The 1136342-nt window shown below is 43.2% G+C and overlaps 88 protein-coding genes, 4 long non-coding RNA genes and 2 other non-coding genes across 174 annotated transcripts; 39 read left to right on the forward strand and 55 right to left on the reverse strand.

The window, feature by feature from the left end:
* The first annotated feature begins 2502 nt into the window (after nucleotides 1-2502).
* LOC108035679 (sex-determining region Y protein) lies at nucleotides 2503-22932 on the forward strand. The gene is made up of 7 exons (XM_017111389.3): nucleotides 2503-3247; nucleotides 7694-8505; nucleotides 8821-8984; nucleotides 16187-16253; nucleotides 16314-16441; nucleotides 18581-18675; nucleotides 21560-22932. Exons 2-7 carry the CDS (start codon nucleotides 7820-7822, stop codon nucleotides 22142-22144), a joined length of 1725 nt encoding a protein of 574 aa, XP_016966878.1. The 5' UTR covers nucleotides 2503-3247; nucleotides 7694-7819; the 3' UTR covers nucleotides 22145-22932.
* Nucleotides 22933-26826: 3894 nt separating this feature from the next.
* Nucleotides 26827-32002, forward strand: LOC108034590 (transcription factor SOX-14). Its single transcript, XM_017109523.2, has 3 exons — nucleotides 26827-27089; nucleotides 28026-28630; nucleotides 30447-32002. The coding sequence occupies exons 2-3, from the start codon at nucleotides 28122-28124 to the stop codon at nucleotides 31072-31074; spliced, it is 1137 nt and encodes a 378-aa protein (XP_016965012.1). The 5' UTR covers nucleotides 26827-27089; nucleotides 28026-28121; the 3' UTR covers nucleotides 31075-32002.
* Nucleotides 32003-39147: 7145 nt separating this feature from the next.
* LOC108034673 (fat-body protein 1) lies at nucleotides 39148-42703 on the forward strand. Its single transcript, XM_050886133.1, has 2 exons — nucleotides 39148-39330; nucleotides 39391-42703. The coding sequence occupies exons 1-2, from the start codon at nucleotides 39240-39242 to the stop codon at nucleotides 42516-42518; spliced, it is 3219 nt and encodes a 1072-aa protein (XP_050742090.1). The 5' UTR covers nucleotides 39148-39239; the 3' UTR covers nucleotides 42519-42703.
* Nucleotides 42704-52441: 9738 nt separating this feature from the next.
* LOC108034449 (fat-body protein 1) lies at nucleotides 52442-54788 on the reverse strand. Its single transcript, XM_017109333.3, has 2 exons — nucleotides 54511-54788; nucleotides 52442-54458 (listed from the first exon to the last, which is right to left on the reverse strand). Exons 1-2 carry the CDS (start codon nucleotides 54757-54759, stop codon nucleotides 52755-52757), a joined length of 1953 nt encoding a protein of 650 aa, XP_016964822.1. The 5' UTR covers nucleotides 54760-54788; the 3' UTR covers nucleotides 52442-52754.
* Nucleotides 54789-54835: 47 nt separating this feature from the next.
* On the reverse strand, nucleotides 54836-57244 carry LOC108034450 (fibroblast growth factor receptor homolog 2-like). Its single transcript, XM_044094784.2, has 2 exons — nucleotides 55581-57244; nucleotides 54836-55502 (listed from the first exon to the last, which is right to left on the reverse strand). The coding sequence occupies exons 1-2, from the start codon at nucleotides 57237-57239 to the stop codon at nucleotides 54990-54992; spliced, it is 2172 nt and encodes a 723-aa protein (XP_043950719.2). The 5' UTR covers nucleotides 57240-57244; the 3' UTR covers nucleotides 54836-54989.
* Nucleotides 57245-58055: 811 nt separating this feature from the next.
* On the reverse strand, nucleotides 58056-64456 carry LOC108035540 (fibroblast growth factor receptor homolog 2). The gene is made up of 3 exons (XM_017111207.2): nucleotides 64388-64456; nucleotides 59094-61786; nucleotides 58056-58975 (listed from the first exon to the last, which is right to left on the reverse strand). Exons 2-3 carry the CDS (start codon nucleotides 61641-61643, stop codon nucleotides 58394-58396), a joined length of 3132 nt encoding a protein of 1043 aa, XP_016966696.2. The 5' UTR covers nucleotides 61644-61786; nucleotides 64388-64456; the 3' UTR covers nucleotides 58056-58393.
* Nucleotides 64457-65327: 871 nt separating this feature from the next.
* On the reverse strand, nucleotides 65328-69921 carry LOC108035549 (uncharacterized). The gene is made up of 9 exons (XM_017111218.2): nucleotides 69746-69921; nucleotides 69528-69654; nucleotides 69298-69401; nucleotides 68628-68742; nucleotides 66983-68569; nucleotides 66710-66906; nucleotides 66021-66644; nucleotides 65626-65729; nucleotides 65328-65564 (listed from the first exon to the last, which is right to left on the reverse strand). The coding sequence occupies exons 1-9, from the start codon at nucleotides 69836-69838 to the stop codon at nucleotides 65495-65497; spliced, it is 3021 nt and encodes a 1006-aa protein (XP_016966707.1). The 5' UTR covers nucleotides 69839-69921; the 3' UTR covers nucleotides 65328-65494.
* A 1443-nt stretch (nucleotides 69922-71364) lies between these two features.
* Nucleotides 71365-89140, reverse strand: LOC108035166 (formin-like protein). 6 transcript variants are annotated; one of them, XR_001768761.3, is made up of 10 exons: nucleotides 88560-88963; nucleotides 81298-81381; nucleotides 77177-77263; nucleotides 75020-76684; nucleotides 74746-74959; nucleotides 74393-74685; nucleotides 73538-74092; nucleotides 73355-73474; nucleotides 72871-73196; nucleotides 72212-72344 (listed from the first exon to the last, which is right to left on the reverse strand). XR_001768761.3 is itself a non-coding variant. In XM_017110628.3 (9 exons), exons 1-9 carry the CDS (start codon nucleotides 88851-88853, stop codon nucleotides 72102-72104), a joined length of 3555 nt encoding a protein of 1184 aa, XP_016966117.1. In that variant the 5' UTR covers nucleotides 88854-89140; the 3' UTR covers nucleotides 71365-72101. The 6 variants fall into 6 exon arrangements, 4 of the variants coding, with proteins under 4 accessions (XP_016966117.1, XP_016966116.1, XP_016966115.1 ...); XR_001768760.3 differs by having other exon boundaries at nucleotides 75020-76711; XM_017110628.3 differs by lacking the exon at nucleotides 72871-73196 and having other exon boundaries at nucleotides 71365-72344; nucleotides 88560-89140.
* Nucleotides 89141-89781: 641 nt separating this feature from the next.
* Nucleotides 89782-90696, forward strand: LOC108035650 (uncharacterized). Its single transcript, XM_017111356.3, has one exon. It carries the CDS (start codon nucleotides 89895-89897, stop codon nucleotides 90354-90356), a length of 462 nt encoding a protein of 153 aa, XP_016966845.1. The 5' UTR covers nucleotides 89782-89894; the 3' UTR covers nucleotides 90357-90696.
* On the reverse strand, nucleotides 90647-91736 carry LOC108035649 (RNA exonuclease 4). Its single transcript, XM_017111355.3, has one exon. It carries the CDS (start codon nucleotides 91622-91624, stop codon nucleotides 90770-90772), a length of 855 nt encoding a protein of 284 aa, XP_016966844.1. The 5' UTR covers nucleotides 91625-91736; the 3' UTR covers nucleotides 90647-90769.
* A 418-nt stretch (nucleotides 91737-92154) lies between these two features.
* Nucleotides 92155-94191, forward strand: LOC108034531 (ATP-dependent Clp protease ATP-binding subunit ClpX). Its single transcript, XM_017109457.3, has 2 exons — nucleotides 92155-92278; nucleotides 92348-94191. Exons 1-2 carry the CDS (start codon nucleotides 92208-92210, stop codon nucleotides 93831-93833), a joined length of 1557 nt encoding a protein of 518 aa, XP_016964946.1. The 5' UTR covers nucleotides 92155-92207; the 3' UTR covers nucleotides 93834-94191.
* A 139-nt stretch (nucleotides 94192-94330) lies between these two features.
* Nucleotides 94331-100731, forward strand: LOC108034961 (neuralized-like protein 4). The gene is made up of 9 exons (XM_017110268.3): nucleotides 94331-94777; nucleotides 94834-95193; nucleotides 95276-96210; nucleotides 96284-96460; nucleotides 96520-97604; nucleotides 97676-98500; nucleotides 98562-98871; nucleotides 98930-99040; nucleotides 99129-100731. Exons 1-9 carry the CDS (start codon nucleotides 94607-94609, stop codon nucleotides 100495-100497), a joined length of 5343 nt encoding a protein of 1780 aa, XP_016965757.1. The 5' UTR covers nucleotides 94331-94606; the 3' UTR covers nucleotides 100498-100731.
* A 176-nt stretch (nucleotides 100732-100907) lies between these two features.
* LOC108034962 (heat shock 70 kDa protein 4) lies at nucleotides 100908-107218 on the reverse strand. Of its 4 annotated transcripts, none has more exons than XM_017110269.3 (7): nucleotides 107112-107218; nucleotides 106472-106741; nucleotides 104390-105341; nucleotides 103798-104328; nucleotides 102906-103001; nucleotides 102074-102274; nucleotides 100908-102008 (listed from the first exon to the last, which is right to left on the reverse strand). In XM_017110269.3, exons 2-7 carry the CDS (start codon nucleotides 106576-106578, stop codon nucleotides 101385-101387), a joined length of 2511 nt encoding a protein of 836 aa, XP_016965758.1. In that variant the 5' UTR covers nucleotides 106579-106741; nucleotides 107112-107218; the 3' UTR covers nucleotides 100908-101384. The 4 variants fall into 4 exon arrangements, with proteins under 4 accessions (XP_016965758.1, XP_016965759.1, XP_043951391.1 ...); XM_017110270.3 differs by having other exon boundaries at nucleotides 106472-106738; nucleotides 107112-107210; XM_044095456.2 differs by lacking the exon at nucleotides 107112-107218 and adding an exon at nucleotides 106831-106974.
* A 466-nt stretch (nucleotides 107219-107684) lies between these two features.
* Nucleotides 107685-109865, reverse strand: LOC108035400 (delta-1-pyrroline-5-carboxylate dehydrogenase, mitochondrial). Its single transcript, XM_017111019.3, has one exon. It carries the CDS (start codon nucleotides 109519-109521, stop codon nucleotides 107785-107787), a length of 1737 nt encoding a protein of 578 aa, XP_016966508.1. The 5' UTR covers nucleotides 109522-109865; the 3' UTR covers nucleotides 107685-107784.
* A 139-nt stretch (nucleotides 109866-110004) lies between these two features.
* LOC108035401 (ADP-dependent glucokinase) lies at nucleotides 110005-118191 on the reverse strand. The gene is made up of 6 exons (XM_017111020.3): nucleotides 118012-118191; nucleotides 112127-112458; nucleotides 111857-112069; nucleotides 111534-111698; nucleotides 110751-111477; nucleotides 110005-110691 (listed from the first exon to the last, which is right to left on the reverse strand). Exons 2-6 carry the CDS (start codon nucleotides 112267-112269, stop codon nucleotides 110440-110442), a joined length of 1500 nt encoding a protein of 499 aa, XP_016966509.1. The 5' UTR covers nucleotides 112270-112458; nucleotides 118012-118191; the 3' UTR covers nucleotides 110005-110439.
* A 453-nt stretch (nucleotides 118192-118644) lies between these two features.
* On the forward strand, nucleotides 118645-120618 carry LOC108035644 (alpha-endosulfine). Its single transcript, XM_017111349.3, has 3 exons — nucleotides 118645-118967; nucleotides 119361-119556; nucleotides 120036-120618. The coding sequence occupies exons 2-3, from the start codon at nucleotides 119371-119373 to the stop codon at nucleotides 120207-120209; spliced, it is 360 nt and encodes a 119-aa protein (XP_016966838.1). The 5' UTR covers nucleotides 118645-118967; nucleotides 119361-119370; the 3' UTR covers nucleotides 120210-120618.
* A 743-nt stretch (nucleotides 120619-121361) lies between these two features.
* LOC108035277 (PAX-interacting protein 1) lies at nucleotides 121362-130795 on the forward strand. The gene is made up of 8 exons (XM_044094869.2): nucleotides 121362-121715; nucleotides 122579-125296; nucleotides 125359-125874; nucleotides 125964-126590; nucleotides 126721-127657; nucleotides 127729-129042; nucleotides 129107-129338; nucleotides 129404-130795. The coding sequence occupies exons 1-8, from the start codon at nucleotides 121641-121643 to the stop codon at nucleotides 130005-130007; spliced, it is 7023 nt and encodes a 2340-aa protein (XP_043950804.1). The 5' UTR covers nucleotides 121362-121640; the 3' UTR covers nucleotides 130008-130795.
* Nucleotides 130796-131002: 207 nt separating this feature from the next.
* LOC108034836 (uncharacterized) lies at nucleotides 131003-149322 on the reverse strand. Of its 3 annotated transcripts, none has more exons than XM_017109956.3 (8): nucleotides 149150-149322; nucleotides 148048-148259; nucleotides 141495-143997; nucleotides 140389-140945; nucleotides 140102-140300; nucleotides 133341-139996; nucleotides 133093-133281; nucleotides 131003-133036 (listed from the first exon to the last, which is right to left on the reverse strand). In XM_017109956.3, the coding sequence occupies exons 3-7, from the start codon at nucleotides 143375-143377 to the stop codon at nucleotides 133097-133099; spliced, it is 9480 nt and encodes a 3159-aa protein (XP_016965445.1). In that variant the 5' UTR covers nucleotides 143378-143997; nucleotides 148048-148259; nucleotides 149150-149322; the 3' UTR covers nucleotides 131003-133036; nucleotides 133093-133096. The 3 variants fall into 3 exon arrangements, with proteins under 3 accessions (XP_016965445.1, XP_043951175.1, XP_016965444.1); XM_044095240.2 differs by having other exon boundaries at nucleotides 148048-148279; nucleotides 149150-149316; XM_017109955.3 differs by having other exon boundaries at nucleotides 149073-149316.
* A 90-nt stretch (nucleotides 149323-149412) lies between these two features.
* Nucleotides 149413-151991, forward strand: LOC108034837 (GATOR complex protein NPRL3). 4 transcript variants are annotated; one of them, XM_017109959.3, is made up of 3 exons: nucleotides 149413-149529; nucleotides 149837-149998; nucleotides 150058-151991. In XM_017109959.3, the coding sequence occupies exons 2-3, from the start codon at nucleotides 149865-149867 to the stop codon at nucleotides 151760-151762; spliced, it is 1839 nt and encodes a 612-aa protein (XP_016965448.1). In that variant the 5' UTR covers nucleotides 149413-149529; nucleotides 149837-149864; the 3' UTR covers nucleotides 151763-151991. The 4 variants fall into 4 exon arrangements, with proteins under 4 accessions (XP_016965448.1, XP_016965446.1, XP_043951177.1 ...); XM_017109957.3 differs by lacking the exon at nucleotides 149413-149529 and adding an exon at nucleotides 149560-149698; XM_044095242.2 differs by lacking the exon at nucleotides 149413-149529 and adding an exon at nucleotides 149563-149743.
* A 251-nt stretch (nucleotides 151992-152242) lies between these two features.
* On the forward strand, nucleotides 152243-153428 carry LOC108035647 (zinc finger protein 418). Its single transcript, XM_017111353.2, has one exon. The coding sequence runs from the start codon at nucleotides 152327-152329 to the stop codon at nucleotides 153326-153328; it is 1002 nt and encodes a 333-aa protein (XP_016966842.1). The 5' UTR covers nucleotides 152243-152326; the 3' UTR covers nucleotides 153329-153428.
* A 172-nt stretch (nucleotides 153429-153600) lies between these two features.
* LOC108035648 (uncharacterized) lies at nucleotides 153601-154723 on the reverse strand. Its single transcript, XM_017111354.3, has one exon. The coding sequence runs from the start codon at nucleotides 154631-154633 to the stop codon at nucleotides 154088-154090; it is 546 nt and encodes a 181-aa protein (XP_016966843.1). The 5' UTR covers nucleotides 154634-154723; the 3' UTR covers nucleotides 153601-154087.
* A 569-nt stretch (nucleotides 154724-155292) lies between these two features.
* LOC108035482 (digestive cysteine proteinase 1) lies at nucleotides 155293-158002 on the reverse strand. The gene is made up of 3 exons (XM_017111132.3): nucleotides 157814-158002; nucleotides 156302-157291; nucleotides 155293-156003 (listed from the first exon to the last, which is right to left on the reverse strand). Exons 1-3 carry the CDS (start codon nucleotides 157860-157862, stop codon nucleotides 155393-155395), a joined length of 1650 nt encoding a protein of 549 aa, XP_016966621.1. The 5' UTR covers nucleotides 157863-158002; the 3' UTR covers nucleotides 155293-155392.
* A 757-nt stretch (nucleotides 158003-158759) lies between these two features.
* Nucleotides 158760-177772, forward strand: LOC108034989 (uncharacterized). Of its 2 annotated transcripts, XM_017110321.3 has the most exons (8): nucleotides 158760-159186; nucleotides 166807-167793; nucleotides 169743-169889; nucleotides 169959-170120; nucleotides 172446-172622; nucleotides 172731-172940; nucleotides 175946-176238; nucleotides 176447-177772. In XM_017110321.3, exons 2-8 carry the CDS (start codon nucleotides 167382-167384, stop codon nucleotides 176624-176626), a joined length of 1581 nt encoding a protein of 526 aa, XP_016965810.1. In that variant the 5' UTR covers nucleotides 158760-159186; nucleotides 166807-167381; the 3' UTR covers nucleotides 176627-177772. The 2 variants fall into 2 exon arrangements, with proteins under 2 accessions (XP_016965810.1, XP_016965809.1); XM_017110320.3 differs by lacking the exon at nucleotides 176447-177772 and having other exon boundaries at nucleotides 172731-173605; nucleotides 175946-176089.
* LOC108034991 (39 kDa FK506-binding nuclear protein) lies at nucleotides 163862-164531 on the reverse strand. The gene has a single exon (XM_017110325.3). It carries the CDS (start codon nucleotides 164493-164495, stop codon nucleotides 164043-164045), a length of 453 nt encoding a protein of 150 aa, XP_016965814.1. The 5' UTR covers nucleotides 164496-164531; the 3' UTR covers nucleotides 163862-164042.
* On the reverse strand, nucleotides 165710-166159 carry LOC108034451 (nucleoplasmin-like protein ANO39). The gene has a single exon (XM_017109336.1). The coding sequence runs from the start codon at nucleotides 166157-166159 to the stop codon at nucleotides 165710-165712; it is 450 nt and encodes a 149-aa protein (XP_016964825.1).
* A 204-nt stretch (nucleotides 177773-177976) lies between the features above and the next one.
* LOC108034990 (heat shock 70 kDa protein cognate 1) lies at nucleotides 177977-181625 on the reverse strand. Of its 2 annotated transcripts, none has more exons than XM_017110324.3 (3): nucleotides 181325-181625; nucleotides 180967-181176; nucleotides 177977-179822 (listed from the first exon to the last, which is right to left on the reverse strand). In XM_017110324.3, the coding sequence occupies exons 2-3, from the start codon at nucleotides 181169-181171 to the stop codon at nucleotides 178099-178101; spliced, it is 1929 nt and encodes a 642-aa protein (XP_016965813.1). In that variant the 5' UTR covers nucleotides 181172-181176; nucleotides 181325-181625; the 3' UTR covers nucleotides 177977-178098. The 2 variants fall into 2 exon arrangements, with proteins under 2 accessions (XP_016965813.1, XP_016965812.1); XM_017110323.3 differs by having other exon boundaries at nucleotides 180967-181182.
* An 823-nt stretch (nucleotides 181626-182448) lies between these two features.
* Nucleotides 182449-182962, forward strand: LOC108034887 (putative protein TPRXL). Its single transcript, XM_017110097.3, has one exon. It carries the CDS (start codon nucleotides 182469-182471, stop codon nucleotides 182922-182924), a length of 456 nt encoding a protein of 151 aa, XP_016965586.1. The 5' UTR covers nucleotides 182449-182468; the 3' UTR covers nucleotides 182925-182962.
* A 434-nt stretch (nucleotides 182963-183396) lies between these two features.
* Nucleotides 183397-190978, reverse strand: LOC108034883 (uncharacterized). Its single transcript, XM_017110091.3, has 6 exons — nucleotides 190806-190978; nucleotides 190586-190689; nucleotides 187361-187416; nucleotides 184953-187298; nucleotides 184735-184893; nucleotides 183397-184624 (listed from the first exon to the last, which is right to left on the reverse strand). Exons 1-6 carry the CDS (start codon nucleotides 190850-190852, stop codon nucleotides 184382-184384), a joined length of 2955 nt encoding a protein of 984 aa, XP_016965580.1. The 5' UTR covers nucleotides 190853-190978; the 3' UTR covers nucleotides 183397-184381.
* On the reverse strand, nucleotides 187423-190555 carry LOC108034885 (nuclear RNA export factor 1). The gene has a single exon (XM_017110095.3). The coding sequence runs from the start codon at nucleotides 189399-189401 to the stop codon at nucleotides 187566-187568; it is 1836 nt and encodes a 611-aa protein (XP_016965584.1). The 5' UTR covers nucleotides 189402-190555; the 3' UTR covers nucleotides 187423-187565.
* Nucleotides 190979-191500: 522 nt separating the features above from the next.
* LOC108034886 (gastrula zinc finger protein XlCGF57.1) lies at nucleotides 191501-193431 on the forward strand (the record flags this gene model as incomplete). Its single annotated transcript, XM_017110096.2, has 2 exons — nucleotides 191501-192032; nucleotides 192091-193431. Coding segments are annotated over 2 exons (1776 nt in total), but the record flags the coding sequence as incomplete, so codon positions are not given.
* A 103-nt stretch (nucleotides 193432-193534) lies between these two features.
* On the reverse strand, nucleotides 193535-219332 carry LOC108034884 (bicaudal D-related protein homolog). Of its 3 annotated transcripts, none has more exons than XM_017110093.3 (7): nucleotides 219109-219332; nucleotides 217229-217975; nucleotides 196606-196902; nucleotides 196156-196344; nucleotides 195612-195677; nucleotides 195195-195375; nucleotides 193535-195039 (listed from the first exon to the last, which is right to left on the reverse strand). In XM_017110093.3, exons 2-7 carry the CDS (start codon nucleotides 217655-217657, stop codon nucleotides 194360-194362), a joined length of 1842 nt encoding a protein of 613 aa, XP_016965582.1. In that variant the 5' UTR covers nucleotides 217658-217975; nucleotides 219109-219332; the 3' UTR covers nucleotides 193535-194359. The 3 variants fall into 3 exon arrangements, with proteins under 3 accessions (XP_016965582.1, XP_016965583.1, XP_016965581.1); XM_017110094.3 differs by having other exon boundaries at nucleotides 217229-217413; nucleotides 219109-219331; XM_017110092.3 differs by lacking the exon at nucleotides 219109-219332 and having other exon boundaries at nucleotides 217229-219098.
* Nucleotides 219333-224448: 5116 nt separating this feature from the next.
* On the reverse strand, nucleotides 224449-229748 carry LOC108035279 (dynactin subunit 1). 2 transcript variants are annotated; one of them, XM_017110842.3, is made up of 4 exons: nucleotides 229583-229748; nucleotides 229410-229474; nucleotides 227932-229344; nucleotides 224449-227370 (listed from the first exon to the last, which is right to left on the reverse strand). In XM_017110842.3, exons 3-4 carry the CDS (start codon nucleotides 229276-229278, stop codon nucleotides 224923-224925), a joined length of 3795 nt encoding a protein of 1264 aa, XP_016966331.1. In that variant the 5' UTR covers nucleotides 229279-229344; nucleotides 229410-229474; nucleotides 229583-229748; the 3' UTR covers nucleotides 224449-224922. The 2 variants fall into 2 exon arrangements, with proteins under 2 accessions (XP_016966331.1, XP_050742591.1); XM_050886634.1 differs by having other exon boundaries at nucleotides 229637-229716.
* Nucleotides 229749-230009: 261 nt separating this feature from the next.
* On the forward strand, nucleotides 230010-233168 carry LOC108035606 (G patch domain-containing protein 1 homolog). Its single transcript, XM_017111286.3, has 3 exons — nucleotides 230010-230151; nucleotides 230212-231609; nucleotides 231670-233168. Exons 1-3 carry the CDS (start codon nucleotides 230094-230096, stop codon nucleotides 233076-233078), a joined length of 2865 nt encoding a protein of 954 aa, XP_016966775.1. The 5' UTR covers nucleotides 230010-230093; the 3' UTR covers nucleotides 233079-233168.
* Nucleotides 233169-234751: 1583 nt separating this feature from the next.
* LOC108035254 (ral guanine nucleotide dissociation stimulator-like 1) lies at nucleotides 234752-254433 on the forward strand. Of its 5 annotated transcripts, none has more exons than XM_050886635.1 (7): nucleotides 234752-235059; nucleotides 238690-239076; nucleotides 250786-250887; nucleotides 251156-251539; nucleotides 251603-252100; nucleotides 252163-252315; nucleotides 252373-254433. In XM_050886635.1, the coding sequence occupies exons 2-7, from the start codon at nucleotides 239050-239052 to the stop codon at nucleotides 253522-253524; spliced, it is 2316 nt and encodes a 771-aa protein (XP_050742592.1). In that variant the 5' UTR covers nucleotides 234752-235059; nucleotides 238690-239049; the 3' UTR covers nucleotides 253525-254433. The 5 variants fall into 5 exon arrangements, with proteins under 5 accessions (XP_050742592.1, XP_050742594.1, XP_050742593.1 ...); XM_050886637.1 differs by having other exon boundaries at nucleotides 234752-234976; XM_050886636.1 differs by lacking the exon at nucleotides 234752-235059 and adding an exon at nucleotides 238366-238584.
* On the reverse strand, nucleotides 237450-238113 carry LOC108035255 (uncharacterized). Its single transcript, XR_007763801.1, has 3 exons — nucleotides 237853-238113; nucleotides 237619-237784; nucleotides 237450-237556 (listed from the first exon to the last, which is right to left on the reverse strand). It is a non-coding gene; the product is annotated as an uncharacterized LOC108035255 (long non-coding RNA).
* A 3996-nt stretch (nucleotides 254434-258429) lies between the features above and the next one.
* LOC108034937 (whirlin) lies at nucleotides 258430-292147 on the forward strand. The gene is made up of 17 exons (XM_050885790.1): nucleotides 258430-259959; nucleotides 270866-271715; nucleotides 272104-272242; nucleotides 273434-273564; nucleotides 275694-275986; nucleotides 276742-277062; nucleotides 277119-277290; nucleotides 277367-277477; nucleotides 277549-277578; nucleotides 278829-278923; nucleotides 279360-279654; nucleotides 280303-280374; nucleotides 287320-287400; nucleotides 289949-290035; nucleotides 290702-290896; nucleotides 290954-291046; nucleotides 292019-292147. Exons 2-17 carry the CDS (start codon nucleotides 270879-270881, stop codon nucleotides 292145-292147), a joined length of 3081 nt encoding a protein of 1026 aa, XP_050741747.1. The 5' UTR covers nucleotides 258430-259959; nucleotides 270866-270878.
* LOC108034939 (uncharacterized) lies at nucleotides 280559-284862 on the reverse strand. Its single transcript, XM_017110213.3, has 2 exons — nucleotides 284507-284862; nucleotides 280559-280957 (listed from the first exon to the last, which is right to left on the reverse strand). Exon 2 carries the CDS (start codon nucleotides 280940-280942, stop codon nucleotides 280709-280711), a length of 234 nt encoding a protein of 77 aa, XP_016965702.1. The 5' UTR covers nucleotides 280943-280957; nucleotides 284507-284862; the 3' UTR covers nucleotides 280559-280708.
* A 96-nt stretch (nucleotides 292148-292243) lies between the features above and the next one.
* Nucleotides 292244-297464, forward strand: LOC122819064 (putative cyclin-dependent serine/threonine-protein kinase DDB_G0272797/DDB_G0274007). The gene has a single exon (XM_044095433.2). The coding sequence runs from the start codon at nucleotides 292244-292246 to the stop codon at nucleotides 292979-292981; it is 738 nt and encodes a 245-aa protein (XP_043951368.1). The 3' UTR covers nucleotides 292982-297464.
* A 474-nt stretch (nucleotides 297465-297938) lies between these two features.
* LOC108035547 (alanine--glyoxylate aminotransferase 2-like) lies at nucleotides 297939-304598 on the forward strand. Of its 2 annotated transcripts, XM_017111216.3 has the most exons (4): nucleotides 297939-298205; nucleotides 299324-299442; nucleotides 302838-303072; nucleotides 303161-304598. In XM_017111216.3, exons 1-4 carry the CDS (start codon nucleotides 298117-298119, stop codon nucleotides 304200-304202), a joined length of 1485 nt encoding a protein of 494 aa, XP_016966705.1. In that variant the 5' UTR covers nucleotides 297939-298116; the 3' UTR covers nucleotides 304203-304598. The 2 variants fall into 2 exon arrangements, with proteins under 2 accessions (XP_016966705.1, XP_043950605.1); XM_044094670.2 differs by lacking the exons at nucleotides 297939-298205; nucleotides 299324-299442 and adding an exon at nucleotides 301031-301153.
* Nucleotides 299589-300894, reverse strand: LOC127010789 (uncharacterized). The gene is made up of 2 exons (XR_007763589.1): nucleotides 300271-300894; nucleotides 299589-300164 (listed from the first exon to the last, which is right to left on the reverse strand). It is a non-coding gene; the product is annotated as an uncharacterized LOC127010789 (long non-coding RNA).
* A 49-nt stretch (nucleotides 304599-304647) lies between the features above and the next one.
* Nucleotides 304648-319267, reverse strand: LOC108035141 (hemocytin). Its single transcript, XM_017110582.2, has 27 exons — nucleotides 318965-319267; nucleotides 318230-318325; nucleotides 317959-318138; nucleotides 317856-317903; nucleotides 317402-317794; nucleotides 317214-317341; nucleotides 317063-317158; nucleotides 316732-316929; nucleotides 316516-316679; nucleotides 316299-316456; nucleotides 316084-316238; nucleotides 315421-316023; nucleotides 314222-315340; nucleotides 313115-314008; nucleotides 312504-313052; nucleotides 311117-312439; nucleotides 310982-311060; nucleotides 310675-310924; nucleotides 309869-310616; nucleotides 309234-309719; nucleotides 308665-309171; nucleotides 308120-308603; nucleotides 306269-308046; nucleotides 306002-306214; nucleotides 305483-305938; nucleotides 305170-305426; nucleotides 304648-305111 (listed from the first exon to the last, which is right to left on the reverse strand). The coding sequence occupies exons 1-27, from the start codon at nucleotides 319069-319071 to the stop codon at nucleotides 304986-304988; spliced, it is 11595 nt and encodes a 3864-aa protein (XP_016966071.1). The 5' UTR covers nucleotides 319072-319267; the 3' UTR covers nucleotides 304648-304985.
* Nucleotides 319268-319963: 696 nt separating this feature from the next.
* Nucleotides 319964-321562, reverse strand: LOC108034641 (tetraspanin-8). The gene is made up of 2 exons (XM_017109579.3): nucleotides 321324-321562; nucleotides 319964-321240 (listed from the first exon to the last, which is right to left on the reverse strand). Exons 1-2 carry the CDS (start codon nucleotides 321378-321380, stop codon nucleotides 320200-320202), a joined length of 1098 nt encoding a protein of 365 aa, XP_016965068.1. The 5' UTR covers nucleotides 321381-321562; the 3' UTR covers nucleotides 319964-320199.
* Nucleotides 321563-322069: 507 nt separating this feature from the next.
* LOC108034734 (uncharacterized) lies at nucleotides 322070-322518 on the forward strand. Its single transcript, XM_017109674.3, has one exon. It carries the CDS (start codon nucleotides 322212-322214, stop codon nucleotides 322440-322442), a length of 231 nt encoding a protein of 76 aa, XP_016965163.1. The 5' UTR covers nucleotides 322070-322211; the 3' UTR covers nucleotides 322443-322518.
* A 133-nt stretch (nucleotides 322519-322651) lies between these two features.
* Nucleotides 322652-323804, forward strand: LOC108034711 (farnesol dehydrogenase). The gene is made up of 4 exons (XM_017109652.3): nucleotides 322652-322685; nucleotides 322740-323388; nucleotides 323445-323585; nucleotides 323704-323804. Exons 2-4 carry the CDS (start codon nucleotides 322813-322815, stop codon nucleotides 323743-323745), a joined length of 759 nt encoding a protein of 252 aa, XP_016965141.3. The 5' UTR covers nucleotides 322652-322685; nucleotides 322740-322812; the 3' UTR covers nucleotides 323746-323804.
* A 3174-nt stretch (nucleotides 323805-326978) lies between these two features.
* Nucleotides 326979-327349, reverse strand: LOC108034736 (uncharacterized). The gene has a single exon (XM_017109676.3). The coding sequence runs from the start codon at nucleotides 327347-327349 to the stop codon at nucleotides 327107-327109; it is 243 nt and encodes an 80-aa protein (XP_016965165.1). The 3' UTR covers nucleotides 326979-327106.
* A 17743-nt stretch (nucleotides 327350-345092) lies between these two features.
* On the forward strand, nucleotides 345093-622411 carry LOC108034817 (CUGBP Elav-like family member 4). Of its 33 annotated transcripts, none has more exons than XM_044094806.2 (14): nucleotides 345093-345454; nucleotides 350009-350502; nucleotides 361540-361692; nucleotides 365921-366030; nucleotides 519154-519202; nucleotides 555122-555256; nucleotides 573313-573392; nucleotides 609995-610138; nucleotides 610192-610489; nucleotides 611020-611118; nucleotides 611919-611996; nucleotides 613422-613598; nucleotides 613667-614364; nucleotides 614631-622411. In XM_044094806.2, the coding sequence occupies exons 3-13, from the start codon at nucleotides 361662-361664 to the stop codon at nucleotides 613792-613794; spliced, it is 1329 nt and encodes a 442-aa protein (XP_043950741.1). In that variant the 5' UTR covers nucleotides 345093-345454; nucleotides 350009-350502; nucleotides 361540-361661; the 3' UTR covers nucleotides 613795-614364; nucleotides 614631-622411. The 33 variants fall into 33 exon arrangements, with proteins under 33 accessions (XP_043950741.1, XP_050742604.1, XP_043950742.1 ...); XM_050886647.1 differs by having other exon boundaries at nucleotides 613440-613598; XM_044094807.2 differs by having other exon boundaries at nucleotides 610216-610489.
* Nucleotides 622412-623587: 1176 nt separating this feature from the next.
* LOC108035302 (uncharacterized) lies at nucleotides 623588-628374 on the forward strand. 3 transcript variants are annotated; one of them, XM_050885890.1, is made up of 2 exons: nucleotides 623588-623683; nucleotides 626125-628374. In XM_050885890.1, the coding sequence occupies exons 1-2, from the start codon at nucleotides 623629-623631 to the stop codon at nucleotides 628248-628250; spliced, it is 2181 nt and encodes a 726-aa protein (XP_050741847.1). In that variant the 5' UTR covers nucleotides 623588-623628; the 3' UTR covers nucleotides 628251-628374. The 3 variants fall into 3 exon arrangements, with proteins under 3 accessions (XP_050741847.1, XP_050741848.1, XP_016966360.1); XM_050885891.1 differs by lacking the exon at nucleotides 623588-623683 and adding an exon at nucleotides 625132-625405; XM_017110871.3 differs by lacking the exon at nucleotides 623588-623683 and adding an exon at nucleotides 625133-625530.
* A 206-nt stretch (nucleotides 628375-628580) lies between these two features.
* Nucleotides 628581-636102, reverse strand: LOC108035303 (liprin-beta-2). Of its 2 annotated transcripts, none has more exons than XM_044094747.2 (4): nucleotides 635926-636102; nucleotides 631041-631376; nucleotides 630034-630977; nucleotides 628581-629976 (listed from the first exon to the last, which is right to left on the reverse strand). In XM_044094747.2, the coding sequence occupies exons 2-4, from the start codon at nucleotides 631239-631241 to the stop codon at nucleotides 629079-629081; spliced, it is 2043 nt and encodes a 680-aa protein (XP_043950682.1). In that variant the 5' UTR covers nucleotides 631242-631376; nucleotides 635926-636102; the 3' UTR covers nucleotides 628581-629078. The 2 variants fall into 2 exon arrangements, with proteins under 2 accessions (XP_043950682.1, XP_016966361.1); XM_017110872.3 differs by having other exon boundaries at nucleotides 631041-631397.
* On the forward strand, nucleotides 633497-635892 carry LOC108035627 (troponin C). Its single transcript, XM_017111320.3, has 5 exons — nucleotides 633497-633867; nucleotides 633938-634055; nucleotides 634115-634171; nucleotides 634972-635223; nucleotides 635544-635892. Exons 1-5 carry the CDS (start codon nucleotides 633856-633858, stop codon nucleotides 635570-635572), a joined length of 468 nt encoding a protein of 155 aa, XP_016966809.1. The 5' UTR covers nucleotides 633497-633855; the 3' UTR covers nucleotides 635573-635892.
* An 890-nt stretch (nucleotides 636103-636992) lies between the features above and the next one.
* On the forward strand, nucleotides 636993-643430 carry LOC108035481 (protein rogdi). Its single transcript, XM_017111131.3, has 8 exons — nucleotides 636993-637205; nucleotides 637940-638064; nucleotides 638979-639112; nucleotides 639501-639572; nucleotides 639633-639764; nucleotides 640682-640839; nucleotides 640919-641249; nucleotides 642276-643430. Exons 1-8 carry the CDS (start codon nucleotides 637195-637197, stop codon nucleotides 642342-642344), a joined length of 1032 nt encoding a protein of 343 aa, XP_016966620.1. The 5' UTR covers nucleotides 636993-637194; the 3' UTR covers nucleotides 642345-643430.
* A 113-nt stretch (nucleotides 643431-643543) lies between these two features.
* LOC108035706 (3 beta-hydroxysteroid dehydrogenase/Delta 5-->4-isomerase) lies at nucleotides 643544-646702 on the forward strand. The gene is made up of 4 exons (XM_017111429.2): nucleotides 643544-643621; nucleotides 644992-645348; nucleotides 645535-645810; nucleotides 645977-646702. The coding sequence occupies exons 2-4, from the start codon at nucleotides 645030-645032 to the stop codon at nucleotides 646576-646578; spliced, it is 1197 nt and encodes a 398-aa protein (XP_016966918.1). The 5' UTR covers nucleotides 643544-643621; nucleotides 644992-645029; the 3' UTR covers nucleotides 646579-646702.
* A 311-nt stretch (nucleotides 646703-647013) lies between these two features.
* On the reverse strand, nucleotides 647014-826501 carry LOC108034824 (RNA-binding protein Musashi homolog Rbp6). 9 transcript variants are annotated; one of them, XR_007763802.1, is made up of 16 exons: nucleotides 826077-826499; nucleotides 823404-824140; nucleotides 809928-809968; nucleotides 764328-764409; nucleotides 750644-750728; nucleotides 748607-748648; nucleotides 711396-711488; nucleotides 672667-672715; nucleotides 666909-666991; nucleotides 666271-666355; nucleotides 662677-662712; nucleotides 662524-662607; nucleotides 656253-656318; nucleotides 655172-655413; nucleotides 654647-654872; nucleotides 647014-653700 (listed from the first exon to the last, which is right to left on the reverse strand). XR_007763802.1 is itself a non-coding variant. In XM_017109923.3 (15 exons), exons 2-15 carry the CDS (start codon nucleotides 823502-823504, stop codon nucleotides 653659-653661), a joined length of 1131 nt encoding a protein of 376 aa, XP_016965412.1. In that variant the 5' UTR covers nucleotides 823505-824140; nucleotides 826077-826500; the 3' UTR covers nucleotides 647014-653658. The 9 variants fall into 9 exon arrangements, 8 of the variants coding, with proteins under 8 accessions (XP_016965412.1, XP_016965407.1, XP_043951053.1 ...); XM_017109923.3 differs by lacking the exon at nucleotides 654647-654872 and having other exon boundaries at nucleotides 826077-826500; XM_044095118.2 differs by lacking the exons at nucleotides 647014-653700; nucleotides 654647-654872; nucleotides 655172-655413; nucleotides 656253-656318 and adding an exon at nucleotides 658679-661286 and having other exon boundaries at nucleotides 826077-826501.
* Nucleotides 826502-827897: 1396 nt separating this feature from the next.
* On the reverse strand, nucleotides 827898-831177 carry LOC108035435 (AFG3-like protein 2). Its single transcript, XM_017111067.3, has 4 exons — nucleotides 830830-831177; nucleotides 830273-830775; nucleotides 829807-830202; nucleotides 827898-829754 (listed from the first exon to the last, which is right to left on the reverse strand). Exons 1-4 carry the CDS (start codon nucleotides 830911-830913, stop codon nucleotides 828257-828259), a joined length of 2481 nt encoding a protein of 826 aa, XP_016966556.1. The 5' UTR covers nucleotides 830914-831177; the 3' UTR covers nucleotides 827898-828256.
* A 322-nt stretch (nucleotides 831178-831499) lies between these two features.
* LOC108034452 (uncharacterized) lies at nucleotides 831500-832791 on the forward strand. 2 transcript variants are annotated; one of them, XM_017109337.3, is made up of 4 exons: nucleotides 831503-831861; nucleotides 831910-832134; nucleotides 832188-832375; nucleotides 832438-832791. In XM_017109337.3, the coding sequence occupies exons 1-4, from the start codon at nucleotides 831595-831597 to the stop codon at nucleotides 832754-832756; spliced, it is 999 nt and encodes a 332-aa protein (XP_016964826.1). In that variant the 5' UTR covers nucleotides 831503-831594; the 3' UTR covers nucleotides 832757-832791. The 2 variants fall into 2 exon arrangements, with proteins under 2 accessions (XP_043950884.1, XP_016964826.1); XM_044094949.2 differs by lacking the exon at nucleotides 832438-832791 and having other exon boundaries at nucleotides 831500-831861; nucleotides 832196-832361.
* Nucleotides 832792-834667: 1876 nt separating this feature from the next.
* LOC127010791 (uncharacterized) lies at nucleotides 834668-850297 on the forward strand. Its single transcript, XM_050885771.1, has 2 exons — nucleotides 834668-834857; nucleotides 850018-850297. Exons 1-2 carry the CDS (start codon nucleotides 834832-834834, stop codon nucleotides 850295-850297), a joined length of 306 nt encoding a protein of 101 aa, XP_050741728.1. The 5' UTR covers nucleotides 834668-834831.
* LOC108034672 (uncharacterized) lies at nucleotides 842414-843288 on the reverse strand. The gene has a single exon (XM_017109612.3). It carries the CDS (start codon nucleotides 843126-843128, stop codon nucleotides 842499-842501), a length of 630 nt encoding a protein of 209 aa, XP_016965101.1. The 5' UTR covers nucleotides 843129-843288; the 3' UTR covers nucleotides 842414-842498.
* Nucleotides 850298-855229: 4932 nt separating the features above from the next.
* On the reverse strand, nucleotides 855230-856500 carry LOC108034453 (uncharacterized). Its single transcript, XM_017109338.3, has 3 exons — nucleotides 856361-856500; nucleotides 855601-856293; nucleotides 855230-855541 (listed from the first exon to the last, which is right to left on the reverse strand). Exons 1-3 carry the CDS (start codon nucleotides 856455-856457, stop codon nucleotides 855282-855284), a joined length of 1050 nt encoding a protein of 349 aa, XP_016964827.1. The 5' UTR covers nucleotides 856458-856500; the 3' UTR covers nucleotides 855230-855281.
* A 2071-nt stretch (nucleotides 856501-858571) lies between these two features.
* Nucleotides 858572-859181, forward strand: LOC108034709 (uncharacterized). The gene has a single exon (XM_017109649.3). The coding sequence runs from the start codon at nucleotides 858674-858676 to the stop codon at nucleotides 859004-859006; it is 333 nt and encodes a 110-aa protein (XP_016965138.1). The 5' UTR covers nucleotides 858572-858673; the 3' UTR covers nucleotides 859007-859181.
* A 56154-nt stretch (nucleotides 859182-915335) lies between these two features.
* On the reverse strand, nucleotides 915336-916195 carry LOC108034664 (probable NADH dehydrogenase [ubiquinone] flavoprotein 2, mitochondrial). Its single transcript, XM_017109603.3, has one exon. It carries the CDS (start codon nucleotides 916101-916103, stop codon nucleotides 915387-915389), a length of 717 nt encoding a protein of 238 aa, XP_016965092.1. The 5' UTR covers nucleotides 916104-916195; the 3' UTR covers nucleotides 915336-915386.
* Nucleotides 916196-918166: 1971 nt separating this feature from the next.
* LOC108034454 (uncharacterized) lies at nucleotides 918167-919867 on the forward strand. Its single transcript, XM_017109339.2, has one exon. The coding sequence runs from the start codon at nucleotides 918167-918169 to the stop codon at nucleotides 919865-919867; it is 1701 nt and encodes a 566-aa protein (XP_016964828.2).
* Nucleotides 919868-919947: 80 nt separating this feature from the next.
* Nucleotides 919948-921003, reverse strand: LOC108034653 (uncharacterized). Its single transcript, XM_017109592.3, has one exon. The coding sequence runs from the start codon at nucleotides 920901-920903 to the stop codon at nucleotides 920289-920291; it is 615 nt and encodes a 204-aa protein (XP_016965081.1). The 5' UTR covers nucleotides 920904-921003; the 3' UTR covers nucleotides 919948-920288.
* A 1985-nt stretch (nucleotides 921004-922988) lies between these two features.
* LOC108034767 (odorant receptor 74a) lies at nucleotides 922989-925805 on the reverse strand. Its single transcript, XM_017109712.1, has 4 exons — nucleotides 924921-925805; nucleotides 923397-923492; nucleotides 923151-923333; nucleotides 922989-923094 (listed from the first exon to the last, which is right to left on the reverse strand). The coding sequence occupies exons 1-4, from the start codon at nucleotides 925803-925805 to the stop codon at nucleotides 923044-923046; spliced, it is 1215 nt and encodes a 404-aa protein (XP_016965201.1). The 3' UTR covers nucleotides 922989-923043.
* Nucleotides 925806-934054: 8249 nt separating this feature from the next.
* Nucleotides 934055-936161, reverse strand: LOC108035608 (transmembrane protein 209). Its single transcript, XM_017111293.3, has 5 exons — nucleotides 936064-936161; nucleotides 935703-936007; nucleotides 935030-935637; nucleotides 934645-934974; nucleotides 934055-934583 (listed from the first exon to the last, which is right to left on the reverse strand). The coding sequence occupies exons 1-5, from the start codon at nucleotides 936084-936086 to the stop codon at nucleotides 934221-934223; spliced, it is 1629 nt and encodes a 542-aa protein (XP_016966782.1). The 5' UTR covers nucleotides 936087-936161; the 3' UTR covers nucleotides 934055-934220.
* Nucleotides 936162-936594: 433 nt separating this feature from the next.
* Nucleotides 936595-936666, reverse strand: Trnap-cgg (transfer RNA proline (anticodon CGG)). The gene has a single exon. It is a non-coding gene; the product is annotated as a tRNA-Pro (tRNA).
* A 529-nt stretch (nucleotides 936667-937195) lies between these two features.
* On the forward strand, nucleotides 937196-937267 carry Trnac-gca (transfer RNA cysteine (anticodon GCA)). The gene has a single exon. It is a non-coding gene; the product is annotated as a tRNA-Cys (tRNA).
* A 73-nt stretch (nucleotides 937268-937340) lies between these two features.
* LOC108034674 (accessory gland protein Acp29AB-like) lies at nucleotides 937341-938311 on the reverse strand. The gene has a single exon (XM_017109615.3). It carries the CDS (start codon nucleotides 938284-938286, stop codon nucleotides 937498-937500), a length of 789 nt encoding a protein of 262 aa, XP_016965104.1. The 5' UTR covers nucleotides 938287-938311; the 3' UTR covers nucleotides 937341-937497.
* Nucleotides 938312-938596: 285 nt separating this feature from the next.
* On the reverse strand, nucleotides 938597-939820 carry LOC108034700 (uncharacterized). The gene is made up of 2 exons (XM_017109641.2): nucleotides 939415-939820; nucleotides 938597-939177 (listed from the first exon to the last, which is right to left on the reverse strand). The coding sequence occupies exons 1-2, from the start codon at nucleotides 939818-939820 to the stop codon at nucleotides 938681-938683; spliced, it is 903 nt and encodes a 300-aa protein (XP_016965130.1). The 3' UTR covers nucleotides 938597-938680.
* Nucleotides 939821-940495: 675 nt separating this feature from the next.
* Nucleotides 940496-943393, reverse strand: LOC108034619 (polycystin-2). Its single transcript, XM_017109555.2, has 4 exons — nucleotides 942812-943393; nucleotides 942276-942647; nucleotides 941501-942219; nucleotides 940496-941176 (listed from the first exon to the last, which is right to left on the reverse strand). The coding sequence occupies exons 1-4, from the start codon at nucleotides 943349-943351 to the stop codon at nucleotides 940600-940602; spliced, it is 2208 nt and encodes a 735-aa protein (XP_016965044.1). The 5' UTR covers nucleotides 943352-943393; the 3' UTR covers nucleotides 940496-940599.
* A 129-nt stretch (nucleotides 943394-943522) lies between these two features.
* On the reverse strand, nucleotides 943523-948726 carry LOC108034550 (allatostatins MIP). Its single transcript, XM_017109477.3, has 2 exons — nucleotides 948466-948726; nucleotides 943523-944628 (listed from the first exon to the last, which is right to left on the reverse strand). Exon 2 carries the CDS (start codon nucleotides 944624-944626, stop codon nucleotides 943994-943996), a length of 633 nt encoding a protein of 210 aa, XP_016964966.1. The 5' UTR covers nucleotides 944627-944628; nucleotides 948466-948726; the 3' UTR covers nucleotides 943523-943993.
* Nucleotides 948727-951042: 2316 nt separating this feature from the next.
* On the forward strand, nucleotides 951043-957422 carry LOC108035337 (uncharacterized). 2 transcript variants are annotated; one of them, XM_050886768.1, is made up of 8 exons: nucleotides 951043-951728; nucleotides 952379-952502; nucleotides 952572-952998; nucleotides 953056-953306; nucleotides 953367-953960; nucleotides 954018-954834; nucleotides 954900-955537; nucleotides 955599-955868. In XM_050886768.1, exons 2-8 carry the CDS (start codon nucleotides 952416-952418, stop codon nucleotides 955632-955634), a joined length of 2850 nt encoding a protein of 949 aa, XP_050742725.1. In that variant the 5' UTR covers nucleotides 951043-951728; nucleotides 952379-952415; the 3' UTR covers nucleotides 955635-955868. The 2 variants fall into 2 exon arrangements, with proteins under 2 accessions (XP_050742725.1, XP_016966410.1); XM_017110921.3 differs by having other exon boundaries at nucleotides 954900-957422.
* Nucleotides 957423-959186: 1764 nt separating this feature from the next.
* On the forward strand, nucleotides 959187-961307 carry LOC108034570 (basic helix-loop-helix neural transcription factor TAP). The gene has a single exon (XM_017109501.3). It carries the CDS (start codon nucleotides 959278-959280, stop codon nucleotides 960517-960519), a length of 1242 nt encoding a protein of 413 aa, XP_016964990.1. The 5' UTR covers nucleotides 959187-959277; the 3' UTR covers nucleotides 960520-961307.
* Nucleotides 961308-967538: 6231 nt separating this feature from the next.
* On the reverse strand, nucleotides 967539-979362 carry LOC108035441 (cadherin-23). Of its 5 annotated transcripts, none has more exons than XM_050886767.1 (9): nucleotides 979256-979362; nucleotides 978138-978448; nucleotides 973578-973942; nucleotides 972018-973515; nucleotides 971698-971959; nucleotides 970016-971630; nucleotides 969653-969955; nucleotides 968448-969589; nucleotides 967539-968386 (listed from the first exon to the last, which is right to left on the reverse strand). In XM_050886767.1, the coding sequence occupies exons 1-9, from the start codon at nucleotides 979324-979326 to the stop codon at nucleotides 968260-968262; spliced, it is 5694 nt and encodes a 1897-aa protein (XP_050742724.1). In that variant the 5' UTR covers nucleotides 979327-979362; the 3' UTR covers nucleotides 967539-968259. The 5 variants fall into 5 exon arrangements, with proteins under 5 accessions (XP_050742724.1, XP_050742723.1, XP_043950920.1 ...); XM_050886766.1 differs by having other exon boundaries at nucleotides 979205-979362; XM_044094985.2 differs by having other exon boundaries at nucleotides 979201-979362.
* Nucleotides 979363-981062: 1700 nt separating this feature from the next.
* On the reverse strand, nucleotides 981063-983749 carry LOC108034772 (histone-lysine N-methyltransferase 2D). The gene is made up of 2 exons (XM_017109718.2): nucleotides 983636-983749; nucleotides 981063-983264 (listed from the first exon to the last, which is right to left on the reverse strand). The coding sequence occupies exons 1-2, from the start codon at nucleotides 983747-983749 to the stop codon at nucleotides 981066-981068; spliced, it is 2313 nt and encodes a 770-aa protein (XP_016965207.1). The 3' UTR covers nucleotides 981063-981065.
* A 1151-nt stretch (nucleotides 983750-984900) lies between these two features.
* LOC108035702 (uncharacterized) lies at nucleotides 984901-990189 on the reverse strand. The gene is given in 4 exon segments (XM_017111424.3): nucleotides 984901-985332; nucleotides 985334-987574; nucleotides 987635-987703; nucleotides 989938-990189. Coding segments are annotated over 4 exon segments (2343 nt in total). The 5' UTR covers nucleotides 989941-990189; the 3' UTR covers nucleotides 984901-985302.
* Nucleotides 990190-997329: 7140 nt separating this feature from the next.
* On the reverse strand, nucleotides 997330-1023781 carry LOC108034998 (sodium-dependent nutrient amino acid transporter 1). Of its 3 annotated transcripts, none has more exons than XM_050886771.1 (6): nucleotides 1023604-1023781; nucleotides 1010925-1011599; nucleotides 1002931-1003162; nucleotides 999853-999998; nucleotides 999661-999797; nucleotides 997330-999600 (listed from the first exon to the last, which is right to left on the reverse strand). In XM_050886771.1, exons 2-6 carry the CDS (start codon nucleotides 1011588-1011590, stop codon nucleotides 997821-997823), a joined length of 2961 nt encoding a protein of 986 aa, XP_050742728.1. In that variant the 5' UTR covers nucleotides 1011591-1011599; nucleotides 1023604-1023781; the 3' UTR covers nucleotides 997330-997820. The 3 variants fall into 3 exon arrangements, with proteins under 3 accessions (XP_050742728.1, XP_050742729.1, XP_050742730.1); XM_050886772.1 differs by lacking the exons at nucleotides 1010925-1011599; nucleotides 1023604-1023781 and adding exons at nucleotides 1004930-1005159; nucleotides 1005608-1005967; XM_050886773.1 differs by lacking the exons at nucleotides 1002931-1003162; nucleotides 1010925-1011599; nucleotides 1023604-1023781 and adding an exon at nucleotides 1000925-1000943.
* Nucleotides 1023782-1023935: 154 nt separating this feature from the next.
* Nucleotides 1023936-1027534, reverse strand: LOC108035000 (exocyst complex component 1). The gene is made up of 6 exons (XM_017110339.3): nucleotides 1026763-1027534; nucleotides 1026477-1026704; nucleotides 1025970-1026419; nucleotides 1025428-1025909; nucleotides 1024854-1025361; nucleotides 1023936-1024752 (listed from the first exon to the last, which is right to left on the reverse strand). Exons 1-6 carry the CDS (start codon nucleotides 1027414-1027416, stop codon nucleotides 1024405-1024407), a joined length of 2670 nt encoding a protein of 889 aa, XP_016965828.1. The 5' UTR covers nucleotides 1027417-1027534; the 3' UTR covers nucleotides 1023936-1024404.
* Nucleotides 1027535-1027779: 245 nt separating this feature from the next.
* LOC108034566 (uncharacterized) lies at nucleotides 1027780-1028636 on the forward strand. The gene is made up of 4 exons (XM_017109497.2): nucleotides 1027780-1027835; nucleotides 1027896-1027957; nucleotides 1028262-1028431; nucleotides 1028492-1028636. Exons 2-4 carry the CDS (start codon nucleotides 1027912-1027914, stop codon nucleotides 1028546-1028548), a joined length of 273 nt encoding a protein of 90 aa, XP_016964986.1. The 5' UTR covers nucleotides 1027780-1027835; nucleotides 1027896-1027911; the 3' UTR covers nucleotides 1028549-1028636.
* On the reverse strand, nucleotides 1028637-1029516 carry LOC108034567 (DNA-directed RNA polymerase III subunit RPC7). The gene is made up of 3 exons (XM_017109498.3): nucleotides 1029281-1029516; nucleotides 1029084-1029212; nucleotides 1028637-1029026 (listed from the first exon to the last, which is right to left on the reverse strand). The coding sequence occupies exons 1-3, from the start codon at nucleotides 1029422-1029424 to the stop codon at nucleotides 1028661-1028663; spliced, it is 639 nt and encodes a 212-aa protein (XP_016964987.1). The 5' UTR covers nucleotides 1029425-1029516; the 3' UTR covers nucleotides 1028637-1028660.
* A 137-nt stretch (nucleotides 1029517-1029653) lies between these two features.
* Nucleotides 1029654-1031183, reverse strand: LOC108034537 (RAB6-interacting golgin). The gene is made up of 3 exons (XM_050886776.1): nucleotides 1030988-1031183; nucleotides 1030203-1030905; nucleotides 1029654-1030143 (listed from the first exon to the last, which is right to left on the reverse strand). The coding sequence occupies exons 1-3, from the start codon at nucleotides 1031085-1031087 to the stop codon at nucleotides 1029927-1029929; spliced, it is 1020 nt and encodes a 339-aa protein (XP_050742733.1). The 5' UTR covers nucleotides 1031088-1031183; the 3' UTR covers nucleotides 1029654-1029926.
* Nucleotides 1031184-1031452: 269 nt separating this feature from the next.
* LOC108035444 (ubiquinone biosynthesis protein COQ4 homolog, mitochondrial) lies at nucleotides 1031453-1035982 on the reverse strand. 2 transcript variants are annotated; one of them, XM_044094810.2, is made up of 5 exons: nucleotides 1035900-1035982; nucleotides 1032486-1032712; nucleotides 1032221-1032425; nucleotides 1031698-1031921; nucleotides 1031453-1031629 (listed from the first exon to the last, which is right to left on the reverse strand). In XM_044094810.2, the coding sequence occupies exons 2-5, from the start codon at nucleotides 1032704-1032706 to the stop codon at nucleotides 1031473-1031475; spliced, it is 807 nt and encodes a 268-aa protein (XP_043950745.1). In that variant the 5' UTR covers nucleotides 1032707-1032712; nucleotides 1035900-1035982; the 3' UTR covers nucleotides 1031453-1031472. The 2 variants fall into 2 exon arrangements, with proteins under 2 accessions (XP_043950745.1, XP_016966568.2); XM_017111079.3 differs by lacking the exon at nucleotides 1035900-1035982 and having other exon boundaries at nucleotides 1032486-1033308.
* On the reverse strand, nucleotides 1033924-1035561 carry LOC108035443 (UDP-sugar transporter UST74c). Its single transcript, XM_017111078.3, has one exon. The coding sequence runs from the start codon at nucleotides 1035334-1035336 to the stop codon at nucleotides 1034218-1034220; it is 1119 nt and encodes a 372-aa protein (XP_016966567.1). The 5' UTR covers nucleotides 1035337-1035561; the 3' UTR covers nucleotides 1033924-1034217.
* A 223-nt stretch (nucleotides 1035983-1036205) lies between the features above and the next one.
* On the forward strand, nucleotides 1036206-1040337 carry LOC108035580 (neurofilament medium polypeptide). Its single transcript, XM_017111250.3, has 6 exons — nucleotides 1036206-1036483; nucleotides 1036535-1036679; nucleotides 1036737-1036799; nucleotides 1038666-1038719; nucleotides 1038835-1039889; nucleotides 1039956-1040337. Exons 1-6 carry the CDS (start codon nucleotides 1036283-1036285, stop codon nucleotides 1040205-1040207), a joined length of 1770 nt encoding a protein of 589 aa, XP_016966739.1. The 5' UTR covers nucleotides 1036206-1036282; the 3' UTR covers nucleotides 1040208-1040337.
* Nucleotides 1036805-1038790, reverse strand: LOC108035581 (uncharacterized). The gene has a single exon (XM_017111252.3). The coding sequence runs from the start codon at nucleotides 1038585-1038587 to the stop codon at nucleotides 1036872-1036874; it is 1716 nt and encodes a 571-aa protein (XP_016966741.1). The 5' UTR covers nucleotides 1038588-1038790; the 3' UTR covers nucleotides 1036805-1036871.
* A 1618-nt stretch (nucleotides 1040338-1041955) lies between the features above and the next one.
* Nucleotides 1041956-1060078, forward strand: LOC108035595 (uncharacterized). Of its 2 annotated transcripts, none has more exons than XM_017111271.3 (2): nucleotides 1041956-1042052; nucleotides 1052196-1060078. In XM_017111271.3, the coding sequence occupies exon 2, from the start codon at nucleotides 1052210-1052212 to the stop codon at nucleotides 1056236-1056238; it is 4029 nt and encodes a 1342-aa protein (XP_016966760.1). In that variant the 5' UTR covers nucleotides 1041956-1042052; nucleotides 1052196-1052209; the 3' UTR covers nucleotides 1056239-1060078. The 2 variants fall into 2 exon arrangements, with proteins under 2 accessions (XP_016966760.1, XP_016966761.1); XM_017111272.3 differs by lacking the exon at nucleotides 1041956-1042052 and adding an exon at nucleotides 1042346-1042458.
* An 8956-nt stretch (nucleotides 1060079-1069034) lies between these two features.
* LOC108034642 (larval cuticle protein LCP-17-like) lies at nucleotides 1069035-1069892 on the reverse strand. The gene is made up of 2 exons (XM_017109580.2): nucleotides 1069846-1069892; nucleotides 1069035-1069555 (listed from the first exon to the last, which is right to left on the reverse strand). The coding sequence occupies exons 1-2, from the start codon at nucleotides 1069855-1069857 to the stop codon at nucleotides 1069139-1069141; spliced, it is 429 nt and encodes a 142-aa protein (XP_016965069.1). The 5' UTR covers nucleotides 1069858-1069892; the 3' UTR covers nucleotides 1069035-1069138.
* Nucleotides 1069893-1070968: 1076 nt separating this feature from the next.
* LOC108034658 (pupal cuticle protein Edg-78E) lies at nucleotides 1070969-1071660 on the reverse strand. The gene is made up of 2 exons (XM_017109596.2): nucleotides 1071603-1071660; nucleotides 1070969-1071476 (listed from the first exon to the last, which is right to left on the reverse strand). Exons 1-2 carry the CDS (start codon nucleotides 1071612-1071614, stop codon nucleotides 1071057-1071059), a joined length of 432 nt encoding a protein of 143 aa, XP_016965085.1. The 5' UTR covers nucleotides 1071615-1071660; the 3' UTR covers nucleotides 1070969-1071056.
* A 3126-nt stretch (nucleotides 1071661-1074786) lies between these two features.
* LOC108035676 (mitochondrial inner membrane protein OXA1L) lies at nucleotides 1074787-1076835 on the forward strand. 3 transcript variants are annotated; one of them, XM_050886774.1, is made up of 4 exons: nucleotides 1074787-1074977; nucleotides 1075038-1075278; nucleotides 1075389-1076445; nucleotides 1076518-1076835. In XM_050886774.1, exons 2-4 carry the CDS (start codon nucleotides 1075195-1075197, stop codon nucleotides 1076700-1076702), a joined length of 1326 nt encoding a protein of 441 aa, XP_050742731.1. In that variant the 5' UTR covers nucleotides 1074787-1074977; nucleotides 1075038-1075194; the 3' UTR covers nucleotides 1076703-1076835. The 3 variants fall into 3 exon arrangements, with proteins under 3 accessions (XP_050742731.1, XP_050742732.1, XP_016966874.1); XM_050886775.1 differs by having other exon boundaries at nucleotides 1075129-1075278; XM_017111385.3 differs by having other exon boundaries at nucleotides 1074787-1075278.
* Nucleotides 1076836-1077212: 377 nt separating this feature from the next.
* LOC108035559 (MIP18 family protein galla-2) lies at nucleotides 1077213-1077942 on the reverse strand. Its single transcript, XM_017111227.2, has 2 exons — nucleotides 1077727-1077942; nucleotides 1077213-1077674 (listed from the first exon to the last, which is right to left on the reverse strand). The coding sequence occupies exons 1-2, from the start codon at nucleotides 1077845-1077847 to the stop codon at nucleotides 1077325-1077327; spliced, it is 471 nt and encodes a 156-aa protein (XP_016966716.1). The 5' UTR covers nucleotides 1077848-1077942; the 3' UTR covers nucleotides 1077213-1077324.
* A 739-nt stretch (nucleotides 1077943-1078681) lies between these two features.
* LOC108035558 (enolase-phosphatase E1) lies at nucleotides 1078682-1080186 on the forward strand. Its single transcript, XM_017111226.2, has 2 exons — nucleotides 1078682-1078837; nucleotides 1079068-1080186. The coding sequence occupies exons 1-2, from the start codon at nucleotides 1078826-1078828 to the stop codon at nucleotides 1080085-1080087; spliced, it is 1032 nt and encodes a 343-aa protein (XP_016966715.1). The 5' UTR covers nucleotides 1078682-1078825; the 3' UTR covers nucleotides 1080088-1080186.
* Nucleotides 1080187-1080774: 588 nt separating this feature from the next.
* Nucleotides 1080775-1081712, reverse strand: LOC108034643 (biogenesis of lysosome-related organelles complex 1 subunit 4). Its single transcript, XM_017109581.3, has 2 exons — nucleotides 1081489-1081712; nucleotides 1080775-1081433 (listed from the first exon to the last, which is right to left on the reverse strand). The coding sequence occupies exons 1-2, from the start codon at nucleotides 1081630-1081632 to the stop codon at nucleotides 1081056-1081058; spliced, it is 522 nt and encodes a 173-aa protein (XP_016965070.1). The 5' UTR covers nucleotides 1081633-1081712; the 3' UTR covers nucleotides 1080775-1081055.
* Nucleotides 1081713-1082052: 340 nt separating this feature from the next.
* Nucleotides 1082053-1084851, forward strand: LOC108034918 (ATP-dependent RNA helicase DDX42). The gene has a single exon (XM_017110171.2). It carries the CDS (start codon nucleotides 1082162-1082164, stop codon nucleotides 1084541-1084543), a length of 2382 nt encoding a protein of 793 aa, XP_016965660.1. The 5' UTR covers nucleotides 1082053-1082161; the 3' UTR covers nucleotides 1084544-1084851.
* Nucleotides 1084852-1085442: 591 nt separating this feature from the next.
* Nucleotides 1085443-1102722, reverse strand: LOC108034917 (zinc finger MIZ domain-containing protein 2). 3 transcript variants are annotated; one of them, XM_017110169.3, is made up of 11 exons: nucleotides 1101960-1102722; nucleotides 1090486-1091017; nucleotides 1090152-1090313; nucleotides 1089019-1089794; nucleotides 1088842-1088960; nucleotides 1088645-1088777; nucleotides 1088363-1088576; nucleotides 1087492-1088231; nucleotides 1087297-1087426; nucleotides 1086787-1087176; nucleotides 1085443-1086714 (listed from the first exon to the last, which is right to left on the reverse strand). In XM_017110169.3, exons 1-11 carry the CDS (start codon nucleotides 1102022-1102024, stop codon nucleotides 1086583-1086585), a joined length of 3393 nt encoding a protein of 1130 aa, XP_016965658.1. In that variant the 5' UTR covers nucleotides 1102025-1102722; the 3' UTR covers nucleotides 1085443-1086582. The 3 variants fall into 3 exon arrangements, with proteins under 3 accessions (XP_016965658.1, XP_016965659.1, XP_050742727.1); XM_017110170.3 differs by having other exon boundaries at nucleotides 1101620-1102722; XM_050886770.1 differs by lacking the exon at nucleotides 1101960-1102722 and having other exon boundaries at nucleotides 1090486-1091240.
* A 5501-nt stretch (nucleotides 1102723-1108223) lies between these two features.
* LOC127010923 (uncharacterized) lies at nucleotides 1108224-1110720 on the forward strand. Its single transcript, XR_007763834.1, has 2 exons — nucleotides 1108224-1108444; nucleotides 1110268-1110720. It is a non-coding gene; the product is annotated as an uncharacterized LOC127010923 (long non-coding RNA).
* Nucleotides 1108853-1109857, reverse strand: LOC127010922 (uncharacterized). Its single transcript, XR_007763833.1, has 2 exons — nucleotides 1109163-1109857; nucleotides 1108853-1109108 (listed from the first exon to the last, which is right to left on the reverse strand). It is a non-coding gene; the product is annotated as an uncharacterized LOC127010922 (long non-coding RNA).
* Nucleotides 1110721-1136342: the final 25622 nt, after the last annotated feature.

Consider the following 1136342-nt stretch of genomic DNA (forward strand, 5'->3'; position numbering starts at 1 on the left):
TTCTAGTTTGGAATGGTTACTCTCCACAAAGGTATGTTAAAAAATACTTAAAGGAAAAACTAATTTCCATTTCAGCTCGAATTCCAGATAAACCCCATCTCATAGCGGTTACAGCCATTTTAGGCATTCAGGTGAGTGCAGTGTATAATCACAATGGCTGACTAACTGAGGAAGAGAGAGAGAAACACACGGCGAAAGAGAAGGAGACATTGGCAAAGACAATGGACACTGCCGAGTACATAGAGTGCGAAAAGGAGGGGGAGATGTCCACAGAGAGAGAGAGAGGGAAGAACCAGGTCCAGATAAATGGAACAGTTGCAGTCCATCCAGCCATCCATCCATCTCCCCCACCGTAACTCACTCAGCTCGTCAAGTTGGGGCTGGAAAAATGTGCACCATTGTTTCTAACTTGCAATTGTTGACTGACAGTTGGCAAAAAGGCAGCCAAGTCCCCCCACTTTTTCTCAGACTTTTCCTCTATCCGCCGTGTAGGAAGAGCTCAGGTCATTAGAGTCAAATTAAATTAGAGTGTTAGAAGGTAGTTTCTCCATATACTAGATACGTACTGTTTGCATTTGTCATTAGTTCGTTGTTAATTAAAATGAAGCCCAAGTGCCAGACGACAGAACTCGACTCGACTCGACTCGACTCGCCAGAATGAATGTAAATCAAAATGCGCTAAAAACCGCCCTGAAACAATGGCAACACCTGCGTAATGCCCTCGTCCTCGCCTTGGCCCAACCAAAACCCGTCATACAAAAAGCCCTGAAACAAAGCCCGACCAAATACGACTGGAATTGTGGGGGCTCCGCAGTTCGGAGTCCGGAGTTACGAGCCGTAGTCCTGGCAACGCCACCTACACCAAAGCAAATTAACAAAACAATAATGTAGACATGAAAAATGCAATGGCAGGTACTTTTCAGGACTATGTACTGCTAGCCGCGACATAAAGCGGATGCAATCCAGGAATGAATTATTTGGCCAGTTAAGAAACGTTGAGGTTATAGGAACTCCTTATCAGGCATCTAGGAAGTGTAAAATTAACTAACCACCCATACTTAGATTCTTTCTATTAAAGAGTTGGGTATAAATTAAGCATATGTATATCTATCTTTATTTTTTAAGCGGAATGAAAATACAAGATACTAGTAACATCGTTCATACATGATATTAAATATTAATATCTTTAATTGAAGTTAAATCTAAGTTTGAAAAAATGTAAAGATCTATTACTTAAAAAACAATATTAAATCTTAATCAAAAAGCATAAAAATGATGATCAAGTTTTAGATAAGCTTTATTGTACACAAATATTTAAAGGGTTCAGAATCTGGAAAATATATCGATCCTTAAACGTTTGATTTTGACATCAAGAGGATAAGCTATTAAAAAAATCGAAATAAATACATAGAATTAAAGGTGACTTATTTGTAAGATATTAGCTTTTAATATTTGGGATAAATGGGAAAAGGTTTTAGGCCTTAAAGAAGAGCTAAAAATAAACATGACCCAAAGTGGTCTGTGGAGACCCATTTTGGTTCGATCCCACCTTGGCCAACATATCCGCCATTTTGAGCTTAGGAATTAGCCAAAGGCGCTTCGCAGTGGCGGGCAAGATGTCAGTCTCAGATCTCCGCAGTTCAATTCGATTCAGAAATAAATGTCCATTAAGATTAGTTGATTTTGCTTTCGATATTTTGTTTTTCCCCTCTTTTTTCGGCCGCTCTTTGCAGGTCTCTAAGCAAATGCGGTAAATAAACGACAAACACCCGAAAAGCTCACTCCCAATGGTGGGCTCCCCGCCGCTGTGAGCCCCCCATAAGCCCCCCCCCAAGGTTTTCATGTAACTCGAAACCTTCCCCAACCAGAAGCATTCCAATTGGAAACGCCCATCATGGGAGAGTGAAATGGCTAGCGGGCCTTTGGGCCACTCCGTTTGTCTCGCTCGCACGCCCACGCAACACCTGCTCGTGTTTACCGCCCTCCCTCTGGCTAGGCCATCTCTTTCTAACTGACATACTTTATCCCTGTTGCTCTTACGGTTTGGTTTTTTTTCTTCCTCATATCCCAGTTCTTGGGTTTTTTTTTACCTTTTCCTCAACGAAATGTCACCTGGTTGTTGTGACGCTCTCTCTCTCACCAATACCAAGGCACTTATGCTCTCATTTTTGGGTTTTTTTGTGAATGTAGTTTCTTTATAAACAGCCTTATAAAAAACATTTAACAAACCAATAAGAAAGAAAGCTCCCGGAAAAAAGTTTCAATGCAGAGCGAGAGAGAGCACAAGCTTTTGCAGAGAGGATTCGCTACGTGCTGCTGTTGTGTGTGTTTGTGTGGGGAGCGATACTGTTACATAGCAGCTGTCTCAGCCGCCCCACCTGCCACGCCCCCCGCCCCTTTCCGGGGGCTAAAAGACTCGTTTTTTGGCTCGTGTGTTTTTGAAGAGAGCGCGCGCCAAGTTTTTAGTTACGCGTCGGAACGGATCCGTTGAATAGCCGCCAAAGCGCGCTTAGATGCAGCAACAGCCAACTTGGCCAAGAAGAGCCGATCAGCCAACAGCTAGCGACGGTTTTAGCCCCCTCACAAGAAGCGGCAAAAATAGCAGATAACCGCACGAAAAAATACACAAAAAAATAGGTATTGCCAAAAAACATAAACAAAACTTTTTCCGTGCAATTCTACAAACTAAAAGTGAAACTAAACTCTTCTTCGCCATTTTACAAAATAGTAAAACCTAAGCCAATCCCCAAAACAGTGCTCATAAGATATCAAGTTCCATCGACTGTAAAGTGCTCACAACAAACAAACAAATAAAATACAAACCAAACTAAAACAACAAACAAACCTAGTAAAGTTTTCCCCCATAAAGTTGTGAAATCCTAAGCTACTTACTTCCTCGTCAAACTTCAAATCAAACAAGCTCCATTCTTTGTAGCCCCAAAGAACTGGAGGCTCTATAAGTATCTTATCCCTGAATGGAAACCAAACACAACACAAATCAACATTAACTATGATAGCCCATATTTAAAGTGTTCGTCAAACAGATTCGGTTACGAAACAGCTCAAGATCATAAAAGTCAACAAATTCGACTTTTTATGGCAGTTCGGAAAGTGGAATTTATAAGCGACAGCAACAAACCATAAACATATATTATCCAGATGATTCGGTAGTATATTTCGCCATCGAATATTTGATTACAATCGCCGGAAAACGGGAAAATACCAAGGAAATGCAGAACTTTTCGAGGTAAAAATATATATTATGTTTATTAAATACGCTCCAAGTGAGAGATACTTAGAAATATACTTTCAAGAAATAAAGATTTTCAGTAAGCATTATTTTTTTTTATTTATGCTTACTTTTGGTCTTTGACCTTTGGTTTAGGAATCTCCCTCCGATGTTCAAGTAAGTTATTAAACTGCTGAGTACTAATAGTAGCCCAAAGGGGTACAAAATCAATTAAAACCTCCATTCAGCTCTTTAATAACTTGATTGATTCAGAGCCGTTCAGAACGCAATTTGAACAACTTTTCCTGACCATCAATTAGGTAAACACGGAGAGAGCTCCTCAAAATGAGTCCGAGTGCCCAAGATACATGGGGCATCAACAGATTTTATTGTTTGGATAATTTCAGGATTTTCCTCTTTCGTTTTCTGCCACATCATTGTCGGAATCTTTATGCCCCCACTCGAGGTGTGTTGACTTTTGCTTTCGATCTTCCACTCGAATTAAAGCCAGCTCTTTTTCCTTCTCCGCGAGGTATTCAACGATGTTTGGTTAACTTAATTTCGAACTATAAATGGAAACCGACGCAAGGAATGTTCAAAGCTGCAGTGAAAAGAATCGAAAACCCCCAAAAAGAATTGTAAATGACGCAATTAGGGCGACTAAGAGTAGCAGAAATAGGGGAAAACAAAGTGTGTTTATTAATATTTACACGAAATTTGTGACAACAATTGAGTTGAATGTGACGTGCCCTCTTCGCATAGAAATCGACTTTGGAGGAGCTCACAAAAAAACCCAATTGTGCAAACAGGGTTTTGTGAAGATATTTTGCAACCCATTGGTAGCTGAACCAGATGTCAATCGCATATTTTTGCGCTATTGTCTGGGCCGTTTGCTGATAAAAAAGCAAGAAGTACAATCCCAGGAATTCTAATTAATATTCGGCTATGTCAGCATCTGTTTCTCTGTACCTCTGGCTGACTTTGTAGCATGGCTTTTTCTTTTGCGATTGCCCTTGGCCCGAACTTGACACTAAACCTTGGGGGAGCAGGGGATCCGGTGATACTGGGTACGTTTACGAGGCGATTGTTGCGAGTGTGAAAGTTCTTAATTACAAACATTAGGGGGCCCAGCGGCTTAGGGCCCTGAGAAGATGCGATCCCAGCGGGCGGCCAAGACGACACTTTTGAATGGAGGCTCCGGCGGCGGCTGGGCCCGCGAACCCTGTATCTGCGATACATTTCAACACAAAGTGGAGACACTTAAAGCTCTACCTGTATTGAGACCACGTCCGAAGACTGCAAGACCGCAGACTGGAAGACTGCAGACCGCGAGACTCCTCTCCGCCTGGCGGAATGGGGGATGGAGGATGGAGAAGAATCTGGCCGGGGGAGAGATCTCGAGCTCAGCATGTGGCTAAGCCGATCATAATTCTTGTTTGACACACCAACAAACGGATGAACAAATGAACGAGAAGCAGCAACAACAAGGGGGCCCCACTTGGTCGGGGGCTACGAGTGGGTCTCCATAGGCACGGCACCCGAAACTCAAGTGGCCAGCGGGTTAATCTTACTCCTACTGAGACACTCGGCACTCGATTTGCATGAGAAAAAGTCGGACATCAAGTGTCTGCTGGGTTAGCCATTAAGGCTACTAGATTAACACCCCGAGAAGACCCACGCTTTTGGGCTTAACGGTCGCATTTCCGCCACAAATAAATATGGGAGAAACATTTCGTCTATACGGAGGAGCGAATCAACAAAAAGGAGGAGCTGGCATATTCACAGCAAATAAAAATATCTGGAGTGCAATTTGTGCACAGCTGGTGGTGCAACCGTCGAGTCGGACGGTGGCCCTGTGGTGCAACTGCAACCGCCACACTGCACCACTGCACCACATCGAGAAAAAACGCCAGTCCAACATTGTCATTTACGGTTTAATGGCATTTTTACTGCCCCAATAAACTGAAGTGTGTAATGTTGATATAAGCTAATATATAAATATAAATTCAAGAAATAAATAAGAAATGATTTTTGGTAATTAGCTAAAAACTTGACCTAACGTTGACCTAGGCATATCCCTAAAATCGAAATGACATTTTTTCTTTTAAATATATTAAACTTTCATTTTATTCCTTCAACGTAAAACATTTTGACACTTGTTTTCAACGATGTTGTAATCTCTATATACTTTTGTGCTGTCTAAAACTTTAGATCTCGACTTTTTTATAAAAAAACTTTAATCGAATACCTAACAATAATTTTTCGCTGTGTACCCTGGCATTGCACAACCTGAAAAAGAGGAGCAAAAATAAGGAGGGCAACTTGACAACACAGAAATTTGTTTGCACTCCATAAGGATTACAAATATGCGTGTCCCCGGGCTCCCCTTTTTCTTTTAAAATAAATTTCATGCTTAATACGCATGCCTGGCAATTTTTACTTTAACACCAAGTGGTAATGCCCGGAAGCAGTACAGATGTCGCCTCGCATAGCCCAACACAAGTTATTGGCCACGATGAGCTGCCTGGCCGGGAATGCCAATGAACAGGGCCAAAAATGGAGCGACTGCGGAATATGGCAGCAGGGAAAAAACAGTCGATTTGGGCAGATAAAGATAAATGGTTTCAGACCGGGTTTGGCCACTTTATAAACCCTATAATTTCCAAAAGCTATGGGAGAGCTATATTTCTTTTAAAATACATTTAGTTCAAGATTAAATAATCATTTTTGTTTTTTGGTAATTTAAATATAACTTACAAAGCCAATATATATAAAGTATAAAAATATACAATTCTAAATATTTTTAAAAACCCTTTTTTTGCTCAATAAATTATGAGTGGATATTTTAATTTCTAGTTATAAAACAGATAAATGTTATATAGAGACAATTATTAGGTCTAGCTACTTTTTATATACTTAACATAAATATTACTTGACATAAAATAAATAAAGAAATAGCATTTTTTTTATTTATATTTAGTTGTCTGACCTAAGCTTATGCGTTGAAACATAATTTAAGATTTTAATAATGCTACCTCTTGAACTTTTAGTTCAAAATTAATAAACCTGATAAGTTTGTTCTCAGAAACCATGAGTTTCATTAGAAAACAACACAAGGACTTCATACCGCACCCAATCGACTCTAATTAGCCGACTGCCCACACAAAAATAATTATAATATTAATTATTCCTGTTTTCGCCCGCAGACGTTGACCCCTTTCCCTTGCCCAATGGGGCATTGTTAATCAATTAACTAATTGATTCGAGCTCTTGAAAGTATGTCGTCTGAGTCCCATTCTTCGGGGACAAAAAAAAACAATGCCGAGTGGAGTCGTGGGCTCCTGGGCGAAAACCCAAGCCCAAAACCCACTTGCGAGCCGCGCTGGCGGTTGCCACCTCAACTCGACCGGAATCGGGCTCGAGGAACCCCCTCTCACGCCTTTCACGCCCATTTTGTGGGCCAAATGTCAACCCTTAAAACCGACCGGGATGCACGGTAATACAGGAGCACAACAACAAATGAGACGACTACGACGACGTCGTCCATCCTTTCCATTATACGACGGGGCACTTGAAACCCATTTCTTTCCCATTTTACATTTTTGTGTGTACTCTATTTGCACCCAAGCCGCTTGCTTTGGACACGGTGGGATGAGCCGGTCATGTGGCGGTTGATAGGCTTCGATACTCTGGACCATTCAATCCCACATGTGCGTGCATTATAAGCGGGATTTACGTGGTCCACTTGATGCCCATGCCCCCGGGTTCCATCTCCATTTCGAGCCGCAAACGTGTTAAATACGACGAGGCAGGGAAAAGGGTCAAGAAGCCAGCGTCCGGCTAAACGCTTTCAATTTGTTTAATGGTCCCTTTCGGATTCGCATTCGGATGCGGATTTCCTCCTCCTCGCCGTCGTCCTGGGCAGGATCTCTCGAGGACAATCGAGTGCGGGCGTGCCGGGGACATATGCCCGATGTGAGAGCGAGTCCTCGCCCTACTTGCACATATATGGCCTGCCATTTGCTCGCATTATCCTCAAATGTGTCATCTGCAGTGGATATTTGCATGGATTGGTCTGTGGTTTCATCTCGAGACCGTTCCAAGCCATTAGGTTGGCCAGATGGCTTTTTAGAGGTGTGGGAAAACGGTTAATAGAGCTGAAAGTTAGCATTCACTATCGATAGTTTCCTTTCTTTGTTTAATTGTATTCTTAATACTTTTAAAAATAACTTATGAATATACCACACAGAAATTTTTAAAAATAATAAACTCCCTTTCCTTGGGGTTCTAAGGAAATCCAAAAATTCTAAGAAATGTCATACGACCTTAAGACTTCCTTATCCTAAAGGTATCTTTATAGATCATAATATTTTTTAATAATTTAATTTGTATACTCATATTTCTAAAGCTACAAACTGACAGTCATTATTTACCCATAACCAATTCATGCACCTCTTCCCCCAGCTCGACGCATCAACAACTTCTAACCACCACCAGTTCCAGCACCACCAGTTCCAGCACCACCCAGTCCGCCCGCCGACTCGAGGGCCACAGATTGAGGCACCGAGGAAGCCCGGCTCCGTCTGCGATATGATGGAACGTCTGTCCACACACCTGTCGCTCACCGGCCTCTCGCTCGCTCATCCCCTGCAGACTCACCTGGGCTCCGGCGGCGGATCGCACCACCTGGGCCAACTGGCGGCGGCGGTGCACCATCAGCAGCAGCAGCAGCAATCCGACCAGGGACTCGGCCACACGCACCACCTGCACGGCCAGCAGTTGTCGCTGAACCACCAGCACCACCATCCCCACCAGTCGCCGCAGCACCAGCAGCAGCACCAGCACCACCCGTGCAGCAGCAACAGCAGCAACGGTTCCCCAAACGGCTCCACCGGCCTGGGCCTGCATCCGCACTCGGCGCTCCACCTGGCGCACCACCACTCCCAGCTGCACCAGCACCACCCGGCGGGTCAGCAGCAGCAGCAGCAGAGCCAGCCAGCGGTGTCCTCGTCTTCGTCGGGCTCGCACCACAGCCAGTCGCAGTCGCTGAGCCACCAGTCGCACAGCAACGGCAGCTCCCAGCTGGGCGGTGGTTCGGCCAGTGGTGCCGGCTCAGTGCCAGGTGGTTCGGCCAACAGCCACCACAGTGCTCCGGCCTCCAGCAGCGTGATGGCCGCCGCAGCAGCCGCCCACCTGCACCACAATTCGCAGGCCTCGCCCATCAGCAATCTCCACCAGAACATGGGCAGCCTCATGAACAGCGGCAGCAGCGCCAGGTGAGCTTGAAATTGATGTTGGAAATAGTGGTCAACTTTTAAAGATTAGTTTTTATTTGGGATCTAGCACACACAATGTTGAATAAACTTACAGATATATTTTTTTTAATATACCTTATAGATTAAATAGATTAAATTGATTAAAGGGCTTCATGTCCAATATTTTGTATGGAACGTGTTTTGGAATGCCTAAAGAAGGCTTCAAAAACACATTCTTTCTCTACATTTAAAGAAGGTATACAAATCGGTGCCTTTTGTTTTTTATTAAATGCGAAGTTACTAACTAACTAAACTCGGTTATTTATTATCCCACAGTGATGTCTTCTTCAGTCTGATGATACAGAACACAACAAAGCGACAGAACGAGGAGCACATCAAACGTCCAATGAATGCTTTCATGGTCTGGTCGCGTCTTCAGCGACGGAAGATAGCTCAGGATAATCCGAAAATGCACAATTCAGAGATTTCCAAGAGACTAGGTGAGTGATAGAAGTTTCCTTTACAAGGTGGGGGTTATAAAAGGGGTTTTATATATATCTTAAATATCTCAAAAAATGCAACAAAATTGAAAGATTCTTATGTGACAGATTAAATCTTGTAAATAAACATCCGCAAACATTGATTACTTCGTACTTTGTACGATGCAATGTTAAGTCATTATAATGTTTGGGTCTGAAAGACCTAATAGAAAAGTCTTTGTTTTATATTTCATTCTAAGATCTATTTAGGTTTTCGGAACTTCGTCTTGGAACAGAACATTGTTCAAGAAAACTCAGCCAACCATGAGTGCCTCAATGGCCTCCTTCAAGCTGTTATTTCCAGAACAAACAAACTATTTAAGTCCCAGCCAAGCTCATTCAGTTTCTCTTTTTGTGTGTTTTGTGTAACCTAAGCCGCAAAAGCCCCGGTTATCTGCTGGCAACGTTTCTTTCGAAATGTGTATAATCTGCGGACAAAGGATGGGGCAATACAAAACGAAATTAAAGTGCGGCACACGACCTGCCAATCTCTCGCACCCACTCACCCCAATCCCAATCTCGGTCCCGAACTCCATCTCCATCGCTCGCTTATGCAAGTTAAACTAATCAACGTAATGCCCTACTGTACAATGGCAGTGACAAACCAAAAACACCCGCCACTCAACGCAACTGTCAGGAGTGACAAGCGGCTGTCAAACAACGAGCAGGAAGAGGGGCTCAGGAAGCTGTTGATTACGCACCAGGAAGGGGTTCGCTCCTGGGATCGACCTTGCCCTTAGAGCACCACCCACCCGATTAATAGTGATTCTCCAAATCACGGCCGGCTTTGTCTCTCACCCGCTTAACTAGTTGCAAAGTTAAGTAGTTTCTTTTTGGGAGGGCTCAGAGCGTCGTCACATAATCCCACGCAGGTCTTATCGGATCTGTGGGTCTCGAGCCTTTCGGCTTGCAGTTTTTGAGCTGGTACACTGAAAAAACATAGGTTTTTATTTAGAATATACAAGATAAAACATAAATTAGGATTATGTAAGGTAGTTTTTAATGGGTGCTACAGAAATATGTTTTTGAGAGCATTGTAATATATTAAAAACACGTCTTTAGTTTTGGTTTTCTATTCTTAAATTTCTTAGAATTTTAGTTAGCAAGCTGGCTTTATAAATATTAGAAAACTAAAATCAAAGATTATTTTCCTAAATTTCAATAAAATATTTATTCGCTCATAAATCAGAAAATATCTAGAACTTTTTCTCCCTGCACTGTTGAAGTAAATTCAATTTCTATCCACGACACGTGGCAGCTGACAGGCAAGTTCTTTAGCATAACAATGCCAGTTCTTAGGACTACCTTTTTTCGATCAGCTTATGCATATTGGATGAGACTGCTATATACTGGGAGATTGGGGGACTAATCAGTAGCCGCTGTCATAACATCGATAGCAAGAAACCAAAAGTAAAATCCCAATCGAAACCAAAAGACAAACTCATCTTGGCCCATTATCGATCTGAACCTTGCCGGATTTTGCCAGCGTTTTGTGCAATTTTTTAATAAAACTCTCCGGGGTTTCCTCTGGCTGAGCAACCCACCCAGAACTCCCCCGAGTCAAGCACTCGTTAAATGACTTTTTCTTGCATTTTTATTTAGCCATTGTTGGCGTCGAAACAAAAGCAAATTAAATGCGACTCACTTGCCATCCAGTTGAGCGAACCAAAGAGCAACAACAGGCAAGCTCGCTGCATCTGAAGGCTGCGAAAAAAGGGCTATACATTTTGGGGAGGGTTCTTTCGCCTCCCACCCCCTACCCACGCCCTGGAGGAACCCTTTCTCCTTATAAGCCAGGCCGCATTGTACTTCCATTTGGCTTTCCTTGCCAATGCCAAGAGTTCAAGTAAACATATCGATGGGATCCTGCAAACTTAAATACAATTTAGAAGCAAACTTGAATTTCGAATTATTTTCTTTCGATTTTTTCCTGCCCCCTTGTTGTTGTGTTGAAAGCTTTTGTTCGCCTTTCACATTTTCCTTTTTAGCCCGCTTTTTGGCAAATCCATTATGCGAATTGACAGCTCCTCTCGCTCGTCCTCTCTCTTTCAGTAATATTTGCTGTCAGTTGCAGTCTTTGTTAAGTTTGTTTAGAGCGGGTGGAAAATCGGGGCTGGAGCTGGGGGCGGGCGGGAGCCGGGAAAACTCTTTTGTTGGCAAAGGTGGAACTGGGACAGAGTGGGGCACAGCTGAATTGGCAGCCACCAGGTTGATAAAAAGTATGACCGCCAGGGCAAAGACTGTCCTTTACAAGCTATTTATGTATTTAACTTTTTGTGGCTTTTCTTTCATAAAATGGTTCTTTTGTATTTTGTAAAAAAAACATAAACTTTTTGGCTTTTAAATGTTTTTGCGATTTTAATAATCGAATCCATAGGATGTTTTTTCATATTATTTTTGTTTAGTTTGCTTTGTTTAAAGAACTTGATTTTTAGATATCATTAATATATTAAGCATCAAAGAATTGCATTTTTAGAAATCTCCAATACTCAACTAGAAAGCTTAAAAATACATTTTCAGAGAGACCATATATTCCAAAGTGAAAATCCCTCAGAGACCAGCGAAAATCTCTCAGGCTGATTAATAACCTAACCTCCTTTTGTCCATCATCACCAGCATTCACTGTGCTTATCACTTCCTCTATGCCATTAACAACCTCGAGGACAATTTTGAAAACTTTCATTCATATTCATATTATTTTTGTTTAGTTTGCTTTGTTTAAAGAACTTGATTTTTAGATATCATTAATATATTAAGCATCAAAGAATTGCATTTTTAGAAATCTCCAATACTCAACTAGAAAGCTTAAAAATACATTTTCAGAGAGACCATATATTCCAAAGTGAAAATCCCTCAGAGACCAGCGAAAATCTCTCAGGCTGATTAATAACCTAACCTCCTTTTGTCCATCATCACCAGCATTCACTGTGCTTATCACTTCCTCTATGCCATTAACAACCTCGAGGACAATTTTGAAAACTTTCATTACACCACAAGACCGAACAAAACCGATTTATTTAAATAAACAAAGCAAACAAAATGAAAAAAGGAAAGCGCAAGCAAACATTTGCCACATTTACACAAAATGTCAAAGTTTTTTGCACTTGAAAAAGTTGAGCCAGCATTCAATTAAATGAATAATTCAACAACAACGACAAAGGCCGGGCTCATTATGAGGAATTGCCAAACAGAAAGGGCACAAAAAAAGGCGGCAAGACGATGGCCGAGCGGAGGGAAAATAACTGTGGCATAAACAAAGGCGCCACAAAAAATGGCGGCGCGAAAGCTACTTTTTCACCACAGTGCGACAGAGACGGCCGGTGGGGCGGCAGAAAGAGAGGGGGCGAGCGTGTGCGAGCGAGAGGGCCGCATAGACTGGCTACAGTGGAGAGGCTCTTCAGCCTCAGACGCCGTCGCCGCTGGCGTTGCCATTTATTTTATTCGCCAAACAAAAACACACACAAAAAGCCCACAAAAGGCTGTAAAAAATGCTGTATGCATCTATACGAGTGGGTAAAATAAAATAAAGCGAAATGAAATAAAAGTGAATGTTATAGAAAACAATTCTGTGCCGCCGCGCGGGCTTAATTGAAATTGTAACTGTCATTAATTACTGTCTGGAAATTTGAATTACCAACACAAACAATGGGCGACAGCGGCAACAACAATGCCTCCATGCTTTTCCTCGGCAAGTCGCTTTTCTGCCGTGTTTTGTGCCTTCGCCAATAATTGAAAAACCTGTCGAATCGACAATGTTCTTTATTTTTAATCAAAGCTGCTGCTGCTCCTGCGGGAATATTTAATAATGCCAGCGTATGCCGAGGAGACTGGGATGAATGAGCCGCTAGACCCGGCAGAACAATGGGTACAAGGAGCAGCAACGGCATAAAAATCAATCACAAAAGGTCGAACTCAAGCCTTTTCCCACCCCCTCGATCACCTTTTGTTGCTCAATAAAAAGCAAACAATTGATTAGTTTGCAATTGGAAAAAGCTTTCGAGAGGAGTTCAGCCTGGGCGGGGGGCCTATAGACGAGTGGGCGTGAAGGTTACGACGCTGCCTTGCAACTGACAGGTGGGCGCCGAGTGTTTAATGGGCGGAACCAAAAAAAAATTAAGGGGATTTTAAGAAACAAAGCTCTGCCATGAACGATACTCATTAAGGGCGGTAAATATTCTTGATCATTTTGTAATTTCCCATATATAGTAGCAAGTAAATGGGTAAACTTGCCAAAACCCCATTAAGTAGGCTACAAAATTTTGAAGGGACTACTAGGAAATTATTTTTTTATAGTAATCTAAAAAGTAAATACAAAATTGCTATATTATCAGTGTACAAAAGAAAAAATCTTTAGAAGTAATAACATATTTAGTTTAGTAAGAAACAAAGCTCTGCCATGAACGATACTCATTAAGGGCGGTAAATATTCTTGATCATTTTGTAATTTCCCATATATAGTAGCAAGTAAATGGGTAAACTTGCCAAAACCCCATTAAGTAGGCTACAAAATTTTGAAGGGACTACTAGGAAATTATTTTTTTATAGTAATCTAAAAAGTAAATACAAAATTGCTATATTATCAGTGTACAAAAGAAAAAATCTTTAGAAGTAATAACATATTTAGTTTAGTACATGCACACCTAAAGACTAACATATTCAGTTTAAAGAACATATAAAAGTGCTATGTCTTGAAATGCTGCGATTATTTTTATTAAAAATTTGGAATACCATACATTTTTTTCGCAGTTTTCATTCGTAATTAAATGACCATTTAACAATTTAATAACAATAATTTTAATATAAATATAATAAAAACCGTGCGTTTGGCAATCTATCTACAGTCGGAACAAATTTCATATCCCAAACTTCGTTGTAGAAAATATTTTAAGTCAACCACTAACTAAATTCCAGAACCAGAAGCTGGGACTTCTTCTCACGATTCCCCTTAACAAAGGGCGAGCAAATAAGCCAGATTTGAACTGGTCAAGTGGAGGGTAAGGAAAAACGGAGAAAACTCCCAACGCTCCACCCAAAGCCATTAAATTGCTGGGCAAACAAGTTAATCTGTGGCCGCGTTATGAGTGGGGCCCCAAACAGAGCCCAGCAGAACAGAACCGAGGCGAAGTAATCCCATAAGTAGCCCGATTGTCCGAGTGTGTGGAAAGTGTAACTGCAGAGCCCCAAAAAGAAAGAAATCCCAACAACGAAGACTGGAAACTGCAACTGGCGATGGTCAAATGTTTGCTCTGTGGGTTAGGCGAACGTGCAACGTTTCCAGGCCGGAAAAACTTGTTAATTATAACAGAAAGAGTCTCGGAAATATCTCGCAACTGCCAAGTGCCTTGGCTTGTTTTTCGTATCAATTATTAAGCCGGTCAACCAGCCGGAGAGGAGAGAATTCTCGGAGTGCTCTGTTTGGCCAAGGGGCGCCAACATCATAGACATTGGGCAAACATAGACATTGTCATTGTCATCCTTTTGTGGCTCTAGTTTATTCAACTGCTCAACTTGTATCTACAAGTATGCTCCCCCGTCCCGTTCCCATCGCCTTATGCTGCTGGTCTTGTTTATTATTATGTCCAGGGCGCCTTTCCACCACCTTTCTTCCCACATCCACATCCACATGCCCATGCCCTTGCCAAGATCCATTCTCTTGAAGGTGTCGTGCCCAGAAGGAGAGTTGCTCATTTGATGGCCAGTTGGGGCTGGGTACAGGGGCCTGGGCCCTTGGCTCTGTCAATGTATCTATAAATTAGTATTTTACCATTATGAGTGGGCGGTAGAGGAGGTGGGCTGCAGCAGGCTTTTGAGCTTTTGTATTGGCCTCATTGTTATAGTTTTCCTTGCCTGTGTGGGCCCCGTTGCAAGTCTGGCTCTGACACTCGATATTCGTTTCCTCCTTTGGCCAAGAAGCGACTTCCAGTTGGCCCTGTCATCGTTGTCTGTCATAACAATGCCGCCGGTGTGTGCGAGCGGCTTTGTGGCCCAGTGTGTATGTGACATTATTCCGGCTTTGTGTCCGCATGACAAGCCACTAAAATTACACGTTATAACTAATTAGCGACTTGCCTCCCACCACATGCACTTCATCAAGCAATTTACTTACAATATGTCAACATTTTCTTGGGTTTTCTTTGGCTATTAGGGAATTACCATTGCTGGCGTACAGCTTTGTGAAAGAACAAAATTAGGGGATTGGAATTTATCTTTCAAAATGTATTAATCACACGAAACAAGTAAAATATTCAAACCTAGCCTAAGCAACTCTCAAATCATAATTTCCTTTATTTCATTTTAAGTATGGGATTTAATTTTAAAACAGTTAAGTACTTGTCCAACCAAGTCAACCAGTTGCATTAATTTCTATAACCAGCAATTACAAAGCTTCATCAGGAAAGAGACATAATTTGCTAAGCCTAAAGGTTAGGCTGCTCAGCCAAGCAAATCCAGACTCACCTTTAAACAAACTCCCCAACCGGTTGAAAGGTCCTTGTTATTGTCACAACTCCATCGTCATATTCTCTCCTTGACACCACGTCCCCTCTTCAGACGTCATATGACACATGTCATTATAACGTTTTACATTAACTTAAAAACATTTGCAATTTCCAAACGCACAATGGACGAACCAGAGCCCGAATGGAAGTCCTGGTTGCCCGAAAGCAACCACCCCCATGTGCCACTTATAGGATGTGTCCTTAAAGTCTGTGTCCTTGCCAGTGCCGGGTACCCAGTATCTGTGTGGCACGCGTATCTGTGTGGGTGTGCCTTGTACACAACCTGGCCAACGCCCTCAAGAACGTTCCTACGTATCTACGTACCTCCAGCGACCCCTACCCGAAATTTAAACCCAAAACCACCTGCTGGGGTTAGCACAGAGCTCGTCTGGATCGAAAAGGGGGAACCCCGAACAATGGCGGGCCAGAAAGAGACGGCTGGCAGGGTGGAGAGTGAGACAAGAGACAACCACTGACAGCGACATTGTTGGCTGTTATCCTTCTTGCACAGACAAGACAAGTTATTGGGGGACCTCCCGACCCGTCCTTACGCCCCTGTGCGACAGCTTCCCGTGAGTGCACTCCAATTGTTGTAGCCAGATTTCCGACAAGAGCTTCGAGAGCAAATGTATCTAATGGATTAACGAGAACTATCCGCATTTCCAGGTGCCGAGTGGAAGTTGCTCACCGAGGAGGAGAAACGTCCGTTTATCGACGAGGCCAAACGTTTGAGGTGAGTTCTTTATGGGCTGCTTTCCCCGGGATTTTTCATGTAGGGATTGCTTTTCCACAGGGCCATGCACATGAAGGAGCATCCGGACTACAAGTACCGACCGCGGCGAAAGCCCAAGGCCCTGAGACGAGATGGCTATCCCTATCCAATGCCATATCCATCGGTGCCCGTGGAGGCGTTAAGAGCGGGTAAGTTATACTATTGAATATAATTATTAAGGATTTAATACAAGGAATGCTAATGTTTGTTTTTTAACTTTAATAATGTTTGAAGAAACAGAATAAATAATAGGAAAGGTTTTTGATAGCTATTAAAGTCAGCGTAAATACTTTATAATGCTTAAAACAAAAAAATAGACCAACAAATATCTCTATAAAGCGCACTTTCATAGTTTAAAGAACCCCTAGCTAAATTCCACATTAAAACCCCCGAAATCCATAAAGCAAAGCACTAAGCATGAAAATAATTGAGTTTTATGGAAACAGGCGGCAGAAACTCAAGACAAATGCAAATTTGACACGAAATAACGAGGATTTGGGGGAATGAGCTCTGTGCCCAAGCCAGAACTATCCCCCCAATCTGTTATAACCGCAATATGGAACCACCCATCTGGCTGACAAACTGTGAAGTCATCATCCTGGCTTAGCAACTCATTCGAGTGACAGGAGAGGATCGGGCGGAGGAAGCCCAGACAGCCGGGGAAGAGCCATGAGACATGAGCCATAAGCAGGAGCATAAGTTTCCATTCATGATTTTCTATGCCCATGAAACGGGGAGTGGAAGTGGGTGGGTTGTATGTAGTTTGAGCCGCTGGTTGGAGGTTTTAAATTAGCATTTGTCACGTTTTTTGTCTTTCACCCCGAGCGACTGTTATCCCGGTGGTGAGCCTGGGCCCTCAATTTAACGCAAGTTTTCTCGGTTTAAGTTGGTCCCACGTCCTTTGCGGGGCTGGATGATTTATGCCCACCGGAAATGATAATAAAAATGCTAGGAAATGCGTAATAAATAAACCGAATTAGTCTATTTAGTTGGCTCGTGGCTTCCCCATCAGTGCACTTGGTGAAAAGATTGGGATTCGGAGAGCAGAAAGTGCAGCCAACTGTGGAATTATCTTAAAATTAAACATACTTCAGGGATTTAATGGAGAAATGTAGTAAAGGATTATTGGAATCGAAAGAGAAAGGCAGGAAATGTTTGAGAATTTAATAAACATTTATATATAAAATTTAACATTCTCATAATTTCAAACCCATTCCACTGAAGATTTTCAAACATTCCGGAGCTTCCGTTTGTTTACTGCAACCGGTCATTACAAACAGAGCCACAACAATGGCTCAACTACCTAATCCGCTATTATCATAATAACAATGATGATGGCATACGAAACCGTCGCTACTTCAAACCGCCAAAGAGTTGAAAAGAAAGAAACCTTTCAGATAAATACTTTGTATCTCTAGTGCTTGCGGTTGCTGGAAACTTTGTTGTCTAAGCGAATTTAATTGCTCGGTGGAAGATCCCAATTCGGTTGGCCTCTCAATCAAATCCATAGCGCCATCAATGAAATAAATGCTGAAGTCTTTCAATAAGCGGCGCCTGTAATTATCAACTTGGCCACAAAAGGCCAGGAGAGCAGATGGACGACTACCGTTTAGGGCAATTGATAATGACTGCCAGGCGGCATCGCTTCTACCAGATACTCGAACGCACTGTGTGGATACTCTCTCTTCGCATCCGACACACTCGTTTCCACGTAAAATAGCTGATTCAGCGCCCAATTAAATGGCGATGGCGACCCCGAAAGAAAAAATTATTATTTAAACGAAATGAAAGAGTTGGCCGAACAAAGAAGGCAAATATTTCGAGTGGCAATTATTTTAAACACACACCAAGGCAACCTCAAGCTGATCCAAAACGAGGTTGCATTTCAAGTCCACAGGGGCACAGGGGATTAAACTATTTTACCAAAATATCTTTAAATACAAAAAGTATTGATTATTATAAAATAGGTATTGGGAACTATTTATAAAAATGATTTATACAACTTACTTTAACCAACTTAGTGTTAAAATCGGGGATATCTATTTTATTGAGGTATGACTAGTATTATAAACTATCATTTTTTAAGGGGAATTAAGAACTTATATATTTTAAAGTTGCTTTTTGTATTAAAAGAATTAGCTGTTTTATAAAGTAGATATACTATTTAATCAATTTTTGTTCACGGTGATAACTGCTGTAAGCTCTTTACCTTAACCCCATCCTTAACCCACTGAAAAATGAGAATTGAGAACTGAAAATTGAACTCATCTTGCTCACTTCACTTGCAGGCATTACGCCCGGTTACTTTGCGCCCGGTCCCACGGCGGCTGCCTATCACCTGGGCAGCCATCTCGGCCAGACATCCACGCCAACCACGACGCAGGTGAGTTTCGCTGCCCAGTGCCCCTTCCACCCTTGACCCCCTCCTGCCTCCACGCGAGGTTCAAGTGCCACGAAGTCCATCAAAAGGGCTGAACGGTAGCGGAGACCAATTACAGACACATATATAGTGTGTGCCCATGGGCGGAGGTTACTGCGGGGTTGCCTTAATAACATAATTACACACTCCTACGGAAGACGCCTACTTTAAAAGGCGGAAAACAGGCGGTCCGTTGTACAGAGAAAAAAAGCTTTTAAAGACAATATATAAAAAATATTATTGATACTATTAAATCCATTTTTATAGAATATAGCATCCGATTTTCTGTAAAACTCCTAATTTGCTCCTAAAAGAATATTGAATTTACTAGATAAAAACCAAAATATATACAAGAAATTCAAAGCCAGTCAAAGATCACGGAAATTCCATATACTATCCCACTTTTAATTATAGACTAATACATTTCATCACTAGAATATTGTAATATCTTTGAGTATTGAAAATGTATAATAATTTTTCTCCGTGCACCCGTGACTAAGCAGGCGAATAAGCGGTAGATCCTGGCCCAATTGAGTTTTCTGACACGTCATGCCAAAGGATTTGGCCGGCAAGTTGTCATTACATGTTTAGCGGTTCCAGGGAGTGGGGGTTCCTCATTTCGGGCCAGAAGATCGAGTTGATAAACAAGGGCAGGCGCATAAACACAAAAACAAACAAAGCCGGACAGGTGGGCCGCCGATGGTCGATCGGGAAATGAAATGTCCCTAAAAGTGGAACAGCTGCCCAGAGGAAAGCTGCAAGGAATCCCGGGAATGTGCAAGAAATAGCCAAAGTTCGGTCCATTGTTGCACCCATCAGGTGGCCAGCTACCCATGGCCAACTTCAATTGATTAACAAAGCCCATTAAAAGCCATGACTCCCGGTTCGCGACCTGGACAATGGTCTGTTCTGTCCAGGGGCATGTAATTCTTCGGGCGATGCCTATTCCACTCCGTGATTGATGTGGCGTTGCAGATGTGATGCGGGTGTTGAAGGCCTGGCATTAACGTGGCCCGATAATAACACACCTCGCTCCTCGGCCCTAATGATAGACTAAGTTTAAGCCAAACAAATCTCGATTGAGTGATGGGCTGAAAGACAGTCGGGGCCTAAAAGAAAATTGCATAGTGGGCGGGATCCAATCCTCTGACACGGCAAATTGCTGACAGCATTCCATTTCGAATTTGTAAGAGGCTTGTGGTGTTCTTACTGTATCGTGGAATAATTCTGGAATAAAATTATAACCTAAATAAGATTCTAAACATTAGAAAAAGACCTGAAAGTTTATAAACATTTTACAAGTAATAAGTAAACATATTTCTATATTATAGATTATTGTATATAATATCTTGAATCTGGTTTGGAATCTTAGAGAACATGTTTATAATATATACAGTGTATTTACAGGTAGATTTCCCCATTATATTTCAATTATGTATATCCCTAGCTCTTCTTAAAAACAAACTGTTGACTCAGCTGCTGCACAATCCTTGACTAAACACTGAACTGTCATCCTTGTGCACCTGCTCTCTAAGACCCCCTTGCATAACCCACACGGCCAACAAGGGGCTTTAAATCAATTAACTGCCACACGGATAAGTAACCGGAACCCAAGCGAACCGAACAAGACAAACAAAATATCCACTCGTTAATGCGATGGATCAAAATATTTACGAATCCACACTAATTCCCAATTGGGTGCAAATCAAATCAAATTGTAATCCAAAACGCTCTCGGCACCATGCGGCAGAGACGGGCCAAAGCCGAGGGAACTGAGGCTTGGGGAGGCCAGGATGACGAGGAGGATGGTGATGATGATGTGTTAACAACATAATTATAGCCCAGAGCCAAGTGTTTGGTTCGGCAAAAGGGGAGCGCAGTTGTACAACCCCTCGGCCGAGAGCAACCACTCAAAACAAAACGGAAATGAAGCAAAACAACCCTCTGATGTGCTTAGTACCCGTTAACGCTCACATTTCCATTCCGATTCCCACTCCCAACCTCCCGGAGAAGAACTGGCAACTGGTGTAGCAATGAAAAACGTATTGCAAATCAAATAAAATTAAATTGAGACCGTTTCGGTTTGCTTTACTTGGGGGCGGAGGTGAAGGGCGCAGCCGGGGGTTGTTTTCCACAGCCTTAGCCACAATTAGTTGGTCAAATAAAGCCGCAAAAGTGTTAAGCAATTTGCACTAATCAGAAGGTTAAGCACTCCAGGCTCCTGTGGTTCAGTCTGTTCGAACTAAGTGGGACAGCTTGAGGTGCTCGGGGGCTATGGTAATGGTTTCCATGGTTGCTAAACACGTATCTGATGCTATGCATACACCATTTATCAGTAATCTTTGATTGATTTTCCAAATCAATCGGTAGAAAGGGAAAATTAATGAGGCGGTTTCTGGAACGCTATGATAGGGATAAGGAAAAGGGCTTAGTGGGAAGCTCTATGAGGTAAATGCATACCTGGTGAAAGGAACAATAAAAAAAAATATAAAAATAATTAGGGGTATCTCAGAAACGTATATTGATTTAAAAATGTTCAAACAAATTGTTGAGCTCCGAGTAAGTCCTACTTAACGTTCCATAGATTTCTTTGGCATAAAGTTTTACTTCTCAATTGAAAGTTATTTAGATAAGATTTTACGTAAATACATTTACAAATTGGATCGAATTTTAAAAAAATTAAAATGAATAAAATATGCAAATCTTTAGGAAATAATAATATTCAATAAACTAATTGGTAGATCTTTAGAGGGCTTGAGATAATAATACTTATTTATTGTTTTCAACTTTATCTTCTCTAATTATTAAGCACCTATTTAATACCCCTATATCTCACCCGTCTTGGCAGGCCACCCTCTCCGGTCAGATGGACAAGTTCGCCCTGGAGCGCAGCTCGTATCTGAGCAACTCGTCGCAGGCGAGTGCCTACAGCGCCTACTTGGACCCCAGTGTGCTGACCAAGGCCTACTTCGACTCCAAGATGTACCAGGATCGGGCGGCCAACTATGCCTTCGACATATCCAAGATCTATGGCGCCCAGCAGCATGCAGCGGCCCACCACCAGCAGCAGCAACAGCAACAACAGCAGCAGCAACAACAGCAACAGCAGCAGCAGCTGCTGCTCAGTGGCGGCGGAGGAGGGGGCAGCGGTGGGGGCGGTAGTGCCAGCTCGCACAACAACAACAGCAGCAGCGGACTGGACGACCGCGATGCCACGCCCCAACTGGAGGCGGTGGACGCCAAGCCCCACCTGCATTCGCCCAGCGATGTGGGTCTGGATTATGCCCAGTATGCCGGTCAATATGGCGGTCAGTTGGCCTCGGCAGCGGGTGGTGCTGTGGGTGGTGGCGCGTCCGGTGGTGGGTCAGCGGGCGGCGGTGGGGCTGGCGCCACCGCAGCGGACTTTCGGCGACCGCTGACGGTGATCTTCTGACCACCATCTTCCAATGGCAGCGAGGAGTTGAACTTGTCTATGACCTAGGAGAAAGAGAGGGGATCACATTCGTTTCGTTGCCAATTCTAATGAGGTTTATCAATTAAAATTGTTTTGAAGCTCGCACCAATCACTTTTAAATTTAATTGTAGGTGTCCAAAAGTATGCAGTAAATAAACGACAAATGGTTTTTGAATGAATTCGTTGCATACTTTAAGACGTCATCAATAACATTAAGTGGTGATTTGAAAACTCTAGTGATTCGGGTTTCGAAAAAAAAAACATTTTGAACCAATTCTAAACCCTAAAATTCTGAAACAGGAATTGCCAACGAAAACCGAGGTGAATCTACCCCTCAAAGGATATATCGGAAAGGGTAAAACGAATACAACCGAAAAAGCGAGATTAAAGTTAAACGTAGCCAACATTTACATTTAAGTCTCCAGTTGTAAACTAAACTTAAGCTTTGTTAAAATAGAGCAAGCGAGAAAATGGCGAGGATACCGAGGGATAGAAAAGAAAATGGATTACAGAGAGGCAAAACCACTTAGCAAAAACCAGAAGAATATTTCAACAAATTGAAACAACAACGAGCGGTGCAATTTTTTTATGTTTTAAACGCAGATAGAAGTGCATAGCATAAATTTAAAATTAAATTTAAATGTATTTAAATTCTACACTAAACACACACAAACAAGGCAAAATACACACAAAATATATACATACTTCAGAAACCAGAAAAAATATAAAAAACAAAAAATAAAAGACGCATTGTCATCAGCAGCAAATATTTCGATTGATTTTTGTATTGTAGCGGAAAGGATATCATATTAATTGGTATGTTTTTTGACCTCATATGAAAAAAGACGGCTGACGTAGAAAGCTAAACGCTGCCTAATGACGACAGCCTCTGGCCAATCAGGTTGACAAAATGCAGCGGGGCAAAATAAATTGCTCAAGCAGCCGCGGCAACTTAACGCTCAAGTTTGAACCCCGGCGAAATTACCGTTGGCCACTAATTAATGGGCGCGCGCAAGTTGAGGTGCAAAAATCCAAGTAAATTTAATTAATTTTCCGCTCTCTTAGGCGCCGGCAATTAGTGGTAATTGTGGGAGTCTCAACTTTCTGGGGGTTGCAAGCAAAGTGGGCTGCCGATTTGGTTTGGGCGATACTGTGCAGCTAAACACATTTTTTGTCTACACGATTTCTACATCCCACTTGTATAAATGCGACACCTAGCGGATTGTACCCAAACCAGCTTAATTTTTGGTGGCGCCTCTCACCATTTGCCGACGACAGGTGTCGCCACAGTCACTGTGTAGAAACTGAGCGTTATGTCATGTTAATTTTATTTGTTCTGTGCATCGCCGCTAGGTGTCGCGCGTGTTGAAGTACAATGTATTTTAAGTACAGTGAGCACTCTCTATATCCCCAATTAAGAGTGTTTTATTTTAATTGTTTTAGCAAAAAATATGTCAAAATAGCACTTGTTTAATTTTGGTAATATTTTAACTCACAGACACAGAATATATGAAAAGCTTTTATTAAATTTTATTATAAAGCAAAGTATTTTTTTTTAAAGTTATTGCATACTTTGGCATTTAAATAATTCCCCACAATTGTCGAAATAGAGAGACAAAAGTCATTAAAAATAAAATATTGTTTCGATCTATGAAATCTGCAGCCTCTTTATATGACTATTTAAAATTCAAATCCACCCATTTTTATACCTTTTTGCAACGCCACACTCTACCCTCAGCCTCCTCATACGACTGCTTTGCATTTGACCTCATTTTAAACACAAATCATGATTAGCGCGGCCACATTTACCTTTTTGGGTCCACCCAAACCAAAAATAAAGCAGGAACAAAGTAAATATAGAAACTCGGGTCTGCTAGAGTTTGCAAAAAAAAATTTGCGACGTTATGCTGCTAAAATCCCCGTCATAAATTACTGCAACTAAACGCAGGCAAACAATGCTGCGCAGGTTTGCGGTGGGTCCTTTCAAAAAACACCCATTTTGGGATGAGTTTGTGGAGCAGTGTTGAGAAGTTAGCCATAAAGCAATTATTCAGATTTTTTATCTTTCACAATACTGACAGAAAAGACTAAGTACGTGGGTATCCTTTTTATCTAGTATAGGAAAAAACCTTATAGTCCAATAGTTTATATTTCCAAATTTTCTATATCATTAGCTTCTTGTGTAACATTTCTGCCGGTCATCCTTGAGGGAAAGGTATGTATATACACCCAACTATGATTTCTGCTCTTCATTGTGCTGGGAGGTGACCGCACAATAGGCCAGCCATAATGTCCATTACTGGGAAACAAATAAAGCAAGGTCCAGGGTCCTCGAGTCGAATATCCTGCTGCTCTGCCAGCGGTAGATAAGGCGATTCTTCAGGCAGGCTCCAAGGACCAAGGACCACCAGTTGCTGGCGCCTTTGTTTTGGGCCCGTCTGTTCTGGCTTTTGGCCAATAAAATGCATTCAATTCGCATGCAAAACAAAAAGCGATAAAAAACTCGTCACCATTGAGAACGCTTCTAAGCAGCGGCCCCCACTCCCGCGACCCAACTTCCCGGAGCATTGTCTACGCCATTGGTCCAAAGCGCCTGAAATCGACATGCGCGCAGTTACAAAAGCGCGAGGAGGGGTTGCCAGTGGGTGTTGGGGGTGTATTTTAGGGGGTTTCAGGGCTGTGGGTTGGGGATTGGGGTTCGGGGAGCACACACACACACTGCCAGAGCGCTGCCATTTTTATTGTTGCCCGATGGGGAAGGGGGAAGCCCGCCAAATGCGTTCCCCACTTGGCATTTGTTTTGGTGAAGTGAAATGTGGAGGGGGGGCGAGAAGAGGGGTAAGTTGGGGGTGGTGGGGATTGAAACTCTACAAAAGTTACGACCGCTTGGAGAGCGACGCCTGCGCAAAACAACCCTCTGACGGGATATCTTTTTATGGCGCCAACAGTTGTTTTTTAAAATGCCAAAGGAGTGCAGAAGTGTTCCGATTCTTAAGAATTTTTAAAGAACCCGAAAATATTTGTTTTCTGTTTATTAATATGTAAGATAGATTTTTCATGATATTAGAGCGGTTTTATAAACATATTTAAGAACAATTGTTATATATTAATTAAGCTATTACAAAAAAACCATTACCTTAGGGCAAATCAAGTAAGATTATTATTATAAATAGATAGATAGATTTTAAAGATTTTAACTGTATAACGTCCGCCCAAATTAAGAATATAAATCCTGCTCATTACACAATATTAGTTTCTTAGTATACTTAAATCGCATTTAGTTCGATCGAAAAATGATTAGCCCTATTAGAACACGTTTTTGTGTAACCCTTGGAGTATTACATATTTCTCTGTTGACATTACATTGTAAACACAAGAAAATCCGTCTAATTTCTAAGTACTCGGCAAGGGAGCAGCTCCCTTAGCGGAACATTGAACTCGGCAATTATAAAGAGGGTCATTTATAAGAAATTTTAGCAACTGTACAAAGGTTGTTCTACTAACGGATCAAGGGATTTTTTATGGTTGCAATTATACAGAAACCGATGTTAGTACAGCAACAGTAACAGGAATGGGTAATTTCCTGTGTGTGACAAACAAGGAGGGCAATTGAATGGGACGACCCCGCCAACAAAAAGGGACAACCTTACCAGCACCAAAGTTTGTGGCAAACAAGCCAAATGAGCCACCGATCGATTGTGGGAGCAAACATAAGTAAAATGCACTGTCATAAATTACAGCAAAGCTATAAGATGGAAATCTCAGTATTATTAATTATTAAATGATTATTATTTTATATAAACCGAACATTTTTTTTAATACAATAATATGATGCTCTCCTTTGCACAGAAAAGATTATAAAGAAATTTATTGGGTCTGAAAAACAGATCTGAACCCTATCAATCCGAGACAGTTGACACTTCCAAAGCCATAACTTAAAATATTTCAGATTATTTTGTTTTTAAAGAAAACCGGATTTAAATATTTCAAAAATTAATAGTTATAAAATAGAATTATGAATATCTCTTTATAAAAACTATGGCAATTACACCTTTAAATTTCCGAAATAAAAAGGTTTTAATTAATAGAAACAAGGTATTTTACTTATTTGTGGGACTATAACTGGATCGCAAACAGACGAAATTATTTTTCGATTGAGATAATATTGAATAACTGCATATACTATCAACTGGCGAAGAGCGCAAGGAGCTGCGTTCAGTAAACAAGAACTCGAACGCGCACACAAGCCGAAAACAAGCCCGAGACAATTGTCAACAAGATACAAAACGCAGATACACAGATACAAAGCAGCAGCAGCGAATTTTTATCACTTAGCCGCCACGTTGACTCGTCCTCCGAGGCGAAGGTGTAAAAAACTCTACAAAAAGAGCGCTCTCTCTCGCTCCCTCGCGCCACCCCTCTCGCTCTCGCCCTCCTATCTTTCGCCCCATCTCGCTCCCACCTAGGGCGGTGCAGGAGCGACCAACCACTACAGAGACACCCTCGCACACACACACAGATACACCCACCGCTCTTCTTCTTGCCCCTTTTTGTTGCGTTTGTTTGCCGTTTTTGTCGCAAGTTTTCGAATGTGTTTTCAAATCTAAATTGTCGCGCACTCGAAACGGACGCGCTGCGCTCGGCTAACGGTGAAACGGCAATCCAGCGGATAAGATACTCCCCAAGTTCGTAGGTTGAGGATTCCAAAATTACTGAACTGTTTGGAAAGTATTTGAGAATGGATGTCTGTGCACACGTGTATTTTTAAGAGATCAAAAGTGATCAGATATAAATTAAAACGAACGATCGCGTTGAAAACTCTTGTGAACTGTAATAGTTAATCGTGTGAAGAGTATCTACTGGAATTTAAATTTAAAAGGTGTTAAAGTGGAACTTAAAAACAGAGATATTTATTAATTTCAAGGTAAGTTAAACTAATAGTGCTTAAAAGCAAGTGGAAACCATTGAAAGAAGAATCTTCTTTGAAGTCTTTGGTATTCTTAATAAAAGTTTTAATATCTTAAGATAAACAAATGAAAGTAGAAGATCATCCAATTCTCTTTCTAAAAAGATGAAGTTTTTAATGCTCCCAAAAGGAAAACTAAAAATAAGAGCCAAAATTTTAAACTGCCCTAATATTATCTTTCATTAACAAATTTAAATAAACTGAACTATAGAACTACGTTTTTTTCAAATTCCAAACCAGTTATAAATTGGTTATACTTCAAGGATTACCAACTTCTGTTTTTAATTTTCCATGGATTATTTCTTCCAACTAAAGCACAAGCATACGCCTAGTAAAGATTTAAATTTGATAGATCATATATTATGAAGATAACAAATCTCATAAAAAAATAAATAATTTGAAAGAATAAAAAGTCCTTGCCGCAAAGAAAAACTAGACACAGTGTAATGTTTTAAGTGGTTAAAGCTTATCAACGTTTTTTTAAACTATATTCTGTTTCTTAAAACTATCTTCTGTTCTGTTTAGAGTAAGATAATTTCCTATCACAGTTAATATTAAATATTTTTTTAGACTCTTGAAAGAGTCTTCCCCGATATTCTTTCACCGATATCCTTTTAAGGGAAATCCCCAACTTAGCCATTGAACCCAAAAACCCGGTTCAAAAAGTAAGCCAATATTTATATTGATTCGTCATCAAACCGAAACGCATTCTTGAGCCCCTCTAACACACATTAACAGCGGTAAAAGAAGCTCCATTGTGAATTTTCGGAGAACTATTTGCAGTATTTGCCCCACACGAAAAAGTCGAATCAAATGACTCATGCGGGGAGCAGCAGACTGCTTCCCCGGGCTAACAAGGCTATCTATTGAATACCATTTCCGTTGGCATTTCAGGGCCCGAGGAGCAGCAGTACCACCTGATAATTACCACCTGCAAGCCCGCATTGAGGTCCCATTGGAGCCGCCGCCATTGAAGAGCCCCCCGGAACCATGGCGAGCATCTCGGCGCTGCTCCACCGGAGTCACAGCCACAGCAATGGGTACACCAGCAGCGGGAGTAGCAATCACAGCCACAGCAGCAGTCTCTCACCGCAGTTGCCCGGCATCAATTTGGGTCTGGGCATGGTCGGAGGTGCGGGATCGGGGTCGGGAAACACCACCCCGCCAATATTGCCGCCAGTTGACCTCGCCAACCCAGCATCTGCTCCTGCCACACCAGTGGCGCCGCCCAAAATGCACCACCAGCACCACCCGCACCACCACGCCAGCTCCCATTCGAATCCTGGATCCCATCACAGCAGCAACGGCAACAACGGCCACGACCACATTAAGCGACCAATGAACGCCTTCATGGTGTGGTCGCGGGGGCAGCGCCGCAAAATGGCCCAGGACAATCCAAAAATGCACAATTCCGAAATATCGAAGCGCCTGGGCGCCGAGTGGAAATTACTCACCGAAGGACAGAAGCGTCCATTCATCGACGAGGCAAAACGATTGCGGTAAGTGCTGTTCACTGGGCCCTGGTTGAAATACACTGCAAGAAAAGGTAGAGGAAACAAGGTTCCTAACTCATTCCTTACATAGCTAAAAATTTAAAAGAGATATCTAATGGAGACTATTTTGTGGGAAGCTTTGTGTTTATACTAGGGGGTGTACTATTTTACCCTTTTAAATTATAGGTTTGTAATATTTTGTAATATTTGAAAATGGATAAGGTGTGTGTGAATTTAATCTTTAAGACTAGTTCTTTTTTAATACGCAAGTTTTTATTTTAAATTAAATGGTTTTCTCCACTTTAAATAATAAAGTCCCAACATTTTTAATAATTAAGGTGTTTTGATATCCCTAAATATTCCAATGTCGAACTACATAAAAAAGTTAGCTAACAAAAATTATAAATGAATTTTTATGTAACACCTGAAAAAAAATTTTCATAGGACAATATCTTGAAGCACATTAAATCCTCAAATATATGAACTTAGAAATGGTTCAATCCGGAAGGTTGTTTTCTTATTATTTGTTGCTGTGTAGGCTTAGTCAGGAGTGAAAAGAAGAGGGTAAATGGGAAATTCTAGCTTGGTTTCGGTTACAGTTTTCCCAGTTGGGGCAGCTCATTCTCGCCGGGTGCCGCCTGGCCACAAAATTTGATCGATTAGCTAAGACAAAGGCTCCCTATTGTGAGGAGCTCCTGCTGCATTGTGGAGCTCCGCAGCCGGGGATTGTGCCCGCTCTGCTTAGTCAGAATTTCATTGGCACTGGCATATCTTGGGTAAACATTTCAATTCAAGTTGTCACACAAAAGCGAGACGACGCGACGCATGAAATGCTCCATTCATTTTGCATTTTGCTTCTTTTTGTTTACCCCTAGACTACCCTATCGAAGAGGCTTTAGCACCTTGAGTTTGGTTTAGTTTTACTAGAGATATCCGTCGGGATTAACCCATAACTTCTTGAAATGTACAAAATTTAACGAAAAGACTTTAAAAATGGGTTTCAAAAGATTTGATATTAAAAATACAGGTTTATAGATGAAGCCCTATCTAATTGAAGAAATGTTTCTTAAAAATATATTTTTCAAGCTTCAATATAGTTAAAGTTCTTTTTACTTAGTCCAAGAATACCCTATCTTGGAAATAAATGGGTAACCTCCTTGCTTTTTACACCTTCTCAGATAGTGCGCTCTTTGACGATGACGAACCTCTGTGTTTGCACTGTCATAATCCTTTTATTGATTGGATTGGCCTGCCAAAATGGAAATGTGAAATTCGATGTACATTTTATGACAATAATAAATGAGCAGGGCTCGTCTGGACGGGGCTTAAACTAATGGCCATTCGGGGTTTTCGGGCGAGCATATCGAATGAAAAGAACCAAATATTCTGTACAAATATTTGCCAATGCGCGATGATAAGGAAAACAATATTATTTTTTCGGGACCCGCGATAAGGCAGACATAACTGACCAAAAAGAAAGGCAAAGAAAATAAAGAAAGGCGAAAGTAAAACAAGAGGAGGAGGACCCGAAACACACCTTTTATCAGGTTTTATCGTTTTGTCAAACAAATGTCAACAATTGCGCATTGTTGCAGCTGGGAAATCGGAAAGGGAATCGAAGTGGAGGTTCTTTGCTAAACACACAACCACACAAACTTGTGCATTTTGTATCTCCCAGTGGGCGGGGGAGGGTGTTATGGAAGGGTTCCGCCTCTCCCTGGGGGGGTTTACGACCAGAGATGGCCCGCTGGCTTTATGATATCATCAACGTTTAAATCGTTCGATCTTTTGATCAGTGTTTCAACATTTGCTCAATTTACAGGGCCCTGCACATGAAAGAACATCCCGACTACAAGTATCGACCACGTCGCAAGCCCAAGACGCTCAACAAGTCACCAGTGCCGGGTGGTGGTGGTGGAGGTGCTGGCGGAGGTCCCAATGGTGGTGCCAATGGTGGTAGTAATCCGGGTTCCGGAGGTCCAGGATCCGCTGGCTCCCCCAAGGACATGCAGCCCCAGTTGTCGCCTTTGGGCCAGAGCATGCCCCATCTCCATGGCCATCACCACCAGTCGTCTTATCCACCGCATCCACACCACCCGCATCCCCATCCCCATCATGTCCAGCTGGCGGCCGCCACCCTGAGTGCCAAGTACGGATTTGGATCGCCACTGGAGTTGTCCCTGCCCCGCCTGCCGAACGCCTTCCCCGGCCTCGCCCACTATCCGCTGGATCCCACGTTGGCCCTGGACCTGCAGGCCCGCCTCCAGGCCATGTACGCCGGCTCCATCTACCACCCGTGGCGGTATCTGCCGCTGATCAGCCCGGAAACACCGCCCTCCCCGCCCAGCAGCAGCGGCACCGGCATCTCATCCTACGGCTGCGTCAAGTCGGAGAAGTCCTCTCCCAATGCGGTAGTTGCCACCACGGCCAGTCCGCCCAACATCATTTGACCGACTCCTCTGCGCTTCGGCGCCGGCACAGCCTCATCCGCAGAGCACGTGGTCTAGGATGGGTAATCTCTATCGATCACATTCAATAGCCCATCCGGAATCGGCCACTTGGTCACCCCGCCCCGCGAGTTAAAAGTCCTAATGTTAGAGCCTAGTGTTAGTCGAATATTTGTGCGTGTCTTTAGTTGCAAGAGTTATGTTTCGGGTTCTGATTTCAATTCTGCCAGCTAAAGTTATTATTTAAAATGGTATGGGTAAGCGGCTATATAAATTTTTGGTGAAAATATTTTATCTAGACTTTTATTGAGGGTTTCCTTAGATGTTCCACAAGAAACTATCTAAAATAATATTTAAAATCTCAAATTCGTAATTGGCTTTTCTCAGATTTCAACCATTTTTATGATTATTTTTCTTGATTACCTAAAACTACAATACAAACCGTACCAGTTGCTTTATAAAACTTTAAATGAGTTTCCGAAATTAAAATTATTAACCTTACTTTCCTCAAACTATTAGTATTAGTAATTAAATTTTCCTTTAGGACTAAGCATTTTATTGATATATTGTTATTTGATTAATAAAAGCAATAAATAGGGCTTAAAAATCTTTTTAAACTTATTAAAATTTTTGAACTACGGCCTTGATTTAAAATTCAAAAAAATTGTGTGTTACATTCAGTTTTTTTGTTCTTTAATTTTAATTTAATTTTAGTTTCCCTAAACTTCGTTATCATATTTTTGAACCCAAGCAAATTGCTTTGTAGTACATTATTTTTGTTAAGGCATCAAGAACATGTCCAATTTTATGTAATATATGATTATAAAACTATACTTTAATGTGATAAACGAAAAAGAGCAGAAAATGAATTAAAAACTGTGAGAAAATAAACGATTTTTAACTAGCGCACTGGAGTAAAAGCACGAAAATTCAGGCAAATAAAATGCAAATACGCTGTGAGAATTGATAGATGGATACATTCGTGGGACAGCTTAACCCCTGACCCCACCTGCCTGGAGAGCTGGTGAAAACGTTAGTGAAAATCACTGCTCGCAATCTGTCGAGAGTCACTGCCGAACGCCACGGGCCCCTGAAAATAACGACAATGTTTGCTGATGCGTTGATTATTAGTTTAAATTGCCGACACGCCGCGGGGATGAATGGCTGAATGGGTGATGATGTGGCGAAGCGATGGCCAGGACTGTCTGCCGCTCCTCGGAAGGGTGGCGAAGGTCCTTAATGGGATTCCTTCACGCCCACTTGTTTAAGCGACCGACTGTGAACCGCTCACCGTTGAGGCGTGTCAATAATTCTCGGCCCAAAAACAATTGACACTTTTTTGTCCGAGGCAGGGCAAAACAAAGCAGCAACCACCACTATGATTGGACCAGGGGGAGGATGGGTGACTGGGTGACTGGGTGGTGGGGTGGTTGGGTGGCTGGCTGACTTATAGACTGGGTGGCGGTGCGGAGGAATCGCAACGGCGTCGTAACCAGCTGAAAAGCCGCCCATAAAAGTCACACAAATGCCACGCTGCAACGCAACGAAACTGCTGATAAGAAGTGCCAAATACCAAGGATGGCGCACCCAACTCAGCCACCTTTCTCCACACACCAGCATACTTTCCAACTTTCACTTGAAAAAACATTTGCTAAATGCTTAGTTTGAAATTAAATTTTATTTTGAGTAAAATCTAAGGAAATATCAAGTCGCATTGAAAGCATGCGGGATTGTCTCTAAAAATTAAAAGCTCCAATTGCCAAAAAACCTTAACAAAAAATATTCTTAATTTAAACGATTAAAAAAAAACTGTAACATAATAATATAATTTTTAGATAATTTTTTTCCAAGTGATGATTGTCTGCCCATTTTCACAGCCACACAGCCGTCGAGGCGTGGTGCCCCGTGCCTTTTGTTGCTCGCAAGGTCGTTTTTATAGTGTCCTGGCCCTATTCACCGAAACAGTCAGAGACTCGAACTTGAATAAGCATTTAATGTTTGCATTTTGACCTCACCTAAGCACAGACAAAAGAGTTGGCAGCAGCTTCCATTCAGTCCGAAAATCACTTGTGCCAAACTCCACGAAATGCTACAACAATATTTGCCCAATGAAATTGTGAGGGGAAAGTGAGCCACCCCCAGGAGAGCAATCCATGAAGTTGCTGGACGGTGGGAACTTACAAATTGCCGAGATGCTTTGGAGGTCCTCAGCTAATAATTGAATTAAATTGAGTTTTAAAGACTGCCCCTAAAAGTATAATAGATTTTATTGGAAGAAAGCCAGCGTTTATTTGGAAAGATTTTATTCAATTTTGATTAAAAGAGGATAATGATAATTAATCAATATTAATTTACTTTTAAAATTTTGAATTTTTTCTTTACTCTTTCAACTGTTTTTATTTTCTTCGAGTTCTAAACTCTATGGATGGTATAGTTATCTTAAAATTGTATTTAATAAGGTAGGTAGGAAATTCTTTGTTATAGAATATTAAAGAACTGAGTTAAAATTTCTCAAAAATATAATTCAAAAGTAAACTCCGAGATCTAGTGTAGCAATTATCGAGAAATTTAACGGGTCAACTGCTTGGGTGGGATCCAGAAGCAAAGTCAACTGGCTATCAAAACTAACAGACACGCGCTGCACGTGCGACCCCTCACCTTCGACCCCCGATCATCAGTATCATCTCGCTGTACTCACTTGTTTCAAGACAAATAAAAACATTGAAGGCAGTCAGTGAGGGGGAAAAATAGCAGAGCGAAAAACGTGTGAAATAAAAGTTTGTTTGAATTGCTTTGTGTGAAGGAAGCGTATAGAAAGGGGGTTTGAGAACTCCCAGAATCGTGGTGACAAAAATACACTGCCAGAAATATTATCAAAGCAAGCCCAAAGACATTTTATGAACGAGAACTTTTCTAACTCGGTAATTAGGATAGTGGGAAGGAATGCTCAAGAAACCTATTCCATAACTCAAATTCATAATCTAATATTAAGGAATTAATTTATAAATATTAATTTTTCTATGCAATTTCTTTAATAACATGTTGTTCATTTTTTAAACTTATTTTTTACTTTTCTTACATTGATTATATGGAATTTTTTAACACACTGGTCTATGTATTTTTTACCTGTGTAACCGAAAAAACAGCGAATACTATGCTCTTCCTTTCGCCATTCAACCGAACCAAGTACTAGAATCACACTACTCGAGGCGGGGCATTTTTTGTTTTATTTGACAGGATGCTGGCGGAGGTAACCCCAGCCCCCAGACTCTATCACCACTTCCACATCCCAACCCCAACCCCAGCTCCAGCTCCAGCTCCTGCCCTTCCTCCATCCTTTGCTATTTCAGTCCTGGCACACTCACATCCGTTGTGATAAAAAGAAATATTTTCTTTTGGCAGCAGACTTTGGCTTTTCTTCTTCTTTTTGCGCCCAATGCTTCATTATTACTATATTTATATTTATTTGCTGTACTTTTTCTTTCATTCCGGGCCACCATTCACATTCCATTTCATTTTGCTGACGGCTGACTGTTTAAGGTGGCCCAGAAAGACCATTACGCAAAGGATATTGTGTGGCCATGAATCAATTGGCCAATGTCCAAAAAGAGAGAGGAGGAACTTATGCCCGGAAATATGTTGAACCGCCAAAGCGATGACATTCCATTTGCATTTTCTAGGCTCTTCCCGCTCTAAAAGGTCGAGAGGCCTGCGTAACCAACTTAATCGCATGTAATAAATTTTAATTTTTTAAGCATTTGTAAGCAGTTTTATCAGCCCCAACAAAGGACGCACCATTTTTTTACTGCCAAGCCAGGCGAAAAAAGGAAAACGCGAAAAGGATATAAGATTAAGACGGCAAGGCAGAGTTGAGACATAAAAAAAAACAACGCCAAGCAAATTAGCAGCCCAGAAAATGGGCGGCGGTGGGTGGCAAGGGGAGGATGTGGTTTATCACGCCCACAGCTCGTCGAACGGATTTCCGACGCATGGAAGACAAACAAAAAAGGCATTAAATCGCATTTAAGTCAAAGCGAGCGGCGACAAAGCCAAAAGCGAAACCCAAGCCGAGTCCCAAAACCCAGAAATCTAGAACCCAAAAGAAGCCAGAAACATCCACCACTTCGACTTGACTTGGCTCAGACTTCAACGGAATATCAAGGACAACGGGCGTTCGGAGGGAGTATGTTGTCTATTCTCTACAGCTTATCACTTGGTATTTCTTGAAGAGGGCTTGCGATTCCCAATTTTAAGGGGGAGTTTATACAATGAGCGGTAGCAGTTCTTATAAATAAAAGTCATTTAAGTGATGGGATCCAGAACTGCGCTTCTAAGATCCATAACTTGAGTTATTGTGCCCCGATTTTCAAGGTTTATACCTCTATGAACTTGTCATTGAATTTCCTACTATTCTGCATTTAAATTGTTGTTTAAGAAAAGGATCAAAATTTTGGTCCATTTTCATGCCAGATTTTTCCGTGTTTCCAATGGATTCCATATTGGCCCCCAAAAGTGCATTTCTAGATTTTATAACTTGAGTAGTTCGACTCCGATTTTAAAGTGGGATACCTCTATGAGTTCGTGGTGGAATTCCCTTTTAATCTACATTAAAATTACTCTTTTAAAAGATGGTCAGTATTTTGGTCCATTTTCATGTCAGATTTTTCCGTACTTCCAATAGATTCCATATTGGGCCCCAAAAGGGCACTTCTAGATTCCATAACTTGAGTAATTGGACTCCGATTTTAAAGTGGGATACCTCTATGAGTTCGTGGTGGAATTCCCTTTTAATCTACATTAAAATGACTCTTTTAAAAGATGGTCAATATTTTGGTCCATTTTCATGTCAGATTTTTCCGTACTTCCAATAGATTCCATATTGGGCCCCAAAAGCGCACTTCTAGATTCCATAACTTGAGTATTTCGACTCCGATTTTGAAGTGGGATACCTCTATGAGTTTGTGGTAGAATTCCCTTTTAATCTAAATTTAAATTACTCTTTTAAAAGATGGTCGAAATTTTGGTCCATTTTCTTGTCAGATTTTTCCATATTTCCAATGGTTTCCATATTGGGCCCCAAAAGCGCACTTCTAGATTCCATAACTTGAGTAATTCGACTCCGATTTTGAAGTGGGATACCTCTATGAGTTTGTGGTAGAATTCCCTTTTAATCTAAATTTAAATTACTCTTTTAAAAGATGGTCGAAATTTTAACCCATTTTCATGTCAGATTTTTCCTTAATTCCAATGGATTCCATATTGGGCCCCAAAAGTGCATTTCTAGATTTTATAACTTGAGTAATTCGACTTCGATTTTAAAGTGGGATACCTCTATGAGTTTGTGGTCCGATTCCATTTTAATCTACATATAAATTATTCTTTTAAAAGGAGGTCGAAATTTTAGCTCATTTTCATGCCAGATTATTCTGTAATAACAATGAATTTTAGATTGAGCCCCAAAACTGCTCTTCTTATCTGACCTTTGGTCAGAACATTTTGACATTTTCATGGATGAAGTATGCATCCTGAAAACCATTGATCTTACGAAATTAAAAGTACTTCCTGAATGTTTCAATTAGTTTAGTTTTATAATCCTTAAATTGAATGGATCATCTTAGTTAGTATTCACTGTCAGCAGGCGCTGTTTTTCAAAAGGTGAACTGCGGACCGCGATAAGAAGCCAATAGGTAACCTGCTTGGTCATACTTTGATAGCCTAGAAATCTTGCAATTGCCTCAGCGAAACGCTTGGAAACAGCAGAGCTGGGTGTAATGAACGCATAATTGCAATTTCAAAATACGATGTGTATGAATATCAAAGAAGGAACTTTACGGGCTGATAAAAAAGTAAACATATTATTTTTTCAAGCGGAAATCGAGGTCAGACTGTAAAATCTTCCTTTTTTCAGAGTGTCACTTTTCTAGGGATAAAAGCGGGGAAGTCCAATGCACAATTGGCAACGGCATTACTATGAGCATAAAGCGCATTCCAGTCAATGTCCGAGCCCGGCAGCAATTAAACTGAGAGGCAGCAGTGGACTCCGCCGTAAATGCAGCGACGCACAATGCCGGAATGTTTTTTCAGGCCAGGGACAGTGGGTGCCAAAAGGACACCCCTGCGGCACAAAGGAGCAATTAATGCGAAATTGTAGCTGCATAATTGCTGAACATGCAGCAAGGGGCGAGCGGCATAAAGAAGCAATTAATCATCACAAATGCGCTTGGCATGCATAAAAATGGCAAGTTGGGAAAAAAAGCGCGCGCAAAGTGCAGCAGAGGCAAATCAAAGTCGCTTTTACTGCCCATTTTCTGGCAGTAAGAGCTGGATTCCCCGAGCCGGAGCTGCCAAACAATTGCAATTACATTAGAAAAAGGCAGCAGGACAGCAGCAACAATGATTACAGTCAGGCCAAGATAGGGATGGCCAGGATGCCCATATATAATGTACATATTTGTGCTTAAGGTTAATAGGTTAATTGGAAATGGATATTATAGTTTTAGCAAATTAAAATTAATTTATTTCCTAACTTTTATGTTGACAGGTATACAATTTTTTTGGCATGTTGCATTTATAAAATGTTTATTTTTAAAAGCAAAAGCAGTCAGTGAGTCTAAAATACTGCAAGTTTCTAGGTCCTTTGTCAGTTTCTTCATTTTTTAATATATTTAAAAAAAATGTTATTACCTCTTTGCAGCTACTATCGATGGATCAATCCCTCACTTTCTTTGCGATATAGTACATCCCTAGGAAGATCTAAGCTACGGCCACCCACGTAGCGCTTTTCACTTCCGTTGCATGCCAGGCACGTTGCAAAATTGTCGCAGCGCAGACAACCGAAAAAAGGCAGCAAAAATCGTTTGGCGAACACAAAAGCCACGGACAAACGAATTGCCAATTTAAATGTGAATAGAAAAATTGCATCGACTCGCCGCATTGCTCGCCCACCCACAGCAATCCTTTATCCTTTCACAATCGCCAATCACTCACTCACGCGAACAATGGCGCTGCCAAATGCTACGTGGCCTTCACTTTGGGCCTCACACTTTGCATTTGGCTCCCCCCTTAGTTGCACTCGCTGTCTATTTACATGGAAATTTCAGGAATTTATTTTAGAATTTTTAGATAGAATTGAGGCTCTACAGGCTCTACGGAAAATAGAAAATTGCCTATTAAAATGAATGAACTTTGTACTACATTGTTTATTCAAAAAGCCTTCCATAAATTGTAAAAACTGAAGCATTTTAGGCCTTATTTAATAAATTTTTTTTCTTCCATATTTATATAGTTGAAAAATTTCTTCTTGAATTCGAATTCCTAAAGTTCCTGTCGAATACTTTTTGAGAGTAGATCTTATAGCAAGCAGCTCTTCAAAATTTCTAAAATCCTATCATTAAACATACAATTAGAAAAAACATGGGGCAAATGACTTAGCTGTATTAATTATTAGCAATGCTAATGTACTAATTTGTCAAACAGGTCAGCATTATTTGAAATATGCTGATTTTTTCCACATAAACAATTTCATAAATGATTTCTTATCACCTGAGAGCAGAATTCTTCCACGCTGAAATATAGTCTTCCTGCTCCTTATCAGCAATGGAATTTTTATAATGAACCATACCTTTTTTATAAACCAAGATGTAGTTTATAAGTTCCCTACATATTTCAACAGCATTTTGCAGATTGTTTGCTTTTAAAATGTGCCTATCGAAGTATGCCAGCAAACACGTACGGCAAACAAGAGTCAGAAGATCGAGCGGTGGCTTGCAGAATGGCAGATCAATGAACCAATCAAACCCAAGATAGATTGGCTGACGAACAGAAACCAACCGGAGTTACGTGCCCGATTTAGTCCGGTCCTCGAGAGGCCCCACCGATTTCGGGAACAATCCAAGGCAACAGATTTTTAACTGCATAATGAGCGAGCGCTTTTCAGCAGACTGATAAACATGTTTGCGCCCTCTCTGAAAGGCATTCAACCCAATCGGGAGTCAAGCGATAGGCCTATACGATGCATCCCGTAGGTTGATAGATACTTTTGGGGTATAAAAGCTGCAGCGAACTGAGTGGAAAATGCAGTTGCCTGCTGGTCTGTGTTTTAGCAAGCTAAATCCTCCAGAGTTCTCCAGTCCTACCAGTCCTCCAATCAGTAAAAAGTGATCAGCAAGATGAACAGAATCCTGCTGCTGATGGCCTTTTCGGCCGCTCTTGTGGCTGCCGGAAGGATAACCGTGAATCCGGAGAGGATTCAGGGTATTGGTAAAGTGATTACCCCAAAATGTAAGGATTTATTTATGAGTTAGTCACTCTCCCCGACAGATCGCATGTCCCTGGAGGATCTGCAGCGACAGAAGTTCATCCTGGACATCGTCCAGAACATCCAGCAGCCCCTGCAGCAGAGTGATCTTATCCAGCTGGACCAGGGTCTGATCGTGGACAGCCAGCGGTATCGCGGCGGCATCGACGCGGTGATGCAGCGCGTCATCGACCTGGACCGCCAGCGTCGCCTCCTGGACGAGCACCAGGTGTACTCGGTGGGTCGTGTGGAGGATGTGCAGCAGCTGCGTGGCATTTACCGCCTGCTGGTTCGCGCCCAGGACTTCGATACCCTCCGCCGGAATGTGGTCTATCTGCGCCGGAACATCAATCCCGTGCTGCTGGTCAACGCCTTGGCTCTGGCCATTCGCGACCGGGAGGACACTCGCAACCTGATTGTGCCCGCCGTCCAGGAGCTGCTCCCCGAACTGTATCTGGATGAGGAGGTCATTGAGCAGGTTCGCGGAGTCCTCAGGGAGCAAACTCAGCGTCCCACGCTTATGGACATTGTGGGTCTGCGCCAGCGTGGCATGAACCCTATGATGAACATCCTCATGCCCTGGCGGCAGATCCACCTGCAGATGGCTCTGATGAAGCAACAGCAGCAGCTACAGAACCGCCAGAATGTCATGGGCCAGAAACGCGTGGTGATCCGTGCCGAGAACCAGGGACAGATCGATGGCACCTCTCTGCTGACCGACGACATTGAGCTGCGCAACCTGGTCCAGAACCTTATCCAGGAATTGGCTCTGCTGGAGGATGACTCGCAGGAGGAGCAACAGCAATGGATCAGCAATGTGCAGGGACGCAACCAGTTGATCAACAGGCAGCAGGAGGATGAGGATCAATGGATTGGCCAGTCCCAGTACAACACCAGGCAGAGGGAGCTGGGTCAAGATGTCGGCACTGGCCGTCTGCTCCATGTGAACCGTCGCCGCCTCCAGGAGCAACAGGACGAGGAGCAGGGTCAGAACATCTACGGCAGTCAGAGGGAGCGTTTCCAGCAGCTGCTCCGCCGGGATGAGGACAACGATGATGATGACGATATCCGCATGGGTCGTGTGCAACTGCAGCGTGGAATCAGCCAGGGAGGTCTCCACATTGGCGGTATCAATGACCTGCCCACCGTGAATGTGAACAGTGACCGCCTGCTCCATGTGAGCCGCCGCCGTTTGAACGCCATCCAACAGGAGCAGCAGCAGGGTCAGCAGCAGGATCAGCTCACGGCTCGCCAGCGTCTAATGGGCTTGGTCAGGGGAGAGCGCCTCAGCGAGGGCCTCCGTGTGGGTCAGCTGGACGAGGAGCGTCAGATGAACGACTGGCAGAAGAAGCGCCAGGGTCAGATGTGGGGACGCCAAGATGAGCAGGAGCAGGACCTGGACCAGATGCAAATCCAGAGACAAGGTCGTCGCATGGGCGGTCAACAGCAGGGTCAAAGCTACGCCGATCAGCTGGAGAGCGTGGAGCGCGATGATGACCGTTTGGTCCACATCAACAGGCGTCGCCTCAACCAGGACATCCAGCAGCAGCAGCAGCAACAGCAGCAGCAGAGGATTACCGGCCGCAGAATTGGCTCCATTGGCGAGGGTCGCCGCGTCATGGGCGATCGTCTCATCCAGGACGAGGACATTCTGAAGCTCATCCGCAGCGACAACCGCTTGACCCAAATGACCGACCAAGAGATCCTTGAGATGCTGAGGAGGAACCGTCTGCAGAAGCATCAGAACAACGATGACAACAACAACGACGATGATGATGATGATGACAACGATGATGATGACGAGGTTGTGCAGCGCCGCCAGGGAGTTCGTAGCCGCCGCAGCCTGATCAATCTCCGCCAGCAGAACAGCCGTCGTGGCGAGATCATCCTGCACAATCTCCGTCAGCTGGTGGCCCGCCTCAACCAGGAGAGCATCTCCCAGGGCGAGACGATCGACCAGACCCAGCAGCAGCAGCAGCAGCAGCAGTGGCTCAACAATCCCCGCCTGACGCAAACCGAGAGGTACAACCTCCGCCTGAACCAAATCCGCATCGATTCGCAGCGCAACCGTGAGATTCTCGGACAGATTGGCCAGATTGAGCAGCAACTGCAGCAGGTCATCGCTCAGGTGGTAAACCAGGTCAGCTCGCTGCGTGGACAGATGGAAGATCAGCGCCAGGTGGAGTCCCTGATCGCCGATGTCCTGCTGGGTCGCCTTGGCCAGGTTGGTATCATCAACATCATCCGCCAGGTGGTCCAGGACAACAGCCGCAATGGCCAGCAGATCGATCGTACCGGCCTGGGCATCCGTCTCAGTGATCCCGTCGTGCAGCACACTCTTCGCCGCATTGTGAAGATCGTGGACCAACAGCGGGAGCAGATCCTTGGAGCCTACCGCCAGGAGCAACTGCAGATGCGCGGTGTTGCCATCAACGATGTCCGCGTGGACAAGCTGCGCACTCGCATCGAGGAGAACGTTCTGGACCTCAGCAACTTGGTGGAGCAGCAGCAGCAGGTTCAGGGAGTCCAGCAGGAGATTGTGGGACGTCAGCGACGCCTCAACAACAAGGACTTCACCATTGACATGGAGATTACCTCGGATGAAGAGCGGGATGCCATTGTTCGCGTCTTCCTGGGACCCGGCGAGGATCAGCAGGGCAGGCAGGGAGTTAGTCTGGAGCAGCGCCGCCGCGACTTTGTGCTCCTGGATGCCATCAATGTGCAGCTGGAGAACGGACGCAACCGCGTCCAGCTGAGGTCCATCGACATCCCCTGGACCAAGAACGATGTGACGCCCCTGGGAGAGATCTACCGCCGAGTGATGATGCAGCTGAAGGGTCAGCAGGAGCAGCTGGTTATGGGTGGCATCCAGGAGTTGGTTGGTGAGAGCGGACGCTTCCCCCAGCACCTGCTGCTGCCCCGTGGAAGGCCCCAGGGTCTGCCCATGCAGCTCCTCGTGGTCGTCTCTCCTCTGGTGGAACAGGAGGTGCAGGAGATCATTCCCGCCATCAGCATTGGTATTGGATCCGCCTCCCTGCAGGACATCCGCCCCTTGGGCTACCCCCTTGACCGCCCCATTCGCAACGAGCAGGAGCTCCTGCAGCTGCCCAATGTCCTCCTCCAGGATGTGACCATCGTCCAGGAGAACTAATTTCCCAACCAGGATGCTTAAACCGACTGTCAGACCTTCTGCTTTGCCAAGGACCCATCTGGAAACCCCTTACGAACCCTAGTTTAAGTCTATCGAGCCAATAGCAAAATGTTAAACACTCTTTGTAATCCATTTATGTATATCTGTAATTAAAATCTTTGCAAGAAATGCAAACAAGCATTAAATATTTCTGTTTTTATTGAAATGTTTCTAAAATATTAGAAATGGTATTTGGGTTTTTCGAAAAAAATGAATCTCCATATTTATGTTCTTAATGATAAATTATTTAAAAGTCTATTAATATTCTTTCTAATAATTCACAAAAAGAAAAAGCTTAATTTAAAATAAATACAATTAACATCATCATAGAGATATTTTAACATTCGTATTAGGATTTTTTTAAATATTTTATATTGCTTTATAATTACAAAAATAAGTAAGATTTTTTGTTAACTATTAAAATATTTCGAAGTGATATTTCTTAAAGAAACTATCTACCAACAAGCTATTTAAAAGCTCCCAAAACTCAAAATGGTCCTTATTGAAATTGTCACTTTTCTCGATTTTCCCCCACAAGGTGGTTTTATCGTTTATCCCACCTCATCATGGCCACCCTCTCTCAGTTTCACCTGACTGGCTTTTCTAATTTCGAAAAACAATTTCAATGCAAATTGCATGTCCATCGGGGAATGGCGGGGGACCGAAGCAGGAGGGCCCAGGAGCTGGTAGGGATTACGGATAGCTGCCACGCCCCCAAACAATGGCCGCCCACAGAACAAGGATGGCCAGACAATGCAGCGACCAAATAGCTAGCAGGCAACCCATCCTAGGACTATAATAGACTTTTCTTATTCTTGCCACACAACTCAATTTGCAACAACGCCGTGGATGCGGATATATACACAGATCCCCTGATACATATCTGCTGTGGCGCAGACGCCCAGCGAAGCGTCAATTGTCAAATTAATTGGCCGTAAAAAATTGCAAATGAAAATATAATCACACTTTCCGATGTCGAGCTCACGTTGTCACTGGCTGGCTCAGGTCCAAAAGGATCCGGCCTTTAACCCTCTATACATGCTGGGCTACACAAGCTTTTTCTCATCAGGACGGGATATAGAAGAGGAGCCTGCGGGAGTGGAGGGCAGGTCGGAGGTCGACCAACCAAGGAACGGCAGACTTTTCACCTCAGGCGTTTAAACGTTGCATTTTTCCAGGTTGCCCTCTTCTCACACCTGAGGTAATACCCTGTGGGACGTGTTTGCCATAGGGGTAACATCAAAATAAGAACTTTTTTAGAATACCTAGAAATGGTTTTTATTACGTATTATATTTCTTTAAAGGATACGAATTTTTATCTTCAATGATTTATAAAAGATAGTAAATTAAGAAAAAAGATTTATTATTTTTGATTTTCTTATATTACAATTTTTACAATTTATAACTGATTACAATTAGGTACTGATTAGAATTAAAAAAATGAGTTTTTAGGATAACATTTAGTAAAAAATTATATCAAATTAGGATTTTCAAGAAGATTATCTTTATTGCTTAAGTTAAAAAATTAAATATCAATTATAAAAATAAATTCTTCGATTTTTTTAGGAATCATTTTTTAGTTTTTAGATGGAATAATGCTGCCATATTTTTCAGAACCTGCGTCTGGAGAAGGCACTTTCTTAGTTCATCACTTTTCATGTTTTCGATCTACCTCCTCGACTGCCAAAGAATGTGGCACGTTGCATAATGGAAAAATGTTCGCACTCGACCTGATACTGTTTTCCCGACTTTTCCCGCCTCAATGCACTTTCATTATCTTCGAGTGGTTGGCCGTACATTTCATTTCATTTTGCTGCCACCGCTGCTGCTGCGCCTTTTTTGTATTTTGCAATTTGAAATTTAAAATGTTGTTTTCTTTAGTTTGTTGTGTCTGATGAGCTGATTAGGGGCTTTTCTGGGAGCTGGGGAATTACACGAGCTATTAGGCAGCCGCTTAATGCGAAAGTAATTATGTCTTGTTAATCAGACTGAGGCTGTGTGGGGCCAAAGGGTATTTAACCCGTAAGTTTATCTGCCCCTTTCCCCCTTTCACCACCCTTTCCCGGGTCCGAATTGAAGGTAGCTGAAAACCGAAAACTTTTGTGATTAGCAAGCGCCCCTTGCTGCGGTGCAGATAGCGTCTTGAGAAGAGCCAAAATGGAACACTACAAAAATGTATCTTGAGGATACTATGCAATTTATAATGTTCATATTATTTTTATTTTAAATATTTCATTTATTTTTAATATGTAAAAATTAAGAAAGGAAAGAAAAATGTAACTTTCGTATTTATAGTTAACAAATATATGTCTGTGGTTTTTTTTCTAAATATTTGTTTTTATGGAACCTAAAATATCTGTAAGAAATCAATTTTGCCAAGTGCTCTTATATCTTATAAGCTAAAAATCTATCTAGCACTTCTATAAATTTTTTTTGAAAGTTCTTAAATACAATAAGCTCAGGTTAATCCAAATGCTAGAAAATAAGAAATGGAATGGTTCCAAAGTCAAAAATAAAACTTTTAAATCGTATATTTTAACTGTAACCTTTTTAGGAAAATGTTAATAAACGTCATACATTTTTCCACAAACTTATATGATTTTTTCTGAGTGCTTCTGATGCGGAAACGCTCATATAATTTATGTTCTGCCTCGGCGCTCTGGCAACGGAAATGCCGTCGCGTAGTTTTGCCGCGCCTACGAACTCCTCCTGAATTTGGCGAAATTTCATAGCATACTATTCAGCGGCAAAAGTTTTTGGCACGCAAATTAGCGGCCACGTTTGTTTCGCCAGGGGAAATGCAGGCAGGAGGCATCTGGCGAAACTTTTTCAGTTATGAATATAAAGTTTATTTATTAAGCAAACAAGTTGGCGGTCTTATCTGTGCCGTGTTCTCTGATGGTCCTTTCTCCGTCAGTTCTTTTTGTGGTTGCCAAACAATTTCGCAGTTAGTTGAGCTCTCTAGTGGAGAAAGGCAACGGAGGCCCTGCTACAATCTGCAAAATTCGCCTGAGTGGTGAGAGGAATTAACTGAAGGACTCCTTTTGCTAGTTTGGAAGAATGGAAAAGTGAAGGGTTTTCCGTCATTTACTGATAAATGCTTTTCAAAGAAAAGTTATCAAGAACCCTCGTTTAAATAATCATGGTCAATAAAAAAAGTAAAAATAATTAAGTATATTTAGAAAGGAAGGTATATTTGTTAAACAATTAAAGCAGCAAGAGAAGGAAATAAATATACTTGGCATAAAAAACCTGCATAATCATAAGTTTGAGTTTAATCAGTGGGAAAAAAAATCAAAGATAGCAAATTAAAAAAACATCACAGCAAAAGGCCAGCCCAAACCTTTGTAGCATCTACAAAATGTTTAGAAAACTAAGTCGGGGACTAGATGTGGGCCAAATCAATTTGAGTATTTTTCCCTTGGCCACCTACCCCGGGTAGACGTGTGGAAAATATTGGACGGAAGGGTGGAGGCGTGAGCTGTTTCCAAATCAACTTGGGCCAAAACCCTTCCTTCCCACTCCCAAGGCGAGGCATTCAAAAATATACAATAAACATTTTTACACGCTGCCTCTGGTTGGGGGGCTATCAAGTTGAGCAGAAAACTTTTCGCTATTCATGCAGATGTACACGACAAAAAATTGCTAACAAACGGAAATGTGATATACGCGCGACAACCTAAACACACACAAAGGCTAATGGAGCAGGGGCACGGATGGGGGCGTGGTGGGACCAGTGGCGTCCAGGGGGTCTAAGGAACTAAGATATCTCCAACAAGCAATATTTTTTGTTTTTATACATTTTTTAGATTAAATATATTGCAGCCTCATTTGTTAAGAGGTCAAAGCTATTTACTCATATATTATATAAAAAACGTACAATAAAAAAGATTATAGATAGATTTTGTTAGATATTACTAAAAAAAAACAAAACTACAATTATAATTTTTAGTTTTTTTTAGAGTTGATGAGGTTCTTGGATCCTAACTGTATAAGAGTTTTAAAGTGGATTACCCCTATATCATTATGAAATGGAAATCTTTAAATGGATTAAACTAATTAAAAAACTTTGTTTCTTTCTTTTCAATATTACTGGGATACAAATATACACTTCCAAATGACAATCCCTTTTAAATTTACCCTGCCTACGCCACTGATGCTCTATTGCCAATTGCTTCTGAAAAATCTGTAGTATTCTGAATATAAACGTCCATACAGTATAGGTGAGATCTATGGCTACGTGGCAATCGACTCGTATTCTTCTCGCTCTCTCTAGTCTATTCAATTTGTTTGTGAATTAAAATGAAGGGAGCTAGAAAAAAACGAGGGACCGGCGTAAAGAAAATACATTCATGCGTTGCATTGTCAAAAGGATTTTTTCTCTTCTCTGGCTTTTGTGCGACTGAAGGACACCCACCTCCTGCCCACCCACTATATTCCATCTTAACTGACACGCTTTGGCGCATCGCTTGATAAGCGCAGGAGGGAAAGGAGTTCTTACTGGAGGCTTTCCTTCGAGTGGGATTAAAAAAATGTTTACATTGAGACGAGCAGGACATTTTAATACCCACAGGAATTTAGGGTGTTGAGGATGATATGAAAGAGTTCCATAAGTTCCATTAGTTTTTAAAATTTATAACGATTAAATATTGTTTTCTATAAACAATAATAAGTTTTTAAAATGTATAACGATTAAATATTGTTTTATATAACCAAAATATGTAAAATAATAAAATATATTTAACGTTTAGTATTAATTTATAATTTGTAAAATCTAAAAACCATCTTTATAAGCCTTATGAAAAAAATATCAGATCTAATAGAAAATATAGAACTGTCATTATTTCCAAGGTATTTAAAGGTCGCATCCCAAGAATAAGTACCATCTTAGCATAACAGGAAAATCCGGATCCTGTGAGTTGATGGAGAGATTACGAGAACCGGAAGGGATACGGACACAGGTGCGGCTGATGATTTGGGGAGAGCTCCACCCCCTTTGACTTGACACATTCCAATTGCCAAACTAATAGTTAACAACAAATATTTTCAATTACTGTTGCTGTCACAGCAAAATCAATCAACTCGCAGCCACAGACACGAAAGCCATTTAATTTATATGCCCGCCCTTTTCCATTTTCCTTATCGCTTGGATGTATTTTAAACGCAAATTGATTTTGTGGCCACAGATTGCAGCGGTAAATGCATTTCACCCAGAATTTCTATTTAATGTTTATTTTTTACATTTACCTGCACCTTTTCCGGAGCCACAGAGGAGCTGTGTGATTTTGCCAACTAATGAGGTGTGAAAATGTGGAAATACAATTTTTGCTGCGTTGGCTATGTGGCCCTGCAATTAGAATGAATTTATGGGCTGCGGGGTAGCTGGGAACTCTGTGTGGTTGGTGCTAGGGGTACGGGGATGCGGCAAAGTATGCTATAAAAATGGGATTTGCTGGAATTGGTTGCGGCTTATTTGCTATTCACACCACAACAATGTAAACAATGCCCGGCCCGAGGACATCCCACCCCGGCCAATCCGCTTGGCCTTATCCCCCACATCGCACCACCCCCCACATGACGAGCAGCCAGAGGCGACAGTGAAAAGCAATAAAACGCTCTGCCCAGAGACAGAGGACTCAGAGAAACTCACAATGCCAAAGCAAAATTGTTGCAAATCAAAACAAATTCCAAGCCGTCGACACGCACACAAAAAAGGCACTATCGTGGTTATTTACTTACTTACCACGCAGTCTCTATACTCTTTAACTTATTTTTCAGAAATTGGGATTAGTAAAAGGTTTTTTTTTGCCCAAAATATTATAAGGAGGCATTTAATACCAATTTTTATATATAATAATATATCTATCTATCTATCTATCTATCTATCTATCTATCTATCTGTCTATCTATCTATCTATCTATCTATCTATCTCTCTATCTATCTATTTATCTATCTATTTATCCATCTATCTGTTTTGATCTATGTACATATTTAAAATACAAATTGGTAAATATTTTTTTTGGTCTTTAGCATAATTATTTTATATTATATCAAATGTTCAATATTATAGGATTAAGACACAAACTTCCAAATATTTTTAAACTAAAAGCAAAATGTTTTGCATTATCTTAATATATAAAGTTTGTTTACCAAAATGACCATCATATACTCTTTTTTCCAACGAATGAACTTAAATAATACACTTCTTATAGGAAGGAGACCGGTTCCCACCGAAAACAAAAGTCCCACGTCTAACCGCATTGCCATCCGCCCACTCACCCTTTATGAAGAGACTTGGTCCATCAACTTGATGAAATTCCACAACAATTTATGCAATCAGTTGGACACAACACAACAAAAAAGGGAACAGAAATAATACAAATATGATGGGTCCAGTGCTGCACTGCAGGACCAGAAAATCCCCCCCCAGGACAATCCCTCTTAAGCCTTTTTGAATATTTTTGACACGTGCGCTGCAATTATTTTATTACCCAAACCGCCCTTCGCCGCCCGCCGCCCAACCACCCACTCCAGTGGGTCGTGTGTGCAGCGTGCCACGCCCACTCGATTGCAAACAGAGGGCGGTGGGAGGGCAAGGAAAAAAATATTCGTATTGAGGGACCGCCAACAATGGACCGGCAATTGATGCAATTCATTGAAAATTTTGATGGCAACTGTTTAGACTAAAATTGCATTAAGCCACCAAAGGCCTTTGTTGCCCAAAAAGTGGAACTCAATGGTAGCCCAAACAATTGCCAATCATTTTCGCTCTCGCGCAATTGCATACACAGATTCTGAACGTGCCCACCTAAATAATACGAAAAAAAGAAACCCAACCAAAATGTTGTTTTAAATACGCGTCTATACTCCGCGCTTAAATAATCTATGGAAATGATGGTCGGCGTAGGCACACCCACACACATTTGTACATATTTTAATAATGATGCCATTTGTTTGGCCATAGAATTTTTGTTGTGACTGTTTGTGTGGGCAATAAAATTTGGCTTTGCCACATAATTCAAATTGTTAATCGCGTTTAATGGCGGGCATTTATCAATATTTTCTTCATGTTGCTGAATGCAAATTTCTGCCTGCAGAGTGGGACAGCAAGTCAGGGGAAAGAGAAAGGGAGAGGGAAAGGGAGAGCTCAAGGCCTCCTAAAGCCACCCCAAAATGGGGTCTATCAGTCCAATTCAAATGGCTCCTTCATTTGGGGCTTCAGTGCTGTGTTGACAAAGCCAAAACAAGAATGGCGGCTAATATGGCCACACAAAAATGCCTAAAGAAAGGTAGGGGTAAGTTGGAAACTTAAAAGATATGAGCGCTCCTAAGTTGACCAATCTGCTTTAAATATCTTTATTTTATTTATTTATTTAATTTTGTATCCTATTTTTTATGTCTTATTTATCAAATAAAACTGCCAATACTATAAAGAACTATATTTTTATGTTGACCATTTTTCGATTTTTAATCTTATAATTCTAGATACATAAGTAGCTTTGCGATTCAAAATTTACAACTCTGAGAATACAAAAATATCTGATAATCCCTTTTTTTTTGTAACATTGCATTGATATTTATATTTCGTAAATCCTTTTAATATTACTAAATTTTCTTGAAACATTAAATTTTCGAAAATACATTTCTTTAATATGGCATTCATACTTATATGCTCTGAAACTTACTAATATATATAATACATCCTGAAGGAAGTGAAATAGATATTTTTTAAATTTATGCAAGTGGACTTTTAAGTATTTTTATTCAAGCTGCAGACGCCAATACATCATATCGCCATATTCCCGGCCCAGTACATCCCCATTTAGAATGGGGCGGAAATAAAAGCGCAGCGGTCATAGCTGCAGCTGCTTCGGGGGATGTCCCCAGCACCCTGCGACATAAACCGCCCTTAGATGCGGGGTGCGTCCTGCCCCGGACGAAACCCCTCCCCCAACGTGCTTTTAATGCGCACCATTGTGTCAAGATAAAGAAACGGAAATTAGCACGATAGCAGGAAGTTGCCATCGTCGTCGACGTTGTTCTTGGGCTCCTCCTCGACCGCCCCACAGAAAGCCAAGAAAAGAAGGCCAAGACTGGGGCGATAATAAAAAAGGGGCAGCAGAGACAACAACAACAGAGTGGGGGCGTGAACAGCCACTGGGAATCGGAATTGGAGTCAAAGTCGGACGGCCACAAATAATAATGAAAACGGAAATGAAATACAATACCCGAGGAATGCCGCAAGAATGGAAATGGCCTTTAAGCTTGACTTTCACTTATCACAAGCGAGATTTTACGGCAGAAAAAAATATGCCGGAATGCCAGAGAAAAAACTAAAACAAAAACAGACAAGAAAGAAGAAAATGTAATACTATAATTAATAATAATTAATATTTTCTAATAATTTTTAGTATCCAGTCATTTTTAATAAATATGTTGAAATGTAAAAAACTATAAAAAACTCTAAATATACAAAGACAATTAAAGGATTTCCATGGGTTCCATTATTTTAAATACATTTTAATGGCCTGCCTTTGTGGCGTCAGCGAAAATCCAAAAGCATTCCAGCTAAGCCTCGTCCCGAAACCCCAAACTCAATTTGCCTCAACAATTGCGAAATTAATAAGCCCTAAAGTGTGAAACAACTTTTCGTTTTTCTTTTTTAATTATAGGGATTTTGGTGGCTTTCACTTTTTTTTCTTCTTGTGATAAACCACACGCAAATTAGGCGCAAACAAAATGAAAAAAGAAGAAAGGCCAAGAAAAGCGAATGCTGATTGTCGTCTATTCAGTTCGCTTTTTTTATCGTTTATTATATTTTTGGGGGCTGTGGATAAAAACCAAGTCTCGCAGTCGCACACAAAGTCAATTAGGCAAAGCGTCGCCGGCAACAAAGTGAAAACAATTCGCATTTAAATTTGCGCATTCTTAGAAAATTTCGCCGCGCCAAGGGGCGTTCGGTTGGGTGGTGTGATTTAGTGGGCGGGGCTGTGTGTAAGTTGCCGTAAAATACGTGCATATTATTGCGCTTATCTAGGAACAAACACGCCCAGGACTCCATTTCCCGGCCTGGCCGCACAGATGAGGACTGCTCCTTGATGACGGTTCCTGTCTCGCTTCTCTCCGCCTCTTTGTTAGGGGAATTGAATGGGATTGTTGGTGGTCGCACTCGTATTGTGTGCATTTGTTTTTATGCGAATGTGCCAGTGACAAACCAGCCACATCCACATCCACATCCTCCACCACTTCAAACACTTCGTACCCGCCTAAGCAAGACATCCTTCCTTAAACGCTTCTTGCCTGCCAAATGTTGCCATTGCCTGCACGCAAAGAAAATGCTATGCCATACTTACTTTATTATTTTTAAATAAAAAAATCTATACTATATACTATACATTATATACTATATATATTATATACAAACAACCTTAATATTGAAAAGGAATAAAAATAAAATGATGTATTTTATTCCATGTTTTTAAAATTTAGTTTAAATGTTCGTTATAGCTTTCTCCTTTATGCAATATTCTCTTATCGAAGATATACATATATATCATAGATATTTTTCCCAGTGTACTTATGATTGTATGGCGAATGGTTGTCCTGGGTTTGAGTGTGGTTTTATGTGTGCATTGTATTGGCCTGGCATAATAGACACATTTAATTTTACTATTATGCCTTTTTGTTGTCATCGCATTCGTATAAGAAACCGTTTTCCTTCGTTTTCAAGTTTCTGGTCTGGGAGGCGGTGAAATCCCCATTCTATTTTGTATACCATTTTGTCAGTCATTTATTTGATTTTCAACAAAAAAGGATACTAAAATACTTGTGTGTTTGTCTATGACAAAATTAGAAGTGATCATGGAGGAAGGTTAAATAGATATGCCTTTGAAAAGAATTTAAATCAATTTTAAATGTATTATTTTTGAACTTTTTTATATATGTTTTGGGGTGCAGTAAATCAATCTTATAACACTATAAATGATTTATTGGTTGCAAAAGGAAACACAAATTTTTTATTTATTATTTGCTCCAGCTCTACTACAATTATTTATCATTTTATTCATATACCATTATAATCAGGAACGCGTGCGTGCCTGGAAAACTATATTGATATGGAACCCTCTCCTTAATCATGCGTTCCTATGAGCAATTTAGAAGTTTAAGCACTTAGCATACATAATCGCATAATAGTTTCAGGCCTGGTGATGAAAGATTATCACATCCTTCAGAGTTTGGGCGAGGACAGGCACAGACACCCCGTCAAACTCCAGCTCCGAGCCAGTCCAAGCACCGAGTTCCACAAGTAATTGAAGTTTGAGGCCCTCTCTGGTCCCCCTTGGCAATAAAAGATGTGGGGGAAATCGGCTGGAACTTGTTACATCTGTTGATGGGAAATCGGCCTCATAGAGTTCGCTAAGAGTGGGTTCAGTACGGGCTGATGGAAACAGGCGTTCCAATTGATTGATGCCCTGTTTAAGGGAACATTTGAAGCTGTCCAGGTGTAGACGAGTCTCCAATTGATTTGGTAGAGTTAAATACATCCTTGCTAGAATATTCATATCATAGGGAGCTCTTATATCCAGTCTAATACCAAATGAATCATGATTAAGACGACGTTGTCTGGCCACCAAATGACGACGCAGAAATTGTAAATTATTTCGGTGGGACTGCAGCAGTTGCTGGTCAATTAGATTAATGAGATCTATGTCGACTTTCTCCTCATAAGTCACCAGGCGACTCACATTAATGTTAAGAATTTTTGGGGAAGTCATTTCTTTTTTATCATAAGAGAAGTCCTGATGTTCATAACTCTTCAATACTTCATTTAAGCGAAACAGCAGCGATCTATAGATGGGATCTCTAAGGTTGGCGGTCGCCAGACCCAACATGCTGGGTTGATTTAAACCATGTCCATTCACAGCCAGGCTCAATTGACGACAAATATTGAGGTAATTGTTAACTATTATTTGTCCCGCTATACATAAATTATCCTCAGAGTGGTTATTATGTTTCACAGCCATATCTATTTGGTTTTTCAGGTCTTCTATTGTCAGGTCTAAAATGTGTTTAACAGCTTTGATATTTAAAGAGGTACCTTTATAAGGAACGCCACCGGTTGTCATAAGGGGCGGTTCAATCAGATCAATAGATTTTTCTCCTGTTGCCAAATCCTCCAAGGTCAAGATAGCCACAAATTGATTTAGGTTGTATAAAAATAGTTGCAAGTTATGTGGTCCCATGGCCAAATTATTTATATAGTTGTCTTCGTCGAAGGGTCCTCGAAAGGCCATTAAGCGATCGCCATCTATAATAATGGGCTCACTCACCCGCTCCTTTCCTTCTTCAAAAGCTATAACCAGGCGATTTATCAGATTGTTCCAGTGTAAGTTAAGTTCCAAGTCCAGACTAAGGTGAGCCAACGGTCTTTCGTTATCAATGATCAGGGGTTCCGTAGGCAAGGGTTCCTCTTGGGTCCAAGGCTGCCTGGTGTTCAGATGCCCCATGAGGATATCCTTCCATCTTCGCTTCGGTGTCACCATCCTGATGGGAGTCAACTGATGCCAGGCGATTTCCTGGCCCGCCAGGATCACCTCCTTCTCGAAGTAGAGCTGAGGCAGTACCTCATACATGGCTGGCATTCGCAAATCTTTGGTGTCCTCCCTGTCACCCACTGCCATCTGTAGGGCATTTACAAAGAGCAGGGGATGGAAGTGCATCCTGGCATAGCAGGCGTTGCGCTGGAAGGAAGACCAATCCTTGGCCATGGTCAAAAATCTATAGATCCCCAGCAGGTTCTGGGGCAGCTCATCATCCAGCTGATTTAAGATAATTGAAGGACGTGGCACTTGGTTTTGATGTACACGTTCTTGAAAGTCTTTTATATACCTCCAGGTGCCCTGCAAAAAATAATATAATAAAATATATTTTTCCTTTTTTCTGCACTCTTACTTCATGATATTCGTTTGGATCCTCGTTGAGTTGGTTTCCCATTGCAATGAGTTCCTCATGAAGCAAAGGTTTGTGGACTTGGAGCAGTAAGTCCAGGAGAAAACGCTGACGACCTTGCCTGTGATTGTATTCCTTTTTTGATAACCCTAAATCCCGCCGGAAAGTGGGCAGCATCCAGGGATTGCCAAAACTTTCTATTCCCTCACTCAGGGCGAGTAGACAAAGGCAGACACACGTTAATCTGAACATTGTATCGCGGAATGGTCAGTGACTTGAAGTGCCTTGTGTATATATAGACTTAAATTCTTATATACTGTTCTGAGTCAAAGGTTTTCATATTGTTGGCAGATAACAAACCATGCACTGAATCATCTATGCTTTTGCGACGTTTTTGGGCAATCACTATGATGAATAGAAGAAAGAATGAAGAGATGAGTTTACTTATTCGTATGGTATCTAGTCTCCTGTTTAACTAGAGCTTATAAGTATGTATACTGCTCTAAAACTTCGCCCTGCTCATCATCCATCGTAAAAAGCCTTGAAAGATGCAGATTGCTACTCGTCGCCTCCAAAATATCATCAAAACGCCTCACCAGCTGCGAGAAAGTGGGCCGCGCACTAGATTCTATTAGCCAGCACTGTAACATTATCACGTAGATGCTAAGGGAGCACTTCTCCGGCTTCTCCATGCGCTGACCCGTGATCAGGTAGCTGTAGAGATCCTCGGCGGACAGGATGTGCGGGTACGGCTGATCCCCGTAGGTCATGATCTCCCACAGCAGAACTCCGTAGCTCCACACGTCGCTCCGCGAGTCGTACTTCTGCTCTTTCAGCGACTCGGGTGCCATCCACTTGACAGGAAGCAAGCCCACAGTTACCTTCCGGTAGTAATCCACATCTTGAATATCCCTTGCCAGCCCGAAGTCGGCGATCTTCATCACGTAGCCATCGCTGACGAGGACATTTCGGGCCGCAAGATCGCGATGGATGCACTAATAATATCCTTTTAATTACTGAGATGTAAATCTTTCGTAGAAAACTACTTTTTTCTACGAAGGTCATTTACTTACCTTTCGAGAGGCGAGATACTCCATTCCTCGGGCAATTTGAAAAGCGAACTGGGTGAGCTCCTTCTCGCCCAGCTGCTCTGTCGGCATCAGGGGCCTGTCATCCACATATCCATCGGAGCGAGTCCGCACCTCTCTGACGCCTAGACGATGTTTCTTAAGGAAATCCTTAAGGTTTCCATGGGGAGCAAACTCTACTATCACCCACAGCGGTCCACCCTGACTGCAGCAGCCCAGCAGGTTGATGATGTTGATGTGCTTGCCGATCATCTTCATTACCTCCATCTCGCGCACCATGCTGGCCATGTCCGTATCCGTGTGCTCCTCCTTGACCATCTTGACGGCCACTATGGTTTCGCCCAGATGTGGACTCCTGGGCAGCCCCTCCGCCTCCGCCATAACGACGCGTCCGAAGGCACCCTCGCCCAGAATGGAACCCAGGTTGAGTTGCTGCCGGGGAATCTCCCAGTTGGAGTCCAGCGGGAACTCGTACTCATTGAAGCCCTGGGCGGGATCAGCACCACCCGTTCCCGTTGTGGAAACGGTGGTTCTCTGCTTTTCTATCCTGATCACGGGCATCTGTAAGTCTCCGGAGCTGCAGCCACTTCCTTCTTCTTCCCCCGGCCGGTATATGATTACCTTTTTGGTCCACTGATGAACTGTTTCGATGCGGAGCTTCAGCAGCTTCTCCCTCCTCAGCCGGCGTAGCATGAACGTTATAAAAGCACTGCCCAACAGGAAGACAGCCACGATCGTAATAGCTGCTAGTGTAAACCCAACCGGATGGGCGTGGACCAGGGCGTAGATCTCCAAGGGCGGCAGAGGACTCACTACTCTCAGATAGACACTGGAGTTGCTGCTTCCCAGGCCACTGGAAGCCAGACAGGTGTACCAGCCTTCATGGCTGTAGGTCACATTGTGCAGGTCCAAGACAACGGAGTCTTTCGTCACGGTGAAGTTGAGATTCTGGATCTCTACGGACTGAAACCCGTCCAGCGAGGCGTTCTTAAGGACAACCCTCTTCCAGCTGACAGTGGGATGTAGGTCGGAGTGGACGGTGCACTTCATCACCAAGCTGCTATTTACCTTCACTGTCTGATTCTGTGGCACCACGATTATTGGTTTGGATCTGATGCGATTGTTTATCTGAACGCTGAACTCAAAGTGGACGCATCCCCAGGTGTTGCACACCTCACAGGTGTACTTCCCCGAGTCCTCGCTGGTGGCCTCCACGAAGCGCAGTGTCCAGTTCTTCAGGACATAGTGGCCAAGCTGGCGGTGCAAAGGTTTCTTGTCCTTTGTCCAAGTGATGTTTGCCTTGCCAGCCACTGGACAGTCCAACTTCACAGTGTTTCCAGACAATGTGTGATGAAGTCGATTAAGTTCCTTCCTGAACACGGGGGGACGTTCTTCGACGAGTCTCTTTAAGGATCGGCTTTCATGCAATGGTTGAAAGGAGAGATCCGTCTTTGGGATTGATCGTGCAGCATGGACCTTAGCAAAGCTGGCTATGACATTGTCGACTGGTTCTTTATGACCAACGAGGAGGGAGTTTTCCGCAGTGACATCGATGGAACAGTCGTGATGGCCAAAGTCGCAACCAAGAACCGGATAGGCGGAGACGAGCGTAATGACGATCAGCGGAATGGGCACTTTTACCATGGTTCTCAAGGGTCACAACGCAGTAAAATAAATGTTATTATATATAATCCTCAATTCAGAGAAGGAGATTTTTCAACCCTTGATAGCATCAACAGCTAAGTGGATCTAGCAACTTGTCTCTGAGGTTTTAACACTATCAGCTTAATATATTATTAATATATATCTCTTAATCAATGAATGCAGCAAAATATCCGGAAGACTCGTTCGATCTTTGGGAATCGGTTTTTGAATTGCTTTTTTGAGGTATTTAAATTCTTTATTATTATTAATTAATTTTTATTTTATTGCCAACGCGGCACAAATCCCATCTGGGTCTGTCCACATCAACATTCAAAATTCGAAAGAAGCTGCAGAAAAAACGATGACTGTGTGCCTTGGCTCCGAAATGAGCTCGATGACGCGGATAAACCGAGGGCGGAGGTTCCACTTCCGCTTCACCAACCGAAATCCGTAAAGTTTCGTAGGAGCAATCGAGCGGAGCCAACCGATGGGTTTGAAAGTGCGCAAACAACTGAAAGTAACGATAAAATGAATGAAATTCTTACGAAGAACGCTTCGAAAGTGCCCGAACCGATGGATAGTATTGGATCATTAACATTATTATGCTCTTACGAATTCTATTAGTCAGCTTTTATGTTGCTCTTTTTGCTTGTTGATAAGACATTTTGGAGGCTTATCGCTGGTTTATTTATGATCTTAGTTTCAGAGCTTTAAACAAATTAAGGCTTGTACAAAAACTTTTTTAGAATCTCTTGGGAACTTCAACTGCAAATCTGGAAGCTGCTATATTAGAGCTCTTAAAAATAAATAATGTCATATTAAAACAAATTCGATTTTATTGCCTCAACATTAAAAATTATAAAATATACAAATCGCAAAGACGCCAAACAGAACATTGCTGGTATACAAAGAGACATATGAAGTTTAATTAAATAATGAGTGTGCTTAAGCTAACTAAGTCTTTGTCCGTAGCCAAAATCGCGCGTTCTCATAACATTTCCGAAATTGGATACAAAATTATAAACGTTTTGTGGTGTTTGAAATAGCTGCGATAATTTCTTTGGCAAATTGAAAGGCGATGGAGTGTTGGTCAGGGATGCTTTGATGGGATCTGATTGACTCGTTGGACCCTCTTGGTCTTCTTCGACTAGGGACTAATTAAACTTATAGGTGTACTGGTACCTAAGCGGAGAGGTCTCCCGGAATGTTTCGGCGTCGGAGCCATCGTCCTCATCCCCCGACGAGGGCGGCGTCTCCAACATGGGCATGGAGAGGTCGAGATAGGCGTCGTTTGGATTGCTGCTCGCCTGCTGCAGGATCCCGTCGAAGCTCTCCACCAGCTCCGTGAACGTGGGACGGGCACAGGACTCGAAGTGCCAGCACTGCCGCATTACCACGTAAATGTTCAGGGAGCACTTTGCCGGCTTCTCCATGCGCTGACCCGTGATCAGGTAGCTATAGAGCTCCTCGGCGGACAGGATGTGCGGGTACGGCTGATCCCCGTAGGTCATGATCTCCCACAGCAGCACACCGTAGCTCCAGACGTCGCTCTGCGAGTCGTACTTCTTCTCCTGCAGCGACTCGGGCGCCATCCACTTGATGGGCAGCCGTCCGTTGGTGTTCTTCCGATAGTACTCCGTGTCTTGGATGTCCCTCGCCAGCCCGAAGTCGGCGATCTTCATTACGTAGCCATCGCTGACGAGGACATTTCGGGCCGCCAGATCGCGATGAATGCACTAAAAAAGTAAAGACAATTAAATATATTTAATTGTGAGTATATATTATTATATTATATTATTTTATTTTTAACTCTTTTTAAGTAAGCTAGTTAACTTCAAAAGCACTTGGACTTACCCGTCTTGAAGCGAGGTACTCCATTCCGCGAGCTATTTGAAACGCGAACTTGGTGAGCTCCTTCTCGCCCAGCTGCTGTGCCGGAATCAGAGGCTTGTCGTCCAGATAGCCATCGCTGTCACTCCGACGCTGTGGTGCTCCTGGCCGATTTTGCTTGAGGAAATCCTTGAGGTTTCCATGGGGAGCAAACTCCACTATCACCCACAGCGGACCACCCTGGCTGCAGCAGCCCAGCAGGTTGATGATGTTAATGTGCTTGCCGATCATCTTCATTACCTCCATCTCGCGCACCAAGCTGGCCATGTCCGTATCCGTGTGCTCCTCCTTGACCATCTTGACGGCCACTATGGTTTCGCCCAGATGTGGACTCCTGGGCAGCCCCTCCGCCTCCGCCATAACCACGCGTCCGAAGGCACCCTCGCCCAGAATGGAACCCAGGTTGAGTTGCTGCCGGGGAATCTCCCAGTTGGAGTCCAGCGGGAACTCGTACTCATTGAAGCCCTGGGCGGGATCAGCACCACCCGTTCCCGTTGTGGAAACGGTGGTTCTCTGCTTTTCTATCCTGATCACGGGCATCTGTAAGTCTCCGGAGCTGCAGCCACTTCCTTCTTCTTCCCCCGGCCGGTATATGATTACCTTTTTGGTCCACTGATGAACTGTTTCGATGCGGAGCTTCAGCAGCTTCTCCCTCCTCAGCCGGCGTAGCATGAACGTTATAAAAGCACTGCCCAACAGGAAGACAGCCACGATCGTAATAGCTGCTAGTGTAAACCCAACCGGATGGGCGTGGACCAGGGCGTAGATCTCCAAGGGCGGCAGAGGACTCACTACTCTCAGATAGACACTGGAGTTGCTGCTTCCCAGGCCACTGGAAGCCAGACAGGTGTACCAGCCCTCATGGCTGTAGGTCACATTGTGCAGCTCCAAGACAACGGAGTCGTTCGTCACGGTGAAGTTGAGATTCTGGATCTCTACAGACTGAAGCCCGTCCAGCGAGGCGTTCTTAAGGACAACCCTCTTCCAGCTGACAGTGGGATGTAGGTCGGAGTAGACGGTGCACTTCATCACCAAGCTGCTATTTACCTTTACTGTCTGATTTTGCGGCACCACGATTATTGGCTTGGATCTGGTGCGATCGTTTATCTGAACGCTGAAGTCAAAGTGGATGCATCCCCAGGCGTTGCACACCTCACAGGTATACTTCCCAGAGTCCTCGCTGGTGGCCTCCACGAAGCGCAGTGTCCAGTTCTTCTGGACATAGACGCCAAGCTTGCGGTCCAGAGGTTTCTTGTCCTTTGTCCAAGTGATGTTCGCCTTCCCATCCACTGGACAGGCCAAGTTCACGGTATTTCCAGACAATGTGTGTTGCAGGGGCTTAAGTTCCTTTTTGAACACGGGAGGACCCTTGCCGACGGGTGCATTCGCACTATCCACCTCCTCATCGTTGTCCTCTCCGGTGGATGCAGTGGGTGCTGGGGTGCTTGGCGTCGTACTAGTGGTCCCCCGGTCCGTAGTGGTGTCCAAAGGGCTGTACAAATCCAAATAGGCGGCCGCAACAGTGCGTCCAACCTGGTTCTCGGCCATGCAGATATACCAGCCGCTATCCTCCATAAGGACATTTCCCAGACGAAGAACCTGGGGCTCGTCCATTCGGGTAATCAGGCGGGTCAAGCCCAACGGTAGCTGTGACTGCTCTCTCAGTCGCTGCAAAACAGAGTCGATGTCGTACGCGATGTCCTTATGCACCCAAGTGATCTTCGGCTCCAAAGCAGAGTCCTCCAGAAGACACTCTATGCCTACATTATCCCCAAGGGGCGCACTGACATTGCGGGGATATCCCGGCTTCAGCACGGGCACCGTGTGACTGCGTTGCACCACCTCCAACTGGGTGGCACTGCTCTTCTGACAGTCCTGCTCCACACACAGCTCACAGTAATAGCTTCCGGCGTCCTCCGGCTGCAGTTGCCCCACAGTCAGTGACCACCTCTTGAGCTTAATCCTTCCACGACCGCCCAGAATTTGCGTGTCATTGTGCAGCCAGGATATGTTCACGCCCGTCACCTCCGGATCTGTGGGACTGCAGCTCAGCTGGAAGAGCCCACCGGCCGTTCGTTGGACGGTTTTGGGGAGTGGCTGCAACAACTTTAGGGATCGGCTTTCATTCAGAGGCTGAAAGAAGAGATCCGTCTCCGGATGCACCTTAGCAAAGCTGGCTATGTCATTGTCGACTGGCTCTTTATGACCAACGAGGAGGGAGATATTGTACCATCTCTGGCCATCCAGGCAGCCGTAGTTCCCGGAGTTCTCAGACTGGGCTCTACCGATCCGATAAACAGCCGCCTTAAGTTGGAACTTATCCTGATAGTACCACTTGGCCGTGGGACGCAGACACTGCAACGTGATGTCCATGTCGGGGAGGAGGTGCTGCTGGCGGGGACCGTTTTCCGCAGTGACATCGATGGAGCAGCGGTGATGGCCAAAGTCGCATCCCAGGTCCGGAGAGGCAGAGGCGAGCGCAATGATCATCAGCGTGATCGGCACTTTTGCCATGGTTCAAGTGGATTCTGTTGAGTTCAACAGCCGCCAAGAGATCGTATCTCGATGGGCACGAACATGTATCGATATACAGTTGGTGTCAGAATAATATCACTTCTTCTTTCGAAAGACTCGGTTTTGATTCAGGCGTCCTCCAGCTGTGGGAATAGGTATAGAAGTAAGAGGTTAGAAAAACAATGGCTCGGAATCAAAATCAAAAACTTAAAAACAATAGTTAAAAAATTACATTATCATTTCATTTTTTTTCTTTTAATTTTATTAGTCATAAATATTATGACTAAACCCAATTTATAATAAATTGTGACGTATTTCCGCCTTCAATAAAATGTTAAAAAAATGTCTTAAAAACACTTCGATATGATCTTGCTGCGCGAGTGAGTTTCATCTTGGAATCCATTTTTTAAGCCCTGTCCGAAAGGAGTTATAAAAAATACAAAAGGGTTCTTAAATGCTTTTTTTCTTAGTAAACAATTTTTCTTGTATTTAGTAAGCTGCTGCTTTTTTGACCACCACTGTTTGTGGATCAATAAACATTGCCAAATCTTCGGTTAACTTTTTCACTCCCTCGTGGTCCCTCCCCTTCAATTGCCTTTTTGTGTCATTTTATTTATTTATTATTATTGTTTAATATTTTATGGCCAGCACGGCGCACAGCCAAGCCAAGTCTGTCCGCGCCAATATGCAAAAATCCAGAGGAGAAGCAGCAGACAGCGCGAAGACTGTGTGCCCTGCCTCCGTAATGAGCTCGGCGACGTGGTCGAAGCCGCTGGATTGCCGGACACACTCGTTGCCACCCACTCCCAAGGGGGATCTATAAAGGGGACTATAACTTGTCTATATTCGACACTCGCCAAATGCTGCTGTCGTTGGTGCGGCATGCGCTCCTCGATTTCCATTCAACAAAAGGCCAAACAGTTAGAAAATCACTGGGCAATTTGTTGAAATCGCTCGATACAGTGGTTTGACACTTTTCAGTTGATTTTTAGGTACTTGCATTCGCAAGGCAAACAGCCGGGTGCTAAAAACTGCAATAGCAAATCGAGAAATACCCCGATGACGCTACAAGTTTGGTATTAATCAACTAAGGGAACTTTTAAATGCTCTTTAAAACGTGGTCCTAAAGTTGTGCTGAGAAAAGATCAACACCATATGACCCTATACATTTTAATACATCATGTAAGAATATGTTTTTCTTTAAAGCGGCGCTATACTTACAAAGCAGTTTTATACTTGGGGTTAAAATTTTTCTAAAACTAGTAAAGCTTAGCTCAATCAGTTCCAATTATTAATATATACGTAAAAATGCAATTTAAATAATCTTAAACGTAATCAGGAAAAGCATATACATTGCCTAATTAAAGATCTCGAATGTTTACTGAGTAAACTAAGATTTATTTCAGTTTAATGATGACTAGCAATGATGTGCAGGTTAAGGGTAAGTCCCCGGACTTATTGCAAGTTTTGTATAACTAACTGATCTCAAGTACAATTTTTAGAAGAGCTCAAAAACAAAGTACTAGCTTTTAGGTTCTTATAATTACATTAGGATTATTTTTGGGTTAAAAAAAGTGCTAATTTTTTATAATTTTAAGCCACTGTGCCGTTAATGAAATGCACTTTATTGTCTGTAAGACTTGGGACTACCGTTGCGATTGTCATTGTTGTTGTTAATATGGTGCTAGTGCTACCAGCAATTGTAGCCTTTTTTAAGCCAATATTGCCGCTAGCCGCTTGACTTCAGGCCCGATTTATGTATGTATGCACACGCGTCGCAGGTTTTAATTTATTCAATTCCTTTTTTTCCCATTTGTTGCCCAATACGAGTCGATCGCTGTATTTGCAGTATGTATTATTGCTTTTCTCATTTAATTTTTTAGCCAGTTTGTCATTCATTCAATATTATTCGATTTGAAGACGAAGCGCGCACATGGCCAAAAACGTTTGGCTCACACCTTTTTATCTTGTGAATTATTATCAGGCGAATGAATCTTTTTTTGCATACTCGATTTGACATTTCAACCTGGTCGCTCAGCTATTTCGAGGACAGCATTACTTGGCATTCTGCATATTATTATTGGCTTATTTTCTATTTGCAAACACTTTATAGCTAACGATAGCTAGGTCTCTTCACCTTAACAACCAAACAATTATTTATTATTAATTATTCAATTAATATTTTTTTGTTTCCTGCTTTAGCTTCAATTACTATTTTTATTTGCATTATTTGCTGATCATTGTATCTTTTACTTATCTCCTTTGTCTTCACTTGAGATCTTATTCTCAACATTTGGTTTTTCCTTTTATTTCCCCGTTGATTTTGAACTTTTGCCTGCACTTGACATGATTTGTATTTATTTTACTTCTGGAACATTTCGCTCTTAAATTATTTTTGTACGACTTTATTTTGGTTTTACTGCTGCTTGTCAGAGTTCCAGTGGGAACACGATTCTTTTCTGCCAAGCCGCAACCCCAAAACTTTGACCAAAAAATCACGTTCTTTGTCTTTTTTTTTTTTTTGCGAGGAGCAGGGGACATTCAAATGAGATCACAAAAAATATTGTCATCATGTTTATTCAGCTGTCGATCGCGAAGGCGACTTGCATAAGTATCTTAAATCTGGGGGAGAAGAGGGCAAGGCGCCTTGCATTTCCGCTTCGTTGCCAACATTTATTTCCCATTCGCCAGGCAAAAAATACATGGAGGGTGGCGGATGGAGGGTCCACTTCCGCTGCACTAACCGTAATCCGTAAAGTTTTGTGGCAGGAACCGAGCGGAGTGCCAACCGATGGGCTTGAATGTGCGCAAACAACTGAAAGTAACGATCGAGCGGAAGAAACTTTTACGAGCTACGATCCGAAGCGATCCAATGCCCGATCGGAGCGATCCGAAGCGATCCCAGCCGATCGGGTCTCGGCGGTTCTCCGCGACAGCAGGGTTTGCTAGGATCCTGTGCACAGGGTCTGCGGATGGGATCGTAACTGCGTATCGTGCCGGCTTTGGGCTACCTGATCGAGGTGGTCCCCCTCCCGCATGTTGCAATTGTTTTCGCTGGTAGTTTTCCTCAGCGGTTTCCTTTCTCTTTAATGGCCCGGGTCGGTCTTGTTGGTTTTATTCTAAGCATGTTTGCGGTGGCTTCGACTCGTCGAAATTCTTTATTATCTGGCCTTCGGGTTGCCTGCCTGTTTGTTTGCTTGGCGGCTTAATTTATGCAAAAGAAAATGTGTCCATTGTCTTAGTGGTGCGGTGTGTGCAGTACGTGCGCATGCGCGGTAATCGCATATCAATAAGGAAATATCCGTTACGTGACTGATATCCAAAAATCTCGGTTTCTGGAAGTGGCAACCACCAGCTCCCGCATGCACAGGTCCTAATCCTGATCCAGATGCCGGGCACGTAAGCTACCCAAAAATAGTTAAATGCATTTTCGCTGCACTTGCTGTGGCGATGGGAACAAACACTAAAACGGCTTGAGAAATGGGAGGGTCTTAGTCCAACAGGCCAGCCTAGCTACCAAGAACTTGGCATAGGTGGTTTCCGGTGTATAGAGTACCCAACTCAACTGACGTCTTAATTAAGGCGGTATAGCCCTTTTCTCAGTTGCGATTACCTAGGTCAGTACACTCTCAAGCAACATCTATATAAAACTAAACATTAAATGTATATTATATCACAACATAATTAAAACAAATTCGGTATTTTATTTCTCAACAAAAAGATTTATGAAATATGCACTACCCAAAGACCTGCGTCTCCCAACACACCTTAGCCGATATACAAATTTACGAAAAACATTTAAAGATAACTATAATGATAATGATAATGCTAAGCTAATTAAGTCTTTGTCTTCAAGCCAAGGTCGCGCGCTTGGCTACGAACTCCCTGGAGGTCTTCTCCTTGTTGGTGAAGCGAGCATACCTACCATAAGATATTCAAAATAAGTAAAATAAAGATAATCAAATAAGGCAATGCCACATACGTTTTATGATATTTTGCCACATCGGAGGCGCTGAGCGAGGGCCGAGTGGTTTGGAAGGACTCAACAAGGTGCTTTTGCTTCAGCGAGATTTTCTTAGGCAGTTTCTGGGAAAGCAATAAAGAAATCAATATAATTTTATTGGTTGCCAGCGACTAAGAACTTATGTTTGTAAATAAATATATGCATGTTTCGTGACCCCTATTGCCGGAAGGGGCATAAGTCCCAACATTGATTGCAATGCCGAGCACGTAAGCCACTCTAAAATAGTTGAAAACATTTCGGTTGCACTTGTTATCATGAGAAAAAACCGGAACACATGAAGAGGGGAGAAGACATGACTACCAAGAACTGCTTATAACTAAGATCGTTTCCGGAGGAGGGCACACCCAACTTACCTCGTGTCCGAATTGAGCTAGCGCCTCCTTAACCGCTGCCATGTTCGCCGAAGTCAGAATGCTCTGGATATCAGCGCCTGTGTAATTCGCGGTTCTTCCCGCAAACCAATCGAAGTCCACGCATTCGTCAAGGCTAAGCGTCGAGCTGAGGGCCTCGAAGATTCGCACCCGGGCTGAGGCATCCGGAAGAGGACACTCCACCATGCGATCGATGCGACCGGATCGAAGGAGCGCCGGATCTAGCAGCTCCGGCCTGGAGGTGGCTGCTATGACAGTGACTCCCTGCAGTCCCTCGACGCCATCCAGTTCGGTGAGCAGTTGATTTACCACCCGATCCGTGACCCCCGTGGAATCGTGACCACGTTTGGGCGCCAAGCTGTCAAACTCGTCGAAGAAGAGCACACAAGGTCGCGCACTTCGGGCTCGATTGAACAGGTTTCGCACATTCTCCTCGCTCTGACCAATGTATTTCGCCAAAAGCTCGGGGCCCTTGACGGAAATGATACGCAGATTCCAGGATGTCGCCAACTGGGAGACCAGGTAGGTCTTTCCTGTTCCTGGTGGTCCGTACAAGAGCACTCCGGCTTGATTGCGGAGGGGTGAGGCATTGAATATGGTGGGATACTGTAGAGGAAATACACAGCTATTAACAAAAACATTTAGTTAAGTGTAGTTGGTTAAAAACTCACCCGTGATGGCCACATAAGGACCTCCTCTAGCACACCCACAACTGATTCCAGGCCAGGCAGCTCCTCGACGCGCATTTCATTGGCTTCTCCATCGCTTCCAGTCTTTTGATTGCTCTGAATTCCCTGCAGGCAGTAGGAGTTCGTGTGCTCCAAGGACTCAATGAGCTGCTCATTGGTCAGAACGGGCTGGGCCTTGCCTGAAAAAACAATTACAAGACAAAAAAATATAGGTTATAGCTGGCAAATGCTTAAAGAATGTTACCAAATACTCACTTATACGGTAGGCATAAAATATGGCTCGCTCCACGAACTGGACAAGATCGCACTTCCGGTAACCCTCGGTGAGGTTGGAGAACTTCACAAGATCCAAATCCTTAGATGCATTAATGTGGCTGCAGAGCTCTCGAAGGATTATCTCCCGATCAGCTCGCTCCAAACTGGGCAGTCGAGCCACAGTCTGGAAGACATGTCGTCCTCTAGGTGAACTCAATCGCTTGTTGAGGGTCTGCAGCTCATTGACGGTGGCTATCACGGCAATGGCATTGTTGCTGGTGTACTGGACGATCAACTGATGCACAGTGTCCGCCATGCGGTTGTAGTACTCTCCATCCTGGCTGGACTGCTCTCCAGCGGAATGGGCCAGTACGTCCAAGTTCTCCAGCACCACGATGGCAGGTGCATGCTGCAGACAGCTGGTGAAGATGTTGCGCAGATCCTTCTGGATGGACTCCGTCTTGCGTCCCTTGCTTCGTGATCCGTAGAAGAACTCAAAGTAACAATAATCCGGCTTGCCCGACAACTGGTCCAGAATTCGCTCAACCAGAACGGATTTGCCTGTTCCCGAGGCACCAGTGATTAAGACGTTGCACTGCCGCATTACGGAGTTGTCGGCACTCAGGCATAAATTCATGCGCAGCTCTTGGACCACCTGGTCCACAATCTTGTCATACTCCGGTAGCTTTATGAGATCCAGGACACTCAGTGGCGAAGTCGGCGGCGTCAGCTCCTTAATAATCTCGCTAACCGGTCGCACCAGATCTGCCGCATAGATCTTTGACTCCTTTAAGAACTGAGCGTCCACCGTGCAGTAACGAAAGTGTTCTGGTAAAATGCCGACAGTAACCAGCAAATCGTCCTCCAGCCGCACCACCTCCTCCTGGTTGAAGAGCATGGGCTTCTGCTGGGTTCTCTCTATCACAAACCGCTTAAATGCATTCTCAATAATCTTGTAGTGCGTCTTCTTGTTTGCAAACAGCTCAATTTTCTCCACAAAGTTTACGACGGTGGTTGTGGGCCTTAGCACAACTTGTTCCAGTTCCTTGATGCCCAGCAACTTCATCAGATTGGCATTCAGTTCGATCGAGGGATGAATAGTTCCGGGTATATCGTCCTCCTCATCATCCTCCATTGTGCGCACCCTCACATAATAATCCTTGTCACTGGCAGTGTGCATGCAATAGAACAGATCTAGATCGAAGAACTCAGGTAGGTGCTTCCGGTTGACAAAGACATCCGACTCCTGGGCCTGTTCCCGCCAAAGACCTCCGATTACACGAAACTCGAAGCTGCGCGAGCTTTCCCTACGCAGATCCTTTTTGAGGCGCTCCATGTGATCCTGCCGCTTGTTGCGCTGCACCGTGTTCTTCACATTGAACACCGTCGAGGAGTGGGTCAAGGGCGTTGGCTTCTCGGCCAGGTCATCCTTGACTTGGGCAGTGGTTTTACTCCTAGAGAGTTTTGAGTTCTCCTCGATGGAGCCGTTCGAAAGTCCGTTGGTGAGTCCCTTGTAAAGGTTGGGCGCCACCACGAGTTCCGTGTTGTGATCGATTCTGCCATAGTTCATGTGCGGCTTCAGGCGATCTAATGGAGAAAAATATAAATTAATTTTAAAAATATTTATTTGAGGGCAAATATTTACCCACTGTCAGCGCCACTTGCATGGACTTGTTAATCCAGACGATTAATATCTGGGTGGAGTTCACAATGCGGGTTTGCTCCAGCACACTGCCCGAGATCTTTTCGGTGCTCAGTTCCTGCAAAAGAAAATATACATTATTAGGAAAGCAGCACAAAAGTAAACCAAGCTGTTTCTTTCAAAAGCATTTCTCTTGGCAATCTTTTTAATAATATACCCTATACAAATTATGTCAGCGGCATTCTTTGAAGAGCTAAAATTACGTTTTGTGACTAAACTTTTGTCACTTTATTACTGAGAAAGATTTTGTATCGTTATAGATTAAATATCATGTAATTAAGAATAGTATATGGGACCTGATTACTGCCTAATAAAACATTTTAGGCATGGATTTAGCTATAAGGGATAGTAATCCTAATGCATATAAGATCTTATGAATGAAAATAACTAGCAACATGTTCCCGTGTAAACGGAAATCTGATTAGCGCCTAATTAATTGGTTAATCCAATCAAAACAGCGGGTCAATGGCAATGCCGGCCGAGCAATGGCAGTATAAATAAAGACCAAGCGCACGCCCGCGCCAAATGCCAATCCGATATAAGCGGACTTGTCTATTTTAATCTGACCGCTGATCGCTGACCACGCCGCCAAGCAGACGAAACCGTCACTCACAATGATCTCCCAGTCCTTGGACGAGACGGGGGTAACGTGGACGCTCCGCAGGTTGAGAACGTCAGCGATGAGCGCACACTTGACCAGATCATTCTCGTGCAGACCTACGGCAAGAATGGGCAAATAAATGGGTTAATATGGGAGGCATGGGGCAGATGGCCGGAGTCCAATATTACGGCACATTGGCAACCGATGCACATCCGGTCGTTAAGTAATGGCTAATGGCTTACCGATCTCCTTGGCCGCCCTGGCATTGATCCCAATCTCGGTGTCTTTGATGCCGCCACCGCCCGCCTGTGGCGCCCAGGAGGCGTAGTGCACCCGGCCGTTGTACTGCAAACTCAGGCAGCCAGTGTCCTAATCAGAATGGTCAACCGGGGCGGATTAATCTTTGGCTTATCTAATCTGCATGGAGAGGTGGCTGGGCTGTGGACTTTTGGACACTTACATAGGTCGAAACGACGCCGTAGTACTGGTCCGGCAGCACCAGAAAGTTGTTCCTGACGGGCCGATAAACCACCTTAAAAGTGCGTTTGAACATTCTCGACGTGGGCGTGTGCGAATTGTGTGCGCTCCTGCCCGGTTTAATTCATTTTTGCACTGAATGGCTGCTCTCTGCGGAATTTACTTCTGCTCTATTAGGGATGGGAGAGTCCGCGTCAGCTGAGCCGATAGTTGCAACAGGTGAAACAGCTGGTTAGTGATGGACCTATTCGCAGCCGTTCCCACTGGATGCAGTGGCTGCTGCACCTACTGGAAACGAACCTTTCCCACTACAAGTTGAACAAATCAAAAAACTTGGAAAACTTTTAGTATTTACAAGGTGTTTACTTCTACTAAAGACCAATATTAAACCCAATACTTCTAAGCCAAATCAACCACTTTAGTTATACCAAAAAGGACATCGACATCCCCATCGTAGGATGTTTAAAAAAATCGTTAAAAAAATGTTCACGACTGTAATTTAAGGGAATTAAGCTGAAATCCTAAAAAAACGATTTATTATACTTTTTGTAATTATGTTTAAAGGGTTTTTTTAAGAGTATTTGTGTTACTCTTATGGTGACCTCAAATCGCTTTAATTTTTTAGGATCCACATCTATAGGGTATTTATTCTATTAATTTGTATTTTCTTTAAAGGTAATTTTTTAAGAGACTGTTTTCTGTTCTCATAAAACTGGGATTTTTTAAATTTGGTAATACTTTAGGATCTGCTTATTGGGTTCCTTCTTACGAATAGTTTTAAACTTAAAAACCTTAGTTTCGTATCAAAAAAGAGATAATACGACACAATAAAAACACACTTTCTTGTTTTGGCTAGTTTATTGGGTTAATAATAATTTATTTAAAATAGTTCGAGTGTTCAATATAGTCATGTAAATGTGTGTACAAAAAATCTTGCATTTTATATTTTATATATCGTTTCCCTTCTCTTTCGTACGTGGTATACCATGCTGGCGCGTCTTATCAAAATAAATAACACAATATTTAAGAACTAACAATGCAGAGCGTGCTAATCGTGTAAGTTTGCATTAAAACGCCCTCGTCTTAGTTTGCGCTATTTCCTTCTTTTGGCAAATTAAAGAGAACAAGATATTGAAAGGATATGCATAAGGATGCCGATGGCACTTGTAATATGTAAATACAATAAAACTGTGCTTATAGTTCAACTAAATTCGTTATTGCATTTTTTAAATTTATATCTAGGTATATATCGAGAGAAGACACTATCCGAAAGAGATTACAAAAGCTTTTCAATAATTATGTTTGCGTGTTATTTTGTTTTTATCCTTTGCTGCTTTATAGTTAACTGCTTCATATCAGTCTTCGTCAATTTGTTTGTGGCTCGTGAGAATAAATTGGCTCATAAATGGAATATCTGTTAATATAGTTGTATATATCGTTTGTATAAAAGTTCTAATAAAATTCTATAAAATGTGTAGCTTTGTAAGTGTAAAACATTCTAAAAATGATTTCTTCTGGTTAGCAATATTTTGGCGCTTCGTTTGGACTTTCGTAGCTGGCTGTGTGCGGAGTGAAACAAAATACGAATAAAATTAGAAGTAATTTAAATAGGAAAATATACAAAAGTTTAATGCATCATCTCTCTTCTCGTACAATTCATTGCTTACTTGACTCACTAAAAAGATAAAATTAATTAAAGTGCGGAGTTTGGTTCTCCGTATTCATGCGGTTTTGCCATCTCGGATGGATGCAGCAAGCTATTCCAAATTTGGTTAAGACTTAAGGGTAAAAAATTAAAATAATTAGAACATATATAGTTATATATATGCTTGTATATATATGTACACAGATTAAAATTTAAAGCATTATTTAACAATAAAAGATTTGATAAATACACCGTTCGAATTTTCAAGTTCAACTTAAGCTCTAAGCAACCAAATTAAAATGCGCTTTTAAAAACAAAATTTTGGCGATAAAAAATGTCTCTCAAAATTTAAGGCGAGATTCACAGAAGGGATGGATCCTGTGCTTGGTTTGTCGGTGCTCAAAGTTCCATTGGGTATATTGGGATTGTGAGATACGGTGGGTCGTATCCGACTGGTCTTATAGTTAAATTGGAAAATATTCGAAAGTAAAAGGTTTTGTATGGAAGGGAATGTGAGTTTGTGTTTTGTGTGTACGGGTGTGTCGAAAACAATTTAATCGCCCAATCACATATTGCAGTATCTGTAATGTTCTCATTTCCGTTTTTGTTTCAGTGTGAATTTTGATTTTCGATTCGTTGCCATTGCCCCGTCGTCGTCGTCGTCGTCGTCGCTGCATCGATCTTGATTTCCTGCCTAGCAATCCATTTCCTCCAGGGTGCGCGACAGACGATTATTGTCGATCCTCCGGCGCTGCGACCGCCGCACTGCATCTGCCCGCCGGTACGGCTCGCTCTTCAGCCCCAGCAGGATGTCCTCCAGGGCTCCGTTGTACACCTCGTCCTGCTGCAGCAGCTTCTTCTCGCGCACAGAGTGCGCCTTGCTCTTCAGCTCGTTGATGACCGCCTCCTGCAAGGATAACGCGCCGTTTGAGGGCAACTGTTTGCATTTGGGTTTTTTTTTGGGAGCACAGCGTGGTCAAGCCGGACGGGGATTAGAAGAAAAAGAAACAGGTTAACATTAGACACGGTAAACCAACACCAAGGAACACAGTTTTATAAATAAAAGTGGATTAAAAATGTTTGGGATCGGGGGATATTAAAGCAATTCAACTTTTATTCTTGTTTAAGGTTTGTTTGAATTTATAAGTTATTGTTAATTGAATTTATACTATTCAATGAGTATATATAGAATATTTTTTATTTAAGCTTTAAGGTTTAGTGTACATGTTTTTATATGTATTAAGAGTCTTTTAAAGTACAATATACAAAAAACAAGAAAACATTTGGCTGCGTGCGCGTCCTGGCACGAATCCAAAATGCGGAAAGCCACACATGTGAGATCACAGTCAAAGTGGATTGGATTTATCAGTGGAATTAGCGGGGATTAGGCAACACAATGGGGGAGGATTAGTTTGAACAAACACAGTGTTAGCAGACAAGTAGAGACAAGCCAGGCGACTTACGCTAATGTGGGAACTTTACACAAAACAAATCCCGTCACATGCCGCCCCACAGAGGGCAACAACTAGGTGGTAGAGGATGGTGGTTCGGTTTTTTTTGTGATGGATTTTACGGGGATTTGGGGCACGGGCTGAGACCAAGTCCCCCTCGAGTTCCTATCCCCAGTTGAGTATTAGACAGAGGTGTGGTGTGATTTGTGTGAGTCAACCAAATAACCAAGTTAACGTGCTTAGACTGAGGTGAGGAAGTTGCCGGTGGGTGGATGCTACGATTGGGCAAGCTGCTGCTTCTGTTGCTGATTGGCAAAGTCGAGCAGGCAATGTATTTGCTGCATAAATCAAATCAAATGAGATCAGAAGAAATCATAACAGGTTATCAGGTGCAATGACAGATTAGATTAGATATGGAACCGATTCGAGGGACTTGGGCCACCCTGGGTTGGAGGGACTACTGGCTTGCGCTTCGTGCTCGATCTCTGCCACTCACCTGTTGCTTCTTCTGGTTCACCTTGTTGCGCATGAGCACCTGGTCGCTCTCCTTTTTGGAAGCAGCCAACGCGGCGGCCTTCTCCAGCCGCAGACGCTGCTCGTTCTCCTGGTCGAGTTGCTAAAGGTTACAAAGTTATCACATAAGTAGAATGTTTTTAAAAATCTTCTCATGTAGACCCACCTTAAAGGCTCTTGTGAAGCGCACGATAAGCGCAAAGAAGGCAGCCGCATCGGCATTCCGCGAGGAATCACCAAAGTACTCCACGCACTCCTTGAAGGCTTCCTGTGCATGCCGCAGGTCGCTCTTGATCTTCTTCAGCTTGTCCTCGCTGTTGTTGAGGAAGTCCCGCAGTATATGCGTCTGGGCACCCTTCACCCGCAGCTCCGCCTCCTTGCGCACCAGATCCATGCCCTTCTCCAGCTCCTGAACATCGGCCACCACATTCTCCAGGGCCACCGACGCAGCCTTGTCTGTGCCATACAGCTCGCTCTCGAAGTTAAGCAGCTCCGGGAACTTGGCCCGAATGGTGGCCACTATATAGTGCAGCAGTGATGACCGCTTATCCGTGGATTTCGTATCGATCAGCGTGTCCAGCGATTGCAGTTTGAAGCCGTATGCTGGTCCCCGCTTATTGCTGTTGAGATAGTTGCCAAAGGCCAGGACTATTTCCAAAACCGCCTTGAATTTCCGCGATTGTTTAAGGGAAGTCGAAGCTCCAGCTATCGATTGCACTTGCTGAAATGAATAATATATTATTAGCATTTGGTTTTAAAAAACAATATTAAAACATATTTTATCTCTATGAAGCGCCTGCTGTTAAATACTCAATTTTATTGACTGGATTTTAGTTTTGTAAATAAACAGTGGCACATCATACGTTTTTTGTAACATTGTGCAAAATAAATAATAAACAAGCAGAACAGAGACAGCTGACTAAGCAAATGCGCCTTAGAAATCTGCTGTTTAACCTAGTTTTAGATTTCATAATTGCAAAACTAGGGCTATTCAAATAGACCTCCTTATGTGTTTGCTTACCGGGCTAATAAGATGAACGCTATCAACGAAATTGCCCATGTAGTTCATGATGGCCAGCTTGGACGAGATGCGCTCCACGCGCGACAACTGCAGCATGAACTTGTCCTCTTCGGTGAGCAGCTGCTGGTCCTTGCGCTCGATGATGTACTCCTTGTAGGACTTGACCTCGGCATCCGTGGGCACCATCTTCTGCAGCAGCTCAACGTTCTCCAGCGAGAGTTTCTTCAGGTCCAGGCCATGGATGGCAGCGATGACATCGTCAATGGGCATGCCCAGCTTGCGACGGGAGATTGCTGAGGGATGGAAAACTTGTTTTAATCATATACGTTTTTAAATATATATTGATTACTCACCAATGTTTCTTAACCTCGTGTGCTCCAGTAGCGACACATTGTCGGGCCTCTTGAAGCGTTTGCTGGACTGCAGCGACCCATCGACCTCGGTCCCACTGCTGCCATTGCGCAAGGCGCCGCCAATGCCGATCTTGAATCGCTCCTCGAACTCGTTGAAGTCGATTTGCTTGAAGATCTTTTCGTCATCCAGCTCATTGAAGATTGTGCCACGCACCTGGTTAAGTAAAGAGTTAATTAATTGAATGAATGTATGACTTGATCCCGTTGATCTTACCTGATTAGGCTTCAAAGCTATCCAGTTCAAGGTGGGTAGCTTGTACTTGGTGGGAACCTTGCGCTTGATGGTCATGGCGCCATCGGGAGCGGGCATAGAGCCGGCCACTGGGGGCGGTGGTGGTTGGAAGGAGCCAAGCATGGGAGGGGCATGTGGTGGCGATGGCACCGTCGAGGTAAGGCTACCATTTGGACTGCCCAGCGGACTGATGCCCGGCATCATTGGCGGTGGTGGCGGAGCCGGAGGGGCTGGCGGTGGTGGCGGCGGCGGAGCTGCTGACATGGTGGGTGAGGCGGGCATTGGAGGCGGGGGTGGTGGCAAGGTAAGCGAGGCTGCCCCCGAGGAGGTACCAGCCACGAGGCCACCGTTCACCAGAGAACCATCTCCACTGGAGGCGGATCGCGGCAGAGAGCGTGTGAGCGTTTGCAGCTCCATGTTCTTTGTGTGCAGCAGGGTGTCCCGCTTCTTCAACTCCTGCTCGTTGTGCTGCAACATCCGCTGCATGACTGTGAGTTCCTCCTCCAGCTTTTGACGAATCATCGCCAGCTGTTCCCGCTCCGTTTTCAACGTGAGATTCTCGGACTCCAATTCCGCATACTTGTAGAGGACCTCCGAGTTACGATCGATCTCTCGCTCCAACTGATCCTCCAGCTCCTGGACTCGCTCCAGGGCCGATGTCTTCGTCTCGGAATCCTCCATCAAGGCGGCCACATCGAAGACGTTGTCCAAATAGGCCGAGATCTGTACCTTAAGCTCCTCCGACTCTGTCAGCCGAATCCGCTCCAGATACTTGTCCAGGCCCAGAGCCGTGAACTCGTACTGCAGATGCACCCGGTAGTTCATGTCCTCCACCGAGTGCACCACTATGTTCATGAACTGCATGCACGCAACCATGAAGTCTATGTTGAAGGCCTCGAAGTTCATGAAGTACTCCATGAGGGTCTGGAAGCGCCGCTTCTCCTGACACACATCCTTGAAGTTGTCGAACGAGCCCAAAATGATCTCGTGCCCGCCCTTCACCAGGCAAATGGCCGCCAGCAGCTCCAGGACCAGGGCCTTCGTTCTCAGCGACTTGTGGATGAGACTCAGGGCGATGCAGTTGATGGCCTCGCGATGCTGGATGACCATGTTAAAGCCATACTTATTGTTCATGATGGCACGCAGGCACATGATGGACACATGGATGTCGTCCGTGGCGGCGCCCATGTTCAGTTTGGCAATGTGCCGTGACCTCCGCTTCAAACTGGGACTGTCGAGGGCATCGGAAAGGGTGGGTCGCAGGAATCCGTAGGACAGCGTGTTCCCGTGCTGTTGCCTCGAATCCAGAGTGCCATTGGCCAGCGCATGACCTGTACTGCCGCCGTGGGACATGACACCTCCTCCGCCGCCGGGACTTAGGGAACTACTGTTGCCGATCACCATCTCACCGCCATCGCCGCCGCTCGTGAGATTCAGTCGCTCCTCAGAGGCACACAGGACACCCTGGAGGCGCTGCTCGTGCCGCATCATCTGCAGCCGGAAGCTGAGATAATCGACCAGGGCATCCAGGCCCTGGTTCGTGTCGTCCAGGAACTCCTTCACCCACTCGATGTGGTTCGTGCGCAGTGAGATCTCCAGATCCCGGAGCACCTGGGTGGACGTGGACTCGCCGACCATTTTCCGTTTCTGACAAAGAAAGTAGAAGAGATAAAGCTGTAAGTGTACAAAGAGAGAGAGAGGGTGGAGTGGAGTGGAGTGGAGGATGGGAAGATTGGAGCACGGGTGGCCGGAAACACAGGCGACAGGATGCGGAATCAACAGCGGGAGGACCAGGACGAGGATCGGTTCGGGATAGTGCAGGTGCCAGGAGGTAAACAAATAGAGACAGAGAAAGATGGGAAGAAACAGGAAGAAAGTGGAGAGAGTGTGGGAATCGTGGTGTGTTGTCAGTGTTGTGAGTAGAGAAATGAAATTTACACATTAATATTGGATCAACAGATTTCGATTTTAAGAAAGGGTTATTAACGTTCGGTTTTTCATTAGCTAGGCCTAATAGTTGATTAAAGAGTTGAATGAACTTTATTTTATTACTTTTAATTTTTAAAGACAACCAGAAACCACACGTTAGAAACAACTACAGGAAGCTAGAGATGAAAGAGGCTTGTAAATTTAACGTACCCGATGACTCCTGGAGGCCTTCGGGTCCAAGTATGTTCGCAGTTTACTCAAGTAATGTGAGGGCGGATCCTTGGCCTGCACCATTTCCTGAAATCAACAAAGAAACATAAGTGAATTAGTAAAATAATTTAAAATAACTATTATGCAACTTACAATTTAGTACAAGGCAATGTTAAGGAATGTTGGATTAAAATGGTATTACCACATTGAGCAGAAAAACTTGTTGGACGACTGAACTTTGTATTAATTGATTTTATGTTACACAGTTGACTGACAGCTGGCAAAGGTCAAAATAGTTTAATTGACCATAATCTACCCATGGTAACACCTAAATCCACTTGTGTTTTGTAACCCCAACTGATTGAAACATAATTTAGGTTGGGTTTATCTTGTAGATTGTATACTTTAGCGCTTTCAAAAGCGATTATCAACCGCTTTCCAACTCCAGAAACACTATATTCGCTTCCTAATTACTAATTGCTCCCCCTATCACATTAATTGCCACTAATATCATCTCCAGCGGAGTTACCCAAGTCGCTGTTCAATGAACTATCAGCGATCTGGGGGCACCTCGAGGAGGATCGGGGATTTTCCAGCGATTCCACATGCATTAACACTAGACCGAGACTTGGCGGCTTTTACTTTTGTTTTTCTTTCTTTCTGTGCTTTAACTGCACATATTTTTGTACATGTTTATGGTTACCGCAATCCACACACCCCTCTGTAGTATCTCTCGGATTTCCCCCCCTCCCGATCACATAAGCATCGATGGCTTGCCTAACTTTAAACATTTTTAAGCATGAAGCGTGGTATACTTGTTTTCGGCCTGCGTCTGTTTGTTGTTGTTTGGGGCTTTGTTTAACTATGCCAACAACTAAGGCAGCCACCAAAAGCCACAAAAACAGCACCAGCGGCCAACGCATGACAACAACCGAAACTATGTGTGGGTTTTGGGTTTGGGATTGGGTTCGAACTGCAGCTAGAGACTCAGAAAACCAGTTTGATTCTTTTTCCCCGTCGAGGAAGAGGGCGGGAGGAGTAAACGTATCGGCATCCATACAGGCACAGATACTCCTCTACGTGTACGGATATGTAAACCGCTGCAAGCGGCTCTCCAGCGATTAAAAACTGCAATTTATCGCCGTCATAATAATTTGCATTTTGTCACTGTGAGCACGAAGAGCAACTGGGGAGCCGAGACAGGAAGACGAGCGAGCACCGAGAGGCCGAGTGCATGGGATTGGCCTCACTTCGCTCCACGTCCTCGAGTGGCTAGCTTCGCCTCCTCCACAACCCACCACTCCACCAGGCCACCAGTACCCCATCCCACCGTCATCGCCGGACCTGTCCGTCCCAATGTCTGTCCGTCCGTCTGTCAGTGGGCTGCGTTTTCATTCATTTTCATGACTAGACTAAGTTAGAGTGGAACAGTGGAAACAGGATATGCAAATGCTGCTAATAATATTACAATTTAAGCCTTTCAAGAGGAAAAAATGTAAAAATTAAAAAAATTATATTTTTTCCCCGTAGAAAAAGTTGTACCTTTTTCCAGTTCAAAAAGTTGTACCTTTTTTCAGGACAAAAATATTAAAAATTTTCAAAAAGATAAATATTGTAGTTTTTTCTAGAAGAAAAATTTCAAGAAGAAACAAATTTCTAACTTTTTCTAAAAGAACAAATTTTAACTTTTTCAAGAAGAAATATTTTTAACCTTTTGAAGAAAAAAAAATGAAGAGGAGTTTGAGGAAATATTTCAATGCTTAATATGATTTCAATCAATGAGGTTTTTCACACTTTTCCTTCACAATTGGAGTTCAAAAATGAAAAAAAAACACTTAAAATTTCTTAAAATTAATAAAAAATACCTTTTTCAGTGTAGTTAAAAGTACTTATTTGGATCGTTTTAAATTTTATATTTTTACTTAAACAGTGAATCGTACTACATTATGAATAACCTACAGATTTATGTAATCATAAGTCATCGCAATAAATGTATACTCAAATGTGGAGTATCAGAATTTGTTTGTTATTTTGTAAATTTAGGTAGAACATTAATTTTTCCACCATTAAATCATCGGCCTAGAAAGTTATTACCCTTCTCTCCCTTAGCCAAACTTGTAAAGCCCAATTTTCGCAGTTGTTGGCATCACCTCTAATGGCTTTGCTTTACCTTTTCCCAATTCGTGGTCCACAGTGCAGTGGGCCTGAGTTATGGAAAACAGGTCTGGGCTGCAGGCATGCAGGCGGTTAAGGAACCGGCGACGTCGCCGTGGACAACAACAATGGTCGTAGGAACAACGTTGAAAGCCGTGTTGGGTGTTTATGATATTTTATCGTATGGCAGAAAATGTTTGACGCGAGCACCAGGTTTTCGAAGAGTGCTGAGCATTCCTGCCTCCATTTTTTGTCGCTTTTTTTGTTTTGTATTTTTTCGAGAGCTACTTCACCGAAATGCCGATGGCGAATATATTATGCTTGGCATCGCCGTTGTTTTCCGTTGTTATTTTCCTAGGTGCAGCTCTTGAAAATTCAGTGACCCAGTTACAAGCGAGATGGATAGATAGCTAGTAGATGGTTGCTTGGTTGGATGGATGGATAGAATCCACCAAAGAGGGGCACGCTCTGGCGCACACGTTAATAGTTTCGTCATATTCCAAAAACAGCAGCAGTGAAAAAAGCACGCAATCTGGATTTGTCCATATAGCATACAACACTCGAACACATGCCATTTACTGCCCAATTCTAAAGCCATTTAGAGCCGCGCTCTCGTTGCCGAAATGTTTCGGTGTTTTGGATTCAGCGAGCGAATTTAAATCATTAAACACTCTGGTGTGTGAAGCGGAAAAAAGTCGACAAAAAACATCAAAAAGCCCGAGCGACAAAACAGCACGCACTGCATAATGATTCAAAAAGCTGATACACAATGCAGGTATATATAATTATCTATCTCGACGGACAGACCCATGTATTTAAACACATGTCCTACAATTTATTAGTGCCAGGTCAGCAATCATTGTTAAACGACTGTCCGTTGTTAGCCATGCGAAATATGTCTAAACTTAAGCTTAAAAACGAGATATAAATGTGTTTTATATCATAATATAAACTTGTTTATCGTTAACTTATGTCATTATTTATATATAAATTCCCAAGTACTGCGACTACAAGTTCGTCAGCTTAAAAGAATTTTTAATGTTTAAGATTACAATCATCGGAACTTCGTAGAAATAAACAGTGGAATACCTGATAATACTATGTTTGCTTGTGGTTGAGCCTAAGTTATTATCACACTTGTATGTGCATTTCGCAGAAATCGATTGTTTAAGAACAAACTACTGATAGCTTTCAGCTTTTGTGTACCTTTTTATCGAGATTTCCCCTGAGTTGACCTGGCTGATCTACTCACCACCCCGTTGGCAGTTGCTAATTGAAGGAGAATTTCGTAAAGTTGCTCAGCGCATGAACGCCTTGGGCATTCCATCTGGCCTACGCGCACACAATTTCATTGCGCAAAGCCATTTGGTGGAGCTTAATTAGAGCGGCGCCCGCTCCACTCGACCCTCCCCAGCTCCTTCCCCAAGTGCAGCCCAAAGGTCAGTGTTCAAGGTGTCGACAGCCCCTGCCCAGCCATACCCATGCTTCTGGAGTAACCCCTTCTGAACTGCGCCCGAGGAAGGGTCCAAAGTGCTCCTCTGGGAGTAGAAACGCTTACAATCTGCAAAACGCTCACAGGAAGTTCATACTCTGATAGCGAAGTGTTTTTAGCAAAAATTATATTTAAATGAGTGTTCTAAATGCCATGCCAGGCAAAAGTATATAACATAATATGTCAACATCTCTGAAAGTTTAGGTTTTATCATAATACTTATGATTAATATGCAAAAACAGAGGCACATATTTTATGAGCAAATTAATTTATTTTAGGAAACACATTATTTAATCTTTTTTTGCTTAGTGACCCGTCATTTGTTATTCATCATTGGTAAGTTTATTTAATGTTGTATTATATTTCTACTTTTTTACAGAAGCCATAATGAATAATGCTCTGATTTGTGCTCATAAGCAAGTGACTTGTATCTAGGTTCTAGAACTTCCTTTCTACCCTTAGCAATATTACTTACTTGATCACATATCATGTCCCATTTCTTCTCGTCATCGTAGTTGCGAAGCAGCTTTGCCTTATCCGGTGGCAAGTCCATCGAAGCCTGTTACAAACAGATAAAGAAAGAAAAGAAAACAATTAGTAAGTGTTGATCCTCAGATAAACTGATATATATTTTTTAAATGGTAAAAGCTGCCTGAAGCTAGAAATGGCACTCAGCGAATTGGAAAGCCCATTAAAGCCCTAAATACGCCGTTTATTACGGCCCATTAGGGTCTCCAGTCTTGCATCCCAGGAGTTATTTCAGCGGAGCACTGTTTGCCCGCTCAGGTAAATATTGAATTACTTCAGCTGCTGATGGTGGATCATAAGATTAGGGAAAAGAGTCACCACCCCATACAGAAAAGCCAACAAAAAGGAGAAATTATTCAAAGAGGCGACAAGGTTTTGCTCTATTTCCCTAGTTATATTTAAAAGGGAAACTTTTGCATTTGATTAATCAAAGGATCATCAAATATATATTTATCTTAATAAAAACCCAGCCAATGGTGTCACGTATCAAATGAAAGCTGCAGCTCAGTGAACCACAAAGAAAAAGCAAATACTCAGAACCAATTTACCTGCTCAACTGCAGACAATTGTGTAAAATGGTTAAATGTACCATTTAACGGCAGGGAATGCACAATAATGAAATCGGCAAATATGCTTACGTGACTTCAATTTAATTTTCCACTTTTTCTCCTTTTTTATGGGTGCAGCTGCAGTTGGAAGTTCTAATTAGAGGCACACACACTCAGCAATGGGATGCGAGCAGGAAAGGGAGTGGTACGGATGGAGGGGTCCACGGAAAAAATGCAAAATGTATACCCTCGCAGCATTGGAAGAACCCATTCCGAACAAAGTGCTATTCAGTGCGTTGAAATGCACGGATCACCAATAGAATTAATTAGAACATTTCGAGCCCAGGATGGAAAAATATCATAAAAAACGCGCTTCAAAAGTGTATTTAACCATCTTGTTGTTATAATATTGTAAATAATATTAGATTAAATAATAATATAATAAATAATAATATACATTTAAATTCGTATTTAATAAAAAGAGTCATCAGATATACCCCTCTAAAGATTGCATCAAGATTAAACCTATAAATCTGTAGGCATAGTAAGATCAGGTAATACTTAATCTTATTTGTGAATCTCCGTGCTCAATTTCCTCATTTATTCCAAGGCCCAAGATGTATTTTATTCACCAGATAATGTTAATGAACAATACTTTTTCTCATTCAATTACTGCAAATTTACATGGAGCCCCGTACTTCATCGCAGTGTTAATTGAGCTAAACAATTATTACAATTATCTTAACTTTTGGCTTTGTTAATTTTTTATACGTGCTCATTGCTGAAATTGATTGCAATATATTTCCCATGGCCGGGGAAATGTATATGAATGAGCGCGAGAATGATTGCAAAATGTATTGATTAATTAATTGCAATGTTATGGGTGAGCCACTGGGCCCCCAACTCCCACTCCCACTCCCAGTCCATTGTCCACTGTCCGTTACGGTCTGGGCCCATCAGACTGAGTGATTTGCCTCGACGCGCTTTTCAAAATAACAAAACAATAAATAAGTAAATAAAAGAGTGCATAAAAAGAGGGAATAATAAACAAGGTGACAAAGACGAGAGCTCTCTTCCATATTTATGCCAGGGCAGTCGGGCTCAGAAAGCGAAAATTTACTATATAATTGGACACCATGTATGTACATATAGTAGTACATATAGTAGTATACACCGGTGTACATAAGGAATTACTTGACCGTCATACCGGATACGCATTTTAAATTTGTTTTATTTTCGTATCCCTCTATCTGCGTTTGTGTGTGTATGCATAATGGATCGTAAGCCTCGCTCCCCCCTTCAATTTGGATCTGTCTACGGCCATGCCAAATGAGTAAGCTCTGGAGGTACTTGTTATAGGAAAACTACACCATATATGATGTTCACTTGGTACTTAGTAGTGACTAAGAAAAATATATTTTAAAAATACAGTAATGACAGGGAATGATTCAAAAATCGAAGTTCAATAAAAGTAAAACCATCTATCAATTTCTTCCCATATAAAGAACAAACCACATGGTCCACTATAAAGTGATTTTCATGCGAGTCATGAACACCAACAGAATAGTAAACACATGTGCTTAGTGAGTCAATCAAACACGTCAGTTTAAGTTTCAGTAAAAACCCATTTCGCAAAGGAATTATTAAACTATTGCGAGCTACTATATTTTATTATCTAATTTTTTTAATTTACGTGACTCACAAAATGTGGCATAATATGAAAAGACTTTTTAAGAACTGCACACACATGTTTTTTAAAAAGCAAACACTTTCTTCTCAGAATCTGAAATCTTTTTGCTATTTCCTGGATACAAAAAACCAAAAGATGCCGATGCCAAAGACACGTGCGAAATACAATGACTAATTTTTTTGGTAAGGAAAGGTTTAAGAAAGGAATATGACAAAGACGGTTTCTTTAGTTTCGGTCATGTTATCTCTTTGAGTTATGAAAGATCTGCAAACTAGCGATTTCCTTTGGGTCAGTTTTTATCTTACATGAGATTCCCATGAAGTCCAAAGACGATTACCATTTATCCACTATTTTCCGCATAAAAAAACAGATGGTCCTATGTTTTTATCATTAGCAGTTCTTTTTCGCAGTGGTCTTTTTGCGGACCGCAAAGGAAGTGAAAAGCAAAGATAAACCTATGTTTGCCCTACAAGGCAGATAAAGAGGCTCTCATAATGTGGAAGCCACATTTTTTTGCAGAGGCAAAGCTGCCGTTAGATAATGCCAAGCCAAATGGACAATGCGTTGAACAAAGCCATCAATTTATTGAATGGATGTTGCATGCAACGAGGGCTGTGCGAAGAGTTTGGAAAAGTATTTAGGAAATTACAAATAATTTTATTATTATTTTTTTTTAGTGTTGGTAGAGAACCAAAAAATTTGTAATAAGAAGTTTTTTAAGTTAATTGAAATCTTTTAAAAAATATTTTTTTTTATTTTTAAGCCTTCCCTCGCCCGGCCAAGGAGGGCTTAACAGTATTAACAACAATAAGAGTTGTGGCTCACTGCGGTTTGCGGTCTGTCAGCCATTGAAAATGTCATTAGGGAGACGGCTAACCCTGAGTCAGCCCACCCCTACGCCCCTGCAGGCAATTGTTTATAGATATAGATTCTAGGCCCAAGACTCTTGGGCAACGATGATTAGGCGAGTGAAAGTTGGTGCGCCTGGGAAAGCTGGTAAGCGATCGGTGATGGGGCAAAGATGCGGTTAGTCTTTGTGTCTTTCTCTATACTTTTATTTATGCCCATGTCTGTGAATAATGACACCCACAACATGGACCGCAGATAAGTCTCTTGAAAGTTAATGCCGCCAATAATGCAATCAAATTAACATTTTTATGCATTTACACATATACTTTGAGCCGGCTCTTTGGCGCTGCAATGAATACGCTTTTACTTTCAATTGGATAAACTATGGGCATTTTATTGGCTTGGTGCCAATTTTAAGGCAATTAAGTGAATAAGTAAATAAACAGCGTTAAACTCTCGCCTTTGTGGTGCGAATATCTTGATGAGAGATACAATAAACATCACAGCTTGTATCTGGTAAAATAAAGAAAATATCCGTATCATCACGGCTGGAAGCTGGTATAACTTAAATATAGGGTACTCTCCAGATGGCATAAACTAAAAAGATTTAATGATAAACTAATACAATTTTAGAATACATTTATTCTATTCCCCTGTATTAGTAAAAATCCTTAAATTATAATTTAAATATTTTGAAAAATGGTTAATTTACACTTTATAATATTAGGATTTCTGCTGAAGTTCAACCACGATCCCATTGTTTGATCAGCTTAAATGGTGCCCTATAGATTCCACCCCTGGAGCATAGAAGATCTGCTCTCCCCCTATTCAAAGTTCAATCAACCCACGCGGCAGAATCGGAATTTAACCGGAAACACATGCAGGCAACTGCGTCTGATTAGAGCCAGCCAAAGGCGAATTATTAGCGGCAAAATGGTCGGTCTGCTGTTATTTTTAAACCATGAATCAGACAAACAATTGCCTTCAATCGAAAGGCGACTGGCGCATTGGATCTCTGGCGATTTGGTCTCCGGTTGTCCAGTCAAGTCCACTTCAATGGCAACGGGCCAGCGGGCCAGCGAGTCGCACATTTGCCTAAATTAAGGTAAACACGAATTAGCCAAGCCGGAGACACAAGGCGAAGGCAAGGGCGAGGCCCCCAGGGCCCGGCACACAGCACCTCCACAATGCTACCGAAATGGCAAACAAACACAGCACACCGAGGGGCGAAAAATGGAGAAAACAAAAAATAACAGCCAAAGGTAAACAAACGAAAACACACATTTTGAGTGCGAAAAGAAGGCAATGAATTTTGAACAAACAATAGACCCAGAATAACAAATAGGTGAGTGGGGGAAGGGAATATGTTATCTAAGGTCTGTCAATATCTTGAACACCCTTGAATTATCGTTATTGAATTCGATTAGGACCGCTAAATCGATATCATGGTTTTCTGATAGATAAGATCTGTAAACAAAGATTCCTTTTTAGAAGAAATATTACAAAACCGTTTAAAAGAATATCCTCTAACAGAAGTGCAATCCTGATTTAAGAACCTAAAAATAGGTCTTCAAGATGTTAATCCTTAAAGGGATTCCCTAAATTTATCTTGAAGCAATGACGTGATATGTATTTACGGCTTTTACAAACGAATCAATATTTCGTGTCACCGCAAATGGAATGGCTGTAATAAAACGTACTTCCTTATCGAGATGTACACGCAAATACTTAAGGCCTCAAGATCGTATTCAAGATATAATGCCAAAAAGTAGCAGAGAATATTCAAATTTATATACCACTCAAATCAGCAAAAGAAAAAAATATTTAATGGTAAAAAAAAGTTTTATAAGATCTCTAACAAAACCCAAAAAATAACTTTTCCTTCACGATAACGATAGTAAACTTGTCCGTTTGTCCGTATGGTCAGGACAGTATTTACGGCCTTAAGATCAAAGCGAAATATCTTGAGAATGAGCAGAGAAATTTACTTAGAAGATATAATCAAATTTATGCATCACTCAAATCAGCTCAGGAAGACTTTAAAAAGCTGTAATAAAACCAGAAACAACTTTTCCTCAACGATAAAGCTAATAACCTTGTCCGTATGATCAGGACAGTATTTACAGCCTTGAGATCAAAACAAAAGATCTTGAGAATGGGCATAATGCCAAAAATGAGCAGAGAAGTGGGAAACCCGTTGGGGGAGCACTTCTCGTATTACCGACTGACTGACTGCCGATAACTGAGAACTCAAGCTGCGCCACATAAATAAAGATTTCTGCTCTCGTCTTGCCCCCTTTTGTTCAGTTCGTCAGGGAGATAAGCCGCCGCAAGATCTCGAAGCCATCATCCCGTCCAGCAGCTTCAGCAGCCGCCGAGGGCGCGAAAGAGAGGGCAGGCGAGCGGACCCGTACCGCCGGCAGCAGTGAGTCAGCGCTGCAGTGCGACAGAGAGGGCGACAATCGATCAATTCGCTTTAATTGCCATTAGCATGCCGAATTGGAGTGGCTTTTCGGGGGGGAAATGGGGACGTAGGGCCGAGGGAGCCGAATCAAATGGCGGCTGTGGGTCACAATCATTTGTTACGGCTTTATGACGGTCAGAGCTGAGAGCTTTTCGCTCTATTCCTGGTTTTATTTGATTTTTTGGCAATACGTTTACTCGTTAAATCTTAATTACGCCTTGTCTTGTTCGGGGAAAAAAGCCATCCAGTGGGATGACAAACATTTTTAGATGGCACACGCCTTTTTTTCGGCACAGTGGTTCTAGCACACTTGCGGTGAGCACAATATAGATCCTAAGTTTAAAGTCTCTAAAAAAGAATATATTTTATGTTATTGCAATAAAAATAGAAGACAATTTTAATAAATCTCAGATAAAATCTTTTGTTTTTTGAATAGTTTCGAGATACCTTGATCTTAAAACCCGCTATATACGTAACAATATGATATTAAGAACGAAATATAGAACATAAAACTAGGTGAGGCTTTTGTAACTCCAACTCCTTTGGCCTTTCAGATCTTAGGAACCCCCGACTCCACTGTGCTTGGAGAGTTGTGCAAGCCGGAGCAGAGAACAGAACGGAACAGAGTCGAGTAAAACTGGGGAGAGGCGCAGATACAAACCCAGAGATACTCACGAACACCAGCAAACACTCGCGGCCGCACATGTGTGAGTGGCTGACAAAAATTCAAGCGAACAAGTCGCCGCACACTCGATGAGGTCATCAATCACATGCAACAAATGCGAGGGCGGAAGAAGGAGGGGCAGCGGCAGGGGCAGGAAGCCAATCCTTAAGTCCCTCTATATATATGCCAGCCACCACATATATTCGCTTAATAAACTCAATTTCCCAAAAAGCTTGTATATAAACAAACACTTTCCAGTGAAATTCAAATATTTCACCGCTTTAAAAAAAGGGGTGTATTTGTTTCTAAATATTCAACGTGGGATTTACTAGAAAAAGTTTGGTACCAAGAAATCTTAAAAGCTTTACATTCTTAAAGATTAGTCATAAAAGAAAGTTTGATTTTTTAAAAACTAAAGATTACAGCCTTGTCATTCAATATTTATATTAATATTTTAATAAATTTGGTATTCATATTTTTTGTAGACTTAAAACACATGTTCTGAGGTCAACAAACGCATAAAGGATTTTATTAACCTTTCGCATATTCCTCCAAAATATAGGCAACGTTTTCTTTAAATTAATTTTTACATCCTATTTGGTCTATTGAAAATATTGAATGCAGTTTAGTTTAGTTATAATTTAAATAAATATTTGTAATTTCGAGATTTTGAGGACTTGAATAAATGTTTACTTGGTATTTTAAACACTTTTTTTTTAAATTTAAATTTGTAAAAATAGTGAGATGAAATTTTTTTAAAGATGGATTATAAAAATATTTCAAATTCCTTTTAATAAACCAAAAAAACATATAATATTTATTACATTATTATATTTTAAAAAATCACTTTTTCCAAAAATTTAAAAAATAATAGATAGACATTGTAAGAACAGGATCCTTTGTTCAATCACTAGATCTTTTCATCTTAAACATGTTGAAAAATACTACTTTAAGCTGCAACATAAAAAGCAAGGGATTCGAGATCTCATCTTACCAGAACTTTGGCGAATCGCCGGTCCAGCTCGTCCGTGGTCGGCATGGGCTGCTGGCTGCGGCTCCGCAGGCTGGGCTGCCGGACGTGCTGGTACTGGGAGCTGCAACCGATGTCGTAGCGCAGATCCTGCTTCTGCAGCGTGCCGCTGGAGATGGAGCCGTTGTGCTGGTGGCCATTGCGCATCGAGTGGTGGTGGTGGTGTGACTGCGAATGCGAGTGCGGATGGGGATGCTGCAGCTGCTCATCGGCGTCCACATCGGCGCTGGTGATGGGGCGCGACTTAACGGCGCCCATTATGGTGGCAAAGCGACCCGAGCTCGAGCCGGAGACGGAGCCGCCTCCTCCTCCGCCGCCGCCTCCCCCTGGATCCTGTAATCCCCGGGATCCGGAGCCGCCGCCGCCGAGGGCGTCCTCGATGGTCGCCGCTTGGAGCGCTGTGCTAAGGGACAGCGAGAGGGTACCCCATACAGTCCGGCAAAGGGCACGGGTGCGTTCCGGGCAACTTGAAAGTTGCTCTTTGATTCCGTTGAAGATATCCAAAGCGGCTGCTGCCTTTTTTCGCTGCTCCCGAACGCGCTGCACTCAGCAACTGGGCCGATCGAAATTACTTTTGTCTGGCTATGATTTTTTTTGTTGTTTTCTTTTTTATATTAATAATTTATTCTGGGCTTTGGAAAGAGTAAAAACTGCTGTGTTCAAATTTTGATAATTTAATTTACTTCTTTCTGACAATGTAAGCAAAAACACAATTTCTTCTTCCCCTTGTTGTTGTTGTTGTTTTTGGTGGTGCAACGGCGGCACGCACACAGGCAAGCACTACACTCACACACACAGAGAGGGAGAGACACACACGAATGCAGGCGCACGAACACACAGACAAAGACCAGATTTCGATGAAAGGCTCCTGCGGCAGGCGACGCCTCTTTTGTGCTCTGTTCGCAGGTTTTTCCGATCGAGGGGCGTGCAAATTTGCTTACATATCGCCTGGCTGGCGCATTAGACTCGGACTGGAGGCGAGGAGTGTGGGAAGCAAGAGCAACTGCAGTTAAATGCACTTTATTTTAGCCGACCGACCGCACGACGACCGCGCTGCTACGAAATATTCCGGAATATTAAAGTGACCGGAGTGGGTCTGTGAAAAGATACCAAGAGGTCTGTCAAGAAAACATACTAACATGCCCGAAAATATCGTTTAGCCGAGTTTCGCACCATAATTTTGTGGTATTTCTTGGCTACCGCAAAACTGTCACACTGAAAACGTTTATTAATTTTGTTTACTTTTTATTCAACAACAAATGCTAAAAGCGTGATAAAAAACCACAGAACAACTCCAGAATGAGCACCCCCCGCAAGAACTTCAACCATCCGCCGCCCTTCTCCCCGCGCGGCGGCCACTATCCATCGCAGTCCGCCGACTACAGATCCCAGCAATTTGGTGGCCAACAGAAGCCCCAAAATCCCAATTTTGGCTTTTACGAGGACAAGCAGGGCCAGACGAATACTCCGCACTTCTACCAGAACAAATCACCGCAGGAGACGCAGTGGCATCGGCCCTACGGACAGGGCAGGAACTTCGGGCGAGGCGGCCACTTCAATCGCCGGAACCCACCAAACTGGGACCAGAATCCGAGGAACCACCACCAGAACAGGGAGCATAACCAGGGCGGCGGCTCCTCTGGACAGTACTTTCACCCCTCTATGCTGGAGGACCCATGGCGGGAGCTAATGGAGCGACACGAGGCCATCCACGGATGCAGCACCAGCCAAACTCCACCCAAAGAGGTGGAGGCTTCTTAGGTTGATTGTAGTTTAAAGGTTTATTATGAAAACTTAGGGCTTGCCCTTTGGAGCATCATTATAGGATTCGAAGTTTTAAGTTTACATATGTACATCCTTTGTAGCCACTTAAGAATCGACAACTTAAAGGATTTTCCCGCGTTCCGCAAAACATCATCAACACAGCCTATGTAAATACCACAAAGGTTTAACTCGACTAAAATTAACTTTACACAATCATATAAAGCCCCCCTGAAGGGTTGTTCCCCCAATTTAAAAGAAGAACAAATGCGCCAAAAAGCAGCGACCGCTTAGGTTGTAACGTTTTATAGAATTAAACAACAGTTTCCAGTAAATGAAACCACGTCTATACAAATAACTTAAGGCTACCGCGTTCCGTCCCCTGAGTGCAGTGGGGCTCCCTTGTTGGGCTGCTAGTAGTGCTGCTGCTGGTGCCGCTTCTTCTCCAGGTACTTCTCCCAGTCGGCGGCGATGCGATTGTAAATTCCCATGGCGGCGCGTGCATCCTCCACCGAGTTGTGCTCGCCCGTCTGGATCTCCTGGCCCAGGACGGCCATGGTCAGGCGCTTAAGGCTGGGCGTGTGGCCGTTCGAGACGAGTTTGCAGAGCGGCTTGTAGCGCGACGTGTCGCGTATATCGTCGAACGGATGGCGGATGCTCAGGACGGCCAGATCGTTGCCCAGGGCGTGTCCGACCAGGATGCGGCCGTGCAGCAGCTTGACCACCTCGTTCTGCACGGCGGTGAACTCCTCACCGTTGGCGATGTCCTGCGGGCGAATGCCCGAGACGCTGGTCCTGTAGTCGGTGACCTCCATGCGCGGCTTCACATGCTTGTCCAGCAGCACCTGGCCCACACGATTCACGATGGAAACGCGGGCCAGCATGTCGTCCTGGCCGTTGTGTCCCACGCCCACCATCTCGCAGTCCATGGCCAGGTAGCGATTGCGCTGTGCCTTCTTTTTGATGCGCATGCGTGCCGATTTCGTTAGTGGAGCCGACTCCACATTCGCCTCCTGGTTCTCGCTACCGACAGCTGCTGCTCCAGCGGCGGCCATCCAGTTGGAGCCGGCCGCCCGGCGACTTGTGTTGGCCTGCTGCACCTGAAGGCGCTCCATCGAGGTTTGCAGCTTGCGCTGATTCGGGGAAACCACATTTTTCGAGCCGACAGTGGTGCTGCTGTTGTTGCTGGGCCCACTGCTGCCGCTGGCTGTGTTAGTCGCACGGCTCCGATTCCTGTCGAACTGCTTCTGACGTTGCGTAGTGGACATGGCGCCGGGTCATCTATATATTCCAGTTAAATTCCCTGCTTTTGATATTCTCAGGCCCGAAATGTGTTATTTAGTTCGAATACACCTGTCAGTGTGACCATTCTGTGCGGACGAAATATTACCGACAGCGGGATTTTGGTATTTTAATAACACAAAATGGGCGCGTTCACTGAAATGGGGAAGTAGTCACGGTTTTTTAAGTTTATTTAATTCAGTAATATTTATAATATTACATTTTGAATTTTTTATTGGTCTATAATGTATTTGCACTTATGTGTACGGAGAGAGCCGCTGCGTATCCCTTTTGCCATGCCTTTAGCAAGAGCTCATACAAGACATCAGAGAAGTAAGAATTCAATAAGAATTAAATTATGTGCCTTTTGGTGCTAGTATTATTACTAGTTCTGTTTTATGTTTTAAGTTAACGAAATTAACCAACATTTTTAGATAACGACGGAAAGCTGTATTTTTGGCGCAAAAGTTTGACCCCTTGTGATTTTTTAGGGCCAAAATGTATATTGCGAGTGGCAACTCTGTCCATCTGATCTGCGTAATTTTGTATTCAAAATACGAAATTTCAACAATGGTTGTTTGTTTAAACTACCTGAGTGGCTTTTGTCCAGCTGGACCATCTTGCCTCCACGAGCACAGAGAGTTAGTAAGCAGATTGGTTATTAAGTATTCAAGCATATTCTAACACATGAAACCTGTCCCTTTTCCTAGAAGGGGCAACTTCCCCAACATAATCAAAGATCAGTCATTCGAGGAAGTGCGGCTGCGTCATTACGATGCTAAGCGGTTGATTCCCCTCCAATCCCTTGAACCGCCTGACTCAGCCTCTAGTCCCCCCGGGAGGGAATGCACCCAACAGGAAGTTGTCACCAGCTCGACAAGGAGCGAGTTTTGCGACAAGGCCACTCCCACCCCGCCGAAACTGGGCAAACTGCCAGCACCGCAGAAGATCATGGAGTACCTGGACCAGCATGTGGTAGGCCAGGAGCTAGCCAAGAAGGTTCTAGCGGTGGCAGTGTACAACCACTACAAGCGTATCCAGCACAACCAATCGCAGGCAAAGCAGCAGGGCGGATTCTCCCTAGATGACATTGTAAAGCAGCGGTGCGAGTCCGACCTGAATGACATTCTAAAGCTCGCGCAGCTGGACATCTCTGGGAGCGAGAGCACGCCCAACAGCACGTCGAAGAATGAGGAGAAGCCCGATCGCCCACGTTGTCAATCCAGCGACATTCAGCTGGAAAAGAGCAACATCATGATGGTGGGGCCAACGGGCTCTGGGAAAACGCTAATCGCTAGGACCATCGCCAAGTGCCTGGACGTTCCCTTCGCCACCTGTGACTGCACCTCATTAACGCAGGCGGGCTACGTGGGCGAGGACACCGAGAGTGTACTCTTAAAGCTGCTTCAGGATGCCAAATACAACGTGGAGCGCGCCCAAACTGGCATCGTTTACCTGGACGAGGTGGACAAGATTTGTGCTACGGCAGGTTTTAAGCATCGTCGGGACATTGGCGGCGAGGGCGTCCAACAGGGCATGCTGAAGATGCTGGAGGGCAGCGTAGTGCACCTGATCGAACGGAAGCATCAATTTGGAAGGCAGGAACACTGCTTGGACACTACGAACATCCTGTTCGTGGCTTCCGGCGCCTTTAACGGTCTGGAAAAGATCATCGCACGGCGCCTTAAAGGTTGCAATCCTCTGGAAATGGATCAGGAGCAGCGGGATAAGTGCCTGTCCCAAGTGCAGGCTAGGGATCTCACCAAGTTCGGCATGATACCGGAGTTCGTTGGCCGTTTTCCGGTTGTAGTTCCCTTCCGTAGCTTGAATGCGAGCATCTATGTGCGCATCCTAACCGAACCGCGCAATGCTCTAGTCCATCAGTACAAGGCACTGCTGGGTTTGGATGGAGTTGACCTGACCTTTACCGAGGAGGCCATTGAATCGGTAGCCCAACTGGCGATGGATAGGAACATGGGAGCTCGCGGACTACGCTCTATAATGGAACAACTGCTTCTGGATCCCATGTTTTTAGTGCCCAGCTCGAATATTCGGCGAGTTCACATTACGGGCGATTGTGTCAGGGGCAGGTCCCCACCCGAGTACAGCCGTGTACCGAACGACCCGGCTTCTGGAGTCAATTCCGTCGACGTCCCGTCTTCCGAAACCATTGCCATTGAAGCTAAAACCATTTGAACTTATAGAAGAATTCAAATCTCAACATATTTCAGTGCCATACCCACGTTTTCTTTTGTTATGTCTTGCAGGGACGTAAATGCAGTTCCTATTATAATACTCAAATCGAATTTAAGAATTATGTTAGCGTAGTGTAAAAAAAATAAGTTAGTAATTTGTTCGTCACAATCTCACAATGTAAACATTACATGTCCTTAAAGGATAGTTATATTAATAGCCTGTCAAAGCGGTGCTAAAAAAACTCAACAGTTGTTAAAACGTAAAGTAAATGTTTTTACTTTTAAGTGAAAAAAGAATATAATAAGTCAAAAATATGTACATAATACTAACGACAATAAAATATAAATAAGATTTTTTATATGATTTACAAGGATATTATACCAATTTAAATAAATATATTTTTTATTTTGTAATTATAAATATTTTTTTTTAGTGTAATGAGTAATGAAATTTTAGGTTGAAACTATCGATATATTCTCGTAAACTTTAGGTATTTCACACACATCCCATAACGGTCACACCAAAGTAAAATATTTGTTTATTTTACTGTTGGAATTTCGAAGACAATGCATAATGCGTAGAGCAGACACCGAAAACTTGAGACCACGCCGTCAGAGGTTGTCCGCCCATCCCCAGAACCGAGCCAGTGCATCGCCCACAGCCGATGAGCCGCTTTCCGCCCGTGTGCCCATTCCGACTGTCCATTGATTTGTACGGCGACAAGCGGCGGCGGAGCCGAAAAGAGCCCATAAAGCAGAACTGGAGAAGCAAACATGACCGGCAGAGAGGGGCAATCCTTCCACACGCGCTGTGGTCGCTCCATCCGGCTGTACAACAACAACCGGATGGCCCAGCGCTCCATGCGGGACTTCAGCCATGCCCTGGTGTTCAGTGCAGAGCCTCTGGAGGACGATGTGCTCTTCGAAGTCGTCATCGAGAAGAAGGTGAGTGGCGACTAGTGGCCTCTACTTTGAGCAGCTAACAACCCTCTGACCCGCAGAACACTTCGTGGGGCGGCAGCATAGAGATCGGAGTCACGGCCGAGTCGCCGGATGACCTGGAACTGGTGGCCTGCGCCACGGCCATGCGAAACGGCACCTGGGTCATGTCCGGCATCGATGTGCGTAAGGACGGGCGGCGCCTGTTCGAATTCTACGGCACCGACCTGGAGACCCTCAACGAGAACGATCGGGTGGGCGTCATGCGCACCTCCGGCAACGATCTGGTCTTCTATGTGAATGGGGAGTCCCAGGGAGTGGCGGCCAAAAATATGCCCAAGCCCCTGTGGGCCCTCGTCGATCTCTACGGCCGCTGTGTGCAGGTTTCACTGTGCCCCCGCGATGGCACCGGCTCCGGAGAGGTAACTATCAATCCAAGCAACAGGATTCGTTATGCCTAATGCATACTGAAACTGACAATAATGATTGTTGCTTTAAAAACAGCTTTTGGATTCGCCACTCCAGCAGGCGCTGCAACAGGTTGTCCAGAATCTTGACGTGGCCATGAACGTGAACATCGTCGTCGATTCCGACGCCTGGATGCAAGGCAATGGGGCCAGCTCCGGGGCAGACGACCGACTATGCTTCCACACACGCTGTGGATCGCTGGTCAAGCTCTCGCCCAACTTCCGATCCGCCGAACGACGCCGGCCACTGGACGAGTTCAACAACGGCGTGGTCATGACCCACAGGCCGTTGAGGGATAACGAACTGTTCGAGATCCGCATCGACAAGCTGGTGGACAAATGGTCGGGATCCATCGAAGTGGGTGTCACCACGCACAATCCCACAGTACTGCACTTTCCTGCAACCATGACCAACATGCGCTCGGGCACCATCATGATGTCAGGCTGCGGCATTCTTACGAACGGCAAAGGAACACGCCGCCAGTACGGCGAGTTCAATCTGGACGAGCTGCGCGAGGGCGATCGCGTTGGCATGATGCGCAAGTCCAACGGCAACCTGCATAACTACATCAACGGCCAGGACCAGGGTGTGGCCGCCACCCGAGTGGCCTCCACTTTGTGGGGGGTCATCGATCTCTACGGCATGACCATCAAGGTCACAATAGTTGACCGCGATGAGCGGGAGCAGCAGAATCTTGTTACGCGTCGAAACAACATAGTGGCAGGCATGACTGCCTGCTCGAGCGGAGCTGGTGTCCAGCATACTCAGCATCAGCAGCATTCCGGAACTCCCACCCTAAGCCTCCTTAGTCCGGAAAGCGAGATGAATGTGGCCGGAGCTGCTGGCGGCCTGAGTGAAACCATTTCGAGTACGCGCGCCATAGCCAGGAACGATGATCGTCTGACCTTCCACCCCATCTGTGGCACCCATGCCACCGTCACCCAAAGTGGACGCACAGCTCTACGACCCAAGTAAGTTATAGACCAATCATTAAAAACAAATTTACAAGGCTTCCTTCATATATATTTGTTTCCACCTCTGCAGCGCTGCCGATGATTTCAACAATGGTGTGGTGCTCACCAGACGACCCCTTCGACCCAACGAACTTTTCCAGGTGCGACTGGAGCGCGTGGTGACCAAATGGGCAGGCTCTGTTGAAATGGGCGTGACCACTCACAGTGCCGACGAGCTGGACTTCCCCTTTACCATGACCAATGTGCGGTGTGTACTGGTCCCCAACCCACTGAAACTTTTTCTAAATGTGGTTTTATCCTCAACAGTTCCGGCACTTGGATGATGACAGGGAACGGAGTCATGCAGAACGGCGTCACAGTAATCGAGCAGTACGGACAAAACCTGGATCGCCTGCAGGTGGGCGATCGAGTGGGTGTGGTGCGCAAGGATGACGGCACTGTGCACTTTTGGGTGAATGGAGTGGACCAGGGTCCAGCCGCCAGCAATGTACCGGAGAGGGTCTATGGCGTAATTGATTTGTATGGACAAGCCGCACAGGCTAGCATCGTGGACACTTCGGAGTGCGGTAGCCCGGACACCGGAAACTCCACCATCTCGAATACGACACTGTACAGTGAGGTTCCGCTGCGCTTTCACAGCATCCACGGCGCCAATGCGGGCATCTCGAATAGTGGCTTGACTGCATCGCGTCCCAACTCACTGGCCGAGTTTAATGACGCCATCGTGTTTAGTAATCGACCACTGAGGCAGCGGGAACTATTCGAAGTAGAGCTTGAGACGATGGTTCGACACTGGTCGGGTAACATTGAGATCGGGGTGACGGGCACACGTCCCGAGGACATCCAGCTGGCTCCGAACGCCACTGATCTAGAGGCCAGCGACACCATCATCCTGTGCGGCCCCATGATTTTTCACAACCGCAAAACCATACGCACGAATATTCTACTGGATCTGGACACGCTGGGTCCTAGCACTCGAGTGGGTGTGATGCGCAACGGTGACTTTATACACTTCTTTGTCGATGGCATGGATCAGGGGCCCGCCTGCGAATGCCATGCTCCCAATATTTGGGCCATCATCGATCTGTACGGGCAGTGCGCCCAGGTGAGTCTTACGCAGACCCAGCTGGATATCCGGGCTCCGTACGCAACCAGCGAGAATTCGCAGAGCTGCCAAGCCACATCGGTTATCCAGCATCCGGCCATGGAGACGAAACACCGCTGGACCTGCGTCTCGGGGAATGTAAGCCTCACCAAGGACTGGACGGAGGCCTCGCGGTTTTCAGGGGCTGCGGCACCGCTCTCCCATTGTCTGGTGTTTTCAGAGCATCCGCTCAGCGTGGGCTCACCCTTTGAGATTAAGCTGACCTCGATAAATCCCATGTTTGCGGGTAAGGGGCAGGGGCATGACTTCTAATCAGTATTCCTAGAAATGTATGTATTGAATATAAATCTTCGCTAGGTTGCCTCAGCATTGGAGTCACGGATCTGAATCTTAGCGACGAGAGTGTGCGCAAGAAGCTGCCAACCAGCCTGCGGCGGATACCGGCAAACGTGTGGTACGTGAGCGGGAACGAGGTGTGCCTCAATTCAAGCTGCCTGCAGCGCTCGCTGGCTTCGCTGGAATGGCTCAGGGTGGACGATCGGATAACGCTGGAGCGGGTTGAGAACTCTCTGAACATTCTATTGAACTCGGAAAACGTAAACATACAATTCCACAACGTGCCGAACGATGTGTATGTGGTGGCAGAGCTAAGAGGTTCGACCATGGGTATACAGGTGATTTCCGCCCAAGGACCAGCCTCGCCCCTGCGTCCGTGCAGCTTGCGACTGCAGGACTCCATGGACTTTGGAGTGGACCCACTGAACAAGCAGGACAGCTCGATGCTGGAATCAATTGATTCCGAGGCACAGAACTACGAATTTTTAGATGTATCACAAAAGAACGCCCGGCTCAGCGAAGATCGTAGGAGTGTGACCAGGATCAAGTCCTACAACCAGGCCATTGTCTGCCTGAACAAACCCCTGTGCAAGGGTGAGAGCATAAGCATCAAGGTAGATGCACTTAACAACAAGTGGAAGGGCACTCTCAGCCTGGGCGTCCTGTCCGCAAGTCCACAGACCGCGCCCATTTCCCTATTGGACTTTAAAAGGAGCTGCTGGCTGGCGACCCAAGATTATGTGAACATCAACGGCCAGGTGATGGCCTCCAAATATGGCGAGGCCCTGGAGCAGATTCAAGTGGGCACGGTGATCACCCTGACACTAACCCATGCTGGAATGTTAAGTGAGTTAACTGAATAATCTCAAACTTCAAGATGAGCTCTCTAAATGTAATTATGTTTTAGTCATAATGGTTGGTTCAACAAATCTCGAGGATCTGGCCAGCGGTCTGCCCAACCATGTGTACCCGGTATTCGATGTGTACGGCAAGTGCGAGAAGATAACCCTGATTACGGGGAATGATGCGGGACGCACTGGGAATGCCAATGGCACTCCAATCCTGGAAGCGCCGGAGGCCCTAGAGTTGGACAATGGAATGCCCCAGCAGTGCGAGAAGGCGCACCTGGAGATGCACGAGAAGGAGAAGGACACGGAGCAGGTGTGTGAGTCTGGGAGGGATGGTCCGTCCACCTCTGGCGCTCCATCAAATGCCATGTAAGTAATGTGAATAAATTAAAATTTGTTGATATTTAGTAGACCCTTTTTTTTGCAGGACTCGATCGGTTATGGAAAGCGTTTCGGAGAACTTGCTGCTGAATATTTCTATCAAGAATCGTACCCTGGAGCAACAGCGAAACGAACTGGGCGGATCCTCTTCAACTTGGTAAGCCTTTCTAGTCAATTCCGGCCAGATAAATTATATCTACATATATAAAGATTTCAAATTACTTACTCTTTCTGTGTTCCCTCAGTTGCCTTCGCGAGTCTCTCCAGTTGCAGCACAACACCAACCTGAATATCCAACGCAGTCAGAGCACCCAGAGATTCCAGAACTCGTTGAACACTTCGGCAACGGCAGCGGGAAGTAGTGGACCCAGTGGCTCCACAGCCAATATTCAACTCCTGAGTAACTCGGGCACTTTCTTCGACACAAACAAGGAGTACGATGACCTTCCAAATCCACCCAACCCGTTGTCCAATTCGATGGACGAAGGCCCTGGAGCCACAGCAACGGTGGCCACAACGATCGATCACAGCGAGAACAATGCGGAGGCGTTGGAACTGATTGCTAGCAACGAACGTGAAATGTCCGGAGATCAAACGGCCAACGACAATGTCCTGGAGGATGACGAGATAGACTACATGAACCACCTTTTGCTGCTGCAGCAGCTCCAACAGAATGAGTACACGCGGCACCATCTTATGCCCGATCAGGCGTCTCTACTGAATCTCGACCTGCCCTCGCTTAATTCAATGGAGTCCGACTCGAATTCCAACGGGACAACGAGACCAGGTGGTGGCACCGACTCTCTGCGATCCACAGCCACGGGCGTCAGTGTGGAGCAGAACGACTGCGAGTACCTGCGGCAGGTGAGACGCTTCTGTGCCTCGCTGGTCCTGCCGCAGGCCTTTTTCGATAGCCGACTGGAGCCGGTGTGCTTCTGCCTGAAGTGCAGTGGTCCCAGCAACGGTGGAAATGGCGATAAACTGGAGGGATGGGTCTACTTCAAGCTAAACCAGCAGACGGTCAATGTGCTGAGCACTTCGACGTCCACCGCATCGACCTCCTCGTCGAATGCGCCCCAAGTGCACTTCGATCTGAACGGCGATTGGCTGCCCTTCTACTACATGACGCGGGTGGACAAGATACGGGCCATACTGGATCGTGGACAGCCACTGCCGCTGGAATCGGACCCGGACGAGGAGCCGGCCGCTGCTGCGCTAAAAGATGAGCCTGGCACCCGGCTGGAGCTTTACTATTCGCCCAATGCCACAGTCATCGAGCCCGTGCTGCCCCAGCATCACTTCGCCTCCGAGCAGGGACTGCACCGCATCTCCACCTCCTTTGAAGTCTACGTGCGGAGGCAGTCCATCTCCGGAGTGACCACTGGCAAGGCGGCAGCCGAGGCCAAGAGGCGCAGCATGGGAGCTGGTGATCACGATCACGGTGGATTGGCTCAGGGGGCCGAGGGAGTGGGTGGAACGTCCTCCACCACTCTGAACGAGTCGTCTGTGCATCTGCTGAACGATCTCTGCTGGTTCACCAAAGAGGCTGGCGCCTGCATAATCAACGCATTGATAATTAAGCTGGATAGGATCGAGGAGCACGAATCTCATTAGGCGCACAGCCACACCACCTGCGCACTAGTCATGGCCTTTTTAAATGCATAGCTCCTGCCCTATAATTCGTAATCATGACATTTTAAACACGCTCAGCCACTAACCACACCAAATCGCATTCGCATTCCTCTTTGTAAACGAGTTTGTATTGTATGGTAAGCGCCAATAAAATAATCGCAGTTAATCAGACTAAAATTCTGGTAGGTAATAAATTGAATTTATCGCAGAAATGTATTTGTTTTGTATTTATTTTTGGTGTCATTCTGTTACCTACAGCCTCAAATATTCCAGGATATCTTTAGAATGTTCTAGAATATCTTAGGAATATTCAAGAACCTTCTAGAAACTTCTCAAGCTTCAACACCTTAAAGACCAACCCAAAAATAAAACGCAGAGAATAAAATAAATGCTTAGTTGAAATCATCATTGTTTTTATTTGATTATTTGAATTCCATTCATTTAGTGTCGCATTGTTGATTTTGTTATTCAAATATATGAAAAATGGTCGATTAGAAATTGTTTTAGGGTGTTTCTGTTCCGTTTTGCATCATCCACAGGGCAGCAGCAGGTGTGTAGGGTTCCTTGTTCCTTTCTGACCATTTCCTTTTCTACTATTGTTTTGCCCGCACTCCGTCATCCGTTTCCGGTTCCAGCAGCGGTCACAGTTGCATTTAATCATATTCTTACACTTGTATATTGGTTGGTTGCATTTCGTTTGTTGTGTTGATTTTGTTTGGATTTTCTTTCTGCCAGTCCTGAAGCAAGTGCATATACAAAGATTTTTCATATATGTTTACCGTTTAAGTTATCAATATTATTATCATTAATCGTTAGCCAATACCGATGATAGCCGGGGACAACCGGATAGCGAAAGGAGCTGGCGGCGCTCACTCCACATCCATGGAGGGATCGCTTCCTGCCGCGCTCTGGGCATTGTTGTCCACGTCCATTTTGTCGCCGGCATTGGCAGTTGGCTCGCCTCCGTTCTGTTCCGCATTAGCCTCATCCTTGGGCGGTGTCGCCGTCTTGGCCGGAGTTGGCTTCGGTTTCGCCCGGTTGATCACTGAGGTGACGCACGCGTTCAGGCTGTGCACCTCTTGGCGCACGGCGGCAACCTGGACGGGACTGTCGGCTGTTCGTGGCGACTGTGTGAACTTGGCCAGATTGGCATCCAGCCACTTTTGCGCCTTGTCCGCCGTCTCCGAGATGTTGATGAACTCGGTCTCCGTCAGATGATCGTACTTGGGCACACCCTTGCGGAACTCGGCCACCGCCAGGCGGGCAATGCCAATGCTGTTCTTCAGCTCATCAAAGGCAGCCGGGCACTGCTCGTAGTCGCTGGCGCGCAGCTTGATGGGATCCGTCTTCTGGTGCAGTGCCTGCAGGCGGCTGGTGTAAGTCTCGCGCTCGCAGTCCTCTCCATCCTCGTACAGCCAGTTCTCGAGATCATTCAACTGAGCCACAATGGCCTCGCGCTCCGCCTCCACGACGAAACGCTCCAAGGGTCCACCCTGCCAGCAGAAGCAAGGATGTTTAGGAAAAGCTTTTACCAAAGACGTATCATCTGTTCAATTACCTGTAGCTTATTACGCATATCGTAGACAAACTCCTCCAAGGCATTTTTGGCATCGATGCGTTCGGTTTCCTTCTGATCGTTGCCAATCATCTTGGACTCCTGCTGTGTGTAGTTGCCCAGGTCGACGGGGCTGAAGCCGTGGGTGGTGCACTCCAGCGGCAACTCGGTGGCCTTGGAGGCCTTCTTCTTCTTATCAGCGCCCTGGGCAGCAAAAGAAAGGTAAATGGTTAAATCGAAACGGGCAATCAAAGGTGTCTATCAAGAGGTTCAATTCAAGTTTTCCAATAGAAAGAGAAAATCGGAGCAGCAACAATACATCATCAATAAAGCGAAGAGGAAAAACAGCTCCAAGCGACAGCCTACAATATGAGCACAATAAGTTGTCATGGGTCGGTGGTATAGCACAGTGGGGTTTGTTTTTGAATTTTGAGCAAGGGGCGCGCGTTTTTCTCAGGTGTATATGGAAATAATACGAAGAAAGCTTGTGGAAATAATAAGACGAATTGGCAGATTGTGTTGTAAGCGTTTTAAATACATTTGTTTTCTTTTTTTTTTTTTTTTTTGTTGGGAGCACATAGGGTAGGCGGCTTATGAGCGGTCTTCTTCACTCGTTTCATTTTTGATGGCAAGGATAAAACATAAAAATTTCAAAAAACCACAAAATTTCGTTATTTTGTGCTTTCAATTTGGTTGGGTTTTATTTTTAATAATGATTTTCCAATTTCTTGACACACAAATGTGGGAGCAAAAAATTTCGATTTGATTTGGTCTTTTTCTTTTTTTGTTGGTTTTGTTTTTGAATTGAAATTTGAGAAATTTGAGGAAAACGTACCGAACTAAACCAGCCCTTGACCCGCTGTGCCCACCCTTGTCCGCCAGGTGATGAGGCTGTTGATGTATTATTATCATCCTCATTCTCACAATATGCCTACGAGAGATCAAAACGCGCGCGTTCGCAAACATATCCAAAACAAACAAAAACAAATATTGGAGTGGTATATATTTATATATATAAGAATAAGAATGATTTATATCGAACACACATTCATGTGTCTATATATACGCAAACGAGAGCGATGCAGCCCCGGTTTTCACATGTCCGATTATGGCAACGATCGAAAAATCTTAATGAGCAATTTATTGAACTGAAACAGTGAAATAAATCTCTCACTGGCATTTAAAATAAAAGGTTTAAAAACAAATGGATATGGCAAAAAAGGTGGTGAAAGATGATGATGCTTACTAACCAGACATTGAAAACCGAAGCTTAAAGGAAATTAGTCAAGAAATGTGGTAATATGATTAAAGCCTGAAGAGTACTTTGGCTTAAATTGCTTATGAAAATGGGAAAACAAATCATCGATATTCTGTTAACCAATAAAAAGTTATTTCAAATGGGTGAGAACATACGAAAATTGGCAACTTTCTACAGTAAAACAAATGAATCTTGAACATTTTGAAAATATGACTACGAATTATATTCAAAAAGCTTTTTACATTAAGATCTGGTGCGAACTTGTGAAAAGTACATACGGACAGACGTTAAAAATGTTATGTTACCACAAACAAAATAAGCTAAAGGCACTACACCCTATTGGTTTAAGCCAGAAGGGCGGTTAGTAGAATACAACTAGAACAGAAACGAGAACAGCAGAGCAACCCCTATGCATAACAGAAAATGATGACAGTGATTGGGTTAATTGGATGGGAGATGGCCGACTCACCTCCTGCTGACCATCTGCGGGTTCGCCAGCGTTGTTTGCCTGCTCGCCTGGCTTCTCCTCGCCGGCAGCCTGCTCGGCAGCGGCGGCAGCCTCCTCCGCTTCCTTCTTCTCCACCAAAGTGGCCGAGGAGATCAGCACGATGCCATTGTTGTTGATGCGCACCTTCAGCTTAACATCCTGGCCCTCGCCGCGCTCCGTCGGCTTCACATCCTTGACCTTCCACACGCCAATAGTTTGATCCGGATATGGCACCTGCTGGCCATAAACAATCGAAACGTTGAACGGTCCCTTGCGGTTGATTGTCAGCAGGCGGCTGAACGGCGACGCATGGTACTGCGGGAAGATCTCGATCTCTCCCGGAGCGGCGGAGCCCTCACTGTCCCACAGCACCTTCACGGCGTAGTTCTGAATGTCGGTGACACCGAACTCCCGGACACGTACGGCCGGCGACATGATGGCGCACTGAAGGGCTGCACCGCGGGACACAGCCTCATCCTGGTTCAGAGTGGTGCTTGCTGGCTTGTTAAAGACCTACAGAGAGATTGATACTTTAATTACGGATCTTAATTAGGGCCATGGCGTTGACACTCACCTGCTCAATAAGCTGCTTCACGGATGGAATGCGAGAGCTACCGCCAACGATCTCCACCGAGTGAATGTCGTCCAGCTGCAGCTTTGACTCGGCCAGCAGGCGCTTGAACGTCTGCTCAACGCGCTGCAAAACCGGGGCGCACAACTCCTCCATCTGTGAGCGCTGCATAGACGACGACACGTCGATGTCATCCAGGAAACATTCAATGTTCAGCGGCAGCTTGGTGCTGTTGGCAGACATCTGCTTCTTCAGTTTCTCGATTTCGGTGAGCAGGCGCAGATGGGCTCGGGCATTGGTCTTGGCGTTGATTTTGTAGCGCTCCTGGAACTCCTTGGCGAAGTAGTCGCTCAGAGCGAGGTCAAAGTCGCGTCCGCCGATCTGATCCCAGGTGCTGGCCAGCATCTTCAGCTTGCCCTTGGTGAAGGCACAGGCACTGGCCTGCAGTGACGAGTGCCCAAAGTCAACGAAGATCACGTTGCGCGGCTTGTCCTCGAACAGGTCGTTCTTGTAGAAGCCGTAGGCCAGCGCCGTGGCCGTCGTCTCGTTCATCAGCCGCAGGACATTGAGTCCGGCAATCTGGGCGGCATCCAGAAGAGCCCGGCGCTCGGCGTTGGTGAAGAACACGGGACAGGCGATGACGCAGTCGTTCACCTGCGTCTGCATGGCTGCCGCCGAGGTCTCCTTCAGCTTGGTGAACAGCATCGCCGTCAGCTGCTCGGGACCGAAATGCTGATCCTCACCCAGGTAGTTCACCTTGATGCCGATACTGCCGTCGCCGCGCGCCTCTACGCGCGCTGGAATGCTCTTGAGTTCGTGTTGTACATGGGGATCGTTGAATTTGCGACCGAGCAGGCGCTTGAAGCCGCCAACTGTGTTTTTCATGTTTGTCACCTGCTGGTTCTTGGCCGCCACGCCGATGATCCGCTTCTTGCCATCGAAGGCCACAAAGGAGCTGCAAAAGGCAGGGCAGGGATTAAATTAGAACACCGGTAAGTGGCTTAGTTAAGCAGGTCATATAAGGCTAAGATCTCGGAATTGTCGCTATTAGGAGTTTAAATTTATCTAACAGTCGAGTTTGAGTCACTACAGTGGAGTTGAGCCAAAACGACAGTTATAAATATTAGATCTGTTTTCTCGACTGCATGTTGAATAACAGTAAATTCCCATAACTAGATTTAAAGATAACTTTTAACATGACAGGTTTAAAGCTCTTTTAAGTTGTCAGAGGGGTGAGATTAGGGATATTACAATTTCTTCTTAAATTAAATGATCTTGTAAAGTGAAGTAGGCTGTTAAACATTCAGCATAGGCGGGCTCCACTGTGTCTGCATACGAGAGTGTGTTTGTGTTCCGTACGTGTTTGCCGGCTTTGAATTTATTTTTGACAGCTTTGCACACGTTTTTCCTTCTTTTTGCCGTATCTTCGTTGGCGCTCTTTCTCTTGCTCCCTCCCAACCCCTCTCTCTCTCCACAACCACAACAGCTGCTCTCACCTTTGATGCTGCCTGCTTGACCGCATGACGCATGCATCGCCAGGCCTTTCTCTGTGTGTGAGTGTGCCAAAAAAGTAAATTCGGACAAGTACAGGGGGAGGAGAGTGGGGGACGGGATTGGAAATGTGTAGGGGGCCCACGCAGTCGACGGCATCTAAATCAAAGGCACCCCCATACATAGGCAGCGGCGATTAATTGGAAAAGAGAGGCGGAGTCAGTGGAAGGGAACAGCTAGGCGAGTGCCTCTGCTGCCTCATTAAAATTGCAATTTGCAACACACTTTTTATGGAAGTACGCTGCCGTCGTTGGCCAAATTTAGGCCTTCGCCAAGGCACACGTAAAGCACATAACTGGGGACACACGCGTTGTACGTATGTTTTTCGGAGCGTTACCCATAACAACCATGGAATTTTCTAGGCGCGCTCTCTTACAAACACACAATCGCACGCACACATCTGCGGGCCATGACTTACAAATTCGACATAACCCCAAAAAACGGGGCAAAAAGTGGAACGATTATGCAGACCGCCAAGGCTTATCACTAACTAAACTGGGCCGTAATCCGGGAGAATTGAATGGGGGTACTTACGGCGTGGCCCGGAGACTGTAGTCGTTGGCCAGCGTCTCGATGCCGCCGGACCTGGCCGCCGCCACATAGCAGCCCTCGTTGCCAAAATCGATGCCAATCACGGACATTTTCTAAACGCCTCCTTGTCGTCTGGCCGCTTTTCCGATTCAAGTGATTCAGTTGCCGACACTTTTGGGTGCTTGCAGTTTCTTTCTCTGATTTAAGTTTCTTTTTCGATGAGGGGCGTAACAACGCGATCGCAGAGTTCTCGTTCTCTTTGTGTTCCAGCTACTGCAAAATATATATAGGGGTACAAGTTTCAATGTGAGTGACGGAGAATTAGATAAAATGTTTGTTGAACAACACACAGAGCCACGCACGTGTCGGCTTGCTATCTGCTCGGTTCGTTTGACAAACAAGTCCAGAACATTCGATTCGATATACGCTTTTCACATTCACATCAATTATGGATTCGCTTTTCGCCTGCGAATGGAAATTTCTAGCGTCCGGCCTTCGTCGGTCGCCTCTCTCGCTCGCACACGCGGGTGAGAAAAAGTTGCGGAAAAGCGCTGGCCAATGTTTGTTTCACTCCTCTCGAGTTTGAGTTATGGGTGCTCCAGCAGATTAGTTGCGCACGTTTTGGCTGATAATGGTAAATCACCTTCGGGTTCACGGTAAATCCAAGCAATTTCAGTTCGACACCGCACGTTTTTTTTACTAATTGTCCGCAGTATGACCACCGCCTGGAAATGCAATAATACCAAGTCAGGTCGTAGCCCAAAGCTTTTATCGATATTCCAATTCCAATTGAGTCTTTGCTAGGGTCACACTTAAAAATGTCGGTTACATTTATCCTGTTTATAATTACTTTTTAAAATATTCAAATTACGTTTATAGTCTCCCGGATATTGACAATCAACGCACTTTGCAACGAAATAAAATTTGCCCGCTTGCAGAAAAGTTAAACGTTTTATACTTTTTATTAACATTTAAAGCAAAAAAAAAAAGTTAAAAACTGCTTTTTCTTAAACGAATTTTAGTTTTATCTTATTTTGTATGTGTTCCTTATATAATTTCAAAACAAATTATTTATCCAACGGACGTTGACCAGTAAGTTTCTTCCTTAAAAATTCAAAAAAAATTATGTTTTGAGTACTTTTTTCTTAAAAAACCAAAATTCCTATACTAAATCTAAATCCTTTTTGTTGAAGAAAAATTAAAAAAAAAACAGGCAAACGATTTATTATTTATTTATTCACCAGCTACCTCGTTGTAATAGCCAAACTTCATACCACAAGAAACATACATTTATTGTACTTCTTCCCTTAACAGATTTAGGGAAACTTATGGGATCCCTGCGACGGGAGTGGCCCCTCCACGGTCTCCTCGATCAGCAGCGGCGAGCTCCAGCGCATAAGGAAGTAGGCAGATCCGGATTTATCGTTCGTCCCGGAAAGCCTATTGCCACCAAACGGAGTCAGCCCGTAGTGGCTGCCAGTACAACGCTCGTTCACGTAGAGATTGCTGGCGGACATGCGCAGCTGGTTGAGGCAGTGCAGGATCACCTCGTCGCGGCTGGCGAAGACGGAGCCGGAGAGCGCGTACCTGGACTGGTTGGCAGCCAGCTTGAGAGCCTCCCCAAAGGAGTCGTCCGCGTAGACGAACACTGGCAAAAAGGGTCCGCAGCAGGGTTCACAGAGCAGGGGATCCAGCGGATCCACCACCCGGACAATCGTTGGCTGGACAAACCTACCAATGCTGTCGTCACAGCTGCCTCCGCACAACACCTCCATGCTCTTGGTGCGCTCCACCAGTCCCTGCATACGGTGAAATCCCTCTATATTGACCATTGCCCCCATATCCGTTTCCGGGAGGACGGGATCTCCAACGTTCAGCTGCTTTGTGGCCTCCAGGAGCTCTTCACGGAGTCGCGGCCACATGGACGAGGGCACATACATCCTGGACAGCGAGTTGGCGTACTGACCGGCGAATCCGAAAGCCGCCTGGATAGTAGACGTCACCACGGATTCCACCTTGGCGCTGGCATGGACAAAATGAAAGTTCTGACCCGGACACTCGGCCACCAGCCGAGGAAAGCAGATGTATCGCTCCATCCGATCGCTCACCAGCTTGTGCACATGCCTGTAGCCAGCGGCACTACCCTGCGTATTCAGACCGGCAAAGTGGACGGCATCCGTGATGGTGTCCAGAAACAGACGCTCGTTGGCCGGCACAAAGTTCACCACACCGCTGGGCAAGCCCGCCTCCTGGAAGGCCCGATGGATGAGAAAACTGGCCGGGGCCACCTCCAACGAGGGATTCCACAGCACCGTATTGCCCATGAGAGCGGGACAGAGGGCCAAGCTGGTGGACAGGGCCACAGATTCAAATGGCGCCAAGGCGGCCACAAAGCCATCCATGGGACGCAGGTGAAAGCTGGGAAAGACATTCATGTCGCCCTGGATCTCGAAGCGCAGTTCGGACAGGTGCTCCAGGTAATCAGCGTTGGCTCTAAGCGAGCTGAGCAGTCTCCTTATGTCCCGCGTGGCATCATCGGAGGTTTTGCTGAGGGTCAGCATCAGGAACACCCGCAACCGCAACTGATCCTCCTCGATAATATCCGCCGCCCGTCGCCAAATGGCCAGACGTTCTGCGATGGGTACCAGGCTCCAAGTTCCCTGTGTCGAAAGAGCCGACCTGATGGCCGTCTCGATCTGCTTGCGATTGGCGTAGAACACATGGGCCAGCTTGGTCTTAAGGTGATGCGGACAAGAGACCTGCTGCTTATCCATGGTGTAAACTGGATCATCGCCTATTACTGTGGGTACCTCCAGGGGTCTGTGTTTTATCTCGTGAATGGCGTGATTGATCAGCACGCTCTCGTTCCGCGGCCTCCTTGCAGAATCTTCAGTGGCCTCTGCCTCCGGCTGCATGTCTTCCTGCTCCTGCTGCAGACCCCTGGCCTTCTCCTTGCCCGCAGCGAGTCTGGCCTCGCCTCTGATCCCAGCCAATCCCAGGCCACGGCATCTGAGGGACCAACGAGTGGGGACCGCGACTCCCAGCTTGAGCATTGTACAATTCAATTTGAAGCTTTTAACAGGAATTTATTCTACATCTGCCGGTTTTATATGCGTTTGCTTAAGTGTAGAAAAATATATGTGTAAATCTGTGTTTAAACAGTGCGTTTCGCAGATGTAAGACAGTTGTGGAAAAGGCAGTTTGTGTGCTGAACTAAAAAGGGTATCAAAATACAAAAGTATATTCTGGAAACACACTGCATATGCGTGAAATGTTGAGTAAATGGGATTGGTTAAAACTATAAATTAGAATAGATATTAGGAGTTTACAATGGTACATGTAAAAATAAGGTGTTTCAACACATTTATGGGGACAACACAAATTTTAAATTCTAATTATCACATCAGTTTTGATCCCAATGAGAATGTCTAAGGTAGGAGTACAAAGTAAAGATTGGGTATACAGGTTCACAATTATCTTACAGTACGCAAACGCCTGCTTAATTCGTTGCCACATTATTTAAGTTTGAAACCAAGTGCGCAAAACAAATTGTAATTAGGAATGGCTCAAATATGTCAAAACATACAATTAATGACTAACAAAACTTAGGACTAGGTGTCTTTCGTTTCCGAACATCGATGCTGTTGCATTAGGGATAATTTTGAACACAAGGAATTTACGTTGATGATGAGAGGACAGGAGCAAAGGTCTGCACTGTGCCTAAAACTCATCCGGATATGTGGTCTCATGGGAGTCGTTGTTTGCTTGCTGCTTTCGCTTGAGCATTTTCGTCAGATTTGTGTGAAGGTAACGCGTTTCTAAGGTCACTAAGGTGCTAAACATGCCGAGTCCATGTCCATCCAGCGGGGGAATGCTTCGGGGTTACGACCTGGCCTTCTATTCGAGTCTTGGATTGCAGGTTTCTAGTAAAGTACTATGCAGTCTTGCCGGTTCTATCGCCATCGTCGATCCTACAACTGTGCCGCCAATCCGGAGGCGGAGATGTTGTCGCCAGCTCCAGCTGTTTTTCTTGCCTCGCGGCACACCAGCACCGGGGCCACGCAAATCTCCACTTCAAGGCGTTGCTGCTTGCGACCGTACTCGATGTACTCCCGCCAGCAGGGCACGGGACTGGCTGCACCGATCCGCATCCGAGGAGCATTCGTCTGCGCCGAGGTGGCGAAACTATCGTCCAGAACCTGCAGCACTGCCTCCGGATTGACCTGCCAAATGATAAGTAATTTGAATGCAGCGCTAAATAAAATCAGGAAGCAGAACTCACAAACTGGGACTTGCAGACGTATCGGTGAGCAGTGAGAGCCGCCTTGGCCGCCGCAGCCCGGGTGTTCTTCCACTTGGAGTCCGCTGTGGTGAGGATAGCCTGGTAGGCCAAAGTGTGCACGTGGATCCGCGAAATACGACGCCGCCTGGGATCATTTCCGCTTCGGTCGCCGTAATCCTCGAGCAGACTGATGAAGACCTGCCGCATCTGGTCAAGGGTGTGGGCAATGCGGGGATTCCAGTCGGTGGCCAAGGTAGTCCGTCCGTATGCAAGCACCTGCTGCAGGTTGGACAGCTCCTGTTCGTTCATCCCCAGAGAGTCAACGTAGGGCAGCACAAATTGTTGTAGCTGCTGCAGTAGCTGCAACTCCACGTAGGAAGCCATCTCAAAGTGATTCAGCGTATCGGAGGGCTGACTAGTTAGTTGTCTTTTCACTTGCAACAGACGCGCCTCGCGCTCTCCCGGATTGAAGGTAAACATGTCCATCATCTGCAGTCCACTGACAACCAGCAGTTGTGGCTGATAGATCTTTAGAGCATCCGTTAGTTGCTCCACGGCCCTCAGATGCGGATTATTCCGGTCGTTGTGCAGAATGTATCGATTGGCCCGGGGCGCCACGTACGGACCCCAGGTGTCGCCAGCCTTGTACTCCAGAATAAGATGAATATCATCGTTTGGGATCTCGTCGCCAGCCAGACGAATCTCCTTCGGCAGCAGGGGTCGCAATCTGGATAAGATTTTGGAATGAGTTCGGAGGCATAAAGTTTAAAGATGGGTTAGTACTTCTTGGACATATGTGCTCCTAATAGAACTTCTGCGCCCTCCATGAAGAAGCGCACGGCCATCAGCGGAGCATTTCCACCCATGTACCACTGGATCCGGTTCTTATCCATTACCTTGGCGTAGCTCACAAGTTGTTTGAAGAGAGTTGTGTTTGCCATCACGCGTCTGGGGAAAGGTAAGGGAAAGATTGTTATATTAAAAGGAGTCTTATAGACTTTTTGCAAATTTGATCACTGAATAAAAGGTTAAGGATTTAGTTTCAAGTAAATTAATAAGGGGTTCGATTGAAAATTATTTTTAAATGGGAGTTTTGAGGCACTTACTCCGCTGCAGCTCCGTTCTGAAAGTAATAGGCAAAGGATTGCAGCAGCTCGTCCTCGTTGTTGACGATCTCGCGAGATCCTGTAGTGGCTGCCGGAATGCGACGGCTGTAGTAGCGCTCCAGAAACTCGGTGGCATTTATCTGCAGATCCGTGCAGGCTCCGTATCCGATGGCCACTTTCGGCGCCGGTTCCAAGGCAGGTCGCTTCAGAGACCTACAAAATCATAAATAGCTGTATAGATATATACATAAGGTATTGCACAGGTCTCACCCCTCGATGGCCAGGAGACCACTTAATAGGACAGTGGTCCTATTGAGCGTTTGCAGCGAGAGAAACGCCTGCCAAATGATGGAAACGAAGGCTGTGAGGACCGAGCAGCCGGTGACCCATCCCATGTATCGCAGGGCGGTCATTGTGGGCGTGGCTTGAGTGATAGCTCCTCCTTAGGTTGCCGTTCCCCAATCGTCGGTTCCCAGCAATTTTATCTGACTTTCTGCTGCTCGGCTACTCCAAAATTCTTTTTTTTTTTTAAATATTAAGTTACTTCCTTCCGTGAAGAGGGAAGAATTATTTGGCCGCCCCGTTGGAACGGGTTAACGCCACTGCCAATGTATGAAATTAAATTTCAAGAAAAACAAAATTTAATGGACAGCTATGTAAATATCGTGCAGTAGTTTCTGGTGATGTTATGATGACAATGAACGATGAGCGATGACGATGAACGATAAGCGATGAAAATGTTATCAATATGTGTGAGAAATTTTAATTTTGAGATTTTGTGAGTTGGTATAAGCGTGGATGGTGTTATAGTGTGTTAAATGAGCAGTGTGGAGTGTGTTGTATTAGATATTAATATTAGCAGCTCGAATGAAACTGGTAATCGATGTCCAATTTTCAATTGGTTCATTTCCAAGTAAACGATAGATATCGTTATATTTAAGTAGTGTTGGATAATTTTGTCTTGTTGGTGTATATTTTGAGCAATTTAACAAAATATGCGAAATGTCTTCATTAACGTTACACGAATCGCATAGGGCGTTATCGTAGACTTTCATTTTGGAAAGTGTGTATTTGTCAAAAGCATGTCCGCTTAAGATTCTGTTTAGAGTCTTCGTTTCTATACGGTTGAATAGGTGTTCTTTGTTTTTAAACCAAGGCTTGGAAGTGGTATATGGTGAGAGGAGAGAGTAACCCTTGTTACGCTCTAATGAGAACAGACTGTATTCACGCTCCCAGTCTTGTTTTATTTGCGCGAACATATGATTGATTGCGTCCTTAAGGGTCCATCTGACGGGTGCGAAAGAGCCGTTAATTTTAGCATTTTTAGCCGCTGTATCTGCGAGATCGTTTTCCCAAATATTGGAATGGCTTGGAATGTGGTGAAATTCTATGGATAGCAGGGTTGGGTTGTTTATGACTTTTTTCAGAATGCATTGAGAGATGCAGTTTTTGGAGTTCGTGTTCTTTATTGTCTGGATGGCACCAAGACTGTCAGTTAAAATTGCTATTTTGGAGAACTTTTTTGAAATACCGAAGTCAATGGCTTTTTCTAGGGCTGTGAGTTCAGCAGTCAGCGACGATAGTTTTTTGTCGGTGTAGAAACTTTTTATCGAATTGGAATTTAAGTGGACAAAGGCACCTCCTGTAAAATTTTCCGACACAGAACCATCCGTGAAGATGATTTCCATATTTTTTGAGGTTAAACTTCTTATTTTTTCTTTAAATAAAGAGAGAATTATAGTCTCGTTTGCCATTTTTTTATTTGTACAAGTACCTTTAAAGAAATTTGTGTCAACTGAAATCTTGCGTGTGGACAGAGAGTAAGGACAAATAGGAGCAATACTATCCAGGATATTTTTAAATTCAGCATAAATTCTACTGTAACTAGTATTTTTGGCTACAAAGGAGTTTGACAGAAGCGACGCAGATGGTAGTCCATGAGCGAACGTTTTGGCCAACTCCTTCGCTGTAGCGAATTTAATCCTATAAGCTGGAGGAAGTTCAGCTGCAAGATTATAAATAATATTAATTGGAGTCGATTTAATAAGTCCTAAGGCCTTTCTAAGGTGGAAATTAGCATGCTTATTTATATTGTTTTGTACTGATTTTGATATGTTTGAAAAAGAGGAGCAGGCGTATTCATATCTAGTTCTAATAAATGCTTTATAAAAGAGTAGTGACTTGCTTGGATGTACTCCGAAGCGGCAACCACTGAGCATTTGAATAAACATATTCGTTTGATTCGATTTAGAGATCGTTTTATTTACATGCTGAACAGACGAGTTGTTTGAACTTATGACTCTACCTAAATAATTTATACTATTTACATTTTTTAAAATAATATTATTGCACAAGATACTTAAAGGTTTTTTTCTTAGATTAAAATGAATGGTGGCTGATTTGTCTGGATTAAAAGTAAGATTATTAATATTGCACAGTTCCATAAACCTATTTACTTTTTGTTCTAATTTCTCTTCAGCCATCGAAAAGACTTTGTCATAACAGACTAGAAAGAAGTCGTCAGCGTACTGGAACAGAATACTGTCATGGTCATTACTTAAGCTGTGAAGCTCAGCTGTATATAAATTAAAGAGGATTGGACTCAGACAACTACCTTGACTAACTCCTTTGTTTACAGTTATCTCTGCAGTACCCATAGTGAGAACTCTTTTACTAAGGAAGTTTATAATGAAATAAATATGATTGTGGTCGAAACCCAAACTAACTAATTTGCTACCCAGAATAGGGATATTGACGGCATCAAAGGCTTTACTTAAGTCTAAAACCGCTGCGGTAACGTGGAAACCACGAGCTTTTAGGTTGGCTATGTTATTTATTACATCGTTGATGCATTGGGCAGTAGAATGGTTTTTTCTGAACGCATAGGATCTTGGTGGCAGAATTTTATTTTTATTAATGTACTCTTCCATCCGCAATTTAATCAAACCTTCTAAGCACTTAAAAGTCACACTTAGAAGGCAGATAGGTCTGTTGTTGGTAATAATTGAAGAGTCTAGATTTTTTTTGGGAACAGGTATAACCCTTATTTTCCGCCACTGATCTGGAATAAACCCATTGTCTAAAGTAATGTTTAGCAGGGATACCAGTTTTTCTATTTGACTTAAGGGTAGAGATAGAAGCATTCTGTATGAAATGTTGTCAAGACCCTTAGCCGAGTCTGGGTTACGAGAGTTAAGGAAGTCAAGAAGTTCACGCGCTGAGAAATTAGAGTTGGTATATCTATAAAGCAGATCAGGAGAAAAAGATACGTCAGGACACATCGCAGTGTTGGGAGCTGTGGCTATTTGATTGAGAAAATCTCTATGTTCTGAGTCAGATATTGCACTGTTTGACGGTTTAATTTGTTTAAAAAGTTTAAGATTTTTGATTTTGTTCCACATATCTTTCAGAGAAGAGGGGTTAGAAATGTCTTCTGCTAGCTTATTGAGGTTTTCTTTTCTCATTTTATAATAATAGTTGTTAAGTTTTTTATTACTGTTAATATAGGCAATAGCATCAGATTGTAGTTTGGATTTAAAATATTTTTGTCTGCACGCGTTTCTTAATCTAAACAATTTTTCACATACCTCGTCCCAATACTTTTTTGGAACATATCTATTGTTTGTATTTATTTTAATTGAATTATTACAGTGTATTGTTTGGGATAAGTTGGAAATGCTATCTAACGTTGTAATTTGAATTTTGGAAAAGTCTTTGATTATTTTATTATGGTTAAATTTAATAATATTAGTCGAAGCAGAAATTTGGTCTATTTCAATTAAGATTGGGAAATGATTGCTATTTGATATTTTAGAATTTATTGAGGACCAGTTAGAACAAAGATTGCTACTATTAATGAAAGTGAGATCGAGTGTTGAAGTATAGGATGGGTTATGGGAGTAAGTTGGAGAGCCGTTGTTAAGGCAAAAGAAACCGGAGTGTAAGAGGGAATTTTCTAAAATACCGCCTCTGACATCTTGAGTATTATTACCCCAAATGCTGGATTTGGCATTGAAGTCACCACCTATGACAGTTAGACCACTCGATTGAGCAGCAATAGTAAATAGATCATCGCAGCCTTGTTGAAAAGAATTAATGTCTGTGCTGGGAGCAGCATAGACACTGAAAATATTAATATTATTTCTTAGGTTAATTGTACGGATACCAATGACTTCTAAGCTAATATCACAGTTGATTTGTTTAAAGCGTATGTGTTTTTTTAAGTAAATTCCAACGCCTCCATAACCATCGTTACGCGGCTTACATACAAAATTATAATTTGCCAAGCTACACATGGAATTATTGGAAATCCATATCTCTGATAAAATTGCTATGTCTATGTTATTGTTTACTAAGAATAATTCTAGTAATTGTTTGTTATTATTAGCAGTTAAGCTCTGAATATTATACTGTAGGATTTTTATTGTCATTTAAATAATATAACTTTATGTTTTATTTTCAAATGAAAACAGATAGACAAATGAAAGAGAAAAGAAAAACGAATAAATAAAAAACAATTAATTTAACAGAAAAAAAAAAAAAAAAAAAAAAAAAAAATCAGAAAAATAAGTAAATAGATAAATAAATAAATAAAAAAGTTATTATTCAAAATTAAACAAGTTGATTAATTTTGAACAAATCAATTTTTGAGTTTGTAAGTGCTATTCTGTTTCTTAAATTCTCTAAAAAGTTTCTTGATTCAGGTACTAAATTGGTTGTTTCGTTGACTAGAAATGAGGATATTTCAGAAGCTAATTGATTTAAGCTATTCTCCGCAGCTTCAAGAGCTGGATTGTCTAAAAAAGGTTGACTAGAGGGTGAGGAACTAGGTGGATTAGAATGAATGAGAGAAAACTTTTCGTTTGGAGTGTACTCATGTTCATAAAGAGCAGCTTTCCAGCTGATCATAGTGTCGCGTGAATTTTTATCTTCGTTTTTCTTGTTAAGAGAGTTCTTAACAACCTTATTAAAAGGGTTTTGTGCAAATATTTGTTGGGTAGCTATTTTGGTATTATTTTGTAACACTGGATTGGCAGATTTTCTTTGCCATGTTGGCTGGGGGAAGTGGGTTAAGTCGTTGGTGTCGACTTCATCTAAAATTTGGAAGAGAGAGGGGTACCTAATCTTCGTTTCATTTCGTGATAAATTCTCAATAGTCATACATTTCTGGATAGCGTACGCTCTCTTACGAGCAGGGCACTCAAGAGAGGTGGCTGGGTGATTTTGTTTGCAGTTGGCACAAACGAGTTGATTACATTGTTGTTCTCTTGAATGCGAAAGAGAACATTTACTGCATTTTTGTTCAGTTTGTTTACAATGCTGAGCAAAGTGATTAAATCTAAAACAACGAAAACATTGACTAAAAGGAACATATGGACTAACATTAATTTTGGTGTACAGGAAGACAATCTCGTTGGGAATTTGAGTACCTTTAAAAAGAATCTTAACCCTAGGAGTGTTAATAAAAATATCTTTATTGTCTCGGTCCTTAGTCTTCACACGAATTATTTCTTGAATAGGTACTGGAGAAGAAATGTACTCCTTAAGTTCAGAGTCGGAAAATTTTGTCGGAATATTAAAAATAATACCCATTTTAAAAATGAAATGCTTAAGAATTTTAGGTTCGTAACCATTACTTTTAAGATTTGAGGACAGGATGCTATTAGCTGCCGTTGCTGACTTGCACTCAGCCTTGCAGCGCCCATAACCAATCTTATTTACTGAAATTATATCTTTAATATTTAATTTTAGCAGGACAGCATTTAGTTCAAGAGGATTTATAGGAACTCTTCTAGGTCGGTTTTCGCCATTGGTTTCACCAATTTTGTCTATGTAGACCACAAAGGGTCCCTTGTGAGCGCTGCTGTACGAGTATCCGTTGTTTTCCAAATTTCCACTTTCTCTCTTCTCTTCTTTGCTAGCAGGATCCGTTATAGCTTTACCACTTACTTGGCTGGTTGGACTCGGATGACTTACAGGGTCAATGACTTCTTTCATCACAACTTCTTCGCTTTCCGATTCTACTAAATTGTTATCCGTAGGTTTTTTCTTTTTATTTAAGGGCGATAATTTCGGCCTTTTAACGTTGCTCAGCTCCGAATAAGGGTTTTTACCCTTGGCCTCGGAGGAGGCCATTTTTCTTGGAGTAACTTTACCCGTAATTGATTGTTTATTTAACCAATAACAACAGACAAATATTTATAAAAGGTATTAAACGTATATATTACGTTATATTTTTGTTTTGAAAAAAAACAGAATAAGTAAAAATCGGTATCACACACTGCTCAAACACCTCCGTTGCATGCAACAGTCAGCACGCGAGGCTCCAAAATTCTTATCAGCCGGAATATCGCCCTTTTTCCTTTGAAGCCAGCGATGACACTATCTACGGGATTTCACCGATACCGATAGTATCGAGCTTGATTACCAACGGAATTTCTTTTTTAAACTACGCCACTAACTGATTATTAAATTGGATTTTTCTTTGCGTGCGGGGTGCTATACAAAAAATATCAGCGTTATGACCAATTCGTTGTGACAAAATTCTTACCTACCCCATAATAAATTTTACAGAATTTCAGAGCAAGTGATTACTGGGTTCCCATGTACACATTTAGATATAAAGTCGGCTATACAAGGTCTTTTATTCTCAGTGTTACAGAAATCTCTGTCAACCAAAAATCTGATCTTTTTATTATTTTACCAAATCTGTTTATTCGAAGTCAAGCTTAACGGCCACTCCGCGTTATCGCTTGCCATCGAAACCGGCAGCCCGATAGTGTTACGCAAAACCTATCGATACTATCGCGAGAGTGCACCCATCTCTATCATCTCCCAGCAGCGCGTCTGTAATGTGTTAATATAATTTTACTTTTGAATCGCCTTGCCTTGAGACTTTCAGCCTCACTCGACAAATAAAATTCGTGCAACTTAGCAGCCCGATTTAGCCGAACAGCGAGCATTTCCCGCAATTGGTTGCGTTGCGAACAGCAGTGAGGTCCGCTAATTGGCAAAACCGATTCGATTCCAGGGAAGGAGGCGCATAAGCAGGAGGGTGAAGAACAAAAGGAGAAGGAAAACAACAGTTAATCGTCAAATTTTACAGGAAAAGGTGAGCAACTACGCCTTGCACACACACACGCCCGCAGGCACGGGCATCCGCATCAACACACACATTGGCCTTATCGCCTGCGTATGGGTGCATATAAAAAATTAAAACAATATTTGCACATCCGATTATTACTATAATATTTCGCGTCCATATATTTAACAAGTGTGCGAGCGCCTGCCCTGGATTTGTGAGTCAGTGTGTGTGCGAGCGAGCTTCGCGTGTGTGTGTGATGAAATGCAATTTTATCTTGGCATTTTGCGCGCCTCCGAAATTCGTTGCCCCTGTGATTCCTCCCCATTTTCCCCCGCTCACCTCCCATTTTCCATGTCGCCATTTTCGCACCACGGCCAATCTCAATCCAATCCAATCTCTGACTTGCCTTTGTCCCACCAGGCGGTCCACGATGAGCTCAGCGGAGGAAAACAGCAACAGCCCGGCCACCACGCCCCAGGACAACGAGGCCGCCGAGCAGGCCAACCTCACGGATCTCGAGAAGATCGAGGAGGAGAAGCTCAAGTCCAAGTATCCCAGCGGGATGCGCGTGCCTGGCGGACACTCGGCCTTCCTCCAGAAAAGGCTGCAGAAGGGGGTGAGTGTTGGGGATAACTTAGTGTCATAAAACCCATAGTAAAAGTATAGTTTTTAATGAGTTTGACCAAGTAAAGTTCTATATCAGTAGTTAGCATGTTGTTGACGGTTGGTAAGTTTAGGTCTTCAAAACAAAACCCAAAGGCCAAGCCAATTAAAAGCATTTAAATCGATGGTGTCATAGACTATCATCCCATACCCTCGTATTTCAAGCGAAAGTCGATTAAAGATCACTAGGAACTTGGCATCAAAAGGTATTACTTCCAAAAACTTTAGCTTTTGTTATTCTTTGGGTAAACTTTTGTGTTTTAGGAACGCATAAGTCCGTTTCCATACCATTACCTAGCCTCACATTGAAAAAATCAATAAATAAGTAGTGTTAATTTTATTAGCTTAGACACTTACAAAACGATGACGTAAACATCTCGCTAGCCGCACTCTAATATGTTACTATTAATTATTATTAATTCCTCCACGCAGCAAAAGTTCTTCGACTCGGGAGACTACCAGATGGCCAAGCAGAAGGGTGGCGGCGTCAAGCAGGTCTTTGCCAACAAGGTTACCACCGGGGAGGCCATTCCCACGCCCGAAACCGTGCCGGCGCGCAAGACTTCGATCATCCAACCCTGTAACAAGTTCCCCGCGACGAGCTAATTCACTCACCTCTCACCATCTACTGTAGCCACAACCTCCTCAACTGCATCCTGTCCCCGTTCTCCCACTTCAAATGCTCTGTACGCCTAATTTTAAAGATTACCCTAATGCTAAGATGGCTGCTGCTGGTTTGTGCAGGCATTTCGCGAAAAGTTTAAACTGAATATGTAGCTACCCGTTCCGTGTTACCCCGAAAACTGTAAGCGCCAGCCTCAAACGCTCTGGCCAATCTCAAGATCCATCTCTCAGGCCGGGGAAGCGATGATGGCGAGCCGAGCAGCGCGAAACCTATCTGCAAAAGTTATATATATCTCTATCTCTGTAACATTAACATAACTTACCCTGATCGTACGTAGCTGTAAGTATTACGAGCATAATAAATTTAAGTTTGGAGCCAGCCACACCGACACACGGTTCTCGTACATTACTGGGATTCCCTCAACTTCTTATAATTTAAAGAAGTTCCGAAGAAGGTGTTCCATTTTGCATGGGAAACATTTCAATTACATAGAGCACCCAATCATAAGCAGTTGAAGGGATTTCTCGAAATAAAATAGGTCGCTGCTGCTTGCAGAAATAAACATTTTTAATGCGAAAGCCAAACTGTCGAGTTGAAAGCAATTTGTAAATCAAGCGGAGCTAAAATAAATGTATGTACGTACTACTTAAAAATGTGATGATTTCCTGGGGCGCTAACCTAACAACTGAATCGGAAGATGTGCCGGGCAAATGTTTACTTAAGTGATAAGTGCCTGGGTGGCAATGCGCCTAATTAGTTTGAAAACATTCGGATGAGGGAATTTGTTGTTCAAATTGACGGCTAACAGATCAAGATTGCCAGAATAATAGGTCAGTTGTAAGTTTTATTCTTTTACTACTACTCTTTTGCAATGTCATGACCTATAAGATGTGTCCGAATTAAAAAGATAAGGTTGTTATAAAGATACAAACTGATTCTATTTTTTTTTTACTAATTTGTGTTTTAGGGAAATAAAACCATTTTAGCCCACTGTGAGACTTAGCCAAGGCTCGCAGCCAGAACCATACCCAAGTTCTCAACCAATTGTTGGCCAAACAATCGATTGTTGCATGCATTCATCGATTCTGTCCAAGTCTAAAATTATCGATAGTTTGTAACAAACATCGATTTTGGTTCCAGCTCTAGACGAAAGGCACAGCGGTGATAAAAAGGAAAAATTGAAGTTTAAGTGCAATTTTGCAGTTTTCAAATGCATCTGGAATGCACTTCGCCATAAGCCCCGCACCGACTACCGTTTTTCGAACTGCGCGAGCGGGTAAAGCCGGCGCCAAGACGAGAAACCACGCTGAAATGTAGATGCCCACGAGCAGCCGCCGCAGCAGCAATAACAAAAGCAAAAGTGAAATTAGCGCCGCCAGAGAAGTGGAAGTGGCCAGGCGAACGGCGGCGCCATGGAGAACCTTAAGATAAGCGAGAAATTGTTCGAGGATGTGGTCTACTTTGTGCTGGGAAACCTGGACGAAGAGGTAAATCTGCCAAACGAATCCTCCGCTGTTGCTGTACTTGCATTGTGCGTATGTGTGTGTGTGTGTGTGAGTGTGCGTGCGTCCGTGCCCGTCCGCACAGGGTGGCTCGGAGCGCGGGCGGACAGGGTGACCCGGGCAGCAGGTCGAATGCGCGCCATAATGTTGCCGGCAAATTGCCGACCGTGTGTGTGTGTGCTCGAGGTTGTGTTGGTGCGAAATCAACTGATTTTGTTTTGGTTTTCCACTGCGAATGAAAATATGTGTTTTTAAAACTCTTAAATGGAAATATTTAAGATTTAGATGCTTACAGTGTCAGATAAGACATATAGAAAACCAGCAAAAACTTTTAAAATATATTTCCTACATACACAGCTTAAAAATCGTTCAGATCTCATGTTATGATAGTATATTTTTTGATACCCACTGTTAAATGGGGTCAGAATCAAAAGTTCTATTATTATTAATCAAAATAATTTCATTTTAAGATGTAGTAGGCCCTAAATGTTATTAAGATTTCCTTTAAAATAGTTTTAAATTGTCATGGATACCAGTTAGAATTATGTCCACTTAAAATCATTGTCATCTTAATGATTTAAATATTGTCGCCTTATTTTTTTATTTAATTGATTGAAGATTACGCCACTTGGACTACAATAAAATTGTGATTAAAGGCAACTGTACGTATAGGTGATTATATTATTTAAGCTTATGCAAAAAGCCACTAAATAAGAGACAGAAATAAATAAATTATAAGTAACTAAGAGAGTATGCCAAAAAATAGTAAATTTAAGTATACATTAAATTTAAATAATTATAACTTTTATCTGCAACATAAAATTAAAACTTTTACTCATTCCCTGCAGATCGAGCGCTTTCTCAAAAGCGGTGGCGCCCAAAGGAAGCTGTTCCTATCGGATCAGATCACGCATATGATATGCGCCACCAACTACAACGAGGAGGAGTTGAGCTTGAACCTAGACCTGTACAGTGCAATTCCCGTGACGGAGCAATGGATCGTGCACAGCGCCAAACTGGGCCGAAAGGCCTCGACGCAAGCCTTCGATCCGAGTCCCAATCAGCTGCGACTTATGCGTGGCATTCGTGTGGCCATCACCAATGTGGTGGCCGGCGATCGGAGGCGGCTCTACGCCATGCTGACCTACCACGGTGCCGTTGTGACGCACAGCTTCGGGGCCACCAACACGCATCTGGTATGCGGGGCTGCCAACGGTGGCATCTACAACAAGGCGCTGGCGCTGCCCAAGAATGCCATCATCATAGTCACGCCCGACTGGGTGACGGACAGCCTCAAGTACAAGAACTGCATGCCGGTGGAGGCGTATCATCCGAGACTACTGAAGCCCATTGAAAAGCAGAGGACGCAGAAGCAGCAGGCCTCGCAACAGCAGCAGATCCAGCAACAACAGTTGCAACACCAACAGCAGCTGCAGCAGCAACAACAGCAGCAGCAACAGCAGCAACAACAACAACAGCAGCAGCAAAAACAACAGCAACAACAACAACAACAGCAGCAGCAGCAGCAACAGCAGGTGCAGCAACAACAACAGCAACAACAGATCATTCAGCAGCAGACCACTGCCTCAGCTACATCCACTCTGTCGGACATCCTCGGCTTTAGCGAGGACAGCGCCGCTGCCAAGAGTATCGCCAGCATCAAGTCCCAGTTACAAGCCTCAGCCGAACAAATCCAGCAGCAACAACTGCCCGTGCCCGCCCAGCAGCAGGTGGTCTTCGTGCGCCCTCAGCCACAGTCACAAGCCCAGCAGCCAGCTCAGCAGTCGCCCCACCAGTTGCAACAAGGAGTTGTCCAAGCATCTGGACCAACACCACATCCGCAGCATCAGCAGCAGTTAATCATTCAACAGCAGAAGATTATCCCCGCCAATCTGCAGCAGCATCCACCAAATCAGCAGCAGATCAAAAACATTATACAGCAGAGGCAATTGAAGAACACGCAGCAGCAGTCTCAGCAACAGCAGCAAATTCAAATGATTCAGCAGCAACAACAGCAGCAGCAGCAGCAACAACAGCAGCAGCAGCAGCAACAACAGCAGCAGCAGCAGCAACAACAGCAGCAACAACAGCAGCAGCAACAACAGCAGCAGCAGCAACAACAGCTGCAACAACAACAACAGTTGCAGCAGCAGCAACAACAGCAGCAGCAGCTCATGCAACCGGAGCAACCGCAGCACCCCCAGCAACTTGCTCAGCAGCACCCCCAGCAACTTCCACAGCAGCAGCACCCACAACAACATCCACAGCAGCACCCCCAGCAGATTCAGCAACAGCAGTCACCCAGAATGCCAACAACTCCAACGGGTCGACAGACACCACGCACACCGTCCACAACGCCACAGCCCGTGCAATCTCCGCAGAACCACCAGCAGATAGTGCAGCAGCAACAGGTGGTCCAGCAACAAGTGGGCCAGCAGCAAACGATAGTGCAACAGCAGCAGATAATTCAGCAGCAGGTTGTTCAGCAACAGCAACCACAACAACCGCAACAACAATCTGTACCCGTCTCGCCGCAAATCATACACCAACATCTAATGCGACAGCAACAAATATTGAATCAGAATCAAATGCAACTGCAGCAAATCGTTCAAAGTGGTCAGGCGCTGACCCCCCAACAGCAACAACAGCAGAGAAACATTCAGCAGCAGCTACAACAAGTGATGCAGCAGCAACAACAATTGCAGATGCAAATGCAGCAGCAACAACAGCAACAGAATCTGCAGCAACAACAGTCGCCAAGGATGATGCAAAACCGTTCACCGGTAATGCCACCAAGTACGCCCTCCCCATCGTTGCAGCAGCAACAGCACCATGCTACTAGTAACATGTTGCCACCGCAATCCCCCCGCCAGCTGCAATCACCGGCTCCACAGATGACCCCGCCACCTCCACCATCGCCGCAGAGCGCTCAGCAACACCACTTGCGCCAGCAGCAACAACAAATGCAACAGAATCGCCAGCAACACATGATGGGTTCGCCGCAGCAGCCACAGCCGCCCCCAATGATGTCCCCGCAACAGCAACAGCAAATGCAACCCTTTCAGCAGCCCGTCCATCAACAGCAGCGCATGCAATTGCAGCAGCAACAACAACTGGCCCAGCAACAACAGCAGCAACAGCAACAGAGTCCACAGCACATATCTCCACAGTCACCCCAAATTTCGCAAACTCCTCCAATGCAGGCCAAGCTGCATCAGCACCAAGCCTTACCCGGACATACCGCCCAGCCACAGCAGTCCTTCTCGCAACAGAAGCCCATCGACCCAACGGATCCTGTTCAGGTGGCTCAAGTGCTCAGCCGTTCTGCATTGAGCAGCAACCAGGACTCGTTGATAATGAGGCAACAACAATTAAAGCAACAACAGCAATTGCAACAGCAACAACAAATGGCACCGCAGCCACAGCAGCAGAATATTGCACAGCAACCGCAACAGCAGCAGCAGCAACCACAACAGCAGCATACTCCGTCACCAAGACAATCTCCACTGCAACAACAACCTACCACGCCGAACTTGCAGCAGCAGCCACAACAACAAAACCCTCAGGTAAATTCTGCATTATTAATGAAATCCATAAAATACAAAAATTAATATCTTTTTTGTTTTAGCAAATTCAACAACAACAACAACAGCAGCAGCAAGTGCTCACACAGCAACAACCTCAGACTGGTCAACAGCAACAGGTTATCACCCAGCGACACGTGATCAACACATCCACAGCCCAAGGACAACAAATCATTCAAAGCCATATGTCTTTGGCTCTGCAAAAGCAGCAGCAGATGTTGCAGGTGCAACAGCAGACTCAGCAGCAACAACAACAACAGCTACCTCAAGTGCAGCAGCTTCCCTCGGGTCAGCCGCAGCAGCAGATTCCCCAGCAGCAGCTTGTTCAGCAACAACTTCCACAGCAGCAACTTCCGCAGCAGCACGCGCAACAGCAACAAGTACAATTCACACAGCAGCAGCAAATCGCCCTTGGAGCTGGTGGTCAAGTGCGAATAATTCAGCAAACGATTCAACGTCCGCCAACCAACGTGCAACAACAGCAACAGGTTCCACAACAGCAGCAACAGATTATTGGCCAATTTGCACAGCAACAGCAACTGCAGCAACAACCTCAACAAGTATGCCTACTTAAATCTTCTATTTATATTAATTTTTGTTTCTATTTCTATAACGTTAACTATTTTTCTTTTAATCTCATCCATCTCAGCAACAAATACTTGGTGTTCAGCAGCCACAACAGCAGCCGCAGCAACAAAAAACATTTATTATCAGTCAGCAGCACTTCAATCAGCTCAGCGCGCAGCAGCAACAGCAAATTCTGGCTCAAAATCCGCAAAGCCAAAACGTTTACGTTGTCAATCAGACGCAACAGCAACTTGTGCAGCAGCAGCAACAAATGTTGCAGCAACAGCAACAGATTATACCACAGCAGCAACAACAGCAAAGGATGCAAATGCAGCAGCAACCGCAGCAGATTGTTGTGAACCAGCAAATTCTTAGCGATCCGCAGCGCTTGCAGTATCTACAGCAACAGCAGTTGATGCAAAAACAACAGCAACAGCAGCAGCAACAACAACAGCAGCTTGTGGGGCAGCAGCAGCAGCAAATCCTTATACAACAACAGCAAGCTCCGCAACAGCAGCAGATATTGCAACAAAAGCTTTCCAACGATCCCCAACAGCAGCAGCAAATAATGCAGCTTATTACGCACCAACAACTACCGCAGCGCACGCCGCCCCCGCAGCAACAGCAGCAACAACAACAGCAACAGTTACTGCTCCAGCAACAACAGCAATCTCCGCAACACCATCAGCAACAGCATTGGTCGCCCCAAGTGAGTGGAAAATAAAAACTCATAAATTTTGTTGTTTATAAAAGTATTCCTATGAACATTTTTAAAATTAATTTTAGTTGTTGATTGTTTCATTAAATTTCCACAAATGTTTATGCCTCATTTCTTTCAGAGCCCTGCTGGCCAAGTTGCGCCCAGCACTCCCGGAACACCAACCAGCGTGGGGATGCAGTCGCCGTTGCCCTTGTCCGGCGGACAAACTACACCACAGCCACAGACTCAGCAACAATTTGTTCCACGTGGCTTGCGCCCCCAAACCTCTTGGCCCGGCCAGCCACAGCAACAGCCTCAACCTCCTCAGCAACAGCAACAGATAGTGCTGCCGCCACCTCAACAACAACAACCGCAGCAGGTTGGCCAGCAACAACACCTGGTATTACAGCAGCCACAGCAACAGAAAATAGTGTTGGATGAGAAGACGCACTCGCACCTCATGTCGCTGGATGCTCACAAGAGAGCAGAATACCTTGCCAAGTTAAATCCGCAAAATAAACCAAGGGTAATGCTTCGGCAGCAGGTTGCCTACCAGGCGCGACCCGGGGCACCGAACAGCATAGTCGCCACTCGACCCACAGGACCAGTTCCGCCCGGTCACATTATTGTCCAACATCAAATGCCGCCCGGATTAACACAGCAGCAGCAGGTGATCTGGCTGCAGCAGCAGCAAGGCAAGCGACAGGTTGTGGTACGCGCCGGAACCCCTGGTCTGAGTCCGATTCAGCAACAGCAGGGAGTGGGCGCACCGCAACAGCAGCAGTCGCCGCAGCAGCAGGCCTTCAACCCCAATGATCCTAACCAGCAAATGCTCATGCAGCGCCAACAGTTGCGAGTCCAGCAGATTCCCATCCAGCAGCAGGGTCCGCAGCAGCTGGGCAAGCAGACGGTGCAGCTGATGACTGCACCCAACGGGCAGCTGATTGAGCAGCAGACAATTGTGCAACAGCCGCAGCAACAGTCCACCCCGGGCACGCCCACCACTCCAGGGGCTGGTGGTGTTCTTGCCGGAAATCCCAACATAATGACACAAACCCTGGTCATGACATCAACAAGTGAGTTCAATATATTAGATAGAATCCCAAAATGTTTACTTCTCGTGTACTAACCCGCTCCCTTTACCCAGCTCCCGACGGACAGCCACAACAAACGCCGCAGCAAATGAACCTGAAAACCAAGACGGCCTTGGCCAATATGTTGAGCAATCGGTTGGGAAACAATGGAGCCCAGACACCGCAGCAGCAACTAATTCAACTGGCCGATGGGCAGCCTCAACAGCAGCCGCAGCAACAGCAGATAGTGCAGCAGGTGGTGGTGACCGGTGCCATTCAGCAACAGCAACAACAGCTGCTACTACAACAACAACAGCAGCAGCAACAACAAATGGTTGTGCAACAGCAACTGGCACCGCAGCAGCACGTCGAGCCACCGTCGGCAGCTGGTGCCCTTAGAATGATGGGTCAGCAGCACAGCGCTTCTGCCGGGGTGCCTGGACCTCCCCGCACGCAGCAGGAGTTGCTCATCCTGCAGCAGCAACAACAACAGCAGCAGCAGCAACTGCTCCAGCAACAGCAAATGCGACGAGTTGTTACCCTGCCGCAACAGCAGCAGGCACCGCAGCAGCATCTGGTGCAGCAGCAGATAGTTGTGGCTCCGCCTCAGTCGCCGCAACAGCAGCAACAGATGGCCGTGGGTGTGGGCGTCGGTGTCCCAGTGCAGCGGACCCCTCATGGGTACATTCAGGCCCGTCCCGGTCAGCCGCCGATACCGATGCCGCAGTTTTACGGTCACAATCCGAACCTAAAGCTGCCGGCTGATCTCTTCCTGGTCGGCTGCACGTTCTTCATTGTGGAATACGACGAAACAGACGGCGATGAGCTACCCATCTGGCTGGATACGATCAGGCAGTTTGGTGGCGACATCGAACGAGTCTACTGCCCCCGGGTGACCCACGTTATTTGTCGAACTCAGCGGCATGGGGTGGTGATGCAGGCGTTACGGGATGCCAAGCGCTGTGTCACAGCCTACTGGCTGAGTGATATTTGCCTGAAGCGGCAACTGATGCCTCCGTGGCAACCGCTTCACTTGCCCTTCCCCAGCCAGTTTGGCTATCGCAAGCCGTTGGAACGCTACATAATCACCTCTGAGGGATTCGAAGGCGAGGAGGTGGTCCGGCTGCAGCAGATGGCCGAGGAGTGCGGAGCCATCTACACCTCCTATCTGTCCAAAGTGAACACGGTTGTGGTGTGCAAGCAGCTCGAGGGCAACAAGTTCAATGCGGCCAAGGAGTGGAACATCCCGATGGTCAACGCTCTTTGGCTGAGCGACGTCTGCATCGGCAACCTTAGTGGTCTCTCGCAATATGAAAATCCCAAGTACCAGCAGTACAATCTGGTCGCTCCCTTCCGCATCGAATGCAATTTGGTGGCCCATCTGCTAAGTACGTATTAATTTAATTGCAACCTTGTTGTATTGTAAGCTTATTGGTTTTTTTCTTGTTATAGCTGCTTGGAAGGCGCCTATTAATCTCACGCAGGAGGCGCACGAGCGGGTCAAGCGTCATCTGTCCGACCCCTACGGCAACGAGCACAAACTTAAGCGTCAGAAGATGAACTCATTCCAGCAGGAGCAGCTGCCAGAGCAAATTGTGTGCGTGGAATATCCCACAACCACCAAGCCACCCAAGGTTATTTTCTCCCAGGTCGCAGATGCCGAAGCGCTTAAAAAGGCAGTGCTGTAAGTATAACAAACATTTTAGGATTTTCGGTAGATTTAATAACTAAATTATCTTTGTCTTTTAGGATATTGGGTGGAATTGTGGTGGACAGCCCCGCAGATGCCACTCACCTGGTCATGACACGCGAGAGTCGTACCTGCAAACTGATTCAGGCTTGCTGCCATGTAGACTATGTGCTCAAGTCCAGCTGGATTGCGGACAGTGCCAAAGCTGGGAAATTTGTACCTACCGATTCATACCGCATTCAGCACATACCGGTGGACGAGAATCTGCAGTTCAACCTGAACACCGTTCTGTGCGCACCCACTCGGTCCACGCTGTTTGCGGGAAAATACTTCTACGTGACGCCGGACGTTTTCCCAGCACGCGAGGAAATCATCCGAATGATTGAATCGTCTGGGGGCAAAGTGGAGGCAAAGCGGAGAAGTGGCGCAGCTGTGGCGGAGACACACGTTCAGGCGCCCGACTCCTACTTCATCGTGACCTGTCCCACAGACATGCATCTCTGCGCCGATCTCACGCGTCACGGCAACCCGAAGTGCCACATTGTGTCCACGGAGTTCGTCATGAGCTCGATACTCAGGCAGCAGCTGGAGATTGAGCCCAACCTGATACCCTACTTGTATAACAACAACAACATCAATAGCTGCAACAGTAACAAGTCCTAGCGCCGAGTCTTCTGGTTATTGTAGACCTGCGAAAGGGTCTCAGACTTGCTTTATAGTCACAAATGAATTTATGCGAGCTGTTCTATGAGTACGTAAGAGTATCGATCGATCGATAATGTAGCCTGCAACTTCTTATGATGTACCAACACGAAACTAGTCCACAGAATTCGTCAATTCATAAAGGCTTTGCCAGAGCCATAGAGTTTTAGGGTCTTGGGCACATAGGCATATCGGTCATAGTAAAACGCATGAAAATGCATCTCTCGATTGTAAGATAATTAAGTTTCGTCTAATTTTTCCCTTTCTTTGCTTTGTAAATATTTTTAAGAGAATTACCTTCTCGCTTATAACATGCTAATAAATAGATTATATATCCAAATAGTTTTAATTTTACTTTACTTCTTAATGACTCCATCTTATTCGTTTTTTGGCAACTTTTTGACGGCCCTTATCGTAATTTTATTTGTTTAAGACTCGACCGATATGTGTAGAAATATATAATGTAGCGTGTAACAAAGAACTACCTTAATTAGAGTTAGGATGAAAGATGCATACAATCATTTTATATAATTCTATAGGTTCAGGAACCATTAGCTGTAGGAAGTCACACAAATATACACACATATTTCCTAGAGTATACGAAACGTTTCACAGAAATTGATATTGTCGGCTATTAGTATGTTAAGTACTTTTCTAATAGGTAAAGCCAATATTTTCCGAATTAATATTAATACTAGTTAGGCATTGTACGAAATGTATGAAAAATAAAATGATAAGTTAAAATCCAACATTATGTGTACGAATTTCTTCTTTAAAGGATGTTTTGAAATTTCCCTCTATGTTACAGTGATTTTCCCAAGAATATGAAAGATGCATTTTTGACATCACAATAAAAAATTAAAATAAAATTAAACATCGACTCACTTTTCCATTTCACTTTGCTTCTGAGAAATTTCCATTCCAATATGTGTAATAACACTGTCCAATAAAAAACATTTTCTATATTTTCATTTTATTTTCGTTTTATTTGTGTTTTTCGGTTTTTTGTTTATTGGTAAAGAATCTTATGAATTCATTTGTAATGTATTTTACAGACGAAGCTTGCTTGCCGACTTCTTTAGGAGGCATGCTTGTGTTTGTGTTTAGTAAACAATTAACGTATTTAATTTACATCAGTTAAACCAAGATAGACTTATGACTAAAACCATTACGCTTACACTTACAATTCAAATTCGCACTTATAAAGAATCTAGGATTAGATTAAAAATTATTACGAGTAGGTATTTTTCTTTCAAATAAGTTATAAATAATTTCGTTTACGTTTTATGCTAGAACTATCAAAATCTGTATTACGAAAACCTCGAACTCCTCATCCTCCTCATCCATATATATGTTTTACAGATAACTACGAATAGGTTTAATATAGGTCTTGTTTGTATTGTACAGCGCTAAAAAATATTAACAACATACGTTCCATAAAATCGTCTTAGTAAACTTCATTGAATATATTACACTTATCGGATTACACTAATGTTGCGTATAGCGTATTTACAGAAATAAAAGTTAAATTTAAACTAAAAAGCGCTTCGCCTAAGACCACCTGCACAATTTTCTTATGTGGTTAATGTAGAAATAAAATTTCATATTTACAAGTCATATTTATACACTATTTTTCCACATACTTTTTAAAAACAGATGTGTAAACATCTTTACAACTTATACGCAAAAATTGTGTCTAGTTTTATCAGCAACTTCTGAATTGATAGTGACAAATAATTTTTTTCACAGGGTCAAAATGAGTTGAATTCCTTTTTATTTTGTGTGTGCATATCGGTGACAAAAGAAAAATGCAGCAGCAAGGAATGATAGAAGAGTTTCCTACGCATTCCTCGATGAGCATTGATCCCAATAAAATCCTCTAAACCTAATGACAAGCTATAAAATGTTTTAAACTTATCGAATAAAATGTTATACTTAAATAATTCGTGAATATTTTATTTTATACAAAATTCGGAAAAGATAAAAAAAAATTAAGCCTAATTACGAAAATGGCTTCAGAAAGTGTCCCCTGCTGCCTCTATTTACATTTTTAACGCGTTTCATCCAATTAACCCTCGCTTTGTACTCTTTTTAACTTACATCACTTGCTTAATAAGATAACAAGTATTTTGTTTTTCTTCTTTAGTTTGTATCTGCTTTTTAAAAATATTATTTACAGTGTTTTAGTCCCGAATTCTGGTTTCTTGGTCTTGATAACGTTCTTAGTTTATATTGTTTGCCAAGATCTGTTCTAGGTAGTGGATTTTTAAATATTGCTTGCATTTTAAGGTCTGGCTAATTTTATTTGGGTAGATATTGTTGGTTACCGAGTTAATGTATTTTTTCTTTTATTTCTACGATTACAAGTAATTCAAAGTTTAAACGAAAGTTACACAAATCATATTTTGTAGGGATGGAGACATCCCGATCTACTTCCGGCTCCTCGGCGTTTGAATTAACTTAATAACTAAAAATACATATTCAATTACTAAACGAGCCAAGAGTGGTTTCTAACATCTCAATTACTTCAATTTTGGCTGCCTAATATAATTACATATTATATTGTATTATAGGTGTTTAGCATGTACACGTGCATATATATTGTAGGTTTCTGGTTTTGTAAGTAATTTAAGCGGCTTGTTTGCTGTGACAAAACGATACTATCAAATAACTAAGTAGTTTAGTAAAACGTTTATCCTCCTGCTCTCCCAGGTTTCCCAAATGGTTTTGCTAGGCAAAATGTTTTTCGCTTTGAAATATACATTCATTTATAGCATTCGCTATGCTTGTTGAGCTCGATCGACATGTATGCAGGTCATGCTATATGCGCATTGTTATTTTTATAAATTTAGTGTTTAAAATCAGTGAACGGTTAGCTTTCCTGTTTGGTGTAAGAAAGGTACCATCTAATATTGCAAACTGAAATCCATCTGCTGTTTAGAGACCTTCGCTCAGGTTATTTGTGTTTTGTCAATTTGTAGTTTGGTTTACTGTGAAAAAACATTTGTTTAAAATTCATTTCCTTTAGTAATCATTTTTTACTCACCTCTTCAGACGCCATCTCGCCTGGCTGCCGCCGTGGTCACCTTTTCCAAGGCACTTGCAGCGGCGCCTGAGCCCAATCGATCGATAACCCGCGAGTCGCAGGAAATAGTCCGCTGCAAGCACCGCGATCGCTCGCTCATCTTCTCCTGCTGCTGCTCGAGGAGTGTGGGTGCAGCATTAAAGTGGCCGCCTGCGAATGAGAAGGGGTTTTTAAACCTAATACTTGGTTTTTTTTAAGCCTCTACTTACCTTTTGGCTTGTCATCAAACATGTGCAGCTTCTGAGCCGTGCTCAGGATGCTGTTGACCGTGCTCAAGGTGGTGGCTGCTGGGTCTACTAACGCACTCTTGATCGGCATCCTGCCCCCGGTGACGCCCAAAGCTTGCTGCAGATGGATTCCGCTAGAGCTTCCGCTCTTGATGCTGCTGCTGCCCTTATTGTTGTTGAGATTGGCGTTCAGCTGCGGGTGGTGGTGCGCACTGATTGAGTTGCGCCGCTCCCGGATGGCGGCCTGGAAGCGCTCCGGCGACTGCAGTGAGCACTTGTTAATGGTCTGCGGCTTGACGAAGCAGCGATCCTTGTTGGCACCCGTTGGCGTGGTGGGAGTGGTCGGAGTTGTGGGTGTTGTGGGCGTGGTCGGAGCCGTATCCACCGAAGGGCGATGACGCATCCGATACTCGCTGATGGAGAGCTTACGTTTCGGCATGGGCGTGGGATCTGGCACCGTGAGCATGGGATTCAGTCGCGGATCATGACTGGCGGTCCGCGTGTACAGCTTCAGTGGTGTGGTGGCCGGTGGCGGCATTTCAAGGGATGCAGCCGCCACTGTTGCTGAAACTATGTTGCTACTAACTGGCGTAACTGCTGCAATGCCGGCGGGTTTGGCTGCCGCGGCCGCGGCCGCGGCCGCTACTGCTGCTGCCGTCTTAGCTTTCGTAGACTCCAGATATTCGGCCAGACTTGGCATGGTGTTGGTGATGGGACTGGGGTTGTTCGCTGGCGTCGGAGCATCCTGCAGCTTGCCGTAGATGGTGTTATAGAATGGCAACGGCGCAACCTTGGTGGTGCAGTTGTTGAGCACAGGTTGGGGTGGATGGATCGCAATCGGAGTGGGCTGGGTGATCAGCACAGGGATGGGAGCTGCCTTAGGCGTCGCCAGGGGCGAGGCAACCGGAACTGAAACTGGCGTGGCAGTCGGCATTGGAGTTGGAATGGGAGTCGGATTAGGAGCGTTGATTGGCGCCGGTAGTGCTGACTTCTGTACGTGGTTTGTCTTTAGCTTGCTGTCCCTCTCCTTGTCCTTCTCCCGGTTCTTGTCCTTGTCCTTCTGCTTCTCGTGCTTTTGTTTCTCCCGATCCTTCTTCTTGCTCTTCTTTTTCTCCTTCTTTTCCTTCTTCAAGGCGGCCGCAATGAGTGCCTGCTGCCGGCTGCCACACATGGACTCCCTTCGCCGACTGATGGCAGTAAGTTTTCCGCTGGCAATGGCAGCTGCCAGACTCATTGGTCCTGCACTGGCTGGAGGCGCCTCCTGGTGGTTGTTCTCCTTGCGATGCTGCTGCTGTTGGACAACCGTCGGGGGAATGCCAACCACTGAGGGCTGGGCGAGCGGCAGGCCGAGTCCCTTGCTGCTGTTCAGAAGGATGCTGCTGCTCAGGATCTGACTGTTTGGCTTGGTAAGTTCCTGCTCGAAATTGGTCTGCCGCTTCTTAGCTGTGGGCGGCGTACCCAGCAGTGATGACGCCAGGGGCACCGCACTAGGCGTGACTGGTGTAATGCACATGGACATGGTGCGGCGTCTCATTTGCTGCTGCTGCTGCTGATCGGCATTGTTGTGTGCCATGTGCTTGGTCTTTCCATTTGCTGTAGCAACCGGTAGGCTAGGGGGCACCAGAACAGGAGCTGTCATTGGTTTACTCTCTGGCTTCGACGGCTGCGAAGTCTTTTTCTTCCCCTCAACGACTGGTATCGTGGCATTAGCTGCCGCCTTCAGCTTCTCTTTTTCCTTGGACTTCTTCTTGTCCTTCTTGGATTTTTTCAGCTGCTTCTCCTTATCGCGCTTCTCATCCTTATCCTTGGACGATTTCTTGGCCTCTGCGCCGCTGCCGCCGCTACTGCTATTGCTCTTCTGACTGGAGGATGCGGATGCTGAGACTGCTGGGGTTTTCTTGTTTCTGGACTGCAGGTAGGAAATGTTTGCTTCATGGAAGGAGAGCAAACGTTCTTGTATATCGAGTTCGGTAAGATTTTTGGCACTGGATGGAGCAATGGCGGCTGTTACTGGTGCAATCGCTGTGCTGGTTGTCGCCGATGGAGTTGCATTTGCAGCAACTGTTACTGGTACCGGAAGTCCCGAAAGTGGGGGTGCTGCTGGGGCTGCCGTTTGGGGTCCCGACTCCAGTTTGGGCTTCTTCTTTTGCGGCTCATCCTCCAGTTTAAGAGGAGGTTGTCGCGCCTTGACTGCCACTTTGCTCACATCGAGCAGAGTGGCTGCCGCAGCTGCGGCCGCTGCTGTTGCAGTTGCAGTCGCTGTCGTGCGCAGCAGAGATTCTCCCGGCTTGGGTTCCACTTTCGCCGGTTCCTTCTTAGGTGGCACTAGCTGAGGAGTTGCCTCTACTTTGGGCACCACTGGGACACTGTTAGTTTCCACTTTCGGCTCTACCGCGGAGGGTTCGACCTTAGGTGCCTGCTGCTCCGACTGTTCTTGAAGCTGCTGGTTCTGCTGCTCACGTTGCTCCTCCTCCTCGCGTTTCACCTTTACCATTTCCTCGAACTTATCGCATGCCTGGCTCTCCTCGCGTTCCACATCAATCTTCACGTCATCGGCGGCTGCACTAGTGTCCTCTGGCTCGATCTTAACCAGATTGTCCTCGGCCACAATTTGATGGGTACCCGGACTGGGCGAACGCAGTATGTCCACATCGTCATCCTGCTCCTGCTGATTATTATCCGTTTCTACCTTCAGAGTAGCGGGCATATTGACAGAATCTTCTGCCTCCTCCTTGGGCTCTCCGATAACATCGATGTGCGGCTCTTCAGCTTCCACATTCGCTCCATTGCTTACGACCACCAGGCGCCGCTTCTTTAGCGGTGTACTGAATCCATTCGCCAGTGGCGAGACGGTTGGTACCGGCTGAGAGGAGGGAGTGGCAGCAACCGACTGGTTTAGCTGCTGCTGAATTTCTTCAACCGGAGTAGTCTCTTCGCTGATGGCCTGTCGGAGCCAGCGCTTCTTGACGGACGAATTGTTCTGTAACGGCAGATGCAGTTGCTCTCGGGCAGCGCCTGAAGTCGTGGACTCCGCCTGATGAATAAACTGCTCCACCTTAAGAAGTGCCGGCGCTGGCGAGGATTGGCCTTCGGGTTGATGTTGAAGTTGCTCCCGTTCGCCGTTGATTTCGCTCATAGCCGCCTGCACAAGGCTGTCCAAGCCGGAGGCATGCTGTTGCTCCGCTTGCTGGAACCAGCTGGACATGAGCGACTTCTTGGTCTTGGCACCGCCGGGCGGGTACTTAAATTCGCCCAGCGAAGGCGACGCTGTCGCCGGTGCCGGCTGCTGCTCCAGAGGTCCCATGGCAGCCTCGATCAGCAGGCAGGCGCTGCTCACAGAGGCTGGAGTTGCTGGCAGGGAATGCGATTGGGATGAGGGCGACTTGAATGACTCATTCGGCGAGGAGTTGTTGTGAGCCAAAGCTAGAAGAAGTCCTGCGGCTTGATCCTCTGATCCACTGTGATGCAAATGTGGATGCTGCACTTGATCCTCCGACTCCGAATTGGTCAATGCATGCGACTCGCCGTCTGACTCCACCAGGATGCTCTTTCTGCGTTTGTTGTTGCTGCCTCCCGGTCCCAAGCCATTGGTATTGTTGTAGCTACGACTCACTTTACGCTTCTTCTTGTTCCGACGCTGAGCAGCAGCTGCCGCAGATGTGGTGCTTGTCGGCGTGTCCACATCCTCGCTGATGGAGTTGGAGCTACCACGCTTGTTGGGCGAGGCGGGCGAGTTACTCGTCTGCCGCTTGCCACCGCTGCTCTGACGCGTCTCCTTCTTCCCGCGTGCCTCCTGCTTTTCCATTTTCTCAATCGCTCGCAGAATCGCTTCCAGTTTGCGATCCTCGCGCGACTGCTTCGGCTTGTCCTTAGCCGCCGTTCGTGTGCTGGGTGTCGTGGTGGTACTGGAGGACACGTCCTCATCTTTGGAATCGGCTGACGAAGGAGATGCGGCTGGAAGTGAAGCGGCCGAGAGTGGTGTCGATGGCTGCTGCTGTTGTTGTTGATGCTTGGCAGGTGTCTTCTTTCCACCAGCCACCGATGCTTGGCCACTTATACTAGCATTGTTGTTGGTAATCAGAGGCGCCGCACTCTTCGTGGGTGAACTCAATTTGGTGGGCGTAGTCGCTGGGATTGTCTGGGCTCCGGTTGAAAAGATTATCTGCTGCTGCTGCTGCTGCTGTTGTTGTTGCACTGGCTGAGGTTTTTGCTGACGTTGGGGCGACTGCGGGATGTTCAGCTGCTGAGACTGTTGTTGTAGCTGCTGTGGGGCTTGTTGTTGTGCCCCTTGTTGCTGCTGCGGTTGTGGTTGCGTTTGTTGCTGCACTGTTGCCACTTTGATTGGTGTCACTACGTGCGACGTGGGGGCAGCGTGCAAAGTTTGCAACGCACTCACTGCCATTCTAGCCTCATCTGCCATTTTCTGCTGCTGCTGTTGTTGTTTTTGATTCTGTTGCTGCTGCAGGAAGTTCTGCTGCTGCTGTTGGGCACCAACCACATGTGGCTGCTGCGCCACTACGACATGCGGCTTTGGTGATTGCTGTTGCTGCGGTTGCCGGACCAAATAGGTGGCCATGGGCTGTTGTGCAGCTGCTGCAGCTGCGATAACGGCCAACGGCTCCTGACTTTGCTGTGTCTGGGGCTGCTGCAGCAACGAAGATTGTTGCTGTATCGGCAAAAGAACATGTGGCTGCTGATGCGGTGGCTGTTGAGCTGGCTTCGGCAACTGGGGGGAAAGCATCGGCGTGAGCATGGGCGTGGGCAGCGCAGCAAGGATCTGTTGCTGATGCTGTTGCGTCGGACTTCGCTGCAGAAGCGACAACTGCTGCTGTGGCATCTGGTGCGTGTGCTGCTGTAAGGTCGGCGACTGCAGCTGCGTGGGTGTGGGCGAGGGAATAGACACCGACGGCGATGAGGACGACGTGCAGATGCCAGAGTCATGCAGCACGCTGGACATGGACACAGAGCACGAGTTGTTGCTGCTGCTGCTGCTACCGCCGCTGTTGTTGCAATGCACTCCGGGAACAGGCGCCGTCAACGATGCTGCCGTTGGAGAGGGCTTAAAGCCTAAATTAAGCTGTCCAAGCTGGGGACTATTCAGACCCATTTGACTGCTCTCGCCGCTGGATGAAGTGGAGCGATTCCTGGAGTTGGGCAAAACACCCACTCCTGCCGCCACCGCCGCTCCTACGCCCAGTCCCATTGTCAGCTGTATGGCTGCCGCACTGTTGGCCGCAGCTGCCGCAGCCGCCGCTGCTGCCGCCTTGTTCCGATGACTGCTCCTTGGCTGGGCCGGCGGAGCCTGGAGCTGTTGCTGCACGGCAAGCGGTAGGGCAAAGAGGCAGTCACTGCCCATGTCGCAAGCGCAGCGGGTGCTCGTCGGCTGGATGACGGCAGCGTGCGACTTCTTCTGCTCCACCGCCGCCAGGTCGTGCGGCTCGTGGCGCACTGTGATCTCTGTCTGGGCACGTATGTGCGTCAGTGCCACTATGTACAGGTGCAGTGTGCCCTTCTCGAAGTAGTGCTGCAGTTCGGCATTCGGTCGGCAAGAGCGGCGCACGAATCGTGCATCGTTGCCATACGTCCTCGTATCCACGCACACCTCCGGACCCTTCAGATAAGAAGGTGGTTGCTGCGTCGCTTGTGGCACACTTCCGTCCGGCCGCAGAGTCTGCATGGGCGCCTCCACACCGGGCAGCTGGTAAAAGAACACAAACTGGCCCGGCGTCTTGTGCGCCTTGAAGCTGTTCAGGTAGTTACTGGGCGGGGGCGTGTTCATGTTGACGGTGGGGTTCTGGGTGCGGAACTGGGTGGTTAGCATGTACTTTCCGCGTAGCTCGTGGATGGGGGCATGCGGAGCCAACTCAACGCTGCTGATCAGCACCTTGGCACCCGCATACGGGATGAGCTGTGCCCGTTGCTCGAGCTCGCTGCTGCCACCAGTCGACAATTGCTGTTGAATCTGCCTCAAAGCCTTGTTCTCCGTGTTCTGAATGCTTTGTAGCAGACTGGGCTGCTTCTGGATGGCGTGGAGGCGGGCGCGAAGCTCCGGCGAATAGTGGTTGGTCACCGCATACTCGTAGTTCTCGATCCACTGGCGAAGATTGGCAGCATGCTTTTCGGCGGCCGTCAAGGCGGGACTACTGCCACCGCCGCAAGTCCCATCTCCGCTGGACTTGCTCTTGCGTTTGCTGCTCTTCTTGCTGGACTTGCCGCCGCTGCCCGAGGGAGTACCGCTGCTGCTGCCGCTCTTCTCGCCACCCATGCCAACACCGCTCTTCTTTGCTTTCTTCAAGGCGGAGGTACTGCCCGCGTTCTCTTTGGTTTTCTTCGACTTCTTGGACATGCCGGTGCCCGTGGCAAATCCGCCATTCAGACCAGAAGCCAGCCGTTGCTGCAACTCCTCGGACATCGGCAGTCCACCACCAAGTCCAGCGCTGAGCGTTGTTCCTGCTGCCACGGCAGCAGCTCCATTTGCCGCTTGCGTGGCCACCAGCAGCATGTGTTCCTTGCGCTTTTGGCGTTGCAGGGCTCGAGCTCGCGCCTTGTCCACCGCTCGAGGTTGGCAGAGCTCACACATGTACTCCTCCGGGATGTTCTGGCGATCAATGCCCATGCAGTCAACATGTTGCCAGGCCCTATTGGGAAATGAAGGATTGTGATTATTATGGTTTGTCTCAAATCTTTTTCAGTGTTTAAAAGTTACAAGTATTAAAGAGATATGATTACTACAGTATACTTACGAGCACTTGTCACAGCATATCATATAGCCATCGTCGTGGGTTAATTCACAGATGCAGCGCGTCACGGAGTCATCCTCGGCCTCTGCTTCGGGTGCCGTTTCCGTCTCCTCGCCGGGATCAATGTCTGCGCTAGCCAGCCCCAAACGGGAGCTGCTGCTAATGGCAGAGTGAGCATCATCGTCGGCTTGATGGCGAGCAACTGAGTAAACAAAGATGAATATTAGTGACTGAAGTAAACTACTTTTTTGGAAGACCTTAAAACTTAAATTTGCTATGCATCTACTTACTTTGCTGTCCAAAGTAGCTGCAATATGCGCCTGCCCCCGAGGATGTTGGTTGACCACCAGCCACCGTGACACCGATTCCGCCCAGGGACCACTGCTGCGGCTGCTGGACCTGCTGCGCTGCTCCGGGAATCGTGGCATCTCCTGCAGTCGGCTGCGCGGGTTGCTGCTGTTGCTGGGAGGCGTACGTGTGATCCTGCATGATGGCGTGCAGCTGTTGCAGGCGTAGATCCTGCGTCAGCACCGGCACCGGGCGCACCTCCTCGATGTACAGCTCCTCATCGTTGGCACTCACTTGGTTGTGTCCCAGAAGATGCGACGGCTGTTGCGATGGCTGCGCCGGAGCCTGAGACGCTCCCTTGACCAGAGCTGGCGAGGACTGCGGTGCTGCCGCCTCCACGTGGACCGGAACGTTCAGGGGCGTGAGGGTAAGAGGTGCAGCTGGTGTTGAAGTGGTGGTCGTGGCGAATCCGCTAGCACTGCTGCTCCGCAGGGCTCCGAGATTACTCATGCTGGCGCTTTGGGACAGGCTATTGCTGCTGCCGATTACGTTGTTCACGCTGGAATAAGGGAATTGTCTTGATAAGCGGTCTTGAAAATATCACAACACAATTTATGCTTCGCCATTGACGAGGCTTTTTCTCCTACTGCAATAGAAGTGACTAGCTGGCCGATAGTTGTAAATACGAAATGTTTGACAGAAGTAATAGATATCGAATGCTTGGTGGAATATTGACAATCGATCGTCCCAGACTCTGAAGACATTAGACTGACAAATCGATTAGGAACGGTTCCACTTAAAAGCTTGCTAATCAATGCAAATATTTTTGCTCTAATGTCAGATATGACAGGTAAATACTAAAGGATTTAAGGTGAATATTAATCAAAATATTACATTTTCTCAACCATAAAATTGTGTTTTTAAATTCCAGAAAGAACGGATTTTAAAAATCATTGCAGAGTACAAATGAGTAAAGATAAAAAGTATGATTTTACCAGGTGTTCTTACTAGTGTTGATTTTTATTGATATCTGATTCCTGATTTGTTTCCTGATGAATTTCCGACACCTTTCTAAGACCTCCTATTCTATAGTCGTATAAACACTTACCCGTGCTTGTTGTAATACTCGATGACCGTTGGAGCCTTGCGTCCGCCACTAATCACCTCGTGCTGCAACTGCTGGTGCTGCTTCCGTTCCAGGGAAACCGACCGGCTGCTGGGCGCGCTCACAGATTGACGGCGCGCCGCCGTCGCAGAGGACATGTAGGAGGAAATGGCCGCACTGCCACTGGCAAAGCCATGTGACGAGATGCTCACCGAGGGCGTGGATGCAACCGTAACCGGTGGCGTTCCCGTGACCGTGAGGAAAGAAGCCGAGGAGACCGGCTTTGAGCCGGCCGCCTGATAGTGGGCAAGTAGCAGGTTTCCTGGCTGATTTCCACCGGGACTACTGGCGGATGTCCCATTGCTGCTGCTGCTGCTACTGTTGCTGTATATAATCTGGGTGGGTGGCGGCATGTTGCCACTGCCCGAAGCGGGAACATGCTGGAATCGCTGCTGCTGCTGGCTAAACGACTTCTGGGCCATGCTCTGCAGGATCCGGGCAGACAGTTCGTCGGTCATCTGAGTGCCGTTGACAATCATCACGTCGTCGGTGATCAGAGATGAGTTCGCCGCCCCATGCTGCTCATTGTCGCTGCTCCCGCTGCTATTGTAATGGGTGCGCTTCGTTGCCTGCTGCTGCTGTTGGGGATGCTGCTGGATGACGGTGCCATGGGAGTTGACAAACTTGATAGTTCCTCCGCCCGTGGCCTGACTCTGCTGCAGCAGATATCCTCCTCCGGCCACATTCGGCGACGTTTTGTGCTGCAATTGCGTTCCTTGCGGCAGGCTGATCTGCTGCTGCACATACTTGCTGTTCAGTTTGGTGACCTTAGCGTTAGTGGGAGTGGTGACCATTGGTTGTTTCGCGTAGGTACCCGCTTGTTGCTGCTGCTGTTGGGGCAAGGCGGCAATGGACAAGGCAGTCGATTGTTTCACAAACTTTGCCTTGGCCCCCGACTTGTAGGGAGGTTGCTGTTGTTGCTGCGTGATGAAGGTTTTCAGCTGCTGGGCTTGTAACTGCTGCTGCTGCTGCTGTTGTTGCTGCTGCTGCGACATATTGCTCACGCTCTTGACCGTGATCTTCTGATTGGCCTTCTTTAGAAGAGCAGCATTTGCACCTAACGGAGTTGCCGTCGCATTTACATACTTTGGCTGCGCTGGTTGCACCATAATCTGCGACGGACTTGCCGGCACGTAGGACTGCAGGCGGGTAGCAACTCGGGAGCCCAAAGTCACTTTCTGCAGGGTGGCATGCGGATGGTGTTGCTGCTGCTGTTGCGCCTTGAAAGCGTTTATGCTGCCGAACTTCTGGGGCTGTTGCTGCGTCTTAGCCGGCGATGCCGTCACATACGGCAGACTCTTGGCTCCCAGATAGTTGAGCTGCTGTTGTTGCTGCTGCTGAGTGCCTCCTCCTTGGACTGGTGCCTGCTTAGAGAGCACCGTGAGATTGCTAAGCAGTAGTTTCGAGTTGTGCGGGGGCGCAGCAGCCGATGCGTCGATGATGACATTGCTGGTGCTACCGTCAGTGGTCACAATCTTGTAGATCTGGGGATTGATCAGCTCTTGGCCGGAGCTGCCCGACGAAGCTGTCGACGCGCCTAATGCTCCGGTCCCGGCTGCTGTACGCACCGCGTACTTCTGCGTCGGATTCATCGACTGGGACTGGCTGGCGCTAAGGATTTGGCGCGTACTGATGGACATGCGACGCTGCATGATGCGTTGCAGTTGTGCCTGCGTGGACAGGCTGCTGCCATCGATGACGATATGCGGGGGCGGCGGCTGGGGGCCACCGGCTATTCCCACGCGATTGATGCTACTGGTGCTGCCGCCGCCACTGCTGCTGACGGCTGGCTCCACAAAGACCGTGTCGTGGCTGGACATGGGCATGTTGCTGGTGGTGCTGCTGCGGCAGTTCGGTCTGCGAACTAAAATTAAACGTGTATTTAGAGGGAGGGAGCCTTGAGTCGGCTTGAGAGTTCACTCGCTTGGTAGAGTTCAGTTTCGATCTCGGTCTTGGTTTTAGTTTCTATTTCACAACACTACTTCACAGGCAAAGCCGTCATTTTGCTGCCGGTTCTGCTGATGCAGTTTCTGCTCCTGCTGACGCTGGGCCTTCGTTGACGTGCCCCCAAAACATTGGGGGCTCAATGCATAACCTCTGGCTCTGGCACGGAGGACGGAGGCTGAGTCTCCTAGTGGTAACAATTGTAGGCGATGGTGCGCGCTTGATTTGCATAGACGGTGTCCAACTCTGTGCCACATCACATTGTCAGCCATCACAATCATAACGCTGCGAGAGATTCGACGACTTCCTCCGCGTGCTTCCTGGCTCCTGCGCTGCTGCTTCCTCTGCCCGGCACCCTGCTTATGGATCCTTATCCAGAACCTGCTTGTATCTCCTGATGATGGTAGTCCCGCCCTGTAGATTTTGCGTTGTTTTCCGTCGTTGTGTGTTCAAACTTATATTTTGTGAATACGGTTTTGTCATAAACGATCTTTCGTTGTTTCTGCAATGAGTCAAAAAAGACGAATTTAATTAAATATATGTTAAATATAATTAAATGTTTATTATAAACATAAATATTCAGTTCAGATGAAAAGGTATTTTTTCAGAATAAATATAATTCTGAGATTTCCACATTGAACTATAAAAAAGAATAAATATGTTACTTTACTACCAATAAGCAAGGAATAGATCAATGAAGAAATAAATTGCTCAATCCCACCCAAAATTTTTTTAAAACGTCAAAATCTTGATAGATTTTTAAAACTTTTTTCGAAAATGCAACTATTTTACCCTTACTAAATTCAAAACACTCCTTCTGGAATTATCGATAACATCAAGGGAGGCTCTCATCTCTAACATCCAGGAGTGGCATTGCCAGAAGCACTTTGGATTTGCGTTATGTAATAAAATAAAAAGCACAGCGCTGCCAACGGGCGCCAAAAATACGCATGCGCACTTCAAACGTCAATATCCGCGTTTATTCTGCGTATGTATTTTCGTCTATGCTTTCGGAATGTGCTTCGTGGTGGCTGCTGCACTTGCTGTAAACTTGAACGCAGCATCAGGGAGCGGAAAGGCATTTCTGCGAGACGGCAAACGGCGAAATCAGTGCGAAAGGTGCGCCAAAGCAAAGCAGGGATTGTGCATTGTTTACACTTGTGTGTGTGTGTGTGAGTCAGTTTCGGCATAGTGGTAGTGTGACCCCCCTGGCCAACAAAAACAGCAACAACAACGTTTGGCACTTGTGCATTTGGCTTTTATGGAAACCAGTTTTTCTCTATTTTGCTTTGTTTATGCGCACCGCTAAGTCGCCAATGCAATTGAACGCTCCAAAATCCGTCCCAAATTAACTGATGAAGAATTTGATCTATGAAGATCTTTTTGGTGTATGACAATATTTCCGATTTAGAATATGATTCCCAGAATTTAGACTATCTTTTCACTTTTAAGGTCTTTGCTAGTTACTTTTGAGACATTTTGTAGAATTGGTTTTCGATTTTAAGGTCAAATTGTCATATTCAAAATATAAAAGTATGTAATAAATATTCAAAAATGCAAATATTTTTTATTATTTTCAAATTTCCGAACTCAGGATGCACTGCATTTGAAAACTTGTCAAATCTGAATCTTTTTGTCCAACTTAGGGGTAATACCCCCCCCCAAAGGCCAACACCCATCACCATTAACCACCGACCTCCGACAAGCTGTCAATACTTTGCCATGTTTTGCCAACCATTTCTCTAATTCTCTAATTTATTGCACATTCCGCGCATTCGCCCCGTCTTTCGCATTGCAAAGCAGAGAGCCAAAGCAAAAAAGCAAAGCGGAGCGAAAAGTGAATGCACTAATTTCGCCTTGGCATCCGGCGCGGCATTCATCGCTAGTTGTAGTTACAGTTGTTGTTGTGGTGGGGACTTTTTTGTCGTTGCCTCTGTCGCTGGCTTTTCAGTTTCTTGTATCTATTACACATTGCACAGGCAACTTGCACTTGGATATCCCCACCTGCGTGCCTGTGTGTGAGATCCCGAGCGATTGTGCTGGCTGCCCATTTGCGCCTATTGTAGATACAATTTCTAATTGAAACAGAGAATAGGGAGCAGCGCAATTGATTCCCCAATTGAATGGTGAATCTGGGAAAGCACGGCCGAAGCTTATGTAACCGTTTGCCTATTTCCTGCAGATACAATGTGCAATTATGTAAAGGCCGCCCTCAGGTTAATCGATAAACGGATTTTACAGCTTCAAGCTGGGTTGTACATGTCGTAATGTGGCCCAGGAAGTGGGGCTTAGAACTTTATCGAAAGCGATGTTGGGCATGTCTCATTTCCGTTTTGTGTTTCGCCTTAGATTTCTGAATGGAAACAGTGAGAGGCCACAAGATAACGGCACAAATGGGGGGCTGCAGTAAATTGTGATTTGGGTTACACACACACACTAGCATCGGCGCTATATCTGAACTTTTACAACGAATCTTACAACGCTGCTAGTTAAAAATACCCAGGCGAAAAAGAGGGACGGAGGAGAATTTGAATTTGATTCTCTCATCCTCGCAAAGGTGAAATATCTACACACATACACACGTGTGCGAGAGCCAACCCTACCCCAACCCCAGCAACAACATCATCATCGGCAAGTAAAATGCGCGCCATAAACAAATTACACACAAGCTCACAAAATAAGCCCCATTGGAGCCCATCATCGGGTCGTGGGTGTGAGCAAGACAGCAGCAGATCGCCGTAAATCGTGGCTGCAAATGCACGTTGGAACTTATCGCACACACACATACAAGGGGAGGCCGCGGTTCTTTTAGGCAGGGGCGGATCCAGAGGGGATAATTGGGGATTACTTACGCCCGCCCCAAAAAAAGAAGTATATTGTAATATTAACTAAAAATCGTAGAAAGTAACAAAAATTTTCAAAGAGTTTCCCCTTCATCCAAAAAGCTCCCCTTCGCAGCAGCCCCTGCTTTTTCGTGTTGGTTTTTTGTTGCTATGACTATTGTTGCATCGCTAGATGAAGTAGAACAAATAAAAAGCTTATCGACATCGACACACCTACAGTGTGTCGAAGAGAGAAAGACTCCCATTGTGATCTACTGAAAAAAATGAGCCTGTAATTAAAAATAGTAATGCTCTGCTCATATTAGTTTGTTGACCAATGGACTACGTGACTGCACCATAATATTGGCATTGCTTTGCCTGTACGTACTTTCATTGACACAAACGCCGACCGCGCAATGGGCATTAGCTTTTGCATACGGGCTATTCGCTAGTTTGCAGTGTCAACGAATTGCGTCTTATTTTAGTTTATTTTTTCTCTACTTCTGCACGGCTGAAGCGTGTGCCTAATGCGATATATTCCCCTAGAATGGTGGGGGATAAAATAGATCTAAGATTATTACTAAAATCCGCCTTTATTACAATCTGAAAGGGGGTTAGGAGAGGTGTTCTTAGGGTTGCGGAGGGGTCGTGATTTTGGAGCCGCGACAACCCTTGGATTTATCGAGTATGTGTGGCTTGCTTTCGCGAATTTACATTAGCTCGATGGTCTGGTCGGCGCTGCGCAGAAAATAACGCAAAACGAGCGCAGTGCAAAAAGTTGTCTATCAACTTTTGCTTTCATTTTGTGGCGAAAATTCGCGCGTACAGAGCGCAAGGCATAAATAACAATTGCAAAAATCACGTATGTGCAAGGAGCAGAACAGGAACATTCGAGCAAGGCCTGTGCGCAAGAGCGGGACAAACAGCTAGACCGCTCACACACGCACACTAGCGTACTGTTAACTGCGGCCAACTTCGCGGCGTACAAACGTGTAACTGAGAAACACGCAATAAAATGTTTGACGAAAACAAGGGAAGAGAAACCCGAATAAAATCTATACTTGTGACAACATTTTGGATATTGGATCAAATGGCGTCGTTGCCTTGGTAAAACGGAGTTGCAATTATCATAATGCACTTTTTGGTGCACTTTGTTGATGATTTTTTCTCCGACTGTCTGATGCGCATGTCAAAACATTGGAGGAGACAACAAAAACACTCCTCGGCATACACATTGTAATGAAAATGCGGCAAGGGTGTGCCTGCTAGAAATCTGATTCAGAAACATCACTATTTTGGCCACTTGAGCAAAACAAACTGCAAATAATTAAAAGCTAAAAACATTTCCGTCGGGCTGGCAACTCTGCGCTTGGGGCATTATTACGCACATCTAACTTCACGTTGCACAAAGCGGAATCGAAAGCAAAACAAATGAACCCGCGAACGTGTGCGAGCGAGCACGCTATATAGACGGCCAGTGGGGAGAAGAATATGCAATCAAATATGGCGACACACAGTACACAGTATGCAAAAAAAAAGAAAGCAAGAAAATCAAGGCATCAACAAATGGAATATTTAACTTGCTCGAATCAACATTGAATCGGAATTACAATTAGTTGGGAACAGATTTATTTGCATGACCTTTTCGGGGTTCTTTTAATCGATTCAAAGTTACTTTTCGATTTGGGCGCGCACTCACACACACACACAAACACACTGGATTTACTCACCGTTTACTCTGTTAATTTTAGGTTTTCACTTCATTTTGCACAACTTAGTTTAATTTGACGGCAAGCTACGTGGTTTATTGCTTCTCAGAGCTGTTTTTCAATTTTTAGAATACACTGTGTTTTGAGTTGTACACTTGTTTTTTTGTTCTGTTGCACATTGTTGATTCGCAGAATTCAACCGATGGCGCGACGCTGTTTCGAACGTTTACTACCTGCACAAAGCAAAATGTTTCTACTTTGATTAATCAATTTTATTATTATTAATACCGTATGGCACGAGAAGCAGAAGACAAAACGCGCAAGAAAAACACATACACGGGGGGCGCAAAAGACGTGAGTGGAAGCGAGACGTCTACTCTGTCTAGACAGGCGCACAGCTAGTGTGACCGTTCTGACTCGTGGCCGAGCCTATTATCGGCTATTTTATTTTGTTCGCCTGCCCTGTTTCTTCCTCTTCTTGGTTTTTGTGTTGCTCTGTATCCCCGCTTTAGCCTATTACCACTGCGCCTGGCCATTCCGAAATGCTGTACGTACATATTTCGATTTCGCCTTTCCGCCTATTCGTTGATACCCACACAAACGTATATCTGTGCATGCCTTTCTACGTAGGTATGTGTAAAATCTATACACACGGATGTTGGCGCACATATACACAAAAAGCAAAATAGTTAAATGTTGTTAACTATTCGGCAACAAGCCAGCTACTCACATTCCAAACGGCCATTAAACCGTGCAGACTAGCGAAAAAATTGATCAAAAAACAGATACACAAAAGATGATGAAGAAAACAGACTAGGGAAATGACAATAAGTCGAATTCAACTTATTGGCCACCTTTCGGCCAAAGACTATGAAATTAATTCAGAAATTGAGCGCACAGTCAAGTAAACTATACTTTTTGTACAATTCTTTATACCTTTCCTACACTCACACAAATACTATATATATGTATATATAGACCGCGGCTAGTACACGTTTAGCGTCATCTCGCTCCCACCTACGCCCTGCACGTATTTTGCCTCTCACATTGTGTGTGTTTTCCTCTTTTCCAACACGCTAATAAGAAATCGTCAAATTAAAAGTGCTCTTGCAGCCAAACTAACACGTTTCACGGGGGAATTTCATAGTTCTGCGATTGCCGCGCTCGCATACTACGCTCCCAGCTATTTTCACAAATTTTTTGTTGACGTTTCGAGCACAATTTCCACGCGTTTTGCTCACAACTTTCCGCTTCTTAGAAATTAGCGACTGACCAACCGAAGACGGTCACACTACAGCGGGCGATGAATCGTTATCGCTGCACCAGGGATGGGCGACGATAACGATTGACGAGTCGATAAATTCAGTGAACTAGTTTCAAGAACCAGTTCGATTAGTCAGCTGGTACTTCTTTTTTTATTACATTTATTTTTGTTTTGTTTAATTTTTTTGTATAATGTCATAATTTTAACATTTTTTAATAATTAATTTTAAAATTAAAAAGGTAAAATTCATTTGTGCTCGAATATTTGTTTCTTTTTTGTAATCGCTGTATTTTAAGCGAAATAAGAGGAAGCCACACTGCTGTAATGAAGAAATAAAATAAAATATTTACATATGTTGTTTTATAATTATTAAGTTTTGGAAGATATATTTTATGAAGTCCAGTCGAGGTACTCTTTGAGTAGATGAAAAACAGTCCCAAATGTTTTTGAATGGTACAATGATTCCGAAAATCGGGATTTAGGGGACTGACCCTGACACCAGCTGATTATGGAAATATTCTCACATATTTTTATTGCTACTTAAAGATAGGATAAAGGTCATCTCTGAAGGGTCATGGATACGAATGTGAACCCCCTGGCCGTAATCCTGGTTTACTTCGACAGCAAGGGAGACCGGCTGTTGTACAGATATCCCTATCAAACACTTGGCCAAACGGAGGAGGCCAGCGATGAGCAGAGAAAGTCCAGGTGAAGTTCCTATTTCCCACCCCTTTTACTCCGATTTCAACTGCTTGATATGCCCACAGAAAGCGCAATCCCTATGCCGTGGCCCATGTGGACGACCTGCTGCAGACACCCACCCACTTGGGGGCCTCCCAGGGCCAAGGGCAGCTGCAGGGATTCGCCGACGAGGTGCTCTCAGCTCTCTTTGCCGTCAAGCCGCAGCTGTGCAATCAGAAATTCGAGCTCAAGCTGAACGACGTGCGCTTCGTGAGCCACCCCACGCTGATTCCGCACAAGGAGCAGCGGAGCGGAGCCATGGCCAAGCAGCAGATGCTCATCAACATCGTCTTTGCGCTCCACGCCCAGGCTAGCTACTCGATTGTGAAGTGCTACCATGAGCTGAGCAAGCGCCTGGGGCTGGCTCTGAAGTTCGAGGAGCAGCGCAGTGGCTATGTCACCGAGCAGACGGCCCACATGGCCCGCACCCACGACGAGCAGCAGCAGCAGCCGCTGGAACGGACTCTGGAGCTGATTGCCGAACGCTGTAGCTTGGCGCAGGCCCTGCGCTCCATCTTCCACGATCTGTGCACCACCGGCCTGCTGAGTACCTCGCTGAATCACAACCTTACGCTGTGCTTCTGCCTGCCGGCCAAGGCCCACCAGCTGCACAAGAAGGGCAGCATGGTGGATCCGGAGACCATTGATCGCTGTCTGCGTGCCCTGAAACCCTATCACGGCATGCTGTTGCTGGTCGACTTTGCAGAGCTGCTGGACTGCGTTCCACCCACGGGGGCCCGCATGCTGTGGCAACTGGTGGACGCCTACAACCCGCTGATTAGCCTCCAGAGCATGGCCTCCAAGGCGGACTTGAGCATCGAGCACGTCTACAAGCTGGTCTCGCATTTGGTGTACTGGGCCAAGGCCACCATCATATATCCTCTGTGCGAGACGAACGTTTATGTGATCGCGCCAGATGCCCCATTGCACACAAAGTCCCATCTGGTCGAGAAGTTCTCGGCTCGCTTCGCGGGAATGTCCCTGTTCGAGGTGATCTCGGATTTCTCGCTGCCCACGTCGATTGGGCACCTAACCACGCCTCTGCAGCAGCCGGCGCGACAGGGCATCCTCGCACAGATGGTCATCTGGATGCTGCAGCACCATTTGCTCATGCAGCTGCACACGTACGTTCAGTTTATGCCCAGCGAGGATGAGTTCGGCGACTCGGCCTCGTGCAGCAATCATCTGAGGGATGCCGTTAGCGATGAGGAGGGAGAGCCGGACCAGGATGCGGACGAGCTGCACGAGGGCTCCATGTTGAGCATGTCCAGTCAGCCGCTGCCCGTGCCAGCGGTCTCAGTCGGTGGCCATCGACGCGACGCCTCCGAGGATCACTCTTCCCTGGCCTCCGACAACATCGCCGTGCAACCCTCGTCCAGCCACAAGTCCAACTTCAGCATCACCGCCTCGATGAGCACGGACAACTGCGACAGCCTGGACTCCATGGAGGATGAGCAGAAGCTGAAGGAGCTGCTACAGGTCTTCAGCGATGCGGATCGAGCCGCCATCCGGCGCATTCCCGCCTCCGCCAATGTGGACGATCTCTCGCTGCTGGTGAAGCTCTACCAGATGGGCTACTTCAAGAGCGAGCACCACCTGGAGGAGATCATGTACTTCGAGAACCTGCGTCGCTCGCAGCTGCTGCAATTGCTGGACAAGTTCAGGGATGTGCTCATCATCTACGAGACCGAAGATCCCGCCATCGCATCCATGTACAACAATACCAAGTAGATTTGGTCGAATTTTGCATTCCTGCAGTTTATGTTGAATGTTTTTGTTAGTTAACTAGGATATGTAATCTATTAAATAGAAATGCATTTAATTTGTAAAGTCTTAAAGAAAATCCAATTAATTTTCGGCTGCATTAGCAAAAATCTATAATTATTTATTAATAGAAGCAAATATGGTTGTTTAATTAATTTGATTCAACTAAAATAAAATTGTTCTTGTTTTTCTAAAACATGTTTTTAATGAATAGAATTCTTTTAATATAAGCAATTTTTTTTTCTTTTTTTAAATAAATAAAATTTTTCCAGCATCTTTTTGCTTAATTCAGCTTTAGTCAGAATTAAAATTATATATTTGAATAAAAAAACAATTTAAATATTAAAAAAAAAAAAATAAATAAAATAAGAAAAAAACGAGAGAAAGAAAAAAAAATCAGTTGAAAATGCACTTTTGGTATTTTTGGTATATGTATTCGATGGATGGTATTTTTCCACCAGCTGACTTTATGTGTAGTGTTTACATTCGATCCTTTCTGGAATTTCAAGAAATATCTTGAATCTCACCAAGATGGATCTCTCGAAAATGTGCCGCGTTTGCAGGGACGAATCGGACTGTCTGGTGGACCTGTTCGCGGAGTCATGCACCTCCCGCCGGGACCAAGGGGAGGAACCACAATTGGCCACCATGTTAAGGGAGTGCTCCGGATGCAACGTGGCCAGGGCGGACGGAATGCCGCAGTTCGTCTGCGTGGAGTGCGCCCAGGCCACGAGGAGCGCCTTCCGGCTGAGAAGGCAGTGCCGGAAGAGCCAACAGTACTTTGACCAGATGCGTGCGATGATCAAGGAGCTGGAGAACATTGAGGATGGTCTGAAAATGAAGATGGGAGGCAATGAGCCACAGAAAACCGAGTTCGGCGTCCAAAAGGGAGAACCAGCCGAACCTCAAGGCGTGGAACACCTCTTTGTCAAACTCGTGGAGATGAAGTACAAGTCGCTCGACTCCCAGGAGCAAACCAATGGCCACGCACTGAAAGACCCAGCCGAGAAACGCACTCCCATCAAGAGGGCCAGGTCCTACTCGGAAAGTGATTCCTGGAGTCCGGAAAGTGACGCCGCCAAAGACGACAACGATGATGACAACTGGGAGGCTTCAAGGAAGAGCAAGTTAAAAAAGGCGCGCGAAGCCTTTGAGTGTCTCCATTGCCAGCAGTCCTTTGCCCACAAGGTACACTTGCAGATCCACATGCGTATTCATACGGGCGAGCGTCCGTTCAAGTGCCCCCACTGTCCGCGATCCTTCACCCAGAAGGGCAATCTGCACACCCACTTGCGGCTCCACACCGGGGAGCGCCCCTACCAATGTCCGCACTGCCCCAGCCGCTTCCGGCAAGTCGGCCAGCTCCAAGTCCATAACCGGGTCCACACTGGCGAGCGGCCGTACAAGTGCCCGGTTTGCCGGTTTAGGTTCGCACAGAAGAGCACCATGCAGAAACACATGTTCGTCCATACAGGAGTCAAGTTTCAGCCCCAGCAACGAAGGAAAAAGTGCAGTGATTCAGATAGATGTTAGGATGCTCGTTTTAATTACGAGAATAAGTGGCATGCCAATGGGCATTGTATTATTTCATGCTTAAATATACCTATTAAGTCCTAACTACATACTTAGTATACATATATTATAAATGTTTATCAAACTGACTTTGTTTTCAAATTATACACAATGTGTAAGGGATTCAACAAGTTTTCGTTCTTATCATATCCTTGTTAATTTAGTATATAGTATTAAGCATAGTTCTGACTATTAGACGGCCAGTAGAAATCTCATTTAAATGTGGAAAGCAATTATATTTATATGCGTTTATTTTTAACCATATTAAGTAGCAAAAAAATGCATAATCTCTAGTTTTAAAACCCCTTTACAGTGTATTTACCTACTTACATATTTTTAAGTTTTTTAAATGTTATTACTCTCTAGTAGAAGCCCTTACCCAAAATACTTAGGAATAAATTGTATTACAACTTAAGCATTTTAATCCACTCGTATCAAGTGTACATAGTTGGTCATCTTAGTGGTAGTTCTTAAAAAAGCCGATCATAACACGTATTTCTTAGGTGTCTTAATGAAATTCTTTTTAAATAAGGCTAAAAGTTTGTTTCGTGGAAGAATGAGTATGTCATGAATTGGTCAACAGATGGTTTTCTTATAAATATAATCGTCGATTGCAACTTAACATAAAGCAACATGATAATGTTTTAATATAGAACATAGAGGATAGAACATTTGGCTTGCCAAGCGCCTAACCTAAAGCTGTGCGATACGCAGAGGATGCTACTTAACCGATCGTCGTTTACCCTTCCCCTTGGTGTGGGTGCGGCTGTGCATGGTGAGCTGCGCCTTGCCGGTGAAGCTCTTCGGGCAGTCGGGACACTTGAAGGGACGCGGCTTCTCCTCCTTGACCTTCTTCGCACTCGGCTGCAGGTCGTTCTTGTTCTCGTCCTCCTCCTCGTCCTCGTCCTTGATGCGATCCACCAGGCTCCAGTCCTCGGCCTCCAGCAGATCGCATGTCTCCTGGTCCTTCTTCTCCGACTTCACGCGTCGCAGGCACGCCACGTTCTTGGCGTAGCGCATCTTGAATAGCAGGGCGTCGCGCAGCTTCCTCAGGCACGGCTCGCAGATCTTCAGGGGGAAGCAGTCGCCGGAAGAGACCGGCACCGAGCTGCAGCTCCGCATCAGGTCGGCCGGCGTGGGCTCCGGCTCCTTGGTCTTCTTCAGCTCGGCGCTCAGGCCGTCTGCGAAGCTCTTGTTGTCGTAGATGCCCAGCAGTTCCTCCGCCTCGCCCATGCAAACTCGGCACATTTTCACAAGGTCCTCCATGGTTCAAGTCAATTATTTATTTTTCTTTTGGATTATTGGCAATCAAATTTTTTGAAAGGATGAGGTTTGGTGGAAGACCGTAGTGCGACCGCAAAAAAATACCAATTGGCGCCATTCCAGGGCTGCAAAATATGTTATCGAAAAACGTTGGAAACGGGAGCGAAAAATTTAAATATTTGGTTTAATGATAATCACTTTAAATGTTCCAAAACAAATAATAATTTAAGACTAGATATAATGCGAGCTATTAAGTTATAATAAAAGTAATTTTGGTTCAGATTTTATATGATCTTTTTTAAGAACTTTAAATGGATATTTTCAATCTAAATAATACAACTCCAAGAAAAAAAGTTAAATTTGTTTATAAGTACATAAAAATTAGGCAAAACTGCTAAACAGAAATATAACTAAGGAATTTAAAAAATAAATATCAACTCAAAACATTGAATGTAAGTATGCCTTCTGAAAACTAGACTTTCACAAGCAATGGCAAAGACCCCGTAAAACTTTTGCAACTTGCTCAAAGATCAAAAGAGCACTGGTCATTGCCTTCTAAGCTTATCACATAGTGAATGCATCATGACCAGACTATAGTACAAAGCTATACTTAGCCACATCTGCGGCCAACCGAAGTGGCGATAAGACTCGAAAGACATGGATTACAAAAGAGTTCATGAAGTGTATTGCATATTTAGCGCCCTCGGGGCGTGATAATAGAAAAGATTACATAAAATAAGAAATAAGAGAGTGCGGGTTCGTCTACATCTCCACGTAAGTGGGCATGGTCATCACTCCGCAATTGTTCTTCTTGGCCGACATCAGGATGTAGCCGTCGTTGCCCCAGTAGGTGGACCACGAGTTCTTCACCAGCCAGTAGTCCTCGCCATTGATGCTTCCATATCCAACTGCCAGCACGGCGTGATCCAGACCATCCACATCATTCTTGCACGTGGGCTCGTAGTAGACTCCATGCGAGTAGAAGCTGAAGGTCTTTGGAGAGGCGTCGATGGCCACCGAAAGGGGACCGTGCTTGAGCAGGGCCAGCTTGAAGGCACTCGGATCGTTGGAGGTCACGTTCACGAATCCCTTGATGGGTGCCACCAGGGTCACGTTGTTGACGTGACAGTAGCCATCCTGCCCCAGGTAAGGACCGTACTCCTCCTCCGTGGGCACTCCGCCGGATTGCAGCATCCACTGGTACACGCGGAAGTCCTCGCCACCATCGCAACCATTGTTGCCGTAGGCCCAGGAGCAGTCGATCAGGGCCTGCTGGGAAAGCCGCACGAGATTGCCGCCGTTCTTCAGGAAGAAGGCGCCCTCCAAGTGGCCAATGGTGCCGAAGGACCAGCAGGATCCGCACACAGATTGATCTGGAAGAAAAAATATAGCAAAATTTTAAATTTATGAGAAATATAATATATAACAAACCCTTTAAATTACAAATTATTAGAAAGTGTATTGAACGTAACCATTTTATAAAAAAGAACCCTAATGATTAAGTGTTAATCCCATGAACATGACTCGTTTAGTTGTAATTTAATTTTTCAAAAATAATAATAAAAATATGTAAGCATAATCTATACTTTTTTCTTATCAGGATTAATCATTTTGATGACTCCCCCTGGCTGATTGGATAAAATATGTATGGTATATAGAGCATGCACCCACCTTTCACCGGAGTGACAGCGCCGTATAGCCGCCAATCGTACTGGTCGGGAATGTCATCCTTGTACTTGGGCACATCGTAGGGGAACGGCTTGCCGGTGTTGTAAACGCCCGACGATCTGTAACCACGGCGAGCCTTCAGCTCCTCCTCGGTCTTGTCGGCCAGGTGATTCACGGCCAGCGTGTAGGTGAGCTTGGCCCGGTTCTTGGAGTGGATGTAGCGCAGGTTCTGGCGGAAGATGTTCTTGCGGTGCTCGTGCTCCTTCTCGCTGGGATAGGCGACTCCGTGCTTGCGCTTGAAGTGGTGGAAGGCCTTGTCCACATGCTCATCGGTTCCGCTGATGAACTCCTGCATGGGGTTGAAGGTGGCATAGTGACCGGAGCCCGGACCGGGGAAACCAACGCACTGCAGGCTGTCATCGATCTCGAAGACCTCGTTGGGGATGTCATCATGCTCGTAGCTGTCGTAGTCCAGGTAGTAATGATCGTAGTGGGAGCCCAGCAGGGTATTGTATCCCCTCATCTCGTAGCGCACGGGAATGGGCATGCGACTGGCGGGATAGTGCGGCGACTTCTTGTACCGCACCCACAACGTGTAGACGTTCTTCTTCTGGCCAATGGTCTCCTCCAGCCGGAACTTGTCGCAGGTGAAGCCCAAGAAGCTCTCCGTGCCCACCAGACTGAAGGGCTTCGCGTTGGGCAGGATGCTCTGGATCTCGACGGCCTGGTCGGCGGTGCCGTTCACCTGCAGGCAGGTCAGCTTGTTCTCCTCCGTTTTGGTGGTGATCGGAGCCAGTTTCAGCAGGGTTCCGAACTGTCCCTCGCCGGCCAGCTGGTACGTCTTCACCATTCCGCCGTAGTAGTCGATGCGGGATCGCCTGGTGTTCTTGTCGTACCAGGCGTAGAAGGGCTCGGCGATCTCGGCGTAGGGAATGTAGAGGGTTCCCTTCACAATGTAGTTGGGATCCCATTTCGGCGGATTCGTGGCATCAGCTATTTTTTCGGCGAAAGTGGGGAGATAGAGAGAGAAGAGAATAAGCGGGAGTTTGACGAAAACAAACGGTAAAGGGCCGCCATCGAGGTTTAAGCTCACGCCATTGCTTTGGTGACATACATATATTGGTAATTCCAAAAGTACAGGTGAGTTCAAAAAAATAGGTGTGTAATTTAATAAATTTTATAATTTAATTTGTATATGTAAGTGTTAGAGTCTGAATGTTAGGAAGTTTTATAAATCTAAGATCTTAGATGTATTTTCAGAAAAACAAATCGAATTTGACTATATTCTTAGCAAATTCTGTATCTTTCCGACATTAAAATGGCTACGTTAACTAATGTATGACTATAAGGGAAATTTAAAAATTTTGAATTTTTAATTTGTAAGATTAGTTAAAAAGTTCTAAAGCATTGACCTCACTTGTTCTTATATGCATTAGTTTTGCGCAACACACACACGCATAAGCAATTATTCTTTGTTTGGCGAGACCTTTTTTGCAATCTAATGTTTACACTCACCCGACAAAGCTAGGCCTGCGAGCAGGGCTAGAGCTAAGAACACTTGCATTCTGGAGAATTCACTACAGACTTGTCTGGAATATTACGGATCCAGCTCCACTTTTCTTTACTTCCAATCTTTCCGAAGAATTAAACCGTTCTGCCGGCTCTAGAGTCCGACTGCCTTAACAACAACTTTCTGTGATTGGAAGTGGGGAGATAACGCTGTCGTGAGAAACATCGGTATTCATCGGCTGGAAGGTTATCTTGTCCAACTAAAAAGCTGTTTACAGGGTGTTTACTGCACGAACCCAGCTGATAGTCAGAAACACGAAGCTTAGTTTAGTTTTATTTTATTTTTTTTATTATATAAAAACATTTAAAATATATTTTTATTCAATCTGAGACGTAAAACATACGCACGCTTGTTTACGTTAAGCTAGGTTTGGTAGAAACCGCGATAAGTCATCAATTCACTGCTTTTGAATTTAGTGTGACCGCAGCATGTAGGGTACCACCAAGGAATCGTTATTTGATTTTATTCAAATCGTTGCTAAATGTTTAATAATAATATATTTATTAAGAATATAAGACTTTTAAATTTAAATTAGAAAATTGGATGCACTTTTCAAAAACAAGGTTTTATGTTTAAAGGTATATTTAAACCCAACAACAGTTTTTTAGAGTATATTTCAAAACTTGAAAAAAAATGATACTCGAAAAGAGCTCTTTTTAAGGTATTTAAGATTTTTTTAAAAATATTTATAAAGATTAAACAGCTGACTTAAGTGGCCAGGACATCCTTCTCTGGACTCTCTCTTTTCTCTCAGAGTCCTGGTAAGCGGTATGGAATCTCACCCCCTTTTGGGAATGCAAACCTACGTCAAGTTCTCCTGCATTGGGGAGCTCCTCGCCGAGCCGATGGCTCGGGATCCCGAAAGGACCCCGAGCAGATGTCAAGTAACCACCAACGGAGCAGCATCGTCGTCGTGCTCGCCCACACGTCCTGCTCTAGCGTTACTGGTGTGGGCTCGGTTACCCAGTTCAGTGCCGTTTAGTTCGCCAATCGCACGAGTTCGATTCCCAAATCGCATGGATTTCTCTTAGCAGCCCGAACTAGACAGCACCCCGATACTATGTGTAAGACGCGGATTAATGGTACTGCAAGCCATATAAGTGCGCGCTGAAAGTCGCAATTAAAATTGCATTAAAAATTAAACGAATAGTGTCTTGTGTCTGCGTGTCCGCGATGCGGAGAGTTTCGCCCTGCGCCAAATTGGCAAAAGTTGAATGATTAAAGCGCCCAGTTGGCCGAATTATGTGAAAGTTTTAATTCGCAGGCGAGCACAGTGCTCCGGCAACTTGCAGTGGAGGAACAAGGACACCCGAACAAGGTAGAAACGCTGCTGAAAATCAAATCAAAATTTGATTTATCGCTGATTGGTTCCTGCCTGGCTGTTTGGCAGGCCGTTTGAGTCCGCACACAAAAACAAGGGCTCCCAGACGAGCATGTATATACTTTCCACATAGGTACACTACAATACATATCTGCGGGCATATACATGGACTCGCTACGAATCTGTGTAGTATTATGGGCCTAGAGGAGCACTTCCTGCCCTTGTCACAGTTGTTACGTTTTGCCTATGCTGCTGCCCTCCACACTCGCACGGAGGGTCATCAAAAAGTCAACAAAAACAATATAAATTATGTTCGTGGGCAGGCACAAGGAGCAGGATAATAGAAAGCCTTGAATGCTTTTTTGGTGTAATTGGAGATTGGTTCGAAGAAGTCTTGTATGAAATACTCCAAAAATATAAAGCGTTTTGATTCATTTTTATCTGATTTTTATTTTTTAAATATATATATATAACATCGAAGGATATATACATAATCATCGAATTATAAGAATTAGTAAAATAGTTTTATATTTCCATAAAATATCTAAGTGAAGAATGCCTTAAAACCTTTGGCTATATTACTAAAGTCTTCTTTATTTAAGATTTGTCTTGAATGATGTTTTATGTACCGGTAACATGCTTTAAAAGCACCTTGAACTATTTAAAAAAATATATATTTTAGGATAGATACCTATATATCAGCCACATAAATCTCCTTTAGTCCTTAAAAGTATGTTTCTAACATTTTTAATTTTGAATTTCCTGAATTTCCCCTGGAAACTACGAATAGTTCGTTTTTGGTAGCATACTTTTGCGGGTCAGAGAGTCCGTAACTTTGATTTTGTGGGAATCAAAATCTGTGCGGCCCAGCTGACTAGGGACCCAGCGAAAGACAAAAGCCAAACACACCCAGATGCGTCTGTATGTAACCGAAAAATTGTAAAACTTTTATTACCTTAGAGCAGGACCCGCTCCGCCGGGAAAGCGGAAGGTCCTGAAAAATATTGCACGTATGCACGTGCAAGTGTGCCCGACACTCTGTGTGTGGGTGGGTGTGTGTGTGAGTGTGGCTGTTTGCGATTTGTGTGCGTCTGCGGGTCCTCTTTCGCTGTGTGTAACCTACATTTTAAACGGCATCGGCGACACATAAGAGGCCAAAAGCCGTGGCCCAAACCAAGTGGGCGGCCATCGGGGGGTGGCGGCGGTGCTTTTCGGCGTTTATATGTACGTATGTAAATTTGCCTTTATCAGTGCCTAAAAGTAGAGGAGTCCCCACACACACACGCACACGACTGCAGTCCTATGTGTCCGCAAAGTCTTATGTACCGCTAGATTCAAGCGACGGCACTCTCTGGGGGCAGGCGCGCGGCTCTCTCTAACTTTCTCTTTGAGGAGAAAGAGAGAGAGAGAGAGCCGAGCTGCGGCGATGCAGAAATGCAGGATGATGTTTGCGTTCGTTGCTTCCGTTACCGTTACTGTAACACTGCCCCCTGCCTCCCACCGCCTCGCGTGCCCCTGCACATAGACACACATACAGGCACACCAGGACGTGCGTTCATTCACATCGACGTTGCCAGTGTGTGCACTCTAAAATAAGATTTTTCGGTTCTTGAGCGTGTCAAAAAAGGAATATTTATATCTGTAAGATTAAAAATAGAGTGTTAGATTTATTTTGTATCTTGAGGTATCATTCTATTTGACAACTTATTTTACTGAAGGGGTTAAACAATATATATTTTGGATGCTTTTATTTTTATAGGAACTTGTTAAAGAACTAAAACGATTCGGCAAACATAAATATATGAAATGCAATGTTATATTATTCATATAAATTGTTACAAACGGTACCAGGAACATCCATAATAATAGTAATATATGTATAAAGTACAAATGCTGACCCAATACACTTTTTTTCCCTGTGTACTATGTCCACTAAGCCACTTTCTATCCCTTTCACCGACAGGGGCTCCCAATCCCTGCCGCTTGTTATTGGACTTGCATTTCCGCTATTCCGCTTTTCGCTTCAGCCGGTGGAAATTTATATGCAAAGTGCCGGGGCGGAATTGCATTATGCACATTTTAATGGTTCGCCGGGACATAAAAATATCTCGCACTTACATAAATTGCTCTGCTCTTTGCTAGTTACTCGCTCACTTTCCCCAAGTCCCTTTCCCTGCGGCCCACCGAAAAATCCAACTGGCCTTAAACGTGTCTGTAATTACATAAACATTTTGCCCACCGTCAGGTTAGAAATATGCACGTATTTTTGTTTGCCAACTAAATGCCCTGTTAGAGAAAATTTCTTTTGAGTGCGGAAACTTTTAGTTTCCCTGCTCTCTGCCGCTGCGAAGGAATGGAAAATAAATTGCCCTCAAGGAAATGCAAATTGTTTTTCAAATTATACATTCCACCAGGAGGAAGTTTTTGTCTTTGTTGGGCGTTCAAGATTGTTATCAAAAAGTGAGCAATGGAGCGGTCTAAAAACTATGATGGATGGGCGGAATATTGCTGGAGATATCAGTTAAGATAGGGCCTTAATTGAATATCTAATAGATACTAATTATTTAGTTGACTATATCTGATTTAGAAATCCCTATAAGATTGGCTTGTGGTAAAAGAGCTTATAAACCTTTTCGCAAATTAATTATTAAATATTCACAATGAAATCACCTCACAGCTGAGCTTAATCATTTATAATTCAATAAATTTCCCTTTCCAAATCGTTAAGCTGTCCCCCTATTCAAGCTGTACGCCCCTGCTTATTAGAAATAAAAAATTTGTTGATTCTCAATATTTAATGAGAACGCCTGACACATTTTCTTAGAACCTAAATTGAATACTTGTTTCTACGGATTTGAAATTCAAAGATTGTCCTCCAATTCATTTAGCACCCGCCTTTGCCACTTGAAGTGTTCATTGCAAAGCATGTAAATGTCAAAAGCAGCAGATACAATCTGACGATCTGCCCCTCAACCAAGCCAGCCAGCCCATCAACGTCAGCAGCCACACCTACAATCTGCATATATCTGGCACTTGCCATCATCATCATCGCAAGTGCCAACAGGACCAGCACCACCGACCGACCGACATCATCCTCGCCGTCATCATCCCGAGAGCCAAACACATATTCCATTATAATTCCCGCCGCCACGTCCCACTCCATATCCCACTCCTGGCTATTTTTATGCCATTTCTGCATTGTTCATTGTTTAGCGCACATTATCGCATTTTCCTCTTAAGGCATCAGCCGCAGATATTACAGCAGCCGTATCCTCCGACGCCACCTCCATTCTACGTTCTGCGAGTACAATTGTAAACGGTGTTAGCTGGCTAAATCATGGCTACCCCGGGGATATACCCTGTAGATCCCGCTTGGGGATTAGGGAGCTTAAGGAAACGGGTGGCAGAAAAACTGAGATGTGAATATGTTTTGTAACATTTCTAAATAATCCCTTGTATTGCATGTGAGATTACCAAGAATATTTTGTAAATTCTTAGGAACGGAAAAGGGTTGGTAGAAGATGTTGAGCTTGGTCTCCATCCCAAGTAAGTTTTCAATTTTTGTTTATTACACTATATACATACTTCCTCATGTAATAAACATCCCTATGATATGAAAAAAGACTCATGACTTCCATCTTATTTTTATTTTATTTAAATGTTAGTTAATAAGAAAGTAATACAAAATAGTCAATAAATATTTAAAAGTTTCTATCTCAATTTTAAGAAATTTAATTTTAGAAAAACCAATAAGTGTTCCAAAGATATCATATTCCACATTAGTATTCACTACCCAATGAGATCTTTGAATTTTCTAACCCCTTTTTCTGGAGTGATATCAATCAATATTTAATGGAACGACCTACGATTCCCGACGAACCCACCACACCCTCTTGATCTGCGCTGGGTGGTTGGGGGAAACTAAAACGATGATTCAGATTGTTGCCGCACTTGGCTCACTAAGCTGCCACAGCGGGTGTCATGCTGGGATACGTGTGGGCTGGTGGCTGTGGCTATACCCAGATAGGTATATATAGTATCTAGCGCCACCGACGTACACTGGCGGGCTGGTATCTCTCTGGGGCACACAAACACTTGGATGCGGAGTGGCTTTTCAGCGCGCCGCAGTGCACTGGATACACGAGACTTCTGTGGCAATGTCGGCTTTGAAATCGAAAACAAAGGACCCATTGTGGACGCCGATGGCGGTGTCTGCTCCTCCCTTTTTGTTATCCTTTCGCCATTAAACAATTGTCGCCAGTGCGCATCAGTAATTAAGTGTCCCAGTGCATTTATGTGCACATGTAGGGGGCATAATTACTATTTATAGATGATATTGGCTCTCGTCTGAGCAGCAACACAATGGGCCAAGCGCATTAAAACGAAAATGTGAGCCCCTAAAAGTAGGCAGCAAAAAGCAAAACTGGCTAAAATCTTGGATTATTTTGGCTTTCGGGCAAAGAATTGTACTTTTTTAGGTTTCCTTCAATTTTTTCAGCTTTAGTTAAAGATTTATGAACAAAATTGATATAGAATCAGATTTTGTAGGGTTTATTTTGAAACATAAGTGTAGGCAACAAAAAAAGTTTCGGTAAAAATTTGATTTTTCAATGGACAAATGATATTATTTTTCAATTTAAAATGAAACGTTATTTAGTAGTTTTTTAGTTCTTTCAATCACTAAAGTTCAATTGAACACAATCTTTTAAAGATTTTTTTACGATAAACCTCTATTTTTATAATTGTTCTTAAAAAAACGAATGTAAAAAGTGTGACAAGTTTTTTTCACTTTTTCTGCTTTTATTTTTCAATATACTATATTCAATATATAGTTTGGAACGGAGTTCAGTGGACTAACCGCTGCGCCTGCGCTTCTTGGTGGCAGCATGGCTGTTCTTCTTGGCGGCCACAGGTCTCTTCTTTTTGGCAGCCACAGCGGCAGCTTTCCTGCGCTTTGGGGCAGCGGTGGAGCTGCGTCTTGGAGCCGCAGTGGTGCGCCCGCGCCGTTTATTCCTTCGAGCTGCGTTTTTCTTGGCCTTTTTAACCTTGGTGGGTGTTGATTGTGAGGAACCACTAGTGGAGGAACTGTCCTCGGAACTGTCCGACGAGCTGGCTGCAGTGTCATCATCGTCTGAATCGTCACCGTCGTCACTGTAATCCTCTACTGAACTGGTTCCAGAGGTGGCGGTACTGTTATCATTGCCGTAATCGTAGTCGTAGTAATAGTCGTCGTTGGCATCAGTGTCATCAGCACCCGCCACATAGGCTACCATAATGGCCAGGCCTAAAACCAGCCAGAGCTTCATTTTTGGGAGAGTCAACGAACAGATCCGTAGCCTTAAACATAAACTTCTAAGGTGAAAAGACTTCTAAGCGGGGTATTTATAGTTTTTTCTTGTGAGTAAATATATATAAATATGAAAAGCTTTTTATACTCGTTTTATCTATATACATTGTACAATTCACATATTTGTATTTCAATTCGTCAATTTTGTTTTTGACGGCTTAGAACACCTGTGTGTACGCTATCTCTTTGTTTAACATTTTTGGGTCTGCTAAAAGTTGAGTTTAAGAAATAAAAACGTTAATTAGAATCCAGAAATAATAAGAACGCACTGAAAAATGAGTCAAGGTTATAAGGCTCACAATTGCAGCAATTTGGCATTTCCGCATTAGATTATTAAAAAGTATAAATGTAGCAGGATTGCTACGTCGTAGTATGTATGTATGTGTATGTTATTGTATTCTTTCTAGATTAGTCGTGTAAGTTCTAAGAATAAGTTGTTGTTGTTGTTGTTGTACGATGCCGCTCACTGTTCTCTAACTCTCTCTCTCAATCTCATCGCTCTCACACTCTCTCAGTGAATCGGGGGTTGATGCGGATCGTGAGCTGAGAGCGAGAGTAGTTGAACGCCGACCGTGATCCTGAACAGACCAAATTAAATTAAATAAAAGAAAAGACTAGAAGTCATATTTGTGTTGGTGTTTAACTTCAGGGGAATACGTTATACCCCTACATAAAGTAAATTATACAAAAGAAAAATGACAAATAACGCATTTTGTAGTCATTACGTGTATTGATAAACGCTTAAATAAATATTAAAATAAAAAGAAGGAAAATAATGAACATACTTCCCCCGAAACCCATCTGAATAATCACCATTTTGCCACTAAATATTTACAATTTATTTAGTTAAAAGTCGCTCTTATCTTGGAAATAATTAGTCTTTTTTTTGTCCACTTTTAAATTTGTTTGAGAACATTGGTTATGAATATTGTTATGATGTTTTTAAAGGCTCCTTAGAATCTTCTGTTCTATACATTTTACAACAAGTTTAATATTATTCAGTAGTCACTCAGTATGTATAATATTAAAAATACTAAGCCCAATCAACCAATAATGAAATAAAATTAAAGTAAACTCCTATTATATGGTGAATGAAACATTTATTTTTATTTTTACAGACTTTAACAAGATAACAATTTAAATTTCATAACAGGTGGTTAATTCAATCTGTATTCATCCAGAGCGCCTTTGCTTCTTGGCCACAGAACTTCTCTGCTTCTTAGCGGCAACAGGTTTTCGGTTCTTAGCCGCCTGTTTTTTAATCTTTTTGGCAGCATTACGACGTTTGGGTTTTGCCTTCCTTTGGCCTTTTCTGGTATTTCTGTTATTTTTCTTCTTGGATCTGCCTTTCCGGTTTTTCTTGACTTTGGAAGTCGAATTTGAGGCTTCCTCATCATCATCAGAATCGCTGTCGGTATCAGAGCTGCTTCCAGTATCGTCTTCATCTCCATCTAAGGCAGTATAATCACCAGTAGAGTCATCAGCAGCATCATCTGCAGTATCATCTGCGGTGTCATCTGCGGTGTCATCTGCGGTGTCATCAGTAGTATCATCTGCGGTATCATCTGCTGGAACATCTGCAGTATCATTTGCATATTCGTCTGCATAGTCAGATGGAGTCATTATGGTAGAAGGAGTCGCTGTTGTGGAAGGAGTCTCAGTTGATTCTGACACAGCCACGTGGGCAAGGCATAGAGCAAATGCCAGGATCAGTAGAACTTTCATTTTCGCCTTTGAAAGATTTCGCGATCTAGCTGGAGAAAGCACACTTCCAAGAAGATTTCGCAACCTAGCTGGAGAAAGCACATATCACTGGCTTTTATACTCAAATTAAGAGTAAATATGGCGAAATTAAAAACGTAAATACACAAATGTTTCGCGAGTTTGCTTTTGGCCAGCTGTGTATCGGTTCTTTTGATTATCAATTTGTTTTAGAATTTTGGGATGGTCTTGCGAGTTTTTTCACAAATATTTAGTTTCAAACAAATTAGTCAATATTAAAAACTCATTAATGAACTCTTGATTATTATTTGGTTTCAAAATTAAAAAAAAGAGGTATGAGCATTAAATTATGTCTAATCTAACTTTAAGTGCTAGTAAACTGCCCTAAAAAAACCCATGGAATACTCCACTTTCATAAAACGCAACCATTTTAAGCCGTTTAATATGGGTGATTATTTGATGTGAGGGCACGCACTGCTCGTATTATTTATGGTTATTTGAGTACAAAAACAAATTTATATGTTTGACCTTTTTGCGTGCAATTTCAGCTTGGGATAACGAGCGAGGGAAGACCGAGAAGACCCAGATTTGCAAAGTTCGTGCCATAAATCTGCAGTTTGCATGGCATTAATACTCCAGCAGAGGAGGGGGCGGCCCAAAAGGAGGTGCTGCACATGCAACACACATTAGTGGGTCACTCGAAGATGATGACGCTGCTGACCGCAACGGCAACCACCACTGGAAAATTATATAAAATTATCATGCAGGGCAGGCAGCCGGCTAGTTGGCCCCAGCACAGCGGCAGGCGGTACAAGGCTAAACATCAGCAGAATCAGAATCAGCAGCTAATGGCGACGTATACGTAATGTGCGCCACGGCGTATACGTAATGTGCACCAGGGTTTGGCCCATTTGTCCAAGCGAGCTCTAAACCAGTGGGCCGACGGAAACGAGAACGCAAACTGAAACCGAAACTGAAACTCGAGCTGACGGAAGTGTAACAAACAAAAAAAAAAAACTTAAACCGTTAACGACGGCAACGAAACTTCTTGGCCAAATGGCGAAAGTTGGCAAACAATTGCGTATGTGTTGAGAGGACCGCCAGCCGGTGCAAACATGACAAAATGGCGAAGTTAACGTTGCCCTGTCTTCTGCGGCGACTGCAGCTGGTGGCGCTGCAACTGCAACTGCAACAGCAACCGCAACAACAGCAGCAACAGCAACATCCACACGGCTGCCACTTGATGGCCATGCAACTGGGCCAGGCCGTGCTCCTCTACGGCTGCCTCCTGCTGCTCCACGCCTCCGTGTCCGCCTCTGTGCTGGCCTCGTCCTCGGACGTGACCGGGGGCCTTCCGGCCCTGGTGAATCTCTCGACCACCGTGGACCTGAACGGATCTCCGGGCCGGCAGCAGGATGAGCCTCTCGAGAAGCGCCCGCGGAAGCGGGACGCCGCCAATGTGCCTGACGACGACGAATACGGCAGCTATCCGGACGACGTCGACGAGCTGGAGGCCTTGCTTAATAATAAGTCAGGTGAGTAGGCTATACGTTAGAAAACTGCCTCAAAATCAGCCTCCAACTCTCTGATAGGCATAACATTTTTAATATAACCCCTGGCTTAAAAATATTATTTTAAAAAAGTTATTGCCTAACATTAAGTTTTAATTATTAGTGTAAAAAAAAAAGACTAAAATGGTTTTTATTAAATTGTAATGTGTTTATTTCTAAATCCAATTATGGTTTTATGCAATTCATTTTTAAGCCAACAATTTCATGGGAAAATAATATTCAAGAAATGATTTTATTAATAAATATTTATTTAGTTAGGATTTAAATTTGGAAAATAAGTAATATATATATTAATTCTAAATTTTGTTTTATATATTTACCAAAAATATTGTAACGTAAAAGATAGTTCTTCAAAATGATATTATAAAGAGTATTCTATCAATTTATTTTCGAACATCTCCTGGAATTTTAAATATAGAAACTTCATTAAAATTTAATTATTAATATTACTGTATATACATATACATAACATATTTATAGAGTTGATATATAAGTCTATACTTTAAGCGATTTTCTTAATACCTCAGTTTAATCTACTATAAAACTTGTCAAGGAATACAAGAATAATTAGTTTAGTTTGCAAACAAAGCTCAGCTACTACCTCTACACATTGTTTCTGTTTAATGAAACAAAGGCTACAATTAATTTAGTTTAAACAACAATAGCAGCCCAAACAAATTTATACGATTTATATCATTTAATTCATGAATGGAAGCACTTACTTTGAAAACTTATCTGTGCACTCCTTTGTGTAATCCCACTTCGTAAATGAATATTTGTGGCTGCAGCTGCAAACACAAATAAATGAAAACTGTGTTGATAATGCACTTGGCACGGGGGCTGCGTTTCGTTGGTTTGCATTGACCTTTGGCCGGTGCGGAGTCCCAAACCGAAGGCCCCAGAGAGCATGATAGCCATAAAGTGCACAGCACCACATCCACTCGCCCGTCCACGCGGCTCCTCCGCTGTTGTTTAACTTTTATTTTGGGCCACCTGACACTGCAGCATCTGCCGCACTCGCATCCCGAGCGAAGGACCATGCAGCATGATTCACGGACTCATCCATTTTATTTTGGCCATGGCGCGGGAATTACAAAATACCACAGCATGGATGGGGCACCATCAGCGTATCTACCGAGTGGCAACGAAAACCCAATGAATGTGGCAGCAGATATAATGGGATTTTAATGGAATTGCATTGAATATTTCGTTTATAATTAAATTCATATTTCATGTTTTTCCACGCCTTTGCAAAAATGAAAATCATATTCGGAGTAATTTGCATGTCTGCAGCGAGCTGATTATTATATTCTAATAGCTGTTCATAATGGAAATGCACATAATATTGGAATACCAAATTATTTATTATCAAGAAATGGTAAATTGGGCAATTCATGTGAAAGCAGAGCTATATTTAGATATTAATACATATTTAATGGTACAAATGTGCTCAGCAGTTTGTCTGAACACTTATATAAATATCTTGTTAAACAGAAAACTTTTAAGTATCATTATTAATGAATTAAATAACTAGCTATAGTAAATTCTCAAGCGTGATATATTATAATATTTTAAAATTCTTTATGTGAATTAACTCATCAATTTATTGGTAAATTCCATTTACTGATATATGATCTGGAATGTAGAGGCATTTTCCTTTCCCTTCCTCCCAAAAGCCTATAGTTGAAAAACACAACATGTAATTGAAAGACTGCCATTTTATATGGAGCTATCAATTCAGATTTAACAATGGTTTTTAATTAATAACTTTGTTAGCCCAATTCTAATGCGGGATAAGTTATTGAATTACCGAGCGGCATTTTCCGTCCATTTTGACTGCCTGGCACTCATTTAATTTGCATTCTTTTGTACTCGGCTTAATTGTTAATGCAAATTGGCTTTGCGCATTGCAGCTAAGGGGAAATATATTGGAGCGCCGTGCAACGAGCTGAAGTGTGACGTCAAGCTGCTGCACGTGTCCTGCGACAAGGAGTCGCAAACCTGCAGCTGCGAACGCAATTATCCCGTGCAGCTCGGACTGATAAAGGGTTGCGCCAAGCGTAAGTGGATGCGAAATAACACAATAGATCTCACCCCCTGTACTCTATAAGAATGTAACCCCCTGGCAGCTAAAAAACTGGGCGATCAGTGTTTCTACGACGAGACATGCATCTACAACGACGAGAACTCCCTCTGTGTTCAGGTGCGGCACAATGCGATGTGCCAATGTGCCAGCGGATTCCACTCCGTCAGCTACGTGAAGCCCACGCGACGCGTCTTTTGCACTCCAGGTAACGCATTACATTCGATTTTCCAAAGGTTTTAAGAACTCCCTTAAGGCTCTAAAACTTGAGGTATGGGATTAGATGTTAGATTTTTCGGTAATTCCAATGGCATTTAGTAAGGAGCCCAAACCTGCACTTCAAGATGCCATAACTTGGGATATTGAACCCCGATTTGGACGTGGGATACCTTTATGAATTTGTGGATAAATTCTCTAATATTCTACATTCAAATTTTCCTTTTCAAAGAGGGTCAAAATTTTAGCCCATTTTCATGTTGGATTTTTTCGTAATTCCAATGGTTCAGTAAGGAGCCCAAAACTGCACTTCAAGATTCCATAACTTGGGTTATTGAATCCCGATTTGGACGTGGGATACCTCTATGAATTTGTGATTGAATTCTCTAATATTCTACATTAAAATTTTCCTTTTCAAAGAGGGTCAAAATTTTAGCCCATTTTCATGTTGGTTTTTTTCGTAATTCCAATGGCTCTCAGTAAGGGAGCCAAAAACCGAACTTCTAGGTTCCATAACTTGGGTTATTGAATCCCGATTTGGACGTGGGATACCTTTATGAATTTGTGGATAAATTCTCTAATATTCTACATTCAAATTTTCCTTTTCAAAGAGGGTCAAAATTTTAGCCCATTTTCATGTTCGATTTTTTCGTAATTCCAATAGATTTCAGAATGGGAGCCAAAAACCGATTTTCTAGGTTCCATAACTTTTGTTATTGGTTTCCGATTTTGACGTGGGATACCTCTCTGAATTTGTGGTCGAATTTTCTAATAGTCTACATTTAAATTTTACTTTTTGAAGAGGGTCAGAATTTTAGCCCATTTTCATGTTCAATTTTTTCGTAATTCCAATGGCTTCCAGTGTAGGAGCCAAAAACCGAACTTCTAGGTTCCATAACTTGAGTTATTTGATCCCGATTTGGACGTGGGAGACCTCTATGAATTTGTGATTGAATTCTCTAATATTCTACATTCAAATTTTCCTTTTCAAAGAGGGTCAAAATTTTAGCCCATTTTCATGTTAGATTTTTTTGTAATTCCAATGGCATTCAGTAAGGAGCCCAAAACTGCACTTCAAGATTCCATAACTTGGGATATTGAACCCCGATTTGGACGTGGGATACCTTTATGAATTTGTGGATAAATTCTCTAATATTCTACATTCAAATTTTCCTTTTCAAAGAGGGTCAAAATTTTAGCCCATTTTCATGTTGGATTTTTTCGTAATTCCAATGGTTCAGTAAGGAGCCCAAAACTGCACTTCAAGATTCCATAACTTGGGTTATTGAATCCCGATTTGGACGTGGGATACCTCTATGAATTTGTGATTGAATTCTCTAATATTCTACATTAAAATTTTCCTTTTCAAAGAGGGTCAAAATTTTAGCCCATTTTCATGTTGGTTTTTTTCGTAATTCCAATGGCTCTCAGTAAGGGAGCCAAAAACCGAACTTCTAGGTTCCATAACTTGGGTTATTGAATCCCGATTTGGACGTGGGATACCTTTATGAATTTGTGGATAAATTCTCTAATATTCTACATTCAAATTTTACTTTTCAAAGAGGGTCAAAATTTTAGCCCATTTTCATGTTGGTTTTTTTCGTCATTCCAATGGCTCTCAGTAAGGAGCCAAAAACCGAACTTCTAGGTTCCATAACTTTGGTTATTGAATCCCGATTTGGACGTGGGAGACCTCTATGAATTTGTGATTGAATTCTCTAATATTCTACATTCAAATTTTCCTTTTCAAAGAGGGTCAAAATTTTAGCCCATTTTCATGTTAGATTTTTTTGTAATTCCAATGGCATTCAGTAAGGAGCCCAAAACTGCACTTCAAGATTCCATAACTTGGGATATTGAACCCCGATTTGGACGTGGGATACCTTTATGAATTTGTGGATAAATTCTCTAATATTCTACATTCAAATTTTCCTTTTCAAAGAGGGTCAAAATTTTAGCCCATTTTCATGTTGGATTTTTTCGTAATTCCAATGGTTCAGTAAGGAGCCCAAAACTGCACTTCAAGATTCCATAATTTGGGTTATTGAATCCCGATTTGGACGTGGGATACCTCTATGAATTTGTGATTGAATTCTCTAATATTCTACATTAAAATTTAACTTTTTAGGGAGGGTCAAAATTTTAGCCCATTTTCATGTTGGACTTTTTCGTAATTTCAAGAGGATGGGAGCCCAAAACTGGGGTTCTTGATTCCATAACAGTTACCTTTTGGAATTTGTGGTCTATTTCTGTGATAATACAAAAAGAATTACATTTTCACAAACTTTCGGTATCGATAAAAATATACATTTTACAGATCTCAGCGAACTGAGTTCGGATCTGCCCACTTTGCTGGGCGTATCCACGGGTATAGCCGTACTGGCCGGTCTCATCTGCATGGTGCTGCATCTGTTTAGCAAAACGAAATACCCGCGGCATCGCAACTACGGAGATGCCAGTATTCCGCCGCCCATACTCTTCTCCAGCGATACAGGTAAGCTGGAATATTATGTGATACTGTTTGACCTACCATTTAACCCTTACTTATCCTGCAAATCTCCCCCTGACTCACTTTCTCATGGATTGATTGCTTCGATTTCAGGCATACCGCTCACCGTTCACTCGGCGCGTCCGTCGTCGCGTTCCAGCATCCGGTCAACGGGATCCATCGGATCCTATGGCAATCGACGCGCCTCGTCCGGCGGACTGGGCGGTGGGGCCGGCGGAGGCGGGGCAAGCGGCGCCGGCGGCGGAGGAGGAGGCGCGTCAGGCAGCGGCTCGAAGGGCATCCTGGTGTCGACGTCTCGAACAGGTGCGGCTAGATCGGCCGCCATATTGCTCATATCGTGTCACATAGCGGCGGTGTCCAAACAGAATTCCCGGGCCTCGTCGCGGCACACATCCGGAGCGGGCTGCAGCCAGCATTCGCGGGACGACCTTGACGAAGGTGGTGGCGGAGGCGGCGGTGGGAGTGGGAGCGGGTGCCGCAGCTGCGAGAGCACGCTCTCGATGAACCGCCACCTGCAGAAGCAACTGAACCATCAGCGGCATCTGCTCAGCTTCGAGCTGTCGCCGGCGAGGTCGAGGAATCAGGATAGATTTAGGGCATTGTTGGGCATGAATGGCATTGACAATTTTGGGGGCCATGAGGATGAGGACGATGAGTGCGGTCCGCATAGCATAGATCCCAGCACAACAACAACAGTCCCTCATGCACATGCAAATGCAAATGCCCATGTCCATGCCCATGCCCATGGTCACGGCCTCGCCCATGGCCACGATAGCGATCCGGCTGATCCTGATCCCGGTGGCAGTGGCTTTGGCTACGGCTACGGCCATGTCGGTGTGATTGGTGGTTACGGCGATGCCGACACCAATGGCGGCGACTCCAGCGGCGGCTTTGCCACTGGCGCCGAGCTGCATCACCTGCAAATTGGCGCACTGCCCACGCCGGCGAGTGAAACGCCACGATTTGCGGTAAATCAACTCAAACATCAGTCACCCAGCATCCATTGTTCGGTCGCGTGGTCTGCTCATCCGCATCCCCATCCGCATTCCGCATCGCCATGTCCCACCCAGACAGCTCCACATCACAACAGAAACAAACTCAACTGTGTGCTAAACGTATCTGTTCGATTGTTGCATCCGCTCCTGGTTAGAGATACTTTGAAGTCCATGCTAGCCCTTAGTTTGCCATTCTTTATCCCTCTAAGTTGCAGTCCTTAGTTTAGCAATCTTAGACGGTTGAAAAATATGAAATTCTGGTATAATCATTTTACATTTTATTTTCACCATAAAGTTCTTCGAGATTGATATTTTCTTTATATTTTATGGATAAACTACACCCATTCCAAATTAAATACTAAAAAAATATTAAATTTAGAGGGGGGTTGGTGGTTTTAAATGTTTTCTGTTCATTAACATGACCTAATTTAAATACATATTTTTACAGAAATTATTAACAAATTCCTCCCCTCATAATTATCAGACTCTGTATTACGAACATGTCTCATGAGCCATAATTAAATCTCACAAAGTGAGTTACACATGCAATCCCATATCGTTGATTCAGCTCAGTTTTCTTACAGTTGGATACTTATTTTTGTGTACATTGGCGTTGGTTAAACCCTTTCCCCTGCTTGTCTAATTAGTGTTTAAATTGACAACTCTGTCTAGTTAAAAACGATAAACTACAAACAAACTTTTGCGTTTTCTTGATGATCGATGTTAAATGTGCTTCCGAGCTCCCTCTGTTTCCAAATACCAAGTTGTTACATTGTTTTACTTTCTCTATCGTTACCCAAGAAATAAAACCAGACACACACAAAAAACACAACGCAACACACGCGCACTGAGCCACAAAATAGTATTATCGAGCCTATGATAACACCCATAAGTAACCGAGAAGAGAGTTAAAGGAGTTTATGGTTGAGAACCACAGACTGTGAGGATGATGACAGATACATTTCGACAAGATGATATTGAAGCAATATGGCGGTGACTATGTTCAAAGAAAATCTATCCCAACTTACACTGAAAAATATAGCATAACTACACGATTTTCTAGCTAATATATTCAACTATTGCAAATTAAGAAAATTATGCCACACACTCACATGGACACACGACACTCACACACACACACACACACACACAGTTGCATGCATCCTGCCAGCAGCAAAGGACACCTGTCTGCCGGCTGGATTGTTCACGTCACTCAACCTCCGGCTGACCTTTGCCTGAACTTATTCGGTTGAGTTTCCACACCCTGCGACACACACACCCGACTCACACACACCCCAATCGATAAACGATATGAAAATTTTCTTCTATATATGTTAATCCCGCAACTTTCTATGTGAATGTCCTTCGCTTCCTGCTCTTCTTCTACGTCCTCTACTTTCTACTTCCTGTGCGCCTTGAAATCTTAACTTAGGATGACTGCATTTCGAAGCAAACAAACTTTTCGTACACAAAGTTCCTCTCAGTCTTTAATTGTATCGCATAGACTAGGTTCAAACAAACGAACAAAATAGGAAAGTTTTGTGTAGTGTAGGTAGTGTTTGTGATACTCGGCGTATGAGTGATTTTCAGAATGTTCAACAAGAGATGGGAGGATATTTATAGGAAGGGGCAAATGACCAAAAATATTTTTTATATTCTAATAAAACCTAATCAAAATACTTTTGGAATACAATAATAAATATATGATTTGTGAGGAATATAGTTGAGTTTTAGGATTTAATTTAATGATTTATATAGTACATCCTCTAAGGATAGGAAAGCATTTTACTAGAACAAAATATCATAGGAATATCATAAACAATAAAGTAAAGTAAGGAATACAATAATAAATATATGTTGTGAATGAATTTGATGATACTTATAGTAAACGATTGGGGTTATAAAAGCATTTTACTCAAAGTAAACATAAATCATGGGAATATTTTACAGTGAAGATGAGAATAGAGGGACAACAGAGGAATATTACTAGGAGTCTATATATGACATAGGATCCCATAGAACAACAGATTTCTTCCCGAACTCAGCAATTCTTCTCTACTCAAGACTCTTCAGCTGCTCGCACTCGCTTGGCTTGCTTTCCAATCGCTTCGGAATGACCTTTCGCTGTGGCTATGCATCTCTGTCTCCTTCCTTTCTCTCATATATATCTACTACTACTATCTTTCTCTCCGCCGTTTCTTCTAACCAAAAAACGCTTCGATACTCACTCAGTTTTGATACAGCAACCCCATCCGATTATGCCCCTGCCAATGCACCTGGCTGACACCTGTCTTCCGATTGCTTCGTTTGTAGGTTCTCGAAGACCAAGTCTAGCGTCGGTGCACAGCACCAGTTCCTCGGTGCGCAGCTACAGCATGATGCGCTTCGAGAAGGAGACGCAACAGAAGGAGATCCGGCAGGAGATGAAGTTGCGGCTGGCCCGTTTGCAGCAGCAGCAGCATCTCACGCAGAACAAGCCGCAGATCGTCATCGGTGAGGCGCTGATGCAGCATGGGGCACTCAGTCGCGTCACCATGGCCACGCCCAGTCCCCTGACGCCCAACTCTCTGGACGAACTGCTGCCGTCGCTGGATGAAAATCAGGAGGTTAGTAAGAATACACCTTTTATCTGTAATCCAGAAGATACAATTTATTAATGCCACCTTTCCTAAAGAATTCGTGGCATACAAATTTCAAAAATTCACATACGACCGAATCCTGAAGAATTCGCGATTTAAGTTTGATCGTTTTTCATATAAACGTGGCTTGATAAAAACATGTATGTATCTAAAGACGTTCAACCTCTGCCCACAGTACCCTCCCAGACTGGAGACGACGATGAAGCAGTTCATCCAGCCTCAGGTTGGCGGAGCAGGTTCCTCCGGAGTCGGAGCCGGAGCCGGAGCCGCCTTGAGAGCAGCTGCCTCCCAATCATCCCCGGGCAGTTCGAACGGTTATCACGGCCCCTGCAGCTCTTCGACTGAGGCCCTCTAAACTTAGTTCGCGCATAAGTAGGCCCAAGTTTAAAGGTAGCTCGTAAGTAATCAAAAATGTATCTTCTAATTTGCGTAGTAGGCAGGGAGTTGCGTTTTGAGGCCGTTGCTAATTAAATTGAATTCAAATTGAGCGTCAAACGTGTTGTAGTCAGCTTAGATTATGTGTAACATAGTAAGTAACCCGGCTAGGCTAAGTTTAGAGCTAGTACTAGGCCATAAGTGAGTTCTCAACTTAGACAGCCTTAGTGTGTATCATAAAACGTAGGAGCTAATCGAAACATTTTGTACGTGTGTGTATATTGTCATACAGTTTTTTGTAGAAGTTATACAAGCGAAAGTCAAGCTGTTGCGAAAAGGTAATGGTTAGGGCCGATTAGGAAGCTACTGAAGAATTGATATACCACTAGGCTTTTCACTTATGTAGTTCGACATGAATTGATTAGCTTAATCTAGTCTAGTCTTAGTTATCGTTAGTGTGAGATAGTACTGATAAAATATACGCAAGATGAATTTATACAGAATCGGTTTATACAACAGTAGTTTCTTGTACATTGTACCCACGATGATGACTACGTCGGAATATGCCAGATTGTTCTAGCTAAATCAATAATTATGTTAAGCCATCGTCACGGAGTAAATCAAAAGTGTTAATAGCGAGAAGTAAGTCAGTTTAGGTGGGGCTTAGAGCGGAGATACTTATTTTGTTCTTTGTAGAAATAGGAATCTTTAACGCAGACTCCGATCGCAGGAGGTGCTAGGTCAATTTTAGTTTACGACTTACGAATTTTTCTACAGAGGCGTTTCAAGTGAATACAATAATCGAAAATGTGTAGATCAAATGTACATTACTTACTCGATGGCAATATTATTTAGTATTTGATACCAAGGTTGTTGACTGTAGCTGATGTTCTCTACATCGTTTGGTTCCATGAGTTATTGTATCCTATCTATAGATCCGTTCTCAATAGTACGAAATACAGCAGCTATTAAAAGAAATCGTTAAATATACACCTATACAAGCGTATACCTAAGCGTATGCCAATTTGTACTTAACTATGCTATACATACGATGAGTAGACACATATCTGGAGTTCAGTGTTGGTTGATGTTGGGAGTATAAATAAATGGAATTTTGTGTTTTCAACAACTAATGGACTTTTACTTATTTCAGCATGTAATGGATTTGGACAATCGAATAAATGTATCTCACTATCTTATTCTTCTTTTTGAAGATTTCAAATGGAATCTGTACTTAACTCCAAAGATTTTACCGTTTTCTATCATTATTTATCACCAAGATTCTAGAACTTCAAAACGATTGGGGATGTGATCATATTATTAATACAAATTTTGACAGTCAGAACTATATAAACGATAAATTTTATTGATCTAAAAATGGTCTAATTTGGATAGGGCTTTTCCAGTTTCTAGGGATAACAAACAAATTTGAAATCAACGAACAACGATCCTTCAATCCACTTCCTCGATGGTGGGTCCAGAGCCGCCAGTTGCCCCCGAATGAGAGCCACCAGTTGAAGACGGTGGTGGAGCCATTCCAGCGCCCTGGTAGAGCCTCGTGATGATCGGGCTGCAAATCCTCTCCAGCTCCTGCTGCTTGTGCTCGAACTCCTGCCGCTCGGCCAGTTGATTGGCATCCAGCCAGGCGATTGTCTCACTGGAGCGCTGCTGAATGGTCTCCCGATCCGCCGGACTGATCCGGCTGCTCAGCTGCTCGTCATCCAAGGTGGAGCGCAGCTGGAAGCAGTAGGACTCCAGCTGGTTCTTGGCATTAATGCGGTCACGCTGCTGCTCATCCGCCTGGCGATAGGCCTCCGCATCGTTGACCATCCGCTCGATGTCCTCCTTGGACAGGCGACCCTTGTCGTTGGTGATGGTGATGCGGTTCTCCTTGCCCGTCGACTTCTCCAGCGCCGTCACGTTGAGTATGCCATTCGCGTCGATGTCAAAGGTCACCTCCACCTGGGGCACTCCACGTGGAGCCGGCGGTATGGCCGACAGCTCGAATTTGCCCAGGCTATTGTTATCCCGCGTCATGGCCCGCTCTCCTTCGAACACCTGGATGAGCACACCCGGCTGGTTGTCCGCATAAGTGGTGAAGATCTGCGTCTGCTTGGTGGGTATGGTGGTGTTCCTCTTGATCAGCGTGGTCATCACTCCGCCAGCGGTCTCAATGCCCAGGGACAGAGGAGTGACATCTAGCAGAAGTAGATCCTGCACGGCCTCCGACTTGTCGCCATGGAGAATGGCCGCCTGCACGGCGGCTCCATAGGCCACCGCCTCGTCGGGATTGATCGACTTGTTCAGCTCCTTGCCGTTGAAGAAGTCCTGCAGCAGGCGCTGCACCTTGGGAATCCTGGTGGAGCCACCCACCAAGACGATGTCGTGGATCTGGCCCTTGTCCATCTTGGCATCGCGCAGTGCCTTGGCCACCGGCTCCATGGTGCCCCGGAACAGATCCCCGTTCAGCTCCTCGAAGCGGGCCCGCGTTACCGAGGTATAGAAGTCAACGCCCTCGAACAGGGAGTCGATCTCGATGCTGGCCTGCGTGGACGAGGACAGGGTTCTCTTGGCCCTTTCGCAGGCGGTGCGAAGGCGTCGCAATGCCCGCTTGTTCTGGCCCAGATCCCGCTTGTGCTTGCGCTGGAACTCCTGGACAAAGTGGTTCACCAGCCGGTTGTCGAAATCCTCGCCGCCCAGATGAGTGTCCCCGGCGGTGGCCTTCACCTCGAAGATGCCATCCTCAATGGTCAGCACGGACACATCGAAGGTGCCGCCGCCCAGGTCAAAGATTAGGACATTCCGCTCGCTGGTGCCCTGCTTGTCCAAGCCATAGGCTATGGCCGCCGCCGTGGGCTCGTTGATGATGCGAAGAACATTCAATCCTGCGATGGCCCCTGCATCCTTGGTGGCCTGGCGCTGGGAGTCATTGAAGTAGGCCGGCACAGTGACCACTGCATCCGTGACAGAGCCACCCAAGTAGGCCTCGGCCGTCTCACGCATCTTGGTCAGCACCATCGACGACACCTCCTCCGGATAGAAGCTCTTCCGCTCGCCCTTGTACTCCACCCGGATGCGGGGCTTTCCGTTCTCGGCCACCACCTCGAAGGGCCAGTGCTTCATGTCCGACTGGACGGTGGCATCGTCGAAGCGGCGGCCAATCAGCCGCTTGGCATCTGCAAGTCAGAATCACTCGGTCAGAATCCAATGAAACAACATCGGCGCACTTGGACAACAGATTCGCTTTATTAGCTAACATTTACGGGGTTGGTGGGGTACGGGGTATGTGTGGTGTTGAGTCTGGTAATTGGATTTGTATTGTGTGTCTGGGCAGTTCTGGGCTTTCTAAGCGCATTTCTATACGGACCCTGAGACTGAAATGAAAGTACAAAAAGAGAAAGAAGACTTGCATTAGATCTGCTCAGCAAATCTCTGGGATGGCAGCATGGAAATATGTGCAGGAAGGACTGAAAACTGATGCTGAATAAATATTTACAAGGATGTTGGCATCATTGTTATAGAAGAGATGCACTGAAGATTAACTAACTAAACCAAAACTAGCTAAACCCTCTGAGCAGACTCTAAGCCCAAAAAAAGGACTTTTCAGTATCTAAAGTGTCAGGGGATATTTAAATTGAATAAAATAAATAAAATAAAATAAGAGAGGAAAATTGTATTTATAAGATCCTAAAATGATATAAATCTCGGTGTTATTTTATGGTTATTTTCCTTAATTTATTATATCTTTCCAATAGATTTTCAGAAGTCATAATATAGAAAATTCTGCTGCATTCCGCAGCCAGCATGAAAACTATTTATGCGAAAGCAAACGCTTCTGCCAATCCATAACAACTTGCACTGAGACTTATTTTCATTATTTCTGCCGACACAAATGATGCCAATAAACATGGCAACAGTTTTTGTTGGCACGAACCAAGCGAACTTGGATGCCATTGGGAGGACGGGGAGCCGCATCCTCCACAGCGCCCCGGGAGGCGGGAAAGGAGGCCGAAAGAACTGACACAACAAGTGGAGGTGTCACTAGACCAAATGGATGGGTGGGAACGGCCGAAGCGGGTGTCTGTCCACCTCAGTGGGAGGGAAGACTCTCTCGCAGTGGGAGGAGCATAGCAAATGGGACTGCATTTTGGCGCCAGCGAGTGAGAATTTTCTTAAAATAAACCCCAAGCGAGATAATAAACAAAATGTGTGCACAGTTCATTCATGAAAATGTGTGGCCAGTAATTAGATGAGATCTTCGCCAAGCCCCGGCACAGATGGCCAGATCTGTGGCAAGTACATGGCATGGATGAGACTCACCGAAGATCGTGTTGTTCGGGTTCATGGCCACCTGGTTCTTGGCCGCATCGCCGATCAGGCGCTCCGACTCCGTGAACGCCACATAGCTGGGCGTGGTGCGGTTGCCCTGGTCGTTGGCGATGATCTCCACCTTGCCATGCTGAAAGACGCCGACACACGAGTACGTGGTGCCAAGGTCAATGCCAACCGCTGGTAATTTGGGCATCTCGGCTGCGGCTTTAATTAGACCCCCACCACCACGTCAAGGTCCCGGCAGCGAGAACGAGGCGAAACGAATCGGATTCGGAATCGAAAATGAAATTAAAATCACAGTCTGCCCCTTTTCTTGTGCTGATTACACAACGGAGTGGATCCTCACCCGAGCTCCCCAGGCAGTCGGCGCTTGTCCCTTAGAATGCGAAGCGATACAGGTACAGGGAGATGATCAGGAACAGCAGCACGAAGGTCAGGACTCGGAAGAATTCGAGCGCCTTCTCTCTTTGCAGCTCCACAGCGTCTTCTGTTTATCCTCACGTTGCCACAATGAAATCCAAATCGATCCTTACTCCCGACCTCGTCTTCAAGGGGCTTTCCTTGGTATATCTCAAGGTATATCGATCTCGGGGAGATTGCAAGATGCACGCGCCACGAATGCCACCAGAGAACTGGCGGGCCGAGTGTTGCGACAACCGATCCCTTGCCAAATTCGTTCGATCTTCGACCATGCTCATGCTCTGCAACATACCATCGGTGCTATTCGGTTCGGGGATTGATTAGGACGTCTCACCTGGCAGTACGTTGTCCTACATCTAGTAATAATAACCGAATGTGAGCTATGCTGAGGTGATACTTGGCATTGGGCGCCCAAGACCTACGTCACCTTCAAATAAATATAAAATGATTTATTACATAAATAAATCTCTTAAGCCACGGTAGCCGCGGACCAAGAAAAACATATAAACAGAGAAACAAAAGATATTCTAAGGAAAACAGAAATTTCTACTTTCTTCTTAATTCTTCTCGAATAAATACTGTTCTCTGTATACCCTTTCAGCATAGGAAAATATATATTTTGTCTTTTAATATGGAAACACATATATATATATATTAAAAGATATATATTTTTAAAGAAATGTGTAACTATTAAAAAGTATTTATACAAATTTTTGGTTTTTAATTTTTTTATAATGAAAACTTTACAAATACTAATGCTATACTGAAGATACTTGATATTAGGTTATTTCCTTTTCCGGATTTTTTAAACAAACAAGAACTACACTAAAACATCTGTTAATATACAAAAGTTTAAAGCTAATAACCCAGTCAAAGTCAAGGTTCTACATTGAGGTAGTTACTACTCAAAACATCTCTTAACTTACCACAAGCCCACAGAGTCTTGGCCTTCAGAGCAGATGTTTTGTACGTCTCATTGACTTACATCTAAGTTACGATATAAATACCCAACTTGAGGGGCTTAGAACCATTAACTGTTTTGTAGTTGGCCCATTAAGACAATATCCGCAATGAAGTACCTTGTGATCTGTGCTCTCGCTGCTTTCTTCCTTCTCCAGGCTTCGGGTTTCAAGCGGGTGGTCTATGTGGTGCCTGTAACAACTACCAATACGACCTCAACGAACTCACCAACCCCAGCGAGCTCCTCATCCCCATCGAGTTCCTCGTCCTCATCTTCGTCGAGTTCCTCGTCCTCGTCGAGCTCCTCGCCCTCATCGAGCTCCTCGCCCTCATCGAGCTCCTCGTCCTCATCGAGCTCCTCGCCCTCATCGAGCTCCTCGCCCTCATCGAGCTCCAGTTCCTCGGCAAACCCCACATCCACAGGCTCTACCACTCCCACGACGAACAGCACCACAACCGTGGTGACCCATCATGTGGTCTACTGCTCGTGGAAGAACAACTGGTGTCGTCCCGCCTCGAACACCGTGAGGATTTGCAAGTGGGGCGTCTGCAAGCTCTACGGCTAAATGGAAAGTCAATAAAAAAAACCATCTTTTAGCACAAATTTCTTGGGTTTTTATTTGAAAGTCTGGCTTGGTCAAAAAGAGACTTGCTGGAACGGTTTCATTCTTAACTCGATACTGGGAAATCCACACGGATCTGACCCGCTGCGTTATAAGGCTCATATATGAAAGCGTTAGCAAAAATAATAATCCATACTAGACTTAGTGGCTAACTAAATTCGATTCATGCAAATCATCATCGCCTAACAGGGTTAAAGCTTAGTGGGTTAGCGCTAGGAGATAAAGTAGAGGCTTGATTTGGGTTACTTGTGTGAATATTAGTGGGTCGATGAGGGTGAAACAATACTTGACCCTCCAAGAGGGCCTTTACAGATTAAACTAATTCTACACTAGGGTTAAACGATGCGGACTAAACTTAACTTAGGATATGCATGTGTGATGGACAAAAGCTTCGGTAGATTGAAGATTCTTAGGATTATACTTTTCGCACAATGCGGCATAGTTTTATTAGAAATTTTTGCTTGATAACTAACAAAAGTTTAGTTTCACTTTTCAATTTGGCAACATAAAAGTAACTAAAGAAAAAAGTTTTCGGATGTTTAAAAAAATGTATATATTATGTACATATATAGCACATAAGTAGAGCCGAAGTATTTATTTTCGTTTAGGATACAATGGAAATAGTATTATACTCTGCACCTCATGAAATTACGAGTATGATAATTTTCGTTTCGGAGCTAGTAATAGCAAAATATAAACATGTCGTAAACCTTCTGGTCTAAGTATCTGATGAGACAATGTATATTGCTATCGTTTATTTTTTTGTATATATATGCGATAATATTAGATAATATTGTAAGTTCGATTTTTAACACGTTTCTCAATACTCTTATCAGTTACTATCAATTGTAGTTTGGTTTCTTTCGTTCTTTTTTTGTGGTTTCGTGGCCACTGAGCAGATCTTATTGTATAATTTTTAGTTAGTATTATGTATTCGATTTGCTTGTTTGTTGTGCCGCATCACTTGGAGCGTCCACAAAATATAACGTTCGTAGAATTTTTGCATCGCTTTTACAAAAATATACAGTCATTATCATTTCTCGATTATATCTCCTCCTACTTTTCCCCTCAATCGTTTGTGTTATTATGATTCGTAAGGCAAAGTTCGTGTTTATGTATTTGTTCTATATATAAATGTAGGGGGTGCCTAATTGTTTTACAAGTCGCCGAGTTCTCTGTTTCTGTATCGTTCAACTAAATGCATAATTTGTCGTAATATTAATTCATAAAAATAATTGCTAGTGCCTCGAAATCACTAGGCAAGTGTAGCTTGTATGGGGGGATGATAAACACACAAAGAGAGCTAAACACAAAGTACAAAAATGATGGACTATTTTAGGGATAACGTGGAAATTCGGTTCTGGCGGGGGGTGTGACATGGAGAATGTGATCTGCTGCCCTCAGCGCCTAACAATGCTGGAAGGTCTGGGCAGACCACTGCGCTTCATTTGCGATGGTGGCCGTAAGCCCGAGGGCTTCGGTATGCCAGTGGATCCCGTGGTCACCTGGGTGAGCTTCGAGGAGAGCGCCTGCATGTCGAAAGTGTGCTGGGGATTCTGCTGAGGAACATTTCCGCCGTTTACCGGTCTTCCGGAGTCCTTGTTTCCATAGAGACTGCCACGCGAGGAGGCTGACGAGAGGCTCTGGAATAGGTATCAAAGAAATTAGCATGATGGTGAAATCAATAACTTAACAACTAATATCATTAGTATCTTAATATGATACTATGATGGATTTGGTTACTTTGACTAACCTCAGGAGTTTCCGCCTCTGGAGCTGTTTTAACACTCAGACTGTAATATCCCGACGATGGACGTGCCAGTCCGTTCGCCCCTGTTCGTTTCGCACCAGCAAGACCAGGAGCCCGCAGTCCGCTCACCAACTTGGGAACTTTAAATACGCCAGAGTCATCCTGGAAAAGTTAAAAGGTAAGGATTAGAAAGTTCCGTAAATAAACTATTGCAAACTCACCTCCTGGGTCTGCGCTGCTCCTCGTAATCCGCTCATCAGCTTGCTCGGCTGTGCACCCGGTCGCCGTAGACCACCACCCAAACTGGGTCTTGGCATAGCTCCGGCACCAATGCCGCTCATCGTGGAGGACAAATTGTGGAACGATTTGGACTTAATGCCCATGGGGCTCTTCAACTCTCCGCTTGCGGTCGCCGGCACTGTGACAGTGGCTGGCATGGTGGCTGCGGGAGTAGCGTTCAGTCCGGCACCGGCGGATGTGGCTTTGCTCACCGTGGTAAACTTCTGCAGACCACTGATGTAGCGAGGCCGAGAGAGAGAGCGCGGCTGGGGGAGTGTTGACGCAGGCGCTGGCTCCGCTGGTGGCGGAGCTTCCTGCTGCAGAGGGCGTCGTTGAAGCAGACTCTTTTCCTTGGGCTTTTTGTAGGTTAGATAGTTGCTCGCATTACTCTCTGCTTTGTTGTTGTTTAATACGCTGCTCTGATCTCGACGAGAAAGACGGCCAGGGGGAGAGCCCTGCCGCTCCTCTTCCTCGGGCCGAACATCCTCCACCAACTGTTCTTGCTGCTCCTCGAGCTGTTGAGGTTCATCGTCTATACAAGGCACTATAATCTCTTGCTGAAGTCGCATATCTTTTGAAATCTTAATGGTCTTGAAACGATCGCGATCCCGCTCCCTTCGCTCCGGCAGCTTATAGCTGGCCGGGTCAGTCTCTGCAGCCGCCTGGGACTTTGGAGCTTCCTCCGCTGGCTCGGGCTCAGGTTCGGGTACTGACTGCTCCGTGTGCGGCATATCTCTCCGTTGGACAATGAACGAGGCAGAGCTTCCGCTGGCCGAGCTGACATTGCTACCCTGCATAGCACTCAGGTTGACATCGTCGTAGAGGCGACTTCGACGACTGAGCAGCCGTTCGCCACCACCACTGCTGCTGCTGTTGGTGCTGGAGTGGCTCTGGTTGAGAACTGGGGTATCCACCTTCTGAACTGTCTCTGGCTGCTCCTCTTCACGTACTTCTGACTCCGGCTCATCTCTGTGGAAGCGGCGCTTGATGGTTTCCAACGACTTTTGCATCTTTAGTTGCTCTTTGTTTAGCGTGTTCACCTTTCCCAACTCGGAAAGCATGTGCTCAAATTGCTCCTCGTCGCCCTGCTGTGCCAACATCTCCACCTCCGCCTCGGCCAAGTCCATGACGCACTGCATCTGCTTGTGCTGTTCGGACATTTGCAGGCTGTAGGTGCCATCCAGCGGCTGTTCGATCTGCTCTAGCAGCTCCATGGTGTCCAGCACGAACTTCTCGCCATTGAATGGAGCTGTCTTGGCTGCGGGCTCGAAGGTGTTGTTATGCCGCCCTGGTGCTGCACTGATTTGTTTTTGCGGAGTGGCGTTAACAATCGGCGACAGGTTCATGTCACCACGTCCCTTCAGGGTGGGGGTATATCCCGTCTTGTTATTATTGTTATTGTTGTTGTGGTAGCAGTGGGAGCGCATGTTTGTGGTCAGTGGGGTGGAGGATTCCATGGTGAGCAAGGCCAGCTTTCGGTCAATATTCTCGGGCGTTTCGCAGCGGCCCTCTGGAGTATTGCATCCTTCGGTGAAGGTGGTGTTCATCTGCCGCCCTGTCAGTACCTGAGTCTCGTCAGCCTGGGCAGCAGCCGCATTGGGCTTCTTGAAAGTAGCATTTCCATCTACCGGCAGGGACTCGGACTCTGACTGCAGGGCCGAGGTTGTGAGGCTATCCACAAGGTTAAAAGTGGTGTCGCCAATCATTTCCTCGCCCAGGATCATGGTACGCTGCAGGGCTGGACAAACAACGGGCAACACAGCGGGCATCGTTCGATCCGCGGCCAAAGGAATGGACATGCTGTCGGTGCTGTTGTCCATGGTGCTGCAGCCGGAGGCGGTTTTGCTCAGCGTCAAGGATATTTCGTCGATCTGGCCGATATGCGAGTCCTTGATTAGGGTGCCATCTTCCTCACACATGGTCAACGACTCCAGCACCTTGCGATCCCGGATCATGTCACTTAGCGTATATCCGCCCAAGCCACCGCCCACTCCCATGTTATCTGTCGTCTGGTTGGTAAGTGTGGTGGTTAGGCTAGACTCCTGCTCCAAGCCGATTGTGGATTGGAGGAAGTTTAGGTTCGTAAAGTCTGCCGAGGTGATAAGCGAGTTGTTCATTCGCTCCGTGTTCATGGAGGAGCATATGGAAGACGGGGGCGAGGTGTCTTGCAGGAAGGATTTGTGCATGTTCGTGGTGACCAGACCGCCAATTTCCAACTGGAGCATCGCCGGGGTACCCGATACAGCTCCGGTTCCAACTCCGCTATCATTTCCTGCTCCATTTTGGCTCTGAAAAATTAAAGGTTCTCATTATAATAAAAAGGATTAACAAATTATCGATTTGTACTTACGAAATCCAGATTCCGACGCTTTGGGCGGGTAAACGTTTTCGAATTGTGTTTGAAGGCTTTTGAAAAAATAAAAGTTTAAAATAAATTAGATTCTTGAGTTCCGCACTCGGTGTACTATCGACTAACGAATATAATGATGTCTTAACTATTTAAATGTATTAAGCTTTCTTATTGCTATGTGTTGGTTTTTTTTCACATGTAATTATTAAAAATCATGGCCTCCTATTAGGACATCCTCGTCGATGACCAATTCAAAGTTATCCTCATCTGACACCAAAGTGTTTTCGATTTCCTGTTCCAAAGAATCTACTGGCGCAGCACTTAATGGTGCAATAGCAACCAGTGGAGGCATATCATCAAAGTCACTGGGAGCTGACTCCATCTTGGAAGTCGACAGTGTCATATTCTCTACTGCTTGGTTTAGAGGATCCACCTCACTATTCGAGGGGCAACGAACAGGCTTCTCTTGGGCCTTTGTTTTGATGCTTAGCCCTTTAACAAAAGCGACTGCAGGGCTGTTTATCTTAGTTACTTCCGGTTGAAAACGGACTGATTTTCTTTGCTCCGGAATAGCAGAAATTATGCACAGCATATCGTTAGTTATTAGCCAGCCCGGACTATTGAGGAGGCGCAGCACAAATGTGCGTTGAAAGGGCCTTGGTTCCCAGCCATCGGAGGTTATCTCCTTGAAGACTCCTGTCACAGTAAAGATGCGCAAATTCGCAGTGAACACCTGGATGTCTAGCCCAGCATTCTGGCGGTTAGTCATAGTCGAAGGCAAGCGCCTTAAGGCGAGAAGCACCGCCGGGCTGCCGATTTGTAGCCTGGCATTGCGGGCAAACGATGAGCAGTGTCGCTTCTGGTTTCTATTGTACATTTGGTAGGCCCCCACGCAATCCAGGTGCACGGGAGCGCTAAGCGAGAACATGGCTTCGTCGTGGTAGAATTCCTTAAGCTGGGAGCGCTTCTCTGTATCGTCAAATAAATTATAGTACGAACTTATGAAGCCACAGCAAAACTGGAAGCCGTTACTTCCACCACTGTGAAATTGTTGAAACTTGGGAAGATTTGCAGCCACATTTGCATTTTCCTCGGGTTGCACGCAACCATGAATGTTTTGCAATTGGGGCAGCATCTCTCGAATGTCGTCCGTCTTTAGCTTGGCCAGCCCGTTTCCAGCCAAGTAGATGGTCTTGAATCGCAGCTTTTTCAAGTAATTGAGCTCGCCCAAATCCTTGATCCTGTTTGCGCTTATATCCAAGCGCTCCAGGCTGGCAAAGTTATGGGGAATGCCGGCAAAGGCCTTCAGGGTGCACAAATAATTGTTGCTCAGTACAATGCCTGTCATTTGGGGAAACACATGTCCGGCCAGGATGAGCACGCTCTCCAGCAGCTTGACCACATGCAGCGGACAGAAAAGAAAGTTCAGCTCCGGGCTGGCGTGGAATCGGGAAAGATCTAGGGTGCGTGTGGCCAGTTCATAGCGCGTTGTTATAGCCGCCTCCAGGGCAGTAGTGAATCCCTCAGTTATCTGGGTGTTCATCACGGATTTGGGTAGACCCGGTATGACCTGCACCTCGATTTTCTGGCGCGTGTAGAGAACGGCCACTTCCTCTTGTAGACGCTTCAAACGATTGGCGCTCAGCAGGTTGTCCACCATGAACTGGCCATGAGCCATCTGGTCCTCCAGTCCGCTGCGCTTGAAGTTGAATATCTCCACCTTGACGGGCATCAGTACCCACTTGAGGGCCAGAAATATGGACGAATTGGAGACGCCGGCACAGTTGGCTATGTTCACCGTGAACCAGCCGGTGACGGTGGCCAGGCGGTGGTCCTCTTCGGTGGCGGAGATCGTGTCCAGCACGGAACCCATGTGTTCCTCATCGCCGAGCACCTTTTGTACATACTCGCGGAATCGGGTTTTGTCATTCAGATTCTTGCGCAGATCGGTCAGCAGCGACTGCGGATTGGCCTGTGTCTTTAGGGTCAGGCTCAGGCGGTTGGCCGTGTTACAGGATTTGCAAGTGCCCAGGACGCGCATGGCAGCAGTTTTTCGTAATTATTGGAAGAAAAATCGCCTTCGGCAGAAATTAACTTTGCAGTAGACACTCTGTCCACAAGTTTACCGTTTAAGCAGTGTTGTCAAGGGACGAAAGGACGCTTTGGCAGGTGGGCTTTTGCAACACTGCCGCCAAATGAGGGGCTTATTGCATTTACCGTTATAGTTTTAGAATTAATCGAAAGACCGATTATTTATTTATAAGCTATCGACCATAACTTAGATTAATGGTAATTTAAAGTTTTTAAAGATCTAGTCGTCAAAACTAACAAATTTTATAAAACCATATATAAGCAAATTATTTACTAGTTCAAAATAATTCTAAAAACTTTGTAGCAACTACCGACGAGTATAAGTATTCAGACAAAAATTGAAAAATATGTAAAGCATTGTAAATGAATATGACCTTCTTACTTAAATACTTTTATCGGCAACGATATGCTCTACAAACATAATCCCATGGGTTTAAACTATTGTACTATAATATAGCATATCAGCTATGATATATGTATTACCCTTGCTTTACTATTCATTTGTGAACTTTGAGCACTTGATAATATCTATTTGACTTTTGATAGTGCCTACGCTTATTCCTCTTCAAAAAATCATTAAATAAAGCCCGGCATGACGGCATTTGGGACGCATTAAATCACGCAATCGATTTTTGATCCTCGCCTCCAGCTCGATAATTGTTTTATTTACTATTTTGCGTATCGCTCGATTGACTTTCGCTGGCTGGGCAGGAAGTAAATTGGATTTATATAATGCTGGCAAATTATGCGGGATTCTTGCCGTATTAGTATAGCCAGTTTTTTAGTTTTCCTTTTTTTTGTTGCCGTACCACGCACAGCTGTTTCAAATGGGAGCGTGTGTGTGTCTGTTGGACTTGATTAATTACCGTAACAATAACATTGGCGCTGATGCCAATTATGGCCATCGGCCACTTGGAAGGCAACGGTAAGTGCTGGCCAAGTAAAAAGCCGCCCACATGCGACCCGAACTTTGTCAACGTAGCCGCCGGAGTTTAACCCAAATCTGTTTTTTTTTCCTTGTGTTTTTAGAAAGCGCAACTGCATAGGGTGCTGCACATGTGTGCGACTTTGCTTGCGAGTGCGAGCAGCGGCGAGCGAGTGTGGGTGCATCGGTATGCGTGTGGAAAGGCTTACCCTCGTTGTTGTACTGCAAGTGCATTTGCAACGGCGGCTGGTTGTTCGTCTTCCACTGCTGCAGTATGTTGGAGACATCGTCGTGGGTCTTATCCGCCAGAAATCTGCCAAGGAGCACCAGGCATATGTGAGTATTTATAGCAACGCTGCCTCTGCTGTGCCAGCACCAGCAGCAGCAACAACAACAGTGGCACAGAAACAACAGGAGTGCATCACTCACATATATGAATCATCCTTTAGCGCCTCATCGATGTCCAGAATATCCATGGCCAGCGATGGGAGGAGTGCCACTTTATGCTCAGCTTAAAACACTTGGTTTGAGGACCTAAATCATTGCGAGCAACGACAACAAAAAGGCCTTCGCTCGCTTGTTTGCCCAATACAAGATACTAATTTTGCTCAACGCAGATAGAGATGAGCGATATCCGCGAGTCCGTCGTGAGTCACGAGTATTTTTAACCGATGAGTCACGCCAGTGACTGAAGGCAAATGCCGTAAAAAGGAGAATAGAAAAGTATTTAAAATTATACAAATGTACGGTATTTTAAATTAATAACCTCCTTCAATTTTAAAACGAACTTTGCTTTTTAAACAGTTTCATTGTTTAAGGTTTGTTATAAGTACTTAGTTTAAAAATAATGTGGAAAAATTGTAGTTTCCAGTAAATTTATTTATTTCTATAATAATAATATAAATAATAAATAAAAAAGTAAAAAATATACAATAATAACTGATAACTTTTTAGATCGGCTCCGCACTGTTCACAGTCACAGTTTCCCTCACGACGTTACTAGAGATGCGCCATGGAGCTCCTTCAACTATCGGCCAATCATCGCGAGCAGCTGGCAACCCTGCCGGAATACGTTCACATTGACTATTTGGCAGCAAGTGCCAAACATTTCTTGAAACTTTTAAATATTCCGGCCTTTTCTGGTTGGGAAATCATCGCATAGAATGGAAAGCTCATCGGTGGCCGCCATGGAAAAGAACTGCCGCGCCTGCGCCGAACACTCGCCCGTACTGGTGGACCTCTTCTCCGCGGACATTTGCGACCCACCCGTTTGGGAGATGCTGAATTCCTTTCTCCCCGAGAACTGCCGCGTCAACCGAGATGAAATGCCGCAGAAGATTTGTCCCCCCTGCCTGGTGGCCACCCAGAATGCCTTTCACTTCAGGCACAAGTGCGAACAGAGTTTCCAGTACTTTGGCCACCTCATCCAGCTGGAAAAATCCGCTGCCACAAAACAGGGCAGAACTAGGAGCAGAAGAGGAGACCAGAATGCTCTAGTAGATTTCGAGATGGTTGGTTGCGAGGATCCGCTGGACACGAATGTTTCTGGAAGGGACGAGGACCGGCTTGTTTTGAAAACCGATAATGATTTGCAGCCAACGGAGGAATTGCCAATTAATGAACAGGACGATCAGCCGCTGCAGGAGGTCTTTGAAAGTAGGTCTTACAGTTTTGCTGTAGTGTGCCTAAATTACAAAGTACCTTTATATTTTAGTAACCATGAGCGATATAAAAACTGAGGAAGAATTGTCCAACGGCGATGCCTTCGAAGATGCCTTTGCAGAAGACGATAATAATGTTGATGAACCTGAATGCGAATCTGATGAATGGTCTCCTGACTGGTCGGACCAAGAGGATGAAGAGGAGCTCTGGATGCAAGGCAAGGGAGAACCATCCACGACCAACGACAAGAGTAAGTCGCTCCTGTGCACAGAGTGTGGAGTGACCTATTCCTCGCAGAATGCGTTGCAGAAGCACATTGCCAGGCACAAGACGCAGAATGATCCTCAAAAGCCGCACCTGTGCGACTTCTGCGGCAGAGGATTTCGCACCAACCCCCAGCTGATATCCCACAGGCGCAAGCACACCGGAGAGCGTCCTTTCAAATGTACCCTTTGTCCGAAAGAGTACACAAATGCCCCTACCCTGAAGTTGCATATGCACACCCACGACGAGCAAAGAAAAGTCCACACGTGTCCTCAGTGTAATAAAACCTTTTTCTCCAGGCGCAACCTTAGGGATCATGTGAAGCGTCACACTGGAGAAAGACCATTTGAGTGTCCCGAATGTCATCAGACCTTTACAAAGAACTCGGGCCTTAAATTGCACAGTCGTCTGCATATGGCGGAAAAGCCCTTTAAATGTGAGCTCTGCGGCAAAGGATTTGTTCAGAACCAGCATTTGATCACCCACTTGCGCGTCCACAACGGGGATCGCCCGTTCAAGTGCACTGAGTGCGACAAGTCGTTCTTCGAGAAATCCAACATGCTGAAGCATCAGCGGACGCACACCGGAGAAAAGCCTTTCAAATGCGAGGAGTGCGGCCAGGCATTCGCCCACAACCATCATCTGAAGAGTCACCTACGCATCCATACAGGTGATAAGCCCTACAAATGTGACCAGTGTGGCAAGGGCTTCTGTGCGAATCAGTCTCTGGCAAAGCATATCCTTTGGCACGAGGAAAACAAAGATCGTCCTTTCAAGTGTCCCAAATGCCCCAAAGCCTTTGACTCACTGCAGAGTTTACGGGGCCACGATAAGGCGCACAGAAAGCCAGTTGAGCCAAAAACGCTGCATCAATGCCCACACTGCGATGTCAGGTTTGCCCTAAAGAAGACCTTGGACAAGCATATCGGTAGTCATAAGATTCGGCCACACCCATGCCCGCATTGTGACGAGGGATTCTTCTCGGAGAAGAGCTTTAAAAGACACCTCCGCACGCACAAATCGAAGGAATAGTTGTTATCTTTCCATTTTGAAACAAAATGTATTATGTCATACTACCATCTTCAAATATTCCTTCAAAAAAGTCGAATTTTAAACTAACTTTTTTAAACTTATTATGAGTTTTAATAACTTTTTGTGACAGAAATACCTAAGAATATATTTTTAACGAAGGGTCGATTGAAAAGAATATATGGAAAATGTTAATGTGAAAATAGGGTTGTAGTATATTCGTAAGTTTATTGGTAAGTTATGTTATTTAAACAATCTAAAATTTCATTGTCCGTTCATTAAGGCAAGTTTTGTCTGTTGCACAGTTTCTAACACTTTCTGCGCTCCTTCCGATTGCCAGCATGATGAATATTTCTATTTGCTATAACATAAATGCCTTGCTTACAATTACATTTGCTTACGTACAGATTTTGATTTTAAGTTCACTTTGATTTTGATGAATCGCAACAGTTTCTCCCGAGAAGAGCAGGCTTTTAAAGCCTTCAACATAAAGGCGCGATATGTTTTCCTTTTTTTTTTGTTTTTTGATTATCAGTTAACAGTACAGACCTAAACGGACCCAACAAGTAACGCCACAGGTCCTAGTAAAAACGTAAAATTCTTTAGCGATTTCGGATTACTTGTGGGGTCCATATGAGGATTTTAGAACAATTCCGGACAAACTAATTAGAGTGATAGAGGGGGGAAAGCGTTCGCTTAGACGATTTGTCTTTAAACGTAGGTACAAATACGGTTACATTAGAGTAATTACAATAGGTACAATAATCGTATCGAATATGCGGTAAGTGTTTAAAATTAATAAAGCGTAATAAGATAGATTTCACTACGAACAGAAGAAGGGCGACGCTTCCAGTATACAAATAACAATAAAGTACAATACCTATAATGCCTATGCTCCTCCGATTTGTGTGTGTGTGTGTGTCTTGTTTGTGGTGTATAAATATAAATATTAAAAATATATAGATCTGTCCTACATCAAGAACAGGAGGGTGGCGTATACCTTCCAGCGGGTCGTGAGGTTCGTCCAATTACCGCTGAAATAAACTCCACAGCTTGTAGCTGGTCACTCGCTTGGCCAGATTGGCGGCGGCACTGCTGGGCGGCGATGGGGCGGATGACTCGGCGGCCATCGCGCGCCGGTTGTTGATCAGCTTGGAGCGCATCTGCTCGTCGATCAGCTCGTGCATGTCCATCTGCCACTGTTCCAGCTGCTGCGACAGCTCCACCTTCTGCTGAATGGACTCCAGCAGCTGGCTGTTGGCCTGCATTAGCTCCACCCGCGTCTTGGCCAGTTCCACCTCGGCCTTGGTGCGACGATCGTTCGCCGCATCGCGCTCTGTCTGCGCCTTGGACAGCAGCTCATCCCGATCCGTGTTGTCCTCCAGATCGCCGCGGGCCTGATCACGCTCCTCCTTCACATTCTGCAGCTCCACGTCCGTCACGGTGACCTTGGCCTCGAGCTGCTGGATGAGCTGGTGACTGCGCTTGATCTCGTCCTCCTGCTCCAGGACCAGATTGCGCGTCTGGTCCAGCATCTTCTTGAAGTTGCCGGCGTCCAGGTTGAGCAGCAACCGGGTCAGTTCGTCGGACATCGATGAGAGCATGCCCTGGCGGAACTCGACGGCCAGGTGGCCGTCCTCGTGGCGCTCCGAGCTCGAAATGGTGTTGTCCATCGACTCCAGCTCCAGCGATATGTCGGAGTTTAAGCCTGTGAAAAGGATATCGATTTTAAATATTAGATGTCTTGCACGTTGGTAATTATAAACTATTTGAATTTGAAAACTATCTTTGAGATATCTTTATGTTTAAGATAAACTATCTTTTATGTATAGGTCAACTGTATACCAGTCCTTGGTTACCCACCTGAATCGTCGTCATGGCTCACTTTCAGCGAGTCCACCAGGGACTTGAGTTGTATGTAGACAGATCGGGCCTCCACCCACATATGGTTGGGCTTCCCCGTCTCGGTATAGCTGCCATCGTCCTCGTCGCATTCCATTTCGAATTGCAGACTTTTTCTTCCCGGCGTGCCTGAGTTTGTGTCCTGTGGGCAAAGATTTAGGGGATATTTTATTTCAAATCAAGGTACAGGTTAAAGTTAGACAGAGTTTTTCGGTCAGAACCGATTGATGTGAGGCAAAAATGTATGTTGTTTGGAAAATTTTTTTTAACAAATTCCTGTATACGAATTCAGATGAGGTTAGTTGTACTTCCTTAAGGAGCGCAAAATGTTTGGTTAGTAAATGAGGAACTATTGAGTTAGGGAAAGGGATAACTTACGGCACCCAAGCGTTCACTGAGTACATTGTTTTCGCGCTGGGAGCGTTCCAGTGCTTGTAAGGTGGTCTGTAATGAGAGAAAGTTATTAAATATAAAAATGCAGGATAAAAAGTACAGTAAAATATAATATAATATTTATATTTGTATATTACATTTATAATAGGCATATAATAATTTGTATTATCCTGATATTGTTTCTCTTAGTAAAGGTAACTTTACATTTATTTAATCATAGCAACATGTTTTGTTATCTTATAAAACAGATTAGATACCTTGCTTTGATACTTCATTAATGAATCAATGTTAGAAAATAGTAATAGAATGGAGTTTAGTCTTTGCTCTTGGAGAGAGAGAGAAAAGAAAGTTGTTGCCGGGGAGATAAACCTGGAATAGGTACTCAAGAAACTGCGCAGTTGGCTCCGCTGGCCCATAAATAATCTTCGGTTGGAGGGTAAATCACGATTCCGTTGACGCGACGTGATAAAGCCAATTCTGATTTTCCTCCTCCGCCACCTTTTCCCATTAAGTACTGTTGCTGACTTACCTCTAATTTTGTTTCCTGCTCGCGTGCATGGCGCTCCAGCATGTGAATTCTGTCGGAGGACTCCTCCAGCGATGAGGTGAGGCTCTCCTTCTCCTCCTGCGCCTGCTGCAGGCGGCGCTCCAGCTCCTGGCGCTTGCCCGTCGTGAGGTTGAGTTCTGTTTTGATGGACTCCAGGCTGTTGACATGTTCCTGCAGCGAGACAAAAATGATATTTAAATATTATTATAATTTTAAAATCTATTATTTCTTAATGGTTTTAAAAAAAAGGTAATGTTTTTATAAAAAATACACATAGGGCCACATTTTTTTCAACCCTCGAGACATGCCAAATAGTCTCTTTTTCGATTTCGAAACAGGTACTGCTGCTGGTCTTTTTACGCGTAAATATTTAAAACAATTTTTTCTTTTCATATATTATGATAATAATATAATTTAAGATTTTAAACCCACCTGCAGGCTGCTGTTCCTGTAGTGATACTGGTCCTTCAGCTCCTGGATCTGTGCGCTGAGCTTGAGCTCGGTGGCGTGGGCCTCCTGGATCTGTTCGGTGAGGCGTGTGTTCTGGTGCTGCAGCTCGTCGATGAGGATGGTCTTCTCCTTCTCCGCCTGCCTGATGGCCGAGTCCTGGGTCTGCAGCTTGTCCTTCAGCTCGGTGAGATCGGACTGCAGCTCGAGGACCCGCTGATCGCTCTCGTCCTCGGCGATTGCCAGCTTCTGGCGCAGCACATGCTTCTCCTGCTCGAGTTTCTGCAAGGGGGGCGAACAAAAAATGAAAGTTAATTGTGTGTATTGTTGGTTCTATGACGTGTTGCCAATTATATGGCAGTCAGTCAAGACAATGAAAGTAAAGCCAACAATGGGCACGTACACAGTCGCAGTGCTCGACGCCAGGCAAAACCGGAAGGTTAACTCAGCTCTCAGCACTCGACTACTAATTGTTTAGTTATTTGCATTTTCAATTGGCTGCAGGCCGGCAAAGATGCAGAAATAAGAGATAAAAACAGAAACAAAAAACAAAAGAGTTCCCGACACCACCTCTCACTTAGGTTTATGGCAATGTGCACCAATTTGCCCCACTGTGCCGGCGGACAAGACTCCCAACTCCCAAGCCCCCAAAACAATGCCAACGACTTTTGACACCAACGGCTGCGAGAGCCAGCCGTCAAAAGAAACAAATTCCCATTATTCAAATTAAAATGCAATTGAATTTTCACTTCTCCGCTTCGCCGAGATGCGGTTTGCAGACAAATGGCTGGTGAAAAATTAAAAGCGCATCAGCCACCAAGCGTTTGGGAGTTTTCCAGCGGAGTGTGGAAGCACTTGGGAGTTTTAAGGGGATTGTAAACATTCTTCAATGTAAGTATCTGCAGCTACTTACTTAGCCGGCAGTAAAAAACTAAAAAGTAAGTATCTGCAGCTACTTACTTAGCCGGCAGTAAAAAACTAAAAAGTATTTATTTAATTATATTATTGTATGGCCAAGGCAATATATATTAATTGCAGGTGAAATAAAATAGTAACTACATTTTATAATAAACTTATTTTTATGACTTTAATTAACTGCAAACATAAACAAACCATTTGTTTTAATTAAAAAAATATTTTTTTTCAAAAAGTGGCAAAAAATTGTTTTAAGAGAAAAGAAAATTAAATGTTCGTGGATACTAATATAAAATATATCCTCTTTAAATATCTGGTTATTTTAAGTAGAGATCATTATTTTTATTCTTTGCTTATTTTTTATCAATATTTTCTTTATACAAATATCACAAAGAAAAGAGAAATAAATCGCTTTTTATTCTAACATACAACAAATAAAATCAAAAATAAGACATCATAAAAAGTTTCCAACTTTTTAATCAAGTTTTTCTTAACTAAAATTGGATCAAAGGTCGTTAAGTGTTTTATCGTAAGTGACCTTATGATACCCCTCTTTATTCTAACATCGAACCAATAATAACGAAACAAAGACATCCGTAAAAGCAATCCGCTTCAAACTTTTCAATCACGTCTTTAATAACCTGAATTGGATCAAAGGTCTTTTCAGATCGATAAGTGTTTGGCCAAAGTGATCTAAGCGCGCTTTTCGAATGCCACTGGGACCTATGGGCGCGAGAAACGGCAGCAATTAATTTGCATAATTGACAGGCGTGTGTCAGTCCTCGCCAGGTATGTACAGTGGGTATGAGTAAGCGGCTCTGGCTGGGGGCTATTTGTGTTTTTATAACCCGACCTTTTTGGATCAAGGCTTGCGGAGACATTGAAAATTGCATGCAAAGTTTAATCGATAATTGGACCTTCAATTGGCAAACACTGGCTAGCACAGGCCGAAAGGCCTGCAAAAAATAAGAAATAAAGAAAATAAAGCCGGCGATAGAAGCCGTCAAGCCTTGTAACCAATGCAGCTTCTTTATGTCACCGCAACAACTCGGAAGGCGGAAAAGCCCATGCGACCACGTATCGAGCTGGGGAAAATCACGAGTTGGCAATAAATCTGAGAAGTCAACGCGATTGTTTTGGCCTATCAGCGAAACAGCGGCAAAACCAGAAAAAAAGGGGAATAAACAACCACCTAATAAATTGGAGCGGCAAAACTGTAAATGAAAAGCTTAAATAAAATTACGGGCCATTTGCATAAAATGCAAAAGACGCCAACGATGCCGAAAAAACCACAAAGTAGTTGTCGCTGCACAAGTCCAAAAGCCAAAAGGAAAACTGCAGCAACTTTGCAACAATGGAAAACTTTAATAGCAACACACAATTGCACTCGCCGAGTTTTTTAAAGTCAGAGGAGACTGCGCAGCACAAATAAAATTATTGTACATATTGTACTTTCTCTGTTTCTATTTCACGCTCAATGAAATGTGTTGATGATGGCTACCACTACAACTGCCACCAGCAGCAGCAGCAACAACAGCAACAGCGGAAGTTGCCATCAGCGAGTACACGGAGAAAAGTGATCAAAAATTTATTTAAAAACCCAATGGTATCACAACTAAAACTAACTAATTAAAACCTTTTTAATAAGTAATAAGTAATAAGGATTTCCAAACTTACTCTAATAAAAAATAATATGTTGAGGCCTTTTTGGTTTGGATTTCAAGAACGTTTTTTCTTGATTAAGTGGAAGACGAAATCTTAAATTGAGAACAAATGAGCTTGACCCTGTACCTTTTTCAATAATTCTGTGCTTACAAGGTTAGATCATTATATTTAAAAGGAGTTTCAAATGGATTTAATTAAACTTACGATCTTGAGATCAATTTCGCCTTAATTTCAAGAACTTTTACTCTCGAATAAGTGCGAAGATGAGCGCTTAAATAGAGAACAAACGAACTTGGCTGTATGTTTTTTTTAATTTTTGTAAGTTCAATATTATTGAGAGCAATATATGCATTATCCTACTGTATGTTATGATATGACGTACAGTAGGATAATGCATATTCCCACTCAAACCTATTTTTCTCTCTGTGCACAGCCGCCCCAACAGCAGCCGCTGTGCCGCAGAAAAAATGAGTTCACATATTCAAAAGCAAAATCATGTGGCAGACTTTAATTGTAGGAAAACTGAAGACGCAACAACAAAACAAAATCAGCCTCCAATTTCATGATGGACAGGCCAGTTTTGTTTTTGCGTTAATTTTATTACGTATTTGTATTTCGGATCTCTTTTTCATCCACGGCTAATTGCATTGCATGATCACCTGAAATGGGATATATGTACGGCTCGCATCCAACTCTGTAAACAAACCCGCCCATCCGAACTGGCAACATGTTGCCAGCTCTTTTTTGCCACCCGTGCCGTGGTCTATGTGTCTTATTCAAATGCGACGTAACTCGACCCACTTTCCAACTAAACGTTCCGCGGCAATTGTTGTTCATTCGCTGCCATTTTCGAGGTATGAAAATTATAAATATTTGTGCAGCGAAATTTTGTGCAGGAAGTGTCGAAGCAATTGACACGCTTAGCGGCATAGACAAACCGGGCGACAGGTGCTCGAAATGCTAAATGACTCATCAATGGGCCAAGTGCTTTCAGGTGCACTTATGCAAAAACCTCTCTAATGCTGCCTGAACTGAGCCAGGTAAGTAAGAGGTTGGCCTGTTTGTTTTGACACTTCATCGCTGAAGAAGTTAGAATTACATTTAAAGGCTTTAGCATATAAGTAGTTATATTAGAAGTGTCTTAAAAGTGATTGAAAATACTCCTGGAGTTTGAACTATTTTTTAAAGGGTCTTAAAAATCAGGGTTAAATAAAAATGAAGCAATATATTCAAAATAAAATATTAAATCAAAAAATAAATTCATATAAATGTATGCATCTTACAGATACATTGTATTGTTTTTCCTAACTACCCTTTTTCCATCAATCTATTATTTTTTCCTCTTTTTGTTTTTAACTCTAAAAAGTAAGCACTTAAATTTCTTTTCTTGTTTATCCATCCACATTATTTGGATATTAATTTTCGAAAAGCAAAAATTGGTTTTGTCTGTTCTTCAAATGTCTGAAGTGTGGAAGTCGTCGGCTTCAACAGCTCCTCTGATGAGTTTGGTGTTGAAAGCGGCGTGCCGCCATGTCGGCAAAATGCATTCGATAATTGTTTTAAAATAATTAACTAAATTGCCAGGCGAGTCATGTTGGCCCGGCTAGAATCGTGCCAAGGGGGCGGCAGGAAGGTGGGCGGGGCTGCTGATGACTCGCTTGAATGCACTTTGCCGAAGCGATGAGTTGACAAGGCTCACTTCTTGAGCACGGATGCAACAGGTAAGCTGCAGTTTCGAATGTCAAATGAAATACCTCAGAAGTAAGAGGTCTACACAGAGAGAAAATATTGTATTTATCAACCTCGTTTATGTATCCTTAAATATTTTTCAGGAATAATTTATAAATTTTTTATTCATACAAAGTGAGCAATAAATATTTATTTAAATAATGATTTGATTGAAAAGTAAATGGGAATTACCTCAGAAATAAGAGTGTACACAGGGATATATGAATAATATTAATACGTTATCAATTTCGTATTCCCCAAATCCAAAAATTTTATACACCACCATTTAGTAATATTTATAGTATAATAATAATTTTATACAAATGTAAAATAAATGTTTCTATGCTTTCCAGAATTTTTATTTAAATATTTGGACTAATTTGAATAGGGGACTTTTGTGACTTATTAAAATTAAAACAAATAACTATGCATGGGAAGCCTTGGATTAAGTAATATTTCTAGATTTACAAATGTAAAATAAATGTTTCTATGCTTTCCAGAATTTTTATTTAAATATTTGGACTATTTTTAATAGGGGACTTTTGTGACTTATTAAAATTAAAACAAATAACTATGCATGGGAAACCTTTCTCGGATTTTAAATAACCCTTTTTCGCAGAATTGCATCATAAACTTTGAGTACTCAGAAGTTACGTGAACTACTCTAAACAGGAGACCAATTTTATCGAGTTTCGTTCTCTGTGCATTAATAAACCTTCGGCTGGCTTAGCTTTTGAATTGCTAAACACTGCAAATAGCAATGACTCAGGCCGGTGAGCTCAGCCGAGTCCGGATCTTTTGGGCGGTGAGTCAATGGCCCGGCTAACATTGGTAGATGAACATTTCCAAAAGCATTTTCCACATGCCTAGCCAGCATTTTTGCAAAGGCAATTTTCCTCGTTGTGCGTATTTAGTCTGGCCGTCGAAAATAAAACCAGAGTTCATAGATAAATCAGCTGCACTTGGCTGCACAAAATTAAGTTAGACGGCGGGTGGAAGGCGGTCGCGGCCGCCAGGAAAACTTGCAACTTTCCGTTTTCACAAGACTTTTCCACAATTACAATTTTAATTTGCGGCACTCACATAATGCATTTTATTGGCATGCAAAACGAAATGTAGCGCAAAAATTATGCAAATTGCACGTTTAGCCGCAAGCGTTTTGACTAATTTCAGCTCATTTAAATGAAAACCGATTAATGATCGCTGATAACAAAGGGGGAAGTCTTGTGAAAAAGTCTCTCCACTCGGATAATTGTTGCAGCTCGCTTGCCGGTTGGCCAAGAAGCGAGAGCAGCCATTTGGAGTGGAGTGTGAAATGCAGCCATTAGCGAGGATTGGCCCACAATGCAGTTGGGTTTCACATCGCCCATAAATCCATTCGGATGCCAAGCACTGTTGACCAGCCAGCAATTGAATTGTCACCAGACCACAAAGCCTGGCAGATGGCCAAAAGGTACACTTGAGAAAAGGAAGTGTCAAAAAGAGTAACTTTATTATTTTAGATTTCAAAATAAAAATACAAAGTTAAGAGGAGAGTTCTTTCAAACGGCCAAAAGTTAATATCAAATAAATGCGATATGATAGGTTTTAGATTTGGTTATACAATTTACAACATTTTTAAGAACGCCATTTTAAGGCCAAAAGTTACATTTTAGTAAGAGGAATCCAAAAAAAATTAAGCATTTTTAGTTTAAGATTTAAATAATTAAAAAAATATTTTTTTAATGATATAGTCCAATCTCTTTCCCCTGTGGAAGTTAAGGAGTATACTTATTAATGTAACACCTTATCATTGCTTATCTTACTTATTTAATTATAAATATATAAATTGATAAGAAAACTTAAGTTGTTAAATTAAACCGCCAAAATGGTGAAAAGATAATTGAAAATTCGAAATGTCATGTCAGATAAGATTGAAATGATGGCAAGAATTGATTGTATATTACTGAGATACCAGAAAGCTTTTATATGAACATATTTCACAATAATACAATTGTGAAGTAATACAAAGTATTATAAATAAAGGCTTCGTTTTATTGGCAGTGCATAAGTAATTAAATCCAACTGCCACCGAAACCTTCTGGAATATACGAGTTTCTTTACACTCCCAACCCACTGACAATGCACCATAGTGCAGCATTGACCCCCAGCCCCATTATATAGTATAAGCCAAGCACATGGAGAGCGTCGCGAACTGAATTTAAGCTTTGCAGCCATAAAAAAGATTATAGACCAAGTCCAAAAGAGCCAAGTTGCGAGCTTGTGCCAAAAGTTTGTTTATGCGCCTAAGGTCATGTCGCAGTCGGCGGTGGGCGTGGCCCAGCTGGAGCCTCCGCCACACTTGACTGACTTGCCGAGCTCTCCCCACAAAAAAGAGGGGCCTAAAAAGAAGCGGCGGCTAATAAGTATAATAATAAAAATAATGCCACAATAAGGCAAAAGCCAGATCTTTGCCATTGTATTCGGTTCGGCTTGCTCGACAGGCAATGCAATTCCGACTGCCCTTGGAAGCGGGGGAGTGTAAGCCATGCAAGACCTTTTGCCAACTTGGTCATGGTGAGTGGAAAGGGATGCCAGCTATTGGGGGACTCACTTACAGATGATTACTTCACACAATTGCCCAGATGGAAGAGCAGTTGACACATTAATTCCGAGAAAATAAGTATCGCATTCAGGTGAGTCAATATATTAACTCCATTTCATGGCTCAAACTTAAGTACTTTTAAAGTGATTTATTAAACATAAATTCCCTGTATGAAATAGTAGTATTCATTTTGTTTTAATATTAAGACTCTTAAAGCTTATCTGCCTTATAAGCTTTTAAGAGCACTAAATACAACAGTGGCTAAGTATATTTGCCCAACCTTTAAAAACTACTTTAGGTATCGATAAGCCGACATTTTTTGCTACCCATTTTCTGCTCTATTTTAAAATTTTTTATTTTGCAATTTCATGCCGCAGGAAAGCCCTCGAGTTACAAAGAAAAATGCAGCAAAATCGGCATTCACCGTCTTTAATTTCAAGTGTTTGGCATTGACAATTTTGTTTGCCGATGATTTCCAGACTTCCCCCGAACCATTGTTGAGGAAATTGTGAAAACGTCGAGGAATTGGGCAAGCAAATTTTTGTATATTTTTATCTCAAACCAAGACGAAACCGAATTCGAGAGCGTAGAGCCGCGAGACAGTTAATTAAACTGAATTTGGGGATGAGGGGGCTGGCCTCAGGTGATTGCCATTTTTGTGGGCTTGTCTTGATTGGCAAGACGGCGGAGCAGACGAAAAACTTTAAGTGTCGCAATTTTCAGCCGGTCTTAAAATGTGACAAAAATGTCGGAAACGGTAATTATGATTAATTAGCGCCTCTTCGTGAGACACCATGAGGGAGTGTTTTCTGTTTACAAAATATTTAATAAAAAAGATTCCCAACCGGAGAGTGGATGATTCATGGAAGAAATGAAATCGCTGCACTTGTTTCGGGTTTTCGCTTTTATCTTATCACCGGCACACGCGAAACATGGCCAAAAATGAAGTGGAAAACTTATCGCACTTCCACCGATAAGAGGTGTACAGATAGTGGGCTCTGCAGTCGGAATGAGGTAAGCAGTTATAGAACTGCACCGAAATTAACTCACTTCTAGATCTGATTGTGCTGCCACGAGTGCAGGCCAAAAATTATTAGGCCATAAATACTTACGGCAAAATGTAACGCCCACTGCGCATGCGCACACACCTGAGACGATGAAATGGGGCAGGGAAAGGGAAACACCGGGGTTACGTTGGATCCCAAATTTCTTTCACTCGGAGCGACAGTGCGTGGGTTTCTCCGAAACCCTGGTTAAGTCAACAAGACTTACAAAATAACAAAGTAAGCTGCCGAGGTAGAAAAGATGCTGGAAATGTGGCCAAAGACACCTGAAGAGGAGGTCTCAACAATTAGTCACCGTTGCGCATAAAACGATTACAGAGTCAGGAAAGTCAAGATCTTTAAAAGAGGTAGGCGAAAAAGAATGCTAAACTTATTAAAAATACAGTGGAGCGTTCATAAAAAATTATATCTTTAATTTCAAAAAATTAATCAGGTAAATTTTATCTTACTATACTATAAAATGTATAAAATTATATTATTACAAGGCCTAATTAAGCATAATTTTTGGGTTTTTATAGCTCAATTTGTTTTGCCTCAGACATTCTATTTCCTCAACCACTTATTAAATATTTCAAAATAAAATACAACTAGTGTTTTTCATTTGTTGTTCTCTAGGCTGTTTACACAATTTGAGGTCTCTTGTTTTTCGACCACAATTCTTTTGTCTTCACCCCCAAACCCCCCAGAAAGAGCACCCTCGACTTGCCAGCTAAGAGTTTTTTAATTATGCTGCCTCCGCTAATGACGCGCTGGGCCAAAAAAGATTGCGAAAAACGTATTATTAACAGCGAATATATAAAAAACATACTTGGCTGTATAAAAACAATTATCATTGTGGCACAAGTGCCCGAGTAAATGAACTCCACGGGCCAGACAAAGGAGAAGTTTGTATGAACAGTTGTTGAAATAAAGCAAAAAATTGATGATTATTCAATGGCCAGAAAAAGTTTTAAAGCTGACGAACCACAAAATCTCTAAAGGTTGATAACCAAGCTTACCACTGATTTATTTGAAATTTATTAATATCATTAGTTGGCAAATAAATTGATAAGTAGTTTATAAAATTACTACACTGCAAGTCAATGCAGTGATTTAAATGAAATTATCACTTGGCGTGTGCTTCCTACTATTAAATTGGTCTTCCTCCACACCTCTTTTCCTTTGATTTCCTTGGGTATATTTACAACTTCCGATTCAGATGTAAATTAACCACTCAAAATCTGGGAACGCTCCCCAATCCGTGAGGCGAAATTAGCACCTGTGAGCCACCGGCTGAATTTCACTTTCTCATCCTAATAAATGGGAGAGTTCGTAAGCGCCAAGAATGAAACGTTTAAAAATAAAGATGTATTTCTTCCAATGCCATCTTCCTAGTTGTACGACAGATGTTTCTGAAAATGTCATTAATCTTGCAGTGGTTAACTAGCCAGAAGCATACGAAAATATAACTATGACACAGAAAAACCACACAAAAAAAATGTAAGCAAACCATTAAGCCAAGAGCAGCGAAGCGGTCATCTCAGGGCCAGTCAAAGTGACTAAAAGACTTCAAAACAGAATCACCAAGTTCCCTGTCTATATGGCCTGATGATGAGCGAGGGTAAGTAGTCGGAGATTCAAGACTTAAGATTATGACTCCCCGGCCGCTGCTCAGCCCAAGAACAATGGCCCCCACTCAACATTTGCCCAAAGATTATTTCCATATAATTTCTTGCTTGTAGTTGAAGGAAAATCTTTAAATTTATGGCCCAATTATGTACGGGGAAGACATGTTTTATGGCTCTTTTTGTGTCTTTGGCTTTGTTTATGTAAATACAAATAAATAAACATTTTTTGAGTTTTGTTCATGGGGGTTGATTGCCCAGTCGATATTGATTTGTTTATAGAGTCCAGAGAAAGGTTTAGTTTCGGGGTTTTCGTCATATGAAAATGCAGTAAAGATAACTCATAAATTCACTATAATACTGCAACAGTTTGGCACTTTTCCCAGCTAATATAAACCTTGTGTTTATGCATCTCCACTAAAAAGTCCACACGGTAGTGTAATTTCTTACCACCCTTTCAACACCTTAAAACTTAACTGGCAAAAAATCGCAGAGAGAAAGACTCCACTTACAGTCGAAGAAATAAATGTGGCAATCTGTCCATAATTCAAACTGTTGGGCTTACATGATACCCGCAAGACAGCGGAAAAAGCGACAATAACAGCCAAGTACTGCCACCTTTTACCCGGTTACAGCCAAATTGGAGTGCAACAAGACAAAGTGACAGGCGACTTAGTTCTCAGGCTGTAATGCTAAATGGTTTCCTGGGACCAGGGCATCACCATTCGCACACCTGCAGAGGCAGAGGCAGAGACAGAGACTCACCTGGGCAAAAAAGGCTTGTGGGTGAAACGTTTACGCAAACAATGGCACAAAAAATGCAAGCGCTAATTTCAAAAGCAGGGTAAGGTGCAAGAAAAAGTGGGAAAAGGCGATGCACCGAAATGAAGGGGGATTCTAGAAACTGACTGGCAAAAAACAAGATTTAATTTGGAATTTTTAAATATCAGTGTTGAAAAATAAACAAGATTTTTAAAAATATATTTTTCAGAAAAGCCATTCTGTTAAATATGCCCTTGCAAAAATGAAAAGTTTATGACCTAATTCTCTTCGTAAGCTAATAAAATAAGCAATAAGGAAAAAGCATATTAATTAAGTAATTAAATAATAAATTACTTCTTTTAATATACAGTCAGGTTTTTCGACACAATATATCTTCATAAAAAGGTAAATATAAACAAAATTGTAATAATAGTAGTAATTGCATGCAATACTATTAATATAAAAAACGTAATTCTGTTTGAAAATTACGGCTATAATTTGTGTTAAATTAAAAAAATATAATTTTTTTTTAAAATAATAAAATATTTATTAGATTTCCAATTCTTGAAGACAATTTCATCATCATTTGGTCTAGCTATCTTACCCAATTACTTTTAATTGAACGCTTAGTTAGAGTACCCACAGTGTACTCTAAAACAGGCGAGATACTCCAAAAAAGATACAAATTCGCAAAAATAATTCCGCTTAGCCCAAAGAGCCGTTACATAACACCTGGGCACACACACACACACAGGCACTCTTTAAACAATCAGATACAAAAACTGTTTCGATTGCAGCTTAAAGCATTTCTACTTCTATTGCTCTGTGTCGATCTCTTTCCCTCTCCAGCCGATTGTCGTTGCGCATGCGCAGTAGAGCGATGGTCCCGCTCTTTCTATCTCTTTCTTGTCCCAATCTCAACCTGAGTCATTCACCAAATAAGTCGAATTCGATTTGTGCGGATGCTCAACTAATTTTAATACGATTGTGCAAGGTAAATGCTCACAGAAATGTGTAAACAACATAAGAGATTCATCTTTAACTATCTTTTGGTGCTGGTTTTCCGACTGATGACATGATAATTGGCCATTAAATTGGCTTTTAATTGTATCTGTCAATGCTGACCTTGTAAACTGGAGTTTACAATCGGCTTGAACCGAAAAGTGGTTGCAGTCGTCGATCTTGGTAGATATGAAGTTTAATTGTGCGATTAGCTAACGTGAGAAGTTGTAAATAAATGTAATTGATGTTAAAATAAAACACTTAAATAAGTTGTTTTGTTGGGAAATGGCTTTGGCCTAAACATAACTTTAAAAAAGGGTATTCTAATATGATACGATATGATATGAAAGATGTGATAAGATAGATATGATATGATAGATTTGTTATGAATGATATGATATGATAGATATGATACGATTTGGTATAGAATTTGTATGTAATAAAAATCATTCTGTATATCATTGATTATAGTTGTTATGTTCAGTAAAGTATTAAAGTTTGACCTACATTTTTGGTACATTCTGGTATTGATAATTCCCTTTCCGAGTTAGATAGAGTCCCACATACATATATGTATCCATGGGCGATAGCACACTCGTATCTGACGGCTTTGCAATTAACAGATCCCCCCGACCGTAGTTATGGTTTAGTCATTTGAATCGAAAGTTGGGTGCATAAATTACTGTCATTGGCAGGAGTCTGGGCTCTGCCACCGAAGAGCCATCCTCCAACACCCCCAACAACCCATAGTGCTCCTCCATTTGCGATGGCCACATTGTTTATGCCACTTGGTCTGACACTCGAATTTGTTATCTGATTTGCGTGAGGCCTCTGAAAAAGTTTTCGCCCTGCGGCTCGACTTTTGGCCTTTTGGGGAGGGAGCGGGTGTGGTTCGTGGCTATATCGTATTTTGTGAAATCGTCTATTATTGTCATCATGCTAACGTTCGATGGCCATATACATGTATGAATATTTTCTGTATATTTCATTTGCATTTGTATTGGCCTTTGAAATTTGCCAATTGGCCGATTCGTTGGCTGCCTCTTAGTCACACAAAACGCGTTTATATGTGACTCTGAGTGTGGATACTTTTATTATTGCAATGAAAGCTGCCCAATTAGCAATGTACATACGTACATCCCCATATAGATATGACAGAGATATGACAGCGAAGGGAGTGAGTTCGTGTATCCACATGTAGGCTCTGGGGATATTGTTAATTAATTGTCAATGAGTCAGCTGGCCGGCAAAAGGGCAAGTTTTCGTTTGTGGGTGGTGCTCCAGCCCATCGGCTGTGATACTTTTCCTCACCCATCAAAAATATATCAAACAATTGATTTTTGTTGGTTGAAGTGGTGTAGTATGTATGTAGAGGAATTCACGTTAAGAATTTACCATAGGTTATGCTTCTAAAAATATAATCGAACTTCCTTGAGCCGATATTTTGGAGATAAATAATCTTGTAAATATGAATGTTTATTTTTTGTATCTTAAACAATCAATGGATAATATTGAAAGATAAATAAAACATATAATTGGAAAGTAAAAATAAATGTTTAGTAAGTATTTAAAATAATATAAATATGACATTTCATATGTTCCCGAGTTCAATAACTCAGCTCCACCAGCAGTAGCTGCTGACTCGATTTGATTTAATTTGGTTTACGATTCAGCTCAAACTGAGACTTCGGCGACATTGCCAAGTCGACTTCTATTGTTCCCAGGCATCGCTTTGACACCGAAAAGTGCTTTTGGAAAGTGAAAATGCTTTCACCTTCTGCAATTCATTAAAAATAATCATTTGTGAGTGTGTGTAGGAAAGAAGATGGAAGAAATAAATTTTATAAAATTATACCCATGCCACATATGAACATACAAGGGTTTAGGTATGGCAACAACAATGGGGCACTCCAAGATGCCGCATTGTTGCGGTAGTCTCAGATACGCTCTCTTTAAGATCCCAAAGTCAAAGTCGGGGAACACGCCGCCCCGATGGATAATACTTGCAATTTAGCTGTCAGTCGCGGTAAAATTCAAATTAATTTCCTTGCAGTTATTAATTTTCAGTTGTTAGCCGTAATTTGCACATCAATGGACTTTGACAGTGAGGCGGTTCCGTTTGCTCACGGACTCTACCGCCTTTAACCATCCAGCGATTATGTAAGGCCTGAATCAATAGCAACTATAATTTGAGCTAGATTCGCTTCCTGCCAACTGCTCTTCGGGATGATTGACCAAGATGGTAATAAAGCTGTGATTGCCACAGTTAGTCGATCGTGATCCCATCTCCACCTACCAAAACTCACGGTCAAGTGACCAGGTACTGTGACAGAAATACTGAGCTAGTAAGCATCGCCAAGCGTATGAAATAAAAAATACTTTTTATAATATTCTTGAAGAAAAAGAAAGCTGGATAAAAATTTAATTAAAAAATATTAAACCCAGGTTTTTATTTCTTTTTACATAGTTTTATAATTTTTTTTGTATTTTTGAAGGTTACATCTTGTTATATTTGTTGGATTTACGTTCATCAATGCTTAAAGTTGGTAGTTGTTAGTCGGGCGTCCCCTACTAAGGATCGATTATATGCTCACTGAAAGTCATCTGGGGGTAAAAATCCGTATAATAGGTCCATTTACCGTCTGCGGCTGAGATCGAACCAACCTCTTGCATTGGCACTACCACGCAAATTCTGGCCTCTCAGACGATTACGCCATGAGAGGCCGAAAGACTCCAAACTTAAATGATTATATGAAGTGTCGCAAAATAAATGCCTTAGTAAATTGGAATTGTGATGAAAAACCACACTGAGTCCCAAGACACACTTTTTTACTGAGTGTAAACGCCTTAAAACTTCAGGATAAAATAAATTAAAGAATGCTTCTTCTCCCCTGCTAGGAATCGAACCCATATAATTTCATAACATCATTTTTGTGAGAGTTTGGCATTCGGCAGCTTAAGCACGTTTGCCAACATTGGTTCACCTTAAGCTATTGTGCAACACTTAATGATTCAACCATTCTTGGTAATTTGGCAACACTGAAAAGATTTTTGGCGGTCAAATCAAATATATCTTGATTACCAAGTAGAGTAAGAATGGCATTTGGCGTCTTGGCATGTTAACCAACACTTAATTGGTTTCTGAACCTGATATTTTGCAATTCTAGGTAATTAACCAGCACTGTAAAAACTTTAAACGCGGCTAAATATTAAATTTGAATTTGTAGCGGCCTTATAAAGCATAATATTTCTTATTCATTGCAGTCTGTATTAAAAAACTGAAAGCCAATGCAATCATTAAATGTAGTTTAAATTTCCAAGAATATTTTAGTTCTTAGAAACCTTTTAACGGAGCTGTTCAAACCCCGCTTGATATAATTTCGTTTTTTAGACTCTAAAAGCTAAATACGACCTCGCACGCCCCCGGAAAATCCGCATTAAAAACTCATGTTTCCCTGATGACACAAAAAGCCAAACGAAGAAGGTGGACGGAAAGCGCTTACAGGCTGACCAATAAGGAAAGTAATTTCCCTGGGCAAAAAGTCGCCGAAGAAAACAAAGCACTCACCGTGACATTTTGCAGACCCCATCCATGCAACATGGCCAAAGAAATGCTATTACTGGCCAAGAGCCAGTGCGAATGCGAATAGGGTGACGCTGACGACTAATGTCCAATAATAATCGTGGCACACTATGCCAAACGACCTCAATTTGCCACCCAAATGGGGGCCAACCCCAGATCATATGGTACACCCCCATTTATGAGGAAAGACCAGAATTTGGTCGACTTCGAATCTGAAAACCTTTTGGCCCGGCCAAAATGAAGGCCCAACATTTTTTCGTTGGCAAATGAATGAGCGAATTTGCATACCCGTCCGGCAAATGGGGCCAAAAACTTGTGGACTGGGCTTCAACATTGGCGTACTCGAAGAAATGCTTAGCAGGTAAATGAGCTCCACTCAGTCTCAGATTCGCCTTGTGACTCACCAAAGAAGATTACAGCGAAAAAAACACTTTTCGTTGCTGTTTTGAAGATCAATCAAACTGGTTTTCAGCAAATGAGATGGACACGGTGCGAAATGTATATATGTATCTTGCTATATAAGCCCGTATTATTCGCATGCAAATTGCTTGATTTTGAAATGATTTTTTGCAAAAAAAATAAAGCCAGCAGTCGACAATGTGTTGATGACTTCACCGCAAACCAAAAATAAAAAAGCGTTGGTCTGCAGACGTGAGGAGAGTTTTATTTTGATTTAATTTTTACTTTGGGCACCCTGGTCGAATTTTTTCCTATACACATTCGCATGTAGAACGCGTTTGGTTATCTAACTCTAGATGAGGTAGGCGTCCAGTAGGTGGCTTCGATTGAGAGGTAACCATTATGAGTACAGAGTGTTCTTGGGCGCCTCGAGAAGTCCGCCCACCTGACCTGGTCAGTTGTGTGAAACGATGGGCCTTGTGGGCGTGGGACTCGATCGAAAGGCGGAAGATACGTTCATTTGCATGATTCATGTGGACTGGTAGAGTAAAATGTATAAATATAACTCCATTTGTTGACGGTTATTAAAATAACACAAAGGGAAATCCTATTTGGCAGACTTTGTTTTCGTTTTGGCTTTGTTTTGGGTTATACTTTTTAATTATATATATTAAAATTGATTGAGTAACACATAATAACATTTGGATTTAGGAAGGAAATGTCTAACATACTAAAAAACACTTCCTGTGCATTTAGTTCTGAGTGAATCTACAGTATGGTATGTAAACATTCCATCCATCAGTTATTTCCCATCCATTAGATCCCGAAGAATTTCCCTTAATTAAGCACAAACCATAGTTCTTCACTTCCATTTTCTATGGTTAACCATATCCTGTTTACAGAGAGACCTAAACAACCATCAAGGCTAATCAAAGAACGTTTAAATGGAATTAGCTTTTCATTAGCATTCTTCGATCGGGGGAAACGGTTGAAAGTTTCAATTTAATATCGCAATTGATTAGAGAACAAATTGCCAACGATTGTGACTTGCCGTTCTACTAAGAGCTCTTAAAATAAATTACTGAAACCAGTTGGCCAATGTCAGAAATAAATAAAAGCCCAACAACAAAAGTTATTAGAGCCATAAACTCAGGGGTGTAGACTTTCGAAAAGGCCAAAGGGGTCTTAGGCCGATAGCAATGTGAGTTATTTAAATGCCTAACCGTAGCAGACGCCTACGTTCCAAATTATATATTTTACTTTCGGCTGCCATTTGCAACACTTCATCGGCCCAAGTTGGGTTTAAGTTTCCTAACCAGTAATAGCAACAATTGTCCGCAGATCGTGATAAACGAGCGACTTAAAGCGAACCACAATACCGCGCCAGATCCCAATTGATTTCCACTCAATTGTTCTCCGCGGCCCGAGAGTTGGAAACTGGGCTTGCAGTCGAACCTGGGCGAAGCAAACACGTTTTGGTAGTCGGACAATGACAATGGTCAACTATTTGGTCGATTGCCTGTGGACTAGATAATGGGGAGTGGGCTTGGAAAATCGTAAGCGAAATGAAATATGGCTGAGAACATATTGAGAATAAAAGACTTTTTTGGAGTCGCCTATTTATAGGTAAAGGTGTTTATAAGCCTAGATTGAAGAGGTTAAGAGCTGTGAGACTTCGTTTATAATATCACCTTATAAACGAGCCTTACAGTTTTCCACCTCTTCAATCAGTTACGGGTATAAAACAGTTAAATCACTTAATTTACTACACGAACTTAAAAATCCATATTTATTACAGCGAATTCTTAGGATCCGCAAATTTTAACTGTGAATGTGAACCGCGAATTCTTAGGATCCGCAAATTTTAACTGTGAATGTGAACCGCGAATTCTTAGGATCCGCAAATTTTAACTGTGAATGTGATCCGCGAATTCTTAGGATCTGCCAATTTTAACTGTGAATGTGAGCCGCGATTTCTTAGGATCCAAAAATTTTTACTGGTTGTCCAGGCTATAAACCTCAAAACGTATTTATACAGCATGTAAAGAAACACTTCTAGGATGGTGACATGAAAATATAACGCAGTAGCCGTTTTCCAAGTAATCCCACTCCCTAATCCGTTGCGAAAAACCCTAAAAAGGACCACTACTCAAGCCAAGGCCTCTGAACTCATTAGCATGTGAGAATTGGGCACAGAACTTTATTATATTATGCTGTATTATGGTATATAAAAGTTAATGCAAAAACAAATCGGAGCTAAAAATAAAAGCCAATGCTCGTAAATTGGCACACACGCTTCAACAGACCGCGAAATAAAAAAATGGGCGAGCTTCGGACCACGACAGTAACGAAAACCCGGGCCAAAACTACTGCCATTTTGGTCAGAACCAAAACACCTACAACGCAGCAGTCTAATTACGTCAGTCCGCCACAGAGCGGACTCATATACCACATATATAGTATATACACCATGGGATGGGCCTGGTTTAGCTGACCACTGGCTCGTCCAGTGACATTGTGCGCTCCAAAACGCTGAGGAAATTAATTAGATACGCGAACGGCCAAACTTTGCATATTGCCAAAAACACGCAAATAAAAGTGAATTTTGCCAGACGCCTCACGTCACTTGCCAAACAAAGACCAGAGGTAAAGCCAAGGTGACCAAATCCAAGAGATTCATGCGACAGGCCCACGGCAGAATTCCCTCAGCCATTAACACGACTTAAAAAACCGAACTAAGCTGACGATTAAAATGACAATTGGCGTTGTCCAGCTGTCAGGAGTTGAACTTTTTTGTTGACCTGGTCCAATTTCATTAGGCTAAAGCGATTTCCGTTTAATGGCCAGTGGAAAATGGAACATGGGAATTCCTAGCTTTTCGGCTTTTAATTGGAGCGCTCTATAATAAACTTAATGGTTTCTGAGGTGGCAAATGATTTTAATTTAAATTGTTAATGGTTATGGAATGTGTGAAGTAAAGTGAGGTGAGGAAACTATTTTTTTTATGGGAAAAGGGTTTGAGATACAGTTTTACATGCAATTCTGATTTTTACTTTTGACAAATCTTTATATTTTATATTTTTTGGGAAATTAAAAATACATAATTTTAAACAATAATAAATTAATGGTATTAATATGTAGACGCAAATGATTATCAAGCTTAGGGTTTCAGTTTTTCGAGATTTATATGACTAAACTGAATTTGAAAACTGGTTTATATCGATTCCCGGATGACATCATCTGAGAGTATTACAGGATATTACGCGACTAGCCCCACAGCAATTGGCCTTCGCACTTTCATTTCTCAATGAAGATGAAGTCATTCGGTGTGCTTAAAAATAAAAACAAACCAGTGGGGAAAAAGGAGAATACCAAAAGTGAGTAAAAGTGACTAAGCCAACTATGTAAATATGTCCCAAACCACCGGAAAAAATGTATAAACCCACGAAGTTATTCAAGTTCAACGCATTGCCGTGTCCTCTGTTTGGGTTACTGACACCACCAGGTGGTGCCCCGAACCATCCCAGCATTTCCTGGTATTTCCGTGCATTGGATTGCCATTAAATGGCCGGCGGGAGCGTAATTGATAAGACTACATTGTGTTGGGTTTTGGTCAACAAAAGTACATTAGCCTAACTATCGGTTCTGGGTGGAAGGCGGGCTAATCGGGCTAAGTTTGAGGGAATGTCGTTGCCAGCAATATGCTAATGAACGGCCACGAACTTGAGCCGCGGCTTGAACTTCACTTGGAGCGATAGCTGGGACGGGTGCTCAATGTTTACCTATCGGAAAGTCTGTCTACTGTCAGTCCCCCTGGAAACAAAAACTATGTGTGTGTGTGAACAGGTGACAGCCCACCCACCCACACAAGCCACCCGCGGTTCAAGGTCGGCCGGCAGACAGAAACTTTGGAAGCATTAGGTGGTGTTACCATGCTATCAGGAAAGTGCTCTGCTTGATAAAGCCACTTTTCGAGGAGAGACTGCAGCCGTAGTTCATACATCATTTTTACTGTAGAACATGTGCCGAGCTGGTACATAGACACTGTAAAAAATCGATACCCTTACGTGATATATGTAGTTTAGTAGTTTACTGCGCACACTTTGTCACCGTCCAGTAAAATGACATGACCCGTACAGTCCCATTCCCAGTACCAGTCCCTTTTTTGTTTGTCTAAATGGTTAAAGTGCCCGCTCACCTTTCCCCCCTGGCGGACAAAAAAAATTGCAGTTGACAGTCGGGGAGAAGTTGGGTTTACCCAGCTGCATTGGACGTGCGGACAGGTGCCGAGTTTCAGCTTAAAAAATCAATATCCATATGTATTATTTAATTCACGACCTGGGAATGCGAGCAATGCGTCCCAGAGAGGTCACAGTATGGATGTGTACGGATACATGTCCGTAATAATCAATGCAAATCACCAGGTGGGTCAATCAAAATTGTGATACGAAGGCATAACTGCCATTGCCAATTTGATAAATGCGAGGGCTTTTAAGGCTTTGATTGTTAGGGAGTATTTGCTATGGTGCAGAAAAAATAGAAAACTGTGAATTATTTGGCAAGCAAACTGATAGACAATGCATATGTTTTTTCAGCTCCACAAATAAGACTGTTAGGAATTCTGTTTTTTAGAGAAATGGAAAAATAACTGCTGTATAGATAGCCACAAAGTAATTATTTTATTTATTGCGCACACTTTGCCAAATCAGATAGCGAAGACATATAGGAAGAATTCCATTACTAATAATGGCTAGACAGTTTACATCTAAAAGACCTTATATTTAAAGGGTTTATATAAAGAATTTTAATTTTTCAAGTGTAGTCAGAATACAACTTTTTTACTGTGCATACAAAATATATAGAATATTTTAAAGTATTTACCTATATAATTCGATTTTACAACCTTTATTAGGCACAATTACTAATTTTAAATATTAATTTTTTCAAAAAGGTAATAGTTTAAGACTTTACTAAAAGCAAATTATGAAACTTGCCTATTTGTATTATACCAAACCGATTTAATCTATACTACTAAAATCTAATGTGAACTTATTTTGTAAAACGAAAGATTTTTTAGTTATTTTTTTAATTCTCTTAAATTACTCCCCTCCCCATGAAATACACCTATGCCAACGTTTCTTCCAATCTTTGTTCTTAAGTCATTGGAACTTGAAGTTCCCTATAATTTTAACTATTCCTTCCCCCACGAATAGCTATAGTATTTACTCGCCCATCATAATGGGTTTTCCACCTGTTAACCTTCAGAACACTCTAGGTAAAAACGAATTTGCTCATGACTCACCTCAATTTTGCTGGAATAGTCCTCGATGAGCTTCTCCTGCTGCTTGACCAGCTCCTCGTTCTTCTCGAGCAGCGCCTTGCCCAGTTCGGCGGCCAGGAGGATGTCCGACTCCTTCTGCTGCAGCTGGGCCCACACATCCGGCTCCTGGTCGTGTCGACGTGCCTCCATGGCGCTGATGTAGTGCTCTAAATCAATCGAATCCCCAATTAGTGACGAGTGGTCGAGGTGGTCGAAGCCGGAGTCGTCCGGCCGGTGGAGCCCCAGCACCCCAGCTCCGGCTCCAATCGAGTGCTTGCCAAACTGACGTGGTCTCTTGGACTTGTTGCCACCGGAGCTGCTCCCGTTGTTGTTGCTGCTGTTGTTGTTGGTGGATATGGATGAGGCAATGGCGGCAGCGGTTATAGCATTCGCTAGCTTTGGTTTATGCATGATCGTTAGCGGGCAGGCTTTGGACTTGGTGTTGGTAGGTGTGGTGTGTGGTGTGGTATTACGGGTACGGATAATAGCAACGAACCAAATTTACAGACATAACACACACACACTCAGTAAGTAAGATGCAGTTTATAGTTTTAGTGCGATGCAGAGATCGTTGATGTCGTAGGTTAGGTGTTCAGACTATGCTGATCAGGTCGTAGGATTAGCTTAGGCTGGCGCGGCGATGCGATGATATATCCGGGCATAGTTCCATGGGCACCAGCTGCCCCCAAGAGAGCAGACCCGGCAGGTTAAAGCGACTGATGAGTTGAGCTGCAGTTGATTTCGGTTAGACAGATATAGTAAGTACACAGGCCGCAATGGGAATTAGCTTTAAATGTGGGGTATATATGGCCGAGAAGACGGCTCTAATCGTTGGCCAAAAGGGAGCGACGGTCACGTTGAGCATTCGCCAGCACGTTTTCGGTTACTTGTCTCTGGGGTTTGGTCAGGGGGGGATGACATATAACTACAGTGTTAAGCAAGAGGGTTAATATAAACGGAATTTGCCTTTAGCCCGTCTTTAGTTCGTCTTTAGCCTGTCTTTAGTTAAGCTCCATGCGGTTAGAATACCTTGGGGGTGTATTTACATGCTTGAATATTTACAAAATGTTTGAAATTTGAAAGGTTGTGTGTTGTGTATTATAAGGAGGATTAGATTAACCAATTTAGGGACAGTTCTTAAGAAATATACTAGTTTTCAGTGGGTTAAATGATAATTTACAAAGGTTGCCTTAGTAAATGTGTATGCATCCTTTAGTTTAAAGATCCGCTTTTGGCTCAAAATACCCAAGTATATCCAAAGAAGTTAAATGCTACAATGCTGAGTGGTTCACGTCAATAAAGCAAAACTTAGAGTCAAAAAATATCGACTTAATTTTCGACATAAATTTCTAACTTATTTTTATATATGTTCCTTTTTTAAGTAGTTTCGCATTTGTTATATAGAAAACTCATTTGGCAAGCACTTCACGCTCTGCTGCTTTTGGTAGCAACAGCAACTGTTGTTATAATATATAATACGCCTCGGGCTAAGCTTTTAGCCAACATTTAGTTATTTATTTATGTACTCTTTGTGTTTTTATCTTATTTTATTCGGCTTGTTTTTTTTTTGGAAGTAACACAGACACAGTTCACAAATACACAGGTTATTTATTGTTGGTATTATTGTTTTGCATTTCCGCTTTTGGCCACAGTTTGGCATTATTATTGACAAAACAACAAAAATAAACGCGCGGATAGTATGGGATACATTGGTCTAATTAAATCCCCCAAACGGAAGGTAACCAAGTATCCAGCAGATACTTTCCACTTTCGCGCTAGAGTCTGGCCCTATGTTTTTAGTAAACTATATATCTCTATGCAAGTGTGTAGAGTAGTTATCCGTATATGTATGGGGCAGAAACCTCGGTCACGACGACGCTGCTCCACTCCAAAGCAGAACTTCCGATGTCCGATGTCCGATTCGATTCGATTCTCCGCTCCTCGGATTCTCCGATGCCCGTGTAACTCGCGCTCGCTTCGCTTCGGTTACGATTTTCTGGCTTTCCCCAGCTTTTCGGGGGGGCGGCAACGCGTGGGGGGCGTGGCGTGTACGTCTGACTGGCGCGAACGTTCGTTACTAACTGAATGGCCGGGGCGCCGTGCTACGAAAATTGGCAAAACAAATGAGTAACCAAGCGACGACTGACCCGACGGCTAAGCCTCGTATCTTGGCAACAACAACCAGCAACGGCGCTGGGCTCTCTTAACTTTCGGCTAAAAGAGAGTTACTACTGCCCCGGCAGGGTTGTCGAGTTATCGCGTTATTCCAGATAAGATTATTGCAGTGGAGTAATAATATTGGTTACAAGGTAACTCAGATAGCAAGTGCAGTGTGGGGGGTAAAGATAATCGGAGTTTAACTCCCTTAAGTTATCTCCTTAGGGTCAGTGTGGGTTTTGGCAACCACATTTTGTCCACTAGCCGATAACCAAGTCCTAAGAAATAAGAGAAATCAAAGTCTACCCATATCAAATCTCATGATTATCATGGGGTTTTTAAATAGAATTATCATCAAACTACAAGTATACAACGGTAGCAAGGTCTATAAACAAAGGTTAATCGACTACCACAGAAGCTTGATCAAAACAAGTTAGTACAATTTTTAAATAATCTATCTTATATAATAATTTTAAAAGTTATATTCAAATTTATATTTCACTTTACACATCAACCGGGCTACCCTATTTTTGTATTTTTAAAGCGCACAGTCGCAACTTGAGGTCAGGCCACATTGCTTATAAGATTTAGCCCCATAACTATGATATCTGACGAACTGAAGACACGATTATCATGAATCAAAAGCAAGTGGGTTTGTCTTTACACAGCTGACTATATATAGTTTTGTTTAACCCAAAAATATGATAATTTAAATAAAATGTAAACTTTATTTTTGTATAATTCTCTACACCTGGCAACCCTGGTAAAACCGTAACACAGCTCCAAAGCTAAGCTCCACTCGGCGCTCTCTTGCTCCGACTTCGCTTTTAACTGGCATATGGTTGATTTGGCCTCGCCGTCGCTTTCTCTTAGCCGACATACGCTGTGCTCACTCTCCCATCTCCCGACCGCTCTTAGTCGTTTGTTTTGCATTGGGACTGACTTACGAAAGCGGCCAAGTGAACAATAATGAAACGGAGTGACGCTTCGCACAGGGCAGGGGTACGGCACTGGTACTTAGAAGGGGGCACCGAAGGGGGCCCAGAGACCTGGACCTCCAAAAACCACTACGTGCATACACACAAGTACCCAAATGTACATATTTCAATGCAAAATTTACATACGGCAAGAACACAAACAATGGGCGCCCAAGAATGGCAATAACAATGGATGTACACTTGGAGAACACAAACAAGATTAGAAAACTGATTCAGGCATTATATAGAACGATTTAGATTTATTTTCAATATATTCTAGATAAAGGGATTTTAGGTTCTGGAAAATAAAAAAGAATAGTTAGCAAGTCCATTAATAAAATATGATAATCCAAGCACCTAAAATACTTATTATTCTTATAGTTTTCTTTAGGGAACCTTATTTCAATTTTAAAAAATCCTAAATCTTGAAAATAAAAAAATTACTACAGGTCCATTGATAAATATGATATTCCAACCTCCTAAAATACTTATTATACTTATAGTGTTCATTAGGGAAGCTAATTTTAATTTTAAAAAATGACTTAACAGGTCCATTGATAAATTATAATATTTCAACCTTTTAAAATACTTACTATACTTATATTGTTCATTAGGTTACCTAATTTCAATTTAAAAAAATCCTAAACTTAACCCTTTTTGAACTAAAAAACAAATAGCTTCTAACGTAATTTATTTTTAAACATCTTACTATGGTTTTTAGGAAGGGTCAAGCATAAAAATAACTGAATATGATAAGATATTTTCAACAAACAGGCATTTCTTGTTAAATGGTTTTAGAAAATCTTATTATAGTAACCATAAAGTTTTACCTATAATAGCCTCTTTTTTTCAGTGAAAAAATGGGATGATTTCTAAAGGGGTCTCTAGACATGGTCAGAGACCGTCTAGTGCGTGGTACTACAGCACTGTCTATCTAGACCTCCTCCTCCTGCTCCTTTCTGCCCGACTTCAGCCAACATGCACAATAAGACACTCAAGTGGCCGGGCCAAGTGAAGATGGAGATGAGCTTCAGACCGACACCAGACCATTGTTCTTGGTGGCCATCACCATCGCCACTTCCAGCTCCGCCTTCTGATTTATCCATAATGCTGATGTTGCGTGGCCGCCTGTTTATGTTGGCCACTGCATGGGCCACTGTTTGGCCATTTCCCAAATTGAGCTCTCGGATGGTGGCCTAACCAGGCGTAACTAACTTTTTGTGTTTTACCTGCTTTTCCTAATCACAAGTGAAACTTCCGTGCTTCCGCCGCAGCGCGATCTGCAGTTTTTGCCCGCGTGCCCAATGAGGAAGGGCTGGTGGAGTCTTCCTTGCACATTTGTGGGGCATCTGTGTGGAATTCTTCTTGGCCCTCTTCATCTCCGGTTTCCATTCTGCAGCGCTCCAGTGTTCACCTGCAATCGAGTGTTCTTGAGCTGCCCTATTGTCTTACACTCTCGCTCTTGTTGGGGTCCGGACTCCGCCGACCATCCATTCATCCATCTAGGGGTACGGGTGCCATGCCGATCCGTACCATAGCGTAGGCCACCTAAACTGGTTTCGGCGCTGCTCTTGCTCTGCATTGTATCGCAGTTTTTTCTTTAATTAGTTCTGTTGTTTTTTGCTTTGCTCTTATGGCAGGTTGATTAGCTTTTCTGGCATGTTGGTGTCACTTTTTTTTCAAGTTAATCGGAAAGAACAGAGAAATTCCAGACGACCATGGAGTTTGTTACACTTGAAGGAGTTGCAACAAAGTTATCGTATATATACAAATTTAATTAAAATTTAAAGGCTAAAATTTGGTCGAAAAAATGATTAAATTATTAATTGCTTTTACTAAGGAGCTATTATAATTAAAACCTCCGCAGTAGCATTACATTAATAACTAAAAGCTAGATTCATCATGGTATTACATTAAGTAATATGAAAACAAAATACAAATTTTGAAATCTCCAAAAAAATCCCTCTAAAAAGGCGCTTTTTCCAAAAACTTAATTCTTAAATAACCATATATTCCATAGATTTCAGGGTATGTCACATTTCGTTTTAACTACAATTTGCTGCACACACACATCAGGTTTTTAATATGTACAATAATTATGTTGCTTTTAGTGCCCGGCATGAGTCAACAGCAACAAGTTGGGGCACTGCCGGGCGTTTTCTGGTCAAAAGTTTTGGTTTCTGCGGCCACAAAAGAACTGGAAGTGGAACTGGAGCTGAAGCTGAAGAGGAGTAGTTACGTTACCGGATATGTGTGTCAGTGACAGTGGCAAACTGGTGACTTGGTGAAGGATCTGTCACATTGGCGGTCGCTGCAAGCGGAGCGCGAAGTCCGGCTGGCATGCCGCCTGTTGCGCCCAGGCCCCTCCAAAAATACTAAGGCCCAAAAGGTAAACAGCGAGCGTATTACCAAACCCAGTGGCAGGCCATAAACGAAAAGGCAGGCGGCCAAACTACCGCAAAAAGGTCAGCCCCTGGCCGAGAGCCGGGCGTGAGAATGGCTTTATGGGCCGCTGGGGTCCGGAACCAAGGCGACACACATCGCAAGTCGCTCCATAAATGTACAGCAAGCGGGGCGCTTGGCAGCTAGTTCTAATTGTTCGACGATTTTTCCACGCTTTAATAAGAAACTGTTTTAACGAACATAAATTTGTACCCTTTATTTACTAGGAATAATAAACAAGTCTAGAGCTTTGATTATGAAATAAGTAAATATATATGAAATTAATATAATATTATAATATCATCATAATATTATCTTTCAGTGTTATAATATTGTGGGCAACACCATCAATCTAATAAGGGAATTACCTATCCTAGTGAAAAAGTAAAAAATCCATGTTTATTTTGCGAACTAGAGGTAAAGTTCCCAACATTTTGATAGGAAAAATTAATTTTTTCAGCAGAATTACCTATCTTAGCTTTACAACCTTTGTATGTTTTGAGAAGTGAAGATTAACTTAGTCAAAACTTAAATTTAAGATACAATTTCTTATTTAAATCATCCATTGTAGCGTTCCATTTAAAGTCCACTTTTTGTTTATTTAGAGAATTCGATATTAAATTATTGATAATATCGTCATATTTAAGATTACATTTCATATGAGAACCACCTATTTTAGCGCTCCCCTTCAAACCCACTTTTTGTTTAATTTGAGAACTCAAAGTCTAGTTGGTTAAATGTTTATATAAAAGATTACATTCATTCATTCACTTATTCAAATAGAGAATCATTTTCTTCATAATTGCAAATGTTTCCGTCTTCATTTGTACTTGCCTGCGGGGGAAGAGCTGAGCTCGAGAGGTCAAGCCGCAGAATGGGGTCAAAAGAAGCACCAATTTCTGGCCAAAAGGGCAGTGGCGATGCCAGGGAAAAGCCCAGAAAATGAAAATTATTTTCAATTTACATTTCAAGCAGAAGGGGTTGCTGAGTGGCCGGTTGTGGCAGAAGGGAAGGGGGAGGTGGAGGGGCGGCTATTTTGGCCATCATGGTTTATGGCCTGGTCTAATGTAATAGTTTCTTGCTATTGCAGCTGTTGTTGTCATTGCTGGCAGCAATTGTTGTTGCTGCAACCGAGCGGCATTGAAGCATATTGTCTTTGCAGTTGTTGTTGGGCAAGAGGACGGAAATGGGCTGTAAGAGAGCTGCATCTAAGAGAACTCAACTCTCTTAGCGCGTGTGGAAGCCAAGTGGACCGCATGTGGATCGTATCTTTGTTTATGGTTCTGTGCTTGGCTTAAACGCCTTTTAGCTGGCTCCAAAAAATCTAACTGAGCTTGGCTTGTGATTAAATTTAATTAGTTATATTAACTTGAGTGATGGGAAACCAGAACATCTTTTTGTTTAGGGAAGGAATCATAAATACATTTAAGTGCTGGAAAGTAGCTGGGTAATTACAACCACATTAAAGCTGCTTAGATACTTTTCTGTGGTCTATTTTGTTTTTAAAATCTTTTACTAGTAATACTTATACATCAATAACACAAAACAGTTTTTTTCTAGGCTACTAACATTTTTTCATAATAAAGATAAATTATATTACCCACAGCCCAAATGAAATGCGTTTTTTAAGTTATACAACATCAGCAAAATATATTTACTTTATATATAGTATATTTATTATTCTCATGTATGCAAATTAGATTTGTTTCTCTGGTTTAGTTGTGTCTTTCGCATATTTCTCCCCTGCCATAGACTTCATAGATAATACCGGTATTAGTTCGCTTGAGTTTAGTTTCGAAACAGGCTTTTGTTGGAGTTAAACACAAAGTTATTATTACAATAGGAATATAATCTTTATACAAAAACATAAATTAAGTGTAGTGTTATAATTTCTCAGTTGCTCTTTGTTTAGCTATCGCGTTTAGGTCTCATCACAGGAGCAGGGAGTCTTGAGGAGTTGTGTGCTCTGGGTTTTTGGGGAAGCTGCTTGTGCAAGGGAGGATTGCCCCCGATCCGAAATTGTGCTAGCAGTACAAATAACATTATGATCTATTCAGATTGCCCCTGGCCGCGAGCCCTTTGCCATGATAAAAATCCCATTTAAATCTGCAGCACGCGCTTCACATCGACGGTGGGAAAGGAGGCGAACTGTCCGTGGGCGGCGCGATGTGGCTTCCGTTGCAGATACTCTGCCAGGATGTCGGAGGCCAGCTGCGAGGCTTTCGAGCTGATCTCCCCCTTGAGGGGCACTGGCTGGTTGCGCCTTTGCAGGGCCACCGTGTCGATGCGTGTTCCGGCGTTCACGGAATCCTGAGAGCGCACCTGCAACAGGGACAGCACCCAGGCGTGCTTCATCCTGGTCAGCTCCGACTCCAGGGCGGTGATGCGCTGATCTTGGGGCTGCGGCACATATAGGGGCTCAAACTGAGACAGCTTGGCCCGCATATCTTGAGCCTGCAGTCGCAGTCGCTCGTTGCGCTCCTGGTTGAAGGCGTTCTTCAGCAGCTGCACCTCCTCCGCCACAACTGGAGCGGTGCCCGCAGGAGCAGTGTAGGAGACATTGGCTATGCCCGGAGCACTGGACGTAGAGCCAGTGACCGATATATTGTGCGGGGAGTGCGAGTCCGAACCCGACTGAACCTTGCCTGTGCTCGAATTCAACTTCAGCTTGTCGCGCAGATCGCTCTTCTCGCTCTCCAGGGCGTCGATATCGCTTTGCAGGTGGTCCATCGTCTCCTCGAACTCCTTCTCCTTCAGCAGCAGCTGCTGGCGCGTCTCTTCGTACTGCTGTTTCCACTTGTCCACCGCGTGCTCGTACTCGTTCTGCAGCACGCTGAGCTTCTTCTCGGCGAGATCCTTGCGGATCTGCATTTCGCTCAACTCGTTCTGCTTCATCTTGGCGGCCATCTTCAGTTGTTTCACGTCCGCCTCGCGATTTTCCAGCGTGGCGGCTAGCACGTTCTTTTGCTCCAATTGTTTCTTGATCAGCTGTGCCCGCTGAGTGATGGGTGTGCTGTGGGCACCCGATTTCTGTTGAGCACCGGCATTGTTGGCTGCCGAGATGATCTCGTACTCCTTGTCCAGCAGGTGTTGGGCAATGTGCTGCAGATCGGAGTTAGCTTGGGCCAGCAAGGTCTTAAAGTTGTGCGTTGGTCCACGGTCATCCTGCTCGTATATGCGTTCGCACGCGGCGGACAGCAGGGCCCAGTACTTTTCCTGGGGCAGCGTATGCTCCGCTGCATTGTCGCTTTCGATGGTGGTGACAATGGTGGCCAGGGATTGCTTGGTGGCCTGGTGCATGGCCGACATAATGCGGCTGATGTTCTGGGCCAGTCCACGCATCGCCTCCACTTTGTGCTGCGACAGACCGCTCTTGATCACATGTTGGTCGTTCGGCAGGCGGCGTTTGATCAACTTAACCTGCTGCCGCACGCTTTCCATGTTCTCGTTGAGGAATTGTATCAGCAGCACCGAGTCGCTGGTGGCTCCCGCCTCCTGGATAATCACCTTGGCGATGGCCGTATCGCTGAGAATGCTCTCACAAGCTGCTCCCAGGGAAGCCACACAGTCGCGAATCATCTGGATCTCGTTGAGGAGCTGTTCTCCAGCCAGCAACACGGAGTTCATGGCGTTGAAGAAGGCCACACATTTCTCAATGTTATCCGTGGTACTGTTCTCGTCCAGCTGGTTGGATTTCAGCAGTTCAATGATGCCGTCCACTATCTTTTCTTGGGCCACCATTTCGGGCAAGGAGCTTCCGGCTCTCAGGAGGGTGTCCGGTTGGCAGCTATTGAGTCCGTACAGAATCTGATGCAGGGCACACTGCAGGCTGTGGACGTAGTGCAGCAGACGGCACTTGAAAGCATACTGCTGGACAGCATGGCCCTGGGTCACCGCCTCCCTGGTGATCGCCTCCACGGCTGGGAAACGCTCCCTCGTTTGCGAAACGACAATGCCGCACTTGAAGACAATGCGTGAGATGAGCAGGACCACCAAGATGGAGTCGTGGTCGCCGCCGCGGCTCATGAATGATTCAGGCATGAAGGCGGTCAACATCTGGACATGCTCGTTGGCCTGACTGAGCTCAATCTGGCGCAACTGAACGTCGATGGCTCGCGTGTAGGCCTTCGATTCGGCAAACATCTGCTTGTAGTCGATGGTTTCCGTGGCCAGCTTCAAGCTGGGATCCTGCAGTGACTCCTTTTCGTTGCTGGAAGTGCGATCCCTCAAATCAGTTAGTTGGTCGTTCAGCTTCTGCACCAGTTCCCTGAACTTTGTGATGGTCTGGTCGCGATCATAGATGGTCTCGATGGCTGCATCTCGTTCGCGCAGCACCTCCTTCTTGGCCGCATTGGCCAAGTCCAGTTCCTCGCGCAGATCCAGCTCCAGTTCATGGTTGCTCTCGACCAGCTGCTCGTGTACCTCCTCCAGAGCCTCCAACTGAGCGATTTCCTCCTCGAGCAGCTTTACCTTATCCTCCAGCTCCATTTTCTTCTCGGCCAGCTGCTCCACCATTTCCTCGGCTCCAAGTGCAGCATCGACTTGTTCCTGGGACAAAGGAAGTTAATTTATTTTGCTCACTTGCTAAGTGTATTGAAAGACGTTATGGTTTAGGATAATGTACAAAATTTTGCTTCGGGAAATGTTTAAAATATACACAATTTACCTCCTTGGACCCCGATTATTATTAGTTTTTAAGGCAGGCCGGCAAAAAGAAATGCAATGGAAAAGTATATGTTTAGATCGACCTTGAGCAAAATATATTACACATGTCAACGGAAGATACCGGTCAAAAGGTGTTCAGAATATCAGCCTATAAAAGCAATCTATTTACTTGTTCTAAATAACATGGCAAACAATGAGTGGAAAGTCAATTATCTTCCTTTAAATCATTTTGCAGATTTTGTTATACAATTTAAAAAACATTTAACCGATATGTTCCTTTTTTTGAAGCAGCGAAAACTGGCGTAAACTAGCGGAGCAAGGAAAGCAAAAAGCGAAAGGAGCGGAAAAGCTGTGAATTTTCATTGCAGTGTGGAGAGTGGGAAAACCAATTGGTGGCGGGCAGTGAGAAGGGCTTAAGTCGAATGTTAGGGCTACCAAGCTCACCTGCAAGTCGGCCACTGTGGCCTCCAGTTCATCGATCTTGGCACTAAGCTTCTCCTTGGTGCGCTCCAGTTCGGCGACCTCGGATCTCTTCATGTCCAGCTCCTTGCTCAGCTTCTGGATGTCGTGCTTGTCGTGGGCTGAGAGATCCCTCAGGCGCACCAGCGTTTCCTTCAGGCGAATGTTCTGCTGCTCCAGCTGTTTGAATTCATAGGTGGAGAGGGCGGGGGAATCGCCGTCGCCGGAGATGCCACCGATGGCGGACTCCGCCTTGTTCTGCATCTCGGAGCGCAGAAGCTCTAGATCCACCTGCAGCTCTTCAATACGCTCCTTAGAGGACTCCAGCTCCAGCTGAAGCGTGTCGGCCTTCTCCTCGGCCATCTCCTTGTCCAGAGTGATCATCTCCACGTTGTCCGAGAGGTCTGCCATTTCCTGAGCATGCTGCTCCTTGGCTTCTATTGCATCCTTGGCCTCTTGCTTCGCGCGTTGCAGCTCCTTTTGCAGCGAAGCCTGGGCGGCCATGATCTTTGTGCGAAACTCTTGCAGCTGCTCAAATTGAATCTTCATCTTGTCGAACTCCCGCAGCCTTTCCTTATCCTCGTTACGGCGCTGCTTGAGAGTCTCTAGCTTCTCGGTGAGATCAGCCAGTTGGGCCTGCAGTTCGGCGCTTGTTTTTTGCGCCTCCAACAGGGCGGTCTTGTCTTCGGCACTGGAGTTGGAGGGCATAGTGAAAGAGGGCGAGCGCAGAGGCTGCGAGGGCGTGAATTGAGGCTTCAGTATCTCCAGGAAACCAGTCTCCACGAAGGAAGCCCGCTTGGAGGAGGCATGCGAACCGGCTCCGTTGCCACCGGCAGCTGGTGCTCCCTCTGCCAACGAAGTGCTGGAGGACTCCTTATCCTTGCTGCTTTGCGGGGCCAGAGATTTCCTGGGGCCAATGCTGCTGCTGGAGGCAGTGCGTTCACTCAGAGAGTTGGTCAACTGGGTGCGAGAGCCCAGCAGCGATTGGCGGCTGGAGGAGAGCGAGGTGCGCGAACTGCTCAGCCGCGCCTTTGTGGGTTGGGCAGCCGTGGGCGTGGCACCGCTGACATCTTCGATGCTGCGCCTGCTGCCAGGAGCCGGCTCCAGCAGGCGCAGCTGCGTGGGACGCACGAACATGCCGCAGTTCTCATCGCACTGGAAGTACTGCTGGCCCTTGATGGAGCCACTGTTCTTGCCCTTGGGCTCGTCCAGCACGACGCCCACCCACTTGCCGACGGCGAAGCTGGTCATGCCCACGTAGGCCACCGTGCCGAGCAGATCCTTGCCGGTCAGCTCGACGCGGGCGCCCACCTTCAGGTTCTTCTCGGACATCTCGCTCTCGGTGTATGCGTGTATATGACCAGGATGTGGGTTTGACTGATGGGTGGTGTGTGAATGCTGTACGATGGGAATGGAGTTGTGGTTAGCGGGTTCCTGGCCACTGGAATTCTGAGCCCACTTACTGCGCTGCACTGGCTCGGCTTTCGGGCCAACAGTCACGTCTTAGCTAGCAAAAAATGGCCGTCGGCTTGCGGGGAGAAAACAGAAAATGTTGACATCATTAGTCACCCATACAGACAGCACAGGTAGCTCCAGTCCGCCTGTCCTCCAACTGGGCTGGTTTCGTTGCAATTACCTGCTTTTCCAATCGGACAGGTGTTCCTTTCTGTGTCTCCGCCGCCACGCTTACCATTTGCACTGAATTCCCTTATTCCCCGTGGAGGCAAATGAAAATTGCAACGAAATAGTTTTCCTAAAATATTTGCAATGTCTGCAGTGTGACCGTGTGTTAGAACTGGAGGTGGCGGCATCCACTTGTGGTGATTGAAAAAATATCGTGACTCAAAGCCGTGACTGCTATTGGCTATTTTAATATATTTTACGTTTAGGGAAATAATAATAATTTTTAACACCTATTAAGCAATCAAAATTAATAAAAAATTATACGATCAACATTAGACAATACTATATATTATAGAAACATTTTATACTTCCCCTTTTAAGTCAAGTCATTTTGTGACTTTTGAGCCGGCAGGTGGACAGCCCCAACAGCTGTTTTTTGTAACTTATTTGTGGTGTGCACACACTGGCACCCGGTCCAAACAAATTATTTCGCCAATATATGATTTCTATATTTTTACCTTAAAATGGACGAGGAAGAGCACCTGCACAGGTTTGGCACTCCACTCCCAGCTCTAGAGAAGGGTAAGTACAGCCAAAATTCATTTGGTTCCTTGAAATCACCATCGTAACCTCTTTATACAGACGTGGTGCCCGCCAAGAAGCCAGTGGCCATCGAGGATCAAATTGTAAAGGATGAAAATGGCAAGCGGCGTTTCCATGGCGCCTTCACCGGCGGCTTCAGTGCTGGATTCTGGAACACCGTGGGCTCCCTGGAGGGCTGGACGCCGCAGACCTTCAAGAGCTCGCGGGCGGAGAAGGCCACGCCAAGGGCTCAGCTGAAGCCGGAGGACTTCATGGACAAGGAGGATCTGGGTGAGTTTGGCATCGCACCGCAAGGTATTCGCACCCGTGATGAGTTCGCCAAGGAGGACGAGCAGGAGCAGCGCTCTGGTCAACGGCGTCGCAAGCTGATGCAGCCGGAATTAGGAGCAGGACCCATACCAGGAGTTCCGGTGCTGGAGCAACTACTTCGTCCAGTGCGGGACAAGGTGGCCGTTCGCATACTTAAGAGCATGGGCTGGAAACCCGGCCAAGGAGTGGGACCGCGGCAAACTCGGAAGGAGAAGCGTCAGGCCACCGCCAGGAACACTAGGGAGCAGTATCTCCTCGAACACTACGGAGCGGAGGGACTACCTTCCCAATCAGAGGCCAATGAAGAAGATAGCAATGCCGAGGATGAAGACGACGACGAGGATATTACCTTTGCGCCCGATGACTACGAACCCATCTTCTTTACGCCCAAGGAGAACCGCTTTGGCATGAGCTACTCCGGTCTTAGCCGGGATCCCATCCTTTCCAAGTCGTCCACAAGCACTGCCAAGCCCATGCAGCACATCAATCTCTTTGGCCAGTTAGAGGAGCAGGCCAACAAGAAGCAGCTCTCCATACGGGGCCAAGCCTTTGGTGTGGGAGCCTTTGAAGAAGAGGACGATGATATCTATGCCCGCGATGATATGACCCGCTACGATTTCTCGCTGGCGGACAAGAAGCCCAAGCAAAAGAAGCAGCAACACGTCCAGCAGCGTCACGTCATCGATGGCTTCAGTGAGGACAAATCGGGAGCAGCTCTGCAGAAGCCCTATGCCATTGATTTACCAAGAGATTTCCGGCCCCGGAATTGGCTACAGCGAAGGAGTCGCTTCGCTCCCATGGACAAGGAACGAGCGAAAAAACTGGAGGCAGCAACGGAGTACAAACGCTCGGGTCTGGGACGGCATGATCTCAACCCTGATCAGCGAGCGGAGCTTCTGGGAGAGCAGAAAAAAGAGGAGAAAATGGAGGAAGAACAGCCGAAACGAAACCCCTTCAAGGATCGAGGACAATCGCTGCTAGATCGTATCAATGCAAGGACTGCGGGTTTTACCACGGGAGGAGTGATCACCGAAAGTGGCGAGGAGAAACCAACCGAAGTGGTAAAAGAAGTAAAGGAATCAAATGCTGCCATACTGGAGAAAGCTGCTCTCAAGACCAAGGATTTTGGTAAGCAATGACATACTCATCCCAGGGTGATAAAACTAAGTTCTCTTTATTTTTTTTAAGCTCCCGCAACATCATCTTCAGGGGCTTTTAAACCCTTTATGGCTGATGAAGCTAAGCAGCTCCGATATGAAAAATTCGTAGCATCAAAGCTGACAAATGACACTGAAATAACAGAGCTTCTGGCCAGCATGCAACCTGTTACGCTTTCCCTGTGGGACAGGGAGATGGAAAAGAAGGAGTTCATCCAGGCGGCAAAGATCTATCGTCCATTAGATGGCCTCATGAACGACAGATTCGTCTCGGAAGCCAATGTGCAGGCAGAGAAGGACAAGGAGCTACAAAAGCCTCCGGAAGAGCGGAAGATAGTCATGGAAAGAACAAAGACCATGTGGAAACCCACCTCGCTGCTCTGCAAGCGGTACAATATTGCTGAGCCTTTTGAAGGAGCCATGCTGGAACCAGAAAAGGAACTCAAAACCAAGCCGAAGATCTCGGTATTTGATTACCTGGAAACGTCGGTTAACACGAAAGCAAACTTTCAGACCCCTTCCATTATTCCCAAGCACATAGAAAAGCCAAAGCCAAAGGAAATGCCGCCACCAACTCCATCTGCAGCTCCTCCTCCGGCAGTGGAGGAACAGGATAAACCCCATTCAAAAGAAGAGCCATCCAAGTTCACTTTCGTGCCCAAAACTCCCTTAGAGCAGGCGGTGGATGAATCGCGCAATAAACCCATTTCAGAGAAAGCAGACCTGTTCAAAAGCATCTTTAATGACAGCGACGAGGAGGACACAGTTGCTGAACAGCCGGAGAATCCAGCTCTGGACAAATTGGCTGCTCTGCAGGAAGCTCTTGGCTTACCCTCGATGTCAACAACTTCAGCTGCCGCACACAATGTCCTGAGGAATACCTCGCCGCCCAGGGGAATATTTGCAGCTCTGTTTCAACCCAAGGAAGTTCCGGGCCAAGAAGAGCCAGCTCCACCAAAGTTCGTTCCCATCGAGGGCAATAAGTTGAAAATCTCTTACAAATCCAGAGAGGAGCGACTGAGAAACGATAAAGAGTTGGCAATGGCTGAGGTCCCACCCGAGGATATTTACGGCCCCAAGTTGCCGGGTGCAGTTCCTCGAAAACCCGCAGAACCAGAGAAACTGGCAGAAGCCAACATTGATGCTAAGCTACAACAGCTTTGGCAGCAGCACGCTCCTAAAAAGCGAAAAGCTGAAAAGTGGGTAGAAAAGAAGATCATCTCCGGCAGCGAAGACAGTGATGATAGTTCCAGCGATGATTCTTCATCTTCCGATTCTTCTGACGGCAAGGCAAAGAAATACAAACTGAGCAAAGCCAAGAAGTCTCACAAGAGCTCCAGCTCCAAAAAGTCCAAGAAATCAAAAATGAAATCCAAGAAAAAGTCCAAAAAGAGCGAAAAATCCAAGCACAAGACCAAGAAGAAGAAGAGCAAACACTGATTTTAAACACTTAATAAATAGTTACCGATTTCTCTTTTCTTAAGTCAATCTTTTAATGGTTAATTAAACATTGGGCTCGGGCAAGTTTTATTGCTATTGTTTTTCTTCTTTCTTTCCGAGTCTTTAACTAATTCCACCCAGAGATGGGCACATGAAAATGGGCTCAGATTTGACCGCCCTGTAGATGTAAACTTAATGCAGAATGTTAGAGAAATCGACTACAAATTCATAGAGGTCTTAATTGGGATACAATAACTCAAGTTATAGAATACCTTGTAGTTGTAGTTGTAGCATCTCTAATAGAAACCCTTGGAATTACAGAGAAATCGAACATGAAAAAGGGCGAAAAGTTTGACCCTCTCATAAAATTAAAATTTAAATGTAGAATGTTGGAGAATTCGACTACAAGTTCAGAAAGGTATCCCATGTCCAAATCGGGATCCAATAAGTCAAATTATGGAACCCAGAAGTTCGGTTTTTGGCTCCTACTCTGAAAGCCATTGGAATTACGGAAAAATCGAACATGAAAATGGGCTAAAATTTTGACCGTCTCATAAAACTAAAATTTAAATGTAGACTTTTAGAAATTTCAACTACAAATTCAGAAAGGTATCCCACGTCCAAATCGGGATCAAATAACTCAAGTTATGGAACCTCGAAGTTCGGTTTTTGGCTCCTACACTGAAAGCCGTTGGAATTACGGAAAAACTGGACATGAAAATAGGCTAAAATTTTGACCCTCTTCAAAAAGTAAAACTTAAATGTAGACTATTAGAAAATTTGACCACAAATTCATAGAGGTATCCCACGCTTAAATCGGGATCAAATAACTCAAGTTATGGAACCTAGAAGTTCGGTTTTTGGCTCCTACACTGGAAGCCATTGGAATTACGAAAAAATCGAACATAAAAATGGGCTAAAATTTTGACCCTCTTCAAAAAGTAAAATTTAAATGTAGACTATTAGAAAATTCAACCACAATTTCAGAGAGGTATCCCACGTCAAAATCGGGTTCCAGTTACTCAAGTTATGGAACCTAGAAGTTCAGTTTTTTGGCTCCCATATTGAAAACCATTGGAATTACGGAAAAATTGGACATGAAAATGTGCTAAAATGTTGACCCTCTTCGAAAAGTAAAATTTAAATGTAGACTATTAGGAAATTCAACCACAATTTCAGAGAGGTATCCCACGTCAAAATCGGGATCAAATAACCCAAGTTATGGAACCTAGAAGTTCGGTTTTTGGCTCCCATTCTGAAATCCATTGGAATTACGAAAAAATCGGACATGAAAATGGGCTAAAATTTTGATCCTCTTCAAAAAGTAAAATTTAAATGTTGACTATCAGAAAATTCAACCACAATTTCAGAGAGGTATCCCACACTTAAATCGGGATCGAATTACTCGGGCTATGGAACCTAGGCGTGCAGTTTTGGGCTTCCAAAGTGATCTTACCAGCTTGGCCATTACGATATTCGCCGCGTCGTTCACCACGGCTCCGAGGCGCTGTTCACCCAGGTAGATCGTTTGGCCAACAAATCTGAGCTGCCGCGATCCGCTCGGACCAGATGCCAGGCTCTCCGCAGCAGCGGCGCTCACCTGCCGTTGTTGGCTGGCGAGAGAGGCTCTTGGACGGGACAGCTTCAGTTTGGGGTTCGGCGTGTGTTCCGCCAGTCGCTCTCACCTCAGTCGCAAACTACGTGTAACCAAAGATAGACGAGTCCGAGCTCCGATCCCACCAGACCCGAGACCGCTCCAACTTTTTCAGCTGCCGCAGCAACACCCGCGAGCAACAACAATATACAGATAGATATAGCCATCATATCGCTGCTGGCGGATTGCGGATGTGGACTGGGGGTCGCGGACGCGGAGCGTGGCTCGTAATGTCTGCCAAAGCGTAACGAAAATTTCCAGTGCTCAAGACAACAACATCGTATCATTAATGGCATTTTCTGTTTCGAGTTTGTGTGTGAAAAAAAGGTGCACAAAAGTGGCAACAACGAAAAAAATAATCCTGCCCATTTTTTACCGCTTATCGAAGATACCCAATCAAATAATTACAATTAATTGTGCAAATTACTCGAAAATAGAAATGTAAAATGTTAACGAAAAAGTGGCCATATATAGTGGAAAAATTGGCATTAACACACCTGCAACATTTGTTTGCTTTTGTGGTGGTGTCTACCTAGACGCTGGCAAGTGTGTGTGTGTGTACATAAATATATGGCCGCGAGTGTGTGTGTTTGCCGTTGCATAGCTGTAAACCAGTTGCCAATTGCAACGTGTTTTTTGAGTTGTTGGCCCAAGAGATAGCCGACAAAAAAGATACAAAAAGTATCTGGAAAATTGTGAAGTTGTCATGGCAAAATCAACGGGAGTTAACCAATTCTTATAAGGTGTTACCTATATTATTTGATCTAAAACTACTTCATGAAGTTAAATAAAGAGAAAACCCATAAATCTTGTGTAAATAATGGAATTTTTCTCCACCTTAACGACACAATAAAATTAAGCAAACCCGACAAATTCATCTGAAGATGAATTGATATCAAAAGCTACCATTTTATAGAGCTGCTTGCGTGTTACCGCCGAAAAACACGTTCGAAACGAGTGTTAAAGTGACAAAGAAGAAATCACAGAAATGGAATCGAACAAAATAGGGAAAAAACTTCACCCGTCAACGTTCTTGCCTCTTTTTTGGCTAATAAAGCAATTCGATATCGTAAAGCAAAAAACACTGAGAACTACGACAGAGTGAGATCATGATTGCAATCGTTCAACAAAGAGAGTGGTAGACAAAAAGATACAACAGTGAAAGAGAGAGTGGGAGAGAGTTAATTTAGTTTAAGCCAGGCCAAAAAATAAATGGCAACGAAGCAACCGACTCAGAATTTCCATTTGTCAATACTGCCCAGCAGCAATAACAACAGCAATAACAACAGCAACAACAAAGGTAGCCCATATATCAGCGGGTCTGGAACATATATAAATGTTTTTATATCGTTTATGGATCCAAGCTCAGCTGTGTGGAGGTGTAAGATACAAAAAAGCGAAGCGAGAATATAAAAAACAGCCACCAATTTCGCAAAAAGCTCGCCCAGTTGACAGAACGGCAAAATTGGAAGAGAGAGCCAGAGCGAAGCGCTGACGTAGAGCAGCTTGATTTAACTTTTGTTTTAAATTTAAAATGCAAATGAATTGATGATGTCTTATAGTTCTAGGAACTAAGTAGGTGGAGAGGGTCTTATACAGGGAGGAGAAAGAGGGAGATCCGCAACTTATAATTAAGAGCTCAGCTTGGCATTAAAGCTGCACAGTAAGAAAGAGAATACTATTTTACTAGATACTTTAAAATATTTTATTAATAATTTTTCTTACTTTTTTTTAACCTTTTCCTAAGTAATAAAACACATTTTTTAATTTTTTTGAATTTCACATTTAGATAAGAAACAGTAACTGATGATATTTTTCTGTGCACCTCAACTTCTTCTTATTATTATGGGGTTTTGAGAAGGGTCACTCGCAGCTCAAGGTAATCAAGGTTGATGATACTTCAAGTTTTGTTTGTGTTTGACCAAACAAACTTGCCCCTAATGACACTGAAATGAGAGTCTCTAAATCTTTTATAAAAAAGTTATTAACTTTTTAAATTAAGCATATTAATGGAAGCTCTAAATGTACTTAATGCTAAGAGAAATAACATTTCCAAATAGAGGTTTTAAATTTTATTTAATAGAAATAGTACTTTATTATTTAATATTATAATATTCAAAATAAATCGCTTCCTTCGAAAATTCAATTAAAGGAGCCAACCCCGATTACGATATTCGTTGGACACCAACTCTTTTAGCTCTTCCAGAAACATCTGATCGGTTCTGCGTTCTCTCAGATTTTGTATCTCGTTCCGACTCTCCCTGTGCGTTTGGCAAGCCGCTTGGTATTGACGATATTCGTCTACCTGTTCTTCGTTTGTTTTGTTTTGTTTTCTTTGGCCAGGTACTGTCTGGCCAAACATTTTCCGCATTTTTTCATGTGTCTCCGAGCGAACTATTCAGAACACATACCATGCCAGCGATCCGATGCGAACAGGTAGAAGAGCATGGACTAACAAAAACTTTCATTAATGTTTTTGTTTCGCGTTAGCTGAATATTTCGAGACGAGCCGCTATCTTCAGCCCGGCTCTTTCCCCTCGGCCAAAGGGGTAACTGCGATTACGAGTCGTAAAAAAGAAATCCATCATTAGGTGCTGTCAAGTCCACAGCCACTGTCACTTGCTGGGATTGGCACAGTGGGAAGAGCAGAGCTCGTTCCAAAGAACAGAGCAATTACTTTAGCCACTTTTGCATTAAAAATAAAACCAACCATAGCATTTCTTATGCAAAAATGTATATTTTGGACTTCTGATAAAAATGCACTACTCTTCATTAAGGTCTGCCAAATGAATTGTGGGAAAAATTATAAAAGGGACCCAAATTGCTGAAACATAAAATCAGATTGCTAGTTAAACCTTCTACGCGGGATATTGAAGACAAGCTCACCAATGTAGACTATAATAAGTACAAACATTATGAAGTCTAGAGCAAATGCATTTTCTCCAAGCAGGCCTCGTGGAAAATTCACATAGGTGACTACCTGCATTATGCACAAAAAAACCCCAAACACCAGGGCGGTCCACAAGAAGGCTTTTACCAGTGTTGGGTTTTGCTAAAGATAATGATGGAAACATTTTGACTTGCGAAATATCAGGTTACACTTGCCTTTATCACACCCACCAGCAGCATTGTGTTGAATATGAAAACCACTGCCCAACTTATCAAAATGCAGAATATATAGCAGCCAAATACTCTTCTAACTTTAATAAAGTATATCAACTCGAAGGTTCTTATTCCGAATTCCAGCGCGCCAACTGCATATATAAAAAATATGACGATAAAACAATTGCGTTTAGTATTACTGCACATCTCTGAAATTAATCATTTTTCGACTACAATCCAAAGAAATAAATGTATGCCAAATGTGACAGAAAACTTTACGACAATGGGATGTGGTTTTAGGTTGGATTTATGCAAGGAAGGGTACTTCTTTATAATGAGAGTATAAAAAAAAAATTTAGATAGGAAATTACGTTAAAATAAAAAATAAGCTAAATATTAACCTTTCAGCGAATATCGTAAAATTGTTTATATTTTTTACTGGTATTTCAATTTTATAAATGCGACTCTTTATAGATGCTAAAGTACTAGTATATCTGAGGAGCTAAACCCAATTTTAAAGATACATTTTTGCGAAACCGGGTTTGTCGAAGCACATCCCACTGTGGCCGTGCAGCGAATATCGTAAATCAGTTGCGCGCCACGCTCAAACCGCATTCAAGATATTCCACGTCGGGTTAGTTGTTGCTGGGCGGTCGGTGGCGCTTGGTCTCCGCGGTCTTGGCTTCTAAGTCTCTGCCAACAATGTGTGTGCGCTGGGTTTTGATTTATTTTTGAGTGGTTTTTTACTTGGTAAACTTTTATTGACCGTTTCATTTACGGGCTGCTGCTGCCACTGTCGCACTTTCCATTGAGCTGATATGGTTTTCACCCGAATGTTTTGTCGCTTTCTTGCAGTTTGGTAACGAAATGGAAAAGAAAACTTGAAATTTGTGTGCCGATACGATTGCAAGTTTGGTCGCGTATCTTGCAGATACATCCGGCTGGCCGAGCGAATTGCACAAGCCAAAAAGCAATAATAAATAAGTAAACGCGTTACACGTGTCCGCCAAAGTGTGTGTCTTCGAGTCTTTGTTCGTCGTTAGCTGTGTGCCAAGCCAAAATGCGCGTATCCGACAGATACCAGTACCAGTCATCACTATCATCATCCTCATCCACATCACCACCACCATCGGCAGTTGCATCGCACCAGATTTTGAGCAGCACGCACCTTGAAGTAATTGCAGCATCTGACCATCGTCAACGCCGCGGAATATAATGAGTCAAAATGTGGCCGATAGTTTGGTGAGTAGCCAACCCATTATCTCTAGCATATGGCTAGCGTAGAAAGTAACAGGGAAATGCATAGAAAGTCATTTTGAAAGTATCTCGCAGAGCGCCGAACTTTGTGTGGAAGCTTTTGCCCAGGTCTGCTAATTACTTGGCCAAATATTCGGTAGACCAAATCAATGTGAGCCAGAAATTGTGGCCTATATAGCAGTAATATTTTTATTTATCCGATTTCGAAAAATGGAATTCAACATGTTAAGTGATAGGGAGTGAATAAGCAAAGGAAGTTTTCATATATTACGACAATATTTAAGTTCTAATGCCATTATCTATTTTTGATATTTCATTTAGGGTTTTTTAATATTACTAATACGAATTCACAAGAAATCTTTGTTATGACAAAATATAAAATAACATTTGTCATTTCAAAAATATGTTTTGTTGAGTCATTTTTTGTTTTTAGATTCTACTCCAAATTTGTTAATCTTTATTTTCAGCTTTTAAGGGAGGGCAAGATATAAGACCTTAATAGTATAATTTTATAAATGAAATAAATTTTAAACACAATTATTAAATTCCACCCTGGTATTTAATTTCGTTATGCAACACTCGTTATCAGCATCCCCAAGTGCATAACTCATAGATATGCAAACATATATCACCGCCCTTTGTCTTAAAACTTGTTGCATTCGCTAATTGATCAATTGACGTGCTTTCGGGGTCCAATGTTTATCCAACGACTACGAGCAACAAACCAAACAACAGACATCGTTTTATTGGCGCTTACGTAAATGCACGTTTTTATTAATATTTCTGCTTATTGATTTCCCCGCCAGCTTTCTTTATATCGTTACCAAATACCAGACGAAACTCAGGTATTCCCATTTCCATAATTATGTCATTCGAACTCGCATGTTTGGCCGGCTGGTCAATGGATAGTCCACAAGTTCAAGCAAAGCAAGTAGGAAAATATTTAAATTTCTTCTTTGTCATTAATCAAAAACAGGGCAGGTCTTAAAGTTTAAAGAGGCTCATAAATTGTATTGATACATGCGTGCAGATAATAAAAACAAATGATATTGTGGGGGTCAGTGTGAAGTTGTCCAAAAATACTGAAAAAATACTACACTTTGCTGGGAGAGAGTGGGTGAGAGAGTTCTGATGAGAAGCCAACAAGCCATTCAATTGCTCATCAGAAAAAACATAAACAGAGCGAGAATGGTTGGAACAAGCAAAATGTTTTTGTTAGGGTGGATCGACCATGTGATACCTCTTACATAATTTAAGGGGAGCCCAAAATGTGTCGAAAATCAGTGTTTTTATGGATTGTACATTCCAATAAGAGGAATATGTTTAGTTATTAATAGAGTATTTATAAAAAAGTCTTTACATTTAAGTCTCTATTGGTTCGTATATTTGCTGGCAATATATTTCGAATAAACCAAGTTATATAGCTAAGAACTAAGTAGTTTTTGTTTAACTCACGCGCTTATTTTTAAGCGTGTTACGAGTACCGCTACTCTTCCAATATTCCCTTGCACAAGGCGAGGGCCTAAAAGTTCCCACGCTTTGAAACTGGAATACCTGGGAGAACGCGGGGAGCGCGCGCAGTTGGGAGAGCGCATCACGGGGATGCTACGGCTACATCCGCCAAGCGACGAGCAAGAACCACCCTCGTTCTTATTGGGAGAGAGTGGATCCCGAGACGTGGAGAGAGTGCGAGAGAGAGCGGGCTGGATCCCAGCGATGGGGTTTCGGGCGGTCGTCTGTTCTAAGCGGGCAGAGTTCGTTTTCGACTGTTGTTGGCGGCGGTTGTGTCGCGTGTCGCTCTGCTCGAGAGCTCTGTGTGTTTGTCTCGCGCGCGTTTGCCGCCCGCCCGCCCCCTTCCAATTGGAGAAGCCCCCGAGTGTGAATTTTGTATAATGTTTTTGTAATTGCACACATGGATATCTCATGTTGAGATTTTCAGCCAAGCGAATGAAAATGCAAGCGGTATCCCGAAAATCGCTGTTCACCTGTGTGCGAGTGCAGAATTAGCGGCAAGCAAGGCAAAAGAAAAGCCGATAAAAGTGAAAATAAGTAGATAGTAAGGAACGGCGTGCCAAGGCACGAGAGCCAAAGGAGACTGCAGAGCAGACGCAGGGGCGTAGTGCAACGAACCCTTCTTCGCGGACCAAGGATTCACCACTTACCACTAGCCAGCGAGCCAATAAGAGTAGGAAAAAAGTACCAAGCCCTCCCCCACCCACCGATAAGCACTGCTCCTGGGTGTGTTTTCCTACGCGCCGTTGACTCATCGTGCCAGGAAGCTGAACCCACAGAAGCTCAGCAAAAAGAGCAGCGGGAATATCGATTTTACTTGCCTCCACTCATACAGCACCCCCGTTGGACTGCACTTGGGTGTAAAAATAAAACACCAGAAGGCCTAAAGGAGTCGCCTAAGTTAAGGCGAACGCAGGAATCGCCGGGAATCTCAGCCACATTTCTCAAGGAACAAAAGCCAATCTCAAATGGTAAAAGAAAAAGCAGCCTAATCCATCAGGGCTAATAAAAGGGGGCGCTCTCAAGATCTATGGATGCCTAACCTGCCCTTACAGTGGTCACTACCATTTACTATACAAGACATTTAAAGCAAATACATATTGCTTTAAAGTTTGCTATTTATTCACACAGAGTTGGGAAGTTACGATAAGATAGTAACACCACTGTGAGGGCATGTCAGTTGTAGGTGTTTTATCTTACACATTGCTATTGACCCTCGCCCTGAGGTTCACTTATCGATAATGCGCCCCCTTTGCAGTCTAGTTGCTTTGTACTTGATCTGGTGTTGTGTGTAGAGGGATTACTGTAGTGTCTTGCGGTCGAATCACAAAGAAATGCCAGCAACGATTAGGGTTAAAAAGGCAATGGCTTGGAAACTTCACGCCTTGCTGGAGTCCAGAAATAAAACACTTCTCGGGGGGAAGGACCAGGAATCGATAAAAGTCCATACTTTTGCTGAGTTATAAATAGCTCACATGATAACTGACTTACCTGAGAAAATCCCAATCCTACGTTTCAGGGGGATAGGAATTTGAAAAAAATATTTTGGTCATATTCAAGTGATGAATAATGAAGGTATGGGGCTTCTGTTGTTCCCAGGCACCGAAAGTTATGAATTCAAAAATGATTCATTTGAGAACAGGCCACATATAGTATTATTTCAGTCGCAGTCCCAGTTTGGGTTTTGTTTCTTTATCATTCGCTTATGTTGGGGGCCCGGGCCCCCTTTTAGGCATTTATCAGCTCCCATTGTATGCAAAACAAAGGCTCCGCCCTCCTCCTCCTGGCGCTGGCAAACGGTGGAGAGTGCATGAAAATAATTTACGTGGAGAGCCATGCTCAGTGGCTCAAGCCTTAGTTCAAGTTGATATGTAGGTTTTTGTATTGTTTGTACACCATCTCGGGCTGCCCGGCGGATGTGGTTTGATAATAGCCGAGCGAGCGGGACGGAAGCTGGGCAGTAGATACAAATAGGTGCACAAACAGAAAAAGAAATAATTCGGAAATAATTGGTTTTGAAATTACAAATTACATAAAATATCAAAACAGGATGTGGTGGTGGTTAATACAGGGAGGTATTAAATTGCAGAAACATGGCAAGTGGTTTCGGATCTAATAGGATGGTAAAATGTTGTAGAAACCATTCGATTTGCAATTTAAAAGTACAAGAAAATATGTTAAAATGCGAAAAACAATTTTTTTTATTTTCTTTTCGAGAAATACATTTTTTTAAATAGTTGCAGTAATTTCTAAGTGCTTGGTAGCCAAAAAATATCTCGAAATTCCCCCCAAATTTTTCCCTGTACACCGTGGCAGCAACAAATGTTGTCAAGCTGACTGCGTCGGATGCAGTCAGATGTAACTGACAGTCAGTCAGAGTCATTTAGCCAGTCACTCACAGATGACAGAGGGGAGAGTGGTGTTTAGTTTCAGTTTCTTTTTTCAATTTGGTTTTGCGTTGTTTTTTGCCGCCGCTTCTGTTGCTGCAATTCACAAAACTCGTGCCAGGGGTCGTCGCTTTAAAAATAGATGGTTGTACCTACAGTTGTGGTCAAAATGAATGGTTTCACATATTTTACAGCACAAACGACAACTAATTTATTGCTCTAGAAATTTGTCAATCACTTGGAAACTATTTTAAAATAGTAAAAAAAAGTAAATAGTAACAGACAAATGATAAACCATTAAAGTTCTGTACTGCAAAAAAATAATATAATATTTTTTTATTTTATTTCAAACCATTTTCATTATCCTGACCACCACTGTGATAGATGTTTGTTGAAAAAATCACCACAAAATGCAAAGGCAAAGGCAAACTTTGATGTTGTTGTTCGAACCCCCTTTGTTTTGGTTTCTGGCTCCTGGCTATTTTTGCAAAGATCTGTAATTGAAAGAATCCCCCGGTGGAAGGCAGAAGTCCCACCACCCACACGCCTTGCTGGAGGAAAGGTCACCTGGCCTATATATAGACAGATGATGTGGGCCGCACCAATTAGCCGCCCCCTCATACTTGGATGCTATTTCTTTATAATTGAGCCGCTTGTATACACAAACACGAAATGTTTGACAATTGCCCCGTCTGGCATTATAATACTACGATATTTCAGCACTTAATGAGCGTTATTTCTGCGTCTGTTTTTTCCTCGGCTGGGTGTTTTCTGATGATTCACTCGGACGCAAAAGGTAGAAACTGAGCCGTATGCAAATGTCGTTTCCTCCCAGCGTCGTGTTCTGTTTCCATCGGTCTCGTTTGGCATTCGTTGTAATAATAATCGTGAATGAAATGAGTGTGCTCAGGTTCTGGGGCTTGGTACGAATCGAGTGCAATATATGTGCATATTGATTAGACGAAGGCATCTCAAACAAGGCACTTACAAATATGTATGTATCTAAATGTGGGTCTGGGCTGTGGGTTCTGAAGCTTTGAAGGATTTTCTCTAATCATTTCTGAGCTCAAAGTTCGACTTGGAGAAACATTGTTATTTTCTATTTATTTTCTTATCGCCTCTAGTTGAGCGGGAAATATTTCATGGTAATAGGTATGCAATCTTCAGGGTAGGCGCTGCTAGTGTGGGAAAATATTGAAGGTTTTCTTCAATAAATAAGTATTTGAAAATGTTTAAACTTTTCTAGCTTTTTTTTATATAAGAAATATGCATAATTCAGCCAGAAAATAAGTGTTATTACCTTCATAAGTCATTTATTTCTTACCAGAAGAGTTCTCATATCATAAAATATTTCAGAAAAATATTAAATTCGTTTTGAGTAGGATTTTCAGATACAAATATGCTTAATTATAAAGCGTAATTCCACTAGAAAGTATTTCACTGTGTTTGCATTTCCCAAATTTGTAATATTTCATGCTCAACCTAGGATATTTGTACAGATTGCATCTAGTTTATGGCCTCGCCTCCGGGAAGAAATCCTAGACCTCCTCTTTCATAGAATGACGCATGCCAGACGGACGTGCCTCAATTATCGGTTGGCATTTCGAGTGTGGGTTAAATTCGATAGCCGCTCGATTTGATTTTCGTGATGCGTATTTGATTGTTTGGCTTTCGCTGCATTTCTTGGTAATTTAATTTCGAGGCATCACAAATAATTTGATTCACTTGGCCACGCGAGGCACGTTCCAGATTCGAGACCTCTGGACCCGACCTTTTTCCCCTTCCTCACGCACGACCCACCGCTGACCTCTGCGCTCTCTGAATAATGTGCTTTCCTCCTGGCCGAGATTAACTGGCTCAAAGACCCACCGACCAAATGACATTTCTCTTCGCACGAATTTGGCCAGAAACAAGTTATGTAATTGGCAATAGAGCCAGACCAGGCTGTAATTGAGCAAAAAAAAAAGAAGAAAAAATGGCAAAATGGTCGGAGTTGGCCTGAATTTATGGCTAAACTCAACATGAAATGGGCTGGGCCAGTTCATCTCCGGCGAGGTAAATGCCATAAAACCGATGGAGAAAAGGAAAGCGCAACGCAGTTTCCACACCAGAAACAGGAAAATATTTATCTAGGCAAAATATTGCAGAGTTAGAGTTGTTTTGAACGAATGCGAAATACTCTTTGGGGAGGGAAATAGGGGGACTTATAAGAAAACAAAATCTTATGATCTAAAAAATTTCATATTAATTTTTTAGAAATTATATCAAATACCATACATTAAGTTTCATTAAATTATAAAGATCTTTGCTTAAAATGTGAGGTTTTGCAAAAGTCCCAACTTGATCTTGATTATTTTCCCCGCCTGTTTGTTGGTGGAAAATCTTCCGGTCGCTTTCCTTTGTCAGAGTATTTTCGGATGAATGTTTCCTTGGCGAAATCTGTGCGCAGCTGTCAATAGGCGTGAAATAGTAAGGCCCAAAAACAACACAAAAACAAACTAGTTGCCCGTAATAACTTCCTGGTAAAAGTTGAACACATCTTGAATGGGGGGCCCCTGAATGATCATACTTGGGATGTTGTTTACGATTAAAGGCCGGGATGAACAACGCGCCTAACTCAATGTGAAATGGTTAAACAAAGGCGGCCGGTAAACTTGCCCCAGGGGGTCGAGGGGTAAACACTTCCCATTTTGGCCAAATTTGGGGGGTATGAGTGAGTTGTGAGCGCCACTTGAAGTACAAAGTCGCTTGTCAAAAATACACTTTTTGTTTGTTTGTTTCGTGTATGGTTTTTGTCTATTTTGGGTGTTTTTTTTATTTTTTTTTTTGTTGTCAGTAGCTCATAAACATCAAATACAGCTGAACAATGCGATTGAATTGTGCTCGTGTGTGTATTTGCCTTTTGGGAGTCAAATCGTAGCCAAGGTCAGGGGCTCTGTGAACGAACTGCGAAGACAGCTCAAGTGGGTTGAGGGTCGCGGGCAATCAATGAACCGCAGCCCGCCACCAAGATCAAGTACAAAGCAACCTCTTGCGAGGGTAACACCCTCCACAGCCTCCCCCCCCCCAAAACTGTATGAATCTAAACACAAGCCCCCCAAAAAAACTTGCAGAATTTCACAAGTCGCTCGAACTGCAAATGCCCGCATAGCCAAAAGCACCAGCCGAAGCCCGCTCTGATCAAGAGCCACACCTGCGCCTATCAGCTGCAGGACCTCACAGGATACAATCGCGCCCTCATGCCTCCGCTGGACAACACGGATTTCAGCAGTGCCTGGCGGCTGGTGAACAACAACACCACCAGCCAGTCCTGCGCCTACCATCAGCAGCAGCAGCAGCAGCAGCTGAAGGATACGAAGGACGCTAAGGATCCCCAGAGGCAGTACCACCATCACACCTGTCCTAGGCAGAGGAAGAAGTCCCTGATCACGGCTGAGCCCACTCACAAGTGCCAAAAACACCAGGAAACGCCGCAGCGGCGATCCCGGTCCGCATCGGCCAAGCCGCGCAGGAACAGCTCGTATCACTCGTACGATGATCTGGATGTCTCATCCGCGGTCCTCAATGCGGAACGCAAGGTGGTGGCCAGCCTGAAGTACCTGTGCGCCTGCACGGGAGCCACTCTGAGGAATCTCTCCAAGAAGACCAAAGACCTGCACGCCAAGAACTATACCTACACGAAGGTAAATTTCCGCTTCTTGCGGTTTTCCCAACCATATTTTTGTTGAAATACCTAAACAAAGCTGATATGCTTGGGAATATTTACTTAAAAATATTATGAAGAACCCTATTATTTAAAAATCACTATTTAAGAATGATTACTATCATACCTTTTCTTATTGTTTTTAAATATTCCAACAATTGGGTTTCTTTTTATAAGATAATAAGTATAAGTCGGAAAAAATTAGGAAACCTTTAAGTGGCATTATTAAACAAAATAATTTTTTTTTAAAAAGGTTACTTATATAATAGCATTTTCGCTTAGACAACAAATAATATTTCTTGCCCATGCCATTTGTGCACTTTATTGGCTTTAAGACAGTCGTTGAGTTGCAGATACCTGACTCACATCCGGCTTAATTATGTTTGCCCAATTGATTGACTAATTGACACTAATTAATTGCTTGAATTGCATGCAAGCATTTCAGGCACGTAGGTTGCTGCAATGGACTTCTAATTGAAGCAAAATTGCCGGGGCGTTTTAGCTTAGCATTGCGACAGTTTCTCAAATTAACAAGTAGCTCTGAAAAACCCAAAGTCAGTTATTTACTTATAAACAAATGTAGGAACCCAAACACTTGTCTGATAGCGAAGCATATCACTTAATTGTCTGTGAACTTGAACCTGGTGATAATAATAGACTTGTGCGATTCACAGACGGAAGTGAATGAGAGAAATTGGCGCTTCAACATTGTTTAATCTTTTATTCAGAGGAAGTGCCAATGAGGAATTTTAATGAATACCCAACATTAAATGAAAGAGATTTTAAGTTTCCACTCCTTGCAGGACAGCCACTCAAATTTTCAGCCAGCAGCTTATAAATCAATGTCTATTAAAGCATGATTTACCACCGAATATGTGCCTCTAAATCATTTTTAAGCAGCTGTACTAGTATTTCCTTCAGTTTTTGACGCAAATGGGGAATTGAACTGAGCTGCCATAATGCGTCATTAATTAAACAGCGCAAACCAAATGATCGCAGCGCCTATAAGGCATCCGAAACAAAAAATGCCAAATAAATAACAAATAAATTAAATGAATATGTAGACGCCATACGTATGTGTATTTCAACAATGCGAATCTAGAGGAGCAGCGGCAAGTTTTTTTGGCAGATGCTGCTAAGGCAAAGTCGCTGCCGGCGTCGATGATCGTGAATCGGAATTGATTAAATGTTGCCTTCACATTGTACATATATGTATATTATATGCATACACTTAGAAAAAAACAAAGTAGTTCAAAAATGGCACTTCTAATGAATTATTTTATTGATTTTATTTACTTTAAATATGACAATATTTAGCTTACTAATTGTAGTTAATGTTAAATTGGATTTTACAACGGAATTATGTTTTTTGATGGCGTAACATACTTAATTTAAATATGACTCAAATTAAAACTAATTTGTTCAACCTTTGCTTAAATATTTAAACATTACATAGCTCATTTTATTTTGTTCGGAGTAAGACCATTTAAAACATTTTGAACTGAAAAGCTGATGTTTGTTTTTACTATTCCATATTTTTTTATCAGTGTACAATACATGCCTAATAAATTGGGGAAGGGGAAGTGTGTGTAAATCAGCCAGGCGAAAAATAAAACAGAGAGCGGCAATTAAGCGTGCTTCAATTGGATAAAAACAATTGCAGTTTTGCTTCTTATGTTTTCGGATTTTCAGCAGGAAGCAGTAGTTAAACATCATTTTTCCCAGCTGTTGTTATTGAATTGTGTTTACTAATCGCCGGCTAAATTGTCGTATTTAAATGCAAATGTACTGCAAGATTGGGCTCTTCCAAATGCCCTTACATTGCCACATCGTGTCTTCTATTTTTGCAAGGCCTTTTTCGAAATGTTTCAGCTGCTTCCAGATTCATCTCGGCGCAAACAAACATTTATGCACAATTACACAGAAAAAGCAAATTGCCCCTCTGGTCCGCCACTTAACGCCCCGAGGGGAAAACAAGAAGTGCGGGCTCAACTTGTAGTTCCATGTTTTTACGAAATATTAAAGTACTTCAATAAGGTCTTGCGAAATGCTGGCGAAGTGAACTAAACATTGGGGCAATCGGGCTCGTCTTTGTTTGGTGTAATCAAAGCGCATGCGGGCAATTAATTGGATCAACATGAGATTCGTGTCTGTCTGTCTAGGATGGATGACCCCGTGTACGTGCGGGGCCCCCACCACCCAGCCCCCCCACCAAAGATTGTTTATGTTTTTGCATTCCTTTTCCCACTCACATTTGGGGTCAGCTGGGTGTTGTTGCTGTTGTCGCCCTGTCTGCACGGAGGGAAAATATTTTCATTTTTTATTGATATTTAATATATTTTTTTTACATTTTGTTTGAAATGGCTTAGTGTATACAATCATTTATTTGCAATTTTAGAGAAAATATATCTGATTTTTTATTATTGTGCACATTTAATTTAAAATCAAGCGTAATAAAAATGAAGCATGCACATATTTAAAAAATAATCTCTAAAGCATTTATTATTAAATAATGTTATACAATAACTTGCTAAAAATGGGGAAATATTCCAAGACCTTGAATAAGTGTACTTTTTAAAAAGATTCACTTATGTGACGAATAAGTATTATATTTAATATTATGTCTTTCTTGCTAGCTTCTTAGTCACACATTTATTTTGCATTGAGAAATTAAAAAAGTAAATGGTTTTTTATTGCAGTTATTGATGACTGTTGAAAGCGCGCTTATTTTTAGTTAAGTAAAATGTAATACAAAAACATATTTCTGGAAAATTATTATATATATTATAATGAATGGGATATATGAAAATCTATATTTATACCTTATATAAACATTATCACAACACATTGACCCACAAAAAAGTCAGCCAAATAACAAAAAATGCATTTTTTTAACAGAAAGATACCCCAGCTGATAAGGATTATCCAATAGAATTATTTCTCTGTGCAGGAAAATCTTTTTATAGCGACTCGGGTTAATCCGCAGCTTTGTTGTAACTTTTGTTGCTGCCCATTATTGGGGGGCGCCAGCACTCACAAACGAACTTTGCGTGCCTTTCCCTTGCGGTTGCTGCTCGTTTATTCATTCACTACTCGTTTAATGCTTTTTCACGCTTTTGCCATTGCTGCGAGTAAATTTCAATTTGAATACTTATGCACTCACTTTATGTGGGCCCGCCTGTGTGCGGGGTATTTACATAGTTTTTACATAAACACAAAAGGTTTTTGTAAAGCGCTGCCTCTTGTGTGTTGCATGATTTTCTAATTAGAATTTTAATGCTTCGGCGTTGATTAAGCGAAAATATGTTGGGCATTTTCCGGACGCATTGGGCCTTGGGATAAAAGTGGTATAAATACAGAAATAAGTGCGTGTGAAACTGAACGCATTGTCTTAAAAGAAATCACCATTTATTGTCTTCGGATTTTTATAAGCCATTTGAAATTACGCAATTTTTCGTGTCGTTTTTGAATTCGCCTGCCCTTTCCAATTAGGCCGAACCATCGTACAAACATTCACATTTTCATCTCTTTTGAAACACATTTAGTTTCGCTTTATCCAACAAATTAGCAAAGAATTTGTGTATCAATTAAAATACCACGACTAGACAAGAACAAATGTTGTTTGGGCCTCAACATGGCAAAAGATGCCACACGAAACGGAAATGGAAATGCCAGACAACCGAGTTTCCACAAAAACAAACAAAATTCGGATGGAAAGCAATTTGCGAATATCCAAAGACATAATGTTTATATTGGGAATATTTAAAAATTGTTGAACTCGTATTAAGGGGGAATAAATTAAAAATACGTCGGAAAATAGAGCTAATTTTAGACCTGTGATACATTTGATTGCCCATAAATTAGCAATGATCTTCGACTTTGGCACAGATTTTAAATAATGTTTGTATATCTCTTTATTGATTATGTTTCTTTATATAATCTGAAAGTTTTCTTCTGCCTTTTAAAAAGTATGAAACCAGTTTTGACGCAAAGTTTCCACACAAAGTTCAGGGAAAAACAGACAGCTTAGAAAACTAAAAAGCAATCATCGAGACGAAAACTAATCCACTTTCCTTTTTCATTATTTTACAGCCCACGTGGCGCCTTTGGGGCGAAGAGCACGAGAAGAATGCAATTTTCACCGTGTACCTGAAGAAGGTGCGATACCACCGACCCACGCCCACCGCCAGCAATGTGAGTAATCCCCAATATCAATTACTTAGAATGATGGAGTCGTTTGGGGGAAACCAATTAAAAATAGAGAAAACCAATCTCCTGAAACTGCAAATTCAATTTTTACCACTTTGCATTACACTGCAACTGCTTTTAAAATAGTATATTAAGTTAGGATGGAAATATTTTTTGTTTTTCTAACTTTTAAATAATAATATAAATTTTACTTATAATTTAAAAATAATATATTGGTATAACTGACTAACAAAATTTTCCTTTTCTCCCGTAGGACTCGGATGATGAGATTTCCCATCTGGAGTGGGAGACAGTGCGAGTTCGCTTCGTGAAGGCGGCCACATTGGCCCGACTGGTGGAGGCCTTGGCCACCGACGATGGGGAGCTGGAGTCCACCTTCATCAATGTCTTCCTGTCCACCTACCGCACCTTCTCCACGCCCAAGCAGGTGCTCAGTCTGCTGACGCAGCGCTACGATGCTCTGCACGAGAAGCACCTAGAGGAAATGGAGCAGGCGCAGCAGAATGGCCAGGCCATGGATCCCGCCTATGATCCCCATGCCTCCATCCATGAGCAGCACAAGAAAACCCTGGTCTCGGCGCTGCACGTCTGGCTAGATGGCTTCCCAGAGGATTGGCATGAGGACAACCTGCAGCAGGTGAGCATATATTTAAATATATTTAACAATTTGTGTTTACTGATTTTATATCTGTATCCATAGATCTTGACCTTTGCCTCCAAGCGACTGAAACGATCCGATCTGCACGTCAAGGTGGTTAATCGTCTTGAGCGTCTCATCCGAACTGCCTATGGAAATGGCGGAGGAGGCGGTGGCTCGGAGGGCAATGGTCTTTCTTGGCTCTCCGCGGCGGGCTCACAACAGATGCAGCAGTTCATGATTCCCACGCACTATGACCTGCCGGATCAGTTCAATGGCCTGTATCTCACGCCAATGGTCCACGGGCCCATCTACCGCGGACCCACCCACTTCCTGCAGGCCTTCCGTTTCCCCCACGTACCCGTGCGACACTTTGCCGAGCAACTGACCCGGATGGACTCGGAGCTCTTCAAGCGTCTGATCCCCCACCAGTGCCTCGGGCACACGTGGGCACGACGCGACAGTGGCGGATCGGAGACTGTGGTGGCCACCATCAACCAGTTCAATGCGGTGCTCTTCCGGGTGGTCTCCAGCATACTCATCGATCGCCTGAAGCCTCAGGTGGGTGGCTCTACAGAGGACTAAGATTACTATTATATTCATATATGGTTCTTATCCCACAGGAGCGCGCTCTGAACATTTCACGTTGGATTGATATTGCCCAGGAGCTGCGCATGCTCAAGAACTTTAGTTCGCTCAAAGCCATCATATCTGCCCTGAATTCCAATTCCATATACCGCCTCTCCAAGATCTGGGAAGTGCTGCCTAAAGAAAGGGTAAGTTCTGGTTACTTACTTATAAAGAAACTCTTTAATAGTAGTTGCATCTAATAGATGGAAGTCTTTACGGAGCTGGCGAATATTTGCTCAGAGGATAACAATGCCTGGACCCTGAGGGAAGTGCTGAAGCGCGAGGGCACAGCCAAGAATCCCGATCCTGGCAGCCAAAGTGACCAGAGTGATAGGCACCTGCAGAAGCTCATTCTGAATTTGGGAACTCAGACATCCCACGGAACGATACCCTATCTGGGTACCTTCCTCACCGATCTGACCATGATCCACACGGCCAATCCGGACTACCTCACCGAGAACAAGCTCATCAACTTCGACAAGAAGCGCAAGGAGTTCGAGGTGCTGGCACAGATAAAGTTGCTGCAGGGGGCGGCCAACACGTATAATCTTCAGGGAGATGCCCTATTTGATCACTGGTTCAACTCCATGCCTGTTTTCGATGAGCGGGAGGCCTTCGAGCTGAGTTGCCGCCTGGAGCCACCACCGCCGGCGCCCCGGAAGTCGGTGGTCAGCACCAACACCTCGTTGACCAACACGACCGCCTCATCGACGGCCTCCATAATGGGCCACCGGAAGACTGACTCCATACACTCCAACTCGAGCAGCGGCGCGGGATCGCAGTTCTACTGCGAACTGAACAGCAGCACCAGCTCCAGGCACAATTCCCTGGACAGGGATGCCCACCATCAGCACGCCTCCCTGATGTCCGCCTCGAGTAGTGTGTCCAATCTGTCGTTGGATTCCAGTAACTCCGGCGGTCGGCAGTCCGGCAAGCTGACGCACTCCCAGTCCATGGGCAATGGTCTGAAAAACCATGGTAATGGCACTACGAATGGAGGATCGCCCCGTATCAACGCCCAGCTGGTGCAGCCATCGAGTGGAACGCCCCAGTCCGCTCCGGATTTCTATATCATACGGGTTACCTACGAAACGGACAACATTGAGCTGGATGGCATTGTCCTATACAAGAGCATTATGCTGGGTAATAACGAGCGCACGCCGCAGGTGATCCGTAATGCTATGCTGAAACTGGGCCTGGAGGATGATCCGGATAGGTATACGCTGGCCCAGGTTCTGCCCGATAAGGAGCTGGTGATGCCGAAGAATGCGAATGTCTACTATGCGGTGAACACGAACTACAACCTCAACTTTATCCTGAGGCCGCGAAAGGAAGAGGGTGTGGCCGGAAGCTAGTCCACGGCCGTGCCCCTGTCCCAACTGTGGTGTCTGGGATACGAGGGCGAGGAGTGAGGTTTGGGGATTACATTTTGGGAGAAGAGGAGGTGGATTTTGCGTGTAAATAGCTAGAGCTCGACTCGCCCCATGACAAAACTGGATAAACCAATTTCTATTTAGGTTCGTATTTCGTTTAAGTTATTTATTGAGAAGTCAAGTTGGATAGTAGAAGAAATTATTTCGAATACCGATTATTTCGATTTATGTCTTTCGATTCGAAACCCGTCAATTAGCACTTAGCGAACTTTTGTAATCTCTCATTTTTCACCAGCCCTAGCGTTTATTGTTTAAGTATATCGAAAATCCAATCCAAAACATATAGTATATAGAGACTCTACTGGAATATTTGCTGATATTTACAAACACACACACAATTGATATTCTAAATGTGGTACAATAATTTGGGATCTTGAAACGGATATTGAGTTGGCTTAGGGATCCTCCTTGTCTGAGGTCTTTACCTCGAGGTCTTTCCAACACAAGCAACTAAGCATATTTGTATAGATGTTTTTACCCACTGTACGTGTATTATAAATACAAACTAAACAATAAGTACTATTAGTAACTGTTTCCGTGTGGAGTGCACAACAACAAACAATGATTATCGATATATTTAGGCGGTTAAGATACTGTATTTCAGATTTTGTAAGTTATCTACATTGAAAAGTAATGAGAGTACGAAACAATTATACACTTACGGTACACACTAAGAATCTACTTTGGTTTATACATATTAAATATGCTAGTTATTAAAAAGCGAAGTGAAGTAAGCTAAAGAGGAAAAACGGAGAAATATTGTACATAAATAAATGAAAAGCTATTATTTGCGTTCTTCTCAAAAATAAATTGTACCAAAAGAAAACTTAATGATTTGTCTTCTCAATTTATGATCAGTACCGATTAAAAGTAAGTAAAGATAAACTTTTCCAACTTTATTATATTTAAGGATCAATAAAAATTCGAATCAAAATTAAACCAATTTTAGAAACCCTTTTCACGTCGATTTCAAGGCTTTTCTGATGGTGATTTAGGATATCCCCAGGAATCTGTCCATCCCATCTTTGTCAGGAAATTTGTCATTCCATTAAAGGTATTAGTAATCCAACCAAACTGATTTCCAACTTTGATTAGCCTGACTTGGCTGTGGGGGAACTTAGCCCCCAGACAAGTCGACGGAAAAGTTTAACCCATTTCGATGTGAAAAGCGAGCGAGGACGGAAAGTGGAAAAATCTGATTATCAAGCAGCCGATGCCAAGAGAACTTGGCCAAGGCTTCAAACCAAATCAGCCTCCGCCAGGCTGAAGGAAGGGGTTAGAAGAAAGGACCAAGTTAGCGGGTCAAAACATCTCATTACATTTGCAGGCTGACACACACCCACACAAACACGGCCGAGATGGAGGCAGTAAAAGTGAAATAAATTACTTTTTTTTTTTTGTTTTGGCTTTTTAACAACTTTTCGGTCGGAAACGAAAACAAGTTGCACCTCCCAACTTTCGTTGAAAGCAAATTTCGTTATCCTTACCCCTTTTTCGGCGCGTATAACTTGCTGGCCCACACGAACTTTAATTAGATCACTTCAATGACAAAAAATAAATCTCGTGCCGCAATAATAAAATTCACAGAGGCCAACAAATGGAGGTTTTAGGGGGAAGAACTTGAAAAGCTCTCGAAAAAAAACAAACTTTCCCAAAACTAGTCGGTGAAAATCCGCATCAAGCATCAAATGGAAATGGAAATAAGTTGACTTGACATCAAGTTGAGGCTGCTCAAAGGGGCTGAAAAGTGGGTGGTGACATCAAAATTAAGGGCTGCCCAAGGGGGCGTGGCGGGGCGGAGGATGGGGCCATAGTGAAAGCTCCGGGGTTAACAGTGACGTCATAGTTGTGCAAGTCGTGAGCACACGAAGAAAATAAAAGGTAACAAAACTATTCTACTTATATTTTATATTTTTGTATCCCGGTTTAATTAGCTTACTAAAATTTATATTATATATTAGTATATTCCTCATCCATCCATATATCATCAGATTTATCTTCTTCGTTAAAAACAAAATCGTTGGTTAAAAATATGTTAAGGCTAATCTGAAAAACCTTATAAGCTTTTTTTAGTATTTTAATTACATATTTATAAAATAAAAAAAGTGAAAACCGTAAATTTTCTAGCCAATATTTTTTCTAATTTTCTTCTAGCTAATATTTCTCTCTGTGCAACGGAAGCAACATTTTGGGCCTGATGGGGATAGTGAACGGGGTATAACCAATTGCCAGCGTCCAAACGTGTTTCGTCATAACTGAGAAGGAATAATCGATAACCTCAAGCAGACACAATGACGCAGTTGGAGTGACATAATTCAACACATACCCACAGAGAAAATTGATAAGACAGGGTCACAACTGCAGGTCAAAACAAGAAATTCAATTAGAAAGTCCTAGAAGTAGGAGGGGGATTAGGGGTGGCAGTATCATGACGACAGTCTAGTTTGGCCTTCTCCATTCCTTCACACCACACACACACAGGCTGCCCCCCACCCTTTGCGGGTTACACCCTCTTCCTTAACGATTCCCTCGACCATATAGCCACCATATAGCACGTGTACATTTCCATCGACACCAGGTGAAACCTTCAAATAAAAAGCGGAGGAGCACAAAAAACACAAGAAGAACGGGAAATTAAGACATGGGGTCGCAAATACCCTTGTGAACCGTGTGGTTCTGTTGTTCGAATAATGTAATCTATAAATTGAAGTATATTTTATTCCCTTGTTTTGAATACAACTCAATAGAAGGTAGAGTTCTACCTAATATTCTACCTTAAAATTGTTATTATTGTACCGTATTATATTATTATTTTATGCTATCATATCATACCATTTTCTTAATTAAGGACTAAAACTGTTTGGTTCTTATAGCTTACAAAATGTATTAATAATGATTAGGAAAATGGAAATTTAAAAGTTTTTTTTTTAAATATTACCAAACCGATTCCAAAAGTTTAAAAATTTAAAAATCACCTCGAAGAGTGTGAAAACACCAAAGCAAAGGAATCGAACCGATATTTTCAGTTGCCTGCTTTTGAGCGTTTTTCTCTGGCAGGCGAAAATGCAACAACGTGTCGGGCCCTCACTCACACCTACAGCACCCCCTATCTCTCACTTTCTCCCTATCTCCTACACGCACACACACAGACACAGCCTCCCCAGAGAGAGAGAGTAAAGGACCTCTCCTGTCACACATTTTTGACGTTTCTTCGCCAGCTGTGTTGAGTTCCTGCGTGGGAGAGTTGGCCAACGGATGAGAGAACCCGCGGTGAGGAGAGCTTTTCTGCAAAGCTCTGGCGTTACCTGGTTCTTGGGGGTCTCAGCGGATGGGCCTCAGTTTGCTTTTCGGACTATTGAGTGAGTTGCCTCTCTTCGGGGAAATTCGAGGGGGACGGAAAGCGAGCGGCAGGGCGGGGGCGGCTGGGCGCGGGTTTGTTGGATGGTTTTTATGGCTACACCAAGACACTTAATTGGGCAAGAGCTTCCATAAAATGTTGCATTAAGCCATTGAAGCTACTAGACCCTAAGCTGAGTAATTGTAATTTGAAACATTTTATTTTAATTCGCGGTATTTTGATTTGATTTTATACCATTAGAAGTCTTAACCATTAAAGTTTGAAAAATCAGGATGCATAAAAGATATTACAATAAACAAAAGATGTATTTAAAGCCGCATGGTTTACAAAGCTTGAAAAGTTCTTACATAATGGCACAATTTTTTCAGATTGTTATTAAGATTTTTCTGATATTTAAAAATGTTATAATTTTAATATTATGGATTTGGAGATCGGGATATGTTAACTAAGATCATACTTTAAGATCGTATCAACTATAAAAGTACTTTAACCTTTACACCAGTATTTTTTTTAGTGCACAATTACGTCTACATTTTAGGTGCATGTGGACCTGGTGCCCATAACAAACGTAACAAACGTAACGAAAACAATTACACGAAAGAAATCCTCCGAAAGCACACGGGAAACGAGACTGAGAATACACAGCCCCTCTCTCGAATTCCCTTTATCCTGGCTGCCCCTCCCCTCGTCCAGCTGCTCAGGGACTGCTCAGTGAACATTAAAATAACAAAATCCAAACAACGCAAACTTTGAGTGCAAGACCAACAAGAGAACCCTAGGACCCAGGGCCAGGGAGAGGTGTACTTGGAAAAAAAGTATAAGTCAATTAAATAATAATAGCACAACTCAAAAGAATGTATTATATCATTTAAAAAGTATCTTATAACATTATTTTACATAGTAATCACATTTGGCTTTCTTAATTTTTTAAAATTGTAATGAACTATGAGAATTTATATTAAAAAAAGTTGTATAATATTAGACTTATTTCATTAAAATTGTTGTTCGTCTTTGAAATATGATACCCCAAAACAAATATTCTATAACTATATTATTTTGTTATAATCTCTTGTTTATTTAGTTTTTGAAAAAGGTATCAATTATTGTATAGATCCTAACAGGAAAAGCTAATATACATGTAAAAAAGAGTTCAAAAGTACCAGAATTTGTTAATTTCAAATTTGTTTTTATTTTTTTAATCACACTCTTGCAACAAAATTGAGATATTATTATAATATTCTGGGGTATCTCATCTTTATAAACAGGAAAAATTGTAAATAACATATTTTTTCCCATGTAGAATTAGAGAGAGAGCGAAGCTCGCCAGGACGTCGCCAGTCAGTCTCGGCGGGGATTCCGCTCTCGCTGCCCTGCTCTCTGCGTCTGCACGGAAGCCTACAAAATCGGGGAAAGCTTTTGGGCCGAGGCCTCGGCGAAAGCGAAGCCTCCAAAGTAGTCGGAGAAGTGGAGCCAAACGGTCAAGACGCGGAGCTCCGCTGAAAAAATAAAACAAAATACACCAGGAGAGGGCGAAGGGTAGGAAACTACAAAATCGCAGCCCAAATCGCGCTTCGTGGAAAAGCCAAAAAAGTTGGCTAAAAAATAATTGCAGAGGCCTGAGCCAAGTAGTAAACCCGATACCAAAAAGCCAAAGTAAAAAGTGTTTAGAAATGCCAGTTGGGCAAATACGCCAATTATGGGCTCCCTGAGGCGAAAGAAGGAAAGAGACAGGGCAGCGCTGGCTCTTCCATGTTGTTGTGTGTAATGTGTGAAACGATTTTCCTCCTCCAACAATCTTTTTTTTTTTTGGCAACATGCAAGGGGCATGTAGATACAGCCCAGAACAGGCCGAAATAGAGCCACAGCTAGGGGTTCTTTATTAAGTTGCCTACTGAAATAAATACCAAAAATAAAGCAGAAACAGAAACAGTAGAAGATGAGGGTTACACTTTGAGGCAAACCACCAAGGAAATAATAACCTTGAAGGCTTCTGGCCAAGGCTCTCCAAAACTCGCTGTTCGAGGGCTCGCGTACAACATGGCGTATGCTTGATGCAAACAAAATAATACCAAATACGAAAACATGAGAGCATGTGCAACAAAGTGTGCGTGCGCGTGTGTGCGGGGTGCCAAATAAAGTATTAAGCAAATAAATAAGCGTTTCGAGACGACTCCTCCACTCTACGCGATTCCCGATGACGCATTCGAGAAGAGTAGGGCAGAAGGTTAAATTACACAAAACGTCAAATTCGCCACGTACGACCGTCGCTTCGGAGTCGCCAGTCCGAAAATCCGTTTCGGTTCCGCTTTCGGACTCCTCGGTCGGGATACGGAGTATCCAGATTATAGGCGTGCAGCGAGCACAACCTACAGAGCACACAATATACCCAAAACTTTCCAACTACTTACTAAAAAAAATATGCAAAAAACACCAGATTTGGAAAAATAAAATAATACAATAGGCAAGCCCTAATTGCTGGAGGAATATCAAGAAGAATATTATAAGGATTTACTCGACCAGAAAATGTGCCTAGCTCTCTGAGCGAGGGAGCAAACTTGGGGCAGAGAGAGAGAGAGAGAGCAGAGCACCCCCAATCCCAAATTCACCACGATAAAATACAACAAAGGAGCCAAGAAGAAGAAAAAAACAGAAAAAAATACTTTCACTCTCGCCACAACGTGGCGGCGTCGAGAGGCAGGAAGCGCATAGAGTGACAAACAGACAGACACACAGACAGACGGACGGCGCTGGAAAACTCAAAGGGAAAACTTTTTGCATGCCACAAGCAGCAGGAGCGTCACAATCAGCATCAGCTGACTGCTGCAGGAAGCCTGGCAGCGGGACAACTGTGTTGCGGACAGGACGAGCATCCTGTCCAGTTGCCAGCCACTCGATAGAGGCCTCCAGCCTCCTCTGTCCGCAGGATCCTCTCACCAACACACACACACACCGCGCCCAAGCAAACGGCACTTTTAATGTATCCTTAGAATTCCAAACAGGTGAGCATACAACCCGAAAACTGGGCTCAGATAAGGCACAAATAATGTGCGGTGAAAGGACCTGATACTCGCATAATAAACCATTGTGATTATAGTTTTGAGTGGGCGATAAGTTTGCATGTCCCGGCCCGCAAAAGTGGGCTACATAAAAAGTTGCCAGGATACTGTGAGAAGAGCAGTCGCTTTGTTTCAGCAATTACTTTTTGCTCGCTTTTGTCGCATTTATTTAGCCTGGGAACTTTCCAGATAGGAGTACGTTTCTAAAGATGTTTTATTTGCTGAATAATCTAGGAAAAATAATAAAAAATATACTGAGTGCCTGAGAAGAGTTGGAGTTTTTGCCTGTACTCCAGTGAATTTTGAAAAATATGTATCATATTTAAAAATGTTCAATAAGAGTGTTTATTAATGAAAACTATAAAATCTTTAGATAACGATGCATTCGTTATGTTGTCAATTATTCATTTAGCATTCGATCTAATAATCCATATTTATAAAAAATATTTTAAAAACTTAACCAACATCACTAGAGTTTATTTTAAAACTTGTGAGGGGGATGGCTTTTTCTTCAGAACTTAGCCATTATTTATTTTTTTACAATGAGTACATACTTTTCAATAGTTTGATCAAATAACTTTTTATATTTCTAATTCCATTTAAAAAGAGAATACATTACTATTTTTTTGCCTTAGGCAGATATATTTGTATCTTGTTATCATAACATGCAAGTGAACTGAAGTGTAGTTGGGGACTGTAAAAAGAAAGTCAATTGCAAGAGGTGGCGCCAACTTATTCTCGGAAATGGTATTTTCTCCAAATAATTAAAGTATATCCAATCGCCTTGCAAGTCCTCGCCTTCAAGGACGCCCTTTCCGCTGCTATCTCAAGCAGCGTTCGGCACTCGCACCCTTCAAACGCTCTTCAATTACAGCACTTTCATTCTTTTTCTCTGCTCCTCGGGATGCAATTTGCCTTTAATTGCGACCGCCCTCGGTGTAGTCTTAATTTGCATAAATTTCTCTGCGATTCAGACCCCTCTGGGCGCTACACTCGTAATAACCATAACTCAGTTTCAATTAAAAGCTCAGCCATCAATTATGCAGAGCTAAAATGATGCCAGCGAACCGAAAAAACTGGAGGCCAACCAAAGTGTTGCATACTTTTTGGCTGCTCAGCGATGGTCGGGGCTTAAAAATAATAATAATTCTGGCATAATTGAGGTAAATTTAGCCGTTGAAATCAATGATGCAAGCTGCACGTTGAATGTGCTGACCACAGGAATGTGAAAAATCAAATTTTCATTTTCAATTAGTGCGCTGAGCCCCAATCAAACAGCAGCAAATTTGAACAGACAAACATCACTCATACGCCACGTACACCCAATGTCCTGTCAGGCTGTGCGCTTCCATTTTCGGCATTTTTCGGCAATTAATTAGGCGCAAATTTTAATTAAATGGCGTCAGTGGAGGGTAGTGCTCTCCCGATGACGGCAGTTGGTTTTTGGTTCACGGCCAAGTTACTCTGTTCTGGCCAACAACGCCGAGCTGTGACACAAACTCATTAAATAGTTATTACTCAGCCTCAGCCCATGTGGCCGGCAAGTGTCAGCCACGAGTGTGTTTTTTAGGTTATTAATATCTTACTCGAATTTTTTGTTGACACTCTGTCGTTAATAATGCCCATAGCGAGAAACTATATATCTTTGTAGGTCAAGGTGGGTGAGGTTTAAAAGTCTGGAGACTTAAATTGTTGTTTAGATACTAGAATTGGGTAGTGTCTTTGTTTTGAGTATCTTTGCAGCCAGTTAGATCTTGCATTTTAATTTTTTCTTTTTTGAAGAAAATAAAATACCTATTTTGCAATGTATGGTTACAAGAAAAGATGAAGTGATTAATAGATATAATAAAAAGTTATCAAAAAGTCAACTTATCAAGAGTAATTATAGGATTTAAGGGACTACAACTAGATTCTTTTTTGACAGTCATTGGTTAGCCCCATTGGTTTTCTATGTTGATATATCTGCTATCGATATGAAGTTACGTGACCCGCTGCCCAGTCCCAAACTTTAATTACAGCCATCATAAACTAAGCCCAAAAACCCAACCCTACGCAGCGAAAAGGGAAGGTGAAAGAAAGAAGTTCCAATAATTGTTTTATGGTATAACGCAGGGTGTGGGTGACACCCCCGCCCAGAGAAAGCACTCCCCCACTTTCCCACTCTCCCTGACCTCGCACCATCCTCAATCTTTTCTGGCTGGCAATCATTAAGTGGCTCCCAGCCCAAGCCAAGGAGCCGAGCCCTTTCTGCGTTCAGTTTTCGGTGGCATAACAATCAATCTTGGAGCCTACGGGGGCGAATGAGGGGTGGTGGGTGGACACAGGTGTCCAGTCGGAGGGAAATGCCTAAACGGGAGGCGGGGCTACCATATCAAATAATCCTTTTTTTGTTCATGCTCGCATATATATACTATATGTATTTAGCCAACTCAAACTTGAACACTTCAAGAGCTCATTAAGTGGGCTAACCTTGATGGAGGACTTTGGGGTCGGGGGCGGCTTGGGGTTGTCTTAGAAATGTTGCAAGTTTTCCTCTTAATTCACTTAAGACTTTCGCTTTGAGTTCTGCCAGGACTCACACACACACACACACACACACACACACACACACACACACACACACACCCCCACACACACACCCACACACACACCCACACACACACCCACACACACACCCACACACTCACCCACACACACACCCACATTATAAATGGCATATCCTTCATATCCGAATGGTGGCAATTGAATGTCGGACTCCGCCGCTTTCTGCAAGCGTGTGCGAGTCCTTTAAGTATCTTGTATTAAGAAAGTTTCCTCCACCTCTGGCCATTGAATTGCGTCGAAAAGGAGGTCTTGATAAGGCAAGGACCATTCAGCAGTTTTCCATAGGCAAATAGAAAAATATTCATAAAACTGGAATTGCGATTTGTCCTTGCAACTTTTCTTCCCTCTCTTTTTATTCCCATTTTCAATTTCTACCGTAGAAGCTAAAAAGGATGTAGGATAATAGATTTGCGTCTGTGCGAGCGCCCCGTTTAACCTTTTTTTTTGTTACTCTCCTTATTTTCTACCCAGGGAAAATTGCTTTAAATGGGTTGAAGGTTTTGGCTTTGGCTTTGGGCCATGTTTCTGTTTGTCTCTTCGGCGAGTCTATCGGTGACACTAATTGCTGGCTTATTATCCTTATTTGTGGTGCAGCTAGGGAGGTTCCAAGTCTGGGGCTTGCCCACGCAATTCGACGATTATGATGACTCCGATAAAACGCTGTATTATTTATTGCACTGCGGGGTTGCCAAAACTCGAGAGGCAAGTCTAAACTGCACAAACGTGAGGCATCTAAATAATAAATATCTCTCTTTGTGCCCCATACTAAATATGTTTATTAGGACAAATTCTGAATTTCCTAAAATGATTCAAGAGATTTCATTTTCTGAATAAATAAACTGGAAGTAGCTTATGTGTGTTTATGTGTTTATAATGACCTGGAATTCTTTTGAAATAAATAATTATTTGTTTACTAAATTATTCTTCAAAGGAGTTTTAAAGTCAGTGAAACTAACAACTTAAAGAGGGTATTATGAATTTATTATTTATTAGTTTTTGCACTTGATTTGCAGAGTATTCCACAGCTCATCGTGGCAATGGTTTTTCTTCTGTCTTTCTTCTGTGCGCCATTGTTTGGCCTGTTTATGTATTTATTATTGATTTTGGCTCGTGCCCCATTTGGTCTGGCGGTCTATTTTTGGATTTTATTTTCATGACAATGGCTGGTTTATTAACTTTCAGTTAGCTGACACAATAATTATGGGGCTTATAGACAGCAGTTTGGCAAGCCACATTAAGTGGCATATCCTGCAGGAGAGTCATGGAAAAATGAATAAAGCCCATCAGCACTTTAATGCAAAGACAAACGAATGACAGGCCTCAGGCAGAATTGGTTGATAAAATTGATTCATAATTGAGATGTATGGTAATTTAACCCTAGGTCAACATATATACTGATACCACACTTTCAACGCCTCAGCGCTTGCTGTGTTCCTATGCTTCCTGTTATTTATGGTTATTTATTCCCGTCATAAATTTCAATTTTCAAATGCACCAATTCTTTAGTCCCAGCTACATCGTAAACATGGCCAGCGACGCAAAGGAAAACAACTAGAATTCCTGCCCGGCATAATGTGTTAGAGGGGTATTCTGTGGTACCCCACCTTTGGGCTTGTGTGTAAGTTGCGTGAGTTCTTCATTCAACTTGAGACTTTGTCGACTCGAGAGCTTCTTGCTAACCCGAACTCGGGCCATTCAGCGGTACGTGTGTATAGCGCGCCGCTTTTTGTGTGTGCTCGCTGGCTTTTTTGTCTTTGCCTAGACCAAACTTTTCGTGACTGGACAAAATGCTGCTCTGCGTTTTGTAGGAAATGCCAGCCCGTCCCGGCTGTCCTGTCTCTCGTTGGCACACACACTCCCCGGTCAGGCCCCGGATCCTGGCTTCCCCAGTTAGTTTCATTTGCCTTTTACATTTCCACACATTTCCGACTTTTCGCCCCTGTGCATTGAGAGAAAACTATAAGTACTACTGTAATCGAAGAGTAGGGTAAATTGGTGTGTAAAACGAAAAATTTGTATTTATTCAATTTCATCCTTCTTAAGGATATGTCAACGCCAAATAGTCCCATCCCGCTATATTGTCATGAGTTCCTTCTTCGATTCTGCGTTTTTCTCCTGGCTAACTAATATATTTGTAATAGGAGGTAAAAACATAGAGATGGAAATACTAACAAATGTAAAAAAAATTGGAAATATACAAACAAATTTCTTATGATTGTTATTTTTTAAGGTCTGCTATGACAATTTCTTTTTAATATTGTTTCTAGCTCGTCTTACTTACACGCACCTTTTAGATACAAAATCAACAAGGTTTTAACTAAAAAATATAATATCACCGAAATTCAATGTAATTTTGTTATCAGTGTAGTTGCGTGTCTGTGCATAGACGACCTACTCAAAAGAGGGAAATATGGGCGGGAAATGGGGCTGTGCGGTGGTTGTAGGGACAGCGAGACGACGCTTTGCATATTTATTTTATTTGATTTCTGTTCGCTTTTTTCTACCTAATTTTTTTTTTTTGGTTTGGCGGGGACTTGATATTCCCGCTTATATAACAAACGCGACGTGTGATTAAAAATTCGTAATTTGCCCGTATATTTTGTATACCCGACTCCCTAGCTCCGCAGCTCCGTAGCTCACCTGCTACCCTCTTTGTGTGTCATGTTTTTTGTAGCATACCTAAAGGCGTTCCACTTCCCTGCTCAGCTTTTCCCTTCTGCGCTTTTTCGAGCGTGTTTTGTGCCATTTTTACCGTCGCCGTTGCCGTTGCCGTTCTTCGTGCTTCATTAATATTTAATTAAAAAATCAATAGTTGACATGTAAGTCAACTTGGTTTGTTCTTCTTTCGGGCCTGGTTTGTTGTAGCGTTTCCACGTTTCGGGTTTCTTTGGGCGATTTTCCTACGGTCTGCCCTAACTTATGCATGTGCATTTGTGCATATCTTATTATAGCAGATTTTCTTCTGGCTTCGTGTCGTCTACGTGACGCTTCAGTTGGAGGAATATCTTAGGAAAAACCACACCCTCAGTGCTGGCAAAAGAAAATTGAAAAGCCACCGAAAAGGGCGGAAAGACATGTGGACAAATTCGTATATGCTGGTTATAGTATACCTACAAGGAAGTAGCTGAAAAATATTTAGGTTCTGGCATTGCAGTATCTTTAATGAAACATCACATTCCAACAGTTTACCATTTTTTCTTTTATTGAGATTTATTTAAAACCCCATTTGACTCTTTAATTTTTGATTGACAATAGTTATCAATAAGCATTTGGCTGCGAGGCGTGCTGATATTCAAAGGCTTCAGGTATTTGATCCGCAGCCTTATCAAAGCTGATTAATAAATGAACAAGTGCATTTCCATTATGTATGCGATAGCTTTGTTGTGTTGTACTACTTGGCATCCTGGCACAAGGAGCGACGCCATTGTTCAGAGTCGAGTGCGATGTGTCCTTGGATTATCTTCCACCTGCGGGCCAATCAATATGAATTTATGCTCGTACAAATGTATTTGAAACTTTGACTTGAACAAGGATATGACTTTCGGCATGCTTAATTTCAATTGCATCCCATAATCAGATTAAATAAATAATTATTGCTGGCTATGTCTAGCAGTGCATAATGATATTTTATTAATGTTCAGTAGTGAAAGCTTATCAAATGCATGGCAATCAGGAAAATCATTTTATATTAAAATGTTCGATGCCTGATTTATCATAAAGTACATAGAGGCTAGAAATCAAGAGACTCTTCTTGGTTTGAATAGGAAAACAGCATATAAGTTGCATAATTACTTTTTATTTATTAAGTGATTCAGCAATAACATATAATTCTCAACTCCCAACCAGCACGCTGCATTATCTTATCAGCATTTTAACAAGAATAAAGCTGGCGAAGTAAAGTGAATATACACACATTTTCATGCGAGCTGGTACGCAGAGTAAACAAGACAAAGTCACGTAACTCAAGTCTTGTGCTTTGCTTATCAAAATGCCCCGAGATCTTGTTCGAGATTTATTGACAGCCGCACCGGAAATGGGAAATGGGCGAGGCACATGTTCCCCGTGCGCTACCTGCCTTTTATTTACGCGCAATTAACCCAGTTACAAGTTCGACATGCCGCTTCGCCAAACGGCCCCCGCACTCGTGTATATCCTGCATTTATCATAATTACTTCCCCAGAAATTTACCGCCAAAAAAGAGGAGAACAAAAACAAAAAACGAGACCGTTGATGATGATGAAAGTTGATGAATGCCCGGGGCCTTAGCGAAATTCTGCAGCTTTGGTTAATGTTTTAATATGCCTCTGGTAACTATTAAGCGCACTTGAAAAGCTGAACGTTAAATGCCAGCCGCATATTAAACATCAATTATGTATGCCAAAGCGAAAAAGGGTTCGCGCTGAAATAAAGTCTTTTGCATACCATAGCATACATTTGGGGGCCCTCCTTTCTTCCTGTTCCTTTCAGTCTGCGCGTGTGTGTGTGTGTGGGCACTTCGTATGCAAATACTCAAACATCGAAATGTGCTTAGCAATTATTTTAAAAATGCACACAACTCGGGGGAAAACAACAACTACTGCGACAACTGCAATCGCAGTTGAGCATTGGACCAAAAAGGGCAATGCATAAAAGACACAAGCCCACAGAAACACAGAAAAAAAATTGAAGTACATCCTCCCTAAAGTGCATTTGTACATAAGTAAAGAATAATATATTATAAATAAAATAATAAATACAATCTATGTAGGTTGGCTAAATAACATTTATGTTCAACATGCTATAAAATCGTCTTGACCCCTGTTTCGAAGCCTTCTTCCTGTGTAGACCCAACTAGAGGGTACATGCAAACTACCTAGGCTCGAGAGCCATAAAAACTGGAGTGAACAATATACAAAACTTATTTTCAAATCAAACAACAGCAACAGCAAAAACCAGAGTCCATGGCGAAGAGGGGGCGAGAGCAGGGGGCGTGGCAGTGACAACAGCGAACGGTTACAACAAAGTGCCAGATGCTGGGAGTAGACAAAAAAAGTGAATTGGAATTCAGAACAGTGGGCTCGGACTTTGAAAAAATGCAGAAATGCAGAAAGACTCATAGGGCACTCCGGGGAACGTCGATTAAGGAGCTGAAAGCCGAAGCGAAGAAGCCTCTGATGGGTTTTTCGGATACTGACTTGTTTTGAGGAATGGAAAAAGTTATCATATTTTATTGGGAGGGGCTTACTTTTCGGGGGATGAAATAGAAGAAAATATAAAAGTACAAAAGAAAATATAAAGTATTATTATTTTATAGGCAAAAAAATAAATATTTAGCAATGTTCAAACTACTCAAAACCTTTTGAAGAGTGCAGTACCTAAGAAGGGGATGTAAATTAAATGTCATATTATTTTTAACAGAAAAAATGTTATCTACAGATGAGTTATTTTTAAAAAATCTATCTTTTGATAAGCAGTTTTGAATGTAAGGTCTTAAAATAAATGTCATAATATTTATAACAGAAACAATTATATTTACAGAAAGGTCTTTTCTTTCTTTCTTGAAAAATATGTATTGGCAAACAGCTTTTGGAGTGATTGATTAATTTTAGAAAAAAACCAAAAGCCATTGGCTGAATTCGCTACTCCATGACACGGTCCATCCATGCACTCTCCACTGGCTGCCTGGCACAAACCAGAGTCAGACTAACAATTCCGAAAAATGTCACATTGCGCACATGAAAAATGTCCTTGTGACAAGCGCCAGCGCCAAGCGGCGGCAACTGTGGTTGTGAACTGCGAGTGTGCTGCTGGTGTGTGTGTGTGCGATCCTTGGACGACTGTGTGTGAGTGCTGGCTGTGCTGTGGCAAGGTCATGAGTAAATACGTTTGGAGCATGCTGTTTTTGCCGTTTATTCCCTAACAAAGCCAAGGCAGCAACAAGAACACAAAGAAAAATAAATAAAATAAAATAAAACAAAATACAAGAAGATGAAAAAAGAAAGTGAGAGAAACAAAAGAGACTGGCAGAGAGGGAGAGCGCAGAGAAATTTATTGTCATATCTGGGTAATATAGGGAAGCTTCTGCTGATGCTTCCTATTGATATTTATACAAAATACATTGGCACCAGCACATATGTGTGTGTTAGCCTCATTTGTAATGGCGTCCGCTTGCCAATTTGTTGTGTGTGTGCGGCAGAAAGAAATGCAAATGTGTATCGGTAAATCAAAAAGGACATTATTGGCTGCTTGTTAGACGTAAGCACAATTACCAGCCATTACGTAGTTAGGTGTCCCTGTGTGTGTGTGTGTGCTTGTGACTAGGCTGCGCCAGTGTGCGTGCCTGGCATGTCCTGTTTGCGTGCTGGTGTTAGTGAATTTGTGTTTGTGAGTTTTTGTTTGCGCTTGTATTTGTGTTTGCCAATGGTCGACCGCTAAGTGCGCTTAAGCGTCAAACCAAATTGGCCGGCGCTTTGTTCTTCAGCGCTTAGCTGAAAGTGCACTTTACCTTTCTCCAACCCATTTCCCACCCCCTCCACGCACCCACACAACTTTACAACTCACACAAATCCGAAAAAAAGGGGAAAAATGAATATATAAATAAGTGCAAGCACACACGCACGAGTATTTGAGTACTCGAAACTTATTTGCTATTCACACTCGATTAATCGAAAGCGTTTCGCTTATGGCTTTGATGCAACTTTTATTGACATAATCGATGGGCAAGTTTTTAATTGAACGCGACGGCCTGATGGAATGTTAAGGAACTTCCCATTGATTGCCATTCGATTTCGCCGTTTTGACTTGAACTTTTAAAAATAAATTGTATTTGATTTGAGGGGCTTGTAATAAATATTAAATGAAGAATTCACCTTTTACTATACGGGAGAGAGAGGTCGAAGTTGGAATGGTTGCAAGTTGAATAGTTGCAATTTTTCAATTTTAAGCGCAGTATTGAGTTTTTAAAAACTAGGGATCAATATTTCCGGAGTCAAAAATAGTAATATTAAAATATTACATAAAACATTTAAAAAAAGATTATGAACTTTAAATGAACATACCTATGTATGTCTAGATTTTGTTATGTATTTTACTTTTTTATTAGTAATTTATTTTTTCTTATTCTTTTTTTTATCATATGGGTTTTTAGTTGTCAACGTTCTCTAAGCTGTCTAGCCCCATAAATTATTAAATTTTAAATTCAAATTTTTTATAAATATGTATTTTCTTTATGCAATTTTTTATAAAATACTTTACTTTTAAGGAATATTTCTCATCCTATAATTTTAAAAAGAGATGTTACTTTTGTTCCTTCTATTCCGCTGATATTTTTTAGTCTAACCCTTCACTTCTCAAGGGCTATCAATGAATTTTTGCTTTTAGCCGGTAAAATTGAAAATATTCTATCGCCAGTGCCGCGGCACGGCCATCGTGTGCACGTCACTCCTGATCCTAATACCAGGGCCACGGCTAAGTGAGTGGCAATGTGTGAGCACGGCAATTTTCAACTATTTATGAGTGCGGAGGAGCCTCCATGCCATCGCAACGGTGTGAAAATGTGTGGATGGTTTACGGGGCAGAGCTCTCCTCCTCCGGGAGTGGGGCCCGTGGCCCATGTAGCTGCTGTTGCCTTTGTGCTGGCCTGTTTTTGTTTTGCCAACCAAAGTTGGCACATAAATAATGAAGCACGGGGCATAAGTTCCCATTGATTTCGCAGCGTGTGCAAATGAGTGTGTCCGCGTGTGTGTGTCTGTTTTTACGGCCCTGACGGCGGAGGATGAGGGGCAGCAGTATGCCATATGACTCTGGAGATTAAGCCATTGTTTGCACTGAATGCGGCGCTCAGTCTGAGCTGCGGCTTAGCGTCCTGCGTACGCAAACAAAAGTTGTTCGAGGCATCGCAGATTGGATGGAGGAGCGGGTGTGTTAACCCAATTCCGGTGGGGTGGTACCTGTTTCGAGAGAGGGGGTCGATTAGGCCTTCATAAACGCATGCCAAATGGGCTCAGGCATGGGAATCCTAATTTTGAAGGGCTGTCTTGGTAGTAGTTAAAAAGGAATTTGAGTTATTAATCCCTTTGTTAGTGAAGTAAATATCTATGAGTAAATAAAGTTATGAAAACATAGTTTTTAAAAATATTACTTCAATCACCAAATTATTTTAACAATATTTAAAATGCCCTAATTTGTCCTTGTTTAACTGCATTTAAAAGATACTTTATAGTATTTGGACCCTATATTTAATGGCTTCCTCTCCTTTCCATTCCAGCTCCAGCAGTGTAATGCGCCTTGGGGGCAGTGGCATTCCATACGACGGCGACCCCCTGACAATGAGCGCAGCTGGCAACGACTATGCCGAACTCTGTGATCTTGGACCCTCGCGATGGAGTGCCCGACCCTACGGATACAATGCGACCGCAGCGGCAGCCGCCGGCTTTGGCCTTGGGCCCTCTCTGGGCGGGACGCAGTCGTCGTCGAGCGTGCCGACGGGCGGATCGGCGGGCCTCAGTGGTCACCACCTGCGCGGTAGTGGAGCGCCGGGTCCGAGCAGCTTCGAGGCGGAGGACATTGGTCTGGCCTTCGGCATGATCAGTCCGCCGCCGGGCAGCGGACCCTACGGCGGATCGTCGGCGGCAGCGGCGGCGGCGGCGGCAGCCGCAGGATCACGCGTTGGCAACAGCACCAGTTCGCTGCGCGGTGCCGGCGGTCGATCCGGACTCTATTACTCGCCGCCGGGCACCTCCTACACGATCATCGAGCGCCCCCACTCGCCGCACTACTACTTCAACTCGGCGGGCGTGCCCACGAAGGGCGGTTCACTGCCGGGGCGTGGCAGCGCCTATCTCAGCTCCTCACCCGCCAGCCACATGGCCGCTGGAACGGCGGGCACCCTGCCCACCTCGACGGCGGCCAGCGGACGCTCGATGGGCCAGCACGCCAGCAGCAATGGCAACAAGAAGCGGCCCATCTCGCCGGAGCAGGTGCTCCGCATGTTCGGCGCCACCCAGTCGTCATCAGTTCCTACGAGTAGCTACCACTACAGCAACGGCGGCACGCGGGATCGGGATCGCACCGGCAGGCGGAGCCCCGCCAGCAGTCCGCCCTCCACCACCCACCAGGTGGGTACCCAAAGAAAAGCTTTACAGCTCACGGGGAAAATTAAAAAAGAAAAATGAATTTCGATTTTTAAAGATATATTTAATGAATAGTATATTTGAAAAACTGTAGAATGATATCCGTTTTTATCTTTAATGGAAGTTATGTTAACATTAGCTTAAATATCCAATGGAAATTTATTCCAAAAGCTTAAACCTGATATCATTTCTATCAATCAAACACTACAGAATGCTTTTATTGTCTAAAGAATTTGAAATTGGTATATTTTGTAAATTGTTTGAAAAACATTAGGTTCAATGATACATATTTGGTTAAGAATTTTTATATTTACTAATGATTAACTTTTATTTCTGTAATATTATAATATATGAGTCTCTATATTTTTTTTAGATTTATCGGGATCGGGAGCGGGAAAGGGATCGCAGTGTCCCTAATATCCACGAACTTACGACGCGAACCGTTTCCATGTCGCGCGACCAGCAAATCGATCATGGATTCGGCATTTGTGTCAAAGGAGGCAAAGACTCAGGTGAGTAAGGGGATTAGTTGGTGGTACTAGGACTTAGACTAACAATGTTTGTGCTATAAGCGACCTGGGGCGTATACGTGATTTTAAAAAAGTCCAAACACAAATAACAGCCTAAGAAAATTTACAAATATATACTGATAGTTATACTTTTGTCACAGTACTCTATAAAAAGGTTATTTAATTCGCGCACTTTCGGGAACTTCAAGGCTTATATTCTATTCGTGGGTGTATATCTTTGGGTTTCGTTGATATATAACAAGCTAATGGTAGCTTTAGTTGGAACAATATATTGAGCCCTGCGCGTAGCCAAAAAATCTAAGGAACTGCTATTTCCCGACAGCTCCTCACCCCTACGACCCATCTGCTGGCACGCCCCTTGCTGTTTGATTCGATGTCACGCCCAGTCGCTTTGGTTGATGGTCCACCTGCTTGCCCTGCCAGTTCCTTTTTGGCCCGGGAAGCTCTTAGGTGCAATTTAGTTTTCAATTTCGTTTTATTGTCCGGGTCTCCGAGAGGCGTGTGTCCGTCCGTGTGGCAGTAACCACGTGTATTGGCGTGCATGCTTGTGTGTGACAAACCGCCAGCAGCTTTGACATTTCCAAGTGCATTTTGCACCTGACTACCTTTTTGGCTAACCAGCTTTTCCTGCCTCTCTTCCCCGATTCCCACCACTGCCTCTTGTAGCTTCCTCTTGCCCTTCGCCCATCATTCCCATTTCCTGGCGTAGAATTTATTTTTAGTTTGCAATATGCGGACGGCTTTAAAATCGATAAAAATCTATTTAAGTTGCCCCCGTATGCAGGCTTTTCTTTTTCTCGCCTCTGCACCGCCCCTTCTCATTTCTCCTTTCTCCCGCTTTCTCCTCCGTAGTTTTCCCCCCTTTCTTTACCTCGCCACCATTGTGCACACTCACACTCGGTCACACAGACACACGTGCTTTATAAATTAAACATAAAATGGCTGCCGCACTCCATCCTCAATCCCCTGCAAAATGGCTGAGCTTAATGAAAAACATCGACCAAAAAGTAGGAAAAACACAGAGGCCTGTGAAAGAAAAGGGGTCTGGGTGATTTTAGCCTGGGGGTTGCGGGGGGGAACTTTTATTAAAAATTGAGTGTGTGAGCCGAGCTGGCTAATTGATTTCCTCTCCGCACCTCCTCTATTTTTCCCATTGTTTTTTTTTTGGTCCAGGCTTAGGCGTCTACATCTCACGCATCGAGGAAAATTCGGTGGCCGAGCGCGCCGGTTTGCGACCCGGTGATACAATCCTAGAGGTGAACGGCACCCCCTTCACCTCAATCAATCACGAGGAGGCGCTGAAGGTGAGCATCCAACAGAATATTTACGCCCGCATAAATATTTATATCTCTTTTGATCTTTATTAAATATTTTGTAGTAGCTAATGTTATTTATACTTAGACAAAAATCGATTAAAGCATACGGCAATGTGGGGAGAAAGGAGGGGGTCCTTTGGACTGCCAAAAATACATTTTTGTCGATTATTGAAATTGATGGACTAGGGTTCGGTTTTTCCTTTGACAAAATATTAGCCAAAAATGTCATTCAAGTATGGAGGAAAAAAGTTATTCTTCGAAAAGCTTAGAAAACAGCTTGGTCGAAATTCTATAAAAATTGCAATGCACTTTGAGTGGAGCCAACTAGGTTCAAGTTTACTTTAACAAATTCTGGTTAAAAAATAAAAATGAATAGAAGTACGGAGAGCAATTTAAAATATTTCTAGAGTCAATCCACTTAGCTTTTTTCCTCTTGTCCACAGTCTAGGTCCCTGCTGCCTTTCGTTCGACCCTGACAGCCTTGTCAAAATTGTTTCTTCCATCAAAAAATATCTAATTTTATTGTACACTTTATTGATTTTTAATGCGATTCTGTAGCCAGGCCGTCCTGGTGTATCGGCAGCCTCAGTTTGTCAATCGCTGGCTCTTAATAGTTGCCCATAATGGGGTTCTATCCATCAAGCCTGCCAGCATGCCACATATTTATATAGCCGCACAACGAGTAAACTGTGTTCAGTAGGCCACCATCGTCTTTTATGGCCGACACTTGACAGAGTATTGGCCAAAAGAAAGGGATTTCCTCAGCCCTCACCGACGATGGCAGCTGCCCAAGAACGAAAGTCAATTTATTGTGGAATATTTTATGTGACACGTTATGATAGTCAATATAATTCATTCTCAAACATATTACTATATGTGAAGGCGAAAGGACGAAGGCTCTGGCCTGGCACATGGTGTGCCGTTTCCCACGCTTTCTATCAATTTAAACTTTAACCGTTTTCGACAGAACTTGTTTGGCAGCAAGGAAACTCAAATGCAAATATATATGGTAGATTGACATTTTCCCCATTTCCCCGGATCGATGGCCGTCTGCTTTGAGCGATTTTTCGTAGTTGTTTCCTCTACAAGTATATGAATCTTTATGCACTTGATACAGTTTTGTATGAATATTACTAAACCAAATACGAACATACATTTGAGAAAAACCATGAAAATAAAATCAATAATACACTAATACAAATATACACCGAGAAAAAATTGGCAATAGATTAGTCGCATTTTGTATCCGAATTCTTTGAGTATATTTCGTTTTTTTGCTCTATTCTTTAGACTATTATTGGTTGGTAGTTTTAGTTGACCGGACTGGCGTTTCTCTTTGCAACTTAGGTAGAAGACCTGGCTTTGCTTTCCATTTCTTTTAAAAATTCCATTTGAGCTTTACATGCTTTTAGCAGGAAAAACCCAAACTCAAAAGGATTTGATATTATAAATGCTGAATGACAGAGAATTTAGCCATAAAAGCTTATGGCGTTGCATTTTAGATTGACAGAACTTTACAAGATTATCAAAAATGGGTGCAGTGGGTTGGAAAAGCCCCAGGGAAAGTCGACCGCAAGCCGAAAAATTAAGACTCTGACCGAAGCTCGAAAGCCCCGGAAAACGGACAACACCTGTGGGGATTCACAGACCAATTTGCACACAGCACCCGCACCACCTGCCCCCGTTCGTCCTCGTCCTTGGACCAAACACAATTTTGCACATTCTCACATTAGTTTTTTGGTCAGAAACAATTAAAATAATGACGGCAAATTGTGGCAAGCGACACTACATGGCAGAACTGACAACAAAACTAGACCGCAAAAGCCCGGCGACAAATGCAAGTCAGGCGGGGGCCTTGGGGGGGTTTTTCAGAAAGTTAAAGTTAATAAATCATTTGGAGAAAATTTCGGAAAATTCCGCTACCACTCTACGAACACGTTTTTGTCCTAGCAATTTGCAAACTTCGATTTAATTTTGTTAATTTTCATTTAGTACTTGGCTCCATTTCCTCGCTCTCGCTCTTTCTATCTTCTTGTTGGTTCATTCCGTTCCGTTCTGCTCGCATCTGTCCACTCTTTTTTGTGTCTCTTCTATTGCCACATTTTTTCTTAACGCAGAGATGTGTGCAGATATTGAAATCGTCACGTCAAATCAGTATGACGGTGCGAGCGCCGCCCACTCTGAACTCGACCGCCCCGCTCCACGGCTTCGGTCCGCCCTCCCGCGACCCCATGTACGCGTCGATGGCACCCCCCCTCCACCCGCAGAACCAGGCGGCAGCAGCGGCGGCGGCGGCGGCCTCCGGGGCGGGTCTGCCCTTCCGCCAGACCTGCTCCTGGATGGACCGCCACGGACGACCCGCCTCCCCGCCCATGGAGTACGGGGGCAGGCGCAGCGAGCGACGGGATCGGTGAGTACCCTATATACTATTCATTGTATCCAGGTTTCCAAATACACTTATATTAAAATCCGAAAAGTATCTTAGGTGTATAAATTAAGGGGGTATAGGTAATCTCTAACTCTTCAATCCCTTGAGATCATTTTTAACTTTACACATGCATATTTCTTACAAATTAAAAAAGAACCTTCAAATTAAAGTTTTTTTTAGTAATATTCCATTCTTAAATCTCTCAAGATCATTTCCAAGTTTCCACATGCATATGTCTTTTAATCCAAAAAGTATCTATAAATTATTGGGTATTTTTGAAATTTTAAACTCCTCATTGACAACTTAAATATCTTGATGTCGGAAAAAAATATTTGTTTAAATAGATTTTTAAATTTATCGAAAGCACAAATAGAAAGTATAATATTTTGACAACCATTTGTGGTTCTACTTATGCTGTATACTGTGCATGTGTCGGCAGAGTGTCAGCAAAGACAATACGTAGCTCCTCGAACTGGAAAGCTGCTTATGCTGACAACCATTTAAATATTCGCAGGAATATTAACCATTTAATAATCCGCAGTTTGAAAAAAAAAATTTAGCTACCAAAAATAATATTAAATTAAAAATTTGTAAACTGTGGAAACTTTATGAAAGCCATAAACTTAAAAGAATTTGGTTCACCTTTAAGGAAAGCATACGTCATAAGACAATCAAACACACAGAAACCAAGATCTCTAGGATTTCTAAAAATGATTAACCCCTTACCAACCCACCAGGATACGTCGTGTGGAGCTGCTGATCGAGCCCGGTCAATCCCTCGGCCTGATGATCCGTGGCGGCGTGGAGTACGGCCTGGGTATCTTCGTCACAGGCGTGGATAAGGACAGTGTGGCGGATCGTTCGGGACTAATGATCGGCGACGAGATCCTCGAGGTCAACGGGCAGTCCTTTCTCGATGTGACGCACGACGAGGCGGTGGGTCAACTGAAGTACCACAAGCGCATGTCGCTGGTGATACGGGACGTGGGCAAGGTGCCGCACTCCTGCACCTCCATCGAGATGGAGCCCTGGGATGCCTACAGTCCAACGGGCACAAGGTGGGTCCACCCAAGAAACCTACTTTCGAGTTCTACAAAATTTTGATCCCGCACAGAGCACGCCGAAAAGGTCAAATTGCGACCATGGTGGAGGAGAAGGCGCGCTCCCTGCTGCCCCGTCATCACTTTGCAAGCCTTTCCTACTATATTGCCGAGTATAGTGCGAAAGCAATGACCATAGATGCCTTTGTTGCCGTCTTATTAGAGATGTTAGATACGTACGAAAAGGTGAGTTTTTAGGGACTAAGGAAGAGGTTTTTTAATATATTTATTTTAATAAATAAAATATTCTCTTTACTTCCAGCACACGCTAGTGACGGAGATACGGGAACTGGTGTTCCCCGAGGATCGCACGCGATACGATGAGCTCGTCTATCGCAGAGAACGCGATCCTTATAGCGTGGATAGGCATAGGGTAAGACCGAATAAAACCATATTTTCGTCTATACCCTATGTAATCTCTATCTTCTTCTCTATCTTTTACAGCGTAAGGGAGACCCCGCCCGTGATTTGCCGGTAAGCTTTTTAGAAGATTTATTCTACGACACAGACACAATATATACCTAGTTAAGAGAGACTCACTTCTCTATCCCAAAAACTATACACACTGAGCATGTTCAGCCAAATAAACTCTAACCAAACGTTGACTACTGTTCAACCGATCCACTGTCTACTAGTCGTCTATATCTACTCTACTTACTATATATCTATCGCCTTAATAAATGTTTATTGTTTAGTATATCTTTCTCTTCTTGCTGTTGTCGTTGATAATTGTTGTCACTGTATGTTTGTAACTTTTACATTAAATTTATCTGTTTCAACTGTAGACGAAATACAAATAACACTCGACAAAAGAAAAGCCAAACAAAACTTGTAGTTTAATTGTTGAACGAGATACACTTGATACTTTCCTTAGCCACCCAACTCTAAACCAGTTAATGCTTCTTTTATTTCCCCAGATGTTGCATGTAATTTAATTTTATTTTCCTTTCGACAAAGCTTTCAGAAACTCGCTTTCTTCCGATTCGGCCCTTGGCAAGTGAAACAATAAAATCGAATGTCAATTTTTCCAAAACAAAACACTTATACATACAATACATAGAAACAACTTTAGTTACATTGTAGCGGCAAAGTTTTTACATAATTTCTAGCAATAAGAAAAAGAAGTTGGCGGATTTATGTAAATTAAGCAAAATCGGAAGAAATTCGACTACAAACAATGGGGAAATTCGTGACAATTTGATTATGTTCAAAAGTACAGTTGACTCTTAATGAGCTAAACTGTAGTTGTAAATACAAATATGGTCTGTGACAAAGTGTCACTTAGATAACATAGTTATTTTTAAATTTAGTAATACTTTTAAGTAACAAAGTTACTGTGAAATATCACATCGAATCTATGTAATCCCACACCGAAAATGCACCTAAGGAATAACCAAAAAAACCACTACAGTCACGAAGAATCAGCACCACTATATGCATATACCTATCGACAGAACTTCGAATGCACTCCCAGACACTCTATCTCTGTCGCTCTCCAACTCTGACTCTTAGACGCTATCTCTGTCTAGCTCTATTTGCCTTTTTCTGTCTCTGTCTATGCTCGGTAGAATTCTACGGAAGCCTAGATTAGAACCCCTATCACTCACCTACTCACTCTCAAACTGTTCAGCTGTCACTGTCTCACTCGCTCTGAATCGTATGCAAACCAAATCGTTCGTTTCGTTTCGTTCCATTCCGTACCATTCCGTTCCGTTCCCCAACAGGTCACAGCCGACGATTTGGAAATAATAGCCGCCACCGGACGGAGTCCTTCGTCGGACTCGGGCCTGGGCATGACCGTAACGGATATACACAAACGGTACCTAGTCAATAGCCGAAAATGCCTATCCCATATCCCGAAATATCCGAATCCCAAAGTGTTCCAATCCCAAAGTTTCCTAGTTTCATTCTAAACAGTGTTGGAAAGGGTAGTTATAGTATAGTGTTGAAAGTTATATAATAATAGTGAAGAAGCTTAGAACTTGAGTTAGATTAAATGATTAGACAACTGTCGTTTGACGCGTAAACAAAAGTATTATATAAATATGTATTGCATAGAAAAAGCTTCAACTTTTTATTGCTTTTCAATATCTAAAAAGTCTATTTCCAGGCATATTAAAAGGTCGTACGATTATTAATTCTATAGTTAAGTTATACAGCTAGGAAAATATATATAGGGAATCTCCAACACTGCTCCCGAACCTTCCGCCCACCCACCATAACTCTTAACTGACCTGTGTATATGTATACGATAGACCCGCACTACAGTTGCCCCATCGGCCCATGTCGGCGGGACCCATACTGCATCGCTCACAGCCAGCATCACATTATCAGACAGCCAGCAACCAGTCCTCATCATCATTGTCGCCTCCACAACAGCAACAACAGCAGCAGCAACATCTGAAACAGCAGCCACATTATCAACCCCATCATGCCTCATTGCGTCATCTAGGCGGAATCGGAGGCAACGTGGGATCTGGTCGTCATCACCACTATCCGTTGGGACCAAGTCAATTGAAATTCAAGCAGGCCAAAGACAATCAGCAACAGGTCAGGACCGAAACGAGTAGGGCGCATAGGGTAGCAAAGCTATTTTCACTTCTCCTCAAGCTATTCTAGTCTGAAATTTTCAAATCCTGAAAAGATCTCTCTAACTCCAAGCATTCGATTTTAAGCTTCTCTATAAAAAGTACTCACCGAGTCTTCTAAGAAAGTTTTCCAAAACTCAACTATTTCTATTATGTATTTCTTAGGCTCTTAAAATATTATTTTATTTTAGGTTTTCGATTCAGAAAAAATTGACATTCTGCTATGAATCGCCGATATTTAAGATTTCCAGCTCTCTGTCTGTCTGTCGTGTATTCTCTACTTTATTTTGTATCTTTAGAGTGTTTATCTTCGTATCTCTATCTTTTTGTATCGTTGTCTCTCTTTGCGTGTACCGTTCATTGTCGTTTTTTATAGTTTTAAATCTTTTTCCATGTTCGTCCAACTGCTCAATGTGGTTTATGTTTACGTTTTCGTCTCTTTTTCCGGTTATGTTGTACTTCCTTTTTAAATGTTGTCCAATTGGCTATTGAGTGTTGTAATACTGTTAAGTCGCATTAAGACCAGTGCCAAACTGAGTTGGTCAACAGCAGAAAAGCATTTAAGCCGCCGAACAATATATATGATGTAAATTCTTTTATCCCGGCTTAGGAATACGGCTGTGATGAGCACAGAACTCGCCGGGGTAGCGAAACCCTTTTGCCGGAATACGAACCAGATGCGGTGAGTAAGCGAAGAGATCGCGATTTTTGTAGTAGGTTATTCAAGGGGGTTACTATCACAGCAGTTCTCAAAACTATAAACACTCAAAATCTTCCATTAGCTCATTTCATGAAGCTTCATTTCATGATCAGCACACACTTTTAGAACTTACCTCTTGAAACTGTACCTTTAAGGATACACCCACTCATTTTTTGCATACTTTATTCTTTGTATCTGTAACTGTATCTATAGTATGTAAATCTAACTAACACTAGACTTAAGCGCTATAACCTATGTATGGGTTATATGGGGTTATGTGTACGGGCAGCATGTTTGCCTAGCCGGAGAGACCTCCTCACATCTTGTCGTGCACTGAGCCCTCGGCCACCATGGGTAGATGGTAATCGCGGGGCGGCGTGAAGGGTCGCACAAAGTGTCGCCACTGGCGGTGGTGCAGGGGCGGGGGCGGCTGGATGGGCGTGGTCGCGGTGGTGGCCACCGCATGGTGGTGCTGCTGATGGCAACTGTTGGGCTCGAATTTCGGGCGTGGTATGCGCAACTGTTTGATCTCCGTCAAATAGGTTTCCATGTTGTCGCCCGTCGCCTGTTGATGATGTTTGATTTGTTTAAACGATTTGTTGTTCTTTGGCCAAGTTGCAATCAGTGTGGAGTGGACTTTATTTGAGGCTCTGACGCTGCACTCGATGGGAAAAGTCAGGGAAAATAAATAAAGGGTTGGGAGCCCTGGGTGTCCTGGGATATCGAGCGTAAAGTTTGCCAACCAGTTCAATTCTAATTGCAAGTTCTAATGAAGTGGTGTTTTGAAATGATATTTAAAGGGATTTGTAGGTGGAAATCAGATATACTTTTATTCTGAGGTTATATATAGTGTTAAGTTACCTCAAGGGACTATGAAAATTGTTATTGGAAACGTTTTCAATGAGGTAATCTTATTTTGTTCATGATTCAATTCCGTACAAATTATGATAATATAAAGTGACACAAAGATTCCCAAAGAAACTGCATAGTAACTCCAAGAAATCCCAACTATCCAGTAATTTCTTTGCAAACAGAACTCGGCTGCAGTGAATAACTATTTTAATGAACAGCTAACTTTAGTTATACACTCAAGTTCTTATTTGATTTAGAGGGAAACGTCTGGTACTTCAATCTCTTGATGAATGTTTCCCCTTTGAGCAAACTTCGCCGACCAGGCCACCCGGCTCTCCCCCGCAACTTGTTGAGTAAGTGCAGCAAAAGTGAAAGTAAACTCACCGCCGAAACACCAATGTTCGGTATGTGGTGTGCTTGGCTAGAAGACAAGACAGGAAAATTGCAATAATTTCCGCAAAAGGCGTTCAACCGCATCACATGCCGAGACGGCAGTCAAGTTCAGGGCAGGATTTTCATTTGGTTCGCACGAAATTGATTTGGATTTGATGGTGGGGCAGTAGGGGAAGATCTGAGGAGATCTGAGGGGCACTAAACGGCTTGCGATCCGCTTGCTTAGCCCTGTTTACACAGCTGACACCATTTGGGCCGGCTTGACCGATGGTCCAATGGTCGATGGCCAATGAACGATGGACGGAGCCGACCCAGACGGCAGCTGAGTAACCAGTTTGATTTCAACTACAACTGACAAACAACTTTTTGTTGGATGTCGCTTGTCTGGCTTATGGGACACTCACTTTTTCGAATTTACAGGGACCCAGAGAGGGGGATAGAAATCGCGGTGGCACGGGAGCGGGATTGGGAGCGGGAGATCGGCCCGAGACCAAAAAAAAAAAAAACGACTCAAAAGTGGGTCATTAGAGAAATGTACTAAATAAGGTACAAGAGCAAACGTAAACGTAAATGGAAAGTAAATTCGAAGTTGTTTATAATGTAAATAAACCATTTGGATGCGTAGCGAAAACCAGTAAGAAGCTGAAAACAAAAACAAACCCGAATCCGGTCTACAAATTCAATTGGTGTGAAATATATAATAATTATGGGGCCCAGTTGGTTGCCTGTCAGATTGAAGACCCATTCTGTCAATAGAGAACCCTCTTAGCCATCATAATGAGAACCTTAATTGAGGCAGGGGGGCTGGAGAGGTGGAAAAGGGGAGGTGTGAAGTCTTGAATCTTGATTAACCGTTATGACAAACTCTTTTACGACTATCCATTAGGTTGTTTTAGCAATCCGGACAGCTTGTCATCTTTTGACATTGTTCATTATACTCGACTGGGTTCCCCGGGGTCAGATAATTAAGTTACCTTCTAGATACCCTAAGAAGAGGTTTTAGGTTTCCGTAATTAAAGGTTATATCTTTACACAAACAATAATTGCAAATGAATTTCTCATTTATGTTAAAATATATTAACCAGCAATTCAAGTATTTTTTATTCTTAAGTTACTTTATTTATTTCTGACTTTAAATAGCCATACTCTTTGAAATACCACCAATCACAGTTGTTAATCTTTCCACATTTCTGACTTGTCTTTGACATTTTTCGATAGGTGACAGTTTTGCAAGCCCAAATTCGTTTTGAATTTTTAAAAGCATAATTTGTTCGACCTTGCAATGGCATTAATAAAATCCAGCTTTGGGGCAACTCCATCGATGCGGTGGACCCATGTTGAACTCAAATTCAGTTCCCTCTCCGTCTCCATTGCGTATCTAATGACAGTTCCCCAAAAACCCCCCAGCCTCCCAACGAACAACGAGGTCAATGGCATGTGCTATGAATGATGACTGCCAGCTTTTCGATTCGAGTTACAAAAATTGAGCTACTACCAATAAGATGTGGCTAAAAAAATAATCATCATCATCGAACACGACAACACACATCTCGGCTGCAAAAGGTTGCAAAGTCATAAATTTGATTGATTTTGAAATGCTTGCCCTGAGCAGCTTACCAAAAGACGCAGAAAATGATTGAAAATTGGTACAAAAATGATGTGTGCGTGGGGAAGAGACAGTTAAATGGACTGACAGCCGGGCAATTGACTGAAAGTTTTCATTATTGTCGGAAAAATTCTCTTTCTCTTTCCCGAGAAAGTTGTGCTTCCCGGTTTTCAAACGCTGAACTCGAAGTTGTTCCTTGGGTTCTGGTGAAATTTTTCTGGTTCTGCCAGTCGGAACCTTTTCTCTCTTAACTTTTCCAAAAAGTTAAAAAAAAGGTGAACACTTAATTTGTTGTCGTATTCACACTATTGTTAAGCCAGCGATGAAGTCAGATGTTGAGCTCTTTGTTGTGACACTGGGGTATGAATAATTCGGCTTCTCATGCACCTCTAGCTCATTGACCTATAAAGCAACAGACAGCTGACCGAATGTCTAAGAATAATTTATTAAATCTCTAGCTCTGATTTTGTCGATCGGCTGGGATGAGAAGTGGGTCAGTGGTTGACTGGAAATGATTGGTTAACTGAAACCAATTTTGATGAATGCCTAAAGAGCTGCCTTTTTGTGAACATGTGGAACAGCGTTTTTTATTGGAGCAATCTCCATTAAGTTTCTCCGCCGGAAAAAGGGGTATTCTTATTTATGCCTTTTCCAATGGCAATTACTTTAGTCAGTTGTCAGTGCCCTTAGGCCCAGAGACACTCTGAAAGGCTGTCCAAAAAGCCATTAAAAGCATTTCGTTCGTTCTGTGTTTTATGCGCATTTCTTCTGAACCTTTTCGGCTTTCCCTACAGCCGACAGCCGTTGTTATTTCTCCTTTCTGGGTCGAAATGTTTAGCAACTATTTCGCAGTCTCAACCACCTAGAATCCCCCCAGCAACTTCCGTCAGTCACTTAATTGCAGAAAAGAAAGACAACAGATCAACCAAAGCGACTCAACTTCGCTGTGGCAATTAAAAAAGGTACAAAAAAAAATGGAAAACAAAGGAAATTAGCTCAGCCGAAAAAGGTGAGAAATAGTGGTTAATTGAATGCAAAATGCAAAGCAATAAAACAGCGTCTGTCTTCTGGCAAGAGGCCCCAAAAAACGAATTGCGATGATATAACCACAGAAGAGCCAGGCAAAACTTCTGCAGGCTTAACTATAATATTATTTATGCAATAATTCGGTGGCAAACAGAGCGCGAAATGTAACGAAACGCGAGATTTGTCAACTCCACGGGCAACTTGTTTCTCGTTCAGTTTAAGCCTGGTTATACGCACTTTTGGCTGATGCTCGTTGGCCGCACAAAACTGGTGGTAAACGTATGTTCGAAGCCCTCTGAAGACTGGGATTCAACCTCACGCTCGAAGCAACGTCGCGCGACTGAAACTGCAGACTTTTCTGAAGGTAGAGCTGCGGCCCAGTCCAAAGTTGCTGCTGCCCGGTTGTAGTTGCTCATGTTGCTGCTGCTGTTGTTGCTGCTGCTCTTGTTGCTGCTGCTGCTGCCAAAAGCCAACCAAGTTGACGATGCCCAGCCAGCCGCAGCAGCAGAGCTACTCTTTTTTGACCAGAGTCGTGGGCAGATGCTAGAGAGTTTGACCAAAATACCAAAAGACCTTGAAATGTTATATAAATAGCATTGGAGCTAAACTTCCGCCGCTAAAAGTAATAAAAATAAATGCCTTTAATTTAAAAATGGGAGGATTAAGGTGATTTTTCCACACATAAATAAAAAAAGATAGTTATGAAAAAATACTTGCTCTAAAATTATAATATATAAATTTTAAAAATAAATTCGGATGAATCTTTATTTTTTAAATTATAATACGAATATTACAATTTAATTTCGAGCAGAGAATTTATACAAGTTGGGCAGTAAGTAATTCGAATGGGAGGGATTGCCTATAATAAATAATACATTTTAACATTTTGAGAAACAGAAACATTTACTCATCTTTTAGAATACGTATGTTAATTATGTTAGGAAATTTAAAGGTAGTATTTAAGAACCAACATCTACAGAAATTTAATTTAATTAGCATTGATAAATATATGCCATAAATTTCATTTTAGCTTCTTTTTTTATACCAAGAATCAGTCGATTTTTATAAAAATTTGTTAATATTAAGGTGTATTTAGGGGTTTTTGGACATTTACTAATTTAACGTAGATTTTTAAGTAAATAAAAACACACAAATTAAGTACACTTTGCATATTTTAAAGATGAAATGAAACCAAATCTTTTGACCCTTTTAAAAAATATTTTAAAATTTTGAAACACCCACTGCATTGCAAACCTTAAAAGTTCCTAGAGCATTTTCGAGTTGACTTGGCTTTTACACCATTTCCATCCTGGGGTTTTCGTTGTTGCGTTGGGTTTTGCTTTCTTTGACGTTTTGCCACTGAACGTTTTCCCACTACTTTTTATGGCCTAGTAATGTAAAAAATTACCCGCAACGACGACAGCAACAATGGCAGGCGATTTGATAGACAAAGACTGCCAATATTTATGACTAAAAATTATACTGCAATTATATCGCCGAGATATAAGTGCGCGATTTACGCAATGCTCGAACTAGAGTGACAAATAAATAAAATGTATCTGTGGGATACTGCAGCTGACATCGACTGCAGCTGTGCGGGGTTTTTTGTTTCGTCCCTCAGGCCCCCCCTCAGTTTTTATTATTTATTTCTCTGTTTACCCCTTGGGTTTTGTTATGTTTTCCTCGGCTTGAACATGACGTAAATGGAAAATTTGTTTTTTCTGCCTACTGACTCTGAGTGCGGAGTTGATGGCCAGAAAGACGCTGGCGTTTGGCATTGAAAAGAGAAGATGCTCATTAGCAACTAAGCGGAGTAATTAATTTTTCTTTTTCGGTTTTTCAATCTTCTATTTTTCGCCACCGCTCAACGCTGCGTATGCGCAATGGATGGAAATCGCATTAATTGGAAACAGGAACAGGTAAGCTTGTTTTTCGCTGCATTCGCCGTTTGTTACACTTTAAGCACTTTTCGAAACTATCTTTTCGACACACTCACACACACACCAAGCCAACACACACACACCAAACACATATATACATATGTAAACCCAAATAAATATATACAAACAATGGAAAAACCAATAAGGAAGCAATCGCAACCAAAGAAAAAGCAAAAAACTCTTGTAAATACTTAGCTGGCTACTCTGTTTTAAAGCATTTCCTTAACTAATTTCGCCGCCGGTGATTCGTGTGCATAATTTTCCGAAACGCAAGAGGCGGGGACGTGAATGTGGGCGTATTACAGGCCCATGCAACGGAGCTTTCGAGAAGATTACCTCACCAAGTTTTGACATAACCAAAGCTAATTAGCAAATAAACGCGTTATAGCGGGCGTAGTTTGAATCCCAGATTATGCAGTTAAGCGGGGAACAATTAAGTGCGGCCTGAAAGTATGCTCTTAAAAATTAAGTCATGCCAGCAACATTCAACAGTTTGGCAACATGTTGCTGGGCGACATTTGTTGCCAAGAGCTACAAGGAAAATATAGAAATTTGTTTGAAAATTCATTTTAAATATAAAGGTTTTTAAATAAGTAACCTAGCTCAACTAGAAATACAAAAATAAAAGTAATTAGACCTATACCAGCAGTAGCGATTGTAGAGACACACCATTTTCTAGTTAAGACCTTAGTTATGTCGTTAGGATCTCATCTTCAAATAGTTCATCTAAGTAGTTATGGTTACTTCGTATGGTAGTAACCTGTAACCTCCCGTAAATCTTCAACAAGTATCCAGTTCAACTATATAACCAGTAAAATACTTAAAAGTAGCTTGACTAGTTAAAAACAAAACCTATAACCTAGGAACCCCACAAGACCCACAGAATCCTCCTGTTATCTATTACTTTCCATCTCTCTTTGAACCTAGCACACTGATTTTCCCCCTGATTTTCACTCGAGTCTTTCATTTCACCTCGGCACCCTCACCACTTTTGTTATACCATCAGATCCATCGACTCTCCAGATCGCTTTTGAGTTTTGGATTTCCGTGACCTCTTGTCCCCCGTACTCCCCGAAATTGTTCTTGTTTGTTCATTTGTGTGCATTTCAGGGCGGCTACTTAGATGGACTGCGTTCACATTTGGGTGGTTTAACACAACGTGTCAAATCATGGTATTGGGGACGACCTCTAGTAAGTGCCAATGTATTTTTCGTTAAAACGTTAAAAACGAAAACAAACAAACAAATACCTAATATAAAAAAAAAACGACACCAGCAACCACAAAATAGAAATTGTGTTCGCAAGTTGAGTGGAATAATTTTTGTCTGCGAAATGTTCTCACCAGTCTGCATTTTGTTTTTCTTTTGGTACAGACCGTTCAATTTGCATCTCGTTGCATTCAACTTAGCCTGAACTACTTAGTATTGTTGCTATCTCACTATCTCACTCGCTCTCTCTAACTCTCTGTCTCTCTCTATCTCTGTAACTCTGTCTCTCTCTATTAACCAACTAACTTCACTAACTTAACCGTTTTGAATGTGCATTGCAACGAAAGCCACTGCAACTGCAAGTGCAAGTGCCATTTGACTACATTTAAAATTAAAAGATTTCGTTCCTCGAATTCGGTTGCATTTCCAGCATTTTGTGTTGTATTCGTAGGAAGTGTGTTTTAGTTTTGTGCTCTCATTCCAAATCAAATTTTGCTTGCCCCACAAGTTGAACAACAACCGCATTATTTCCATTGTGTTTCGTTCCTTTATGATTTTCACTTTTTCGTGGCGCACTCGAAAACGTTTCATATAGATTTCCTTAGTCTCTTTGTAAAGTAATTGTCAATGTAAGTATCTTAAAACAAAAGCTAAACAAGACACAAGACTAAAAAGCCAACAATGCATTTAAAAGCCAAAGGTCAAGCCTTTGAGACATAAAAAAGTGAACCAAAAGTGAAATATAAAAAAAAGAGAAAAACAAGAAAAAAGAAAAGCTTGAAAAATACATTTGCACATTTACGCATGAGTCACCCCGATTTCTAAACACACGCAAAATATCAATATCAATATCCGTATCAGCATCGAATAAATTGGTCATGGTTCACCGCCAGCCACAACTCACCGATTCACCACTCACACATCGATTTGTAGTGTTTCTACCATTTCTTTTCATTTGCCCTGTAATTAGTGTAAATCCCGATTTATGTTGGCCTTCATTTTAGCTGCTGCTCTCCCACACAACGACACCAATTAACAACCACACACCGCACCCCAATATCCTAGTTGTAGTTAGCAGCTCTTAGCCCTGTAAAATACTAGTAAGTTGAAGTTTTGAAGTTTTAGTTAGCGCTACATTTGGCCCTAGTCCACCTAGTCCGACCTAGCCTAGTTACCAAAATCTAAGTGTCTTAGTTGCCAAATCTTGCCATTAGCTTTTATAAATAGATTGTATACATACTGTACCATATAGTTGCAAAGCCTTAAATTGCACAAACTCAAAGACCGAACACAACCCAGCCAAGAACACAGACAAAATCCACAGATACGCACACAGCACTCGCATATTCATAAACTGCACTCTTGAATTTAGTCCAAAATGTTAAATAGGTGAAAGCTAATTGCATATGAATAAACTACGGTGGCCTAAAAACTAATTTCATGAGGTGTTAATTTAAAGGTGCTGAAAAAAAGTTTAGTGCAGTTCAAAAAACTGTTCAAATTATTTTAGGCTTTCCAAGTTGGTATCCTTTGTATGGCAAAACACTAAAAATAAAAGGTTTTTGAATGTTTGATGCTCTTTTAAATTTGTTTATTTATATGTTCCCTACTTTAACAAACGTACAAAACTGTTTTTTTTTTTTTTGTAATCAAAAGATACAAAATACTGAGATAAAAAAAACAAATGTTGCCATACAAATGGTTAAGCACCACAGTAAATTTGAAATAAATGAAGCTCTCTTACCACTCTATGCCCTCCTTTTCCGATTGTGCGATAAAACCCGAAATAAAAGATAAGCTGCACTATCGCCAGTGACAAACTGAAAAACCACTGCCAAGCCAATCAGGCAATCAAAGCTTACATCAACGAATAATCCAATATCGTGAAAGGTAACCAAAAATCGAATGCAAAAGGAAAAATGAAAACTCAGCAATCCAAAGCAAATCAGCTCAGCTCAGCTCAGTTCAGTTCACTTCGAATGCCAATCGATATCCAGAATCTCAGACTGTCCCTCTCTATCTCTAACTATTTTCCCCTCCGTTTATCTCTCTCTAAGGCACGCTTTGGCATATGCTGTCCCACAAGAACCACCCATCCACCGACCCAAAAAACAACCCCACCACTCAATTTAACCCACCGTATAGTCAACTTGTCATACTTTATTCAATTAAATTTCTATCTGTATGTTTGCAAGTGAGCGAGAATCAAAAAACCAAAAAAGAGAAACAAGCAAACACTTTCTAAAGCGGCTACAATCAAGAACTTTATATATATTCTAATCATATTTCACACGCAACCAATACAGTCTACCAAGAAATCAACTACGTTTTTTATCTCTACTACAAGCAACTACAACGAATTCTTATGCAAATATCTCTACTATTTTCATTTTACATTCAACTTATTGTACGACCAAAAATCAATCAAATATTTGCTCACTATGCAAAACTAAAAACAAACAAACAAACTCATTGCCAACATACAATGTGGCCATAAATGAAAACCGAACGAAAAATTAAAAAATAAATAGGAGTTGGCCACAAAACTCTCACGAAGTTTCGATATGAAGGAAGAAGGCGGCACATTGCTGGGCGATAAAGGTGTACGAAGGCATCAGGTGAGTGCTACTCCAAAACTAGTGCAATCACACTAAAATACCAGATATCTATATCTACAAATAATAACTGAATACAGCACTTGAATGCCAACAACAACTTTAACAAAACTAACTAAAATCAGTAAACAAACGTGCGAGAAACGAAATCAGTTTCGGCTTGAAATGATCAGAGCTAATATTTTCGTCGGTTGTTCTATTCAATTTTATACAATTCGGTCACCCCGGAACATTTCATGATTCATTCCAAACAAATCACACAAAAGTTTCTACTTTCTCTCTATCTACCTTTACCTAACTCCAAAATATACAACTATGCCATTGAGTATTTTTAACTAGAAATATTTGTAAATATGAATTGGCCTACCTTTCCATAGCTTGAACCGTTTCCTATTGTTTGAACCACACGTAAATAAGTACAACAAACCCAAACAATATTTACCAAAGTCCTTGAATCAAACAAATGTTTAAAATGCTTGCCTTAACCAAATCACAAAATCTACTTTACCAGCTTGACCAAATTTTGATTAAACCCAAACACAATTTAAACCTTAAGCTAATTCTAGAACTAATGGATATCAAAGAAGTTTTTATGGAATTGGAAATATTTATCAAAGTCGTTAAAGTATTTAATATCTACTTCATGCATACGATTTATTTGTTTTTCAGTCCATGCAGCGTCTGTCAGCGGAGCAGAATGGTGGTTCAACGACTGAACAAACACATGAACACAATCCAAACGTCGTACCTGATCATAGAGGCAACTTACACATTACAGTTAAGAAAACCAAACCAATTTTAGGTATTGCTATCGAAGGTGGTGCTAATACAAAACACCCGCTCCCTAGGATAATCAATATCCATGTGAGTATGCCATCAATCATTTGCATTAGTTTGGCACTTACATTGAACTTGCAACAGGAAAATGGTGCAGCATTTGAAGCGGGCGGCCTAGAAGTCGGGCAACTCATACTGGAGGTAGATGGAACCAAGGTGGAAGGTCTACATCATCAGGTAATCTTAAAAAACCTTCTTAAAAAGATTAAAAATGGGTGCCACACAAGCTAATGGGGTTTAGAAATCGCTACTTAATGTCATAAGGTGTCTAAAAGTATGCAACAACATATTTTAAACTCATTTTTTTTTTTTATTTAATTAACATCTTTATTTAATATAATCCAGGAACAGATCTAATTAAAGCCTTTAACCTAAATGTTTTCTTAAGTAAATAATCTCTTAATTATAAATTATAATTAGTTTTCAACTTGGTATATAGGAGTAGCTCAAATTACGACTAGTTTCAAGTAAATAATATATTCATATTAGTCTCTTAGGAGCAGCCCAAAATGTCTTCTTTTGAGCCTGCGAATTGGGATAGCCCCCTGTAATCTCCGGGCTAGACGATTACGGTGGGCAGTTAGACGGTCGTTGTACCTGCTTGAGAAGAACGATATTTGGTCTTCAACAAGACTCAGGTTTAGGTCATTGTGAAGCGTTTGGCCGCTAACGAACCACTCACAGCCAGTAATTTGTCTTAATGTTTTGTTCTGGACGGTTTGGAAACGTTTTCGGTGGGACGCAGCCGCCACTCCCCAAATTTGGATTCCATATCTCCAAGTTGGTGCGATGATTTGTTGATAAATGTGCCGCTTGCATCTTAGAGATAGTTTGCTTTTCTTGTTTAGCATCCAGAATAATTGGTTCCGCTTTAGGTTGCACATTTTGACGACTCTGGCAATATGTTCTCGGAAGGTTAGGCGTTTGTCCAGTGTGAGGCCTAGGTATTTCGCCTTAGTCGCTTGCTCTATGTTTTTAAACTCAGAAAAACAAATAATTCATCCACAAGACAAATATTAATTATTAAAGCATTGCATACTTTTAGGCATATAAAAATACATTAACAAGTGTTTTTACAGCTTTAGTGATTTGCATGGCACCTCGTATATTTTCAAGAGCTGTTTGCTAACCATTTCCTTGCTTTTCCAGGAGGTTGCTCGACTTATAGCCGAATGCTTTGCTAATCGTGAAAAGGCTGAAATAACCTTCTTAGTTGTCGAAGCAAAAAAATCAAATTTGGAACCGAAGCCGACGGCGCTGATATTTTTAGAAGCCTAACATTTGCTTGCCCTGCCGGCCAGTGACCCATTGGAACGCCAAAAGCTGGAGTTCCTCTACGAATGGGGCATCGATTTAACGGAGACGCCAAAACCAATGCCAACACCAATACCGCTAACGAAAGCCAAGAACCCGCCGCCACTGCCCCATGAGATGCACAACAACATCAATGCCCATTATGGTGGCAGTGCGGCCCTCAGCAATCATCAACCTCATCCGCATGCGCATCCACACACTCACCATCAGCAGCAGCAGCAGCAGCAGCAACAACAGCAAGCGCAGCAGCAGCAACATCCGAACACCAAATCGCCCAACACGATCAGCAACACACAAGCAACACCAACCGGAGGAGCAGCAGTAACAACTGCGAGCAAGCAACAACCACCGGGAAACACCAACACACCAACGAAAGCTTCGCGTGAGGCCACTCCCACAAGGGATCAGCATCAGCAACATGTCACGCCCACACGCGAGCACCAGCAGCAAACGCCCACCCGCCAGCAGCAACTGCAACGCGAGCAACAACGTGAACAACGCGAGCAACAGCGTGAACAACGCGAACAACGCGAGCAACAACGTGAACAACGCGAACGACAGCAACATTTGCGCGAGCAACGCGAACAACGCGAGCGGGAGTACCAACACGACCACGAACAACACCACCACCACCACGAACAACACCACCACCAACACCATCGTGACCACCACGAGCAACAACTACACCAACAACACCACCACCACCATCACCATCACTCATCTGGATCACAGCAGCAACAGCAGCGCTACAGCAGCAGCAACAGCTACAAATCTCATAATAATTCCGTTTACCAGTAAGGAGAAACCGAGAAACAACTAAGTCAAAAATGCAATTCTAGCAATTGGAGCAACAATTTTTTGGAAACATTCTTTCAAAACTGCAACAGCAATTCAATCAGTAAACAGTTTAATTGTGCTACCTATGTTTAAAACGAAAACCAAAAGACCTCTGCCCCTCATGCACGCCTCCTTCTTCACTGAACACAACGCGCTTGACAGAATATCTATACAAAATTAACCCCCAAAATGGAACCCGAAATTTCCCGGCTATATCCTAATTGAACTATTTTTTATGAGTCACCATATCTCGCTTTAGTAGGCCCCCTAGTAATGTGTTTATTTGTTGTAGCTGAAGAGATGCCTTTACCAAAAAAAGAAAGCAAAGGGTCTGTGAGACCTGTTCGTAAGAAATCCCTTATAAGTTTCTTTTTTTTTCAGTAAGAAATATTAAACAATTTCAAAAATATCAAATGTAAAATTTTACCACTGCCGAGGTTAAAGAAAAAGTAAAAAGAAAAATCAAGGGCATCTCTCTACCTCACTTGGCTTTCCGTTCCATGTGTCTGCCCACAGAACTCTCTCCTAATACTAGAACCAAGAACCACTCCGATCCTCAACTAGAATATCCAGAGACAAGACCTATCCAGACCTTAGGCCTCCTAAGAACCTCTATCGAACCACGCGCTAGTCGAATTGTGTAAATCTGTGTAAACTCTAAAACATATTATTGTATGATTATTATTACTATTGATTATCAAGCGAGCAACGTAGCCTAGACCGTTAGTCATTACTTGTTTAAACTAGTGACCGGACAACAAGTTTTGGTTCACGAGATTACTGTAAGAGCAATGTTATTTGATGATATACCCACAAGAGCCCCCAAAAGGAAGAGCAACCACAACCCAAATAAGGCATACATTAAGAAAATCAAGAGCTTAACATGTTTAAAATGAACAAGTAAAATATCTAAAAATCCCTTAAACAGTAAGCAAGCAGAAGACGATGCAGAGAAGAATTGTGAAAAAAAGATTAAAGGCACAGACACTGTAAAATATAAAAATAACCAGAAAACTAGTAACGAATTATCGCTTTTGTTAGATTCAAACACACACTAACACACACGAACACACGTATGCACGGCACTCACACACACACACTCGCATGCATATTGCCAAATTGATTGTATTTACAGCAGCAAATTGAAGAAAAACTAAGAAAAAACCAAGAACAAACAAAAATGAAGCCCACCTAAGCAAAGAGATAATTTGTAAAAATTTAAAATAATCTTAAAATTAAATCACAAAAAATGTAAAAAGCTATAAATATATATTTAAAGAAGGAAGCCACAAGAACACACACACACACACGAGAACACTTACACTAACACCCACTCAGAAATAATTAGCCCAGAAAGCGCATCAATTCTAAATTTTAACCAAAATATCAAAATATATACCCGCAGTGTTGTGAGGTTCATCGAAGTTTCTGCATTCTGACATCGACTGAAATTCTCACACATTAAATTTGAATTTATTTCTTGACTATATTTATAGTCCTTCGCATTCCTTGATCGATCTGACAACACCGCAAGGCATATCCCTGTTATTAGTACAACTTAAACTGCACACTGCACAATTTTTGAATGTTTGTTAAATGTTTTAAAGAGCAAAAGCCGACACCAGGAAAATTCGCTGCAAAATTGTATTCTCCTCACCGAAAAACTAACCAAGAAAAGTCCCTCGCACCCCAGAATCGATCCCAAAACCCAATTCCAACCCAGAGAAAAATGGTAAACGAATTATGAAACTGCTAGGGCAGAAGGACATCTATGTCTGCTCTGCCACTAAAAATGCAAAAATAACATTAACGCTGTAGAGACAAGAAGAAATTAACGCTTAAAATTTGAGGTTGATTGGCATTAAGTAAAAGTTAAACGATGTTGAAGCAGGAAGAGCCGAGCCGACAGGGCGCGATCACGAGCAAGTAAAAAATTATAAAACAACTTAAAGCAGGCACGATGAACAACCGATAGTGCTGACTATAACTTCATACGTATTGTGTAAAATATTAGCAAAAGACGAATTCCTTTTTATAGATCAAAAACCAAAGAAACCAACGTATTTTTCGCTCTCTCTATCTTTCACCTTCGATTATACGATCTACGATCTACGATCTACGACCTACGATCTACCTATTATATCTGTCACTCACTCAATCAGTCAATCGTTCAGTCAATCGTTTCGGCAAGTTTGTTGATTTCGTTTGTTGTGTGTGAAAGTGTTTGAAATAAAACGAAACCTTTGCATGTCACAAGAGCAATTTGTTCACCCTGAGTCCCCCCAAAAGAAGGTTATCTTTGTGTCTAACGATGTGTATAGGGCATGGTTCCCATGCCGGGCTTGTTTTCATCATCTCAAATCTTCGAAACGAAAACTACTCCTCTGCTTAACTCTCTCTTATTAACTCTCTTTATGTATGTGTCTGTGTGGAAAGTAATTATACAAAATTATTAAAATTGAAATTGAATCGTTATATGAGGTATTGTACTTGTATTTTTGTTGACTATTATGTAATTAAACGCTTTACTGAATATCAGTTGTGTACATTTTTTAGCTAAAAGAAAAAATTAAAAACCAAATTCAAGCAAAGAAGCTTATGCTGTTACTTATTGTTAGTGAATTTACCGCAAAAAGAATGAAACAAAAATCTAAGAAAAACCAAGAACTCAAGTTAAATTTTCAAAAATTTATAAAAAACTATAAAATCATTTTGCAACGTTCATGCGTGACGAGAAGCATCAAGGGGATTGCCTTGTGGACGACGCACTTACGCCTTTGTATATTGCGATACATTTTGATGAGAAGGCTTAACTTAAACTTTGAGAACTACCAGATAAATATCTATTTAATATAATGTATACATGCATACAAGCAAACATATAAACATATACCGTATATAAAACGTATGCTAAACTATATCTAAATTGTAAACGACAATGAGAAGCAATTTTAAGCAAAATGAAGAAACCATTTCAATTTCAACTTCAATACCCCCACATGCAACACACTCGGATGAGGAAACCATTTATGTGAATTAATATGTATAGAACTATATGTATAACTATGATTACAAACAGCAACAAGGCTATCTATATGCTATGCTAATGAAAGGGTAAACGGCATTTAAACTCATTCAACCAAAACAAACAGAGACCGCATCACACGGGAAGGAAATGAAAGCTTATAAATACCATATAGAACCGTATATGTACCATACCATATAGATCCACAAGCCATGTACCACGTAAATATCGTATCGTATATAGCAATAGCAGTTAGTTATAGTCGATATGGATAGCTAAATTACCGAATAGCAAAGCCTCAGCCGAAGCAAACTTGTTGTACGATTAAGATTGAGCTAGACTTTTAACCAGAGATAATCCAACTTGTAGATATATCGATATATCACATATGAAGTGTATGATTGTGTATATTACCGGATAACAGAAGAACTCTTATGATTTCCAGGTCTCGCTTTTGAGTTGATCCTACGTAAAGACCCCGACAAATATATATCAAGTCCCCAGAAACTAAAAAAAACCCCTAATACATTCAGACCAGACCACAAAAAGAACTACAACCAAAACAAACTGTGCCACCTAGTACATACATAACAAGAAATGGTTATATATCTGTATCTGCTATATAGACACGATAAACACATGAATTAAACACTGACATGTACTATACCTAGATATATTATATAGAGAGAAGGAAAACATTCAATGCTCACTTTTATATTTTTTATCATACATACATACCTATATCGAGAAAGCTGATAAAAGGACACAGGACGAAGCACCGTAAGAACCACTGAACCACAAAACCAAACAAACATAGGAAAATTCTCATGCCCAAAAGAATATATTTATATATAGTGTACACGTTCTATATGCCTAGATATGCGTTCCATTGCTTTTTAGAGCCAATTTGCTTTGCTTGCGAGACAAAATCCCCTGGAAAACCCACGTACTTCGTTTTTATTTCAACCCATCCGAACCCCTTCAAGACGACAATTAGGAACGATAACACCAGGCATTAACGCAAAAGATCGAGCTAAACTAGTGCTTAGTGTTTAAATATAAACAATTTCAATGAAAGTATTTCAGTTGTGTATATTGTAAAGAACAATTATAAATGAACAAATATAAAGTTAAACATTTAAAAGATAATTCAAAAAATTTATTGAAACATTAATAAAAATAATTGTATTTATCAAAATTAATACGAAACAAATCTAAGGCATTAGCATAGCAAAAAAGATAATGGTATACATAAATTGAAATGAAAATGAACACAAAAAGCGCTGATTTAATATTATATTATTAATTATATTATTGCAAACAACAAAGTGAAAAACAAATGATATTGTCCTTGGTATTTACATATACATAAAGAAAAACAACAAAAAATAAGAAAAATAAAAAGAAAACGTTTTTTTATATAACCGATATCTTTTCGATCGCTGATCTGCGTGGGTTGGGAGGGTTTCATTGATTTTATAATATTTTATTTATATATATTTTATAATTAAACATCTCAAGGTAGGAAATATTAAATAGCTACTGGCTTAAAATATAATTTTCACCAAAAAATACTAAATTATAGTTTTCAACCTAACAGAAATACTAAAACATTTGGGGCTAGCAAAGATTACTATGGAAAAATTACGCGAAAAGGTGTGGTGAACTAGTTAATTAGAATTAAAAATATTTTTAAAAAGTATTTAGGCAACACTACATATTTAGAGTATTTTTCAGATACTTTTTCAAACTGTGCCGCCTAAACGGCCTCGTATGCGATGAAAAATCGTCTTATCGATAGACCCGAGCGAGTTCGAATTCGCAGAGAGGGATGGCAGGCAGGCCGCCCTGTGTGTTTATAAGCGAGAACCTAACTTGGTTCGGCAACAATTTCAAACAAGACGTTAAAGGCGACCGTGCCTGCCAGCGACTGTCCAGGAAATCATTAGATCCTGCCAGGACGTACAGCCTCCCACGCGGTTCAAATTCAAACTAAAAAAAATCATTTCGATTTCAAAAAGTGCGCGCTCACTTGCCAAGTTTAAAAATTAAATAAATAAATTCATTAAAAATGCCTTTCGCACACGAGCAACTTAAGGTGGTGGCCAGCGAGCAGCTGAGCAAATCGGAGACCATCCAGCTGCGCAACCAGCACATCGGGTAAGTGGCCTCCCCTTCCTCAGTCCGAGGTCCTTGGTCCTTGTTCCGTAATCCTGGTCCGGGTCGAGAGCCTGCGACCTTGCCTTGAATTCGCTGTGGCTGTCAAGGTCAGGCGGCATCCCCCATTCGGCCCACTCATCGCCTTTCCTCTCTGTCGCTCGCACTAGAGAATTTCCCGCCCGCCTTTCTCTTATTTTTGGCTCTGTTGCCAACAGCAGCCCCATCCACAGCCCCCCAAAAAAGATATAATAAAACAAAAAGTACAAAACACAAACATGCAGCAGTGGGGCTTTTTTAGATTTTGGCTTTATTGATTTTTATAGACTGACCGAAATTAGAAAGGTGTAAGAAAATAATTTAAAAAGTTTGACATGGAAAAATGGGAGAGCTATTCTTGGTTTAGGGCCAACAAATGAGGACTTTGTAATTTAGCAATGATTATGGGTACATTATCTAAATTGCCAAAACACAAAGAGCCAATAATACCTTTCACTTGCCCATTTCATGGAAAGTTTTGTAACTCAACAAACTCATAAAATTAAAAAACAGGAACCATATTCGGGTTTGTTTTTATGACTTTGTACTCCTACAAAGTACGTGAGCTAAATATTGATAAACAAATTTTACAGATTATAAAGTGTGAAGTGTAATAGGTTTTAAATTTGTGAAATAGAAAATTGAACAAGAAAGTGATAAGTATTCTTTTTAGGAGACTTTAAAATGTCCTAATATATTGTGATTTGCAATTGTCTCAGTCTTAAGATCAAAGTGCATTTATTTGTCCGCCTTAAATTGTTAGCAGCTGTACCCCCGTTTTCTTTGTTTGCCCAAAGTCAACCATAAAATGTTTATCAAACACTGCAAGAGGCCTTGTTTTTGTCTGGCAAACACAAATATCATAACCATTAAATTCGGGAGTGGGAACGGGAATAATCTTAGTTATTGTGGCCACAGCTGAGGCTGATACTTGGGATTTGTTGAAATAGGCCCCGGTTAATAGTGTAGCTAGTGTCACATACGTCATTGCATTTTACATTGTTCCCGGGACTTTATGGGCGGTATTAGGAGAACACAGCCCAACTGTAATCCAGTTAATACATTTCAAATGTTTTTTTTAGGCAAGCCTGTCAGCTCTTCTATCGCTCTGATCCCCTGAAAATTGTACGCGGCCAAGGTCAATATATGTTCGACGAGGAGGGCACCCGGTATCTGGACTGCATCAACAATGTGGCTCATGGTAAGTGACTCCACGTATTAATGATATTAATAATAAGTTATAATAATAATACTACTAATAAAAATGTGACGAATTTGTGGGGAAAATGGGTATTACCAGGATATGGTTAATGTTTGATTGATACATAAACTTTAAAATAGATGATCTTTCAAGCATACCATTTATATATATTTAAGAAGAAAATATATAAAAAATATAAAAAAATGGTACGTGTTACGCCGCAAACGATACAGATCCATAGGAAATTGTGAAAATCAGTAGGGTTTCGTCAAGATTGTTGATAAGGTCTGTCACTCTATCGCTTGGGCGGCAAATTCGGAACCGGGGCCTGATGACGTTTTGTTTTGGACCCACCGTCCGGCCGTCGACACTTGCTCGTTGGCAGATCCTATTTCGGTTTATGCTGATTAGCAGCGGCACACGCCCCACACATGGCAAAAAAGCTGCAAAGTGCTTGCCTCATTGGGGCACTTGAAGAGCAATGGGCGGTCTCCCGCATTCGGCAGCAAGTTCAAGGTTGGCCGCTCAAGTAGATATAGAACGAGTGGCGGGCCAGACGTCGGCGGCATGCTCAGGCCCCGATTGAGAAGCCCTCTGCGCCTGAGTCAGCCTTATCGCATCGCCCACCGGCGGGTTTTAGATGCTGCCATGGGAATAATGGGCCTGGCCTCTGGGCACTGATTTTGGATTTCGGGCCCCGACACAGAGCCGCAGAGCAATAACTGGTGATTAAAACAACAGTGTCATCAAGACAATCACAATAACCATAAAAATAGCAAATGACCACGGGCCCGTTTGCGTATAAAATACTATATTGAGAGCACATACCTCATCGAGGGGGGCCCAGTCGCATCCAGTGTAACCATATCAACTTATCAACAACGGTGGCCCGGCCATAGCAACAACAACGAGGATTGACGTCGACAACCAATTTGACAATTTGCTCTTTCTGGAATCTAGGGAGCTCAAATTGTTTTCGTATTTTTCCAAAACACTTCCTACAACGGAATTTTCCACCTACAAGGTTGAGTCGACAGAAATTTCCTTAACTCACCATCATTGTAATGTAATATTCTTAGGACACCTGATCTATTCTAATCAGCTATTTTTATAAAGCTTGCTATTTATGAATTTAGTTTTCTTGATAAGCTGAGGCCATTGGCATTGCGAATGCACTGAAAATCATGAAGTAGAAATCCAATGGGGGCTCATCAAAGGGGTCCAAAACTATATTCCATCAAGGGTTATCATGCCGAGGGCAAATGGTAAAGTTGTTTACAGCTGAGTGATAGTGATGGTCACCTGATGATGTTTGCACCTTTTAGCGTTATCAAGTGATTGATTTTGTTTACAGTATAGTAAACTACTTTGGCAAGAATAGATCATAAATATTTTTAAATCAGATAAAGTTAAAAATTGATATAGCTCATATTGTCTTATGTTGAGAATTTGTATGACATCAAAATTAGCTCAATTCTGAACAAGATTTCATATAGAACTCACTGATCCTCCTAAATTTAATCCAAAGCATCAACTAATCGTAATATTTCTCTCCTATTTAATGACCCACTTAGGCGTTTGCACATTTCCCCAGCGCTCGCAAAACTTATTCAACCTCGAACTGTGGACTGATAGTTGCCACTCCACCCACCGAACGTAATATTTCCAAGACTTATGGCTATACCCATACCCCTAAGTCATCAGTAACAAAGTAAGAAATCAGTCCCATAATATAACATAACACAGAAACTGGCACTATAAGCCAGATAAGGCTTCGAGTGCACGTGTCGACGATCTACGATCGGAATAACAAGTTGTTATGAAACTTGAACCACGTTCCGCGTAATCTCGTGCTACTTTTCTGCTCCGGCCCTCCGGGAGGCAGCAACATGTGAACGTCTCGTGCGAATGGAAATGTACTCGAGATAGCGGCTAAGCAGAGTGCAGGAAAATTGGGGGAGGGGCCGCCGCCCCGGGGGAGGGAGCGTACAGTCCGTCCATTGCTCTGGGCCCGTAGTCTAGTTCCAATATTTGTCGTAGTGCCCCTACCCCACGGGATCTGAGCAATCAGCTGTGCCACTCGGCACACATTGCGAGTGGAAAATTCTGGGCAGATAGGCGGAAAAACACCCGAGCTGTGAAAAGTCGGACAAACAGCCGATAGAAAAGCAAGAGCAAGTGGAAGTGATCGTGTCATAGCGAACACTTGTAGATTGGCGACAATGTCGCCAGATGCTGGGGAAATTCGCACATTTTGGGTCACAAAAGTGGGAGGGGAAAACGAATAAAGATAGATAGACAGGTGGGCTATCTTTATAAGGAACAATGAGATCGTTTAGGGAATGCCCTATTTTTAAGATTATTTCATGATTATAAAAAGGAAAGAAATATATTTTTAACTTCTAGTAAGAATAACTTAGTTTCACTCGAGTCAAGATTCAATATAAGGTAATATTTCAATAATTCTTATAAGAATATAGTTTATATCTTTGAACTTCATGGCTCATACTTAGTCTTTCCCAGCATGACTGTACCTTTGTCCACTTAAGAAAATGTGAAACCCAAGCCAAAAGACTACCCCATGGTCACTGCTCATTGCAAAACTAATCACAAAGCCATTTAACTTCAGGGCACTGATATGGAAACTAGAAACGTGAAGGCATCGCGTGAACTTCACGTGATCTCCAGCTCGCCGAGCACTACGCCTTATCAGGCGGCGTGAGTCCAAGTCCAAATACCCGTACTACTAACGAGAGTACGCGATAGAATTAGAATTAGCTGACCCCCAAACGACGCAATCTCTGCGTCTGTGCGGACGGTGGCGGAGTGCTCCGGGTCCGGGGCTTATCGCCCATCCGTCGGGGCCTACGGAACAGCGATATACTTATGGGTGGTGACGCCGTTCCAATTGGATCCGGGCCTGTCTGGGAGTGTTTTATTTTCGGTGCCGAGTCGGTGCGATGCGCAAAGAGCCGGGCAATTAAGTGGGCGGCGGAGCAGCACGTGCGCGACTCGCTTATTTTAGGGCACGCCCGAGGACTGGCGGCACTTAGGTGGGCGAAGTTTGCCCATGCTAATCGCCAGTTGACAGATCTATAAATAAGATTTTATTATCGGCACTCGAAGTAATCATTTCTTGGGGTTTTCACCACCATGAGTTTGATTAGGGGTACACTAAATATGATTATTTTAAACTTTGACCATCATAATTTCGAACGACTGTTACATTAAAAACTAAAATGTCCAATGAAATATTTTTATAATTTTTAAATATTTGAATGAATATTTTAAAAATTATTTAATATTTATTTGATAAGATCTAAGATAATTATAAACCATGTTTAATATCCTCTAATAACCTAATTTCACTTTACATTTCACCTTCTTATTTGCAGTGGGTCACTGTCATCCGGAGGTGGTGCGAGCTGGAGCCCTGCAGATGGCCACCATCTCGACCAACAACCGCTTCCTCCACGATGAGCTGGTGCAATGTGCCCGTACTCTGACCAGCAAAATGCCGGAACCATTGTCCGTGTGCTTCTTCGTTAATTCCGGATCAGAGGCCAATGACCTGGCCCTTCGTCTGGCCCGTAACTTTACTAAGCGGCAGGATGTCATTACTCTCGACCAGTAAGTTTCTTTTCTTACGTTAATAATAAAATATATTATATTCTATTTAAGCAACCTAACTGATCTCTAATTTTCCTTTTTCTTACAGTGCCTACCATGGTCACTTGCAGTCGGTGATGGAGGTGTCTCCGTACAAGTTCAACCAACCTGGCGGAGAGACCAAGCCCGACTACGTCCATGTGGCCCCCTGCCCGGACATCTATGGCGGCAAGTTCACCGACAAGATGTATCCGGATGCGGACATGGGCGCCCTTTACGCCCAGCCCATTGAGGAGATCTGCCAGAAGCAGTTGGCCAAGGGCCAGGGCGTGGCCGCCTTCATTGCCGAGAGCCTGCAGAGCTGCGGTGGCCAGATCTTGCCACCAGCTGGATATTTCCAGGCTGTCTACGAGGCCGTACGCTCCGCCGGTGGCGTTTGCATCGCCGATGAGGTTCAGGTGGGTTTCGGACGCGTGGGCAGCCACTACTGGGCCTTTGAGACCCAGAACGTCATCCCCGACATCGTGTGCGTGGCCAAGCCCATGGGCAATGGTCATCCGGTGGGCGCGGTGGTCACCACGCCGGAAATCGCCAAGGCCTTCCACGCCACCGGAGTGGCCTACTTCAACACCTATGGAGGCAATCCGGTTTCCTGTGCGATCGCCAATGCCGTGATGCGTGTCATTGATCAGGAGGGTCTGCAGCAGAATGCCCTGGTCGTGGGAGACTATCTCTTGGAGGAGTGCAACCGGCTGAAGCAGGACTTTGAGTGCGTTGGTGATGTACGCGGCGCAGGACTCTTCGTGGGCATCGAGTTGGTGCAGGAGCGAGAGGAGCGGATTCCGGACAAGAAGGCCGCCCACTGGGTGGTCAACCGGATGAAGCAGCTGCACCGCGTGCTCGTCTCCTCCGATGGTCCCAACGACAACGTGATCAAGCTAAAGCCACCCATGTGCTTCAGCCGGGAAAACGCCGACGAGTTCCTCCTGGCCTTCCGGGAGTGCCTGACCGCCGTGATGCAGGATCGGCTGGCCAGTGCCGCCTCCGCCGCCATGGCGGCCACCAGCGGCGTCATCGCCACCGCCTCCGAGACACTGGCCAACAAGACGAAGCTCTTCGAGCGGCAGGATCGCCTCATCAAGTCCGTCTGAGGCAGTGCCTGCTGGTTGGCCAATGCCACCACCAACGCCTCTCCGCCCGGGCACAAAATAGCTTTAGCCACCAAGGATATTTAGATTATTCTATGATCCTCTTGGTGTCCTTTTTCCCATTGACCCCATCTATTCCAAATTCTCTGCAACATTTTGATTTGATTAGCTATAGAGCCAACATTTAATTTGCCTAGCTGTAGTGCCATTTATCCGTAATCTAATCGTATATATTTTTACGCTGTATAATCATTACTCTGTTCGTCAAGTATCTTCTAGTATCTAGAAACGTAGGGAGCCCCACACGAATTTCTTCCATTGTTATCTGTATATATAAAGTTTTGATTAAGTATATTATGTTAAAAAAAAGTTATTAAAAAGTTACGTATATTTTGTAAACTTATGATGTTTCAATTTTTACATGGCTTTTGTAATCATAAAGTGAATCGTTTCACACCGGTTCAATTATTTATGAAACTACACATTTTTTATGAGGATCTACTCAATCGATTTATACATATTTTTGTTTGCCAATATCAACATTAAAATTCAAAAAACTTTAAGGTCATTAGACAAATTAATAGAACTTGTATGAAACATAGGACTTGTTTACAAAAATTTGACACTTTGTTTATTGTTTATAAACAAGAAGCCCATAAGTATGCCACTATTTTTTTGGCGAGTTGAAAATACTTTTAAGGATTACTAAAACCAGCTATATTTTTTTAAAATTTTTATTTTTTATGCTCGTTTTGCTTAGAACTAATTAAATAACACTCCCGTTAGTTAGTGCCCATGGTTGTTGAGTAAACGCAGAAGTGGGGACTGCACATCCGGCTGCATTCGCACATCGATCGCGGCATCTGAGAATTCCGAGCACGGCGAGCATCCGCAGTTGGCAGGCACCTCGTGCTGGAATAAAATTTGGTTACATTTAATCAATGAATTTTTAACAGACCTCCAGACGTACCTTCTGAGTAAACGTGTGGCCATCCTCGCAAATCATTTTCACTGAGATCGGTTGATAGGACTTAATGCTGCAGCAGGTACAAAACTTTTCGTGCATGTCGGTGAGTGTGTTGTACTTGGAACCAGAGGAACAGGCTCCCTCGCAGTCGGTAAAGCCTTGAATGGGTTCGGCATTAACGCAGGATCCATGTCCTTGCTTAGGGAACTTGAGAATCTCCTTGGTTAGTGACTCAGCCAAAGAAACAGGTAGACAAGTTGCTGGAAATAAAGAACAATTTAGTACGACTAAGGTAAATACTAAGCCTTCCACTTACATTTATCCTCCACCAGGGGCTCCAATTTGCACCGCTGACAGCAGCCATCTTGGTACAACAGGTGAGAAAGACAGCTACCAACGTCTGGACACACCTCCTTTGAGGTGGTAACCAAAAACTGATCATCCTTCTTCAGGCAGCTGTAGGTAGTGCAGTTGTCCTCAGATTTCCAAATGGCATTGACTTCATACAGCTTTTGCTCAAATATGCAAGATGTCTGGACACATTTGCCGCAGCACTTGGTCTTGTCCAAGTTCTGATAGCTGAAGCCTGGGGCGCAGTCTGTGAGGCACTGCTCCAAGGTGCTGATCACCTGGGCATTGCCATCGGGACCGTAGGAACAGGACTCCTGCTTGCAAACATCCTTGGCATGCGTCCACCTATCACCCACCTGCTTGGTGAACTTCGAGGACTCTTCGAGCTCGTATTGCACAATGCACAGGTCCTTGGGAGGTACTGAAAAATAAGGTAGGTATTCTTATAGAGAGAAAAGTGCACCATTAAGGATCCCTGCCATACCACATGCGTGTTTGGGGCAACAGGCACCGCCTTCCTTGGTGGTCTTCACTTCGTAGAATCGCTCTTGGCAGTTTACAGGCGGTTGGGGGCACAACTGTGGCCTACATTCAATGCTCTGAGTGGGGCAACAGCCTTCTTCAACCTTGACAACCACTTCGCCTGGCAGCAATTCTCGGAGCTGGACAATCTCACACTCATCCTTGGGCTTACACTCTGTAAAAGAATTATAATTTAATTGGGAACTAATCCTTGCCGATGCGAACTTACCGCATATGTACTGGGCACAGCCATTAACATCCATCTTCTGTTTTTTGAACTGTCCAGGACCACAGATGGGCATCAGAGGAGCCAGGCACTGCTTGGACGGGTTCTTGGTCTCCGGCACACATCGATACCTCGGGCAGCACTCCTCCACGCTGACAATGGTCTCCGGCCTGTAGCCCTCTGCACAGATGTTCTCCTCCACCTGGCACTTCCGCTCCACACAAGAGGTCTTTCCACCCTGATCGCACTGGCATTCGGTGCACTTATCCTTCTGCCATTTGTCGTTGGGCAAATGCACTCCGTCATCGCACTTTGTGCAGGCTATCTCTGGGACACACTTGCCGCCATCCATTACCTTTCCAGGGGGACAGAAACAGCCCTCAAATCGCTCCGAGCTCAAGCACATTTCGTCACTCTTCACGGTGTGTATTACAGCCTGGCTCTTCAGACTCACTGCATCGAATTCGGACAGTGCCTTAATGGTGTCACAATTCTTGGCACAGCCACATGGCTCGTAGACCATATCGCTGGGGCATTCGAATGGACACAGCTGGGGCCTCCTCCAGTTGGTACATATTCCATGCTGGTTGCACTCCTTGGCATAGGCAGCCAAGGCCACGCAGACTCCTTGCTGGGTGTTGCCAGGCTTGCAGATGTCCTGCTGACAGGCGGAGACATAGGAAATGGGATCCACGGCCAAAGGACACTTGCCGAACAATTCGGCATTGTAGAACTGCAGGCAGGGATCCTTCTCCGGCGGCAGGGGAATGCACTGCTCCTTGGGCACATCCTCACTGAGACACTCTTCCACCAAGCCCAACTTGGGTTCATCTGCCTGCCAGCTTTGGATCACATCCACTCCGGCCTTTTTCTTTGCCGGATTAGCCTGAAGATCGTTAGCGGCATTGCCATTACAGTCGCCACAAAGTCCCTCCATCTTGCTACCATACTTGATACTTGGAACGCCCAGGGAGAAGATGAGGTCTTCAAAGGAGGCAGTCAGCTCCACGTGGGATTCGGGAAGGGAAAGGACCAACTCCTTGCCCACCACCTGTCGCAAGCTAATCCAACTGTCCTTAAACGGTATCTTCTTTACCTCGAATCCATCGACCAGGACCTGTAGGGACTTCGGTTTCTCCGGAACGCGCTGGACATGAATCACATGGTCACCATTGAGGATGTGCAGGGATTTGGCGCAGCTGCCGCCCTCCACGGGAGTGGGTTGTCCCAGCTTCTTGCAGTCATCCATGGTGGCGTACACCTGGAAAGTGTGGACACCGGGGAGTACCACATCCCGTGACAGGAGGTATGTGCAATTTCCATTGAAGCTGAAGCTCTTGCGGTCGTAGGTCATGTACTTGGAGGCACCCAAAGCATTGCACACACAGTCCTTGCACTCCGAAATGGGCACGCAGTTGGGTCCCTTTCGCACCGTTCCCTCTGGACAATAGCAACCCGGAAAGCAGGCATCCGGAAGCACAGGACAGTCATCTCCGTGAACATTATCGCAGGATGGCTCACAGCGTCGCTTGTAACAGTCCGTGTGAACCAACGGCGCAGGGCAATTGATCTCGCACTGGGCGACGGCTCTCCAAGTGGTCAGCTGCACCAGCGGATTCACGCTGAGGCACTTCTTCACAAAGCTCTCCAAGATGTTGCACTTGCAGGCTGCCGGATCCCCGTTGTTGGCCATCATGCAATTGCAGGCAGCTTCCATGCAGTAGTTGTTGAGGAACTGCTTGTAATTAACTGCCTTGTGGCACCGAGCAAAGGTGGGATGACTGTTGAGAAGAGCGGACAGATATATTAAATATCTTACAGTCTTGAGTATTGTATTAATCCCCAATTACTTACTGAATGATATTACATAGCTGCAAAGCCTTAGCCTGCATTTCCCTGGAGCACTTGAGATCTCCACACTGGTCCTTGGGAATCCGTTTGTCATACCAACTGTCACCGAACTTCTCCGTGTTTGGAATAATTTCTCCCTCCGGCGATCTCTTGTCGTCCTTGGGGTTTCCATTGTAGTAACCGCACAGACCGTCAACAGTGCGCATAAATTTGGAGGAGATGCCAACCTTGACGATTCCAATATCATCAAGCTGTACCCAGAAACCATACTTAGTGGAGACGGCCAGTAGGGTCTTGCCGGGCTGGGAAACCACGAAGGAAGCCTTGCAAATCGGTGAGTTGATCAATTGCTGCACTGTGAACTCAAAGCCATTGAACTTGAGCTTTAGATGGGGCAGGAGAATCAACTCGTTGCCCGCCTCGGTGTCCTGGATGGTGATCACCTTGTGGCAAACCTTGCGGGTCTCGTCGCTACATTGCTGATGGACTGGAAAAATAAGGAAGACCACAGTGGTAGGACAGTAAAGAAGTTGAGTAATACATCCTACCCGATATAGACCAACTGCTCTTGTGAATATCTCGGGCCAGAATGTGGCTGCAGGGTCCGTATTTGAAAACTGTTCCATCGAAGGTGGTGAAGCTCTTGCCGCTAATCTCACACACATCGTCTTTGTTGGGTCGAAGGACACAGGTGTACCTCAGGCAGTCACCCACCTTGGCCGCACTCATGTCCAGCTCCACATCGTACTTCTCAGGACACTTGGGCTCTGTGCATGTGATTGTCTCGTTCTTGTCCACTTGTATCTTGGGAATGGGCACACAGGTAAACTCGTCGCACTGCTCCTCCAGTTGGAAGTCCAGTTCCTGGCTGGGCATGGCCAGAATTTGTTCCTTGGACGAGATGAACTTGGTCTTGGTGATGGTCAACCCATCGTCCACTATCGAGACCTGCTTCGAGAAGGTGAACATCTTGGACATCTTTCTGGCCTTCTTTTCGGTTATTCTGATCTTCATTTGAGGCGGGCAAGAGGGCACGGGACACGTGATGACCTCAGCTGGAGAAGCATATATATGTATATTACAAAGTTTTTTTGGAATGTTTGTAGTCTAAACTCACTCTCATTCTTTTTGCGAACGATATCGGGCTCTACCGTGAATGAGTCACTGCAGCTGGAGTCCTCGTCATCAGCACAGTCCTGAACTCCGTTGCACCACAGCACCTCGGGAATGCAGTCCCCACTGGATGGGCAGAGTCTTTGGTGTTTGGGACAGGGCTCGCATTTACAGAAACAGTCGCTGGTAATCACAGGACGCAACTTGGGATCCTGACAGGGCGGGCACTTCTTGGGCTTGCAGTTCTTATGGCCACCGAGGACGCAGACGCAATCCTCGCAGGCAGAGTTCTCAAACTTGCTGCCTATTGGATAGCTGACATAGTTCTCTACACAGGGACAAAGATTGTGCTGGACGCAGTTGCTGCCATCCCAGAATTGTTGATCCTTGCACTGGCACTCGGTGCTAGAACTGGCAGTGGAGACACCATCACAGATGTTGCACTTCGTTGGCTTGCTCTCTTCCACAGGAACTTGTCGTTGGATTTCAGCTGTTCAGGAGGATAAGAAGAATATGAATCTTAGTTAAATTGATGAACGATGAAAAGTATTCTAGTATTCTTTTAAAGAGGAAAGTGGTCGTAAGTTATAAGAAGTTTCTGACGGATTTATAGGAGATCCTCTCTTAGCGTTTACTTACGGTATGGCAAGAAGCATCCCAGGGGTTCAATGCGCATATTTATGTTCCTCTCCCAGTAGGCCGGCACAACCTTTATGTACTGCGTCAGTATGGGCTTCTTGAAATGATGTCTGCGCTCAGACTCAGCATCGATATTGGCTTCGAAGATGCGTGGCTGTCCGTTGGGTGAGAGCACTGTGTTCCAGGTGGGTTTCTTCTTCGAGAACAGCACCTTGTAGCCAGTTACCCAACCGTCCGGTCCACCCTTGGTCACGAATCCAGAAATATTTCGTGGCTCCAGGAAATCAAACTCAATGAACTCGTTTTGACTGTTTGCCAGGGGACGCCAAGCCAAAGGTGTTGACAACTTTAGCAGTTCCAAAAGCTGTGATTTCTTTGCCAGATTTGATGGCTGCCACAAACTGCTCGATTGCACCTGGTCCTGGTGCATCTTACCCTCATCCACTCCCATGAGATCGATGCATTCCAGATCGATTAATTTAGCTGGACTCTCGGTTATGGGCGGGGTTGTTGGAACAGTGGGCAATGGCGGAGGTGCCGGCTTATCTCCGCATATCAGCAGCTCCACACGCATGGCGATAGAGCCGTGCCATTTGAGGGGATAAATGCGAAGGGAGCTCGCCTCGATGGGGATCTTGAAAAGAGTCTGCACTGGAGCCCGTGAGTCCAAGGGACCATTGAACATCTGAGGCTTTTCTGTTTCATCCACCAGGTAATGATATGCGATTCCGTCATGGCTGTGGAGGATCTGTAATGGAACCAATAGAATATAAGATGCATTTTTTTTATTATAAGAAAGGACTCACCTTAAACAGGGTAACGTAGTTATCGAACTCAGGACTGCCAGCCATTATCACGCCGTAGAAGGGTTCTGGCTTTCCAAAGTTCAGTTCCAGATACTGCATCTGATCGTTGATGCTGGGGGACCAGCTGCCCTTCGGATGATCCCTGGTCAGACGAGCCATTCTCGCGCCGTGCTCGGGTGCCAGCTGGGAACTTGCATTGAAGATGCTGTCGGGCTCCGAATTCTCAGTGTTTTCAATCTTGTAAACGAGGCTGAAAGGGAAAATAACTTAGTTCGGTTGTAATAATGATAAAATAGAAGTTTCTCACCGTTCTGGGGCACACTGTAGAGGTGGGGTGAGGGTAACAGGCAAAAGGGGAACCAGAGGTATCACATCCACTTCACCATCTGAAACACAGCATAAATTCTATGATATGGTATATGATTCCTTGGCAGACACCTACCTCCTCCCTCGGGAACGGGCTCCTGTTTGTTGGGCACACAGGTATAGGAATTGTCGATGCACTGGCATACCTCAAACTCCCCGAGCACGGGCTTGTGAGGCTGAACGTAGTGCTCAGCCTTGTCCATACAGGGACACTCATCGGCATGCACACAGGTGTCCTCATCTCGCCAGAACTTGCCCAGCTTGGGACAATCTGGTCGCAACTCATCCACACAACCCGGCTTACAGTGCTCGCCGATCTGGCAGAGACCGCGCTTCTTCAAGATGTTGCCGTAATAATGACAGGTGTGTTCACATTGATTGGCACAATCCGACTTTACCTTGCCAGGAGGACATTGGCTAATGGGTTCCGGTTCGGGTTGGGGCTTGGGTTTCAGGCCGCAGCTGGGCTTGATCTCGGTGACAGTGGCTATGTGATCACAAATAAACATGGTGGGGTTAAACATCATGTACTCTCCGCAGGTCTGTTCCACGTAGATCCAACCGCCCTCAACTCCCTTGGGCTGACAGTGCAGGAACTTGTGGCAATCTCCGGGGAACTCCTTGTACTCCACGATCGCAGCATCGCAGGTCAGGCCGAGTTGTGGTTTCTCCGTGGGCTTGGGCTCTTCGGGAACCGGCTGCTCGTCGCACTGGCAAAAGGCACGCAATTCGTAATCGTGGCACTTGCCAATACACCTAAGACCCTCCTCCAGATTGCAAATCACATTCTCGTCCATTTGTTCGGGGGCTTCATGGGTTTCCTTCACCCGGCACTCCACCTTGGTCATGTACTGTTTCAGACACGTTCCATAGACATTCTCCATTCGATCGTAACGAGGCACCTTCTCCTCATCATTCAGCCGCACACTCTTGTCCGAGGTATCCCGATCCTTGTCGCACCATCGTGTCCATCCCTTGACGCACTTGGTCTGATTTTGGGTGGCCAGAGGAGTTGGTGCTGTGGTGCCCTCGATGAGGGGAACCGGATGCGAGGTCGTCAGGGGAACATCGCACTTTACTCCGCTGCAAATCTCCTTGCGCTTGGAGCATCGGCAGGTGGCACATGCGTCCGTGAAGGTAATGTCACCCTCGTAGAAGGTTTTGCCCTCCTTAACCATGCAAATGGGCTTGCATTCGGCCTTGGGTACACATTCCCTATAGGTGTCGTTCAGGTAGATGAATCCCTCCTCGCAAGGCTTGATGTGGCAACCCTCCAGGCAGTTCTCCCGGTTGCACATGCGCTCTGCGATTCCCTGGTCAAGGAAGTTGTCACACGTCTCCACAGCACAGGCCGGAGTACAGGCCTTGTAGTCCGAGCAGTGGGGATCACATTGCATGGCTAAATGTAAAGTATAAGGTATTGAAGACAATCCAAAATTAAAAAACGTATCTCAATTACTCACGGCAGAAGTGCTGGGACCTCCAGCGAATGTTGATGCCCTTCTGGGCACAGGCATCGGCGTAGGCAGCCATCGCGGTGCACAGGCACTCACAGTCGCCGCCCTGATCGCAGGCACAGGTGTCGAAGATGCAGCGCTTCCAGAAACGCTCCAGGGGAACCTCGGGATGACACTCCTTGAACAGATCCGACTTCAGTGCCCCGCACTTCAGCTGTGCCCAGGTTTCGCGCTCCGGATGCTGTTTGCACGCGTCGATGGGGGCCACCGGAGCCGAGCAATGAGGTTGGAGCTTCCAGGCGTGGCCAAAGAGCATGGGACTGGTCTCCAGTCCCAGCGAGGGAGTCTGCATATCATCCAGACTATTGCCATTGTAGTTGCCACACAAGCCACTAACTTTCTGACGCCACTCGTTGCCCAGCTTAACATAAACTCGAGTTCCCTCGTCCCATTTTACTTGCAATTTTAGGGGAATTACTTCCACCACTACGAAGACTCCAGCTTTGTAGATGTGGAAGGCGTTGTGACCCTTTGAGTTCACACTATCTCGAAGTTCTAGAGAAATGTAATAAATTTAATTTAATTTAGAAGTAAATTTTGAGGTAGTATTTACTTACTCTTAATAGGCGTCTTGTTGGGATCGATGCTGTACGCGGAATCCGCGCTTAAAAGCAGCGTTTCTTCAGCGTGACCAGTCAGGGAGATTTCCAGTGACTTGGAGCAAGTCACACCCATAGTGCCACATAGAACATTCTGGATAGTAATGCTGAAACCATCTCCATTGTCGAAAACCCCCTTGGCCAGAACATAGTCGCAGGCCCCCTGGAAGTCAAAGTCATGACCATCAAAGCTGGTGAAATGGGAATCTCCCCAGACGCTGCATGTGGACTCGCAGCCATTCTTCGAGCACTTCCAGTTGCCCGCCTGGCACTCGCAAAGATTGCAGTCCTCCTTGATCTTCTCGCCGTCATCGTAGCTCTTGCCGGCATGGTGGCAGGAGCAGTTGGAGGGCTGGACGCAGGTCAAGCGGGAGGTATCGTAGACATAGCCCTCCATGCAAACACAACCAGGAAGACAGTCCGACGAATCGGCCACGTACTTGTCCATGTTCTTGCAGGTTTTCGGCTCCTTGGGCGCGCATTTGGTGAACTCGGCGAAGGGCTGCTTGGCACACTTCGAGCGCAGCTCCGATGAGGGTGGATATTTATCCTTGTCACCTGGCTCCGCGTCCTGGCAGTCCCACACACCATCTGTACAGGTGCAGAGGTCCAGGAACTTCTGACCAGGTCGCACCTCTTTGTAGCCGGGGCGGAAGGACATGCCATCGAAATTGCAATGGCACTTCTGTTTGGGCACACATTCGCCCTCCTCGTTGATGTATTCGCCATGGGGACAGCGACATCCCTCGACGCACTCCCTCTTGCAGGATCCCTTGCTGGGTAAATCGTCACAAGTCAAGGCGCAACCGTCGCCACACTCGTCGTAGATCTGGCCCATGGGGCACTTCACAGCTGGATAAGGAGTATAAGGGATTCATAAGTCCATGCTATCATTCTCTTACAGATAGAGAACTATAACCCTAACTAGACATTGAGAAAGACATTCATATTTTAAAAATACCCTTACGCTTTTGGATTAGGTTGTATAGCTAGCTATTGACACCATTATTCATGATTTAAGTGCGAAGATATCACTTTTTTAGGACCAAGTTTCATAAAACTCACCGCATTCCTTGACCGTCATGCGCCAGCCCGTCTTAACGCCCTGTCGCATGCACTCGGTGCCGTAGGCCGACAGGATGGGGCAGAAGCACTTGGACAGGTCGTCCTTGCAGGCACAGGTGTCGTACAGACAATCCTCGTAGAACTGCTCCGGTTCGACCAGGAAATGACAGTCCTGAAAGATGTCCTGCAGAATCCAGTCGCAGAACTTCTCCGCCTGAGCTTTCTTCTCCGGACTCAAGCTGCAGGGATGAGGCCCCTGGTGGGTTTCGGCCTTGAATTCGCAAGTGTCCTTGGTACGCCACTTGTCGGCGAAAGGCTCCACGGCCGTCTCCACATCGCCCTCGGGCGTTAGGAAGTCATCCTGGGTGTTCGAGTTGAAGGTTCCGCACAGACCCTGCGTTTGGCCGCGCAAACTGGGCGGGGCATCGATATAGACCCGCGAAACTCCATCCCACCAGACGCGAATGCCATCAGCAAACTCCACAGTCAGGAAGGTGGAGCTCGCCCGACGGATAAGCACCTCGCCCAGCCCCAGCATCTTGGGCAACTTGACTATTGGCTTGTCGTTCACGACGGTGGTCAGTCCCTGGTCCAGCTTGATCACCGATGGAGTTCCATCGCGAAGGATGAATCGGATGGTCACTGACTTGGTGCACGACGGGTCATCGGGAGCGGCGAAATTCATTGATTCCGAAACGGCTCCCGAGCAGGCCACATTCTCCGCCTCCACGGACATATTTTCGGTCTTCAGCAGATGGTACGAGCACTTGCCCATGAAATCGTAGCGCTTGCCGTCGAACGTCTGATAATGCGGATCTCCAATGGCTCCACAGCGGGCGCCACATTTATCCTCCGTGCATTTCCACTGACCATTCTTGCAGGTACAGGTGTTGCAGTTCTTCTTGACCGTCGACTCTGGTTTGAACTCCTTGCCACGCAGGGAGCAGGGGCAGAGTTCACGGGTGATGCAGGCCTCCTTGTACTGGACCGTTCCTTCTGGACAGAAGCAGCCCTCGTTGCAGGCGCCCTTCGAGGCTGGCATGGCCAGCTCGGAGTCGCAGGTTGGCTCCACATTGGGCCCACATGCCTGATAGACGCGTCCAAAACCACAGCTGATGGCTGAGGAAGTGTAAGAGCATATTATAGATTGATTAGGAAAGATATTTTCGTTTTCTTTAATAATTTTTGCGTTTACTTACGACATATCTCCAGATTGCGCCATCCATGCTCCAGCTTGATGCCCTTGAAGGCGCACTCCTTGGCCAGCATGGCGATGGCATCGCAATTGCAGCTCTCCGGATGCTCCCGATTGGCACAGTTGCAGTAGTCCGCCATGCAGGTGCGGATCAAGGCGTCATAGTTGAAGGGCTTAATGCAATCCCCAAGCTTCTCGTTGGCCAATAGACGCTCGCAGACGGAGACAGCCTTTTGGAGCTTGCTTTGCTCACAGGAGTCGATGCCAAACTCCAGCTCGGCACTGTTTTCCACCTGGCACAATTCACTGTGATCCTCGACGCGCCAGGCATCTGCGAAGGCCTTCACAGTCGCCAGCTTTTTGCCCGTCCTGGAGGTCAAGTCGGTGTTGAAATCACCGTCCAGAGATCCGCAGAGACCACCCACTTTTCCCCACATCTGGGGGCCAGCCTGCACGGCGACATACTGATGATGGTCCCAGTCCAGCTTCAGGCCAACGGACTCCAGGTCGATCTGGACATGCTGGGCCACGGGCATCACCTTCATGCCCATAACCTGGACGGGCATGGGTAGTTTCTTTGTGGGCGTGCTCAGCTGCATGGTACCATCTGTAAAAAGTTTTGTATATAAATTTATTCAAATCGTCAACCATGTTTATGGACTCTTACTTAGATTCTCGAAAGTGTACAGTACCGATTGCCATAGGATTTTCAGGGTGTGGGCGCAACCATAGCCGGAGCCATAGGGACAAGCCTTGAGGATAATGTCAAAAGTGCCAGAAACCTTGTCTGTAACCAGCGTGTGGGAACATGAGAGGGGAGCTCTGTGGGGAAAAGGTTATTTAAACAACACCTATCATTCAGTTATATAATCCTGCACTTACTTGAAGACCAGACCATCGAAGGTCTTCATGTTAATGCCTCCCCATGTAGTACAAAGAGCCGGTCGCGGGGTCTTGTCAATAACGACATCCAAGTCGTTGCTCTGGTAGAGGGAATAACTACTCATGGTGACCACCGTTTCCTCCGATGACCACCATTCCTGATAATGATTTTAGTAACTTAAGTCAAGGCCATTAGCTATAATGTATTGTTACTTACACTTCTTCTTTCCAGATCCCTATACTTCGCCAGCAAGGCCAAAAGCTTTTCCCGTTCGGTTTGGATTTCGTAAGACAGTTCTCCACTCATTCCATGTTGATAAATCCCTGTCTGATGCATTGCACTATGCATGGATGATGTAGAGCGAATGGTGTAGCCCTCAGCTGCAATATTGAGGATATTATTATATTCATAAAAAAATGTATTTAAACTTACGAAATATGCACTTTGGCAGTGGCGCAGGAAGATACTGTCCTTGCTGATAGCTACACTTGTACTCAATGTCCAGGCGTCCTTCGACCTTTAATCCTGGCACCTGGGGGCAACTGAATGTGCAACGAGCCTCCTCCATTTCATAGGCACACTTATAGTTGCCATTAAAGTTGGTATTAGTCACATTGCAGTCTTTAATATCTGTACATATAATATGTTGAATAAAAGTGATTAAATTATTAAAAGAAAAAATACAAATTTGTAAGTTTTATAAAGATGCTCTCTTAGGGAATTTCTCGTAACTTTTTATAAAAACTACAGTTGGTATACTAACTATATTGGCAATTGGCTCCCCGGAACATCTTGGAGCATTCACAGACATTGAAGCTAATGCATTGTCCTCCATTCTGGCAGGCGGGCGTGCAAGTAGCTGAAAGATAAGGTTTAAATCAGAAGATTCCTAACTTTTAAGTGGCTCTACCCACGGGCACAGTCGGGGGTCTTGGCCAGCCCCGTTTTGGTGTGAACCCACTGGCCGCTGCGGCATTCAATGTTGGTAATACCACTGCCGTCTGGGAACTGGAAGCCTCTCATGCAGACAGCATTGCAGATACTGCAACAAGGAAATGGTTTTGGACCCCAAAGATATGGACTAAATAGTATAAGAACTCACTTATTTGTGCAAGAGACCTTGGAGTTCTTAGGCGGCTTTGGAAGGGAAGCACACATTGCCTTCTTCTGCTGGCACAGGGGTCCGTAGTAGTTCTCCGGACACTGGCACACTCCGGCGGAGATGCAAATACCATTGTTCTCACACCTGGGTAGGCACTGGGCCTGGCAGGGAGGCACCTCCGTGTACACGGAATTGCCTATGACCCATCCATCGTTGCTGCAGAACAGCTCCAGGAACTGGGTGTCCTGGGCGAAGCTGTAGCCAGCTGGGCAGAAGACCTTGCAGCGCCCGTTGTGGCACTCGGACTGCACATTGGTGGGCAGCTGCATGGCCGAACACTTTCCAAAGGCTGCCAGAAACTGTGCTCCATTTCCGTAGAAATTTCCCTGATTTCTGTTGTATACAGGAGATACGGAACACTAGGGAATGTCTCCTTTTCATGGCTGCTACTTACCCCTTTCCAATACCAAATATTCCAAAGGTCTTGCTTAGAAATCCGCCACTGTAATGAATTGGTATTTTGAAGATAGTTTACCCGATTGGGGGATTCAGCTTACCCAGCTCCGGCAGAATGAGATGTCTTTATACCGCCCCCATATCCTGCACTGCCGCCGTATCCTGCGCTGCCACCATACCCTCCACCACCGTGTCCTCCAGCGCCGCCATATCCGCCACTGCCACCATATCCGCCTCCGCCTCCACCGTGTCCTCCTCCACCACCATAAGTGTATCTCGCACTATAACATAAAACGTATTATCCAGTTATCCAGTTATATAATCCCCGCTGAACTTGGCGAACTATCGCGCTTTCTTCCGACTTATCATTACCTAACTGCGGGGGCTTGGAGGATGTTGAAGCTAATGTGGCGCTGGTCGCGTTCGCTCTCCTTATCGACGGCTTCCGGTGCGGCCTGGACCAGCGGGCTAAATTTGCGAAAAATATATGCATTTATTAGGGCATAGAGCTAAATTTTACACTGATAAACATATCTTTTTTGGTTTTTGATAAGGCTATTTTAGGTTTTTTTGATTTTAAAAAACCTTTGCTTAGTCCTGTTTGATTCCGAATTTAGGCAATTATATAAAATTAAACTGGTAAGTTGTCATTTATAAGGATACGAATTAAAAATCGTATTTTATAAAAAAAGTCAAGACTTATAATAAACTTACAATAAAAAATCGTACTAGATTTCATTGGGTATAAAACATTATAATAGATCGTAAATTCCATATATGGACTGAGGTCCTTTGTGGTTTATGATCATTGATTTAAAACTGGGACCTATGGTTGTCCTTTAAAAAAGTATTATAGATAAGTGAAAGAAAAGAGTTGATTTAAATTTATTTTTAATATTTACTGTCAAATAAAAAAATGGTTTTTACACTTCACTTAAAGCTTCTTCATTTAAAGCTTCACCCATATTCACACTCCATCTCAAATAATTTTTTAGACGTGGCAGCGTAATAAACTTTTGAATCTAAAATCGGTTATCCACTATTGTACATTGAAAATTCCATTAATTGATCAACTGAACTTCATTTTCCACCTTCGGTACCACTCACTTTATATCCTCGTCATCCTGATCACTCATTATAATGTCTCCCTCCTCGGCCCATGCAGAGCACATAAGAAGCAGCCACAAGGATGCAAAAAACACTTTGTTTGCCATTCTCTTTGGCTAATAAGTACGTATTATGTTGAGTTTTGTGTACAGGATAATCCTGTTATTGGTTAGCACTGGTAATCCATTCCTGACAGGACGCCGCTGAACTTGTAGTCCTTGCAAAAGATCCGGTTCCTGACTTTCAACACTTTTAAGCACTTTTCACTTTATAGACTTTTATTTATATCCACTGAACTTGACGATTTCGAAGCGCGATCGCGACTAATGGTGCCAATGGACGGGGAGCGCCTTTTATAGCCTGGTGGCCACGCTGTTTTATCAAACGACTCTGAAAAGTTAGGGTCAAGCCCACTACTTATCCAGAGCCCGCAATTAAAAAACCACCATCTTCAGCTTATCGGCGTTGCTGTGCTTAAATTAGCATCGCGAATGTACCATAACTGTGCCAAGTTTAAGCCGATGCCAGTGCCTGGTTGATAGTGCCACTTCCGGGACCTACAGATGTCATAACTTTACGACGGTCCGCACGGGGGGTAAAACTTAGCTGCCTTGGGGAAACCCAATCTGTGTTACGTCGCCACTCAAATTATCTGGTCTAGCCGCAGCATATGAATGGAATACGTACTACGCATAAGAATACACTATATCATTGAACTTGAGAGCTGGATTATAAAAGAACTGATTTAAGCCAAGGCAAGTCTTTTGATTTGAACTTACAACGGACCGCGAGACCGTTAAATGTTATCGGTTCAAGCAGTTCAACTTGGAGCAAGCAGTGCATATTTCTGCTTTCTACATAGGTGGCGCCACCTTTTTCAAGGTGGTAAATATTTTTATTTCAAAAATGTCTTTCTTAAAACAGTTTCAAGCACCTTATCACATTCTAAAAAATCGCAATTAACTATTTATTATAAGTTTCAGTAAAAAAACGTTTATTTTGATCGTACGCTTAATCATTTAATTTTTTAAAAGCTGCATCATAAAAGAGAAATAATAATAAATAAAATATTTTACACTAATAATAATATTTGTGAATCCGTAACCGCAAAAGTTAAATATAAAATCCTTTTATACAGATTACTTATTCTGTCAACTAACTGAACCTAATAACTAATATTGAGCGATATCATTTGCTTATAATTACTTTACAATAAATCCAGGCTAAGTAAAAGTTCAGACCAAATAATTTCTCATTTGCGTTGGACGGTCTAAAGGAGTTGGTTTCCCCGAGCCCAAGTGATGTTGCCTGTACAGGTCCCTCGGCTTTATATACAGATCCTTAAAATCCTCACTGCTGACATGACGGCTAGCTGGTCCCAGGTAAACTCCATCGATACAGTGACTGGAATTTTCCCGGAGTTCAACCTCGGGTTCGTAAATGTTCTCTATCAGCGTTTGTCGAGACTTCACCTTTTGACCGCTCCTCTCCTGGGGCGGTTTCTTGAGTCGGGCCCTTTTGGTGGCCAGACCCGTGCAGCTCATGATGATTGCCAGCAGGACGCAAAACTCGATGAGGGCCAAAACCAGGCTGGCACCCAGGAAAACGCTATACTGTTCCCTGTACCAGTTGTCCAGATGTGGAAGACAGGACTCGGTGTGGCGCTCCCTTTCGTAGGATAATCGCTCGAGCGACTGACACATGGACTCGTTGGCCGGCTTGGGGTCCAAAAAGGATAAGGGCTGTTCCCAATTTTCCAGCACACAGCAACTGAGGGGCACCGGCCAATTCCTTTGTCCATAGCCCTGCAATCGCCACAACGAGGTGTCGTAGTCCAGGGAGCTCTTCATCCCGCAGCAGCCGAAACGTGCCTGGGCCAAGTCCATGGCATTGGTGAACTGCTCCTGCCCAGGAACGGCATAGTTGACCTGCAGGGATCTCACCATTTGGCTCTCGTCCAGGCTAATGCCCAGGCAATGGGGCCACAGAGTAATGGCCAGGCACAAGACCGATTCGGTCAAGAGCAGCACCACAACGCTGAGGAAGTATATGGTCAGGAAGCAGTAGGTGTGCAGGCAGCTGGCCCAGAAACCCACGACCGCGGCCAGAGTGGCCACAAATCCGGCAATGGCCACGCCCAGGGCTATGTAGAACAGCAAGGGCTGGGGAAGCGAGCTCAGCCGATCGCTGGAGGCAGCCAAAAGTCTGGACAGCAGAATGCGCTTGTTATCCGAAAAGATATACAGGCCCGATGCAATCAGCAGCAAGCCACATATCTGAAAGATACAAAATGACATACAGGAATCACAGGAGAAGGACTTCGAGAGAAGGAACCTATGAAACTTTCACTTTAACTCACCAAAAACAGAAAGTTACACAGATTGAGCACCAACTTATAATTAAAACAGCAGCCCATGTTTATTTCCTAGCGGGCGTGGTCGTTTAAAATAAATTAGAACCGAATTTGTTATGACGAAATGCAATAATTGCGACATGGACAGCGATCTGCAAGGGCAGTGCACTGCATGCTCAATTATGTGGGTGCATATATACAGCTCCACATCCGACACCCAAAGCACTTATTTAAACTCCCTTCTATGCGATGCGGCAGCGTAGACAGTAAAATTTAAACTGAACTGCTGCGAGAGGCAACATTCTGTGGCAAGTTCACAGCAGCGAAAGTAAGAGACCACAGAGAATACATGGGTAACTCTCTACGAACCCCTCTATAAGGTGCTCTCGTCTCGCTTAGCTTAGCAAAACAAAACTGAAAACACTGTCCATCCACCAAAAAATTTTAAAACAGAGACCGAGAGAAGAGAAACCCATAGATGGGGGCGCAATGTTCGTTACTCTTATTTGATCACAGTATCTCCAGCCATTTGGAACCGTTTTCAGACAATAGCACCTACGAGCAACAAAAGCACTCCACCAGTTGAACTTTTTACAAGACCTCCAAGTTGTTGTAAAATTATCTTTGTAATTGATGAATTCAAATGTTTTTGGATTAAATTATATGGCTGAGATCGCTTCTGGTGGTTCTAGTCACTCGAAACTCACTGCTATCATTTATTCCGCATACCTAAGATTATGTGTATACAAATATAAGTAGGTTTTGCTTTACACTTCACCTCATTAATTCAAACCTCGTCCTTTAAATTTATTTTTTAATATTTTGCAAATAAACAATATCATAAATCATCTGTACCTATAGGGAATTTCGAAACGCGCAAATCATTTCTAAATTATGTTTAGGATTCCAAACCCGTTCAAAATGCCCGTGTCTGAGCAACAGCCTCGTGTCACCAAGATTGAGCGGCCAACTCCGGGAAAAAGACTTAATCCTTTGAAAATATCTATGGCTCAACCACACAGAACAGTGGCGAGAAACAACCCAAATGTAACTGAAGATCTGAAAAGTCGGTTGCTGGTTCTTCAGAGGCGAGTCAAAGAGTGGAAGGCCACAAACAACGTCTAAGATGAGATGTATCTGTGAACTTCGCAGAATAAACTTTTAGTAAATAACTATAAATATAACTATATTATTAAAAAATGTTTTCTTATTTACCAAGAACAATTTAGATAATTCATACAATTTTTTCGCAAAGATTGTATATATATTTTTATAGTCTTAATGGGAACTTAAGGTTTGGTATTCTATCGCTAATCCTAGGTAGTTCCCAAATGTCAACAGCGGAGTAATTTGAAGTGACCCACTTAGGTGAGCGAACTCAAACCAATCAATAGTGCGTTTTTGCTATGGCTTCTTCATAAGGTGGTTGTGTTCTTTAACGTTTAGCAGTCCAGCGACCAGTCACTCGACTTTTAGACCCCGGTTGAAAGGTATCATGGAGCGGTGGTGCAACAAAGTGGCCGTGGTTAGTGGAGCCAGTGCCGGAATTGGTGCTGCCTGCACCCGGGCTCTGATCGGAGCAGGCATGGTAGTTGTGGGCCTGGCCAGGCGACAGGAGCGGGTGGAGCAGCTCCGGAGTCAACTGAGTCCCGAACAGCAGTCGCGGTTGCATCCAATCAGGTGCGATATCACTCAGGAGGATCAGGTGTTGAAGGCCTTCGACTGGACAGGCCGGAATCTCGGAGGCGTGGACGTCCTGGTAAGCAATGCCGGCATCATAGGCACTGGAGAGCTCAGCGAGCGGAAGGATGGTGCTGCCATGAGGTCCACCGTGGAGACCAACATCATGGGCACCGTCTACTGCGTGCGCGAGGCCTTCCATTCGATGAGGAAGCGGGAGTCCGAAGGTCACGTGGTCATTGTGAACAGCGTGGCGGGTTACCAGGTGCCCAACCTTGGACCCCAGCTGCCATCGCTCAACATCTATCCGGCCACCAAGTTTGCCCTTCGCGCCATGAACGAGATCTACCGCCAGGAGTTCCAGCGGCACAAGACCGCGGTTAGGGTTTCGGTTAGTTAACCCTAAGATCCTTGAAATGCAATGTCTTACTTATACTGCCTTGGTAGACCGTAAGTCCCGGCATGGTTGACACGGACATCCTTCCGGATCAGATTCAGGATGTCGTCAAACAACACATGCCCATGCTGCGAAGTGACGACGTCGCCGATGCGGTTCTGTGGGTTATCGGCACTCCACCTAATGTTCAGGTTAGTTTTTAAACTTCCAATTTAATTATTAAAATATATTACAAATCTCTTAATTGATATTAGTGAAGGAACTAAGTTATACTCATATAATTCAACTTAAGCTCTCTTACAATTCCAGGTGCAAAACATAACCATCAAGCCTCAAGGCGAAAAGTTCTAGTCCAGCCTTATAAATGGAAAAATGCAATCGACAAAAAAAGAATAAAATAGTTCTCAATATTTTCCTCGAATAAATTATTTGGTACATTTTTTAGCTAGGTAATATTAATGTTGCCTTAACTCTTACTTTCTTCACTTTAAAGATTCGAAGGCATAACAAAATCAAATTAAAAGAAAGAGAGGTAAGAATGCATTTGTTTTAATGGTTATACATATTTTTGAACCATTTCTTTTTTAGAGCACTCTCCGTTTCTATATCTATATGGTCAGCTTACGTGCTATTAACAAATTTTCAGAACAAGACTATAAAATAGTTCCGCTAACCCATTCTCGGCGAATTCAAATCCCCAACTGCGGATCCTACCCCGCAGCAAACACCATTTCCCTCCTTAATTTCTATTCTCTCTGGCAAGGACTCTCCACTTCGTTTCAGAGTGGATTTAAGAGAGCTTCGGCTTGGGCCCCAAAGTGGTATTCTTCACGGTCCTTTGCCATATCGTTCCGAGGCGGTTTCGAATGCTCACCACTGCATCCTGGCGAATCAGTTGTGTGGAGCCAGTCGCTCTGTAAACATCGTCCTTTGTTCGCTGTGGCCCCCTTTCATCATTTCGCTTCAGGTTTTGCATCATTCGCCATCTGTTGTCGCGTGCAACTGTTGATTGTGGTCTTACAAAAGTCATTCAGTACATTCGTGTTGAGTCAGATAATTCCATTCTATAAGAAGTAGTACCGATTTACCAAATTATGAAAAAATAAACTTTAATTTGGTTTTTTAAAATAGGTTCATGAAGTCCCTCAGATGCTATACAAATTTCATTCCCAAGGGAAGGAGACATTTGCCTACCTATTCCGGCAGTTTTAAGATATATGCATGGAACTTTCCCGACTATCTTCTTTTTATTGCAGGTCGTATATAACAGGAAAGGGACAGTGTTTTATTGCTGTATATTAAAGCCGAGTACCTATTATACCCTTTCTTTGTCTTTACCTAAATCTAAGATCAGTAGGTACCAACTTTTTTAAAAAGATTTAAGTTGCTGTAACTATATCTCTACCATCAACTATACTTCTGTTCACACCTGCTTCCTGCCTGACGAACCACCATGATATTGTCAAGAAACTCAATTTAAATGCACATATTACATTTAGTCCAAGCTGACCAAACCGTTCAACTGGAGTTCCCGCGTCACATCAGTTGATTTCGTTGGGAACTCCTTTTATTAATATTCATGAAAGCTGAAAAGTTTTTCGGTTATTTATTTAATGGGTACTGGGTTCCTCTGAGTCCATTGAGGATTTCCGTGGTCCTGTGCTTACATTTAAATTCAACGCTTTTATATATGCGTCTTTCGTGTTTTAATAAATTATTTAAGGTAATTGCAGTCCCCTTGCGTAAAGTTCGCGAACAAAAGTTATAATCGAACTGTTTAGCATATTTACATAAATAGATTTTGATTATTTTTTATAAAAAATTAAAAAATGTAAATCATTTTTATCAACACAATATAACTAAAATATTTTTGGATCTGAAATGAAACTTTGAGTTCAGCAAATTTGAAGAACTAGAACGTAGAGCTATAAACTAAAATGTTTTAAAATATACGCTGCTCGCTCCAATAATAAAACTTAAAATGGCATTAGCTATAAATAAATATTCGCTGCTAATTTGGCAATATAAGCCCAAATTTCGAATATATTTGCCTATTTCCATATAAATAAGCGAAAGCCCCGTCAGCGATAAGGGAATTAATGTGCGGAGTGAAGCAAGCCGCTATGCAAATGGTCATATGTTAAGCGCCAGCCACCGAAGTGACATCGATGCCAGATTATAACTCAGGGGTGGTCCGCTCCTGTGCTCGATGGCAATTCGAGTGCCATTAAAAGCCATTCCGATGAACCTCTGTTCCCATAAATCATAAAGGAGCGCTTTCTCAGTGCCCACCACGGCCTTAGGCCTTGCCTGTATTGTTTCGAAATTTATGTCCTGCATTCGGCATTGTCTTGGCTTGGTTTACTTTGCTCCAGAGCACCTGGTTTTGAGAGATATGCTAAATAATTTGAAAGACAAAAGGGGAGAATTTTTATTTGACTTCGCATAATGCCCATTGCCTTATAGCTTAAATTTGAGGAGACTCATAGATAAAATGGGCATCAATCGATTAAGATTTTTGAAACCTTTAAACGAACTCCAGTCGGCTGCCTTTCGAGACAATACCCGGTGCACTACGTTTGTGTGCTTATAATAAATTCACAGGATAAACGGAGCTGACGTCATTGACTTCGCAACAAAGACAAACGGATTGAACGGAGAGGGTGCATTCAGGACACTCGCCTTGATGACAGGCTGGCTTTGCACCCACTGCGTTCGGCTCAATTCGTTCGATCAAGTTAAATAGAATCGGCAGGAGTTTCTGGAAGCATCAGCTGCAACATGCTTTCACTATGGGAAATGGAACCCTATTGTTCTCTTGGTCAAATATAAAGTGCATGGGTAGATCAAGAATGATTTCAAGGAAAGTCCTGATGAATACTTCAAAAATATGGCCTATTATAAAAGATTTCAATTAAAGATTTCTTATATTATAACCTGGTGTAATCATTATGTTAACTTTATTATTATGATATTTACTTTATTATATAAAATAACATTAAATAGGTTGCCGAAATAGTAGTTCCTATATTTTGGAGTTAAATTAATCGAAAATGCTGCGTGGCACAAAGCCTAATTGAATTCTCCCAGCCCTGTACTGGAAAAATAAATTCCCTTAAAATTTCAGATTACGAAAACAAGGATGTTTATGGCACACTAGATTTCAATAAATAATGGTTGATTCGGCAGCACATAATTTGTGTGGCGTGCACAAAATTCCCCCACTCTGCGCATCGCCGCTCGCAACGTCCGCACCATGGCTCATATGCTTTTCATTTTCATTGGTTATTTGTCGCTTGAGTTGTTTTTCGGCCATAAAGATTATAATCTTTGTATGCTGTACGGACAGCAACAATAACAATAAAGAGAGGAATTTGTTATACTATACCCAGAGCTCTGAAGGAATATTTCGACCAAATCGCATGAAATTCCTTTAGTAGGATGAAGGAAAAATGGTAGAAGATAGAGGAGCATAAAGTTTATCTCGCATAAACAAACAAATGTTTTTTACCGATGGTTGAAGACTACTAAAGACTGCCCAATATTTACAATATTGCTCTTTCCCATGCCTTAAATGCTGTGTGTTTTAAATTGGTTAAATTATGTTCTTTATTTTATAAAATTGGTTTTTGCATTAATCTAATTACATATAATTTTTAATTGTATGTTTTTGGTGACTTGGTTTTTCTTTCTCAGTTTCGGGAAGAATTTCTTAAGATTCCAAGAGGGGAAACCTGTTTATAAATTGGATGACATCTTCGGACTGGCGATTTATACGTTCGGCTCGTAGTTTTCGGTCATTGGTAATGTCCCTTAAGAATGTGGACCAGTTTGAGGCGAGATTTGGCAATTTCTCAATAGATATCTCAATTGGTGTCATCGTACTGGTCTTGGGATTCTTCGGCTGTCCAGCGGAGGAATTTTCAGCAGATGATGCGTTTGCGACATTCGTCATCTTAAAATGTTTTCAAGTGATGTGACAAGGAGAAACTCTGGACACAGAATGATTTGAAACTATCCGGGCATTGCTTTATATAGATCTAAACAGGTAGATTGGCATAACTATTCTACATTGGGCGCAGGTAAAGGTCGCGGAAAACCCCAAATCCCAAATCCATACCTTTAAGGGTACAGGTACGATTTGGAAGCCGAAGCCTGTTGAATAATCTCCAACAGATGTCTTGGCCTAAAAATGCCATAAAAGCCATTGCAAAATTAACCCAAACTTTGGGTACTTATTCTTACCTGATACAGTCAAGTAATATATTATCTTGTGTAAAATTATAAAAGGAGATAGCAATAATACCGGCTACCAGCTCACATGATTCCAAAAGTAGGGGAACGAATATCTGCATTATACATTCTATAACTTGAGTTTTGGCACCCCGATAGTTAGGTGGTATACCTTTCTGGATTCGTGGTTGAATTCTCTAACATTCTACATTCAAATTTTACTTTTAAGAGAGGGTCAAAATTTAAGCCCATTTCATGTTCGATTTTTCCGTGATTCCAATGGCTTCCAGTATGGGAGCCAAAAACCAATCTTCTAGGTTCCATAACTTTGGTTGTTGGTTTCCGATTTGGACGTGGGATACCTCTATGAATTTGTGGTTGAATTTCCTAATAGTCTACATTCAAATTTTACTTTTTGAAGAGGGTCAAAATTTTAGCCCATTTTCATGTTCAATTTTTTACGTAATTCCAATGGCTTTCAGTATAGGAGCCAAAAACCGAACTTCTAGGTTCCATAACTTGAGTTATTCGATCCCGATTCAAGCGTGGGATACCTCTATGAATTTGTGGTTGAATTTTCTAATAGTCTACATTAAAATTTTACTTTTTGAAGAGGGTCAAAATTTTAGCCCATTTTCATGTTCAATTTTTTACGTAATTCCAATGGCTTTCAGTATAGGAGCCAAAAACCGAACTTCTAGGTTCCATAACTTGAGTTATTGGATCCCGATTCAAGCGTGGGATACCTCTATGAATTTGTGGTTGAATTCCCTAATAGTCTACATTGAAATTTTAGTTTTTGAAGAGGGTCAAAATTTTAGCCCATTTTCATGTTCGATTTTTCAGTAATTCCCATGGTTTTAGTATGGGAGCCAAAAACCGAACTTCTAGGTTCCATAACATAAGTTATTGGATACCGATTTGGACGTTGGATACCTCTGTGAATTTGTGATTCAATTCTCTAATATTCTACATTAAATTTACACTTTTAGGAGAGGGTCTTAATTTTAGCCCATTTTCATGTTCGATTTTACAGTAATTCCTATGGTTTCAGTATGGGAGCCAAAAACCGAACTTCTAGGTTCCATAACTTGAGTTTTTGGATACCGATTTGGACGTTGGATACCTCTGTGAACTTGTTTCTGTGTATTCATTTTTAAGATGGATTAAATTCTTTCAGGATCGCGACACATTTTTTCCAGGACTAGCGTTTTTATTTTTGTCAGAATATTCATACGCATTCCATTCCAGCATACTGTCGCCTGCGAAATTGAGCAATTTAATTATACTCATATGGAAAAATAATGATGCTGCCTGTGCACATTCCCTGGAAAGGTAAACATTGACATCCAATGAAGGCTTCAAACTGCCGGGCGACAATTGCAATTAATTGCATATTTTAAGCCATTCCAGATTGGAACCGCAGACACCGTGAACAACAACAATTGCTCTACAAAAAGAAAAACAAGATTTATATATGTTTAATGTCCATAATAAAATGTAAAAACAAAAGGATCGGCTTGACCGTTATCAAAGGAAAGAAATTAATTGGTCTTTATGCCAAAAATTAACAATTATGACAGTAAAACGCATTCTGTTTATTGTAGGAATAACCGAACTGTAATTTTAAATTAATCGTGGCAATAAAAATTTTAAAATGAAGCTTTAAAGGGGAATTCCATTGTCTGAACACCAATACAAAGTTCTGAAACCATCTTTAATTTTATGAAGAGAAAGAAACTTTACATTACTATAAAATTGTTGATGAAATTTAAGTTGGTTCAGTTTTTGTGGGCCCCCAGACAAAAAGAGTCCTCGCACATATGCTGCGCAATTGCCTATCTCCTTTCCCACAGAATTTGTGGAGTGTCCTTTACGTGAATTTTCGCGACTTTTACAACTTTTTGGGGAGGCTCGAAAACAGGAAACAAATAGCAGATCGTATGGCCACTGAGGAAAGGAATCATAGCCAAGTTGGCGTGTGTGTGCCACTTGACAGTCGTTTAAATGCATTAAAATATTACCTTCTTCAGCATGAGCAAAACAAAACAGAGGCAAGGGCAAACATGACATCCGCCAAATTTTCACATGCGATAGACTTGCGGAAAGTCGGGGAAAATGGCAATGGGCGGAATGGTCTGCGGGTCTGTTACGCCCACTAACAGGCCGGGAAAAATCAAATCATCAGCCAAGGACGCGCCAGCCAATGACTACAACAATGGTGAAAGGATAACTTTGGCGTGGCTGTCTGTCTGCCAGGACAGGAAAAGGGTTTGCCACAGCATGGTGGAGGACAGGGACGAACTGAATGAGTCGACTAGTTAACACAAATTGAAATTTTTGAACCGAAAAATAGAAATGCTAGAATAAAGCCGACGGCCATGTTCTCGTTTTCAGATACTTTTGAAAAGATTTCGAAACAAATTTTCTTGAAATTTTCACTCATTTAACTAGCGTAATTTTAAAGGTGCTCACGGAATCTTAATACTTTTGTAACTCTGAGTTGAAGATTTTTCTAAGTTGCTAAAATTAAATATTTTTTAATGAGTTAATACCGAAAACAATGCCCCAGTGGCAGAAAATTCAGTGGCACCTTGTAAATTTGATAAGTCTTAACTACTCCATGCGAACCAAAAGCAGCGAAAAGACTGAAGCTACCGAAACTGAGCGGAAGAAAAATAGAGGAAGCCCCAGAAGAGGAGGGCGGAGTCGGGAGTGGCCGGCGGAAAACAAAATATTCATGAACACAGCAGTCTTATAAATAAATTTCGGCCCCAACACAGAACCCATCATTGGCACTACCGCCTCCACCCTGAACCCCAGTCGCACCCACATCGCCAGCCTCGTTGTCCTCCGCCGCTGCAACGTCTATACACTTTTGGCCACCAAAAGTGGGCAAGAAAGTGGCATTGGAACGGCTCGAAAAACTTAAAAATATGCTAAGAGGGAGGGGTAGGAAATCGGGGAGCAGAGCATCAAGCTTTTATGATGGTTCGATTTCGTGGAATTAGCAATGAGCAAGATTCCAACAGGATGGAAGCAGTAAGAGGTGCCACCGACAAGTAGTCGCTTATGCAAGAAGCGAATTTTTAATAATGCCAGCGAGGTTGGCCAAGAACTAGGAATGGTGGCAAATGGCTGCAGAGTGGCGAATACATAATGCAGCGGCCATCAGGGTACAACCAGTAAATACACTCGGCGGAATAGGTTTGCTATTGCCCCCCTGCAGAAGAGATCTTAAACAATAAGTGGGGTAGTCCGGGAAATAAGCAAAGAAGCTAAAATATTCCGAAATAGGGTCGAAACATATATTTTATAAAGATTTAAAAGTCAATACACTTTTAAAAGGGTGTTCCTCTTAAGAACTAATATGGTATCTATAGATAAAATAAGTATTAACAACAATACAAAAGTATTTGATACGCTCTGAAGGATAATTAAAAAATACCCATCAGTGTAAATCAAATACGGTAAACTTGTTAAATGTAGACTAATTAATTTAATTAATATCTAAATAAATGAAAAATATAAACCTACTTTAATTCTTTCATAAAATCTCCAATCAGTGTATTTCAAAGTGAAGGGGTTAAACCCATTCTAATTAATTTAAGCCATTGACATTGACAGGAAATCCCGATTATATGCAATTTGCCGAACTTTCAACTTCAGTTAGGGATCGTGAAGAGAGTCGTCAGCCGGAGGCGGTTGGCGACAAAAAGCCATAAAATAAATTATTTCAAGAATCAATTACAACTAATAGCACAGACCAGCTGGAAACCAATTTAATTCACTTGAGCTGCATACGTAGCGCGCTTGCCAAAGGACGAAGGGGCCTTCGAAGTGGAGGACCCAGTGGCCCCAGTGCCTTCCGTTGACTTCCAATGTCTCCGGGTGGGTGGATGTGCTCGGTCTCGGGTTTGCCCGCCTTGGGTGTGTGTATGTAAATCACATATGCGATGATTTAAGCCAATGCATAATTGATTGTAATGCTTGGGAAGCCGATTTCGGTTTGCATAAGCACAAGGCCAGGGTCTGCATCCAGCTTTCGGAAATTAGCCCGTTTTCATGTGGCCCGGGGTGGGGTGCCGGGCATCTTTGAAAGCTTTCCTTTGTAAATTGACCGATGCTAATCAATGACTTGGTGCAGTTGACGTCCGGCTGTGGAGCTGGGAAATAAAAATTGTATCTGGGGTGGTCAACCATCTCGACCTGAGCTTGCCAGTCCTTCTAATTGATGATATATGCTTGATATTTATATGCTCATTATATTTTATAGTAAACCAGGAATTATTTCTTTTTGTAAAATTGCAAAGAAAAGTATTCAAATTTGGAAAACAGTTTAACGAAGCTCTGGCTAACTGAGTGTAGTTTTTTAAATTTATTTTCCTTTCTCCAAAGTTAGTGTCAAAGTTTACCTGGATGCTGGTCATGCTTGGTTTAGGAAGGAGCAAAAAAGCTGGCTTAAAATACCTAACGGTTGGCACGTGAGATGGAAAACCCATAGATTAAAACTACTTTTAATAGTCAAAGCCATAAAATACCCTAGCCCAAAGCAATTATATCTTTACTTTTAATTATAAAATTGAAAGAGAATAATAAGAACACCAGTTTAAAAATGACATTTTGTTTTCAAATGACTAAAAAAACTATTTTTACAAGTTTTTCTTTATTCCCTAAAATATATTGTAGCTAAACAAGATTATTCTCTACAAATTGTGTATCTTTAGTAATATTAATAGCTCGTAGTTATTAATACATTATTTGCTCTTTGGTTAGTTAGAATACAAATTTTTCCGTGCTAATTATCTTTATGTGGCCCAGCTGTGATTTTCGGTGGGCATTCAGTAGCCGTGATTCCTCAGGCAAGCCGGATATAATTGTTGGCTAAGTCTGAGTGTCCTTTTTACCACTTTTTCCGCCGAGTACGTTGGCCATCCGTTAATGACTTGGCGGAGCTGCTGACTTCCGACTTTAAGCTGCTGGACGACACGATTGCGTTGCTATGTGCACGGAATTCTCAATTAATTTTAATTTCATGTCAACACCTTCGCCCGACAATTGCAGGATGCAGTTGTAGGCAGAAAGGTGCAGTTTCGGAAGTGTAATTATCCTTATATTCCAATCCGGTGTTTCACCTGCCTCCTCCTATCTCTCTCAATTAACCGAAAGAATGTGGGGAAGCACTCAGAGCTTCCCGAGGGAGCGGATGTAGGTGGACATGTTCGTTTGAGGACATTAACCTGGCAGCAAAGGTACACGCACGTGTGCGGAATCTGCAAAACCTAGAAAAAGGACATCAGGAGGAGAAGGACTCACAGGACGGCCGACGATGACAGCTTGGCGTTTGGCATTTGCGTGAAGCACATTAAAATCCTACAGGACAACAGGATGTCCCTGTACTGACCGCTAGTGTTAAGGCATTTTAATAATTTGTTGGATTGTCAGACATGGCAGCATATCTCCGTACATGACAATCAACCTCGTTATAGTAAGTTTGCTTTAAAATCTGCATTTGAATATACTATAAATTAATTTTAATTTGGAACTGGAATAATTGTCTCAATTACAAAAATTACAACTATAATTTTACGCTTACCCTAAGTAACCATAAGTAATAACCATTGTAAGTGCCCCTTGCAAATCGACCCACTTTTATAAGTAGGCTCTCCATTTACTTCCGCCGTTAAGTTGAAGGGACAATTCATTTAAAATGTGCTTACCATTAATACTTAGTGCCTCCACAACGGGCAAATGCTGAGCAATTTGAAGTTAATTTATGGCAATGTCCGCAGCGGTTGAATTTTCTCCGGCTGCCCAGCCATTCATATTGTTGTGGCACCTCTCCTTATGATAAGTTGACTCCCCATGAAAAGTTGGCGGACTCCTGAGCCCGACTCTGCACTCAACCGTCCTTGCATTTGCATTTCAATAATTAAGTGTTATTGTGGGTAGTTTGCTTTTTGTTTGCTTTTATTTTCCCCATATTCACATGGACTGAAGGTGCATGCGTGCCATTTGGCTGCAGACAGAGGCACATTAAGAATATAACAACAATGAAGTTGTGCGGCTGATATTAATTCAGTTGCAATAACTTGAACAATAAAGGCAGGGTTGAAGAAGAAAGCAGCCCGCAGGCACTGCACTTACATATATGCCGTGCAACTTTTTCACATTCTTGCCATTTTATTTATTGTATGATTCAACAATTTACCTGGGTTAGGCGACGTGAATATTAAATTATCCTTTTGTGCGGCGGCCAAGAAAAAGGGAAGGACTCCGGCGGAACAAAGGAACACGTACTATTTTAACCGGCACAACTAGCCAAGTGCAAGCAGTTATGGGAGTCTTTATTCTTGCCAAGATATGCATAATTAATTTGTCTTCGTTTAACGAGGGAAATTTGTTTACAAGCCCTGGTCCTTGAAAAGGTACATATTGCTTTGAGCTAACATTATTATTTATATAAGTAGGTTCCTAAAGAAAAAGTTTTTGCCTCTTGAACAAGAAATAAATGAATATTTTTAAATGCAAACATTTTTAATTAGAAAAATTTATTTTTTATGTTAAAGTGTAAGTGTATACCGAAAGGTATTATAAATATCCTTTTCCATTTTGGTCAAATTGCATCCCAAATCTATTTATTCGTCCTCTACTTAGGGGTATAACACTCACATAGACAGACCAAAAACTATAACTATAATTCTTGCCACAAAAACGGCAATAACAATAAGAGCCAACAGTACAAAACCAAAAGCAAGTAAGGCCCACAAACTGCAAACTTAACGTACAAGTTTTTTGCCCAAACACTGAGTTCTATATGTATAAGGAGGAAACTCCACCATGTGATAATGCAATTGTTATTGTGGTCGTAAATGTGTTGCCTTTGTTGTTAACTCTTCACGTTGTTTGTGGCAAATTTAAACAATTTGCACATTGTTAACATTTATTTATCATTGTCGTTGCAATTCGAAAATTGTGTAATAGTTATGTTTAGGCAAACTATTTTGGGTGGTGCGAGCGGGAAAGTGCATTTGTGACACACACTTTAAGCCAGTCAATCAAATGGCAGTAGATATCAACGTTTGATGTTTTGGAACTGTGAAAGTGAGTGGTGGGAATACCAAATCAATAAGCACATCCTAGCTTTTCTGGGTTTTTTCCTTTCCTCCGCCCTTATGCCCTATCTTACCAACATCACTGACAACAGCTTGCTCCGAAAAGCATTGCAATGGAATTTTCTGCATGCGAAGAGATAAAAGCATAGCATATGTACGTACCAGTATTCGTACGTACTTACACTGACAGAAAAACATAGGGAATTTAAATTTGTAATACAAAATATTAAGGAAAAAACAAAAAGCCAAAAAAAAAATGTATTCAATATTCAAAATTGTTGCGTGTGATTTTTGTTCAGGCAAACATAAAAATATGTGGACCTTAAAAAAACTATTCTAGATTTAAAACATATATTTTCTGTATAATTTAATAGTAATCCTGTATCATATGTAACAACAAATTTTATAATCTCACCCTATATTTAGCTTGTATTTTATTTAATGGTTTCCTCTAGTTAGTTGTTAGTCAAGTCATTTCTGCATTCTGCATTTCAACACATTTCTGCCAGTGTACACGAATGTGCGTGATTTAGGTGCTCTGCGTGTGTGTGTGTATTTTTACTATTTATTTATCAAACAATATGCAGCTGTTGCACTTCCCATATGCGTTTCCCACGTATTTTGAATTTAATGGCAAACTTAATGTGTCTTGCCTGCCACTCCCCCAACTTCCCACCGGAAATGGGCACCCACGTGGGTGCCTGTGTGTGTGGGGTGCCTGTCTTAAGTACAAAAATGGCAATTCAGTCAGCAGAAGCCACCAATTCTCTTGCATCCCTTGAATTGCAGGGAATTTAGCCGTTTCAACTCGGTGTTAGCACTCGTAATCCTTGTGGCTCAAAGTGTGCACCTTGAAGTATGCAAAACTTTTTCGACCACTGCCCATGACTGTTATCGTTCTGCTGGGGCAAGGGCAATTGCCAGAATGCCAGTTCGAGCCCATAACGTATAAATCATATTTGTGGCTTATCTCCAGGGGAATGCCTGTGATCAAAAGGCAAAAGTCAATGACCGATGCCAGCGACCGGGTTTTGAGAATTCAGGTGAAATGCCACCTAAGCAGCAGCTTTCATGTGCTGACTTATTTAGTCTGTCCCAACGAAATTAGATAACCAGATGAGCTCGCAAAGAATTATTCGAAAAATGCTGGGCAGGGCGAATGCAATGACTTTATGGCTGCGCATTTGTAAGCGCAGCTGTTGCAGCTGCATAAGCAGAAGTACTCTATAGAGTACGGATCCTAGAGTACCGAGTCTGTGGAACAGCTGTTGCTGGCGACGAAGACTTAAAACGTCGCTCGACATAAATCCCACCCCGAGCCCGGGCACCCTTGCTTTTTGAACTCCTCCCACGCCGAAGCACATTTGTATTAAATCGAACGTGTTCGCTCCCAGCCTTCCACTTTGCCATTTCCAAGACTTCCGGCTGCTGCCTTTGCTACTTTCGGAGCCAGGGGCGGAGCTGGGGGTGCTGGGGGCTCTCAAAATACCATTACCATCTTTTACTTTTTTTTGGTGGTTAACCAAGCATTTTTATGTATTTTTGAATAAGATATATCTTTTTTATTTGACGGTGCCACAAAACTATACATTTTAAACGAATTCAGAGCTATGAGTACTAACCTTGTGTTAATTATAATTGAATGCTAAAAAACCTTTGTTAAAATAGCTTCAAGATACAACTAAGGTTGGTAAATTTATTCATAAAATATATTTTATATGATATTTTTATTATTTAGCGATATTTATTCAATGTATTGCGAGTCCGCTCCTGGGCAGATGGTTCTTCTTATTTTGGTAGCAAACTGCACAACTGTTTTATTTATTGACTACACGTAGCACATATCCTTATAATTTTTGTATGTGAGCTCCACATACGTCTGTCTGGAGGTCTGCAGCGAGTTAGAAGGTCCCATGCCATCCCCCAAAGGTTGGTAGAGGTCTGCGTTCTTCTGTGCGCTCGACTGCACGTCCAAATATCAACAACAACTTCTTCATCTTTGTGCCGCTTTCTACGTATGCAATCTTCTGAAATTGAACCTGCAACAAATGGCCATGTTTGACTTGGCCCAGTCCGACTCTTTTCCCACTTCATTTCACTCCCCACCACGGGGCTGCAGTCCTCAAGACGATGCCCATTTGTACATTTTAACGGCTCTTGAGCAAATAAACGATTTTTGCATTTTAGATTTTTAAGCGGCATACGGTATTCCACCTATCTCCATGATATTTACGAAAATTGCATATCGATTGAATCTTATGCGGCGGCCGTGTGTGCGCTTGCATCTCATGTATCTCAATATTACGCTTTTATATTCTCGGACTTGTAAATATCTGGTAGAAGGCCATTTGGTTCGTCATTTCTTGCCTAAGATTACAAAATGGAAAAACTGTGAGATAGGGTAAAAAAGGGGGCAAAAAACTCTAAAACTTAAACGTCATTCAAGGAGCTCCCAAGCCTAGTATATACAACTTCTAGGATATTAATCAAATCCTGCCACCTTCTCATTTCAGTGTGTTATTTCTATGTGCTCACAATAAATAGCATTTATGCATGTTTACAATTTAATATGCTGGGTAGTCATGTGTGAAAACCGTGTTTGCCGAGAGCCGCCGGCTGCAGAAAAACAGAAAACAAACATTTGTGGGCGGGAAGGATAATAGCCCTTGCAGATGTCTTAAAGTTCCAGCTGGTAGCTGGAAAATGGCCAAAAATGGCTTTCCACTCTTCCTGTTGTTGCATTGACCACAAATGTGAGCTGTGTGCGGTTGAATTGTGGCCAACATGAGTGTTTTCAGTGTTAATGAGTGAGTGTGAGTGTTTATGATTTTAATAAGGAAACTGAGATGCGTTTTAATGCTGTATGATTGAGCATTAAGTCAGCCATTTGCATATAAATGGCCAAATTTTAGTCTTATCCTTAAGCATATTTACCTACATGAAATCATTTGGGGAAACAAATCTAGAATTTAATGTGATAAGTCGGTATAAAAATTAGTTTCTAAAATATATTTTAGACGGGAATTAGTTGCCAGTCCCTGTTATTTATTTGAAAACAAGCTGGCAAAATTAGCAGCCATTTATAAAAGTCGCAGATAATATTGACAAATGACTATCCTAATTAATTGCCACGTGGCATACACGTTGTGTAGCCGACATTTAACTTTGCAGCCACTTTTGACTTCTCGGGAAGGTATTTCAGCTTGCCACAGACTGCGGGTTGGAGGCAAAATTTCTAATTTGGCTGAGGCGGCTGCTTATGAGCACATTGCGCCCAACCAAGATGCTGGTAAGAAATTCATTAATTTTCGCTTATGATTGTAATCCGCTTTGGGCAAGGTCCACGACGACCGGGCTGGCGGAAGGACGAAGGCGAATCCTTGTGCTATTTGCACAAGCGCACGAAACTTTAGTTAAACATAGATGCAAAAGGCAAAGGCCCCCTGGCTTTCCATCTGCGGCCGCCACGCCCCCATTTTCCGCGTGGCCCCTCCGCCAACCCACCTCCCACCCCCCCACAAATGCCCGACCGAGTTTAACTCTCGGAAAACGGAGTGCAAATATTTACAATTTCAAATTTCCACTATTGTTTACTTAAGCCAACTGTAAATGTGAGAGTGGGCGGCCGTTTCTGGCCTCTTTCGTGGGCGTGGCAGGCTTGGGGGCTATCTTTTGTTTAAAGTCTGTAAGCCTAAACTGGTAAAAGAACAAACTTGCCATGCGTCTGGTCGTGTGCGACCAAAGGGAATGGCCGAAAAAAAAGGTAGTGCCAGACAGGCCAGTCAGTTGGACATCCACCCCACTGGCCACCCACCAGCCACTCCCCTTTCAAGGTCAAAAGTTTTGGCTTAACTTTAAGGCTTAGGCGGCTACGCAAATATGTCTAGCATACAGGCAGGCGCAGGATTGTACGGCTCATGCGGGTGAAATAAATTAAAACACACACCCACGGACTGGCAGTACGAGTGAGGCCTAGGGAATACGTGAAAGATATGCGCTGCAAGGATGTTCGAATTGCGTCTGGGCACCATTCGGGACAGTCAAATATATCGTGTGCGTCCTTAACCCAACTCAGGCTGTACGATTTACAATCGAAGAGGAATCGAGTGGGGCTAGTAAAAAAAAAATGTTAAAATTTCCCAAAAACTTGTAATATTAATTTAAGGTGCCTAAAAGTATGCAGCAAAGGAAGGAAATGAATATTACCAAAGGTCTTAAATTACATCTAAAAGGTATTTTTATGTTGAGTGTGTTTTAATTTTAATTTCGATTTCAATTTCAATACAATTTGAAATTACTTTTGAATCCAATTTAAAGTGCAAAAAAGTATGCAATAAATAAGGTATAGTTGCATAGTTGGCTTTAAAACATATTATTGCATACGTCTAGGCGCTTTATATTTTAAAAGGCCTTTAAAGCCCCTAGTAATCTGCAAACATTTAAATAAAATATAAGTATTAAACAAATTGAAAGCCAGGCTAAACAGAGTTTAAAACGTCATGTACAATACCAAAGACCGGTTATTCCCTTTATTAACTTGTCAAGATATTTTCAATTAATCGAAAAAATGTTTTTGCTTGCATAAATTATTATGTGTTAACCTGTCACTTTATATTCAATATTTTTCATAATTTCCGATGGTTCCCCGCTGGCCTGTCCCCTTAGCGGGTAGCGGCCGCGTCACATGGTAAGGGCGTCAAGCCGCAAAAATTTGCCAACCACCCAGCCAGCCAGCCAGTCGGCTTGGGATCAAAAAAAGCTGAGGCAGACGAGGCAAACGAATAAAAGCAGGCACTCTCGACGATGTCCTGGAGCGCATATTTGCATCAGTTTTAATGTCAACCAGGACGAGGACAATGCCTAGGCTGGCTGTTCAACGAGTTGAACTTTTGCGCTCGGCCGTGTTAAGCCTAAAATCGAAAATCCCTCCCCGGCCCCGCCACGCTCGCCTGTGGTCGGCGGTGCTCCCTAGCAGTCCTGGCAGTCCTGGCAGCCACCCCATCCGAATCCCAAGCCCCACCGACGCCACCTACACTGCCGGGCTCGGTGGTGCTGATGCACAGACGGCTGTTGCAGCATTGGTGGCAAACTTGGCACTTGGCCAACGGAATTTTGCTGGCATAAAATACAAAATATTTCAAACTGCCTGACTATTGGCGACCTGTTACCCCTCGAACATCCTTCAGCCTGCCTCGGCTCGCACAGATCCACCATTTGAGGCTTAATTCTGTCCGCTTGACACTCGCAGCACGAGCTGCAAAATTTGTAGTATGTGAAATTCGTTGTGGCATCGGACTCTATTGCACATCCTGTTCTGCGGACCACCTCCTTCGGAGCCCCCACCTTCTGGGGGAGGGGGCCAGGCAACTTTATAATATGCAAAATAATGTCATAATTAAGGATTTATATGAAAAGTTGAGCAATAAACCCTACACCCCACACACACACACACACACACATTAACACGTATTCTTGTCACACATTTTGAACTCAGCTTCCACCACCCACAAGCCACCTTCTCCTTTTGATAGTATGCATATCAATCGCCGTGCTCTTCTGTCTCACACCGAATACCATCAAGAAGTGCTTGCGAAAAGTTTTTCTTTTTTATTTTTCTTCCTTTTTTTTTGCAAGTCTTCTGCGCCCGCACGCATTCGCGGAAATGACACTGTGGGGCATGAATACTAATTCTTAATTTCGTTGCCCCGGCATTGCCTCTAACTCTGCTGCTGCCGGGGCTCTGCCGCAGCTCTGCCACCCGGCTGCAACACGTTAAGTTGCCGCCAGTCCTGGGCCGCAAAAACTTATCTTCTTTACCCATTCTTTATGCCCGGCCCACGCAAGAACTCCAGCGACGGGGACGAGGACGAGGACGACGACTACGACGAGTTGCAGTAAACTAAACCAGAAGAAAAATGAAATTTTCCCTGTGCAGAGCATATTTTGTGGTTGCTTAGGGGGAGTGGTGTTTCGGTCCTCGGCAACGGGATGTGGCCGTGGTGGAGGCGGGGAGTTACGGCTGCAGTTGACAAAAGTTATGGGTTTGCATGCCCGTCAACTACAGAAACAAGCAAAGCGGAAAAGAACTGGACATGTTTGCGAGTCTGGGAGAGGACTGGATTAAATGCTCTTAGAGGTGTCCCATCACCATCTCCAAACAGCGCCGTGCCCTCGCTGATTACTATGAAAAGTGAATTTAGACGAGTTGATTTCAGTGCATCAAAACATTTTGGAAAAATACTTTTAAAGAGAATTTAAGTAGTTTTTGCAATATTATGTGATAGTTTCTTACAGTGATATTTCTAAATTTACAACATTTATCTTCTGTTTAAAAATTAAAACTATATAATATTAAATTGTTCCTATCAGAATTAAAAGGAGGTAATTATTAAACATTTTCCCAAAATTTTTGAGAAGAAAAAAGTAATTTATTCATTTTTAAGCTGTGCGAATTGACATCGTCCTGTCGATACCTTACGTTATAAAATAAATTAATTATTAGTTTCTTTTTCGAATTAATTTAATATTTATAAGCAATAGCAATATAATTTATAAAACATCCTTTTCATTTGATTAAAATATGTTAAGGTAAAATACCCTAAAATTTGGAGAATAAAAAGAAATCCATTCAACTTTAAGCTGCCTAGTAATGTGCGAAGTGACATCGTCTTGTCGATACCTTCCAATCAATTATGCATTAGCTTAAATCGTCACACATGCGATACATATACGTCCTTTGAAAACACAGCATGTACGTTGGAATATGTGTTGAGGAGGAGGCGACGAGGCTTGAACTTATTCCTATCCGCTGCGGTCCTCCCTGAGTGCTGCTGTGTCTGCCTGTCAAGTGAATTGAATTGATTTCCATTTGGGCTATGCTATTAGCAATAATTGAATCTTGAAATAATTTATTTCATGGCTTTTTGTGGCCAACCGCCTCTGGATCTCCCCACCAACACGTGAAAGCCATCGGTTAAACAAAAATTAAGGAAGGAAATTAAGTAATCTTTAATGATTTTGGGTTGATTAGGTATTTTCAAGTGGGGAAAAGTAAAATATTAGAACCCTTACTTACACATACAGATTGGAAAATATTTCCAAGGCTTTTGTGTATAAGTAATATTTTTCTTATGTAACTACTGTTTTGTAATGCCATTTTTTGCGTAGAAAAAATATTTTCTTTATGAAAATACTGTTTTGTTATCCAATTCGGCCTACGATCTCCATGATTTAGGCCCATTTTCAATGACGTGCCTGCCAAACATGAAATTCATCATCATATTAACTTTTGCTAGTCCGCTGGAAAATATTTACATGCTAATTTAGTTATTTAGGGCCAAAAGACCTGTGTGTTCTCAGGCCCCGAAGGCTATTCCCAACTTTTTTCTCACCTCTACGTGTATTGCCATGGAATAAAGCAATTTTTGCAGGTTACATGAACAGACTGCAGTGGGTGAAAAACAGAATAGCCGAGAGAGTGAGTCATATGCAATGGAGGTAATATTTCTGTGCGGCAATTTGGTCGCTAGACCCGTTTCGGCCTGGACGTGGTTATGGACTTGGTTAAGCCTGCTTGGGCAATTTTAATGCAAAGGCGTCCACAAGCCATAAATAATTGAAAACTGCAAAGACGTGCAAAAAATTGCAGGACCAAAGGTCAGCGCAAGTCGGATCTAAAAAATGTCTGCCAGTCTCGCTCGTATCTACACACGAGTGTACATACAGTACGGGCAAGTTTCCGTAGTCAGGCATGATAGTCCCATTAAGGCTAATAGGCCCAAAACGATCTAGCACGAGCCAGCCTCGGAAAGCGGGCCGGGATCTTAAATAAGTAATGGGCAGGGGGAGGAAATTGGTTTCCAGCGACGACGGGATAATTAAGCGCAGATGTAAGCCTTGAGAAGTGTAGGAGCTCCGAAAAGTACTCGGCGTTTTTAAGAGCTTTTGGCTGCATATCTGGGGATTAGCTAAAATATATATGGCCTAGCAGGACGCCCATTTCGAGATGCACCATTAGTTGGCAACATTTGGAATACTTGATTATTTCCTGAGCGAGGAAACGCAACGCATTCCTCATGTTTTACTTCCTTAATTAGTCTGTGTCTGCCACTCTGCAAAAATCGGAAATTATTTTGCTTGCTCAGCGCAGATTAACTCTTTTCCTGCCTGGCAGTCCCTTGCCGCCTCTTTTGGGCTTTATTTTTATGCAACGCCATGGGAAAAATACTCTTAAATTAAAAGCTTAAAGTTGAGTTGGTAAATATAGTTCCATGTTATAAACATTCGATTTCTTATAAGCTCATAGGAACCTTATCCTTTAGATGATATACAGCATAAGGATGTATAAAAAAATGTTTATTATACCTTATGATTCACTATATTTAACTTGGTAACTAACTTTTAGTTACAATAACAAGCTTGCATATTTTTTCTTTCCCCTACAATTTATCTCTTAATATTTCCCACAAACTGAAATACAAAAGTGAAAATAAAGCCGTGAGAAGTGAAAGTGAAACTGAAGTAGAGCACAATACAGCAACCAACATAATAACTATATTTAAGAAGGCGAAAGAGAAGAAAGAAAGTACTCGAGTTGGGGTAGAACAATAAGGAGAAGGTCAGCGCGCTTTTGGGGGACTCGCATTTATTGAAAAATCGTTATTAGTGACTTTCCGGAGATGACTCTTGAAAAAATGTTTATTTCTGTTTTTTATTTCCATGGACAGGTACATTTTCGACTGGACCTTCGTTGCCCTTGTTTGTGCCCTAACAGGTGATGTATGTATTTATGTTTGTGCCACGTGGTTTTTGTTTCGCATGCGAGTCACGATTCTCACCTGTCACCTGCTTTTACAAAATGTCTAAGTTAACTCGGCTCGTCTGGGACTTTTCACTCAATTGTAAGGGACATTATGAAATTGACAAGAAATTCGAGTAAACATGTGTTGTGAAAAAAACGGGCTACCTTTAAAAATGCAAACTAGGTATAAATTGGCACCAAATCGTATTAGGTTTAAAATTCTTAAATTTCCATAAAGTTCGTGCCATAAATCACCTTAAATGTAGGGTTTCAATTATACCAATGTTTCCTTTCTTGTTGAGATTTTTTCTTTGGATAATAGGTTTATTTTCTGTAATTTTTGAAGGGCACTCTAACTATGTAGTTTTTAAAAATGTCACACGAAAAGCACAACGCCTTGGGCTGTTGAGGATTTTCCATGGCTAGCTATTTGTAGGGATTACTTTCACTTCTTTCACTTCACTTATACTATAGATTGCATGCTAGTTGCTTGAGAGTAACTTTTTGTTGGTAAATATAGATGTATATTGTTAAATTTTATGTCACGGGATGGCAGCCGTGACATTTCCTTGGTTATTATCACCTTTCATGCCATACTTTTTGCCTAACGTGCGCAGCCCATGGTATTTTAATTTGATTATGGACTTAAAGATCGTGTAACTCTTAATTCCAGAAGCTATTTTCTAATTGGTCTGACCATTAATCAAGTGTGACTCACCCCGCTCCTTAATAATTCATTTAGAAGTCAACCTTTTCGTTGGTTTGGTCATGTATTAATTAGTAAGTCCTTCCGTTTGTGATTTTGGTTGTGAACTGTGAAATCTTACATACATCAGAGTGGAATTTCACCGAAGAGAGTGTTTGGCAGAGAAAGTTAGAAAGCCGAAGAGAGAAAGCATTGACAAAGAGACTCATGTGCTATTGGGCACTGCTTTTGCCTCTAATTTGCCTTTGTTTTGGTTTTGCATATTCCGCAAAGTGCTCTAAACTTTTGCCTCCTCAGCACTTGTTCCTAGGGGTGGTGCCACCCACTATAGCCCCTGTAACCACCCACCGCCCACCACCCACTGCCTCGTCTTTTTGGCAGCGTGTGTGGGCTGCACTTCTGCTTAATGTTGATTCGCTTAGGCCTATTTTCTGGTCTAGGCCTTTACTAAACTATATGTGTGAGGTCCTGGCGCAGGCGCAGGATAGCCCACTATATTCGTGCAGGTTTGAATAATTCATTTGGCTGTTTTCTTATCTTTATGTTTACAAGTTCTAGAGTCAGAGTTTTTGCGGTAGGTTAGTTAGCCGTCGCAGCGAATTCCCCACGACCAACCCCAAAAAAAGTGGATGGCCACCAACCCACCGAGCTGGGCCGGCGAATTCACTTTCCCCGAGCCCCCACCCAGCTCGGAAAAGCCACCCACCATCACCATCGAGCCCCCACCCCTGAAGGGTCCTTCGGAAAAGCCGAAGTCGTGTTTTGACTGCTCCAATTCCATTCGTTCCACAGCCGCCTGTGCCAGCCAGCCAGTGCATCCTGTCGCCTCAGTTGTGTGGCAGTAGCCGCTTTGTAAACATTTATCGTCGTTCACCCACCGCGTCGTCCTTGTTGTCGCCTCCTCCGTGTCTGTGCTACGAGTTTTCGTCATCGGCGTCATCGGTCTCCTCTCGGTCCAGCACTCCTGCAGCACTTGTTTTTGGCCAAAACCCATACCCGTGCCCATACACCCGTAGCATCTGCCATCCCGACGATTCGGGTGTTGATACATTTTTGGCCCGTAACTTTGACGAGCGTCAAAGAGAATTAAAGCCCCTCCGACAGTACGCGCCCCTGCCCCTCCCCCAGTGCTTGTGATTCCAGTGAAAGTTCTGTGCTTCTAAAAAAAAAAATTCGACAACATCTTGCTGATGGAAGAAATCAAAAGTATTTCAACAAATGCAATTAATTACCAACTCATTTTAATAATGCTGATTCGCAAAAGCTTTTTACAACGTTTTCCAAATTGAAAGCATTCCCGCTTTGGACTGCCATTAATTTAATATTAAAGTTATTTTTTGCTTTGCATTGTTGGACTGCCATTAATTTAATATTAAAGTTATTTTACGGCTTTGTCGCTCTCCTTTGTTGCTCTTTTATTTGCATTCATTTTCAGCTTTATAGCTTGGTCTACCAAAGTCATTCCGATTGATACAAGTCTTATTCGGTTTTCCTCACTTAACTGAGCCATTTCGAGTGGCTTTCTATTGAACGCTATAAATCTGGCCAATTTTAACAGCCAGAAAACATATAAATAGTTTTACTGTGACCAAAGAAATACTGTTTCCAAAAAGTACTCCCACCTGTTAAACAGACATTACTTATACGCACCGTGGGCTGCAGTTTAAGCCAAATGTGAAAGAACCCATAAAAATGTTGATTACATTTTAAACGCTGACCTATGACCGTGTCTACTGCTGGGGTCCTTTCTTCCTGTTAGCAATGAACCTTTTAAAGTTGTCCACCCATGGACTTAGCAGAAGTTTTATGTGTGAGTGCGGCAACTGCTGATGCTCCCAGCCGCCACAGCCATTATTTCTTCCACTTCCGCAGCTTCCTTGGCCAGCATCTTGGCCAAGATGTGAGTGGGTGTTCGTGTGTGTGTGTGTGTGGGTGTGGGTGCTGTGTGTGCCCAGCTGTGCAATTGTTGACACCCACAGGACACAGAGCCACGTACACGTGCAAAGGCGCTTGTTTTTCGATACAGCTGCAGCTGCCGGCCTGAAACGCTCCATTTGTGCAGCCAATCGCTAAAGGCGGCGGCCTGTTATTTATACCCTAACTTGGGCTGATGGAATAGGGATTATTCCGAACTAGACATCCATAATAACCGCAAGAACTGTATCATAAAAGTTATGATGATTTATTAGAATGGATTTCATTTGTTGAAAGCTATTATATATTGAGCTGGAACATCATATCCTGATCAGTTTGTAGACCAGTAGAAAGTGTATTATAAATTCGGTGATTTCTAAGTAAAATGTCCCTAACTTGTTTTAGCCTACTCCTTTAACTTGGTCCTTTCCGCATCTGGCTGAGGGCCGCGCATTGAGTTCATTACCCCGTTGTGGTTAGGTAGGCGTGGCAGGCTTAGGCAGGGGATAATGTAATATTTAAGCTAAAGAAATCTTCACACAAAACTTTGTTTTATCGCCAGCTGCATCTATTGCTATATCAACTTTTTCCTGGCATTTAAGTAAAGCATCAAAATTAACCGAAAGCTTCGGAGCCTGCCCCAGGGGAAAAACCAAGCCCGAAACCACTTATTGCCAAAGTTTCGGGAAACTCCTTCATTTTATTATTGATTATTTTCAACCTTTATTTTCTACTCCTCATTTTGATACAATGCCCTGTTCAAGCGCCGCAGCTTTGAACCCGCTTTTTACGAGTGCTTTAAAACTCCTCAAGCTGCTCTGACTTTTTAGCAACTTTGAAGGCTGAAAACTCGCAGATGGGAAGGGGAGAGATGACTAATTAATGTTAAGAGTCGCTTTTTTATGCCTTTATGTATGTAGCTGAGCTAAAAATGATAAATACTGAGAGAAAATGCCTTAATATTGCTTATAATTGGTTTAAGAAAAGTTCAAACTCTCTAAAACAGCAATCTGATAGTTTAAGACCCAATTTTAAAAAAGGTTTTCAACTAAAATGACTAATTATTGGGCAATAAAATAGCCAGGGCCTTTCCCCTTAGTACACATTACTATCAAACATTAGTAAGCATTACTATAATTTTTTGCCTTCAATTTTAAGTACATTATTTTCAATCCTACACCAGTTTTGTTTATTATTATAAAACCTGACGAGAACAAGAAAATCCACTAATTAAGATACAACTATTCGCCTTCGAGACCACTTTCTCAGCCTGTAATTAAATGGTATAAAACATTTTTGACATTTAAAGGACCCAGCATCATCCTTCCTTAAATTTAGTTATAAAATCTTGTAGTAACCCAAAAGCGAGGCAATTTTAAAGGATTCCCCCTCGATAAATCTCTCCGCAGTAGTGTGATCTAAGCTCGTTTCAGAGTTTACAATACAGCAAATGTCGTCAAATCCATACACAGAAGTAAACATCCACAAGCACAGACGACACTTATGGGCAAACTCAAAAAGCCACGGGCATTGCCTTCTCAGACTCGTCCTTTTTCCCCCACTGTTGTCCTTTTTATTTATCTCGCTTGCTCATTTTTTGTATTTTTGTTTTGCATTTTCAACGAGGCCAAACCGCACACACGCACGCCCCCATGCAAATAGCGCCGCACACACACAGCAGACATGGTGAATGAGCAGAAGACAAGGCGTGACAAGTGCAGGCTTCATCCCAACGTGCCCTCTGACCCCGGCTCCTCCTCCTATGCCATGCCCACCATGACACAACCAAAAAGAGGAAAAACTTTAACTAGATGCATATATAAATTGCGTTCTATATATTTATGCCCTGACATATATGCAAATGCATCATGACTGCTGGCACAGCGTCTATTAAATATGCTTATTTGGCGCGAATACATATCTACTTAATATTTATTGGGTCCTTGGTGCTGAGTTTGGCTGAAGATAAAACACATTTAATTGATAAATTCGATTTTTAAAAATAATCAACGATGGCCTGTTTTAAATGGCTGGACTGAAATTAGTTTTATCGTTCTGTTTACGCTGTTTTTCAATTTTTATTATTATTATTTAGTTTGTACGACTTATTTATACTGATTTATTTGGACAAGGAAAGCAGTTAAATTTGTTAAAAAAAAACAAACCAAATAAACACTGGTATTTATTTTTGCATAGCTTTTGAACTTAGCAATAAAAATAGGCCTGTGATAAACAGCTCCTGTTTTGTACCGACAATATATAGGCTTAGGTACTTTATTTCCATGGATTTTTTTGTGTTTAGGCTATCCTCCTCCATTTTCATCTGGTGTTTTTGATGTTTTCCCCCCTGAGGCTTTGGTCCCATCTTAACTCACAGCATTCTCTTGTAGTTCCACTGTCTCCATTCGTTTTCCTCTCCATAAATAAAATAAATGTAGGTGAAAATATACATAAATAATGGGCACAAGCGCGGCTTTTTTATGAAGTGTTTGAATGTGCGAGTGTCAACCCAGGGCACTTGAGGGTGGGAGATTGCGAGGGCGACGTCTGTGAAAATTATAAAACAGGCGGCGCAGCCATTCTGGCGGGGCGAAGATATTATGGCCTCTGAAGGTTGAGGCTCGCCCCCCACCATGTAGGCGTGTGTAAATAGCAAAAACCTAGTCGGGCGTACACAAGCAAAGTCATCATGGACTATATATATATAGTATATATCTATAGAGGAACCGAGGAAGGGAAAGATGGAAAGATAACAGGATAGAAGGCATGACAAATACGTTTTCTTTGGCCGTTTTATATTGCAAGAACAGGCCCCGAGGTAGTGGAACGTATAAGGTTCGACCTCCAATCAATAAATCATATTAAAAGGGGATTTCCGAAAGATGACAATGGCGAAAAAGCTAGCCAATAACTGACCCATAATTGTTCAGTGTCACATAATTGTCTGCACGGTGTGCTCAAGATGAAGAATCATGTTTTGCACCTCCAAAATGAACACCCACTCAATTAGAAGAGTAATAACTAAATCAGGAAAAGATATCACAATTTTCAGCTGGGAAGAAGTAACAAAAATGAACAGTTCCCCTTTAATGGGTGAGATATAAGCTTTTTGTATCGTTTTTCTGCGGGCTTTCTCCGCCTTTCTCGCCACTTTCTTCTGGGCCAGTCAGGTCTCATCATCCGCTCGACTTTGTTTTGCTTGCGCTTTTTTCCTCAGCTTCTGGCTTGATTTTCCTTTTGTCGCTTTAGCCAGCGTCCTTTTCCTGCGCGTTTGCCCTTTACTAACCCAGACAGCTCCCACATAGACGGGTTTCGTACATATATGTTTTTCCAGCTGCCAAAAGACTGCGCCTGGCTTCTTTGCGTCCTCTCGCAGCTCAGCCAGTGTTTTGTTTTTGGCTTCGTCAGCCAACTTTAGCCATTGACAGACCCTGCCCTGCCACCTCCTGTTCATGTCCTTGCTGAAAACATTTCGCTTTCAACGTTCATTTTCGGGGAGGAGGAGCGCAGTGGAGTGGAGTGGCAGGAATGTGGAGGAAAAAATTTCAAGATATTTTCTGTGGCCTACACTTCGTGCCCAAAGGCCATAATTATCACGCGTACACGTGGCGTATACGCGATTTTGCTGCTGTTTCACCATTTTAAACTCTTAACCGAAATTTATGCTTTTGCTGCTGCTAATTGTACACTTTGTTGTAGCCTGCTGTTTATAATGTAAAATTTATTGTGTTTGTGCATGTTTATTATCGCCTCGCCGTTATGCGTCCCTTAATTCATATGGATTCGCAGCACCACCACCACACTCTTTATCCTCTTTAAACATCCCTGTGCATTTATGTTTTACAGCGTCTGCAAAAAATATTATCAAAAGTAATAAATGAATAACAAAATACAAAACAAACGCCATCAATAATTCATGGGAAAAAAACAACACAAACAGAAATAACCAAAAATAAAAGCTTGCGGCGCGTCGTTCTTTAAATATTTTATAAATTAATTCTGCAAACAGCATAAACGAAATTACAAGCCGAAAAACAAAAAAAAAAAAGAATACAACAAAAACATCAGGAATTAATGTAGTGCCTAATGCAATGTGTAATAAAACCGAGTAGACCAGGAGGTGCAGCAGATCATTAAATACCCGCAACACACAGTTACAAAGAAAAATACGAAATATGAAATACAAATTTATATTTATTATTGAATAAATAAGCAGAGTAAATACCGCATATGCTACCCGTGAAAGCAAATTGAATTATACAGCAAATTAAACAACAAATACGAATACTTGTCGTCGTAATATTGGATGTTTGGCTTTTAAAGTGTGTACAACTTAATTGGTAAGTTTGCTTAGGGGATTTTTTGCTTTTAAAAATAATATTCAAAGAAATAATAATATTTTTTAAAATAATTACGGAAAGGATTGAGGAATTGTAAATGTCATTATCTAACAGATACTATAGAATAATTTAAAACATCAATGTATATTTATAATTTTGGTGATTTGAAAACCAAACAAAAATTAGAAATAAACAATCTATACAGCTTGCATAAATATTTAAATCCATAATATTCATTATTATACTTTAAGCACTATTATTATTTTTCGATATCCCTCATTCATAATTTCGAAAAGGTTTGCATTGAATTTCAACAAATTCTTTTATTTTTTTGCTATGAGAATATAACCAGGAACCTGCAAATCATTTTATTTAAATAACAATGCCAGTCTCGTAACTCTAATTTAAACACGCATATAAAACCTGGTTTATTGCTTTATCAGCAGACGTTGCTGATGCAAAGATATCTGTCTACCCTCATCCATCAGCAAAAACTCAACCACAAATGTCACATGCAAATTCTGTTCGCCTTGTAGCGGAAGTGCAAGCAAAAAATAGCGAAAGATTTTATACATAACTTTTTATGCTGCTCATTGTTGGGGCCAGAAGCTTCCTTCAACCGGTGTGCGGAGTGTGGATTGTGGAGTGGTGGTGCAGTTTTGCGGTGAGGTGACTGGGTATGTGCACGTTTTTGCATTTGCACCACTTTATTTCAATTTTATTCGCCATTTTCCTCCTTTGCGTGGGACATTTCCTGGGGACGCGACGCAGCAGTGACTTTTGCTCTGCAGCTGACTCGACTCCTGTTTTCCCCGCCTTTCCCCCATTTCCCTGCTTTCCTCATTACCCTCTTTACATTTCTAATTACACGCTCATTTTAAACTTGAAACATTTGCAAACGGAAGCTCGGGTCTGGAAGAGTCTGCGATATTTAGGTAACAATTTTCCATTGCCCATGCCATGAGGTTGCAGAAATATTCCTAGGCTCTGGGGTCAGATACGTAACAGACCAGGGATTCTATTAAGGGAACCTAACTAAACGTCTGACCACAAATGTCTGCTGTTGTGTCTGGGTTGCAGAAAGGAATTGCCTCGGACAGGGAACGTGTCCTTCATGATGAAAGCCATCCTCTGTTTTTAATTTCTTTACTATGAGAAAATATTGTTATCCCTATTTATCTTAGAGATACAAAAAAATAGTTGCAAATACATTTCGTTAACTGCTAGATAGCTTTTGCAGATTTCAAAATCAAAATAAAAAAGGGGTCTTCAGATTTCCCGTACCAAAGACATTTTCATTTTGCTAAGTAAGTTACTTCAGGGGGCTGTAAAAATGAAAACAATGTTGCATGTCCTTTGTGCATGTAAGGCAACATTTGCACCCCCAGTTAATGCGTGGGTGGATGAGAGGGTTTTGCCCATTTGCGGACTGCACTTTGTGGGAGCTCTGTGTTTTAATTTCCATATAACGTGCTGGTCGGGGATTTATCAATAGGATTTACACAAGCCATAATTTCACCGTTCTGGAAGTAAGTAAGTAAATAATTGCAGGCATTTGCAACACCAAGTGGGAAAGAAAATCCAAGCAGAGTCCTAAGAGTTTTTTTTCGTAGCATAACATTTTATAGAACAAAAATAGAAAAATGGGCCATTGATCTTTTTCTCGTATGCTTTCGAACATCAAGTTCTCAAATTTCCAGGTCAGGCTTGGGGTCTTTAAAGCCAACTTGTGGGTGCATTTTACTCCCGGCTGCCTTTCTATTGTTCATTTTTCTGTCAGCCAAAAATCAACCTCACAGACCAAGAAAAAAATGTAGCTCGCTTTTTGTCTTTATTTTGTGAGGCTTATTTGATTTCTGTAAGTAAGCAGCAAGCGTTGACCTTTCGTTGTCACTTGACCGGCGACTCAAAATCACTTTATTAGCCATTGCATCTTTCATATTCTGTGTTGATTTTAAATATTTTCTTTCTTGATCAGGAGAGCCTGGCACGTTTTATTGAACAGTTTATTATAATAATGAATGGCACTTAGAAGAGTAGCCATTTTTCAGATACACATATTTGAAATATGGCTCATACGCAGCGTGAGCCCATTTATTGAAGTTGTAGAACTCATGCCAAGCAAGTCCACACCAAGTTGGCCCAAATCAGCCAATGTAGGATGCATTTCAAAGACATAAATCTTAAAGCAATATGGCGGAGAAAGTCCCAGCATGGGTCCATTTTGGTTTAGCATACCAAGCTTTTAAAGACAAGCTGGTAACAAAAATACATTTTCATTTAGTTTGAAGGGAATACATTAAGAAATTATTTAATAGAAATAAAGATATAAAACAAATTCTAAGTTTATATTTATTATTCTATCCTTTGGTTCTGTTGTGCCTTTTAAATCAACCTTTAATTTGTGGTTGAAAAAGATAAAGAAGAAAATTACCCTTTTATTCTTCATAAAATAGTACTAAAAATACAGCACTCTTTTCATTCAGAGAGTGCCAGGTAAAATGAAAAAAGCTTTAAAGAAAACAAACTTTAGAGCGGCTATCAACTACAGATTTCGCTGTTGGTATTGCCAATTTAAGCGAAAATTTAATTGGAATTCGCAATGAATATTTGAACAAACGTACACAGACCGAAAACAGGGTGTGGTAAGCGCGCCGTGGTAATGGGATCGAAGCGCGAGGCTGGGATAGGCTGCATAAAATGAACACAAGTGTTGAGCAAAGTGAATGCGTAATGCGTTTTTGCACCCCGGACAGGACAGGAAGGCCGGCAAAAAATGTCGGAAGCTGTCAGTCACCCAGGTTCGTAATTTTCAGTCCTCGGCATCCCGTTGAGTTTTTTCCGTTGCGGTTTTCTTTTGATATCCTAACAAAAGGGATGAACCTGTCGCGAAAGGGATTTGTGGTTCTCGGAAGTAATAAGCTGGTAATTTAATAATTAAAAGCATAGCTATGTATCTAATTAGGTTTTTTAATTAATAATTTTTTTAAAAATCAAACTTGTGACTCAAAAATATCATTGCCCAAAAGGGAAAAATAACCTTTGCCCAACAAAGAGACAGTTTAAAAATTGCATGGATATTCTTAAACACGAATGTATTTACCCATCAGATTCTCATTTACTACCTTTAGTAAAAAATCAAAAACAAGGGAAATTTTAGTAGAGGAGTTATGTGGATGCAGAATTGTATGAAATTGGGTCGCTAAAGGCTACTGCCAAAAAGTTTTGTTTTGAGTTGTAGAAAATTAGACGGAAAAAGAAGCTCGAATGCGCATGAAAAGGTCTTCAAACTCAGGAAGTCCGGTTCCCTAAATTTGAAGCTCGTTCAATAGTATCGAAAAAGTGCACCACTCCCCAGAAAAGATCCCTTCTCCGCCGCTGACCTCCTTGGATCGAACGCCAGTTGCAGTGGATTTGATTTTTCCCTACCTTGCCAATGAGCGTGACATCCACGTGTGCCCTCACGCTTTCTCCCGCTTTCGCCCGCCTCCGCCCCTGTGTCACATGTGAAATTGGGCGGCTGACATGTTTGCCGCTGCCTTTTTCCTTTTCCATTGCTCATGTTAGAGTAGGTAATTTTTTAATGCATTTAAACGGCTGTCAAGTGGCCCACACACGCCACTTCGCTTCTGAAACCCCTCCTTCGGCCCTTTCCCCCTTTGTTAGCAGTTCTGCAAAGTGACGCGAGTTGCCCAAAAATATGCAAAAAGCCGCGAGCACTTACGACAAGCTCGTTCCGACGGCAGAAGGACTATATCAGGTTGCGGGCCTCCAAAGTAAAATTTAGACATTCAGCCTACAGTTTTGTGTTCGCTTTTCATTCGCCGAAAAGTGAAACCAAAAAAAAAAATATTTTTCCAGGGAATAGGGCACGGTCGATGGAAAAGCGATGGAGAGTTTTAGTTCCTTGATGGGCTATAGCCATTTTTCTAACCATTAGGTAGTATAAAACTTCTTGGTGGAGTTAAGAAAATAAATTAGGACTTCAAAATCTGAAAAACTGATGAGTAAGGTTGGGTTTTATTGGGTATAACATATTTTTCTGTGCTAAGGGGGTCCATACCCCTTGTTAAGGGTCAAAACAATAAGTTGAGTGTAGAAAGAAAACAATATTTTCACTCCTAACATATAATAGAAGTATTATTTAAGTATGGAAAAGATCGATCGGTAGGCATAGTGAATCTGTTGGGACCCTGATGGGTATTATATCTTGCTTCTGCCCTTCTGTGCAAAACATTATGTTAAGTGTAGAAAGTCATGTTTTTAGTTGATTGAAAACTGATTGGATTGCATAGTACACATGTTCGAGGACAGAACATCTAGGATTCGTGGTAAAGTGCTGCATCACATGCCTTTGTTTTGGGCACTCACAACGTTGGCCGGGCTTGTCGGAGCGGAGTCAAGTAGAGGACATACAAAATTGAAATAAAGTACAAACATGTTGCCAACTTTTTGCACAGCGGCAGCAACAATAACAACCACTGTCTGTCATTCAGTCTGTCGGTCTGTGGGATGGTTTAGGCCCATAACAACGGCGGCGGAGAGGCAGGAAAAAGTTTTAACTGATTACGTTTGCTGTTGATAATGTTGAGTGACATTTGGTTTGCGTATTAACTTAAGTGAGCGACAGCAGCTGTCTCCCCCCGCCAACGAACGTGTACATATGTGGAGGCACCCCCGCTCTTGGCACCACCCCTTGGGGGAACTCTGAGCATTGCCAGGAGGTTTGTATTTCAATTAAAAAATTAATTTTTTAATGTAACCCGCTGATGTGTAGCTGCATTACAGTGAATGCCAAGTGCTTTTAGAAATTGAGTTGGGATGAACATTGCGAAATTATACTGGTATGAACAGCCGTACGACCAGGTTTTCAGCACATTCACAGGGCTTAGCCTCAACCTTAGTCCTGTAATTGTATACTAGCAACGCTCAGGGTGTATTTTTGTCGCGTTGCCAAATTCAAATATCTTTTAAGTCCTTTTGCCAAGCCAATAAACCAGCACTTAACCGCAATTACCCCCCGTTTTTGGGCAAACAAGAGCGTCGGGCAAAGAGCAGCGTTTTTTATGCCACTCTGGTCGGAGTAACCTCCTCTTTATCCCGGGCCCCAAGCCCAAGCCCCTCCATGTGCCCTGCAATCAGTCTTCATTTACACTTTGCACCTGGGGCGCTTGGCTTGCTGTTAGTCTCTCAACTCTCGGCTCCCAGTTCCTCACAGTTTAGAGCTCCCATTTCCCACTTTCCCGCTTTCCCGCTTTCCACTTACCAGCTCCCAGTTCGGCAACACGAATGGGTTGGTTTTTTGGGGTGGTAGGGGTATGGTTTTGGGTTTTTTAGCCGGGCCGGAGGTAAACCTAAGCCCGGCACCCCAGCAACTTTAAACTCGCATGCAAGCTCGAAGGCCGGGCCAGAGACATACACAGTATGAGTTACAGGGAAAAGAGTTTGCAAAAAGCCGGCAAAAACAAAAATCTCCGTTCGCCCTGAAATCTGTTACAAGCTGTTTACATGTTTATGGGAGAGTATAAGCGAACGGGGCAGGATGGACGGACTGCACATGCCATTACAATTTCGGGGCGATGATTAACAGTCGGGCGGTGATTTTTGATATGCCAAGGCCAACAAGTTTCGCCCCCAGGAGCTAAGGGGTAGCTCAGGCGTCTATCAACACGATGGCTGTTTGCCGGCTACCGACTGGATTGCTTCTGGTTTTTATTATAAAACTGTGTACCGGGCTTTGTTGTTACAAAGTTGCCCTTTCATGTAACGAACAACAAACCAGCCCTACGAACTCACGCCAAACACAAGTCCGGTTTATAGGGGTGAGGGAACCATTCTGATAATAGGTGTAGTCGTATTTCCGTTTCCCCTTTATATATACGGCATAGTCGCACTCTGAGTGAGTGAGTTTCATGTTTGGTTTGCCGCTTTTGCATTTGCTGTTGTTGTTTGCCGAAGCCATTGTATTCACTTGACTTTTATTTCATCATTACAATTGTTGCTGCGGCATTGTTATTGTTAACATTCAGCCCCAGACTTGGCCCAGACCCCTGCCCTCTGCCCAACCCCCAGGACAACCGGCGTGCTCATTTCAATTGTCTCTCGAAGCCACGTACACGTTCAGAATGAGGCAAACGAGGTGGTAAAGGTACATGTTAGGGCCAAAATTACATTGTTAATTGCATTTGCAATTCTTTGTGGTTTTGCATATGAGTTATGGTCTTTCCATTTAGACAGTGGTCAAGGATTCCTGCGGTTCGGGTTCCAGTAACATAAGAAAAAAGGAATGTCAGGAATGACAATCGATGACATTCTCCTATTGAGTTCAGACCTCAACTTTTGATAGGGTAGGGAGAAACTCAGACTCTGTAGGTGACACACAGACCATCCTTTGTTTCGTTACTACAATATGTCAAATTTATTGGACTCGATTCCTGTTGGTTCTCAGAAGAGAATGTTATATAGTATAACTTTAGATACATTTTGGGTCCAGAATTCTGTCCAAATGGAAAACCGCAAGTTAGTTACATCTTCATCTGGCCCGAACCGTGTTTGTATGTGGGTGTCCTTTAAATATTCATGTACGTCATCATCATCCCCTTGGCGTTGACTGTCTGGGATTCGTCTGCTTTTAGCCCGGAGCGTAAATGACCAAAAGGTCATCTGGCCATGATGTCTGGGCCGGCAAGAAAGCAAATTACAGCACGATTAATTATTAACTTTCGGGTCTGTCTTGAGCAGACCTGAGCGACTTCGCTCTCTTAGCCCAGTTAATTCCATAGGCTTGGATCGGGTGCGATTTATTGAGCTATTAAGTGCATTTTCCTACATGTACCTTTATATTTAAATATAAATTCGTATATTCAGAACACTACTAACAACAAGAGCAACACAATAACACAATTTTTAAATGCAAATTCTTAATTTAAGGAACGTTTTTGTTAGTTAAGTTTATGTTAATTTTATAACAAATACGAAAAAACGTTTATTTACTTAAGAATTTTCAATTTTAAAGACTTTCCTTCGTTTTAAAGCAATTTCTTCAGTGGCCACTCCTACAGAAGCTCAAAACTAAAACCTTACTCGCCGCAAAAGCACCATTATCTCACTTTATACTCACATAAATGGTGAGATTAGATGCCATTTTGTTTGCTTTGTGGCTAGCCAAGTTGTTAATGTGCATCATCATATTCTTGAGATGAAATTAGGTGGCAAGAATAATGCGCAAACAAGGAGAGTATTAAGGTACACTTCCGCCTAAGTAGACGCATTTAGTATCCTGACTCCAAGCATCTTGGATTGGGACTAAAATGTCCTTTTACCCGTTTATATCTTCACTTTTTGCTTTAAAATATTTCAGCTTAAATAGGGGAAAATAAAGCAGCTTACTGCTATCGCCCCTTTTGTTAGCCTAACCTTGTTTTTCAAATATTTACTTAATTAAGACTTAATTTTCATCCCACATGAACTCAATTAAAATGCTTTTAAAAAGTACTTTTATGTGGCACCTGCCATCTTGGGCATGCCAACAAAACTAATTGCAGTAATGTTAAGCCTTTATATGGAAACGCTTTAGAACTAAATGCCTTTTCGCTTTTCTAATTAAAAGGAAGCCCACCAACACAAAACACATTCACCGACACGGCTTAATAGAGTAGTGTTGGTATATATATTTTTGCGAGTAAGGTATGTAAATGGGAAAGCGAAATGAATTTAATTTAAATTCATATACCCACGTATATTTCCGGGAACAACAGCTAAATAAGCATATGCCAGACAATTCCGTTTGGGGCAGGAGTCACATCTAGACCGGGGAACTGAGTAGCAGCGACACTACGAAATTTTTAATTACTCGTACTCAACTTTCGAAAACTGAACCGTGGACCTGGAGAGCTCAGGACGAAAGCTCGGGACGAGAGCTCATTTTGAAAATTTTCATAATTACTCGCCGCCCCAACGACGACGACTTGTTAAGTCACACAGAGAAAGGGAAAATCGGGTGAAAGGTGGGGAGTGCTGGAGCCCATGGAGAAAGTCAGTTGAGTTTCGTGGACGATTGCGGACGAGGTCCTGGTGGCAGGATAAAAACGGGGATGGGGCTGGGGCTGGTGTGCTCCTGATTCAGAGCCCCACTCACAGGCACGGCGACCAGGACTAAACGAACTTGCACACAGGAGCCCCACCCACACAGCCTCCAATGCATATGTGTGGCTCCGCTTGAGCACCTGCACCCAGTGGGTGGGGCGTAGAGAAGCCCCCTTATAACGAGGGGGTCCGGAGAGGCCGTGCACTTGAAACTAAAGGCTAAGTAGGCGCATTCACACAAACATTCCGGCACAACAACTCGGTCTATCTACGGGACAGTGTGTGGGTAAGTGGTTGGCAGGATGCGAGGCTGGAAGGATGGAAGGATGTGCGGGTGTCCTGCGCCACACCCACACACACTAACACGACCGCACGCCCACACACTCACTGGCAAAAGTTGAGTATCCGGCTTGATGGGGCCTCTTCTGCCTGGCATTGGGCTGGTTATGTAATTAAATTTATTTAATTTGACTTATTATGCCCATGCATGTACACCCGCAGATATACACGTTACAGTTGTTCAGAACTAATTGGAAATGGGAGTAATCCGCTTTCTTTGGCTAAATAGAAATGGAAATAGATCAAAAAATTATAAGCCTTGTTCAAATCCTCAAATTAACATAAAGTTTTTTTTATAAATAATATAAGTAGTTCTTGAAGTGTAGTTAGCTCGACTCATCGGTGTTTTTCTGAATGTATGTAGTTTACACTTTGTAGACACAAAGAAATAACCTTCCAAGCTTTAAAAACTTTTGGCCGACTTTCGGGCCAGCTTGCTAAGCCAAAGTAAAACTAATTAAGTTCACTTCGGTTTCAGTTAATTAAGCCTTGACTTTAGTTGAAGCTCATATTTTTTTTAAGAATTTTTAAACATACTTTAGAAGTTTAGTATTATTTTGAATGCAGTTATTTTTCTGCCAGTGTACGTGTTTATATGCTCATCTACTCAGCAATATCTCTTCGCCTCGTATGTGAGAGTGTCCTCGCTTAAGCCCATAAGCCTGACAAACAGTTTTACACAAGGACAAAAAGGCAAAATGAGGGTTTACGGAAATTAATGGAAAGAAAGCCAAGCGAAAAGGTGACCAACACATTAGGGCGGCCAATCCGCAAACAAATGATTAAAATGGCTCTATCCCAGATCTCTCAATTATAACCTTCACTTGTACCAAAGCCTTGATGTGTGAATTGATTAAGTAAATTTTCCCTTGCAGATATTTTTCTCTTACCATTTAGCATACCTTGTAAATGACGTAGAGCTAAAAGCATGCAAATTGTTTACACGAAAATGCCATTATGTTTGGCAGAAATTCGGCGGGTGGGAGCTGAGAAGATAAATGCGGGCTAAACCGAAAGCCAAAACAATGGAATTCGTTGGCCATGCTAATGGGCTGCGACTAAAGACAGACTAAAAGTAATGAAAACTTAATTTAACATAATTCAACAGGGCAATTAAACCGTCAATTTAGGTGGAGAGGAATCACCTACAGTATCGGCATAGCCATCATCATTAGGGGTTTTTAAATCTAATGTCTACTGCAGGGGGCCTCCCAACACCCAGACACATGTATACCCCAGCTTATATACAGATAAACCAATTGCTTAGGCTTCTGCATGGGTAAAGGGAAATTATTGGGGAAAATGGGGCTGTAGTCTGGTAAATGCAAATCTGAATCCTACACCCAAAGTTTTGTGTTCTGTACGAAGAGCCAAACAAGCATGAGAAAACACAAGGCCTGTCCTTATCGAAGCCAAAGATACCCTGCTTAGATGAGCTGAGCTGACTTTGCCCAGTCCAATATACCTTTTTAAAGTTCACAGTGGTGGCTTAGAAAAACAGCCAGCTGAGGCAGGAAACTCAGCAAGTCAGGAAGTCTGTCGACGTGAACGTCGTCATCGTCATCGTCATCATCAACCTCATCCCCAGTAGCACAGTGGCAGTCCTTATAGTCCTTGGCAGCCCCTCCCCCGCCTTTTGTTTTTGCTACAATGTCCCGGACTATTTTGGTTGAATGGTCAGAAAAGTTGCAGACAACACAAACATAGCCGGGCCAGCAGAAGGAAGAAACGAGCTGGGAAAGCTCATTGTTTTTTGGTCGAGGACAAAAAAGGAGCAGCTCAACACTGGCCCACGTGTGTGCTGTCCTGTTGTTCGGGGGCAGGAATGGCAATAACGAGCAGAAAATTAGCAAGAAAATAAAATCGATATTTACTTGGAGTGCGTTTAGGACCCTCATTAAAGATTTACCAGACGCATTTAAGGGGCAGCAGATGGAAGGGGCCCTATTTTCGTCACACCTTTTGAGGTACGACGTTTATTTAGCCAATAATGGGGCTAGTGAGTTACAGCAAAATATTATTCATGAGTTTAAATTTCCTTAAACCATTTTATTTATCTTACATTGATTTTTAAAATATTTAGATACGGCTGCGAACTCAAGAAAACCTGGCTAGGAATTTAAGTCCCAGACACAAACAAAGGACTTCCTTTTTGCCCTTTATTTATTTAAAAATGGCTTGTGCATTGTTTTTCAATTCCAGCTTGGAATTTCCAAGTCATTTGGACCCTCGCAATTGCTCCCTTCCATTTCCATTAGCTTCCGTTGCGGAAGCGGAAATGCCACACAGTTGCGCAGCCAAACTTACTGAGAGTCTAACTAAAAATCAAAGGGTGGCTGGCTACTCCCACCCTTTTAAATGCGAGCTTCATATTTGTACATATATGGAAAACAATTCTTTTTGGCGGGACTTTAAGGGAATAACAAGATTTAACGTCAACCCACTAGAACATACCCTGGGAATGGGTGAAAATAAATTGCCAGATTTTATTGGAAGCAGTAAACAAGCATTCTTAAGTTACTCCTCAAATTTGAACCATTTAAGACGATGTAAAATTTAAAAATTGTTTTTAAAGGGACAGCTTTTAACTAAAATCCTAATTATTTTTTCCAGGACTTAGCAACGTCTAAATTCAGAAAAAACGAAGTGTGATATTGCAGGCGATAAATATCAGGAACTTATAATATTATTTTGGAATCGGAATTCTAAGAAACAGTACCACAAAAATTACCATAATGTTGGCCTTTCACAACGAACATATTGCCAGTAAGTATACAAAATAAATTTATATTCAGTCTGGTTTACAAAAAATAATCACAATAATAAGAAAATTAAAATATTAAAATGTTTTCATATATTTTTAAATACTTTTTACGTACAACAATGTAAAACTAGTTTCCTGTGGTCTGAAAGCTAAGAAGCTTAAACTACCCCAATAATAAATTTCAGGATAACTACTAAGTGAGATACCATGTTGGGATAAACCGAAATCTATCCGCAAAATCAATTTGCATTTGCAAATTTGTTGGGAGAGCTGTAATTGCTACAATGCGCACTCTGTGGGGTGGATAGGGACCTAACTACTTGTGAGCCTCAAACTAATCAATTATTAAGCGGGCTCCATTTAACATTTAAAGGCTGCCCACTTACCTTCGACGGGCATGGACTGGGAAAAACCCATTAAGTATAACAATTTCCTGTGTGATGGAAATGGAAGGCAGCGAAGAATAACAGCAACTCGAGGCTGCACTTAAGATGTTTCAGCGAAGGCAGCCCAGCACTGCTCCTTTGTGCTGCCTGGCCGAGATGGTGAGACAGTTAAATCGGCCTGTTACAGCGGCCCGGCGCTCAATAAACAATAAAAGCACAGCCACGGCTGGCGTTCAACATCTGAAGCCCCCGGCATTATATTTAGGTTTAAGCACATAATAACTTAATACCATAAAAAGAGGCCAAAAGAACATGGGCGACGGGCTTCCTGCCGCTTCTTGAAAAAAGCGCTATCAATTATTTACCTAGCCGCCTGAGCCATACATATTAGAAAATTTAAGCTGCCCTTGTTTGCTTCCCTTCTGGTTCACTTAGAAGTGGTGTATAATTCAGTGGCGGCTAATAAGTCTGCAATTTGCCTAAGAATAGACACAGGTCTGTTGGGGCACTTGCCAAACTTTGTAGGTATAGAAATCTTTCTGGGTTTCCTGTAATTATATGGCCTTCAAATGTGCTTTCCCTGAAAAAACCATATTCGTTTTTCTTCGTAATACGAGTTTATACATAAAAGAAATTTTAAATTGGTTATTTTGATTTATAAAGCACAAATTTCGTTTTCGTTGAAAAGAAGGTGAATTAGAAAAATATAACGCAAAAAAGTATGCTTCTATTTTTTCTGTACCGCATTATAAGCTATGTAACGATAATCAAATATGGATTATTTTGTAGTTTCTAAATCAAATTCTTTTTTTGTTTTCCTTTTTCTTTCACTCACTTTCTTTCAAGTTATTTTATCTACTCTGTCTGTGCGAATTCCACAGGCAAATGTACAAAAAATAGTGATAATTAAATTTGTTGGTCATTTTTCTATTCTTTCTTATATTTTCATACCAAGGATTGTTTATTGCTTAAACAAGCCACAAACATAAATTTGGCCTCGCCGAGAACCAATATTAAATGGTATGGGGTGGACCATCCACCGGTACCTTTACCAACTGCGGTCAGTGGGTCTGGCGAAAATGATTCATTAGCATTCAGTTTGAAAGTTGATTTGCCGCAAAAGAGATACCAAACCGCACTTTCCTGCCGAAAGTGAAAAGTTTTAAAAGCCTAAAGCAACTTATAATATTGCTTCGGAGGCACATTACGAAGGCCCCACGAGCAACATTCTGCCGGGAATGTGGTTAATGTGGGTTAATAAATTTAAGTAAATTAGGGGGAGGTGGAAGCTCAAGAGTTTGAGATTTGCTCTGTCAAATGAATTGGCAGAAATAGGGTTCAATTAAAATAAATTAGTTTAAGGACGTTTACTTAATGAGAACTGGGAATTTCTTGAACCCTTGTTAAAGTTGTTAAAATATTATCATAGGTGTTAATCGAATTTTTGATTATTTGTTTAAACATAGCGATCTAAATAATAAAATATACAACTTTTCATGTTCTTAGTCTTACTAGGTTTTAAAAATTAAAAGCAAGGCTAAACAAATTTTAAAACTTATAATTTGGAATATAAAAATGATGTAAGTGTTAATGTAAAAGAGAACATAAAAGGCTTAATTTTTCAGCCAAAAGAGATAAGTATTTTGGGCAAAACAAAAAAAGTATTGGTCCAAAAACCGAATGTCATACCTTGTTAAACTCGTAATACAATTTCCAACAAATTGGCATTTACACCTAAAAAATTTTATTTTTGAGCAATTTTCGCAAAAAAAGACAATGGTACCCCTTGTAAAAAAGTCAAAATCTGCGAAATTTTTAAGTTTTCAAAATCAGCCATAAAATAATAGCGCTCAATTATATAGGTTGTAAGCTGTCCAAAACAGTGAGTCTTTTAGGTTTCGGACTATTCTTGACCAAGTTACACATAAAAAGGTGATCCAAAAATGCCTGTTTTTCGATTAAAACCTACAAGTTAATTTTCCGGTTAAAAATAATCAGTATTTTGGGCGAAACAAAAAAAGTATTGGTCCAAAAACCGAATGTCATACCTTGTTAAACTCGTAATACGATTTCCAACAAATTGGCATTCACACCTACAAAATTTTATTTTTGAGCAATTTTCGCAAAAAAATACGATGGTACCCCTTGCAAAAAGGTCAAAATTTGGGAAATTTTTAAGTTTTTAGAATCAGCCATAAAATAATAGCGCTCAATTATATTGGTTGTAAGCTGTCCAAAACAGTGCGTCTTTTAGGTTTCGGACCATTTTTAACCAAGTTGCACATAAACAGGTGAACTAAAAATATCTGTTTTTGCCAAAAACCGTTTTGATTTTTCCAGCACCTTTACTATTTCTGTGCACGCAACTGTTCATTCATGTATGAGAGTGATTTTTAATTAATAAACTCATTAGGCGCGAGGTCTGGTCACCGTTTTTGCCGCCACACTATGTGAATTGCTCATTTTAATTACTGGCAGCTGTTATCCCCCACAGCTCTTTCGGCTTTCCTTTCTCGCCCAGTCGTCCTGTGGGGCTGCACATAATTTCCTGGCATTTCAACAATGTGCCGACAATTTTTATGTTGTTAGACGGCGCTGACGTCGACAGTTGGCAGGTTGTTCAGCTGCTCGGTTGTTCGGTTGTTGCTCCTGCACTTGTCCCTGCAGTTGTTGTAGCTGGTCGCTTGTCGTTCAACTTTTGACGTGTTGCATGCTGTGGCCTTTTGAGTTGCCCAGACAAAAGGCCACGGGAACAGACTGGGCGACAGGGAGACAGGCCAAAGGACTACTCCTGGCCTAAACGTGCGCGCGTTTGGGCTAAAAGTTAAATATAATTGTTGCTGTTGCTGTGGTTACACGGTTGAAAAATGTAGTTTTTAAGTATTTGCATTTTTTATTGAATTAAATCTGCTTAAAATATTTCAGTATAAACTATTCTGAATCAAAAAGAAAGAGACAGGGTCGATCCCCACGTTTAAAATGTAATGTACTAACAAACAAATCGAAAGCTATCTTAGTGTGATCTCGAAGTGATTGTAGTGTGACCAGATTTTCAATATATATTTTTTTTACATATAAGGATCACTTAAAGTATGATACATTTTAAGGGTATCATTCAATCGGTTTTGGTTGTGCATTTATTCTTAGTTTGGTGTTTAGGCTAAAATATGTATGTGTACAGATTAATAATAAAAATATTAAAAGTAGTGTTGCCATTGCCAAACGTCAAAAAGATCACCTACTTTCTATTTCAGACCTTACTTTTTCCAGTGTAGCCCGGGCGGGAATAGACAGCGAATGGGGGAAGCAGGGTGCTCCTGGTATGACCACATGTCAGGGGCTGGCTTCGTGCTGGTGGAATATGTGTTGCTAAATCGGTTTAGGCTGACACGAGCCTGTCGCCGTGCAGGTGAAATACGGGGCGGCAGTTGAGCAGTTAATGAGGAGCAGAGACAGGAGGATCCCCCTGCCGTCCTTTAAAAACAACAACACCTAGCGGGCCACCACAAGCAAACAATGGGAAAGTAGCGACGGCGGTGGCGGCGGCGGCGGGGAAAATTACACGGATTTATGAAAATGGCCACAAAACTGTGCTAAACACGTTGACGCTTTGCACACGCAAACCGACATGTGTGTGTGTGTGGTGGTTAGCCGTAGTCCTTGCAGGCCCTTTCACCAGGACATTCCACGTGGCAGGGCTTTAATTGGGACACAAAGCGAACACGGATTCCGCGGGTCAAATAGATTAAAGCCATCTATGAGATAGTTTTTAACCAGCCCCCAAATCAAGCACGTTCCTCGCATTTGCGATTATTGATTAATAATTTAATGACTGCCATTGCAGGTTGCGCTTTTCTCACTTACTTCAGTCCGGAGACCTCGGCCACGCCCGCCACGTCGCCCACCTCGGGGGCACAGGCCTCGCTCCCCAATGACAAGCAGTCCATAGCAGGGGTAAGTGACCAGGGGGAATGCCCTCGATTTCATCAATTAAGTAGCTAGACATATAATTTTCCCTTAAATGCACATTGTTTGAGTGTTGTTCTTATAATTTGTTGTGGTACCTGTCACTGCCCCCTCCCCCCGACAAAAATATTTAGGAAAACAAGAGAAGCATTTCCAACAAGGACCTACTCTTTGATGTTTTTCCACCTGTATGTTGTGCTCTCAAAAAATTCGAACTTGCATGCCCAACTGTAAATTGTGCAAATCCCCTTTGATTGCTTTCGATTTCGCTGTTTGTGGATTTTGCTGCCACTGTGCTAAATTATTTCTGCAAATACTCTGCCAAGCCTTAAATGCGTTGGTTGGGGCAATTTTATGACAGGCCGACAAAAGAGGGCTCGAAAATTGATTGCAATTTTCACTGTCCCAAAATATAGATATATTTTGTTTTGTTTTTGATTTATGTTTGTTAATGTTTGCCCTAATTGAGTTTTAGTTTGAAGCGACGAGCATGTGTAGCCATGTAAAAGCGTTTAGGGAACACGTGTTCCAGCGTGTTGATTATCCCCCCACCTGCTGGGTATTATGGCCATGTGCGGTTGGAAAAGTAATTAAAGTTTTGTAAACCTATTTCAATGGCCGAATGAAAATAAATAACACATAATATTTGTTTCTCTGCAAATTGGTGGCCATTTTGCCTGACCCCACAGAACTATTTCGATTGTTGGTTGAGAAAACAAATCTTGATTGTGTGCCCGCCTCTAGTCCTGTTCTAAAAACTCATAACTGAAATTTAATTTTCCTTAGGACGACACAAAAAGAGTCTTCAAATGGAAATCAAACTAAACACAAGACGGCAAGAGGCAGTTTATTGAGTATGCAAAATGTTGTGAACTGCAGCCGAGTTGTGCCACCCGGAGGACACCCTCTGCCATCGCCCTTCCAAGTCAGAGGGATGTACTAGAGATAGGCCGGTCCATTCAATCCCCTGCCATCTGAGTTTTCTCCTTCAGCCTTTTGTTTTCATATTTTCCTTTGTTTACCCCGACAAACACTGAGAGGGAAATTTGTGGCTGTTTTTGTGTGGAAATTTATTACATTGTCTTAGTCTAGGCCCGGCTGGCTGAAGCGTAGGGAAGAGTTTATCTTTCTTCTCGCCGGCTTCTTTCAGAAGTTTCAGCCTCCGGTTTTTCTCCTCTTGTTCTTGTCCCTGTGCACCAGACAATGTGCCACTGTGTGCGGCAAGAAGTCGACTGTTGCTGCATGTGTGCTACTTATTAAAACTTGGGGGCGAGCCGGAGGAATTCCACCTTTGTTCTCCGCCTTTGTTCGGCCGCTCGGAAGCCACTCTTCCTGTTGCATAATCAAGAGTTGTTTTATTAAATCGAGACGGCTCCTAAGCCGTTCGGGCCCTGGGAAAATCCCCTCCTGATCTTTTAATTAACGTATCGAGTGCTTTGATAAGTGAAGGATCCTTCAACTCGAGCCACGGAGACCACTTCAGCGAGGGCAATGGCAATGGCAACAACTTGCGCACAGAAAGTGCAGTAATCATCCGGAGGACGATATAACTTCCGGTTTCCGCTTTGTGCCTCAGTTTGGCAGCCGGTTTTTTTTCCGCCAAAAAGAAAACGCGGCCCTTTGCCGAGAGAGGAAACAGTTTAGCATAAAAATAAAAAGTCAAGCTGCGGCCTCACAAGGCGGCGGCGGCGGTCATGGCAAAAAGCCTGAAACACCGCTCAACTTTTCATGGCAACTGGCAGTTTAGCTTTATCTGAATCTTATGCGCCGCTTTGTCGTATTCAAATTTCCCAAAACGAGGCGCAAGGGGGCGTTCCCACCCGGCATTGGGTGGGAAAAGTCATAATTTTCTTTTTTCAAAAATGAAAAATATCTGCTGCCAAGTAGATAGAGCGACGGCAGCAAATACGGCAAGTGGGCAGAAACTTTGCACATATGCCAGGGACTGGTCGTCGCTGATAATTCAAAGGCCTTAGGAACGGAAGTTGAAGAAGTGCTGGGCGGCAAGGCTCAAGACTCCCGATCTGGATTTAAATTAACCGATTTTATTCCTTCTAAAGGCCTTTAAAAAACCTTAAGCTTAAACCTACATAGGCTGAGTTCTCCTGTTTTCCCGATATATAACTTCAAGTGCTCTAAAATTCCCTGAAAAAGCATAAAATTAATTGAACCTTTCTTAGCGTGGAATTTTATTTGCCCGGCTGCAAGGTCTGTTGTATTTTTTCCCTCTACGTCCCTACACTTACCCAAAGAGGAAGGGAAAGTAAAAAGAACTAGCCGAGTTAACCTGGAAAATTCCGAAATCAGGACTGAAAAGGATTTAACCACAGCCTGCAATTAATCACGCTCGCCCATGATGTAGCACAATTCATGAATGAATGGATTTTGTGGTTAGTTGTGGGCCCTCCGCAATTAATGAAGTCTAAATACCCTTACTAAGGTTGAAAAATCACTACAGACTAGAGTTTTGCCCAAGAGTTTATTTTGCATAATACAATATTAAAACATTTGCTGCCATATTGGTTATTGACTTGATGGTTTGGTTATTCCAAGTTGACCCTCTCGAAAGTGTATCGCCGTACTGATGATAAATCCCTTTGATTTTATAGCACACCTTTCGGATGCCACTCCGATTTTCATTATTCACCTAAACTTTGTTTCGGCAGGGAAAAAAGGCAAAAATTTGTGTTGTTATTCCAGACGAGGGCTGAAGCTGACCAGGCCATCCATTGCAGGCCTCTGCCGAAACGAGCTGAACCGAGCCCAACTGAACCGCAACTAACTGAGCCAAAAGCCAAGCCATTCCTATTGGGCCCGAAGCCGTCGGCCGCCGGCCACCGGCCGCTTGCCGCTTTTGCTGCTGGACGCTTCAGTTTGGCAATTTATCTGGCCCCATCTGCATTTGTTGACTTTGCGCCGGCGATTGGGCCGCAGTGTACACTATTGTCCCGCTTTGCATAAGAGCTAACGAACTAGATTTTTTCCGCATTCTTTCCTTGGGTCTCTCGCCTGGTGCCCGGTGCCCGGTGCCTGTTCCCCGGCATCCAGATATGTCTGGCCATGGAATAGGAGCCCTGAGCTTGGCGTTCGCTTCATTGGCATATCAATCAACGGCCAAAAGCGGGAAACGAATTCACTTACTCACACCACTGGACGCGAAGCGATGCGATGGATGCGATGGACGGTCTACATATACATCCATATAGAGGTGGTCGATGGCGGGGCAGGCAGACGGAGATGGCATGTTGGGCCGCTCAGGATTTTTTCCGCCTCGGCCGGATGCCATTTTAATTAAGTGTTGGCTGATGCCAGTTTCCAGAAAAACAAGGACCACGGCCACTCTGCCAATGGCCAGGATGGCAGCAGAGTAAGAGGGAGAGTGAGATGGTCCCGTGTCCTGGCCAAGAGGAATTTGAGATAAGAAAAAATATATATATTTGCCACATAGCATGCTGAGTCGGGCAGGAGATTTCAGTCGGCTCTCTCTTGCGGCTGACAGTTTTATTATTATTTTTGCAAATCAGTTAATTAATTAAGATGGCCAGCTGTGCCAAGAGGACTGTAACAAAAGATTTAGCAGGTTAATCGTCAGTTCTTAGTTTCAATACATGCGCTTCGTACACTCACTTAGAAGAATAAGGATACAAAGAAAAATATTTTATAAAGATTTTTTCTAGCTTAGTAAAACGAGTCTTTTTTTGGCTTCAGCAAAAAAATGCCAAATAAATGCGCCAAAATTATGTTATTAAACAAATTTATACTAATACCCCATAAAAGTTTGCCTCAGCGGAGATAAAGAGTTTGATTAATGTTTGAAGAACCAGCCTCCGACTATTCTATGTTCTTCTGTGGCCATAAAAACTGTCTGAGCCGTAGAAGGAACAGTTTTCAACTTTATAAAGCCCATGAAATATTGCCGACACCGACTACAAAGAGAATATTTTATGCATGCGCATGTGTAAAAATTTATTTTATTAGAAAACTGGTAGCTCCTCAACTCGAAAATGGTCCCTCACAAAGGCGGGAGTGGGAGCGCTTGAACATTTTTTTGCATTTCAAAGCCGAATGCGCGACATTTTTATTGTGGAGAAAGGAGCCTGACATATTCCAACACCGTAATAAAATGTCGATTTACATTGCAGCCGTATATCCGTATCTGGCAGTGCGTCTTTGTGGGTGTTATGCTACCTCTTCACGGCATTCAATCATCGGCAAACAAAATAAATCCGCAACGATGACAGATCAGTTTATGTGAATTTGAGTATTTGTTTAAAAAACATTAAAGTTCCTTTGTCGAATCACTTCTTTAACTACAACTAAGCTTTCCACATAGACCAATATATTTTCTGTAGTGGATAAGATTTTTATTTTTTATGGGTTACCCCTGATTTTAGCAGCGATATTCTTTCTTTGATAAATGTTAGTACTTGTGCATGAAATAATCTATTTGTACTTTAAGCACAATATTACGTGGCCTTCTATGTATAAACACTTTTAAAGAACCTGTTATATAACAATAAGATAAGGTAAGTAAAATATATATTTATAAGTGTGTCGGAATGTTCCTTTATTGAATGTCTCTAAGTCTCTAATCAAGTCTTAAAGTGTGTGTATGTTTTTTATTCAAGCTGGGTAAAATTAAGAATAACATATATCGGACTATATTAAATACATTAAATGTTTTTGGGAACCGCAAATAAGTTATAGATTATAAGAATCAATGTTGTTACTGACTCCAATATATTGATGTTGTTCTATAATTGATGTTGTTGTTGTTGATGTTGTTTCTACTACTCTACTGCTACTACTACATACTCATAAGCCTCTCTTAAAAAGCAAAACCACTATCTGTAATCATGATTTCCGTTTAACTCATAAATATAACCATTTACCAATCGATGTTGTGCTCCCTGCTCATTGATGTTGTTGTTTCTTGACAGTAAATATGCATTTGTTTCTTATTATTTTCCGTGTGACAGCTCCTCCGGATGTCTGTCAAACAATCCGTGTTGTGTTGTGTTCTTTCTTGAATCTCTCATCAATTCTCTTGCAGGTTGCCTATCCATGTGGCGCCCTAAACGTGCGGCGCTTGCGCTGGCAGCACAATCCCCAATCCCTTGGATATCCCTACCCTCGCCTGCAGCTGCAACGCCACCAACAGCAATTACTACAAAATCAGCCATCAAGTTCCGGCCGCCTCGGTTTGGGCAGCCGCCACAACTTGCGCGATTTCTGCAAGACCCAGGCAATTTGCTAACAGCAAGTGCATTCCGCTGCCAGCGAGGCAAGTGCCACTTCAGCAACAACATCATCAACAACATCATCATTAAGAAACCCAACATCAAGCAGTCCAGGAACAATATCAGGCCCAACAGGTCAACTCCTGCAATCGCACAAGCTGCAAGTGCAACTGCAGCAGATTAGTCACACAAAATTGGTAGGTGACTCACAGTCTAAGCCAAGAACCTGAATCGCATAGAGCAACCGTAGCAAAAATGGGGACTAATAAACCTAGGAATCGATAATGGGGATGTCAAGAAATCAGGTGTCCAAAAGTATGCAGGAATAAAATGCAATGTACTTCTGAGTTTCAAATTTATTGTTGCATACTTTCAGGCCCCTAAAAGGATAATTACATGGTTAACTCTTACATTTTTGTGTATTTTTAATTTACTAAAGAGAATATGTTTTAAGTGGGCTAGGATCAATATTTACCCTTTAAATCTTTATATTAAGGTTCCTTGTTAAACGAAATATGAAAACAGTTGTTACAAGAATTCCCTTTTATCTGAATACCAACTGACATTCTCAATACATAAGTATCTAAATGATTACTTTCATAATTTGATTCATTTTAATATCTTGGAAAATATTTAATGCCCCAAATCAAGCCACATAACAAATGAACATTTAAGCGAACGATTGCCAACATTTTTGGCATTTCTATCAGTGTTCTGCAAAATGGTATGTACAAGGCTTCTTAGCCAAAACTCTCGATAATAATTCAGCAATGTCGGCTGGCATTTCCGCTCCCAAATCGAGCTTCAGCATATTTGTTCTCCAATGTGTGCGGCAAACATTTAATGCCTTAATACAACGTGCCACAAACTGACTGGGGGCGTTCCATCTTCATCGTCGCTCCGTCCCCGTTTGTTTGAAGTGGGTGTTTAGGTGTGTGCTGCTCTCGTCATCATTTCCATCAGGCTGGATAGCTTTTCAAATTCCAAAATTTATGCAAATTTTGTCTGAGCCGCGCGACGGGAGACGAGCACACGGCATTTTGCTCATGAATATTTGTGCCAGCCCGAAACCCCTAAAAACCCCGCCCACACATTCAGCACCGCCCACTCAGAAACGAGTGTATATATGTACACATGTGAAATTGCGCTTTTCTCCCATTCGATTTTCCCTCTGTATCTGTATGTGGATGTGGATGCACCTTTCCCCGGGAAACGCTCGTGTGCGGGAGAGGCATACGTCGCCCTTTTTGTATTGCCATCAATCATCAATCAATTTTTTCAGCAGATGTGCGATTCCCTGCCGCTGCTCCAGCATACTTATAGACCCGTCGCAGTCGAGCCAGAAATATTGGAGGGCGCGCGAGCTCACCTAGGCGTGCCTTTTGCCTTCAGTCTGGCCATGCCAATTTAGCAAACTGTTCGAAAATCGCAAACCCATTCCCATAGCATACCTCCAGCTCCACCATCCCCACCTCAGCCCATCCGTGGACTCCCTGAGCTGCAGCAGCTCCAGACCCGGTGGACGCATAATTCCGGTTGCTCGCCCGCGTTTAAATGTACATCACGTAAATTCCAAGCAAGATGTTGTTGCCAACGGGCTGGGGCTCATCTGCCACCTCCCAATCTCCATCGTGTATGTGGCGCCGGAGCACGGAACTGCCCTCCAGAAGCGCTGGACATGACCAGCTCAATGCAGTTTAAGGACTTTAAGTTTGGTGGACACTCGCCCATAATACAAAATGATACACGAAACTGCTAAAATAAATTACCCTAAATAGGTCTATTAAGTTATTATATCTCCTGTTTCATATAAATATCTTTATCGTTTACTTAAGTTAAATACATCAATTTACAGTGACTATGTAAGCAAGTAAGGACCAACAGTAACACATTAAAGCCCTGCCAAATTTATTGGTTCTTTAAATCATTAGGTTCGAACAATTCCCACATCATCAACAATTGACAGCTCTTGTGGCATATTCCTGGCGAAGACCAGATCCAGAGGTGAACAAATGGCAAATATGCATAACGGCCCAAACCTCGAAGTATTTCCGTCCTTTCCCTCTCCATTTTGGATATCCCCCTTCTAAGACGAAAACAAAACCCGATCCCAAAAAGGGATGGCACAACGATACATGTATAAAAATGAGGAAGGTAGGATTTCTGGCACAAGGCCAAACTTGAGGCATCCACACAGTTCCAAACAACCAGACAAACACGACACGAACCAGGCAGGGAATAAATACTGGCTGAGGGGCAAAGGAATTCCTAAGTATTTTGTATTGTTTTCAATTGTTTGTTGGCAGCCGAGCATTAATATGATATTGATGAGAGTGTACACGGAATGCTTAACGTTGCCCCAGGAAAACAGAGTAAGACCTTTGGAGACCCTTGGGACGCCGGTGCCCTTTCTGGGACAACGCCTAACTTATGATATGTTTACACCGTATCAATTTATACAATAAAATAAAAGGAAAGCAAGAAATAGCAATGCAAAGACATCAGCGCTCTCTTTAAAAGCGTAGTACAAAAAATACATATGAGTAAAATTAGTTAGAAATGTGTCTGAAATTAAAATTTATATATTGAATAATTTCGTCAACTAAATTAACGAAAGGACCTAGGAAAGTGCATATTTATCAATAACAGGCACATTCATAATATATTTATAGGGCTTTAGCAAGTGTGAAGCTTTTTAAATTTGTTGCCGTCAAACACGCTGCATTATAAAAAATGCAATTGCACTAGTCTGCTAAGCCGACAAATAAATAATAATTGATGTTTTATTGTTGAAAAGTCATACACTTATCCGTAGAGGTACCCAGTTTATGCAGTTTAGAGTCGCGTTCTGAAGATCTTTGTATATTTGGTGAAATCGCACATAAAAATCGGTTATTATTTGGTTTCTCGCCGCTCCCGAACTGAATAACAATCCATAAAGGTCAGCCACGTCTAAATTGGAATGGAATTACCCAAGTTATACAATTTAGAAGTGCAGTTTTGGGGTCCCATTCTAAAAGAAATTGAAACTCGGAAATATCGAACATGAAAATCGGCTAAAATTTTGATCCTCGCCAGGGTAAAATATTTTAATGTATAGTTATAGAGAATTGAATAACTAATCCATAAAGGTATGCCACGTCTAAATCGGGATCAAATTACCCAAGATATGCAATCTAGAGGTGCAGTTTTGGCGTCCAATTCTGGATGCAATTGGAAACTTGGAAATAACGAACATGAAAATCGGCTAAAATTTTGATCCCCTCCAAGGTAATATATTTTAATGTATAGTTAGAGAGAATTGAATCACAAGTCCATGAAGGTATGCCACATATAAATCGGGATCAAATTACCCAAGTTATGCAATCTAGAAGTGCAGTTTTTGGGGTCCCATTCTGGATGCATTTGGAAACTCGGAAATAACGAACATGAAAATCGGCTAAAATTTCGATCCTCGGCAAAATAAAATATTTTAATCGATAGTTATAGAGAATTTAATCACGAGTCTATAAAGGTATGCCACGTCTAAATCGGGATCAAATTACCCAAGTTATGGAATCTGGAAGTGCAGTTTTGGGGTCCTATTCTGAAAGCAATTGAAACTTGGAAATATCGAACATGAAAATCGGCTAAAATTTCGATCCTTGGCAAAATAAAATATTTTAATCCATAGTTATAGAGAATTTAATCACGAGTCTTTAAAGGTATACAACGCCTATATCGGAATTAAATTACCCGAGTTATGAAATCTAGAAGTGCAGTTTTGGGGTCCTATTCTGAAAGCAATTGAAACTTGGAAATATCGAACATGAAAATCGGCTAAAATTTTGATACTAGCCAAGATAATATATGTTAATGTATGTTTATAGAGAATCAAAACACGAATACATAATGGTATCCCACCTCTAAATCGGGATCTATTTACCCAAGTTATGGAATCTGGAAGTGCAAGAGATAGGTTTCTAAGTTAGGTTCTTATTTCGGGAAATATTTCGTTTAGTTAAATTTATGTTATTCCTCACTTTAAGGATTTGAAAAAAGAAGTAAAAATACTTTTGTCCTATATCCAAAGTTAAATACTTAGTATCTACCGTACCCGAGTCTCGTAATCCAGTTAGTTCCTGTTGGTGGACGCCAAGACTTAACTGACTTTTAGTCCGCCGGCATTATCTGCTCAAGCCCATTCCTTACCTGCTTTCAACACTTGTAAAGTTACGCAGGTAGGAAACTTGTGCCAGGAATCATTTGCTGCCCGTAGTGAAGCTCGTGCGATTTGTCGAGCAAGTCAGTGCAGCGAGTTCCATGGCCAACTAAGTGGCGAAATGGGAAGGTGGGCTGGCCTCACACGAGTGAGTGCATTAGTTTGTTGTCCACGCTGTCTTAGGAACTACGTACTCGTACTACCCCCAGTACTCGTAGTTGTTGTTCCATGTGCAACATGCAACAAACTACACGGCCAAGTTGCAGGCACTTCATTTATGTGCGACCGTGTGCGTTTCCAACTTTGTGTGACAGTCCTTTTTGCTTTTTGCTGGCTGCTTATCACGCATGCTAAACAAGCAGAGGACTCTCTGCTCGAGGACTCAGCGACGAGCAACGAAAATACAATTTGAATTTTGATAAAATGCAGTTCACTTTTTGCGGTGCTCGGTGGAGTCCTTGCATGTGCCAAGGACATGCCGCCCACCCACGCCCATCCTCGCCCACCATCTGGGCGCTTTCTCTCTGGGCGACATTCATTGATATTTTGGGCAAGCGTAGCGTAAATTCAATTTAATTCTGTGTAAATTGGCTGCAAATGCAATTTACAAGTCCAAAGATGCAGCTGCCTGGATTGCGTGTGCAGGAGTTTCCTCTTTTTGCCTCCTTTTTTTGTTTTTTGGAAGCTGTCCAGGATGACGAGGACTTAAATTTTATTTCTATTTTGGCTAGTTTCTCTTGGGCCAACAAGTTTCGTTGGAATACCAAAACAGGGTTCCAGCTTGGATAAATATTTAAGTTGCCGTCAGATGTATGACTTTCATGTTTCAATAAGAAAATCTCAGCTGTCCGATTTACATTCATCTTATTTTTATCCCCTGATACTTGGTTATTTTCGTGATACCAACTAACAGCAAGTTTTTGGTCTCCGCCTGGGCCAATACAATCGATCACATGGGCTTAATAAAACGCCAGGAAGGCGTTTGCAGCGTACCTGTAAGACCTCCAGTGAACTTCGGGGAACTCCTCAAGCTCCCATTAAAACTTTGGCTTAGGTACGAGTTAACGCGTTAAGCTGCAACAAGAAGTTAGAGGACCTGGAATGGCTTTCAGGTTTGCGGGGTCATAAAGCAGCCAGGAGTAATCGCAGTGCGGCTCTGGAAATAGTGTTGCATATTGCCCTCTGTGATTTATGCCAGTCATTCTCGGACGACCAACCCACTCATACACTGCCACTCCTTCAACTCCTCCGACCCAGGTCCTTCCTGGACTGAGCTTTAAATGCCAACGCAGAGGAGAGTCCAACTAAACGAAAACTGTGGGCGGGACGACTCAGGAGCCGAGTCGGAAGTTGGCCAAACAAAAAGAAAAAACGCTGATTAAATATGCAAACACGCAGACAGTTTAGTTAAAATGGAAAAACTAAACGCAGAGGTAAAACAAACTTAAAAAGTCTATAATTAAAATATAGCCACGAAATCGACGGCCACACGTATACATGGGCAAAATACCTTGTAACCAATTTGTTCAGTGGCTCACGAAAGTCATTTACAAAGTCATATCTGTCCAATCGAAAAAACACCAGACCAGGAATTTGCGGGAATTTAATAAACATTTCACCGAAACCTTGTCGGTCAGGTGAAAGTTCAATCTTGTAAACTTCTTTGGGATATATATAACAGAAAAATTAGCGAATGCTTTAGGCCTCAGCAATAATCAAGAAGAATTTATATTTGAGATGTAGACCGAAAAAATGTTTATAAAGAAGACATCACATCCTATTAAAGGGACTACCATAAAATATTGCTTTCGTGTGACTGACCTTCGAAGTCTACGTCAAGTATTCCTTATATATCCGCCTTCAGTATCATATTTATGTTTGGGTGCCAAAAAACAATTGAAATCAATACAAAACACTTGGAAATTCTGTTGCTCCTCTGTCCATTCAGAAATATTTTATGTCTTGCCTGTGGGGAGATTCCACTCTTGTCTGTTTTTCCCCGGCTCTGTTTGGGTGTGTTTTCTCGGCATGTCCTTGTTAAAGAACTTCAACTTTTTCTGTATATGGTTTTGTTATCGCCTTTCGGGTTTTTTCCTTACCACTGGAGGTCGATGTGGCATAGGCATTGTTTTTGTGATCGACATCGACTGTAATACATTATTGTCATAGGTTCTTTGTGTGGAACGAATAGGTCTCATGTGCTGTCAAGTTTTTGATGATGTGGAAATGGGTTTTCGTAAGGATATACAGAAAGCTTTAAGATTGGTTTTCGTTTAAGCATTTGATATTAAAGAACTAATTCTATTTTTCTCCTTCTTTTTTTAGGTAAGTATTGTTCGCAAATAATATGAAACAAGTGAGTAGCCATTACATTTTTAAAATCTCTTTAATGTTGCTACATTTACACACATTATTTACGAATTGTAGAAAAATGTGCGGGCTGGTTAACACACTTTTTGTACCACTAAAAAAGCCAAAAAAAAAAAACCTAAAGGGAAGAGTCAGTCTGAGGGCAATAAATCAATCCACATCCTGGCTTAATATGTGGTCTGTCAATTTAGGGCCTGGCTTTTTATCTGCAACTCGAGACTCAGCATCTGCTTCTGTGGTTCTGCCGCTTTTTCCACTGGCACATATGGTATTTTTTGCTGCCGGTGCTTCAATTCCTCTTTGAACTAATTTTTTGCAAAAGGACATTGATAAACATGTGTCCTCGTGAATCCTGCAGTTGTCTTTTGTTTACCACAATGATTGCGGGCTGAGCCTTTTATTTGCTCGCCTCCTTGGGCAGCTCAGACAGGGATTGTTCGACAATGCGTTCTAAATCAAATGTCAAATTAAATCGAGGTGGCAGACAGAGAATAATGTTCGGTGGCTTTAAGGGACATTCGCATTGCTGAAATCTGAGGCCAGCGGCTGAGCTAATCGATTGCACGGGAACAGAGCCATAAATTGCCCGACTCATTAATTTGCTGTTATTATTGCTCATTTTTGCCGAGTCCATTGTCCAAATCCTCTGACAGCGGTTACATGTTTTCGGTCCCAGGCGCATAATTGATTTAAATTACACACGCACAGCGAGTGAGTAGAACAATGGACATGTTCCGCAGGACCCTGGTCGCCTGGTCAGATCAGTTTCTATCGGGCCAGATAATAAAGTCATTATGGCCCCAGCTCCACCTCCTTTCGTCCTGCCAACTGTTGATTTGCCACATGCATTTGAGCCCAGTGGAGTTTGTATTATATGGCCAGAGCCAGAACCAGAACCAGAGCCAGAGCCAGAACAAAAACAAACAGCCAGGAAACGCTATAATTATGTGGTGATTGCGCTGAAGGGGAAGTTAGAAAAACGAACATTGATTGAATGCCAAATCACTTAACCCAATTGAAAGCCATTGGCAAGCATTTGGCAACAGGAACAGGAAGCAGGCAAAAAAGCGATGCTTGCCATGGCCCCTTTTCCCCTCTATTTTTGTCGTGCTGGTCAGAGCTGACAAATGGCCTATTGGAAGCTTATTGGCAGCCACGCTCCACGTTTCATTCTTAACCCAGTTTTTGCAGCGAAATCGACGGCGAGATCCAAGAAGGCATGCTAAGTACCAAAAATGCTGAGATGCCCCCCCGGCAATGTGCTGAAGTCAGCATCTGCCGCGTTGGGCTGGCTATATAAATTTTAATTTCCTCTGTCTGGCGGCCGGCCAAAGCCCAGTCCTAAGCCCAATTCGAGCCACAGCGACGCCAGAAGCCCGAAACAGATATGAGACCAGCTTCCAATTCAAACAATTGTTGCTGATTTAACACAAACGGCAGGCAATGCTTGCCATTCGGGCAATTGTGCTCTGCCTCCGCTTTGAATATTTGTCAATGTCCGACATACAGTGGTCTAAATCTTAGTTTTACCATATTACTTCCAAAACATAATAATAAATATGCAGGAAAATATCCTGTCATCGCTCTTGAGGTAGCTGTTTGCCAATCAAAGAGCCATTTTCTCTAGCGAATTCATTGGCCAACATAAAGTCCTGACTGCGACCACTGTCAATGGCCAAAAGGCCGTGCCAGCAACCTCCAACCTCAAGGAGTGTATATTTATCCGGCTCTTCCTGGCAGTTTACTTAAAAAAGTCAATTGCAATGAGTAGTGTACTTTATCTGCAGTTGTGGCCAAGAAGTAGCTTATAGATAGACATTGTTTTTCCCCTCTTTGATTAGTTTTCTTTAGTGACATGTTATTAAATATTAGGAATTCTTACAGTGACTTAATTTTTAACCCCATTTATTTAACTACCTTAAGTATCTTCGTAAGGGGTATCTTGCCGTCGATCGTCTCGAGTCTTTCCCTTCTATTTGTTTTTCCTGCCCTTCATATGTAGGCGGAAACTCCATCTTTCGCTGGTTTCTGGCCTGCAACTTGCAGCATATACATAAAACAAACTTTGCCGGTATTTAATGAAGCTGAAAAATGCCTGGGTTTTATTATTTTATTTGAACTCAGTTTCTTCTCAATGCTGTTGCATTTTTCTCCGCTTTTTCCCCCCATTCTCACTCTTCCTGTCTATTTGTTCACCTAGCATTTTTTTCACTGTCAGATTTTAAACGTTGGTTTTTGTGTGCGTAACTAGTGAAGTACATGGCTATATGGCACTCGGGACATTTTATATAGCAGGCGGAAAAAAGATGTCGGGAACTTGTCCCTAAAAAAATGGGAAAGCCAAAGTCGAATTTCCGATTGGCGGTTCCGATTGTTAGCCATAAATTGGGGGATTTGTTTGGGGGCTTTAAAAATACATGGCTCATATGTCTTCTTTTATAATAATAAACAGATTAGCAATTTGTCGCACTGGCGGATTAAATAATCCCAGAAATTCCTACCATGCCCTTACAAGGCTTATTGAAATATTTAATGACTACCTATTAATTTTAGGCTCTTCATTTATTAGCTTTCTTTAAGCAAGTATTTGCAAACTTTTACCAATTCTTTTAACTTGCTATATGGATATGCAAACTCCGGTAAAATCTGATTAAGGCTCCTCATGTGCGCCGCTGACGTTGTGTGTTTGAGGGCCATAAGTAATGACTGCTGATTTGTAAATGTCAGTTGCCAGTCGTCGCCTCTGAACCGGACTGGGCTGTAAATCGGCCGGCACTGTCTGCTGTGTTTGCCACTTCATTCATCTGTCTTAAGGGCTTACCGCACTGACATTATCGTGGATGTCCTGCGAGTCCTGCGATTCCTGCGCTGCCTGCGACGGCGTCGCCTTGTCGCCATGCAAAGAGCAGCTGTGCGGTGTATGCTTTGCTAATTGGCCGCCGACCGCCGGCGCCATCCGTCCGCCCAACATCCCCCCGTGATTGATTTGTTTGACTTAAGCCACGAGTGTATGCCCGTGAAACGCAGCGATAAACGGTGTAAAATTAATTAGCCACTACCTAGAGTCCGGGACGAAAACGAGAACGAGAACGAAAACGTGGACGTGGCACGTAAATGGATTGCCCCAACAACGCTTCCTGTCTGTGTGCCCCTGCTCGATTGTGTGCTTATAAATAAATAAATGACTCAGCTTACGCCTTCCAGAGCCGTTTTAAGGACTCCTTAGGCGACTCACGCTTTAAATTGAATATTTTCACGGATAGGTATGTGAGCTACGCTACCTTTAACCAAAATCTGAAATGTTTGCGGCCGGTTTCTCAATGTCATGTTAACTTTTTGACTTCACTTAAGTTGCTTGTTTGGCAACATTCAGATTTAGAACATTAAGTTAGTATTTTTCTAACCGCAAGCTCTTAAAACTAGAAAATCAGTAACATTAGGGCCGATTTCCCAATGTCTTCTTAACTTTTGAAGCTGGCTTAAAATGATTTTCGTAAGTAAGAAATGCTTTAATTTAATTTAACAGTAGTGTTTTTCTGTCTGACATTTCTTAACTAGAAGAAATATTTGTTTAAGATATGGAGTGTAAACATTAACGCTTGTCCAAATTTGACCATTTCTTTATAAAGAAATTCCGAAGTTGTTGTTAAATTTCCTTGTTAAATTGTCAATATTTGCCTTACCTCTCGAGCTCGGACTGTGGTAGCACCCAAGTGCCCTCCGGAGGCAAATACTCAAGGTAGATCTGCGATATAAAAGCCTGCTCTACTAAACTGGGTATCTGGGAACGACTGTCCGTGGGACGAGCTCCTAAACGTGCCTGCCGACGATAAAATGTCTTTTTTTTTAGCGTAAAGTGGAATACTAGAGTAAGTACACCTCTTAAGTGCTTTTTAACTGGCAGCAATTTAGTCAACTGAAGAAGAAAGCTGAGGCATGGACCTGGCTCAAGTGAAAAGCCGCTTGGGGCTCTTGGGTACAGCAAAACACAAGTAAGACCGCTGAAGTCGAGTGGATTAACAATAAGATACTCAGTTACCAGTTTGTGAAATGGAAGGTACACCGTAGAGTTTGGCTTGGCAATTATTTTACTTGTGAATGCTCACTGTTTTGCATTTACAAGAGTTTAAAAAATAAATTCCACACAAGAGAATGACTTTAATAAGCCAAATGTTTATATTTGTCCATCTTTTTATGATTATAAATATTATATTTTTTTTGAACTCATTTTTATATTTTTATTGGAAGAATCGGAGTGACATATCTGAGTATATTAAATAAAAGTTTCCAGGGGAAAAACGTGTGCTTTTCATAATATTTTTAAATAATCCCATGTAGATTGGCACATCCATCCACTGCCGGGCCCTTGCTCCTATCTTTATCCAAACTTGACAGCTTGGCATTGTATTATCGTGGCAATAAATGAAAATGAATGAATCTGATTGTGGAACCAGATGCATGCTTTCAGCCTCTCATACAGAATGAGAATAGGAAAATCGAATTTTCCTGCCAGATAAATTTCTGCGTCTGCCTTTTCCTTCTGCCCTGCACACCCATCATGCCCCACCGCCACCCACCGCCCACCCACTCTCGTTGCCACCCTGGAAAATCAGTGAGGCGTGTTCCTGACATTTAACAAGCCAGTCGTCCAGCAATGGATTTGACATCAGCTTGAATTGCACCAACTGACTCTTTTTCTCCGCCCGGCTGGCTCTGCCTCGATGGCTCGGGCTCGGGTCGAGGCGGAGCAGCTCAAGCCAAAATCCAGTTAATTAAAAAATAGTTGCTGGCCAACTTTCCATATTTCCAAGCGAGCACATTCCCGCATCCAGGGACTTAAACAACTGGTAGTTGGCAGCCAGACTCTGCAGCAGGATGAGCCTGCTGATGAGGACACCGGATTGCGGGCGACGACATGTGACATCTCATCGGAACACGCACGCACTGGGAAATGTCGTTCGATTTGTTATCCGTATGTTGCGGGGCACGTCCTGTCCCACTCATTATCGCATTTTGCAGGAGTCGAAGTTCCTTTCTCTAGTGGCTTTGGTGAAATATGTACACATAATTGGTAATCAAGGGGAAACAAGGTTGTAATTAAAAAGTAACCATTAACCTCAACTATGTAAAAATATTTCCTGTTAAAGGTTTTGTATTGAGCTTTCATGAATAATTTTTAAATATTAGTAGAGAATTTTGAAGTAAATACTACTTTGGGAAACGAAAAGGGTGAATTTGTTTGCAAACAAATTTGACACCCTTTAAATTTTAAAGTAATCTGATAACTCACATATGTGCCAATCCTCAAAACGTGCCAAATAGCCCACAGTATTTTTTTTATTTTAATTTTAGAAATATTATTATTATCCACTTAGGTGCTTTGTGCTAACCTTCATTGATTCATTTTAAAATTATAAATAAATGTAATTTGTAATTTCTCATCTTTGCTTTTCTTTTAAAAATTCCAAGTCAATACTACAAATGTTTCCATACCTTTATTATTATATATTATGTTATTTCTGATACCCTGTCTCTTTGTCTAACTTTAGAATTCCAATGTTTTTTGCCAAAGTTGATCTCCAGCTTAGATGAAGTTCGTTATTTACATGCAGACAGATAGTGGCCCGGAATATTAATTACCTGTTCAATTGGTATCGCTCCCCTAACCACCATAAATCTAGTATGCCCTGGCACAACCCAAAGACTGGGTAAAAAAGCAAAGCATATTTTTGATGTTTAAAAATATTTGCAAATAAATTGCCAAAGCTAGGGGCGTCAGATGGGGAGGGGTTTTCGGAATAGAGCAGCCGAAAATGGCCGGCCAACGCAGCTGCAGTTGCAGCTTGAGCCCTCCGCCCCCCAAAGAGCCGTGCCACCCCGACTTCCGAATCCGTACTACCAAATGCCGTCGTCTGGCAGTGACGTAAATCTATTTCAGTTGAGGGATTTGTGCATCAAACACACCGGACAGTTTTGCATTGCAGAGCTGCCGTCGGGAGGCATTGTTGGCCAGCAGTCACAGTACGTATGTGCCATTTTTTGGTCCTATTCCCCCAGACCCACTGCCCACACTCCCTGGTGGTGAATTTTTAGCAGGAATATTTTGGTTTTTTGATCACACTTTTGCTCCGACGCAGTTTTTTCCCTTTTGATTAAAAATCTCAACAAAAACGTATTTTATTTAATCTCTGACTGCACTTGTTAGTCCAGTATGCAGATATATTGGAATTTTAATTTGCTCTGATCGCATAGATACCACTCGCCTTTGCAATAAAGTTTAGTTCTCCACGGTTTTATTTCAAATTCAATAGCTTTCGGTGGTCGTTTTTCGGCAGCCCGCTGGCCAGTTGCGCCTGCTGGGGATTTTTTGTAAGTAATTGGTTTTTATTTAGCCAACCGGTGGGCCAGATGGTTATGCTGATGGTGGGAACTGTTTCGAACTCGAATGAACAGCGTTTACTGTGAGCTGTACATAAGAACGGACCTTAATCCCATCTAAATTAAGAATTAATAGCGGATGGGTCTGTCGGGGGGAAAACTTTATTTGTTTTTGCATTTAAAAGCTAAATATGTTATTTGTTGCTCGAAAGGTTGATCTGTTTGTGTAAGAAGAGCCTTTTAACTGTTAGTTGTGCCACTTTATTTAGTGTTTTATACGATAATGGAGAAATATTTATTTTGATTGGTCTTTATATGTTTTTGCAACTTTTAAGTATACGATCAAAGTCACAATTAAAAATTAAGGGCTGTTTTAATGAAAGGTATCTTAAAGGTTCTCTCTATATCTTAGAATAGCTGTTGTACGACGTCTATTCTTTTATTGTCAAAAATTTGACAAAATATAATAATTATTTAAAAATATAAATTACTTTTCTAATATTCAGACTTTATAGTCTCTTTCTATAAAGAAAACTCTTAGATGAATGTCTTTTTATTCCTTTATACTTGTTTGTTTATGCTGACAATGCGTCACTTCCATTTGTACTTGTTTTGATTTATTTGTGGATTTTCCAAAAAAGCTTGCGATAAAAATAAAATTGAGAATCTATGGTTTTTCTTGCTAAATTGCCTGTCGAATCTCCCCTGAAAGAAGCCCTTTCTGACCCCAGAAAACTTTGATCAATTGTTGATCAGCCAGGTCCCAACCCCTGGCAGCTGCTAATTTGTCACCTTGCGCTCCTTCGGAGGCCATTTGCCCACCCCAGTCACCAGCCCACCACTCTGTGTTGGCTATGGCCCAAGGACCTGACTGGCCCATGTTATGCACTCGATTTCGAATGCTTAGCGCGTTACGGCTTTAATAGAATTGCCAACCGGCTGGCCGGGCCGAGCCCTCGTCCTGGCCGAGTCATGGGCCCCCTGGTGACTAAAATGGCAAATAGTTGGGCATTTTTTGCCATTCCCATTGCCGCTTCGACTGCCACTGCCGCTGCCGTTGCCTTTGCCTCTTTGCATTCACACAATCACACGGAGATAGACGAGGGCGTAAATTGCGTGTCTGACCATAAAATTGCCTGCCCGGCGCCTCCGTTTCCCTGACCACCGCTAAAGGACCTTCTCCGGCCATTCCGAGTCCTGTTTGCAACGTGGAAGCCCCTTGGGCATTGGCACTGATTTCTTCACATTTATTTCATACATTGCTTTTGATATTCCCCGCCTTTCCTCCCCGCCCCGCCGACCAGGCTTTCGTTTTTGTGGTTTGGCAAAACTAATTTATTTTAAGTAAGTTGCTTCAAAAAATCGAAACGAGTTGGAAAATTTAACTACGTGACCCAAATTTCACCATGTACAACCCGCTCGCTTTCTCTCTCTCAGAAAAAAAAGAAAACTAAGCTGCACTACAGGTTCTGCTTTTCCAACTGGGGGTCCTTTTTCACTCGCTTTTTTTTTCTTTTGTGGTTGCCACAATCGCATACAATTTGCTCATTTCAACCGCACCAACAGAGAAGGCGAAAGGGGCAAAGGTTGAACTGCGAGGGGGGGCACTCACATAAATAGCAATTTGTGTAGTGCGTTTTTGTGGGCGCAGGTAGGCGTGTGCTTACCGTTTTAGCCAAATTGCCGCCGTCCGGGGCAGTTTTCTCACACACACACACACACACACAAAGGGAACACCCGCACTTACAGGGAAAAGCCGCTTAAGTTGCAGCCCAAACAGACGGTGGCGAAAATCGAGGGGGGTCATGGGCCTGGGTGGCGAAACAGGACGATGACGAACTCTGATGGCGACGACGACTGCAAAATGTACAAAATCGAAAATGTAATGAAAACCGCAGGACGCCTACGACCAACTGTGCCGACCAGGCCTACAGCCAACTTGAATGGATTGAAAAACAGACGTTGCACGGTGGGGTCACAGGTGAAATGTGCAGGAATATCCCCCAAATAGAAGCACTGTGTTTCTGTGTTTCTTCAAACACTTAAAACTTACGTTTATTGCTCAATTATTGACCATAAAATACCGGCACTCGGTTCGTAAAAGCATTGCCTTCTGTTGGGTTTTTAGGAGTCTTATGCAGCAAAAGTTAGTACGAGTAGGGTAATGTATGCTTCATCGATTAGAAATGCCTATGGGTGGGTCGAAAACTTGAAAACAAATGTTTTAATTAAAATGCAGTAGTCCCCTGCCCTATAAAAGGGGTTTCTTACAATTCTTTAATCTTTAAAAGACGTAAAATTAAATAATACTTTATGTCTTAAAAATGTTGCTATACACAATCGAAAAAGCATTTGATCTGCCGAAATATTTCAAAATCTGTCATAGGTTTGGAGAAATCTCTAGAGTTTAAAAATCATTTTATATTGATGCCTAAAAGTATGTTGTAAAATAATAAATTAGCTACTTTGCCGAACAACTGCTTGAAATAATCGCACTCTAAATATATTAAGGCATACTTTTAGGCATTCCTTAGAATTCCTTAGGCATTATTAAAACGATAATAAAGTTTCAATACATTTTCCTTCTTTTGTTTCTCTAATTCCTAATTCGCAAATTCCCATTGCAAATACAATAACAGAGTAAATCTCATTAATGCATAAATATTTAGCTCATTGCTGCAATTGCATTGCCAAATTCCAAAATGAATAAATCAGCCAATCTCATGAATGCAATTGTGTAAACTCATTAGTTGACCCACTGTCCACTGTCCACTGTCCAATGTCGACTGACCGCAGGCCGGGCGGCCAGCGTTTTGACAGGTGGTCCTACTGACAGCACCCTCATCAACCGACGGCCAACTGGCGTAAAATAAACCATAGGCCACAATTGATCAAACTCGAGTGCCGAAAATTTGCGCAAATTAATGCCAGCCCCCAAATTGATAGTAAAATATTTTGGCCCCTTTTTTTTTGGGTTGGTTGGCTGCTACTGGCTGCGGCTTTCGTTTTTTAACTCTCCATGCATACTTTAGCCGTAATAAAGTTGGCCGCCCTAACCACAAATAGAATTTTTGGCGCTTTCGGTGGCTCCTACGTGGGTATTAGTTTGTGTGCGAGTGTGGTAGTGCGCCAGTTTATGTGTATATCTATGTGTGTGTGTGTCTGCAAATTGCACTCCCATCGTGGCATCATTACATATTCAAAAAGGCAGCGCACGTAGAGCATTTTTATGAAATTTTACTCGCTTCTAATGTAATCGTTATGCCTCGGTTCTCCGTTCTCCGTTCTCGGTTCGCCTCGCCGCCCGCTGGTTGGTCCTCATCCTGGGACTGTCATTTAAGAACACATAAAGTAAATGTCCTGTGTTTAAGCTACAGCTACAGACGCACTAACGAGATATTGGCTGCCAGGCTTTTGGGAGGGGGATGGGAGATATGGGGGCTGGCCCTGGGGGTAGGCACAATTTGCTAATGTCTGTTAACATTTGGTAACATTTTCGGAGCACTGTTAAAAAGCTCTGGATAAAGTGTTATACGAGCAGAAAAGCTTTTGCTCTAAGTTTAAAATTTTTCGAAGTTTCAAAGTGTAATCCTAAAGTTTTAAAAAGCTTGCTTTCCTTAAGGAGCTTTATCAAGCTTTATCAACTTTTGAATGTCCTTCTGAAGCTCTCTTTACTCTGTTTAAATATAAAAGTGATTCACTTAAGTTACTTTACTATAAAAGTACTACTTTTTATAGTTCTAGATAAAATTCAGGGAAAGCTAGTTTATCCTAGTTCTTTCTCCCAAAACTTAAAAAAAGCTTTCGAAGTGCTTTTCCAAGTAAGAAACTAAACTCAGAAGCTTGCAGATTTGGACAAAAGAGGTCCTTCTTATGTGATAAAGGAAGTACTTATGACTATTTATAGATATTTATTAGCTCACAATGATGCAGGAAACGTATTACGTTGTTTGCTTTGTTAAAGGGTTCTTCAGAATAAGCAAAACCCCGTCAATTCTAGGACCACCCTTCGGTGGTTTTCTTGACAAAACTGAAGGATGGTATTTGTCTTTTCCATAAAATCAGCAATAAATTAAATGAAGCGCATAAACACCCTTTGAGCCAAGCAACTTGTTTGCCAGCTACACCGAGACCCCCGCATAAGGACACGCGTGCCAGGCTTCACTCCACCAAATGATGCGAAAGCAGCAGCTACAATAAATAAATATGAAATCCCCACTAATTGAGTGCGATTTTCGAGCATCAATTTCATAAGGCACACACGCAGAGCAACAAGAAAATTGGAAAAAAGTTTATTTTTATATTTCCTCCTCATGACAAAAAGCAAAGCGGGCGGGGGAGTAGGAGGTGAAAAACATGGAATATAAAATACAAAAAAAGGGACTCACTGGCACTAAAAAGCTGTTGTTGCCAATCATATATATATAAATATATATACTTTTTGCGGAGGCCTTTCTCGGACCCAAAACCAGCAACAAGGATAAGGGCACCTATGACACAGGATCCCATACTCTTTCGCTGGCAGTTTTCAACCCTGAGGTACGATTAAATTCTCATGGAAGGAAATTTGGCCAGGGATTGCTGCAAAATGCTGCCTATTTCGGGAGGTAAAAAGGCCATGATTATAGGGAAGGGCAACTGCTCTTCGGACATGAAGCAAGTGCCTTTCCTATTTTTGTTTACTTTTTCGCATATTTCCCACCGCCCCAGCTCAGCTCTCGTTTCTCGTTCGTCGTTTTTTCCTGCATTTTTGCAGCTGCTCTGAAGAGAACTCAATAACAAATTATAACGTATTATAGCCATGGCAAACTGTTGCGTTGCTAAGCAATCGGCAAAGAGCGCCCCCAGTTCCCCCAGCCCGGCCGGCAACCCATCCCCAAAGAACTTTTTCTGCTGCTGCCAACTATGCTGCCAGCAACAAAGTTGCCATGGGTGATGTGGCTGCTGATGAGGCTGGCCCCCAGAATCCAGCTCCCTTTTTTCACCCACCCACTTGTGATATTTTTGCTCTTAAGCTGGAGTTGTTGACGAGGTCGTTTTGTGTTGATTGCCCATACCCACCGACTTTGGTTTGAGTTTTTGGCTCGAAACCGAACGCAGCGGAGGAGCAGATAGGAATATGAAGTGCTTCATAATTTGTACCTCTTATTTACCTTGTTTTTTAGTTGTTTACCTCGACGCTTTTCTCCCAGTCCCGCCCTCATGATTTTTTCCTTGTTTATCTGCTGATAAAGTTGGACTTTTAATTAAGTGGCATGTATAGGTTTTTTGCCAACAAAGCCGGACAAATTGTTTCACAAAGTTAAAATTACCCAAGAGCTATGTTTGGTATTGAGAAGTTTAATGATTTGTCTGTGATTCGCAAGGGAATATTTTCAGAGAGGAGGAGGAAAAATCCAACGCTTTTCCAAATCCACAGCCCAAACAAGCAAAGCGCGCTCAATAAATCTGCTGGCCAGTGAGCCGTAAAACGATGCTCGATGCTATCGATGACTTTTCCAACCCCCCTGCCGGCGCCCCTGATTAAATGATGAATTTATGAGTACGAGCCCACAACACATGCACAAAGGAAATGGGGAAAAGCAAACTTTAACTATGCATTTCTTTTCTCGTCTCGTCTGCTGGAAAAGCCAAGCTTTGGGCATCGCTTACCTGGCGTTGCCCACCCCCTTCTCAACCCCTTTGCCACCCCGCCCATGCATTTCCCAACTGCCTTGCAATCCTTCTTTGATGCAGTTATGCGTGAAAATCGTAGAAATATGAGAAATATTTGATTTGTTTATGGCACAAGTGGCCAGCACTTTAGGTTTTCGTTTCGATGTGCCCCTGCCCCGCGTCGCTATTTCGATTCAGATTTGCAGAAGCCAGTGGCAGGGAGTCAGAGTCAGAGTCAGATTTTTACTTAAAATCAATAAGCCGAGGAGCTGGCTGGCTGTGCGCAATTTGGCGTGTAATTTAGCATGTAACGATGATGGCCATAAAGGACGATGACGTTGGGGGACAAGGACGAGGACCAGGACGCCGAATACTGCCCCTTTCATTGTTGAACATTTATTAGTTTGACTTGCCTTTGGCATTATGCATTTATGCTTCATTGATGCGCGATTTCACTACAACTTTCTCGCTAGTTACTCCCCGGTTTTTGCTCGCCTGGTGCCATCCCAACTTAAATTGTCAATTTATGGACGTCGTAGTCGGCGAAAGTATTTTCTCATAGTAATTCTATGCTCGGCTGGCTTTTAGACAACTTTTCTTGAGCTGAGCAAAAATTTTAATAAAGTTAACAACTTTATTGAAATCATAAAAAGTTATCCCCCCGCCTCCGCACAACCCTCTCTAGCTGCTGCTCTTCGCCTGACTTTTTTCTCTATAATTTTTGATTCATAACTTTTCGTATTCCTCTGTGAGTTTTTATTGCCGGCTTTTTCGACACTTGGTTGGCTGTTTGGACCATTTTGCACATTTGATGAGAAAATTCTTTTGCTAATTATGTCTGGTTCGTTGTGCATACGCCGTCCCTGCGAGGAAGGGTGGCTGAGTATCCTCATATTTCCACTGGCCTTACCTCTCAATAAAATAGCAATTTGGGAAATTTCAAACATTTTTGCGGCTTGTTTGCCGTTGCCCGTTCTTTCTATTTTCTCGGATGTTTGGGCTTCTCGAATGAATGCAAAGGCAAGGAAGCAATATGAAAGAAGACCAGCGTCTGGTCTTTTTAAGTTTTCCCTGTTCAATGGATGTTGGCCAATTGAAAATAGAGTTCTCAAGGAAACCAATAAAAGCCTGAGCTGTGCAGGGTCCTTTTCGCGGTGATCTTGGCTCCTTCCAGTCGTCTATTATCACCGCCAATGGCAAATAATTAAGGCAGAAGTTATTTCTTCCACACTCTACTGCCAACTCTGAAATGTGCCACAAAAATTTAAATTCGATCAATCAGAGCTGCGCAGACAGACGGGAACAAAATGCCGAGCAGAACAGAGCGATGCGCGTGAAGGCCAGAAAAGCTGTGAGGCAGCTGGAAGTGGAACTGGCGCTACCGAGTAACATTTGAGAAAATTGATTTGATTTGATTTTAGATTTGCCACTCGCCCTATATAGCAAACAGAGAATACTCGGCTATATACATGAGTAATTCGCATTTTCAATCAAATGAACAGACACAGGGGCCGTGTGAGGGGCGGCTGGGAAAATAAATTGCTGCATATTTTCGTGCGCCTTGGTCCGGGCCCAAGAAATTTCAAATAGATTGATTTAATTTACAAATATATCTCGCATTTGTGTGCATTTGAGTGGAGTGTGTGTGGTGTGGTGTGGTTTGTCAAAAGAAATTAAAGTAATATGTGTGTGTGGGCGGCAGAAGAATGGGGCCGTCGCCACTTGATGACTTTGTCTGTCAACACTGCGTATGTGTAATAATCTCAGTTCCAGTCAAGCCTAAGCAAATGTAATTAATGTACAATTGGGTATTTCATTGCACAGAGTGCTCATGCATCGTTCATTTCCTGTTCGGAATTTTGTTTACCTTTGTTGTGCAAATGGAAATGCATTTAATTCATTTGTATTCTAAATTCTCTTGGCTGCCTGAAACCCGAGTAGCTCGTTAATTTGCGTACGAGTTTTGTATTAAGTTTCGCAAATTCAATGCAATTACAGTGTGAATTTCGAACTATAATTGATCAATATTCATAAATATTTTTCATTTTCTATGAAGGTAATTTAATATAATAAGCAGGCCAAAAAATGCTTTTAGGGCCGTTTGCAATTTGAATACTACTTTGAATTTAGTACGCCATCGAAAAAACGGATTAATTTCAGTAGAAAAACATTTAAAACTTAAAAAATCAACCGAAATTATTTATTTTTCACTAATTAAGTTTTGTATATTTCATATTTTGGTAAATCAAAAATATGTATTATAATGAATAAGTCCTTTCGCCAGTACATGTTATAATATATGTACATTTGATTTCGTGTTTATCTGTACATTTTGCGAAAGCTTGCTATAATTATGCTGACTGGGATTTTTTCTTTGATGAGTCAGTCGCATTTCATCTTGTAATTGATCGGCTCCTGCGCAGGCAGCCCACTGGGTAATGGCAGTGTAACCGCAGCCATATGGAATATGGAATAAGGAATATTTCTGGCAAACAAATCTGCATGTCACTTTGGGGTCATGTCAGCCCGGCAGGTTGCAGCCACCAGCTTCCATTGCTCAACTCATCTGGCAGTTGCTTTTAGCCAGCTTCCTCCCTTACGCAATTCGCCTTCCGTTCGCCAGCTCTTTTTTCGTACTTTCCCTCAAAACGCCTTGCAATTTCTCCTGGCACCCCTCCCAAGTGCCCTCCGCAAAAACCCATCTTCATCTGCAGCTTGGCTGTTGCTTTATGCATGACATTTAATCAAGTTGACGACTGCATTTGATGCCACAAATATTTCAAAATGACGCAAGACAGCAGCCAGAGGTAGGTGTGTGGGTCGTGTGGAAAGTTGCATATTAAACGCAGACAGCAAACCCAAAGGCTGCCAGCGACTTTTGCCACAGTTAATGCAATTTCCCGTGGCCCCGCCCCCAGCGCCCGCTGTGCGCGATAATTCAAGCGGAAACGGAAGTGCCAACGTCAAAAGCCGCAGGCAGCAGCACAAATTTAACAAAATGGAAACTATTAAATGCACTGTACTCCAGACGCCGGAGAAGGTCTCACCTTTTTGGCCTGATGCATCAGCCTGGACGAACAGGGGCAGCCCTGCCCCAAAACAGGACTTGACCACAGAAGAGGCCGCCCAGGACCTTGCAGCGCATCTCCTGCAGCCCAGGGCATGAGTAAGCTTATTCAAATGCCTGCCCCTGCATTTAATGACAGCTGTCCCAGCGTGTCCTGCGAGTCCTGTGCTCCTGGCATGCCACTCGGATAAATTATTTCATATAATAAACTCCCAAGTTGCCAGTGCCGAGGGGCGGGGAAAGATGACTTAATGAAAACCGCAAATTGTTTGAGTTTGCCTTCGCACACCCACCCACCCCCACACTCACACACCCACACACAACCTCAGTTTACCTCAATGCAAATTAAAAAATACCTGCTAACAAAAACAACAACTGCCGGTGAAGGACCTTCATTGCCAGGACGAAGGAGCAACTGTTAGCTGCGGCTTGTTATTAATATTTATCTTTGGTAATTTTAGGAATTTTTTAATAACAGAAGCCAAGTGAAATGTTTTCTGCATTTTGCCTTTTGTTTGATACCCTCCTCCTCGCCAGAGCTGCATAGTCCTGCCATCTCGGGCGCCTTGAAGTAAATGCGCCTGCGGCCTCTCCACCGAGAATCGCCTGATCCTGGACTGCAGATGCTGTGGCCAAAGTCGAAGGGCAAATATTTGCCCAGTTCTGCATTGGGCAAAGTTTTGCGGCTGCAGCAAACTTACTTTTCTGCGGTTTTAAATTTAAATTCTGCACCCGAGGCCGGGCAAAACGGCCCTGAAGGTGGGCAAATGAGTGGTGAAGCACTGCAACCTGCTGACAACAACAAAGAACACAAGTTCCCTGATTGTTTTTACGCTTTTTTCTCACATCATTTTCCACTTGACTGCAAGCTGCCACTAATTATCCACGGCATCTGCAATATCAGTTTATCAATACTTCGGTTTGGCTTAGCTCACTGAGTTGGCAACAAACACACAGACGTGTGCGAAAAAACAGCCAGAATTTTCCACTGCAATGCACTCTGCCAGTGCAAATTTACTTGGAAAAAATGCGATAGTTAATTTTAGAAATTTTTTTTCGGCTGGGAGGAAAGTCGTAGACACTCATAAACTCAATCATATCACCAGCACTTGCCTGCTTAATGTGCCATGCAGTAAATATTCCCCACGCAGTTTGGGGAAAATTTGAGGGGGTGATTAAGGGGTGTGAAAGCCGCAGTGCACTGTGAAAAAAATTGTATTACGCTCGGTGCGTTCGAGTGCCGCATGTGTGTGTGCAGCCTTCGGTGGGAAGGACGAGGAGCCGCATGGAAGACTTCACAAAGCGCTGCAATTAACGTGGCCGAGACTCATTCGAGCAGCAACCGCAGTCCAGTCATTGGCATTGGCTTAATTTCCATGGACTCCATGGACTCGATGGACTCCCTGGACTCCCTGGCCTGGCCTGTTTATCTTGTGCGCCGAGTTTTCGTCGAAAATACGCATGGCAAAAGAGCCGTTGCGTTATACGCAGTGTGCGCCAGCTTCCGGCGGGCCAATAATCCATAATAACAATGGCGGTGCGGCGAAAAAGGGTAGAGGCAGCTGTAGTACGAGGTCAGAAAAACAATACTCGGCATTGATTGTGCGTTTCCCTCGCCGATTTTAAATGCCACACAAGCCGCCGAGGAGCACTTCACTTTTGTTTCATAAACAAGCCAGGCGGAATGCCAGGATCATATCAATTAAACGCACTGCTTACTAATTAATTTTCGACCTGTCTGCTTAAGTTCGCTGGGTGTATCTTCTGGATATGTAGCGTATGTTCCGGAAACCTCATCATCCCAACCTACTCCAATTAAGCCCTACTCTCCGGCCGGAGAAAACTATTTGCGGCAATTATTTTGGTATTAAAACCTAACCGCACATGCAAACTAAAGTATGTTGGCAAAAATCTGCAAGTTTATGTGCACCAGATCAAGAGCGGCTCGTAAATTATTCCCAGTGAGCAGTCCTATGAGCAGTAAACGCCTTCCCCATCGAGAGTTTTCAACTCGACTCGAGCAGACATATGGGAAAGAGCCAGTGCAAGCATGTTAATAGGTCTTCATAATAATTCAACTTTTGTTGCAGAACTACCGAAAAAAGGAGGGGATAAATGTCTAAAATAATATGCCAAACAAAATTAGCAGGAAAAATAGTTAAGCCGCTTTCTGCTCGACTGCATTTCGAGTGGAGAGAATGTCTGAATTGTTGTGGCCTGAGAAAATCTGACTGGGTACTAAATTATGACTGCCACATTAGCACATGACGATTTGTCTGCAAAATCTGAGATATTCGAGTATATGATTTGGGTTTAAATGTTATAGAAGCGTAAGCTAGATTTTTGGGGTCTTTGCGGTTGACGTATTTTGGTAGTATTCTGTCTTAAGTGTATCCGCTCAAAGCCAAACTTCTGACTAAAATTATAATTCAGTCAAATTGGAAAAGAAATCCTGGTCAGCTGAGGCTATTCCGGTTTATCTACTCCAAATTCGAGCTTAATAATTATTTTCCCCAACAAATGACCTACCATGGACAATTAATGAATATTTGTATACCTATATCTAGTACTTGTACTTCCCTTAATGTTCAATGAAAATGACAGAACAACTTTTTTAATCGCCTAAACCCATTGCCGTTCTCGTTTAAGTGCCGCGCCGTGGCTATTCATTAACAAACTGTAATTAGTGGCCCAATCGTTGGACTGGGCTTATACGGATGTTATTGTTATGTCCCTCGCCAGGCCTCTAAGTATATGCAAATTAAAAGGCAATTGAAAATTTATGGCCCACAGTCGCGTTAAATTTATAGCCGCAGGAACTTATGGGCCCGATTCGGTAACCGTCCTAGGTGTTGCTCTTCTTTTAGCAAAAATGTAATTAAAAGACAATTGAAAAGTGCTTAAGCACATGAGACTGGGGTGTATAATTAAAGGTAAAGCCCGGAAAATGCTGGAGGGAAAAGGAAAACGAGGCCAGAGCCAGCGAGAGCAGAGCAATTCGTGAGGGACTGCAAGTTGGCACGCTTCGAATAAATAAAATATTGAATATGCCAAAGTATTTATGGGGTCTCTCGCCCCCTCCCCACACATTGTAAACATGTGAGGCGACTTCCAGACTATCGGAGTGTCGGAACGTGTGTGTGTTTAGTAAATTAATTACTTCACTCGAATATCAAATAAATGGAGGGGGAATCCTCAGGAATGAGCGCGTGAGTTGATCACTGCGGTTCGTGAGGGATCACGTACAAGGAAGCGACTTCTCCGGATATACAAAGAAGTAAAATCATTTTGTTAAACCGGCAAACTGCCATTGCTTGGGCATCCTAGGAATAAGACGAAGACCAAGAAGTTGGACCATAACAAGCCCAAGCCAACCAAAGCCATTGCAATTAACTTGTTTTTCAATCTCGAGGCACGCCCGGCTTCTATTTGCTTCCTGCTGTTGTTGTTTTTTCCATCCCGAACCAGCCTCCTCTCGGTCTATTTCTATTGTTTTACAGGTGCTCTTACTCTGTGTTTTTGCCATTGTTTACCTACATTTGGGGTGGCATCCTGCAGATTGGGAGTGGGGAAAATCTACAAAAATAATTGCCACGGCAGGCAGCCATTTGCCATTTGGTGCGCTTTTAAGCTTCACTTAAATGAAATTGTAATGAAATAGAAATGAAAATGAAAATGTATTTCTATGGCTTGATGTTTGGCCTCCTCCTTACGGCAGGCCCACTCCGGCCCTCCTCATCCACTCCCGTAATTGCTGGGGATAAAAGTTGCATTTAGTTTTAATTCAATTAGTTCTGTTGTGTTTTCCATTGCAAGTTTTTCGGTCCTCTCCCCGGGTCTTGTAATGCACTTTGTTTAAGCCTCGTCGGGTGAGGGCTTCAAGGTGAGTGCGGCACGTAAGCCGACGCTTATGCTTAGCTAATAAAATTCAAACTTCGGGGCTTGGATTGTCCTTCAGTTTTTGCAGATATTATAAAGGAAAGATTCTGGGTTTCAACCTTTGATTGAGCACTAAAACACGAAAGGCTGAATAGACTTTTACCACTGTATGTGATGGCAGGGAAATCTCAAAAGGATATCCTTAAGAAAAAGTTTTATTTGAATCTCATTCGATTTTTAGGGTTTTTAAGTAATTTTAGCTTCATACAAAAGCTTGGCGCTAACAAAAAGGATCCATCAAATTAAACTCATTACAAGCACCTTCTTACATATATAAAGAATATTATCCTTAACACATTTTTTACGCATTTATTGGTATTGCCTGATAATCAATTAAATGATTGGTTTAGAATAGGATAAATAAACTGATATTTTAATTAACTTGGCAAGTGTAGATGAGCATTGAATCACTTTTTTTAACCCAACAAATTAGGCAAAAATCCTTCAACGGATTTTATATATATGATATATTTTCCAATTTAAAACTCAAATCAAATTTGTCATTAAAATGTTTCGATAAGATATATAAACATTAAAGATAAGGCAACCTCTGCTTAATGGAGTTGAGCACTTCACATGAGGCAGTTGGTGGCAGTACGCATTTAAATTAGATTTCAGGGATCAATTGGGGCTGCCTTGTCTGCACTCAGCTCCATGAGCTGCCTACGTGTGCACTTATTAACACACACACGCGCGCTCAGTGCCCACACAGATACTCGCACCCAAACAGATCTACATCATTAGCATGGCCATTGTTTTCGCACAACAATATGCTTATTATCTCCAATTTCCGGGCAAAATGCATAACAAATAAAAACAACAACGCAGCCCGAGAGCCACGGGGTGGGGAGGCGGCACCCTGGCTTATGGATAGTCGAAACGTAAAGTTTGCACTTCATGGCAAGCGCCTAACTTCGGGTACTTAAGCCTAAGCCCCCTCGCAGTGCAAACCGGGCAGATCCGCTGAAAGTGGCGCTGTGCCTGGGACTTTGGGCCAACAATGAGCGCGCTAATTGCGGATAATATGTGCGCATGCAATCCCGCCGAAGCATCCTACACTGACATCCCGCCGAAGATATATCTATATGTTGTATATGGCTTGCACTCCATGTACTCGTGCGTGCGCCGGATTTGGGTCACCCTAATCCGCCTTAATTAGCTGCAAAGAAATTCGTTTGATGTCGTTAGAGCCCCTAAAAAAATTCAACAAATTAAAATCTCATTAAGTTGGCTCGAAAAAAAAGGAAAATATTTGTAGCGACTAGGGAGCTGGAAATTTCGGGACCTGCTGTCAAAATTTCCAAACATGCGGCGAATTTCCCACGAAAATCACATGAACCTTACATAGCTTTCCTCTAAAGTAGACACCCACAGAAGATGGTATCTCCCACCTCGTCGTCAATATCTCATTTTTCCAGCCCATGGGCGACGGGCTCATCAAACTGTTTTACAGCTCATGTGACATTTTAATTGAAAACCATACGCAAATTGGCTTTCCAAAAAATTTCCACCGGCCCGAGCCTTGTCCATTAATATGATGCATACGCAGTGTTGTCTCCTGCGTAGCCAGCTGCCCTTTGCTGTTGTCATAAATATTTTGGCAGACTCCTGCCGGCCGTTTAATTTTCAACGTTTTTGGGCCCTCCTCCCCATTACAGGGGACCATGTTTGCTGGGTTATCATTGCGGTCAGGGCATAAATCATCAGTGGGCCAGTGGCCCTCGAGCGCAAAAAGCTGGACGGGAATGGAAGGTCGGTTTTCGTCGTCAACAGGCATCGCTCGCATCATTTTATTGCAAAATTCTACCTGATTTATTGGCCAGAAAATCGGGATGAACTTCAAGCTCATTCCGGGTGCTCAATTTGATATTGAATAATGCTTTTGGGTTGGCCCCTCTTTAATTTGTAAAATAAAGAAATAAGCCAGGCCCTGGAGAGAGATCTTACTCCTTCAGCAAAGAAATAATAATTGATATGATTAGGGCAGGGGCGTGGGCGGAGGCTGTTCTGAGGGCCTGATAGTCGAGGCATGGCACTCCAGGCTGCACTTATCGTGAGGTAAATAAGCCACTTGTAACTCAAGTAGAGCCCAAAACGAGGCTCTCGTATGCTCATGTATTTTTAATATGCCACCTCAAGTGTCTTGTTCAAGGGCCACAGATATGCAGGGGTTGCCTGCTTTTTCCCCCCTTTTTTTGGTGGTCGTTTTTGGGTCCAGTGCCAGGACGAAGGAGCCAGCGAATTGTTCTTCCTGCGCCCTCGGGACTCATAACCATAAACGCCTCATCGAGTGGTGTCCTGTTTGTTGGGGGCTACCCAAGGCAATTGGTGCATTTAAAGGCTCCCGAAATCGGCCTTAAGATCTGTTTTGGGCTAATAAAAGAAATGTTCAGCAAACCCTGGCTAAATGACGGCTCTTACACTACTTAAATACGTAGCAAGTAAACGGCTTCCCTTTGTCATTATGAATCAATGTTTGGCCCCAACTCGTTGTGCTCTTAGCCCACCTTGACATTTGGCTTTGGCTTTGGCCTAACAATTGCACTGGCTGCACCGACGGCCAACACAAAAGCCGGCAAAAAATTAAAAGCAACGATAATATGGCAGTTGATGAGGGCAATCATCGCTGCCAAAGTATACTATCCATAATGATGATGGAGATAATGCTGTTCCCAGCAGAAGCGCTCGACTGCGACGCTGCCAATTGAAAAGTCTGCTGCTGTCTATTTTTTGCTTTCTTTCTAACTTTTTTTGCAGTATTCCTTTCTTTTTTTTGTGGTTATAGCCCACGACTTGGCTTTGTTGGGCGAGAGCGAGAGCTCAATTATGAAGGAAACGTTTATGCGAAAATTGCTGGTTAATTGCGCTCCGAAAAGGCAGTCCCTTCCCCCGGCCATTACGAAATTGAAGTGGCCCGAGGAGTTTGGCTCAATTAAATTACTTGTGATTTAAATTTTAATTGTAGACGATGCAAATTGTCCCGCGGCTATCACTGTAAGTTTTCTACACTTTTTTTTCGGGGGGGAGGAAAGGCGAGGCGGAGCCGCGGAAGCTCTGACAAAATTTGCATAATAAGCATTGAAAATGTTGTAGCTGCCAGGCATTCGGAGGGGAGTGGAGTGGAGGTCCTAAAATATATTCCTTCGATGGCGACACACGACAGGTTTTTTCGCCAGAAGTCTGGCAAGATCTTCGATTATGGCAGACTGACTGCCTGCCTGGTTGGTTGCCCATGTGCCTTCATTTTCCAGCGGACTGAGCAGTGTGTGTGCGGGGTGTGTGTGTGGGGTGTGTGTGTGGGCCCCGAGTGGAGTTGCCACTGACAACAAGTGGCATCCACCGGCAGCAGGGCTGGGGCAAATTCATTATAATTTATAATAAGCAACAGCGCTGTGACGGGGACGACGACGAAAAATACATATATGGCGGCAACAACAGCGGCAATATAACCAATAATGAAGCTCATCATTATCCTGTGCACAAATCCAATTTGATTATGTTAATACACGTGGAAAAGGAAAATGCTTTCGCAATTGCAATTGCCATTGCCGCAGCTCTCTAACCAACAGCCCACTCTGCCGTTTGTAAGCAGACGCCATTCCCCAGACACAGGATTCACTTCAATTTTGAGCTTTGATTGAAGTCGGACTGCCAATCGAGGGATCGGGCGGCAGTCCCTTGTAGCGGAAAGCAAAAAAAGAAATATAAAATTGTTTCGAAATAAATGCATAGCTTCTGCAGCGACCCTTTCGGCCAAATGGCCCGAAAGCCTGGCCCAAAGCACCAACCGCATTCTAATTAAACGCCCTGACTTTGGGGCCTAGACACTTCGCCGGCTGCGTTTGTGTGTGACCAATGTGACAGGGCAGAGCCAGAGCCTTAAATGTCAGCCAGACAAAAGCTGCAGAATGCAGACTGCAGCCGAATTGCACTTTGCCTCCATGGCCGGGCTTACATAATCCCGGAAGCCTTCTCCGGTCCTTTGCCGTTGCGTAAATAAATTATATTTACGCAAATTCGCACTCCAAAAGCGTGGGACACTGCAAGTGGACGCTGCCCACTTGGTGGGTTGGTGAAGGGTTTTCGGGGGAAGAGTGGATGTGTGGGGCGTGGGTGGCACAATGACGACGACTGCGAGTGACATGATAACATTTTGGCCTAAAATTGGCAACTACAACGGGCCGGGCTCAGACAATGGATGGGTGGGAGATGGGGAAGTAGCCTTCATTGTTAGTGCCCGTAATTGGGTAGCAACAATTTATGCGACGGCTGCGGCGGTGGAGGCGGAAAATGCGACGGCCTAACATGAATTACAATTCTGCTTTCCACATGTGACGCACAAGTCAAAAGGAGCTCAGCCCCTAATCATCTCTACCTAGCTGCGATTCCAACCCATTTAGTGCTCCTGTTTAATTAAATGTCTTTACAAAAGCTTTCCTTTTTTTAAAGGTTAATTTTAAGGTTGATTTCTCAAAGTGATGTTAACTTTTGACATTGAGTTAAATTACTGTTATGGAAAAAAATCTTCTCAATGTCGTGTCAGAAAGTTTAAGCCAGAGAAATATCCTATAGATATATGTCGCCTTAAGCAAGTTAACTTCAAGTTAACACTAACATGACATTCAGAAATCCAGGCTATATTTATTTTTTTTTTTTCATTTTTTAGTTTATTTTAAGTACTTTTATTTTAGTTTTATTTTTTTAACAGCTGTTATTCTGCAACTTAAAGTTATTTATTAACAAATTTGACTAAGCTTACTATTTAGAATGTGTGCTATAAACGTATCTCTCCTTCTTGCTGCTGCATCCGACAGCTTAGCCAATATATAGACCAAAATTAATGTCAAAATTGCAACTGCAAGACTTAGATGCTGTTTGCGTTGTCTTTAAGCGAATTTTGTTTGTGACACAGTTCCATTTAATCGCTTCTTTGGCGCCAGCGCAGCCATTCGGAGCAGCCGGCGGGTGGATTCTGGCTGCAGGATGGCGGCTGGGCGGACCCAGCAATTGGAATAATAATGAATGCCTTCATTATCATAGCCCCCGTTGTTGTTATTGTCCCAGCCACTGCTTTTGGCTTTGTTTACCCCTTTTTGTTGGCGTCGCTGCTGCTGCTGGCCTCGTCCTGTCTGCACTCGCTCCTGGCGATCCGACCGCGAGGGAGGACGTAGGATGGGTTAAAGGCCGCCGGAGTTCCGGTCAAAGTATATACATGTATAAATTTGGTCGCTTCTACGGCGCCAGATGCACTGAGAAAAAGGTGTGTTATAAGTATATACGATATTGATAAATAAAAATGATTTCTTAGATAAAATACAAGCCTTGGGGATCACCAGAATATATTTTGTATCTCTAGGATACTGATATTTGTTGTAGTAGGTTTTCAGAGTCTAAAGGGGATCCCCAAAATAATGTCAATGTATTTGTATCCGTAAGATACTTATAGTTTTTAATGTAAATTAAAAAAGATTAAAGGGGATCACCAGAACAATATCAGTATGAATTTGTATCTGTAAGATACAGATATTTCTCCGCGTAAATCGGAGGGTCTCCACTGTGGAGGCCAGTGTTAGGCTGAGATACGAGGGTCCTCCGAGGAAACGGCCTATCAAACCGGTGTGCCCAAAGACCCCTGAGTCCCCAGCTCGCCCCCTCACAGCCTCAGCTGCGACCAATGCATTTAATTATAATTCAGAGTGCGGGAATGTGTGCGGGGTGTGTGCGGGGTGTGTGCGGGGTGTGTGCTGCCTTAGTGGCATTTAATATATGCACACGATGCATCACAGCAACAAAAGCAGCCGCCGCAGCAACAGCATCAACTGCAACTGAGGTCGGGGCATCGAATGCAAAACAACGCGAAAGGCGAAAGCGGATGCAGCGGAAACGGATGTTTGGGTGTTGCACATTGTTGGCGAGTCCCGTGAGTGTGTTAGTTTCCTACGGCATTGTGGCCAGAATTGCTTACTAGGTGTTAAATTTATGCATTTCGGATGGATGACAATACAACAATGTAAACGATGCAGGGCCCGGTATGCGTGGAATATGAATATGTAGATCTATTATATGCCAGCATACCCGTTGTCACTTAAAGAATTTAATAAACTGACGGGGTAAATGGAGGTGGTGGTGGAGGTGGAGCGTTGGGGTGGACCAGCGATGCTGCCAGTGATCCTGGTGTACGTGTGCTTTCAATCATCAAAGAGATAAAAAGCAAAAGACGCCGGCGTCTGCCAAATTGCAAATAAATTGCAGAAATTGAATCAAATACGCATGCAATTGCAAACAAATAGACAGGGGGGGCTGGAGGTGGAGCTGGACCAATAGGAGTAGCAAATCGCAGAAGAAAATGGGAGAGCTGGCTGCTAGACAAACATGCCGGGTCTCTCGGCCGTCCTGCCTGCCAGGATATTTGTTGCAAAAAAGCAATTTTATGCTTGCAAAGGCATGAAAAGCCTTTGTTCGTGTCTATTTCACGTTAGTTTGGCGTCTGCGGCGGCGACTCGCAGCCCCTGCCCACTCCATCTTGTGCCGAATGCCTCTGACTGTTGCATATGTTGCGCATTCGCCACGTAGCCACAGGAGGAAGAAGGGGCTCCGGAAGGCACTCCGGACTCAAAAGATACCCCTCTTGGGGTGTAAGTTGGTGCATACTTAAGGACAATTTCAATGAAAAGCAGATAGGTAAAATATTTCTTTTTATATATTAAATCAACAAAATTTTAGGGCATTTCAAATTCTTCTTTTAAATTCAAAGATCATTAATGAAATTTAATTTTTAGATATTTAATCAAAAATTTTCTTGTTGTTTACTACCTAGTTGTTTAGTGCCTACTCCTAATTGTTAAAATATTTTGTACAAACTTTGAATCAGTTATCTTTATACTCACCATGCTCCATAAACATATATACTAGTTAAATGACTATCGATTAGGACAAGTTTCTAAAAAAAAAAGATTGGCCAGACATTGATTTTAAGGTTATTACAAGCTTCAAATATATATAATCCTTTAAAGCTACTTCCCTTTTAGGGAGAGCTGATCCTCAGGGCTTTTCATCTCATCTATGCCTTCGAGCACTCCCCTCGAATACAGGATATCCTCGTAAAAAAGGCTGTTCAAGTTAAGTTAGCAGGCGGGAAATGAATTATTTATGAAGTGGTTGGCTTGCTCTGGTTTCTCCGCTGCCTGCGATACTCCTGCTGCTGTTCCTGCCCACTCAACACTCGACTCGACTCGACTCCACTCCACTCCGCTGGCAACTCACTCCCGGCTGAGCTTGTGCCTTTGTTACAGGAGTGGGCCTGGCGATGCCCGGGGGCCTGGTGCAGTTTGAAGTGTTTTTTACTTTATCAATTGGTTGCTTTGCACTTATTTGCTATTTGTTCTTGTACACACACGCACACTCAGCCCGCACGGGCACAAACACACGCTGCATTTCCGCTTCCGTTTTGTTAGACGAGCCTCGTTCTTCCTTTTTCCTGCCCCCATCATGCCGCCGCACCAGTTTATTGGCAACTGTTGCGCCGCTCTTGGGGAAGTTATTTATTTTATTTGCCCAGCTCCAGCAGCGGCTACTTGCCCACTGCTCGTTTGCTAAAAATCAAAGAGGAAATTGAATTTGTTGTGAAAATTTATGTGTTCGAATGGAAATGTTGTTTGCCCTTGCTGCCGTCAATTTCCTGGACTTCATCTGCTCATATTTCCCCTAAGCCCTTCGCAGCCCCCGCCGCCGCCTGATTAGTCGTTTGGCCAGCGGATCATCATCCCGGGTCTGCCGTCCTGTTTCTCAATCCTGAAAGGATCCAGACAGAGGAGCCGTCTAATCTGCAAGTCGCCAACAATTTTTCATGCCAGCGCACAGAGCCTTCTTCGCCGCGTCCCATTAGGTTGACAGCAGTTGTTGCCGGCATCTTATTGCCGGGAAATTTATGCATGCAGGGCGACAAGTGCAAGGGCACATATCGAGGGTCCGCAGGCCGGGCTTCTGGAGTTTAATGGCTTGTGCCTTGTTGGATGTCATGCGATAGTATGTTATCGATAAGCCGCTTTAGTCAGCTGTGAAAGGCCTTAAGGAATGGGGGCTTTCCCTGAAGTAGCATCGAGTGGGAGGCAAAAGCTGGGATAGATCCAGCTGTGTGCCATCATAACTTCAAGGGATTTTTGACTCCATCTTACCCTTAAAAATATATATTTTTCTAAGTTTAAATTAAACATTACAACATACTTTACTTGCCACTTTTTTATAACTGACGATTTTTCCTTAAAATGATTTTAATAAAATGCAATTGTTTGCTTTTCTTTAAATTCTGCCAGCCTTGATGAATTTATGTAAATCAGTCATTTGTCATGCATCACTCGTCAATTTCTCTGCCACATGGCAATATTTTTTTGCCGCTGCCCGGCTCTGTTTTTTGTTCGCAAAATTAATTAAACTAAATTAAATTTGATGGCGTTTACGCAACAAAATTACATAACAAAAAAATAATCGAGTTGACAAACTTTTGCGATATTAAATTAAATTAACATGAGGCGGCGGGCTTGGCATTGGGAATATATATTAAATTACTTATTTATCATTTTGCTGCAATTTGTAAAATTCACTCATTAATTTAATTAAAACCAATTAAATGAAATTGTCACTGTCATTTCGGGCATCGATTTTCATCGCTGGCTTTTGCCAAATGCGGTTTTTCGGTCGCTTCTCCTGCGCGCCGCCGCCCTGCCGCTGGTTTGTGTGATTAAACGTGAAGCCAAAAAGAGACGGACCGCCAAAGGGCCGGACGCCTTGACAATTACATATTTCACATTGTACAAATTGCAGGCGACTGTTGGTCGGCTCGATGGTTGTGGTAATTTAATAACTTTGCCGTTTAATGAAGCGACATTGGCGACAAACAAGAGCATAAACAGCTGATGTCGCGGCACACTGGGCGCTGCTGTCAAGGTATTTGCCTCATTATTTATGACGCTGCATTTGCGAAAGTATTTAAATAAAATTGAATCAGGCGCGGCAGCCTTCCCGCGCATTAAGCATACGCCGCGTGCGCCGTGCAATTCACACTCGATTTAAGTTTATTACGAATGTAAGCCAGTACAAACAATGCCCCGGGTGCAGACTTCGTTTGCATTTTGATGGCAGCGGCTGGCGAAACGTGAAATCTGCTGCATAATTCAATTTCACATGAAAGGAGGAAAATGGAACAAGAAATCAAGTTGGAGCCAAGGAGAATTCCCTTTTTTTTTGTATTTTCAACTCACCTACCGGCTTTTTGCCACCGATGCCACCACCTCTCTTAGTCAGGCATAAGCTCAACCCAAAACGCCAGTTTAACTCAATTAAGCTCTTGGTAAAATCCATTTCCACCGCCGTTTTTTTGTTTTTTAATTTTTTGCACAATTTGATGTCTTAATTGAATTGTACAACTTTTAATACAATTTTGTGCCCCTGACATGGCAAATAGTTTCGTTGCGGCCCTCGCATTTATTTGCTTATTTATTGCATTGTTTATTTGCTCGGTACTCTTTCATAGAGAATTTCAGCATTTTGATTTAATTAATCTAATTTGGCGAGCTCGCAGCATGTAACCATATTTGCACCGCAACGAAAGCTAAAAACTGTCGAGCGTGGGAATAAAATTTGTTAAATAAAATACTTTTTTTTACAGAAATTCTTTTTTGTAGAAAAGAAAGATTTGCAAGAAAAATATGCCGCTATCATTGCAAAATGCATGACAAATAATTGATAGAAATATATTATTTGTTATAATTTCTTAACTCTTCACTGGGCTATTAAATTTTAATATTAACTAAAATTAAAGTTTAAAAAGAATTTAATTTCGATAAAACGCAATGCAGATCATGCTCTGGGTCCCAAAGGTATTTTATTGTCGAGTCACTTGACACCTGCGTTTTTCTTATTTTTCTGCGGATACACCCTCATTACGTGGTTGGGGTATTCAACCTGGGGGAAACAGGGCTCCAACTGCTGCTCTAAGCCCATTTGGTGTTGGCGTGGCTGTCGTGTGTCAAGATGGCGAGGGAGTTGCTCCAGGAGCAGGCTCTCAAAGGCAGCACTGCATGTGGACACACAGACAGATTGCGGCGGGGCGGGATGGAATGGCTTTGTTTGTTTGGTTGCCCCCCAAGGATGGGTTATGCATGCATTTTTTTATTACGCTGACAGAACATAAAAGAAGAGCATACATAAAAGTCGGCAAAGGTGTTTACTGATGCCTTCTGCCCGGCTGCCCGCCTTTCTGGGCTTACCTTTGCGTCCAAAGAGCGAAGTTCAAGCTGCGGCTGCTAGTTTGCCTCTGACTTTTTCCCAAAGCCTTTGGCATACACCCCAAGCCACACACGCACACCCCCATATCCTGGCTTACTGAAAATGGCCGCCTCAGTTGCACACTTCCGCCACCGGAAGTTGTATATGTTATTAGCCGAGCGAGCGAGGAGCCAAGTTTGCCCCTTGACAGCTGGACAGACGGAAGCGTCAGGCTAAAATTATTGAATGAGCCCTATGAGATGGTACTTCCAGTACATGTGTGTGTGTGTACAATCTACATGCCCCAAAAGATCAAAAGTCCAAGTCCTTGACTTGCCCCGACGCTTTTGTCAAGCCAAGGCTGCCGCCGCCCTCCTCTGCCTGCTATAAAATTAATATCCGGTGTAAATAAAAAATAAATTTTTGGCCCCTGCCTGGCAGCTCCCCTCGCGTTTTAAACAAGCAGCGGCAACTTCCGCCGGCGGAGATGCTCGGCTCGCACTTTCGCAGTACATTTGTTTGTCTTAAGCCGGAAATTGAAAAAAATTGCACAAATTCTGGTGTTGTTCTTTGCCGCTGCTGCTTTGGCAAAAAGTTTTCGGCTTCAACTTGGCCGCCTGCGAACGCACTGACAACGCCCGGGCACATAATTATGAAACCACTTTATTGTATTTTTCAATTACCTTTAAAAATTGACAACAAAAGACCCTCGTGGGAGGCGAACGAGGCGGAGTTGGGGACGCCCAAAGAGTCGCGCATAATAAAAATGCAAGAACGGCGAATGCAAATTACAAGGAATATTTAATTACGAAAAATTCGCATAATTATGTGGACTGGCCAATGTGTCGTCCCGCCCACTCTCACACCCACTCCCGGCGAGGGACTATATGGCCACATAAATAAAGCGACGTTGCGGTGGCCGTCGTCCTTCGTCCTGGCCGCCTTCTGTGGGCCGCCTGACGTCAGCGTCAATAAAAATGAGCAGCAAGCCATTGAAATGGTCAAGGGCTCCCATGGGCTTGGGCGAGGAAAGACAGAAAATCCGGGAATCGCAGCTCATAAAGCATATGTGCGGCTCAAACTTGGGCCCAGAAAAATAAGTATTTGGGGTACATAACACTTGAAATAAAATTGAACTAGAAAATGAAATGTATTTTCATAGATAATAAACTAAATGATTTTCTTTTGATTTACTTTAACCTTTTACACATAAACATAAATTTAATTGTTTAAAGTTTAAAAAAAATCCTGATAGCCTGTCATTCAATATCCATTTTTAAAATGTAAGTTCAGGCATCAGAGTTACAGTGGAACCCCAACAATGAAGCTTCGACTTGCTGCCTTCTCTCGGCTCGCCCACGGGTCGTATGCGCAATAAAATATCACAAGTTCGATTGCCCGGCCCGGCCTGTTATGGGCATCTGGCCAAGAGCTGGAGCTCATTATGATAATTTTGCGGTGAGGACGAAACACTTTCGGACTGGCAATTAAAAATCTGCCATTATGCAGACATGTTACAATCTCATTCGCTTGCAGTTTCTCTTCGATTTTTATGCAATTTTAATTTGCGTACACATTGTCATATAGCCCGTATAGCTCCATATGAGGAGAAGCGGCCGAGAAGATGCAGATGCAACGATAGGAGGGAAAATTATTTAAAAATTTAATTAAAGCAGCTGCAGGAACCACAACAACGTTGGCGCAGAACAGCAATCACGTTGTTGACGAGACGTAAACAACGTTGATGTTGACGTCGACTCTATTAAAATTTTCGCTTGATCAACAAGACAACGACAAGACGAGATGCAGAGCAGAGAAAGCCTTTCCACGTGTTGTTATTGTTACTTGTGGCGTCTGCCGACGACGCCATTTTGTTGTTTGTTTGTTTCACCTTGTGAGTGTGCTCTCACCACTGTGTACACAAAGGTCACGGGACACGGGACACGATACTCGGGGAAACGCGGGGCACGGGTCACGGGGGAAAAGGCGGGCTCGAACAAATAATTATGAAATTTCCCACTCCTTCGAAGCCCGCCAAAAAGGGTGTTAGCCTCGCCGATGTTGTTTACGTCGGCGGCGTGAAAAACAACACGACACAAAAGTCAACCGTTTTCGGCGACTGATAGCATTATAAACCGCACACAAATGGATGGGATAACATGAGCTTTATGATAAAAAAATAAATACACGCATGGCAACAGATAAAAGACAAAAAATATTCGAAAAAACTTGTACTTACAGGGTATTTTTTCGTTTTTTTTTTTTTGCCAAAATGGGTCTAAACTAATTAATTTTTTTATTGTAAATGCCAGTTTATTTTACCACGAGCCTAACAAGGTATGACATTCCATAATTGAACTTTTATTTTTCACTTTTTTTACAAGGGGTGGCATCGTCATTTTTTGCAAAAAATGGGTAAAAATTAAAAAATTTTAGGTGTGAATGTCAATTTATTGGAAATTTTATTACGAGCTCGACAAGGTATGGCATTCCGATTTTGGACCATTACTTTTATTTTTTCGCCCAAAACATTGATGTCTTTTGGGTGAAAAATGGCCACATCTGATTTTTGGTCAAATTCGATATTTTTTGTTCACCTTTTCTGGTGTAACTTGGTCAAAGATGGACCGACACCTAAATTGCGCACAGTTTTGGACAGCTAAAAATATGGATATTTGATTTCAATAATTTTATGGCTGCTTCTCAAAACTAAAAAATTTCGTAAATTTTGCCTTTTTTCATGGGGGAAGCATCGTCATTTATTGCAAAAATGGGTAAAAAATAAACATTTTTAGGTGCGAATGCCAAATTATTGGAAATTTTATTACGAGTTCGACAAGGTATGGCATTCTGATTTTGGACCATTACTTTTATTTTTTTGACCAAAAGACTGAATATTTTTGAGTGAATTAGGTAAAAGAAATAAAAGTAAATAATATAAAACTTCGATTAGGGCTATATTTATACATGGATTTATTTTTTATCATCTGAAAAGAAATTATATTCCCCGATAAATCCAATTATATAGCAATTGTATAGTCTTGGCTTATCGTTAAACAACCAATTTCTTTTTATATGTGTAAAGGGGTTCCCCTCAGAAAACCCGTGGTAAATCATGCCCAAAAAGCAGGGGACAACTTGTCAAAAGTGTTGAGCTCACCCTGAGCCGCAAACCACTTGACAGCAAATTGTTCGCCTTCCTCCGCCTTTCGGCACAGCATCAGGAATCCTGCAATTGCCGGGCACATGGTGGGCCACTCGCCTCGAATCCACTCCCTCATTACCGATCCCGGGCCGAAAACAAATTCCAAAGGCGAAGAAGCCCGACAAACAACTTCTTCTGGCCAATAAGTAAGCGAAACTTTTTCCTTATGTTTTGTGCAAACAAATGTGCAAACGGAAGTTCTGCTACTTCCTTGCCTTGCAGGTAGCCAAAGTTTGCCAAAGGCCAAATTGATTTGCAACATTGCAGGGGTCGTGGCTATATGGCATGGGCGTGATTGTGCCCAGGGAAGTACCGAATACCGTCTATAATATTTCTTCATTTTGGCCGTCTTTGACGTGGCGGGTGGCCAATTAAATGGCTGCCATAAGTCAGGCAATCAAAGGCGAAGCCGGCTGAAACTCTGCAATTAACTGGAATTGCAAATTCAAATAAAAACAAAATGGATCGAAGAAGGTTGAATGCTCTTTAAAAGGCACTCCCAAACAGGTGTTCCAAGCAGATATAGCTCTCGATTGGCCCGACTCTGTCAATAGCCAATAACTGTTGAAAAGAAAAATTAGAAAAAATGTGGCAGATTAATGCAGTCGCCCCGGTCACTTGGCCAGGTGCTGCTGCCTCTGACAGCCAGCCGACTCTTGCCCCCACATTCCAATCAATTTAATTAATTTTTAATGTCATTTTCTGCAATTTCAATTCAATTTCGAAAAACACACTCGCCGCTCTGCTAGTTGGATTGTTGCACACCTGAAAATCCATTAAATTGTCGCCTTGGCAAATTGAGAATTACGATGGCCGCCTCGGCCACGCCCCCACTTCCCAGCCTGATCCACGCCCACTTCCGTTGACTTTGGCAAAAAGCTCAAGACAAAAGCCAAAGTGCCATAAAAGCTGCCAGGCTATATAAATGTGGCAACAATGTAAACTGTGTCAACTCTGTGGTGGCGCTGCACTCGGGAAAAGGGGCAGGCGGTTGGGGTGCCGGTGGCCAAGCCACAAAAATGGCCAGTGGGCGGGGTGTCCTGGGATGGGTTCGTGAGCCAGGAGCCACATGTACATCCTCCCACGACGATCGTGCCCGGCGTGACAAAGTGGGCTCTCCCTACACCAATGAAAATGAGCTGGAAAACATCTTGATATTCGGAAGAAATTAACTGAAAATACTTTAAAAGAAGAGTCGACATTAAGTACATAAGGTTGGTTATGATAACTACTAACTACCAATTTACTACGAAACTTCTCTAAAAAATAGGGCATTATGTTCAAGACGATAAGGATAGTTTTGAAAACAAAATGAAGATATAAAGAAAGTTCAATATAATCTTAGAAAAATATTTTTTTGTTTTTTTTTTATTCTCCACCAAAATACATTTAATGGTACAGATTAAGGTAGATTATTTTAAGTTAATGGTGAAATATTTTTTTATTAATTTTATTGTTCAAATAATTATTTATTTCCTCGTCATCAAATTAATATATCGAAACTTAATATTCGATTATATGAAAATATCTTATTTTGCTGACTAAACAGAAGACAGTTCTCTTCCCTCTACTGCAATCTTTTTTTTCAGGACCATCACTATCACTATCACTATCACTATTTTTCTCTGTGCACCGCGTCACGCACCCATCACTCGCCTCGCAGACGCAAAGTAATTTCTTAACGCTGCGCTGGAGCTGCGCGCGGAGGACAATTTTGCAATCGCCATTTTGTTGACTAAGAAATATCGAAGCCATCTTGAAGTGCGAATATGCTGGCATGTCAGAACGCGCACACACACTCACGCCGAATATAGTGACTGGCACACCCACAGGATGCCAAGGATACTCGTCCTGGCGCGCAGGAGCCTTGGTCTTGGCCTGCGGTTGCCGCTTGTAGCGGTCTGCGGATTCCACGAGTCCCGGGAACCCGACCCCAGCCCCCGCGACCACTCGAATTGTCCTGCCTTTGGCGTACATTTCCTTGGCTTCCGGCGACTTCCTCTCGGCCCCCGAGCGCCTGTCCTTCTGGTTACAAATTAAACTTCCGTATTTGTTTAGAAATCCATTTGTTAAATTACTCCGCCCAACAAACACAGCACTGCCAGGGCCCGTTAGGGCATTTTTCTCTTGGCAAATATGAAAAATGAATTGCATTCGACGGATGTAGGATCAGGATAGGCCCTCCGTATAAGCCGATTCCTTCAACTATTTGCTAAACAACAATAATTTATTGCCCGGCCATAATGCCTAAAATGCATTTGATAACTCCACAAAAGCCTCGTCGCCAGGCATTCAACCGCTCGTCCCCATCGATGTGTGAAAATTGAATACTTTTTTCCTCGACTTTTTGTTGGATGAAAAAGTTATAAAGCATAACTGTAAATAACAAATAGAGAATGAAAACGAAAACAAACACAAAATGGTTACACAAATGTTCACTGAACGCGTGTTTAGGCCCCGATAGCGGACCAGTTGGATTTTCCGCGGGGTGGGAAAATGGCGCAAATGGGGGGGTCGAGGTTTTCATGGCCACCCGAAATCCCACTGCAGTTGGACCATATGTTTTTATAGATTTTGTTTTTTGCAACCACTCTGCAATGCAACTTTTTTATGTGGAAATTTTTTGGCACAGCCATAAAATAATTCTGCTTCCCAGTTGGAAAATTATTTAAGTTTTTCAAAAAAGGAAGAGAACAAGGTAATCAGGCAAATGCTATGCTCAGAAGTTATCTAATAAAATTATTTGCGTTATCAATCCGCTGGCAGAAACAGCTACCATTTGGTCCATAGTCACACTCTGCTGCAAATTCTTATTTTTGTACGCGGCAGCCGCAGATTTATTCGCTGCATTTGGGGTCACATGAGGGGAAGGGAATGGGGTCCATTGTTTTGGGCGAGATGGGGTTTTATTTTTCAAAACGGCTACGACAAATGTCCAAACATTGGCACGAGCACAAACACACACGGGCAGATGACAGGGGACAGTTGGAGCTGCGGGATTTACAGCGCTTTGACCCCTCTCACAGTTCACGGGCTTGGTGTCGGTTCAAATTCCGTTTAGAAATAAACACCATTATTATTCGGGTGTGGAAATCGAATGCATTTATATGGTTTTCCTGCAAAAATTTGGGGAGGGGCTCGAGAAGAAAGTACTAAAAAGATAGCAAGCCATCAGCATAAGAATTTAAAGTGAACTACCTCAAAAAATAAATCAAATTTGTTGAATTGTATTAAAAATATAAAAAAAAATAATTTAATGCATAAATAAAAAAAAGTTTAAAAGCAAAAAAAATTACACTAGCTTAAGATAACATAATACAATTTAAATTGATCTTTGAATTGAAAATTTCTAATAAAAATATGTGGGAAATTATTTTAGTTTGAATTTATAACTTTAAGATTCAAGTAACTGAGGTATTCCTGCTCCGACTACCCAGAACCTTAGTTTCTATTGGCACTCCCCGAAGTATTTTTCTAAAACACCCGCAGGATCATAGCACCCGCATCTAACATTTATTTATCTTCCATGCCGGTATTAGCGATTCAAAATTATATGTTAGATGTGCTCTCATCGCCAGCTAGGGCTTAAATTGGTCTGTGACCTTTGACTATAGTATATATACTTGGCCCATTCCACTCGATTGGGGATTATTTTCACACGGATTTTGGTTATCGTTTTGGTTTCGAGCACCCTTTGTTGCGGAGTGGGGTTTCACTTTTTCGACATTGCCGTTTATGTTTGCCCATTGTTGGATACGTGACTAGTGTGATATGTGCGAGGCGTGTCCCCGAACGGTGTAAATCAAATAAAACATATGAATTTGCGTATATACATTGCATTTGATAAATGCATTTGAAAATATCGAATGTTTGTCCGCGGCAAACAAGAGATCGCGAGTGTGCCGAAAATACCTGAAATGGATGGTCGGGGATTTGCAGGGCAATTGATGGGAAAATCATCGTAAGCTCTAGCTGGTTCTCCCCGGCTGCTGGGCTGCTGGGCTGTCTTCAAAGGATCTCCTACTCGATTGGCAGTACGTCTGACTTGTTAAGAACCGCGTCATTTACTTTCCCATATATTGCAGCTGCTGTTCCGCCCCGAACCGAGAAACCCTTTGATGGCCTCAGCTGGTTGGGCTCTGTTCTTTCCCATCGCTGTCGTTCTCGCCGCGTGAAAATGGTCCGCTTTGTTGGCTGTTTGTTTGCCGACACTGCTCCTAGTGCAGGGGGTCCTGGTCCTGGTCCTGGTCCTGGTCCTGGTCCTGGTCCTGGAGAAAGGATCCGCCCTCGAATGCGTTGGCATTTCACTTAGAGCAAACACCTTGGCTCAGTCCTTTCCGCTTTCTATCGGTGGCTGTGTGCATTTTTATGCTTTGACATTTTTACGGTCCGCTTTTTTACGGCGCTGGCAGCTGACTGACTTCAGACTAACTGCTGCGAAACTGTTCCAGCTGGGATAAGGGGGAAAAAATATAGAAGAGTTCATTCTAAGGACTCTGGAGTTGCTCCCCGTTTGCTAATAAAGTCCTTTCCGTGGCCTTCGGATGGGTTTCCTTACCCCTCTTTGGTCTGGTTTGCATTTCTTGCGTTTGACTTTAATGCGTTTTCAATAAAATTTTATGCGATTTTTGCCTGCATGCAAATTTTATAGTCCTAAGGACTTACAAAATAAAAAGAGAATAAATACTAAAAAAAAATTGACAATGCAATTCCTACATTCTGCCTGTGTTTGTCCCCTTCGCGTCTCTTGTTCGTTTTATTTTCCATTCTTATACTTGGTATTCTTATATTATAAAGGGTATATTGTATTGGATGAAATGTTCTGTTGATAACCCAATAGATACAGCTTTCAATAATATTTGTTAAAAGCGTTTATATTTAACTATAGGATGATGTACAAAATATGAAGTTTTTGTTAGTAGCTTAACAATATTTTACTTATTAAAGGTCTTACGACTAAGAACGGTTTTAATTAGATTTGCCTCACATAGGACTTATTCTAAGGCTTCTTTTAAGGGTTGCTCTGGAATCGGTTCCCATTTTTTTATTTGATGTTTATTTTATATTTATATTAAGCATTTTGAAATTTAATAATTTTCACTTTTAGAAGGATATGCTGATACATATGTTCTTTTCAGGATTTATGGATTCGCCTTAGATTGCTCCTGGAAAAAGGCTTCCTTCAAGGGTACCCCTGGAACCGGTTCCCAAGGAAGCACACACCCCGTGCCCATTTTTGTTTTTTATTTCGTTTTCTATCGCGGACAAATTCATTGCAGTTGTAACCTTTTTTTGCTATTGTCGCCCTTCTCCTTGCTGTTGTTGTTGTGCGACTGTAAATTGCGCTTGTTATCGATAAATCATGCAACCATTATTTATGGTGTCCTCATGTGTGTGTGAGTGTCTGGATTTGCGTCTGTGTGCAGCTGCCTGCATATGTGACTGCCACCCCCTTTCCACGGATACACCACCCCCAGCCCCAACCCCCAATGCCACCAACATTTGGCTCTGTCTATGCTTGAAATTATTTTTCAGTTTTCGATTTTTCGCTTTGAAATACCCATTTCATGTATAGCCGTGTGTTTCGTTGCCTTGATTCCACCTCGTCCTCTATTTTCCTGGGTTTTTATTTTTATTTTTTATTTTTCCTTTCTTATTTTATGGTTTTTTTCCCCCTCGTCCGAATTTTCCCGCACTGCATGCTCTTTAGCATATGCCATTGGCCGTCTGCTGGATATTTTCCCCCAAGCCCCCCCGAGCCCACACCGCCGCCAGTCACCAATCTCGCAGCTTTTCATTGTGTGTAAGGTTTTTCACTTTGGATTCGCCCCTGCTGCCCGCTTTTTGTTGCTGTTTTTTAGCATTTAATACAGTTGAGTGTCTGGCACAAATGTTTGGTAGAAATCGATAAACTGACAAATTGCTTGTTGGCCATATGCAAGTGCATGTGTGTGCGCTGGATGTGTGGCAAAGAGCCTTGGTCCATGGGTCCTTGGTGCTTGGTCCTTTTGGCCACATCGAGTGCAGCTGGAACGCCAAGAGGGGACAAATTGCACAACTGTAATTGTTGTCATATTTAAAATGGAAGGCATTTGTTACATTTTTCGGGGGCAGGAGCTCTAAAATGCGGCTGAGAAACTGCTTAAAGTTGCCGCAGCAGAGGGCATTAAAGTTTTTGCAGCCAGCTTAGCATTGTGTTTGCTTTGGCAAATCGTCAGCCAAGGTTGATTGGCAAACAACAATCGCATTTGTCAAATTGCTTGCCACCTAGGCATGCTAATCCCCCGACTGGCTCGCAATTGAATGCCATAAATTCCACTTTGTGCAGCATCATTAAAAGAAGCTCTCATTGAATGTCGACAGTTCGTTTTTGTGTGCGCTTCGGCTGCCAATATTTTCATTAGGAATTATATTGAAATTTATTCAGCAGGCTGAACTCATCTGGCTATATTGCTATCGCATAGACTTTGCCAAATTTGACATTCAATGCAGTTCAATTCACCATGCAGTTGCAGCCAATGCAATGCGAAACATTTTCTTGCTAAAAGCAAATAATAAACAAGCCGGCTCTCTCTCTCAGTCTGGATGGATGGTTGGCTGACTGGCTGGTTGGTGGTAGGTCGCTTGGCAAGGGGCAAGGAGGCACCGAAATTAATATTTCAATATTAAGCATGCATCGAAAAAGGAGAAGGCACAAAGCAATACGTGTCCTGCATCCTTGCACCCGCACCCACACCACTGCGAATGCCCAAAAGGAATGCATTGCGGCATCCTGTTTCCTGCGCCCCTGCGCCCCTGCGCCCCTGCGCATCTGTCTATATGCCAGTTGTCAATGTTATTGACAGCTCTTCGATGGCCGCTGGTGATTGTCACCAATGTATTGAAGACAAATATGATATGCTCGTCAAGGTAACGACTGTCTGGCCTCGCCCCCGCCCCGGCTTCGCCTCCGGATCTGAGCCATATTTTAATAAAATGCATGCTTGCGTGCACAAACAAAGGACGCAATTTCCACTTGATAAAAATGCGAATGGCAAAGCCAATATGTTTTTGCCAGGCAAATATTTACCAATTGCTGCTCTGTCATTTCACCAGCTGCCAGGCATCTAATTAAGGGGAGTCTGGCAGCTCAAACTGCAACCGCATTACATGATATTTACATTATAGTTGCAACTATTTCATAATGTTGTAAAAAAGTCTTGCTACCTCTTGGTCCTGCCATTTGCATAAAATCAATTTAATACTAGTAGTAAATATTATATATACAATATTTGTGCTCTCTCCTTTTAGCAGCTTAACTTTAATCGCTTTCTATATTGTTTACATAGTTTATTCTTCAAAATCATTCCAAAATCCAGCAATTTTGTAAGGATTTCTATATTAAACCGTTTTGGCTCCCGTTCCTAGAGTCTGAACTTTATTCTGGTATAAAACGAGGCAAAAGTCCAGCCATAACCAAAATTTCATTAAAAACCACACTTAAATCACACATCCACTCTTTGTTTTCCTTTGGGGACTTTCGCTGGCGGCAAGTTCAATGCTTCGGCTGGGATTTATATGCCAAACATGCCCCAAGTAGATTAATCTATTATCGATAAGTGCAAGCATCGAGAATTTATACCCGTAAAAAAGGAGGAAAAAAGGATAAAGGAGCCGGAGCCGACTGCCTGCGGCTAGAAGAAATCCCCAGTCAGACCCGGCCAGACTGCACTTAAGTGCTCGAAAATTGTTTTCGATATTATTTGGCTGTTTGTGCTGGCTTTCAGCACATTTGGCCGTTGGCATTTGTCTCCCGTCTGAAGGCCAGTGGCCGAGCGCAGAAAAACCATTTGTTGCTCGAATGTCCTGCGCTGTCCTGCCCCAGCTGCACTGGATTTAATTTATTTGAGCGGGCGCCGACTTATCCTTAGGCCAGGCCCAAGGACCTCGTCTTCGTCCTGCGCCCTAACTGTTATTTATGTTTATATTTTTGACTTTGCACTGCATTAGCCGCCGCTCCGTCATTGTTGTTGCGGTAATTAGGCAGCTTTTCCCCGCTGTAAATCTCATTCAACAGCTATTGGACAGCTCTCGGTGCTGTGTGGTAAATGCCCAACAAAGGCTTGGGGATAAGTGGATCCTGGATTTTGATGCATTAGCTGCTGAAGTGTTTTTTATATTCCCCATCGGGGGGGCAGGGCCAGGAGCTGCTGCAGCTGGCGGGATTAAGATAGCACTGCATTTACGGTTAGTAAAGTTTTATGGTGCGGCCATGACTTGATTTAGCCGTTTTACGATCGTTTCATTTTCGGTTCGGCGAGCCCGCTATGAGGTGCTGATGGAATGGAACTGGCTACGTGGGATCGTCTCCAGAAGGGTTGAAGCCATAAACTCCATTAGGTACTGCCGTTTTTTCTAGTCATTCCCCCACTTCCTTTGAGAGCTTTCAATCCCATTCAGGCCAGCTCCTGCAGAGGCATTAATTAAGAAATATTTTTACGGCTTTTCAGTTCCTTTTTTTTGGGGACCCTTTCATATTGATCCCCAAGCAAAGCGCACCACTGGACAGAGAGGCTTAACTTTTTTATTTACACTACTTAATTCCTTGCATATTCAGCACACACACACACTCTCACACACAGGATCAGCGGCAGGACCAAAAACCAGTTGTCGCCGGGTAACCACAAAACTAGACAAGAGTCAATGAAAAAGGCATTGCTGGGATATCGGAGCTCGGGAGTACAGGACTCCTGGCCAGGACTACGTGGAACGGATTTGGCTGCACTCTCATTCAAGTTGTGAATTTTCCCTTGGCCCTAGTCGGACTTTTTTCCAACCAGTATATTGAAGTGTTAAAGAAAAATGCAGTCGAGTGTGGCGAAAGGACATTACTGGCTTTTAGCGACCGTCGGGGAATGGGAACGGGAACGGGGACGGGACTGGTGAAGGGAGCGTGCACATGGGATGGCTGGATGGCAAATAAAATGAATGTTGTATGGCAGTCAGCGAGCATATTGAAGTGTTGAAGTCCCCCATGTTTCCCGCACAGTTCCCTCCACGTGCCCCCAATGGAATGGCATGGAATGACCGGGTGGAGGACTCTGGGTTCACGGACAGGAGCTGGAACTGGGCCGCTGTCGATGAGTCGATGACGATGAGCACACGCCCCACTGAAGTAGTAAGTGCCGTTCGCCAGTGGATGACAATAAATTTCCATTTAATCGGATTTATTTGAAAATCTTATTCCTCTTGCTGCTCTCTGGGCACTCGCCCTTCCCATTCCCTCCTTGAGGTCCTGCGGTTTTCACTCCGCCTTTTGCCATTTGCCCGAAAAAATGTCCTCCCAATTTTATTGTTTTTACGATTCCTCTTCTCATCGCCGATAGCCAACGACTTCGTTGGGAAATCGTATTCCGCGCTCGTCATATTTTCTGTGATTTTAATTCAATCTCGTCCGATGAAGTGTTTAAAATCAAGCTGCCTGTTATTAAAACTCGATAAAAGTTGACATCGGAGAGCATAGGCTGTCATGTAATTGTACTTATCGACGGTACTTTAAGATATATCGATAATTGTATCCTTTGTCTTTTAAAGATTCCACTATAAAAAATCATATAAGATTTTATTTTGTTACCTCATTTAATTATGTGCAACAGCTAAAAATTATACTAAAAACATTAGTAACAGTAGCAATCATTTTAATGCGTTTCATTTTTAAAATAATTCTAAAGATTTTAAGAGTAGGCTTCTAAAGCACAAAGCATTTATCGGAAGAATCGAAATACTTTCGATTGTTTCTCCAATCCAATTATGCCTAATCGAAATGAAAAGGTTACCTTAAGAAGCCATTAATTAGACTAATTAGAAAACCATTATGCCCAAGAGCTTTACAGCTTAAGCCCGCTTAAGGAAATTGTCATCCATCAAATTTGCAAATGACGGGCGGAAAAGAGCAGCCGCCCAACAAAAGAAAAGCGAACGGAATTATATGCAATCAACTTTGAAGTTGAGCGTCACTTTCAGTACAAGACAAATGACGAAGGCGTTAATGGGGGGATAGTGGGTGATTCTCGGAACAAGTATGTCAACGCGTTGTCCATGAAAGTTGCCATGTTTTCCCTCCGCTCGGCGCCCAATGCGAAGGGTATATCAGACATTGTGGTAAACCAAAACAAACTGAGTGTTAAAACACCAGTACATTTCAATTTCCGTCCATTTAATGGTCATCATTTGGCCGACGTTCTTGTACGCAGTGCATTTTTGCTTTTAGTTTAATTAAAATCGTTGTTTGTACTTGGCTGATGTTTGCTGTTTGCATTAATTACCGTGTTGTCCATCCATTTGGCGAATTATGCACATGGCAAGTTTTTAATTAAAATATATAATGCAACCTTTGATTGGCCGAGCAACGTACGTTTGCGTACTTATCGAGCGGGCTAACTCCCGCCTGCCGCAGAACTAAATGAAAACCCATCAAATTGATGGGCTGATGGGCAGACAGGCGCACACTGTAATTAAGTCTAATCAGAAATTGCAACAAGCAAAAATCATGCGTGTCCAGTGCAGTCAAGTCGAGTTGCGTACCCGCCGCCTTTCCCGTTGCCGAGTTGAGCCCGCCCCAGGGCCAGATCTCTCGGATCTCACTCACGTCCCCCGACCCAGGAGCCGGGTAACATGAGCTTCATTAGTGTATGCAATAATGGCAAACATTTTTTGCCTGCCAGGCCTGAATGGCGGCGACGCTGACGAGCACTGTATACTCTGTCAGTGGCCACTCGTGGCGTATGCGTAATGCGAACGCGTATACGCAACGTTGTTTTCGGGGGATACCTCAAAATCGGTGTTACAAAAAATTAATGGTTTTGGTTATAAAAAATATTTATTTCAATCAAATACTTGTCAATGTTTTTAATGAAATACATAAATATATCTGTAAAGCGTTAATATAATCTCGATTACATACCTAAATCCAAAACCTTATACTTTAAAAACTTATATTTTTAAAAAATATTCCCGATGGTTTCAAGATATTTTATCTCTAGAAAAGTCTTTTAAGCATTAAAGGAAACATATTTTGGACAGTTTCTTATAATCATTGAACTTTGAGTAAGCAAAAAAAGATATTAAAATGCAATATTATTTTTATTGAAAAGATTTCGAACGGATATATTCGGCATCAAACATTTTTTAATTTATTTAAATATTAAAAAGTATCATTTTTGTGATTTTATTCACCTCTTTGTGAAGCAGTCACCGTGACTGGACCTTGCCAGCATCACCGCTCCGAGTGGGGAACAGGACACGCCTGGACGTGGCCTGATATTTGATAGCCGAATATGTGAGTTGGCTTGGGTGGGCTGTGGGGCTGCATGATGCATGTGCATTGAGTTGCATGCCACACGGCCGTAGCTGTGCAGCTGCAGATGCGACGACAGGCCTTGTGATTTTGAATTTCGTATTTTTCGAAATTTGAATTTGGATATGATTCAGGCAGATGAGCTGCAAGTGGGCTGGGGTGAGTGCAACCTGTCATGGGTTTTTAATTATTTTGTTTGGTTTTGGGGCTGTGTGTTGGCTCCTGTGTGTTCGTTTGCCAGTGCGTGGGTGGGTTTTGTAATGCGCACTTAATTGATAGCCAGAACAGCACGTGTCGCACCAGCAACAGCAGCGACTTATTATCCCAGACATTGGCCAGATATCGAATGGCGAATTTCCTGCCAAGCTGCAGTATTTTGCATTTTGTTTGGCAGGCAAGCAGGCTTCTCGATCTGGTGATTATTATTCAGTGTACATACCTCAGGCATTCAAGGAATGATTTTTCTATACTGTACTGACAGCCTTTGTGTTTCAACTAAAATTCAGCTTTCTTCATGGATCACATTTGTTTTTAAATTGAATTAAAATTATGCTAGTCACCTGCATAGAGTGCCACCCCAAAAAAAAGCTTGACTCATATACTATATACAGAGCCAAGTTCCCCAACGATTTCGTTCGGGGCGGATCAGTTGGCTGTGAGCTGCCAAAGTCTAATTGCACGGAACGAAACAAACGACTTGGATAAGAAGTGCAGGGCGGGCAAAAAACTATTTTACATGCCAAGTGCGTGCTGCTGGGTGGGTGGGTGCTGCGGTGCTGTGGCAAACTTGGGCCAAACCCACTTGGCATGTCACTGCCAGGAGCCGGGGAATCCGGCAGGGGATTGTCTGGCTACATATCCTGATATCCACCCATCCCGACGCTGCCTTCGACGTTTCGGCGTCGTTTCGCTGGCGAATTGTTGCATAAAAGTCAAAAATCTTCAACTTGCAGCATCAACTATATAAACGACGCGACTGCGCTGCTCAAGTCGTCAATGGCAACGGGGCACTTGAGCTGCTGTGCGAGCGAGTGTGTGTTTGGGGATGGCAAACACACACGCGCACGGTCACATCCTTGGAGAGTCTCAGTTGGAATCATTGCCGTTCTCCATTTCTGCACTCCGCAGCCCTCAATCTCCTGTCGTCGTCTATCATGGCACAAAAAGCGCTCATATTTGCTCAGCCCTCGCATCGCATGTCCTTTTTTTGTCCTTCGACTTACCGAGCAGTAGCTGGTTACTCCTCATCCTGCTCCGCCTGCTCCTCCTCCGACTGGTTATGGATATGCCTTTGAGCGTTTTAAATTTCATATTGCAACTGCATCGTCTTCTTTGCTCATTGAGCTTTCGCCTCGTGTATTTGCACAGAGCCACTCGGCAGGCGATTCGATTCGAATGGCAGCTACCCAGCAATCGGGATCCATGGCCACCGGATCCCATTAGGTATCGGCGGTTCGTTTATCCCACTCGATTCTGTGGGGTACATGCAATTATGCTGCCGAACCAAATGAAATCACACTGACCAGGCCCTAGAATCATTTTTCAAAAATCATTCACAGCCAAGTGTGCATTCAATCGTGCAGCACTCTCTGCCTGCCCCGAATCCTGCAGAATCTGCTGGCCCATCCTTGGCGCAGAGTGCCAATAAAACGTGTGTGTGGAGGGGGATCCCTATCCCAATCCCAATCCCAGTCCCTATCCCTCCCCTGACTGTGGACATGGAATATTCAATTTTTCAATATCTCTTGCCCCCGTTCGGGCCCCCCTTTTGGCCGTAGGCAGACTTTGCAAAAATCAACTGTATCAGTCGAGCCGACGCACTGCAAGGACAGCCAGGACTCCACTCCACTCCTCTGCACTTCGGGCTCGGTTTGGTTTGGTATGGTTCGGTTTCGGTTTGCTGCTGTCCTGTCCTGTGCATCACAGTGATTAATGTCTGTGGCAAATGCATTAAATTCTGTTAAATGTATTACAATTTTGCCAGTCCCCCCCAGCCCAGCCTAGCCATTGCAAGCCGAAGTCCCCCGTTTGGCCCACCTCATCTGGGCGCTCCGTTTTCACACCAATATCTGCGTCTGGCTGATTGATGGTCGCCTCGTCTGCTCCAGTTGTTGTGTTTGTGGGCGGACCTCTTCCATGTAACTGCTCTTGTCTGTGGCTGGATCTCCTGGCTTGGCCACCGTTTGCCAGGAGGAAGCCACTTCCGCCCGGAGTCGGGTTATGAATTTGAGAATTTTTAATTCACATTGCTTCGATTTCAAAGTGCCATTGGGTTTGGTAAAGAACTATGGCCTTAAAGGGGCAGATAAATGTTGGAATCGAAACAAATAGAAAGAAATATCTTAAAGTCCTTGTGACCCTCCAAGCTCTGAAGAATTCGCGTTCCAATCGTCAGAAATCTTTCAACTCTTGTTCCTTATAAATAGTATTCAAATAAAAACTTTTCTTAGCACATAAATTATTGTTTTATTTGTTTTTAGTAATCCTTATAAGTCAACGTAAGGGGATTTCTTGGTTATTTATTGATCAACTCTAACCCGAATTAATACGATTATACCTTTATCCGAAGCATTTCAGTGCTGAGTACGTCCTGCTTTCACTCCCAGACCTGGCTTAGGACTCAAATCCAGCAACTTAGAACCTCAAGCTCCCCTCCGATTCCGATTCGGATACGAAATCCTCACCCGAAATCCCGGGCACGCACTTCAAATGCCAAACAGCACAACAATCTCCGTTTCTGACAAGCCGGGGAGTTAACTCTTTTTATAGCATACTTACCAGCGCAGCCTTATGCTTAATGCCAATTCAATTTATAAATTTGATTCTCTGCGAGCTGTGCCCCTCCGCCGGCGCCACCGCCGCAGCTTTTTGGCAAACAAGTTTTGCAGACTTGAAATTTTTGTGATTGATGTGCTTTGCTTTTGCTACATTGCCACTGCTGCCGCCGCCGTTTGACTTTGATGTCTTATTTTGCTGCCAATCCAACTGCAGCATCCCCTGCCCCCCGCCAAGGAATTTCTCTGAGCCCAGCGCTGAGGGTGGGAGGTATGTGCATCTTGGAGTTGGCGAAAGTTTTAATTGCTTTTTGCAATTAGAACTATTAGTGAGTGTGGCCGGGTTACAACTGCGTAGCTGCATCAGTTGACTGCACAGCCGCAGAAGAGTCGAGTCGAACTTTTAGCCTCGCACCCCCACCGCCGAGTAATATCTAAGCAATTCATTTAATTGCTTTGCAATTTCCATGTGAGAGGGTGTGCGGTTCGAATGATTTGTGCAAATATTTTCGCTCTGCATTGGCCAGCAAAAACATTTTAAAGAACCCACTCACTGGCTGCCATTGACGCTTTCCCAATTACATGGGGCACTGGGATTTGGTATTATTTTATTTCACATTTTTTCGTTGCACCCCCACACCACCCCTTTTTGTAATTTTCACACACAAATCATATTGTGCTTGGAGCTGGAGCTGGAGCTGAAGCTGCATTGACATGGCCAAAGCGGGGACTTCCTTTTGTGGCAAATCGAACCCAACTCGACTCCATTGCCACAGCGAACGATTTGCTGTTGACTCGTTCTGGTCTCTGCAATTTTTTTGCCCCCCTTCCCTTGCAATCTTTTTGCATGTAGCAAAACAAATCAACTTTTCTGTTTGCCGGCGGGCAAAAGAGAACGCGTTACAGAATCGAACGCTGAGCTGCATTCAATGGCAATCACAGGGCCAGCCAAAGGGCCGTCTGCGGCGGGGAGCAGGGTTTTCCAGGGGGGTTCGGTCACCTGGCAATCAAGGGGCCCTCAAAAGGGAAAGTTATCCCAGAAATCATAGTCTAACCAGCGAAATGAGGGAGCTTGAGGGTAAGTTCTGCTCTCAGCCCCCCCGTGGAAACCACGCCGCTGTTGCCTTATTTTAGTCATACCCTCTGCCTGGCTTTCCCTGCTGACCAAAGCCCCTTTGACTGTTTGTATTAAAAAATTAAACTAGATTTCCCTTTAGCTTTGCATGTTTCCCAGCCGCCGCGGGCAGCCGCTTACTCTGTGCCCAGGACCTGGATCCTGGGACCCAGACCCATTTTCAGGACCAAATCCATAGACCACCATACGCCCCAGATGGTGCCAATGTCGATTGCATTTCGAAGAAGCAATTTCAATACGCCTCAGAGCTGCTGAAGGCGGCCAAAAGCGCCACAAACGCGCAACGGTTTTTTAATTGCTATGTGCCAGGATCCCGACAGCCCGACGGCCCACCATCCACAGGAGTTGGGTGTCCTGGCCGAGCCAAAGGCTCTAAATATGAATCATAGCTGCTGCTGCCGGGGGACACGGCCAATGCCAATGACTAATTATGAAATGTTTGATTTCCCCGGGGACGGAAAAGCGCGACGGATATTTTCACACAGCTTTCTACCTGACTGGCTGGCTGGATGCCTGGCTGACTGGCTGGCAGGACGATGAATATCCTCGATATTGCGCTTTTTTTGCGTTTGTGATGAATTTTTGGCGCAGGGAGACAATCAACAAGGAAGCGCAGATGGCACGTGCCTTTTGCGGAAGGGAATGTGGGTGGCCTGGGCCGCTGCGCGGACGGCGTGCTCAAATTCGTCACATAAATTCGTGATGAAATGAAATGAAAAATCAAAAACAAATTGCACAGAAATGTAATGAATTTTAAGCATCCCACATGCACATGCATACATATATGCCGGTGCTCCGGTGGGGGGAGTGCTTTTGACAACTGTCTACTAAGGCCATGTCACACTGTACGGTCATGTCTCTTTGCGGTTGGCCACAGGGTGTCTCTGACGATGATGACGACGACGCCAGCTCAGGCGCCGCATAGTGGGACAAGATAGCCGATTTTGTGGGACAATGTTCACCAGGCTTATGTTAAAAAAATAATTGTAATTGATAGTCTCTTCGATGAACCAGCAAAAAAATAACTGGATAATTTGACAATGTTTAATTTTAAATATACAGGTCTCATTAAAACTAGTCTTTCTCTCTTTAAATGGAAAAATCATTGGAAAAATCTATTTTTTTCACAGCAGCAGTGGTTATTGAACCCAGACCATTCAAAAAACAAAAATGGAATTTCAATATAAATAACTACTGACGGTATACACAGTATATATATATTTTTCTGGGACTTTAAAACTTTTTTTTTTACCACAGCAGTGGGTATTGAACCTATGCGTTTTTGGAAATGGTCAAGACTTTTTAATATAATTCATAGCTGACGTATTTAACAAGTAAATGTTTATATATATACTTATATATTTCTGAGCTTATGAAATCAATATTGCTATTTGTGTATCACTTGTTTTAGGTTTTTTCAGGAAAGGTATCACACTGTCGACCACGGAGACTTCTTCGTGTGTCCTGTGTCCGTGCCAGGCATGACAAATATTTTGCAACTTCTCCGCAGCCCGCTCCTTCTAACTCCGGGTCCGCCTCCCTGTCTGTGGTTTAAGTTTAAAATATTTGCGTTGAAATTGCACTTGATTTAATTGTTGTTGCTGTTGCCGGCCGTAGAGGCCTGTTGACTCTGCTCGCCTCGTATCATTTACAGGCAAACGCCTTGTGCTTCACTCATGTCTGACTGCTGTGCGGTGGCTTGGGCAAAAGTCACTTGCAGAATTTATTGGGAAACCGTATTTTGGAAAAAGCCAACGCAAATCTGCAGCCTTAGCTGCTGGATGTGAATGTGATGCTTTAAGCACGGCAAATCTGGACACAAATCAAAGTGGAAAAGAACCGCAAACAAATGCTGCCGGCCCTCGAGTCGCAAGTGTCTAGTCAAAGTTTGGTGGCCGAGGGGACAGGGACTGAGATTGACCAGCAAATAAGAGCTCAACAACTGCTGATTTGCAGGGGCTTTGATTGAATTGTTAGGGCCACGCCCCCAGTCCCCAGTTTCCAGTTTCCAGCCATCTCCCCCAAAACACAACGATGACATTTTCCAGTGACTGACTTTTATGTTGATTACAGATTAAGATTGCAACATTTCGTATTTGTCAATAATGCCTTTGAGCACTGCCCTTTGGCCTGCACGGCCGTAGAAGGGCTATCCAATTGTCAATGCTATCGCATCCCAACCCCGACTTGCCCCCCAACCGACAATTCACTCCCATGACGCTGGTCTAAAGTGTTAATTTGGTTGAGTGGGTTTTTGGTCGCCCGATTTGAATGGGCAGCATTGAACGGAGATGGAGCCGAAACCCAGCCCAAAGTGTCGATAATAATGAGCTGACAGCTCGGCATTAGTTGTATCGGGTCGGGGTGGCCCCGGCCCACTGCCATTATCGCATCCCAGTGTTTGAGTAAATGTCTCGGGCTTAGTTACAATGTTGTCAACATTTCATGTTCGTCTGAGGAGCAGTGCCGACGTCGACATCGATGGCACTGCCTTTTGTTGCTCTCGTAGCTCTGGTAATTAATTTTAAAAAGCGCCCCGGGCTAGTCAAACAAAGTGTAACAGGATATTACATTTGATGACTGAGGAAAACGGAAGTGTTAAAGTGTGTCTACAGATGATACAATTGATGGGGCGACACGATAAGAGCATCAGGGAACTTTATGTGACGGGCGTTGGGGCCATATCCCCCCTACATCTCAGACATCCCAGCCACCCAGGAAGTATCCAATACATCTCTTTGTCTTGCCTTTGTCACCCAGAGTATGCTGTTGAATATGCCACACCGCCGGTAAACAGGATATCGAAGCCTCGCCAGGTGTTCGCGGACATCGCTTAAATGGAGTGTCCATACACAACTTTAAAATTCGATTATGTCAACACACACAACAACACGGGGCTACAAAGGAGGCAGATGGGGAAAAAAAAACCAAGAGCGAATTACAAAACTTTTACATCTCGCCGTATAATTTTTTTCCTTCAGCCCCGTGCCGGGCGTAATGAAAATTCAGTTTTCATGTACTCAACTGCTAATGACAGTTTTTTAATGATGTTCGGATGCTGACCAGCTACCGGGTACCAGCAAAGCGGGGGAAAGGCAACAAAAATATTGCAAAATTAAATGGCTGAAAGTTTTGCGAGCAACAAAAGCAAGGACTCACATAACAAAACGCCAAATGGACATTTAATAGGATAGACGTCGACGTCGCCGCTGATGCTGCACTCGCGTAATTCTATTTTATTTAATTTCCGTATTTTTTCTATAAATTATTTCAAACATAAATCTGGTCGAGTGTTGTGTGCCATGCATTTACTCCACGTGTGCGAGTGCCCTGCATTGTAATTGTGGGGTACTTGCGAATTGTCGAAAGGGGTTTTGGCTTCCTTTTCCTTATACTATTTTTGGCACTTTAAAATATCATTTAACGAATATATATATTTTTACCAAGTTTGTTCCATTTTTGACAGTCAAATATTTGGTTTTTAATATTAAAGAATAAAATATTGCCTCATTAATACCACTATAAAATCGATTTTAAGAACATTTTTCAGAAAATGTAATAATCTAGAATGCTTTACTAAAGCCAAAAATATTTTGAAATAAAAAACAAAACTCTCTAACACTCAGAATATTTTGCTCTTTAAGTCCCAGTTTATAGGATCAGAACAAACATTTAACTGGAAAAACTTGTTTTATATTTAAAATTTTTAAAAACATGTTCAGGTTTTGTTTATAGAATATTTTCAATGACATATATTAATCCTTTGAAATTATTTAAAATCTTACCAAGGATCATACTAGATTATTTAAACTGGAACCAGAGATCGTAGCTCATGCTGTTGCCAAGGCTATGGTTTTGATTTGACCACTCTTGGCGGATTTCCTTCGTCCTTTCGCAGGACTCTCTGTAAAAGACCAGGTATGCCCGCTTTGGCAGCGGCGCAGTCAACCTCAGCGCAACTAAGCTGCGGTCCGCACAGCACTTACCCAAAGCAGACCTCAAAAAGTTTTCGCACCCACACACTCGCACATGGGGGACGGCTCCGTAAAAAGGTGCAAACTGCCAGGAAAAAGGACCAACGCAGGACCTCGGCGGCGTCGCCGTCTCCGTTGCCGTCGACCGACACTAAGCCTGAGTGCATTTTCTTGTTGTTTGTGTACGCGCGCGTAGTTTTCTGTTTGCCGTGCGTAAAATCCGCAACGTTACGCCATTTTGTGTGTGCTTTCTTTTGTGCGCTGCCCCAGCACTCATCCCCGTTGCCACGCCCCCGCCCCCGCCTCCGCCTCTGCCTTTTTTATCACACCCAACCCCTGCAACGCCTGTAAAATGCAAAAAAGGTGCGAAAAGTGCGGCCAGGACCAAGGAGCGCTCTCTGTTGTGCGGCAGTTTGTCGATGCTGACGCTTTGATAGCGCCACACGGAGTCGAGTCGGGGAAGAGTGCGGCCCCAGATGTGGGTGCGCATAAGGAATATCACCCGCCTAGGGATGGCAATGTGGCTAGGAGAGTTGGGTTTCGAAATATTATTATAAATAAATTTTGTAAAAGCAAAATGGGAATTTGTTCTGAATATCAATACCCATCTGCATACCAAAAATTGTTTTAATCGGACTATTAATTGAAAAATTATAAGCAAATAAACTGTGACCTCTCGGAAACATCTGATTTTCTGCGTGTATATCTCCATCTCCCTCGCACTAGCTTTAGCTGAGTAGCGAGCGTAGACTACAGCGTTCCTTTTTCGTTGATTTTAAAATAAAAATAAGATTTTATAATTTTTTCCCAACAAAATATGTGTATATTTGCAACTTGAATTTCAGAAAGACCTTTGATAATGAAAATGCTTACATTTTTTCTGTGACTTTTTCATTTATAACCAAAAATCTTCAGTAGAATTTCACTTTCAAAATATGGCCGCGAATTGGATGCCATTTAGTGCCGGATATTGAAAGCGAGCTGCTGCCGCTCCTTTGCGATTCCATCTCTGTGGCCCTGCCCCAACTGCCAGCTACAACGCCAACCGCCTCATGGAAAGCCCCTTGCAATCCCACCCATCCTCCTGCCGCATCCCCCTGCCTCATGGCACCGTAAAAATAAAAGCCACGTTATTAAGTTGAAAGCACGTGCAACTTGTTGTTGCTTTCCTGGCGAGTCGCAGGCAGGCGCAGGGTCCTTTGCCTTCCACGGCCAGAGCCTGTTGGCAGTTGCTTTTATTGTTATTACTACAATACATTTGCCACTTGCCACTATTTTTGCCTGCTCAACTACAGGCTTTCGGTTGTATTTCTTCGCCTTCCCCTATTTTGAGCGAATGTATTTCTCACCTTTGCCGGGGTCGCTTTTTAATGGTCTTCTTGGGCACCACGGGTCCTAGTCTCTGGCTGTAGTATTTCATGATTTCCATGGCCACCGTATCGCAATATTCATTTGGCGATCTTAAATCAAAATGTTGGTGGTTCGTTCTACTGTAAATGTTTATGCTTGGCGCCGGAGCCATAAATCTGGTCAGCGGGTATACTTTTGGTGGAATGACACCAGGGTCTCGGTCTCGGTCTCGGTTCATTCTCTAGGGTATTATATGGTCTAGCTCCACCGTAATAATCAACGCATAAACAAGAAGTGCACAAACAAAAAGGCCAAACTGAAGCTGAAATTGTTTTGCCCTTAATGGCATTTTAAATAAACTACGCTAAGCTGTAAAAAACCATTTCCATATATGTATGCATAGCACTTTTAGCCATTTTAATGGACCTAAGTAGATTATTGCCCTGTGTTAATGCGCAAATAAAAAGCTTCGAATGGCCGAATATATGCTCCTGGATAGGCTCGCGGATTCGGGGATTCGGGACTAACACAAGGGCCATGAAAAAAGTTTAATGATTGCGAGTAAAACTAGTGGGATCTGTTGTGTGTTACGAAATATAAAATCCAGAGAAGTGCAGTTCATAAAGATTGAAATTCAAGGAAACCTATCTTAAAGACTTCAATCGAATCAAGTCATTGACGCGTTGCCATTAACAAGTATTCCCCGACTGCCACTTATCGTTCGATCAATGGAGCTCAAACAGTACAACTGCATAAACAAATGCAGGACTCCGATTAAATTGACAATAAAAGCAGCGCAGGGAAGGATGGGAATATCCGCCCGTTTCCACCGCCCGAATGCTGTTGCCATTTGCTGATAGCCATCTGAAACATGGCCGGCAATGCCCGAGAGACGGGGGTTTGGGGGCCTCGAATGTGCTCCCCTTCAATTGGTGATGATTATGAAGCGATAATAATTAAATTTGCATAATGCTAAGTGATTAAGTTGTTGTCAGCTCGGTGCGTTGAATGTCCTGGCGGGATTCGGATGCAAAATCGAAGCCAAAGTCCAGAAAATTTTGCGGCCAATGGCCATGCTCGCCTCGAATCCTTGCCGTGTCCTGGCTGTCCAGCGAGTGTGCTCTGCGCCGTGGGGTTAATTTGATGATGTTTTTCTAAACATTTGGGATGCGTTTCGTTGGCTGTTAGGCTAATTGAATTGCTGACGGTGTCGTGCAACAGGCGATGCGACAGGATGCGATACGATACCCTTGCCACCTGCCAAACCATCCGGGATGGCCCCATTATGACTCATCAAGTTTTCCCGCCAGCCAAACCGAGGCCAACGCGTTGAGGTCTTCTAATTACAGCGCTTATGTATAATTGATTTGCGGCAATTTAATTAATTTGAATTTAACTATTTAATGAGGATTACCAGGTCCTGTTCCCAGGACACGGCTGCGTTGAAAGCCGCATTTTAGTAGCCAGCAACTAATTAGCTGTTGAATTTTAGATTAAGCCTGTCCAGCCTCCAAAAAAAAACAGAATTGGTTTATGGGTTAATTGGCAGCCCTCAGATGAATAGTCGGAGAGGTACTATATACATATAAGATTGCCGAATCAGTTTTGGATAAATGCACGATCTGGTGTGGCTCTCCACCATCATCTGGCATTAAGTTTAATGCATTTTGGTTGTTGGCTCTCGAAAAACATTATTCACCTGATTGGCCAGCAAATTAATTGTCATTTAATATGCCAGATAGTTTTTAGTTTTTTTTTGTTGCTGCCTCCACTAATTGCATTTGAAAAGTGCATTAAGTCGGGCATCGAAATGGATTTTTCGCTGCGGTTAGTTAGTTAAATAGATTGATTAGGGGCAAATGTGACACGCTTAATTAAAATGAAATTACGTTGTTTAACGCAAAGAGGTAGCTCGTTCGCGGGCGTTAATGTGCCCTGATGTGTTTTGACACCGAGTTCGAAAGTTCTCCAATAATGGGACTCGCATGTTTGTAGGTCAGCACCTACGTCATTCGCTTTCTGGCAACTCAGCAAAGAGTTTACCCCATCGCCACAATCATCATTGTCAGCATCCGCAACATAAGCCAAACAAAAACTATTCTTTCGCCAGCGACAAAAGAAATCCAGAGCCGGAATAAACTGAGATCCGAACAGTCCAGCCAAACCCAACCCAACCCAATCAACCCCTAGCACATTTATTTGCTTAAGTATGAAATTTACATTCCATTAAACAAATTATTTTCTCAAACTGCAAGGATACGCAACAGTGCACAGGGGGCTGTCTATGTGTGTGTGTGGGGAGGGGGACTGAGGGGAAGGACATCTAATACTTTTTGCATGGCAATTATTTGTTTACTTCCAACCCCACTCCCTGGAGAAATGCTCTAGTGTCTGCCCACATTTTCGCCATCCTTTCTCCTCTGTTTTAATAACTTAAGCCAACACGTCGCCGGGCGCTGTCCTTCGTCCCTCCTCGCCCACCCACACCGCCCGCTGTTGTCCTTTCTGCGCCATTGACAACACCGCACGGCTGGCCTGGCGCACCTGTAATGTCAACATGACCACGCCCATACGGCGCCCACTGCCCACCTATGTCATGTCTTCGCACGCCTCAACGGTTCAATTGTCTTAATTTCTTGTCTGGCGTTTTGTTTGTTTCCACTTTTGCCAGGGCCACACACTCGCATTCGCATTTCGACCCATCCTATCCGTGCCCGGTCCCAAACCCACGTCCCATCTATAGATCCACTCCATTCGCATCGCAGTTCTTCGACGACGACGACGTTCGTTGTCATCATCCTTGCGGTAAACGCCGGCATCTGCAGCTGCTCCCAACACACACCTCGGCCCATCCACATCCTGTTCCGCCGGCAGGTCCTGCTGCTCCTGCGGCTCCTCCCGTACGTTTTGTGCTGCGGACAATGTGGCTCCAATTTTGACACATTCAAGCGGCGCCAGTCAGCGGCAGACTCTCTTCTCCGGCCAAGGACAGTGGCTAAAAGGATGCCACAAAAGGTCCTTCAAGGCAGCAAAGGGTTAACTCTTGAGGAGCGATAGCAGAGCAGGCTGTTATCAGTTCGGTATTCGCAGGTCTAGCAGGTGGGATGAGGGCAAAACAATGGGAAAATATGAATCTAAAACGTATATTTTCATAGAAAACTCTCTTAAGTCAAAGGAATTGTTTTTTTTTTTAATCAAATAACATAGTAAATACAAATAATTTGTATTTGATTTATATTATATGGGGTAAGATATTCATAGCGAAAAGTACAACAAAATTGAGTTGTTTTATTTTTAAACTGAAATATTATCATAATCATTTCTGAATGTTTTGTATTTAATATTCGCATTTTGGTAGATATTTATTAAACTTTCTTCATGCCTTCCTTTTTATCAGTGTTAATGTAAATATTTTCTATATTTATTTTATTGTATACCTTATATATATATAGATATAGTATTTAGGGATGGGTTTCTGTTATCCTTGAACCACGGTGCCGCCGTCATGCGTTATGGTCCTGCTCCTGCTCCTCTCTGGCTCTGGTCCTGGCCAGCTTTCCACGCTCCCCTGGCTCTGGCCATTCATTATTTGTCAATGTCAGTGGGAGTCAGTCCGTCAACTGTCCTGGATCCCCATCCCAAGCCCCAATCCGCCGCACTCTGCTCTCGCTGTTTGCGTTTTGTCAAAATGGAAATGAAGAAAATTTGCACGGTCGCTGCATTTGTGGCATTTTCCCTCCTTCGCGACGTTTTAGGTGTTTGCATGTCCTTTTTAATCATTTTTGTTTTCCCAGTCCGCCCCTCCCCCTCCCACTCGCATTTCGCCTGCATTTTTTGTGCAGTTTAGCACATTCTTGTCTGCGCTCCCTTCGGTCGCCCCCCTTGGACTCCTTGGCCTGCTCACCATTTGTCTTGCATTTTTATGCGTATTTCAGAATGTCCTGCCCGTCCTGCTGGTCCTTCGCTCGTTTGTTGCGTGCAACCATTTTTGAAATGCGACAACTTTTTGCCAATGGACAACAGCAGGGACTTCCCCCTTCGTGCCGCCACGTTGTTGTTGCTACGTGCAGTTCATTTATTATGTTGACACTTTGAAATTAACTAAGGAAATGAAATAAATTGATGTGACTTTATGAAGTGAGTGCGCGGAAACTGTAGAACTGTCCCGTGCTCCTCCAAGTCAATTCCCTCTGCCATCTGCCTGAGCCCGCCTTCTAGAAAACGCTCCTTGAGGGGGGAGAAGTGTATGTAATTAAGGATTCCAAAGCACAAGTTGGGGGGAGCCAGGTTCCCGGGGAAGCTGTTTTAAAAGGATTTCCCATTAAGGGAGGTTCAGCATGGGAGGCCGCCCTCCAATCATATCAATAACTGGAAAAAAGTCTCAAGTTCAAAGTCAAAGTTCAAAGCGAATGAATGGCGAAACCCGGGAAGCTGAGGCGGTGAACGGGAACTTTGGGGTCCGGGCTGGGGTCAGAGGCTCTGCCGATGCCACAGCAATTTCCCGTTGCGAGCTTTTCACGCCGAAAAACAGGAAACCCACGGAAAGCACGCGTTACTAATTAAATTCGAACAAGGCGCAGAGGACTCAGCTCCTTTCTCCGCCTTTCTCCTCCTTTCTTCACCTTTCCTCACAAATGTTTGAAATTTAAATTAAGCCAAAAGATGTTGAGAGTGCCAAGTGTGGAGCTGGCAAACAATACCTCACACGTGTGCGGGCAAGGCGGGAGACCAAAGTCTGAGGTTAAGTTTTTGAGCTGACAAAGCAATTGCAATTGCAGCGAAGACGGCGACGACGTCGGATATCCTGGCAACGTGCGCGGGATACTCTCCTGCAGTCAAGGATATGCAGGACCTCGCCACCCCCCCCTCTTAAGTGATTGTGCTGGCAAAGGAGAGATGAGCGGGGGGATGGCAGGAGGAAGGCAGCCATTAATTCACGACTTGTAATTTCCTCACTTCAACTGCAGCGCACCGAGGGGTTGCGAATTGTGATGACGATGACGATGGCGATGGCGATGGCGATGACAACAGCACCACCGCCGCCGAACGAGACACTTTTTGACTATCAATTAAAGCCAGGAGCGGAGCCAAAAGGCAGCTCCAGCCCCCCACTCACACACTCTGTTTATCATGGCTGAACATTTTGCATGTGTCTCCTAATTAAAATTTTGCTCAAGCGACCATTTCAAGTCTATTAATTACCTACTCTTCCAGGAGTCCTGGCCGAGGAGAAAGACAAAAGTTCTGGAGTCCCTTTTGTTGGGCCTGGTGGGTGCAGCGGGTGGGCAAGGGGCAAATGCAATCACTCGCCTTCAATTTTCACACCCATTGTCAACAAAAATCTGTGCACCGACTATGCCGACGACCATCATTATGCCCTGTGATGAATGTGTGTGCGTGTGTGGGAGGCGGTGGTTGTGCGAGTGTGAGGGTCTGGGCAAAGTCAAAACGTCATTGTCCTGCACTCACACACACACCACACACACATCCTGCTCCGTGTCTCCTCATGCAATGCATGCAACATTTCAGTCGTCGTCATCGTCACTTGCAGAAGTTGGCAGTAATTTTGAGTTGCACACCCGAGAGGAGCGGGAAAAGAAAGGCGGAAATCGGGGTCGGGTCACACACATAGGCCAATGCGTGCAGCCGCAACATTTACGCAGGCGGACAAGAAGGAGCTGCCAGTGGGTTCTCCGTGCACCGAAAAAAATCAAGTGCACCCTAAGAAGCAAGAACCCACACAATGTGACTAAGTCGTGCTCTTACCCTTCAGATTCCAAATCTTAGATAGGGGGCCTTGAGCTGTGATCACAGGATGAACACTTTAAAACATCAATAGTATTATGTTATACCACTTGTATAGCAGGGCTTTTAAAATTTACCTAGATAAGCAAAGTAGTTCCTTAAATATACCGGAAAGAGACAATTTGGAATGTTTCGAGGTTTGAACAAACAGTTGAGTATATATTAATGGCAATGGATGGTTTGATGAATAAAATATACATTTTCCTTTCACAAACAAAGGCACCTTAAGAGATCAGATTAAGCCCTTCCTGTTTCTTTCAGTGCCCTTGTGGCAAATAGGGAGCATAGGGTCTTGTTTGGTCCTCGGTGTTTGGGTTGCCAGTTGAAAATGTGTCGGTGATTTACAACAATGTCGCCTACACAAATTTTCCAAATGTGTTTTTGCCACGAAAGCAAACCTAGGCCAGTCAGTCGCCGCACACACAGGACTTTCGTCGCCTTCCCCTTTCCTGTCCCTTTCTCCGCTTCCTTTCCTTTCGCTCTCGCATTGACACGCATGTTGCAGTCGGCCTGCAACAGTGTGCGGAGTTAGAGGTCCTGGCACGATCCTGGCTGCCAGCTCCTGCTGTTGTCACCCACTGGGCCGCCCTGCGATAGAGAGAGCTGCCGAGTGCGACTTTATTAGCGGAAGTGCTTTATTTAAGCTACAGAGAATCGGGCAGGACACCTCTCCACTCTGCCACTCTGCCAGGACAACGCATACTCGTTTGTAATACGGCCACGTAGTCGGGGGCACCCTCGCAGGGGGTCATGGGGGTGACAAAAGCGCATGGCAGGCATTTTACTTCAAGGAAATTGCATTTTCGACATTTTTCACACTTGGAGGGGAGCTCCTGCAGCAGACAGGAGTTTGGGGGACGGCACAAAGCAGGGCAAAAAGCACAACAAACGGCTAAGCAAGCAGGAGCGGGATATGGGAGGGGTGAGGGATCATCCACCCACCTGATACTTTGCATGCAGCCTGTGGCTCCAGGACAACGCCGAATCAGTCCAGAGGTGCGGGCGTGACAGTAGTCCACGGCCCGAGGAGCCGGGATCCTCCACGTGGCTGCATCACGAGCTCATCTCTGCGATTCCTTGCCTGCCTCCTTGCCGCCGCCACTTTTTTGTCACACTTTGGCCGAAAGGTGTCAAAGGTGCAGTCGTCCTTGTTGTTGTCCTGGGTGCGTGTGTGGCATTTCCGTTCATTTGTTTTACTTTTGCCGCACAGCCCACCGCCGCCCTGCGGAAAAAGCGCAATCAAAGCGGAAATGAAATTTGCAGGAAGTCGAGGCAAAAAAAAGAAGGAGAAATTCTCCTTTGCCATTTTGTTGTTTCCCCCTTTGAATTTTAAAAATACACAAAAGAGTCGCGGCTGCGAAGGAGGGGCTCCCTTGGGATTTAATACAATTGCAGAATGGTTTTGCACTAGGCCAATTTGCGTAGTCGCAAGGCGGCGTTTCCCTACTACCGACGTCAACTGCATGACAGCGATAAAGGATTCGAGTGGCGTGGCTGCATTGTGGCTGAAATTGCAGTTGCATTAGGAACTAGTGAACCATTCGCTGGGCTGGGGATCCATTTTGGAGGAACGCTTTGCCCGCCGGGCATAGTGCCTAATCGAAATTGGTGTCCAAATCTCCGGCATTCATAAATCACACATTCAGCCTTTCCCAGTTGATCCACAAAAGCAATTTGATGTCGTGAGGTGTCCTGTCAGCAGCATGAAAATTGCATTTAGTTTTGCCGGACCAAACAATAAACAATTTTATAATTCCAAGCAAACTGACAATTGCGCCCTATTATTCTCAGACCCACCATACCCCATCCTGGGGGAGCTGAAGAAAGTAGGAAAAGCGAGGAAAAATAGAGAACAATAAAAAGTTATAATGAAAATGTCACACGCATTAATGACACTCAAGGTGTCAACCCAATGTTTGCTATAGCAACAATGCAGTCAGTCAGTTAGGGGGCGGGGAATGCGGAAAAGCGGAAAAGCCGGGGGTAAAGGGGGATGTAACCCTGTCTCTGACAATATTGCTGCCAAAAAGAGCTTTTTCTGATGGCCTGTCCCCCCTCGGCGCCCTTTCTTTCCTCGTGTGTTAGCATTAAACCCAAAAGATAAAAGGATTTCATAAATGCAACACGATGTTGTTGCTGCTTCTGCTGCTGACAACAAAGTTACACGATGCGCCCGGAGTCTTCGCCCCTTAACTCCCCTTATATGGATAAATAAATAAACGTTGCAGCTTTGAAAGAGAATGTCCAACCGACTTCAACATGCCTGTCTGTCGTCTGTCTTCTGTCCGCCTTGAATTCCCCTAAACAATGCATCCCGATCCCCCTTTTGTGTCAGTTTGTTTGCCATTTAACTGCATGTGAATTTTATGGCCGAGAAGTGCAGGGTAAGCAAATTCCGCCCTGGGCGAAAAGCTGGCTGAAAGTAATATTAGCAAACGCATTTCATTACTTTAATAGAATTTTTGTGATTAACAGCAAAATCAGGCAGTGGAAAGTATAGGAAAAATACTGATTCTTGAGGAGAAAAATTTTATGAATTCATACCATGAACTTTTAGGAAAAAATTATTAAAATGATAAATTGTTTTTACATCTAACGGACAATTAACTAATTTACTTTTCCATCTCTTTCTCTTTTCAGGTGAGTTTAATAAACATTTTTCCTTCGTAAGTATGAAACTCGGCTTTGCTGCCCTTCCTTTTCTGTAGGAGGCCATTCATATTTTTAATTGCTCTAGACGGAGTGTCCTTTACGCTTTATTCCTGGCACTCCTTTCAGTCGTATATATGTATAAAAACTTAATTAGCTTTGTCACAATGATGGAAATCAAAGTGGAATGCATAAAGTCCCATAAATAATGCATAGTGGGAACATTCAAGTGACCGACCAATTACTCTACCAACTCCGTGCCCCGGCCGATGGCAATCTGGCTCGCAATCCCAATCCCGATCCGAATCCAACTGGATTCATCCATCAATAGGTGAAAGACTTTTCAATAGCATACAAAAGGCATTTAGCCGCTGTTTGGCATCGCCCATTGAACCTCGCGTTGAATAGGCTTAGCGACGACTCCGCCACCGCGACCGCTTCTCCTTTGGACTTGGATTTGGAGCCAGTTGAATGGCAGTTGGCAGGAGGGTCGAGGCGAGTCGAGGATCCCTGAACCCCTCAGCATTCAATATGCGATGCACTGCAAGAAAACGAGTCGATTTAGTAGGAAGTATTCCACCAACTTGTAGTATACCCTTTGGTATATCAATGGGTTATACCATGCTACTGCAAAGATGAACAAAGGTATCTTATGTGCCAAAGAAGTATATGGTATAACATTCTTTTTATTATACTTTACTTATTAAAAACATAAGATCTGGTAAAGAAATTAAGACATTCAGTAGATGGGATGTTTCTCCGGGTGCACGCATCGCATTTCCCTCTCCCCAGGACCTCATGAATGGTTGTTATCGTTACCCGCTTCTGCCTTATACTTTATGATTAAACTATTGACGTCGGCCGTTCAGTTTGGGAGTGGGCTTGGTTTGGGGCCCTGAGTTCGGGTTGGCCGGGTGACCATTATGCATGGGCCGCAGAGCATTAAAAACGATGATGCTCGGCTAATTAAAATGGCCACTCACCCTGTGCCGACGTGCCCGTGTCCAGCCATCCCCGATCCTGTGCGTTTTTATGGCCCACTTCGGTGCAGTATTTTTTCCCGGCTAGCTGGCCACTGCCGTTGCCTTTGCCATTGACATTTGAAAAGCGGCAATGAGCGAGAGATATAGATATGATGCTGTGTGTGTGTTATACATTTGTTAATTATTTCGCTTTGATGCGCACAAGAGTATGCAGCAAAACGGAGGCGAAACAAAAAATTGTCATTTGAAAGGACACACAGTTTTTGCTGTTAATCAGAGTTGAAGCTTAATTAGTTTCCTTATCATGTGAGTGTAGCATGAAATTAATTAGCGTTTTTCTCTTGCTGCTGCTGTTTTTCTGCAAGCAACAAGCTGAGCTGCCGAAGGACACATTTCCCTGGACTCGAATCCTTTCTCCTTTCGCCAGCTCTAGCCCCTGAGTATGCACACATGAATGTGCCGGTGGATTGGACGGCCTTTTTGGGGGCGAACAATAAGCCTTGATTTTGCAAAAATTTAATTATGACTCGACTGGCTGATAGCTACGTGTGCGTGTGTGCGGTTGATAAATTTGTTTATTCAATAAAAATGCATTCCTCACGCCCGGCGAGCGACTTTAAAATGCTGTCGCTGTTGGCTGTCAACCGCAGCGGAGGAGGAAAACCCCAACTTCAACTCGGAGTCCGACTAAAAGAAAAGTTTTCCAGCTCGGGCGAGCAAGAGAGATGGCATGTCAGATGCCACGGGCTTGTCAGATTTTCATGCATTTGTCCTCTTACTCTGCCCGCTCCATTGCCCCCGAATCCCGAATCCTCTGCTCCTGACGAGTCCTTTGTTTTTATTTTCTGCAGCAGCTGTTCCATGCAGTGGGCGTGGCTCTGCCGGGGAAAAAAAGGAAAATTAAAAGAAAGCCAAAGCCAAAGCCGTGAAGGCGGGAAAAGGGAGCATTTTCATAAAAATTGCGGCTGTTAAAATGCTGCGGTCACTCTTCCTTCAAGCTGTCCACCCCCCAGCGCCCCACCCATTTCGTTCTGTCAAATTAATAATTTCATTTTTATTGTCTTTTCGTGGCCAGTACTGGCCAAGTTCGGTGCCCCTTGCCGGCCAAGTTGGCGCTGTAGTAACGCGTAACTGTTGCTGACGCATATATGCTGGACACTTTTATTTCATTTTATTATCACGTATGCAATATATATTGGCATACCCTATTTTCGGAGGGCCTTATTGATTTTGCCTGGGGCAGATTTGTGATGTCATTGAATTTTATCACTGCCAGTTTTTTTTACTAATACATTAAAAGATAAAGATTCAGTATATTGTTTATAAAACACACCACTTAATTTGATTTTTTTTTAATATAATAATATGTGAAGAAATCTGTATTTCTAACATATAAGTTAGCGCTTCTTATATATCTAAAAAATATTTCCAGAGCTCATAATATGTTCAAGTTCCTGAGAAATTGGATTTATGAGAGACCAACTCATGCTGAAAATATGAAATAAAAAGATGTTGGCAATAGCTCGAGTTCAAGTTTTTCGGTGAAACTACCTGCATTTTAGAGAATTTTCACTTCAGTATACAGTTTCGGTAGTTTTCATTAATTTTTATATTTTTTCCTTCATATTTTTTATATCCTTGCACGCTGTTGTAGTTATATTTTCTGTCCTTTTTTCCTTGGTGGCTCATACGGCATGTTGTCAGCGGCGTTGCTGTCGTCGCGTTGTTGCTTTTGCTGCCTTGGGTTTTATTGAAAAATAATTACATGTTACAGTCATGTCGTGCGTGGGCCCCTCCAACTGTCTGATTGTCCATCCAGCCCCCGTCCCCATTCCCCTGTGCCCCGCCACTTGGTGCGGTCTATTTGTGCCGCCTTGTGTCCGTCTGCCTGTCCATCCGGTGCAGCAGATTTCCCACCCACAAGCGGCCAGCCCACCACCCACACGCCCATCCGCCCATCCGCCGCCTGTCAAGTGCAGCCAGTGTGCCTGTGTGCGTCCGTGTGGGAGTGTCCTGCGCTGACAAAGGGCTATCATAAAATAAAACACGTTCATATATATGTTTTCACAGCAATTTTTCTTCTTTCCCCAACGCCACCCCACGCCATCCACTCCGCCTCCCCCTCCGCTTTCCTTTTCTGTAGATGTTGCATAGTTTGTGACAATTTTTATTTAATTTTAATTGCTTGTTGTATATTAAGTTATATTGTCAGCAAAAACGTTTCGTCTGTCGGGGGTTGCTGATTTTGTTTTGTGTGCCACTGCATCAATTGGTATTTCCGTTTCCGCTTTTCATCAAAAAAGGTTAAAAGATGATTTACTTTTTAATTGAATTGGTTGCTAATAAAAAGAATTCATAAGAACCATTCTAAAATATTTTCCAATTTAAAATATATCGTAGATTCTTAACTATTTGAGTGATCCTTGTATTTCGAAAGCAATTAATAAACTTTGGGAAGGAATATCTTCAGTATGCCACATTTGAGTTAATTAAAGAGACTCTCCTTTGCAATTAACACAAAATATTTTGCCATTCAAGAGGCAACTTTTATGGAGATGTTTATGAACCTTTTCGGCAAACCCAAGCCCACCCCCTTCCCCAAACTCGCACTGCATTCATTTAAATGTGTTGAAATGACCGAAAAAGATAAACAAACATCAAAAATACAGACAATCTCTGAGCTTTGGCCAGGTTTGTGTATCTGTGTGACTCACAAAGTGAGCAATCCGTGAGGGTGTGTGTGCTTTTGCGGGGCAAGTGTGTGTGTCATATTTGAGTGTATCAAAAGATAAAAACGTTAAAACAAACAAGCTGGCGGTGAGGAGGGGGGGAAAACAAGGGTCAGGGGACACAAACACGTAGCAAACAGTAATAAGCATGCAGCAGAGCATACAGCAACTGACCCCCTCCCGAGCGCCCCTGTGTGGGTGCAAAAGCCACAGAAGGAGGTGGGTGGGTGGTTGGGTGGCTGGGTGGCTTTGGACTCCGCATCACATCACTGCCTGTGCCTGTGATGAATGACTCTTTTAATTAGTTGCCGCAGGAAATGCATGAATTGCAAAATGACTCTGTTTGTTTACCCAGCGTCGACGACGACGTCGACGAATCCTGTCGCTCCTGCCATCCTGTCCGCCATCGCTCTCTGGGGCACCCACACACACACGTACACCCTTGAACACCCAGCGCTCCTGTATCTCACATGGTCGTCCTTTCCCTGGTCCTGCTCCTGTTCCTGCTCCTCCTCGGTGCGCTCATTTATTAAATAGTAGTTTTCAAGTGTCCTTCAGTGACATGTTGTTTGTTTGTTGTTGCCCGTGGTTGCCGTCCCCTAAGCCAAGTCCATGTCCTTTCTCGTGTGTGCCAGGGTCCTTTCTCCTTCATCTTCCCGCCCTTTTTTATGGTTTTACTTCATTATTGTGCATACATGAGATGCTCCTTCGTCCTTCAGTTTTTCGCCTCTCGCTCGGCCATTTATTTGCCCGGCAAGCTTATTAATAATTTTTGTCAAGTCGTGTTGAAAGTATAGGGACAACAAAAATAACTGGTTGGTACGGAGGAGGTGGATAAGATACAGGACATCTGCCTGAGCCGAAGGGGAATATGCCTTAATTAAAACTAACGAAGGAATTTAGGTAGCACAGTACTGAAAGCATATGTTTTAATTGCCGGAAAGTAGAAAATTAAGAACCATATTTATCAACATTAAACCTGGTAATGGGTTCTTTTGAGTAATCTCTTATTTCGAAAAATATTAAAGATTTAAGAGCTATATTTGACATATGGAACTCCACTTATTTAATATTAAACCCCTCCCGAATCAAAAATCAATGCGAAGTTAACACGCGTCTGCAGGCCTTTCATACAGTAAAAATATCACGCATACGTCATGTGTGACCTTAGCGCAGGCAGCATAAAATTAAATCCAGAAAAAATGGAATCAAGCTGGCGGCTGCCACGCCCCCTTCAGACAGATCCGCCCACCTGATGCAACAATGCCAGAGAAGGGAGGGCAGAGTGCGGCGCATAATTTAAGTCGACTTTTGCGGCTTTAAATTCTGGAAAACTTGAATGCGGCTGTCGCTCTGTTTAATAAAACTTTCAACAAACTCAATTAACAAAACTTTCTGCTGGCCGCAGCAAGAAATGCAAGAAAAGTGGCATAAACAAGGCAAACAAACAAGGCGAGGAGGCTGCTGTTGGCCAAAGGACGATGCCAGTGAAAAGGATTCCCAACTAGGCGCTGATTTATTGTAGAAGTGTAAACGGATATGCCCAGGGATGAAGGCAGAGACCGCTGCGGAGTCATCCTCGCTTTGGCATTGAAAGTCCATTTAACATTTTGTCATTTACAGTTTTGAAATAGTTTTTGAAAACTTGACACCAAACAAATCTGCACCCGACGAATGCAAAAGGGGGGCGGTGCTGGCGGGCAATAAAATGACAGGAAACAATTGCTGACAGACGGGCTGACTGGACTGCAGCCAGGACTCCGGCAGCTCCGTATTAGGATTGTCAACAAGCGCGTTATAAACTTTTATTGCAACAACAAAGGAGGCAAACAAAGCCAGGACAAAGGGGGCCAAGTGCCGCAGGACACCCCTTTTTTACAGTCAAAGTAATCGAAAATGATGCGTCCTGCAGGACAGCGAGGGAAGCTTAAATTGGCTGCAAAATAATAGAATGAAATGAGGCTCTTGATGCAAATTGATTTGGATTAGAAAGAACCGGCAGAACACATGGGGAAAAACCGGGGGGCATTCCGTTTCCCACAAGAGCTCCGAGAACATTCGAAGTCTCGTCTCGAAAGTGCATAAAAATTTATCACCAAACAGAGCTGAAAATGCAGCCAACGGATTTGGTATTCGGATCGACTTTTATGCAGGTGATTTAATTTTAAGGATATCGGATGTTCGAGCCACGAACAACTGACCCATGAATGGCTGAATTTAGCTGAGTTTCCAATCGGCTACGACTTGATTCATTGTTCAATCTGGTAATTGAATCTTTAAGTTCGACTCGCAATTTATTTATCTCGGCTGCACTTAATTAAGCCCTATAACAGCAGACAGGGCATTTACATGGCAGCGGGCTTTTCGGGTTAATAATAATACACAGGTTGTTTATAAATCAACAGCGGCATAAATCAGAATCGAAACGGTTTTACCACAACGAGCTTGGCAAAATGTAATTTCATCCGCACGCTTCAATTGCCTTGAGCATTGCCATTACCACTCCCCCATTTGGCCGGGCAAACAAATTGATGTGCGAAATGGGAGCGACTGACCGACCATCAATATAAATAAATAAATCTTTGCCAGGCCATAACAACAAAATCAGTTGCAATGGCACGCACAACTACCGACACGGCCACTGGTACAGCAAAAATAATAACAATTTAATTAAAATATTCAACAAAAACACACGTATCCCACACGGCAGATAGCGCCACAGAGAAGGAGCCCAGTTGACAGCTTATGAAAATGCAATTTTTATTTTTTAATTGATTTCTTGTTCGGCCAATATTTACTTATATATATCTCTCTGCGACCCCCTGCTCTCTCCACCCCCATTCGCCAAAATTCTTTATTGCACTTTTTTTGCGCAACGAGGGCTTTATTTATTATTTGCTTACGCGTTATTATTAACTCCCCGGGGCATGCATACTCGTAAATATTCTCCGTCCATATGCTCCCCGGCATGTGTATGTGGTTGTTTGGGAAATGTTTGCCAACTTTTAAAGAATATTTGCAACATTTTTGATTAGGGGCTTGTTTACAAAACTTTGGTTGAGTACACAAAACCATTTTATTGAATATTCCATTTCCCCCAGCCACCACACTTGCCCATTTTTACCTAATTTTGTCAGTGATTCATTCGGTGAACCTATCAAACCAGCTGCGCAGCCATGGCTACAGAATGTCATTGCGAGGCTCTGACATTATTTGGCTGTTTTATGAATTTTGTGGCTTTCGCATTGTGCCCAGGACTCGCATGTCCTTGGTGGGGCAAATGCAACTGTGGACTGACCGCAATATCCAGGACGACAGCAAATCGCAACACAGCAACAATGCCTGGGTAATGATGACAACCAAAAACCGCAGTCCCGCTACGTGTGCATGTGCGTGGATATTATAATTATATTAGGGGTCCAAAATGTAAGCAATCAATTCAAAATTAATGCAAATGCAGCAACAATTTCCCTCCCCCCCATTTCAACCCCGTCCCAAATTTAGGAAAACAGCCATTGGATGCATGGCGGTGGTGCGCAGTTGGAGGAGCTGGCGTAGATGGCGATCCATGGGCAAACAAGCCCGGTGCACGGAAGTCCTTGGTTGCGGTTTTCCAGAGCTGTCGATGCAGTGGCTGCGGCCTTCCCGCCCATCCGCAATTGCCATGGCAACTCCGTATGTAGCCAGCTGTCAGCGCAAACGCCCACAAACTGTCAAATTCATCAAAATCACACGATTGCAACCAAGCGGGCAAAACTGAGGGGGGCTGCATTGCAGCATTCTCGTGCACAGTAACACACGAATATATATATATGTGGGGATGTATGGATACAGATATAGATACAGATACAGGTAGATAGACAGGTGGACAGTTGTCGACTGTCAGCCACCTGGAAATGTTTGGTGCTGTTATTCTTGCCTCTGCACGCAGAAAAACAATGGATGTCTTACTTCTGTTCTAAACTTTATAGAATGCCTTGTCAAGCGAAGAAAGGCTATAGCATTCTTCTTTATAAAACTAAAATGTATCTTAAAAATTATCAAAGTATCAGGATAATTGGTCTGGATTGCTAACATTGCCTACTAAGGAAAACAAAAAATCAAGAAAAAACATATCATCGCCTGGGGGGACTGAATCCAGAACACAAAAAACACTCTTTTTTAGTACACCATGACATACAAAAATATTTCATATTACCCACACATTAAATATATTTTAAGTCTTAGGAAACCTAAAGTTAAATAATTTAAAAAAGCTTAGAGAAATTACATATAATTATAGCCACATTCCACTTTAAATACCACTTTTTTCGCAGTGCCTGATGGGTCACTGGTCAGAGGCTGCACACTGAATGCTCTGTCAGCTGAAGCGTTTTAGTTAGTTGAAGTGATTAGCATCGTTAGTGGCTTTTTCGTTTGCACCAAAGCGGAAATACTGATTCAAAGGCATTGGTCAGCTAACCATTTATGAGTATGTTAATATAGCCACTTCCCTATCTCTCCATCAGTCTGCCGCCTACCACTGGCCCACTCTTCCGCCAACCATATATGTACATATCTCATGCTTGGCTTGCTTTTGTGGGAAACATTTCGTAGCTAATTAAATGAACTTTAATTTGGGTGAAAATTAGTTTGGCAGTCCTTTGAAGAGCTGCCACTGTACATTGTGCACCGCATACTTGCCGAAAGCTAATTTTGTTTGTCCTCTCGGCAAATGTTTTTTCTCTGCTTTTCATCAACTGGCTTATTGCTTCGGCCCTGGCTTTTTCTGTAGCCAAGTAATTAATATGTCACATGTCACCCGGGCAACGACGCCCGTAGCTATGCAACGCTTTTATTATCGCTTACCGAGGTCACAAAAATTCGTTGGCCCGACATGTATCCATCCGAAACTTTGCGAAAGCTACATTTTCGCTTAGATTGACTTAATGATGCAAAATTATTGTGGCTGCCGGTTTTGCAGTGCAGGTCGACTCTCCTATGTCCTTTACCGAACAGAGCTGCATAAAAGCTGTTTATTTTAGCTATTCATCATTACAATTAACTTTTCCAGTTCATGCAACCTAATTTTTGTTAGTTTTGATAAGATTAATTATTTTTTTAAGACCATTTAACACACATTTTCTGTTTAATTTAATGACAATTTTTTTGTTTAAGCTATATACTCAAATTTATTTATTGATCATAATTTTTTAAGCATTGTTTCCGGAAAAATTATATTGTTTAAGCAAACTGAAGCTTTCCCAGCCAACCGAGACCGTATTGTTCCCATTTAGCGCACCTCTTGATACGAAAATGCCCCCCGGTTCCCTTCGATCGGTGCTCCCAAATTCCCCAAAGAAATTTTCTTTTGATTTCCCGCCGTAATTGGGTGTCAAACGTTACTTTGTTACTGGGTTTCCGTGCCTTTTTTACGCACTCAGTCCCTCTTCCTCTGTGGCACTTATTGACATCTGCCACCTTGTCGCATTGTCTCTTTTGCACACGTATATAAATTTATATACTATATATATTTTTCGCGCAGTTTTTCCGGTTTCGCACACGCTTTAGATGGAAATCAGCTGTATGGGGCCGAGCAGCAAATGATTGTCAGGGCTCCGATAGAGACAAGCAAATTGACAACGAAAAGGACGCCAGAGAGCGGCAAGGACAGACGGAAAAGATGCGCCGGGAGTGGGGAATACTAGATCAACATTATTCGATTTTGAATGAGTGACAGGCCAACTGACAGAGTGACACGCATCGAGGCGATGCCGCTTGCCACCCGGTAATTCGATAAGAACTGGAACAGATTTTTAACTTTAATTCGGTGCCAGCCATTTAAGTCTGGCTTCGAGTGGCCAGTGGTGGAGGGAGCTGCTGGCAGGACATGGTAATTTAAGCAGCATTCTCCGGCAGCGGATGCTGGCCCCAGAAACAGGAAGTCATAAATCATACATGTGTGTGCAGCGGGTCTAGAAATCCTCGCATGTATTTGCGTTTGTGAACACCCTTCCGAAGTTCCACAACCGCAGGTGTTGGCTTGCCGAGCTCCGAAAAAGGTTGCAACAAGAAGTGGGAAGCAGGCAAAGATAGCTGGGTTTGAGTATTTTTTCAAACTTTTTTGGGGATCTGTACAAGTCCATATTAGTATGATAAATATCAATAAAGAAGGGATACAAAAAGGGAAGATAAATACTAATTTAAACAGAAAGTTTTACTTGGGTTGTAAGTGACTACAAACATTTATTAACAAAAATGAGACCTTCTAATCATATAAGGTTGGAAATCTTTACAATTTAAGGGGTTTCTTTTTTAGACTTTTATTAAAAATCTTTTAAAACATAGTTTAGATTTGAAATCCGAGGTGTACTTTATAAAAAATAATGTCTAGATTCTAGGTTGTGTAGAGTATCTAACAGTTGCTTACTCCCCCTTTGCACCATGTGCTGAGATTCGGACACAATGATTTCAGTTGGTTGCGCAGTTAGTTTTAAATTTAATTTTCGTTAGCATATTTTAATGCTCAGCCACTGTTTGTCGTCAGGGGTTCCAAACTGGACGGCGCCCCCCTCGGCTTACGCCACAAACGGAAGCACTTTAAAATTATATGAGGCCTCTGCCCGGGACAGTACCCAGGTCCTCATCCCAAGGATCGCACTCCCACTCTCTCCCGTTTCTGGGAATCCTCTTGTGTCCTTCAAGCCACAAGCCGGTAACCAATGAAAACTCAACTGAAAAACTTTTCCCTGCACTCGCCTGTTTGTGTGTGTGGTGAGTTGAGGCGACACTTCTACCGCCTGGCTGCGTCGCACCCCTATGCCTGGGATCCTCGCAGCCCCACATCCTCGGCACCCATTTGATACCCATCCACTAGTGCATTCTTTTCTGCTTTGGCCCTTTTTTTTGGGGGGTTGGCCAACTATTTTTCGGTTAGTGGCACTTTTTGATGCAACTAAGCGTATTTATTACTTATTTATACACAGAAGTGCCATCCAACTGTGGGCACCTGGGACGACCGGCCACGCCCACACGTATGTAACGTAAATTATTGAAAAGCCAAAAGCGAGTAAACAGTTGTAACAGCAAAGTGTATTCGAGTGTTTGCCTCTATTTACGGCTGGGCCAAATGAAACTTTCAACTTGCTCGAAATATTAGAGATGAGATTAGTGCTCGGCTCTGGGGCACTTAAAATTCCCCAAGTCATCTTCCTTCTGCGCTCATTCCAAGGACTGCCATGAAAGACAATTAATTAACTAGACTTTGGGCCATGCATTCCTTTTCCATCAGCAACCCGCTCCACCCCAGGGTTTTTATTGTGTAAACTCGCAAATAACTGGATTAAATGGCATCAAATACTTTTAGTTGAGTCTCAAACAGGTGCAACCTCCGCCCTACACCTCGACTCATTCAAGTGTAGACGCTCGCAGCACGCCGGGCCCACTACACCAACTGGGCATACACTTGCGGACGGCACTGTGCCGGACGAGCAGGGGCGAAGAGCATTTACAAGCCAGCGAGCAACAGTGTTAAGCTGCTTAAAATTTATTACCTTTTGCTTGAAATAACTTGCCAGGAACAACGCCAACACGAGCACTCATACACCGACAGCCGGAGCGACACACACTTAGAGAGAGACGTAAAACAATGCACAATGATAATACAATAAAATTCCAACTCAAAGGATGCCGGCGGGCGGAGCGTGAACTACTGTATAACCATTGTTATAATGCAAACAGGGTTGCGAATAGTTCTCTAGCAACCGAAGGTGGAAGGATTTTACCACCGAGGGTCACACTTTTAATCCATTTCCAGGTTCGATCTTCCGTGTTTCCAAGGGCTTCACAGTAGGACCCCAAAACTGCAGCTATAGTTTCAGAATGTGTCTAATTTTTAATAGATTGCGCTTAAAAAAACTGCATTTCGGAATTCCATAACTTGAGTTATTGGATTCCGATTTATACGTTTGATGCCTCTACGAGTTCGTGCTTTAATTGTCTAATAATATACATTAAATTTATTCATTTTAAAGATGGTCGAAATTATAGCCGATTTTTTGTAATTCCAATGTCATTCAGATTGGGACCCCAAAAACTGCACTTCGAGATTCCATAACTTGAGTAATTGAATCCCGATTTTGAAGTGGGATGCCTCTATGAGTTTGTGGTCGAATTCTCTAACATTCTGCATTCAAATTGTTTATTTCCAAGATGGTCAAAATTTTACTCCATTTTCATGTTCGATTTTTTCGTAATTCCAATGTCATTCAGAATGGGACCCCAAAAACTGCACTTCGAGATTCCATAACTTGAGTAATTGAATCCCGATTTTAAAGTGGGATGCCTCTATGAGTTTGTGGTCGAATTCTCCAACAACCTGCATTCAAATTGTTTATTTCCAAGATGGTCAAAATTTTACTCCATTTTCATGTTCGATTTTTTCGTAATTCCAGTGTCATTCAGAATGGGACCCCAAAAACTGAACTTCAAAATTCCATAACTTGAGTAATTGAATCCCGATTTTGAAGTGGGATGCCTCTATGAGTTTGTGGTCGAATTTTCTGACATTCTGCATTCAAATGGTTCCTTTACAAGGTGGTCGAAATTTTAGTCAATTTTCATGTTCGATTTTTTCGTAATTCCAATGTCATTCAGAATGGAACCCCAAAAACTGCACTTCCAGATTCCATAACTTGAGTAATTGAATCCCGATTTTGAAGTGGGATGCCTCTATGAGTTTGTGGTCGAATTCTCTAACACTCTGCATAAAATTTATTCTTTTTATAAATGGTCAAAATTTTAGTCCATTTTCATGCTAGATTTTATCATAGTTTCAATGTCATTCAGACTGGTACCCCAAAATCTGCTCTTCGAGGTTCCATAACTTGAGTTCTTGGATACCGATTTTGACGTGGGACACCTTTATGAGTTTGTGGTTAAATTCCCTAATATACTAGGTTTAAATTATGCTTTTTAGAGATGGTCAAAATTTTAGCCCATTTTCATGTTCGGTTTTTTCGTAATTCCAATATCATTCAGAATGGGTTCCCCAAATCTGCTCTTCGAGGTTCCACAACTTTAGATTTTGGATTCAGATTAGGACGTGAAATACATCTATGAATTTGTAGCTGAATATTTATTATTTTCTACATTCAAAATATTTTTTATAGAGGGTATAAAAAATCGACTATTTTCATTTTTGTCACAATCGATAGGTATAACTTTTAGTAAAATTTTTGGTTTAATCAGATACATGATAGTTTTACCATCTTTTTGAAACAAGGAAATGTTCCTCTCACATTTGCACACAGTCATAAGGCTCATGCGTATTTCAATCAGTGGATCATTGTCCGATATACCCACAGGCGCGTTATCCCAAAGGAAATCTAAGAGCAATCATCATAAATTATAAATTTCCAACATCTTAGCACGGTTTGCCGGGATGGAAGCACCACGCAAAAGCGTTGTTAATACCTTATTATTACCTATAGAATAATTTTTTGGCACGCACTTCCGCAAGAAAACTCCCCCAAGTAACTGTCAGACTGGGCGAACATTTTGCAGTGCATTTCCTGCCCCTCTCCTTGTTTAAATAATAAATTTCAATTTTTAAAGATTTTAACGTGTTATTGAAAAGCTTTGGCTTTGGCTTCTCCCACTTTTGTGCCCTTCTGCCTTGCCATTCTTTTCCTTTTTAGCCTCGCTATCTTGGGGCCACCCTGGGGGACATGATTTTCGCTTTATTATGTGTTCCGTGTACTTCCATCATGTATATTATTTTTTCCTTTTGTTCATATGAACATAAATAACTTATATATTTGCTACACTTAGCTGAATACTCGGTTCCTGTCCCTTTCAATACACTCTGTTTGGAAACTTTCCAGGGGTGCCTAAATCTAAAGAAAGCAACATACTTTTATTTCCCATACATATCTCTCACTTCTGTCAATTTTGCTTTATTGAGTTTGGTATATTGATTTTTCACTTTCATGCTCGGAAAAAAATTAATTAAAATGTGTGGTGCTTTAGGTAGGAATTGTAAGAAGTTTGCTTGTAAACCAGAAATACTTGGCAGAAGCTTCAAGCCAAAATAAAATAAGAATATTTCTGTCATTTGCTTGCATTTAATGTAACAAAAGCGTTTTGTCATGCCAACTGCAGAATGCAAATACTTTTGCAGAATACTACACAAAGTGCAGATTGCAAAGGAACTGGGAATGTAAAAGCTGGTCGAACTTCAGAGACTCTATTGAGTGGAAAATGGAAAAGGCTTATTGGTAGAGTGGCCTGTGTTGTTTAAATAATGCTTTTTTTGTGTCAAAAGATATATTTTTTTAAGGTTTTCTTAAGGTTTTTGTCTTAATTCAGAAATACCCCCATTTCACCTGGCTCTTTTGGTTAGTGAATCTATCAAATCTTTGCCTGAAACTGGAATGCCAAGAAGCTGGCTGAAGTATGCACGGGTATTGGATGGTTTTTAGCTTTTATTTGTCATCGTTTTGCCCTACCCTCGCCGAAAACAAGTAGAGAGCGATGCTGTTGTTGTTAACTTATGCCATCTCTGAGGATAATTTGCCATGGTAACCAACTGAGTAGCTGGCCGCCAGGGGGAGGTGGGTATATAGGTATGGCTTACTATATATATGGGTGTGGAGCACCCGGCATCAGGTAACTCTTAAGCTTTCTCCACGCTGCGGTTTTTACGTTTGTTGTTGACGCTGCCAGCAGTTTGCGAGGATTGCGAGGAGGGCGGGCCTTTCACTGGGTTGGGAACTCTTTTGGTAACGCTTATCCACTTGTCTTGTGATTTTAATGCAGTGGGCGGGCTTTGTGTGAACATGGCTAAAGATTGCCAAGGGCAACCAGAAGCACGAGCAGCTGCAAATACTCTGCCCTGCCTTGCTTGTTGTTGTTTGTCTCTTTCAGATTTGACGGAATGGGCGGAAAATGGGTGGGCTGAGCCCTCGAAGGCGGGGCCGAGCTTAACCCCAATGAAAATTCTTATGCAAAGATGGTTGCGAAGTCAAGGTCTGGGGTTTTCGAGAAGTTATTAAAGGGTTTTTTTTTTCATGTTTTCTATCGGTAAGACTGAGTATCTGCAATCTGCAGCTGACATTTGTTTGCTTTTATTTGTCCTGCCATTATGTCTTTATGCTTTGGCTAATTTTCAACAACAATAAGTCGGAGGAGCGCACCGAAAGATAATCAAGTGCATCGGGAACGAGCTCTTGTCATGGCAACGAAAAACTGTTCATAAATCGCCTTAAGTCGTCCTTGGCTGCGTTTCCGTGTCCTGGGCCAGGACCTTCATGGTCAGCCATTTGTATGGAATTGGCTTCTTGAGGCCAGCATCCTTGCTCGTTGTCCTGGGCACGTCGTAACTTGAATTGAAATTGAAGTTCGCTTTTGGAATCGGAAAAATGTATTTTCGGCTGCTCGCTGCGACTTTTGTAATTTTCCTCACACACTTCATGTTCAGAATTAATTTAATATTAATTTTATTTTTATATATATACTTCTGTGTGTGTGTGGAAACGGTCTGCTGCTCCCTTTGCTGTCCGGGTGCAACTTCATCTGCCACTTGAGTGCTCATTTCAAGATTTCCTCCACATGGCCCTCCAGAAAGTGGGTGGTGGTGGGGCTTTCTTAGGACCTTACGTGGACACCAGTGGAATTTTAAATTGTATTAGCTGAACATAATTTCGAATTAAATTTACGTTGCCTTGGGTGGACAGTGAAAGTGTTCGAAAGTATTGGCAGCACCTCCAAGAATAGTTCTTGGCATACATCGAACCTATCGATACTTAAGGCAATGATATGGCCCTGGCTTAGCCATACCTCATTTCACCCCGTAATAAGGATGTATTCCTCCGCCAATCAAATCACATTTGGTCCTTCCTCTACCTGGGGCCACATTAAGCCAACCCGAAGACCCCCATTCAATGGCCTAAAAAACCGCAATCAACGTTAGGCCTTTTATGTATTCCGGTCACGTGTCCTGGCCATCCAAAAACACTCCTCTGGACATGTTCAATGTCTGTGGGTAAAAGTGTCATTTGATAGTTGACCAGAAAGTCCAGCAGTCCGGCAGACCAGCAAAAGATACAGATACATTTGGGGAGAGCAACTTAAAGCTTTTCCCCAGATTCCAATTTCCTTGAGCCCCAAAGTTCAAACTAAGCCAATTAATTAGGCCGGCTTTAGTTTCGGGTTCGCCGACCAAATATGTCAAGCAAATTGGCCTCGTTGCGCCTGTTGCATTTGTCTGAGGCCAGAAAAAAGGTAACGAAATGCCAGAGCCGAAAGGCCAAGAAAGGAACTAAATAAATCAGCCACCGAGTAAAAGTGGCCCACGCACAAATTAAACCCAATGAACTTGCATAATAGCCACCAGACCAGGCCGAGCTAACTTTCCCCTTAGCCAACTCCCCGATTTTCCTTTCTCTGAGACAATATGGCGGCATTAATTAAAGTAATTTATCATTTGGGGTCAGGGCGAGGCCAAGGGAGAAAGGCAGGCAGCCAGGCCAACCTTTGATTTCGCCAGGAAGCTGTATAAATATTTGCCTTTTGTGACGATACAGTAACAGAAAGCCCGCAGAGAAAAAGTATATTTAGATGAGGAGGCAGAGGAAACTAAACTGTTGGCATGCCATATGGAAATCAAACCCACACAACCCCCGATAATCAACCCCCGCCCGCCCAACGCTTTTGGCCACGCTTCATTTCGTGTCAGGCTTTAATCTTTTAGCACGCATCTTCGGCATTTTTATTGTAATTTGTTTCGATTGGTGGCTGTGTGTGTGTGTGTGTAAGCAAGGCCAACGAAGAGGGAAATTCCCTTACCAAAATGCTCCGCGTGATAGCTATGTGGTTGGTCTAAGCCCGAGGAAAAGTCACGGTACCTTCTCAGGAAACGCGGTAGTCGGCGTTCCGTTCGTCAGGCCAGGAATAAATTATGCGTGTAATTCAACATTTTATTTAATGAAAACCTAATGAAATGCAAAATGCTAACACAAATGAAATAAATTTTCCTCGAGCAGTCGCCGCTCGTACTCTCCCCCGGAAAAGCCGGAGTCCTGTGACGTTTTCGGGGAAATTGATTAGGCGCAAAAATCGTTGTTACAGGGTGAATTTTAGGGGTGTGGGTGTACTTGTGAGTGGGCGATAACGTGGTGCCGGGGTCGGAGGGCATTGCTGCAGTGACTTTGATTAATAATGTGCGCTTTGGGCCAGGTACAAGTTATTAGTTTGCAGGGCTAGAGGGTAGCAAATGAAAGCGGTGCGTAAATGAGCTGCATAAATAAAATTAAAGCACTTTCCCCATATACCAATACGCCATTAGTGGACCATTTTATAAGGTATTTTTCCGCTGCTGGTAATTTTCTTAATTGTATTATCCCATTGCAGTTCCCTGTGACTGAAAGGTGGCCAAGTGGTCGAGCTGAAATGTAAAATTCATGCTCATGCCACATAATAAAGCGTATGAGTGCGCAGCTATTGTTTAAGAGGCGGCGAGCTGAAAAATCCCAAGTCAATTAGAATTAACAACGGCTTTGGCAACTGTATGCCGAAAAAGTGCGGAAGCAAAATCTTGGTAAAAGGCCGAAATGCGAACACTCTTTTGCTAAAAAAGAAATATTTATTTATTGCTAAAAATAAAAGAGAATTTAATTTCAAATTTAATTTTTAACAAAAACACTTGATTTTTATTTGACCGTTTTAATTAGCCACTATACCCTTGAAAAGGGAATTGGCTAAGCCCCAAAGAACCGGCAAATATGCTGCCATAATAACTGCTTCCGACAGCCATGAGAGGCGGTGGTTGGGGCATGGCAATCACATTCATTTCATTTCGCACAGAAATTTATTTACACACACCAACAACAGTGTTGGAGAAAGGGGAGGAGAGTGCGGCGGGGGATCCCCGGTATGCGCTGTGGCAGCCACTTCCGGCGGAAACTAGCTTTTAACCCCATGAACGAGTCTAGGCGTTAATACGGCGCCCAGCTCTCCAGCCCCACATCCTTATCCCCATTTCAGCTTCAGTCCCAAACCTAGTCTGTGCGTAATGAAAAATGCAAATTCCCAACGGCTAAATTCTAACAAACAAGCAAAGCGACGCGCCGCGTCGAGAGCAACGCGTTTCATTTTTCCGCTCTGCACTGCAAGAAACTCTAGGGGTTGAATATAAAATAATGAAAAAAAAAGTTGTTTAATTCTTAACGGCTTTTGCCCATAATAAATTATCCTACCACAAAATGCAACTAATTTTCTCACAAAAAGGTGAACAAGTTAGATTGATTAAAATGTAGAAGGCATATTTGGACTTTAAATTATTTAACCAGAGGTTAATAAAAAACTCTGCCATATGGATCAAATACTAACTTGTTTTTTCCTACAGAAATTTAAAATTATTAGTTTCATGGAGTAAAATTTAATATATTTAAAGTAGCAATGCATTTTACAGATTTGAAAAAGGTAATTTGAAAAGGTATTTCTTCAAGTGTACACAAATAGACTTGCCCTGGCAGCAGCATTTGGCCTGCCCACTTCCCCAGCCCCCGACCAAGATGCAGCAGCTGGATCCTGGGCAAGTGCAGCTGTTGGAAGGAGCACCTCCTCCTGCTCCTCCGGCTCCTCGTGCTGCTCCTGGGTCCATTCCCTGCCCGACCAGCGTCCTGCTCATCGTCGTCGTCATCGTCGTGGCCGCTCTCTGGCGTATTGTGTGGCAAATGACAGGAAATTTAAAAGGATGCCTTTGTGCGAGTCCCGTGCTGTCCCAGTAGCAGCGGCAGCAGCAAAAACAAATACACTCGCCATAACAAAGTCCTGTGCTCGGTTGTATTCCGTACTGTGCAGTCTCTGGTATCCTGGTATCCTTCGCCGGTTGTGCTCTTGTGTCTAGCTCGCGGCCATAATTTCAATGCTCAACTTGATAAGCAGCTTAACCCACCAGTGCCAGTGGGCCTCCCACTTGACCTGACCCTGCCCCACTTCCACTCCCCATCGCCCTCGCTGCCCGCGAATCCCATTTGCCTGTTGTTTGCCGAGCCTTGGCATTGCTTCAAAATTTCACGCATTTGAATTAATTAGCCAGTCCCAATCGCCGCTTTTCCCCGGGAAATGGGCGGCAGCCATACTTGCTTTATCCTAGGGTTTTCTGCACTCTGGGGTGGATGAGTTGGAGAGAAGAATGGCTGATGAAGAGGCGTTGATTGGGTTTTCGAGGTGGGAAATTGAGATAAACGGCACTTTATGGAATTTTGAATATGCATGAGCAATAATAATATTGGTAATAAATGTAAAAGAAAATATTTTTAGGAGCAAAGGGATAATTAACTTTTATTTTTAAAACGTTCTATTGAGATTTAAGCCAATATCTTAAATGGCTGATTCGAAAAACTTCTCAATACCATGTTTATATCTGACTGAAATCTCCTAACTAACAAACGACAAACCTAACATAACATTGAGAAATCGATCCTCATTATAGTCAAATCTTCCAACTAACTCATTGAAATAGCAAACGATTTGTACAGTATTTTAATTTTTCTTTCCCTGACCCCAAACTGGGGAACCTGGAGAAGAAATCAGAGCTTGCCATTCGTTGTGTTTTGAATTATTTTGAATTATGCATTCTGCGAAATTTGGTTCCGCTTTCGTTCGCCGCACAAGCTAAATTTATTATTAGATGCCGCATTACGTGGAAACATTTTTGGGTGGCTGCCGCTGCACCGGCAGCCAGCACCACCTGGCAGCCAAAAGGTGCAGTGATTCATCAGAATTTATGCAGCCAGCTGGCAGGCAAGGGGAATCCTGCCACTGGCAGTTGCTCCTCCGGTATACTGAGCATACACACACAGGGATTTTTTTGTGGCCGCCCATATAATTTGATATGCTGCCTTGGCAGTTGCATTTTGCTGTGGCTCATAAATTTGCGGAGCCAGGCGGCAGGATCTCTGCAGGATCTCCAGCAGCCGAATCAGCTGGCGAGGGCGGGGCAAAACATTTGTCTGGTGCTCTGACATGCATGGCATTAACTGCGAGCTTTGGATTAATGAAGTGCCGCCCAGATTAGGTGGCTGAGGAGCTGGGGGAGCTGGGGAGGATGGCGCATAAAAGTTATTGACAAAACTGTTGTTGGCCATAAATTTAGTTATGGCCTCTAGCTGGCGTGACTTGGAAGTGCAGTTAAATTAATTGCCTGGGCTCGTAAACACCTCCGAAAGTCCACCACCACCGCTCCACTCACATGCATGTCGTCTGCATATTATTCAGGCAACAATTTCATCACGAGCACGGGGTGCTCTAGGATGGGGAAGCTTGGATGCGGCAATCATTTGGAGACCTTGATTCGCATATATAAGAGCCATAGATATGGTCACAGGGGACTGTGAAATTTTCAGTTGCTTTGCAAATTATTATATTATTATTAAATATTTAGGATACTCCTTAAAAGATGAACTCTTCATTTAAACTTGTAACTAGCATATTAAAAAATGTGAAAAACAAAAATCACTTTTTTTAGAAGCAAAAATATTTTCATCAATTCCCAAATGATTCTTGTATTTTAATATTCAAATATTTAAATTTACTGCTTATAAAAAATATGTATCAAGCTGTTAGTAATTTTTTTTCCACACAAATTAACTGCCTGCAGCAAACAAAAAGGTGTTTTTAATTAAAACCATGAAAAGTGTTATTTTTAGATGGGATCGTCATAAAGTTTTCTTGATCGAGGGTATCCCCACATATCAGAGACATTTGCCGCTCGCCTATTTAACGGCTTTTTAACACTTTTTTGGCTAAACAGCTCACGTGCAAGTGCCGCACGCAACTTTTCCGCCCGAACGCGGGCCATAAAATAATAATTATAATAAGCGAGTCGCTTGCCTTATAGACCGCCTCTAATCATAAGTCCCGGGGGCCGAGGGATGGTGAGATGGAGGGCTGGAGGGCTGGCAGGCGGGAAAAGCATAGCCTTTGCCAACTTCCGCTGTCGAGTTGTTTTATGCTTCCGGCCAGCGGAAGTGTTTGCCTAGTTGGCGCGCTAGTTTTGTCGCCTCGCCAAGGGGAGGTCCTTGGATTGACGACAACTTTGATTTGCATACTGCTCGGGGCTCTGGGCTCGGGACTCGGGTTTTCAGGCCATCCACCAGCCACCAGCCAGGGCCAGGATCAGTCCCTGTGGCAGTCACAGTCACAGTCACCATGGCACTCACACAGACGGTGGGAAAAGCGTGACAACAATGCAGAATCTTGTGTCGGGCCAATTACCCAGGACACATTAGGTCCTGCGTGCCATTGCCACTCCGGAGTCGAGCAAATCAAAATGCAATTGAAGCCGCCCGGCAGTCAGTGGCTGCAAGAGGCTAAGCCATCTTTGCATGACACTGGTTTGGCAGCTCTGCAGCCCGCCCCTCGAGTCCCAGTTCCTGTCGCCGTGAGTGGCAAAACTTGTTGAGCTGCTCGCAACTGGATGTGCTCCTTGAAATGATGAGCTGGGGTGATCTTTCTAGCTCTAGCTCTTGGGAGCGACTCATTTAAAGCCCTGGGAGTCGACGACTGGCTGCGAAAAAAAAAAAAAAGTAAAACGGACAACTTTTCGACGGGAACACAGAAGCGCGAACAACTTTGTAAGTTTTTCTGCAAAATTGCTCGGAAAAAATTGAAAATTATTTATGCTGTGTGCAGTTTGAAGCTGTCAATAGCCTTGCAACGACCCCCCGCCGCCGCCGCCCCCTGAAAAGTATACAAAGTTGTCAGTGCCCGCTGGCGGCATGCGCTCGCATGCAAAAGTCTACTTTGTTGCCTTAAGTACTTATGTCGGGGCCAGGGAGGAGCAGGGCAGCGGGCGTGGTGGAAGGAAGTCAGCCAGGACGAAGATGCATTCGCCTGCCCGCCATCGTTGACTACTTTGTCTCTGTCCGGGCTAGAAATGGTCTGTTTTCACTGCTGCTGCACAGAGGAAAATCAGAACCAGTTGGTTATGCATATAAATATAAAAAAGGTATTAAAAAAAGGTATACATTTAAATCGTATTTTCTGAATACTTTGATACAGACAGCATGGAACACAAAAAAAAAAAATTTTAGAGCTCTTTTTAACATTTTGAAAAAAACTTTCTACCTTAGAACTCTGTAGGATCAGTTTTTGAACCCTGTTTAAACCGTTTATAAACAAGTGTTTATGAAATGCATACAATTTATCTTACCGAGTTTTTCGACACACGTTTGGTTTTGTTTTTTTTTTAAGATTAATAATTTTTTATGTGTATATCATAATATTTTTATCAACTAATTATATTTTATTAAAAAAAATATTTATTTTATCTAGTATCATTTAATTTACACTCACCAATTACAAAATATTCAACAAATTTTTTATGAAACCTCATTTCTCACTAGTTTTTCTCTGTGTACTGCTCTTTTCTTAGCCATGGCTGGCACGGCTTAGCATAATTTTAGGCAAACTCACGTTGCTTAGTTTATAGGCAGCTGCTGCTGCTCCAGCTCGTCACCGTCAGCGTCGCCGTCTTTGTCCCGCTTCAGTTTGCAGAATGTCAACTGTTTTTAATTGCCAAGACAGGACAGCCAACATTGTCTGGGCCTGGACCCCACACGCCCCCCTCTACTTTCGCCTTTCTCCTTGGCTTTCTTCGGTTGCTTTGGCACGTCCGAGACGACAAAATTAGCCTTCCCTCGCCGCCCCTTTCCGCCCCCTTAAAATAACTGTAAAATTGTGTAACAAAAGGATTTTCATAAGCTGCGCTCATAAACTATTGGAAGGGATTGTGGGTGGTTGGCTGTGGGGGGGGCGGGAGGCTCAGTTTAATGGCGTCGAACTTTGTAGAAGGCGACTTGCCGAAAATGTTCGCCAGATTTCGGCATAAATATTTTAAGGCCACTGCTAATGCCTTTTGTGTAACGAAGCTGACCGATGGGGGCGGTACAGATATGGGCAATAAACTTTTAAGGCATTTTGCGCCGATAGACTGGTAACCTTCTATATAAAGTCAGCGAATAAAAATCTAGTCACAAAAATTGGTGTCTGCTAAAAAGCAAATCTTTACAATCCTAAGGGGAACCTCCTCAAAATATTATTCTTACAGATCCTTACTTTACTTAGTCTTTATAAATTATATTTTATAATTTTTAATATCTCGTATCTTTGAGATCTCTCTCCGAGCGGCTCGTTATAATCAAGTTAAATTAAAATCCTTAAAAGAGTCCCTGGCCAACGTCTTTCATTATTTATTACTACCGACCATCGACGGTTTTTCCTTGCCTCCTTGCCGATCCATGTAATTGCAGCACTCCACCAACGTTTCGCATTCACTGATTTAACTTGCATATGGCTAATTGTTTTATCGTTTGCTTTTTTCCTTGCAGGTAAGTCTGGCAATTCATTCGGCATTCGGCGAAATGATTTCCTTAAACACTTTTGCGATTCCCGGGTGAGTTTTTCGCCCGTCCGCTCCATCTCGAGCCCCAATTACGAATATTTACTGTGGGATCAGAGTAATGGTCGATGATGACGATGGGGCCGGGCAGGGAGGTGGCTTGCGGTTTGTGGCAAGCTCTCCCTACGCGATATACTTACTTAATAAAAATTTCCAACAATTCAATATCATTTTTATTTGCAGAGCCGTAATATTGAATTTCCCGCGTTTTCAGTGGTATTCATTCCCATCTACTCTGGGTGGCAATGCCGCCAGCCCCCCGAACGCCACCCTCATGTAATCACACAAACATATAACTTTTCACTCAATTATACACAACAATAAATATTGAGTACAAACAAACACGGCGCACAGTGGGCACTTTATTTAATAATAAACTCCTCGGGAGAGCACACAGCTCCTGCTCCCAGAATTTTTCCACCCGCCATCCTTCGCATTCGCTTAATATGCATTAAAGTGCAATTCATATTTATTTGTGCAAATTTTTCACATGCTCCGTGAATCGCTTGCCAAGCCGCGTTTCATTTCGCTCCATTCCCTGCCATTCCGTTCCGTTTCATCTGACTCCTCCCGCCCACTTTCCACATTAATATGTTGGCGCGAGGAAGTCGGAGGTCCTTGGTAGTGGTCTTCGTAATACCCTTAAATCGTCGGGATAACATGGATATGGGAAGCTAAGATTGGAAGCTGAAAGCTAGAGCTAGAAAATTTTGAAATGTATTTATCATATCAGGTTCTGAAATTTTAAAATTTCGTTTTTTTTGAAATCCATATTATAAAAGTATTTAACTTAGGGAGCTATCGCTACAGCTAAACCTTAGTTCGTTACAGGAAATCAGAATACTATAATAACACTAATTACTCAAATAAGTCTTTCATATTCCTGCTTTATAACATAATAATATGTAACTTTAGGAGACTAAAACAAAAATATACATAGCTTGCTTTTACTATTTGGAGCGTTATTTTTTTATGATCCCAAAAGCGATCATCTAGCTAATCTATCCCCTGTTTGCCTTCCTGGAAACTGGATGGACAAAAATTACAAGTCCTTCCACTGGCTCCCACTTTCGATGGCGCTGCATGAGCTATGCGCACGCATAAACAATAAATAAGGCTTCATAATTTTCCTTCATTGAACTTGCCGAGCTGAACACACTCGTCCTCCGGGTCCGCCCGCCGCCGTGACCCCTGCCCCCTTCCTCACGGCAGTGCTTCATCATGCCTTCTGCTGCTGCCCCTGCTGCTCCTCCTCCAATCTCCTCCTGCTGCGTCCTCCACAAGGCCCGCATTGTTGTCATTGGCGACCCGGAGAGTCCGTAGTGCCGATCCGTGGGCCGTGCCTTGCACTGGAGTCCGTAGTTGCTGTTGAATCCTGTGAACGTGCTTTTGTCGTAATCCTTTGAATTTCGTTGCAATAATTCCACTTGAATGTTTATTTGTGTATACAGGCACCACGCCCACACCACCCCGCCCAGCCAACGCCCACAGTGATGAGTGCGGGGTCGAGAAGGGGGTCTCGGGCTTTATAAGGTTATTGTTTGCGTCATGGGCGTCAGTTTAAAACGCACTCTGCCACCGCCTTGAGTTCGTAGGCCATCCTAGCAGTTGCCGTGTAATCTTAGCCATTTGTTTGCTCTTCTTTCGGGGGCGGGTGGAGTCCTGGTGAATATCTGCAAATACGCGAAATGACAGGTGGCCTCTAGCCGGGGGGAATAGAGAATGAAATCCATAAATTTTTTGCCATTGCCATTTGCCATTCGAAAACTCGAATCCATAAGCCATTGATGCTTTTTCCATTAGTGACAGCACCCCGATTCCCTATTCCCTGAGACCCCCTGAACTTGTGGTCCCAGGTTCTTGGATTTCGAAGTGGCAAGGCAGTAGACGGCTCTTTCCACATTCAATTAGCTGGGCATTAATTTTTGTAGTGCCGATAAGGAGCAAGTCTCTCGTGCAGCATGCATGTGATTAAAACTGGTTTAGGTACGCCCGGCAGGACCCAAAAATGGGCCCACAGAGATTAGAGTCCTGCCGTTGGGCGAGTGAGGGGCACGAGGCTCGGTGAATAACTTTCTGGACACTAAACTGGACCGTTGGCTGGTGCATCATACAGCCATTTAAGCCCCCAGCTTGTGCCCCTTCTGCGCTCGAGAGTGTTCATTTTTCGATAGCTTCAAAGTAGCTTAGTTATCTGTCGAGCCCCAACCCCCAACCCCCAGCCCCACTTCCTATATGTCTGCCAGTCAAATAATCCAAGTCAAGCCTAAGCAAAGCGCATTCCATGAAAGTTGGCCAGGCGTTTGGCTGACTGCCTGGCTGCCTGGCTGGCGGTGTGTTGTTGGGCCGAGCAAATTAACAAAACAAAAGCCATTGCCCAACAATAGGCGCTGCAGTTCGGCTACTGCCATTCGGCTGCTCTGGCCCTGTTCTGTTGGCAGTTGGCGAAACAAGCCAAATCCAAATACAAACAGACAGTCTTGACCAAATACCAAAGCGAAAGCGAAGAGCTCACCGTTCGTGGAGCGGGGAAGAGGCTGGCCAGACTCGATGCCTGAATTTATGCAGTGTTTGGTTTGTTATTACCAAGCGAAGGTTGCACTCGGTTTCGGGGTAAATGCATCAGCAGCAGAAGCTGCAGCAGCAGCAGCTCATTTCCTCCTTTCTGGCCGGGAGGTTGCCACTGGAGAGGGCTTCGTTAGAAAAACCCGCATGCAAAAGTTGCCCCGTGGCCGGTGTGAAGGCCATGCCAGCTACAGGGTGAGCACTGCGAGAAACAAATGTGCCAAAACATCTCATTAACAAAAGAGCCATACATTTTCAACAGAATAACAGGGTTCACGAAGTTGCTAAATTGAAGACAACAATTTCTTAGCAAAACGCCTAATTGATTTATTTTATTTTATTTATAATTGTTTTAGCAATTTAATTTCTAAATGGGTTTGTAAAGGACTCAAATCTAGATCACATTTTTAAGATCCTTAGAAATCCCTAGGATTTTAAAATCGCTTTTAAATATCAATATAAGTGTCTGAAAGTATGCAGTAAATAAAGGAAACTCATATTTCTGAGTTAGAAATATTTTGTAGCATACTTTTAGATACAAAAATAAATTAAATAAGGGTAATTACAAAACGAGGTGTTACCTACAACTTTTTTAGATACCCCCTTCTAATTAACCTGTGAATTTCTCTCAGTGCTGCAGATTGAACGCCTGTTTGCATGCAATCCCAATCCCAATCCCGATCCCTTGCCGCCCATCTCGGCGCCTGCAATCTCAGTTTGCGGTTAATATTATGCTGCATTTCTCATCTCGCGCAGGTCGTGTTGTTGTTGCCGTAGCCGTGCTTGTTGCTACCGTGTGATGTTGCTGCTGCTGCTGGTTTATTATCGCTGGCATTGCCAGTACAAACACCTTCACTTCACCCCACATCCGGCACCCTTTTGGGACTGCATTCAAGGGTTTATCTGTGCGATGGTTTTTGCCTCCCTCCTGCCGCCCCCGGCTGCCCGTGCCCCTGATCCTGATCCCGATCCTGATGTTGGTCCTGCTGCACTCGGCCTGTTGTCCCTGTTGTTATTGCAATGTTTTTGACAAATAGTCAGGGAAATGCACACGGATGTCTGTTTATTGTGCCGTGCATGCGGTTTACGTTTATCTTCAACTTATGCAGACAGTTCGCTTCAGTTCAGTTCGGTTTGGTTTGGTTTTGCCTGGCTGCAGTGTTTCTAGGACAGGCTGTGGTCTGAGACATTTTTGGGGCAGTCGTGGGAGTGGTGTTTGGTCCAGACATATTTTGTTGTGGTTGCCGCTCCTATTCTCTGGCCCCAGACCACAAGATCAACTCACTGGGGCTGTGGGACTGGCTTGGCTTCTGGTCTCCATTGTGCGTTTCTCTCGTGCCTGCACATTGCAGCAATAATAATAATAATAATCTAATTAAGACCCGAATTTATCGGAAATCACTGGCTGGTAACACATCTTCATTGGTTTTTCCAGGGTAATTAACGCATGTGAGATAGAAGCCGTGCGAGTTGTCAGCATGAGAGAGATGCCTTGGGCCAAAGGAATTCCCGGAATCAATTCCGCACTCAAGGTAATCCACCGGTGGGCTTCACCCATTGTCCCTGGCAGCTGGAGATGCAAAAATTAATCAAACGGCAGAGAAATCCTTCAGCTTCGGCGTTGCTGCTAATTAATAAACTTTTAAGACTTTCGAAATCCGCTTAGAGTGCAGCTGAAAGGCGTAGGCTTTTAAGGACTTGTCCTAGGATCCATCGGCAGGAAGAGCTTGGCTCTTGTTCGGCTGCCTAAAAGTGTGCAATAAATCATTGATGCCGACTAATTGAGTCGGAAGTGGAAGTGTGTGGAGGGACCACGGGGACTGGGGCTGACTGCAACTAATTGGCAGGTCGAAAGTATGCAGGACGAACCGAAACTAATGCAATTAGCCAAGAAATGCCAGCATCTTCGAGACAGCATCAACGAAGATACACGTACTGAAAGTATGCAACAAAAGCCAATTACAGCAGGAACAATGCAAAATTATGCACAGAATTTGACATTAGATTAGGCCTTATGACAGCAGCAGCAGGGCCATAAACAAAAGGTTCGAAATTCCCGCCGCCCGAAAGTATGCTAAAGTAAACTTTCTCCTCGGGCCTCACCGATTGTGTGGGTGTGTGTGTGTGTGTGTAAATGCCATGCCTAACTCAATTATGGCAGGGCAAATGTTTTGGCGCAAAAAGCTCAAAAGCCACAGGAACACGGCCCATAAACAGAAACACAAGCGGGCGACCTGGGCTCGAACACCAGCCCACTTTCTCGCCACCTTTCTCCCCGTGCAGCAGCTGCGCCTAATTGCAGGCAACATCAACAACACTCACTCGCACACACAAACAAACTGGGGAAAACTCATTTAATACATGCAATAATTTGGTTTATTATTGGCTTCCCCCCCTTGCGCCATTTTGCCCCTTTGCGCTACATTTGCCATAACTTTTAATTAAATTAAAATGCACAGCTCAATGGAGGCAATAAGAGGCCTGGCGTTTGGGCCCGAAACGTTAATAACCAATTCGCTTTGTAACCGCTCGAAATGTTGTCCTGCGTTAACGGCCAACATATTTATGAATATTTGAGCAAAAGGCCGCTGGAGTGGGCGAGTTAATCAAGTTAGCGCTGCTAAATGGACTGCCGAATGAGCCCTTCACTGTCGAGTGTGTTTTCCCAGGATTTTCCCCCTCCGCACTTTTCCCCCAATCTTGTCACCTTGAGTTTCCCTACTCAATTTCCATCTGCTTGGCCAAATCCTGCTGCTGAACACCCACGCCACTGCACTTGTGCCATATGGTTAGCCAACTTCATAAAAATGCAAACTTATGCTTTTCACAACTTTCACCGTCTGCTGGTGTGTGTGTGTGTGTGTGTGTTGGCCAACCCTCGTGGACATTCACACACGCACCGCCATACACCTGTAATCCAATTAAAGGTAGCATAGTAGTTGGCTTTTAGCGTGCGGTGCCCCTTGAATCCTGCCCCTCGCCCTCCCTTATCTGGGCACCTTAAAAGCTTTTACCAATCGACAACTCGCCTTGATTTTCAGCTGGTGCAGGAGATGGAGCCGCCTCGGTTCGGTTCGGTTGCTGGGGATGTCCTGTCGCAGCTCGCGTTTTACGTATACTTAATTTGATTTTTCACACAGGTCCCACACCGCACTCACCCCCACCCTCCCTCACACACACACACACACAGCCAGTGGTCATGCTCTGATTTTCCCGGGGAAAAGCGAGCGGGCAAAAAAAGTGAGAGCGGGGCAGGGAAAGCGAGCGAGGGAGCTAGAAAAATCTAATTTCTGTGCAATTTAACGAGACATTTACGTTTTTTCATTTGATTATCTCCACAGTCAGTTTGGTAACTGGGCAGCTGCCACGCCCCCTGTAAAATATATAAAAAAGAATGCGGGGAGCCCCCAGCGATGATTGTGAAGATTTGCAGCGCGCTCCTTTCTTACCCGAAATGGTCTTACCTGGCCATTGTACACGGATTCTTTGGCATTACCAGATTTTCCCCCATCGGAATTGCTGCATTTTGGGCAGCCAAACCAAACCGAAGCGTACCCATGCTGTAATGCAGTGGGGTACTTGCATTTTGTAGCATACTTCTGTGGGCTTTTGCAGCTGAAACTTTTCATGTAATTTGTTTTATGTGATTGTCCATTGGCTCCATTTTCGGATTCGCATTAGCCACGGCACTCGGCTTTCGGCCTGTAAGCCGCAAAAGCGCACACACGCTGTCCTGCCGCATCCTTTGGGCACCCTCTCCTCCCATTGACCCGAAAGTATGCAACAAATAGCATATGGACTACTGGCGAAATAGGAGGAAATAGGGCGAGTGGAACACCCCAACCCGGCCAGCCGCCCCCGAAAAAGCACACACACCTTTTGTGTACGTGATGTCATTATGGCCAAAAGGTAAATTTCAACTGTCAGGGACTCTAAACGACTCTTTCGATCTGCTAGCCACCACCCCTTTGTGGCTGGTTGTGCCACCAAATCGCAACTAACCCCAACGCAAATGCACGTTTAATGTATTTGACATTTTGAAAGTCAAACCGAACAGCACCAGCAGTGAATACAGCCGGGCCAGGCAGCATTTAAACATATTGTTCACCGGTGGCTCTTGGGCGGAAAATGCACTGCCCACCTTCCCATTTTCCAGCTGCCTCCCCCTCTGCTGGCCCAGCACATTTGTCATTTGAGTTGACCCGATTTTTGTGGTCCGCCGTCTGTTTTTGCGCCTGTTTAGAGTTTAAATTTCCAGCTAACCCTCCTGGCCGTGTGTCCTGTGTGTTCTTGCTGCGAATTTGTAATTTGAATAATGCGTAATTACAAACTGGCCAGTGGAAGTCATTAGAATGGCCAATGCGAATCGTGTTTGTGTACTGCTTTTTTCTCTGCGGTCAGTGCACTGGAAAATCCTCTTTTGGGAACCTCCTTATTGGTTTGAGATTGCGTTAATTTGCCCCAATGCCAAAGGCTCGTTAGAGGGCTCTGTGAGGCGGGAAAAAATGACAATGGAACCTAAACATTTTGTCTTAATTAGAAGCGAACCAAATGCAAAGAACAATTAATAAGCCGCACAAATTTGACATTCATTGTGGCCACCACACTCCGTGTCCTCTGCTGGTCTTCCCCCGTTGAAAACCACCACCTATCCAGGCCAAGAAAACATTTGTTTTGCTTACGACTGCCTCGTAGAGAACAAGGCTTGAGCTTCTGTTTGACAGCCACCCACACTGCCTTTTTTCTTTTCTACATGCTGTCATTTATTTGCTTTTATTTATGCATTATTTTTATGGGCCGCGCTTTTTTATGGCCAAAGTCATTATCCGGACTTGTTGTTGTGTTTGCCTTGACTAAACAAATATTATGGCCATTAACCAAATTGGTCAAAATGTTCGGGAGGCATGGTTCAGCCAGTGGGTGGGGCAGATCGACCCCCTGTCAACCATAAATGTCAGAGACAATTAAAAAGAAAGCAGCGCTTCGATCTCGCACATGTCCATAGTTGTCCGGCAAATGAACTCGCTGGCCGCCTAATTGAGCCTGGCACCGCGGTCGAAAGCAATTAATCAACGATTTTGTCAAATAAAAGGGCGATGAAAAACACTGAGCCGCCGCTGAGGACGACGACGGTGGAGAAAAATCGGTGCAATTATGCAAATTGGTGACACTTTCTTTCCTTCGTTTCTTTTCTAATCTTGGCAAGCCAACCCTTTCCGCCAACTTTGACCAAGCGTGACCTTGCTTTGTTGTCTCATTAGACGCGTAATTACGGTGCTCCGCCGCTCGAAAAATGCCTGAATGGATGGAAATTAAAAATAAATTACATGGAAATCCGTGGCAAGCCAAAATCGAAGAAAAACTCGAAAGAAACCAGCCCGAATGAAGAGGAAAGCCAGCCCACCCTCCAAGAACCTGTCAAAATTAGCGAAATTAATGCGCCAGCGTGGCGAAACTGTCAAACGCATAGAACAATTAATGTGAAGGTGGGAATAAGTCGACCATGGAAATTACCTGTACATTGCAAGTTTTAAAGAGATAGAAAATATTTCTTTGATAATTTATTGCCTGATTTCTCAATGTCATGCTAACTTTTGACCTTGAGTTAAATTGTTAAGTTAGTGGCTAAAAACTCTTAGCCAGAGAATAAGTTCTGGTTAAATTGTCGATCGAATTACCCCATGAACCGTGTCAAAACAGAAACTTTAACTTAAAGATAAAAACCAGAGCTTAACCTGACATTGGGAAATTGGCCGTCTGCAACAGATTTCAAGGAGCTATAAGCGTGCCTCCCCGCATCCTATTTTTACAGGGTACTTGTGGTATATAGGGTGCACATAATACCTAACCCCGCGAACAAAATGGCGGCTTATGTGTCAAATACTTACCGGAGGCAAACAGGCGAAAAAGGTTCTTTCAACAAAATTGAAACATTTGCCGCGTCGCCTGAAAAATGTCCTCCTCTCATTAAGCGCGACAACCCAAAACCCAGTCGACCGCCCCCACGGCCCTTTTCCCATGCAGATTGAAATCCAATTAATGCCGCTCAAAGCTTTCAACTGATTTCTTTCCCCCGGCTTTTCTTTTTGCACCCCCCGCCACCCAATGCTCTTTCATGAGCAAACGACTTGGAAAAAAGGGAGTCGTCAACACGTCCACCTCGTGCTGAGTAAAAATCCTTTTTCAACTGCTTTGTTTTTCTCTTTTTTCATTTTTTTGTGAATGCAAAACGCGTTGTTGGTGGCCCTAATATGTAAAATTTGTCAGGGGCCGTGGAAAAATGGGAAAGGTTGCCCACGGCGAAAGGAGAGGAAAACCCAGGATGGGTACGGAAACTGTCAACGCGGTGATTGCGACCGCACATGCTGGAGGAGTAACTTCGGATCTGGCGGAAAGTTCGGTAATGCGATAGTCGCCGGCCAATCCAATTGGATCCTAATTAGAATGGGGTGGACCATGACCATGGGGCTGGAGAAGGCCGGGCAAATTGGATCGCAAAAAGTTGCGGTTCGCGACTATAAGCTCTTTGGGCGCCGAATCGAAAGCTACCGATGGGGAAAGTTTCCTTTCCCCGGCAACGCGATAGTTATCTGTCATTCGAGTCCAATTAGAAAATCCCACCTGTAAATATTTGGCAGCGGAACAATTAACTTTGACCACGGCACTCCAATTAGGTAAACAGCCAGGAAACAACCACTCCAGGATGTACGCCAGGATACACCGCCGCCCACCACCGAAAAGCCCATTTACCGAAAATGCTCTGTTGATTCAGTCAGCGCTTATAATACAAATTTATGTGTGTGCTTAATAAATAAACATTTTCTACGCTATATAAACGCAAATACACCGGGCTAACATCCGCAACAAAAAGGCAGGAAAAAACGGGAGGAAAATGTTCCACTTGGCAGCGAAAATATTATGCTAAAATAATAACAACAAACGGAGCGCCGGCAGAAACAACAATTAGTGAGCAGTGTTTACACTGTATGCAACTTTACTTAATTATTGACAAATGCATTAGCACATGGCGGTGCGGGCGGGGCGAAGAGCCTACGAAATTGAGGGGCATTCCAGGAAAGGGTTTTCCCCGAAATGTGTTTAAAAAAACATTGCCAAGTCTTTGATTGTCCTTTTATTAATGCCAAAATAGTTGTAAAGATATATTTTCCTCTTTTTAAAACCCGCAGTCTCCTATTTATCGATTGATTAACAATCTCTTTGTAACTAAATATTTCTCGGATCTCAAAAAACCATTTCAGAAATATCTTTTCTAAATGGAATTTCTCTTTAGAAAGCCATATCTATTAGTTCTAAGAACCTTTTCCTAGAGCTTTTGCATATAAGTTTTCATCGGAAATCCACTATCTCTTCTTAGCGAAAAACGTTTTTTTTATATTTTACTCTACGAATTTTTTTAGGAAACATGAAATACAATTTCGCTTTGATCTGTGTGCTTTTTTTGGAAACACCTTGCACTCGGTACTCTCATTAGCATACTCCCCTACGATTTTATCTACTTCTGCAGTGCTGCAACTAAAAAATGGTAAATTATTTTTCCGCTGGCCAAGCGTATTAATAAACAGAAATTATATGCATTTAGTCCCCAGCGCCAGTCTGCCGAAAAATACATTTCATATTTTGTTTGGCAGTTTGTGGAGCATAACTTTTTTGGCTTTTGGCTTGTTCAAGTGTGAAAAGTACTGAAACGGGAGGAGCGGACTATGGTTGCATGCGTGACTTTTCGGTGTGAGCTCACAATTTATCTCCTGCTTTCTCCGGCACTCCTGCTCTGCATATAGTGTGTTTTTGTTTCCAATCAGATTTTATTGTTTTGGTGCGATGGCAGTTTGAATTGTTTACGATTTCACTGCTCCTCTGCAGCGCTCTCTTCAACTTTCTGTCTTTTTTAATTGTTTTTGCTGCTGCAGTGAAGCGCAAACAAAAGTCGCTTAATAATGGATTTATGAAAAAAATTGACAGTGCGTTCGGGAAAAAAATATTGTTCAAACTGGCCAATAAAATGCTTGAAATTGCTGAGCCATATAAAGGTTTATTCTAGCCCTGAAATAGCTATAAGATACGGTAAACAAATAACATACAATTGCTATTTTATATATTTTATAATTTTTGTTTTTATCTTATATATTTTTTTTTAAAAGGTAGTGTGAGTATATATTTTTTAAATATAATATAAGTACTTTCCCTTTTCGATATCCAAATGTAATATTACATCAAATCTATGTCATAAGTCCTAGGAAACTGCATTAGCAACGACGTTGTCAAATCTTCCTTTAAATCACTTTACACTGTAGAGCCACTTTAATGGCTGCCGGCTTTAAGGCCAACCCTCTGATAACCTTGACGAAATTTCGTTTGATTGGGCGCTCGTCAAATGACCGCAGGGAAAGCCCATACGGACACGTACACATGTATGGATAAGTCCGCCCGGCCCAAGTTCAATAATAATTAGTTTGAGATTTAATTTTAATTACTTTGAGCCGAGCTGAGGAATTTGCCGGGCGCTTCCTTCTGTTCTAGCCCAAGGCCTCCTCACATGGACTGTAATTAATATGAGCGAAAGCAGGACATGACAGGACTGCCGGGATGGGAGAGAGTGTGTGGAGAGCTGTTTATTTACTTATGGCCAAGGCTATCTGGCTTTCGACGAAGGGTTTCTTGGTTTTAGTTTCATTAAATTTCACTGCTTTTGCCGGACAAACAAAAAAGTGCCTCCGGCCGACTTGGACAGCTCTTGATGATCTGCAAGGAGTGGGTTAAGGGTTATCCTCAGAGCAAACTTCTCCCACATGTCAAACATCTAATAATCGCTTACACCTCTCAGTATTTACGCCTTGACATTCCCTCTGACCCACCCCCAGAACCCTTTGAACCACTCAAATCAACTTGGCCCAAGGACCCAGCATTTATCCATCCATCTACGTCCAGGGCTCAAGCATTTCATTAGGCAAACTTTTCCCTGACATCTTCATTCGTTTGCCGGGACAGCTGTTGGCGGACCTTTTCATTATAGTTCTTCTATATGCCCATAATGAGACGGGGTCCCGACCTCCTTGATGATGATCGGACATATTTCACTGTGTTTCGGCACAAATTTGCTGCAATTTGCACAGACACAGGCCGCATTCCCACTCGCCGACGCCGCTCATTTTCTGATGAATTATTATGCGTTACATAATTTTCGCCAGCTCATGACACGACCTCGATTCGATGAGGGCAAGGCAAGGGAAAACAGAGAAAGCAGGGAAGCCAAACGGAAAAGTTTGGCCGGCTCTGCCTTATTTATGCATGCCTAATTTATGAAAATTTGATGTACTTGTAAGCTATTTCGGCGGGATACTTTTATATTTGTTTGCTCATAACCGCAACACATGCTTTTCGGGGGGCCAAAGCTGTCGATGTGCCATCATCCCCCGGCTGCACATCCTTTCCCTGTCTCTGTTTTTTCCATACACATTTCTTTTTTTCACGGTCTGACCGCCTGCGAGGGGGAGCCGCTGACGGGAGTCTCAAAAACTTGCGCCTAAATAAATTACTTGTAAAACTTTTCAAATACTCGTAATTCTACATGATGTTGTTGAGGTCGTCAACGCAACAACGTTGGATGCACAGAGGCCGGGCCATCAGGCCGCCAATCGTCCTTTCCCAGGATCCGGATCCTGCAGCCGGCTCTTGAACCATTCAGCGTTATCGTCAAAGTTTACTAAACCAACATAAATACCATTTACTGCAGAAAGTTGCCAACACCAACAGCAAAAGCAGCAGCGGCAAGGGCAACGACAACCGAAGGAGGCAACTTTGGTAAAAACTGCGAAAAATGAGTGGCGATTGTTGGAATGGAATATGGGGTGTGTCAAGCGAAAGCTTAGATGCTCTTGGATGCACAGAGAGAAAAATGGGATAACGCGATGATCGATTGGATTTTGATAACTCTCTCAAAGGAACTTCTGTTTAGGATACGCAAAATGCGGTAGAGATAAAATCTTAGCAGAATTAAATGTTGATAGGATAGCCTCAAAATAACTGGAAGCCAAACAAAATAATCAATTATCTTGAAGATATAAAATATACCAATAACATGAATGCATTTCTAACCTCCTTTTTTGGTTATCAATCTATAAGTATTCTGTTTTCTGCGTATGCCAGGGTATTTCAGGAACGCATTCCTGGGAAAGTATTAAACTTTGATATGTATGCATAATGTGTTGCCTATTTTTGGTATGCCACTCCTCCCCCAGAACGCCTCTTACTTTCTTCGCCCGCAAACATAGAACGTTTATTTTATTGACTTTCCACGCACACACCCACGCAGCTATCCCTGATTGCGACTGTGTGCGTGTGTGTGGGTGTGTGTGAACTTTCTAATAAGTTGCCGCCATTGCCTGCGACAGCAACAAACAACTGTTCATCAATACTTTTGGTCTCGGCAAACACGGGAGAAATTGGGGGAGAGTGGCTGTGGGGGAAATCGCTTTCGAGCGCTTCTGTATTTGGGGATCCGGCAAAAAGTAGCAACAAACTTGTAAATTTGTGTGTCAAAGTGTCCACATGAGTGTCTTTCTTCCTCGGCCCGCCACCACCCTGCGCACTTTTTCCTTTTCGTAGATTTTCATATTTGTATTTGGGCTACCTTTTAGAGCCCCCGCCCATCCCTGCCCCTCGGCTAGGGTACATTTTATATTTCAGTATCAATATTTCTCATTGTGTTTCGCCGTTCTTGTTGTGAGCCTTGTTTGAGGAGCAACAAACTTTTTCCCCACCCCCCCAGAAAAAAGGCAGATGAGGGGCAAAACTTTTCCAGCACGCACCCGAAAATGTGAGTGGGCAGATAAAGAAAGGTGGAGGTGGGTGAAAGGAGCTCTGCAGCTGAGAAAGCACACTTAAGACTCCTATGTGTTGTATGGAAAAAGGAAAATCCTTGGATGGGAAAGCGGACTTTGTTGCACAAATGAGTGCTTAGGGGGCGGCGAGAAAATAAGGAAAAGAGTTTTACTCTTGGACAGAGAATGGAAATGTTTCGACTTCGAATGCAGATCAGCTACACTCTCCTTTCCAAGTGCCTTTTAAGGGTTTAAGATATGAAATTTCTATTTTATAAACCCAAAACCTTGATCTAAAAATCGTAACATCTCTCCCTTCTGCTTTGATACAGTCCTTGAAGGGTCTGCACCCTTTGTACCATTAAAATACCCCTTACAATGGCAAGTGGCATTCCGATTTCCTTGACTTAGTTTCCACGCCCAGCCTGTTGCACAACTCTTGGGCAAATAAAATTCAATAAAACCGAACTGTCACCAGCAGGCGGATGGAGGACCTGCCATCCCAGCCGATGGCACAGGGCCAATAATAACATTAAAACATTTTCTACATCAATGATGCACAACGTTCATCCATACATCATTGTTGCCGGTGGTGGGAGTTGAGATGGGTTCTCGCGGAGAACTGAGAACTGGGAACTCTTATATAAGGCAGCGGCCTTTGAGAAAGGCACGCCGAACTGATTGATTTACATGGTTTGCCACGCGCGACTCCGTCGAAGTCCTTTGACTTTGACATGAAGGAATGTGAGCCAGGATGAGCCCACCAAAACTCGGGGGGTTGATATCTTGAGGCCTGCTCGGGCGCATAATGAACTTTGGTTGCCTTGAGGGGGGTGGGAGGAGGGAGCGGGATTGTAGGCCAGCTAAATCTTGCTCGGATTTCAGTTGAATTTAATGTCAATTTGGGAATGAAAGAACGCCCATTAAATATCAATTTTCGTTTATCGGCGAGCGCGATGGCTCCCACTTAGTTTTATTAGACACACCGAGGCTTTTCGAGCCACAAAATTGCCCAGCAATTTCCTTTATTATCCTGTAGAGCCCCCTGTGTGTGTGTGTGTGTGTGTGTGCGCCATCTGCTTACAGCAATGTGTTGCCTAGCCATAGGCGCATTACTATAAATTTTTAAACCACTTGCCTGCCACGGACTACAGGTGCAAAAAGGCTCTTTAAAGAGCGGGAGGGTTTCTTTTTTGGCCTACAGTTTTTATGGCTGCCCAAACAATATAATAATCTGTTTTGCTCGCATCCTTCCTCGTGCCCCAATCCACTTCCTGTCCTAAGAAATCACAATTTTATTGACAACTCAAGTTGTTGCTGATTACATGACCGTGCGTATGAGTGGGCGAGCCAGGGTGTATGTGTCAGAGGCAGACATCCTCACATGTGCACCCTTTTAAGTTTATTAAATTTGGCAATTTCTTAGACCTCCGAAAGTCTCGGGCTTAAGGTAGACTTTCGTCCTGGTCCTGGTCCATCTTATCCCATTCTGACCAGTCCGCACAGAGCCGATGGACTGCCCTCACTCCACCCAAATCCCTGGTGAGTGCGTGCCTTATGCTCTGATGTCCAATTTTTTTCAACTTCGATACTCTAACAAGCGGTATGGGTATATGTATATTTGGACCAGCTTGGTTTATACTTTAATGTGAGTTGTTAAGGGCAAGTACTTCATAAAATATGTCATATGTTGTCCTTGAGGTATTATGCCATTGTGTGCATGAGAACATAAATGTTACTTCATAACCGGCAGGGTAGTTAACTACAGTCCTTAATAGTCATGTTCCCTGATTTCTGGCCTTCTACATTTGTTTTCCCTTCTTTTTTATCTTCCTACCTCTGACAACCCATCTTGACTGACTGACTAAGTGGGCGAGGGTCGAGGTTGAATGGGGGTGGCTGGGTTAGAAAATATTATTAAAAAGGTTTTGCCTGCTGTCATATGTACATCTCAGCCAGACTTCACTTGGTGTTTGATTGATTAACGCTTGTCAAATAGTTCGTCCTGCCAATTCAGTCAAGGAGGAAGAGTGTTCGAATTTTCCAGAGGTGTTGACAAAGGAATTTTTCTCGGGCCTCAGCAGTGCATTCCGAATGGTTGATGCTGTTCCAAAAAATATCTGACAGTCAGTCAGTCAAGGAGTTTTACAGTCGGCGGGGTTTCCAAGGCTTCGGAGAGCTGCTAATGTGGCTACACTAATCAAAGGCACTGAAGAGAGTACTCCATATATTTCCTCTTTTTCACCTCTACTTGTCTTCCTGTTTTGAGTTGGCCCAGGTTGTTGGCCAATTTGTGCCGAGCCAGCATAAAGTGTTTTGAATGTCGTCTTTTGATTTACATGCTTATTTTTGGGGCGAAGATTGAAAGTGTTCATTTTTCTGCGAGACAGATAACAGGCGATAAACTTATGAACGGGGCCCCATGGACTACACTTTGAGATTTCATAACTTGAGTAATTGAATCCCGATTTCAAAGTGGGATACTTCTATGAGTTTGTGATGGAATTTTCTAACATTCTGCATTTAAATTGTTCCTTTACAAGGTGGTCGAAATTTTAGCCCTTTTTCATGCTTGATTTATTCGTAATTCCAGTATCATTCAGAATGGAACCCCAAAAACTGCACTTCGAGATTCCATAACTTGAATAATTGATTTCCGATTTTAAAGTGGGATGCCTCTATGAGTTTGTGGTCGAATTCTCTAACATTCTAAGCACAAATTGTTCATTTACAAGGTGGTCGAAATTTTAGCCCTTTTTCATGTTCGATTTATTCGTAATTCCAATGTCATTCAGAATGGAACCCCAAAAACGTCACTTCAAGATTCCATAACTTAAGTAATTGAATCCCGATTTTAAAGTGGGATGCCTCTATGAGTTTGTAGTCGAATTCTCTAACACTCTGCATAAAATGTATTCCTTTTATAAATGGTCAAAATTTTAGTCCATTTTCATGTTCGATTTATTCGTAATTCCAATGTCATTCAGAAGGGGACCCCAAAAACTGCACTTCGAGATTCCATAACTTGAGTAATTGAATCCCGATTTTAAAGTGGGATACTTCTATGAGTTTGTGATGGAATTTTCTAACATTCTGCATTCAAATTGTTCCTTTACAAGGTGGTCGAAATTTTAGCCCTTTTTCATGTTCGATTTATTCGTAATTCCAATGTCATTCAGAAGGGGACCCCAAAAACTGCACTTCGAGATTCCATAACTTGAGTAATTGAATCCCGATTTTAAAGTGGGATGCCTCTTTGAGTTTGTGGTTGAATTCTCTAACATTCTAAACACAAATTGTTCATTTACAAGAGGGTCAAAATTTTAGTCATGTTCGATTTGTTCGAAAGATTTCTTAAAGATCCCTTTAGGAAATGTTGTTCTTAAAGCTGATTGTCTCTTGGATATTTTCTCACTTGGTCTACCGGTAGCTTTCTCCACACTCTCCACCCCCACCAAGAGCCAGCCGATTTGACTCTTTTGTTTATATTTATCTGCGCGTGCTTAGCAGCTATGCAACGTGTTTTGGCTTAATAAAGTCAAAACAACCAAGGCTAAGTGAATAGAAGAAGCCAACATAAATACCCACGCACACAGCGCCACTCCCCCTTTTTGCCGGGCAAACAGTTATAAATTTTAGCAATGTTGCTGATGTGATTTAGTTGCACACCTCGCTTCCACATGCCTCCCACCCACCGCCCACTGCCCATCGCCTGTAAGATGGCAACAAATATTACAACAGTCGCAGTCTCTCCAGCTGTCTGCGAGTGTGTGGGTGTGGGTGTGCGAGTGTGTGTAAATGACTTTATCTATGTCTGCGTCTGGGCCAAAACAGTGGGGGGCGGTGGGTGGTGGTGAGGGGGTAGGCGAAGGGGGTGGAGCTCTATGCGTGCAACATGTGCGCTGAATGTTGACGTTAATATTAAGAAAAATAAATAACCAAGCTGTTTGTTATCTAAGTTTATATAAACCGAACACACAGCGGGTGAAAGCGAGAAAGGCGAAGTGGGTGGCTGGCTGGTTGGGCGTATGTGTGTGCTTTTGTTTTATTTATAGCAACTACAAGAATTGCGTTTGGGGTTTTCGCTTAAATAACAACAAAAAGCATCGCAAACTGGCGCAAGGCGCTTATAAATTTTTGTGGCACGAAGGGCAGACTCCATTCCACCTCCATTCGCGCAGTCCCCGTGCGGTTGTCCAGGTGAAAAATATCCTTTGCCGCCCACCCACTGCCCCCTTTTGCCGAAAACAAATGTGATGAAGGAAACTATAATATGAGATGCTGTGGCTGCGTCGACCAAATGAAATGGAAACGGCAATAAATTCAAATGAATGCTAAAATGCTCGAGATGGATAAAGTCCCGGAAGTAATGAAAAGGCCTATAAATCCAATGAGGAGAGCAGACCGAGCTGGCGATGTAATAATTGCGGAGAAAACATAGCTAGTTATATAATCTTGAGGCGAAGCTGATAAGAACTATTGTACAAAATACGAAACTAGTTGAAAATTATGACATATTATTAATATTTATTATTTTAAATAATTTAGTGGCATAGTGTTATATATAGTACCATCACCTCATATATCAAGCATTTGTATCTCATAGATACATCGTCAAAATAAACAGTTAGTTAACATTTTGTATAATTTTTGTTAGAATCTATCAGTACTGGATTTCAAAGATTTCGCTAAAATAATACGAACACCTTCAAAAATTTAGATCGTTTTTAAAATTGTTATATATTTTCTCAAGACAGTTAAAGGATCCTGTTCATATTTTGTAAAGAATATTGCAAGTATAACTCTAAGAATGGGATTTGTTCTATTCAAAACCCCAAAGTATTTTCGAATTCTTTACGAATCTATTGAATTTGATACAGTTATCCTTAGCTCTGAGGAGAACATAGGGCATAAGTGGGCCTGGGATGGTCCCCCGATGGAGTGTGAGCTGGCCATCTTTTGCTGCCATCTCAATTTCTAATTGGATTGGCCAGTACCTGCCGTTCCCAGAGCCTGCCTTGCCGCCCACGGGGCTGTCCCTTCATTAATCTTGCTCACTTCGCCTGGAGAATCGCCTCGGCCGGAGGCGCTAACTATTTGCGCACTCACGCATCCAGCCGAGAAGCCATCAGCAATGCAAAGGCAGAAGCTAATTTTTCATCATCATCGGACGCTGAGGACGCTGCAGGCTGATCCTGGCGCTGAAGGATATGCAGTTTCCCCGCCCCCGCCTGCCACCCCCCCGCTTCATTGCCATGTGCAATTCATCAATATCGTTTTATCAATTTTCACCGCTGTCCAACGGCAGCAGGGAGCCAAGGACAACGCGGCCATCAACTCAACTGTATATCACATTGCAATTTGTTGTCTATTTGCTGAAGGATATGCAGATTCGACTCGCCCGCTCCCCAAAAAAAGGGGGAGTCCCTCCCCACCCCCTGTCGCTTTTCATATGCGTTGACTTTTTCCACTGTGTGTGGGCGAAGGGGCGCTGGGATGCCTGGGGGGGCGTGGCAGTGTTTGCTCTTTCAGGATTCAGCGTTTTGCAACTGTAATTCAATTTTAACAATTTTTCAACTGCGTTCGTTATTGACGTGACGCATCGTCAGATGATGATTTGTTGGCCCTGGCAAAGGGCTGCCGGGGGATTCCCCTTTCCATCTCATCACTGCCCTCTGTTTGGGTTTGTTTGGTCATTTGTTATTTGCACTGATTTTTTGCCTTGTTCGTGACCCGGGCAGGTGTAGGTGCACATATCCCCCGTATATCAGCCGTATCGCTTTCCATAATCAAATATTGAGTTGCAAAATATTGAATTTCGTGTGACAGATTCGCTTAATTACTGCTAGCCAAAACGGATTTCGTGGCTAATTTGATTGGATATTATTTAGAGTGGGGTGATAAATGTGTATGGACCATATGTGTGTGCTATCTATTTTTTGATGGATGGCATCGGTGGAGCCATTTAAAGTTCTAGTTCACCGTTTTCAAATGCATTAAAAACGAATTTCAAAAGCCGAAAACGGCGCTGACCCACAAAAACTGATCTGTAAGTAATTTATGTGGTCGGTGGGCAGGATTTTTTTAGTTTTTTCCAGACCATCTCATGGCTCATTTCACGTTTTGTTGAAACGAATTTCACGCTTCGCTCTTCCTGGGCTACCTGCCAACACACAAAGCGAAAGAGATAAATAGATGGGTGAGAGGGTGAAGACTTCAAAAATGACAGGCCACAACTTTGTTATACAAAATACTGGCAATTTGTTGTGACGTTGTTGTGATTTGTATGCTAAAAGTATCTGCCGGATACATTCTCACTCGCTGTTTGTTGCTGCTGCCTGTGCTGCTACTTCTGCTGCAACCGCAACCATATGGTGTATCTGTGTATCTTTGAGTTTGCTGCTTCCCTCGTTTGCATCCACCGACTGGGGTCAACAGCAGTTCAATTGCTCTCGCCTGCCTGCCATTCCCGTTCCCAATGATTAGAATAATTAGCCGCCTTCGCTGCAGCACGTTCCCCTGCTCCTATTTCTGGTGTAAACAAACCGTGGCAGCAGCAGCACAAGTAACACAGAAAACGATCTATTAATAGAGGCCCAAAGTACTTCCAACTTGCCAACAGGCCAGTGAAATGCGCGCTAGTGCGTGCAATTGTTCGCTTAATAGTTCTCGTTCATGGGTGCCCGTCCCCCCTAAAAATAAAAAATATAACCCACTAGCCAATGTCTTTTGGGGCCAACTGATAAGTCGGATTTTGGGCGCTAGAGTAAAGTAAAAGAGTAGAACCAAAATCACAAATGAGGGGTAGCAAGGTACATTCCAGCAGGGGTAAGAGCAAAGGTTAAGGGGAAATTTCCCCTTACTCACTAAATAAAATTCTTAATGTAAATCAAAAATTAATCCATAAAATCATTACTTAAAATATATTATTTTTGACTTCTATAACAACTCTGATCTTAACTTGTAAACTTAAAAAAATCCCCTTAAAATGATTCTGAAGTGAGGAAATGCTGGTGAAAACACCCCTCTTGAAGGCAATTCGCCTCGACAGAATCCCTTCAAGTTGCGGCGAATTGAGTGCCATGGCTACAACACATGCGCATTTTTCCGACCACTTTTCCACGATTTTCCTAAGAGCGTTTTCCGCCCAAAGAGAACGCGGGCCAGCGACAAACAAATGGGGAGTCAAAGGCGAACAAAGGGAAACAAACTTTTATTTTTCCGACGATTTTCCTCCTTTCTTTTTTCTTTATTTTTGCAAATTCAGCAAAAACATGAAACGACATAAGTATGTCAAAATGCATGGAGAGATGGCACAACACGGATGGGCACAGGAAGTCGGGAAAGAGGGGCACGTACTTATGTAAGGGCCTAGGAGTACTTTTCGCACACACACTCGCTTTCTCTATATGGGGCTATATCACACACACATTGTAAGGCAGACGAAGGGCAGAATGAAATGTGAGTGTTTGGCTGAGGCTTTTCGGTTGCCGCCCAGATGATTTGGCCTCAGTTTTTTGGGACGGCCGAGGGATCTGGATCTCGGGATCCCAGTAGCCGGGTAGCTAAGGCAACGTCAATCACAGGGCCCGAATGCTGCGATATATGGCCAAAAGCAAGGGAAAAGCAAAGCAAAAGCAAAACAGAGTGCGAGCGAGAGCGCAGACAAGACAAATAAAAATACGGAAATGTTGGGCTAGGGTGGGCCACACACATGCATATGTGTGTTATATATATTTTATTCAGGCAAAAATCCATATAATTCAATGGATTGGCTCCCCGAAGAACCGGAGAGCTCTATAAGGAGGGAGAGAGACCAGGCGACAAACACAAAATGAACACAACAGAAAGCAAACCGCAGATTATGCGACAGCGAGGGGAGGGCCGGGAGGAAGGACCTCGACGAGCAGGACGACGCGTCCTGTGGCCAGTCAGACATATTAATGACAAAATGATTATGATGACACTAACTGAGGTCTGTCAATCCAGATAGAGCCCGAGCGGGGGCCCGGCCCCGGGACCGACTCCCTGCAATATGTAAAACAAGATTGACAAACAAACCAAATACTTTAAATGATGCTTAAAGTTGACACAGCTGTCGGCCAGAAGGACGAATCTGTTCAAGTGAGATTAATGGGAAAGAAATGGCAGCAGGAAGATGTGAAAAAGTGCGCTGTGAAGTGGGAATGCTTCGCAGAAGATGAGCAACCTAATCACATGCATATCCTTAATTGTTTTCCCATTATCCCTAGATCGGTTCTTATATCTCTAGGTAACTTTGCAAAAAATCAGTTTGTAGAATTTTAAGAAACGAAATTTTTAAAATGTATTTATAACCTACCTTTCGTCACAAAACAGGTTGTTTATCTTGAATTTAATAGAGAAATTTCAAGGAGTTATTGGACCTATCAATACCATAAAAATATAATAGACGCCACCACTTATTTTCGAATATCAAATACAGGTGCAACTTGTAACTGAAAGTTCCGAAAATCTCTTTAAACGTAATATCCTTGAAGATGGTGCTCAAAGGAGTTGGCACGTCATTAAAAGAGACATCGATCCTGTGGCCTGGCAGCTCGTTGTTGGCAAGCTTCTTGGTTGTCACCTGCTTGGAAAACACTTTCGATTTCTGGGAATGCCTTTCAAAAGTGCTTCCCAGCTCCCCTATCCTCCTCTGGCTTTTCCGGATCCAGCGGCTAAAATAAGAAGAAAGCGGAGGAGAAAAGGCCCCGAAGCCAAGTGCCAGGAACAGCAAAAGAAAACCCGCGCTAACCGCGCCACCTCACAAAACTACCTCCGCCCACAATTGCCGCCCCCTCGGGCTGCCACGCCCCCCGCCCCCAGTGGCAAGACCAAGACCAAGCGCCCCGTTAATTAGATTTTGCGGTTTTTGTGTTGTGCAAACTTCAAAAGCAACAGCAACACGCAGATGATGGGGACCCCCCGCCCACTTAGTCAGTGGCTGCCAAACGCCAAAATGTATGCTTTAACAATTTTTGATACAACATAAAATTGGAATTGAAACGGGGCAAGGAGGAGCAGGAGGCCCCTTTTGGTGGCTGCGGGTCGCAAAACAAAATCGATAAATAAAACTTTTTACAATGCGGCAACACTTTCACGCACTTTGCCACCCGCCTCCGCCTCCGCCCCTGCGATCCTTTCCCGCTTGCGGTGGCATTGAAAAACCGCCTGAAAGTATGCAGCTACAACAAGTTTTTTACGCAATTAGTGTACAATTTCTTAATTTATACCCTGTCGCCAATTTATCAACACGGAGCAGACCAGAAGACGAGGCAGCGGGGCAAGCGGAAGCCTTCTCGGTGGGACCAAAGTGAAATATTATTATGAGTACGTGTTTGGGCGACCGAACCGAGCCGGGCTGCTGCTGGTGCCGCCGCCCTTAAGTTGGCCAGAGCCCGTGCCCCAAGGGGCCGAAAGGGTTGCTCGACGGCCTCTAATCCACCACCCCCTTGGCCCGAACATATGCCACTTTGACATAGTTCTTTGGGTCGAGAGCGTGGCCAGTGAAATATGAAATACTATTTATAACTTGATCAGCCCTAGATGGGTCAGATGTAAAGAAGGGGATGACAGCGAATCATGCCCAGTATCTATCACTGCTCCCGGGGACTGGGGGTCGCGTCGGGGTTGGGCTCCAGATTGGATTGATGCGGATTGGACTGGCTGCTGGGATTGATATTGGCCCAGGGTTCGGGTTGGGCTATGTGGCTGTTAATTAAGTTATGATGGCAAGCCGCAAACACTGCGATGGCTTCTGGCCTGTCTGAGACAGAGATAACACACATACATTTACGCATAGGCCCCGACAGTTTATGAAATTTTCATTAATTTTCGACCGCAGAGAATTTCTGCTGATGCCCAGGATGCTCGGCTGGTGTGTGCCCTCTGACCCTCCGGCTGACAGCGTAACGAAAACTTGACGACACAGCACTAGGAGCGAGCGGCAGCGGCAGCAGTAGTAATGAAATTTTGCGACATGTATGACAGGACACTGCTCGGTGGCCAACTTTTGACAGGCATCTGGAAAAGTATTCCTTTCGGCGACCGAAGACCTTTCCTCCACCCCCTGCCCCACGCCTGATGGATCATGACAAATGTGGACCAGGGCACACGAACGTTCTCCTAATTATATGATAATCAAAATCTATCAGCATTGCCTCTCGTTTCGTTTTTAATTAGGCCATGCGAAGGCTGCCTAATCATCATAATAATACGCCTTGTGCGGTGGGGCTTGGGAGGCGCGCTGATGTAAGGCTAGGAGCAGGGCAGGAGCCAAGGCTGCCCCGTCATGGCATTAGCTTTAGCACTGGCATATAATTTAGATTTATCGCTTGATTTTCGCATAAATATCGACCATGTGGAGTGGGCTGCGGGGGCCGCTCCACACTTTTGTGTGCTCGGTGATGCATAAAGGCAATGGCTCTGGAGCTGAGTGCCCGACTCGGCCTAACGACTTGTTGTACGTATAGAAGATGTAAAATCCAAATGACATTGAGTCGCTGTGCGTCGGTGTAAGTGGGCATGTGGGAGTGTCAGATAATGTCCGACTGCATAAAGCCCGAGTAAATGGCAGAAAAATCATTGGTGATTTTTCGTTTTATTGAATTTATTGCCATTTCAGGATTTAATAATGTCGCACGGCCAAAGTTCCCGGGCTGAAGGGCTGGAAATATGTTAAGAGCGATAAGTTGAGTGTATTTAGCCCATAACCGGTTGGCTTCCGTTTCATAACCGATACGGAAAATGTCGTAGGACCAGCTCAGTTTCGCCTTTACGATTATGTTCCATTTTCTTTACTCCCCTCCATAATAATGTGTTAGTGCATAGGCTGCTTTTCCGGAATTTAAGAAAATTAAAGGTAAATCAGTTATCTTAACCTCTAAAATTTAGAGTTAGGTTTCTCAAATAAAAATAAATCTTACATTTTTTCCAGTTTGGGGGACCTTTCTTATGGGGATCTTAAATACCTTAAATACCCACCCCTTTACAACCACTTTATTTGTATACTTGGTACTATAAGCCCTCCACTTGAAGCACTTTCACAAAGTTAAGGCCTTCAATTTTCCATTTCAATTCTGTAAGTGATGGATCCGCCGCATATCTTTCCTTACCAACTCATGGCTAGGAATGCCTCTGTCAGCTTTGCGCATAGCATTCCATCAACTAGCTTCCTCTCCTTGTAAAATTGATTTCATATCATCGTCGCCATCTTGACACTGATTATATGCCTTAACACTTGACTGCCTCCGGGGGCAAGAATCTGGATCCTCAGGCCGGGGAGTCATGGGAAAAGCGTAAAAAAAAAGGAAAATATCAACACACCATTTAGCGCTAAATACACAGAAAACTCGGACCAACGAGAGCCTCTCGGGAGTGGGAGTGGGCTGGGGCGGGGGCAGGAGCGGCTGTTGCTGTCCAAAAATTAACGCAAAATCAAAGTAAAAATGCGATAAATTGGCGACGACAAGCGCAACGCGGAGAAACAATAACAACGGCGGCGGACTGACGATGCTGACAACGTTGTCCCGCGCTTGAAATGAGCGAAAATCGGTCGAGCATATCAAATTGAAAAACTCCAAGACAACGCGCCACGCTCGCCGGGGGATGAGGGCGAGGACGTGGACGCGGATAAGGATGAGGTCCTGACGGGTCCTGGAGCTCCGGTTGCGACTGCTCTAGTGGTTGCTCGGCGGCGCGGAGCCGGGGGTGGTGGTGTGGCGCGTGATGCTTTTTGCGTATCCTAGTGACACACAAATACATCGGGAGATAGAAACAGACACCCACGCACGAAAAGAACCGAGAGCAAAAAGCGCGTAGCGAAAATAGCAGGCAAAAAGAATAACAGCTAGCTACAATAATAACGCTTGAATGGAGGGCCGTGGGGTGGTGGGCGGTGGGCGGTGGGGGGTGGGCTGTGGGCGGTGTACGGTGGTTCGTGTCACGTGGGGTGGTGGCAAGGGGGCACAGGGCTCGGGCAGAGCGGCCCAGATGGACAGGCAACTGAGTAGACGGCACTCATTGCTGCTTTGGCAGGTTGTTAGGCTTCCGAGTCTGTCAGGGGCGGAGATTGTTAGCAGCTTGAGTGAATGACTGACCGAACTGGACTCCGTCGATCTGAGCTGACTATTGATGTATTTTGGCATATTAGCTGCCGGCTTAAGCGACCTGGCCAGCGGGCTTGGGATGGCCACCATGAGATGGCCAACAGATCCAGAAATCTTAAGTTGTTGCCTTGAAGTCAGAGCTATTTTATAAATAAATCTTATCAAATATTAAATACTTTAATTTAAGTTTTAAATTTATAAATTTTTGAAAAACGCAATCCTAATAACTAACATACTTTAATCTTTATTTTAATACCAAAACCATTCCTCATTAAAATCATGTTCATTTAAAATACATTATCATTTCATCATCATTTCATCATTATCATAAAATACATAATCATTTTAAATACATTTTAAAACCTGATCCTAAATAACTAGCATACATTGATCTTAACTTTATTACAGAAAAAAATCCTAACGAAATCATAAAATCATTTATAAGAAATATTTTATTTTTATATCTATTATTCTCTGTAGTTTCCTTACCACACCATAAATTCTACCAATAGATGTTAGAAACACCTTCGAGTCGCATCGCCTTCTAAGTATCCCTTTTGAAAATCACCTTGGGAAATCAATCACGGCCACAACCGCTGCGGAGTGTAAGCCAGGAAAGTGTGTCTCGGCCGAAAGGGGAAGTCCCCTGGCCGGGAAAAAAGCACAACAAGCCGCGCCCCAAACTTGGCTGGCATTATTCAATGCCTCGCAGATGTTTTCCCTGCTGCTGTTATTTTTGCCGGCTCCGAGCCAGGCCAAAAAAGTGCTTCTGTTGTTGTGGCTGTTGTAGTTGGCCAAAATTGTTGCGTTTCGCATATTAATTTCTTCCTGTCTTCGTGCCTCGTCCTCAGCACGGAGCTCATGATGATGAATTTGCCAGCGTTGCGGTGAATGGGTAGCCCGATTGCTCTTCCGCCCGGGCACTCTCTTCGTCCTGCGAGCAGGACTCTCTTCGGTGCTCTTATTGGCCTAGCCTTCCAGCCGCGTTGTGTGCGCTCCGGCCTCTCGGGCCACCAAGGAGGCAGCCCTAATCACATTGTGAGTCATGTGTTTCATAAATATTCAACAGAAAATTATCATCGCAATGATGAGCACTTCCAGTCAAAACAGAGGAGGAAAATGCAAAAACAAGTTCCCGAAACGCACATGTTTTTGCGATGCTCCAACCCGCTCGCGGTTCGGCCGCCCCTCCCCCCATCATCGCAGCACCCTTGGCCACCCCCCAGAACACCACCCACCATCCACCTCCCCCTGCCACCCCCTGCAGAGACCCCCTACGGTCGGCGGGCTGGCGACCAGCCAGTAAGCCCGGCACATGGCTCTCGCGCTCTCCCACTCAGATGCACTCCGCGCCACTACACAAGACACCTTACATATCTAGGGCCCGAAACTAACCTGCTGGCCGTCTCGCTCGCACCCGCCGTCCGGGCGATGGGGGCGCCGGAGAGCGAGAGCGAGAGGGCGCTAGCCGGAGAGAGCCTCGCCTGCGCGTGAATCGGCTAACACGAGTCACGGCTTCGACGGTTCGGGGATTTTCCCTTTAGGCCTTGTTGGGTTTTCCAGCCTGCTCGGCTAGGGTGCCGCTATTCGGTGTGATTTTTCCCTGTTTTTTGGCTAGGCCCTACGCGAGGGCTACGCGAGTGCACCTACGATTGGGTCCGGGTCTTATCTTCGGCCGAGGGAGGGCTGTAACTCGGGATCCTTGAGGCGTGCCATCGGAACCCTTGGGATGCGGGCTGGTGAGCAACAAGCTAGCCATTATCAGTGGCACTCGATGGGCTCGGACCACCCCTCCGGATCTTGTAGGGCATACGAAACGTCGGCCACGAACAGGGGCCGGTTCGACCGCACACATGTTCGATGCAACGCTCGGGCCGTGAGCCGAGCGGTCGTGGGGGTGGCGGACCACCCACCCCGCAGCGACCAGCTGGAACGTGGCGAGCGTTGTTGTTTTGCCGGCGTGTTGCGCTGTTGCGTTCGCTGGTTCGAATTGGTCGGGTGGGCGTAAGTTCGGTCCGGCTCGGTGTCGGGTTCGGGTTCGGGTTCGGGTTCGGACGAGGAAGCGGTTCGGGCTCGGTTCGGATCTTTGGGGCTCCGGACGCCGTTGTAAGCGCCGTCCTTTTTCAGTATGATATTGAGTTCTGTGTAGTTAAGTCGGAATATTTCGTATAGTTCTCGTCGACTGTCGTGTGACATTTGTTCTTCAATTCAGAAACGCATATTGAAACACAGCGATAATACAAATTACGAATATTCAATAAAAAGAAATTAAACAAATTTGAACAAACCAATTAAAATTACAAATTCCAATTCGCTTCAAAAATATATTACAAATCTAACAACCAATTTAATCAAATCAAATTCGCCAACCAAAATCCCAAACAAAGTTTACCAAATTCGTTTACTCAAACCCATAAAACACGCAACAAGCTACAACCAATTCCAAAAAAAAAAAAGAAATATATAACTGTTAAATCTGTAAGCAAGGGCAATTACCACTCTAAGATCATCCCCGAATTATCATCAAAATATTTCACATAGACCTACCTACCTCATTAGAACTCGATTTCTGTTAAATCTCTCCATCAGAGGCATTAGCATTAGCTCCAGAAATAGACCGACTGCCGCGATAAACAATGCCGAGAATAATTGGAAACAATTTGTAAACAACGAAATTTCCAAACAGAACTGGGCGGAGAGGAAACCCAACGGCCGATCAGGTTGTTTTCCTCTCTTTGGGCCCCGGGCTTACTACACCTTTTCCGATATTCATCCACGCTCTGTTTTATTCTCGATGTATTTTTTTCAATTTGCCCAGATAAACAAACGAACGAAAATTGTTTCACGCTCGCAGCACACGAAAACATTTTCAATTAAAATTTTGGCCCAAAAAGCCAACCAAACTGAAGCAAAGCAAAGGCCAAGCAGAGCGCGGCACTGCAAACGTTCCTCACATCGAATTTGAATTTGAATATTTTGAGCATTCCATAGTTTCGTTTCCATCTCCATGGCATTCCGAATCTCCAGCACTCGAGCCCATCGAAAGCGAATTTTTCGCCAAAAATCCGTTTTGTTTGCCGCATTTTGTTGTATTTCAAGTGTAGTTGTGCCCGTGCGAGCTGGCCATATATATGGCCCTGTTAATTGAATATGCAGTGCTCTTAATGATTTTTGGCCAGCAGAGCATGATTTTCCTTTCTTTGGCCTGCGATTTGGCCATTTCGCTGTTGGTAGAAATATTTCACTTGGCCAAAACGTTTTACGGCCGCTTTGATGTGGCTGGCTGGACCATATTTACTGCAAATTATTTTCCCTGGCCCAAAATCGAATTGATTTTGCTTCTCGATGAGTGTTAAAACGGTCGTAAATCGCTTGACTAATTTTTTTGATACTCATGGAGTGATTGCAAAAATACTGTTTGCACATGAGAAGTTTTGAATTTTGTTTGCTGCCTCTATGTGAAATGTTTTTTGACTCGAACTTTTTTTTTCCATATTTTCTTTAAAGTGCTTGAAATGGTTGGCTTCTTTTTCCTTGAAGTGCTTGCAATTCAACTTGGTGCACTGTGATAACTTTTGTACAATTTGGTTTTTAATTAAATTTCCCTATCTGTATAACACCTTTTCGGAAAATGTTCATATTTTCCTCTTAGACCCACCCGAAAGCCAAACGATAAATCATTTGCTTTGCCAACAATAATAAATATTTACCTCGATGGATTTTATTTCCATTCTCGGCGTTTGCCTGAATTCCAAGCAATTTAACTCACAGCCAAAGATACATTTTCCAAGCCAACTGTACTTGGGAAAATCATGCAATTACCCATGCTTACAGCGAACACAAGGCAATATTCACAAGCCAACATTTTAATTCGATTTTAGAAACGAGCAGAAAAATCAGAGGGAAAGAGAAGGAGAAAAGCAAAAAAGAGATAGAGACACGCGCGTGTTTAAATACTGGAAAATACAGATAAGATAAATTATTATAAACACTAAGCCATACACACATTATAGCAGGCTAACCACACGAAAAACCATTGAAATCAATAAGTACCAAAGTACGGAGAGAAGACAGTTCAAGTGAGAAACCGAAACGAACTTTCCACAAAAAAAGTGCTTAAAAATTTAACCAAAACAAAAACTTAGACAAATAAACAAAGGCCATTTTTCCAGAGGAAGAAAACCGAAAAGCTTCCGGCAAAGAATCGGTGAAAATCGTTATAAAATTTTTTCTCGCAAAGGCGCCACGTCCAAGAGCAAATCGTTCCATATGGTTCATATTATTGAATTGGTCGGCCAGCCGAAGGTTGAGTTTGCTCAACAAGTTACTGTGAGTATCAAATCGAGAGTCAAAATGAATTTCCACACGCCGCAGGGCGAGGGGAGAGGCGGGAAAGGCGGGAAAGTGGGCCCGAAAATGATAATAAATCTTGTTGTCCGCAGTCACGTAATGACAACTTAATACAAATACATATGCATACATCGCCCCGCACACACTAACGCACTTTTTATTATGTTGTTGTGACGCTTTTCTCGCTTTTCCTCGCTTTTCCTCTCTTTTTTTTTCATTTCCACTTTTTTCCCCTTGGCTTTGCTCAACATATTTTGACAATTAATCATTCCCCATGTCTGTGTGTCCTGCGATGCGAGAGTGTGGGTGCCAGTGTGCGTGTGTGGGTGATTGCGGTTACGTTTTTTGTGCGAAAATTCGAAATCAGTGTCTCTGTGTGTGTAGGTCAATGTGACTCTCGTGTCGACTGTCTGCGTCTCTTGGCCATTAACACACCGCAATCTTCGCAATGACCAACATCTCCGCTCCTTTGTCTCGAGTCCATTGGTCCCGGCTTTAAGAGCTCGGTTTTCCGGGTCCTTTGGAGGAAACAACCGCCAGAAAGTCCTAAAAGTAGACTACGATTCGAAATATTAGTAGATTAAAGTCAAGAGGAAAGCAGAAAACTTAAAAATTTTAGTTGAATTATATATTAATGAAATTCGTTGTTACTTTGAATGATTTAAGATTATTTATTTATTCTGTAATGGCGTTGGAAAATTAAAGCAGATAAGTGGAATTTTCCTATGTTAGTTAGAATGGCATTAGATTATTTATTTTAAAAATGTACAGATATATATTACTTTTTATGATACACATCTTTAAAGAATTTTCGTTGCCTTGCTAAAAATATGCTATGCAGAAATAAATAGAATGTTACTTAACTTTACATAAAATTTTCATAATGTTTATCAATTTAAACACATATAAACGTTTTAGGTTAAAAATATTGGCAAGCTTTGAAAATGTAATACATTTCAAGACTGCTTTTTCGTTATCACCACTTTTACAAAAATGTTAACTAAGCCAATTAAAGAAAACCAAAGTATCTATTTCACCATAATTAAGGTCATAAATCTCGTCATACAACCGTAATAGACTACGATTTATTTATGTTGCTCTGCGCAGATATCCTTTTATCTGCCTTGCTTTTCCAACCTGATAAGTCTCCTCAACCATATGGACGCATCTTTAACCCACTTATTGATTTATCAACTTTTCATTCACTTGCTGTTTGGTCCCTTGATTCCCCCAAAGTTGTCAACCAGCTTTGTGGAATTTAGGAAAAGCAGAAAAAAAAACTAAAAATTCTAATCGGATTTACATTTATTTCTGTTGCGTTGAGTAACCACGTTCGGGCCCCTCATTTTCCCCCGCAGATACAGATAGATATATGTATCTGTTTCGCTTTCAGCTGACTGCTCTATCAGTGTTGCTGTGGCTCACATGGTGCTGCTCCTGTTGTTGTTGATGTGGCTCCAGTTGTCGCCCTGCTTTCCCTTAGTCCCTATTATATATTCTATATGCTCTATTTTTTTGATTTTATTACAACGCCAACGCAGAAAAGTCTGTTACTCGGGGATATTGCGTAAATTTCATTGTGTATTTCACTTTTATGGTGGTGGCTGTCTAGCATCGGGCCCGGCCGTAGATGGGGGTTGCACAGAGGGTGGTGCTGGCTGGCCGGGTGGGTGTAGTGGGGTGGTGCGTGCTGCGAGCTGCGAGCTGCGTTAGATGACGTCGCCGGCGTTCTTTGTTGTCCTTTGAGCGTGCGTACCGCCCCCCCCTGAGCCCGCTCTTATCCCTGGCAGGGATGTTCGAATGTCCTCTCCGTTATCCTGGCTCTCCTTATTATAATGATGACACATGCGTTCTCTGTTGCTTCCCTGCCCCGCCGTCCTGCCGTCGCGCTCGCCCTATTGTTGTTCAATATTTTGTGCCACTTGTTTTGAATTTTTCCACATCCTTTTGTTGTTTCTGCTGGCATTACGTGTTAGCCAACTTGCTCGTTAAATGGTTAAGTGGAGCAAAGTCGTTGACACACTTCTTTTGGGGTCCTTTTCTTTTCACTTGATTCGAGCCAGGCGCTTGCATTTCGGGCCATGACTCACAGACACGAACTTTCCGCTCGAACTTATGTCCTTTGGCCGAGACTAAGTTTTGCTTTGAGAAAGCAGAGCATCTAAGTAGACGGATTTTAGGGGAAAGCAGACTATATTCACTTAGCAGATTGGTGTGCAAATTGCCTTAGAATGTAGATTAATTTGAGTTTGTCGTAAGCTTATTGAACATTTACCTTTTAACTTGTGTAAATGTATAGTGTAAAGAGCATTTTTACCCTTTTATTCTTAATTCCATACTAAATGTTAAACCTAAATTTTAATCATACACTATGTTTATCTTTTACTTTCTGTATTTATGGTGCTAAGAATAGCTGTGTAATCCTTTTAAGGTCTGGTACGTTTATAAAATCGATTTCTACTCTTATATCTTTCACCTTTTGCCCTTGGCTCCACCCCTTAATATCCTTTCATCTTCGCCGCTCCACTCTTAATCGCCTGTCCTTTGGCGGCGCTTCATTGCAACTCGCCACTTGGCACAATCATACACTTAATTTTCCACTTCATTTCATAATTTTACCCTTGAAACCAATAATCTTGAGGAGCGACCGAGGGAGTCTCTGGCTTGTCAGCCGCTGGCATAGCATACCTTTTGACGGCCCCTCCCCGAACAGCCCACCTGGGGGCGCATTCAACAGCTCGACTCACACACATATGCAGCGCTATTAAATTACACGCCAGTGCAAATTACTTGGGAAAACAAAGCGGCAGAAGAAACAAAAAGTCGCCGGGAAAACAAGACAGACCGCACAGCGAGAGCGCCTTGACGTATGCAACAATAATAATAACGGGTTGTGGTCGCCTTTGTTATGCTTGGCCCGGTGTTTTGTAAGCCGTCAAGCATTTACATACCATTAGTCGGCTTGGCCCAGCGAGGGGGGCGGTGTGGGCGACAGGCGTATAAATATTGAAAAGCGCCAACGCCTTTTGTTGGCCCGCTGGTAATTGCTTAAGTCGGCAAATTGCCCGGCCTAATAATCATAAATACTACCTAGGAAGGCAGGGCGAACGACGGAGCGAAAATTGGAAATTTCTTGGGTACGGACAGGGCTAAGACGGAGTTTTCCATTGTGGAAATGTGCTTGAAATTGATTAGAGAAAGAACATGGAATTAGTGCGCGGTAAATTAAGTACAAAGTGAACTTAATTGTAATTACCCGAATACAATCTATTGTAATTATCTTATACACGAGAAAATTGATCGACTTTTGAGTAAAGTAGTAGAATACAACTGAATTTGTAAGATACAAAAATGTTCACCTTTAACATGAAGTATTTTTCAAAATAATAAATGCGGTAGCTAGTTTTTGTTTTAATTTTGGTAGTAACTAGTTTTAGGTGGATTAGAGTAATAGGTTATACAAAAAGAAGCCTACAAAGAAGTAAAATAAACCTACTATCTAAGTTCTTTACTTTTTATAGAGATTCCCCCTTTAAGGAGTTTTAATAAATTCCCCTTTACTTCTCAATTCCGTTAAGCTTGACTGAGATGACTCGAATTTTTATTCTGTATGTCAAAGGGCACGCGACTCGGACTCTGCTCCGGGCCTTAATTTGAGTTTCTTGATTATTAGAGGTGACAGTTTTATAGCTTTGTTAACAGGCAGCGCCGAATGCACCCCGAGTCCCAGGCCAACCAACAGTTTTTGCTTCTTTTGTTGTGCTTGGCATGTTCAGCGCTGATTATGCTTTGTGCCAGGAAAACGGGGAAAGCAAGAGAGCGGGAGAACAGGAAAACTCACCCCCGGGCGGTGGAAAACTTATCGCAAGGGGGCGGGGTGGGTGACGGGCATTAGAATTACTTGCGTGATTAACGCACACCCTCGAGCGTGTCCATTCCCCGCCCCGTGGGGCCAGGTCTTATCTATGGCTGCCTGCCTTAATTGTGGGTCTTCCATTTGACTATCGATCGATTTTCGATTCCATTCCATTCGATCACCGTAATGAGGCAACTTCAAAAGCTGCACAGCTCATTAGGCTTCCCGCTGAACGCTGGCCATATACCAGCTATATATATTAGTTATATATTTTCCGACTTTCCACTCTTCCCTCCCCCCGGCTACGATTTCCTTCGGCTGCTCCTACTTTTCCTCGGGCTTCTGCACGTTTTCCTTTGTTTTGTTTATGGCTTCTCAAAATAGCCGAATCAAAATGTAAACAAAAGCGCAAAAATACCAAAATCGAAAATGGGCAAGCAGAGGAAAATCTCGCACTTCCCAGCGGCGGCAGCTGCGTGCGTCATCATGTGAACAAATTTTCCAGATGCTTTTCCCAGTACCAGTGCCCTCCCCTCTTCACCCCGTGCATCTCACACACACACACACTGTGTGTCGTATATACTTTGCATACTTTTTAATGCCTTCGCCAAAGTGCAAAACCGCAGAGGCCTTTAGCTTTCGACTTTTCGCTCTCTTCCTGCCGGTTGAACAATAAATTGTATTTCTGTTTATTATTTATGTGCCCCAGCAGAATGTTTACGGTCTTCCACGTACATATATAGCCCAGTTTTTCTTTGCATTTTCCACTTCCATCGATGTACACTAATTATTTCCTCTCACAACTTCCTTAACCTTGTTGATATTTGCCACTTCGAGTTGCTAGCTCCTCGAGAATGCGGCTTATTGTTTTTCCACAGAAGTGTACTTGCCAAATAAATCAACAAGGCACAAAAAAGAAAGCGAGGAAGCCGAGTGTTTACATTATGTTTACATTATGCAAAGGGAAACTCGGCAAACAAAACCGCTAATTGTCGATAAACAACCAATAAAATACAAATTTCCCAAAAACATTTATCAAAAATAATATAAATAATAACAATAACCGCACAACCACACAACCACACGCGGGCACACACAGAGCCCAATACCCGGCAACACCAACACTCGGGGGCGATAAATAAAAATGGCAAAAGGAAACTTGGAATGAGCCTCTCGAGTGGGTGAAAAGCGGCCACCGAAGGAGAAGAAATGTATGGAAAATAGTGTTTGACAGCTCATAAAAAATAATGTCGTATTCATTAAGGGTGGAACAACCTGTCCCGCCCGAGCTGGGGGGTTGCCAAAAGCGAACTCCGGTTTATTTACGACAGGAAGTGGGCCAGAACAGCAACAGCCACTTGAAACGCACGCATGCAATGCGATTGGGAAGTGGAAGAGCCCCAGGCGGAGGTCGAGGCTCTGGCCAGGATATAAGGAGTGGGGCTGACAGTCCAAGTCAAGCCAGAAACATTTAATTGAAACCCAGAGAGACACTTGGGGAAGCCTCAGATACCCTAACTGGCAAAGGGAGTTTTGGTTTTTCAGTAGTTTGTGGTTAAAATGCTTAAAGAAAAAAGGGTTTCCTTTTTATTAATATCTATATTCCTTATAACATTTTTTGATGTGGGTATTTCTTATATATCGAAAAAGAAAACAAACCAAACACTATTCCTTTCCTCATTTTCCACATTAATTCATCATAAATCCCTTTATATAAAGTTATACCCCCAAATCAATTTCCGTAAAATCCACTAAAAGGAAAGTAATGTTCTCTTAGTTCTAATATTTTATATTTTGAATCCTTTTATAGTGTGACTTTCCCAAAAACCCAACCCTCTTTCTTCGTTAAACAGTGCTTTCATTTCCTTTTAAAATCTAAAATACCCTATACTTAAAGTACGATCGAACCGCGCCCCTTGACATTGACAATGTCAGAGACTGAACTAATGAGGGAATGATTGAATGACACACTGACAGAATGACAGAATGGCAGTTTTCCCCTTTTTTTGGCCGGTGAGTGTGCAGGTGTTTTACGATTGGAGTAATTCCTGTTTTTGCTGCCACTGCTTTAGTATTCAGCGTTTGTTGTTAAAGGTTTGCGTGCTGAAACTTTTCGAAAGTTGTTCAAGTAAACACGATTCGGATGGGAGGATACGAGGCGAATGGGGGGTTGCAGGGGCAGGTTTGTTGGCTGAAACATGCAAATGTTACAAGGTGTTATGCTTTATGTACATTTAATTGAGACTTATTAGGTAGTGAAGTGTACGATAGTTAAATGCGGTTGCTGTTGTTATAGCTTGTTTGGCTTGTTGATAGTGTCGTTAGCAAGGCCAAAAGAGGGGGTAACTGAACTTAAAGAGGTCCCCGAATCGATATCTCCCAACTGGGTGGGCTCTATCCGCCCTCTTTCTCAGTCTGTCTTCAAAAACCATACCTAATCAAAAGTGTATCTTCCTAACAATATGAAGTACAGCTCTTTCAGAGGCAAAATTGTGCTGCCAAAGTGCATATCTTACACTGAACACAACCCGCAATATATTGAGGTAAGAGAAGCCGGGGAAATAACTCAGAAATGTGTATAGTCAGTCCGTAACCTCCGCCCCATTCATTGCCCCTTCAGCTGCATTAGACGCCTCCGCCACTTCAGTGCGCATTTCAAGTTTATTTTCTCGATTTTCTGCGTTCGAGTTAGTTGCATTTTTCTATTTTTGGGTTCAGAAATACAAAAGCACGAACGGATTCCCCGACCCCGCGGTATGCCTTTCAGCATTTTGCTTTCTATTTTCAATAGACGTCGTTGCCGCTGCTGTTATTGTTGTTGCTGTTTTCTTGCAGCCGACAAATAATAAAAATGATGCGTTGTATTGCAAAAGCGCTGCTGTCCACACCAGACCTGCCCCGCCCACCGGCCCCTGGAAAAACACCCCCAACCGCCCACTTTTGCAGCATAGCATATGTTGCAACTCTGTTGGTGAGACGAAAAAAAAGGGGAAAAAAGCGTAGGAAAAGAATGAGAATGTGGCGGGCGGAGTGTGCAGGAGATTTTCACCCATTGATATTGATGAAAACGACGTCCAGTTACAGTTCGTTGGCTTTTGCTGCATTTTTCAAGGGAAAATGCATGCAGGGATGGGGTGGGGGTCGGAATTCTGGGGGCCTTGCAACAGCTGAGGATATGCAAATGGTATACATTTTGTCAAAGCATAAAGACTATGTTTGGCAGGGGATATAAAAAATACATGACACATGTACCTCCCAGATACAAATGCCGTTCGCGACGGCTAGCTGCACAGATGCAGATGGAGATGGAGATAGAAATGCATATGCATCATTTATCCACCGACAGTGGCAACGAAATAGTCTGAGATATCCCATCCGAGGCGAGCTGACTCTCCAATCTCAACTAATGTTGCATTCCTTTTGATTCCGTTTGTCTTGGACAGGGATTGGATAAGGCTGTAGTAGAATAAGTTTGTCTAGCTTGAAACCAAAATACGAGGGTTTAGTACTGCTCAATTTTAAATTTAAATATTGCTTTTGAAAAGCTTTATAAAAGTATCTAATAGTATGGCGCAATATATTGTAAAAAGCTTCATTGAGGATCTTTTTCTCTTAAGCATTAATGAAGTTTAATTATTTTAAATCAGTTTTGAAAGTGGCTAAAAGTATGCAATAATAAGTTGAAAGAAAGTTGCATTTTTAAAGCATACTTTTAGACAGTAAGATTAAATATTTCTAGAACCCCACCTCTTCCTGGGAAGAGCTCCTTGTTATGGCATTTAAATCATAGAAAAAGGAGTTCTATATTCTATGTGATCTTGGCATAGAGCAGTGGATCACGTGAAAACCCTATTCCCTTGAACTCCAAGCCTCATCCACTAGCTCTCACCTAATCCACATTCAATTTTCCGGCTTTTTCGCCCCTAATCTTGGGGCCTTTCTCGCACCTTCTATTGTCCTGCTGCCGGGATTAATTTAACGCTCGACGCACACGCACAGCCGCCTATTTTCCTCGTCCTGGCGCCAGGACCTTCCCGCTAAATTGTCACTAATATGCCGCCTTGTGCGCGGCGGTGCATGCCCTTGCACATAATTCACACGGAGCGGAACCTAGTGGGCTAACAACTGCAATTGTTGGCAAGAAAAAGAGAGAAAACTTAATAATTGCCAGGGCGCAACACTTTAATGCCACACATAGCCACATCGCCACCTCGCCCCACACCGGCAGTCACATGTGCTGTCCGAGACCGAGAATTTTATGCAAATCTTCTGCCACTCGCTGGAGGTGGAGACTTGCCAAGTGACAATGGGGCACCAACACAGATACACAAAGCAGGACACTCTAAGCCGGCGAACTCCTCCTCCTTTGCTGGTAGTCCTTTTTTTGTTCCCCTTACATTTCATGCCTTCGTTTATATCCTTTTTTACTCTTTCCCATTTTTTTTTTGTGCTCTGTGCAAGTTTGTGCAACTATTTTCCATGCGCATGGGCACAAAAAGGCAACCACTACTGCTGCTGGTGCTGCCAACTATGAGACTGGGGACCTTCCCGGTACCCCCGAAAAGCCCCTTGTGCCACAACCCTTAGAGCCCAGAATGTGGCCAGTGGCAGGCAGCCAACCAGAGCGTAGAGCAAACTGGAGCATTGCAAGTATTTATTTGTTGTTCGCCTCCCCAGGAGGCAGGGATTTTTTCTATTACGCGCTCGTTTATTACGGGAATTCCAGCTCACGCCTAAGTGCATGCAGTTCTGTTCTGTTTCCCATTTTTTTCTGGCAGTACCAGGGGATTCCCTTTAATCAGTTATCAGCCACAGAAGTCTTGAGTCTTTTTAGTTCCTTTTAAATTCCTGAGCTCTCCCGCTTTGCCACCGATTGATGGCCAACTGTCAATGGCTAAGCTCCCCAGTCAGAGCCTGAATCACAATCAAAGTGGGAGGCAGTCTTTGGCCGGAAAGTTGCCGAGAAAGCCCCGGGAAGAACTGCAAGACCGGAGACGGAGACAGAGACAGAGACTGAGAAAGAGAAGGAGAGAAAAAAGCGGAGAAAGCGAAACTTTTTAATGATGTAAAGTACAAAGTTTTCTGTCTTGTCGCTGGCGCAAGTAACTTGAGTAAACTTTGAGTTATGCCCTCCCAGCCTTAAATGCGAATTGCGAAATCCGAGGCAGCGGCGGCGGCGGCGGCTTCGGCGGCAACGGCGACGACCTCAAAGCGCAGGACGACATCCTTTTGCACCCACAGGCAGGACATCGATCGATGGCAGCGTGGGGAGGAGGGGGGCATTGCGGCTGGTATTTGGTCGTTTGTTAAAAGTTTTCAACACTCATTTTTATTATGACATACGCGAGAAGTACGAGCCAAATTAGTGGTGTACACTGTGTGTGTGTGGCAGCAATGGTTGCGCTAATAAAATGCCAATTTGCTGCCATTGAATGGCCGCTTTATTGGCCGCCATTACAACTCGTACGCATAAAGGGCGATATTACATCCTGAATACACCCGCACCAAACCATCTACCCATTTCACCCTCCCCACCTACACACATGCGTGCGAAAGGACCTCCTCGAGGAGGCATTTTATGACGGCAACATTTACACGCATAAAATATGCATGATAAAACTTTGTTGTTGCAATAAATCAGCCACCCCCGAAAAAACGCTGCAGCTCCTTGGCCGGCCTGATGTGATTACAAAACCATTCCGAGCGGAACGGGGCAGATCCCTTCTTATTTATGTCCTGCGTGATCCGAGTTCATCGCGATGCGGTCGTAATGAGTTCCTGGCGCAAATCAATTTCCCCAGACCCTCGCTCTCCCACTCCTCTTGGCCGCTGTCAAACTACTTAAACTGCCATTAAACTATCGAGAGTGAAGGATGCCAAATATACCTAGGTATATAAAATGAAGGAAAACTTTCTGGCGGGTTTCTCAATCAGAAATATTATGGAAAAAAATGTGGGAAAAGCCCTGCTTTGTTAGAGGTGCAAATGGCTCACAAACAGACAGAGCAAGTCGCCTTCACCAACTTTTTTGGCCATTGTGTTTTGACTGCCTTTGTTGCATGCATAAAATATTTATGCTCTGGAAAATATGCAGCAACAAAAAACGGAGGGGTTTCCCTTCAGCCAGCCCCACCCCACCCCCTGAACTTTTCGCCATGTGCGTGCAACTTTTCACACTCAAATGAAATTACGGGCGCAAAAAAAAGGAGGAAAACTTTGCTACTTAAATGTAGCGCTCTCTCTTCGGCAGCTCCCATTCTCTTTTTTATTGCTTTCTGCACTTTATCAACCATTTTGCCATGGCTCAGTGAACGCTCAATTGCCGGCTGCCACGGGGCGAGCAAGGGAGATAGATGTAAACTTTTCATTAATAACGATTTTCCATTAACTATCGATTGATTTCGAGTCCCCAGGACAGCAGCATCCCAGCAGTCGGCAGCCAGCAGCCAGCAGCCAGCAGCCAGCGGCAGCAACAATGGCTCCCTAGTAGCAAACGCACTTCAGACAATGCCTGCAACCGGCAGCTACCAACAACACTTGAGTCTATTTAAAACGCAAACAACAATAAACCGCCAGGGGGGTGCGGCGGGGTGTTGTTGTATTCAAAGGGGGCTTTTGGGACAGTGGCGCTGGGGCAGGGCTGGGGGGTGGTGGAGGCGGAGCACAGGCTCATAACCGAGGACGACGCCGCCGACGCCGACAGGAAAAACTCATTGAAAAGTTTTCCTTTTTTACACTTGGCGCGCTCGCCCGCTTTGCCAGGACGAGGACGAGGACCAGGACCTCCCCGCGATCCACACACCTAAGCGGTGTATCGAAGGAGGAAGTTTTTAATTTTTTATCGCGCCACAGCCAACTTGGAGCGATATGCAACCTGGAGCCTGGTTACGCTTGTTTAGGGTCGAGGGGTAGTCGAGATTTATCTGGGATAATTTGCAAGTTTTGCGCTCAACGATGGCTTCGATTATCAAAATTGAATTTATCATTTCGGCTGAATATCGAAGTAACAGGGTTGTAATTGCGGTTTGTCGAAAATACCGCATCTGTGGGGTTCGAACCGGGGTCCATTTAACCGAAATATACAAAAACCGAATTTTTGAAATGGATATTATAAAATTAAGAATAGAAAAAAAGGAATGTTACCATTTTTTTAAGTTTAACATCAAATATGACTTGAACCTTGGACTTTTTTTTTTTACCAGTTTTTGATTAATATTTTGCCTAATTTTTATAATACTTTTTTTTAGACATATAAAAACCATAGCATAAGCTAAGTGCTGACTTTAAGAAATCTACAAATTATCTACGAAATGTATGGGAAAAAGTCTGCTTTCACTTAACAACCCCAAGTCCCACATCCAGTTCACAAATATCCCTCTTTTCCGGGGTAATGACCGTTAAAGTTTTGCAAGATGCTAGACAATAAAGTTTTTAAAACCTTCAACTTGCCCCAGTTCAACGTTTATTTATTTCCATCATCTGTTATCGCCGATGATATAAGGAACTTGATGCTCAAAGTTTATTCTATTTGGGAATCCTCCAGAGTATGATCAGTTAGACTTGCCAGGTGGATGATGTTTTCCATCAACTTCTTGTGGAGCTACCCATACCTCGCCCGTTTTCCTCCCTCGTCCTTTGTTTGCTCCTGCGACTATTTTAGGTAATGCCTTTTGTGTAGGTCGTCGGCATTGCGTTTTCTGGTTCTATATTTATTTCCCTTTTTTTTGTATATTTTTCGCCCGTTTTGTTTTGCTTTTACCATTTTTATATGGCCAAAGCCCGGCGCTCGCCCAATATATATAAATTATTGCATAAAGTTTGGCGCTAAGTTGCAAAAAGTTTCCTTTCACTGCTGCCGCTGCTGCGGCGGCCGCGTGAACGACACACAATAGTCTATAAATCTTTATGGTCAACAGAGATTACATGGGCCTGGGCCCAGACGCGGCGAAGAAAGCCTTCCGTGTAGTTTACGGCCCCGGGACCTCAACCCCCCATAACCTTAGCAGCTTTTTAGGCGCTGTGTGCGTTGTTTTGATTTGTGTGCCAGTGCCCGGCTGTTGTGGCTTTTGATACTGCCTTTGCGTTTTCCCGATTGTTGCTACGGCAATCGAGGGCAGAGTTGAGCATATGGCCATAAAAATGCGGTGCAGACGTGGCGGATGCTAGATAAATCATGCCAAAGCCCCAAAAAGTATGCAATGCTGGGCGGCGAATGAATAGGAAATCCTTGTAAAAATCAGCCACGGGAATCCTGCGATAGCCACACCTCTTCTGGCTCACCTTTAATTGCTTAAATTGTTCTCGTGCACCGCGCGGGTTTCGTGAAACACGACCGGCAATTCGATTTCTTGTGGCCCCATAAACAACTTTTCAAAAGTATAAAACATAAAAAAAAGGGAGAAACGTGTATAGGTTTGCCGTTAGGATCATTTTACATAAAAATGCAATAAATAGCTGGAGGAAAATTTATGGTTGCCACAGAGGCAAGGATGTAAGGAAGGAGCTGGACTCACTCGTAAATGTCAAATGTCGTGTGCTGGGGGCGCTAAGGGCGCCTCAAAGTATGCTTATAAATTGCTCTAAATAGCAATTTTGGACTGCTCCACCTCGAGAGCCGGCCAGCCCGGTGTCGTGTCATTTGTTCGTTTTCTTTATTAGTGTCATGTATTTTTATAGTTCAAAGGACATTTGAATGATTGAATGAACTGTTTGCCCCAAACCTACGAACGCTCGTTCGAGCGTCCATCCACCACCCACTCCCACTCCCTGTTTTTGTGCTGGCTGGCTTGACCGAAAACGAGTTGCGCGCATGATTTCATCCCTTGCAGCCAAAGGACTCGCTCTACGTGCGGTCAGCTCCTCCGGCTCCTGATGTCCCGGCCGATGTCCTGGTCAGCAGTGGCGGCCGTGGCGGTCCCAGGCACGTTTCATCATGGCCAGCTTGTTGTTGGTCTGGCGACTATATCAAATAACGACTATTGACTACGCCTGTGTGGCGCTCCGTGATGTCGTGTCCCCGTGTAGGGTTACACACCACCCCGGCCCATCCCCGTGCCAGCCCCCTCCAAAGCCGAACCACACCAATCCATCCCAGTGACCCTGTGGTGCTGATGATGATGTTGTTGTCGCCGAGCGTCGCCATCGCCATCGCCATCGTCGTTGGCGATGACGAATGAAAATCAATATTTATTAGATTACTTTCGAAATTTTATACGAAAATAGAATTTTTATGACATTTTTTTCTCTCTGGTTTTCGCCCTGGGCTAACTTTGCCATGTGCCTGGGCGTGTTAAAGTGTTTGCGATAATCAATTTTTGGTGGAAACTCAGGCTTGAACTTGGGGTTCGTGACCCGGGCTTTAAGGGGGGTTTCATTTCTGGTAGTGTATTCCTGGAGGAAATGTACTTTAATCTTATCGCCCATCATATCTAATTACAGCTTTCGTTTTCCAACCCCCCGGCACTCATAATGACTTAATTATACTTTAGCCAATTTTCCTACCCACTCTCTGTCATATCACTTAATATTAAACATTTCCGTGTTCTCCCTTGTCTGTCTTTGCAGGTAAGTTGCCATCATCCATTAATACCACCAGCCATCAAATTAGTAAGTACACAAAACGAGCTGCTAACACTTTTTATGTGCGTCTTTAACTGTATCCCAGCTATCTCTCCACCCACGTATATCCTTTTTGCTCCTTTGCCATGCCATTTCCTCCACCAGGACCAATATATATATATATATATGTAGTGTGTGTTTGTGTACACGAATATAAAGCAAATGCATTTTAGTGCCCTCAGTTGACCTCGTTTGGGGCTTGTTTTTACGGCGAAGCCCAAGCGATGATGCTACTCACGTGGCTCAAAACTAAAAGCTCCCCCGAGTGTCTACCATGCGCGCCCTGCCCCCTGCCCCCTGCCCCCTGCCCACGCAATCTTGAGCTAGTTTTGGGTGGGGTTCGAGCCCACGCCATTCCATGGCATCCCACCCCCTCGGGAGTCACTTAATTATGAAGCTGCACATGAAGTAAAACGTCATAAAGCGTCGAGCGGCGGCCATATACGGTTGACTTGGGTAGCATCATCATCAGTCCCCGTCTGTCTGCCAGTGCCTCTTACACATTCTTTTTTTCCGGGGGCTTGGCAGCATTCTGCAGTTAATTTTCCGTTGCTAAATAAACTGTTTATGGCATTTATGCCAAAAATTTTTGGCCAGCAGAGAGTGGGGGCAACTGCCTGGATGAAGGATGAACCGTCTGAGTAGGCGAGTGTGAGTGTGCGTGTGCGTGTGTGAGCTGAGCAATTTCTGCATAAGCCACACAGAGTAGCTCGGTGTATCCTGTTTACCCCGAAATTGCCTTTTAATTGTGTTTTTCGCAGGACTTTAAGCCTGCCAAAAAGGATTTTGTGCTCCCCGATTGATTGAAATGAAATATGGCCGTAATTGGCTTGCCTTATCAGTTGGATCTGAAGAATTCGCGCAGGCTAACAGTTAGTTTTCCTCAGATTGCACACAGACTTTTGTGTGTTTTCCTCACATTGCACAGAGACTTTTGTGTGTTCACTGACCCCTCAAGAGGGAGAATATTTACATTTTATGAACGCACACACACACTCGCACCGCAGGCACACCCACGCGCATACACACACACACACACTCGCCTTTATCCACTGACAATTTGGCAGTCACCGCAATCATAAAAATTTCCACTTTCAAGGAGAGCAGGGAAATGGGAAATGGGAAAACAGGCCCGTCAGTCAGTCGCCTCTGCGCCTCATTTAAATGCAAATTTTTGACGAGCGGTTTTAACGTTCTGCCTCTTCTTCTTCTCCGCTGGCGGTGAATGAAAACATTAAAATTAAAAATAAAAAAACGTAGTCTGCTTTTAGGCGGAACTCTCGCTGGTGTTTGTATGTGTGCGAGAGTGCCATTGCTCGTGAGAATAATTCAAGGTGATAGCTTAATTGAAATATGCTTTTAGGCGCTTTGCCGCACCACCCCCAGTTTTCCCACCATTTTGCATACTTCACTTTGTTGTGTGTGTGCGTTTGAGCCCGGGTGCATATTTTATGGAGCTGCGGTCGACCACAGAGACCCACAAAAATACGAAAAAAAAAACTGGAACCCAGAAAGTAAAGGAAGCGAGCACGGAAGGGAATCTGAATCGAAATAAAAACTGAAGTGAGGCTGCTTAATGTTATGCAAAGTGTTTGAGCCTGCGGCATGCGTAAACCCATGGAAAACGGCGACTGAATGGGGCGTTAGGACAGCAGATCCCGGCATAAAAATATCCCCACCATCACCTTTAATTGCTAGCCATTTCAGTTCTCATTACAACTTCAATTGACTTTTGCCGGATGTTGGCTGGCTCAGTTCCTTTTTTTCATCCCATACCATTCAGAGGGTAGCAAAGGGTATGCCTTCATATGACTTATCATATTGTAATCCCTCTCGGATCTGCCATAAACATTCATATGCATAAATTTGACATTTGGCTGCTCCATAAAAATGCTCGCAGCCGCAGGGCCTTTTGCCAGGCACAAGAAGTCTCCCTGGAGTCTGGGCGCTGGGTTGTGGGGAAATTTATGCACATAACATCCACTTGACTCCTTTTCGAGGGGAAGACAGACATCCTGGCTGCCACTCCACCCTCGAAGTGCAACTCTCCAAGTGGAGTCTTAAATGAAAAGCGACAGCTAGCAGAGATGTTCGCGAAACGAGTGAAATCTGGTTTGCAATTTACAAATTGCGCAAAGGCGGAAGAAAAACAAAGAGAACGCCTTATATTTTATGCAATATGCCACACCGCGTTTTATTAAGCAAATTACGATGAACGAGATGGAGATGGAGATGGGCCCTGTCGATGGGGTGGGGAATCTCGGCAAGACCTACTTATGACCTTGGCAAACAGCCCAACGCCTCTGTCCTGAGCCATTTGGCAAACAAACAGGCTCCACTCTGCGCCACTCGCCTCTCATTTTGCCGCTCTTAACGCACATTTTCATATATAAATTATTAATTTCGCATGCCTGCCCGGGCCATCCCGGCACATCTCTCCCTCTCAAAGGACGAAGGAAAACCGCACGCCTAAGCAGTCGAAGGATCAGAAAAGCGGCAGGAAAGCAAATAAGCAGGAGAGTGAAATGCATTTTGTGCTCCATTAAATAATAAAAGCAAACGTGGCAAAGATATCGTCTGTCTGGCAGTCTCGGAGTCCCGAGTCCCGAGTCCTGAGCTCTGAGTCCTCTGAGTCCTCTGTGTGTGTACACAATAAAAATCTCACACGAAGCGCATAAAAATAAAGCAAGAGATACCCCAAAGAGGGATTCCCCTGCCATACCAAAACCATTGCCACATCCCATCTAATGGCAGAGTCAAAGCCCCCATTGTGATTTTTAAGTTGCTAACCTTTATGGGCGAAGGGAGTTCGAGTGCGAGTGCGAGTTCGAGTGTGAGGAGAAAGTGCATAAATAAGTAAACAAATGCCTGTCGCTTAAGATTACATGGCAAATAAGCTGGCGGAGAAGCAGGACAACATTTGAATGTGGCGGAGGCCAGAAGGAAAACCTCGCCGCTTACTTACTTATTCATAGCCAGACCTGGGCGGCAAGTGTGTGTCTTGAGGGGGCATAAAAATCAGCATAAACAGCAATTGTTATGGCCTGCGAATGAAGCCCAGATCAGCTTGGAGCCCACATCTGTTCCACTGAAGTGCGGCAATTTCGGGCGCCCAAAGCACGCAAATCAATGTTAGAAAATAAAGCAAAGGATTCGGATTGCAGCATAATGAATTTGCAACTTCCAAAAATAAAAACACATCCCTCTCCAGAAATGACAAAAATAAAAACACATCCCTCTCCCCAGATGACATATATACTTTTACATTTTAATTTAGCTATGAGAAATGCAGGGGTTGAGATGCCAAATGCCGGCTTGCCAAACACCGGGTTTGCAGCCGGTTTGACACGCACGTGTCCTTGCCAATGACAAGGGAAATTTTACAACTTTCAAGTTTAATTTGCCAAAAGTAGCAATCAACCAAGAGCCCGGACTCCGCAGAGAGCGGGCATAAGGGGTGGCTGGGTATTAGAGGACCAACCCTTTCGAGCTAATTGCTTGGAAGTTGTTAAATGTAAAAATTAAAATGTATAAAATGTGTATATTTTATATTAAACAGAGCAGGAACTCTGCAACTGTCAGTCACTCACTCGGGGCCCCCATTCGTTCATCCAGTCAGCCAGTCATTCAGTCATTCACTCATTCAGCCATTCATTTATTCAGGCAGGACGTAGCCGGTTTTATGAGGTGTTAAGTGGGCTTAAATTAAAAGTGGGCGTGGGTGGAATGTGACGAAATGTTTGCATATTTATTTAAGTTATGGCAAAAGGCGAGAAGAGCCAGCCACCCGGAGAAGCCGGGGGTGGCTCGCCCTCCCATTGCCAGGGGGAGGCTGCAAACTTGACTTCTGTTTGTTTTCCGTTTGACAAGAAGTGGGGCCACATGTGCGTGTTATAAATTTATATTTAATAAACTTTCGGATCTCGGCGAGGCTCAAGTGGGTATCAGAGGGAATCAGCGCCAGAGAATTCCGGTTTCCAGGGCAGAGGACAAAGGGCACAGGACAAAGGGCACAGCACAAGGACGAGAAGGTGAAAATGGGGCAGAGTGATAAACAAATGGGTGCCAGCTTATAATGAACATAATATAATGTTTCATATGGGGCTTACGGAACCGGGCGTCAGCAGGCGGTTCTCAAGTTCCAGTTGTTCTCCGATATCTCAGAGAGATAATCTGATTTTCCAGTTGCCCGCTTTCCCTGACTTCTTCGCCTCGCACATTGCACTTTCTCACCGTCTGCACTTACGAGTCCGCCCCTTAATTATAAATACACAAAAAACTCCTGCTTTGTTTGCCCTCGACACACCCACAAAACCCGAAACTAAGACACCGTGTCACAGGACACGTGGCAGCATTTTGAGTAGCAACATCAAATTGCTTATTAAAATAATAACAAGGCCGAGCGGAAAAAATACATAAGTCGAGCGGAGTCCAAGTCTATGGGATGCAGTCAACCCTCGGAGCGGAAAACTAACCCCAGCAATTACAGATGCGGAAACCAACCCCGATAATGAAGGCCCCGAGGCCAGCAAATCTTAAAGTTTTAAAGCCCATCAAATCTATGCCACTTTGATCATCAAATCAAGTTGTACGCACTGTAACTTCCTTAATTTTCCCCACTGGCCTGGGTTTTTTGTCTCTCCGAAAAGGAACTATTACTGACCCAAGGGACGGGACTAAATGAAATCTAAATTAATACGATTTTCGGGTGGCTACGCTTCAGCAGCTTCGCTCTGCCATATTGACAGCCCCGGAGATCAAAGATGTGCTAGGAACTTGTGCTCGCAAGGAATTTTTGGGGGATTCTGGAGTTTCAAGGGGAGGAGGTGGAAAATTGAGGCATGGACAGGAACCAATTTCGCTCATATATGAAGAGCAGGCAGCAAGGCATGGCAAATAAAATAAATGGCAATGAATGGCTGAGCAAATGAATAAATGAGAGAAATTTTTGCTTTGAAATTCAAATTTCAAAAGTTGTCATGACATTGTGTTTATGACATTTAGTTGCTAAGGCCACAAGGAGATGACGAGCTGTAGAGTTTGAGACACAGCTTCCACATAGAAGGAGAGAACTTTTGTCAATGCTTCGTTTTTATTTTAATGTTTGGCCAGGGGGGAGGGGCTTTTCGAGGGGACTGCATATTTAAAATTGAATATTTGCACGCCTTGAGCATTTCGGATTACAAAGATATACTTCACTTATGCGCACACAAATACACACACGCAGAAACGCACACTCGGGCACCGAGCTCTGAGTATGTGTGCGTGGGCGTGTCGTGTTGTCATTTGCATGCGCTCAATGCGTTTGTGCTATTTGCACTGCTCAAAGCCATGTTAAGCGGTTTATTTTTTGTGTTGTATGCTAAGCACACAGAATTTTCTCTCGGAAAATTAAATTTAAAGACCCAAGAGCAGGGAATGCTGGGGCCGGAGGATCTGGACGTAAATGGGTTGGGTCTCCTCGAAAGGGTGAATTATTTTAAGGGATATCCTTTACAGAATATGAAAGGAATTTTAAAAATCAAACTGGATACTTTGATATCTTAGAAATATTTCCTCAAGCTTTGTGTGCAGAAATGCCTTTTAGTTTTGCAACTGCTGTTTCATTTCATTTAAACTATGTTTAAAAATGTTTCATTTTAGTTTAACTATTTAAAATAAGTCCCTTACAGATTAAAAAAAATTATAAATTGCATTTAAAAAATACTTTATTTAATAAGACTTATGAGATTTAATGTAAAATAATTCATATATAATATTAAGAGACAAAATGCAGTTTCAAAAGTTCTATAATGTTGCTTTAAATACCTAAAAAATTCCAAAATGTACAATTTATTTTAATTAAAATTAAAAATGTGAAATTGTAAATTAAACTGTTATCATATTTTTATAATATCCATTTTCCATTAATGTTGCACTACCGCCTGGCATTATCCTTTCTTAGCCGCAGAGGCCGTCCTTGAATCCCCGACCATATCTCGTCATCGCACCTCGGGGCAGGGCTTTTAAAATTTAATATGAAATATGAATTCACCTGATTTCATCAACCGCCGCTGCGGCGATGTGAGTTGCAGTTACACGTACACTATGTGTTCCACAGATACATTTTCAAGTGTACACAGGCGGCCTGCTGAGAAACGTACGCGATTGCTATTTACAAAAACACGCTGCCGTATGCCGCACACGATTTTCCAATTGAACTCACACGTGTACACACAGAGGCGGATACAGGGATACAGGGATACGCGGCTGCGGATGCGGAGATACACAGATACACAGATACGAGCGCTGGCGATACGGATACATGCAGTCCTGCGAGTCCTGCGATGCAGTCGTGCATTCAATCGCTGCGTCGTCACCTCGGCAAGGAGAGTGCGGACCGCAGAGCGGGCTGCGACTGCCCGAAATCATTTCAAGTTAATAATAAATGGAGCATCATCATCAGACATCAAACCCGTAGAGCAAATATCGAGTATCCTTTTGCTCTGTTTGCCCTTGTATTTGTGTTTGTGTTTGTGCTCGGGCTCGTGTGCTGTTTGCATTGCCATTGATTTATTTTTTTTTGGCATGGGTTTTTCAATTTGCTGCAACCCGAGCAGCGGCGCCTTCCTCATGACATGTAATGAGCTGCCGCTGATGCCACTCCTGCGGCTCCTTGTGCGGCACGAATCAATTAAAATACGTGCCGGGCATTAGGATACGGGGGGGAAGCCTGGATTTCGATTGCGATTCCGATTCCTGACTTGGCAATATTTCAATCAAATTTTTTGTGAGCCTCTGGAGCTGTCCAAATGGATATTTATGCTTATCATGCTTATGAGGAATTCACATTAGACTGAAAGTCAAGAGGCTGCCAACATGCCAACTCAATTGACAGTTGGCCGAGGCGGGGCACATGGCAAACATGTATGTGCCACGGGAGGAGGGGGCATCTGGGCTCACACATGTATAAATTTAGGTATATATACTATATATACTGTCATTCTGTTGACAGGCTAGGTAGCCCACGCTCAGACACTGACACACACCGGCAAATACACATGAGTGCGTGTTTGTTGCCCTTAACAGACATTTTCACAGTTGAGTGCGTTGTTTGGGCCCAGCCTCGCCCCCCTTACCCAGTCCCCAATCCCATCCCAGCCACTCGAAGGACCCCTTCTTCTCATCCTTCACCTCGATGCCTTATATAATTTGTAAGCATTTCTAGCGCGCCTGCTGGTATGCAGCAAAAATTCTCCATGTTGCCGTTTCACAAGCTGATGGGTTTTGGATGGGTTGTGGATGTGGGATGGGCTGAGCGTTCGTTCGTTCTTCTCGATTGGCCTTAAAGGTATGCCTTCAATGCTGGCCCATCCGAAAACCGAAGCCATCAATTGGGTCATCGTCCCAAAAATACAGGCATTTACATTTTGACAATGAAAAACCTACAAGTGTAAATCGGGATTTCATTTCCCACGTAGCTTTTAATTAAAGCACGCTCCACGTTACTTTAAACAGTAAAAGAATTAAGATCATTTTCATAGATATATTCATTAAGGTGTCTAAGGGTATGCAACAATTTATTTTAAGCTCAAAGGCACACTGAATTCATTCTGTAGGCGACTTTCTTCTAATTCTAAGCTTTAAAAATACCATTTCATATTTTCAAGGCACTTTAACACATTACGCAACCTAAATCGATAATATTAACCCCGCCTGCGATGGCACCGCACTCAAAAGCGACTGACTCGACCGTTTTCAGGCTAATTAGTAATTTTTGGAAGAGGCCCGTCTGCCCACTGAAAGTATTGATTAGTTTTCGCTGGGCATTCCGGCCTGCTAATAAATTACCAAAACTAATGTTTGTCTGACCTGACATTGGGCTCGAAGTTTGGCTAATTAATGGCGAACCTTTCAAAGGGCTACACCTTGTTTCATATTTTGTTGCCTCGCTCGTTTTCGTATTTTTCGAAAGTAAACAAAGTATTTTTGTGGGGCTGGACCGGGCTTAGGTGGTCATTAGCATGCGTTAAAATGGCGTTAAATGTGTAACGGAAAGCCGTGAAAGCCAGCGAAAGGACATGCTCTACATGGAGTTTCGCTTTCATTTCCATTTCCATTCCCCTCTTTTTATCATATTTGGTATAATAAAAATGTCATAAATTTCTGGCACTGGCGCGGGTTTTTCTCGTTTTGTTCGTTTTGTCGGTGTGTGTGTTAATTTTTTCTAATTGTCCGAAATTTAGATAATTACACGCCATTAATTATTTACATAATAATAACGTTCCGCTGCCTATACTTTCTTCTTTGCGGGTCGAAAGCGCGTTTTACAATTTTGTGGTTGACTTGGCCGTGGGCGTGGCCATTCATACATATGTACGCGTAGTCTATATACATATAGAAGCCACGGTGGGGGGCGTAAAATTAAATTTACATAATTTATGACTTGCTCAGCAATGTTCATGGGCGTTGTGTTGCATAATTTTAGGCATTTTTGTTTATTGCGGCGTAAAATTTGAATTATGAATCAGGAATAGCGCTCGTCCCGGCCCCGGTCCCCGTCCCCTGAAATACCGACTGCTTCCGTGCAAGGGTTACATTCTGAGGTTATTAGTAATTTATTTGCATATTTTGTGTCAGCCAAAAAAGGGTGGGGCGACCGCCGGCTGACGGACAGGAGCAGGAACTCAAGTGTCATACGACAGTCAAGTGTCGTGTCTTGAATGAAATACGCTTTGAGTTGGGTTTGGGACTGGGAAACAGGTGTGGTGAGCGCTTTTTAGGGACGCAACTTAAAGATTTAATAACCGATTTCTGCTCTTTGTTTCTTATCCCTTCACCACTTATTAACAGCCTTCGGTGTCTGGCCCACTGGATAATATATGAGCCAATAAATGCCACAACTTTAATTGCCACTTGCTAATTGCAAACTCCCACCAAGGGAAAGCCCTGCAACAGCCATTATATGGACTAGCCATATTTCATACATCGGGATACATAAAGAATATAGATATTTTCCATTGAACGTGGCCCAGGCCGGGCCAGACAGCGTAAAAAGTGGAAGAAGCAGCCACTGATTAGTATCAAAGGGATGGGGGATGGGAGACGGGTAGCCTGGGAGCAGGATCACGAAGGATGATACAGTTGCGGTTGTTCAGATGGCTGGATGGTTATGGCTGCTTGCCCTCCAGCTGGAGCTGAATCTCTGTGGCTGAGCAGGCAGTGAAAAACTTTTGATTAAGCTGCAGTTATGGCAGGTTGTTAGAGCGCAGAGTAGCTGCTCTACAAGCTTTTGTTTTCCTAGCCAGCTCGTTAGTTTGTTTTGCTTTTACCTCCAGCTGGTGGATTGTGGGTTCTGGGTTCTGTGCTCCGGATTCTGGAACAACCCCTCTTCTCCCGCTCCGCACACATGACAGATGCTTGAGGCAACATTGTCTACTTTTAGGTGCTTTGCCAGTGACAAATTTCTCCAAACGGAGATAGGGGGCGAGCGAGAAGGTATCTGTGTCCACAAGCAGCAGCAGCTCGAAAAAACTTTTGCATAAAACTTTGATGATTTTTGTTAGAAAAGAAGCGAACCGAGCGGCGTTTTCAATAAGCAAACCTATGCATCACCACAGCCAGCTCACCCTCAAGCTAACCCCATAAAATATTACTTTTCTATCAACAAAAGTTGCCGGGGCCACTCAATTCGAAACCATTTTCCAAACTATCATCATCATCGAGTGGAGAAAGCATCATAAAAATCGCTCTCCATGTGCGCTCGGTGGCGAAAGGCGATTGGAGAAAGGCGAAAGGACCGTCCGCCATAACAAAGCCATAAAACGTAGTTTTAATTGCATTTTCGTTGTTCCGTTTTATGTAGTTCGACCAGTGAAATGCATAAAAACAACAACACACCACTGACCAAAGCGCTCTGAAAGCTCTTTCTCCGGCTTTTTGTGCTCTGGGTGGTTCAATCCGCCGCATTCTAATTGCAAAGGCTGCTGGGATGGGATGGTATGGTGTACACAGTGAAAAAATGTCGTCAAATTGTGATAAAATGCAGTATACATTCTTAGTAGATAGGAGGCATATTTCACTCCCCTTCACTGTCTTTTTCGATTCTAAGCAATTTTGAAGAAGAGGATATCCTAGAAGAAACATCTCTCAATATCGAACTTACACAATTTATCATGGGTATACAAAGTAAATTACCTCTATCTTCTTCGGTTTTAGATACTTTTCAAGGAGAGCCAATCCAAGCAGTTACATTTTTCATTATCACTCTAACATTATTCCTAATAATTCTAACATTTTTACTAGTTTTTTCCCGTGTAGCGCTGGGTGGGGATTTTGGGAAGGCACTTACGGCTTGACTGGATCTCTGGATCTCTGGCGCTGTCTCTCTGCGTATTTCGCTTTGCTCACTTAGCGCTGGGGCATCATAAACTAACGCAGTTTATGGGTCCATGCACCCAGGGCGGCCGCCCAAAGAGGGGAGGGCCCACAGAGCACTTGGCCAAGTTGGCACTTTCAGGCATTGGCATTGCATATGCGTAGGCGGCGACACTGCGGCTAGTCTCGACCCCTCGACCCCTCGACTCCTCGACCCCTCGACCTCTCGACCCCTCTGCTCCTCAAACCCGTCATGCTCCACTGGCTGGGGCGCTAAAATTTGCGGTTTAACGTTGCCACTGGCGCCTGTCGACTCTCCACTGTCGACTGCAACATCTTTGCCACCCAAAAGCCACCCAGAACGACACTTTGTCATAAGCAATTGTGACGGCTAATTGTGTCGAGGCAGGCATCTTTTGATTCCCAACCTCCCTCCAAAAAGGGAAGAGGGAAAGAGAGAACCAGATTTAATTAACATTTTGACTCTCAAAGGCTTCGGCTTTTGGCAACATTTAAATTTCAAATTATGTGCGCTAATTACGCGGCCAAAAAAAGGAGCAGAGTGTGGAAGCCCTAGCTGGCTCTAATAATTAGCCAGACTTTTGTGCAGAGTCAGAGATGCCCTAGAAGGCACTCCCAGCAACCAGAGCACAAGTTAAAGTTTCAGAAAATTTCCACGAAATTTGCAGTATTTTTTTTCTGGCCAGAAGTTCATTAGCCAAGGGAAAACGCAGACCAGGCCCAATCAGTATATAGGTATATGCGCATGCAGGCACTGATTTCGCCAGCCAATTGATGTGGCAGCCAGCTGCGGGCTTCCACAGCATTGATAAAGTCTTCACAAAAAATTGTAAAAAAATAAAATCAGAGTCAAAGAATGGATAGTGCTCGTCAGAGGGCACAACCTGCATTTAGCTCAGCTCCCCGTCCCTTTGAGATGCCGAGCTCAAGTTGAGCTGAAAACATTTTCCAATTTATTAAACCGCGCCACATCAATCATTCAACAGCAGGAGCACCAGGACGAGCATCCTTCTCGCAGGACGTGCGACTAAATGAACATTTTTCGGTTAAACATCGGTTTAAATTCTGCGGCGTCACCACAGCCCCCTCATTCCCCGGCCATCTCGCCCTCCCTGCTGTCAACGACATGGCGTATAAAATCAACAAGGCTTCAGTTCATCGACCACTTAATTTATCCAGCTGAGCTTTGAGCAAAGGCAAAAGCGCATTTGTGTGTTGTCTGGCCAAGAGGAGAGTTGGTGGCCCCAACATTCCCCTGGTCAGACAGAGAAATGCACTTAATTGCCGTTTGGCCGTGTTTAGCGGACCCTCAGTTGCAGTGGCCATTACCAAAAAAAAAATAGGAAGCCAGTCACAGGGCCTCCTCTCATTCATTATGCATTAATGTAAATACGGTAAATGTTGTCCAATCATTAACATAATTGAATTACAAACAAGAGGGCCCCCAAAAACTCGGCTCCATGCGCGTGCATAAATCGCAATTTTAATTACTCGCCCCTGACTAATGGATTGTTCCCGAAAGAAAAAAAAATATCACACGAAGCGAATCCGCCAGCGAACTACACCATTAAATATTTCATAATACAGGCAGGCCCTTGGTAGTCACCCACCCACCCACTCACGGTTATATAAAGCAATTGAATTTTGCAGTTAAAAGCTTCAATCATTTTCAATTGCCGCAAACTAATGGCTGATTATAAAATATTCATGCGACAAGCGGCAGGCGATGAGACGACAGACTTCCATGCGGTTCCACGTGGCTAATGACAGGGACTCGAGCCCAGGACCTCTGGTGATGAGCCAATCTAAGCCCAGGAAACAAAGGGGCGTGCCCGGAGCCGCCTCTTTTGGCACTGCCTCGCTGTGTGTGTGTGTGGTGCAAATAAATTACACCTGGGAGAGAGATATATAGAAAGGGTCCCTCCTTCCGGCTGATTATTGATTTGCTCGGGTTTCTGCGGTTTTCGGGGGTGGCCAACCATCCGACCATCCGACCAACCTACCAACCCATTCGAACATTCCGTATAAAGCCCTCAATTAAGTTTTATTTTAATGCATTTCATTTGAACGTCTTTTAATGGGATTTTTCGTGCTCCTGCACGGGCATATTACTCATTTGCCATAAACCAAAAGGTGACCACAACACGTAGCCGTCCCAGAGCCATAGCCACCCCACTTTGAGGCTCGTACCATTCTGATTCCCATTCCCAGCTCCGATCCCAGATGAGCAGAGAGAGAGAGAGTGGACGTTAAGTGTTGGCTGGCCAGAATCGACATGGGTCGCTTGGGTGAGATTTAAGCTTTAATGATGCATGAAGCGGCACAGGATGTGGCTGCCCAGTCGTGGGTAAAAGGCAATGAGCGCAAATGTGCAGGATCGGGATCCAAAGGACGAGGTCGGGGCGACAGGAGATGGGCTTGCATATTGAGTGGCATTTAAATGCTTGAAAATGCTTCGCTGGCCAAATGTGTTTTGGGCGAGGTGTTTATGAAGAGGACCTCCGCTCGACCACCAACGAAAGTTGATTGAATTTCAGGGGGCCAGGGCCAACCACCATGATTTAATGGACTGGCCAGCTAACACCGTTAATGCAATGTGTTCTTTCACGGAGAGAAAAATAAATTAATAAGATAGATGATCTTCTTAGGAAATTTATTATCATTCTAACTAGGAAGGAGGCTTACCTCTTTCTCTTTTTTCCACTCTCTTTGATAGAATTTGATTGAAATTTCAAAGATAAGAAGTCCAATCCAGATCTCTATATCAAGCGTACATTTTTCACTGATAACTTTTCTTCACAAATTACCAAGAAAATAAAAACTTATTAGTTTTTTCCTGTGCATACTTATACTAACTTCCTCGTTCTGTTCTTGTCTTTGCAGATGAACCGTGCTTTACAGCTGAAGCCAGCTGAAAATGAAAGTCGCAGCGGTAAGTAATCACCTGCCATATTCATCCATGTCCCCCCAGCCGTAGAACTCCCGACTCCCCGCCAGAAAATCAATTTGTGAGTCTCCATAGGTGACCCAAAACAAATAATTACGAAAAACTTGACCCGTCTTCTGCTTTCTTCTTTGGGGCGAAAGTTTTTGTGCCAAAGCACTCAGCCGAAAAGTGCAGAGCCAGCCAAAGTTTGTCCCACTCACCCCCAAAACATGCCCATGCTATTTTCAACACCTACAACACACGTCAGCAAAAATTACGGGCGCACTTCGATAAACTGTCAAAACTGTCTGCAAAAATTTGACATTTCACAAAAAAAAAGAAGGAGAGCAAGACAAAAAAAAACCAAAGCGAACATCGAAAAAAATACTTTGGAAAAGGTAGAGGAAAATGGGAAAAGCGTATAGCAAAACAACGTTGAACTGTCAATGGCAGTCGGTCGGGGTTGGGTTGGTGGGGTGGTGGAAAAGGCAAAAGAAGAGCGGGCAGGCCTCGCTGGCCAGGGCGCCATATTGTTTTTACTGGGCCCCTCACACAGTTGTCGAGCTTCACGCTTGTTTGTGACAGCCCATCGAGCCAAGTCCCCTCGATTCGCCCCCAACCCCAAGCCCTCGAAGGGCAGAAAAAGAATGATAAAGATTTGCATAATTTACACAGCACTTCAAGTTTGTTTTTTGGGTCAGGCCAGGGCCCGAGTAGTTGTTGCTTTGATAAACTTATTGACAGGCTCATTATGCAGCAGCTTCAAAGTAATTTCAATATTTGCCACCCGCTGTGTGTGGGCGGCAGGGCGGACCTCGATGTCAAGCGCCCGAACCCACAGAAATCGCGCACCCACTGCAAAAGGTACAATCGCACAAAAGTATGCTACACATTTCGCAATCATCGCAGGATGCCCGTGGGGCTGAATTGGACGAAAGTCAGTGCACTCCGCAATCTTTTAAGACATTTTGCAGCTGGCAGCGCTTATCACAGAATGGCAGCGCCCGAAAATGTCCATTGCACAAATTGCTAGGGCACACACTCACACACATAAGAGCAGGTCCTGGCAGGACTTCGACTTCGGGAGGAGGGCTTTGGAAGCCATTGCTCATAACAGTCGCTGTCGCTGGTGGTGCAAAAAACCTTGACAAAGTTGATGTGTCAAATCAGCAGCGAGCGCAGGACCCTCCTCCGGATGACCTTTAAACTTTGGCAAAGGACATGAAAGCACTAATCGTTACGTTGCTCCCTTTATTCATCCGTTTCTTCTTCTTTGGCTGCTTCGATTTCGCCCTGCTTCTCCCGCTTTCTCCTCTCTCCGCTCTCCTTTCTCGCCGGCAACAATTTAAACTTTTCTAATCCGCTGGGGATTCGGAACTTGAAGCAACTCTCGACTGTGCTCAGCTCAGCTCAACTTGCCGGCAATCTGTCCGCACAATTGTGGACCTGGTCCAAAGGACTGAAGCTCGCATCTCGGGCTTGGACTTGGACTTGGGCTCGGAGTGCTAGAGCCCACCAAACCATCAGCGACGCAATCAAGTCGACATTTTTGTTTGTTACTTTGTTTGCAGCCCTCTCTCTCTCTCTCTCTGGGTTGGAACAAATTTCTAAGAAATTAAAGCGCTAAACTTTTTGGGCCGCTATCAGCAGAGCACTTGGCAACTCGGCACCGAGTCCTGCGACTTTTGACTTGTCCCATTTGTGTGTGTTTTGGGGGTGGGGGGGCTTGAAGGATCTTTGGCTTTGGCCCTTTGGCTTAGGCCAAAATGCAATTAGACAAGGACAAGTTTAATTGCTGGTCTCGACCAGGCCGGCTGCTGCAAGTTTTCACCCGCTGACATTTGCATTTTTCAGCCGCCGCACTAAGAAATCTAATTTATTTAAACTCAAATCAAGCATGAAATGTTGGGCCTGAAATCTGTCAGACGACGAGGGGGTGCTGGAGAGGTATATGAATATATTTATTAGTGTTGACAAGTGCTGGAGGAAAGTGATTTAAAAGGGTTTCGTGCCTGCTAACTTCATCAATTTTAACTTACTGAGGCAGGCATTGTTGACATGTCTGGGCTTTGACCAACGGCAAGCCAACCCAACCCAAAAACGAAGCGCAAATCCCAGGCCAACCAGGACTCGTGAACAATTTGTTGCCTTTGTCTTTCATCTGGTGTCCTGGGTCCAGAGTCCTTCCTCCTTCGTCCCGAGAACGTTTGTCGCATTTGCAATCTACTGTGCCATATCTAAGTCTGATGACTTTTGTTTCATTGGCACACACACACATGTCCTTGCTTAGTTATTTATCTTGATATTCCAGCCACACACACAGATACACACATACCAGCGCACCATGCTTCATCATTATCAAACTCATATTGTCGTCTCGTCTTCCTCTGACCTCTCCCTCGCGCCCGCTTGCGCGTAATTTGTACTTGTCTAACACGTAATGATGTCACGTAAATTGCATACGTTCGCTTACGTTTACGTTGACGTGTTACGTTTGCCAGCGAGAGCGACTTAAAGTCAAATTAATATCACTCATACGACCCGTGTGCGAGGAGAAGAATCCGCCTTTGGCCGGGCAAACGCAAACATAAATTGCGAAATCCCCGGCATTTCCTGATGCCCGGGCAAGGACGACGCACAGATTTATGCTTCTAACTACGCATTAATTTCCTTACCTTTATCCTTGACTCCTTGTCACACGTCAGTAAATCAGCTGCTCCGCTCCTCTTCCACCTGGGGCACTTCCCGTCTCGCCTCATCCATCATACTTATAAATATTCATTTCCTACTGCGGCGGGGGTGGCGGCGCCTTTTGTGGGGTAGCGATTGCGAAAGATTAAAAATCAACTCCATAAAAATTTCCACGCATCCCTCACCTCTGATGATAAATGACAGGAGAAAATTAACAGAAAAATAATGCTGGAATAAACCCAGCTTTCGAAGGAGGAAAACTAAAGAAGAGCTACATATGTAGGCCTTATATGTCTGCCTGAAATCTGCCAGTGAAAGCAAACTTTCTAGAGAGCTCATTATAGACAACGTCTGATCAAATTGAAAAGCAATGAGCTATGAAACAAAAGCCCCTTCCACCTCGCCTGCTAATAAGCAGGCTGCGAAAAGTTTTAGGGCCACAGAAACTAATAATAATAATAATACGCAGCGTTGGCCGCCCTCTCGGCCTCGAAAAAACAAACTTTTCTCATTTCGTTTGCTGCCATTCACTTTCCCCACTCCGCCCCCGAATTCTTACGCCTGATTACGCATTTGAATTGTATTTTCCCACTTTGCGGGAATTCTTGGCCCACAGAATGGGTATATCCTTTTGACCATAAAGTAGACTACCTGCCATGACGGCCTTATTAGTGTCAACATTTTTATGGCAGCCGAGGCAATTTGATTAGCGCAAATAAAGAGCGACAAATTCAATTGAATTTGTAATATAGATTGACTGCCAATGATGATTGGCTTCAGCTGCGACCGCGACTGCCTCTTTTATCTGTCCCACATGTGTTTTTCCCCTCTTCCTCTCGATTTTCTCTTCTTTTTTTTTGTGGGGTGCAAATTAAAAGGACGGATATTCGCCACTAAGCCCCAAATAACAAAGCCTCCGAGCCCAGACAAAAGGCATAAATAAAGCCAAGGCAGCATCTACGCCTAAAAGCAGACATCAATTTCTGCCTTTCTGCGTTTTTCCTCGGCTTTCTCTTCGCCTTTCCTTTCTTCGGCGGCGGAGCTCAATTCTTTAATCAGCTTAAATTCACACGTACCAAAAGCGACGCACAGCCATTGATTGGAGGCTTACCCTCCTCCCAGGACATCCGTCCCCCTCTCGCATTTTTTCGTCCTGCGGCTGAGACTGCGTCGCTTTTATCAAAGCCAGTTCAAAGGCTCGTATGTGTATTTAGGCTTTTATTGTTTTTGACCTTTTTTCCCCGAGCAGACGAAATAAAAATCGATTTTCCTCGCACTCACTTTCGCACTGACAACTCACGCACAAAAATTTGCTGGCTACGAGATGGAAAAGCGAAGGCAAGGAAAAGCCAGCTCAAATAAAAGTAAATCACAAGCATCGCTGCTGGCAGCATTCGCAAGTTCAAATAAGCGATAATAAGTATTTATGGGCGGGGCAAACAGATTCGGCTCCGTGTATATAAAGTATACACATAGAGGGCTCCCAGAAACAGCCTGCTAAATGCGTTTTAATGTTTTTTAAACTTTTACTCCCTCGCTCGCTGTTAAATATTTAAGTATACTTTTAGGCGATTCCAATGGCCATATAGTTTCCTTTTCATTTTCCCTTCGACAGTTTTCCTCGGCCATTTTGCGCATCATTTTTCTTCGTTGCTTGATTTTGTTTTTACGAGCGACTGAAGCCTGTCAATTGGCTGAATGCCTCGTAAAAATGCCAGAGGCCTACAAGGAAACGCTCCCCTTTCCCTTTTCCCGTCGCAGGGCATACGAAAATGGGGCCAGAAAAAGAAGAAAACGATTTGTTATGTTTTCGTTTTCCCAGCGCAGCGCCAACAGGAAACGGAAAAGCTCACGAAGACCAAGAGCCCCCCGTCCCTGTCGCTCTCTGTTTTGTTTTTAGTTTGTTATTCTGTTATTCTGTTATTTTGTTTTCCCTGGGCCGCTGCTTAGGCCTGCCAAATGTCATCATTAGCGTTTCAATTGCCATTTTAGTCCGTGACACTTGAGGCATTTGCATAAAATACCAAAAGTCAAGTTTGTTGACGTAGACGTTTTTGATGGGAAGAAGCCTGCTGATGTTTACCTTTGACAGGAGACCGAAACGCAGTGCTGAAATAGCCGAGGGAAATGTGCTTTAAGGAGTTAAAATGCGGGATTTTTCCTAGATACAGAAAGTTTTCGAACTAAAATAGAGGGGTCAATCAAAGAATATTGAGTGAATATAGAAAATCTATAATCAACATCATGTTTCAGATAATTATTGAATTTATTCAGAATATTAAATTATAGGAAATATTTGTTAACTAATAAAATATAAACCTTTTTAAGTAACACATAATATAGTTTTCCTGCTAAATTGTTTAGCATAATATAACATATTTAGTATTATTTTTTCATACTTAACTAAACGTTTAATATAAAATATAAGTACTCTTTACATTATGTGCCAAACTGATCAACAACCATGGCTTACTCGAGATAATTGTTTCATTTAAGGAGCTCTACTTAAAAGGTCTCTCAGGGAATTAAGTCGAATGGTATCCCCCACTCCCTCTTCCCCGTCCAATTTATGAGCCATTCCGCCTTATTGAATAGAGTTGACGCGACTTAGCCACGATTAAGTCCTTTTGGCCTTCCTTTCAGCCAGGTGGTGTCTCCGCTGGACACCGCACACAAAAACCTTTCTCTTTTGGGCCGATCTTATCGGTGCGGCAATTGTCTGACGCTTTTTGCCCTGGCTTTCTGCTTTTTGGGGTGTCTTCATTTTTGTTTTGGCCAAGAGCCAATGATAAGCGACACGCAAACGCGACACTTTCGTGTGATGATATTATGGGGGGAAAGGTGAAATGGTGACCGCAATCAATAGACTTAGATGGCTTCGGGTGGTCGGCGGGGTCAGCGGGGCGTATGTGTAATATAAAAAGTAATTATTTCTTATGCAATATGGGCGAGCGGTGTGGATAAACATCTGGAACAGCATTTTATTGCCGCGGAGCTGGCGGCACGGCGACGGAAGATGGAGGCGCATTGTTTTTAATTGTTTGTCGTGGCAGAGTTGCCAGGCTTCTTTTTGCAACACAGAAAATGCAATATAGATCGTAATCTTAATTGCATTTAGAGTGCCCCGCATTGTAGGTTAATAATCATAAATGTTATGGTAATAGTTACGAGTGCTGGGCTGGCTTAGTGGGTGGCTGGGCTTTTTCAGGTGCAGGACATTACAGTTATTGCCGAGCGTTTCAGTACAGTTTCTTGTGGGGGCAACAATGAGAGATTAAGTAACTGATTTAAGGCTTAAAGGGGAAGTTAAAAGTAATTGATATTTTATTATGGCTGGAATTTATAGTTTACTCCTCCTAAGACTTGAGTAGCAGAAGATAACAAATATTTAAGTGACTCAAGCTTCTTGCTGAGCTATGGCCAATCTAATTTCCCATGTTCCTTTTCAAATCCTGGACCATTATCCTGCCCAGATTCCTTCTCCTCCTTGCCTTGGCGTGATCTAGAGTGATTGACCTAGCCCTGGGCTATTTCTGTTTATGGGCAGGGGTAGAAAAAAAAAACAAAGAAAGCACGACAGACCCGGGAATGTAAGCTGCACATACTTTAAATGCAGTTTATGGGAGGAGCAGAGTCCTATGGAATCATGCACATGACTTTGAAGCGACTTTGAGCAGGGCAACTCTGTGGCCGAGGGGACAGGCGCAGGACACGTGAGGCACATTAATCTTTTCTGCACCACCGACAAGTCAAGACAGTCGCCGCTCCTTGCTGTTATCCCTGCTTAATGAGCTGTGGCTCTCTGACGGGGCATATAAAAAATTATGAAAAGATGGGCAACACAGCAGCAAAAAAATGCATTTAAAATGCAATAATAAAAATGATAATGGCATTATAATAATAAACAGACAGGGCAGCTCTGGCATTTTGAAACAATGGCCATTGAAGGCAGCAGAGCGCATTTGATGACAGAAAGTATGCTACATTACTTGCAGCTCGTTAATTTTTATAGATTTTCCCTCTGCGCTCCTGCTGCTGCTGCTGTTGCTGCCTTAATATAAAATGTTGTTAGAGCACCACCTACGCCCCAGTATTGATTTCATCTAAATTAACACACGCCGAGAAAACTTGTCGCCAGAATAAAAGCAAACAATATTCACCCGAAAAACTTGTATCACCCCCGTTGCGGTGGACGTGTGTCCCCCGTTGTTATTTTTATGAGACTTTTCATATTATTTTACTTTTCGGCTGCTCTGACTCTCACTCTTGGCCTTAATGTGCCAAAATTTCCACGCAAACACCCCGCCACCCGCCGCTCAGCCATCAGCCAACTGGCCAAAACATGTCTTTGCTTTCCGCCAGCAGCGTCTTCTATTAACTTATCAAGATTTGTAAAGTATATGAGCCGTATATATGTATATGTACCGATGTGGATTGTGTGGTGGGGCAAGGAACGCATAAAACTGCTATCTGTCTCCTTTACACGTCCCCCGGCTGGCAGTGCTTCGGAGATATGGCCAAATGGCGTGTTGGCAGGCCACAAGGAGCTGTGGTCGGTTAATACATTAGAGCCAGAGTTGCACAGGATATGGAAATTATTGAGGGCTAACCCGTACGCCCACTTTCCATTGAGTAACCCGATCCCACGTACGTGTCACAAAAACTATGCAACAATATTCGCCAAGGACTGCTTTAAGCCAAGTCTCTCGTCGTCGGTCAGGACCAAATGCACTTGCAACTGCATCAGCACGACACATCAATGGCCTGACGGATAAGGGAGCTGTTCTCTAGACTTCACAGCCCAAGGGATGCACTGAAAGAAATCTATAAAATTGTGATAGAATGGGGAAGTTGTATTCCTATCTTACGTTTTAGTTACTTTAATTATTGCTTTTAAACTAGTTGGATCAAATGTAAGATTTTTAGGTTCCTATTTCCAGTGATAAGTTACACATTTCTTAGCATTTTTTATAACTTCAGAGAGCAATAATCCCTTAAAATAACTTTCTTCATTTTAATCCAAGTTTGATTTATCCTATCTACTAACATAATTTTAGTTACATAGTATATTACTATCTTAATTCAAGAAATTTGTGGTGAAGGAAGTACTTTGTATTACGTTATACATTTTCCTTTAAAGGAATTTAATTTTGCCAAGTGCAAACCCAGTTCAGATTCCTGACTGACGACCCATTGCTCTGCTGTTGTTTTCGTCTAGCGTTGATTTCACGTTAGATGTGTGTGTTTGTTTTGTTTAGGGGATACAGGATGAGGACGTGGGTTCGGCTCCTGCTAACTAACTCGACTCGGCTGGCAGGACGCTTAAGCCTTCAATAACAGGAGCCAGCAGCAACTAAACTTTTTAGCCTTTTTGCTATGGCGAAGGATCAGGAGAGCGTGGCCAGGAGCAGAAGCGAAAAACAACTGGCAGCCAGAAGAATTTATATGATAAGCGTAGGACAGGCAAAGCGTTTCGGGGTCCGTCACTGTGAACTCCGGGGTCGTCCTGCATTCGGTCCTATTCCTGCTTCTGGACCCTCCACGGGAGACTCCTTTCATCGAGGGAGTGGGGAATCACGAAATATGACAGCGGCAGGAGGCCTTTTGTTCTCCTCCTCGGCAGACAAACAACATCAAAAATAACAACAGGCAACAACAACTATAAGTCCAATATATACGCTTTAAGCATAGCATATTAGTTTGTTCTAGGGGCCGGTGGAGGGTCTCTGAAAACTGAAAAAGAGGATTCCCAAATAGCCAGCAGAGTCCTGAATCCCGAGTCCTGAGCCTGATGTAGTTTGTTGTGTGAAGACAACAACCACCAGGGCCATGGCAAATATTGTTTGTAAAGCCAAATGCATGCAGGATCTGCAGGATAATGGTAGGAGTTGAGTGGAGAAGGGCCGAGAGGAGGGCCAGCAGGACCAACAAAGGCTTCATCGTGCGGGTCAGCGAGCTTCGCTGCATGACTTGCTGCACTGCATAGATGGATGGATGGATGGATGGATGGATGGATAGCTGGACGGCCGGCTGAATGGATGACTTGCCGGCCCACCCTCCGAATAGATGGTTATATAGATGGCCGTATGACTCGATGACTGTGTTATGTTGCCGGCCGGCCACATTTGCCCCGGGCAAATATCCCCAGCCAGGAGCCAGCGAAAACAACAACAGGCGATTTGTAGGAGTAAGTGCATTGCTACCGAGTGGATTGCCGAGCTTTAAGTTTACTTTTGCATAGCAAACAAGCGGAATGCCAACGGGCGGTTCGATTAGCCCACCTTATCAGCTCATTTCGAAGGGAGCCAAGGATGCCAGCGCCACCTGACCAGGCGAAAAACTTATTTGATGAATGCCCCGAGTTTGCCCTCCTTCCCCCTCCCCAACTTTGGCTATAACTTGCAATTTGTGCCAAGCAATTATGAGTTTTCTTCAAAACAGTTTTCATCTTCTGGCCGGATATAATGTTGCCAGGACGAGTCGGGTCCTCTTCTGTGTGCATTGTTTTTAATGTTCTCTGGCAGAGCAAATGTAATGCAATATAAAACAAAAAAAAAAAAATAAAGCAGAAAAGGACGAGAGGAAAAAAAGAGCAAAAGGCATTAAAAGGAAATGCTCACTTTCAAGTTGTTTGTCTCTCTGTTTCCCCAGCCCCCTCGCCGCCCATTTGGCGCACACAATTGTCGAGCAGAGTCCTGCGTCCTGCGACGAGTCCTGCTTTTCGTCCTCATTCTCGTACTCGTCCTGCTCGGCTCTATCTTGTTTGCCTCGAGTTGCACATTTTCTTGTTGCACTGTTTGACGTAATTATAATTGAAGTGAAGTCATGAACGAGTTTCAGTTTCTGTCTGGCTTTCTGCCTTTCCCAGGCCATAATGAGCATGTTAACAGGCAGACAATGGCACTCAAATGCGAGTGTGGTCTGAGCCATAAGCTTCATCATAATTTTATTACCCTTCTGTGCAGCGCGAGGGACCGTTTGAATGTCGTTTCAAAGTCAAACGCAAAGTCGTCTTCGCCGCCTGCCAACTTTCAATTAAACTAGCTCACATATATTCTCAACGAGCCACCCAATAAAATGTAATTTTTATGGCAAACACTGGAGGGTGACCTTTTATATCCCAAATACAGTCTACCCTATACCCTATATCCCATAACCCTCAATCATTTATTAATTGCCGAACGCATCGTCACTTTCATTCGATTACGTGTGGGGGTGGTTCGCCCCGAAAGTGACATAAATATGCAAGTAAGCTCCTTAAAGCGCCTCCTGCTCGTTGGCCAGCCCGAAGCGAACTGTGAAAACTTATTAAAATTACACAGGAAGAGCGGATGGCCGGACTCGAACTCAGGACCCTCCCTTTAAGCCCGTTCTGCATAAGCAATGAGCCCCAGTGGAAAGCAGACGATAAATTTCTGCCCAAGAGTTACGTCTGCTGGCAATAATTGCAACTGTATTTTAAAAGAATTATGCACGTGCAATTAAATAAAGCGACGGCGCTTGAAAGTGTGCAGCGGATAATGCAATAATAACAACAATAAATGCTGCTCTTAGGGTGGACCAACCACTGACAGTTATTGTTGTGTATTTAACTGTGGGCGCCCTCCATCGGGCAGCGAATGCAAATTAACTTTCAATTTCCTAGCCCCCCCGAGCCTCTGACCAACCGGCGAGGGACAATCAAAACTAATTTGCATAAATGTTGCCAAGGCAAAAAACCCGAAATAGCCACGTTTGTTGTTAGTTTTGGCCAACGACCCAGAGAGCTGAAGAGCTGAAGGCAGGGGCAGACAGACGAGAATTTGCGAAACAAAAAGTCTAAATTAATAAGTTTCTGGGAGCAGAAAAGAGGCTGAGGGGCTGGCAATAAAGAAGAGGGTCTCGGGGGCTGGGGACTTTGAGGGGGACTCCCCTGAAATAAATTACTGCTAGAGATCTTGCCCCGTCATCTCTCAAACTGACAGCAGACGCAGCAGGCAGTCTGCCGGGGCAGGAAATGCAGGCTCCCCCTCTCCCTTTCCATATTTTTCCATTGTCCGAACCCACTTTGTCCTGGTCCACAGTCCGTGGTCCTTGGTCCTGGCTGTCCTTGCTGTCCTTGGTTCAGAGTGCGGCGTCAAAAGACATCAATAAAATGGCGACCACTGGCGGCATTCGCCGGAATGCAAAAATACCCCACGAAATGCTCTTTAAGCTGTGCTGTCTGCTGAATTTAAGAACTGCACCGCAGGTCACCGGCATGTCCTTGGCAAAGGGCGAATATCGACAGCTATCATCATAAATCCCCCGCCAACTCTTGCATTCATTTTGCATTTTCCACGCTTTTTTTCTGTGCTCCTTCCCTGGCTGCGGCGCAAAAATTTCACAACTAATTGAATATTTAAAACTGCCAAACCGCAATTTCAAATTTATTACCCCAAAGGGGTGGTCACTGGGCCATTACCTCACTGGCGACTGGGCCCGTAGCCGGGTATAAAATGTCACTTAATTGCAATTTAGTAAATTGTTTTCCATGTTGTATAACAGCAGCGGCAACAAGCCGTCGCGGTGGTGGGCGTGGCACACACTCGCACACACGCACGTATATTAAAAACCATAAATTTTGCGGTGATTTATCTTAATTTAAATGTTGCAACAAACATCGGAGCAGCAGCGTCGCTGGGCTTTTGTTTAAATATAACAAAGCAACTAAAAGTATGCAACGGTGCACATTTTTCCCCACACACACACACACTTACGTGCAGAAAATTGTACACGTATTGGTGATGTAAATGTAGCGCATTTCATGTCTACGGAGCGTAGATGTAGATGCGGCCAAAGAATGTTGCAGCTTTTGTTATTTGCCGCCATGCTGTGTGCGAAAAATCAATTAAAAATTCATCAAATAATTAACAAAAGCAGCGCTCTGAGTGCCGCTGGCTCGGGGGAGGCGCTGCGATGGGAGGGGGCTTAAAAGCAGGGCCACCAAGGGGTTAAACAATAGCCGTCTTCTTCGCCCCTCAGGGGAGTGTTTAACTTGGCCTCCACGGTGGGTGGAATTGGGCTGTAATGCTGCTGCTTTCGCTCCTCGTGCTCCATGTGTGCGACGCGCAAAACAAATTAAATTCAATTTAGTCAGCAGCAGCCGAGGAGGCAGGATCAAAGGGATGGGGCAACAGCAGCAGCAGCAGCGGCGGCATCAGGAGCAACTCCTCCTGCAAGGAGGTGCAATTTTGATGGATTGCTTTTGCCTCCTGTCGAGTGCACAGGAGGTGGGCAGGACCTTGTTTGTTGCTTAGCTGCAAACTTTGCCTGCCATTTGCATATGTGTGTGCGTGTGTGTATCTGTGTTGAGGCCAAGTTAACGCAGCTGCATTTAAACTTTGTTAGCCAAATGGCCAGGAGGCGGCGGAGGGGGCGTGGCAGTTACAAGAAATTAAAAACTTTCTCCCAGCCTAATGACATTAAGCATCAGGGCCTAGCATACTTAGATCTTTGTATTTAAAAAAATAAAAGTATACGTTTATTTAAAGCTTAACAAGTCAGCAGGAATTCAATTTAATTTAAACTTCTTTGATGATTGAAGATCCAAAGTCTGCGTTTTCCATTAACCCACATATTCATAATTAATTGTTTGCCTGCCTGAGCAGACTTGTAAGTGAATTCCGCTCCCTTATTAATGGCCAACTACCTGGGGCTGTCTGCTTTGGCCCGAGTGGCTAATTAAACACAAAATCAGATCCCGACCGGAGGCAACAATTTTTCTTTCCACCTCAAGCCCCGCCAAAAATCACAAATTTCCGTTTTCTAATGAATGCTACTGGCTGGCAAAAAGGGGTGGCAATTGTGTACAGCAACGATAACTGAACACGGGCTCTGGAGTTGAAGGCGAAGCGCCGTGACATGTCAGGTTTGCCAGGCATTCGGTATCCCCGCCATCCTTCGCCCCCTGAAGTATGCAACTTCATTTATAACAGAAATAAAACCCTTTTTTGGTTCTCTGTGCTGCTGCCTGACTTTTGGCTTTTTGTAATTTATACGCGCTTAAAGGCGTCATGTTGGCAACACCTACAAAAATTCCTTCCGCCCCACTTTTCTGAGCTTTTTTGCATAACGTCAACGTCTGACAAATGTGCCATAAGCAGGGGCGTTTTTTTTTTGGCTTTCGAAAAGGGGGTTTTTGGGGGGTCGCAAACTTTTGCGTGCGGTTTTTGGTGTCGGCTCGGTGGGCAGCGGCTGAAAAAGTTGTGGCCAAATAAATGGGCAAATGGCAGAAAATGACAAATGACCGTCAATCATGACAGGCCAGACGGTCCGAAAAGGGTGGAAAGGGGGTTTTTGGCTCCGGGTGATAACGCTAAGCTCTGTCTGGTCGGCACAAAACACACCTGCTGGTCAATGACAGTCGAAAGCTCATCATTGGCTCAGCCAATTTCTGCTCTTTGTTTCTGGGCGCCATCTAAATGAGTGTTTTCTGTTAGATAACTTGACCGTTTCGAATTTGGCTGGGATGATATATGGCTGGCAATTAGTTGTCCTTAAGATATGAGTATTTGATATAGGAGTGTCACCCAAATCACTAGAGGTTTCAAATCCGTTTTAAAAGTGTCTAAAAGTATGTAGTGAATTTCATTTGACATGCGAAAATGTTTTTTGTATACTTTTAGACACCTAAAATCAAATTTAAAGGTGACTTCCAAACCGTAGTAATTGAGATTTTGTAACTTTTTCTGGAATGGCAAATTATGGCATGTTCTCGCATTTCCACCCTGGCATTTGCAAGCTTTTAAAGCCGGCAAAAAAGTAAAACCTCCATAAAAGGGCGGGAGAAGAAAAACAAAATGAAAGCGCGGCAAATCACTTTTTAAATTTAATTTGACACTTTCTTTTCTTTCTGAGAGCTGCGAGCATCAAAGACGAGACTACAAAGTGTAAACTTTTCGAAAAGAAATTTCATTTTCGTTGCCCAAGGGCCTCGAGTCTGCGTTTCAGCGAGTCGGGGGATGCGGCATTTAAATTCTGTCGCCTCCTTTTTGGCCGAAAGTTAAATGTTTTGTAGTTTTCATTTAAGTGCAAAGTTTTCCTGCGCTGCATAAACTTTGCGTTATTTCACACGCAGGTATTATATTGCCAAAGCGGCGTGCACAAAAAAGCAAATGCAATAAACGTTGGACGGGGGAAGGCAAAATGTTTGCAATCTCATATTAAATGGCATCAACAACTTTGTCTCCGTTTGCCAGAGCTAGAGCGCACAGAAACTTTTCCACTGCTTATTATATTCAATAAAATATTTTACAGTGGCACTTTGGGGGATAACCAACCAGCCAGCCAGCCCCGACATCAGGAAAACTTCCAGCCAGCTTGGGAAAAATTTGATAAGATTTTCTTTTTGGCTGTCGGGATTGTCTATCCTGCCTGCAAGCAGCTTCTTTTCTATTCTCTGGCTGCCGGCGAGATTGCAGAAATTGCGAAAACTAAAATTGTAAATTTCGACGGCGAACGGTTCTGTTTACTCAGTGAAGTTACTTGGTTTTTAGTGCCCCATTACGCATACGCAGCGTTGGCCGCGGCGAATTTATGAATGGCAATGCACTGTGCACGATATGCACTATGTAAAGTGGGTCTGAGTATCAGGCACTTGAAGCCACTTGCTCGGGAAAATCCATTTTTCATTTTCACAGCCCGCACTGCAATCTGCGCGGCGATCAATAGACATAGAAGGCTCTCCATTTCCATGTCCTTCAGGTGCGTGTGAGTGTAAAGTCAACGTTTTTACGTTTGACTTGATTTGAATGCCGGTGCCAGTACCAGTGCCAGTGAATTTTCCCCGCCATGTTCGCCATTCATTGATTCATTTATTTCGGTAGGCACTTGTGCACCTCGTGCCCGCTTTCAATGACACTTTTTTGCCTTGTCGCCGGGCGAATCGAACGAACGAACGAACGAACGGCGTTTGATTGAGTGCCTTTTCCATTGGCAGGCAACAAACTTAATCAATTTCAGCGCCTGTGTCCAAACAAAAGGCGTGCCCAAAGGCTGGAAAATTGCTCGGTTCCCGATGCCCAAACCTCCTCCGTTTCTGCCACTCTGAAGAGCTCTGGGTGTTCTATTGCATAGTTTTGCGAGGGCCGGAGCATTGACTCACCGCCTACCGCCTTTGGTTGTCTGCCATCGTATCTGGGTGTTTGCCCAACGCAAACGCCATAAAATAATTTTGTTTCAACACAAACACACTGACAGCGGCAAGGAAAAGTGGGAGTGGGTCTCGAACACATAGACATATTTGCCCAGTGCAAATACGAAACACAAATGTATATATTTAATTTGAGCAAATAACTATTTTTGGCAGCAGACAGACAGACGAATCCCCTTCCTAAGTATGCGAATATTTACCCATCCGTCAGTTGCCGCCGCCGCCGCCGCCGCATGCAAAATATTTGAAATAATTAGTGTAAAATATTTGCATAGAAATTATTTGTTGACTTGCGGTGGGTGGCGGGTTGCCGAAAAATTCTTGGCCGCCTTAATTGAGACCCGCCAAGGTGGGTAAATCAAAGGGCAGGGTTAGTTTGTGATTGCGCCATTACTCGTCGGCTGTGTGGTCTGCCAATATTTCGGAGGAAAAAGCTCCTATGTAGCACAGAGAAAAGAACTGATAAAATAAATTAATATACTAAAATAGGTAGTATTAATTATTTAAATTTGAAAAACTTCAAAAATTTTAAAGGAAACATTATATTTTGCCTTTTCAACCCATTAAAATTTAGACAAAAATATTTGTTTATTAAATGATATAATATAATGAAAAAATGAAACATAGTGCTGGGGACAAGAATTGGATTTCAATAATCCAGCTCTGTAGGCACTCTACCTAAAGTCGCAGCCTCGAGTGTAAGCAGCATGACTGTGACAGTCAGACCTTTTAATTAAAAACTATTTTGCTTTGCATTTTTAAGGCCTGCGGTGGAGGGTGAAAGTGGGTTTGCCGGTGAAGGTTTTGCGGCAAAGGGGCGTGTGTACCAACGCCCACAGCTTGAGCTGGGAAATTTTAGCATTTTAATTTTAATTTAATGTGGGCGTGGCATGGCGTGCAACAGTTCCTGCTGCCTCTTCGTGTGGGCTCTCCACTGCTCCTACGTTTTTTTTCCTTTCCCGCTGCCCGACTGCATTAAGTCAAACGTAATCCGCACATGGCCAGCCACAAACGGGGCGAAAAGGAGAACGGAGAGACAGGACATGGGCAGCAGGACTCGGGACAAAGCAAGGATATCTCACCCTGGGCAATGGGCACCAGGACTCCTCTTACTTTTTGACTCTGCTGGTGCTGTTGGTTTTCTGGTTAGCAGCTCAGCTCGGCTCGGCGCCCCTTCTAAACCTCCATCTGGAGGTCGGTTTGCTACGGTCCGGGCTGGAAAGGTTCAGTTTGGTTTGGTTTTGGCTTTCGGTTTGCTTTGACTGGTTGCCCAGCTGCTGCCTTGGCCGCTTTTGCTGCTCAGCTTGGCTCTGCCCAGCAACGTTTCATTAAGTTATACAATTTAACGCCCTTTCAGCCAGTCGCAGTTCTATTTACATTTGCTCTGGGTCAAATTACACAAATTCTACGGGTGTTGTGGCGACAGAAAGCCATCGACATCGACCGTCGACCGACAACGTCTGGGTTTCATTCGCCGGCTAAGTCTGTCTGCCTTTGGGTACCCCAAAAAGTATATAAATGTTTGCCCAACGTCTCTTGGTAATTTAAAACTTTGCTCCTTTGTTTTATCGCCGAGGCAAATATTATTGAACTCGGGAATGCCCCAGCTCGTGCTCCTGCTCCTAGCCAGCTTAGATTTCCTTCCGCCCTGACCCAATTAGAGTGCTACCTGGCCTGGCTTTGTCCAGGTCGTCGTAGGCCAAAACTTTGCCAGCCAGAAGACACCGAACCTTTGGCCAATTTTGCATGCTGCCATTATCAAATTGAATTTCGCATGCAAATTGTTTTCGGTCTTTCGAGAAAGCTTTTAAGTTTTATGACACGGAAATTGGCTCTTGCAAGTTTCTGCCTTTCTCCCAGGATGCTGTCCTCCTCTCCTGTGTCCTGGCCCGCCTGGCCTGGCCTGGCCTATTCCTATTCCTATTCCAGTCGGTGACTCACTTGCCTTTGCCACCCTCCGCACTCCCTGTTTTCCATATTCCTGCACACGTTTTTGCACTTTTTAACCTTTGCCACACTAATTTCGAGCGCCCAATGCTAATTATGATGTCTTTTACGTGCCAACAAACGCTCAAGTGACTTACCCCAGTGGAGGGGAGTCGTCGCGGTCACAGGCTCCACTTAAATATTTATTTTACTGTAAACTCAACCTAAAAACCGTAGACGACTACCATGACTACGACTGGCAAACCCCATTCAAAATTCAAGTGGGCGTGTTCTGATGACATGCTGCCTGCTTACCTTCGGCACGTAATGCGCTGGGGATTCGCCAGTATTAGCCGGGCCAACGAAAGAGAGCGACTGGCAGGACTCACAGGACTCGCAGGACTCGCCGAGCCAGAGACAGAGGGAAAAAACAATATTAATAACAGAGAGCCAGCCCACAGAGCCCAATCTAGAGGGCCATAATAATACATCAGCTGTGGCAATGCCCCCGCAAGGGGTTGTGAGCGGGGCGAGGACAACGAGGACATCGAGGACATCATCCCAACCAGGCAGCTAATAGTCCTTCGCCCCCCGCAATCCTTGACGAACGGAGCTAAAAACGGGTCTGAACGATCCGGCGAACGAACCAACGAGCAACGCTTCATTGAAAAGTTTCAGCGTAATGGCTTTTGTTTGGCGTCGAGTCGCTGGGGGAGATGGCGACTGGGATGGGAATGTTTCTGGGAAGGGGGCTTTCTTCCATGGCATTAAGTAATTGATTACATCTCGAGGGACTTTTAAGCAAGCCGAACCAACACGAAATGGCACGACACTATAAACCTCATAAATTTCTATAAAACTGCTCGGCGCAATACAGTGTAAATATTTTCTTTCCCTCTTTTCTCTGCGCTAAACAGAGGCAGCGGGAAAAGGGGTAGTCCAGCAGATCGTGGAGAGGGTTGCACAACCAATTTGACTAGCCGTCGACCTTTACCGTGTTTTACCATAAACAATAACCATAATTTAAGGCCCTTTCCCCTCGAAGTCAGCGTTAATGTGGTTAGCAAAAGCCGAGCGATGGAAGGAAGGTTAACGTTAATGGTCTATCTCCAAAGGGGGTCCTATAAGTAGCTAGAGGACCATTAAACTGAAATTGCATTTGTCTTTGCATTGCAATTCAATATCGAAAAAGTAAACCCATTTTCAGGTTCGATTTTTTAGTATATCCGATGGTTTTCAGTATAAGAACCTAAATTCCAGAACTTGGGCAATTTGATCACGATTTTGACGTGAGATACCACTCTGAGTTTGTAACTGAATTCTCTTATCTTATACATTCAAATATTCCCTTTTAAAGAGGGTCAAAATTTTAGACCATTTTCATGTTTGATTTCTTCGTATGTCCGATGGTTTTCAGTGTAAGAACTAAAAACTCACCTTCTAAACTCCATAACTTGGGCAATTTGATCCCGATTTTGACGTGGCATACCTCTCTGAGTTTGTGGTTAAATTCTCTTATTTGAAACATTCAAATAACCCCTTTTAAAGAGGGTCAAAATTTTAGCCCATTTTCATGTTTGATTTTTTCGTATATCCGATGATTTTCAGTGTAAGAACCAAAAACTCACCTTCTAAACTCCATAACTTGGGCAATTTGATCCCGATTTTGACGTGGCATACCTCTCTGAGTTTGTGGTTAAATTCTCTTATTTGAAACATTCAAATAACCCCTTTTAAAGAGGGTCAAAATTTTTGCCCATTTTCATGTTTGATTTTTTCGTACATCCGATGGTTTTCAGTGTAAGAACCAAAAACTCAACTTCTAAACTCCATAACTTGGGCAATTTGATCCCGATTTTGACGTGGTACACCTCTTTGAGTTTGTGTATGAATTCTCTTACCCTATATATTCAAATATTTCCTTTTAAAGAGGGTCAAAATTTTAGCCCATTTTCATGTTTGATTTCTTCGTATGTCCGATGGTTTTCAGTGTAAGAACCAAAAACTCACCTTCTAAATTCCATAACTTGGGCAATTTGATCCCGATTTTGACGTGGTATACCTCTCTGAGTTTGTGGCTGAATTTTCTTATCTTATACATTCAAACATTCCCTTTTAAAGAGGGTCAAAATTCTAGCCCATTTTCATGTTGGAGGAATATTTTTCTGATGGCAGTTTCACAACAGAGAAATAAATCGAATAATTTTTTTTACGGTATCAATCATAATACATATAATTTCTAAACAATTATATCCAGCTAACATTCTTGATCATAAAAAAGTTAACCAAGTGAGCATTCTGACCTTGTTACCCACTCAACCCACTGTGCGCCACCTAGATATTTCAATGAACTTTTCCACCGCCATCCCATCTGGTCTATCACTCTTTTCTTGCGCTGCTCACGTTTCGTTGTGGATTTTAAATTAAAAATACAGCGAATTTTGTGCGGGTTGTGCGGGCTGCCAAACGAAACAAATAAAAACAACGGAAAGAAGACAAACAGTCCCGCCCATCTGGGGCGGTTAGCCATTTTTATGGCGCCTAATTGCACATCGTTCCCTGGGAGAAATGGGTGGAAAGGGGGCGGTGGAAGGACTCGCGGGGGGCGGGCAGGACCGAGAAGGACTCGACCGGGCCTCGGCTGTTATAATCATAAAATTGCTTTTGTGGCATACAAACCGGTTATATTGCTCCCGTGTGATATTCGCCCCCCTGGCTCCCAGGGCTCCCAAGTCCGCTTCTTCATTTTCTATACAAATGAAAAATGTTGCGGTTTATTTTCATTTGGAGTTTTTCTCCGAGTCCGCGCGGTCTAAACATAATTTGTTGCATTAATGTTGGCCACATGCACGGGAAAATGGGGAATGGGCTACTCTCGCTACGACCCCCAAAAACACACACACACTCATAGTTTTTGTTTAATTTCAATGTAAATTGCTTGAGAGGGATGCAAAGTGGGTGGGTGGATGTGTGTGTGCCCTGCTAATTGCTCGGAGCCCTTGAGCTAGAAATTTTGCGCATAATTAGTGGCAAATGTGCATATGGAAAATGTGTTTGCAAATTGCCCCGAAACCTGAACGGGTCCTGTGTTTCGGTCTATATATATTTTAGATTTATTGCGTGACATGGGTTAAACTGTAGAGGCCGCAGCGAAAACCATAGAAGAAGTACAAAAACAATTCTACTATAATCAATGTTAAGCTGCCGCCAAGGAGCCATTTTCCCCCCCTGCGCTAAGGAAAAGTTTTCATTATCATTTTTTAAAAGCGAAACCCAAAGCTCCTGGCTGTCAAATTTGCCTGTCACTCCATAAACCTACTTTTTAGGACCTCAAATGCTAAATGCCCCATAAAATATACAGGCCAAGGCAAGGTGAATGGACGAACATAAAAATGAGAAATAATAATGCCATTGACAAATACAAAGCCATAAATTATAAATGCGAAATGCTTACTTATACACGAAATCTACTTTTCCTGCCGCAAAAGCGGGGGGGCCAAAAAAAGAAAGTCCAACTGACAGCGAGGGTGGCAAAGCCCAAGGAAATGGGAAAACTGAAAACGCAACAGAAATACAAACCGCAACTTGTTATAAAATTAGTAAAATTTTCTCAGCAAACATTTACATTAACTACGAGGCCCACACGCACACACACACACACCCGCACAGAAGTATTCCCAGGACCTCCGCCCTGCGTCCTGCGCCGCCTGCAAGGACTTCAAAAGACCCATAGAAGCGTAACAAGGAATACGGAGGAGAAACCAAAGCAGTTGCAAAAATAAATAAAAAGCAAACGAGACCTGAGCCTGGTCCCAAAAGTATTAAGAGAGCAAAGCAATTAAAATATGAAAATGTACAACTTTCATCTTTTTGAGCTCATTGCATAAATCATTTCGAATGCCTGACAGGGCATTGTGGGGGATGAAAGTGGGTGGCTAGTGGGTGCTTTTCCCCACCCACCTTCTGACATTTAAATTTACTGTGTCGCTTTTGCTACTAATCAGCATAAGTCCTTGCCCAGCGCCCAAATGCTGCCCAGTGAAAAACCGAACCGAAAGTGATTTATTTCCAAATTGCCTCATCTTTCCCCCGTCGTTTTGGCTTACCTGTGGCTACTTTTTCAGCGGCCACGCCCACTGTCGGTACAGTGGCGGACATAATTACAATCATTGCAGCCACCGCGTTCTCAATTGTAATTATAAGTAGGAAACTAAGCCAAGGGGGAGACCTGCCTTGATGTTGTCAGTTGTCCCCACCAATTTCCCATGCCCTCGGGGCTGTGTGCTCAAAATTCTATATACCCATTGCTCTAAGGGGAATTCCCCTATTCCCCTGCTAAGTACATGGATGCGTGTGTCTCTTCATGTCGTCTTCAATTAAAACTTTGTACAAATTGCCAGCAATTTGTGCGCGACTCGGTTAATTGCCCAGGCCAACTGCTGGAAAGGTATCATTAGATTAGATGGGTGTTTTCCCCTGCAAATAAAAAGGTGTTGCTCTCCAAAGTTGGAAAAACTTCTGGTGCGCACCGCTAGACCTTACTTATATTTCAATTTTCATGTGCAGCCCGTGAAAATTAATTGTTATCGAAAGGAATAAATCGGGTAACTCGGTAGAAATTCAACAATTTGCCAAAATCCAGATCAGACTGTTCGAGCGCCTGCCGCATTTGCATATTTCACCTGATTTTGTTGTAAACTCTCAACTTACATGGTGTAACAAACTAACGAACATGAGAATCAAAAATCAAATTTAAAACCAAAATAATTGAAGTGTAGGCAGCATTTTGAACGATGCCAATGCATATATATACCTATAGCTATATTTATTTTTATATATTTTTGCAAATAAATACTCTGAATATCCAGGGGGGGGAAGAGGCAGTTGAGTCGAGGGCTTGATCCAGCCAAACGAGATGTGCGTATATAAACACAAGTATAACCAATCAAAAATCCAATTAAAATTGAGGAAAATTCGATTTGCATGTAAAATATGGAAAAAAAGAGACGAGAAACGAAAAGCGGAGAGAGCTCTCGTTTCACACACAAAAACCGGGGAGGTTGAGGAGGTGAAAACATAAAAAATATTTGGTATATGCGAAATTGAAAAGCCTGAAAAAAGGGCAGCTCGACACCAAGAGAACTCTGTTAGCATTGGATTGATGTGAATAGGGATCTGGCAGCAAATAAAAAAGCGAATTCGGCAGAGGCGAGCGGTAAAAAATGCAAATAATAATATAAACCTATAAACGTGCGGCATTTGGCAATGGCAAATATAGTTTGGTATCTCACGAATTGATTTGTCTCGCGGAGTTTATCCCCGTAAATATATCTACCGTGTAATTCCTTAAATCTATAAAGTTAATTTGATTTCTTTTCTGTCTCCTTTCAGGTAAGTTCAAGTTCTCTCTACCCGAAGTTCTAGCCTTAAGCTCGCAGTAAGTTTGTGATCTACTAACAAAACATCATTGAACAGTTTCATATACGACTATGCCAAGAATCTTTTCAACTGAATTCCTAAAATCTTCACTCTGCAACCCAAGAATTTCAGTCTCTCTTTGTTGACCTTTTTTTATTGCTGATCCCGTATTTGTGATGCTTGCCAAAAAGGGTTCAACTTCAACACGGAATTCGGCTTGGTTTGGCTCTCATTTGTGCATTTGACACCTTCCATTGAATTGGCCGAAAAGCAATTTATTTAGCAAATTATTAAGCACATTACGTATAGTATATAGAGGCCTCTGTCGATTTAATTAGTTTATTATTTGCGTTGCTGTGTGTTTGTGTGGTAAAATTGCGAATTATTATTGTTTAGCTGGTGTTAATAACTTTAGCGACTACAATTTTAATTGCATATTTTTGTGTGCCCTTTTTTAGCACAATAGGGGCTAGAGTGTGTGCGGCGGTGTGTGTTTGTGTGTGGCTGAGTGTTAATTAATTTTGTGCTTGAATCGCCGTCAGTTGCATTTGCAGTGGACTGCAAAGCTGCAAAGTGACCCCAGGATCGTGGCGTCGCCTTTTAATTAGTCCTCCATTTCCAATTAAATATTGCTCTTGCACTAATTAAATTTCACTTTTTGTAGCCCCCACCCTCCTTGCACGAAACCCATGTAATTTGTACAAAATTAATTAGAAATGTCCCCTTCCTTTCGCTTTTCTCCCATCGAAGTGAAGGCGAGCACGCAAAATCAAATCAGAGACTGTCGCTGAAAGCGTGGCTAAGAAAAATAACTCAAGGTAAATAAATAATTGAATTCATTAGGCAAATGAAAAATCCCGACACGAACACCTAAAGGATCTCAGCCAAAGGATATTCTATATAAGGAGAGATAGAAGGGGAAGAGTTGGCTCGCATATTGACCCAAATCGGCAGGACAACAAGACAGTCGGAGCTGTCAGAGGGCTGTTAAAAACGTAAACACACAAATAAAATACATTGTTTACCCACACACACACTCGCACTCTGAGGACACCAGTGTCCAAAGGACATTACCTGCGTCACGCCCTTCTCGAGTTCAGTGCTCGCCTTTACGGCTGCTCATTAGTGACGAAAATCGAACAACCGAGCTAAAAACTAACAACGAAAACAAGCCACACACACATGGCTATCCCCTTCAAAGGATCCTGGATCCAGGACGCCGAAGGAGGCGCTGACAAAAATACGAAAAATAACAATGGCAGTGACAAGGAAGCAAACAATACGACAAAAATAATACTGACAGGGACAGGTAGATAAATATATATGTGGGTGTATCTATATATATAGAAAAACAGGACGAACAACCGTAATAATAATGAAGCACCCACACACATAAAAAGGTGTGTATCTGTGTGTGGTTAGGAGAGTTCCCCTTCTTTTTCGTTAGTTTCAGGTTAACAAAAGCAGAGCCAGAGGGTTATTGGCCGGAAAAAGACGAGATTATTGATTCTAGATGAAATGTCACTGCGGTCGCAGCTGCGGACGTGGAAGCGTCGAATATGTATCTCATTAGGTTCAGGTTTCCACGCCCTCCCCCCCGATGGATGTTATCCAATTATCTAGCTTAAATACAGCAAATCCCTGACAGGCACTAAGAATATTTCGCACACGAAATTGCCATGCAGCCCGAAACAAAACAGGAGTTGGGAGTTTACGAGTTGCAGAACCCACTACACGCTTCATTATGCAGCAAATTAGGCCCGAGACGACGGGGCAGGATTCCTTGGCAGCCGGCAGCCCCGAGATGATGAAACGAAATTATGCATTATGCATGGAAAACATGCAGTGCCAGCAGGCCAGATCCAGCCAGAGATCCTGCCAGGACCAGGCCCCATTACACGTCAAGATGCGACGACAAACTTACCACTCCCCCGTTCCGCGTCCCCCGTCCTTCGTCCTGGCAGCGACCCCAACTTTATTATTAAATCCCAAAACTTAAAACCAAGAGGTGGAGTGAGCTAGCTCTCCGGAGTGCACTCGTAGCACAGTGAGTTATTAACACGCCTTGCCACATTTGCTGCCGAGCTAATGTGGCTTGGTTTAGTGGCTGCCCCCGGTCGTTGCACCACCCCCCCCACCAGAAAGCCAGCCCGAAACCACCGCCCATTCGGGATCCCTGTCTCCGTTTCGGGGCCAAGCTCCTGTGCCTGTCATTATGCTAAACTAAACGGCTGGCAGTGCTAGAATTTGCACCCGCAACCAGGATGCCGCCTGCCGCCTGCCTCCTGCCACCTGGCACGCCCCCCTTTCAACCCGCCCCCTGGTTGCACGTGCTTTTGCACAGGTATAACGGTAACATTTCCGTTGCAGCTTCCGCCGCTGCGAGCGCTTTATAATTATTTCGCCTGGCGGGCCTCCAGTTGATGGCATATGCTGCCTGTTGCCTGGATTGTCAGGACACGTACGTGTTGCACGGACTGCAACTGTGTGTGGGTGCCGAGAGTTATAAGCTTCATTAAGCATATGTACAGCACGTTGTAAGCCCCAGTGTGTGTGTGAGTGTGTGTGTGCTAGTGTGTCTGCCGCAATTAAGCATATTTAGCATAGGGATTTGTCATTTACCCTAAACTCACTTCCAGTGGCAGCTACTTTTTGGCCAAAAATATATAATTAAATGAAGTCTTTAACATTCAGTATTCACTGCAAGTCAAGCATGCCCATCTTAAAGCCCGACTGGCTGACATTTCTATTAAAATCCGCCAGCCCTTGGTAGCCCCAAATTGCTTTGACCTTTGAGCACCAGATGGGTTCCTTTGTGCCCCACCCCCTGATTCATAACTCTCGGGCTTCCCAGGAGCGGAAAAAATTCTTACACACGCACATTAAGTCACGTTTTCGCACCATTAACCCATAAAGAACGAGAGCCTGGTGGCCATTTCGGAGGAGTCGAGCGGAGGCGACGGCAGAAGATTTACAAATATTGAACTTTTTTTTCTTGTTGCTACCGCCACTGCCGCCTTTCAAGTCGTAAAGCAGTCACAAGCATATTTTATAGATTTTAATATGCGAGCTACATTGCCTGACTTTTAAATTCAGGCCTTATTTTCGGGCAGGTTTCCCATTCACCCTTGTCAGACTTCCGCGTTCCGTTTAGTGACTTTTTTCCCATCGAGTTGCGTGCCCTCTGACAGAGTGTCAACGTTCTTGGGGGTTGGAGTGGCAGGCGGCAAGTGGCAAGTGTGTGTGTGCCTGGCAAAAAGAGGCAGCTTGATAAGGGTTTATCAATGCGACACAGTAACTCAGTGATTTACTCGTGTGTGCGTTGAATTTTCTTCTTTTTTTAATTTTGAAAATTGAAAAAGTGACTTGCTCTTCTGACTGAGCTCATCCCTTAAAAGTAATTGAAACCGCCTTAGACACTGAAAACATAGTTGCATCAATACAAATACTTCGTTCTACCTTCAGCAATTTGCTTTAATTGTCATTACCATTGATTGCATTCATCTGCTCTATATGCTCCCCCATCCAAGCCAGCATCTTCCTCTACTTTTCACTAACATTTCAATCTGCCAACCCACAAAGTTGCCAAAAATTGTTGTGGTTTTTCCTGCCGGCTCGCTCAAACCTCTTCTGCGCACAAAATATTGTGGGAAAAAGCGCTTTTCATCTTATGAAATCATTTTTGGCTTTCAAGGATTTCTGGGCCAGAGTCGAAAGAGGAAGGATACACCTTGCCAGTGCTATTTAAAATATCCCCTCTCTATCCTGCACATTGGGAAAGCAAATAAATTGGTTTCGTAACCGCAAAAGCCAAACGAAGGGGGGGCGGCAGTCACTTTCTCACATCAATTCAATTCAATCAGACATCAAGCATATACAATTTTCACTCGCAACACAGGAATTATACAATCAATGGCTTGCCAGCGAGCAAAATCCCCGGCTCCAAGGATCCGCTGCCACCTTAGCCCCCCGAATCCTGGGTATCTGGCTGGAGAGGAAATAAAATGCGGCAGGCACGTTGCAACACTATTACTTATTTCGCCGGCACTCACAGACAGGCAGGCGCAGGACGACAAGGACGACAAGGACGACGTCTGACTGAAATGAACTACGTTTGTTTGTGATTGTGCGGCTGTGCGCAGGTGGAATCCAGAAGCCCAGGTGCCTTGCCCGGGAAAGGGAGAGGGGAACCCGGAGTCTAAAAATGCAATAATCTTTCAGCGCCGTCGTCGTCAGCGTTTAAACGTGACTTTTAAGCATGATGTTGTAATATTTTAACTTGACTAAGAAAGGCGAAAAGGGAATGAGGGGAAGGGATGGGTGGAAAAAGGACCTGGGCTTGGATCCTCCATTGTGTGCGGCTGCGAAATTGTTACAAATGCCCCCAGCGTGCATTTTATGGCCAGTGCGATAAATAAAATGTTGCAACAAACAGGGCCAACACACACACACACAAACACACACATGCTGGTATGCCCAGAAATATGTGCAAATAATATGGGAGCGAGTTGCCTGGCCAAGGTACGAATAGTCCTTGCTGCTCCTGGCTGCCAGGCAGTCAGACAAACAATAACATAAATTTCGTTAGCTATTTTATTTTTTTACCCCCACTGTGTGTGTGTGTGTGTGTGAGTTCGTGCCAAGTAATTGTGCAATATGTTTTAGAGGCTGGCAGCCGAGAGCCTTGACCAGGATGCGGAGTTCCTTACTGCCGGTCGCTAAGTAGTGGAAAGTCAAAGGAGATCCCGGCTTTAAAGGGATCCTGCAGCCACTGCTGCATCAGGTTAAATGTGCGTTAAACTGCTAAACGTCTTGCCAACTTTGTCGGCCATTACAATTACCGTTGGCCGCTTTCCATCATCCACTGCCGCTTTTTCTTCCCCTCCATGCGTAATTGTAATTGCAGGCCAAGGATCTGCACGGCGCCCATCTATCTGTCTTGGCCGAAAGCTTAGACAAGTTTGCTGCTAAGCCAACATAAGACCCGAAAGCATTTCATATACCCAAACGGAAGAGGCAACAAACTGCAAAACTTGTGTTGCCGTATTTGTCCGAGCGATTGTGTAGCTTAGGGTGGACCACTGTGGAATAGAATTGAAAGGATTTTATTGTCCCTTAAGCCGAGTATCAAAGTTGCCTTAAATTGTAAGCATAACATGCGTAGTTATGTCAAGAAAGTCCTAAAAAATGTATTTTACATTTATTCTTAGAATTGTTATTAGCAAGCAATTTTTTTTATATGTATATATTTAAAGATATGTTCTACAATTATTTGAGAATTTTTTAGACATGCTAATAAATATTTAAGAAGAGGGATCTGGTTTCGAACCTGTGTTTCTAATTTTCTAACTCAAAGTATCTTCAAAAACTTTTTTTTGCATATAAAATATTAAAGTAGATAAATAAAATCAATATCTCGAAATTTTCATTATTGTATTTAAATGGATTGTGTTGTAAGTATTGTGTTCATATGGTTAAGCTAGTTGAATCAATTAAATATTATAATAATTTCGCTTCTACGAATAAGGTCCACCCTAGTGTATCTGTGTGTGGCTCAGTCCGTTTCTGTTGTTTTCGCTGTGGTGTTTGTCTTAGTTAAATTCCGAAGGGCGTAACGGGTAACGAGCGGGGTGCATTGAGTGCGGCTTAAGTGTTCATCGACTCAACCGCAGCAGCAGCTCTGCTCCGCAGGGGAGGTCCTTTGGCGCTCCTGCCCACCAATCCTTGCCAGGCCACCCCCCCGGCTGTCAATAGTCTGAGTCTGCTGCAAGTTCAATTAATTGCGCGCAACGAACAAACAAACAAACAGCAACAACTACAGCTACAAGAACAGCAACAAGGAAAAGCAACCACAAAAATTAAATTAAAGTAGAGCGTACCCCCTCCGCCCCTATATCATGCCGGCTCTCTCCCCCTCAATCTGCCCCTCTCTTTCTGCACTACCCCTTCGTGCAAATGAGTGATGTGCATGAAGAGCGCTAAAACACTCTTGTTTGCCTGTGTGAGTGGGACGGTGCCTGTGTATGTGCTTGGCTGTGCTTGTGTTTGTGTGTTGGGGCTAGATGAAGACGTATGGTTATTGTGATGACTCTGGGAAAATTGATAAATATTGCAAAACGCACTAGCACACACACACACACCCACACATGAGAGGGGGAGGGTGGAACATATAATTTAATTAAAATGTTTTACGTAAGACATGTTTATTGAACCATTTTCTGTTAAAACTTCCCAAAGCAATTTGATTGACGAACTTGACTTGGCTGCAATGTCCTCTTCCCCTTTCTCCGCCTTTCTCTCGCTTTGTTGGTTTTGTTTGTTGATTTGTGGCATCAGCTGCTGTCAAGGTGTTGAAGAGTGTGCTGCGCCTGAAGTTTTGCATTGACTTGCCACTCGGAGAGTGTTGTTTTCCAAGGGTTAAGTCAGGCAAAGTGTATTCAGCTAAGGATGCTTTAGGGCAGGCATAAATGATGGAAGACTTTGTTTTTCAGATCTAGCATTATGCCGCACCTCACTTACAAACATCTATTGCTTTTCCAGTGCCCAATCAACTGTTGTGGTAATTCCCTGGCCATAGGCCCTTATATTTTCCTACCATCTAGACTAGTTACTTTTACTACTACCTTGTATCGATATGTAACCACCTTTATTTCCGTACATACGCATATGCCGTCTGTTGTTGTCGTGTATTTTATCATATTTACTTTAATCTTTATTACGTATCTATAAGCGAATCATATGACCATCAAATCAGTGACATATCAAACTTTGATGCTCTTAAATATCAGACAATTTGTACCCGTAAATATATCGTACTTTAATAATATTTTAGCTGATTTTTTCGTTTCCATTCTAACACCCAAAAATTTCCCGCCCACCCCGCATATTTATCTTAATTAAATTTTCTGTTTATTTTGGCCCCAATAAAATTTTATACCTCTGTGTTGTTGTTTTTCGATGTTGTGCGTACAGTTTACCACTGAAAATAGTCGACACAATTCAGGAAAGACTTAAACGATTATGTTAAATGTTGTGCTATATCTACTCTTATTTACGTACCTCTTCAAGCGGCTGGCCGCAAAAATTTAAATAGCAATTTTGTATTGTTGTGCCACGTAAACATTTGTTGTGCATTGTTTTCGTGTTGCTCTTTTCCGTAGTATAAAAATACATAAGCCAAATTGCGAAAAAAGATACAACAACAAATAAACCAATTAATTAACAATATGCAACAACATTGACAAAGTAAATATTTTACTACAGAAAAACCCCCGACCAATCAGAAAAACCCAAACAACAACAGAGATTATAAAACTTTATTTATTCTTACTTTTCTCTTTCTTTTTTCTGCTCTTCTCTTTTTTTGCAAAAACTTTGAAAACCATCATCAAAAATACGAAAACCAAAACCCAAAAACCTGTACACGAATTTAGCCATCGGCGTGAGAAGCAACGAAATGAAGGCGTTCCACTAAAGAAGGCGTTCACAATGGAAGCTTGGAGAATCCATACTAAGTAGCAAATAACTCGACGATTGCACAAGTGCAAGAGGAGGGGCCCCCAGCAAACGTCCATTCGAATTAGATATTAAATCTGTGCTTAAAGGCATCAAAGTTTGTCAGTGTCAACCGTTTCATTAGGAAGTGATAAGTAATCGTAATAAGCCGTGCCTCAAGTAGACAGAGCTTTAAGCCCATCAGTTCAAATCGAAACGAAGTGCTGAAATACAAAAATAGCCAGTCAAATTAAAGATATTATACTACTTAATCTTAACTAATAACACTCCGTTGCATTCCAAGCATATTAAACTAACAAGCACGGTACACAAAGTTACTAGAGCAAAGCAACCAAAAAGCAGACAAGGTCTAGAGATACAAACAAAAAGTAAGCATTAATATTAACATAAAGTCTAGCCCTAAGATTTATTTCCCATAAGCTTAAAGTCGGGTAAAAAATGTTCGGAGCTCGGGGAGCTTTACGGCCATGTCTTCTGGCCATTTCCAAAAATCCAGAGACCAGAGTTATAAAACGGAGACAGACCATATAATTATACAAGCGTATGCAGGACGAACTCCGTCTAGCGCCCATAAACTTTAAATTCCGCTTTATCGTGAGTTGCCCCTTATTATACCCACATATCTTGTGCATATATAGATGAAATAAAAAACAAATCTGTACAGACATAAACGGCAGCCACAAAGAGGACATTCTCCGGGTGACATTTTCCTCTTCCGTCGACTTTCCTTTCTACCGCCTTTTTTTTTGCTTTCTTTAAGCATTTCACGTGAACTGCGGACACTTTTATGCGTTCGAAATGAAAATGCCATGTGCCATTAACATTATCCCTGACGCGTCACTACTTAAAATAAAAATTTCTATATTTTTTACACATTTATTTATATCAAAAGGAGCAGCGATGGCGGGCACCTATTGGTCGTCGCTCGTCGGTGGCCTTTTATGGCCAATTTCTGGTTACCCACAGTGTGCAGCCAATTTCATGTCAAGCTGAAGGTGAAGCTGGAGCTGCAGCATGATAATCCCGGGGTCATAAAAAATTTTTACTTTATATTGACTTTTAGTGTGATAGTCAAGCCAGCGGAAAAAAGCGGAGACAAGGTGCACATGAAATGTTAATGGCTTGTCAAGATTGCCTTTCCAAGTGGCACAGGAGGCTGTGGGCGAAGAAGTCCAAATTTATCACCGACTGCAAAATGAAATGCAAATGTTTTCCGTCTCTAGAAGCCAAGAACCACGCTGAAAATACGGCGGATACTGGATGTTTTAATAGTTCAAAAGGTTTTTCAATTACCCTCAGAAAACCCCTTCTCAGTTTTAAAGTAATTCTTTTTTTGGGGGATACATTTTCTTTAAGACCAACCCCAAATGGCTGTGCTTTCTTCGGTGCTCAGGAAGTCAGACTAAAGTTTATCCCTTTCAATATTAATTAACACTTCAATACCACAGCCACGAAGACAAAGTTTCCGCCCTCTTCGCATTTCCGGCCTCGGTCTGCCTTTGACTTTTGGCCCTTTCTGGCCAAGACGAAAACTTTTGTGCCTAAAAATGTGACTATGGAAATGTCTGGCACTGCAGCCGCACGCAAATTTTGCGCTGACACTAATTAACAATTAGGCGCATTTTAGCGACTCCTTCCCAGCCCTTTTCCAATTCCCAAAAACTCAGAAGCTCAGAATCTGAACTGTCAGCTGGCTTAACTTTTGAACTACTTACAAGGCTAATAACTAATTTACTCCTAACTTTGGGCTGGCTCTCGCTTTCGCCAGAATGCCTACAATTCAGTCAGTTTGTCCCCAGCCTATAGTCGAGTTTTACGCTTATTACGGAAGAATTTCAAACTGACAAATAAACTCGAGAGCTCAAAAGTCGCCGGAAGGAGGCCCAAAGGATTCGCGACACAATGGCAACAAAGGCGGGGAAGCTGAGTTATCTCTAGTCATATTTAAACGTCAAAAGACTGAGGGGAGACTTTTGACAATTGCCACACAATTGTCGGGCGACGACACCAACTGTTTGCTAAGGGACTCATAAAGGGAGCATTTAGCTTATTTGCCAGATAAATACTGACACCTCCTCGCCGGCTCTTCAGGGGGATGACTTTCAGACTGTCTGGCTGCCATAAAAATGGCATGTTGTCGACTATCCAGCAGCGCCTGCAGGCACACTTGGCCAACAATTAGGGGCAATATTGATGGGGCAGCATACCATTTGCCGCATCTGAGCCCCCAGATTGGGCTTTAGCATATGGCAAAGGAATTGATGGCACGCGGAGTAATTTACATTTTAATCAAGGATGAGCTTCCCTCTCTTCAGACTTTCACCCCTTCCCTTGTCGAAGAATCAGATTCCTGAATATTTTTACATTAGCCTCGTTACATGTCAAATGAGTGTCACTAATTACATATTAATTAGTTTCCTTTTACCAGTCACTCGGTCCCACACTCCCCCAAACGAAGCACATCATCAATCACAGCGAGTAGAAGAGGGCTCTAATAAAATCTGGAAAAATGCAAATGAAAAACTACTTACTCTAGGCTTAGGCCCAAAGTGCCTCATGCCTTAATCAATGTATATATATATATAGATACATTTCTAATTAAATTTTCATTACAAGCTGCTGAGAAAAGCGGGCATATCAACGTGAAGAGCCAGTTGGACAGCATTAAGTAGACGATTTGGTGCTCGTTTACCCATTTCCTGCCTAAGTAATTACAATTTCAATAATTTATAGCAAAATAAACGTGGTCGGACAAGAGATACAAGCACATAAATACAGTATACAGGCAGTAATTTCAGGGGGTTGATTCGGGCGTTTCGCTTTCAATCAGTTTTTGCCAAGCAAATATTATTCCAAGACGGCTCCCACTAAGTTTTGTAATTATAACGGAGAGCTGCAAAATCCCCTCAAAATAATTAATAACTTAAACATATTTACATAGCATTTTGAGCTATCTGCCGTAATCAGATTAAAACATTTTGCAGATATGAATTGGTCGCATTACGGCAGGATCTTCATTTGCAGCTCAGTTAGTTCACAGAATGCTGGCTAAGCTGTGAAAATTAATGGAGTATTTATTTGTTTGTTTCATGATTTATTAGCTGCAATAGGATAGCTAAGACTGAACATAATCTCTGGAGCAAAGTCAGCCTTTGAGTGCAGAAATTCCATCATAATACGGACACCTGATTCATCAGAGATCTCCCCCACGCCTCCTCCCATGCATTCAGTTATTCAAATGGGGCCTCACACTTGCCGAGGGGAAGAACTAATCCTCAGACGCTCATTAGCAGCCATTAAACGTCAATTTACATGTCAATTGGCAACGGTGCCCAGCCAGCCAGCCAGTCAAAGGAAGTACAGTGAAAAAACGGCTAGGAGAACGGTCTGCGGAGGGAGTCCTGGGACACATGAGCTTTGAGCTTTGACTTTCGCTTTGTCAGCGACTTTGTGTTTAGTTTTTTCCCCTCGCCTTTTTTATTTATCCTCTGGCGCCGCTGTCTCCACAATTTTTTGTATTATTCATAGACGCGACTGGCTTTTTCACCTTTGGCCAGGACTTAAAATACAATTACTCTCCCCCGGGAGGGGGCAAAACAGCGCTGAAGATGCAGCTGGATGTTGGGTACTAGATGTTGGATGCCGGATCCAGGGGCTCCTGGCTGGGAAGATAAGCAAAAACATAACGTGCAACAATTAGTGGCCTGTCCTTGTCGTCTGCCATGGCGCAGCACATGTATATAGCACAAAAGTTGCCATGTGGTTAGCTAATTTAATTTGGCTTTCTTCTGGCCGCACTACCCCCTTTCACTTTGGCTGGCAGCATCAAAGACAACGACACGTTAATGACTTCTTTTGCCCGGGCAGGCATAAAAATAAAATCCAAAAACTGCGACACACATGGCGGGCAAAGGAATCACGGGAGGAGCCAGGGACCAAGGACCCAGACCAGGAGCCACTTAACTTGTCTATATGAGCCTAATGGCCTTTAATATTATTTTCACTGCTCTTTCCTTTAGCTCGGAGACCGACAAAAAAGAAAGTAAAAAACCAAAAAAAAAAAGAGAAAAGGAAACAGGAGAAAGCAGAAAGCAGTACAAGCAAAAGGGAATCACTGAAAGCCCTGTGTGCATTTTATCCCTGCCGGTCTGTGTCGTTGTGCCCCAGGTAATTGTAGAAAATTGCTGCAACGCCAGGCTAAACATTGTGCAAATCCCTTTGTCCTGCCCGCCGCCACCCACTGACCTTTTTCACCCTCTCCGGCGTTTTTTTTCGGCTCGGCCGCAACTGTTAACAGCCAGTTGAACTATGCCATTTCATATGTACAACAGCAGGCGCCGCAAAGTATGCTGCACTATTTTTACCTTGTCCTGCCCTCCGTTTCAACGTGCTTTACATTTTTATTAAGCCAACCCTTCCACTTTGGCCCCACTCCGGCTGTTGTTTAGCATGCCAGGGGCGTTGTTTGGCTTATTGCACGTGCTTGGGAGGGCAAGGAGTTCCAGAGGAAAGGACCCGAGCCTGGAACCTGGAACCCAAATGCCATTAGGCTTAACCCGGACACAAGACAATTGCCTGCAGGCCATGTGTGCATGGGGCCAACGTGTCGTATTAGTTATTTTCTACTTCGATTGCTTTTGCCACTTTAACGCGACAGCAGCAGCAGCAGCAGCTGGGGCGGACTGGCTGGGCTGTCTGTGGCAAGTGTTTTGCCAATTATGTGACGCTCAATTTTCGATATGATCCGAGTGGGCGTGCGAGTGCGAGTGTGGTGTCCTTGGATCCTTGGCTCGAGCTTTTGTGGAAGGCGAAAAACGTGAAATAGCATTGGAAAATGTGAAATTGAGAGGCGGCAGTCGTGACAGCTGCCGTTTGTGGGACCTTACCCGCTTACCAGTAGATATTGATTAGATTTTAGAGAGTCTACTGCTGATCACCACCATCTATCGCTCAACCATTAGACCACCCACTAACCCCACCCAAAGCCTAGACTCTAAGTACTTTTAAGCCATATATTTCCTCATGCTCGCCCGTAATTTTACCGATTCTTTTTTCAAGTAGTGGCATAGAGTGTTCAATTACCTTTCAATGTCTATCCTTAACTCAGTAGCTCTGTGCGTGGCCAGCTTGTATGTCTGTGTGTGCGAGATGGTTTGCGTGTGTGTTCTATATATACATATACATAAATATCATACTTATATATTACGTATCTTATGAATAGCTAATTTCGATTCTCGTAAATTGTAAGTTAAACCAAAAACAAATTGTACGACAATTTTAACTAAATATCACCCATTTTATCTTCTTTTCTTTCCTTTTTATGTAACACTTGTTCGTGCTCTATATCAAATATATATGATTGAAACGAAAAAAAAATGAATACATCAAAATTGGCAAAATTGGAAAACTGACAATTCTTCTCTTATGATTTTCAAAAACTGATTTCACTTCTTTTGTGGTCTTATTCGTATTCTTCTGATTTGATTCGGTTCATTTTCCTTATCGAAATTTCTACCTTCTTGATGCAACAATTTCAACAAAACAAAATTCGTTCCGCTTATAAAATCAAAATTTGTACTCCCTCTTCCCACCCACGAAAAAAAAAACAAAAACGAAACCTAACCACATTAATAAATGTTGTAATTGTATTTGCTCTATTGGTGCCCAAACTATCCACCCAAACACCAACGAATTTCTTCTTAACTAAATGTTGTTGCTTTTACTTTCCTTTGGGTATTTTGCGCCTGTTGAAATTTTGAACAAATTTACCAAACAAAAAACAATTACGTAAATGTGCCTGCTGCGTTCGTTACTCGTTACAAAAAAAAAATGTTGCGTAATGTGTAACCCTGTTGCATTTACATCTCTCTTTATACGACACACCAACACATTATGATCGATATAAATATTATTTTTCGGTATTCATTTTTCGAATTTTGAATTTTATTTGATGCGAATTTTCTCTGGCTATGGCTTCTTGATTGAAAACTTATCATTTTCACACACGAAAAACCGAAACCAAAACGATCGAACACTGCCACACACACATTGCCACTTGTCCATTTTGCCGTCTCTTTTGGTGCAACAATCGAAATCGAAATCAAAATCGAAATCGTAAATCAATCGTAATCAATCAAAATCAATCGGATCGATCGAATCACACGACATGACATGCAACATGAACAAACCCGAAACCCAAACAGAGCATTTAGATCGCAAGCTGTTCGTTGGCATGCTCAGCAAACAACAGACCGAAGACGATGTTAGACAAATCTTCCATCCGTTCGGCACCATAGAGGAGTGCACCATTCTTCGCGGCCCGGACGGTGCTAGCAAAGGTGAGTACAGTCCATCCTATCTATGAATAACTATAGTACTTACTGCCTATCTACAGCTATATCCCTTTGAATTCCCCCCACCCCAGATACTGTTCATATTAAGTATACGTAACGTGTTCGGCTCGTTGACTGTTGTATTTTCCAGTTATTTGATTAAACTTAAGATTCTGTTGATCGTTACGTTTTTTGGCATTAGCTTGGTTGTCCGTAGACGTGCTAAAATTATTTTAGATTACAAAGCCCGGCTGTATCGTTGTCGTATAGCTTGTGCCATCCGTAGGAAGCTATTCGGGGTAATATTAAGTATACGCAGTGTTTACCCTGTTTATCATACGGCTTCTGCCCTGCTCAGGGGGCGGAGAACTGGTCAGTCAACTGATACAGTGGCAGCCAGAAAATGTGGCCAGCTGTGCAACGAGCCAAATAATCATCACAAACATAACCATAACAATTACGCGGAGTTTGCAGCTGGGGGGCCTTGAGGTGGCATAAAATAAAAATCGGGTAAACAGTTCAATTAAAGTTGTTTGCTTTTGGCAGTGCTGCGCGCTTCACACGCCGGCCATTTGCATTTGTATGCGGCATTTGCAAGTAAAAATACGCGCGCACACACCCACACACACAGGGGGGTGGGGTAAAAATAAAAATAAGAGAACAAAATAAAAGAGAGATAGAGGCAGTGGCAAGTTTCGTTTGTTTTAATATGCAAGTAACTTTTTTAACAATAACATTCCATTTTATTATGTCAAAAGTTTTGGTTTTACAAATACAGACGCACACACCCGCACACACAGATACGAACAGAGCGCACACAGATACACTGGCAAACAGTCGGTCTGTGAGTGTAATTGTGTCTTTGTTGTATACTTTTATTTTGCTTACATTTGCAACATTTTTGACTGCCGTGTGCGTGTGTATTTCCATGTTAATGTTTGTTATTGTTGTTCTTTTGTTGGCGTTTATTGTTGCCATTTTGATATGCATGAAAAGGCAGAGGCGGCCGGCCTCGGCGGTCGGAAGGGGGCGTGGCCCATTGGCCATGTGACACTCTGCATAGGAAACCAACTGTTCAGGGGTTTATTTATTATTTCTGTTTGTTTTTGTGTGCTCTGCTGTGTTTTTCTTTTTTATTTGCTTAGGGGTTGGTTTTTAAGGGGGCAGCTTGGCAGGGGGAGGCTGCACTTAGGCCTTTCAAACGGCTGGAGTGGGCTCCTGAGATTCACGACAGCCATCAGTTTCCAATCAAATTGATGCCTGAAATTTCCGCACAAATTTGAATAGCTGAAATATTTCACGCATATATTTATTTGCCAGCCCGCGCAGGAATGTCAAACGAATCGTAGACAAAGCAGCGACATAATTTGATACAAATTTTCATTTTTCTCCGCCTTGTTTCCTACTTTTTTGACTTCCTGTCGAACGGAAAAACTGGTTGTTGATGTCGTCGCTCTTCAACTTCGACAGTGGCTGCGTGCAAAGCCGCGAAAACTGTCAGTCGATGTGGTTAAATTTTTTAGGCGGTGTGGCTGGAGGGGTAGGAAAATTGCGGCTGCGATGCCAACATATCATTCTTCATTAAAATGCGCTTCAAAGTCAGCTCAACTGGAGCAGAGACTGGCGCTCCCTTTTTTCGGAGTCGCAGTTGGTGTTAGGAAAGTGACAGGCGCTAGCCTGTGTAAGTGCCAAAATCCATCAACGTCAATGCCCTCCGTCTCCGCACTTTTCCGCTCCGAATTATATTCAAAGAAAATCGACTTCGCCGAGGGCAAGGCGGGGTAAGTGCAGGGTGCGAGTGGCGGTTGGCGGGGTAATGAGGAATGAACATTGACTGACTGGGCGAACTGCAAATGTATGCAAATGATGATGCATGTGGCAGCGAAATGCGGTGACGCCGAATCCGAGGGCGAACAATAATAACCCGGCCCCCAGTCCTTGGAACACCGATGTCTGTGCGCCTGACAGGCCACGGGAATAAGCGCAACCATCATGTTAAATTATGCAAATTCGATTTCAGTGAGTGAATGAAATGAAACGAGGTAAAGGAAAGGTTTTTCTGGCCGGGGACTTGGGCTGACTTTGAAACTTTGGCCCAGCACAAAACACAAAGCATGTGGTGCAGCACTGGGAGAAAAAGGTGAAAAAATAAATCATTTGAGTAAATTCTTTAGTGAGGTTCAATGAGATTTTATTTATCTATGAAGATAATATATACGATATTCTAGATTGCAGCCACTAAACAAAAACAAATAAATACGATTACCATAAATCACAATGAGCTAAATTTGTAAATTAAATGATACAATTGACCGTGCAGCAAACAATTATTTTCAACTACTAGCAAATAGTTGCACTAAATTTGATTTATCATCATTGTTTATTGCCTGGAGTAAATCTTTAATATTACAAAAAGCATTTAGTACAATTTTAAGTGGGGGATTTCACCTCTGAGATTATTATGTTTTTACCTGACCTGAACCATTTCTCCGTGTGTAACCATGTGGCGGAGGCGAAAAATTTTGCATCCCGACAATGGCAGGACACAGGCAGAGGCCAGGAGACAGAAGCCAGGAGCTGGGAGCCAGGAGCTGGAAGCCAGGAGCCTGGAGCCGCTGGCGGCTCATTTGATTAGAATATTCATGCATGCACTTCATTGTCATCAAGGCTGGCAGGCAGCAAAGTTGTCATCTCGTCCTAGGTCTTGTCATCTGTGCAATCAACACAATTGTGTGTCTGCGCCGCAGTGTTCCACTGTCCCTCTCCCTCTGCCGCCGATGGAGCCCACTGTACCGCCCTCCGTCCGCCGGCAATCAGGGCTCCCATGTGCGTGTATATGAGCAGCAGCGGGTGGTGTCGCCTAGCGTTTTGCATAAGTAGCCGCACGAGTGTGGAGGCTGTCAGGAGGATGCCAGGCGGAGTCCAGGAGGAGGCTCCTGTTGCTGACATAAGTTGACACTGAATGGGCGCCCCTTTTGGGCTCAGAGCGCTTTCTGCGGCCTAATCACTGCCACTGTGGGCTGTCATTAAGTAATTGGCCCAGGAGCCACGCTCTGGAACTCAATTAATTTAAAGAATACACACTCTAGTCGCCCAGATTTCGCCAGCGCAGACCTTGAGTCAATCGACCATTGTCAAGCTGGGCTGCCAAAAACATAAATTGAATTAAAGCGTCGTTTAGACTCGAAATTAATTCGAAATGTCTCGCTTTGTCAAATTAACTTTTAATTGCCGCAAAAGCCAACAAAGAGCTGAATCGTCGACGTCTTGCAGCTGACACACAAAAACAAATTCCAATTAATACATGGCATACGCACACCCACGCACACACACATCAATTTCTGTGCGGCTGACACACGCACTCACACACGCAGAGACAATGGTGCGCCGTAAAGTAGACTTCAAATGTTTGGCCTGCATTGTCGTCTATCATATCAAAAGCGGCGCAAACCCCATAAATGCCAATAATTAATGTGACATTTTCGGCGTAATTGAGGCAAGTATGCAGCATGCAGCATGCAGCAAAAGCAGCAGAAGCATCGGCAGCCTGTCACAACCGCACAACCAATGAGCAAATGAGTGTCTCTGAATCCCAGTGTGCATGCGTGTATTTCAAAGCATTCCCCAAAACTGCCTGGCATGCCAAGTGGCAAACTGCTTCCATTTTCGCCCTCCCCCCCGAAAGCAGCCACGCTTGGCTGGCTAATTGAATTTCAGCACATAGCTCTGGAAAATTCTGAGGAAAAAATGAAAAAAAAAAAAACCGGGAAAAACAGGGAGTGTGCAACAAAATTGTGTCGCAGAAAACTCAGGTGCGTGCTCTGCCAGCGCCCGTTGCAGCTCAGTTTAAAGAGCAAATTTATTGCCTGCAAAAAAGTTAAGTAGCCTTCACATAATTGCTCAGAGCAAAAGTTTTAATACCCCATCCCCTGGCTCACGGGGCTTTTGGCTCAAACTTTGCAATGACAGTTTAAGTTGTTTTTCAGGCTGTTGCTGCTTTGGCTGTGCTCCACTTGTTGTTTGGCCAACAAATTTTTACAGCCAGGGGCTTGGGGCAAGTGCGGGGAAAAAGGCAGCTTCCGCCGGTTGTCAACTCTCACTTGCTCACACCCCGTCCCCCGCCCCATGCAGTTGCACACACACGCACACACACCATATATCACCGTGCCAGCTCTGGCATCATCATTTCATTTCAATTTCAATTTATATGAGCAAAGTTTTATGAAGTGCATGTCAGGCTGACTGTCGCTTTGCTCCACTCCTGTTTCAAGCGACGAGCCAACCACCCCCTGGCGCACTGCATTTATTAAATTTCATTTCATTTCAGCTCTATGCTCTATACTCATGTTTATTTTACAGCACACTAAAAAGTTCTAACAAGTGCTGATTGAGTGCGCTGCAAAAACTGTCAAACGGAACCGAACAAAAGCCCCGAACCGCGGGCTCTGTTGTAAAACTCAAATTGAATTTAACGCTTATGACATGCGAGAGCTTTGCTTTATTGGATTCTTTATAATAATGGCTGCGAAAGTGTGATGAGATTTTGGCTCAGAGGCTGTTGATTGGATTGCAGATGAAACACCCCTCTGTGGGGGTATGATAACTATCCGCTATATTCCAAACCATAAATCTAATTTATCCAAAGTTTCCTTAATTAGAGCTCCACATCACCCGGTGGATTCATAAAACACAGCTCTTAATGCGCCTTAATTAAAACAGAACTTCAAGTGCCCGCCGGAGTCTATAACTATTTATTGCGTGCCAAGAAGCGGCATTTACCCGGGCATAAGAAAAAATCGGAGTAATAATAATAATGTAAGTTGTGGCATAAGCTCATAAGTGCCATTTAAGCCGCAGTCATCCTTGTTGCTGTTGTGCCGCCGGCAAGCCAAAAGTCCTGGACTGCAAAATGCCACACAGGCTGAGGAATTAAAATACATATCAAAAATGCGGGGGCGGCTAAGGGGGAGCGAAACAAACGCGAACTTTTGCGTCTATAGACCAAAAACCGAAACCAGAAAACCCAACAAAACTTTGCCGTCGCCTTGGCCACAAGTCTTTTGTGAGTCCTGATCCTGATCATTTTCCTGAGCCTCTCCGGACCCCAGAAACGTGTGTGTGTGCGATGCAGCTTAAATTTAATTGCACCATGGCCAAAGTTTCATATGCAAGTCGGGGCTAGGGGCTGGGGGGCTGGGCGAGTCCAATACATTTTTATCACATATACGGTATGGTAGAACTAGAAAAGGCGTTCCGCTTCTTGCCCTGCTTAATGCTAATTAACATGCAACACACCCGAAACTATGCAGTGAATTCTGAAGCACACCAGCACACGGACGAAGGTCAGAGCAATTAAACGTGGCCAAGGAAAGGACGAAGGAGCTAGACGAGCAGGAAGTGGCTGAAATTTGATGCCGTCAAGCCGGGCCAACGAGTCATAAAAGAACCACAAAGTGCCAGCAACTTATGCCACTCGCCGACCAGCGTAGAAGGAATAGAAGGGAAGGACCCGGACCAAGCATATTCGTACCCTGGCCATATCAATCGGTTCTCTATCCCCCAGATACCTATCATTTTCATTGAAAGTAAATAGCTTTGTTAGACTTCAAAATATTCATTCATTGTCTAAATTTTAACAAACACTTTAGTACCATTTTTTCTCAAAAAAGGTTTCACTGGAAATGAAATGAAAACTCAAAAGTATAACACCTAGTTGATTGATACTTTTTTATGTAATGATATATTCTTTTAAGTCAGTATTACTCATATTTAAAGCATTTCCTGGCGACTATTTTACCAATCCAAGCTTGGTATGCAACTCTGAACTGTTTTCGAATTTCGGTTTGGTTCTTAGATATCTCAGCTCACCCGTTTTTGCTGCCACTTCATTCGCCCATTTTAAGTAGCTCTTCTTATATAGTATCCCACGCGATAAAGGTGTAATAGAGGAATTTCCCTGTTAATATTCATCCCTATGTGATACCCTGTGCCCATGTAGTCGCAGCTATATTGCTGCCGCCCGCAATTTCGTTTCATTATGTGGCCATGTTGGTGGCAAGTGTGCTTTATTAACACATTTCGTGGCCCACCCCCCACACAGAACCATATACGTAGGAACATAACTTTTTTAATACCCATCGCCATTGCCATTGCCATCGCCATCGGCACCGCCAGCTGCCTGGCAGGACCAACAGGACGGGCGCAGGACGGGCTGGCTTTAGTTGTAATAGTTTAATAAAGTAGTAAAAGCTGCGGAAATTAGATTTGACCGCAACACACGGGCACAGGAGACCGTCGGGGCCCGGGCGAAACTTTGCCGCAGCCGGGGAGAGCAAAAAATGTTGTACAAGCCGCACGGAGAAGCCGCTTCTTTGGGGCTCCTGGTTTCTTGTCAATAAAAATGTCAAAAAAGTTTCGGCTAAGCATTAAGCACAAAGTTTTTGGGCCAAGTGGCGGGGCCAGGCAGTCGGTGAAAAGGGTTGCCCGGCGCTGGCTGATGAGGATGTATTCAGGGCGGGATAAGGATGTGGATGTGGATGAGGATGAGGATGTGGATGTACTTATTAAAGGCAAGAGGATTCCCAGAGGCCGCAGAACCCTCTGCAGCAAATTTAATTAACTCAGTTGAGCGCGCCCTCCCCTATCAATAAAAGATTAGTCCTATCAGCCATGAAATATGCCACTTTAGATATTTGTTTTAGCTCGCCAAGGATTATTGAAAAATTAATTCAATAAGGGCAGAATCTACGCTTGTTTTCTTTGGCTTTCTCTAGATAGTTATTGATAGAGAATAGCCTGGCTGCCTTAGGCTTTAATATTTTTAATAAGCCCCATAACGAAGACAGCTCTCGGGAACTTATTAAATTTCAGACAAGGAGCTGCTGCTGCCGCTCCTGCTGTTGCTGCTGTTGCCACCACCTGTCAGTTGCACATATTTTGTTATTATCTGGAGGTTATAGGGAGAGGCGCCCAACCGTATGCCATATACATATTCTGCAGCTCATTTTCTAGCTCATTGCCGGGGCCAAGACATGAGCTAAATTAATTTATTCCGCTTTTGTTGTTAGACAATATCCTTTTCAGCCTCCTGGCTCCTTGGATCCTTGCTCCTTGGCTCCTCGACTTCCCGTAACAGGATACACGGCAAAGGCAGCCCGAGTCGAGCCGCGAAGGCATTTAATGAAAATGGATACCACTAAGGCCCGGCCTCCCAGCCAGCTATCCTTTTTCAAAGCTCCGAAGGCACAAAATAAAATAATATAAAACTGACACTGGGTTTTCTGAGCCTGTTTGTTGGCTTGTGGGTTGCTAAGCCGCGTCAAGTGTCGACAGGATGCCTAGGGATAGGATCTTAGGTTCTGTTTTCCCCGCTCCATGGGTAGCCCAAAAAACATGGCAACAATTCAGCAAATGAGCCGAGAGAGATTTTAAAATTTGCCCCTTTAGAGTTGCTTAAGTTGAATTTATCCCCCGCTCGATTCCTGCAACCCCACTTATCGAGTTCTCCATCTTCTTCTCTGTTTTAGGTAAGTGCCCCAGGCTTCATCCTTACAGCAGAACACGTGATCCACGTGGCGGTAAGCAGATGGAAATCAATATATAGTATTTACCTCCCACCCGTTCTGCGAATATTCCCAAGAATTCTTAGTTCAAATTGGCCATTTACCACAGCATATGTTATTCACCGCAGTAGCCGCTCTGTCGAAATGCAAATGAGTCTGCGATGGACTCTGTATCGTTGTTAACCACAAAAAGTGTCGACTATCAGTCAATTGACAGGAAACAATGCATAGTAATGAGAACAAACTGCAGTTGTATATAGAGTATGTGGCAGGCCTTTGAAGATTTTTGAATAATATAATAACTACACCGTTTCCTCGGTTAACCGCTTTTGAAATTAACTTTGAAATCTCACTTGCAAATCTCTCGCCAAAACAGGAAGTGGCTTAGCCACTAGAACATATACATATTTTCAATTAAGAATGTTAGCATGAGGTTAAATATTTTGAAAAGACCTTTTAGTTTTCTCAATTTGTAGTTATATAACTTTAGTTGTCTGTTATGCGAAACAACGTTTTATCTTAACACCAGAAATTAAAAGCACATTGAGAAATCTACCTTAAAGTGCCACAAAAATTAACATGACATTGAGAAATCGGTCATAAAGTAATAGTTAAACAGTCATTTGCTGGTTTTTTAACCATAACTAAGGACTTTAGCCTGTCTTGGCTAATAATACATTTTCTTAGTCGAATTCAAAACAGATTTTTTGCAGTGCAAGCCCAAGGCGTTGTTGCCTCGCCTCTTCTCTTATTTTTCCCCTAGCTTTTTGCCACCGTTGGTCGGCACTCAATCAAAAATCACATTTCCGTGTCGGCTGTTTGGCGCAAAAAGCAAATAGCACATACACCCGCACAGATGAAGCAAATGTAATTAAAATTCGATATACTTGTTTTTGCAAAACGGCCTGCAGAGAGATCGCCTGGAAGGTGGGCGAGAGTGGGGGAAAGGAGTTAGGCCTCGGTTTGACCATGTTTTATATGGCCTGGGGGTGTGGCTGGAAGCGGGTGAAAGTGGGGGCCGGGGAGTTGCATACATCATCATCATCGTCGTCGTCATCGTTGCTGGCAACAGCATTTGGCAAAAATTTTAGCTTCAATTTAAATTTTTGGTCAGATTTGCACGTACTCAGCCTCGCTTCGTGTGTTTTTGTAATTACATATACACACACGCACACAACCACACAATTCATGCAAATTGATGTTGCTTTTAGCACACACACACTCGAAGAAAAGTACTTCTCAAATAAGAAAAAGCAATAAAATGTTTAGAAAAATTAAATAAAAAGGAATCTTAAGAATTTCGAGATAATCCCAATTAAAGAATTTTATTTTTAAGGGCCGGAGATTAAGTATTTATTTACTCGTCGTCTATAATATTGGTTTTAAAAAACAAAAGCCAACCTAATGCTTGCACACACTGAAAGAATATTGTACTCAAAATAAGTAATAATAAAAAGTGTGAAAGGAACATAACTTTAAAAAAGAAAACCTAAAAACAATATTCTATAATAACGTCCTAAAATATTTTACTTTAAGGTATAGTACTTTTTTTTGCAAGCTTTAAATATAAGAGAATTATAAAAAAAAAATGTAACAGAATTTCTAAAATTTAGTCTTGATTTTTTTCCCGAGTGCACAAGTCATGGAAAAAATAGAAGCAGCATAGGAAATTTTCGGCTGCTGCCTGCGCTACTTTACAACACTGGCCCACAACAATGAAGATTTATAATGCCCTTCTGGCCTCTAGCTCAACGCCCGTTGTCATGGCGATGCTCGGGGCCCAAAGTACTGTGTGCCTTAATAGCCATATATCAGGGTTCAGCGGCGATTTGGCCGAGGCCGACAACAATCGAAGGGAAAAGTGGAAAAATGGCAACGAGAAGAGTGTGGCATTTATAGCTGGTAATTGGAATCAGCTTGAAAGGCCAACCTCACGTAAATCAGACAGATGTATTTCCACAGCACGGAATATTATTCAAAGCATGGTTTTAAGCCGAAGCTGCTGGCATTGTATAAGTTATGCCAATCACATAACAAAATATGTGTTTTTGCCCGACTCAAATTAAATAAGAGCCGCACAGCCACTACCACGGCCAGCAACAACCACTGCAAATCGCACACTCAAGCGCAGAGCGTAACAAAATTCAATATCGCTTTTAATTGCATGTTGCCGGGGCAACAGCAGCAGCAACATCGCAGCAGCAGCAGCAGCAGCAACAAGCGACAGACATTGTAAGCCCCTTGCAAACTGAACCGTCGAACGGATGAAGGACGATGGGTTGGGGATGCTGGCCACTTATATAAGCCTGAATGCCTGGAACGAACCTGTAATTTAGCAAAATGTTATGTAAACTTTAAATCGAGTTATGCATTTTAATTGGTTGTTGTACAATTTTGCAAGCGTCACGTTTTGTTTGCCACATCACAGAGCACGGAGCCGAGCTGCCGCTATGCATATATATACACACAGATACGGAACATGAATATATAGATGGGGGCGTACAACAATTGAAAATGCAATGCTTCACAGATTTTTGCGTAATGCAATTGAAAAGCTTGTTCAATTTGCAATATTATTTATGCTTTCTCTCCTGGGCTTTCAAGAGTTTTTCCGGCTTGGTTTTTTTGAGGAATTGTGGCTGCCTTGAGGAGGGAAGACGCAGAAAACTAAAGAAAATTGCCATTTCTCGTGAGAGGCACTTCTGGTTACAAAAATTTCCGGTTAATTAAATAAATTTCGTAGTGAGGAGAGAGAGAGAGTGCAGCAAGTGCATCTATCCCGGCGGCAGCTTAATGTTAATCTACCCTATGGCTTAATTGCTGCCACTGCCACTGGCACTGGCACTGGCACTGCCACAAATTGCGACCAAAAGGTCTCGGTCCCAGGACTCCGCTTCCTTCGTCTGCGGAGCTAACTCATTTTAATGATGCTGCTACCTGAATAAGGAGCCCAGTGCAGTGGGCCCCGGCTCACGGTGTCTTCGCTCTTCCGCCGGCCTGGCCGAGGCAACTTCGAGGCAATTATGGCCAACTTGGCTGTGCTTACATGTGGCCAAATTGTTGTGGCCCGTCTACGTCTACGTCTGCATCTACGTCTCGGTGGCATTAAAAATGAATAATGTGCGCGACTTGGGCGCACAATTTATGCACTCACCGTCCAGATGGTTACCCGAGCCAGCTGGCTAGCCGGGCCCGGAGGCCCTTTTCAATCATGTCCAAATCCATGCAATCAAATTCCCCGGCACTGGCAATACAATTAGCTTCTCCTTCTGGCCCGGAGAAGGAAAACAAAAATACATTTTTTGCATGCTTTCGGACGGCGCAGTTTATTAGGCTTAACTTAGCCACCTGGACAGGTCCTGCTCCTGCTACTGCTCCTGGCTCGTCCTGCCCACGCTTTGATGTCCTGGCTAAGCCGGCTAAAATTGATTTTCCCTGCCGCCCCTGTGTTTCTGTCTTTATTTTTATATATTCACCCCTGCCCCAGAGGGCCGGCAGAGTCAGCAATAAAGTTCAAATGAAGCGAGTTGCTATTAAGTTATGCGGCCTTAGTACTGCCTCGAATTTGTTTGGTCCTTCGGCTAAATAAGTGGGCGCATAAATCGCCAAAGGATAGCGAATGAAATGCTGCGGAATAAATGCTGAAAACAATCAAGGTAGTTGTAGTAATAGTTGGCCATCCTGACAGAGAGATTAAAGTTCATTTAAGGCTCCTTTGCTTGGCATTTTCTTTTTTTTTTGCCGTTGTTGTGTGTTTTCCCGGGTGCGGAAAAACCTCGGCGCCCCAAACTGTGCTGCGGTTTTAGTTGCATTTGACTTTGCGGTTTGACGTTGTTGCGTTTGGCTTGTTGTTTTGTATGTTTTTATGTGTGTTTTTTGTTTTTTGCCTTTTTGTTGCCCCTTCTGCAGCACACGCAACAGCTTTTTGTTCACACTTTCGCCTGGCAAAACAATTTTCCTCCCAAATCTGGTTGGGAAAAAGTGGGCCGGCGTCGCCTGGCCCCGCATGCATTGCGGTTTCTGTTGCATAATTATTATGTTGCGGTTACTGTGCCTTCCCGCCCCTCCCTCCGCCCGGATCCTTGCAGCTCCCGAGTCCTTGCCACCAGTTTCGTGTTGCTGCTGCAGCAGAAGCATTTACCTTGTTTGTGGTTCGCTGAGCGCTGGCAACAGTTTTTCAGGACCTGAAATTACTTTGGTCAGGGGCGGCAACAGGGGGTGAGGGTTTTAAATCTTTGACGGTGCAGTTTATTTAGGCGGTTAAAAGGTACGTTTTTGCCCGATTTTCCCCCCTTTAACGAGTTTTAAACTGGAATTTGCGGGCCATCGTCGATGATTTGAGGCCAAAAGTAATTGAATTGGATGCAGAGACAATGGCTTTTTGGCTTTATACCCTAACTATGCCGAATTCCAATGATGTTGGACCCATCCCCTTGACATGGGTCTGTTTGGAATGCCAAGGATATGCGCCAAAGGACGGGGTAAATAGTAAATAACAACAAGCAGGAGAAGGGCAAAACTGACAAGACAGGAAGTTGCAGAGGCAACATTTTTCGGCTGCGCCCAACAAATGTTACACAAACCCGGGGCTTGGGGGGATAAAAAGGGTTCGGGGCCGGGGCGATGGTGACTATTTGGCTTGTCCTTCGCAGGACGACTGCTTGTGCTGCTACTTGGTCGTCTGTTGGTGTCATTTGTTAAAGAGGCTTGTCAACATGCCTTCTAACAAGCTGGCTCGGACTTCGGGCCCAGAGAGCCACTGTAAAGTGGTTGGGAAGCGAAGAAACTTTTTGGCCCGTAAGTCGGAGCAGAAAGCAATAATATTTCAGCTTTTGTTATAGGTTTTTGGCTCTCGCCCATTTGGGAGCGTAGGGGCGAGATGCTGCTGCTGTGTATGTGGCTCCGGCTTGTTTGTTGTTCGCATTTTGTAGCATACTTTTGTGCACTATTTGCACAGCACTTGTAAGCCTTGGCGTTGGCTTTTCAATTTGCCCGAGACATTTGTATGTACACAAAATATTATTTTCTTAATTGGTGTTTATTGTGTGTCAAATGCACACTCACACATGCGTTGATAGGCCGAGGGGCAGCACACTTGCCGGCCAACTCTCAAAGGGCCCATAAAAATGTCAGCAATTCGAGACCATATCTGAATCCACTCCCATCTATTAAACGATGGCCAGAACATTTTTGCCCTGTTGAAATGTAATTTACATTGGACCCCATCCTGGCTTTGGATCCCAAAAACAGTGCTCAAAGGACAAAAGATCTTGTCCATCGGCAAATTGCTTATGAAATTGCAATTTGAGTTCACTCTGGGCACTGATTTTTATTTAATTTGGCCTGCAGGATGTCCAGTCCAGTAAAAAATGTATCACATTACACGTACGGGGAGCCAGTGTTTTGCCTAGCACATCCAAATCCAGAGACTGCCTTTGCATGTGAACTGGGAATCCGGTCTCGAATTTTATTTACTGAACTTGCAAATCCTCAAAATGCCTCAGGCCTGGCGGGCCAGAAACTTTTATTGTTTATCAACTGGCAAAAGGTAGTCGAAAGTTTCACTCCAAACCTCTGAGCCCCCCTTCGAGTGGCCTTTTTTCGGTTCAAAATCAAGAATAATGGTCCCATTGGGCATTCCAACTACGTGTCGGCAGAGTGTGTGTCCCGGGATCCACTCGAAAAAGTCTATATGATTTGTATGCAAAGTGCTGGGGCCTCTCGCCCGGTTGCAGAGTTCAATTTCAGTCGTTCTGGGGGCTCTCCAATGTTTGTGTTTTGCAGCTCGTAGTTGGCCATATTGATAAGTTCTGCCAGCGACAGATTTGATTAGACATGCTGGTCAAAGTTTTGGCAAAACCCACACACATACAACCCCGTATAGCTTTCGAAACGACATTAGCTACCTGGCCGGACATCATATGTTGCATTCGGATGAGTTTATTTGATTTCTTCTGCCATCTCTATGTATATCCACATCTCCCGAGATGCATTCAACTGCGAGTGTCATGCCGCAAATGCAATTTGCTTTTGCTGGGGGGAGATGGACATATAGCCGTGGCCATTCCTATTCCACATATGGCCGAACTCTACCTGCCTCGCTGCCACATGCATCAAACAAATTCGATAGCCTTGCCATCGCATAATAAGCGTAAACGTTGGCTAACAAGATTCATGCTACGCTTTTGCGCCCAAGAGGCAAACATGCAATGGCCATCAGAGGACCAGAAACCAGGGACCTCCACCTCATTGCCAGCCCCGGTAGCCTGGCATCCCGGCATCCTCACATCCTGCCACCGTACCATCCTCCTAGCCGGCCAACAAATGACTATGACGCGACCGGTGGCCAGCGAATGTCGCGCGCTTAATGCAACTTTGTTGCTCCTCCTGCCGGCCAGCTGCCTTGGCACTGCTCTCATCCTGGTCGGCAGCGATTGAAAAATCCCACTAGGGCGTTTTTAATTGGATTTTAAAATACTTGTCCCATGCAGCAGTGCCACTGGAAGCGGCAGGCAACATCAGGCATCACGGGCAGGCGAGAGGGGCATGTGCTGGCTGGCCCGGCCCGAACATGAGCCTGCCCCTCCAGGCGGCGACCGACAAGGCCAACATATCGACCAAAACCCCATTTGAGGAAAGGGGATGGGGGCCTCAACACGCTCGTTATCCTTGTTTCCTGCCGTAGCTGCTGTCCCAATGTCCTGCTGCCATTGCTCCTGGCTACAGCTCCACATGGAGCTCCTCCTTCTCCTCCTGCTGCTGCTGCTGCTCCTGCTGCCGCTCTGCACAATTTGGTTACGTGTTTGACCAGCGGCGATTTTTCATGGCAAGGCATTTTTTTTTTGGGTGCGGGTGGTTGAGGGGGTTTCGGGTTTCCCATACATTAATGGCATTGCAAATTTGTATTGCAAATGTGCAAGTTGTGGCCAAGCATGAATACGGCCCCCTCAGAGTACGCCCATAAATTTAATCGCATGTGCCGCCCCGAAATCTCGTGCAACTCAATTGTCGCAGCATGTCCTTTTTTGGCCGGTCAAAGATTGACCCATTGGGGTCAAAATGTTGCCGGGCAATCAGATGGAAAGGTATGGCTTAAGTTTAAGTGGAATTGTATACAGATAAAAAAATGCATAAGATAAGATTATAGTTTTGATGAAATTCGCCATCTTTTGGGGCTCTTTTTAGAACATTTCTATCTTGTCCACAGTCTTTTTGGGCTCCCACAAGCTTTTTCATATGAGAGAATGTTCAAAGAGAGGAAATTCAAGACAGGCCAGTTCTCAATATCAAGCTAACAATATTCAATGCTAAAATATGATACTGAATAAATTCACTATGCTTAATCATTTTGCCTCTTAGGTTTTTCTCTGTGCACTCAAAATCGAGGTAAAGAGATAAATTCTGCAAGCTGGTGATTAAAATAAACTTATGCTTGAAGAAGCTTAAAGGTGGTTGCCAGTAAGACAGACGGACTGCGACTTGCCTGACTATAATTTTAATGACAGCTCAACTTTTGCATTAGCATTAGCATATTTGATTAAAAAGTGTCATTAGGCTCGGCTCCTTAGCTTCCAGCTCCTCAGCTATTCTCTCCGCCAGGAGCAGCTGGCTGCATCATTTCACGCTTCACCGGAAGTTGCACAAGACGCTAAAAACTTGGCGCACTTGCTCACATTTTAATTTCAACTAATTGCCGAGAATCAGGGAATCATCATCGTCTTCATCGCTCTGCCTCTCCTGGCCGTTAAGTAATTAAGGCGTTGCACTCTGTTAGCTTTTCAGAGATTGTCCTGCAACCTGTCCTTCTGCGCTAATTGTTAAAAGTGTTGTCCGTCGACTTGATTTGTATGTAGATTCAATTTTCCTGCTCCCGACATCAAAGCCACGCTGATGAGGTCGGATTCGGACTGAGCCAGCCGTCTGAGTCACCTCTTTCGCTGACTAATTTGCTTTTAATTAATATAATGACTCCAAGTTTGACAACTATCCGTGATGTTGAGCGACCGCCTGGAAAGGGTAAATAATCAAATGGTTCCCTAGAAAGTCAACCAAGTCGAACTTGGCTCAAAGACACACAATTAGCCGGCTGGCAAAGAATCCACACTGTTTGCTCAAGATGCTAATGAATGTCCAACTTTGGGCGGGTGGGGCTAAAGGAAACTTTTCCATAAATACGAAATGAGATATAGAACTTACGCACTTGCCAACAGCTAAGTGATCTGAACAATGGAAACATTTATAAAGCTTTTCCTGATATCTTGTTCGGGCTCTCTTGTTCAAGGTGTTCGAACATTCTAAGCCTGCCAGCCCCTGAAAAGTAAACTTTGCTCGGCTCACAAAAGTTATGCCAAGAAAAATACATTTCACATAAAGCGAAAAAAGCCTTCTTCAAAATATATACAGAAAAAACAAAAACAAACACAAAAGAAACAAAAGGGACACAACAGCAACAAAAAATGGAAAAGGAAAATCAACTTTGATTTAAGTTTACAAAAATGCTTAGCAATTGCCTTGCTTTTTTAACTTTTTGTTTTGTATCCATTTTTTTCAGTTCGTTGTTCTCTTTCATTTTTCAGCTGTGTGGATTAACTGGCAACAAAATATTTTATTTTTTATTGCTTAGCAGCGCTGATTTGCACTCTTGTGTCCCTCGGTTTCAGCCGCCCAACCCGCCCGAAAAATCCCAAGCGCTGGGACAGGGAAAATTCTGGATTTTGTTGTCACTTCAACACACAAAACATAAAATACACAAGAGTCGCGTCGAGGCGGGCCGAACAAAAATCCACTTGAATTTTTTACACTTTATTTTTTGTACATTTGCAACAAGGCGAATAAAAAGGAATTTTCCCTTATAGCCCCGCGATTCATTTCATTTTTTTACTTTTCGCTGTTGCTCTTCGCGCTGTTTGCACGCGAAATTTGTGCTTGTCTGCCTTTCGGCTTGTCAGCTCGCATGTTGCATGGTTTTAGGCGGGATTTGTTTTGCCGCACCCCCTTTTCACCCGCCCCTGGAATAGCGTCAACTACAAAGGCAGCAACAACAACGGGAGTGGCAACAGCCCAAGCCGCAATTTGGACACCCATCCTGTCCGAACCCTCGACGGGCTGAGGGTTCTTTCTGGCTCGGGCTCGGGAATTAGACATTTGGCAGGGTTTTCGGACCGGGAACTCCCGCCCCCAGGGCTCGCCCAGCTGCAGGGTCTTAATTTTCAGCATTGTTGATGTTTTGCGTACGGCACAGAAACAACAGATGAAGCGCCGTAGAGCAAGGGTTAAGCCAGGCCTTAATTAATTCCTTGGCGACGGCGGGGTTAAAAGGTAGAGAGTATGCGAACATAGAGGATTTCGGCTTGATTCGAAAGAAATCTGCTGTGTCGAGTTGGGGGAATGAAAACCTCCTTTGGAGTCTAGGTCTAGACAAAAATGCCCCTTAAAGTGCGGATCCAAAGAATTCGCGTTAGTCTCTAGGGCTTAAAAAACCGCTTACCTTGTAAGACAGAAGAAGTCGCGTTTTTATGCTTATATTTTGATTTGAAATTGTTATTATTAATATGAATGAAAAATACTATTTACAATATACCCATTTAACTGAAATAATGTTGAGTAACCTGATTTTTTGGCTTCTCTATATAATGTAACATCCCAAATATATATTCATTTATATTTTTAATGACTTGTCAGATAGCCAATACCATACATAAAACTATACAATCGAGCTCTCTTAATTTGCTCTCAATTTACAAATGTAAAACAATGCTCGAAGCTAACGAGCATTACCGCATTTTTAAATCGTTTTCAAGCACCGGCTTACATGCGGTATAAGCCGCGTTTATTCCCGCCACACTACGCTCCTCTCGAGACCCCTGCTGCCGCCCCTGGCCCCGGCAGGTCCTTACTTTTTGTGGTTATTACTGTATATTAAATTAGCATAAATGATTTTTAATAATTATGCCATTGAAGCCGGGGCGTCCTCCACCTCGAATCTGCCCCTTCCCCGGCAATAGCTGGCACCCACAAATTACGATATAATGAGCGAGCAAGTGCAGCGGAAATTCCCCCTCTTTTTTTCCTGTATATTTTTCGGTTCAGTTTGAATTTTACATTCCATCTCGTAACGGGCAGCGCGGGCCGACTATTATTTTTATATAATGGGCGTTGATGGGCGCAGATTCCACCGATGTCGATGTTGATTTTCATGCCAGAGTGCACGAGGCGATTCTTGCAAAAATGTTTTTTAATTGCACTTAAAATTTTATTTAAATGCCTCGCACACACACGTCGAGGCTGCGCAGCTGTAGCCACATCTGAACTCTTCACCGAGGCTTTCGCGTCGGTATTTATGGAATGTTTACCGATTTTTAAATTCAATATTCTGCATTGTACGAGTGCCACTGACTGAAGTGGCAGCCACACTGAAGGAATCATTCATATACGAAAATAAATTTCCCTGAATAGCCATTGAAACACTGGGACTAATCAAGTTTTATATTTCATTTGCAGGCTGCGCTTTCGTCAAATTTGGTTCGCAGCAGGAGGCCCAGTCAGCAATAACCAACCTACACGGAAGTCAAACTATGCCGGTGAGTAAGGGCAACCAATTTTGGCTATATGTATATACAAACGACTTTGATGGTTCATATTCGGAATGGGCCCCCAGCACCTTTGTGAAATTAGAAAATTGTGTTTTTCCCTGGCCAAGGCATCGCTTCTCGATGGCCCTTCTGTGCGAATAATACGAAAATAATGAAATTTCAAACCTGAAGTATGCATACTCAAGTTGTTGTACTCGACATTCGGTGGTGTTGTTGGCGATTCTCATCGTTGAAAAGTACTTAGCAAACTTCATTTAAGCTACAAGTGCCCGTTCGGCCCCCTGAGCTGCCATGATTTATAAATAAATTCAGAATTAAATTAAATGCCGTATTATTATTACTTTTTCCTTTTACGCCGCACTTCAATAACAAATCAAGAAGCTCGCTGTACTCTAATTTTCTAAAAAAGGGAAAACACAAAGAGAAAGTAAATCAAAATAGCTTTTGGCGGGGGAGAAGAGAAGGCCGAGTGGAAAAGTAGGAGGGTTTCCCGCCAAGTGACTTCATTATGCTCGAGTTCTGTAAGGAATCACCATATATAGCCGAGATTGCGGCGCTATATATCCGAAGCCTTATAGCAGAGCCGTTAGCTCTATGACAACGTAGCCCGGGAATTATTTCTCCGGCTTTTTTTCCTACTTCTTGCTTTGCTGCTTGCGAAAAATAAATGAAATTTGCATGACACTTGAGTTATTTTGCACGTAAATTGCTTCTTTTGACAAACAAACAAGCAAATACACAAACCAGCTGCCGGGGGAATGGCAGTGGTAGTGGCTGAAACGCTGCCATTGTTGTATTTTCGGTGTTTACAGCCAGGCAGCCAGTGCAATCCCAAGTCTCCTCCAAGTCCCAGTACCAATCCCGGCCCCAGCCCAGGTCCTCGTCCCTTTTCGCTCTTCACTCTTTCAGCAAACGAATTTTACATTTTGGGTTTTGTGTGTTTGCGGGCTGCTCGGCTCTCACTCAAGTCGACAACTCGTTGGCGCATTTAAATTCAAATTCAAATATTGTTGATGAAATTTGTTGCTTAATTTGCAATTTAGATGCGTTTTTAAACAAACGCCGCGGCGCTGCCAGAGAAATCATGTGTTTACTTAGGCGGAAGTTGATGATGATGAGGGATGAACGGCTGCCACGCAATTACAGTCCCCAGCTTAGTTTGTGTGGCGGTCGGGTAAACCCAGTGACACTTGCCGTTGGCCAAAAGTTACACATTCTGCGAAACGGACTTCAAAAACTTCAAAAATATAGCCGCAAGTGAGGCAAACAAATACGCAAAGACGCTGCAAGAACAAACAGAGAACTCCTTAAGTCAATTTCAATTTCAAAGCACAAACCGTCACATTTTATAGCTGATTGCAGTTGATACACAACAAATCAAAGTACAGCCCCGGGCAGAATTCGATCGAAAAGGGAGGCTAAGATGAAATCTGTGTAAATTGCCATCTACCCGAGCATTACCATAATTTTTGTCTACCCTTCGCACTTTCTCCTTTCCACCTGAATGGCATTATTAGGGGGTGGCGGCTGGGGGGGCTATCCGCTGGAGGCCTACAGCCAACTGCACTTTACCTCCAATTACCCAGGAATGTGCCTCGTACACATTCCTGCACCTTTGGCCCAGGGCCTTACACGCTTGGAATGTCCTGTGCCCCTTCTGGGCTAACACAACACACAGCTGCAATTTTTCACCTGGCCAATTTTTAAGATGAGCAGGAGCCCCCCAAAAGACGGCGCTGGCAAATAGCTGCTGTGGAGGAGGAACACAAGAAAAACCTGCTGCAAAGCAAGTTGTACATTTTTCTACTTGTTTTTTTTAATTTTAAGAGCAAGTAATTTCGTTTTTGCCCACCTTTTTTCATACCTGGCTGCATTAAGCATTTTAATGTCAGTTTTGCCCCCTGCGCGGCTGTAATTGCAATTTGGCATTACGACTGCGGCGCGCAAGGGGATGGGAAGGGGTGTGGAAGCGGTTCTAGAAGCGGTTCTGGAAGGGGTTCTGGGTGGGGTTTTGGGAGGAGGTAATTAGCGCAAAACGACGCCAGCTGCTGTGTTGTATAAAAATTTTAGCTGCCACGCAAAAGAATTCCGCGCTTTTTCCTCTGCGTACCATAGGTATATACATTAATTATACGGCCAAGTGCAGTGGGGATAGTGGTGGAAGGTATTGAGGTAGCAGCAGTAGGGTTTTGAGGGCCCGAATTGATTGCCTACCTGCAGGCGTCAAAGTTGCGCCAGACAAAACCGCAAGTTAATTTTAAGCTTAACAAAGTCCACTTCCAACACCCCGGCCGCCTCTTTGGCTTTCATGTTGATGTACCGTGCTGTTCGGAGCTGTTCTGTGACCACAGAAAGCTTTTAAAAAACGAGATGCAGGGGAAGAACATTTTTTGATTACGCCAAACCTTAAGCAGCTTATGAACGCCCCCGGTCCAGGAATGGAATGGACCGAGCGCTCATTAAAAAGGAATTTGCAGGGCGAAAATGGATGGTCAGAGCGGAGCGCCCCGCCTCATCCCCCACACGTTCACTCCCTTGTTAATCTCTTGGCACTCAACATGTTATAAGTCGCTTTTAGTGCGGTTGGCAAACGTTTTCTAAATGCAAAAAAAAGTGAATAAAAATACAAAACACTGTGTGTGTGTGTAGGGGGAGACAGAGCGAAAAAAGTTTACAGTTTACAGTTGTAAACAATAATTTCGTATTCACTCAACACCAACACACGCGCTCACCGCCATTTGCATAAGCCGCTGATGCGATTTTTTGCTGTCCATGAAGTGGGCGCGGCTTAGAAGTGGGCGTGGCCCGAACACTTGTTAATGAAAGCGCGCGCATGCATTAAAGCTGCCTTTTCCTCTAAATGCTTTTGATTGACGAAGCGCAAAAGCCGCCCAACATGCATAGCCAGCAGTTGGAAAAAAATAGAGAGAAAAAAAAACGTAAAAAACGAAAATACAATTTAAAATAAAAACTGTCACCCGGGGTGATAAGAAATGGGAATGGAAATGAAAGCAACGCCCGTAAATAAATTCCTCAAGTTACCACCAGAGTTACTGGAAATGAGGGCACACAGCAGTCCCGCACCTTTGACAGCGTCGGAGTTCCGAATAAATTAGTCAATTAGCATTTCTATTTTTATTTGTTCAGCTGGTTGGAACCACAAATAGTGGCCAAAATGGTCTGGGTGTGGGGGGCGAGAGCCTTGTCACACCTTCTTGCCAACGGGAAACACATGTTCCCAGCCGGTGAACGCAGTCACCATCATCATCAAAGACATTCTTCCCAGTTTGCTTGGTGCGCATTTAAATTTCAAATTAATTTCTCGCCATGTGAAGCTGAAGCAAACAAAAAGTAAAAAAAAAAAAACGAGAAAGATTGAAAGAAATAAGAAATCTGCAAGCTGACAACGCACATAGCGGAGTGCCAGATAAATACGAGGAGAGTCCGCGCTGTCCCAAAAAATGATATGCCACCTCCCTTCCAACCCATCAAACCTGTTTTCACAGTCATTTCGCAGAACGGGCGCCGTAAAATATGCAAAAGAAGAAACATTTTTGCGCGCAGCTCGATTTTTTCTTCTCCTACTTTCGCCGCCCGGCTCCTTGGTCGTTTTGTTTGCTCTGCTCATGGCTGGATTGACGCAACATATGCCACATGCCAGTGCCATCGTCGAATGTTGTGCGACTGCTTGTTGTTCTTCTCGCTTTTTGTTTTCCTCCCCTGCCTCGAAGTGTGTGTGTGAGCGCTGTGTGTGTCTCGCATCAATTATGCTTTTATTTATACAACAATTTTCGTTCTGCTGGCCGTTCAATTTTCGTCAGCAGTCGACGGGCAGAACGAAGAAGTCGAATAAGAGCGCGCTGCCTTAATGCGACTTGACAAAAATGGCGCCCAACGTGGGGCATTGCTGTGCCGCACAAAAATGGCGCCCAACGTGGGGCAGAGCGTTGCGGCTGCTCTTGTATATGCTAGGTGGGTGGCATAGGTATGCTGGAATGGCAGTTTCTTCTTCTTAACGCTTGAGCGACGCCCACACACACACACACACTAGTATCGCACCTTGGCGCTTCAAGCTGACGACCAAGAGAGCGCTGGTTGTTCTGGCCCGGCTTTCTATTTTAATTCACACGCCATTGTTGCTCAGCGCCTAAAAGAAGACGAGGCGAAGTTGAATTTCTAATGTGCAGCAGCTGCTAACAATGGAAGTTGGGGAAAATCGGAGTGGCAGGTGGACGGGATTGGAGGGGGAGTAGGGGAGGGGCTGAGCTGATTGTGTTTTGGCAGCTTGTTCTTGCTGTTAGTTGTTGTGTGTGTGGATGCGTGGGTATTGTATTCCTCTTCCAAAGCATACTTATGTGCGCGTTTAAGCAATTTTTAAATCGCTGTTGTGCCTGTGTGGAAATGGTCGAATAACAAGCAAAGCCACCTTAGACGTGGAAGGAAGGGGGGTGGGACATTTTCATGAGATTGTGGCTTCCAAAATACTTGTAAGTGAATTTTAAAGCCAGCTGAATGGGCGTATTTACAGTAAGTTATTTTAACTTAATTGAAAACCATTTTCAATTGCCAGTTAAAGAGGCACTTACAGTATCTTATAGTGTTTTCTCTATTAATATTTGCTGTAATGAAAATGATATGACTACGTATTGTATCAAGATAAGTTTATGAGGGTTTAAAAAAATATCGAAAAAATGTGACAAGCTTGGATTATAGCAAACTGGCCAAGCCACAGCTAGCATATTTTGGTGGAATCATCAATCTAACTGCAAGTTCCTCAAATAGATATTACCGGAAGCTAAACATCTAATTTACAGAGGCTTAGAACTTTTGTGCATTTCTTATTTAGCCCGAGTGAGGGACATAAATCATGGGCCGATCGGCTAAGCCAGGTCGACTCATCCACCACTAAATCATGCTTGATGTTTAGCATATTAGACACATGCACAGGGTGGCAATGGTGGCCCATCCCACACCGTCTTAATATTGATTTGCAGCCAATCTGATATCCACTCAGTCGCTGGGCCCAACCCCTCAGCTTTCAGGCTCCATCAATTTCAATTTCGCTCCGGCGGCAAATCCAAACAACGCCTGCCTCATACAATTTCTGCCACAGCCTGCAGACAGGTCCACACCATCGCACCATCTCAACCCTCTCCTCAGAGGGCCTTTGGGTTTACCTTCGCCTTGGCCAGGGCATCGGCGTTTTTAGGTAAACTAATTTTCTTGCTCAATATCTTGACAGTGAAATTGGCACGCGGCAGTGTTGCCAATCAAGGCCCACACACGGGGAATTCTCCCTCTTTCCGAGAAAAAGGTGCCCGCTGTGGCACCTGTTTTGCTATTGACATCACGTTTCACGGTCCAGGACTCCCTCCTGCCAGCCAAGGACCCCCTACCGACTTCTGGCCTCAACTCTGGATGGAGTGGACATAAATTTTTGGTTTTTAGTCGCCGGAAATTGAAGCCAGTCGTCGGTTGGCAGTGCAACGGCTTTAAGAGAAATCTCGCATTTCCTTGCCACATAAAAGAATCACTGGTAATGGCTTTCTTCTGGGGGCCTTCCGCTCATAAAACGAAGTCATGGCTGCTAAAAGCACAAAACTTCCGGCCTTTTTGTGTCCGAATGCGCGTGCATCATTAAAAGCGACATTGGGGCCGAAAAAAGAAAGTGTGTGCAACATAAAAAGTGCTGCTGCTGATGTTGCTGCAGCTGCGTCTGTCTCTCCGTGTTATAAACAATTTTAATAGACTTGCTTAAGGGCAAACATTTGCAGGTGACTGCCTGTCCTGCCTGTCTCCCTCCTCCTGCGAAACATTGTGAGCTTGCAGCTGCTGCAGCTCCATCATCATCCATGATGGACCCCCATTGTCTTTTGCATTTCTTCGTCTGTTTCGGGTACGTGCTCCTGCTCCTGCTCCAGCTCCTGCTGCTGGGTCCGATGCGGCGGCTACTTAATTTAATGCACGTCTGTTTGCATAAACCCAAACCTTATTGATTCGACGGCGGCAACATGCAGCGAAGCAGCTTGCAGCGAAAAGCTTGCAGCGCAGCATCATCAATGTATGGGCACGTTCGGTTGCCAGCGAATGATGAGCAAACTCCAATGCTGCTCCTCCTCCTGCTCCTGCTCGTCTGCTGCATAAACTTTAATGAGCCACACGAACTGGCCAGGAGAAATTGAATGCTGACGTGATTTTCGGCACTCGGAAGGGAGCCCTGCAAACTGGGAAAAGTTCTGGGAAATGACTAAAGGAAACTACACCCTGGCTTGCCTTTGTTTGTTGCATACCTTGAGGCGCGCTGTCAACCATTTGGCTTTTGCATTCAAGGGGCAGAAACCCTTTCCAACCGCCACCCCAGAAATAAAAAGGAAAATAGAAAACCCCCCAAGCAGCAGGAAGGCTGCTTTAGATTTCTATCACACACCGAAACCAAGCCAAACACTTCAAGCCAAAAATGGGAAGCCGGGCCCAGCCTTCTTCCGCTTTACGTGCCAATGATGACAATTGGTTTTCTTTCTTGGCCCGGCTTCGATTTCTGCAATTTCTTTCCCTCGTTTCGTTTCGTTTCGTTTCGTTTGGCTTCCTCTTCGGTGTTTTTGTTTTGCACGTCGTCGTCAGTTTTTCGCCGCTTGTCTACAATTTCAATAAAATTTTATTAACGAATTCCGGCGAATGGTCGGCGGAATCGGCGATGACAAGGCAAAGGAAAAGCCGGGCAGACTGCACAGACTGTGGACACTTTTATACCTCCGCCCCAGGTCCCTCCCCGCCGAGAGAATCGATATTATTATTACAATAACAACGAGAGAATGCGGGGCAGTTGGCTCTTGGAACTGTAGCAATTGCCTGTCAGCATTGTACTTGTCGATTTTGCAGCTTACTTTGCTGGCATTGCATACTTTTAAGGCGCTTTGACAATTCTTTTTATCTGCGCCCAGGACGCTGCCAAGGACTTGGCTTGTTTGTTTGTCATTTACGCCGCCTCAGAGCCGCCCTTTTCCCTTGGCCTCCCTGGCGGTTTTCAGTTCGCTTCGGCTTGGTTGGGGCCAAGTTGAAAGCCCGCAGTTCAATTCTCAATGGCGCAGCAGTTTTTCTTTCCTTCTAATGGCGGCGTTTCCGTTTCCCGCCCCCTCGTTTTTCCACTTCCTCTCTTTTTTTTTGCCGCCCAAAAGTTGACATCAATTTTTGTTCAATTTTATTATTTTCATCTTCATTTTCACAGCGCAAAATCTATAATTGTATTTATGTCAACTCTCTTTTTTTCGCTGCTCGTGAATAGATGATGTGCTTAGGGTGTCCCTCAGTGGCTCTGCGGCATTATAATAATGACTTTGCTTTTGTGATAACGACTTACGGAAATGTTTGGGCATGTCATTAGCGTTTCGTAAGAAATTTGTCTTCAAACGATATTATTAATAGACAGTGGAAAAGTCGGGGGCGCGTCGCCTTATTTATGGGGGCGCCAGCGTGTATGCAAAGTAGTAACTGGCTGCCTGCGAAATTTATATGCAAAGTTATAAGTGCAATATAAATTAAATGCGAGTAGTGAGCGTGAGGGGAGCAGAAAGACAACGTTGCATGAGTAATGTCGTCTTGAAAGCCCCGATATGCCCAATATGAAAATGCAATCTTACTTAAAGCCGGAACAAGTTTTTCCCTCCCTCAGCCTAAGTCTAAACATTTTCGACTTTCAAGAGCCAAAAAAAGCAAACAAGCCAGGGCCAAAACTATCAAGTGTAATCAAGTTGGCTAGCCTGGCAGCAGCAAGTAGAAACTACCAACTAGCAACTACCAACTGGCAAAGTAAAAAGCTGCTAAAAAGCATTAGGGCACTGCACCTCCGGGCAGAACTAAAGACGGAAGTCGGCAGACATTAGTGCCAAAAGTGCGTCACAAACAATATTTCCGTATCAGGGCAGTGGAACTAAGGCGGAGGCAAAAGCCTAGACACTTTTTAAGAGATTAAATTTTTCGGTCCTCAGTTGTTTTTCCGCCCCAACCATCCTGTGTGTGTGTGTGTGTGTTATTGTGTCTGCCCTCCAACGAAACTGTAACGAAACATTACGGCCAACACACATAGACAAGAGCACACACACGGAAGTTTTGCGAAACAACAATGCCGGGTTTTCGGTGGGGTTTCCAGGATTGGGGAGCCGGGAAAAGGGGTTTTTGGGTTCGGGGACTGTTCCAGGACTGTGAGGGAACCTGCAACTAAAATAGCCAGCAGCATTTTTGCGTTTGCGTTGTTTAAACATGCGCAAAGTTCAGGGTTTTGAACTTTTATCAAACATACGGCAAGCCAAACTGTAGGGGAGTAGTAGGGGGGAGGACCCGTTCAGGACCTGCCCAAGAGCAAGGCGAGACATGCAGCATACTTTTGGGATGGCCCGCAAATCTATATCGCCCTGGCAATACCCCCTTCCGCATCACGCCGCCTTTCAGGATGTAAGAGCAACTATCAGCGCCCTGGGGCCGGGCTCTTGTTATTCCAGCTTGGCTCGCTTCCTCTTTTTTGGGGAAATCACCCTGCCAGATAGAACAGCCGAAAGGACATTAAGGAAATCACCAAAATTAGTAATAGCATATAAATTACCCAAGGGCTCGGGCTCCAACTCGAGCTCTGGCTCTGAAGAGTTATGCAATAGATAGAAATTAAAATTTTACCCTACGCCTTCGCTATTGCATAAATATTTCATGAGACTCGCGGCTGTTGCCGCAAAAAAAAAAACTTGACAGCTGTCAAAACTTGGCGCGCTCTGTTTGAAATTTACATTGCATACATTTCGGGGCTGCTCCTTCGGCGAACGGCCTTCAATTTTCATTAAACTGGCAGCCACAGCAGATCCTCGAGGACTGTCAGAAGTTGTCCTGGTCCTGGTCCCAGTCCCGGTCCCTCCTTGGGCGCAACAAATAACGAATTTCACAATGGAATCTTTTAATCCCAATGAACTGCGCAGATCCAGGTCCGTGTCCCTGTCTGCTGCCTGGCAAAACAAACGTTGCAGGCATTTACTTAATCGACAAGGGATTAGGTCTGGCCAAGAACCATCGGGGCCGTGTTGCTTTGTTGCCCTTCGGTTTCGTGCCCACTTTAAATTGAGAATTATTGTCGCAAACAACAGTCGGACTGTCTGGGATCAGAGGAGGGTGTTCCAGTTCCCCCTGGCCATCCCCTTCCCCCAGATAAGGATATATTGTGTCTCACGCAGTTTGGACAGCTTTAATCTCGGTCCAAGCTGCGGACTGAGCGCGCGTACGTGCTTAATTTTGTTTGCACTTTTAAGCCAGCCTCGGCTTTGGCCATTTGGCCATCTCCTCCTGACTAGCCACGCCTGCAGTTGGCCTGCAAAAATCACGCAATACGCCGGCAGGGGGGGGAGCTATGTGGCGGCAGAGGTGCGGCACCGGGCGGCGGGCAGCCGCCGCATGCGCTTGGCCAGGGATTAGCGCTGATTGAAATTGCAAATGAAAATTTATTTTTACTGTGCCCGGGTCGAGACCAGACCATTTCCCAATGTTAGTTTAGCTTAGCTCCTCACCAGAACAGCAGAAATGGTGGACCGCCTGCGGGTCAGAGTGCTCTGAACCCCTCTTCGCCACTCCTCCCCACCCAGCCCATTGTATTAAAATTTAATTGAGTTACTGACATTTTATTTTTGTATAATTAAATTAAGCCCCAGCTTAGCGTTTGATTTTAATTTGTGCGACATTTGCCTGGTCAGTCAGGCTGCTCCCTCTGCATTAATGTGTCACAACAACAGTTGCACACCCCCGCCAATTAGATGGCCATAAATTTGTTTTGTATAAATATTAATGCGACTGCCGCAGGATTAGTTGCAGAAATAATGTTCGCCAGTGTTTTTTTCTTGCCCTGTTTTTTTGAACGGCTGTTTAAAGCCTAGGCGATGTGGCATAATTTATTGGCAGCCAGCCAAAATGGTCAACTGAGTGGTGTCTGTTTGCACAGCTGTGTTCGGGCAGGAGCTTAACAAATTGATTGGGCATCCCCGGCCCGGGGGTATGGGGTCCAGAAATTAATATTCCCCGGAAACGCAAACAAACATGCACACAGCGATAGGAATCTTCATTGATGTCGGGGCGAAAGTTTCGCTAATTAAGAAATGCCGGGTGGTTGAGAATGTGAGGGAATGCTCTGCGCATTAGCCCGGCTTGCCTAAGCAAATATTAACCATCCGCCATGTAAGCCGCGCTTTTGCTCAGCCACTTTTTTAATAATAAAAATTTCATTATTTCAACAAACGAGTGGGGGAAGGGGGGGGAGTGCCCTCTGCATGTACATACAACGTTTTTAATTAAAAAATCCTTTGGTCAAGCAATTACCGGGCCACATTAAAATAAACACGAAGCCAGGACGCCCGAAAAGAAAGCGGACCCTTGTTGGCACATTATTACAGCGAAATGTATTACAAGCTAAGCTTTCATCTTGCGGGGGGTCTGGGGGGGGGAGGCCCCGTCTGACCTAAGTAAATATTAATAATACATATTAATAACGGGCAGGTCAGGCCAGGCGCTGCCCTTTCGGCTATTTGCACGTAATTCCTGTAGTGCATAATTATGACCCCCAGATGCCAGAGAGACCGAGGCTTATTGAGGCATTAGGCAATTACAAATATTTGCCATTGCAAGTCTAATGCGGCCTAAGCTGGCTGGTAAGAAAAACGCACGGCTTAGGGGCTCCATCTACATATCTCATACGCCCCGTTGCCACACAAACTCACCTCGGCGGCCAAGATTTATGGCACACTTTTAGGCGCACTGTCATTAGAATCGGAATTAAGCCCACGCAACGTCATTGCCTTCCAGGGCCATTGCGGGGCTTACTTAAAAATTACATAAATTTTGCTTTATGTGCCTGTGGGCCGGGCCTAAGCCCAAGCCCAGGCAATCTTTTAAAAACCCATCCATAAAGTATGCAATTAAATTTTCACTTAAACGATTATCACATAAATCCCCACACAGTACATACACACACACTCACACACATACACTGAGAGGCCAGGACGAAGGACCAGAGTCAAACGTGTTTGCATTTAAATTAAAAGAGCCATTTTTCTTCGACACGGCTACGATTAGAGGATGGAGTGGAGCGGTCCTGGTGCCGAAGGACCACAAAGAGCCCGCCCATCTTATGATAAGACCATTACAGCGTCTGCAGGAGAGGCCACGTATGTCCTGAACCGCAGCACGCCCCTCACGTACGGCCAGGACATACACACACACAGCCTGCCATGGCAAGCGAACCCCAGCGAACCCGTTGTATATATATTTGCTTATGTTAATTGCCGTTGAATCCATTTCCATTAAGATGCAAGTCCTGCCGCTGACGATAATTCCACACACACTCGCTCGCAGGTCCAGGGTCCTGTGGCCAAAGGACGAGGGAGGCTGGTGGCATAATTGCTTATGGTAAAGGGAGGGCTGGCGGAGATCCAAGAGGACCAAAAGTATGCCTTGACCAAGGAGCGAACGTTAAGACCGACCCGTCCTGGCAGCCGCTGCCGCTGCCGCTGCCGCTGCCTTTCAATATGCAGAGCAATATCCTTGGGTAAACACAGATCCTGGGCTCTGGTCCTTCGGCAGCCTCAGCCATTTTATTATACAATAACAAAAAAGCCCTGGCATACCAAGTGGCGCACTAATACCGAAGCCAGCAGCCCCTTCCATCACCCAAAACCCACTGGAATCTCCGGAACGTGCTCTTACATATTAGTAAACTTCATAATTTTTAATTGATACATTAAATTTCGTGCAAATATTGATCGAGCTGAATAGTGCTTGGTTTAGTTAGGTTCGAGTTGGTTTTGGTTATGGTTTGGTCCTCGGCTTCATCGTCTTAGTTGAGTGACAGCTTAACGATGTAAAGCCCGGTTTATTATGCAGGGCAGGCTTCTGCCGGCTGGGATTACTTGGCCAGGGCTCAAAAAGTAGGCAATGTTTGCCTACTGGAAATGGATGTATAATGTATTAATAAACTGTCTTTTGGGGGTCTATTCGGAGTCACACTGGGCCATCCCTCTTGGGCTCTTTGCTTTAAAAGGCCTCCTAAAATTTACCTCATCTTTGACTCCGACAATTCATATTTCGTAGGTAGACAATCCCTCTGTTTGCCGTCTGGGGGCCAAAACACTCAAAAGCAATTTGCCCGCAGAGCCGAGTTTTTCAAGCTTGCCGCTCCTTTTACTTGACTTTTTTCGGCACTCTCGCTCTATCATCGCCAGGCAACGTTTGGCACTCAACCGCAAATGCATTTCAACGTAAAGTTTTTAAACAAATATTTGCCCAACTTGCAGTCGAGCCGTGCTGGGTTTCGTTTTTTTGGGGTTTCCATTCTTTTTTTTTTTTTGGTTTTTGGGGGTAGAGGCCGTCGTCCTGGCATTCAAACAATGCGCCGCCAGCAGGAGGGCACGAGTCCTGGCTAGCAGTCCAGTCAGTCACCCAGCCAGCCATAAAATGAGCAACGGTGCGCCGTGCGGTATGCAACAGTTTTTTCTGTGCGAGAGTGTGTGTGTGTGTGTGAGGTATCCTTGTGCACGCTCCTTTCATATTTGCAACAGAACAGAGCCGAGCGGGCCAACAAATGGCACAAGAATTTATTTGCAACTGTTGCGGCAGGTCCTTCTGGCTGCCTGGCAGGCAACTCTATAAATGAATGTCCTTTTGATTTTGTTCAACGAGCCTAGCGAGCGACTCAATTCAGCGGTGGCTCCTTTGTTTTCCTCCTGGGCCCCGGCATTCTTTTAGGCAATCCTGGACCGCCTACAACTTTCCGGGGCTTTCTTTCATGCCCAGCTGGAGAACTGGAGAGCTGGAGAACTGGCGAACTGCGGAGTGTGTGTAGGAATGTTTTAATTTGTTTTCCTATCCGGCAGCGCTCAGTGTCGCTTTCGCTTCGCCTTTTTTATTGCCTTATGCCACAGGCCCTGTTTGATTGTTTGCCTCTGCCACTTGTTTATATGTGCGGCCGCTTCCTGCCCCTCGCTGTGCTGTTTGCATTCATGACACACACGATGCGATAGGATGCGATGGGGAAACGCGGCATGCCATGGACATTTTCCGCTTATTTCTACTCCGCATTGTGCTGCGGTGCCGTTAAATTTCTTCCTATTTACACTCATATATATTTCATTTATTGTTTGCCCGAATGATTAATTGAAGTCGCTGGGATATGGCGGGGAATTTCAATTTCATACGAAATATTTAATTAAAACATTTCCCTCCTCTTTGTTGCTTTCTTTCCAGGTAAGTGACGTCCTATTTGGTGTCCTGACAAAGCCGTAAGTCCATTCGCCTAATGAACACCCAGCACATAGAGCCGTTCGAATCTTTATCCATTGACTGGGATTGTGGACCGCACGCCTTTGTATTTAATTACAGAAGCAACTATCTTTCAATTATTTACACCTGCAACAAAAACCGTGTCTGCTGTGTCTGGCCTCAATGGGGCTGCACTTCTGGCCAAGCCAAACAAAATATATATCCGCTCTTTACATTGATTACCCCGTGGAGCCATATAGCCGTAGTCCTTCGGCCCTCGTCCTTTTGCACTCCTTGCACAGCCGTGCACAGTCACTTACTGTCGCCCACTTGACGACCGCGCCCACTTTCGATAATTAATTGCAGACATCAGTTGCAGTTGCGGGTATTTTCGGGAGTGGGTTTCAGTTTTTGTTGGCTATTTTCGGTTGCAGGGCCCGGACGAAGGACGACGGTCGCAGGACGAAGCGGGGCAGCAATGAAGCATGCCATCAATTTGTCTCTCCGCTTGTAGCATGCTTTTAGGTGGGCAAGCAATTGTTCTGCAGACGCGCGTCGCGAACTGAACTCAACTATTCCGAACTGGAGTGAAGTGCAATTACAAATGCAACTCAAGTAGCAGCTGAAGACAATAGAGCAAGACAGTTGTTGGACTGAGGGAAAAACGCCTGAGGAAACGCTATTAGTTGGAGTGACACAGGCAAATAAGTGTGAGCAGGTGGAAGGAGCCGAAAACTCAGTTCTTCAAAATTTGAAAATTTATTTATGTTAACTGTTGTCTAGAAAAAAAAAATTTCCAATAGAAACACTATGATTTTGTATTCATCCAAAAAGGGTATCGAAAAGTATGCAATAAAATAAATAAAATTGCAGTAAGACCTAAAAAGCCTAAAAGTACGCAATGAAAAATGGATTTCTTGTTGCATTTTTTTTTTTTTTTTTTTTTTTTTTAATTAACATCTTTATTTAATATAATCCAGGAACAGATCTAATTAAAGCCTTTAACCTAAATGTTTTCTTAAGTAAATAATCTCTTAATTATAAATTATAATTAGTTTTCAACTTGGTATATAGGAGTAGATCAAATTACGACTAGTTTCAAGTAAATAATATATTCATATTAGTCTCTTAGGAGCAGCCCAAAATGTCTTCTTTTGAGCCTGCGAATTGGGATAGCCCCCTGTAATCTCCGGGCTAGACGATTACGGTGGGCAGTTAGACGGTCGTTGTACCTGCTTGAGAAGAACGATATTTGGTCTTCAACAAGACTCAGGTTTAGGTCATTGTGAAGCGTTTGGCCGCTAACGAACCACTCACAGCCAGTGATTTGTCTTAATGTTTTGTTCTGGACGGTTTGGAAACGTTTTCGGTGGGACGCAGCCGCCACTCCCCAAATTTGGATTCCATATCTCCAAGTTGGTGCGATGATTTGTTGATAAATGTGCCGCTTGCATCTTAGAGATAGTTTGCTTGTTGCATTAAATACTATTTTCGACACCTTTTAAGTTAAAAAGTATGCAGTTAAAAATACATGTCCGTCTCGCAAAGAAAATATATTCTTGCCAACTTTTGGACACCTTTTTTGGCAATTTCAAAGACCTTGTGACTTCCCCCTCGATATAGAAGTCAATAAACTTGTTAAATCGCTTAAATCTGGCAGAGCCCTGCCAAATTCAGACACCTCCAGCCCCGGAGCTCTGCGTCCGACAGACAAAGCCAGTGACCGCAAATGCAATGAAAATAAATAACAATTAATAAATGCTTTGTGTCTCGGCTTTGGGTGCCTCGCCTTCCTCAACGCTCAGCGCGGTTTTTAAAAGCTTAAACGTGTTTGGATGCCGAATCCCCTGGCCACCTACCTCTCGGAAATTAAGTTGGAATTTCAAATTACCCTCGCAGAATAAGAACAGAGACGTGCCGGAACGTACTGCAGTCTTTTGTGCTCGCGGAATTTAATTAAAAGAATTGCAAATGTAGCTTGTGGCACTTTCGCTGGCCAACTAGTTGGGCTCCCCGGCCGTCTAGCTGCAGCTATCTGAGCCGGGCTGAGCTGGGCTCATAAATGGCCCAGTGTCCAGTGACTAATTGCATTTTATGAATATTACATTGCATTTACCCTGACACGAGACAAACGAGCGGCGAGTGGCTAAGTGGCCGCCTTCGTTTTTCGTCCTTCGAAAAAGCTGAACCTCAGGTGTGTCCCGCTGCAGTGCATTAGATTAATGAAACGCTGGAACGAACGAACGAGCGTTCCGAGGGGAACCCTTTTCCAATAAATGCCAAATTAATTAAAAAATACAGCGGCTAAGTAAAGAGAAGGCCAAACTCAAGCAACCCGAAAAGGAAAACTTGAGACACACAATGAGGTTTTTCTTCTTTCCGTTTCTGCCCTTTCCTAGCCCTTTTTTCTTTTCCTTTATATATGTATTATACGTATATATATTTGGTATCTGCGTGTGCCAGTGTTGTATTTTCTTTTTCCCGCTTCCGCTGCTCAACTTGAAAGTGTTAATTAAAAATTGTTTCACAGTTTAGCTGCGAAAATGAAAATTGAAAACGGCAAAAGGGAGCCAGCAGTACTCGCCCAGACTTCATATTTTCCCTTTTTTTCCGCTGTCCTTGCCTTATTTTTTCATTAGCCGCCTCAATTTAAGGGCCAGGCCAGAGCGAAGTGTATTTATCTTGGCCAACTTGTACTCGCAGTTGGCCATATCACGGCACTTGGCCTTAAAGTGCTCGGTGCCTCTATCTGCATCGGTTGTAATTGCAACAACTTAAACCGCTTGGCTGGTCGCTCAAGATGCCAGCTCAGGCAATTGTCCAACAATTAGCTAGCAACTACTGCTCAAGAACCAAAAAGGTCCCATTTCCACATTTCTACCCACTTTATCCCCCGCTTTTTGCCGGTAAATCCCGAAAAAAATCCAATGCTGTATAAGGAGTAGAAAAAACATAGAAGCTTTTTCATCGAAACGGTCGGACTTTCTATTTGAGTTTTTCATTTGAAGCCCGAGCATAGAGCTCCAGCCGGAAGATTTGCCTCCTCCCAGCCGCGCCCACTTTTCCGGCTTGGTTGTTTGTCTTGCACTGCGTGTTTTTAATTTTGCGCGTTTCGCTTGTTCTAATTGAAAGCCGCGTTGTGTGTACTTGATGGGTGGCAAATGGGGTGGGCGAGTGGGTGGAAATGGTTGGAAGTGCCTGGCAATGTATGCCTTGCCTGTCTTGTGTTTGTCTTAACATTTATACGCAACACACAGAGAGCACTTCCTATTTCCCTCGTAGATAAATAATTTACTTTTTGCGCACTAAGGCACAAACAAACATCGAGGACCAAGGATTTAAGGGGCGACAGGAACAACTAAAAGCGACGATGTCGGCGTATCTTTTCTTAGGGCAAATATTTATATGTATATATGTTTGCTTATAATATAATGTACATAAGACACAAGCCGAAGAAAAGCGAAATTTTTACCAACAGTTTTGTGTGTGTGTGTGTGTGTTTGTTGATTTTGGGCAAACAAAACTTTGCACTTCCTCCCGAAAATAAAAACCCTTTTCTTGCCTCCCCCGGGGATCTAAAAAGTGAGGGGGAGGCCGAACTTAACGCATTTTTCCTTGCTTCTGCTTTTACTTTTCATATTTTTGTTTTCCTTCTCAACCCTTCGGGGGGGGGCCGAAATTAAAAATTAAGTTTATTTAGTCCTGGCCCAAAAAAAGGAGGGAAGACTGAGTGGTAGACACATCAATTTCGGGTTCGGTTTTGCCTTGCCCTTGGGCGGTGACCTTGTGGGCGTGGCCACATGCACTTAAACCATGTGATTGCCCGAAACTAAAAGTATGCAAAAATTTCCCCTACACCGCCCAGCATAATTTATAGTCTTGCAAAAAACACAACAGACAATTTGCCCTGTGTAAGAGCATGTGATTTGTCTTGGTTTTGCGCTGAACTTTGCCCAGGCAGGAGCCCAAGGATCCAAGGATTCACCGAAAAAAGAGAAAGGATACGAGGGAGATGGCTGCTGTATTTGGTTGGCTTGGTAAATGTCAACAGCAGACGAGGTCCACAGCCGAGCAGACCAGGCTGAAACCCCAAACGCCTGTCGACCATTTTGACGAAATAGACAAATTTGCGTTTTGTTGCAGCCAAATGTCCTGAAACTGGCAGGACTCCGAAACAGTCAGCTCTTGCCACTGCCAGTGGGCACATGCATTTCCCCTGCAATAAATCATATGCAGAGGCGACGGCAAAGGAGCAAAAACAATGTTGCGGCAAAAAGTTCCACTCCACTCGTAGGTATTTTATTTGCCATTTTTTTGTTTGGTTTTTGTCCCTACAACAGCAATGTGACAAATACATAAATTTGCCAAAAATGTCGCCGCCTTTCAAAAAATTTGAGCTGGCAATTTGAAATTTTTGTGTGCTGGTCCTGCGTCCTTCGCCCTGCGTCCTGCGGCATTTAAAGTAAAAAGCCATAAATCAAACGAAAACGGCAAGTGTGAAGAAGGGTCGGGCCTGGCTTTGGCTCGATTAATTTTTAAACATTTAATCTACACACGGCCAGGGGACTTCGATTGTATCTGCAAAAAAAGGGGTAAAAGGTGTGTGAAAAAGGGCTACCCTGTTTATTAGCCTGATTTCTTGTTCTCCACCAGCCGGAAGCTCATTTTTCATCTCGGCCAACATTAAATTAAGCCAAGAAGAGTAATTTCTTAGCCAGCAATGTCGCAGCGCAGGCGAGCAAAATTCTGATGCATAATTCACATGCCAAAACAGCACGAAATGTTTTGCATAGTGGCGTTCCGGGTGTCGCGACGACGACAACAACAAAGTGCGAGCCATTAAATTTCATGCATGCAACTGGTACAAAAAAAAAAGGAAAAATATAGAAAATATACACGGAAAAAGGATAAGGGTATCTGCCACGCCCACGCGCTTTTTCCGCAGGCGGGCCCAAGAAATGAGTTTGCACTTTTGTTATGCAAAAATGCGAGGGAAGGCGGCGGCGCAGAAAGGATGCGGATGCCCCATGCGATGTTGCACCTTAAAAAATGCTGCTGAGACAGCAGACGCTGTCAGGAGAAAGGCAGGGGGGCAAAAGCAGGAGACGTTGCCCTGAAAGTTTTTAGCATGTTTTTCATATTTATCCTGGCAAAAAGGAGTCGGGCAGACACATAAACAGGTAGACAGGCAGCCCGGCGGGCCAGCGGGGGCCACGGCGGGCACTGAAGGGTTAAGATGCGTGTGCAAAATTATTTAGCCAGAGTGTCAGAATGCCAGCTAGCCCCGTCTTGCGCTGCCTCTTAAGTACTGCCCCTTCCACGTCCTGAAATATTTGTCTGCCTTATTTATTGCATACCCTCAGGCGCACCAACACACACGCAGCTGTGTCAGGTGTCAGTGCGCCTGCAGTTATGAAAATACTTTGTAAACATTTCCTATTTCTATTAGCGATCTTCCCTTTCAAAAAATTGCAGCCCCAAAAACTATGCAACAATGTTTTGCCAGACAAATGTGTGTGTTTGATGGAGTGAGGCGGGTGGTTTTCGAAAGTTCGCCCATAAGTGTTTCGGGTATCCCTGGGAGAAGTACAAATATCTTGCCACACTTTCGTGCCACCTTATCGATGCTCCGTCTGAACCCGCGGCTATGGGGCCATAAATTATATTTTTGAAGTCGCAACCAGAGACAAGGGACAACAACAACGGCAGCTAAAAACTTTTTGGCAGTTATTACCAAGTGTTTTGTCTTCCCCTGCCCTTCCCCTTGGCGTTGCATATCTGTAAACATTTTTTGCGACTTTGAAGCACACCTGAAAAAGTTGCGGCGCTCGCTTACCTGGGCCAAAAAACTTTGACTGCACTTTGTGCTAAAAAGTTTTTGAAGGTTGCCCAGACCTTTAATTATTTTGTGATAAATGATGACATTCGAGTGCCACTACAGCGCAGTTTCGGGCGAAAACAATTACAAATAGAGCGGGAAACTGCCGCGTCAGAGGCGAACACTTCATTAGCACCTGTCGTTGCCGTTTTCGTGGCAGGATTCTCAGGGCAGAGTTCTCTGGGTCCTTTGACAAAGCCAAACACGAAAATATTAGAGCAAACAACAGCTGACGCTGACATGGGCCCAAAGACAAAGCCTCTGATCGCTCATCTGCTTAAAAGCGCTTTAAACTGAGCAACACGACCGCTGTAAGGTCATGGCTAGTCCACCTCGGACAGTCCTGTCGATGATTGATGATGGCCTGTGACACTAATGGTGATTGTTGCTTTTTGTCACACATCCTAGTCGAAGGAGAAGCAGGGGGGTCCACCTGCAATTTGTTGCCACACTTGAGCTACTTTTTCCCAGCCTAGCAGCACATCCTTTGCCAGCTTACATTATTATAGGGCTTTATGGGCGAGCGCCTAAAACTATGCAACAGCTTCCATGATTTATGACATGACCCCGACATGACCCCAAAAACAATTACTCAAATTTCATATTTACTTCAACAGGCCCGGCAAGGGATACGCCAGCAAGTGTTTTCTGGTAGATTAAATGTGTACATCCTACGGGCTTCATTTTTATTATTTCGGGTTGATTAATGTTTGGTAAACTGAAGAGGGAAAAGAGGCTCAGGAGCCGATGACAGCTGTTGGCCCTTTCAGGAAAGAGTTTTGGCTATAAAATATTGCATTTGCGCCTTTATCCACTGCCCGAATGCTAATCCCCGACAAACAATCCATTAAAATACATTTCCAACGAACCGCAACAATCGCTCTGTCGCTCTGTCGCCATGTACAAAACAATTGTTAATTAACTTTAGTGGAAAACATTTCTCCGACTGGCTGAACATTGGTTAAATTCCAAAAATAGTTTCGCTCGCCACTGAACAATTCACACAGGCGGAAGTCATGGCTGAGCATTGAACAAATGCTATTAATGTAATTTGGCATTTATTTATGCATTGCCATTAAAACAAATAGACACGCGCAGGCGGCAGCGAATAATAATAATAATATAATAATTATAATTGTGCTGACAGACAAATGATTTTGCACCGCAAATAGCAAAATTGTCCGACTCGATTGATGAGCTGCTGTGCGTTTGATGAACACTGCAAATGCATTTTTACAGCCTCATTTGCATTTAGTCGGTGGGGGGGAGGATTTGGATAGAGGCCCATTGCAATCTGCATATAAATCATTTTAATTTATTTGACTACCACTGTTTGGTATTTCACCCGTCGCAGCCTTTATTCTCTATGCGAGTTAATCTTGTAATTGGCGGCTTTTCCTTAATGGACTTTCTCCGCCTCGCCGAAGGCCATTTTAATTTTAATTAAAAATCAAAAATAATTAGCTATTTGTATAATTACATGAAAATCATTTGCGCCTGGGCGCAGACATTAATATTTATTTGAAATATATTCCCCCGGCCCGCTCACGGTGTCCGTGGCTCCTTGTTTGTTTGTTGCATTATTTATTTACGTTTCAAACATGTGTCAACATGGCCGCTGGCCAAAAATATATGCAAATATAAATGAGCTCTGAGATAAATATATTGAAAATGGCATGGCATAGGCTCAAATATCGGATATACACCCACACGTGTGCCAGTACTTTGGACTGTGGCAGATGAATTATGTTCGCGCCAGGCCATAAATGCATATTTAATTACAAAATTAATTAACATGAAAAATAACTAAAGCAAAAGGTATTATGGCGCAAAAACACTGTGTATACTGTGTACGAATAAGGTTATAAAAACCCGTTTATAATGCCAGAGTTCAGTCAGACATTGAAAAATTAAAGACAAATAGCCACTTTTTTCGTTTCTTTTTCATTCGATAATATTTAATTTAATTAAATGCATTTATGGAAATTTGTTTACCATCTATGCCGGCAAGTTTCTGCGCTCCGTTAGGCCCAGCTCTAATTTGTGCTCAATCAATCCAGCTAGCCTGATGCCAATGTTCTCTAATCAATTTTAATTAAATTAATTCCTCAAACTGAAACCCGCACTCGGGCCGCAGAACTGCAAAGGGAAAGTTTTTCCACAGGGGAAACTACGGGTTCCCAACCGAAATGAGTTAATATTTGGCCTCTAACCGAACCCGAACCCCCTGGGCAAATATCACTTACTTATGTTTAGACTGGTTGGTAATAACTTCTGCCTCCTGGCCTCGTGCGTCTTGGCTACCCTTGGCCAAGGGCTGTGGCGCCTGCTGTTAATGACACAACCGCAAACAAAGTGCGAAGCACACTCGCACACACATAAGCCCGGCTTGTTGTGTAATGGCAAAGCTCATTAGCTTTGCAGGCAAACAAGTTTTAAAGCATGCATTTAGGCGCGTTGCGGTTTGACAGCCGCCCGCCTGCAGCCTCTCTGTGTGTGCGTGTGTTGACACAACAATTAAAAGCATTTAAAATAAAGCATGGCACACTCGTAGGCAGCTGTAGGCGCCAGGACATCCCGGCCAGGACATGCCCGACCAGGCCGAGCCCAACCAAAACCCAGCCGACATCAGCAAATGCATAAATTCTGCCTTGCGCGCTTGTGTGCGTGTGGAAGTGCGGTGGTGCGTGTGCATGTGCGTGTGAGCCACTAATTACCATGTCTTTAGCTCTGGCATGGCTTATGGCATCGCCACTAACTGTTGTTGCAGCCATAAACTCTATTGAGCAGAGGCAATTACCACAGTTACATCAGGCAGGCAAGACATCATGCCTTCGCAATCGATGTGCTTTCACTATTTATTGAAAGATAATATTTTTACAATATTTTGAAATAAGAGGGCCACACAAATACCTACGGCTTGAATTCACTTTTAAAATGTAACGTTGAGGTGCCTAAAAGTATGCAGTAAATAAAAGAGGCTGGTCTTTCTGATTGATCTGATTTGTATTGCATACTTTTAGATACCTAATAAAATATTTACGTACGATTTCAAAACTCATTTTCTTTAAATTTAATTTGAAGAGTCTAATACTCCCACTGAACACCTGTTTTTCATAGGTACATTATTAGGGCTTCATCCTTATGAAATATACCTCCCATCAAGTCTATGTTCTTGACTAAGAGCACCCACAGTTCGGCCTCTGATTTCATGTCTTGTCGCCGCAGTTGCTATGGCTGATGTCTAACCAAATATTGTTTGGCAGTCGTAATTATGTCCTGCCAGGAGGCATTTAAAATCGAACATTCGCCTAATGTCTCGAGAAGCCCATCCAGGAGACCACCAACTTCTCCCTGCTCCTTATACCTACTTGCCGGGGGGCAGACACATTAAATTTTCAAGCCATGACAAACAGCGAATTTCACTTCAAACAAAAGACAAATTGCTAGAGGGCCAGGACTTTTTCACCGCTCCTCCTATCGGGCGACGGCAATCTGCCGTCCTACCTTGGCACTCGCAACTCAACTCGACTTCAGTGCGCGTCAAGTGTTTGCCGAGGAGAACGAAGCGAACTTATCGAGTTTGCCCCGTTGTTTGCTAAATTGCAAACACATGCTGCTGCCAGGTATAAAACTCCTAGGCGGAGCGCAGGACAATGGCCAAAGTTAAATCAGGCGTGAAATCAAGCAGGTGTTTCAATTTTTACCAAATTGACTCGACTCGACTCGACTCTACCCGACTGGCTGGCTGCCTCTGTACCTCTGAATACACCCGTCAACTTGATGAATCGATCTTGGGGACCAGGTACTTTCGTAGTTGTCAGGTCGTTTCATTAAAGCGATTATTATGCATTGCATTTCTGATTATGAAACCGAATTAAAACTTATTCATGCAGTGTGTGTGCGTGTGTGTGGCGCAAAAGCAATCATTAAAATTGTTTTAATTTTTATTTTACTGTGTGGCATATAATTTTTCATATTTACTTTCTGACAATGGGGACAATGGCGATTTCGACTGCTGTCAGTCCAATGTAAAAATCAAACAAACAAGCGACAAAAAATTAATTATATAAAAAATACTCAACAATAATAACAATAATCTGGTCATGCGTGTCTCAGTACACGCACTGATTTTCGGATATCCCTCAATTGAAAAAAGTGTAATTATTATATAATCAGACGTACATAAAGTCCTGCGTGCGCGTGTGTGTTCGGTTGATTTATGAGCGAAAAGCATCGGATTGAAACCAAAAGTTGAATGGAATCATCCTCGCCGGCGATTGTCCATATTATTGCGCCTAGGACTGTGTGCGGATGCGAATAAGCTGCATTCTGTATCTGTTTGCTGTTTGTTGATTCGTTTTTTCTCGGTATATTATGTCAAGCATAAATTGGCATTTTCAACTGGATTTGCATGTTAATTAAAATGGCGCACGCACGGACAGTTGAAAACAAATGCAGACAAGGCATTAAAGCTCCACATCCAGTTGCCCCAGCCAGTTCCACCCGGAGCATCCCCACCATTACCATTACCATCACCATTGCCATTCTGGAGCAGATCGATGACAGGGCCGCCTGCACTTCACTCGCGGCTGGTTGCATTTCATTCTGAACTCTATTTACTTGAGTGTTCTCGCCCGAAAGCGGGAGTTCCGCACAGAGAGAGAGGTCCCTGGACCCGAGGGCCGGAGGACCAGAGGCCCCAGCGGATCCTGAACCCGACCAACGACCTACACTTGACTTAACCAGCATTGTCGATTGCAGGGCCACGCCCCCCGGCGAAAATGGGGGCGCTTCGGCGGGACTTTAATGATGATTTCTTCGGCGCTTAAGTCGTTTAAACTTCGCCCCCAACTCGGTTTGGTGTTGCTTTGGGCAGACCCGTCGTCACGGACTTGACGAGTGCCTTTTTGTGTGTGTCTGACGGCGGAGTCCTGTTCGTCCTGCTCCTCTTCCATCTTTTTTTATTGCTCAAGTCTCCTTTCATGTGCATTACGGAGCACTCGTCCGCGTCCTCGTCCTCGTCGCTCCTTGAGCTGCTTTAAGCACTTGACTTGGCCTACCCCCAGGATGCAGGATGCCGGGATCCACGGAATCCACTTGGTTGACTTAAAGAAAGATTGCGCTCGTCTAGATGGAATTATGGCCAAGTGCATGGTCGTAAAGTTCAATATTTTTATAGCTCAGTGTCTCGGTTGCCCTGTCTAAAAGCCCCACTCTCATATTGATCCTTTTTGCTGTTTTTCCCCCGAAACAGTTATCAGCTATTAAATAAATGTTCGGCTGCATTCTATTTAATTCATGTGGCAGCCAATTTCATAATTTATTATAAGCAGCCTCTGCCTGTCAGCGATTGTCTGGCCACGCCCACCACATGCCGCCTTCCGCGGCGGCCATTTAATTGACATATTTAAAATATTAAACTGCATCCGTGTGCGAGAAATTTAGTGGGCATTCTCATTGGTTTTCGTTTAAAAATTTTTAGAACTAGGATGGGGCTTTCGTCTGTGCAATTATTAATTTTTAATCACGTACATAACTCTGGAAAAGCAAGGTAAAGAGCTACCACATTTTTTTAAATTTAAATTTGGAAAAATTTTTATTTATTTTGGCCATTTAAAAAATATATTTCCCTTTTACAATTTATTTTTATAGTAATTTTGCTTATATTTTGGAATCCAATTATTATATATCCCATTTTTTTTAGTTTTCTTTTCATCCCTTTCACTTTCGCTGACCACACATAAAAGCCGTAAAGCCTCACACGTTTATTGGGGAAAAAAGCGACGGGCTTGGAAAATTAATAACCGAATTTCCAAAGCCAACGACAGAACACCGATCAGCCCGAGGACATCGGCACTGCAATGAGAGACTAGCATCCGGCGGGCTTTGCTGTATTATTAATTAAATGACGCTTAAAAGTACGTCAACGAAAAAGCGTTTAGGGGCGTCGGTGGGGCAGTCGACCATATTTCCATTTTTTGCCTCATTTTTAGTTTTTTGACTGCTGCCGGAAAATTTATTATCAGTGACAGGCAGACAGACAAACAGCATCAGTAGCCTCGCAGCAAAAGGACCGGTTGACAAAAAATTAATAAACTAAAAACTGCAGGATATTTACACTGCACTCGATTGCATAAAGGTTGTGTCAGTTTCAGCCTTTCAATGCACATATCACCAAATCGTTGTAAAATTAGTTTGTGTATTTTTGTTGAATTTTATACATTTTATATTTATTTTTTGGTTGGCAGTGAGAAGTGCCTGGAAATTAGACGCCTGTTTATCGCATATTTGGCCATGCATAAAATCCGCTGATTTGTGTTGCATAATTTTAGGCGCTCGAGCTGTTTATTTCACGGCTGTGGCGGTGTATGTGGTAGTATGCCCCAAAGGCAAAAGGTTTGATTTATTATACAAAACTTATGAGTGCCGCAAGCACCTAAAGAATTTATTTAAATTCATGAGTATAATTTCTTTTTTACTTTTAAATAGTAGTAAGGTGTCTAAAAGAATGCAACGCTGTATTTTAAAATCCTTATGAAGTACTTTTAGACATTCCTAGGCTGTTTGGTATAAATTTCAAATTCATAATATGTACGAAAGAGATACTGCATTGCAACAGATTGTAAAACAGCCTTTTCATACCCAATCTAAAATGTTTATACTACGTAAATCGCCCTTCTTTCCCACATTCTGACCCACGTAATCGTCGTTTACCTTTTTGGTTGCCTACTTTAAAATTCAGAAACTCTTTAGCTTAAAGTCGTAGGAGCAATTAGGGCATGCTTCATTGGCTACCAAAAGGTACATAAAATACGTGAGTGTGCCCCTGTCTGTGCGAGTGTGTTTGTGACCAGTTCCTTTCCCTTTCCCTAACCCTTTGCCCTTCTCTGCTCCTTATAGATCCCGTAGCAAACCCAGAGCTATAGACCAACTCAGCTTTTCATGTAAACGCTTGCTTTGCCATTCGTTCCGAGTCATTTCATTTTCACTTTGTTGTTGGCGCACTCGCAGATGGAAATGGGCAGAGGGAAAAGGAAAAGTTGGGAAGGGATCCAGAGTTCTACAATGCCATTTGCGCCGGCTGCCTTTGGCCCATAGTTCCACCTCACTAGCCACCCGTGGCCCTTACACCATATTCCATACCCATGGCACTGACTTAAAATGACAAACAACATTGGGAGTCGTCGTCGCAGGATCCCTGAGAAGCGAAAAATGCTTTCCCAGCACACACACACACACACACACACACACACACACACACACACAGAGCAATGGGAAAAAGGGAAAGGAAAAGCGGGGGCGACGCGTACATGCCATTGCACAATCATTGGATTCCGAAACATTTCTAGAATATTTAATAAGAAAACTGAAAATCGTTGAAATGCCAGCAACACTCATAATATCATCCCAGGCTCGCCCTCAAAATGGTGTGGGGGATTTCCCGATAGAAGGCTAAGGTCAAAGACAATATTGAAATGCCAATTGAACTTTTTGCTCTTATTAAAATTTCCCAGCTACCAGGACGGACAGGGAAACCCCCAGTAAAACTGTCGTTAAGGTTGGTCCCTTAAATGATTCGCCAATTGATTTTGGGATATAATCTTAATGGAAGATAGACTTAATATTGAATACCATTTAATCCTACTATCTGATTCAATTCAAAACTAACCATGATTCCCTTTTCTTCCTTGTCTTTACAGGTATGTACAAAAAAAGGTCTAAGCCCCCAGGATAATCAATCCTTAAAGTATTCCGTAAGTTCAAGTGCCTTTGTCCTGTCCAGTCCGCCTCAATCCAAGCCAATCCCAGCCGAACCCTTCGAAGACACTGAAAAATTTGTATAGCTTATTATTAATAACATTGTAAGGAGGCAAAACCCCATCAAGTAGCTAAATCTTGGCAAGCATTTAAGCAGCATGTCAGAAACAAAACGATGGAGAAAAACCGCCGGGGCTGTCCTGGCTGTCGCCGTCGTCGACATTGACAGTGATTACAAGCTAAAAGTATGAAAAACAGCAGAAACTACTTAAGCACAAGAAATAACAAAAGCCCTGACCGAAGAACCAGGCCAGTTCAGCTCCGTTCGGTTCGGTTAAGTTTAGCTGGCATGGGGCTCCGGCAGACTGTAGACAAATTTTTTGCATAAACACAGACGACAAAGCCAACTACTGACTGCACTTAAAACAAGAGTCAGGCGAGGGCGGGGCGGGCAAATTGTAGAAAGGACGAAAAGACGAAAGGACCAAGGCGTATCGAAAGCCATCGAAGCTGGGGAGAAGGAATTTTCCTTCAATTCCCGGTGTGAGATGCGAATTTTTCAATAAGTGCAACCGTTTTTGAGGGCAGGGCGAAAGGACCGAGGGTATTATAATTTCGGACGGGCCAGGACGAGCATCGTTTAAAATATGCCTGGGCGGGGCAGGATTCGCCCCCGACTGAGTCCTGGGACTAGGAGCAGGAAGCACATAAGTAGAAACGGCTCAAAATGCAAAGTAGACGACATCCGCTTTGAGATTGGATGACGTTCGTCCTTGCCATCGTCGTCGCCTTTCGACATCGCCACCGCCATCGTCCTCGCCGTGAAGTATTAAAAGCAAATAAGTAATAAAAATAATAATGGAGCATTTTTACCATTTTTTGCCCCGGCGAAAGGGAGCAGCCCACAGAGGAGAAAAAAAAGTAGAAAGAAAGGATAAGCATCTTAGCGCAATTTCTTGCTGCCTTCTCAATATAACAAAAGGTCCTTGCGCCCAGGCAAATTTGCCAAAAATATGGGTTGGAGGCAAAGGCAGCCCGGCTGCCCGGCAACCCAGCTGCTGGCCCTCGTCCGCTGTTGTCCTTTATTTCCATTTTTCCTTGGCCCGCTCATATTTCGCCCTTCGAACCCGCAGCCCCGGCTATATCCACTTCCAGCTCCCAAAAGGGACAACAACATAAATGCAGGAAATTTGAATGGACGAGCGCAGTGAATGAAATTTGCAAATATTTTTCAAAAATTGAACTTTTCTGGCAAATTTTTTTTTCTCCAATGACGATGGCGAACAGAAGGTGGTTGGGTGGCAGGAAGTATGGTTATGGGTATAGGGAAAAAAGGGACTGCGCCGGGGTTTATGAAAATAAGTGAAGAAAATTGATTTGAAGTACTTTGAAGTGCAAAAACGCGTAGCCAGAATCACTGAAGAATGCTTTGGCATATTATTTCGACTTTTTTTTAGAGCTTCCCCCCCATAAAACTCTCTCAGACAACTTTTGTTGCGATAAGCAAGTCGAGCAGAAGCGGCATGTTTATATAATATGAGGAATACTCGAAGATGCAACTGCATATCTGCTTATGTTTGAATAAAGTTGCGAGGCGAAATGGAAAAATAACTGAGTCCCAGAGCAAATCTCTGTCGGCTGGCGACTTAAAGTTCTGGCTGACAAGTTTAAGGCTCACATAAGCAGGTAAATTGCTTTCTAGGCTTAGCCACATCCCCACTCAGACAACAAAGGACCAACGAGGCGACGGCAAGTGTATAAATCGCCTAGAAAACAAGCGACTACCGACTGCCGTCTATCATTTCCTTTGGCAATTCGAGAGCGGCGACAAAAAAAGGAAACTTTACCTGGAGCCGGGAAAAATTGTCAAAATATAAACCGCCGTTTCTGTAGCCGTCTGTAACCAGGACTACTCTCGTTTATCAGCCAAGGAGCAGCGCCAGTGCTCCTGGCTTTCCAACAAACACTGAAAAAAAATGGAATAGCAAAGCTAAAACTTATAAAATTAAATTCATTTTAGGTGTCTAAAAGTATGATTTCAAAGTGAATGAATTCGGAGTTCACCATATATTGCTGCATACTTTTAGATAGATAAACTTTTGTGTGGGTGGCACCCGCGATTAAACTTAAAAAACCGTGTAAAGGAAAAATCAGAATGAAAAATATTTTTTAAATCTTTGCATATACTACATATTTCTTAAAAGTGCACGTAGATTTTTTTTGCTTGCTGGCAAAGTAAAACGATTCACGCCGCCAACGCCTAGAAGTGTGCAACATTTTTTCGTTTCCCCAGATCCTTGGCTTGCTCCTGCCAAATATATTCATTGCAAGATTTGTTGTCTGTGGGTGGAGCAGTTTGCATATGAGGCAAGTTTCCTTGCAGGATGTGTGTGTGTGGGAGCTGGAGAGACTTACGCTTGAATTGCAAATAGTTAGAAAAGATTTGCCATGATTTGGGCTGCCACTCTGGCCCCCGGAATGCACTGGGATAAAGATGGCGATGGAGATGGAGATGGAAGAAATGGAGTCCTGCCTTTCAATTGCGAGGGACAGCAGGCATGCCAGCGATTTGTGCTTACTGCATTTGGGCGGTTCTCTGTGGGTTTGCAGGGGTCCTCAGGACTCCGGGACTGCCAGGACTCACTGGCAATGATTAAATCGAGTCTGCCAGACATTGATGGCTTCATTTCGGTTTCTGTTTAAGCGATGGTGCTTGTTTTTTGGGCGGCGGGGGGTTTAATTTTCAGCTGACATCTCTTTCAGTGCGCGGGCGGCCATTTCAGGCATTAAATAAAATGTGAAACAATCAGAAATCAACGCATAACGCAAGCAAATAAAAATATAAAGCATTTGTGGCCAGTTGCCGTTAGCCATTTGGCCCAAAACCCACACACACGCACACACGTATATTGTAGTCGCATCCGCACACACACATATTAGTGTGCAATTTGGCCAAATGTCGCCAACGTGGCAGCCTGTCCTCCGTTCGCAAAACTTTCACAATATTTCCGCAAAACAAATTGCGCGTAAAAATGGCAATGCAATTTTTGGTCGTTTGTTGCGGCGGCCGTTGGCCAACTGGACGCCACATTGCATCCACATTCACATATGTCCTGGCGCCCCCGGTCCCTGTGTGTTCGTGTGTTGTGTGTCGTGTGCGTGCCCGTCCTGGGTCCATGTTTCTGTAATGTTTGCCCAATTGAATTTAATAATATTTTCATTTGGATTTTAGTTTAGTTTTTAGTCTGGGGGAAAAGTCCTGCTCCTGACATGTCCTTCGCTGAAATGTTTTGTGCGCTCTGCGGCTGCAAAATGGCCAAATGGCCAAGGGATCTCTGGTCCTGTTCCGAGGATAATTGGGTTCGCGTGCTGTGCGGTTAATTGTGATTTCGACTCGAATTGGCAAACTAATTCCGATTATTATGTTTCCTGCATTATTGGAGTGCCTGGCGAATTTGAGTGGCTCTGGGAAACCCTGAAAAGGAACTCTCTCTCGGTGGTCAGCTTATCCTCAATCCCTGTCACGGACCAACTATCGCCTCAACAGCTCGTAAAAACCAAAGCAGCAAATTAAACTCCAGCCGTAAAAAGTTCCCTGGCTCCTTTTGCATTTCCTTGACCATTACTCTGACCGTAAATACAATATTTGATAATTTTATTAACAATTTCGACTGTAAATTGTTTACGACTCGGCAGTGGCTGGTGGTTGAGCTGGTCGAAGGGACGGGCAAAAAGGGAAGAGCTTTTTAGGCGTCTGCCGGATTGGTGCACTTTTTGTGCTGCCACAGAGCCGAGGCAAATGAAATATTCATGTTCACCGACTATCTCCGTCTTATTCCCAATTCCCCAACCCCGAGCCCAAGCCCGAGCCCGAGCCCTCTTAAATTAAATTTAGCTTCCCCCCGAACATTCTGTTCAATCAAGCGGCAAAAACGCCGCAGACAGACATGGCCAGGGAGGCGGAATGGGGGGCGTGGCCAGTTATCCTTACTATCCTGCAGTAAGGATCCCAGCAGTGGTTTAGTTTTTGTTTGAGCGAGTGTACTGCAGATGTGTGTGCGATAGGACTGTGATTTTAACTGCATTAGAGGCCCAGTCTTTAGTGCTGAATTCAATTTGTTGCAATGCTATGCTAAAAAGCTGAAATCAGGCGGCCAGCTCGAAAGGATCTTCCTCTACGGGCAGGAGCCCAGCCAGAGGTCCTTTTTGTGCAGCTTTTCGCATTAAATTTATGAAATTGTGCGCTTCCTCTTTTTCGGTCGTGTTCTCTCAAAACTCAATCATGCTTGCATGCAATATCCTGCCGCCTTTGGAGTCCTGAGTCCTTTGCTCCGAGTCCTGTGTCCTGTGTCCTGCGTCCGCTGTCCCTGCTCGTTGAGCCCAGCCCATTTGTTTGAGTAAGCCAACCCCTCGACTCCTGGAGACATTTATACCCAACAATAACAACAATGTTGACACAAACACATTCAGGACCTTCGAGTCCTGACCCTCCTTGGAGCACTCGAAAGTATGCAAGACAAATGCAGTCGAGCCGTGAAGCGAAAACGGGCGAAGGAAGCCACCTTTAACTGTGCTCTACCTATTGCCAACTTCTTGAGGGCGAAATGGCCCTTAAACTTTTCTGTCACATTCCAAGCATATCCTCGGGAAAGTTGCCCTGGGCTCGCTTCCAGCCTGTTGATTGCCCATTTAGCAGGCTCTTTTCTTGGACCCCAGGATCGATCCCCCGGTTATCCTTTTTAGCAAGCCCATTAGAGATTGCGCTTTGTTTCAAAGGGTTCTCGACGAGCCGACGATATGCCTGCCCGCCAAGTCTTTGACAAATTTCAAGCCCGTTGATTGCCTTATTAGGCCCTGCAGCAAAAGGACCCTGCCCATGCAGCTCTCAAAAAGAACTCTCGGCGAGTAATTGAATTAAATGGCTGGCGCTGTGGCAAAAAGCAAAGTAAATTAAATAAGTTTTTCATTTTGGCCGCGGCCAAGTTGCATTGTCAACGCCGTCGTCTGAGGCCAGAGTCCTTCGTCCTTCGTCCTGCTTTTTGCTTGCCCGCATTTTACGCTTCGCCGGCGGCCCTTTGTCGGGTAGCCTTTTTGGCGGAGAGCTGAGCAGGGGCAGGGACTGCCGATCCCGGCCAGAATGCAATGAGCCAAAAGTTGTTTAATGTATGCATTGCCCTGCCCAGCCCTGCCAACATCCCCCATCCGCCACGTTGGCCAGTCCCGAGCTGCGGTTAACAGCGCATTGCAACTTTTTCGGGGGGTAAGTAGTAACTTTTCGCATAGTACGTAAATTTCCGCATTTTTTTTTTTGCCTGCTCCGTTAATGCCGAGCATACTTTTAGGTAGCTTAGTGGCATTTACACTAATTTCAAACTGCGACTGCGACTCCCACTGGCAATGGTGTGATTTATTTGCCGGAAAAGATTACTTACTCGGTGATGCGGTTTTCCAGGCGGTGGCGGCGGCGGCGACGGAGTTTTTGAGCCACCATTTTGACATGACTCTCTGCTTTAGACAGCGAACGGAATGGAAAGCTGCAAAACGAATTTGTAATTAGTTTTACTGCCACTTTTACTTTGCTTCTATTGAGAGTTTTTCGGCTTCGGTACAGGTTTGTCTTTTAAATGAAAATTAATTGGAAAACTCGTTGAGAACTCTCGCGCTCATTGTGACGAGCTTGGCCATGCAAATGAAGGGTCTATCCGTTGGCTCCGTTTATGGGTTAATTTATTGAAGACCTGCGAAGCTCTTTAAAGTATGACGCGGTGGAACAACAGACGATAATTGAAGTGCACTTCCTTTTAATTTTCGCCCAACAAATTACGGCGTGTCAACGGTGCATGCACGAGCCGTAAACATGGAGGTCCTTGCTCCTCGCGTCGAGCACCTCTTCCTGTTCCTGTTCCTGCTTAATTTCATATTTCGAAACATGACACTTTCACACTTTGGCTAATTTAAAAGCATACAAAATGCTCGCCCGACACACACGCACGAGCTCAGCTTGGGCTGCTGATGTTGATGTTGCCGCTTCCTCGTTTCGTGACGAATGTGCTTTGTTGCAGGATGGTGTTGCATGTGCCACATGCCACATGGCTCCGCGAGACAGGGCCTCCGATTCGGATTCGGGCTCGAGCCTGGACAGAGGCGGGGCCAGGGATTCCTTTCCGCGCATACGTGTGTGCAGCGAGGCTGCTCGTTAAATTGTCGCCTGACACCTCGCTAATGTCATCGTCATTGTGCCACATGCCACCACTGCGAGTCGAGTCTCAGCCACATTATTACTGTAATTATGTTGGCCGTGTAAACGTCATTAGGCGTTTTAGCTGGCGGAACGTGCCGCAGCCAGAGTGTTGAGCTGGCTTACATCCCTCTCCATCATGTTGGCCGAAACTACTTTAGCCGTTCTATTGACTGGCTTTTACACCAGCCCCTGAATCAATTTCGCACATTAAAAAGGCTTAAATCCATTTACTGGCTAAATGGTGAACTATAAAACACTGCAACACTGATAAAAATAATGGAATTCCGAATTTCAAATAAAATATTTGGGTTAAGTACAATAGCGTAATATTCAACTGATAACACTTGAAAGATCATTTATGTCTTTAAAAATTCTTTAAATTACCTTTGTTTCTTATTTATATCATATAATTATTAATTTAAATATTTCCATATTTAAAGTGGAGTTTTTCATCAGTGCCCAACACCATCAACAGATGGCCCAGTAAAAAAGAGAAGAAACGTCCATTACCATTAGGTGGAAAATTTATGTGCTTGCATTTTGAATACATTTTCCTGCCGCTGCTTTAATTGATAGATAAAAATGGCTCACCATTAAACAAATGCCGGCCCGGCCTGCTGGACCAGGCCAATTCATTTAGCAATTAAAACAAGCTGCGGCCAAAACGAAAAGAAACTATAAAATGCAAATCAGTTGCATATAAAAATATATATAATTCATTTGTTAAAAACCATTTGCCGGCCATTTGCTTTTGCTGGCCGGCAAGGGCAGGGCATGGCAGCGTTTTTTATATTTTTTATGCGCTGTGGACAAGAAATATGTTGTCCTTTTAGGCGTTGACAAATCGGCGCTCACACTCGCGCCTAAAAGTGTGCAACAAGCAAAAAGCAGCAGGAGCGCCAGAAAAAGCACAGATGCAAAGCCGGGCAGCCAAAGGCATTCGTGGCGAGGCGGGAATAATAATTTTTGGCACGACTGCCATGTTAACATGTCCCCAGACACGTACTACCAGCCCATGCCAGCCCAACCCAGTCCATACGAGCCCATACCATACCATGCCACCCATTGAATTCGGTAAACGTTGCATACTTCCCGGCGCGAGTTTATTATGTAGAAGGGGCGAATATATGTGTGTCCTGGCTGCATTTCATCGCCCCTGTCTCCTGCCGCCCGCCGTCGGGCTTACCGGCTGCCCCTGTGGCTTGTAGAACCATTAGTGAACACGGGTTACTGTGATTACCCCGGGTCGACCCCCTCCGACACCCAAAAAGCGACAGGTTCACCCTGGGATTGCAGTATTCTTGGCGCAATTTCCATTCGCATTTGCATTTCGCATTGAAATATATAAATACGTGCGCGGCTTTTGGGGCGGTAGACAAATTACTTTTTAAATGCACTGTAAGCCCTTCAATTGTAATTGGCCGCCGTGCGGTTTCGAAACTTTGCCAAAAAAAAAGTAGCAGAGAAAACAGGCCGAATCGAAGAGAGGAGCAGAAAAGTTTGAGTGAGCCGCATTAAAAAACAATAAAAAAATATTGGGCCGAGGAAAGGCTAAGGACTGTGGGCCCAGCGTCTAATGGCGTCACGTTTGTGCCGCCCCGAAAAGTGGCATGCAACATGCGATTGCTGCCAAAAGTGCCGCCTGGCACGAGTCCAGGACCAGCAGGCCCAAGGACCTGAAGCGTAGGACCTCCTCTGGTTAGTTGGCTTGTTAGTTGGCAGCCTGCCGGTGCTGCCTGTTGCACTTGCCACTTGCCGCTTGCCGTTGGGGCACGACTGCTATTCGTTCTGGTTAGGCGTGCTGCCAACTCGAGTCCTTTCAAGGATGTGTCTCTGTGTGCCGTGTTGAATTTTTCATTTCATTTGGCGGCAGCAATCCACTTGAATGGGAATTTCGTGTCGTCGCAGTCGCAGTCGCAGTAGCAATGGCAGTCGCAGACGTTGTCGTCTTCGTCAAGCGGAAACGGAAGTGAACAGGCCAAACAACTGCACATATAGAGCACATAATAAACGTTCCAAATTGAGTGAATGACTGAATCTCGGCCCCCCCAGCCCATAAATCCCCGCAGTGAGCCACACAAATTTTGTGGCATTTTTTTGGCCATCAGCCAGCAGCAGGCTGGCATGAGCCGGGGATTATTAGACAATTAAATTGACGTTAATGAATTAATTTATGAGCTTCTGCGGTGGTCTTCTGGCCTGTTGCACAGAGAGAGACAATTAGGGCCACAGCTTAGCCTTCGGTTAATGAAGGTTTATCGCCTCCGATGGCAGGCAATTGAGGTTGAAGCACCGAATGCAACTGCTGCTAAATTTTGATGGACTAGTTTTGGTGTTTAATCTGCCCGAAGCTACGACTACAAATAGCTTGAGATTGAAATTAATTTTCTGCCCCGGCCGGATCTCATGTTCGGAGCAGCTCATTAAAACTCATTACAGGATTTGCGCAGCATCTCCAGGCCATATAACAGGGTAAACAGGAATAGTTTCGCCTTGGCAAGGACTCAGCCCGAACGACCTTTAGCATAATCTCGAGTTTCATATTTCATTAATTAAAATTATGTTCAAGGCAGGGCAGATAGCCGTTTTCGTTGAAGCACCTGCTCGGTTGTAGACTCATTAACAGCCCTCCCCCACACACACTTATATGTATATATATATATATAGCACGGCCAAGGGATGAGTTGTGCAACACAATATCATTGTTGCTTTGATTAATGATTTGCACAAAATCATAAAAGCTTTTCTGCTTCCCTAAACCCTGCCCGCCCACTCCATCCATCTTCATCTTCATCAGCATGGTCGTCGTCGTCGGCGGCGGGAAAAAGGTTTCGCATTACAAAAACGTTCCTAATTAATACGAAGCGGAATGTTACCGAATATTGAAAATGTCTATTCAATTCGAAATTGTCATACGCAAGTCGAAACCTCTCGAAAGGAAAGGAGGTTCGCAGAGGCGGAGGTTCGTGCGTAATGTGAAGCCTGCCATTATTATGCTAATTAATTGACATCAAAAGCAAAGAAAATGGCAGAGCCCAGGCCTAGGAGCAGCTTTTTGTTAAACTTATTTATATCAAAATCAATGACAGTCGACAATGGAGGGGAAGGGTGGGCGGGGGAGCCCGTAAGCCGCTTTGAATAGAAATGCAAATTGAAGTGCGCGTATGCCAATTATTTTGATATATATTTTTTGTACACAATTATAATAAGATAATAATGAGCAGTCGAACAAAGGAGCAGGTGCTTTGCGCAGGTACCCGACGCTGTCATCGCAAAATAATGGCCTGTAATAGGATTTCCTGTTCCCCAGAGAGAGCGCCCGGCGAAGGCTGGCGGAAGGGAAGGCAGGGAAAAGCGGAAAAGCCGCCTATAAACATGCAATTTCGATACAACTCTTGACTCACTTGACTCCACTCTGCGCTCATTTTCCAGGGAGCATCCTCCAGCCTGGTCGTCAAATACGCCGACACGGAGAAGGAGCGACAAATAAGGCGCATGCAGCAAATGGCCGGTCACATGAACCTCCTCAATCCGTTCGTCTTTAATCAGTTCAGTCCGTACGGCGCCTACGCTCAGGTAAGTCCGCCCGCCCCCGCCCCTCCCTTTGGCAAATACTATATGTAAAGCAGCTCCCCTCTCCCCCGGAACTGCAGCAGCAGCAGCAGGCCGCCCTGATGGCCGCCGCCGCCACGGCGCCCGGCTCCGCCGCCTACATGAACCCCATGGCGGCCCTGGCAACGCAGATACCTCACGGCCTCAACGGCACCGGCCAGCCTCCCTCGCTGCCCTCGCCGACCATGCCCAACTTCAACATGGGCGCCAACACGCCCAACGGCCAACCCGGCGGAGCGGCTGCCGCTGCCGCTGCGGCGGCCGCTGCGGACGGCGTCTTCACGAACGGCATTCCACAAACGGCATTCCCAGGACGTGAGTATTAAATATATTTAAACAAAATTAAATACAACATTTCAGAAAACAATTGAGAAATCCGAATTGTTTTTATATAAAAATTAATTTTAACTATAAGGTGCAGATACAATAGTTAAACAAATTGTGTAGATAAATGAATTAAGATTTCTAGGGTACTATTATTTAAAAGGTTGAAGGTTGAGGTTTACACAAATAATTATTTAAATATTTTTCTAAATCTATAAACCCAATCCAAGGAATATTTTTTAAACTGCATTAGTATTTTTAGTTCTTAGAAACGTAAGCTTCTATAATAAATTCAAGGGATTATTTTTATAATCTTCATTAGGATTTTTAGATCAAAGAAACTTAGATGTATAGATTAGTATAGATTATCTTAAAATATAGATTATCTTAAAATATGCGAGGTGTATAAAAACAAACAAGTTTAGGATGTCAGCTTACACTTTGTAGAACACCTTTTTAATTTCAATGGCTAAAATAAAATAAATGAGTATTTTCTATAGCCCCCGAACTCCTCGTTGCAGATCCACTGCACTTGACTATACCGCCACAAGGTTTGCCAAACGGCGATGCTGCTACCCTGCAACATGCCTTCCCTGGTCTGCCACCGTTTCCAGGAGTTGGTAAGTGTTTTTTGCCTAGACAAGACTAAGTTTTAATCCTAAGTATTAGAACCAAGACACGCTTGGCGGCCAAAAAACAGAACCGCCAGACAATTTTCGATCGCAATTCGCCTAATTTCCCAGTATCACTGAGTCTCCATTCACCCGAAATGAGTAATTTTGCCATGTCATTTGAATCGCGTTCAGTCACACATTTAGCCCCATAATCTGCATCACCCATGGCATTGTGTACCATCATCTCACCACCATCGTTTTTATTATTAGCATCGGATTATGTTCCAAAGAACCCAACCACAACAGCAAAAAACAGCCCAATCATTCATTACTGTTTTTATCGAATAATTAATAATTGTTGTGTCATGCCATAAATATTTATTGTTAGTAAAGTGTTATATAACTCTAATTTCTAAAAAATAATCTTGTTATGATTTTTACTTTGTGCAAAGGAAGACAAGCTTCCAAACGTTCGCTTTTATTTCATTCGATTTCCTTTGCTATGATTTGAAATATGAAAATATTTTTGACCTTAAATATTATTAGAAATTTTAAGCTGTTATGGAAACAGCGCCCTAACCCCGTTCTCAAATCCAGTCGGCCTACTGCGACTGGTTAACAGCATTTAGTTTGGTTCTTTAGAGATTTGTTTCATTGTCTGTGGATTACTAAAATATGAGAACTATTTCAAATACCTAAAACATATATATATATATTTATACGTATTCTTAACTGTTGTGTTGTCTTTATAAATGTTTCGGAATTTGTGTAAAAACCAAAAACAAAATTATTTATATATAATGCAGCCTTCCCCGCCGTCTATGGACAGTTTCCACAAGCTTTACCACCTCCCCTAGCGGCGGTTGCACCCACTCAGCGTGAAGGTAAGCTTTTCATTATAATTTCGTTAATCACCTATATGCCACCTCCTAAAACCCCATCATCCCCGAACCCCCCCGACACACATCCGTGCGTTTGTTTCAGTTCTTGTTGAGCGACATTGCATTTGACCTTTTTTCCAATATCGAATGATTTCGGGTAAATGCAAATACTTATCTGTTTACATTGTACATGTGTCTCCCGATTCAGAATTTTGTTCGATTCTTTGTCATCGTAAACATGCTACACACACACACACACACACACAGATACACGTACACTCGGAGAAAAAAGTACTGTGATATCGCCTTCGATCTAGCCGACGATGGGCAGTAATTAATTTTATTTGCTGTGCGGAGAGAAATTAAATTTTAAACAAAAGGCCATAAAAATTAATTACTTTGCATCCTGCGTTTCTTTGGTCCTTATTTTATTTTGATAAACATTTTATCCCTTTTGTTGCCACCGCCACCACCACCCTGTGCCAAAAAGTGGAAAGGACGCCTTTCCGGCTTGGAATGGGCCTTCCAACCCTTTTGTTTGGGGTTGGCGAGCAAGGCGTAAATCGTTTTTAATGGCTGCATTCAACGGCATTTTATGCGATCGTAAAAATTACATATAAACTGCTTAAAATCATATAAAGACCGTCGGCGTATTTCGAAGACATTTGCTCATAAAATTTTATGTTTCTTTCTCGGTTCGTTTTGCTCATCTTTTTGCCTCTCGTCAGGGACTTCAGAGATACAAGTAATCCATTTTCTCCCCGTAAAACAAAGTGTGTTGGTGTGGCTGTACCTCTGTACCTCTGTGTATCTGTGTGTGCGTGTGTGTGCCTGTGCCATATTCATTTGTATTCGTGTGTGTATACTACCTATATGCTAACTATAAACCTAACTTGAGTGTAAAGTTCGTTTGGTTCCATTTCGATATCTGTGCGCCGTAGTCTGTTGTTTCTCTGTGTATCCTCTAGACCTTACCTGCATGACATACACCCAGTCACAAACACACTACCTATGTGTGGATACCGTATAGTACACCATAATACATCATTTGGGAACTCGGGCTAAAGCTAAGCTAACGTCTTAAGTATATTCATTAGGCATCTCTAGAGTATATGCATAGCAAGCTCTTGAAACAGTTTGTCATTTAGAGTGTTCGTTTGCTCATGGTTTTGGTTTTGCTTATATTGCGCCCTTAGTTTTAGTTGATTCAGTCCAGAAAAACAAGATCAGAACCACAGCCACACAGATCACAAATGAGAAATTCCGAAAAAATACCATACCAAGTCAGACAAAAATCGAAATCAATGCAAACAAGACAAGAACAAGCAAGCAGACATAACTCATAAATTTGGAATTATGATTTTCCTCATTATTAAACTTAATTTGTTCTCTACTTTGTTTCTTCTCTTTGAAATGTCTCCCTTTAAGATTTTCTGATGTTCCCAGGATGTTCGATATCCGGACCCGAGGGCTGCAATCTCTTCATCTACCACTTGCCGCAAGAGTTTGGCGATGCCGAGTTAATGCAAATGTTCCTGCCCTTCGGCAATGTGATCAGCTCCAAGGTCTTCATCGATCGTGCTACAAACCAGAGCAAATGTTTCGGTAGTGTGAAAGATATATCAAGCGGAATTTCATGAATCTTAAACTCATATATAATATTTTACCCACAGGTTTTGTTTCATTCGATAATCCCGCCAGCGCTCAAGCGGCCATTCAGGCCATGAATGGCTTCCAGATTGGCATGAAAAGACTGAAAGTTCAATTGAAGCGGCCAAAGGATGCCAGTCGACCCTATTAACAATCGGAGTTCCTTAAACGCAATTCACAACAAGAACAACAACAACAACAACAACAACTACAGCTACAACCAACTGGAGCAACAACATCAGCCACAGCAGCTTTGCCAACAACTACAGCATTTTCCGCAGCCACGCCCACACCGGGCGGACTAAGCTCCGCCTCCGCGACAGCCACAACAACAGCCCACTATAATAGCCTTAGCAGCTGCTTTAGGCCAACTTTGCCCACTGAGAGCTCCACCCACCACGCCCACATGCCCTACACCTTCGCCAGCTGGCGCAGCGGCACCTACTGCTACCGCAACAACAACAACAACAACAACAACAACAGCGACAACTGCAGCGATAAGAACAGCAACAACAACAACAATATCAGCAACAACAACAGGAACGATCCAGAGTCCCAGTCGAAAAACGATCCACAACAACCCAACACCAATTGCTCCAAGGTGGAACTGGTCGAGAGACTGTTCATGTGGCAGCAACAGAAGCGAAAGGCCTAGGTGCAACATCAGCCACAACAGCAACCAGAACAACTGCAGCTACAATAAGGAGCAACTATTGATGGGGTGAGCAGAACTATAGATTAAGGACCGAAGGGGTTCTATGAAACATAGATACGGTGTTGAAGTTTTATGGGAATCATAAAATAATGATTATAAATGGGCGTTTTTGAATATATAGTTCATTTAAAAGAATAGGGATCCAAAAATGGCTTTTCCGTAATAATCTATGTTGCGTGCACATGTCAATATCCTTTCTTTAATTTTCTTTTCCAGTTCTTATATATATTATTGCATTCCTTACTAATAACATCGCCCTCCTTCCATTTCAGATGGTCGTCAGCCATGCTATGTGAAAACGATTATAGAAACTAAATACACGCAAGGAGTGTGTAACAAAAAAAAAAATAAAAAATAGTAAACAAGAAAAATGTAAATGAAAAAAAGAAAACACCTTAGAGCTGAAAAAATGAATAGATTTATATATATAATATATTTATATATATTTATCCGATTATACATTCAACTGAATGCAGTACAGCAGTACATACAAAATAATGAGAGAAAACCAACCACAAAATTATAAAATTGAGAAAAAACCGAAAGAATGACAGAATTTTTGCCAAAATATCGATTTAATAAAAGTATATATTTATAGAAGCAAGGAACAAAAACATTGATATTGATAGTTTTGTTAACAACTAAAGAACAAGAACATTGCACACCACTACACTCCCCACACAGAACACAAAACTTGAGACAAAAACTGACTGGCAAGAGACCAAAATTATCTGGGTTTTCAAATAAAAAACAAACAAAAAAAAAAAAACAAGAATAAAAACAATTAAGGACGATAAGAGCAGCAACCATTTTATATGAGTAATTGGTGATGGGAATTTATAAAAATTAACCAATCTGCGCAAGGAAAATTAGTTGAAGAACAGAGCAAAAACAAAAGAACAACTATTAAAACTGAATTTGTTAATCTAATGATGAACTCGATCGGAGTTTAAAGTTAATCGAGTAATTAGAAGGCGTCAGCTAAAGGAAAGGGTTATAAAGTGTAGAAGGGACGTAGAGGAAGCTAGGTGAGATGGAAGACAAAGTAGGTCTGCAACTTTTTAGCATTTAGTGGTAAGCAAAATGGCAAAGATTCAACAGATGCATAAACAGATTATATGTACACATGAAAAATTAACACAAAAATTCGAATTTAATTAATTTTAAGTAAAACAAAACGGATATAGGAAGTTAGAACTAGGCGGGACAGAGCAAGCCACTTAATATATGCGACATGCTTTGAGGGCCATGTCCGACCCCAAAGGGTTCGACCAGCCTGACCACGAGCAAAAATATCATTTTTTATAATACATAAATGAGTACTAATTTTAGAAATATTATAATATGGATTTGTTAGAACTATTGAAGAGAATCACGGTGAGGGAAGCTAAACAAAAAACATTGAAAAGATTAACGAAATACAATATCTAAAGCGATCATTTACGTTGGCCTATATTCTCTGAGGGAGAAAGTTCTTGTAATTGTTTTAACTTCTCAACTTGTTTGATTCGATGCCGTTTGGTTTAAAATTGTATTCAACAAAATCGTAAACGATTTTATAGAATAATAAACAAAATTTTGAATAAAATCAAACAACAACTTTACACTTAATCTTAGCTGCTTTCAACAAAAACAATTACAGGTACTTACAGATATACATGCATATATATATATATATACATAGAAATATATAATAAAATCAAGAAAAAGCAAAAAGTAAATAAAAACACAAAGAGAAGAGAGGGAAGGAAAATATAAATAGGGCTACTGAGAAACGGAAAACATAAAAAACATTTTGCTATGGAAGTATTACTATAAAAATATATACAAAATAGATATACAGAACAGCAGAAAACTGAAAGTTTTGGCCACTTATTTTCACAACCAGCTCCGAGAAAGATACAGATACAGCAAAAGAATCAGATTCCGATCAAGTTGACCATAGCGCGCCCTAGCCAGACTAAGCAAACTATTTAACACTAAGCATATATTAATTATTATTGATTGTTATTATAAACAAACAAATTACCATTAGAATTTTTATCACAGTCAAAAAGGAAGCAAGTATTTTTTAGCAAAACTAGAGAATTTATCACGGCCTATTAAATTTATTCTCAACCATTTCGTTTCGTTTGACACACCGACAAAGGACGACACAACACCCCCGCACACCTACACTGAAATCCAACTAAAATTATTGTCAATAAAGAAGCGTAAAAATGAGATCTTTATCCGACACTTACTCAACTGTCTGTTGAATCGAATCATTAACAATTTAGCAGCAAAATCTGTACAAAAGCAAGAGGGGAAGGAGGACCGAAGAGTCAAATCTACAGCTAAATATGCCAAAAAATAAGATTATGGATAGTGAAAAGATAAAGAAGGGAGGGTGGAGAAAATTAACAATTATTTAGAGTTTGTATAGTGAAAATGATAAGTTTAGAGTCGCCTAGTCTGTGGGTCCTGCAGGGGAATCCCCGACTGCGGGACGTATTTGATACTAAAGATATAAAATTTAAATATTAACAAATACAAATATAAAAAATATAAGAAATATTTAAATATGAAAATAAAATTGTTATCAGAGTTAAAGTTAATTTTGTTACCAGTGCAATAAATACTTTGGTGCAGATACTTATGGGTTCCCTCTCAACCAATATCAGTTTCGATTTCAGTTACAGTTTACATTTTACACTTATGTTGTGAGTATTGCCAGTCGGATCACTGGGACAGTATTAGAAATCGGAGGATAAATATTATATTCAAGGTCGAATCGAATTAATCTGTTTAGTTTTTCCACGTTTATTTTGTCACAAAATGTTAGGCCTCGACAGGAGAAATATTGTAAATATAGAAAATGAAAACTAAGGCGGATGAAAGTCCCACACTGAGAAGAAACGAATGGAAATGGCAGTTATTTAACGACACATGCATACAAGTATAATTATATACATACCTACAAACATACAAGTACATAACGTATATATGAAAATTATCAAACTGATTTTAGCGCCTATTCAAAAGTAGTTCAGCCAGAGACACCCAAGAATTTTGACAGCTTTGAATTAAAATGCTAAACTAGAATTTTACTTCGGAAAACTCATCCAGATACACGAACACACTACATGTATTTACGATCTTGTATGAATCGATCTAGTCAAATTCAAGTTAATTATTGCATAAAGAAAATTAAACCTTAATGAAGAATAAGAAATATAAAAATCAAGTCAAACTATTGAGATAATAATAATTTACTATTATTATGTACTATGATTATGATTAACGAATTATAATTTATTTATGTATTGAAAATACGAACACAAGTATTTAAATTAAAATATAACAAATTATTATTACAATTATTATTATTATTATTATATGCTATTATACAAACATTTTTAGATCATATACACTATACTATAAAACATACGGAATCAAGCAAAATAATTCATTTTGTGCTAAACTGATTTTGGCAAAATTATGCAAATTATATACCAAGAGGAAGGATACTAAACCCTAAATTATCGTAACTATTATTTCTAAAGCATAACACACAATAAAACTAAACTAAACCAAGAGAAGCAGAACAAATAAAAGAGAAAACAAATTGAAAACCAAAAATACAATGCAACCAACTTGTTTTATTTTCTTCTCATTATTTTCCGCGTCTGTGACATCCGGCTTTTGATTCATTTCAATTGGCAGATACCAGGACAGACTAGGTCACACACCCCCGAAACACACACAATCCCCACTCCCACTCGCAACAGAGGACTGAGAATTTGGCATAATCCCCAACCCCGATTTGAATATCGTTTCCAACCATGTTCTCCCTTGAGTATCGTTTGATAAAAACTAAAAACAAAAACCAAAACACGAAAAGGGCTGTGACACGAACGTTTAACAAAAAGTGTGAACAAAATCAAATTTATTTATTGTTTGCGCTTGGTTTGATTTTAATGTTAATTTTAAAGAGCGGTGATAACAAGAAACCACTAAAGCCAAATCAAAATTAAATTGATAAACGAATAAAATACAATATAAACGAACAATTAAGTCGCTTAATTCAAATTCGAAATGAAATGTGATGAAAGCAAAAAAAAAGCATAAATAACTAACAAAAAACATGTCGAATTCATATTAAACATTAACGAATAGAAAAAGACAATTGTACCTTGAGCATGAAGTGTAAAAATTGGAACTCGTAAAAATTAAAGTATTCCTAGAAATAAACCATAGATAACAACCACATTAACTGAAAATGGACAGGTTTCGCCCATCTGCTTGAGGGGATATGAAAATTGGCACGTTTCTTTGCAAGTTTTGCCAAAATCCAGTTTAGTGCCAGAGAAATCCTTTAAAGCTACAATCTGCATTTAGCGTCGTCATACTCCGCGTTCTCACTGTCTCTCAATTAAACGCACACACACAACGAACTCTCCACCCTATATATGTACACACCCATCATATCAAGTACGCGACAGCCTTCTCGGCGATTCTCAAGTTGTTTAGCTAACGGCGAAGAGATATGAAATCGAAGGGACCCCATTGGCATTGCATTTCCTCCTGATTTGTTCGGTTTGTTTGAAATTTCCATTTTCTGTTCGTAGCCAGCTAAGACTAGCGCTAATCTAAGAATAAGCATTGTACATTACTAATGAAAATGAAGTCTCTTATCGATGATCGTTCCTTAAACTTAATCTATATGCGAATAGATTTTGTCCTACGCATAGTGTATTTTTATTATACACCATGCGGAATGTGGCATTCTTATAGAATGTTTATTACTCTATACAAAGCATTACTAATAAAAACTAACTTCTTTATTTATTATATATACTATACACAAATATATTATATACTAGTTAATGACAAGGTTAGACAAAGTAGTGAATGAAGCTTACAACACTGACACGGAAACAAATGAACATGAACAAAAAAGAAGAACAACCAAAAAACACTGGAGTCCAAGTTTAGAACTTACTAATCAAAAATATATTTAGATACACTTTTCTGCAGGTATTTAAAAGAAAGTAAAAGTAAAGGTAAAACTAAACTAAAGCTAACGATAACGATAAATAACGATAGAGACAAGCACTTAACCCCACCATAACCAAGGACTTACCAAAATTGCATACACTAGTTTTCTAACTACACCTACAAGGACACCCAATCAACACTCCAACTAACACACAGACACAGTTACAAGGGCCCAAAAAGGCGACAGGACGAAGGATGTAGTGTAAGATTGATCGACGAAGAGGGAAGGATAGGGGTGCATATCTTTTTGCCAAGCCTAAAACATTTTGCCTTTAATATTTATAACGCATTTTTGCTTTGGTTTTAATAGGAACACAAGAATGACATATTGGATACAGGGTAATACATGCAGTTAAATCTAAATACATAGTAAACTAAACCTATCAAGTAACTATGATAATTTCGTATTGATACCGAAACATTTTCATTCATTTGTATAATAATTTCCCCCAAAGCTTTCGCACTTTTTTCGATACGATACTTTTAAGCTCGTGACACACTTTTGAAGCTTTGCATACCAAATAGATTTCGCTTGGATAGGCATAGGGTTAGATCCTAGAGTATCATCAACCGTGGGCATAGATGGGACAAGGAAAGGCAGTAGTAGCCATAGGAATATAACAAAACCAGCAACAATAATTGGCGGCGCTTGTAAGAAAGCTCAGAAAGTGCATTTAAAATACAACAAAAATATGAAAACAAATGGGAGAAAAGAAAGGAGAAATTTAAACATTTTTAAAAGCAGAAACTAGTCGTACTTATATAGACGATATATTATAATACTATTATTATGACAATTATTACTATTACTATGAACAAAGAAAGATTTATTAGCGAGCTAAGGTCAACCAAGCATTATATAAACCAATTTTGCAATTATACAAACCGAATCGGACGGAATGATATGGGAGGAATATAGTACGTGTACGGCTGGAGATATTGGCGTTGAAAAGGCCCAAAGTTATTTTTTGTAGATAAAACTGTTATCTTTTAGTACTTAGCCAAATGTTAGATCGAGGTACGAGATACAGAGATATAACTCATGTAGTTGGCAGCAGGCTAATCGAATAAAACCAAATGGTCAAAGCGAATTTATATTGTATATAGTATAAAATCCCTCAAACAGACACCCGAACCAGGGGGTTGAATTATTGCATATTATTAAAAAACATAAAAAGTGAAAGCTAGCCTAGATTTTAGCATCAACACATCAGAAAAACAAACACTTATGTACACTTGGTATTTTTTGAGTGTAGCTTGAGATGCAACTCAGAAACTATTTCTCGGATGCAGTACCACAGCTACAGCTTCTTTATACACTCTATATGCTTTTCGTTTAGAAATCCGTCCGTATTTAGCATTATGCAAGCACACAGACACTCACACACACGTAAGCAAACGGCAGGTGGTTTGATTTTGGTAACTTAGCCTCACTTTCGATTGATTTGCTATTGCCCAAGAGTTATGTAATTACATTCGTCAGTTCCGAACCCCAGAACAAGCCCACACAAATACAAGTACTTAGCCATGATTACATCAATCCATTATTTGAGATTTTTGAAGAGCACCTTTAACGAAAACAATAAGAAATTAGCAGCAAAATGTGAATGAGAAACACAAACGAAAACTAAAATAAAAACCTAACATTAAAATTCAACAAAAGACATTTAAAATTAAGAGAACTTGCACCTAATATTAGTAGCATAAATGTAAAGACAGAAAATGCAAATAAAGAATTCGTATCAATTTAATTTGAAGCAAAGCAGATTCCAAGCAAGCATGCTTTTACACCCCTACACACGATTCGTGATCAGTTCCTTTAAAATCTGTCAAGAGGAATTTCGAATTCGAAAGCGAGAACAAAACCAGAAGCAAAACCAAACGAGGCGAAATCAAGAATAACAACACATGAATTAAATGTTAAATGTAAAATGGTTTCAGAATCAAAAAGAATAAAATATACATAGAGCATTAACAGGATCCCTGTCACTGTGAGCCCGGAACAGTTCAGGAGTTTTTCTCTAGCCTTTCGTCTTTCATTGACTTTGATTTGAATTCCGACATCGAATCCACTTTGTACACAAGTCGAGCATCTCTCACTTTATGCATTTTTTCCACTATGTACATCACAAACGGAAACGGATATGAAGGCACACAGCTACTACATGCATACTCACGTATATTAAATATGACAAAATTTATATTTACACACATAAATGCCGAACTAACGAGATGGATGGTAATAGTCAAAAGTAGTTGAGCGAGACAGGAGGACAGACGTGAAGAACAATTAAGTAAATCATTTATAATAGCAACAAGAAGGTCTTTATATAACTATTTATAGAAATATACGCTATATACTATACATATATGTACATTAAATACAATCTATGAATAATGAAACCAAAATGGCGAAGTGTGTAAAATTGTGCATTCGTTCATTAAAACAAAAGGATGAAAGTAAACACCGAAAAAACAATACAGATATATATCTATATATATACTCAATCGGCCTTTTCCGCGATGCCTTGCCACGCGGAAAGCGGCTGGGAGCCCACAACACAAGTAAATGCTATCGAACAAGAAAACTATTAATTAATTATGAACAAAACTATAAATATTTTAATACTTAAAGCATTATCAACAGAAGTATATTTTAAACATTATTTATGCGACTTACTGCAGGATACCAATACCACATAGATAAACCCAGCATAATAATAGACGAGTACATACTACAGTAACAATAACTACCGATCGATCGAGGACGACACCATCCCCACACACACAGGCTAGTTTCTGATCAGTTTCTTTCCCTAAGATCTGCTAAGTTCCGGAACACCCCGAACCAAAAACCCACTATGAAAACCAAAAACCGATGCAGTAGGAGCAAAGCAGATTAGTTAGGTGAAGACCGCGGCGAGGGGCTAACAATAAGGAGAGATCGAGATGGTATAAGTCGTAATAACAGAAATATCAAACACCCTAGTATTAATTATTGCCAGTTTCAAAATATGGGCAAACAGTGTACATTTTGTTTCGTTTGCCAAAAAAAAAACTGGGCGTCGCTGATGGACGACATTGATGATAAGGACGATAGGGACGATAAGGAGGCGGGGTCTTATATGGAGCAGGAAATTGGACATAGAGAGCGGGAGGAGATTATAAACCAAGTTATAATTACAACAATTAAATTATTATTAATAATAATTATTATACACAAAAACTTATGCAAATGTGTAATAGGTATATAAACAAAGAACAACTGGCAAGTTAAATAAAAAACAAAACAAAGCAAAAAACAAAAAAAAATTATGAAAAATTAAAAAAAAAATAAACAAAAAAACCACAAACCACAAAAAATGCAGAAATATATATTATATATACTTTATAGACATTTAAACATGAAAACAAAAACACAAAGAAGAAACTAAAAAATAAAGTTGCAAATAATAAACTTTTACCATAAAAATATCATTTAGTTGCCTCGTTTTTTATTTTCCAAGCTTGTTCTTATTCCGCCGATATGGCAGGCCTGGCTTGAAAATATTGGCCAGCTGGCCAAGTTGGCCAACAGAACGAAAACGAAACTGATTTGAATGGCAGTCGAATCCGACGGCAGTTGGCATTTGCATATGGTAACGCGCGTTCTAAGCGGCTGATCATTATAAAAATCGAAACTTCGACGGATGGAGTGTGATAAGCCAGAGTGAAGTGATATAGTCCCCAGGGGAATGAGAATATCGCAAGATATCACAAAAAAGAGAGTGAACTTGAGGCAAGGCCAGACTTAAGCATTGCTGGCTAGAATTCGCAATCGACATGGCCAACAAAGCCAGCAGCGTGGGCGATTGAAGTGGCAGTTATGGCCATAAATGCGAGTATGTACGTTCGCGTAAGCAGGTATTGACTGTGAGGTATCAGCCGCAGCAGCAGCTGCCGAATAGATGTGCAATTCTCCAGAGCCGCCATACGGATCCGTAGGTTGGACGCCGCTGGCCGGTGATGTAAGCTCCGGTTCGGCTCTGGTTCTGGGCTGCAAACTGCCGCGTACCGCCGTCTAACCACCTCCTCACCACCGTCTAACCACCGTCTAACCCCCGTATAACCGCCGACTTGTAGAATGTAAAGCTTCTGCAGGTCGCGAAAACTCGCCCACCCACTGCCGCCGGCAAGAGCGTCATCACCACCGCTGCACAGTGATCTCTGCGAGCTTCGATCTTGCAAGCCATGCGAAACAGTCCGAAAAAGATCGATGGGGAATGGCAATTCCAGCTTAAATCGGGTAGGTACTCATTATCGAAGTATCCGAGCTATAAGGCCCCTTATCGTCGGGGGACAGCCAAATGAGTCGCTTGAAGAACGCCGCCCCAAAAGGCGGGTTTTCGATTGTGCTTTGCATTTCTGATATTCCAATATTGTAAATATCGCTGGACTGCGCAGCAGAGAAAGTGTTTAGAAGTGACTTAACCCACTGATTCCTCAGCCCATGACCTACTATAACAATGCTGCCTGGGGGTACTACAAAAAAATATAAAATACCAACAGAACAAATAATTGCAAGAAAATAACCACAGCAATGGCGTCATACTTGCTTGTATGTAATTACACTTTATTTATTTGAATAAAATTATGACATCAAGTAGTTGCTATCAATCATGGTTGTTAGCACAATAAATATATGAAATTAATCAATTTGCTAGTGGCTTAAGGTGTGTCATATTAGCTAAACACTTTTGCTTACTAATATAAGATACTTATGTTGGTTTGTTAGTATTTTAAAGACAGATAAAAAAGATTTTAAGATCAAAGATATATATATTTTTTTAATTTCTAAAAACAGTACCTTATCATTTAAAAAAAATTAACTGAGTAGTTAATTATTTATAAAATCGTTATAATTTCCACTCCCTTAGTCAAAATAACTTTTGGATAGCTCTTTATTTTCTTCATTGCAATGGAAAGAGTTCGTTTTTATTTTGAAAAAATATTTTTCTTATAGATATTATTGATTAAAAGTAGTAATATAATCATTTTATCTTAAAAAATGTAAAATATTTTGAAAGACATTTTTACCACCCACCAGATCCTTTCTCCCTGTGCACCCACTCCAGGCACAACCGGAGATGACCTATATTGCCATGTGCGCTGCCCGAAATAGAGGACCTGCCTCGCTCCGTTGTCTATTTCGGGAGGTGTTTTTCTCTTCCTTTCCCTACCTTAGCCGAAAATCATAATCCGAAAGAGCCTCAGGCGATTCTTGGTTGCCCTAACCCGAAGTAGCCAGGTGCTATAAATAAAATGCCATCAAAACTGAGCGATCGCATGTACGCATAGCCACCGAGCAAGAGATCCAAGAGACTAGGTGATGGACCAGGGGATACCCTCTGCATTGCCTAGAGAACCTGCTCCCTAAACGGCACCCATTTGTTTTCACCCTGATCCGCTGATACGATAAACAAGTTGGCGGGCAGAGCCCATGAATGAAGCGCGTCGAAGAATACATTTTTCGAAATCGCTTTCATCTCGTTGTTTTTGTTGCGTTCCGCCGTGGATTGGGGATGATGTTTGTGCGATCGGAGACCAGAAAGGGGGTCGGGGCGACCCGACTTCTATATGGCCGGCAACAAGTTGGATTTTTCTAAAAATGAACACACACGAAATAGCTTCGACTTTGGCGTTAAATGCGGACCACGACATCCATCGGTGTGTCGGGCGGCAGCAAAAAGCGACAACGCATCTCGAAAAAGTCGAAAAAGAGCGCAGGAATTTGATTTGATTTTCACTCTATTTTCCTCTATTGTGTGTGGGGCGGTCCATCTCTGCTCTCCGCGGCGGTCCATCTAAGGAGCATATTCCGAAGAAGCGATGCTTTCCGCGACTCGGCTTTCCCGCAACTAGTTGCGTTTTGGATGTCAACACGATGTACACGCGCACAGCGGCGCTTCTGGTCGACCAACTGCCACGGGCAGCGTGAAGTGAACTGTGGACTGTGACGAATTCGAAGGTGATCCAGCCGGGATTGCCCGCCTATCATCTTGAGCCAAGACTGAGGGACCGAGGACGGGTCCGTCCGAAAGAGATTCACACGTATCCGGGGCACCTTGACCGTACAAAACGTGGGAAAACTAGGTAATACTCAAACTTCTTAGGCCACCGCAAGTTGTTCTGGAACTGGCTGGCCCAGATTTCACTATCATCCATTCAGGCCCGCTGTTTAAACCTTTTATGGGCATGCTTTTGGCCCAGGGAATCGAATTTCATGCACAAAAACAACACATTTCGTTGGCGGAGCGCAAATCGCGGAGAGAGCGCCACTTGCCAGTTCCTCGCAGACATTTTAAATAGAATTCCCGTGCTGGCCACCGATCTAGAGAGAGATCCTCCCCTTCCCCAGCCGGCGATCATCAAAATAACAACACAAACCGAGGCGAAAACGTGTGTTTCTCACATCGCGTATACGCAACGTAGGGCTAGTTTCATATTTACCTCTAACTACCCTCGGTTTTTAGTCAGGATGGGTGTTACTAACTTATACTACGACTTATTTTTATATTTTTAAAATTCTACCACTTACCTAGTTCTCTAATAACTTCGCTCCTTTGAACATCATTCTCCGCCACTGTCAACGTTTCGTATACGCAATGTAGTCCTTGTCATTAAGTATACGCCTCATATTCCTTCGGCAATGTTTACTAACCAATTTACTCTTCACTTCCTTTTCAGCCAGGATCAGAATGCAGGAACTGACGCGGGTCTGCGACCTGAACGGCACTGCTGGCAGGGCTGAGCTGGTGCCCGTGGCTCCTGGCACCAGCAATCTGGAGCAGCTGCTGCCCAACATCAAGCTGGAGCACGATCCCGACCTGGAGTGCTGGCTGCCCACGCCGGAGCACCCGCAACTCCGGTTGGACCTCAACACCACCCGCCTGCTGCTGCAGGGCTCCGACGACCCGCTGATCTCGCATGGCGCCACCAACGATGGTCACGACGAGGACCATCCCTTCAAGACGCTCCTGGCCCGCAAAAGCACTGCCCTCGAGACTCCGCACAACGGCACCTGCAGTCCGCTGACCAAGCAGCAGCTGAAGGCCAATCTCCTGATGGGCAGCCGCAAGGGGAACAGGCAGCCTCCGCAGGTGGAACTCGCTGCTCCCACGCCACAAAAGACAGTTAAACCAGTGCCGGGCCAAAGCCGATCGCAAAAGCGCGGCGAGGCGGGCGCCATGAAGCTGCGATTCCACCACCAAGCTCTGCCCGCCGAGTACGCCGCCCACTACGAGGCCACCCAAGGTAGGAAGCCGGCCAGGTCAGTGCTCCCGCCGCCAACTGCTCCTCCTCCTCCGAGTCAGGCGCACGAGAACGTGCGCAGCTGGCTGCGGAAGATAGCCGAAATACAACGCAGTGCTGAGCGCCAGCAGCAGTCAGCAGCTCCTCGGCCTCCGCCTGGACCTCCCACCTCGCGATCCTCACCCATGGCAGCCACATCCGCAGTGCCGGCTAAGAGTCCCGAGGTAGCCAACGCCTCCAAGCGCAGCTCCCTGAAGTACGCCGACCTGCCCTACATGGGTGAGATCACGCTGGACAACTACAAGCCACGTCGCGGTCGGAAGCCCAAGAAGGCGGACATCTGCCACCTGATCTACAAGAACTACGGCACCATTGTACCCGCATCCGTGGCGGCCATGCCGGTGAGTGCTGCTCCGCCGGCGATAACCTCCACGGTATCAGTGCCGCCCGAGGAGCCACTGAATCTCTGCCTGCGGGACCAGAGCGGCGATCGCTTCTCCATCTCCAGCGGCGACAGTGAGAAGCCCACGACGAGGACCACGCCCACGACGACCACGGCGACGACGGACAGCTCCTCACACCGAACTACGCCTCTGGGTTCGGGAAAACCCCTCACTCTAGAGTTGGCCGGCAGCGAGGATCAGTCCTTGTCAGCCGCCAAGTTGCTGCTACAGCCAGTGGGGCTCTACTACCAGCAGCTGGTGGAGTCCTGCAGCCTGGGTGGAATGCCCATGCCTCTGGAGACCATTGAGAAGGACAACCAGCTGTCCCTCAAGATACCCATACCAAGTGGGTTCTTTGCCAATGAGACTGCGCCGCTGGCCATGCGGAAGCGCAAGCGGTCGGCCATCTTCATCCCGCCCATGCCCGCCGAGCACTCGTCAAGTCCCTCCAACGAGGTCAGCATCTGCAAGTTCAAGTTCACCGGCGGCGCCAAGCCCACGCTGCAGGAGAAGAAGATGCTCTCGGTGGACGCGGAGGGCAACTACCGGTACTACAATGGCACTGGGGACAAGACCATGCGGGGCTACGAGTTCATATCGCGGGATCAGCAGCAACAGCTCCAGCAGAACCAACAGCAGGGACAGCAGGAGAAGCTGTTCGTGGATATCCCACCACCTTCCACCGACCTCAGTCCAGAGTTGCTGCACATTTCGCCGGAGTCGCCCACGTCAACGCTGCTCCTGCCCAGCAGCAACCACTTGGTAACCGCCGTTGCGCCACAAAGTCCTGCATCCCAGTGCTCCAGCTCCCAGAGTCCAATGCCCGGCCAGACGCAGGCGAAATCCTCCTCGGAGTGTGACCGCAAGAAGCGATCCTCGAGAAGATCCAAGCAGCGCGAGAAGCTGGAGAAGACCTTCAAGGAGAAGGGCTTCCTCATCCAGACCCAGCAGCTGCAGTCCGCCGAAGGAGCCACTTACTGCAAGTTCAGGCAGCTGAAGAAGTTCACGCGCTACCTCTTTCGCAACTGGAAGGACCACATACCCGAGAGCGACCTGGCCAAGCACCAGAGCGGAGGTCGGGAGGATAACTTACCGGGTCAGGAAACGCAGACCACGTAAGCCATCCCGCCAGGAGATCCGGGAACAAGCCACTCACAAAGCACTGCCAAAGATTTAAGTTTAAGACCAGTTAATGGCCGGTCCATCGCCGGTGGAGCAGGGCAACCCATGCCGCTTCCGATTCCGTCCATGCGGGCTGCACCACAATCCGATCAACGATCCTCAGCCGCGCTTCCTAGTCGTTCATCAGTTTTTCTAGTGCATAATAAAATGTTATTGTTAATAAATAAACTCAATGTTTAACCATACAAGATATAACTTAGTAATAATTCATCTTAAAAATGGTACAACCAATGGGTTTTACAAAAAAGAATCATATTATTGGTAGTCTATGGTAAAAAGGCATCGTAGTTTGTATTTTACAAAATGTCCGTCCATACAGTAACGTGTTAGTACAAAAGATAAACTCCAAATTGGGCGATAAGTCTTTTAGGGTTATGCTCGCTCTCAAGGTCGTTTCAATGCCATTGCGAATACTTCTCGTTATCATCGTTTTGCTTATATAGAAGATGCCATTGCATCCCGCTTCCACATTAGCCTAAATGTTAGTTAGAGTTAATATATAAAAGATTTCCAAAATGTTTGCTGGTATGCTTAGGTAGACGATTGAATTTTGACTCGAATTCGATCGAAAGATGTTTGGAAGATTGGGCGAGCCAGTGCTCTGATAAATTCTCACTAATATTGTCGTTCGATTTGGGGATTTGGTTGCTTGATTGGTTCAGGTGGCAGTTCATTCATTTGGGGATCCTGGTCCAGGCTGGGGCTTACAACTAAAAAACATTTCCTTTTGCTTGCAATCCATTTGTGCGTCTTTCGCCTTCGTTCCTAATTCGAACTCATTGAGCTCTCATGGTCCTTGGCCGTGTCCGTCAGAGAGGACTCCGGCACCCTGGCATTCATGGGACACACGTACTCCGTCCAGTCCACGTCGCTCTGGCCCTTGGAGCTCTTGCGACGCTTCAGCGAGAACTGCGTGCGCTTCACAGGCTTCAGCTTAGCAGTGATGTTGAGCGGCTGGTAGCCGGGTGCCGATTCGGCATCTCGCTTGCTCAGGATCACCGGCCGACCCACCAGCTCCTTGAAGTGCATGGCCAGGTGGCGGCGCAGCAGCGACTTGCTCGGCGGTATCGACAGCAGGTCGGCCAGAAGATCCGCATTGAATCGCGGCTCGTACAGCATCAGAGCCCCGTGGACACCAGCACCACGCAGATTGGGCGTGTACTCGGACAGGTCGATGGTCTGCAACCAGCCCATAATGCGATGCGCTGTCCACAGCTCCACGTTCTCCTTGTCCGGACTGGCTGCACCCTCATCCTCGCTGGCTACCTTGATGGAGCGCCTTATCAGACCCTCTGCATTCCAGGACATACGACGCATGCACAAGATGCCCGCTCGCAGAGAAGCAATGTGCAGGCAGGAGCTCACATGCAGCTGGGATAGATCCTCCAGCGTGAGCCGGTGCAGCATTCGACCATCGACCTTGGCCAGCATAAAGTAGTCCTTGTATTGGGGCAGACCAATGTCGTCCAACCAGCGCAGCACCCAGGCCACGTCCAAGCTGGAGGCTTTTAGAGTAAGTTCGTCGAATTCCTTTCCGGTTAGTTCATCAATGGCCAGCAAGATCTTCTTGCGGTGAAGCGGCACCTTCAGATTAAGCTCTCGTTCGATGTCAACGGGCGAGGCGGTGAAGATTGACACAGATGGGCTGGTCTTTAGCCATTTTCTGGGGGCGAATACTTGATTTAGTTATTTGCTTTGTGATTACGGACTTCTGACTCACCGGCAATTGTCTTCGTAGCATCCCAGGCCCATGTAGGCCAGCCAATTGCACACCTCCTGGACTCCCCAGGTGGTCCAGTGCTTTTCGTTCTCACCAAACAGGGGCGTCTGGGCACTCCACTCAATGCGTCCACCGGCAGTGGCCCTGGATCCCCCGCGCCGAAACTCTGGCTCGGCCTGCTCCAAGGCGGTCAGTTCGCAGTTGCTGCTATTGCTGCGCCGCAACTTGCCGAGTATGTTGCGCAAGCCGCGGGCAGATCGTTCCCTCAGCTTTGGCGAGGGCGTGAACTGCGACATGAAGCTGGAGGTCATGACATCCTCCGCTGGCGGAGGATTGTCCTCGATCAGGATTTGTTCGTTCGACGCGAAGGCCACGTTCCGCTGTTTGCCACTGCTGTTGGCATTCACATCCAAGGCACGGTTGTTATTGTTGTTGGCCAGCTTGCCGTGCGACCTGGGTAGGCTGTGGAACTGCGGCTTGATTTGGTGACGCAGCGCCGAGGGCGGCGTCTTGGGAGAGCCCATGAAGGCCTTCTGGTTAATGTTGCTCAGACTGCCATATGGCATACTGGCGGGAATGCCGCCACCTCCATCGTTGGCCTGCTCCAGGGCAGTGCGATGCAGCTTCAGCTCGCTTAAGGCACTCATCAGCTCCAGCTTCTGCGTCTCGAGGGCAGAGCGCGAAATCATCTGGCGCTGCAGCTGCTCCTCCTTGTTGCACAACTGCTGGCTCTTCTCGGTTATCAGGCCCTCCAGCTCGATGATCTTGTCGGCCTGCTCCGAGACGCGCTCCGCCAGCATCTGATACTGCAGGGCCAGGCCCTCCTTGTCGCGCTGCAGGCGACGCATCCGCTCGTCGGAGTCCTGGCGCGGTATGTGCGTCTCCAGCCAGTCGCTGATGATGGCCGCCGTCACAGGATCGGGGGCTGGAGCAGCCAGGCCGACCTGCAATGGTAGGCATGTGAGCAGTGCACCCTCCGGGGTCTTATCATGTTTTGAGTGACTCACCTGTTGCAGGGCGAGAGCCAAAGTCTTCGCGGTAGACAGAACATTGGTGGCCGAAATCAGATTGCGCTCGCTGAGGGTCAGGGAAGCGCCTGCTCCCGCTACCGACGCCGATCCCGCCTGGGTGGCCGTGCTGGAGATGAGGCCGTCCATCTGCTGGAGCGCCGCCTCGAGCATTTTGCTGCCCTCCGTCACTGTCGCCATGGAGTCCGAATCGAAAGCCTCGCTAATCCCGGGTGATCGATGTGTGTGGGGCGCCTAGTGCGCGGCTAGTGCATCGTTATGTAAGCAGCTCAGACAAGGCACGTCATTTCGCACACGTTGGTGGACAAATGGCATCTATGGTTATTAATTTTAGGGCTAGTTGGGGAAAATATCACGAAAATAGTTTAGGCCTATCGGACTGCGATATCGCCAGGCGTTGTTTGTCGAAGCCTATCGGCCTATCGGTTATAGCGAGTGCACTCACCAAATAGCAAATACACCCTCCTGACTAACGGTCTGTTATGGTTATCTCGATGAATTGCTGTTATCGATAGTTCGATAGAACGGTACACTGAGTCAGGCAATTTAACTTTTAGTTAAAAATACATTTTGAATCAAATTAATGATAAAATATAAAGTAAATAAATATTTAAAGAGGTACTCTCCGTATACCTTTCAATGAATTCGGATATTTGCTTTTTTAGTAATATTTTTCTGGGATTATAAGCTTTGTTAATTCGGGATTCCCGTATAAGCCATCAGATCAAACATCAAACATAAAAATGGGCTAAAATTTCGACCCTCTTGTAAATGAACATTTTGAATGCAGAATAATAGAGAATTCTACCACGAACTCAAAGAGGTATCACACACTTAAATCGGGATCCAATTACCAAAGTTATGGAATCTGGAAGTGTAATTTTGGGGTCCCATTCTGGAAGCCATGGGAAAAACATAAAAATGGAACATGAAAATGGGCTAAAATTTCGAACCTCTTGTAAAGGAACATTTTGAATGAAGAATGATAGAGAATGCACACACAAGCTCATAGAGGTATCCCACATAAAAATGGGGATCCAGTTACCAAAGTTATGGAATCTGGAAGTGTAATTTTGGGGTCCCATTCTGGAAGCCATGGGAAAAACATAAAAGTCGAACATGAAAATGAGCCAAAATTTCGAACCTCTTGTAAAGGAACAATTTGAATGCAGAGTAATAGAGAATTTTGCCACAAACTCATAGAGGTATCCCACTGCAAAATCTGAATCCATTTACCAAAGTTATGGAATCTGGAAGTGTAATTTTGGGGTCTCATTCTGGAATGGGAAACCATGGGAAAAACATAAAAATCGAACATGAAAATGGGCCAAAATTTCGAACCTCTTGTAAAGGAACAATTTGAATGCAAAATAATACAGAATTCAACCACAAACTCATAGAGGTATCCCACATAAAAATCGGGATCGAATTACCAAAGTTATGGAATCTGGAAGTGTAATTTTGGGGTCTCATTCTGGAATGGGAAACCATGGGAAAAACATAAAAATCGAACATGAAAATGGGCCAAAATTTCGAACCTCTTGTAAAGGAACAATTTGAATGCAAAATAATACAGAATTCAACCACAAACTCATAGAGGTATCCCACATAAAAATCGGGATCGAATTACCAAAGTTATGGAATCTGGAAGTGTAATTTTGGGGTCCCATTCTGGAAGCCATGGGAAAACATAAATATCGAACATGAAATTGGGCTAAAATTTCGACCCTCTTGTAAAGGAACAATTTGAATGCAAAATAATACAGAATTCAACCACAAACTCATAGAGGTATCCCACATAACAATCGGGCTATAATAACTCAAGTTTTGGAATTTTGAAGTTGGTTGTCGGGGTCCTTTTCCGAAAACAATGGGATCACGGAGATGAAACATGATAAGCTACATATTTTACTTATTAACAATACAATTTTTAATCTCTGAGTAATGAAGCATACTTAGTGACCTTGCAAGTGTGAAATGTGAGTATTTCTTTATCATACATCAAGTATATGAGTAACGAAAAGTTCACTCCTTTGTGATGCGTTTTAATTTTTAGAACCAGATACATATGTGTATTTTGACAATGGAGCCAACGGAAGAGGCAAACAAGAGTGAATGGCACTTTTCGATTCCGCGAATGTGTTTATGCTGGACACATGTTGCTCCCACCTGTGCTTCCCTGGCACTGAGACTGGGGCATTGCTCCAGTGAGGATTTCTCCAAGCTGCTCCCCGCTGTTGTCGTGCATCTGGCGGCAGATGTGTACCCATATTCCGCCGACCGTGTGCCATGCGAGGGGACGCAGCGCAACGCATCGCATTATAGCAGCTATCGCGGAGTCCCCTCCTGCTCCACGGCCCACTCCATGGGAGGCTCCATCGCAGAACAACGGGCGATTATTGGCCATGGAAAACCACTATACGGCTCGTATTCAGTCTCCGGCTGCGAAGGCGAGTGCGGCGGGATCCGCTCGGATCGCATTTTATTTTCGCTTTTTCCCATCGCGCATTTACAGTCATTTCTAAAAAACAATAAAATTCGGGCAGCGGCGTGGAAAAACGCTACATATACTCCAACGATCCGCATTTCCCACCGATCGGCCGTGTTCGTGTTTTTCCGCTTTTCCGACTTTTGTTCTGTGTGCGTGGCAAGTTCAGCGCTTCTGGTCTATATTTTGGAAAACGCATCGGCGCAGCCTCGTAGTTGGAACGAGTCTTCCGAGGCGATCGGTTCGTGAGATAAAGCTGATCAGGCAGATCCCAAAGACACGTAAACCCCCAAGAACAGCAGCAACATGAGCAGCGTCGTAAGCAACTGAGGGCAACCAGTGCCAAAGGACTACCACTAAGGAGTACCTTTTTTACACATTTTATCAGGATGAAGATCTTACCCCCGAGCAGATTGCCGTGCTCCAGAAGGCCTTCAACAGCTTCGATCACCAGAAGACTGGCTCCATCCCCACCGAGATGGTGGCCGATATCCTGCGTCTCATGGGTGAGTCCTGGCATTAAGGGAGCCTCCACTTGGGTGTACTAATTCTCCTGGGCTTGCAGGTCAGCCCTTCGACAAGAAGATCCTGGAGGAGCTGATCGAGGAGGTCGATGAGGACAGTAAGTAAAAACAGTATAAAAAAGAGGGTGGGGGAAGTCCAATATTTAAATAAAATTTAATAAACAGCTTCAAAAATAGAATCAAATTCCGCAGCTGAAAAGTTGCACTATTCACGTCAAATATTCAAGCAATTAAAATAATTAGCTGAAAATAGTTTACAATGTGAGTGGCACACATTTAATTTAATTCGGTTGCAAGTATAAATAGTGCAAGTTAAATTTGCTAAAAAAAATAAAGTGTAACCCGAATAAAATAAAAAGTGCTATTAAATCTTACAAAAATATTAAACAAAATTATTAAATACATTAAAAAAGCTTTCAAAATTAATCCCTTGTATATATGTGCGATTGTGGTTTAAACGAAAAAGTATTTTTTATAAATAGCCAATTATGCTTAATTGAACTTGTGCAAATGAAATCAACTATAACAACGGGCGGAAAAATATCAAGTTACTCAGAGAATCTAGAAAATAAATATTTAGGAACCTAAATTAAATCAAGGAATCAGCAATGAGTTAAATCGGAGTTAGAGATACCTTGGTAAAAATTCTGCTTGAGTGATAGGAAAGTCTATCTATAATTCCAGACACTTATATAATTTTGCCATTGAAAATCCCTCAAATACATTGTCTACCTCTAGCTGGTTATTACAGATGATTCACTCTCGGCTGATGATCGTATTTCAGCTGCCCACCGTCTCTGATTTATGATCATCGCCGTTTCGGGGCCCCCATCATTAGCTGGCCACTGGCTATCTTTCCAGCTAATCATGTGCCACCTATTATTTCGAACTTTTTCAGAGTCCGGCCGCCTGGAGTTCGGCGAGTTCGTGCAGCTGGCTGCCAAGTTCATCGTGGAGGAGGACGCGGAGGCCATGCAGAAGGAGCTGCGCGAGGCGTTCCGTCTGTACGACAAGCAGGGCAACGGCTTCATTCCCACCACCTGCCTGAAGGAGATCCTCAAGGAGCTGGACGACCAGCTGACCGAGCAGGAGCTGGACATCATGATCGAGGAGATCGACTCCGACGGTTCCGGCACAGTGGATTTCGATGGTGAGTCCACGGGCCACTTTCTAGCGGCTTGCCAGCGCGTCCACCCACACGGCACATAGCGATCATAAATTGCGATGATCTTGAGATGGGGCGCGATCGCTCGATTATGACAGCTTGATCACCGCTCCCATGGAGCATATCGGTGGCTATTTTTGGTGGCGACACACAAATTCGATTCCGAACATTTTCCACACGCATTTTTCGTGGCGAGTCCGCATTTCTGTTTTCGTGTTTATGGAATATTTATTTATAAATGCATATAGCGGTTGCTCGGGCGCTGTGGCATCGGTTTAATGCCTGTCATTTTGTTTAATTTACAGAATTCATGGAGATGATGACCGGCGAGTAAATAAACGCACTGCGTCTGCCACCCACTCAGACACACAAAACACACACTGCACACACAGCACACACGGCACACACACCACACTCACACACACCTGTTGGGCACACGTTTGTTTGCTCCTATTTGCACACTTGTTTCACTTTTTATTTGCATTTTCCCCCCGTTTCTCAGGGAGCAAACAAATCCACTTCAGTTTGACAATGCCAAACACGAGTAGAAATAGAACTTTTGTACTACTTTTTATACTAAAAGAGCAGCGGAATACTGTGTATGCGAAAAAATAAATGTTATGCTATGGCAAAAGAAAAAAAGAAGCCAAAACATTTGGTTTTTGTTTTCATTTGTGCTGGGATTACCTTTTGCCGCCAAGCAAACAAGTCCGTATTTTTCACTCTGATAATGAGGGTAAACAGAGGGTACTAGCCGGGCCGTAAATCTTTTTCGGTCCCAAAATATGTGTAGGATTGCCGAACTTTTATAGTACACTTCTGGGTTTATTCTCCTTATATGAGTGTTATTTATACTGCCACTGGTCTTGGCGAAAGTCAGCGTTTGACAGGTATTAAATGCCGTCGAGCAGCGGAACTTGAAATTAATGATCGGACAGGCCATAAGTCAGAGTTTTCTTTTCGGCGACAAATTTGTATTTATTTTACATTCTTGTCGTACTAGAATTTCCTTTTCCATATTTCGCTTTCTTTGTCTGAATGGATTTAATTACTTTTTATGAAAAAGGAAGAACCACTGCCATCAATAATGCTTATAATAAAATAGCCAGTTTTATTTGCTTTACTCTTGATTTTATTTTCAAAAAATCACTTCAGGCCTTTGGAATATTTTTAGCCTTGATTTTTGCTGATTAACAAAGATTTTCCATGAATGGCAACTAAAAATTTAAATTACAATGCGGTTTTATATGTGTTTATTGACATCATCAGATAAACTTGTGAGCTTATGTATGTCTCAGCTTTTAAGGGCTAACTATGATTGGTTTATTTGCTAGTTAATTTTTGAAAAATATTTAAGACAGAGGAGCCGTGCTTATAATAATGTGTATGTAATACATAGTTCCCAAATATTTATAACCAATACTTATTTTTTGTAAGATTTAACACTACTTTCATACACTTCCGGTCTTACCAAAAACAATCCAAATCTAGGTACTTTCCAAAGATTAGATCTAATCTCCGTGTTCCAAGTGACAAGACCCCTTGGTTACTTTGAAGTGGAGCACGAATACCCGGTAATCTGTTTGCCTGGCCACTTTTCCCTTATTAAATAAATAGATACCGCGCTCTCCACCACCTGCTGGCTTCTTGTAGCTTGGCTTCGATCGCCGCAGAGCGACGGCGCTCTCTCCGTCTTGGCCACGTTAGCTCCGCGGGCCTACACAGCGAGCATTGGTGGTACTTCGTACCGCTGAGTTGAGCGCTGGGCGTCGAGCGTCGAAGTCGAACGTCGTACCGCTTCCACGAGGCTGCAGCTGGGGGCTCTCCCCAACGATCCGTAAATTGAACCCCAACGAAAACTGAACTGTCCGCGAGTTTTCCGCCTTTCGACACAGAGTCTCGTGATTCGCGGCTCGCGATTGATAACGAAAACAAGGCCTCCCGAATAAATTCAGTATGCCGCAGAGGTAAAGAAAGTGATATTTATATAATATTAGCACCGAAACTTGGTTTGTTTTGGCCCCTTTCGGTGAGTGTGCGCCAGTGTGTTTGTGTTCGGCCAAGAATCAAGAACCGAGAATCGAGTATGCGAACGTGTTAGAAGCCGCCGAGCCAGAGCCAATGGTCGTGCCAATAAAAATTTATGAAGGCATAAAGTTTTTGGGCAGGCACCTGCCTTTCATCGATACTCTCCTGGCCTTCTCAGGCCGCTTGACATGGGCTTATCAAATAAATTATAAAACTAAATTGGACCCGATAAAGGCGGCCAGTCGAGCTGTTGTAAGTTTGTGCGTGTGTGCTTGGAGGTGTTTCTTGGGGCGATTGTCAAGTTCGCTTGATAAGCGCTCTTTCCCTGGTCTTTTGTAACTTCAGCCTTGATTGAAAACAAAAGCCATTGTCAGCGGTTTCGGTGACACGCGCTGCAGTGGTTCTGGGGAGTCATGAATTTTTAGCTGGCCAGTCGGGAAAATTCTGCAGCTCGGCGGCAGAAACCAGACGCCGACGTCAGCCGCCGCCTGTGACGTGAGTCACAGCAATGGGCCACTAATTAGCACTTGACTTTGAATCAAATCAAGCCGAAATCAGTCGCAAACATGATAACGAACAACACAATTGTCCGGTGCGAAGAGGGGGCAAACAAATCGCGTGTAATTCGCGACTAACCAAGTCTAATGGAAGTGTTTTTCTGTTCCTCTTGAAGCTCTACGAACAACTGGTCCTTCCAGCCACTCCACCGCCAGCGGAGCAACAGTGGGTACCCCCAGCATGTGCTCAACACGGTGCCGGAGACAGCGGTGCTCACCACGCCCCCGCCCACGCGAAAACGTAAGAAATATACTTACTTCTACTTATTTGGCATTTGAATTTGGCGCCCTGGCAAGCAGTGCGGGAAGCAGTTTACAGTGGCTGGGGGAAACTTTGGTGTGTGTTTTTGGGCTCTAGTTGAGGGAAATGCCTACTGTAAATTCATTACAAGTACATAGTTTATGTAACTTTACAACTTTCTGTCAGTTTCCCTTAATTTTCGAAGGGTTTTTAAATGTTCAGAAGGCTAACAGTAGGTATTTAACAGCTTACAGTTGCACCTTCGCGCTTACCAACACTAGGTCAAGCAGTATTTGGTCTAGGGTTGGTAGGTTGGTGGAATAAATACCAGATTTATTAGGGTGCTGTTTTCAAAAACATTTTTCTGTGAAAGTATTTAAGCAAGATTTATTTTAATTTATAAAACGATTTTTAAGTACCCATCTGATAATTTGAGTAATACTACGTATTAGAAAGGGGCAAAAATACAATGAAATCTTTTCATACATTTTTTGCTAAGAAAATTCGTTTACATTTTTGTAATCAAATTTAATATGAACTTGTCTTCAAGACTAGAATCCTTAACGTAAAAGTTCTGCTTGGGTTTCGAATATGCGTTAAAAAAAAAAACTTTAAAATAGTCACAATATAAAGTTTCGCTTATTTTAAATTAAATTTTTTAGCTAATCCACTTAAAGACTACAATCTTTAAGGTATAAGTTCTGCTTGGGTTTCGAATATGTGTTAAAGCAAACTTTAAAGTAGCCACAATATATAGTTTCAAATGTTACATTTGAATTGGGCGCCCAGCGTCCATAGTTTAGTATTAAACTGGTATTTCTGTGGCCTTCCGCCTGCCTGCGAGCCTTCGCGCGCTCTGCAACACTGCCCGCCAATTGAAACAACAACAACTGAAATAAAAACAAAAATTACAGCGCTCACAATACAAATTGCTGGCGTTGCTGCAGCGGAAAGCGGACACAAGCGCAGATTCTTAGCAGCGCGGAAAAAGCCGAAGAGCGCGATGAAAATGCTAGCGGACACGGAGCGTGAGGAGGCCCTCAACCTGGTGAGTTTTCCGGACGCCTTTCGCAGCTCTTTCGCGACTGCGACTGCGAGTGCGAATCCATGACAACCGCATCGCAGCCCCAAAAACAATAACAAGCCAGGCGAAAAGCACAGGCCATGGCAATTAATGCGACCCCTCTGCATACTGACTAATTGATTATCGACCACCGCTGATATGCTCTGTTCTTCCCGCCCCCCCCGAACCACCCACCCGCCGCGCACCGCCCCCGCGCACTCGGCTTTATTGATTTGTACACGGAACGTGCTTTGTTTGATGGCGCTATCGCAAAAACACCAACCGACCAACCCACGGCTCACACATGTATAATCTCCGGCTGGCGGGACCCACAACACCATATATGGAACGCGGAAATATGCAAATCCCACAGCAAATCGAGTTCGAATGGGTGCTGCGGCAGGAAGTACACGCGATACTGAAGCAGCTAAGGACCATTCTGGTGGTGAGTATGCCCTGCGATTGGTAGTGCTAACTTCCCTATAAGTACCTTATCTCCGTCCAGGAATGCGCCCATCGCTTTCCGGTGCCCCTGTACGAGAACGAGGGAAAGAAGACTGAGAAGTTCATACTCACCGTGTCGCCCGATCAGCTGAAGGCCGTGCTAACGCTCACGGGCGATGCCATCACACAGGCCGTAAGTCCAATAAGCCAACAAAGTGGGTTAAGAAAGCAGCCCCTTAAGGATCCCCTAAGTTTATAGAGGAATAACTAAGCATTCAGGGAGAATAGATCAGTTCTGTAGCACATTTTAACTACCCTACTACATCTTACTCTTCTAAATAGACCCCGAAAATTACTTAATAGATCCCCAGCTAAAACCATATATAAATATAAAACTACTAGCATGCGCAGGTCATTCGGTTCAAGAACAGTTTTTACTTCCGCCTAGAGTAATGGGGAAATACCCCGTGAAGTTCCCCAACTGAAACCACTGCTTTTCATAGAAGAAACTGGAAGAAGATACAGATACAGACATGATTCAATCATTAGTAAATGATAACTCCCATAAAACTGATGGGGATCACCCCTAGCTTTGTCATAAAAGGTCACACTTTACCGTGAAAGAACTAAACTAGGTAAAATACACGCTTTGAGTGTTTCAACTACAGCGATGATTTACTCTTAGCATTAGTTAAGATGGGTAAACCCCTTTTTACACCTCTTATAAACATGTTAAAAAGGAAGCCGTGAAAGTTCCCTAGTTCTGAAGGTTATGTATTATAATTATTATGTACTAATTTCATTCTAACATGATTTATTGACTTCTTAATGCCCAGTCCCAAAACATTCTAAGAAAAGAGCGTAAAAGTCATATAATCATGTTCTTCTTTTAAGTCCACTTTCCTCTTTGCATACTATTACGTCATTTCGTTTCAACGTTAGTTTTAGTAATCACTAAACACTATATTTATTTCCCTTATCAGCTAATGAAGCGACAGGAAACCGACACATACGGTTTCCTATTAATCTTATGACTTAGCTAGGCCTAACGACTGATACCTCTCCCATCTGCTCGCCACAAATATACTAATACTGATTTCCCTTCCCCAGGACATTAGCTTTAAGCTGTGCAAGGCCCCGAGCCAAACGCAACGTACCTCCATCACACATGACTCGCCGTGGAAGCTGCAGCAGGTCCAGGATGCGGCCAATCATCTGCAGACCGCCATCAATCACATAGACGATGTCGACGACTCTTATCACTTCAAGTGAGTCACGTTTTGTTTTGCATGCGATTGGCGATTCGAGGTTGTATTTATACACACACGCACATCCTCTGCCCCCCAGAACCTCCGACGAAGTGCTGCATGTGATAGGCAACATTCTGGACGCCCTCCAGCGCGGGAGGAACAGTCTGCTGGTGCCCAAGAAGAAGCCCATTGACGAGCTCATCAAGGGGCGGAACATGAAGTCGCTGGTGCCCAATCTGCCCGAGGACTTGGCCGTGAGCTTCTACCTGCAGAGCCACAAGCTGATCATTGCCGTCTACCAGCTGCTGAACAACCAGGGCACCATGCGCTTCGATTCCCGCCAGGCGGAGGCCTCCGTCCAGTGGCTTAACGATGTGCTACTGCTGCTGATGAATGGCCAGAAACTGTGCCAGCAACTAAAAGACAAGGTGAGTCGACGGTGCGGCACCGGAAGTGGGCAAAAGAACGGTCGCCTTGTCTGGCTGCACACGAGGTTGTAGGGGCAGAAAGAAGGGCAGTCACGTATAGCAGACAAGTAAAGAACTTTCGTACCTTATTAACTAATTATCATTCTTTCATGGCAACAATTAGTATAATAGGGAAGTCTTCTAAGGAATGTCGATTTCATCAGCCCACTGTCTGTCTATGCCCAAGATTTGTTTTTAAAAATATGAGTATTATATCATGTTCGCCCCCAAAGAAGAATACTTGTTCTCAGCGGCTTAGAAGTATACACAGAAAAAGTCAATTATTTCCTAGTGAAACAACAAATGTATTTTTGCCTACACGCAAGAAAAACATATGTAGTAAATTAGCTATAAATTCTCTTCAAAAAAATCTTATATTAAATAGCAATTATTATTTATTAATAGAAGTTTATTTTTCCTGAATCATTCCGTTTTATTTTTAACTTTATTAACATTATTGGGAATCACAGTTTATAACTTTTTGAATTATAATGAATCATTGTTTTTCGCTCGGTATATCTAAGGAAAATGTAATGAGAAAGCTATTCCGACTGCTGGCTCTTGAGAGATCAAAGTGCGTCTATAAATTATAGGTCAGAATATCTCGAAAGTGTTCAGCAATTACTATCCGCCCACACAATCACTACCACTTGAAACACACCCACCCAGATGACGACTATTTTTGGAATTAGCCGGCACTGATAAGGCGTCGTCTGCCATTGAAATGATATCATAGCGGAGCACATGTGCTGCGCGCCGCAGATGCTGTCCCATTTTTCGCACCCACAAGATCCTGCCAAGTTTTATTTGGTTGCTGGCCCACTGCCAGGGCCGCGCTGCAGTTCTTGACTGTGACGCAAGTCGGCAATTAAAGTGGCCAATATGGGGATTGGCACAACTATGGCAAATATGGGGGATGGGCATGGGCATGGGCCCTCGAATGAGCTGTGGGTGTATTTTTAATTCAATATTTCCACTCTTCCGCAGATATCTGTGTTTTCGGTGTACAAAGACTTCACAGTTGGCTCGCGTTCGCCCTCAGCGCTTTCCTATTGAGACGGAGACGAGGAGGAGGAGGGGCACCGGAATGGAAATGGGAATCGGGAGTGGATACCCTGATGGATGGCAACTGTGGAACGGCGACAGAAACAATAACAACAATAATAGCTAATAAAGAACCGTACTTGTAATAGCGAAGTAAATAATGTTAGTTGAAATGTTGCTACTGGAAACGGCACACCCATAATACCCATGCAAACTATACTATACACTATACAATACTAAACCATACCACACTGTACGGATGCGTACAGTACAGAAAGAGTTATATACAACAACATACAACTAGTTTAATGTACACAATCAACATTCATGTTAAATTACGATTACGTAGAACCTGAGTTCATCGCTTCACGTCACTCCAATTATGCATCAAAATGCATCTAGCACTAGGCTGAGAATTGAAAACGGCAAATGTTTGTGAAAACCAATTGTGTTTTGTATGTGTAACTAAATGAAATTGCTAGATAATTATAGTTTACTCGTACGTGTAATTTAATGTAATATATTATGTCCCATTATTTATGTTTGCCAAGGCGCAATGTAATCCACCCAGCAGTCGGCAGTCAGCAATCGGTACTTACAACCTATATACAACCCAATACCGCCCCACCATATGCCTAAGTACATACAGAACATGCGGAAGGGGGCGCCTACATCGGCATTTACATGATATTGTTGTAATAAACCAAACCGAAATGTGAACAGAATTTTTAATTGTACTAAACACCGTTTTGTATTCGTATTCGTAATTGTATATCCGTAATCGTATTCCCCAGTACTCGTTAATGGTTAATGGTTAAGCGCGCCTAATCCTAATCTAATCCAAAGTCATTTGTATCAACGGCCTTTACTTCTCGTTTACTTTATACATCTACCAGGGAGTTTATAAAGATATATAGGAAAGTTATTGAATGAGATGCAACGAAAACAATTACCACTGTACTTATTGAATATTGCAATTGCCTAAGCACACCCCCAGAAGGCGTGGGAAAAGAAGACAACTATTTATATAATCACTAAGCGTACTTACTGTCCACATTCATTTAATTGTTGTTGAATAAAAATTACCTTTTACCAAAATGTTTTTCGAAAAGCTTTCGTTTCTTGGCGCCAAACGATTGCTGCGATCGATAGCTGCCAAGTCGATAGCCCAGCGGTTTGGCAACGCTCGCTGCGGTTTTGGCCAGTTTCGTTTGTGGCCAACAAGAGGCAGTTTCAAGTCAGCAGGCAAGCCCAAAGGTTTGCCCACCACCCAGAGCTCCCTTCTCCTGGTAAGCGGGGCTTGCTCCCCAATTAAAGTTAGATTTTCGTTCTCCTGGGCGGCGGACAAGTGTTGTTACGTTAAGTGGCCAAAATGGCCAGGCAGAAATGCCAAATTAAAGTGTGGACTTGACGAGCATGTCGAAATAGACGCGGAAACCAGTTCGCGGTAATTGTTATGATGCTGTGTTGTAATCCTAAGTCAGCCCTGCGTCAACATTAGCACATTTGACCATGTTGCTGCTGTAGATGTTGCTGCTGCAGATGTTGCTGCTGCAGATGTTGCTGCTGCTACCATTCGTGCTTTGTTTCTTTGGGTCTTTTGCATGGCCTTAGTCGCTGGACTGCGTCTATTAAGTCACACAAGAGTTGACCGTGGCCAAGTAACACACTAAGGGGAAGTGGAAATCGAAAGCTGTGAAGCCAAAGTGTCAATGGACTTTCGGCTGCATCTTGATTGTAATTAGCTAATTAGTTTTCCCTACCTTTTCCCTTACCTTTTCCCAAACAAGTTTCCTCCAATCTTTGGCCTTTTTGGCTAACTTAGCAGACAGCTTTCAAAACTTTTTTATTTCCCCATTTTTTGGTTAACTTAATTAGCTAGTCAACAGTCGATTTTGGCAATCTAAAAATATGAACGGAGTTATTACCATAAGAAATAGGGTCATGTTTTAAAAAGAGGTAAGGAATAGTAATAGATTGGTAATAACGATTTGAACTCGAGTATTGTAGGTCAAGCCCAGGATAGATTTCTGATATAAATAGTTATCTTTTGATAAGAAATTCAAAATTTGTAACAAATTTACGCTCTTAATAATATAGGTAATAATACGTATAAACTTTTTTTTCAACATTTTGAAATATTTTTAATGATATACAAGCCTAGAAAATGTCTTATTCTATTTCAAATAATTTCTTTAAAATTAAAAAAAACTTATATTTTAGAGTTTTGAATTGTTCTATAAGTGTATGCACAAGAAATAGCTCCTAGCTGACTTCAAGTGAAAGCTGTTTAAATATTTCCTGTAATTTAAATAACTCAGATTACAACGTATGACGATAAAATAATTCCAGTAATCAGGGAAATGTGGATTACAGCAACCATGAGTTATAGGTGTAGTTATATATGTATATTGGCCATTTTTATAAGCGGGGCCAGGGCGTCACGTAAGCCGAGCATTTGAAAACGCGCCGAGTCACTCGGAAACCAGCTCCGCTGACCCTCGAAGAAGGTCGCCGGCTGATGATGAGCCAGTTTATGAGTGATATCAAAGTGGCCGGGTTTATGGGCTGGCTGCCGACCGTAAAAGCCACTCTCACGGAAACCCCTCATAACTACTTCGGCCAGTCCCAAACTAACCTGCAGTCGGTCTCGTTGCAGTTAAACCAAAAGGCAGTGCACTTTGAACCCCGCGCACAATGAGCAACAAAGGCGGAGAAGTGCTGCTCGTAACCGGCGGCAGTGGATTTCTGGGCCAGCACCTCATCAAGCAGCTGCTGGAGCGGAAGGAGGAGCTGGGCATCAGGGAGATCCGCTCGCTGGACATAGTGCCCTACAAGAACAACATCGGGCATGAGGAGACCCCGCTGCTGCGCACCTTTATGGCCGACATCGCTGGCGATCGGGAGGCCCTCAATCCCATTTTCAAAGGCGTGGACGGGGTTTTCCACTGCGCCGCTTCGGTAAAAATCGAGTATCCGCCGAACTACGAGGAACTGGAACGCGTGAACATAAACGGTGAGTGAGCAGGCAAAGTACCCTAAGAGAAAGGCAATTTGAGGCACAATTTCCTTGATTATGATGGTATGATATGATCGCAAAGAGTTGAGCCCTAATCAGACCACTAAAATTAGATCCACCAACCACTAAACCTGTTTTAAACTCATCATGACAAACAAATATTTTGTTATTCATCCACTTTAGGCACCCTGGCCGTAGTAGATCTGTGTATCCAGAACAATGTCAAGCGTTTGCTCTATACCAGCTGCACATCCGTTTGCTTTGTGCCCTTCAAGGGGCGTAGCACCTTCTCGGCGGTAATCAACTCCACGGAATCCAAGACAGACACTCCCACGCTCGACAGCTCCAGTCTGTGGGAGCAGGACAACCAGTTCCTGATACCAGGATACGCCTCCAGCAAGCTGAGGGCGGAGAACATAGTGCTCAACTCGAACGGAGCTCCTCTACAGAACCAGCAAGGTGAGCCGGGAAAATAAAAAGCCTAACCTACTTAGTAAACATTCAAGTAAACCAGTTAAAAAGAGTTTTGAGAAGGTTATAGCTATTATCTCAGAAAGCTATAACCTTTGGTTTATTATTACTTTTAGTAGACTCTGAGTAACCATTATATTTCCTGTTCTTATAGAGTACCTGGCCACCAGCGCCATTCGAGCTCCGTTGACATATGGCGAGTGTGATTCGCACTTTATCACGGAGGTCTTTGAGTACCTTTCGACCCGAGGCTGGGTATTCCCCAGGATCGCGGGCGTGGGAGGCAAACAGCAGTTGGTATACGCCGGCAATGTGGCCTGGGGACATATCTGTGCCTACAAGGCCCTAAAAGTGTCCGATAAGGCGGTGAATGGTCTGCCCGTCTTTGTCACCGATGACACGGGCATCAACGATGTCTCCAGATTTGTCCAGAAGATGGCGTTGCTGGGCGAGCGGTTCAAGGTGAGGACCAGCTGGTGGTACATTCCCCACTTCCTGTTCTTCTTCCTGGCCTTCCTGCTGGAGGTCGTGGTTCGGGTGGCCTATCCCTACACCAAGTACCGCCTGCGGTACTCCCTGCGCGCCCTCGCCTCCTACACGTCCTCGATGCTGATGTACAATCGGCTGAGGGCCTCCATCCACATGGACTACATGCCCCTGTTCGATCCGGATGCGAGTGCCGAGCGCAGTGCCAGGTGGTATGCCAAGTGGTGGGACGAGCGGCAGCAGGCCAGGAAGCTCAAGAAGTCCAGCTGAGTGGCGCTGATCCCGCATTACCTTAGGGTACTACCTGATATCCCGAGTGGATTTGTGCTCACTGCCCCGCTTGATGCCCTGTAAATATCCTGTTAAATAAAATGGTTGTTGTTCGTTTTACCAAGTCGTGTTTTGGTTTTAGTAAGGATAAAATCTTAGTCTTACACAGAGATAAAATGCGTTCTCATCAGTTTCCATTGCAGCATTTCCGTGCGCGGTGTTACCAAAACCAGGAAGAAGTTCTCGTGGTCTAGACACTTGTAGAATTCTGCATAAGTACTCTAGTTTTTTAAGAAAAAATCGTTCTTGATTCTAGTAAAATATCTATCTTATAGAGACGAAACAATAAAATATATCATACCTTTTGGAGTCACCAATAGGAACCCATTAAAAATATCCCCCTCAAGCACTCATTAATAAAAAAAACACGCAGCCTTTGTTTTTGAACAATGTTCATATTGGTTTATTTATCATTATGAATTAATTTATTTATTTCTCAGTTATTTCATTATAATTTTTATTATATATATATATATTTGTTTGTCTTGGTTTTCTGTTCTTCTTGTTTTTTTTGTTGCTCTAGAGCGTTTCTTGCCGTTTGTTTTTTAAACTTATGTACCATTAGCTTAACTTATTATGCCATTATTTAATTTCATTTTTGTTTAAAATCATGTTTTAGTTTTCTGTTCTTTTGTATTTTTCTTTTGTTTTTTTTTGTTGATTTTTTGGGTTTTTTGTTTAATATGCGGTTGCTGATCTCTGTTGTTGCTGCTGATTCTGCCGATTTCACTGCCGATCTCAACCTGATCGAGGGGATGGATAGTGGATAATAGTCCCCAAGAACCCCATCTGTATCCTCCCTGTACGTGGCACATTGTGAACAAAGGGATTTTTTATTTTTTGCTAAAGTTGTTCGCATTTTTGTTGCATATACATTTTGCGGGCTGACTGTGTGAGTGGGTGTGTTCATGTGTGTATGTGGTGTGTCGTTAAAAACTTATGTAATTTGTTGTGTCTGTCGAAAGCAACAATTTGCCCTTTTGTCGTCTGTTAATAAATGTTGCACTTGCCGTTGTTGATGTTGTTGCTTTAAAGGATGTTGCCGTGGTGGATGGTATGGTATGGTGGCCGCATGGTTCTGTTCTTTTCGGTTCGAGGGTCCTTATATATAATTGAATTTCTTTTGCCACCAATATGCGTGCCTGCCTGTCTGTTTGCTCATCGAATGCTTAACATTATTGAATTTAACTATATGTTATTTGTTGTTCTTGGTTATATAACTATGTATATATATGTGTATATATATGTGTATATATATCGTTTTGGGTTTTATTCTCATATATGTATATACGGGCATATTTGCTGTTCTCAGAAAGGTTCGTCGGCCTTCGCTCCTCTTATTTTTTTTGGGTCTGTACTCCGTTTAATATATATCTTTTTGTATATATTTTTCTTGTTTTCTCGTAGTAAATATACAAATTCGTTACCGGATTTCTTTATAGAAATGAAAAATGGTTTATTAAATTCTCGTTATGCCTCTATTTATGTGTATGTGTCTCCCGCCTTCTGGCTGTTAATTATTATGTTCTTTTACCTTGTATAGTTTGCTGTAAGTGTAGTACTGTACCAGTTTATGTTATGTTTATGCTTATGTACACACATTGGCAATCTCACATCCCCATCCCGCATACCGCATCCAACATTCATCATCAACCCATCCCCAATGTGTCCGATTTGAAATCACCCGAACCCATCCCATCCATTCCATCTGGTTTCACTTGTGTTAAAGTATTCGCAATGAAAGTTGCCAAAGCTCTCGGGCCGGCGACTTCGTAGACAGTATGTATGTTTAATTGATTCTCGTCCTGCGCTCCTTAATTACTTTACTTACATAGTTAGAATACTTACAAACTGGACGCCCTGCTATGGCGCATTTTATAAATGTATCTTCCTTTTTATCTTTATTTTCATTTTCATCGTCTTGTTGTCTGTCTTGTAGTTGCATATTCATCTGCCGACTGCTTTTGTCTCTAAAGATTCCTTTGACTTTTATGTGTATAAAGTATTAAAATGATTTCATCTTGCTTGGTTTACGCATTTCTTGTAAATACAATTTTAACACCACTCACGCCGTTCGTCTTGCCTCAGTTATGTATTATTTTGTTTCGTTTTTGGTTTTCCTCATTTTCTTGTATATATTAATATATAATTTTCCATATAGTATAGTGTAAAATATATAAGAGATATTGTCAATATAGTAAAGGTGTTTTGTCAGCAGGAGTTCTGCCACTTCCGACTGACACATTCCTGGGGGGAATTTCTTACTTATAGCAAAAATAGTCAAGTGATCGTTCGTATGAAGGTTCTTTTGTATGTGATCTCCATCGTATATATGCGTGTGCCAGTGTCTGTGTCTGTGGCTGAGTGTGTATTGGTGTGTTTGGGTGTGTGTGAGGTGTATGTACACATGTCTATAAAAAAGAACCGAGGATAGAAATGTCTCGTGTAGTTAAAGGATTGCTATCGTATAAAAGCACGTCAAAGTGTAGAAGGCCCACAAGTCGTAAGTCCCGCCAGTCGCCCTTTCGCGCCGCTCTCCGCGCTTCTCAAAAGGGACAGCTCAGCTACTGGTCTTACTCATCTGCGTGGTTATTGTTGTTCTTGGTTTTGTTAAACAGAAAGTTTTTTTCGTTCGTTAGCGCTAGATATTAGTTAAATTGTATTTCATTATCGTAATCGTTATCGTAATTGTAATCGTATTTGTTGATGTTGTTGCTATACTCATACACATAATAAGAACTGATATGTTTGTAAGTCAATAATAAGAGAAAAACGGAAAGCAATTCGTATATGTAACTACGTAACTCCGCCTACACCCAGTCCTCATCATCATCGTCGTCGTCGTCTTCTGGTGTTTCGCCAATTTAAAACTATTTTACATTACACTTTATGTCTTTTCGTTTATATATTTAACTTTTGGCTTCATACCCGGCTTAGACCACCAATTGACTTTTTGACCGAAAGTTGCGTATAGCTTAAAGTATGGGGTACATTATTTTTAAAAAATCGTTACGGCATACTTTTTATACACTCATTTCTCCGTTCTCGATATAAAATAGAGAGGCCTTCCTGTCGAATTCTATAAATTGTTCTCCTTGTTCGTGTTATTCATATTTTGTTCAATTTAAAGCTTTTGCGCCTGCGCCGTCAAGCCATCGCGATCTCATCCTGCATTCTCTTCGCTCTGACGGCGCATCAGTAAAAAAATAATGAAAAATGTTTGTCTTTGTTCGCTTTTTTTTTGGTTTTTAAAAAATGTTTTTGTTGCTTGTTGTTGTCTTTATGTCTCTGTGCCTTGTTGGTGTTGGAAATTCTCTAATTGACTGAAATTGATTTTGTTTACAAGGACGCATTGCTTGTTGTTTCGGTATTCTTTAAGCTGAAGTTGATCCGGTATACCAATGGTTATATGTCTCTGTTCGGCTATAGCTTCCGCAGAAGATCCTTATAGAATACATAGAGCACTACAAAACACAAACGGAAAGCCTAGAGTCGATCGTTAGCGGGGAAATGCTGGGGAAACTTCTAGGAAAGACTCAACATTACACCTAAAGCTGCTTCGACTTACAACGTAAACGAAACGCAGGACCTCGGGTCCTGAGATTATCTAGGGTACCCTAATCCCTCGTCCACCTACACCAGAAATAATACGAGTTCAAACGATTGCCGGCCCACTGATCGTGGATCGGGGCTCTAGTTAAAGAAGTGTAGCAACACAGGCTCAGCTGCCTGCGAAGTGATTTCTCCAGACTCAAGCTAATCGCTTTCTTTAATATATATATCTGGTATGCATGTATATATTTACGTGTAGGTGTATATATCTTTATGTATATTTATATATTGGTGTATATTTTATGTATTTTGTTCAATTTTATTCCGCCTTCGCCACGCTGGTTGTTGTTTTGAATTATTGCTTTTAGAACATGTCTTAAAAATATATTTATTTATATATTTATATATGCCTTAGAAGTAGGTTTAATATATATATATATATATTATGCAAATATAACATGTTTGCCGTTGCTTTCCCTTTTAAAAATATCCGCCCCGCAGGGCAGAAGCTGCATCTGGAATTCTCCCCTTTGACCTGCGACCTTCTAAAGTAATCCACACCTGGCAAAGGTGCTCTTTTAAACTCCCGATATGCCAGACTGTCCAATGGTCTGATCTTTGTCTATCTAAAATTGAAGATTTCTGTCTTTTCGCTTCCTTAATTTGTTACTTTCTGTTTTTTGATTATTTATAAGTGTGATGCACATGGCAAAGTCGCAGGAGGCGATCTTTGGAAAATCTGAAATGATCGATGTGTGTGGGGGGGGTGGCCCAACACTTTAAGGGTTAAATGTACTTTATGTTACACTGCAACTATTTTGTTGTTCGACTTTAAACATCGTGTATGGTTGTTTTTTCCGGCTCTTTTGGTTTCGGTTCCCGCGATTTCCCTCTACTATATAGGTAATGTGTAAGTTTGTTGGTCCGAGACTCGACAAAAGTCCTGGAGAGCGTTGGTTTGACAATTTGGCAAAAAAGTTATGAAAGGAACATTTTCACTGTTTCGGCATTTGCTTTTGTTTTTCCACTGGCTTTTCTCCGCTCGCTGTCTCTGCCCTTGTTTTTGTTTTAGTTTTTCATCTGGTTTTTACGTCGCCTAATGCAAAAAATCTCAGACAGAGAAAAAGCGCAACGTATTGTTGTTCTGTCAATTATAGAATATTTCCCTTTCTCTGCTATTTCCTTTGGGTTTTTGTGTTGCCTGCAGTTTTCCCCCACTTGCTGTGTGTAACAAATGTCGTTTACTTATCTAGCTGATAGGTTTGTTTGGTTTTTGCTTTTCCAATAATTTAATACTCCATATAGTTGTATATAAATATATTTTTCTATTACGCCCCCGATTGCATCGTCGTCGTCATCGTTATCGTCATAATCCTCAAACACGCCTAGTACATCAATCGTCCGGGCGATTCGCCGGACGGAGCGACTAGAAAAAAATTAATTGCACATTGCGTGGCCTGCATTTTCAACTCGACATCATGATTTCCATAACCATATTTGTCATTTCCAATTTTCCACTGCCATTTTATGTGGCTCATCGCTCATCGCTCGTCTGTGATCCTTTTTACACGCTTGTTTACAGATATATTTAGTTAAGTGTTCAAACATTTGCGATTTTGCGCGTTTGTTTTATAAATATTTTATTTACTTAATCGTACTATATGTTGTTTGTATAATAGTTCATTGTTATATTTGCATATGCTCTTACCAAGTAATTTGTTTAAGTGTTTCTTTTTGATTTATCCGTAAGGTCTGTGTCCTGTCTGTGTGTGTTTATGTATGTGTGCCGTGTTGTATCTGAAAAATTGTGTTTCTTACATATTTAGGGAGTTGTTTTTTGCAGTTTTCATTGTTCTGGATTCTCCATTGTTTTTAGCAAATAAATTGATTTATGCCTCGAGCTACGGAAATTCACTCTCTCACTTCGCTTTCATTGTCATATTTAATGCTTTAACATATTTGTCTAACTAACCACTGTTTAATTAGCATTATTTACCATTTTGCTTTCAATGTGAACACAAAAGTTATAGGTTTACTTTTCTTTTGCCTCTAAGTTCCCCTGATTCGATTGAAATAATGAGAAAGAGAACCTCAACATAGTTAATAACAAATTGCCTTCGACTTTGCTCACATTCGCTTTTGTTTCTTTGTTGTTTACTTTGGCCAATAAAGGATTTGTTGTACTTTAAAATAAATTCATAAATATAATTGTAAGCACAATTTTGATTTGATTCACCCCCCCATCCAGTCGAGAAATGAGAACTAAGCCCAACCGATACCGATTAACGTTTTCAAACTCCTCTGCACGCCAGCGTTGCTAAATCGATAATTATCGTTGAAAGTACAATAACTTGTGGTTGGATTCCGCGTTTTGATTCAAGTAATTCCCTTTGTATATATTGCAGTTTAATTTACGTGTATAAGAGTGTATATTCTTGTATATATATGTATATATATATATATCGATTTTAACTTTAAAAGTTACAACTTAGATACGTTAAGAATAGCAATAATAATGGTAATAATAATTTGCCGTTAATAATACGCAATTAAATAATAACATTTTCGCTATTATTGCAACATTTTTGCTTTATCTGATTTGTTTTTTTTTTTCAACTCTATCGTTTTATTAGTAACCCCCTCGTTTTTTTGTGATTTCCTTTTTTTGTTTTTCATTTTTTGCCTTCGTTTGTTGGTTTCTCATTACTTAAAAGTGGTTACGCCCCTTTTGTGTGGGGAGGGGGCGTGAGGCCTCTGGATTTTTTGCTGTATGAGCAGGGCCACGCCCACCCAGGCCGCAGCCGCCCACCGCGATGGCACTCCACTCCAGTTGGACGCGCAGTTTCCGTTTAATTTGCATTTTAAACGATTTTTGCTGCACACGTTGCATCTTTCGGGGCCGAGCGTTGTTCTTGCCGCTGCTGTTGTTGTAGTGGTTGTTAAATTAAAATTAATTTTTTGTTTGTGTTCGCTCGTAGTTCGTCGTCATCGTTTTTTCTCCTTTTTTTTACTTTTTTAATATACGTTTTTTCTTTTTTGCCATGCGTTAATATGTACGTATTTGTAATATACGTTAATTAATTAATTATAATATGTGTGTTTGGTTTATTGTTTGTTGCTCTTGCAGTTGTCTCGGTTTTTCTTGCTTAACGGATTTAATTTTTGCCATTTGTGGAAATACACAAATATGTAATATGTACTTTATTTGATTTATATTTATATATATGCAGGTATATATAATTTTTAATTATTTTTGCTTCTTCTTTTTTGCGCTCTGTGGTTGCAGCACTGCAGTGTGTGAGTGTGTATCTGTGTGTGTCTGTCATTTGTTGCTAAAGTTGCTGTCGCATTTGTTGCTCCTGTTGCTCTTGTTGCTCTTGTTGTTGTTGTTAATTATGCTGTTGTTGTTGCTGCTGCCTTTGTTGTTGTTGTTGTTGTTGTTCTCATTGCGGTTGTCGGCGCCACCTTTTAATGGTATCCATTTGTAAATGCCGCAGGAATTAGTGGTCCCTGTAAATAAACGTTTCGTGGAGAACAAAACAAGCAAACACCAAAAATTATTCAAATAAAATGCAATTTCTAGTTGCATAACTACGCACACACATATATGTATGTATTTATATAAGTATAGGTATATAGGTATTGATATAGAAAGTAAACATTAAGAGGTATACATATATATGTACTGAATAGAGAGATAGAAGTGGCAAGTTGTCAAAAGAAGAAAAATCTGATATTTTAAAAATTTTTAAATCGATTGCTAAACAAAAAAGATGTCTGTAACTTTTTAGGGAACGTTGGCGAGGCTTGATAAGGATCAGCAATCGGAATATTAATTTTAATCGTATGAAAAACTTCTCCCAACTTATTACTTTAAAATAGAAAAAAATTTTGATAAAAGTCAAATCATTTTTCGTTTCCCATTTCCCCAATCTCTCAACTTATTTAGAAGTTTATTGTGCGTGAAATTGATTGAATAACAAAGCACAGGTTAGAAAAACATTTTTTTGTTCAACTAGCTCCTTTTTTAATGCTGCTCTGCCAAACATAAAAGCACTAATTTGATTAAAGTGCATTTTTCCAGAGAATTCCACTGATTGTCGTGTCCTTTATCAAGCCCGGCCGACAGCCATGGATAATAAATATGCTTCGATATGATTCATTTTAGTTTGCAGCGAGGCATGGGAATATTGAGATACTGAAGTATGAATATATTCATATATAATACATATATGGTGTATACAATTTAAATAAATAATAATAGTTTAATTGAAACGGCCTAGAAAACTGTGCTTGTGACGTGCATACATATTTTTACGTTTATTTATTTTTTCGTTTTTGTTTTCTATAATTTTTTGTTTGACTAGTTGTAGTTAAAAGAATTTGATTGTTAATAATTGAAATCGTTTAGTTGAAAAAAGAAGAGAACACGCTGTAGTTTTGTTGGTGTGCCTACCTTGTGCAACTGCGTTTTTGTTTATACTCTTATTTCTTTTGTTTGCTTTCGTTTAGCTTTATTTTATTTGTATCTTTTTTTTTCATATATTTTTTCGATTTAAATATATAATTGGTTTCTTTTACTTTTTGCATATCTTTTGTTTTGTTTTTTTGTTCTCTTGCATTTATATTTTTGGGTTATCAGTCTTTTATATATTAGCCATCGCAAAGTTCAACGAATAAATCTGTACGAAATGAAAGAGAAATACATACAATATATAGAAGGATAACGCAATAGTTTAGCTCTACATCGGCAGTCTCTCCTTATGGCTACGGTATGAGTATGTGTGAGTGGTGTGACTGTGTGTGTGAAGGATTCAGGATAGAATCGCTGCTAGTCTCGAGACTCGAGGTTCTTGTGGGATGTTTCGTAACGCCGCCTTAGACTCTAGCTCTAGGCCCGGGTCCAGAGAGCTGTTGGGCCGCTTGTTCGGCCCTCTCGGAACCCGGGCCTCCTGGCCGCAGGACCAAAAGGACGACTCACCGGGCTGTAGTTCAACGGGGCTCGGCTGACGGCGATGGGGAAGCCGGACGGCTGCGGACTGGTGGCCTGCACGTAGCCCACGTTGTCGGCGGCCGCCGAGCTGTACATGTCGATGGTGGGGCCGGGCGAGTTGGTCGACGGGAATCCCTGCCGGGTGGCCGTGTTGGCGGCGGCGGCGTGCGGCGAGGCCGACGGCCCATAGCTGTGGGCGGCCGCGGCAGCCGCCTGATAGTTGTTCATCACTGCAACGGGAGGGGGAAAATTTGCATCAGTTAGGGGGTTACACCATGAGGATTCTTCAAAAATCTATGCCTTAAAAAAAAGGTGTTACTGAATGAAATAAGTTTGGAACCCCTTCTCTCTTTAAAAAAAATAAATAACTATTGTAAAAGCACCTTTGCATTCTAATTTCATTATTAAAATTGATGTTATATTTTTTAAAAACATTTTTAAAATGCATTTTTTCGATATGATTTTACATATGATTCGACGTCTACTTTTAATACTTCAGTTATGCTTACTATTCAATAGCTTGTATATTCTACAAGTCAAAAACACAATGATATATTATTAAAGTAATAGGAAGAATTTTTAAAGTACCTATATAGTTTAGTAATATATTTTGATATACATTTTGAAAAATGTTCTAGATTTATTTCAATAACTATTTCTATAATATAATAACTGCTTTAAGATCAAATCTAATATAATGCTCTAAAACATTTCATGGATAACAACAGCTACTTTATAATAAATATTGATAGAATAATCTGTATAATCTTTAACGAAGTCAAATAAAGTATTTGTCTTAGTTTTGGCTAGTCCCAAGAAACAATTAAAACTAATCGGTCAAAACTGTTTGACAAATGAGTCTTAGTGTTTACTTTCTCCCATACTTCTTTTCCAAGTGATGGACACATATTTGTTTGTCCAACACTAGACCCTAGTAAACAGTCATAGAATATAAAGATAGATTTGAACTTCTTTTGTTTTGAGGAAGCAGCTATTTAAATTGAGTATCTGCTCCACTTGAACTTTGGACTTCCCAGCCAGCCGAACACCGCGGGACGGGGTCACTCACCTGACAGCGCCTGGGTCAGCAGCGGTGTGTTGTTGTTGGGGGTCAGCTGCCCGTTGGTTAGATCAACTGTAAGTGGCAAAAGAGGGCGAGAGGCGTGTCATTAGTGGGGGCGTGGTGGCCAACATGGTGGATCGTAACTAGGCGAGTAAAACCCGGGCACCCGTCATAGAGAAGGTGCCCGCGACACAAGAGTATACGAAAGTAATCAAGGCTGAGCTCTAAGGGGGGTTAATGTGGTATGCACGAAGGGGAGTTGGGATCGAGTATATATAGTGGGCTTATACAGATATTTATAGTGGGCATGGAGTGAGAGAGAGTATTCGAGTATGCGGTTGTAATACATGTGGCTACATAGCTCTGTTATATCGGTGTGCCGAGGAAGCAAACAATCAAAAGCGAAAGTAAGCAACTCTAACTAGTCCCAGAACAACTACGATGCCAAATGCAAACACAAAAGACGAACCAAAGAGCGAAAGGAAGTACCTACGTGGGTATAAAGTATAAATGGATGGGGAGGGGGCTTTCTGGGAGGAAGCGCTAACTGGAACGCAGGTTATGAAAACACAAAGTGCTCGGTTATTAAACGAGCTTTGGGGGGTGGGGGTGGGCGCGGTGTTGACGCTACAGTGACAAAACAAAGCCAAAGCCAAAAACTAAACCAAACTAAACCAATCCGAACCCATCCAAACTCAGTTACCACGCTTGGTTTGCCCACTGATGTGCACTTTCCTTTGGGCGCTCCTGTTCGGATTTTCCCACCCCCAGCCCCCACCGGTTTTTCCCCCTCTTTTCGCCCCGTTATCATTGTTATCGTTTTTTTCAACCCGCCAGATATTTTTTTCTTTGGTGTTCTGTGGCTGTTCTGCCTTGTTATGGTCACAGCTGCAACAGCAAGTAAAAATACGCCAGCGCCAATATTGAAATGACAACAGAATGCGAATGTGAATGAAGGCTGGCGAAAAAATGGGTTGTAACGGGTTATGGCTGGGATTGGAATAGGGATACATAGTGGGAATATCTGGTATCTGGGCGCTCGGCGAGGGGGAGGAAACGTAGCAGTTGCATTTCCTGCGGAAACACAAAAATTGATGTAACGTAACGTGACGTAACGTAACGAGGCATGTGCCTGGCAGTCCTGCGCTTATTGTGCCCCCTTTGAACCACCCACAACAACCCTTTAGCACCGCCCACCCTTCCTGCCACTCACCCCCACGACCTTCGTCATTGCCGTTGTGCGTTTTATGGCGCCAATCAACTTTGGCTTACGTTTAGTTTACGTTTTTGTGCGAAATCTCGGTGCGCCATGTTGTTTTCATTAGTCTTGAGTCTGGGAACTCTGCTACAAAGAAGCGCCCGAAAAACCCGGATCCCCATACGAACCGAAGTAAAGAGCCCGTAAAAGCAGCAGCAGCAGCAGCGAAAGCAGCAGTTGCAATAGCAATCGCAATCGCCATAGCAGTTGCCTTTTGTAAATAAATAACTTATTTAGCCGGGATTTCTTTTTTTTTGTCGGGCTGCCATTGCATGAAATGCGTATCCGCTGGAAAATTGGGAGGGGGGAAAAGATTGTGAGTGGGCTATGTGGGTTTGTGGGAAAATTGCAATTGTCAGTCTTGCGGTTGCGGAAAAACAACTGTTACCAGCTGTCGACCTGGCAACCCTGTTACGGCCACCGTAAAAGGTTGAATTGAGACATTTCCACAAACGAAATCGGTCAACAGAAGACATTTACATGATCACTACACAGTTTTGAGATAAACTTATTTTCGGGGAGCGGGGCTGTATTAAAACTAGGGTATACATAAGAACAGATACTTATACTTGTGTGTTAGGGGGTTATACATGTTTTATGGTTACAGTTGTTCGCTACTAATGAATGTGTTATGCGATACATTTTTTGGTAAATTAAACGCTATTTCGAGCTACTTTTCGTTCGACGCTTGAGCTAATTTGGTATTGTTAGTTTCTGATGTGTGTGTGTGTGTTAAATGTTTCATAAAACAAAGTTTCTCAAACGGAAGAGCACTACACAGGAATATATGTATATGTTCGTCAACTACTACTGGCGCCCAACGTGGGGCGTTCAGTTTACAATTTTGTGTGTTTTTATTGCGCTCTTTGCTAAAACTTTTTCTATCATCTAACAGTTTACATACAGTTAATAATCGTAAAATGTGAAAATTTATTCGGATATGGAGCCAAAAACGGTTATAGGTTCAATATAAAGATGGATATACGTATATAAAAAGAGTATAATGCTTGTACGAATATGCATTGGAACAATAAGACGACCATTAGCTGACCTTGTTGACTGAGGAGTGTTCTGTTCGGGCTCCTGCTGCCGCTTCTTCTGTGGCTGCCGCAATGTCCTTGCCAAGTTGCTGTCACAATATTACGCATACGCCCCGATGGCCACTTGGTCACTCACTTGGAATCGCTCCCATTGACTCGCTTATAATCGGGTGGCTTGGGAAATGGTAGCCAATGCCTGAGGCCCCAAAAGGATAGACTTTTGCTTGGGTTTTTTGGTTTCGGCTTTGCATCCGCATTTATTTTATTTTCACTTTATTTATCTTAGTTTTGTGCATTTTAATTAGTTAATAACTTTTCGATTTCGTTTGCCATCTCGATTTCGTTTCTGCGCAAGCAAATGGTATTCTTGTTCTCGTTTGAAGCGTTTTCTTATAAATCACAGTATATACGTGTAAAATACATATTGGTATATGCCTTTGGGTGTGTCTGAGTGTGTCTGTGTGTTTGCTATATAGGTTTTTGTAAATAACTCGCAAGCGTTTGGTAATTGTCAATTTAAATAGTTGCAAAATACCTCGAAGCAGTGGCCGGGCATCCGGATGCCACAGAGTTGCGATAATTGCATTCAATTAACTAGTAACAGCTTATCCAACTATATAGAGTTATTGACCGATCTTTTCGTATAAGGTGTGTGTTTAAATAGCTAGGAGTGTGTGTGTGTGTTCTGGGAGAGACTTACAGGAAAGGACATAGAAAAATTGAATTTTTCATCAACATAAGAGAGAGATTTTTGGTTTCTCATTAAGTTTTCGTTTTTTTTTTTGGCGCTGCTAAGTTGCTCTTCGAAAATGGATGGACATTAATATTGTATTTTTCGTTATTGTACAAATCAAATCGATTCACGCTTCACGTATAAAATGAATACCCAACTTAGTTTGTAAACGTCGTATATTAAATATGTATATATAAATATTCGTGTATATAAGGTATAGTATATAGGTATGTATATAGTAATGTCTATATGTACTTTAAATAGAAATGTCGAAAAATTTCGCTCGTTTATCTTATTTTTCTGGTTTGTTATTAGCCATTTTGGAATTCTTGCGATGCACCGATGAAGGAAGGTATTTATAGAGTTTTTGAATGCTTCAAGGCTTCAATTCGTATGTGGGCCAAATGCGGTTTGCAAATACATATGAAACGGAATAACACAGCTACGGATAATGGGCAAATCTACTAATTAATGAACTTTGGCTATGGCAAAAATCTCTGCACGTTTGCTAATTATCTAAAAACTCATGGGACCACCGACAACAACGGAAGCAAAAACAAAACACAAACAATAGCGGACTGGGAAATGGATATGGATATATGGTAAGCGCTGTGGAAAACGGAAAAATTGCATACATAATTTGCAGCAAATTAATTAAAGGATAATAATGGCACTACATGTGACAGGCCTGCTAAAATTTGTTGTTATCTAAATGTTTTTCCATCTGCACTCTCGCTGTTGTTGTGTGTGTCTGCGCGGGCGGGTGCAGCAACTAATTTATGCATACAGGGACTACAAATGAAATTTGCATTTAAATGCTACGGTAAAATAGTTTTATAAATAATAGATATGCGTCCCCGAAACGGGGGAGGCAAATGGTCACAGGTCAGGGTGTAAAAAAGCGAGACATTCTAAATATTTATTTTCGACTGGGTGAGTGGGTGAGTGGGTGAGCGGGAGCGCATGAAGATCGAGTATAGTTCGCTATAAAGTTTCGTTATACAAGTATTGTGTCACATTGCTAATTGGGGTTCTAGAGACAGATACTTAGGTGTACGCATGTCTGTGAGTATTTGAGTGATTATGCTGGCCTAGATCTAAACGATTCTAAGTACTCGATTACATCCGATTACGGAACTGCTCTAGTATTGGTTAGTACGGGTGCTAGCTGCTCTATAGATACGATATAATAGGTTTTCATAACTTGGGGATGCCTCTACTGTCACTACGGATACGGCTGCGGTAATTGGTTAACTGCTCCAACAATATATGGGGTATACTTTTATCGGGGAGAGTCTAGTTTGTAAGTTTCGCGTGTGGGTGTGTTTGTGTGTCAGCTATAAAGACTGCACTTCTAAAAGTGTATTCTGTGTGTTTTGTGTGTCGAAGATACATTTTCTATGTAGTTCTTGGCAAATCTCTCGTTAGTTCTTTGCATGTTTTCACCACTTTCGAGTATTTCCGTGGACTTGACAGTGGTTTTTACTTGGGTTGTTGCAGTGGTTATACCAGTTACCGTAGTTACAAGCTAAACTAACGCTCTGGGTTGCATATCTCTTCCAGCTGCTGTTGGCATTGGAGTTGTAATGGCTGTACCTACTTGTCACCGTTCAAATGATATAGTTACTTGACACAGAAAAGAGGGCGGCAATGTAAACGGAACTCTGCATCTCACATTCTCATTCTCATTAGCATTCTCATTCTCAATCTCAGACTTGTGCGATTCGATTCGATTCGATTCGATTTGGTTTGGGTTCACGCTTAGAAATTTATGTTGCCCAGAAACTGCGATTTGATGGCCGCGGATCGAGCCGTGAGCGCCGTGGCCAGCGGCAGGGTCAACGCCTGTTGGTGGTACGCCGACTGGGCGTGGCCAGGGGCGCCACCGGAGGGGGCGACACCCGCCGCCGCAACGGCAGAGGCGGCGCCAGCGGGGGCAGCTCTGCTGCGGCCCGGGGCAGCGCTACAAGCGGTACCATAACTTCTACCGATGCCGCAAATTGTCAAGCCTACAAAATCATACGAGATACAAGATAGATGAAGAGAGAGATAGACAGAGAGAGGGGGCAAACAGAGAGGTACAGTCTGCACAAAAGTCCCGAGCTGTAAAACTATCGATAAGTAAAGCTAGTAGAGGTTCAAATAAAAAATTCATACTAAAAAGAAAAAAGCAAAAAACACAGAAACATCCTGAAAAAGTATGTATGTATACTCGAGAAAGTGTGTTTCAATTGTATCGATAAAAAATAATTTTCGATTATAAAAGGATAAGAAGTAATGTGTTTGAAGTAAGATGTTTTTGATGATAATGTATTCTTTGAAACAAATTGCTTGAAATATAATAAAAATTAGCTAAAATCCTTTAAATAAGAAAAAATGGTTTTCCTTGTCGATAGTTTCACAGTTCTCGCTCGGGCAAAGGGTTATCGAGGACAAGGGGTCAGTTCATATCAGCTAGAAGCCCTAGTAGCCAGTGTTGGGTCAGTGTGTTCAGTGGTGGGCAAATGATAAACTCAAGGCCAAGCAGCGTCAATGACATATATTTGCAGGATGCGCAGGACTCAATTCTATATGGGGCACTAAATGTCAAATGTGGTGGCATGTTGTGAGAGTTATCGATTGCCTCCGATCCTCGGCTGGTTGTGCATTGATATGACGAACGCTTTGGTTTTTTTTCATTTTCTTTGGAAAACAGTGATTTATTTCAATAATGATCATGGTCTCTGAGTAATACTCGACAGATAGTCATTGGGCTGGGATCGTCCTAGGCCATGTAGTCGCCAATCAGTATCCGATTCTCCGGCACTACGCCCATCACACCCGCTGCAAAAGCAAACACAAAGACAGAAGAGAAATAATAAAGAGTAAGGCAGGCGAAACGAAAAGATACATAGATGTCTGATTGTATCTGGTGATGAAAGAGACACGAATCGGGCAAAGACATTAAAGGCTAACGAATCGTCACAAGTTCTAGTTGAGTTAGTAATGCTAATGGCAGTTACCGGAGCGACTCGAGGCCTTCGTCATATCAAGTGGCACAGACTTTGGTTCGGTTCGGTAGGGTTTCGGTTTCGGTTTCAATGGATAATGTTAGGGGTTAAGTAGTCACTGGGGTTGCTTTGCACTCTCACTCACAAACAAGTAATGAACAGGGGGCCGAGTATGTACGAGTATGTGTGCAGGTTCAGGCTGTGTGGGTGTGCTGATGGGTGTCAGAGTGTCTATGTGGGCGCGAGCCGCACTTACCAGTTGGATAGGGCAGTCCAAAACTGGGATAGCCCGAGTATCCGCGGCCAGCGGCATAGGCAGCGTAGGCAGCTGCCGGAAAACCTGTTCCAAAAAATACGGAAAATACATTAACTGCTGGATCGTATTGGATATATCATTGGCAGTTCTCACCTTCGGGCAATGTCCCCAGTCCCCACATGATGTTATCTAAGGGAGTCGCATGGAAAGCAAGAGAGAGCACAGAAAAGAAAGGCATAAAACAGATAATTACTGACACTCACACGATTATATCATAGCTAATGAAGTCAAACAAAGAGTATCGAGATTATATCAGGACTAATTGTTATAGAGTGTAAATATGAGCGACTGCTTTACTATTCGTAATCGTAATGTGTACTTAGAGTTCTAGTTAAGTAGTGTGTGTGGCAACTAAGGAACTGCCGCTATATATAGATACTAGTTATATATGTTTCGAGTTCTAAAAGATGTTCTGCGACTGCACTCGAATCTTTTTTAAGTGCATAACTAGTGGGGGCGAACGAATTCAGCCCCGTTTTTGTTATTTTCTGCATTAACAGCCTTGATTTGAGCTATGTTTATATAGAGTTATATGTAGAGTTACATTTGTCCGATATACCGTAGATATGACACAATCTAAACACTTATTAGATATGTACGTAGTTATAATCTAAGACATTTAGTAACTATGCTAAGAGTATAATTGGAATAATTCGTCTAATTATAAAGTGTTTTAGATTGAATCTTCGAGTGGGGGCAATGCTAAGGCCTGCGTTGTGCATTTCTACAAAAATGCTCCATATCTCCAGGCCATTGCCCCGCACCGCAGCTAATGAGTTTGGAAAACCGAGGAAAAGCATAATTCAAATCGAAACTCAATACATAGAAAACTATAAATATGTGGGCTAGATAAACACTACAACTCAAGAGGGGGGCGTATAGGAGGGTTGACAGCTATTAGATGTTAATCAAGAAATTTGTATAAATTTTGCTTCGGCCTGGGGTCAGTAGCGTTCCGCTTTCTCAGCACTTTTCCCATCACTTTCTCGTTCATCTTGGGCATCGAAGGACTGCTGACGGCTCGTTTCCTGTACACACACAGTATCATCATCATCCTTCAACTGTTGCAGCTTAGGCTAATGTTACACTGGATTTAACTAGAGTTGAATTTGAGTTTGATTCGAATTTGAATTTGATTTTGAATTTGAGCGCTTAATGCGCTTACCGTAATGCAATAGATGTGTGTATGTGGTTATTTATGCATGTATAATAAATAGCTAGTTTCGAGTTTAGTCAAATATTAATGGCTATGGGCAAACAATATGTGTTGGTGTATGAGTTCTCGAACTGGCAGCTGGGGGAGTTGCCGGCCATCAGCTGTCTGAGCAGTAATTTGCCAGGGCCCTGTAATTGGACCGAATGCATTCCCGTTGCACACAGCACACATCCATTATCCATGATCCATTTCGCAAAATTACACTCCGACAGCTGTCCGGCCGCTACGATGGCATCTGCCCAGCCCGGTCATCAATTTTTCAAAATCTAAACTTCGTTACACACATCGCATTTCTAATACATTCGGCCTCCTTCGGCTGGTTTACTTAATCCAACTTAATCGCTAGTTCGATACATTTGCTAGGTTTTAATCCAGTTCGCTCTTTTTTTTTGGCTGCGATTCTAGGTTAATACGCCTTTAAACAGCTATTGATATGAGTTTACGTATAAGTTGTAAGAAAAATGTTCGATATACAAGAGAATCCGTTTTAAAACATAAATGGAGTGTGTTTCCTATGGAGCTGATGACTTTTTATGTTGTTATTTAATTTGAAACATTGTATTTTGTTACATTCTTAGGTTCTAGAAAAAGTCGCCAGGTGTCTAAGACATATTACGATCGCCGGCTAAGGTCTAAGGTTATCGATGGCGTCGATAAGATCTAAGCAGCTCTCTAGGACCTGCACTTAGCCTAGTTAAATCTTAAGTAAGTCAAGTTCGCTTACAGGCTAGGGAAAGAAAACGAATGCGCCGCTATTCGAGTAATGTAGTTAAATAACGCATACGCCGCGTGGCCTAAACGCAGCTTAGACAGTCACAAAATATAAGTTACGATATATATAGTACATGTGGCGTAAGTAAGTACATGGCTAATTGTAAGTAGAAGTACACGTAATCCTAGGCCTAGCCGCTTAACATATTTTTTGGACATTGAGACGGAATGAGAGTCATATTTATATAGGTGTAGTCGAGTGTTCTGAGAGTGTCTTGTGGGTGTGTTTCTGTGGGATGGGACTGCCAGAACTATCATCAGATAGTGAAAGGTAGGGAAAAGCTCTGAAAAATTCAATTGATTTAAAGTGCAGTTGACTACATTCATCATAAACAGTTAAGAAACGATTTCATTGATTCTCTGTGAAATTAAAAAATAACTTTGTGGTCTATTAAAAATTCATTGATTCATTCATTGCATTGCGGTTAGTTAATAGATATTCACTTTGAATCTTTGCCTCAAATTTAATTGCTTTCTAATGAGTGTTAAATAAAATTTGTGAATCAAAACATGTCTGTTTTTTTTTCTTGAATTGAAACTTAATGTATAATTTAATGTAACTTTAATCGGATTAGAGCTATAAACAGGGTTTCAATGGACTTTATTCATACTATAAAAAAATTAGTTTCAAAATTTCACAAAAAATATTTTGAAATTTAAAATATTGACTTTTCTGACTAAGGTAGTCCCTTAAATTTTTTTATTGAGTTTTCCAACATATAAAAAAGTTCAGGTCTTTAAATCAAAGAAATTGTAAAGAGCTTTTAGCTTTGGCATAGTGTAATAAAGTGTAGTTGGTGCTGATAGTTCTTGCGGACCGAAGGACACCATTTAGAGGGCTCACTGTGGCCTGGGCGGTCAGATCCCGGGCAGCTGGTACAGCGAAGCCGCTGCTGCCGCAGCGGAATTGGCGCCCGCGCCCATCTCCATGCCGCCCTGCATGGCCAGCAGTTCGCTGAGCGGATAGTGGGCGGCGGCCAGGGCGGCGTTCTGGCGCAATTGCACCTGCTGCAGTTGGGCGGCGGCGGCAGCGGCGGGATTATTGGCAGCGGCCGCCTGCAGGGCACCCAAGGTGGTACTGGTCGGTGCTCGCAGACCGCTGCTCACCGCAGCTGCTGCCAGGAGGCGCTTATAGCCCACAACGGCAGCTGCATCCGCATAGAGGGAGTTGGCCAGGGCGGCATTGCTCTGGCCGGCTGCAAAGTGCAGCAAGGAGGGCGTGGCAGGCGGAGCGGGATTGGCGAGCGGTAGGAGGCCAGGTGCGGCACCAGCGGCAGCGGCCACCACTTGGGCCAAACTCTGCTGCTGCTGCTGTTGTTGCTGCTGCTGGGCGGCCACAACCTGCTGTTGCTGTTGTTGTTGCTGCTGGGCGGCAACTGCAACGGCTGCCGCCGACAGGTGGGCGGGCAGCGGATAGGGCGTGTAACGCAGCGAGCTCAACAGCTGACTGTGGGTGTGGGTGTGCGGGTGGTGGGCGTGGCTGTGGGCGGGTGACTGTGGGTGTGTGTGGTGCAGCTGTTGCTGGTGGTGCTGTTGCTGCTGCTGCTGTTGCTGCTGCTGCTGCTGTTGGTGCTGCTGCTGCTGGTGCTGCTGCAGCACGGATGCGGCAGCGGCTAAACTACTCGGCAGCAAGCTTGCGGCGGCGGCGGTCGTGGCCGCCGTCGAATGGGCGTGGCTGCTGCCCCAGACTACCAACTCACCGTATGCGGAGCGTCCGGCAGCCCTTGTTTTGGCCAGGTTGGCCGGCAGCATCACCTCCTTCGGCTGCGCCTTCTTGCACTCGACCTGGAAGGATAGAGGGATGGCTTAGAAATCATATTTTACAGAAATCTTTTAAGTTATTTTATAAAAGAGACCCAAGGTGGCACGGCTTTCCACGGTCCTCTTAACTTTTGTCGTTGACTTAAATTGTTTCTTGAAAAAAACTACATTTCTCAATATCAAGTGCCAAAAAAAACTACACTGAAATTGATATTTAAAATAGATTGACAGATATCTATATAATAATCTATAATCTATATGAAAGTTGCAGATTTTCATCAACTCAACTTCTAAAAATCAGCTAGAATCTTTAAACTATTCAAAAATTACATTACCAAAGCAAAAATATCTTGATTTGCATATTGTGCTTTTGACTTGGCACACGACTGACCATATTATTTCGATATATTTTCCAGCAAAATGTTTGAGGCACATCTAATCCGCTTTAATAAAATCCCAAATTGATGACCGATTTAGGGCCGTATTTTTCTCTATATGGCCAAATAAAAACTTAAAGCCGGCCGCTGGGTGGGATAAGCCTCCTGGGCTGCGATTCAGACCGCCACGCTTCACTTACCATTTTGTTGTTTATCTCGTGGAAATGAATTTCGCAAACTTTGTCTACCACATCTTCGCTTTGAAATGTAACGAAGCCAAAACCTGCAAGAGAAAAGAAGCAAAGTGAGTTGAGTGAGAGTGGGCAAAAAAGTTTAAGGGCTGCAAAAATTGAACGAAATATGCTTTTGTGTGAGCGAGCGGCTAAATAATTTACTCAAGTGTCGAGACCGAGACAGAGGCGGTGCCCCTTGGAAGCCCCCTCTCCGAACCCCTTCCACATCCCTTGCGAAACCCCCACCATTTCAGGCCAGGATGGCTCTCCTCCGGCTGACCTCAATATGCATCCCTGCAGGGCCTCAAGTGGCGGCTGGGCGAGTAATTCAAACACTGGCCGCTCCGAGTTTACATAATAAACTTTTGCCAGCGGACACTGAGCCAGGGCCCCGCCCCCCTTAGCCCGCCTCCTTAACCCCTCGACGACCGCCTTGGGATCGGGCATAATAACTTTGTCCTAATGGCCGGCCAGTGGAGCTATTTTTGATATCTTCCAATTGAGGGCTGACGGAGAACTTAAATTCCTGGAATGTCAAGTCATTCGGGGGGTTCTTACGGCCAGAATTGGTAAAGGATTTATTATGGCTTAATTAAATTTCTTCCATTTGTTGCCGCAATTTGTGCTGGCGAAAGTTTAAGTTGCTGCATTTTCTTTTGACTAGAGGGGTTTTTCTGGGTATTAGTTCTATGGCTATCTTAACTTCCTTGAGTGCAAATTTGTTTTATGCAATTATTTCCATTGTGTAATACTGGTTTTCATACATTCCATTCCAAGGAAATTACTGTTTAAAAGCTTTGATTACCTAACTTTCATCACATACTATCCCTCGGATATCAAAAGTAGTGGCAATGGCTTAATTGTACGTTTGAAAATTGCAACTTCTTTTGAGACCCGTTCAAGTCGCTCCTCGAAAGAGGCCAAAGTAAGTTGCAACTTCCCATCTGATTGGGTTCTATAAAATTCCCTTTCGGGCTTTCGCTATCCTCTTAAGGCCCTGCCCCTACTCCGATTTTCCCTCCTCCGATTTCACCACTTCGGTCTTATCGGGGCTTTTCAATTAGCGCAATTGTCTGAGATTTCACATGGCCGAAAAAGAAGGGCCCGGGCGCTCTCTCTGTGCAATTAGCAAGGCCAAGTGCAGACACCTGATGCCCCGGCGCCCGCATTTTGTTTGTGTACGTGTGTTTGCCTTGTCGTGCGGGCGGTGGGCGGTGGGCGGCCAGTCGGACGGGGGGCGTGGCCAAGCTGGGCGTAACTGACAAATTAGTTGAAACAAGTAACAGTAAACACGCAGGCTTATTAGCGACATGTGCCGAGCTGGAGAGGCTCCGAGGTCCTTTTCCTTGAGACAACGTGCGGGCTGCTTCCTTCGCGCCCCGGAGTGTGTTTGTATTTGCTTTAATTATATAAAATTAGCGCACGTTGCAATGTTGCACGTTAGCTACACAGAAAAATATATTTCTAAAAATATTTGAAGGGATTGAGAAACTTTTTAAATTAGAAATCCATCTGATTTAGAAATAAAAAATAAAGTGTTTTAGGCCTAGTTTAAAAGCGTTTTTTAAGTGTCTAAAAGTATGCAATGATATATACAATTTTACTTTGCATACTCTTAGGCACCTTAGACAACAATCAAATGTTTTTTGTTTTTAAAGTAACAGAATGATCTGAAACGCCTTAAAGCCTAATTGAATAGTCCATTTTCCTCCGTGTCTCTCGAGTTTCAAAGGGCTTCTATGCCGTTGCAACTTCATAAATCAGCCGCGGAACAAATGAAGCCGGCCATTTTCGGTTGGCTCCGCGCTCCACACGTAACTCAATCAAAAATGTATCTGCTGGATACAAATGCGCCCGGGTTGCATGAGGCATGAGGCAATGCTCGTTGCCCAGTTAATTCCGTGGCTTGAGGCTTCAGGCTTATGGCTCGTTGGCCCAGAGGTAAGTCTGAGTTTTGAGCCCGTCCGCCATTGCCATTTTTACCTGTCGAAAATTTCCCGCAGGACGGCGCTGGAGCGATAGGAGCTGACGATGGTCTTGGCAACTGCAAAAATTGCACACTCATGCATGTTATTGCCAAGAAGCGGACACAGATATATGCTCTAGGCGCAAGGTAGAGGGTTTTCGGTAGTGGCGAGGGTCTGAGGGGTAAGACCCAGAGCCAGCTGCTGTTATGACTGCGCTGCGCCGGCTTGCCAAAAAGAAAAATTACAAAATTTTCAATTTTAATATTAGTGGCGGCTGGCGACGCCAACTGCCAAGCCGGCCCCCAAAAGTTGCCCCGATCCTCTGCCCGAACCACCCACCCGCACACCCAACTAAAGCCACCCAACCACCCACAACGGGCTGCTTAGGCGCACGTTGGGCATGTCCTTGGCTTGCCAAATGAAATTCATAGCATAGTTTGGGTCGCAGCTCGGCTGTTTTGAACTCTATATTTGTACAGCGGAGATTGCCTAAGGGGAACTTTAATAAGGACCTAAAAATTGTTGAGTGCCTTGGGAAGTATTTTATTATTATCAAAAGGGAATTTAATTTCTTAAGTGAATAATAGACACATTTAGTAAATGTTGTGTACTCTTTGGTATGTAAATAAAAGTATTGCAATACATAATTATAAAATACAATTTCTTATTAGTTTCCTAAGAGCCGGTATTGGGTGTTAATCATTTTATAAAAAAATGCTCATCCAAGAGTGCTTTATGAGAGGCTTCTGTTCATCCCAGAGTGACTTCTTGAGCGGCTTCTCGTAAATTTCCATTAATTTCAATATTGAGCTTTTTTTTTCAATTCCAAACTATGACCATAAAGAATTCCCCCTAGCTTGTCTCCACTGTAACTGCAATTGCCCTCGCCCGCGTTGTTGTCATTCCCGTTGTTGTTATTGCTTTTCGGGCCTGCCTATATTGTTTTATGGCATATTCATATATCGCTTCCTATATCTTGTTATTTTTTATCCATGTGAAACGGTTGTAGTTGTAGTTCTGGGCCAACTGCCGCCGCTCTTGTTAGCTGGAAAAACGCCGGTGCAATTTTCAGTGACCAGGCTCACGGATATACGTGTGTGCTGGGTGTTTGTGAGCTGGGGCTTCGGCTGAGTTCTGGGCCACCATGTTAGGATGTCTGTCTATTTGTCTATCTGTCTATATGTCCGCTCGTCCATTGCCGTGTGTGCTTGTGTGTGTGTGTGTGTGTGTGTCGGTGTCGCTGGGCTGCACACATGATTTATGAATGAGTAACAAACTTGCTGCCGTGTAGCTGCCGGAGCAACCAACGACGTCTTTTCCACTTTTCTTTTTATTTTTCTTCTTTTATTTTCTTTTTTCCCGTAGCCCCTTCTTTATTATAGTTGCCGAGTGTGTGTATGTGTACGTGGCAATTGCCACACAGATACACATACAGGGGGCTCTCGGATCGGATCGATAAAATGCAATTACAGGCATATCGCAAGTGCCAGTAGGCAACGGACTCCGACTCCTCATGGCAATAAGGTCGTACATCGTCCGACTGTACAAAAAGTCGCCGTCGATGTCCTCGTCCTGGTACTCCTGCAAAAACCCATCCTCCAATGAGAGCTCCTGCTACAACTAATACCCTTTGATTAACGACACACATTTTCTATTGGCTCGGCCGCTGGCCGCTCGCCTGTGAAGTTGGGCAGTTGGCTTTTACCGCTCGCCAGCAGTAGCAACCTGCATATTTCATCCGGCGATCGATGCACGCAATTGTAATTTGCCAGGCTGACATGGCCCGGCCAAAATGAATTGCTCAGGCCAGGGGTCGAGTCACTAGCTAAAATCGTCCAGCCAATGCATTTTTAATTGGCAAATTGGCAAATCACAATATGGCCACAGCGGGTAATTCGTGGACATTTTCCTCAAGTGGTTGGCCAGAGTCATTATGGTCTCTTGGCCAAAGCGTTTTGATTTAATGGGGCTTTCGATTTTGTTGTGTTCTCATACCTCTCTGAAAAAATCATATAGTGCCGGGGTATTTTGGGGTACTTTCCTTTTCAATTCGGTTAGATTTGAACAAGGAAGAAAAATCCCTGCCCATGCACTTTTAATTGGAAAGGTCGAAAAAGCCAGCAGGAAATTCGTTAAAAATTTGTGGAGCTCATTTATATGGCTCATCGCTGCTGCTTGGTCCCCGAGTGCCTAAATCTTTAATGCGATGACTGGGCGGCCTTCGCATTATTTTTAAAATGCCTCATATTTGTTTTTATTGGCTGCCGCCGCCCACTTTCAAGCCTTCGTTTCAGTTTTTTTCTGGTTTTTATGTATGTATGACTGCATCATCATGCAGTTTCAGCGTACTCCAGCGTCCAATTAAGCGAAATGTTCTGTGGGCCCACGGCTCTATCTCTGCAGGCCCCCCGTTGCCACAGCCCCAACCCCCTTTTCGACGCCCATTCTTTTTTGCGCTTATCTGCGATGCGGCGCACAGAAGTATGCTACCATTTTTTATGGGCCGCGCACAAGCAAAAATCATGTTTTCTTATTCCCGTGTGCGTAATTTGAAGGGCGCAAAAGTTAACAATGTCCGGTGGTGGTGGTGGTGGGGGCTGGATACCAGGGGGTGGCTGTGAGGGGGTGGGGCCGGGCAAGTGGCGGAATGATTGTGCAGCCACAACTATTGATGCATGCGGCTGTTCGTATCCGTGTGAGCTAATTACTTTTGAGCAGTGGCAAGGACCTCTGCGGATGAGCTTGTGGATGCCCAGCGTGTGTTTTTGGCCTGTGCAAAATTGGGCACATCAATCTTAATGCGCCGTGTCTCAGGTTGTTGTCGGAACCCCGATAGGACCTCCCTCGCCGGCCAGAGGGACATGTCAATGGGATTCGAGACGGGACCCGGTCGCAATGCGAAATTCGGGGCGTCATTTAAAACTTTAATAAGCAAAATTGACAACGACAAGGCTTCGCAGGACACATCGGGAGCCCAAATGGGCACGCACTGGGGGAAAAGCCACAAAAAAAGTACATCTTTGGTCACATCATGGTTTTTGTGATTATTGATTTATCAAAATTCGATTAGCTACGAATATACTTCTCAAATGGGTTCAAGTAATTCATAAATTTATTCCAAGTTGAGCTCAAAGAACTGCTGACTAGCACACTTATACCGCTGTTTAAAGACAGTTCCTGATCTCAGTCGACTTTTCTGGTAGTGTACGCCAAGCCGGACATTCTGACAGCCAGTCGAATGCCGGACGGACAGCTGGACAAACGCAATGGACGCAGTCGTGCGCTACAAGTTCGTGTAGCGGATGTACACTGGAGATTTAAGCCTTCTGCCGGCCAGCGCACCTCAGCTGCTGACCTCGCTCGCCAGCACCGCCCACTGGCCACCTTTGAACCCAGTGCCGCCCACTCACCCACTCATCCACCGTCGAAAGAGGATGGCCCGTCTCTTATGGCCCTTATATCCGGTTGCATTGGCAGGTAATCTTTTCGGGTCCTTCTACATCCTGTTGCCCGGCCATTTTAATGCCCCGACAACGTTTTAAAACTGTATTAGCCCCTTGCTTATGAGCATCCTGCCATGCATGATACATTGACATTGTGAAGGAGTATGGTGGTGTTTGAGTGTCTGTGTATGTGCATTGCTAAGCTCTCGCACTTCCGGCTCGTTAAAGTCCGGAAACGGGCTAGCAAATGCTTTGTGGCATTGTTGCGCACCACCAGCAATGGCGATACCGATAACGATATAAAAGAAAACTCACCTCTGTGCCGATTGGTCTGCTTATCGAACATCAACATGGCATCCTCGATCTGCAAATAGTCAAGGGGAGAAATGGGTTTATTAGAAGGGTTAAATATGAAATGAATTATAATAATAAAATTAAAATATATAAATCGATAACACTAACTTTGTTAAGTTATTAATGAAAAATGTAAATTATTTCATATAACAAACGATTATTAGAGTTAGCTGAAAAAGGTACAGTTGGGCAAAAAGTTGTATTGATTTGTTGAGATAAATTCAAGTAATTTTTAACAGACTTACAAATGTTCCCCCCACTTTTCCCTTGGTAAAGAGCCATGGCCATTTTTCATTTCCCAACCCATTTCCCGCGACTTTGCTGCACTTGTTCGCTTCTTTGTTTCAGTTGGTGCATAAGCATTCGAAGTTTGCCTCCTCGGTGCGAGCAACTCAATTAATGGCCTGAATAAATGTTCGCAGCAGACAAAACTGCTGCTAATTGCAAAGTGAGTGCGCACAATGGCCAGCACACAACCATATATATAGGGGAGGAGTGACCGAACCAACCGCCCAGTAATACTGCCCTCCTCGCAACGCCCACCGCTTTGAGGAGGGCACAAAACTTTTGCCCATTATGGCGCAAAAGAACTTATAATGATAGTTGACTGTCAAACCAGCGCACTAACTAACTAACTAACTGCGCTGACTTTCCACTGGCTGACTGGCTCATTACAGACCCGCTAACTGGACATGAGGGAATGATGAACGCCCCAACTGACAGAATGACTGGTTGACTGGGTGACTAGTTGACTGACTGACCCACCGACCGGCTGTCATTTGATATTTTAATTGACGCAGACAATGAATGCAGCGAATGTGCTGCTAAATTGGCCATCACAATCAGATTGAGGCTCAATTGCAGTGGCCAGCGGGAATTGTGCACTTGTTAAATTGAGGCATTAATGGTCGATGACAGATAGCCAATGAATTTGCTATTCAGACATTAACGTGCCATATTTATTTTCACAATATTTTGTTTGGTCTTAATTAAGGACATTATTGTTTAATTGCAAATTATCAAATGCCTTTGATAACGTAAACTAGTTACCTACTTGTGTTCGCAATCAATACCATATTCATTACGAATAAGTAGGTAATTGTCGAATTTACTTTGATTTAGTCAGTATCTAGACTAGAGATTATTTTGGTTTTTAATCTGTGTATTTTGGTAAATTAACGTTGTTACAAATTAATTTATTAGGCTGCTAAAGGGCAGAGAATTCAAGGAATTCCAATTACTACTATTTTGTAATGGTTTTAAAAATGATTATTTGCCAAACTCAAGGTAATTAATTAATATTTGATAATTGTTGGACCTTTGTCTTTTACGTAATGTGACATGGTGTTTTGACACCTCTGCTTTTAAAGCACACACATTGAAAAAGACGTCAGACAAATTGCCCAATTAGCCGATAAACGTATTAATTTCACCGCTTTAAATTTAGTGTGTGTGATTATTGAAATTATAAATGCCCATCTCGCTGGCGTGGTCAAACGTAATCTTTGCGCAATTGAACTAATACTTTAATGGCAATTTTAAAGTGATTTTCATCTGATCCGGTGGAAATCCGAAAAGACGAATGTCTTACAAACGCACCACAACTCCTTTGGCTTCCCCAACTCCTTTGGTTCGCTCCCAAGGGCTTTCTTGTCTGCCATTCAATATTATAATGTGACAACTTTGCCTCTTCGCTCGACTGCTAATTGCACATTTCTTGTCAAAGTTGCGATGCGGCCTTTAACGAGCTGCAAGATGACCCCGGATAACCACCAGCCCCTCCGCCTGCCCTCCTGGCCAATCTCCTCCTGCCTGACTGCCTGCTTATGGGCCATTGATTAAACTTAATCAATGCGCTTAAGGCAACTCGCAACTCCTGTGCACTGTAATTAAAATGCAGCCGCGACGCCAGCGAAGGCGGCCTTATAAAAATTAATTAAGCTTGCGCCGCACTTTTGTGCCCCCTTAACCCCAGTCGCTGGAAAATTCTACAGCTTCAGTAGCTGCACAGGAAAAAAAGAAGCGGTCCTTGGCTACTGAGTTCGATTGAATAACTTTCATAAGTAAGAAATTTCAAGCGAGTTCTTTTGTTAGGCCAATTTACTAGGAAGCTGAAAATATATATATTATTTTTGTATTATTTAAAATAATACATTTAAGACTAAATATTTTCATTTGAATTTTTTTTAACGCTATTCATATTTTTCTTACAAAGAATGTATAAGGATGGACAATCTTGGAGTGTATTTTGACGTACTTTCTTTTCATCATATTTCAAAAATTAATTTTAAAACATTTCTGAAGCTTTCTGGAAAAATAGTGATACATTTTTCTAGGCAAGAAATACTGATAATAAATCCAATAGGATTACACCTTTTGATCCCTTATTTTTCCCGTGTAGCGCGGCTGTTGTTCGCGCCTCGCAATTCGCAGCTCTTCAAGTGCAGCCGCCGATGAAACCAACTACAACATTGTTTTTCAATTAACAATCAACAACAATGCCGCAACACAATGCAAACGGACGGCGAAGGTTGCACGCGCCAAATGACACAAAAATTGCCAGCTCAGGTGCTGCCAGGATGAGGGGGCGGTGGGCCGCAGGACTGCCGGATGGCAGGGGGCGTGGCAGTACAATTGCAATTGTTGGTGTTAATTAAGCGGGCAAAACTGGAAAAGCGAACACTGCGCTCGAATTGCGGCCTGTTGTTAATGTCCGCCCATCGATGGCCAAACGGCCGAATGGCCCCTTTCGCCCCACCGATAGCTGTCATAATTACACTGCCCCTGGATCGGTGGCCGGCTCATTATGCCACCCATTTTCCCGATTTTCCGATTTCGCCCCTCCCGCCCCTCAGTCCACAGCCAGCAACCGCAAACTTTAATTCTATTAGCAAACGTTAAATGAGCAGCCACTGCAAAACCGGGGGAGTGGGGCTCGATATGTATATAATTTTGTTTACAGTAGGCGTTGATATAGTAGCAAATCTCCGCTGTGGGAATATTTCGCAATATATACGGCTTACAGAGAAAAAAATATGAGAGCCATATGCAATTCTTAAGCTGCTCATATATATGAAATCGTTTGGAAATGATATTGGTTTGAGTTAAGAATTTTTAGTTCTTTTAAAAAAGTATATTTCTCTTATGTATAATATTCATTTTAAAAGACTGTCATTGCTTTACCTAAAATTCCCCTTTTGAACAACAAAGCTTTGAAAAAAAGTACTACCCAAAGGTCCACAGATAATTGACCAACTCTAGCAATTAAAAGCCGCCAAATGTGCTATTATCTTGGCCGCAAGTGTATATAAATGTGTGTGCCACTAACAAGCAGGCGCGCGTAATTTTATTTAAATCTGAATTCATTAATTCGTCATAATCCCCAATCATTGCGCCGCCTGGCAGTGCCGAGAACTTCAAAAAGCCATCAACGACAGACGTTGATGCTGTACCGCCACCGCCGCCCCCTCGGGCTCACCGCCGCCCACCCATCGAACCGCCCAAAAGCCGGGCCATTCATTTGGCTCATTTTGTGTACAAAAATGCTGCGCTCAGTGGAAACGGCGACGCTTCATTATCGTAATCGTTATATAAAACAGCGGGCAGGCCACAGACTACAGACTACAGACTACGGAATTCAGAAATTCAGACGATGACTACAGTGTCAGACATCTGTGTAGGTCTGTGCCCGTCTGTATGTATTTTATGCGTTCTGTGGCACATTATGTGCTTACAGTGAGTCCTAGACGAGGCGACTGCCGTTGACATTAATGAATGTGGCCGACAAAGAGTGCTGCGGGTGATTTTTATTTGAGTTGCCGCCTCCCGAGGAATTAGGCGGTGACCACCGAATAAAAATGAAGGCTGGCTGGAGCGGGTAAAGGTTAAAGTGCCACACAGCCGGTTTTTCACAGTTAAGGAAAAAGAGGTTTTTCTCTTTGAATATTGGCAAAATAGTTTAGGAACTTTAAGTAAACAAGAAGTATCTACTGAATTTAAAAAGTGGGAATTTGTATCTACTTTTGTGTAAATTAAAATATCAAAAGTAAGTATTAGATGTGGGATAAAAGATACTATTTTTGAGATGGATAATACAAAGCTCTTTAATAACCAGCCATAATTATTGGTTAACCCGGAAATTAAAGCTTAGGAACTCAAGACTTGCGGCTTACGCCAACAATTGTGTTTGTTAGCGGTCCAATGGAATGCGCTACTTTGTCGGATTCCGGGAATGCACATCCTGAATACACAGCCGTATATGAATGCAGCGACAGATGGATGAAGCTCTGCCCGGCCACTCGTTAAATCGTCAGCAATTCCCACCCTCTGGCGGACCGCTTTATCCTGCCCATCCACGCCTTTGGTTTTGTTTCAAAGTCCCCGAAGTTCTAACTGGATAATTTGCAGTAATTCATCTTGCCGGCGGTTTTCTCGATTCTCCTTCGGACGCTTTTTTCCTTGGACTCCCATAGCCGCCGCTCCACTCCGTTTTTTGGGTTTCCCGCTTTTGTATGCCTGCTTGATTGCGACAATTTATACGGCGTCGGGCTTGTCAGGATTTGGTTTTTGGTGGCTGTGGTGGCGGCCGCTGCCTGTAAAATTGAAATGAAAAGGGGGAAAAATCCCAGAAGCCGAGGCTCTTCAAAAGTGCCAGGAGGAGAGGGAGCCAAGCCCAAACACTCCGGCGATTTAAAGCTGCAACTGAATAGTCATACATCTAATGATAGTCTGTCCCCGGCACTCGGCACTTACTTATTTTTCGTTTGTGCCAGAGCGAAAAAAGCCCCAGTAGATAGATATTGCTGGGGGCTGGACGGGGGTGTGGGGGCAGGGGTGTGGGGATAGAAAAAGTAAACTTTTACCGAGCTGGACGTGTGCGATGCCGGGGAGTTTCCCGGGGGTGGGACATCTTTCAAAAAACTTTCGCCGGGCGACAGCAAAAAAACAGCATCCAGTTCTTATGTACAAAGCCCAGCGACTACCAAATATACATATATGAGAGATATATATACGGTGTGTGTGTGTTTGTGAGCACATGACTGCGTGCGGTTGAAATATAGATAAACTTTTTTAAGCTCGTATTTATTACATATTTGGCTGTAAGTAGAATTTAAGTTGCTTTTTGCTGCCGCCACACGCTGCGTATGAGTAATGTCCAGACCCAAGCCACTTCGTTCCTTTGCTTACACATACAACACAGCTGCGGTGGGAAGAATAGTGCTCAGAAAATTATCCATCTTGAGTGTATCAAAGTGAAATACATCTGGAAACCTAACAGAAATATATTTTTAAACAAATTTGCACTTTAAATAATTATTTCTCTATTCAGGTTAGTATATCAAATGGGTTTCCACCATTACGTCTATTGCATATTGCTCTAACCAAACTAATTAGCATTTTGACATGTCATTATGACTGGGAAAATGCTATAATTCCGACCGCAACTGTGCCACATAGCCTTGCAGCCGGGCGATCTGTTTGCGGTGAACTTGCAATCAAAAACGCATCAATCGAATCCTTTCAGAGACAAAAGGGCGGGCGGGACGCGGCGGACGAGTGGCACATTAATGAGGCGCACTCGTGCGAGTCGAGGCACAGGATATATATTTCAATTAAAAAAGGATTCCATTTATAATCCGCAACTTGATTTGTTATGCCAAAGCAGCAACAGCACTGGAATTGGCAGTGGCAGTGGCTAAACCGAAACCAAAACCAGAACCCGACATTAGCTGCACGACTGGGAACGCAAGTATGAATATTAAATTGTTGTGTAGAGAGTTGTGAAATCGGAGGAGGAAATGGGTGCCCAAAAGACACAGAAGCAGATGCAGATACACAGATACAGATACAGATACAGAGGGAGAATGGCAAATGGCCAATGATGAAAAACGCTTTTGCATGCCTGATGCCACGGGCTTGGCAGATCAACTATTAATGGAAAAAAGCAAATGAAATGGCTCAAAATCTGATGGCACGCACTGTGGGAAAAGGGGTCAAGGGTCGAAAGGGACAGGACACCTCGAAAGGTCAGGGCGCACACAAACACAGAGTTAATACGTACACAAAAAACGCCTTTGTCACTGGGGCCTCCCCGTTTTTAATTTGATTGGATTGACCGGAAATCTAATCTAATATTCCCCAGATCATTACATCACACTGTGATGGCCTGCCGGCAGAGTGTTTTAAGCATTTTGAAATTAGTTTCCGGGCCCGGGATTATCCCACTTATCAATTTGCCGGACAAGCAAAAGTTTGCTTTGGCCATGCCGAAAGATAAACTTGCATTTTAAGCGGCGTCAATCTCCATTATAACCCTAATGAAAGCAGTTTTCGCACACAGCCTTCTTTTTTGGCCACAGCTTGTCATCACTTTTAATAAGCTGGCCGCAAAAACTTTGTCACTTTTCCCTGCTCTCTCTGCTGTGCGCCCGAGATTTCTTGAGCTCTTCGTGTGAGCTACTAAAATTTAATTAATATCGATTTCGGATTTGAAAAGGTTCGCCAGCTCGACCCAAACACACACACACACACACTCGCATTTTGCGGCAGGCCAAACAACTTGAGCGGGTTATACACATAAAAAGGCAGCAGCAGCGGCAGCAAAAAAAGGAGCAAAGGCAGAGGCGGGTTAAAGGGGGTCCATTGGGGCCATACAAAGATGTTACAGCTTAGGCAAGAACTTGCACTGAAAAACTTTTAATCTTTGCGAGCATAAGTAAGATATATGTACTCCTCCGCACAGCCAGTGTGTGTGTGTTTGAATCCAAGAATGGAAGCAGCTGCTCAATATTTTTGCAGGGACTTGCGAGTGGAATTGAGATTTCTAATGGGATTGGTTTTCTCAGCGCCGGGGAGTTCCCAGGGACCCTTCTTTCTATTCCAATCTGGCAGCCGTTAAAGTTGCTCGACGGCCATATAAAACAACTTGCAGAACAATTTTCGTTAATTAAAATATTTTCAATGTGTAGTTATATGCTTTGGGTACTGGCTACTGGGTGCTGGCTACTGGGTGCTGGCTACTGGGTTCTATGTTCTGGGAGGGTCCTGCTGCTCCTTTTGCTCCTGGCTGGCCCGTCATCGCTGCTAAGGATGCTCGAATTACAAAGCAAATTATAATTTCATGAAAGTTAAACGAGCAACTCTCCACCGCCGCTGCTTTTGCTGCTCCAGCTCCTGCTGCTCCTGAACCTGCTCCAACCGAGGGTCACTGAGCTGGGGATCCTGCCGGGGGTTGGGGGGCCTCTTGAGTGCAAAGGTGGCCAGGTCGCCGAGCTGTGCCCGAGATTGGGAATTAAACATGCTGCCGGGGAGCGAGCAATGCAAAATACATAAGAATAAAAAGTGAATTGGGCAGGCTGGGAAAATGGAGAAAAATATCCAGCGGAAGTCGAGAGCTGAGAGCCCAGAAGCCGGCAACAATAAAAACTTTTTTCTCGGTATGTGCAAGTGCGAATTTATGTCTTCAATTATTCAACGCCTCATTTGTATGCCCCGCTTCCTCTCTTCCTCCCTTTGGTAACTGTATGTGTGTGTGTGTGTGTGTGTGTGCGGGCGGCATGCTAAAATGGCAGCGTGCATTTCCGTTTCCGGCCAGTGCATTGCATATGGCTGCACATGTGCCATGTCGCTGGCCTCCTCTGCCAATTGAAATTTCAACTGGCGCAAAAGTAATTCAATTCAACGTCGAGATGCTGGACCCGAAAAGCCAAGGATCCTGCCGCTCCTTATGTAACTTTTGGGGGTTATTTTTTTCAGAGGTTGGGGGTTTTGAAGATGGGAGGATTGCAGGGCCTTGGCGGAATCCACTCCCAGGGCCCGACGACAGCGGCAAGAACAAAGCATTTAAGAAGTTATTGTCATAAATGTTTGAGTTTGTTTGTTGCCGGCACACCCACACCCACTGCCCCGCCCCCACTTGGATCCACATGACCCCACCCATGGCAGAGAGACACAACTTTTATTTAGCCATGTTGAATGCCACCGCCGCCAATTTGCAATTCTAATGTAATTTTTTCGCGAATCATAAGTTAGAGCCGCAATTCGGCTGGGGGGGACTTACTTGAAAATGCTACGCGACTTAAGGCCTGACCAATTGTAAAGTTACCCAAAAATGGAAAAGGGCGGAGTCGCTTCCTCGTTAGTTACGCGGCACAAATCGATCAGAGTGCAAACAAAAGCGAAGAAGCGGCCAAGGAAAACAACGAAAATATGTTAATTTCCCTTCATGTTTATTGCGGCACGATGACGAAGAAAATTAAAGCAAAATCGAAGGGGGAAATTCGATTGTGGAAATAAACGAAGATGGAATGCCCTTAGAGCAAAGATTTATCTCAGTAAAAGAAAATAAAATGCCTGTAAAAGTATGATTTATGGAACATTTCCTTTAATGAAGAATGACTTTTGAAGCATTCTTCAACATTCAACATTTTAAAAATATTTTAGTTCTTAATAAAAAATATCCGTAATGGCGCGCAAGGGTCCTTATTAATTTATTCGATGTCAGAAAAATAATCAAGGAATACGAAGTCAGAAGAGCAAGCAATTAAGGTTGAAATGCCTTTAGCAGCATAAGCAAAATCTGTGTTGTTTTAACGGGGAATTTATAAGCGTGTTGTGCCAACTGCGTAGGGATTCGCCGAAGCCCTGCCATAATTACCAGCTTATAAGGAAAAAAGGGATTGCAGGATACCGAAATCAGCGAGCGGGAAGGACAAATAAATGCGAACTCAAACAATGGCAGCGCATTTACATTTGCATTATTTAGCATTTAAGCGTCACGCGTTGCGTAAACAAATTGTGCAAACAACAACAAGAAAAGGCAACACACAGCTCCGCGTAATTCATTAAACAATTTGGTTTTTATATTCGAGGAATCGAGGGGTTTTTTTCGGGGATTTTGTGGGCGGGCTTTTTGCCCGAGGACGAAGGCTTAGCTGAAGTGAAGCTGCAACTGAGACCGGGGATTTAGTTGGTCAGTTTTTAAAGCCACACACTCGAAGGGTTCGTCCTGGCCATCGTGTATATCCTTTTTATACACACCAATGCACTTATTGGTTTACTTGTTTACATGGCAAGCTGCTCGTTTTCACACTCTTTCTTATTTGCTTTAACATTTTCGCATGCATATGCAAGCAGCCAGGACGAAATCGAGGACGAGGACGAGGACGAGTACGTGGCGGAGGACCTGGTCCAGCTCCCAGGAGTGCAGCAGTTTGTTGTTGCTCGTTGTCCTGCGGTGGCATTCGGTATGTGCACGTGCATGTATGTGTGTGGGTGTCCGCTTTAAGTGCGCCTGTATGCGTGGCAGTTGTTTGCAATGTTTTTACATCGAATGTTGATTGTACAAAACCACTGAACAAGAAAAATTAATTATACAAAAACGTCACCGCCAAACAGCTACCGAAACTGTTGACCCATTGGTGCTGGCGGGGGCGGTACTGCACAGAGGAAAATGGGACCCTCTTTCATATATGCAGTTTACCTTGATAAATATTTTAGGGTCAGCAAAGGGTGAAGGAATATCGGAGATGTATATTAAGTATCCAAAAGTTTTTAGTACAACCCTAGTAATCTAGATTTTTCTCTTTACATTAAGATATTTATTAATTTTAAAAGATTTGATTTGAAAATTAATAACACTCAGATTTTAAAAAAATATAATTTTTTTTCCAAATTTTAAATTGAACCTTAAATGTATGGTCTGATTTTCCAAATTACTGGTAAAGTGACCTTAAACTCACTTTGGGAAAGTATTATTTGAAAACGATTTATTTGTTAATTTTAATTACACTTGTATTTTTTGTAAGTGCCTGGTAGACAGCAGCTTTTTTGGTAACTACCAAATGGTTGGTCCTTTTTTTTGCCCTGTGTAGGCAACCTTTGTTTTGATGCAATTTTCGTTTTGCGGCTCCAGATAAAATGAAGTTATGCCTAACCAGGAGACAGCCAGACATGCACTCGGTCCACAGCCCACACATATATTTCATTATATTTATTTATTATTTAACGTATTCCGCATTAGGCAGAGGCAACTGGACACAGGGCACTGGCCATTCTGCTGGCCAGCAACCGCAGGGCTTGAAACGAGTGTAATAAATCAGACCCAACTGGCAGGCGGACCAGAAGAATTTAGAAGTGCAGCTGCTGCTCTGGCTGCCTCTGCTGGTGAATCAATTTATGCAAACGCCTCGCAATCAAATAATCCCTACGAATCGGTCGAAACAGCTTTTAAGCAAATGCGAAATCCTGTAGCACACTTTTAAGCGCTGGCTTAATGTGTGGCGAAGGCTGGTGGGTGGTTGGCTGGGTTTTTGGGTGGTTCAGGGAGGCTGGCGGGTGGTTTTGGCATTCGCAAGTCGAAGACGTCGAATGCCGCGGGCTCTGTACGTGTTCAAGTGTGAAGCTGGCAGTGCCACGCCCCCGCAGTACGCCCCCAAATCGACGCTTACACTTATATTATGTACGAGCATTTTTATTTTATACCAGCTTTCTGCTTTCTTCTCTCTCTCGCTATTTTTGTTTTGCACGGAAACTGCGTTTTTGCATTTTTTCTATGGCATTGCATTTAGATGTTGTACTTGCGTGGGTCTATGTGTGTGTGCAGCTTTTGTTGCGGTGCTGCAGTGCAATTTTCTCAGCCCCCCCGACGCTTTCCCCCCCTTTTGTGTGAATCAGGCAAGTTTTTATTTCAAGCAGCCAGCGGAAGTGTGGCCCTTGTTGTTGCTCAGCTAAGAAGTGGTAGCTGCCGAAGAAGACGACGAAAGGGGGCTGGAAAATCTGAGGGAAAATCTCTGGGAAATGTGGGGTGGCAAGAGGCAACCGCATTCGCAGTTGCAGATGCAGTTGGAGTTGCCTTCTGTGCAACATTGTGGCACATGGCAAACTGATGACAACGACAATAACTGTAATGAAACCGAGATAAGCTCTGGCCACCCACAGAATCCCTGAAGTTGCCGGGGGGCGTGGCCTGCGATGATGATGATGCTGCTGCTGCTGCTGCTGCTGCGGGGCTCCACTGTACCGCTGGACCTCCGCTGACACAAGCAAATCGCTTGCTCATTTGTTGTGCCATTGTTGCCAGTCGACGGGGCAAATTGTTGGAAATTGAGTTTTATGCCAGACCAGAGGCGATTATCGCGGTCACGGATTACAGAGTGCAAGGAGCAGTATAAATGGGGCTTAGGGTTAGCTTACGCAGCGGCCAAAATGGAAGCCCTATTCAAGGGAAAAGCTGTCACTCGGGGGCTTGTTTGTAATTAAAGTAAACAAACTATTCACAAGCTTTATAGATAACTGGAAATAAATATGAATTAAATTATAGCAAATGGGTTTACATTTCCCACAACCAATTTTAAAAAGAATCTGAGAATTAAAAAAAAAAACCCTATTAACTTCAGATTTTAAAATTTAAGGAAAAGGTATAAATTGTTTATTATGATTGCTATATATTTTAGACTGTCTAACATACAATGAGCGTCACATGAGAGCCCTTATAGAGTGCCCATTCTATGCCTGCTTTCAAATTAATTATTTAGACCTTCCAAATGGCTTTGTACAACGTCTTAACATTTTAAATCCACTAAAAATGCGTATCCAAACTTTTATGGCTAGACAATGATTGATAGGCGATTTCGCCTGATCCCGAAAAGTGGCTAATTTAATATTTAAATTGCTTTCCCAAGATTCAGTCATGCAAATCGATTAAACTCCACTCCAATGGTCTGTCAAACCCACTTGCCCTGTTTTTTCTATGCCTCTGCCGTTTTTGAGAAATCTAACCTCTCCGCTGGCCACTGAATAATTAAAAAAAATTTGCCACTCAGTTGGCTCAGTTCCCGCCCCACGAAAAGTCAGGCGTTGGATGGATGGAATGGGTTTCTGCCATCCCGGGAGCAAACAGTGTGACAGCCTCAACCGCTGGCTTTTCCCCGCTTTTCCCGCTTTCCCGGCGTCATCGTTGCTGTCAGTTTCAACTACGCTTTCGTTTTTATGCCCCTGCCACCCCGGCCACCACCCCCCAGTCACTCAGGCCCTTTAAACACACACAGACGCAGAATGTTGAAACTGTTGATGTTGACATTGCGCCTGGCCTGGCCTGGAATACCCGAAATATATATTCTTCCTTCTTTTGTTTCTTTCTGGCGTTCTTGGGCTGTCAAGGCGGCCCGAAAAATAAGGGCCAGACCCAAAGCAACCCCCCTTCCAGCTAGCACTAGCATCCAGCTACGCCCCTGCAGACGCTCCATTCCTCATGTTTGGCGAGTGATTTATTTGACTGACACTTTTTCTGCGTTGATTGCATCGTAATCCCAACATAATGAGTACTGTTATATTTCATGGCCATTCTCGTTTGGAGCGACCCAAATGAAGTAGACAATTTTTCAAAAACAAAGACTGTGGATTTTCCGGGAGGGAGCAGGGGTAACTTGCCTTCCATTGTGCATGTGGCACACGTAGGCGGCCACTTGAGAGCGGCCAAGTGCGATGGACAAAACGCTGCTCAAATTCTCATCATTTGTAAGCGTCATCAGCAGCAGCAGCTGGAAAAGCTAACGGAAAAGCGGGAAAACAGCAGCGAGCCATTTGGCACAGATCAAACTGGAAATGTTTTTCTATTTCAGTTAGTTATTTTTCACATAAAGAAAGGAAACCAAATATTTTATTAAATATTTTAAATCTGCATAAAAAAAATATCATAAAAATAGCGTGTTTCCTAAAAATGCCATTAAAGCATTTTGATGCATTTCCTGGAAATTGTTTGTTTTTAATGCTGTGTTATACTTAAAACTAAGTTCTGCGGAAGTGCCTACGCCCGTCTCTCATTTCAATTTTCAAAGAAACCACATGATTTATCAAAAATGTATAATAAGTTGTGGAAATTCATACTAAGGAAGATGTGGGTTTTGCTGTTTATTATTTGATTCAGTTGCTTTTCTTGGCAAAAAGTTATTTTCTTTCGTTTTAGCAAATATGAATTCACAGAAAAGTAGAATAAGTATGTAAACAGTTTTCTGAAGTAAAATTAAAATGCAATTTAAAGTTAGGAAAGAAATGTTGTATGTTGTTTTTTTGCAGTTCGCAGCAGTAAAAGCTGACTGGTGTATTGATCTTCTAGGATAAACAAATGCTCTCAAACCACAAAAACCATTATCGTGTTCGATTTTTTCGTAAATTACTTCGCTCCCAAAATAGGCCCCCAAAAATGCACTACCAGATTCCATAACTTGAGTAATTGGATCCCGATTTAAAAGTGGTATACCTCTATGAGTTTGTGGTTGAATTCTATATCATTCCGCATTTATACTTCTCCTTTACAAGAGGGTCAAAATTTTAACGAATTTTCATGTTCGATTTTTTCGCATTTTCCATGGCATCCATTTGGGTGACCAAACTGCCATTCCACATTCCATAACTTAAGTAGTTGGAAGCCGATTTAAGAAACGGATACCTCTATGAGTTTGTACTGGAATTCTCTATCATTCTGCATTTAAATTTCTCCTTTACAAGAGGGTCGAAATTTTGGCCCATTTTCATGTTCGAATTTTATGTATTTCCCATGCCTTCCAGAATGGGACGCCAAAATTGCACTTCCAGATTCCATAATTTCGGTAATCGGATTCCGATTTTGAAGTGGGATACCTTTATGAGTTTGTGTTTGAATTCTCTATCATCCTGCATTCCAATTGTTCGTTTTCAAGAGGGTCGAAATTTTGGCCCACTTTCATGTTCGATTTTTATGTAAATCCCATGCCTTCCAGAATGGGACCCAAAAATGTCACTTCCAGATTCCATAATTTCGGTAATTGAATTCCGATTTTAAAGTGGGATACCTCTATGAGTTTGTGCTTGAATTCTCTATCATTCTGGATTCAAATTTTTCCTTTACAAGAGGGTAGAAATTTTAGCCCATTTTCATGTTCGATTTTTATGATTTTCAATGTCTTCCAGAACGAAACCCCCAAAAGTGCACTTCCAGGACCCATAACTTTAGTAGTTGTATTCAGATCTTAATGTGGGATACTTCTATGAGTTTGTATTCGAATTCCCTGTCATCCTGCACTCCAATTGTTCGTTTTCAAGGAGGTCAAAATTTTGGCCCATTTCCATGTTCGATTTTTATGTATTTTCCATGCCTTCCAGAATGGGACCCCAAAATTGCACTTCCAGAATCCAAAACTTTAATAATTGTATCCCGATTTAAGAGTGGGATACCTCTATGAGTTTGTGCTGGAATTCTCTATCATTCTAAATTCAAATTGTTCCTTTACAAGAGGGTCGAAATTTTAGCCCACTTTCATGTTAGTTTTTTATGTATTTTCCATGCCTTCCAGAATGGGACCCCAAAATTTCACTTCCAGAATCCATAACTTGAGTAATTGTAGTTCGATTTTAAAGTGGGATATCTCTATGAGTTTGTGCATGAATTCTCTATCATCCTGCACTCAAATTGTTCCTGGTAATATTCTTGCATTTAACTTCAGACTTTTAAAAGCATTACCTAGCTTTAAAAAGTTTCTACTCTCCTGCTTTCGATCACCGACCACCAGTTAGGCAGAGGCCAAAAGTGTTGGCACCTGAGCGCTAGGAGCTGTTTTCGCAGGGGACTCTCGTGTCATCCTGCTCCTGATGGACAAATGTCCTAAGGACCCGTCATTGTTTTGCGAAAGCCCAGCGGACTTTTTGTTGTCAGCGGTGGTAGTTGAAATGCGGAGATTCCAGCGTTTTGTGTTTTGAAAAGTTTATGGAAGATAAGGTCGAGTATGGGAGGTTTTCCTATGCATAATGCGGCAGTCGCACCCGAAACGGGGGCTAATTTCTCTTTGTCTCCAGTCTTTCTCTCCAGTTTTCCCCCATTTCCCCCCGGTTTGCCAGTGTATTTGTGTACCCAGTCGCATCTGTGTGCGGCGGCAATAAAAACTTTTATTGTTGTCACACGTAGCAGAGTGTAGTAACAGTGAAGCCAGCAGTTCCCGTCTCCATTCTCCATTTACCATTTACCATCTCCTGGCCATTTGGCTGGTCCTCCTGTTGTTGTGTAACCTGCGTACATACTTCCGTTTCCGCCTCCTTCTTCCTTTTTTTCCTTTTTTTATTTCGGGGCCAGCCAAATTGAATAAAATGGCCTCAGTTAATGGTTGTCGGGCTGATTCAGTTAGCGCATAAAATGAGCAGAGCTCTATCCACCATCTCCAACTTTTCCTTTTGTGCCCGCACACACTTCCTGTATATTTTCCGTATATATTTTGGTCACAAATGTGGCCGGGCCTAAATCTCGGTTTTACGAGCGCATTCCTTTGTTTCCAACTGCCTCTGCCCTCTCCGCTCGCCACCGCCGGAGCCATTGTTTTGTTTATTATTTGTTTTATTTTAACATACATTCTTCGGGCAGCGTCAGTCTTTAGTTGGCCCATTATGCTGGGGCTTTCGGGACAATGTGAAAATCAATGCTAATATATTAAACATGATTGTGCCCTGCGCGGGTATAGAAAAGTGGAATTTTTATGACGCTTTGACGGTCCGCAATTGCAGCAAAACGCATGAATAAATAGATTTTAAGTTTCAAAACGCAAAAAAAAAGGAAAAGCAGTAAGACAACAGCCGAAAAATGGCAAAAGAACGAGCGCTGCATTTAAATGAACGACGGCAAAATGCAGACAGTTGGACATGCAAATGGCAGTGACGAGAGATGTAGGTGCTTCTCCGGAAAAGGGTGGGTGGGTAGGTGGATTTTCCGCCGGGTTTTCGGGTGGCTTTTCGATGGGTTCCTGGGCTCCAGTTCCAGTTCCCCATTTCTGCTGGAATGACGAAATGCCCGTTCGCTCGCTGACTGGTTGTTCGAGTGTTTAAAACGGCTATTGTGCAGCTTGTGGTTGCTTTGCAAATTGAATAAAAGTTCATTCGAGTGTAAGGCAACCGATAGCACACCCACACACACATGGAAAGCCCTCGTTGGGCTGCAAAAAAAAATTGCAGAAAAAAAGAAGAGGAAACTGCGAGCGAACCAACGAACATTGAATGAATGTGAATGTAATCGTTTTGCAAATGAAAATTGATTTTTGAATTGTGGGTGGCCGGTCCCGTTGAACCTCTCCCCGGGCTCCAGCTTCCGGAGCTCTATCACTCCGGCAAGCAACTAAATGAAATCAGCGACTGGACACGGCAACAAATGGCAGTTGGCAAAAAAGAAAATGTGCACGTGGAACAATAGTGAAAGCTGATTTTTCGCATATTTTAAGAGCAAAAATTTCAGTTTTAAAGGACTAAAAAAACACTTCCTTAACTTTTAAAATATAAACTGCTTTTTAAACTCTGCTGGTTTTAAATATACAACTTTCTAATGGGCTTGCTTATTAGGCATTTCTTTTTTAACTTCTTAGCCTAACTTTTCTCTGTGTACCACATACAAAGAATGTATGTGTCCATTGCTCACAGCGATGTGCAATTTGGTTTTTAATTTAAATGCCAAATTTAAATATAAATTTAAATCTCGCAATCGCACAAAAAGACGCGAGCAAATAGCGAGCAGATAAAGAAACTAAAAAATTGCCATTAATAATGCAAGGCTTAAATATTTGAATGGCACTGCGTTGGTGTTGGTGCGCTGCTCTAATTGCGCACTGGTGTTGGTGAGCACTGTATGTGCGTGTGTGTGTGTGTGTGCCAACGCACAAAAGTGCGCTATACATTTTTCATGCGGCCATAACAAAAGCAAAAGCATACGGAAAATGCTCAGCGCTTTTCTTATGCCACAACGACCGTTTTCCTCGATTCAAAGACACTGGCAGCGGGAGAACGAGAAGGATATAGTCGTTGGGAAAGAAAGAGAGAGATAGAGCCAGATAGACGGGCAACAAAGTGGATTTGAATTATTCAAAAAATGCGATTGTTATTTGCAAAATGTGCAGTGAATTGAGACGCTCGCAGACAAGCGACGACGACTGCTGCCGCTGCGATTTACGTTGGCGAAATAATGTTGTATTTATGAGCCAGAATAGTTGGCTAAAGAGTTTTATGGCAGCACAATTGATGCAGCAGGGCGATGGGAACTTTAACCGAACGTCTGAGGTTCAGCCCGTTGGCCAGGGGCGGGAAATATGAAATATTTACTCACATAAAGTGCTGGTAAAATGATATTTTTCACGTTCAACTTGCCATCAAGCCGGCAGCCACATTTGCATTTAGGTATCTTTAGGGAAACTTAATTTGAAATTTAAAGGAAAGCAATCACTAGCGTTTTGAGTGGAGAAAATATGTTTAGACCCTGGGAAAATTGGTTTGCAGAATTCATTAATTGGAAACTCAAAAAGTTTCTCCCTGTAAGATTCATATTTTATATCAATACATCTCATGTTATTCAATGCTGTTGTTCTTGCAGTTATAATCACAAAATATGCACTAGTTCTTGCCAGTATAAGGCTTTGGGTAAATGTTCTTGTAGAGTGGTAAATTTTCCTGGGATTTTCTGTGTATAAATGGCTTAACAAAGCCCAACTGCGGATGGTTTTAACCAAAACATAATTGACAGCTGCATCATTTTTCCTTGGCTCAGCCACTCACGCTGCAGCTATTTATCATCTGCGACCGAGGCGTTTTCAAAGGCCAAAGCTGCACCACCCAAAAGCAACGCACCACTGGTGACATTGCACTCTCCTGGCCATTTGGGCTTCGCAGAGCCGAGTCATTATAAATGAAAGCGCAGCCGGCTATCCGAAAGCTATTCAATGCGCCCACAGCTACGGGGGAAAAAGCATAACAGGAAAATAGAGGAAAAATAAAAGAAAAACTCAAACCGAAAATGGTTTTAATCAGTTATTCATGAGGCGGGGGCGACGACAAACAAAAGCCGCTGCCGGTTGACATTGGAAGTCGACTGACTGAAAGATGAGGCTGCAAATGCTGATGAGCATGATAAAAAGAACGCAGTATGTGAAAAAAAATTTATGAGCTGGAAAAAGGCTTCGAAAAAGAGTGGAAAGCCTGAAACTCCAGTCGGCAACAACAATTAGCTGCAACTTAAAAGGAAGGAGCAAAGGGTTTGTTTATTTAAAGGGGTTTGCAGAGGAGGCAAAAGGGGGTGGTTTTTTTTCTGAACCACTTTGGGGGGTGTGAGTGCCGGAGACGACAACATATCTTCTTCTTTGCCGACGTCGACGCCGTGTCTTGGTGTCTTGGCGTGTTGATGGAAGCACTCCAAACTAATGAGTATGCACATATTGTATGCAAGTGGCAAAAAAGGGGTAGCTTTGCCGCCTTTGTTGCAACAACTCTAGATGCACTTGGTGCCCAGGTGGCATGTCTCGTCAAGAGGGGCTTGTCGTCCCTGATTTTGTTTTGTTGCCCGGCCAAAGAGCCTTCAAATTAGTTGGCACAAAACATAAATGCAAATGAATGCATGCATTTTCGCAAAGCCCCCACTCACACCCCCCGCCTGACAGCCTCATTAATGCAGGCCTGATTGGACTTTTTGTTTGGGGATGGGGCAGAGCCTGTGCGAGCGCCCTACCCAGTGCACTTAAGTAGCTGGGTTTTAAACAATTACATCGGACGCCTTTGCACATTATGCTCTATCTGCTTTCACCTTTCTCCCATCGCCCGCCGCCCGTCGCCCTACGCCCGACGCCCTTCGCCGTGGTGTGAATGAATGTTGTCTGCTGATTGAAAATTCTTGTGCAAAAATGTCGACGTCGACGTTGCTGTTACTCTGACATGCTGCTGCTCATTACATTAATTGCTTTGGCTTGTCTTTGCGACAGCCACAGACGATTGCAGTGCACACGGTGCGTATGCGTATTATGCATGCAGCAGTGTGTATCTGTGCGCTGCATCCGTGCGCTGGATGTGCCTGCGTCCGTGTGTATGTGGAGCAGCAGTTGCAGCAGCAGTAGCAGCAGCAGAAACAGCAGCAGTCGCATTTCAATTTCAATTTTGCAATTTTGGCAGCTGCCAGGTGGCACTGTCTCTCCAACTGTCTGCCATCCCGTTCCCTCCCTGCCCGACTGTCTCTCCCTCTGACTCGCTGTCCCTCTCGCACTGTCTGTCCGTCTGTCGGACGGGCAGTTCCATATCATGGCAGGCAGGCAGCTTTTCCCATTTCCCATTCCGAGGCTCAGACCAATGCAAAAGCCTTTTTATCGCTTTTGCCCCTCATCAATTCACTGGCTAACAGATTTGCGCAGCTGTTTCCCTCGCCCTTTCTCCTGCCCTTTAAAATAACTGGGAGAAAGCAGCGGTAACTATACCATTTTGGTCTTGGAATAGGTCTTCATAATATCGCATTAGCATAAAATAGCAATGCAAATATGGTATGTTTTTGAAAGCATTTTTCTCTATAATGGTGATGATGTATATTTTCATTTTTATACATTTTTTAATTAATTTTTCTTTTTTGTGTAAAAAAAAATTTTAAAACTTGAAGATAGATAGAGAGATCTCAAGAGAGATATAGATTTTTTACAATGAGGTACCACAATCCATATTCAAAATAATATTAGGTATATTCAAAATGAAACTGAATAAGACTATATAAAGACTATCCCCTAATATTAAAAAAATGAACTAAAAATCCACAAAGATTTTCTCCCCGTGCTTTGGTTTGGATGTGCGCGTGCGGCTGTTACTGTGCATGTGTGTGCACCCGAAAATGTATGTCGCCTGTCAAATTACTTGAATCTCTGCTCTGCAGTCGCCTCCTCGGCTCAGCCAGCTCAATGCAGTTGGACCCACATTTGTGCGCTTGGTTTGTCGTGTCAGTCAAGCATAATATGATTATGTAGATGCTCGCATACACTCTGCTACACACGCACACACACAAACACACACACACAGCGGAAACGGAAACTGAGTGGGCGGGATAACGGGAACTCCGGCACCAACACTACCACCCACACAGTCCGCAAAAACTACGAGTATCTATTGGTTACACAATACAGCTGCAGATATCCACAGAGCGCTGTCAAATCGTATTTATTATTTTATGTTTTCATTTTGAAAATTGCCAGTCGCCATTGTTGTTACTTTGGCCGTGATTACAGTGAACAAAAAGCACTATCTGTCCACAGTGTCCGACTGTCTATCCGGTTGTCTGTCTGGCTAACTAATCGACTGTTGTCGGATCGCGTCAAGTGCCCGGGTTCTTTGGGTCTGCCATCTTTTCCAGCTTTTCCAGCATTTCCACCTTTCCTGGCCCCCCGCTCATTGTGTTTGCGGCTGGCAAACAGTCAAACGGAAAGCGAGAGATATTGAGAAATGGGGAAAACCCATTGACTTTCACCGGCAACTCTCGGGATGTGTGTGTATGTGGGTGCCTCAGAGTCCCCTAGCAATCAGGATTTGGTATGCAAATTTGTAAAATGGAATTGCATAAATATTAGAAATCAATATTGGTCTCGATTCCCCCCGTCTGTCCTCCGGTGTGTGCGAGCTCTGCCAGGGTGATGAATTAAGGCAAGTCGATTAAAAGATAAGCGCTCAAAGTGCCCCTAACTCGACTAAATGCCTTCAGTGTCAATTTGCTTAATGTGGATGAGGAAAACACAACGCACAAAGTTTGCCCCCTGCCCCAGCTTCGAGCTGCCACTTCGACGTGTGCTAAACATGCAGCAACTCCCTTGACCTGATGATGATGAAAAACAGTTTGCAACTAATTAAGCTGCACGCACAATCTAACATGCAAGTTAGCACCCGGCCAGCGGGAGGCGGCAGCAGGAGCAACTGCGTTCTCCTCGGCACAGTGCAACGAGGCCCGGTGAGTTGGCCACCGGATGCGGAAATGGAAAGGCGGATATGGGCTGCACTCGATTATACACTTTGGCAAAAGTACGAAATTTATGTGTATTACATTAAGGCCATGTGCATTGATGAAGTGAGCTTAGTTCGAAATTACACTTAATGAAAATTACTTATTTTAAAATTAAGTCCAGGGGTTGTATTTTAAAATGTGTTATAGGATTTGATATTTAATTAAATTAAATATTTCGAAATATGATATTTAAATTAATTAAGTCAACATTAAATTATAAGAAAATCCCTGGAAAAAACATAGGTTCATGAGCAGTAAAGTATAAATGTTAAAGATACTTTATAATAGAAAAATTCTGTTAGTAAAACTAGCAAGTGGTTTATTATTTGTAAGCATCTGGTACCTCATCCCCTCAATTTCTGAGTGCACATTTGCGGCTGAGTCGTCGCTGTGATGGATATGTGATGTGCACTAATGGCAGCATTATGCAAGCATCGGGCATTAATTCGCTCATTATCCGGACAACCACAACCGCAATTCGAATAACCCTTGCCCCACTGTCCCCTGCACGAGTGTGCGTGTGTGTCTTCGTGTTTGACAAGGTAATATGCAATAAAAACGATACCCCGATCCTGCGTTGGGTTGCGTGGTGCGTTGCCACATTTGACCGCAGTTAACAAAGGCGTCCACACGAAGGCACCGCCGCCCACTCACCCAATCGCCCACCCACCCACACAGACAGATAGAGCAGACGTATCACGTGCCCGCTCGCTGGGGGCGGAAGGATGGGGGCGGGGCGGTGCCGGGCCGGACTGGGGCGCCCATTATATACATAGGACCGATACCGGGGACCCTAGCTGGGGCACAATAATAAGTGACGCATTTAATCTGATTTGCTTTATGACATGTTCATGACGAGAACAATTAAAATGTGCGGTTGGCTAGGCAGCAGAGAGCCATGTTTGGCCTTTGGTGGTGCTCTGGGTGGTGCGGAGTGGCGTGGAGCGATGATGATGATGTTGGCCGGCGTAAAAAGCAAATTGTTTAATGTGCTGTGAATAAGTGACAAAACAGCTGAGCCCGGGATACGGACACAGGCCGTAGGCCTCCGGAACTTTATCGACGACGCGTGCCGAAATGGAGATGGGATAGGGCGGTACACAAGGAGTATAATTTGGAGTTATTAAGGGTCTAAATTAGAGGAATAAATATAAGTTGAGGGTACCAGAATAATTTCCATTATTTTTTAGTATTTTAAAATAAAATAAAATGTATTTTCTCCTAATAAAAAAATGATGAGAATATTAATTTCATTTTTTAAATATTTAGCTTTCACTAAAACACATTTACTTTAAAATTTCTTAAGCTTTAATTGAATATTTCTTTGCAACTCGATGGTATTCATTTATTAACTTATTTTCATTTTAATTTAAATTAAAATAACAAGTTTCCTTAATTTTTAACAAAAAATTCGTATCTTTTAGTACCGAGAAGCATATTTATTTTATACAATTTAGGAGCTAATTAAAGTGTGTCATTATTTTATACTAGTTCCACTTAGACTTTTCCCGCAGTGCAGGAACAGGAGTTAAGGGTCTGCTGGTGTTGCGCTTGGCTCCCCAGGGGTGACTTTGTCTTATCGCACGTAAGGGTTTATCCCATTAGCCGCAGTTGACTGGATGGATGGTGGGTCGAATCAGATCGGTTTGGGGGTGGGCTGTATCTGAGTATCTGGTCTTGATTAGCCAGCGGGTTATTAATGACTCGGCCATGGCCGCAGTGTCAACAATATGCGCTATCCACATGCGATTTGGCAACTGACAATCCGCCCGGTTTTCTATTTATGTGCCAGGTCCTTTGGCCATAATCGCGACAGTAATTGGACATAATGCGACAAAGCTTTCTCTCCAGCTGGAGTTTTCCGATTCTCCGTTTCTCCATTTCTCCGCTCCTCCCTTTCTCCGTTTCCCCATTTCTCCAGTTGTTTGGCTTACACACGCCTCACTGGCTCGACTTCTTTGGCCGGCTAAAACTTTGTTGCAGTTTGTTTTTACTATTGTTTTGTAATGGCGAAATTATAGACCCCAGCGACCCTTAAGCTTCATTTCACTCCGAAAAACCCCAAAGACCATTACCACCCACTGCTGCCCCGACTGTCCTGAGCGTCCTGACTGGCAGCGACATCCTTCGCCTTGTTCATCTTTGGCATTATCTACTTCCGCCATAAACAGCAACAACTTTTCATCTTTTGTGCCAAGCAGCAGCCACATTCTCCCTCTTTGTCTTTCTCTCATGGTGCCGTCTCTTTCGCTGGTTTACCACGCGCCACGTTCTGCATTTTTATGATTTTTATTTTGATTTCCTTTAAACTAACTTAGTGGCCGGGGGGAGGGATACTGGGAAATGGAGAGAAATCGCTGCTATTTTTGCAAATTGCCTACAATGATGGCCGCAAGTTCGCGTCCTTCTTCTCCGCTCCTCGTCCTTCGTCCTTTTTTTCAATGTTACGCTCGAAGAAATGCTACAGCCTGCTGCTCCCCTCTGCCTGGCACCCGGAAAATATTATTTCGCTTGACTTTTACAACAGCCCAGGCATCGAGAGGCTTTCCCCGCACACATACCCCCGGAAAATCGAGACCCCCCCTGCAGCTACTTTTATTTTATGTTTTTTCCGTTTAGTTGTTGTTGTTTATGTCGATGTTGCTGGCGACGTTCCGTCCAAAACTATTTTGCTATTTGTTTTGCCTAACTCGATTTTTCACTGGTTGCCTTTTGTCTGCTTGGCTGCTCCACCCCCCGTTTTCCTCCAGCCCCCAGTCGATTTTTCCGAGCCACCCATTTTTCCCTGGCACTGACACATCTGAGACGACACACAAAAACACATTTGACAAAGTATGTACACTGGGCGAAGGAATATAATTCAAATATCAGCATCAATAAGAGTTCTGGGGGATACAAAATATATGAAATTACAAGGAATTTAAAGCGATAAGGCCACAAAATCAACTAACTTGTTAGGAGATGGTTTATTGAATATTATACCCAAATCTACAATTATGTATGATCCCTACCAGCTTACATATCCCCATTTCCAATTCGAAATTCCGAACCTTTGCCATAGTTTTTCTCCCTGTAGCATCAGCAACTAAGGCAAAAGCATTCAGGACACTTTTGGCCTTCCTATTTTTGGAGCTCGCCTCTGTCATCTTTTTTTCTGTGTCACTCCTGCCATTTATTTTGGTTGCCGTTGTTGATTCTCCGATTTGCCATTCATTTTGTGTTTGTAATGATTTCCATGCTAATCACAACAATTGACGCGTGTGTGCGGCTTTGACAGTCAGTTCCATTCGATTCGATTCAGTTAGGGCCCCGGCCCTCTGGAGTGGGGCCGCATAACAAATGATGGCCATAATTGTATGGGAATCTTGCGCCATATTCACTGATGGCCCTGCGACATAATGGATTTCTATGCGGGACAATCAAGAAGGAACAGATAGTTTTTGCCCCCGACTCCGGCAGCAACCAGCTGAGCTCGCTGATTATTTTCCTGCTTTGATCTATTTTAATGCTGGCGCATTACGTTATCATTTATTTGGCGGGGGAAATTGAAAGTATTTATCAAGCTGCTAATAAATGGATGGCCCGACGGATTCATTCGATTCCGATCCCTTGGCCGGGTGCTAAGCTGCTCAACAATTTTTCAAACTTGAAATTAATAACGATTTTTTCTCGCCCATTTTCCCAAGCCCCCACACCCCGAACCCCCAACCATTTCCATTTCGCTTGCCTTTAATTTTTCTTTTATCTGCCATTGAACAATGGCCGGGCAATTTCGGTGGAGGAGAAAAAATCGAGCAGAGCAGAGCAGCAAAAAAAAAAAAGAAAAAACGATGAGCGTGGAGCACGGAGCTGGGAGGAAGGACAGCCAGTAGCTGGCATAATAAATTAAGCGTTGCTGGCCCGATGGCTGCCACTTGGCCAAAATAAATTGCACTAAGCGAAAAATAACAACTCAATCCATGGATGGAACGGAACGGACGACAAACGACAAAAACTGCCGGCCAGAAAATTGAAGTAGCAGCAGCGGCAGCAGCAGGAAGAGCAGGAAAAGCGGGAAAAGCTATAGCTTCAGCATATAGCTCCTATGGCAAATGGAAAAAGTGCGCAGCACAATGGGCTAAAAGGAGAGGAAAAGGGGATATAAACAGATTACGTCGTTATTGGTGCTGCTACTGCTGGGCAGCTCCTCCTTCTCCCCTTTTTTTTTTGACCAGCACGTGCCTACACATGTCCCCAGGATAGATGGCGATGGCAGCTCCTCCTGGCCCAGCCCCCGACCCGACTGCCGCCTCGATATCCCGTAGCCCATCGCGTATCTATGCATGACCAGAGCTCCCTCGATTGATTTTGCGTCCTGGCATCACCTGCGGGCTAAGCTGCTTTCCAGGATTCGCAGGACGACGACGGTGGGCAAAACCATCGGAGCGTTAACGTAGCCTGTCGCCTTTGTGTCCTTTTCCCCGGCTCCGGCTTCCAGCAGCCAGTGTCGCATGTCCTTCGCCTGCATTAATTTATTTCCGTGTCCTCGGACAATCGTGCCACAATTCACGGCTGCGTTTTGTTAATTAATTTGCTCATTTATTGCCGGGATCCCACACACTCTTGCAGCAGGCGCTGGCAGGACCCTCTTGATTGAGTCCTTAGAAAGGAATTGCAGCTATCTTTGGACAGCAGCTGTTTAAAGCTTCTTCTTTCGTTTTTCTTTTGACTGGATGGTCACTTTCTTTGGTTTTTAGAAAAATACAAAGTGAGCTAAGTCGTACCTATAAAATTTCACTCGCAAGAACAAGTAAGTATACTATTTTATAAATAATTTTATGTCAATGTTGTTTATTTTAATAATTTAATTTAATTTTTATTTCTTAAGTTTTCTTTCAAAATATATATTTTTCAGTCATTTTTCTGTTGTCAGTATTTTATAAAATTGTGTAACCTTTTTATTTTCTCAATTTTTAAACTGAAAGCTAAGCTGATATTTTTTTTGCTTGTAAATTTTTCAATAAGCTGCAAAAAGGGAACCGGCAGTTATCTTCAGACGACAGCTGTCCCTCCAGCTTTCGTTTTTCCATTTTTCCCATTTTTCTTTCAATTTCATACTTTTCACTCTATTCATATTTTTCGTTTGGGGTTTATGCAACACAATAACAAAAACATAAATCAGGAGCAGCCGGCATAATTTCTATGTGGCGTTTGCTGTTTTTTAGCTGAGCCAGCATCTGCAGTTTTCCCTCAAAAAAGTACGATTTTCCCTTGCTATTATCTGTCCCTTAAAGCCGCCTAATCGCAGGGCCAGGAGTATGCTGCTGTATGTTACCGAGATAGTTGCCATAAGCCAGCCTGAACTAGTTGCAATTGCCCTCTAATCCCGCGTAAATCATTGCACTTAAGGGGGCTCTCGATGCAGAGCCACCTTGGCCACTAATTTACCATTATGTCAAGTCGAGAACTGCTCAAGATGTCGTTCATTATGGGCCCATTCTTCAGGGGCTTTCCCCGCTTACTTGCGGCCACTTATTATTTATTGCGCCTTAGGTGAGCGCTGCGTTTCGCCTTTGCCTTTCACTCAACTTGCATTTTTCATGCACGTTCATTATTATCATTGCCGGCCCCCAAACTGCCATTCTTTGGGGCCCCAATCTCTGGATTTTTCCATCGCCTTTCTGCTGATTTCACCACCGCCCGGCCCCAGCTGGCAATTTCTCAAGCCCCCTTCGTTTTTTTCGCCAATTTTTGCACAGCGTTAAGCTGCACCAGCCGTTGATGATAAGCGACGAAAATGTGCAGAAAGCTGAAAGTTTCGCACAATTTTTTATGCCAACGGGTGGGATGGTTCAGTATGTCTGATGGGAGGGGCTGAGGCTGGGGAAGCACAAAAAAATTTATCACTGCAAGAAGCCGGATGCTGGCTGCCGGCTCCTTGGGCAAATAAAAGGCGAACGAAACTGCAGCGCACCATTCAATTTGATTACTTGCGTCATAAATACCGGAAGCGTCAGGGTATTGAGGCACTATCACCCCCATATCTGCGGCCCCCCTCAAGGACCGCCCCCGCATATGTGCGTGCTGCCAAGGAGGCGGGGAATATGAATGCGATGTCGATGAATGACGGCGGTAATATCCTGTGCCGTCAGCAATTGCAATGGCTTGGCTGCACTGACGCAGCAGCTTGCTGCGGACTTGCGACTTGGCTTCTGGATGGGGAGTCCTTTCGAGGGGATAATGGGCTAGGAGCCTCCACGCTTTTTATGCACTCTAAAGAAGCTGCTCGGCAAGAAAAGGCATTAAAATGTCGACAGTGAAAGCGTCGATGGCTGGGGCGAAGAAAACGTATTAGTAACAGACTATTGAGACGCAAAGCGGCTATAACGGCGGGTGGGTGTCCTGTTCGGGGTGGTCCTTGGGGGTGGTCCTGCTGGGTGGCGGCACGATTGAAGGCCGCAGCAGGCAGCCAGTGCAAATTCTTACAAGTGCCCCGCTGCCGCTCGGCAGCCAAATGACTTATGTGCTACGGGCTAGCACTCAGCACTCGACAGGCAGGATGCAGAATGCAGGACGCAGGAAGCAGGACGAAGGACATGGGACGCAGGATGCACGGGCACAGGCAGAGAAAATATGAGACTAGGCTTAAATATAGTCCTTTCTGTATAAGAAAATTTTAAATAGCCTTCTAAAATTGTTAAAGAATATTTCGGAACCTAGAAATGATCTAAATTGGCTAAAGATATTTATAGAGCACTTAAAACCCTAAAGATAAACTATTTAATTATATAAAAATATTTGCCCACATGCTTCGAGCATATAGCTTGAATCGCGTTGGGGATCATAGATATTACATGTATTTTATTATATAAGGGATGTATTTTTCTCTGTGCAGGGTCCTGGAACGATGACGACGACACTATCGCCAAATCAGCAGCGCAGCTTGCATAAAAAAATTGTAAAAGCGCAGCAGTCTGGGCGATAAAAAGGAGCTGCTGCCGAGGCTGCAGGATGCAGGAGTCAAAATGACTTTGGGGCACACACAACATAAGTGCTTATATATATCAGATATAAGCGTTCCCGCTTCTGCATGGCCTTGTGTGTGTGTGTAATGACTGATCGTGTGATTTTTTATGCCACACACACACAGGGAATTGCGTTGAAAGACGATTTATCTTGGACTTGGTTGGGTGATTGCCTGGCTAGATGACTCCGAAGAGCACCTCCCAGCGCCCAGGCCGCCCACAAATCAAACACACATACCCACACTGTATGATAAAAGGGGAAAGAGATGAGGAGAAAGCATAAAAAGTGGCAGCAAAATAAACAAACAAACGAGTTTTTGCTCAACTCTCTGTGAAAATGTAAGTTGCGGTTGCATCAAAACGAACCCGGGGCTAGAAAGAGACGGCGAAGCGGGCGGCGAAAGAGATGGCAGCAAAAAATAATAGCAAAATATCTAACCATGGGGAAAAGGGGGCTTCAAGCGGTTGGCAGAGATTAACTTTCGGGTCGCTCAAAGCGACCACAGCAAGTGCTTTACATTTAAAACACGGCAAATGGTAAATGGCAAATGGCAAGCGTGCGACAGAGAGCGGCTTACTGCCCAGAAAGAGACGGCGACACAGGGCCTAGATGGGATAGAGCTTGTTAGTGGACCGGACCGTCGGATGGTGGTCAACGGCGTTGACAAAAGCGCATATGCAAAAGCCGCAAGCCGGACAGATTAACAATTAGCTGGCATTTTAATTTATTTAATATTTATAAGCCAGCTAAATGGGAATTTAGCTGTAAAAAATACCAGCATTAAAGAGCAGTAGGAGAAACCCTTTTAAAAAAAGGGGCAACATTTTCTTATCGAGCGAACACAGAGCCAGTTGGAAGGCATCAAACAAGACATTGAATAGAAATGGTTTCAATAATATGTACTAATTAAATAGAAAGAGTCTTACGATTTGTATATAGCAACTACAAATATTTCAATATTATAATTTAAAGAATAAATATACTTAGTTCCTTTCAATTTATTTTTTTTACCAGACAATTGTGTTTAAATTATTTTAAGAAGAATACAATTTACCTAAAGTAAAGTCGCTGCTATAAAATGGGTTTTTGAGATAAGAAGGCAGAAGTTTTCTCCCGGTTCTGTACCTTTTTTGAAAACGGCCGTCTTTATCTCTTTCATGCCTGGGGCTTCAGGCCATTACGCATACGCCGCTTGGGCCATCAGTCCGTTTTCTGGCCTTATCAATGGCAAATCGATGGTTATTGCTTTATAGGCAGTCGTGTAATGTGTTCCCCCCGATCGGATCGAACACAACAAAATGCCTAACAAGCCCGAAACGATTCTGGTGTATGTGTTTCTGCCCTTGGCTAGCGAAAATGTTGTTGTTCTCCGTGTTGAATATTTATGTTTTCACGCAGCAGCCGAAAGCAAATAAACCAAACGAAACCAAACTGAACTGGGCCGAAAAAGAAGTGAGTCGGGGTCCTGGTGCGGAATAAAACATGGCAATGAATTATGATACATGTGTTTGCGACTCCAGTGGCCCAAAAGCCAACACCACGAGCAACGGAAAAGGCAGTTAGCTGGAAGCACAGCCAGCACTCATTCATTTAAATGCCATTTTAAACTTAAATGAAAGTTTATGGCTTTTTATTTGCAATGTCGCATATGTTGGCTGGTATATATGGCTAAGGCTGTCGCTTGTTGCTGTTGCGTTGCCTAGTTGATCAACAGCCCCCCGAAAATTGAGGCAAGTGCAACATACCCAGGGCAATCGTGTTGGGGCAGAGAGGGAAAACCTGGGTACAGAACGGTTAAAGAAGTAAATATGTTGTCAGGAGAGGTAAGGTTTGTAAAGTTTATAATTTTTGTGTAGTTTTTTAATAGAAAGCCCTTTGAATACTACGGTTTCATAAAGGAAAGCAGTATTTTCTTCTAGCAAATGTATCTCTTGTTTGTTTTGCAAATTTAAGAGACTAATACAAAATAGTAGAAAAGTTGTATATGGTAGTAGAAACCTAACAAAAAAAGGAATAGTTATTACATTTTATTAGAATATTGACATCCCTGTATTGACATATTTTAATTGAATTGGTAAGAACACCAACGCTGATTTGCGTTTTTTTCTGTCCAGTGTAGCTGCTTGTTTTATAGGAGCGACGTGAACACATATGCCACGCAAAACTCGACACTTTACATTTGCCATGGCAATAATTTATTTTTATTTTCGTTGTTTTGCCAGAAATTCGTTACCTGCCAGGCCAGGACGGCTGAAACAGCAACAGAAACAGAAACGAGCCGAGCCGAACAAAACAGCAGAATAAAACAGCGCAGAACAGGTAACACGACATGGCAGGTGCAAGAGGCAACTGCGAACAAGCAACATTCAGATGGAGCGGCGTTCATAAATCAAATTAATCTTGTAGGCGAGCCAACGTGCGCCATTTTGTGGCACCCTCTCTCGCTCACACACGCTTTTCCGGCGCCCTCTCGCTCGCACGCAGGGGGGCGGGGCTGGAGGGGGAAAAGTGCGTTTTAATTGCAAAGATGCCGCCGCGTTTGGCATCGCGATTCGAGGCTAATTAGGCGCACAATTGGCACGAAATAAAAAGCCAGAAAAACAAAGAAGCGTACGTGACTATCTCAAGCTGTCGATCCGCCGCTGCCACGCCCCCACCCCCCTGCGATAAAACGTACATTTAAATTGTCGCCAGGGGGCGGGGGGCGGGGCTTGGGTGTGGGCGGGCGCAACCACATCGCACGTGTAGCACACTCGTATTCGTATCATCAAATGAATATTCGCTTATTTGCATCTCTCGAGAGGTGGTAAAAGATACCCCAGCCCCACCCAACCCACACATCTGCACTTGAGAAAAAACCATCTTTAAGTGAGAGAAATTTGTTCTGAAAATTACATTTCAATCTTGATTTAAGGGTTTTTAAGTCACTTTTTACTAAAAAAAAACCCTTTAAATTAAACATTTTTTATTAAACGTTTGTAAGTATTTATACTACGGTATTTATTTCTAAGATCAGTTTGTTCTTGATAGAAGTACTTTAAATTCTTTTCGTTACAGTTTTCAGTATTCCCCTAAATATTGGAATTATGTTTTCATGAAGGTAATATTATCCTAAAACAATGTATGCTAAAAGATTATCTTTTAGTACTGGCTAAACCTGTGAAAGTATTTCAAGATAGTATTTTTCTACACTCCTCTTAAATTTTTAAACTTGAGTTCTGAAACCTTTTTCTCCCTGTTCATGCAAGCAAATGAGTCTCAGCTGCTGTTTTTTCGAAAGGAGTCTGCATGTGCGACGGCGGATTGATGGCAGTTGGGTGGTTGGCTGATGGCTGACAAAATGAGTTTTCCAGTTATTTTCGTTTTCCTTTTTTTTTTTTTTGAGCGAGGCAAAAAGGGACAGCTGGGGGCACCGGTGGGTTAACCTTTGATTCAACAGCTGGCTTTTAAATTAAGATTTCGCCTGCCTGCCAGCCCAGGGAGCCGAGCTCTTGTACAATTTCAGCAGCTGGAAATGAGAAAAGTTGCCCTGTTGGCGAGCGAAGTTTTCAGCTGGCTGGCCGCTTGCAAATTTCTCCATCTTGGAGAGTTGTTTGCCGAGAGTTTTTGGCCCGCAGAACTTTGCTAGACTGGTAAATATGGGTATTATTTTTTTTAGCAGCAGAAGGAGGAGAATCTAATTTCGAATGATTACGCAGGAGGAAACTACTTCAAGCCGGATTATGTTATTACTTGGCCTTGGTCGGCTCGCATCTCCAGCGCATCTCGATAGTATCTGCATCTATGCCAGCATGCGATGCCACCTCATCTGCATCTAATGATATTGAATAAGCACTTGAAAAGCTCATATAAAGTAAACAATTGATTTCCATTACCCCGCTGGGGAATCGGAGATGGGAAGCCAGAGTAGACTTAACAACTTGCCATTTGCTTAGCCACCGTTTACTTGCACATTTCCCTCTTTTTTCTCCGCATTTTTCTACATTTTCCCTCATTTTTCCTGCCCACTTGCCAGGCGGATATCTGATGTCCCAGTGTGGGTTTGTGTGTGGAAGTTTCCTGCGAGTTATTTTCATATTTGTTTAAAGTCTATTTACCGCAAGTTGACAGTGAAATATGCGAAACTAGCGCGTAGCCAAATAAGTGCGACAGTTTCCGGTTACAACTGTGGCAATGCCAATGTCTTGCGGGTAGCAGCAGGAGATTTTTCCTGGTCCGCAGCGCTTTTCCCCACCCTGGAATTTCGCAGAATGTTCTCCCCTTCGTCAGAGTTGCCTGCATGTCATTGCGGTTTGTTTGTTTGCTTGACTTGCGCCCGGGTAAGGATTTCATGTGCTTGAGCCGCCCGTTGCCCGGGGGGGAGGGGCTTTTCAGAAGGGGTTTTCCAGGGGGAGATCAGCCCGAGCAGGACCAACCGCAGAGCCCTATATGGGTGTGTGTTTGCAAGGCTGTCTGTGCGGGCTGCCTGCCTGTCCGCATGACAATTTGTTGTGCATGAAATCTGCTGCTCCAGCCTCGGCTGCTGCTCCGGCTGCCTCTGCTGGCTGCCCCATCCTGCAGCCTTCTTATTCCTGCTTACTGGTGCAATGTTTTTTGCGCAATTTGCCAAAGCCATGCCAGGCACGGAGCAGATATGCAGAGCAGCTCGCAGGAGCCAGAAGGAAACCGGCGACTCCGATCCGCATTCGAATCCGACCACGACAGCAGCTGCAGTCGGAAAATAGTTTTTGCTTAAATACTTTTTCCGTTTTAGAGCTAAAAAACAACTAAACTTAAATAAAAATTAAAAAATATCCATTTAGTATACCTAGATAGTATCTAGGTAATTAGTAGATACTGTAAGATCATCAGATAAAAACAAAATATTCAAAATTGCTTAGAAAGTGAGTTTACTTTTTTAACTACAGGTTAAAATATTTATACGAAAATTTTATTTTTTCCCTGTCGCGATTTTAAAGTTTTTAAATAAGACTTAGGTCCCCTATTGGCACCTATATAAATTCCCTTCGTTAGTAATTTTAAACCAGTTAAAGACAGATTTCTCAATGTCATGCCAAGCTTCCAGCATGATAACCTTCCCAGTTACTTAACAGACAGTTATATTTTACGGAAAGGCAGACTCGTTTTCTCAATGTGATGGTTATTTTACAGAAAAACCTTGAAGGGAAGTCTAGTCTTACTTTATATTGTAAGAGTAGGGTTAATGTCCCATAAATTTAACCGTAGCATGACCTCCGGTTAAAAGTTTTAAAGAGGTAAATTATAATATGATATAGAGAAACGGGTGAGGAGTAAAAAAAATTAAGATGTTTAACTACTTTTCAAGCAATGTGGTTTTTTGTCAGATAAAATACATTTTTCTTTTTAAATTAGAGTTAACCCGTTATTTCTTTCAGTGCCCAGCTGTGGCTGTGGCTAAGCCCGGTCCGTTCAAATAGTCTGGGCTGTGTAAACAAACGGTTATTCCTGCCGAGTCGCTCGCTTGCAAGACATATTAGATTTCCCTTCGCCCCATGTCTCCCCACATAGCCATGGCTACAGTTCCACAGTAGTTGTAGTGGCGGTCGTATGGTATAGCCGAGCCTAACCACTGAGACGGAAGTAATGTGTCTATCAAAGCATTAACAACGAGCCCGGCCAACGAAAGGAAACCAAAGCGAAACCGAAACGTCTTCGTTTCAAATAGAGTTTTTCGCATACCCTAATCGCCAGTAATGGGGGTGCATCGTATTGATTTCCCATCGGTTTTGGGCTAAGGCCCTGTGAAAGGGTATTTGGAGCCCAAGACCGCAGATGACAGGCTGTGAAAAATGTGTATTGCATTGTTTTAGAAGGGGGTTTGGGTGGACGGATGGCACTTGTTTGCCAAATGCCTTTTGCATTAAACGCCTTTATGCCAAATTGAACACAATTAAATTAGTTGCGGCCAAGGGATTAAGGTGGAAATTGCCATCGCTGCTGCTGCTGTCTGTGTTTATGTATAACTAATTGGCTATGTAAATGGCAGCTGAGTGTTTGTCCTGTGCGTGTGTGTTTGTGCACCACGTACACATATGTACGCTGTTAATTACGGGCATAGGCAACCGCAGCTTATAGATGATTGGGCCGGTTTAGAGTGGCTCGAAAGGTTCTGGGGTGGCTCCGAGACGCGGTTTGGGTTCGAGTTTGGGCCTGCTGTTTGTCAAGCGGGCTGTGTGGGCCCAGCAGCCGCCCACATTGACATTTCGAGCAGCGTTGTCATGAAACCTTTTGCTAAGGATTATGCAAATCTGCCACTCATCGTGCACTCACTCACACACACTCACAGCTCGAACACACTCGCACACACACAGGAGCGGTGGCGTGCCTTCATTTACATTTACATTCAGCTAGCTGAAGATTTGCGCATCATAATTTATGCCCCTCAAGCCGCACATTTCCACGAGAGAGACAGCTGGATGGGGTGGGGGAAAGAGAGAGGGCGAGACACTTCATTCAGAACGCCTCAAAAATTGCCCACAGTTATGACAGCCAGGTGAACTCTGACAGAATCAGGAACAGCAGCCAGGACTCACTTGGATTTATATACCCGTCCAGAGGAGGGCACTGCGAAAAATAGGCTTTTTAGCACAAGGGTTCCAAAGGGTGTTCCCTGGATAGTAAGTACTATGTTACATAAAAAATGTACAAAAACTAAAAAACGTTTTTCTATCATATTTAGGGTTTTTAGAAATATGTTGCATAAAAAATATATCTAAAATTCCCCCCTACCGCCTTAATTGAAGTCTCATTAGAACCTTGAATAAAAATACCTGGTTTCTGAATAAAGGTCACTTTTTTTAACACAGATACAGTGCCTTTCCGAAAAAATTCCTTTAATTTCAACACATCCATTTTATATAACGAAACCTGATATTTATGGCTTAGTTTTTTGTGCTGCTTCTCAACCTTTTTTTATTTTTATGAATATTGCGCTACAAGCGTTGTAATAATATTATTCATCACACTTAGTCTGGAATTTGTGTTTATTATTTTTCGCTGCAGTGTATTTTGGCTCTCGCTCGCTTGACTGTCCATAATTAAATCATAAAAAATTGTTTTTTAATGAAATTAGTTGGGGTTTTTTCAGCGCTGTTGTTTTCCTTTTGGCTTTGCCTTGCATGATTTGTCATAATTAATACCGAAGTGGGCGGGTCTCCAGAGGAAGTAAGAGAGTTATCTGACATTTGAGTGCCCTGGCCAACAGTTGGGCCCCAGCCCACTCCCATTCCCCAGCCCATTCCCCTGGAGATGGTGCACTTTTGGCCATTTGCCTGCCGAGGTTCAGATGGGTGCGGGGTCGTTTGTTCGGGGTCCTGGCCCCCATAAAATCCTTATGAAAAGCGCTTAAATTTACTAACCTCTGCGGTGCGACGGCGGCGGGGGGATTGGCTGAAAATGCAAACACCGTAAACACCTTTAAAAGCCAGTCCAAAGGAGACCGGACTTGGCTGCCAGATCCTGATAGTTGGCCGGGCAATTTCCATGCGGAGGGACTTTACAAAATGTGTAGTTTATTTGCAATTTTTCAGCCAACGAGCTTTACGTTTCTGTTTTGATTCCCACTCCATGTTTTCCCTCATCCCCTGCGAGTGTGGAATTTTCGTTATCGCCGAGCTTGCAGCAGCAGCAGCAGCAGCATCTGCATCAGTTGCAATAAAATCAGTGGCCAAAGGTTGCAGCATCTGAGGTCAGCTGGGTGGCACTTTTCCACTTCTCCAACTCCCAGCCCCCTTTTCCATGTACTATATGTGTGTGCTCGTTAAATAGAACATTTGCTGGGGAAACCTGCGCAGGGAAAATTTGAATTTCAGCCCTTGTGTTTTGCTTATCCTGTTCGTTTTTTTCCCAAGTTCTCTTAGTTCTTTGATTTGTTTTCGCATTTAGAAAATAGTTTTCTGATTTGCATTTAAAAGGGGCTTTTTGGTAAGGCTTTAAGGGCCCTGGATGGCCCACAGATACAAATGTATAAATTGGATGTTGAGGCAAAATAATTGTTGAAAGATGTGTTGAGGAAACTTTTCCCTTTTAAAAATGGTGATTAAAAAATCTTTAAATTTTCTCACAGAAACAGAGTAAAATATACAGATATTTAAGAGCTGTAGTTTTTCTAGTTGCCAGTAATAACTAATAGAATTTTCCTATTACGAAATGTGAATTCCAGACTGAACATTTTTAGTCTACATATACAAAATGTATAAAATGGATGTTAAATGTAGAAATATGTGTTTTTTTTAAATGGAAATGAAATATTTAAATTTTTCTAGGAAAACAGGGAAGGAGAGATCGTGTTTTTTCTAGTTGTCTCTTACAATTAACAGAATTCTCCTATTACCAAATGCGAATTCCGGACTAAACACTTTGAAGGGCAACCCCGAGTGGCATTCCTGCACCGCAAAATGAAAATGCAAATGCAGCTAAACCATGAAAACATTTGAAAGCGCTACTTGAAAAGATACAATACATACAATACACGGGAAATGGCATTCGCTGCAAACAGATAGAATGGAAAAAGGTTGCCGTGGAAACACGAAATTGGCTGGCAGGGCTGCGCCGTAAATTTCTATCTTTTTATATATAGAAATAGAATGGAACTCTGCTGTTGTGGGTGCCACGCATGCAACTATTAATCATATTGAATGGCGCGCCCTGACTTGTCCGGCTAATCAATCTTGCCAGGAGCAATCTCTCCGCGCTCATCTCATCCAAAAAGCGGAAGAAAAATGGCCGCCAAAGTCATTAACGCCTCGCTGGTCACCTGCCGCCGAAAAACAGGGGAAAGCCAGGGGGAAAACCAGCGGAAAACTGGGTGGAAAACTAAGCCGCCGCTTGCCAATTTCGCTATTTTGTTTATGGACCTGGCGAAAATCGCTCTACTTCCCGCCGCACTCATCAGATTTTGCCACCCCCCAGCTTTTCCCAGCTGCCCAATGAGGCGGCAGGGAAAAGCCAAAGGGGATTAGTTGTAATCAATAACTTGGCCCCGGGGCCGGGGGAAAACCGGTCTTGGGCTTCTTCTGTTTTGTTTGCCTGTCGAAAGTTTCTCCGCACAGCTTATGGGCGAGCTTATACACTCGCAGCCAAGTTATTATTATAATTTCCTTTTGCCAATGCGGATTAATTGAAAAGTTTTCCATTAAGATATCGCGCTTGGTTAAATCGACCGCCGCCTTTGTTTCACCTTTTGTGGGTTGAAGGCACACACACACACATAGTGTGTATGGTATCTTCACTATTTGATCGTTATGAATTTTGACAGGTTGGCCGGGCACGATGAAAATTACTTAAAAGCATTTCGCTACCCGGCACTGATTTGATTGATGGCCGTTTATGGATGCTTCACCCTCAGTCGTCATTATATTCGCATTATCAAGTGGCGTATATACTATATACACGGGGCGCTGGTGGGCGGGGCAATGGAGCATTGCAAATGGCAGTTGACGTCTTGCGGCGAGGAGCTGACAAAAAGTTGCGCCAATTTATGTCAATTATCGGAAGCTTTACCTGCGGAGTTGACTTTCATTTGGGGCGGGAGGGGTTTTTCCAATGGGCTGGGGGAAATCGAGAAAAATCGTTGAAAATCCCCTCGAGAGCTGGCTGTGTAATTTGCTGGGGAAAACAAATAATGGTATTTTTAGCTGTTACCCGATACAGCCACTTTTTTCATTCAAATTTGTCACTAGGTGACTGGGAAATTTGATAATGTGAAGGAAGGGCATCCTTTTTTCCCCGGCCAAGGCTATTGAATTGAAGTTCGAGGGATTGGTATTAAGTATAGGCTGGAATTGAATTTCCAAACTGCTTTCGGGCCAATCGCCGACCTTTTCGTATTTTCCCGGTCTCAAAATATATTTTGATGGCTATAAATGTCTTTAATAAAGGTTTACCTTATCTCTTTTATACCTTATCTCCTTATCATTCACCCGATTTTAGGGCTTCTACAATTTGTTCTGCCCTTCATTTTCCTTAACCCTCTCTAGCCCAACGCTTTCCATATCTACCTGGCAGCCAGCATTTAATTCTTAAACTCTTCTCGACATGTTCTATCCTCTTGTAAAATCCCCTTAACATCCGATAGCACATCGTTAATGAAAATCCGTGTTTGGGGCTTTTCCTTTTCCCCTATTTTTTTGCGCATCGACAGGATCGACAGGAGAGTCGCTCATTAAAATCGGCGGCGGGAAGGCTGAAGAGCGTCTAACAAATCGATTTTCGTTTAGTATCGTAATCAACAACACGGGATTTCAGTGCTCGTGCTAAAAATTTGTGTTTCGCGCCATAACAAGTCTGGCGAGGGCCCCGTTTCGGCCTTTTGCCCAACATGGCTGAATGGAGAACTTAAAGAGCACTCGAACGGCACTCAGCCGCAAGCACACACAGCGGCACACTCGATATGCATATGTGTGTGTGTGTTTAAGTGGAGTTTCCTCTTTTTTTTGGGGGGCTGGGGAGTGCTGGGCTTTGCAGTACTTGTCAAGATTGAATTTGGTTCGAATTTTTTTAGAGGTTTTTCTCTTTCATTCGCTGGCTTCGTAATTTTTTCTGTTTTTTCTTTTTTATTTTTTTTGGCGTTTTTATTGATCAAACAAAACGTAGCAAGTGGCAGCCAGTGAAGGTGTCACTGCTCAGGGCAAGAAAAAAAGCGAAATGTATATACAAATTCAGCGGTACAATTGTTCGGGGGAAAGCACGCGCAGTGCGAATAGATTGCATGATTTGCTCCGCTGCCTGTCACTCTGATTTTTTATGATTATTATTTTGCTTCATTTCGCCTAGCATTTTGGCATGTGACTGGCTTCTACTTCGCTATATGTAGTTATGGTTATTATGGGCTATAGGGTGCATAGCTAAAGAGGAGTTCTCCACTTACCGGACCAAACTGTTCGAAGTAACTTTTGACATCCTCCAGTGTGGTGGGCGCCGAGAGGCCGCCCACAAAGATTTTCTTCGTTCTCGTCACCATCTGCAATGGGGGGAAAGAAGAAAATGGCGAAAAACGGGTTAATATATATGCGCAAGAGTAATGAGCGGAAAGGTTAAGTTGGGTGGTATTTAAATATGCATTTTATACGGGACCCTGCGCGGGTTACTCCCAAAGTTATGACCGGCAGTCGGGAGGCAGGAGCCCGGGGACTCGAGGCTGCGACCTTCGAGCCCGCCCGTCTTCCACGCAAGTTCCTGTAACTTATGGCCACCAACTTTCGCCACGAGTCGTTCGACCATTTTGTGCATTTTATGTACTACATGCATGGGCCCTTATTCTCTTCTCCCGCCTCAGAGTGTGTGTGTGCAGCTGGCATTTTTAAGCTGACAGTTTCAAGTGCCAACTTTACGCAGTTAGTGCGGCAGAAGCGGCAGGAGCAGCAAAGGCGGCAGCAGCAGCCGTCAAGCACCCAGCACCGAAAATGATGGCGAGACAAGGACGAGCAGGCTGCCGCAGGCCTGCATATGTAGATGCACTCAAAAAAAAAAAGGATTTTGAAAGTACAAAAATAATTAGTAAAAATAAAGGTTTAAAAAAAACTACTTTTAGTTGGTATAGCAAACTGCCTCCAACAATTTCCACTCCAGTATTTTTTTAAAGAGTTCCTAAGTTCGCTTTTGTAATTTTTTTCTTACACGAACTTATAAGCCAAAGACAGGCAGAAAAAAAATAACCCAACTTACAGACCTTTTCCTATATTTAAATGTGAGATTTTATTATGAAATGTAGTACCCAGACAGGCACAAAATAATATTTTTTCAAAATACATCAGCTTAGAAAAGATCATAATAGATACAAATATTTTTGAATCACAGCTTAGAATAATTTCTGATTTCTTTCTGATGGTAAAATAAAAGTAGGTTTCTTATCCAGAAACTTAAAATATTCAGTATCAAAGCGGAATAAATATAAATTTCTGTCCAAAAGTTGTTTATACAACTAAAACTGGATTGCTGTGTTTGGTGAGCTTTTCGCGCTCCAATTTAAAAAGCACACTAATCGCGAAAAGCCAACGCTCATCGGAAAATTCCCCGCAGTGCACTCGTGTGTGTTAGCCGGCGGCTGGCTGCGTGGGTGTGCGTGTGTGTAGTGCCACGCCAGCCTTTTTAGCCCGCAGGCAAGCGTAAACTGTTAACGTTAAGTGACGGCAGTTAAGGCACAGTGGGCCCAGCGCACAGCCCCACCAATTTTAATTTGTATAATTTTTAAAAAATTACCCACAAGCTAAGTAAACCCCAGAGACCCCGGCTAGGCTCAGAGGCTGCCACGGTTGGATGGGAAAAGCCGGCGTGGGCGTGGTTCCTGACAGGATCGGCGGGCAGGAGCGGAGGCGGTGGCGCGGGGCCCACGGTTCGAGCGTCCCCCTCGAATAAACCGGATGAAGCTGATGACGCTGATTGCACTGACGCTTGCAAGCTGCAATTTATGAGCTCGGCACAGACAGCGGGGTTGAAGGCCCCCCCTTCGTGCCACCCCCTTTTCCAAGGGGCCTTCGCTTGGCGGCGGCGGCGATGTGGGATATGTCCGTTAAGGAAGCTAACGATATGTAACAGCGGTGCTGATGTTTCTGCAGTGCCAGCAGTAAAATTCATACAATGTCGTAAAATTAAAACACTTGTGCTGTCGCACTCACTCGCACAGACAGAGACGCAGCTAGGGATAGGAGTAGCATAGACAGAGACAGACAGAGAGGGGAGGTTTAGATGTTACTACAAAGTTGGTCGTGCAGCTTTTGGCAAGGCAAATCGCTTTGGCCCAGAGTCCTGTCTTCTTGCTCCGAAGCTCCTGGCTTCTGCTTTTGGTCTCCTTCTTCCTGTCGCTCTTAGTTTTTCCCCTTCTTTTTTTGTTGATTTTTTTGTCTGTGCTGCACTTTAGCCAGGTTGAGTTAGCAGTGGGTCTTGTGGTTGGGTGGTTCGGGTGCTCTGGTGGTGCTGCACTCCGCGGGCGTTCCCTCTAACAATTTGCAAAGGCAAAAACGAGCAGAAATCAAGTGGAGAGTGTGCGCTGCAAGAAAGTAACTGAAGCAACATGACGTCCGAGACAACGTTGAACCCGGCTCAGGCTGGGAGCCACCCCCCTCGATGCACCGCCCATGTGGCTCATCATCACCAGCCACAAAATGGGTGCAGAAATTGCAGCGTTGTTAAAAAGCGATTCAGACTGCAGTGGCCAGCACTTTGAGTGTGTCTGTGCGGCAGCAAAAAATTATGATCGCAAATGGGTAGTTATTTGGCATTACCCAGAAAGTGGCCTACGAATTTGGAGTAGATTGTATAATATTTAGGAGATAGTCTGCCAATTGTACTATAAATTTAAGATTATCAGTTAATTGATGATGGGAAAGCACAATATTTAAGAACCTTTAATATAAACCCCCCTTTAAAAACAAGATAATGGATCCCCCATCCCAAACCAACACTGTGCTCCCCAGTGCGGTTACAGGCTCCCTCATAGCTCTCCACCGCAACGCACTCCGCCCTGCACTAATCACTCCCGAAATGGAGCTACTCAAACTAATAAACTGGAGGCGGGAGTTTGATTGACCGACCAATGTCGGCAATGTCATCATCAAATATAAATGAACCAGTTTTGGGAACACGCCCAGTGCTGATAGCGGGGCATGAATCAAAAACAAAACACACCCAAAACCGAACCAAACGCGACCTCAAGACAAATACACATGCGGCTACGGGGCAGCACGGTGGCCAGGATACAGGAGCGCAAGGATACGCAGATACACAGATACTCAGATACTCGGATGGCCAGATACAAATGGCACCACACACGCATACTAACGAAGTGACACGGCATTTTAACGGCCACCGCAGCGGAGCACAGATTAGGAATGTCAATATTAGCCACAAGGACTGCGATGAGCCGCCGGATGTCCTGGGGCGGGGGCAGGTGCGGTGGGTCGTTGGGTCGACGGGTCGAGTGGGCGGGGCCGACAACTGGCACAATGTTTGGCCATGGCCATGTCTTTTCGGCCGGGTAATGCCGAAAATTTGACAAATGACGTCAGGAGTGGGCGTTATCAAGCGGTGGGCGTGGCAGCGGAGGAGGGGTATGCGGGGCAAAGGACGAAGGACGAAGGACACACGGAAGCGCAAGAAGGCGGACCGGTTACAATGCAGTTGACAAGAAAGTGGATGGATGTTTGTGTAATGGAAAATAGACGCCAGGAACAGGGGAACTTTTGCCGACGAAAAAAGGGGTAAACAATTTAAATTGCAACTTTAAAAATTTATAATTATATTAAAAATATCAGCAATATTTAAGGGACATTTTTAAAATGATAAATATTAAATGTTTTAGATGAGATTCGAAAATTTGTTGCATATTTTTCTTACTTTTTTAAACTATGTCAACCCACTTCCCACTTGTGAATAAATTTATTTGAAAAAGCCTTTTAATAAAACGCATTAGCTTTGCTTCTGGATTTATAGTCAGTTTAAAAGAAGAAAGAAGAATCTGTCATTCCATTCGCCTCTTTTCCTATTAAATTGAATTACTTTTGTTGCAAGCCCTTCCTAATCATTCCACTTACTCCAATCAATAGATCAGATAACTAAGAGGAATCTGCGCCCAACAAATAAAACAAGAGGCCATCAATCAATTCAACACCTAGTCCGCTTATTTAATAAATAGGTTTACGCCTTTCTCCTAGCATTACGGGTTTTAATGAGGCGTAGCACATAAATAGGAGAATACAATAAAGTCGACACTTTATCACGGCCTCTCATCGATACGCAAGACGGTTGACAAGTCGCATGCATATTTCATTCTGACACGGCTGCCATATCGATAACCCCGACCTTTCCGGACCTGGCTCATCTCACTCCGGGATCCTTGGATTGGGGGTTGGGCGGATGAAAAGCGATGCCGACATGGCCATCATCTACATCATCTCTTCGGGGAGCAGGCGATGTCTGTTGTGCTAGTGGGTAAGGCCAAATCAATTTAACACTTTCAACTAAATTATTCATTTTGCATAATAATTTTCAAATCTGTCAAAAATGTACACACACACACCCCCGCAGATACACAGGATTTTCGAGGCGTCTGCACTTTCACACGCTCCGGAATGGAGGGGGTGCGGCACTTTGGGGGGGAGGAGGCGGCGTTTGCGAAACGCTTCCCAAAAAGCACTCAAATAATTCCCGGGCGTAAGCTAAACCAGCGCAAAGTTGCCGAGAGCTCACAACAATGGCAAACGGAAATGGGGGAAGGGGCTTTCTGTAAGGCAATGAAATCGGGGGGTTTTTCTGGCTAGGCGGGGCAGGGGGATGGGGGCTTTCGGGAAAATGGAAAACCCTTTAACCGTGCGTAGGCTCCGCCGCCGTCCGCCAAGCATCGCAAATTCTGTTAAGCGAAAATTTCATCAACGAGCCAGAATTTTCATTCGCCATTCAGACGCTCGCCCCACCTGCCCGTCCCTCCCTGCTCGTTCGTTGTCAAAATGAAAGGAAAATGTCTCATAAATCCTTTTAATATTAAATGAGCTCGTTCTACGCGACAGCGACAGCGACAGCCCCGGCCCAGACCAGGCCGGGAAAATGGTGGAAATTCGGGCAACGCACACACTTAAAATTATGTGGCTAATGGGAGCAACTTGCCTGGAAATTGCGCGCGGAACTGCGGAGATGTCTCGAATCGGCGACACATGTTCAGGGGAAAAGCGGGGGAAAGGCCTGGGGAGGGGGCAATGCGGGGCACTTTGCCAATTGTCATTAAATGTAATTTTTAAACCTGTTAGCGCATGTGTGCCATAAAATGTGAGGTTAAAAAGGGTTTTGCCCGTTTCGGGCCTCCCTAGGATGTCCTTTTTTCCGTTGCTGCCATTTGGTTTTATTGTGAAATTAGTCCGCAAAAGCGGGTTTATTAAAGTTCGCCCCGAAATTCCAGATGCGTTGCCCGAATTTTCAGCCTGGGCGGCCAAAAACGGGTTAAGGGGTGGATTTTCAACGACAACAATTTGTAACATTTGCCGCACTTCCCGCAAGAATTTCAGCCGCAGGGGTTTGGGTTGGGGAGGTGGGGATTCGGAAAAAAGAAAACGGGATTGGTTGTAACCCACTCGAAAAAAGAGCTCCAACATCATTCAAAGTGACAAATTATCCATGCAAATTTTATACAAAATAAAAGGGGGACGCCAGCAGAAGGCCCGCCTCCGTGGGAAAAAGTGTTGCATACTTATGAGTGCTGGTGAAGAGCACAGGCCTGAAATATGAGCATTGATAGAAAGTTTGACAAATGCCAAAGGATGCCATTTCAGGATGGGAACAGGAAAGAGACGGAGGCCGTATTCACGGAGGCTGCTTATTCGAGCATTATCTTTGTTCATTTCCTTTTACACTTTCCAAAATGAAATCAAGCCAGAGAATACATTTATTACGGACTTGGGGTTCTTCAGAGATGGCCATTAATAAAACAGAACTGCTTAAATTCCTTAAAAATGAAGTAAGGCAATGCAAAACTAATATTAAACGAAGATATACTAAGTTTATTGCTAAGCAAGTTGTTTTAGAGTCAGGAAAACAAAATCTATCTTAAATCACAATCAAATTTTGGAACGGATTTCCTATGTATCTATCTATCTCTAATGCCTTATCGACATCCTAAAAGCCCACATTTTCCCAGTGCACGTTTGCGTTTCCTTACTTATGCATAATTCGATATGCTCCATCAATGCCGCATTTTGCGTTCTCGGTTTTCTGTTTTTGTCTGACTTTTAATTGAAATGACCATAATCACACACAGTCACAGGCAGGACATAACGCACTCACACCCTCAGCCACGTACACAGATACACACCAACACACACACACATCGCACACACATGCACATGTGGTCCTGATCCCAGTGCGTTGAGCCCGAACGAAATTTGTGCAATTTCCGTTACTAATACTTTTTGGTCAATTTCCTTCGAAATTTGCTTGGCCAGTCGAATCGGCCGGACAAAAAGCCTTCGTTCGTTCGTTGGTCCGTCTTCCCTGTTGATTTATTGCCCTGACAGAAGGAAGTCCTCCGGTCGCTCCTTAATTTCGTTGATATTTATGCGGCAAATGTCCCAGCGAACGTAGCCAATAAACACGTTCTTGTCCTCCTGTCACTGACAAGGGATAATGGGCCTGGTTCATAGAGAAATCAGCATTTGAATATGCCCCAGGGACCAGGACCAACGGACTGAGAGTGAGCCTGGTGCCCGCTCTTCAAAGGGAATGCAAATTTCGACTGAAGTCCTGCTTTTTTTTTCCCCCTGTCCAGCTTAAACTTGTAAATCAAATGAAATATATGGCCGGGCACATAAATACATTTTCGTAGATTGATGTCGAAGAGTTGAGCTCCCCAAACCGATCTGAAGCGAGCTGAGTTGGCATTTTAATGAGCTCCATAATGCGGCGGCGGGCCGAGAACTAAAATGGCGCATCGCTCACAAATTGGTTGCGAGTGGGTGGCAAAAAGGATGGCAGAAGTCCTGGCAAGTCACCTTATTTATGCATAACAATAATGAATATTATACAACAAGCCCGAAATGTAATTCTGTGTAATTAATTATTAATTTATGCGCATACATTTAACTCACACGCATTGTCGTCGACAGCAGGAGCCAAAGGAGAGGCAAAGGCACTGCCAGGACCAGGACACATGTGTGTCTTCCCCTAACCCCTTCTCGCCCGGCATGTGTGTGAGTGTGTGTGTGTTTGGCATTGGCATCCTGGCACAATGGCGGCTGGCGGATACGGAAACTGTTTTGCTGCCGTTGATGCCGATGCCATGGAGAAGCCCCGGCCATTGTTGTTGCCGATGCCTGGCTTACCCATTAATTGGTGCTATTTATGGCTTGATTGGATTTAAACATATTCAAGTTGGCGCTGTAGTTTACCCTCTTTAGTTTGTGATATCTTATGGAATGCATAATTTTGAAGTCTTGGAAAAACAGACTTTACAGCTTAGATTACAGAAATAGTTCGATTATAATTGTTCAAAAACTTTGCATTTTGATTTTAGAGATTTATTAAAATATTTTTAAGAAAATGGGAATTTTTTTATGTAACAAGTAGTTATATGTATCTATATTTTATTTTGAAAATATTTGATTTTATATAATTTTAATCTTTGAATTTTCTAAGAACTTTCCAAAATATGCTAAGCCCAACTAATTATTTTTATGATTTTATAAAAAAAAGACTTTAAAAGTTTGTTTTATTTTTCGATTTAGTTGCTATGAGTTTTTCCAAGAATCCCATATTTAATTTAACGCAAATACTGTGTTTTCCAAGGGTATATACCAGTCGATCTATTCACCTCCATACCCTTTATTGCCGCTGCTGCAGCGACTAACGACCAACAAAGTCGTTCCTGATGCTGGTCGCATGTTGCTGCCCCTGTCGTTCTAATGTTAAGTTGAATTGTCATTAAAATTGTCGTCCATAATTTCGACATTAAATACACACACGCAGCTAAGGCTGCTGCTGTGTGTGCGCATATGTATGCCTGGCTCATACACACATGCAAATTGTGCGGCAGGCCCCTCGATGTATGCAACACTTTGGCTTGGCGAGCAGGACATAAATGCTTGCCTCTGCTTAAGCAGATGTGTGAGTGAGGCCCTTGTGCGCCCGCCTGTGTGTGTGAGTGAGTGTGCGGAGCGTGGTTAAAAAGTGCCAACGCAGCATGTTTTCAACATTGTTTAAATTTATATGGTAGACAAGCGAGCACACACACACTCGGAGGACATGGATGGGACATCCTGGACGGCCGCAACTTGTGCTTAAAGTTTTAAATTTGCATAACACAGCCAAGGGAGCAAGGCAGCAAAGGAGCACGGAGCCTCGAGTCAAGGAGGGTCAGCCCAGGACATTCGAGTCCTGGCTCTCTTACGTAATTGCCGGGCTCATAAGCTCCAGGACCAATCATCATTAGGCGCTCGGTCATTACATAATTATCGCAATCACAACTTGCAGGTAATTGAAATTCCGTGTATTGGTGGGTTTTTCTGTGAGTGTGTGTGTGTGTGTGCGGTGTCCATTCGGAGTCAATTTCGATAAAGTTTTCCCTCGATTCCGATTCGTATACTGGCTGCCATTTAACGCTAATCACTTGCAGTCACACACAGCCAACTCGAAACTCAGTTTGAGCCAAATAATTTGTCTTTCTATTTCCGCTTAATGGCCATTCGCCAGGCTAGAGGGCAGAAACTTTCCCTCCTTCGGCGCTGGCGTAGATTGTTTTTTGGCCAAGGTCAAAAGCGCGGGCCACTCGGGGCGGGCTAGGTGACGGTTTTGCTTAATTAGAACATTCATTAATCAAATCAAAACCATTTGCCACCCCGGGCTTAGGCCTAGCCGAAGAGGAAAAACCAGGCCAGACAAAAAGGAAAAGCGGCTGGTGAACAAAAAATTGAAAGAGGAAACTTTTGGCGAATGGCAGCCAAGCACGCACAGGGCCAAGAACTGGCTAAAAGGAGGAGAGTAGCAAATAAATTCGGTCGCATAGAAAAACGACAAGCGGCATAACAAAGCGCACAGATTCAGCCAAGGGAATGGAAAAGGAGCCACAGGATGAGCCAACGTAATACAACAAAGGACGAGAAACGGAAAAAATGCGACCATTAAAACACATTTGTATATCTATTTTTGGGGCGAAACAAGCTCGACCTCAAACTTCAGAGCGGCGGGCGGTCCGCGAATGCCGCAGAAACCCCGGAACCCAAAACCCCAACAAACCCGAAACTCTAACCGAAACCGAAAAATACAGAGAAAGGGAGAAAAACGGGAGCCCAACAATGGCCAGCACAGAAATACTTAAAACTACTTTAATTTATGGCGCACGCATTTCTGCGTTTAGCTCAGCCCCTTTTCCGTTCATTTCCGCTACTATTCATGGGTGTGGGGCTGGAAAAGGGGGGCCTGGCGAGGTCGGAGGCCAAAGCAATCAGTCAGCAAACAACATGGCTTTGAGCCCTGCCTTCAGTCACTCTTTCAAAGGCCGCTCTCTCTCTAATAAGTCCTTTTCGGGCCCCGCAAGGAAATACACCATTTCAAAGGCATCTCGAGACGAGCTGGCCGGGTTTGCTTCTATCAAATTTATAAGTGTGGACCCGCCTCACATGTGACCCAGCCGGCTATCAGTGTACGTGGCTGAGATTCGGCTGGGAAATTAATGAGAAATCATAAATCAGAAGATAATTGGAGAGCTCTGGCGGCCTAACAGGATTTTTTTTATTTTCGCTCGGCTCTGGCGTTTTACAAAGTCAAAGCGATATCGCCAGTGACTGGGCTGCAGCCAGTTGCAACCGCTTCAGCGCCCTTGTGCACTGGGAAAAAAGGGGAAAATTATAACAGTCTGTTATAACTTAAAATATGCTGAAAGGTTCTTTAAAATATTTAAGCCCAAAGTTTCAGGTGACATTTCTTGAAGAATTTTTAATTTCGTTTTTAAAATATTTAATTTTGTGTATTCAAAAATTATTTATAGAACAAATTATAATTTTAATATACCTTAATACATCTAAAAAATATAATTTTCGAACCCTAAGAAGAAATCTTACAGTTCTACGGATATCACAAAAATGTTTTAGGTAAGTCCGAATTGAATTAGAATTTAAACTATCTAAAAAGCTAAATACATAAAAAACGACTGGGTCCTCTTTTTCGATGTTATTTTTCCCCGTGTACGCCCCTTTTTGGCTTTTCTGCCAACTGCTGAGTGGGTAAATTATGCATAAGCGCACTACCAGCCACATTATGACGAGGCAGGCGGACGTCTGATGCAGAACGCAGCTGCCTGGATTATGTATGAGTGGTTTGGTGGCGAGAGGAGGAGCTGGAGGGCCGGCAAGGTGCGGGGGCTTGGGGGCTGGCAACTCACTTGTCAACGTGCTCATCACATTTCTTCCCAACCAAACGAAACGAATGCCTCCGCCCGAAACCACCCACATTGCCGTTTATGCGCACCAAGGCAAACAAACAACAAAATATTTGTATGCTAAGCCAAACACATGCGAGCGGCGAAGCCCTACAATGCCACGCCCCCTGCCAGCCGCCGCCCCCATTTCAGAGAGTCAGCCCAACGCGGCTCAAGTATTTTGCATTGCTAAGCAGAAATTATAAATCAGGGCAATTGTTGAAGATTTGCAGCCCGCACAACTAAACGGAATGGCAGGCGGCGAGGGCGAATGAGGGCCGGAATGAAAATGGAAAATGGGAAATGGGAGCGGTAAAGGTGGAGGGTGGTGGCCGGAGCAGGGGGCGGGGAAAGAGGATCTGGGATTGCGGCACGCACGCCTCGCTGGGTTCCCGCTACACGGGCGCTTCTGCCGCTGCTGTTGTTGACTAACTGACTGGCTAAGTGACTGACTGACTCGCTCAGCTGTCTGTCCTGCACTTCTAAAAAATATGACAAAAATTCTGGATAGTCAGGAATACGCCTAAGAGTAATAAAAAAAATGTTTATATCACTCTAGAACAGTCCAGTAATGGCTTACGAACCTAAATGGAAAGTCGCTTATGATGTAACTAAAGGATTCCTAACAGTTCTCATGTTGAAATTGTATCTTATTATCTTAATCTTTATAGATCTTATTATTTATCTTTATAGAATTAGGTAAATTATTTTAATATTAAAACCAATTTGGATTTAATAAATTCCATCTCATCTTGATCTTTAATTTCTTAAATAATTTAATTTGAATTATCTATAAAGATATCTAGAATGCCTAAATACAGTCTTAAATTCTTGATTAAGAAGTGCATAAATATTTTGATCTCTTTAAATAGTGATTTTAAAATAAAAAAAAATATTGGATATTCCAAAACGTAGTTTTGTTCCAATCTCAATTCAATTTAGGCTTTCAGGCCTGGCTAAAGTATTTTTCGAAGTGTTTTTTGAGCCTCTGCTGATGAACGTGCACAGGCAGTCAAATATTTTGCAAGGACGAACGTGAAAAAATAAATAAAAATTCCCACAAAAATGAATTTAACGAATATGAAAGCAGACGCGCGGCGAGACAAGTGGGGCGGCGGCTGAGGGGCGGTGTAGCCAGAGAGCTGAAATCATAATTTAATTTAACGTATTTTTCGTTGCCAAAAGACAAGACGCGAATCGCACACACACACACAGGCACAGAGGCACACCCAGCAAGGAGCGACAAAAACAACAGATGGCAGGATGTCGGAATGGGGAGAGATTGGAAAGCATAACTGTGAGGCGGATTCGGATTCGGGGGATCCTGGGAGTCACAATCAGCGGCAGGAACGGAACTGAAGCCGGAGTGGAAGTCCTGCTGCCAGACAGACTAAAAGCAGCGGAAATAACACGCTCCGCAGCGCCGTTTAAAAGTGTAAAAGCCGTCAAGAAGAAAGTGAAAAAAAAAAAATGGAATATGGAGGAAGAAACAGTCGCGAGTTTTTCTACGCTCGTGGTGTGAGTCACTTTGGTAATAGAATCGCAGCGCGTTTTGCCTGGATTTTAATTTTAGTAATGGAAGACAATGGCAGACGAAGATGCGAAGAGACAAATAAGCTTAGCCAGCAATGCAGCATCGCAAGGAGGCGAGCACTGGCAAGATTTTGCCAGATTTATTGCGCCACGTTGCAGTTTGAAGTTGAAGTCGGGCGCACATAAATCCATGGCAGCGCACAGGGCAAATTTACACATGATTGTTATTATTTAATGCTGTTATTGTAGCGACTGTGGCCGCCGTTGCTGTTGCTGTCATGCGGTTTTTTAAACGATTTTTATTAGTGGAAAGGAAAAGCGGAAAGCGGAAATAACAGCCACGCGCCGTAAAGTAGACAACACATTCTGCACACATTTCTCCGCCTTCCCCTGGCCTTTCACGCCCCGCTCTCACCCGCTTTCCACCCGCACTTTCGCCGCGCACGACATGCAATAAATGCATTTTGCATGGTGTGCACGTAAATGACCGCCGACGATTTAAATTGTTACGCTGTGGCCGGCCGAGCGTTGTCTGCCATCAAAATGCATTACGTATACGCAATAAAAATTACGTATACGCCACCGACGGCCTGTGTGTGCACGGGGGAGTGACTGCGTTTTATGCGTGCCGCGCATTATCATTTAACATTTCCGGTTCTGTTCGGTTCACGAGGTCTTTTCGGGGTGGTTGTAACAATTGGCTAAATAGTTTATTGTGCGCTGTGCCCAGAGTTTGGTATGACGATGCCGGGGGCCATCGATTGATTGGCAATTGAAATGCACGCGGAGTGTTTGACCGGGAGTAAATCATGGTGAATTATGCAATTATAGCGATCATCAGGGATTAAATAGGTAATTGTTTTTTTTTCACCTGCTTTTAAATCTCTCATTGGCATTTTATCATCGCTATTCCTATCCCCAACTACAAACCATTTCCATTTCAATTTCCCGTGACCTGATATTTGGGGTAAATATTTACCTTGCCTTTGCTACCTTTTGGCGTTTTTCATCACTCAACTAAAAATTGCAGTCGTTCTGCTCTGTCAACTAATCATACAGAAAGCATTTCGCCCCCCCAAACAGTTGACCAAGCTGCTTGGGCACAATAATTTTGTAAATTATTGCGCATACGCCGCGTGTGTTTGTCAACGCAAAATAAAAACGTCAGCTGGAAAAGTTTTAAGCATATTCTCCTCCCGGGGTTCGCTGAGGTTTATCCCGAGCTCGAGTCAGACCCTCAGCTCATTTCCAGCTCAAATAAGCGTAAGTAAATTTGTAAGACAAACAAACAGGGGGACAAGAAAAACAGAGACCTGCTGTTGACGATGCCACCAGCAGCAGGTGGAGATTGGGAGACTGGGAGGGGACCGATGGAGGTGGAGGCGGAGGCGGAGGTGAACAGGTGGACAGGTGTACAGCTCCTCGAGGAAAGTCTGGCCTGTGTCGCTCAACAGGGGCAGCTCCCAAGCTCCGAAGCCAAGTCAAGCCAAACAGCTCCGGGCACCAGAGAAAGACAGAGAAAAATGAATAGCAGAGGAGCCTCTGCCTCTGGTCCGGGGCAATATTCATTCCGGTGGCAAACAAACACGCAGCAGCAACAATGGCCACAACAGCAACAGCACACAGAGAGAAAAAAGTGTAAACAATACAGAGGTGCAGTTGCTACTCAGTAGAGTAGAGACGCTCTGCAAAAAAAAGTATTTTAAGAAATCATTTGGGTGAAAACAGTTTGAATGCAAATGAAAGTATGCAACAATAAATTTTCAACTCACAAGAATTTTCAAAATGGAGACTTCCCTTTATTCATCGCATACTTTTAGACACAAAAAAATTTGTTTTTTAAATTACTTTCAAGTGAATTCAAAATAAATTGGTAATAAATTTTTAATTATTAATTATTCACATTGTTAGTTAAATGCGTTAAAGATAAGAAAATAATTTTACCCTCTTCAGAAGAAGTAAAATCACTTGCTGTCAGACATCAAATGACTTCAAGAGAAAATTGATCAAGCCTTTGTCGAGTAAACTCTTCCCGGAAAGAACATCTTTATATTTAACTTATGAAAAGTTCAATCTTGATGGGCAGCTATGTACCGAATGACTGGTTTTTCCAGGGAAATCCCTGGCTTTTTCCTCACTGCAGTCGACAACAACAAGCTGACTAACGCCTCGGACGCTGCCATTTGTGGCACGCCCCCGCCCACTGCCCACTGCCCTCCGCCCACTAGCCCAACGCCCCCTCAAGTTAGTTGATGAACTTCGTGTTCAAGTTGTAGCACAAGAGTTGACGCCTCGCAGCCAAAAACTGCGACGGCTGCTGTTGATGGCCTCGCATCTGGATTGGGGTGGTGGAAATTGGGTAGCTGGCTAGAGAAAAGGCGGGGGAAAAGCCGCCGCCAGCTGTAACACTGATAGCAATTCCAAGAGACAACAACGGGCGCCGAGGAAACTCCTGAGCAGCTCTTTGCTTTTCGTGAGTTTTTGTTTTTCTTTTAGTTTATTTTACTTTCGTGTGCCGTGGCGGCGTCGGCATCTTCACTTTGGTTTGATTTTATTATGTTTTTCTTTGGGACCGCACTGGCCCCCATTTTCCGACCCGCTGACCCCGCCCACCCAGCACCAGCACCAGCACCGCCCACCACCCACCGCCACTTTTCCCTGGGCCACATGCTGCCAAGAGTTTTCGTTGGCTATATTTGACTTGGCCCCGGCGACCTTTCGAGAGGTTGAGCAGGTTGGAAAACAGAACAGAACAGAACAGGACAGCAGCCGAAGCAGCATCCCGAGCCCCGTTACAATATCAAGTTAATTGTTTGAAATAAGTGTTGGCCCACCCACCGCTTTTCCACCCCCTACTTTTCCTTTTCCACTTTGCAGCAGACCTATCTTGTTGCTGATGTTGCGGTTTCTTTTGTGCCGCCTTTGGAAACTACCCACATTTATAGTGTTGTGGTCGAAGCTTTTCCCTCTTCCTCAGCTGGTTGTCAACGCCAGCCGCAGCCCCAAGTTTCCTTGTTTTTCCCCCATTTTCGGGGGCTGCCCATTTCCCACTACCCATTTTCCTCTACTTGTCTTTTTTGAACTTTTTTCGCATTCGCATCTCTTTGGCTTATTTTACTTTGACTGACTCTCGCCCCGGAGTCTCAATGTTTGGAGTGCACTTTACCCGGCCAACTTGAAATGAATCTAATAACTTGGCCCACACACATACACACAGGAAGCAAAAACAATGCCCTCTATTCTGTGATTTTTTTGGTGGTTGGGCGAAGGGAAGAGCTTGTTGAAAAGCGGATTTTGTTTTGCAAGTTGCTCGAGTGCTTCGGCGGTTTCTTTTCCACACTCCGCACACTTTCCGCATTGTTCTCTGGCAATTGGAATATTTTACTTGAGGAATTTCCCGATCCGATGCGAAGTTATAAGTTTGCAGCCTGCCAATGTTAACAGCTCTATTAGTTCAATTTATTTGTCTGGCAAAGGGAAAACAACGAAAGGAAAAGCCTGTGACATTGCCAAAGACAAAAGTGGGGCGGGGCGCAGGAATTCAGCTTGATTGTGTTTGCAATTTCATAAAATAACAATTCGCCAGCGCCTTGGCATCTTTCATCCTTGTTATTGGCGCCCTGATTGCCGCCGGCGGTTGTCGCTTTTCCTGGCTTTTCCGCAGGATCAGGAGGGGGCGGTTGGGAAATGGAATGCGTTCGTAAATAGCTGGCAAGGTGTGGGCCCGGCATGCGAAGCCCCTTAGCCCCCATCCACCATTCCCATGCCATCCACACCAGGACCCCAATCCGATGGAAAGTCAGGCTCCCGCTCCTGGGGCATGCCAAATTCAATTCACACAAAATACCCGTAATTCAACACCCCACGGATGGAGATGAATATGCCACTCCACTGACTGATTGCTTTTGCCTCCAAAGCAAACTCCCCCAGGGCGCATTGAAATGAGTTAAACCAAAGGCTGCCGCTCAAGTTATCCTCGTTTTCCTCGATTTCCTCGATTTTTCCCACCCCCTTTTCTCTCGGCGACACAGGACTTTCCCGTGTCTGAGATTTCAGCAGCCCTACAGCTGGAGCAGCAGCAGCAGCAGCGACATCTCAAGCGACTCGTTGACATATTTGTATTGTATTCAATCGATGAATTTCTGCAGCTTCTTCGCCGCATGGCCCATAAGGGAAAATGACTTATTTTGCTTACGCACACACTGAACAAGTCCTCAAGCAGCAGCTTGCCATCCTGCCATCCTGCTATCCAGGCATCCAAGCATCCTGGCTTCCTGCGCCGCGCTTGATTGCTCTCCTGCTCTTTCTCTCCCTCGCATTTTGTCCCTCTCTCTTAACTTTACACAGAAAAAACATTAATTTTATTTACAATTTTTTAGGATTTTTTTGAAATATTTTATATTTATCCGTATTTTAGATTTTATTTTTTAGATTTTTTTTTTTATGTTTTAGATGTTATTTCTTTACCATCCTAAAAAAACATTAAAATATGTTTTTTTTACTTCAGTTTTTAACACATATTACCCATTTAAAAAATTCTTGTCATAGTACTAGTATAAAATAATCCATATATTTGTAATATATCCTAAAATTAAGACCATCGTCAGTAGATCATCGTTGTACCTCTAAAAAAAATTATTGAATATTTATGTCTATTAAAATTGTATGATTCAAGACTTCCCTTGTACAAATATGTAAAAATATTTTTCAAAAGCGCAATTCTAAAATGCAATTTCAAACTAGTTGACATATTTTTCTCATTGTGTATGCATTGACATTCGTCCTGTTTGGGCTCCCGCTCCGTTTTCCAGCGGAAAAGTTTGCGCTACACATTTTTTACTTGGCTGACTGTCGACATTCGCGTTGATATTAAAATTTTAATAAACCCCTGCACGTTGACTGGGGGAATCTTCTCCTTCAGCTGGTCCTCCGTTTTGAGCTGCTGCCTTTGCTTTTTCAGTTGCCATTGCTCTTGCTTTTGCTTTGGCTCCTTCGCCATTCGCCTGCTCCCCGCCGTTTTCCGCGCTTTTCCCAGCTTGTTGCACTTGACGGAAACGCGTCAGTTGGGCGCTTTCGCATTTCCCCCGAACTCCCGCCCTTGCCCGGGAGTTGAGCTCCCAATTGGTTTGGCACAACGCACATTTTCATGCGGCGACGAGACGAGAAACGAAAACGCCATAATGCCGGAATTGCCATATATATCCTCGAGCTCACACACTCGAACACTCGGGAGGTCCCAGTCCCAGCTGGCTGACAGCAATGATTTCTTTTGCCGCCACGTGAAACATGTTGATAAATCAAATCCCAGCCCAGTCAATGCCAATGCCAATTTGGTTGACAATTGCTTTTTTCGGTTTTCCCGCATGAATGACAGCTAATTGCTGAGGGGTCGGGGGTCACCCTCCCTCTCCCGTCTATTTTTTGCCATTTTTGCAAAACTACAACAGGCTGGAACTTTAAGCCCTTTTGAAAAACCAACTGCCTGGCTTCCATGTCAGGCAAAAGCCAGACATTTGTAATCCATGTAGCTGTCTCCGGAATTGGCTTTGCGGCATCGGACAATTCACAGAAAGGCTGGCCGAAGAGACCTAAGCGCGTTGCCCGGAATGAAATCAAATAAAATAGTTAGTAAATAATAAAACAGTCGAGCACTGGATTTGGGCTTTCGAGGATTTTCGAGCTTCGAGTTTCGAGTGGAATAGGGACTTTTAATGCCCGCTTAGGCAGCCGCTTGCCGCTTTTATGGCCAACGGCAATAGGCGAAAATTTTATTATAGAAAACGAGAGAGCGATGCCGAGGCAGGCAGTCAACAAACCATTAAACTCAAGTGTTTACCACAAGCCCAAGTCACTAGACACAAATCTAAAATGGCAGTTAGACAACTCGAGCGATGTGGGACAGCGGCTAATGTGGTTACGAGGATGGGTTCGGCAAGGAGCAGCTAGGTGAGCAGTCCTGCGAGGTCCTCGATCTGGGGTCTAAGTGCTTCGAGCTGTGCAATTTGGCCGTTTGATGGCGAATTTATTGCCAAACTGATGAAAGACGGTCATAAGTTTAGGCTGGGCTTGAGTACATGGAAATTCTTCAAAGAATATACTCTTAAAGACCAAGAAAGAAGTTTTAATAAGGACCATAAGAAGAAAACAAAGTGATTTCCCTAAGAAATATTAAGTAAGAGTAGGATTTAGAATACTAATATATTTTATTTGTTTAATATATTAATACTTTTTATTGTATTAGCATTTTTGAACAATTTTAGTAAATATGCTTAAACAACTTTCTGTATAACTCATACATCTTTATCACAAAGTAATCCATATAAAACATTTCCTGTTTTTCAACCCATCCCCGTTTTTTCCGCTCAAATGAAGCCATTGGCCCATCGAAACATTCATCCACAAAAAGTTGATGGAGGCACGGACCGCTCATCAGAAGTTCTAACCAAGTTGAAACCGCACTATAAATATATTTCAACTTATTTATGACCACTTTTCGATGAGGGTTTATTCGCGTTTACAGCCGGGTTATAAAATTTATGGGCCCGCGGGCCAGGGGTCGAGGATCAGGGCAGAGAGACACGCGAATTCTGATGCCGCGTTTATTTTCCTGGTGCGTAATTATTTTTATGACATTTTTCCCTGCCTTTTTGGTGAGTGGCAGGGGTGTGGGTCTAGATAGCCGTGGCTATGGGCCATATGACCACCGAGGTCCCTTTGTCCAGCGTCCGTGTTGAAGTGTTGGCGTTTGCCAAACAAATTAAAAGCAAATTATAACGAAGCAACGAAAATGAAACGAAACGAAACGAAACGATATTATAAGGCAGCAAGGACACAAACTAAATTTTAGACTCCTGCCGGAGGACTTGCACTTGGAGGATTGCGGACTACGGACTCCGGATTCCCCCCATCACACTGATGATGGTCGTTGGAATTTTAATTTCTGTGTTGTGCTTTTCACTCGGGCAATGCCACTTAAAGCGATTTACTTGCAAATCTTGGTAATGGATGGCAGGCAAGGTGAGAAACGTGCCCGAGGACCAGAAGTCCTGCGGAGGGTGCGAAACGTGCCTGACGTTGGACATAAATTAATTTATTGCGTGCGCGCCTGGCCAAGAAAACAGGAAAAAAACTGGATGGAAAAAATGGGAAAACGCTAAGAACAAAAACAAAAAAAAAAAACGCTGAGGAAGGAAGAAAAACAAAAACAAACGGCGCATTTCGTTGAATTGTTTGAGCTGCCAGCATAAAAATAATTCATTGCATACTTTTTGTTGGGACGAGACCCAAAACTTTCATTAAATAGCATTAATAATTAAGAGATGAGGGTGGCATTTAGGGGGTATTTAGATATTTAGGGCTCTCACAATGAGCTGCTTTATTGGCTCGCTTGCGTTAAATATTATATGCCCGAATCATTTAATAAGGGCATTAGAATGAGTAATGTTAATGGGGGGAAAAGTCATTTAGAAGCACTGAAGCACGATTTTTTTCTGCGATTTTAAAAACTCGTACTTAATATACTTTTTAATCATACTAATATAAAAACTGTAACCGAGGTGTCTGTCATAAAAATCAGAATGTTTTTAAAGTAACTTAAAAGGTGTCTAAAAGTATGCAGTGAAAAATGAACGTTGCCTAGCGGATTGAATTCGCGGGAATTTTTGATTGAAAAAATGTTGCATACTTTTTGAGTTTTAATAAAAAGTTTTAAAACCCTTATTGCGCCCCTTACAACAATGAACTCATATTTTAATTTTTTTACGCATTTTAAGTAAGTTAATCTTTTGATTGAAAAAGTGTGGCATATTTTAAGGCACATCTATAAACGGTTTTAAAGCCCCAATGATTTTTATTTAATTTAGTCAAGGCTCTGAGTGATTCTTCAATTATTGTGTGTTGCATTTAGATATTCAAGGGACTTACAACTAGCTTCTTTGTTGGAATTGTGGCGGCGGCGGCTGCTGTCGTCGACAGCGGCGCAAACGTCGACTGCGGCGGCGGCGGCGGCGCTGCGACGGCGGGCGGACTAATCGCTTTAATTGTCGCCTGCGGAAGCGGCGGCTGCTGAAATAACTCCGCTGGCTGCTTCACGTAGAACAGATTTACTCCAAAGTGTGAAATCTTGATGGGTTTTATAGCAACACCTTCGACAGGAAATGTGGTTGTGTGGGCCGACTTAGCTGCGTCGGCTCGAATGGCTAAGATCGGCTGGCTGGCTGGCTGATCTTGGCTATATCTTTTTCGGCTGGCGGCTCTATCTCTGTAGCTGTCTGCTGTAGCGGATTTTCCCTGTTTCGTGGGTTCGTTCACAACTTTTTGAGAAGCTCTAGTTTCGGGTATTTGTTTTGTCAGTATTTCTTAATATTTGGTTGTTTATTTTTGTTGATTTAAACTTGGTTTTTTAAACACTACTAAAGCTCAATGTTAGACAGCGCGACAAATGTCCTGCTCCTGTTTTGGATTGTTGTTGATTGCACTTGAACGCGTTGGTTGCCAAAAGCACACGGTGACAAAAATCTCAGGACGCGATTGCCGCTTCGTACGGGAGAGAGAGTTTCTTTGCTTTTCAATTGAATTTTTTCGCAGGCGGCTTGACTTTCTTGGGGAGTTTACTTTCGTGGATTAATTACTTGGCTCGATGACTCGATTGGCTGTCGGCTGTTGTGGCTGTGGATTTCTTGGTTTCACACTAGGCTACTTGCACGGTTTCAATTTGCTGAGGAACAGAACGCAACGACTGCTGGACTCGCTTGTCTGATAACGACTGAAGGACTCTCGCGAATTGCGTAGGATTTTTAGCAACAGCCGAGCGCAGCGGTATTCTCCTGAGCGTCGCTGTCGGCGTCGCAGTCGCCGTCGTAGTTGCTGTGGCTGTTGCCTTGCCGCCTTACCGCCTTGCCGATTTCCTTGCCTTTCCGCTCGCCGCCCCGCCCCTCCCCTGCCATCCCTTGGCGGGCGGCCGGCGCAGAAGCATTACAACAGCGGAAGTGGTTAACAGAGAGAGCGAGCAGGACAGCGGGCCGGGGAGAGAGAGCGAGCGAGAGCGAGAGAGCGCAGGATGCACCCCCACACGGATTGGAGCTCTGTTAACTGCGAGCCCGCATAACAACCAGGGTTGTCAAGTCAGGTCAGTTTTTCCAGGGCAAACGGCAGCAGAAGCGGAATCCTTACAAGTTGTAGGGGGAAAAGCAGCCCCACATACTAAGTAAGTGCAGTATGAACGGGAGGAAAGTATTGCTGTGATTTGAAATCACTTTTCCTTCCCTTAAAAAGTTTCATTGCATACTTTTGATAACTCTTCAGGGTTGCCATAAATCACCTCTATCACCTCATTAAATTTCATTGCCACAAATTTAATGGCATACTTTTAAGGTTCAAGTTTAAATTTATTTGAAATAACTGTAGCTATTTTAAATAAATATGTTTAATTTACCTATGTAAAAGCAATGTTGTAAATGCAACACATTACCATTTTGTAAGGCCTAACATTTACTTTCCCCAATCCCCAAAACTTTTACCCACAATGTTGCAATCGAAAACAAACAAACAACAAACATTGGACATACACCAAACATTCACTTTCAGCAGCAGGAGAAGTGAGTTAACAGCGCATGAGAGAGGAAACTCTCACTGCAACAGCAGGAGAGCGAAAGGATAACGAGAGACCCTTTCCTCTCTCTGGAGGGAGAGAGAAAGAGTGAAAGGGGAGGGAGCCGAAGCGAGAGAGAGCGCGGTGCTCCACGCGCGTCATTGTTGCACCTTTATGTTTGTTTTCGTGGGTGGCCCGCACTTGCAGGAGAGAGGGGGAGACAGGAGGAGAAAGGACGAGCCAAAGGAGCAGGGAGCAGCGCGGGGGGATCAAGAGAAAGGGGGAACGATGGCGCAAACAAACAACAATAGCGATTCGAGTCGGCAGAATGTCCATGTAACCTCTGCAGAGGGTGTCGCTGATGTGCCGATGATTACGTTGATGAATAAGGATAATGCCGATGAATCCAGGTGAGCCGTAACTCGTTGTTCAAGGAGTGCGCGATGAAGGGGTATAATGAATACTTCCATGATGAATACTTCCATTATAACCCTATAGCCAGTTTTTAGTAACTTGTGTAGTACAACTTAAAAACTGCAAAAAGGCTTACAAATTAGATTGAATAATACCAATTACAAGATAATATTACGCATAAAATAGGCTCCTTAAATTGTTATATTATTTATTTTTTGATTACTTCTTAATTCAATATTTTAATTACGATTAAGTAACATCTCTGCGGCTTAGAAGATATAATAATAGCATTAGGATCAGAGCTAAAGTTATGCCACTCATGTTGTAATATGAAAGGAAAAATCGTACTTAAGCCCTAATCACGTGAAATAGGATTAATTATCGTACAAGTACTCATCATCGAAACTATCTGTGTTCAATCGCCATTGAAATCATCTTCTAGTTAAACGAACATCAAAGTGTTTCTTGTGCCAACCGGATTGCAATCCTCATCGTAAGTATCTTTCCCGGTCGTATCTTCATCATAGGCAGCTGTATCTGCATCGTAAGCGTCTTCATCATCATCGCCATCATCATCACGGCCACCGACGTCCTCGTCGTTCCCATTCTCCTCCATTGTTGTTCGTCGTGTGTCTCGTGCGTTGGTGAAAGTGTCAACTTGACATTGCCTGGAGTGCACGCGCCACCGCTCTCTCACACACACACACACACATATGGGCAGGGAAGGACTCTCCAGACACACACACAGTTACAGCTACATCCTTACAATCCGCTTGCGTCAAATATTTTGTTGGCCCCGGGGCAATTGTTGTTGCTCCTCGCTGACATGCGAATAATGCTCGCAGCTGGGAATTTTGCTCTCGCCGAAAAAGGACCTGGCACCGCTCTCCCTGCCGCTCGCCGCTTTCTCGCGCTCTCGGCGCCAGCGCGGTGAAAGCCTTTCCCCTGGCTCCACGAAGGCAAGGCGACAGCGCAGTCGGCGGCGACAGAGGCTGCTGCCATGGCAGCTTTATCAGTGCCATGAAATGTTGTTCCCGGAAAATAACCCAAAGGAAATGCTGCACACACACATGAGTGCTGCGCGGCTGTGTGGGTGCTTTGGCGTGCGTGTGTGTGTGTGTGTGTGTGTGCAACCAGCAGCAGCAATAACTGTGTACATGTAAATCCTGGTTTGTTTCATTTGCCGATTTGGAGCACCGTCCTCCGCAGCACCCCGCTCATCCGATCCCCCCGCGCCGAAAAGCCCGCCGGCACTAACTTTGTACGCTTGATGATGATAATAATGTTGCCCCTTGCCAGCTGCACTGAGAAAAGCATGTCCCTTAAACGATTACTATGAGGAATTTGTTTCTAGGGAAGCCTGCTTTAATAGTTCTGATAATGGGACGAGAATCGAGCTTCGACTTTCACTTACTCCCAGTTTTTGTTTATCTAACTTTATAGAACTTTAAACCCTTATTACCAAAGCTGTTCTTATGCTTTTTGCATATAGCTAATGTTTATTTTGAATATAAATTACATTATATTATACCTTTGGTTTAAAGATACAAATATACATTAGGGCCTTGAAAGTAGCGACATAACCGTATATTTGTATCTTTCTATAATGAGATCCCTATTGATCCCAGTATTTCTTGCGGTGCCTCAAACGAACCGAGCCAAGCCAACTCAACCCAGTCCCAGTCCCAATTCCTACAGCAAACCCAAACCTAAATCCGAGCCCAAACCCCGGCCCCTGCCAATCCAATCCAATCGCACGGCCACACCAGACATCGTCTATGGAAATTCGCATGCCGATTTTCGAGCGATTGCAATTGATTTGTAATGTATTTCATTGTTGTGTGTGAGTGTGTGTGCGGCGGTGGGGTGGGGGGGGATATAAAATTTGTATTGATTATTTCTATTGCCTTTGTTCGCCGCCCGTCGCTTTGTTCGCCATCTAATGATAGCTATGGGGGCATTAAAAATGTCATATACAATAGTTTTTTGTTTGCCACCAGCGGATGGCATATAAAGCAGGACTTAAAGACCAGGAAGTGGACCGAGTGGCAGGTGCACGGCCACTGGGATAAATTGTAAACTTGGCCGCAAAACGCCGCATAGACACGCAGCGGCGAAAAGTGCGGAAAATGGGAGCAAAGGGGCGGCCTTCAGCTGGGGAATTGGCATGTGTACAAGTCAATTATGGGTCAAAATCCTCACAGGAGTCGAGTTCAGTTGAGCTGGGGCGAATCGAATCGAGCTGAGCTGAGTGGCAAACACTTGAAGATGACGCCAATGCCAATGTCGATGCTTTTCTTGGCTTTTCCCTGGTTTTCCTAGCCTTCTTTGCTCTCCGTTCTTATTTATTTTCCCCCGCCCCGGCTTTAGATGCGGCTGCTCAGCGCAGCTCAACGCAGATTTTTATGAGTTTTTGGCTGCGCTCCCTTTTATGCTCGGTTTGAGGACAATGCAGGGGTATATGAGGTGTATAACAACCACATACTTTTTGGCTAATTTTGGGAAGAGGGAACTAGAAGTAATAGGGGCAACAAAGTATGCTCCCTAAATCTGGTTTTTCAGCTTTAAACGCTCACCCGCACTCCATGAAACGCAAGCAAACTAAAGGAATTAAACCTTGTTGTTTAATGTCTTATTTTTTTGTTAAGTACAATTTAATATTCAAAGCCCAAAACAGAAATTTCCCTTACAATATTTTGGTACTATATCATTTTTTCACCACTCTTCCTGCCATGAATTGATTCTGACTTATTTATGGCTATTGATATTGACAGGATTGCTGCTACCGGGTATCATGCAGTCGTAGAAATATAAAAAAAGTATAATACAATTCGTAATTTCGCATTTTACTCGATATCGCTGCAAGATGTGTGCGAGATGATGGAGGGCTGGTAAGAAACGCCGAGTTCCGGACGGAGTGGCTGGGGTAAGCTGAGGCGGCAGCCATTGGCCATTGCAAATGAAACATGTTTGGCTTTATCGCATTTATTGACGACTCCGCTGGGACGTTTTGCTTGCCTTTTTCCACGGCCACCGAAGCCAGATCAAACAATGCCACATGGGAGGCGCTGGGAGGGTACCTCGCCTCAAATTGCGCTATCGAGCAGCTCCAAACAGACTTATAAAAACATTATTTTATATGCATGGGTGTGGGCAGATTTAAGCGGCGGCTGGAGAACTAAAATCACTTAGAAAACCAGTCAGAGATAAACAAAGGGAAATTATGTAGGCAAAGGGAATCATTGGAATACTTTAACATTTAAAATATATTTGAAAAATGGAAGGAAATTCAAGGAAAAATTGTATAGTAATAAAAATCTTGAATAAATGTTACCTATATTTTTGTGGGAAAAAATATTTTTGGGAGTTATCCGTAACGAAAATATGGGTTAAAATGTACAATTTAATTTTAATCATATTTAAAAGTCTGCAGCAGGTGGGCTTAGAAAATCTAGAGATATAAATAAACATTTTTCCTCACTATCCCATTTTTGTATTGACGGGTTGTTGCTCTAGTTCCCCAATTTCAGCTGCATTTCTCAACAGAATATGAATAAGTTAGGACCAAACTACTGGGAAATCCTCCCTGGGCGTCCGGTCACATTTAAGCATTCTACTTGTTAAGAGCTTACCCCGCGCACTTGGCTTTAAACCACGCCAGCAAATGCCACTTCATTCGGCTGATATTTGTGGCCAGCACACAAACACACACACGGAGAAGGACACGCGGCAAAAATAGCAAAATCACACACATCCTTTTACCATCAATTCTCTAAGCAACAAACAAACACACGCACAAAAATATCAAGGGGGAAGTAGCAGGAGATGCCGCAACACGCAAAGCTCTTTTCACTACAAAACGGAAGTACATAGAACCAGGAACAGCCGAAAAGGAGGAAAGGCCGGGGGAAAAGCCGGGGAAAACCAAGGGGGAAAAGCAGGCCAACACACACACACACACACATGGCCACAAGCTTAGAGAAAAATACTGTGGCAAAAACTACACACCATCGCTGGGGGAACTGGAAGCAGGAGAGCACGAGATATTCATTCTATCGTAAAATAGGTGAGCCAGGCGAGTGTGTGCTGCCCGGCGAGTGTGGAAAAAACAAGCGCCAACGCTCTGGTCAACGGATAACAAAACATAAATAATAACGACAGCCGAGTCGGCCAAGGATGCTGGGGAGCCCGGGAACGTATGTGCGCTATATGGCCGGGCGTCTTGTATCTGCTGCGAGTGGCCCAAGGGCAGCGGCACCCACTGGCCCAGATCAGATCGCCACAGATCCACGGAAGCCATATGCAGCAGTTGTATTTATGCCTGGGAATTCAATTAACTTATTTCCATAAAGATTAAATATAGGAAAGTGTTTCGGAAATCCCCCAAAATTAGAGAACAAAATAAATGAAAAACTGATTAAGATAATATACTTTATTTTATATAATATTTATTTTAATGTCAACTTGTCAGCCTGTAATATTTCTAATTTGTTATACAATTTTTAAAATTGAATTTTTACCATTATATCACGTTTTTGAAAATGGCATAATATTAGTTTTAAGGCCTAAAATAGGCTCATAAATAGCCAGAAGTTGGAAATAGTGAGTACTAATAAATAAGAAATGGCTAGAAAATAAATTAAAAGAATGTTGTGCCTTTAGGAAAAGTGAATGTTAGGGGGAATAATTTAGGAAATGTAATAAACATCATTTTATTTAACTGTATTGAAGGTAAGTATTTCTTAAGATCCAACTAGATATCATATAAATACAGTCAATAATCTATTTACTTAAATTCGATTGGATTTCATTTACTTAAGTCCCTAAATTTACATGCTAACAGCGGAATCTAATATTTTCAAATTATTTTATATATATTTATATATCTTAAAAGCTAGGGAAAGAATGCCCAGTAGCACTTTAACCCGGGCTACAGATCGCTTTCATTCATCAGCAAAATACTCCCCGTTCCGGTGGCCGTTCAATTGAAATGGAAAACGCTTTTGGCTCCGCCCGGCTTGGCTTCCTGGAATATCCTTAATCGCCATGTCCTATCGGTTTCCTGTGAGCCAGAACAAAAACAACCGAAAACCGAACCGGACAAGGGCCAAAAAATGGGAGGGCAGGATAAGGATAAATCCCCCCACTGGTTGCAGAATAATGTGAATGTGAACGCGCATATAACTCATTTATTCATTTACTATATGTATATATGGGAGCAGTAAAAGTCGTGGGGCAAGGAGAACAGAGAAGAAAATACCCAGTTTTGTGGGAATTTATAAATACGAGAATGTGGCAGGGCTTTTAAAGGGGAGCCGGCTTCAAAACTCGGAGCTCCCTCGCCGGTAAATATATAAAGGGAATTTGTGTGCGTCCATCGATGCTTGCGTTTGATTTAATAGTTTATTAAGATACGAGCACCAAGTGCAGATTACGTCAGGCGAATTTGCTTTGTGGTTCGTTCCCCACCACCCGAAATACCCACCGAAAACCCCTCAGCAACCCACCCCGCTTACTATTGCCCCCCGGAAACCCTTCAAGACACTTAAATGCGACGACCACTGGATTTTGGCTGTGGTTTATGGGCTTGAGCTGGGGCATAAATAGATTTCGGGTTGCTTGCCCTGCCAAGGAGTCGCGGAGGGAAGCGTGGCCGTTAGATACAGGACTAGTTTCGCCATTAAACTGTTGAATTCATTGGATTTCGCGCGAATAAAATCCGCTTGAGCATGGATTCTCAATCAATTCATTTATCCGCCCGTTTAGTATTTATACACCGGCTTTCATTCGGCATTTACGCAGTATTTATTTTCATATTTATCTCATTGCTTTTCCGCCGTAACTGCTTCATTTTCATTGCCAATTTGTTGCGCCCAGCGAAACGGGCTCATTTAAAAGGGCCATAAATTAATATTTTCACGCTTTAAATGCCACAACAGGCGTACAGGATACGCGAATACATATTATACACATTATGGGCTTGTATGGGCCCGCTCGCTAGACGATTAAAATGGCTGTTAATGACAAGTGAACGTTATAAATTACAGCAATGAAGAAATTTCTCTTTTTTCCCAGCACCCAACCTCCCACGATGACGGTGATGCTGCGATGATGATGAGGATGCGGATGCGGATGTGGATGGTTGATGGGTTGTATCTGCCGTAGACACTGAGGGCTGCCTAATTATTTGGGATCAAGCGGCAGGGAAATGCCAATGCCAGTGCCGAACAATGGAAATTAGGGCCCAAGCCGTAGACAAAGTCGCAGCTCGGGCTTCGATCTAATGATGTTGTCTTGGCCTGTTCTACGCCGCGCTGTTATTAATGATGCCCTATATGACACACTCCCACACGAGTTATATATACACACACCTTGTGGCGCCTGCGGCTAAGTTGGAGTTTCGGGTATCATTGCCTTTAAATTACGTATACGCCATGTTTTCTACCATCTCTCTCGAATTCGCTGCACAGGGGGAAATCAGTGGAAATTTGTCAATTCCTGTCTTTGGGTGCCGTTTTCCATCTTTTGAAGAATAAAATTATATCTCAGGTGCTTAATGAAAGTAATTAAATGTATAAAAATAATTTTATTGGATTTTTACGGCTATAATCCTTAAATAAGCAGAACTCAGTTTCACAAAATATAAATTCATTTGGATTTAAGAAATAAAATATTTCTTTTTGCACTTTTAAAATATCTTTAAATAATTTAATACATAAAGACCATAAAAATCTAAAAAAAATATTTAAATATGGATAAATAAATTTTACTTCAAAGTGTAAAATATTTAATGATATAACGTTGATCAATGATTTTAAGCCCATCAACATTTTGGAAAAAACTAATAACAAGTGACAAGTTTGCTTCCTTTAAACATTTTTCCAAAAGTCTTCCAAATACTTAATTTTATAAACTACTTCATTCAGATTTTTTTGAATTTATGGCTCTAGATCAAATCCCATTTCCGAGAACATTTCTTTGAATAAATAGCCATGTTTTCCGGTGTAGCTATTCGCTCTTTCCATCTCTCGTCTTGTTTAGGCAGATGTCGGATGTGGCGGGTGGTCCAAAGGGGGGTGGGCTCTTCTGGGGGTGGAGTGGGTGGCTGGTGGGCGGGGTGCAGTGAGCGATTGAACCAGCAAACAACAGCAACAACGGCGTGAGCGGCAATAAGGATGATGACGAGGACGCCAGCACACGGCAAAATCAATGTGTGTGATTTGCCAATTATGTGGGTTACACTGCCAGCGTTTTGGGTGTGTGTGTCAGGGGCTGTGGGTGTGGGTGCGTGGGTATGCATTAGAGGGGGGTGTGCGTGAGTGTGTGTGCGCCTCGTCATTACCGCTGTTTCCATTTCCGGCAGACAGGCGAGGCTTCGATGTCAATTTCATAAGCAATTTAGCCAGACAGCGAGCAGGGCGCAGGGACATCGAGGTGAATCCCCTTCGATTTGCCAACTGTTGAGGCTGAAATATATTTTTCTTGTGGTGGGAAATTGAGTGGGCCCCCTAATTAACCAATTTTGCCAGCTCCATGCGAAAGGGAACATTTCACACGTTCCATGGTCTTGCGGCAGGGACCCCTCTGTTTTGTCCTAATTATTGTCCTGCCATAAACAACACAAAGGGCCAAAAGGAGAGACAAAAGTAATGGCCACCATAATTCACAGTTACTTATTGTTTATCTGTTCGCTTGCCCCGGCTCAATGTGGGCCATAATTTAACTGGCCCAGGCGAATCCTTCGGCTGCCTTTCTCGGTTCGATTTAACGGTAGCCCCAATGATTTTTCGCCCCACCCTTCGGGAAACTCCCAGGACTCAGACTCTCTCTGTGATTTAAATGATGCGAATTAATTTGGAGAATTTTCAACTCCCCCACATTGGCAACCTGGGCCGCAGCTACAGCAGCAGCAACAATGGTGGAGGATAAAGCGGAGCAGGAAAGCCGGGAAAACAATTGCCAGGCTGGTAGGAACAACAAGGCCAAGGAAAATCTCAGTGCACATAACCGAAAGCCAAAATCGTGGCCATAACTATGTGCGGCTACCAGAGAAGGAAATGGCAAACAGACAAAAAATAAAAACACAGCAAAAAGTGTGTGCGGGAAACAAAAGGAAGCGCCCGGCGCAAAACAATGCAACTCGGGGCCTTCGATGTGTGAAGAGGGGGTCTTTCCCAGAGCCACAGCAGATTGCATAAAAAATAGTTGAAGAGCCGGACAGCAGCAACGAGGCGGCGGCAACAAGAGCCCACCACATTGGTGGGAAACATCTCTTTCGGGTTGTAGGGGGACGGGCTGGCGTGGGCGAAAGTTTAAACAACTATTTATTATAAAATACAGAAACTACAAAATACTCAAATGAAATAAGCAAGAGGAGCCGAGAGCGGTTGAGGATTATTTGATGACCTGTGAGAGAACAGCAAAAGCATTTATGGTAAAAATAGACTAAGATAAATGTATTTAAATACAAAAAACATGAATTAAAATTCAAGATATCACACGTAGAAAAAAGGAAAGGTAAAATTCGAAGAGCCTTCTTTAAAGATCTGTTAAATCTACCATCTCTCACCTGTCCTCTTCCCTTTTTACAGGGTATTAAAACTATTAAACCCACACAAAGGGAGATAAATTCGGGCAGACAACAGCTGAGCATGAAGGTGGCATCAGCGTTTTTGAGACAGCAGGAGGTCCGACCAGGAAGACCGAGCTCACCCAAACCAAACCGAAACGAGCCACCGATCCGATCCGGAGCAGGCCATCCAATCCATCCAGCACAGATGAGAGAGCACGGAAAGGCGGGAAAATCGGGAAAAGCGATGCACTGAAGCCCCAACCGAGCTGCCGAGCCAAAGGAGCAACTTTTACGTGAAAATGTTCAAAATTTAATCAAATTAAAGTGAATACGCCGCAGGCGAACATATTTCGCACGCCGAACGTGCGGCTAAACGGCGTGTGAAAGAGAGGGAGCGAGCGAGGCTGGCAGGATGTGCGACGAGGATAACGGGCTGGCAGCTCGGCGCGCAAGTTTAATATGTAAATTGTTTTCACTCGGCTTTCGTTGCTTTCGACATTAAGTGGTTATCATAGCCATTTATGAGGCTGTTAAAAAGTATCTCATTAAACATAAATGTCCGCCCGCTCAACTAGAACCGCATAGATAGACAAAGTATTGGGTTCCCTTTTCGCAAATTCAAATCCAGAATTTCGATGGTCGCAGCTGTTTCGGCGGTTTCCGTTCCGGGAAAACCCCACTAAATTCCCCTCATACACACGTGTGTATGCCGTGTACAATGTACATAGATATTCTATCCGAATTCCGTTTACCTGTCAAACTTTTGCCATTTGTGGCCAACATATTTTGAAGTTGGCCCGCACACACAGCATTCTTGTTAGCCACCACCACCATCAGCACCCAAATTCTCCACTCACAGCCCCGCAGTATTCCATCCCTCCCACAAGTTCCACAACCCCTGAGCAATTTCGCAGAGACAGAGCCACGTTTATGCCTAAACTTTGTCAATTATTTGCGGATTTAACATTTGTAGCTGGTGCGGATTTTGATTTTTGATTCGAGTTTAAAAGGCAGCATCACAACAACAACAAGAAAACCAATAAGCGTCGGGAAGTTCATAAGCTCTGCCAAAAATTACCATGGCACACTTTAAGAAAACTTTGAGCAGGCGAATACATACATTCTAATGCAAATTGAATGGAAAATTGCAGAAGAAAACAGGCAATTGGTGGAAATTAAATTCATAGATATGTTTTTGAAGAGTATGTTGATTTTTGATTCCATATTGTCAGTTATGAAAGTTGAAACTTAGTAAGTGAGTCATTTAAATAATAAGACAATGTATAACTCACATTTTCATTGCAAGACAAAAGGATGTTTTTAGAAATAATACAATAAATATTTTTAAAATATAAACAGCAGTGCTGACTGCTTAAAAACCAAAGAGGTCTTGAAAAAGTGAACATCATAACAATTTCGCATTGGTAATTAAATGCTAAAAATAACATGTTTCTTTTTTTAATGTCATACAGTCATTTTAATGTCCTCAACAGCCCACCTGACTTTTACCCGTGTCATTAACGCCGTTTTTTCAATCAATAATATTTTGCCGATACTCATGCTTGTATTTATTTTTACTCGTATTTATTTTTTAGCGACCATTTGGAAAATGCAAATCAAATAACTATCAATGACGTCCAAGGCCTGCCACTTGCAAATGCTGAAGTCTCGCAACAAATTATCAGCACAGACGTCAGCGGCACCTGTCGTGTCCTGTGCCACGCCCCCCTCGGAAAAGTATCTGCCCGCCCTTTTTATATCGCCCTCTTGAATCTCCGAAACTCACATTTCAATTCTCCCCCCTCGCCTGTCCGAAAGTTATAAAAAAGAAAGCAGACAACGAGTATTGGCATAGAAAATCAAAAATAAAATGCGAAAGAGATAGAGAGTTGGGGGGCAGAAAGAGGTGGATATATTGCTGGAGATTGTCACAGAAAGAGATGGAGAGAGGGAGCGAGACAAAGAGCAGATGATATTCTGTTGACGTTGATGGCAACACTTGCAATTTTGCAATTTGATTATTTTGGCAAAGGCTAAATAAATATCTATGCAAAGTGGGTGAACGGGGGTGGCTCTATTTTTTTGTGGGTGGAGGTCACCGGGCACCTGGCGACTGCAGCCGTCTCGCTTGCACCCACTTCAGAGGCTCTCGCTCGCACACTCGTTTATTATGCGTAGCTCGGAGAAAGTTTCGCAAAGTAATAACGCCGCAAAAGTTCAACTTCAATTGAAATAAATTAATTTCAACATTCGGACTGACAGCGCCAACTAACTGACAATTACACACACTGCGAGATAGTCTGGCTGGGTGAGAGGGTCAGAGCGAGTGAGACAGGGATACGAGTGAGCGGGACAGACTCACAGCGTGCCGCCCGTCGTATAAAATAGTTGAGTAACTTTGCGATTTTTTATTTTTTGGGTTGGCTTTTCGACTGCTCCTGCTGCTATCTTTTGTTGTAAATGTAAAATAATAACGACAAAATTGCACTTTCAACTTTTTGACTTTTTCACATGCCATTGTCTGCAGCAGAAAGTTGAATTAATCGACCCGACAGCCCCCTGAACTTGCACCCCAGCGCCACCCACCCCTCTCGGCCAAGAACTGCAGTCAGACGCATACTTGCCACATAGTTTGGCTGCCTCAACGACTGCTCCATCTTGATTGATTACATATTTCACAAGTTATTGCACAGGGCGGCAAACGGAACCGGAAGTGTGGGAATGAACCACGGGGGGCGGAAGTGAAAGGGGTGAGAAACACACGTACTTATTAGATTTATGGCCTGGCTTTCATGTCTGTTCTGTTCTGTTCAGTTTGGCGGGGTTATAATGGATTCTGGCAAGTGTATTCAGACAACTTTTAATGTATTGGAAATTGCTCTGTCTCCCCATTTCTCCAGCTCTCCACTCATCCAGTTCTCCGCTTCCCCATTTCTCTTTCGAAAATGCGCCAACATCGCATCCGTCGCACACCCGAAGGTACTAAAAAAGTAAAACTCATGTCGAAAGCGGTAAGCTGTGGCAATTGACTGAAACTGCCGGTTTAAATTAGAAAAGTTTGCACAATGTAAGTGTACAACTCCCCCTCGCTCACCCACACAAACGCACTCACTCACTCACACACACACTCAAGCAGAGCACACACAGATACAGATACAGATACCCACACATGAGCAGCACATTCGAGCGTGTTAATTTAATGGAAAAAACGATGCCAGGACACAGCATTTGCCATTGATGGCCTCTCGGATGAAAGAGATGTCTGTGCCTGGTCAGGAATTTGTCACAAAACGAGATCCCCAATGGAATGGGTCAGAAAGTATTATTCGTTGCGAAATCTATGGGCCGAAGAACTGTTTGCGTCTAATTTACCTACGAGAATTTGTGGGGCTACAGAACCTGGCAACTGGGAAAATAAAAGCCTGGAATTGTCTCAAATTACGAGCAGTTTGAAAAATCTATAATTGAATTTTGAATCAGGTAAAGTTCTACAATCTAAATAAAAAAAAATCATTATTAAAACAAGATAAAGTTAAATAAATTAACTTCGCAAAATAAAGATTTTATAAAAGTTCCACAAATGTACATTTTTGTAGTGTAGCCAAGATCATTTTATAAAAATATGACGTGTATAAGCCTTCCTAGTAACCATTTTATATCGCAGTACAGATCGTTTTATCGCTATGAAAAATCCACATAATTTAGCCTTCTTAAGACGGTACTAAGATACTTTATTGAATAACTGTAATAACTTCTGGTTTGTGCAAAGCTGCCTTGGTTATTTTTTTCGGCTATTGTTTGGTCAATAACTATGCGGCTCCAGTTGATAAAATAGCCTAATCCAAGGCAGCGCCATCCCCGAAATCCGATCTGTGCGTATAATCCACTTATACGACCTGTTCGTGTACGCACCTCAGCTCGACATTAAAGGATTTACCCAACTCAACGATTCAGGGATATTTTTTGCCCGCTCACACGCACTCCGGAGGAATAAGCCAAGAGATTCATATGGGGTCCCTCCGCTTTTCCTTTGTTCCGAACAAACAGCCATAAATCCTAGCCAAGTTCAAACTATATCTGCTGCCCCGGACCGCTCTGGAAATCCATTCCTTTTTTTATAGCGCACTTATATGGGACAGGACAGCGTAGCCCAAAAATCCATTTCACTTATTCCCATGCACTTTTATGGCCCTAGTCCGCCAGCAATTTTTCACATTAAAAGCGAACTTTTTTACATGACATATGTATGCCACTCCCCCTGGTCTCCGCCCCCCTTATCCTATTCCTCGCAGCCGTCGTCCCTCCAAAAAATTTAACTAACACAAACATACATTTCATATTCATGGAGGGGAGTGCTTAAAAAGCGAAGAAATTAACTCCGGCCAAGGTGGGGGGACGAGTTCTGAGACATGTGTAAAAAAGCCGAGGAGAAAGTGGAATGCGGAAACGGGGCGAAAGTAGGGGATGCTGCGAAAGTAGAGGCCTACTTAGCACCCCCAGCCAGCCCCTTCTCCAGCTGCGACACTATTTTCTGCTTAGTCGGCTCATCTGCATTTTATGGTCCAAAAATATCATCATCATTTTTTCGCATTTCATTATGGCGCGGTATGCGTGTGTGCGCCCACACACTGAGGGGAAAGTCTTTAGATTTACCTATAAAATTTGAATTTGATTTATAAATAGTTATATCTTTGGTTACATCTAAATATATTAGTAAATTCAGGAAAATTACCATATATTTTCCTCTGATATAATTTGAAAGATAAGATAAGGTACATCTTAGCTAAATATAATAATAAATTCTGGAAAATTACAATATATTTTAGGATTTTTTCAAAATTGTTGATAGATTTTTCATAACGAGAGTTCATAAATAACAAGAATAGCAATAGAGTTTTTTTGTCCTCATATTTAATTCAAATTTTCTAAGCAACCCAAAACGCGTCAGTTATTTCTGCCAGTGCCCATCCTTGAGTGTGTTTGTGTGTCCCAGCGAAAACTTAGCAGCGTCATTTAGTATGCTTCATTTCATTATGTCTCCGCCCGTTCCCCTTCGTTAGCCCCATCCAGAGGCAGAAAAATCCCCAACTGCCTACGTCTAGCTCCTTTTTAAAACTCTTAACTTTCGCTGCAACCGCAAGCATTTTGGGCCGCATTTTGTGGGCAATCCTTCCTTCTTTAGCCAGCTCCTCGTTTGTGGTCCTGGCAAACGGGGCGAGAAATTGTCCTCCGTATCATTCTGCCGCTGCCTTTCCCTTTCTTTTTTTGCTTTTGATGTCGCCTGCACATTTTTTTCCCCCAGTTATCTTTTTTTTGCGTAGGAAAACTCCTTCGGGTGTCCCTGCCATTTGCCTCGCACTAAGCCTGCTGCCGTCCCTTTCTATACCCCATTTGCCGTCCCGCTCTGTCAGTCATTTTTTCCTCGTAATTTTCATAAGCAGCCGTTACACGTTGGATTTATGTTTTTAAACGCCTTTTAATATGCGAGAGGATATTCGCGCGTAGCAGCAGATCCCCGGCAAAACACAAAGCCACTCGCAAAATGCCGCATAGCCAGCGTCCTAGCCACGCCCCCCGGCCCAGCCTCTTTGCGCCCTAAAACCTTAAACCACCGAAACGCCCCTCTCCGCGAACATCCTTTTTGGGCTCCTTCCTTGTGGCTGTCTACTTCTTGGTAACGCCGCGCAAATCCAGTGAGAATGCGTTTAAAAAAATATTATAATAATAACATTACGTAAATAATTGTTGGCTGCTGCTCGAGGGGGGCGGCGTTGGGTGGGTGGGGCTGAAAATTCTTGAGGGGGTGGGGCAGTGTTTGGGAGGCACGCGCCTCGGGAATAGCAACGGAAATCAGCTGCGTGTTGATAAGCACGCATATAGCTCCAAGGAGAGTTGCCGGCAGCCGAAGGATCAGGAGGTTTGGGTGGCCGGAAGCAGGAGGCGGTGCCTGCGACTTCGTTTCCTTGTCTTACGAGTGTGCGGGTGGGTGTGTGGGTGTACCCCGAATCGGTGTGTGTGTGGGTGCCACTTGCGTGCGTACTTTTGGTGTGCTTTGCGGTTTGTCGTTCAGCCGAAAAGTTGCCGAAAATAAAAAGTCGAATACCTATATATAGTATACGTATACTCAGTTAATAAGGGGATTTCCTTAATTTCTCCAGAATTCTTTCTAAAAATAAGTTTTTTTACTACGATTATATGTGAAAGAAAAACATATCCTTTCTTCTACCCATGAACCCTTTAGGATATTCGAAAGGATCTCTGCCTTTATAAAGGGTATACCAGCATAAAGACGACAGAAAAAACCGAAAACACAGGCACATTTGTAACGCGCTGTCTAACCGGTAGAAAATGTGCGTGTGGCAAGTGGAGAATGAGAGGGGGCATTCTCGCAAGAAAGAGAGGGGGCATTGGCGCACAAAAGAGAGGGGTGGATGCGATGGCTGCAGACAGCAGCAGTCCGCAGTGGTTCCCCTTATGTCTTGGCTTTTTTGCCGAAATTCTGTTGTCATCATCACTTTAAGGAGAGCTGGTGTTAAGGTGGCATCTGGGTGGTTCCAGGCGGAGGTGGTGTGCAGGAAGCCAACGCAACCGACGCCTGTCAGACACAAAGTTATCTTCGCCCCGTCCTGGCAGCCCTGTTGTTGCTGCCATCTTCCGTTTTTAATTTCATCTGCCATTTACTGCTACTTATGACACATCCTTTTGCCACCCCCCTTGGAAACACACACTCCCAAAAAACCACAAAAACGGGCGAAGGTTTTTTTTGCTGGCTTGTATCTTCCCTTTTTAAATAGTCCTCTAAGGAAGTTATATAAGAGAGATCCGAACGTTGAAGGAATATGGGGAAAACACTATGTATTTGCAACAAAATGTTGTACTTTGAAGCTCGTTTTAAAATATTACATGAAAGATACCAATAATCAGAAATCAGTTTTCAATGGTATAAAGCGTAATTAAGAAGGGATTACATTGTTTTCCCAGCAACCTTTACCTTAAAGCAGTATATTTATATGGTTCTCCTTAATTTCTTATATGATAGAGGGATTTATATTATTTTTTTCGATTTTCTCTGGTACTTACCTTGGGATGTGCTCGGCGCGGAAAAGCTACTTTCGGATCGACCTGCGGGCGAGAGGGGGAAAGACAGAGAAAAGATAGCGTGAGTCGATGGCAGATCCGAGGGAAATCGTATGCTTAATGACATTTAAATGAAAAGAACATTTCGCACAACTCTTCATATTAATAGCCGCGCATAAATCTTGCATAAGCCGGCACTGCACATTAAATGAAATTGCCCCAAGGGGCGGAGGGGCGGTTTTGGGTGTGGGTTTTGCTCGGATGGTCGGGGAAGTACTATGGGTGGTCCTGTGGATGGTGTCTGCTGGCGGGTGACTTCAAGCTGAGCACGCACGAATTAACGCGTAACAAATTGCTCGGCCAGCGGGCGTAAGGAGCGAAAAAAAGGAGCGGCAGCTTCTACCCAATAAGCAGCGTCATTAAAAATAATTAAAAATCATAAAAATTCAATTTTAAGCACTTTTTGCCTGGTCTATCCTTCAGCTTTTGCCAGCGCTTTTCCTGATTTTCCTGTCTCGCCGCTTCTACCACTGCCATTTGGCGTTCGAGCTGCGGCTTTCGTATTAGTGCAAGGACACAGCTCGTCCTGACAGCTGAAATAAAAAATCTGGTAGCCGAGGGTGGCACTAAATCCTGTCAGCTTGAAGTGCTGCTGTTGCATTTATCCGGGTATCTTAAGCCAATGAAGGAGCCGGCAAGCAGGCAGGGAAGCAACGCAATATCCTCTGGCGATAATAATTCGCACATACCGTGTGCACTACATATACACGGGCGAAATCTGTCACAGGATAGGCAGGACATGCGGCCGGCATGGGTTGGTGTTGTGTTTGGCGTTTGCCGTGTTGATTTCCTGTGTGCAGAACGAAAAACAAGGGAAGCCGCACGGCGGGAAATTGATTTTTAGATTAAAATTAAAACTAATCAGCGCTGAGTGCCGAACGCTCTTCGCCTCTCGCCGGTTGTCGATGTCGGTGCTTTGGCCTTTTTGAAACACATCAGGCCGAAAAACCGTAACGAAATGAAATGAATTCGTTTCGCTTTGCGCCGCTGTGCAGCCAAACGGAAACACGAAAATCCCTGACCATCCGAAAGTCAGGAAGACGTGTATTTAGTGGATACACATCTATCCGCACATAGATATAAACATTACACGTACTATACGCGCATGTAAATGCAGTGGCGGAACAAACAAAAACTGGCGGCTCGAAAAAAATCCCACATAAATGCTGGCTGCGCATTTTATTTACAGTTGGCAGGCATAAAAGGATGATCGGATGGACATCGCGCCGAAGGACCAAAACAGTCCGGCTTCACTCAATTAGGCTAATGCCAATGCGGCGTATGCGTAATGCCCGGCTGCACGGTATCATTAGCGGGTCTCCACTGTGCTCCCGCCGGCAGCTAATCAAATGCGATTTCCACCTGCTGAAAATGCGGAAGGAAGGCGCTTTCGGAAATGTATTTATGCAGAGGATTGAACAGCGTTTGCCAAGGCTGATTAATTAAATGGATAAAATGGAGATACGACATCTTGGCGGAAAATTGACTAATAACGTGGACTGCTGATAAATTATGACGTAGCTGAGGCGTAGAAAATAATACAATTTACATTAAAATGTAAAAAAATCAAAGGGGTTTTATCAATAAATAAATAAATAATTCTTTTTGTTTTGTTGTATTTTTTTAAAATATATGCTTTTAAAAAAATGAGCATACTTTAAAATTCCTAAATGGCGAACATTTTTACAAAAGGCTAAACTGCAAAAAAATAAACATTGCAGCTCATTGATGTTCATGGCGCCTGTCATATCAGCTAATTAAAAATTGTTTGGCTTTTTCGGCCCTATTTTTTGGCAACTTTTTCAGCCCACTTTTTTTTTTATCCCTACTGTTATGCTTTGACTTTCTAATTGCTGTCAATAAGGGGAAAGGGAATATATTGGGGTATGATGATGATGCTTTTGTGCAAATATTTAGCATAGTTAAAGTGGAGTTTTGCTGTTTGGGAAGTAACGAAAAAAAAGCGTGTGTTACATTTACCTTTTTGCCATCCAGCTCGTGTGTGCCTTGGGTGAGTACCTTATCTACGCTATTTGGATCGCTGAATGTGACAAAGCCGAAGCCTCTGCAAGTAGATTTGGAAGGAGATGTAAACAGGAGACGGTTAGCGAGAAGTTTGCCAAATATTTGCCCAAGCCAGGAGCCAAGTAACTGAACCTGAACCAAAAAACCCAAAACCCGGAACGGGGAACAGAAACCCAGGCGGAGCGAAACAGGAGACGCGGCCAAAGTTGAACCTGCCATCGTCAGTTTAGCACGTGCGCCAATTAGGCGCTCAAATTACATCAAAATATGGCCAGGAAAAAGGGCTGGCAAGTGGGGCCAGGAGACGGGGGCCAAATGAGCAGTCTAAGTCCCCGACTGCCATCCACAAATGCCCCGCCCCCTTTCGAACCGTTCGAAGGCAGACGCTTACAAGCCATTACACGCCGTAGCGCATCTTTCCGGGGCCCGTTTCTTTCGTTCGTGTTGTGATAAACTTATTCTTGTTAAATATTTAATTAAAATGCTTATTATCTCGCACTGCATTTTAATGAGTCTCCCATGCCCCGGCCAAACGAAACCAAACGAAACGAGACAGCCAAAGACAACAAACCGGCTCAGAGATTTTGGGCGGTGGCATGGCTGTGTGCGCTCGAGCCCCCCCCCTTTTGGCCCCTCTCGCAGCGCCGCCCGTGTGCACGTTTATGTTTATTTGAGTTTTGCCACTTGGCAGCAACGCTTAACGATGCCTCGCCTCCTTGCTGCCGCCGCCAAACTCACAACTTCTTTCAGGGCCCTGGCCCAGACACATGCTCGTATTTGTCTTGCTCTTTTAAGCCCAGCAGTGGTGGTGGTGGTGCCACCAGCCACCACCCACGCCGCCCGTAAACCACCCGCCGTGCACCACCAGCCCACTCAATCCGAGCCCAACGAGAACCGCAAGCACAGACAGTAATTAACGACGATTCTATTGCAATTGTGGCAATTGTTACGGTCCTGATTCCAGTCCGTGTGGCCCAGAACCCGGTCTGGGATCAGCGACCAGGTCCAGTTAACATATTCAGGTCCAAATGGTCAGCCAGCGAGGACCAGGAGCTAAACAGCCCGAGATGCAAACGGACATGTACCTTGGGTTTCAGGGGAGTCATGGTCAAATTGGAAGTATTGATAGGTGAAGATATGGATTCAAATGTTTTGCATAAATCAATTAGTTATGTAAGTATAAATAAAAAAAATATATTGCACAAATCAATAGATTTAACTATTAATCCACAAATGATGATAAGTGAAGGTATGGATTCGAATACTACGCATAAATCAATTAGTTATTAGTTATAAATAAATAAATAAATTGCACAAACCAATAGATTGAACTATTAATCCACAATTGATGATAAGTAAAGGTATGGATTCGAATGTTCTGCATAAATCAATTAGTTATGTAAGTATAAATAAATAAATAAATTGGACAAATCAATAGATTGAACCATTAATATATCAGATTAAAAAGCTTTTCAACCATCAAACTATTTTTAAAATAAATAACCATTAAATACATTTTTAAATAGAATTCATTACAAAGTGCCAGTGCATCAGTACACTTTCCCAGAGCAGTGCTATCTAATATTTTCCCCTGACCTTGCCATAAATCATAGAAACTAAATGCAGGGTGTGTTCAAATAATTTACTGGCTAAAAGCCAGTCATTAATGGCGGAATAAGTGCAGAGCAATTAATTTGTACAGCTGCATTTATAATAAGCTGAGTTGCTCAGCTGCTTCCAAATGGATTGAAATAACTCATATGCCAGTTGGCTTTTGGGTTAACATGGCACTTTAAATTGAAATTTGATCAGCACAAATGGCAATTTCCAAATTAAAAGCACAAATGCAAGCTCGAATGTTTTTCTTTGAAATCCTGAAATACCAAGCTAGTTAATTCCATTCCAACAATGCATGCGTGTCATAGAAATTCTCGGTAATTTGCATTTTCCTGCACCCTTAACCCTACGACCACCCCTCGCATGGCTGGCTTAACCCATCTCAACCCCATTTCTACTCCACTTTTGACATACAGTTTTATTGTTTGCGTTTTTCCATACAATTTACTTGTCAGTTAAATCATTTGTAATTGAAAGTTAAACAGATAATGCGGACATGTAATTGTTTCATTGAAATTTTATTGCCTACTGAAGGGCAATTATTCATAAGCAAGGATTAAATTTCAGCTTGTGCCAAATTTAATACGGAAAATCAAAGTTTTTCCTGTGGGGATTACCCCGCTCCCCCACACACAATCCATAATCCCCCGTAAAATGTGCTTGCTGCTCTCCAACGGACATTCTTTGGGCCATATTGTATCGGTGTTTTGGTGTTTTGCCATATAAATTGCTATTCAACAACGATGGCAACAAACAATTGCTTGTTGCAAATTTATAAAAACAATTTGCATATGGAAAAGGATTGCCAGGACAGGCCCGAGTGTCTTTGATTTTTCCCGCCCCTTTTTCCAGCCCATCTACGTGCCATGGATAAGTCATTATTTGCCGCTGTAGTTGTTGTCCTGGTATTGGCTTTCTGGATTCTCGTACAGCTGGCACGGTCTGGTACATATTAAATAAACATTTTATCGTATTTATAGACGAACAATTTGTGCAATGTGCAATTTGCGAAAAAGAGGCCTGCACCTATTAATATTGATTTAAATGGGCGATTTTGGGGGTGGCAGGCTGGCTGAGAGCTTTTGCCGAGTGCCTCGGCAGTAGGCGTAACTTCAATCCAATGTTCAAGTGGGTCACACAAAATTGCCGAGCGAAAAGCACGGGCAGGGCAAGTGCCACAAAGTTGAGGACAGAGATTGTTGCAATTTCTGGGGTGCTGGCGCTGCTGGGGGGGGCAACTCAAAGTGAAAAGCCACAAATTTAAAAGGCAAAACTCAAAAATAATGTGTCTCCTGTGTGCAATTTACTCACAAATTCAGATTCAATTTATGCAACTCGAGGCAGACCGGCATCCGCCCGAGAGACATGGACGGGGCAGGAGTGCTCAGGATAACAACAGAATGTGTGCGGCAACAACAATGAAAAAACGCACACACAAATGCACTGGGAAAAAGTGGTACAACTAGGGCGGAGGTACACAAATATTTTTGTATTAATAAATATTCGGCACCAAAACTTAGAACATATAATTGCTTTAAAATAAGTTATTTGTTTTTAATTCGAGCATTTTTAATTGCTTTAAAAATCAATTGAGTGAACAGAATAAATGTTATTCATGAATATAAAAATAAATAAAATATTATTATATCATAATGCCAGTTTATAATCTATAAATCGAAAAAGCCAATCAAAATTGTAGAATTTAAACAAACAAATGAATATTATTATATTTAAATTAATTAATACGATATAATTATGAGCTTTGCAAAATATCACTTCTGATTTTTCAAACCTTTTTTTTTTTGTAATGTATAAATTTTAATTTAAAAATAAATAAAAAATAAGGTCAAACATTAGAATGCTTTTGAATAATATGTTATGTTAGAAATGTTAGAAAATGTAGTTAAAACTTTTTGAGTAAATAACAAGATAAATGCCAAAATATTTTTTAAGATAATTTTTTAAATTTAAAAAGATTAATTTACATTTTTTATGGAAGGTTTTTGGATCATAATTTTTGTTACAACTCTAAAGTATTTGTTGCCGTGTGCAAGCTTAGACAAAGAAATAGAAACTAGGCAACAACAAGGGCAACAGCAGAGACATGCAGCCTCCGAAGAGAAAGGGGGTTTTTTGTGGCGCGGGTGCAGAGTGGGCAGTGGGTGGTGGGTTGGCCGTATTCCACTCCCCTCCCCCACCCTCACACACCTCACCCGCCCAGCGAACATGCAACTTGGGTTGCTTGTTGAATTTTATAAAGCCGTTTCAGAATGCTAATGAGCGCACGCACACAAGCTGCCAGCAGCCAAGGATGATGCTGTATATCCCCCCCTCCACCTTTCCCACGAAAAAAGGGGGCTAGGGAAAGGTGCGACAGGTGAGCCAAGCCGAGCCCAAGGAAAAGGGGGCGTGGCAATCATGTAACACATACAAACACCGCAGACACGTACCGAAAGACAGGGCCGAAAGAGGAGCGGGGCAGCTGAGAGCGAAATAAAAGTGTTATTTGAATTGGCATGGCAGAGCTTGAGAAACTTTCCCGAAGATCCTTGTTGCCGCTGCCACTGCTCTTGAGCTTACGCACAATTTAGCAAAACAACTTGCATGTATTTAGCCCGTAGATACCCATCCTAATGCCCATACCTGGGAAAGGATGTAGTTGGCCCTAAGGGGCTGCAGGGAAATAAAGGAGCCATGCCATCCTGGCCGGCAGAGAGTGTCTGCAGTTAAGTTGGCGGTTGGCTTGTGGCTGGCGTCTTGGATTACCGTAAATAATCTAACTAAATGAGTTACCAAAACGGTCAAAGTTCACATCAAGGTGTTGCCTCGTGTGTCTGTGTCTATCGGTGTGTGTTTGTAATGGGAGCAGATAACAGTATTAGAAGTCCCAGCATATGTCCAGTGATCAGGTGCACGATGATGATGAGGTTATTCCGCCCCCAGGCAATTGCCAAAACTGTAACCGAAAGCTCATTTAAAGGCCAACGACTGGGGGAAGGGGTGGGACAGAGTAAATACAATCCAGGATATCCAGGCAAAGATTATTTGAAATTGAGTAAGGGTTAACTGCACAAAGTGGAACAAGAGGATTGAATTGCTCTCCCACACACGGCGGAGAATGTATTTAAATATCTGTTCGATATATTGATATACATAGGTTTAAATTAAGACCACAGGCTAACGCCCTTTAATAATGAAAATTGATCTTCCAGAATGGGACTCCAAAATTACACTTCCAGAATCCATAACTTGAGTAATTGTAGTCCGATTTTAAAGTGGGATACCTCTATGAGTTTGTATTTAAATTCTCTATCATTTTGCGTTCATATTGTTCCTTTACAAGAAGGTCGAAATTTTAGCCCATTTTCATGTCCGATTTTTATGTTAATCCCATGGATTCCAGAATGGGACTCCAAAATTACACTTCCAAAATCCATAACTTGAGTGATTGTAGTCCGATTTTAAAGTGGGATCCCTCTATGAGTTTGGGTTTGAATTCTCTAATATTCTGCATTTAAAGTGTTCCTTTATAATGGGGTCGAAATTTTGGCCCATTTTCATGTCCGATTTTTATGTTAATCCCATAGCTTCCAGAATGGGACTCCAAAATTACACTTCCAGAATCCGTAACTTCAGTAATTAGAGTCCGATTTTAAAGTGGGATCCCTCTATAAGTTTGGGTTTGAATTCTCTAACATTCTGCATTCAAATTGTTCCTTTACAAAAGGGTCGAAATTTTAACCCATTTTCATGTTCGATTTTTAAGTAAATCCCATGGATTCCAGAATGGGACTCCAAAATTACACTTCCAAAATCCATAACTTGAGTGATTGTAGTCCGATTTTAAAGTGGGATCCCTCTATGAGTTTGGGTTTGAATTCTCTAATATTCTGCATTTAAAGTGTTCCTTTATAATGGGGTCGAAATTTTGGCCCATTTTCATGTCCGATTTTTATGTTAATCCCATAGCTTCCAGAATGGGACTCCAAAATTACACTTCCAGAATCCGTAACTTCAGTAATTAGAGTCCGATTTTAAAGTGGGATCCCTCTATAAGTTTGGGTTTGAATTCTCTAATATTCTGCATTTAAATTGTTCCTTTATAATGGGGTCGAAATTTTAACCCATTTTCATGTCCGATTTTTATGTTAATCCCATGGATTCCAGAATGGGACCCCAAAATTAAACTTCCAGAATCCATTACTTTGTTAATTGGATCCCGATTTTAATGTGGGATACCTCTATGAGTTTGTATTTAAATTCTCTATCATTTTGCGTTCATATTGTTCCTTTACAAGAAGGTCGAAATTTTAGCCCATTTTTATGTCCGATTTTTATGTAAATCTTATGACTTCCAGAATGGGACTCCCAAATTACACTTCCAGAATCCATAACTTGAGTAATTCTAGTCCAATTTTAAAGTGTGATACCTCTATGAGTTTGTAGTTGCATTCTCTAACATTCTGTATTCAAATTATTTCTTTACAAGAAGGTCAACATTTAAACCCATTTTCATGTTCGAATTTTCCCCTTTTCTATTATTGAAAGTATATTTTGAGAACCATACTGCGACTTTAATTGGTACTTCCCATTTCCCATACCATGCCACGTACACTGCTTTATATGCGCATTAAATGAAAACCATTAGATGGGCACCTGAAGGAAATGGAAATGGAAGTCCTGACCCTTCGAAGCCCCGCCTTGAAGTCCAAAGCATTTTCTTATGTCTCTTAATTGCCTCAACCTCAACTGACCTCAGTGCCAGACAGAATGACAAACTACTGTGAATTGCTCTTAAAGTCAGCGGAAGTAAGAAAACAATTGTCCCTGTGTCTCCGGCATCCCCCTGGCCAACCCGCCTCTCAACCCCTCCAGTGACCCCTCTTTAAGCTCCGCCCCTGTTTCCCTTTAGTATTGTTAATATACAAGTTGCAGTCAAGGCTGGAAATGGAGGCGAACATTATATTGTCTATGAGCGGCTAAAAAGCAAAGAAGCCGCAAGCCATGCCGTCAACCTTATGGAAAGGGGGGGCGGAATTTCACCAAACGGGGAGGAGGCGGCTCAACGAAAGTAGCTGACGGCTAACAAAACTTTCAATCCGAGGAGGTAGGCAACGCATATTCAAATGACTTTTTCGTGTAAAAATTTCGAAACAACAAAACAAAAGCGCCCCGAACGAACAATTGCGAGAAGGAATGCAACTTAAGACGACGACAGTGGAGTGCCTCGCGGGTCGAGAGGGGGTGGCGGCATGGTGGCACTGGGGCTGGGGGCGTGGCAGGATGAAGAGGCCGAGGATTCTGGGTCTGAGGCTGGAGCTGCAAGAGAGCCGGCTCTTCTAAGTCCTGGCTACAGCGAAACGTCAAATCCCGAGCGCACTAACAAGCACTTGCAGGCGGCCCAAGACGCCGACTTTGAGCGGTAGGTCCAGACCCATTGAATACCCTTGATTTAGAAATTCATAAGGATATTTAAGAAGTGTTAGAACGAGCACCTAGTATTATAAAAATCCTTGGATTTTGTATAGATTGGATATAGTTCATTGACGATCTTAGGGTTTTTTTTTCCATAAATCCACCTGTCATCTTAGTAGAGCGTGGCATCTTTTCTTCGATCAGTTTCATTCTTGAGTTGTGCCTTAGCCAACCCCCCTTCGCCACCCCTGGCTGACTGCTGTCGTGTGAAGTGGGGCCGCGTGCATGAAACTTTCACAAGTGGCTTCCTGCCTTGGCTCGCCTCGCACTTTATAAGCCTACACAGGCCGGGCGGAGGGCTCTGCTCTTTCGAGGGGGGGCGAAATTGGGATGTCAGAAGAAGGGGCCGGGGCCAGAGGGGTGGTCGGGGTGGAAGGACAAAGCAGAGGCGCCGCCCACGCCTATTTTGCACGTTTTTATGCCTTTGTCTTTGTTTCGTTTCGTTTTGTGTCGTGTCGTTTTCCTGGGCACAAAAATGCATCCTTGAACACGCACACTTAACTGGGCCTGCGTGAGTGGCAACCTCTTTCCTCCCACAATCCCCACCCCTCGGTCTACTTGGGCCCACTACCCACCTTCTACAGGCGGAAAAAATATATTCTAAAAAATTGGTCAGGATCGCTTTGTATATTGGTATCCATAGGAAAGCATTTCCTTTTCAGATATATATTTTCAAAAGCATGTACTAGACTTATTTAAAACATCTACGGATTTCAGCTTTCTTTAAATACACAATTTTCTTTAAAATACACAATTTCTATTAAACCTTTAAAATGGCATTCTGATAAAATAAAGTTTAATTAGATGTTGTATCTTAAAGATTTAATGCAAAAACAATTTCATAATAGTTTCCAGTACAACTTTTCTCCAGATGCTTGTTTTTTGTCCTGTTTTCTTTCCAGCTCGCTGAGGCTACTCAAGCCCGGCATGGAGACATTTCAGAAGACCATGTCGCCACCCCGTCAACGATGTCGAGTCCACCTCGAGTTGTGTGTGTGCGTGCCCTTGCGTTGATGTAAAACCCCCAGCCCCTTGCTGTAGCCCCCCATAACCTCGACCCCACCCACCTAGCCAAAAGAAAACCCCCTTGCTCACCCCATTTCCGCTATCTAGGCGTGGGTCTTGGGTAATTTTATTAATCCAGACACAAGAACAAGGCGCTGGCGAGGAAGCACGAAAAGGGGTTTTTCCCCAACATTTCGGCTAAATATTTAAATGGCCTGGCCATTATGAAAATTTATCGATTTAGTGACAGTTTAAGGACACACATTATGGCCGGCCATTTGTTATGTTTTTATGGTCTCGTCGTATGCCTGCTGCTAATGTCAATTTTTGAGTGTCGTTGCCACATTAAATTCTGCGGCAGCTGGCTAACAAAAAGTCTCGAGTCCCCGCAGAAAGGTGACTTTATTTTATAATTCATTTTATTATTATTATGTAAGAGTGCGGTGCGCAAAGCAATTACAAGGGAGTGAGTGATTAGGGGAGTCTGTGGGGATCATAAAAATATTCCTTCCTTTATTCTGCACATTTTTGGGAGGCTGGGTTTTTCTTTTCATGCGAATACAAACATAAAATGCGCATAAAAATGCGCGGGCAGGGAAAGCGCATGAAATAATCAACAGTAACAATGGCGGGGAAAAGTGAAAAAGTGTGGGGCTGACGTTGACAACATCCAAGTGTGTGTGCACTGGAAATAAAGGATATACATAAAGGATTGTGTGCAATAACCTTTTACCCAAGATTTTTTGAAATAAAATACAAGAATGTTTTGTACGACAGCTAATGTGATAGAATATAGAATTGTGGAAGGGTTCGGTTTGTTAATTTATTGCCTTGAAACACCTATATTGTTACAAATTTAAAATAATTGAAATCGACTTTTAAATAATTAGCTAGATGGCATGTATTGATATTTAAAACAAAAACCCTTTTACACTTTTAAAAAAAAAACTTTAAAAACGTTACGAGTAGAAGGTAAAAAAGGTTACACAAATTAAGATGTTATACAACTTAAGTTGTATAGTATAGTGTTGACCAAAACTCAGATTTCGGCACCTTTCTATGGAAAACCCCTTTAGGAAATGAGAGTAATTATTTAGATCTTGAGCATTATGAACCATTTTTTGCGGTGTGTGTATGTGAGTGACATCTCAACCCGCTTGGCCGATGACTGGGACGCCCTAATGGTCTTTTGCCTCCTGTAACTGACTGATGTTTGGCCCACACACAAACCCACACTTGCCCAGTGCCGCCATAATTAATGATGAAAAATTGCTACACACACACACACACACTCACCCACTTGGACACTCAACATATGCAACAGCAGGAGGAAAAGCGAGGGGAGGGATGGGGAAAATATAAAGCCATTTGGTTTTGTACGGAGGAAATTAACATGAAAAGGGCAAAGCGCAGCTGCCATTCGCGTTTGGCCGAATATGTGAGATCGGTCTAAAGTACCACCCCCAGCCCCCGAAAAACCCCCCAACCAGAGTGGTCAATGCCAGAAGGTCGCCGGGAAACAAGAAAAATCCCCCGCTTCGCCCAAAAAAAAAAACAGAACCCCCACCAAAACCCATAAAGTGGCGCACTAAAGCTGCGAGCTCGGCAAAGTGATTAAATTGAGTTAATTATGTCCACCGAGGGCGAGTGTGTTAGAGCAGGACAAATACGAGTTTGAAGTTGTACATAAATTATTACAAGGATATTAAATGTGGCGCACAAAACAGTGGGATTACCCAAGTATTAAGTGCATATTATCAAAGGCCGTTAAATGCCAGAAATAAAACATTCCGCCTGTGCGAAATTGCTTTAATCAACCCTTAATCTTCATTTGCACCAAAAACACTTTGTCTTTGTTAAATCTTTACCAAGTTCTTTGCTTGTTTTTTATCCAAAAAAATAATTCTCATTTAAAAACCATTTGGCGAGGGGATTTATTTTTGGGGAGTGAGTTGCCATTTCGATTGAGTTATGTGTTATGTCGCGAAAATTTGCCTTACGAAATCGAACTTCTATCCAAAAGTTTATCAAAGCCAAAACATTTAATGGTTGTGCAAAATGTTTCCACCATTTTTTGCTCTTTTATTTCGCTTATCCCTTTGGACCAGCTCGCTTTTTATTTTATTTTTTACGGCCAGTGAGTGTATGGTGGCCCGGCTCTTATCTAAAAACCCGTTAAATTTATTATGCAACGTTGCGCGCGGGTGGAAAATGCGATTTCTCATTCGATACAGATTCAGGTAAACATTCGCCGTGTGTGTCCGGCAAATAAATAAAAGGAAAAATTTTCTGCTGGCGCGTGTAACGCGGAATAAAAACCGAAAAAAACATTAACAAGCGGCGGCGGGAAAAAAATGTAACTTAATTGCCAAACACACACACAGATACGCACACACACACACACACAAAGGGGTGTTGTGTGGTTGTGTTTTCCGCGGGGGGTTTTCCGCGTGGGTCGGAAAACGGGGGCGGACCTTTCTGCTCTTGGCGTGCGTGCGCCGTGCGATATAATTTATGTTTCAATAACTTTCGAAACTCATTGAAAAGTCGCTTATGTTTGCTTCAATGGCAGCAGCAACAGCAAGAAAAACAACAACGTGCACAAGAAGAATGCTAAAAGTACAACAATAAATTGTTTGGATTTACTTATGCGAAGGAGCAAAGGAGGTGGTCGGTGGGCGGAGGTCGGGCGCTGAGTTTTCCTTAGCCGGCGCTGCCATTTCCCATTTTACTCAATTTTTTATTGTTGCTGCACTTGAGCGACCCCGCTTTGTCTTCTCACCCGCAAGAAAATTCCCGCTCAACTTGCAAAAGTTTTTCGCTATTTTCCCTCTCATTCTTTTTTCTGTGAATGTGTTTTGTTTGCCATTTGCTTTCATTTTGTTTTTCCCCGGCTATTGCCTTTTTTCCTATTTTTTTTTTTTTAGGACTTTTCTCCCGCTGCCTCCGCTGTTCATTTTGTGCTCTTAAAATTTATTTGCAAGTTTTCTAATTTGTACTTCACTCAATTTTATTGTAATATACAATCTCATTTGAAGTGAGATATCTCAGGGCATCTATCTAACGCAGAATTGCGCAGATACAGAAAGGAAAAGGGATGAGTACAGAGAAGAAAATGAATTTATTTTCATTTAATCTTCAGTACTTAAGAAATTTGTATATTATTTTTTAATTATGAATAATCTAGAAAAGGCACCATTAAAGTAATTTAATGTAAAATACTGAAAGTCAATTAAATTGTGTCTCTGGTTCAACTTTAAGCATCTTATAACAGGGATTTCTAAAGAAGTAAGAATACGTACAAAAAATAAAAGAGCATTGAAAAATCTACATTTGTTTAAAGAATTTGTTAAAAATGAATTGAAAACCCTTATTCAAAAATTACTGCCTACGCCACTGGCCTAAGATGCACAATTCAGAGGAATTTTCCTGATAAACAAAATTAAACTTTTAATTTATTAACCTTTTTTAATACATTTTTATAGGACTGATTAATAATATAAGTGACATTGCAGCAAACACAAATCTGAACCATAACCATTTTTCTCGCAGTGTAACGAGTTAGCGGAGGTGGCCTATAAGTATGCAATGCCTGCTGATGGCTGATCCTAGCGGCGTATCCTCGTTTCCTGTTTCGGCACCGGGGCGCATATTTATTAACCACACTGTTGACTCTCGCTGTGGCAACTTTGCGTGCAGCTTGTTGCTCTGCCCCCGCCCTTTTACGTCCTCTTTATCCTTCCCTGTCTTCCGGTTTTGAATTTTGTTGTCGCACCTTCTCAGGAATTCTGTTTACATTTATTACTTTGCGCAAGTTTAAGTGAAAAATTTCCATAAACATTCTTTTAAGCGACATAAAGTTTTTATTAAATTTTGCTAGAAATCCCTGACACGATGATATCAGGCAACAGAACGGCACAACGGCGACGGCAACAAATAGAGCTGCGGAATTTACAACTACCAGAGGGTAGAACACCTGCCACCCTTCGAGATACTTTTTTAGGGGTCGTCGCTGGTGGCGGCGGTGGCGGAGGTGGTGGGGAAGTGCCAACTGTTTTACTGTTGGCAGTACGAGATACTGCTCAGCCCAGCTTCTGCTGCACGCAGTTCATAAAAATTTTGCCAGCCAACATGACATGCACAAAGGCGAAAGGACACACGGCTCCTGATCCTGCGAGTGGAAAAGAGTCGGGGGGGCCTGGGCAGAGGTAAAAATAAAAGGAGAGAAATGCAGGAAGGTGGCATAAACTTTCGTCGCTTGTTAACCTGAAAGCTTCGCCGCCACTCCACTGACATTAGATGAAATTCAATTAAAACAAAGATATATTTCGTTGGACGAATTCCGGCAGGAGCAGCAGTTGCTCAAACCGGGCGAACAAAAAATGCCAGAAAAAAGGACTTCCGCGCACTGTGTATACGCCCCATAAAACGCTTAATTAGTGCAAAAAGAAAGCGGAACATAAACACTTGCTAGTTGGGCGGTCTTAAAGTTCTTTGTAGATAATGAAAACGGAATCCCTCAAACATTAAAACAACAACCAGTAGTTAAACGGAATGACTCCTGATGAATTAAATTAAAAGCTGTAGTTAATTTGCATTGAAAAACTTTAAAATTACAGCGCCTGATATGAGCTTAATAAAATGAGTTTTAAACACCATTTACATTTAACCTTAAGCGGATTCATAAACAGCTTAATTAGTTGAGTAAGAAAGCTGTATTTAATTACTTCCGCGTCGAATGGCCTTAAATTTTATTCGGTGTATATTGAAATTGAAATTGACTCGTTTAAATGCCATCTCATTATTCATACTGTCCGCAAAAACCAGCTAATTTACGTTAAGCATTTTTAAATAAGGTCAAAGTACAGGGATTGGACGCTGGGTATCCAGGGGTATGGGCCACGCTCAGCCAACTGAAAGTTGATCGAAACCGCAACAAATGACAAACGTTACGGGGAAAAATACACAACACAGAAATACACAGACACACACGTGACCAAAGGAAAAGCGGGGGCGGGAAAACGGAGTAATTGGTAGGGGAGTAACGCAGGGAAAAAAAATAAAATCAATGAAAATGAAAACCAATTAGCGGTTAACCAAACTGTTCAAATTTGGAAATGGATGCAGTCGTGCATGGCCATAAACAACAACGGCAACAAAGATGGCACAAACGTATCGGGTCGGCAGATGAGCGATGGAGAGGTCAACGGAAAGGTAAAAGGTTGCCGGGGTTACAAATTTATTACACGAAAATAGGAAATAATTAAAATCAGTTCGCATTCGGATACCTTTTGGCGTGGAATGAGGAGAAACTTTCTGATTGATAAATCAAAGGCCGTTTCTAAATGGCCTGGTAAATGTGAACCTATTAAAGAGAAACCAGAGGTACAATAAACCCTGCAAGGTTCTTGTGGTATTTTTGCCACGTTTTCATGTTATAAAAGGCTTATATCTCTTAAAACCCATGTATTTAGTCCGGGAAATCTTCTATATTTTTAGGAATATCCCCCAATTTCCACCAAAACCTCTCCCCATTACTCACCTGGATCTGCGCGTCGTGGGATCCTTCATGACCATAGCCTCTGAGATATCACCATATCGTCCAAAGTAATCGCGTAAGCTCTCTGAAATAAATATAAACAAATGCTGTGAATAATCAATCAAAGCTGGTTTATGGAATGTCCTGGGGTTACACTGAAGTACGGCCATCAAAATCACGACGCCAAAGTTACTAATTTCGTTACGCGTTTAATAAAAGTAAACCGAAAACAAAAAATAAAAAATAAAAGGGGGAATAACGAATTTCGCGTGATGCCCAAATAAACAAACTGGTTGGGGACCCCGAAAATTTCCTCAACCTCCCGGCAGAGGGTCGTCTCCTCCCAAAAGACCTCTTTTCCACACCCTTTGCATACGCAACTGGACATTATTCACATGCATACTCACAGGATGCACTCTAAAAAATATCTTTAAAATTCTTCAAGGACTTATAAAATTGTAAAACTGGAGTTTTAAAATTTATAAATTTATATATTAAAATATTTGGATAAGTTGCTTTCTAGAGTTTTTCTTTTTTTTCTTACAAGGCGCTTTCCTAACAAAAAAATGTAAATTTTGCAGGTCTGAAGATAAGCTTCTCTACAATTCGTTAGAAAACATCAACTAAATTGTTTTTAAAATATTTCTAAAATATTTACCTTAAGTCTTGTAGTATTTTTCTGACTGTAAGCACACACAAAGTACGCAGACCACTTCAGACTCGCTGCTTTGGTTGCCAGCGGCAGCTGTTGTCTGCGGTTTTGCGAGCTAATCTGACTCTGACTCCCGTTTGGAGGATGCGGATGCGGATGCGGATGGAGGATGAAGGATCACGGATGGGGAAGCGCAGGACTCCGTCCGGGTGGAAGCACTTCAGCGGCACGTACGCACACAAACGCAACACTGAAGTTATTCCAACAAAATTGCCAGACAAACGCGGTCAGGGGCGGGGAAGGGGGCCGCACGACAGATACCAAGGCTCGTTGGCTGCGATTTAATGCAGCAAAAACAAGCAAAATAAAACCGATAAAGTCATCTCTCACCCGTCGGCTGCTGGCGAAGGAGCCCTAATCCAGTCGAGTGTCGACGCTGGCGTCATAAATTCAAACTACAATAAAAATTCAATAAAACAAACGATTTTGCCGCTCACGCCGCGTGGCCAAGACGCTCCGGCCATAAATGTGGTGCGAGAAATCGCACCAGCGAACCAGTCCCACCACCACTATCATCACCACCAACATCGCACCACTACCCCGTCCCAGAAATCGCAGCACCGCCAACACACACGCACCAGAAACAAAGCTAGAGCAACTAGTTGCGCCTTGTGTCGATGCAAAAAGATACACTTGAAGAATGAAGTTACAAAAAGTTACCTAGTAAAGTGTACCAAAAATGAAAGGTAGCCAAAATGTTTCACATTTGGTTCAAGTCATTGAAATAAATATTATTTCTCCCTCTATAAAACAGGGATGTTAAAAACCCATAGTCTAAAAAGATTGCAGTATTTATAAATAAATATATTTAATAATTTTCTGATTATTAATATAAGTTCTGGAAAATATATCATATTCTCTCCTAATAGGGAGGAGTTTCCAAAATGATCTTGGGAAAGGAAAGGTATACTATTTCCTAAAAGAATATAATTTTATTCATAGAAAAAAACCTTATTAATTTTAAATCAAGTCATAATTTTTACCAGTTCCTGAATAAAGGGGGTGGAGAAAGGGGTAAAAAAAAGGGTGGGAATGGGGTGGAAAATGGGTGGCTAGGGTGCGGATGGTTCGACACACACCCAGGCAGACAGTCAAGTGGGGGCGATGCAACGCAAAACGCGAAGCTCGTCGCGTGATTTACATAAGTATGCACAATAATTATGAACAATAAAAAACAATTTGTTTGCTTATGACAGTTTTGGAACCATAAATAACAACAGCAACTGGCGCAGCGGTTCGAGTGGCATGTGGACGTGGAAAATGGTAGATGGAAATGGGGAAATGGGAAAGCAGTGTGTGTGTATCTGTGTGAGTGCGTGTGCGGCATGCAAATTGATGGGGCAGCCAAAGGGTTGCGTTCCATTTCGTTACGTTCGTTGCGTATGTGGCGCTGCAAAGTATGCTACACTTTAACTTTTAATGGCCAATTGCCCCTCTATGTCCTTGTTCAAGGGGCCTACCAGGGGAAGGTGGTGTGCCAGGTGGGTGACACTATTCTATGGCCCGACTTGGCCATTAGTTGAAGTTAAGGTGTAAATAAACCAGTTGGAGTAACCCATGCTCCATAGCGGTGATTGAGTGGGTCACAGGAAATGAGAATTCACAGTCCATTCGTTACGGTAGCCATTGAAGTAAGAAAGTCGCTGGCAGGTCTTTTGAAAGCTATCTGAATTGCTATTTCAATTATACAGTAATTTATTGATTTTATTTGATTGATTTTTTACCATTTACGTTAATACTTACGCTTTATTTTTGCTTTGTAAAATTTTAGAGAAATACAGAAAAATCGAAGTTACATTTCTATGTTTAGATATTTTAAAGAGGTTATAACATGTTCTCCCATTTTCCGGAAAATGTAACTACCATTTAATATCATCATCAATCTTCTATAAGAACCCCGATTTATTTTTGATTTACATGTGACTCTCTTCTCAAAAAACCAGATTCGCGGTGAAATGCCAAAATGAAGTCATCATCAACGTGTCAATCAGAGTGCCATATCCCACTGCCGCACACAATGGTTCACACACAGAGCATACCTTTCCGTCCAATTAACCCCTCGCCGTTTCTCACAGTGCACCAACCCCGTCCCCCCTGTTTTGAGGACCCCCCTTCACCTCCCCCCTCTGTCGACCAATGCGACGTTCAGTTTTGAGTGACAGCTGCAAAGTTTGTTTTGCATTTCATATTTGCCAGCTCGTCTGCAGCCCCCGAAAACCCCTTTTCCCACCCATTCAGCAGAGCTCAGTGCCAACTGTCACTTGACCGGCCAAAACCCGCCTCCTGCCACGCCCCCGCCGCACCGCCCGCCTCCAAAGGACCAACATGGCCAATAGAAAAGCTGGCAAACAAAATAAATGTGTAAATGTGAAGAAGCAAAAAACTGTTAAAAATGAAATGAGAAAAAAAAGGAAATGGTCAACAAATTAAAACGCGGCAAAATAAAAATAAAATTAAAATTTATTTGCTACCCAACGGATGGGAAAAAGTACAAATAAAATAAAATGCACATAACAAAAGCGGGGGGGAGATGAAAGGGAAGACGAAAGGAGCAGCGGCGACAAGAGCGAAATATATTGTAACGGGCCAAAAGCCAAACTTGGATTTAATTAAAATGTTTACCACAGTCATTTCATTTTCATAGCCAGCAAACATAAATTTTGAAGGGGAAAGCGTGTGAGGGGGAGCGGGGAAAATGTTTCGAGGACCGCAGAGCGAAACAGCTGCAAGAAAAGGCCAAAAACATTAAAGTTACCGCACCAGGCCAACGCAAAAGTGGAAATTTTGATTGTTGCATTTTTGGTTTGGGGCGAAAACAATAAGCGATAAACAAAATAGGTTCAATCTGGCCAAGAAAATGGATTTGCAGGTAATTAGTTCAAGCAGGCACACACTTTTACGCACACAAGCAAATTTATCCCGAATCCATTTACTGGGATTATTTATAAGAAAACTCGGGGCCCCCCGCAGCCATCCCACCCAAGGCAATCCGTTTTGCGGTTGCAGGCATATTAACCCCTTAACGTCCTGGCAGCCCTTAACCCCTCAACGCCACCCCGGCCCCCAAAAGGTCCCCAATAGGCCACCGCACATGTTGTCAAAAGCACAATGCTGAAACCATAAATTTATGTGCTTTCTATTGTTTTTGCCAAAGAAAGCGGAAGTTGTGTGCTCTCTGCGGTGAGCTTAGGCGGCGGAGGGGGTGGCAGTGGCTGGCAGGGGGACCGGGTGGCCGGGTGGTCCTTGGAAAATGCTGGAAAACTACACAGCAGCAAAACAGCAACAAAAAACAGAACGAGTGAAAAAGGTGTGCGCAAAGGGATTTCAATCAATTGTGAGGCGAACTGAGGCAACTGGCAGTCGGAGCAGCAAAAACTAAAGCTCAGCTTCTGTTCCGTTCGGCTTGGCTCTGCCCCGACCCACACTGAGAGAAAATGTGGTGGAAAATTAAAATTGGAAAGGTAAGTGAGTTTAAAATTAAGTTGGTTTAGCTCTTTTGAACATAGTTAAGTACATTCAATAAATAATTTTAAAAAAAAAGTACAAAATATTTCACATATTATATATCCTAAAAAAAACTTTAATTAGTAATTATAAAAAATATATAAAAAATTAAAAATTTAATTTTAGTACAACATAGAAAAGAGCAATCCCAGGTATAAATTTCTTATTAAACTACAGAAGTATTTTCATCTACCACTTCCACCCTTTATAGTTTGTTTTTCACAAAATCTTATCCAAAACTTACTTAAACACAACGATTTACAATCTTTATTTTTCCCCCAGCGTAACGCTTTGTTGGAAAACGCAAATTGCTATTTTGTCTGAACAGCAAACGAGATGGCAATTCACTGGAAGACAGGGAAACCCAGTGCGAGGCGGAAAGAGACGGGGCTATGGATGAAGAGAGAGACGGGGCGATGGCACCAGACCAGTAGAGCCTGTTGTAACACATCCCGGTCGTAGCATCATTTTTCATGCGCTCCAACAACTTCTGACAAAGGTCGGTCAAGCAAGTCTTAAAAACTTTGCGAGAAGACAACGCACGTTCCGTTCCGTTCCAGCCTCGGCCCCCGGTGACCCCGTGGAATCCTCGCCCGCCTTTCGCTTAGTGAATTACGCCGGCTTTAAGGGGTTAAGGTTGAGCCCCCGAGGGCTACGGGTAACAGTTGTCGCTGTTTGCTCTCCGCCCTAAGCCGTAAATAATAATATTTGGACAAGTTGCCAGGGCGAGAAATCAAAAAGAGCGAATACCCGATGCTCTTAGGGCGATACTACAAGTTTTAATAGAAATAATAGATCTTAAATATATTATAAGGCAGATAGATAGAACCCCATTCAAGCCATAAGACCCAAAAAGTTATCTTTAAAATCTTAACTTTTCCTCCTCTAAAAATAGGTTTAGAAAATAAAACAAACTTTAATCTGCTAAAATATTTTAGACCCCCATTTAATTACTTTACAACTCCCATAGAACAACAACTGAATTAGTTTCAGTCTCGGCACTCGAAAACCAAACATTTATACCGAGATAAGACCCACTTTGATCACTCAGCCTAATCTGGGCCCGTATAAGGAGCAACTGTTTTAATTATGACATGCTTAGAGGAGTTTCAAGCCCCTTTGAAACTTTCGCGGTAAACATCTTCATGCATATGAAACTAAGCTCTCTGATTTGGGATAGATAAATATATGGGAAAAACTTTAGCATACCCATGGCACTCCCCACTCTGGAGAACCCTGCTCCCACTCAAAATCCCCATAACCCTACTCAATGGCTCAAGAATGGAAAACTTGTTTACAAGCGTCAACATTTTCACCTGATCTACGGTGGATGTTGGCCCAACTTAGTGCGATTTATGGCGATGGCAAGTCATAGACTTATGGATTGCTATAACTTGCAAAACGGCACTTACCATAATTGCATTGGATATTGGAGATTTTTGGGGGGGAGGCGATGGTGCAAATACATCTGAGTCGGCAACTTTGAATAATTTATGTGAGCTGTGTTCAAAGTTGAGACGCACAAATTAAAATCAACGCACCAAATGATTGATGAATGACCGGGCCGGGCTGCTGCGGACGAGTGTTCCGTATCTGGATGCGCCTTTGTTCGGGTCAAGTCATTTAAATACGGACAATGGGTCACCAAACACAAGGTGGGCAAACTCCAAGCTAAACAGAATGTCAAAAATCAAAGTCCAAAGTTGATAGAAAACAAAGGCCAGAAAGTAGGCAAGTTGAAGGAGCGCTGGTTAAACAAAAGGCGGTGAAAACTTTCCACGCACACAAAGCCGAAACTTTCGGACCAGAAAGAAAGTGGAAGTGGGTGTTTTCTTATCTCTGCAAGACACAGGGTCCGGGCTCCAGGAGCCGGGAGCCAGCACCCAGGGCAGCTTCAAAAGCATGCTAATGTCCAGCCCTGGCCGCAATACGCCCACCACGTAAACAAGGGCGCACAAAAGGGGGTCCAGTGGAGACAAAGATCCAGGCAAGAGCCGAGAAGTCAAGCACAAAAAGGGTCAAGATGGTCCTGAACGGGGGGCCTGGGTTCCCCCAGCAGCTGTCCTCCACGCAGGATATGCGCCGAAGACGAGGACGACTGCGAACGCATACGAATCAATTGATTTGGGGAAGTGCGGCGGGGTGAAAGGTCTCGGTCTCGGTCTCAGTCTCAGTCTCAGTTGCCCACTGAATGCAAAGTCGCCCCAGCTCGTTTCCTATTCCGTCTCTGCACTCGGACTTTTTTGTTGCCAATGCAGCCAAGTGGAATAAATTTCCAGCAGTCAAGGTAAATCGTCGTGGAAATCACTGAAAGCAAATTAAAAAGTAACAGCCAGGAGAAGGGGCGAAAGGATGACCAAAGCCAGGTGAAGTATGTAGATAGATATGCCACCACTCACTCAATCACTGGGAAAAATAGAGACTTAGTTTATTGAAAAAGTACTTGAAAAGTTATTAGAAGTTTTAAGCCCCTTTTATTAAGCCTTGGTTACAGATAGATCATTTAACCCCTTGTGGTTTCTTATATTAAAGATACGACTCTTTATTAAAGATACGTTTTTAAACTATTCGATAACTTGTCAAACATGAATGAAATAAAGGAATCAAAGTTGTGATAACTTTATTTTCCTTTTATTCTAGAAATTTTTATTATAAATGGTATTTAAAAGGACCATAAAATCCCTTATTTTTCTCTCAATGCTCCATGATATATTTTCTATATAGAGAGACAGAGTCAATAAGGATGATGGGGATTGAGGAACAAAAGGGTCAAGCGTTCGACGCAATAAACCAAAATGCGACTATCGGGCCAAATGGAGGCGGTGCCCGGAAAGATGGGGGAGCTCTAAAGGATTTCCTTATAAATTATTGTGAATTTATGCGAATCACTTCCAGTTGGATTGCCGCCGCGATGGCGATGACGCAGCCTCGCCCCTTGCCGCACTGGAACAGGGACTGGCAACAGGATGGGGCAGGAAAGCCGCCGAGGATTTTAACTTTATAATTGAATCCATTACTTAAGAACGTGCGTCCAAGATTTCGACGTATTAAAGTGTTGGCAGCCCCATCCGCATCTCAGTCTTTCCACCCAAAAGGCAACCCCATCCATCCCAGAAAATCTCCACCGCTGATTGCCAAGGGTAAGGCGAGTTAAGTTCTTGGTTTGTTGGCTACACAAAAACCCCGAAATAAGTTTTAATTACGGGCATATGATGGTGGCCGATAATAATAATAATAATAACGCCAAGAGAGCGCACGAAACGAAACCGAACCGAACCAAACGAAACGTTGGAAAAACTTTTGGCGCCCCGGCAACGGAGACGGACTGAAAAATTCTATTATAATTAATAGCGGAAAATTATGAAATTAATGCAAAACAACAAAAACGCAGTAAAAAAAAAAAGGAACGCACAGCAACTCAGCCAGAACAGCAGCCCGAAATTGGATTCATTAAAAATTGAAGTGGGTTTCGTGGCAGCGCCGAGTGGAAAGTGTGCTCGAGCTTATCCCAAAAACTTGGAATGCAGCGAAGGGGTTGCCGAGGGTCGTCCTCGAGGAGGCCCGGCAATAATTGAATCTCCCAGGTCGCTTCGGCCCCCAGTCGGCATAGATTTCTCCAATCACATTACGGCTGTTGAAATGTTGATGAGGGACAGATTAGAGGTTACAAATTTGACATTCCACCGCACGGATTACCAAGAAGGGGGATAATAGAGTTGGCATCCCGGCAGATACATCTTCACAATTTCAATTTAGGTCTGGAATCAAATCTCTTCATCTTAACCACAAAATCTTTATCATTAGTTAGTAAGTTACTTTAAAACCAAGCACTTGTGATATGTAATTTAGTTCTATCCATTCTAGAGCATAATTCAAACATCAATTACTTTTCAACTTAAATTCAAATTAATTTTAATTTGACAATTGCAGGCGTGAATAACGTGTCATTGATTAACGTTTACGAATTGATATTTGAAGTATGAATTTAATTAACACGAATTAAGAAAATTATATGAATATTAATATTTGATTTCTGAAACTGATAAAATTTAAATGATTTTCCCTCTTTAAAGATTGAAGCTCGTGGTTACTAATCCATAACGAGATACATCCACCTGACTACTTTTCATTTCACTTTCCAAATGGGTTCTCCCTCGCTGGGCTTTATTTTTTTGCTGCTGTTGTTGCACGCAATTTTTCATACTAATTACCAAGCAATTTAGTTTTGTGTTTACACTCGCTGGCTGCTTGCCCAGTTGATTGGCATTGGCAGCGGCAGGTGGCCGCCTCATTAGTGGCTTAACTTGCTATACAAAATGTGTGGCACTTATGGCAAACAGAGCTGAGCAGGGCCCAGAAGTGGTGGCAACATGAAACATGAAAAAGCAGCAGCATCAAATTGACACTTAACCGGAGAGGCAGGGTGGCAACAATAAGCAGCCACACGTTGACCAGCTGAGTGGATGGGCATTGGGATTGGGATTGGGTCGGGGATGGGGTTGGGATGGAGATGGAGATGGAGATGGGAAGTGGCAAGTGGGTCCAAGGATGGGAGCTGCAGGAGCGGCAGGAACAACAGCATTACCAACTGTGTAAACAAAAACGACGGCGTCGAGGACAAGGCAACAGCGCTCACACTGGTGCACGGAGAAAAAACGAGGAATCCTGTAGGCTGATCCGTGGAAAACGAGGAAATGCATACTTTACCACCTGACATTCTTAACAAACCCACAACTTCCACAAAAATAATATAGAACTAAACCACTCAATTTTTAACATTATGGTATCGAAAATGTTTAAACGTTATTAATATTAAATAAAATATGTTCATGTTATGTTTATTTATTTACTTTTGAATGAATTTTATTCCAGTTTAATTTATTTTAATACATTCAAAAAAACAACACACAATTTAAAGCAATTATAAGAGCTACATTTTACTGTTAAAGGTTGATATTAAAAAGTGTTTTCTAACAAAATAAATTATTTATCTAATTTATCCACTTTATTAATCATTTATTTTATTCCACTTAATTTGATTTTATGTAACATTACATTTACAAAGTCTTTTCTTAGTCACAGATCTCTCTGAATAGAATACAAAGTATATTTACTTGGCATTCTTCTGGGCCATATATTTCTCACTCTGCACTAAGTGTGAGTAGAAGGCAGGGTTGGGGAAACGACAGCGACAAAGCCTGCCACATATCAGTCAGAGATGAGACAGGGACACGGACGGAAACGCAGACAGAGCGTCCGGGAGCCTGGGAGCCTGGGAACTTGGGAGTCTGGGAGACCGAAAGCCGGCGAGAGATCCTTTAAAGTCGACCCGGGCACTTGTTGGTGTCCATAAGCTGGCTGGGCAAACAGGCAAACAAACCCAACTAACTAGCCATAAGATGACAGACAGCCTGCCAGTGACAAATTGTGCCAAATCGAAATGGTAAACAATGCAAGCCAGTGGAAGAGAAATGCCAACGGAGAAAGGCCCGGGAAAAGCTGGGCAAAGCGGAGAAAGCGACAGAACAGATCTCAGGCCCCCCGAATGGAAGCAACAAATATGCAAATTTTGCACATCTGCTAATTTGCTAAGCTGAAAAATAGGAGCAACAGAATGGGAAGTGGTCAAAGTGGAGGAGAGCACTGGGTGGCTGGAAATATTGATGCGGAGCAATCAAATGTGCCACGGGGCGTATGCGCAATGGGTGGGAGGGGAGGTAGGCAGGGCCAGTGTAAAAGTGGCCACAGATCATAGCTCACTTCGGTCCACTTTGTGCGGCATTAGCTAAGCAAATAATCATTACATTTTCCATTTGTTTTTTGAATACATACATATATTTATCAGTGTCTGTTTGGGGGTTATTTTCGTTTTGTTTTTCTCGGGCGTGTATCGATAGCCCCGCAAATAAAAATCTCTCACGCATTCCCAGCACGTACCACATGATTCCCCTCCCCCGGACCCTCTCATCACTCGGCCCCCCACTTGACGAGCAAACAGCTCTTGAGGCATAAGCCACCCCCCAGAACCAACCCCACCCCACACCCCTGGCACAAGAATCAACCCCCCGACCAGCCTTGGAAAATCCCCCGCACTTTTCTCCATTTAAAAAAGTATCAATTTCATTGTTACGCGAGCTCGTTTTTTCCCCTGCTCCTCGCTCACAGTGTTTTGGTTCTTTATTATATGGTACATCCTCGGAGAAGAGTCTTATGAATACCATAAGAAGCTGATGAAAAATAACACAGTAAAGTGAAGTGGGTATGGACTAAAGTGTGGAGGAGATTATTGAATAAAAATCAAGCACTTGGGCAAGAAAAACTTTACACAGGAAATTATGATTATGTAAAAAGCAAAGCACCGCGATAAAAGAAAAAGTCTATAGAATATATTGAATAGATTTTTGCTGTAGTACAATTTGAATAGCTAAGAATAAGTTTTTCCTCAAAGAAACTAAAGTAAAAAGAAAAGGTTTTCATTGAGTAAAGTGAAATAATTAAAAGAATGCTCCATAAGGAAGATAAAAACTAAGTTATTCCAATAAATTTTAAAACAAAAACCTATAAAATATTAGGATATTAAACAGGTTTTGGGGCATGAATGAGTGTAATGAATGAAATATAAAATTTAAACACCTAAAGTAAGGATACAAAATATTCGTTGTTTTTTCAAGCACTTCTCGATTTTCTCATTTTCATTTGACTGTGCAAAGTGAAATAAATTTTGAAACGGCAATTGCACGAGGGCCCATGGCAATATTAGATGAACATTTTCCGCAGGACCCCGGAAAAGCAGGGGAAAGTGGGGCAGGACAACAAATTATTGCCCAGTCATGACGTGAGTTTTCATTCGACTTTGAGTTTTTGCATAAAATTTCAATAAGGCCAAGTAGGCAAATGAGTTTTCCTCGAACAGCTTTTCTTTTTGTTTTTCCTCAGCCCATACCCCCCAAAAAATTCTGGGAGTAGATAAAGTACCAATAGTTTGTTTAAAGACCCTGTCCCTAGTGTCAAATTGAGCTAATCAGGCTCAGGTTGTGCCCGGCAAAGTTATCGTAACTGGGGATAATGCATCATTTTGTGGTCAAAATGGCAAAAGCGTTAAGTTTTTATGGCCAACGACTTTTTGGATCTAGACCAAAAATAATCTCCTGCTGTTTGCAGACCGAGTTTTGCTCGTTTGTTTGTTGGGAGTTTCGCTCGTTTGCTGTGTATTTTATTTTATCGCTGTTGGCAGCCAGACCGAAGGCAAACCGAAAACCAAAACAACAATAAAACCAGTCAAAAAGCACTCGAAATGCCAAATGAGTTGAGTTCGCCCCGCCCACCTTTTGCCTAATGGCCAACCCACCCGCCCTTTTTGGGGTGGGCGGGAAAGCTCAGGCTGTGAGGAGGAGCTCACCTTTTGCAATTAATCCGTGGCTGGAAAAACCATTGCCTCCGCCAACGCCGCCTTCGTCTGTGTCAATGGAAATTGTTGGTCCCAAGAAGCGCCTGAATTTTCCACCTTCCCGGCACCGGTTGTGTTATCTTCCTTTTTTTTCATAAACAAAATGGGGGAAAATCTGCTTTGGCTGCCAGCGGGAAAAACAACAACTTCCAGCTGCAATTTGGCAGCGTTTTGCGGCGTGGATTTCCCGCCCGACCCCCAAAATGCCAAAAGCCAACTCCCAGAAGCCCCACCGCAATTGCTACTGCCATTTTTCGGTCTCAAGTGACAAATATTAGAGGAGTCTTTATCGCTAATTAGACTTTGTAGCCGTAAATCTGTTGTCATTTGTTGTGCTTGCCATTTCTGCCATTTTCGGTCGGGGCGCTAAGGTCCTGCTGTGCGAATGCATTTTGAAGTTTGCCAACTGACGCCGGAAACATTCGAGACTCCAAGCTAAGAAGTTAAGCCGGGGAGCTTGAGAGGCTCAGGGCTGAAGGCAGCGCCAAGGGAATAGGGATCAGGACATACACAAGTAATGGCCCGGAAGTGACTTTTAAATGAGTTCAGAATTGGTCACAATGTGATCGAAGCCCTGCAGCCGCAGAACTCTTTATGCTCATGTATCCTCTGGCTGCTAATAACCCCGGCAAAGTATTCTCAAAAATATTTTAGAAACCTCTTCTTACATTTGGAAACCAATTTTTGATATATATTTTTATATTTGCATGTTATACTTATTAACTTATGTAAAAAAAACGAAGTACGGAGTGAACCAAGCTATAAGAAACATGAGATTTAAATGTTATAAAAATTATAATTTTCCTTTTTAAAATATTACAAAATTGTAACTAAATTGGTTTTAAGTATTAGATAGAAAAATAAATTAAAAAATCATAAATACAAACTTTTTTTATGTGATTAAACTAAAAAAAAATTAAATTTAATGGTTTTTAATCGAGGAATTAACCCTTGTTCGACCCTCAATTCGTTGTTTATTCCCTTATCAGGTGCAGTAATACTACAGTTCTTGTACTGTACTATTATGGTTATTTCTGGGGCACCACAGGCGGCCATGGCATTGGCCAACTGTAGAAAACAATGGCCTTGGATTGCATCCAGCTGCCATTTCGAGCGGATGGCAGACGAAAACGATTTCTGCGGATGCGGATTCACCAGCGAGACAAACGACAAGAGACAGCAATGGAAATGGAGCCGGAGATGGGGGCCCAGGAGGAGCCGCAGGCTTTCTACGATTATACGAATTTTTTATGGCACATATGAGACTAATAGAGATGGGGCGGCGGGGCGGAGCGGCAAGTGGGAGTGGCTGGAGCAGCTGGCGCATGCCAAGAAACGAGCCGAGGCCAGTGGCAATTTATGCGGCTCAGTGTTGCATTAAATGTACAGTGAAATGCTTGAGTTAATAAAAAAACAGAAAACAAGAAAATATAAAAAACAGCCGGGCGAAACCCAAAAATAAAAACGAAAAGGGAAAGGGAAATGAAAAAGGAGCCCGGGCCCAAAAAGAAATCCTTCAGCCGCATCTAGCTTAAAGTGTGGCCGGAAATGAAGCGTCCCCATTTGGAGGTAATAAGTGTTTTTGGGCTTTTGTTTCTGACATGCCCATGATGAAGTGGGGTATCAAGGTTTCGTCGTGCAGAATGTGACCAAATGGGGACTTATCTTTAAAATAAACGTGATCAAAATGGATTATTGGTAGCGACTTTGATGACAGCGGATAAACGAAAAGGCAATGGGGCGTACAAGAAGTTCAAGTTTTAAGCGTTACAAATAAGAACCCAATTAATTGTAATATTATATTTTAAAATGCCAATACGATTGCTCTTATATATTTATTTTTTATGAAGTAATTTATTTTCCATGATACACTCCTCCACAATTTTATAATTTCAATAAAGTCTTATTCTTGATTTACCTAATCTGAGTAATATTAAGACAATTTTATTTCCATAAAATTTATAACAAGGAGGTAGTTTTTTTGAGAGACATGCTCGATTTCCACAGCAACCTTGCGTCTAATCCTTTCCCGTTTAATGGGCATAATCCCACTGATCAATTTCGCAGCTCCGACCTTTCACTCCGTGCTTTTCGCCGCTCCGGAATTATTCCCTGAGACGAATCGTGAACGAATCCCGGGCCTAACCAAGCGCAACCAGAAACTTAGTTAACATACGCACGCACACACACAGCCGCACACAGCGGAGCTCGGCTCACTTTCCCCCGGTGAAAGTGTGTGTGGCATGTGTATGATAAATAGCTTTCAATTTATATGCCTCGAGGGCGGTCAGGCCAAAGTTTTTGGCTCTGGGATTGCGAGGGAAACGGGCGAAGACTTAAAGGTGTTCAAGGGTCATTTATCAGGCAGAGCGGCAACATTTAGCGCTACCCTCGAGCCCCCCACTTACACATGTATGTGGGTGGCAGGATGTGAAGGTGTGCCTAAATATACCTGTTCGTATGTCTGTGAGGCCGGGAAATTTATGCGCTCCGTCTCCATCGGGAGGCTGTCTAGGGATGGCCTGGAGGGCAGCAACTCCTCCGACTAGTGGAGTATTCATTTCGATCTGAAAGTGAAAATCATTTGCAATTGTGGCAGTTGCCAGTTGCCAGTCGGCGACTTGTAATGGCTTCGCAGAGCGGTCGAAATTACTTTAACCCGCCAGCTGGGTCCGCAACTAACTTCTCTCCCTGCTTTTTTGCACAGAGAAAAATAAGTCAAAGTTGTGGTCGAACATCGAACATGAAGGGTTGCCAACTGACAGTTCGGTTGTGGCAGAAAAAAAATTGTTTTTGTTGCAAGTTTTTCGTAGTTTGATAAAAAGTTGGGCTAACAAAAATAATAGTAAAAATCGGCAGTTTAATAAAACGATCCCTGAAATTGTTGTTTTGAATTTGTGTGGTATAATTTACATAGAACTTAATCAAAATTAAAACTTAAAATGAAGATAATTTTTATTATTATGAAGTGATTTATATCTTAAAACATATTACATTTAATTTGAATGTTTCTACATTTGTTATGTGGTTGAGGAAAAGCCTCTCTTAATGTTTTGAAAAAATACAAATTTAAAGTGGAAATCTAATTACATTATTTTCCGCCCCGTGTAGCCCCCGGCTCCCCCTATCGCTCCACTAAATGAGTGAGTAAATGTGTGTAGCTGTCGACAGGTGTGCAAGTAATTACACTCACACCCATCATCAGCAGCCATCGAAGGGGCTGTTAGTTGAGGGGGCGTGGCAGGGCAGGGCACGGGATGGCATAGCCTTTGCATACCCGGGCACACAATTTATATTTGCCAAAGCTGCCGCTGACGCTGATGCTCGGGCATCGGGGCTTCAAGGCAGACAGGCAGTCAGTCAGGAAAAATGGTTGCCATTTCCTTGGTCTCGTCAAAATTAATTAATTTGCAGCGCTGCAGCAGCGAGGACCCCGCCGGCCGACGGCAGACTTAGCTTCGCATTCCATCTATCCTATCCTGCGGTTATGCCTTAGAAAGCCACCTCTCAGATCCCCACCCACACACAGTCCACAAATCAAACCGAGCAGGCAGCAAACGATTTACACTGTCCAACAAGATGATTGACGGTCCGAAGGCACTGAGAGAAATTGTGGCTCCAAGGTGAGGGATTTAAATGGAAGTGACATACCTTTAATATTTAAAGTGAAAATGGTTCAGGTAGGTAACTTAAATGATTTTTAATACCTTTTTAAACATAATAGCATTTGTGATATCGTATATAGGGAGATTTTCCGTTAGGAAGCCCTCCATTTCGTATCTTATTTTCCTACTTTAGAAGTCCCTTGCTTATTGCTAAACATCAAATCCAATGTTCTTCCATTGCGCTACAAAAGCGATTTCATAACAAAAGCCCGGTGTTATATGTATAACACTTGGATTTGTATTGGAAACTTTGTTGCCGAGTGAAATCAAATCCTGGGGTCAGATGCTATTGATTACCAAAGTGCGAGCCAATTGAATTGAATTTGTGCTACAAATCAAGTAAGCAACTTAGCAGCTAAACAACAACAGCAGCAACAACAGCCCGGGGCACGACCACCCCGCCCTGCCATTCACCCCCTGTTTCCACGTCCCTGTCAATAGCTGACCCCAATCAGAGGGGGCACGACACGCACACAAACGAAACAAGGACGTGGGCGAACGGGGGGCAGCAATCAATTGCAAGGAATGCGAGAGCATCAAAAAATGCGAAACAGGAACAGCAGGGGTTCGGGGGCTAAGCGCGTCTTCAAAGGCCGAACACTCCACTACCCTTAGCAAACTGAGCTGCTCTTGGCCCTCAAGGTTATGGCCATATTTTAATATATTTTTGGTTTTCATTTCTGGAAGTTAAAGTTGCAAATAAGAATTTCCCGGTCTCTAACCATTTTCTCAGGATTTCCTGTTCACTTTCCAACACAAAATCATGTGCTATACCATTGAAAAGAAAAAATGTATAGGGCCTTTCCAAAGAGAAAGGGTGACATTGCCCAGAAGAAAATCGAAGCAGGAACAGTGCACAGGATCTGCTCGCTTTTTGTGCGTTGCCTGCCCCACGTGGCGGTGAAGTGCAGCTATAAAATACTAATCCGCATCAAATGAATGCTACATCAATCTGATGTCGGGCGCAGGCGGCGGCGGTGGCTGATGCGTCGCCAGGTGCGTGAGGTGAGGTGGGGAGATCGAGCAGCAGGACCGGCAGATCCTGGGGAGCCAGGACAGCAAGGACGGCGAACGGCAGCTAGGAGCCAGGAGCCATCAACCATCCGCCGAAAAGGATGCAGGATGCACGAGCGAGCCAGCGACGACTGGTGGCAGGCGCAACTTTAATTTTGTTACTAAGCCCGAGCGGGGACAGCGCGGGTTTCCCAAGAGGAAAACGGGAAATGGGTGCACAGGAAGAAAAGTCAGGGAAGTAGGTATTAAACTTAGAACCTCTTTAAGTAATTGGTACTCCATTTTTTAAAGAACCCATTATTTGTTTGATCCTAAACTATATTAAATTGAAATCTGAGATATTGTTTTAAAGGTTAGATTAAAGAAATTAACTAAATTTATGCTTATACAAAAGTTTTTTTGTAAATTTGCTAAGCATACATATTTTTATGTTTTGTTTTCTGAGTGTAAAGGACCAAAACAAAGTGTTTATTAAAATTTAATTTTTTAAATATTTTTTTGTTTGTATTTATATTTATTATTATATATTTATTATTTGTTTGTAAGAAAAATAAATTTAGTTATTGCGATAGTCTATCTAGTACAAACTTATTATTCGAATATTTCTTTCTCTGTTGGGACAGCGGCAGGAGCGGCTGTGGCATTGTCGGTGGCAGATGCCGTGGAGGAACCGCTCAAAAGTCATTTCCGCAAATGTTGTCGGCATCGTTGTCGGTGTCGCATCCTCGCTTCGAGGATTGCGGATTCCGGAGGCAGGAGACAAACGGCCAGCAAAAACTAGGGATTAGGGATTTGCGTGCACATAAATGAATTTCGTGTACGCACGGGAGGCGCCCTGGGGGCGGCTGGGGGTCCTTGAAAGAGGGTTAAAGGGCACTGGCGGGTTGAGTGGTTGAGCAGTAGGAGCCACCTAAGCCCTAAGCAGATGCTGCCGCAACAGTAAACGTTATCTACACACGTGCAACGTGCAATGTGCAACATGCAAGCAATGAGCTGGCCCCTCATTTTCCCCAACCCCCCCCAGCACCACCCCACATTTTGCACCGCCCTCCCCATTACAATCCCCCAACTATCCCCTCCCGTTCTATTCTGCAGCCCCATCGTCTGTGTTTGCATTGGTGTGCAATTGTTGGCATTACGTGCCACTCTCGATTGCCATTCAATGCCAGGAGCTGCAGGATCCAGCTTTAGGACGGGAATCCTCGGAATGGGGGATGAGGGATCGAGGTTGGGCGCCATCCACGGCCCACGCAGAGCCGCCAACTATTGAATTACTTTCAACCTGCGACTGAAGATTGCACTTGAAATAGGATTCACAGCTCACTCGCTCTCCAAAAGCTTCAGATTTTCAATTTCCGTTTCCTTTTTTGCGCTTTTCCAGCCCGCCAGCCCGCCAACCCGCCCACTCCCCTTTGATCTGTGCGTCTGGGATTGGGACCGGGGGATTGGGATTGGGATTGGGTCCTCCGCCTTTTTTCCCCCGTTTTGTTCATGTCTAAGCAAATGGAATAAGCGCGCTCATTGCTCGGGCTTGTTGCCGATGGATGGATAGATGGATGGATGGATGACTCGGCGGCGGCATCCCGGGGAAGGGGATAGGGATACGTTGGGTGCCCGGATGGATTGATGATTCCCACCATGAAACTATGGCAACTACGGGCATGCCCTTCGCAAGGGTCTCTGCCAGGGGTTAAGAGGTTGAAAGTGAAAGTTTTCACCCCCAAATACAAATTTTTTATACAAATTTTCGGAAGGCAGGTGTTTAGCAACGCATTTTTGTTTCTGTCGGAAAAGCCCTTTAGGTGTTTTGGCTTTGAATCTTGTGGTCACATATAACCGAGGCTTGCAGTAATTTAATACTATATATGTATGCAATATTAAATGGATTTAATTATGTTTATGTTTTTTATTGTTAAATGTATGAATGTTGCGCTACATATTTCTAAAAAAAACAAGACTCAGGAAAACACTTTTAAACCACCTAAGCTTAGCATTTAATATAAAATTATTACTATAATGTTTTTTGGTAATTTTTAGGAGTTTATATTTAATTTAAGTGGTTTCTTCAATTTCTCTCAATTTTTACAGCTTAGCTCACATCTGGTATCCAATTAAAGAGTATCTATTTTTTCAGCCTAGAATATCAGCAAGCATTTCTCACTTAACCCATCGGGGTAGTGTCTTTTTCTGCCCCCTAAAATATTCATGGTAGCCACTAAAAATTCCCGCTTATTTGGCAGCAGAAATTGCCGAGTTTTTTGCGACTTCCCGGCCAGCAAAAAGTGAGGGGATCGCAGTGCCTCTAGGGTGGCACTGTGGCTGGTGGCAGCCAGTGCACGTGCATCGCCGCAGTTGTTGCCACGGGCAACTGCTGCCCCCACTCTCGGATCCACTTTCTCCGCCCTCTGGCCACACACCCTCGCTGGGTCCTCCGACGGCAGTACATCAATCCTTTAAGACGCAACATTGAGTGCCAATCAACAAGTGCGTTCCATCTTGGACTCAACCTGGAAATTCCCCGCCCCTTTTCGCCAGCACCACCCCACATGCAACAGTACGCTGAACACTTTTATTGCTAACCATTTCTTTCTTTTTCCCATTTTTTTATTTTATTTTTCTTATTTTTTTTTTTTTTTGTGAGGTATGGCGAATGTTCTGGCAAGGATTTGTACATACATTTGTACGCTCGACACACGTTTTGCAGGGTGTGTGTGGGTGGGTGAGTTGGGGTGGCGGAATCGGATTGAAAAGAACTCGGCACGTATTTGTCACGTATTATATATTTATAGCAACCAATGAACCGTTGAATGCATGGACAGACTGCAGGATAGGATGTTGAATGCATAGAATGCCGCCCTGAAAAGTGCCGTTCCCCCTCGTTTTTAGTTCCCCTCGGACATTGCTCATACGCCGCGTGTGCTTGAGAGTTGGGCTTAGTATAAATTGAATATTCCCAGGGCTGTCTGCGCCCCAGAAAAATGAAAAGTGCCCACAACGACAAAAATTATTATTAAGTTAAGTAACCTAGCTAAGCAAAATAATTTCGATAAAGTTCAAATTTATTAACTATTTCTTCATAGAAAAAATAAGCTAATATATTTGAAAATATTGTGTATATTTCAAGGTGCAATGTATTTTTGAGTTTTATACCTTCTTCTTAAAGGAAGCTCTTCTTGTTTTCTCTGTGCATGGAAGGGCAAGAGAATCTGTGAGGGAGGAAAGGAGGGACAACCATCACAGTTTAATTATAATTTTAATCACTTTTGCAGCAGCAGGAGCAGCGGCGACGGCGGCGCGGAAATGAATTTTATGAAGCGTGCTCCGAACTGTCGTGCCCAACATAAACTGTTGTCAGTTCCTAGGGATCCGTGGCCCGAGCAGAAGGATGTGGATGTGGAGCAGGAGCTGGAGCTGGGAGCAGGGTGGAGCAGCTGGAGAAGGGACAGCCGACTGTCATGTCAATTCAATTTTTGTGCTTCCGTGCGCGGCGACAAGTTTTAGCCAGTTCTCCAACGCCCCCATAGCCCCCTCCCCATTCCTGTGGATCCCCCTGATCCCCTGACATTTCAGCCAGCGACACTTTATGTACATCATCATCAACACCTTTTGCCAGGGACCATTTACACGCCGTCGTCTATCCTCGTCTCTAAGTCTAATCAGCCCAGACAGCCATCAGTCGAGGGTGTGCCATCTCTTTTTGCACAGCTCTACCCGTCTCTTTCGCTCACTCTCCATCCCTTTCGCCCCCTCCTATTGTTTTCCCCATCCCCCCAAAATGTGGGTAAGCGAATCAATTTTAATGCCGCATTTGTTGCTGGGATTTTCGTGGAGAGCAAAAGGAAAAGCTGATAAAAAATGATTAGGCCAGAGGGCAGGCTAAGTGCTACCCTGGAAAAATTTGCCAGGCAGTACAAAATAAAGTCAAAAAAAAAAGGAAGCACAATTTAAGTATGCTTTTTATAAAATGTATATATACCTTATTTTGTAAATAAAATTTTCAGGTATTTGTTAAACTCACAACAAAATATACAACACAATAAATGTTTGTATTATATCTTATTAAAATCAATTAAGTATATTGTTGAATATTTTTCCTTTTTAAATATAATTCAAAGGTTTCATATATATTTCTAAATCCCTAAACTAACCTTTTAAAATATGTTCTCTTCCGGCTCCACAATTTCATTCCACCCACTGCCCTTAGAATACCCCTTGGTGTGCTCAAAAAAAATTTGAATTATATTTCTTTCTCGCCTCGTTCGCCGGGGCAGGCAGAACAAATTGAATCATATTTTTAACAGCGACGAAATGGGAAATTATAATTGCCAGCTGAGCATTTGCTTTAGACTCGCAAAGTCTGCACTCGCGGGCCTGCCACACTTCACTTCATTCATAGAGCGTTATGAATTAAGGCAAGTGTAGCTACATATACATTTGTATTTATGCATATCTATAGATACGCGGATGGGGACGAGGCTGCTGACATGTTTTGTCCACAGGCACGCATTCTCGTGCGGCCTGGCTAACTGGCGAGCGGTTCTCGTTGGCCCGGCTGGCTTTTGGCTGGCAACTTTCCCAACGGCACGCGCTGCCTGCTTCCTGAATTTTCACTGCCCCCCCGGTGCAGCCCTTTTTGGTGACGACAAGTCAGCCTGGCTGTGTCACTCATATGAGCCGCAAATATCCCACTCAAACCCCAGGACCCCGGCCCACACCCCTCTGGGTGGCATTTCACGTTGATGCCACGCACGAACGCTTATTTTGTCGCATGCCCAACTTTTGGCTATTAAGTCATTTTTTGGCTTTTTAGATTTGCGACAAATTCCCGGGGTTGCGTCCACTAATTGCCCAGAGTCTTGTGGCGGCGATACGGAATGGAGATTCAACAGGACAGGATTTTCCGGACGGCACTCTCCATCATGGGGCTGGTCAAGTGTTTTCCACTGGCGCAGACAGAATCGAAGCAGCTGATGTTGCTTCTCTTGGCCACACAACTTCAACTCTTTTATAAGAATTTACTTGAATGAATTGTGCAGAGTTTCGAGTGGACCGGGCGACGTCGGATGGCAGGCATCCGGGAAAATCGGAGGAAAACCCGGGGTGCGGACAGGGCGGAAAAGTCGCCCGTAACAATGACAAGACAAGATGGGATGAATGCAGTGGATGGCATGGAGTGATGTCCTCGATGGCCACTCAAAACTCTATGGAAATCAATAAGAAGTGGTTGAAGACATTTTCAAGGGAGGAATACCTACGTATTGCGAAGGTTTTTCATTTAAATTTAAAGAAAAATTTCATTAATGAAAAAAAATGTATTATGATATGGAAATCTAAGTACAATGCAGTCTAAACTTATTTATAACTTTTGCCCCTTGAGTTACTCCATCTTTTAACAATTCCTTGCTTATTGTCAAGACTATATCTCAAACAAACACTATATAATTTGATAAATCCACAAAAAATATGGTTGTAGAAATAAATGAAATTGAACCTAACATATGATGAAAACAACATCGTTTTTTTTACAATATCAACGAGCTGCAAAAACGGAATCCAATGTAAAAAATTTGTGAAAAAGCTAATTTCATTGGCAACAGCTTGTGTGCTTGCTGATTTATAGCTGTTAACATTTTATTGATTAAAAAAGGCAGCCAAACAAATGTTGACAGAGCAATGATTTTCAGTGAAAAGTTTTTAACAAAAAGCTAGCTTTGTGGGCTAGGTTGCCCAAATAAAAAACAGAAACCCAAAAATAAAATAGAGTCCAGTTCGTTTTGGCTTTATCTTCAACAGGCTAAAAAGTAAACTTGAATCAAGCCAGTCCCGGTCGAAAACGTGTAAGAAAGCGAACTCCGCAGAAGGCAAACAATGGCCACGGCCCAGGCTACTTAGCCACTTGACTGCACTTCCACTTCCACGGCCAGTTTTCCTCGACTCCGGCCCAGGGAAAAGTGAAAAGCTAGATTTGTCACGCACTGATGCGTCTTTAAGCGTTTTAATTACCCACCAAACGAAACGAAAGGCAACGAAACTTGAGCATAATATGCAAACCAGGACAATAATTCACATTGTCCCCGGGCACAAAGCCACTAACTGATCTGGCCCTCCGCTTCCTCGGAAATGGGCTTACCACTGCAGTTGCACTGAAATAAATTAAATTGATTTTGCAAAAATGTTTAATCTCTATTCTGGGTTCATTAGGCAGAAAAAAATATTTTAAAATTCAGCCTTAAAGAATGGCAACCATACAAATTTTGATTTTTATTTATTTACTAATTATTTTTATTTATTTATATAAAATAAATATTTCCCTTTTTAGTCTTAAAAAAAAACATATAAGCTGATGACTTTGATGACTTTAAATATTTTTAAAGGTAACAAGTTACTAAAAAGAATTTTAAAATAAATGTAAATGTGGTAGAATATGTTTGTATTCTTCTCAGTTTTTTGAATTTTTTACTTAGCATTAACAGGTATTTTACAAAAATGTTAAAATTATTTCCCCCTTCATTTTTATGAAATTTTTTCCAGTGAAGTTGCAGTTACTATTTCAGTTGCAGTTGCATTTGCAATTTGCATTTTGGACGCTCGGGCAATTAATAGCGCACACGTAAACAAAACACGGCAGAGTACAGGGCTGGGAAAAGGGGGCGGCCGAGGAGATCCTGCTAACGATGGGCGGGGCTGGGGATGGGCTTACGACAATGACGATACTAAGGTTAGGGACTATCAAAATGCAAAGCAGCAGGCAGGTAATGAAAATGCTTAATGGCTTGCAAAGTGTCACAGTGGCTGAGCGCCTGTGGATAGGCAATGGAAATTGGCAAGAGTGTAGCTGGGAAAGCGGGGAAAAGCCAGGGGAAAGCCAGGGAAAGCCAGGGGAGAGGCCCAACCAATACGAATGCAATTGGCAAACTTAAAGCGCGTTAAATTCAACTGCTTCGGGGGGCAAGAGCGGGCCGAGCGCATAAAAAGTCAATTAAAAGAGGCAGTGGCAGTTGCTTTTGCAGCTGCGCTTCGGTTTGAGTTTTTTGTATTTGTACACCCGGCTGTCTGAGTGTCTGCCCCACGCCCCCTTTACAGGCAGAGAAAAAGTGGGTTTTCTAAAATAATTTAAAACATAATCTAACAATAAAAAGAACTATAAGATGATTATTATCATTTTCAGCCCATTTTAAATGAGTAATGGTAATATTTAAGCTTACAGAGTGGCATATCTGGTGGAAATATTGGTTTAAAGCATATAATTTGTAAATATTATAATAAATATGAAAATAAATAATATTACTTGTTTTAAAATTGTTTTTTTTTTATACCAAAAATATTCAGGTGATCGTTAATTTTAAACTTGTATTATAATAGATATTAAAATTCTCTGAAACTAGCCAAGATTTCTTAAAGAACTCTTTTTATTCCCGGTGCACTGTCCAGACTCTGTGTGTGTGTGAGCTGGTAAGTCTTTCGAGTGCATGAGTGTTGGCTAGCGCTTTTAGCAGAATAAACAGTGAAAGTTGCGCAAAAAGGACACGGCCAAGACACAAGTGAGAGAGTCGGGGAGACACGGAGGCCAGAAGGAGCAGAAAGAGAGAGATGGCCATAAAAATGGGTGAACGAGTCTGAAAGAGTGTGAAGCATGTTGGGACCTTTGAACGTGTTGAACTTTCAAATGGCTTTGCGCGCCGCTGCCAGCTAATGGCATTACAGTTCACCCCGTTCCAGGCAGCACCACCCACTCGATCCCCCAATCGTAGATCCACCATTTGCCAACCCCCCTACGCCCGTAGCCCATCTCATGCCCCTTAACCCCTTTGACTGCATACAAAGGCCGAGAACGAGAGGGAGCGTGCGAAAAAGCAAAGTGTAACTGCAGTGTGTGTCCAGTCTGTCTGCACTGTGACAAAAATCCACTATGTTGCATATTAGGTAAGTGTCTCTTTGTGTCTCAATTGTATGACCGTAGTTTTCAGGAAAATAGTCAAGGGTCCTAGGTAAAAAACACTACAGTTTCTATTTTTATCTCAATAATAACCTTGTTCTTAAGTCCAAAAACTTTTAAATGAAATTTTAACTAAATTCCTGTTAAAAACCTCAAAATTCCATTTGAAATCAAAATTAAATTTATTAAAAGTATTTTAAATAAATCAAATATAATACTGAAAAATATACTAAATAGTATTCCAAATAAATCAGATTTAATACTGCAAAATATCTTTAAAAGTAAACCAAATATAATACTGAAATATATACTAAAATGATCATTTTAGTGACTTAGCTTTTGCTATTTCATTTAACTTAATAGTGTAAAAAATGTAAGTCTCTGTACTCATAATTATAAACACATTGTTGTCCCCAATTATTTTTACATAGAATTTTGTTGTAAATTTTTGTTTTATTGGACTACAGAAACCTCTCCAGAATTTTGTGCACTATATGAGGGGCATGTGCAATTAGAGTGACGTACGCTTTATTGATGCCCATAGCCATTTGGCATGCATTAGGGCACAGCTCACATACATACGTGCAGCTAAAGACGCACATGCACGGACATACATAGAGGCAACTTGGAAACAGTTTCAAGGTAAAAATATCAAAGTTGAAGTGCACTTTTTATTCGTTTGTCACGCAGCACTGGGTCTATAAATTATTTCTTATGATAATTGGCTCAAACGTGGGCGAACAAAACAACCAGCAGTAAGCTGAGTTTACCGAGTGGGAAAATGGGAAATGGAAAATGGAGAGGGGAGAGGGGAGAGGGGCGAGGCGGGGAGCAACAATAACTGCAATCAATGGTTGTTAGTTAGAGCGGAAATCGGTAGAATACCGCCTGACATTTGGCCCGTAATTACCGTTATGCCACTGCAAACTGCAACTGTAAGCCAGGTGAAGTGTGTTTGCTCAAAAAAAAAGAAATAAAACTCAATTGCGGCAAGGTTGGTAGGTATTAGAAGACACCAAGGATGTTCGTGTCCTGTTAAATTAAAGTAAAGAAAGTGTTTATAACCACAAAATGTGTTTACACCCAGTGCAAATACCATTGATCGGCCTGACCCGGTTTATTCATTCCTGGAAATGTATTTTTAAGTATTTCTATCTATTCAGGTATTGCCTACAAGGAAGGTTTTAATTTGTTTACAATAATTTGAAAGCAACAACATTTATACTGTTGATAAACGGTTTAAAAACAATTCAAAAGGCAATCAGAATAATTCAAAGATTGCACTAAAGATTGAACTGCTTTGGTCTTTTGATTGAAGCTTAAGTCAACTTGCTAAAATTCAAAACATTTTTCCTTTAACAAAAGTTTAAGAATTAGTAGAGAAAAGTTATTTTCAGTTAACCAAAATAAACTTTTCTACTTAAAATGACTTACACAGATTGGATACTTTGAAATGAAATTAAAAATAGATTTCATTGAGTAAAGTGCAGTATTTATGAGAGACTTTTCATAATGCATAAACTTTTGCTGTCGAATTATATTTCTTTGAATATTTATTTTGATGCGTGCGGAACTCACAGATTATTTGCGCTAGCAAAGACAGCAATTAAATGCATTTGGGAGATTATGCCGTACACTTTTCATCTTGTGCCATAAGCCTCGAGCAATTTTTGTGGCCAAACCAATTTTTCATAATCTCTTTTCCCACATATATATTATTTTCAATATGCAGTCAAAGTGAGTCGCAAGTGCGAGTGTGAGTGCGAGTGCGGAAAACGGGGGGAAGTATATTCTGGGAAATATGCGAGCTACTGTATCTCTGAGATATGAATTGCATCGTATGAAAATGTGCTTAATTTAACTGCTGCCAGAGTTGCTACTTCATTCCCCCCTTTGTCCTGCCGTTTCCCTGGCTCTTTGTCGCTGCGTAGATGATTTAAAATGTGCATAATAAGCGGCACTTGGAGAAGAATGAAAAAGAAAAACAAGCTACATATAGACTAGAGAATCAGTTGAAGAAGATGCCAGGCGGCGGGCACGGGATTCGGGGCCTGGAATACATTTGAATCACAAAACTAACAAATAAATAACACAAGCAACGGGAATGTGTAAGACAAACACACTAAAAAAACAAAGTGGGGGAAAGCTAGTCTCAGGCAGCGATGACTGCAGATACTCTCAGATATTTATTATCAGGTGAAGAAACAGAAAAATAGATTTTTATTTGTTATACATTGTTGGTAAAAATTCTTTTGGTTTATTCATATATTTTGGGTCAGAAATGTCGAAAATATTTCCCCAAAACAGATAAATATACATGTGTAAAATAATGTCTTTATAAAACAGTAAAAGATACATTTTCAAAATAATATCTTAATAAAAGAGTTAAGGACACAATTTTAAAATGATATTGTTCTTAAACATTTAAAGATAAATTTTTAAAGGAATATCCTCAAAAAGCCTATAAAGATACATTTAGAAAAAAAATTTGTCCTAAAGCAGTTAGAGATGCATTTTTAAAAGACTTTTTTTACGCTTGTTTCCCAATTGGTTATCATAAAAAATGGTTTTATTAAAAGCCTGTTAGTGTTAAGTATTCCAAAGGAACTCCAGACTATTGACAGTATAGTAGCTTTTTCTTTAATATTTATTACTTCAACATGAGGTAACAATTAAAAGATCATTACAATACCCACTGGCAGGGCATTAGGACAGGGAAAAAATCCAAAACGAGCAGACAAATGGCGTACGGAATCGTTGGACAGCCAACAAGGAGAGATAGTGCGAGCGGGGCTGGAGAAAGTGGTAAAAGTAGATGGGTAAGAAAAACATATTCAAATTTAAAATTTCGCCTGATTTTGCCGCTTGCCCCGCTTTAGCTGTTTTCGTTTGCATTTTCGCCAAAAACAGCGCGAGACGTGGAACTTTTCACACATGCAGCCTCGTATCTGTGTGTTTGTTTGTGTGCATTTGTTTCGAATGTGTTGGTGCCAGTGAGCTAGTGTTGGTGCTAGCACCCGTGTGCATATGTATGTGCTTACAGTTAGCGGGCGCCAAACCAAGGTGTCGCCGTGCACCCAAAATCGTTTCAGCGTGAATACATTTGCCCCGTCTCCGTGTGTCAAACCCCCGGCCACGCCCCCTGATCCCACCTGCCGCCCCCTTTGCATATCCTGCAATTTCGACAGTGGTCCTGGCACTGCCACCACAGGCTCAAGTTAACTCCTCTGCTCTCCGGCACAGTAATTTAGTTAAGATATTCAAAAAGTTTGCGCAAGTATTTTTGCAATGCGTACGAAGAAGATGGAAAAATGAATTCGATTTTTAGGGGCAGTATCTTGGGCGGTTTGAGGGATTGGGGAGTTCAATTTACCCATAAGTTATTTGTGGGTGGATATTTTTGGGCGGGTGCGCTCGTGCTCTGGAATGCCATCATCGGTATTTATGCGGAAATCTGAATTTATTAAACATGCATTGTTTTCGGGTTAAGTATGTGAAGTAATCGCATTCAATCGTTGTGGTACAAGTTTTTTGAGTGAAATATTAGCCAAAAAGCTTTAGGGCACAAGTCAAATGCACAAATAAAGATATATTTGGTAATATACATCTTATAGGTACTTCTTAAGGCCTTACAATCTTTAAGATACAAACAAGTTTGTTCTTTATAAGGCATCTACAATTTCTTAAGATTTTTAAGTTTAATATTTTTTAATTTAAATATTTCTATAATATCGATCTATTTGTATTTGAATAATATTTCTAATAAATGAAAGGAATTTTCCTCTAGCTTTCTTCTACCTCTCCATTTGCATTCACCTCTTTATAACCAATTTGCTGTGGTTTCGACCCACTGTCCTTGGCCAGGACATACCTTGAAAACGTTCGTAGCTGGCGAAATGTATTCGCATTTTCGCAAACGCGCTGCATTAATTACCGCAGCAGCCTCCAAGCTTGAATGTGTATGTTTGTGTGAGCTAACACGTTAGCCCGGCATGGTTTGGTCCTTGCCCCCACCCCTCCCCTGGCAGGTGCTTTAGGCCGCGCAGAGGTGTGGCGGGAGGAGGAGGCTAAAGGGGGGCCTTCAGAGCTACGGAATGGAGCACGGTCAGCGCTTCACTTTGCTTCGTTTCGTTTCGCTTGGCATCGCTCGCTGGCGCTGATATGTTAAGCTGCATTTTGGCTTACAAAAATATGGAGAACAGTTCCCGGCCAGCCATCCAGCCAGCCGGCAGTTCTGGGCACCTGCAAATCCTTCTACCTCGTTTGGACATTTTGTGATGTATTACGTAAGTGCGGCATTTGTGGTCTATATAAAAGAGAGTTGCAAAATAGCCTCCCCCGGCCAGGCGCACAGCCACACTGAGCCAGACTCACACACAGGCCTGGTCACACACAGAGCTAGGAGGGAAGAGGAAGAGCGAAAAAGAGTTGGCATTGGAAATGCTTAAATGATGAAGGGAGTTCGCCCCTTTAAAGTTGGCAATGAAAAAGTTTCATATTTGTGAAATGGATCTGGAATAGGATTGAGCAACTTTGAATGGTTATGATGAATGCCGGCAGCGGTGGAGGGGGGAGAGGAGAACTTCTGGGGATGTGAACGAGCAGCCGCCAATCCATTAGAAGCCCAGACAACTTATCAAAATAAACAAATTTTAATTCTGTATAAATCCTTTTAAATAAGTAACATTTGGGTGACTCAATTCGTTTGGCATTAAGTTCGTTTGGTGATTGATTTATAATTTTTTGGGAGCTTTGTTGTCAATAGTTCAAGTCATTATCATGATACCCTCTCTGTTATTTATTAAGTAGGCTGAAAGTGGGTGTTTAAAATATCAAAAATATATTTACTGTAGGGAATTTCTATATTTTAGATTGATTTACTGATTTTCACTGATTTTCCTTTGTAAGCGGGCTTAAAAAGTCTCTCTTTGCTCAAAAATAAAAGCCTTTTAACTTACTAATTTCCCCAATTTTCGATCTTTAATCTCTTTTTGCGTGGTTAAGCTGAGTTTATCGATTCTTTTGGGCTTTATTTAGAATGCTTGCTTTTGGTCTTTCTAATTGATTCTCCAGCAGAGCTTCGACAGCACTTCCTCCTGTTGTTTACCACAATATCCGGAACTGGAACTGGAACCACAACCTTGTCGCACACACACTGGCACACGAGTGCCCACACACGCAGGCGGGGAGCACACACACACTCACATGAGCACACCACAAACTAAAAGGTTTTCGGTGCGTCCAATGCATAATCAACAAGCAGCATATATTTATGGCCTTGCCAGACGATGGCAATATAAATCAAAAGCTTTTGCAACTCCATCCATCATCCGGCTCGCAGCTTGCCTTTGTCCCGGCCCCTCCAACCCCCCTTGGCCACCACCCTTTCTTGCCACAATTTTCGCACGAATTAAATGCACATTTGCACCTCCCCCAGCCCCGAAATCGGATGCTACTCCAATTACCGAGGGCTGCAGCCCCTCGGGCGGTTGCACTTGGTCGCTCTGGGCATTGTTACGTCATACTGGGGCTGTGGGTTTGTGCAGGGGGGACAAATACTAAGGTTCCTTAGGTATTTCTAAGAATCCCCTTAAATTCTATGACATGGTTTTACAATAAAATGGAACATACATTTTTCAGATATTAAATCTTAATGAAAATATAAAAGAGGTAGCCAATTTCAAAAATATATTTGCATTGGAATATTTACTATATTTATATAATATTTTTATAAAATAACTACATTAGTGATCATTGTAATACATTGCCTTAATCCTTAAATTAAATATAATTAAAAAAACACAATCTTTAATGAATAATAAGGAATTTTCATATATTATTGTTTAATTTCAACTGCCTTTTTTGTGGGCATGCAAATTTTTTATCTCTGCATAGGAATATAAATACGGCCTGTATAAACGATTAAGGAAAACCAAAGCGTGAAACTAGGCAAAAAGGATGCAGTAAACTGGCTCAAAGGCAGGTGGCATACCTGGGCAAGATGCCGAGTCGGGTCTGATGTTGAATTTGAAGCTGAAGCTGTCCTCAAATTGAAGGCAGCAGGCGGATGCAAATTGGGAAAAAGGGAGTACAAAATGGAAAATAAGAAAACACATAAACAGCGGAGAAAGCGGAGAAAGCGCGCTGGCAGTTTAGAGAGCTTCCTTGTGCTGTTGGCAAATTCAATTCAAATTTTGTAAGCATTAAAAATTGTTGTTGGCCTGACTGCAGAAAACTTGGGAAACTCGCCGAAGGAAAGTCGCAGAAAGCGACGTGAAATAAAAGTGATTGTAAGTGCCAGCAGCAGCGGGAGGGAAAAACGAAACAGAGGGGCAGGCGGTGGACTGGGAAAGCGCCAGAGAAAGAGGCACAAAAGCGGGAAAATTTATGAAAAGATAAAAGACGCAGGCGTTCATTCAAACACAACAAACACAGATACACACGCCCCCCACACACCCAAACGCAGGTGAGGACAAGCAATTTTAAATGGCGGCAGGCGGCCGAAGTGCACTGCAAAATATTTTTTAAGAAAAAAGTTAAGATATTATATTTTGGTTAAAAAAGTAAATAATGAAACTTATTAAATACAGAGGTGCATCAGAAGTTTCTGCAGATTTTATATCCCTTAAAAGAGAATAAATTTATCGTTTATTCATTTAGTTTTCTAAGTATAGACCAAAAAGATATATAGCATACATAAAGCCACAATTTTAAGGCTTCAAACTTTCGTTGATTAGGTAAAAATAGTTATGCATATTTAAGATCCATTAAATGCAAGATAAACATGTCATAAATAGTTTTTGGCCGGAAAATAAAAAAACAAAGCAAAAAGATACATCTCTTTTTTTATGTAGCATACTTTTAGCAACCTTTTTAAGAGGTTTTAAATCTCTACAAATGCAATGCATTATATGTACAAGTTTTTTGTATTTTCTGAGTGTACCATGGTGAGGAGTGTAGGGGAACGCAAAGCCGATTCTCCCCGTTTGGTGGCTGCCACTTGAGGCCGCATTACTTCAACTTTGAAGATGCTCGAACGCCTTGTGCCTTGCCTCCAACGCGGGCGACACCTAGCGTGCACAGCTGGAAGCTGCATTTGGTGGCAGGACGAGAAACTCTGGTTGGATGGACGGGAGTTGGCGGAGAAAGAAGGTCCTGCGACCCACTATCCTCCTCCAGCATCCCCGAACATCTATGCTGTGTAATATGCAAACAGATTTTTTTCACTTTCATTGGGGATGTTGTGGCTCCCACCCCTCCACCGCTCCCTTTCTCTGCCGCTCCTTGTTGCTTGTTTGCGGCAAACACAACACCCAGGCCCGCTCCAGCCCCTCTTTTAACCACAGAACGTTTGCTGAAAAGAAGTTTTTTAGCAACTCAGCAGAAAAAGAATGAATGAGAGCGGTAAGGGGGGTTTCGAAGGCTTTGCCGTGGCAGCACATTTTGAAAATGTCCTCGCCAGTGGGACAGTGCCGCCTAATGTCATGTGCACTCCATCCCACCAACCCCCCATAGCCACCCCCTCCGCAGCCGGCCCTTTGTTTGGGGGGTGGCAATAAAAACACGCAACAAAAGCTGAAAGCTGCAACACACAAAACATTTAATCACACTTTGCACAACTAGTTGAAAATGCAAGCTTGCAACTACCCCTCCTCGAACTCAACACCCTGCGCCTCTTTGCGGCCCTCCTTTCAACACCCCCTCTTTTGTGCTGGGAGCTGTGGGACCAATTGGCAAATTAACTTTCAATTCAATTCAATGGCAGCATTTGAAAGATACATTAACACCTGCCCCATGGAGCAATTGAAATTGTGTACAGAGAGAGAAAAAAGTACAGAACGCTACTATCAAAATGAAGACAAAACAATATTAAAGTGGACATTTAAATATCTGGTAACCTACTAAAAAGTAAGAGTAATATCTCTGTATGTTACATGGAAACGTTATGTTAAAGTATATACATTTAATTTAGCACAATTAAATAAAAAAAACCATTGAGAACTGATTCAGTCCTACTAACCTATGAAATTTATTAAAATTTAAATCGAGAGCATTTTTTTCACAGTGTATAACGGAACCGGAAACTGAAAGAGAAGGAGAAACCGATGACGGTATAGATAGAATTGGGTTTATTGCACTCCACGCCCCCCTTAGGGCGATCTTTTTAGCCTTTTGATTTGGCTTCTTGTGAACTTGATGGCCCGTTCGTATTTCCCCGAATGTGGGTGTAGGTGTTAAATTGAAAAGGTTAATCGAGTCAAATTCGTAATGATAGTTTTTTCCTCGCTGACTCATTTTGAAACCAAATGTCAGTCGATAATTCAGATAAAAAAAGCAACAACATGATTTGAATTTGCTTTTTATAATTGGCTTTGATGAAAACTTCATTTTTATAAGCAAGGAATAAATTTGATATTTGACATAAAACTTAATTACATGTTTAAAATTGAAATTCCTACGTGATGCGAAGACTGAAAGGTATATCAGAAATGCAAGCGATTTTGTCATTTAAAAATATATTTAATGGCTCAGTATTTTCTGTATGTTTTTTTACTCACCCAGCAAATAATTTTTTTTATATAAATACCTAAATATTCATTTCTTTAAATACAATTCCTAGCTGATAGTGAGTTATTTCTTTATGCAATACACTTTATCTCTGCAGTACAGAAATAATTTTCGTTTCCACCCATACCCCCCGAAAACTAATATCTTCATCTGTGCGTCCTCAGCCATTTCCGCTTGTATTGGCCGTAACTCAATTTCCCTATAGCAGTTATTATGATGGCTCCGTGGAGCAGGCAGTCCGCGCGGCTTATCAACGACTGGGGCACTAAATCAACTTCTGCCTCGGTGCCCCATTAACCCCGCCTCCCCGAGGAGAGGCACAGTTGTTACCTATCCCAGATAACCCCCAGATGCCCCACCTATTGTGCAGTGTCACCAGCAACATTCTGCCAGGACGAAAGATAAAGCCAAGCCAAATCCAGGACGAAATCCACATCACAACAATTTGCCGACGCTCTTAAGCCGTTCCGAGAAAAGGACTGCGAAAAATGGCAGGGAAAAAAATAAAGAACAGGATGAATAATTGCCAATATGCCACAAATTATTTCAAATGAAATGTGAGTCCCGACCACAAACGAGCTCGTAAAATATGTATTTATGATTTATAAGCACACACTCATAAAACCCAAAAAAAAATGCCACAAAAAAATAGAAGGCAAGCTACAGGAAAAAAAACGTACAAATATATATTGTGCAGGGCAACCTCGTAGATAAAAGTTTGACAGCATCGGGGGCGTGGTCGGGGGCGTAGTTGCACTGAAATGCAGGCGAAAGAGTTCTGGGCTCGCAGTCAGAAAGTTGGCACAGCCAATGAGATAGATTTTGACATGGACGGAGGCCAAGCAGGAGCCACTTAAGCAACGTCCTGCCGCCCCCGAGTCCGCGGATCCGAGGGCCACTGATCCGCCGGAGTAGATTGCCAAACGTCAGGACACGGCGGACTCAAAGGTAGCAAAAACGCCGAAAGTAATGGGTAAATGGTACAAATACCCTGGGGAAGCCTAGGATCAAGTTCTTCAATTATCTCAAGCGAGGTTTTAGCTGAACAACATTTTAGGTGACCAAAAAATATATTTACTGGGGTATAGTTGTCTTTTTTATTTCATTATTTTTTGAGACATTTAAAAATATTTTTTTATTAAGTAAAACTTTTAAAGGTCTGAAAATGTTAATACTAGATAACCAACAATTATTTTATGAATGCTATTTTTTTAGCAGAAAAAGTTACGTTTTGAAATGAATTTGTGTTGTTTTTCAACCTAATAATATAATTGCATTCAGTAAAATAATTTTATTTTAAAATAATAGTAAATGTATAAGTAAATATTACAAGAAATACATTAAAATGTTTAATACAATGTTCATACTCTTTGGTTTTTTTAATTTTATATATCTAACTTACTAAATTAATAGCAAACAAGTAATTTTGATAAAAATAATACAAAAAATTAATTTTAAAAATGAATAACATATTTTTGAGATAGTTCCTTTTTTCGTACACCATAAATATTGATGATTATTATTAAATATAACTGTGGAAGCCCTGAATAGATAGCACTTTTCACCTTACAGGGTATCAATAACTTAAGCTAAATAGAACTGCCTGCGTTTGCGTTTCCGTTTCCCAGCGGTATGTGCGGCAAAAAAGGAAAATTGAAAGGCGGCCAAGGCGGGAAAGTGGGGAAAGCAGTCGCCTGGGCCAGGAGGCAAAAAAGGGACGGCGATAGAGCGGCCGAAAGTCGGCAGAGCATTTGCAATAATAATAAGTTGTTTACGGCGCGTGAGCTAGCATCAAAACAAGCGCTGACATTTAGGGGCGGACACGAACACGAGCGCGGACACGGACACGGACACGGACTTGGTAAATGGACATGGAGTTGTGGACACGGCCCGAAGGATGTGCAAGGAGACATGCAGTTTCCTTCCTTTTTTCTTGCCACTTTTTTGGCCCATTTGGGGCCTGACATTTCCTTGAAGACGTCGCCCAAGTGGCGCCAGCTGGCGTGGCTTTTCCGCAACTCGACAAAAAGCTTGACGCCATTTTTATGAATGAAAAGCGCTTTCCACGCGCCAAAGCTGGAAGAGAGTTTTTAAGAGAGTCGCTCAGTCAAGAGAGAGAAGTGAGCGAGGCGAGAAAGCAAGAGAGAGAGAGAGCTTGGCAGCAGCAGCTGATTGGTGTTGCAGGTTTGCGCGTTGCACGTTGCACGTTGCTGCCGTGTTTTAGTTTTAGTCACGTGCCAGGCTTCAAGTCAAACAGGATGAGGGCACATTAAAGCACCATTTTCCAGCACTAACGAGCTGCAACTTCGTGGCTGCAACTTCGTGGATGCAATGATTGCTGCTGCTGTTGCTGTTGTTGCTGCGGGGTCATGCAACTTTAATATGTAAACAACACCAACACCTGCCCCCCTTTGTGTCTGTGTGCCATTGCGAGTGTGTGTGCGTCTACCGGAAGCAGACATGTTGTGACACTCTTTGACTTGACCTCAGCAGCAGCAACACCAACAGCACTTGCAACACCAGCCACATCTGCGGCAGCAACACCAGCCAGACTAGAGCCATAAACGCATGTCAATCAGAGCCAACTGCCAGCTGACATTATAACAGGCAAGCAGGCAAAAACCGAGCATAAAGCCCAGTTAAAAGCCAGAACAACTTGCAACATCAGGAAGCAGCAGCAGCAACAACAACGACAACGATCCGTGTTGTCTGCAACAGCCGAAATAATTTTCGGTTATGCAAAGGAGCTACACAAATTTTTGGTCTGACCCAGTTTAAGGCCAACAGCGAAATGGAAGGCTCACTCACACAGAGGGCGCGTTACGTGAGGTCCTGGCCGATTGCGGGTGGCTTTTGGCTAGACTAAGGCCCACGAACACGTATAAGCACATATATATATATGGCCATAGGACCAGGGGAAGCTCAGGAAGTCGGAAAGAAGTGGTAGTAGATTCAGCTAGGAAGACACGTAGCGCACAATTTCGTAATAACTTAATCGATGTCGACTCTGGCAGGATTTTACCATCTCTTCGATATTTTTTTGTGCCGCATACCCTTAAAGGTTCGGGAGTTTATTGAAAAGGGAACACTTTGGAACCATCCACCCGGATTATAAACATAATAACTCAAAAAGAAATTTGTATTATTTATAGAACTCTTTAGGAATACTTATTATTAATATGTTTCTTAAGTTAAGTTAATAGTTTATTTAATAATATAACATATTTAACCAGAAACTAGTATTAAATAACTTTAATATTATTAAAATGTAAATATAAGTAGTCCCTAAATTTTTACAATTTTAAAAATTAGTAAAAATTAACTTGGTAACAAAAGAATATAAACAATTTAATTCTTTTTTCCTGGACTTCCAAAAAAATAAAAAACCTTTAAAATAACAAAGGAATATTAAAGGGATACAATTTAAACGATTCTTTGAACGTTTCTTAACCTTTGTTTTTTCTAATAAATTCAATTAAGTTTCTTAGAAATTCCTGGGGCACCTAGAGTTAGGGTATTCGGGTGAGCAATGCTCCCAATCCGCCTTTCGCCGCCATTTCCTTCATTTTTCCGCCGTGTGTGTGCGAGTGTGCGAGGGAAGCCTATCAAGTAGGAGCTTGGCTTTGGTAGCAGGCAGGAAGTTGGCAATATATTTGACTGCTCTGCGAACGGAAGCGCAGCTAAGGCCCCTGACAATGGTGCGGTGACTTGCCCCCTAATGGGGAAAAGTGGGAGAAAGGGCAGGCTGGCTGGGCTGAGCTGAGCTGAGCGGTTAACAACCGTTGGGGAAAATGTCACTTAGAGGCACTGCAGCCGGCAGAGACTCAAAAATAGAAAGGAAAACGGTGAAAAACGGGCTGCAAGGGAAAAAGGGAAGAACAGGAGCAACGAGCTGGAAACAATGAAGGCAAAAGTTGTCGCTGTTCAGTGGTTTTCGGTGCGAAGCTCGGTTTGCTGGAACTTCTAATGAGACCGGGCTGGCAGCGAAGATATAGAAGTGGCTTTCATTATTGAACTCGGACACTCGAGGATAAGAATATTTACCTTTGCCGTGTCAAAATTGCCTGGCCTGGCACCAAGCAAACCGGCCACGAACAGACGAAAAACTTGCAGTTGTTCAAAGAAAATCAGATCCGCAGAACCAATAAAAAGGTTGAAAAGTGCACAGGAAGAAAGAGTGAAGCTTGAACTATTTTCTGGGATTTTAAAAGACAAATAACTAAGTGTTCTTAGGCTTAAAAATAGCAAAAATATTTCTTGATCAGTATGTAAAGTTTTGCTATTTACCTTACCACAGTGAGATAACTCTGATTTTAACAATCCTTAACCATAGGTTAAAAATAACTTTTTGTAAACTTATTGGAAATTGTATTATTGTACTTTTAACTTAATATTTTTCCAGATTATTTCTTAAATTCTATAAACTTTTGCCTCACAGTTGGTAAATTTAGTTTATTTTGTTTAAACTTTAACCGGCGGTTAGCAAATACGATACGTTTAGTATACTTTTTGAAATGGGACTCACAAAACTGTTCAAAATGAAAATGTCGTTATATATCCCGGCATATAATTGACTTTAAGGCAGCTTAACATCCTCGGATATTCAATTTACCTGATGACTAAATTTAAGAGGCCAATAATACTGCCCCATCATGCAGTTGAGCCATTTTCTCCGTGTGGGAGACGTGTTTCTGCAATTGAAATGGGCCCAAAGACACACCGAAGGCACGGCCCAAACAACAAACACATAAAGTCGATAACCCGGCCAGGATGGCGAGTGTGTGTGACGTGAATCGGAGGATATATGGAGGAGGAGCTCCAGGAGCTCCGTGTGTGCTGCAGTGGCTCGACTTTTGTGCCCGACTGTCTGACTGCATATTTGCTCGTCTGCTTTGCCTATTTTCAGGTTATTTTTTTCCCCTCACTCCCGAGCTCAGAACTTGCGACTTATGACTTCCCGAGCCGACAAAAAGCCAAAAAACCCAAAAAAGTAGGAGAAGAAAGGGCCCGAACAGACACTCTCGTAGAGGAGGGACTCCCACAAGTTTGGTGTTGACATTCACAGCGCTCATTAAATGTTCTGCAGCCAAGCATCTCTCCATCTTTTGCAACTAAAAGTTGGCAAACTTAAGTATTTGCTCGACTCATAATGTTCTTGTTAAGATTTAGCAAATTGAAAAGCCAGGAGGCGGCACGCCTGGCTTTAGTCTATATTTTAAGGACACCCAACCTGCCACCCTCATGCTCTTTACCCTCATAATAATAATAGCTTGTTGTTATTGCATAATTTTAATGTGTCGTCCTTAATTTAAATGCTTCCGCTGCACACGGTGCACGAGGCGAATCCTTGGCAACGTCACGACATGGCCTCGTCTTGTATCCTGGCCACCTACCTCATCGCGCCGGGTCTATCCACTGCCCCATAGCCCTCCATTCCTATCTCCATGTAGTATCTGTCCCCAGCCCTCGCTGTCTGCATTGTCGTGTTCCGTTTTTGGCTGCCAAAAAATTGTCTATTAGTTGGGCCAGAATGAACATTCCATAATAATGGCATATGACAAGCGCCACATGCGGCTGCAATTGAAGGAGAAGGCCGGGGGGCAAGGTGGGCCGGAGATCCTAGATGGTAGGTACAGGATAAGGCTGGATGCTTATTAATTTAAAATTTACGTAGCATGCACTTAGGCGCCGACTTGAAATTGCAGGGGCCCCTGGTAAGCCCGCCTGAAAATCTCCGCTTCCAAAACGGTTTTAGGGGCCCAAAGGCTACACGACATTTTGATACTTCGTACAAGTTAATTAATTGTTGGCAGGACCAGGGCGAGGAGCAGGTCCTGCGTCCCAGTCCCCCAGCCGCTCCTCTGTGTATATACACTCACATCCACTGTATATATTCAGTGTCACTTGTGTAAATATTCAAACCAGCAACGCCCCCTAAAGTTGATAGCCAACACGGGAAAGCGGCGGAAAGATGAAGGAGCCGTCCGTGCAGCGGGTGAAACAACAACGTGTCTAGGACCAGAGCCAAAGGCACAACAACATGGCCAGAAGTCCAGGACACTCGCACTCACAACCGGTTACAGGATAATAGTTACAAGGATGGGAGGTTTTTGTAATAGAAATTTTCTATTAAAGAAATATTAAAAAAAAATTATGTACTAAAAAACAAATGTATGGCAAATAGTTATTAATTTTTTGCCTTTTAAATATTATTATGCCAACGTCCAATCGTTCTGGATTTTTTTTACATTAAATTAACATTTTCCTTAAACACATTTTCATGATATTCTAAGTTTGTAATCTCTTGTAAAAATTCGTTTTTAGAAATTCAACATAAGATTTTAATGTTTATCTATCATCTTTTATGATGACCTCATTTTTGGTTAATAATAAATCATAAAAATAAAATGCATTCTCTTTAAAATGTATTTAAACAATATTATAATATAAAAATAAATTATAATTTCGAAAGTAAAAGTTATATAAGTATAGTTAAATTAAGAGCAATATTATAATAAAACTTTTTGCCTGAAAAAACTGTTGCCACCATCGGAAACTTGGCCTGTTCTGCTGTTATTCTGACCGCAGCTGTGCAGATGAAAAACGAGACGTAGTGAGCGGCATGTGTGAACTTTTTAACCAAACTCGTGCCAAAGTCAACAAAACAGCGAAACTGGAGACACAAGATGGGCCAGCGGAGGCCAAGGCAGGGCTATGGTAAGGGGGCCAAGGGACGAGAAGCCATTGGCCAACTGGCAGGACATTAAATGCAGTGCAAAGGCGAACGCAGGCGGATGGTCGGTGCACGACAAACCATTCTATCAGAGCCAAGATGCGGTGGCCACAGCCTCGGGATAATCACATTCAAAAGAATATGAAGCGAGCTGCAAAAACATCGCCGAGGATAGAGCGGGAGGATGTGGGTAAAAAACGAGTGCACTGAGAAATAAAATAGGTAAAAATATCAATCAAGAAATGTTTTTATACACATATTTTTAGAAGGAATGGAATACATTTATAATAGTTCCTGCTTTATAAAGAGTGTTATAATTTTATTGTTTAAATTGTATTTTCATAAGTATTTTTATGTAATTTAAAGGAAATAATATTAATACAAGTTTCGAGAGGCTTAAAATCTCTTATAACCAAGCCTAGAAATATGCTATATATTTTTTTAAGACATAAAACGCAAGAACTTTTCCGCATTTCGCCTAGTGTACAAAGAAAAGTAAGCGGGTGACAGTCAACGACTGTGAAAGAAACAGGAAATGTTGCACGGCAATTCAATGCGAAGAAAGGGAAGCACTGAACTTTGACTGATGGACGCACTGAGTGACTGGCTGAGACTAGGAGGGGGGCATGGGCATCGGATTGAGATTCAGATTCAGCTCCAGCCTCGAACTGGGAAAGGGCGGAGAGTGTGTTGAAACCTCCGCGGAATGGGTAGCAATGGGCAACCAGCCGTCCGGCACTTATTTTATTGACAATTTTATTTTCTTCTCCGCCGTTTTTTCGCCTGCCATGCTGAGCTATTTCAATTTGACGCTTCTGCTTGCGGCAAATTGTTGCTAACTGCCTTCGTCGCCGAGTGGCATAAATTAATCAGGAAATCGAACGAGGCGACGACAGCGATGACGATGGCGAAGTGAAGGTGACACGCCCGCTCGACGCCCCCCCTGTCTACACCCATGTACTCTACATCCTGAGGTGGCCCCGCCCAGGCGTGGCACCCAAAATTTTCACAAAATTTAGATTTTAAAAATCCAGTGGCAAAAATATTTTCATCATCGTTTGTTTCCTGATTGAATTGCAGCCGGAGGGTGGCAATCGACTGTCGGTATTAGTTGACAAATTGAAGAGTTGTAGAGTGGCGCAAATCTAGTTTAGAATGCTAGCCGAAACTTTAATTAAGGCGCGTAAATGGTTTTCGCACTGAAACCGTTTCTTAAGTGGTCTATTACCGGTTGCTGTGATTGAACAGAAAAAATCAACATCTCTTTCAGTGGATTTTTGGCTTAAAATGTACTCATTTCAATAAAAAGTTTAAGATGCCTATTCTTTAACATTAGATACAATTAGATAACAAATGGCGCACCCATCTTATGATTTAGTAGCTCTGAACTAGAAAAGTATCTAGTAGATAAAAAAAATTATTTAAAATCTAAGTAAAATTCAAGATTTACAAATTTCCCATGAACTTTATTGTTTAATATGCAAATTCAATTTTAAAATATGCAGAAAAAAGTGGTATCTAAAAAAAGCTTGCCTGCTTCCGCTTCCGTTCCCATGACCCTCTCCACATGATAGACAATCCCCCGGCGATGTTTGCTCCAACCTTTTGAACTCTTTTCAGTTTCAGCCATCTATTGACTTTACCTGGACAATTTGGCGGCGTCAAAAGGAGAAGCCCTGCCAGAGAAATAAGCCCGGATGTGCACACAGCCATAATGCTAGGTGCAAACAGAAGCTCTCCTTGGAGCTGGCTTCATTTTCATTTGCATGACACAAGCTGACAAACAAACAAACAAACAAACAATAATAATAATAATAATAGAAGGCGAGCGGGGTAAATCGAGAAATGCGTATTTATTTGCTCAAAGTATCTCGGCGAGAGTCTGGTGCCGCTTTTTATCGCTAAGCGGCATCGAAATGCGAGCGATATGCATGCATAGATTCTACTTGCTTTTTGTCTTCGCCACTGGGTTTTCTTTACTTTTCCCGTTCTTTTTTTCCCCGCGATCAATTCACTCTTCTGGATGTTTTTGCCGTCGCTTTATTTGGTTATTTGTTGCATGAGTAATGTGCTCCGTACCGTTCTGCAGATGCAAATGTATCTGTATCTTTGGTGCATATATAAATAGTATTTCAGTTGAACGCACATCCAAAATAGCAAAAGTGCGGAGCGGGTCGCGTATTGTGTTTCAAAAAATGTTGCTTAAGTTGACACAAATCACAAGGCGGCGGCAAACAAAAAGCCAAGCGACGGCCTTTCAGCCTTTCATCCAGACACATGGATATATGTGCATATAGATGAATGAACGACTGCGACTACGACTCTGAGTCTGTCCCGATGTCAGGCCAAAAGCCCCCAAAGTCGAAGTCGAATCGGGCGACGAGTGTTTCCAGGCGATAGCAGCAAATACATTTTCAATGCATACAATTACTTCCAGCAAACTGCTTGTGAAATTAAAATTAAATTACGTTGTCGGGGCTGATTTCCCGGGCCCAAAGGAGACAGGAGGCTGGGGCGGCTCACAGGCCTGACTGCAGACGGCAAAGTTCATTAAGTTATACGAGTATATGACTTGCTAGTTGACACGAAGGCATCACAAAGGCGGCACCTATCGGGGGCGCTCGGCAGCACTCGAGAACGTCATTAAGTAGCTAAGACAATCGTGCCAATCATTAAAAATCTTGGCCCAGCTAGAGTCAAACGCTGCTGAGTGGCAGCGCTTTCTGGGCCCCCACTGCAATGCGGATGCTTCCATTTCACTGCCCCTCATCAGCACCATCATCTCGGCAGTTATCAACACGTACGCAGTCGGCGGACCCAGACTCAGGCCCAGGCCCAGGCCCAGGCCCAGGCTCAGCTTCATCTCCCATATACCATATCCTGTACCCCATATCCCATATGCCATAGCCCACATCCCATATTCCCACATCCCGCCGGCGAGTACGACCTGTCTAAAGCAGCCCTAACTATGCCGTTAGACCCTGTACGTTATGCGCTACTCGCTAGACCCGAGCGCATGTTTATAGACGCCCTAGATTAGGTCTTTGTCAGCAGATTTCGAGTGTGTACTGTAGTGCGGGCGGAGACGCTGGGCATAGGGAGGAACAGCGGAGGACACAAAAATATACACAGAAAACCCTCTGAAAACCTATAAATTTTGTGCTTAGAAGCTAAGAGTAAAATATAGTTAAAACTCCATAACTTCAATTCCCATATATGCCTGCTTTAAATCTAAATCCTTTTATATTCAGAACTGTTTATCCTTAATAATTTTGATTGTGGCTATCAGGAATAAAAACATTACAAAATACTGAATTTTAAATGGCTTTCGAAGATCCCAAATATGCACACTTAAATCTAAAAGCCCTTATATATTGAGAACTTTTTATTCTTAATAACTTTGATTGTGGCTATCAAGAACAAAACACTCTCAGAAATAATGAAATAATGTTTGGAGAACGAAATTATTATTTAATTATTAACTGGTTAGTATATTAACAATTTTAAATATTTTAGAATCTGCATCATAAGTTATTTATTATTTAATACTATCCTTACCTAGAGTTTTAAAATATCTATACCTTGCGTATCGGCCCTTCTAAATCTATAAAAATTACACATTTTCAACGTTTTCCAAATTATCTAACCAAGCTGTAGGTATTCCTATTTTTCTGACCCTAGCTGTTTATGCGACTGTGTGCTCGAGTGGCGATAGCTGCGAAAAATCCAAAGCATAAGCTTTTGGCGCGAGTGGAAGTGGGAGCCACTTGAGCCGGCGTTCTGGTGTTCTGCTGTTCCGGCCGCTGCCTTCAGCGCCAGAGCAGCAACTTGGCTAACAATAATACAACTAGTAGTGCCCGAGAGCTGGGCGGGTGGCAGTGCGATGAAAGGGCCAGAAAGAAATACCAGAGCATCTCTAAACTCGGACTTGGGCTAAAAGCAGCTTTTTCTGCGCTCAAACGGCAGCTAATTGAATTGTTTGCTTTCCTCTAGTCCCAAAACAAGGAAAAGATGCTTTATTCTCGGACTGTTTAGAGAGATTTTAAATGTCAAACAACAAATACTAAAAAGAAACAAGTATTTTAATTGACTTAAAATGGTTATAAAAACGTTAATGGCTTGTTAATAAAAGAAAATCCGTTTGAAGATTTTTATCTTAATGTTGAATTGACACTAAATTAGTTAAGAAATGCATTGCCAAAAACAAATTGTGTGAGTCCATGTTTTATTACTAGCTCGAACTTAAGCTCAATACCCAAAAGCCATCAAAAATCCTCCGCTGCAATGCTGTTTGATCGACTCACGTGCCACTCATTGACCCTTCGCTGCCATTTCCATTCCAATTGACTTCTGCTCCGTCTCGCATTCCAGCAAAGACAGTTCTTCCCACTCCCGCAGCGCTTCGCTTTTGGCCCTGTGCTGAGTTTTTGTGGGCCCTTTGGCTTTTGCCTAATTTACCAGCTCCATGGGGCCAACTGGCGGCTGCCAAGAAGCGAAAATAAAAATTAAAAAAGAAATAAGACACACACATCGGACACCGAAATGGCAAAAGATAACAAAGGAGCCGAGCAAAAACACACTCATAGCGCAAACTAAACGAGGGACGGGGCAATCGTATTGAAGAAGCCATTTGAAAATTTGAAAATTTTTTGGCACAGGTACAGGAAACCCGTCCCCTCGGGCCCCCGTTGGGCTCGCCCCCGAACAAAAAATCTGAAAAAACCCCCGAACACGAGGGAAACATTGAGAAAGGCTAAAATAAAGAGACAAACCAAAGACCGCATTGACTCTTCAGCTATATACGTGAGTACAGCCGTAGATACTTGTGTGTAGATGGATATGCGCTATAGGTTATAATATGTTAGCGTAATGCCGAGTGGCACTCTGATGATGGGCGGAGCCAACAATTTCGCTAAACAAAAAACAAGCGGGCCCCAGCGACAACAACACAAAGCGGCGATATATACAAATATGTGCTATATGGGCTTTCTCTCCCCCTCCGCGTACGGTTTCCCTTCCACATTTTTTGTGAGCACTGCAGATACTACGTATAAGGGCTCCCAAAAGGCAAGCGCATCTTGCCAGACGGCTGCAATCTCTACTACTACTTTGCAGACCTTTTTTTCGAGTGCCATCCAAATTCGGTTAATATGCATGCCGAGCTTTGATGGCAAGCTGCCTTTTGATTAGCCTAATGAAACTATGCGGTGGCCTGGGCCGCCTGCTTGGAGAATCATTCCAGCCCGCAGTATCTCAGTTTGCGTATCTCAAGTCGTTCCCCAATTGACGTGAAATTTAAATTCGAAAAGGGGAGCAAATCTCGAGCATTTGATCAATTACAATTTCCAATTTATACAAAGCCCCGCCTCCCGTTTCATTGTTGTCGATGTGAAATCACATAAAACACAAACCGAAACGGAATCAATTCGTAGGCCATTCAAATTGAGATACAAAACTCAGTTGCACACAAATGTACATTGTGCACACATCTCCAGATATTGAGAAATTCCCTTCTTAGTTGTGAAATCAGAGGGGAGTAGAAAGTGGGAGTTAATTTGGGATTGTATCACTTTAGGAAAACAAGAAACAAGAAGTCAGCAAGATAAAATTTTAGATATATAAATAATAATAATAATAAATTTTGTATCAGAAGTTAAGGTGTATGCGTTTTTAAAAATATTGTTTGACAAATTTGAATGGCCCTACCTGCGATGTAAACCTAATAGATTAAATCCAAATATTAACCTAAGTTGGTCTAGGTCTCATGTATTTAATCTACTAACTTATCCACATTATCCACTAATCCATTTAAAAAGAAAATCATGTTTACACCTTCATTAAAAATGGAGCACTTCAGAAATTGTTTTGCACCACTCCAAGTTTGTGTGTGACTTCCAGATTTCCTGTTGCCTTGTTAGCGCAGGACTGCCATTTAACTCTGCTGCTAATTGACCTCCTTCATCAGACCCAAGCCAATATTTAGCGCAGATCCACTAATTTTCACTTAACTCGTTTTTCACTCACCTGGACTTGTCTGCCAACTCAGGCCGCCAATGAACATTTTTCTGCAACGAAAGAGAGCCAAGAGAAGGGAAGTATAAGATAAATGAAGCATTAGCTATACGAGTATGTACGAGGCACGGGCAAAAAATTAGATAAATGTTATGGCCTGGCCAAGAGACAACAAACAAACAGAAGGCGAGCCGAGCGATCTTTTATCAGCCCCAACGTCCGGGCACTTCCTCCGCCGACTTCTTTGGCTCCGGCGAAGGTGGCTTAGATGGCAGTGTCGCAGGTCTGCCAGCTGGCCCATCATCCCCGCCCCCCAGGCCATCGTTATTACCATTATCTCAATCATCATCAGCCGTGTGGCACTTGCAGTTCCAGTTGCGGTAGCCGCCGTTGTCTGCCGTCTTCATCATTATTTAAATCATAGAAAATAAGCCGCTTTCCCGGCATTGTTTTCATGCTGGAAATCTCACCCACTCACTCCCAGGTCTTCCACCCAGTCTCGTTTGTGCGCCCGCCCCCCCTCCTAACCATCTTCCAGCCAGCCGCTGCAACGGCTTATATAACAAAAAAGAAGATAGGAACATGGCCCTAATTAGCAGACTGTTGAGATGCACTTCTCATTGTGATAAAATATTACTCTAAAGATATTTGCAACCACTTTTAATAGAGATTTTTCGGCTGTAACTACTCTTAGAACTTTTTGGAATATTTACCTTAACAATAAAACCAATATATTCCAGACTGATATGTAATGTAAGATTTGCAATTTAAAAATCCAAAAGAAAAGAATTAGATTAGGATCCTTCTAAAACTAGATATAATTTTCATTACGCAAACTATTTAAACATAATGAAGAAATTAAAAAGCCAGTAACGAAAATTAAGCGATAAAGCATCTTAAGCTGAACTTATGCACCTTCTTAGCTGGCAAACTGAGCCCCGTTTGGAAATAGGCTTTTCCCCGGGGAAAGCGTGTGGAAAACAAAAGGCAAAGGCTGTGCCCGAAACGAAAGTAGGCGGTGGAAATACAGTGGCAGTAGGAAAAGCAGCCACGACGACGACAATGATTATGAAAACTTCAACAAACTGCAAAAGAGCGCAACAGTGGCATAAAGGGAAGTGGACCGGGCTAAGAGGGGGTGGTGGGTCAGTGGGCGGTGGGCTAGTGGGCGGTGGTCCGCCTGGAAAATGCAGTTGGAGGCAATGTTGCTGGCGACACGAAAACGAATGTAAAACACACACAAAAATGCATAGGAACACAAATTGCAATGAAAAGCGAAATAAAACGAGGCGCAGCTAGGTAGAGCGAAGGAGAGGGAAAAACTAAATGAAAATGTTAATAAAATGTGCTGCAACAAATGCAACAGCGGCGGCAACAAAAGCCTAAAGTAAGCTAAAAGAAAAACTAAACCAAAGAACGGAAGAAGCGTCAACAACAACAGCTGGAAAATGGGTGGCACTGCGGTGGGTGGGGAAATGGGTGCAGGCAAGGTGGGGCAAAAAGTAACAGCACTGCAGAACCGTTTCGGCCTGGCTTTTGCACAGTTTTCCCCGTTGAAAATAGGCCTCGAATTGCAAGTCGACAGGAAACCCAAAACTTTTTGCACGTTAGACGATGCCAAACAATTTGTCATTAATCAATGTTTGGAATTTTCCTGCTTCTCTACTTGCCTTCGATTTAGGCCTCTGCCTTTTGCAAATAATCAATCTTCATGGAAAAGTAGAGACAATGCGAAAAAAGATCTGATAAATGGCAGAGGATTTTTTTGAACCAGAAATGTGATTATCCGAAGAAAGTCATTTTTGGGTGCAATAAGCTTCTAGATTTATTTCCTCAGAAAAGATATTTAGATTTGAAAAATGTTATTTATTTATTTTTCAAAGCTACAAATGTTATAAAATGCTATCTGGCAATTTGGCAAATACGACTTGGTAATAAATGGTTAAATGAATACTGTCTAATAGTCTTAGAAAGTGATTATTTATTTGTGTTTGAGTTTCATTCATGGAAAATTGGTAAATTTAAGAAAAAAATACAAATGTATTTAAGTTTTTTGATTTAAGGCCTTGTTGAATTTAATATCTAGCTCAAAAGCACATGGCAAGTGCAACAAACAGAGAGATTTTATCGTTTAACTTTCTTGGCTGAGACCATCCATCACATTTCGGTTTCCACTTTGTCACCCAGGTACACCCATTGAAAAACCCCCCTCCCCACCCATCAATCGAAGGATGCCGCCGCTGACTGATCCACAAATATTTGTATTCATTTCATAATAATTCAGCACTGGCAACATTGTCTGTGGGCAGGGGGCGCACTACAGGTGACCTTCGGTCTCAGCGTGACAGAGCCCCCATGCCCGAGAAACCCCCCTAACCACACCTCTGGCCAATTGCAAGTGCACCAAATAAATGCGACCTTGTCCCACACTGCAAATCTGTGCACCGAGGCTCTGGTTTTGCATTCGCAGTGTCCAGCTGTGTGACGCGTAATTTCAAACAAAATAGAAAAATAACAAAAAACCAGATAGAAAAACCCAAATGGAAAATGGAGGGTTGGGGGTTGGGGAGCTGGGAAAGTGTCAAAGTCAACGCTGAACGCTGAACGCAGTTTAAAGAGTTCAACCGAGCAAATTGCACAAGATTACGCATACGCAGTGATGTCCCTCGTCAATTGTTTCATGTTGTATGTTCCTCGGGCTCCGCATTCGTTCTCCCGCGGGTGCCAACTTTGATGACATTTGCCATTGTCTATCCCAGATCCCCAGGCTTTGGGTTGTGGAAACCCGGCTTATGCAGTTTTTCGCAGCTATTTACAGATTTCCCACAAGTTCGCCCCCTCAGACAATTCATTCTAGATGGGTGGCTCGGGTGGCTCGGGTGGCTGCATGGTTGGATTGCTGGGTGGCTGAGTGGTTTAGTGTGCGTCTGCTAAGCCCAGAGTCATAAACAAGTCAGCGCAACATGTCCGATTAGTAGAGCAACCACCGACTGACATTTGTCACCCACTGCCTGAGCCTAAGATGGAACTCTAATCTGCACTACGAGAAATAAATCTGTTTGCAGAGCCTTGAAGTAGCATGAAAGTAAGGGGTATACGTATTACATAAGTAGGGGAGCTCTGCATTAATCAACTTTTTATGTATTAAAGAAGATTGTCTGAGAATTAGGCAGTAAAAAATTTCCAACCGGGAAAAATCATATGTAACCCGATCGAGAATCACTGTACAAGATTTTTTTAATGCACTTTAGCCCAATCAATCAAAGGCAACCCAATTTAATCAGAAGCCCTCTTTTTTGAGTGTACTGAGCTTCTATTGGCGCTTTTCGCCTTTCGCTCTTTACTCTGCTCGGCTCGGTCACATTTGCTTGCATTACGAAATAATTGTAAAGCGCACGTCACTTTTCTATAGGCCTTCGTCTGTCTATTCGCTCGCTCTCTATATAGCCCCTGTCCAACCCCCCATGATATGCCCCGGAAAATCCCCTACATGCCTCCTCCCGGGGAGGCAGCACACTTGGGCCATTCATGCGCAAGTCGTCAGCGCCCATTCACGGTCTGTCCCAGTCTCACACTGGGCGAAAAAGCGCCATCAAGTATCCAAATTAAAACGCTCCATTGGAGATGGCCTAGCTCTCAAAGTTACATTGCCAGAAAAAGGTATACAAAGATCCATGTCTTCCAATAATTGGGTAATCATATTGTTACGTCAAGACCCCTATACCAAAAATTAAAACTTCAAAAAAATTCCTTAAAAAGTTCTTAAAAATAGGCTATCAAAATAAAATTAAATAAATAAAAAGCCCAAAAAATGTCGCTAACAGATATAATATTTAAGGGATTGACCATATCTTGAGCCTAACTACTTTTTAGGATACCAAATTCTTGTGGTGTTTTTCAAGGTTCCAAATATCTTCTAATATTTTAATGGTTTCTCAGTGTGCTTGCTTAGCTGCAGACCCGTACCCGTGCCCGTGCCCGTGCCCGTTCCCGGACCCATTTCCCGGACCCGGCTTGGCTAGCTCGGTTTGGCTTTACCCTGGGCTGGGCTTTATACTTGGCGCCCGCTGCTGCCGCACCTCTGCCGCAGCTGCAGTCGCAGTCGCCGTTCGCTTTGCCGCTTGTTTGCCATTCAAAATCCGTTCAGACTTTGTATGCCCGTCAAGTGTTGCCCTCTCGCTTCTGCATTGCATTTGCATATAACACTATCTCTGTCCGCCTTTCTTTGGCGCCCCTCGCCGAGCCGCCCCTCTAGTTTTCCCATCCCCTCATCTTTTCTCTCTGTGCACTAGTTGACGTTTTCTATTGTGGCTTCATTGTTGAATAGAAAAATGTGCAAAATAGTAACGAAAAAAGGAAAATAGCAACACAGCTACCCCTGCCCACCTATCATCTTCGCCGCCCTCCCCAGCTGCCCCCCTTTATGCCACACGCATGCCTCTTGTTCGGCTTGCAACTCCCCTAAAAATTCCCTTCCCCGCCCACACAGGGAAAAACTGATCGCCATAAGTAATTCTTTAATTTTGGAAAGAAAAGCGTTATATCCTAATTAAAAATGTTTAATAGGAAGATTATAATAGAAACATCTTCAGAACTCTTGTAATTTAAGCAATCGACTTCTATTGGTTAGCATTTAAACCAATTATTTATATCCAATGTATTACTTTATCATTAAATTGATATTAATTACCAGTTATTTAGAAAGGAAGTATTTATGTTAAAATGGAAAACATCTGAAGCTCTTTAAAAAAACCCTAAGATGGCTATATAAAACTATGAGTATTTTCACCGTGCATCCCCATCACCATCATCATCTGCGCTGCGTGGACTTGCCGCTTACATGGAAATAAAAGTGCAGATCTTGTAACTTTAGTAATTTTTCACATGACAAATTATGTGAGCAGCGACAAAGCGGGAAGTGGGTGGCATGGGTTGTCAGGGGGTGCTGCATGTCGAGAGGCCAACAAAGGGGCATGTATGGAGATACACACACCCATACAAAGGCCCTCGCACACACACACACAGATACTCGAGGGGTCGGGAAGAGGGTCTATCCAAAAGGTGCCGAGTTGTGGCATTTTGAAAGCGGACAGTCCGCATTATGCAACAATGTGGCGCCCGGCAGTCAGACTATTAAATTAAGTAACATTAAAGATGCGGTTCTTGAATTTTGCGGCTTAATAGCTCATAAATCTGCACGGGGGTTTCCCATTCAAATGGCTTTAATATTTAGTTATAATTCATAATTGGCGCTGGTTCATGCAAGATGATTAAGAGGTTCCTTAAAACCTAATTTATCCTGGATGATATATTTAATAAGAAATATATTCTGACATCTAAAATAAGTACAACTATTAGGTATTGGTATAAAATCAGAGCAGGTATTAAAAAATGTAAAGCCACCGCATTAAATAATCCCCTTTAATACCTACCATTTCCCTGGCAGAACCAAAGCTAAGGGAAGCACTCAGACCCTCAATTCATAAATACTTGCTACACTTTTCAAGCAACAACAAACGGCACGACTTTCCTAACAGCCCGTAATAGTTTTAACCTTTTACAAAACGATTTATCCGAGCTGCTAAGACCCGGTCCGCAAACCAATGCACTTTTCATTATTTAACCCCTGACCCGGCCCGCCCGCCATCGTCGGCCGCATATGAGGGAGTATCCAGAAAAACCCCTGGACAATTTGACTCCTGCACAGCACAAAAGCAACAGCAGCGGTGACAGCCACTGGGGCAACAGGACCAAGAGCAAATCCCCATCCGCATCCCGATGACTATCATGTGCGGCTATCAACAACATCATCAAAATGCACCAGCATCCAGCTGGAGATACAAAAGAAAAGGGGCAAGAAGTACTGCAATTGCTTCGTGGTTACAACCTTTTCACTGCGAAATCGAAGGGTCGGCGAGGGGCGGGAAAAGCGGAAAACGTTGGACACAGAACTACGAGTAAAAACTAAGCGGTGAAGGCGTCGGGAAAAGCGACACCCTGCATGTTCCACTGATCCAAAAAAATATTAAAAATAATATAAATTTATTTTCTGTTCAGACTTGAAAAAAAAAAGTTTATTATATTTATTCTTAATCGTTTTATTGTAGAAACTGAAAAAAGTTACTAGAAGATATAATTTTAAGATACCTCTTCCCAGATTTTTATTTTTCTGGAATATAATATAATATATTATATTATAATTATATAAATATATTTATAATTTATTATTTAAAATGAAAATAGACTCCCAGAAGCTTTGAAAATGTTTCTAGGTGATTGGAAATCAAGCAACCTACAAAAGATACAAAAAAATGTATAAGTATAACCCTATAAGTGGAAATCAAGCAAACTACAAAAGAAAACATAGAAGTGTATCAGTATAGCCCTATCTTTTTGCAGTATTAATTATGCCTAGTTCTTACTGGACCCTTCGAAATCTCTAATTAAAACCTCCATTGATTTTTACTGTGCAGAGACAGACGCAATGTTGGAGAGCTATGGCCTAGGCCAGAACTCGAGCTGTGGAATTGTGAAAAGCTGGGCCAGCGCATAAATATGCTGCCGACAATTGTCTGAGACATTCGAAGGCACAGCCCGTGGTGAGTGTGTGAAAGCGACACGGGGCACCAGGGGGTTAAGGGGGCTCCAAAGGGGGCTTCCCCGAGTGGGTGACACGGGCGTGCATATGGGGGAGCCAGAACACGCAAAACAGAGCAGAAGTATGTATGCGAAGCGGGGGAAGGTGCGCTGGAAAGCGGTAAGCGAGCCTCAGACAAAGCCAGCCAACGGCGGCTAAAAATGTTGGCCAGGCGGAGGCAAATGTTTTATGTAGCACCCACTGAGAGATAGCCATGGGAGATGTGGACACAGTGGTAAAATATATCACAAAAACCCCTTAAATAATACTACAAAAAGAGGAAAATTTCAGAACTTTAAGAAAAAGAACTTAAGAAATAGAAAATCATGAATTTAGATTACTCTTTAAAAGCTAATCTAAAAAGGGATTAAATTCAGACTTAAAAAAAAGAACTCCAGATATTAAAAGCATATTATGATAGTTGAATTAGGATTATAAAATAACCAGATCCAAAAAATCTTTATAATAAATGAAAATTTAAAGGGTTGATAGAATTTTGATGACTTGGTATTTTGTCATTTTTCTTAAAAAACCCAAAAAACAAACTAAAGAGTTGACCCACTTTTAAAGACTTAAGAATATTCAGGAGCCAGCCAACCAAAAAAGAAAAGATTAAAATTCTATTGCAGACCATTGAAATGTTTTTTAAATATTCAAGAGCTTAGAAAACTTAAGCTAAAGGAAACTAAAAGATACAATTTAAGCGATAGAAATGCACTGAAAACTATTTTCATATTATTCCACTGTGTGCGGGTGGGTGTGCGTGTGTATGGGTGGGTGCGTGTGGGTGTGTGTGGGCTTGATGGTGTGCGTAATGCGAATGTGCACGAAAAAGCGTAATAGAAAAATAACTTTACAGTTGCATCGATTTAATCGTGCGGAAAGCTAAATATGAAGGAGGAAAAGATACGGGGAAAATGTGGGGAAAACTGCGTCTGGAGCATCGATGGTCGGTGGGTGGGTGAAAGGGGGTGGCCGTGGGTCAGAAAGGGGGCGGGGCAGTGTGGCACAGCCTAAATTGGGATACGCTTCGTTCGGCTCGGCTCATTTAAAGCAATTCTACTGCTGCAAAACACAAACACAATTACCAGTACATGCAATTTATAATGAATTGCGAGCCAGGGGCGGCGAAAAAATGGTCGCCGGGGCTGGGGGCCGTGGCTGAGCCGTGGGTGGGGCAGCGGGCGGGAGGCCGTAACCCCGCTGCACTTTGCGGTTCAAAGGATGCATTGTGGCCTCGTCTGCGATACAGATAGCAAAACTTTTGCGCCGCCTTTCCTTTCCTCCGTTCCACTCGGCTCTTCTTTCGCATTTCTTTCTCCCGTTTATCGTCTTATATTGCATAACATACGCCTGGTCTTAACAAGGGGCGGAGGCAGGAAGGGGGCGTGGGTCGACAAACAGGCGACCAATATAATGTTTGCTACACCGAAAATATTTTTAACTCGCAGCCCACTCGTAATTACATTTTTGGAAAACCTAAAAAAGGAATTCAAATTTTACAAACTTCAAGAACAAAAAATTCTTAAAAATCTGGATCATAAACCATGGAGTAAAAGGATTCTTTTTTTCGAAAGACATTTATTATTAATCAGAGATGACCAAATTATTTACAAATTGCTATGATCATTAAATTCAAAACAAATTTAAATATGTTTCGAAAACATTTTCCTTGAGAAGAGAATTATCTTAAAAAAAGGTGTAAACGCTCTCTTGATTTTTTCCCACTGCATGCACCTATCACTCCACCCACCGAAGTCATTTTCTAATGGCGGCTTATACTTCCTAACCGAAAAGAGTTTACGTTTTATTCCGCTGCCAAAAGTTATGACTGCATTTAGCAGAGGGAAAACTTTCTTAGCCTTGCATTGATTTCGAAAGAGAGCAAATATATGTACACACATGGGTTGGCAGGGGGGAAATGTAATTTTAGGCCAAGTATTGTGCTGGAAGCAAGCCCCACTTGCCGCCCACTGCCTCAAGTCACTCCATTTTAATCGAACTGTTTACTTAAAAGTGCAACTAAAGCAAATGAAAAGTTTCTTTTTCGGCGTGTCAGACTCCGAGGAGATTGTAAATTGAATTTTGATAATGTCAGTCGTGGGACGGCGCAAAAGTTTTTGCCATTCTTGCGGTTTAAGTGGATCGCCCAGTCCCCATTTTTTTTTTTTAAATATGTCCAGTGGACATTATCCAGCCGCAAATGCCATAGCAACTTGCAGTTGGTGCAGACAAATGGCCAATTTACATATGCACAAGGCTGGAACATAAGCCCAAACACAACTCACCCGCAAACAAACATTTAAATCCCATCGAGAGGCCATATTTCGCAATTTGTTAACATATTTAAAACTGTTGACAATTGCACAAGCAATGAAAAATGATAGCTGAGCACTTATAGAGAATATGGGAGCTACTTAATTGGCTACTTTCAATGGTCCTATCCTGGAAATACAAATATTTTTAACAATGTTCCAATAGATTCATTCTGAAATTGGTATGTCAGTATCAGGGAAAGAAATGCAGCCTAATTGGCAGCCCGAAATACTTGAAAAATTCTATTGCATAAAAAAGTTGGTTTTTTTAATCAGCTCTACTTCGGGAAAATTGTTTTAGCATGAGTGTTTTGTCCGTAAAATAAAATTCACCCGGGAGTGATGCTAGCCCACGGAGCTGGCACTTTCAGCTAATGGCTGTCCTAGAGTCAAATTGCCGCAGGCCTCATTATGCATACAAAATGGAAGCTTATTGGCCGGACGGACTGGCGGCACAGCCTGCCGGACGAACGGACAAACATACGGACAAGGGACTACGGACAACGGACAATGACAGTTGCGTTTACGTTACGGGGCAAACAAACAAAACTACGGGCAATATGAAAGTGCGCACACAACGACACAAAATCATTTGAAAGCAATTATTTCAGGCAAACACGGGGGGACATTGGGTAGCACTACGGGTATGTATGTCCGTATGTCTTGCAGTACTGGGAATGGGTCAGTATTCAGTCCGTGCTCAAAGCACGGCGTACAATGAATCAATTTACGGTACGTAACAAAGCCGCAATTACAAGCGCCGGGAGAGCGACAGAGACGGGGACGTGAAACAAAACGACAATTATGAAAAGAGCAGCGAGTGCAATTGCAGTTTGCAATCGCAATTCCACCGACAGCCGTCTGTCGATGCAATGCACACATTTTTGGGGCCACGTCAAATGACGCAGGGGCCTGGACCATTTTTTGTTTTGCATTTCTTGCTGGCTGCTCCTCGACTTGGTCCCCGCGTGTCGGTTCTAATGGATAATTGTCGAACTGGCATGCCGATGAGAGGCATTCTTGAACGGATCGAAAGGGTATCGGCGGTGGGATTAGCGATACGAAGGTGTGGGAATCACCCAACGGCACTTGTTGATTCTACTCGGCGGTTGGAAAATGTCACAGGATATCGATGGCTTTGCGAAAGCCTTGCATAACTCCTCTTAAATTATTGTTAATAGCAGTAAAGGATATGGTTCTTAATGTACAAGATATTATAATAACCAACATGCCAACATAAATCTTAATCGTTTCATCTTTATAAGCTGCATTTTTATTAGAAAACTTTAATTCTTACGAGTTTAATAATTATGTTTAGAACTACGATTTTATTAATGATGTATGCGGGTTCCATTGAAACTCTTTTGAACTAGCCTTTGTTAAATATTATAAAACCAAAATGCACCATTTTCAAATAGGAGTTGTCAACTGAGATTTTGACTTAGTTTTGTGACATGGCAAACAATCAATAATTGTTTATTCTGAAGAAAATAAAATAATATAAACCTAAAGTGGAATCCCAAAGTATAATCAAAAGAACTAAGCAAGGTATCTCCCCGATCGATCACTCCGCAAAGCGATCTCTCTCGCTTGATGTTTGCTGCATTTACACTAAAAATACATTGGCAAAGTGAATTGTATTAATAGCAGGGCATTTATTTAGTTATTTCAAAGTTTTGTGTGTTGTTTTTTTGGTTTGCTTGGGTTTGTTTTATTTTCATTTTCTTTCGCCTTTGTGTTTCTTTACTTTGCCATTTTGCGCCGAGCAGGCAGCTCGTCTTCTTTTATTTTGTGGGCCGTGGGCCCTTCAAAAGATTTATAAAGTTTGCCAAAAGAGTGGGAGAGGCGAGGAGAGGGGGCGGCGTGAGCGGGGGGGCGGTAGCGTTCAAAATTACTGAGCCGTGGCGATCGCCGCGCCAGTCAACGAAACTGTGAATGGAATTGTATTCGCTTGTTTTCAACGATATTCGCCAAGTTGCACAACGAAAATAGAGAAAGATACAGAGACACAGATACCAGATACAAGTGCAGAGATGCGGATGCATCTGTATCTGTGTATCTGGGCAGCGTCATCAAAAGGTATTTTGAATTAATTCAAGATTTATGCATTCAACATTCGCTAGGTGCCACATTTCCCATTCGCATCGCCACAAAACTTTTACCACAACTTCATGTTGCAGTCAGTGATGGGAAAGGCATTGGACTTTGTTGGGTGGAGAATAAATGTTTAGGCGAGATCATCAGAAGAACATAGATACATTTATAAATTATGAATAATTCGAAAAGGTTTTTGTGTGTAAAATAAATAAATTTTTACTAATTTTCGGGTTTTGGAAAGGTAAAATTGCATACAAAACTTAAGATTATTGATTTAATTTTTTGTTATTTTCTAAAAAAGCAGCTTACAAAATTATTTTCCAATTTGTATTTTCCTATATGGAAATAATAATAAAAAAAAATGTTAAGTAAAAACTTCGGTACCCCTAGGTACAAATGAACTCCATCACTAGTTGCAGTTGCAGTTGCACCAGTTGCCAGTGTTTCAGTTGCAGTTGTTGCACCTGCCAGCATCGTCGGAGCTCAGCGAGCAGCAGGTGATCCATTTCTTTTATCCGGTGGCCTCCGCTTTCCCGCCACGAGCAACATGGCAAGGGATTTGGAGGGAAAAGCGAATCCGGCAGCCCGGCCCAGCCCAGCCTATTTTTGCCTGCTGGTTGTTTCGAGTTTGCCAAACTAATGCAAATAGACAAGATGAGCTGCAATCAGCATCCGCGCCTCCCCCTTTGTGGAGTGCTGAAATTCACTTGGGTTATACAATTTGCAGCATTTCGATAATAGATATATTTATAACCGTACATCTATGTGGATGTATATGCATGAACTGCATAATTTATGGGCATTGCGTGTTCAATGGATTGCGACGGCTGTCCGGGGCCATATGGCTGTACCAATGTCTCTACTTTTCTATATATCTCTTGACTTTTCCTATTTTGTGCCGGGATTTCTCTCTGCGAAACTTCAACGACAATAGGGTTCACCTAGCTCAATTTGGCATATATCAAATGGTGAGCCCTTCTCCGCGCTTCTCATAAGCATTACTTGGATGAAAGTAGCATTACAGTGCATAGAATTAAAGCGAATCTAACTTTTAATTAATATATAAGCACTATTACCGTTTGCAGTGATTGCCACAGAAAAAAAACAAAACTGTTAACCAAGCCATTTAACATAATTGATTGCCTATCAATTTTCAATGACAATTATTTTTTCTTTTCGTATAAAAAACTCAATTTATCAAATTTAAAATGATAATTAGTATATAAAGAAAATTAAATTTTGTCAAACTTTATAAAGCTTATTTAAATTATTTATAGCTTTTGAATTATTAGATTGGCCTTTTTTAAGTGTTCTATTAAATGGCTTTTTTTTGAATACGAATATTTGGGCTACCAATATTTGTTTTATGCTTTTCAAGTGCTTATCACAACGTACTGTCATAATTAATTTCTATTCTATTGCCACTTAAATGCCTTGCATTGCTCTAACAAAACCCTAATTTGTTCACTTAATGGGCTGCGTCAAAAGTCCATTCCGGCACTACCTACAATCAGTCCACTTGCCTGCCAATCACTGGATCATCCATTTGTTAGTCTGACTTTCTGACAGCAAAGCGGCACTCCGACCACCGAGAAACCAACTGCAAACCGATGCAAATTATCAGCAATGCGGCTGGCAATTAATCTGCTGCATATGACACCGCAATCACAACTTAACCCATTTTGGCACAAATATAAATGTTGAATGAGTTTGGGGCTGAAAGCTGGGGAATCGGACTGATTATAAACTGTAGCCGGAAGGATGAAAGCGAGCCGGGGGCAGCAGTAACTGCATTGCACTAAAGCACTAAGCCGAATGGCTTTAATTGAATTTTGATGTCCTTGGCAAATTGTTTTCTAATTAGTTTCGCAGACTTGGATCCCCAGCTGGGCCGCCGTCCATTTCTGGCCAGTTTCGGCCAGTTCCGGCCCTAGTTGACATAGAAAACTTTCTGTCAACAACTCTAACTGCCTTGACACCACTCCCCAGGCGAGGCTCCATTCTCTTCCGGCGCCCTGCGCTTCAATAATGACAAACTTAAAACTTAAACAATTAATAGCACGTCCACGACCCCAAACTAAATAAAAAAGTTTACGTTTACTTTGGCACTTCGAAGTTGGGATGCCCTTTTGGAATGATAGGTAATGTTCCCAAAAGAAAACTTTACGGATTGAAGAAAGCATTTTAAGATTTATCAACTTAGTAGAAGTTGCTTAATCTTAACTATCTTAAAATAAATGATTTAGGAACTTAAAGCAATCGATTTTCTGCGGAAAGTATTTATAGGAATATCAGAATCATATCAGATTTTAAAGTGATCCCTTAAAATACCATTATTATTATTATTATTAAGTATTAAGTATTATTTTAAAGTATTTTCAATATGTTATCCTTTTCTCGCAACACTTAGTGTTTCGCATACAATACCAGTACACTCACCCGGGATCATTGGGCACCTCCGAGGGGGAACAAGGTCCCAGCTCCACTTGCTGCTGCTGCTGCTGCTGCTGCTGCTGCTGCTGCTCAATCTTGATGTCCATGTTGGGGTTTTGGCTCGTGATTGAGATTGACTGGGAGCTGGAGTGCGGAATTCGGGGTCTAGGACTCGGAGTTGGGAGCTGAGCGGCGCTGATGTGGTTGTCTGGCTGTCTACTCTACAATTGTTGCTCCAACGCCTTCTTTCCGGGCATCGAGGGCTGCGAGGGGAGGTCGAGTGGTTCTGTGTTTCGGCTGAGTGGCTGTATTCCGGGTGCTGTGATGTGTGGACGGGGGATGCTGCTACTACGAGTTGGCTAACAAAGTGTTCCCTTAATCATTGGCCACGTTGGCTGCTAGTTGGCTTGGCGATTGGCTCCCGGATTCCTTGATTTCCATTTGGCCTGGCTTTGGTTTTCCCGCTGATTTTCCACAGCTTTTCCCCTTCCTGGTTTGTGTTTTGTTAAATTTTTTTACTAATAATTTGGTTACATTGCACACTTTGAATCACATTTCTTGGTTGTTTTAGTTGCTTCGTTTTGCAGGCCACTTTTGGTTTGGTTTCAATTTTATTGTGTACTTTGAATTTGTTATTTGTTTGATTAGACTTTAAGTTTTAGAAACGTTGCGTTAACTTTGGTTGTTGGTTTCCCAATTGGTTTAAAGGCAACATATTACTGCAAAAGATCTGTTCTTCTCTGCTTTGTTTTCGGTGGTGTTTGGTGAAAATTAATTAAATTGCAATTTTAAACTTTGCCCAGGGAAACTTTTGAAAAGGCAATTTTCCCCCGTGACACCCCCTCACCCATTCGCAGCTGCTGCACCGCCCGCAAAATGCAATGATTCGCAACGAACAATCGTAAAATGCAAAAAAAGTGCAACCGATGGGTGGAAAAGCGGGGGCGAGAGAGAAGAAGGCTGTGGGAAAGGCAGGTGAGGAACGGGCGGAAAAGGGGCGGCGACGTGACGGCTGAGTGACAATTGGGATGCGCTACTCAGAGTGCAAAGTGATCTTTGTTTGAAATAAATTTGAGTCACTTAATATGGCAGCAGCCATCAAATTAATTTCTAAGAATGAGAAAGGTAGCTCCAAAACGAAACGATGCCGTAAAAAATCCATTTCAAAAACGAATAAAACTTCTGTTATTTTAGTGTGGAGAGTTTTCATTTGCTTTAAAATTTACGTATACGTAATGTCAGAAGAGGAATTTAAAACCTTTCTTTCTATAAGATAATTATGATTAAAAACTGTAATAGCCATTGGAAAATTTGGAAGAACTTTAAACTATCACAAATTAGAACTTATAAGATTTTTAATATTATAAGAAATATTTTCCATAAGCCGAATAAATAAGTTACGTATGCGTAATATCCGAAGACAAAGTTATATTTTTTGACATTTTTAGAAAGATATTTTAGTTATTAAGATATTTTAGTACTATAAGGCGTTATTCAAAACTAAAAAAATTTAAGTTTTGAAAAATTCTTGCAACTATTTTTTTTAAGAGAGAAACTTTTGAATTTTTTACAACATTTTTTTGGTAAAGCTAAAAATCAAGTTTTACAGCTGTGAACTTTTTTGTTAATGCCATTATTTGCCGTGCTTTCTCCCAGAATTTTTTGATTTCCATATATTGTTCTTTGCATTTTCTGCGTTTAATGCGCGCCTTGATCTTTCCCACACCCATAACAACAAGCAATAGAGAAGGACAGAGGGAGACGGGGCGAGAGCGAGAAGGAAGAACGTTGCATGCGGTGACTCCCCCAACAACAACAAAAACAACAAGATAATAACGCGCAGCATGCAAGCTCTCACAAACAGACACTCGCACACACACACACACACACTGGCGAGCGCCCGCACCCACACCCGCGCACGCAGAGAACATGCACCGTTACAACGAGAGCAGAAGTTAACTGGCGGCAGCAACAAACACGTGACCCGACAATTGCGACAATTGGCAGCACAAAGTAAAACAAAATAAGGCAAAATAAAGGCGAGAACTAAAACAGAACTAAAACCGTCGATCGCCGACAGGGGGCGCTCTATTGATCGGCCAGCGAAGTTACCGTTAGCTTGGCCGACGGCAGCCATTTTGGATGGGTGATCGGCGCCTTGCACTCAAAGATAGATCTCAAGCAGATACCAGATACTTTTGGTATCTTAAAGTAATGGCTTTTGGTATAATTTTATTTTTATGCTATATCTTCTATGATTTAAGCTTTATTAGTAATCTTTTTTTTTTAAAAATCAAATAAAATTGAAGTTTAAAAGAAGTCATTTGAGAATTCGGGATGATGAAAGCGCAACACTTCTTCTTGAAGAAATTTTATTTATGGTATTTTATCCCATAAGCAAGAGGCATTTTGAACTATACCCTTTTCAATATACCTTTCCTACATTTTCCTTAAAAAGATACGAATAAAACCCCATAACTCAAGGATATACCCCCAAATTTATGACGCAGCGGTCTTGCGCCTCTCCCCCTATCGATCAAATAGTAATGTTGTCATTATTTTGCCGGCCGGCAGCCATTTTGCAGGAAAGATCAACACAAATGCAATGGGTTGGCCAGGAGCGGGCGAGGGGGTGGGCGGGAGGTCAGTGGGGCACGAGCGAGTGGGTGGCGCTCTAACTCTTCCTCTTCCTCAGTGGTTATTGCAGTTGCTTGCAATTAAAATCGAATGCAGCGCACACACTTATTTGTTTTCTTCTTTATTTTGTTATATTATATAATAGTCAAATTGCACTCCACACAGCCATCGAGGTAAACAAAATGCAAATGCCCTCCACGGCAGGGTTTTTTCCTCTGCGCCTCCAACTATTCTATGTGCCCCCTGATGGATGGTTGTGGCTTGTATCTTGAACGCGATGGCGGTAGTTGTTTTGTTTTGGTTTGGCCGAAACGCACGCACTTCGCGAGAGGCGGGTGGAGCAAGTCAGGAATCGCGGGGACTCGAGGAATATCGAGGAATTGCAGCCGAAAGTGCAACTGTGGCGTTCCGTTTCTCTCAGTGCGCGCACACGAACGCGACAGCCAACAAGACGACACTGAGCGGCGAGACCCCAAAACCCAACTGACGGCCCCAAGCGACCGGCGGCAGCGACGTCGACTGCACTGCTGCACTCTCTGCCGCCGCCGTTGTTGCTGCTGCCGCCGCCTCTGCCCCGGTGGAGCTTTGCGCCGGCAGCGGCGGCGACTGCGGCAGTTGCACTATTTACCGGCTGCACATGGCGCATGTACTTCAGCATCACAGCTGATAAGTGATAAGCCGCAGCGGCCAAGAGAGCGCACGGCGGCATGCCGAGAGCGTAAGGGAGCGGGCGAAAGCCCGAGGAGAAAGCTCGGCGAAGAGAGCGGAGTTCTCTTAGGCAGTCCTCAGCTTTTAAAGCTTGCACTGCGGAAAACAGCGGAGTGTTTTCCAATCAAAACTGTTCATATTTGTTGAAATTAAAATGAAATGAATTCATAGGCAAAACTTTTTCAAAAGTAATTGAATTCAAAGTCTTACGTCATCAAAAATAATTAAAAAGTAATAATTATATTAAGAAAAACAACACTAATAAACATACACTTTTTTCAAATTCCTTTACAATAAAATATCTTGTTCTAAAAGTGAAATATTCATATTTAAATATTTTCACACTTTGTGTTTATATATAATAAGTATACTTAAATTAATAAATATTTATTTTCAGATTTCAGGGTTTTTATTTGCCTGTGCGAGGAATGAAATGGAATTTCTGGAAATACATTTGGAACGCTAAAAAGATTGAACGACGATAAAAAAATTTTTTTTTTTTTTGCGGAGTTACACTTACCTTGACCTTACTCTTGAAAAGATGGAAACAATTTCGTGAACAATTTTAGGGAACTTCTATATAAATATTTTGTATTCTATTGCAAGGGCGTGCTTCACTCTTATAGATTATAGATTTTCCTGATGGACATTGATAAAGGTGTTCTTCTTTTCATAGAAGTGGAGGATCCTTTGACCATTGGGGTAACTTTGCAACATATTCAAAATTTGTTTTAACAAAAAATATTTTTTAATTAATCTTTGACAAAAGAACATTGCCCAAAACATGCGAAAGAAGAGTGATAATAATGTAATTAAATTGAATAAATAAAAAAAAAACTATGACATTATATCCCACAGGAACGATCTGATAATTAATGTCAAAATATGATCTTATCGCCTTTGTTTTTTCTTTTATATGTACGTATGTACTCATTTACAGTGGATCCCAAAACTATTCGTTTTTTATTAAATTCAAATTTAAATTAAAAAATGAATTTTGGATTCAATGGGCTGAGATTTTTACTTCCATTTGTTATCAGTTATGTGATTAGATAACTTGTTAATTATCAAAGTACACAAGCGACTCAGGTGACCATTCCAAACTTTGATTGATTCCAAATTAACGCAGCCTCACCGAAATAAAACTATTGCAACTATTTTTCGGCTTGAAAACATCGTTTAATTTCGTTTTCCCACACTGACAGGTTTAATCCATTTTTATTGCGTTCTGAAAATACGGCATACGGGAAATTTAGTACAGTCGCTATTTGCTCAACACTGGAACGAGGCATCCATGGGGCTATCTTAAAATTATGCAAAAACAATGATGTACGCGTCGTGGAGAACTGGGGCTCTAGAAGATCTAGGAACTCCTTCGAGCGCTCTCTACGCACCGCAGGTCGGGGCTTTCTCCGGTCCGCAAATGGGGGTTACAACAAAAACAAGGAGATGTCGGCACCCTCGAACTACCACTCCAAAGCTCCCCATACACCGAGACACAGAGGAACTCTGGCCTAGCTGCTCTGGGCAGTCACCGGCTTGGTGGGCGGCGGAGTGGGCGTGCTGCCGGCGTCCAGGGGCTCCGGTCGCTCCTTCTCCTTGTTCCAGCTCTTAAGGCCCTCGGGCAGGGTGGTGTCCTCCTCAAAGGAGCCGGTGCCCTCGACGAACTCCTCGTAGGTGGACTTCTCCTTGAAGGGTCGGGGGCCCAGCAGCTCGATCATGTCATCTCGACTGAGGACTTCGTTTTGCAGCAGTCTCTCGGCCACCTTTTGCACATCCTCCTTGTGCTTGGTCAGCAGACTAGTGGTGGCCTCGTGGGCGCACTTGATGATCGACCTCACCTCGCCATCGATTAGTTGGGCTGTGTCCTCCGAGTAGGGCTTGCTGAAGACGGGATCGCCGGCCTGGCCCACATCGAAGCTAACCTGCCCGACCTTCTCGTTCATGCCGAAACGCACCACCTGGGAGTAGGCAATGTCGGTGATCTTCTTCAGATCATCCTGGGCACCTGTGGTGATTCGGTTGAAGAACAGCTCTTCGGCCACACGGCCGCCTAGGGTCATGCACATGCGATCGAACAGCTGCTCCTTGGACAGCAAGTAGTGGTCCTTGGGCAGATACTGGGCATAGCCCAGACCCTTGCCGCGCGGGATGATCGATACCTTTAGCAGGGGATCGGCGTGCTCCAGGAACCAACCGGCCACCGCATGGCCAGCCTCGTGGTGAGCCACAGTTCGCTTTTCCTCGGGCGCCAGGACATTGGTCTTCTTTTCCATGCCCGCAATAACACGCTCGATGGCCTGTTCGAAGTGTTTGAGGACAATGGAGTCCTTGGAGTCACGGGCGGCAATCAAAGCCGCTTCATTACACACATTGGCTATGTCGGCGCCTGTGAATCCCGGCGTCAGAGCCGCCATCTTCCTGCTCAGCTCGTTCTTGTCCAGCTCCGTCTTCAGGTTACCCAGATGCACCTTAAAGATGCTGGCCCTGCCCTTGATATCTGGAGCTGGGACATAAATCTGCCGATCGAAACGACCCGGTCGCATGAGAGCCTTGTCCAGAATATCCACACGATTGGTAGCCGCCAGCACCACCACATTCGTTGTGGTGTTGAAGCCATCCATCTCCACCAGAAGTTGGTTCAGGGTGTTCTCCTGCTCCGAGTGGCCGCCGAAAGTCTTGCCACCACGCTTGCGTCCCACTGCGTCGATTTCGTCGATGAAGAGGATGCAGGGAGCATGCTTGCGGGCCATGGCGAACATGTCACGGACACGAGATGGTCCCACGCCCACAAACATCTCCAGGAACTCGGATCCCGACACGGTGATGAAGGGCACATTGGCTTCGCCGGCGGTGGCCTTGGCCAGAAGCGTTTTACCCGTGCCGGGTGGGCCAGTAAGCATGGCCCCCTTTGGTATCTTGGCGCCCAAGTCGATATACTGCTGCGGGTTCTTCAGGAAGTTCACAAACTCCATGATCTCGATCTTGGCCTCCTCGCAACCGGCCACATCCCTTGAAAGAAACAGTATTAGTTAACGTAAATCAAATAGTTCTTTAAACTTACTTGAAACCCACGCCAATCTCAGTGGGGTTGGTCAGCTTGGCTGTGGACTGCATGACGCCGCCAAAGAGGCCGCCACCCTTGCGTCCCCGGCCGCCGCCCATCATATCCGCCGATTTGCGCATCATGTAGACCAAAAAGCCGATGATGAGCAGCGTGGGCAGCAGACCCGTCAAGCTGGAGGCCTCCACCTCGTTGCGGTAGATCACGGGCACAAAGTTGATGGACTCGATACCCTGCTCCGTCTGGGCCGTCTCCAGGTTCCGCTCGAAGCTATCGACACTGCCGATGTTGAACCACAAGACTCCGCCGCCGCTGTTGCTGCTCTGCTGCAGACGCACGCGCACCCACTTCTTGTTGACCACCTCCAGCTTCTCCACCACGCCCTTGGTCAGGTAGCTGGATATGGCAGAGGAAATAATAAGTTATATAACCAACAACCTGTACATGTGCTCCAATAGAATCTCACCTGTTGACGAACTCCTTCCAGGAGATCTCCTTGTAGCCCATCTCGAAGAAGGCGAACGAGCCCACGAGGACGACGGCTCCGATGGCGCCCAAGAGGATCCAGCGCTCCCTGTCGCCGCCGCCGCCCTCGCCCAGCGGCCTGCCGCCCGGCGTGTTGCCGCCCCTTCCCGCCGGTCCCCGCGTGCTGTTGCTGAACATGCCGAAGTTCCAGTCCGACTTGGCTTCCGTCTGGGATCGGCTGGGCTTAGCTGAGGCGGGTGAGCTTGTGCTGGGTTTCTCCGCGGCGGATTTGCTGGAACCCGAACCCGAGCCCGGAGCCTTCTTATCGCCGACGCTTCCTTTCGGCTGGGACTTGCCTCCCGCCTCGAAGTACTTCTCGAAACCCTTGGGCGGCTTCTTGCACAGCAGCTGGATCTGTTTGACTAGGTAGCGGAGCAGGGGCGACAGCTCCGCGGGCAGTATGTAGACCCCGGCGCCCGTGGCTCCAGTGGATGTGCGTTGGACCTGTCCAAGAAAAACTGGCTTGTGAATTGGGACTCCATTGGCGAGTAAGCCCACCTTGCCCGTCAGCGCGCCCGCCGTGTAGTTGCGCCGCATCATCCCGGCCATCGTTTTGGCCGTGCCAAACAGCCGGAACGCCATGACTACGGCGGATTTTCGGTTTTCGCTAGGTTACCCAACGATCGGTCGCCCGGACTCCGGATTGCGTGGCCACCGCCTCCACTGACACAATTTGGCTTGGAAAAAAGTGTGTGCCTCGAACTGTCACCGAACGTCGCCGCCTCGCTGCGCCTGTTTCGCTGGGAATTTTCTCGCTTCTCGCCAAATTAAATGGTGAAAACGTTCTTATTTATTACGCGGAGCGGTGCGCGATTGTGAAATTATCGACAAATAACACCGTCCGTGGGACGGGCACACTGAAATGTCAGGGGGGTGTCTTCGCTGAGGGAGCGTGCTAGCCGGTACTTCCACCCGGAGTAGCGGAGGCAACAGCCACCCATTTTTAAGCTATGTTAGCTGCCGCGCACTGTTAACTTCAGCTGTTAACTATTTCTTATCAACGGTTTTTGAAAATGTATTTTTAAAAATCGGATAATCCATGCAAAAGGTGTAGTTTAATTTATTATAAAACATTAATAATAACATACCTTTTTTATTAATACCAAATAAATAAAAAAAGCACCACCCACAGAAAATATTGAGATCAAAAAGGCTTGATTTAGGCTTCAAAAATGAATAGCTACGGTTTTGTCGTCTATTACTGGACACAACTTTTATAAACATTTTTTTAGCACAGTCAAACACAACTTTACTCAAAATAAAATGTTTGGAACGGGGCGCATTGAATCCATGGATGTCGATCCACCGAAAAGGGAGCCAGTTCGACTGACGGACTTGCCCGTCGAGATCTTGGAGATGGTTATGTCGCACTTGGATCTGTACCATCATAAATTAATGCGTATGGTGTCAGAAGACCTGAAACACATCAACAATTCGTATATATTCCACCGGCACAAGTGCTACGAGTTTGCCCATCGGGAGAGGCCGGCGGAAAGTGAATGGAAGAGCGGTGTTAGGATGATGCTGCAGGTGGGTATCCACTGTCTAAAGGATCGTCTCAAAGCCCATTCCACGCAGGTAATGCGATACTCCACCTGTTACTTTGCTACCGATGAGGACTACGAAGGTGTTCTGGCCATCAGCCTGCTGCACTTCCATGATTCGCTGCACAGCCACCAGACGGGCGAGCAGCTAAGCCAATTCCTTGTTCAGTTCCTGTTCCGCCTGGAGAAGAGGGTTTTCCAGAGCCCTCTCCAGGCCAGACGCCTCCAATATACCCTGGCCCTGTTCAGCCTTCTGCGAGTGAGTAGGCTATTGTTTTACAAATCCCATCCCATATTATGATATCTGTGCAGCAATTCAGAAATCGGATCTTGGCCTTTACTAAGACCGAATCGCCCTGGATACTGGAGGTAGAGCTAAACAACACCTTTATCGGAATTGTAAACAGGAACGAGCTGTCCGGGGAGGCCCACAAACGTATCTACTTTATGGCCATTATTGCCGAGCTGCTGCTCCACGAGAAGAGAAACCAGAACTTTAGGTATTCGCATTACTTCTTCGGTATTTACCGTCTGAAATATTACGAATTCCCTATTTTTACAGCGCACAGAAGGAGGCTGACGGAACCCTGTACACCTATGGCATTCTACCAAATACCAGTGGCAAACGCAATCCGCGGCTGCAGCTTAAGTTCGTGGTACGGGGTACGCAGAGTGTAATCGATTATCTGCAGGATGTCGTCACCGGAAAGGACGATCCTAGCAAGCCTTTCAGCATGCCGCCAGAAGCCGCCTTCACCGCTCACCTCACGGCCAGGTGCTGGCGAGGACCACAGTTTGTGTATAGTGGCGACATGAGCATCAATATTTTGAAGTTGTCTGAGCTAGAAGACTGGGGTGATTCGGAAGAGGCTGTACAGTAGTGTATTGCAATAAAAGCGAATGTAGTGCCTATAAATACCTCTTTCGTACGACTTCACTTATAAGATACCGCTCATGCTAGTTACTTTCAGATTAAATAGGAACATACACAGAAGTCAGAAAAACATTCGATCCGTCAGATATCAGAAGAGATAGTAGAAATTTCTTTTGACTTAAACGGCTTACTCTGTGTTAGAGTACACAAATCATTCATAAGATACCGCTGACACTGATTACTTTCAGATTAAGTAGGCCAAAGATAGAATCAACGAGAACAGCAACAATAATCCGATTTAAGCAGATTAACACAATTTCTTGTTAATTCGAACTGTGTAATGTAACTAATAAAAAAAGTTTTTTTTTAGTTAAAAATCATTACTTTTGTGTTTTGTTGATATATTAACTTCTACTCTTGGTAAAGTCATTCCATAATATTGAATAATTTATAATAAAGCATCAGGATGGGCCAAAATTTCGACCCCCTTGTAATTAAACAGTTTGAATGCACAATGATAGGGAATTTAACCACAAACTCATAGAGGTATCCCACATAAAATTCGGGATCCAATTACCAAAGTTATGGAATCTGGAAGTGTAATTTTGGGGACTCATTCTGGAAGCCACGGGAAAAACATAAAAATCGAACATGAAAAAGGGCCAAAATTTCGACCCTCTTGTAAAGGAACAATTTGAATGCAAAATAATACAGAATTCAACCACAAACTCATAGAGGTATCCCACTTTAAAATCGAAATACAACTACTAAAGTTATGGATTCTGGAAGGGCATTTTTGGGGTCCCATTCTGAAAGGCACGGGAAATACATAAAAGTCGAACATGAAAATGGGCTAAAATTTCGACTCTCTTGTAAAGGAACAATTTGAACGCGGGATGATTAAGAATTCAAACACAAACTCATAGAGGTATCCCACTTCGAAATCGGAATCCAATTACCGAAGTTATGGAATCTGGAAGTGCAATTTTGGCGTCCCATTCTGGAAGGCATGGGAAATACATAAAAGTCGAACATGAAAATGGGCTAAAATTTCGACTCTCTTGTAAAGGAACAATTTGAACGCGGGATGATTAAGAATTCAAACACAAACTCAGGTATCCCACTTTAAGATCGGGATACAATTACTCAAGTTATGGATTCTGGAAGGGCATTTTTGGGGTCCCATTCTGGAAGGCATGGGAAATACATAAAAGTCGAACATGAAAATGGGCTAAAATTTCGACTCTTTTGTAAAGGAACAATTTGAACGCGGGATGATTAAGAATTCAAACACAAACTCATAGAGGTATCCCACTTCAAAATCTGTTTCCGATTACCAAAGTTATGGATTCTGGAAGTTCATTTTTTGGGGTTCCATTCTGGATGGCATGGAAAACACAAAAAATCGAACATGAAAATGGGCTAAAATTTTGACCCCCTTGTAAATGAACAGTTTGAACGCAGAATGATAGGGAATTTAACCATAAACTCATAGAGGTATCCCACTTTAAAATCGGGATACAATTACTCAAGTTATGGATTCTGGAAGTGCATTTTTGGGGTCCCATTCTGGAAGCCATGGGAAATGCGGAAATATCGAAAAATTGTTATTATTATTTTATTTTATTATTATTATTATTATTTTATTTATATATTTATATCTATATATATTTATATATATATATATATATATATTTCACCTTTAAGTCGTTGACTCGTGTACCCAACTGCCACTGGTATCATAATCATAATTATGACTGGCTATATGTGAGGGAGCGTCAGTTAAGAGAGGCAATCAAATGCAATTTCTCTTCGAGCGGTCCTCTTATTGGAAAAGCGTGGAATTGGATTCTATTCTAAGGAAACTGGGAGATTTTCTACCCCGACTTTGCGGTCTCGATCAGTCGGCTTGCGGTGCTTGAGACGGAAAAACCTTCGTTTCCGTAATTAATTTGTTGTATCCAAGAAGAACAATCAAAATGATGACATACGCGAACAGCAAGCCGTTGATAATTGCAGTAAATTCATTTGTCTTAGTTGCCGGTATTATTTTGTTAGTTATCTACCATTGCGGCAATAAAGATGATACACCTCAAAGTGACTAAGAAGTAAGTTAACGTTTCGGTATACTAGTGTCAAAGAAATATTTTACCTGAGTTTGAGAAGTTCCACATTAACTTTGAATTAATGAAACAAAATTTTTAAATTTACTTTGTTTTCAAAACTCAGGAAGAATTACTATTTGGAAGTGACTTAAAAACTTAAGAATTATATATTAAGAAAAATATTGTGTTTCTTTTTAGTTACTAAGTTGTCAAAGACAAACTCAATTTATTGTTAAGGCATATACGTTTGATTCGTAAAATAATAAATAATATGAATCAATAAACGAACTTTCCGCTTCTATTATTCTACTTTTTTTGTACAAAAACCGACAGTGCGGTAGGTCTGTTTGCTCGCAAAGTACAAACATAAACAAACGCTTTTCTTTAAAATCACATCAATTCAAATCTTTTTTTTTTTCATTTATAAGTTTGCTTTATAATTTAAGTAAATTGATAAAATGCGTTTAGGTTGGGATCATTAAATAAAATTAAATATTTCACAGACAGTAAAAAAAGTATTTAAACGTTATAAAACCCACGAATCATGTAGTCACCGTTGATTCATGACAATCATAAAACCAGTATCGTACTTTTTAATCATTGGTAGACTTCACTGATAACAGGGCTGATCAATTAAATTTAAACCCCTACATAAACGTAAGCCTTTCGATCCCCATTAAATTAAATTGTGAGCTTGTACACTACTCAATTGACTCATTAATTTTAGCAATAAGTGTGTGAGTTCTTTTTACCCATTTTTTTAAAGAGCTCATTGTAAACAACTTTGCGAAGTGAATGGATTGAGAGAAGAAATCTCAGCGTTTTAGCTTTTTAAGTGAATGAAGCACCAAGAAGACATTCAGCATAAGTGCTGGCTCAGCGTGCGATTGATGAATCATGTTTTTAAGCGTGAATATTTCTTTTTTACTCTCGGAAGTACGCACAAGGTTTCTGCCCATGTCCACCGCCCCGCTGATTGGACTTTAATTTCGATGCGACGGGGAAATGGGCGAGTTGCAGGGGTGCCAACGAGTGTCGGCCTTTTAAACGATAATTAAAATGCATCAATTTATTGCCGTGCACAGCGCGATGTGCGAGCAATAATAGCCATTTAATAAATACTCTCAATCAATGCCTCGCGCCGCCCCGCGCCCAAATAATGAAAAGAATTGCGGGCACAAAATATTTGCTTAATTAAAGTAATTATGGTTTCATATTTCATGCGGCGCGAACCTGTAGCTGGTGTCCAGGAGTCCCCGGCTCGGTCCGGCCGGTAATTACGTTTTGTCATAAATTTAACATTTATTTTAAAATGTCATTAAGTGCTTAACATGCTGTCCCTGTCGCGCCTCCCCGCCCCACTTTTCCGCCTTTCTCCCAGCACTCGATTACACACTTTCTTGATGGCTCCGCATCATTCAAGTGGCCAAAAGGAAAGCACCATGAAGGGCACAGCGCCAGAAGAGATGGAAAACATTATTTTTACTTGAAGTTTCTTGTAGTGAGTCAAAATATTTTGGCACTCTTTTTTAAGTTAATTTGTTTTTCGGTTTGTTGAATATATTTTTTTTTAATATAAAATATTGAAAGTTTCGAGGTCAATATGACAAAATTTATTTTCTATTATTATATTTTCATTTTGTATACAAACTGATAAAATTTCAGTAATTCCATTAAATTTGTACACAAATAAAATATTTCCCTTGTGATTTCCCAAGTAAATATAATTCATATTATAAATTCTTGAATATTCAATGGCTTAAATGAATGAAATTCAAAAGGAACATATAAAATATTTATTTAATTAAATTCATTCATTAATTCATATAAATGTAAATAACACGTTATCTTTTTTATCTTGCCATTACTAAAATATTATTATAAATATGAAATGTTTTTCATTAAATTAAAAAATTGTCAAAGTAAACATGGATAACATAGAATCTTAAATATCCATATATACTTACATATTTCGTATTTGAGATTTTGTTTAAGCATTTATTTTACTACCCACTCGAAGTATTTATCATTAACTAGGATATTATATTGTATTTGAATTTATTCCCCACTTTTAAACCCACAAAATGGTACGTTTCCCATCACTACTGGCTGCGGATCTGTGAACACATTGCAGATACGTGTCTGCAGATGAATGTGGCGTGCAACAAAAGGAGGGGCATAAAAAATGAGGGCAGGAGAGGTGGTGGTGGTGGGGAATGTGACAAGGGGATCCAACACCAAAATGAATAATGTAAATACGCCAAGTGTGCAAAGTTTTAATTGTTATCATGTTTTGTTTGAGCGCTGCTGTGCGAGTATCTGTGTGTGGCACTCGCACACACTCGCCTGCCGCTGCCAAGATGCATCCATATCCATTTACGGCTGGCCAAGTTCTGCGTTGCGCATACGACACACTGGTCTCGCCTCTGCAGCTGCCTGAGTGGCCTGCGGCGGCAGCAAAGTTTTCATTTTGCATATGCGCCTCGAGGCCCTCTGTCATTTCGTTTCAGTACCCGACACTCGGATCGGGTTTTAATCCACGTTTTATTCCTGCTCATATAAACTACTTTTTAAATCAAACTCCTTTGTCTGGGGGATTTGGCAGGCAGATTGGGACACCCATTCGCCAGCCGTCATTCGAGTTCGCTCTTATTTTCTTATAGTTTCATTGCTCGCATTTTGGATAAGGAATTTATGACCATTAAAACTCACAGATACGGCAAGATTTATTGCCTATATTATACCGCAGCATTTTGGTTTTAATTTCTCCTTCATTTGTCTAAAGGTTTTTTTATAACGAGGTACGATTTTATCAAAACAAATTGTTTGCCTGATTGACAAACCAAACTCCCTCCGGCCCAATTTGCATCTAACTTGATTGAAGCTCATCTCTTGTATCTCTTAATTTATTGGACACATTATTACCTACAAGCTGGGCAACTGTTTGAGCTCTCGTTAGCCTCAATTATTTAAAGTTTTCTTTAATTTCGAACGCTTCGCCTGGGCCATTTAAGGCATTTATCAACATTAAAGTTTAAAAATGTTTCACTTGCAGTTGATTTGCATAAATATTTAAACTTGTTCAGCTTGCATAAGCATTTTTGCCTCTGACTTTTACCCCGAAAGTCCAGCATCCTGTGGCTTTTGCCGTACATATTTGTTTGGCACAAATTTTAAGTGATTTATGCTGGCCGCAATTGGGGCTGCCCAATAAATACGTTCCTAGAACGCACCGAGAGCTATGAAAAATGCAGCAACTGGGATGCGCATCCGTGTGTGTGTGTGGCTATTTGTATCTGTATCTGCATCTCGACACGGGCTTGCATATTTATTTGCCAACATTTACTTATGCTGCATTTGAGGCAAGTCGGGTTTTTGGCCAAACTCAAAGGCTGGTCCGGACAAAGTTGCCAGCCATAGATTTGCCATAAGGACGCACATGAGCTATCAGTTTGTGTGTGTGTGTGTGTGGTGTGTGTGGTGTGTGTGGTGTGTGTGGAGTGTGCGGGGCTGTAGAAGTGAAAGCACTTGAAAGTTTTTCGAATCGGCTACGGCTACGGCATTCTGTTTACTCGAGCACTTATTTATTTGATAATAATTCCAGGGGCTTCTTCCAAAACAAACTATTTGCGTTGGCCTTTCTGGAGAAGTCGGTAGCCTGATATAGCAAGAAACTCAACTGGGCTGGACTGCAGCTAGCCGACTCTTTTGTCTAAATAAATAATCAAAATGTCATAACAAGTGGCGTGCGTCCAGGGGCGGAGTGCATCTCATCTGGCCGGCATGTATTTGCAATGTTTATGCAAATGCCGTGCCCTGCCACTCCTTGAGATCCTTGGGGCCATGCCGTGCTCCTGATTACGGATACGCACGCAGCCAGATCGACCCGGCTCCCCCCGGGGTGCATCAGTGCAATATAAATATTTTACATAGATTTTACATAGCTGATTGAAGTCCGTGTGCATATGCTAAGCCCGCCCTCCTCCTCCCCCTGAGTTCCCTGTAACTCTGTGCTGTGAAATTATCCTCTGCATGGCAATCATATCAAATCAAATTTAAAGTGCCCCCCACCAGGCACAGTGGGTGCATCCGCCTGCGAGAGCCTTAAAGCCATCAGTCTGGGCGGCTTTAGTATTTGCTGGGCTATTAATTAAAATGGTTTTTGATCAGCCCTATTCGTATCGTTACCTGTTTATTTTGGGATATTTTTGGTGGGCTACATTTATCAAATGTATTTTAATTTTTAATCTTAAACAAAAAGCTTGAAATGTATCCCACACTTTTATCTACTTGGATTTCTGGGTATTTTTCAAAGATTTATTTAAAAAAGAATTGTTGTTGAATATAACTACTAAATGGCACAAAATGGCAATATTTTTATAATTAACATTACAATTTATTAAATTGCTGTCCACAGCTGCTATATTATAAACCAAAAAGCCTTTTAACCCCTACTTAATAAAAATATAGAACAGAATACTAAGTTGTATTAAATACAAAAACCATTTAACTATTTTTTGTAAATATTATTAATATAAGGTTGTTTTGTAGTTTTCAAATAAGTTGGGCTCTTTAAAAAGACCCATAATTACCATATATTATAACCCAAATCAATATAGATAACGACTAAAATATATAGTTATCGGGGAACTGCAGTTCTATCCATCATCCAACCCGAAGCCACATCCCAATCCTACCCATAGTTCGCACTTCACGAAATACGAACCAGCAGTATGCTAATGTGGCTCAGCATTTGCATACAAAGGCGTAAGCCTAATTGAACCAGCTGTGATTGGAATGGCCCCCAAGCGGGCCCGGAAGGTGGGTGGTGCGGGTGGTGCTGGTGGTGCTTTCTGACCCACAATGCGGGTGGGCATTAGTGGTGACGGTGGTGCAATTAATAGCTAATTTAGAGTCGATGTTAAAAAGGCAACATTATTTATGATTATTTGTTTATTGCTTGCGGGTCGTTTGCCGCTTTCCACCTGAGCGAATTAACGCCCCACCCAGCAAACCACCCACCGAATTCACCGAATCCACCGCCCACTCACCTCAGTCACACACACACACACACAGGCAAAGCAAAGCCGCTGGCAGCATTTAGCTGCAATAGACAGCCATTTTGTGGTGTTGCCTCGGCGATAAAGTAATAGCTGCTATTCGGGCTTATGACACACACACCAGCTCATGGGGCAGCTACATGTGTTTTTGGAAAATTTTCTCCGCTTCCGGCAGACACACATACAGACGCTGGTCCGCCTTTGTTGTTCTTTTCCGCCAAGCCAACAGCAGGAGCACAAGCCAAAGGCAAGGCTGCAGACGCCTGCACGGGGAAAAAGTCATATTTCCTTATGAAATGTATATTAAGAGCGATTAAAAGGGAAACTAATATCGATTGGGGGGACTTTATGTTTCTAAAAAGAAAATGTTGCCAAAAAGGGTAGAATCATGTATGGGTTGGCTGCTTGGTACCATAACTCAAGGTTTGCCAGATGGTTTTTATTTTATTTATTTAGCACTTTCAATTTTGAGATTTCTTATGAGTACCACATGATGTTTCCTTAAATCACTTCATATTATTTAAAATAATTGATCAGATATTTATAAATATATTTTCCTGTTTTTGGAAATACCAAAAGAAGCATTATAATATGTATTCTTTATTATACAGAAAACAATCGATGCTCACAATATATTAAAATTATTATTATTTTATATTATTATAATTAATGAAGCCACATAGAAATTATACATAGACAAATCTTAAAAAAAATCACTATTATTTTGTTGTTCCATTTTTTAAATGGGGTCTGTTAAGGAATATTAATATTTCTATTATCTAAAAGTAAACATTAGTTCCCCACTTTTCACCCACATTTCTTTAAGAAAGCAACTATTTTTTCCAGTGTAATCAGTGGGCTTTATAAGGCGGGGAGGCGTGGCGAGGCGTCATTTTGTCTGCGGTTAGATTCGCGTACGTTTCCATGTTTTGTCCGCATTTCTTTTCGCCTCGCTCCCCGCCCCTTATGCTCTTGCTGGGTTTTATTTGCTGATTTTTCCTCTTTTTCTTGCGATTTTGTTTTGTTACAGCCATGTGAATTTTTTCGCGCTGGCTTTCGGCTGTTGCGCTGCCGCTGTTGCCGCCGTGTGTTCGGCCACTCGCCGTTGTTGCGGTTGCAGCACGTCTGAACGTGTTTATGGGGCGCATATCCGCAAATATGCAATCAGACCATAATCTGCTTAATGTCTTTCTCGCCGGGGGTGTGGCATCCACCAGCAGCGCCATCGTCATCAAAGTCAAAAAAGTGCGCATTGCGAATGAAGTAATGCAGTTTGCCACATTCCGGCCAACGAGCACACACGTGCTGCGCTTATTTATGGCCACGAGCAAGGGACACGGCACATTAACCGAAATTAGGCTGTCACTTTTTGGCCGTTCGCGCATTAGCCTCCAAAATAAAGTTAAAAGTGCGTGCGCCTCTCGGCTTTTCATTATCAAGACTTTTGTTGCCTGCTTTTTGGCGCCCAGCGATGCGTGCAGTGCTTTGAAGTCCTTGGCAAGGATATGGGAAACATACTTGAGAGGAGGTTCGAGTTTTGCAAACAGCACATTTGAGCCCATGGTTTAATGGAACCCTTAAATAAACCATTCAAAAATTCACATTATCCAGAAAAATATTTGTAAAAACTTTGGCTTCTCAGTAATTTTAAATAATAGTAATAAATTAAGCATTATTGCAGTCTACGAACTTGGACAGGAATTAGTTTTTAAAAGCTTTACAACATATTTCAATCACTAGTTTAAATTGCCACTTTAAGTGTCTATAAGTATGCAATGATTGCTTTTGAATTCAGGAACTTTCCTTAATTCACTGCATACCTTTAGGCATCGAACTTTATTAAAACAGATTTGTGTGCCACTCTGGAAAATTGTCTTTAAAAGTATTTACTATAAACTTTTAAGAAATACCTGAAGCCAATTAATAGAGTAAATCTCCCCAGCTCCAATACTTAAAGGCTGAACGATTTTTATTGGCACTGAATGAAACTTTTAAATGAAACTTTCTGAGCCTAGGCCAGCCCCATTTTTCTGTGCAAACAACACTTCCCCACCCTGGCTTAAATTTACACAGCCTTTTAGCTAATTTTAAAGACAACTTGCAACACAAAGGCCTGAAGGACACAAAAAGCTGGCAAAACAAAAAGACGCTTGCAAAATATTTTGCCGTAGACAACATTAGATATTGTTTTGAGCTGTGCAGACATGGGCTGGCATTTTAGTTTTAGTTTCTGTTCCTGGTTGGAGTTTTGTTTCTGCTTCTGCAACTGCTACGGCTACAGCTCCTGTTTCTGTTTCTTTTGCCATTATTGTTATTGGGGGATGGGCATGGGGATGGGTATGGGGATGGGGATGGCTGACAGTCTCCGACTGGCCTGTTATTGTTGGCCCGGCGCACAATGCGGCCATAAAAAGCTGGCAAAGGCAAACAATTGAGACAATAAAACGGCTTTAAGAGCGGGGACTTCGAAGGCTGGGCAGACTAGATAAAGGCAATTAGTGGGGGAACTGCAGTTTACTCAAAGTTTAAATCGGAACCGGATCAGCTAGATGATTGGCATAGGTAGTTGGGATGGTATCTCGCCTCACTTGGCGTTGAACAGGCTCCTCACCGTCTCGTCGGTGGTGTCGATGATCAGCTTGTAGTAGCCCGAGCGCCGCAGCAGTCGCTCCTCGTCCTCGGCCACCCCATAGATCTCCTCGATGGGCAGCAGGATCTCCGACTCGTTGGGCAGGATCAGCTTGCGGGCATCCTTGCGGAACAGGGCCACCGCCTTCACCATGTTCGTGTGGGCCCTGGCATAGTGCTGGAACGTGAGACTCTTCCTTTTCGCGGACAACTTCGACTGGATGCGATCGAGTCGGGCTATCAGCCGGATCAGGATGAAGCGGGCATAGCGATCCTTGATCTCCAGCAGCGACATCTCGCCGTTGCTCTCGGCGGCCGGGCGCAGGTAGACGCTCATGATGATCGACACTAAAATGGCATTGATCGCGAATATCACCAGCAGGATGGCCAGCTGGAAGACGTCGATGTCCTGCGATAAGGCCTCGGCCAGGCGCTTCCAGTACATCAGGTCGTAGTGGTGCATCTTCCACTGGTAGTGCAGGTAGGCGGTCAGGGCCACGCCCATTCCGCTGTAGAGCGCTATGTAGGGATAGTTCCCGTAGAAGAAGTCGTTCAGCTGCACTCGCAGCTTGTGCCAGAGCTCCATTGCGTCCCCGGTCCTATAGGTAGGGCCTCCAGATCTCCGTGCCTCGCTGGCAGCCTTAAGTCCGATGGGTTTTGAATTTTCGTTTCAGTTAATTTTGCTGCGGGTGTTCCGAAAGGTTGAGTCTTAATTTGAGTCTTCCGGCGGGTCTACTTAGTTCGGGGTATCAAAACTACTAAAAGGTCATTTTATGCTGGCGCTATTTAGATAATTTTTAACTCAGGAATACTACTACATTTTGGTATTTTTTTAATGTTTAAATATTTATCTATAAATGGTGGACAATTCTTATTGAATCGTTTAATCGATTTCTATAATCTTGACAATGCTGAATTTTTCTACTGCAGGGATATCAAAAGTATATTAACATTTTGGCATATTTTTTTTAACTTTATTAATTAATTTATAGTTTTAATAATTTTATTAAATACTGATGCTACCATTTTAACCATCAGTTGATACTAAAATGCCAAATTTCAAATACTTTAGGAGCTTTGTATTTTCAAGAATATTGTTGAGTGCTTTTTCTTAATTCCGTTAAACAAATATTATTTATTATTATACTATTCTATATTGTTTTTTACCTTTTTATTTCATTTTCTTCGGTAAATATGTTTTGTTATCTCACATTTTTAGACTTACGGCAACGTATAAGAGTTATTTATCCTTTTAACCCTGCAACCTAGGTATTGCGGATGTCAAACAAGTTGTTAGTTGAGAAAGGCTGGGTCGAACTTGTTTGCTCTGAGGGGTTTGAGCTTTTCTGGAGGCTTCTGCAAAGGTTTGAGCAGCTTTTGGCTGGGCTCGAACCGATTTGAGCCCTTCCCCTGGAACATGCAACCGTTTTGGGTGGCCGCAACCCGCTTGGAACCGCCCACGACTGCAACTCGAACTGCCTTATAGTGAGTGGCTTGTGGTTTTTCCTACCTTTTTTCAGCCGCAGGCCCCAAAAATACCAAAAAATATCCAGGTCCTTGTTGGGCGACAACACTTCGCTATCTCGGCTAACTTGGCCACTGCCCCCTCCCTTTTAGCCAGCCCCCGCTGCCCATCAGCCATAACCGATCTGAGACGCTGATAAGGTGGGCAAAAATAAAAACCGTAGCATACTTCCAAGCGCAATGCAATTTTCCATTTTCCACGTTCCTTGGCTTTTCTTTTTCGCTGTGTTTTTTGCTGGGTTTTCCGCCCTTTTCGGGCTCCGTTCTGTGCGCTGTGCACTTATTATTGTCTCTTTTCGGTTGACTTTTTGCGCCGAGGCCAAAGTGCATGCAAAACTGCATTTTGTAGACAAGCCGAAAACCGAAAACTGCCAGCCAAAACGGAAATATTCAAAAATTGTCGGCAGAGTGGGCGGCCGTGGGTGGTGGGGGGTGGTGGGGTGGGCCTACTATCTGGTCGCGCTCGGCCTTTCCCTCCGCTTTATGTGTGTGTGTCTGCGCGCTAATAAAAACGTAAAATTTAATGGTTACGGAAGGCACTAAAAAACAGGCTCACCGACAGCACCCAAGTCGTTGTTGCTGCCTCTGCTGGAGTGCACTCAAAAAAAGGAAGAGACAGTTGATCGATAAGAAAAATGGGATTAGAGATGGCTGTTGAAAGATCGAAAATAATTGCTAATATGTATCTAAAAAACAAACACCTCCCTTGAGTTGTTCTAAAAAATGCTTTCAGCTCTGAAGACATTTTTTCAAGTTTTTAAATATGGAATATTTAAAAAATATACAGTTGCCTAATTAAAAATAAAATGCAAAATCCATCAAAAAAATTCCATACCAGAAAAGTATTTATAATCCTTAGTTTGTCAAATTTTATTAAATTAAAAAAATGCAATGAATTTAATAATAATTTAAATAAAAAAAATAAAAAAAATTCTTAAAAATTTACACATAGCCGAAAATTGGATTTGAAATTGATTAAATGATACGTACAAAAATACAATTGTATTGATTACTAAAATACATGTTAAAATTAATTAGAAGTGTTTTTAAGGCGGATTAAACAGTATAAGCTGTCAAGTAAAAATTCCCAATAAATTCCAAACTGGGCTGTATACTTCTCTCAGTGCATCTGCAGTTGCCGCTGCACTCGTAGTGGTGCAGGCAGTGGTCCTCGGCTGTGTGAGTGGTGGCGCTGGCGATAACCAAGCAACGAACCACAACCGCACTAAGGAGCGCGGGGAAAACCAGTCGATGGGCAAAACTGTAACTACGCCAACCGCCGCCGTCCTTGCCGCCCCTTGCCACCCCCTCTGCCACCCCCTTTTGCCACCGCCGACGCAGTGGAGCGCCCATCCGTGCACGTCAAACGCAGACAACTTGAAAAATGTACAGACAGCGCCGCAGTATAGTTGAAACACGCCAAAAAATATGCAAAAGTAAAATAAAACAGGCGCAGGCACAGCGACAGACAAACGCATTTGGGCCCGTCGAAAAGCAGGCCCAAACCAGCTAGCAACTACCAACAGCCAGCGTTCGACAGTCGAGGGTCGAGGTTCGACATTTGCCGTTAAAGGTTTTTCGTTGTTGCTGTTTACACTCGATGTACTCATCTCCCCCGGAAAGGGGTAACACAGGGGTATATGAGGTCGGTCTGGCATCTGCCTTTTTTTTAAATATATAGTACAACACTTAAATATTTAGGATAATTTATAATAAACTTATTTTTATATAACCCCTTTTTATTTTCTCTCAACTTTTTAACTGATCCTCTCTTGAGAAAAGTCCGCCAAATATCTATCAAACATAAATTATCAATAAAAAATATTATAATTATTTCTAAAATCATTTTTACAACATTTAATTGTTAATTGCTTATCAAACCGGGGCAAGTAAATTTTGCTAGTGCTGTCATTTTGTCTTCTTTAAAGGATCTTTCCTTTCTCTTGCCGGACAATATCTTATACTTCTCGAAAGTATATAAAGTATGGAGTTCTTAAATATAAAGACTTTCGAATAAAAACTAATGAGGGTGATTGAATCACAGAACAAAGCTATGAATATAAAGAGGGGTTTCAAAAAACCTCAAATAGTAAACCCCATTTGTGGATTACATTTTCTCAATTTTTCAGGTAAATTTCTTGCAACTTTTTGGCCAATTCTTGCAGCTTTTTATGCTATGCTCTGCTGTGCATCTCTGGTGCCCGGCAACTTGTATTTTGTTTTGTTATTTGGCAGCGCATTGCACAATATTTTGCAGCAGGCAGTTTGTACCCACTTTTTGCCAGAGGACCGCCACCGCCCCCTACGCTTGTCCACTTGACAGCGGGCCCAGGGAAAAGGAGCAGTTGTGTTTTCAGCCGGAGTTGAAAAGTCAGTTGTCGGTGGGATCGAAAGTTATGTGGCCCGGCTGCTGAATTCGGGCGAGGTGTGCGTGCGGCAAAGGACTCTAAGAGCTAACTGAATGGACGGCAATTTGCGCGGCTAAACGAGTGCACAAAGAGGGTCCTGGATGCTGGGTCCTTTGCCCACGTCCGAATCGTTGCCCCGCGCTACTGTAATTAGGTTTGTCGCTGACCAGACTCGCATGGCATCTCATCGCATCGAATCGCGTCGAATGGAAGCGAATCGAGTCAAAGTCACCGCGCCACTCGCCCCAAGTATGCTGTAAATAATTCACAATTGTGCGACGCATTCGAATTTCGCACTCGCGCTCTGGCCCACTCGATGGCGGAAATGTTTGCCTTGTTTACAGCGCAGTGCATAAATTTGCAATTGCACGCATACAGATACCGATGCAATGGTGCGTGCATTTCCGCTGGCTGGGCCGGGGCGGGGGGCGGCTGGCGGGTGGCATTTCCGGCCGAGGTCCGAGGGGCGGCAGTCAAATTAGGCCTACTCCCGGGCAAAAAGTCCGGCAGCAAATTTTCGTAGCTAACAGCATTTCCAAGTTATATCGTTACGTGTGAGCGGGCGTTTACGGGCATGGGCCGCATTTGCGCTGGCTCCTGCTCCTCGGTGTCCTTGGCGCAGGCACTGCATTCGCCGCACTCCCTCCAGCCGGCGCACGCACACACTGCGAGAAAAACTCGTAATGAATTAAAATATAGTAACATGTAAATAAAAATTAAATCTAACAAAATATTGGTTCATAATTAAATAAAATCTGATAAGGTTTAAGCAGCAAAAAACAAATTTTGAGAACTATTTCACAATTTTTAAGTTAGTTTTTTTTATTTAAATTTCAAAAAAATTACAAACATTATAAAAAAAACAATATGTAAAAAATATTTAAATAATTTTTAGTTTGTTTTTCAAATATTTGCAAAATTATATGAAATCTCTCACAAAATTTCTTACATTTATAATGATAGATTTTGCATCCAAAATAATATTATATTTTTTATTTTAAAGTATTGCCTTTAAAATATGAATTTACTTCCTAGCTTGGTATTTTAGTTTTATTTACACAACATATTTTTCCCAAATTATGTAATATAGGCAATTTAAAATATATATTTACAATTTTCCAGTACAGCTTTAATTATTGCAATAGTTTTTTGAGTGCAGATACAAACGCGAGCATGAACGTCGCCTAGCCTTGTCTATTTAGCCGTCTGCATACAAAATGCACATAAATTGTCATGTTCCGAGAGCAGAAGAGACACCCAGCGGAGGGGGCGTAATGGGGATAGGGAGGGGCCCAGGGGCGTAGGGGCCAGGAGGGGCTCCATGGCCATGTGCCCAGCATATTTATATTGATTTTCGCGCCTGGGATTGGCATTTGGGGGCCGTGCGTCGGCCGCCAGCTTGTTGTTATGTACTTTGGCTTTTCAATTTCGGCTCGTTTTCCTCGTTTGCTCGCCCCATTCACTTTTTTTTATTGTGTTTTGTGGGTGCACAATAAATTGAGCCGAAATTGCATCAGCGAAATTAACAGTTTCATGTACGTTAATAGACTTTTGCAGTGTCCCAGGCCAACCACTTTCCACATGCCACATCCACAGCCCCGGCGAGTCCGGATCCGGGGAAGTCGGCTTGTGGCAGTGGTCTCGGCGAGTCGGGGGCACTGGGCCCATTAGGTTGGGGCTTTTTAATTATGGCCAAAAGAGCGGTGGTGCCGTTTAAAATGAAATTTTCAGCTGTTCAGCAGGGTTAGCATGGCTTAAATAAATCTGCCGGCGAGTATTCTCTTTCATGCTATTAATAACAAGGCTTACTCCTTAATTCCTGCAACATTTTAATGAATTAATGAGTAGTTTGCCCAAGGCTGGGGGTAACCTGGAGCAAAAGAAATTAATGAGTATAAAAAATAAACCAAGCCGTTCTATCGGTCTTTTAAAAAAGGTTACATTTCCAATAAAGAGTAAGCTACACAAAAGATTTAATATAGATTAACAAACTAATTTATATTGAATAAAACGAAATGAATTTATAAGAATGATCAACATTTTATGGGCCTTACATGTTTTTAATTTAGATGCACATTTTTAAGACAATTCTTAAACCTACGACTGCTTTGTTTCATTGATAAATGGGTGTTCTGCTTAGAAACTAAAAGTACAATTTTGTATTTTCCTTTTAAAACATTAGAATGAAGTCGGAGTTCCTTAAAGCTGATCTAAGTGAAATATCTCGTGCCACAAAAAACAATAACTAATAATCGAACATGGCCTTGCACTCGTTGTTATATGGAAATTCCTACCTTGATTTAACCCCCCACAAAGTGCGTTTCCATATCGACCTCAAAGTCGCAGAGCAGAGCACAAATGGAACCATGCATCATTCGAAACTCATAAAGCAAGGAGCACACACAATGTGCATTATAATGCCCGCTGCAGCTTGGCTCATTAGGTCGCCGGGCTGCCATTTGGGATATTTGGAACCAAAGTGGAGCCCGGACCTACGGCCCCCCGATTCAATTCACTCTCATCCGCCAGTTGAGACTTTTGCATGGGTAATTAATCTGGAGGGATCCCTGGGATATCGCAGCTCCTGCCCATTAAAAGTGCTGCAGCACGGCAATTTCTGAAATTTTAATATGGCAAACGAACTAACAATAAGCAAACCACTTAGTTACTTCTCACAGCCATGGCTAATTTGCTTTGTTCAGCTGCTCCTTTGCAGCTGGAAAATGGAAATGAAGTTTTCCTTTCGAGCTGGCTAAAAGCAAGTTTTGGTATCCACTTGAAATATGCAAAATTTGTAATAACCCAGCGAAGGAAGTGGCAGGAGATTGAGACTGTGGGCAGGGCCTCAGGAGGGGTGGAGGGGCGGTGGAAAGGACGAAACCGGGCAGCCAACGCACGCAATCGGCAACGTGTCGCATTTGTAGTTAGACATAATTGTTAATTACCCGAAACCATTACCACATTAAAGGCCATAAAATGCAACACTAATTGCTTTATGCCACCTCGTCGAGGCAGGACAGTGCACTGAGAGAAAGTCAATAAAGACTACATAAAAGTGGTTGAAAATCAAGTTTATAATACATGTTGATTTTTTTTGGAAAAATAATATAGTCTTTTGACACATTTCTAAAAGTGACCTATTTTTAATATTAACTATTATTATTTTTTATGTTCCAATAATACACTAGCTGGAGAGTTTATGTACAATTTCATTAAACAGAAATACATTTTTTAGATTATTTATTTATTTTTACTAAGTTAATAAAAATAATTTGTGAAATTTATATGTTATAGATATCCAGAGCATTTTTTTTTATTTCTTAGAAGTTTATTTTTAGTACTGCTTAAAATATTTGATAATATTATATATTACTCGATTATTTCATTAAAAATATATTTTTTTAATTCCTTGAAAAATTGTATTAAAAATTCTTGTTAATCCCTGGGTGCTTTAACCAAAAAGATTTTATTTTTAAAGACTTAACTATAAAAAATGTATAATATTTCTTTTAAATTTATCATTTTTACAATCATTTTTCGCAGTGCACTAGGCGAACCATTTCTATTTGATTATGCAGCCAGAGCTCCTTTGTTATGGTTCTGGTCGGGCTCGCAGTTCGGTGTGTGCCGTAACGTAATATGCAGCAGCAACAATAGTTTCGGCCTCATCATCATCCTGTGGATCCAGCTCCTGCTCCTTGCCCAACTCCAGCTCCGTTCCTCCCCGGGATCGCCCCCAGAGCCCGTGCTCATGCCATGCCAAGCAAACATTGCCGTTCGGCGGCAGTCATCGTCGCCAAAGCTGCACATGCTATATGATTAATATTTCAAAATTACACTGACATGCAAAGTGTCAACTCATTTCGAGAGACGCCGCCGGCAGCACTTGGCACTTGCCACTTGGCACTAGGCACTCCGGCACTTTGGCGCTCGGGAGTCCGGAATACGGTGGACTTTACGGATTCCGGACTCCTGCCACTGCCACGCCCACCTTTCCACACATTTAGAGCACAAAGCGCTGACAATGTGCGAGCAGGCAGGAAAAATGGCGAAAACGTTTTGTTACAATTCACTCACAGGTGGCCCCGAGAGCAAATAGTAGGCGTGAAAATCGTGAAATAAGTGAAATATTTATTAGCCCAGGCACATCGCCAGTCACGCGTTCGGAGCACGCGATTAAAATGGAATTACCACGGGAGCAGAGGCTCCGTGGCAAGGCTGTTCGAGTGGGTGTGGCTGGTAATTTAATCGAATTTATAAGCACCTCTATACGTCTTGATAATCGCAATCACAATCCCATTTACTCATGCGCAGCAACCAGATCCCACAGAAAGTCAGAGGGGGGAAAAACGCAAAAAACAGTCGAGGAAATGTATGGCGTAGGACAATAATGAAGCGGCAAGGACGAAGAGCAGGAGGCACAGGACCAGGAACAGGAGCAGCTACATCAATGCCAAGCGTTAATCGATTATGCTTGCTGACTTACATAATTGCATTTTTCCCATCACACAGTTGTGAATGGAAACTAACAGCAGATCCATCCATAATCGAATCCGATGGCCCTCGGATAGGCCGTTTTTGTATGCCCTTAACTTTATAAAAATATATAAATATTTCTGATTTATAATAATTATTAAGCTATATCCATTATATGCTCAGAATTATTATTTTAGGAGAAAAAAACTATACTTTAAATGTCAAAAGATACTAGAAAATAAGTATAAATAAATAATCAAAATGTTTAAAAAATGTTCTATACTTTAATAAATTCTTAAACTGTTCAAATATTTATACCTTGTATTTAAAAATGGTTTTCCAGAAATTCAAACAATCAATTAAGGCCTGTGAAAGTGGTGAATTAATTTGGAGAATTGCAACCACAAATCACAACGTTAATGTGGCAGACGCATCGATTATTTCCATATGCCCATCCAGGCTGGTCAGTAGTCATCCTTATGGCAACCGGCGGAGGAGCAGCAACCACGAGGAGGAGAACACTGGCTGGCCGAGCAATTGAAGCGTTTTTAATTGATTTCTCCTCTCAAGTTTCGCCACACTCGCATTCATCAGCGCCCGCCCACCCCCTGTTGCGGCTTGTCTTGCGTAACCGATCAGAATTGATGCCACTGATTTATATAATCTCGCCCGAATAATCTCATCCAGTAGTTGCCATGAGCTGGCTGAGCCGCCTGGCAATTAACACGACTCAACGCGCATACACAAAACGCCGAAATACCAAAATGGTAAATGCTAAATGGCAAACGGCACAATCCCGATCCCAATCCCAAAACCAAAGCCCAATCCTTTCGGGTCTGAAATATTGGCCTAGCGATTTGACATATTGCCAACAAAGGAACTCATTATCTGTGCATTAAAATGGGACACGGCCCGCTGTGGCTGTTTGCCTTTTCTCTGCGCTCCGAATGGCCCCATCCACGGTGTGTGTGTCACGCTTATAAAACACATTTATCATAACTAATCCTTTGGGTTTTCGGCTGCCATGCCTCCGGATCCGTGTTCCGGGATCCGGAATCCGGGAGCCGCCCCCACCGCCACCACTGCTCTGTCAGCGATAACACTTTGAATAATAAATAAATACAAACAAGGACATTTTGGCAAAGGCAACCGCCAGACGGCCAGACAACGCCGGCCGATTTTTAATGCAAACGATTATCATGTAAGGCAATATAAAAATAAATTGCAGCCCGCCAACAAAAAAAAAAAGGAAAAATCAAGAGCAGCGACAGGACATGGGGAAGTGTAGGGGATGCTGGTTGCCTTCGAGTGTACACGGGGAAAAATAATAAAGGAAATTAGGTACAAAAAAAATTGGATTTTTCATACACTATGAAGGGTAAAACATTTTTAGATATGCCTTTTGAAAACACTTCATCCTATTTAATTAAAAAAGGACTTTTATGACACTCATCTTGTTCGCTAAAATAATTTATACATAAGAACTGAAATTTATTAATGACTTATTTAAGATCTTGATATTATTTGACCAGAAGTTATGCACCCACAAAGGACATTATAATTTACGACTTCTTGGAGCAGTATTTTCTCTCCGTATACCTCCTGTTTCTGATAGGCATCGGAGTCTAGGCCGCACTGGCTGGCAAGGACCCAGCGTGGCCGCTAATAACACACAGCCAGGACGACACTATAGCCCCGAAAACGGAGGACACTCGGGTGTCTCCTTCGACTGCGAGTCCAACTCCGGCTGCCTCATCAGTTCCACTTCCCAGATCCTGTACAGTCGCCGCCTCAGAGCCCGCTGTTGCTGTTGCCTTTTGGCAGCATTTAAATAAATTTCACACGTACATATAGGGCAGCGGTTAGTGTTTGGGGTCGGAACGGATCGGGAATGGATGGCCGGCATACACACAGGGCCCGGCGCTGGGCTGTTGCTGTTGGCGACAGCACTTGGCTCGGACTGCCCTGGTAGCCATTAAAGCCAATTGCCCACAAAATCATGCCCGATATCATAATTGCTCTTCGTGGTTTCGATACCCTGCAATACCACAGCGGCGTGTGGGTAGTTGGGTTTTTGATGCCGCATGGCAGAGTGATTTGTATGTAACAGAGTGATTCAGTTTTTAATAATATGTATGAAAAAATAAATTTAAGGTACGGATTTTTATCAGTAACGCTTTCTTTCAGTTTTACAAGATTTTTGAGTTTAATTTATTAACATATTATATTCTTATCGAATCGAGTTTTTTCTCAAGGACTAGAACGTACAATTGAAAAAGGGACGACAAAAAAATTCTTACCTTTTAGAACCTTTTCTTCATATAAGGTTAAAGGATTTACACCAGAAATCCAAGAGAATAAAATTTTATTATTAACTTTTTTAACTTCGTGTTAAAGGTAAGTTTTGATGTTAAAGTTCTCAATCTTTGTTGAGGTTTAAAGTATTTTGACCAATTTGGATTTGTTTTTATTGATTCTACAACAAAATGTTTGTTTTTTTTTTATTTTTAACAAGGGTATCTTCCAGTCGACTGCCAACCAAAGTGCTGAAATCGATGTTCAGCATCGTTTAGTTAGCGCCAACGGGCAGTGCAATGGTTAAGCGAGTTTGGACGAGCGCACCCCGAGCTCTTGGCTCATATAAAATATTGTTTATTCAGTCCGAGGCAGACTGGCGGTGAAGGGAGGTCGAGAGTCACAGGGGGAGTGAATCGCAGATGCGATAAATTTAAACACTTGTTGTAGTTGCCGTTGCACAATTTATTAGGAACACTCTGCGGCTGTGTTGGTTTTTTGCATGCGTAGCCGATGGTCCCGATTAACGTCTCATGCCCAGTTGCAGTTTTATTGAATTTGCGACACCAAGCCATGCACATCTCTAAAAGCGTAGAAATATATATATTTTGTAAGGCTAATGCCGTATCGACCATGTCATGCTGCCAAAGGAAGTTCAAAGTGCAAGCTGGATACCCATTTCGTTTGTTTTGGCCACTTGAAATCGCGCCAAGTTAATTAACACTAACGGCTCCGGTCCAAAAGGAGGGCCAAACTAAACAAGGATTGCTGCTGCGCGCGGAGTCCTCGAATGCTAATGAAACGTTCGCTGCATAAATTTAATTGTTTATCTGCCTTCTGAGCTGGCTGAAGGCCAGGTCCCGCCAAATGCCTTTTGGCCAGCATCGTGTGGGGAAAGAGCCAGAATGGGAGTCGAAGGAAGGTCCGCAAACTGGAGTTTCGGGCTGGGCGCGAGCATATGGCGCACGGTGTGTTTGGCAAGTCATTGGCAGTGCCGATGCCACGATGATGACTTTTAAACTTTCTATTAAACTATAACAGCGATGATAGATGAATAATAAAAGCGCCAAATACATAATAAAAAAGTTTAGCGTCATTGGCGACAGGCGGCTTGGCTTTCCCCCCAGTTTGAGGCCCATCAGCCAGCCTCAAATCTGCCGGCCATATTTGTTCATGGAACTACACTGGGAAAATGTTGTTACCTTTTCTAAGTTTTATCTTTTCAAATGAGGCTTACTGTTCGAGACTGCTACAATATAAAAATAATTTAACTTATAATCAAGCCATTTTGCGAGCTCATTGCGGGTCTTTTTGCAGAGCTCGTCGCTGGGCTTTTTACTTTGCCTAAATATAAAACACATATTATTTTCTTTCAGTGCCCAAAGCAAAATCGGTGTATGTGTTTGGCTGCAGACAAGGACTGATGCTGATGCATTTGCGGTGAGAGTGCGTGCCTCGCATAAGTTAGGAACGTTAGCCGGCACCAGGACGAAGGACGCAGGACGCAGGACGCACTGACAAGGAGGAGCTGGAACAGAGCCCGGCTGGCAAACTATGGCAGCATAGCAGTTCGAACAGATTGATGAGTTGTTGAGAAATGGCAAACTTAAACAACAATTCCGCCTCGCATGGGAATGACTAACGATGAGCAGAGAGTGCGGCCTTTGTGCGAAACTTCGCATTTGCTTTTTGTTTTCCAAAACCATTTTTTTACTTTCGCTCACTTTTCCTAACTAAACGTTTTTTTCACTCCAATTGTTCGCATATGCATGTTTTTAAGACTCACTTAACTTAATATTTCCGGTTTACCAACAATATACAATATACTACATACTTGATTAAAATTAATAATATTGCGGAGGGAATAGAAGTTTTATAAAAAACTCTGACTAAAAATCCCAGCACCGGAAAGGACAACCTCTGTTGAAGATATATTTTAAATATAGAGAAAGAAAACATTGCATAGCATATCATCAAACATGTCATGTATAAAGTTCTTGTTAAAAGTTTATTATATTTCATTTTGAAATCCGCATTTATTGCGGATGCCAGTATGGATGGCTGGGATTATTGCAGGCATTCGAAGGTACGTTCGGTATCATAAAAATGCGATAGTTTCTGAACTGATGGTCGGAAGTCATCAATCGTATCGAAATCATAAAGCCCGTCGGGCGGCGCGAGGCTGGTAACCCTCCATAACTAACTAAGATCGTCCAGATGATGTAATGGTCCTGATTGTCTCGGAGAAGTGTTCGGATCTCCTCCTCCAGGTCAAACCAACAATAGGTAACACCACCTGTAATAACAACAACCTTGAAATAAAAATGTTAAGTACATAAGTTAAATGTAAGTTACCTGTAATCGACACCCCACGATTCACTGACGGACTTTGCGGAACGAAATTCCATGGAACACTAGGTCCTCCCAGAGAGTCCGCCAAAAGATGTCCGCGCTCATCATTGGTATTTTGATTGCCTCCACGATACCAATCCATTTCCTGCATTCGGCTGGTAATCGCTCCATCAATAGGTGCTCGCGGAGTATGAGCTGTGTTATTATACGTGAGACTAGCTCGCATGGTGACGGTCAAGTCAATGGGTTGTGCATGGTCCTGGTTGGGTGGAGCTGTTATCGTGGTATAATCGAGAACGGGTTGTCTGCCATTGGACACGTCAGTGGTCATGGTGTCGGATCTACCGCGCAGTTCTTCAGCTAATTCTTCCACTCTATTGTAAAAGCCACGCGATAGTCCGATGGCTAATATGGGTAGGATGCAATTGGGCAAACTGGGATTTGGCTGTCTCTTGCGGCGATTCAGTCTACGGGTGCAAAATTTATTTTTATCGTTGAACTCCTCATAAAACCTATCCACCAGTCCTTTTATTCTCAGTTGCGGGTTACGAACTTCTTGGAAGTCCATGTTGTCTAACATTCTTCTTTCGTCAGCAATAGACGAGATACCTACTGCAATTAAAATACCGAAAATCGAATGAAGGGCTCTCTTATCTCGAGTTAATGTTCGGTTATAGCTCGTTGCTGACATTTCGCCTATTTAATGATTAAAATTAGTACATAGTCTTGAGAATGCAAAACCAGAGAATGTTTTTATACCCACCGTTTACCGTCGTTAGCCCATCGTCGACCTCATCGGGCACGCTGCTCAACACCCCAACAAAGACACTTAGAAGCACAAAGAGGACTATCAACTTCATGTTCAAAGAAATGTATGAATTCAACAACAACTTTTCTCGACGAACTCGAGAATAAGAATAAAATATTTATAAGGCGGCTGCTGACTTATATACTAGGCAGGCTGCTGTGCTGCAGCGATAATTAAGCGCTTGTGGGGCATAATTCAATAACTTTATTTGTGGGATCAAAGAGATCGGAATTATGTGACTGAATGACCGCAACTGAATTGAAGCTATCAATAAAAATTTAAAAATAAAAAAGAGTACAGAGAGCGATTTCGCTCTAAAGAACGGAGAAATGATTAGCTTGAGAAATACACTTGTGCTGGCTTTGTGTGACAGCACAAGGAAGTGAAGTCCCTGAACCCAGATAACCTTTTTCGAGATAATTCTTACTTGTGAAAAAATGGACAACAACTTAAAATAGATTTTAATATTTCCGCTGACTGGGCCGTGCCCGTGAAATTTCATTTGCAAAAAGCCCCTTGTGGCTATAAAAAATATTTTATTTGTTTAAAAAATGATCACATGATCATGGGGTCTATAAACTAAAATTGTAAATATCCGAATATCCGAAATTCAATCGACTTTGAATGGCACCCGAAATCGGCACTTCTAGATTCCGTAACATGAGTTATCGGAAACCGATTTAGACGTGGTATACCTCTATGAGTTTGTGGTTGAATTCTCTGATATTCTACATTTAAATTGTCCGTTTTCAAGAGGGTCAAAATTTTAGCCCATTTTCATGTTCGATTTTTCCTAAATTCCATTGGATTTTGAATGGGACCCCAAACCGGAATTTCTAGATTCCATAACTGGAGTAATTGAAGCCCGATTTAGGCGTGGGATACCTCTATGAGTTTGTGGTTGAATTCTCTGAAATTCTACATTTAAATTGTCCGTTTTCAAGAGGGTCAAAATTTTAGCCCATTTTCATGTTCGATTTTTCCTAAATTCCATTGGATTTTGAATGGGACCCCAAACCGGAATTTCTAGATTCCATAACTTGAGTAATTGAAGCCCGATTTAGGCGTGGGATACCTCCATGAGTTTGTGGTTGAATTCTCTGAAATTCTACATTTAAATTGTCCGCTTTCAAGAGGGTCAAAATTTTAGCCCATTTTCATGTTCGATTTTTCCTAAATTCCATTGGATTTTGAATGGGACCCCAAACCGGAATTTCTAGATTCCATAACTTGAGTAATTGAAGCCCGATTTTGGCGTGGGATACCTCTATGAGTTTGTGGTTGAATTCTCTGATATTCTACATTTAAATTGTCCGTTTTGACGAGGGTAAAAATTTTAGCCCATTTTCATGTTCGATTTTTCCTAAATTCCATTGGACTTTGAATGGGACCCCAAACCGGAATTTCTAGATACCATAACTTGAGTAATTGAAGCCCGATTTAGGCGTGGGATACCTCTATAAGTTTGTGGTTGAATTCTCTGGCATTCTACATTTAAATTGTCCGTTTTCAAGAGGGTCAAAATTTTAGCCCATTTTCATGTTCGATTTTTCCTAAATTCCATTGGATTTTGAATGGGACCCCAAATTGGCACTTCTAGATACCATAACTGGAGTAATTGAAGCCCGATTTAGGCGTGGGATACCTCTATGAGTTTGTGGTTGAATTCTCTGATATTCTACATTTAAATTGTCCGTTTTGAAGAGGGTCAAAATTTTAGCCCATTTTCATGTTCGATTTTTCCTAAATTCCATTGGATTTTGAATGGGACCCCAAACCGGAATTTCTAGATTCCATAACTTGAGTAATTGAAGCCCGATTTAGGCGTGGGATACCTCTATGAGTTTGTGGTTGAATTCTCTGAAATTCTACATTTAAATTGTCCGTTTTCAAGAGGGTCAAAATTTTAGCCCATTTTCATGTTCGATTTTTCCTAAATTCCATTGGACTTTGAATGGGACCCCAAACCGGAATTTCTAGATTCCATAACTTGAGTAATTGAAGCCCGATTTAGGCGTGGGATACCTCTATGAGTTTGTGGTTGATTTCTCTGATATTCTAAACTAAAGTTATGCTTTTTGAAGAGGGTCAAAATTTTAGCCCACTTTCATGTTAAATTTCCAAGGCTTTTTGAATGGGAGCGCTTTGAAGAGGCTATACTTTTTTTGTCCCAGTTGACCTTTCGTTCAACTTCCAGAACTTGGCTTCGAAAGTTTCGCTCCATAAAAATATACATATTTTCTATATTGAGAAGCCGCGTTCGAGACCATGAGCCTGGACTACTCAAGCTGGCTGCTGCACCGGCTGGCGGCCTTCTACCACTCGATCTACTTCTACGTATCGCTCTTCTCGCTGGGCTACTGCTTTCTGTTGTACCAGGCGCGGGAGAGGATCTACGAGATGGAGCTGACCTGGGGCAGGATCTCGCTGGTCTACAGCTGCGCCGGGATCCTGGTCTTGATGTTGACCCTGGCAGTGTACTACGCCTGGGCGGCCATAGGCCTGGTTTGGCGGCAGTACTGGGCCCACATAAAGGCCTCGCAACGCACTCGATTCCTGTTCGATTTGTACCGGATGCAGCAAGTCGGGAAGCTGAAGTAGCAGCGTTTTTGCCGGGCCCTATGATCTGATTAATCCTCGAATTGCTTTCAATAAATTAATCAGTTTGGCACTAAATGGGAGCTGGTGGCACGGCAATATGCAAATCGTTTAATCAAAATGTAAATGCAAATGCAAAAAATTAAAATGTTCTCTCGTCAGAAGTCGCGCAAACAGACATTTTGTAAATATTATTATTACGTCCCCATATTATTATTTTTTTTGCTTTTGCTTGCGTTTTGCGTGTGTCCATTTATTTGTATTTTGTGGGGTCGTTTATGATTTTTTGCCGGCTCCCTTTCTTTTTACGGCTGCATGGCGATAAATTTGCATTTAAATCACCGCCGCCCCCACAACCAATTGGTTGTGAGAGCTGTCCTGGTTTTTCGGGGCCTGTTACCCGGCGAGACAATGGCATCGGGTACGAGGTCCTCGAACATATATATGCATAGCCGGGCGTTATTAACCACAAAGTGTCACATGATTTTATTTCGTTTCGCTCCGTGCATTTTACCTGCAGCTTGCTTTTTGTGCCCATTATTTTCGGGCTGACTTCTGTCCGATGTTAAACGCTGATAAGCTCCAAAGGACATTTTCCAACATAAAATAGCCGTAAGTAGCACTTGTCTAGCGAGTGGCAAGGAGTCGGGAGTCACAAGTTGGGAGTCAGGAGCCAGGACTCCTTGGACTCAGGACTCCAGGACTTCGGGACTGCACTGCAGTGCAGTTAGGCGAGTGCAGCTGGGATTGCAATCGCCATAAAGTGCGCCGCCGGTCGTCGTCGAGGGCAAAATTGAAGTGCAAATAAAACGCCGAGCAGTTTGGCTTCGTTTTTTATTTTGTCTTTTTTTTCTTGTCATTTTGGGACATGGCGAGGATACTCCGCTTTTCGTCGCATATTTCAACAAATTTTTTACTGCACTTTGCAGTTTGTGTATATTTTTTTCGACCAGTTTCCCCTTTTTGTGCCGCTTAAATGTCAGTGAAACAAGTCAACGGAAATGGTCGGAAAGTATTTTGTTTGTTATGCTAAAATTTAAGGGCTCAGGAAGTCGTATTAAAGAGCAGCAAGCCAAGACAACACAAATAAATAAATAATACGTACAAAACATAAAAAGGAAATAAAGCTGTGTCCTGACAAACGATTGCTAGTTCGATTTATTCGGTGTATTTTCATTTATTTCACGTTTGATTGATTATTGCTAGACATCCGTCCGACCAGTGCAAACGAGTTTTTGTTATTTTAATTTTTTGCATTTATTCAAGCTTTTTTTTATTTCGGCCCCGGCTTTTGTTGGGACTATTTTAGATTGCGAAAATATTGCGTGATTTCTCGTAAATTTCAATGTTTATTTTATGCAAATTTCTTAAATTAAATCGAATGCGAAAAAAAACTCCTCCCGAGTGCATAAATGCGCAAATTATTGGCCGAACTTTAATTAGCTGCCGTTTATTATGATATCCAGTTACATAATGTGCTCTGATTTACGCTTCCCCGGCGATAATCTTCGGCTATAAAAACCCAACGCATCTGTTCAATTGCGTTATTGTCAATTCGAGTATCATGTTTTATGATTTCCGGGTTGAAATCAACTAATTACACAAAGAAATGAAACGGTTGAGATACTCTGGGGCATTTAATTGACATTAAACACTATCACAAAATGATATAAAAGATTTAAAGTAACTTTTACATTTCTCAAATTGATTAAGGGATAGCAAACAAATTTCGTTTTCATAAAATAAATCAAAGAGGCCTTTCAACAACTAATACGAATTCTGTATGGACAAAACCGGCTTACGTTTCACATATTTTCTCCATGGGAATTCGAATATTAAAACTGCATATTAATATTACAAACAATATTAAATGCGGCACTGCAAAACCAATCTCGATTTCCATGCTCAGCACCCCCCGGTTTTCGGGTCTTCCGGTTGCCATGGCCATTGCCATTGCCATGTGGCAGTGATGTTTATCAATATATCAGAATAAATAAGCCATTTTCGATGCGCTGGCATATGCACTTGTCACCCATCTGCATCGCAGACTGCCAGCGTCTTGGCTTTGGCAAGTCCAATCTAATGCTGCACGATTTGACACATTGAAGAGTCAGCAAAAAGCCTACCAGGATAACCCGCCAGCCAGGATGTGTGTGCGAAATTGAGTTGAAGCCGCCAGGAAGAGGGAAAAGGATCCCATACGGACCCCAACATATATATATATATATATATGGGGATAAAAGGGAATGGCTGGAGGAGTCCCCGACTCATATGCCCCAAAACTATGCGCATCATTTTATTTGGGCACGTGCTGCTCGTCATTTAAGAGTTTTGTCTGCACTTTCGTTGCTGGAATTTTAAAATATTTTCCGTGCCAAATGCCTGCGTGGCTTTTACTTTTCGCCCTTTTGTCCCAGAGCCCGCTCAGGCACCCTTAACCCTCTGTTGCCCTCCTCCAGAGCCCTCAGCCCTCAGCTCGCAGCTTGCCGGCTGTGAGGCCACACACAATATGACTGTTGCTGCATACGTATATAGCATATATATATATAGAGTGTACAAAGTCCCTAACAAAGTGCCCAAGTGGAATGCAACATTGTTGCTCCACAGCATTCAGATGTGGCGGCATTTTCTATTTCCATTTTTGTTTTGGCATTTTTTAGTTGCCTTCATTTCTCTCTCGCGCCGAGCGCCGTCATTTCCACTGACTGCGTTTCATTTGCCTTTTGCAAGGACTCGGCTCGGCCTCTTCCCGGGCCACAGGACCAAAAGCCGACTGAGACGGACGCTTCACCAGTAATTTGGTATGCCTTTTGTTGCCTGCCACAGTGCCTGTCCCCAGTCTTCACACTCGCCGCAAAAATCAGCCTGAAAGCTGGGCTATCGAACTAGGGGCAGAAATAATTTCAACTTTAAGAGTAGGTTTTTAATTTAATCGAATACAGTTTAAAGAACTTGATAAAAAGTTTGTGCTCGAGCTAAAGAATAAAAATCCGACTAATTTCAACATATGTAAATGTTTTTTTCAAATAAAGTTGATGTATTTTTCCAAGTGCAGTCTCCTTTTTTTACTCCACCCAGTCTCCTCCACTGATTGCTGAAAAAAACTATTTGCGCTTTTTAATTTGAATTACAAATTTTGTTCGGCTGGAAAAAAAATTGAAAAAAATGTAATCAAATTGGCGGGCATATGTAGACGTGTTTATCCGCCGGCTTTTAAGGACTGCGGCCAACTGGCTTCGTTTCGGCGCTTTAACGCTCGCGAGTTCGAATTTAATTGACTGTTGGCCATATTTACATAGCCCGGCTGTCTGGCCGCTGGCCGTTAATTGTCCCGCTGGCGCATTATGGCCACTGGCCACCCAAAGCCCGCAAACACACTCAGAGGCACCAATGGCAACGTATTAAACTTGCATGGGCTATGACATCATTGTTGATGCTGCAATTACCAAATCACTGAGCTCTCTGCACCCAGACTCTCGGATGCGTTTGCACATCATGGCAAACACGTCCGTGGGGCTGGCAAATACTCGCATAGTTCATGTTGGCCAAAAATCGTTTAGATTGCTAAATAATAGTGAGGGACCTTTTGCAATCACTGGTCGATACTGTCAATTGTTTGCTGTGGCTCGTACCACAGGCTGGTAAAAAATATCATGGATATTTCAGTTAAACTTTACCAAGCTGTTCTACATACTACAAAATCGTTTTATTAGTTGGACTCCCAAAACATACTTAAGTTTTAAAACAGCCAACAATATTTTTCCCTTTTAAAAAAATCATTTAAAAAATTATCTTATTATCTTATGAGTAACCCCTATAACTATTATACTTTAAAATTTCCAAAATATTCGGGTGTTAAAGTCCTTAATATGCTCCCTCTACAGCGAAAACAATATGTAAAATATATAAAAACATAATAAGCTGTGCTCGTACTTAAAAATGTCCTTTTTAATTAAGACAAAAAACCATCTGCGCCAAAAAAACCACATAGAAAATGTTTTGCTCCTACCCACAACACATTTTTGAGCAAAATAACAAACTAACCACTTGAAATATTTAAATGGCTGGAAGTCATTTTAATATTGGCTGCCTAAAAAAGTCAGTCACTATTTTCCAAGCGAAAAAAGTGTATTAGTTAGATATAAAATGGGTTATTATACCTTAAGTATTTAAATCCTACACTCTTTTAATTTTATGTAGTAAACTAATTTAGTAGTTTCGGTTTGACAAGCAAGAGACACTGATTTCCCATCAATTCCTAATGCCTGAGTATCGATAAAAGATAAATTTGAAGTGGTCGCTTGTCTGGCTTCGAACAAGGCCTGTTTACGGCTCCTCGAACCCCCCGTTCATACCTTTTTGCCCATTTTATGTCGCCTTTTTTCTAGGGTGCTGGGGGCACCCGGAATAAACAGTTAAAAATGCCGCAAAAGTGCGCATACGACACGTTGTACGAGAGCCGCTGTCGTTGTGCTGCGAGCAAACAAGCCCGAACACTTCGGCCAGGACGAGCGACGGGCCCGTCCGCCCTCGCAGAAACCGTAACAAGTGTCGCGGCAAACAAGGATACCAAGGATGTGTGTGGGTGTCTGGGTGTTTGGGTGGTGGGTTGGGTTTTTCGGTGTGCTTCCAGGGCTCGCTGTGGGAGAGCCCCTGTCTGCAAGCGAACCGAGCAGGTTCGAGTTCGAGCTGAGCGACAGGACGACAGGACGAGGCTTCGTCCTGGCAACGGCATTCGGGCTCATCGCACAGTTGGCTGTCGTCCTGCGGCAGCGATGGTTGTGTGCGCTCGTCCCTCTGGACTCACATTCACCACCAGGACTCACACACTCAGCTCCTGTCGCCTGAGCGCCTCTGAAAAGTGTTTAGTGTGCAAATAATATAGAAAGCAGCAGCAAAAAAAAACTAAGAAAATATATAGTCACCGCAGGAGTGTGGTTAAAGTGACAAAAGCCGAAACTGTTCAGGACATTATTGTGCGAGTGCGATAAGGACCTGCCGAGACACTGGCCCGATGACTACGACAATGGCTACGCCCAAGGCCTAGGCAAGTTGAACGCCCACACAAACGCGCACAGGACGAACAGGACGAGGGACAGGACGACTCGCAGCCTGGCAAATGACTTGTTTTCGGTTCCTAAATTGTTTTATTTTTCCCCAGCCCCATTTTGCCCTATTCTTTAGCGCATTTGTCCTGTGCCAAGTGCGGACATTATGTGGCCAGGACCTCCTGCCATATGTTTGCTCTGTGCGCTTTTGTGTGGCTGTTACGGCCAGGCCCCGCTTTAAAATGAAATAACAAAAACCGAAAAAGCAAAAAACAAACCATCGACAGCCCTTGAAGAGCGATTGCAAAGCCTTAGCACTGGATAATGGTAAGTATCCTTTGACTGGCTTAAGCCGCCTGTCATTCGCCACTCATTGCTAATTGATATGTGTAATTAAAGCGACTGTCAGGGCATTTACCGCTCCGGCTGTCAGCTGCAGCGTAATTATAATAAATCAACTCGATCGCTATCCACACCATGCGAATGCACTCGCCCGATGATAAATAGTTGCGAACCCAAGCACCTGACACTCTTTGCAAACATTGCCGTGGCGAGGCGAGCCGAGCCTTTAAATTAATTATGTCCCACGCAGAACGCAGACCGTTTTCTCGGCCCCGATTTTCCCGTTTTCCGATTTCCCGACTTGCCCCCCTTCTCGCGCTCGAGTAGTATGCGTGTTCAGGCTGCCATTTCCGTCGCTTCTCGCCTCTCGTGCAACAGCATTTTGGCCAAGTGTCGCTGCTTTAAACGCCAACAGCTAACGGCAGACCATTGGGTGGATTTCCGACCCCCAGTCCACCCGATCCCCCGATGTCCCCGATTTCCCGATCCCCCGACACTCGATTCTTGCCCCAACCCGAATGCAATCAACTGAAAACTCCTGCGCGGATTCCTAGCCAAGGGTTGCAAAAGGGTATATCCGTTCTGGTTGGGTCTGCCAAGCGGCTAGGGGCTCTCCCAAAGACCTCATGAGCGCTTGACTTTATGGGGCTTGTACATTTGCATTCTTAACATATTTCTTAAACGTACAAATTTAGAAAATAATTTTTCTAATTAGTTTAAAATTTTTTAGTATTAAATTCAATTAAATACAATTCCAGAAATTAAATAAAATGTGTTACATTTTCAGAATAACGCAAATAAAATGTTATTAAAATAGGGGCTTAATACATACTTCAAGAGATTATAAAGTAACATCTATTGCCTTAAATGCACTTTAGTGTAACCTCCGAAAAAAAGTGTGACCAAAGGTTAAACAGTTTTAGATGCATCAAATGCAATACTAGCTGTATTCCTAAAATCCAGATGAAATATAGCTTAAAACAACATAATAAATTCATTAAAAAAAGCGCAGTTTGAGGTCGCTTGGAATGGAATATTTACAGACTTCCCATTTTGTTTCACTAAAACCCTTTTGGGACCCACAACAATTTTTACTTCCCAACTGGCAATTTTCACCCAGAAACCGTAGGTCAAGGAACCCTCTAACTAGCTGCTCAGCCCTCTAATTTTCAGTTAAAGGTGTTCTAAAATCAAGCCAGCTCCGGCGCAGTGTGCAGACCCCTTTTGCTTGTCACAGTCGGCGGCTGATAGCATTAATTACAGCCCGGTTGGTAGGAGAATCGCTGCTTTGGGCTGGCCATTAGCATTCGCAATGGGTTTTCGTTTGGCCAATACCAATGGCCATGTGCACTTAGAGCGGGGCTTTTCGGCTTGCGATAGTAGGCTGTCAGTTGGCCAAGACAAATGGCCAGGGGTTTGGATAAGACGACGATGATGAAGAGGAGAAGCCGTTAACACATGCTCAGACGCGACGACTGACGGGTAAATCTGCTCCAGATGCTACTTCTCTACATCCCTGCTTGAGTATCCTGCCTTCCTGTCGACCTGCTTTGCCCATCCGGCTGATCCCCAAAAGCTGGGAAGGGGTTGGGGTGTGGGAATAAGTTGAAACTGCAGATTGAATTACGTGCAGAGGCTCGAGTCAACGTTTACCAATTTGAGAGCGAGAGCTGTGTGGCCTAGCGGCGGCTGGGGCACCTTTCAAAGTGGATTCCAAAGGTGTGCCGCTGTCTGTCAGTCTGTCGGTGATGGCTGGCACACACACACCCACTGAAGGACCCACTGGCCCAACCACCACTGCCCCACCTGGTGAACCACCTAGTGCGCCACCCACATAGCCACTGCGGAGGCCCCGGCGAACGTCACCTGACATTGTTTGCTCTGCGGATTTGCATTGTGGTTAGTTGGCGGTGCAGTTTGTTGGCTTGGCTTGGCTCGCCCAGCTTTTCCTTGCTGTTCCTAGCCATCCTGCGCTGGCTCACAGAGAGAAAAAATCCTGAAAAAATTAAAGTCCTTACAAAAGAAGCTTACAAATTACTAAGAACGTGGTTTCTTTTGAAAAAAAAAAGGTTTTTAAATAAACAAAAATTAAAAATCACAATTGAGCAATATGTTTTAGCGGTTTTTTAAATTGTTTTCGCCCCGCTTTTACGCCCAGTGTGCTTGTGGGCCACATAATGGCATAGTTGCCTTTCCCCTGGCAACTTAAATAAATGTTTTCTATAATCAAATGGTAATGCAGTCAGGGCCACAGCATCGCAACCAAGCCACCGGCTCCTGCACACTGCCCGCAGAGCCCAGCCAAGCGTTCAGGGCGGTCTTTCAGTTAGTTCATCCCAAGCTCAGCTCAAGGCTTCTGCGAAATCCAAAACCCTAAAACTAAAGAGCCAAAGAACCCTGGAACCGAGGGAGGTCAGCAGCCTCGTCTTGTTTTGAAGTAATTACATTGTTCGCCGGCATCGTAAAGTGAAGTGAAAGGCGTTAAAGTGTTAAGTTGCTTGTTAATTTTTTCCCTGGCATCCTTGGGATTCTGGTGGATTCCTGGTGCCGCTGCTGCTCCTCGTTCCCCGGCTTCCCAGAGCCGTAGGTAGCCTGATGCTGGGTTTTGTTGTGGCTTATAGTCGCGTCTGATTAATGAACCATGGCTATGTAGCCGGATTAAGCTGGCCGCTTATGTTGCTGCTGCTGGTGTTGCTGCTGTAGATGTTGCTGCTGCTGCTGCTGCTGCTGTCAGAGGAGCGATGCCTCCTGCGGCTGCTGCTGCTTGTAATTAAGTTGAGTGTAGTATAAATAACTGTATTTGCACAGCCAGGGTCTGGAAATGTTTCATTAATTCTGTTATTTAGCTAAGTATGTCCAAGTTTGGCGAAATGCTTTTTGGGGCTGCCAGCGAGAGCCCTTTAAATTGTAATTAGTTTAAACTCGGGCGCATAGCGATGCCAAAAAACTATGCACACAAAGAAATTAAACAAAAAACACTAATTGAATTTAAAGCATTTGAACAGTAAATTGACGATTAAATATAGTGGAAATTATACAAAATACTTAACTAGAACACTCAAATAAACATTTAAAACATTAAATAAGTGGAGCTTGTGCAAATTAATTAACTTGTACACTAAACCTAATAAAAGCAGTATATTAACATATTTTCTCATAATCCAACAATTTAAAATGCACCTTAAATGGCAAAAAAAAATGTTTTTTTAGAGAAAAAGGCAAAGAAATTGTTGTTAAAATGATAGAAACCTACTTTATATTTTTTAAGTGTAAAATAACACTTTTTCTATCGACCACTTCAACATCGTTTGCCAATTAACAGCCGTTGAATACAAAAAGCCATCTCCACACAGTGTAGCATACTTACGAGGGCATGTCCAGTGAAAAAAAGGTGGTAAATTTAACCACGCCTTGCTGCCCACGTGATTTGCATTATTTGCTTGTAATTTAATAAAGTTTTCGAGTTATTCGCACCAAAGTCACGCACTCTGCCACATTGAAATGCAATTAAAAAAGCGCGAGACGCGCTGCAAAAATAATTTATTGAATACAATAAACAATGTGTTGCCATAGTTCGATGGCAATCTTTTTTCCGTTTTCCCCCTTTTTTCTACCAATTTTGTTTTGTTAATTATATTGTAGGCCCGATGTGCATAAGTCCGGGGAGCGTGTTGCCATGTTAACATACTCACACAAAACGCCCGAATAAATTATGGCCAGCGATTTGTGTGTGTTTATTTGCAAACAAGCGTTGACATCGGTGCACCCGCGTCGAGCATTATCGTTGCATAAATTTATGGCACATTATATGTTTTTTGCCTTAATGGCTACAAATTGCATAATTGCAATTAGATTTGTGAGCCTGCTTAACGCGCTTTGCGGTTGGCAAATGCAATTAAGCCAAAATTCCAACTAGAGATCTATGGCGGTATTACCGAAAATTTCCATCAGAAACGAAACAAAGGAAAATGGCAGCCCAGCAAGGAACCAAAGAAAAGCGGAAAATGCACAGGGAGAGAGAGAGCGAAAGCCAGAGACTTACACGCTAGGAACGCTATAAACAGATAAGACTGGTGGCCAAAAGGAGCGACTGGCGGTGGCAGAAAGTTGGCAAGTGGAAAGTCAAGTTGGGCTCACGCTATTTATAGGCAACGCGAGCTTTTGTTTTCGATGGCCTTTTCATTTGCAGTCGGAGCTGCACAAACACACAAAATACAAAGAGGAATACTAGGAAAAAAAGGCAAGTTTGGCTAGAAAAACATGAACAAGCTGAACGTCAGTTAACTTTGGGCCATGCCCAGCGAATGACAATGGATCCCTCGGCACTGCATTGTTCGCCGGACTTTCCCCCGCTCCCTATATATGTGCCATTCTGGCTCCCTTTTGGCCAGGCCAGAGTATCTGGCCATAAGCCCCAGTGTGTAGCCACTAACTGCCTACGGCTCAACTACTCCGAAGTTGCCGCTTAACGTTGTCAAATCCGTTGCACAATTTAAACGTTCAATATACAGGTAGCCAAAAAAATATAAAAAAAATAAAAAGGGGGAAAAAATGCTGTGGAAAAACAAGGACATTGTTGCCCGCCTGCAAATATTTTCGTAATTATTTTTGCATGCAAAGTGAGGATTTTTCCAATTTTCACTTATCAAAGCGCACATGGCCAATATGCAAAAATGCGGAGGCAAAAAACGGAAACTGAGAGGCGAAATTTTCCGTTCGCCTGGCAACGAAACTAAAATACGCTTCAAAGTTTTGTTTGCCAAACTTTTTATTCGAGTTTAATGGAGGTGATAATGCGGATAATTGTAGTCTCTCGTTCTTAGACTAATGTTGTTCGGTTGAAAAAGAAGAGGGGAATTTAATTTTCAATAGAAGCCGCGTAAAAATACAGGCTAAGACTCTATAAATAGTTTGGTAACCAGTTTAGTATAATATCAGCTTCAGATAAATCTTTTCGGTAATCTCAAAAATAAGAAAATGTGTGTCGAAATTCGTAAACAAATTCTATAGATTTTTAGAATGTTTTATCATACTCGGTAGACCGGTAAATATACATAAAATAATTAATAATACCCTTTGTATTATTCTTACATATTTATTTAAATGAACCAAGTCAATCCATTAGTTGTATAACTTTTACAGATTCAGTACTGGTTTTTTTTTTAGAAATAAAACTCTTTTTTGTACTGGCTTTTAGAGGGGAAAACTCCTGAGAGTTGCCACCAAATTCACGGCTGTCCATCTACAGAGTATGGGAAATGGCGAAATGGCACTGCAAGTGCTTAAATTGTTGTGTGCCTTTTGGCCGGCATAACGTTTTTACGTCCTATCCATTTCATTTCGCCCCGAACTGTTAATCCTGGCTATCCCATGGACAGCTGGCCACTGCGATTGGCCATCCGCCGTGGTCTCTTTTTGTTGGAATCAGATTGGTTTGCCTGGATGGGGTTGGGTTCGGCTGACTTGGCCTGGTTTGCCATCAATGCAGCACACTTTTGTTTGAATTTACATTGGCGAACACCTCGTGCCCGTAGCCCACTGATGTCATGTATTTTATACCGACTTTGATTCTGTTTCTCATTCTGACGCTGTCCCTGATGCTGACTCTGATTTCGATGATTGCAAGTTCTGATGACAGCGTCTCGTTTTGCATATTTTTGCATTTGTCCGATCCCTTCTCAATGACTTCCTGCGGCAGTGACTCCTGCTGGCCGCCAGCTGCCAATCCCTGGGTCCTTAAATGTGTGCCACACATCGCCCCGCAGCCACACGACATGCTGCCGCGCAATCACACAGCTCATAAAAGTCGCCTGCCTCCGACTGCTGGCGCACTGGGTCTTTAAGGGTCATTAAATTTTAAGCACATGCGAGAGTCCTGCTGCATGAAAGCGAGCTACGATTTACGGCCCGATAAACGTTGGCCATTTCCATCAGCTGGTGCTGCTGCTGTGCTCCTTGGTCCTTGCTCCTTGGTCCTTCTCTCCTCGGATAAGTTTCAGTTTCCTGTTCATTATTTGAGTTTGCCGCATGGCATAAATACTTATGAGTTATGTGAAAGCTGAGCAAATATGCAACCAGTTCGAGTGCCAATCTGGGATTGCTCTTGCAGAATCGAACAGTGGTCAGTAAAAGCGTCGTAAAATCGTAAGTTTCAAAAGTTTCTTTTATATTTATATTTTTTATTAATTTATTTAACACAGAAAGATCTTTGTCAATGTTTTAGAATTATGGTCAGCCTTTAATTAAATACTTATATTTTATGACTTTTTTCGGAAAATCATTTGTCCTCAAAATAAGGGTTTTAAGAAAGCTATCCAAAAATGAATATAAATATTTGTTAGGATCTAAAATACTATTAATATTACATAACTAAGCTGAGATAATAGTTTAAATTCATGGCATTCTTTTTTGATGATTTGACAATGATTTAAAATTGTTATCCTTTTTTGAATTAAGACCTGACAATGGTTAAATATTTTATCAATTATTTTACGAATAAGGTACATATACTTTCGTATTTAGTGTTAAAGAAACACCCTAACTTTTAGTTTCTTAGTTCACAAAGTGCCTTTGCTCTTTAAAAATATTCTTTATCAATATTTTATCAGAAAACTTCGTCTTCCTTAGAGTGTCCGTACTGTACCCCAATACAATAGGTCGCAAGCGATCTATTTAGCCAGCCAAGTGCCTCGTCGCCGTACTAAAATTGAATTTATAGTTTATTTATGCAGCTACTAAGAAATTAAAGACATTGTTGCCAGCGAAGAGGGCGGTGGGGATAAAGGCCCAGACACATGTCATGCTCAGGACTGAAGTATATAACTCAGGCCCATAAAACCAACGCGTGGTTTATTGATTTCCAAGGCACTCTTTATGGACTCCAGCAATCCGGCACACACGCCTCGCTGGCAAATTGATTTCGGTTTTGGTTAAGCTTTAAGCTCAAGAGCCCAGGAGGCCAGGAGCCCAGAGCCGAGAGCCGAGAGCCGAGAGCCACCATAAATCTGTCAACTAAGCCCGGCGCTAATCAAGTGAAAGTTGAAATCGCATGATTTAATGCCAGCAATCGACTCCCACGCACATGCAACATTTACATAATAATAATGAATAGATGGTGGCTGGTAGAGGGTGTATGCTGCACATGGGTTGGGTGTTTCGGATGGTGGGATGGTGGGATGTTGGGATGTTGGGTCCCGGCACTGGGTACTGGTTACTCCCTGCATAATTCAATTAATTTATGCGGTCGGTCAATGTTTAGTTTTTACGTTGTGCGGTTTTCGCTTTTGCCGTTTCGCTTATAAATCATTTTGCATAATTTATGCGTGGACCAAGAGCCCCACCAAATGCCGGCTAATCCGGTTGGCCACACATTCTGCATCCATCTGGGGGCCCTCCCCTTTGTAAAATCCATTGGAGCGTAAAAAAGGCAGGCGCACGATTGCAAAGTGCAGGCGCAATTTATGGCCAGCCCAATAGTTCTTAATATTTAATGTACACAATTAGCTAAAGTCCGCCGGGCCAATATTGCTCATACGCCGCATGTGCCAACGGCGGCATAAATCCCACAATGGCAGCGCATAAGCAACTTTATTACAAATTTATAAGCGCACTTCAGAGCCAATAGCAGCAGTGGTAACAGCAAAAACAATGCAGTGAAATGGGCACATAACTTGCTCGGCCCGTCAAGAAGTTGGCCATAAAAAAGTGAGCTGCCCAGAAAAGGCAGAAAAGGCTTGAAACAAAAAGCCGACTCTGCTGGGTGTGTGTGTGTGCCTTTTGTGTTGCGACACGACTGTCAACAGCCATTAAATGCTCGAAGCTGGGCTCATAACCCAGTTATGGGGGAGTGCTGGCTGGGATGGATGGAGTCCTGGGATGGCAACCTATGACATGGCACAGATATCTTGATATACGCCACAGGGCGTATACGTTATGCGCACTCCCCGGCAGCTGCGACTCAGTCGAACTCAACTGAGTTAGAAAGAAAAAGAGCTGAAATAAAAACGGGCTAGAGAGTTTGCGATTGTAGCTACCAACTTCTGACAGCGCAATTTATCACTATCAAAACGGGCATGTGTGCGGGGGTGGTGTATTGCCTATATAAAACAACAACAGCCTACAAAGTTGAGGTCGTAAATCAAAACTTAAATTTAACACATGCAGCGGCAAATGGCTGACACTGCCAAACGGATGTCGAGGACTGTTAATCGTGCCCTCACTTCGGATTCCATAGACTTTGCCACAAACTTTGTCAAGCTTTTGTGCAGATAGTTGGGGTAGTTGAAGAAAAATTTCATAAATATTGACGAGGCTTATGGTGTATTGAAGTTGCCATTAATGAAGTGTCAATTTTCATTAGTAGTTTTCATTTAATCAACATAAATAAGATACTTACAATCTTAACTAAATAAAAAAAATATATAGCTATTTAACAAAACTATTAAGATTATTTTTTGATAAATATTTTATTGTGAAAATACATTTTTAAAATTAAAAAAAAAAAGTATTTCAATATATGGTTATTTAAATTCAAATTTTCAAAAAGTATCTTGAAGATACTTTTAAAATAAAGAGCATTTCATGTTCGATTTTTTATCGGTGGAACTTCTTCATTTCTGCATTTATTTTACTGTTTGCATTTGTATTTATGCTCGATTTCTCTGGCTCAGTCTGATTCCCTGGGCCTGAAACTGGCAGTGGCTCCGTTCCGGCAGCTCCTTCTCCGCTCTCCGTGGGAGCCAGGAGTTCTGGCCGCCTGGCAGTGTCCAGTTTTTTGCCTGCTTGTTTGTCAAAGCTGCTGGACCCATCAACAATTGACAGATGGGAGTTGGGCAGTTGGGCAGTTCAGCGGAAATGGGCGTTGGAATGGGGGCGGGGGCGGCCATGTTGCCGCACGCGTGAGTTAATCTGTCAAAATAGCTCAGCGGCAGACAGGAGTCGGGAGAGGGGGACGAAGCCCCGGCCACTTCACATGCCAGCCGCCCTGATTGGTGGCCCAGACTCTCTGGCAGTGACTTGCGTGAGTGCCGAGATATCAGGCACATCCCCTGGATATCCACATCCCCACGTGCTTACATCTCCATAGCCGTCTCCATCTCCATCTCCATCTTCATCGTCACCGCCACCGCCACCGTCATCGCAACGTTTCGTTTTAATTTGGCCTCGGCTGCCTTTTAAGTTGATTCCCCAGAACGAAATGCCATCAAGTGCTGCCGCTTGCCACTTCGTTTAGTCATTTGGCTGAGCCATTTTATGTTTGCCCTTGTAATTTGGCCTGATATGGTGATTTCGACTTCATATCCGCTGCCAGCAGGAAGGCAGCAAGAAACCGTCTACATCCGGTGCGGTGGAAGGGGCGAAAACGAATGCGAGTACACCCATTCCCCAGCTCCAGACCCAACCACCCACTTCCTTTGTTGTCCTTGTCGGTTGTCATGTGCGAGATTTGCGTGTGTTACGACGATTAATTTAAATCATTGATGATGCCCCTCCAGCTCGAAGACTGGAATGTCTATGGATTTCGTTTTACTTTTTATATGCCTCTGTGAGTGGCAGCCAGGCAGGCCCCGCCCTTCTTCTACCAATTTCATCTAGCCTGCTCGTTAATCATTGTTTTCGACATTTGCCTGCTCGTCAATTGCCTTTATTGTCATGGTGATGGATCTGGGATATGGGATGCTGTGAGGCCGGCATGCTGGCATCCTGGGTTCCACTTTCTGGGCATTCTTGTTTTAATGCGGCACTTAAGCCCCTGCAAATATGTATATCGACAACGATTGCCTGGCCCAGACTTGGCCAATTGTTATTCGAAAACCATTAGCCGTAAAATGCAGCACCAGGCCAGGGCAAAATTAGCCCAGGGGCTCGAGAGCACGAGCCTAATTTATGGGAATGCAGCAGCCATTTCTCGGACAGGCCATGGGCATAATTAGTTTTCGAACTTTAAAGTTATGAGTAGAGTCCGCTATCTTTATGGCCAGACGGGCTGTGCCCCTCCCCCATTGATTGTCTGTCTGCCTGGTGGCTGGCAATGGGGCGGTGGCAAAGCCATGTGGCTTGCCGCATATAAAGACAATTTTCTGCTGACCGTGTAGGTGCAGGGAATTGGAAAACCCGGCTGCAGCAGCAGCAGCAGCAACAGCGGCAGCGACAACCTGACGCCACGGAAAATTCTGCAGACGCGGACAAAAGTTGGCCCAGTTGAAAGAGTGTCGCCAGAGTGGCGCCTATAGCACTCCCACACCCACTACTCCCAACCCTCCCCCATAACTCTTAATAATCTTATGAGCAAGAGGCATTACCTTGACTCAACTCCCGCTTAATAGAGCCATTTCCATTGCCATTTCCAGTTTTTGGGCCGCGCCAACTTTGTTTTTGCTAAAGTTTTTGGGCTAGGCAGCCAAAAGTTCGCTCCAGCATCCACATCAAATTTTCATGCGCATTGTAAACATTTTCTAATTGAGTTGAAAAATACATAACGCTCTTCCAAATTGTTATTGTTTGTGCAAAAAATAATGAGGCGGTAGCGGCGCATGTTTGCCTTAGCCATTAAGGACTCGAGATCTACTGTTCCCAGCGAAGCTGAGCAAACAAGGCCCATAAATGGCGGATGATGGCGGGGCTGGGGGCGGGCTGGAAAAACACTCGCAAGCCAGAGCACACAAATTAATTTTCAGCTGGGAAACAATTTAAAGTCTTTCAGCTGAATGACTAACCGAGTGAGTGACTAACAGACCAACGGACTGACTGACTGTCTGACTGCATCAACAATAAGTGCGGAAATTGCAGCAGACGATGCCACTCGACACTTGCTTTAGTGCTCAGAACTTGGTGCTTAGTCCCGAGTCCTTAGCTCTGAGTCCTCGTTGTGCAATTAGGTGAAAGGCGGCAGAGGCAGGAGGCTTCTGGCCTGCCGAAACAGAAGCGGAAGTTCCCGGGCACAGGAAGTGCAGCAAAGGCGATGAAGGACCTTTCCTTTCCTTTCCTTCGCCTTGCTGCCGCCTGCCGCCTGCTTGCTGCTTTCTCCTTGCCCGGCTGCTTGCTAAGCAAAATCAATACATAAAGCATGCGCCACGTTGTCCCCAACATGTGTCGAACGTGTCCTTATCTGGCCCTCTCTCGCCACTGCCGTTTGCCACCTTAATTGGCTGTGGCCAGACAAACGCAGCCCGGGCCAGAAAAGCCCCACAGAAATAATGAATGTCAACAAATTGTGACAAGAAATCAAAATTTCCAAAGACTATGCCGAGTGACAGCGCCAAAGCCAGGGAAAAAGAGACACGAACATGGCAGCAGCAGCAGCTGAAGGTGGGAAAGGTGAAATACCCGGCAGGAAAATATATTTAAATTTATGGAAACAAATTTATTACCTTACGAAACAGCGGAGAATTGTATCTCCAGTTTTATGCAACGCACACTAAACTAGCTATAACCATTTTTAATATCTGATAAAATCTTGATGTATCATTTTTCCGCGTTGTGAAATATTTTAAAATGAAATAAAAATTACCTTCTGTATTTGTTCCCATTTTTATCTTTTGGATATGCAAAAAAATATTATATATTATAGCTTCTTTCTCTAATGTAGAACCCAACTCTTGTAGCCACACATTTTTGGAATCAGCATCCTTCGTCAGGGACACCTTTTTTCCCACTCGCGCCTCGTTATAGAAACGAGCTGTGCCAAATTTATGAAGATATTTGATTTGAATTTTAAACAGCGGCTCTGGCCAGGCCCAAAGAGCTTAACAATGACAAGCGGGCAGAAGGCAGAGTGATGGGAAATCTCCGCCGGGTGGCAGAGGAATAGCACTAGGAATGGGAACCGGAATGGCAAATGAGGCTGGGTGCGTCGGTGCTGGCGGGGCATAAATTACGCAAATAAATAGAAAACAAAAAGTGCCCCGAGGGTGTGGCGACCGGGGAACTTCCGGCTGTTGCTGCTGGTCGAAAGGTAACGAGATTATCTGTGTCAAGACAATTATTTCCGCCGCATCAGCAGCCTCGTTCTGTTTGGCCAGCAATCGTGCGTGCCAGCAGAATTGAATGGAATGGCCTCCCGAAATGCCAAAATGCTAATGGGAACGACCCGGTGCCGGAGATCCCCTAGATTTGGATGCCCCCTAATGCGGCACAATGACGGTGTGGATGCCGCATTTACATGATTGCCGCATTGCGTTTCCGGCCGCCTATCATGCATGCCGCTCGACTTAAGTAATTCGCAATTGAGTGACGCAAATGCCTCTTGAGCTTTGGGTTCTCCTAAGATAATTATAATTAAGTGGAATTTTTACGGTTTTTTTTTTTGACAAAACAACACTTGCAAAAAAATCTTTGATAACTGAAAATGTGCCCCCTAAAAACCAAGACTCTTTTAAATAAGGACTACGGCTACTTGCTTTGTACTGTCAAGGGGTTAAGACGTCTTTTGCTGCTACTTATCATTCAATCCATCGCTCATCCATGTATATTCGCTATTTCCTATCTCCCCCAGAGCTGCGCCCTGCGACCCCCACACACATTATCATTCACAACTCATCCGATTGTCATTGTCTTCCCGACATCAAACGGGGGGCAGGAGCGGAAGGATCTGGAGGACCTAAAGAGCTGGAATGGAAGCTGCAGCCCCCAACCCGCCGCCGTCGCCGCCATCTCATCCTGGCTTACGATTTTGCGCTTGCATTCATTTCTGAAAGACCCCGGGACCCAGGGGCATGCTTATGCAGGTATGCAGGAAACAGGGATGCAGGGATACTTCCCATTGTGTCTGCAGGACACCGGCAACATACTCCAAATCAAAGCCAAGAGCCCGTGCTCGTGCTTGGCTTCCACCTGCTCTCCATCTCTCCGTCTCCATCTCCATCTCGTCATGCGCTAATGGCACAAGGTGAGTTTACCATTCCATCGCATCGTCTTGCTCCCTTTTTCTGCCGCGTTGGGCGCGCCAAAAGTGTTAAAAAAGTGACTTTTAATGGGTTTAAATCAAGTAAAAGTTGTTGAAACTTGACTTGATTTGAGCGATTCCCATTCCGCCAGAGCCCGGGGGTGTCGGAACGAAATCCGTAGCATCTACGGTTGGTCGACTGCCGTTTTATGATGCCTCGCTGCTGATGCCCTCGATGCGACCGTAAAAAGTTTAAGCTGCCCGAGATCAGCTCAAGTAGCTTACTGCCACTCGGCCTGACTTCGCCGTCGACTTCTACTTGCCCCAGAAGTGTGCGGGTGGTAGCGAGATGGCGGTGGATGCGGATGCCACTTGATGGCGCTACTCGTTAGGTAATTTGGCTTTGATTGGGGTTTTGGGTGCATTTCGTGCTGCATTTGTTTCAATGACAAACACCCAGCGACATCAAAGTTGTTGGCCCCACAAAGTTCCCTGGCTGATTTACTGGATTTACCTCGGTAGTGGATGGAGCTTAGGAACCTGGAAGAATATAAAAGACTTTTGCAGGGATTTCCCTAATTTAATCTATTAGATATTCATGAAATTATACTGCTTTTAAGAGCCAGGAGTTAACTCATCTAAATGAAATTGTTTAAATGTTTAAAAGAAAATTATAAAAGATATCAAAAAAATTAACGTTAGTTACTTTAAAGATATAAACCTTTGTCCAAAAAACTGAACTTAATATCAAGCTCTAGGTAAATTCCGAGGACTTAAAGCTAAATATATGTGGTTCCTTCTATAGCGTATCCAAGAAAACCCTGAATAAATCCCCAACTTCCCTAAATACCCACACTTTTGGCCGAGATCCTTGGAAATAACTGTTTTTCAACTGCTCACTTAAAAGGACAATTATAGTTTGACAGCGGCCAAGGCGACAAATGCCATTTCCACTCGTATTTTATGATTCGATTTGGGTCCTAGACGTCCTTATCCCCCTTAAATGTCACGTAGTGCGCCACACACGCAGCCAGCATATAAATATAATATATACATGTCTGCATCTTATAGATATCGGGCCAAGGCAACCCGACCAGCTCGCACGCAACTCCCAGCTAAGATTTTTATTACTTTATTTTATGCTCGTTCTGCTGCGGTTTTGCTGCTCTGCCGAGTTCCCAGAGTCCTGCGTTTTTGGGTGGGGTTTTCGGTTTCGGTTTTCTTGGGGGTGTGAGTGCGGGGACTCCTAAGCCAGGCAATGAGACTCTAATGCGCGTAAAACTAATACAAATGCGTTTCTTATCCGCCGGCACCCACCACCCCCTTTTGGCCAGGCCAAATTGCTTGTACTTTGCCACAAGTGACGGCTTATGCGGCAATATACATAAGTAATATTGCCCCTGCCATGGGCGATATCTGGCCTTGGGGGCGGGGCAGCGGGCGTTAAATCTATGCGAGGAGTGGGCGGGGCTGGGTGCCCGGGGAGCTTAACTAAATAACCATTTAATGCGATTGCAAACGTTTTATGTTCTCATCACACTAATGCGAACACTTTCCGTCAAATGTCCATAGAGTGAAGCCAAATCAGATTTCCTTCAAGATACTCAAAAGAGATAAAACGGTTATCAACTCAACTGCCAATCAAAAAATAATTAAAATGTAAGATGCCTGCAGTTTCTTTTAATACAAAATAATTTTAAAATCATTTTATTATGATACCTGCATTTTCTTTTTCTATAAAATAAATTTAAAATCGTTTTTATAATTTAATTTAATTAAGTTGTATTCAAAGCATCAAAATTAAATTCTAATCACATTAGAGTTACCTTTAAAATTTCTATTTTCTAAAAGCAACCACCTCAAAGACCAATTAATAAATAATTTAAAAGCAAGCAAGTCATTATTAATTTCATATAATGTTAGCTAGAGTTTATTGAAATTTTGCCAGCATACAAAAAAGAAAATCTACTCTTTATTCCCCTTTGAATCTGGCAGCTTAAACAATTTAGATTGAGTAATTAAATTAAATTCAAACGATTCCGACGGCGTAGCTTTTCATAATTTACTTCGAACAAAATCCAATTTGTGTCGGCATAATTTACTTAAAATATTTCATTTATTTGTGTAATCGTTTGGTAAGCGTTTTTGTCCCTTACTTTTTGCTATATGCATATTTATGCACATACGCATGCCTTATGAAAATGTCATGAACTCAAATTAGTTTCATAAACTCTGTGGCGATCATAAAACCGATGTCGACTGCAGACACTGTTTTATTTAAATCTATTTTCGCAGTGCCTTTTTTGCTCGACTGCAGGCAACATAATTGCCCGAGCATTACCGGAGAGTGCAATTCAATTAAAATTCCTGATAAAAAAATGTGAAAACATCGAACTTCAAATGACACTCTGAATGCAAAGCGTATATATTTTTATTACCTCTCCATATTTTCGGAGTCCTCTTCTGTTTTTTTTTTACCATTTTGAGGTGGACAATTTCCGCTTTTGACTGCAATGTCGTATGAATTTTTGTGTGAAAAATGAGGAAAAATGTTCGCATAAAGGGGCAAATAAACTACACAGTTTGATATATGACCGTTCCGTGTCATGGCCATGAATGGTGTATTACAGTGGAGCGTGGGCCATGACGATCCAATTAAATCAACGCCCTGATTGCAAAATGAATGACTTGTAAAACTGTCCCGCCCCTTTGGCAACTAAATATCAAATTGCGAGCATTTCGCCCATCGTTCCGGCTTTTCGGTTCCCTGAACTGAAAGTGCAGTTATAGTAAATAGTCTATTGATTGATAGAGCTCACATACACACATCCTTGGATGTCCTTTAAGGCTCTGAAAGTTGGCTGCCGAGCCCGAGCCCGAGTCTTTGGGAGGCGAATCAATAAGAAGGCAGCACACAAATGGCCACAGATTAGATGGCATTCTTTGTGTGTTCCGGGGGTAGTCAAATTAATTCCATGCTAAACTTCTCCTTTGTACACTTCGGGTCACTTTGGCCAAGTGTGGGGGGAATTATTGGGGAATTACTGGGGAATTGTTGTGGCATTCTCCGCACAGCACCGCCTCTTGGTTGCCCAAAAATTGTTTCAATTAATTGTCATTCTTGTTTGCCCTGTGATTTGACAAAATCTCTGGCAAATTAATGCAAATCATATACGAGTTTGGCCAGCTTATACATTAAGTGCTGGAACAAATCACCGAGCATAGATGGGAAATCAGAAAGTAAGCGAGTCACCGAACAAAAGCCCCAAATGCCGGACATAAAAACTTTCAAGTTGGAACAAATTTACTGCCCCTTGGTGTAAGTCTTTCAGCAGGAGTTTGAGTGCTGTTTGGATTTACAAAGAGAACAGTTCGATGTTGCAAATACAAGATACCCTTGGTTATGACAGGGATTTTATAAAAATTAAGGCATAGTCCATACTTAAAAACAATAATTTATGAGAATTTATAATATGTAAATGTTAGACTAGAAACAGAATTTAAAAGATTTATTTTACAAATAGCTATACTGATAAATTCTAATACTTTTTACGTTTTTGTTGTAAGAAGAATAACCAATTTAAAATGACTTAATATCTTTATAATTTTTTCAGCTACATTCTCAATTTTTTAAGGGGTATCCAACTGAAAAAACCTATCTATCTGAAAAAACGAAAATGACTTCGAACGCTTTTCAAACAGCTTAACATGCCGTTGTCACACACGCGAGGACGAGCCAAAGCCGAAAATAAAATCCTCTCCAGCTGTCGGTGGTCCTGGCAACTCCGAGCCCCACCCCCACCCACTCCATCAGCCTCCGCATCCGCACTTCGTGGCTTGTCCTTCGCATAAAGCGCTTACCCTGTGTGGCAGATTGATTTGTGGTCGAGTTCATGCCAAATTTAACTTTAATAGTTTTTACTGGATTTACTTTTAATTAATTTTGCTGCGAGCCGGACCCGGACTCCGTCCACGTCCCTGTCGGAGCGCCTCTTCCGCTTTCCCCGAGCCGGCTTTCAGCTACGAGCCAGTTCATTTGTAACCGGCCGAGTAGGGAGCGAGAGGCTCGGGCTGTTCCCTGGCTCGAAGTCCTTGCTGCAGTGTTTATCGTGCCCGCGTAAAGCGCAATTAATTTCGTGTCTGTTTTGAGCAGCAGTGCCACGCCCCCAGTCCCGCTGCGCCTCCCTCGCCCGGCCCCACAGTCGCCGCCATTAATTATGAGATAAAACACTAAAATGTATCAAGTTGTTGCCCTTCTGTTGTTGCCGTCGTTGCTGTGCCTCTGTGCAAGTGACAAAGTTGCCGCCACAAATTTACGTCTGGGAATTTAATTTTCACCCCCGAACAGCCGCCTTGTTTTTTCCGCTATCAGTTGCCGTTTTTAGTGTGTTGCCAATGCAGAAAGTTTGCCAAAGTTCTAACCAAGAATTATTCCTGTCTTTTTAGATCCCAAAAAGATGAAAGCTTATGTGGCTGCCTGAAGTGGTGAGTATTTAATTGAGGCGGCAAAGCTGCGAAAGTTTAGAACCAAACGATTAAATATCACGCAAGTTTTATGCACTTTGAACTTCTGAATTTTATTAAATCAATTCTTTAAAAATATAGGTAACAAAAGGGCTTTGCTAAATACTTAAAAATATAGGAACCCCCTAAAACAAGATCATGAGAGATATTTAAATGCAATATTTAATTAAGCTTTTACTTGAAACCACCTGAAAACTTTGCTTGCAAATTTTCCCGACATATCTTTAGTTCCTTGAAAACCGGATTATGCCGAGAACAAAACCGCACAATTAAAACGTCATGAAAAGTACGACTTTCCACAAGATTTTGGCCTGTTCATTGTCTGCATTTCACATTGCGAATCCTGGTTAAGGGCAATTTCACATTACCTGGGCGCCTTATTCGGCACAACAATGCAGGCCAGAGTGCACAATTAACTTTTAAGGAGCCATTAATTAAGCCAAAAGATTACAACAATGTGTGAATGCAATGGAGCAATCGCTTACCATCGCCATTCAATTTGATTTCTATATGTGCCATCTTCAATTTGGGGAACACATGTCGCCGGCATTTGCAAATCAAATCCCCAGAGCACACAATCAAATCAGCCCTGATGATGATGATGATGATGATGGCGATGGCGATGGCAACAAAGACGACGACTACGACTTCCGCTTTAAGTTGCTTGAGAGGAATCCTATGCAGGGGGATTTCGGTGGTTTTTCGCCTGCATTGAATTGCAGATTCTCGGGACTGTTTTAAATGCAGCCCACGCAAACAGAATTCCCGGGGTTGGAAAAAAAAAACCAAGGAAAAAGAGGACGAAGCCTGATAAGATGGGGTAGCAGCTCAAAAGTCGGTGGCAAAAGTATTCAGAAAGAAGTGCAGCTGCAAAAAAGTTTACATTTCCAGATGCCATTTTACTTTACTTTGCTGTTCGGCTTACATGACCGTGCGAAATGTACCTTCCCTTTGCCGGTTTTTTTTTTTCTATTTTTGGGCGGGGAGGCGGGTGGCTTGGTGGGTGGCTGGGCGGTCGTGCTCCTCGGGCCGTGTCCTTGTGTATTTTTGTGACTTTTGGCGCCGCCTGCAAAGACAACATCGTCGCAGAGTTAAGCAACTTACTTAAGCGGCGGGGCGAGTGCCGGGTGTGGGAAAGCCGCTTTCAGGAAATTGTTGCATTTCGGTTCTGTATGTTGCCGCTGCGAGCCGAAAAATATACACTTGACTTGACTTTTGCACCGCACCGCAAGGGGAGGGGTTGGAAAAGCAGGAAAAACAAAGCACAGACGGTGGCAAAAAATCGAGGCCAAAATGTAACGAGACACAAGAAGCCGCCCACTCACTTCGCAACTCCCTTTGTACATATATAATGTATGTATGTGCGGGGGAGTTGCGGCTGTGGCACGTATTTGTTTTAATAAAAGTTTTGCAGCAAAACTTAATGAAATGTTGGCAGGCCTCAGCCACAGCCGCAGCTACAGTCTCGGCTGCACCAGGGACCTCCAAGGACCTGCGTTTCGGGCCTAGCTCGTCTCCCAGACAGGACCAAGACACGAACATGTTGCCAAGTTATGTCTGCGCAAATGGGGAAAGCGAAACGCAACCTCAGGACCTCAAAGGAAGTTGTTGATATTTACGCTCGAGGAACTCGGAAGAATGCCTTTCAATTAAAACAAGTGTGCAATAATTCAAATGTATGCCTTGCGGTGGCAAAAAGTGTCGAGACAGAGTTGCAAATTACACGATCCCTTCTCGATAATTGACTGTTCCACCACATCTTAATGTCTAATTGCCACTTAGCCGGCTCTGACAGTTTTTGTGGCTGCAAAATATATATGTACAAATGCCACAGACGAAAAAAAAAAAACGCATTACACAAACATGACCAAAGCCAAAGACAGCTTGTTAATTGGAAAGTTTTATGCAATTATAAAACTTTTTTCATTATTCTCTGGCATTTTTTTCCCGTGTCCTGTTGATATTTTGTCGCTCTGAACACACAATACCCTTCAAGTTGCAAATGGCAGTGGAAACAGAAGTGGCAAGGTGGCCAAAACGAGCCACTGCAAAACTGTAACCGAGACGTACCCAACTCATGTGTGACCAAAGTTACAATGGAAATGCACAGCGGCCCAGGAAAGCAAGGATGCGATGGATGCTGTGTAGGTAGCCAGTAGCCAGTAGCCAGTAGCTACAGGATGGATGGGATGCGATGCTGGTCACAAAAACGGCAAAATGTCACTGCCAGCAGGGGGCAGCGTGGCCAGCATGTCGCATGGGTGTTTTGTGCTAACTGCAAACGCAAAATTAATTTCATTTTGCAAAAGTCCGCCCCTCTTCCCCAAGTGACAATTGCACGAGTTTGCAAAGTGTTTAGCATGAATTTCATTAAAGGCCAGCGGCCAACAATTTAAGCAACTTTAAGGGGGGGAAAGTGGGATTTCCTATCAACCAGAGACCGCCCCAAATGAATATGTAAGCGGTCCCACTTGGCCATTTACGTGTACAATTGATGTGGTTTGATTTCGTTGGGGGCACTTGCCAACTACATAAACACAATAACAAGCATCGAAGTGCTGGGGGAGCAGGGAGGAAGGCGGAGCCCGGCCCATTCAAGTCGACATCGCCGTCTAAGAGCAGTCCCAAATGGCCTCCGGCGGAGTTTGCAGGCCAACCAGCCAGTCAGCCAAATGAAACGAATGAATAAATGAGGCCGGAGGCCCGGGACACTTCGATTCCTATTCCTATTCGCCGACTGTCAATCCAGCGGAGAGCAGCATGTGCACATAATAGCTGCTAAGCAACTGCACTCGAGTTATTTGTATCTGTCGTACATATTTGTATCTGGTTGGCTGTGTAGCTGTATCTGTGCTGTGTATCTTTGTATCTTTGTATCCGTATCCTTGAGCACTCGGGCGGTAGCATGTCCCAGTTGGCATGTCAGCCACTCGTTGCGCCGCGTTCCTCGTTTAAATGGTATTGAAATTGATTTCATTTGATCGCAAATTATAATATTCTACTTCTCTATATACCCTCGCCAAGGGATATGTCCTATATGCGGACACTGGGAAAAATATGTGAGACTTTTGTCTATATTTTTGTGTATTTTTGACAGCGAAATAAAATAAAATATAATTCAAAGTTCATAAAAATATATTATAATGTATAATTAATAAAAAAGTAGTTGGTCTAAAGATATAATGAAATATTATAAGTATTTTTTTGAATTGGGAGAGCTTATATATTTTATTTGTTGATCTAGAGTTAGTCTCTTCTCTAGGTATTAAATGTTATATTTTTAAATTAAATAAACTCAATAAATTATTATGGGAGTTACAATTGTTATTAAGTTTCAACGACTTTTTGCCAATGTGAAACCAATCAAGCACACAAGTATCTCGAGTGCTGTTGATGCTTATTATCCCTGGTTTGGCTAAAAGGCGAGCCCAAAACTTGAAGGATTCACTTGGCAGTGATTGTTGTTTGCATGCTTATTATGGGCCTGGCCGAAAGACTCGAATCGAGCACAAAATGCCGGCCAATCGGGAGCCATAACCGAGACCCAGGAGTGCGTAACGGAAGTGCCTCGCCCGAAGAACCGGAAGTTGGGGGGTGGGGCAGGAGGATACAGCCCTTTGTGTTTGCACTCGGGCGAATATAATAAATAACTTTTTGCTACTTTTCGTATTTGGACAATGCTCGACATGGGTCCCGTTTCGGCGCTTTAAACTTTGTCTCTCTAATGGCCTTTCGATTGCCTCTCGGCTACTTCTCTGCAGTCATCCAACTGCGAACGGAAAATCAATATACTGTATGTGCTGGGTGGGCCGCACCGCAAACAGCAATCACTGGGAACGACCACCATTTGTCATGTCACAGTCGGGGCCTAATTTATCAACAATTATACTTTATAAACATTAAATGCGGCCATTGTGCGAAATCAATCCGGATGTGGTCGCCGGCACGACACTCCGTAATCTATAAATAGATAATCTTTTTTGCCTGAACGCCTTCTCTGGCCCGTCATTAATTACGCGATGATCCATCCTGCCAAGCCGTTCCATCAAAAAGAATGGAAAAAACCCTTGGGTCCAGGGTCCAGAGCCCACGCCTTATCGGGGCGAACTTTTTCTTAATTTTTGCGGCCGTATTTTCATTAAATGGATTTCAATTATGTTCAGCACACAGCCGGGGGTGGGCCGAAACGAAAACGCGAGGCCTTCCGATGGGCGGCAAACTTACTGCATAAAAATTTACAAAAGCAGTTAAAATAAAGGCAAAAGGGGAGCAGAAGAAACGAACAATTTTTAAAATGAATTCATTAAAAGTAAAAATCAGCGATGGCCGGAGAACAGAAATCACGGCGCAAACAAGACAGGACTGGACGCGGGATTCCTTTGATATTAAATGCCGGGCCGCGTCCTGCTTAACCCATAACCCTTAACCCTTTGTTGCCGCGCCGCGTCGCGCTGGCTGCACTCTATTTGGCAACTTAATCGCCCAACAGGCCGCATTTTAACAGGCATTTCCTGTCCCTCCTCAGGATGAATTGTCGTGTTTTATTAAATTTCACGGCATTAAGCGTTAAGCAGATGTTTCCCCTCTTTTCCGGATTTTTTCTCGGCTTAGAGTGATGGTAACAATACCAGAAAAGGCCTTTATCTTAGCACTCAGTAGGGCTGTCCTTTTTATTCTGTTGTGTAGTAATAAAAGGTTGTCCTAAGTGATTGAGTAATTAAAAAATAACATTTTCTAAGGACATTTGCTTAAGAAATTTAAATACGCACCTTTAGAACAGCAACCTCTTACATAAGATTATTAATAAATTTATTAGTAAAAATATAGTTTTAATAGGTTAATATATTTAGAGTAATGTTTATACATCTTATATCTTAAACAATAAAAAAGTATGTCTAGGGAAGATTTAAGATTTAAAAATAGATATTTAAATTCCCAAGGCTTACATTTCACTTTTATTTAAGGATCCGTGTAAATAAATTTTGCAAAAAATCAAGTAAATATCGTCATTATTCCCCATTTTTTTATTGAAACTAAATAAAGGCGGGCTTAAAAAGGTTGATGCTGCAGTCTGTACGGCTTCGCATTGTTTGTGGGTGCCAGCCAGAATGGAATTAAGCATTTTTAAGTGTTTGGCAGCCGTAAAATGTTTATTTAGCATTTAAAAAGTATTTGCCGCGGGGCACGTTTATGGGGCGTTAAAAAAGGGCATCATCAGGAACTGGCATCTGCGGCCTTGTCGCAATCGTGGCCCCTGAGCCGCGGGAGCAAACAGACAAACAAAGTGGCTGAAATTTATTTAAAAACCCATTTAACAGGCTGGCCCCGTGGGAGGCAGCCGAGGCGCCGGCGAAGCCCTAAGCCCACATCAAACAAACAGCGGGGAAATCGCTGGGGACTGGGCCCGGGCCTGTCGCCAGGGGGCGCCACATCAAATGGTCAATTAAATTTCTGGGCATTTCATCAATGTCGCCATTGTCAGAGTTTCTGGGAAACGTATTTTTTATTTATACGAACAATTTGTTATATTGTTGCGGCATCGTTGCTGCTCATTGCTCTGGATTGTTTAAGCGGTAATGATCTTGATGTTTTTGAAGTCCGATTCCGGTTAATTTCCGGTTTTCAAAAATGTTTGTTTTAACTTTTCAGAAGAGTTTCTTAGATACTTTTTACTTAAATGAATGAGGAGTGAAGAAATTTGGTTATTTTAACTAGTTTTTGGTATAAGAAACGCAATAGGATTTTTCCTAAGGAATATAGAAAATTAAATTTACGATTTCCTATAATTACATTTATTACTATAAAACCTCTTCAGTTTCTTGCCAATTTGTTTATATTTGAATTACTTTTCTTATGTGACTCCATTTAAGAAAACACTTAGGTAATGATCACTAATGTGTTCTTGTAATATCCTCAGACCCCTTTTTCCTAATATATAATGATAATTTGGCAATACTCAACTGGATTATTTTGCAATATTGGCGGCTAACGACCGCCCCCATTTCGCAAATTAAAACAATTGAAGACCCAATGCTAATGCAGCCAGCGTCATTAGGGGTGTGGTCGCAGGGCTTCCTCTTTTTCGCAGCGCCCTTGGTGGAAACAATTTTCCCGTCAAAGTGGGGAAATTGCTGGATTCGCTGCCAGATGCCCCCGCATCCCTTGGTGAAATTATTTTAATTTTTCACGCAACCGAGGAGCGGAAATTCCAATTAAAACGCATCAGCGCATTGAGATACTCCGCATTCGGTTCGGCATCTGCATCCGCATTTCGGATCCGCATTCGCATCCACACCCGAAAGAGTAACAGAATCTGAATCTGAATCAGAGTCAGGATCCGAATCCGAAGCCAAACAAGGATGGCGCTGAGCAGTTTTTTCTGACTGATTTTCCATTTATTTGCGTAAATTAAAAAAAAAAGGGGAAAAGGGGGAAAAAAGGAGCAGGATCACGGCACACACACACACACGCAGGATGCAGGACTCGCGGGCCCCAAAATAAATAAACTGAGATAAAGTGAGACGAAAGCGAAACGAAAATAATAATGTGCATATGTAAATAAGAGCGGCGTGGCCAACAACAAGGATGTCAACGTAATTGGACACGCGCGCTGGGAAAATGCGCAGAATGGTTAAAAATTGCGAGGTGGTTTTGGGGAAAATGTCGCTGATTGCTGGCCCGTACACCAGAGCGTGTCTTTACTGTAAATAGAGGGAGTGGCGCTGTGGGGGGCCGAAATGACATCACAATTCCTTATTATGCAACTGTCATATGTGTTTAATTTGTGCCGCCCAAATGAGTTTTCCGATTTTGCTGATTTCAATTAAATTGAATTTCAATTAAAATGCTCGACCATTGTCGCTCTTCATATCAGCAGGCATATCATTCAATCCCTATCTGTATCTGTCCCTTGCATTGTCCTCCTGGCATTGTGTTTGCGTTTAAGCAATAAACAACGTTTCGCTCGACTTTGGCATTTAAAATGTTATGCACAATTAGGCGAGTGCAAGACGAATGTGTTGAATGGCTGCCGGCTGAGTAATTACAAACTCGGCACACGTGACGCCCCACCACGCATAATGAAAGTCCAAAATGAAATGGCAATCTGCAGGCTGCAAAACAAGCGAAATTATTTTGCTGATTTACCAAAGACAAACATAATTGAATTACGGAAAGAGCGCACGGACATGGTTATGAACACGGGCACGTATTAGTTCGCATATACGTATCCTGGCAAGGACTGCGCACAAGGACTGAGGTGCTCCTTAGTGTTTGTGTGCACTCAAACAATGTGCATTAAATTGCCAATTATTTGCTGTTGCTCCCTGATCGCATTTATACGTTTTTATTGATCCAGTTTGAGTGGTGCAAACAGGGCAGCAAAACGCCAGCCAACAGGGAACTCATAAGCCCAAGCCATTCCCTCTGCAGTGCAAATTAGAATGGCCAGGATAATTGGCAGATGCGATTAATCCTGATTCGATTAGGCAGGCAAAAACAATGCAGATCGGAAGGAGGATAAGCAAACAGGATGTGCAATCAATTACTAGTAGATTTAACACAAATTAATTCCGCACTTTAGTCCCCCCAGTTTGTTAAGTCTAATATGCAGTCTAATATTATTTAAAAAATTACAAATCATCGCATCTGTATACCATTTTAAACTTACAAACTAATTATGAAAATACGTTTTTTGTAACAACATTTTCATAAGGAACACAATTTTACAAAGTTTTTATTTATTTAAATTCATTGTATGAAAACAAATGGTCTAGAACTATTTTTGAACAGGACAATATTTTATTCAGCAACAGCCAGCGGCAGCCAAACATATCGACAATATTATATGCCTACCCAGACAAGTTTTTAATCAGTTTGTGATTTGTGTATGAGAAAAAACTAATCTTTGCTGCCAAATAAAAGCCATAAATTCAAGGGTAAAATGCAAAAACAAAAAGGGGAAAATGGCCGCAGGTCTGACGTGGCATAAAAAATGGCCTCAACACCCCTATCTCCCCCCTTACCACACTTGAGCGATGGCCGGCGGACATGATTTGGATCCGGATTTGGATTTTGGATCCCATATACATGTACAAACAACCGGAAATGGGGAAACCCAGGCGGTGCCAAAGGAACGGGGGCGTGGCCAGGTGGCTTTCCCACTGATTCGATTCATTTTTGTAATTGTTTTGCCCCGGAACATGCGGGCGGTACGGCGGCAGTTGAATTGTTTGCCAGGGCAAACTGCAATCAAAAATGGGAATAGGCAAAAAATAGGAAATTTAATGTTTGTTTGCGTTTCAATTCAATGTTTGCCTGTCTGCCGCAAGGCAGTTGTTGCAGTTGCTGCATGTGGTTGTGCCTGTCACACGTGCTGGTCATTGATTTAAGCGATTATTTTATTTGATTTCTAATTAAAAATCATAGCAGCAATGGCTGCTTTTTTTCTACATTTTTTTTCTGCATTTGCACTTGCTTTTAATTAAATGCAAATAACAAATAGCACAGTGTGTTGGCATAAATTATGCCAAAAAGGTACAACCGGATGTAGAGGGGTGCGGCTGGGTTGGCCATTATTTATGAGTGCAATCATTCACATGATATTCTGCGGTTTCCCCTGCATTTATCACTCGACAAACTTTTATAACACTTGCTTAACAATGGGTGTTGCGTTTTGATTAATGCCTTCCGTTATTGGGCAAGGGGTTCAGCTCCACACAACCGGACACATTTCTCGAAAGCTTCTCTGTGAAACTTCCATAAATTCGCTTTAAGCTGGAGTTTTGCCAATCAAGGAGATGGCTTATTGATGTCCTTCCACCTCAACTGGCATCTATGTGTAATTAAATTTTGATTTTGGCCAGGCTCTTCAATCCGATCGCTATGGCACTCAGTTGCTTTAATTAATTTCTCGATAACTGAGCAGTTAAGGCCACGCAGAGCAGCCAGGAGGGGAACTGGCGTAAACAGAAAACTCATTAAAATCATAAAATGCATTTATGACAGCCTTGTTTGCACTGCGGGGCCATAAAGTGGTGGCTGAGGCGTTGCTGAAAAGTGTCAAAATCAAAACCAAGGCGGCATGTGAGTGTGTGTCCTGGCTGCATCCTGCTCCTGCTCCCGCTCCTGTCCCTCGTCCTCTTGCCCCGGCATTTGCCTTTGCCACTGCTGCCGTTGTCACACAATTATGCGTACAACAGTCCCGGGCACTGTTGTTGTAATTATGTTGCCGGCTGTAAAACAAACTGCCAACAACGTCGACGAACAAGAGCTTCCAAGAAGACGAAGGAGCGAGACTGCCGTCGCGGCAGGACAAAGACAGCATCGCTGGCAGGCAGGACGAAAACACATGCACAGGGAAAAACACTTGGCATCTAAGAAGTATATACCTTAAATAAAATTCTATTTTAAAATTATTTTTATCGGACCTTTCAATAAAAAGTTGTAAGCAATTTGCTGCATGCATATCTCCATCTCCCTCGCACTATTTTGATTTCAATCGTAAGAGGTTAATTCCAAGGGAAACGTACTTTTCATTGATATATATTTTTCATAATCTATGTATCTCTTCATCCTAAAAAGTTGATATAATGCTTTGTCCTCAATCTTTTTCTCCGAGTGCTTGGGAATAGCAGCCAGGATGTGCAGCCACTTCGATTAATCATGGCAATCCCGAGTCTTCAGCAGAGTTGAAATATGAAAAGCTTGGCTGAAGATGCGAAGGCTCTTAAAGAGCAGAGCTGAGCATTTTGCAGTGACAGAGTCACTTCAATCAGGCTCACTCGCCCACTCCCAGTGCGTTTGACAAGTTGAAAGTGCGCAAAAAGTGGGCGAGTGGAGGGCAGACAACGTGATATTTGCTTGGCCAAAAGCTGCCACTCCTTTTATCTTTATCTCCGCCTTTGTATACTATCTTCTGGAGCTCCTTATTACCGCATTGTTGGTTGGCTGGCTGACCACGTTTTCGAGTTACTGCCCCGTGCCCGCCATTCATCTAGCTCTCAACGATTTTTCACTGCATAACTCAGGGCGCCACGTACGCGGAGGTCCTGTCTGCGAGCTGCAGTAGAGTCTTCCCTACTGCCCATGCCCATGCCACCCCCTGATCGGCAATCAGTGGCCTGCACAATTTCACACATGGCCACATGGTTCGATACGTTTGATTAATGCCCTCGCATTGAGAGCATGTGGCTCCTCTGACCCCGCACCCGAGTCCGGGCCAGAAGAACTTCTAAACAGGAGGAACTTCCATTCGGCGGGGAAGAGTTGACTTTTATTTGGTCCCGGCTTAGGGCTGACTTTGACGCTGAATCAACGAAATCAGAACGTGCGGGTCCCACACATTTTCATTTCCATCTTCATGCCCCGAACACAACTCATCCCTAGCCATTCTCCATTTGCATTTTCCACTGCGAATGCGATTCGTATTGCGATTCCCCCATTTTCATTGCCGTTCCTGATGCTGATTACCATTTCGCATTCATTCCTCATCATTTGCTCAGCATGTCAGTCAGTCAGTCAGTCGACTGAGTTGAGTTGAGTCGACTCGACTTGGCGGGCTTGGCATTTCGGCTCGTCTTTTTAGCTGATTGTCGTCTGGCAGCGGCAGAAGGCCCCGTTCCTATCCCTATTCCTAGACCCATCCCCAAGACCATCCCGCCGCGTGTGCTCAGCATTTTTGTTGACATATTCATTGGCAAACCCAATAATGTCGGATTTAAATGCTCGACGACTGCTTGCCAGCATGTGCGTGCGCCAAATTGAATTTGGCCAAACATTTGCCGCGTTTGTCACGGAAATTGAAAAGCGTCTTCCGGTGGGTGGACCGCCCCGAGCTTCCACTTCAACTTCAAAATCGCTCCTGGGCGATTTTCAGCGACATGAGGCGGCAAAAGTTGTGTAAATTATTTTGCCATTGCACTTGTCAGCGATCCTTTCTTTCCTTTCGGTCCTTTGTGCATCTCCTTTGACACACTTTGACGTCAGTTGCCAGCGCAGACCAGCTAATTTCCAAGGATCCCGCGTTTCCGCCGGCGAAAATTGATGGAGGACGGGAAAGGGCACTGGGAAAACAATATTACTAAGCAGTGCTAAAGAAAGGAAATAACTCACCATCCCTTATGGATATATTTGCAGATTTTTATAAATATTTTATTACATTGCAACGTTTTACTAAATATTTTTTATGTAATAAATTTTATTTCTTAATTCTTTAAAGAAAATAAAAAATAATATTATTATTTACTACCCATCCCATCTCATCCTATAGAGTTTCTACCTATTTTTAGGACAGCACAGGGCATTCTATCGTCGTGCTCCACTCATTTCCGGATTTCTGATTAATGAAAAGTGCAATTTGAAGACCTTTCCCCTCGCTGCACACTTGATGTACAAAGAGACTCAAAGCAAAGTAGAAGACGATGGGAATGGGTTGGGTTATGGTGATGGTTATACCGATGCGGATGGGGCAGACTCATCGTCATCATCATCGGCATCTCGTCTCATCGCATTGGAACGCCAACATCCTTGGCCACAAGCCACTTTAGAATCTTATCGATTTTTTCGCCTTGGCTTTTAGCCGCGCTCGCCTTTGAGTCTTTCGGGTGTTTGCCGTTGTTGGCCGCTTTATGCATTTCGTAGCCACTTTGATGACATTACCAGGAGCGATGGCCAGGGCAGGGCCTTAACCCCCAGCCCCATCCACTCCCACATCCACATCCACAGCCCCCAACCAAAGGCCAGTCTTTCCGCTCCGTCATGGCTTAATGGCATTACGCCCAATGCCCTTCCCTCTTTCTCTTTTTGTTGTGTGCTGGCCTCGCCCTCTCAACTCCATCAATTTCAGCAGCTTTTTACAATAAATTAAATCAATCGATCAAGCCCCGGCAAAAACTGTGCCAATCAATTAGTTTTCCACACAAGAACAGCCGAACAGCAGAACAGCCGCCTGAGAGTGGAGAGGTCCCCACACAGCCGGGCAATAATTTTAATGAAATACAAATATAAATGAAGCGGCGGGCAAACAATGACAGCTTCCGCAGTTGAACGACCGACATGGTCATCAATCGAAAAACTTTTCACAGCGAATTTGCTGAAAATTATTTCGAGCACTTGCCCGATTAGAGACGCCATGTTTCCGCCTGTTTATCTTAGCCATTTTGCGGCAACGGCAGAGTCCTGGCCATGTGCCGGGAATCCCAAGTAGTTCGGATAAGCCAACCTGCCCCGGGAGGAAAATGCAAAGAAAACAAATAAGGAGGAAAATACAAGGGATAAAAATGGGCGCTACATTTTCAGGTCTTCAAGCCAACGAAATGTAAATGCTCTTCAAGGAATAATAAAAGAACTATAAACTTAGGTTTCCTTAAAATGGTTAAGCAACTTGCGAGTGTGGGAAAAATATCTTAAGTTTTTACAATACTAAAAAAACCATAAAAAATTTAAGGAAAATCAGATTCTGATTTTTATAAGGATTATGTCTTGTTCCTAACAATTAACATACTTAATATATTATTATTATTTTATTATACTATAATTTAAAGAAACTTTTTTAGATATCAACAAATTTTAACAAATGTGTCTCGGCACAGCTCAAGGGTAAATACTCTTTAAAAGGATGGCGAAAATCTTATCGACTGGCGAAAAAAGCGAGAGAAACTGCAAAAGAAATGACAAATTTTAATGTCAATAGCCGAAGACGTGCAGAAAGGTAGGAGACGGTGGCCAGGACTTGGACTTGGCCATTTGCTCTTTATCTGCCGCCGCTTTTCATGTTCATTTTAATTTGTCCCAATGTCCTTGCAGCAGGCACAAGCGATTTGTTTTGGCCTCCACCGCGATTGGGGAGGCATTGCCATTCGCAATCGCCGTCGCCTGGTTTTCGGCCCCTTCCGGGTTTATTTGTATTAATGAAATAGACATTTTGGGGTCATGCTAAAGTGATTTTTCAACGTCTGCCAGGAGCTGTGGCATTCTCTCCGCCCCACCCCCGCTGGCACACATCCTGGTCCCGATCCCAAGCTCCATTTTCCTTATCTCCCTGTGTAGACCATTGTTGGCGCTACCCGGCGCTCCAATTCCCACCCCTTCTTTTTTCTCCGTGTTTATTTTGCCTTTGTCTTGCCGCTGTAGCCCGGAGTTTTCCCTCCTTTCCGACGCTTTTTTGCATCGGAAAATGTCGTAGCTTTTCAGCAACACTCGCAGCAAAGTGAAACTAATGGCAGTTAGTTTTGTTAAGTCGATAAAACTGTCAGTGATATGGCAGATTGTGTGGCAGCAGCCGCAAGCTTCTTTCGTCCTTTCCCCCCCCATCCTTTTTCTTAACCTTTGCCCTCCCTGCTTTTGTCACCTAACCCATTTCATGTTTTTGATCCGTGGAGACAAAGGAAAAAGGAGGGAATAGAAAGGTTTCGGCAACCAGATACATTTGAGCTGGGTTAAAAAGTTAAATGAAGTTGCTGCAGGCATTAAATTTCCGTCGCCGCGGAACACCAAACCCAAATTTACACCCGAGGAATAGTCATAAAGAATGCAAAAGTTATGCACCATCCAGCCTTTTTTGCGGGGCGTGGCCGTGGGACAAGTAAGTGGCATTTTATGTTCATTTGCCGCGACTCCTTCTTCTTTAGCGCGAAAATGGCATTGTGTTTTATGTTTTCGCCTATGCGAAAATGCACACGAGGGGCGGGAAAAGAGGGGAGTGGTTGCGGAAAAGTGACTGGGAAAGCGGCAAGGTGGGTTAGGAAATGGCTGACTTATTTCGGCGACAACCCGACCAAAATGGCGCACATTTTTCGCCTGCTGCCTTGTGCATCCCTTTGCAGGAGCATTGTAAATGAATACGCTGCCATGTCTTCATCATCGTCAAGCTTTCAGCTTATTACTTTTGTGGGGTGACACCGGTGTATAGCCGTTTGCATGGGGGATTCTCCTTATAGCGGATTCCTTCCATCGTCTCCAGGTACCCGGGAATTAATTATCGCATATCGCGCACGTATCCTAAATCAAAGCGTTTAACGTCGCTAATCCCCTCAATGTACGATCCCGGCGAGGAAGCACTCCAATTTAGCCGAACAACAGGAAAGGGTGAACCGAAGTACACTTCCAAAAAAAGGATAAGCTTGACTCCTGAAAGCAAATTGATATTTGTTTAAATATAATTTAAAAATACTTATAATAATAACATCAAGAAATATTTTTCAGCCCTTAAAAAATCGCCAATTCCATTTGTGCTTCAAATTAAAATACATTAAAACTCTGGTTTACCAAAAACTAATCCCCTTCTAAAATTCTCAAGCACCGGAATAAATATATTTTAATTTTTTCCCGGTGTGCCAAGTCTCCCCCCAACGTATTTAGCAAATTAAAACGAAAGTCCCTGTCCAGGCAAAACCGCAACACCAAAAAGGAAAAATACGAAAATAAAATAAAATATATAGCCAAGTTTCAAGGGGGCCGACGAAGCGACAGTTTAAAAATCTCCAAGGGGAGCGAGTGGCAGGATGTCCAGGTCGGAGTTTAGTTGAGGGCCAAAAAGGACCAAACGGACGACAGCGTGGCCAGGTCAGTTCGCTGTGATTGGCAGGAGTCATCAGGAAAGTTAATTGCCCACGATTTAGCGGAGCGGCGAAGGAATTTGGAGGGACTTACTGAAAGTGGCAAGTGTCGTGAGTGGGAGTCGTGACACGCGGTGTGGCTGACGTGAAATTAATGGCGGTTCCAGCTGACCAGGCCAGCACCATCAAAGAGCCAATGGCAACCACTGAAATTGTTTGCATTTAATGATTAAAAGTCTGAAAGGCAATCATGGGAAAATCGTTCGTCGTTTAGGGATAATTACAACGATTTTAATTCTCAATTTAAAGAAAGGGTAGTATTGTTCTTTCAAATTTAAAATTTATATTTCATTTAACCTTAAATTGGAGCTTAATAAAAAAGAAAGCTCCTGAAATCTTACAAAAATGTTAAGTAAAACTGGCAAGCTTAGATGAGATCTTCTCCCAAACTTATTTAAATCGATTCCATTTGGCCAGCAAATACTGAAAAGTTTTCTTTTTATTTTAAACTGCTGAGCTAGGTTTTACCTCACTTTTGGCCACATATTCAACTCGGTTCTCCGACGATTGTTGTCGACCTGCACTTAATCGCAAGAAGTAGAGCCCATCAATCGAATTGAAGTCCACCTACGTCATCTCCTGTCCCCCAGCCTCGGCTGCCAAAGCCACATTGATGTAGGTGACTTAGGAGCCGGGTCCTCAGGAGCAGGCGGTTCTGGCCAGGACAGGAGCTGACCCTCGTTTGCCGCCGCTGAATCTCGGTCATTTGTGACGCTATTACAGGGTGGACATCGTTGGCTGCGCTGCCAAACGAGCTTTTTCCTGCTCTCTTCACTGGGAAAAATATATTCCCATTTTTGGCAAAGCAAAAAGCGAGTATTTCGATTTTAATATATTAAAAAAATATTTGTATACTAGTTCAGATTTTTTTATACGTTTTAAAGACTTCTATAAGGTCAAAGATATTAATAAATCATTTTTTATAGTCTTTTTTGAATTTAAAATTAGTTTTCTTTTAATTTCAGCTCAAACTACCGCATTTCTTTGTTTTTACCTAGTTAAAAGTTTGAAAAATCCTTTTTACCCACACTCATAATAATGGTTTTTAATTTGTTACCCCTTTGCTGGGCTTAATTAATTGAATAACAAGACAATTAAACGGAAAAATTAGCTTTAATGACTTCTATGTGACGAGTTTGAGTACTTGATGGCTTTTCTCCGTGTTGGCCTATGACTATTTGTATATCGTTGCGAACCGGCCATTATCGTCCATGGGTGCGTTATTAACTTTGCTGCCTGTCAACAGTGAAAATTATATGCCAGGCAACCACACACGCCGGGTGACTAGACCTTGGAAGCACCGCCCCCTGAAGACTCCCATACCATAGCTTACCATACCATACCATTCTCAATCTCGGTTCCCTTGCAATTTTTTTACGCTTTGGCTTTTCTCGCATTCATTACGTGAGCTGTGTGGCTGATGGCGGCATTGAATGGCCAGGGGGCGTGGCCCCGCCCCTTGTGCCATTAGCCCAGCATGAGGCCCCCTCCCCCGGATCCGGAGAGCATTTCATTTAGCCCTCGTTGTTTTTTGTTGCTGTGGTTTCGTGGCCAAATAAATCAGGAATTTTTTTTACAAATTTGTTGTCATCATGTTGACATTTCCGACGTCTTTATCGACTTGTGGACGGTCAAAAGGCCCCGTTTGTGGCACGATTTCCATGCAAAATACATAAAGCGTGTCTGGAGATGTTGTACTACTATACTGATACATATACACCGGACTAATGGGAAATGTCTGTGAATGCAGACGGAAAAAGCGTGCAATTTTCCAAGAGATATTCTCGAAAAACTTGGCTTAGTTCGAAATTGGTTGCTGCTCCTTCGCCGGCAAAGCACTTGAATATATTATGAGACGTGCTTCTCGCGAGAGAAGCTTGCAAATTATGTCAATTACGTTGGGGACACAACATTTGCGATGCGAAAATGCACAGCGAGCGCTAAACAACAAAACGAAATTATCGGCTAACAAATGCGAAAATGGCAACGGGGAAAAATGGCAGCGGAATGGAAACGAAAAGCGAAAAACTAAGGACAAAGTGCCAGCGCCATCCGCTTGACGTTTGTAACTTTCATAAGAAATTCAACACTTCCGCTGCCAGGGAACTGCAACAGTTTCCCGGCGTGGTGCAAATTAAAAACAAAAAAAAAAAAAGGAAAAAACTGAAAAACCCTATAAGAAAAGGAGGGAAGAAAAGGAGGAGCCCGAGGGAGACGAGGAGCAGGAATCCGCCGTAAATAAAGAATTACGTTTTATGTGCACTTGTGTGCGTATCTATTTGCATTCGCCATAAAACTCGGCGCCATCGAGCGGCAAACGGAGCGACATGAACAGAGCGGCATCATGAACGTCGGCCAAATGACTTCCGTTTCCGCCGCTTAAGATGGCGCGTGCAACACATCCGCACACACACACTGGCACACCCGCACAGGCACACACACACTCCTTCCGAAGGGCGGAGATATCCGCATCATCATCATTTGTTTGCCCGCTCGGCTGCCTGCTGTGTCCACTGCTGACATGTCGGCTGGCAAGCTGAAAAATTGCATCGAGTATAATGTAAATCGTGTCATTTGTCAATGGCAGATGGTCGCTCTTCCTGCGAACAACAAGTCCGGAGCGAAAAGCGAAACCGCCTAATGACAATTGCCAGGATCACGGAGTTTTTCCACGGAGAAAAACAAAAAACAGGACAGTTTTCCTTGAGAAAAAGCCTAGCCTTACTGAAATCAAATATGTAATAAAGAAAGTATATTAAATGATCTCCAAAGGAAAAATTAAGAGAACTTATAATGTTTAATTTGATTCAATTATCAGTTTGCCAACTTTAAAATTTATCAAAAAAAACCCAAAGAAATAATAAATTGATAGATGTTTAAACATATATTTTAAAAGTACCCTTTAAATTCGCAATTTTTATAGAGAAAATAAATTGCCATTTATCTTGTTCCTGAAACTTTAAAACCAATTAAGTTTGGTTTGGATACCATTGATTTATGGGACCATACACATTTATTAATAAATCACAGCTAAAGATAAACACAGGGAATTCTTGATACTCTAAGAGTAAAGGCTTTTATTCTAGAAAAAATAAGAAAGTCTCTCTTTTATGCAAGTATATTTATCCTGCTTAATAAATCAGTCCGAAAACATCCTTCGAAATCAACTCCACTCTGTGCTATCCCCAGAGCTGGATGCTGCATATGCCTTGTACGGCGCGTTTAATGACTCTTGGCCAACATAGTTTGCCAACAGTTTCTGCGCGCTGGCACATTAACGTGGCCAAGGCGGCAAATAATTCAATAAAGCAACTTTCGGCGAGATTAATTAAATATTTCTGTCTAATTTGACGCAATTTATGCAATGCCTTGGGGGAGGCAGCGCAGCTAAAGTGGGGTAGTGGCTAAAATTGGCAAAGTTTGCCCCGGCAAACTTGCTTATCTATCCGATGAAACTTTTATTAATTACAAGGGATACACATCGGCATTAGCAGAAGAGAGCTGCGGAAGTGGACTCACATTTGTGAATTGTACATGGCTCCCTTCGAGTTACTTAGCTTCCTCCTTTACTGACTGTCCTTTTCCGTTTGCCCTTCCTTTTTTCCTGGCATGGCAGCTGCCCTGGTGCCTTTGAAGGACTGAAAGCTGGCGGGGATTAGCCGCAAGGACAGTGGTAAGTGGCCGTCGAGTCTGGCAAATTATGCAACTTAATGCGCCCGTATGCCAATGTACATAATGCATAATTAATTTGGCCCGACATGCACAACCTGTTGAGCCGCAGAGGCACTCACCTTGGTGTGCTTTACTTCACTTCACTTGCCACTGCCACTACCCTCCAATCCTGTTGCCATTCCAACTGAGCCGCTGCCTCATTGAAAAGTGGCATAACGAGCTCTTGTGCCCCGGCTTAAAAGCGCTTACAAATTGCTACATGAAAATGTCTGCGGGGTGGGCGGTGGCGGTTGGGAAAAGTGAGGAAAATGGAAAGCGCAAGGGCAGCGCAAATGAAGCTGGGAGGGGGTTTTCATCAACACTTCAGGGCAGTTGGCAAAGGGCAAGTTGAAAACTGAAACAGCAATTGAAGCGCTGTTCCACACACACACCATGCCGTACAAAAACACGGCGGAGAGTGAAAAAACCTCCGCCTTTTTAATGAGTCAAGTGGCCAACACGTGAAACACTCGCAAGCCGCACTGAGGAAAATTTGATATGGATTTAGGGAAATTGGCTTTCTTAAAATAATTTTTTAAATTAAAATACCATCTCTATTAATAAACATTTAAAACAGTATTTTTTTACATTTTTTAACGACGTTCAAAGTTACAGCAATATAAGAAAAAAATAAGGTTACAATTTTCCTTCCAAAAAATCGGTATTTTAGGCGAAACAATAAAAGTAACGCTCCAAAATTGGAATGTTATACCTTGTTGAACTTGTAGAAAAATTTGCAACAATTTGGCATTCATACCTAAAATATTTTATTTTTCACCAATTTTCGCACAAAAAAAACCGACGAAGAATGGTCAAAATATGAAATTATCACCAACAAATAAAATTCAAAGTTTTTGACCAAATTATTAAATTATTATTTGATCAAATAATCGAATTAATTGACATTAACAATATATTCGTATTTAATATAAAAATAATCGTTTACTAATGTCTTTCAGTGTATTACTATACAGAGTAGTTTTAAAGCCTTTTTAATCTTGTTTAAGTACCATCTGAGTCAAGGATAATAGATCGATTTTTTTTCCAGTGCACACATATCTGTGTGTAATGACGCACATTTCGACTGACTTTTGTGCGAACGTATTCGCACGAAATAAACCGTTTTGCCTTTGAGCCGAATTGAGTTTCATTTGAGTTGGCCCGCTGATCCGTTCACTCGCTTTCGGGCGTCATGCCAACGCCGTTTGAGTTTTTGCCTTGCTTTTATAATTGCATGTCGACTCTTAATGAGCTGGGCGCCATGCAATTTGTACTTTCGCTGAGCAAACAGCGAGAAGCGAACAGGAGGCTAAAAGCAAAGGATTTTCCATTTTCCTGCCACTTGAAGTTGGGCACTGCGGGTGGAGTTGGCCGGGAAAAACTCGGCGGCAAATAGAACGCAGAAAGTTGGGCTCTTGTTCAAATGGATTTCGCTCGTAAGCGAAATAAAACCGCAAAACTCAAAATGAAATGAGTAAATTGCGGTTGAAGTTGCCAAAAGCTTCGGCACTCCTCGCTGTGTTTTTCCTTTTTTGTGAATATGTGGTTTTGGTTTTGTTCCGCCACATCTGTGGCTTTCTACACAGAAGCAAAAGTGTGATGACCTTAAAGATTTGTTAGCCTCCAATGGAATGCTTTTGAGACTTGGATTTTAAAGGCAAAGCAAATTTGGTTTTTAAAATATTAGTTCTTCAATAATATTCTTAAAAAAGAGTTTAATTGAATACTAAAACATTTATTTTTTGATGAAAATGAGTACCTTTCTTATAACATTTTATTCAAACTTCGATTTATACTTGAGTAAAATATAATGTAATTTTAAAACATATTTTGAGATCTAATATTTTTCTGTGCACGTTTTTCTAAAAAGCCTCTTCGCCGAGATGTGTAAGAAAGCCTTTCAACGCAACCGGCAACCATAAAGATTTATCCGATAATAGGATATACAAAGGGAGTGGGAATTTTCAGTTCTTAATGCCGAAACAAAGTCAGGGGCTAAACATACGAGTCGAAGACCATAAACCATCCTGACAGGACGTGTAGCGCAAAGAGCGTGGGGTGGACTGCTTTAAAGCTGATGCATAAAATATTGCGTATACGCCCCATTATGCCTTCCAGCAAACACACACCCGCACACATGGGGCCTGGGAACATGAACGGCAGACATCTAAACCATATATCGTATGTATAATTGAAAACAAATTTTACTGCATGTAATTGAGTGTGTTTGTTTGTGTGGCACAGCACTTGGAGTGTTTGACTGTGTGTCTGGTGGGCGGGTGGTCATGTCTTGATATCGATAACAAACGCCACAAATTGAATTTAAATCACATTACATACAAACAAACAAGCAACACAGGCACAAAACAGGCCGGGTTTTGAGTTTGAGTTCGGGCTTTGGGCCAGGGATTGGGTGCTTGGCCGCGCCATCGCCATGTTCACTTGTTTTATTTATGGCTGCAACAGCAACGATAACAAGTGCAACGGCTGTGCAGAGAAAACAAAACGAACTGGATTTAAGAATTTATTTACCCCCAAATCACTTTGATTAAAGCATTCAATAAATCAAAACATTTTTAATGGGTCACATTATACTCTTAAAATATAATTAAAATTCAAGAACGTTTTGCTCTCATAAAATGTTCTTCATTCAATAAATTTAAGGATAAATTTACTTACTCTTATTTTAGATTAAAATATTTATTTATTTTTTATTTAATTAAGAAGATTTTCTTCTGTAAAACATTTTCATAAGAAATAAATCAAAATGATCCTACGGTAAACAAATTCCCAATTAATGTATTAAAGACTTGAAGTAGTCTTTGCTCCCATAAAATTTAATCCGTTTTATTAATTAAACAATAAATCTGCTTACCCGAATTGCAGATGAAAATCTTGAGTTTGCATTGTGGTTTTCGCCGTGTACCACAACCGAAGTCTGAGCAGCGGTTTTGCATTGAGCCGCATTTGAAATCGGGGGCTTTGAGATTTTCATTTTATGCATTCACTGCACACGCTCGGCCGAAACAAGCCAGCCAATCTCCTCGAGTATCCTTGCCCGTCCTCTTAATTGCCTGCTCTGCATCGACATCCCATAAATTTATGCATTGCATTCTGGCAGCAGGAGTACATAGTCAGGGCACTGCTCCTGGCCAAGGATCTCTGACAATGGCACCCGAAACCAATCGCATCCGGCAGACACCGCCCAGACGGAGGCCGTAAATAAATGTTTGATAAGCAGTCAATATGATTTGATGGGGGAAAAGCAATTAAAATCGAGCGTTTAAACACAAATTTAAATGCTGTCAAAATATGAACAGCAGTCGGTGGAAATATTTACCCATCAATTCGAGAAGCTTATCATAAAAATCCAACTCTGAAAAAAAATCCAACCCTGCGATGTGCAAATAAGCGGCTGCTTAGTTATGGGCTCAATTCAATCCGACACTGGAGGTGGCCAAGCATGGTGGCACGACTCAATGGCTAAAAGCTGAATAGAGTTGGACTTGGCTTGGTCCTGCTGCTTAGAGGAACGTGTTTTCGCCTGGGTTAGGAACGTGACGCAAGTGCGTGCAGACATTCAAAGGACCGAAACTGGGAGAGGTGCATTTCATATTGACGCTAACGTTTTCCTCGGCACTTGTAACGTGCTGCAATGCTAAATGCAAATCGGAAAATAGAAAAGGAATACTGAAACGAGTAAATACCAGGCACAAACTGGGTACAACTGCACTGGGATAAATGGGGGAAGAATCTGGATCTAGTTATGGTTGAGTAATGCTTTCATTAAATTTTTACAGATTATTTTAAGTATACTAAATAAAACCCATAAATGATTTAAGTTTCATTTAAGTATCGCCTTAACTGCAGTTTCATAGCTGTTTAGACTATAAGCCATAACGGGGTCAAGTATGATTCATGCACGACTCATCCTGGATTTTTTAAAATTTATATTACAAAATTATAATCATACTTCAATCTACTTTAATAAATAAAGTATGATTTATAGAAAGAACCCTATTAATATTTAGAACTCATACAATTCTTCAACAGATGTTATAACGAAGCAATCCTGGGAGGTAATTATAGGTACCATACAAAATTGAATACAAACGAGAGAGATAAATGTACATTTAACAAACGCTAGGCTTTCGCTAAGTGTATATAATAGGTATTTATTATTTTAATGACCGACAAACCAGGCTAAATATCTACTAAATTCCCATTTCGAACCGGAACAACCACGTGTTTTCTCTTGGTCAGACCGGGGCACATAAGCAGATTGCAACGGCAATCACAGGCAATGAGGCGAGTTGCGCCGAGGAGCCACACCTCGTGCTCGTGCCTCACGGCCTCAGACAACATCTCACTCCCAACGTGCCCGAAACTACTCCTTGCAACCTGTATACACACAGCCGTACATCATGTCCGGGGCATTGTAGCTGCTCCTGCACGCGCCACACGATTTTGCAAATAAATACAAATAACTTTGATTTTGTGCCCCTTTGCAGGGGATTTGGGGGCAGGGGGAATCCTTTGGGGGCTGTGGCACGCCCACCAGACAGCCCAATCCCAGTCGCAATTCCTGTCCCAGTCCCCGAGCGTGTGACGTTCAACAGAAGCATTCAAATTAAACTTTATTTGCCTTTCCCCCCCACCTTTGGGCGTCTCTCTCGGCTTTCTGCTTAAAATTGCAGATTGCAGGCTTGATCACATTGCTTGCAAATGAATGGGGGGTGTTTGGCCAGGGAGCGGGAACAGGACCCCCTGCAGCAGCAGGAATTGCGACAGGAGCGGGAGCTGGGACAGGAGCTGGGCCAGGAGCTGGAGCAGTCAGACAAACACATGAAACGTGCTGTGCATGCAATAAAGGAGATTTTTTGTGGGATTTCCTGCCCTGATACGGGCCAACGGCGCAATATGCTCCATAAATTGCCTTTGGCCTCTGACTCAATACTTGTATATGTACCCAGGCGCAGGGATATTTCCGAAGTCAGCCCAGACAATAGTTTATACTTGTCTATGATTTAGTTTGAGGCCCTGCAAAGGGATGCCTTCGCCTCGTTTCTGAGCTCTCTTACCAAAACTAACCAACATAATAAGCATGCGCAGAGCAATTATGCGGAATGGCTTTTAATTGCATTTGGCGGTGGCTGAAACTAAGAACTTTTGTAGGAGTTACGTACCATTGCCATTTTACAACTGTCTGAAGGACCTACAATTTTGAGGTATCCATATTTGGCGTATAACTCAATCAACTGTCTGAAAACATGAAATATTAAAAATAGTTTTCTGAATTAAAAAAAGCGCGCTACCAGCACGAAAATAGTTTTGCGGAATTCCCAAACATTTAATTAAAAAAACAAGGGAAAAAGTAATTTTCTGCTCTTGGTCTTTACTAAAAATAAAATTATACTTGCTCTAAATAACTAAATTCATAATATTTTTGCAATATTTCATTTTACAGAGAAGTGCGTTTTAATGAATACAACCAATTAGAGGAATCCACGGGATACCTCGTTCAGTTTTCCAGGGTAACGAAAGCCATAAAGCGACTCTCCGCTTGGTTAGGTTATTACTATGGTTTGTAGTTTCGTTTCGGAGCTCCCTTTTGTTTGTAATGTGAAAATAATCCTCGTGAAAGTTTTGTTGTGCGGGAAAATCAAAGTATTAGCAACTCGTGGCCTCTCTTTCTGGCCGAGACTCAGATTCAGACTCTGGCAGCCGGCAACTTCCGCTGGGCGCCGTCATGGCCACGTGAGCCCAGAAATAGAAAACATGGCCAACACCGCAGGAGCAGAAGGGCCAAACGATGGTGCTCAACACACTAGAACTGCCTAAAGGCTTGAAAATTATTTTTATTACATTTAAAACCTAATTTATAAAGAGATTTTAAAAGGAAATGTGTAACATATACCTCCCAGTTTAAGGAGCTAATTAAAAGGTTTATCAAAAGATGGGTAAGATTATGGGGCTCCTTGAATTATAAATTCACTACACTGCTTACAAAACCCATTATCTACACATGTAAAAGACATTCAGTAAATTTATTTACTCTCTTATAATGTGATGTAAGTCATTCCTATTTACTCCAGGTAACCCTGATTGCTATTTTTGCGACCTCGTTCATAAGTCGTGGGTGGCCCGAACGTGAACTTTTCACGTGCGCAATTTGTGTTTGTGTTTGTATTTAGCTTCCTCCTTTCCGCCTTCGGCAGAGTGTGTGCTGTTTTATTCATATATAGTACATTATGCGCCCCCGACTTCTTGCACTGGGTGCTGGGCGAAACTACCCCTGTGCCAGCCAAACTGAACAGAACTCAAATTATATTTTTATGAGTGGGGGCGAAGTTACGGCACTTAATGATGTTGCTTAGCAAATTGAAGCAACTAAACACAAACATAATTGAAACAATTTTCTCATTACAATGACGACTACGATGATGATGATGGCGTTGGCGATGGCGATGGCGAAGCTCTCGCAGTTTTCCCGGCCTTTTGAGGGAAAGCCAAGGAAAGGTGGGGCAAAGGCAGTCGAGCAGGTGCCGTTGACGCAAATTGTTTGGCTGCGATCCTGTCAAGGAGCTCCAGAGCAGCTCCAGGTAAACAATGAGCACGCCCAATGTCAACTAAATATGCGTCCTTCGGTGTGAGGAAGATGAAGTGGGCGCCAGGAGGTCCTGGCAAAAGTTAAGCGCTCAAATAAAATAAAGCAAAATGGCAGAAAGTTAGATAGTGCGCGGGCTTGGTGCCTGGGGCCGGGTTCCAGGTACTCAGCCTATCGCAGGAAGTGCAGGCAGCGCCGGAAGTTGTAACAAGTTAATGGCAGTTTTTCAAGAAGCCAACTACTGTCAGGTGCAGCAGCGTCGGTTGAGGCAGCGGCATTTAGCCGGAGGAACAGGACCTCCAGATGCAGCACTAAGTGCATTCAAGTTGGCACTCAAGTGCCGCCAAAGTGCCAGTCGACGTGGCCTAATAAAGTTGCTTAGGCGGGTCTTGGCGGGATTAAGTGGCTGCCTCCAGCTGCCGTTGTCCTGGCAACCCGAGCGCACACACTCCGCTGCCTGGCATCCTTTGGACTCTCTGGCTCCTTATGCTCCTTCCTGCCCGTTTATACATACATTTATTTTAATACTTTGTGCCTTTGTGCCCATCAGCCATTGTATTTGTTTGGCATTGTGTGCCCGGGCCATTAGCAGCTCAATTTACAAAGCGATGACTTCTGATAGCGCCGTCTATCTGCCCGCAAAGCTATCGGCCCAAAACAATATTTGGCATTGCGGGCGTTCGCTTGTCACCCTTAGACCCTTGGTATTGTTTTTGGATCCCCTTCCGCTTTTGGCTAAAAGCACTGGGCGACAAGTGGACGCCTAATGGACCGGCGACCAACTGCAATTCGATCCGGATGCCCACTATGCGGATGTGAACTTTTCGGGGATGCGTGGGGCTGATGAAGTGGGGTGATGAAAAAGGCAGAGAAAAAAATAAAGGAATACTATTAATTCCATACAAATGACTCCATTTGATTTTGAAAATGTGTTATTAATAGAAAATTAATTTTCTAAAGACCAAAGCCTTCATGACACTAGCTTAGGTTTTGACTATCCGATTGGATTGATTCAAATAAGTCAAACCCATATCATAAAAATAAGCATTACTTTGAATCTATAAAAAAATTATAATATCCTAAGCTTTCGAAAAGAAACTCATTAATATTCTTGAGATTTAAGTATGTAAATTTCTATATAGGGCCATAAGCTAGTGTTATATGAACTTATCCCAATTCTCGAAATATTTTATCTTTTTTAACTATAATTAATCAATAATGTATTTAATAGTACAAATATTTACTTTACGCTTTGTGAGGTCTTAGCCCCAAATTTATCTCTGAGAAACTTTTCTAAAATGATATATGCCTTGTACATATCCTTGCTCAATTCACACCCCCGTGCAGACAGCATTAATTTACCAGCCCGAATTAATCATTTTCTTGCAGTGCAGAGGCCTCACGACTTTGATACATTGGGCAAACAAGAGGGGCATAAAAACAAAATCAAATTGCTTGCAAATAGCTAAATAAAAGGATGGCCCAGGACGACGAGCCCTCGGCTTATTACTCCCCAAGTTGGCCCGCCTCCTCGAAGCCAAACATTTCAAGCAGGATATTGCCATGCAGCGAAGAAGGAACAAGTTTGCGCTTTGCAAATTAATAACAACAGCGATGAGTTTTCTTGTGTGTCCTGTTTGCCGTTCTTGTTTTTGTTATTCTATATCCTGCCAGATAGGACGAAGTGAGTGTGTGTGTGCGTGTGTGTGTGTGCGAGAGCGGTAAGTAGGACTAATGCCTGCAGGTTGACGTACGTGCTGTGGCATTTTTATTAGGCATCTCCTTTTTTACGAGCCCGCGCGCCGAAGCCCTTTTAATGTCGAAGGCGGCGCCAGACTCCCCTGGATGTAAAAGCTAAGAGGGGTAACGTTTCATAGCCCATAAAAGCAACAGTCCCCCGGAAACAGTTCCCAGAACTTCCTCCATCCTTCCAGCTCCATCTCCACCTTCACAGCCATCGACATCCCCAGCGCCATCGCCATCGCCACCTCCATCCTCCGCAAGAGTGAGTGTTACTTTTTGTTTAATTTAATTAGTCACGGCAAGCCCACACCCCGAATATCATTGTTATTAGTACAGGCATTTTATTGGTCGCATACCGTAGAGGGGCAATAACAATTAGGCTTAAAAAAGGTCGGGCCACGATCCACAAGTACCCCTTATCAAGATGGTTAAGCCCTTGAAAGTACACCCCTTTTAGATGAGCAAAAATAAATTTTAACCCCACTAGTGATACTATGTAAAATATACAAAAATATATAAATATGTTCAGCCTTATAACTTACCTATGCTTTAAAGATAAATATTAGTATTTCCCACTCTTTACACTTTTATTTTGAACATTTTTTATTTAAATTTAAAGTCCATCATGCCCAAAAGCTACCCCTTAGAGCCTGTGTTTGTGCGCGGGGAGTGTATAAAAATGCTGCTCAATTAAAGTGTAGACACTTAAAATTCAACACTTAATTTCGTGCGTAAAATTAATGCCAAGCACATAATTAAATTATGTTAATTACCTACAACAAAGTCTATTAACAACGCACAGGCAGAGCGAGATAGACGGTTGAGTCCACACGGAGAGGGCGACAGGACATCCAGCTGAAGCCCAATATCCCTTTTGGGGCCAAAAAGGCCAAACATCAAATAACTTTCAATCAATTCCAATTAGGCCAGCTCCCTTTTGGCATAAAAATTGGATCCAGAATGGAACGACAATTTAATTTCAAGTTTAATAGAAAACAGCAGCGAGAAATAACCACAAAACCTGAGGGGTGAGTTTGTGGCTTCGAACGGTTTGATGTTGTTATCTCCTCGAAGCCAACCCGTTTTTTCGAGGAAGGGATATTGTAATAACAGCTGCCCGACACGGACAACGACTATCTGATCCTGGGAAATTGCAGAGGAGCCGAAGGAGTTCCAGCCCCCAGGAAAACGGCAAGGAAAAGGAGAAGGAAAAGCGAAGGAAACGGCCACGCAGCAATGCATTTTGCAGTTAGCAACAATGGGCCAGCGGTCAAAGCCACAATAAAAGCGTGGTGTGGCATCGCAGGAACTCAAACTGAAATGAAAACCACAAAACACGCCAAACCCGAGCTCCTGGAAGCCAGCAAAAAATAAAAAAAAAAAACGATGGCCGAGGACATACAGCTGTCCGTCCGGACGAGTTGAAGACGTGGCAGTATGCGGGCGGAGACCAAGTTCATTTTCAGTGCAGAAATTTAATCAAGAAGTGCAGGGCAGCAGGCGATCCAAAGTGTCAGCGGTGGCATTTCCCACTTTCCACTATCTATTCACCCCCCCGAAAGTGTCCCGGCGTCCGGCCCCTTGCGTGTAATACGAGATTCGTTCAACATTTACAATGATTTTGTGATTCTTCCGACACTTTATGGCCCAAGCCAAGCTGACAGGCTCCCCACTATATCCCCCCCTGTACCATACCATATAGATACAGGGAGTACACATCCCCTGGCTGGGTGTGTTTGACTATAATAGAGTGAAAGACTTTAAGCAAGCAGCGCTATCGTCATCGCCATCGCCATCGCCATTGCCATCGCATCGCCATCTCGGTATTAAGTTGCAAGCGAAAAAGTTCACTTGTAATGCAGACGAGCAACGAAAATGGAAAATTGGAGCGCAGCTGACAATGCTCCCATTTACCCCCTTGATTTTCCGACCCTCCCAGCGATTTTCCCCCAGGCAGAGAGCGAGTGTCAGTCGATATCCCGGGAGCAGCCTGGTCAGGTTCCCACAGCCAGCCCGGACCCGGATACAAAAGCTTTCGCCGCGGAGCGAAACAAAATAAATATTTGGTTAATTCGATTTTTAGCTATGATTGTCCAAACGCAATTCTTGTTGATATTCAATACTCAAGGGTTGCGACTGGGCATCGCGGCTCGAAATAAGAATACAACTCGGCAACCAAATCGTGAATCAAGTGCATTATTTATCGAAATATACCACAGATAAGTTTCTAATATAAGATGCTGTTAGCCAAAGTCATTTTATAAGTACTAGTTACATATATTGAGTCGCAAAAATGTACTAAATGTCACTAAATAAATTGCAAAGACTTGACAAAAGCAAAAGGGTTCCCTGCAGACATTTTATCATTTAAACAATCTTAAATTTCATAACTAAATATAAATGCAAATGCCCGGCAGACTTCACTGTCAATTTATTTAAATAATTTTCCTGTTAAGCTTTTTATGTCATAAAGTGTGTCGGACTCCAGGAAAATCCAAGTTTACTACCAATATTTTACGAATATTAAATTTTATTAGGGCAAATTAAACTAGTTATGCCAAAATCTTATTAAAAAACGAATAAAAAACGAATAAAATTTAAACGCCATCACGCCTATCGATGTTTTAATTAAAAAGAAAAGCAATGAAGCTGAATACCTAGTTTAATCATATTTTCTTTTAAATCAAGCAACTTTTCTAACCGAGCCACTTGTGAGAAATAAAGTTAAAAGTAATATATTTTATGAGAGGGGCGAGGAGCAAGTCAAGAATTTACATCAGCAAAACTTGCGTTATGAAGTGGGGAAGCTGAGCATAGAAAACGTATTTTGTAACAAATATTTGCCAAGCATCTTTTGACAAATTATGACTTGGGTCCTCGTCCTCGTCCTCGTACTCGTCCTTCCAGCTCCCCGCCTTCCTCGTCCTGCTGCTGCTCTTTGTTTCTTTCCCCCAGAAAACTGTGGCTCCAAGTTGCCATGACAGCGTTGCCACATTATACAACAAGTGCTCGAAATAATAAAGTTAACAGCACTTTAATAGTTACCGCCTGCCACTCCCACTTGGGGCGGTTGCAAGGGGCGGGGCAGATGGGGGCGGCGGTGTGAGGGTGTGGCAATAGGCAACCGAACGAGGCAACTTCAGCAGAGGCAACATGTTGCCGGGCAACGGGCATAAATGAGGGGCTTATCCTATCGAGCAGCACAACTTGAACAATAAAATTGCTTTTATATACGAGAGTCTGCGCCGAGGATGAGCGGAGAAAATAGCCTGAAATACTCCCGGCTGGCTCAGATATACAACCATTATGGGCGGGACCGAAGATAAATTTTCCACTTTGATTTCTGCGCTTAATAAAAATCAAATTTAAATGCGGCTGACAACGCACTAAAAAGCCGTCAAGTCGTCGCATTGGCATGTGTGAAAGGTACACAGAGAAAAAATTATATAGATAAAGAATAGTTTGGATGTTAAGGGGGTTTACAATAGAATATTTTTATTAATATGAAAAAGTAATTTTGATTTTTTATTTCTTAAACTTATTTGATTTTATAAATTAATTCAGTATTGGAAAAATAATATTTTTTTAAATTAATAGTCAAACTTAAATGAAATTCTTCACTAGTTTTAAAAGGAAATGTTTTTATTTTGAAAGAAAATTATAATTCAAGCTATGAAAATAGGTGGGTATATAAAATATCTTCACTATCTTTTTAAGGAAATTTGATCATTTTTATTAAAAACTATAGATGTGAAATTCTTGAATATTCTTCGTGTAACAACGGAGCTTGGGGCAAGCAGCGGAGGCATTTATGGCCAGCTGATGACATGGCTTCCAGCGATGCCCGGGCTCCTGCTGCTGCTCCTGTTCCTGTTCCTGGAATGTAATAAAGTTGATGCTGCCTTTGGCTGCCGACTCTTTGGACTTTATGGCTGGCACATAAAAGGAAATCAAAGCCACCGAGAGGAAGCCATCCGCAGATGGCCAAGTCAAAGAGTCAGTCGACCCGCTAAATGGCTTTTGCCCGGCTGTACCAGACAGAGATAGAGAGAGCTCTATGGAAACTTGGGGCCAGAAGCGCGGCTAATAAGCCCGGCGGACCGACGGGGCGTATGCTTAATATTTTGAGCCAGTTGGCGCTTATATAAATGCCGTTGCCCAGAGCACCAAAGCGGAAAGTTCTGCATAAATTCAATTAACTAAAAACATGCAAATGAAAACTTTTTTCGGAGGGCGTCAAAGCCGCGGGGCGAAAGCGGAGAAAATGCTAAAATGCAACTCATTCAGATGCACAGAAGTGGCAATTGCAAGTGGCCACCAGGCGCATCCTTTATCCTTTTCCCCTCCGCTGCCAGAGATGTTTTCTAATTATTTCGCTCTGGCCGGGGGAACATCCTTTTGGGCGGCGGACTCGGTCAACTATGCGTGTATATCAGCAGTAGGAAATGCAATAATGTAACGAGTAATTGCGCAAAAAAATGGCCAAAAAAGTAATAAGGAACGCGCAGTTACGCAAAGCGCATGGGAGGGGGGTCAAAGGCCATGCAATCTGCAAGGACATCCAGGACTCCCGGCAGTTATGAGTGCGGTAAGCGGTGCGCAGGGGGAAGGGGGCAGGAAGCTGGGTGCTCGGGGGCCACAAACAAAAGTTGTCAACGACAGCAACGGCAACTGAAACAAAGCCCTGACCCGTGGGCGGTGGAGCGGATCGGCAGCGGATTGGGGGCGTGGACGTGCAACGTGGCCGCAGAAAGTTCAGGCGGCAGCTCACGCGGACCAGCCACGTGATTCGGTTGCCATGCTCCTGGTGTCCTGGCCTCGTGCCTCCGAGCACCGACCTCCTCCCGCCCTCGAAAAACGATATTAATTTCCCAAAGGTGCCGTTTTTGCTGGCGAAAATCACGCAAAATGCGACCCCGCCAGCGAGCCGGGGGACAACTTAACGGAAGAGCCGGAAAAATGGAGTCCTTTGTCGAACAGAACATTACACACCCTAGGCTGCAATTAGAAATACAAAGTAGTCCATTCGAGGCTTCACGGATCGTACGCAAAATGTTAAGTATGCGCCGCCAACCCCACGGATCGTAATTCATTTAAAACAGGCCTCGGTGCGATTACGTGACACACAATCAACATTTCGACTTCGCACCTAATTAAATTATTGTTTTTAATTCCTTTGAGGAGACCTCTATGAATTATTAATAATGTTTTCAACATAAGCAGGGGAAAATAGCATGTAGAGCAGGCCATTAAAAATACAAAAGCAATTTAACTTGAAGATTTAACATAAATTAGGCACAATAAAATATATAAGCACTTTATTGAAAAACAAATTGTAATCATGGCTGAATGTTGTCTGTAAAAATATGTATTTTAGTTATAGGAACCTCTTTTTTCTTTTAAAATTGTAATATTGATATTTTATTCTGACCTGCGAAACAGTTTTAAAATGTATAATAACATACTATATTGAATATTAAAAAAAGAAAGACAAAGGGTCTGCCAAAGTCATATGACCCAACCTTTTGATGACTATATCACCCACGCGAAATAAAATTAAAACGCACGCACACAAATTAAAAACTTTCAATAGCAACAATTTTCATTTAAAAATTCAACACCATGCTCAGGGACAGGCGGTGAGAGGATTGGGAAATGGGAAAAGGGGCTGGCTGAGTGGGTGGGGCGAAAAGTGCGGTGGGAAATGGGGAAAAGCCTGGTGGCTGGCCAAGCTGGCATTTCAGCTGGCAACCGCTTGTTGATGGCCATTGAAGTGGGCGACAAACAGATTTATGAAAACTCAAAAATATCCATTGTAATTTGACTGTGCGAGTGGCAAAGCAAGGGCGCACCAGCGATGGCAAAGCCATGATGGCTGGGGAGCAGGCAACAATTAAAACTATTTTGGCCAAAACAATATCGGGTTGTTGCCATCGCCGCCAGCTTTTCCAGTTGCCAGTTGTTTGCTGCTCGTTGCGCGGCTTGTTCCCCACTGGCAGCATTTTATTGGAATGCAGGCCGGGTGCCGGGGTCAAACCGCAGGAGGGGCGTGGCCACTGGGAGTGGCAAGCGGGTGGGGCCAGCCAGGAGGTGGCGAAAGGGTGAAGGCGAACGGACAGGACCAAAGCGAATTGCTTGCCGGAATAGCTGACAGGACATGGGGCTTGGCTATACCCTTGCCGCAAGGTTATTCAAATCAGTCGGAGGAATATTCGTTGGATTTATCATCAAACCAAGCCGTCGTGTTAATCCCCTTTCTTAAATAAAATGGTATCTAACACAAAAATGATATTAGCTATTAAAATGTATCGTCCCCCAATAATACAAAAATGACAAACTTCAAAAATGTTTAAAAATGAATTGAAATATATTATCTTTAGAATATATAATTATCTGCTTATTCATGTTTAAATTTATATAAAAACCACGCTTAAAACAAACTTAAATATTATTTGAGGGTCAATAAAACAAGTTTTGGTAATCGTATTTACTTCAAACGTTCTTCATTAATATCAAAAATAGTTTTATAATAAAATTCAAATTGAAAACCCTTAAAATACTTGAATATTCCCATATCTTTACATTTCTTTCCTTTAAATAACCAGAATAATAGGGCATTCAAACTTCGCCGCCACCCATCACAGCCCCTATCTTGTGTTGTCCTGTTGTTTTGTCATTGCTGCCGTCTGTTTATTGTGCCAGCGCTGCAGAAATCCTGAGCATGTCCTTTGGCCAGGGATAAAGTGCAGTGGCAGCGCACGGAGGACGCTGAGCAGGAGCTTAGCAAAACAACAGCTGTTGGCCTGCTAGCCCCTGACCCCTGAACCCCGGAACCCTTCGCAAGTCAGAGGGGCGCGAATTGCTTTCCCGTTGGCAGGCGGAATTTATTGCTTTAAGACTTAATCAATGGCTACTGGCACTTCTTGGTCTTCGGATCAGGCAGATCCTGCATCATGAAGCCGGGCGGCGGAGGCGGGCTCTTCAATGTGGTGGGTCCGCCCTTGGGCTCGCTGGCACATCTCCCGTTCTGCGGACCAGCGGGAGGCAGCTTATCACTCCGAAGCTTCGCCAGGATGTCGGCCAGACTCTTCTCATCGAGGTCCTCGTACATATCATCGTTGACCGCCAGAACGGGCGCATTCACACAGGCGCCCATGCAGTAATCCTCCTTCAGCGTGAACTGCATATCCGGAGTGGTCTGTCCGTGCACCAGATTGAGGGCCTTCTTGCAGGCCTCGAAGATCTCATCGCCCCCGCGCAACTTGCAAGGCGTCGAGGTGCAAACACTGACCACATACTTGCCACGCGGCTTCATGAAGAACATGGTGTAGAACTGGGCCGCCTCGAAGGCCTTCATGGGGTCCACTTTGATAATCTCGGCCACGGCCTGAACGGCACTGATCGACAGCCAACCCTGCTGGCGCTGGGCAATGTCCAGAAGCGGCAGCAGGGCTCCCTTCCACTCCGGCTCCGGATACCAGGCCAAAAGGGCCTTGACCCTCCGCTGGTTGTCCGCCGAGAACTCAAACTTCAGCGTATCCCTCATGGCGCAGGCGTCCATCTGGCCTCCAGTCCGGAGCACGGATGACATGTGCATGGAACGGCATCCCCGGAGCAAACGCTGCATACTGTCCAGAAAAATATATGTATTTTAAACCTTTGTGGCTTTCTCAACGACCAATATTGAAATTCCTATCGGTTTGACATTCTGCTCTCGGAATACTCGTGCACAAAGAAAATATCTTATCAAAGCGGCTATCAGCGGTTTATGCTGCTAATATAGAGTTTCCAATAAACAATATTTGCATTTATTGGTCATTAAATGCAAACATATGCAATCAGTATCATAAGCCATTGAACTAACGATAATGACATTTAAAATTCATAAATATGAGATTTAGTTGGACAATGAATTGTCAAATAATTGTATATGTATATTTAAGTAATAAGAAAAAAAATGCATAGTTTAATTTTAAATATATAATTATTGTGAATATAAATAAATAATATACTAGAAAGAATTTAGAAAAATGTTTTTGTTGAAATAAAATCGCATATTAAACCTGTTGTAAGTTCAAGGTTTAACTTATGCCTTAGGTTTACTTTAAAGCCTCACTAATGATTTCCCTTTGTGTTCTTGATTTAATATTTACTAACCGGTATAATGGAGACAGTGACCACCTTAATTATTCTGTTTTTCCTCTCCCTTTTCAACTTTTCTGTAAATTATAGTGTTCAGGCGAAATTGCAATCAAATTGAGTTGGCCAGCTGCTCGTCATGACAACGTGGAGATGGCCAATCCGCAGGACGAGGTCACAGCATGCCAATCAAGTCCCCCTGCCGCAAATTGTTCAAATTGCATGCCTTCCTTAATTGTCAATATAAGTGCTGCAGGTCGCTTTCAGCGGGTGGGACAAGGGATACCATTACCATATACCATTTTTCCGAGCACTTTACACTTTATTTTACATACAATCGCAATGATAGGGAAACTCTCTTATCGACACCTGTCCCCCGGCTCATTTGTTATTAATGTGAAAGATTGGATCGTAAAACGTAGGCATTATGCCAGCGCAGTATCCGATCAAAATCCATAATAAACAATTAGGATAATGGCAATTCAAAGTGGCATTCACTGCAGATAGCATAACGTTAATGTTGTAAGCACTTGTAATGGGCGAACAGCCAAAAACCAGAGCACATGTCGCCCCCAAAACAGGCGGAATTTTTTGTCGGACCCCAGCCAAAAGTCATAAAAATAAACCATTTTCATAGCCTTACAGAGGGTATTAAATCCACTTTCAAAATGATCTTATTATCACTAGAAAGTGATGAAATAAAGATTTCGTTTAATAAATGAATAAAAATTCTTTAGAAAAGTAACACAAAGTCAAAAACTTTGATTTTTAAAATCAAAAACAAAGTTCGCAATTTATAAAACGTACTTCCAAAGTCCAAACATCGTTTTTCAGAGGTCGGCGACCCCAGAGAATACCTATAAATCTGCTTGTGAATGTGCATGTTGGCCAGGCAAAAGTTTGGCGGTCCCAAAAAGCGGCAACAAAATGGGAACTGCAATTGGCCACGAAGTACTTTCCAAAGTCTTTTGCATGGCAGTTCACATAATTTGTGTTGTGATAGTCTCGGCCTCGTTTTCCCCCGCTTCTTGGCGGCCGGCAGTTTTCGGTTTTTGTGCCCAAAACATAATTAAGTGCTTTGCAAGTTGTTTTGGCTGTAGGGGAATTTGTCATAACATGGCTGGGGTTTGGGGGAAAAGCACCGAAAGCGAGTAGCAGAGCCCGTTGATAATGTACTAAGTAGTAATAAATTTTACTTTTATGCGAAGAAACTCCGGGGAGGAGCGAAAACAAGCCAGAACAGCACAGCGCTGAGCAGAACAGAACGGAAAACCAGAAATCAAGAGTCGGCGAAAAGTGAAATGGGCCCTGCTCCCCTTTTTGACCCCGTCGACGGGCTCAACAAGTTGGCCAAGTTGGCGAGTTCCCCGAGTTACCGAGTTTCCCAGCTCCCCGAGCTGATGAAGTGGCAATGGCCAAGAGCCGGACTTTAGTTGTAGTTGGCCAGCGCTGGAGTGGAGGCTGAAATTAAATCAAACATCAAACTCAATCGCAAAGCCAAAAAGGGAGAAAGGACGTGGAAGGACTTCTCCGCCGGCAAAATGAATCGAAATGGGGACGAAGGGACGAAGTGCCAAAAGTGTTAGCAACTTTGCCACATTTCTGTTGATTTTCCTCGCACAAAACTGTGGTACGGCACGCAGCCACGGGCGTGATGGATTAGCAAAGTTGGAGTTTAGCGGCCCGGTTCTCCCTGTTTTTAATTTTGCAAAAATATACGAAACTTTGTGTGCACAACTGCCACTGCCACTGACGACCACGCCCCCTTCCAGGCACCCCGGGGAGGTCGAGGGGCGCGAACTCGTCCGGGGGAAGCCCATGTTCCATGTTTTCGATCAACTGCAGCACGACTTTGAGGCGAAATGGCGGCGCACAACCACAGCGAAGCCCTTCAGTATCCTCCAGCACTTGGGCTGGGAGCAGGAGCAGGAGGCTCAGCGGCTGCAGGCCCATCCAAACACTAGTTTTCATGTCCTGCAACAATTGTACAAGGATCAAAAGGCTTATGAGCTCAAGACCACAACCGTAAAGCCCTTTCTTGTGCTGCAAGAACTGGAAAAGGACTACATTAAGGCAAATAAACACACCACTACGGTGAAACCTTTTCATATAGTGGGAACCCTGGTAGAAGATCTCATAAAAAAGGATCTTAAAGAGGGTTATCTGGTGGAAAAACCCATTAAATCCTCGGATGCCCTAGCCGAACACAAGGCCGAGCTAAAACCCGAATCTCGGGCCAAGCAAAGTCAGAAGCGGAGACGGAAACGCATTCGCCGCAGAAGGAAACGAATACGCCGACGCCGGAAACGCACACGTCGCCGTCGCCGGAAAAAGCGGAAGAAGAGACGTAAGAAGCGGAAGAGGAAGAAGCACAAGGGCGACAAGAAAAAGAAGAAGAAGGGCAAGCGGAAGAAGCGGAAGAAGCAACAAAAACCGGAAGAGCACGACCAGCACTCCATTTTCCAGCCCGGCCAAGTGATCTTCGCCAACCCCACCAAGTCGCCGCACTACCACCATCCCCATGGGTATCCCTATCCCCCGGCCAACCAGGTGCCAGTGCAAACCATACCCACAGCCTTACTGGACGCCTTGATCACCACCACCACCACCACCAAAAAACCAAAAACCACCACCACTACCTTTCGTCCCTTGAGCAAGATCAAGTATCTGCTGAGGCACAACAGCATCTTCAAGAAAAAGAAGAAGGAGTACATGAGCCACGTGGGTCAGGTGTTGTATCCTTTCGTGAAATTCGTGGCCTTCTTCACGGTCCTCAATCCCTTCACACTGGGCGTGTTCCTCTTCACCCTGATCTCACCCGCCGTCTTTGGCTTCCTGGGCTTTGTCGCGCTGAGTGTGCTGGTCAAGCCCTTCCTGCACCTGGTGTTCGGGGTCAAAAGAAACGTAAATGCCTTCGAGCACAAGAGGTGGCTGGCCCACAAACAGGAGGAGAAGCTGAAGCTGGCCTTAAGGCCAGTCACCATCCACAAGCACTTCTACCAGCAGAATCCGGTGCACTCGGCACCACCTGTGAAACTGCGCCCAGTGGGTCATTGGAGGAGGCAGGGTGGTGGCCAAGGGAATGAGATGTTATCCTCGCAACCACCACCCCAAAGACCGCCACCCCTGAGACCACCTCCTAAGCGACCACCCCTGGAACCACCCCCAGGATATCGCTATAATCCTTTACTGCCTGATGATCGTAAGGCTCTTGAGTACGATAATTCAGATCAGCCTGGCATATTTCTTTAATATAGAAACATAATTTTATTATTTTAAAAATTACTATATCAAGTAGAGAATTGTTAAACCACATAAATATAAATAGCGTATGGAAAAGACTATACAATATCATTCTATTATTTCTGCATTAATTAAGATAATATAATTTAAATAACACATCGATTTTTTGTGAGGAAACTTTAATTCAAGCCCAGCTGCCATCGAGGATACCATGACATCTGCCCCATCCGCACTCCAGCGAAGTTATCTGGGCAAAGGGAGGAGGACCTGCCACTTCGGGGACCTGGGAACCCCACTCACACGCGTGTGCTGCATTAAAATTAACATGTTGGCAAAGTGAAATTAACAACAGCCAACCCAAGATTGTTGCCGAAACCCAATTAAAAAGTTTGGCAACTGGTAAAGCGGTTTTGTAACAACCCCAACCCCTTCAGTTTTCGTAGACCATCATGTGAATGTCCATTTCCCGCAGCCGCTGTAATTTCTCATCGTAGCCCTGGTGGAGGAGGTCCTGCTCCTGCTGATCATCCACTGAAAGAACCTCATGGAGTGGCAGGCAGAGTTGCAGATCCGTTCGTTCGAAGAGCTTTCGAGCCTGCCAGCGAAAGAGCTCCACTGCATCGGCGAAGTCCTTGTGCCGCTCCAGGAAGTCCTCCATTCGAGGGTGATGGTGGATGAGCTGGTCCAAGGACGCCAGCAGGCGCATAATTAGGAAACGGCAGTACCGCTTGCGAACACAAGTGATGGGCATGTCCCGTTGTCTCTGCCAACGCCTCTCTGCCGCTTGACGAGTATAGCTCCACATGGTGAGGACCAGGATAATGGCAATCTTCACGCCACCAATGTGTAGAAGTACAGACAGGGGAGTTATCTCCTCCTGCAGCACCTTTTGCCGCCACCAGAGGAGGTCCCTTCCGTGGAAGGAGTACCCATAGTCCAGGACACCCAGCACAAGAAAGCAGATTGCGGCAATATGACCGATCACATCGTAGTGCAGGCGAATCTTTCGAAGGACCCACAGCCAGCTGGCGAGGATTCTGGCCATTTCTAAGCAATACGAACTAACTTGTAATTTTGAAACTTTCTAGAATAGCTACAAAACAAAATACAATTTATCTCCAGTTAACTAGATGCATAGATTTTAACATTACTAATGACTTGGGAAGAGAAATGCCTTGTCAGAAAAATAAGTTGATTACGAAATCTTATAAGGAAAACCACTGAAAAACATAAGATTCAAATATTTTTTAAAAGAGTATTAAAAATATAAAGAGAGACTTACAACAAGTAGGGTGCATGTCTCTCTTTTGAAAATGCCTTGACCCACTTTTCTAAAAAATAATTATTTTCCCAAGCTTCCAAATATAATTGGCCTTTACTGACGCAAATTTGTATTGTTATTTTGCCATCATGGAAGCAATTATTAGTTTACCATTCAAATTATACGAAAAGTTATGCATTTCCAGCGTTGCCCCTTGGCAATGCTTTGCTCTTTTTTTGTTATTATTGCTTTAGCTGACGGTATTGACACTTTGTTCACACAATCCACAGAGCCAATATCAATTGCGCGCTTGCAATTTGCCAACATTTTGCAGGCCAGCATAATGGAATCGCCTTGGGAACGTCATTTTGTTTGGCTCAAAACAAGTCGTTCGTCGCCGGAACTGCAGAACTGCATTGTGAAGACGGTGGAGAAGATTGGAAATATTGAAAGAAGTTGGGGAGGTGCCAGTGACTGGGATTGAGCCGGGAGAAAGGATCTCCTATTCAAGTACACTCTAAATAATATCACTTAAAACATACCAAGATTTCTTGCAATAACAAGTAACATTTTTAAAGTTCTTTGAATAGTACCATTTCTAAGAGGTTATATAATTTTGTATGGATTGATATATGAGTGCTATTGCTTGGATTTTTTGCAGTGCATCTACTCCAAGTAGAAGGCAGCAAATAAAACGAGTAATAATAAATAAAATTGTAGCCAATTCATAAGGATTTCGCATTTTGTCGCTTCAATCAGGCAATTGATGGTCTCTAGAAGGGGGGTTTGGTTGAGAGCTTCAGGACCGCAGGACTGTCGAGCGACGGGCAAACAACATTCATTCATATTTTCCAAGTGCCGATTGAAGCTGCCTTTGCATTCTGCTGATCTCCTTCAGCACCGAGCCACCTACTACCAGCCCACCAGGCCAACATCCCAGCCCCACTTTCCCCATTTCTCCCCACTGCCAGCACAATGTGCGTATAAATAACGGATTTCCTGTTATAAAATATTTGTAACGACATTTTCCCCGATTTATGTATCCACACATATACACACAGACGGAGTTTGCATGCTTTCTCTATATGGCATCTGTGCTCAAAACAATAGTCCTTGGCAGATGGCAAGTGGTAGGAAAAGTATATTTTGCCATATTTTGTCTTAGTTTCCTAGATCTAACAAAGATATAAGAATAAATCTATTTATCCAAAATCTGGGTTTAAAAATATTTATTAGGTATACAAATATTTAGAGGAAAGTTTTTTTAAACTCTTTATAAGTTTCCAAGAAACTCATATTTTATTCAAAGCCTGCCATTACATCTATTATTTTGAGCACTGCTGTAAGCGCTGGTATAGTGAATATATTGCATTGTGCCATGGCTAGTGGAGATGGGAATGTACTCCACCCTCCAATCGGTGGATATATATATACTGACACGGTATCTGGGGCTGCCGCTCTCCCCTGCCAATTGCTGCCACTCCGTCATGGCTGACAGTTATGGCTATATGGATATCGATATGGATATATGCCGGGTAACGTCTTCGGATTGCAGCTGTCAACGCAGCACCACATTTCGCACCGTCCTAAATGTGCTGCTTAGGAGTCGAGAGAGTGCAGATCCAGTGGATTGATGATGCTCCGAATGGCAGATGCAGTTGCAGTCGCAGTTCCAGTTGCACTAGGTCCTGCAGTGGGCGGTGCATAAATCACAGTCATGCACGTGTTAATGCGCTCGAGAGCTCCATTGTTGTCAGCGGATATCCAGCACACAAAGGTAAATGGTCGGGCGATTGGGAGTGGAGCAATGCATCCTGTTTGCGGGGCGGACAAATGGCCGTGGGTCAGGCCACAAATGATGGCAGGAAACGTATAACTTCCTAATGATTGGCAACACAATTATGCCGCCAATCCAGAATCCAGTTCACCGCATCGAATTTAGAAACGTAAAGTAGGAAAAGGCGCCCTGTATGATCTATGGAGCTAAAGTCAATAAACTAACAAAATGAAATCATCCGAAAAGTAACCCACTTTCAGTACTGCTGTTAGACTGACGCGGAAATAATTCAGACCGGTTATGAAGAAGGGCCTTGAGTTGAGTTGGATGGCCAGAGTCACCAGTTTCATCAGTTTGACATTCTCCCCAACGTTGTCCGACCGATGGACAACCTGCTCCCAGTCAGCGGTGTAGTACATCATACCCAGTTCGTCTGTCTGTGAAGGTATTATAAGTTTTAAATAGACTTTGGGGAGACACGTTACAGAGAAACCACCTACTGTCTTGAGCAGAATAGAGCCCAGCATGCCCAGGGCCAGCAGCTCCATGAATTTGGCCAGGAACCACACAATATAAGCCACATTACCCCAGGGGTTCTGTAAATAAGACCTCAGATCAGAAATTATTCGGGCGCATGATATTTATCAGACCAAAAATAAATATCTATGGAAATTTGAGTTTCGAAATGGGAACCAAAAAGACACTTCAAGGCTTCATAACTTGAGTTATTGGAAACCGATTTAAACGTGGGATACCTCTATGAAATTGTGGTCGAATTCTCTGTTATTCAACATTTAAATTATCCTTTTTAAAGAGGGTCAAAATTTTAGCACATTTTCATGTTAGATTTTTACGTATTTCCAAAGGATTTTGTGTGGGAGCCCACATCTGCACTTCTAAAGTTAATAACTTGAGTTATTGGAAACCGATTAAAACGTGGGATACCTCTATGAATCTGTGGTTGAATTCTCTGTAAATTAACATTTAAATTATCCTTTTTAAAGAGGGTCAAAATTTTAGCACATTTTCATGTTAGATTTTTAAGTATTTCCAAAGGATTTTGTATGGGACCCCAAATCTGCACTTCTAGACCCCATAACTTGAATATTTTGAAACCGATTTAAGCGTGGCATACCTCTTTGAAATTGTGACCGAATTCTCTCAAATTATACATTTAAATTATTCTTTTTAAAGAGGTTCAAAATTTTAGCACATTTTTATGTTCGATTTTTACGTATTTCCAAAGGATTTTGTGTGGGAGCCCACATCTGCACTTCTAAATTTAATAACTTGAGTTATTGGAAACCGATTAAAACGTGGGATACCTCTATGAATCTGTGGTTGAATTCTCTGTAAATTAACATTTAAATTATTCTTTTTAAAGAGGGTCAACATTTTAGCACATTTTCATGTTCTATTTTTCGGTACTTTCAAAGGATTCTGAATGGGACCCCAAATCTGCATTTCTAGATCCCATAACTTTAGTTACTGGTAACCGATTAATACGTGGGATACCTCTATGAAATTGTGGTCGAATTCTCTGTTATTTCACATTTAAATCATCCTTTTTTAAGAAGATCAAAATTTTAGCCCATTTTCATGTTCGATTTTTACGTATTTTCAAAGGATTTTGTATGGCAGCCCACATCTGCACTTCTAAATTTAATAACTTGAGTAATTTGAAGCCGATTTAAACGTGGGATACCTCTATGAAATTGTGGTCGAATTCTCTGTTATCTAACATTTAAATTATCTTTTTTAAAGAGGGTCAAAATATTAGCCCATTTTCATGTTCGATTTTTACGTATTTTCAAAGGATTCTAAATGGGACCCCAAATCTGCACTTCTAGATCCCATAACTTGAATAATTTGAAGCCGATTTAAGCGTGGCATACCTCTTTGAATTTGTGATGGAATTCTCTAAAACTCTACATTTAAATTATTTGTTTCAAAGAAGGTAACATTTTAGTTTGTGGTTGCATTCTGTACTATTCCATATAAAAGTTTTCCGTACTATTACCAACCGTAAAAGCCTTGAAAAACAGGGCGCAGAGCAAACCAGCGCTGAAAGCGAACATGACGAAGATACGCAGACTGAACTCCTCCTCCATCCGCTGGCCAAAGTTCCTCAGGGCTGCATTCCTCCGCAGGACGTGGGTTAAGGCCCGCCGATAACTGGAGGCTGTGTCTATAGTGGCACCTTTTTCCAGCAGCCGCTGGGCTGAACGACGAAGATCTTGTCCCAGCTGGACATATCGGGCATTTAAATGCATCATAAGCTCACCCATGACATTTAGTTCGCCAAAGAGCATGCTGGTGATGACGAAGCCCACCCAGAAGTTGAGTCCAAGGAGCGGGATGAAGAACTGCAATTTCGTGTTGTCGAAGGGATACACCTGCTTATAGAGCATTTCCCGACGGTGGTAGATGACATTCGTCACGGGGACCAGAAGGAAATTGAACAGGGCCAGCAGATAGACGGTCGAATTGAGCCTAGTGGCCCTCATTTGCCTCTGTATCCTGGCAAACAAATGGGGTTCCGACTCCTCCGCCACATAGATTTCCTCATAAAATCTCTGCAACAGGCCCCGAAAGCGATCCTTGTGCCAGGCCAGCTGAAAGCAGCGTATCTGCATCTCCACCAGAATCAGATATGTGGGCATGCCTGTCAGCAGGTTGTCCATATCCTGCCAATTTGCTATCAGGTAATGGAAGTCCACCTCGTTGTGCTCGCAGAAGACCAGAAAGCCCAGGAAAATCAGCACTCGGTCCAGGAAAACGGTCCAGCGACCCGAATCCGCCTCCAGGGGCCAGGCTATGTGGTTCAGGATTCGGTAAAGGGACACGGGCCAGGGCATCGGGGCCAACTCTCCGCCGGGAAGACGAGGCCTGTAGCGATGGAACAACATGACTGCACGACGTCCCCCTGGATGGACTCCCATTTATATTCTAATTTTAATTGCCGCCGGCCTGATGAAATATTAAATTCATGACCCAATCATAAATTATTCAGTTTCATTTGCGTTTGTCAAAATAAAGCCGAAATCGAAACCAAAACCAAAAGCCAGTCAGGAAACCAGCCGCAACGCTGATTTGCTTTCGATTTGGAATTCCAATCAAGTGCCAAAGTTTGGAGTTAATTAAGGCGTAATTATTAAAGCTTTTTGGCATGAGTTCTACTTTCAAATCAATCCAATGACATTTGGTCAAAACAATACGTATATCGTAGTTTCATTTTAAATTGCGTATAATTGTCAGTTCAATCAATTAAGTTAAATAGTATGTACGGACGAAAGCTTTTTGTCCTTTTTAAATGGATAAATATTATTGTTAATAAGCTTAAAATAACAATGTTATTCAGAATAACAAATAAATGAATCATTTTATAAAAACTGGTTCCATTTTTAAGTGATTAATTACCTTTAAAATCTCAAATTAAATCTGATAATAAATATCTCAAGAAACACGTTAAGTAGCTTATCAAAGTAATCTAGATTAAGGTGTTTTTATATCTTAAAACTCACATATTGACGGCTTAAGAAGCATTGATTTAAAGCCTCATTGAAAATTTCAACGCCTTGCTCCACTTTAAAACGAAATCCTTCTCCTAATCCACTGGCTTCATTGCTTTTCCTCTCGACGGACGACCGCAAACAATCATTTTTATGATTATGCTAAAATAACACGGACATAATTCCAATAAAAACGAAATTGCCCTGACACACTGACTGACAGCTCGGCCTTTGTGCGCCAGGTGGGCGCAAGGCAGGATATCCAAGGCTCCAGGACCGCCCAGTGTGAGGGAGAGGAGGGTACTCCCCCAAAGTATGCACCTGGGAGCAGCTGCTCATGTGTGGTTATGCCCCGGATCCTGGCCATATCAAAGGACGACCGAAAGGGCGTCGGAGCAGAGCAAATTCAATTCACTACTGTTGATTCTCCGCCCGTTGTTGTTCTTTTTGTTTGATAAAAGGATGAAAGGCTGAGGAAAGGCCAAACAACAGGAACGAACAAAAAAAAAACCCAAATAATATTAATATGCAAATTGAGTTTTTTAGTTGAGTGATCTAAGCGGATAACCGAGGGCCAAGTCAAGGCGAGCGCCAGTCTCCGGGGACCGGCGACGAAGGATTCGGATGCGGATCCGGGCTGCCAATGCGGATGAGGAGGAGTCTCTCTTTGGGGCATTTGGTTTTTTGCTTTATTGATTGCCGGCGGGACGGCTCACGTATATATCTGGAGCAACAGTCGGTTTAAATGCGAGTTTCGAATCAATTGAAATCATATTTTATTAAACGTTTACGGGGCCATTTCCCACAGCCGCCGCGGGTGTACGAATCTGCGAAAATATTTACCAGAAGTCAGACTGACACTCCATGCTCGTGCCAAAGAAGTAACCGCCGGCGGGGAAGAACGCTTCAAATATAAACACATAAAAAACATTATACGTACGGGTACACATAAATCCGTATCTGTATCTGCAGCTGCCCGAGTATCTGTATCTGCAGCTGTGTGGGCCGTGGGCAAACGCTGAGTTATGGAATTCTGCTGATTCGCTCGCTTCGATTTTTTGCGTAAAAACAAATTCCCAAAGAAATTGAAAACATCCAGACGCAGATTGAAAGCAAACGAGCGGCGTTGGACGATGGCAAACAGAGAGACCTGCGAAAAGGCACGAACAGTCTGGGAAAACCGCCCGAGGGATTGGCCAAATGTCACGCAACTTGCTGCCACATCTCGCGGTACCCGATTCTCGACTTCCGTTTTCCAACTACCGAATGGTGTTCAAACGGAAAGGCAAATCAGGACCATAAAGCCCCGGCCGACAATTGATTTATAATTACGCGCACCGGCAAGGACGACCGGAAGTGGGCCAACAAAAGCCGTTTGGGCGGATTTGCTCAATTAGCCAGCTCAAACTTGAAACCGAAACCGAAGCTGAGAGCCAAAAGGGCCAGAGATTCCGATTGGTTTGCCTTCTGGAAGCTACACCGAGAAAATACCCAAAAACAACTTAAATAATACAGAATATCTAAAAAACCTTAAGTCCTATTTGTACATCTGTTGCTTTTAAGTTTCTGTGAGAGATTTTAAAAAGGGGAAACATAATTATAATAAAATGTTTTGGCTCGAAGTTATAAGATGGGTAAACTAATATAATAATATTATATATAAATATATTTCATTTGTTCCTTTCCTTACAAAATTTATCAACAAAAAATGTAGAAAAAATATCATACCTATTTGTGCGTCTTTCTAACTACTTAGGAAAGAAAAACTATTTTTAAGGAATTTTTCACGCTGCAAGCTCCATGGCCCTTTCAGTTTTCACTTTAATTAAGCTGCACCTCCCTTTATTTTCCACGTTCCCTTCAACCTGTGGCACACGCGGCGTATGAGTGACCAGATATCCAGCTTTCGACGAAAATCTCCGCCTGCCCCCCCCCACTATGTAAAATATATGCAAATTGGTTTATTTTCATATGGCAGGCAAGCCTAAGGCTGTACCGCCCTCCGCACGTGGGTCCCCAGTCTGATAAATAAAAACACAGGAAGGTAAAACCAAATATGCAGATGCACTGGGGGATTGGTGGTGGCCATTGTCTAGACATAATTGGGAAACATCTCCGGGATCTGGTCAGTGGAACAAAGGAAGGTATTTGCTTTCCGAAAATTCCCTGAAACACACAGTTCTGTGCTGAAGTCGATAAACGTAATGAAAATGGTCTTAATTTCAAAAAGTTTGCCAGCATGTGCCAAGTAATTCCTAGAAAATCAGAAATTTTTAAAGTGGCCTCTGGGAAACCTGTTTCGTTAAGATTTGTTCTTAATTTTGTAAAAGAAAGGACTTAGTCTGCTTAAATTTTTGTTGATCCTGGGCCTGGTTTCCAAACACTATTTATAGTATTTTCTTTTGCACGATTGCTTTAAAGAAACCTTTTTCCTTTTCCTTTAAAATCTTTTATATTCAACTCAAGTACACGCTCTTAACATGAATTCATGGTACTCATGGTCTTTAAGCCATAACAAGATGTGTTTGAATAAACGCTTTACTTCACCACTTCAGCCTCGATATCTTTTATATTCATATCAAGTATACGCACTGATTTCCGATTTAGGGCATGATTCCCACATTATTAAAGAAACATAAGCAAAGTCACTGGAAGTAAGGGGGAGGGAAAACATCACAAAAAAAGGGAAAATTAAGGGGGATACATGCCGACAGACGAACAAACTCTTCTCCGAAAAACCCCTGAATAATTAAAATGTCTATGGCAACGCACATCTCATCCCGCATTTGAGGCCAGACACACAGCCATGATGATCCGATTGAAAGGCGGATGGGGCCAAGAAAGCTGCAAATCGAACACGCAGGTTTACATGCGCCTAATCCCGCTGTCAGCCGGATGGCCCAGGATTCCTCCCATCCTCCCATTCTCCAGTGCCACCTTGAAGGTCCTGTTCCTGTGCCGAACGGCCTCGGGCATGTCCGTTATTTTGTTTACAAGAAAGCATAAATCTCGGCTCCTGCGGCCGGAGTATGTGGAGCGTGGCATGTCTGTGTGCGGCCGAAAGGATTGCCGCTGCCGTGTGAAATGGAACATATCATCACATCCCCAGCTCACACATGTGTGGGGTTCCGGGTTAGGCTCATCCCGCCATCTCTGGGCGGCCCACCAAAAAAAAAGGACCCCGCATGAGTGCCTTGGGCTCGGAATCCAGGGGGTGAGTTGGTGGGCTAGTTGGTGGGTTGGCTGGGTGGCAAAAGCTTTGGTTTGCACGCGTCAACTGTAAAATCCTTTTGACATGCAGCCGGCTACTCTTTGGTCCGAGACTGGCCATAAAAAATGGGCTTTGCAAGCTGGGAATCCAATTATGAGGAATTTTAAACTACATATGTAGCGTGAACAGGACACTTAAAGTGGGCAAAAAGGGAAACCGAGCCAGAGCCCGGTTATTAGCGGATGTAGCCGTACATCCTGTGCGGTGGGCGAATGGGTGTGTGTGGGCAAGTTATTAAAAGGAAGCAAGTTCTGACAGGTCACAATCCGTCAAGGGCTCACCCAGCTGAGCTCCCCCACTGTATGAAAATTGACGTGAAATTTATACGGCATTCCCGGGCATTTGGGGCTGTGCCAGTTGAAGAAAAAATATAGCAACAATCCATAAAGTAAATGTAGCATTTAAACAAACAAACCGGGCGACATGAGAGTTAGAAGTGGGAGGTCCCACTGCCAGGAGCCAGGAGCTGTGACAAAACACTGGAGGGGAAGCCAAAACTGACAGTGACAACTGATGGGGAGCACAAGGAGCAGCGTTGATGATGCCGCCCGCCTGTCCCATCGCCCGCCTCCGAGTGGTAGGAAAAAATTGACATAAGCGGATATGTTACCCAGCGCCTTTCTGGGGAGCGGGCGTGGCACTGCCCCATATAGGCGGCGGCTGCATGAGCAGGGAGCGGATAAATTAATGCGATTTTTCATGTTGCATGCTTGAGTTTGATTTATGCAATTATATGTCTCTATATGTGGGTGCCGGAGCATGTGGACTCGCATCCCCGGACTGCGTGAGTGCGGGTGACAGACAACTTTTGTCAAATACGTCTAAAAGCAGTCATTTTTTATATTTGATATAAAGCGGAAATGCTAAGAACATTTCCGGTTCGTTACCCACGCGCAATGAGAGCTTAGTGGAACAGGTTGGTGTTTCGGGAATACCCTTGTCATACCCTGCAAATTGCTTGGGGGAATATGTTGTGATACGAAATATTATTGCATACATTTTTTACTTGGCTTGGCTTAAGAGAAACCTCATATTGGTTTTATTTTTTTCACTGTTTAAATAAATTTAAGATATTTTACTAGCTGGGGCTAAGAAATTTGCACATTTTCCAGTTAAACAATTTGTTGACCTATGAGTTTATATGTATTAAATAAAAGGATTAATATTAATATGTCTATGCCTTTATATTTAATTAAACAATATAAGCTTTATTTATGCTTTTAATATATATATAATAAAATGCAATTAAAAATGCTTCATTTTATGTTAATTGACTTTCTTAAAGACAATATTTTTTGAACATACATATCGGCATCAACAAAAATCCTGACAAATACCATTTTATTAAAAGGAACTATTTAGTAGGGAAGCAACTACTAAGGGTAGTGCATCAACAATCGAGTCTGGAACAAAGAGCCTGTCCCATGTTAATTTGTCATGATGCCACTTGCTTACTAGTTCTGCTTGTGGTCCACTCATCCGCCAGCCGGCCAGCCGGCCAGCCGGCCAGCCAGGAGTACTCATGCTGCACACGGAAATTACACAACAAATGGACTTTGGAAGCTGGTCCCGGCTGCGTGCTGCTGGAATCAGGAGAACAACCTGAAATCTGCTCAAATCCGATTAAATGCAAATGGCCCCGCAGCCCCCAAAGCACGAATCTATGTATGTACACACATCCAGGCCGCAGATTAGTTGCGTAAGTTATCAGTGGGGGGTTGAAGGAGAGCAGCCGCAGGAGGAGGAGCAGGAGCCGGAGCAGGAGGAGGTGGCCCAGGTGGCACCAGATTTGAGTGGTTGCACTGCAGCAATCGTCAGTCGGGCGAGCACTGCAGCAATTCCCAGTGGCCAAGCGGTTATACGACTAATTAATATTTCAATGGCCGATCCGGTTGCATGTCTCTGCGAGACTTTAAGCCATATCCAGGCGAAGTTTTCGAGAACTGCTGCTGCCAAATAGCTGAATAGCAGAATAGCTGAGCATGGCAACTCATTTCGGCCATTAATGGCCGTTGGTTGGCGGAGTCGGTGGTCGCTGGTCGGTAGTTGGGAATCGTGAGTCGCCGTTTCAAAGGAAACGACAGCCATTTCCATTTTTAGCTCCGCTTGGGAAAGCTAGCAACTGGCGCGCCAGCAAGGACTCTTTAAACTGGAGCTACACCAAATTGCTTGCTTGAAAATATGCGCTAACAAAAAAAAAAAAAATCGCAACATTCCCAGTATTTGAACATTGTCGCAAGGCATCAGCATCAGCATCAGGATTTTATGTAGCGCGTTTTCCTGGGCCACCCCACAAAAAATGAAAGAGAAGGCCACCAGACGACGGGGGGAAATAAAAACGCCACTTCCGTTTTATTTGCGCAAAATTAAATAAACCGAAATATGGCTGACCATATTGGCGCATAATGGGCAAAAATATTTTTTTCATTAATGTCCCATGCCCCGGCGGAGTAGATGGCAAAATAAATAAACAAGCGGAGCCAAAAAGGAAAGCCGAAAAGTAAAAGCTCCGGACGGCGACCAGCTTATTGTGTGTCAATATTTGGTTGACCGGGCCAACGGATTCACGGATTCAGTTTGGTGGCTAAGTGAGTGCCTGGCCAACGGGCAGGCGGAGGCGGAATAATAAAATCATTTTAATAGTTTCACTGTCCGCAGTTTGATCGGGCTTTATGGAGCTCAATGAAATTAAAATGACGGGTGGCTCCTTTAATGTTTTCAGCATTCTCTCATATCACGAATTCCCCGGCTTTGATCTCATTTAAATGCGTGTTTTATGGATTAAAAAAAAAAACGGACACTTTATATTTTCCGTACAATTTAATTTTAAATAATCAAAAAATCTCTTAATGTTGGTAAAGTGTATTATTAAATAAATATGTAGTAAATTACTGAATGAATAAATTAATATCTAAATTTATAAAGCCTTTTTTGGCTCTTTTCTAAGACCTCCAGGATGTTATAAAGCCATGAACATTTCTTAAATTACTATATTTACATAAAGCATATTCCTATATGCTGTTTTAAATATTATAGATTAAAATGACTTTATAAAATAGTTTACAGTCATTGGATTTGTAACACCTCTCATCGATTTCCCTTTCGTCAGCCGACAAGTGTCCCACTCAGACTTCTCCTCGCCGCCCAACGCCCAATCCACGCCCCCGACGTCCTCATCTCAAGGATAGTTAAGCCGCTTCAAAGCGATATTAGATGAAAATTTGTGTAAGTCGTAAAGAAAATGCCCATTGAACCGGAGTGTGAGACGATTGCCAATCGAATTTAATGCGAATTTCTTTTTAAAGTGCCAACAGCTGGGGACACACACAATCCCCCCTGCCTGAAGCCTTCTTTTGTCAACAGCGGGGTATTAGGAGGGGAATCCGCCCGAATCCCAGGCATCACCCACTCGGGAGCAACCCAGCGAGCCGCACTAATCAACACAATTACGGAGCAGTCGAAGGAAAACTTTTCTAATTGGATATGAAGACGCGCACATGCGTTTCTTTAAAGGAATTTCACTCCATCAGCCGAGGGTCCAAATATTGTGACAAGAAAATGGCTCGAGACAAGCATCTCGGGCTCCGCGCTGCTCCAAGTTCCAAGTTCCAACTCCAATTCCCATTTTAGGCATCGCATCGCATCTCCGCCGGCTGAAATGCTTTGACAAATTATTTTTAAGCCAATTTACAACTTGAGAAAAAGTATCAGGAAAACATATCACACCACACACACACACAAAGGGGCGTTAAGTTGGGTGGCTGGGCGTTGGGGGGTTGGGTGTTTGTGTAGGTAAAGCAAATATAATGCGAGGGATAAAAGTGTAAAGTTGACAACCCAGGCACATTACTCACCCGAGGTGCCAGCCATCCGGCCATCCTGGGGAGCGGGGGTGGCATTAAAATAACCAGCCAACCGATTCAACGTCAAGCTAGAGAGCCCTGAAATGAGCATGGCCAAGAGAAATGGTAATGCGGCCGGTCGAGAGGGCCCATCCTGCCATTCGGCTCCTCTCCGGGAGTGCCAACACTTCCTTGAGGGCCCGTGTTTGCGACTCCTTCATTTCGCACTACTTTGGAGCATTTTCTCAACGTCTCTCACTCGACAAAATGTCGACAGCGTCGGCGGAAACCATTAATTTTGTCACTTTCGGAAGTGTAAAGTGGCGAGCATGTGGGAGTCGCAGGCCGGGCCATTGACCAGGTCACCCAACTGACTGGGCAATAGTGAGAATCATGGCAGGGCAATTAAAGCCGGGCACCTGTGCACACACCCGTCCACGAGTCCATCTTGCCGCCTGACTTCCAAACAAGTTAATTGCACTGACCGCAGGCCACACGACACCTGATAACCGCGGAACCACAACAGTCGTATGTCAACTTAATAATTACAAATGCATAATTTAATAGTAACGAGTGATGAGGAATACCTGCTGGCACCAAACGATAGTCGAGTCAGTGAAAGATGCTTAGAAATAACGAGTGTTTAGAGGTGGTGGTTACAGAAGTAGTCATAGCCAGTTATCCCGATTGGCGGGCAGTTCAGTCTTCGATGACGCACATGATGTTGATGCCGCTCTTGCCCAGATTGACGCACTCTAGCGCCGACTCCTGATGCTGGCGCATGTAGATCAGGAACTGAATGATCACGTAGAACAGATTGTTCCTGTCGTGCACGCAATTGTGCAGCTCCTTGTCACTGATGAAGTTGAACTTGGGGTTGAGCTGGTTGCTGGTGGTCAAAATGGCGCAGTGGGCCTTGTTGTGCACGGCGTTCACCACGTCCTTGGTGGAGCGCTTCTCGTCGCGGATGAGCACGTAGCGGGAGTGGAAAGGTCGCCCGCCGCCCTGCGGCAACGGCATCAGTTGGCTGTCCAAGTACACGCAGAATAAATGGAACAATATCTGAAGAGTAAATAGGGTTATTAATAAAGAAAAAAGCAGTTTCCTAATTAACACTACTTACAGCTGCATCGGTGGGCAAGTGCTCGTCCCACTCCTGCCCATTGTGCGCTTTGCCCGAGTTCCAGCGGTAGTCGGCTATGCAGGAACCCTGTGCCAGTTCCTTAATGCGTTGCACCAGGTACTCCTGGTTGCTGAAGGTGTCCAGGAAGGGCAAAAGCATGGGCAGCATGGGAGCACAGGTCTGCACGAACTGCTGGTTCTCGGCTGTTTTGCGCAGCCTCTCTAGACTCACAGCTCCGATCCTTAGGTCAGACAGACCCCGCTGCCGGAACACGTCGTCCACATGGTTGATCTCCTTGACCAAACGCTGCAGTATGGTGGTGGAAATCCACTGCGAGAAGTTTAAAATTTAAAATTTTGTTAAAAAGCCAAAGCAGATTGCTTACAAATCTCAGGTTGGCCACGTATTGCGACAGTTTGTCAGTGGATATGCGCTTGATGACCTCCGAATTGCTGTCCCTGAACTGGAAGCCACCGAACTCCTCAATGGAGGTTGGAGCATTCTCCGTGGAAACAGCTGGCGCGGGCGACAACTGGTAGATGGTGGTTTTCAGCATGTAGGCCGCATTGTTGCAGTAGTTCCAGAAGGAGTTGGCCGAGCCCATGCTCTGGACGTTGGGTGCCTCTGAGCTGTCCACCATGCTGCGCTCGCGTTCTGCCTGCTTCATCATAGCGGGCAACTTTCTGATATCGGTTATGAAGTCATCTCGACGAACTTCCGCATACGGGGACATGTAGGTGGACTCGTTGCTCAGGTTGCTGGCATTTAGCGAGTTGTTCTGCACCATTGAGGAGTTGTAGGAGGTGTTGTGGTTCGTCTGCTGGGGCGTTCTTGTGGGACTGGGACTGCGGCGCATGGACTGCGAGCCCCAGCAGGAGTCCTCGAAAGAGGAGTGCCAATTAATGATGGGTATGTCGTCCTCCACATCGGTGTCGGGTTCGTAGCTCCGTGGTTTCTTCACGGCCCGGGCGCAGACTGTCCTAAAGGAGTTGTCTAGGAAAAATAAAGGGATTAGATGATATGGTACATAAAGGCTGGACTGCCTGGGGCCTGCTCACCTTCCTTGCCGTCCAGCAGGCACTTCTGGGTATCGGTTCCTATCACCTGGTCGCCGCCAAACCATAACCACAAATATTTGCCGAAACAGGCCACCGCGCTCAGGGCTATCATGCTGGTAATGGCGCACTCCGCCAGGAACCAGTAGGTCCGGTAGAAGGGTTGACACTCCTGCCACATGTCGAAGAGGAGCACCGCCAGGAGCACCACATTTATGGAGCACCACTTGAGGTAATGTCTCGCCTGGGCGCCTCTCAAGCGCAAGTCCAGGCTGCGCTGCACCACCGGATTCTTGTTCAACGGCGAGCTGTGGGGACTCGAGGGTTAGTTTTTCAAGTGGTTTGTGATTAACAACGCACTTACCAATTGCTCCTGGTGAAATTCATTGTCTGTAAGCGAGTATAAATATAAAATAATGTCAGTAAATGGCGAAAATGCCGGGAAATTGGCGCCTGTGGCTCAGTGTGACCGTAGAACAAAATACCGTCATGGTTAGTCTAAATATACCAAAAATATACCATTAAGATTTAACGTTTTTGTCACATAGGTGTCGCTCTTTGTGTTGTGTAGAAAAGTAGCGTAAAATGCATGTAAAGTTGTGTAGATATTTTATTTGAGCAGTGCTGCAGTTTTGGTTGGTTTTTGGCTATTTATTGCATGTAGCAGCCAAAAATAGACAAATTCCAACTGATAAGAAAAGTGGATCAACTTTTTAAAAAGGTTTTTAGAACCCTCAACAAAAGGGCTACATTTTGTATATATTATAACAAGTTTAAAAATAATCTGCTTTTAGTGGTTTTAAAAAGGGGCTAAAAGTTTTTTCTTAATTTTAAAACAATCATCTTTTTTTAAATTAAATTTTCCTTTAAATAAAAAAAAGTACTTTCTTCACTTGGGCTCGTCCGGGAATTGAACCCGGGACCTCTCGCACCCGAAGCGAGAATCATACCTCTAGACCAACGAGCCGGGTTGATCCGCGGGCAGCTAATCACTCAATATAAAACCCGAGGGAAAGTTATTGCCCAGTGTTCCGGCTATCAGATACCCCTTAATCTGTTAACCATTTTCAAAGAATAGGCTGGCGAGATTCCTTAACAATTTCTTATCGCTTTACAAGAGTGCTTATCCATTTGTCTGTTGCTGACGTCACTGGAGAGGCTTTATTTATCTGTAGTTTCTTAATAAGTGAAGTCGCATTTTTTGCGATTTCTACTGTGAGTAAGCTTGGGCTACGTAGGTTGTTTAGTCTTCACGCTGAGTCATAGCTCTCTGGCTAAAACACTTTTCGAACATGCAGACAAGCATGGCTAGATCTAGTCGGTTAATGAACTTTGTTAAGAATACAAATAGTTTATGAGGTGGGAAACTGTTTCTTCTTGATACTACCAACTTTTCAACGAATACAATATACCCTTTCTCTCCATGAAGAACGGGTATGAAAACGTGTCCCCAGCAGAGGGCTTCATTTTTGCAAGTTGCCTCGCGGTGTCAACATGGGGATATAGCTCAGTGGTAGAGCATTCGACTGCAGATCGAGAGGTCCCCGGTTCAAACCCGGGTGTCCCCTTGTTTTTTTACACTTTAATTGGATTTTCTCTGTTCTTTATTTTTTTAAATTTAAAAGAAAAATAACCACAATAAACAGGTTAAGCAATAATTCTGCTTAAAGAGTATTTGTTATTTTATTTTATTAATCCGCAATAAATCTATTTTCAGGGACTCTATCTAATCATAGGATACTGCCCTTCATTTACAGATAGATAATCATTTTAACTAGTTTTTTTTTAATTACTTTACTTATTCCACCGCCTCGCAAATATAATTTTCTTCTTCGCCACATTCGCTGTCATACATATTGCCATTATAGATATCCACACAGTGATCGCGGCCATGTAGGTTGTTGGGTTGGCCGCTCTTCCACTTGAGGAAGGCTGCGGTTTTGCCAGAGGCCACGGACACAAACTGTCCCTCCGTATTGACGTCTGTGAGGCCCAGCCAGTAGCTAGTACTCCCCTCCAGCTTTTTGACAATAGCATTAAACTCCGAATCATTCTGAATGGTCGCCAGGTGACCGCCCATCAGCCGGCAGGATTCTTCAGCAGCATTCCAGTTCCGACGATTGGCTTTTTCCACGTAAATTAATCTTTCGCCGATCCGTTGGAACAGGGGAGAAACACCAGGAACCTTGGCCTTTGACTTAGCTTCCAGCAGGTCCGTCAGTTGCTTCTCTATCCGATCGAGTTTTGTCTTTAAGTCAAGGGGCACAACATTTTTCCAGGAGGCTTCCCTTTTCTCCAGCGACTCCTTCAGCTTGAGTAGGTAATCCTTCAGAGCTTTCTGCTGATCCTCGATCCTAACCAACTTGGCCTGGGTCTCGTTCGGAGCACCGCAGCTGCTCCACTCGTTCTGATGGATAGCTATGTGATCGAGCATCGGTTTCAGTGCCTCCAGGCAGAACTTTCCACACTGATTTGGCGGATCGTGAAGTAGGCATACAGACCGTCCTGCTCCCTGACCTCTTGTCACGGTTCCACACAGACCCAATATGGGGATTGCCAGCGAAAAGTAAGTCGGGAACTTGAGCATCTTAGCAGCAAACAACCGAGACAAAGGCTTTCGAAGTACTGATTCCGGATTTGTTTTCTATCTTCAAAGAGCCCTGTAATAATGCCGATATCGTGGGATGCTATATGTATTTATCGCGAGCAAAGCGAATAAAGGGTGTCTGTCATAATTGAATATGCACTTGTAAGAGAAGATTTTAAAAGAGACAAATTTGTAGTTTAAAATACAAAAATCCACAATCACCAGATCCCTAAGGTTGAAAGAAAATAATAACTTTCTCATTTCATGTAATTTTAAAGTAATAGGTAATTATTTTTTGAATAAAAACATGTTTTTAACTTTATTATAATAACTTTATTTTATAATATTTCCTGATTTATAAACGTTTAGGATGAAAAGTACTCAAGCTTAGAGATCAGAACGAGTAACTCCCTGACCTTGGAACCCTCTTCACAGCTTGTCTTCTCCTTCTCCGCTTGCCGACGACTGAAGGTCCGACTCCCACGCCTACTCCAATGCCGGGAACGGGAGCCAGTTGCAGCAGGAGCGGATTACTGATCAGGGCGGCGGCGATGCCCAGGACGGTGGCACTGGCCAGCGGAATAAGGAAGCTCTTGGCCAGCAGGGCTTTGGGCGAAAGTTCCGGCGAGCCTTTGTGCGAGACGATCTCGTGGGAATCGATGGGATACGAGCTGTAGGAGTAGTCCACAGGTGGCCCAGGGTAGTGACCCGTCTCCGGTCGGGGTCTGTAAACATGGTACGGCACTCCCGCCTCTCCGCTGGAGGAGTAGCCGTGTCCAGGAGCTGGGCCTGGTTCGTAGCCGTGTCCATTAGAGGGTCCGTAGTCGTACTGATATGGATGACTATCATAGGCATAGCTTTTTCCAGCACTTCCACTGCCGTCATAGTGACCTTCATTGAGATAAAACGCATTGAAAATGTTGATAGTATTCATTTCATTGAGAAAGTGACCTCCAAAGAAGGAAAACATAATGAAAATGTGGATAATTTCTATTACAAATTGATTATTTACATTTCTTAAAAGAAAATATATGAGATAATTTTTGATAAATAAAAAAGTGTCATAACTTTCTAGTTATAAATACTAACTTATAAATATATAATTTAAGATTTATATTCTAGACTCACCCACGCTAATCCGGTCTTGAATATTTCCACCCAGCTTCCACTTCTCGTAGGCCTCGCTGAGATTCTCATGTAGGCTGCTAATGTGGGAACCACCATGTCCTCCTCCTCCCACTCCAGCTGGAGGCAGCGAGCTAATCGGCTTGGATATAAAGCCAGCTGCTGTGCTGTCCAGCTTGGAGGTCGTTGAGCCCGGTCCCCGGTAAAACTCCGGCGGAGGATCGTAGCTCTTGGCTGCTGCAGAGCCGAGGGGGTCCAACTTCACGATGGCCTGACGTTTCTGCGGCTGCATGGGCTTCCAGGACTCCGATTCCCTTGACTTATTCTGTGCCTGGGCGGCTGACACGGTTATAAAGAGACCGACAAAGAGGCCGAAGGCCGGGAGCAACTTCCCCTGGAGCGCGAACATTTCAACTGAGTGCGCCGCCTGCGGATCGGGGCACTATATAGGGGTCCAACCCACCGCCAGCAGACATGTCGTCACCTGGAGTGGGTGGCATTACAAGCGGTGGCGACAAATTGCAGTCAGACAATTTCAAGTCGCGGTTTCAAATCGCCGCTTGGCTGCTGGCATTGAGACGTCTGCAGTGCGTTTCGGCAGCGATTAGTGCCGCCAGCTTGGTGGGGACTCCTCGAGGTACTGCCGGGGAATTCTTTCCACACTCTTTCGTCAGGCATTTCATCAGGCGGCGGAGCAGGTGGGCCTGTAGTTGCCAATTTGTCCCTCTCGCGGCTTATTGAAATAAAGCGTGCGTACCCAAAAATTTGTAACCCCCGAAATTAGTGGAGTTATTCACGCCCCCAGCAAAAAAAAAATACACTGAAGTCACAATCTTCGCTTAATTAAATCATTTATCGCTGCCTCTTACAGCCGTGGGTGCTCAGCCAAGGGGAATGATCGGAGGTGAGGTCGAGAGGGTCGGGAAAAGTGAACTTTAGTACAGAAGAAAGTTCAGCCTATGGAAAACGCTTTGATGCGATTTTTAACAGAGTTGTTAAAAAAAAGTTGCGCAACGAGTTAGACCTTTCCATTCTCGGATAAGGGGTACTTACAACATCATCTAGAATCACAAAGTCTGAAAGATACTCGAAGGGAAATGTAGTATTTAATATTCCTTAATTAAATGTAAAACCTTCAATAACTCCAGAACATTATAGTTATATCATGGCAAAGTCATTATGGAAGTGTTACTTTTGTCCCAGGCTATAGGTGCTTCGCTTGCGATACAGTTCTGGCATATCCTCGGGATCGGAGTCGGATGCCGGTGGCGACGGCAGATTACCGTCCTTGTCGCCGAGCACCAAACGCTCCAGCATCTCCACCTGGACATTCAGGATGGCCATGAGCTTGAACATCCGCTCGCCGCGTCTCAGGTAGTCCGCATGCCGCTCCTCGTCGGAGATCCTTGGCCTTGACAACTTGTTTTTGTTTTCCTCCTCCTGCTCCTGCAGCTTCCGCTCCACATTCTGGGCCACGGTGCGTCCCCGAGGATGGTACTTCTTGCGCACGCATCGGAACCACCGGGCACACACATCCACGTACTCGATGCGCAGGAACTCCCAAAAGGTGATTTGCTTACGGCCCGTCTGCTCCTTCAAGTCCCTCCCCGTCTTATTGAAGTAATCGTAGATGACGGAGGCGAAGACGTTCATCAGGAGAATGGCCAGCAGGAAGACCAGCACCAGGTAAAGTATGATCCCCAGGATGCGGCCTCCGTGGAAGAAATCCGCAGGCTGGATGCCACCGCTAAAGCCCACCGAGTACCTAAGTTTAAATAGAGTAATTTAGATAAACGTGTTTTAAATTGAACTCTAGTTTGCTTATTATATTTAAGCTGAAAGATGTAATTTAATTTAACATTTTGACTACATTTTAATAGGTACTCTGAAATCATTTGCACTCAAGCAGTTTTAAAAGTAATGAACAAGAATATCCTATCAAAATCAAAATATATATCTATACCTACCTAAAACATTAATTTAATTGAGGTTTATAACATTATAAACTACCGAATGTTTAAAATCCCAATCAAGGAAAGTTGAAGATTCGTTACAAAAAGGTGAGAACCTGATGAGAGGAGATACCTACCACAGACAGGTGATAACGGCCTGGATGATGTGATGGAAGACCTCGGCATTGTTCCCATTCGGCACGGCCAGGGCGATGCCAATGCCCATGAGGAGCACCAGGATGATCACGGCCAGACTGGCCACGGCTCGCCAGGCGGAGAAGAGGGTATGGGTGAAGTGCTGGAAAACGGCGGCGAACTGCAGCACCTTCCACAGCCGCATGGTGGTGACGGCCACCAGGAATCCCTTAACGATGCCCAGCACCTGATGGAGGACCAGCGGACGCTGGAAGTCGAGGTACTGCCCCCTGGTGTTGGTCTCGATCAGCTCGGACAGATCGTCCGTCTCAATGTCTCGCATTATCGTCAGACCCAGCAGGAAGATGTTCAGTATGATAATCACTAGGTCCACCATGGTCCAGGCCTCGCGGATGGCGGCCCTGTCGTGCCAGATCTTGGAAAAAACCCCACGCCCGAACTGAATGACGAGGATGGCGTAAACGAACAGGACGAACAGCTCAAAGGCGCTCCTGGTCTCCACAGAGCCCAGCATCCTCACGGTGTCCACATGCGCCCGGGGAAGCTGGGTGCCAAACTGGGAGTTCTCCACTCGCAAAGTGATCACCGTGAAGGCATTCATATCGGCATTGTACATGGTGAAGTCGATGAACAGAGCCGAGGTGTTTTTATTCAGCCAACTGTAGGCTTTCAGGTATTCTATCTGCTTCAGGCAGTTTACCTAGAGGTAAACGAAATGTATAATACATATTTTATGTTGCAAGATATATTGCCAACCTTCGTACTCATCAGGAGAACTATGTAGCCTGCTAGTTCCGGGTACCTGAGCAAATAGCCCCAGTGATGGAAATTGAGCAGCAGGCCATTGAGAAAGGTGACCTCGAACTCGGCCGGTCGGAAGGGGTCGTAGATTCGCCAGAACTTCTCCGTGTAGTGCAGCCGTTGGTAGGGGAGGCGCCACTCGGGGGAGTACGTGGTGGTGTCCCACTCCGGCACACCCAGTCCATTGCGGGGGTTCACCGGACGCACCTGGCGCAAGCGAATCACCCCGATCTTCTGCCACTGCTCCATGGCCCACCAGCCCTCGTAACCATACAGGTTTGGCGTAAAAAAGGCTTCGACCATGGTTATCCTGAGGTAAAAGTGGATCTAGGATGGATAGGTTGAATTTGGGATTAACAGAAGATTTTAAGGCGACAATTTGGTTCAAGATCTTTGAGTTCGAAGAGTTAAAATGTATTTCCAGGGGTCATTAAATTTATTTTACTTTATACATTTACTTGGGAGTGACTTCCCCAAAGAGCCTCACTTACCTGGTAGATGAAATAAACCTGCGACAGGCCAAAGGTGTACGAGGTATTGTCCATGAAGAGCCGCTGCATGTTGTTGGTATTGTAGTAGAGGCACTGGTCCTCCTGCATCACCACCACCACCATGAGGGCAATGAAATAGGACCCGTAGAGCAACAGGTCCCCGGCAATGTGCTTGTACCTCCGATTCAGTTGCTCGTTCTGGTGCCTCTCGGTGATTAGGAGCTCGGAGCGCAGACTGCGCAGTCGGACCTTCAAATAGGCGATGTGGTTCGGCTTGGGTATGCCCTTCTCCGCCTTGTAGGGCTGATCCTCGTCCGGCCAAGTGGCATAGTCGATGGCCATCACAAGGAACCGGATGGGCTCGTAGATGAGGTACTGGCAAAAGAACACCATTACGATGGTCACCATCATGGTCTTATATCTCTGGGGCTCGTGAAGGAACCCCGAGAAGACTGAGATCAGGGTGAAGCACACGAACAACACCACCGTAGTCACGACGAAACATGCCAAGTCCTTGGGTTTGATATTTTTAAAGACCATTTTAATAGATTACTTTTTTAGAACAGTATGGAATCTTCTATTCTACGCTTCTGACATAAAAGTCATCGCTGAGTTTGACTATTTGAAACAAAATAATATAACTTATGTTATTAAAAATGCCTTTACGGAGTTGAAGTATCCCCTGCCCTTCCCCATTGAAATCCACCCTCATTCATAATACTTTCAACGTATTTGTATTTAATTTTGATAGTTGCCATTTGGTAGGTATTCATGTATATTTAAGTATAAATGTATATGCACAATTCATTAACTTAGTTAACGTTTCTAAATTAAAGCGGAATGCCTCGAAAAGGTCCTCTTGTATACTTGGAAACTAGGTGCTAGGTGATTATTTGACTATAGACACACTGATATAATGCGTATAATACTGGCTGATCGAGACGGCGATCCGGATCGCATGTCATCGGGATCCATTATCCATTTTGACGGGCGAGCGCTTTCATACATTTTCGGAATTGACTTTCGGTGGCCCGGGACCGGGAGATTACTCCGGACAACCTAATGCGACATGGACACTGAGAACGGAGCCCCTTCGCAGGGGCAACACACATGCTAAGTACGATTAGATACAGGTGGATTATTAAGTCGGGCTAAGTGTTCCTGCTTCGCTTCTGTGCCGGCTTAGTTGCCGGTCAGCTGGGAGCGCTTGCCCCAGCCGCCGTGCAGCTTCTGCCACTGGTCGCGCTTGCCCCACATGCCCTTGAGGTTGTTCCAGGTTGGTTCGCGCTTGCCCCAGGCGCCCCTGAACTTGTTCCAGCCCTGCGCCTGCCGCCTCTTGCCCCAGGCCACGTTCATGCTCTTCCAGGCCCGCTTCTCCACATCCGGTTCGCCTCCCAGCTCATCCAAGTCCTCACCAGACTGCGATGGCTGTTGCTGCTGCTGCTGCTGCTGCGGTGATGCCTGTCCACTGGCCAGCCTCTCGAAGGTCTCCCAATCGATGGTGTTGGTGCCATCTGTAATCACCAGCGGCACAAAGTGTCCCGTCATGTAGATGTCCGGATCTCCCGAATCTCCGCCGGATGAGCGCTTGCCCCACGAACTCTGCAGCGACTGCCAGGCGCGCTTGTTGTTGCCATACAGGTCACTCTCGCTAAGTTGATCCAGCACCACCTGCTCGGAGAGGCCGCCGCCGCCTGGTTCATTGGAGGCGGGACTGGCGGCACTGCCACTAACCACCAAACTGCCGCAGGCGCTGCCCAGGACGAGGAGCACCAGCAAAAAGCCATAGCTTCTCCGCGTCTTCGTGTGAGCCATCACTGTGCAGGAGGGAAAATCAAAGGTGGAAAATTAGTCAGTGGAAGCGCAAATTAAGGCTGCTGTTTCGGTAGTGCACTGCCAGAAAAATCATTGCTCAGATTAAGAGGGGAGATTAAAGGTTTAAATGTTTTTTTAACGATAAAATCTAGGAACGAAAAATATTTTTATTTATTTAGCATAGTAAAACCTTAGTAAAACTCTCAATTTTAAACCAATTGCTTATAACCTTACGACATTTTCTTTTCTTATAGGTCTACAGCTCAGAATGAAATACTTTTTATGTTTAATCTAAAAATACTTTTTAACAGATATATTAGTTAAGCTTAAAGATATTTATAAAATTATTCTATTACAACAAATTTAATGTGATTAAAAAACTTTAATTAATGATAGCATTAAAGGTAAATTAAATTTTAAAGGAGATTAAAAAATAAATTAGACATGATTCCTTTTTGCAAAAAATAAATTATGAATAAAAGGAAAAACAGTTTAGAAAACCTAAAAAAAAATCCTAGCCTAATTGCTTCCAGTGGAGAGGTGTAAATATGAATGAATAAATGCCGGCGAACGACTGATCCTGAGGAGGCGGCCCAACCGCACTCGCGGAATGCTCAATTAAGCCGCTGCCGACGGCACTCGACTGCTCCCTGGGGGTCCTGGGGCAAGTCCCGGGAAGTCCCGGGGAGTCCTGGAGCGAGTGCTGCGGCCACCATTTCCGCCCGCGCCCCTGAATTACAGAAACACGCGCAGGAACAACAGCGCGGGCAACAAGCGTAGCGATTTAGCTAAATAACCTCTCTAATTGAAAGCGGTGGGGGCCGCCGAGTGGGCCCGGATGGGTGGCCCACCTCCGCGGGGATAACTGAGGTCATGCCGTCTGTCGACCGCTGCGTTAAAAGGCAGCAGCGCATAACAGTTACAATTTATGGCCTATTAATGTCCCCTTCGGAGGTAGCCGCCAGCGGGGGTTTGCCAGGGGGCTGTGCCCGTAGGCATTCCAGGAGGCCCCGTGGAATGCGAGTAGGCCAAACAATGGGGAGTAGGCAGAGTCTTGGGGATGGGGAGCAAAAAGCCAACGCAGCGGATGATGGGCAGCTCAAGCTGGAATCCCAGTCGATAATGATGCCTTAAAACGTTAATATGCTGCCCCACAGTCAAGATTATGGCTGTGTTTACGCATCGGCCTAAGTGCCTTGCGATTGCACTTGCGGCCTCTCGACAGACTAGACAAATGCCGGAGGAAAATTCACGGAAAATTCCCCGAGTGTGTGGGTGTGGAAGAGCAGCGCTTGTTTGCATTTCCTGCCAAAGTAGTTTTTCCCATGCGTTCGCATGAGCAGCGCAACCAAGTTGATTTGCATACATGCTGCCATTAGCCGTCAACAAAGCCAAAGCCTGCTTAAAGGACACTCCAAAGGAAGCGAAATTATGTTTTCATTATTGTCAATCTTCTGAGACACAATAAATCCCCCTTAAAATTTGCATATATTTAAATTTATAATGTACGTCTCCGACGAGTAATTTATTATTATTATAGGAAACACATACAAAATTGACTAACAATATTGTTCACTTTTTTAATGATCTCTTTAGCATCAACATATTATATTAATGGACTTTTATTGGAATATTACATTTAAGCTTCTCCAAATTATAATTCTAGAGATTTTGTAATTACTATACTTCTAGTTATAGTTCCAAGCTAAACGACTATTTAATTTATTTAGTAAATTGTTTAGGATACTTCTAATAAATTATGGAAAAATCACAGATCATTTCAAATACTAAAATATATTTTTTAACGGAGCAAGAAAACAATTTGATTTCCCTTTTTAAAAATCAAAGAGATGAAGATAAATTTATAAGTAATACATAGAAATAATAATCAAATCTTTAGCTTATAAATATTGTTATTAAATTATAATTGCTGATATAGTGTAATTCAAAATGGGCCTAGAAAAGCATCTCCAACTATCCCTAATGAGCAAATCTAACCCTAACTGCCCACTTCCATTTGAATTAGCCCATTAATAATCCCAGTCAGATTTTTTGGTAATAGCAACTCAGCAGCGGCTGGTAGGCGCCACCATGGAAGTCATCAGCCGGGAATCAAGTATTCAGAGCCCGCCCAGCCGGATCTCAAAATGGTATCTTATCTGTGCGCTCGCCTGATTAAATGATGTTGCCAGCCGCCCGCTTGGATTGCACGACTAATTGAGAAGCGCCGGCGGTGGACGAAGGTCCAACCCGTTGGACACGGATACGGATGCGGATGCGGATACGGATATGTCCCCTGGCTCCTGCTGACTCCCGACTCCTGACTGACTGTCCGAGTGCGGAGTTGGCCGCTTTTTTCCAGCTTAGCTTGGACTTAATTTGTGCGCTTGTCGTTGATTGATTGACGCCGCCCAGATGAAAGTTTTAGCGGCTTTGCGCCAAATTACAATATATAGCCACCGCGATGATAGAGCACGCATCGAATTTTATGACCCCCGCTGCTGTTGGGACAGGAGCGAGGCAAACGTGCCGGGTCAACTTGTAATTGAAATTAACTGAAAATATTTATGGCCCTTGTGGCTGACGTTGCCTCGAATTTGTTAGTTGAGGCGCTCTAGTCCATTATTAATTTGCCAGCCAGTTGCAGAATAATTCATGTGGTCTCGGGAGAGCAGATCCCGGCCTGCTTGTAGCGCCTCCTTCAAGTGTGGCAAACACGGTTTCGCGCCAAAATTAAACAGCTCGCTGCAAATCGAATTTGCCTGCTCTTCTATTTTTTGCGTGTCTCGATAAATAGCTAGGGTAAACATTTGCCAAAGGATGGCATTTGCCAATAAGTATTTTGTTTAAATAGGTTCCTGCCGGCACCCACGCTCTGGGACTCGCAGCCCCTTTGCCTCCCGATTTGAATCGAGATCTTCTCGGGTACATGGACATTAACGAAAATTCTTAGATAAACAAAATATCCGCAAAAGAGTAAATATACGGCTCGTCTCAAGCAGGTTAGCCGTGGGTGTGCTCCTTTCCCTTTGCTTTGCCAAGGAGTTGTGCATAATTTGGCCAAGTAAAATAAAATGCTGTTGAGCCCCCGGAATTTTTAACACAACGTTTTAAAAATGAAAACGTAATTTTTCGCTATTTATGGCAGTAATCGCTTCGTTGGGTTTTAATGAATTTTTAGGGAGAGCTAGTTTTTTCGCTTTACAAAAATTGTGCTTAAAATGTCGACATAAGTACTAAATAATAGATTAACTTATACGCACAAAAGCCGATTAGAACTAAATTTGTATTTTTTCTGGAAATTATTTTTCTCCTGCAACAAACAAATTCAACATTTTCAAGGCAGGCTTTGTTATTTTACGAAAACTGAAATATTAAATTAGATTTGTTGAACTTTTCCATGTGCAAGGCTCAACGATGTTTGTTTTCCAATAATATATTAATTCATTATTACTTTTTTCCCTACTTTTTTAAAATATTTTACATTTATTACATTTTTTGAGATCAACTAAATATGCTCGCCCCTCGGTACTCATAACATACTTGAGACAAATAATTTTTTAGAGTGAAAGAAAATTCTGTAAGCTACCATTTAAAAGCAAGGATTTCTTAATCATTTCAACTTTATAAATCATTAAGTAATAAATATAAACGGCTTCAAAGAGTGTTAAAGCCTACATAGAAAATCTAAGCCTGCAAGCAGCGGAATTCATAGCTATTTGCTTTGGTATTTTCGTTTACAACTAGAAAACGTAACCACACGAATTGACTTTGGAAATTGGTTTTCCATCTCACACAATCGAATTACGAACATATTGAACATTGAATCGACCACTCACCTGCGTGTATTTTAGAATACCTTTTCCGAGCGTTTTATTTGGCTGGCCGGCGGAAACTGGGGGCAAGGTTTTTGAATGTTATTTCGAGTTTTGCGGTCACTCTTTTATGCAATTTTTTTCCACATGAAATACCGTCTATAATTGAATTTATGATGGCGACTGAGATTCAATTAGCGCTCTCACTTGACCGGTGTGAAAGTGATTTTTTGTGGAGCGAGCAGCCGGGTGTTCTGGTGGTCCTGGCTGTGCACAAACCTGTTGATCGAATGCTAATGATAGGCCAACCGGCGCGGCGCTCGCTTATAAATCAAAACGGAAACGAACCGCCGCCCGAAGGCGAATACATGTGTCCACGAACCGCTCCTCGTGTGCGGGTGTGCGGTGGTGTGTGCGGGTGTGTGTGTGTGCGGTGACAGGACTGCCGGCTGCGCACGCACACAATGGCAGGGGGATATGGATATCCGCTTGTCGCCGCTTGTGCAACGGAAGTGGCCGAAAAGTGTGTTGCCTACTTAGCAGGGCAAGAGCTGGTGTGGGTGAGTGTGTGTGTTAGAGTGGGGCGATTGAAGGGAAGCCCCTAGTTTAGGGCACACATGCGCGATTGTTTGCCCTGGCGCCCACGGAGTCCACACACCCCCACAACCGACGAGCCACTGCCGATCCCCTGGGGCAAAGGAAAAAGCGAGCCTTGGACTCATTCAAATTCAGGTACACGCTCTCCCCGGGGCATTTAAAATTAAACACACTCCACACACTTACAAGGCAGCATATTGCATATTGCATTTCTTTGTCGCCGGGTGGCAATTGACCGAGCACAAATACGATTCCCGCCACTTACCATCCACTTACCTTCACATGCGACACCCCGGCAGGAGGACCTAAGCATCCGGACGAGAACCCTTTTAGTGCTTCATGAATATTTATGGCGACACAGCGCCTCCTCGCTCCGTTTTGTGGCTAAAAAACGAGGCGAAGAGGAGCTTCTTCAATTACAAGAGTCGCCACGAAGATGTCAGCGGTTGTGAGCCTTGTATCTGTATCTTTGGCATCGCCTCCTGTGTGTGCGGGGCACATCAACAGGTTTTCATTTGCGGCCATTTGATGGGGAGCCGCATAAACGATGATGGGAATATTTATGACACTCTCTGCCGGTGCGTATAATGAATGGCCCAGGAGGACCCCTCGCCCATTGCAGCCCCCGCCCATGCGGGCGATAAGCTACGTAGTTACTAATTGATTTGCCCACTGATAAATCGCTGTCGACTCTCAACGCCGGTGACAGCTACATGTGTCCGAGCCCCCGCAGCACGGAGAAAAGAATGGATCGATTATGTTATGATTTTTGTATAAAGGAAAATGTTGAATAAAAAATCCTCTTGTACATGCATAAAAATAAAGAAAATTTTATAGTACAGTTCACAGACTTTGGGAATATTACATGAAATTTAATCAATTTTGATTTATTTTGTATATTAATTAATTTTGTAAACCTAAATTTTTCAACAGAAATGAAAAAAAAGAGTGCATTTAAAATACAAACTAATATTGTAATTTGAACTAATTTTTTGCATATTGTTTTTACATTCACAACTAACCAACAGATGGCGTTTTAAATTTCTCCCAGTGCACTTGACTGCAGCAGCAGCAGCTACAGAAGCAGCCAACGATTGTAAATCATTTCCATTTACGTGTCTGGCCTAATTGCTGGGATCCGACGGAGACCTTTGAGCGATCCATTTGGGTACGTCACCACTAATGTTGCATTTGCATGGTGACAAAGTGAATTAAGTGGGCTCCTCTCAAAGGTGGAACAATGGCCGCCCAATGGAAAAACGAGGCGAAGCCCCGCCTTGACCGAACGCCTTCTCCTTACCCATTCTCCGCCGAAGGCCACGTTTGTATGGGAATCCCTTGGCGCATTGTGAAGATGATGTAGCTGGCGCTGTTGGCAGCTAATAATAATTTGTTTGCACTTTGCATATGCCATCTGGGCAACAAAGGGCAGGCCGGGTGCACGAAAGTCATGGGGAACGCAATGTCCTGGAGGTCAAGGCAAAAGAAAAGTCCAACCAAAACTTTAAATTCGGGAAATGGCTTTAATTTTGTTTAAAGAAAAATTCTGATTTTTTATGCTCAAATTTCTAAGCTTTGTGGTTGAGTTGTTATTTATTTAATCTTTTTTAACAACAAATTTCAATTGCTAATTCATTAGAACGTAGGAAAACTTATTCCCTATTTATCAGCTTTCAATAATATTTTTAAGAAAATCAAAACGCGAATTCTTCAGTACAAGGAGTTCTTCTGTTTACCATATATGTATATAGTTTTTAATTCCATGATGAAAACACCAAAAATATTTCAAAATAAAATGCTGGTTATTTTTGTTTTCGCATTTGTTAAATATGTTATTACTTTTTTAACGATTATACCCGTATAATACCAAATTTTATAACACTGACCATGCATTACGATATTATCGTGCAATAAAAGTAAAAGTAATCCTGTTACCCGTGCCGTGTGTCAAATGTCACTTTGATTTTGGACAGTCATTGGGAAGAAAAAACTGGACAGTCGGTTTTCATCGTCGTCGGAGTTCAGTTCACAGTGGGGATAGGGTCGGGACCGGAGTGGTGGCAGCTTAGGGCTGTGGCCCTCAGTTCCTGACCAATAATCTTGGCAAACATACTTCCTGAAAAGTGCTGGCTTAAACGTATCTTTTTTTTTGTCGATTTGCTGGTCGTTCTCCTTAGGCGGTCGGCTGCTCATCATCGTGGGAGTTCTGGTAATTGCCAATGCTGCTGCCCCGGTTAACCTGGCAAAACTCTGCTTTTGGTAGTAAATCCCTTCGCAAGGGAACGCAAACCGCTTTTGCCGCTGTTCCAGAAGCCGGTTCATCAGTACTTCGAGTTGCGTGAAGTCCTCCTGGAATTCCTGCTCGTCGATTGCCTGCCGTTTCACTAGAAGATTTCCCTGCACATGGCGGGAGAAGATCTCCACCAGTACGGCAAACGAAGTGACCCGGCTGAGCTTGGTCGCACAAAATCTGGGCAGCAAGAAGAGCTGCTGCGACGTAGTAGCATGCGGGAATGAAGCGTCCGGCGTTCTCTGGACGGGAAGAGAGTGGTGTACATCAAGGAGTGGTTTTTTTTATGGCATTCCCGAGGAATGTTGTGCATAAGACTACTCCTGAAGAAATTTTCTTATTCGCGTTTTTCGTCTCAAACCAAAAATGGTCAGGATATGGTAGCTCCGCACTGACAAGGGTAAGTCATATACCTAAAAGTACTAATTTCATTTGCTGTCAAAGTAAACGAGCTTTTAGCTTCGATTTGCAATTTTTAATTTTTGAATTTCCATTTATTCGAAAATACTAGCTTTAGTAAAATCGAAATTTTTAAACTTTATAGAGGGTATAAATTTACCATTATTTTCTCAAAAGGAAATGGAAAATACCTTTTTTTTCAAATCTTACACTTTGAAAAAATTACTACTTTTCTGTTCCGTTTAATTACTAACCTATTTGGATCGCGCGAATTATTTATTATTTTTTATTTATTTAAATAATTTTTAAATTATCTTCAGGGTGACAACAAACATGCCCTTCAAAAATATTTTTTTATTACATACAGACCAAATTTAAATTTTCGAGCCGCTATTAATAGTTATTGCATTTTATATAGTTCCTTGTTTTAAATAAAGTTATTAAACATAAATTGGCATTAAGCTGCTGCCTTGCGAAAGCTAAAAGCCATGGAAAATGCAAGTTAGCAATTTCCCCAGCGAGTGCAGGCACCACCCGTAGCGAGTACACCAACCGGTGCTGCCACCCCTTTCAAACATCAATCAAAGTTCCATCTCTAGCTAGACAAAATAGAAATAAGGCCGGCTGAAAATCAATTTGTATTTTTGAAAGGTTTTTCGCCGGACTGTCATGAATTAGAGGCTGCAAAATGGAGATAATACTGCCCCGGGAAGTGCACAATGCGCAGAAGTTCCTGGACTGCGCGGAGCAGCTGGACTACGACGAGTTCTCGGCGGTGAGCGAATGCATTCTATATTTACTTGCCGTGGTCCTGATTTTTTCCGGGTAAAATCTATATTTACAGAAAATGTTCGTATTCTGCACCGGCCACAGCGATGTGGATGTGTTCGAGCTGATGGGCAACGACCGGCTGTCCCAGTTGATCTACGGCTGGGAGGTGTGCCACCTGCCCACCAGGGACTCGCAGTCCTTCGAGGATCCTGCCCTGCGCCACATCGTCCAGGTTCTGGCCCACCACTCGCTGCAGATGTGGTTCAGCCAGGAGTGGAACACCTGCTCCGAGGGCCTCAAGCACCTGCTGCTGTACAGCCTCACCAAGGCGGTGCCGGCGTTCTACCGCATTGGCGACCTGGCCAAGATCGACTGGGCCTACATCCTGCAGTTCCAGACGAAGCCCTGGAGCACCCCGTACCTGCAGCAGCTGTTCCTCAACCTGAAGGCGAACAAGCACCATGCCATCGAGCACACTGTTCCTGTGGCGGCGGCAGAAGGTTTGTGAATGTGTAATTAAACGCATAAGGCCCTCTAATTCCTGCCTCTACCTTTAGACATTGCCTTCCTGAAGCAGGAGGGTCTCTCGCTGATCATCCTGCGCCTCATGCAGCTCTTCAACGCCGGCAACTTTGAGGCCGTGAAGCAGCTGGCGCTCCGCATGCTGGCTGCTTGGCTAAAGGCTCAGGAAAATGCCCCATTTGAATCCTTCGAACAGGATCAAAACACTATTACCCTGGTGGGGCACTTATACCTCTTGACCATATTCGTTAGAGATGAAAACCGCGGCTATGTTATTGATAATTTGGTAGGAAACACTGCAAGACACAACATTACAGACTAATTTATCGTTAAATCCTCCCCCCAGATGTACAACATTCGCTTCTATGCCCAGACCATGCAGGAAGCTTCAATCTCGCATGACATCAACTTCACACCAGCTCGTCTTATTGCCCAGGTTTGCGTGCGGCTGCAGCTAGGCAGGAATGGCTTCTTCGAGCAGATTGGCTTCAAGAAGTTCAAGCTCAATCTGGTCACCTCCTTTGCCGTCATGCTGGAGGCCTACTCCAGCTATGTGGTGGGCAATCTTCTGATGGAGCTTCAGGCACTCAACGAACATGACTTCCTGGAGCACTTGCCGCAGTTTAAAGTACTCATGTATCGCTATGTGGAGGAGCGGGAAAACAGCGAGCGTTTCCTTCTGGAGGAGCTGAAGAAGATGGAGAACCAGCGAAATAGCCACTTTCAACCACATGTAGTGGAGCTAAATCTAAACTACCAACAGCAGATATGCAAGGGAAACCGAGCCAGTAATATTGGCAATTACAAGAACTGTGACGATGATGAAAAGCCGCTGCCTGAGGCGGACGAGGAGCAGGATAGACAAATAGATCCAGTCTTTCAAAATGTACCCAATAACGAGGAGGTTTTAACCTTTGTGTACAAACTGCTAGCAGAACGAGTAAGTTGCGAGGCCTAAACCATGCCACATATTGTCTGAAGACTAATTTTCCTACAGAACTTTTCAGGATGGAAGTTTGCCAAGATTGTTCTGCTGCTAAAGATCATTGGTCAGCAGTTGAATGCCATTGAAATATGGCGCTATCATCCCGGTCTGACCACCGAGTTTATGCTCGATTTGGAGCAGAAGATGTCAACAAACTATGCCGACTTGGCAAAAGTATTCTCCGACCATGGATTCATGGAGGCCGAGTTCTGGCTCACAGCTTTTTATCTCAACCCCATAACTGTGAACTACAACGAGGTCAGGCGGTGTTCGCGCATCAAGAAGAAGCGGCAGGAGGAGGATAACTGGCCGCCAGCCGCAGCGGCTCAGAGTGTCAAGTACGAACTGCTGAGCTCCACCATTGACGTGGACGAGATTGTGACCATAACGAACCATCACGCTCCAGTGGCCGACTACGATCCGGTATACAAGTCGCTTCAGGCACTGCGTCTACCCCGCAGCATAATCAAGGACCTTCTGACGGTGGTCTTTCAGCCACGTAACAAGCGATACTCATGGGCCCTTGATTGGCACACGCTGCACGAACGATGCCACGCTCTACTGAAGAGCCGGGACCTGAAAAACAAATTTGTGTCCCTCAACATGGCCGAGGCAGGCGACCACTTGCAGTACCTGCAGATCGACTACGCAAAGTACAGGGATCGACCGCAGTTGGACTACGGCACCATCGAGGAGGGCTACGAGAATGCGGCAAACTTGCCGGAGGCGGAGGAGGAACCAGAACCAACGCCTGCAGCGGACGAAGAAGCTGCCAAAGCCACGCAGCAGAAAAAGCGGAGACCAGCCAGACGCAAGTTCTGGGATGAAGGTTAGCATGCATATTTTATGACTCCTTAACTCTTTTAAATATATTACAAATTTAATATTTCCTAGTGTTCTCGGAAGACGAGGAGGAGGCTGCCTCGAGCGACTCGGAGCCCTACTACACCGGCAATGGCCGCCGGACTCGGATAAGAGCCGCAGCGATGGTGGCCAATGCCATGTTGTCCGACATGGATCGCAGTATACGAGGTGGCCGGCGATCGAACTCTCCAGCATCATCAGAAGCTAAATCAGAAGCACAAGCCGAAGACGATGCACATTCGACGGTCAACGTTGAACCTTCAAGGCCGCCATCCCGAAAAGAAGCAGCCGCCAGTGAAGAGAAGCGCACCATCAACGATCTTATGGAGGCCAGGACCAAGTACAGCAACGAAACCGGCGGATTCAAGGCCTTCGCAGACATCTGGAGCTTTGAGAAGGAAGAGCTCCAAAACGTGGCCAGCGAGGTCAACAACCTGATGGAGTGTAGCTCGGTGCTTAACAAGTTCAAGAACTTAAAGACCCTCAAGATGACGGCAGCAGCAAAGGCGCCCGTGCAGCCAACTCCACAGTCAACTCCTCAGCCAACTCTCCAGCCAACAGGAAGGATGGTGGCTCGCACAGGATCGGAAACCGAGAGCGTGGACTCCGAAACCTCTACTATGGCTACGCACGAGTTCAATGAAGACACCAGCGACGATTCCCCCGTTGTAAGTAAAGAGATAACGCCATCGCCGCCACCTCAGTTTTATTTTACCACGGGGACACAAGTGTTGCAGCCCGCAGAAGAAGTACAGACGCATGTGAGCCAGAAGTCCGTGAAAACAACTGAGGTCAAACCAGACACCCTGGAGAGTAAAAACTTCACGCAGGAGGCCAAGGAAGCTGGACAAAGGACCAAGGAGTCATTACGCCCTAGGCAGCTAAAAGATAAACCCTTGGAAACTGGCCAGATATTGCGGGAGGTCCTAGAAACTAGGCAGTTAAAAGGTGAGGTCCTACACACTAGGCAACTAAAAGAGGTCGTGGAAAATAGGACACGTGAAAATGAACAGGCGCCCAAGCAGTTGATAAAGACTGAACAAAACAACGATCCATTAGAAGCTAAACAGCTGGATGGAGAAAAAAATATGCAACTACCTGAAGTATTAGCAACGAGCATTGAAACCGACACAGAAACGGACACTGCAGAGGAGTCCTTGCGGTTTGATTACGCTGACCAGCAGCCAGAGAGCAAGCGCTTGAAGATGGATGTCATAAACGAGGAGTTTAACCCAGATTCTCCTTCACGGGAAGCCGCCGAAAAGGAGAGGGCACGCCTCATCCACGAGTGCCTTACCCGTCCTGTCCAAGTGTGCTTGAATAGACTGACGGCACAGGACATAGAGAAGCTTCGGGGAGTGCGGGTGCGTATCAAGCGCACCAACATATCAGATTACTATCGCGCGCAGGCACGGCATAAGCAGCTAAGAGTCGCATCGAGCTTGAGAAGCCAGAGTCACTCCCACACCGAGGACAGCAATGCATCCTCGCAGAGCTACGATACCCGTAAATATGGTAGGCGCCGCTTCAGAAAGTTTGTGCATATCACTTCGGATTCGCCAGCTCCTTCCCTATCGTCCACGCCATCGCCAAGATTGGAGCCCAAGCCGATCTTCAAGCACATTACATCCGATTCCTCCACAGACCTGGAGGAAGTGCCTCATGTGGCTTCCTCTCTTAGAAGACGGGGACGCGGACGAGGTCAAGGACGAGGCGGGCCAAGAAGCCGAACTCAGGCGATTTCACGACATACACCATCTAATCCGGCGGATGTAATCGAGCTGTCCTCGGACTCGCTCTCCTCCAACTCACCAGTGCCTGGAGCCATCAACCCGATGATTCACTTCACGGATGTGATGGAAATGGATCCGCTGTACGAGGAGGCAATCGTTCCCTACTAACACGCCGTCGACAAGTCGAACCGGCTTCTGAGCCGCAGGCGATATTCTACGTGTTCGGAACGAATGCTGGAGAGGGGTTGCACGGAGGTTGAGCAGTGCCGAACGATGGATACGCCGAGGGAGGAAGGAAGATGGAGTATAGCTGGGAAAATCGAATTTGTCTCGCTTGTTAAAATGCAATTAGCCTGGGGCACATTTGGTGTTTGCTTTTGCAGGAACTTAGCCAGGATTCTGATGAAATTATTTGCGTGTACATCTGTTTGTCCAAGTTTCCGGCTCGGTTTTTATTTGGACTGTGACGACGCCCGCGGCCAACTGGAAAAAAACTCGTCGAGTCCAGTCCAACACTCAATTGAAAAAGCAAACGCATCCGCTCTTCAATTAACTGCCTAATTGATATGCATTGTGGTTCCAAAAAACCAAATTAGCTACACGCGTCGGAGGAGCTCTTGAACAAGGATGACGACGCCGGCGACACGTGGCGGTTGGTGTGAATTTTAGTGGCCATATTCTTATATCAATATCTAAGGGTTGAGAGTGAGAAAAAACGAGCTGGAAAAATGTACGGCATGAAACACAATCAGAATTGTTAGTAGTTCAAAGCCATTGTTCAAATGAGATACTTGTTAGTATTAAAACTGTTCAAAACTTAAATGTTCGAGTATAAATTAGTCTTTTGTACGTGCACCTTAGTGTGTACTTAAGGATCTTTATTTTACTATTGTAAAATAACTTAATGATGTCGGAAATTACTCCTGTTTGTTTGTAGTTTTTGGTTCTAAACTTCTATTAATAAATAATTTTAAAACAAACTTGTGTTCTTTGATTTGTTCTTCAAAGGAATGTATAATAATAACAAAGTTAGATTGGTGATTAATATTTACTCAAATTTATCTTTCGCTTAAGAGTTATTTTATCTTCAACGCAAAACCACTTAATAAATACCTCTTACCAAGCAATCGGTAGTTCATTAATATGAAATATGGCATATTATCGAATTAGCTCCCTCGACACTCAAGAAGGCCTGCCTCGTGCTGGTAATTTGCAACGATTGCCGCATATCATAACAAATCCGCACGTGGCCACTTGAAACTGCAACTTCGATCCTCCTCCATCGCCTGGCCTCAGATAGGAAATCCACACCAGCACACTTGGCCACTTGAGCAGCCGTTAAGACCACGGCACGTGCCAACGCCTGGGTTCTGGATCAGGAGGATGGACTGGCGACTGGCGGGGGAATGAGCTCTTCTGGACCACTACACATGTTGCGTTTTCGGAAGTGGAGGCGGCATCCTGGCCACGTGCCACTAACCCGTTTAGCGACAGGCGTAAGCCCTAAACGATTATTGCGGTTTAGAGGCGAGAGCCGAAAGAGTTGCGAGTAATTGAATCGTTTGAATTGCAATCGCATTAAGCGATAAAATAAAATAACAATTTTGTCTGGCCCATGTAATCTATATACTCTATAAGGAGAGCAAGGAATTGTCCTAATCAGATTGGAATTAAGAATTGTTTTTGTGTATAATGGTCTGACAATGATAAATGCATCCACATCTCTTACTGCCTAGGTATATTATAGGGGCATTCGCTAACTAGAAATAAATGGGCATAGACTTTGTTTATTTTTAGGATGGTAATTTATGTTACACTCGGCTAATTTTTTTCAAAAAACACTAACACATATTTTACTGATATTTTTTTTATAAATTTAAAGATCAGAATATCTTTTACAAATGTTCAGATTAAAAGGATGCTTAAATAATTGTATGTATTACAAATTTATTTATGAAAGATCTAGTAAATTTTCTATATTCTAGATAATTGTTTATAACAAATAAATATGTAAGGGGTTTTAATTACATACGTTTTAAACCACTTTTAAAAATGTTAATCATACATTGTTTGTTCTGCTACAAATAATGGGCTGAAGCTATAAATACTTAAATATTCAAATAGCCCTAAGGAAGGGTACGACAAATAGTTATGAGCTTTGATGGTGCCGTTGGCGACACCGCTGATCCTCGGACTCAGACATCCTTCCGATTGGCTTAGAGAGCACCGCTCGCCGGCAGAGCGTGAAAAATGCTCGTATTTTGACTGGTAGTGCTGCTCGCAGAACGAATCTCCATCTCCAGGAAGTACACCCCGCTCCCGGGAGCGGCGGCTAGATGAGGACTGTGTGTGAGTGGGCAAAAGCCACCCCCGGGGCGACAATCACGGCGCATATCTGTTGGGATTTGCGTTCGGGGTTCTGCGCTCTGTACCTTGGCATGGCTATGGCGCCGCCACGACCGACGACAATGCGCCGAGGGTTGTTGCCTGGCAGTCCGGACCCAAATCAGCGGGCTTAATGGCTGGCCGGGCACATAAAACCGGTGCGCACTCCTCGCCAGCTTTTAGTTGGTGCGGGCACGCGAGACACGAAGAAACCACACTCTCTCTCTCTCGAAGCGGAAATCGGAAATGTTCTAAAGGATATACACATCGAACCACAGATACACGAGATCATGGCTGCCTGTTATAATGCCTACAGCGCGGGATCGCAGTCCTTTGAGTTCGACGAGGATGACGACGACGCCTCCTTCGACAGTGGCTACGAGAAGAGTTTCGAGACGGAGGCCCAGCTGAGCTCCCGTCGGCGCTTGGACTTCGAGGACCGTTACAGCGGCACTTCGCCGGCCTCGGCGGTCCAGCAGCCGTACTCCGCCGGCGCCTGGGACGCCGTACCGCTCAACTCACCGCCGGCGGGATTCGTGGGCCTGCTGGACACGAGCAGCAACCACAGCTCAAGGAGCGGCAGAACTCTAGTGGAGCACCTGAACAGCCGAGCCTCGGCCGGTGTCTTCGATCCACCTTTGACCAGTACCCCGGTGAAGTCACCCGAGGATCCGGAAGCGCCGCGCCAAAAGCGCAAATATGCCGTCGGCAAGAACAGGGTGACGCGCTCGCGCAGTCCCACTCAGGTGGTCAGGATCAAGCGGTTCCGACGGATGAAGGCCAACGACAGGGAGCGGAATCGGATGCACAACCTCAACGATGCACTGGAAAAACTACGGGTCACTCTGCCCTCGCTGCCGGAGGAGACGAAGCTGACTAAGATCGAGATCCTGCGGTTTGCGCACAACTACATCTTTGCCTTGGAGCAGGTGCTGGAGAGTGGTGGCTCCATAAATCTGGACCTGGAGAAGCTGCAGAACTTCACGCTGAGTGGTGAGAGGATCACCAAGGAGCTGTTCGATGCGCTGTTCGTGAATCCCCAGCCCTTCCCCATGTTCGGATGCGGCAGGATGTTTCCCTATGGTCAGGGTATCGGTCCTCTTGCCCAGAATCAGCCACCGCCGGCTCCGCCTGCAGAGCATCCTCCCGCGATGGGGGGCTATCAGCAGGGCTTGGACTACCCGCAGCCGCATCCGCCAGGCTTTGACTTCACAGGCAGCATGCGTTTCTACCACCAACAGCAACAGCAGCAGCAGCAGCAGCCACAGCCTCATCCCCATCCACACCATCTGCAGCCCAATCCCCAGCAGGAGTCCAGCCCGCAGCAGTTCTCGCAGGAGAAATACGATCTGTTCAGGGGCTCCTTCGAGGCAGCTGCCAGTCTTCAGCCCACCAACCTGGATTCTGGGATTCATCATCAGAGCAGCTTCTACACGCAAACGCCGCCTTGGAAGGACTACCCCGAGGATCAGGCTCATCCGCATGCCATTCCACATCCACACAGCTACAAGCAGTTCGCCCCACAGGTGTAGCACAGTTTTGAGGGCCTTTACGGCGATCTAAGGTTTTTCAGCGTGATATATTTGAAGATTGCAGGGGCTTGCAGGAAACTGATCTAGTGAAATCTTGCAGAGGTGCACTCCTGACTTACTTTAACCAGAAAACTAAAGTAACTCACGGGTCTCATCTCATCTAGAGATTTTCTTCCTAACTTTCCTCGAGTCCCGCGCAATCCGTTGATATTGGTAGTAAGTGAGGCACTATATTGACTGCTTAGATTATGCTTTCCTTTGGAAGTGGAAGATCTTTAAAAATTCCTCTCTCCAAACCCAAGCTAATCTGTGCACTCAATTGGTTTCATGTTATAGAAGGATCTTCAAAAGATTAACCAATGATGTCCACCTCAAAACCAATCATCCATAGATCAGGTTTACTAATTATTTACTTCATATTCATTCCCTATTGGTTTCTTTTCTGATGATCTCCAGTGAATATTTGAATTAAGAGTGCTTAAGCGGAAGATTTCCAAGGAAGTACTCCTTCTCTCAACATATTCCCTTCATACTCTTCTTGACTATATAGTACAAATCGGTTGTCCATTTAGTATAAGCGGATACGTACCTTGCCATTGTAGACCCGTAAGTCTAGTCATAAGGATCACTGAAATGTACCAGGTATTAGCCATAATTATCTGTACAATCGATTAAGTATTCATGTAGGTTATGCCAGATTCTATATCAGTTATTGCAATGCAAGGAAAGCGAGCTAGTCAGGGCCAGAACTTTAAAGTGATAAGATTGAATTTCGATGTAATGCCATAACCATTTATTTTTGCAAATAAAGTTGACGATCAAAACGAGCCAGAAAATTGGTGATGGCAAATGGGAAGAATGGGCGAAAGGAACTCCTGGGCAAAGTCAAAAATAGTAGCAAAGCAAACAACCCCGGAGAATCAGTGTGCGGATTTCAGATCCCAAACAATGGACTTAAATTCAAATAAATATTGTATATTGCAGTGCACATAAAACGAATGGCTTTGTGTGTGTGCACTGCAGCTTGTTTCTATCGTAGGGGGCATTTTCGCCCTTACAATTCGACATGGGGTGAGTTCAAGTAGAAACTGAACTCCGTACTCCCGGGCTCGGCCTCCGAGGCATTCGAACAATGGAAGATTGCCCGTCACCTGCCACACAATTACAAAACGAATGTACCAACAGCAGCGGCGGCAGCGGAGGCAGCAGTCAGGACCAGTCGGGCAATCCTGAAACATGAGCCGTGAGCCAGTGGACCTGCATGAATGCCACTCAAATTATTTAGTTGAATGAACCGGCAAGAGTCGAGGGAAACTGCCTTACTGCCTTGCCGCCTAACTGCCTAACTGACTGACTGACATTTTCCGTTACCGAGAGAAGGGTGAAAAGGTGCTGAAGATGCTGCTAAGCCGGTGAGGAGTTCGACATCTCAAACTGAGGATTAACGAGAGATTTTTCAATATCTGACTTGAGCAGTCTTTGTTAAAAGCCGTCCATTCAAAGGGTTAAAGTTCCCTTTAAAATTACGGCTTCTTACTAAGACAGCTCAGTATTTTGGCGTTCTTTTTTTTTAAGGCTTATAAACGTCAAGATATTTTATCTTAAAAACCTTTACTTACTTTAACATGCCTGGAAATACCAGATACCCAGTAAGGGGAGTGCGGGGGAGATGGATATATGCATGCAGCAAATCGGCTGTTTTCGAGATTGCACACTTCATTTTCCTCTAACTTTTTAATGAAAAGTCCGATTTGAAATATTTTTGACACTTAGATAGGTATGGAGTATCCAAATTATTTCCTAAATTTGTAATTTTAGTTTAGAAAATAGTTGGTTGGTTTCTGAAATAAACTAATTTCATTTAACAGAAAATTCAACGGTGCTAATTTTTGGGGTTATAAGCAGGACTTTGCCAGTCTTTCCTCAACTAAGCCGCCGTTTGTCATTTGAGCAGCTTTGTTGGAGGTGTCGGGATTTATCTTTACAATAATCATTATTATGGACCGGCATGGGTCCTGCACTCTCTTGTCCCGTTGTGTGGCAAAGGCGCAAATACGCAGCGGGTGAGCCAGCTAAGCTGCATTCAATATCCAGGACTCTCGTCGGGGGATGAGGATGAGCATGAATCCTGGCACGGGCAGGGGCATCATTAGCGGACGGGGTGGCTCCGTTTCGATGGCTATCGGCGGATCAATGACGACATCTCCGCCTCAGCTCCCTTGCCCGAATGCTAATGCACTGCGAGGCTGGAAAAACAATTTGGCGATGGCCATAAGGCGATAAGCAAACCAAAATGGAAACAAATTGCCATGGACATGCTAAAAGGCGCAAACACAATGGCATCTTCGGTTGCGGCAAGTGCAGGTCCTTGGAGAGCGATTCATGTGCGGTCCGATGAGACTGCACAAAGGGATGGGTCTGCTAATGGAGGAGGGTTCGACTCGCAGATACCTAAGTGAGTCAAATTTTTTTGATTTTGAGGGATTAGTCAACGTAGTAAGACACAAGAGACCATATTCTTCATTCAAACCAAATAATGCTTTGTAAACATTCTTTTTAATCCAAGTCCAAAATGAGTGTCTTTAACCAATTTTTTATTGGAATGTTTGCAAAGTATGGTTAAGAAATCGTAGGGTTCTTCAATTTATAAACATATCAGTTAAAAGTACATTTTAATTTCAATAAAAAGAAACTTCTCAAAATTCAATAAATATGTTCTAAAATTTCAAATATTTTCTAGATTGTGGGTCAAAAGGTGGGATATACATACGAAATCGGAAATCAGAGTTCAACCCTGAATTTCAAAGGCATGAATTATTAAGATCATATATCACACCGCTCCAGACAACACCGTGCGCCAATTTGTCCCTGCCCTTTTGCGTTTCCCATTTCGCAAATCGAATTTTATTTGCCGAATTGATTGTTTTACGCCTTTTTAGCGAGAAGTTGGCACACATATTTTTTAACCCTTTGCCGGTGCACGTGGGTTTTTGCAGTCCCGGCATCCTTTGTTTATTAACCCCTTTGGTCCTGATCAAACATTCGCGGCAGAGATTCGCTTTGGTGCTGCAGCTACATGTTCGCTTTTTAGCGGCAAGTTGCTCGACCTTTTTGCCCATTCATTGCCCTGCTCGAATTGGTTTATCTGTGAAATCTCTGACGTCCTCTGGTTGTTATTTTTTTGTGAGCCTTGCGGGGTGTGCGACCTCGTATACGTTACTGTTCCGGATAGAGATCCAGGGAGAGATGCCGGGCGCACCTTTGTCGCTTTCGAGTTGTGTGCTCATCTAACCGAAAAACATTGGATAAACAAACAGCCGCTCGAGTATTTTGTTACACTTAGTACCCGAACCCGGTGCCGGGACCTATTTTGTTCTCTATAAGTTTCCGGCGCCGTGGATGGAAGCCAATCTGTCGCATTTGTGTGCAGTGGTCCCTCGGCCGAGACTGTAAAATGTTATGCAAGCGCTGATTTTTAATCCGATCAGAGCGGTTTTAGTCAAATTTAAGCAGATTTATGTCACATTGTTGAGCCAGAAAGTGGTACGCAGCGCAGGGAAAACAAAACGAAAATGTTAACACATGTAAATCAAGAATCAGATAACTATATCGTGCATGCTCTTCTATTAGGCAAATCGAATTGAGATCCTGTTCAGGCCCACAACCGATATGACCAGAAAACTCGATTAAGGTTGCGGAAAATGGAATGAACGCAGAGCGAAAACAAATTGCCACGAGCAGTGAAAAGGAATGAAATGAAAAGGAAGTTAAAATAAGTTTAAAAAAAAATTTTATTTAAAAAAAATGTTAAAAAACATGTCTTTTAAAAGATTATTCAGGAGTCAAAAGAAAATAAATAAGCAATTTTTAAAAAAATAAGGAGACGGTGTTGCGATTTTTATAAACTATACAATTTAGAAGTCCAGGCTAACACCTTAGGATTATTAAATATTGTAAGTCACAAATATACATATATACAATAGTGATGAATTTAGAAGTTATTTAAAAAATATATCAGTACTTGTTCGTAATATTTACTTCCTTGACATCTAATTACAGTTTAAATTTCCTTAAATAAATCAAATGGTCGTACACATGAGTGATTATTAAAAGAAAATTTCAGAAACACTTTGTCAGAAAGCCAAGCAGTTTTCCTACCCCGTATAAGAACCATTTTTTATTCCAGTCACATTCACAAAAACGCGCATTTCAAATATATTCCTTTTCCAAATGAATAAACTGTTAGACAAACAATACATTAAACTTTACAACTTCACACCCGCTGCCAGTGTACGCGAAACATTAGCATTAGGGCAAGGAAGCACCCTTTTGCCCAGCTGAAAATGGAAAATCCTGGCAGCAAGGAGTGGCAAATGGTAGATGCTAGCTGTACCACAAACGATGAGTTGATTGTTATGCAAATGAGGTTGGCCGGCAACCAGGAACCAGCAACCAGCGACCAGGACGAAATGTGAGAGCCCTACCCCGGTTTCGACTCGCTCCCGGGTGCAGTTCATCAAGTGGTCATAAATTTATAGGTAGTTTGCCGAGAGCTACGAGGACGCGAGAAGCTGCCTAATTACTATGCAGCGCCATGTGCATAATGAAGCTGACATTTCTAATTTATGGTTGATATTTGTTAATTCTTTTTTTCGCTTTGCATAAATTGAATCGGAAGGTTGGCACTAAAGTGTCGGCACAACAACGGTTTCATGCCCAGTTATGGTTGAATCAGATGTAAACAACGGACACGGTTCGTGCTATTTAGTGGGGTTTACGGAGGAGAAATCCTTTCTTTGATCCTAAGCTGAGGCCTCCTGGCATTTCCACTTCCGGCTTAGTGCCGAAATTCGCGCGAAAATCCCGCGTAAATCCACCATTGTGTGGCCTTTCGCACACAAAAAAGGAAAATTCGGGGAAAAGTGCGGAAAATCTTGGCAAAAAAATTGCAAAAATTACCCCAAAATATAAATGGGTAACGGAACTAGTAGTTAACTGCAATTACGCAACCCCTAAGTCCTTTTTTATGGTCCTGCCACCTCGAAAAGCGACCGTTATGATTCCTTGCCTCACTTTTTGGTATGCACGCAAGGCTTTTCACAATTTGTTGCTCGATCGACGGAAGGAGGAGGTCCTATAGCAAGGGAAATGCCCGGACTTTGTCATTAATTGCTGGCATTGTTTGCCGGCTTGTCAGTTGGACATCTGGCTAACAGCTCAAGGCCCGACACTAGCTGTCAGAGAATGGAATCTGGGGTAAAAAGTTAATTTGTGGACACCTGCCTGCACACGTTATATGTGTAATGGAAGTAAAACGATCAAAACCAAGTTGTTTGGAACAGATAACATCTAATGTGATGAATGAATGTCCTTTGTGGAGGTAATAGTTTAGAAATAAAAAGGCAAATATAAAATACATACACTTTATTTCATTAAATTTGAGTGTTGGTACTTAATATACTTCCTTTTGCCATTTTTATTTACTGCAAGAGTTTGTTTATATTATTATTTCTTTACAACTTTAAACTGTATTCTGTATTAAGTATCTGATAAATCTTTAATAAATCTTCAAAATTTTTTTTTATTGATTTCATCTGAAATATTTTTTATATTAATTAATTTTAGATAGGTACTTGATGTTAGGAATTCTTGTATTAAACAGACCTCCATGACTTCCCACTTGCAGATACCACAAAGTTAAGCTACTGGCGCCAAAAAGATCTATCTATCCTATCCAGTGGTATTAATTGGCGATTACCAAACTTTCAGGCTTCGATGGTCGGCGCCATGAGTGAGTTCCAAACGAGCCGCTTGACACTCAAATTTGTAGTGTGATTTATGAGGATGACACTGCCATCATCAATCACTGTTCAAGTGGAAGGTGATTTGACTGAAAACAAAAAAAGATGAGACTGCAGGGGAAACTGCAATCCAGGTTAGTTGGGCGCTATGTAAATTTCCGAGACTTTCGCTAGTAAGGGAAACCAGTTTAATTACACACCAGTCCTAAGGAGGGGTCGAGCAACCCCCAAAGGTTCACTTAGTTTGACCCGGACAACACTTGATTCGGTGTCTTGCGTTGTTGATGTTGTTTCGCTTTAAAAAGTTATAAAAATACTTCGATGGAGAGTGCTGGTAGCAACCCCCGAGTCCATCCTGTGCACCCTTTGATTCTGGTCAGGATCGGGGATCTCGGGGCAGGACCAGCATCATCCCCTGTTTTCCCGCCCGTTCTCACTCTCTCGTTGCCCGGGGCTAATGAGCGCCGCACATTAGTTTTAACAACATTTATTATTTATGGGTTTTTCCCTCCCCTGCCCCGCTCACCCTCACTCTGCCCAGTACATTTACTTAGACGTTATATTTTCACTTGCCTGCATAGTGACGCAGTTCCCCAAACGAACTCAAAATGGGAATTTGCAATTACTATAAGCACGGCAAGTTTAATTGGAATTTGGAATTTTGAATCCGCAGCAGCTCGTTAACAACTTGAGCTAGAATTGGATGGTACTCAAAAGGGTTTGGAAACGGGTAAAAGGATAATGCGGAATCATCTTGTGGTGGTTTGTCTGATGAAGGATTTGAAGAGTTTAATTTGAGAACCATTATTTTAAACTTATCTACAGCAAAATTCAAATGTATCTTGAACTCGTAATGCTTAAGATTTTAAAGTTATTTCTTATATATTATCATATTTATAGTGAAAAATGCTCTAAATTAATTATGTATTAAAAGAAGTCAGACATTTTATTGACCCGAAATCAGACATTTTTTAGAATTTAATATGGTTTTCAATTTGTATCCGTTAAGGTAATAATTGGCAAAGTTTAGGTTTTCAAATCTAATCATTTTTTCCAGATACCAAAATCCAGCTTGAATCCTGATCAAACCCAATTTCAGTGCCCACACCTTCCTGGATTTGAGGCCATTAGTGGGGATACATTTGATTTGCATATCACTTCACACGTTCGCCTTTCAACGCAACGCCAACGCGCCGGGAAAAATGAGTAAATGCTCGCTTTTTGTTTTTCACATTTCTGTAGTTAATAGAATTTATTTGCACACATGTTCACATTGGACAAACTACTTAGTCGTACATAAATATATTTACTTAATAGCGAAAACATATGCATTCTGTTTGAAAACGGGAAACTCATTTTCGGTCGACACGCACATGGCCTGACTTTGACTCCTGGTCGAGGATTGGACTCCAGTGGAGCTGGATTTGGGCGATATTTATTCTGCACTTGTTCGACATGTTTATGGACAAATAGACGATAAGATAATTATATGAAAATAAATGCATTCCAGACCTGCCAAAGTACGAACAAAAACCCGCAAAATCGGCCCGGGAAAACCAGCACTTCAGCAAAAATGACACAAAGAACTGACTCGACTTAGGCTAACCTCTCAATTGGAAAATCGCTACGCCCTATACAAACTACATATAATATATATACTAACAATAAACTATGCTAAATGGTGCTACACGTACATACTAGATCACGCGCATAGTATGCTTAAGCTTATGGTATATGGACTGATTTGGCATTCTACCGTCTACCAATCTCTGCTAGAAAAAAGTCCCGGTTCGCAGTTGCCAAGCGGAGATCCATTGTGGTTCCAGGAGGATCTCCGCTGGTGCAAAGGGGTCTTGAGTCTTGGGCACTAGTCTACTAGGTTGGTGGTTGGTGGTCAGTGGTTGAACCTGGACCCTCCCGTGCAGAAGATGAGCTGCGGCTACAAGGGCCCGTAGATGGGTTCGGAGTAGAGCACGGCCGGCATGGAGTAGCTGTACGAGGTGGGTGTGTGCTCCGTGGGAGTCCGCAGACTGGCCTGCAGACTCCGCTTGCTGTGGCGCTTAAGCCTGTGAAAGGAAAATAACCATTAGTTATTTCAAACCTCACTTAAGGTAGTGTTAAACTCACTTCTTCTTCAAACAGCAGGCGGTGCACAGGGACACCAAGGCGGCCAGGCCAATGAGGGCAGCCAGGAAGACCAGCCACGCCCCCGCCGAGGTGAGCATTCCCGCAAAGAGGGCCGCTGCATGAGTCCTTCTCACCGAACAGGACTCCACCTCACTGACCCCATAAGCCGCATATATATCTATCAGTTCCTGTCGCAATTGCTGCGAATTCATCAGCTTGTGCATCTCATTGAAGGACAGGGCAGCTCCGTTCTTGAACATCTGGAAGCAGGATGAGGTGGCGGTAAAGTCCAGGCTCATGTCGGGCCTGGTGAACACCTGGGTGTCCAGGACATGCAGCTCCAGTCCCAGGGGCTTCAGTTTCTTCTTCAGCTGCTCTTGGAAGGGTTGTATGTTGTGCTGGATCTCGTTGGGCGGCCGGGCAAAGACGAACTTCAGCAGGGATTTGTCTCGAATCACAAACACCTTGAGGTTACTGTGGGCCTGACGCTTGGGTTCCGCGGAATTATTGGCCACCACCTTCAACAGGAAGTAACCATCTACGTAGTCCGCAAAGGAACCTCCTGTTCGCAGCTCTCCAGATCGATTGTTCAGGGTGAAAAGATTCTGCAGATTGCCCACGGCCAGGTTGCGACTCCTCTTATAGAACTGAGGCACAAAGGTCACATTCTCAATGGAAAGACCCACGGGTGGAGCCTCGGCATCCGCATCACTGGCCTTCAAAGTGGTCACCACCGTGTCGATGGGTACATTGATCCTGATACCCACAGTGGGATCTGATTGCTCGAACTGCGGCAGATTGTCGTCAATGTCCAACACACGGATGGTGATCCTTATGTGTGAGGGATCCTGGCGATCATAGAAATCCCCAACGAACTTGTAGCCGGGTTCACCTAGTTTAATGCACTTCACCGTCAGGGTAAAGGACTCGACCTGCTCTCGATCGATGGGCTTTTGGGTCTTGAGAATGGCCAGGCTCTCGTTATTCCGTTCTATCGTAAACAACTGCTCGTTGTTTCCATCAATGATCACGTAATCAATGGCTGCATTCTCGCCCAGATCCTCGTCCAAGGCGCTGAAGTTGCCCACAATGGTACCAGCCGGTTCCTCCTCTCTCACTGACATGCTCAAGGGTCCTTCGTCCTTTGAAAATTAAAATTATTTGTTATTACCAATTGATGGCTGCATAATCATCCCCTTACTCACCACTTCTCTGGCAAAACGTGGCTCGTGATCATCCACATCCAGGACTGCAATCTGAAGAATTCGGGTCACCGACTGCTTGGGCTGTCCATTGTCACTCACTTCCAGCAGGATCCTGTACATGTTCTTCATCTCTCGATCTAGAGGTTGTCTCGTTGTTATAAGTCCCGTGTGGGTATCTATTACGAAGGCCTCTGCATCAGGAGTATCTGGCAAGATGCGGTAGGTTATAGTTCCAGAGGGAGTGTTTTCATCATCCGGATCGCTGGCAATAACTTGGAATACTGGAGCTCCAATAACAGCATTCTGAAAAAGGCAGATATTTCTATAGAGGAGATTCCATTGTTTTAAATAAGTTCCTCTTACCTCTGTGACATTGGCCATTTGCCCAACCCGGGGAGCCACAAAATAGGGCACTCCATCATTGGCGCTCACATCCCCTATGAATATCCTGACATCTGTGTCGGTGGATAGGGTGGGCTGCTTGGGCAGCTGGTTTCCATTGTCCTGGGCTCGAACAATCAGTACATAGGGATCAGCCCTACCTTTACCCGTAAGATTGCGCCGGGTGGATATCAGGCCACTCTTTGGATCGACCTTGAAGAGTCCATTGGCCTCTCCCTCGTTGACCAGCTCGTAGTGCACCTCTCCACCCAGACCCTCATCCGCATCCACAGCTTCCAACTGAAGCACAAATGAATCAATCTGAGCGTTTTCGGGAATCACAGTGCTGTACTTCTTTTGGGTAAACTCCGGAGCATTGTCGTTCACGTCGAGTACCTCGATCTGCAGCTCAACCACACTCTGCTTGGCATCCGTGGGACGGCCGGGTGAGTCCTCCGCCTTGATTTGCAGCTGGATCCTTGGGGTTCGCTCCCTATCGATTGTCTGCCCGCTGGCCACTATTATCTCTCCTGTGGTGTTATTAATCTCGAAAAGCATGGCATGCTCGCCCTGGAGAGAGTAGATGATCTTGTGGTAGCCCAAACGCTCATCCCGAGCATTAAGAACCGCATCCTTGTCCAAGGCCCGCACCCGGATCACTCGCTCGGGATGAGGTCGGTTCTCGATGATCGTGGCTCGATAGGAACTCTGCTCGAAGCGCGGACTGTTGTCGTTCACATTCTCCACGGTGATATTCACGCGACTGACAGTGCTCCTTTGTCGATCGGCGCTATTGGCACGGACCTGGAGTTCAAACTCAGGACCAGTTTCACCCAAAGCTTCGTAGTCCAGCCGCTTCTTGAGGATCACCTCACCGGTTCGCTCTGCCACCTGGAAGTAGTCCACTTGCTTGGGTTCCACCAACTCGAAACTGGTGATGGGCTGATGGGTCACTGGATCCTCGGCCTGAAGAATAAACAGCGCACTATCGATGGGCATTTCCTCCTTGATCTTCACATCAATAACGGGCCTTGAGCTACTCCAGCCCGGGTTCTTGAACACAGGATTGGTGTCCTGGAAGGACTGCACATAGACGGTAACCTCGGTGCTGTCCACCTGACCCTCGGGATCCACCTCCGCGTTGAGATCTCGCACTCCCACGGTGAAAATAATGATGGCGGCCACATCGTGACGCAGTGAACCATTGACGAAGATCTCCCCGGTTTGACTGTCCACTCGGAAAGCCTCCTGCAGGCGGTAATTGCTGCGATTGGCTATGTTCACACCTGCCTTTGTGGTGGCAGTGACGGGACCCACCAAACCGTACTCCAACTTCGAATTGAGGTCCTTGTCGATGGCCTTGACCCGAAGGACACTCTCGCCCACGGCTGTTCTCTCGGAAACATAGGCCGCATAGCTATTCTGTTCGAACTTGGGACGTTCATCGTTGATATCCTTGACATTCACGTATACCGTGGTGGTGGCTGTTTCCGGAATGGGAGTACCCGAGTCCACTGCATTCACTATTATCTCGAAGCTATTCATGTTCGAATCGCGATCAATGCGGGCTTGTGGAGACACTGTAATCAAACCGGAACTTCAAGAAAAGATAGAAGTTGAGATGATAACATAGGTAGTCCAATGAAGTTGATAGTCAGACTCACATTTCATCAATCTCAAAGTTATCGTTGGCTCCCACAATTCTGTACCGCAGCAGACTATCCAAGCCATCGGGATCGTGGGCGGAGACAGAAGTGACATTCGATCCTGCGACGGCATTCTCGGGGATGGAGACTCTATAGCTGGGGGGACCTATGATGGGCAGGTTCTCCATGTTTTGGAAGTGACCACGGAAGATGGGCCGCTGATTGCCAGAAATGCCAACGCGTACCAAGACACGAGTGGTATTAGACAAGGGAGGAATACCTGTAAGGATAACTTAATTACTGATAACTTCTTTTTAAGAAATGGACAATTAACCCACCGAAATCTGTGGCTGAAACCACCAGTTCGTACTCGCCACGTTCCGTGTCCATCGATCTTGCCGCCTTTTGGATGACAATCTCTCCGGTATCCGGTTCAATCCGGAATACATTTCCAGCAATGCTGTTCTCGGACACAATGGAGTACTCAACCCTACCATTTCCTTGAGTTGGACCATCTGCATCGTGGGCACGAACAAAGAACTGGGGTTCAAAGACGGCTGCACCCTCTCGAATGGTTCTACTGTATTCCCGGCTCTCAAAGCTCGGATGGTTGTCGTTCACATCGGTGACCCCGATGAAGAGATTGGCATTGGCCTCGCGCTGACCTCCATCAATGGCTACCACAGTGAGGCTGTAACTGCTCTGCTTTTCGTAGTCCAGGGGCTTCAGCAAGTAAAGACCACCGGTCTCGGGATCTACATAGAAGTTGTCCGCTCCAAAACCCTTAAGCACGTAGCGCACATGTCCATATTCTCCGGAATCCGCATCGGTGGCCTTGACATGACCTATCAAGGCATCTACTGGCAGATTCTCGGCTGCGGTAAATCGATAGGTGGCTTGGTCAAACACTGGTGCATTGTCATTGGCATCCAGCAAATGAATCTCAACGCGGGACTTGGCTTTCTCCACGCTTTTCACCGAAGCCACCAGATCGAACTCGAACTTTCGCAGGTCAGGATCGGCCACATCGTAGTCCAAGCGACTGGCATTGAGAACCTTGACAACCACAGGTGTCCGTCCCTGAGCTTCAGTGGGTGATACTGAAAAAACCCCGGCGGCATTGGACACATCCCTCAGAGAAAGCTGATAGCGACTGTTCTCGCCCATGTCGCGATCATCCACGAAGATCGAGAGTCCCGGCAGGGGCATTCCATTGGCCAGGTTCTCCGTTATGGAGACATTGAAGTGAGGTCCACTAAAAGTGGGCTGGTGATCGTCCACATCGGTGACGACAATGGTCACTCTAGTGAGTGAGTGCTCGGCAGGAATAGCTCCATCGATCAGCTCGGTGGCTCTGATAGAGAATACATATACCCCGCCGTTTTGCAGGATCTCAGCGTTCTCACGATCCAGTGGCTCTGAGGTGGTCTGCAGCACGGCAGTTCCGTCCCGGGGATCACCAAAGGGAACCAGCTCAAAGTGTCCAAAAGGTTCATCCTCCAGGGACAGGAAAATATCCCTGGGTATGCCCACGTCCCCATCGATGGCCTTGACCGTGAGTATGCTCACTCCAGCTGGTGTGTTTTCAGGAACTGTGGCGGAGTAAGGGGCATTGGTAAAAACAGGAGGCTGATCTTGAATATCGATCACATTGATCGAAATGGTGGCCAGCGAGGAGAGTCGGTTATCCAAAGCACTGTCCGAGGCCGAGATGGTCAGGATGTACGAGGGGCGACTCTCGAAATCCAGTGGTTGCTTCAGAGCCACTCGAGCGGTGTAGTTTCCATCCGAGATTTTTACTGCACGAACTTCAAAGATGTCGCAAATGTCATTTTCCTAAGCAAAGGAGAGATATTTTTGGGATCCATAAAAGATTATATGTCTGATTAGTCACTCACCTCGACGCACTTCATCTGGATCTCTGCATTGACGCCCTCATCCCGATCGATGACCACAATGGGCGGTTCCACGACCAGCTCCGCACCCACAGGCAGGGATTCACTAACACTGGCGGTATAGGGCCTGCCCAGGAAAATCGGCTGGTTGTCATTGTAGTCCCGCACAGGAATCTCCCGCCTTTGCGAGACCGTATTGGGCTCGGTGCCGTAGACACCTTCGTCCGTGATGCTAATGATCACTTCCACGGTGTCCTGGGTCTCCCGATCGAGCTCCTGGCGCAGGCGCACCACTCCCGTCTCCCGGTCAACGGAGAAAACGGGTCCACTGATGCTGTACTTCAAGCGACCTCCTTCCGGATCCGTGCCTAAAATTTAATATTATTCTTAAATTAATTATATTCAAAGAACATCACGTCAAAAAGTAAGTTTATATCAAGAGATAGAAATCATTAATAAACAAAGAGTGGAGCTACACCTTCCAAGACTTTTATTACCCATAATATCCATGTAAGTATTAACAGACCAAGAAACTATTTTGATTTTAGTAAATGAACAATCACAAAATCCCATGCTTGCAACGAATCACCCCCTATAGCTGAGAAAATGCATGAGAATAAGGTAACCAAACTCCATTTTTCATATTAATTTATAGTTTCCTGAGGAAAAATTATCATCTATTAATTATAATACTTCATCGAGTTACTAATAACATTTATGGGGAATTTTCTTCGCGTGGATGACGTGTGCTAGGCAGCCGGAAAAAGTGCAACAAATTAGTTGGAGACGGTTTGTTGGCTTGTCGGTGGGTCTGGAACCCGGTGTTTGACACGCTCGCTGCTTTAATTACGGGTAATCCGAGCCAGCGTCATAGGCTGTCACTTCGGGGAAGTCGTTCAGTAGAGCCGCCGCCATCGGTTTATGTAAAAGCGTGTGAAAAATGCTAATTCGGTTCCCACAACCGACTTTTCCAGTCGACTGCGGTTTCCCGGCCCCTCGGAACTGGGGCAACTAGTTAGTTTGTGGGTCCAACCCTAAGTGGATTGTGTCATTCCCCCGGCATTTTCTCTTTTTCGCTTCCCCCGGTCTAATAACAGGAAATATATCTACAACTATTTGACTCGGGCAGCCGAAAAATATTTCCAGCTGGGGGGCAACACGAAATTACTTTAGAAATTCTATCAAAGCAATCGTGGGGAAAAGAAAGAAAACAAATGAACCCGGGGAGCTTACAAAGGAAAACAGAGACCAATAAGCGGTCGGAAAACTGCTTTTGGCTGAAAGATTTTTCAAGTTTGCCAGGGGTGGGGGAAAAGTTGGGGAACAGTTGGGAGCGGGTCTGTGGTACACCGACAATTGCAGCACGACCACAAAAAATGTATAAGCACGGCTCAAAGCGGGAAGCAAACAGCCACAGCCGCTCCTCCAGCTCACCAAATCCCAAACATACCGATATCACTTCCCTGCCCCGAGCTCCCCGCAGTTTATTGCTCTATCCCGATCCCAAACTTGATTCCCTTGCAGTGGCGCGTGAGTGACCATTTTAGCTTTTCAAAGTACATAATCATTTTTTTGAGTTCAAATTTGTACATACCGTGGAATGGTGGGGTGTTTGGAGTTCTTAGGAAAGGTGTGATATGTAGAATTTTACTGTATATATGCCATTTCTCGCTCGTTATGATAACTCATTATGATAAATGTATACATTTTTATAGGCTGATTTTATCTTAAAAAATATCTGAACCCTCTTAAAAAAATCACTAAACCACTAAATTTAATCTTTTACAGATCTGATATATTGAAAAAGTAATCGATCTGCAAGAGATATAGGGTATCACTAGATCAACCCTCTCCACCTTTCGGTTCTCGCTCGTTTTCTCTTTATGAATTCTCGTGTTCGATAGAAAAGTGTGTGTATAATGTACATATGGGCATGTTTTTAGGCAATTGGGGGAAAAGTGGAAAAGCTGAATGAACACCGTAATTGCGGGTACGTGCGAGTTGTGGAAGAGCTTTTCGACTTTTCACTTCGCCCGAAACATGGATGCCCTCATAGAAGGGGGAGGATGTAATTGTTGTGGTCTGCCATTGTTGCTGTTGATGCGGCAGAAATAATTTGTGATTTCATGCTTGGCGGAGCGTATTTGTTAATATTTTGGTTATTATTACACATGGAAAGGGGGATAAGCCGAGAGAAGTGAACGAAAAAACGCCCGCCATGTGCCAAGATTCGTTTTAGCTAGTGTTTCTACCTGTGAGCAGTGTGTAATTAAATGGGTATGTAAAGACACTCAAGTGGTTAAGCGATAGGAGTTTTCTCTGCGCAACATTCCATGCAATTAAATCCTCAGGTTTCGACACTATCCCAGGCAATCCCAGGTGGACGCTTGGGTTGCGCAACAATTGACACTCGGTATTGACTTGCAATTGAGGATTATGTTGTGCCAGATATGGTTTCAGTTTCCCGGCTCACCGTTTAGGCAGAGCCATTTCCTTGGCCCGGTCAGTTTTTCCATTTACTTTTCGGTGTCTATGGGTTTTCCGCGGCACTCTTGATTTCGAACGCACCAAAGCCAAAGCAAACGTGTTTCGTATCTCACGGATGCCGCTTGCAAAACGAACCAGTCTCCTCCATCTGCATCCGAGTCTCGGTTACATTTGCAGGCGGAGTCACTGGGTGAGCATCATCTTCCAAGGCGATTTGGCACACGCTCGGCAACCAGTGCAGGTGCAAACTAGATTTGCCATTTGGATAACATAATTTGGGGGAAGTTACGGGCGCCGCCCCATAGTTTATTACTACAAAACTAGATGAAACCGACTCTCGATTGATTGCCACTCTTGATCGGAGTAAAAGTGCAGTTTTCATTCTCTATCTAATGGAGGCCATTACCTTGCCGCCATCACCATTATCGTGGACTAACACTTATCGTTAATGCTACGCACAAACGTGTTCAAATGCATTTCCGCCTGCTCACCTATCAGATACATATGTATCTTGGCCTGTCTTTGTTTGTTTTTGTTTGTCGATTGATTAGCAAACTGCATTCTCGGGCGAGCTAACTCCAAAAAAACGACAACCAGAAACAGAAACCGTAAAGGAAAAAATAAACAATAAAAACATGAATATCTTGTTGGCTTATCGTGAATTCTTGCAGATCCGCACTGCATATTTTAAGACAACTTGCATTATGCAATCGCAAAAAATAAATATATCTGTCAAGTGTGAGATACGAGGGTGCTGAATACGTGCGGCGTCCACAAAAATCCAATACCCAGCACAAGGTTGACCCGAAGTAGGTGGCCCACCCAGCGCAAAGCGAGTCCAAGAAATGAAAGTCACCACTGGTAATTTGAGGTATGATCAAAAGCCAAATTACAAAATTATTAGAGCCAGTTTTGGTGGAATGTTTATCTGAACCGATGGGAGAATACCCTTTTGTATAGCCTATTAAAATAAAGACAATTTAGGCGAAAGTACTGCACTTAAATAAAATAGGCAGCTGAGTGGGAAAGATAATTATTCGGCGTTAAATTTATTATGGCAATTCTGTTCTTTTATTTAAAATAACGTCGGGATTTTATAAACGTCCTAATAAATTAATCTTAGTTGAAAAATATTTAATAAATTACTTAGATGTATTTCTGGCAAACACCAAGCTTATTGACTTAAAAACTTATAATACGACTTTATAATTTCAAAAATACTACTATATTAAATTCAAAACAGATACAACGATAATAAATATTATAGTACTTTTTCAATATTTTCTAACAAAAGTTTTTATTGAAAAACCTAAAAGATGATTACAAATATCAGTAATGTATTTAAGTACATTTTCCATTATTATTTAAGACCTATTCTTTTCCCTTCATTTTGTAGCTTTAGAGTATTTGAAATCATTAATTTATCCAGCCATAATTGTTTACTATTCAGAGCCGGCTCCCATTTTTATTTAAAACTGGTTACTGAACTATAAACAATTGTTTGCACAAAAGCAAAGACAAGAGGTAAACAATTTGATAGGTAATTTGATAATTAGTCCAAGCTCGTGACTGACACAATAATTACGTTTATCTGGCAGTTAGTAGTGGTCTCATTCGAGAGAAGACCGGTTTAGATAAGCAATACTAAGCGAAAACTTATCTTAAGTTAGTATTATCAATTTGTTCTAGTTTTGATAAAACTAATTTTGTTGAATTTGCTTGGTACAAATACTTCCCCCTAAAATAGCCCATATAACTATTTATTAATATTCCCACCTTCCCACACTCTACTAGCCTTTGAGCCATCTCTTTTTGGCCAAAACAAACTACTGTGAGTGAAAGGCATTGCCGCCAACTGCGTGGGAATTGGGCTATTGGTGTACATTGTCTTGGCGCTGCAATGAAAGCCGTGAAGCAATTCCGCATAAAATTATGAAACGTGACGACCCCGTACTACACATGTTGATAAGATGTCGAGCATGCAATCTCGGCCAGAACTCCCCCACTCTACCCACAACCCCTTCCAAAGCCATTCGAAACCTGCGAAACACCTGGGCGGAGTGGAGTGGAACTCACCTTTCAGCTGAAAGACGGGACTGCCGACGGGCGTGTTTTCCGAGAGGCTGAATCGGGACATATCACCCGTTCCTGGGACGAACTGCGGCGGATGGTTTACCAGCTGGCCGGCCGTCAGGCTCAGAAAAGATAGCAACAGCAGCGGCAACATGTTGCCGTTGCTAATTTTCATTGCCGTTAGGTATCCGTATCCGTTAGGTCCAAGTTTTCGATGGTGTTTACTGCGAGTATTTAGCACATGTAGAACGACACAGTTTTGGTTTTCGTTCTTATTTTTCTCTTTCACACTCTGCTCTGCTCGCGTTCTTGGACTGGCCGTAATGGAAAATAAACAAACTCTGGTTACTTGGGCCCGAAACAATGCTTTTTCAATGCTAGCTGTAACGCCCCCCAGTTGGCCTTGCCAAATGAATGGGAATGTGCTGAGGCTTGAGCGGCTGAGCTTGCAGATTTGCTTATCTTAGCCTTGCCGTTTGAACTTTTGCCAGCTCTCGATCGCATTCCACTAATGATGTGCAAACAAAACATATGGGGGAAACAAGACAGCAAAAAAAAAACCGATATTCCGGCGAGATCTAAAAGAAATTTTAGTAGCGAACAGAAGATTTCACTTTATATGCACATGTGAAAAGTGGCACATGATGATGAGGCGGCTGCTGTCTGCCAGTTCCGATCATTGGGCACTTCTTGGCGATTGGCAAATGTGGCCAAGATGATGGCTTTCTTTTGGTACCAACACCACACCAGCTCGCCAGGCGAAACGGGGGAATGTGCAAAAGTGGCTAAAACAAATAAACACGGGCAAACACGGACGGGTACAGGTATAGCCAGCTATAGTATGGTAGGTATCTATGGGTTCTTGTTTTGGCCAAAAAAAAGAATAGCAAAGCGGAGGTAAATAAAGGAGAAGGAGAGAGCGAGGCGAAAACAGGAAGTAACTGCAATTCGAGGGGCAATAGTGCAGGGCAAATAACTATAATAAACACTAATGCGGAATGACCATTTCAGGTGAACTATTAACAGATTTTTTCGGTTTTGGCCAACGCACGCAAAAATCACACACACACTCGAAAACCGCAAAACGGATGACGCTAGGGTCCGAAACTTGATCTTGCGACTTCTTGTTGTTGCTGCTCTGGGATCTGTAGTATGGTATATAAAGTATCTCGCGGATAGCCGTTTTATGCATCGAGTTTGAAGCGCGACCACGTCTGAACGGAGCGACGCTCGCTTACCTTCTGGCCGGACTTACCTGTTGCCGCCCGTTCTTGGCTCTCGAAGAGAGCCTCAGCTCCGAATACTGGTTTCCCGCTTTGCCGGTTCTGTTTTGCCGCGGGTTTCGCGCACGCGCAATGGAATTGGCAATGAAAATGCGGGCTCGGTGGGCAGCCTACTTTTAGGCTGCAAAAAAAAGTATTTTCCAGGAAAATAAAAGCCTACTTTTATCAGCTACGAGGAAATATATATCATTAACTGATTTAAACTTAAAATTAAATTTCTCAGTAAATATTCAAGTTGAAGTGAACCAATTAGATCTTCTATTAAGAATTATAAAAACTGAACTGAAGATTTTGATCCTTGAATGCCAGTTCAGGGGTCTCAATCTAAAAAAAAGTGCAACATAAAAATGAATCTAGGAGTGCAGATTTTACGTTATTTTCAAATCCTTTGAGAATACGGAAAAACCTAACATGAAAATGAGTTAAAATGTTGAACCTCTGTAAAGGAATAATTTTAACGTAGATTATAAGAGTATTCAACTAGAAACTCTTAAAGGTATCCCACGTCAGATTCGGGATATAATTAATGAAGTTATGAAATGTATAAGTGCGTATTTTGGGACTTATTCAGAATTCATTGGGAACGGAAAAATCAGACATCAAAATGAGTTAAAATTTCGACCCTTTTTAAAGTGGATAATTTAAATTTAAATTATCAGAGAATTCAAACACAAATCGAAGGAGGTATCCCACGTTAAAATCTGAATTTAAATACTGAAGTTATGGAATCAACAAGTTTAGGTTTGGGGGTTCCCATTCCGTAATACCAGTAATTTCGGAAAAATCAAACATAAAAATGGGTAAAAATGTCGACCCCCTCCAAATAGAAAACTTTTAACGTACGATGTTGAAAAATACAACCACAAACTCATAGAGGTATCCCACATTAAAATCGGGATCAAAATACTCAAGTTATGGAATCTAGAAGTGCATATTTTGGGTCATATTCAGATCCCATGGAAAATACCGAAAAATGAAACATGAAAATGGGTTAAAATGTTGACCCTCTTTAAAATGGATAATTTAAATGTAGATCATCAGAGAATTCATCTACAAATCGAAAGAGGTATTCCTCTTCAAAATCGGGATATAATTACTGAAGTTATGAAATTTATAAGTGCATATTCTGGTACTTGTTCAGAATCCATTGGGATACAGAAAAATCGGACATGAAAATGGGTTAAAATTTTGACCGTCTTTAAAAGGGATAATTTAAATGTAGATCATCAGAATATTCAACCACAAATGGAAAGAGGTATCCCACGTTAAAATACTCAAGTTATGGAATTTAAAAGTTTAGGTTTGGGGGTTACCAATCCGTAATACCAGTAGTTTCGAAAAAATCGAACATGAAAATGGGTAAAAATGTTTAATGTAGAATGTTAGAAAATTCAACCACAAACTCATAGAGGTATCTCACATCAAAATCGGAATTCATTTCATCAAGTTATGGAGTTTTGAAGTGCTGTTTGGGTTGCCATCGAATCTATTACTTTTAAATAATAAATAGAATTCCTTTTTGATATAGATTGATATACACATATATATTTATAAAACGTACAATTTGCCTATATTTGATTTAATTGTTCAAGGCCATATGGAATTGCTATCCCTAACTTACTCTAAGTACAACTACCGTAGTTAGTGGTTAGAGAGCATCGTCCACCTGGAACTGTATCAGATCCTCGACGGGAAATCTGAAGAGCGAGGCTGTCTGGGCCTCGGCAGCCAACTGCTCAATGTTGGCGCTCTTCTGGTAGCGATAGTGCTCATCAATGGGCGTTTTCCTGAAGCGATGATCCTGTCGGATGCTGGTCAAGGAGGCAGGGTCCGGAAGCTCGGCGGCCACGATGGGATGCTCAAAGTCAATCAACGGAAGGTGATCGCTGCGGGAAATGGTGCTAGAGCGATTGCCAGCCTGCGATTGGAGTTGTTGCTGCTGTGTCGCCTGATGTTTCTGCTGTGTCGTTTGATTAAGCGATGTGTGATGTTGCTGTTGCTGTTGCTGCAGCTGATGTTGTTGCTGCGTGTGGGTGCCGTTTTGATTGACTGCCTGTCTTGGTTCAATGGGACTGGGTGGATTGGGTGGCGGCAAATCGTTCGAGTTGATGGTGTTGCGTTGCATGTTGTGGTTGTAGAAGGGATTGGTGGAGGCTCGAATGGTGGCAGTGGGCTTTTGCTTGGGGAACACATTCAGGTGTAGCATAATGGGATTCGTTTGGCTCTCCACCTGTCCCTGTCCCTGACCCGGCCCCTGATCCTGCCCCTGGCCATGACCAGGACTCTGACCATAAATGGGTTCATCACCAAGCACACTCTTCGGAGGCGGATACTTGTGGGCCTGTGCCTGATACAGAGCCTGCTGCTGACTATATCTGGTGGCCTGATCGGGAAAGACCACGGGTTGTTGGGTGGGGAACTTGAAGGGCGTCTGGTAGATGCCATGACCCATGTGGAAGGCGGCCGCCGTAGTGCCCGTCAAGGCAGCTGGCGAGGGCAGGGCGTACTCCTGCTGGAAGGGATGCCGCATCACGGAGGCGGGACGCGAAGGCGGCAGCACGGGATATATATCCAGGTTGACCTTGAAGGGAACCCTCTTCAGCTGCGGCTGCCTGGTGGCGTTCAGCGTGAGCACAGGTGGTGCAAAGTGCTGCAAGAAGGGATCGGCCACAAAGTGCTGCTGGCTGCCATGCTCCAGTAACTGTTGTTGCTGCTGCTGCTGCTGCTGCTGTTGCAACTGCTGTTGCTGCTTCTTTTTCTTCTTTTTGGACAGCGGCTTGCCACTTCCCAGTGGCTGCATGGCCAGCAGATTGACATCCTGGGGAGATCTTGGTTTGTATGGATACAGCTGATCAATCGCCACCCTTTGGTGGGGCATCACGCCGGGATTGTACCATTGCATGGGCATGGGCATGGCCATGGGAAACATGGGCATGGGAATGGTGAACTGCATCTGCTTCTTGTTGCGCTTGCCCCGGAAGAAGTTCCCTATCCCACTGGACTTGAGGTTCTTGAAACTGCCGGCTATGTGGAGGCCCGTCGGCATCATCACCATGGGTGGGAGTTTACTAGGAGTCAAGCCGCCAATGTGCAAGTGTTGCAGTATATCCTGGATGTTGTTCAGCTCGGGACGACCCTCAGCACCCTTGGTGAACTGCTCGGGCATGGGACCTTCGTAGGGAAAGTGAAAGGGTTTGGGCTTGAACTGATCCTGATCCTGACCAGCCCGTTGGGCTCGTGTTCCCGGGGTTTCCGAGTACTGACGTCGCAGCAAACCCTTTGTGGGCGCCGGTGGCGGCGTCGGCGAACCCAAGGACATCTGCATGTCCTGGGTGGTGAGACGCGGTGGGCGTGGCATCTGATCACGCAGCAGCCCCAGGCCCCTCAGAGGCGTCATGGTCGCCGATCGCTTGGGCAGACGCTCGTAAACATGGGCGTCGTCCGGTTCGTGTGACGAAGTTGCGTGTTGCTGCCGTTGCGCTTTCGTGCGCCACGTCCCATAGATGGGTGCAATGTTGCTGTCGGCACGCTCCAATAAGTAGGCGGTTTCCCCGCCCCCTGCGGCTCCACCTCCGACTCCCTGCGTCGCCTGCATCTGCTGCAGATGCAGCTGCAACTGGTGTTGCTGCTGGCGCAGATACTGTTGCTGCTGCTCGTGCTGCAGTTGCTGCAACTTGGCCCGCATCTTCTCGATGTCGCTGTCGCCCTCGGAGGTCTCCGGCTCCTCGGTGGATGGCTCGTCTGCCGAGGACTCAATGTCGTTGGGGGATTGCTGCTGCAGATGCTGCTGCTGGTGTTGCTGATAAAGTGTTGTTGCGGAGGCGACCTTCAATACCATGAGAGACATCTGCAAAGGCGCACACAAAAGGAGATCAAAGATTAAAAAGTTACTTGAAGTCGGTTGCTTATTACGCCGACAAACATTTCACCATATAATTGCTACAACAAATTGCATCTGGAGAGGTGAGCAACTTAAGAGCCATTCATTGTATCAAGATTGTCAGGTAATTACAAATAAAAGTATAGTATTGGATCTTGCAAGATCATAAATAACAGTTTTTTCTTTGAACACTTTTTACTACCATTGAAATAATTACTTTTGTGTTTCGTAGCTTAGGAAATTTTGTTTGTAAGTATGATCAGAAGTATCTCTAAAATGCTTTCTGTATCCTTATTTAAGTAATCTTTTTTGGAGATCTTCTCAGACTGTCAACTTACAATTGTGTACCCCAGGATCAGGCCCATAATCCACCGCCTGCCTCTCTTACAGCCTGGATCCAGTCGCTTCTGAGTGTCTCGTTGTCCTTGACTGACTGCCGACTGCATGAACATCTTTCCGGACTCTGCTGCTCGAACCACTCGGGTTGCCTATCGCTTTGTAAATGTGGGCTTGAGCTTCTGCCTCATCGCGGATCGCGGCGATGACTGAGTGCAGTCGGGCGCTGGCGGCGCCTAAAAAGCGTCGGTTATATTGGCCCAAGTGCAACAGCTTAATTAGAAAGTTTAATACAGTTTGGCTGCGAAAGCAAAACAGCAAACTACAGACAAATAAATTAATTGCTCAGGCGAATTCGTGCTCTCAGGCATGTGGAAACGAAAGAGATATTAAAAAACGCATTGACCATGAAAACCTGAAGATCGCACCGAAGTAACTAGAAATATCTCAGGGGGTGTAATAAATCCGAAGTGGTTATGCTCTGACGGAGGAGTTGATAAGAATTCTGCATGGGGTTTCAGGGCTATAAATCGTTTTTATAAAAGTGAAATTATGACAGTTTAACGATATGGAAAACAGGAATATCAAAGCATAAAACTATTAAAATGTGGATATCACTCAGAAACATTTAACCGGCACTTGAGTTTCTTGATTATTTACTGCTTAAGATTTTTAGTTTTGTTTGTAGAACCCAAAAAGCGACTGGTAATTATTTTTATAAAAACAAAATCTGTGTTAACAATGAAAGATGATTATAGTATCGTTATAGATATATTTAGGTGACTTTTAACTTTAACTTATAACCGGCGGTTAAATATGATTGCTTTTTTTTGTACAAAACTAAATCATTTTTAAATACCAAAATTATTTTTTAGTTTACGAGCAATAAGTTAGCAAACAAGTATTTAAACAAGCAGAATTTTAGCTGCTACGCATCATAAGTGAATGTCAAGGCTAGCTGCCTAACCTGCACCTTTATCGTTTTATGGCTTGTCCGCAACAAACTCCTTAGCGTAGTCGTAAAAACCGACATTAATGACAGTCATCAAAAGATGAGCGCCCAAAAAAACCGATGTGCACGTACCCCCGGACATGAGTTGCTCCCATTTCCCGGTTGCCAAAATGGAAAAGAAAATGCGTGGAAGTACAAGAGAAATGTATTTTAATGTTTTGCTTTCAGCAATCCCAAAGAAAAGTGTTACATATGTTCAGCTAACAACATCGCATGCCAGCTCCCCTTCGCGAAGAAGCAGAAGAAAATGCTCGTAAATATTCGAAAAACTTATTTTATTGTTCAGGTTTCAGCAATCCGAATAAAAGGTTTATTTAATCGTAATATAGAGCTACATAGTCTTGAGCTGGCGACCGCCACAGACGACGGCCGCCCATCGATCGTGGCATAGGGGTAGAATATAGCAAGAGTTGGATAGACTGTTAGCTGTACAATTGGGGCACTCACTCACAGTGATCCCTAGCTGTATGAGTATGCGATTCATTAATTACAAAAATAAAATAAAAACAAACAAGAGTCGACCTTGCAGGCGCCCCAGTGGCGCCCTCTAGCACCGCTGGCGGCGTGTTCGTGTAACGTTAGACTGTACGAGTATTGACTAGACCAATCTAGCCCTTGACGCAGGCCCTATCCCTAATCTCCTCCAGACCCCGGGATCTAGAAGGTGAAGGGGATGCTGGGCACGGGGGTACTGGTAGCCCTGGTGCTTGGTGGGTGCGGGTGGGACGTAGACAGTGGTGCGCTGGGTCGGGGGCGGCACGTACACGGTGGTGCGCACGGTCGGGGGTGGCACGTGGACGGTCGTCTTGCGGGTGGGTGGTGGAGGAGGGCGGGTGGTGCGCACCGTCACGGGTGGCAGATAGGTTGGTGGTGGGGTTGGTGGGCGAGTGGGGGGACGGGTTGGGGGACGAGTTGGTGGTGGTGGGGCACGAGTGGTGCGAACGGTCACTGGGGGCAGTGGCTTGTTGGTGGGTGGCAGATAAGTGGGAGCGGGGGTCGTCAGGCGACGAGTGGTGGGTGGGTAGGTTGGGGGACGGGTGGGTGGTGGCGGAGGACGGGTGGTGCGCACAGTTGGGGGTGGCAGGTAGGTGGTTGGTGGCCTGGTTGGGGGCCTAGTTGGGGGCCTCGTGGGAGGCAGAGTAGGGCGGGGAGTAGTGCGGATGGTGGTGCGCACGGTCACTGGCGGCAGTGGCTTGTTGGTGGGTGGCAAGTAAGTGGGAGCGGGGGTCGTCAGACGACGAGTGGTTGGTGGGTAAGTTGGGGGGCGAGTGGGTGGTGGGGTGGCACGAGTGGTGCGAACAGTTGGGGGAGGCAAGTAGGTGGTTGGGGGCCTGGTTGGGGGCTGGGTTGGGGGCTTGGTTGGTGGACGAGTTGGTGGTGGTGGTGGGCGGGTGGTGCGCACGGTCACTGGTGGCAGTGGCTTGTTGGTGGGTGGCAGGTAAGTGGGAGCAGGAGTCGAGGCCCGGGTGGGTGGGCGAGTGGGTGGTGGAGGAGGACGGGTGGTGCGGACGGTCACTGGGGGCAGTGGCTTGTTGGTGGGCGGCAAGTAGGTTGGTGGTGGGGTTGGTGGGCGAGTTGGTGGTCGAGTTGGTGGTCGAGTTGGTGGGCGAGTTGGCGGTGGGGTGGCACGAGTGGTGCGAACAGTTGGGGGAGGCAAGTAGGTGGTTGGTGGCCTGGTTGGGGGCTTAGTGGGAGGCAGAGTTGGACGAGGAGTAGTCCTGATGGTGGTGCGCACAGTCACTGGAGGCAATGGCTTGTTGGTGGGCGGCAGGTAAGTGGGGGCGGGGGTCGTCAGGCGGCGGGTGGTTGGTGGGTAAGTTGGGGGACGAGTGGGTGGTGGTGTGGCACGGGTGGTGCGCACAGTTGGGGGAGGCAAGTAGGTGGTTGGTGGCCTAGTTGGGGGCTTAGTGGGAGGCAGAGTGGGGCGAGGAGTGGTGCGGATGGTGGTGCGAACGGTCACTGGGGGCAGTGGCTTGTTGGTGGGTGGCAGGTAAGTGGGGGCGGGGGTCGTCAGGCGACGAGTGGTGGGTGGGTATGTTGGTGGACGGGTGGGTGGTGGAGGTGGGCGAGTGGTGCGCACAGTTGGGGGTGGCAGGTAGGTGGTTGGTGGCCTAGTTGGGGGCCTTGTTGGAGGCTGGGTTGGGGGCTTGGTTGGTGGACGAGTTGGTGGTGGTGGTGGGCGGGTGGTGCGCACGGTCACTGGTGGCAGTGGCTTGTTGGTGGGCGGCAAGTAGGTCGGAGCCGGAGTCGACGCACGGGTCGGTGGTGGTGGTGGCCTGGTTGGTGGTGGCGTCGGGCGACGGGTGGTCACTGGAGGCAGCGGCTTGTTGGTGGGCGGCAGGTAGGTTGGTGGAGGACGAGTTGGTGGACGAGTCGGTGGTGGTGTGGCACGGGTGGTGCGCACAGTTGGGGGAGGCAGGTAGGTGGTTGGTGGACGAGTTGGTGGCTTCGTAGGTGGCAGAGTTGGACGAGGAGTAGTCCTGATGGTGGTGCGCACGGTCACTGGCGGCAGTGGCTTGTTGGTGGGCGGCAAGTAAGTGGGAGCTGGGGTCGTCAGGCGACGAGTGGTGGGTGGGTAAGTTGGTGGGCGAGTGGGTGGTGGTGGTGGGCGAGTAGTGCGCACAGTTGGGGGTGGCAGGTAGGTGGTTGGTGGCCGGGTTGGTGGACGGGTTGGTGGCTTCGTAGGCGGCAGAGTTGGACGAGGAGTAGTCCTGATGGTGGTGCGCACGGTCACTGGCGGCAGTGGCTTGTTGGTGGGCGGCAGGTAAGTTGCCGGCGGCTTGTAGGGCGGCAGAGTGGGTGGCCTAGTGGGAGGCCTGGTGGGTGGGCGCGTTGGCGGCCTCGTGGGGGGCTGCGTGGTGCGCACAGGCAGATCGAACGGCACCTGGGGCGTGGGGTAGAAGTAACCCTCGGCGGCACGAGCCTTGCGCTGAAAGTGGGTGTCATATGAGATCCTCTGAAAGGGGGATCAGGACATCTTTCAACTTACCTCATGGGTTGCTTCCGACGCGGAGGCCACCGCCAAAGCGCATAGCGCCAAGACGTAGAGTGCACTTCTCTGTTAGGGGAAAAAGGAAAAGAAACCGGGTGGGTTAGTGGTGCTACATCTTCAGGGGCTCGGTGGTGTCGTGGTGCAGAGGTGCTGAGACTAACGACTGGCTCTAACAACCCGATTGCGACTAATTGATCGCCTTCTAGGCTAATCGCCTCTTCACGCTTCGTGGCAACTTGGCCAAGATCCGCTGGCCTGCAGTTCAAAACTGTGGTAAAGTTCAGCCAACAGAGCCGACGAATCGATTTACCATAATGCATTGAAAATCACCCGAAATGCTAACGCAGACATTCAACTTTGACAGGCATTAGCATCTCTAGGTCAGTCCCCTCCCCCGAAGCAGTGTAAACAACGCAGATTGGCTCGATTGATACATAATGCCTATGCAAATGCGAAGAGACACCAGAGATATGAGCTCGATTGGGACCCGAGGAAGCAGCCCCTGAATTATGGCTTCCGACGATGCTGCCAGCGGGTTCATTTGCATTTCATTTGAAGCTGAGGCTGGAGTTTCGGCAAGGTCATTGCTAGTTAATGAAAGTGCTCGTCGATGACCGCAGCTGGTCGATGAGCTCAATTAATTGGAGGATGGAGAATTTTTTCGGGGGGTTATAAAAATAACCGATTATGCCAGAAACCGGCCCGGATCCGGGCCCCAAAACTCCAGACCAGTTCTAGCCATGATTATATAATAATCGGACAAGACAGGCCATAAAACTAGTGAGAAAATCCGAGCCCGCCTGCCGAAATTACCATACGCATCTAGCATAAAAAGAATCCGATGCCTCGGGTGTCATTTATAACCAAATCTTGTGGTCTACGGCCAATACCTCCAAAAACGGCGGGTTGCTGATTGTTTGCTAATTTCAAAAATATTTAACTTTTGTATGTAAATTATTTATAATAATTTATGCTAATGAACCTGGAATTGTTGCGGTCCTAACTTGTTTTAAGAATCGCATCGGCTACAATTTGACTTCGGAATCTGAGAACCGAATCGGGTTTGACTTATGGCTTGGGGGTATCTTTAAGGTTAAGAAAGTGAAAGGACTTGAAGTGCTGCTCGCACTTCCCTTGACTATTCATTATGCTAATTGGCTGCTAATTAATCCGATTCACACTGCATCGAGGGCAGAGCCTCAATGCCACGTCTTCGGGGCAATCAAATTAGTCCGAAACTGTGAGAGATTTGGCTGACACTAAGGCCTGGGGAAAAGCCCTTCGAACAACAAATGACTTCTCATCTTCGCCAACATTGTCTTGGCCTAATGGGCGGCTGTTCAATGGCAACGTCAAGAATCTAACTTAAGGCAAATGTTTTTAATGGCTATTTACCTAAATACGCCAATCGCAAATTGCCACTCGCAAATGTCAGAAGCAAAAGCGAAAATTATGGATAAAAAAAAACAAGTTTTAATTTCATCTGCATCTTCACCCATGTCAATGCTGACATAGAAACGGCCGCCAGAATGGCAGAATGCACATGCAGCTGGTCCATCCTAATGACTTAATACGCAAATTGCAGATCGCGCCATGGCGATTCGACTCCGTGGGCGGACCACACGGCGTATGCGTAACATTGCACTCGATGCCACTTGCTTAATTTCTACATGGCTTAAATGTCAACTGCCAGCTGGTCAGCTCAAAGCCCGAGATGATAGACCGGGTCCAGAGCTCCAGGGCCCCGACAACAAGCTGTGAAATGCAAATAGATGGCGATTAAATTGGAACTGCAGTCGGCATTGGCCACCTATTTGCTTTTTTTTCTTCTTGCTTGCTGTGGCATGCACAGGGAAAAAATCACAACAATGATGTTTTCACACCTACTAAAAATCTAATTTTTAATAATAAAAAATATTTACTGGTATCTTAAAATGGATATTCCATTAAAACCCTTTTTGAACCCTTTTCAGTATAGTACAAAAATTTATATTTGTTTAGCATATGTTCAAAACAAACTATAGCTTTACATTATTATTAAAAACATTTAATTTCTTGGCTTATTGTTTCACTTCCTAAGTTCTGGACATATACTTTTCTACCACTCAACTAAAACTGCCTTAACATTTGAAACTATAAAACTTATAGACTTTCTCTCTCTGCACATCTCTTTTTCCTTTGCGAAATGCCTTGTTTGTCTTCACACCGAGGGACACTTGTTTCGATATATTTCTTTGCACTTTGCACACGATCATAGTTCGTTTTTGGGGTTGGATTAGATGGGAACTGGGCTCGGTTACCATGGTGTACACTTTGGACTGCTACAAACGGCAGTTGCAATAATCCCGGGTGCGTGGGTAATCCTTTGCGGTGCGTGAGTGGGTAGTTAATCCTTGCGGACGTTAGCGGTGAGGATCGGAAAAGGAGAAGACGCGACCGATCGTATCAAATTCAATGGACGATTGAATTTGATCGATGCCAAGCTAAGTTGGTTTAACTTCTAGGTCGAGTGTGGAATACCAACTAAAGCATCAAAACTTGTAGATTTTCTATATATACTCGGACCCAGCATCTGCCCACTTGGGCAGCGGCGTCGGCAGAGAGGCATCTTCGCCGGGGCGACAGCTGTTAACACACGGCCAAAAGCCGAAATCGAAAGCGTTTTGGCCAGGTGAAGATGAGACGAAGTCGCAGTCGCTGCCGCCGCCTCAGCTGGCAGCGACGGCGACGTCAGCTGCTGACCAACCAGTCTCAGTTGTTTGATGTTTGTGAGTTAACAGCCAGATAACAGGGCTAAGACAAAAAGCCAGGCCACATTGAGGCCCAGTAATTATGGCAGATGAGGAGCAGCTAAGGCGGCCATACAACACAATACCAAACCACCGAAGCCGGCTCTTTGTTGGCATTTCTATTTAGCCAACTCCGAGATTTCGGATACTCGCAAATATACTCGCATACTTTTGGCAGAAGTCTTTGGCGAGTGTTAAACACGTTGTCGTGCAGCGTTTAATTTGGTAAATGGGTCCGGGCCAGAGCCACCGAATTTCATCAATCGATGAGACAGGTTGGCTTGCCGAGTCAAGGCTCCCATCGAAGCTTGCCAAGGCAAATAAGGCCGAGAAGATCAGGCGTTGGCTAATGGCAATTACCCCGCCGGAGCAGGCCTAAAATGCAGTTGGAGTTGAACATGAACCGGTTGACTTGGCCAAAAAATGCGTGCGCCCGCGGGTCAGCAAATGGAGTTGAATGTTAAGGTAGGCTCAGCTCATCTTTGACTCCACACCAACTTCGAGTGACCTTTAAACGCACACTCGCACATCTCCGATCTGCGTTCAGTAATCACTGATCATCAGTGGCTGCATTCTTCGAGCGACTCCCAAACGGGTTTTCAGCATTTGTCATCGCCTGCATTTCGCCTTTTTTAATAACTAGAATTTATTAATTCGCCAAGAGTCACGTCTAGATTTTAATGAACCAATCAGACTGACACCCACTGGCCACGCGGAGTCATGAAGCCAGCCCAAAATAGAAATGACTTTGAACTCTTTCGGCCCAAAAGGTGCGTGGTCACCTATGGGTGACAAACGTCATGGCAAACGTCATGTGGAAGCGCCAAAGGAAGTGCAGGCAGACGGAAGTGCCTCTGTCACCCCATCGACCATCAGACGGCACTTAGAGCCACAATTAATTCTTGGCTTTTATTGCATAATGGCTGGCTAACTATTCGGGTCATAACTTGCTTCGCACACCCCATCCCCACAAAGGCAATGACACTTGACGACGACTGCTGACATTTCAAATTTGTCATTGCGGATAACTGAAGCGACTGAGTTGTTTTTATTATTTGTTTTCAGATTTTTTTTTCATTTTAGCAGGTACGTACTTCTCGAGTACCGGCTAGAGGAAAAGCCTTTTTTTGTCGCATCATCGTTGCAAAAGACAATTATTCATCATTTTCCTATCTAAAAACTTGAAGCCTCTCTTTTTGGTCACCACCGAAGGACGTTTACGAAACACGGTTGTCGTAGAAAACAAGTCTGAAATTCTGAACCGCATTCTCGGCAGGTTGCTGTTTAGATAATTTAAAACGAAACAGAGCTGTTGGTCTAGGGGAGTTTTGGCTCTTGTGTGAATCGCTAAGAGCCTTTGTCTGCGGGTGCGGAAATCATGATATCTAGTTTTTCATTATACTTTATCAACGTGGAGATCTCGTCTTGGCGCTGTTTCCGAATGTTGCTACCAACATTGTCTTGCCTAAATGATATTTTTAATCATCAAAAACCAAGCAAGAAGCGAGGTAAACAAATCTTAAATCATAGTGCTAACTGAATTTTTTCTGGTACACCTTACAAAAAACCCCTGGCAGCGCCGAACCTCTTCATAAACCATTTTTAACAGCTAAAGTGTTGCTGCAGAATTTTGCGTGAGGTCATTTAAAAGTTGTAAATGCTAACATGGCTTGTGGGGATCATAATTTCAAATTCTTAATAACAAACACAACAGTTTACTGAAACTTACTATCAAAACTAATCATTTTTAATTTGCAGACATTTATAGGAAACATATTTATATGGAAACATTTATAAGTAAGATTCATTGAGATCTTAAGCGTCTGCGACTGTTGTTATTAAAAGCTTGTATCCATTCAGGTAGACAAATGGTACAACTTATCTAATCCTAGAGCAAATTAAATACCCTCACGCACAGGCCATTAAAATTGAAATCAAGTCGCTTGGTGATAGGCACAAAAAGTTTAACCGCAAATCGCCTAATAAAAAGTGTTCGTTGAAGAACACAAAAAACCAAGAGAAGATGTCGCCTCTGAATATTTATAAGAAGGCCGATGACTCTCTACCCACCCAGAAGATTCACGCATCTTTGAATGGATAAAGATGAAGACGCGTCGAGCAGTGCGTGGATATTCAAATTTCGCGGATCTTGTCTTGGAGGGAATCATATAAATTTCCGAGTCAAATGTCACGTCACCTGCGTCAGCGGTTCGTGGGGAAGAGAACAAACCGCCGAAACATCGTTAATTGTGCTTATGATTTATGCAAATTCGTCCCTATACATAAGGCATTTGTCCGCGTCTCTCTGGTAAATTCTACATGGCGAACTATATTGTCTTCTGCTTAAGATTTATATTTATGTAAATCCGCCAGTCAAACAAACGCCCGACCCGGACTAACTAGTTTCCCACTTTGTTTCGCTTTTTTTGTGTCCAATTTGAAATTTGGCTTAGAGTTCTGGTCTAGGAAGTGGAAATACCTAATGTTATAATGGAAGGTTCTCAAAATGGAATTTACAGCAAGCCAAATTTGAAATGGAAAGTTTCTAGAAAGACTACTTTCATTGTAAATCGGAATATTATTTTTAAGAATATCTGTTTTAAATGTTGATTATCATATGATTTATTTTTTAAGTTCAAGGAAGTTCAATCATTTAAATCGAACTGAAACTGATTTAAAATGTCTATTTTCGAAGATTGCAAAAGCATCAACAATATTAATATTAATGAATTTATATTTTAGATAAACAAAACAATCTTAAAAATACAGCTTAATAAATATTTTGTCTACATTTTTCACGAAACTGAACTAAATTCAGGTACATATCCTTGGGAAAAAGCCATATTTCATTCATTCACACAATTAATCAGACTGACAAAATGTATTCCGATATCGATTAAGACTTTTTGCCATATCTCGATGGACTGAATGGAAATAAATTAAGTTGACTTATCTATCCAATGATCTGTGAAACATTCACCTTAAATTGACTGAGATCGAGTGATAAAGACAAAATGAATAAGATCTCGGTCCACTTTGTTTAAACAAAAAGAAGTACAGTTAGGTGATTTCAATACAGAAAACCCGACCGTAAATATATGAATATGATTTGGCAAAATGAACAGTGTTTGCGATGCGATTGAATAATTGTTAACAGACGCGTTAGGCAAATCGCATAAACAACTTTGCTAACGGCATCTAGTTAATGGATATTCCCAGTCGATGATAAAATGGCGTTTGAAATTCATTTAAAATCTGTGAGATTTACTTGAAACAAAAACATGCGGTGCTGCGGGAGAGGAAATATAAAACGTGTTTTCCCCCGCGAGAGACCCAGAAACAACACAAATATTAATAAGCCTTATCAAGGACACGCACAGGCGAGCGTTAACCAGTTTTTGGCCAGCAATTTATGGGCCACAATTGCGGGCCATTGCCATTGGGATCCTTGTCGCGCTAAATGAAACACCCAGACAATTTTTTGGGAACCGCTGAGGGTCACTGTGCTGGGGACTGTGGGACAGGTAGCTCTTGGAACCGCCAGAACCGGTTGCACAGAATCCGTGCTCCGGCCATTACATAACCGAGTGACCCTTGAAAGTTTAACCAACTCGACGGGCGTTTCGAAGCGAAAGTGGCGGGCTTAACCAGAATCTACAAGATACTCATCAGTCAGGCTAAGATCGTTGAAGAGCCGAAGCCGAATTGAGCCTATTATTCACTTAAGGCGACACCCCGTCTCAAGTTCAACTCGAGACCCCATGAAAAAACGGAAGGTGCTCAAAATGGAACCTGAGATGATGTGAGCCATCAAGACCTGATTAATGGCCAGCTCGAGAGTGCACTTCACCCCTGCCAACTCGGCTGCCAACTGCCAAATTAGCCCACTTTGGTGTGAGAGCCACAGCCACTAACAATCGGGCAGAAAACACTCCTCAGAGGCAGAAACATTTTGGAGTGCGAATACAAACAGAAATTGGAGCAGTTCGACTCACACGCGTCGACGGCCACAAGGCTGTTTAAGGCCAAAATAAAATTCCAAATTAATTATACACAAATGAGATAAATATAATGTATGAATTGGAGCTACAGATCAGGCTTAGGCCCTCGATGTGGATGTATAAATTCTACACGGCTTGGCCAAAATAAAGACAACGAGCCAAAGTTAAATTCGAATGAAATTCATTTGTTTCGGGTTGGGAACTGGCCAACTGGTTATATCGCCTCATTTTAATAGCCAACTGGTTCGGCCCAGTACATAATATATTGCCATTTACTTATATCTTGTAGGCAGACCACTTTTGACAGCGTCGATTCTACGGCCGAAAATCCAAATTAAAAGTCAGACATGCAAATTTGTCAGTCTTTTATTGTTTCATCGAGCACACCCTTTGGCTTACAGGGGATTAAGTGGTTCTGTTTAACATTTTATCACACAACAGGTACTTTTCTTAAAAAAATACTATACTATATAGATAATATTTAACTTCTGCATCGATTTTCTCTATAAACCCTCCTAATTTTTAGCTCATTAAGATTTTAGTCAATTTATTTTATTTATAAGTAGTGTATATTTGAAACTCAATATTACCAGTTCGATGTTTCTGAGAACCAACTAACAACAGGAAATAAAATGGGATTATCTTATAAATATTTAGAACTATTTCGCTAAAAGTGACAAACTATTCAAAACTTAAAATAAAGGGTATTCCCCTTGCGACTTCGTGTGCCAATCGTCGCTTAATTTTGATTTAAAGAAGCTTCATCAGATATCACACTCTTACGAACTGGCCGGACCCTATATACGTATATATATTTTTATAATTTATCGAAGACTGGACGATCGGCGGCCTGGGAAGTGTCTGATCGTAATGGTAGCCACGAACACCATTCTGCACTTGTGAAGGCACGAAAAAGGCCACATAATTTCCACCGGGCCATAAATTTTATTTCTGGCATTTATGATTTGTTGACCGGGGGATCAAGACCACACATACATCCACTTCATTTTTGGGAGTTACCCGCTGTCTTCCGCATTTCAAAACCTTGACTCAGGCACGCTCTCCTTTCAGGAGTTGGAGACCGAAGTCCTGCGATATCCTGGCATGTCTCGTGGCATTAACTCGACTTGACATCGCATTTCAGGCGATTAGCACCAACTTAATTGGATTATGCAATCCAAAGACGTCAATCAGTGTGAATTCCCCTGTCCAAGCCCCGCTGTCGGTGGCATCTTCTCGACTCGAAGGTTAGATGGACCAGTTTTCTAATGAATTTCAGATAAAGTTCGGCTCGGACTAGAGCCACAATGAACGCCTAAGTATTTATTAGCTTTAATTTGAATTTTCATATAAAATAAAACCGCGAACACAAACTCGTTGGGGCGCTGCTTCTGCACGGAGATACATTTAGACATAGATGCTTCTATACGAAAAACATGAAGCAACAAAAAAGCAACACCGCCAAACAAAATCAAGTTCACCTCGAGTGTATCAAATTTGTATAAAATTCATCAGTTAGCAAATACGTCAGCTGGTAATACAAGATCCAAACTTTGTGGCTAGCTCTCTGCCAAAGTGTGTTTGTGTGTGGGCATTATGCAAAGCAGAGGAAGAAGCCCAGTCCAACATATACCACACCGCACCACACATGTATAGAGATTTATATATATATATCTGTACCTGTTGAGCTCGGATCGGATCGATTAGCATTTTAGTGGCTGTCTTAATGATGATACTCCGCCATGGGAGCCATCTCAATGCAGTTCTGCGTGGCTAAACTATATTTTTATGTGGAATCGATTAACTTGAGCCATACATCACACGCTTGTTCCATCCATTCGGTGTGCCCCACTCAAGGCCCCCCTCGGCGAGCCGAACAAGAGTCGGAATCCACTCAGAAGTGGCCTAAACATCGCTTTGATTGACCACTTAATGGGCCAACTTCGCACTTCTTTAGCGGTATTAATTGCCGCACGGGCCAAGAATCTATCACATTTTATGAAAATTGCCCGGTAATTGCTCAATTTCTTTTTCATAGCTCCATATATCTTTAAACTCTTATTATTTCTCGATAATAAAAGCATTGGTGTAGCATTGAGAATATTCCAGAAATTAAAAGAGCAGCTATTAATTTCAGATTGACCTATTTAAACGTTTTCGTAACGGCTAGCCAAATACAATGGCTTAATGGTAAGTTATGAATCTTAAAAAATTCGAATTTCAAAAATTTCAACACAAAAGAAAACATTTTTTCCCTCCCTAAATACACATAAATTATTCTATCTTTTGTTATAAACAATTAAATAAAGTAAATTATCCTTTGTATTTATAAAACCACTATGCTTAGAGCACACGTCACACCACCCAAACCTCATTTAAGCCTAGTATAAAAGTCTAGATCATTTTTATAACCAGAAGCATCCCATGCAGTTCCGTTTCGAATAACGGTACAAATCCGATAAATAATTTACTGACTTCGCAAGCTTTCGGTTTCATTTGGCTTTTGCGTCAGCATAACTTGCTCTGCGGCAAAAAACAAAAGTGATCTTTAACAAAATTTAATTGATATTTTAGAATGTTCACTTGCCCATTCCAAAATCTCGTTCGCAAAATCATTTTGTGCAAATTTGTAGCTAAAATTTATAGCTCAGAATAGCCGAAAATAAATTCTAAGCTGGATTTTGGTAGTTATCGACGGCAGAAGCTATCGACACGATCCACCGATCATGTTCGAACACGTATGCTAATTGAAATTCGGGTTCTCGAACTCGAATCCCCATGGATGAGATATTTAAGTAAGAGTTCTTGCGATTAGGAAACAAATTTAGCACCCGACTTGATAAATATCCGAACTTTGATATTTGACACCTATAAAATTTGGAAGTAAAAAACACACGGGCAATCATAATTTACTAATCATTTATTACATAAGATCGTTTTCGAAATCGTTGTGGTTTTTCATGCAACTTTACAATGGATGCTTAGGTTAAATGGGGTCATAGGACTATGGACTAACTTAATTCATTTATTTAAAGTTTTTTTTCAGGCACTCGAATCCATTAAAGTTCAATGTGCTTAGACTAAGTTTAAAGTTTTCTTTTCCTGCTCCTGATTTCCAGATTAAGAACAATGACAACGGAATTTTCTCGACTTAAGCTAAGGAACTAGATCGTAGAACTATATCTAGGGATGCTATTTACAGCTCGCAACTAGAAGATACACTTTCCATATGGACATGCTTCGTTATTCGTAGCTTAACAGTTAGGTGTGCCTTAGGTGCAATACGGATTACAGATACAGATGCGTTTGTTTTGGATGCAACAAGTCTTTTTGAATGTGAATGCTTCGTTTCCTACCCCTACTCCTACTCCTGATCCTGGATCCCGCCTCGTTTCACAGCTCCGTGGAATACTCTTCCGGATTCACGTTGAACTTCCGCCAGCAAATGTGATCCGCCGCTCCCCCCGCAGTTGTGGGTGGTGGCAGTTTGTGGGAGTTGACATTGACCACCGAGCTGGCCGACCGCTTCACATGGACGCTGGGCGGCGGTGGTTGCTGGGCGGGAGCGGCCAGGCAGCCCGTGGAGCGGCCCAGTGGATTGCGGGACATGGCCAAGGTGGAGTTATTGTTGCTCTTCCCATTGCCATAGGTAATGGATTCGTTTGAGGGCGAAATCTCTATCCTTGTGGAGTGAGATCCACTTCCTCCGTCGGACAGGCGACGGATGTAGACCACCTCGCGATGCTTCTCCACCGACTCCCTCGGCAGTCGCATCTGCGTTTGTGTCTGCGGCTGGGCAGTCTGCCTCATCCGCTGGGAATACCTCGTGGGTTTCGTGGCATCACTCGCCTGAAAGGGCACATACTGCTGTTGCGTTATACCCGGAAACTTATCCACACTGATGTCCTCCTCGATGGCCGAGTCACCAAACATGGATCCACTGTAGTTGGGTGAACTGTTGCCAGGAGTGGAGGACTTCCAGTGCTGCTGATGCATGGGCGTCTGGGTCTGTCCCCCGTTCTGAACACCATACTTCGTGGCACTCGAGTACTGACCCTTCTTGATGGAGTGGGTGTAGTCACGGGTGCCCCTTCTTCTCAAGGTGAAGTCCCTGCGTCCCGTATCCTGGCACACCGAACGCCACTGCTTCCAGGAGTGACGGGCCAGGGGATCCGCAGGACCCCACTCCTTGGCCGGCTTGGAGGCCTCGCAGATCATGCCAAAGAAATTGTACTCCACCTGCCGGAAGATCTGCACACACGCGATGATCACAATCAAGGCCAGCACAAAGAGGATGGGCGCCCAGCGTGGGAGATACTCCGCCAGTAGATCGTACTGATCATCGTCGGCACACCACCAGACCAGGATGCCCGTCAGGATGGCCGGACAGATGACCCACAGCCACATCCAGACCCGGAAGATGGGACGCCCGATAGAGAACTCCAAATCGGTGTAGATGTTCTTGGCTCCGTAGATCCAAGTTATGGCAATCAGCTCGAAGACCAAGGCAGTGACCACCATGGTGCCCACCAGTCGCGAGTCCAGCACGCGGGCGATGAGGAACTTGGGCGCCGCAAACGAAATGACCGCCACCACCAGTCCAATCAGGCAGATCACATAGTTGGGCCTCCGTGGCACGAGACGTGTAGAGGTGTACACGGCCACCGTGATGGAGACCATGGACGAGAGAATGATCAGCAGGTAGATCAGCGAGGGAACCAGATGCTGCAGCACATGGCTGTCACCCTCCCTTGAGCCATTCAACACCCGATCATAGATGGCGGTCAGGGGCTTCAGCTCCTCCATGTTCTGAAAGCCATTGGACGACAGATCGAACTGGACCATGAACAGGGTCACGGCAATGGCGTTGATCAGCAGGTTGAAGCAGAGGTACACCACCGAGGTTCTCACGGCGTCGCCTTTGTAGAGGAACTTTCCTGTGACCATGGGCAGGGCTCCAAAGCCACAGTTCACCGAGAAGAGGACCTGCATCAGGGCATTGAACCAGATGTGGCTCTCGCCCAGCAAAGTGCCATCGAAGCTCCAGAGCTCCGGGAAATAGTGACGACTGAAGGAGTTGCGCACCTCCCAGCCGGTGAGGGTGCAAAGGAGGACCAGGCCAACCAGTCCATAGACGAAGACGCTTCTTCTCAGGATCTTGGCATTATGGGTGCTGTCGGTATAGATAGGTTATATTTATATTATAGGTTTTGATTTTAAATTTTCGACTTACCACAGCATTACCACTATCCAGAGCCCTATTAATCCCGCTGCCAGCAGGCCAAAGTACAAAGGATTTCGCCAGAAGGGAGTGAGAAAGGTCTGCTGCAGACACTCTTGTCCACTGGTTCCCGTCAGGAGGTAGCCACTCTGAGTAATAAGAACAATAAGTCTTGCTTCGCTTGGGGGAAAGATAAATACTTACCATTCGCAGCTTCACGGGTCCGGAGCACTCCCGGAATGGCAGGTCATTGGAGGCGAACATTCCGATGTAGGCCAGTGCCAGCACGGCCTGCAAGGACACCCAAATGGCGGAGAGCCAAGAGGCGAATCGACTGATGATGCAGGCTCCTGCAAGTGATGAGTACAATTAATAAAACAAAAATAATAATGTAAATTATATCTTAAATCTTTGAGTATATCGAATAATAAATTAATATACTAAGCATTCATAATATTAATTTATATTCTCCTTATCCAGCTCAAAGAGAAGAACAACTTATGTAATTTTCCAATACTTTTAAAATAACTTAACATAACTTACATGACTCGGTAACTCTCTTCCTGTCTGTAAATGGATTTTTAATATTTCTTTCAAAGCGCGATCCTAACTCATAACCTTGCTAAGCAGACTACAAAAGAGCGGAAGAGGAGGAACCCAGTAAATTAAATTAAGTTTGTCATTTAAATGGCGAAATTCATAGAAGCAAAACCAACTAGTTATAAAAGAGAACGAGATTTCGTTAATATCTTTACATTTACATTTATAACGTATTCTGCAGCGACTCGAAAACCGATTCGCCAAACCAGATCAATTTGACCTTAAAAACACACCCAAAGCTGTTAATAGGCATACGTATTGTAAATTGATTGGGGACTACCCTAAGATGACATTGAATGGTGTTCGAAAACTATAAAAATGATTTGGGTTTCAAAGGTTTTAGGGCTTGGCATAATAGCTTGATAAATATGAATAAAATATTTTAATTAGCATTGTCTGTTATAGAGACCGCAACCGTATTACCATTTTTATTACACACTTCCTATCTTTTCATATGGGCCACATTGTATTGCGGTTGCCAATTCCGTTAGCACTGTTTTATACGCTTTTACTGCAGTATTGATTTGCGCTCCCCATCAGCCAAAAGGTGAGGGAGCAAAAGATCATACCTCATCTGGCTTATAGATACGGTTTTCCGTTCATTCAAATGGGCAATCGGCACGTGCCTTGAATACTTTGCCTCTTTTATCGTAATTATAGACTGCCAAGCACTCACTCATGAAACGCTCCCCTCAATGAGCTCGCTGATTTCACAATGAAATGGGCACATTAAAGCAGTCGTCAGAAAAATGTTAAGTGTTGCCTTCAGCCATTTGTGAGTTTTATAAGTCATAGCAAGTTTAATGTTCATCAAGAATAGGCTTTAATGATGACTCCTTTTCATAGTCTTGTCTTTGTATTAACAGCGCCAAAGCTAATCCAAAGTTTGCTTAGATTTAAAACACATTTACTTTTTATTATTTTAGTTAATGGACTCCATTTTAAATTAAATGTTAATAAAATGTGTTGAAATGGAAGTGTTTGCTCAGTTTATTGCTAATAAAAATATTCGTTTTAAGCAGAATAATCACCAAATAAAAATTCAAAAGAAGGATTAATATTTTTGGATATGATCTGATAATAAAATTAGATAATGCTCATACGCACTGTTGCCCATGTTTAGAGTTCGCAGTAGATTCTTGCCATTTAATCAACCTAATGAACAGTCTTTAAAATAATCTTTAAAAAATGATCTCAATACTTTAGTTAATTAAATTCCAGATCTTAGAGCTTAATAGCGCAAAAAAAGGGCGATACAACGAAGGCATTCCTTTGCAGCCACCAAGCATTCACGTGTTTTTGTTGGTGTTTTTATTATTACTGAGGTCTTTTCGAAGGTGTTGTGTCGTAATTTGCAGTTGTCGTTTTTGCTTTTTGCCATTATTAGTAGTTGCTCATATTGCTCATTTTTGAATTCGTTTGTTTCTCGTTACAATTGTTTTTGGTTTATACTTTTGTTCATTTAGAATTTGCCTTAAACGTCTCTATGGTTATTTTTTGTGGACGCGCCGCCGCTTTGCCCGCGATACCGCCTGTCCACAGCGCCATCTACCATTTGGCTCGTCCATTTCCGTTTCCGGTTCCGCTGCCCGTGTCCGATCAGCTTCCGGTTCCGCTTGGGGGCAGAAGGACTTCAGCCGGGCGGCGTTCAGATTTTGTTGTTGTTTGCTGTTGTTTTTCTTGGGCTTTTTTTTATATATTACTAGATGTCCTTGTGGGGCGCCGCCCACACGTTCGCCCATCTACCCGCTGCTGCTGCTGCTGCGGGGGGCGTGGCAAGCCAGGGGGCCGACAGACAGAGGGGCGGGGCGATGGCCGCGGGGGCGTGGCGCGCCAGCGATTACACGAACGGGACACACACACCAATGCATTTTGAGGTTTTAATATTTTTTTGTACGATTTTTCAGAGATTTTTTGCAGTCGTCCTGATAACACACGATGATGATTTTATCTACTAGGTCACATTTAAGTAAGTCTTCTCTTTTTTTAGTGTATTTTTTATGTGTACTTTTTTAGATTTTTTTGTTTGCATTGATATACATTTGGTCTGATATTTGTATTTTTTCTCGTTTTGTTCATTTATCATTTTCGATTCGTGATACATATATATGTCTTAGACTTTTGCGGTTGTTGATTTTGCTTTCTTGCTGTTTATTTGGTTTGCTCCTGTGCTCCTGTGCTTTTGCAATTGCACCCAAACCTCCGAACCGCCCTTTTCACGGGGGATCCTGAGGATGCTACGTGCGCCTGCTACGGCCTTGGTTTTTGCTTCAGAGAGTGAGAGAGATGACGAAAGTTTTGCAATCGTAACTTCGGCTACCAACGGACACAATTCGAGAGAGTGGGGATGAGACGGGATGTGTCCAACCGTCGTTGCTGCGGAATGCACGACCGCCCGGCGGAGGTCCTTGCGAGGCGGCTATTTAAGCCGCGTCCTGCCGAATTCCAACTTGGGAATCATAAAGGCTCGCACTAGCAGTGCAACTGCAGAGCTTTCCCTGGGAAGCTTCTGCCCCCCCTGCAACTGGGGATGCAAAAAGCTGCAGCTGCAGCTTAAGCTTTGACGCCATTTTGCAACTACCCCCAATCGGAAATGGGGGATGCGATGCTCTTGGTTTCTGAGCACCTGTTGCCTGCCGAAAAGTATGCAACCCCCGTCTCCGTCGCAATCTAGCAACTCACCTTTGAATATGGGCGAGGCGCGCCAGGTGTGCGCCGCCCCCTGGCCCAAGAACTGGCCCACGGAGATCTCGAGCAGAATCATGGGCAGGCCGACTAGAAAGAGCAGCGCCACATACGGCACCAGGTACGCCGACCCGTAGCGGTCCAGCTCGCGTGGGAAGCGGACCACGTTCGCGTAGCTCAGGTTCAGGCACAAGCAGAGCACGAGGCCGCGGAACACCGAGCATTTCGTCTGCAATAAAACAGAAAAGAAATGGAACAAATATTATAATTGGCTTTTAGACAGCATGGGTTAGGCTTTAACCTGGCACAGAGTGGACCCCTTGAGTGCGCCCACTAAAAACACCCACATAGAACAATTTGAATATCAAGTTCTAATATAAAACGGAAATGAATATCTGTAAATTGAATTCAAAGTATCGTTATCATTTTAAAACCCTCAGTTCACTATGGTCATTTATATTTATATTAAGGACTGCAATGAATGCAAATCATAAATAAATGTATTTTAAAGGGCTTCAAAATAAGATAAGTCACTGCATATTTTTAGCCTTGTTATATACATTTCCTTATTCATGGTATCTAAGTAGATCCAAGATTTACACTTCAAAAAATAAGTAACTTATTCCAGTTATATACATAAAATGTGTGCTTCAAAAGGAAAATGCTTGGCAGGTTCAGTGACATCCACTATTTCTGGGAATGGTTTTAACCCTGAACCCGAGGAAAGTAAAAGTTTACAGTAATAGACCAAGTATTTAGCTTTCGGAAAAATTCGCGCAGCTGATGCGAAAATACAAAAGTTACAAATCGCTGTCATATGCAAACCCATTGGGCTCGCTTTCCGCAGGTAACCCAGACAAATAGCGGCACAGTCACAGTTGCCGCATCCGCCGACATTAAACAAAAACAGAAAAGATACTCCTACAGAGCGTCGTCGTCATTTCCGGTACTTCCGCTTTCGACTTGTGTAATTTCGCTATGCCTCGCTTTATTTTCATTAATTACACAATTTTGCTTTCTGTTTATTTGTCTTACGACTCATATTCCCCGAATTGCCCCCCACTCCGCGGCCAAACAAGCTGGCTTAGTTCTTTGTGTGTTCGCACAGTGAGCGGCAAAAGAAAGTGCCCACAGCAGCGGGGAGTCGTGGGGAATCTTATTAGGCGGCGACCGAAATTCGCTCATGGCTCTAATAAGTCATCTGCAAAATGTACAGCATAAGCCCATTAGATGTGAGCGCGCAAAAACACCGGCAAGCAACTAACAACAGTCCTCACTTTGGCTACTTTCAAAGCCGAAAAAAAACATACCAACTAAAGAATACCTTAGAGTTTAAAGAAGTTAAAAATTTAAAAATTTTACAAATGTATAAAATATATTAATATGTAGATAAAATTTAAAAGGAATAACAAAAAATCACTTCATAGGTAACATTTTTTAATGTATCTCACAGTAGCCCTCTTAAAATTAATTTATAAATATATTTACCGCTTGATATGATACTGAAAAGGTTTTAATCCTACTAAAATCCATTCAAAAAGATACCTTTTCTGTTAAAAAAAAATTATTAAACAATAGGGAAACAAATATAATGGAATAGATTCTCACATCTAAAAACTGAACTTGAAACCATTATATTTTTTAAATGTTTCAAAATTGTACTTATTTCCATTCTAAACTGTTTTTTATGCACAGGGTATGTATAATAGTTAGACGGCGGAGCTCTTTTAAGTGAAATTCATTCAGTGAGGCAAGCTAACTGCCAACAGGGCAGCAGCAGCATCCAAAGGTAAAGCGGTAACAACAACGTGACGCCCAGGTAAACGCAGTTAATAAAGCGAAAACCGCACGGTGAAAATGTAAACAAAAAAATCGAGCAGCCAAACGGCGTTTGGAGTTTATGAGCGTGCAGATGACGAGCATTATGTGGGCATCTATCACATGCCCATAAAGCATATCATGCATGATGGCCCCCCGAAGTCCCCCTATCACTTACTTTTCGATAGTATCGGAAGGGTACATCCTCGTGCACCACGTACAGATAGTCGGCTAAATACTTTGTCGTTGGTATCTCCATCTTGGGACAGACTTTGTATTGTTTCGAGTCAAAGAACTTGTCATTTTCTTGCATTTGTTTGTTGTTACATACAAATCAGGTTTTGGTATTGTTATGCTTTGGATTTATTCGTTAGATTTCTGCGAGCTTTGGCTGAAATATTAATTGCACTGCACTCGAAAATAAATAAATTACAATTATCGCGCGCACTCGTGTGGATTTTTAAGTATTTCGTAGGTATTTATTTTTTAAACATCATGCTAATTAGAGCCTCGACTTGTAGCATTTGTGTCAAGAAAATAACAATATTTTTATGCAAGTGGAACAAGTTATCACGTGACGACAGCGAGCCAACAAAAAGCGCAGTCTTTTAAAATAAATTGGCACCACCTTCAGAGCCTGGCCCTGAACCGCTTATTGAATGTCTCGCTGTCTCGTTTTGTTTTTATTTCGTATAAGGTATTTGTATTCTTTTTTATTATTTCTTGTCTCGTTTAACACAGATCGCCAACGCGTATCATTGACAGTTGTTGTGGAACTATAGTACTCGAGCTCCTTCTATACGTTATGATATATAAAGAGCTGTTTGTGGTTGCGGACTGCCTGGAATTCAATTACATTTCATTGCACAGAACTCATTAGTCAGGCGATTCACTTCACACTTTTGCATTTTCCCCGATTGCACTGCGTTTCCTTTTTCTTTAAGTTGTTTCTGATTTTATTTTTATTTTTAGACTTTTTCGATGAGCGTGTGCACTCATCACGGCTGCAGCGTCGAGTTGCGACTGCGCAGACGACGATTTTGATTGGGGGGAAAATCGAATTCGAGTGCCCGGGGAGAAAGAGCCGGCCGGGAAAGATGGCCAAACAAGTTTTCCCCCAATGGGTAAACTTATATTTGGGATCTGATCTCTCTCCGCCTGATTTTTCCCCTGGCAGAGTTTTCATCTGGATGGAAGCCAGGCGTTGTTTTTGGACCACACCGAGCGTGCGAGCGAGCGTACCTAACTGCTCTCTCATTAATGCAGAACTGACGACTGACGTAGTGCCGGCGGCAGCGGAATAAAAAAAGGCACTACCATACTGGCAGCAGCGGCTCAAAAGCAGCGACGGCACCAAAGCGTGGCTTTCTATGCACAGTGGCTGCGCAAAGTCAGCGCACGCCTCCGCGCGTCTGCGGAAAACGCAGAGCCGAGCACACGCCTCACTGGGTTTCTTTGGAAATTTATGCATGCTTCTACTGTGCACAGAGACAAAATCTAAGTACTTAATTATATTCCATCCAAAGAGTTTACAAGTATTACCAGCCTGATTAAAACATAAATTATTATATATATATACATTGTTGTTAATTAGAAAATTAATTAATTTTTTTTTATTTTAATAAGGTTACATAAAGTTACTGTTATTCATAACAGAATCAACCAATTTCCCCTTACCCTTCAGCGTATATTGCGATTTTTCCAAGTGCACTTAACTCACCTGAGAGAATTTAATCATCACAGGTTCATTGAAGCTCTTCAACATTCTAAGCTCGCCCACATGGGTTAATTGAAAAAAAATAATAAAGAGACCAGGGAATACAAAGATGCTGGCTGAATGAGACTCTTTTTCTATTGCTTAATGACGCCCTCAGGCCGCGTTCCCATGTCTCGAAATCCATCTACATAATTAACCTGTCTTCTGCACAGCAGGAAGAGCCCACCGCAAAGAGCAGAAACCGTCTATTAGTCTTGGCTCTTTGAGCCGCTTCTCATACTAAAATTAAATTTCATTTTAACACGTTCTTTGAGCGCAGAAAGAGAGAAGAGCGTGGTAATTTCTAATTATTATGTAAGCATGCGAGCGAGACTGGCATTGGGCGCGTAATTAACAGCACTCACTGTGGGATCAAAAAAAAATAGTGGGGAATGGGGAAAAATTATCGAGGTAGCGCCGAGCAAAATAGGTGGATAGAATGAGCGCTAATGGAAAATAAAAATATTATTACTAGTTGGGAATTATATTTGGCATCAAAGTTCTGCCATACTGAGCGGAAGTACCTACGAAATGCTAATAAAATCGAATCAACGAAGGTTTGACTTTCTCAACGATGATCACATCAAGAACTTAAACACTTTTAGCATAAATAATTGCTTGAATTTTTGGTCTTTTGACGGTTGGGCTTGTGTCCGGCATATCGAATGAGCTGCAAAGTGGTATAATAAATATGAGAAATATGAAAAGCCAAAAGTAAAAGCGTGGGCTGAGGCCAATTAAATGAGAAACTTAACCCATAAATACCCGCCAAGGTTTCTCCGGGGTTTCTTCTATCGAGAATTGATTCCGTGATTGTATCAGAATGGAAAGGTTTCTTGTCTTGTAGGCTGGACAATCATTACCTTCGGTGTCACCTGAAACTGGAGTGTGAAAATGTCCCCACAATGGAGCACTGGTCACAAAAGGTGTCCGACATGAGGCTATTGTATGCAGTATTTGCTGTTGAATAAGCGATGCCTAGACAATCTCTTTGACTGAACGGATCTGGGCACTGGAGCATGGACAAGTGTACCCGGGGAGTTGAGTTGTAGTTATAGTTATGGTACTCGCATCTGGGCTATTGTTTTACGACGCGGATTGCGTCTCGGGGGCTCTGTCTAATCAGTGGCCAGTGAAAGGAGAAGTCATGAAGCCATGCAGTTGTCTGTGATATCGTTAACCCGTCAAATGGTCTCGGTTACACCCAAAAACCCGGTAGCGCAGTGTACCGTGTAGGGGGATTGTGTATCGTAAAACTCAAGGGAACTCTGCCCGATTCTTCCCCCCATTCGCACTTTCACTGAAGGCGAATTCAACGATTTATCGATGCAATTCTAATAGCCCCCTGCAATTGCTGTATTGCAGTAAACCAGTTTGCCACTGACGTCATTTCTTATTTTCATTTCTTTTTATGGCCGAAACGTGCGACTTGCCACTGCCGAATTTGCACCGAAAGTATCTGTAGTTTTTGCCTCTGTGTTTTGTTGAACTTGTTAATCAGCGAATTGGAAACGAAATAACATAAGAGATGAAGTAACTGAACAGCCCGAGAAACATGCATATGGGCAGAGGTTTTCGCTTTGGGTCTTGTGTTTTGGCAACTCGCACGGGCCGCAAAGAAGCAATGGCAGGGAAGTGGTGGGCCATCGATTGTGGTAAGCAAATTGCACATTCGAAAAGTCCCAAGTTAAAAGTAAAAATAAGCAAACAAATATGCGAGCTGCCGGCAGACATGGAATTTGCCGAGCCCAGTTGCAGATACTGTTTTAACAGCGGGACCATGAAATTGGTCAATAAATTGTACTACTGAATGCGAAATTTGGGCAGTAAATAATTAAATCGGTTTATTGCTAAGCTCTTTACTGAGTACGTGCTTACTGTAAAATAATTGCTGTTTAATACAACATAAATCAATTGAATGGGTAAGTTCCCTTAATTAATGTTTCTAATACTTAAAAGTTTCAAGAAAGGCAAGCAAGAACTCAAAAAATGTGAGTATCTATATTTTCATATGTTAAAATGATTTTTTAATTGTATTGTAATGAATGAAAAGTAATTTTTATATTTTTGCCTTTAAGATTTGTTTTATCAAAACGAAAGACTCAGGCGACGAACTTTTCCCCCACAAGTATGCAACAATTTCCAAAGTTTACGTTCCTTTGGCTGTTGAAAAAATCATTGCATACCATAGGGCTGAAAATAACATACTATGTCAAGTAATGTAGAGAAGTGAATGTCAAGTTCACGTCAAAGTAAATATTCTCATTATACATTTTTATTATAATTTAATATAAAATGCATATTTTTTGATGTCATGTATTTGTCTATAAAAAAAAATAAGCAAAATGAACTTCAAAATTTGTATGGCATTAAGAGGTATATAATTATAAATAATAATCAATTTCTAAATTGATTATTGAACGTTTTTAAATAGCACTTAGTTAGGAATATATTTTAAGTAAACCACTTTAACTTGTTCTGTAGTTTCACTAAACTTAAGAAAATATGTACTTTTTCTCTAGCTTATATTTTTCTCCCTTTGTTTTAAAACAAAGATTAGAGAGATAATTTTTACTCTAAAATGCAGGATGTCTTAAAATTTTTTATTTAACTAACTGCACGCATAGCGGACCGTTTTCCAGTGTGTGTGATGCTAATTAAAACCAATTAGCATCTGTTCGAAGCATTTCATATTGCACTTGGCACTTGCACTTCCACTTCCACTCGGCCGGGGAACCGGGTCTGAATGGGTGAAAATTGCGGGAAACAATGGGAGTGCCATTTGGATGCGAAAGACAATGGCCAAGCGGCCAGCTGGGCCCTATCCGGTCCACTCCGCTGCGATCCAGTCCGGTGCCCGCTGCCTTACTAACCCAAATAGTGGACAAATACGAGCTCGCAGATGCCGAAACTAGTTTTATGATCGTGTTTATGATGTTGCCGCTACCCGACAACCCTATAAACAATGACTATTAGACCAAGACACAAGGATGGACTGTGTGGAAGACCTGCATTCCCCGCCGGGTTCGAGCAGTAAAATAGCTTCAGGTGTTTGAAGGTTGAAATCGCCACGCCCGCTGCTGCAACCGAGAGTGTGTAGTCTTGGGTAATCTTCATCTTGAAAACTACCCAAACACCTCAAATCGAAGATCAGCAAACAAAGGTGGAGTCAAACAAGTCACGCGAAAATTTACGCGTTTTAACTCTAGAAGATGAAACAGTGAGACGGAAAAGTCTAGTGATATAACAAAAATACATACCAATACAATGGTATGCATTTCTAAACAATTAAAACCCAACCCATCATATAAAACTTTTGTTTTCTGTTCGCGGAAGTGTTTAAATATCATTTACTTATCCCTAACAGCCGATTGCATTGGCTTAGACGAATAGATCGATTCAAAAAAATGTGAATATTCTCTTGGGACCTGAGACACGTACACAAATTCGTTCCGAATATTTTCAGCATTATTAAGCGGATAAAGAAAATTTACAGCAACCGTGAGTAATCAATTAATGGAATCACCGAAGCTTCAAAAGACTCGGCTTACCTGATGATAAGCAGCAGTCAGTTGAGAATAAAAAACAATTCGTTTTCACATTCATTCTTATTCTCAAAAACCTCAAAAGGAAGATGAATCAAATCGCTTCTGGCCAGCCCGTAACATTGAGAAAAGGTGTTCAACTTGAGAGATCTTGGCTGATAACTTCTGAATAGCCAAAACAGGTAGGACCACCGCTCGAATGGGAACCGAAATAAATTGCATACACGAGCTCCGGCTTCGAAGATGAACTACTTTTTTGAAAGTTCAATCTGTAGGAATGCTAAATAAACCTCAAACATGCTAATAAATGCACACTTTAATTGGTTTGGCTAGGCCGCGGATAAAAGGCGTGTGGAAGATTAGGTTTCTTTCGTCAGAATAATATTAATTCATTTAAGTAGTTTTTCAGAAAGGCTTCTAAATCAAGCAGCTATTTTGGTGTGTTAAAACAAGGTAAAGAAGTCCGGAACGCCACAAAAAACATTTTAAACTTTGTGTTAAACATGTGAAGAATTTTAAAAGGGTCATACAAATAAAGTTTTCCAAATTTGTTATGTATAGATATTTTTTGGGTATTTTTATATATGAATATGAATTTCTATGAATAAACTTATTATGCCTTAACTATTAAAATTCTAAAAGTTCCTTAATAAAATACCATCTAATAATTTTTAACCAGGAAAAATTTCCTCATCTGCCTACAACTAATTAAACCTATAATAAAATTCGTGTTATTGATGCTTTTAATTTCCTCAACCATTCAACACGTATGTTTTAACTTCCTAATAAACCCATTTACTCTACCTCCTCAATTTCCCACCATAAACCACACAACTGTTCGCCCCATTCCCACACCTGTCTGCCCGACTCACCTGTTTGTTGGACTCATCCTCGGCGGCGGGCAGCAGCTTGGCATTGCTGGCGGTGGTGATGTTGTGGGCGGAGTGGGCAGACGCCGACACGGAGAAGTTCTTGGACACCGCGTCGTGATCCATGTCGTGGTAGCCGCCCTGGATTTCGCTCAGTGTGTTGTTGCTGCCGCTCAGGGTGACGATGCCGCTGGAGCTGATGCGACCGGAGGTGGCGGTGGTGCGACCGCCACCGCTGTCCACCACACTGGACACCGTGGAGATGCAGCTGCGAGTGGTTTGGGGCGAGGGCGTGACGGTGGGCAGGTCCGCCTCGCTGGCCTTGGCCCTTCGCATATTCAGCCAGGACAGGCGCTGCGGTTGCCGGCGGTCCAAGGTCACGGATATCTGACCATTTCCGGTTCCGCCCTTGCCACCGTCGCCACCCGGTGGCGCTCCTCCAATATAGACACAAGTTCTCGAAGTGGCTGTGGAATCGCTGCGCAGGCGGCCGGAGTTGCTGTTGTTGTGATTGTGGTTGTTATCATGGCGCGGCAGGGTTGCCATGGCGCCGGATATCTGGCGGTAGGTGGGCGTGGCCGGGGGCCGGGTGCCACTTCCGGCACGGGCTAAGCTGATCTGCTCGGCGAGGGCCTCGTCGCTGCTGCGGGGCTTGTAGCTGCTGTTCATCGATCAGATCTGGGGATAGCGTTAAAAAAGAGGGCACAAAGTCAGCTAAATTTGTCATTTAAAAAAAAATCTTTTCTAAATCAATAGGGGTAAACAAATTTGGTACCGAAAACCTATTTAGGAGTGCCCCATAAATCACAAAAAAGTCGAACTTCAACATATTTTGGGTTCGGACAAGGGAAGCCAACGACAATTTTAAAAATGATCAAACATCAAAAAAGTTCTGCCTTATTAATCTTTTTTCCACTTAGAATTAAAAATTTTTTTTTTGCGCCCATTTAACTAAAATTATTTTTAATATATATTATCGTAATGTTATTTTGTGAAATTCAATTACAATGTTTAATATTTAATAAAAACAATCAAGCAAAGTTGTCAACTTTTTTCCTGGTGTTCGGTGAGTAAAATTCGTGGAAATATCAGAATAACTTCAAAGCCAAACTCCGCCTGCGGAGTTCACACGAAGCCCGAAAATCATATTAAAAATACGATTATATCCGCTGTTGTTTTTCTAACGAAATGATTCATATGGGAGATCGGTTGGGGTTTTGTTTTGGGCCTGTTTGGACAACTGATTTACATGCGAATCGAACTGTGAGAGAGAACAATGTCTGTCCGTTGAACGGAAAGTGAAAAGTCGCCTCAATTCGCAGCTCTGCGAAAGTGAAAGCCCTTCAGCCATTCTACGGCATACTGATGGGCTTATTATGCCATGGATTATGACATTGTTCCCGCAGAATCTGCGATCGCCTTTTGTCATGCAATTTAGCACAAATCAGAGCAAATCATTTCATTTCTGCTCTAGACAGGTGACTTTGTTGCCGAAATTTCACTTGTCTGGTTATTTTTATCAGACACTGACAGAGAAAAGCTCTCGGCAGAAAGTTGACAACAATGAGAATTGAAACAAAGTCGTAAAAACAACTGTTCCAATATGAACATGGCAAAATAAAAAATGCATGAACGAAAATAAAACGAATCGAAAGACACACAGCGATATCAGTTGCTCGGCTCTCTGTTTCCCAACTTATTTTACTGACCTGAAAATGAGTTTGTCGTGCTAAAAATATTTTCGAGGTTCCAATGCCATTGCTTAACGCAAGTTTAATTTTAATCAGATATAAAATAAAATGTTGTTGACTTTAAATACTTGTTAGCCCTTTGGAATTTAATAAAATCAAAACCATTTAACTGGACTTAACTTATTTCAAAAGATTAAAATTAAACCCGACAAGACCCGATTAAAATTTTATGAGCGCTGTCCTCTACGGGTATAAACCATTTTTATTTTTATCCAATAAATCAGTCGATGTATTTTTTATAGGAAGATAAAGAAAAACCCCAAATACATTTACAGTCATATTAGCTACCGTCATTGGGCCTTGGCAACACCAATTAAGCAAATATATGCGGCTAATATCATTAATTAAGCCAAGTGCTTGGTGTTTATATATATTTTTTGCACCGCTGGATACAATTCAAACGACACTATGACTCAACGCGAACCTAACATTTCGATTATTAAGGTTGTGTCATTATATTAATGACTGCTCTCATCTTATCGGCACAATGGCACACATTTATCTTGGCAACAGCAGCAGCCTCTTATCACAATCACCTGAAATGCATATTTACAAATAATTATGCACGCTTGCATAAATGAGCAAAAAAGGTTCGGTGGCAGAAACAAAAAGGAGAGAGAAGAAAACAAAATCAACTTTTAACATGCGATTGAGTTCGGTGACCAGCAACGCGGCCCAAAAGAGGCCGTATCTTAATCTCGCCCGAGTATTTATACAAATTTTCGTTCATTTACTGGTGTTTCAAGCCGCCAAGTCATAAAATAAAAGAAGGTGGGGATCTCAGGTGATCGACCCGAGGGATATCCTCTACTTAAATGTGATAATCAAGGAAAATATGGTTTGGCAGTCTTGGTTAAGTAAATGGTGGGGGATTCTGTTTCTTAAAGAATCTGTAATATAAACATGAAGAACTTTCTTAGATAGGAAATTTAAAAAAACATATTCTTAAAGAAAATTCATGCCAATGTTAAAAAATATATAGTTATTTGAACAAGGTTTTTAAAACTAAAAGTTAAACAAGTAAAAAAATGAGACGACTTAAAGATTTTTACAATTGTGTCATTTGAAATTTTGAAATTTTTCTTATGTAACTACGAAAATATTATTTTCTTTAACGGTTTGCAAAATACATCTTGAACCCCTAAAACTGTATTTTCTCCGAAAGTCCCTTTCTGCGGATCAAATTTCTTGAGCCGGCCGATGTTTATCCGCAAACAGGCTTTAATGAGTACCGGGTATCGAAGTGTTTACGGCGTCTTCGGCCAAATGAAGGCACCAAAGTGGATGACGCCGTCGTCTCCGCTTGTTTATTGTTGAACATTTTGCAAACAAATGTGGCGCCGTATGGCCAGAGATTTGCATTTGCATGTTGCAGATATATAGCCACAGATACAGATACAAAATTCGGAGAGATGTGAATGCCTTCAGATACTTTGGTGGCCCACTCACACAGGGGCAAAGAGATGGCAGACACAGATACAAATTGTGAGGAGACGGGGCGGAACCAAAAGCGGGATCGCTCGACCGTTGGCGAAGACTCGGAAACCCAGTCCAGCGGGACGATAACCAAGGGATCCGGCGATCCGGCGATGCATCAAGTTACAAGTTATTAACAGGTACGAGTGCGAGTACAAGTGTTGTCGAGGAAAGCACCACACAATGCCCCCAGATGTGCCTTATGCTTTTCTTTGTGCACTCGAACCGAACGGCGACAAGTGCGGGAGTTGGGCTCTGGGTCTTCGTAAAAAGTATGACACTTGATAAAGGTTCTGACGAGGGCAGCATATATATGAGTGCTATGTGTACTATATATAGAAATGCTGGCACCAACTTCCACACCGGCACCACCATAGAGCGCAGCCGGGCGTAACCACAACGCCAGACAATCTGCCACTGACCAAAGCCAACGCGAACATTAACTTGCCATTTAGCCTGTACTTATGGCCCGCAGAACCCAAACAAACCGCACAGAACCCCAGATCTTTCCACCTTTGGTAATAAAGTTTTTAGCTGAAATTATCAAGGGTTCACTTCCAAGGAAACCCCAAGAATCAACTGCTGTGGCAGTCATTATTTTTAATGGAAAAGCAAATGGATGGATGAATCTGGCAGTACACAAAAAGCGTCTCTTATGAGAAACCTACGAAACAAAGAACCCCTAAGATCAATCAATGTTTGAAGGTCAAAGTGGTTGAAGGATTTCATTATAAGCAGATATATACTATAAATTCTGCATGGGTTTTAATGCGTCTGTAATGTTTTTGTTATAAGGAAATATAAAGTATCTTTTAGATATATTTTATCCTTTTCATTAGCATTCCTTTGAAATCTGAATATCACTAATATGACTACATACTTTATGAGGTAACTAAAATAATCCGAATTGCCCTTTCATTTTCTATCTCTATAACAACCTTTAACTTTAACAACATTCCCGGTGGATTACCATCAATTAAACGGCGTAGTCTGCTTAATTCCGAGCCCATCTGTAACGAGCACACGTGGTTGACCTTTGACAGGGCCAATGTCCAAGCTGCCAGCGATTCGAAGGCCCATTATCAGGCTGAACCTGAACCTGGACTGGAAATGTCACATGTGGCAGCTAAACAACAGAGTAATTTCCATTCTCAAACCGGCAGCACTAATTAGGGTCCAGCAATGGGGAGACCAAATCGAATCAAATCTCGTGGCAACAATTCATTAAGTGAACCTCGGGGATAATCGCAATTGGCATGGTGCTCGGCTGTGGGCTGTAGCTGCATCTGTATCTTTAATGGCCGTATCTGTATCTCAATCTGCATTCGAGTAATTGAAAGTCTGTGTCTAACCTGGCGTAAAAGGAAAGTAAAAACTATTCAGATGGGTCTATGTATTTCTCCTCTTTCTTCTGCTTCTGACGGCCCGCTGAGATCGCAGCCACCAACGAAAGTAAAACCAACAAAGCCAAGATACATACTTGGCTAACTGCCGGCTGACTTGGCACAGTTTCTCAAAAGGCGAAGATTATGTAAAATTATGTGCAAATTGAATTGAAACTCAGGCGACACAAGTAAAAGTACGAGTTTCTCGTGTCTTGTATCTTGCATCTCGGCATCCGCGCGTGTCCGTATCGCATTGATTGCCTTTTATTGATTGTCCAATTCCAATACCAATCGACTTTAATTAATGCCGTCCGCTCTGGGGACACGGACCAGTGCAAAAATCTCGCCATGCCACGCCCCTTCTCAATCGCTCGACTGATTCCCATTCAAAGTGAATTTTCAGCGGTGTTTTCTCAACAAATTGTCACATCGGCGATGGCAATTCGAGTTCCGTTTTTCGTGTTAGTGGGCCAAAAATCCGAGAACTCGTTCGTCCATTATGGCTGTGCAAATTGTATTTAGCTCGTGGTAATTGCACTTATCCAGAGATCAAGGCAAGTGGACACTTTTTACGCTTTTCTTCTTCCTTTTTATTATTTTTTTTATTACTATTGAACCTGTTTTGCGCGTGGAGATTAGCCAAGAAACTGCCCACTTTGACACTTGTTTGTCACTGGGTCAAGAGCATAAAAAGATACGCCAGGAGAGGCTCTGGCTTCGACCGCAAACTCGATTCCATGGCTGCTGCTCGGGAGGATTGTGTTGGCCCATGATTTGCATAAATACTTCGTGCTGCCCTTGCCGCTCGTTAATTGCATCAGCAGCATCGAGTCGCTGGCAATCATAATCGGTACTCAAAACAAAACTCTACTAAATGTAGGTACCCCCGTCCTCTGGCCATTTACCCCCTCCTTCGGTTGCACAACCAAAGTTTCGCTTTTGGTTTCGCACAATGGCAATTATCAGAATCATTAGCAACTGAATGGGCCCCACCTGCCTCCCCCCTTATTGACATTAGATTTGCCGCTTTCGCAATCGATTCGAGCAAACAGATGTAGTCAAAGTGGCAATGAAAACGGCGGGATGCTACCTGAATAATTTCAGTTAAAAGCATAATTCATGCCAGGTGTTTGAGCTGATAGCCCGTTTTTACAGAACTCTTTCTTTGCTGAAACAGGTGTAAGAGGCTCGTGATTAGGTTCCCAGTTGACTTTCATGTGTTCCCAGAACTTATCTGAGGCTATGCTAATTTTAACTTAGTCATGTGATGATAAACCTAACACTTTTCCATAGAAAAGGCTTCATTAAAATATCACAAAATTTATTAAAAATACAATTTGATTTTCTAAAGAAATTAAAATAATATTCTGGGACAAGCAATATTTTAGTTTCACATAAAACAATACTATAAATTACCGTAGAATTCCTCGCAATAAAATAAAACTCGGATAAGCGATCACATACACATTAAATACAGTCTTTAACATGCAAATATTTTTAAATATTTCTTTTTTCACAGAATTTCAATGAACTTCTTGCCACTTCTTATGGCCAGCCTAAGGTTGAGCCGACATTCATTCATCACTTGTTAGGAAGTAGATAATTTTTTAATTTGTATTCAGTTCGGCTTCTGATTTTTTCGGGGCAACAAGCGAAACTGGAACTGGTAATCAGAGACGTAACTCTGTTCCGAAAAGCTCATTTGAATGCTCCATAAAGAGCAATTGCCACACGGCGAAATGGCAATCATTGAGGCACTGGAACCGTCATCAATTTCGATTCGATAGCGCAAAAATTCATGGAAATTACGTTCTCACACACGCGAACTACAAACGAAAAACAAAAAATCAACGAAAAACATTGAAAACACAGGCTACGGATACAAAGCGTTTTGCGGTAACAGAAAAACTAAGCGACGACGACGACAGGTTCGGCGGTACTGACGGACTGAACGGCCCGAGAGCGGAACTGCGATGAGCCGAGCTGAGCGGAGCAGTGGATAAAATACCTGACAGGTAGCGAGGGAGCCGAGCGGTACAACACGTGTAACGGCTAAATGTATCTGCCAGATACACAGCTCCTAGCCCAACCGATCAGGCGTCGGGCGGTCGCTGTAATATCAGCGAAACACGCAAACCATTTTAAGATAGTTTTAAGAAGAGGCTCTCGACTTCACCTTATCCTGCACACAGCGAAATTATATTAATTTGGAGATTAGAAAACCAATTTGCATTATAAATTTCGTCATCGGAACAGAAGGCAGAGGTCGCAAGAGGTAGGTTCTCTCCTTTATACCATGTCCTGCACTGGAAAAATAGTATAGGCTCACAATAAAAAGGTAATATTATTAGTTAGTAGATTATTTAATTTTTTTGTTTGTTTTTGAAATAGCCCCACATTTTGTACTATATAAATGGGATATTTATACCGTCTCCTAAATTTTGAAAGATCAAAAAAGGTTTGAGCATACCAAACAATATTGTAGACCTGTATTATTTCTGGAATTAATAAAAATAATATTTATTTTTCGAATGAATTAAATGAATGATACAAGTTTATAATGTAAATAATGCTGAAGTCTCATGTATTTGTTTTTACTTTTTCTATATTTTATCTTATCTGAATTTAATGACTTAACAAAGCAAAGGGACCTACAGATAAGATCAATGTGATGTGTGCTAATGTAAAAATGATCTAATTACACTTTACATTCCATAGGTTATCGGTCCATTGTGTTTGTCCATTCCTTGTTTATTGAATCAACCTTACAATAAGTACATAAATTTCCTCCGTGTACCCAGCACATAGGAAGAACGCACGAATCCCAAAACTGAGTTTCATTGAGGGAGGGAAAACCTTCGAAACCTTCGGCAAAGAAGCCGCACAACAAAGAATCGGGCAAACGAAATGCTCATAAACAGGAAATTAATCACTCGAGTGTGTGTACAAGGCGTCGATTCCCATTCTCGGGCCCTCAGGTAGGAGGTAGGATATATCTGGGCCTAAGACCCCGTCGGCGGGAAAGGACGAGGTTGTGAGGAAGTGAGAATTCGAGGGTTAGGGCCAGTAGGGTTTCCGTAAATTCCCATTTGCCAAGGTCAACCAGGTATTTACAACTTCATTCGCTGCGTGCAATTCGATTCTGTTTATTTTGACTTTTCGATTGTTCGCACAGTGCAGCATAAAGGCGATCATAAAAAAAGTTTCCCAGGTAGTACGACGCTATTGGCATAATACTAATGAGTTCCTAGTTTGAGTTTTTCTTAACGATGATTCAATGGCGCGACCAAAGATTCTTTGCCAATAACTAATTACAATTGTAGATGTTGGAGAAGGCAGAGTTACCGGTTTCCGGCTCATTTCTAATTATAAATCCGACAACTCAACAATTATTTTTAATATTAATTTAGCATGCATCCAGCGAATATTTCATGGCCCCAGAACATTTGCGCAATACCTACTGATGCTGATCATGAGCTGGGGGTACGAAGTGGAGGGCTAAACACCTTTTGATACGAGAAACGCGCAAGTGCTTTGTCTTGTTTTCATTTTTTGTTCTACTCGGACAATAATGAGTTAAGGAAACCATCTTCACAGCTTCAAAAAAAGAGCTTAACCAAATTGTTGGTTTCTAATCTGAGTTCTGATTTATTGTCTTGAGTGGTTATATTTTCTAGGTAGCAAGATTTAAAGATTTGTTCCTGCTAATGAGATTCATTCTCTAAATTGCACACTATAAATTTTAATAAAAAATGTCATAAAACGTGTGCATACATTTTATTCTTCACACTAAGCTAAGTAAATCAGATGGCAAAATATTATTAAATATATTTTTATATTTATTAGCAAGAATGAGATGTCTAGGAATGTAAAAAATATAAAATTAAGATCTTTTTATTATGACTACCTAAATGAAACTAGAACATGCCAGTTACTTCTTCTTTAACGGCATGTGTCAAACATTATTTAAGCTAATTCCTTAATTTGATAATTTCATATTCATATGCAAAGCTGATTTACGCAGACATTTTCGTCACACCTGAGCTTCCCAGCTAAAACCTCTTTCCCCAAAGACCTCAAGGCAGTTGAGCCTGGACTTGGGGGCCAGGGGAGCGGACAATGCTTGGCACCGCATTAGAACCGGGCTCATCAAATTGAGGAAACTGGTCTGTGTGTAATGTAAGACACGAGTTCGTCCACTTCCACGATCACGTTTGCCTGGTGAAAACAAACCAAACCAGACGAGCAGACACACTCGGAGAAAAGGGGACGATAGCCGCCGACTCGCCTTGGCAGGTAGACCTGTCAGTTACCAAAATGAGTGCAGAGCCATTTTCCGCAGCATGCTTTACTTCGCCTTGCTTCTTGCTTTGCTATTTCCCAGCCGCCTTTTGGCCACTTTCTAGCGGCAGACTCCAAGAACCGTCGAGCAAATTGCACCACTTTGTGGCGTTCTGGTGGCGAGTCGGCCCAGAGCCTCATCATTATGATGGCCATTACCGGCTGCAGTGTACCTTACTGACACCATAAATGGTCCGCCGGTGCCCTCCGCGGGCAGCGGAGCTATGTGCTCTAGGTCCAAAGGGGGCGCCGAGTATCTGGAGTTGCTTTCCACCTCGGTCACAATGCTGCGTGGAGCCATCGAGCCGCGAGATCTGCAACTCTACCCCCAATCGAATATGACGTGCTCGGGCGTTTATTTTTCCATCGTTTCTAAGAGCCAACGCGGGGAGATATCGCATTTGTCTCTGGGATTTCTTGAAGTCGAGAACGTTTGTTATTCGGAATTTTGGCATCGTTTTCTAAACCAACCAACCGCAGTAGTATCTTTAAACTAAATAATAACTTAGAGATTGTATTCTATCTTAAGGGTTTCGCTCGGAACACCCTTTTATTAACTATAAGAAACTAGTTTTTAAACACTTTCTTCTATTTTATAACCGCAATTTTGCATTACAGTAGTCTTATGGTGTTATAAAAGCCTGAAACCATTGCCCCCACTTTCTTTATAATAACCCTATATATTATAATGTATAATTAGCTGATAATGGCAGTGTTAGTTAGAACTTTTGTAGCTTATTTCGTTTCCGATGTTTAAGCAGGAATTAACATCTCATAAATGAATGAATTTTACTTTTCAACTTTTTCCAAAGATCCTAAGGTGAAGGTGTCTTTCTACCAACTTCCTCGCCTTTATAAATGACTGCACTTTGCCGCTTTTGATTAAGATATAGCGTCTCTTGTGGGCTCACACAGTTCACATGGCCCATGGTGTTTTGAGAACACGACAACAATAAATAAAGATTCACCGCGTTGGGGGCGAGTGGCTGGTGTTATGCGACTGCCTCTGGCTTGCATACTATATTCAGTTAGCACTTGCCGTAACTCTTCTCGCCTTTATTTTTATTTATCTGAGAGTGACTTCATTTTCTCAGGGCTGAGCCGGGCGATCTAAGGCTGCGCCGGTGACATGCAACCCCCGTTTCGGGTTATTTTTTCGCTTTTTTTGTAACCTTTTATCGTATAACGTTCCATTGTTCCGAACAATGTGCACCGCACACTCTTTTTTCCACATGCATTATAAAACAGGCACATAACTATACGATCACCTGTACATAACTAGGTGTTTCATTTGCACATAGCACACTGGCGGCGCTTATTGTTTGAGCTTTTCGATTGCCAAACAAGCCGAAAATTTGGTAGAAAAAATTTGAGCACGTATGTCGGAGATTAGGAGCAGCCCCAAGCACACCTTCGGGTCAGTTCTGCTGACGACAGCAGAGCTCTGGGGGACTTTGAATAACTTAGTCTAGGTCTAAACTGCGCGAAAATAACGGTCAGTTGGGTGGGCAAAAAATGTGCGGCCCACAGCGAACCGTGGTGCATTTGCCAGGGAAAAAAATGGTAAGAAGAAAGAAGCCAAGATACAAAGAGAAGGAAAGGTAAGAAGCCAGCGGTGGGTAGGGAAAAAACTGCCTCTGGCAGCTAACCTCAAGTAAACTTGGGTTCTGGTTCAGGCCAAGACCGGGGAGAGATAGAGGAAAAAACCTGATGACTCAGTCACGAATGGTTTCCCCCCCTCGGGAAATTGGCGGAAAGCGTGGGGGAGTTGCTGGAGCACCTTCCTCCGCTCCGGACACTGCACTTAGGTAAAATATTGAAACAGATAATGGCCAAGTGCAAATATTTACCAAGCGTTGCATTCTACAGCGGATATTACGCGTTCATATGCCATTTCCTACGGAAAACTTCTAAATGTGCCACGCAAATAGGCAAACACTTGGCTCAGAACGAAAACAAAAGTGACTCCAAGTGTTTACGCCTAATTCAAGGTACTATTATTGTAGATATTATTTGCTGAAAGGCACCTAGAGATAAAAAGCCCCCTGATTTATACTGGAAACTACTTTTTTATAGTTGTTAGATCTTGCTGTTCCTAGCCCTGCTGCTGTCATTTGCTCAGCTGACAATTTAATATTTAATTGTTTAGAACACATGCCAAATATTTTAATACATATACCTTATTATTACCATTTCCACAAGTGCATACAGGGAGTATATGAGGTGTGGACCATTAGTTCTCTTCGGTTATCAAGTGTTGAAATTGTATTTTTTGCATGCAAATAGTTAAATGGAACGGCAATTAAAACTGGGCAAACACAAATTTCAATGGTGGCAATCAAGGAAATTAAATAGGGTACATAAGGCAAAAATGAGAACTTTGATATCGCCGCAATGGAGGCAAGGTACAGTGATGACATCTGACACTATATCATTCATATATAAAAAATGAATGAAGTTGGCATACACTGTTACAAGTCATTAGAGAATATAATTGAACTTTAAAAATTTTCATTTTCAAACTAATTCAATATTAAATCATATTATGCTGCCAACCCACTGGAGCGACCTCATCATCCCTGGTCTTTTAATGACTCAAGATCACCGCGGCGATTACAATATTTACTGATGACATAGATAACTCTTGAACTTAATCACTAAGCATAGTCGGAGTCTTATCTTGTCGAGAGCAATTACAGTGGGTTCTGTAAGCGTAGGGCCAGTGAGGTAACTACAGTCCGAACTAGCTAATTGTGGCGGAAGTCGAAATGCACCGCCGATACTACGTATTTCAGCATTGAACTTGCCGAGACGATCGACCAAGCGATCGCCGGTGACTGACTTTCCAGGGGCTTATCAAGGTGGGCCAGGTTTCAGCGAAACTTCGTTAAAATATACGGCCAACAGCGACTGTGATGACCGCCAGTTAAGGCGAAACAAAGGGCAGTTGCCAAAGAGGATCGGTGAGGAAGGAAAAACAGTGGGAACTGCCTTAAAAACATTGAACTATTTCACTTTATATAAGAATTTTAAACTAATAATTATATTATTATAAATGAAAGGTATATAACATTGCATTTAAAGCACTTTATCTTAAGGAACCCCCAAATACCACATGATAAAAGAGGGCATAAAAAACTGTTTTTTAAAACAGAGTATGTTAATTTTAATTTTTTGAAAAAAGTTTTAAAAAATTGGTTGTAATTCCAAGTATTTATTTTAGGTGCTAGCAAGACCTCCTGTCCTGTCTTTCGTATCCGATCAAAAACACGTTAAATGATGTAAATACTTTGTCCAAGCACCTCCTAACCGGAATACCAAGTTACCGGTCTTCACTGTACTACATCCAGCCGAAAAAGTGGAAGAACATGAGCACGGGAGCGCACGAAAAGCACTAAAAGCGAGGAACGTGTGTGCATGAGAAATGCAAAGGCGGAGGGCAGGGCAAGGTATGGAAAGGCTGGAGGAGATGGGGATGGGGATGGGGATGGAGATGGGGGTACGAGGTACGGGAAGGCAAGGAGAACCGAGTCAGGAGCGACAACCGCAGCACGAAACTGGTCGGACGGGTCGCTGCAGCGGCCAGGCTCATGGGACAGCCCAGACAGGAGGGAGGATCGGCTCGGATCGGTTCGGCGGGCGGCCGTCTAACTTTTTGTTCTCCCTGACGGAGCTTCTTAAAATATGCACCACATTCAGTCGCATGCGCTGCGGCTTTTTCGCAATTACCATTTGCATTTCACGGAGTTATCAACACGGCACACGAGCACACACGGAAACACGTACGGATAGAACAATTTAAAATGCACGGAATAAAATGCTTATAAGGCAGATGGTTGGGGGCGACGCGGACGCGGACGAGCGACAACCGATCGGACTGAGGCGCGCGACTTGACTGGGAGCTCGACCCAGAACTCCAACTGCTGGCGCTTGGAAAACCACCCGGAAAGCTCACTCTTCGGGCTGCAGAGCTCTCTGCACAGCTCTTTGGGTCTCTACTATCTCTTCTGATCTCGAAGAGCTCTCTTTGACCTTTCGTGGAGGTTTAAATATGCGCGCTATACGTTTTACGATCAGCTGAAGTAACGCTTTTAGTTTAATAGTCACGGAAAAACATCGAGTATAGCTATTTAAATTAGGGTTTTACAGTTTTACAGGGTTTCAGGTAAGAGGAAAGGCCGAACCTTCTAAGCGAAATACCAAAACAACTATTCTTCAAGGGCTGGCTTACAAATATCTCAGTATATAAAACATTTTACTTCCTATATATAAAATATCTATCTACCCACATTTTAGGAAAGCTGAATAAGGGAAGTTCAATATTTAGAACTTATACAATAAACAACGTTCTCTAAGATCTTTCTCTTTGATCTCGCTCTTTTATCGCCTTCGACTTTTGCAGATCCGCATCTGTTTAAATATGCGCGCCATATATTTTCCAATCAGCAGAAACAGCGCTTTAAATACTATTGCACTTAAAAATAAAACCCGATTTAAACGCTCCCAGATTTTCAGACACGAGTCCCTCGATCAGTGGGAGCGCGCTATGTCCGAGAAGAAGGCGAGTATGTCCTGGATGTTGAACTCAAGGTTGATCATGGCGCCGGCATAGCACTTCTGGATGCGCTCCTCCAGATAGTTGTACTGGGCAATGAACTCCTCCTGCATGGCGTGCCACACCACCTGCAGCAGGTTCTCCTCCTCGCTGAGGTGCTTCTCCACCTTCTTGTAGAGATTCTCGAGGCCCTTCTTCACCTCGCGCGCCGGATACTGGGCGATCACCTTGCGGAGCTCCTGCTTGGAGAAGGCCATCTGGTAGCTGATCTCCGTTTCCTTGACTCCCTGAGCCACTTTCAGTTGCACGCCCTCAAAGAATTGCTGCAAATGGAGAAGGGAAAGTATGAGCATATGGGTTATAAAATATATCTTATAATATCTGTTCCGAAGAAATCATCTCTTCGGAGAGGTCATTGACTTACATTCAGTTTCTCCAACGGCCGGCCGAAGTACTGAGTCACATACGCTTTCAGCGCATCGTTGTAACTCTTCTTGGCCTCCTTTTTCAGGGCATCCAGCCCAGGAACCTTAAGCTGGGCTAGCAAGGCATACATGTGGTGGTAGTTCTCCATGCGCACCACCTGCACAGGTGTCTTGGGGTGCTCCTGCGAGTGAAGATGAATGCCCTCAAAGATGGCATTCACCAGCTGCAAGTACCACTTTTCCATATCCGTGCGACGATCCGACTTCCGAAAGATTCCTTCCGCCGTTTGGGCAAAGTTCTCGAAGTTCTCCACATACGGCAGGATGGCCTTTGAGCGCTTGTGCAGCTTGGCCTCCTTTATGGACTGCAGTTGGTTGTGCATAAAGCGGTCAAAGCTGCGCTTCACCTGCACCAGGGCGGAGGCGAAGGTCATGCTGAGAAAGGAATGTGTGTCCTGGGCGGACATTACGTGCTGGGTCAGTCGCACGAAGACGTAGAGAGAGTAGCTGGGAAAACGAATTTATAAATTATTTTTGGGCTATAATTTAAATAAGATAGTATTGATTACTCACAAACTGTCCACACGCTCAAAGCTCTGGATGAAGCTAACCAGCTCGGGTTCTAGGCAACCGAACAGACCCATCATCAGCTTCCGCACATCCTCGTTAATCTGACGGTCAATCCGCTTCTGCGGCACTCCCTCAGCCGATGGCGAGACCGCTCCCGCTACGATTGACTGCGACATGTCCACCGCCTTCTCCATCTCCAACGTGGTCTGCGTGTTCTTCGTCGTTGGACTGATAACGTCCATTTGGAAGAAGTTAATGCAGAAAAGCTGTTCCTGCAGGGCAATGGGCTCCAGCTCAGCTAGAACCTTCTCCAGCAGGGCATCGAAACGAATTCGATCCGCACTCTCCACGCCCGGTCCCCACTGATCCCTGTTGATTCCCAAAGTACCATAAGGTATTGTGGACACAGTAGACTTTCTGGAGGAAGTGGACATGTCCAGATCCTCTCGTGAGTTTCGGAGCTTTTCTGCCACCTGAATTTTAGCCTATCAAGAAGTACAATAAGATTTATTTACGATACACTGTTTAATAAATTAAGTTCTTACCAAATTAAAGAAGTTCTTCACATCTCTGTCATAGATCTTGCTCAGCGAAGCCGTGTATACACGCATGAGGCCATCGTAGGTCTTCCTATCCATGGCTTTTGTCCAGTGCATCAGCTCCGTATAGGGCGTCAGCTCCCGATGAACATTGGAATGATTAGGCAGCGTTAGTTCCGTGCTTGTAATAGGCATGTCCCCTATTTCGTTGCCAAGATGGATAAACAGGTTGTTCATAAACCGACTGACTGTGGCGGAGAACTTTTGTTTCCACTTTTCAAAGCGCTTGCGCTGATCCTGAACCGCCTCCAAGCGAAGCAGGGCGGGATCTATATCGCTGTTCATGGCCTGCTGCAGGCACTGAGCAGCTGCAATGGCCGCTTTGCGTCCATTAGCGGTCTTCAGGTCGGGTTCATCCAGAGCCTGCTGCTGGCTGTGCGGCAAGTCCAGTTGGCTCTAAAGGATACACATCCGATTAGGCAAAATAATCATAGATAAACTACCAATACCTACTATAACTTTGTTGAGCTCCTTCATCAGCTTGATATTGTTGTTGTTGGCGATCTCGATCATGGCATTCTTGCCGCCAATCTTCTCCATGGTCTCCTTAACATGCCCCAGGATATCCTCGTAGCTGTCCAGGCGGTTCTCGAACTTGTCCGCCTCGGAGATGGCGTTGTCGATGTGCTCCATCATTTTCAGCACCTTCTGCTCCGAGGCCAGAACACTTTGCATATTGGCCTGCGAGATAAGAAAGTATGAGTAATGAATACTGCTTTTGGAGTGCCCATTTAGTCACCCCATCTAGGTCGTGCAGTTCCCGGGACAACTGCTCTATGAACTGCTCCGCATCCTTGATGGCAAAGTCGCACTCGGAGAAGAGTTTGCCCAGCTCGTTGGCCTCCTTGTCCGTCAGGGCGGTGAACTCCTGGGCCTCCTCCTCCTCGTCCTCCTCGTCGTCGGTGTGCTGCGTCTTTTGCGTCGCCCTGCCCAGAGCCACCTTTTCGGGTGACTTCTCAGCCAGCCAGGCGGCGGGCACGTTCCGGAACTCCGCCCTCTGGCCACGCACACTCTTCTGGATCTGGCGGTTAAGCACGGCCAGGAAGTTCTGCCGCTCGTGCGGATTGAGGGCGTACCACTTGTACAGCTTCTCCAACTGCAGATCGAACTCGTGCGTCTCGAACTGCTCGTTCCGCCCGTCCACCCACTTGATCTCGTCCAGCTGCCAGCTCCGCTTGCGCTTGTACTCGCCCTCGCGCTGCTCCGACTGCTTGATGAGGCACAACGTGATGACGGGCACTGGCGGCGCCGTGGTGACCACGCAGAGGTAGCAGGGCTTCTTGTCCTTTTTCTTGACCACCGTCACCACGGAAAGGAGGCGCTCGCCGGCGGCCAGGAAGAGCTCCTTCTGCAGCGTGTGCTTGATGTTGGCCATGGCGCCGATGGACAGCATGGCTGGGAATGTCTTGCGGGGCACTGGTCACGAAAGAAAAGTCCTGCCGAGAATCAACAACTGGCCAATTGTTTGCACTTGCAATTAGCAAAAGGAGAACGCCTCCGCATCGACAGCTGATTTAACAGGGGTGATAACAGAGGCGTTAACAGGCTATCGGTTAGGGAGGAGCGGGTAACGTGAGTAAAGGAAATATTTCTAAATAACAAAAATTAACACATGAAATATAAATTTTAATAATATACAATTTACGAAAAAACTTTTGTGCTCCATTGGTACATTTTTCATTAAGAAAATATAAGTAGGCTCAACGTGAGTGATGTTAAGGGTGCAGCTCGTGAGCTCATCGCTAATTTAAAGGTGGGTATTTTCGCGTAACTTAAATACGGTCACACTGTTCGACGCAAGAAAACTTACGGGTGAGTTTTTACGCAAAATATATTTTGGCTTAAAAATAAACCATATTTTCCCATTTCCAGCAACTTTCGAGCAATCATGTTGGTTAAGCACATTGTCAAGCAGGGGCTTCTGCTCAAGAACGGTGAGTTAAGGCGGCGAATACCCCATTTTCAGTGGAACTGCTAACCTTAAAAATTACATAATGTGGGAAGCGCAGAGAGGGACTTCAAGGAAGTGGACAGAGATGGTTCACCCAGCAATCCTCGTGAAAACCATAAATATACCCTTCCTAGAAGTTCCTTCCTAGGTTTTCCTTTAATTTTTACATAAAGATACTTACGGAATAGTTGGTACCAGAATGAGATCATACCGCAGGAGACATCCTATAGGGGTTCCTTCTTTTTTAAGGATTACATTATTAAATACTATTTTCGCTGTACTTGCAGCTGGCGCCTTGTCGCGTGCCGCTTACCACGGTGGCCATGGCCCCCACTCCACCATGAACGATCTGCCCGTGCCCGCTGGAGACTGGAAGGAGCAGCACAGCCAGAAGAACGCCAAGTACAATGCTGCGCTCATCACTGGCATCCTCGTCCTGGCCGGTACCATTGGCTTCGTAAGTTCCAGCCACTCTGCCCCTGATCCCACTGCATACTAACCCAATTCCCCATTGCAGGTGAAGTCTTCTGGTGTGATCCACTTCAACTACTACGTGCCCAAGAGCCTGGACTAAGCCAGTCACCCCCTACGTGTATATTAATCCAATATTTGTGTTAAATAAGCTTAAAGTGGCGACATAGTAAATCACAGATCCGAAAGTATTCAGTTCGATGGTTTTATTAGTATCAGTACACGGGACCATCGTCCAGGTTGTCGTCCTCGTCGTTGAACGCCTCTCCGTTATCAAAGTATGTGGCGCCATAGTCGTTGTCCTCGTCCATCTCATCATCCATCGCCGCCTCCGGATCATCCGCGTCCTCCTCCTGCTCGGAGTCCGATTCCTGCTTGACCTCGTCCTGCTCGCCGCCGCCAGACTTCAGTTCCTTCTGCTCCAGCACCTTAAGCCTGTCCTCGATGTTGGTCTTCTTGGCCAGCAGCTTGGGCCGTGCATCTGCAGCCCGTCGCTTCCGACCGGAGATGTTTAGCTCCTGGGGCATGGCTTTGTAATTGAACTCGGGTTGGGTCTTGAGCTTCAGGCGAGTCATGGCTTTCTGGCGTTGCACAAGGAGGATTAGGAGTGGTTATTTATAGGTATGCCAACTTCTCACCTCTCGCCAGTCCTTGTTTTCCAGCTTTTGTGATTCCTGGCTGGCGGATACAATGTAGTAAGGGGAGTCTCGCATGCGGTTTAGGAAATCCTCCTTCCACAGCAGCTGGTAGTTTTGTGTGGCAGTTGTCTATCGGGGGAATGTAAAGAATATTGTTTTACCTCCTTATAACTTAATTTTAATATATTTAAGCCCACCTCCAGGGTAGTGGGCCTGTTCAAAACAGGCGGAAATGTGGGAGGCGGCGCCGTCTGCACCGGCAAATCCTTGGTGCAGCCCAACATGGCCATTTGCTCGGCTGTGAGGGTGCCGGTCTTGCCACCCCTTCCACGTCCAGCCATTATTGGATTGTTTCTTATTTAATTCCGTTCAGAAATGTTTATTTTTCTATAAAATGTTGTCTAGCTCTTCGCACGTTTATTCAACTCAAAAAGCGATCAGCTGTTTGGGGTAACTAACAGCGTTGCCACATGGTCAAAACCAAACAATAACATTTATGCTTAAGGTCGACTAATTATACTCTTTTTTAAAATATTTTTGCAACAGCCTTTGTATTTAAATAAACATAGATTTACATTTTACACATAACATATACATATTTTATTGCAATTTGCACTTTTTCGCTTACACTATGAACAGTAATTACATACTAATATTAGAGAGCACTCTAGCACATATTGATGCCCTGTTTCATTTTACAATTTCAGTAAATAGAATTAATATAATATCAATTTTACGAAATACATTTCATTCTTAGCGGGCAACGAACTTAACACGCTGGTCAAATCAAGGGAAACAGGGCTGAAGCAGGCTGACAATTCGAATTTAACAAACTAATTAGGCTCAATTGACATTGGCGTTGGGTGGCGAGGCAGGCGGCTCATCGGTTGGCGCCAGGCCGACTTTCTGCATCAGCTCCGTGAGCTTCTGCGCCTTCCGATCCTCGTTGTGGGCAATTACAGTGCAGAGATGCTCGGTGAGCAACTCCTTCTTCTCGGAGGCATTGTGCAGCTCTATCTTGGCCCGCAGGAACTGAGCCTCGATCTTGACGTATTGTTTTCTGTAAGGAAGAAAAAGTAAATTAAAAAGCCTTAGACGGGTTCTCAGCTCCCCACTCACTCTACATTAGAGAAATGTATGCAGGCATTGTCGATCTGCTTCCTCAGCAGGGCCACGTCCACGGCAAGATCGCTCTCCAGCTTGGACAGCTCGTGGCGGATCTCCTCGATCTTCCGCGACTCTTGCGCCGTCTTCTGCGTATGCTGCTCAATGGCCTCGTAGAGCATTTGCTTCTTCTGCTTGTTCTGCTCCTCGATCATACGGCGATGCTGCTCGAAGTCCTTCAGCGAGATGCCCTTAAAGGGTGAGTCAGTGTTGAGGCGCTCCCGCGATGTGGACTCCTTGCTGCTCGGCAAGATGCTGGCATCGTCTATGGAGCTGCTGGTCTGGCCCTCACCGCCGCTGATCTTCAGTATCGAACTGTCGTCGGTGGACGTAGCCTCAGCATCCGCATACGTGGCAGTGGGTTTGTTATCTCTAGCTGTAGCATGGCCATGGTAGAGTGCCTCCATTAATGAATCGGAAAGAGCGCGCTCGAGGTTCAGCGATCCATGGGCTGCGTCATCCTCCGGCGTGGGAGTTGGCACCTTCTCCGTGGGAGTCGCCGTTCCCGACTTGGTCTTCTTCGCCACATCCGGTTTTTGGATGGGCTTCTGTGGTTGTTGTTGTTGTTGCTGCTGCTGCTTCCGTATTTGATCCCCTTGCCGGAAGATCTTATCGGGCATCCTCCGAATGCCGGGTTGATTCCGGAGCGCCTGTTTGGCTGCTCACGCACACATGGAAGGTCATTTATTATAAACATATAATTGTTTACACGCTTGGTGGTTCATTCATGGTGATCTAACCTGCCTCCAGGCTCGCAGGCCGCTTGCCCACGCCGCCCTCCTTCACGCCCGTTATCTTGAGGATCTCGTCGTGGCTGAATCCATTGAATTTCTCAGTCATGGTGCGGGAATTACAGGTAATTAGCCATTAAACGACAGTGGACCGAAAAACAATACACAACACATCAGCAAAAGCAAACAGAGCGTCTGGGGTTGCCAGATCCGCTCAGATTTTCATGCGATCATTTATGAATATGTGATGTTCCCACTAGATCATAAAGGTTTTAAAATGGCTTCGGATTTAATTTAAACTTTTTTATCTACTTATATTTTCTAATTTCATTTTTAAATCCTCTTCATAATTCAATGCAACACGATGCAATGTCTTAAGTGGAAACACTTTACCAATTTCCAACAAGAGTTGCCAGATAGTGCGTCGATAATCTACGATCACTGTAATCGATAAGTTCCTCATTCAAAAACCAATTTAAAAATAAAACTCCTTATCAGGCTTTATTCAACACATTAATGCCCAGTTCGGAGCGCAGCTCGTGGATGTTCTGCTCCCAGCGCTTCTCCCAGTAGACGGGCATCAAGGGCTTGGTTCGCTTGCCATTCTCCAGGGCCCAGGGCAAATAGCTCTTCAAGTACGCACGTCTCTGCCTAAGACGAACAAACAAACAGATGCGTGAATGGAGGCATAATTGGGCACCGCAGTTCACTGAACTCACTTGGGACGTAGGCGCACAGCTCCGAACACCGCGCCTCCGTAGCACATGGGCAGTCCCGTGTTCAGAGCCTCCACCCACTTGACGGCCACCTCGCCGAGCATGTTGGTGGGCATGTCCAGCACAGTGTGGATCAGGTCGTGGCATTCCCTGTAGCGCGTCATCAAGTAGGCCAGCTTGGGGTCCTCCAGAAACCGCACGGCCATGCGACTGTCCGGCGTGACTTGCTGAAAGTTGATTACCCAAGTGAGTGCCACAACGATTGATAACTAGACGTTTTTTATGTTTTGTCTCATTAATAAATCTCCAATTAGTAAATCTATCTCTTAGAATCACAACATACCCCTATAGCTATATCAATTCCTGATGTATTTTCTAATTCTTAAATTATTCTTTTGTTATTTGGCACAAATATCTTGATGTTGTTTCCCTTCCCACTTATCTGTAGAATGTCTTCGAACCAGATTTCTGCACGTGTTGTGTTTGCTAAGATGTTCCCACATTTTTTATCACTCGCTCTACTTACATTATCTTTCAGGAACTTGACGTAAGCAGCTCCAAAGGTATCTGGTGGCAGTTTTTCCAGGTACTTGAAGTCAACAGTGCTCGTGTGGATGCGGGGCTTTTCGGCCATGATGCGCTGGCCCTCCTCGCTGGCCTGCATGGTGTCCAAGATGTTCAAGAGGGCACCCTCGCCAGTCGTCTCGCCCAGACAGGCGATCATGTCGTGCCTATAAGGGGATGAAAATGTTCAATTACCCATAAAAATATATATAGAATACAAATCCCACCGTCTTGGATTTATGAGCGCAGCAATGGAGGAGCCTGCTCCCAGGATCAGCCGCTGGAAAGGCGATATCTCTATGCGCTCCCTGAGGTACTGACGCTCGAATGCATCTTGGGGCTCCGCCTCGGGCGCTTCTGCGGCCACCGCTTGGCTATCCACCTGGCCGAGAGTAAGACTTCGTCGCAGGGCCAGCGGCTTGGGGAGACGCCAGCAGCGTTGCAACATGATGATCTGTGGATTCAGAGAGGAGACGTGGGGCGGCGCACCCGGTGACCTTATCAGCACGATCGTCGGCATCATCATCATTACCAGCAGCGCACATAAACATGACCCTGACTACCTGTCTTCGGTTAAAGCTTGTCGCTCGGGCCGTACGTGCCCACTTTCAATAGCGGCGAATATGAGCAAACAATTTGTCCATAATGTGGGTACGCGGACAGGGCTGATGCTGACTAACCATTTACCTCGACGCACTCGGTCCGCCCAACGGTTAAATCCGAGAAAACCTGTTTCGGCTTCCTCATTACCTGGCCCCACGTCGAATCCCTCATTCGCCACCTATCAATATCGCGGGGTCTCGAAATAAGACCCAAACAAATGGCTGCAGGGGGCACTGGCACCTCAGCTCGGATTTTATGCTCAATTTCAATGTCGTCATTGTTTTTCGAATAAACGGGTAGTCACCACTAATAAGAACGCCATGACCGCTCTGTGTATTCTAAGAGCTAATTGCACATAAAAAAATATTCACTACTAAGCTTTAAAATATAATGAGTTTATTATAAGCATTTTGTCGCTTGGGTTAACTAATTCTTGGAAAGAGATATCCATCTTAAAAGCATATATTTACTTAGAGACAGCAAATGGCTGAGTTTCAGCTGCGCACATTTATTTACTCCTATAACAAAGCTAAAGATTCTTTAACAATCCAATTGGTTGCCCTACACAGAAGTCTATAATTAGGCAATCTACAAAGGCAAACGGAAAATCACTATGTCTGTGCCCAAAAACTAAACGCGCGCTAATCTTAATTATATTTTTACTACTCGCAATCACTCCCTGATAGTACATTTTTTCGTAGAAAGAAAATTATACACCCAAACACTGCTGGAGAGTAACCCGTAATCGGGTATTCCGGAGGGTTTCTACGCCGAGATATTGAGTGACGACGCTGCTGGTGTGTCCAGCACTGCAGTACTTTGTTTTGTAGAATTCTCCGAGTTCCAGCGAGTGTTTACCCAGAGTAGATAAACACCCGATTAGGCAGAGGTAATTGAAAAGTCACAACGACTGTATGTGTGTACTTTACTCCAAAAAGTAATTAGAGAAGCACCTGAGTGCAATAATTTTTTCCTAATTAGCGGAGGGAGGTGCTGGTGTGCTGGTGCAGGCAATCTTATCGCTAATGACCCGAAATGGAACAGAAGATAGAAAACAATCGGTTATCTGGCACACCCAATGCGGCGGAGGAGCTGGATGTCGGTGTATTTCTATAACTTATGATGACACTATCGATGCAGGAAACAGTTGCATGCGGACAAATGTACAAAGTGATTAAAATTACATAATTGCTAAATTGCACTCCTTAGATACAGAGCTCGATATATATGTACAGAGACGATGCGCTGTGTGGCTGCTATAGGAAAATTGAATACGAAGTCGCAGATCGCAGAACGAAGTACGGAATACGCTAAACATATCGTATGGCTTTGGCTTGAGTTTGAGCTAAGACGAAGCTAGACATTCTCGCCGCGAGTGCTGGGCAAGTGGGCCTGCTTATCGGGCGCCCGTTTCCGCCGAAAAGTAACGTACGTGTACAGCAGACTTGCCAGCACACTGATGTTGATCCCGATGCAGTTGAGCCACGAGAAGACGTAGTCGCCGCCAATGAACATGCCCAGGTAGGTCACGCAGATGTTCTTCAGGCAGCCCACAATGGTGGTGGTCAGGGCCGAGTTGAACTGCGTGCACAGGATGGTGCTGTAGGACAGGATGAATCCCATGACGCAGCTGAGCAGGAACTGCAGCACAAACACCGAGTCGTTCCACTGCCCGAAACTCAGCGCCTGCTCCAGATCGCCAGTGGCATAGTTGAGGGCCAGGGCGGGCAGGAACATGAACAGCGAGTTGTAGTACATCAGGCCGTACTTTCCTATCTCCGAGGTATCCAGTTTTTTCTTCACATACACTCCATTCGAGGCGGTCAAGGCGTTGGTGATCATCACATAGATATAGCCCCTCATGTTGAAGGACAGATCATCGGAGGCGGCCAGCAGGGCTCCACCGATCATGGCATACACGCTGACCTGGACAGCATTCGAGGGCCTCAGCCCGAGGATCTTCAGCTCCAGCAGCATGGTCATCAGAATGGAGAAGCGCCGCAGAGCCGCAAACATGGGCAGACTCAGGGTTTTGGTGCCGCCCAGGCCGAACATCATGTTGCCCAGGAATATCAGTGGCAGTGGGAATATCTTGGCGAAGGTGTTCCTCTGCAGGGGCGGAAAGGAGACCAGTTTCAGGCGCTTTCCCACGCCCAGGACCACAATGCTGGCCGTCAGTTGGCCCAGGCTGAGGAACAGGAACGAGGGGAAGTGGTAGGAGGTCAGCACCGTCTTGTTCACCACCGTGATCATGAAGGAGGACAGGCCGTAGAACAAGGCGCTGCCGATCTTCTTGATGAACACCGCAGACTCCTCGCGCTCCCGGTGGCTGAGCTCCTTGGAGCCGGATCCATTGAGCAGCGCTGCTCCCCCCGAGCCGCCTATCTTCTCCTCCTGCTCCCTGTCTTCATCGCCGTCGGCCAGGAGCGGCTGCAGGTCCAGCGTTGTGTTGCCGCTGCCGCGCGAGACACTCATCGTGATTGCGGGGCGGCTGGTACTTGAATTTATGTGCTTTCGTCACTATCGTTCGTTGGGCGGCTGCTATCTTGCGGCGCGCACATTTGATCACTTCTTTCGGGGCCTCTGTGGGGCCGGGGAGGAGGCCTTCCCGCGGTACATCAACGAGTATTTGCTATTTTTACCGACGCGAAATCGCAGCCATTCTCCGCGGAACAGATGTTCAGTGTGACCCGGCGCGGCTGTCGGAAAATACCGCGCGAACGAAATGCCCTAAATATGCCAGCCCTGTTACTTAACAGCAGTTAACAGGGGGTCCAACAGCGCAGCAATTTGTTTTGCAAATATGTAATTGTTTGATTTACCTCGCTTATTATAGCTTTTAATTCACTTCGCAAATCTTTATAAGCTAAAACCTAAATCTGCTGTAAAATAACCTCACTGCGTGCAACAGCTCCTCAAATGAGAACACAAGTATTCCACTTTAATCCGGCCTTTTCACATGAAAGTTCCTATCTACCCTGCTCACAACCGCTTTATGCAACTCACAATTATTAAATCTACTTAATAAATGCGCTTACCTTCTTAATTTTAACCCGGAAAACACTGGCAGAATTTTCACAAACTACACCGCTCGAGAATCAGCTGTTCTGTACAAACAATAATAACACTGTAAGCAACAGAGCACAGTGGGTCCGGCTAGAATATTTTAAATGAAAAACTATTATTTATAAAAAAAATAGTATTTGTATTTGACAAACAATATTTTATTATGGAAAAGGTTTTCTTAATCCCAATAGTATCTCCAAAAACATTTAAATAAGCGTTCAGTTATCTCTTTAACATTTTGTTTAACATAATTACCGAAATATCACCACTGTGCACTGGGTATTTGCCGAAGTGGCAACGCTGGCTGCAAGACTGAAAATTGTTTAGATTTTATTTTGACAGCAAATTTTTTAAAATGGGCGGTTCGAAGGCGAAAAAACACAGCAAGGGCGACCAAATCCCCAAGCCCATTAGCATCAAGAAGGAAAAGATGGAGGAGGACCGCACGCTGCACCCGATGACCCACTATATAGACGACCGTCTGGAGCTGGTGAAACAAATCTTCGGAACCCTAAAACCCAAAACTATCATGAACCTCGCGCCGGAGTTTCTAAAGGTTAGTTAAAGTGCGTCTACAAGCAGATTACTAACGATGAACATTAACCAGAAAACACCCCTGGACGAAATCGAAGAACTTTGCCTGGAGGAGCTCCTCTGCCTGTCCACAAAGCGACTGAAATCCATTATAGAAGGCACCAAGTGTCCCACAGACACCGAGAGCTCTGAAGACTCAGATGTGGAGCAGAAAGAGGGTATGTTTGAGCATTCCTTAACTCTCTGAACCACTCCCTATAGAGCTCCCCTTTCAGAACACATTTCTCTGGAGGAGATTTCCTCGGACAGCGACATTGGAGGCCAAGAGTCCCGAAGAAGTGAGTGATTTTAGTTACATTTAATTTAGAGCTGGTGATTCTGTGTAATCTGCACAACTGCACGCCGGAAAGTTAGCCACCGTACTTGAACTTCTCGCAGGCGAAGAGTGGCGACACGTAGAATGCCCGCAGGATACAGACATCCTCGCCTATGCCGATAGCCACGTTCTCAGCGTCCTCCTTGCCCACTTCCAACGTGACCACAAAGTCTCCAACCTCCAAGCAGCCCTTTCTACGCATGAAATCCACTCCAAACTCTATGGGACTGTAGTTGCACTCGTTCAGGTCCTTGGTGTACAGAACCGGGTGCATGTTTCGGCGCAAGTGAAGCGCTCGTGCCAGTTCCACCTTGCAGGTAATGGTCTCCGCATCGTCTGTGTCCTCCAGAGGCATCATCACATAAACTGGGCAGTAGATCTCAACGCGGGAAAGGGCCACGCTGGCGGTTTCGCACTTGGTAAACAAGAAGATGGCCTGGCACTCAATCGAGCTGATTGTCCGAATGATAAAATTCACTACCGTCTGGTATGAGGTCAGGATGTTCTTGACCACCATTTTGTTTTGGACGACACCAACTCGATAGTCCTTAATGGGCATTAGCTTCTTGACAATCAGCGGATACTTGTTGCACCATGGACTCTTCTGGATGTGAATGGCGTCAACCTTCCAAAGGAACTCATGCAACTCGAACCGCTTGAAGTCGCTGCAACGTTCCAGAGGTACCGTGCCAATGACCGGCTTCTTTTGGCATTGCGAAATAGGCAGCACGTCTTCCATTATATAGTTGTAGAGGCAGCAGTTAACGTTGAACATGTCCGGTATCCAAATGTAGTCCACCAGCTTGATGATGCCCAGCAGATCCAGCATGTTGCTCCGCACATACTCGAAGTCAATCATTCCGATTAACTTCAGGCTAAAACCAGAGTTGAGGGTCTGCCGGATGGCTCGAAGGAAGCTCTTGCACCGAATTTTGGGCAGTACCACATAGTTGGCGTTCATGGAAGCGGCCATCTCGAGGTCTTTCATATAAAGATCGGGATACACTTCGGGTTCCAGACTGTGGCATTGCCTTGGGAGCTCTATGAAGTCATACGAGGCCACCAGACCAGCATCAATGACCATCACAGTCAGTGCTTCGCGGAGGGTCTTCACCACGCGACCCCTTACTTCCCGTCCGATCAGCACAATGTCGCCCAGTTGGACGGAGGCAAGATAAGCACGCAGGTTGATCACGTAGACGATCTCCTTGTAGCCCTTGTAGCGGTACGCTTCATCGGTGGTGAGAGTGACCACTCCACCTCGCGCCAACATCACGGTGCAGTTGTTCCTCAGTCTGCCAAGGCGGCAACACTCGCCATTTATCTCCAGCGCCAGGCCGGTGGTCAGGCGAAGTTCCCTTTCCTCAGTGTGCGCTGCAATGGCAATGTTCATGGTGTCCAAGATGGCCTTCAATTCGTCGGGCTTGTTGGCCACCGTATCGACGTGGAATGTATAAGTGCCGTTTTCCAGCATGCGGCGGAGCTCGTCGTGGGTGGTTTCCGTCACCAGCTTGGCCACCAGACCAAGGTGGTAGTAGCGTCTTCGCTTTCGGCGCCTAGCATGCTTCTCATGAGCTTCGCAGGCCGCCTTGAAATCCTTCAAACGCTGCTCCAAGTCATGTTGTCCATTGAGCCGCACCGTGAACTTCTCCAGTCGGTTCTCGTCTTCCGGCTGCTCCTCCTCCTCCCCCTGGTCGTCGGCAGTCTGGCTGTCCGATTGCGGCTCCACCGCTTGCTGGCTAATCGGCATTCTGGCGTGCAGTTAATTTAAACTATACTTTGTCTACAATTTATAATGTAATCTGCTTCAATATAATTTCAATTTCAGGCAAGAAGAAGCTTAGAGCCAAAAAAACGAACAATGGAAATGAAAACAAGGAGTGTTAGTATCAACTTTATTAATGTAAAAAGACTAAACAAGATCGAACGAACACATTTCTGTGTCCTTTTGACTTAAAGTGGCTTCGGTTACTAAGGTTTCACATTTTCTTCCACAGCGGGCGGTCAGATGAGTGTGCTGGAGTTGCTTGAGCTTCAAGCCCGCGCCCGAGCCATTCGCTCTCAACTAGCCATGGAGCCCATCACCAAGATAGAGGTCAAGTCAGACGATGATGACGAGGTACCAGCAGAGAAAGTTCCGCGAAAGGAAAAGGATAAGCGCAGCAGCAAAAACAAGGAGTCGGGCAGTCGCAAATCTCATGAAAGTAAAGCAGCCAAGGAGGGCACTTCCCTCCACTCGGCAGACGCAGATAGTAGCAGCAAGGAACAGCCGGCGCCCCGAAAGAAAATCAAGATCAAGAGAAACTATAGACACACCTCTCCAGACAAGGAAGCGCCGGTTCCAGCCCCAGCTCCTCCTCCACCACCATCTGAAACTTTAGTGGAGAAAAAGGATTTCCCAAAGCCAGCTCGTTCCAAATCACGTTCTGCTTCGCCAGATGTGATACCCATACAAACAGAACCGGAAACATTGCTGATCAGCGACAGCACAGATGATGAAGGTACAAAACAGAAGTCAAAGGAAATCCCTGAGCCAGCTGTGGTGGAGCCACCAGCTCCAGTCGTAGAAAGCGAGCCGGAGGAAGGTGAAGTGCGCGACGAACCTGAAGAGCCAGCCAAGGCAGAAGAGCCATCCAAGCCAGAGGAACCCGCAAGGGCAGAGGAACCAGTACCGGAACAACCTGTCATCGCTGAAAACCCAACTAAACCAGTTGTAAAGAAAAAATCTGATGAGCTTGAGAAAGCAACAGCCAAGGGCCAGCCCTCGGAAGACGCACCCTTAGTTGACCATAATTCTCCAGCCCAATCAAAGGAACTCACTGCACCCGAACCAGCTGCCATAGATGACGAAGATCAAAACGACGATGTCATTTCAATAGGCGGGGATCTGGAAATGATTGAAGAGATGACCAAGGAGGACGACCCTCCGCCAGTAAGCATTAAGCACGAGAAGAAGGAGAAGCTGGCCGATCCCGAAGAAATGGACAACGATGTTATTTCTCTGGACACAAGCGAGGATGAGCGCGACAAACTAGAGGAGCCAAACTCCGAGGTATTTTTATATGTGCATGTTAAACAATAATTTTTTTAATCACCTCCCAAACCCTTTTACAAACAGTCCTGGCGCACACGTTACATGAAGAGCTCCAAGGTCAGCCAGGTGCTGGCAGAGTCGCGACTGGGAAAACGCGTACGCGACAAACTCAGGAAGTCGAAGCGCAGCAAAGTCGTGGCCAGTGATGAGCAGGCCAAGGCTGAAAAGCCGGTCACGTTTACCTCGAAGCACGAGGATGGATCCATTGAGCAATACCAGGAGCTGTTGCAGCACCGGCAGCGCAAAACTTCCAACAGCAGCAAGGGCGATAAATAAATCCACTCGGCGAGGTGGATTGGGATTTTTATTGTAAGGTCGTGTACTGGCGCACAGTCCAGGTTTATATGGCATATAAAAAGTCAAATATAAAACCGCTGTCCTCGGGGGCGGCAGAAAAAGTAAACAATTTGTATATATCGTGCTAAGCGCATATTTGATTTCTCATTCGTCTTTTCTAATAATGCATACCCTATAACAAGATAAAGCCTTTTTTCTACTAAGTCAGAGGCTTCATAAATTATTTTAAGTAAATGTTTATAATACCATATTTTAAGGAATGCTAAAATTTTGAGTAATAATTATAATTTAAAAGATTATTAAATTGAATATAAAGAAGTTCTATACTTTTAAATACATATATTAATTTCATGTTACCAAGTTCATTAGATCCTGATTTTTAAAGGGTATTTTAGGCGTCGAGCTGTTTTCCCGAAATTTCCTTTATTGTTTTTAGTTTTGTTTTGTAATTTAAAGGAAAATGCGAAAACTTTTCCTTCTCATTTCCGCTGCGTGCTCCATTTTCCGAGGGGAACAGCCGTTTAAGGAGGGTTCATTGAGGGCCAAACAGCGGGAAAGGCAGTTAAACGAGTCGCACGCAGGTTATGCCTTTGCATTGATATTGTTTGTCATAAACTAGCTCAAAAATCGTTAGGCAAAAATTTGAATGGAAGGGTTTGAGTTTAACCTAGTTTGGCCCCCCACCCCCAGTCTTGATTTCCCTCCCCAAATAGGGATTCAGCTGCTCCCACTGCTTTGTCATCGACTTTACTCGATTTCTAATCATGCGGTTACAGAACATGTCCACACCACTCTACACTTGATCCACTCCAACCACTTTCGACTGGCCTCCTGGCCACTCCACTCCACTCGATTTGTTAACCACCCCGGTTCGATGTTACTGGTCTGGTCACTGGACTATATCTCAATTATGCTGCTGGGGGGCGGCGGTTGAAGCGTGTTGCACCATAAACGATGATTGTTTTATCAGAGACTTGGTCGTGTTGATAAACTGTTTTAGCAACAACAACAAAAAATTGGTCAGGAGAGCGGCGCTCTGAGTGGAATATTTGTTTTTGACTTATCTAATACGCATGTCCTGTGAGCAGAGGGTAGGATTAGTGTGCTTTTACTGCGAATCCATCAAGTGGGCGCGCTGCATACATATAAATATGGCATGGGTGTAAAATAATAGTATATGATTCTTTTTAATTTGAATCACTTCAAAAAGAATTAAAAAAATGGAAAAAATAAGAGAACAAAATTTATTTGACCCTAGAAGGTCCCACGTTGGGCGCCAAAAGATTGTTTTGTATTTCAATGGTGCCCCTCTCTTAATACTTATTGTGGGCATTTCTCCTTTAAGCCACAAACTGGCATTTAATTTTGAAAAAATTTTGAGGACCAAAAAAGACTCGAAATAAATGTTCAGCTTAAACGCCCCACGTTGGGCGCCAAAAAAATATAAATTGTGGAAAAGGTTAGCACATGTTTTGCCCAACACCACCACCCCCTCCCTTACAACTTCCTGTGGTTTTCTCTCTCTTTTTGTCCGTAGAACGCCCCCGCGGCGAGAAGTAAACAAAATAGCAACAGAGCGTTGCCCGCTGGAGGTTGGGGGTGGCTCTGGGGGTGGTTTCTCTCGCGGACTCTCGCTCTCTGTCGAGTGCCCGAGTGTGGGTGTCCGCATCCTTTGGCGGCAGGCTGGCAATTGGGAAAACGGAAAAGCCGAATCAGTCTACAGAAAACGCGTACGTGGTGCAGAAGTAGCCGCGGGTGGCTACCACAGCGTCGTTTTGGACTTGTCGGCATGATCAAATAAGTGTAACGCCCTGTACAAGTTCTGTAAGTTTCCAGCTGCAACTAAATCAATCCAAATCCATGAGAAGCAAATGAAAGCCAAACAAATGCAATTAGCAATCTGCCGATTTCAGTGTTCAAAGTGTTTGAAATGAGTGACAAAACCCGAGAATTTGTAAGCCAATAACAATCAAAAAGTGGTGGCAACACACAAAAATTTAAAACAAGGATAACCAAGCTTATTTTGTATTTTTATAACCAGAAACGCTGTGCTTAAAGAAAAACCCAAAAAGTGCTTTAAACGTTAACAAACTACTTAAGTAATAAATAAATAAAAATTTTGATACTAGTCCAAAATATGCCTTATCCAAGGAGTTTCCGTTCGATGCGCGTTTATTATCGCAAGAGTTTACACTTACGATTAAAGATGCTCTCTCTGGCCAGAGACATTGTGAGTCCCAGCTATGCAAACTGTAACCCCAATTAATCCATATGCATAACCGGATTATTGAACCATGCCCGCTTGCATTGGCCAGTAAAAACAACAAACGAAATTACAATTGGCTCTATAAAATTCAATGAAAATTAATTCAAATTGGCGAATTTAAACAATGTGTTTGCTAAATGCTTTCGAATGCTTAAAACCCCCCATTTACATGCAGTCATCGTTATTTTGCAGATCTAAATTGCTGCGAAAATGATTATGAAATCTAAAAAAACATTACAAAGACCTATGCAAATTAATTGACTGCATTATATATTCCCATTTAAAACTATCCACAGAAATCCTTTCCTTAAAAGCATTGTCCCTGTCATATGCATGTATGTATGTACTTATTTTACTGAAATATTCACTACATGACTAAAGTATTTATGAACCGCATTAAAAAAACCTTTTTAAAAGGGCATTTTTAAGATTTTAAAGATTTTTAGTTTCAGTTATTAAGCTCACATATAATGATGAAAATTGAAGGTTTTTTTACAACCGAAATTTGAAAAATACCTTAAAATTCCATCTAAGGCGTCCCTTATTAAGGTTCATTGAAAAACATGATTTTTTATTTGGCTAAAATTTAATATTAGATTAGGTGCTTATAAAACCTATCTTTATACATTCTAGAAAGTGTTTTCTTAAAGGTATGCTATATTTTTTTATGGAAACACGGAGTTCAAGTATGTCTACACGTATCTGTTCAAGCATATACATTAAAATATACATTTTTGGGTTGGAAAAGCGGAAAATCCGAAAAGGTAGATGTGAGTTTTTGATGGATACAATGACTCACTCACACAGACCGTGTCCTACGAAGTTGGTAAATTTAATTGGAATAATAAACGGTGCAAGTGTGTGTGCTGTGTCGCTGCTCTCTCTCTCTTTTTATTAAACAAAAATGCACAATGCCTGATATAGATGTCATAAAGTTTTATTAATAATGAAAATTGTAGTAAAACGAGGCCAGCCGGAATGGGACAATTTATTAAAAAGTCTCATTAGCTCACGGCTTTTATCGCACATCGAGCATACGCCACGAGGTCCCCTTACGGGTGCTAATAACGTGAAAGCAGAAACGACGAATAATAATAATATGCCCGGCTCGGGATTGCTGGATAGCGATAAAGTAAAATTTTCGATATGGGTGGACATGATTAAAATGCGGACCCCGGTTTGCCGCCCACCACTTTTTACGACCGGGCGTCGGCAATAACTGGGCCGTCGGAGATTAAGTATTTTTAATGCGACAGCGACTGACAATAAAAATATAAAAATTTCAACGATAACGTACTATATACACCACACATATAGCAACGTCAGCGGGCCAAATCAATTTCCATAGATATAGGCATGCACATGTCCATTGATATGCGTTTTGCATGTGTCTATTGTAAATATCCAGCCGACTGATATTAAGTCACTTGCCATGTGCTCCTCCGGCAATATTTATTCGCTGAAAATCAATAAATTCCACACAGACATACACTCGCAAAGCGAATATTTTTCTTTTTTTTTTCTCATTTTCTCTTTGCGCTGGCGCTGCGGCTCATTATTAATATAAGTATATACTTGTATACATCTAGATACGTATATATCTGAATGATTTTTTTTACATTTTGATATTTCTCAGGGCCCAGAAGATGGGGGTTGGCTTAAGTGTTTTTCTATTACGCCTTTTGCCCGAATTCCAGCCAGGCAAACCCCCCCTCACACACAAACACACACCCATAAGGCACCCTGAGAGCCACCCACCTCCCCCAATATTATATTTGCTTTTAAATATTTTGATATACAGCCCAGTAACTCGCACACACACCAACACAAGCAGGCATTTTCTCATAAAAATTTCGTACTCGAATAAGACGAAGTAGCTACACACACACACACACACCCACACACACACCCACACACACACCCACACACACAAACTGGGCAAAATGTAACCCGCAGGCATTATGGGTTAAGGGAGCAGGGGCGGCGAAGAAGGGGGGCCACATGGCAAAAACTTTGAGCAGCAGCAGGAAAATAATGTAAAGGATGTGCCAGGGCCACCATGGAGACCAAGCCGACTGTAACTGGAAAATAATAATTTTTTCTCCCTTTTTTCCTTCATTTCTTGCTTTCTCCGTGAAAATCCCCTCCCCCCAAGACCACCCCACCACCCACATTCATCCCTCCTTCTGTATGTTTGCCGTTTCTTTTGAGTGTCAGAAATGGAAAAGAAAATAATTTGATGGTTTCATAAACTCGCTTCGGGGGCCAAAAAGGAGGCGTGGGGTGGTGGTTTTCCCTCGTCTCTGACTGTGTGTGTGTGTGTATTTCTGATAAAATTGCAAACTTCTCCCCCTCTGCTTCTCTGTGTGGGTGTTTGACTAAGAAGAAGCTAGAATTTATGGAATTTTTCTGCTTTTGTATTCTTTTTTTGGGTGAAAAGTTCCTTGGACGACAGATTTCTCTAGGAAAATAGTTGCAGCATACTTCAGGGGGTTGCTCATCATGTCGATAAGGCGGATGATAAGGAACTACAGTACACACATTCTGGGTCTCATTAGAAGCAAGGAAAACACTTGCCTTATTATAAACATGATTATTATAACCCCTCCTTCCCCACATCTCCTCCCACACACACACAATCGTACGCACTTTTACTGGCCTGTGTATGTGCACAGCGTTTGTCCTTGTCTCTGTGTTTGAGTTTCATTATTAATTTTCCTCGTTTTTTCATATTTTTCGTATTTTTATTTTATCACACACATAGGCCCAGAGGGTGGAACGCACACACACACACATCCGTAGTTTATTGTACAAAATAATATTTGATAGAAAAAAGTTTTGGTGACCGACAGAGATGGAAATAGTTTTTGTTGGCTTTTCGTTTTTCGGTTGGTCGGAAAATAGATTGTGTATGTGTGTGTGTGCAGAAGAGGGGTATGAAAATGGTTGGGGGAAATTAATTTTTCACTCCGTGGCCCATGCGCCATGGAGATGTGAAAGTGAAAATGATGAAAAAAATATCAAACCTTTAACGATTTACAGGCCTTCGAAGCTCTCAATATAGGGGTTTTCACCCCCCACCCCATAAATATGTATTTGTGTTTGCTTGTTGGTTTTTCCTGCGCGTTCATTGGTTTCTAATGAGATTTCCCACTAATGAGCAGGGCACCTAGAAACTGGAAATGTTTTTCCGATTTTTTCCATGTCGCAGGGCAAGGGATTTCTGCAGCTACGTCAAAGGAAATTCTACGAAACTGTTTCGACAAACTTCTTATTTCTCACAATTCAGATGATTACGATTTCTTAGGAATTAAGCAGGTTTTTCTTTTCAATTTTGGGGCTCCTTTCAGAATTACATTCGTTGTTTTCCTCATAACTTAGGCATTTGATGTCAATTAAAAGCTAGTTATCCTATATTCTTTTGATAAATATATTTATTTATTGTTGCGGTTGCTATCGATTTCAGTCTGTTCTTTCTCTTTCATTACCAATTTGTGCTACTTACCGGAAAGCCCGAAAAACTTATTTTACCCAATGAATTCCTAATCAAACAGACTTCAAAGTAACACCCCAATCTTGAGAGATCAAAAAACTTGGCAGCATCTCACGAACATTGAACATTGCATTCCTAATAAAGTAATTTGTCGCACACATTTGACGAGGAAAGGCGACACTGAAACCCGTCCCAGTGACTGATTCCTCCCCCGCACTGAAGGGAAAACCAACAGAGATCATTACTCCCAAGTTCAGGGGTGGATTTTCCGATCCCCTGACACATTATTATTCCCATTTCCATTTACATTTTTGAGTCCACGCATAATTTCAATTTGATTTTCATCAGAAATATTAATTGCAATCCACATACCGCATTCCGGGCGGGGGTGTCCTGTCAGGGGCTGCCTTTGAAGGTGTAAGTGTGGCATATGGGCCGAAAGGGGCGTATCAATCATAAGCGACATTTCGTCAGGACACGCTAGGCTAAGGGTGCGAAGTGGGTTGGTCCTGGCTCGAATTTAAATTTAATAATTGCTATTGTGGTAGCCAACGAGTTGGGCGGGTGTTACCTTTCGAAGCACCCTGCATTTCACGACCTTAAGAAACACAATCATTTAAAAAAGGGCTTTTAAAGTTATTTTAAAATAAATAAATAAATGCTGGTTATAATTACCATATAATTACTGTCATTCCCTTCCAAAATTGTAATTTTAGAAAACATTTGTGTCTATCATAAATAGTTAAACTGTTTTTTTAACTTCAAATATAGAGTTTTCAAGCTTAAAATATTTTTTAATATTTCTGCTTAAACCAATCAACTTTTAACTTTATTATATTGTCCCCAAAAATTTCTTGTATTCGTAAATATGATTGGTGTATTTACTTAAAAATTAGTTGTTTTAGTTTATGAGACCCTTGAAAAATGATGGATTATTAGGCTGAGATTGTGGTATGTTTGATGTTTTTAGCTCAAAAAAATTAAAAACCCTTTTCACGATTAAATATCCATTCGAGTTTATAATGACTTGAATGCCGCATTTGTTTACATTCCGCCCACTGCAAGGACATGCGCCTACGAAACGGGGAAGCCCCTCTTTTCGGGCGGTGCGTGCGTGCGAGTGATTCCAGTCGAGTGAAGGCGAAAGTGAAAGTGCCGGCAACGGCAACGGCAGCGTCACACTGGACATGTGTGAGAGTGAAAGTCGGTGGGAAAACCTTGACCACGACCACGATGGCGACCAGGTCAAAATAGACCAGACCGAGTGGGTGGCTGGGCAGTTCATTTTGGGCTCCGATGCGATCCGATTCGATTCAGCCGCCTGCCGACCAATGGCTTGCCAACTGCTCCGCTCCGACTGTTGCTGTCGGACTATTTTGCTAGCCTGGTTCGTTCAACCGGCGATTTTCTAGCCACACTCGTACACATATGACTATGGCCGGCTGCTCCAAAAAAGAGAGTCACCTTCATGGCGCAGTCGCAGAAAGCGGGGAAAAGGGAAATGCGGGGAAGTCACTTTCACTTTTTCGGCCTCTGATGTGTGTTGTGTGCCGAGCGGCGATGGGCTGAGGGGAAAATGGAAAAGGGGTGGCCAAGGTTGGACCCACACGCACACACAAGCACTTGCAGCTGGCATGTCCTTCGAGGCACAAGTATCTGTAAGTCAATCCGTCAATCGGGCAAAGCAAACAATCACTGGCCGCATCTCTGGGGAGAGTTTATGACTCAGATTTATGGAGATGTCCACTGAAGCAAGGCCTAATCCCTTCGGGGACTCGCCTGACCCAAACTTGATCATAAGGACAGCTCGAGGCACTTTACTTCTACATAATTTTCCATAATTTATATGTTCTTTAATTAGTTATGAATAATGCATATGAAAATTGAAACAAATTACCAAACAATTATTTTAAAGTAAAATTCTCCCAAGCCACAGTCTTTTTTATTAATTCCAACTCTTTCATGGCCTCGAACAAATGTCACCCGTTCTTAATTCAATTAAAGAGTTAAGAAATTATAATTATAATTAATTGACATTGACACGAGTTGACAGATTTTTTCCAACTCAATTAAAAGCATTCATGAAAGAAAAAAAGAAAACGACAACCTATCAAGAGCAACACCCATATCTTTTCTTATAAAAGGTACATGTAATCCACCCTTTTTCAATTTTCCTCGGATCTTTAAATGTTTTTCTTTAGATTTCAGTTTAAGTTTTATTGTCCCCGATTTGTTAGGCCTTTTGTGAGGGCAATTTTCAAAATGAACTATATATCCCTTCAAATATATTCCAGCTGCAAAGGCTCTTCAAATTATTTCTTATAACAACCCTATTAAAAGACAATTAGAAAATCTCCTCTCTAATATCGCTAAAAGGCATATAAAAAGGCACTTCTTACCTGGGTGAATGTGATTCGGAGTCCGCAGAAACCCTTCAATTAGCCAATTTCTACATTGCGGAACTTGGAACAACCCCCAAACCCGTTCGGGGAATATTTATGTGATTCTTGGCTCCTCAAGTCAAGAAGTTTCGGCTTTTGTGACAGCGACTCGAAAGGAAACCCAAAGAATTTGTGACTCTTTTCATTGGGAGTGCATAAATTAAAATAACAAAAATACAACTGCCGCTGGCGAAACACCAATAACAACGATGGCGGCACACGAACTTCTGCAGTAGGAAAAACAAATTGAAAATCCTATCGAACAATGATAAATTGGCACGACAACAATAGTATCGGGGGAAAACCTTCCAAGTTGCGCGGTTGTTGCTCATTCGTGTGTCGCCGTCCCTTTCTTTTGTAGTTGTGGTGGTTACTGAAAATTTGAAAAAAAATAAAAGAGCGGAGGGAAAAGGAAAACTAAAAGGGGCGGAGCAATAATGGTTTTCCGGGCAGCGCTGCTCTATTGTCGCTGTATGGATTTTTTTTTAAGGGAAATTCTATGATTTTTGATATTTTGGGGTGTTTTATTGAGGTTTTTTCCCTGATATGGGTAGGGGCCCAGCCAGTGTGTGTGTGTGTGCTCGCGCATTAGGCGATACAGAGGGTTAGGTCTGTGTGTGTCGTTGGGACTTTAGTATCATTGCTATTTGCTGTTTTGATTTTCAACCGGCAACTGGCAATTGATAGCCGATATTTTTTGTTATTCCGCTGCGTCATGCGGCAGTTGACAACGAGCTAGCCACTTGGCAGGACACGATCCCGACACACGCCAAAAAATAAAGAAGAGAGTGCGCATGCGCAAAAGTGACTTGCATAACGCGAACAAAACGAGAGCATCAAGTGATCACTGATCGAGGAACTGGTCTTTGAGAATGCTCAGTGAACGCATAAACGAGTGACTATAGTGGCAGAAATTAAACGGAAAATTATTTCGGATCGCGAAAAATCAGCAACACACTTAATGAGTAGGTTGATATAAAAAAGAGTTATGGTTAATTAGTATTAAGGAATTAGAGATTTTCTTAGGAGAAATACATCACAAGACACAACCTTCAAGTGGGACCAAAAAGGTTCATTAGTTGTGTTTTACCTGTGATCAAAGTGATCTTATTGGATTAAAAAAAGTGAATAAAATTTAACAAATATTTCTTTAGCACTTCAATAAAAATAATATTTTTTTTATACCTTCCTAATATAAAAACGGTATTCGTTGATGTCTTTTTTAAGTTTATGAAATATTTACACAACTTTGATTAAAATTTAACCATTGATCTATATCCTTTTACATACATTATAAGCATTCATTAAATTTATGCCTCTCTGTTAAATTTTGTAAGTATTAGTTAAGCCATTTAAAAAATTTGGAGGGTCCGATAAGTTTAGCCATCGGTGTTAAGTTTGCAACCTCGTATTCATTTTCATCAGATATTCTTCCACAAAACCTTCCATCAAATAACCAAGCCGCAGCCAAAACCAATCTGACGTTATTGGCTTCCCCTAGGCCAGTGTCAAGATTATTTTCCGAGTCCTTCGGCCCCCATCCAAAACTGGGTTGATATGTTGGTTTGCCAAATTAGCCGCTTCTCCTGCGGACTCTCAAAATATACAGTGTACACATGCACATTCACCGTGCTATATGTATACCTAGTCAAGGAGTACATGGTTTTGTTTACACTCTGTTGGCATTTTCATTTCGAACATTTTTCCTGGGCATCCTCCTGCTGGCACGCAGAGATGGATATAGGGCGGGCAGGCAGGCGAAAAAAATCAAATAAAATAACATCAAACTACCTTAGGCTTTATAAAAATCCCAACCGAAATACAAGCAACACTAGCCTTCACACACACACCAACGCTCGAAGATACTGAAGAGAAATGCGCACATCCTGGCAGGCATTTTTGCTTAACTCCTCAAAGTGCCAGGTTCGGGGTTCGGGGTTCGGGGTCATGGTGGGAAGCGGGCGAGGTTAAAAGGGGGAGGGCAGTGGGAGTGGGTTTTGGCCCGAAGAAATTGTATAAAAGCAAAGTCAACAACAACTACAACGACAACATGTAGCTGGAGAACCAATTTCCAACCATGGAAACTTAATTTATGTCTGCAGCATAGTTGAGAATATTTTTCTTTCTTTCCTTCTTTTTGCCCACTCCACGCCTGCCACCCACAACCCACAACCCCAGCCCCAAGAAACTTATTTCCCCCTACCCTTTGACTGCTCCTCCTTGGCTTTTCTCCTTTTAGCCTGTGCTCAAATAGGAAAAAGAAATTTTCGGTTTATTTCGAAAATTTTTTCCGGCACTGACAGAAATTTAGCTTACCTTAGATACTACGGTGCAGAGTTCAAATATTCCATTTCTACAATGTTATTTAAGAGAGCACACAATAACGGCAAAGTTTAGTTTTAACCGATTTTTAAAGTCAATTATTTTACTGGATGTTATGGCCTAGTAAAGTGGATTAATAATTTTAATGAAGGTAAAAAATTGATTTTTCAATCTTAGTTTCTTTTGCGATACTGATTGCCATATCAGCCTATTTTATATAATTTTCTTTCAGTGTAACCCCGCCTATTTCTGCCTCCCTGTTGCCAGGCATTTTCCCCCTAGTATCCCCCTCATCCCACCCACATTACTTTTTGCTTTTCTTGAGAATCAAATTTATTTTACCAAGTCATGTTGAAGAAAATTTTTATAAGTTTTATGCTTGACTCAAGTGATGGTGTTGGTTGGGTGGTGGGCGGAAAAGTGGGTGGAAAATGGCTATGTGTGTGTGTGTGTGGGGCAAAAGTTTTCTGTGTGCGCCACACAAGCACACACACCCACACACCCGCACACAAGAAAATAAGCAAAATTTGTATTCCTTAAATCGGATGACTTTGTATAAATTTTCGTGTGCGCCACAATGGGGTTGTGTGTGTTTGTGTGTTAGTGGGTGGCAGCTGGGGCGCTCAGTAAACAAACAGCAAAAAAAAAAGGAAAAGAAGAAAGTTTCGTTTCCCCATATATGTGTATGCTATACATATGTATGTATATATAATGGAAAAATTTTTCATAGAATTTGCACAAAAATGAAAAAGTGTAGCTACAGCCACATGGTGGGGGAAATGGTAGATGGCTGGCTGGGCGGCCAGTGGGTGGGAATAATGATGATGGAGAAGAAAAGCAGAAGAAGGCGGACAGAAGCAGAAAAATGAAATTAAGCGCATACGGAAATGAGACACAAATATTCTGCGTGTGTGTGCGGGCTTATGCGGCTGTGTGTGTGTGCGGGGGAAATATTTGAGTGGCATTCGCTTGAAGCCAAACTAAAATTGAATGGAATCCTTGGTCAAATATTCGGCGTTTCTCTCTGCGTTTTCCTTTTGGCCGAAAAATAATGCGATCTAAGCCTCAGTCCATTCATTATGTACACTGAGGAAAATGGGGAGGGAGGGAGGTAGAGTTATGAATTTAAGTGTTATTATATTGATAAATAGTTTTTTCGTATGAGTTCTCAAGGAAAAACTTGCCTATACTTTTCAAATTGTAATAACCTACATTAATTTCTTCAGGGGTCTCTAAACACTTACTTTTAAGTTATTATATAATTTACTTTTATGGTAATATCCTCCACATGCAAACCTTATGTACATACATGCATATAAATAACCCCAATATCCCACTCCTTTTACTAAAATCGAAACCCCCCGCTGGCATGGCTTCGAATTCAATTAAAAAGTTATCCACTACAATGTTTCTCCCTTTCTATCTTTCGCCCCTTTCCCCCGCAGTAATATCATCCAAAATGGCTGCATCCATATATGCCACCCCACCGCCAGATCTGAGCAGCGAGGACACTGCTCTCTCCGACGTCTCCAACTCATCGACACTCAACACGAACAGGAACAACCACACCAGCGGCAGCAATAGCAACAATCCACATGAAGCCGCAGGAGCAACGCCCACAGCCACATCAGCCGCATCTAGAGGAGCAACAGGAGGAGAAGGAGGTGGAGTGGGAGGCACTTCGCCCACCGCCCACTTGGTCAAGGCTGTGGAGCTGGAACTGGAGCCCAAGCCAGCGGGAAGCGGCACAAATGAGGCGGAGCACTTGGAGGAGGTAGACGAGGTTTGCAAGGATGCGGAGCAGCAGCAGCAGGAGGAAGAGGAGGTGGGCGATGCCAACATGGCCACCATGGCGGCAGCCATGCAGCTGCAGCTGCTGGAGGCCCTCAGCGATGCGGCCAAAAAGCGACGCAAGCAGCACAATCCCAGCCGCCTGGAGGCCCTCAATTTGAGTGGAGAACCCTCCGGTGAAGTGGGTCCAAAGAGAGCCGACTCCTCCACGGTGGACTACGAGGAGAAGCTGTCCAAGATGTTTCTGCCCAAGTCCATAGAGCAGCTAAAGGAGACCTTCGAAATGCTGCAGCAGCAGAAGCAGGAGGAGGATCAGCACCCCCAACCGGAAACGGAGGTAGAAGCGGAGACGGAAGCGGAAGCCATGGCAGACATATCAGAACCCGGCAAGCAGCGCGAGAATCCCTATCACACCTACTGCAAGCAGTGCGGCGAGAGCTTCGAGACCGAGTTCAAGTTGAGCCTGCACATGCTGCAGGATCACGGCGAGGACAGGTCCGGTGAGCAGGATCCCGCCGACTTCCTGGCCTCCATCAAGGTGAAACTGGAGCGTGCCGACATACCCAGTCCTCAGCAGGAGCACAGCCTGCAGCAGGACATGACCAATGGTCATGGCAAGGACTTGGAGCGAGAACAGGAGCACTGGTTCCAGGCCATGCAGCAGGCGCAGCATCATCCGCATGGCCCCCAGATGCCGCCTGCTTTTCCCTTTCCCCCAGAGGCTGCCCTGGGTCCAGCTGGATACCTACCACTCCTTGGCATGTCTGGTTTTCCCGGTGTAGATGGCCTGAATCGTCCGCCACTGAGGATCTTCAATCCCGAGGCCTACTGCGAGCTGTGCAACAAGGAGTTCTGCAACAAGTACTTCCTCAAGACGCACAAGGCCAACAAGCATGGCATCTTCGATCCCGTCGGCGAGTCGAGCAGCTCCAACACTTCCAGCCATCACAATAACAACAACAATAACAACATCACCAGCAGTAACAACAACAACAGTGGTCACCCCAATCCCGGCGTGAGTTCCATGAGCCAGATGTTCCAGCTGCAGAGGGAGGCTCAGGTGCTGGCCAAGCAGGATGCCCAGCCAGTTGGTGGCTCCTCGAATCCCGCGGCCTCGGTGCACTGCGACATCTGTTCCAAGCGCTTCACCAACATCTTCGCCATGCGTCGTCATCGGGCCAAGCAGCATGACATTCAGCCGGGTGCCCAGGACTCACCCAATTCCCAGACAAGCATGCCAACACAAAACCTTCGGGGAAGCCCCAATGAGCCCCTGCAGCCGGTTATCAAGCAGGAAATATCACAGGAAGGTCAGGAGGTCAAGCCGTATCAATTGCCCGAGGGTTTTCGCGAGGACTTCACCCTGGAGCAGGAGGAGCTGAGCTTTGTGCCGCCGCCCAGGAAGTTGCCCTCTCATCTGCACCAGCAGGCCAAGGATTCCAACTTCAATCCGGATAAGTTGCGTCGCCTAGGCATTCAGTTTCCGGAGTTCTTCTGCGAGCTGTGCTGCCGGGAGTATGCCAATCGCTACTTCCTGCGCACCCACAAGTGGAAGCGGCATGGCCTATTTGTGCCCCCCGAAGATGTGACCACCCAGCAGGGAGGCAAGGATGAGGCGGCCCAGATGCCCAGTGCCTGGCCATTTATGCCGCTCAATTTGATGCTGGCCAAGGCGGCAGCTGCCACTATGGATCAGCAGCAGGAGCAGGAGCGCGAACCGGAAGCGGAAGTGGAGTCAGAGCAGCCCAGGAAGAGGATCAAATTGGAGCAGCAACAGACGCCACCGGAGAACTATGATGAGGACAAGTTAAATGGCTCGGTGGTGGGCCTGCAAAACCTCCAGAAGCTGCAGTCCATGTTGCAGCAACTGAACGACATCAATGGCAAGAGACCTTTGCCCTGTCACCTCTGTGGCCAGGAGCAGGAGAACCAGTACGCCCTGCGGGCTCACCTCATGACCGAGCACGCTGGCCAAATGCAAATGCCCATGCCCATACCGATTCCCCTGCCCGATCAGCAGCAGGCACCGCAGCACCCCATGGCCGGCTTGTATAATCCCCAAACTCCGCCGGGAGCCCTTCCAGGAGCCAGATCCCCACCAGCTGGCGATCTGCGTTGCCAGCAATGCGATCGGGACTTCGCCACCACCCAGGAATTCAAGCAACATATCGCCGAGGTGCACATGGGCAGAAATGGAGGACTGAGTGGAAGTCCCCTGCGCGAGGGCTTCTTTACGCCCGAACGTCCAGTGGCGCCATCGACTGCTGCAACTCCAGCCGCTCCGCCAGGGAATCGTCCAGCCTATACCCTCACCCCCACCAGCAGCTACTGCGAGATCTGCAACAAGGAGCTGTGCAACAAGTACTTCATGAAGACGCACATGCAGCGGATGCACGGCATCGAGATCGAGAATGGCGCCCAAATCGGCGGAGTGGTGTGCAACATTTGCAACAAGGAGCTGTGCAGCAAGTACTTCCTGCGGGTGCACAAGCACAACACCCACGGCATCATCGAGGAGGGATCCCCGCTGCCCCAGCCCAGGGGTCAGAATGGAGTCAAGATGGACGCGGCTGCCGCGGCAGCAGCAGCATCGGCAGCATCGCAGCCAGCTCAGCAGGATCAGGACCTCAATGTCTCACCACCCACAGTGGAGGGCAGTGCGGCAAGCAGTTCCTCCAACTCCAACCACGAGGTGTGTCCCCTCTGCTCTCGCCAATTCAGGAGCTTCAAGTGGCTGCGTTCGCATCTGATGAACGAGCATGGAACCGCCGGAGTGGAACGCCTCCGGGAAATAGACACCAACCCATCGTCGACACGCAGCAAGCCCAACAGTCCCACGCTCAAGATTCCCAACGGCAGTGGCAGTGGTAACCAAAGTGCAGCCGGATCCGGAGCTGGAAATACCGCTCCCAATCTCGCCCAGGCGCTGCAGAACCTCAATGCCCAGCATCTCTTTGGGCAAATGCAGCAGCAACAGATGCCGAAGATGCCACCTCTGCCGCTGCCCGGCATGTTTGGCGAACCCTCGGGCAGGTTCAAGGAGTACCAGTGCTCACTGTGTCCCTTCACCACGCCCTACTACGCCTTCCTCTTCATCCACGAGCGCTCCCATGCGCTGCTCAACAACGGGGGCGAGGGCATGGAGTTGCCCATGGAGACGCCGCCACCGCAACAACCTCCCAAAAGCTCGGGAAAATCTCGCAGCAAATCCAACAAGGCGGCGGTGCCACCCCCTCCCATTAAATCCGAAGAACACGAGCCTCCTCTAGAGCCCACCAACCTCAGCACCTCGGCACCCAAGCTAGCCTCCCATTCGCCCAGTGCAGGAGGAGGATCTCCGGCCGCCTACTCCCCCAAGGCAACCAGCTCAACTTCACCTAAGATTCCACGCCGTCGATCCACCTCGAAGCCACCGACGACGCCCAACGGCTTGGGCAGCGGAAACGGAAGTGGCAACCATCGATCGGCGGCCACCTCACCATTCGAGGGATGCGGAGAGTTGGCCAACGGCAGTGGCAAGCCGGCCAGCTATGCCCAGCCGGATCGGGCAGAGGAAGCATATCAGATGCAGGCCTTCCACCTGCAGCCCGCCGACGCCGACTCGGAGATGCAGTTCGCCCCAGCCCTGGTCTACCTCCCGGTGAGGGTTCGGGCCTCGGAGTCGGCCACGCTCAGCTTCCGGCTCACACCGGCCTAAGGTGCCACATGCAACAGGTGTAGTGTTGCCAGCGTAAGTTCAAGCCATAGAAACGAAAGAAACCCCAATAAGTTGAGGGACAGGGGCACTCTAAAAGGTAAATTCTTAAAAACAAAATTATTAAAATAAAAGTAACCCCCAATAAAAGTGCCCCTATCCCAGAAGCTCCAAAAAGTAATCCCCCCAAAAACTAAACGAAGTTAGGAACATGAACAAGACAAAATAGTGGAACTACAAAAGACTGAGTGCGCATATTAGTTGAGCTCATAATTAAAGTTAAATATATACAAAAGAAACCATAATACAACCAATCGATCAACATCTAAGCCCCATATCGGGCCCCAAAGTAAACCATGTCCAACATGGCACTGATCACAGAACCTATAGCCTATAACTCAACAAGAACAAGTCCGTTTCAGCTGGCAACACTGTGCTAACCATCAAAATAAGATATATATATGAATATATATATTTTGGTAGACGCATGACAAAGCACAAAGCATAACATACCGCAACCTATAACATATATCTCTAGTGATTAACTATCAAAGTTCCTATGCGTAATAGTAGTTTATCGTAAACGAGTGGCAGAAAGATGAGAGATGTCGAGGAATCTAAATACGTACATAGAGTAGGCGAGAGGGGAAGAGGCAGGAAGAGGAAAGAATTTCTATATACCACTTAGAAGGATTATATATCGTAGTAGCAGCAGCAAAATCAAAATTACAATTATACATTTCTCATCTAGATATGGCGTGGGTTTGTCGTGCTTAGATTAGGGCTGATCGGCACATATACAGCAAATGCTATATGGTAAAGCTTCAGCACAAAGAAATTGCTCAAAATCAAAATCAAAATAAAAATCTTTTTAGCGAAGACTACACTTTTAGGATGTTTTGCAAGGCGGCCCTGAACGATCATCCTCTTTATAAACACTCTTGTATTAACCGCATATGAACCGAGTTATATCCCAGAAAATGTCTTCACTAAAACATAATTCCAGCGCACAACGTGTACATAAAAAGTTGTTAAAGATAACACCATAGAAGGTTCAGATTCAGAGATAGAAAAAGGGAGAAAACTAGCGCCAGAAGGTAAACATTAAAAACATTTAAACAACTCAGGGCAAAAGTACAATGACCATTAGTACTTTTTTATACAAACATATTTAAAGAAACCAAAAAAAGCATACGCAAGTAAAATATTACCATAATAACGAATTAAATATATTATGAAACGTTAAAAAAGATAACAAAAATGCTACCTCAGACGGACTTGAAAACAATAATTTAAATAAAATGAATTTATAAAGAAAAATCTACGAAACCATTAAAAAGCTGCAGTAGAGGCAACCCCTAAAGCTAAATCAAATTTTTTGTAGTAACTTTACCTCAAAACAGAATTACACTTAACCCATATTTTATTCAAATTCTTAAATATATGCTATGATTTAATTTACCATTCTAAGTTTAAACATTCCAAAGACCATAACTAGTCGCATAAACAAGAACCAAACCATTCTAGTCAAACGTTTAAGGATTAAAATAATTCAAATGATAAAACCAGAAGCCAAAACAGATCCATCAGCTCTTCAGCTCTTGGGTGACGATTTTCGCCGATTATTTTGTAGTGTTTAAGGAATTTGTTCTTCGGCGAGAAGAGTTGTCCAAGATGAGTGGATGGCTCCAAGATAATACGGATCGGCGAGGAGCTATTTGCTATATTTGAAATTTCCTTTTTTAAAAACGTGTGTTTTTTAAAATGCTGCGTGCCTTTTAGCGAATACCTCGCCGAGCCCAGAACACCAAAAATTTGAACTTCAAAATCGAGATGAATTTTACATAGAACTACGAGTATAGATCGTAACTTTATTTTATATTCCATTTACTTCTTAGTTCTTATATCTTACTTTAAATGTGTATATATGTATTGAATAAATGTCATGCAATTTGTATTTGTTAAACTTGAGTTTCTCTTATTATTTGACTGTTGATTTCCGATATCTCTGCATGTTTTTTAACCCTCATTGAAGTGTGCCAGGCCCGAGTCCAAGGTCTTAAAAAATCACAATCTCCGACTTATCGACTGTGAAGTTGTCGCCGATAGGGGAAGACCTTTTTCTTTGTTTCGTGTATTTTTTTTGGAAACGTTCCCATAGGGGACCTTCATTTCTCGGGGTGTTATATGCTGGTCCAACGCCTTGGGCCCTTCAATTATTAAATTGCCATTTGATTCAATTTGTCAACAATAGCCTGAGAGCCTATCTGCGACTTGTTTAATCATTTTAAAAAACTTCCAAGCAGCTGCCTTTCTTCCACATCTCTTTTAAATACAACCCAAAAACAGCACCCTCATAAAAAAGAGAAAAACATAATAAGTGAAACTGTTTCCGGTTTTGGGTCAGGCCTTGACCAACCCCCTGATTAGTATGTTTGCATTAAAAAATGCATCTGTATGGAAAAAAAGGAAACTACGAAACTAACAAAAACCCAGCATGGTCATGTGAGGGTCAAGTTGGAGGGTCGCGCTAGCAGCTGCAGTTGTTTGAAGTTCTAAAAAAAGTGCCTAAGCTGGAATCAAAATCGATATTGCCATGGCTATTGATTAAACGCAGCCACCCTCCGGGATTGGAAATGCGCCCGTTTTGGCAGTTAATTATTTGTCACGTGTCCATGCAAATTTCATCTCATTGATTACGGCCAGATATTCGATACTTTCCCGGCCGCCGGCGCTGCAATTAAAGATTGACTCGAGCAACAACCCCCAGGTTGACCAGGGGATGGTAGGCAAATTTCATAAATATTTTCCCGAGATTTCCCCGAAAATGTTTTCTATTGAATTTTTATGGCAATTTAGCAGAATCCACTGCCAGCAATTTTTAAGGGCGCACACAATTGACCAAATGCAGGGCCACCCCATGTCCCATGGTGCATGTGCATCGACATAAGGGTGACCGCCGCTATTTGCATGTTTAAAAGTGAACTGGAAAAATTGCAATTTATATTAAAATAAAATTGAAATGAAAAGGAAAAAGAAGAGAAAAAATTGCATTTGGCAAGGGTGATTTGGCAGCAACCCCATGCAAATTCTTTACCTTCCTTGGGCTCGGGATTTTGGCAATGGCTTGCCATTATTTTTATTTCGTTACATTTGGCATGACTGCAACCCCCACACAGAAGAGCGCACAAATCAAAAATAATATTAATAAAGCTAAATAAATTTTACAACACGAAAAACAAAAACAACTTGCAACGTACCTTGAGCATAAATCAAAATTTTGTATGACCTTTGGTAGGGTCAAGCAGCAAAAACCACAAGAAAATCAAAAATACAATTTTACTAGCGCTAAGCAAAAAAAAAAACAACCAAAACTTACACTCTTAAAAAATATTTTAGTTGTAGGCCTAAGTCAAAGCAACAAAATGCATTGAAAAATTATTAATTTAATAGATGTTGAAGTTGGAACAAGAGAAGTAGAGAAGAAAGTGAAGAGAAATGCAACACAAAGACGTGAGAGCGCAAAATCAAAAGCCACGAGCAAAAAATCAAAACAAAATTAAATTTAAATTTAATATAAAACCAGAAACCCAACAAAATAACATTTATTTAGCAATTGGCAAATGTACGAGATATATACAAAAATATATCGATATATATTACATATACTTAAACAATTTTACTTTGTTATTATGTAAAACTATGTGTGAGAAAAATCAAAAGAAACCAAGGAAAACTTGAACAAAATAATTTATATTATGTGTAAAATGTGAAAGAGCAAAGAATCAAAAACGGCGAAAAGCCCAACATTTTTCATTTCATTGTAAAAGAGCATTTATCAAAAATTGTATGTGTTTTAAATTGATTATATTAAATATATATACAAATACATATAAATAAATTTTACGTTTTTTGATTTGGGGCAAGGATGCGGTACTCTTTCAGTATATTATAACTTCCCTTAGTTCGACTTCCCTGAAGCAAAAAACGCACTCAGGTACAAGTGTCATCATCTCGGGCTTAAAAAGTGCTTAGGTCGCCCTGTGATTCCCATTCAAAGACGGCGAGGGACCTGCCTAAGCTGATTTTGCGGCCCTTGAGACTGGAATCCGACCCCAAACAACCCACAACCCTCATCATATTGAGGAAAAATGGAGAAAATTTCAACTTTTCCGAGTTTTGACATTTGCTTTTAGCTTTTCAATAGTTTGCGAGGAGACAGGGATGAACAGAAAACACTCAGAAAAAAGATAAGCAACCAAAGAGTTCAACAAAAAAGGTATAGTACTTAACTTCACCTTCAAACTTGTATCTCCAAACCTCTTTTAGAGCAACAGAACAACGTTAATATTTCTAAGGTTTTAAGAAAAAACGTATATTTTTTTTCTGTGCAAAAGGGAGGAGGGACCTCATTTCCTCCAACCCCAGAGAACCGGAGAAGTTCCTTACATTCGCTAGTTGCTACCCCAAGCAGTCCGGGCATTGCGAAATCAAAGTGTGTCAATATTTGTATTACAGGGACACTCACTGGCAGGAGCGACTGTATCTGCAACTGTAGACGTAATGGGCAAACACAATGCCCGTGGAAATGTCTTATCAATAATTTTTGAAAAGAATGCGACGAAATCAATTCCGATCGAGGGCTGAGGATGTGCGTCTGACGCGTGTTCCTGACAGCTCCATGGCCTTCTTGTCCTCTCGTCCCCTGTCCGAACTTCCTGTTGCCAAAAAGGCGAGGAAACAAACTTGTTCATAATTTGGCAGCGGAAGAGGGCAGAATGTTTTCCCCATAGTATTCGGTGGGTATTACAGTTGTGTAGTACTATAGAAGTTGGAAAAGTTTTCGGGGTACAGTTGTCGTAGACTTTTGGCATTGCTACTTAAAAGTTGGACAGGAAAGTTACATTCTGTGTTACATTACTTACAAATTCATGGTTTTTGGAGGCATTAGTTAGGAACATTAGAGCCCTACTAAAATTTATATAACTTCTAGCAGTTGTTTCCCAATGTTGTATCTAAGCACAATTATTTATAATGATGCATATGTGACAACTACCCCTTCTTGCTCATGCATTATACATCAAAACCCATCCATCAACGACAGCTATGGCTCAAAAAATTCCACGATTAAATTACAGTTTTTGTTGTTTTTGAATGGATTGCCTGTGGAAATTAGTTTTTAATCGATTTGACAGAGCTTCACACGCAGGCCAACAAATTACAGTCCTGAAATACTCATTGAACACCATTAAAGGACAACTGCACCCACTTATTCCCCACATATGCATATGTATTCACGAGTAATTTCAACTCTCAATTAAATTGTTTAGGCGGCGCCAGGCGCAAACAACTATTTTTGTTGTCACCATATGCTTTGGAAACATTTTCAATACCCCTTGCTGAGGAGCTTCAAGAGTATGCTGATTTGGGGGAGCCTTAAGAAAGTAAACTTATGTTCCTTTGTTTACTATTGGAAAACTATATTTTAAATATGAACAATTCTTTTTAATTCTTTAAATTTTTTAAGATCTTAAATTTTATGATTTAATAATCACTTTATGCAACTGAAGGGTACTTTATATTTGAGACTCTAGCCTTTCTACTCGTGCTTTTATGGGACTTCGTTTCATTGACCGCCTGCCGAGTCCTTGGAATGTGTCAAAAACCCCCAAACCTTGGGTCAACAACAACGGCTACAAACTTTAATAATTTAACTTATGGATTTTTTCGGCTCTTTGGAGCGGGGGTAAGTATTTGTTATTTCGTTTTCTCATTTTCCAAATGTATATCAGGACGAGGGGCGGAGGGAGCGAGGGGCTCCGGATCTGGGGTGGGTTTTTCATTTGTTTTCCCCCTGGCATATGCACATTAGTCCTGGAAATGCGGCAATTTAAATAAATGACGCAAAAGGACACGCACCAGAGGCGAGTGGCTAGGAGAAGGTAGGTTACCCTAATGACTTTTCAGAACGCGACTTAAATTGGTTTGGCTTTTCCTTTGCATACATTTCCACCAGCGTTTAGCATTTTTAACTAGGAATTTTCTTGATGTAATTTTTCAAACTATAACAAAGAGGAGCGGGGATTAGTATTTACATTAACCTACATATTTGAATATATTATCTATGGAATTAAAAAACCCTTAACAAATTATTCATTTTCGGGGTATGTATATTAATATAAAATGTAGACAGGAACTTAAAAATTGTAATCTATAATTATACGTATTAAATTTAAATATTTTGATAGTTCTGTAACTGAAACACATTTTATGAAAAGGTACTCATTTTCTGGGAAATATATATCATATATTTAAGCATATATTTTTTTATAGACTGAACTTTACATAATATATATTTTTTGAATTTCAAAGAAACGTCTTATAATAAAAATTAGTAATACAGGGGTTTTTTATCAGTTATTACTTTATCAGGATTATTTTCATAAGCCAAATATATCAAAGCGACTCTGATCAGAGAACTAATCATTCCACACAATGATCATAAATAGGATCTTAATGAGTTCATTGGGTAATTTTCGTCCCCTTAGCACATTATGCCCGGCAATGCCATACGATAGATCCAGATCTCTTATCTAGCTTTGAAAGGGCTGCATCCCTTTGGCCATTTCTCATTTGCAGGCTGGTGAAGCCAGAGAAAGGAAAAAACTCAAGGCATTGACACCCAAAATGCGGATTTATTTCAGTTTCAGTTGTGTTTAGAGATTTTCTCGTTCGTCCTGCTGCTCGCCTTTTCAATTGGATACACACAGCATGTGAGTTACAGAAAGGACTGCCAGGACTCCGAGTTTGAGTTTCAGCTTGAGGTTTTCCCGTGGCAGGGGGAATAGGTTGAGCGGGCGTTGATGAGGAATAAAACTTGCCGGGAGGAAGGACACCAGCGCACACACACATGCGTAAGCGTACTTGTATGGTTGCGCGGCGAAAGGACATCAGGAAGGGAAAGCGAACGAACGGAAGCAACAAGAGGGCAAACCATTTCTTCCTTTCGGCATGAAAGTTGAGAGAAAAATAAGACGAAAATTGTAATTTTCATCAGGCGGAAAAAAAACTTTTTGTATTTCATTTCAGCTTGACCTTAAAAGAAAATTAGATGCCCATGTGTATGAGTATACAGTATATATACTACATATGTACGTATGCATGTGCGAGACTATCGAACGAAATTCCAAAATAAAAAGAAAAATTTAACGCAAAAGGCAAAGTTTTTTTGGGGGAGTGCCAGCGAGTGCGAGGATAAGGTTGCCAGGATAATGGGTGAGGGCTTCGGGAAAACTCTACAAGCATGTGTGGGATGCTGAGGCTTCTGGCTTCTCCAATTTCCAGCTGGCCACCCGAAATGAGGGTGTCCTTTGAATTCCTGCCAGTGCGGCTGTGTGTTCGAATGTGTTTCTGGGTGGGTGGAATGTATGCTAAAGTGAAAAGTAGTAAATTGAACTTTCTCCTTTCCTCCTTACCCTCCATCTGCTCACGCTGGCATCGTTTTTATATTTTTGTGGGCAATTTGTACTTTGTCTGCGCTCAGCACTTTTTGCAGTTGTTGCTCCGGCCACTTTTCCACTTTTCTTTTCACATTCATTTTACGGCTGTCCCTGGTTTCATACCACATACATGTACATATATGTGCGTGGCTCCGGAATCCGGATTCCGGAATTTTGGACAGGGAGTGGAATTTGGCTTTGGCCCGGGGCCATTTGTTATTTATCGCCTGGCAAATTAAAGTTGAGCCGCATAAAACTTGCAAAATTATTTATAGCAATAAATATTAACCAACCTGCTATCCCCTACTATCCTTAATTAGAAAGAGGAACAAAGGAGGAGAGTCGGAAAAAAACGGCTGACAAGCTGATAATAAATTGAAAAATCTATCAAAGGTAGCAGGCTGTATCTTTTACCGGGGAAATAAGTAATGGTGCGGGGCTATCAGCTAGCTGCTGATGGAGTAGAAATCATAATGTCAGGATTGACTTGACGGCTGCAAAAACAATACCAACATCCTGCGTTGTCCTTGTGCGAGAATATTTCGTAAAAAAATGATAGTGCGAGTACAGTGAAGAAGGCCTATGAGTTAGCACTTTAAAAACAGAAAATAGTAAAATTTAAATATTAAAAAACATAAGTTTTGTTACCCATAATATTAAACACTTTAAATTATAAAATTTAAATATATTATATATATTTTCTTTATAAATATATTTTTACCCCAAAAATGAAGAAAACTATCCTTACAATAGTATGTTATATCATTTTGAGATGACTTTCTATAAACATCGTACTTTTATTATATTACCAAATCATATTAACGTATGTTGTGGAGTTGCGGAAAAGAAACTTTGTAGCGATGCCCCACTTTATGTATAAATGATGACAATAAAATCGCTCGCCTTGGTGGTGTATGTGGATGTGGGTGCGTGTCTGTTTGCTTGGCAATCAGCCATGACAGCCAGGAATTCTTATTCCCGACTGAGGACTTCGCCTCAGCAGAGCGGACACCCCCTCACAGCCGTCGGCAGGCCGCCCCTGGCCATCACTTTCCCTGCAGTGATTTTGCAATGAAATTCGATGGCTCCAACAGGGGAGTTGGGCCGATATAAGCCTCATTATGGAAAATCAATAGAGACGAATGTAACTTTAGATTCAGGCAACTACAGAAAAAAGGAAATCGGAGATGGGCCAATGGAGAAGGAAAGTAAGATGGGTGCACGGAAAAAATAAATGTTCTATATGACCACCGGAAATTATTATCCAAAAAAGGTAATTAAAAATATACCTAAATATATATCATACAATTATTATATTTTACAATATCTACTTTTTTTTACAGAACTTGAAGAACGGTTTAGCTTAAAAGAGGATCTGTAATACATTTCCAACATGCCTTCTACTTTTTTATACAATGTTGTAATTTCCAGTGTAGTTCAATGTTATGGACTGCGCATTAAACTAAATTTCGATAGGCCTGCGTCCCCCCATTCTAGGCTACAACAAACAAAAAAAGAGGCAAAAACAAAATTAATTAATTTATGTGCCAGGCGGAATTTTCCATGGCAATACTCACTCACACCACGGCCGATACACACATACGCAGACAAGCTACAGTCTATTGATACAATTTTTCCAATTTCAACGCCATCCTCTAACAAGCTTTTTGTCGTTGCTGCCCATCCTGTTGACGACGAGAGCGACAACAACAGCTCGAACTCATTACAAAAACATAATAACAAAATAAATATTGAAAGAAATGGCATAAAATTATAAAAGCCTTCTCCACAACAAGGAAAACTGCCAATGGCAGGCCGCAGTGAAAGTGGAGCTTTCCCTCTCGGAAAACCCTACTTTCCCCGCCTTCCCCGCCTCCCCCAAAGCGCCAATAAATTTTATGCACTATCACACGAACACACACACAACCGCTTGCTGAGTGCGTAAGCTGCTTAAGGGAAATGGAAGTGGAAATAGAGGTAGAAATGGAAAGCAAAGGAAAAGCGCGGGGAAAGGGTGGTCAGTGTGTGTGGTCAGACCTTGAAAGTGTGTCCGTGGGGGAGTTTGCATTATTCAAGTAAAAAAGACTTGGAAAAAAATAAAGTAGCAAACAGCCCCTGGCCCAAAGCCATTGACTTTTATACTTTTATCTCACAAAATGTTCGAGAACAGAGACTCGAAAAGTGGTCAAGGATTGGAAGTACATCAATACTGCAGAGCCAAAGATAAGATAAGTGGCGGTTATAATTCCTACAAATCTTACTAAGCCTCTTTTCAATCGAAACCGATTATCGAACTATGTAGCATACAGAAGACTAAACTTTTATTTATACTTGAGAATTTTAAACATTTTTTTTGACATTAGAATAGAAAGCTCGTAAGAATTAAAAGAAAACAAAATGTTATAAAAAAAGTAAAATCTGGGAAGGGTGCAGCTAATAATTTAAAGATTAATATAATGAATTTTAGCTAGGTGATAGGACTTGTTAAAATAAATTCATTAAAATTAACCCCTTATTTACAATAATTATCATTTTAAAGTGTCATGTTAAAGTGTAAAGTGTTATATATAAATTAAGGATTTTAAGTATTTTTTTTTTCTAGTATGATATGCAATACTTTAAGATTCCTATTGAGATTTAATCTACAATTATTTCCGCATTTTTCTTATAATAACCGTATAATCACCGAGAAATCAAGAAGAGGCCAGCATGTGAAGACACTTAACAGCACCAAACCGACGCGTGTCTTGATTTAAAAACCCTAAACTCAACTCAAACTCACACGCAATAGAGCCAATTTTTACACAAAAAACCAGACTAGATTTTTACACAACAAACCCCTAGTTTTCTTATCTCTAACACCCCAGGAAAAAAACCCGGCTGCGGCCGTGGGTAAACACAGACGCGTGCGCCAATAGTATCAAAATCGAATAAGCAAACAAGATCCATAAAAAACCTAAGATACTGGCGAGTATGTGTGCCGTATCCGTGTTTGCGGCACGGGTAGTTTGGGTTTTAAACACCATTTGGACCCTACGAATGCCGGGGAATCGTGGCAGCTGCTTGTCGAATGGAAAATGTGAAATCCACACGCGTGCGAAGCGTGTGGTGCCCCCAAAAGATGTCAAAGGCATCGTCGACATAAATTTCATTAGAGTTTACAATCCGCTGCATTGTTGCACATTGGAAAACCGGGGGACAGAGAAAAGGGTTGCCTGCGCGATTGGACAGTTTTCCCGATTCCAAAATTCTGTAAAATCTAGCCCAAAACGAAAGGGGTCACCAAATTACTTTTGAGCGCAAATGAAGCGAACTGTATGTGAAATTCGAAATCCTCCCATGACACTGAAAAGGGGTTAGGGGCTATAGGGTAAGGGGTAAGGGGTAAGTGCTCATGCTGCCCTCAACCCTTGCCCATTGTAAAGTTGCAATTTTCTACGGATAATGCGAATTTTGCAACAAAAAATTTCCTGACATTTTCCGCATAAAAATCTCGCCTGGGTCGTCGGGGGTAAAAAGGGTCACCCAATGCTGCCGCTCATTGTGTAAATAAAGGATCAGGCGAATGCAACCAACTGTCACACGTCCATGCGAAATTAATAAATTACATTTTCTCTATTTTTTTTCGCCCAAAAATACTTGCCAATTTTTTAACCCAAAATGGAAAGGGTGGGGCGAAATTAAATTTTCGGGTGCAAGAAGGGGTTGTGCGACACATTAACTGAGCCCATTAATAAGCGTAGCCAACCCCGGGTGACACGTGGGTCAATGTCGGCCGACCTGGAAAAGGACAGGGACGACAGGCGGCGCGAAAATGGGTGAAAAAATAACAATAAAGGAACCCAAAAAACAGAAACAGTAAAAACTGCAAAAAAAGGGAAGCCCGTTAAAATTCGCACTCGATTTGAAATCGGGATTTTTCAATAAATTGGCACAGGCCCTGGCATTTCCTTCTTTGTTCGCCAGGCAATAATCCTCTTAACTGCAGCGACTGTCGCAAAATTGGAACAAAGCCGGAGGGAAAATGACAATGCTGCATAGGGGTACCAGTAGCTGGTTGCTTTGCCTCCTTCCGCCGGCACTAGTTAAATAAATGAGATTTCAGTAGGAACAAAGGCGGAAGCCGTCTTCGATAAGCCGGTAACTAGGACGGACTGCATCAGTGATTAGGCGAACAAAAACTGCAGTGCGCTTGAAGTTAATCAGGGACTCCTCACTACCGTTCTGATCTAATCAATTAAAGTTTGTAGGAATCCAAATCCCTCAGTGTTTTTGGGGCTGTAGAAAGTGAAAACTAGTAATACTCCAGGTATCAAACATCTCTGTAGGTTAACGTTTCATACAAATATAGATCAATCAATTAACCTATTTTTCTATTTTTTTGAATTTCCAATACATTCTGTTTGGGATCCCAAATCGGTCCTTCTAGTCTCCATAACTTAAGTTATTGAAACCCCATTCAGACGTGGGATACCTCTATGAATTGGTGGTTGAATTCTCTAATATTCTACATTTAAATAATAGTTTTTAAAGAGGGTCAAAATTTTCACCCATTTTCATGTTCGATTTTTCCGTAATTCCATTGGATTTTGAAGGGGACCCCAAATCGGCACTTCTAGATCCCATAACTTGAGTTATTGAAACCCGATTCAGACGTGGGATACCTCTTTGAATTGGTGGTTGAATTCTCTAATATTCTACATTTAAATAATAGTTTTTAAAGAGGGTCAACATTTTCACCCATTTTCATGTTCGATTTTTCCGTAATTCCATTGGATTTTGAAGGGGACCCCAAATCGGCACTTCTAGATCCCATAACTTGAGTTATTGAAACCCGATTCAGACGTGGGATACCTCTTTAAATTGGTGGTTGAATTCTCTAATATTCTACATTTAAATAATAGTTTTTAAAGAGGGTCAAAATTTTCACCCATTTTCATGTTCGATTTTTCCGTAATTCCATTGGATTTTGAAGGGGACCCCAAATCGGCACTTCTAGATCCCATAACTTGAGTTATTGAAACCCGATTCAGACGTGGGATACCTCTTTGAATTGGTGGTTGAATTCTCTAATATTCTACATTTAAATATTAGTTTTTTAAGAGGGTCAAAATTTTCACCCATTTTCATGTTCGATTTTTCCGTAATTCCATTGGATTTTGCAGGGGACCCCAAATCGGCACTTCTAGATTCCATAACTTGACGTGAGATACCTCTTTGAATTCTATAATATTCTTCATTTAAATTAAATTGAACATTATAATGTACAAAAATGTCTTCTCGCTTGTAAACAAAACACGTTTTAATAGTATTCTTCAATTCTTTTTCATTTACTTAATTTCCACAATAACATTTTACAAATCGTAATAAAGCTTTTAAGAGGTTATCACAGAAGTCTTACTCCTTAACCGCGGAAGGTGCTCGCCTTACGGTACTGGGACTGGGACTGGTACTGTGGCTGGTACTGGGACTCCACGTACTGGGGGTGGGTGCGGATGTACTCCAAGGACTTCAGGATGGCGGCTGGGATTGGGGGAGGGGTGGGCAGGAGGGCTCCCTGGGGCTGGAAGCCGTTCTCGTCAGCCACGTACTGGACCTGGACCAGCTCTCCCTCGGGCGAGTAGTACGAGTAGCCTCCGTTGGCCTGGTATCCTCCAAGTCCGGACTCCTGGGCGGCGATTCCGTTGCTGGTCTCGTAGGCGAAGTTGTAGTGACCATCGGGCTGAATGTCGACACCACTCTTGGTGATGTAGGCACCAGCATCCTGGCTGTATTGGGAAGCGGCAGAGGCGCAAGCCAGGACGGCGGAGGCGATAAGAATCTAAAAAAGAATTCGATCAATTAAAATAAATGCAAAACCAATATGAGAACAATTATATTTAAAATCGCTAATAAATAAAAGTGATTATATAACGATTTAAAAAGGGTACGAGTTTATGTATAAAGTTTAGTTCAGTTTTATCTGCTCGCCGATAAAAATTGTAAAGGATATTGTTAATCAAATTTATGAACTCATAAATATTTCATATAGTTACATTGAAATACGAAGAACTTTGCATATAAGTTTATTTTAGTTCCTGCCTTTCCTAGCTATTACTTAGATGTACTTACGAAGCGGAACATCTTGGCTGGCTTGGAGGAGTGCGTCTGTCTGAGACTAAAAGACAACTCTGAATGATGGCTCTGTGGCAGATCGCTAAAGTATTTATAGGAATTCTCGAGCCGAAGCCCAATCCACCCAAACAACTTTTACGGCGGGCTGCAGGAAACTCATCTGAATAACAATGGCGCAGCCGAGATTGGCCAAACTAGAGCGCCACGAGGGGCTTAAAAGGTAACGAGCCACGCACTAGCAGAAACCTCGGCTCTGGGTTGGTACGTCATTTTGCACTCGGCCAACCGACTTGTAGCCCAAACTTGAAATGACGTAGTAATGATTTCAATTTATTCATAATTTTCACAGCTTCCAACTCGTTTTATCTCAAAATTATGATGGGGCTTAACATAGTTTATTGATCAATTAAATCAATCAATTTTTAAAAACATAATATTTAAATGTTATAATAGATTCTAATGTTTTTGGAAAGTTTCCTTAAAACCCGAAATATTGAACAAGAGAATATTATTTTTGAACTAGATCCTACTTGAACATGGTCATCACCCTTTGGTAACGAGAGCCCTCGTTTTTAGGGGTTTTATAAACTTGTTTATAAAAATTTCTAAGAATTTTTTAAATCGAACCATTCATTAAGGAGTAATGACACAATCACTCTCTTTAGCTAAGGACACGTATAGATATTCTTTCCTGTTTCTTAAACTGTCCTTGCAAAGGTCGACAACAGAGCGTTTCTCAAGAATTATGGACAGAAAACGGGCTTACAAATAAGACTCCACACTGATACGATTTGAACTATGACTGCTATATTCTTAAACACTTTTCAAATTTGTATTAGAACAATAAAAGAGAAAAATAAAATGTATATATTTGGATACAACGCAGTTTTTACTAACAGTGCATTCAAAATGCATACTATTCTTTGAAGCCATGTGCCGAAAAAAAGCCGATATCTTTGATCATATGAAACTATCTTAATTTTAAAATAGAGATGTAGTAGTCTCCAGCTCTTTTTAGACGCCAGTATTATGGTATCCATTTGGAGATCGAGAGAACTCTTAACAACTCAGAACTTCGGATCCCACAAGTTTTTGGCAAAACAAAAAAAATTTTTCAAATATTTTACAATTTCTTCGTTTATTTCAACTCGACAATAACATATTTACACATCGTAATAAAGCTTTCAAAGGGTGTAAGAAAGTACTCCTTAACCGCGGGAGTTAACCTTACGGTACTGGGACTGGGACTGGTACTGTGGCTGGTACTTAGGCTGGGGCTCCACGTACTGGGGGTGGGTGCGGATGTACTCCAAGGACTTCAGGATGGCGGCTGGGATTGGGGGAGGAGTGGGCAGGAGGGCTCCCTGGGGCTGGAAGCCGTTCTCGTCGGCCACGTACTGGAGCTGGACCAGCTCTCCCTCGGGCGAGTAGTACGAGTAGCCTCCTTTGACCTGGGAGCCTCCAAGTCCGGACTCCTGGGCGGCGATTCCGTTGCTGGTCTCGTAGGCGAAGTTGTAGTGACCATCGGGCAGAATATCAGCACCAGTCTTGGTGATGTAGGCACCAGCATCTTGGCTGTAGGTGGCAGCGGCGTAGGCGCAGGCCAGGAAAGCGGAGGCAACGAGCATCTATTCAAAAGAAGCGATTTTATAAATGAAATCCATTATGTTTAAAATTAAAAAGTATTTTTAAAATGTTTTTAAAAATATCTCAAAAAATGTTTTTTATCTAAGAAAAACATCCTTTAAACTTACGTAGCGGAACATCTTTGCTGATTTGGAGTGCGTGTGTCTAAGACTGAGAGACGACTCTGAATGGTGACTTTCTTGCAGATTTCCTACGTTTTTATACCAGATCCAAGCATGCCAGATCCACCCAAATGACTTTTACGTCTGACTGCAGGAAACCCATCTAAATAACAATAAAACTAACCGAAGTTGGATAAACTAGACCACTAACAGCGGGTAAAGAGGCTCTTCGATATTTGGGCATACGCCTACAACTGCGGTAAAAATATCAGCTCCAAACATTTCAACTCAAAAACAAAATTTCTACATTTTTAAATATTTGACCTGTATTTTTTATTTTTGTTAGTAGTTAAAACTTTAATAAAGCTTTAGGAGAAAGAGTAGAAATTATATTTTTCATAAAAGCAATGAATAAAACTAAGATATACACTTTTTATTTAAAAATAATAATAGATATGATTATTTCAATAAAATAAATGTATTAGCAATCTTGTTGCAGCTCAGACCCAAAAGTGTGACCTCGGCTGTGAGTGTGGGTATTGCGAAGAGTAAAAGTTAATACGATCACCCCATGCGGCAATGTCAATGTCGCAGTCTGGCATAAGGTTTGAGGTCTAGAGACTATGGTTGCTGATTCAAAATTCAGCTTTGGGCGGCACACCCAAAAAGGCAGTCTTAATTAAATGCATCTGAAACAGAGGAGTCTCCATACGATTTTAGCATAATTTATGGTTCCACTCCGGTCCGCTCAATGCCTAACTTTTCCAGTTCGATGTGTCGAACCCTTCCATCACCTACTCATTTGTAATCTCCGACTTCGAGGCGATGAAATGTGTGCGCTTAACAAATTGGGCCATAAAAGTGAGTTAATGCTTAATTGATACGCGAAGTGAGATATCAAACTGGATTTACCCGTTGCCAGCCGCGCCTAATCCGCCTTATCCAAACACTACAAAACGTCTCGTGTCACCAGCGGCACCTTTAATGCGATTTTTCAAATTTCATATTCTAGAACGGTGGTGTGCAACCGGTTTTTAAAGCATTAGGAAGCTTAAAAATTAATAATAACCACTAATAAAAGTGGGCTTTTTGGACGTTCCTTTAAGAAACCCATTACAATAAATAGTGTGATATTTGATACAAATGTGAAGGATTTATAAACTTGATATTATATCTTTTAAAAATTCGTAATAAAATGTGAGATCTTAAAAAAAAAGATTAAAAACTTTTTTTTCAATATTTTAATTACTAAAAAATATTAAAATCCAGTTTTTCCTGTTAGTTTTTTTTTTATTATATATGAGATCCTTTAATTTTAACCCACTGTGTTGATAGTTTTAGTTTTAAACCAATCAACTTGGGGGGCATGGCCTTGAGAAGATATCCATCCGATGAGAACACAACGGCCATAAAACCGATCTTTATGACAACCACTGAAAGTGAAATCATTCGAATTACTAATGTTGAGTTTAATTCGATTTCAAAGTTGTGGGTTTATGGATCTGCCGATTTATACGCAAATCTGTGTTAGTTCCCAAGAACAGATTTAGCACCCTTGGCTTTGCTGTCGTCACTAGCTTGGGGATCCCCCTAAATTTTGATCATAATTATGCATATTGATTTACGATTATGGTTATTAATTTAATACCACTAATTAAAGCCATTTTATTAGGACTACCATGTTAAGTGTGTCTCAAGAGTGATGGGATCCACCTCAACCGTCCAGCATTGACGAACAAACGAATAAATTTAAATAAATCATACTTAATTTGAATGGTTCGCATTACCTAAACGTTTTAAGTCCACTACACCAAATTCAGACGAATTGCCAAATAAGAAAATAGGTCTCCAAAAGTATTCTCAAACAAAACGTGTAAGCCCCAAATTATGACATTTGATATATTTGAATGACAACCTCATATCGATTATCTTTTGTATTCTGTCTCGAACTCGATTTTTAAAAAAGATGCATCTTCCGAGCGGTCAGCAACACCTTAAGCATAAACGAGTTTTATATACAATATTATTTTTAGACGGTTTTTTGTTTCCCCTTTTCATCAATAAACAAATTGTTTTTGCTTGGAGCTGCTCGTCAATGGCTCCGGCGACTTCAATATTTCACACTGATTCTGGGTTATTGATATGCACATAATCGTATATAATCTCTCCGGTTTCGATTTACTTATATGCAGATGAGGCGTCAATATTGGAGTAAGTTTTGTCTGCCAAATCGATACGAATTTTGAATTTATTTTTCCCATGCCACTCTTCACTAAGATGTATCATGTTGCTAATGAGAATTAGAACTATTTTACTTTTTAACGCCAAATTTTTACTCTTTTTAAGAATATGATTTTACTATTGTTAATTTATGATATAACTTTCTGTAATTATATATTTAATACAAAAATATCATTTGACGGAATTTGTTGGGCACTTTCAAAAGTTATGAACTAATTAAATATTGTCACTTAACTTTTGGACCTATAAATTGTTATATCATTTTTTTTAACTAACTAGGTCAAATGACGTATATATCAAATTAAACCATTTTATATCCTTGCAGTGAGTTTTATGATTTGTGTTCAGCCTTAAAATATATTCAAATGTTTAATGCTAATATTCGAGCAACTGGCATGTGTCCAAACATGAAGACTTCATCCATTAGCGTATTAAATTAAATGCAAATTAATTGGACTCAAGTCGTGTGCATATTAATTTGACTGAAACTGATACATATATTGCCAAATATGCCACTTTGACTTTTAGCATTTTCCCATAACCTGTTGGCCTTCCGGGATGTATTCTCCTATGGTGGGTAAATATTTTTATGGTTTCGACAGGGAATTGTGAGATCATTAATGTAGGTTTCCAAAAATTAACTGGCTCTTAATTTATGGGAATCTTAATTTATAAATAAGTTTTTGGACTTTCAAAAATGTCTTTTATAGGTGTGAATGTTTAAAAATCATATCAAATTCTTCGAAAATGTGTTGCAGGCAATATTTTGAAACAAAAGATTATATCCTGTATATCCTGTTTTGCCATTTTATTTTGTTTTATTTTTGTTTAATATTTTTTTAATATTTAAAATTTTTATTCCACAATAGTTTGTTCACCTTGATAAGTTAAATTAAGCTTATAATTATCAAAATGAATTGAAGATCTATTTCAGTACACTCTTTATTTATTGTCAGTGGCAAGATTAATAAAACTACTTTAAAGTCTTCACGAAATTTAAGCAAATCTAAATTTTAGAAAAGAGTTTTCAGGATATTCTAACCATACCGGACACGCCTGCCAAATTTTCAAAAAGCAAAATAATTGATATAAATATATATCTTATGTCAAGATATTTCTTTTATCATTCTGCGCAGATATGTAATTATATTTCCAGTTCAAATTTTGGCGGTAAATTATAGTCCCTCCACATTCCGCCAGAGGGCGCTGTGCCTGAACAGCTGTGACTCTGCTTCTTCTCTGCCAATCACCCGCCCGCGTATCTCCTGCCATCCCGCTCGCACTTGCTCAGACCAAAACGAGGGGAAAATAAATTGTACAATTTAAATTTGACCAAATCGCGAGCACAGTGCACAAAATGTTAGCCCACAGGATGCAGCTTTGGAGGACAACGAATGTGGCGATGGCCTTGAGCTCCGCAGCCAGCCGTTTCCATCAACAGGTGAGTGAGAATCGGTGGCAAACAGCCGGCGACCTGTGACATAACCTGCAAGTGGCCAATGTTTGAGTTCTGAAATTTACCCAAAATTCAATGAAAACTTTGTGTTTTAGGGCACCACGACGGGCAAAAGAGATATCCACCTGCAGAGGCTGGCCAGGGGCAGCAGTTTGCCCTTGGTGGCCACCGGGAAATGGTCGAATCCCGGCCAGCTGCGTTTCGCCAGCAGTGGAGCAACTGCAGCGGGAGTTTCGGCCACAAAGGGCGAGGAATTCATGCAGGCGGTGTCCAAAACGGAACTGGTGGATCTGCCCGACATACCAGCCGCCCCAGTGCCGCCACCCGTCGACGGTTTGAGTGTGATGGATGTGGTCAACGTGTCTGGAGAACCCTCCTTCGCCTCCATTGGTCTGGGCGGCTGGTCACCTGTGGGCCTTGTGCAGAATTGCATGGAGTTCCTGCACTGCACCTGGGAAATCCCCTGGTGGGGAGCCATCGCCATGGGAACCCTCGCCGTGCGAACCATTATATTTCCATTGGTCATATTGGCCCAAAGGAACTCCGCCAAGATGAACAACAACATGCCGCAGATGCAGATGCTGCAGCTGAAGATGACCGAGGCCAGGCAGTCGGGAAATGCCATTGAATCCGCTCGATATGCCCAGGAAATGATGCTTTTCATGCGGGAAAAGGGTGTTAATCCGCTCAAGAACATGGTGGTTCCCCTGGCGCAGGCCCCGCTCTTCATCAGCTTCTTCATGGGACTGCGTCAGATGGCCAATGCTCCCGTGGAATCGATGCGCGATGGCGGGCTCTTCTGGTTCACCGATCTCACCATGGCGGATCCATACTACCTGCTGCCCATGATCACCAGTGCCACGTTGTACCTGACCATTGAAATCGGCACGGATTCGGCGCGTTTATCAGCCGCCAATATGAATACCATGAAGTATGTGCTGCGAGCACTGCCCATCGTGATCTTCCCCTTCACGATGAACTTCCCCGCTGCCATTCTGACCTACTGGGCCTGCAGCAACTTCATTTCGCTGGGACAGGTGGCTCTGCTGAGGATTCCCTCCGTGAGGGACTACTTTAAGATCGAGAAAATGCTGACCCATGCGCCGAGTGCCCTGCCGCCCAAGAAGGGATTCGTCGGGGGCATGAAGGAGTGTAAGTACAACAGGATTGCCTTCCTAACCTATCACCTTTTCTGACCTATATCCATTCCAATCCCTTTTGCAGCCTGGGACAACATGAAGATCTCGAAGGAAATCGAGGAACGGCAGCGCCTGGACGAGATCCGGTTCGCCAAGGCCGGCAAGGGGCCGCTGGTCAAGACCTACAAGTTCGATCCAACGAAAGCGAGCAAAACCATCTCCGCGGAGCCGCACATGCGGCTAAAGGAGCCGCCAAACAAGCAGCGATAGTCCCGGATAATTGCATCCTGTGACCGCCGCCGAGCGCTGTGTTTTGTTACATTAATTTAACCTTTTAGTCGATAGTTTTCCACCATCAAACTCTGAACGTTTTGCTGATAAAAATATAATTGTAAATGGACAAGAGCAGATTTTACTGATAAAATCCAATTTGGAGAGTATGAGAAAAGCAAAGGGACTAAGGGATAAGCCTGTTAAGAGAGCACATATTAAAAAATATAAATGTTTCCTATTCATAAAAGGTATAAGTAAACAGACACTTAAAGTGGCGCTCCTGGAGCTTCTTTAAAAGGGAATTCCCAGTGAAGCGACCGTAAAATCATTGTAATAACTACTAAATCAACTGAGAATGGGTTGAACCTGGCTATCAATCATCATTACGATATTTTCGTTGACCTACCACACAAATTAGATATTAAGGTTCTAAAAGATACAGTACAGACATAATTAGGTTGTCACTATTATAGGTACATATACGGAAACAATCACTCGCCCAAGAGATACTACTAAGAGTACGGTTTATTAATGTAAACCTCTATTAAACCATTATTATTACTAAACCCACAGCATAGTTACACATATTAATATCCAGAAGTAGGACGAAAGTAAACAATTAGCCCCTGGCGGAGATGCACTGGTTGATTACCTCGGCGAGGTGCTTGTTCTCCAGTGCGGCTGCCACTCTTTCCTTATCTGCCAGTTGCTTATTGACCGCCTGTTCGGAGGCATGGGTTCCGGGCGTAATCTCCACGGTGACCTTGAAGCGCGGTGGCAGCGAGCGGAGCAACTTCACCCGTATGGACAGGCCTATCAAAGTGGCCATCGAACAATGCGGAATCGTGGGGGTGAAGCTGATGTGCACGGAATTCTGGCCATCGCTTATGCGGATGAGGTCCTCCTGCACCACATGCAGCTCCTCCAAGGTCAACGGGTGCTCCGGGTCGTTGATATTCCTTATGAGGTCTGGGAAATGCAGTTTATAAGAGAGTTCCAGAACGATTTTCCCTGATCTCACCGAAAATCTCTCGCTTGTCAAAGGGATCGGCCACATTTTCGTCCTCTTCGTTGGCCGTCAGCACTCGTTCCTTGATCTTGTTATAGACATTGGGGTTTATGTTCTCGATTTCCGTTGGCATTTTGATTTGTTTACTTTTTCTTTTCTTTATTTACACGTTTTTTGGAGAAGATGAACGAACAAAAAACCAAAATATAGACCAGTGTCTGCCATATGCTAGAATTAATAATGTACTAAATTACGCATTTATCACTTCTAAGGTGTGTATACACTTTTCTTGGCGCGTAATTTATTTGAATTTGAAATGAATTCATTTTTGTTATTTATGTGATTATTAGGCAATGAATTAACTTTAAGCTCAAGCAGGCAACGTTTAGTGTTCAATTTATGACAATTGACTTGTAAGCCCTTTTTCAATCAAATCGCAGTTAATCATGTCAATTTATTCACCTCAAAAAACTCCCCGTTTGATTTATTTGAATTCAAATTTGATATTAATTCAGGGCAATTACTACGTCAATCAAACCAGCGCGATTCTCGCGATCAGTACCAGGAAAACTGCGGCCAATTGATATGTTTACCTGTCACCTTACGTAAAGGGCGTAATTACAGACGCCCCGCGATCCATATTTATGTGCTCTTCAAATTAGCTGCGGGAATACTTAACTTAAGTTAACCAAGCTTAACTTAACTTTTTTGCAAGCCAGTGCTAAATAGCCGGCAGATGGGGAGCCGTGCATGGCTCTGAAATGACTAAGCCTTGAGCCCATTTTCGCCGACCAAACCCGCTTTATTTTCCATATTTTTATTCCACATTCAGCTTTTTCGAGAAGCCGGCGCACTTGACTGCGATTTCCTCGGGTTATAATTAGCCGGACTTATCAATATCAACGTGGAAACGCAGTTGTCGCCGGCGAGATTTACATAGCGAACGGGTTCCGTGCACTTGGCGTGCATCTATTCGCAATTAGCACCGAATTACAAACTGGTTAACATCCAGTGCCAACAAAGCGGAGAAGCCCCCGATCCGCGGGGCTCATAAAATGGGCTCGCCACATGCTGGGAGCAGCAGTTTGGGTCACATCTCCAAGCGGTCAACATGAAGTCGGTTGTAAGTGGAGCACTCGGGTTTCTTAAAGTCTCGACCATTAATTGATTGATAACATTAAACAGAAGTGTTGGTGAACAAATAGGTTGATCCTGTCTAAAATTTTGTTGGATATTATTTTAATGTTTGAAAATTATTTGATAATAAGCTTGTGTTAAATATAACATTAAAAAATACTTTTCATTTTCAAGATTTTAAATAATAAATTTCTTGATTTTCCCACTTGTTCTTAGATAATTCTACTAGCCTTGGTGGCTCTCTGTCATGCGGCACCCTTGGATGTCAAGGAGTCGTCGTCCGAAACGCTCTCCAGGCCCAGCCCCATCAGTCCCGATGTGATTGTTGATCCCAAGCCCACCGAGAAGGTGATCCTGCTGAAGGACGTCCTCGCGCTGGATCGCCAGAAACGCAATGAGCCCAAGAAACCCGACAGCGTGAAGGCCCATGAGCTGCTGCAGCACAATCCCCATACCCAGAAGCCCATTCCAGCCAATCCTCATGAGAAAGCTGGCCCCCAAGATGCCAAAGCCCACGAGCACAAGCACAAGCGGGAGGCTCATCATGAGGAGGGACACAAGGAGGAGCCCCAGAAGGAGGAAGTGAAGGATGCTCCCGAGGTGTCTGTACCTCAAATAGGCGCGGTTGAGAAGAAGAAGGAGAAGCGCGAGGCCCACCAGGAGGAGGGTCACAAGGAGGAGGACAAGCCCCAGGTGGAGGATCTCTCATTGCCCCATGCTGTTCCCGCCGTTGCCCCAGCCGTGGAGTTGGCCAAGAAGAAGGAGAAGCGCGAGGCCCACCACGAGGAGGGTCACAAGGAGGAGGCTAAGCCCCCGGTGGGTGACCTCGCACTGCCCCATGCTGTTCCCGCTGATGCTACCACCGCAGAGCTTCCCAAAAAGCAGGAAAAGCGCGAGACTGTGGAAAAACCCGACAGCGTGAAGGCCCGTGAGTCCCTCCAGCATGGTCCCACTCTTGAGGATGTAATTGAAAAGGCTTTCAAAGCACCGGACGCAGGAAAGGCCCCGGAGAAGCGGCAGCAGCGCGACATTCCCGTGCCCACTCAGACCAAGGCCACCGCCGCTCCCGCGGCCACCACAAAGTCGGAGGTCGGAAGCACCACCCCATCCAGCCACCACCTGAGCATTCCCCACCCCATTCCCGTGGCCGAACTCTTCGAGAAGAACAAGCACTCGGATAAGTCCGCCGCCAGTTCCGAGGAAAGTAAGGAGAGCAAGGAGAAAGCCAAGGCCTAAACTTTGTAAACCAAAAGTCGCTAATTCGATCATCACGAGATTTGTAGTCACAGAAAACGAACTAAAATAAACAAAAATATTTACATGCTTATATAAAAAGACTGTGTGATAATTAGGCAACAAATATTTAGGGAAAGGGAAATCAAATGAAGTGGCTTTCAGCACCATTAGTTGTTCGAAACGGAAATGGGACTTGGTTTTGTTGTTAAACATAAAGACTAGTGCATATTTTTAGTGCCGTCAGAATAATTTACAACTGTCTGGACAACGTCACAATAGATTAAAAATTTAACATCAGTTTTAAGGCCAAATTTTGTTTTTGAAGTACGTTATTATTGGCGCCTCTCAGCTCATAAATCACTAGAAAATGATGGCTTAAAAATGCATTTCTGACTGTATATTTTAGACTAAGGTAGACACATACAATTTTTTCCCATGATAAATATTTATAAGAATATTAAAAAAGGCTATTTTATTTTACTGCGAAACGCCTCGGACTTCCCCGTATAAATTAGAGCAATTTAACGACGCGCAGCTCGTAAAAAAAGAAAACATTGTAGGTTTACATAAGCAACTCTACGCTAATTATTCACTAAATATTTATGGCTTCCATCCAGCTAACAGCTATGGTATACATTACTTCGATTTTAACAAGGCATCAGCAAAATGAAAATAAACAATAAAAAATAGCTTGGTTCGGTTTTTTCCATGCTTTCTGTAACTTGTAATTATAGCAAATACATTAAATATAATTGCAAACCAAATATAACTAGGCATACGTAATGTTTTGATGGCATTAAGTGGAAATAAAATCAAATAAAAATAATATTCCTAGCCAAGTTTACAAAGATATATTTGGACTTTCTACAGGCAGAGCCTAAACTTTTCTGTTGCACATCATGACATTACAATTTAAAAATATTAACCAACTATATTCTTGACAAATTACTTACTAAACCCTGAACCATCTAGCTAGTAAGTTCCTGCTCCTCTACACCTTCTTCCTGGGATTTTCCAAAGTAATCATCGGATCTGTAGATCTCCACAGGTTGGTATTCCTCCTCGATGAGGTTGGACCGCGGCAGAGAGCTGAATGTTGCGGGATCGCTGGCACTCAGCTTGGCTTTCAGGGGTTTCAGGAGCAGGCCTTTGAGGCTGTAGTCCGTGACATGGAGCTCCTCCTCAGCTATATCCACGTTTCGCTCGACCTCTGACAGATTTGCACTCACAGCGCCCACAAAGTGCTCCAGACCATCGATCCTGGTTTTTAACTGCTCGAAACTTTCGCCAAATCCCAGGATACTGCACACATTGTTGGCCATCATGCCATTGGACTCGGCGCGCACCTAAAAGTTAATGAACTATTAAAAATATGATTTAATTTAATTAAAATTAACCCACCGAAGCCAGCAAAGTTTCAAACTCATCCAATCTGGTCATCATATCATCTATATTCGTGCACAGTGGGTTTATCTCCTTCTCCAGGTCAGCGCTCTGCAGAATCCGGGCATAGTCCCGGGAGACATTATTAATATCAGCTTGCATTTTACAACTTGTTTTTATTAATATTTGTAAACAAAATCAACAAATGCTTTCGCCCCAAACAGTGTGTGCACACTAAAGGGAAAACGGTGCCAATTGGAATTCAGTTTGTTATCGATATCACCTTAAGGTTGGTGTCTTGGCTGTACCAGGAGGGTGTATTGGATAAATAAAAATATTTTATTGTTTTCGATGATGTTAAGGCGGGAAATGACCATCTAGTCTTTATATATTTGCTTACAATGTGAAATTAAGCAGAAAGTATATATAGTTATTTAAATTTACTAGTTACTTTAGTGCAAATATTAAGAAACTGTTGATAAATATTCACCCAAAACCAAAGTTATCGAAACACATCGAATTTGTAGAGTGACCGTTTGAGACCCCTTCGGTATATTTATAAAAATGGTATCAAAAGTATTTTCCCAAGAACTGCACTGTATAATTTATCGCATTCCCACTGCGCATCACTATTATTGATTAAAATTGTTGGCTTGGAGCACCCGGAATTGGAGCACCGAATAGGAGCACGATGAGCGGCTACCGAGGCATCGGCGGCGGGGGCTTTCCCTACCGCAAGCCAGCCAGTTCCGGCAACAACATGAACGCCGTGCCCCCACCCCCGATGCTGAATACCCGGGGCTATGTAGGCCGCGGAGGTGCATCCATTTCTGGCGGAGCAGCCCGCGGCGGGCTAGCGGGGAGTGCGTCGACTACTTCGACTTCCAAGCACGGCTACTCCACCTTGGACTCCATCAGTCAGTACACCAATGCAACGAATCTGGTGGGCAAGAGGAAACACCACACGGACGACGATTACTTCGACGACGACGATGAGCCGCGGGAGAAGGAGCTGGAACAGGCGTACATACCTGCACCTGGTTCCCCGGGAGCCCCTGCCCCCTCAGCCAAAAAGCAGGAGGACTCAGACTCCGATGAGGATCCGCTGGAGCAATTCATGGCCGGCATTAACCAACAGGTGGAAAAGGAGAAGCGCCAACAAGCTCCTAAGCCTCCAACTCAGTCGGTGAGGGGTGACATCGATGACGAGGACGACGAGGAGAGCTACTATCGCTACATGAAAGAGAATCCCAATGCAGGTCTCCGCGACGAGGGATCAGACCAGGAAATTGAGTACGACGAGGATGGCAATCCCATTGCTCCTCCTAAGAAGAAGGAAATTGATCCCCTGCCGCCGATCTACCATTCCGAAATCGAGTACGAACCCTTTGAGAAGAACTTTTACACGCAGCACGAAGATATAGCTGCCCTGGATGAGGAACAGGTGCGGGAATTAAGACGCACTTTGGGCGTGAAGGTCACAGGGCCATCGCCACCCAAGCCAGTCACCTCCTTCGGTCATTTCGGTTTCGATGAGCAGCTCATCAAGGCGGTAAGGAAAGCGGAATACACACAGCCCACCCCCATCCAAGCTCAAGCTGTGCCCACAGCCCTGTCCGGCAGAGACATCATTGGCATAGCCAAGACGGGTTCCGGCAAAACAGCAGCCTTCATCTGGCCCATGCTAATGCACTTGATGGATCAAAGGCAGCTTAAACCAGGCGATGGACCCATAGGTCTTATCCTAGCGCCCACTCGCGAGCTTTCGCTACAAATCTACAATGAGGCCAAAAAGTTTGGCAAGGTCTACAACCTGAATGTCGTCTGCTGCTATGGCGGAGGCTCCAAATGGGAGCAGAGTAAGGCCCTGGAACAGGGAGCTGAGATTATAGTGGCCACACCCGGTCGCATGATTGATATGGTCAAGATGAAGGCCACCAATCTGAGAAGGGTGACCTTCTTGGTGCTCGACGAGGCCGATCGCATGTTCCACATGGGTTTCGAGCCCCAGGTGCGCTCCATATGCAACCACGTGCGACCAGACCGCCAATGCCTGATGTTCTCCGCCACCTTCAAGAAGCGAATCGAACGTTTGGCCAGAGATGTGCTCACCGATCCGGTGCGAATAGTACAGGGAGATCTGAACGAGGCCAACCAGGACATTACTCAGTCCGTCTACGTCTTCCCCAATCCCCTGCAGAAGTGGAATTGGCTGCTGTGCCACCTGGTGAAGTTCCTTTCCGAAGGCAGCGTGCTTATTTTCGTGACCAAAAAAGCAGATGCCGAAACAGTTTCGAATAATCTGCTGCTCAAGGAATATAACTGCCTATTACTCCATGGCGATATGGATCAAGCGGACAGAAATAAGGTGATTACACAGTTTAAGAAGAAGGAGTGCGACATCCTGGTGGCCACAGATGTGGCAGCCAGAGGTTTGGACATACCCCATATCAGGAATGTGGTAAACTATGATATCGCCAGGGACATTGACACGCACACGCACAGAATTGGACGAACTGGCAGAGCGGGCGAAAAGGGTAACGCTTTCACTTTGGTTACCGACAAGGACAAGGAGTTCGCCGGACATCTGGTGCGGAACTTGGAGGGCGCCGATCAGCAGGTGCCCGACGATCTGATGGAGCTGGCCATGAAGAGCTCTTGGTTCCGCAGTTCGCGTTTTAAGCAGGGCAAGGGCAAGAGACCGACGAACACCCACATAGGATTGGGCTATCGGGAGAGAGGAAATGGCGGTGGTCATGGATCGGCTGGTGGAGCGGAATCCGGCAGCGGTGGGTCTGGCCATAGTCCATCCGAAGGACCCTCCAGCAAATCTTCTTCCAGCGCAGGACCGGCCACCGATCGCTATGCAGCCATGCGGGAGGCCTTCCGATCCCAGTATAACAGCCAATTTCGAGCCTCTAGCGATCGGACTTGGGAGAAGACTCTGCCAGATTCCGGAGTCTTTGCTGCGCCAATGGCACCTCCATCATCATCCCAGGGAGCGCCCTCCTCGTCCGGCAGCAGCAGCAGCAACCAGGACGCCAAAAGGGCCAAGAAGAGCCGCTGGAATTGAACAAAGGGCCCAATAAACTAACGCCGCTTTTCGGTTTATTTCTCTTCATATTATTTAATGTGTATTTGCTTTTGTTCCATCGTTTAAAATTACAGCTTATGGACTAAATTTAAACATATTATATATAATCAGATATATACCATGTTCATTCAGAAAGATTACGTTAGTTAAATACTCGTATGTACAACTCTCTTCCTTCGCAGCCAGCTCCAGCGAACGATCCCACAGATCCAAATAAAAATCTTTATTAATTGTAATCATGGTTATGTGTATTTTATTTTGAATAAAATCACATTTGCGCATCCCAACTGCCTATCGATATTGTTAATCGTTAATCGTGTCGTTTTTTTCATTAAGCGAGAGAAGAATTCGAACTGGAATATCGAAATCTTGAAGCTAAATTGTTCGTTAATCATTATGAAATATTGTTTTACAATGAAACCACTACGAATTTTGTTTCTTTTTCGCTTTTGGATATACGTGTTTATATAATAATTTAATTACGTGTGTTCTTGATAACATTGAGAAGAGATTGAGATTCATTTAACTACCACATCGAGGCGATTTTGCGTAAATTTTCGAGTTTTCTTTCGTTTTGTTAAGCGCTGAACGGGGAATTAGCCTGGGCAAAGCTTAAAAATTTCGCTATATTGAATATCATATCAGATACGTACATGAATATACATATTCTTCGTTATATATAGTTCGCGTATATACTCTATTCAAAGACTCGTCGGTGTGTGGGTGTTATACATATATATTTGTATATAAAAATTGGTCCATGTTAACCACATCGCACGAAACTCATAGAGGAACTCAAGACGGAACTGAGGTGAAAATCCGAAATAAATGGGAATTGTGTGGGGAAATAAAACGCAAACAAAATCATAACACTGTAATTTTAGTTTTGAAATACTTTTTGTTTTTTCATTTATTATTATCATTATTTAAATGTATTAATTAGCTTTGTGTGTGTTTTTTTGGGGGAGGGGTTGTGTTTTTTTGTTGTTGCCGCATATATAACATACATATCCATATATACAATATATTTTAGATCTAGCATTAAATTTGATTTACACTTTTAATAGTTTGTTTCTCCTTCCGCTAATTATGCAGTTTTGTTTTGTCACTTAATCATACACATTTACTTTCTGTTCGTTAAAGTTAATAATTCTTAATATTTCCTCCGCTGCTCTGTTAAATTTCGTTTATCATTTACCGAGCTAAATCAATTACTTTTTATCTGTAGATAGGCTTTAAAAAATAATTAAAATTATGCAACAATTAAAATGTAAGGGTTTTCATTTTATAAATGTAATAAAATTGTTGGGATTTCACTTGTATGTATTTTGTATCTCTCATTTTTTCCGCTTTTGTTTTTCCTTGCTCATGCTTGTTTTGTTGTTGCTGATTTAACACTCTGTTTTTATATTTTTAATACTTTTCAAATGAACAAGAAACGATTTGCAACAAGTCTGGGATAAGGCGAACAAAAAATGTAATTTTCAAATAAACGAACAAAGGACCTGCTGCTGCATTTTAAATTCGTAAATTTCATTGAAGGAATTTTCATGCTCCGAACTTAATTGTTTTTTCTTTTTTTTATATGGTATAATGACTGTTGTTATTTTTTTTACGCTTTTTGTGTATGTGTGTGTGTATTTTTTTTGCGTTTTTTATGGGTGTTTTTTGTCGGTTAGCTTTAAATTAAATGCCAATTAATTTAATTAATTAATTTTTAAATCACATTTCATTGTTTTTCAACACGGGCAAATTCAGATTTCCGCTTCGATTTCTCATCCAGTGTGTTGTTTGTAATAGTTTATCCGTTTTTGTGGTTTTACTTGTTGCTGCTGTTGGTTTGTGTGAGGAAACGAAACTGTTGGTTGAAGTACGCGACTTGCTTCTAGTGCACATTTCATTAAAATTAATAATACTATATACAATTTATGGTATTTCTGCCATTTCAATTCCCCAACTCTCCTCTCTCTCAGCTCTGGGGCCTTGATTTACCATCTCGCCATCTGTTTTGATTGGGTCTAGTCGAATAACGTGGCCAGCAGGTCGTCGCTGGCGTTGTTGTTGCTGCTGCCACTCGAGGGCGGAGTGTTAAGGTCGGGCTGGGGATCGAGATAGGACAGTATCTCCATGGGGTCCACGTCCTGCAGCAGCTAAGGGGGTTCCAAAAAATATTGAAATTAGTATTATATTTCTAACAAAATGCCTGCGATTCCAACACTTACATTCAGGTCGTGGGCTGTGTCATTAATGGCCGCTGCCGCCGCATCGAAGCTCTGCAGCTCGGCACTCAGATCGCTCTCGCTGAACTTCAACTGCGTCTGACTGCTCATCAGCGAGTTGAGCAGCTGCTCCTGCTGCTGCTGCTGGCTGTCCGCTCCACCGCCGCCCATGCCGCCGCCGCCGCCCATGCGACTGGGCGTGCCCGGCGTCTGCGGCGAGTTGTGGCCCGTGCTGCTGTTGTTGTTGCCGCTTCCGTTGCTGCCGCTTCCGCTTCCGTTGGCATTGGGCGTGCCGCCGCTGATGGGTTCGTTGTGGGAGCTGCTCACGCTGGGCGGTCCGCCGGGCGTCATCGGATGGCTGGCCGCTCCGGGAGTGTGCGGGGTGTGGGGCATCTGAAGTGGGGAAAGCAAAAAATGTATTAAGTTGGGGTTTTTGAAATAATTTTATTATTAGGAAATCTATTATCATCTTAAAAAATATTATATATTTGCTTTAAAATGTTATTCTCTTACCTGATCACTGAGAGACTTTTCCATGGCATTCAGCTGGTCCAGGGAGTTGACTCCGCCATCGCTGCCGGCCAAACCGCCGCTGCCATCACTGTGGTTGCCACTGAAGCCGTCGTAGCTGCTGCGATTGCCACTAAAAATAATGAATAAATGATTAAAAATATATCTCCAAAAAAAAAGAATAAACAGAACACTCACTGCTGGTTGGTGTTGCCGCCGTTGCCCATCATGTTGCCGCTGGCAATGGAGTTCATGTCGTGCATGTTGTAGGGACTCATGGCCTGCGCACTGTCCCAGGTGGGCAGTTGGGTGGATCCCGGCGACATGACCTTGGCGATGTCGTCGCACAGTTCCTGTTTGATGGCCGGCATGGTGGAGTTGCCACTTCCGTTTCCGGGATTGGGGCCACTTCCGCCACTGGGATTGCTAGGAACATTCGAGGGGGGCGGTGCATTCGGCATGCCGCCATTGTGCTGTAGCGCCCGCCAGTTGGCCGACGAATCGATGATCACCTCGTCCACATCCGAGTTGTTCAGCGTGTTGAGTATGGCCCAGATGTACTGATCGATCTCCAGGGTGTCGGTGATGGCCGACTTGCTGCACTCGGGGCAGCGCCACGAGCCCCGCTCGCTGTTGATCATCAGATACGCCTCCAGGTCGAAGCACTGCACGTGCTTGCACTCGTGACCCCGGGCCGGAAGTCGTATCCGCGACTTGGTGATGGGGCACTTCAATGAGATCTTGGCGCACTGCTGGCCACCGCCGCCCGGCTGCTGCTGGGGCGTGGCCTCCGTTCCGGGATTCGCCTCCGGCTGGCTCAGATTGCGCTTGATCTTCTGCACACTGTGCTCCAGGGGCAGCAAGTTGCGCTTGTGCAGCGTCTGCAGCACCTGGCGCACCGAGGGTCGATGGACTAGCTGCAGCACAAACAGGTGCGACTGGAAAAACAGATATTAGGGATATCATTAGTATAATATATTAAAAATACACATTTTTCAAAAATATATATTTTAAATATTTTTTAAATACATTTTCTAAAATTTTTTTAATTTATCTTAAAGATACTTACACAACAGCAGGAACTGGCGGTCAGCTGGAGCGTATTCCTCCCTGGCTGGCAGACGGCCTTCAAGTAGAGCGGACGCAGGGCGGTGCTGTTCTTCTCGGACCGCTCGATGTTCAGGGGCGTGGCATTCGCGGAGACGGTGACGGTGTGCGGCCAGTTGGTGTTCATCTGCCGGTCGTCCTGGTGGAAGCACTTGAGCTGCAGCTCCAAGTCGGTTCTGGAATTTATCGAAGCATATTCAAATTAACTAAAATGCTCTTTAAAAAGAGTCACGACTAGACTTACCTGCACATCAGCGTGTTGTAAACATTCTGCTTGAGATGGAACACGTGGTTGCTGACCGACAGATTGTGCAGCAGGCGGAAAGGAGCCAAGATGATGCCATCGCGCACCGGGAATGTCAGTCTCATTTCTTCGCCTGTAAAAGAGGGTTAAAAATATTAATAAAATTTCTAAAATTGGGATAAGCTGGCACAACTCACTGTTGTCCATGGGTGGCTTGATGTCCGGGTTGGGGCTGACATAGGGCACACTGCAGGCGGGCGTCAGTGGTGGCGTGGGATTGCCAGGAACTGGACTGTGCTGATAGTTTTGCTGGAAACTGCAGAACCAAAAATATATTACTAACTGTTTGAGATGCATTTTATATGAGAACTCACCCTTGATTCTGGTAGGGATTGCCGGTGGTGGCCACGCCTCCCGGGCCCGCCGGGCACATGCCACCTGCCTGCTGCATTCCGGCGCTCTGGCCGTTGCCCGGATAGAACTGACCCTGATGCGAGCCAGCTCCTCCCACTCCGCCGTAGCCCACTCCGGGCATTCCGCCGCCGGATCCTTGGGGCATGAAGCGCTGCTGGCTCATGCACCCAGGTCCCGGTCCCATTCCTCCAGCGGTCATTCCCCCGGGTCCGATGGGTCCCATTACGGGTCCACCGGTTGGACCCAGGCCATTACCCGCGGACATACGGCCGTAACCTCCATTGCCGGCGCCCATGGGTCCACTGCGTCCGTAGCCATTTCCTGCTCCGCCCGCCTGCATGGGCAGGGGAACGCCTCCTCCGGATCCGGGATGCATCTGCCCGTTTCCGTACATCTGCGCCTGCTGCTGCTGCTGCATGGGATTTCCCGGATACATTCCGCCCGCTCCGCCCACTCCAGCCGCCGCCCTCTTCTGGGCCATGTGCATCTGGGGGTGGGGATACGGAGCCATCCTCCGCTGCTGCTGCTGCTGTTGTTGCTGCTGGGTGAGGCTGGGCGGCGCCTGCTGGGGATATCCACCGTTGGCCATGCCCTGCATCTTGGCCATCGGATTCATGCTGCCCATTTGCTGCTGCGCCGCCTGCTGCTGGAGGGGATTCATGCCGCCGCCCATGCCCGAAGAGCCACCAACACCGGGGCCCATTGACATGTTCTGCATCTGGTTCATGGGCGTCATCTGAAGGAAAAAGGGGGGGAAAATATTAATTAGAGGGTTTTTTTTATTAAGCAAAATAAGTTTGAGCACTTAAAGGCATGGGAGTTGGGGGTCTGGGACACATAATGCCACTGGTCTTGAGCGGATTACTGTCGCTCCGGCAGTCAAAAGTTTGTCATTTCCAAAGCAGCGGACTCCTGTTTTGGGTGCGATTCGAATAATTCGTTAATGGGCGAACGTTTTAACGCGAAATCTGTTTACCGCCGCAAATGAATTGTCAACAGCTGGTCATATAAAAGTTGGGCATGGGATGGGTGTGCAGTGAAGTCATGCAGTCTTTTCATTCCCCAAAAAACCCTAAAATATATCCCAACTCACTTGATGGTGCCTCTGGGGTCCGATGTTGCCACCTCCGCCGTAGCCCATGCCCATGCCCTGGGTGCCATTGTAGCCCCCCTGGCCGGAGCCGCCGTTCATGTACTGGGCATTCATGTTGCCCATCATGCCGCTGTTGGGTCCAGGGTGCATGCCGCCACCCATCTGTAAGATGAAGGATAAAGAGGTGGGGTAAGAATTTTAATTTAATATATAAAAAACTTTATGTAATTAAAAAAAGTGTAGTTTTTAATATAAAACATTTTTTTTTATCATTTTTTTATTTTAAATTTATTTTTAAAAGTCAAATTGATATTATTCAAACAATGATCCTCACCTGACTGTAGCCGCCCATGGCGTCCATGCTGGACATGTGTTGCTGCTGCTGTTGGTGGTGCTGTTGCTGGTGGTGTTGCTGCTGCTGCTGGTGCTGCTGGCTGGCAGCCACCATGCCCGTGTATCCCTGACCGCTGGAGCTGCTCAGGCCGCTTAGCGAGGAGGCTGCCGAGCTGGAGGCGCCCCCGAGGGCCGTGAACTCCGAGTTGGGACCGAAGGTATTGTTCAGGCTGCGCAGGCTGTCGCTGCCGACAAGGTCATTGCCCAGCATAAAGTTGCCACCGCCGCCTCCGGATCGCTGGTGTTGCTGCTGTTGCTGCTGCTGCTGGTGCTGCTGTTGCTGGTAGGCCAGAAAGTTGTCGCGCTGATGCTGCTGCTGGTACTGTTGCTGCTGCTGCTGGTTGTAGTACTGCTGCTGCTGCTGCAACTGCTGCTGCTGGTCTAAGCCGACTGTTGCACCTGGCGGTGAGATTTGGCCCCCGGTGGCTGGCGCCCTTGAGGAGCCCGCCTGCTGGTTCATTTCATCATTTTTCCTGCAAAGTTCACAATAGAGACAGAGCCACGAATTAGTTGGGTGCCAAAAGACGAAAATGTAGACAGGCGTCCCAATATAATAAATGGGCCTTGTCCATTCCACCACTTCATAAGACATGTTTATCTAATTGAGCAGAAAAAGTTCAAAATCTATCGAAAACTTGACAATTTTGGGTGAATTCGAATGTTCCCTGGTGGCAAACAAGCAGGGGCACTGAGTGCCATGCCTACTTTGAAAAGTGATTTCTTCAAAAATGTAATATAATATCAAAGTTCTTAAAATATAATATTTATTTTTTTTAATTCCACCCTTATCGCTGACGTTAGTCATTTTATGGGCTGTCTTGGGGTTTCATTTCGTACAGTTCTTAAAAATTGTAACATTTATTTTTGAATTCTTCTGAGGAATCTTAAGTTCGTACCAAGAATCAATTCTCTTATCTCTCCATTTGATTAGTCACATCGAAGAACTGGGAGTTGTTTCTGATTTGACTTGCTCTCTGCTGCTGGAATCATTGTTCGACCTCCATGGATGATGTCAGCCCGGGGCAGCTTATGTTCGTGATTTTACCCCAGTATCCGCAGCACCCAGCACCCAGCCATCCAGCCGTTCCTAACACCCCTGATAGCCAAACCCTTCCACCCCACCGCCCAGCCATATCTCCATCATCGTCATTGTCAACGTCATTCATTGCACAGTTGCTGTGTGGCAATTGCAATTGCATTTTCCATTTTCCATCTTCTCCGTTGCTTATATTTCCCATTGCACTTGTTTCCCCCCGATTTGCTGTGACATTTAAGCCCCAAAATGTCAAATGGGCTCAGGGTTTAGGTTTAGGTTTAGGTATAGGTTTGCGTTTACGTTTACGTTTACGTTTGCTTTGCCCTCGACATCGCTCCCTTCAATTGTTCCACCTATCCATTGAAATTGTTTTCGCATTCGCTTTGATGGCGCGACTTTTAAGGTAAAAATAATTAAGCATATTTGCCAGGCGGAAAATAACAATATGAAGCATATGAACGCAGTGTGAATGCGAAGCAGAAAACAGATAAATTCGAAAGCTACTGCAGAGTCGAAGATGGTAATACTCTCGATATGAAAAATAAATTAAATTAATTAGATAAATTAATCAGAAAAATGTCCAAAAAAATGCCTAATTTAAGAACATTTACAATTTGTTTCTAGTTAATTTTAATTATTGTGCTTTGGCTCTTTTGACCAACGGAGCGTATGAGTAATTTTTGAAAGAAAAGGAAACATCAAAAATAAGAAGATTACTCAAAATATTTTTTTTTAAATTTTAAATCCTATTTTTTATCCCAAAAATGCCTATTTTAAAAAGTAGAATCCCCAGCCTAACAACAAAAAAAGTCGCACATTAAAAATATAAAGTAACACGCTCACAATAATTGCGCATCTACAAAAGCAGCTCAGCGCGCAAACACACAGTCCACACAACAATACAAAAGCAAATAAAGTTGGAAACAAATAAAAAATAAATAAAAAAATAAAAACCCAACACAAAAACGTAACAAAACGTAGCACAAAGGCAACAACAAATGCAGCGGCGAGCGGCGAAATGCAAATAAATGGCACACTAAGCGATTGGCTGATAATCGCATGACGAAAGGCCCGAGCCGGCGAAGTCTACAAAGATCGCCGTAGAACCGAGCGGGGAAGAATTGCTCGGCGGGAGAATCGCGCGGGGAAGAATTGGTGGTGGAACTGAACCTGTGATTGCCGCGAGACTGTGACGATAAATTAGCATCGAGCAGCTAGCAATTTCCAAGTGCAAAAGCAGAGTGGAGAGGTAAACAGAGCAAAGCGGGTCATTAGGTCGAATGGGTAAGCGAGAGACGACGCAGAGCGAAAGAGAACGTAAACACAGTGTGCCCCAAGGCAGAGAAACAGGTGGGCCTACAGTGGTCACTCAACTGAAAAGGCTGCACCAAAATAGATCATATACTGTTCCATTACAATACATATATCGGGATTTTTAAATAGTAATTTTTCAGTTTTAGTTTGGAATTATAAAATCCAAATTGAACAAGCTGCCGAAAAGTGTGCTATATTATGAGAATAAGATTCCAGATTAAAAAAATGGCAAAATTACTCAGAATGTCTTATCAATAGTACCTGGAAACCAGGCAACCTCCACTGAGATTTTGCGATAAGGTACCTAAAATCATCACAAAACTAGGCGAGAAGAAAATACAAAAATAATACAAAACCGAGCCACAAGCCGCACTAAAAACTAAAAGATATTGGGGAATTCTAATGAGCAAACAACTAAGTTGTGCACTTGCGATCATATAAGCGTCTCATTATGTGACTTGCACTGGAAAAAACAGTGTGTTTTGGGGGCTTTCGAGAGGCGGGGAGCGAGCGATCTCTGGTGACGCTGCTTTGCTTTGTTTCGGTTCCCAGTTCGAGTCGAGTTCTCGTTGTTGCTGCCTTTTGTACTTTGATTAGATATAAATTTCTTCATTGATTAGATAAAAATAAAGCAAAGCAGGTAACTCGCAGGCGAGATAGAAGCCCAGGCCATGTGAGAGCGGAACAGGGTAATACGATCAAAGTTTAGGATCACTAAAACCCAGTTCAGAGGCCGGCGAAAACACGTGCTCGAAGATATAGCTTCATATCGAAATCGGTGCACGATCTCTGGCCCCTCCCCTTCCACCTTCTCTCTCTGGTCTGCTTGTGTAATTGTAAATTGTGCGCACTTTGATTTGCTGTGGTAATAAAAATTATTTCTCATTTGGCACACGAAATGATTTCCGTATGTCAACAGACAGGGGCGTCGTTAAAGGTTTTCACCCGGGGGCTTATGTTTTCCAACCTTTTCTTTTTTAAATTTATTTTTTGTGCAATTTATTTGACTATATTTTCACAATTTATAGTCATTGTCCCTGGCGATTTGAGTTATGGCCCAGACGGCAATGCGACACTCAGGATGGGTAGAACATCCTTTTGGAGGACATGTCGGGTAAACTTTATTACGCTGCTGAAGCAGAACAATCCCTCAAATAAAAAATCAAACTTTTTCTTCTCTTTTTATTGTTATTGTTGTTTGCGTGTTTTTTTGTTCGACTTGCCTTTGCGTTTCGGTGTTATTTTTTTTTGTATTTCACAGACGACAGTTGGCGTCATGTAACAAAACAAGTAATATATACAAAATGTATGTGTGCGTTTTAGAGGCCATGAAAAATTGTGAGACACGTGCGTGGAGTCCATGACAGAACGAAAAGTTTGGAATAGGTTTTCTCACCGGAGTGGGAGGTTTCAATCAAAGTGTGTTGCTAGAACCGCTTCTTTTGGAAGCACAAAAGGAAGCGATTAAGGATTTCAATTCGATAGGGATACAAAATAAATATTTTTATTGTAATAGTTAGGGTTATATAAACAATCAATTTTAGGGAAACTTCAAACTATATGTAGATTTTAAAAATATTTCAGAACCGGAAGCACTAATAGAAGCGATTGAGGATCTGAATTATTAAAGTAAAGTCGAACTACAAATGGCCTTAAAAATATTTCAAAAAGTCCCTGTTTCCTTTTCAAAACCAATAACACATCAAAAATGTTTGATTTGCTCTCTTTGCCGCTGCTGCCCCCCTTGGACTCATCAGTCACTCAAACTCCTCTATGCCCGCCTTATTGTTTCGCTGCAGTTGCCCACCTCGCACCGCTGAAATGCGTTTGACAGTTGTTTTTCAAGGGTGTTTGAAAGCGAACCACCGCACCACCGAAACCACCCGCTGTTGGCTGCACTTTTCGCACACGAAATACGTAGGAAAAAAACAAAGAATTGGATTTTTTCCAACATTTTCTCCACTCTTTCCAGTCCAATTTTGAGCTGGCAGTTGTCGTCTGTCTGTTTTTTGCCCCTGACTCTGTTCTGGATTCATTTTTTCCATATTGCCCTGTCAGGGGAGGTGGTGTATGGGTTTTTCGTAACGTTGTCGTTTTTTTTTCGCTTTATTTCGAGTGGCAAAGGATGGTAATAATTTTTTGTTCGCCGCTTAGTTTTGGGACTTTGTATGCCATTCGCATTTGGGCGGCGCCTGTTGGTATGCAACACTTTTTGTCGCCTCAAGCTCACTGGGAAAACTCTCCTCACCGCCCCAATTTTCGATTGAATTTCCCGTGGAGTTTTCCTTGCTCGCTTCGATCGCTTTCATAATTCATCTGCCTCGCATAAATTGCAATCAGAGTGAAAATAAAAATAAATCAGCATAATAGACTCGACCCCAGAAAACAAAGCAGAGCAAAAAGAAAGCAACCACCAGGAGGAAAAGGCATCAGCAACCCTCCGCTCGAGTGCTTTTTTTTTGGTCTGGGGGATGGAGGGGTGAACATAATAAAAATCGAACTGTAAACAGAAAAAAAAAAGAAAAATAAAAAAGGCGAAGAAAGAGCTGGGGCAAAAAAGCGAAGAGAAATCGCGCAATTTTTGATTAAAAATCCAATGCAAATAATACAGATGGTCAGCAGGCGGATTGTGGTGGTGCTTCTGAGGGCTGAGCTATGGGGGTTGGCAGATTTTTGAATATGTGCAAAAACATATTCGGCACTCAGCCCCCTTGTGCGCCGACAAAATGTTTGCCTGCAACTTTGTGCTCGGTTTGCATTTTGCGGATTTGCAAATTCATTTTTATAAATGTTTTGCCGCTTGCGGTGGACAAAGGGAAAATGGCCGGTTGTCTGTCCCACATGTGGTATGAGTAATATTTGAAATATTCTACCCTTTCCTCCTGCTGCTGTGTGTGCATGTTTTCAGCACCTGTAACTGGCTTTTATTTATTGGCCAGCCAGCTAGGATGGTTAGCTGCTGCTTTTTCGAAATTGCGTATACGCAGTGGGCGCTTGGCCCTAAAACATTCGTTTTTGCTCTTTAGGCCTGTGTCTGCTGCGGCTGTTTGTAATACAAGTTTGTATTTGCTAATTTGCATACTACATTGTAGGATTTTCTAGGATTATAGTTCAGGGTACAGTGGTCACGGCGGCAGCAATGATTTATGAAACACTTAAATTACAAAGTTGTAAACTTGTTTGGTGAATAAACGGCAGATATGCATGTATATTTTCGAAATAATTGTACAATTAATTCTAATTTCATTATCTACATGAATTCTTATCGTTTTATTAATGCTTAATAACACACTTTATGACCTGGTAGACACAAGAGATTGGCTGAAAGGTCAAAAGACCATGGAAAGATAGTACCACTTTTACCATGGCTATGGAATAATTGTGGCCACTGTGATTGGCACTTGGAGCACATATTTACAGGTGTTTATGCATTATTCAATTCGGAAATTGCATTTCACTGTTGGTTGTTCTGCGTTGTTACCCATTGTATTTGCTGTCGTCTGCTAGTTTGTCCTTGTGGTGTTGTAACCAAAACCGTTTTGATGGCTGATGGTGTCGCCATTGAAGTCTGCTCGTGTCGGTGATAAAAAAACTAAAAAAAAAACCTAAACAAAAAGCACAGTGGTTGTTGTAACACACGCGCTAATCAGGTCGCTAATGGACGAACCACCAGAAAACCCCTTGCACCACCGACCACCCACAACCCCCTGTGACTATCAATCAGCGATGTGGTTTTTGCACACCTTACCCAGCCACTTTTTCGGTTCGAGTTCGGGTACGGGTCCGGGGATATGATGTTTTGGCTTCGATTTGCTGGCGGGTCTGGTTTTGCTTTGCTTATCTTATCTATCGCGTTTTGCTCAAACTAAATTTATGCCAGTCAACGGGGGCAAAACGGAAAAAAGGAAAATTTGGAGAGGTGTTTCTGGCGAGGATGACGGGGATTTAGTACTCAATGCGATCTATTCCATTGTCATCGGCGTCATTGCGTTTTTGGCATTTATCTAATCGCCAATTAAGTAAGAAAAAAACCCAACCAAAAATCATAAACAATCGGACAGACATAAACATTAAAAATAAATCGAAGGCTGCGACTGTCAACGAGCGAAGCTGCAAAAAAAAATCACAAAAAATAAATGAACGAAAAAAAGAAGCTGCAATAATTTTGTTCAAGTATTTTTGCACACTCACACACCGAGGAACATGCATAAATCACATTAAAAATAAAACAAAACAAAGCGAAAATTGCAACAGCCAGCAAAACTTGAAGCGACTCAAAACCCAACGCATAAATCGCCGGCAGAGACGTCGACTGCGACGCAAGCGTCGTACTTGAAAACCTGTTTCGAACAAAAATGTCTACTGAAGTACAGCTAAATAACAGCCGCAAAAACAACTACCAAAATAAACGCAACCAAAATGTACACAAGAAGTTGTTAGCTAAAAATACTTGCCATCGGTAAAGGTTAGATATGGAAAATATGGGACAGGAAGCGTGGCGACTGATAAGCGAACTCGCACATAGCTGATATGCTTGAGAAGCGCGTAGAAGGGCACTGGGCTCACGAGACTCGACCAGCAGGTGGCGCCACCTGATCTAAGTCACAGAGATATTCCTTTTAATTGGGTGCACTTCGTTATAACGTGATCGCATTGCTTATGATTAGATTCCCAATTATATAGTTTTCATTTGGTTATCAAAATGATTAAACGCACTTGCTGCTTTTGTAAGAGCTTAAGTAACTGCGGCAGATTGTTCCAGCAAATCAAAGATAGTATACACGGCAATCCGTTGCTTCGGTGAACATATGGCTTAAATATTTATATGTAATACCCATTTGCACTCGCCAACTTCCTGGGTCTAATCAATTCTTGCCCACCGCACACCTTGATTGTGCTCCATTCACAAAAAACCAGCGACCATTTTGCGGAGAATGCTAAATGCCGGCAGACTGACGTACTTACTATATGGAAGGTACTACCTGGCCGTAAATAGCGATAAGCAATTATCGATAACTGAAATATTTCTGCATACCTAAGCACGATTTAATGTCGGTCAAAACAAGAGCAATGCGAGGCAGATGGCTGCGTACAGGTAGAGCCATTCAGAGAGTGAAAATTTCCATTGTTCCAGTTGTTCTTTTGCGCCCAAAAAAAAAAAAAAAAGAAAATAAAGAGAACGTTGGTAGTTTGGGTTCTGGTTCTGTTTTTCTATATAGATATAGTACGATCTGCGGGTATAATTAGCTTGTCAGTCCCCCCACCAGAGTCCGATAAGAGTTGGTTACCTTTGATTTGGGCCTAAGTACGTTCTGTGCCCATCGATTGTGATGGTATTGTTATTTTTTTCGGTGGTAGGCTGCGGTGTTGGCAGTTATCTGTGAGGTTGTTGTGGCTGCTAAGCATATATTTTACTATATCTATGCGAATGTGTGGGTTTCGGTACGGTCTAGTTTGATATCAGGTTCGTTCAGGGGCTTTTAATTGGGTCGTTAAATGTTTTCGTTCGGTATTCGTTGCGTTTTGGGAACTTTTATCATGTGACTAAACGAACTCTGAATGGAGTGGAGTGTGCGGCGCTGACTCTTCAAGGTGCCTCGAAGAGCCCGCGGCGAGTCAAGAGTCAACTGCTTAACCCATTAATGTCCAATCAAATTCAAATGGTGTGATTAGATATGCACCACTCGCTGCTCACTCGCTGGCCCTTACTCTTTGCTCCCCATGTGTGTGACCTTCAATCTGGGCCGATGAGGGGTTAAACTCGCCTGGATTTTAGGGGTGGCTTCCTTGGCTTACACATGTAACTATTGTTGCGCCCTCGAGTGTGCATTTCGTTACGGGGGTTGCTCAGTCTCTAGCCCTCTGTCTGATGGGTTTATTAATATCGGACGCTCCTCCACTCGCTAAATGTTCCGTGTATGTTTCTGTTTGTTTCTTTCGGGGTTTAATCACCGGGAATCCAGAACGCTAGACCTCTCACTCTGCTCTGCCAGCGAGGGTTGTTGTTGCCTTTTGCGATTTGCAAATGGTTTTCCGCGTTTAGGTTTTGTTTTTCTGTCATTTACTCGTTTGTATCACATTTTTATTTCCCGTGTGAAAATCGCAAACAGTCGAGGGAAACAGGAAGTGGCCAGGAGTGGCAGATGGGGAGGGGGCCAGAGGGAATCCCCCTGGTAGGTAGCTACTTTTCTCAAGTCCTTTCGGTGGTTGCTTGATGGGTTGTGATTTGGTTGCCTCGGTGGTTGATTGATGATTGTCTCGCGCTTACGCAGTTTCTGTTCTGGGACTTTGAGGTGTGGGGCGGTGGTGGGTTGATGACATTAGAGGGTGTTTACGATAAGCCCGGGGCGTTAATTAACCGTTGAACTGATCTGCTAAACCGGAATTCGAAACAGTTTCAGTGCTGCGGAAATTCTCTAAAACTGTTTTTTAAGTGGTTACTTCAGCTGATGTCTAATAAATCACTCGAAATTTTAGGATCCTTACGTTTAAAAATTTGTAGTTATGGAATTTATATTTTGAACATAAAATCTTGAATCAGGAAACAAATCTGTGCCGCATTTTCCTTCAGCGGAAGTAGGACAAAAGCATTTGTTTTCTGAATGGCTTGCCATCTTATCTTCCGAGAAGGTTGATTCCCATCTCATTCGCATATTCTAGATGATTTTCCACCAATCGAGAAGAATGGCCTCTGGAGGTTTCCCGGCAAAATCGTTCCCTGTTCTTGGGAAACTCCGCGGCAACCCGGAGCGAGTGCAACTACCTGTCTTTTTGGGTTAAGAGCTGCGACTATTGCAAATGGGTTAAGGTTTACCTGTGGTCGGCATTTTTCTTTTTCTTGGGCTAAGCCCCGTACCTTTTTCTTTGCTTTCATCTTCTTCTGCAGCGATGATGAATTACAAGCGAACCGAAAAAATGTCTGCCGAGAGTTTTCCATTGTCTGGGGAGGGAAAAACAAGAGGGGGAGTTTGGCTGGGGAAAAATGCGTGGCATGTGAGAAAAACGGCAAACGAGAGAAGGCAGGGAAAATGGTAGGGAAAACTGGAGTGGGGAGAGGTCGTCTTGCTTGGAGTGACCTTTTTTTTTTGGGTTCCCCCTTTATCTTGCCACAAAAGAAACAGAAACTGAGACAGAAGAGGCAACAAACACGAATACACACGAGAAATGGGCGAAAACATTGTCGAACTGAGAAGTAAGTGACAGACTTGAGCGGTTGTTTTTGGTTGTTCGGTTGTTCGGTTGCTCGGGCAAGCGAAGCGGATCGTTGGGAAAATTTCTTTCTCGGTATCGATATGCCCACTTCCACATCCACTTCTTGTCTATTCTCGAGACCGATTCAATGGAAAACTCCGGCCACCAATATACCTACTCTACGCGGTACGTACAAAACAAAGCAACAGCAGTAGGTCGAAATGTTTTTGGACTGAAACGGAATGCTTTCTTGGCTTCTCTTCAGATACTTTCCGACTGTATCTGTGTGCCGCAGTCTATGCCTGTCTGTGTGCGTGTCAATTGTGGGTCAGCTGTGCGTGAGAGCGAGAGACCATTAATCGGGGGGCGGCGATGGGAGGCGGTTCGACTAACAGCTGATGTGGGAATTCGGTCAAAATTAATCTAGTGGCTGGCTCTTTAAAGTGTCTGGATTGGGGTTTCCAGCCACGAGGGTGTTTTTGTGTTTTATAGACTTTAATTTGGGCGAACAACATGAATTTACGGAAAATGCTGGCGTCTGGTACGCTTTAAATATAAGTAAGTAAATATTAGTTTTTCGCCATATTTATGTAATGTATTTCTAACTGAATTAATTAATTAATAAATGCAATTATTTTCAAATATATATTTAAAATTAAAAAATATTTTTTCGAAACTATTAGTATTGAGGATATGGACCACAAATTTCTTAAAAGACTAGGTGTTGCTATTTCTGCCAGACAATGAAAAAAAAACCTATTTGAATTATTCATTATTTTCTAAGACAACTTTTCAGAGTAAATCTGAGCATTACAAATTTGCATATTGATAAAATTCTATCAGGAAAACGCACTTCAAAATTGTATGAAATTTGGACCGCAATTTTACGATGTTATATTTTTGTGAAACAATTCTGGTTTATCTTTTGAGTTTTTCTCAACGATTTTATACCCGAACTTCTCACAGTTGCCTTAAAATCATACTTGTAACTTGTTGATAAAATTTCTTTATCATTTGTTAATACCAGGAAATTGTTATAAAATATTTATAACAAAATTGTCTAGGTACTTTAAACTTTTTCTTGCTCAATTCTTACCAGCTAATTTAACTACACGACTAGAAATATGATTTATTTATATGTATATGGATCAAACAACAAACAAAGCATAAGGAAAAGACACAACAAAATTTACATAAAATATCTAAAAACAAAAGCACATTCCATTTAATTATTTCGACTGTTTGTAATGTTGGTACAAGCACAACAATTAAAAGTTTCTAGTGGAGAAGAAATAAAATTGTTGATGGCCGTAAAGAATTTTTGTACTTTGTGTTTATAAATTGTTTTATTTTTAGCCAGGTGGATGATTATTTTTAGCCAGCCAAATTTTATTGACTGCCAAGTTGAGAGGCACACAGACGAAAAGTTGAAGTTTAAAAATTCTTTTGGCTCATTGCTGTGATTTTTTTCGTTTATTTTTTTTTTTTTTGGTTTCTGTTTGGTTTAAGTGGAATTTATTTTTAGATATTTTACCTAAGTTTTCTTTTTCTTTTGGGTTTTATGGCAACAGCGCGTGGTGTGTTAATTGTTGTTGTTGATGGTTGTTGCTAAAGTTGTTGTTGTTGGGCTGTGGGTGGGACAGGTGCACCACCGCGTGAAGAAGAAGAAGAAGCGACAGCAGCAGCTGTGGAAGCCTATCTCTGTTCCTCCGGCTTGTTGCTGTCTCTTTCGCCGCTGTTATCAGCTTATCAGTTCACTGGAAGGGTTTTCCTTGCTGTTTGTTTGTTTGCTTTGCTTTGCTTTGCCTTGGACACTTTTCACTGTTTGTTGTGCAGTTTTTCATTTAGATTCTTAGAGGTTCTTCAAAACTTACTTTTTGGAATTGCGCTTCGTTGTTTGTTTGGAATACATGGGAATTTTGTCAACAATCAATTGCATGGCATCAACAAATACATGGGACAACAACACTTGTCTCTCTGTGCTGTTGCTGCTGCTGTTGTTGTGTGATTATATTTTGTTGATTGGTGTTTTTTGTGGTTTTTCTCAAAAGGTTCACTGCAGCATTTTCGAACACTCACTCTTTCTTACTTTTCACTTTTTGTTCACTTTTTGCTCATTTGTTTTTTGTTTCGTATTTCTTTCTTTTTTTTGTTTGTTTGTCACGCTTTCACATTTGTTTTGGGATGTTGCACAAGTTTGTTGTTTTGTTTTTTGGTTGCCTAGCAAATCGTTGGAGTTTACAAATTATTTAAGAAATTTTCAGAAGTCGTTGTGCTAGTTTTAGGTGATAATACTGTTGTTTGTAGTAATCCAAGTGGTTGGTGTTTGTTGCTGCTGGCGAACAGGAACTTTGTGGCACTTAATCCAAGAAATGTGCTGCGGTTTGTTTGGGTTTTTTTGTTGCTTGCTTGCTTTGCCACTAAAAAATTGGTTTCGTCTTCGACAAATTTTTACGCGATTTTTCGAAAATATATGTGCTGACAAAACGGTTTCACTGAGCCCTGGCTTTGAGATTTTGGCCTGGCTTTTTGGCGAGCTGCGCTTTTCGATTCGATTCAACCGAACGACGACAACGTTCGACGGCAGCCAGAAAGGAACTGAATGAAGTTGGCAGTTGGCAGCTGAGCTGACGTCCGGCGACCGACTGAGCAGAGCGGTATGCAGCTGCCGTCGGCGGCGGCGACTTCGGCCGCTCACCCACACAGATGCAGATACATTGCGCTCAGATACAAGCCGAGCGGATACGAGCGCCGAGCGCCGAGCGCCGAGCGCCGAGCACCGAATCCGAAGCGGTACAGTACGCTCTCTCGGGTTGATTTATTTCAGGTTGGCATTTCGGATTTCGTATTTCGTATTCATTTCGGTCTGTTAAGGGGCGACGACGCGCGAGCACTTAAGTAAAATAATAATTATGTATACGTATGTCAATTTGTTTGACTTCTTCGCCTCGCGGGCCCCTTACTACGCTTGGAACATTCGAAATGGTAGTATTTCTACTGCGCTTTCCGCCATCTACTACGATTCCGATGATCTCTCTGCTTTGGCAGCATGCTCTCTCGGCGGAAAAGCATACTTTTCTGCTACCTTTTTTGGGGCAGCTGACATTTATTGGGTTTGTTTTGAAAGCGTTTAATGGCTGCATGCGTGTGCGTGTGCGTGCGTATCTGTGTGAGTGTTTGCGTTAAGTAGATTTTTCAGCACATTTGTCTTAATTGTTGTGATTTGTGGTTGATTTTTGAATGATTTACGGCGTGTGCAGCGCCAGCGGGATTAATTGTTTTTTAAATGTCACCAGGGCAAGAGACATTTTTTATTTTTAGTTCTTAGGTAGCAAAATATAAATGAATATTTATTTAATTATATTCAATACAACAAAATCGATCAGGTATAAAGCCTATTTAATGAACAAATTAAGCTAGAAAAACAATAAAAGATTGCCCAATTAATAGCCAACCCTTTGCCACAAAGGGCGCAAAATTGAAATACTTTAATTACCCGAATAAAAAACATTTAACAATTTAATCCGAGCATATCAATTGCCCCACACACGCAAGCCAGCACACTCTCTCACGCTCTCTTGGCCAAAATCCACTCCCAATTTATCACTCAATTAGCACGGAAAAATGTAGTAGTGTATTTACTACGCTTCTGGGCTCGGGCTCGGGTGCGCTCTCGCTCTCGCCCGCATGCCGTCTCTTTCGTTTCGCATATACCCGTCTCTTTCGCCGTCGACGTCGCTGCCTCGCACAGCGTGAGAAACTCTCGTCGGCTTTCTGGTATCGGGTGTTCATCTCAATGAAATTGTAGCATATTTGTATCCATATCGAGATTAAATTTTCAAAACACAAACGAGCACAGCACGAGAGAGCCAGAAAGAGAGGGCACTGGGCGGTGCGAAAGAGACGGGGCGAGCCGAGTGAAAGAGAGCGAGCGAACGGAGTTCGTTTGTATGCGTGGCTTGTAAGCTTTTGTATAATGTTTGAGGTGGGCATACATTTTTGGGCAGGGGAGTGTGGAGGTGGTTCCAGTGGGTGGCTGGGTGGCTGGGTGGTTGGGTGGTTGGGCTGTTGGGTGTTTTGTGGGTGGTTCGTTGGGGTCGCGATTTATTGATGACGTCGACGTCGACGCAGACGACGACTGCGCTGCGGCGACCGTGTTAATGTGTTTGTTGCTCTCCGGCATAAAATTATGTTTTATTTTATTTAACATGTTCTGCCTCGATTTTTGGCAGTCCTTGTCATAATTCCCATGAAGCGGCCGTGGAGTGAGCGAGAAGGCCCGAGAGGTCCTGGGCGAAAGGAAGTCCTTTTTTCTGGCTCGAGTGCTAAGCAACAACAATCGCCGACAGTTGTGCGCTCACGATGATGACGGCAGTAATGATGATGTTGGTATGTTGGCAGAGGCTGCTTCATTGGGTTATGCTTATGGGTTTGTATTTGGGTTTGGGTTTGAGTTCAGGCCTCGCACTCACACACGAGTGGCTGAAATCCCTGTGTGATTGTACAGTGGCCACTCGTAATTAGCAAAGTGCATTCGAGGCACGTTTTCGTAAATGGTAAACATTTTTATTTAAGTTTTGTCAATTATTGTTAAAGCTTTTACTTATTGTTGTTTGGTTACAAAAGCTTAAATTGCATTATGTTGACTTGAATAATGTTTTCGAGTCCAATCTTATTTTTTGTGTGTGGTATATAATAATATATGTAATTTCTTCGATTTAAAAAAAAGTGTTCAAAAGAAATGGAATGATTTAGGATTTGTGGGGCTATTATTAACTGTATAGAAAACTACAACAAAATGTATATATATCTCAAAGATATATCCAACATTACAAACCATGAAAACTGCACTTTCTGATGCATATTTTGCACTATCCGTTATCGAGGGATCACTGTGCCCATGAGTGTGCCTTTGCACCGTGTGTAAAAGGAAGTGTACAGCGTTGTAGGCCGTCGTCGTCATCATCGCTTGCCGTTGCTGTTGCTGCTGTGCTGTGCTGATGTTGCTGATGTGCTGATGTTGCTGCCGTTGTTCGCAGTGTGGTTGTTGCTGCTGCCGAGGGCGAGGGAGGGACAATGGGTCTGTTTGTCGCTCGGTACCCGGTTGCCGGTCCTCTGCCTCTGCCTTTGCCCCCGGCCCTGCTTTCCTCGAGCTGCCCTCCTTTCCCTGCATATTCCTCATCCTGCGAGTATCTGTATCTGTATCCGCATCTGTATCTGTGTAAATGCGTTGGTTGTTGGCTTGTTTCGTTGTTCCTCCCCCTCGTCATACCTCACCCCCTCCCCGACTCGGGTGTGTGCGTGTGTTGTGTGTTGGTTCCTGTGCCTGTTCCTATTCCTGTTACTTTGGCTGTGACGGCGACGGAGAACAGAGCACTGCCCCTACAGGGTGTCCCAGGATGTGCGGGGGTGCGCTCGACTATTAGCTGATGATAAGGGTTAAAGGTTCACCTTAAAGTGTGTCTATATAGATTAGGCATTGCGAAGTTTCAAAAACTAATATTTGCTAAACATGTAATTTTCGGCTACCTTAAATAAATAATAAACTAATTTATAAATTACAAACTATAAGAAACTTTTTTTATTTACTATAAAATGCAAGTATTATTTATATCAGAAGAATTGATCTTAAACAATGGTGTGTAACGATTTTAAAAGATTTATTATTTATTTATCCGCCTAATTTTAAACAACTTCTTTATTAATAAAATTAAAAATTCCATGCAAAATATAAGTTAAAAACCCGAACCTACATTAAAATAAATAAAATGATTTAATAATGATTGAAGTTAATTGATTAAATGCTTTAAAATCACATAAATCTTTAATTGGCACCCATAACTTGTCCGTATAACTGGCTTACGAATCACCCTGTTCTGGCTGCCAAAAGCGGCTGTAAAAACAATTTAATGCATAAAACGACAAAAATCTGGTTTTCACAAAAACCAAAAACCCAAACCAGCAGCAATAACAAAGCGAGCGACGAAAGCGCTGCCACCAGTTGTTGGGAAGCAAGGGGGGCGGGCAGGGGCTGTTGTCCCGAGGGGGAGTTAGGAAGTTGATGTTGCTGCTGGAAGAAGAACTCAGCGGCAGCAACAGCAACAACCAAGCCAGGAACAACAGCAACAACACCAACAGCAGCAGCAACACTCACAGCAGCAACAACATAAGCAACAGCAACAGCAACACCAAAGCCAGCAGCAACAACGACACTAGCAGCAACAGCAACAACAGCAACATCAGCAGCAAATGTTGAGATTACACTAAAAGTAACTGCCAACGGCAGCAGCGTCGTCGGCAGCGGCAGCAGCAGCAGCAGAATGCAACGCATTTGCCGAGTGCAGCACTAAAATCAATTATGTAGCCAGCGCAGCAGCAACATCGCAGTAGCAGCAGCAGCAGCAGCAGCAGCAACAGCAGCAACGTCAGCGACTGCAGCAGCAGCAGCGTGAAAATAGTAGTGAAAAAAAGAGAAATAGCAAAGCAGCAGACGAAAGCAAAAAAAGAAAGGGGGCGGGGTGGGAGGCGTTGGGTGGAAAAAGGAGGAGGAGAAGGCGGAAAGTAGGGAAGGCAAGAGAAAGGGGAGGGGTGGAAAGTGGGCGGGCAGCGGGCGGCGGGCGGAACAAGTGTCTGTTTGGCGCTGCGTCGGTCAGTCGGCAAATATGTTGCGCATTTGTGAGCGAGTGAAAGAGAGGGCCATATGCTGTGCGATAGAGACGGCGCATCATCGTCAACTGCTGTTGTAACTGTTGTTTTGCTGCCACTCTCGCTGTTGTTGTTGCCGCTGCTGGGGGGTGGCTGGGCGGAAAACCGAATGCTAGTAAAATGCGTGCAAAGGCAAAGCCAAAGGCAAAAAAGAAAAATAACAGGCGAGCGACGAAATACACTTATAAAGCGATTATTTTCGTGCTTATAAAGGGTAAATAAAAATATGGGAACTCTTAAAAATAAAAAATTAGTCTAAAAAGTTCTTGTTCTCTAAATTAACCAGCTGATATTTACTGAATAATAACAGAAATAATAAGGATCTAGGACGAATGTTTTAAGGAATAGGATAGATAGGAAATATTTTTAAAATTTAGAACTATAAATTCTAAAAAATTAGTCTAAAAAGTTCTTGTTCTCTAAATTAACCAGCTGATATTAACTGAATAATAACAGAAATAATAAGGATCTAGGACGAATGTTTTAATCTTGAATCTTAAGAAGCATAGAAAACTGACTCAATAGTTATAGTGCAAAGTTAGGATCTGAGACAACTGTTTGTATCTTAAAGATTAAGAAACGTAGAGTACGTAACAATCACCCGCAGAAAGCCAAAGCCAAAAGCAGCAGCAGTAAACGATGAACTTTGCTGGCTGCTTTTGTTGTGGATGGTTTGGGTCTGAGGCAAACACCTTTCCACGTGCAGGTCGGTACCCCTCAGCCCCTCAGCCCCTCTCGCCCGCCCCAGCACCCCCAGAACCCCCTCCCTGCCCCACCCTCACACTTTTGGGGTCTGCAGAAAATAATCAGCGAAAAACGTAGGAGAAAAAGAGCGTGCAAAATTATGCTGAGTGCTTGGCTGGCTGCCACACAAAGTGAAAGAAAGGCAACGACAACGACGACGTCTTCACCGCCCCCTCGGGCCGTTAGACCTCCGTTTTGGTCCCCTTTTGGCCGCCCCTGGACAGCCCTCTACCCTCTAGGCTCTCCTTTTCACAAGAGTAGCATAAATACGAGAAAAAAAGGCAGAGAAAGAGGAAAAATCAAGGAGGAACTTGGGGTGGTGCAGGGGCGTCGGTGAAGGGGGGGCTCTTGCCGGCAGATACTTCGAGATTTCATTCCCCGCCGCCCCACCTCTGGTTTTCATGCATTTTATCAGTCGACGCTGACGATTTTCTTGGCGTTTTTATTTTTATTATTTTTTTCTCTCGCTCTTTGCTCGGTTTCGTTTATGATTTTTTTTCTGCTGCTCTGGTGTTGGGTTTTTGTTTTTATTTGGGTTTCGTTTTGGGATCGGGCAAATGTATCTGTATCTGTATTTGTATCTTTATATGTGGCGCTGCGGCCGCTGCTGTTGTTGTTGTTCTTGTTGCTGTTGCTGTTGCTGTTGTATCGCTTTTGTATCTTTTAGCGCTGTTTTGAGTTAAGCAATTGATGGATATGGTTTATTTATAACGCTTGGCGACCGAAACCGAACCGAACTGAACCGAACCTCATCATCCTCTCCATCGCATCGCCAACCTCATCATCGCCATCGGAATTCCGACGACGTCGAGCAGCTCGCACAATGAGTGCGGACGTGTATCTGAGTATCTGCAAGATACCCATACTCGCACTCACTCACTCACTCGCTCGCTGGCCGCGTTCGATAAACGTAAGCGTAATAATATTTTATTGAAATTTGTTTTCTTGCCTGTACTTGCCTGGCTCTCTCCTGCCCTCGCTACTCTCTCCGTGTGTTTTCTTTTCGTTTCGGGTGCACGGTAGAGAAAATTAGGAGATTATTATCTTAAAGTTTAAGACTAATATAATTTAATAATAGAGCCTGGTTAGATTTTCAATAGCTAGAAACGTTTTCCAACAGGTAACAAATTACGTACAAGCTCTTAAAAACTCAAACTGATATTTAAAAATTAAATTGGAAAGCACACTGCAAAAAATTGTATTTTCTATGACTATTTAAATTTGTAATGTTATTTAATAAATGCATTTTCGTTTTTAAATTAATCCATACATATTTTTAGCACATTTTAATCTATTTCCTAAATAAGAAAATTCAATATAAAATAATTAGTATAAATAATTTATACAGTAGGAAAGTCTAGACATTGTGTTCAGTGATGTGGGACTGTGGGGACTGCTGAGGGGGCTTCATTTCTTTTGTCGCTGCTTGCTTTTTTGCGCTCCGCTATAAGTATCTGTTGGATAAATATGAGGTTAAAGCGCTGCCTGCTGCCGTCTGTCGGCCTGTAGTTTCTTCACTTCACTTCAGTTCAGTTCACTTGCATCTGTATCTGTATCTGTCCCTGTATCCGCATCTGTAGTATTTGTATCTGTACCTGCAGCTGTAGTAATACCATACCATACCATACCCGAACTCAAACGCGAACCCAAACCCGCACCCGTATCCGTATCTGCATCTGCATCGGTGTGTTTCTTTGGGTCTCTGGTCTGGAGTCGAGTGCAGCGCATTTTGATTGTTCGCCTGCTCTTTTGATGAAAACATAAATATCACAACGCCGCTGAGAGAAAAGAGCCCGAAAAAGAAGCCTCAAGACATCCAAGAAGTGGATGAGGATGAGCTGCATGACGACGGTGATGATGATGGTTTCCACCATTGGAATTTCTATTTAGCTCTCTCGATTCCTGTTCTTGCATTCGGAATGAATGAAAATGTTTTTCCCATTTCCCGCTCTCTTTTCTATTTTTTTTTTTTGGGTTTTGTGAGAGTTACAACTTCTGGGGTTCTGGGTGTTCTGTTTCTCGTGTTTTCCGAGTGCGGTAAATTGATACGGCAATGGTGGCTTAACACTGGGCGTATGACTTCTCTATTAATAAGCCCAATGAAAGCCACAGAAAAACCCATTAGGCCTTGGGATATTGCTGCAGGCAGGCTTAATAGTGGTAAATTAGGTTTTATTGAAGATTAAAATGGGGTTTTGAAGTTTTGACAGAGAGATTTAGTATCGAAAAGATTGAAAATTGGATTATTTGAAGAACTGATTTTAAACTTTGTGCAACAAAACGAGGGTTGAAAATTATTAAATTCATTTTTTAACCTAATTAAGGGAAGTAGTAAAGGGGCTTATATTTCGATCTTATAGCCAATAATTGATAAACTAAATCTTTTCAAATCCCATTTGTGTATAATAATGCTTAGGAAACTCTACTGAACTTTTGATTTAACGAACCATAGCAGTAAATTTAGAAAATTTTATAGGCAAATAGACATTTTTAAATATTAAAAGATATTATTATCTTATTAACATTATAGTTCTTTGAGAACAAAACAAAAGGGCTCTTTTGTTTTCAAATGAATTATTTCGCCTCCAAGAAATGATTGGGCATGACTAAAAATAAATCCAATATCAGGGAGAAAACCCATAAATTTTGGGAGAGTGCGAGGGCAGTACTTCCTCCCCCTCATGCCCCCTTTTTATGACCTCTCCTCGAATAACTTAATAATTATTCATGCAGTTACCCGACGCAATTACAACAAAAGTGGATGCCACATGCCCACGCTTCAAAAGAGCAACAACAAGAGCGATAAATAAAAACAACGATCAACAAGCAACAAACAAACAACAACGGCAGCAACAACGACAACAACGAGAAAAGTGCGTTGTACATAAACGAAATCGAAACGAAACGAATAATAAATGAGAGGAAGAAGGAACGACAATACTTTATATAGTTGAATGACTGAACGAACCCGTCAACCACACCAACAACGAAAAAATTAACACACAAAAAATACTTATGCGCAATAACAACAACAACAACGTTGCCTCTTTGCCAACCAAATTACCTTAAAAACACCAAACAAGCTGAAAAAAAATGGAAAACACAAGCCAACAAAAAATCTGAAAATAAAAATACGTTAAACGAAATAAGATGAATACCAAACAAATAAAAAATTTATGCGTTGCACTTGGTTGTCGGCAGGGGGATGGGGATAGAGGGGTGCGACGGAGACAGACCGAGGGATTGTATAAATGGAGGCGAGCGAGAAATTATGCCACAATCAAGTACAACACTACAACAACAGAAAGAAAACAACAACAAACTGAGAGGAAAATTCCCCCAGAAAAGTGCGTGGCAATGGGAAAACCAAAGTTAGAGATGGTACGTGATAGCCTTGTTCTGGATCAATTGATGGAAAATAAATCTCCTGGATGAGTTCTGGAAAAATATTAAAAATATAGTATAGGATAGAAATCCTGGAAAGGGTAATATGAGTTCTCAAGCTATTTATCATATTAAAAATAAAGATATTAATGGAATGAAAATGGTTTTAAAGAAAGTGTAAATAGTAATAAAAATGTAACACCATTTTAATCTTATAGTGCAAGAAAATCATTCAATTATCTGCTAATTTACCAAATTATATGGTGGGTGATTCTTCTGTATCATCTAATAGAGGCAATCCAAACAAACCCTAACTTCCCACCCTCAAGAATCCCCGGCGTCATCGAATAATCCACTCACGCAGTCATCGCCCAAATGGATCAGACAATTTGTGATCATATCGGAGCAGAGACTGTAATACATAGTAGAGCAGATCACCTCCACAAAACGCACACAAACGGAAGGCAGATGACGATGGTGTTCATCTCCCAGTCCCAGCGCGATGATGATCATGATCAGCGGTCAATGATAATTCCATTTTGTTTTGTTTTTGCGTTTGCATGCGACGCTGAATCGGAATCGGAATCTGAATCTGAGTGACTACCCAACGGTTTGCCTACGAGCTGATGTATCTGTATCTGAGCATTTTTCTGGGTATCCGTGTATCTCTGTATCTGTGCATCGGCTGGCTGGGGCAAAACAAGATGCTGCTGGCTGATGGCTGCTGGCTGCAGTGGAAGATGCTCGAATGCAATCCCCCGTCTGCTTACATTCCATAGATACACAAAAATAAAATGCGGCTACGATAAATAATAAAATCGGAGAGACCCGTGCAGCTGGGCTAGGTAAAAATCAGTCCACCCCTTTCCACTGCTTTCCACTTCGCTGAAGTGAGGTCCTCCCCTAGCCCACGAACAGCATTATCTTTCATCATCATAAACGGAGATAGCACTTAGGTTGGGCAATTACCAATAGGCGGCAACACCTCGACGCGACTTCACTTTGGCGTCTAATTGCTTAACAAAAGCTTCAATTAAACACTTCAAAGAGCTTATTACAAACCAATAAACCGCACCACTCACCAAAGGGAGGCTCGGGGCGAAAGAATTCGCAGTTCCTCAGGCGGAACGACTGTGAATGTCAAGGATACGCCACAGATACAGATACAGATAGGGATACAGATATACGGACACGAATACAGGCCCATTCGCGGCACAAAGAGAGCACGCTCCACTCCATTCAAGTCCACTACCCATCGATGTTCTGGATGGCCCCGGAATATCGCTTTACACACATGATATAAGTGTCATGACTGCGTGGCCCGATAATTGTCTGTTTTGTCTGCCGTTTGTTGACTGCCGCTCGGTCCCTCCGTGTCCTTAGTCCTCGGCTCCTGCAGCTCCTGCTTATCCTACCTAACCAGCCTATCCAACTCATGATGTTGACGGCGACGCAGTTGTGCCTACTCGAGGCTTCTGTTGTTCGCCGGTTGACAAAAGGCCTCGAAGCCTCTCTGGATGCCTATGACGAACCGATGGCCCTGTGCGGTTCGGTTTTAGTGGTGACTGATCCTATCTACACTCGGAAAAATACCAGTTATTTGGGCTAGGGAGGGCATAAAAGTCGGGTAATTAGTAACTATAAAAGGATTAACTAACTTATACCATTTATATTATTCAAAAAGAACTCTCAGAGCATTCATAAAATGTATTTTTCTAAAAATATTTAATATGATGAAATAATATTTATTTGATGTTCATGCATTCGTTTACAAAATCTTTAAGTTACTATATTATTTTTAAAAAGTTTCGTTGATTTTATGGATATCTATTTCACGTTTATTAGTTATATCTAAATACGTTTCCCGGATCTAGATCTTTTTCTTTTTAGTGCATCTTTGTGTCTTCGGTGGTGGCTCTACTACTTTCTACCCGTCTTTCACTTCTTTCTTCCCTTCGTCTTCCGCTTTTTTGATCACCCCCGGGTAGCGTTTTATTGGACTCTTAGCGGTTCCTAATGTGCATCCTGTTGCGCTCTCCCCAGCGCCATGAACAGGGTGTCTTATCGGAGGAACATCCTTGTTTGACTACCTGAACAACTTCCGGCTCAGAGGCAGGCCCATACGGTTTCATGTAGTACACTTCTGACTCATTTGCATGACGATGAGAGGGCGAGGGGTAGATCATGTCAGCGAAACGGAATCTCTTTCAAGTCAAAGCTCAAACTCGAAATTATTTGAACAACAATCATCATAATCACAATAATAACTTCCCTGCGCCGCACATGTTTGCCCGAGTGTAAGGGTTAAATGTCCTCGCCGAGGTGTGGGTTGTGCACACCCCTTCCATGCCCCTTTAAGCATCTTTCGCCAGCAGCCCCTGGTCGGTCTGGTTATGCCCTTGGTGTTGGGGTTACTTCGGGGTTCATAATGCCTCCTGCCTCCTGCCTCCTGCCTCCAGCCTCCTTTGAACTCTTTTTGCGTCATCGTTTGTGATTAAATAAACCGAAAAAAGCACGAGGATATATGTGTATATAAACACATGGCCATATACTTATGTGTATACCTAGAAATTCATGTATTTTTATTTGAGCTTTTACTTTTCATCAGTTTTGCTTGTTTTGTTGTCGAAGAAATCCTTTTCTCTTTTTTTCGCTTCCTTTTTATGATGCGTACCGAACCTTTTTTGGAGAAGGTTTGGGGTGTGGTGTCCCCGAACACACGCCAAATGTAACCTCAAAGGGTTAAACACGCAAAACGCAAAAGCTAAAAAAATTGGAAAAAAATAAATACAAAATAGAAGGGCTAACAAAATATGAAAAGCAATAAGCAACCTTGGTTGGGGGGTAAGGGGAATTAGTATTCAAGAGACGGAGAGTTGCCCGATTTCAATCTAGAACATATGCAAGGAGTGAGCCTTGAGGAGATACCCTGTGACATGGAGATTTCGGAGTGGATGTGGGACTAAAAATATTAAAACATTTTTTAGTATTTAAGTTATTTGTTGAATTTTTTAATTTTTAAACGTATTTTTTTTTGGTAAATTGCTTTAATATTCAATAGATATTTAAATAAAATTATATATAAAAAAAGGAGATAAAATTATAATGTATATGAAATAAGGACTTCCACATAAATGTTTCACACGGTAGCCTTAAAAAATAAACCATTTACCTTTCGGACCTCTATCCCAAGGCAATAAATAATTCATCTATCAGGCAATTTGTATAGCTTCCAGTCCTGGATCCGTCTCACTTAAGCCAATTTAAGGCAACTTCATGCCTTGCTCAAAGCTCAATTCATAACCAATTCTGTCTAAACAAACATCTAGATTGGAATCTTTCCAGGAATTCCCTATCCAAAGGGGTGTTTGTCTTTCCCATTGTTACGCTTCTCTCTACATTGCTTCGCGGTGAGATCGCTTCATTATCATTGAAATCGTTGGCATTATCAGATAATTAGATGGAACAATTGTCTCATTTATCTACACCAAATAACGTGTTGTATGTCAGGGTCTTACCGAACCGAGAGACCCGAGAAAACCCTAACCAACCCAACCTCGCTCCCTCCCAGCAACCCTCCTTCTGGGCTCTTGTGTTGGGTTTTCAGTAAATTTGTTTGCTAATAGAATTTGAAAAGAACATTTGCCACGGAGGATAAGTCGCAGGGCGGTGAGGTTGCCCGAGCATTACGCAATACCTTTTGTCAGGGTCTCGTTTTCGGTAGCCGTCTTCTTCTCGTTCCCAGTCTCATGTAGATTTCTCTGTGTTGACTTGAGATTATCGCACGCCGGGGTTAAAAACTTCCAATTTAAATTCAATTTCCGTGCAAAATGGTCAAAAGTCTGAGCGACAAGAGGTAGAGAGCCAAGTAAATACCAGGCACAAATAAAAAACCCACCACTTAAGGGTTTGCCGACTGAATCCGGAATGCTGAGTCCTGAATCCTGCAAGCTGAATGCCAGCCGGATATCGAAGCGCAGACGGAGAGAGATAAACAAGGAAGGCAAACAGGATGCATGACCATGCAGGCGAAGTCACTTCATTATCGAGATTATCGGCGCAACTTTCAACCCTACTAAGGCATCAATCCTTCAGGCTCTTCATCTACACCGAGGCACCGGAAGAAAAATTGCCCTCAAGTGTCCCTTGAGCTCCAATTTTTCAGGAAAAAATATCGCTAAAATTTGTAATCAATAATACGAAGCTATGGTTTAACTTCTGCTTTCTTTGTACAGATGGTCACACTAAAACTACTAGTGTGGCCCTACACATGAGAAGCAAAGCAAAATTAGGTTATTTTAAAGCAAATAGCTTGATTAGATAATTAACTTTGAAGACAACGTGAAATGTGTGAAAATAGGGACGTCCATTCAAAGCCAATCCATCTTTTTTCTCTCTGCACATCCTCATCACTCTTCCCAAAGCCCATCCACTTTATCGTCGTGGTCCACATCCTTGTGTGCATACGTTCGCGCGTCAGCACAAATGTCAAACCACTCACTGAGCCTTGTGGTGGTGATACCGTGGTGGTGGCGATGGCGGTGGTGGTGCGGATGATGTTCGAATGGCGGGGTTGGTTTCCCGCTTCGCCACCCGTTCAGCTCCGTTTCGGTTCTGGCTTTGCTGGGCGCCTGTCCACGGGTATCCTTGAGCCCTGCTCTTTGCGAGTCGTGCCCCCAGGACAGGCTAATAAAATTTGCCAGCCAAATCCGCAACAAACCCCGAGAAATCGCTGCTTAGAAAAGGGAGCTCGAGGCGATCTGCTGAACGATGCGATTTATGCCGACTGCCGGCAGCCTAAGCAAATTAAAAGTGTTGAAAGTCAGCGAGGGAAAATTGAAAGGCATAATGAAAGGAAATTGTTTCAAATTGTCGGCCGTCCTTGAGGAAATGCTATAGGGTGGAAGATACTCGAGTCCTAGTGTTGTGCCATTTGGAATCGGATTCAAATTGAAATTAGTCTTAATTGGCCAAAGGTTTGGGCAGCAGTTTGTTAAAATTATGTTTGATGGAGTTTGATTAGCAGTGAGGTTAAAATCGTTTGCTCGTATTTTTTTTCGGTAACGAAAATTGATTAGCTTGAAAAAATTTTACAAATCGCAGAAGTGCTATCATTTATTACACTGGATATCAATATTTTATGAATTTATATTTTGGCAATAGATGAATTATTTATGGAAAATTTTATTCCATTTCTTAAAATCCGTTTAAGAATAGGCTACTCCTTTCATTGGTAAATTGACCTCCCCCAATTATAAGTTTTCAATGTGTTATCATATCATTGATTTATCAAATCAATTGGGCATTCACACTCGAAAGTATCTCGCATCTCAGGTAACCCAAGCGAGTACTGTCGTCATCCAGAAATGGGAAATGCTCATAAAAGTTAATTAAATGCAAGGCAAAGCAAACAACAATCAGGGGTAAGAGTTTCGGGGAGGAAGAGGAAGTGGAAATGGAAAAGAGAACAGCATAACAAAGGCGACAACAACGATGGCAAATCAATGGGCTAAGTGAAGGCAACGTAGCTAATCGATTCATTTGGAATTCAATACACAAACACGTGGGACAAAGACGGAAAACCAGGGGCAGGCACGGGGCGAGTTGGAAAATCAATATGGAAAAGCATAAATGGCAACACGCTGGCCAAGTGTCAAATGGAGGTATGAGCTAGCACCCACCCCGCCCAGCTCCTCCCCCTACTCAACCTACTCACCCTACCCCTCCTCCCCCGCCCACCCGACTTTGTGTGCTGAAAATGCAATTGCAATGGAAACCGAAAAAGCCGTCAACCACCAGCACCACACACAGTGACGCTCGCTGCAAAATGTTGACAGACAGTCAGGCAGGGTGCTCGGATCGAGCAGATATATACAGTGGGGGTCAAGATAATAGTTGTCAACTAATTAAAGATAATAAAAACATTTAAAATATTTTAATAAAAAAATAAATAGATTTGGCACTACTTTCTAATATATCTTTTATTATATCAAAATGTAATATTTATTTAAAATTCTATTAAATATTTAAAGCTTAGTTTAGCCAGCTTTTCGCTTTTAAATATCACAAATTTTGTTTTAGTTTGGTTTAAAAGAGATTTCTTTATCTTCATCGATCTTTATATTTTATCTAGATATTTTATTTATAATATCACTTTTAAATCCCACACTTTCGCTTTTAAAAACTTAATCTTATAAATATTGTTTCGAATACATTAGCCTTAAGAGATTTCCTTATCTCTTCCCAACACTTAACTTCATGATTTCCTAAACCAGTGTTGATCAGCACTATAATTCTAGCCCTGTCTGTCAGTTCCACTCGTAAAATGGTACAATACCTTCTGGTTATAAGTCCGCTTCCCGTACTGCCCCCCGGCACCCACTCGCTCTGTCGGTCTGCCATTTTCAATTTATTGTTATTATTAATTTTGATGCCGAAAAAGGGATGCCATGCCAGAGACCGAAGGCAGGAAAAAATCGAGCGATGGGCCATGGCACATGGGTCGGGAGGTCGGGGTAGAAATCGACTGGCAGTCGACGAGTTTATTTGTGTGAAATTCAAATGTAAATACTTGAGGGTGCTTAAGGGTGTCTTTAGGGGTTTAATGCTCGACTGCTACGCAATTTTTCTCTCTTCGCTCTCCCCTGGTGTATTTCTCGGTTTTGGTTTCGGTTTTTGGGATTTGCCTTCCGCTTGCGAAATGATTCGGTGGTTGGGCTGCCATTGTGACATGCTGCACTCCCAGTCAAAGCGGAACTCAATGGATGCCCAAGTGCATGTGGAGAAAGTCCGGGCTTGTATCTCGAAGAGCAGGATCTGAAAGGGTTGGGCAAGATTCGGGGAATTTGTCTCGAAAGGGAAATGCAAAGGGGACGGAGGTTTCCCTATAAGGAACTGATGGGAATTGAATTGGAGTGTCTGTCGGTTTTAAGGTTGTTTGTAACATGTCAACATGCATTATAACATGATTATTTTAAAATCAAATGTTTTGCGAAGCTAAAATCCAGTTTATTTATCTGGGAAAAGGTTCTAACAACTGAATATTTTACTGGTACAAAAGTAATCAGCACAAATGGCACCGAATAAGTCATATATTGTATGTCTAATTCTTTTGCGTTTTAATACTCTAGGTAGCCGACTCGAAATAAATGTTTGGTCTGGAAAATTCCTGTTCTTTATATCAAAAATAAAAAATACAATTAGTGCAGAGTGCAAAAAATATATGAAAATAATTTTTTTGCGATTTCGTCAGAGCAGAGCACCCATTTTTATTCAGTAAATAATTGAGGAACTAATCAAGAATTCCATGTGAAGAGGCAATATTTAGCTCTTTTAGTTATACCCTAGAGGGTAATTCCCAGCCGAATATCCAAAGGGGAACGTGACCCCTGCGACCACACAAACTTCCTTTTGTTTCTTGACAATTTCGTTGGCAAAGACGATGACGACAACAAAAGCCACCGTCAAAGATTAGTCATATGCAGTTGTTCCCTGGAGTGGGTGACTTCGAGGGAGGGACTCGGAATGGGGAAGTCGAGATGACGAGGACGACGACTGCGGGACGCCTGGCGACATTCATTTCAATTGACACGTGCACAATCTGCCCGTTCCCGTCACCCAAAGACAGCGGAAAAATGTTCTGGAAGCTGGGATTACGGGCGGAGAAAGAGCCCGAGCCGGAGTCGGAGAAGGAGCCTCATGAATATGAAAATATCTGACAGACAGGAGCTAAGTAGATGCCTCCTCGCACCTTGACAGGAGCTGACGATCCGGGAGGACATTTTGCTAACATCAGCATTAGCTCGAAGTCGCTACTCACTCCTCGAACTTTCCGCCCCTTCTTTTGTTTATAAACATTTTTAATACTCAGTAAAAATTATTATGTTCTTTTATATAAATAACTTTTATAAGAGCTGCTGCTGATATCCCTTCAACGGAATTTCAAGCGGAGTACTGTATGTAATTTATAAATATGGGGGAATTATTTTATATTTGTTTAATAGTTGGAATATTAATATTTCAGTACCATGTTTAAATAATAAAGTGTTAAATATATACTATTGTATTTTACACATTAAGCTAATTAAAAATATTTCAAATATATTAAACCAATTATTTTAGGACCCTTTGTAAGTCCCTCAAACATAATCTGGCAAATTTTTAATCTTGTATTATTAAAATTACTTTAAAAAAATAAACTAATCCGAAATTTGAGAGGCTCTCGTACAGCTGTTGTTATCGTGAGTTTCCCATTGTGTACAGTGTACACCCATTTGACATTTTTGTCACCCAAACAAAACAGCGGGTGGCGGCACCTTCCTCCCCGCAAAACGGAGCGATCTCTGGGCCGCATTAAAAAATTATATGCCAAATCGAAATTGCATGTTTAACATAAACAGCGACAAAACTAAACGAGCCAAGGAACAACAGCTGGGAGTTTAGGGGTATTCCTAATGCCTTTTTCGCTGATCACCCGCTGGGGCGTTTGGCAATCTGCTCTTTTGATTTGAACTCTATTCTGTGTAGTTCTGTGGAAGTTGAGCTTGAGTTTTTAACCCTTAAGTGCTATGACATTTATTGCCATTTATGAGGCTCGTTTTGGGGGTTACGCATATGAGCCTGCGGCATTGTTGTTTCCCGGCATCGTTATTTATGGATATATGTATTTAATAAACTCCATGGCACAGCAGAGAATTGAAAATTTGTTCATTTGCCATGGTAAATTATATGGTTGAAGAGCAGCGGCGATAGTGAGGAAAAACGTGAAGGGCTGGCTGGCAGATTATTGAAACATATTACAGGGTGGGTATTAAATTAAACAATACTCGGATTAATAAACACCAGATTAGAAGTTATGAAATATTATACAGGCTTAAAATTTCTGGTACACATATACATATGCTCACAATGAACTCGTTAAGGGTGCCTGGCGAATGCTATTCAGCCGATCTTCAGCTCGTCATTATACGTTAGTTGCGACAGAGAATTTTAAACAGATTAAAAAATATTTTGAAATATAAACTTCTCTGGGTGATGCGCCTTTTCCCTTATCCGTTTTTCTCACTCTATAAAGTGAGAAATACTTTTTCTTAACTCCTTTACTTTTTAACTTAAGTACCTCAAACGCAATTATGTCACTGCTCTCCATCACTTGCCCAATGTATTGATATTTAATCAAGGCAATTAATTAACATAATCACATTAATTGCCACCAACAGAGGACAAACCCAGTGTGTCGCAATGCTGACTACCCAGTCCTTCAGCAGATGGTATATGGGTTCTACGGTGCATATCCATTGTGTAATTTTTTAATGTAATATATTAACTCCCTAGAGTGACTTTGTGTCGCTACCTTTCCGCAATGCCACTTGTTTTCCAATGGCCTCTGTCTCTGGCACTTGGGTGCCCCTCACTCGGCTGTTCCTCAACTGCTTTGTTTATGATTTTGTGCCGTCATTGGATTTTTAATTTGCCTGCCATCCAAGTATTGCCCCTTCCAACGGGCAACTGCCAAGTGCAGTTAATTCCGCAATTGCAGTTGTGGGTGACTTGTTGTCGTCATCGTTGTGGGTTGTTTGTCCCCAGATGCCCACCCCCTCTGTTCGACTGCTTTATGTGTTTTTCCCTGCCGGCGATTTGCATAATTTGTTCTATAATTTATGGCATGCGAAAGCCTTTTCTCCGCCTTACTATTATTATTGTTCTTTCTTTCGCTGTCACTCGGGCAAAGTCTCAAAGCCCGGGTTTCGAGTCTCCCTGATTGAGATGGCTTAATTAACTAAACGATGCGCCTGGCATTTAATTGGGAACGCTCAGCCAAGGCGGAAGCATTTTTTCAGAGTTTAGTGTGGAACTTTCCATTCATGGATCACATTCTTCTGAAGAATCTTCGCCCACAAATGATCTGCTAATGCCAGATGGCTTTAATTTATTTTGTAAATTATTTCCCATATCAAAAGCAATGAAAATACATTTTTCCCCCCGCCAGCCGTGGAAATACTTTTTGTTCATAAACAAATTGTTTTTGTTGGCCACCCCGAATAGAAAATACACAACTTGTGGTGTGGATCTAGGCAACAGTTCGGGATTTGTGATGGAAATCAAAGTGAAAATCGAGAAAAATGAGCAAAGAATCAGGGGAAAAGGCCTTAAGTGAACCGAAAACAATAAATAAAGTTTTTGCCTTGGTTTATAATTATAATCGTTTTCGGCAGGCGGAAGATCTGGCGAAAATACTTTAAAAACATGTTGCAATTGCTTATATTATCGGAGCAAGCCAATAAAATAGAGAATATATGGCCTAAGACAGAGGAATGTTTGGAAAGCATGTTAATTATAGCGCAGAAAAAGTATAAACTAATGTGCAAATTATAACTTTTTTACGGTTTATTAAAAACTGTAGCATACTTCTTTGGTAGAATCCTTGTAAAGGTACACCAATGTTATTAGGTACTCCTACTGAACTACTTAAATTTTTACTAAAACTCTGCAGCCACATTGATTTTTAAACCAAAGATATTCATAAAATGTTGACAAAGTTATTATTTATTCGCGAATATCTTCAGAAACCTTTTAGAAATTTATGCAAGATTAATAAAATTTTTTTGAGCTGGGCTTAACCAATTCAAACCCCAGAAATTAGTCGTAATTATGGTTAGCAAAACTCTCTCCCTGCCGCCGTGTAAAAGTAAAAGACAAAAGTTGGAAAAGTTTTCTTGCCTTCCTGGGGGTGGTTTTGACCCCACTTCATCGGAACGCTCTCTCTCTTCACTTCCTTTTGCCACCTCATTATCTTTAACTTTAAACTTTTCCATTTCTCCCAATAAGGAAAATTCCGCTTTCCCCAACGCCCGCTCCCTATTTTTCTCCGTTTTAATTGCATGGTCGAGCCAACGCCAAACGATTCTCGGAATAATTTTCCATTTTGCTGCTGCTTTGGTCTTTTGCTTTTTAATTGAGTACACACAATCGAATGAGGCAGATAGGAGCAAAAACACAAAATAAAAAAAAAACAACTGAAATTAAATTATGTGCAAAGAGGACAGAAATCTCTTTCGGTGCCTTTTTCATTTGAATTTTGGAATGGAAGTCGGCGAAACCATTATAAAATTATTTATTAAATATGGTGAAATCACTAAATGCACATGGGCCCATTTGGAACCTTGAAGTGTCGCTGTATCTGCTGGGTGACTGTGTATCTGGGTTTTGTACACACAAAGAAAAGGGAGATGTTTTGTGTTTGGTCAGGGAAATTCAGAAATTCAGAGTTGTGGAATGGAAAGAACGCCCAACATCTGAACACCTTTTTCAATTATGAATTTCTTTCAGTAAATATTTTACAATATTTTTTTTTCTCTCTGTGCAGCTGTATCTGCTTTTGGGCAACAGGGCAACGCTTGGATTCTAATTGCCGGAGTCGTCATTTGTCGTCGCTTTTTCATTGGCGTCATCCATCGCTGTCGTCGGGGTGTGAGATTTAAGTCAGTTTATCGACAGCATCGTCGCCGATTTTGGTTGCGTATTGTCGCCTATATGGGCCCCTCAGTGCGCCGCACATATACATGGCACTTCCCTGCAAAATCCCCCCGATTGATCATCATCATCACCATGCGCTGCCTTTGTTTGTGCGGCTCGCGTATTTCTTCAATAAATTTTCAGTTTATTCGGTTTATTTATTTACTTATATTTGCTATTGCTCTTTAGCTCGGATCCACCGCCCCACTTCAGCTCACAGTTCCCTTGCCATTTCGGCTTTTTCGCTTTGTTTTCTCGCAGCCTTATGATTATTTTTCTCAGTTTCCACCTCCGAGAGCCCCAGTCCCTCACAGACTTCGCCTTCATCGTCTCCGCCGTTCGCGTAATTGAATTTCAACTTGTTTGCATTGTCGACGATGATGATAATTCGTCGGGGTATTTTGCGTATTGAGATCAGGGCCTCATCAATTAGTAAATTAATTTTATGCTCGGCGCTTTATGGAAATAAAGTTTTGCAGCTCACCCGAGGGAAGTGGAAAATCAGTGGGACGAGTCCAGGAAGGCAGCTTAAGATGCGAAATGTTGTTTGTTTACTCAGTTAGAAAATCGCCGGGAATTCTCGAGATTTTCATCTTGAAAGCCAGCGCAAAGGTCTTTAATCAATTTATGATTATATCGATTTTTTCATACGGAAAAAGGAAAATCAAATAGCGCTTTTCTAAATCTCTTAGACTGACTAAGGCGGCTTTCGCGTTTTCAGAGTTTCCTGTTTTGTATTTGTTTATATAAAACACTTTTATGTTATAATACCTTGTTTAAATTAAAGTACGTTACAATTTTGGCAACACCCATATACATTTTCCCCACTTTGCCATCTGAAATGTCCGTTACTATTTCCGTAATTATTCGATTTATTTAGTGCACCATTTGACGTGGCAAATTTTCAATTATAATCAGCTTTCGTTCTGTTTAAATATGGCATACATTTACCATCACACCACCCCACCACCCACTCCCACTTTTCAGTCACTATTTAATTTCCACTTTCCATGCCCAGGAAAAGTTGCAATTATCATATTTGACTTTTCCGCATAAATTCTGGGAATTAACTCACCGCAACTATTTTTATTTATTTTAATTATTATTATAGTAGTTTTAGCAATTGTATTCGGTTGCCGTATTTTTTGTGTTCCATTAAATATTACAGAGCCCGAACGGAATGTTTGTGCCATTGATTCGTATTTGCGGTTGGCAAACCGACGCGAAATGTGCAACAAATTATTTCTGATATTTTAATTTATTTATAGAGCAAAAAGGCGAAATGGGGAAAAAGTCATGGGCAAAATATGAAATGTGACAATTCAATCACAAATCGAGATGCGTGCTCTAGCAATTTGATTTTTTCCTCCTTTTTGGCATTGGGTGTTTGCGCGTTGAAATGCAATCTTCATTATTTAATTTGTTTGAGTTTTTCCTGGCAATAAATATTCATTTCGTCTCAAAGAGGGTGGACAAAGTGGAAATGGTTGAATAGTATGCAAATACGATTAAATGTTTTCGTTTGAAATTTGTATGGGCTTCGATTTGATTGCTGCCAAGGGAAATGTCATGGAAAAATTGTGCTACGTGGCGCATACTCAACTTGTACAAAGTTGATTAAATATGCCAAACAATTGAGCTTCGCCTTTGTGCGAATGATTAATCAACAGCTCTTGAGAGTATGAAGCATACGTTTGAGGCTTTCCGCTTCGGCCTCTTGCATATTTAAACACATTACAATTCCTCCGGTGATTTCTGGCCAATTTAATCTGCTGCTAAGTCCTTCTTTTGTCCGGCCAATGTGTAAATCAATAATAGATTCAAAACTTATTAGAACAAACAAGGATTCATTAGGCCCAATCTGCACGTCCGTCGCCCGGCTGTTATTTATATCGATGTAACAAGGTAATAACTGCACACTTAAGTATGCAAATAGCCGGGCCCACGCCGCCACACACCCTGTGTGCGTCTGTGTTTGCACATGCAAATGTTATCATTTGTGATTAGTTACAGTCCTGAAATGCTAATGCCCCTTGACAAGCGGCAGCAGCCACCAAGCAGCAAGACAACTCAGTTTAGGGTTAACTGGAATGCCGGCCGAGTGTGTGCGGGGCCTTTGATCCTTATGAATAGTCAGCCAGCCGGAGGAGAGGCCCAATTTCCCCGGGCTGGCCTTATGCTGTGGCCCTGAATTATTTACACAAATCCAACTGCAATCGTTTGTCAATTTGCCAATTGACAGTGAACATAATTGATGGTGATTAAGGTTGAACGAAGCAGGTGAAGAAGGTGGGTTTGCTTTATTTATGAAGTCGGAGGCTTTGTAGGGCGATTTATTGAAGACGTAAATAACGTAAATGTGAGGCAAATCTTTCGGATTTGTACTTATGATTTAAATATTTACTTGACTACTTGAAGAAAAATTCTTTTAACTATTCTAAGCCCCGGAAATATATTATTATTCAGCATATTTAAGATCCACTTACCTTTTCCCCTTGAGGGCATCCTGCAACTGCTTCAAGCACCGATCGATCTTTCGTTCCCTCACTTGAGAGCCATACTTAGATGATGAGTAGGGATCGAACAGGAATGGAAAATAGGGATGTGTGTCAAAGGTCAGCGAAGAAGAAGAGCCAGATGGAGAGTCCTCCCCTGAGACCTCCTCCTTGGCTTTCTCCTCCTTCAACTCCTCCGATTTTTCACTCATTTCCACACTTTTCCAACTGCGTTACGCATACGCCACGTTGACCAACCGCGATAATTTCGATCGAGAGTTTTTCACAGCACTTCCGAACGCATCGAACTGTCTTTGGCAACTGCCGCCGACTTCTTTGTCCGACTTCCTCTGCGATTCATTTATTTTAGTAGTGCTTTTAGTACCTGGCGTCGGTTATTACAGTTGGCCAGCACATCTTGCCCATAGGTAGACTAATCACCACTGCCATCAGCTGCAGACTTGCAGCTTGCCTGGCACCCGATTGCCTTCACCACCCATTCTGAAGGCCACTCGAGACTCTTTGCATATTGCGTATACGTCATGTGTGGCCGGGTTCGGGTTTCCATTCACGGTAATATATGGAAAATTCCTGGTAATGCAACGCGATCCCCAAACCGATTGGTTTAATGGTTTGTTAGTTCAGTTAGCCGGCGAATAATAAGAACTACTGTTATCGTGTTCTTTAAGCTTTGGATGTCTAATCGAGTTTTATGTTCTTTGTATCGTATGTTGTGATTTAATATTCCTGTATGCAAGAAAATAACGCCCATTTTGACTGACGACTTTAAGCAATTGAGGTTTTAACTCGGGGGAACTATATTCGCAAAGAAACCATATCTAAATTTAATTGGAGAGTTTATCCAACGGAAAAATGTAGAAGTTCCTGGAGGACGGGTCAATGAAATTATTCCAGGAAAAGTCAACGAGCCATGTAAATACATTTTCCCTCTAAAATTGGACACATACACAGCCAGTTGTGTGTACATGGTTGGATATTCTACAAATATTTGAGAAGTTATTAGCTTCAATTTCAACGAATTACAACGTTTAGTTCGGCGAAATGGATTGCAGAAATATTGTAGGGCCAACGTTGAAAATATCAAAAATTCCAGGAAGCCTGAACAGGCCAAAAGGTTCATAAACGAAACATTTCTAGTGAACAACTATACTGCGAAATGGTTTTTACAGTGAATTTATTAATCTATTTCAACTTTTCGTCTAAATAAGTTATAGGTAAATAGAGATTAGCTTCAAGAATTATTCATGTTCATTCAGCAGAACGCATTTTTTGGCTTTTCCCGCAAAGGACACTGAGGTAATGCCTCAAATATTTCCACCACTCGTTGCTCCAGCTAGGGAAAGAAAAATCGGGAAGTGAGAGGTGGAAAAACTGACCTCATTTGGCAGAGAACCTCATTTCCCAACCGTCCCCCACAATCGCCCGGTTTTTTTTTTGTCTGCCACAGTTAAGTGTCCCTCGCATTTCGTTTGCTTAGTGTTGGTCCTGTTTTGTGGGCGGTTGATTTGCTCCTTGGCTCCTCCCACATCCTGTCGTTTGGGTCCTGCCTTTGTTTTGCTTTCGGTTTTGTGTTTTGCGTTCGCCTGCTGCCCATGTAACTTGCTGGAAAATTAATAATAATAAAAAAACACCTACCGCCGGGGAGGGAGTACACGCGTGACCCTATTAAATGTGTGCTAATAAAAGCTTGGCAGCTCTGAAAAAATCCAAAAAAAAAAGAGGGAAACACGCAGGGGCAAGAGGGCAGATAGCTGACCAAGTGCGTAATGTTTGTAGGCGAAATATTTCAGTGTCCAAAGTCTGTGGAGGGAGTCCTGCTTACAAATTTCTCAAGTGGACAAAGCAGAGTGAAATTACTTAAAAATTCGGGCAGTACTGCGGAAGATGACGGCGATGATGATGGGGAAAACAAAATCAACGCTCACAAAAGCGGAAACATTTACCGGGGAGTGTGGGCGGTGTTTCTATTTACGCTAAAGGTCAACTTTTTCCATTTGCAGCGTGGTCATTTATAAAATCTTTGGGTATTATTAAGCAAAGCGTGGAAAACCAACCAAGAGGATGAAGTGGTGGAGAAGGCGACAGAAGGGGACAGGGTCTAAGAAAGTACATAAAGAAAACCCAAGGAGGACCAAAGCCGAGTTGTGTTGTGCCCACGATTTATCAAATTAATGAGTATCATTTTATTTTCATTTCATTTTCCATGCGCCAGCACAAAAAAGCGAAGGACGAAATCTCCGAAACTCCTGCTAGGAATGGTCAAAAGGAGAGCTTCGAAAATTAAGGTAACTTTTGGCCATCTAACAAAAAATGTTAGTAGAAAAAATTGCATGAAAAAGAAATCAAAATAAATGAAAAAGAAAGGGACTAGGACAGGTCAAAGTGGAAACGGGGGAAGATGGCTTTCCATCTTAGGTAACAAACATGGGTAAATCAATGTTTCGGAGGATAATGCTCTGTATCCTCCGAAACATTGACTTCCCCAAATACTCTAACTAATGTGAAAATAATTATAATGTAACATTTAAATTAAAATTCTTATACATATTATTATGCTGAAATATAAAATAGCTAAATATGATCATAATTCCTTTCTTAAATATTTATAATAACAACACTCTTGGGATTTTCATAGATCCTTAATATTCATTATATTATTTCAGTATAAAATTTGACTATTTAAACAAGTGCTCTATAAATTTATATTATTAATTAGTAAATTGTAAAGTACACTTCAAACTAGAATATTATGTTGATGAATGTTTGTTTGGTGTAGTAAGTAGTTAGTTTGGCAAACTTATAGAATAGCTCACATGACCCCCAGCAAGTGCATACAACAAAGAGTAGCAAACACATGGCCGGGCAGTCAGAAACTAATGTCGGCGATTACATAAACAGGACACAAGAAAAGGACGATCCCAGACGGCGGGTGGGGTACATACACACACACACTCCCACAGGCCAAATAGGAACACCCAGAAAACCAACATGAGCATAAATCCTCGCACCCGAATGCCAAGCCCAGGAACCCTCCGCATTCCACCCACAAAATGCCGGCCAAAAAGGATACAAAACACTTTGCATTGGCAAGGTACAAACAAATAAAGTGACCAAACCTGAGCCAAGTAGGAAGTGTCCACCCACCCATCGCCACACACATATACTCGTAATAATAAATAAAATGCTTATGCGAAAAAAAAGCGAAGAGTCCCGAAAAAGGCCAGGAGAAAGCCAAAGGAAACGGGAGCGACAAGAAGAAAGGAAACGAAACGAAACGATACGAAAAGAAAAGAAAGGAAGCCAAGGCGAATTGTTTTATATCCCTCATTTGTCCATTTAATGGCTGAAACGAGCCACATCCAAGGAACCAAAGAGCCGAACAGTCGAGAAGGACGGAACCCAACCCAAACTGGAATCCAGGACATGGGCAAACAAAGCTGGGATAGCACCGGAAACGGATGGGGAAAGGATGGCTGGGAAAAACGCAACCAAGCAAAGTGAAAAAGAATATTGAAACACTAATAAAAATGAGGATAAGCAGGGAATGCATTAAGTAAAATATAGAATAAGTGCCCCGCACATGGGGGTGATCAGGGGGAGGGTTTCTGGGGGTGGTCGTCTGGCCGACATGTAAAGGTTACGGCAAGGGTTATGGCCGGGTCGCCCGCCCATGATGGGTTGCTCTCTAAGGGTTGCTCTTCCGCCTCCCCCACGCAAATACGAACAGATATAGCAATAATTTAACCCTTTGCCAGCGTGTGCGAAACAATACCTGGTGGTACACCCTGAGCAACAGATTTCCGAGCTTGTCTCAAGGGTTCTGTTCAAATTTCATGGTCTTGCATGTGTAATCTAAAACGAGTCATCAATGATGATTGCTAAACCGTCAGGCAGTCTGGGCAGGGGACATTAAATATTACTTTCATTTTCCCAAATAATCGGACATATTTCATACAATTCGTAAACAATCATAGTTCAAGAGATCATCCTCTGGCTCTTTGTTTTCATTGAATATTAAGTTGAATAAAGGCATTTGTGAAATGTTTACCCTCGGGGAAAAAGCTTAAGTACAATCCTTACTGAGAACGCCATTGTTAGGTTTAGGACACAACCTTGTAAACCTCTTGATTTTAATCGCTTTGATAAATATTATTCTTTGTTTTCCCTGAAAAATTCCAGATTAGTTCATTAGCATATGCTTTATATTTATAAGATGCTTCATTAAAAAAAAGTCAGGTCATCTTAAGAAAAGGAAATTTTACTTATAGGACTGTTAAGGTGATCAGAAACAATTCTTATTTAGAAATACTGAATTTTTAAATGTATAAAATACTATTTCAAAGTATTCACTGCTCAATTATATGTTGCTTCCTCCTAGCTTAACCCCCTAGTGCCCCTTGGCGTGCAACTCCCTAAGCGGGCACTTCTTTCTGGCTTAATAACTGATACTTGTGCTTGCATTCGCTCCTCGTTGCGGTGAATGTTTTTCCAACTCAAATGTCAACTTTGTCACACTCGCACAGTGAACTCCGCCCGGGGGCGGACAGGTGGAAGTTTGGGGGCTTTTCGGGTGGCAGTCGTACAGTTTGCCAGACCCCTGACCCCTGAACCCGTGGCAGCGAACGAGTCAACATTTTTGCAGTTTTGGCCAGGGGGGAAAGAGAAATGTAAAACAAAGTTGAAGCCAAACAGAAAAAGGACAAACAAGTGCGGCGGCGGGGGGGTTTAAAAAATAAATTTTAAACGAATCAGAAAATGGCAAATGGAACTGGCGAAATTGGGGGAAATAGTGTGTGGCGAACATATTTTAGCTGCTGCGGCTAGGGGCGAACAACAGAAAATAAGAGCAAAAAAATATGAATCCCAAATGCAGAGCTGGGCTGCCAGGGTTGCCAGGCTGCTGTGCAGATGCACATGGAAGTGTGGCAACAACGCGAAAGTTTTTATTTCCTTGCGAATTCCGTGTGGAGGGGGGCCCCGGGGGGTTATTTCCCGGGTGGCATGCAACATTCAATGCATACAAATGGCATTTAAGCTCCCCAAAAGCGGACTAAAAACGAGCTAAGCGCAACTCTGACACACATACTCACACATTTTGGCCGGCAAGAGGAAGAAGCGCAACGCAATTTATATGCGTGGCTGAGAAAGAGACGGGGAGCTTGGGTTAGAGAGGGACACGTACAGAGCGTTAAGGGGACACGGACACGGCGAACTTAAACCGAGTCAAACAGCCGGCAAAAGCTACTAACTTACCCACACAGCTGCACACTAAGCACACACAAGTGCACAGAAAACAATTATAAATCGAGTAATTAACTGTATATTAGTTAATTTGATAAGCTCACACAAATAATGCAATGTATAAATTTGTTTAGAGTGGTATTAAATTTAGACTTGATTGCCATTGTCGGCTCTAAGTCAGTAAATCATTTCCATTTAATTTTAATTTTATTATATTAATTCGGTTGTTTAAATGTCGTGAAAGCAAAGATGGTTAGAATAACAATGAATAATTAAATTAAAACCAATAAAATGTTGTAGATCGTTAAAAAAAAAAAGAAGAAAAGTCGAAGAAGGCAAGGGACTAAGCGTATAAGCGTATTTTATGGTGAGGAGAACACTTTGACTGGATGAAATTAATTTAGAGGAATAATCTATATTATTTTTATTTGGGATTTCCTTTTAAAAATAATTTACTTGCTGGCAAATCAGGTAATATATTTTTTTCAGTGCCCAGCCACACTCTGTACACGTACTGGCATATAGTACTATTTCGACATGGCCTGCAGCTCGACTGCTCCTCCATTGTGCATAGGCATGGCTCTGTATAATAGTTGAGGCGACTGCCAGAAGAGAACTCAGGGGTGATCGGGGTGTTCGGGGGTTATAGAGTGTAGCAGGGGGCGGCCAAAGGGGGTGCGATGGGTGCAAAGCAGAGTGTCGGTCGGGCTGTTGGTTATGGTCATAAAATAAACCAAACAAACAAGCCGGAACCATGTCAGAAGGCAGCATGTGTGATATGTGTGCCTGTGTGGGTGTGTGTGGCTGCGGCTGTGTGGGTGAGGGTGTGGAAAGTGTGAGGCACGAGCAGCAAGGACGAACCTCCGGCTAGGGACAGTGGGTACCAGAACTTTAGCCTTCAAGGTGGGTATTTCACCTAATTTGAATAGTTTCTCTTGTGAGGAAAATGAGAATATTTGACAAAATTCTTCGCAAATTAGGATAATGAAGAAGGTTTATTTTATGTGTTTTACATTTACTTTACTTTAGAGATTATTATTGTGCCAAGAAAAAAGAAAATATTTTAAAATATAATTTACAATCAATTATTCTAAAAAAAAAATCTTAGAATAAAATATTTGCATAAATATAAATTTGTATTAAAATACTCTATAACAGCTTAACATTTATATTTATTAAAAAGAATTTATTTATTTTACATATTGTTTTTAAAAAAAGTTAATATTTAAGAATAAATTATTTCTTAAGCTGTTATAATTCTTTGAGCCATGATGTTTCCTTTTTTTATGGAAAATATCTCTGGATTTAGAATAGTTTGGCCCATTGTTTGGCCGGCTTTTGATGATGGGTCAAGAAGGGAGTTTGGCCGGGGGGTGGTGCTGGGTGGCTCGCGACCACGACTAACGGTGCGAGCTGTTTCATAATTTTTTATACACTTTCGTTGGGCTGTGCTGCGTTTTGCGGTTCGACATAGACACGACCCACCCACCCACGCACACACGTAGAAAAAGACAAAACGAGGGAGGCACACCCACACTCACAGATAGATAAGCGGACAGAGGGACCCACACACACGCCCGATTATCCCGCCCACTCCACCACACACACTCCTTCTGCCCGCCCCCTTCTCCATCGCACTTGTTCGTATGTCTGCGCATTTATCAATAAAAATTCCCTCGTTGTTTTTGCTGTTGCCTTTGTTGTTGACTTTGCGGTTTTTTGTTTTTAATATTTTCACCGCTTTAAGTGTTAAAAGGATATCTGGCATTTAATGTGTGTGTCCTGTGTGTGTATCCTGTGCACATCCTTGTGTGTCTGTGTGTTGGTTTGGGTTGCTTATCGCCATAAATATCATATTTATGTCTCTCTCTCGCCCAGCAAGTGTGTGTAAGTGTGCGTTTGTTTGAGTGTTTCGCCTGAACCCGTATATTAAGTATACGCAGTGTGGCACCGTAGTGAGCAACAAACGGGGCAAAATGAGTGCAGAGAACGAAGAAATATCAAATTTCCTGTTACCAACTGCCGATTTTATTGATATTTTGTACCACATCTGTGGCATTTTACAAAAAGCTTGTAACGGCAACTTGTAATTAGTTTAGTAACATGTGATTCAATTATTATCCCTTCTAATAATATATAACTACGTGGTTTTAGACCAGACAGCACATAATATAAATTAAATGAAATCTAATATTATTTAAATTAATTACTCTTGTTGCAGTGTGAAGGCGGTTGAAAACTGCGCTTTTCATTAGTTACGCTGCAACTAAAGGGTAAAGTTAAATCCCTCTTATTTCTCCATCTGCCGCATTTCTCCCTACATTTTTACAACTCTGTGTTGCAAGTCCGTTTTGGTACATTTTATTTTATAATCTGACTTTATTTCTCGAGTGGATGTTTGTCATAAAGCTCTCTAGTTCCCTTGGCTCCTCACATTTCTCATTTTCCCCCCATTTTCCCATCCCGCTTTCCTTTCAGCTCCAGAGATTCTCAATTGAATGTGGGCCGCGATGCATTTTTAAAAATTATGTGAACTTTGTTGAAGAGTTGCCTCTTCCTCTTTTCACACTGAAATAGAGCTGAAAATCGTGGAGATTATACAGTTTTGAATGAGGGTGCGAGGGGAAAACTTGTGGAAAAACATTTAATATGGGGACTTTAGTTGGGTTCATTTTATGAAGGTTCTAAAAAATAAAAACAATTAATTTTATACTCTGAAAAATAAAATTTAATTAAATTGTTGTGACCCATGATCGATAAATGTCTGTAGCCCAAATCTCACTTACACCAATTTCAATAAACGATTTCTGAAACCCTTTTTTTAAAGCAAATTCGGGTTCCCGACATCTTAATCTCGTTTTTATCGCCTCATTATTCTTTTCTCCTTTCAACGTTTCCCCACAATCCCTGCCAATTTTCCTGCTGCCTTCCAGCACATGCCCCAGCGATGGGAACACATCCTGTCCATCTTGCCCATCCTTCCCGGCCAGGATCGCTGGCAATCATCGTCAACGCATTGCTCAAGGTGTCATTTCCGGCTGCCCGGGCATTTCCCCCAAGTGCCCATCCCCCGCTCTCCAATCTCCATTCTGATTTCATTCCCTTCCCCAGCGGCGAGCGGTGTCAGGAGCAGTTGGTAAGTAACAAAATTAATTTTCGTACAATCCGGCATCAAGGAGGAACAACAGGAACAACAATGGGAAGCAATAGCAGAGCGTTAAAAAAGGTGCATCCAAGCAGAGAGCTTTATCGGAGGAGTGTGCCTTCCTCTTAGGGCTCACCCACCACCCATCTCCGTCCGAAATGCCCATTTCAGCAGACTCCTCAGCCCCCGATGCCCCCAACCAACAGCCCGTTGTGCTGGCCTTTTGTCCAGTGGAGCATGGCAAAGCGGCTCCTTGACAGGACAACGCAGGAACAATCGCAGCATTTTCAACATGTACTAATTTTCCACTCCACACCAAGGAACAATCACCCACACGTACACACATACACGCTCATCTACACCCTCACGCACACACACGCACGGGGCACCCACACACATACAATTCGGGAGGACAAAAGCCATTGCAGGGACTTGGACTTGACGCGTTTGGTCCCCGGCACTACAAGGGATTAACCTCAAAAAATCTCATCAAAGTCAAAGCCAAGAGGAAGACAACGGACACAAAAAAATGAAGATGGTGTCCATGGGGCTGATACACTGAGCGAAAATGGGGGATCTCACATACATACATAAAATATCAAAAAATTAAGTAAAAGGTATTTTGTTCTTGGAAGCTTAAAGAGTTCTAATAAAAATACTTAACATTTATTAAAGTTCATAAAAATTTGTTGTAGCTAATCATTAAAAATATTTTTGAAAAAGGAACATTTTTTATGTTTTTAAATTCTATAAGAGTTAAGTTATAAATAAAAATCTCTTCTAATTAATTTTTCTTATGTTATTGGTATTATATATAATCAGAAATTCCCATATTCATTGTCTATTTCTATAAATGAGTTAGCACAAAAACTAAACGTAATCAAAATAAAAAAGAAATCGAACTCATGTAAATTAAATTTATTTAGCGGAATAAGGGTAATAGCAAATTAAAATCAGATCAAAGACCTACAATTTGAAGAGCCATTCTTGATTCCAGATCAACGGTTATATGCTTTTATTTCCAAAAAGGCTTAGAGCTCTTCCGGAAAGTTCTTGACTTTGGGTCAGCTTTCTTTTTCTGCGTGGAGCACATGGGTGTGAGCCTGCAAATAGCATAAGAATCCCAGGCAGGGTGAACTTTAGGGATGGAGCCATAAAAATAAACCACCCGAAAGTGGGCTAAAATGAAGTTGTGTGTGCCAAGAACAATAAAAATGGCAAAGGAAGCTGCGAGCTGCAAAAGACCAGGGAGCAGTGGAGGGGAAGGCAGAAAAAAAAGGAAAAAGGGCAAGAGCCGGCTGCCAACATGATGATGACGGCTAAAAGTTACAGCCTCAAACCAGAGCGGAAAAAAACCCCAAGCGAGAAAAGAAAACTCACAAGGAAAACTCGCTGCGAAGGAATGAAGGAAAGAACAAATGAAAAAAAGACGTGCCACAGACAGCGAGGGGGGTGGGGCGAAAAGGACGGGAGGTTGGGGGTTAAGGGTTGGGGGCGTCGGTGCTCTGGGGTTGGCGAGGCGACAGAAAAAAATTATACAAATACAAAAGGAAGAAATCAAATGGGCAAAAAAGGACAATGACAAAAGAAAATAATACAAGCGATTGGGTTGAAAGTGTGCTCGGTGTGTGGGTGGGTGGCAGGGTGGCCCAAGCACAGGGGTTGCAATGAAGAACGTCCGATGACAATGACATTTTTTTTTTGTATTATTTAGCTGTGTGTTCTTGAATAAAACCTGTGCATATGCAGCTCAAATTTATATCCGATATTTCCAGCAACGGAAGTGGAGTGTGAGATGGGCGAAAAATATCCTGGCAGCTTGTCAAGGGTCTGAAACGAGACAGCCGGGGGTTGGGCCTGCAGATTCTGGGGATGGGCCAGGCCGGGGCCCAGACAGTGGCAACCTCCTTATGGAATAATATCTCGAATATGCGTAAATTCATTTTTCTTTTCCGCCCGATTCATTGTCCTATGCAAATGAGGCGGAATCGGAATCACGGCGATTGAGATCGGGGGGAGGTAAAGGCGAACGAAAAAGAAAATCGGGAAAATGAAAAATGTTCGGGGCGAAAACCGCAGGAACTTTACCTCGATTTATGCATCTTTTTGCCAGTCAAACCAAATTCCTGGCACTTAGCGGCAGCTTCGTCATCTTCTGGGTAATTCGAAACTTTCCCCAGGGATCAGATGTGGGGCGCCAGGGGGATTGTTTGGTGGGTGGCCGGCTGTCCTTGTGGGTGTGTGGTGGCTACTCACTGCGGCATGTAAGTTGACTATTATTTTGACGTGACTACACAATCAAAACCTGCAAATATCCAAAGCACCCGGACCCTTAAAGCTGCTTTGCTTATGGCCGTCTCTTTCCCCTTGCCTGTTTTTTCTCCGCCATCAACCAACCACCGCCAACCACCCACATCAATGGCAAACGACCTTCGCTGACAAAATGCACAGTGGCGTGGAAAATACGCTGATGCTGGGCAGGAATTTCGTTGGTGGGGGTAATTGATGTGGTCGGAATATATGCATATTTCATATTAATTTAAAGAAAATGTTGAGGGAATACTGAAGTGGTGAAAAGTTTACCTTTTTAATTAAGATGAAAAGCACTTCGCTAAATATAGATTTTTATTTTAAAATCCTTTCAATGGAATTTAATAACTGGCTATGAGTGGTTTAAGAGATCTTAAATATGTTAATAAGACATGTTAAAATTATTTTAAAACTTTTAGGAAAATAAAAAAAAGGGTGTTCTTGTTAAAATTTAAAATTAAAAATAAATATAAATTACATATTGTTCTTTTACAATTGTAAAAGTAAATTCTTCATTCTAACCAAATAATTATGAATTTGATATTAGGTATATCATGATGAGCATCTGGAAAATCAAAAATATGTAAATATATTTATTTCAAAATATATATTAATACTATACTACTTAGTTATTTTAGGATCGTCTACGCTGCCCAATTTGTGAAGTGCTATCTTTTTGTAACACCTTTTTCAAGAGT

Source organism: Drosophila biarmipes, chromosome 3L (assembly GCF_025231255.1).
Source record: "Drosophila biarmipes strain raj3 chromosome 3L, RU_DBia_V1.1, whole genome shotgun sequence".
In the NCBI taxonomy this organism is placed as follows: Eukaryota; Metazoa; Arthropoda; class Insecta; order Diptera; family Drosophilidae; genus Drosophila; species Drosophila biarmipes.

Bases quoted from the DNA above. Each gene is read 5' to 3' on its own strand.
- LOC108035608 (XM_017111293.3), bottom strand. From the start codon at position 936,086: ATGAATTTCACCAGGAGCAATTG. The intron at 936,008-936,063 runs GTAAGTGCGTTG...GAGTCCCCACAG, and splicing joins AATTTCACCAGGAGCAATTG to CTCGCCGTTGAACAAGAATC. The intron at 934,975-935,029 runs GTAAGCAATCTG...AACTTCTCGCAG, and splicing joins ACGTGGCCAACCTGAGATTT to TGGATTTCCACCACCATACT.
- LOC108035647 (XM_017111353.2), top strand. From the start codon at position 152,327: ATGGATCTCTCGAAAATGTGCCGCGTTTGCAGGGACGAATCGGACTGT.
- LOC108035627 (XM_017111320.3), top strand. The intron at 634,056-634,114 runs GTGAGTCCTGGC...CTGGGCTTGCAG, and splicing joins CGATATCCTGCGTCTCATGG to GTCAGCCCTTCGACAAGAAG. The intron at 635,224-635,543 runs GTGAGTCCACGG...TTTAATTTACAG, and splicing joins CGGCACAGTGGATTTCGATG to AATTCATGGAGATGATGACC.
- LOC108034643 (XM_017109581.3), bottom strand. From the start codon at position 1,081,632: ATGCAAGCTGATATTAATAATGTCTCCCGGGACTATGCCCGGATTCTG. The intron at 1,081,434-1,081,488 runs GTGGGTTAATTT...ATTAACTTTTAG, and splicing joins TTGAAACTTTGCTGGCTTCG to GTGCGCGCCGAGTCCAATGG.
- LOC108034824 (XM_044095117.2), bottom strand. From the start codon at position 823,504: ATGGACATCAAGATTGAGCAGCAGCAGCAGCAGCAGCAGCAGCAGCAG. The intron at 750,729-764,327 runs GTGAGTAATGGG...ATCTACTTGCAG, and splicing joins CCCACGACGCGCAGATCCAG to AGGCTTCGGCTTTGTCACAT. The intron at 672,716-711,395 runs GTAAGTGGAGAA...GACTATTTGCAG, and splicing joins ACTTCGAACAGTTTGGTCCG to ATCGAGGATGCCATGTTGAT.
- LOC108035595 (XM_017111271.3), top strand. From the start codon at position 1,052,210: ATGGCTGCATCCATATATGCCACCCCACCGCCAGATCTGAGCAGCGAG.
- LOC108034887 (XM_017110097.3), top strand. From the start codon at position 182,469: ATGAAGTACCTTGTGATCTGTGCTCTCGCTGCTTTCTTCCTTCTCCAG.
- LOC108035400 (XM_017111019.3), bottom strand. From the start codon at position 109,521: ATGCTCAAGCTGGGAGTCGCGGTCCCCACTCGTTGGTCCCTCAGATGC.
- LOC108035277 (XM_044094869.2), top strand. From the start codon at position 121,641: ATGGAGAACCTTAAGATAAGCGAGAAATTGTTCGAGGATGTGGTCTAC. The intron at 125,297-125,358 runs GTAAATTCTGCA...TTTTTGTTTTAG, and splicing joins CACAACAACAAAACCCTCAG to CAAATTCAACAACAACAACA. The intron at 129,339-129,403 runs GTAAGTATAACA...TTTGTCTTTTAG, and splicing joins GCGCTTAAAAAGGCAGTGCT to GATATTGGGTGGAATTGTGG.
- LOC108035337 (XM_017110921.3), top strand. From the start codon at position 952,416: ATGGAGATAATACTGCCCCGGGAAGTGCACAATGCGCAGAAGTTCCTG. The intron at 952,503-952,571 runs GTGAGCGAATGC...CTATATTTACAG, and splicing joins ACTACGACGAGTTCTCGGCG to AAAATGTTCGTATTCTGCAC. The intron at 953,961-954,017 runs GTAAGTTGCGAG...ATTTTCCTACAG, and splicing joins ACAAACTGCTAGCAGAACGA to AACTTTTCAGGATGGAAGTT.
- LOC108035676 (XM_017111385.3), top strand. From the start codon at position 1,075,195: ATGTTAGCCCACAGGATGCAGCTTTGGAGGACAACGAATGTGGCGATG. The intron at 1,075,279-1,075,388 runs GTGAGTGAGAAT...TTTGTGTTTTAG, and splicing joins CCAGCCGTTTCCATCAACAG to GGCACCACGACGGGCAAAAG. The intron at 1,076,446-1,076,517 runs GTAAGTACAACA...TCCCTTTTGCAG, and splicing joins CGTCGGGGGCATGAAGGAGT to CCTGGGACAACATGAAGATC.
- LOC108035650 (XM_017111356.3), top strand. From the start codon at position 89,895: ATGAGCACCCCCCGCAAGAACTTCAACCATCCGCCGCCCTTCTCCCCG.
- LOC108035644 (XM_017111349.3), top strand. From the start codon at position 119,371: ATGAGCTCAGCGGAGGAAAACAGCAACAGCCCGGCCACCACGCCCCAG. The intron at 119,557-120,035 runs GTGAGTGTTGGG...TCCTCCACGCAG, and splicing joins AGAAAAGGCTGCAGAAGGGG to CAAAAGTTCTTCGACTCGGG.
- LOC122819064 (XM_044095433.2), top strand. From the start codon at position 292,244: ATGCCAACACCAATACCGCTAACGAAAGCCAAGAACCCGCCGCCACTG.
- LOC108035540 (XM_017111207.2), bottom strand. From the start codon at position 61,643: ATGGCAAAAGTGCCGATCACGCTGATGATCATTGCGCTCGCCTCTGCC. The intron at 58,976-59,093 runs GTAAGTCCAAGT...TTACTTTTTTAG, and splicing joins AGTACCTCGCTTCAAGACGG to TGCATTCATCGCGATCTGGC.
- LOC108034674 (XM_017109615.3), bottom strand. From the start codon at position 938,286: ATGCTCAAGTTCCCGACTTACTTTTCGCTGGCAATCCCCATATTGGGT.
- LOC108035580 (XM_017111250.3), top strand. From the start codon at position 1,036,283: ATGGGCGGTTCGAAGGCGAAAAAACACAGCAAGGGCGACCAAATCCCC. The intron at 1,036,484-1,036,534 runs GTTAGTTAAAGT...AACATTAACCAG, and splicing joins TCGCGCCGGAGTTTCTAAAG to AAAACACCCCTGGACGAAAT. The intron at 1,036,680-1,036,736 runs GTATGTTTGAGC...CTCCCCTTTCAG, and splicing joins AGATGTGGAGCAGAAAGAGG to AACACATTTCTCTGGAGGAG.
- LOC108034450 (XM_044094784.2), bottom strand. From the start codon at position 57,239: ATGGTAAAAGTGCCCATTCCGCTGATCGTCATTACGCTCGTCTCCGCC. The intron at 55,503-55,580 runs GTAAGTAAATGA...GGATATTATTAG, and splicing joins AGTATCTCGCCTCTCGAAAG to TGCATCCATCGCGATCTTGC.
- LOC108034991 (XM_017110325.3), bottom strand. From the start codon at position 164,495: ATGAAGCTCTGGCTGGTTTTAGGCCTGGCCATTATGGTAGCCTATGTG.
- LOC108034537 (XM_050886776.1), bottom strand. From the start codon at position 1,031,087: ATGACTGAGAAATTCAATGGATTCAGCCACGACGAGATCCTCAAGATA. The intron at 1,030,906-1,030,987 runs GTTAGATCACCA...GTGCGTGAGCAG, and splicing joins GCCTGCGAGCCTGGAGGCAG to CCAAACAGGCGCTCCGGAAT. The intron at 1,030,144-1,030,202 runs GTGAGTGGGGAG...TCTTCCTTACAG, and splicing joins ATACATTTCTCTAATGTAGA to AAAACAATACGTCAAGATCG.
- LOC108034550 (XM_017109477.3), bottom strand. From the start codon at position 944,626: ATGGCTCACACGAAGACGCGGAGAAGCTATGGCTTTTTGCTGGTGCTC.
- LOC108034700 (XM_017109641.2), bottom strand. From the start codon at position 939,820: ATGTTCGCGCTCCAGGGGAAGTTGCTCCCGGCCTTCGGCCTCTTTGTC. The intron at 939,178-939,414 runs GTGAGTCTAGAA...ATCTCAATGAAG, and splicing joins TCAAGACCGGATTAGCGTGG to GTCACTATGACGGCAGTGGA.
- LOC108034937 (XM_050885790.1), top strand. From the start codon at position 270,879: ATGCGCCTTGGGGGCAGTGGCATTCCATACGACGGCGACCCCCTGACA. The intron at 277,063-277,118 runs GTGGGTCCACCC...GATCCCGCACAG, and splicing joins TACAGTCCAACGGGCACAAG to AGCACGCCGAAAAGGTCAAA. The intron at 279,655-280,302 runs GTCAGGACCGAA...ATCCCGGCTTAG, and splicing joins CCAAAGACAATCAGCAACAG to GAATACGGCTGTGATGAGCA.
- LOC108035481 (XM_017111131.3), top strand. The intron at 639,573-639,632 runs GTGAGTATGCCC...ATCTCCGTCCAG, and splicing joins AGCTAAGGACCATTCTGGTG to GAATGCGCCCATCGCTTTCC. The intron at 640,840-640,918 runs GTGAGTCACGTT...TCTGCCCCCCAG, and splicing joins GACGACTCTTATCACTTCAA to AACCTCCGACGAAGTGCTGC.
- LOC108034837 (XM_017109959.3), top strand. From the start codon at position 149,865: ATGGATACGAATGTGAACCCCCTGGCCGTAATCCTGGTTTACTTCGAC. The intron at 149,999-150,057 runs GTGAAGTTCCTA...ATATGCCCACAG, and splicing joins GATGAGCAGAGAAAGTCCAG to AAAGCGCAATCCCTATGCCG.
- LOC108035166 (XM_017110627.3), bottom strand. From the start codon at position 88,853: ATGGGCGCCGTTAAGTCGCGCCCCATCACCAGCGCCGATGTGGACGCC. The intron at 76,712-77,176 runs GTACGTTAAATT...GTACACTTACAG, and splicing joins AGGCCTCCAGGAGTCATCGG to CTTTATCTCTTCTACTTTCT. The intron at 74,960-75,019 runs GTAAGATCAACG...TTACTTAACCAG, and splicing joins TAGCTTTGAAGCCTAATCAG to GTGCGTGGCACAATCTTCAA.
- LOC108034711 (XM_017109652.3), top strand. From the start codon at position 322,813: ATGGAGCGGTGGTGCAACAAAGTGGCCGTGGTTAGTGGAGCCAGTGCC. The intron at 323,389-323,444 runs GTTAGTTAACCC...CTGCCTTGGTAG, and splicing joins AGACCGCGGTTAGGGTTTCG to ACCGTAAGTCCCGGCATGGT. The intron at 323,586-323,703 runs GTTAGTTTTTAA...TTACAATTCCAG, and splicing joins GCACTCCACCTAATGTTCAG to GTGCAAAACATAACCATCAA.
- LOC108034998 (XM_050886771.1), bottom strand. From the start codon at position 1,011,590: ATGAACAGCAGCTACAAGCCCCGCAGCAGCGACGAGGCCCTCGCCGAG. The intron at 999,798-999,852 runs GTAAGTATTTAT...CTTATTACTCAG, and splicing joins GACCCGTGAAGCTGCGAATG to AGTGGCTACCTCCTGACGGG. The intron at 999,601-999,660 runs GTAAGTCGAAAA...CTATACCGACAG, and splicing joins TGGATAGTGGTAATGCTGTG to CACCCATAATGCCAAGATCC.
- LOC108035706 (XM_017111429.2), top strand. From the start codon at position 645,030: ATGAGCAACAAAGGCGGAGAAGTGCTGCTCGTAACCGGCGGCAGTGGA. The intron at 645,349-645,534 runs GTGAGTGAGCAG...CATCCACTTTAG, and splicing joins GGAACGCGTGAACATAAACG to GCACCCTGGCCGTAGTAGAT. The intron at 645,811-645,976 runs GTGAGCCGGGAA...CTGTTCTTATAG, and splicing joins TCCTCTACAGAACCAGCAAG to AGTACCTGGCCACCAGCGCC.
- LOC108034990 (XM_017110324.3), bottom strand. From the start codon at position 181,171: ATGCCCAAATTACCAGCGGTTGGCATTGACCTTGGCACCACGTACTCG. The intron at 179,823-180,966 runs GTGAGTCTCATC...TCTGACTTGCAG, and splicing joins CCCGAACAACACGATCTTCG to ATGCCAAGCGGCTGATTGGC.
- LOC108035303 (XM_044094747.2), bottom strand. From the start codon at position 631,241: ATGGCGACAGTGACGGAGGGCAGCAAAATGCTCGAGGCGGCGCTCCAG. The intron at 630,978-631,040 runs GTGAGTCACTCA...CTACCATTGCAG, and splicing joins TGGCTCTCGCCCTGCAACAG to GTCGGCCTGGCTGCTCCAGC. The intron at 629,977-630,033 runs GTGAGTCAGAAG...ATTCGCCCCCAG, and splicing joins TGCTACGAAGACAATTGCCG to AAAATGGCTAAAGACCAGCC.
- LOC108035302 (XM_050885890.1), top strand. From the start codon at position 623,629: ATGCGAAACAGTCCGAAAAAGATCGATGGGGAATGGCAATTCCAGCTT. The intron at 623,684-626,124 runs GTAGGTACTCAT...CTTCCTTTTCAG, and splicing joins GCAATTCCAGCTTAAATCGG to CCAGGATCAGAATGCAGGAA.
- LOC108034989 (XM_017110320.3), top strand. From the start codon at position 167,382: ATGGCGAAGTTAACGTTGCCCTGTCTTCTGCGGCGACTGCAGCTGGTG. The intron at 172,623-172,730 runs GTAAGCTGGAAT...CTTCGATTTCAG, and splicing joins ACTCTTCTCCAGCGATACAG to GCATACCGCTCACCGTTCAC. The intron at 173,606-175,945 runs GTAAATCAACTC...CTTCGTTTGTAG, and splicing joins GTGAAACGCCACGATTTGCG to GTTCTCGAAGACCAAGTCTA.
- LOC108035279 (XM_017110842.3), bottom strand. From the start codon at position 229,278: ATGTCCGAGAAGAACCTGAAGGTGGGCGCCCGCGTCGAGCTGACCGGC. The intron at 227,371-227,931 runs GTGAGCTTGGTA...CCTTTGTCCCAG, and splicing joins CCACAGTGGCCGACTTGCAG to GAACAAGTCGATGCTGCACT.
- LOC108034734 (XM_017109674.3), top strand. From the start codon at position 322,212: ATGTTTAGGATTCCAAACCCGTTCAAAATGCCCGTGTCTGAGCAACAG.
- LOC108034918 (XM_017110171.2), top strand. From the start codon at position 1,082,162: ATGAGCGGCTACCGAGGCATCGGCGGCGGGGGCTTTCCCTACCGCAAG.
- LOC108035679 (XM_017111389.3), top strand. From the start codon at position 7,820: ATGATGGAACGTCTGTCCACACACCTGTCGCTCACCGGCCTCTCGCTC. The intron at 8,506-8,820 runs GTGAGCTTGAAA...ATTATCCCACAG, and splicing joins AACAGCGGCAGCAGCGCCAG to TGATGTCTTCTTCAGTCTGA. The intron at 8,985-16,186 runs GTGAGTGATAGA...CCGCATTTCCAG, and splicing joins AGAGATTTCCAAGAGACTAG to GTGCCGAGTGGAAGTTGCTC.
- LOC108034449 (XM_017109333.3), bottom strand. From the start codon at position 54,759: ATGTTCAGATTAACGTGTGTCTGCCTTTGTCTACTCGCCCTGAGTGAG. The intron at 54,459-54,510 runs GTAAGAGTGCAG...TATTTTTTGCAG, and splicing joins ATCCAAACGAATATCATGAA to GGCACCTGGAGGTATATAAA.
- LOC127010791 (XM_050885771.1), top strand. From the start codon at position 834,832: ATGATACACCTCAAAGTGACTAAGAA. The intron at 834,858-850,017 runs GTAAGTTAACGT...CATTTTTCGCAG, and splicing joins CACCTCAAAGTGACTAAGAA to TGCACTAGGCGAACCATTTC.
- LOC108034939 (XM_017110213.3), bottom strand. From the start codon at position 280,942: ATGGAAACCTATTTGACGGAGATCAAACAGTTGCGCATACCACGCCCG.
- LOC108034884 (XM_017110093.3), bottom strand. From the start codon at position 217,657: ATGCATAAACCAAAGCTAGCGAATGCTATAACCGCTGCCGCCATTGCC. The intron at 196,345-196,605 runs GTGGGTTTAAAA...GTCTCGCTGCAG, and splicing joins ACAGGAACAGCAGCCTGCAG to GAACATGTCAACAGCCTGGA. The intron at 195,040-195,194 runs GTGGGTAACCAA...TCCTTTTCACAG, and splicing joins GAGCCATGACGACGATTCAG to GCTTAAACTCCGACATATCG.
- LOC108034454 (XM_017109339.2), top strand. From the start codon at position 918,167: ATGGGGACGAAGGGACGAAGTGCCAAAAGTGTTAGCAACTTTGCCACA.
- LOC108035435 (XM_017111067.3), bottom strand. From the start codon at position 830,913: ATGGCGTTCCGGCTGTTTGGCACGGCCAAAACGATGGCCGGGATGATG. The intron at 830,776-830,829 runs GTGGGCTTACTC...TTTCTTGGACAG, and splicing joins CGGGCGCGCTGACGGGCAAG to GTCCAACGCACATCCACTGG. The intron at 830,203-830,272 runs GTGAGATTCTAT...TGCCATATCCAG, and splicing joins TGGAAGGAGTTCGTCAACAG to CTACCTGACCAAGGGCGTGG.
- LOC108034836 (XM_017109956.3), bottom strand. From the start codon at position 143,377: ATGCCCATGTCCAGCCACGACACGGTCTTTGTGGAGCCAGCCGTCAGC. The intron at 140,946-141,494 runs GTAAGTGTTTAT...CCCTTATTCCAG, and splicing joins GAGTATTACAACAAGCACGG to CGTGAACAACGTAATCGGCA. The intron at 140,301-140,388 runs GTAAGTAGATGC...TTGTTTACTCAG, and splicing joins CAGCTACTTTGGACAGCAAA to TTGCTCGCCATCAAGCCGAC.
- LOC108034453 (XM_017109338.3), bottom strand. From the start codon at position 856,457: ATGAAGTTGATAGTCCTCTTTGTGCTTCTAAGTGTCTTTGTTGGGGTG. The intron at 856,294-856,360 runs GTGGGTATAAAA...ATCATTAAATAG, and splicing joins TGGGCTAACGACGGTAAACG to GCGAAATGTCAGCAACGAGC. The intron at 855,542-855,600 runs GTAACTTACATT...TTGTTATTACAG, and splicing joins TCGTGGGGTGTCGATTACAG to GTGGTGTTACCTATTGTTGG.
- LOC108034673 (XM_050886133.1), top strand. From the start codon at position 39,240: ATGAACAGAATCCTGCTGCTGATGGCCTTTTCGGCCGCTCTTGTGGCT. The intron at 39,331-39,390 runs GTAAAGTGATTA...TCTCCCCGACAG, and splicing joins GGAGAGGATTCAGGGTATTG to ATCGCATGTCCCTGGAGGAT.
- LOC108034619 (XM_017109555.2), bottom strand. From the start codon at position 943,351: ATGGTCTTTAAAAATATCAAACCCAAGGACTTGGCATGTTTCGTCGTG. The intron at 942,220-942,275 runs GTTGGCAATATA...GTTTACCTCTAG, and splicing joins TTCTCCTGATGAGTACGAAG to GTAAACTGCCTGAAGCAGAT. The intron at 941,177-941,500 runs GTAGGTATCTCC...ATTTAAACTTAG, and splicing joins GCCGTTATCACCTGTCTGTG to GTACTCGGTGGGCTTTAGCG.
- LOC108035482 (XM_017111132.3), bottom strand. From the start codon at position 157,862: ATGCAAGTGTTCTTAGCTCTAGCCCTGCTCGCAGGCCTAGCTTTGTCG. The intron at 157,292-157,813 runs GTGAGTGTAAAC...CCGAAAAAATAG, and splicing joins CGCAGGCCTAGCTTTGTCGG to CTGATGCCACGAATCCGCCG. The intron at 156,004-156,301 runs GTGGGTGCATGC...TTTTTCTTCCAG, and splicing joins CGCTGTCACTCCGGTGAAAG to ATCAATCTGTGTGCGGATCC.
- LOC108034772 (XM_017109718.2), bottom strand. From the start codon at position 983,749: ATGTTCATGCAGTCGGCAGTCAGTCAAGGACAACGAGACACTCAGAAG. The intron at 983,265-983,635 runs GTAAGTTGACAG...GCGCCTTTGCAG, and splicing joins TGATCCTGGGGTACACAATT to ATGTCTCTCATGGTATTGAA.
- LOC108035649 (XM_017111355.3), bottom strand. From the start codon at position 91,624: ATGTCCACTACGCAACGTCAGAAGCAGTTCGACAGGAATCGGAGCCGT.
- LOC108034653 (XM_017109592.3), bottom strand. From the start codon at position 920,903: ATGGCCAGAATCCTCGCCAGCTGGCTGTGGGTCCTTCGAAAGATTCGC.
- LOC108035254 (XM_017110797.3), top strand. The intron at 251,540-251,602 runs GTGAGCATATAT...CTGTATCCATAG, and splicing joins ATGAGGACAACCTGCAGCAG to ATCTTGACCTTTGCCTCCAA. The intron at 252,101-252,162 runs GTGGGTGGCTCT...CTTATCCCACAG, and splicing joins TCGATCGCCTGAAGCCTCAG to GAGCGCGCTCTGAACATTTC.
- LOC108034590 (XM_017109523.2), top strand. From the start codon at position 28,122: ATGGCGAGCATCTCGGCGCTGCTCCACCGGAGTCACAGCCACAGCAAT. The intron at 28,631-30,446 runs GTAAGTGCTGTT...CTCAATTTACAG, and splicing joins GACGAGGCAAAACGATTGCG to GGCCCTGCACATGAAAGAAC.
- LOC108035648 (XM_017111354.3), bottom strand. From the start codon at position 154,633: ATGGAGGACCTTGTGAAAATGTGCCGAGTTTGCATGGGCGAGGCGGAG.
- LOC108034736 (XM_017109676.3), bottom strand. From the start codon at position 327,349: ATGACGAATGTCGCAAACGCATCATCTGCTGAAAATTCCTCCGCTGGA.
- LOC108035549 (XM_017111218.2), bottom strand. From the start codon at position 69,838: ATGTTCAAACGCACTTTTAAGGTGGTTTATCGGCCCGTCAGGAACAAC. The intron at 69,655-69,745 runs GTAAGTGTCCAA...CATTCTGATTAG, and splicing joins ACGGCGTCGTTTCGACCTAT to GACACTGGCTGCCTGAGTTT. The intron at 68,570-68,627 runs GTAAATATTTGC...TTTCTCCATTAG, and splicing joins GCAAGTGGCGCTGACAGTGG to ATCGCCTGAAGCCGCACATG.
- LOC108034566 (XM_017109497.2), top strand. From the start codon at position 1,027,912: ATGTTGGTTAAGCACATTGTCAAGCAGGGGCTTCTGCTCAAGAACG. The intron at 1,027,958-1,028,261 runs GTGAGTTAAGGC...CTGTACTTGCAG, and splicing joins GGGGCTTCTGCTCAAGAACG to CTGGCGCCTTGTCGCGTGCC. The intron at 1,028,432-1,028,491 runs GTAAGTTCCAGC...TCCCCATTGCAG, and splicing joins TGGCCGGTACCATTGGCTTC to GTGAAGTCTTCTGGTGTGAT.
- LOC108034672 (XM_017109612.3), bottom strand. From the start codon at position 843,128: ATGGAGCTCTGGCACAAGCTGCGAGTGCAGCTGAACGACTTCTTCTAC.
- LOC108034664 (XM_017109603.3), bottom strand. From the start codon at position 916,103: ATGCAGCGTTTGCTCCGGGGATGCCGTTCCATGCACATGTCATCCGTG.
- LOC108035441 (XM_050886766.1), bottom strand. From the start codon at position 979,326: ATGCATAAAACGGCTATCCGCGAGATACTTTATATACCATACTACAGA. The intron at 973,516-973,577 runs GTGAGTGACTAA...TCCTTTGCTTAG, and splicing joins TCCAGATGAAGTGCGTCGAG to GAAAATGACATTTGCGACAT. The intron at 968,387-968,447 runs GTGAGTTTAACA...TTCCTTTCACAG, and splicing joins GCCTGCTGTTTGAAGAAGAA to GCTTAAGCGCCACAGCAAGC.
- LOC108035559 (XM_017111227.2), bottom strand. From the start codon at position 1,077,847: ATGCCAACGGAAATCGAGAACATAAACCCCAATGTCTATAACAAGATC. The intron at 1,077,675-1,077,726 runs GTGAGATCAGGG...TGCATTTCCCAG, and splicing joins TGACAAGCGAGAGATTTTCG to ACCTCATAAGGAATATCAAC.
- LOC108034570 (XM_017109501.3), top strand. From the start codon at position 959,278: ATGGCTGCCTGTTATAATGCCTACAGCGCGGGATCGCAGTCCTTTGAG.
- LOC108034567 (XM_017109498.3), bottom strand. From the start codon at position 1,029,424: ATGGCTGGACGTGGAAGGGGTGGCAAGACCGGCACCCTCACAGCCGAG. The intron at 1,029,213-1,029,280 runs GTGGGCTTAAAT...TTCCCCCGATAG, and splicing joins ACAGGCCCACTACCCTGGAG to ACAACTGCCACACAAAACTA. The intron at 1,029,027-1,029,083 runs GTGAGAAGTTGG...GTGCAACGCCAG, and splicing joins AAAACAAGGACTGGCGAGAG to AAAGCCATGACTCGCCTGAA.
- LOC108035000 (XM_017110339.3), bottom strand. From the start codon at position 1,027,416: ATGCTGTCCATCGGCGCCATGGCCAACATCAAGCACACGCTGCAGAAG. The intron at 1,026,705-1,026,762 runs GTGACTAAATGG...CTTATCTCGCAG, and splicing joins AACTGCACGACCTAGATGGG to GCCAATATGCAAAGTGTTCT. The intron at 1,026,420-1,026,476 runs GTAGGTATTGGT...TGTATCCTTTAG, and splicing joins AGGAGCTCAACAAAGTTATA to AGCCAACTGGACTTGCCGCA.
- LOC108034452 (XM_017109337.3), top strand. From the start codon at position 831,595: ATGTTTGGAACGGGGCGCATTGAATCCATGGATGTCGATCCACCGAAA. The intron at 832,135-832,187 runs GTGAGTAGGCTA...ATATCTGTGCAG, and splicing joins CCCTGTTCAGCCTTCTGCGA to CAATTCAGAAATCGGATCTT. The intron at 832,376-832,437 runs GTATTCGCATTA...CTATTTTTACAG, and splicing joins AAGAGAAACCAGAACTTTAG to CGCACAGAAGGAGGCTGACG.
- LOC108034883 (XM_017110091.3), bottom strand. From the start codon at position 190,852: ATGGATATTCTGGACATCGATGAGGCGCTAAAGGATGATTCATATAT. The intron at 190,690-190,805 runs GTGAGTGATGCA...GCTCCTTGGCAG, and splicing joins CTAAAGGATGATTCATATAT to ATTTCTGGCGGATAAGACCC. The intron at 187,299-187,360 runs GTAAGTACAAAT...TTAATTTTTCAG, and splicing joins AGCGTCGGAATCTGGATTTC to AGCCAAAATGGAGCAGGAAA.
- LOC108035444 (XM_017111079.3), bottom strand. From the start codon at position 1,032,787: ATGATGATGATGCCGACGATCGTGCTGATAAGGTCACCGGGTGCGCCG. The intron at 1,031,922-1,032,220 runs GTAAGTAGAGCG...ATCAACTTTCAG, and splicing joins TCAAGTTCCTGAAAGATAAT to CAAGTCACGCCGGACAGTCG. The intron at 1,031,630-1,031,697 runs GTGAGTTCAGTG...TGTTCGTCTTAG, and splicing joins GCTGTGCGCCTACGTCCCAA to GCAGAGACGTGCGTACTTGA.
- LOC108034817 (XM_044094806.2), top strand. From the start codon at position 361,662: ATGTTGGCCTTTCACAACGAACATATTGCCA. The intron at 573,393-609,994 runs GTGAGTAAGGGC...CTCATTTTCCAG, and splicing joins ACGGAAGTCAAACTATGCCG to GGAGCATCCTCCAGCCTGGT. The intron at 611,997-613,421 runs GTAAGCTTTTCA...TCTCCCTTTAAG, and splicing joins TGCACCCACTCAGCGTGAAG to ATTTTCTGATGTTCCCAGGA.
- LOC108034709 (XM_017109649.3), top strand. From the start codon at position 858,674: ATGAGCCTGGACTACTCAAGCTGGCTGCTGCACCGGCTGGCGGCCTTC.
- LOC108035141 (XM_017110582.2), bottom strand. From the start codon at position 319,071: ATGGCAAACAAAGTGTTTTTTGCATCCTTGTGGCTGCTTCTTATGTGC. The intron at 318,326-318,964 runs GTGAGTGGTACC...TCGCAAATTTAG, and splicing joins CAGGATGACGAGGATATAAA to CCCGCTGGTCCAGGCCGCAC. The intron at 317,159-317,213 runs GTGGGTAGAGCC...CTTATCTTTCAG, and splicing joins CAAGACCCCCGACTGTGCCC to CTACTTGCACGCCCGCCTGC.
- LOC108034961 (XM_017110268.3), top strand. From the start codon at position 94,607: ATGACCGGCAGAGAGGGGCAATCCTTCCACACGCGCTGTGGTCGCTCC. The intron at 94,778-94,833 runs GTGAGTGGCGAC...TCTGACCCGCAG, and splicing joins AAGTCGTCATCGAGAAGAAG to AACACTTCGTGGGGCGGCAG. The intron at 97,605-97,675 runs GTAAGGGGCAGG...AATCTTCGCTAG, and splicing joins GATAAATCCCATGTTTGCGG to GTTGCCTCAGCATTGGAGTC.
- LOC108034451 (XM_017109336.1), bottom strand. From the start codon at position 166,159: ATGACTCCATCTGACTATGCAGACGAATATGCAAATGATACTGCAGAT.
- LOC108035547 (XM_017111216.3), top strand. From the start codon at position 298,117: ATGCCTTTCGCACACGAGCAACTTAAGGTGGTGGCCAGCGAGCAGCTG. The intron at 298,206-299,323 runs GTAAGTGGCCTC...TGTTTTTTTTAG, and splicing joins CTGCGCAACCAGCACATCGG to GCAAGCCTGTCAGCTCTTCT. The intron at 303,073-303,160 runs GTAAGTTTCTTT...TTTTTCTTACAG, and splicing joins GATGTCATTACTCTCGACCA to TGCCTACCATGGTCACTTGC.
- LOC108035443 (XM_017111078.3), bottom strand. From the start codon at position 1,035,336: ATGAGTGTCTCGCGCGGCAGCGGCAACACAACGCTGGACCTGCAGCCG.
- LOC108034917 (XM_050886770.1), bottom strand. From the start codon at position 1,091,136: ATGTCTTATGAAGTGGTGGAATGGACAAGGCCCATTTATTATATTGGG. The intron at 1,090,314-1,090,485 runs GTGAGGATCATT...TTCATCTTACAG, and splicing joins CCATGGGCGGCTACAGTCAG to ATGGGTGGCGGCATGCACCC. The intron at 1,088,961-1,089,018 runs GTGAGTTCTCAT...TTGGTTCTGCAG, and splicing joins AATCCCTACCAGAATCAAGG to TTTCCAGCAAAACTATCAGC.
- LOC108035401 (XM_017111020.3), bottom strand. From the start codon at position 112,269: ATGACCGCCCTGCGATACATGGGATGGGTCACCGGCTGCTCGGTCCTC. The intron at 112,070-112,126 runs GTGAGACCTGTG...ATGATTTTGTAG, and splicing joins GGTCTCCTGGCCATCGAGGG to GTCTCTGAAGCGACCTGCCT. The intron at 111,699-111,856 runs GTAAGTGCCTCA...ACCTTTCCCCAG, and splicing joins CAGAACGGAGCTGCAGCGGA to ACGCGTGATGGCAAACACAA.
- LOC108034531 (XM_017109457.3), top strand. From the start codon at position 92,208: ATGGTTGTTTGTTTAAACTACCTGAGTGGCTTTTGTCCAGCTGGACCA. The intron at 92,279-92,347 runs GTTAGTAAGCAG...CCCTTTTCCTAG, and splicing joins TGCCTCCACGAGCACAGAGA to AAGGGGCAACTTCCCCAACA.
- LOC108035581 (XM_017111252.3), bottom strand. From the start codon at position 1,038,587: ATGCCGATTAGCCAGCAAGCGGTGGAGCCGCAATCGGACAGCCAGACT.
- LOC108034962 (XM_017110269.3), bottom strand. From the start codon at position 106,578: ATGTCCGTGATTGGCATCGATTTTGGCAACGAGGGCTGCTATGTGGCG. The intron at 103,002-103,797 runs GTGAGTCGGCCA...GATCTCTCGTAG, and splicing joins CCGCAGATGGTCAGCAGGAG to GCATATTGTGAGAATGAGGA. The intron at 102,009-102,073 runs GTAATTGAACAG...TTCTGCTGGCAG, and splicing joins ATATGCGTAATAAGCTACAG to GGTGGACCCTTGGAGCGTTT.
- LOC108034885 (XM_017110095.3), bottom strand. From the start codon at position 189,401: ATGCGCGTCCTGGGCACTTGCAAATCCTGTAACACGGCCAACCGCCTG.
- LOC108035606 (XM_017111286.3), top strand. From the start codon at position 230,094: ATGGACGAGGAAGAGCACCTGCACAGGTTTGGCACTCCACTCCCAGCT. The intron at 230,152-230,211 runs GTAAGTACAGCC...CTCTTTATACAG, and splicing joins ACTCCCAGCTCTAGAGAAGG to ACGTGGTGCCCGCCAAGAAG. The intron at 231,610-231,669 runs GTAAGCAATGAC...ATTTTTTTTAAG, and splicing joins TCTCAAGACCAAGGATTTTG to CTCCCGCAACATCATCTTCA.
- LOC108034767 (XM_017109712.1), bottom strand. From the start codon at position 925,805: ATGTTGTTCCATCGCTACAGGCCTCGTCTTCCCGGCGGAGAGTTGGCC. The intron at 923,493-924,920 runs GTTGGTAATAGT...TCTTATTTACAG, and splicing joins TGTTTTTCAAGGCTTTTACG to AACCCCTGGGGTAATGTGGC. The intron at 923,334-923,396 runs GTAGGTGGTTTC...ATACCTTCACAG, and splicing joins GCTCTATTCTGCTCAAGACA to ACAGACGAACTGGGTATGAT.
- LOC108034641 (XM_017109579.3), bottom strand. From the start codon at position 321,380: ATGGGCTGCTGTTTTAATTATAAGTTGGTGCTCAATCTGTGTAACTTT. The intron at 321,241-321,323 runs GTGAGTTAAAGT...TGTATCTTTCAG, and splicing joins TGTGTAACTTTCTGTTTTTG to ATATGTGGCTTGCTGCTGAT.